The 1,016,816-nt window shown below is 40.0% G+C and overlaps 5 protein-coding genes and 3 long non-coding RNA genes across 20 annotated transcripts; 4 read left to right on the top strand and 4 right to left on the bottom strand.

The window, feature by feature from the left end:
- Positions 1–40,907: 40,907 nt before the first annotated feature.
- On the bottom strand, positions 40,908–153,768 carry st6gal1 (ST6 beta-galactoside alpha-2,6-sialyltransferase 1). 7 transcript variants are annotated; one of them, XM_016991923.2, is made up of 7 exons: positions 138,260–138,833; positions 82,543–82,686; positions 64,339–64,990; positions 61,928–62,025; positions 54,009–54,110; positions 53,738–53,912; positions 40,908–46,004 (listed from the first exon to the last, which is right to left on the bottom strand). In XM_016991923.2, exons 3-7 carry the CDS (start codon positions 64,934–64,936, stop codon positions 45,763–45,765), a joined length of 1,215 nt encoding a protein of 404 aa, XP_016847412.1. In that variant the 5' UTR covers positions 64,937–64,990; positions 82,543–82,686; positions 138,260–138,833; the 3' UTR covers positions 40,908–45,762. The 7 variants fall into 7 exon arrangements, with proteins under 7 accessions (XP_016847412.1, XP_016847413.1, XP_016847411.1 ...); XM_016991924.2 differs by lacking the exons at positions 82,543–82,686; positions 138,260–138,833 and adding an exon at positions 153,563–153,768; XM_016991922.2 differs by lacking the exons at positions 82,543–82,686; positions 138,260–138,833 and adding an exon at positions 148,009–148,211.
- LOC103278205 (uncharacterized) lies at positions 141,931–146,472 on the top strand. The gene is made up of 3 exons (XR_505882.3): positions 141,931–142,160; positions 142,285–142,332; positions 145,917–146,472. It is a non-coding gene; the product is annotated as an uncharacterized LOC103278205 (long non-coding RNA).
- A 31,218-nt stretch (positions 153,769–184,986) lies between the features above and the next one.
- On the top strand, positions 184,987–201,226 carry LOC100568236 (adiponectin). 2 transcript variants are annotated; one of them, XM_008106315.2, is made up of 4 exons: positions 184,987–185,240; positions 187,629–188,140; positions 191,730–191,956; positions 199,942–201,226. In XM_008106315.2, the coding sequence occupies exons 2-4, from the start codon at positions 188,103–188,105 to the stop codon at positions 200,478–200,480; spliced, it is 804 nt and encodes a 267-aa protein (XP_008104522.1). In that variant the 5' UTR covers positions 184,987–185,240; positions 187,629–188,102; the 3' UTR covers positions 200,481–201,226. The 2 variants fall into 2 exon arrangements, with proteins under 2 accessions (XP_008104522.1, XP_003218357.1); XM_003218309.3 differs by having other exon boundaries at positions 184,991–185,240; positions 191,711–191,956.
- Positions 201,227–214,575: 13,349 nt separating this feature from the next.
- Positions 214,576–218,411, bottom strand: cops9 (COP9 signalosome subunit 9). Its single transcript, XM_016992110.2, has 3 exons — positions 218,259–218,411; positions 215,823–215,895; positions 214,576–214,925 (listed from the first exon to the last, which is right to left on the bottom strand). The coding sequence occupies exons 1-3, from the start codon at positions 218,319–218,321 to the stop codon at positions 214,888–214,890; spliced, it is 174 nt and encodes a 57-aa protein (XP_016847599.1). The 5' UTR covers positions 218,322–218,411; the 3' UTR covers positions 214,576–214,887.
- Positions 218,412–220,777: 2,366 nt separating this feature from the next.
- Positions 220,778–227,199, bottom strand: otos (otospiralin). Of its 2 annotated transcripts, none has more exons than XM_008106316.3 (4): positions 225,465–227,199; positions 225,119–225,215; positions 224,795–224,821; positions 220,778–221,713 (listed from the first exon to the last, which is right to left on the bottom strand). In XM_008106316.3, the coding sequence occupies exons 2-4, from the start codon at positions 225,174–225,176 to the stop codon at positions 221,529–221,531; spliced, it is 270 nt and encodes an 89-aa protein (XP_008104523.1). In that variant the 5' UTR covers positions 225,177–225,215; positions 225,465–227,199; the 3' UTR covers positions 220,778–221,528. The 2 variants fall into 2 exon arrangements, with proteins under 2 accessions (XP_008104523.1, XP_003218389.1); XM_003218341.4 differs by having other exon boundaries at positions 225,427–227,195.
- A 135,710-nt stretch (positions 227,200–362,909) lies between these two features.
- On the top strand, positions 362,910–863,643 carry LOC100558465 (glypican-5). 5 transcript variants are annotated; one of them, XM_062976534.1, is made up of 9 exons: positions 362,935–363,549; positions 413,703–413,864; positions 501,331–502,025; positions 556,876–557,009; positions 559,462–559,521; positions 561,951–562,076; positions 639,945–640,065; positions 739,678–739,828; positions 858,264–863,643. In XM_062976534.1, the coding sequence occupies exons 1-9, from the start codon at positions 363,342–363,344 to the stop codon at positions 858,452–858,454; spliced, it is 1,848 nt and encodes a 615-aa protein (XP_062832604.1). In that variant the 5' UTR covers positions 362,935–363,341; the 3' UTR covers positions 858,455–863,643. The 5 variants fall into 5 exon arrangements, with proteins under 5 accessions (XP_062832606.1, XP_062832604.1, XP_003218390.1 ...); XM_003218342.4 differs by having other exon boundaries at positions 413,700–413,864; XM_062976536.1 differs by lacking the exons at positions 739,678–739,828; positions 858,264–863,643 and adding an exon at positions 703,868–704,131 and having other exon boundaries at positions 362,910–363,549; positions 413,700–413,864.
- Positions 811,324–814,812, bottom strand: LOC103278206 (uncharacterized). The gene is made up of 3 exons (XR_505883.2): positions 814,715–814,812; positions 813,504–813,569; positions 811,324–812,572 (listed from the first exon to the last, which is right to left on the bottom strand). It is a non-coding gene; the product is annotated as an uncharacterized LOC103278206 (long non-coding RNA).
- A 95,446-nt stretch (positions 863,644–959,089) lies between the features above and the next one.
- Positions 959,090–962,973, top strand: LOC134297825 (uncharacterized). Its single transcript, XR_010004706.1, has 3 exons — positions 959,090–959,258; positions 961,207–961,305; positions 962,542–962,973. It is a non-coding gene; the product is annotated as an uncharacterized LOC134297825 (long non-coding RNA).
- The last annotated feature ends 53,843 nt before the right edge of the window (positions 962,974–1,016,816 follow it).

Genomic DNA, 1,016,816 nt, shown 5'->3' with positions numbered 1-1,016,816 from the left:
AAATACATCTTTCTTTGAGAACTCACACATCTGCCAGGCTTATGGGCAGAGAAATAAAATGCCTGGTTTAAAAAAGAAGTGTGAATATATAAATGAGTACAACTGAGAGGGGGAAAATGCACAAACTTGCTTTCAGTACTTACTTACTTAGCCGATCCCTTGTAGGCCGAGGATAATGGTCCTCCGTTTCTGGTGTCTTGGGGGTGTGTCCATAGGTAATGTGGGAAGATCCGTTTGTATAGCTAAGTGAAAATATAATAAAGTCATTTTAAACTTGTGTGACTGTCCCCACTGCTGAAACACATAACATTTATCCCTGTTGAAATTCATTTTGTTAGTTTTGACCATGTTCCCCATTCCATTAAGGTCATCTTGAATCCTGATTCTCTCTTCTGAGATGTTAGCTTCTCCTCCTAATTTGGTGTCACTGGAAAATTTTATGAGCATCAAAGTCATTTAAAACAGTTTGGACCCAGGACCGAACTTTTCTGATCCCAAGCAGAATAAAATGAAAAAGAAGTATGAATATGACAGATATTGAAGTTAGATGTCTTTCCAACTTCTGGCATGAAGCAACCACAGCCTTCAGAACAATAAGAAGGAGGACTGAGGGAGAAAGAAAGGTCTGGTCATTTAATTTTCAGTTTCAAGTTTTTGATGAAAATTCTGGTTAAAATGTCTGAATAAAGGGAGAGATTAAGAGCTCAGGGGAAATAGGAAATTTAAACAGGATAGCATTTGTGCTTGCTATTACAAAAAAAAACCCATTCGGTTGAATAAATTGCTATTTGTTGTTGCTTTATGTTCTGACTAAAACGTTCATCCCGGTAACTGTACCAATCAGGTACAAGCAAGAACAATCAAAAATATATGCATGTCTAGATTTGAAGTCGCCTCCTCTATAGAGACACCAAAGATAAGATGTCAGGCATAACATTATGTAACAAAATTTGAATTTTTTCTGTTCCTTGTTTGAAAGTATTATTATTACCTGTTTAATTGTGCAGTATTTACTTTGCAAGTAGTTTTTATACTCGGGAAACTTCGTTTTTGTGGCTGCCACAAACTATATTGAATTGGCTGAGACTGTATGAGATATTCATTGAAAAATGTGCTGCAGGGTGTCCCACAAAAGAGAACCAATTAGGAAATGGCACTTACAACCCAGGAACAAAAACTGTGTTACATAGTATAAGGGCCCCAAGAAAGGCATATAGTCACAATGGGCTAGAATAAGCTTGCTCTGAAATAAAATCTGAACTAAATTTTGTGTTAGTGACTTTCTCTGGGCTGAAAATACAAAAACAACTTCTGCTATCCCTTCTCCTGGAAAAAGACAGAAAACATAAGAGAAGAGAACACTAGAGGAAATCAGATATACTGGTGTCAGTGGTAAATTGCCTTCCTCTGCTTTCTGCTTCGGCTTCTACTGCCAGATCCTGCAGAGGCACAAAAGGCTGCCTCCTTGAGATGGATACTACCAGAGTTACCATAGGAATTATAGAGATGACAAAGATTCAGCATGACAATCCTGCAGGTAAGCGTTGCGGTTAACAACATCTGGGGAAAGAGGCTGCAGTCTCTCTGTCTCTCCTTCACTCTTTGTCACTGAGTGGCAAACATGTTTTTTTTTTAAGGCTTATAGAAAAGTGTTAGGTTTTTGCTTTTATTTGGGGAGCTAGTCCGTTGAACATACATTTCCATAGAGGTGCCTTACAACAGATGTTTGTAAGGCCTAAAAGATATATGTCTGTGATCCCCTGCTCCTCTTTTGGCCAAAATGAGAGCGTGCCTGCTTTCACATAAGAATTCTGCCCACAAACAAACAAAAAAACCCACTTCATTCCCCAAAGTTCTAGAATTTCAGTAACTTAAACACTTAATTGGGCATTTAGAAATATAGTGTAGGCGTCCAATAAAAGCGAGCAGACACAGTTACTAAGATAATGTGAACACAACACACCTTACTGTCTACAATTGCTAGAAATTTGGAATGAAGAAAATTTTCATTGAGAAAGCAAAGATTGTATTTCATTGGATAGAGGGTGGTTTCCTCATTTTGTCTCCTCTAGAACTATAGCTCTAGTTGAGAGCTTTTGTCCTTGAGACAAATGGATTAGCAAGCCTGCTGATGCAGGAATTGTACAAGTCCGAAAACAGTTCTCCTCACCTCAACTGAATGATTCATGGAGATCACTCAATCCTAGGTATGGTTTCTGTGAGGTGGATGTCAACATGGACAATGCTGAGGCCATCAATCAAAAGTGTCTTCAGATGAGTTACTGAAACTATAGAAAAAGGCAGTTACGTGTGGACTGGAATATGGTATTATCAGTCAGCTTGCATGAGCTAAGGAGGATAAACCATCAAGAAATCTCCAATTCTTGTTGGAGACTATCTTTTTCATCTCTGTCCTGGAGTTTAGCTTTGGATCTGTTTGGTCTTGGTCTCTGGTTAAGTCTTTGTGTCATGCAGCTCAGCTACTCCATCTACTCTATGAGGCACGTAAGAAGTTGCAAAAGACCTTGCAGGATATCATTGCTCCTTGACACAGCTTCAGGTGGCAGGGCAAGAGAGGCTCTGGATGTTTAATCCTGTCCCTGCCACTTCCCTCTGGCCAATGCTATACTCAAATTCCTGGAACAACCTTTGGCTTCTGATGTCTAGAGTTGAAGCAGGGCTTACTTGGATTTCTTCTTGGAAGACAATGGATCACTTGCTCACTGATATGAAGCTAGTTGAAACCAAATTTCTACATAAGAGACAATGCTCCCAAGGCCAATTATTACCAATGAAACCTGGGACCTATTTGCATGCAAAGAAAAGAATAGTGCAGTGCAAAAATAGATATTGAATATGTGCAATGACTATGGAACAGCTTCAGACTATGATTTTTGGATGGCATGATTTTAACTGAATGTAATGTTTTTAAATGTGAATATGTATTAATTTTTAACTTGCAAATATTTTAAGCTTATGTTTTATATGTGTTTTTAAGGCACTGAATAATTGCCATATGCAAGCCACCTTGAGTCCCCTTTGGGGTAGAGAATGGAGGGGTATAAATAGGGTAAATAAATAAATAAACAATTCTTTCACAGGTCGATTTTAAAAAAAACCTTATTAAATCACATTTTTATAATGTAAACCAACATGGAAGTAGAAAATTACAAAAATAAAAATCCAAAAGGACTTAACTGTAACTACAACTGGGAAAACTGCATTAAAAAATGACACTAACATGGTATAATGAATACAAAAACAAAAAAGGGGAAGGCAAATGATTTCCAATTTTCTGGCAAATGGTTATTACTACTCACTTATCATGCTACCTTTAAGTACATGATTCAATATGTATGTGTGTACTTCATAGATCCAGTTTTTTGAGATGATCTCTTCTGATTGTGCCTTTACTGTGAGACTTTTAAATGAGCTGTGAAGGGGAAAAGATATGGAAGGTGGTTAAGCCTGTTTAAGCTTCCACCGCTTTTTGTTTCATACTATAGTGCCTTGAATCCTGAAAGCACCTTGTCACAATTGTCCCTAAGGATGCAGCCAACTACTGCATGATGCGGTAAATGAGGTGAAAATTGAATTTCACTCCTTACAGCTGAAACCCTTACTGAACTATCTCCTGAGATTTGGCCATTATATGGTCCTTTAAAAAACATAGATTAGCACCCTTACTATGGATGACTGATTAATACCCATTATGCTGATTTTACTTATTATGAAACATGAGGCAAGAACATGCTTAATTTACCTGGTACAGTTGCATCCAGAAATTATCTACTGCCCCTGCAGAAATGGGTGAAACAGGGGGAAAGTGATTTCAGAAAAAAGGAGGAATGGACCCTCAGCAAAGAGCTGTCTGGAGATGCAATGCCACACCCCACTGAATACTTATCCTTCTGCTACCAGTGAGCATTGTATACTGCTTCCTTCATTGAGGTCCTACAAGCCACCATTGAAATTACTCCCAATTTGAAAACCTTTTTGCCCACTACTAACTGTTGTTGTCATTGTGACTAGGTATCCCCTCCTCTTCTTGCTGTTGCTCTAGGGGGGGAAAGTCAGAATGACTGAAAACAACAGTCCAGCAAAGGCTCGCTTATAAGACTAAAGATAAGAGGGAAAACTTCCATTTGCCAATTTTGCTGATATTCTGCCCTATATTATAGCCTTATTAGAGTGGTGAGGGTTATATGAATCACAGGTGACAATCTCAAGGAGGTGACATCTCACTGATTTGTCCCCAATTTTTGTGCAATGTTTCAGCAGAAATGTTTTTACTTTTTATTTTTTGAAAATATCCCAGTAATTAAATATAGACAAAAATATTTTTCACAAGCCCAGCTTACAAATACTGTAACAACAAGGCTAAAAGTCTGTGCTGATTTACTTTTTGGACCCTCTAATAATGTGCATGTATTTCAGCCAGAGCTGTCATTATTACCTATACAATGATGCTTCAAATCAAGGTGCTACAAGCACGGCAGCCACCTCTCCACAAAAGTCGACATTGAAATACAACACAGTCTGAGCTCTAGGAGTGCAGCATTTTTTTGAATGAAGCAGACAGTGTTTGAAGATTGGGACATCCGTAGGGATACCAAGATGCTTGTGTATAAAGCCATTGTCCTTCCAACTCTGTTGTAAAACATCGACCATCTACAACATCATTCTAAACTTCTGGAAATATTCCATCAGCATTACCTCCAAAAATCTTGCAAATCTCTTGGGAACACAGGCAAACAAACATCAGCGTTCTGGAAAAAGCAGAGATCACCAGTACCGAAGTGATGATTCTCTGCCATCAACTTTGCTGTACTGGCCACATTGTCTGAATGCTTGATCACTGTCTCCCAAAACAGTTACTGTACTCTCAGCTCAAGAACGGAAAACAGAATGTTGGTAGACAGCAAAAGAGATTTAAATTTAGGCTTAAAGCTAACCTTTAATAGGGCATAAACTCTGAGAACTGAGAAGCCCCGGCACTCGAGTGTTCTAACTGGAGGTCAGCTATTACCAACAGTGCTGTGGATTTTAAAGAGGCATGAATAGAGGGCAAAAGGGAGAAAGGTCTCAAGAGGAAGGTGCCTCAAGTCAACCCTTGTCCACCTGGAAATGTATGTCCTCACTGCAGAAGACTATAACGGTAAAGGTAAAGGTTTTCCCCTGACATTAAGTCGAGTTGTGTCTGACTCTAGGAGTTGGTGCTCATCTCCATTTCTAAGCCAAAGAGCCAGCATTGTCCATAGACACCTCCAAGGTCATGTGGCCGGCATGACTCCATGGAGTGCCACTGGGCACTCCTGCAAAAGACTATGCAGACTCAGAATAGGTCTGTACAATCATTTACAGACCCACCGCCTGTTAGGGATTCCTCTTCTTCAGAAGAGGAAGGGGAGCAAGAAAGTGTTCATTAATGTGAGGGTGAGTTGGAATCTGAGGAGGAGATTTTGCAAGTACCCACTTTTCAAGAGAGGCGAAAGAAACAGAGCAGAGACGTCGTTCAGCTAGGATAGCTGCCAGAAATGCAGCTGAGTAATTAGGAACTGCCCTAGCAGCTGTGAGGGGACCCAGGGCTATAAAGCAGAAGCAGGTGCAGCCAGCAGGAAGACAATCAGACTCAGCCACAAGTGATAGCCTATGATCATTGTTTTTGTTGCTATTTTTTTAAAATAATTTCTCAATATGTCAAATTTTCCAGTATTTTAGCTACAGTATTGTGATACGGTCTGGTAAAAGAGGAGGTGACAGGCTGAGTTACTATACTGGGTGACATCAATCCTAGTGATGCCACCCCTTGGATTAACCAATGCTGTCCCTCAATGGATGGGCCAGAGACGTAACTCATTGCAAGAGCCTACACTGGATATAGAGGCTCCTGAGAAACTTCCAGAACACCTTGTCTCCTCTCTCAGACTCTACGAGTAGAAGTAAAAGTGGAGCGTGTTATGAATGATATTCCTCAGCCACATTATGGAACTTTTCATCACTTCTGCAATTTTTTTCAGAAAATTTCCTGCAGGGTTTCCAAGTGCAGAGAGTGCTTGTTTATGTACAACTTGGACACACACGGGCTCTTTTCAAACCTTTGTCTGAATGCTCCGAGAGACTGAAAGCAGGGACAGCAGGTACAATTTTTCTCGCCTTATGTTCAACAAATGCAGATAGAATGTGTCAGTGGGACTCATGTCTCGCAGCAGACTAGTATCTGGCTTTACACCTGCAAATAGAAAACATTTCTTGTTAATCGGAAATGAAAATAAACATTATTTTTGTAACAATCTATAACATAGTCTTTAGAGTTAATGCCTGCTTGGTCACTTGAAACAGGAAAAGGCTTCAACTAACTGGGAATCATTCTTCCAGATTTCCTGAACGTCGGTTTTCAGAAACCTCAGCCAACATGGCAAATGTTAAAGGGCTGTAGCCAAGGGGGGGTTAAAAAAACCTGATTTACTCATGAATTTTAACTGGTTAACCAAATTCCCATGAGTGTCCACTGAAGTTTATTGATGGAGCCTGATTTCTAAATAATATTGCATTATGGAACTACTATTCATGATTCTCTAAAAAAAGGTTTACCCCCCTGAATATTTTTTTCTGGCTATGGCCTTGCGTAAAGGCATATAGAAATTTTATTCTGTACCTTCTGGAGAGCAAAATTCCTCACCCCAATTAGAAATCTGAAATCCTTTGGGTTTCTACAAATATTTTGTAGTTTGACTTTAAAAACAGATGTCCGTCACAAAATTACCTCTACATATAGAAGAAAATATTGAGACCTAGGCCTCATTTACACTGCCATACAATGGAGTTTGAACATGCATTATATAGTCAATATTATAGACTCATATAATGCAGTTCAACTTCCTTGAATTGCATTATATGGCAATACAAATAGGACCAAAGTCATGTTCCCCCTGTTACTCCAACAATTACATGTACAATTAACCATTTGCTTCTGTATAACATCTGGTTCACTTAGATTCCCAGCATGTGGACATCCAAGGATTTTAAGGCATAATAATGCTTTAGGCATAATAATGTTCAGGCCTTTGATGGCCAATTTTCTCTTATGAATAAACCCAGAAAATAGCTGGTAGTTTTAAGAGGCTTTGTGGACACAAAGGACACATATCACTCTACACACTGAACCTTTCCCACCCCAGCTTAGATATCTGGTAAACATATGAACATGTCAACATCTGAGTTGTGGCCAGGATGGGGGCAGGAGACACATATTGACACCATGTTCATGGGTTTGGTCTATTCTAGGAGGCTGCCCTGTGAAAAGCACTCTTGCATAACATGTAGGTCCCTTCCACAAAGCTTAATAAAATCCCACATTATCTGCTTTGAACTGTAATACTGTATATGGCAGTATGGACTCAGATAACCCAGTTCGAAGCAGATATTGTGGGATTTTTCTGCCTTGATATTCTGGGTTATATGGCTGTGTGGAAGGGCCTGTAGATGTTCATTAAGCAAAAAATCGCTATTAATTAAAGTAGCCTGATTGAATCACAATAGTAGACTTCTAGATTCCAAGAGGCATTTGTTAATGTATACTGACTCATATTCAGAGTTACACATCTTCTGCTGAAACTCCCTATTCCTTGAATTCACCTTCACCTTATTTTTTGAAACAATGTATATGTGTAATTTTTTTTTGAAAAAAGAAACCTAAGGCATTTTTATCAACAACATATCACAGCAGCACCTCAAGATTTTATAAAATGCACCAATCAATCAAGGGCTTCCCAGAGGGAAGAGTCAACACATAAAATGTAAAAGTTGTCAAGCTGGTACAAATTCAAAAACAAGTGCCAGAAAGACAGCAGGGGAGACATGAAAGCAAAGTAAAGTGTGGTCTGGGCCATATTTAGATCTCCCTAGAATCCATGTCAATCAAGTACACGGCTTAAGGCCAAAATAAAGTCCAGGTTAATGCACAGGAAATTCCCACTTCAAATATGCATTTCTAGTTAGAAGAGATGCTCAAAATGAATTTATTTGCATGCAAATATCGTTTTTATCCACATACTGATATGGACAATCTATTAACAAACAAAAGTAGAATGTTAAAAATCTGTACATTGGAAGTTGAATTTCGGTAGAAAATGAGGTCTAAAACTTGAATTTGTGAGTATTTTCCATATGTATATGTGCCTTTAAGTTTCCTGCTGGTTTATGGTAATCCCAATAATTTCATAGTGTTTTCTTAGGCAAGAAATACTTAGAGGTACCCTTGTCTGAAATATAGCCTACAGTATATTATCTGGTATTCTTTGGCAGTTTCCTGCTCAAGGATTAACTAGAATTGATTCTGTTTAGCTTCCAAGATCAGATGGGATTTCATATATGGCTATGACTGTCTGTATTTCCATGTTCAGTTGCACATTTATGTATGTGTTTGATTGTCCATTTTGGTTGCATAACATTGTCATTCAATACAAGAGGTTTTCTAACACGATGAATATATTATTCCATACAAAGAAAATCATGCTATGTAATATGGTTGTAGGAGCTCAGTTGAGAGTAACCTGTGCCTCTGCTAATACTTGATTTGCTATGATCACAGCCTCAGATCTTGTATTTATTTTTGCAGTCTACTGACTATGCCATTGGTTCTCAACTTGGGGTCCCCAGACGTTTTTGGCCTACAACTCCCAGAAATCCCAGCCAGTTTACCAGCTGTTAGGATTTCTGAGAGTTGAAGGCCAAAAACATCTGAGTACTCCAGATTGAGAACCACTGGACTATGCTCTAAAAAGAAGTGATCAAAAGATTCTGAAGAAGCTGAGAAGACTTATCAGGAATGTACTTTCAACAGAAATGAAATTCTAAAACATTGTATTTGAAAAAAGAGGCGTTAGACTTAGGGTACAGTATTTCCAAATAGAAGGTTTCTCACCTTAGCAATTAGAAGGCCCTTTGGGGTTATTCTGTCTTTGTTTGTTGAGCAGATTTTTGAAAGCATGACCAAAGATAGAGGAAGCAGTGGAAAAAGCAATTGAGGGATCTCTGGGCAATTTTGTAATGAAGCAAGGCAATGGAGAATAAATGTTTACTCTGGAACTGTTCTTGTATAAAGAACATCCATAGCAGGAGGGACAAACGCAGGTTTTTTCCCCCCTTGCTGTTTAACATAGTGCTAGATTGTTTAATGTCCTGTGTAATTAACATGAATAAAGCACTGCTGATACTCATCCAATTGCCAGAATAACTTTAGAGGCCTTGGAGAAATACTCTAGCATGTCAGGATTGAACATATATTAATTTTTTTCTGATGGGGTTGTGATTGGAGGGTCTGAGAGTGCTTTTATTATTTATCACACAGTATAATATAACAGGCAGAGTTTTTCTTGGGGGAGAAAAGCATGAGGTGATGTGTAGACAATCATTAGCAGGAAGGAACACAATGTCTCCCGTACACTTTGCCAGATGTATTTAGTCAATAAAGCTTACCAAAGTATGTCCCCTGGCTACAAATAACCCTGTTGCACACTGCACCAAAAACACCAGAATGTGGAGTATTTCTTCCAAAAGGTAATCTATTCTACTGCTTACAACCCCATTGAGGTTTAGTATTACAGTAGCAGGGGGCATTATAGTTACGCTATCCATTTCTTCTTGCACCAACATTTCTTTGCTTGTTGTTTTTGTTTTGTTTTGTTTTGTTTTTTTGCAGTGTGGGCAGGGGGGCGAGGATTGTTTCAGGTCAGAGAGTTTTTGCCTATTTTTAAAAAATTTCAGAAATAAGGTCTTTTGTCACACAGAGAACAGGAGTATAATAGAATCATGATGCTGTAGCCACTGCAGCAAGCTGAACAGGAAACTACATTTGATTATTTATTTACTATATTTATATCCTGCTCTTCTAACCCTGAAGAGGACTCAGAGTGGCTTACATTTATGGCAAAATTCAATGCCGCATTATAAATACAAAAAAACCCCAAAAGAAACCCCTACATTTTAAGCAATAAAGCCAATAGACAAATGGTAAATAGATAAATGATAAAACATATAGGTAAAATGAAAACCGATTAAAGCATAATGCCTAGTCTCAAAATCGTTATTCGTGGTGCTATGTGTCTGATTCCATATAGGACTATTACCTGAATGCTTGGTTCCTGAGACAGGTCTTTAGGTTTTTCCTGAACTCCAGGAGGGAGGGGGACAATCTGATGTTGCTGGGAAGGGAGTTCCACAGCTGAGGGGCCACCACTGAGAAGGCCCTGTCTCTCGTTCCCACCAGTTGTGCTTGCAAGGGGGGTGGGATTGAGAGCAGGGCCTCCCTTTCTGTCACGACCCAGGCTGCAGAGCACCAATAACCATACACAGAGGCCAGAATATAACTAATATCTTTATTAAGGAAATATATAAGGTTAATAAAAGCAAGTGTAGGAAATAGTTCAGGAATAGACCTTTCAGGGAAGGTCAAAATTAGTCCAAAGAAACAATGTCCAATATGAAATATTAAGGTCCAAAGTTGTAATCCAATAACCGAAACACTCACTTCGCCAAGCGAAGTGAGGGGAGATGACAAGGTCCTTTAGTCCATGAAACTTGAGCAAGGCTAGGAAATAACTTGATGCTTGGAACACAAGGCTTGAACAAGGCAACAAGAAACGAGGAGCAAAAACAAGATCCGTGGAATTTACTTGGCAAGGTCCGGGAAGCAAGGCAAGATCCGTGGAAGTAAACAAGGCTGGGAACGGAGGCTTAGAAACAGGAACAAGGCTTGGAACCAGGAACAAGGCTTGGAAACGGAGTAGCTGTCCACACAAGCTACTCCAGTAGCTGACGAATTGACTCCGCAAGATTCCAAAAGGGGCAAGGAACCTAAATAGGGCCTCGTTTCCCACCAGAGAACACTTCTCTGGGGAAACCAGAAACGAAAGTCAATCTCTGTGTCCAGATGTATGACTCCCTAAAATTTCTCAAGGAAGCAGGCTTAATCATCAGAATGCTTTGCTGCGATTCTCAGGCTTCGGCGATTAGCCTGCTGAACTCCTTTTTGTTGTAGATAATAATTACGGCGAGAAAATGGGGGAGATTTTGACTCAGGGCTTGTTTGGCAGATTTCTGGAATACAAACCTCCTGCAGGTGCAAGGGCTCTAATTCAGGCTGGGAAAGTTCCCTTTCTGGCTGAAATGGTGGAAAACCCAAGTTTTCCTCTTCATCTGTCACAACAGCACTAGGAACGGGACTACATGGCCCATGAGTCATCACACTATCCCCCTCCTCAAGCCCCCTCTCAAACTGGGACTCTCTCCCCGAGGTGCGAGGCCGCGGCTTGGCGGGATAGGTCTGATGGAAACGGCGGGTTAAATCTGGGGCATGGACTGTGGAAGCGTCTTCCCAAGAGCATTCCTCGGGGCCAAAACCCACCCAGTCAATGAGATATTGCAGGCGGCGGCGGTGAAAGCGAGAATCCAAAATGTCCTGAACCTCGAATTCCTCCTCCCCATCCACCAAAATAGGAGTGGGGGCCGGCCGGTCTACATCAGGGCGCACACCATCCGCCGGAAGGAGCAGAGAGCGATGAAACACTGGATGAATGCGCATAGAGCGTGGGAGTTGGAGTTTGAAAGTCACGGGGTTAAGTTGCGCCACCACTGGATAGGGACCAATGAAACGGGCATCTAACTTCCGGCAAGGGCGATGGGAGGGCAAAAAGCGAGTGGACAGAAGAACCCGGTCTCCTACCTTGATTTCGGGGCCCGGCTGGCGATGTTTGTCCGCGTGACGTTTATAGTCCTCCTTGGCTTGGTCTAGTTGCTGGAGCAAAAGTTGTTGCACCGCTGTGAGTTCCTGCAGCCAGTCTTCGGCTGCGGGAACTTCTGAGGTTTCAATGACAGGGGGAAAGAAACGTGGATGAAAGCCGTAGTTTGCAAAGAACGGGGTTTCTTTAGTCGAGGCCTGGACACCATTGTTATAGGCAAACTCTGACAGCGGTAACAGGGAAACCCAATTGTCCTGCTGGTAGTTTACATAACAGCGAAGGTATTGTTCCAGAGTGGCATTGGTGCGCTCAGTTTGCCCATCCGTTTGGGGATGGTGAGCCGAAGATAAACGAGAGTCTATGCCCAATAGTTTTTGTAGTGCTTTCCAGAAACGAGAGGTGAATTGGGACCCACGGTCTGTGACCAAACTCTTGGGCAATCCATGCAATCTGAAAACATGTTGAAGGAATAAATCTGCAGTCTCTTTGGCCGTGGGAAGGCCATCGCAGGGAATGAAATGGGCTAACTTGGTAAAAAGGTCCACCACCACTAGGATTGTGGTGAATCCACAAGAAGGTGGTAGATCAGTGATAAAATCCGCAGAGATTATTTCCCATGGGCGAGATGGGGTAGGGAGGGGATGCAGAAGCCCTGAGGGCTTTTCCCTTCTTGTCTTGGAGCGCTGGCATACTGGGCAGGTGTTGACATATTTTTCCACATCCTTGCGGATCTTGGGCCACCAGAAATCTCTTAGGATCAAATGCATGGTTTTAAATAGTCCGTAGTGCCCTGCTGGCTTGCAGTCATGACACAGACGAAGTGCTTTTTCCCTGCCCGGTCCTGGAGGAATGTAGACATGATTTCTATAGCAAAGTAGCCCATCCTTAAGCGAAAAGGGGAAATGTAGTCCTTGGCGAAGTTGGTCCTGTGCCCAGGCATCTGCTTGCTGACTAGCCCTGATTTCCTGAGCACAAAGGGGCCCTGGAGTAGAGGGAGTTGATTCAATGGGAGTGGATTTGGTGTTTCCCACTGTGAGCGTGGCAAAGTTCTCGGGCTGTAGCAGCTGGGACTCAAAGGTCTCTTTGCGCCCTGCAGCATATTCCGGTTTCCGTGACAGAGCATCTGCTTGCTTGGTCTGGGCTGGGGTTACATAATGGATTTGGAAGTTAAAACGTTCAAAGAATAAAGCCCAGCGTTGTTGCCTCTGATTTAGCTTGCGGGCAGTTCTTAGATGCTCTAGGTTCCGATGATCAGTATGGACTTCAATGGGAAATTTGGCCCCTTCTAACCAATGTCTCCAAGTTTCAAAGGCTGCCTTTATGGCCAAAAGTTCCTTTTCCCAAATAGTGTAATTCCTCTCTGGTGCGGTCAATTGACGGGAATAAAAGGCACAAGGGTGAAGATGATCTCCCACCGGTTGTAGGAGTACAGCCCCAATCGCCACATCAGAGGCGTCCGCCTGCACGACAAAAGGGGTTTCAGGATCTGGGTGCTGAAGGATTGGCTGGGACGTGAATAATTTCTTTAGTTGCTGGAACCCTTTCTCTGCTTGTTCTGTCCAGCGGAAGGGCTGTTTCCCACGGATGCAGCTGGTGATTGGATCAGACCAGCGGGCAAAGTCTGGAATGAACTTGCGGTAGTAGTTCGCGAACCCCAAGAAACGTTGCACCTCTTTCTTGTTGGTTGGCGCCCGCCATTCCAATACTGCTGCAACCTTTGCCGGGTCCATGGTGAGCCCTAGTGGCGAGACACGATATCCCAGGAAATCTACCTCTTGTAGATCAAAAGCGCATTTTTCCAGCTTGGCATAAAGTCCATGGTCCCGCAATCGTTGTAACACCATTCTGACGTGGTTCTCATGTTCTGATTGTGATCTAGAAAACACCAAAAAATCGTCCAGGTAGATAATCAAGAACCGGTCTAGATAATCCTGAAAGATATCGTTGACAAAATGCTGGAACGTTGCGGGAGCTCCACATAAACCGAAATTCATGACCAGGGTTTCGAATAAACCGAATTTAGTCTGGAAGGCAGTCTTCCACTCGTCCCCTTCCCTGATGCGAACTAGATTATAAGCTCCTCGTAGATCCAGTTTGGTGTAAACCTTAGCCCCTCGAAGCCGGTCTAAGAGGTCCGAGATCAAAGGCAGGGGATACCGGTTTCGCTTAGTGATATTGTTCAATGCTCTATAGTCCACCACCAAGCGTAGGTCCCCTGACTTCTTTTTCACAAACATCACCGGGGAAGCGGCTGGGGATTGAGAGGGTCTGATAAACCCCTTGCGGAGGTTTGTCTCTAAGAACTCCCTGAGAGCTTCTTGCTCTGGTTCAGTCAGGGAGTAGAGGTGTCCTCGCGGGATCGGGGCCCCCTCCACCAAGTCAATGGCACAGTCATAAGGTCTATGTGGGGGTAGTCTCTCGGCTTCTTTTTCATTGAATACATCCCAATATTCTGAGTACTTCTTGGGCAAGGTGATGATGGGTTCAGCGTCTGTGGCATGGCAGACCTTGGCTACAAGGCAATGGTTTTGGCAATGTTTTGAAGCAAACTGTAGTTCTCTGTTGGACCAGGAGATGCTTGGGTCATGGAGTGTCAGCCATGGAATTCCCAAAATCACAGGGAAGTGGGGAACCTCGGTAACAAAGAAGGAAATCTCTTTCATGTGTTCCCTTATCCACATTCTGGTGGGTTCCGACCACTGGCTTACTGGACCTGTCTTGAGGGGGCGGCCATCGATGGCTTGCACCACACGGGCGTTCTTGAAATCGTGATATTGTAATCCCAGAGAGTCGGCATACTCTCTATCAATGAAGTTGTTTGTGGCTCCTGAGTCTATCATGGCATGGACCATGACGGGTCCTTTTTTCACTGACCACAAGGTGACCACTAGAAGAAATAGGACCCCGGTTGGCGGCTCTTGAGTGGGGTTTTTGACCGGGTTGGCGAGCCTCTCTACGCCCGGTCGCTGGCTTCCCCCGCCGGCTGTGCGCCAGCCGCCTCAGACGTCTTCGTCTCCGTGGAGGACGCCGCCGCCAGACGAGCGGCGGGCTTCCCTTTGGCTGGACACTCTCTGGCAAAGTGGCCCCCGTTTCCGCAGTACCAACAGAGATTTAGGCGTTGGCGGCGGGCCTTCTCGGCGGCATCTAATCTGGGACGCACATTGCCCAACTGCATCGGCACCTCCTCGCTTCCTCTGGGGTATGGGGCTGGTGGCGGGGGTCTCCACACTGGACGCGGCTGGACGCCGGTGGGAGCGGGAGGTCTCGCTCCGGTCCTACCGCTCTGGCCTCGGATCCATTGTCTTCTGTTGGCAATCATGACTTCAGCTCGTAAACATTGATCAATGAGTGCTTCAAGAGAGTGTGGAGGATCCACCTTGGAGATTTCCTCCAGCATCTCGATATTGAGACCCTCCCGAAATTGTCCTCTGAGGGCTACATCGTTCCATCCGGTGTTATGGGCCAGCACTCGGAACTCGGCTATGTACTGGGACATGGGTCTGTCCCCTTGGGAGAGGCGCCGGAGTTTGTGGCCGGCTGCCTCCAAATTGTCCTCAATCCCCCAAGTCGCCTTAATGTGATCTAAGAATTGTTGCGCTGATCTTAGATGTGGGGAGACTTGGTCGAACAGTGCCGTCGCCCAGTTGGCCGCTGGCCCGTCTAGGAGACTGTAGATCCACGCCACCTTGATGTCTTCTTGGGGAAACTCGGCATTACGGGCCTCTAGATAAGCCTGGCATTGGCGACGGAAAACATGAACCTTGGAAGCTTCTCCAGTAAACTTGGTTGGCAACGCCAGGGCCGGGAGACGGATTCCGCGTTCCTTCAATCCCCTTATTTCTCCCTCCTGCGCATTGAGCTTATCACGGATGCGGTCCACTTCATCCTTGTCGATGGTGTAGCTGAGTGGTTGGGCCCCCGGTCCGGCTCCGGTAGACATTCTGGCCTAGGTTAATTGGTGCTTAGGGTGGCGGAGTCAAACTGTCACGACCCAGGCTGCAGAGCACCAATAACCATACACAGAGGCCAGAATATAACTAATATCTTTATTAAGGAAATATATAAGGTTAATAAAAGCAAGTGTAGGAAATAGTTCAGGAATAGACCTTTCAGGGAAGGTCAAAATTAGTCCAAAGAAACAATGTCCAATATGAAATATTAAGGTCCAAAGTTGTAATCCAATAACCGAAACACTCACTTCGCCAAGCGAAGTGAGGGGAGATGACAAGGTCCTTTAGTCCATGAAACTTGAGCAAGGCTAGGAAATAACTTGATGCTTGGAACACAAGGCTTGAACAAGGCAACAAGAAACGAGGAGCAAAAACAAGATCCATGGAATTTACTTGGCAAGGTCCGGGAAGCAAGGCAAGATCCGTGGAAGTAAACAAGGCTGGGAACGGAGGCTTGGAAACAGGAACAAGGCTTGGAACCAGGAACAAGGCTTGGAAACGGAGTAGCTGTCCACACACGCTACTCCAGTAGCTGACGAATTGACTCCGCAAGATTCCAAAAGGGGCAAGGAACCTAAATAGGGCCTCGTTTCCCACCAGAGAACACTTCTCTGGGGAAACCAGAAACGAAAGTCAATCTCTGTGTCCAGATGTATGACTCCCTAAAATTTCTCAAGGAAGCAGGCTTAATAATCAGAATGCTTTGCTGCGATTCTCAGGCTTCGGCGATTAGCCTGCTGAACTCCTTTTTGTTGTAGATAATAATTACGGCGAGAAAATGGGGGAGATTTTGACTCAGGGCTTGTTTGGCAGATTTCTGGAATACAAACCTCCTGCAGGTGCAAGGGCTCTAATTCAGGCTGGGAAAGTTCCCTTTCTGGCTGAAATGGTGGAAAACCCAAGTTTTCCTCTTCATCTGTCACAACAGCACTAGGAACGGGACTACATGGCCCATGAGTCATCACACTTTCCAATCTTAATGCTAGGTGGTTCATAGAGAGAGATACGTTCGAACAGGTAAGCTGGGCCAGAACCTGTAGTGCCTGAAGTAAGTCATTGCAGTGGATGACTAAAGGTCAGATCTAGATTTACTCACATGAAACAGTATTGGTAGAATCCTCTTTCACTTATTTGTCAAACCCCTTATCCCCATGGCATCCTCTTGAGTTCCCTAAAAATGCTGTACTGGTGACCAGTTCCCCTTGCTTAATATGCTGTGATGGACATGCATGTCATAACTCACCATCTGGAATCAGATGATTCAGAGATGGAGGACTCAAATGTTTCAAAATATGATGAGAGTCCAGAGAGCTAGAGGCTAGTATTCCCCCGCAAGAGGTGTCATGCTGAGGATGTTGAAGACATTTCCCCTCCTTTTTCTGAATGAGCAAAAGTTAAGAGCGATTACTCTGATTCCAGTGGATGTTAAATAGGATACAAGGATTTACTGAGCACTTGGTGTTTGGAAAACAACTACACATAAATCTTCTAGCAGATCCCCAACATTTCTGTTGCTTGCAAACATTATATTTTGGGGATTTGGGCATCCATGTTTTCTTGACCTTGAACTGGGTACACTTTGATGACTTGGTTTAATCCTGGACCAGCTGAGGAACACTCTCTTGTTTCTCCCTTGAGCGTGTTAGATAACCTGTGATTAACCTGGACTGAATTAAATATTTGACAGCTCTGGCATTCTAGCCACCTGATTCCTGGGACACTTGCTTTGAGGAGCATAGGGCAATGTTGTACTCCTGTAAAATATATGGAAGGGCAATCTATGAGCCACATTTAACAAGTCCTAACAGGCTGATCAATCGCTATGGTGCCATGCTGTTCTTTGTCTTTATGAGACACCGCAGAAGGCAGATTAAAAGTTGTTTGTCAATGAGCAAGCACTAATATGTAAAACAATGTAGTTGTTTGGTTTATTCACCCTGCAGGATTGTTTCTTCTCTTGCTAATGTGACTCTCTTCCTTTATCTTGAACTTGGAGTGTTAGAGGGGAGGAGGCAATTTCCGTCCTCGGGGCTGCCTCGACCGTGCTGTCTTAGCACTTTTTCTAAGGTTAAAAAGTTTCCTTCTTGGTAAGATGCCACAGAGAATTTCTGCACTGCTTTCGTAAAAGACAATTTGACCCAGACAGTGTTTCCAATACTCTGAAGCTGCAGCAGTAATTAAGCACAAAACTAAAGCAGATTCATTGTGCTGTGATGGGTCAAAATGGAAAGCCATTGTGACACCAGACTTTAGAACTTGTTAGAAAACTAAAACCTCTTAGTCACATAGCTCCCAGCTTTCAACACATTATTCTAACAAGTGGTAGGGTGGGATGGGCGAGGAGATGAACTTGACTTAACTGATCACCAGCAATAAAGATTTAACAAAAGAGCTCTTCATTTTGTCATTAAGTGCCCCAAGTGCTGTTTTTTTTTTTTAAAAAAAAAATACAAAACTAGATGAAAGATTTTGCAGGTCACAGTGTCTCCACTTGTCATATTTTCTAAAGTTTGTGCTAAAGGGTAAATATATAGTCCAAAGAAGTGTGAATGAAAAAGAACAAAACAGGATCAAACTGCAAATACTTGCTGCTATCTGACAATACAGTTACAAGACTGTGGGAAGTGTTTGTGGGGATTAAGTATTGTCTAGATGGGTACATCTGGGGAACAAGATAATAAATAAATAAGTAAAATAAGAGTAAGATTACAACAAAATATTTCCCCTTGCTTTACAGTAACAATAAAGTCTAGACGCCTGCCATAAATAATGTACAAAGGAAGAATTTTTCTCCCACTAATATTTCCCAGCAGGTGAATAAACTTTTCTGTGTTTCCCAACAGATACATTGAGGATACACATGTGCCCTACTTTACCAAGGGCAGCTATCTATTTGAACAGCTGTCTAGTTTAAGTCTGGTGTAAACAGCCATAAGAAGACAGACCTAGGGACTAAAAATTGCCCATCATTAGCACCCAGACAGCAAGCTGAGCAAGCACCCAGGTGACCTTTCACAGACATGATTGCTATGTGAAGAAGACGCCTGCTTAAATGGTTGTAATAATTGTCATATTTTCATCTACATATGGCAAATTCAATTGTTAGGCAAATCTCCATCATCTTTTTGAGAGTCACAAATGGCAATCTTAGCTACATTTCCTTCATAGACATATGTTATATTAGTGTGGAAGTACAAACATTTTCTAAAATTTATCAAAAATTATGATAATATCTACATTATGACATGTTCCAATCTAATTTCTTATGGCATTGCTGTGAAGTTACAGTTTGTACATTCCATGAGAGGAAATGGAGACTGGAATGGTTTACACTGAGGTTACCTAAGTTTACACTGAGGTTACCTAAGTTTACACTGAGGTTACCTAATATGGTTGCTGAGCACAATCAGTAGTACAATCACTGAAGCCAGAATTGTTGGCTTGTTGATGTAATAGCTCAGAGGCATGACACAGGCAATAAAGTAACTTTTTTAAAATATATTTTTATTGAAGTTTTACCTTATAAGATAGAGTAAATTAACATCAAAAGAGTGAGACCATTTGATTGTATAGAAAGTAGGAAAACTTTTAAACAGGAGAAGACCGTTAGGGACATCTGTGTCAGGAAATGTTTTTCAACATGATGGTCATCTGCAATTTTTTTTAAAAAGTGTTCTGCTTAAAAGTGGAAATGATCCAGGTTCTGCAGCTAGGCATATGACCAACATATATATTACATACAACTGCTATCATATGACCAACATTTCCTATGATAGTAGTTGTATGGAGAATATATATATATACTGTATGTGTATATTTATAGTGTAGTTAGTGATATATACACACACACACACACACACACACACACACACACACATATATATATATATATAGCCAAGTTCTCTCTTCCCCCCGCTCTCCCCCTTCTATTTATTTATTTATTTATTTATTTATTTATTTATTTATTTATTTATAATATGCAGATATATTCAATATAATGACTTTATACTTTACATATACTTTATGGCAGGGCTGGGAAGAAGCAGTAAGTTGATCAGAATTTGTAAAATTTACTCAGTCATTCCGGGGAGGAAGGCTTTGTAAAATGCCCCCCTGTGCAAATTTGTGTCTATGAATCATTGAGTACATTTGAGATTTCTTTCTAAGTAGACCAACATAGAATTCAAAGATACAGCAGTGTTAGTCTGGATTAGTATGCAAAGTGATTTTGTAGTGCATTTGAGACTAACTCTCAGCCTCAAAGGTGTTACAAGAGCCCTTTTTAGACTTCTACAGGTTTGTATTATTGATCTCTGATCCCTCTATCCTCTCACCCCATAACACAGTGTGCCTTTTAAACTTCAGATAAAACACTTTTTTGAGTTAAAGAATTCTGAAGATTTTTTTAATAAGTACCTTCTGATTTTTTTAAATAATAGAAATCTAGATGTTAAAAGTTCCTCCCAACTCTGGTTTCAGTACAAGGTTGCATGAAATACTCCTCTGTGATTGTGTTTCTAAGAAGTCTCTTTCAATCAGTGCCCTTTCATTGAAGGGCTACTTAAGTATAATGTACCTCGCAAATAAAATGAGTCACTGAGAGAACAACCTCACTCACTCTGTAAAGGTATGTGGTTTTCTATAGCTATTTTACCAATCTCCGCTATGGTAGCTACTACCCCAGTGAGCAGCAAATGAGACTGACACTTCCTATGATAGCAGTTATATTGAATTTTGTAGAATTCAAAACACATATCCAAAAAAGCCTTTCTGGAGGAAAAAGCCAAAAATAATAATCATTTTCAATTTTTCTCTCCAACCCAAAATAATTTTGCCTCACCCATGAAATATAACACCAATGAAATGACTGAGAAAGTATCAGGTCAGTATAACCACAGTATGCATTGGGTAACATTTTATAAATGCTCTCATTTAAACCATATTGGCTGAGATTTGGCATTAAATTGACAGCTATATAACTTCTTCTATGAATGACATATAGAACTGACCCTCGAGGTCCACTGAAGACTCCAAGGAGCCATTCCAAGTAATGGAGGTTTGTGATGCAGCTGAATGGGGAGGTTCAGATGTGCCCTTGTAACATAGTGTAATGAGGAAGGAGAAGCCTATTGGACCATAATACATATTTCCATTGTTGAGAGTGGCTCCCTGGGCCTTAAGATGGGTGCTGGGGGCATTTATGATCATGATAATAGTGCCACAAACGAGTATGTATTAGGCTTGAGCCTGAATCAGTTTGAACGGAAATGATTTATAATATTTGGTGGTCCATTTTGTATAATCTTCGAAAACAGAACAGGGAGGAGGGAATTGAAAAGCTAACCAAAACAGATTCAGAGAGCCGTATTTTATCGGCTACTTGAGTTAAATCTGCAATATACCTGAGGCAGGGGTCTGCCGCGGGGCTCCTAGAGAAGATGGGATTATGGCAGCATCTTTTTTTTCCTCCCTGGCAGCATCAGTGTCCTTCAATTTCTTTTTGGAAAGTTCCTTAGGCTCCTCCTCCAGAGAGGGCCCTGCTGGAAACTCGCTTTCCCGCAGGCACTTGTATGGGACGGGCATTGAGAAGATTCTGAGTTCCTCTCGGAGCATGATGGGAGCTGAAGTTTTTCTCTCACTCTCTGTTTCTCAGCCAATAAAAAGCCTGGTTTTGTCCAGGATCCAATTGATTGAGAATGGACACAAGCAGTGACTACATTACCAGAACCCTCTCTTGCGGTTTGTCTTATTTTAGAAAATTAAAATAATTCTTACAAATCAGTCAATTGGTGATCAGTTTTGAAACTTGCCAGGCCTGCAGTTCTAAAAAGGGTTTAAAACTGAGGTAGGTTTCATGTAGATAGACCTTAAAATGACTGAGGATTGAGCCTTTAAATTTTCCCATTGTAAATAATGGGCCGAATCTTTGCCAAATGAAAATGGCAACATCCTCCCTGATTCGAGTAACTTCCCAGCAAACAGAATGAGGGGTTAGCCAAAAATGGACTCCGAAACAGCAAGCCTTTTGGCCGAATTGCTCACCTGAAGTATGTATCATGGTTGAATACAAAGCACTTATGGATCTGCAAATCTAGTTATCAATCCACAACTGCAGTGCAGCTTGCGAGTCACTATTTTAAAGCATCAGTCTGTTTGCATTCTGTATTTCTATGCATTCTTCATAGATGTTTTATTCTGTAACAGGTTAGTTCGGTTAGTTCGGTTAGCCAAAAATGGACTCCGAAACAGCAAGCCTTTTGGCCGAATTGCTCACCTGAAGTATGTATCATGGTTGAATACAAAGCACTTATGGATCTGCAAATCTAGTTATCAATCCACAACTGCAGTGCAGCTTGCGAGTCACTATTTTAAAGCATCAGTCTGTTTGCATTCTGTATTTCTATGCATTCTTCATAGATGTTTTATTCTGTAACAGGTTAGTTCGGTTTGAGAATAAATCAGCATGAATAACCTTTCATGTTCAGTGGCCGATCAGCCAACTCAGAGTCAACTTTCAATGTTGACGCCCTCGCTCTTTACAGTTAACGTATGTTTGTTCAGCAGAGCTCACTACAGCGGTAAACATCTGGCAGCAGATGTCCTAATTACCTGATCTAGTCATTTTCTCACATTTGCTTTCAGATCTGTTCATGCAAAAAAAAGTACTTATTGTGCATGGCAAATATACATGTCAAATCGTGACTAAAAAAAGATCTACTGTAAAATAGGTGTCAGCTGTTTTTTTGTGGGAAGGAATAGTTTTTGTTTAGCCTCCTTTTTCTGTGGATTTCCTGATTCAGTCTAATAGGAAGGAGCTACCTGACTGTTTCTTAAAAGAATAGATCAAATATTTATCCTTTTGGAGCCACATGAACATGCAGGCAGTCATATCAATTATCTATGGCTGCCATAAATCAGACTAATGTACAATCTCTAGCCACAAATGCAGAGGGAAGCGCTGAGTATCTTTACAAGACTTATCCGTTTTCTTCTTCAGACTTTATTCAGACATAGTGGGGAAAGTCACACCTGCAGTGCCCTTCTTAAAGGATATGGTGCCCCCGATGAAGTTCATATGCAGATTTTTTACACCTTTCATATGGCTCCAAGCAAACCTTTCATCGAAATTCAAAGGTCCTTTAAAAAAACATGAGAAAGTATATTTTTCATTTTCCTCCTCATATCCAAGTGCATACTACTTTATGCAGCACCATCACCTGTAAATTTCTGTTACCCTATCATTCCTGATACTTATTTGACTTTTTAAAGAGAGACTAAAATTCTGTGATTATTCCCACCACTTCTCGCCTACTGCCTTTTCCTGCCCTCCATTCATCCAACATCGCCTTCCCAAGTATTTATACAATATAACCCTCCATGGCCTTTTTATCCCCATCGTTGAAGGCAGCTGATTCATGAAGATAAGAGCTAAGTAATTTTTTGAACTTCCCAGTTCTTTCCTTAATGCTTTCCTCTTCTGCAGAGGATTTGCCATTATGGTTATTATTTTTAAAGGTTTGTAAAAATAAGAGTCTGTAAGACGTATCTATTGGACGTTTTACCCTCTTTCCAACAGTGCTGTTGTGCATTATAGATGGTTTCCAGGGAACTAGAGAAAATAAACATTTTTAAAAAAATCAGATATATGTATCTTTAAACACCTCCCTCTGCAGTTCTGTAGAGTACTAAAACAAACGCTTCTATTTCCATCTAATAACCTTGAAGTGCTTTTCGTTTTCTCTTTCCTCCTCAATTGGTACTGTTAATCCTACTCTTTGTCCTATCCCCAGATCTGTCTTTGTCCTAATCATAACATTCAGCACTTCAAATAGCCGTGGTATTGGGCAGCTAGTAGCTAAAGTGATATATCCAGAATGAGTTAAACATGGCTGTTCCCCCCCCCCAAAAAGCCATTTAATGTGGACCTTTCATCAATGACAGCTAGTGCTTTTTATGTTAATGACGTAGAAAATCTGTGTGTGTGATAGTATTCAGCAGTGGTAGCTAGTGCCTTCTATGGATACACCTACACTGTAGAATTAATATATGGTAGTTTGACACCACATTAATTGCCATAGCTATTTTGGGAGTTGTAGTTTGGTAATTAAACCCCTGGTGGTGGAGTGGGTTAAACTGCTGAGCTGCTGAAGTTGTTGAAGTTGGCAATTTGAATCTGGGGAGCAAGGTGAGCTCCCGCTTTAGCCCCAGCTTCTGCCAACCTAGCAGTTCGAAAACATGCAAATGTGAAGTAGATCAATAGGTAATCCTCTAGCAGGAAGGTAACAGCACTCCATGCAATCATGCCGGCCACATGACCTTAGAGGTGTCTATGGACAACGTCGACCCTTTGGCTTAGAAATGGAGATGAGCACCAACCCTCAGAGTCGGACACAACTAGACTTAGTGTCAGGGGAAAACCTTTACCTTTAGTTTGGTAAAGCTCCAGCACTATTTGGCAGGAAAGGCTAATGTCCTTATAAAATTACATCTCCCATGATCCCATACCATTGAACTATGGCAGTTAAAGTCAATCTGCATTAATTCTACAGTGTAGATGTACCCATTGTCAGTGATGTGAAAAATCCACACTGGATCTTAGGGTCCTTCCACATAGCCATATAGCTCAGAATATCAAGGCAGGTAATCCACAATATCTGCTTTGAACTGGATTATCTGAGTCCACACTGCCATATAGTCCAGTTCAATGTGGATTTTATACAGCTTTGTGGAAGGGGCCTTGGTCTGAACTTTAATGGAGCTATTACAGTTGCTGGATCTATTTGGAGGATAGAAAAACATTCAGGCTAAAACCCATGATAGATTCACCAATGATATAGAAGATCCCTTTTGTCACTTCTACTTAGTTGAGGACCATGATAAACGTCTAATAAGCGGATCTTCCTCAATTTGCTCTATTTTTTTGCCTTTGTGATAATGGAAGATGTTCATTAGGTTTTCAATGGAAGCTGAAAACAAGGTGAGAAGCTGCACTTCTGTTGGCTCCTAGAAATAGGTACCAGTCTTCCACTGGCATTTTTTCTTTATGGAGAAACATGGTATTCTCCTGAGCTGTGGAGATATATTACCCTTCATAAGGGAATGGAAAGTGTCCTCATTCCAAGGGCATGAAAGGAATGAAAGGATTAGTATTTGAGTTCACATATTGTGAATTGGTGGGCTGTCAGCATAGGCAAGGGAAATACAAAATGGATGTATCTGTCACGAAAACAACCTGTGTGGTTGGCAAATTGAGATTTCATCCTGAGGCATGGGATCCAGCTCAAAACTGTTGATGGGGAGCCCATGCCAAGGTCTGATGGGTTTGTTTGAATCAAGGGCCTCAGACTGCTGCTTAACGGTGCCATTTGAGTGAATACATCACAGCTGAGAAAGAAATAATTGCTCAGAGACTATCTCATGCGTGAACATTGATTTCTCTACTGTAAGCACTATGTGTTCAATGCGAACATCATTTCAACCCTCCTGTAGCATAAAGACCAAAAATATTCCCCAAACCCAATAACATAAGTTCAGCAGAAGTGTGAGGGTAATTTACATTCTGTTAAGAAAGAGCTTCACGTTGCCAGAAAGCTTTGTTTTTCTCCTTTTAAAAAGAAAAAAAAGCATTGGTGCACATAGCACTTTACATATTTAAATAAAATGGTTGTCTATAAGTGTTCCACATTTCATTTTAATCCCCTCCTCCTTGAGATAGGCAAAATGAAATCCTGGAGCTACAAGTATCCCCCAAGATATATTTTACAGCCTTTGAACTCTTTCATGCCATTCCTTTCCTGTCCAAAAAAGGGAATCACCTTTTCCAGAAGGTATAGCAATTCACTTTTTAAAATGCACTCCTCGAAACTGTTTAACATCACGTAGTGCTTTTCAAGTAAGTGGACTTCTGCCCCTTTTGTGTGTGTTTTTCAAATGATGTTTTGGAGAGTTTTGGCAGCCTGTGCCACCAGGGGGTCTCATGGCTGAAAATGGGCTTGGACTTGCTTTGGTTTTTCACTATGATATATAATATTATGTTTATCTTCTCTGTTAGGCATAAATCATCACAAGAAAGCTTTACTCTTTTAAATACCTAAAATAACTAAGATATGAATCATTGTAGGAAAGCACTAACTTTAACATAGCAATAAAATGGACAGGCACTTCATATAAATATGCCAGAAATCATCATAAAAAGTAGGAAAGCTGAAGTATAAAATAGCAATAAAAATAAGATAAAACAACTGTTTTATCATCTGTTTTAGCACCATTCCACACAACAATGGCATAATTTATTTTAGGGAAAAGTGTCTTGAAAGAGTAAAACCTTTGTGCTTCCAAGGGATAACTCTCATAAAAACATGAGAACATAAGAGCATAATCAATTGTATGTAACAATAGATCTGCCTTAATCTTACATCATCTTTCCTATAGTCGGGAAGCAGGACAAAGAAAACAGCATTTAATGCTTATGATTTAAAACAAATCAAATACAGTATGTAACTTTCAGGAATATAGGCTTGCTAATGTAAAATGTGAGTGCAATAAGCATGTCTTTGTTAATACATGAGTCATATTATCCGAGAATTATAGCTGGCTGCTGCGCTCAGTTGTATGTTCACTAAGGAAAGACCCACAATGCAGATAATGTGTAAATTTGACTTTGGAATCTTGAAACTGAATGCACTAATACAGCAATTGGCATATGAGTGTATATGATATCATCATATGAGTAGGAAACAATAAAATGATTTTTAAGTTTCTATCCTACAAAAAGACAGCGTATGTGGTTGGCAACCTCACACTAAGAGTTCTCCATTTTTGAACTTGTATGTCATCATTCTTTCTCCAAGCAATTCAGAAAGGCTGAATAATAAAATGACAATTAGGTTTGGCACTGGTTGTTGGTGGAGTCCCCAGTGGCACAGCGGGTTATACTGCTGAGCTGTTGAACTTGCCGACCAAAATGTTGGTGGTTCAAATCTGGGGAGGAGGGTAAGATCCTGCTGTTAGCCCCCATTTCTGCCAATCTAGCAGTTCATTAACATGCAAATGTGAGTAGATCAATCGGTACCATTTCGGTGGGAAGGTAACAGCGCTCCATGCACTCATGCTGGCCACATGACCTTGGAGGTGTCTACAGACAACGCTGACTCTTCAGCTAAGAAATGGAGATGAGCACCAACCCCCAGAGTTGGACACAACTAGACTTAATGTCAGGGGAAAACTGGTTGTTGGTATCTAGGCATCTCATTTGCCAAAGTATGTTCTCAAATCGCTTCTGACACGATAAAAAATGGTCTAAGTTATTTCTGATATTTGGTAGAAAATGGTATGAACATTTTGGTAAACACCATTTCAGTTTACCTGTTCTGGATTTCCCTTGTTCTCCTTTTGCTTTTGATAGGCCCTGCAGATAAGGTCAGCTTGCTGAGTATTTCCACATGTAGTTCTATCTTCTTGGGCTGTGTCATACATTTAATGAAATTTGGTTTCATTTTTATTATAAGCATCCTCAAAATATCTCAGAACTCTCTCCACTCTTCACAAAGATGTTCTGCATAGCTTTGCATTCCTTTCTTTTGCTTAGCTAGGAGTTATGCAGCACATTGAGAAGATTTGAGTTCCTGAAGTCTCAAGGATGAGCAAATATTATAACTATATCCAGTGTTAATCCCTACCCTTCCTCAAGGCATCTGTTTGAATGGGAAGTTACCTTTCTATCTATCTTTCCCATGTGTTTCTGAGATAAAGATGTTGGCTGGAAGCAACTTATGATAGTTTTACTTTAGTCCCATTGAAATTAAAGGGACTTAAGCGTGACTAACAGTCTAGATACAAACATTTGTTATTAAGTTATTGGATCTGAAAACACAAGAAAGTAATTATAATGGTTGTTCTTTTTAAAGCCAATCTATCATAGCATTAGCCACTGATCTTCTAACAGAACTGTTTTTCAAAATGAATTATTCCCTGGATAAAAAAGACTTCATTTCAGTGAGTGAATTTGTTCACTATTCCAATAAGAAAACCTTTCTTGTTTCATTTTGGAATTCATATTTCTCCAAAATGCAACAGCTGTCTTTCCCCAACTTGACTTTTACAACATGTCTTTGTTTCCAAAATCAGAGGTGAAATTAGATGCAACTAGGTTATTTACAAAACATATTCATTTCTCAAAAGCAATTGGACAGTTGGAAAGGGCATATGCTAACATTTGCTAATGTCCCTGAGAATTGCTTTTCAAAGTCCTTCAGAGTTTTGCATTCTGTTTGTCTCACAGCCTACAAAGGTAATTTGCAGTAAGGAAGTAAGCCACTGTTGATATGCCCACATCTGATGGTTTTGTATATTCATCTTGTGTATCTTTGCAATAAAACCCAATGGAGAAATGAAATGAACTCCCCATGACCTAGAAAACTCCTGCAAAGGTTCGTCACTTTTCTTTAGAAAGTTGAATGCTTTCCTCTGACGCATCTGATTAAAGGATGGGGGTGGGAGCTGAATGGAGGGGGGGGGGGAGAGATGGATTGAAGCAGTTTGTCAACCTTGAGGAATCCAAATCAAGAGTGGGAAATAACAATCATGAGTCTCTGATTAAAAGTGACCTAGTTTACAAAAGCAGTATGCTTCTGAAAGCATCAAGAAGAATCCATGTGGTTGTATGCTTCTGCATTAGTGATTAAATACAGAAATCCACCTCTGAGAAGCACATCACACAAATATACTGAAGTAGCTAGCAAATTTATCCAGTTTTGCTTTAGAATGAGATAAGACCTATATTGGGTTGTTGTATGTCTTTCGGGCTGTGTGGCCATGTTCCAGAAGCATTCTCTCCTGACGTTTCGCCCACATCTATGGCAGGCATCCTCAGAGGTTGTGAGGTATGGAGAAAACTAAGCAAAGAGGTTAATATATATCTGTGGAAAGTCTAGGGTGAGAGAGGTCAGTGTGAATGTGTAGTTAATCACTTAAATTAGCATTGAAAAGCTTATCTGCTGTCTTCTTCCTGCCTCTGCGGCATCCTTTGTTTAGAGTCGTTAACTGCCCTTGGTTGATTCATGTCTGGAAACCCTCTGTTTTCAGAGTATTGCTTTTTATTTACTGTTCTGATTTTTGAGTTTTGTAATACTGGTAGCCAGATTTTGTTCATTTTCATGGTTTCTTCCTTTCTGTTGAAGTTGTCCACATGCTTGTGGATTTCAATGGCTTCTCTGTGTAGTCTGACATGATAGTTGTTAGAATGGTCCAGCATTTTTGTGTTCTCAAATAGTATTCTGTGTCCAGGCTGGTTCATCAAATGCTCTGCTATGGCTGATTTCTCTGGTTGAATTAGTCTGCAGTGCCTTTCATGTTCTTTGACTCTTGTTTGGGCGCTGCGTTTGGTGGTCCCTATGTAGACTTGTCCACAGCTGCATGGTATCCGGTAGACTCCTGCAGAAGAGAGAGGATCCCTCTTGTCCTTCGCTGACCGTAGCATTTGTTGGATTTTCTTCGTGGGTTTGTAGATAGTTTGTAGGTTGTGCTTCTTCATCAGCTTCCCTATGCGGTCAGTAGTTCCCTTGATGTATGGTAAGTACACCTTTCCTCTGGGTGGATCTTTGTCTTGACTCTCATGGCTTGTTCTTGGCCTTGCAGCTCTTCTGATGTCTGTGGTGGAGTATCCATTGGCCTGTAGAGCCCAGTTTAGGTGGTTGAGTTCACCTTGGAGGAGGTGAGGTTCGCAGATTCTTTGTGCACGGTCTGTCAGGGCTTTGATTGTGCTCCTTTTTTGACTTGGGTGATGGTTGGAGTTTTTATGAAGGTATCTATCTGTGTGTGTAGGTTTTCTGTAAACTGTGTGGCCCAATTGTTGATTGGGTTTGCGGATGACCAGAACATCTAGAAATGGCAGTTTTCCTTCCTTTTCTTTTTCCATGGTGAATTGGATGTTTGGGTGGATGCTGTTAAGATGGTCCAGGAACTTGCTGAGTTCTTCCTCTCCATGGCTCCAAATCGTGAAGGTGTCATCTACGTATCTGAACCAAACAGTTGGCTTTTTTGGTGCTGTTTCTAGGGCCTGTTTTTCAAAGTATTCCATATAGAAATTTGCTACTACTGGGCTGAGAGGGCTCCCCATGGCCACTCCATCCTTCTGTTCATAGAATCCAGTGTCCCACTGAAAGTAGCTAGTGGTGAGGCAATGGTGAAACAGGGCTGTGATGTCTTCTGGGAAGTTTTGTTTGATTAGTGTGAGGGTGTCAGCTACTGGGACTTTGGTAAAAAGGGACACCACATCAAAGCTGATCAGGATGTCCTTGGTGCTTAGATTGAGGTTGCTGATCTTTTCTATAAAGTGTGTAGAGTCCTTGATATAATGTGCAGTGAGCCCAATGTGGGTTTGTAGCTGTGTAGCCAGAAATTTTGCCAGGTTGTAAGTCGGCGATCCAATGGCACTTACAATGGGTCTGAGTGGGATGGCGTCCTTGTGGATTTTGGGGAGTCCGTAAAGCCTGGGTGGGAGGGCTTCTGATTTGCACAGCTGTTGGCGTATGTCAAAGTTAATGGAGGAGTTCTTGATTAGAGTGTTCGTTTTTCTGGTGATTTTGTTAGTGGGGTCTTGTTTCAGTTTCTTGTAAATTGTGGGATCTAGAAGTTGTCTGATTTTTTCTTTGTAATGTTTTGTTTCCATGATTACTGTGGCATTCCCCTTGTCAGCTGGAAGAATGATGATTTCAGGATCTGAGTTGAGATCTTTGATGGCCTGTCTTTCTTTTCTCGTTATGTTGCTGGGGGGGAGTTTTGCATTTCTCAGGATCCTTGCTGTTTCAATTCTTACCTCCTCTGCTTCTTCCTCAGGGAGCTGGTAAATTGCTGATTCAACATTGGCAATGATGTTTTCTACTGGGATCCTGGTGGTGGTGACTGCAAAATTTCCTCCTTTTTCTAGAATGGATACTTGGTCTTCAGTGAGTTGTCTGTCTGTCAGGTTGATGATGGTCCGTGATTTATCCAGTTCTGGCTTTGGCTGTTGCTTACGGCATTTGTCAAATTTTTGTTTTTGTCTCTTGGTGTGGAGAACCATGTCTTTCTCCATTTTCTTGTAGGTAAGGCTGTCTATTTTATCCCAGTCCTGGGTATTCATCTTTTGGCTGATGTTGATGTGGAGGTGCAGCAGTTCTTTGTCTGTGTTTGCGAGTTCTTTACGGATGGTGTGGATTCTCTCTCTCAAGAGGTTGCGTTCCAGGCGGTTGTAAATGCGATGAGCCTGTGGTGTTTTGAAGGTCCTTTTGGCTGCAAGAAATTGTGGGATGGTATCTGTGTCTCTGCAGCGTAGAAGGAAGGTCAGGGAGCACAGCAGATGTGCTTTCCTGGTCCTTAGTTTTTCCAATCTCCGTGTGTCTTGGAACAATTTCTCCCCGTAGAAAAAAAAAAGGAGCACAATCAAAGCCCTGACAGACCGTGCACAAAGAATCTGCGAACCTCACCTCCTCCAAGGTGAACTCAACCACCTAAACTGGGCTCTACAGGCCAATGGATACTCCACCACAGACATCAGAAGAGCTGCAAGGCCAAGAACAAGCCATGAGAGTCAAGACAAAGATCCACCCAGAGGAAAGGTGTACTTACCATACATCAAGGGAACTACTGACCGCATAGGGAAGCTGATGAAGAAGCACAACCTACAAACTATCTACAAACCCACGAAGAAAATCCAACAAATGCTACGGTCAGCGAAGGACAAGAGGGATCCTCTCTCTTCTGCAGGAGTCTACCGGATACCATGCAGCTGTGGACAAGTCTACATAGGGACCACCAAACGCAGCGCCCAAACAAGAGTCAAAGAACATGAAAGGCACTGCAGACTAATTCAACCAGAGAAATCAGCCATAGCAGAGCATTTGATGAACCAGCCTGGACACAGAATACTATTTGAGAACACAAAAATGCTGGACCATTCTAACAACTATCATGTCAGACTACACAGAGAAGCCATTGAAATCCACAAGCATGTGGACAACTTCAACAGAAAGGAAGAAACCATGAAAATGAACAAAATCTGGCTACCAGTATTACAAAACTCAAAAATCAGAACAGTAAATAAAAAGCAATACTCTGAAAACAGAGGGTTTCCAGACATGAATCAACCAAGGGCAGTTAACGACTCTAAACAAAGGATGCCGCAGAGGCAGGAAGAAGACAGCAGATAAGCTTTTCAATGCTAATTTAAGTGATTAACTACACATTCACACTGACCTCTCTCACCCTAGACTTTCCACAGATATATATTAACCTCTTTGCTTAGTTTTCTCCATACCTCACAACCTCTGAGGATGCCTGCCATAGATGTGGGCGAAACGTCAGGAGAGAATGCTTCTGGAACATGGCCACACAGCCCGAAAGACATACAACAACCCTGTGATCCCGGCCATGAAAGCCTTCGACAACACAAAGACCTATATTCTTCTATTTTTTAAAAAATGACAGTTGCAGGAAAGATGATTTGAATTAGGGCTATAGGGGTAAGGAAGAGTCTAGCTATATGTCCTGTATGGTGTTTATATATTTCACTCCATGTATCATTTCAAATTTTACAATGTGTGTGTGTGCATTTTAAAATGTGGGTTTCTGGTTATCTTGTTTAGTTTAGACTTAAATAAACCATCTTCATTTACTATGATTATAGAAACCAAAAATTATGGGGTCTACACATTCTGCAGCCTATTGTTCAATGGCAGGTTCAAGGCCCATTCATTTAACAGAAGGTTTACTGTAGCAGAAGAAACATAATTTTAATAAGTATTTCAAAATTCTAGTAATAAATTTGTTGGTTTGTTTAATTGACATCTGCCTTATTTCCCAATATGTGACCTAAGGCAGCTGAAAACCTGAGCTAAAATGAAATACAGTTAAAACTATGGATGGTACAATGATTAGGGAGTATTAAGGAATATGGCTATTTAGACAGTCCATTCCCAAGCTATGCAGTCAGATAGCTTGGTAGCATGGACAAAAAGGAATAGAAAAAGTATTTTGCTTTAAATGAAAATTGGTGCATGTGCAAAATAATTCTTCAGTTTTAAAAAATACAAACTATTTTTAAACAAACTACATCAATATTGAATGTCATGAAAATGTTGTTACAGGTTATGCAATATTTTAAATACTTTTGTTCATGAAACAAAGTCTGTGTACATTGAAGCATCAGGAAGCAAAGCTGTCATTATCTCAGCCATCTGTGTGAACAATTTTGCATTTTGGAATATTTCAAATTTTAGAATTCTAGATAAGGGATGTGTAACCTGTGCTATGACTGCTAGGACCGCTGCCAAGACAGTGGTCCTAGGCAGAAGGTGCCAGACAAAAGTAGCAGGATACGCCATACAAGTCAAGTTCCTGCAAAGAAAGAAAGATCAAGAAAGATCAAGAAAGATCAACTGGACATCAATCGAGGCATTGTTCCGGTTATGATAAGGCAGAATCAGCACCCTGGATAGCGCCATGCAAAGCATAGGCTACAGAGAGGCATAGAAGGAATATCAAATGAAGTTTCAAGAGGGAGAAAACAAAAAGTGAGCTTTAAATAGAGTTGCAAACTCCATCTGTATGATTAGCATTTCTGTTAATACCTCTTCATTTCAAGAGCCCTTAGCCTGCTTCAGTAGTTATTCGTTTTAAGAGTGCAGGGAAGACTGCGGTTCTGATCCAGCTTCAAGGCTAAGAGTCAGAAGGGACTGAGAATGGAAATATGTATCTGCTCAGGCTAGAGAGGACATGGCAAAGCAAAATCTTCTTGCACTAACTAGAATTTTTGAGGCAGTAGAGAAATCTAAGGCTAGTTCTGAGATCAAATTCCCCTATTCCTCTGTAACTTCATCCCACAAAACTGGAGAGTCACCACAGCAAGGTGGACAGTTTAGATTGTTAGTAATAGGCAAATGTTACCAGCTATTTATTTAATCACTTGGAGATAATTTTTTAAAATACTGTCTCCGATGCATAACATGTGCTGTATATTTTTAGAAATGTTTGCCTTTGCAACCCTAACATAAATGTACATAACAAAAAAACTGCTTGACAATACATACAACTTAGATCTCATTGCTTTCTTATGCATTTCAAAACTGTCATGTTGGGGAAAATAGTATTCAGTGACAATGAAAAAGTAGTTTGCAGAGCAAAAATGGCATTAGATAGGAAGTTATATAAACCTTATGGCATTTGTGATTTAGTTAACAAACACGTTAGATCTTTGGTCATTTGGGTGTTTTGGATTTCAACACTCAGGAGCCCCATGAAGCTTTGCCAACAGTCAAGACATCTGGAAACCAATGTCTCATAGACAAGTTCAGAGAGAGGTCAAAAATAGCAGAAAAAATAAGGTTGTTTTCTTCGAAGTGTTATATTGTTAAGAGGTTTAACTTGTTCATAAAAAAACTGATAATGACTCTTTTAGCTTCTCTGGTAGTCATCTTCTACTGTTATGTGGTCCTCCTTTCCAATTATCAATATTTCCAATGAGTTTTAATTTCATCTGAAGACAGTCTTATTATGCCTTAATGGTACATTACATACAATTTGGTCTGCCTCACTCATTTAGAAAACAATATTACTAAAAGTGCATTAAGTAGCAATAAAAAAAAGAATTAAAGAAATTGTAGCCTAGGTTTCCCATAACTAGGTCCCTAATGGCTACGATAAAGAGGCTAGTATCACCAAACGCCTACAAGCTATGCACCTACAAACTATGTCACAATCTTGGCAGATCATTTCAAATGTGTAGCAATATGTCAAGAAAATATACATTATATAGAAACTTGTACATGATACACTACATAACTAATTAGGTCCACAGAGATTCCATTTCTGCCACGACCAAAAAATGGAAAGGCAATCAGTTGAATGGCTCTTTTTGAGTCTTGAAATTGTTTAAGCATTTGTTCCTGAACAAACTAAGTTCACAGTTAATCTTTTGTCTTAGTGTGACATTCAGGAATTCAGTGTATAGGCTGTTACTTTGAGTTAGCATCCACAAACAGTATAGGAAAAATAATATAACTTTTGCCATTGCCATTTTTGTCAGATATTACCATTCAGTCATGTTCCCAATGGTAATGCAAATTGGGTGTGATGTTGTTTATCTCAACTTGCTATGTCTAATATTCATTGCTTGACCTATCTTCCATGAATTTCCCAACACTGAAAACAGAAGGAAAATAAAAACTAAGTGTACATCAGATATTGCACTAATTAATATTTTAAAATCAGTTGCTAATCTCAACTAGAAAAGGGTCCATGTATCGATGGGCACATGGTGAGTGAACTTAAGGAGTCTATTTGGGAGCAATTGCATTTAGACCCCCTGGGATTTGTTATAAAAAGCACTGAGATTTCATAAATTAGTAAGACAACTGAACTGCATTCTGTCCAGGTAGAATCTGAATTTTACAAGGTTGCTATAACATTGATGCACATTTATTAAAATGACTGGCAAGAAATAATATTATTAATTAAAGCATCAGATATTTTGGCTCTCTCTTCCTCCTTGGTATTATCCATTAAAATGGAAGTGGTAAACAACATCCAATGTCCAGCAGCACTTATAGAATTAGCAGGGTTTGAGGATGGCATATTGTGGAAAGTACTGAAGATAAGAATGGTATTATCTTCTAAATGAAGTCCATGTGGCATCAAGACATTTGTAGATCCAGATGTTTTCCCAAACATTGTTGGATTATTGAATTGAAAATCTGTTCATTTTAGGAAAAAAACCCTCTGATTTTCAGAATGAAAATGTTTCATGACAGAGATTGTTCCAATGTTTTGGTAGTAGTTGTTGATTTTTTGCATCTTCAGTCTTCTGCAAAGATCAGTGGTGGCATCTCCAACATACTGTGTGTTATATTTTGAGTGCTGGCATTCACTCTCATATATAGCATTGGTGGGATGATAAATCATGTTTTGTTTAATGTTATAGATTTGGCACTTTTTATGTTTTAAATGTTGCTGCTTCATGCAGATAATACACAAGTAATACAACACTTGGATGGTCAGTGATATGATCCATGATTGCCATTTGGCCTTTTGCTTTCAGCTTTAACTACATAATAATCGCCATATGTGCCTTTTCTGATGATTACACATACTTACATTTCTCCTCCTTCCACCCAGAACATACTACCAAATCTACTCTTTCCAATCCTTGATTCAACCACACTTGCTCCACAAGCACATGAGCTGCAAGACAGAGAGTGTATATTGGGCTTCCCAGACATGCAGTCTCTGATTTAAAAGTAGCAGTGCTCAATCAATCAATATTAAAAAAATCAAAGGAAGATTGGAAAAAGAACCATGTAAAGTGAGATATATTCATTCATCTTGGTATAAACAGACATTCTACCTATATTGATAGATATGTCCTAACTTGTTAATTATGCAGCAAAACAATTCTTCACATCAATGCTTCTGAAATCAAGGGTATTGGCCTTTGTTTAACAGTTTTATTGCTTTCTCACCTTTGAACCGTCTTGAGAACCAGCATGGTAGACCAGTATTGCCTCACTCACTGCATGAAGTTTTATGTTAGTGTGACAAATAGCATCTTTTTATATCTTACTATGTTCTGATCTCTTAATTATACAATTGGTAAAATTCCTGAGGTGTGTCTGAAAAGTAGATTGAAACATATAAAATAAATCAGACTTAAAAGATTCTTTGTTGTTCTGTACTTTCAAGTTGTTTCTGAAGTATGGCAACCCTAAGGCAGGATTATTGACAGGATTAGTTCAGAGAGGGGTTGCCTTTGCCTTTTTTCCTGGGCTTACAAAGTACAACTTGCCTAAGGTCACCCAGCAAGGATTCAAGCACTGTTCACTCAAGTTCACTCTTAGATTCCTCCTTTCACCCTTTCTTCCCCTTTTTGATATAAAAAGAGATTAATTTGTTTTCAGATAACTAAGAGATAGTTGTGTGCATATTTGTTTGCATATGTGGAAGTGTATGCCTTCAAGTTATCTATCAACTTATGGTAACACCATAAATTCAATAGTTTTCTTATGAAAGAAATACTCAGTAATAGTTTTGCCAGTTTCTTCCATTGAAAAATAGCTCACAGTGCCTAGTATTCATTGGTGGACTCCCATCCAAATACTGCTTAGGACTCATCCTTGGCTTCCAAGATCAAATGAATTCTAGGGCTGAAACATCTAAAATAATCATCATTGTACTTACATTGTTTTCTTAAATTGACAGAAACATTATTACTTATCTGATGGCATTACAACTTCCTAGGGCTTTGTTTTCTACTTATACACTGATTGGTTCATGGAGAAGGAATCTTTCCATGATTCAAGTACTGTCTTGTGCTGCTGGCTCATGCCCTCTTGTGGATATTGAGATGACAAAACAGATTAAAAAATTCACTTTGTATCACTAACAAGTGGCATAGTAGAGCATTCAATTTTATATATGTATGTATGTATGTATGCATGTATGTATGTAATTATTTTAGTTATTTCTGAGAATAAATGACATTGTCTTTTGGTTACCATTTTTGGGGGGGGGGAATAGTATCCAGAAAGGAAAGGAATATTTCTTTTTCCTCCTCCTGTCTCAGATATAATTCAGGTTTAGGATTTCATGTGCATTTTGAAATCAAGAATATGTTAAGAACATCTGATATTCACCAAGTTGAACTGAAAAATATAGCCTTTCAGAGTTTCTATTTTTATAATGGGTTTACAGAAAATGTTCATGCAGCTTTGCTTATCTGATATAATTTTTGTGAAATCCATCCCACTCAGAGTTCCACTAAACCGAAACAGAAAGCATAAATTATTAATATGAAATGAAATTCAGTTAGCTGGAACAGGCCTCTTGTTGATTTGATATTCGGTGTATTCTGTGGGTATATTCAGTCATTTCTAGGTTTGCATGACTCAAGGGGATGTGGCCAGAATTTTCTCTAGAGACATCCTGTTTTTCTAAGAGCCACATATATTTTGATCCAAGTGTATTATTCTGAGGTAGAATGACCTCTATTTTAACAGTTTTTTTAATATAAGGGGACATTTGTTTGAAAGATCCTACACGAACCTGAAAAGCCTGCATGAACACTAACTTTGTTCTAGATATTCAGAGTTTCTCTCTGATGCTTGCCATTTTTGGTCTTTTCAGACAAATGGCTCTTCCATACTAAGAGAAGTATTTGGACATTATTGTCATGTGTGATTGACATTTAGGATGTTGCTAAGGACAAGTGCTGGACTGTGGTATAATTCCATAAATTACCATTTCCTGATTCAGCTTTACAATACAGAAATGATTGCAATGGCTGCGGAAATACAAGTCGTCAACCGATTCAGTCTAAGGTCATGCAGTTTGGTGTTACTATGAAGCTTTGCTGGTTTCTTTTCATTGTTATCTCCATCACACACCTTGATGTTTATCCAAGAGAAGAAAGCATGAGTCATCTTCAGTTATGACTCACTGATCTTGCTATAAACTTCCGGCTAACTTTATCTGGTATGTGTGATAATTTAATACACTGGACATAATAATTCTCCTTGGAGGTACATGAAACGAGTATACTGTTCTGCACTATATAAGACAGACAAGTCATAAGATGGCCATCTTCAAATATAGGAATAGCTTTCGCATGGAAGATGAAACAAGGGAGGTGATTCCATCCATCCATCCATCCATCCATCCATCCATCCATCCATCCATCCAACCATCAATCTATCCATTTTATATTGCACCTTTTCTTCTAGAATTGGGATTCAAGGTAATTTACATTGTAAAACAAATACAATATCAACAAAAGATACAAAACTGTTTCATTAAAATGTAACTAAGGGCCTGTACAGACAGTACCAGGAACTCCTGCAGCAAACAGGAGGGTGGCCAGACGCCGTTTCCTCAAAACGCAGGAGGAAGCGCTACAAACAGCAAAGAATGTAAGATTTTTAGGTACAGGAATATCCCGGTTGTGAGCGGAAAATGTCTGTATGTCCCTGCAATCGGAAAGTACAGGATATTTTATTGGGTTTGTTTCCAGGTTTTAGATGCTTGCTCCTGATTGGTTGGATCATAAAAAGAAGATGACACTTGAGTAGAAGGTGAAAACTTTGTCCTGGGAAGAGGAACTTTGTCCTTCACCTGTTTAATGAAGTTTGTGGCAGAAAAACAAAGTTTCTGGGGTGGTTTCACAGTAAGTAGTATGCAATGATACAGGAACAGACACTTTCAAACCACGTACAGAAATCTGTTCTTCCATGCCACAACTACATGACCAAATCTGTCTGCACAGATTGCCAGGCAGCAAGATCAAATAATAATGACAAAGTTCTGTTCCTGGCTTGAAAGTGTGTGTTCCTGTTTGATTGTGTAGTGCTGACTTGGGCAGAAGTTGTCCAACCCCACAAACTGTATTTATGTGCTAGAACCTTCATTAAACATGTCGAGGGCAAAGTTTATTTGGCCAGTACAAAGAATGAAACTTTAGCAGCAATTCACATATATGCATCTTGAGGTTTTTTTAAAAAAAATGCTGAAATTTCTGGCAGACGTTCTGCAGTGGTCATCTTGGGACCCTCTAAATCTCACAAGAAAGCATCAAGCATAGACGACGGAGGTAGAAATCCCAGGACCAACAGGTCTTCTGAAGTCCCGGGTTTGTTTGCCCTTCACTAAAACCCATGATTTGGTGCTGTCTGGAAGCACCCAAGACTATCAATAATGTTAAAACAATTTAAAAATATATTGAGAAAACAGTCTACCGTACTACACCACATTGAAAGTATCTTCTTTAAAAATAGTTTTTCAAAAGCCTGTTGAGTAGAAAGGTTTTTGCCTGTCAACAGGAGAGCAAATGGGAGATTGGTCCTGCATCCCTGGGAAAGGAGGCCCCAAAATATAGGTATAATCACCAAGAATGCCATCACATCACATGTGTCTATGGGGTGGCCACAGAGAGTTAAGGACTATTTCCAAATATCCCCAGAGTTCAGGAAGGCTTCTGTGGGAGAATTTGATCCTCCAGACACAAGAAGCTTATATAGAGGATTATGCATCAAAACAAACATGTTTAATTGTGCCCCAAAAAATACAAGTAATCTGTGAAGTTCTTGTATCAAAGGAGCTGTGCTGTCTCTTTACAGCAGGCATGGGTAAGTTTCGCCCCTCCAGGTATTTTGGACTTCAGCTCCCACAATTCCTAACCAGCTGTTAGAAATTGTGAGATTTGAAGTCCAAAACACCTGGAGGGCAGAAGTTTGCTAATGCCTGCTCTATAGTCTAGCCCAGTTAAGAACTGCAACTCTATGGATCCATTGAAATTTCTTAAATATGCTTAAAAGGTGTTATGATAATACAAATTGAATATGACTAAGTTGTGGGTTTTAGTTACACTAGCTCATAGGCCATTTTGCCTTTCAGGCTTAAAAGGCATGGTGCTATGAAAGGGCAATAGTAAGACCCTGGTCTCCTACTAATCAAATTACTCCTATTCCATTCCAAGATGTATTCTGTATACTCATATAATAAGTCTAGCAATTTTAGTAAAAAATACAACCCCAAAAACTGGGTTGACTTATCTACGTGTCAGTGTGAGTGCTGTACCTTAACTCTTATGAAAAAGAGTTCTCTGAGTACAGTGGCAAAAGGCAAAAGATTAATCTGTCCCAGGAGAACATAAAAGTCGCACAAACTCTCTCCACTCTCTCCTTTGTGTGGAAACTTCTGGACTTTTTGAAAGTCTGTGTGGGGAAATGGTGGAGATGGCAGCCAGGGATGACTGGCCCTGAATCAGCATTGTTGCCTTTCCCTCTCTGTGGAATGATCCTCAACTTATCTGCAGGTCATGATTTTGGCCCCAAAACTTGCCTTTGACTTTTTTCTCAATTTCTTGGCTCTTCTTGCATTCCATAAACTATCCTTCCCTGAAATGCACTACAGAAATTTCTCTGGCCTCCGCTTCCCAAAGAAATGACAGAACCTGCATACTAAGAATCATAAAATACATTTCTTAAGATCCTAAGATTTCTATTTCTGAGGCAGGAGGCCTTCCTGTTTTACTGAATGTGACAGATGGCAAAGCATCCACTGTTATGTTTTCTAATGACTTTTACTTAAGTCATATTTCTGACTTCAATTTTAATTGAGGAACCTTGACTTGATACGAAATAAATTTAACAGAAATTATATTGATTGTTATGAAATAAATAGGAATTGAAACAAGCACTTTACAAAATCTTTATTACAAATTTTACACCTTTGGAACATTTATAATTATTTAAAACTATTTTCATGATCTGTGTTGACAAATCTGATTACTTCACGTGTTGCATTTACATTTCAACATGAAAAATGCAAAATTTTATTAATAAAAGTGTTCTGTACAAGTGCATAAAACTCCATGAAACATCTCTGCTACAAAGTGATTATTATTCCAAATTGAATTTCAGAGCTATAAGAAAATACAGAACTGTTCCAATTTAGATCTTGGAAGTATTTCCATAACATGAGATGAGTAGAATTTAAGTGAGTCACATCACTGTCTACACAGAGAGATGAATAAAAAGAGATAGGTTAACATTAATCGATATTCAGAACTTAAGAGATGTTCAAACCATGTGTAAGCATGTGCATGCCTTCAAGTTGGCTGTCAGCTTATGGCAACCCAATAATTTCATGGCAATAAATACTCAGAGGTGGTTTTGCCACTTTCTTCCTTCGAAATATAGCCCACAGCGCCAAAACTTTCAAAAGTTTCAATTAGCAAGGCTTCTAATCCTGCTACTGGTGGGTGTTAGATGCCCCCCAGCTTTGTACGGTATGTTGAAAGAAGATCTGAGAGCTGCATGGGGTAAGCCTATTATTGGGGATGATATGTGAAGAATAAGAACATAAGAAAGGTCACGTTGGATCAGATCGATGTTCTCTCTAGTCCAACATTCTGTTCACGCAATGGCTACCAGTTGGGCAGCCTTACGTTGTCCTCTGAAGTTTCCAAATGGTCAATTGTTTTTGAAAAACCAGTTTTCTACTTTCTTTGAGAAAGGAAAACATGGGAAAATAATTTGTTCTTGCCCACAAGAACACATTTTATCACGACTGACATTTCTACCTGGTGATCCTAGACTTCATGATTAATTGTTCTATCTGAATTTTCCTGGCTCAATCCTCCTCCACCTTCAGTTTCTTCAGGAACCCAGCACTTGGATTAAATTGCTTTTATCTCACTCTTTAGGTCAAACTGCTAGATAGTAGGTAATATAATAAGCTTTAACTAGAGAGCTTGTAGAAAATTAGGGACTGAAAGAGTATTTTGGAAGGGTTTTTATTTTTGCATGATAGAAGTCTTGTATGTAAGAACCAAATTGATCTCATGCTTAAATCCAGGATTGAGGGTATTTCTCATTTACTCAATACAATTTCAAAATTCACTTTCCTGATTTTTGGTACATTATGCCTTATCTCAAGAAATGTGATTTCCTGTTTGTATGCTATCATTAATATAAATGTGCTGCATCTACAAATACCCTCAGTTTATAGAAACAGAGGAGCATAGGAAGCTGCCAAACACTGAGTCATAGAATTGCTCTATCTTGCCAACTGTTCTCAATTCTGGAATCAGTTCTTTACAGAGTTTTCATTCAAGAATCTTTGACTGTCTCAGAGATCATTGCTTTCTCTGGGTGGTCTGCCATCCATACACTAATCATAGTCAACCCTGCTTAGCTTCTGATTAATTCCAATGTTTTTAGGATGGCAAAGTGTCACATTTGTAGTCCTTTCTAATTAGACCCCCTGATATATGGAAAAAATGAACAACATTTTAACTGGTGACCATCATAGGTAGTGTTGATCAGTACAGTAGAGTCTCACTTATCCAATATAAACGGGCTGGTAGAACGTTGGATAAGCAAAAATGTTGGATAATGAGAGATTAAGGAAAAGCCTATTAAACATCAAATTACGTTATGATTTTACAAATTAAGCAACAATAGATCATGTTTTACAACAAATTGACAGAAAAAAGCAGTTCAGTACATGGTAACGTTATGTAGAAATTACTGCATTTACGAAGTTGGCACCAAAACATCACAATGTATTGAGAACATTGACTACAAAAACATTGACTACTAAAAGGCACACTGCATTGGATAATCCAGAATTTTGGATAAGCAAATGTTGGATAAGTGAAACTCTACTGTATTAGTCTTGAAACAGCCTTTTTAAGAACCATTATTTACATCAATCAGGACACTCAACTTCTGTAGCTGCAGATTAGAAACACATTAGTCTTTTTCTGCCACGTTGCATTATTAACTCATTTGTAGCACTTACCAAGCTAAAATTTACATTTCTAACTAAGTTTGGTTTTGGCCAATTTGTTTAGTTTTGGTTCAGTCCAAGATTATCCTGAGGTCTCTTCTAAGCCTTTAACTACACCCCCCAGTTTGCTATCATCTGCATATTTGATGTGGTTGTCTTCTATCTACCCATCCAAATAATTTAGAAAGAAATTGAACACCTTGGCTGGGATACGCTTCAAGACAACTGGTCCAGTCACCCAGATTCAATGTTCCTTCCTTTTTAAAGATATGATAACATTGGCCTTTCTCATCTGCTGGGATCACATTTATTCTCCAAGAATTTGCAAAGGTTAAACAGAAACTACAAGGTTACACCTGTAGACTCCTTTACTATAATTGGATAAAGATCATTTGGAGATACAAAATCATTTTAAGTGGCCAGATGTCCCCATACTACTTTTGCACTTAGGTTGCAACCCCTTCTCTGTAGGTGGTAGTAATGGGGACATTAGGCTCTGCTTCATTACAAACAAAAACCTTCCACTAAAAGAACCTCCGCGTAATTGTAAATAAAAGGTGAATAAAGAAATGTAGATGTATGCAGAATACAAACAATGCTGAAATAAAAACAGTCAAATCTTAAACTTAACCTAACAAAGGGGAACAGTTCTAATAAAAGACAGAACTTTACCAGTTTATATATATATACTAGCTGTGCCCTGCCACGCGTTGCTGTGGCAAAGTGGTGGTGGTATTGGTTAAAAATTGTTGTGTAATTTTTATTTGACATTATTTGTATTTTTTAATTAATTTTATTGTAAGTTATCTTTTTAAATATTATATTTTATTATTTTCTTGTATTATTTTTAGTTATTTTCTGTTATTATAGTATTTTATTGTATTAATTTTTTCTTGTTTTTAATTATTTTTTAGTGTTTTTTATTATTTTTTATTGGGTTGCTAGGAGACCAAGTTGGAGGAGCTTAGCCTTCTAACTGGCAGCAATTGGATAAAAGTAATTATTCCTCTCTCTCTAATTAGGACTTTATTTTTGTTTTCTTTTTGTTGTATCAACCTAGAGGCGTGGATGATGGGTTGTGTTGTCAAATTTCGAGGTTGGGAGGCCTGTAGTTTTGTTGTTTTGTGGGTCGCCGTGATGCCATCACTCTTTTATCTATCTATCTATCTATCTATCTATCTATCTATCTATCTATCTATCTATCTATCTATCTCCTTTCATTTGCTGTTGGGCCATAGCATGATGGAGCTTGTGCCTGCCTCTTCTTGCCCTTTGAGGCCAAGGCAGTGGCAGTTGGGAAAGTATCTATTTCATATGCCAATGTGACATTTCAGATGGGAAACAAACTGGGGAACTCCCCCCCCCCCCCCGAAAATATGTTTTCCTCTAAAAATTTGAAAACTGAAAATTGGAAGAAAAAAAAAAGAAAAAGAGATTTTATGGTATTTTTTTTAGAATGTTGATTTAAAAGTTTAAGACAAAGTGTTCCTATATTTAGTACCACAAAACTATTTCTAAAAAATACTATCACAGGAAGACTTTTAGATAAAACAATATCTAGTAACTGATGGTTACAATTCCTGGTCTTGCTATTATCTTGCTGCTTCTGTTTTATGGGAATTAACGCTTTATGCCTTTGACCCTATGGAAGACTAGAGGAGACAACGTATTTTTCTGTTTCACTATTGTTGGTAGCTGGTTTTGTTTTCATTGCTATTGCCTGCTCATTGTAAGCTCAATTTGTAACAAATATTTAATCATTTTAAACAGGGAATTCAGTTTGTTACAACTAACCTGTACTTTTAAGATACCAAACAGTATAATTTTATGCCAAACATAGGTTCTCACTCCATGCTGTAAAGGATATCACATTCATTTTCAATTTTTTTCCATACAAGGGAAAGGGATAAGCATTTCCCAACTTAAAACTTTATGGGAAATTTACACTTTTAACAGTATTATGGGCTTTTAAATGATGTTGTATCTCAAATCCACATGTGGTAAGAGTTAACTTCTACAGTAGTTAGAAACATAGGAATATCAAGAAACAACCAGAGTTGAGATGACATACAACCAAAAAGCAGGTTTGTTAGTTTTAAGCTTTATGGGATTACCATAACTTTTCTCACTGGAATTCCATTTTTTGAAATACTTAACTGTACATTCAGAAAAGTCATCATTTTTGGTTGAAATTTCATGAACTGATTTCTTGGTTGATTGACTGATTGATTCTGTGTCCTTCTTTTCTCCATGAGCAGAATCAAAAATGGCAACACATGATTGAGTATTCATGGAAGTAATATTAGTAATTTTTAAAAACTATGTTAAAATAAATTTCACGTTGTAAGATACCATCCCGAAGGCTGATCTTCAATCTTGATTGTAGATGTTGCTGGCATATTTGGTGACAGAGGAATGGAAAATTATTTTGCTTCTCAACGCTGTTAAGTCCAACTTTCCACATTAAAGCAGAAGTTGCCTAAATATATTAGCGGCTTTTTTAAAGACTGCAAATAGAAGCATTATTCTACGCACCTCTGAGAACCACGTTCTGCACCGGAGGTAATGTTATTTGCTCTATGGCTACAATCATGAAGGTGAGATTAAATTTTCTACATCTTTGATGTATTTTGCAGTCATGAATTAAGGCGTTGTTCACTGTCAAGCATCAGCCCATTTGTTGGCTGGTCCTTCATACATATTTAAAAATGTTTTTAAAAAGTGCCTTTTGACTGAAGAATGTGAGAATTATGTTTCTAACACTGTACATTCCTTAGGCCAGGAAGAGTCGCTTTCCCATAATTGTAAATGTCTTCATCTTTGCCTATATTAAGATGCTTGATTATATTTTTCTCAAAGAGGAGTGGGTGATAGGCACCCATAGTGCAAGCTTGGTCAAAGATCTTCTGGTAATAATGACAAATGTTTGTTTGCCTTTTGGAAGGGAGATATTCATAAACATCCACTTCGTCACAGAAATTCATCATGAGGACAATACCTATGGATGAAAGAACAAGGGGGGGAAGAGACAGAGAGAGAGATTATAGATAATATTGCTTGATAATCAAGCACAAGGATATAGAGATCTTACAGTAAACTAGTATGTGATAAAGTTTCACCAGTGGATTTATTCAGAGGTTCAGACATAGTTATTGAGGAAAGACAAAGACAAACCACAGAATTGTGGTGCAATGGAGATTTGCTTGCAATCCTGTAGTTAATCAATGGCCATTGAGGTCGTGGGGTGGTGGCTGATAGGGCACTGCCTACCAAAACTGTCGTGTAAGGAATCAAGGAATTATAAAGTTGGAACAAACCACAATGGTCATCCATACCAACTACCTCTCATGCAAGAATTTACACAATCAAAACACCCAGTTAATTTTTAAAAATCTCAAAAGTAGTGCTAGTAGTGTAATCCCTATTTCCGCTAGCGTAACATCTTAATAGGATTCCAGCCACATAGTTGAAAACACCATGTGAAAATCTGTGGAAAAGAATAGGGACAAGGATATGTTCCAGTTTCAATGTTATTTTGTATCATAGGAATCTAAGAAGTATGAATATATGATGGCATTCTGCTTTGCATACTATATCTGCTCAAGTAGGCTGAATTGCATGAAATATTTATTTCATTGCTATCTCGCCTTTCTCACCCAAAGGGACTGAAAATACTATTTGTTAGTGTTGCAGATACCTGCCAACATTTTTTATTGTTTTTGATTTGCATAATGATTCAGAAACTGTGAACCTGATGCGTTCTTATGAGAATGTAAACCAAAAAAGAAATGACTCTTTATTGCTAGAAAAACAATAAACGGGTGAAGTCTCAATAATGCAGACAATGAGGACATTTTCTTAAGATCTCTTCCTGCCCCCTTCAAAAATTCTAATCACTGGGCCAAATGTTGTAATCTTAAAGTTCTGAAAGTTAAATTCATTTTTATTCAGGACCCAGGGCCTTATATGGAAGCTTCCTGAACTACTGAGCCTGAAAGCACAGTGTGGATAATTAGTAGGGTCACACTGAAAACTCAAAAGTTCTGAGCTGCTTGCTCTGGACCACTGACTGGTTTCCATCTCAAAACTAGTGATTAGCAAAAAGTGTTTAATTTGTTGACATAGAACCACGTAATTTGCAGAACTACATATCAATTCCAATCTCTAACCTGGAAGACTTATCTCCAAATTAGAAAGAAAAGGTGGCAGTTTGTAATTGGTTACGCAAAGTCATTTCCATAGTTGGAGATCATTTAATGCAGTTCAAAGATAGCTTCAAACTGCTGTGGCTCGACAATGAATGCCCAAGAAAGTGCACGAAAGAAAGCCCTTAATGCACACTGGGTCTCTGTGATTGGTGTTGGGGCATAAAGTTGGTTCCAGGATTTCCTATGAAATCATCTGCACTTTCTTCAATACTGGTTTGAAACTGGATTAAATACTCAGTGTTGATGGGGCCAGAGTCCCTTTCAATGTCTCTTTCAGTTTTAAGGACTGGTTTACTCTAACATCTATTCTAACAATCCATAAGGCCTGCTGAGTGGAGTTGTTATGGGTGGAGTTGCACATCCAGTTTGCATGGCATCAAGCATGGAGAAGAAGCAATGAGGGCTGCCTCTTAACTGAGAAGATGATTTAAGCTTGTCATTCACCTATTAGTTATATTTATATCCTGCTCTTTTTCTATAAACTCTAGGCCTAATACTGGGCATTTCTCTTCCAAACTTCATCCTCAGAATAATCTTATAAGTCAGGCTTAGAGACTGGTCCAAGGTCACCCAGTGAGTTTCATGGCTCAGTGAAAAAAACTCACAACTTGGATCTCCCATTTCTTAGTCCAACACTTCCATCACTGTTCCATACTGACTCTTGGTTAAGCTCAATTCACTTCTAATAGAGTGTCAGCATTGCATTACTGATGTTACCCTTTAAAAGAAAGCAACTGCAATCAAACAAAGCAAAAAAAATTCTAATCACTTGCTTTGATTATACATAATCTTTGGAAAATATATTTGTATTTGGACAGAAGTAAGGGACTTGGGGTATATTGTGAATAGGATGACAAAGAGTGCAATCAACCTGCTTCCACGTTTTTATAAATAAACATGTGCAAGTTTAGAGTAGACGCTACAACTGTGAGCAAATCCACACATTTTCCTTAGCTAAAGCAGTACTGCCCTCTAGAGGACATATCCCTTTGAACTGTATACTAAAAATGGAAATAATACTTGAAAATATTCAAGAAAAATTATGTATAAAAACCACCATGTTTCTCCAACTGTTGAGAATCTTGGACTGATCAGAACCTGCTGTTAGGGGATTATTCTGCCCCAAATTTTGTACATAGTATTTTTATGCACAGAACAAAGAACATTTCTGGGCATGTATTACTTTTTTTCTGAAAAGAACACTTCCCTGCACAGAAATGCTGGGTTTTTTTCCCCTGCAAAAATAACATGTGGTAATTTTGTGCAAGATAATTCTGGAAATATGAGCAATCTCAGAAAACTACAGAGTTTCTGAAGACTTCCTTGCAGGAGGAGAATGGAGTAAACCAAGAGGGGGAAATGAGAAGGTTTAGCCCCTCTGTTTTGCAAGGTGTCATCTTCCTTGATATATCAGTAGCCTCTGCAAGCACATGAGCTCCCCCGCCTTGTCTGATTAGAACTAGGAAGAGTGTGGACTAGAATTCTCTGATTTTCCCTGCAAGTAACTTTAGGATTAGGCCTTGCAACTTTAGTTATATATAGTATAGTAATCCTTTAGAAACTTTGGGGTTACGTATGGAACAGTGAGGCTTTATATATTGGAAGACAAAGGAGAGGTCTCAGGTAGGGTGACCAATGCCTCCAATTTGTTACTGGGCAAGAGCCAGAAATACAGAGCCACTAGCTATGGCCCGGGGCTGTGGCACAGACGGGAGAGCAAACCAGCTGCAATTAACTGCAATCAATCACTCTGACCAGGAGGTCATGAGTTCGAGGCCCGCTCAGAGCTATGTTGTTTGTCTTTGTCCTATGTTGAAAAGGCATTGAATGTTTGCCTATACGTGTAATGTGATCCGCCCTGAGTCCCCTTCGGGGTGAGAAGGGCGGAATATAAATGCTGTAAATAAATAAATAAATATGCTGCTTGAACTGCAGGGGTTATAGAAACTGCAATTCCAAAAAAGTCTCTCTGAACTCTGGGGCTGGATCTACACTGCTCTATATCCCAGGATCTGATCTCAGATCTTTCTGCTTTCGACTGGATTATATGAGTCTACACTGCCAGATAAACTGGGATAAGCAAGTAATCTAGGATCAGATCCTGGGAAATAGGTTAGTGTAGATCCAGCTTGGATATGCTTCTTGTGAAACCCTTCTTACTGGTTTCTGCCGACTTTGAATACATGAGCATTGATGGTGTCCTTTCATAAATGCACTGGGATAGGCTTTGTTTGGTCAGTATCTGTTCTTTGTCATAGCAGTAAATACAGATGAAGGCAGCATCAAGTCATTGTTTCTGATATCCTCCATGCCGTTTAACTAGTTCAAACAGTTATCTTTTTTTCTTTTCACACTAGCATGGAGCATGCTTGCATAAAGTAGGGAGATCTGTTATGATTCACACATTGCTGGCAGTAAGGTCCCATTTTGGAAGAAGACAAGGCATGATTTACATGTCCTTCAACTCAAGGAAATGAACAAAAACCCAACTTTAAACATTTGGGATTAAAAAGCAAATAGAACAGAAGCAGCCCTTGTACTATAAAATAAGAATAAATATCTGAGATGAACAATTCTTTTTATTAGGACCAAAGGCACTCTACAGCCTTATAGCACCTTGTTGGTCTTAAATGTGACACACACCTTTTCTCTCTTCATTCCATTTCTGATGTTTCTTTTTTTATATACAGTAGAGTACAGTATTATCCAACGCATTTTTGTAGTCAATGTTTTCAATACATCATGATATTTTGGTGCTAAATTCGTAAATACAGTTACTACATAGCATTACTGCATATTGAACTACTTTTTCTGTCAAATTTGTTGTATAACATGATGCTTTGGTGCTTAATTTGTAAAATCATAACCTAATTTGATGTGTAATAGGCTTTTCCTTAATCCCTCCTTATTATCCAACATATTCACTTATCCAACGTTCTGCCGGCCCTGTTTATGTTGGATAAGTGAGACTTTACTGTATATATAGAATTTTACTATGCAAGGGCACCATCTTGTGGTAAGATATAAAAACTATACCAATTCAGGCGTGTTCATGACAGGGAAATCACACCTTTCTGATTGCAATTGAGTTCTCTTTTTACTGCAAATGTTTACTTAGCTGGAAGTAAATTTGTTTGTTTTAAATCACAACCACCACCATACATGCCTGTGTATGTCACCACCACAGCTCCAAGACTGAGACCTGAACACCTAAACTTTACTTACACACTAAAGGGACCCTGAATGCCTGCACTTCAAAGTTATTTCATTTCTTAGTATTCATATGTAGTATTGATATTTAGTTAGTAGTGATAGTTAGTATTAATATTTAGGGTTGGTGAGCTGAACTGAACATCCCACAATAAACTAGAACAGCGGTTCTCAAAAGTGTGCTCCATGGAGCCCTAGCATCACCTTCTTTCATTTTCTCTCTTATTTCCCTCATGGTGGCGTCCCCCCCCCCAAGCTTTCCTTCCTCTTTCCTGCTCTCTCCGTTCCACACCTCCCTTGCCTCCAAAAGCCTTTTTTCCTTCATCTTCCCCACTGTTCAGATCCTTTTCCCCCTGCCTTCTTTGTTTCCAAAGCCCTACTTCCCTCCCACCACTCATGGGGTGTCTTGATTGTGTTTTTCCTACATGGCAGAATGGAATTGAACTGTATGACCCCTGGGGTTTCTGCAATAATAATAATAATAATAATAATAATAATAATAATAATAATAATAATAACAACAACAACAACAACAACAATAACAACAACTACAAAACCTGGGTGGCCATCTGTTGGGGATACTTTGAATGTGTTTTTCAAGACTAAATGGCGCCTGTGGTTGATTAGATGCTCCCTATGGTTGCTCTGATGATGATGATGATTATTATTATTACAAAGGCTGGATTGCCATCTGTTGGGGTGCTTTGATTGTGCTTTTCCTGCATGGCAGAAGGTGATAGGACTGGATCGCCCCTGTGGCCTTCCACTGAAATGTTGGTTAAAATTGTTCTTCATTTAAAATATTGTTTCCTTTCCTTTTTTATTTTTGCAATATTTTGAATTAGTTCACGCAAGCATTCTTCGTCCATATGCCACTGGCCCGGCGCATGCCAGATATATATACCTTATATATAAATATATAATAATGTATAGTATATAAACATTTTCTGGGGCTCCATGAGAAACTTTTGCTTCAAAAAGGGATTCGCAGCTGAAAAAGTTTGAGAACCTCTGAACGAGAGGAACGTTCAACCATTGTATTTTGCTGCTGGAATCAGCAATGACAAATTTACTATGGAATTTGACAACAAATGTAGAATCTTTCTGTGATGCAGAAGGGCACCATATAGCCCTATTCAGTAATCTACTCTCCTTTCTGAAGCAAGAGGAGTAGATACCACTATTTTAATGTCCTGGGGCAGTCACCTCTTCTACAACAACAGGAAGATCAGAGGAGCTGAAAAATAGTCATTTTCAATTCCCTTTAAATATATTTCAATCCTAGGTTCCTTTGACTTCTGTTACCACTCAGCTGCTGACAACAACCTATTAGCTCACAGACTATTGTAAGGCAGTTGTGTGCATGTCTCCCCTTAATTTACAAAATTAGATAGTTTTGTGTACCTAGAGAAATGCAATAGGAGGCAATTATCCCTCCTATCAGGCCCGTAGCCAGGATTTTGATTCGGGGGAGGGGCTGAGTCTGAATGAGAGAGGATCTACCCTAGCAAACCTTTTGTATTGTTATCCCAATACCCCCATGCATATGGGATATATTGAGCATGGTGATCAGATCATGATATGAATAAACAACAGTTTGAATAATAAATGTTATTTATTTACTTTCATTAACAAAATGTTTAGAATACTTTTTGACTTATTTTTTACTTTACAGCAACAGTCTTCTTTTCTTCTCCCCAGCTATTTTGTCAATTACTTTTTTCTGGTTTGATAGTGATGTCCTGATGGATGGAAATCATTGCTAGTCCACTAAGTCTATGGTCTGTCATTAAACTTCTAGATACACTTTTCACTCTCTTCATGGTTGAAAGCGATCTTTCCACACTGCATGTCGTTACTGGTAGAGTAGCTAACACAGTCAAAAAGGAAATTTATTGACCAATAGTAGGTTTTGTCACATCGTTCCAAGACTTTAAGTACCTCAGTATCTTTCTTAATTGGTGTAATATTACACTACATTATGTACTCAGCCTTGACGGAAGCAAGTGCTGTGTCATTTTCAAAGTATTCTGACAGTTGTTCCATATGGTGAACTTTGTCTAGACATGAAAACTGAGGGAGGAGAACCTGGAAACTGGTTAAAATGTCTTCATTTGACATGAACCTTTCAGTAATGTTCTGTATGAGGGAATCGACACATGGTATTAACACCGCAACTCTGAAATAATCTTCTACAGAATTAGTCCCTGGATTTGCCTGATGCACCTGTCTTTGGAGGCAGCATATTAGTAGCATAACTAACTTCATTTTAATGTAGAACTGTTTAATAATAATAATAATAATAATAATAATAATAATAATAATAATAATAATAAAAACAGGACATTGAACCAAGCCAATGCTGGATCTGGACCAAACTTGGCACATAGAGCCAATGTGCACAACAGTGCATACAGGCAGGGACTGGGGAATGATTGCCCTTTTCCAATGGTGGTTGTTGTTTACCTGGATCCAGAAAGCACCGAAGGCAGCCAACATCATATCTGGACCAAACATGGCCAACTGTGCATACAGGACAGGCGGGGATTGGGGGTGATTGACCTTGGATCTGGGAGTTGCAGTGCGCCCTTATCCAGAGGGCATTGAACCAAGCTAACGCTGGATCTGGACTAAATTTGACATATAGAGCCAATGTGCCCAACTGTGCACAGAGGCAGGGATTGAGGAATGATTGCCCCTTTTCAAATGGGAGTTGTTGTTTACCTGGATCCAGAGAGTCCCCGAAGACAGCCAACGGGCTCGACGCACTCCACTCCCAGCCACGAGTGTGGCGAGACTTCAATGCACAGGCGTGAAGATCTGCCGAGTGCACGGGCGAAAAGGCCTGCCAAGTGCATGGGCGCAAAGGCCTATTGTGGCCTCCAAATGGTCTGTGGTGCGGCGGCATCCTCTTTGGTGCCTGGGCTGTTGGCGCACTCCCCTTCCTCTCCCGGCGCCAAAGGCTGAAACCAGGGGCACCGAAAAGGAAAGAGAATGCGCCGAGTGCTCAGGCGCGGACAAAGATGCCACTGTGCCATGTACCAGTAACGCCTTCTCATGGACAACCCTGAGAATTTCGGGGGGGGGGGGCTGAAGCCCCTCAAATCTCCCCCCCCCGGCTACATGCCAGACTCCTATGTGTGTGCGTGCATGTGTGTGTGTGTGTGAGGGTTTTCACATACAAACTAACAAACACTCAACCGTGACATTTTGCTAATGTAGGCGGTGGGGTCCCTAATTAGATCTAGATCCTAAGTACAAAACCAGAAGAACAAAGAGAAGGATTTCTGGATCTGTTCTGCAATCAACTTACCAAGCATTCCTGAAGATGGTGGATTTGGCTGAATATCTTCAGGGGAGTTTTCTTGAAGGATATCCCAGAGCTGCCACTGCATGTGCGGATTCAGGATATAAAAGGGTTGTTTTGGATACTTTTTCCTATAGTGCTTGAAACTTCCATAAAAATTGTAGTCTGGTTTTTTATACCACTGAAACCAAAAATTGAAAGAATAGGAAATCTTCTATAAATAGTGGCCACATACAGAAATATTCTCCAGAAAGTTTCATCTTCTCACATAACTTACCTCTTTAATACTTGAGTGATAAGGTGCTGGATCCCATAAAATTAAGGTTCCAAAGTTATACTGTGGGTCTGCAAGAAACTTTTTTTCTTCAACAGTAATAAGCTGGGAGTGATAAAAGAGGTGGTGAGATTAAACGCATTCTGCTCATTAGAAAACCATGAAAAGCATGGCTTTATAATTTATAACTGTTATGGATAGCTTAAAATACATACAACAGAATACATATATCAAAACACATATGTTTTGGAGGAGGGGAGATGCATACCCACATCTCCCCTCCTCATTTTAAGTACAAATGCATTTGCCTGAATGCCTGTGTAGAGCTAGAAAGTATATAAGGATGTCTGCATGTGATGGAGGGTAGGAAGTGATAGAAACATAATGCACAAATACAGACAGGGTAACTTCTACTCCCAGACAGACATAAAACTATAATTTACAATAACAGGAAGTCTTTAATAAAATAACACTGTTCAACTCTGATTACCTATATGCTCGAGTATAAGCCGGCCAAGACCCTCACTCGAGTATAAGCCGAGGGGGGCTTTTTCAGCCCTAAAAAAGGGCTGAAAAACTCAGTTTATACTTGAGTATATGCGGTAGTTTGCAAATATCTTGCCCCATTTTACTACCAGTAACAGCTGTGTTTGCATTTATGCCACCCAGTGCAAAAATTAGAAACTCTTTAGTTTAGTAAGACCCAGGACTTCTCTGACTGAGCATTTTAAAGTCCACTCCCCTAAACTACTAGATGTTTTTAACTGTTGGTTTTAATGTATATGTTATTTTCTGAATGTATATTTGTATGACATCGAATTGTTGCCTACATATATGCAAGCCACTCTAAGTCCCCTTCGGGGTGAGAAGGGCAGGTATAAACATGGCAAATAAAAATAAAGTAAAAATAAACTATAAGCCCCAGATTCTGCAGGATGCAGCCACAAGATTTCAAATGGGATGCATACCCTTTGCCTGATCTTTAAACTCTAGTGTGATGTGAAAAAATCAACTAGCCCTCTGAAAAAGCATAAAGGAGAAAATCTTTGCAATATAAGAGGCAGCAGAACAGGTATCCCTTTAGTGAGTCATACTGTGGAACAAAATCATTTTGCAGTTCACCTCAAATTCAATGTGTTAGAGAAAATAAATTATGTACACATTTCAAAAACACACTGAAAAGAGATTTAAAAAAAATTAAATTGGCTCTTGTAAGTCTTAATGGAGAAGCAGAATTTCTTCCATTCAGACTAAATAATTGGGAGTTTTCAGATATTATTTTCAGTCCAGTCATGTCCACAGTGCCCTTGAATTTCAATTTGTTTGTTCCAACTTCCACTCATGAAGTAAGATATCAAACTTGGAATTCTTTTGCCATTCAGTACATTTCTGCTATAAGTTTGTAGAGACTAATGTAATATATAGGTATGAGAAATTATTTTATCTTTTTTATGTTAACATGTACATATTCCTGCATTATTCTTTACATTGTTTTTACTGTCTTCTGGAAAAGGCCTTAAAACATCTACAGGCCAAAACATACCACACTTGTTCCCTATTAAATGTCACCTTTCACATATGTTGACCTTATTTCATAGCTGCAGATGAAGGGACAGGACTGTTAAGACATCACCCTTAGCCTTGCATTGCCTAACTTGAGCCAATATTTTGTGTCAGAAGTGACTTGAGAAACTGCAAATTGCTTCTGGTGTGAGAGAATTGCCATATATAAGGACGTTGCCCAGGGTGTTAGATGTTTTACCATTCTGTGAGAGGCTTCTCTTATGTCCCCACATGTGGAGCTAGAGTTGACAGACGGGAGCTCACCCTGCTTCCCGGATTCGAATCACCAACCTTTCGGTCAGCAGTCCTGCCAGCACAAGGGTTTTACCCATTGTGCCACCGGAGACTCCTGAGCCCATATGAAATGACCTTACAAGTTATCTTTCATCATTGAGTAATAGTACTGCATGCACATCACTGATACAAAGACCGAAAGTATTGTGATGGTGGAAAGTTTAAAGCTAGAACATGCTAATATTTCAGGGCTGAACTAAAAGTGGGTTTTTTTCCGTAAAAGTCATTGAGGCATTTCAGAGAAAAGGGGAAATCAAAACTGAGGCAACACTTCCTTAAATAGTCATTCTTTGTTTAACAACAATAACAGCCTTTGTTGGCATATACTAACAATATCACAGCACAGACATATATAACCAAAGGAAGTCACAGATTAAAAAAAAGAAAAATGATTAAAAATGACTAATCTCAAGAATAAAACTTGCAATAGTCTTGCAAAAAGCTTTTTGTAAAAGATCAGCCCTCTCTGACCCAAGGAAACAAAACACTTATCAGTCAGACTAGAGATAAATACAACATAGAAGGAGGAAGACGTACCATATTTTCAGAGAGTTGGGTTCAATTATGAAGTGCTTTCTTTGTTTTAAAGGCTTTTTTCGCCTTACTAGCACTCAAATTTCAAAGTGGCTGATTGTGACTGGCAATCTTCAAAGCAATTTTGTACAAGGGAAGAAACAGACACAAAAAAGCTATAGTAATATCTCCAATTCAACACTGGCTGCATTAATTCAAAGGAGCATTAGAAAGAATAGAATAGATCAATTTGTGGTGACATTACACTGGGAACTGAATGTGTCAGTGATAACTTCATTCATGCCCCTGCTACACAGCTGAATAAAATCCCACATTTTCTGCTTTGAACTGTAATATAAGGCAGTGTGGACTCAAATAACCCAGTTCAAAGCAGATATTGTGGGATTTTCTTGATATTCTGGGTTATATGGGCCCTGAGTTTGTATCATCCATTGACTGAGCCAGGATTCAACGTGTTTAAACTGTGAAGCTGTGACATCAGTGTAAGTGTGGCTGTGAGAGAGGGAAAAATGAATGGGGAGTGAAGTGGAAATGGGAAGGTAAGAGGGACAGAAAAGAATCCCACTCTGATATATGTGATTATATCACTTTTGAGAACTTTTTACACTATACCCAAGGGACTTAATTCTACATGCTGCATCTAATAGAATCCTGGGATTTGTAATTCTGTAAATTCTCTAGCTGAGAATTCTAAGTATCTTCACTAAATTGAAAATCCAAAGTTTTTTATAGGTTGCAGCTGTAGCAGTTAAAAGTAGAATCGCCGTACTACAATTGTGTAGTCTGAAAGGACCTCTGGATTTCCCCTGTAAAAGCAATTGCTTTCAAAATGTTTGGGAAACTTGCATGCATTTATCAAAGTGAGCATTTCACCCAAAGACCTTTGTGAAACATTGTGAAAGCCACCCACTGCATGGCTATCACGAACATTGTGAAAGCCACCCACTGCATGGCTATCACCCTCCTCCCACCAGACTCAAATCAAGGAAGGGCTTCATGAGAACCACTACTCCTCTTGATGTTCCTCCAGCAACAGCAAGGGTGTCCCTCTGGGCAGCTAAACCTGGCAATTGCAACTGGATGGACCCCTCGAGGGTCTTCCTCCAGGGGCAAACCAAGAATGGGCAATTTGGAAGTCCCTGAACAGACTCAGAAGTGGAGTGGGCAGATCAAAAGACAACTTGGTAAGGTGGCACTACTGAACAAACAACTCAGCACATGTATGCTTGCCCACAATGCCCTGCCTCATGTACGGAGGAGGAGTTGTTTAAAGCTACAGACAATGCTGTTGCTGTTGCCCACTTTTGGTCCAAAACTATTTAGTTGCTTGTGATTTCTTTTTTTCTTTTTTCCCCATTATTTGAAATGTATTTGTTGTACAATGCTTTTGACACGAAATAAATAAATAACCCAAAGACCTAATGAAGCTGCTTTCTGTTCCTAATGCACAAAGGAACACACGTTTCCAGGATTTGGCTTTCACTCCTAGTTTTCAAAACTTGGTTTTCACGCTAATTTGAAGAATTTTCCTGTTTGCCGTCATGATGTTCCTCAATGAGAATGCAGGCATACTTCAGCTAACAAAGTGTGTTCTTGGGTATTATTTTTTGCCATAAAATTTGGTACCAAAGGCACAAATAACATATAACAATAGGTATGAGAGCAGGTCAATATGATTCAGCTTTCATTTTTATGATGATTTGTTTTACTTTCTCTGTTTACTGATCACGCAAGGGATTATAGAGACAACTGCACACAGATATAGTATGAGTGGTTAGAGTGGAATCCTACTATTTTCCAATTCAGGCTTTATTGTTTGTTCATTGAAGACATGCTCCTCCAACATGATACCAAAAGTCCATGTTTCCCCAGCCATCAACAATCTTTCAATTACCAATTCTTTTTTTAAAAGAAACTTTTTTAGAAGTTTCTTTGGCAGATATTTTGTTAATGGAGGTATGCCTGCATTGGAAATGATAACTGGTTTCCTTGGAGGAATTTCTTCCAAATGTAGCTGCAAGGGCATCTTGGGAGCAAGCCTGGTCAGTCCTCTGTTTGAACAAAGAATTACTTACAAGTGCAGTGGGTCCCCAGATGTTTTGGCCTTCAACTCCCAGAAATCCTAACAACTGATAAACTGACTGGGATTTCTGGGAGTTGTAGGCCAAAGCATCTGGGGGACCCACTGCACTTGTGGACCCACAAGCTGAGAACCACTATACTAGAGTCACTTAGCAGATAAATCATCAAGAAAGAGGTCTTCTCATGTTATAACAAAATTTGAAAAACAGTGGTTTCTCCAAGTGTACCAATGAGGGCAAAACATAGGGAATATCTACACAGGCACTTTAACCCAACTCAGGAGATAGTCAGCTCCATGGTATTCACATGGCAGACAAGGCCCTCTCATCTCCAGTGTGGGGCAAGGCTGCTTAACGTGGTTTTCCCCATGTTTGGCAAAGTTGGGGAGTGCTCTGGGAACAACTCAGTACTTTGGGATAATGTGAAGAGTTGGGCTGTTTTTTACTTGGAACCAGCCCCGCTCTTCACACGACCATCCCACTTTCCTTGAGCTCTGCGGGGTTGCCACCTCCTCTTTTCCCCCTTCCATCTCAAAGTTGCATGGACGCTTTTGCTAACATCAACAATGGTATACAGGAATGGCCAGGAGCCACTATAACAGCAAAAAGACAATAAAGGTTAAGGTCATTGACCTGAACCTTTTTTTGCCTGTGTAGATGTGTGCATAGTCTCCTGACCTATGAGGGGCATGTTTGACCTTATGTCATAGGATTTTCTTAGAAAAGGGATACTGAGAAATAGTTTTGCAATTCCTAACCCTAAAATATTTCCTACAACACCTGACAATCATTAGTGATCTCTCATTAAAGTACTAACCAGGGCTGACCCTGCTTAGTTTCTAAAATGAGATGGGATCTGGTGCCTTTGGCTGATCCAGACCCATAAATACTAGGATAAGGCACCTTTAAACAGAAAGGACTCCGTTTTGTCCTGTTCGTGTTCCAGAGATTCTGTATGTTGTAAAAAGGTCAGTTTCTCATGAACTTGCTCTTGCTTATCCGTTAACTCATCTGCTTCATTAATATCCAGTCCCCAGATACTTTTGGCTATTTTTAGCTGAGTACCAGGCACCAATACTGCAACAGCTTCAGATGCCTGCTTTCAGGGACTTTTCTGCTCTTCATCAGCAGTCACTTAACTGCTACCAGATTTACATGTCCTGTTCTTTTGCACTGTTCCTAATGAACTGCCTGCTTTTTTAACTATTTAAATATTTACTGTCTTGACTGTCTTGCTGATTCCTACTTAACTGTCTCTGTGATCTGTCTTGTAAACACTATCAGATTTATTAATAAATATTACAGTATTCATAAAGAGCATATGACTTCTGTGTATCAAGTAATTTTTATATCAATCTTAATTTAAAGGCCTATCTCTTGGTCCTTGTAATAGATATGAATTATTTTTCCTGCTGCTGTCTCCAAGTCTGTGGAGGAATATTGAAAGGGTCATTGCCCACAGAGAGGCCTTTATGGCCGTGAATGTGAATGCTTAAGGAAGGATTAGCTTTCAGCTGCTCCATTCCCGCCATAACATATAATTTTCTGCAGGGGGCTTCACCTACCCTGCTGTTATGATCAATCAAACCAGTTGATGGCGACAGCTGCGATCAACATGGAGTCTCTTGAGCCTAAACGCCATTGTATCCAAGATGGATTAAGGATGCAGAAAGAATACATGTAATGAAGAGGTTTACAATTACAGTTTCACTGCAGAATTCATGGATTCTGCTTCTGGCCAGATTCAGACTCAGAAACATACCTAGCCAAAGACTGGTAGGTCTTAAAATTATGTTCCCTATTAAAGGTAATCTACATGGATAAGGAAAAGAAATTTCAGGCTATGATACAAAATTTATGGGCTGGATCCAGATTTAGCCATAATTAGAACAGACTCACTGACATCCATAGGATTTAGTAATGAGTAGTAAACAGATTAAGATTTCCAGAGGAGAATCCAATACAAAGCCAGTGGTTCTTAACCTATGGGTTCCCAGATGTTTTGGCCTTCAACTCCCAGAAATCCTAACAGCTGGTAAACTAGCTGGGATATCTGGGAATAGTAGGCCATAACAGCTGGGGACCCACAGGTTGAGAACCATTGTTTTAAGCAATCCATGCCACTATTCAACAAATTGTACCATCAAGAACACCTTTCAAAATATTTATGTGCAGTCTTTATGTTTCGTAATTTGGATCCACTGGTTTGGTGTCTTGATCACTAGAGCAACAGAATACAAGCTTGCTCCATTTTCTACCAGACATCTTGTGTAGCCCTACCAAAAGCCTCCCCTTGCCTCCCCCAGCAAAATCAAGGACGTAAAAATTAATGGTTATTCTTTACTGCCCTAAAATCACAGCAATTAGGACTAAGATGAAAGCCTTTTCATCAACCTGATGAAAAGACTTATCTTCCACTGCACTGTGTGTTAGGCTTTGGGGCGGGGAGCTCTCAAAGGAACCAATGAAAACATTCTATTCCAAGTTTAATACTAGTAGTGTATGTGGGACTGGGAAGCCATTTATTAAGACTGTGTTTAGGAAGGGACTGTCTAAATTATTACTGTATATGCATGTATGTGACTAAGTTTCTGTGGGATCACTACTTGTGTAAGTGTGTGTTAAGAGAAAAACACCTGGTTAATTACAACTCATGGTTGAGTAATTGGAACAATCAGGGCTAACAGGCTTGAGCCACTCCCTGAATGGGGTATATCTGGGAAATGTTTGCAATGTCTTCTGGGGGACTTACTGAATGCTTGCTGAGAGCCTACTATGAAGATGCATGAATTTAATGCCAGAGACTTTATGTGAGTTTTGTTGCTGGAAGTTTTATTATGATTTTTGACTCTGCTACTTAAGAGTAAATTTTGATTTTCTCTTCCATTTTTGTGGCTTGTTTTTCTTTTGCTCATTGTGGATACAACAACAGACTGGATAAGTCTGGACAGGACTGCACGCAGTTTGTTTTTCAACAAACCCGTAACATAAATGTCCCCTTCCTATGTGCCCTGATGAATATTTTCACTGTGCCCAGCAGTTTTTACTAAGTGAGAAATACAACTTGAAATGCCTTCTAATGCGGTATCGTGCCACGTGCAGTTTGGTTTCATGATGCAAACTCTGATTGCTTTTGTATCTGTAAGGCTAAGGGTATTATATTTAGAAAAATCAAACATAACAAAGTGCACTGAGTTTCAGTACAAGATTTCTTTTCCTCTCTTCATAAAATGCTCTTTAAAAAAATACACAAAAAACCCTTTGCTATCCTCTTTCTACAGTAGAAAAATTGTTTTAAAATCCTCTTTCAATTTCATTGGTTCTTTATCTTTACAGGACAGAGGGGGTTGCACAGTCAATAGAGTGGAAGCAAATCCTCATAAAATCCCTTACATTACTAATCCAAAATGGCCCACCTTCCTTTGCTTTCCTTATCACCAGGCGACTTACCTGGGAATTTACAAGGCGAATTGTGGTTTTCTCTCCTACATCAGCCTGAAATCCTTTGATAGGGGCCCCATTAAACCGCAGCACAGCATCATGACTATCTAAAAACAGAAAGCATACATTCAAGATATCTGATAGACTCAAGACATAAAAATCTATTTTGATCTTTGTAGCTGTTGTTGGGGGATAGTCAGTAATAAACATTAGCTTTACTACAACCAAACTTTCCACTGTGAATGTGAGAAAAATTTATTTACACAGTCACCTTCCACTCAGTGTACATGTGTCTGCTCCTATAAAATAATACTATTTGGGAAAGTCCAATTTCAGCAGAAAGCAAAATGCCAGGCAATTGTGGGTCTTGTTTTAACAGAGAAGTGAATCCATTCTGGGTTTCAGTTTGATCTTTAAAAGAGTGAAAATCTATGGGAAGGATAGGGTCAACAGATTCAATAACTCCTTTAAAATTCAGATTAAAATCTGGAGCAAACACATCAATCCATTGACAAGGGATCCCGCTGACATTTTAGAAATCGAATAGATATACTGTATACATGAAAAGCACTGCTTATAAGAGAAAAAGTGCAAAATACTTTTCATAAACTACGCTCTGGTGGCATTTATGGAATTAAAAAAGTGGAACAAAACTAACTGCTGATTTTGCGTTGTACTGTATATTATCATTTATTGTAATGTTCAATATGTTATGATTTGTTGTTCTTTTTATATTCTGTTATATTATATTGTTCTGGGCATGGCCCCATGTAAGCCGCCCCGAGTCCCCATTGGGGAGATGGTGGCGGGGTATAAATAATGATGATGATGATGATGATGATTATTATCTGTATTAAATGAATCTACATTCACCATATAATGCAGTTTCAGTATATATTTCATTATATAGCAGTGTAGATGGGACCTTAGCTCAGACATTACTGAAATAATAGTGACTATGAATCCTGACGATCTGGAAAGAGTGATTCAGTCTGTCAGGCAAAACTACAGAACAATGTCATGGGTTTATGTGATATTATACTGTTTTAGTATTGGGCTGCTGTGATTTTGAGTATTCTTTCCCGTTTGCTGCTATTGAGAGCCTTGCTGGAATTGACACTTAACAGGTGAATCTTTGCCTTTAATGATTTGTATTATATTTGAGAGGGTTGAAAGTGCTACACCAGCATAATTAAATCATTCATTTCATTAAAGAAACTATTCCCAAGCCACCCTCATTGAAAGGATTTCAGGACAGTTTACAGTGGTGTCGATAAGTTTATAAATACAGTGTAACAGTATTTTCTCAGTAATCTTTACATCTATTCCATGGGGTACAAAACTACATTGAGTACAGAGCCTGAAATTGCACCTGCTGATTTCATGGCTGAGATGGGGTTTCAACCAATCTTGTGAAGCTTTTACATTACATCTATTCCAGGGAAGTTGCAATTGCATGAAGTTTTACTTAAACTTAAATGTTAGAATTAATGTGCCTTTGTTAGTAAAGCCTGAACCTACTGTCAATCATAAATCAATCATAATTATTAAGTGTAAGTTACAACTTGATTTAAAATAGGGACCATTACATCATAAAGACTAGACTGGATAATACTGTCAAATATAGTTTAGATTTTAAAGGACCAGGACTGATTCCATCACATTTGTTCTGAATTCCCATAACCACTGCTTACAATATGGATGTCACAACAGTCTATGTTTATCCTGTTGGAACAAGACTGGCTTTTTCTGAGTATCATATGCTCCCTCACATTTTCTCTGTCCTCCAGAGAAATTAAAAGAAAGAAAATGGGGAAATCCTCCATACATTTTAAACAAATGGCAATCTAGAACTTTAATCTTCACTACCATTTGTTGTAGGAGCCCCCGGTGGAGCAGCAGTTGAGCTGCTGAACTTGCTGACTGAAAGGCTGGCGGTTCGAATCCAGGGAGTGAAGTGAGCACCCACTGTTAGCCCCAGCTTCTGCCAACCTAGCAGTTCGAAAACATGCAAATGTGAGTAGATCAATATGTACTGTTCCGGTGGGAAGGTGACGGTGCTCCATGCATGCCGGCCACATGACCTTGGAGGCATCTACGGACAATGCTGGCTCTTTGGCTTAGAAATTGAGATGAGCATCAACCGCTAGCATCAGACACTACTGCACCTGATGTCAGGGGGAAACCTTTACCTTTACCATTTGTTGAAAAAAAGGTGGCATGGCTTAATGTTGGTTTGTTTCAAAGAATCAAAGTTATGATTCTTTGAAATCCAATCAACTGAGAATTATCCTTTCTAACCCTCCAAAACTGAAAGCCCTAAGTATCATAGACTTTCATCAACATCAACATAATCACCATCACCACCACCACCACCCTCATCATCATCATCATTTCTATTGCAATAGAATAACACAGACCTATATCTTCCCCCAAATGGGATGACTTCATGGATCCTGCTGAAGACACAACAGCACATCGGCCCAGTTTTATGCTGATGTTTCCCTTTGGCACATATGGCTCCCATTCTGATATATCGAAGGGACTATCTGTAGCAGTTATCATCCTGAAATCCAGCCGATTTCGAAGCTGACATAACAGTTCCTTAGGTCTGAGTTTATGAGCATGCTTCGGTCCAGAATAATTCACCTTATACTTGTTAATTTTCAAATAGGTTTGCCTTGCCTTCTGCAATCTGGGATGGAGGCTTTGGGATGTACTGTCTTTGTTCCATACTTTGATAATTAAATTGCTTCTTGTCACTTTTGTAGAGAGGTTAACTTCAGTGTTTGATAACAAAGGGACCTTGCCGGTGGCAATGACAGCTACTTCTTGGACTGGTTCTTCTTTTGAGGTGCCCCATCGCCACATCTTCCACGGTATGTGGTCAGATCGTCCTTCTAACCTTAGAGAAAAAATGACACCCTTCCGGGTTTCCTTCCACAAACAAATAGTCAAAACCAAAATAAATGCCAGGAGAACGTATATACATTTTCTGAATGAGCTGACATGAACCATAATGTATGATGATGCATCAGGTTGGAGAGATCAACTTCAGTCTGGAAGTTGGGCCTGAAAGGAAAAATACATAAATAAGAAAAACATTTAAAAGGCTGGGGACATCAATAGCATGGTTGATGCCTTTTAAACGTAGTCTCTACTTTGTTGAGAGATACTGTTCTAAAAATTGTTCCCAACTAGTATTACATTTAAGGAAAACAGGTTCGAACAAGGTCTGAACTCAATACAGACCACATCCACATGTCCAGAACAGTAAGCAGTCTACAGTTGCTAAATTCAAAAGTAGCAATGGTTGCTATGCCATTAATGCAGGTGAGAATTTTTTTTTGCAGTTGTTGCTTATCATTAATGTCTTCTAACCAACTCTACTTACAAATAACCTCTAAAGATCCAGTTTTCACTCTGACAACTCCAGACTGGTCGCCTGGAGGTCTGATTACTAGATCCACGGACATTACTAGATCTCTTGACATAAGAGAGAACTGCAGGGCCAATCTGGAGAAGAATATATTTAGTACCAAGCAGTAGGATATTGAGAATAGATCTTCTGGTTAGGAGAAAGTTGGAGAATGGTGTTGACAGTGACAGAGTTTTGGCAAAAGTGGTAGTTAAACAGAAGAAATGTGGGTCCAGGTTACCTAAATGGTCACCTTCTACAGTAGAATCCACTGCTTAGGACACTGAGGTCCTCTTGAGGACTACTCCTGCAATCCTGCCAGAACTCAAATAGTGACCATCACCCAGAGGACCTTTTCACTGGCTGCCCCAAGACTGTGGAATGACCGGAAGAGTTCAGACAACTAAACCAGCTGTCGGAATTTAAAACACAATTGAAAACCCCTCTCTTCCAGCAGGCCTGTTTGTTGTTTATTTGTCCAGTCACTTCTGACTCTTCGTGACCTCATGGACCAGCCCACACCAGAGCAACCTCGGCCACCCCCAGCTCCTTCAAGGTCAAGCCAATCACTTCAAGGATACCATCCATCCATCTTATTTATTTATTTAATTTATATACCGCTCTTCTCCCCCAGGGGGACCCAGAGCGGTTTTACATAATGGCAAGATTAATGCCACATATAATACAAAATATAGTAAAAACAAACAATCGTAAAAACACTTAAAAACCAATATCATACCCCATTAAAACAGTAAAACACTGTGTGACCATTACAACAGGGCCAGTAGCATTGGGCCAAAAGTGAGAGCCAGTCTGTATTCAACTTCACATCAATCCAACAAATACATCAGATTATATCAACCGTATCTTAGGATGGGCCAAAAGCTTGGTCCCACATCCAGGTCTTCAGCTGCTTCCTAAAAGACATGAGTCAGGGGGCTTCCCTAATCTCCCTTGGCAAGGAGTTCCACAGCCACGGACCCACCACCGAAAAAGCCCTGTCTCTCGTCCCCGCCAAACGCACCTGTGACGGCGGCGGGACCGAGAGCAGGGCCTCACTGGAAGATCTTGCCCTTGATCAGCCCCTCTTCCTTTTCCCTTCTGTTTTCCAGCAGGGCTACCCAGTCAATTTTAACTAAGAATCTTAAATTCACAACTTATGTTTAGTGTATTTTAATTTCTGTTCTGTGTATTTGAATAGATGTATTTCATAGAAATACTATTTAATATGTGTATTTTACATAATGTTTTATAATTATGCATTTTGTTTTCCCCAAATTATTTTTAATAATTATACAATAATAGATCTATAAATAAACAGTAAACAATCCTTACACAATCAATATAAACACAGTGTTGTTGTGTGTTTTCCAGGCCGTATGGCCATGTTCCAGAAGTATTATCTCCTGACGTTTCACCCACATCTATGGCAGGCATCCTCAGAGGTTGTGAGGTACCTTCTGGAACATGGCCATACGGCCCGGAAAACACAATAACCCTGTGATTCCGGCCATGAAAGCCTCTGACAATATAAACACTGCATATATAGTAAATCAGTACTGATATTCTTCCAACACTTTCAACTTAAGTCTTCTCAGTTCAAGTCATCTTCACTAGTGTCTATTCATACTAGTTTTAGCTTCAGATACCTTTGTAAGTGTTAATGTAAAATAAAAACATATTCCATATTTATCTAACAGTCCTTTATCCTACAGTATCATCTACTTGTATGCAATTAAATTTATTCAATTGCTTCTAGACTCTGCCCCAGGTTAACAAATAATAACAAATAACAAACTACGGTTAGGTGGATCTGTAATTGGCTAAGCGAACGAACCCAAAGGGTGCTCACCAATGCGTCGTCTTCATCATGGAAAGAAGTGACAAGTGGAGTGCCGCAGGGCTCCGTCCTGGGCCCGGTTCTGTTCAACATCTTTATTAACGACTTAGACGAAGGGTTAGAAGGCACGATCATCAAGTTTGCAGATGACACCAAACTCGGAGGGATAGCTAACACTCCAGAAGACAGGAGCAGAATTCAAAACGATCTTGACAGACTAGAGAGATGGGCCGAAACTAACAAAATGAAGTTCAACAGGGACAAATGCAAAATACTTCACTTCGGCAGAAAAAATGGAAATCAAAGATACAGAATGGGGGACGCCTGGCTTGACAGCAGTGTGTGCGAAAAAGATCTTGGAGTCCTCGTGGACAACAAGTTAAACATGAGCCTACAATGTGATGCGGCAGCTAAAAAAGCCAATGGGATTTTGGCCTGCATCAATAGGGGAATAACGTCTAGATCCAGGGAAGTCATGCTCCCCCTCTATTCTGCCTTGGTCAGACCACACCTGGAATACTGTGTCCAGTTTTGGGCACCGCAGATGAAGGGAGATGCTGACAAGCTGGAAAGCGTCCAGAGGAGGGCAACTAAAATGATTAAGGGTCTGGAGAACAAGCCCTATGAGGAGAGGCTTAAAGAGCTGGGCATGTTTAGCCTGCAGAAGAGAAGGCTGAGAGGAGACATGATAGCCATGTACAAATATGTGAGGGGAAGTCATAGGGAGGAGGGAGCAAGCTTATTTTCTGCTGCCCTGCAGACTAGGACACGGAACAATGGCTTCAAACTACAGGAAAGGAGATTCCACCTGAACATCAGGAAGAACTTCCTCACTGTGAGGGCTGTTCGGCAGTGGAACTCTCTCCCCCGGGCCGTGGTGGAGGCTCCTTCTTTGGAGGCTTTTAAGCAGAGGCTGGATGGCCATCTGTCGGGGGTGCTTTGAATGCGATTTCCTGCTTCTTAGCGGGGGGTTGGACTAGATGGCCCTTGAGGTCTCTTCCAACTCTACTATTCTATGATTCTATGATTCTATGATTCTATGATTCTAAGTTGTGGTTCTATCAAATTTTCAAAATAATCTCTCTCACACCTCTAGCTATCTCACATATCCACCTAATAGTTCTATTCCATGTTGTTAGTCTCATTAAAGTTCTTCTTTATCATAAAATGGTTAATGGCTAATCTTCCCAAACTTTTAAAAAAATTCGCAAACAGATGCCAGTTATCTTGAAATCTTTGTATTGTTTTTTTTTTAAGGCAGGATACTTTATCCAATTCTGCCAAATTGAGAAGTTTTGTCAGTCATTCCATCACAGATGAAATTGCACTTTCCTTCCAATGATGAGCAAATACTATTCGAGCAGCAGTAACAACATACTGAAAAAAATATCATGTCCTTTTTGTCGATTGTGTCAAACACTAATCCCAGTAAGAAACGCTTCCGGTTAAAACAGAATGTTTTGTTTCAAAATAATTTGTAATTTTTTAAAACTGCTATCCAGTACGCATGGGCTTTTGAACAAGTCTGCCAAGCATGAAAAAGGGTTTCTTTCTTTTTGCACTTCCAGCATTTTTAATCAGTGCCCTTATTTATTCTTGCTAATTTAGCAGGTTATGTACCATCTATGAAACATCTTGTAGAAATTTTATTTCCATTCCCTTGTACTGGTGAATTTACAACCTTTATTCCACATCTTCTCCCTTGTGGCTAAGGTTATATTATGTCCTACATCTCTTGCCCAACTCAACATGCACACTTTTATTTGCTCTTCCCGCATTTCATACTTCAATAAGTGTTTGCAATTTTCCCAATGGGTTTATTCCTCTCAGGCCATAAAATCTGTTCTAAATCTGTTTGTTCCTTGTCAGATCCATGTTCTTGTAAGCCCTCCGTAATGATATCTTTTTAACTGTGTGGTGCCTTGCCTTGAACCACAAGGGGAGGCAGGAAATAAAACAACAATTCTGCAGTGTAGGTGCATTTGTTTCATGCTTTATTAAATTGTACAGTATATACACTATTGAAGGACTACGGGCAGGGAATTATCAAATTCATAATCCAGTCTGAATCATTTTGGCTAAAGGGTGGGGTAGAAAGGCTGTAAGTAAAATGAAATAAAGTACTTTGAAAAGAAGAGCTCCGAAAAATTAAGGGAAAGTGTAGCCCCTGTGGTAAAAAGACTGAATAAAGCAGATTACAAAAGGCACACAGTGGAAAATCATACACTCATTGGAGATCCGAACTCATGTGGAATCATGGAAAATAAAGAAAACAACTGGAATGGCTAGACTTGAAATAAAATGGGAAATAGAATAAGAGGAAAAGAGAAAAATAAATTTTGAGAACAGACCAGGAACAAGAGTTAAAGGAACAGGAATAAAAATGAGGGAGATAAAAGTTTCCTAAATATTATAAACTATACGTCACTGATGTATTTTTCACATTTGGCATATTTCAGTTTAGAATACATCACATTATAGCTGTAATTTGCAAGTAGTTTTTTTCCTTGCTGTCTGAAGCCTGTATACTTAGAGAGCCTATTGTGCAAGATAAAACTGTTTATATAATCATAAGCTGTGGTAATGCAGAAGATTTGCCGGAATTACTACTTAGTTAAATCAATTAATGTCCTGCCTATATGTATCTAATTCTGTATGTATCTAATATGGATGTAAGAGAAACTGCAGGGGGTGGAATTAGGAATTTCATTTATGGTGGGATAGGCATTTGATAAATCTAAAGTAAAAGGTTAAGTAAATTAGATATAGTAAATCACACACTCTCCTGACTTTTAAAAATAAGATTAAAGGGGAAGGATTCCACTGATAAAAGATTTTTTTTTCATGTCAGGAGCAACCGGAGTTGCTTCTGGAGTGAGATAATTAGCCGTCTGCAAGGACGTTGCCCAGGGGACACCCAGATGTTTTGATGTTTTACCATCCTTGTGGGAGGCTTCTCTCATGTCCCCGCATGGAGCTGGAGCTGATAGAGGGAGCTCATCCGCGCTCTCCCCGGGTGGGATTCGAACCTGGCAGCTTTCAGGTCAGCAATCCAACCTTCAAGTCACGAGGCTTTTATCCCCTAGGCCACCGGAGGCTCCTACTGATAAAAGTGACTATGATGTTATGTGACACTTGCAGCTATAACATTACTAACAATGATTCTATAAACATGTTAGGTTTTTTTTTAAAAAAAAAAAACTATATGTGAACAAGTGCTGGCCTGTCACTGAACTACAAATCCTACAATTCCACAGCATTGAATGATAAAGTGGGGTCAAACTGAAATAACTACACTGTAGACACATCCTTGGAAACAAACTAGTATTGAATTGCTCTAAATACTCATTATGTCCAGAGATGTAATGTGTACTAAAATTATCCTACTCCTGGCAGTACTTGTACCTGTAGTTAAAGAAAAGCTGCTGTAAAATGTCAGTTACCAATGGGTCCCTACTATAATTGGACAACTGTTTTCACAATTCCTAGCCAATATGATTGGCGGTTAGGGATGATGGCAGATAAAACTAAAAATATCTTCATATCTAAGGCTGGGACCCACTATTACAGTCTATGAAAGTTATGCTACAGAACTGTGTCTCTTTAGGTGCATAAACCCCTTTGGGTTAAGATATGGAGTTCGTTTTCATATGGAATGGGTACATTACATTTTAGATCTCACTTCAAATGGCTCGTGATGACACCCTGCCTCCAAAAAAAGGATTACAATCCTTTTATAGTGGTGCTATGAGCATTGACTGTCCCAATTTCTGATCTCCTGTGATCTCATTCAGGTTGTCATCCAGTTACCTTTGGACTCACTTCATATTTTTATGAAATTATCTTTTCCACCGCTTTATTTTTAGTTATGATCCAAGGAAAGCGCAGGAAGCAAGTCAACTAAGCCACTTAGCCTCTGTTTTGATTAGTGATGAAATTGAGTGAGCTGGAATAATAAAGAGCAGAGCAGAGCAATGATTTCCATGTAAACCATGTCATCAAATAATGTACTGTCTACTAAGGAGCCTGAGCTTATGGTTAGCTTGGCATCTGCCAAGAAAGCGCCAACTGAAGATACAAAGGTGATCAATACATCTCTCTTAGCCATCTGAAATAGAGACTCGTGTCTTTCTTCTATAGAAAGAGCAAAAGTGTGTGGATAGACATCTAATAAGACTGTTCTGTTGACAAAACAGTCTTGGTGCACAGCTTGAAAAATTACATTTAAGATGAAAACATCCTGAATTTTGCAGACTGGGAGATTGTGGAAATTGGACCTCATCACTTTCTCACCTTCTGCCTTGATATGTTATGTCTTAAGAGCATAGGAAAGTGATTTAGGCAATGTAGCACAGTACCATTTATTGCAAGGATGAGCAACATACAACCCTGGGGTCACATGTAATCTTCCAGTTCAAGAACCATCTAAACTTGTGGTCACATTCTGCCAGCTTTGGTTTTTTTTTTTTCCTTGTATCAACACTACAGAATTAATGCAATTTAACAATTTATTGTGACTCACTGCTATGGGATCATGTGAGTTGTAGTATAGTGAAGCATTAGCTCTCTTTGACAGAGAATGCTATAAAGAGCTTGTAAAACGATAATTCCCATGATTATATAGCATTGAGTCATGGCAGTTAAGGTGGTGTCAAGTTGTACTAATGTAGACAAAACTTAAGTTAGTTGCTTTTTTCCCAACATTTTTCCCTTATACTATTAACAGCATAACTTTATGTATGTCTGCTTGGTCTCAGTATGTTCAAAATGGCCAAAATGCGTAACAGCAAGATTTTCTTTTCTACTAATCTAGATATGTAACAAAAGTAAAAGTTTGTATGTATGTATCCATCTGCCCATCCATGTTCAAATTTTCCAAGATGGCCCCCACTTCCAGAGAGCACTGTAGCTCTCACCAACAATGGATCTGGACCAAACCTGTCACACAGACTACCCATGACCAACAAAGATACTGGAGGGGTTTGGGGGATTGACCCTAGATTTTGGGAATTACAGTTCACCTATATCCAGAAAAAATGAATTTCTTTAAATTAGCTTTCTGAGTTTAAGGGAGGCTATGAAAAAGGAGCCCCAGTGGTGAAGTGTGTTAAAGTGCTGAGCTGCTGAACTTGGAGACCGAAAGGTCCCAGGTTCAAATCCCAGGAGCGGAGTGAGCACCCGCTGTTAGCTCCAGCTTCTGCCAACCTAGCAGTTCGAAAACATGCCAATGTAAATAGATCAATAGGTACCACTCCGGCAGGAAGGTAACGGCGCTCCATGCAGTCATGCTGGCCACATGACCATGGAGATGTCTACGGACAATTTCTAAGCTCTTCAGCTTAGAAATGGAGATGAACACCAACCCCCAGAGTCAGACATGACTGGACTTAACGTCAGGGGAAACCTTTACCCTTTATGAAAAGGGAGGCTTGGAAACTTTATGGAGGTATATTGAACATAAGCCACTAGAACTAATTCTTTTGTACACATATCAGAATTGGGCACCTACTCACAAAGCTCCCCGTAACACAGGCACTTTCTGGTTACCAGAGTGGAGGAGGGAATGAGTACAGCTATTTTCCTTTACGTGGATGTGCTTCAAGCACATAATCTGCAAGGCTGTCCCAAGGATTTGGAAGAACTTCACACAAGAGACTGTTGAGTTGTTTTTATTCCTTTTTCTCTTTCACTCTGATTTCTTCCTCCCTTCTTCTCACTGTTTGGACTGCTCTGAGTTGCCATGAGGTTTAGAGTGCCCCAAATTTTACTTACGTAATTGCTTTCTCAATATGGTGTCCACAATAATCAACTGATTAAGTACTGCAAAATGCACTAGCATGCACACTGGAGTTTAGTAGGCTTCTGATCAATATTTGCAAAGCATACATCCATCAAATTCTGTGTAGCCAATTTATGGTAATCATCAAGATTATCAAAATAACTACAGTATTCTTGTGAAGAAGCAAAAGCAAACACTTCACAGACATACCTTACCGAACCTCCACGATGCCAAATTAGAAAAAAAAACACCCTAACATTGGGGGGGGGGGGGGGAGAGAGAGAGAGAGAGAGAGAGAGAGAGAGAGAGAGAGAGAGAGAGAGAGAGAGAGAGAGAGAATGAGAATAGGGGTTCAAAGTACTTTCTTAAACTGGTACTCAGGTGAAGTCTGATAAAAGCTGAAAAGAGCTGCACTATTACTTCCTTAATGTTGAGATTGTACTTCTCTTGATACAGCCTTGAAAAAAAAGGGGGGGATTTCATCACTTTTGACTCACATTTAACCTATGGCCTGCTAAGTCCCCATTACACATGTATGGCTGTCAACTAGGTGTCATCCATTGTACATATGCACATCTATTTTTTTCAGTGTAATGTAATGTTGCTGTTGTTGTGTGTCTTCAAGTCATTTCTGATTTATGGTGACTTAAGGCAAGCTAATGATGGGGTTTTCTTGGCAGAATTTATTCAAAGGAGTAATGTCTTTGTGAAGTTGAAACATCACCCAGAGGGTTCCATGACCAAGTGGAGATTTGAACCTTGGTCTTCAGAGCCATTGAGCGGATTAAACCAGTGAGCTGCTGAACTTGCTAACCAAAAGATTGGTGGTTCGAATCCGGGGAGTGAGGTGAACTACTGATGTTAGCCCCAGCTTCTGCCAACCTAGCAGTTCAAAAACTTGCAAATGTAAGTAGATCAATAGGTATCACTCTGGTGGGAAGGTAAAAGCGCTCCATGCAGTCATGCCAGCCACATGATCTTGGAGGTGTGTACAGACAACGCTGGCTCTTTGACTTAGAAATGGAGATGAGCACCAACCTCCAGAGTTGGACATGACTAGACTTAATGTCAGAGGAAAACCTTTACCTTATCTCCAGAGTCATAATCCAATGATTAAACCAATACATCATGATGGCTACTACCATTTTACCACCTTCTGCATGCAAGCTACCTACCATGTCCTTATTCTTTTTTCTTGCTCAGAAAATAGCCCCCCCTCGTCCTACCTTTCTTACCTCTCATTGGTATTGTTTGACATTGTGCCTTCCATATATCACTTCTATGAAATTCCCATCCATCAAGAACTGCCTTCTATTTCAGTATATTAATTACACAGGAATAACTTCCAATGACTTCAATGGCATTTAGTTCCTGCTGAGTTTGTAGAGGACAAGCATCACACCACTATAAACTTCATACTCAGAGGTTAGAATATTCACTTTGTTGTACTACATCTCCCAGAATCTCCTAGCCCACGTGGCTACCCTCCGTGCCAGCTATGAGATTCTGGAAATGACAGTGGTAAATTATCCCAGTAATATTTATATATATATATTTTAAATCCTAGGGCATTCTAAATTTATTTTGAGTGTATTATATTAGCACATGAATCATAACTGGAAATAGTTTACAAGATGCTATAATAAGAGTAGTCTAGACTAGAGAGCAAACATGACCACCTTCAGGCTCTGTGGGGATTTCCATTCCCACTTTGCGGTTTCTGAGAGGCCACACAAATAGTTTCATCCTACCTGTGACCAGCTATATGATGGAGAAGATACTCAGAATATTGTTACTTGAATGAAAAGGCCTGAGAGCAGATGAGGGAATTAGATGACTAAATCAACAAAGGTAAAATGGAAAAGGTTCCCCTAAAGTTACAGAACAAATCAGCTCCATTTAGGAATTTACATATCAGTACAACCCCTCCATGCAAAACACATCCTGGAATGTTTGTTTTTAATTCAAACTAGAGACATTTTGCATAAAAGGTCAACAAGGATGCAAAGCTTTTTTTTCAAACTGCATTTTGTTTATCTAATGTAACTCTATATTGATATGAAATCAAGGCACCTTACATGTATTTCTTCAAAAACAGCAAATATTTACTAATGCGCTAAAATGTAATACAATGTACCAAAAACAAGGAAATGGTTATAGCTGAGGATGGCAGAATGTAAACTTGGGTCAATTACTACTGACTGATTTGGAAAAACTCACCAGGGCTTTCTGACTTCAAACTTTCTGAGAATAGTAACAACAACGTCTCCTCCCCTCTAAACTAAGATTTTAGAATCCCTAACCTGTAAATTGTGATTGTAATTATTATGGTGTAATGATCATGGGATACAGTAAATAATTCTATCATTTGAATTATTTTGCTGGTTAATCTAATTGATTGAGCTTCCATTATTAATAAAATGGGCAACTTCAACAACAAAACCAAAGACTACATGCTGAGGTATGTGTCCATGAAATATATTATGTTAAAATGAGCAATGAGTGGGTAAAATACAGTTTGAGAATCGAATACTCACTCAAACTGTCATGAAAGCAGTATTTTCTCTCTGCAGGGAGAGGTTGGTGTTTCTGGAGTGGTGAAGTAGCCCTGCTTTTCATTTTTTTCCATTCATCAACTACTAAACATCCTGAAGAGTTTTTAGCAAGGCCTCTGCAAAACACTTTGCAAAGTCTGAGGAAACAGCATGTATTGAATCACTTTTGGAATGCACTTGCTGACCTTAAGTTCTTCCATCAGGACTGCAACTCCCATAATAACCCCCCACCTTTGCTTACATTAACTATGCATCTCAATATTTGATGCCCCTTCAGACCTAATATAGTTGGGTTCTTGAAAGCAATGCAAGTAGAAAGTATGCTCTGGTAGGTCCTATGAAGGCTTCTAATATGCCCTGGAGAAAGACTGAGGATGGATCTACACTGCTCTATATTGCAGGATCTGATCCCAGATTATCTGCTTTGAACTTGATTATATGAGTCTACACTGCCAGATAATCTGAGATCAGATCCTGGGATTACTTCAGGACCACGTCAGCTAAGTGAAGGACAAGGTCCATATGAGAAGGCTGTGTACCAATAAACTTAGTGAACAACTATACAAACCAATGGACAAAATGCAAATGATCAGCCTGCATGGAGGTACTACTCAGAATATTAACATCACAAATCTTCCAGATGTTTAAGATACAGGATGGACGAATGGGTTTATCTCAAATCTTACACACTGTAACTATAGTATGGCAAACTGAAATACAATCAAGAAGCATGATGAATACTTGAATACACTTTGAAGTGAGGCATTTTTTAAAAAAATGGCCCAACAAATCACAATTTGTTATTGTGATGAATTTGACTGGCAACTGTGGACTGGCATGTTTTCGTAGATAGTGGTATCCAGGTCTTTATTCCAAAATATGCTGTCACTAAAAATCATCCCCAGTGCCCTTCTGCCTTTCCCAGAATAATAAGTATGCTAAACTGGGTGAAGTCCTTAGGAGACAAACCATTTGTTCTGTCCAACTATTACGTGAGAAATGAGCACAGTGCCATCCTTCAGAGTGTTTAGCCAACGAAGTCATGCGTATGACTAACAATATGTGAGCAATTTTAGGAAAAACTGCAGAATGATCATTTGTTTTCAGAAGATAGTTCCTGATTCATTTTGTAGATATCTTTGGTCTACCCTCATGGAGCAGCGATTAATGCCAATAGAAAACAATGCCAAAATCTAGAATTTAATGCAGCTATGACTAGACAAAATAGAATAGCAGAGTGGTTCTCAACCTGTGGGTCCCCAGGTGTTTTGGCCTACAACTTCCAGAAATCCTAGCCGATTTACCAGTTTACCAGCTGTTAGGATTTCTGGGAGTTGAAGGTCAAAACATCTGGGAACCCACAGGTTGAGAACCACTGGCATAGGATATCCTGTCCCAAATAATAGGCAACAGCAATAACAGAAGTTTGTAGCCATTCAACATTAGGTTTTATTTCATGTGTATATGAAGACAAAGAGAAAGTGCGTGTTTCTTAAAAATCAACCCATTAGTACCAAGAAAGCCCACTGTTATGACTATAATTGCATAGTATGGTTTGATATGTTAAATAAATTGTTGAATTAAACTAAAGTACACTTATAAAATTCCCTATCGGCTACTCTATGTGAATTGGAGTCTTGGTTAACGTCATTCTCATGGGCCCTCATGGGCTAACCAAGCACTTAGTTTCACTAGAAATGTTGGAGGACATGCAGTCCCTAATCTATTCATTTATTTACAGTATTTTACATGCAGTCTCTCATCTATTTATTTATTTACAATATTTATAACAGTATTTTTCTGCCTTTACAGAAAAGGCAGATGAATGAGAGACCAAATTGCCAATATCTGCTGGAGGAAGCTAGGGAGTTTCAGAAAAAAAAAACTATTTCTGTTTTATTGACTATTCTAAAGCCTTTGACTGTGTGGATCATAATAAATTGTGGCAAGTTCTTGGTGGCATGGGGATACCAAGTCACCTTGTCTGTCTCCTGAGAAATCTCTATAACAACCAAGTAGCCACAGTAAGAAGAGACCATGGAACAACAGACTGGTTAAAGATTGGGAAAGGAGTGCAGCAGGCTGTATACTCTCACCCTACTTATTTAACTTGTATGCAGAACACATCATGTGATGTGCAGAGCTTGATGAATCCAAGGCTGGAGTTGAAATTGCTGGAAGAAACATTAACAACCTTAGATATTCAGATGATACCACTCTGATGGCTGAAAGCGAGGAGGAGCTGAAGAGCCTTATCACCAAGGTGAAAGAAGAAAGTGCAAAAGCTGGTTTGCAGTTAAATATCAAGAAAATCAAGATTATGGCAACCAGACTGATTGATAACTGGCAAATAGAGGGAGAAAACGTGGAGGGAGTGACAGACTTTATATTTCTAGGCGCGAAGATTACTGCAGACGCAGAGTGCAGCCAGGAAATTAGAAGACGTTTACTTCTTGGGAAGAGAGCAATGATCAATCTCAATAAAATAGTGAAGAGTAGAGAATCACACTGGCAACGAAGGTCCACATAGTTAAAACAATGGTATTCCCCATAGTAACCTATGGGTGTGAGAGCTGGACCATAAGGAAGGCTACGCAAAGGATAATATATGCTTTTGAACTGTGGTGTTGGAAGAAAATTCTGAGTGCCTTGGACTGCAAGAAGATCCAACCAGTCCATCCTCCAGGAAATAATGCCCGACTGCTCACTGAAAGGAAGGATATTAGAGGCAAAGATGAAGTACTTTGGCCACATAAAGAAAAGACAGGAAAGCTTGGAGAAGAGAATGATGCTGGGGGAAATGGAAGGAAAAAGGATGAGGGGCCGACCAAGGGCAAGATGGATGGATGGTATCCTTGAAGTGACTGGCTTGACCTTGAAGGAGCTGGGGGTAGCGACAGCCGACAGGAAGTTCTGGCGTGGACTGGTCCATGAGATCACGAAGAGTCAGAGGCGACTGAATGAATAAACAACAAGTTATACTCCACCTTTCTCACTCCAAAGGGGACTGAGAGCAGCTTTACAGACCACTTATACGGCAAGCATTCAATGCCAAATTATACAATCTACACAGCAATCTCTAGTATTCTGAGATATACAAAGCTGTCTACACTTCAGAAAGTGTTTGCCCTTATGCTAATTTGTAACAGTGCTACACAACCACTCTTCGCAGATTGGGTGTCTTTTCAAGATTGCAGTTTGGTTTTCATTATCAACACAGCTGTTGTAAAATTGCTCTAGTATTAATAAGGGAAGATTTGTAAGATAGCTATTGGGTTTTATACTGACACCTGGCCTGTGGGTAGGACAGCATATAGAAAAGAAGTTGCAGTGAATAGGCACTGTCCATCTCTGAATATTTGTAAATAAGACTGATCTGTTATAGGCAATGCCAAGATAAAGTTGCACAAAGGCATGAGGAGAGTAATTGCAGCCTTCAAATGCAACAGCAATGAATACTAAATAAAACATCTATCTACATGGGCACCTAAATCCAGGGCTGCTCTGGAGCACTGTGACTTCAGACCAGCTCTGTATTATGGTATTGGGTTTTTGGGTGTGTTGGGTGGGGGTTGTTTTCCAGTTCTGCTCCCAAATTCTGGCAGTGGTGGGAGTGGAGTCTATATCATCCAGTCAAATTGTCACCCTTACCTTTGCTACAGTTTGTCCCAACTAGAGTGGATTCACTGAATCAATTGAATTTACCCAAGTGTAGTCTTTCCAAGTCCCCATTGATTAAGTGGATCTACATTAGTTGGAGTTTTTGTATTTAAGCCAAGGGGTGAAAACTGTATATCACTCTGGTTGCTGCTGAACTGCAGTTCCCACCAGCCCCTGGTAGAATTGATAATGAGGAGGAATGAAGGGAGTTGTAATCCAAAAGCATCTGCTGGGTCACACTTCTAATTTGGACTAAAGACTCCTGGAAGACAATAACAAAGGATTTTCCAGCTCCCTTCAAAATTTAACCTTATTGGTTTTGAATTATTACTCTCACATCTCTGAATTTCAAGTTGTGCCACACCAATCCATTCACCTTTGATTTTCTTTGTTTTGATTCTACAACTGGACAATCGATGCAAAGAAATAGTTGCCAGTGGAGCTTTTGCTGAGAGTGGCATGGAAATAAAACAGTTTTGAAAGAGCTCAGTTTAAGTAAGCAGTTCTAATTACTATATATACACTAAATTCAAATGCGTAGAAAGGAAGGGTCATTTGTGTGGCTAAATATAAATCCCAAAGCTTCTTCTGTGATTTATAATCTTGACAACGATTTATCTGTTTTGCTCTAAATAGAAGAAAACGTTCCATGGAATTTGCATAAAATTGAGAAAGGACAGGTGCCAGGAGAGAGGTGACAAACTGTCACAGCTGAATGGCAGCAGCTCAAGAGAAGAGAAGCAACAGGAAACGCTCATGAATAACAACCCAGTGCTGCACAACCTACGAAAGGATAAGAAACCCCACAGAAGCTCTGGAACAATTTGTAGTCACTCATTTCCTTGCCTTGTCTCCTTATTATCTATGATTCCTTTGGCAAAGGAAATGTTTACAATGAAAAAGTTCAGATTCAACTTACCAGCATTTATTTGTGTGAATGTCACATAAAAATAAAGGGCTGTCAGGTAAAAACACTAAAACTTTTCTACTGCGTTTGAAGTGCACTTGCATTAGCAAGATGACATTTCAAACAACATTGTGGGATTTTTTTTCCTAATGCTCAATTGTTTGGTAAAATATCCAAACTTCTTTGTAGAAAAGCTAACAATAGTGCTTTCTGGGTGTGCCTAGATTATTATGTCACTCAGCCATGTCAGGCAGTTGGGCATACTTCCTGCATGGTATCATTTTGACTATTTTTTTCTTTAATGGATGGAACCAAGAAATAGGGTCCTGTACTGATCTTCAGATCAGGATCTCTGTTTACAAGTTAGAAAATTGTTTTTAAAAAATCCTCTTCCTCATACATGAGAAATAGTTGCACTTCCCCCAGTCCCCAAATATGCAATGTGTCAGGACTGAGTAGCATGGCATGATAACCACTTCCCCACTCTGTTAACGTGCAAGGAGAATGAGATAAGATTTTAAGCATAGTATAATGCTGAAGTGTACGCTTTATAGAACTGGTGCAGACGCCAAGTGCCATCCAGTCCTGCCACAAAATTACACACAATCAAAGCACTCCTAACAGATAGCCACTCACTCTCTGTTTAAAAACTTCAAAGCAGCATATTCCACTATCAAAAAGCTCTGACGGTCATGAAGTCTTCTCTAATGTTTAGGTGATATCTCTTTTCCTGAAGCTTGAGTCCATTGCTCTGTGTCCAAGTTTCCAGAGCAGCAAAAAGCAAGCTTCCTCCCTCCTGAATGTGACAGCCTTCCAAATTTTTAAACAGAGGGGGCTATCATGTCCCCAAATAAAATTATTTATTTATTTACTGCATTTATATCCTGTCCTTCTCACCCCGAAGGGGAATCAGGGCAGCTCACAAAAAAGGCACAATTCGGTGCCACATATACATACATATAAAACAACACATATACATTAAAATCAATAATTAAAACATCATAATCTTAAAACCAATTACTTAAAAACCATGCAGTCCAAACGCATATTCCAGGAGCCATTCCAATCCTATCCCATAGTTACTTATTGTGTTGTAGATTATTGTCCAAAGGCTTGGTCTCACATACATGTCTTCACTTTCTTTCTGAAGGACAGGAAGGAGGGAGCTGATCTAATTTCACTAGGGAGGGAGTTCCACAGCCGAGGGGCCACCACTGAGAAGGCCCTGTCTCTTGACCCCACCAATCATGCCTGCGAAGGAAGTGGGGCGGAAAGCAGGGCCTCCCCAAGCGAACTTAACCTCCGAGATGATTCATAGAGGGAGATATGTTCAGACAGGTAATCTGGACCGGAACTGTTGAGGGCAGTGGTTCTCAACCTGTGAGTCCCCAGATATTTTGGCCTTCAACTCTCAGAAATCCCAACAGCTGGTAAATTGGCTGTTGTTGTAGCTCAGCCTGAGCTGGAATCAGAATCAGACTTTGGCCCCATCCAAGACTTTGATTATAGGCCTGCAATCCAGCTGCGGGCACCTGAATTGGTTTCTACAGAGGACTCTGAAACCAGGGATGAACATTCCAATGAGCAGTCAAGGCCAGTTCAGCCAGATGGGTTTGTTAGCCTGGAGGAGAAGATGGATGGTTTTGACGGAAGGGGGATATTTACACAAGGGCGAAGTGAAAGGGAGTTTCAGAGAAGAAGTCAGTGTTTGGTTCACAGACGCGCTAATGAGCAACTTTCTCATGAGACAAACAGCACTCCCTAGGCCTTGAAATCTCTTTAAATATTCCTTGCTTCCTTTGCACCATAGAGGTGTCAACTTTGCAATTCAAGTGAGAAAGATCTCTCTTCGTGCTTTTGCATTCGTGTATTTCAAGCCAAGATCCTGCCTTGTGGATTTCAAGTATCTTCTGTCTTGTCAACCTTGTTTCCAGTTGGACCTTCCTGATTCCTTGCCTTGTGGATTATAGTTTCTTGGAGTACCTTGAGGTTGGTTCTTGCTTCTTGTGGCTTTCTGCTGTTTCCTGCTTGGAAAGGGAACTCTGTGTGGACTATCTTTGATACTTCTTGTGGGACTAAGCACAGTTCCAGTTTGGATTACATCTGTGATAGACTTTCTTGGACTTCTGTTTAAGAACATTTAAGTATATTGCTGGGTGGTTTGTCCATTCTATTGACTTTGAACTATACTTTCATCCACTTTATTGACTTTGAACTCTATTTGCTTTTGCTTACTTATATTCTACAATACACAGTTTGATTGCTTATATTCTGGGCTCCAGTGTGGTTTTCAAGGTGCCTATGCAGTCTTGGGGTGCGACAGCTGTGATTTCTGGGAGTTGTAGGCCAAAACGGGGACTCACAGGTTGAGAATCAGTGGTTTAGGGCTTTATAGGCTAAAGCCAGCACTTTGAATTGGTCTTGGTAGCAGTCTGGCAGCCAGTCTGCTACCAGACAAAACTTACCCAGCTGCCTTAAGCCATTCCTCATAGGGCTTGCTTTCCAAACCTTTGATCCTTTTGGTTGCCCTTCTCTGGAAACTTTCTAACTTGTCAATATTCCTCTTAAATTGTGATGCCAAGAACTGGACACAGTCTTCCAGGTGAGGTCTAAGCAAAAGGAGAATAGAGCAATAGGTTTCTAACTATCCTTACTATTGTCAACACTCTCTTGCATGCACTTACATACCCAGTCTGGATCTACACTGCCCTATATCCTAGATTATTTGGCAATGTAGACTCAGGGCCCTTCCAGACAGACCCTATATCCCGGGAGCCGATCTCAGGTTTTTTGCTTTAAACTGGATTATATGAACTCGCATTGCCAGATACTCTAGGATAAACAGAAAACCTGGGATCAGATCCTGGGATATAGGGCCTGTCTGAAAGAGCCCTCATATAATCCAGTTCAAAGCAGATAATCCAGCCTCAGATGCACAATTCACAATGACAAGCCAGCAATACAGCTATGTATTCCCAAACATAGCATGTTGGGCTCAATCTAGTGTTTAATCATATTTAAAACAGACTCATCAAAACAATGGGACTTAGTAACATCTAACTTCCCATTGATTCCGGAAAGTCTCTGACAGTCCCTTGAAAATATTGCAATGATGTTTTTTGATTGATTGAGGCATTAGGAAGAACTTGGTGAGACACCAGCACACTCTGGCTGAAAGGACCAAAGACCTTGTAAAATTACAATTTTCATGATTGAGCCATGACAGTAAAAGTGGTGCCAAATTGTCTCAATTCTACAGTGTAGATGCACCCTAAGAGACAGAAAAAAATGAGTTTGAGCTCTATACAACAAGGTGGGCAACCGTGATGGGTCTTGGGACTAATTTTCTATCCCTAAAGCAGCAGTTTTCCAAAAATGTCCCCAAAAGAAAGAAAATAAGCAAAAAACCTATGTTCATTTATGGTTTTGGGAAAAGTCTTCAAGATTTACAATTCTCCCTTTTTGTTTCAGTGAAATGGGAAACTTGGGAGTCTCAAAGAATTCAGGGGTAAAGGTATAGTCTTCGAGACTCACTTGAGAGCTTGCTGCTTTATGTAAGTTAACTCCATGATGAGCAGAGCAATATAATCCTGTGCAGAAAATGCTGTTTTCTGCACATAAAAATTTCATTTTTTTTAAACAATAATGATTTTATAGAGTAAAATTTTATCTGTATAGATCAGGCGAGTGGAGTGAGCGCCCGCTGTTAGCCCCGGATTCTGCCAATCTAGCAGTTTGAACACATGCAAATGTGGGTAGATCAATAGGTACTGCTCTGGAGGGAAGGTAAAAGCACTCCATGCAGTCATGCCAGCCACATGGCCTTGAAGGTGTCTATGGACAACGCTGGCTCTTCGGCTTAGAAATGGAGATGAGCACCAACCCCCAGAGTTGGACACAACTGGACTTAATATTAGGGGAAAACCTTTACCTTTACCTATAGATCAGGCATGGGCAAACTTCGACCTTCCAGGTGTTTTGGACTTCAGCTCCCCCAATTCGTAACAGTTGGTAGGCTGTTAGGAGTTGTGGGAGTTGAAGTCCAAAACACCTGGATGGCTCAAGTTTGCCCATGCCTGGTATAGATTCTTGTTAGTCCTGAATTGTCCTTGTAAGGGTTTCTCACTTGAAAAACAGATTTTTCCATCATTTTTCAATTTCTTTTAAAAATATTATTTTATTCCTAGTATTAAAAGGCTTATTGGACATCAGCACATTACAAAGCCCTCTGCACAATCTATTAATTGTCAGAGGATAGAACAGCAAAAGGTTGCAGTAAAGATGGAGCTTTATAAAACTGATGAAGTCAAGATAACTTCACTGTTTTGAGAGAAACAAGAGTACGGTACGTTGGCAAATGTATTAGAGTATGCCACTGCACACAGGAGTGACCATTTCCTAGGCAACACTAGATTATTTGGAAATAAAACTGGAGATATAACTAACTAAGCTTACAGAAAGGTCAAACCAACACCAGCAAACACATGCATTTATGGCATCCAGGTACGTGCTCTGATTGAATTCAGGTTAGTTTACCTATCAGTCACATGAACTTTTGTGTAGCTTTTCATGCATGTGAGTCTAACACTCTTCAGAATAAATAAAAACTTAGACCAGCTCTCTGTCCTATACGGTAGGGATGCCTTTATAGTAGGGATGGACTGCATGGAGCGCTGTTACTTACCTTCTCATTGGAACAGTACCTATTGATCTACCCACATTTGAATGTTTTTGAACTGCTAGGTTGACAGAAGCTGGGGCTAACAGTGGGAGCTTAGCTCGCTCCCTGGATTCAAATTGCTGACCTCTCGCTCAGTAAGTTCAGCAGCTCAGCAGTTTAACCCGTTGCATGACCGGGGGCTTACATATTTCCCGGAGAAGTGATTACATAAAATAAATCCTTTGTTTCTTAAGATGCTTGAAACGGTCTTTCCCTTTGGACCTCTGTCCAAACAGAATCTGCTCTGTAGTTCACATCACTCACAAATTTTTTACCAAGCAATTGCAGAAGTTCACTTTGAAGACAGTGATGCCCAATTTGAGTGTAAACCATGAAAAGCAGGAGGGCAGGAAAAGAGATTATTATCTATCAGTGTGGTGTTGTTTCCTATGACACTCACAGTCCATGATCTCAAGAGATTGGCATCATAGTGCACGGGGAAACAGAATGTGTATTGGATTTCCAGAAAGTTTGTACAGAATCACTCCCTAAAGAAAGGTGACCTTTCTCCTCTGCATTTCAAGCAGGGGCGACTTCTAGGGGAGGCAGTGAGTTTACAGTTTTACAGCCCTTTTTCTTACAACTACCCCAGGTTGAATATGAGCTCCATCAGTGTTGTACTCTATTTATGGTTTAAAACAAACTATCTGAAGCTGTGGAGTTGATTTTCCTATGACTATTTCAGAACAGCTAAAATAGGAAGCAGTTCTTCCTTCTCTTTAGCTCTGAAATTCTCTTCTTGACAGGTCTGAAAAATTATGATTCTACTGCTTTTGTGTCTATTTCCTGATGTACAACTGATGGAAAATAATACCCGTTTTTATGGCCTTCTAGCTACCATGGATGCCCCTTTCCCAGACAAGTCTTATCTTCCTTTTTGTTCCGTCTTCCTGTTTCTTTCTTAAAGAAACACACAGTGTGCCAGTTAAACCACTTCTGTTTCCTCTCTCTTCATCAATCATGGTGAAGCTTGAGTAACTTTCATTACAGCTTGCTTTATGATATGGGATCCGATCTTTATTCCTCCCCTTGTTTTACACTTCAACTCTCAGAAGTCCCCACCAGTATGGCCAAAGATGTCAGATTTTGGAAACTGAAGTGTGAAATATCTGGAGGAACAGAGTCTGAGAACCCTTGCCCTCAGGTGTGTCAAACACTTTTTCACCGAGGGCCACTTCAACCCTATGGTTGCCTTCAAAGGGCTGTTTGTATATGAAAAATGTAACTATGTAGCCCTGGCATCAAAAGCCTCACTGGGCACATGAAATGGTCTGGTGAGCCAGATTCAGCCTGTGGGTCTTGCATTTGCCATGTGTGCCCTAAAGGAATAACAAAGTGAAAAACTTGAGTGTGTAACCATTTTTTTCTGGACCAAATGCTTCTATGTGCATTTGTCTTGCTGTATGTCTTCAATTCATGCTATCTTGGACAGATTTGTTCAATGCAAGTTGTCTTTGCCTTCCTCTTGAGAGAGAGTATAATTTGCCGAAGGCCACTCAGTGGATTTCCATGGCCAGGTGTGGATTTGAACCCTGCCTCCAGAGGATTAGTCTGACATTTCTGTATTATAGAATAAAAAGGAGGAAGGGAGAGAAGGGAAAGGAGAGATTGACTGTAACAGCACCTTTAAGACTAATCAGTAGTGATGTGTGCAGTATTTGTTTCATCTGTTTCATTCGTCGGTTCGTTTCATCCATTCGGATGCATGAAACGAAAGATGCCATTGTCAGACGAAACAAAAGGCAACACGAAAGACAAAGCTGCATGGTCACCATGCTTGCTTTCGTTTTCCTTTCATTTTGGGCTGTGTAACAATAAGCAAGTACTGACAGAGGGCTGCTTTCCCATTACAGCTGATGTGTACCAATGGATGTTAATAATAATATTAATATTAATAACAATAGTTACTCTGGGAACCTAAGCTGGGTCTGAGAGAGGTCTGCTTCCCCATGACAGCTGATGTGTGCCAATGGGTGTTAATAATAATAATAATAACAACAACAACAATAGTACTCTGGGGAAGACCCAAATGTTTTAAAAGTTGGTAGGCTAAAAGGGGTTGAAATGCCCTCTGTATGTGGTGATTTTCACCCCTAAAGCCCAAAAACCGAGCCAGGGGGGGGGGGGGGGAGGAGATGAGCCTCGGAAACCCTCCCATTGCTGCCAATGGTCCAAACATTTTCATTTTTTCTTAAGCGAAATGAAAATTCTATTCGTATAGGTGCCCTATTTTCGGAAAACAGGAACAAATACAAAACTGATACAAAACAAATGAAACTAAACAAAACAAACAGTGATTCCATACAAATGCACACCACTACTAATCAGGTTTTATTTTAGCATGAGCCTTCTGTTGGGATTCAACCCCACACTGCCCAAGTCTCTAGTCCAGAATGAAGAACAAGTTAGAATAGGTTTCTCTTCCCCCATGTCTCCTGTATGACAGGTGGAATGTATTTAATTTCTTATCTCTGTTTCTACTCTCATTCTGTTTGGTTGTATATAATGGATATTTTCTACTGCAATCATAACTTCTGACTTCTACTTTTTCCATCTGAGTATGTGCTGTGTGCTTTGAGATCTCTCTCTGCATGTCAGGAGAGATGTAACGATTGGTGCTTTTTCCCTCTCTTTGAAACCTTAGAAGAGATGGGTGTTAGAGTAGCTCAGACCCAGTTATTTAACTATTAAGAAATGTAGTTATTTTTGTAAATAAACCTTCTGTGATTTTAAAAATTGAACCCTGCATGTTTGCTCCCTAAGCTCTAAATTCTTTACAGCCACAACCAACAATACTTCACGCTCTGAGTGCTGTGAGCTGATTGCTCAATTTTTAGTATCCTGATTATATTTTGGATGCTCTTGCTATATTTTTGGGTAGTTTTCCCTAACAGAAAATCCCAACACTTTCACGGATATAAACCCACTCTTTCAAATAAATAGATGTCAAATAAGCTTAAAGGCACATACAAATGCAAGGAAGTCTGCAAGGAAGAGAAACTCCCTGATTTTAGTGACACATGAATGAAATTGATCTGGTTATAGAAAAGACAGAAGATGCCTTAGGTTCCATTCTAGAGAAATGTGGGTTAATAAATAAATAAGGGTACTGCACCATTATCTGGGCAGAGGCCACTAGGGGGCACTAAAGAGAGAAGGATAGTTCATTTTCCGGGGGGGGGGGGGGGGGTAGGAGGAAAACCATTTCCCCCATTTTCACCGGTTATACCTCCTCCCCACTTCCCATTTCATAAACAAGAGTTGTTTCCATGATGGGGACAAGGCTGGGGGAATAGCAGGAAAAACAGGGGAAAATGGTTTTCCTCCTTCAACCTACCTTCCACTCCCATAAAATTGATTATCCTTCTCTCTCCAGTGCCCCCTAGTGGCCTCCACCCGGATAATGGAACAGTACCTAAATAAGCAAGTACAGGACTCGTAGAGTACTGTTTTCAAGTTACTAAATGTTTCCATTTCCATTAAACTGAGGAAATGAGTACATCTGCCTTGTTTTATAAAGAGAGTTCAACAATAAGTTGAATACTTTGACAGGATACAGATATACTGTACTCTTTTTTCCAAAAATAATATATATTCAGTTCTCACAATACAGGAGGAACACTCATCCTGGTTTCAAAGCCATTTCCAACGTGTGCCTATCCCTTTCTTCTCATATAACATTCAGGTTGTTTTTTTTCTACAAAAGATCCATAAGGTCATAGCAATGTTTATTTATTTTAAGCTTGCTGGAGTTCTTGCATGGCTGCCATTGGCCAATTTCAAAGAATGTGTAAGGAGGACGACATCCCATTTTAATAAGCAAAAATTCTCATTTTCTCTATTTAGTCCTCTTCAACAGGCAGGAAAAACACCTTGCAAAGCAAAGAGACAGTTACTAAGGACTGATAATAACAGAGATCTGAACTTTGCAACATCAGCATGTTTTGATAGAGAGGAAATCAGATAGGAATTTTAAACTTGCTGCCATCATCAACTGACAGAGGACGGAAGAAAGACACTATCTCCTTTCTACTATCACAGACAAAGACAAAGTTCAATGTTAGGCCTCTTCTACACTGCTATATAAACTCCAGATTATCTGCTTTGAACTGGATTATCTGACAGTGTAGACTTATATAATCCAGTTCAAAGCAGATAATGTGTATTATCAATTTTGATAATCTGGATTATATGTCAGTATATAAGAGGCCTTAGTCCCAGCCAGACTAGACAATTGAAATGAATGAGATTTAGGCCCCTTCTACACTGCCATATATTCAAGATCATCAAAGCCAATAATCCACATTATCTGCTTTGAACCAGATTATACGAATCTACACTGCCATATAATCCAATTCAAAGAAATAATCTGGATTTTATATGGCAGTGTAGATGGGGCCTTATTTTCCATAAAGCCCACTATTTCACCTACTTTATTCTAGCCGGGGCAAATACTAGATTGGTATTTTGGGCCTTTTAGGGCCCTTCCATACTGCCCTTTATCCCATGATCTGAACCCAAATTACCTGATGGAATATATGAGTCCTCACTTCCAGATAACCTGGGATAAATAGGTAATCTGGGATCAGATCCTGGGATATAGAGGCAGTGTGGCAGGGCCCTTAGTTATTCTGAAAACTCTTTCCCTGTGGCTGCTTCACTGTCATAAATATTATGTCTTTGATGGTAACAGATCTTGCAAGGCAGACTCCAGCAATACATGGAGCAAGAATTGCCAGATGTACAAGCTGGGTTTAGAAAAGGCAGAGGAACCAAAGACCAAATTGCCAATATCCACTGAATAATGGAAGAAGCTAGGGAGTTTCAGAAAAACATCAATTTTTGCTTTATTGACTATTCTAAAGCCTTCGACTGTATGGATCATAATAAACTGTGGTAAGTTCCTGGTGGCATGGGGATACGAAGCCACATTGTCTGTCTCCTGAGTATTCTGTAGAAAGACCAAGTAGCCACAGTAAGAACAGACAATGGAACAACAAACTGGCTTAAGATTGGGAAAGGAGTACGACAAGGCTGCATATTTTCACCCTACCCATTTAACTTGTATGCAGAACACATCATGCGATGTACAGGGCTTGATGAATCCAAGGATGAAGTTAAAATTGCTGGAAGAAGCATTCACAACCTTAGATATGCAGATGATACCACTCTGATGGCTGAAAGCGAGGAGAAGCTGAGAAACCTTATAACCAAGATGAAAGAAGGAAGTGCAAAAGCTGGGTTGCAGTTAAACATCAAGAAAACCAAGATTATGGCAACCAGACTTATTGATAACTGGCAAATAGAGGGAGAAAATGTGGCGGCAGTGAAAGACTTTATATTTCTAGGAGCAGAGATTACCGCAGACACAGACTGCAGCCAGGAAATCAGAAGATGTTTACTTCTTGGGAAGAGAACAATGGTCAACCCCGATAAAATAGTGACGAGTAGAGACATCACATTGGCAACGAAGATCCACATAGTTAAAGCAATGGTATTCTCCTTAGTAACCTATGGATGCGAGAGCTGGACTATAAGAAAGGCTGAGCCAAGGAAGATAGACGCTTTTGAACTGTGGTGTTGGAGGAAAATTCTAAGAGTGCCTTGGACCGCAAGAAGATCCAAACCAGTCCATCCTCCAGGAAATAATGCTCGGCTACTCACTGGAGGGAAGGATATTAGAGGCAAAGATGAAGTACTTTGGCTACATGATGAGAAGACAGGAAAGCTTGGAGAAGATCATGATGCTGGGGAAAATGGAAGGAAAAAAGAAGAGGGGCCGACCAAGGGCAAGATGGATGGATGGTATCCTTGAAGTGACTGGCTTGACCTTGAAGGAGCTGGGGGTGGCGATGGCCAACAGGAAGCTCTAGCATGGGTTGGTCCATGAGGTCACGAAGAGTTGGAAGCGACTGAACGAATAAACAACAAAACAAATGGTAACAGTAATAGGTAATATGATGGACTGACTAGCAAGTGGAATTGGCCGATCAGAATTAATAGCAATGCCTTTATATTTTTCCAGATATATGAGTCACTCTTACTTGGAATATTTCTCCCATCCTAGGTCTCACATTATTATTAATTAGCATTTGTTTTGACAGAACATTGCTTTGGTCTCATTGAATGGATGGATATCTAGAAAAGAACAATGGAAACCTTATCTGGCTTATTCCCATGGACATTTTTGTAAAGTTTGAGGCAATTTACCATGTGATCTTTCTAGACAGATTATCATTGCTGTGGATTGAACGTGAAATGATTGTGTTTCTGAACTGGAGCTCTGGTTTCAAAAGGCGAAGAATAATGCACAGCAATAGTACTCATGTTGTGGGTTCCATCAGGGTTACATTCTGTTTCCAATGCCAGCTCCTCTGTAAGAGTATCAGGTGAGAACACCAAAACAAGCAGAGCCAAGTACCACAATTATTTTGATTATGCCCTGCTTCTTTTTTAAAAAATAGATTTGGGCTAGAAAATAATTTTATGTAAGCATTCAACCGCACGTGAAACAGTTAAAATTCCAGTGCAGGCAAGGGCCACTTCAACATACTTCATCATAATCTTATTTACCTGGCTTCCCTATAGGTGTTTGAACATTGAGCCAAGTACCTGAACATATTTACAAACCTCCCTGTGATCTGGAACTGCTTTTTTGTTGATTTGTTGTAAAACATAATTAATTTGTAAAATCATAACGTAATTTGACGTTTAATAGGCTTTTCCTTAATCCCTCCTTATTATCCAACATTTTTACTTATCCAACGTTCTGCTGGCCCGTTTATGTTGGATGAGCAAGACTCTACTGTAAATCCTTTCTAGAGACTCAGCATTAAAATATTATTTACTTGGCTTTAAAGAGGAAAGCCAAGTTAGGTATTTAAATGAGGGTGAATGGTGTGTGTGTGTGTGTGAATATTCTTAAAGGCACTGTAATGTTTGCAGTAACAGTGGTAACATTAGTTGCACAAAAAATGTGTAAACTTGGTACTTCTAATGCAGTACTTCCTAGCTTTAACTTGGAGGGTGCCATAAAACCAGAAGACAAAGATGCAACAATTGGTTGTACTTTAGAAAACCAGGCTTTGTGAATCCATCTCTAGCTTCCTTCATCCTCTCTTCCTTACTACACATCTCCCGAAAGCACTTCAGACATAATAACTGAGAATACAGCCATTCTTCCACACACTGAGGTCATTCAGGCAGATAGCTCACTGACTGGAATGTTGCTATAGTGCTGGAGATGTTAGCTCCATGGTGATGAAGGGGACACGGCCACATCACATCCACACGCTCAGCTGGGAAATTCAGGAAAGCAACAGAAAAGGATTAGGGTCACATGAAGGGGATCTCTGGAATGAAGCTCTGAAATTCACCACATAGGCAAACACATACACACTTCTACAGTCCCAAATAAAAAGTTCTGAACAAAGAGATGGAGGCATGTGCAGCCTGATCAAGAAAGAAATTAATCAACCACGACAGCATCAGCAAATGTGGAGCTGGGCTATGAGAGTTCTGTGGAACACTAGTGGAGATCTAACTAATCAGTATTCTCCTCCATTATTTCCAAATACTAAAGGTCTCTATTTCAGCAACACTTGCTACTGCAACAGAAACAGGATTTCTTTGCTGCTTTCGCTTGGCATGCACAGTCAGCTGCTCCATATCCATGAGTTCTGCATCAATTGATTCAACCAACTATGGCTAAAAATATTTGGGGGACAAGGGTGATTCCAAAAAGCAAACCTTGATTTTGCCACATGCCAAGCATTACACTGATGTCTAGACATACTCTGTTGTAGTCTCCCACCATTTCACAGATGCTCAAGCTCTCTCTAACATTTGTTTAAGTGTTTTGCCATTTTATGTAAGAAGCACCATTTTATTATGCCATTGTATATAATGAGATTGAAGCATCCACAGCTTCAGGTATCCACAGGAGGTCTTGGAACCAAACCTCAGTCAATTTTGAAAATGTCCTAACGCCTTTAGGCCTCCTTCTGCTTTGATATCATTGACATGGGAGCCCCAGCAACATTCCTTGTTCTTTGGCATATTGTTATGTCCCTTCAAGCTGATTTTGACTTATTATGACTCCATCTTGTCCAAAGTCACCCATAGTTGAATGCTAGCTCCTTTCTTGAGTACTCTGGAAATACTGAAGGATATGGACGACATAGGAAGATCTCTTCCCCATACCATCAACACCCCTCATAGAAGCACTCTGCTCATTTTACCTAGATCTAGAAGTGGTGTAATACTGGGCTCTCACATCATCTGGGCAACATGGCTGAAGGCTATGGCCCCTCTAGACAAACAAAGGAGAAATATGGACCTGCGAGATTCTTTCCAATGAGAGGTTATACAACCTGAAAGTGTCATGGGAAAAGGAGAGATACAAGACTGTGGCACCTACCTCATCTAAATGAAGGTTGATGGCAGACTAGCAAAGACTTCCAGACTCCTAGCTGCCCCAAATATATCCATCTCTATCAAAGAATAGGAATGTTCGATTAGCCACATTAGGATCTTACATTGCTTTTTAACCTTAACTTAATATGACCCATATTGTTTGCAACTGTATATCTGCTTCAAAGTAATGGCTGAAGGAAGATGCCTTCATGTAAGAGATACCCCTTTGCTAATGCAATTTACTTGCTTAGAATAAAAGCTTTCCTTCAAAGATCTCCTCTTTTCCAAGCTCTCTTCACAAGTCTTGTTTGATGTGTGCATGTATGCATACAGGATGCTCATCTCCCATACAGGAGGGGAGTGAAAGCCTCTGTAGATGTAGAGAAAATGCAAAAAGTCCTCAATAACTTCCTACAAAGTAGTTGGTGATCTCAAGGAATCCCCTCTCCTATTCCAGAGAACTAGTTAGACCATTTACAGATGGGCTAATAACAAACCCTCCATAGGCTACCTCAGCCTCTACCCCAAATCAAGAAGTGGCAAGATATCTATTTCCAATGTGTAAGTTGTTCTTTGGGGAATCTCGGGGGGGGGGGATGATTAATTTTTGCCCCAGTGGGGTGGCCTCCATGGGAATCTAGTGGGAACGTTGGGAGAGGAAATTAAAATAGCAAAAGGGCCCACAGGCACCGTACTTCCCATCTTTAACCTAATTTTTCTGATATGATCAAAGTGGTATCAAAAGGGGATACATGGTAGTGGCTTCTGCATTACAAGAGACCAAATAACAGTGAGGACCTGTGTGAGCATGATCTGACCTCACTCTGAGTCTTCCTCATTTAACAACACTTGAAGTAACACTGACAAACAAGGGAGTTCAAACACAAACATACTCCAAAAATCTGTGGGGTGAGACACACCCTGTGCTGCATAGCACTGCAAATCCATATTTGTATTAAGTATTTAATATATGGGTACCTAATTGTTCATCCCAGTACTATAAAATACAAGCCAATACAATCCTCAAACCCTGGTTGTCAGGTTAATTATAGCTGAACATAAACCCATTAAGCCATTACTAGTACAGCCACATCTGATCCAAGCGAGCCCGAGGCCAAACGTAGCCAAACGCAGCAGTAGTTGTTGGCAGCATTCCCCCTTCTTTTGCTCATAGATGGGGGCTGTATAGAAGCACTGGCAAAGGTTCTATTAATGTCAAAATAAAGGCAATTTGAAGCTCAGCATCTTGAACTATGCTAGAAACCCAAGACAACCACCTTGCAAAACCTTAATTAACCTTTGCCTCTCCATGTTTTCTTACCTTCCACAAGTAGTAATTTTGAGTGAGCCAGTTATCTAGAAAAGTGATGATCATACAATAAGTTCTTCTAAGCACAACCAAAAGCTACTGAAATCTCAACAGAGGCACTTTTTATTTCCTTTCTTTGTGCTTTGAAAAAAAAAACCCTTAGTCTGCTTGACCTATCTCCAAATATAGATGGGTTCTTACTGTAAAACAATGTCAAACTCAAAATCAACTCTAGATTTCAGTAAGGATGGCTTAGAAAGATTTTTTTAAAGGAACTTACAAACATCTTCATAACTGGGTCAGTTGAGATTGTTTTTAAAAAAAGAATATGGGAGAAAGTGAAACTGACATTGTATTCAGACAAGTTGCTAACAAGGAATTAAAATTAATAGAATGATAAAATCATTCACATGTATGCTAGAATTTACTCAAGCCCTACTTGATTCCAACTCTCCCTCATAATTTTCACCATTCTACAAATTGCTATACTATTGAATCTGGCAGATATGGACGGAAGAAAAATCTGCTTTGTTTGTTTTTTAATAAGAACATGCCCACAATTACTGATTTCTTCATAAAAGGTCATATTTAGAGACAGCAAAACCAACATATCAGATCATTCCTAGATTCTGTACATAACAGTCAATTTAATTGTTATTGTTTAATTGGATGTAGATTTCATCTAATCTCACTAATGTTTCTTGGTGAAGATACTTCCCTCAAAAATTCTCAGAAAATTCTCAGGATTGTTATCAACAAAAACTAACTTTAATGTGAATCCTTCAGAATATGGAGGAGCAACATATCTGAAGCTCCAGATGTTGTTGTTTTCCATGTAACATCTGTCCTAGGCAGCAAAGATGGTGGCAAGGAATAATAAAGAGTCAGAGATGAACAGTATCTGGAGAATCACAATTTGCTCATTACACATTTTTTTTATTCTCCATAATGTTAAATGAAAAAAATCTTGGGAACAGATCAGATCTTGTTCCTGATTTAATTTTCCTAATTCCACTGATTCCATATTAGGTACCACCTTCTTATGACACTGACTTCAAAAAGATATGCATTTATTACAGCATCATGACTAGACTTTATAGGAACAGTATGTTTACTAAGTGAATGACATTTCCTTGACATATTAAAGTAGCTTAATTGAATCTGTTTTAATGAGTCAGACATTTGCTTTGTAATTGTATTCCTTTTTATATTTTACAAACCATGGGGGGGGGGGGATCTGCCAGACAAAATATATGGTTTAGGCTGAATTTTGTTGCCTTTTAATGCCTTTGTATCACCCACATAAGAAGTCCTTCCTTTAAAAAGAAAAGAAAGTAGAGATATATAGATACTGTTCATTCATTATGGGAAGGAACATACATGATGTTTGCCAAAAAGATCCAAAAAATGCATCAGTCAAATGTTAATCAACCCAACATTTGTAATTGCCAGGAACCCTTCCCTTCTATCAAGGGGTAAAATGACATTGAAAAGTTGCAGTGACATTGAAACTAATCCCAATAAGAGGAAAATAAACATAATAATGCCAGTGTACTTTGGCATTTAGGTCAGAATCCTGCTGGTGAAATGCAAGTGCATTCTCTGAATATACACATTAACATGTCTTCTTTTGGATAGGGCACAAGGGGCTATTCACTAAAAATTTCCCTGCAGCTGCTGTCAGACCCCAGAGAGTGTTGCTAGAGACATTTAATGGCTGAGGCAAGGGAGGGCGAGGAAACTGACCATGCAGCAGGATGCCCATTCCCACTGTAGTTCTCCAAACAGAGAGAAATGAAAATATGACCGTTCCTCTTCTCTCCGTCCAGAGAACTGCAGCATAGATGGGAGGTAGTTCCCTTCTGTTTCATTGTCTCTCTTTCCCCTTTTCTTCCCCCAGCTATTTTACAGCCATAGCAGGGCCCCCCAAGACTTGACAGCTGCCTGCAGGAGAGAGAAGAGCAGAGCTGCATGAGCAAAGCATAACACTCCATGTATGTGATGCCAGATGTCAGCCTTAGAATACTTCATGCAAGTACTTACCCCCCCCTTTAAAAAAAAAAAAAAAAAGAGGATGCTACCGGGAAATGTGCAAGTTGAAACTTAAAATTTGAGGAAATGTAAAAGTCTCAACATGGAGTGATGATAAACAACTGGCTGAAGACAGTTCTATTCCTAACTGTAACAAAAAAAAATTCCAAAGAAAATTTTACGTTGATGATCTGTGACAATGACTGTCTCTATCATGCCCTACTTATGTGATTTCCAGAGATATCTAATTTCAGCACATTGTTTAGGTGTACAACTACTTTCTATGAAGGTCTCCAAGACAAAAATGGGCTGCTTACTGGGAAAAGAGCTCAAGTGCTTAAGCATCAACAGCAGCACTGAAAATGTTTTCGAAGAAAATTATCATTACTATTTTTTGTAATGTACACATGTTACTTTCACAGTATGTTCAAACATTTAATCAGTAAGATTTTTCTTAATGTTACAGTGGTACAACTGTGGTGCAGTTTTAGAAATTGTCAGTGGAAACTGGTTCCTTGTTTTTGTGCAAGTGCTGGGAGTTGTCACACAGACGTAGATGTCTTGCTCTTAATTGAAAAGGCTATTTCAGATTCTGGAGAACAAAACTGTATAATCAAAACCACCTCTGACATGAACATAAATACTGGGCAGATAGTAGCCTCTCCCTGAAACTTCTCCACATTCGCCATATCTCTTTGGCTTTGTCCTTGCAGTGTCTCATATGGAGAGGAAAATGTCTGGCATGCTGGGAAGAATGACAAGTACCTCTCACCAGCTGAGTCACCACCAAGCCATATCCCAAGGTCACAGAAGAGCGTCAACAATATTGTTTCAGTTTAAAGTTTTTCTATCAGTGTTACAGCTCTACCTAATTTGACTGTGTTATATTTGGTAACAACCCCTTCCATCTGTAAAGTTTACTTCTATAAAGGTTTGGGATTTCAGTGGCATTGGAAATGTCAACATGCATAACTACTTCAAGGAAGCAACAGAAGGACAGTAGGTCTTACTGTCTATTACCCATACTAATTTGAACAATATGGAAATTGAGATGTAAATTGATGGTGATTACAGGCTTGGACATAATGAATTTAAGCTACCAAACAAAAAGCACTAATATCAATAAAAAGGGAATCACAACTAGGAATACATACCTCAGGTATGAAATTAATGTTTAAAGCATGTCAAAATACTGCACTGAAAATTGTGCACACTACACACAATTCTGTATGGGCTTCACATTACAAGTTGAGAATCATAGGCTTAATCCACGATTCCATTCCTGGGTTGTCGTCCCTGTTTACAAGCACATTAGGTGCACATGAGAATGAAAATAAATCCCTAGTTTCATATCAATGAGCTAAAAATCAGGGTAGAATCGCAGTCCTACATCCTGCAGTCAGGTTCAAACAGGACATAAACAGTCTGGATCTCAAGGGAAGTTACTTTTCTGTCGCTAAAGGAGCTGAAATTTCATTACCTATTGTTATTACCCTTTGCCCTCAAGAAGAGTGGCCCTGCCAGCATTTATAACCCTAGATTATCTAAACTGAAAACAGAAGTAATACACACACACACACACCAGCTACACCACTGTGGAACTCTGGCTACAGTCATAATACTGTATTGCCAGGATAAGCAAAATGTCATCTAGCTGATCCAGAGAAATTGGCAATGGGTCCAGGCCTTATATTCATGCTCAGGGTATTTCTACATGATGATCAGTGCAAGAATGTAACATAACAAGCTGTTTAGAGCTAGAAGTCAAAAAAGGGAAATTCCTATTCAATTCCTCTTTTGTTCATATTCACCTCCCATTTCCATAAGCCTTTGTATCATTTTTGTCTGTTTTTAATTTTGTTATTCTTGGCGAATTATCCCAATTGTACAAATGGAAGACAAATTGATACACGGGTCTGATGATGAGAGACTCCTTTTTCCAGGGTAAGTGCAACTGGATTGTCCAAAATATCTTTGCAGAAGGCAGGGCATGAGAGTCCTACCATGAGACTTGGCAGCGAATACTTTATATTTGCTTGCCACAGCAGATTGAAAACTTGTATTCAGTCCATAGTTCATTTTTAATCCAATATAAGCTCCTTTTCCACTTACACAGGAACAGGGAATGAGAATATTCTCTTGTATAGCGTGCAGAAGGGAGATCAAATTGATATAGTGTGCTTGGACTTTTCATGAGATTTTAACAAGGCTATTTAGTCCAAGAGCCCCCCTGCTTCCAAAAAATAAAGGAAAAGAGGTGGGCTGACACACTGCATAAAAAGATTGTCCTTTTGTAAATCAGCAAATGAACAAACCGAAAAGTTTTTTTAAGTTCAATGCATCTCCCATTGAATTTGGGAAATTGAAAAGGGTCTTGGGAAGATGCTGGGAATCAGTTCTCTATGAAAGAAAGCACAACACTACATGTTTCCCTCCACATGAGCCTCCTAGAAAAGAGGAACAATGACAGCCTGATGACAACCAACAACGTGCGTGCCTATATGGTTTAAAGTTACCTGTCGACTCATGGTAACCTCATGAATTTCATAGAGATTTTCTTAGGCAAGGAATATTCTGCCAGCCTACAGCATCTGGTATACATTGGGCACTTTCCCATCCAAGTACTAGTTAGAGCTGACACTGCTTAGATTCCAAGATGAAAGAGGAGCTAGCTCACCAGCCTAATATTAGTATTAATTGAAGGCTGATTTTTCTTTTCTTTTTATTCTGGTTGATACGTGGCTGCAAAAATTGTTGTTCACTGCATAACTGTCTAACTTGTAGTTTTGCTATAGTTAATGCAACCAAAATGTTTCTTACTCCATATGACAGAGACTAGATTGCTTTCAGAGGAAAAGAAGTATCTATCACAAATAATGGGGATCCCACCCCAAAAGGCATTAATTCAAACTGCCTGTGGAAATATTAGGTTATTATTAGAAAGTTTGCAGCCAATATCATTTTCCAAATAATTGAGGTTCTGAGAAGATAACATTACAAATGTTCCTTATTAACTTGTATTTGTAGGAAAACAGTCCTCTACAAATAAGAAATTGGAATTTGATTCTTGATGACTGCAAGCATGTTTTTTAGTCACAATACTGCCTTCTAATACATACTATGTTTCTACTGATACAGTAAAGTCAGTATCTTATGCAGCAATAACAATTAGAAGTCACATTTTTAAAAAAACAAAACCCTGGGAAACAAAAGATATCTTTGGAAACAGTACAGATTCATATATGGCATTTCTTCAATTCTAAGACACCACTGATTGTAAGCCTCACACTAATTTCAGCACCACCAACAGAAAAAAAGGTTTTCTAAGATGCATCTCATTTTTAGAGATATGGGGGGGGGGGGCGGGTTAGAATTGAAGAAATATAGAAAATACAACACAACCCATCATTAAACATTCAGAGGAAAAATATCACATACAGCTCTAAAAAACCAACTCTCCACATTAAGAGATCAACAAAAGATCATACAGAAACCAGAATTTGTGAAAAACTTAAATTCCAATTCTTTCCCTATGGCAATGCTATAACTGTGCCTATTAAGTCAGGGGTATCCAAACTTTTAAAACCAAGGGCCAGTTCACGGTCCCTCAAAATGTTTGGGGTGGAGGGGGGGGGGGGCTGTACTTTGAAAAAAAATCATGAACAAATTCCTATGAGTTTAGTGGAGTCTCCTTCTCTGGAGATTTTTCGGCAGAAGTAACATTGCCGTCTGTCAGGAGGGCTTTGATTGTGGCAGGGGGTCTCATAGTTGCTGACTGGCTCTTCCCTTTTCTTCCCTAGGGAGGAGTTGCAGTGAAGGGCAGCCTTTTTGGAAAACTCAGGATGGCGATGCAGGAGGAAGGCAGGGAAGAGAAGGGAGGAAAGCCAGGCAGACGCTTGACCTCAAGGGCCGGCCCTTCCCAACCAAGCAGCAGCAGCAATGGCAGTGGCAGCAGCCTTTGGGGTAAGCAGGGCAATTGGGGAGCCTTCCCTTGCAAAGAAATAAAGAAAAGGCTGCAGGGGAAGAGAGAGAATGAGACAAGGGGCCACTGGGATGGGATGCCCAAGGCTGGAGCCACCTGAGGAGAGGCAGTGCTCATGGTGAAGGGATGCAAGAGGCAGCCATTTCTCTTTCCTCCTTAGGAGCCTGCCTTTTTTGCGGCCCTGATTCCCAAGAAGAAAGGAACAAAGGAATGAAGCAAGGAAGGAAATCGAGAAAGGGAGGGAGGAAGGGAGGAAGTCAAGGAAGGAAAGGACAAGGGAGGAATGGAGGCCTGGAGAGAGGGCCGGTGGAAATGTGAACAGAGGCCCCAATTGGTCCCCTGGGCGGACTCTGGACATGCCTGTATTAAGGGCATCCGCAACATCAGGGGTCCATTCATACATGAGGCAAACTCTATGCAGAAGAATGCATGGATATTGTATAAATCTAGAAAAAGATATTAAAAACGAGTAGGTGGATGTTCTGGTCTTGTGTGAAACTGTGTATCTGACCATACAGTGGCCATTCTTGGGTAAAAGAATTTCAGAGATAGTAAAGGTAAAGGCTTTCCCCTGACATTAAGTTTAGTTGTGTCTGACTCTGGGGGTTGGTGCTCATCTCCATTTCAAAGCCGAAGAGCCGGTGTTTTCTGTAGATGCCTTCAAGGTCATATGGCTGGCATGATTGCATGAAGAACCTTTATCTTTCCGCCGGAGCGGTACCTATTGATCTACTCACATTTGCATGTTTTCCAGCTGCTAGTTTGAAAGTAAAGTTTTTCTGAACCAGTGGCTATTTAAAAACATTTAGACTAATCTGTAGTGCCATGTTTACAGTGAACTCTGCAGTCTGCTTCAGCTATGCTTCATAAAAAAGAAAATCAGCCTGTTTGGCAAACCTTGCAAACACTTATTTGTTATCAGTAAAAGTTAGATTTTTATATCTAGTTTATATATCTATATAACCAGGGTCATGAGTGGAAATGTTTAAGAAGCCCTGATCTAGATAACAAAAGCTCATGACATGATGAAATTCATGAGGTTGATATAAGTCAATAGGTGACTTGAAGGCACATACATGCATAGAATGGAATATATTTATGGAGCAATCAGTTAAAACATTAAGTAAGCAAGTGAAAATAGAAAAACACATCCCTTTAGCAGGAAGCTTTAAAATGAGACAGAAAGTTGAAATTTTGCTGAAGCTTTGAGATTTTTGAACCTCAAAATATGAAAATACGCTAATGTTAATATGACAGCAATTTTTGCTTGCAACATCCTTTCACAGAGGGCAGGGTAAAGGTAAAGGGGGAGAACTGACCAACAATAGTGGAATCTAGCATTAAATATTGCCTGTCCAAGTGAAAGATGTATAGAAAACCATCTGATTAACACCGTATATACTTATGTGTAAGTTGATCTCATGCATAAGTCAAGGGCAGGTTTTGGTGCCAAAATCATGGACTGTGATATGACCCATGGATAAGTCAGTCAGTCTGTGTGGAGGGAGAAAACAACGATGATTCAGGGGCCATCTCCCCCTAGCCGCCTCCACTGCCATTTTTCCACCAGGGCATTAAAAAAAACCCCATAAATGACATCATGGCAAAGACAGGAGGGGGGGGTCAATGCTTCTCTCCTGATGGGCTAAGTTCTTGCCTTCCACCATTTTCCTCAGAGAAGAAAGTGGTTCCTTTTAAAAAACGAGTTAAGGTACAGTATTCAATACTGAGCAGTAGTTAAGTCAAGCCAGGTTTTTTTAGCTGATTTTTTGACTAAAATTTCTAGAATGAGTATATAGGGTAAATAGTCATCTCAGAATTATGACATTAATATTACAATTAATTAAGTTATATCATCCTCTGTACACATAGTATTGCAGGATAAATTCAGAAGTGCTTCTCTGATTCAGTGAATATGGCAAACCAAATGTTTGATACAGAGCAAAGGACTACAAAAAAGGAAAGCTATGGCTCCCAAAGATGAGGGTGTATATTGTAGTTCAGCCTGTGTCACCTGTGTTAATGCCTGTATCAATGAAGATTCTGGGCCTCGGTTGGTGTCCGATTCAGGGCCTGTGTCTGATTGCAATGGGGATTATGGTATGGTCAGGCTTGCCTTACAACCAGAGGCCTTTGCCTAGTAGAAACCAGAGCCTCAAGGCCAAATTCCTGATAAGGGCCATGTTTCTGAAGAAGATTCTTGAGACACAGATGCAGATGCAGAGCTTAATGAGTGAACAGATAGGAGGCAAGACTTCTGTAAGCGAAAGTTCCCAGATTTTCCGCCAATCAGTTTGGCTTCAAGAAAAAAGAGCAGATAAATTATCTGCTGAGAAAGTGAAACAAAATGCATTTTTCTCATTGCAGTAGGCTTTTAAAGGCAATGGTTCTCAACCTGTGGGCCATGGTTCAGCAGTGGGCCACGAGAACGAAAATCTGGTCCATGAACCTCCTTCCTCTTTATTTATTTATTTATTTTATTTCCGCTCCTTTCTGCAGAACTATTGCATTGGATAGACCACATCAACTCTAGATAATTAAATATGATTTTATGTGGGCAAGCAGATGGCAATACTGGATGGCATATGTTCTGTATCAGAAACTAGAGCTGATGTGATCTATCCAAGTCAATTTTCTGAATCAGGACCTCAAATAACCAAACCAAAAAGTTGACCAAAAACTGATTTGTAATCCTTTTGGTACAGTACTAATGTTGGAGAGTGGGCCCTGGCCAAGTGGGCCCTTGTCAAAAAAAGGTTGGGAACCACTATTTTAAGGGAAAAGTTCTCAGCCTTTCTTTATTGGGGTCAACGTTGGTGTTTCAAGGCAACGTTGGTGTTGTCGAAGGCTTTCATGGCCGGGATCACAGGGTTGTTGTATGTCTTTCGGGCTGTGTGGCCATGTTCCAGAAGTATTCTCTCCTGACGTTTCGCCCACATCTATGGCAGGCATCCTCAGAGGTTGTGAGGTATGGAGGTATTCCATACCTCACAACCTCTGAGGATGCCTGCCATAGATGTGGGCGAAACGTCAGGAGAGAATACTTCTGGAACATGGCCACACAGCCCGAAAGACATACAACAACCCAACGTTGGTGTTATTCTTGCTCTAAGTTTCCTATGTGGATTTTTGTTCCATGGACCTTGTCATGTCAAATTATGCTCTTTGAATTCAAGTGTGTTTGTTCCTGGTTTCAAGTACCAAGTTTATGCCTTATCTTCTGTGATTAAATCTGCCTGGTGTCTTTGGATTTTACAACCTTGTATCCTGCGCTGTATTCTTATACTTTGAAATGGATGAACTATTGCTCATGTATTGAAGAAACCTTTTTGGACTTTACCTTTTAATCCTTTTTATTATTTGGCTTTTTCATATATTCTTCAATAACCTGCTTGCTGATAATACTCAGCTGGTGTGGTGTTTTATGGTCAAGAGGTGTAGCTCTAGCATACAACAGTGTACAAGCAGCCTTACACTGTAAAGATTTTGCTGCATAAAATGAGATACCAGAGTTTTATATCCACAACTGTAGTTAAATTCCTTTGCTATTTAAAGTCTTTCAGGGGGCAGGGGGTAGTTAATGATTACCATAAAGATCACACAAACACCAGCATAAGAACCCTGTGATTACTGAAACCCAGTCATTTTAATTTACTGTACAGATTATAAGATCAAACTCTCCAGAAGTAATCAAAGATTTTCTACTTTTAGTAGTATTTACAGTTCTCCTTCTTCATGTCTTGAATATTCAAAGATAGAAATATTTTTAAAGTAAAGACCTTATCTTCTATCAGCATCTCTACACCACGAAAACTTTAGATCCAGTCTAGCAAAAGTTAAGCAGGGAGAGTTAAGTTTTGCTTTTCACCCCTTTACTGAAGTCTATGAAATCTGAGTGTGTTCTACTTTGGTTTGGTTCAGTGAATGTATTTTGTATAGTAAAGGTAAAGGTTTCCCCTGGTGTTAAGTCCAGTTGTGACCGACTCTGGGGGTTGGTGCTCATCTCCATTTCTAAGCCAAAGAGCTGGCGTTGTCCGTAGACACCTCCAAGGTCACGTGGCCGGCATGACTGCATGGAGCACCATTACCTTCCCGCTGGAGCGGTACCTATTGATCTACTCACATTTGCATGTTTTCGAACTGCTAGGTTGGCAGGAGCTGGGGCTAATAGCGGGAGCTCATTCCGCTCCCGGATTTGAACATGGGACCTTTTGGTCCGCAAGTTCAGCAGCTCAGCTTAACCTGATTGTTAAGTGGCCTAAACATCCTAAGGGCATTAATCTGATCCTGGAAGCTAGGCACCGCCTGTTCTGGTTAGTACTTATATGAGAGAATCCCAATCGTGTAGGCTATGTTGTGGAGGACGGAACTGGCAAAACTACTTCTAACTATTCCTTACCTTAATAAACTCTATGAAATTTACGGGGTCACAATAGGTCAGTAGTTGATTTGAGGGCACATACATAGACCAATAAGGAAAGAATGAGTTTTGTATAGAGTTTGAGGTGGGCAGCTATAGCCTTTCAGATATCTTTGGTCTACAGTGCCATCTGCCATAATTTCCATAGCCAGTACTGAAGGAGCATGATAATGACTGTATTAAAAAACTGGGAAGGTCGCTGTAAAACACAACTGCACAAACATAAAGTTTTGCTTGTAGGATTCAATGCACCAGATTTCATTTCTATTAATGCAATGAATCAGATACATTATCTAAATTGATTTCTGACTCCTCTTGTCTCAATAATTCAAGGTTTTGTTAGCAGAAGGATAAGTATACTGGTGCTCTTCAGATGTTTTGGTCTACAATTGCCATTATCCCATACTACTGACCAAATTGAATAATGCTATTGGGAATTCTAGTCCAAAACATCTGGAAGGCTTCAACTTTTAATATGTGTGTATATATTATAAGAGTATAGTACAAAGTCACTATCAGAGATCTTCTAGATTGATTTTCCCCATTCTAGATCAGTGTACTTGTGCAAACATACTGTGTGTGTCTGTGTGCATGTGTGTATACAGAGAGTATGATCTTTGTATCTGTGGGACCACTACCTGTGTTTTCATTTGTCCACATCTGACATCTGGTAATATGCTACTCTAGGCATTCCCTAGGTCCTCCAGCACAACCTTTTGTTGTGCTTCAATAGGTTCACCATTATCCATGATTTTTATAATTCTAAGAAAGCATCTCCTGCAGATATTACTGTGAGAAAAAATCCAGCTCCAGCTTTAATTATGAAAAATTATGAAAAATCTAGTCCATCACACTGGTTCCCACATTAGCTAACTATATGATTATGGGAAACTGTCTTCAAACAAAAAATGGACTCAACTGCAGCCCTTTAGCTCATGTTCCTAAGTAGATGGTATTAAGAGGCAACCATTTGCAATATTGGAGGTAATACATAGCTATCATAGGCAATATACATTCATAATGGAGAGATTATATCTTTCTATTGAACACATACGATAGGCTTGTTTGAATGCCACCTCAATACCAGGGACAATCATGAATACTTGGAAATGGGTATTTTCAGGCTAACCTACCTTCCCTGTTTGTTCAGAAGGAATAATAAGAATACCTAGAATACAAGCAGATACAGGTGGGAGGCAATACTGCATCTGGAAGTATTCTGTTCAGCAATTACAGTGTCATAAGTATGGTATGTCATTGTAGTTCACTTTTATGGGTGCCTCACCATGGCAAAGATTAAACCTCCCTGTCAAACCTACCTCTTAGACCAGTGGTTCTCAACCTGGGGTCCCCATATGTTTTTGGCCTACAATTTTCAGAAATCCCAGCCAGTTTACCAGCTGTTAGGATTTCTGGGAATTGAAGGCCAAAAACTTCTGGGGACCCCAGGTTGAGAACCACTGCCTTAGACATACACCCCACATAGCAGGTGTCTACAATTGCCAGGGAGCAGGTGGAATGCGCACCCAGCTTCCTCTCTATAGCTGGATCTTCTGCCACAAGAAGAGGCTGGATGCATCATTCCTCGATCCCCCATTTTTCAGCTGCTCAGAAATAGCTATGCTGGAAGGAGGGGGGGGGGTAGTCCTGAAAAACATAGTTAACAAAGGTAACAATGTCCCTCTACTTATGTTTCTCGATACAGTGTTACATCCTCAGATCTATTCATCATTGGTTTGTTTATATTGGTTTTATTTGGTGATTCTTTACTACTTAGTCGAGAAAAACCTAAGTGAATGTAATATGGAAATGTTTGCATTAAAGATGATGGGAAACAGGCAGCGTTATTATTCTGTTTCCCAGTCAGCCAGGTGCCAGAAATCAGTGACATAGGAAACAATAAAGGATTGGCAGATAATGTGGTATGTTTCAAGAAGTATTGTGCTGTTATGACATTATCTATGGCTTTTTCATCCAAAAGGTTTGCCAGTCTGTTTGAATCTGCTCTCATTGCATACATCACCACTGGAATCACAGTTATTTGTTTGTTTGTTTATTGTGAATCTGAACTTTAAAGGAGCTATAAAAAATTCAGGGGGGGGGGTTAAGGCTTGACACTTTAGATAGCTCCTTTAATATTCACACACAAAAAAAACAAAGATTCACTGATATGAAAGCCACCAGTCACCAGGAGATGGAAAATGGGGAAGAAATAATTTCTGTGCCATTACGATGTGTTTATTTGGAAAAGCAATTCAATGCTCAGATCATATTAGTTGGAAACTTATGCAAAACAAACATTTGTATTGATGAAAACCCATCTACGCAAAATAATATTGAATCCTGCTTCTCTTCCCCATCCCGTTGCTGGAAATGTGTAACAGAGACCTGACGGAAACTGGAGAGAAGCTTAAGGAAGGTTTAGGAAGGGAACACTAAGGAGGAAAAGAAGGTAATCCCTTGCCATGGCTCCAAAAAATAGTTGAATAAATGGAATAATCTGGGTCCCATTGGACATGAATTCAGTATTTGTATACATAGCAGGCTTGCATTGGGGGCCTATTATTTCTCAGGTAAGCACCAAAGAAAATTGACAATCAATTTTCAAGGGAGAGCCAAATTGGAAAGGAGATGCAATTTAAATGCAAAAAACAGTACAGAACAGGAGAATGGTTACCGGATGAATGAATAGTGGGAGGGGTGGGGATAGGAATGGGTGGAATATCCAAGTTCATTTCTGAAGAAACTTTGTGGGATTTGTACTGTGATTAAAGATTGGATGTTGCTTTAAGCAGCTAGGAAAAAGAAAAGAAAAGTTAGACCTGTAAATAGTAACAAAATCAATATAATCGGTTCATAATCTCTTCAGGTATCATTGTGTTCCAATGCTGCTCTTAATGGGGCAGTGAATCAAGAAGACAAAGCTAGAAAAATACTAGAGCCTCTACTCATCTCCACCTGCAAACTCAAGGCACTTTTAAATTCTTCCTTCATTAGACATTTTGACTCCTCCCAGCATTCACTTGGTTCATTTCTTATTTCACAATAAACAAGCCACCTATTTTAAAATGTGTGAAAAGCTGAGACAACCTGTCTAACTAAATTAAAATCACCCTCTCAATCACTGCCTTATGAGTACCAGGAAATGGACTCTTAGCAATTTTGTATGTACTTTCCAAGGTTGAGATGGCCCAGAGATGGCAAAAGATACTTTTTGGGACTCTCCTGCATCTGGGAGCTACTCTACAAAAATCAGCTCTCTTAATCTCTGCTTTTGGTCTTCAATTTAGCATCATTTCACCAAATGAGATACGAGGGGACAGAAACTCACAATGCAGTGCTTCCAAAGCACATTGTGTTATGCATGGTTTTGGAAGCTGGAATTGCAAATTCCATAGTATCTATTCTCAACATTATAAGGGGAAATATAGATACAATGGCTTTGTCTTACAATAAGCAAGATCAATCAAAAGAATGTCACACATAAATCCACAGATGGGAAGATCTGAAGGGATGTCATGCAGAAAATGGAATGCATTGGTTTTCTGCTGTTCTAGAAACAATATGACCCAAAGAATTCAATTAGACAATTGAGTCCACTTAAATATGGTGATAATAATAATAATAACAATAACAACAACAATAATTTTATTTTTTACCCACCTTTCCTCATGGCTTGAGTGGGTTACAACATAGCTAAAAACAGATAAAGTAAAAGTAAAGGTTTCCCCTTGACATTAAGTCTAGTTGTGTCCAACTCTGGAGGGTGGTGCTCATCTCCATTTCTAAGCCAAAGAGCCGGCGTTGTTCATAGACACCTCCTAGGTCATGTGGCCACCATGACTGCATAGAGAACAGTTACCTTCCCTCCAGAGCGGTACCTATTGATCTACTCACATTTGCATGCTTTCGAACTACTAGGTTGGCAGAAGCTGGGGCTAACAGCGTGAGCTCACCCCGCTCCCTGGATTTGAATAGCCAACCTTTCGGTCAGCAAGTTCAGCAACTCAGCGATTTAACCCACTGCCCATAAACTTTCAATCCACTGCAGTGTTACAGATACATTTTGAAGATAATACTTAATTTATAGTCAGTATTTGAACTTTTTTGTAAAAAAAAAAAAAGAATTCTGCTTACCAATGTTTTTTAGAATTATGTCATCCCGAATGTTCTCAAAGGATTCATTTGAAATCACAATTGTTTTATTGAGGAAGGCAGTAAAACAAAGAAAAACACCTAAACAGTTTCAGATATATATCCTATTTTAAAACTTTTTTTTTTCATCTCTAGCTATCTGTATATTAAATAATCATGTGTTTAAAGGCAGTTTTTTTTTTAAAAAAAAACCCACACTTTTTTCTACTTGTGTTGATGACACCACTCAAGGAAGGTCTCATGCCTGTAAATCTGGCAGAATACTATATGGAAGGTTAAATACAAAAGGGAGTCATTCAGCAAAATGATGGCTGACACTGGATATTGGAGTAGAAACTCAGCAGAAATGGGATCTGTTAAAGGTTAAACACACTTTGTAACTACAGCAAAAATCTGCAATTAAAATCACACAAATGTAATTTTTCATAATCTCACATGATTAGAATCATAGAATCATAGAATCATAGAATAGTAGAGTTGGAAGAGACCACATGGGCCATCTAGTCCAACCCCCTGCTAAGAAGCAGGAAATCTCATTCAAAGCACCCCCGACAGATGGCCATCCAGCCTCTGCTTAAAAGCCTCCAAGGAAGGAGCGTCCACCACGGCCCCGGGGAGAGAGTTCCACTGTCGAACAGCTCTCACAGTGAGGAAGTTCTTCCTGATGTTCAAGTGGAATCTCCTTTCCTGTAGTTTGAAGCCATTGTTCCGTGTCCTAGTCTGCAGGGCAGCAGAAAACAAGCTTGCTCCCTCTTCCCTATGACTTCCCTTCACGTATTTGTACATGGCTATCATGTCTCCTCTCAGCCTTCTCTTCTGCAGGCTAAACATGCCCAGCTCTTTAAGCCGCTCCTCATAGGGCTTGTTCTCCAGACCCTTAATCATTTTAGTCGCCCTCCTCTGGACGCTTTCCAGCTTGTCAACATCTCCCTTCAACTGTGGTGCCCAAAATTGGACACAGTATTCCAGGTGTGGTCTGACCAAGGCAGAATAGAGGGGGAGCATAACTTCCCTGGATCTAGACGCTATTCCCCTATTGATGCAGGCCAGAATCCCATTGGCTTTTTTAGCAGCAGCATCACATTGTTGGCTCATGTTTAACTTGTTGTCCACGAGGACTCCAAGGTCTTTTTCGCACACACTGCTGTCAAGCCAGGCGTCCCCCATTCTGTATCTTTGATTTCCATTTTTTCTGCCGAAGTGAAGTATCTTGCATTTGTCCCTGTTGAACTTCATTTTGTTAGTTTTGGCCCATCTCTCTAGTCTGTCAAGATCGTTTTGAATTCTGCTCCTGTCTTCTGGAGTGTTAGCTATCCCTCCCAGTTTTGTGTCGTCTGCAAACTTGATGATCGTGCCTTCTAACCCTTCGTCTAAGTCGTTAATAAAGATGTTGAACAGAACCGGGCCCAGGACGGAGCCCTGCGGCACTCCACTTGTCACTTCTTTCCATGATGAAGACGACGCATTGGTGAGCACCCTTTGGGTTCGTTCGCTTAGCCAATTACAGATCCACCTAACCGTAGTTTTGTCTAGCCCACATTTTACTAGTTTGTTTGCCAGAAGGTCGTGGGGGACTTTGTCGAAGGCCTTACTGAAATCCAGGTACGCTACATCCACAGCATTCCCTGTATCGATCCAACTCGTAACTCTATCGAAAAAAGAGATCAGATTAGTCTGGCATGACTTGTTTTTGGTAAATCCGTGTTGACTATTAGCAATGACCGCATTTGTTTCTAAGTGTTCGCAGACCACTTCCTTAATGATCATTTCCAGAATTTTGCCTGGTATTGATGTGAGGCTGACCGGACGGTAATTGTTTGGGTCGTTCTTTTTTCCCTTCTTGAAGATAGGGACCACATTCGCCCTCCTCCAATCTGCTGGGACTTCTCCTGTTCTCCAAGAACTCTCGAAGATAATTGCCAGTGGTTCTGAAATAACTTCCGCTAGTTCCTTCAGTACTCTTGGGTGTAGCTGATCTGGCCCTGGGGACTTGAATTCGTTTAGAGAGGCCAGGTGTTTCTGGACAACGTGTCTCCCTATTACATATTCTTTGAAGAATATTGGTCCATATAGAAGTTACTGATGTAAACATAAGTGGTACTTATAAACTAATCCACAAGAGATTATTCTTAGACTGCTTATGTCAACTGCCTTTATAATGATGACTAAAGTGCTGGTAATTCAAAAATGATACTTCTGACCTAGAACTGTACTATGGCTTATGTTACATATTGCAGTATGCCAAGGAGAAAAAGAGATCATCAGTTATTTATCCTTTTGTTTACAGTATGTCACTTTTGTTGCATCTCACCAAACATTTCATGATGAACAGATAGGGAAAATTAATGAAGACGATATCTATAGATTATCACCATTATCTTATGGATAAATTAATCCAGAATAATTAACCTATCCCCAAATTACTAAACAGAATTCAAAGGCAAATAACTTCTATAGGCACTGACCAAGATATAGGAACAAACTGAAATTTTGCCATTGTAAACATGGAAAAGTTAACATTTGTACAAGATAATTAAAGGGTGAGTGTCTTACACCACAGTCTCTTGAACCCATTCTCCAGATCTTCACCACTTATTTCTTTACTGTGTAAATTTTGTAGAGATTTTGAAACCATGGGGGAGGAGATACAAGAGAAACCAGCAGTATAGTAGAAAAGAACTATGACCCAAGAACACTTTTACAAGTCCTCAATATGGCTAAAATAAAAAAGTCTGCATCTTGTGCCCCAGATACCATAATATATCAACAACATAGTGACCTTCAGTGGTTCAACTTTCCTCTTTTACTACAATAAATCCATGGATGAATACAAACAAGCACCCTACAACATAGAGGAGGTTAAGAATTTTAACTGCTCTGTAACTTGATACTAAAACACAACAATTGGCAAAAGATTATGACTATTTTGTAGTAGCTTTCTGGTTGCTGCTCTGCCACACTTACATAGCTAGGAGTGCACTCTGTTGCTAGGAGTGAAAACTTCCAATCATCCTGTTCCAGCTTTTGTGAATTCCTGCTGTGTTTTATCACAGTTTTTAATTCTTTCAAGAACGCCATTTATTCTGATCCTGCAGTGTTCATTGTTAACTCATATTGATAACGGTGAGTTGTCTGAACTGGTTTCTGAACATGGAGCCCTGGTGGCAAAGTGCGTTAAAGCACTGAGCTGCAGACCGAAAGGTCCCAGGTTCAAACCCCGGGAGCGGCGTGAGCGGCTGCTGTTAGCTCCAGCCCCTGCCAACCTAGCAGTTCGAAAACATGCCAATATAAGTAGATCAATAGGTACTGCTCCGGCGGGAAGGTAACAGCACTCCATGCAGGTATGCCGACCACATGACTTTGGAGGTGTCTATGGACAATGCCTGCTCTTCGGCTTAGAAATGGAGATGAGCACCACACCCCAGAGTCAGACATGACTGGAATTAACGTCAGGGGAAACCTTTACTTTTTTAATTGTTTTAAAAGCATTTCCACTTTTGGTTTACAAGAACTGGTCTGTTATGAGCACATGTAGTGGCAGAGGAGATACCAATGAGACCTGCCTTTGAAAAGTCATGTTGTAAAGAAAAAACAAAGTCAATTTAGCAAATATGCAAAATCAGCATGCAAACAGATGCAAACCCGATATATAAATACACAAGATTAACTAGGTGCGCACCTAGCACCAACACGTACATACAAAGCTCAAAACTAAAATGACTCCATTTGAAGTCATTTTTAAAATGTTAATACATTTTTATTTACATAAACAACTTACAGTGAAACAGAACACAAAACAATGAATATTTTACAGACACATACCCCCGCCACCAAGGCCTGAATAAGTATCCTTTGCTCTACTCTGAACTCAAGAACGAGAAACTTAATGTTGGTGGCCAGGAAAAGAGATTTAAAGATGGGCTTAAAGCCAACCTTAAAAACTGTGGCATAGACACTGAGAACTGGGAAGCCCTGGCCCTGGAGTGCTCTAATTGAAAGTCAGCTGTGACCAGCAGTGCTGCGGAGTCCGAAGAGGCACAAATGGAGGGCTTAAGGGAGAAATGTGCCAAGAGGAAGGAGCATCAAGCCAACCCTAACCGGGACCGCTTTCCACCTGGAAACCGATGTCCTCACATGCAAATCAAGAACAGGTCTCTTCAGCCACCTATGGACACTCCCCCAAGACAACAGGAATGGAAGACAATCGTCCTCTAACTACGAGGGATCGCCTAAGTAAGTAAAAGTCACTCTCTAAAACATATTTAATAAAAACCGACCAATATGAATCAAAATCTGATCTATTAGTTCCCCCCCCCCTCATTTCCTTTGATATTTTATCATTTAAGGCTACATTGCATACCTCCCCATACCATGCTTCCAACGTGAGATTGCTTGCTATCTTCCAATTCTTTGCAATTATAAGTCTCCCCAGTGTGAGTAAAATAATCACCAATTCTTCCTTTTTCATTTCTAAATTCAACTTAGTGGCATCCTTTAGTAATGCTAACCTAGCATCTGGGGTGATGTTTAGTCCTATAATGTTATTTATTTCCGTAAATATACAGAAACTCTTCAGATGGAGACATTCCCACCATAAATGAAACTATGTTCCTTTGTGCATGCCACATCTCCAGCAGAGGTTACTTCCATCTGGTGTAATTTAACCAGTGTGGTATACCATCTCCATATAACTTTGTACACATTTTCTTTTAATCTTATTGACAGATTTGTGACCACTCTCCACTTTAGAACCCATTTTCTATTGAGATCCGTCAAAGGCCCTAGGTCTCCTTCCCACATCTTTTTCTAACAGCTTCAGCCTTATTTCTTCGCCTATTAATCAATTGTATATTTTCCCAATTAATACTTTCCCCTTGCTTTTTAAGTTTACTTTAACCATTTTTCATATTTATTCAGCTCTTTACATCTGGGATTTTTACCTAACCAACCAGTCAGTTTCCCAATTATATAGTTGTTGCCTCTCAAACCAATTCAAGACATCTTGTTGTCCCAACTTATTAAACCTGCCCACGAATTTTGTATCCATTCCTTCCAAGAAAGTGCAGGTCCCACCTCCACTAATTTTTTATTCTTAAGTTTCACTCTCAGGTCTTCTGGGAAATTTTCCAGTAAAACTACAGGGGTTAGGGGAGAAACTCCTGGAAATATCCTGTTTTTTAACTTAACCCATGTCTCCATAACATCTTTAGCCAAGTTATTTTTATACCCCTTAATTACTTTGCATGTTTTTGACATGAAAAACATTTCCCCATCATCTCTTTGCCAACATTTACCTTCCAGTTGCCACCAGATTAATTTAACCTAAACTAAAATGATTTCAAAGATATCATCGAGCTGGATCCGAACTTTGTGTGCTTCCAGACAAGGCTTTTATTGTACAATGGCCCTCAAAGACGTTTGGGGACAGGTGGAACAACATTATCTGATGCTTTTGTGGGGTTTTTTTGTTCTGTTAAGGAGGAATGTTTGTACAATACCTATTGATGGGCAGGCCTAGCGGTTGTCCACAAAGCAGCAGCCTTTGTTGTACTTACAACAGTCAAGGCTAACCATATGGAGTCAGATGGAAGATCTGCCACAACCGGGATGATGAATCCACTCATGTTTTTTTAAGGCTGCTCTTTATGCACCTGCTCCAAAATGCATAAGAACTCCTCAATTGCTGGAGCCTTACGTTTCAGAAGTACCAGCAGGGCTTCCATTCCACTTTGAGCAGCAGCACAAAAAGCAGCAGTAAAACCAAGAGAGGATTTTGCCTCTTTGCAATGGTAGATTCTGAGTTGTGTTCTTTTTTTCCTGTTCTGATTTTAGAGTTTTTCTAATACTGGTAGCCAGATTTTGTTTATTTTCATGGTTTTCTCCTTTCTGTTGAAAGTGTCCACATGCTTGTGGATTTCAATGGCTTTTCTGTGTAGTCTGACATTGTTGTTACAGTGGTCCAGCATTTCTGTGTTCTCAAATAATCCACAATCAGGTAACAACTCCAAATTTTGATTATATGTAGGTTAAATTACTCTATAAGCAGTCACAACATGTAACCTGTGGTAAATGTTGGTAAACTTGTCCCATGTAGAGTTTGTAGCAAGTGTTCACCTATCTGTGACATTTTTTATAAATCTTAGAGGTAATTATACATTTCTATAATTCTTAGAGGTATTACTCTTCACTTTATTCATAGGTTATTCCTGGAAACACTAGTGAATGGGCAAGCAGACACCACACACATTTTGCCTATAAAATTTGAACTGACCATCTCATACATGCCTCTTTGTTACATGCATATATATTGCTCTTTTCTTCCAGCATATGAGCAAAAATGTTGTTAAGACCTATGCCAAACAAATTCTGCTTTTGGGGATGGGAAAGAGGACATGTTTCAAATGGTTTCCTATTTTGATTTCACTTCTTCCAAGAAAACACCTGAGTCTCTCTCTGCTTATGTGATTTAAAGGCCCCACTGTCAGTGGAGAGAAACTATGGAGGCCAGTCTGTGAATTGCCGTAATATGTGGAATAATCATAAGACTAGATTGAATTCATTGTTTTAGTAGTGTTTGTCTAAATAATGTATGGAACCTCTCTCCTCTTGAAAAGGTTCTCGCAGAAGCAGAGGCAGCAGGAGGACATTTTTGCTCCCTGGCTTCAGGTAGGATTTGGCTAAGATTTGGCTAAGATTTTAAACTGAGTGTGGGCTTGGCTCCTGTGGTCAAAGTCTAACTGTTGTGTGACTGTTGTGTTGAAAGAGAGCCAGGTACTTAAATTGATTGACAGCAGGCATTGTCCCCTGTTAATTGAGTTTCTGGGAAAGCTTTATTTGCCAGTGTGAGTTTCTGCCAGAGCCTGATCCCAGAAGGGCAGTTGGTTCTCGCAGAAGAAAAAGGCACCTTTACTAACTATCCTTTGCAGTACATACAGGAAACAAAGCAACATAAACAAATACACAAAGAGGTGGTTTGTTGCAGTCTGCACATAAAGTGCGTGCATATTACTTAACTGTACAAAGATCCCACTTGGCCACCACGCTCACCAAGAGATGCAACAAAAGCAAAACATTCCCATCACATGCACCAGCTGTGGCATGTTCCGCTTTTTCACACAAAAACTAGACAACTACATCTGCTCCAAATGCAAACAGATGACTCTGATGGAGCAGAGGATCCAACAGCTTGAGCACCGTATTAAGTCCCTTAAGGACATTCAGGCACTCGAGCTCTTCTTGGACACTGCACAACACACTGCTGTAGATCTGCAGCCTGCATCACACCAACACCACCAAGACCATGATCAGGAACCTTATGGGGAGATCAACTCAAAGGTAGACAACCCTCAGGCTTGGAAGGAGGTCACCCATAGAAGGAGACGCAGGACCAGGCAGCCTCCGCAGAACTCCTCTGCTCAGCTGCATTTACACAACAGATTTGAAATTCTTACATCATTAACATACAATCAGGAAACACATCTTGTGGAGGACCACAGTTTCTTAGATACCACTCAGTGGACCACCCTGGATCAATGCGCAGGGGATAGCCCTGACGGGGACAGTGCATCACCACAGTCACACTTATGTAATCATGCAAATGCTCCATCCCCAATCATAGACCAGGAGCAACAGGAACATCCTTGGGAGAGTAATGGGCTCTCAGATGTATCTCAATGGGTTGTCATTGATGAATGCACTGGGGATGTTGAGGAGGAGGACAACACTTTACACCTACATGATTCACTTCAACAGGAACACTCTTCAGGGGACATACACACTGTCTTGCACAAAAGGGACCCTGTCAATCCTCAAAGGAAACAGGTCTTGGTAGTAGGTGACTCCCTCCTTAGAGGAACGGAAGCCATCATTTCCAGACCGGATGGGATGGCTCGAGAAACATGCTGCCTCCCGGGGGCAAAAATACACCATATCACTCAGAGGCTCAGCAGGCTCCTAAAGCCCCATCACCCTCACCACCTTATGTTGATTCATGTAGGTACCAATGACACCGCTAGGCATACTTTTCAAAAGATCACAAATGATTTTCGAGCTCTGGGAACAAAGCTAAAACTGTATAATGTACATGTGATCTTTTCATCCCTCCTCCCTGTTGTAGGACACGGCTCTACAAGGGCCGGAAAAATAGTACAGGTCAATAACTGGCTCAGAAAATGGTGTCAAGAGGAGCATTTTGGCTTCCTTGACCATGGTCTACTCTTCCAAGAGGATGGACTACTGGCAAGCGATGGGGTGCATCTCACACAAGTAGGAAAACATCTTTTTGCACACAGACTCACAAACCTCATCAGGCGCACTTTAAACTAGATCCACTGGGGGAGGGGAACAACAGCCTGGCGAACACTATATTACCCACGACCACAGGGAACCGCCGAAAGGCTAAACGGAGGGCTGCACAAACACAGCAAGGACCAAGTACAGAGAGCACAATAATCCCAAATAAACAGTTCAAGGGGAGGTCACAGGGGCTTACATGTCTTTACACTAATGCTCAGAGCATGGGAAATAAGCAAGACGAACTCCAACTCCTAGCACAGCACCACACATACGATGTCATAGGCATCACTGAAACCTGGTGGGATGACTCCCATCACTGGAATTTAACCATTGAGGGCTATAACCTCTTTCACAGAAATAGAACAAAGGGGAGAGGAGGGGGAGTAGCTTTATATGTCAAAAACAGTTACGTTGCAGAAGAAATGCAAGACTGTAATCCGGGAAACCAGCTTGAAAGCATCTGGATAAGAATCAAGGGAACCGGGACTCAAGAAGATCTTGTCGTGGGTGTCTACTACAGACCTCCGAGTCAGGATGAAGGACTTGATGAAGCCTTCTGTCAACAGCTGACCAAACAGGCACAAAGAAGAGATATAGTAGTCATGGGCGATTTCAATTATCCAGATATCTGCTGGAAAACAAACTCAGCCAAGAGTACAAAGTCCAACAAATTCCTCACTTGCCTTGCAGATAATTTTATGGTCCAGAAGGTAGAAGAGGCAACAAGGGGATCAGCAACTCTTGATCTAATCTTAACAAATGTGGAAGACCTGATCAATACAGTTGAAGTGGTTGGATCCTTAGGGGCAAGTGACCATGTGCTCCTGCAGTTTGCAATACAAAGGAATGCTGAAACTAAGACAAGTCAAACACGCATTCTGGACTTTAAGAGAGCTGACTTCCAAAAAATGAAGGAATTACTGAGCGGCATTCCATGGACACCGATATTAAAAAACAAGGGAGTTAAGGATGGATGGGAGTTTTTCAAAAGTGAAATACTCAAGGCGCAAATGCAAACAGTGCCAACAAAGAAGAAAAATAAGACAACTGCAAAGAAGCCAGAATGGATGTCCAAAGAACTTCTAACTGAGCTAAAGCTCAAAAGTGACATGCACAAGAAGTGGAAAAGGGGAGAAATCGCCAAAGAAGAATTCAAACGTATAGCCAACACCTGTAGGGAAAAGGTTCGCAAGGCTAAAGCGCAAAATGAGCTCAGGCTTGCCAGGGACATAAAAAACAACAAAAAAGGCTTTTTTGCTTACGTTGGTAGAAAAAGGAAGAAAAAGGAGGCGATAGGGCGATTGCAAGGAGAAGATGGGGTGATGGCGACAGGGGACAGGGAAAAGGCAGAACTACTTAATGCCTTCTTTGCCTCGGTCTTCTCACAAAAAGAAAGCCATCTTCAACCTCAGCAACATGGAATGGATGAAGGATTGGGGGAAATCCAACCCCAAATAGGGAAACAAGTTGTCCAGGAACACCTGGCCACTCTAAACGAATTCAAGTCCCCAGGGCCAGATCAGCTACATCCAAGAGTACTGAAGGAACTAGCGGAAGTTATTTCAGAACCACTGGCAATTATCTTCGAGAGTTCTTGGAGAACGGGAGAAGTCCCAGCAGATTGGAGGAGGGCGAATGTGGTCCCTATCTTCAAGAAGGGAAAAATGAACGACCCAAACAATTACCGTCCGGTCAGCCTCACATCAATACCAGGCAAAATTCTGGAAAAGATCATTAAGGAAGTGGTCTGCGAACACTTAGAAACAAATGCGGTCATTGCTAATAGTCAACACGGATTTACCAAAAACAAGTCATGCCAGACTAATCTGATCTCTTTTTTCGATAGAGTTACGAGTTGGGTCGATACAGGGAATGCTATGGATGTAGCGTACCTAGATTTCAGTAAGGCCTGCGACAAAGTCCCCCACGACCTTCTGGCAAACAAACTAGTAAAATGTGGGCTAGACAAAACTACGGTTAGGTGGATCTGTAATTGTCAGGACCCAGGCTGCAAGGCACCAATAACCATACACAGAGGCCAGAATCTATCTACTATCTTTATTGAAGGAGTATATAAAGTTGGTAAAAACAAATGTAAAAGTTAGTCCAGAAGCAGACCTTTCAGGAAAGGTCAAAATTAGTCCAAGAAACAATGTCCAATATGCAATATTAAGGGCCAAAGTTGTAATCCAGTAACCGAAACACTCACCTTGCCAGGCAAGGTGAGGGGAGATGACAAGGTCCTTTAGTCCATGAACTTGAGCAAGGCTAGGAATTAACTTGATACTTGAAAACAAGGCTTGAATCGTGACACAAGGTAACGAGGAACAAGAACAAGGTCCGTGGAATTACTTGGTAAAATCCGTGAAACAAGGCAAGGTTTAGTCCTGGAAGGCGAGGCAAGGTCCGAAGGTAAACAAGGCTGGGAAGCAGGAGCGAAGGCTTGAGAACAAGGACAAGGCTTGAACAGGAACGAGGCTTGGAACGGAGCGCGCTGTCCAGACACAACTCGCTCCGGAGGCTGACGAATTGACTCCGCGAAGTTACTTCGCGGTTAAAACACCTATATAGAGTCTAACTTTCCCGCCGAGAGCAGTTCTCTGGGAACCAGAAACAAAGCTAATCTCTGAGACCAGATGTTTGACTCCTTAAAGATTCTCACGGAAAGCAGGCTTAATTGGCTAAATTCTTAGCAGCTATTCTAGCACTCCTGCGTGAGGCCGCTTCCAAACCTCTCTGTTGTTTACAAAACTCATGGCGAGAAAACACAGGAGATGTAGGCTCAGGGTTTGTTTGACATACTTCTGGAACACAACTCTCTTGCAGGTGCAAGGTTCCCAGATCTGGCTGGGAAGAACCTGGCTGGGAAGATTCCAGTTCTGACTGGGAAGGTAAAAAACCCAAGTTTTCTTCTTCATCAGGCATCACAATGTCATGAGCAGGACTACAAGGCCCATGAGTCATCACACTATCCCCCTCCTCAAGCCCCCTCCCAAACCGGGACTCTCTCCCCGAGGCGCGAGGTCGTGGCTTGGCGGGATAGGTCTGATGAAAGCGACGGGTTAGATCAGGAGCATGGACTGTGGAGGCGTCTTCCCAAGAGCGTTCCTCAGGGCCAAAACCCACCCAGTCAATGAGATATTGCAGGCGGCGGCGGTGAAAGCGAGAATCCAAAATGTCCTGAACCTCGAACTCGTCCTCCCCATCCACCAAAACAGGGACGGGGGCCGGCCGGTTTACATCTGGCCGCACACCATCCGCCGGAAGGAGCAGGGAGCGGTGAAACACTGGGTGAATGCGCATTGAACGCGGAAGTTGGAGTTTGAAAGTCACGGGGTTTAATTGCGCCACCACTGGATAGGGGCCAATGAAACGGGCATCTAACTTCCGGCAAGGGCGATGGGAGGGCAGAAAGCGAGTGGACAGAAAAACCCGATCTCCTACCTTGATTTCGGGGCCCGGCTGGCGATGTTTGTCCGCGTGACGTTTATAGTCCTCCTTGGCTTGGTCCAGTTGCTGGAGCAAAAGTTGTTGCACCGCTGTGAGTTCCTGCAGCCAATCCTCTGCTGCGGGAACTTCTGAAGTTTCAATGACAGGGGAAAGAAACGTGGATGGAAACCGTAGTTTGCAAAGAACGGCGTTTCTTTTGTAGAAGCCTGGACTCCATTGTTGTAGGCAAACTCCGACAGTGGTAACAGAGAAGCCCAATTGTCCTGTTGGTAGTTTACATAACAGCGAAGGTACTGTTCCAAAGTGGCATTAGTGCGCTCCGTTTGCCCATCTGTTTGGGGATGATGAGCGGAAGATAAACGAGAGTCTATGCCCAATAGTTTTTGTAGTGCCTTCCAGAAACGAGAGGTGAATTGGGATCCACGGTCTGTGATCAAACTCTTGGGCAATCCATGTAATCTGAAAACATGTTGGAGGAATAGATCTGCAGTCTCTTTGGCCGTGGGAAGGCCTTCACAGGGAATGAAATGGGTTAACTTGGTGAAAAGGTCCACCACCACTAGGATCGTGGTAAATTCACAGGAAGGTGGTAAGTCAGTGATAAAATCCGCAGAAATTATTTCCCATGGGCGAGATGGGGTAGGAAGGGGGTGTAAAAGCCCTGAGGGCTTCTCCCTTCTTGTCTTGGAGCGCTGGCATACTGGGCAGGTGTTGACATATTTTTCCACATCCTTACGGATCTTGGGCCACCAGAAATCTCTTAGGATCAAATGCATGGTTTTAAATAGTCCGAAATGCCCTGCTGGCTTGCAGTCATGACACAGACGAAGTGCTTTTTCCCTGCCCGGTCCTGGTGGGATATAAACATGATTTCTATAGCAAAGCAGTCCATCCTTAAGCGAAAAGGGAAAATGCAGTCCTTGACGAAGTTGGTCCTGCGCCCAGGCATCTGCTTGCTGACTAGCCCTGATTTCTTGAGCACAGAGGGGCCCTGGAGTAGAGGGAGTTGAATCAATGAGAGTGGATTTGGTGTTCCCCACTGTGAGCGTGGCAAAGTTCTCGGGTTGTAGTAGTTGGGATTCAAAGGTCTCCTTGCGTCCTGCAGCGTATTCCGGTTTACGTGACAGGGCGTCTGCTTGCTTGGTTTGGGCTGGGGTTACATAATGAATCTGGAAGTTAAAACGTTCAAAGAATAAAGCCCAACGTTGTTGCCTCTGATTTAGCTTGCGGGCAGTTCTTAGATGTTCTAGATTCCGATGATCAGTATGGACTTCAATGGGAAATTTGGCCCCTTCTAGCCAATGTCTCCAAGTTTCAAAAGCTGCCTTTATGGCTAATAGTTCTTTTTCCCAAATGGTATAGTTTCTCTCTGGTGCGGTTAGTTGACGAGAATAAAAGGCACAAGGGTGAAGGTGATCTCCCACCGGTTGTAGGAGTACAGCTCCAATTGCCACATCAGAGGCGTCCGCTTGCACAACAAAAAGGGTTTCAGGATCTGGATGCTGAAGGATTGGCTGGGACGTGAATAATTTCTTTAGTTGCTGGAACCCTTTCTCTGCTTGATCAGTCCAGCGGAAGGGCTGTTTCCCACGGATGCAGCTGGTGATTGGGTCAGACCAGCGGGCAAAATCTGGAATGAACTTGCGGTAATAGTTCGCGAACCCCAAGAATCGCTGCACCTCTTTCTTGTTGGTTGGCGCCCGCCATTCCAATACTGCTGAAACTTTTGCCGGGTCCATGGAGAGCCCTAGAGGCGAGATGCGGTACCCCAGGAAATCTACCTCTTGTAGATCAAAAGCGCATTTTTCCAGCTTGGCATAAAGCCCATGATCCCGCAATCGTTGTAACACCATTTTAACGTGGTTCTCATGTTCTGATTGTGATCTAGAAAACACCAAAAAATCGTCCAGGTAGATGATCAAGAACCGATCTAGATAATCCTGAAAGATGTCATTGACAAAATGCTGGAACGTTGCGGGAGCTCCGCATAAACCATAATTCATAACTCGGGACTCGAATAATCCGAATTTAGTCTGGAAGGCGGTCTTCCACTCGTCCCCTTCTCTGATGCGAACTAGGTTATAAGCCCCCCGTAGGTCCAGCTTGGTGTAGACCTTGGCTCCTCGAAGTCGGTCTAGTAGATCCGAGATTAAGGGCAGGGGATAGCTGTTCCGCTTAGTGATATTGTTGAATGCTCTGTAGTCCACCACCAAGCGTAATTCCCCTGACTTCTTCTTCACAAACATCACTGGGGAGGCGGCTGGGGATTGAGAGGGTCTGATGAATCCCTTGCGAAGGTTTGTCTCTATGAATTCCCTGAGAGCTTCTTGCTCCGGTTCAGTCAGGGAGTAGAGATGCCCTCGCGGGATCGGGGCCCCCTCCACCAAGTCAATGGCACAGTCATAAGGTCTATGTGGGGGTAATTTTTCGGCTTCTTTTTCATTGAATACATCCCAATACTCGGAGTACTTCTTTGGCAAGGTGATAATGGGCTCGGTGTCTGTGGCATGGCAGACCTTGGCTACGAGGCAATGGTTTTGGCAGTACTTTGAAGCAAACTGCAGTTCTCTGTTGGACCAGGAGATGCTTGGGTCGTGAAGTATCAGCCATGGAATCCCCAAAATCACAGGGAAATGGGGAACCTCAGTAACAAAGAAGGAAATCTCTTCCATATGTTCCCTTATCCACATCCTGGTGGGTTCCGACCACTGGCTTACGGGGCCCGTCTTGAGAGGGCGGCCATCAATGGCTTGCACCACACGGGCATTCTTGAAGTCATGATATTGTAATCCCAGAGAGTCGGCATACTCTTTATCAATGAAATTGTTGGTGGCTCCTGAGTCTATCATGGCGTGGATCATGACGGGTCCCTTTTTTGCTGACCATAAGGTGACCACTAGAAGGAACAGGACCCCGGTTGGCGGCTCTTGAATGGGTTTTTTGACCGGGTTGGCGAGCCTCTCTACGCCCGGTCGTTGGCTTCCCCCGCCGGCTGTGTGCCAGCCGCCTCAGACGCCTTCGTCTCCGTGGAGGACGCCGCCGCAAGACGGGCGGCGGGCTTCCCTTTGGCTGGGCACTCTCTGGCGAAGTGGCCCCCATTCCCGCAATACCAACAGAGGTTTAGGCGTTGGCGGCGGGCCTTCTCGGCGGCATCTAATCTGGGACGCACATTGCCCAACTGCATCGGCACCTCCTCGCTCCCTCTGGGGTATGGGGATGGTGGTGGGGGTCTCCACACTGGACGCGGCTGAACGCTGACGGGAGCGAGGGGTTTTGCCCCAGCTCTACCGCTCTGGCCTCGTACCCACTGTTTCCTGTTGGCAATCATGACTTCAGCCCGTAAACATTGATCAATGAGTGCTTCAAGAGTGTGGGGAGGATCCACCTTGGAGATTTCCTCCAGCATTTCAATGTTGAGACCCTCCCGAAATTGTCCTCTGAGGGCTACATCGTTCCAGCCGGTGTTGTGGGCCAGCACTCGGAACTCGGCTATGTACTGAGACATGGGTCTGTCTCCTTGAAAGAGGCGGCGGAGTTTGTGACCGGCTGCCTCCAAATTGTCCTCAATTCCCCAGGTCTCCTTAAGGTGGTCCAAGAAGTGTTGCGCTGATCTTAGGTGTGGAGAGGCTTGGTCGAACAGTGCCGTCGCCCAGTTGGCCGCTGGCCCGTCTAGAAGACTGTAAACCCACGCCACCTTGATGTCTTCTTGGGGAAACTCGGCGGCACGGGCCTCTAGGTAAGCCTGGCACTGGCGGCGGAAAACTTGGACCTTGGAGGCTTCTCCAGAAAACTTGGTTGGCAACGCCATGGCCGGGAGGCGGATTCCGCGCTCTCTCAACCCTTTTATTTCTCCATCCTGCGCGTTGAGTCTGTCACGGATGCGGTCCACTTCGTCCTTGCTGATGGTGTAGCTAAGTGGCTGTCCACCCGGCACGGCTCCGGTAGACATTCTGGCCTTGGTTAATTGGTGCTTATGGTGGCGGAGTCAAACTGTCAGGACCCAGGCTGCAAGGCACCAATAACCATACACAGAGGCCAGAATCTATCTACTATCTTTATTGAAGGAGTATATAAAGTTGGTAAAAACAAATGTAAAAGTTAGTCCAGAAGCAGACCTTTCAGGAAAGGTCAAAATTAGTCCAAGAAACAATGTCCAATATGCAATATTAAGGGCCAAAGTTGTAATCCAGTAACCGAAACACTCACCTTGCCAGGCAAGGTGAGGGGAGATGACGAGGTCCTTTAGTCCATGAACTTGAGCAAGGCTAGGAATTAACTTGATACTTGAAAACAAGGCTTGAATCGTGACACAAGGTAACGAGGAACAAGAACAAGGTCCGTGGAATTACTTGGTAAAATCCGTGAAACAAGGCAAGGTTTAGTCCTGGAAGGCGAGGCAAGGTCCGAAGGTAAACAAGGCTGGGAAGCAGGAGCGAAGGCTTGAGAACAAGGACAAGGCTTGAACAGGAACGAGGCTTGGAACGGAGCGCGCTGTCCAGACACAACTCGCTCCGGAGGCTGACGAATTGACTCCGCGAAGTTACTTCGCGGTTAAAACACCTATATAGAGTCTAACTTTCCCGCCGAGAGCAGTTCTCTGGGAACCAGAAACAAAGCTAATCTCTGAGACCAGATGTTTGACTCCTTAAAGATTCTCACGGAAAGCAGGCTTAATTGGCTAAATTCTTAGCAGCTATTCTAGCACTCCTGCGCGAGGCCGCTTCCAAACCTCTCTGTTGTTTACAAAACTCATGGCGAGAAAACACAGGAGATGTAGGCTCAGGGTTTGTTTGACATACTTCTGGAACACAACTCTCTTGCAGGTGCAAGGTTCCCAGATCTGGCTGGGAAGAACCTGGCTGGGAAGATTCCAGTTCTGACTGGGAAGGTAAAAAACCCAAGTTTTCTTCTTCATCAGGCATCACAATGTCATGAGCAGGACTACAAGGCCCATGAGTCATCACAGTAATTGGCTAAGCGAACGAACCCAAAGGGTGCTCACCAATGCGTCGTCTTCATCATGGAAAGAAGTGACAAGTGGAGTGCCGCAGGGCTCCGTCCTGGGCCCGGTTCTGTTCAACATCTTTATTAACGACTTAGACGAAGGGTTAGAAGGCACGATCATCAAGTTTGCAGACGACACAAAACTGGGAGGGATAGCTAACACTCCAGAAGACAGGAGCAGAATTCAAAACGATCTTGACAGACTAGAGAGATGGGCCAAAACTAACAAAATGTCACGACCCAGGCTGCAGAGCACCAATAACCATACACAGAGGCCAGAATCTATCTAATATCTTTATTAAGGAAATATGTAAAGTCAATAAAAATAAGTGTAGAATATAGTTCAGAAGAAGACCTTTCAGGAAAGGTCAATTATAGTCCAGGAAAACAATGTCCAATATAAAATATTAAGGTCCAAAGTTGTAATCCAATAACCGAAACACTCACTTTGCCAAGCAAAGTGAGGGGAGATGACAAGGTTCTTAGTCCAAGGAACTTGATGTAAGGCTAGAAAGTAAACTTGATTCTTGAAACACAAGGCTTGATACAAGGCAACAAGGAACGAGGAACAGGGACAAGATCCGTGGTAAATACTTGGCAAGGTCCTGGAAAGCAAGGCTGAGTCCTAGGAAGCAAGGCAAGGTCCGTGGAGCAAAACAAGGCTGGAAACGGGAACGAAGGCTTGGAAGCGGGACCGAAGGCTTGGAAGCGGGAGTAGCACTGTCCACACACAACCTACTCCAGTAGCTGACGAATTGACTCCGCAAGATTCCTACAGGGCAAAGAACCTAAATAGGGTCTCGTTTTCCCACCAAAGAACACTTCTCTGGGGAAACAGAACCGAAAGTCAATCTCTGTGTCCAGATGCATGACTCCCTAAAGTTTCTCATGGAAGCAGGCTTAATCAGCTGAATGCCTGGCTGCGATTCTCAGGCTTCTGCGATTAGCCTGTTGAACTCCTTTTTGTTGTTGATAATAATTACGGCGAGAAAATGGGGGAGATTTTGACTCAGGGCTTGTTTGGCAGATTTCTGGAAGACAAACCTCCTGCAGGTGCAAGGGCTCCAATTCAGGCTGGGAAAGTTCCAATTCTGGCTGAAACGGTGGAAAACCCAAGTTTTCCTCTTCATCTGTCACAACAGCGCTAGGAACGGGACTACATGGCCCATGAGTCATCACACAAAATGAAGTTCAACAGGGACAAATGCAAGATACTTCACTTCGGCAGAAAAAATGGAAATCAAAGATACAGAATGGGGGACGCCTGGCTTGACAGCAGTGTGTGCGAAAAAGACCTTGGAGTCCTTGTGGACAACAAGTTAAACATGAGCCAACAATGTGATGCGGCTGCTAAAAAAGCCATTGGGATTCTGGCCTGTATCAATAGGGGAATAGCGTCTAGATCCAGGGAAGTTATGCTCCCCCTCTATTCTGCCTTGGTCAGACCACACCTGGAATACTGTGTCCAATTTTGGGCACCACAGTTGAAGGGAGATGTTGACAAGCTGGAAAGCGTCCAGAGGAGGGCGACTAAAATGATTAAGGGTCTGGAGAACAAGCCCTATGAGGAGCGGCTTAAAGAGCTGGGCATGTTTAGCCTGCAGAAGAGAAGGCTGAGAGGAGACATGATAGCCATGTACAAATACGTGAAGGGAAGTCATAGGGAGGAGGGAGCAAGCTTGTTTTCTGCTGCCCTGCAGACTAGGACACGGAACAATGGCTTCAAACTACAGGAAAGGAGATTCCACCTGAACATCAGGAAGAACTTCCTCACTGTGAGAGCTGTTCGACAGTGGAACTCTCTCCCCAGGGCCGTGGTGGAGGCTCCTTCTTTGGAGGCTTTTAAGCAGAGGCTGGATGGCCATCTGTTGGGGGTGCTTTGAATGCGATTTCCTGCTTCTTAGCAGGAGGTTGGACTGGATGGCCCATGAGGTCTCTTCCAACTCTACTATTCTATGATTCTATGATTCTAAGGTAATATTATTGTTCACAAAACAAACAAATTAAGTGAAATAGCAATGAAACAGGCCACAGAATTTCTAGCATTTAATAAAACTAGGACCAAGAATAAGTGCCTCTAGTTCTCCGCATTTATAGGTAGGATTTTTTTACCAATGCCTGGAACACTTGCATCATATGTGCTCTAATCTATATATATAAAATGATAAAGTTGTTTGCGCAGTGACTATAACAACAAAACTAAACATCCCAGAAATACGAAATTTGGCAACACAATGCAAAATGCTTGCCTCCAGGTTACAACAACACAACCACACCACAAAACCACAATCCGGACCCACAAAACTCACAACAACGCATCATGTGATAACAACACAACTAAACACCCCAGAAATACAAAACTTGGCAACACAATGCAAAAGCCTTACCTCCCAGTTGTAACAACACAACCACACCACAAAACCACACAGGACCCACAAAACTCACAACAACGCATTGTGACTATAACAACACAACTAAATGCCCCAGAAATACGAAACTTGCCAACACAACGCAAAAGCCTTCCCTCCAGGTTTTAACAACACAATCACATCACAAAACCACAATCCGGACCCATAAAACTCACAACAACGCATCGTGACTATAACAACACAACTAAACGCCCCAGAAATACGAAACTTGGCACACAACTAAACACCCCAGAAATATAAAACATGACAATGCAAAAGCCTTGCTTCCCGGTTGTAACAACACAACCACACCACAAAACCACAATCCGGACCCACAAAACTCACAACAATGCAGCGTGACTATAACAACACAACTAAACGCCCCAGAAATACGAAACTTGGCACACAACTAAACACCCCAGAAATACAAAACTTCACAACACAACACAAAAGCCTTGCCTCCCGGTTGTAACAACACAACTACACCACAAAACCACAATCCGGACCCACAAAACTCACAACAACGCATTGTGACTATAACAAATACAAAATTTGACAACACAACTCATCCACCTCCCCAATCACTACATTCACACTTGGCCTCCAAAAAAACAATTACAATAAAAACAACAATAAGAATCAACACCATCACAGGCAAGAAACAGCCAGGCACTGAGGCTGAGAGGCCAGTCAGTGCTACACTGGGCCTCCAAAAAACAATACAGTAGCATCTAACTTATCCAACCTTCATGACCACAACAACAACAATAATAATAAACACCTACACAGACAAAACAAAAAAGGACTATTGTACCACAATAAAAATATAAACCGCACTCAGCAGAATCAGACATTACAACTAACAACAAACCAAAGACAACAGGGATCTCAAGCAATTATCAATCAACACAAAAATTGAAGATGGTAACAGACTTCAAATACTACTACTAATGTGAGTATAAAGAAGGTGGAGGTCACAGCATCAATACAACCTAATGTAGACTGACCAACACCACCAGACTAAGCCACAGCAACGCGTGGCCGGGCACAGCTAGTATCTTACTATAAGGTGAAACTCAGCTCTCTGCTTTGATGTGTGATTTTTTAAACTCTAAACTGTCCCTGCTGCAAGACTGCTGCTATGCATAATGCCCTAAGGCTTTAACAGAGCCTTTGGGACTCTGGTGTGACTCTAATTATTGAAGCTCTATCAGGGCTAATAAGCACTTTCCTTCACAAGGGCTGATTTACTTACCACACTAAAAGGGTTTCAGTTTTTGAGTTTGATTAGTGGTAAAAACCTAATGAAAATCCTTCCTCAAAAGGTAGCCCCACTGGGTTAAGTGGGATTTATTTCCACAAATGTGTGAACAGGATCGCAGCCTTGGAAACACAAGTGTCAGGAAGAATGGATAGTGTGCATTTTGAGTTTGGAAAACATTTACAGCAAGGAGCTGTAAATCATGAACACAGGTGCTTAGTATATTGCATGTGTGTTAAAGTATTCTTATAATACATCAAGGGAACCACTGACCGCATAGGGAAGCTGGGGAAGAAACACAACCTGCAAAGTATCTATATACCCACTAGGAAAATCCAACAAATGCTGTGTTCAGCACAGGACAAGAGGAATCCTCTCACCTCACATATACCATGCAGCTGTGGACAAGTCTACATAGGGACCACCAAACGCAGCATCGCCCAAACATGAATCAAGGAACATGAAAGGCACTACAGACTAACTCAATCAGAGAAGACAGCCATAGCAGAGCACTTGATGAACCAACCTGGACACAACTTATTATTGGAGAACACAGAAATGCTGGACCACTTTAACAACCACTATGTCAGACTACACAGAAAAGCCATTGAAAACTACAGGCATGTGGACAATTTCAACAGAAAGGAGGAAACCATGAAAATGGACAAACACTGGCTACCAGTATTTAAAAAAACCCCTCTAAATCAGTAAATAAAAGAGGAAAACTCTGAAAACAGGAATTCCAGACATGAAACAATCAGGGCCAGCTAACACTTCCCAACAAAGGATTCCCACAGGCAGGAATCAGCCAGGACTTGAAGCTTCAAGGCTTTGCAAAGCTAATCAAGGTCTGCCTCCAGCAGACAAGAGTTCTTTCTCCCACCTTGACCATTCCACACATATAAACCCCACTTACCTACTTGCATAGTTTTCCAACAGACCTCACAACCTCTGAGGATGCCTGTCCTAGATATCAGCGAAACCTCAGTAGAGAATGCTTCTACAATATGGCCATACAGCCCAGAAAACACAGCAGCCCAGTGATTCCGGCCATGAAAGCCTTTGACAACACACTGTAAAACTGATACAGAACCTAAATGCTCTTACAGCACCAGATCTAAGCAGCAACTAAGAAGAAATAGCCTTCCCAAGTAACTTTCAGTTTCCTGTTGGCTTCACGGTTACGTAGGTGGAAAGCACACACTTGTGTCTTGGCAGGGTTAGGCTTCAGGTGGTTCTCTTTGTAGTAGCTGGAGAGATCTTTCAAGGCATTGGTGAGTTGCTTTTCAACTGTTTCAAAATCTTTTGCTTGTGTTGTAAGGCCAAGGTCATCAGCATATATAAAGCTCTTTGTGAGTGGTGGTTGTGGCTGATCGTTCGTGAAGATATTAAATAAGGTTGGTGCAAGAACGCTGCCTTGGGGTAAACCATTCTTTTGCCTTGGGGTAAACCATTCTTTTGCCTTGGGGTAAACCATTCATTTTGTAATCAATAGGCCTGAATCTTCATTGTGTCAGAAGAACGTTGGTGTCACCTTGGTGTCACCTTAGACCGAACACTAACATATAGGAAACACTGCATGAACACCAAGCACAAAGTAGCTGCACGCAATAACATCCTGCAGAAACTGACTGGCAGCTCATGGGGTGCAGACCCACAAGTAATAAGAACATCAGCCCTGGCCTTGTCTTTCTCAACTGCAGAGTATGCCTGTCCTGTTTGGCACAAGTCTGCCCATGCAAAGCAGGTGGACATAGCACTGAATGAAACATGCAGAATCATCACGGGATGCCTTAAACCTACACCTGTTGATAAACTCTACAAGTTAGCTGGCATTGCCCCTCCTGACGTGTGACGGGAAGTTGCTGCTAACGGTGAGAGAAAAAAGGTCGAACATTGTGAAAGCCACCCACTGCATGGCTATCACCCTCCTCCCACCAGACTCAAATCAAGGAAGGGCTTCATGAGAACCACCACTCCTCTTGATGTTCCTCCAGCAGCAGCAAGGGTGTCCCTCTGGGCAGCTAAACCTGGCAATTCTAACTGGATGGCCCCCCAAGAGGGTCTTCCTCCAGGGGCAAACCAAGAATGGGCAACTTGGAAGTCCCTGAACAGACTCAGAAGTGGAGTGGGCAGATCAAAAGACAACTTGGCAAGGTGGCACTACCTGGAGGAATCCTCTTCCTTGTGTGACTGTGGAGCTGAACAAACAACTCAGCACATGTATGCTTGCCCACAATGCCCTGCCTCATGTACGGAGGAGGAGTTGTTTAAAGCTACAGACAATGCGGTTGCTGTTGCCCGCTTTTGGTCCAAAACTACTTAGTTGCTTGTGATTTCTTTTTTTTTCTTTTTTCTTTTTTCCCCCATTATTTGAAATGTATTTGTTGTACAATGCTTTTGACACGAAATAAATAAAACATCTGTTTTGGAGAAGGGATTCAACATCCTAAATACCAGTATGTATCTCTTTTAAGTTTAGGCTAAAACCCAGCATTGATTCGTCATCTCACTAATGTAGGAGGCACCAACCTCCTATTTGTCAAGATAAAGCCTTGACAGAAACCACTGCAACCATTTCAGCTTTTCTCAAAGGAAAGTGAAACTAACCTAGGGATCTGGGTTAAATTTCTGCCAGTTTTATTCCCAGTATTAATAAGCAGGCAACGGCAGTATCACTGGTTTTAACAGACAGAAGTGAGAATCTGACAACCAAAGATTCTTAACATGTGGAAGTTAACAAGGAAATCCCCTATTAACTGCGAAATAAACTACCTTTTCATTTGCAGTTCTTTTTATTTCTTCAAAATACCATAATATATAAACCAGTCTTAGTCATTTCTTTTGTAACCTAAAGCTAAGCATAGCTAACCTCCTACATTAGTGCTGAAGAGTATCTATCTCAGAATAAAGAGTTATGCATTAGTTTGCTATACAACAATTGTATTGCATAACAACACTACACAACTGAATGCATATACACATCTGCATGTGCACAGTACTAAATCCAGTTGTTGCACATGGCACATAAAATCTAGCCACTTCTGCCAGGAAACTTATACATGTATGGGACACCATCCTGAAACTCTGCATAGTGTGGCGGCTTGAATGCTAGACTAGAAAACTGAGATACAAGAGTTCAAATCCAACTCAGCCCTGGAAACACACTGGATGACGTTGAGCAAGTCATGCTCTTTCAGTCCTAGAGAAAGGCAATGGCAAATCACCTCTGAATAAAATCTTGCCAAGTAAACTATAGCATGGGATTTCCACAAGTTGAGACCAACATGAAGATACATGATAACAAGATACAATGAAGATTCAGGCCTATTGATTACAAAATGAACACAGACTGCTATTTCAAGAATCATGATTGGGTTTATTGAAGGGAGGGCTGCATCAATAAAATATACAGTTTAAAACTGATTGCTCTGACTCTAAACATGTTGGTCCTCCATTCTCGCTTTCTCTTTTAAAATGAATTGTGCATACAACTTCTATTTGCTTTGTTGGGGAAACAGACTATAGGATCCAGCATATACAAATCCAAAAGGCAACCCATGTACATGACATGAAACTGAAATGGTGAGATCCTTAACACTCTAAATCATTTTTAGTAGTGTGTCTGGAAATATTTCATACAACTTTTCAGTACAAAACCATGGCTTTTCATTGCCTCTTTAGTGCATGAGAAAGACCACTTTGCAATATTGTGGATCAATCAGCCTGGGAAAACTAGAATCCCCTTGCTCTGTATATGAGTAAACACTGTATATGGATACAGAGTAAGGGGCCACTGGCATTGTTTAAAAAAAAAATCCAGAAACAGAAGTATGAAAAAAAGACACACTATGTTGAATGGAGAAGATGGTTAAGTGTTTTAATTATTCAGTGTTATACTATTTTTAGAATGTGAGATATTTTTAACTTCCTATTTCCATTTTCAAAATACTTGCCTATTTCATTAATTCTGAAGTAACTTCACTGGAACATGTATACAAACTAATCTTGTAACCCAAGGAATGGCCTTGAGATGTCAAATAATTTGTTTCCAGCTGGGGAGAGGGGAGATTCTTGGAACATTTAAAATGTATTTCCTCCATGTAAAGCTGTAGAAAACAACTCTGTATTGCTGTAGCTAATTCAACCACTTTGTTCTACAATATTTTGCTGGACAGATAGCTATTTACAGGATCTTGAATGGGACTGACCCACCTCTGTAGCACTATACCTTAGGACAGTGGTTCTCAACCTGTGGGCCCCCAGATGTTTGGGCTTTCAACTCCCAGAAATCCTAACAGCTGGTAAACTGGCCAGGATTTCTGGGAGTTGTAGGCCAAAACACCTGGGGACCCACAGGTTGAGAACCACTGCCTTAGGGCCTTCATGTGTTTTTGGACCATCTCATAGAAGTCTCACCAAGCATGGCCGAGGATAAGGGATGATAACTACTGAAGTTCAAAGGCTGAGAAACACACCAGGAAGTAATGTAAATAGATGTACTGAAAACATGGTTCTCAGAGGCACTTGGATCAGCAGGACCTTGAAACTTTCCAAACATTCCCATCACTTCTATTAGAATCAAGACAAAAGCACTTCTTCAGCTGTCCCTTATGTTATCAGCTGTCATTACTTTCACTACTCTTTTACAGTTCTTACAATGTTGATGGGAGATATGGGAGGGAAATTTCTGCCCAACTGAGACAAAAACATAGCTTGTAAAAAGTTTTACTCAAGAACAGATGGCAGTAGTTTTCTCTTAAAGTCAACTAGATTCACCTAGATGTGCCTAACTCTGTGTAGCACTGTAGGCTTAAATAAGTAGAAAGCTAATAGTAGTGACACATTAAAATCCAAATGTGTCTACCCAAGTGTTGACATATTTTGTTGTATAATTCACACTTCTCTCTGCTTAGCAACAGATGGCAGATCAGTTCACTTGAAAAATACAACATATCTGGAGCAAAACTCACAATAAAGAGTTTGTGTAAGTGAAATCTGCTCATGCCACCATCCTATCACAGAATTTGCAAATTCAACACACAAGTGCCCTTACAAATAACGTTGATCTATGCTGGAAAATGCTCAAGTATATAAGGTGCAATAAATCAAGCATAAAGGGCGCAATCAATTAGTCACGAAAATAAATGCAGAGTCGTCCCAGCGGATCATGTCCCCTGTTAATAAGAAAATAAAGAGGCAATTCATTGCCTTTCAACACCAAATGCTGCACAATGCAAACTCAAGAGGAATACAAGATGCCTGTTCTGTCACAACAGATGGCGCGAATAGAAGGATCTTCAGGAACGAACAGCAGCATTGATTGTTAACATTATTATCTCAGCAGGTTGTTCTTTTTCTAGAGGAGTGATGTTCAATCCTTTCAATCCAACAACACTCAGCAAGTCAAAAACTGTGATGAATGATTGAAAGTTTCACTGGAACTTTCTCATTTCAAGATATCTCCCTATGATGGGCATTTGGTCCTGTTTGTTCTACAATCTGCTTGGCAGAACTTTACAGGCATTCAACCTACATGCAAACTGAGACAACTTTGAAGCATTTTTGTCTCTGAAAAGCTTCTCCTACCTCAAATTTGTACACCCTACATTTGGCAAGTGAACTATTTACAGTACTATGGATTATCACCCTCCAGCTTTTCAATCCAGGTTACCATTGAAAGGAGAGAGGAGAAAATAAACCATGACCAATGCTTAATCTGTGCAGTTCCAAGAACAAAATTGCATACTAATAAAGCTACAGGCAGTTCCAGCATTCAGAGTAACTAATCTTTTTCACTAGAAACAGAAGTCTTCACTCATCCCTAGGGACCCACTGCTGTGGGAGGGAGATGGTGGTGGAAGGGAGTTTGTGGGGGGGGGGGGAAGAGAATTCTGGGGAAATGCCAATATTACAAAACTTGTCTATCTCATTGAATGAAAAAGCTCCCTTTGGGGCATATGCCAAGAGGCTTTGCTGGAGCAAAGTGGAAGGAGCTGGGATGCTAATCCTTGGTTGAAAAGACTTCCTAACTCAGGCAAAAGGGGTCTGTTTGCTCTTCTCTCTCCTATGTGGCTTTTAGCTCTGAATGTGTTTTAATGAATTTTAACTGTGAATTTTTAATAATATTATGTTTAATTCTGTTTTAATGTTTGCATATTTGTATATTTGGTCATATGTTTAATGGAAGCTGCTTTGAGTTTCTTTATAAATAAACATAATAAAAATAAATAAAGTTTGGATTATTGATGTTGCCAAACCAGGTGACAGTCAAATTGACAAAAAAAAAAACAACAGGAAAAACTCAGCCATTATCAGGACCTCAAAATTGAACTGCGAGGGCTCTGGCATAAACCAGGGCCAAAAGATCTCCGCCAGCATTTGAAAACAATAAATATTGACAAAATCACGATCTGTCAACTGCAAAAGGCCACCTTTCGAAAATACATCACACAGTCCTAAATGCTTGGGAAGTGTTCGACTTGTGATTTTGTGATACAAAATCCAGCATAAACCTCTCGTTTGTTGTGTCATACTGTGTTTTTGTGGCAGTAAAATAATAATATGCCCCAGAAAGAAATAACTTTACTCAGGGTGCATCTACACTGTAGAATTAATGTAGTTTGACAACGCTTGAAATGCCATGGCTCAATGCTATGGAATCGTGAGTTGTAGTTCTACAAGATCTTTAGCCTCTTCTGCCAAAGAGTGCTGGTACCCCCTCAAACTAAAAGTTTTAAGATTCCACGGCATACCGGCTGTTAGGAATTGTGGAGTTGAAGTCCAAAACACCTGGAGGGCCAAGGTTTGCCCAGGCCTCCTCTACATCATAGATGCAACTTTAGTGTCCCTGGGTGTGAATCTTCCTGACAGAAAACACCTCATCACAGGTGGCTGCAATTGCCTTCTGGGGCTGTGATTTTTTTCCCCAACAGTGATTTTTTCCTATCAGGGAATTAGTTCTTAGTCAAAAGTAAACAAGGGTGGAAGAAAGGGCAGTTGGGGAGATAATGGTGCACAGAAAGAAAAGAAAGAAAGAGAAATGACTGTATACTTACAGTTTTGTGTGGTTATTTTAGTTGCTTTCTTGTGAACGTTTTTTCAATTACAGGGAGTTGGACTCTTTTGACTCTGTACTATTATTATTATACATATATCATCTCCCTCTCCGCAAGTTTTTAAGCAGAGGTTGGGTGGGTAAGTGTTGGAGTGCTTTGATTGCCTGTGTCTGCATCGAGCAGGAGGATGGATTGGATGGCCCTTGTGGTTTCTTCCAATTCTGCAATCCTATTATTATTATTATTATTATTATTATTATTATTATTATTATTATTATGTGGTGGAGACTCCTCTGGAGGTTTTTAAACAGAAGCTAGATGGCCATCTGTTGGGAGTGGTTTGGTTGTGTGTTCCCTGTATGACAGGGAATTGGACTAGTTGGCCCTTGGGGTCTCTTTCGACTCTCTGATTCCACTCCTACTATTATTATCATCCTTCTTTTATGTAGAACGAGACGCAAAGCAGGTCACAACATACAAAAATCCTATGATTCTATTATTGTTGTTATTATATTTATTTATATGCTGATTTTCCTTTCTTAAGAGACTCAAACTGTCTCATAACATCCAAAAATCCTATGATTCTGTTATTATTATTATTATTATTATTATTATTTTCTTTTTGTTTTGTCGAAGGCTTTCATGGCTGGAATCACTGGGTTACTGTGTGTTTCCCGGGCTGTATAGCCATGTTCCAGAAGCATTCTCTCCTGGCGTTTCGCCCGCATCTATGGCAGGCATCCTCAGAGGTTGTGAGGTCTGTTAGAAAACTATGCAAGTGGGTTTACAGTATATATCGGTGGAAGGTCCAGGGTGGGAGAAAGAACTCTTGTCTGCTTGAAGCAAGTGTGATTACTGCATATGGCCACCTTGATTAGCACTGAATGGCCTTGCAACTTCAAAGCCTGGCTTCCTCCTGCCTGAGGGAATCCTTTGTTGGGCAGTGATTAGCTGGACCTGATTGTTTCTTGCCTGGAATTCCCCTGTTTTGGAGTATTGTTTATTTATTTACTGTCCTGATTTTAGAGTGTATTCTTTTTCTTTCTTAAGAGACTCAAAGTGCCTCACAATACCCAAAAATCCTATGATGATGATGATGATGATTATTATTATTATTATTACTAGATTATTATGCTGCTTTTTCTTAGGAGATTCAAAGTGCCTCACAACATCCAAAAACAGGGCAGCTTCAAATCCTATGGCTATATTATTATCATGTCTACATCTAGATCAGGCCTGAGCAAACTTGGGCCCTCCAGGTGTTTTGGACTTCGACTCCCACAATCCCTAACAGCCAGCAGACTGTTAGGAACTGTGGGAGTTGAAGTCCAAAATACCTGGAGGGCCCAAGTTTGCCCAGGCCTGATCTATATGCTGCTTATTCTCTCAAAGCGGCAAAGCAGCGCTAAAAAAACGAGGCAAGATGGGACCATCAACTTCCCCAACCCCACCCCCCTTCTATGACAAAGGTGGCATACAAATCAGTCCAATGAATTCATCAATAACAGAGAATCCGGGAAAAGGAAGGAAACGCGGGAAACCCTTCAAGGAGCAGAAGCAAAGTCCCGCCTGGTCCCAGGAGTCCAAAGAAGAAGAAGAAAAGGAAGCCCGGGGGGGGGGGGGGGGAGGCGTGCAAAGCCGAAGCCGCGGGGAAGAGATTTCCCGTCTACTTACGCGGAGCGGCGCCCGGCTGTTGATCTCTCCGCCTTTGCCTGCCCGTCTGGATGCGGCCCAGGGAAGCGGCAGCGGCACCTCTGTCGCCTTTGTTGACGCCCCGATCCCCTCCCTCCCCTCTCCCGCGAAAGGGGAGAAAGGAAAGGGTCGCCCCCTTCTTTCCTTCCTTCCCTCCTTCCCTTTCCCCTCGCCAGCCTCAGTCAAACCCGAAGGCGCCTCAAGGCGGGAGGGGGCAGCGCTTGGTCCAGGGGCGGCAGCAGGAGGAGGGATGCGACGCGCCTGCCTGCCTGCCTTTTCCCCTTCCTTTCCCCCAGCCGAGGGGCTTCTGTGCAGCGTCTCCAACCCATGCGGCTGGGGGAGGCTTCGGGGATTTGAGGCGCCCCTTCTTCCCCTCCTCCTTTCCCGCGTGGGGAGCGGCGGGAGGCTCCGAGGCCGAGGGCGCGCCCCCCTCGCCGGGATGGGGAGCACGCGGGAGAAGCCGCCCCCTCCTCCCCTTCCTCCTCCTCGGCCAGCAGCCCCTTCCCCTCCTGCCAATGCGCGCACACAGCCCAGGCTCCGGGCGGAAGCGGCGGCGGCGGCGGCTGTTGCTACTGTTGCAGCGGTCCAGGCTTTTGTCTGCAGCCTCCCTCCTGTCTGTGGCCCAGGCGGCCGAAGCAGCAAGAGAAATGGATGGATATAGATCAGGCATGGGCAAACTTGGGCCCTCCAGCTGTTTTGGACTTGGGAGTTGAAGATATAGTGCTTTCTTTACATCCCCCCCCCCAGTTCCGAATCTTGTCATTCGATTACATCCAGGCCTGTAGCGAGGGGGTGGTTTTAGGGGTTCAAACCCACCCCCTCCGAAATTTTTCAGGTTATAAAAAAAATCTGGTTTACTCATGAATTTTAACTGGTTAACCAAATCCCCATGCTAAGTCTATGAGACAGAAGATATTGACAGGTTTGTAGCGGGGAGGGGTGTGTGCTAGGGGTTCAACCCCCCCCCCCCCCGAAATTTTCAAAACCCCTCCCTAAATTTTCTTCTGGCTACGGCCCTGATTACAGGACTTTATCCATCAGCCCTGGATCTTGTCATTTGGTTGCAGCTCTTTATCCATCAGCCCAAGTTTGCCCGTACCTGATCAAACCCCTTTCTAGGACAAAGGTGGCATACAAATCCATCCATCAGCCCTGCCCTCCCAAGCTCAGAATTGTGCACTATTCAGACTAATAATAATAATAGTAATAACTATTACTGACAAAGTTCTGAAACACAACACACCAGACATCACAATTGTGGAAAAGAAAAAGGTTTGGATCATTGATGTTGCCATCCCAGGTGACAGTCGCATTGACGAAAAACAACAGGAAAAACTCAGCCACTATCAGGACATCAAGACTGAACTTCAAAGACTCTGGCAGAAACCAGTGCAGGTGGTCCCGGTGGTGATTGGCACATTGGGTGCCATGCCAAAAGATCTCAGCCGGCATTTGGAAACAATAGACATTGACAAAATTACAGTCTGCCAACTGCAAAAGGCTACCCTGCTGGGATCTGCACGCATCATCCGAAAATACATCACACAGTCCTAGACACTTGGGAAGTGTTCGACTTGTGATTTTGTGAAACGAAATCCAGCATATCTACCGTATCTTGTTTGCTGTGTCATACAATAATAATAATAACAATGACAATTTTATTCTTGTATACTGCCCCATTTCCCCGAGGGGGCTCGGGGTGGCTTACATGGGGACCAAGCCCGGCAATATACAATAAAATACAACCACACAAAATACATTCCAATTACAACAAATTTATATATCAGAACTATAAAATCACAACATCACACAATAAAAGCATAGCCAGTAGCCAAGGACAACATAATGGCACTTCAATCGTGGGGCAGAAGAATAAGATTATAGTTGTGCAATATATTAGGAGTACTGATAACATAGGCCAGTGATAAAGTGCAGAGGCTAGGATATAGGTGGGGGTAGGGATTCAATCAATTGTTCATCCTAATCAAAGGTGGTTTGAAAAAAACAGGTTTTCAAATCTTTTCGGAGGGAGGCCAGAGTGGGAGCTAGTCTGATCTCTATTGACGATTGTTAGTCATGGTGTGCCTTTGTATGGAATCGCTGTTCGTTTTGTTTAGTTTCATCCATTTTGTATCAGTTTTGTATTTGTCCCTGTTTCCGAAAACGGGGCGCCTCATATAAATAGAATTTTTGTCTCACTTACAAAAAACCCAAAAGAATTTGGACCATTGGCAGCAATGAGAGGGCTTCCGAGGCTCACCCCCCCCCCCCCCGCATCATCTCCCTGGGGAAGGTGTTCCAGAGCCAAGGGACCACCATCGAGAAGGCCCTCTCTCTCATCCCCACCAACCAGAGGGACCCAGACAGAATTGGGACCAAGGGGAGGGCCTCCCCATCAGATCTTAGAGCTCATGAAGGGGGTTGGGATTCCTTTGATTATTTTTTTATTTATTGATTGAGCTTATTATTTGCATGCCTCCTTGGTCATAGAATCATAGGATTGTAAACTGCACTGTTTTTTTTTGTTTTGGTTTGGGTTTTTTTTTTTGATGTTTTGGGCCACTTCTTGGCCCATTCAAGATAAAAGCAAAATAGCATGCATCATCCGAAAATACATCACACAGTCCTAGACACTTGGGAAGTGTGCGACTTGTGATTTTGTGATATGAAATCCAGCATATCTATCTTGTTTGCTGTGTCATTAATAATAATAATAATAATAATAATAATAATAATAATACGATCTGCCAACTGCAAAAGGCCACCCTGCTGGGATCTGAAAATACATCACACTGTCCTAGACACTTGTGAAGTGTTCAACTTGTGATTTTGTGATACAAAATCCAGCATATCTATCTTGTTTGCTGTGTCATACAATAATAATAATAATAATAACAACAATAATAATAGTAATAATGATAATAGAATCATAGAGTTAGAAGAGACCACAAGGGCCATCCAGTCCAACCCCATTCTACCATGTGGGGAAGACACAAACCAAATACCATTCAGCCTCTGTTTAAAAACCTCCAGAGATGGAGACTCCACCACACTCCAAGGTTGCATATTCTACAGATAATTCTTTTCCCATGCTTTAGCTCATTCATTCATTAGAGTGGAGATTGAAGTCAAGGAATAAGAAGAAGACCAGAAATGTGCTGATGAAGAGTTCTGCAGCTACCATGGACTGCTATAAAATCAAATAAATGGTCCTAGAACAAATCAAGTCTCAATTCTACCTAAAAGACAAAACTGAGGCTGTCATACTTTGACCATATCAGAAGAAGACAGGGCTCTAGAAAAGACCATAAGGGAAAGTAGAGGGCCGTAGCGATGGAAAGAGAAAGATTTCTTTCAAGATAGATAAACTCAACCAGGAAAGCCACTGCTCTGAGTCTGCAATGATGATAGGACAACCAGGGGGGTCTCATTCATAGGGTCGTCATACCTCAAAGTCATCTTGGAGGCAGTTAACAGCTCCAACAGAAATCCAACTAGTTATGTTTCTCCTGCGTTTGGGGAAGGAGGGGAAACAAGTTCAAGGGCAGTGTTTTTGGGCTCTGTTGCTTTAGAAAGCTATGACTGATGGGAACAGAGAAGTGAGAAGTACATGGGCACAGAAAGCACTGCTACAAAAGGTCTGTCTTACCCTCTAACTGGCCTCCTTTTTCAGCTGCTTTTTAAGGTCCTGGGTTTATCTCTCCACCTACTTTCCCTAATTGTCCTTCACTAGCTTCAGCTGCTACAAACTGAATTCTTGGTGCAAAAATTGTTTGCGCTTGATTCAGCAAAGGGGAGAAGACTTCATTATCTCAACCTCTAAAGTGTCCTTGGATACTGTTGTTTTAGGCAGTACATAAAATAATTTAGTTTTGCAGTTTGTGTAAGCACATATACTGGCTTTTATATGTAGTTGCTATTTTTATAAACTATTTATTGGTGTTTATTAACTTAATAATATTTTGTAGAAATATATTTTAATATATATATTCTTGAATGTTTTTCAGTGATTATGTGCTTTTAGCCATGTTGTAACCCACCACAAGGAGAGGCGGGTAAGAAATAAAATTAACATTATTATTATTATTAAGTTTCATAATGATTGCAAGAATTGCTAGATTTCCCCTTTGACCATCTTGCACCTGTTTTCTGAAAAACGGGTGAAACGTTTTAAATAAATTAATAAAATTTTTTAGTAGTGCAACTAAGGAGAATGCATATTGCTCTAAGGCAGTTCAATTCCACGAATGGTCCTGTTTAATTCTGGGGTATGTAGTTTGGTGAGGTACTTAAAACTCTGTCAGCTCTCTATTGTTATAGATCAAGAGAAAGGTGAATCAATTGAAAGGACACGTGTCATTTACAGTCTGGTATAAGCCTATCATGCCTATACATTACCAGGCGAACTCTGGTAAAAAGCATACTGCCTTTGAAAATTCTGGGGGAAGAAAAGATAGATAATTTTTCACAGAACATGTATTACAGGATAGCTTGAGTTTGACTCAAAATAACATGCAGCCAGAACATTACATAGGAGTAGTCACAACACAGAGATATAATTAAATACTCTTCCAAAATAAGGGACAGGCTTTTGAATGTTCATAGTGTCAGGGTCTAAGAAGGAACTTTGCAACTGAATTAAACATGAAGTATGTTGTTGGTGTATAAATGACCAGGGATGGCATCAGGTGTTAAAAATGTGTAGTTTCATCCCCACCCCATGTTTCCTAGTAAGTCTTCCACTCTTTTCCTATGTGTAGCTGCTTTCTTATCTTATGATATGTTCCTGAGAAAAAGCCAGTGTTATCATTTGTGTGCAATGCTCAAGCTAGAGAATGGGGAGAAAGGGGAAGTCCTGCTTCCAAATGCCAACATGAGAACAAAACAATGCTTTGTGTAAGGGACAGTCTTTTCAGTAACAGTTAGTGTGTCCTTAATTTAGGTTCACCCAGGCCATTCTGTTCCCCTGAAGGACATCTAGGGGAAAAGGAGCATTGCCTAAATTCTCAGATTCCTGGTTTTTCTTTTATTTTGTCGCTGTTCTGCTCTAAAACTGATTAGGTCTACTAGGCTATTACAGTGAATGATAAGCTTTGTTTAGAGTATGTATAGCCTCCTTTAACTAAAAAGATGCCCAGGGCAGCTTACAAATAATTAATTTTACAACTCTGCCACACTCTGAGTAGCATATTCCACTGTCAGGCAGCTCTTCCTTATATACAACTCTGGAATAAATGACTACACAATCAGGCAAACCAAAATACTTTCCAGCTGCAAGTCTTTTCTCAAGATATGCCAGCTCTGGGATTGTACAGTTACCATGATTCAGTAAAGTCTGTGCTCTATCATAGGAGTGGCCTCATATTTCTTTCCCTTGACCTATTAGAATGTAGAATTGGTATTTCTAGTTAAAGAGGTGGACTATAAAGTCCTACAGAGCAAATGTTAGATTTCTTGGAAAAACTGTTTCCAATGGGAATGCCAAAGTAATATTGGAAGCTGCATTGTGGGTAGGCCATTAAGCTCAGTACCATGTTTCCCCGAAAATAAGACATTCCCTGAAAATGAGACCTAGTAGAGGTTTTGGTGAATATAAGACATCCCCCGAAAATAAGACCTAGGAGGAGGGAGCTGCCGCCATTGCCGAGGAAGGCGCCTGCAATGAGAAGCATTTCCCTCCTCCTTTGTGCTGCCCGTGCCTTCCTCAGCGGAGGAGGAGGAAGCAAAATAAGACATCCCCTGAAAATAAGACCTATTATTTATTTATTTATTTACTGCATTTATATACCGCTTTTCTCACCCCTGGGGGGACTCAAAGCGGTTTACAACATAATGGCAAAATGCCAACCATACATTAGAAAACATAACAGATTGATCACATCATAAACAATAAAATGAGCAACATCAAGTGTACTTATCAAACAACTCAAAAATAACAAAAATAGAAATTTAAATATATAAATCAAACATTTAGGACATTTTTACGAATAGATCTAATATTAGTAAACAGTTAAAACATTAAACATAAAAAGGCAATTTGCAACAAGCCAACAGGCAGATGTAGTGTCAGTGTTTAAAGTGCTGTCTGAATTAGATTATATTGCACAATTCCACAAGATAAAAAGGGCCAAGTTAAGGTTTGGTTACCATTCCCCTCCCCCACCTGCCTCCCGAATTCCCTCCCCATAATGTCTAGCCCTAGTCTTTATGCCCTCCCAAAGATTCCCAAATCATTGCAAATAAGGACTCCTCTGGATACTGTTCAGGCAAAGCCCAGGTCTTCATTGGGGGGGGGGGGGGCGGTGTAAACTGTGATATGAGGTCCTTGGGGAAGTAGATGGGGTTGTTTTTTCTTGTGATGGTGAGGTGTCTCTATCCATGATGGTAAAAGTTGCTCAGCAAAGCAGGCTCTGGGTCCAAGTGATGGTGTTTTTATCTGCTGCTGGCTTCTGGTGGAATAGTACAGCTGTGGGGGCCACGCCCAGTTTGTTTGGTGTGACCTAGTGTGTCTTTGGGAGATAATATAAGACACTGTCTTATATTATCTTAGGGATTTTTTATTTTCCACTGTGGATTTCCCTACATGCAGTTACTTACAAAACCCAAGCCATCTTAGGAGTGGTTTATGAATTTTTCAGTTCTTTAAACTGTGTGTCTTTTGAACTGCACATTTGGGTTACCTACTATCTTGTTTTGTTAGCTACTCTGGGAGACCTTTTGGCTAAAGAACAGGGAATAAGTGTTTTAATTTTAAAAGCTAATAATAATAATAATAAAATTTTATTATGATCAATAGATCAGATAAAAATAAACAATCAAGGAAACAAATAAAAACAAACAAGTAGAACAAATACTATTAATAACATGATTACATAAAATAGATATTAATAAATACAGGTAAAATTCCCTTTAGTTGAGTGGTTCCAACCTGTGGGTCCCCAGATGTTTTGGTCTTCAACTCCCAGAAATCCTAACAGTTGATAAACTGGCTGGGATTTCTGGGAGTTGTAGGACAAAACATCTGGAGACCCACAGGTTGAGAACCACTGCTTTAGTTTATCATGTCATTTTGTTGGTGACAAGCAAGCGCTGCGGTACAAAAGCTCAACATTTTAACTATTACCATTGGATTCTGATCTGCCAGTAAGTAGTATATGTAAAACTCCTCAGTTCTTCCAGGAAAGCTTTGTAGAATTGGGTGGATAAAAGTATGTCAGAAGCCATTGTAGAAGGAACAGTATAACAATACATGGCTTATAGTCTCCACAGAGCCATCACCACAAGGACATATGTGTGCATCATAGAGGACTTTGTTATACCTCCCATCTAATAAGGCTGAAGGTAATACATTAAATTTTGCTAGGCTGAATGCTTTTCTGTGTTTTGGAAGGGTTATAATATTAAAATGACTTGCTAACATAAAAGACTGACCACTGTCTCAGAATTCAGGATATACAGTATCTGCACTTACATGGTACTGCAACATTATCTATAATTAACTGCTGTATTTTATTTTTTTGCTTTTATATATCCATTTTAACCATACTTTTCTCAATTAGAACTTTCAAACCATTTCTGTAGAATTTTTTTTGAACAATTCTTGGAATACTAGTTGTGTGTTTATATTTCTTTTTTGCAGGATTCTGAAGAAAAATGTTTGACCATGACTGCCTGGCAGCCGCTCAAAAAGTGTGGAAATTAATTGTCCTTATTTTCACACATGATTTTCACACATACTGTTAATTCTCAAATAAATATGTGAAGTATTATTATTACACATCAAGAATTAAGCAATCATCTCAACAGAACTCGTAGCTAGGGAAAAGAAGTTTTTTCTGAGAAGGCAGGATGCAGAAAACAATTGCTTGCATGTGAGCTAGTTTAAGGATAAACATGGAATTGCATTCATTGCTAAATCTTTGGTTACAATGGGAGATAGTGGTCTTGAAAAACATTGCAAAGAGATAGCTTGGCTCCTCAAAAAGAAACAGCAGTTGAAAATAGAGTTGCTGAGTCAAAAGGCTTTTTTTGGAGGGGAGATTAAACTACACTGTTTCGACATTCCTTCAATTTATTTGTAAATGCAACAGTCAAAATGCAACCTAGCTATCTCTTCAGTGTTTGCCATTGCTTATCCCAGAAGATGTACTTGTGATAAGATTCCAAATAAAAATGTATCATTTTAAACTTTGAAAGTGGCTTCTTATCACTTACAATACTCACACCTCATTCAGAGTATACTAAGAACAATGTAAAGCACTGCTTATATATCAGATGAGATATGGATTACAGTGCTTTGCTTTGGGGAATTTGGTTCCCAAAAAGGCTCCATTTTTAATACTAAAGAATTGACCAAAGAATAATAGAGAATTAGATCTTAAATAATTAATCAGAACACTCTTATGTAGCAAGAAATTGACTATCTATCATTCCTTCTCCACATGTCTCTCCTGCAATGATTTTGTAAGATATACTTTCCTAAACTTTAGTGAATTGGAGAGTCACTGTCTTTTAAAAATGGTCAGATACTTGGCACACAGCAAGCTATGCATGCATTTCTGAAGCATACATCTCATTATAATCTAATAGTTAATACTCAGAAATGCATGTCCTTCTCCTTCTCCAAAGCCTGAAGAGCTTAAACTAAGAGCTTTTGCAGAAGCTGGAGAGGAAAGGGTGATTGGCCACAGACGCTGGGGAGATTAAGTCATCCTTGTGTATAAATCGAGGACAGGTTTTAGGGACAAAGGTGTGGATACGTTGTGGGTCATTCTAAAGAGAAGGGAAAGCACCAATGGGGCCACTTCCATTTCCCAGCCTGGGCATCCAAAAAATCTATAAATTGTGACCCAGAGGAGAGAATAGAGTGGATCAGTGCTTCTTTTATTTTCTCTTGGGGTGAACTAAGTTCTTTCCTTTTGCCATTCTACTCGGGAATGGGGATAATTCTTTTTTATAAGAACTGACTACATTAGTGGCCGGGCTGTGGTGCAGGCTGGTGAGCAGCCTGCTGTAATAAATCACTTTGACCATGAGGTCATGAGTTTGAGGCCAGCCTGTGGCAGGTTGAGAACCCATCAATTAAAAAAATAAAAAATAGCCCCTGCTCGTTGCTGACCTAGCAACCCGAAAGATAGCTGCATCTATCAAGTAAGAAATAAGGTACCACTTATAAAGTGGGGAGGAAAATTTGACTAATTTACGACGTTGGAATGAGGAAGTGCTGTCACAGTGGATGATGAAGCAGCTGCTCCCCCCTGTGGCCAGAATTGAACATCCCCTCAGGAGAAGGTTAAATTGCCTCTGCGTCTGTCTCTGTCTCAGTTCTATGTGTATATGGGCATTGAATGTTTGCCCTATATGTATATAATGTGATCCGCCCTGAGTCCCCTTTGGGGTGAGAAAGGCGGAATATAAATACTGTAAACAAATAAATAAATAATAAATAATAAGTAATAGCAGGAAATTATAAATTTCCACTCACATCTAACTGGGAAAAAAGAACAGCTGGTGCACATGGCTTTGAAAGCTACACAAAACAAATACCACATTAAAAAAACCCCTATCTTCCTGCATACTTCATGATATTTCTTATTTTCTTCTTATTTCTTCTATTATCTCTGTTAAATGCAAGTAAAATAATAATTTAACTCCTGGCTGTAATTTTATGGTGAATCAACAATGCCTAACCCTTTTCTGCTAGGATGGTTAACAAACAAAACAGTCCTTACCTGTTCAAAGAACTTTCTGCATTTAGGCTTCCATCTTTAGTTCTAATTCTGGAAAGTTTGCAAAACCTCTTTGAGCATTCCTGAAACCCTTTCCTCCACTCTTGGTTCTTTTCAAAAATTATTTGTTAATTTGAGCAATTTTGGATTGCTTATTTGCCTGTTCATCAATCCCACCTTTAATTTTGTTTGCCCAATTGGATCATTGACATTCCCTTTTCTCAGAATATCTGATAGGCTGTTGCTGTATTTTTCACTTTTAATGTGTTTTAGTAATATCAGAGCCCCCACCATCCAACGTGTGCCCTCATTAGATAACAGTTGCTTATCAGCATATATGCATTGCACACCACATCTTTTCCTTCTCTGCACTGAGAAAAAGCTACATTGTTCAAAAATGTGTTTTATATTTGTTTTAGATACAAGGTTTTTCACAAAATTGACAGGATTAGATATAAAAATTGAAAAAGGTAGGTACTTAAATTGTAGTTCGTGTACATGTTGCTATCTTGTGTCAGTCTTTAACATGGCTTCTAGCAAAGAGTGTTTCTGGGCTTATAAGTTTATCGAAACGTCAAGAACTCCCTCCCGAAAAATTTGTTTCAGTTTATGGATGAATTTGATTTATGTGATATTTGGAGATTAAAAAATCCTAACCAAAAAGATTTTACATATTATTCGAACAAACATGAGCTTTGGACTAGAATTGACATGGTATGGGCTTCAAAAAGCCTAGCACCAAAAATACAAGAAATAAGAATACATGCAAGGGATCTCTCTGACCACTGCCCTATAACCATGACAATTAATAAGAAAAAGCATATGGTAAGTTGGAGACTAGATAACAATTTGATCAAACAGGAGAAGGACATAGAAAAGTTAAAACAGATGACTAAAGAATACTTTCAGCTAAATGATAACGAAAATATTGCCCCACAAACCGTCTGGGATGCCTACAAGGCGGTGGCGAGAGGTTGTTTTATACAACAAAAATCAAGAAAAAATAGAATCAAAAATCAAAAACTACAAATATTACAAGGGGAAATAGATAAACTTGAGCAAAAGTCAAAAGCAAACCCTAATGAGGGAAATGTATTAAAAAAAATAAAATTACTACAAAAAGAAAGGACAAACTTACAGTTAGAGTCTCTTGCAAACCAATTAAAATGGACACGACAAAATTCATTTGAAAATGCTAATAAACCGGGGAAATGGCTCGCCAGAATAATTAGGAAAAAGAAAAATAAACAACAAATTATAAAAATTAGAACAAAGGAAAAGGACGTATTTACAGATAACGAAATTAAAACGGAATTTGAGAAATATTATAAGAACCTATATGAAAAAGATGAAATTAATCCAGAGGAAATAACAAATTATATATGTAGTCAAAAATTACAAAAAATAACGGATGACCAAAGGTTAAACTTAAATCAAGAAATTACTGAAGAAGAAATTAAAAAAGCTATTAAAAAATTAAAGCCAGGCAAAGCACCAGGCCCAGACGGCTTCACAGCCGACTTCTATAAAATTGAGCAAGAAGAAATAACCCAATTCTTTAAAAAAATTATGAATAAAGCCCTCAGTGAGGGAAGAATTCCTGATTCTTGGAAACAAGCGGAAATAATTCTGATACACAAAGATGGAACAGACCCGAGTAATGTAAGGAACTACCATCCTATATCATTATTAAACAATGACTATAAAATTTACACTAAAATACTAGCAGAGAGATTTACAAATTTTTTAAAAGACTGGATTTCAGAAGACCAGGCGGGTTTTTTACCTAAGCGTAGTACTAAGGATAACCTAAGAATTATTCTGGATGCAATAGAATATTTTGATCAAAACCACCAGAAGGAAGTGGGCTTCTTAGCACTAGATGCTGAGAAAGCATTTGACAACGTCAATTGGGAATTTTTCAAATTACTACTTAAAGAGTTAGATATGGGAAATCTATTCCAAAATGGGATAAACGCAATCTACTCTAATCAATTTGCAAAAATTAAAGTAAACGATTTATACACCGATAAATTCGAAATACAAAAAGGTACAAGACAGGGATGCCCGCTTTCCCCCTTAATTTTTATATTCACATTAGAAATTTTGATGAGATCAATAAAAAAGGCTGAAAACTTAAAGGGCATTAAAATTGACAACCAAGAGGTCAAAATACGCGCCTTTGCAGATGACGTAATATGTATATTAGAAAACCCAAATGAGACTATCAAGGATTGGTTAAAAAAAGATTGATGAATATGGTGCACTGGCGGGTTTCAAAATTAATAGGAAAAAGACGACAATACTCACTAAGAATATGACAAAAAAAAAACCCAAGATGAGCTAAAGGACATCTCGGGCCTGGAAATTGTTAATAAAATTAAATACTTAGGTATTTGGATTACAAGTAGAAATAATCAACTTTTGGAATTAAATTATGGGGCGAAATGGCAAGAGATAAAAAAAGATTTAGAGGGCTGGAAATATTTAAAGCTATCACTTTTGGGCAGAATAGCGATAATTAAAATGAATATCCTGCCTAAACTACTTTATTTGTTTCGCAATATCCTCATTATTAGAGGGGAAAAATTATTTACGGAATGGAATCGGGAAATAAATAAATTTATCTGGCAAAACAAAAAGCCAAGAGTGAAATTTATAACTATGACTACTCCCAAAGAAAGAGGGGGCTTCGACTTACCAAATTTACAACTATACCACGATGCATGCGCGTTAGAATGGACAATAGATTGGGTAAAATTGGAAAAAATTAAATTATTAACCATAGAAGGATATAATCTACGATGGGGTTGGCACGGATATTTATGGCAAGATAAGCAAAAAATAGACAAGCAATTTGGAAATCATTTCGTTAGATCAGCCTTAATTGCAACCTGGAAAAAATATAAAAGATATCTATACGAAAAAACCCCCCTCTGGTTCTCGCCCCTTGAAGCAATCCAACGTAGGCTACTAGGGTGGCAAAAATGGCCCACATATAAAGATATTATTAAAAAAGAAATTACTACGGGAGTCTCACCTCCCTTAAAGGATTGGGAGGAAATTAAAAAAGAGTATAAAAATATCACATGGCTACAATTCTATCAATTAAAAGAGTGCTACAAAAAAGATAAGGTAAGCGGTTTTAATATAAACACCAATTTCTGGGATAACCTACTCAAAAGAGAAAAAAAATTATAACATTAGTATATAACAAAATACTAGAATGGAACACGGAAACGGATATAATCAAGGATTCAATGTTAAATTGGTCCAGGAATATTGGCAGACCGATAACAATGGACGAATGGAGCACTATTTGGAATAAAAACACTAAATTATGCTATTCTATTGAATTAAAGGAAAATTGGCTTAAAACTGTACATAGGTGGTATTTAACACCGAAAAAAATAGGACTTATGTATAAAGATAGTAATAATAAATGCTGGCACTGTAGAAAACAGGTGGGATCATACTTTCACATGTGGTGGAGTTGTAAGATAATTAAAAATTTCTGGTTGATAGTCCATAGAGAATGTAAAAAAATTTTTAAAGTAAATTTTGAATGTAAACCAGAATATTTTTTATTAGGACTATATAATTTTAAAATAGAGAAAGACTCAAATCCAGAAATGGAAAAAAATAATAAAGAGAAAATATTTATTTATGCTATCACCGCAGCTAGAACAGTACTAGCCAGAAATTGGAAAGATGGGAAAAATCTCAACAAAGAAGCATGGCTGGAGAAACGAATGGACATCAAAAATATGGATAGACTGACTTTTTTGCTAAAAAAAACTACTGGACAACCAATGAAAGAAACGAATTGGACACTCCTAGACAACTACCTACAAGAATCAACATCTTGATGTAATAAATGGACGGGAAGTTAGAAGATCGGAAGTCTACCTCCTCCCCCCCTTCGTTCCCTCCCCTTTCCCCCCCCCCCCCCCCGATAGGGATTTTTCCCTTGGATCGTGACCCTCTCCCTTACCCCATCCCGGTCCCTTTTTTCCCTGACCCATACCTGCCCTCCCCACACTGCGGTCCCTATAGATTACCCCACCCCCCTCCCTTTTCTCTTTCTGCTCTTATGTCACACGGTAAAATTCAATAAAAATATTTTTTTAAAAAAGTTTATCGGAAGGGATCCTATCAACTTTCTAAAGCTTCTAGTAATACAGCAGCTTTTGAATATTTTCTTTAAAAACCCTAAAAATGACCCTTACTCAAAAATCTTGTTTTTCCATGAAAGTGTTGACAGGTTCTGTCTGACATTTGCTCTTTGCTCACATTAGAAGATCATGCAAACCACAATAATGATTTTGCTTGCTGAATAATGCATACGTGGGATGAACTATGAACATGTCACCTGAGGATAGTGCATACGTGGACACTTCACCCGATGTGATGAGTAATGAGTTATATAAGTTACCAGGCAACTACGCATGTCCAAAAGGATGATAATAGTCAGCAAATTCCATTGTCAGTTAGCTTTCTGCGCATAGTTGTGTAAAATGGTATAAATGGGAAAGCCACTACAAGCAAGGTGTGGCATTGCATTTTCTGGGCATTAGCTAACATTGTCACCTGCTCTTGGCCAAAAGTAAAGGCTGGTATGTGTGAAAATGTGTGATGTGAAAAACTGTAAGTTCTCTATGTATTTGGCTGAATACTTTTAGCAAGAACAAAGGCGTTTCTATGTTTTAAAAGAAAGAACCTTGCAGTTGAGTAGTCTATTAGAATGTGTGGCTGGATGGCCATCTGTTGGGGTGCTTTGAATGTGATTTTCTTGCTTCTTGGCAGGGAGTTGGACTGGATGGCCCATGAGGTCTCTTCCAACTCTATGATTCTATCATTCTATATGTGTGTGCGGCAATGAGATAAGGTCTGCTGTATTCTTATGTCTTTGACCATTGTTTATGGTCACCTTTATAACTGTTTGTTCATAAAACTATAAAAGGTATTAAAGGAGGATCCTTGTTACTTCTCCTGAATAATACCTCATAATGTCCATGCCACTGATTATTTCTGTATTTTTAGCAAAAACACGAACACAGGCACTAGTTAGATACCTTTTCAGAATTAAGGAATTATCAGGAGAATTGCAGGAAGGCAGAGATTATGTTGTTTACTATATTCTCCATACACTGTATTTCATGTGAAAAATAAGAATGCTCTCTACTTCCCTCGCTTTATACCTGGACATAACAAGTGTATACATAAATACAAATGGCTGCCTTTACAACGTCAAACATAATGTTCAATCTAGTTTCTGCTAGTCAATTAACCATGACTTTTCTGCTAGATTTTATTAAAGCAAATGCATGCTGAGGAATAGGCAAAATATTGATACATGTGAGCATCATATTTTAAATATCTTTTGTACATATGCATGGATTATCAGAAATGCAATTGTGTATGTGCATACACACATAACCACGATAGGGAAAGAGGTTGTTTTAAAAGAAAGCTACCTGCCTTTTTGTATAAATGTAAAGATTTTTCAGATTCCTATTTTAACTTATCCAGCTGCGATCCACATTAATTTTCATACCTCCATGAAGAGCTGTCTTCCTTTCTGTTCCATCAAGTTTCATTAATTTCACTAGATTTTCTTTCTGGTCATTCCAGTAAATTCTATCACCATTTAAATAGTCAATGTAAAGGCCAGTGGGCCAGACAAGGTCTTCAGAGACTAAAAAGTTGCCTCTGTTACCCATCCATCCAAGCATTTTAAAAATTCTTGCTGGTGTTTGTTGCAGTCTAGTACATTTAGGTTTAGGGAAAGCAGAACAGAGAGTACACAAAAATGGTTAGAAATGAGACATAGACATTGGTTCTTACAAAATATTTGTTAATCCTTAATGAAAGGTAAAGAGAGACTGGTCTTGGAAAATCTGAGTGCTATGCCCAGAAGTGAAAGGTCAATTTTCAGCAGATAAGAATGATGTTCTGGCCATTGGGCCAGAGAAAAGATAGTGATATTACAAATATTGCACTGGGGTGGGGGTGGGGGGTGAAAGTTCCAATGGGCTGAAGAGGTTTCTGTGGATTGGAATCCCCAAAATCCCCATATGAATGAAGAAAAAGATCCTTGGTGTAGAAGCTTGTTGTGTGGTTTTGTTTTTAGATATGAAAAAGTTTTAAGAGATTAAAAGATGTTTAAGAATGTTTAAAGAAAGTTAAGGAGAAATCTTTCCAAGGAGGAGATGGGATGTAGAAAAGAAGGATTGCTGTGGTCTGAATGTAAGTCAGGAGAGATAGCATTTTAAAAAGGGGCAAAAGTTTTGCCAGGAGAGAGTTTGTGGCAGAGGAAAAATGACAGGAAAAAGAGTTGTTGCTAGAAGAGGTAGAAGAGGAGGGGTTTTGAATGAGCTATAAGTCAGAAAAGAACAGATAATATATATTTAAATATTTTAGAAATAGGAAGCTCTTGTCTGTTTGAGGCACATGTGAATGTTGTGGTTTGCCACCTTGATTGGCATTTAGTGGCCTTGCAGTTTCAGGGCCTGGCTGGTCACTGCCTGGGGAGGGGTTCCTTTGTTGGGAGGTGTTGGCTGTCCCTGATTGGTTCTTGTCTGGAATTCATCCAGCTTTTTGAGTGTTACTCTTTGTTTGCTGTCCTGATTTCAGAGTTTTTTATATTGGTAGCTGGATTTTGTTCATTTTCATGGTTTCCTCCTTTCTGTTGTCTGCGTGCTTGTGGATTTTGGTGGCTACAATGTGTGGTTTGACATGGTGGTTATTAGAGTGGTCTAGCATTTCTGTGTTTTCAAATAGTATGTTGTGACTAGGTTGGTTCATCAGGTGCTCTGCTATGGCTGACATCTCAGGCTGAGTGAGTCCTCAGTGCCTTTCATGTTCCTTGATTCATGTTTGGGCGATGCTGCGTTTGGTGGTCCCTATGTAAACTTGTCAACAGCTGTATGGTATATGGTAGATTCTTACAGAGGCGAGAGGATCCCTCTTGTCCTTTGCTGAATGTAGCATTTGTTGGATTTTCTTAGTGGGTCTGTAGATTGTTTGTATGTTGTGTTTCTTTATCAGCTCCTTTTTGTGGTCAGTGGTTCAACCAATTGCGATATGACATTTGTGGTTCAGGAGTCAAACTTATGCTGTATACTGTGATTCATGCTGAAGCAAATCTGTGTTGTTCTATAATGTAGAAACTTGAATATTTGAAATGGTGGCCTTTCCCTTCTTCTTAAAGGTTGGGAGATCTGCCTTGCAAAAAGGTGACATTGGTATCTGTGTTCATGAATTTCTATAATCCTTTATTTGGATCCTATAGTAACCGTAAAACAGGGGTTTGCCTGTGATACATGGTTTAAGCAGTTTCCTCCCTCTCTTTCAGTCATATGGATTTAATGGTTAAAGCATTGTGTTTTATTTTGCTTTATTTAAATCATGGGTCATTTGACTACAATCAGGCCTCTTCCACTGGAAATATTTGCATTAGGGCTCTAACGTCCAAAAGGACATGGAACCAAAGGGAAAAAATGTAAAAAGGCATCTGTTTTGATTAAGACCCAAAGGGGGGGAGGTGATCCAGGAAGGTAAAGACTTCAGAAGATAATATGCATGTGTAAGATCTGAGAACTTTTATATGATTGTTAATTGTATTTATTTAAGTTGTAGGAAAATAAGGAAAGTACTGGAGAGGAGACATCAGAAAAAGCCTTTTTGAAGACTGGCAAGCTAACTAACAACTTTTGTTTAAGTTTAACAGGAATTTCAAGTGGCCACCATCTACAGAAGACAAAGTTTATGAAGAAATTGCGGCTGCCTTAATAAAATTGGGAGTTACAGTATCAATTGAATAATAAATAATGCATACATATTGTTTGTGCTTTGTAGTTTTCCGAGAACCAGAGTAGGAAAAAGAAGTGCATTTAAAAAGCATGCTGAAGATGATGACATTGGTTATTCGCAATTTGGTGTCAATTATTACCGACTATGCATGTTTGTTTCAGAACGTCAGAGCTGGTAGCCTTAGATTTCTGGAATAGACAAAATTTGCTCATTTCAAAAAAATTAATGATTAATGGTACAGGGAAAAAGAAGTGCAAACATTGCTTTTTCAGCATTAAGTGGATCTGGGGTTCAAATCACACACACATGGTTAATCAAAAATTAAAAGTGATTTCTACAGTTAAATAAAGGTTTTACACTTAAAAGGTCTACATTCACTTGGATGCTGGAAAACAGACAAATGGAAAGATTAGATTTATGGTTTAAATAGAATTGTATAAAACATATGGTCTAGAGATACCATCCTAAGGTGAAGCCTGGAAAGTATGATAATTACTGTGAAATGTTGGATTTCCAAGGTATATATGTTTTGACTGGACAAAATAATGATAAATAAAAGAAGAAAAAAGAGAGAAGCAGAAAACAACAGAACATGAGGTTCAGTGTTTAAAGGCTGTCCTGGAGACAGGGGAATGTAAAGAAAGAAAGACATCCAAAGTAATGGAAAGGGCCGCCAGGATCTATGACCCTACACCAGTGTTAAGGGCTTTGCTCATTTTAATTTTTGGCCTATAGGGTACCATGTCAAAAGATGTTGAAAATTAACAGTACAGTTTTAAGTACAATAATGTTACACAATCAAGATAACTGCTTTATTACTTTAACCAAAAGATTGATTATTATAAATCAAATGCTTTACCTTGTTAGTTTGAAAATGATTTTGGTGGCTTTCAGATAATATGTTTATGAGGTTTGACCTAAAAGACTAGAACTTTTTACTTGAAATGAAAGATGTGTATACTGCACACTTGTATTGTGATTTTCACTAACCTAGCTACAGAAGAGGTGGTAAAATCTATATTTCTAATATTATGGGCTACAGTTGAAAACGGCAGCATTAAGAAAATGGATAGATGATTTTTGATTTTCAGGATTCCTTAGGACTAAAAAGTACTAAGAAGATTGAACAGATGCCTACCCGTCAGCACATACATTGGAAGGTACTGATGCAACGTTTACACCTGCAGAAGGATGAGAAAACTTCAGACTAGACTCTACCATGAGACACACTGCCTCACCCAGCGTAAAGTCAGATCTGCACCTGTGAATCCACGGATACATGTGAACTGTCATATCCTTTGTTTATTTATTGTTATACTTTGGTTTTGACCCTTGATTTCTTTAAGTTTCTGTATTTTTATAGACACAAGCTTTTGGATACTGAAATACCTTTCAAACAAGTCCAAGTGCACCTAAGCAGACCTCAGGTGGCCCAAATCATTCCTTGAAGATAGTGCCTTGAAGATAGTTGTTAATATGTTCTATATTTTGTTCTATGTCAATAATTTAAGGGAAAATTTGATCACCAACATTACAACACTTATTCTACTATATACAGCCTGAAACAGCAGAGAGCTCATCCTTTCTGCTGGCTCTAGTCATGACATCCAGAGGTTGTTCTAAAAGGGTTACAAGGTATTGTCAGAGTTCCTCCAAATATATTCTCACAAGTCCCTGATGGCCTAGATGCTGTTAGGATCAGACACATGAGAGATAAGGCAACGATGGCTGGAATGTGACTTTGGTGTGAAAATTGTCTCCAAGACATATAAAATTCCACCTCTGCTGTCAGCTGCGCCTTGAAAGATACTTTTTGGGCTGAGATATCCTAAATACCCTATGTTTCGGTGTTTGTTCCAGATAACAAATTCGAGATCCAAACATGATATTTCTTTTTGACACAAATGAGCTACTAATTTTCATTGTATCAGTATCAGTATATACAAGTGAAGTGCTAGATTTTTCCTGTCCAATTACATAAGAGAGAACTACTAATTTGCGAGAAGGGTACCTACAAATAACAAGCCGCTGACCCCCTCTTGTCCTCCCTGCTCTTACTACTGACTGGGGTCGTGGGGACACTGAGAAGTTGTTTTCAAGAACAAGTAGGGCCAGTCTGCTTTCAGTCTGCTTTCTTCACCCGCGTCCAAACAAAATTCTGCAACACTAGTTTCTCTTGGTTTTTACACAAGCTTCATTGGCCTTGGGTATGTGCACCAATAAATGCCCCTTATTATAATTCTCTGCTTTACTGATATACCTGAAAAGTAGACACTAATGTCTCTTCATTCTTCTTTCCAGAATTAGTACCAGACAGCAATTAGTAAACCACACATGATCGCACTTTGCAGAGCTTTCACAATTTTTCTCTGCTGTGGGAACAGAAAATTACCTTCAGACATAGTAATGGGCAATCCAAACAATTTTCAATACTCTCACCCTATACTGATATTTACTATCCTCAGACCCCATTCCAGGATCTAGCATAGAGCCTTTTTCATAGATTCTGCTGGATTACTTGGTGTGTGGTTGCAGCACATATAGCTCCAGTGACATTGCATTGTTTGGCTGCTACTAACTTTGGCAAACATGGGGGTGAATGTATATAAGTTAGATCAATAGTGTGTGTGCTCTGTGTGTTTCAAAAATGCTGACACAGATGCAGGGGTGGAAATATGTTCAGCTAATGGGACAAATTCATAGAAGGGTCACATTCTATCTTAAAATAAGCAATTGTGTGAGGAAAAACAAAAACATCAAGTACTGTAAAAAAACATACAAAAATGCTTTGGGAATGTAGTATGCCCCTTTCTCCATACCACGCATTAATTGGACTGGTGAGGAAACACAAACCAATTAGGGAATCCAAAATTGCAACATTCTGCACTCCTTCCACCCCCAGGATTGGGCAAAGTATTCCTTATTATTCCTACTTCAAAGCTGTGAAATACATATAGAATTATGTTGCTTAAAAAGTCATTCTTAGCAATAAGGTATCCTGAATGAAGGAGATGTTGCATTTGGCCTTGGAGTATGCTGTGCACATGGAAATCTGCCAGTCAAGGGTGGTGGGTCGTAGTCAGCCAGGTCACCTAATCTACTCCAAAACACACCCTTGAACAAAAAATGCCTTCTGTTTGTGAAATAAAAGTAGTGCTGTGAGAATTGGAAAGCCTGCAGCAAATTAGAAACCAATTCTTAGCACTGAAGATAGAGGAACAGACAGAGAGGGTTCACACACTGCTTCCAAATTGTCAGTTGAGAAAAAGCATATAATCCATTTATATTACTTTGTAAGCTGGAAAGCGTCCAGAGGAGGGCGACTAAAATGATTAAGGGTCTGGAGAACAAGCCCTATGAGGAGCGGCTTAAAGAGCTGGGCATGTTTAGCCTGCAGAAGAGAAGGCTGAGAGGAGACATGATAGCCATGTACAAATACGTGAAGGGAAGTCATAGGGAGGAGGGAGCAAGCTTGTTTTCTGCTGCCCTGGAGACTAGGACACGGAACAATGGCTTCAAACTACAGGAAAGGAGATTCCACCTGAACATCAGGAAGAACTTCCTCACTGTGAGAGCTGTTCGGCAGTGGAACTCTCTCCCCTGGGCTGTGGTGGAGGCTCCTTCTTTGGAGGCTTTTAAGCAGAGGCTGGATGGCCATCTGTCAGGGGTGCTTTGAATGTGATTTCCTGCTTCTTAGCAGGGGGTTGGACTGGATGGCCCATGAGGTCTCTTCCAACTCTACTATTCTATGATTCTATGATTCTATCCTGTATTTTTCTTTAGAACTGGATGCATACTGTATTTAGACGGGATGCATACTCTCCCCATCACACCCAATCATAATAATTTGCAGATATTGCACTTTGACTCATCACACCATGGAAGACTGTCTCCTTCCAATCTGTTCAAATGTGTCCCTATGTCACTTTAATTTTTCTCTCTCCTTAATATAGCACAGTGACATAGCCTGGAAGTCTCAAACAACAATTCTCATAAGATTTTAGCCAATGGGACTCATACTGATTTTCTAATCGCTTGCGAAAACAGTGCTTCAGCAACATATAAAATCATAGTAAATTTTAAAAACACATGATCAGAATCCCGTGTGCAATTACAGTAGAGTCTCACTTATCCAACACTCGCTTATCCAACGTTCTGGATTATCCAACGCATTTTTGTAGTCAATGTTTTCAATACATCGTGATATTTTGGTGCTAAATTCGTAAATACAGTAATTACTACATAGCATTACTGCGCATTGAACTACTTTTTCTGTCAAATTTGTTGTGTAACATGATGTTTTGGTGCTTAATTTGTAAAATCATAACCCAATTTGATGTTTAATAGGCTTTTCCTTAATCCCTCCTTATTATCCAACATATTCGCTTATCCAACATTCTGCCGGCCCGTTTATGTTGGATAAGTGAGATACTACTGTACTCTGTTTCTGTAACATTTTACAGACGGATTCCAACAGATTACTGATGGAATTGGGCAATGTGATAGGACCTGTTTGAAATCATATTCAAAGAGTATCAGAAACAGTATATACAACAGGACAAATACAGTATTATTCAGGTAGATACTTGATGTGAATCTTTAGTGGGGATTGGAAAGTGGATTCAGACAATGATAAAGAAACAATAGTATCCATGGAAGAAGTTACAAATTATTCCAACATTTTGGTGGGGAACACTGATTTATGGTTCATATGGGTTTTCCCATATATTGCATGGTTTCCAGAGTGTTGGCATTCAGTCCTTTATGTGATATTAGTGGAATTGCAAGTCATGTTTTGCCAGGGCTTCTGTCACCCCAATCATTAAAAAGGTGCAGACACATAGCCAGCAAAGTAACCAGGCATTTTTTGCTCTCAGAAAAAAACTTTATTTTTTTTTTAAAAAACTAAAATGAAATAGAAAATACAAAAAAACTGGAGCTCCCAGTGGTGCCTCTAAAATGGAGAGACCTTGAGCATTGACAGTACATTTACTTTTATAGTTTCACGGGGCTGTGCCACTCTTTTGGGGCATCACTCAATCATTGTCAAGCTCAGTTTGTTAAAAGACAGCCAGGCAATTTCATGCCATGGTCTGTAACCTCTGCCCTGTACCCTCCCTTTGTCTAGTTCTTATCACTAGAAACTCTTCTCCCAAAAGCACCATGTACAAGGCAGTACTGACAAATAGGCAGGGTGGGGCCATCCTGCATGCAGCAGGGTGGCTTACAGGGTGTCCACACTTCTGCTTTTAAAAGTTTACAGGGAAATGTTCAAGTCATGCAACACTTCGATGCACAGAGATATGACACAGGCTTTTCAGCTGGTATTTTTATTTCAACTCTGGCTAGAGCTCTTTTAGAGCAGTTGGCTGATGAAAAGCAACAACAGAAGACAGATGAACAGCTTAAGCAAGATGAAATTTTGAATTAGCCAACAAAGGGTCACTTTCTGAGGTTGCCAAGTTGTATTTGGCAATGGGTAGAAATCAATCATAAAAGGAACAAGTCTATTTCCAGTTTTACTGCTTCTTTTTGGTAGAGGAGACTTTCTGCAGTGAATATAGTAGCTTGAATGAAGTTGCACTCACTGGCAAGAGATGGATATTCTTTTCAAAGCCAGTGGAGCACCTCTCAGAATTATTAGTAATAACTGGATTAGTCTATTGCAGCAAAAAAACAAAACAAAAAACAAAACCCAAAAACACAAATACATCAAAGAGTCTCGAGGCTTTCTAAAGAAAAGTAAGTTGTGCCAACCTTTTGTTACCTCCAGAGCTTTATCCCTGATAATGTGACCAGTATTCGATAATATTCAACTGTCTGCAGCCCCCCTCCAGTGTCTGCATTGAAGATCTTCATAGGTCCTATTTTTCCAAATCTTCATCAGGAGACCTAGCAGCTCCAAGATAGCATTTTTAGCTTCAGACCTACTGACCAGTCATTTAGGAATGAGGTTCATTGTCAGGCAGAAACATGTATTGTTTGTAATGGATCATAGCATTATCAAGAAAAAAATGAAGAAACTCATAGTGTCCTTGTCTATTCTTCTTGCAAAACATTGATGAAACCTATGACAGAAATGCTTCAGCATTTCCTGACTATGGGATTATAGATATACCTCAAACAGATGTCTTTATGGACATTACTTTTTAACCAAAAAAAAAAGGGATTAGAAATGGAAATACTATGGAAAGAATATACAACAAAAAAGAACAATTCAACAATTCAATGTGCCCACCAAGCAAACAGGCCATGTGTCAGCAGCTCATCATATGGAGTGATTTTAGTGTCCTAAGATGATTTCACCCCATGTGGGGGACAGAGACCGATGCTCGACATCACACAACATTGTGTGACATCCGGTGTAGGCCACACCCCAACTGGGATAAAAGCATCGCTGGACACTTCCACCCTAACACAGGAGACTTCCTGTGTTGTGCTGGCTCCAATAGAGTCACCACAGGTCCTCCCTGCAATGGTGACACTTTCCCTATGTTATAGAAAGCATCACTGAGCAGGAGCTGTGTCTGGGGCAACAGATTTGCCCCGCTTCTCTCTCTTTCCTCGCAAAAGTCCAGCAAAGTGGGACGCTTCTCCAGGGCTTTCTGATGAGGTCCTAAATCTATCAAAATAGAAACACATACCCTCCAATCATTCATAGCTAAGAGTTGAGACATTATGTGGCCAAGAAACATTATTATGTTCAAGACAGTAAATACAGCATTACCAATCAGGAAGACAACAGGAGAGGCTGTAGCAGTTTGTTTTTGTTTCAGACCTTCCTCTTCCCTCCGCTCCCCTCTGCTGAACTAATTGATTGCAAATGACTTTTGTGCTCTGAACTCAATTTGCAACAGCTGAAGTAAGCTGAGGAGATGTTAGGGATTCCTCTTCTTCAGAAGAGGAAGGGGAGCAGGAAAGTGTTCATGAATCTGAGGGTGAGTTGGAATCTGAGGAGGAGATTTTGCAAGTACCCACATTTCAGGAGAGGTGAAAGGAAACAGAGCAGAGATGTCGTTCAGCTAGAATAACTGCCAGAAATGCAGCTGAGTAATTAGGAACTGCCCTAGCAGCTGTGATGGGACTCAGGGCTATAAAGCAGGAGCAGGTGCAGCCAGCTCTTGCTGGTAACAAACTGAGTCTTCACTTCACTTGTGCCTGCTTCAAGTCTGCATCTAGGAAACTGCTCATAAGGATTCATTGCTGTTTCTTTGTCTGAAGTAAGACTGCTATTTGATTTGGGAATTTAACAGAGACTAAGAACTGTGTTTACCCTAAGACTTCCTTGCTTCTTTTTGCATTATTCCACTGAGTGTGTTGTACTTTATGTTTTGCTGAAGTAAAGCAGTTTTCATTCACTTACCACAGTGTCTTAAGGCTATTCTTGAAAGACAAAACATGACAGGAAATAGGAGGGCAGTAGGAGGTGAAGAAATGAACTGGGACATTTTATAAGCATCTGAAAATATGGGATGACAGACAATTGAGATATAATTAATTGAGATATTACTGGGAGTGCATGGGGTTTAGACCTAAAATTGATAAGAACATCAGCCCTGGCCTTGTCTTACTCAACTGCTGAGTATGTCTACCCTGTTTGGCACAAGTCTTCCCATGTGAAGCAGGTGAACATAGCATTGAATGAAACATGCAGAATAATCACAGGATGTTTCAAACCTACACCTGTTGATAAACTCTACAAGCTAGCTGGCATTGCCCTTCCTCTTATGTGCGATGGGAAGTTGCTGCTAACTGTGAGAGAAATAAGTTTAAACACTGTGAAAGCCATCCACTACATGGCTATCAGCCTCCTCCCAGTAGACACAAATCAAGGAAAAGCTTCATGAGGACCACCACTCTTCTTGACATTCCTCCAGCAACAGTGAAGGCGTCCCTCTGGGCAGCTAAGCCAGGAAATTACAGTTGGATTTCCCCCCCCCCCCGCCCCCCCCCCCGAAGCTCTGCCTCCAGGGGCAAACCAAGAATTGGCAACTTGGAAGTCCCTGAACAGACTCAGAAGTGGAGTGGGCAGATCAAAAGATAAAATGGCACTACCTTGTGCGACTGTGGAGCAGAGCAGACAACTCTCCATCTGTATCCTTGTCCGGAGTGTCCTGCCTCATGTACAGAGGAAGAATTGTTTAAGGCTACAGACAATGCAATTGCTGTTGCCCGTTTTTGGTCAAAAGATATTTAGCCACTTCTGTTCCTTCTATTTTTATCAGTTTTATACTAATTTATGCAGTGCTTTTGACTCTAAATAAATACATTGAGATATGGTAAAGGTAAAGGTTTCATCTGTAATTAAGTCCAGCCGTGACCGACTCTGGGGGTTGGTGCTCATCTTCATTTCTAAGCCGAAGAGCCGGCGTTGTCCATAGACACCTCCAAGGTCATGTGGCCGGCATGACTGCATGGAGTGCCATTACCTTCCCACTGGAGCGGTACCTATTGATCTACTCACATTTTGCATGTTTTCGAACTGCTAGGTTGGCAGGAACTGGGGCTAACAGAGGGCGCTCATTCCACTTCCAGGATTTGAACCTGGGACCTTTTGGTCTGCAGTTCAGCAGCTCAGCACTTTAATACACTGTTGGGTGATCTGAAAACATTATTGACCCCTCTAGAGATCACATGAAAACTTCCTCAAAAATGCATCCAAGGATGACTTTTTCTTTCCCCAGCAACAAGCCTTATGGACTTATGCTTTTTAAAAACATACTGAAGGTGAAACAGGCTTATCTAATTCTCTCTCTCTCTCTCTCTCTCTCTCTCTCTCTCTCTCTCTCTCTCTCACTGCTTATGCATACTCAGTAAGGGATTCTGGAGACAGCTGGTATTTGCTTCCCTGTTGCAGACACCTTGTAGGATTGGCTGAAGAAGAACCCCTCTTTTCCAGTTCAAACTCTGTTTAGTTTTTTGTTCACTGCAGAAATGCTTCTGCAAAACCAAATACCTGTGTGCCTCCAGCCCTCTTTAATAAATATGTATGCAAAGCAACAACACCTTCCAACGAAACAGAGAACATGAGGGAAAAAAGCAAGACTGGGTGCACATTAAGAGCCTTTATGAAGAGAAACTTCACAATCAGAAACTTTCCTGAGATATGACTATATATCCCAGCAGGATATGGGGTTCCCTTTACAAGGGCCCAGAATACCTGGTACCCTTCAGATATATCTGTATACCGCCTTTATTATATCCATCCACCATGACCATCTATGGGCAAGAAGTTGATAAACGCTAGTTCAGTCTCAGGTGTCTTTCTGGTGCTGATTTATACACAGCATGTGCTCAGTTGCTGCCTTAATAGGATTAAGTTTTTGTCAAGAGCAATTAGAGGTAGCGTTGAAAACAGCAAATCTGTGTGCAGCCTCAGGGCACTGAAGTGGGCAGGAGCAGATTCTTATTCCTAGCAAACATTTTGAAGCATCTTGGAGCTGACTGGTTAAAGATGGAGTCAAACATTTGTGGAAACATATTCAAAAATTGATGTTATATTCTCAGGTTGTTCCCAGATAGAGGACTCTTAGAACTTCATCATATGAGACTGGCAAAAATGAATTTGAACAGAATAATAGTATTTTTAGCTGTAATTATCATACGTTACCATGCCCTGCTGCTGCTTTGCATTCCATCCATAAGTGTAGCTCACCCTCTCATTTCCAGGTAAAACCAATTAATGGATCTCAATATTGTTGCCTTTCCATTATTGACTTCTGTGCAATAGATCCCTTCCACTTTCCATATTTTGGCAGTCACTTGAAGGAACATAGCCAGAAAAATTGGGGGAAGGGGGGGGGGAAGGGTTTGATTTATTTTTTTTTGCTAATCATGAAGAGTAGTTCCATAATGCAAAATAATTTAGAAATCAGGCTCCATTGATAAACTTCACTGGACACTTAAGACAGATAAACTTCAGTGGAAACTCATGGGGATTTAGTTAATCAGTTAAAATTCATGAGTAAACCAGTTTTTAAAAAAAGAAACCTGAAAAATTTCAGGAGGGAGGTTGAACCCCTAATGCTCCCCCCCGCCCCGCCCCCCCGCCCCCCCGGCTACAGCCTTGGACACTTGACATCAGTGGCCATGATTCTTCTCCTCTATCCCTTGCTATTCACAAGCGAGATATTTTCCTCCCCCCCATTTCTTTTTTTCTTTGTTTAATTATCTTTCTATTATAATAAAATTTCAGTACATCCACTGTTTTATCGTGGTGAGATGTATTTCACATTGAGCATGCGTATTCAGCAGCTGAGTAGCAAAGTACAAGGGCAGATGTCTTCACTGTGTCTGGTTGTGATCCCCAGGTTGTGCCAGTCAGCTTTCGTACAATGTTATTTCTAGCAAGGTGGGATTATGGAGGCTGTGTGAATGACCGATCATGGGAGCATACATCTGGGAAAAAGGCAGCATGCAAATGCAATACTTAAATAAATAAATAAATAAATAGCCAAAGCAGTGCCATTGGACTAATGCAGAGAAGTGGGACAATGAATGTTCTAAAATGTTTCTATTCCCTACACTAATGCAACTGCAGCAAGACAGCAGGCTTGTGTGATCATGTCATTAGTATGACAGTTCAAAGGACTTTAGTTTTTTTCCATGGAACATTGTTGTGAAAACAAAAAAAGAAATGGCAGAAAAACATGGGAAGTTTTCAAGTGGAACATTCTTCTCTTCCTGCATGTGTGTGTGTGTGTGTGTGTGTATGTGCATACAAAAACAATATTCTGTGAATGGCAAAAGTCTTATTTTGAATCATCAGGTATCAATTTTGAACAGCAATTATGGGGCTTTTATTTTAACAGCTATCTTCAGACTTGACTTCAGGAATTACTTGGTGTAAACATGTCAATGACCTCTTGCAACTTCTGCAAAAATGTTAAAAACAACACACTCATATCTGTCTGGCCTTTTGATAGTAGGGCTCTTGTTTTCCCACTGGCCAAATATTAAGCAAACCTTAGATTAGAAATAACAATCAGAGCAAAAACATGATTTTTTTTCAGTACTGCTTTTTGGACTATGATCTAAAATACTTTCCCCAAACCCAACTATTAAAAAATATGTTATACTACAATTCCTATCATTTTCAACTGGTGCCTAACATTTTGATGCTGCTGCCTAATGTATTGGCAGAATCTGATGTTATATGATTTCTTCTAGTTCAATAGTTCCAATGAAGCAATGCTTTTCTTCCTACTTTTCATTAATGGTGCAAATATCTACTGATTTTTCATCATCTATTTGCATCCTATCAACTGTGACAATTTGGCTTAAGAACTGAATCACACAACTATGTTAAACTAATTCAAAGGTTTGACGTTTAGGAACTTTGTACTCCAGGAGATGTATAACAGCAGCAGCAGCAACAACAACAACACAGATTGATACAATCTACACATTTTTAGCCCATTTAATGTATTCTGAAATGTTTGTAAAGGAGTACATATATATAAGGACTCAAAATAAGCAATGACTGATAAAAGCTGCTTCTAGGTAATGTCTTACTCATTCCATTCATACATTATTAATGGAAAGTGATCACTATTAGTACAATTTTAATGGATCTGAAATTACTTGACCACAACAGCTGAATCTATATAGATATTCTGGACAAAATTTTAAACATGGCAGCTAATGGCTCTCATGTTAAGAATGTATGTGAAGTTCAGGTCTAAACCAGTGTTTGCCAAACTCTAGTCCTCCAGTTGTTTTGGACTTCAACTCCCAGAAGCCTCAGCTGCCTTGGACAATGACTGGGGATTCTGGGAGCTGAAGTCCAAAATACCTAGAACATGAGAGTCTGAGAAACACTGATCTGAAAACTTTATAGGGTCTATCCATGGTGCTGAACCTCTTTTGATGATGGGATTCAGCAACAGGGATGGGTCTTTTAAAAACTAGATTGAAACCTGTAACACAACTGTAATTATACCACCGACACTGCTGATAGCGACCACTGGTTTTATACAGCATGGAAAACAGGCTTTGAACATGTTCACATCTTAAAGTAAATAATCCAGAACATTTACAATGGAAACATGCAATACCCGTGGAAACAGAGGCCATCTTGTGTTCCTATATTACCCTCCTGATCTTTTGCTAATCCAGCTGTTGAGTCTCTCTCTCTCTAGGGTTTCTTGGTTACCTTAGATTTTCTCCTTAGGGTCTCTTTGGCTAGGGTACCCTACTGCACATACCTCAATATTATCCTACAATATAGTGTATATTTATGTACATCTAATCCTAGCAAACTATTTTTTCATTGCAATCCATGTTATTTTATAGCAAAACAAATCTCAATACAGCCGAGATCTTCAAACCTTTAGTTCCCCCTCTAGGAAGCTACGCTTTTGGCTTACAGTTCTGCCAGGAAGATGCCTCCAAAACAATGTTTTAAATTTCTAGCGAAGTATAGAGGCGACATTATTGTGAATGTAGTTTCTACAGTAACTGTCAGGGCATGAGTGATATGGATCTGCTGAGACATTAAGACTTCATTTTTGCTTACCTTGAACTTCACCCTTATTTTGTTCTTTCATCCTGTCTACATATAAGAAGTAAATGTTCAATCAGTCTCTTGTAATTATCAAAGCCAGGTGTGACAGACAGCATATACAAAAAGTTAAAAGTTAAAATGTGAATGTGTTCAAAAATACCTGCCACAAACTACAACATCACCATCATTTACATTTAATGACACTGAAAATAACAGCAGTTGTTGTGAAATGTAGTTGGTGTCCTCAAGATTCAGCCTTACATTTTTGGGAATGTTTGAATGATCATCATTCAGGACTGTTTTAGTCGTATATTCCTGCTTGGCAGAGGGTGAACTTGATGGCCTCTGTGGTCCCTTCCAACTTTAAGATTCTATTATTTTGCTGCTCCAGAAACAAAATAGCTCACTTTTACATGTTTTACTAAAATGCAATCAGTTTTTTATATTAATTTATATTGTGTCTCAAAGAGTCTCTGTTTTTCAGAGAATTTAAAGATTTATTCACCTGGTACACATTATAATTATTGCTGAGCAACAAATTTATACGGTGGAGGAGAGAAGGGGTAAAGGCTAGGGAAGATAAGGAGTACAGTCAACCCTTCACTTTTGTAGACTTCACTTTTGCAAATTTGATTTTTTTTGTGGATTATTTCCTGCCACATCTGCTACTGCCCTGTCATTGGACCTCACAAGTCCAATGGAGACTGCAACTGCATGATGATCCATGTAAATCTCTATGGCATAGGGCAGCAGCAGAGGCAGTGTTCGAGGTGGAAGAAAGGCATGGAGAAACTGAGTGTACAGGAAGGAGAAAGACAGTCAGAAAATATCAAAGGGAGAAAGAAATGGGTCTCTGGTTCCTCCCTTCCTTTTCCCCTGTGCAGTAGCTTGCAACTTTTGTCATGCCTGAGGGAGAGGGAAAGGCAGAGCAATCCACAGGGAGAGAAAGAGAGGAACTGGGGACTCATTTCTTCCTCTGTCTGTATGGTTGCTGCCTGCTTGCCTCCCTCTGGGCATGAGAAAGGCAATAGGCAGTCAGACAGGTGGAAAAAGAAAAGGGTTATATTTCTCCCTTCCTTTGCCTGGGTGAAACAGACACATACAGCAACAAAAATGAAAAGGTAGGAACAGCAAGTGAGCAAGTGAAGATAAAGGCTAGGGAGCCTTCTGAAACCTTGCTGGATACCCTACCCCCGATACACAGTGATGGCACCCCATTCTCTCTCAGAAATATTCACAGTTTTCCCACTTTTGGTCTGTGTCTCTCTATGTGTGTACATGCATGTCTAATCCCCTTGAAAATGGAGGGCCAACTGTACCTCAAAATACATTCCTCTTCTAAGCTTTATTTTGTATTCTGCTTCACTTCCTCCATTCCAGCATCTTTTGAAATGAGGCAGCCAGTATTGACAGCAGTGTGGTAAATTTAAATTTATTCATGTATCTATTTTAATCTGTAAAACAGTTACATGATTATACTGAATCCCACAATATTTTAAAATGTCAGCTCAAGGATGACATAATACTTCTACTTTAGCAATTAGGTTTAATAGAATTAACGTGGAGTACTAATGGCCTACACTTGGAATAAAATTATTCGCTGTCAGTTGTAGTAAACAGAACAGTCTAGGTACATTTACTGGAAAATGATGCATCACTAACAGATGCAAGAATTGCTTTTGAAACTTACTGCAATTGAAAAAAAAAATCTTCCAACTTGAAACACTTAGATTATTAGGTTGGGGAGAGGGTATTTGTATGAGAAACTAAAATTGTTTTAGGAAATTTCTGACAAAGAGTGCAATCTGGACTGGCCAAGAAAGTCAGAAATCAGCTTGGAAATATAGGAAAGGACTGAAATATCAGCCCTAAGTATCCTTCATGAAGGGACACAAAGCTATAATAAGTTTTGAAATACAGCAGAAAGGCAAGCAAACAATAAACAACAACTTTGGGCAAAGGAACTACCAAGCCTAGCTGTGCTTTCCGTCTAATCTACTCACAGAACTAATCAAGATAGATCAAGGTTATTCTAAGCATCACTATTTTTTTATAAAACTTCAGAGTTATGCAGACAAGGTTAAAGTGTGCATGAGTAATATCTAATGCATATGTGTTAATTTGTATCTAAGGTCTATGTCCTTGTTGAGTGATTTCAGCTCTGCTAAAACCACAGGTTTGGACCCGTGGCATGTCTAGCTTCCCAGAAGGTCAAGTCAGACACAGATAAGTAGAAAGCAAAAGTAGAGATTTACTCTCTATAGCCAGAGAGGATGTCAGCAGAGAAAGCACTCCAAAGTACTGACATAACACCATTGTAAATACATAGCATTTTTTTTCATCTGACAGTTATTTTTAAAAACCTGCACTAGCTCCTGATTGACTGGAAAACTGTCTGGCTAGGATCCACATCCTGAGTGGCTCACGACTCTGTCGGACATCATTGCTGTTTGGCTCTGTCACACCTCAGCACTGGTTCACCTTGCCCCAACATACAAACTCCAACACAGCAGGCTTGAATCTTTTCAGTTTATTGAAGAAAGATAGCAAAACTTATTAAAAAGCAGAAAAATAAGTAAAAACCAATTGCAAGTGCAATCCTTAAACACAGTTCAATGATTTTGTAGTTATTAGTCCAAAATCCCAAAAATAGCACAGTAAAGCCAAGGTAACATGAATACATGAGCTTCAAAAGTAATCCAAACACAGATTCTAGGCATGAGATGAGGCTTGAACAAGGCAAGAGCTGATTCTCCAAAAGCGAGATTGCTCTGACTGGAATCTTTCCCAAATTACATCTCTTTTAACCCTCCTTGCAAGACATAAACACATTCCTGTGCACTCTTGTTTCTCCAAGTCTGCCTGCAATTCTCACACTGCGATGGAGGCCTGATCTCAACTTAAATCTGGAATCTCTGTCTAAGAAGCAATCATCCCCCTCACTACCATCTGAGCTCTGTTAACAATTCTCAGACTCCTGTAGAAGGTCATCCTTATCTTTGCTCAACTGAGAACTTTCCACATTCCCTTCTGTCTGTTTTCCCAAGCCATCCTCAGCTCCCCAATCCACCTGCCTTTCTGAGTCGACAACATTCCCTGGGACAAAATGCGGCTCCACATTTCCTGGAACAAACTGCTGTTCCCCAAATCCCCTTTCATCAGCATCAGACTGAACCACAACAGGCTCTTCGTATGGTGGGAAATTCAATAAACTGTCACTGGAGCATTTGAAGTGTCAGTCCATTTATTAATCCACCTCCGAGAGGAGCGCAATGAGAAAGGAATGCAGTGTGGTATTGGGAAATGAGTCCATGATGGACTTGATGGGTTGACTCTGGTTAACACAATAAGGTTAGTCAAATATATACAATGATGATCTTTGGGGCTGATGACTATTTCAATAGAGGCTGGCATGAGGAATGGGTGACAGATATTTCCCACAGATGGCCCTGATATTATCAATGGGAGCAAGAAATGGATGCAAGAACTTTGGTGCAAATTCATGGAGTACTTCCCCCATGTCAATTTTCATCAGTGCCTCAAGGCCATTATTGGATGGTTGCGTTCCAGTAGGTTGAGGGTGAATCCAGCAAAGACGGAGATCCTATGGCTGGGCCGACCGGGCAGTGGGGATATCCAGTTGCCAATCCTGGATGGTGAAGCGCTACGCCCATCTTCACTAGTAAAGAGTCTGGGAGTCCTCTTGGACCCTTCACTGACGATGGAGGCCCAGGTCTCTGCCGTTAGCAAAACCGCCTTTTTTCATCTTCGGCGGGCTAGACGGCTAGCCCCCTATCTGTCTAGGGACAACCTGGCTATGGTGATCCAGGCTACGGTCATCTCGAGATTGGACTACTGTAATGCCCTGAGTGTTGGTGATCCGGAAGCTCAAATTGGTGCAAAATGCAGCTGCCCGGCTCCTTGCGGGAGTCTCGATGAGATGCCACATAACACCAATCTTACGGCAGCTGCACTGGTTACCAATTGAGCACCGGATCACTTTCAAAGTGATGGTACTTACCTTTAAGGCCTTACATGGTCTAGGGCCGATGTACCTGAGGGACCGCCTCACTCCCTACAAACCCCAGAGATCCCTCCGTTCTGAGGACCAAGACCTATTGGAAGTCCCTAGTTTTAAGGCCTTGCGTCTAACAGCAACTAGACGCAGAGCCTTTTCAGCAGTGGCGCCATCTCTCTGGAACACCTTGCCACCTGAAGTCCGTGCCTTGCGGGACTTGTCGGCTTTCCGCAGGGCATGTAAGACACACCTGTTTCGGCAGGCCTTTGAGTTCTGTTAGATGTTTTAAAAGGTGCTTTTAGGATGTTTTAAAGATATTTTTAAAGATGTTTTAAAGATGTTTTAAGATGTTTTTAAATTGTTGATTTTAGCCGGGTCTTGTAAGCCGCCCCGAGCCCTAGGGGAGTGGTGGCATATAAGTTTGAAAAATAAATACATAAATAAATAAATGTCCACCTGTTCATTGTGATGGTATTATGGAAATTACAAGATAGTTTGGATGTGATCAGATAGCATCCCTGAGACAATTCATAACAAAGGTTAAGGTGAGGCACGAGAAGGGTGCTCACTGGATTCTGGCAATGCTATTCATACTATTTCAGAATTTGGGGCCCGATTTCTCAATATCAGGATCTGAGCATAATGTATCCAGAGCTTGTTTATTGTTCTCAAGGATATACTCCGGATCTGGCATTGTATGTATGTAGCCATAACATCAGATGGGGTGGCCTTGGACACATAATATTGCAGTTAGAGCATTTCTAGCATAGCAAAAAATGGCAGATCTCACAAAACAATGCAGGCCATGAGTGACATGCCAGCTATTGAAAAATAGAGTTAAGCAGTCCAGTTACAACTGACCAGCTGACTCTGTAATTCTTATTTCACACCAACAAGATTATCCTTTCCTTTGTCCAGCTTTGGCCTGGCATTACGGCTGCATCACTGGCTGCAAAGTGCATAGAAATGAGTAGACCTTGCTAAATTTAGGAAGGGGTGTGATTATGTAACTCTGTTGACCTGTTACCAGTTCTGAGCAGGCATATGTGACCTCAGGGCTAATTAGAACAGATTTGTGCCCTGGTGAATTTTTTTTCAGGCCCCAGAATTTTGTTCATTTCCTCAAGGTCCTACAAGTCTTTGTGTGTTGTGGAAAGAACACAGTCACTGCCTCCTACAACCAGCACCTTTCCCTCTTAGCTGTATGACTTCACTTTTTCATTCACACCCACAGGCTGCTGCTTTCCCCCCACATGATGCTTGCTGGCCCATCTAGACTGTTCTTGAGGCAGAGGAATTGGGAAAGCAGCTTGTCTGAGCAGTGGAGGTAGAGGTGGAGGGTTGTTGCAATAAGAAGAACTGAATTAGCTTTACTTCACTAATTGGGGTGGAGTAGGGTTGGTTGAGGAGAGGGATTAGAAGGCAGCCGGCTGGTCAACATCAGTCAGTGATCTAGAAGGAAATTACATAATCGCCACATTATTTACAAAGAGGCTTTATGCCTCAGAAATATGTAGCCTTTCAACATTTCTTTTAAAACTAGCCATTTTTGCACTTGTATACATAGCTAGATTTGCAAAAGCATGGAGAATGCACAGGAGCCTTCCTTAGGCAAGGCTGTCCAATGCAATTTCAGCATTAAACATTCTAATGTAGAATGTAGAATATTTAATGCCAAAATCAACAATAATATGAATATGAGAATTTAAAGAGAACCATGCTGGGGCCCTTCCATACTTCACCGTCATAGCACTATAATTTCATTGCAATTGCTATAGCAACATTTTATGGAATCCTGGAGTATGTGGTTGAAGTAGGATCGTAGTGTAAAGAGGCCCCGGGTTGTGATGAAAGACCTGTTTAATCCAAGATTCTGTCTCCAGAAATAAAAACACAACTGCACAATTACTATATCCAAACTGATTTCATACTGGGATAAAAGTAACTGATCATGGAAGCTTATATGAAAATCTCTGATTTTAAGATAAACAAAACGTATATAGATTCCCAAAATAAAATTAGAAAAAACATGAACAAAACCTGGTATTTCCTCATCTTTTTGATCAGCCTGGATGTGGGTAATACTGTCTCTGGTGCTAGATCAGTGGTTCCCAAACTTATTTGGCCTGCCGCCCCCTTTCCAGAAAAAATATGACTCAGCGCCCCCTGGAAAGGGGGCCGTGACATAGAGGGGTGGGTGTGGCTCCTGCTCAAGAGGGCAGGGCTGAGCCTCTCCCCTAGTCCAAGATGCAGGGCTGGGAGGGGAAGGTGGGTGGGGCCACAAATGGGCGGCCAGGACTGGGATGGGCGGAGTTACAAGCTCTGAGGCAGGGCTGAGCTTCTATCCCTGTCCTGAGACGCCTGCCAGGACACAGGGGGCGGGGCTAGAGGAGGGGGCGGGGCCTCTTCCCAAGTGTCTGATGAGGCTGAACCTCTATACCCCATGTTCTAACAAGCACCTCAGGTGAGGTATACAGAGGCTCAGCTCTGTCTCACGCTCTTGGGAAGAGGCCATGCCCCTAGCCCAGCCCTTTAGTACTAAAAGGCCTCTTAGGAGAAATATAGAGGCCCAGCCCTGTCTTGGGCTCTTGGAAGGAGGCCCTGCCCCCTTCCCTAGCTCCGCCCTCTGTGTCCCAACAAGAGCCTCAGGAGAGGTATAGATTCTCAGCCCTGTCTCGGGCTCTTGGGAAGAAGCCACGCCCACTGCTCTAGCTCCGCCCCCTGTGTCCTAACAGGCACCTCCAAGGTCATGTGGCTGGCATGACTGCATGGAGCGCCACTACCTCCCGCCAGAGCAGTACTTATTGATCTACCCACATTTGCATGTTTTCGAACTGCTAGGTTGGCAGAAGCTGAGGCTAACAGCGGGAGCTCACCCCGCTCCCTGGATTCAAATCGTCGAACCGCATGGAACAGTACTGAATTCATAATCTTCCCCTTATTGATTTTGCCTCCACCTTATTCTAACTTCCCCGGTTCCCTTCAGTATATCCAGTTATAGTGTAAAATCATCCATCCTGTTCAGGAAACTATGATTTTATAAAGCACTATGAATATGGATGGCAACTACATGAAAAATGTCCCACATCCATGCCTTCTCACCACAACAGTAGGAGACTTGATTCAGTGAGCAATTCTGCTTACAAAATTGTTGCATGGGGAATGTGATATTTTCACTGTACTCAGATTTTATTCTTTGTGCGTCCATTGCCAACGTCATTTGCTCTCTTCCCTGGCATTATTCTTTCTTCAGCTTAGAGAGGAGTGAGTGCTGACTTTTCTGTTTAATGGAAACGAAAACACTTGAAAACTGAATGGTGCTTCTAAAAGTCCACTTGAGGGTGATGGGGAATCATGAGGGGTTTCCCCCCTTTAGAATAATCCACTTAAAGAAGCATATTTCCGTGACAAGGAGCAAGTTGAAGGAAGTTCTGAATTATTGTTGGTAGTGATAAGGAGAAAAGAGGCCATTGTGCTTGAGTGTGCATTTTCACTGGCTTCCATTTCCTGCCTAGATTGGGCTAATCAATCTTGGGTTTCCTTAATGTGTGTGTGTGTGTGTGTGTATATATGTGTGTGTGTGTGTGTGTGTGTGTGTGTGTGTGTGTGTATATATATATATATATATATATATATATATATATATTAAACCCATCCTTGAATTAAATGTTTCAGTTAGATAGACCTCCAGCTCATCAAACATACAGACATGGCCTGCAAGTTTCTGAATTAGTTCAAAACAACTTTGTTTAATGTTGTCCAGCTTTAAATGTTTACTCACCACCACCTTAATATACTAACTCACCATTGTTCTCTCCATTCAAGTCCTTTGGGGTGAAATAAAACCTGCATTGATTCCCTCATCACGGTTTTCAAAGTAATTGGCCCTCTGTGAAAAAAATACCATGCATAATCTGCTGGATTATACACCCCACACACCTCAAATACACAGTTAATACAAGTGAACATGAACATGGGATAACACAAGATTTTGAAATGATAGAATCTGGAACATCCTCCCTGAGAAGACTTTCAGTCTTTTGTGGGTTGGTGAAGACTAACTTTTTTGAAGCCATCTTTAGTTATATTTATTCTTCTATTAATTTATTTTAAAAAGATAAATTAATGAGTATGTCATCCTTCAAAGGATTTCATGCTCCATATATGGAAGAAAAATAATTTAAAATTGTGGTTTGCTGAAGATTTTCAGGTTGATTTAAAGAAGTGTGGTAAATGACTTCCAGGCATCATATGAAACAAATTTAATTTATTTCAGATGATACCTATTTGCTTGTGATGGCTCTAACACCTGCTGGCCTCCACATCAGCAGCTTAGAGAATTTGCTCTAGGTTCTAGTCAAGACTTCAGAGATGCTGTCCAAGGTGCATCACATTATCCACCAATAGGTTCATTCAGCAATTTCAACTGCTCTTATAAAATTCATATCAAAACCCTTAGATGTTTGCCTCACTAGTAATTTCCTTCTTCATCTGTTTTCAAATTTCACTGGAACTCATAAAAATGGAGGTTGGAAAAAACATGTGTCTGTGTTATTTTCCCCCCCTGCATCTCAGCTCAGAAAGGCCTTCAGATGTTGATGTCTGTCAGTAATACCAGAATCAGCTCTGGGAAACATTTATCTCCATTTCAGGCTTAAACTGGTTTTACAGCCATTCCTTCTTCCTCAAAAATCACAGGAAGTCCAATTTGGGGAGCAAATTGCTAATAAACAATTTTTCGTATTTCGATAGTGTACAATAATATGCATGGTTTGTGAAGATGCCATGACAAGTGAAGCTGTAACATTTGTTGAGTAGCTGTGCTCTTGGAAAATTGAACAATGTCAATATGACATTCACTCAGTCGCTGTCACGACCCAGGCTGCAGAGCACCAATAACCATACACAGAGGCCAGAATCTATCTAATATCTTTATTAAGGAAATATATAAAGTTAATAAAAACAAGTATAGGAAATAGTCCAGAAGTAGACCTTTCAGGAAAGGTCAAAATTAGTCCAAAAAAGCAATGTCCAATATGAAATATTAAGGTCCAAAGTTGTAATCCAATAACCGAAACACTCACTTGCCAAGCAAGTGAGGGGAGATGACAAGGTCCTTTAGTCCATGAACTTGAGCAAGGCTAGGAAATAACTTGATTCTTGGCACACAAAGCTTGATTCAAGGCAACAAGGAAACGAGGAGCAAGAACAAGATCCGTGGCAATCACTTGGCGAGGTCCGGGAAACAAGGCAAGATCTGGGGAGAAAACAAGGCTGAGAACGAAGGCTTGGAACAGGAACAAAGGCTTGGGAGCAGGAGTAGCTGTCCACACACGCTGCTCCGGTAGCTGACGAATTGACTCCGCAAAATTCCTTTGGGAGCAAGGAACCTAAATAGGCCTCGTTTTCCCACCAGAGAACACTTCTCTGGGGAATCAGAAACGAAAGTCAATCTCTGTGTCCAGATGTATGACTCCCTAAAATTTCTCATGGCAGCAGGCTTAATCATCTGAATGCTTTGCTGCAATTCTCAAACTCCTGCGATTAGCTTGTTGCACTCCTTTCTGCTGGAGATAATAATTACGGCGCGAAAAAGGGGGAGAACTCGACTCAGGGCTTGTTTGGCAGATTTCTGGAAGACAAGCCTCCTGCAGGTGCAAAGGCTCAATTTCTGGCTGGGATAGTTCCTTTTCTGGCTGAAATGGTGGAAAACCCAAGTTTTCCTCTTCATCATTCACAACAGCACTAGGAACGGGACTACATGGCCCATGAGTCATCACAGTCGCACAGCATTGCTCCAATTATGATGTCTTACCTTATTCATTTTCTGTCTCTCATTCTCAGAAGTTAATATGGCATTTACTCAAGAATCCTGTATCCTCAAATAGCTTGTAATGGCAACAAAAGCTGGGGCCAAGAAGTTACTTTGTCAATGTAAACTACATGGATTCCAACACACACTGACAATGCCATCAAATAAAAGTCTGTGGTTTTGTTTTTAATTACTGCAAAGCATTGTACTGGAAATCATTCAGAGTAGGATGGCTAACAATCAATTATTTTAAAAAAACATTGGTATTTTAATGTCAACAATTTATATGTTTGAGCTATAAAAGTTTCTCTTATCTTTTAGAAAAACAATGTTTTAATTCTGAACATAAAGCAAATGTATAATACAGCATGGCCCACATATTGTTGGGGATGCATTCTTGAACTTACCATGGACATAGGCAGCTAAAACTCTATTGAAATGAATGACTTCTGATGGAGGTGACCACAGAATCATAATGGAGGATCTAGAACAGTGGTTCTCAACCTGTGGGTCCTCAGATGTTTTGGCCTTCAACTCCCAGAAATCCTAACAGCTGGTAAACTGGCTAGGATTTCTGGGAGTTGTAGGCAAAAACACCTGGGGACTCACAGGTTGAGAACCACTGATCTAGAAAATTTCTAGAGTGTGCATATTTAGGCAGATACAGATAGGTGAAACTATAGGTGCAGATCTCTTTAGTATGGGGATCATGCTGAATGTCTGTTCTGAAATCTGAATTTAATCTAAATGTCATGACCTTAGCATTTAGAGCAACCCAGGCATGGTTATACATACTGAAGAACCAGATTGTGCAGTCAGATGACCAAAGACTCCCAGATCTGATATGTCAAAGACTTTTGACCCAGAAAAGAGAAGATCCAATCTCAAAATACAGACATTGAGTATTACTTTTGTAACTTTGAATCCCATCCTGAGAGAAAGACATTTGATCTATACCATAAAATAAACTTAAGAGGCCTGAGCCATGTTCCATCAGTGGGCTAGCAAAAACATTTCCTTCATAATCCTTTGATGCAGCATACATGGCATATTGAACATGCTCTTGTACCTTTAAAGTGTTCTCGAAGAGAAGAAAAGGCAATAAATTTCAGGCCTTTTCTTTAAAGCCTTTCGGTTTTCAAGGAGTACTTGATGAGTGGAGCGGAAAAGCTGCATGTCAAGCCTGAAGTGTTTCCAGATGTAAATGCAACCATCGAGTCTTTCATTGTTTTCTATGGGAAAATCGGGACAAGAACACAACCTCTAAACATCAACTGCTGACTATCTCACAAAAAGCCAATGTTCATAAAGAAAAAGCGCAAAGGGGGCAAGGGACAAGGAAAAGAAGCAAAGGGGAGAAGGTGGAATTACCACTGAGAAAAGAAAGTATATTTGAGCTTAAGCTTTGTCAGACTCATGTCCAATTCTTTAAATGCCAAGAGATTGGAGTCCACAAAAATGTATGCTGAAATAGATCAAGGTACAGTAGTTGCATTTTTCTATCAATATGTTTCAAAGTTGGTAATCTTTTTAGTGGCCACTCTTGTGAGAGAATAATGATGGAACAACATACTGGACTAATAACAGAAATCCATTGGACTGTGACTTCCTTTAAAACATAAAATTCATTTTATAGAAATGAATACATTTCATAGATTATTTTTGTAAATGGGGTAGTGGCCATGTTAGTCTGTTGCAGCAAGGCATCTTGAAGAAAGATATAGTTTATTTGGAATGAGCTTTGAAAGACCTTATCTCATCTCTGAGTTGGATGGAATGTTAGTAACTTTATTTTTATACCCCGCCTCCATCTCTCCGCAGGGACTTGGGGCGGCTAACATAGGGCCAAGTCCAGATAATCACAATAAAACAGAATAAAATACATACATAAACACACATCAACAAATAATATGAAAATAAATTAAAAACACATTTATACACAGTAACATAGTAATAAAATAAGAAGCCACCATTTAAAGGAAGAACAACAATTAAAATAAAAGCAAACTGGGCCAAGGTACGAGGGTTGAATGAAAAGTAATGCCTCCACCTTCGTTACTTGGGTTTGGATGGGAATATTTTAATAAACCAAATGCAGAAATAATCCTTAAAATGTGCTCTTTAACTACCACTATTCACTTTTCCATATAATCACCAGACAATTGGATACATTTCTGCCAACGATGAACAAGTTTTCTGAAGCCGTCACGGAAGAAGTTGACACCGCAATCAGTGTCTCTCAGTACCCATCATGCACAGATCTTCCAATAGCCAAGCAAAGCAATAATGTGACCCACATGTTCTTGTGAAATACCGATTATGCTTGAAATTTCTCTGTGAGTGATACGACGATGGTTCTGAATCAATCTGTCAACCTTTTGCTTGTGAAACTCGGTGGTTGCTGTCACAGGAAGTCCAACTCTTTGTTTGCCACTCAAGTTAGATGTTCCCACCTCAACATCTTTAAACTTATTCGGCCAATGATGCACAGTACTCCCATCAACACAATCACCATAAACAGGTTACATTCTCTGATGAATCTCCTTTGGGGTGACACCTTCTGCTGTCAAGAATTCAGTGACTGCATGTTGCTTAAGTCGCATTGACTGACCATCTGCGCAGGGTTCCATACTTCGCACTTTAACAACACAACCGTTCAATGCTAAGGCTTCCCGCCAAATGGCACTGTAAAGGAGAGTCTACTGAACAAGCCAGTACCTGCTGCATACCAGTACTGCCATCTGTTCAGGAGTTACAAAGGTGGAGGCATTACTTTTCATTCAACCCTCGTACAAGGAATGTATATTGTAAACCTAATGGGTGAGGTAGATACTGTGCTGTAGTATTTAATGGGGGATTTTGGAGGTGGGAAACGGTAAAATTGTTTCCAACTAATGGAGCAGAGTACCACTTCTCTAAACCATAGTCAAGACCAATTGATGAGTTATCTGGCTTGTTTCCCCAAGCCAGTTAGAATTAACTAACCTTGTTAAGCTGCAATTCCCATGATTTCCATAGCATTTAGCCATGGCAGTTTAAGTGATGTCGAAGTGCATTAATTCTACAATGTAGATACACCGTTAGTTGTAAGTTAACAGCAATGGGAATATTAACAGCTTGGTTGCCAACTTAGCAAAGAGGTGGAGAATGTATTTTGTTTTTCCCAGTAGCTCTCAGTATAAGCTCTAAGTAGCTTGTAGCATTCTGGGGTTTTATTTTAAAGTAATAGAAATTTTACAGAAAAAATAAGGGGGGTGGGGTGGAGGGAGCTTAACAACTACAACAACAACAAAAATATTTTATTATGGTCCAAAGTCCCTTATTGCATCAAAGGTGTACTTGGTGTGTAAAATAATGAGATTAACACACAAATGAGTAAAATTTACAACAGTTAAAAACTGATTAAAATATGTTGGCTAAAAACATAGGTAAAAGGCTACAAAAGTTGATTATGTGTGCTCGGGCCTGTTCATGAAAACTGCTTGATAATAGAATGTGGTAGATGCATTCTACTTCCTGTTTGTTGCATGGGCAGAGTCTTTCATTATATGAGCTACCCACAAATCTCCCACCCAGAAGTTGTCTCTTCGTTTTTACAAAATGTAATGGTCACACATTCCTAGCAGGGCTTTGGAACTAACTGTAACTTGCAACGTTTTAAAACAAAGTTTCCAAAACTTTGCATACTTCTAATACATTCATCCAGGGCTCTATAGATGCATATTTATTTCCCAAAACATTGAATGCCCCCACATTCGACTCCTTGAGTAATGGAAAACACTCAGGTGTTTAACCTGCATGTAGTCACGGGCAATTTACTGCCATCTGCCATCAGCTCTTAAGCCTGCATTTTTATGTTGCTTGTGTAGCTATTTCATTTGTTTGGAAGTATATCTAGGCAGCTGTTAGAGACACTAGAACAGGGTGAATAAAAAAGAAACGACAACCTTATTAAATTTACATGGACAAGATCACACACTTGTGCTCAGAATAAACCAATATACAGTAACTGCCACCTCCTGGTACATGAAGTCACTGCAGCTGACAAAATTTTCCAGATACAGTAGCGTCTCACTTATCCAACATAAACGGGGCCGGCAGAACATTGGATAAGCGAATATGTTGGATAATAAGGAGGGATTAAGGAAAAGCCGATTAAATATCAAATTAGGTTATGATTTTACAAATTAAGCACCAAAACATGTTATAACAAATTTGAAAGAAAAAGTAGTTCAATACGGAGTAATGCTATACAGTAATTACTGTATTTATGAATTTAGCATCAAAATATCACAATATATTGAAAACATTGACTACAAAAATGCATTGGATAATCCAGAATGTTGGATAAGCGAGTGTTGGATAAGTGAGACTCTACTGTAAATCTATAAACATGCATGAAAAGAGGAAGAGGGTAGTGTTCAACCTTTTTTCCTAGCAGAGATGGAAGTGACTACGCCCAGCAGATACTGCTGGTTCTTCTTTCCTCTGAAGCAAAGGCAGTGGCAGTTGAGATTGGGAGAGGGTCTTTTATCAGCTTCACATGAGCACAATGGAGTCATGCCTTTCTTTCATCTCTCCATCTGAAGCCAGGCAGTTGAGGGAAGGGCCTTTTGTCTGTTTCTAGACCTAGATATGGAGCCCCGGTGGCGAAGTGTGTTAAAGCACTGAGCTGCTGAACTTGCAGAATGAAAGGTCCCAGGTTCAAATCCTGGGAGCGGAGTGAGCGCCCGTTGTTAGCCCCAGCTTCTGCCAACCTAGCAGTTCGAAAACATGGCAATGTGAGTAGATCAATAGGTACTGCTCCGGCGGGAAGGTAACGGCGTTCCATGCAGTCATGCCGGCCACATGACCTTGGAGGTGTCTACGGACAATGCCGGCTCTTCGGCTTAGAAATGGAGATGAGCACCAACCCACAGAGTCAGACATGACTGGACTTAACGTCAGGGGAAACCTTTACCTTTACCTTAGACCAGGGGTCTCCAAACTAAGGCCCGGGGGCCAGATGCGGCCCTCCAAGGTCATTTACCTGGCCCCTGTCCTAAACTTAGGCTTAGGGTTGACCTAAGTCTACCTGGTCTTTGGAGGTCTCTTTGCTTAGCTATGGCCGTATGAGACCATCTAGATGGCCTTTGACGGTGCCTTTACTTACCTATGGTTTTATGAGATCGTCTTGATGGCCTTTGGGGGCCCCTTTCCTTACCTATGGTCTTATGAGACCATCTAGATGGCTTTTGGAGGTCACTTTCCTTACCTATGGTCCTATGAGTCCATCTAGAGCAGGGGTCCCCAAACTTTTTAAACAGTGGGCCAGTTCATGGTCCCTCAGACCATTGGAGGGCCAAGCTATAGTTTTTTTATGTGCACACTGCACATATCTTATTTTGAAGTTAAAAAACAAACAAAAACAAAACGGGAACAAATACAGCCTCAATGTTAATAATAATCATAATAAAAATAAAAATAATAAAGAGGGTTGGAAGAGACCCCTTGGGCCATTTAGTCCAACCCCCTTCTACCTTTGTACACCAAATAACAAGCAAAGCACCTCTGACAGATGGCCACCCAGCCTCAATGTTGATAATAATAATAATATTAATATTAACAACAACAACAACAACAACAATAAATCACATTGTCCTAAATGCTTGAGAAGTGTTCGACTTGTGATTTTGTGATATAAAATCCAGCATATATATCTCATTTGCTGTGTTATACTGTGTCCTTCTGTCAATAATAATAGTAGTAGTAGTAGTAGTAAAAAGGGTAGGAAGAGAACCCTTGGGCCATTTGGTCCAAACCCCTTCTGCCTTTGTGCACCAAAAGCACTAGCAAAGCACCTCTTAATAATTAATAATTAAATAAATAATAATTGAAATACCATTATAAACAAGCAAAGTGTTGGAAGGTGTGCACCAGGCGAGGGAGGAGGTGGGAAAGGCATGCGCCTTTCCCTCCTCCCTTGTGCTGCACACACCTTCCTCAGTGGACTGCTGCCGCAGGGGCCGGATAAATGGCTTTGATGGGCCACATGTGGCCCCCGGGCCTTAGTTTGGGGACCCCTGATCTAGAGGATCCCTTTCCTTATCTATGGTCTTATGAGACCATCCAGATGGTCTTTGGAGATCTCTTTGCTTACCTTTGGTCTTATGAGATCGTCCCAAACTAAGGCCCATGGGCCGGATGCAGCCCCCCAAGGTCATTGACCTGGCCTCTGTCCTAAACTTTAGACTTAGGGTTGACCTAAGTCGGAAACGACTTGAAGGCATACAACAACAACAATCCTAATTTTGGACTATTTCATCCTAGTCCGGCCCCCCAACAGTCTGAGGGACTGTGAATCGGCCCTCCACTTAAAACGTTTGAGGACCCCTGCCTTAGACCTAGATATAATGGAGCTATTCCTGCCTCTTCTTCTCTCACTCTGTGGCCTGGGCAGAAGCAGTTGGAATTGTTGAAGATCTTTTTATTTGCTTCTGGGCCTAGGCATGACAACTGATTAAGGGAGCTACAATCTACAGTTTGCAGTTCTGGAAGGGGGCGGGGCTTCTAGGAAGCAGCCGGCCCTCTTATCACTTGCCTTCAAAACGTCGAGGAGAGCGGACGTCTGTGCTGTGTGGGGAAGAAGCTGCTTTGGAAAAGAGGGAGCAAGGGATAAACTTAAGGGAGCTTGGGGGGAGAGGTTGCCTTTGGCTAAGGTTGCGTCCTTTCCCTCCCTCCCTCCCTCCCTCCCTCCCTCCCTCTTTTCTTTCTTTCTTTCTTTCTTTCTTTCTTTCTTTCTTTCTTTCTTTCTTTCTTTCTTTCTTTCTTTCTTTCTTTCTTTCTTTCTTTCTTTCTTTCTTTCTTTCTTTCTTTCTTTCTTTCTTTCTTTCTTTCTTTCTTTCTTTCTGCCTTCATCCAGGAAAAACACAATCCAATCCCTTCCGACAGACGGCCACCCAGCCTCTGTTCCAAAGCTTCCAGAGAGTCATAGACTAATAATAATAATGGGTTGTGCGTTTTCCGGACGGCCTGGCCATGTTCCAGAAGCATTCTATCCTGACGTTTCGCCTGCGTCTAAGGCAGGCATCCCGAGAGGTTGTGAGGTCTGTTGGGAACGAGGCAAGCGGGGTTTATATATCTCCCTGTGGGATGGTGTCCAGGGTGGGAGACAGAATGAACTCTTGTCAGTTGGAGGCAAGTGTGAATGTTGCAATTGGTCACCTTGATTAGCATTGAAAACCCTTGCAGCTTCAAAGCCTGGCTGCTTCCTTCCCGGGGGAATCCTTTGTTGGGAGGTGTTAGCTGGCCCTGATTGTTTACTAAAAAATCAGGTTTTCCCCTACTTTAATATTTATAATTTACCTTTGGGGGTTTGGGAGGGAAGATGAGGCCAAAATACAGATAATCTGGACCCTTCCCAACCCCCATTTTTCATTTGAGTTAATTTTGCTTTCGTTAAATATCCCCTCCCTTCCACATGGGGATAAATTATTCCTTCAGCAGACGCCATGCGTTGGCCTGGGGTTGCAGCTTTACCTGTGGCCATTTGGCATATGGTTTGAACACAGGCTATTTGTGGGGGCCAAAAGACCTATTTTGTTTATCTACGCACCAATTAGGGACCTTTTTAGCCATCAAATCAAAAGACCACTGTGATGATGGTTTTTAGGTTTGTCACATTTGTCAAGTGGCCATTTTGTTTTGGCTGTAAGCCATTTACTAGCTGGTGGCCATTTTAAGTTGCTGCTGTGGTATTTTCTTTGTTATGTAGGCCCATCGGCCATCTTGGTTAGGCCCGACGGCCGATTTTTGCTAAGCATATGGACAGTTGTTGGGATAGCTAGCTATTTTGTATGGGGGCCAGTTGTGCATTATTTTACTGCCTGACCATGGGGCTCTAGCCATCTCCTTGTGGCCAATTGCCTTATTATGGGTTAGCACCTACTTTTGGCCCAGTAGTGTTGGTGGGGTAAGCCTGCAGTCTCCAGGCCTGAGGTGGTTTTCTCCTGTGTGATAAGCCCAACCCCCCTCCCATATTCAATAGGCAGTTATTGTTAGCTATCCTATTACGCCCTAGCTTAGATTTGGGTCTGCCGAGGGGCAGGGCCCTAATTTTTACAAGTTTTGAATGGTATGCACAAGGTGATGGAGGCGTTTCTTCATGCACGCTTGTCATGGCCTGCGATTATCCCTTGGCCATGTTTGGCCATATGAGATGCTCTGGTGTACGCAATGCTGGCAATGATCCAGCGCTGCCGAGCGGCAGAGCCCTCTTTACAAATTCTGTATGCCATGCACAAGGCGAATGAGGTGTGGCCTCAAATCCAGTTGGCATGATCTGTGAATATTGTAGGCCACTTTAGCCGCATGATGACGGAAGGCAATTGGTTGTGGCTCGGAAAAGTGTCACTTTTGCCCTATGATGTTTTTTGCTAAGTCATGGTTTTACATGTCATGTGGTATAAAATGCAATACGTTGGAACTTTATGTGAATGATGTTATCCATTTGTTTGAATGGGGCAACTGTATTTTGGCTACAGTAGAGTCTCACTTATCCAACACTCGCTTATCCAACATTCTGGATTATCCAACGCATTTTTGTAGTCAATGTTTTCAATATATCGTGATATTTTGGTGCTAAATTCATAAATACAGTAATTACTACATAGCATTACTGCGGATTGAACTACTTTTTCTGCCAAATTTGTTGTCTAACATGGTGTTTTGGTGCTTCATTTGTAAAATCATAACCTAATTTGATTATTAATAGGCTTTTCCTTAATGCCTCCTTATTATCCAACATATTCGCTTATCCAACATTCTGCCAGCTTATCCAACATTCTGCCTCCAAAATGTGGTTAGGGTAATTTGGTGTTTTTGGTGGGGGCGCCAGGAGCTAAATAGTAATAATAATAAATAGACATTTGCTCCTGAGCTGTGGCGGAATGTATAGGGGAATCACATATTTTAGTGTGCACCACAAGGCACCTCAGTTTTGGTGTAGGCCAGAAGCGGAAACCCTTGCCTAGGGTTCATACAGCCCCAATGAGGGTAAACGATTATGGCCTAGGAATGGGAGACTATGACCTCATGCTTTCCTGAGGCAGAATTCTCCACCACATTTCCCTGTAGGTTACCCAGGTTTAGTTACATTGGGTTCCTGGTGTTTCGCCCTAAATTCAGTTAAAGGGATGGTCAGGAAGGACCACCAATATGTGCTTTAGGCATCACCAAATTCATAGATGACTCTAAATAATGAAATTCAAGTTATAAATTAAATAGTTAATTAGGCAACTTTCAATAAAGTTGCCCAGTTTCAAATCCAAGTTATTGTGTTGACTCATTATTTCGGGGGGTTGGAGGGCAAAGGGTTTTCATGCAAATTTTCATGTGTGTACAATATAGCAATCTATGTTTGCGCAAAGAAAGACTGCATAAAGTAGAACTTATTGTCAGTCTTATTGTCCTTCCTTTTCTTTTCCTCCCATCAGGATTTCTTGAGGAAAATTCTAACCAGTTTCTGGTTGTGTTGCTAACCCCCTTTCCCCAAAGGCAGAAGTGGGAGGCTGTGAACAAAAGGCATTGGGCTTTGGAATATTTGGACTTCTAGATAAAAGAGACACAACTTGCACTGAACCTTAAATCTTGAAGATCTCTTTTGTTAGCTGCTCCATATTATTTCAGTAGCACAAAAACTGTTTTGTAATTGGTCAATTTTCAAGAAAGCAATACAAATCCCTTCAAAATCCCTTTAAATTTTACTTCAATTTCAAGCCTCAGTTTAAAGCACAATTTAAAAAATGACAAATTGAGAATTAAGCAGGGAAAGTTATAGACAATATCAGGAACTGAAATAGCAAGCTCAGCAGCAAATAGAAAGGGCAGTACCTTAACTGACAGTTCCAAATGCCTCTTTCCTGTGAGTGATTCAGAGCCTGGACCATCCTTTCCCCTGCATTTGTGATATGACAGCAAACAACTCAGGACATCATCCAAACAGCTGGTAAGAAGACTTTCTTTTTGTTGTTGATATAACCTTATGCATCACTATTCAAACAGATTATGTATTTTCTAAGACAATCTCACTTCTGCTTTAATGTGGTAATGTGGTAATTTCTTTTGGTTTGCTGTCATATTTCTAAACTTTCAGAACTCTCTAGCATGGTGCACCCATATACACAATGATATGGGCAAATGTGCTAAGAATATCAGTACACAATACTCTAGTTCTATTAAACATATTATTGAGATTCAAAAAAGAGAGTATATAATCCTCCTTATTCTAATGTGCATAACCGTGCGTGTGTGTATTAAACACACAACAACAAAAACACTTTTTCAATAAACGTATCTCTCTTATAAACTGAACACGCTATAGAATACAATCAACTTTTTAAAAACACATTGATTCTCATACAATTATGTGAGAAATACAAAGTGAAATACAGCTTTCTGTTTTGCAAATGCACTGCACAGCTTAAAAACATACATTACTTAGATGCATGTCTCACCGAGTTCAATTGAGTTCACTTTCAGCTAAATTATCTCAAGGGTGCACTCAGAGTGCACTCAATCATCCATGCTTATGCACATTTATTCAGAAGGAAATCCAAAATGGTTCAGTACTATTTATTTTCCAAGAAGGTATGCAGAAGATTGCAGTCTAACAATCCAGTTTATAAGTACTCTGAAATATGTCACATTGAGTTCACTGAGATTTCCTCCTAGGTAAATGTGTATCTGCAGTAATCATTCGCATCATCCTTAAGTTGCTTTTTCATATATTCCATTTTACAGGTGTCAAAATTCCATTTTGTACAAGAACATATTGGAAGGATACTTAACCAAACTGCCAAATGACATATTGTAAATTATAATGTGATTATACGATGCTGCCACTGCTGGGTGTGAGAGCTTTCTGCAGAATATCTAGAGCTCACAAAAGTCACTTCTGGGGATTGCAAATCCTATAATTACACAGACAACATGTCGACAGAATTGCAGTCCAAGAAAGGAACTTTCTCACTCTCTGCAAAAATCCACACAAAATAACTAATGAATAACTAGTGAAGTAAAATTTTATTGAGACTAACAGAAATAAGTATATTATAAAAAAAAGGATGCATAGAATACAAGAGTGGACAAAATATCAATATTTGTATGTATGTATTTTTATCCTTTTATCTTGTAAATCGCCTAGAGCATCTTGGATGGAGGGCGATTAATAAGTAATTAAATGATGATGATGATGAAATATAATCCTCTCCTCTGTGTCTTAGAACTAACTGCATGGACTCTACTTTCAGAAAAGAAGACAATTGTCCCAATATTTCCAAGAATGGTTATTTACTCCTTGGATACATCTCACAGTCTGTTCCCCCCCCCCCCCCCCCGCCCTTACACACTGGGATTTGTTTTCAAATCCAGAAGCAGACACCTTTTTGGCAATTGTGATGCTCTATGCAGAGTCCCAGGACTGTACTTTGGACACATTTCTGCCCAGAGTCCTAGGGCAGAAAACTGTTTCCCACTTCTTCCCATGTTGTCCACCCCAGATATAAAGCAAGTCCAAAATTATTCAGACATTTGGGTAGGAATACCTGCACAGAGCTGGCACAATTGTAATACAATATGTCTTTCCTTTGTGCTGGAACTCAAATATATGCCCCGAGTTATGGCGCAACAAGGGCAATGAAGTGGAACAAGTATGTCACTGCCAAATACGTACTCCACCATCTGCCAAGTATTCTCAGTTGTGCATACTCTGAAGATATTGTTTCTGGAATTGAAAGGTCACCTCATTGCCTCATCTTTGTTTAGAACAACTGGCTTCTCATAAATCAGATGGAGCTAATTATCAAAATGCCTCCCTAGGACAAAAAAAATGCTTCAAATCAGCACAGCATATGCATCCAGATACTTGACTGTGATTTCCAAGAATACTGCATAGATAGTTCTCACTGAAACTGCAATCTTAAACAAAACTTATCTTGGAAATAAATGGTGGTGAACAAAATGGGATTTCCTTCTAAGTAAACATGCAAGATCGGGTTGCATTTCAAATTTAGAACAAGGCCTCTTTCTCAGAAAGGTATTTTGGCTGCAGGAACTCCCATGGGTATTGCTCTAGTTAATTGTCGAGAAGTTGGCTTCAACCTATAATGACGTTATGAATGAGAGGACTCTAAGAAACCATGTTATGCATAGCCCTGTTCAGGCTTCCTTAACTGAGGCTATTCCCTTGTAATGTGGTCATTGTTTTTTGTTACTCTATTAGACAGTATTTTTTTCATGTGATATCATTTCATAATGTGTCAAAAGTACAATAACTTCAGGCCCCTTCTACACTGGCCTATATCCCAGGATCTGATCTTAGATTATCTGCTTTAAACTGGATTATATGAGTCTCCACTACCAGTTAATCTGGGATAAGAAGATAATCTGGGATCAGAGCCTGAGATATAAGGGCAGTGTGAAAGGGGCCTCAGTTTGATTATTTTGTATTCTAGTGATAGTTCCAGGTTATTTGTCTTATTGGCAGTCCATGGTATCCATGGAACTCACCCCAAGCACCACATTTCAGATGAGTTGATCCTCTTCATTTTCACTTCCTTCACTATGAAATCTATGGCATGGATGATTCTGACTTTTGTATTTAATTGCCTGTCTTTACAGTTGAGGATCTTATGTAGTACCTTTGTATCAGCCCTTCAAAGTCCCCTGTCTTCTTCACATTTCTTGAGTAGACAGTGGTCCCTCAATATCCACTGCTAGTTGGTTCTAAGATTCTTCATGTAATACCAAGTAATTTTGTCTGTGACTTTCCTCTCCTGTTCATTTACTTCCTCTTGCACAGCTGCACCACATCTTCTTAACTAGACTATTACATAACTGTACAGAAAAATCTGTATGAGACTATCTAATGGTGGACAAAGGACACCACTTATGTCAAGGCTTCACCTACACTACATTACTTGTAGTGTAGGTGAAGATTCCACATTACTTATGGTAGCAGAGAAAGCAATGAAACATACAAGTAAAATTCATTAACAGCAAAACATAACTTGGAAATTGTGAAGATCACGATAGTGTCAATGGCTGTTTAAGTGGGATATTATTTGAAAGAACAGATTTGACTATCAAATATACTGTGTCGTGTTCTGGCTTTGCTAACCGGTAAAAAGTCTTGGGGAAAACTTCGTTTGAATGGAAATGGGTGAAATGCAATTGTTCCCATTAGAGAAGACTCACTGTCTTCTCTAATTTATGTAAGCATTGACTTACAATTCGATACATTGTTGATTAGGTCTACACTAGTTGGGACTAACAATTGGATTTGGGTCTTGTAACTACAAACATGCTGGGTGCATTACATCCATGTAACTTCTGTATGGTGTACCTCCACACTTACATATGGAGTTATCCTTACACAATTGGTTACCCATTGCCTCACAGCTCAAATGATAGACTTTAAATGTTCATGTACAGCTCTGCCCCCCCAACAACCAGAAAAGCTATAGATATTTTGTAGTTCTTTAATAACAGATTTTCTGACATATATTCTTTCTTATAGAGTAAAACATTATTTCCAGGTTCAACATGGAACAAAGATCAAGGATCCTTTTCTGCTCACTGGCGCTTCTGGTGAAACTTTGCTGTTACCTTGAAGTAGTTGCTGAAGAAGACCCCCAACAATCAACTAGAGAAACATGTGCCAACTGGATGGCAGGAGCTCCAGGTTACCCAGGCCACAATGGAGCCCCAGGCAGAGATGGGAGAGATGGAAGGGACGGTGAAAAGGGAGAGAAAGGAGAACAAGGTGAGAAGCTTCAGTCTTCCATTGTGTCTACATCAACTGCTTTCATATCAGCTATAAGTTTTTTGAGTTTAGATCTAGTTCTCTATCAAAAAGGAAAAGTACATTCAACATTTATGTATCTTCTCCTTTTGATCTCCTATTAAAGGAACTTAAATATAGTATTTCTTCTTTGCTTTTCTTTAAAGATAATAAGAAATAATAGAAATCTAGAATGAGGCCATGAAAGATGAAACTTAATCTTTGAAGAAATTTTTATTTCCCACCGCTGCAATAAAATAATACACATTTTTTTGAAGACAGGATAATCACAAAATAATGGCTTCATAACTAAATGCTTTTAATAATACAGTTAAATTGTTCTATTTGGTTGTTATCGTATAGTTCATTTTTTTAAAAGCGGTGTTTTATGTAAAAGTTTTATTATGGTTTCTAAATCCTATGGTTTTAACTTATGTTGTGTGGAGCCCCCCATGGTGCAGTGGGTTAAACCACTGAGCCACTGAACTTGCTGACTGAAAGATCAGCGGTTTGAATCCAGGAAGCGGGGGTGAGCTCCTGCTGTTAGCCACAGCTTCTGCCAACCTAACAGTTCAAAAACATGCAAATATGAGTAGATCAATAGTTACCACTCCGGCGGGAAGGTAACTGCACTCAATGCAGTCATGCCGGCCACATGACTTTGGAGGTGTCTATGGCTTAGAAATGGAGATGAGCACCAACCCCCCGGAGCAGGACACAACTAGACTTAATGTCAGGGGGAAACCTTTACCTTTACCTTTGCGGCCAACACAGAAAGCTTTGACTATTGATCAGCACACATTAGGATGTAAACTGAGGCATTAAGAGAAATCACAGTTTCAACATTTATAATCAGCTGGATTCTCAGCTGGATATCCAGGACCAAATTAGATGAGAGCGACCACCTCTGACCTAGACCCTTGCCCCTCTTGGTTAATCAAACTTACCAAGGGAGGATTGGTAAATTGGATCGAGAGTTTAATAAATTCCTCCTTGGAGCAAGGGATTTTTCCATCTAGCCTAAAACAGGCAAAAATTAGGCCTATATTAAAAAAGGCATCCCTTGATTCCTCAATTCTTAACAACTACAGACCAATCTCCAACTTCCCTTTCTTGGGAAAGGTGTTGGAGTGGGTGGTTGCATCTCAGCACCAGGGATTCTTGGACAATACTGATTTTCTATACCATTCGCAGTCTGGTTTCAGGCCTGGACACAGTACTGAGATGGCTTTGGTCACCTTGATGGATGACCTCCGCAGAGAGCTAGATAGGGGCAGTGTGTCCCTTCTGGTTCTCCTGGATGTCTCAGCGGCTTTCAATGCCATCAACCATGGTATCCTTCTGGGATGGCTTTCCGGGATGGGTCTCGGGGGCACTGTACTCCAGTGGCTCCTGTCCTTCTTGGAGGGCCGTTCCCAGTTGGTGAAGCTGGGAGACACCTGCTCAGACCCCTGGCCATTGACTTGTGGGGTTCTGCAAGATTCTATTCTATCCCCCATGCTTTTCAACATCTACATGAAACAGCTGGGTGAAGTCATACGGAGTTTTTGAGTTCGGTGCCATCTCTACCCAGATGACACCCAACTCTACTACTCATTTCCACCAAACTCCAAGGAAGCCCCTCGGATACTGAACCAGTGTCTGGCCGCTGTGACGGCTTGGATGAGGGCGAACAAGCTGAAGCTTAATCCTGACAAGACAGAGGTCCTCGAGGTCAGTCGTATGTCTGATCGGGTATAGGGTGGCAACCTATGCTTGACGGGGTCGCACTCCCCCTGAAGGCACAGGTCCGCAGTCTGGGGGTCCTCCTTGACTTGGCGCTGACATCTGAAGCCCAGATGTCACAACTAAAACTTGTGCGCCAGCTGCGACCGTACGTCGTGAAATCTGACTTGGCCACGGTGGTCCATGCCTTAGTCACCTCTAGACTGGATTATTGCAATGCACTCTACGTGGGGTTGCCCTTGAAGACAGGTCAGAAATTACAATTAGTCCAACGTTCGGCAGCCAGGTTGCTAACGGGAGCGAATTACAGGGAGCAGTCAACTCCCCTGTTTAAGGAGCTCCACTGGCTGCCTTTTATTTTCCGGTCCCAATTCAAGGTGCAGGTTCTTACCTATAAAGTCCTAAACGGTTCAGGACCCACCTACCTTCATGACAGTGTTTCCCCCTATGAACCTGCATGATCTCTTCGTTCATCGGGGGAGGCCTTTCTCTTGCTCCTGCCTCCATCGCAGGCTCGGTTGGCAGGGACAAGGGAGCGGGTCTTCTCGGTTGTTGCCCCCCGGATCTGGAACTCCCTCCCTAGGGAGATCCGGCAGGCTCCCACCCTTGCATCTTTTAAAAAGCAGTTAAAAACTTGGTTTTTTTCACTGCGCATTTGAATAACTCAGTCCCCATGTCCTAAATTAAATCAATATATTTCTTACACACTGTTCCCTCTTTATAATTAACTAGCTATGCCCGGCCACGCGTTGCTGTGGCGAAGCCTGGTGATATGGGAAATAAAGTATTGAGCAATTGGTGGTAGTTGGTATATGTCATTTCCAAAAGGTTGTGAATATGCAGTATTTGTGGTTATTCCTTTTTTTTTGTCGTTTGGACGGAAGTATGAATGGTTCAATTAGCTGGAATGATTGGCATGTAATGGCCTTTCAGCCTCAAAGCCTGGGTGATTCCTGAGTGGGGGAATCGTTTGTTGGGATGTGTTAGGTGGCTGTGTTTGTTTCTTGTGTGGAATTCATCTGTTTTCAGAGTGTTGTTCTTTACGTCTTGATGTGGAGGAGTGTGGTGGTGTTGAAAATAAAGTAATGAGGAAGTCGTGGTATATGTGTTATGGTTGTATATATGTAGAAAATGGATAAGATTGTGTGTGATCTTGAGCTCACATCATGTCTAGTGAACTTCCAGTAAGTCCATTAGTAGTTAAAGTCTGAAGGAAGTACGGTTTGATGGTGTAAGGGTATTGAATGGTATTAAAAGTGGTCAAGAAAGGTTTGGCTTAGGTAGGAAGGAGCGAGGGTTGGAAGGTGAAAGGATATTTAATTGTATTTAAGCTGGGTAAGAAAGGGTTGCCCTTGGTAGGAAGTAGTCATATGTTGTACGTTGAGCATCTGTTGTACGTTGTATCCATATACAAATGTGTGTATATGTATATAGATTCTGTTTCTCATAGAAATAATCTGAAGTTGCCTATATATATTCCATATATGTATGTATCCCACACCTATATATGGTGTATGGTGAGTATGGGTTATCCATATATACCAGTGTGTGTGTGTGTGTGTGTGTGTGTGTGTGTGTGTGTGTGTATACAACCTGCTGTATTATATTATATTATTATTATTATTATTATTATTATTATTATTATTATTATATTCCAAAGGTTTATTATTATGATTTAATATTATTATTATATTTGAAAGGTTTATTTTCATTATTACTATGTAATATTATTATATTTAAAAGGTTTATTATTATGATGTAATATTATTATTATATTTCAAAGGTTTATTATTATTATTATTATTATTATTATTATTATTATTATTATTATTCCTCCCAAGAAAGGATTCCCCTAAGTAGGAAGCAGGCAGGGTTTGAAGTTGTAAGGTCATTCAATGGTAATTAATCTGATGAGATTTGGTTTGAAGATCCAATGATGGTTAAGTGTTGTTGTTGTTGTTGTTGTTGTTATTATTATTATTATTATTATTATTATTATAGTATGGAGTATTAAAAAGCCTTATTATTATGATAGCATTATAATATTATGGGGTATTTAAAAGCCACCCCTTATACACAATAGAGAGAACAGAATGGCAGAGAAAATAAACTTTGCACATCCTCAGAGGTTCGCTTTTTGGAAACTGTTGGGAGAAAAACAGGAGGAAAGTATATTGCCTATTTATTGACTGATTAATGTATTGTTTTATGATTGTTATTTAATATCGATTGGAGTGAAGTCACTTGAGCCACGAGGTGCTGGTTTTGTATAACCCAAGGTTGTCTGTTGTATAACCAAAGGAGGAAGAATGGAAGTTTTCCATCCAGTAGCTAAGGAAACGTTGTAAACTCTCCCTGCCATTGGGGAAGAGGCATGGCAAAGCATGATGGGAACTGTAGTTTCCCCAGAAAAGAGGCTGGCTCTTAAAGGAGCCTTTGAGATTCACAGCAGTTGAGAACATTTGAAAGTTTTGGAAAGGAGTACTAAAAGGAAGACAGTAAGGCAGAAGGAAGGGAGAGAGGGAGGGGGTGTGCGGAGAAAAGGGAGAAGAAAATGATTTTGAGGCGGAAGGTGCTGCTGGTGGTGGTTCTTCCCTTCTTCCCTCAGGAATCTCGCCTCGAATCGGGAGGCAGGCGGAAGAAGGAGCGAGGGGGAGAGAAAGGAAGCCATAGTGTCTGGAAGAGGAAAAGGTGGCTGACGAAGAAGCCGCTGAATGGAGGCTCTCCGTTTTTGGGTTTGTTTACCTCGGAGGCCTGGAGAGAAGGAGGAGGATGGAGTGTACCGTTGGGGGGAAGGTGGTGGAGGGAAGGATTGGTGAAGCGGTTTTTTTGTAAGATGGAGGCGGTGCCGGAGGAGGGAGAAGTTGAGCGCGTGGGCGAGGGGAATGTGTGTGCGCGCGCGCGGGGGAAGCGTTTCTAGGATTGTGTGTTGGCGCAGGCGCACATGGTCTGTTGTGGTTTTTGGCCCTGTGATTGTTGTTTGTGTGATATTTTGTTGTTTCGTACTGGAGGCGGGGATGATGGATTGTGTTGCCAATTTTCGAGTTTGGGGGGCCTGTAGATTTGTTGTTTTGTGCATCGCCGTGATGCCATCACTCTTTTATATATATAGACTGGACGCCCATCCCCTGTAAATGATTAAAAAATTTTTCCATCTTGTTGTTTGTCCCACAGCACTTTATAACAATATTACTGCACTTTAGTTCAAATGTCCTCTCCATACTACCTCCCTCCATTAACCTGGTGGTTCATTCTACTATGTCTGTACTCATTTTATACTTTTAAATGAGTTTAATGATCATTGTAATGTATTGTTTTATAGTGTTGATTTTATTGTGGTTTTATTTAATGTGTTTTAACTGTTGTATTTGTTTTGTTAGCCGCCCCGAGTCCCTGTCGGGAGATGGTGGCAGGGTATAAGAATAAAGTTACTTACTTACTTACTAGATGTGACATAGAGCATTTAGTGATGCTAATGTTCTGTAGTTCTTATTCCCTCTGCTAATTCATAACTCTTTGGGATTTCTGCAGAACTGGAGAACATAGTCTTGTGGGAATGGAAGCTTAATTATCCTCCCCTTTACTCTTTTTTATTTTGGAAACTACCTTGCCTTCTTGAATGAGGAAAGTGAAAAGGTTTCATGATTATTTTGATTATAATTTTGATTATCTGTAAGCTGCTGTAAGAACTTATGAAACAATGAAACCCATAAGGGATACAGTGTTCTGGTTGAGCCTTATGGCTCCAATACTGGGAGACGTGGTCGTAAGACTCCTCGAGAGTCAGACTCTCTTGAGGAGCGAGAGAGGAAACGGCTGCGGGACTTATTTGCAGAACCAACTGACGAAGACTCCTTTGAGGGTTTTACCGAGGGAATGGAGGAAGAGGTGGTTAGCTCAGAGGAGGATGACATGGAATGGACTCGTGTGAGGGAGGATTTGGGTGTTCCTGGTAATGATAGCATGGGAAGCGACTGGCGGGTTGCAGGATCGGACCCGTGGACGAGTTGGAGGGATGGAACGGGATCCACAGCTGGGGATGCTGTGGGGCGTAGTCAAAGATGTTTTAGCTCTGATGAGGATGATGATGATGAGGCACCTGGAATTAGGGTAACAGCTGATAGCGATGAGTAGTTGTGAACTGGCATAAAATGGGGTCTTGAATCCAGGGCTAATTGCGTTGGGCAAGGTAATCTGGACGAACGCTTGGGCTCTTGTTGGGAATTTCCTGAAGACGGGTGTGTTTCGTTTGCTGAATACGTAAGTTACCAAGGACACTGGGCATAGACGGCGGGAGGAACTGTGTGGGCTTTTGTTGTGCAACCTGTGTTTAATCTTATTAGCTTGGACCTCCGTCGTCTTCTTGACGGACATTAATTGCCTATTCTGGATTGACGTTGGACTGACTGACTGACTACGACCTCGGACTACCCTTTCTGTGGCTTTCGGTGGAATTGGTGAACCGAAGACATCTGTACCTGGCTTTCGACCTCGGACCGGACTGGGACCCTGCTGACCGTGGCTACCCTGATTGAAGCGCCTGGATCCGGATTCTGTTTGTTGCACGGAGGAGTAACAACCTTAGTTACTCATTGGCAGCTTTCGATGTAGCAGAGAGGAATCTGCTGCCAGCTTTTTATGTTTCTTTGAATCTTTGTTTATCAGCGTTTGTTTGTTCTAATTGCCAGGCTGAAGTAAGCATTTTCTGGTTAACCCGGATTAAACTCCTGTTTAATCCGGTTTATCTTTTGTACCGCTTTTAGTATCAGCGGAGTCTTTTTTGTGTATTTTTACACTGAAGGCAAGTGTTTGCCTAGTCCTTTGTTTCATACGGGCACTTTTTAGTTCTGTAACTTTAATAAACTGTGTTGAACTTTATCTGGTGGCGTTCTGTCCTTGACATACAGATTCCATGAATGAATGGATCTGCCTCATTCTTCACAAGAAAGGGCGCATAAATCCAGATGGCATATTTAGCAATATGCAAATAATTGACTGATCAGTTAAAATCCAGACAGGTATTCAACCCTTGACATATTGGGTTGCTGTGAGTTTTCTGGGCTGTATGGCTATGTTCCATAAGCATTTTCTTCTGCCATTTTGCCCACATCTATAGCAGGAATCCTCAGAGACTGTGAGGCATATTGGAAACTAGGTAAGGGAGGTTTATATATCTGTGGAAGGTCCAGGGTGGGAGAAAAAACTTTTCTGTTGGACAATGAAATCCTTTGATAACGCTTCTTGACATACTATTTTAGTGTGTGAAGGAGTTTCTCCTCTCTCACAATGTAAAGTGGTTTTAGGATGTGGATGTGGGTAATACCCCTACATATGCATACATACTAGTTATGTATTCAAATCACTTACCCAGTTCTCACTATATCCATACCAAAAAGCTCTCCATGCTTTGAGATGAACACTCAGGCAGTCATTTCTGACTAAACATGAGATCATTGAGCAGCTAGTTGTAAGTTTTAAATATACAACAATTATAGTGAAACAGAGTACAGAATCCTAAGCATTGTTACAAATGTTATGCTCATACATTCCCTCTTCAAATAATTCCAAAGGAATGGCCAGGATTGTGTTCATTGGGCATATTATGAAAGGCCAATGCTTTTGCTAGCCATGGTAGTAGTCACAAATTTGACACAAATGAGGAAAAACTACCAACATAATGCTCTTTCTCACTTACTCCATAGGGAGGAATGACCAACAGTTGCACCACCTTCAAGTGGAGAAGTAGGGAATGGGACCCCACTCCTCCATCACTCTTTCAGTTTGTGAGGAGATTGTCTGCCTATACACTTTGGGCATATCAGTCAGATATAGAAATGAAAACTGAGAGGAAAAGGAAGAAGCAGGAGGAACCATACAGTTAACATAGTGCAAGGCAGTGTACAAGTAAAATCAATTTTAAAATGTTAAAAGACTATAAAGTTTAAAACAATACAAGTAATTGAAACACAGGGCATTTTACACTGTATCATTATAATATGACATTATTATGCAACATTAGCTGCTATGATGGCTGGCTAACAAGAGGCTAACTGACCTCCTTGGATGGGTAATCAGTTACTTATACTCCTAACCATGCATGTTTTGAGACTGGCACAAGTTCTTAGTCAACTTGGAGCCACATTAAATGATCAATGTAGATGAGCTCTGTGAGGTGTTTTCAGCTGGGAGCCTTTGGATGAAGAAGAATATTTCAATCTAATTTAAATCCATTTGCTTCATAGGTGCACCTGGCCCAAAAGGGGATAGCGGAACTTTAGGATCTGCCGGAGCTGAAGGCCCTCAAGGAGTACCGGGGCTTCCTGGCATCCCTGGGGTGAAAGGAGTAAAAGGAGACAGTGCTACTGCTTATCGATCTGCCTTTAGTGTTGGCTTAACAACCAGAGTCCCCTTTCCCAATATTCCCATCAAATTTACAAAGATCCTCTACAATGAGCAAAATCACTATGATCCAACAACCGGGAAGTTCCGGTGCATCATCCCTGGAGTATACTATTTTGCGTACCATCTCACAGTATATGCCTCAGATGTGAAGGTCAGCTTGTATAAGAAGGACAAAGCAATCATCATTACTTATGATCAGTATGAGAAAAATGATGTTGACCAGGCATCTGGTTCTGTTTTGCTTCACGTGGAAGCTGGAGATGAAGTCTGGCTTCAAGTATATGGAGAAGAGGAAAACAATGGCGTCTATGCTGACAATGTTAATGATTCTACTTTTATGGGATTCTTGCTTTACCCAGATGTAGGCTATGGGCAATAGAATGTGGATTGGGAGGTAAAAGAAGAAGAATAAAGTTAGATTACCATTTTACAGTAGCATAAAAAGAGAAAGGGAGAAGGAAAGGGAAAGAAGGAATGTAGCAGCACCTTTAAGATTAACTGGTTTTTATTTTTTGCATGAATTTTTATGGCTATAAACCCATTTTTTCACATATAGTACAGTGATACTGTCACAAAATACTGACATTTTGTCAGTATAGACTCATTAAATCAAATGCTGAATAATGAATCAAAACGTATGAAAATCTTATTGAATCAATTGATTTACTCTCATTGAGACTATAGTTAGGATTCAGGACATGTTGACACTCATTGATGTTTGTGATGAAGTGATCCATAATTCACAATGCATTCATCCTAGATAATTACCTAAAGTGCTAGTAAAGGTAATAAGTGTTGCTTACGATTTTTACTAAAAACAGAACTTACAGTGAATTTGATAAGTAGGAATATAGAACAACCACATGCAATGTTGAGTACAATAATTGTTTTATACTAATAGAAAAATGATCACAACTCACATTTGAAAATATAATAAAATTTTGCTTTCTGAGTGGTTTTTCATATCTGAGTTAGTTTCTGAGTTACATACAGATGTATGACTTCTGCAATACTACATGCGATGAATATAGTATCAACAGTACTATAATAAAAGAGTTTGAAAAAAAGAATATTGGTCTTAATAAAAGTTGAACTAAATTGCAAATAAAATTTCTGTCCACTTGCTATTCTGTTTCACATTTCATTTATTCTAAAATTGGATCGCTTGATTTGGGGGAAGCGGGGGGAATAAAACAAATAGAATTTAGAGAAAGCTCTAAGAAGAAGTCTGCATACTTTCATAATGAAAACTAGGTAATTTTAATTCTTCAGATAGCGTATCCTGGCAATTAATGATTTGAAATCTTTCTGCTAGTTTTGGCTAGTAGCCAACATTGTGTCATTCTTTAATGTTCCCCTCATTTCCCTCTATATTATAGAAATGACCATTACAAAATGCACATTCTTTTCAGAGCATGTTATATGGTGCCCATATGTTTCTAGTTTTGTGTGGTTCATTTGCATACCTTTTTCTTTTCGTGCTCTTTGCCACACACAGAGACCTCTCTAGCTACTTGACTCATAGAATTCCTTTATGAAAACAAGAAATGCTTATGAAAAGTTTTATGTTAAACACAGTTTGCCTAAAGCTAGCCATATATATGAAACCATCAGAAATTAGCCCTTGAACTTTCTAGAGAGAAATGTCAATGCTGGATTTAGTTAAAATCAGGCTAATGTTAGATTTAAGAGCATTGAATATATTTAACTCAGGAAGCTCCACCAGGCATCTTAATGTCCTAAGAAAAAGACAACATACACAGTGTGGTCCAACAGGATTAAAGGGACTGTATAGCAAATAGAATACAATATACTGCAATGGAATTGTGATTTTTAAAAAATTTCATACAATGTTGTTTCATCAAGGAAAGCATGTGAAATTTACTTATTAGGGCCAGCCATGAACCATAAAAAGGATCATAAAGGCATCAGCAGGTGGCAGGTCTGCTACTAGCTTTGCTGTACCGTTAGCAAAAATTACTTTGTTAAACTACAACTCCCTCATGGCCATCACAGTCACTACTCATGCCTTCTGGTTGGGGCAAGTTGCAGTCCAGAAATGTATTCTCAAATATTACAACTGTTTCTCCTGACATAATGGACTAAATTCAGTAACAGCACATCAGATAAAGGAAAGGACTTATCAGTCACCTTGTATAGAAGTCACATAGAACTCAAGTTGAGACTGGCACTCAATTCATCCTGAGATTCATCTGACAATGAGCAAATTTGAATCCCAAGCAACATATTTTTCTATTATGAAAGTTAAATTAGCTTATTTTAGGATTTTAATCTAGGTGATTCTTATTTCTCTCATCAGCTTCCATTTACTACATTCCACATTATTTAAGAGGGTGCCCTGACCCCCCAAAGGCTGAATGAGAAAAGGGATAGTTGTGGATGTAAAACTTTCCTTATGTATATCTATATATCTTAATCTAGCAGTCATCCATACATCCATTACAAACATGTACCGTATATACTCAAGCATAAGCTGAGGGGGTCTTTTTCAGCCCTAAAAAAGGGCAGAAAAACTTGACTTATACTCGAGTATATACAGTAAATGGGTTTGTGTATCAGGTATGTATGCCAGAGACACATTCTTTTTTGAAAGATAACTTGCCTGATAACATTGCTAGTGACATTATCAGGGTTTTTTTTTAAACAGCCATAAAAATATTCTTAAAATGCATTGCCTTTTTAAAATTTAACTGAGTAGTCTGAATTTTTTCCTGGGTTTATTCTTGGCTACTGAAATCTGAAACCATGTCCCTGATTTTGATTCACTGCAGCTGGATCTACACTGCCATATAATCCAGTTTCTGAATCCAGACAATATCTTTTGAACTGGATTTTATGAGTCTACACTGCCACATAATCCAGTTCAAAGCAGATAATCAGTATTCAGCATGACAATGTAGATGGGGATGAGTGTTATTTCTGGGAGGAAGGGCTGATGAAAAGGAATGAAGATGTAGGCCCTGCAAAAATCCACAAGATGGTGCAATGGTTTTAATAATCACTCTTTCATAGCCATCTCTAAATACTTTTATTTTGCTACACTTTGATGGAGGGAAAAAGTCCATGGAGGTGACTGATACTAAATTTCAGTATCCTGCTCTTCCAATCAAAACTTTGGCTTCAGCTTTCTTGGTTTTACCACATGAGCCCATGTGACTGTGTATTTGCCATTTTAGGGATTTTTTCCCTTTGCATATAAAATATCTGAGAACATTCAACAGCTGTACCTCCAGGTTATTACCTTGACAAATACTGCTCAGGTGTTTCCTCATGTTTTAGTGCATTGTAAAAACACCATATGTAATCTTGAGGTACATGGGCTTATATAGCACCCTAAGGTTTAATAAATTATGTATCCTGTATATTATCCAGCGACTCCTCCATATAGATGAGCTGAGCATACAGCTGGCTCTAAAAACACCAGTGATGGCAGCAGAAGTTGTAGCCATCCATGGTGTTTTAGAGCCAGCAAAGAAGTGGGACCTTCGATAAAATGATACAATGTGGAGTGTTCCTGTTTAGTGTTCCAGACAGCCAGGCATAGCCTCTTTCAGGATATCTGATTCCATTTACATACCTGTTACCCCAGGTTTCCACCCAACCCCAGCAGTGAATCTTGCACATCTGCTCAACATACTGAGTCTTCATTGGGTTTTATATACATAAGAAACAAAAAGTGAAGGACTGGGTTGGCTGTAAGTATATAGAATTAGTTTGCTGTGATTATAGAGGATTAGTTTAGAGCAGTGGTTCTCAACCTGTGGGTCCCCAAGTGTTTTGGCCTACAACTCCCAGAAATCTTGTCCAGTTTCTCAGCTGTTAGGATGCCTGGGAGTTGAATGCCAAAACATCTGGGGACCCACAGGTTAAGAACCACTGGTTTAGAGTTGCTTCTGAAGATCATTCATGACATCTTTCAGCAGCTCTCTAAGGCCTCTTTTAAATTGCCATGTAAAATCCAGATTATTTGCTTTGTAATGGATTATATGCCAGTGTAGACTCATATAATCCAGTTCAAACCAGATAATCTCAATTATCTGCTTTGATAATCTGTATTATATGGCAGTTGGATTGCCAATAGTGTAGGATCATGGATGTTGCAGTCCCAAACCATCCAGAGTAGTCTATATTTGTCATAGAAGCACAATAAAAGAAGTGAAATCCAAATCTTGAAATTTTATATACAAACAAACAAAAATACAATTCAAATATCTAGCACAACAAAATGAAAATGTTCAAAATGTGGTAACTAAGACAGCCCCTGCACACACACACACCATTTCCACATCTATGCTTAGTGTCTCTTATCCCTTGTTTGTTTTTGACAAATAAGAGTGTGACAGAAAGAGCCACAGAAGGTTGACTTCTAAAACTGGACCTTAATTCACACACAGTGAAAGCAGGCTTACTCTATTGCTTAGGAGCTGTCGTTTTGTAGCATCTTCAATCTTCTTTTCCAAATAGTATTTTTGCCTCACAAAACTGCAATACCCAGGATACCAAAGCATTGTGCAATTGCAGAAAAGGTGGTGCCAGTCTGAATTAATTCTACTGTGAAGATCAGGCATGGGCAAACTTCGGCCCTACAGGAGGGACAAAGTTTGCTCATGCCTGGTGTAGATGCAACCTCAGTTAAAAGCACATGAGAAGGGCCACTAGATTGTATACAGAAATGCCTAGCATCACTTCAGAGAATTACATTAGTTTTTAAGCAATTTGATTTCTTTCTATAAAGGGATTAGTTTTTCAAGCTTTCAAGTATTTACAGTATTCTGGCTGCTTGCAAAAAGAGGTAGTAAAGATAAGGCATTTGCATTTCTAGAAACCCATGACTTCCTTGGATTCATATGCCATTAAACGAGGTATTGTTGCAAAGTGCAGCCTAATAATTTCTGACATCATACAGAACAGCGGTGTTGAGTCTTCATGTCTGTGTGCTCCCACACAGCATGCTGAGCTGCAGCAGTACTCCAAATTACAATTGGCAACTAGATCAGTGGCCAATGAAGAGATTAGATCCATCTGGTCGAATAACTCCTTCCTTATGCTTTCCCCACCAAAATGAAAACATGCTGGGTTTGCCTTCCTTCTTGCCTCCTGAACTGTGACCTACCTGTCTTTTAGCAGGGCCAGCTCCAGCACTTTTAATCATCTCTCGGCAGGGACCCTTCAAAGAATGTTCTAATTGCTGCCCCAATGCCTCTGCGCTAAGGGACCTCCAGGAGGATTTTCCACTCCTAATGACTCCAAGATACAGTTCTCCTTCAGAAGTGTTCTCTAATCCTACTGGGTTTGACCATTCAGAAAAGCTTTACAGGCAGAGCAATCAACAGCTTGACAGAACCAGAGAAAAGGTCTAGTGATCAGTATCTACACTGTAGAATTAATGCAGGTTGACAGCACTTAAACTGCCATAGTTCAATGTTATGGAATCATGGGAGTTGCAGTTTTCCACGGTCTTTTGTCTTCTCTACCAAAGAGTGCTGGTGCCTCATCAAACTACAGATCCCAGGTTCCATAGCATTGAGTCATGGCAGTTAAGGTGATGTCAAACTGCATTACTTCTACAGTATAGCTCAGACATTTTAAGCAGAGTGCCGGTTGGCAGTCCCTTAGGCGGCTGAGGGATCAGACTATATTTTGAAGAAAGAAAAAAAAAAGCATGATCACATTCCTATGCACACTGCACATATCTTATTTGTAGTAAAAAAGAAAAGAAAAGAAAGAAACATGAAAGAACAATACAGTGTTTAAAATGATGAACAACTTTAACCAACATAAATTTACTAGTATTTCAGTGGGGAGTGTGGGCATACTTTTGGCTGATGAGATAGTCAAATTAATTGGGGTTGTTGTTATGTGCCTTTAAATTGTTTCAGATTTGGGGCAACCCTAAGTCTAAAGTTTAGGGCGGGGCCCAGGTAAATGACCTTGGAGGGGCCCTGGTGTAGATGCCCCCTAAAGTAACAGCAGTGGGTCAAAACTGTCCATCTCTGTGTTTTTGACATGGAGAGAAAAACCATGGGATGAATTGCTATTGTAGCACCATTCCCTGTTGGATTTGTTACCTTGTTTGGTTGCAGCATTTCCTGTTTGCTCTTCTTACTTCATTTCAAATGTACATATTTTGACAGATAACAGAGAGGCAGACTGACACTTAGATACTCAATGTACAGATACAAACAGATACAAAACAGTTTCCATATCGGTGGAAGATATATTCCTGAACAGAAAAAAGGAAACTGTGGATAAAACAAGCTTAATTGAAATGAATGACTCCTACTAAAAGTTCCCAACTTTTTTTTTTTAAACCAGGGACCACTTGACCAGGGACCACTCTCAACATTAGTACCAAAATGGTTACGAATCAGTTTTTGGTCGACTTTAAATTTGGTTTGGTTATTTGGGGTGCTGATTCAGAACAACTGCATTGAATAGACCACATCAACTCTATTTTCTCATACAAAACATATCCCATTCAGTAGTCTCCATCTGCTCGCCCACAGAAAACCATATTTAATGATCTAGAGCTGATGTGGTCTATCCAATGCAATTTTCTAAATCAGTACCTTTGGAACCACTGCCATAGAGTCACCCTGAAGAACCTAGAAAATTCCTAGTGAGATGATTTTATGGTATGTTGAAGGTGATTTCATGGTAAGGTGAGGCAGAAGCATAGCAAACAATGACTGGAGGACCTGGACTGCAGCCACATACCAGATCGAATTTGATATAATTGTTTGCACATAGCTATTGAAAACATTTGTCCCTCTTTCACTCTGCATTTAATTTCCTTATAATTCCTAATGTAGTCTCTACTCATGCAGAAAAGCATAGAAACTGCAACTTTTTAAATTCCGTTAATGGGCTAGATTATTCTCAGTCCTAGAAAAAGACACAGTTTAAGAAAGGGTTGTTGCTTCTCTTTGAGAATTGTGAAAAAAATGGAACTTGAGCATATGATTTTTACCTCTATAGCATTATGATGAGGTAGGTTGAACCAATTGAAATACCATCTTCATCAAAAAGTGCTTTTGACCTCGCTTTCTCCTAGAAGTGAAGGAAGTTGTGTTATTCACAATTGCCAAACATGTGGCATAATACAGAATGCAAGTGAATGGAAATATTACTCCTCTGGATTTTAATGATAAAAGTGTAATTGGTCCTTTTTCCTTGTTCCAAATCAATTTTGTTTTATTTCTTTAGTACTTGATTTTGAATTAATTTCACAGTAGGGATAGAGAACCTGCGGCCATTCAGATATCAGCTTCTGAAGCCAGCATGGCCAATGATCAGGAACAGTGGGAGCAACAGTTTAACAACATCTGGAGGGCTACCTGTTCCCCTCAACAATTTTACAGCATTTGGAACAAAAATTATAATAAACATTCCTAGTGAGCTTACAATAAAAGAGAGGCTAAAAACATAAACTGTAAATACATCATAAAAATCAGAAATGAAAGATAAAATACATATAGTAAAATTTATGGCATCATCAACAGTTTTATAAATCTTGAACAATAAAAAATGTCACAATTACTCAAAATCGCTAAAGATATTTAAGAAAAAATAGGTTGGTTTCATTACCATTTATAGCCAATGTAGATAATTTTGGCTTTTACCTCAGTCTCTGCTATGAGATTACTTTTTGTCTGCTACCGTGTTATTCCATCCAATCAAATCCAAATTTTCATAGCTGTTGAAACCACCCAGTTCCCTTAAAGACATATACAAAAACACAAAGCAAATTGAGTGTGAAGAGAGCCCAATTTGTGGTACTCAACTCAGGCAGGGGAAATCCTTTTTCTAAATCCCACTGCTGCCTCCAATTGAGGAGATGTGCGCGCGTGTGAGAGGGAGGGATGGAGGATGTGTGAATGTATGACAGGGAGGATTTAGTGGATAAGGAAGGATAACGGAACTGATTGGGTTTAAATGAGTAAAGATGGTAACTTATATAGAAAAGTACGGTAACTTATATAGATAGGTACAGTAACTGCCACCAACGTGAGGTAATGGGTTTCTTTCAGGCTTACAGAGAGGCAAGGAGACTGATCTTTATGAAGAATAAAACTCAAGTTTATTTTGGTACATAAGCGTGTAGTTTCAATCAGTAAATGTTCCGGATCTTAAGTTACAATGTAGTCTTTCTTGAATGGATATATCTTAAATAACTTCTCTTCGAACAGTAAATAAAACACCCGGTCAACTTATATCACCAGCCTTTCTCCTGAGTGACCATAAGCTACCGTCCTTAGCTGATTCCCACAGCTCCTAATCTTTTCAAAACCTAACCGCAACTGTCCTTTTTAAACCCTCACAGCAACTCCTTTTAAAAAAAGAGGGAATATACTCTAACTGTCAACTTAGCCACACCCCCTTTTTCTCCCAAGGGAAGCTGTGTTACCATGGCAACCTACCAAATGCTGCTTCCAGCTAGTTTCCATGTTGGCCTTTTCCTTGCTAATATATAACTCTTTTTTTTCTTTAACAAACAAATAAATAAAATCATATCAATAATCTCTGTTTAACACATAACTTCTCTACAAGTGCTTTCCCAAGGTAGAAAATTACATATGTCCATAATGTTTTGTAGGATTGGTTTTAGCTTACTTGTGTTCAAGAAAGCAGAAAACCCAGTTATGGAAAGAAGAAGAAGAAGAAGAAGAAGGGGGGAGGGGAGGGGGAAGTGGATTCCATCTAATAGTGGTGGAAGCTCCTTCCTTGGAAGCTTTAGAGTCTGGATGGCCATCTGTCAGGGGTATTTTGTGCTTTTCCTATATGGTAGCGGATTGGACTAGATGGCCCATGTGGTCTCTTCCAACTCTGTAATTCTATGATAGGGAAATGCCCTAAATCCACCAAAAACAGTATTGTTGCTGTTAACTGCATCAAGTCAGCTTCAACTTATGGTGACCCTATGAATGAGAGACGTTCAAGTCACCATCACAAATTGCTCTGCTCAGGTCATGCAAACTTCGGGCTGTGGATACCTTAACTGACAGCCCTTCCACACAGCCATATAATCCAGAACATCAAGGCAGAAAATCTCACAATATCTGCTTTGAATTGGGTTATCTGAATCCACAGTGTCATATATTCCAGTTCAAAGCAGAAAATGTGGGATTTTATTCAGCTGTGTGGAAGGTGCCTGAGTCTTCTTTTTTTCCTTGCTAAGCATTGTTTTCTTTTCCAGCAAATTATGTCTTCTCATGATACTACAGTCTCAGTTTAGGCACCTTGGGTTTCAAATAGAGTTAAGGTTTGGTTTCTATGAGGATTTATTCATTTGTCTATAATTTTTTCCCTTTCAAAACACGAGAATGGTATTCAGGCACCTATCAAGTAAATAAGCATTCAGCTTTCTCTTTCTCTCATGCACACTTGCACAAGAGAAAAAGAAGTGATTTATCAATTATATACAAGTCCCATCAAAACAGAACTCAAGCCCCTTCCACACAGCCCTATATCCTACGATCTGATCCCAGAATATCTGCTTTAAACTGGATTATGTGAGTCCCTACTTCCAGATAATCCGGGATAAATAGATAATCTGGGGACCCTTCCACACAGCCCTATAGCCCAGAGTATCAAGGCAGAAAATCCCACAATATCTGCTTTGGACTGGGTTATCTGAGTCTACGCTCAGATAATGTGGGATTTTCTACTTTGATATTCTGGGATATAGGGCTGCGTGGAAGGGCCCTAGGATCAGATCCTGGAATAAAGAGATAGTGTGAAAGGGCCTCTGATATATTCAGATATATTTTATTCTAACAAGTTGGTGAAAAGCCCAGTATATTTAAGTGTTATTTATTACTGGGCAGGCATTTGAAACCAGCAATGTGTTAAGCAACTCTGACAAGTTCTAGCAATAGGGACACAATGATGCAATTGATTCTCCCTTCATGTCTTCTACGGCTGATGTTTCCATAAAAATCTAGAACATATTTGCAATCAACCAGCACTTGAACTTGAATAAGGCATTGCTCAATCTACACAGAATATGGGGCAGAATCACACAGGCTTGAGATGTTGACTCATCCTATTGTTAAAATGGAGTGCAATAATTATATGTGAATCTCTCTAATGTCATACCCTATTTTCCTGAAAATAAGAACTAGTAGAGGTTTTGCTGAATTGCTAAATATAAGGCCTCCCCAAAAGTAAAACCTAGCAAAGTTTTTGTTTGGAAGCATGCCCAGTGCCCGCCAAACAGAACACCAGAGCAAGCAGGATTGGTAAACGTACATACCAGTTGCAGATGGAAATAATGGTAGTAACAAGAAATTCTTGATAGGATTCACAATTTGTCTGGTTATGTTGGTTTGTGATGATAACTACTGTACAGTATATAACAAATGTTCATTTCTTTTTTGTTCAACAAGAAATGTGAATTCTTCTTCATGGAAAAATAAGACATCCCCTGAAAATAAGACCTAGCACATCTTTGGAAGCAAAAATTAATATAAGACACTGTCTCATTTTCGGGGAAACACAGTATTTGTTGGAATTGGAAGAGCTCATGCTGCTTCTAAATGCCACAGTTTATCTCCTCCTTTCCCTTTCCCTTTTGACACCCCCGTTTGCTTCAATTGCTGCAAATTGAGTTCAAAGCATAGCAGTAATCTGAACTCTATTAACTTGGGAGTGTTAAATCTTGTTCTTCTTGAACTCAGAACACACATTCAAGGTATTCTCTGCTTAAAATAGTAGTTTTGTGTTTTCTTATTAATAACCTTTGCTCTCTTATTGCCTCACCATGTTATTTTGACCACATTTATATGTGGCAATCATATATGTCCCAGTTTTCATCTATGAAATGTTGGCATGAGAGCTCTGTGCTCATAATTATACCTCAGTATTTCCCAGTGGGTAAAAATGACATGCTATGTTAGATACAATGCTCAGTACATTGTAGTCTTTCATTAGAGAGATTAGATTACAGCTCATGGGATTCTCATTCTAATTATCTGAAGCTGATTATATTAGACACAAGGAAATCAAAGGTAATTTAACTCAATCTCCCTTCTCTCCTGCTGATGTCCTTTAGATCAAGGCTTTTCTGATTTTTTTACATTGTTGCTTGCCTTCAAGTTGTTGCCAACTTATTGTCGAAGGCTTTCATGGTTGGAATCACTGGGTTGCTGTGAGTTTTTCAGTCTGTACGGCCATGTTCCAGCAGCATTCTCTCCAAATGAGATGAACCTATTACAGGATTTTCTGGTGCTGAGATTGGACTCGCCTAGTCATCCAGTGGGTTTTCATAGCTGAGTGAGAAATTGAACCCAGGTATCAAGTTGTACTCCAATGCTTTAACCATTACTCTGTACTGGCCCATGATGCTAATAGCTGGTATTAATATGTGCAAATAGAGGTAAAGAAAGAGGTTTGAGAAAAGTAAGAGAACAAAGAGGCATTATACTACGGCCTGTATTTTGATGTGCCACGTGTTTCTTTAGACTCTGTCAAATAAAGTAGCCAACTTCTTCACAAGTTAAGAAAATATAGTTGAGATATTCATGTATGCTCTGTTTTGAATAAAATGTTCAAATGTTTCATAAAGGATATTCAGTATTTTTGGAAGTCTTGTCATAAAGGACCGAAGTTGCAAGAGCAAGATGCCAAATATGCTTCAAAATAAAGCTTGCCCATTCTCCAAAGATATTTTCATTGGCCAGTTACTGGTTTTCTTGGCTAAACTGGCAGTCAGGGAAACAGCAGGCTGCCCAACAACCACACTTGTGTTCTAATTAGATGAGGATTTTCATTCAATGGAATAATTCAAACTTAGACAAATGACTCTCTTTCTCAGATAATATTGTCCTGGATGATATACTGAAAAAGGATTCAGGCTGGCCAATATGTATTAAAGTACCCCATTATCTGCATGGCAAATATCTGAAAGTGGCTATCATTTCACCTCTCAATCTTCTTTTCCAGGCTACACATACTTAGCTCTCCAAATAAGATGGGGCTGGGGTTGACTTTGTGATGTCTCCATTAAGTCAGGGCTTCCCCAAAGCTCTGGAGCTCACTTTGGGGACATTTAAACAGCTGAGAAGAGGGGGTAGCCTTTACTGTCATAAACGTATCTGAGCAGCAAACACAGAACATAAAATTGCTGGTGGTTGTTGTTTGTGGGAAGTGCTAGCACTGGTTGAAATTCCAGATCAATCATAGAGGGTAGGGGTAAAGGAGGGAATGATCCACTACGAATGCGGTTTTCTTGCTCTTGACAGGGGGTTGGACTGGATGGCCCAAGAGGTCTCTTCCAACTCTATGATTCTTTGAAGGGGTCAGAAGGGTTGTCAGTAAGGGTGGCCATCCAGCCCATACTGGGCTGCGTAAATTCCTTCTTGTTGCCAGTGACCTGGTGCCATACTGTGTGGATGTCCCGTCATTACAGTGACTCAAAGGCTGGTCATGCAGACTCCCACTGGGCTGTCGGAGTATCCCACTTCAGATCAGCTAAATGAGCTGTCGGAATTTAAAACACAGCTGAAGACCCATGTCTTTCTGAAGGCCTATTCGGACTGTTTTAACTGACTTTTTAATCACATTCTGTTTATTGTGTTTCAACTTTTGCCTTGGGTATTTTAATGTCCATATTTTAATATATGTTTTTATTGTTGCTTTTTAACTATGATTTAATATATGATTTTATAAATGCAGTTAACTATCTTGTGTTCCACCTTGAGCCAAAAGAAGAAGCAGACAATACATAAATAAATAATTATTATGTAGATGTGCTCCATTTCGATCTTTACAGAGGCTGGCTTCAAGTCACCATTCATCTTCATCATCTAGACACATTCCAACTTGTAAATATTTTTTGAACTGTGATGCCCAAAATTGAACAGCGTTCCTGGTGTGATCTCACCAAAGAAGAATGGGGTAGTACATCCTTTCATCTGGACACTATACTATTGTTAATGCAGTCCAAAATTACATTGGTCTTTTTGCCAATGCATCACATCATTTGCTGATGCTTAGCTTGTGGTCTACCAAGGTAACTAAATATTTTTATATGGGTTATTATTTATTTGTGATCGCTAAATAGTCCTTTGAGGCTAAAAACAGTGCTAAAATAATAATAATCCAGTACATATATTTGAATTAGTTTCCCACAATTATGTACAGAACATGTAGTTGTAACACTTCACCTGCAAGGAACTTACTGCCTAGGAAACACAACAGAAACACCTATTGTGTGCTCTGGGAATTTTGCCTTTGCTTTACATGCCAGAATTCAAGGCAAACAGCAGAAAATCCTACTTTCACATGGGCAACAAGGAATTTCCATTTATGATTTAGAAGGGAAACCTTTATTGTGATAAACTTTGGTAAACCATTCTGACAACTTCTTTGGGCAACAACGCTAGATAGACATATTCTAAATATGCAAATGTACTATAAGTAAAAGTTTTCCCCAGACATCAAGTCCAGTCATGTTTAACTCTGGGGGCTGGTGCTCATCTCAATTTCTAAGCCAAAGAGCCAGTTTTGTTCGTAGACACCTCCAAGGTCATGTGGCTGGCATGACTGCATGGACCAGTACCTATTGATCTACTCACATTTGCATGTTTTTGAACTGCTAGGTTGGCAGAAGCTGGGGCTAACAACGAGAGCTCACCCCACTCTCTGGATTTGAACCATCAACCTTTCAGACAGCAAGTTCAGCAATTTAGCAGTTTAACCTGCTGTGCCACCGGGCACAATACTAACCCCTTATTTGTGAACTTTATATTCACAATTTCACTTACCCACACCCTAAACAATATTCCCTCCCATGAGTCTGTGGGCCCCTCTAGGTTCTCCAGTGTTATAGTATGCTTCCAGCCCAAATATAGTACAAACATGGAATTTGCTATTATCTGTGATTTCCCGTATGTGTGTTTTGGAACATATCCCCAACTGATACAAAGATCATACTGAAGCTCTTGTATGTCTTAACGTAATTTCCAGCTTATGGTGATCCAATTCTTGATAAGATTTCTTTAGAGGAGGTTTGCTAGGGCCCTCTTCAGAGGCTGAGAGTGTGTGACTTGCCCAAGGTCAATCAGTGTTTCCATGGCTAAGGAGGATTTCAAACCCACATCTCCCAACCTAACTCTCAAACCACTATATGCAACATCACATTTATGTTAAATCTGATTGAAAGCTATATATTATAGCAGTCATTAGCTTTTGCTAAAGCCATATTTCACATTCATTCCCTTCAATCTGATTTGCTGCAAACGTCACAAACTTAATTTTATTTGTTCCCACTGCAACCTCCAAATTAATGATTAGAAGCCCCCAACTTCATTTGTGCAGAAACAGATGCAAGTAGGGTGACTACTCAAAAAACATTGACCAACATTCACAGCTCCCATTCAAATAATGTTAATGAATAGTCATATTTTCAAACATTGGAACAAGAAATTGCAGAACTGAAGAAAAGACAGGAAGAGAGAGAAAGGGGTTGTTTACTGAATTTATGTTTCTTTACATATCATTTTAATGCAATAAATGATTTTTAAAACCCTTGAAAATAAACATTTTATTAATTTTATTCACATTTTATTGAAGCAAGATTCAAAACTGCATAACTACCTATCTCTGAAAGGAAACAGCTTCACACTTTTCTTCTCCATGCACTGATAGCCAGTTCATGGTTTGCTTTCATGTTTTGGAAACAATATTCCCACTTTCCTTTGGTTTCTGATCAGCTTCACTCAAAAAGCCTGAAGTAGTTTGCACTGCATTGCTGAAGATCATTTTCATTGAATATCATCGTCGTCAAACATATCTTCAAAATCTAGCAAGAAGAACAATACATCAACATCACATGAATATGCAGTTATTATGAACTCTCTATATCTGGAGTTAAGTAAATGCGCATTCTGAAGAGTTAAGCAAGTATACAGGATGTGCTTTCAGTGAGGAATGCAACTTGAATCTATTTACCAAAGTTGAGAAGAGACTTCACTGAATAAGAAGGAAAAGGCAAGGCTCCTCTGTGGCAAGAATATTTCTATATCAAACTTGTTTTACACATTCAACACCTCCATTCCTTTCTCTAATGAGAAGCGCAGTAGCTGATGAAAACTAACCATCGGTTCGTTTGTCCCACTCAACCTTATTAGTCTTAATATATGCCAATCTTATTTTCCTCAAGGCTTAATAAGAAAAGTTTCTACAAATGTACCTACTAGCATTAAATACCTTAACTAGCCATTATTTGTGCAAACATCAGTCTTTCAAGTCTCTACATCAGTGGTTCTCAACCTGTAAGTCCCCTGGTGTTTTGGCCTACAACTAACAGAAATCCCAGCCAGTTTACCAGCTGTTAGAATTTCTGAGAGTTGAAGACCAAAATATCTGGGGACCCACAGGTTGAGAACCACTGTTCTACATGGATTAATGGATATGGAAGAGATTTGTTATTGGACTGAACTTTTGCTGGGGCGAGGTAGAAAAGCTGAGCCCCTTTAACGGTGAGAACCAATCTCTTCTGACAGTGGCTGGTACAGAGCCCTCCCACAAAAAATAAAGATTCACTATGTTCTGTCTGCATTGCTAAAACAGGACTAATTGCTTTAGCCCTTGTAAACCAGCAACTCTTCTTTCAAACCAAAGAAAGGAAACACATTTAAAAAACTACTGAGCAGCTGCAAAAACAAACTTGATATACAACTTTTAAAGGGAGACTTACTGTTAAAGAAGTCAGCATGTACTGCTTTCTCGTTAGCTGCTAAATCCATCAACAGACCTGTACTTCCTCCAGCCTGAGAGAGAATAATATTTGTTAAGGACAGCTACAACATAGGACCCTTCTACACTGCCATACAATCTAGAATATCATTTCAGATAATCCACATTATCCACTTTGAACTGGATTATATGAGTGTACACTATCAGGTAATCCAAATCAAAACAGATAATCTGGATTGTATACAGCTGTGTAGAAGGGGTCATAGACTCGTGATTTAACTTTTATCCTTTCAACTAGGATTTAATTTCTACATATGATAAAATCATTCATTATCTGCCTGACTCAGTAACATTTTGTGCTACCTAAATGCAATAGGGCCTTACAAACTTAAACATGGCACCATTTGGTTTTTCCAAAATGAAACAGAGCAAAGCAAACTGGGGGGAAAACCCTAATTGCACAGACATCCTTATTTGCTATAAGGAGTTGCTAGAAGAAAGTGGGGGCCTTTCCACACAGCCCTGTATCCCAGAATATCAAGGCAGAAAATCCCACATTATCCTAGTGTGAACTCAGATAACCCAGTTCAAAGCAGATATTGTGGGATTTTCTGCCCTGATATTCTGGGATATAGGGGTGTGTGGAAGGGCCCTAGAATATAAGTTAATTGAGTAAAATAAACACAGTAGACTCTCAGTTACCCAGTATCCACAGGGATTGGTAAATTAAATTAAATTTAGTTACTATTAAAAACAGACCTAACTTAATACTATAACATAAATTCTGTAGTGACCTGATATTAATATTGAAGTACAGCAATTAAAGACAAACACACTGCAACACAATTTTACTGTATTATAAAAAGAACTTTGCAAATGCAGCATTATTGCTTGAGAGTTCTGTTTAACTGAGTCCCCTTCCACACCGCTGAATAAAGTCCCACATTATCTACTTTGCACTAGAATATACGGCAGTGTGGACTTAGAAGATCCCACAGTATCTGCTTTGAACTAGGTTATCTGAGTACACACTGCCATATAGCAGAATATGTGGGATTTTCTGCCTTGTTATTCTGGGTTATATGGCTGTGTAGAAGGGCCCTGAGAGTCTATTGTAATCGAGTGAATTTTGAAAGAGAACAGCAGTGGGAGGAAACTAGTGCCAATAATAATATAATAATACTTTATTTGTATGCACCCCTATCTCCCCAAGGAGAGTGGCTTCCAACATAATAACAGGCAAACATTCAATACTTATACAGACAAAAAACTAAAAGTATAACAAAAACAATAAACAACATTGTACAATAAGGAAAGCAATAGTGACATTAATTTTAAATAATTATCATTAAACCAGTTTAAACAGGTGAAAGCCTTGAAAAAATGGATTATGTCAAAACCGACACTGATAAAACTGATGACAATAGCAACGAGCTTTTCAGAGGCACATCCATGATTATATCTGTTGGGATCCAGGTCTTAGGATCAGAGCAATGTCATGTTCCCCATTAAGCCACAAATCCCACTGTTGTGTAGAAACAAGGCTAAATAAAACCATAAAGGGGGGGGGGGGACAATGGAGGAGAGAGAGAAGTCCCAAAGGCCTGCAGTCCCAAAAGGTTTCAGAGCAGTAATGAACTATCTAAGGGCCCTTCCACACAGCCATATAACCCAGAATATCAGGGCAGAAAATCCCACAATTTCTACTTTGAACTGGGTCATCTGAGGAGGGCCCTTCCACACAGTCCTATATACCAGAATATCAAGGCAGAAAATCCCACAATATCTGTTTGAACTGGGTTATCTCAGTTCACACTCAGATAATGTGGGATTTTCTGCCTAGATATTCCTAGATATATAGGGCTGTGTGGAAGGGCCTGGAGTCCACACTGCCATATATTCCAGTTCAAAGCGGATAATGTGGGGTTTTATTCAGCTGTGTGGAAGGGGCCTAAGACAGGCATGGGCAAACTTGGCCCCTCCGGGTGTTTTGGACTTCAACTCCCACAATTCCTAACAGCCAGCTGTTAGGAATTGTGGGAGTTGAAGTCCAAAGCACCCGGAGGGGCCAAGTTTGCCCATGTCTCCTCTAAGGGCCCTTCCACACAGCTGAATAAAATCCCACATTATCCGCTTTGAACTGGAATATATGGCAGTGTGGATTCAGAAGACCCAGTTCAAAGCAGATATTGTGGCATTTTCTGCCTTGATATTCTGGGATATAGGGCTGTGTGGAAGGGCCCTAGGAGGAAGGAAGGGAAGACGAAATAATATACCAAAAGGAAAGCCAGGCTCAGGACAGAAGGGAAATAAAGGCCGCCCTTCTCCGTCGGGAGCCGTTAACAAGAAAAAGAACCACTCGGGGGCCCCAGAAAGAGACTTCCACCCCAAGAGCTTCCTCCTTCCCTTTTCCCGAACCGCCCCGTCCCCTCTTCACCTCATCCAGGTCGACATAAGGACCCGCGCCTTCCGGGAACATCTCGTCCACCGCCGGCTTCATGGCTCCCCTCAGCAATCCTACCGCCAGCCAACTTCCGGCCGGAGTCTGAACAGCAACTTCCGGTTGTTCTAGCCGCCCGGAGGACTTGACCGTCTCTATGGCAGCGCTCTTCTCAATCTATCCAAAAGACGGGACTCAAAAGGAAAAGGGGCGAAATCAAGCTGTACCAGGCATGAGAAAACCCTCCAGGTGCTTAAGCGGAAGGGGCCCGAGCCTGTTAGGAATGGTGGGAGTTGAAGTCCAAAACACCTGGAGGGACCAAGTTTGCCCAGGCCTGCTTTAAGTAGACTTCATTGTATAACCTAATGCCTGGATGTTTATGTTCATAGCTAAACTTTTCTGATTGATCCATGTTAACATTATACAGGCAGTCCCCGAGTGACAAACATCTGACTTACATCCGACTCATGTTGCAATGGGCCACACTAATTAGCACTGAAAAGCCTTGCAGCTTCAAAGCCTGCCTGCTTCCTGCCTGGGGGAATCCTTTGTTGGGAGGTGATTAGCTGGTCCTGATTGTTTCCTGTCTGGAATTCTCCTATTTTCAGAGTGTTTGTTTTTTATTTACTGTCCTGATTTTAGATTTTGTTCACTTTCATGGTTTCCTCCTTTCTGTTGAAATTGTCCACATGCTTGTGGATTTCAATGGCTGTTCTGTGGAGTTTGACAAGGTGGTTGTTAGAGTGGTCCAGCATTTCTGTGTTCTCAAATAATATGGTGTGTTCATCAAGTGCTCTGCTATGGCTGACTTCTCTGGTTGAGTTAGTCTGCAACGCCTTTCATGTTCCTTGATTTGTGTCTGGGGAATGCTGCCTTTGGTGGTCCCTATGTAGACTTGTCCACAGCTGTATGGTAGACTCCTGCAGAGGTGAGAGGATTCCTCTTGTCCTTTGCTGAATGTAGCATTTGTTGGATTTTCTTAGTGGGTCTAGATAGTTCGTACGTTGTGTTTCTTCATTAGTTTCCCTGTACGGTCAGTGGTTCCCTTGATATATAGTAAGAACCCTTTTCCTCTGGGTGGATCTTTGCCTTTCCTCTCATGGCTTGTTCCTGCCCTTGCAGTGCTCCTGACAGGTAAGAGTTCTTTCTCCCACCCTGGATATTCCACAGATATATAAACCTCACTTTCCAACAGATCTCACAAATTTCCAACAGACCTCACAAATTCGGAGGATGCCTGCCATTGATGTGGGCAAAACATCAGGAGTGAATGCTTCTGCAACATGGCCGTACAGCCTGGAAAACTCACAGTAATCCAGAACCTATTTTGTTCATAAGTTGGGGACTACTTGTAATTGTAACTTTCAATAGTTTAGCTCTGGTTCACTTGATCAAAGCACTTTGCCATTTGGGTTGAGCCATACAATACTGATCCAATGATCAGTATTTAAAATCCCATTCAGAACCAAGTGTACTATATATAGTTGAGACATTATAGACATTTCATGGACCACAAAAACTCATATTACAGTCAACGTGTTAGACTTTACATTGCTTCAGGTCACTTCATTAAAAAAGAAGTAGGATTTACTTTTGACTAGTTAAACATGGTCAGGATTGTCCTGAACTCACCAATCATCCCCTTAAGTCAGTTGGTTACTCTGGTTATGTCCCACCTGAATAACCAATGTAAAAGTTTTGGCCTTATTCCATATTATTTCAGCTGTCCATGTCAGCAGTTAATCAGTGGTGATGACAGAAATATATTCTGCATACATTGCATGGTGAAGAAGATGACAATGATGACAGCTAAGGATCTTTATGGATGAGAGCTGTTCTTGTCCATCAAGCAAAATCTGGTATGAGGTATCTGTAAAGATACCTGAAACCATATTTTGACTTAACTTGGGCCTGAAGCATACCATAGAATTATTCTAGGACCAAGAGAGGTTCACAAATATTTTGGGGGGAGAAATGTGTTTTGGAGTGTGGGTAAATGAACTGTGGATATGAAACTATGGATAAGGGACTTAGACTAATAAAAGGGATTCCTGCAATTTTGTGTGTGTCAGAAGTGAATTGAGAACATACTGCAAATTATTTCTGGTGTAAGAGAAATGGCTGTCTACAGAGATATTGCCCAAGGGATGCCTAGATGTGCTACTATCCTGCTGGGAGGCTTCTCTCATGTCCCCACAAGCTAGAGCTGGCAGATGTTAGCTCACCCATTTCACGGATTCAAACCAGCAACCTTCAGGTCAGCAATGCAACTTTTAGGTCAGCAGTCCAGCTGGCACAAGGGCCCATTGCATAAGGAACCTCCTGCATGAAGTTCTATGAACACAGTTTTATCTTTTGCAGAACCACTTTCTTTAATTCTCTTTGTTGTGTTTTAATTATCTATTGAAAAACAGATATATAGCTTTGTTGTTTTTTTTTACTATTCAATTAAGCGAGTGTACTACAAAAGTAGGGAAAAAACACTATGAATGAAAAATGACTCTTCAGTCTATACCTTCCACTTCCAATGCTTTTATTAAACGGTTGACTTAAACAGTTTAGGAAAAAGACACACTCATAAAGCATCATTTTAGTAATCACTTAAAAAACAAATGTGTATGAGTTGCTAAAATCTACAGAATCAAAATATTCTTTACGCATTTTGCTAATTAGTATATTCTAAATATATATTGTGTACTAAAAATACTTCACACTTGCATCATTTGCATTTTTAAAACTGGTTTACATATTTTATATATTTTAAAAAAGTATTAAAATAGCACATTTAGGCTAACAATTCTGGTTGCAGGCAGTTCCCGAGTTACAAACATCTGACTTACAAATGACTCATAGTTAAGAACAGGGGTGAGACAACAGGAAGTGAGAGAAATCAACCCCAGGAAAGGAAATTCACTCCTGAAAGAGTTATCATGGGAAAAAGGTGTCTCCACTGATGCTTTATCACCAAACCTTGATTTCCCAACAAGCCATATTTTTCAAAATCCAATTATCACAGGGACAGAAAGTGAGGTGAAATCTTCTGAACAGGGGCACAGATAGCAAAACAAACACCACAGGGCTGTTAACTCTTCCCTATGCTATCCAAAGCTTTAAAATACACGTTTTTGGCTGAAGTTACTCTTAAAAATATATCTGTTATGACTTATATACAAATTCAATTTAAAAGCAAACCTACAGAACTTATCTTGTTTGTAACATGGGGACTGCCTGTATTGGCAATGGTCAAATGAAAGGTTACCAAGCAAACTAGTGCTCTTTGTATGGGACATCATATCCAAGAATATTTCCAATAGGATGATGAGCAAAGAAGGTCCTGGCCATCTCATTGATTCTGTTGTATGCCCCCAGGTCCCGGAAGTATTCCACATATCCCCAGAAATCATTACTCATGAAAGGCCAATAAGGCATGCTTGGAGGTTGTCTGTAGGGGTCTAAAATAAGAGATTGTTGTTTGTTTTTTTTTAAAAAAATCAGTAATTGAAACATATCCACAAAGTTTTATTTCCTTATACCTGTGCTAAATCCTTGTTTCCCTAAACAGTTCTAAACCATGTTCAAGAAATGAAATTTTTTTTTATAGGGAATGGATTTGGCATTGTTCAGCACAGGAAATAGGTTATATGACCCTTGTGCAGTTGCTGAGCCAAGAAACTTCATCATCCCCTCTCTACTTTGCTGGCCAGGACTGATGGGAAATGGACTTCAACATATGGAAGACCTTAGATTTTTCACCCTCTGATTTAGCACAATCATCCTAAAGTATGCCATTATAAAATTAAATGTCATAATTGTAAATTCCCAGTTAGGATTGCTGCCTGACTTAACATGTAAATAACAGAATTGTGACTTCAATATCAAGGATATCTTCTAAGGCCCGTAAGCTAGATCCAGCCAGTGCTCTAAACTTTAGACTGCTGCCGCCACCATTCACTCCCTATCACTACTGCCACCCTCTTCTTGCTCCTTTACTCTCCTTTCCATTCCTTTTCTTTCTCTATCTCCCTCCAAAACAGAGGGATTCTCTCTGCCCCCTTTGCTTCTGTAAACTGTAAGGGTGATGCAGATATTTGATCTGGTTCAGGATCTTAATCCATTGTTGTTAATAGCTTTTTTGTTTTAACTTTGTTGTAATGTGGGTTGTATGTTGTATGTATCAAATGTGTGTTGTCAAATGTTTTGATATGGCCAATAGGCTAATCAATAAAATTTATTTCTATTTGTATATCAATAAGAAAGAATAGGAGGTTGGAAAAAGAGAGGGAAGGGGGAAGGAGAAAACGAAAATAGGTAAGTAGGTAGGAAACAGAGAGGGAATGAAGAGAGGAAAGGAAGAAAGAAAGGTAGGTAGGAAAAAGAGAAGAAATTTATAACGAGTAGCATAGTGGTTTGAACTTCAGACTGTGGCTCTGAACCCACTGTGTGACTTTAGCCAAGTCACATTCTCTCAACCTCAGATCAAGACACAGGCAAATTTCCTTTGAATAAATCTTGACAAGAAAACTCTCTGATAGCGTTCCCTTACACTTGCCCTAAGTCTGAAACGACTTGAAGACAAAAAAATCAGCAAACTATAGTTCAGCCCCCAGTCTGAGGGACAGTTAACTGGACCTCTGTTTAAAAAGTTTGAGGACCCTGTTCTAAGGAGTACATTGAACTGAATTCAAGGAGACAGGATTTGGCTGAATGCTGTCGTTCTCCCATAGCTGATCATGATCTACATTTCAGAAAGGTGACATGGTTTGGAAACCAGTGGGATGGGATCCAACAGAGTTAGAACCATACAAATTTGAAAATAGAAAATGAATTGTACCCCACCATACTTAAAGTCGAGCTTAGGGATGGTTGTAGGACATAATTTTTGCTTAATTCACAATGTAAATGCGTTGTTTTTCATGCCGGGGGGATTAACGGTCAATTGCCTGGGACTACAAACAGTTCCACACAGCCTCCAGGACTCAAAGTATGGTTGTCACTAGATTTGTGCACGGATCCGTGTTAGCCATTTTACTTTGGCCAAACTCGCTTCTTCGGCTCTACCGGGTGGCCGTAACGGCAAGGGCATTTTCCCGTCCGTAACAGGGCCACGGGGCAGCCAATCACAGTTCCTCCTCCCCTATTCAGTATCACAGTTGTGTCCTAGCTTCAGTGTGTTTAGATACCTCTACAGTAGAAAGTAGAAACAGCCTTAAGGAAGCATTAAACCTGAAGCAGAAAGGCATGAGGGGAAAAAAGGCAGGCAGGGCCTGCAATGTAAATCAAGAGAAAAGAGAGGGGTTTTTAAAGGAAGCCCAGAGAATAGTTCCAGGTCATCACTCTTTCTTCCTAGTGGGAAGTGGGAAGCCTCCTTAAAATGCCTTAATGGAAAGTTGCATGTAGGGAGAGTGAGTGCGCTGCTGCCTGTCTCCTCTAGAGTAGAAACAGCTTTAACAAAGCATTAAACCCAGGTCTCCTCTACAGACCAAAGAGAAAGGATTACAGAAAGAGTGTTATCTTAAGTCTGATGCTTTTTAATCCACGTCTTAATGAAGGATATAAGGACAAACAACGCCATTGCCTACAATGATGGGAAGGGGACCCCCCCCCCCAACTGCCGCCAATGGGACAGATCTAGACATATTTTTCGGCTGCAGTCCGAAAACTCAATCCGTCTGCGCACCTGTTTTATGGAGGCACACAAAAATTGATATGGAGGTCTACCACTATCCGGCCAGCAGAAGTGGATTGAGCCTTAGCCGAAATGCACAAGCCTAGTTGTTACACGGTTTTATACCATCAGCTCCTCATGCGACAGAGGTACTCTCAGATGGATAGCACAACAGTGTTCATTGTGTCCCTCAATCCATCTTAGAACCTGTTCCTTAAAAAGAAGAGCTCCTGATGGATAATTTGGATGGGTAATTTTGTGAACCTCATTGCAACACTCTGCTAATACTTGTTCCCATTACATCTGAAGCCAGCTCTTTTGTTGTGCATCAACAGCATCATATTTATTTCTTAACCACCTCTCCCTATGGATCAAGGCAGGAAACAGCAGGCTCAAATACAGTTGCCTCTCCACATTTGTGGGTGTAGACATTTTTAACACAATTAAAAACATACATCAATTGAAAATACACAATCAGTTGAATCGCATATCAGTTTTAAAACCATACAAATGAAACACAACCTATTATAATTTAAAAACTCATCTGGATAGACCTGTTGGAAGAGGGTTTTTTTCCCAATGCTGTTTTAAATGCAGACAGCATTCTAGTTATCAAATCTTTTCCAGTTGATCATTCCACAATTTCAGGATGTCTGATGAAAAGTCTTCTAGTTAACAGTTGCTATCCTAGTCATTACTGACCAAAGTTAATGCCCCCCAAAAACCTCAGTGTATGGGGCAGCAAGGTTTGAAAACAGTGGAAAATGCTTCCTTAACTTTTACATTTCCAAGTGTGCCCATTATTAGATATCTGGGTAGAAGCTGGGGATTGGAAGGGGGAGCATAAAACTGACAGAAACCTGTTTACCTTCTTCATCATGGATTGGCCTGGCATCTGGAAATAAGCAAGAGATTAATCACCAATGTATTGCTTATGCGGATAAAAAATTCATGCCATTTACAAATGACTGCTCTGTTATCTCAGACTCCTTAATGCTAAAGAAGCCTAATACAATGATAGTTTTCTCTCTGTCTTCTCTCACACATTAATCACCATAATTTCTACTAAAATATTAATAATATTAAACTTTTTGTAATAGCTAGAATATATTTAAATGGATAGATCAGAGAAATTTGCAGGAAGGGAAACAATTTAATCAAAGCAAATATAAGTATTTAATACAATGGCTACCTGTTTGTTTGTACACCAGCATGCAGAAAGCAATGATGCCCACAGTGATTAACTTCATCTTTCCTGAAAGGGATTATATTTCCTTTTGAAGAACTTCCTGTATGAATGAAAAAATATGAAAATCTAGCAAGAACAGTGCAACCTGCACATTTGACTTCCATATGAAATATATTTGTTTTGCTTTTAAGCAGTGTACCACATTATTAATTGTAAAATAATACTTTCTTTAAAAATGCAGTTTTTGTTACTTTTTATGTATATATAACAAAGTTTTTTTGTATAACAACTGATACCAAATAAACACTTACTATTGTAGACTGGTTTTCGGTTTCACTCCAGAAATTACCTTTCCTCCTCTCTTTTAAATCAGCAGAAGTCTGTAGTTGTGAGCCAGCCTCAAGTTCCTGAATGAGCTTCTATTGCTGCAAAATAGCAGTACTGTTGAAACCAACTGGAGGGGAGTTTTTAAAAGGAAGGAACGTCACTTATTTAGCACATCAGTCTGAGTTTTTCATCCCAATCTTGAAAAGTTTACAAATGATCTTAGGACAACTCGCTAAACCAAGTGCTATGGAATGCAATGATAACTATTAGTAAAGACTAGTGAAGTGATTAAAATAATCAGTTGCCATATTCCAAGTTCTGGCACTCCAGGTGGCTTGAGATACATATCATGCAAAATGAAAGTATTTTGATTGATTTTACTTCTGTATTACTTCCCAGCCCACATGGGCTCCCAAGACGATGAACAAATAAAAGTCCATTAAAAAAGGATGATTAATCTTCAGTAGAATTTAAAGAAATCAAAAGTAAGTTGGGGATGTTATGATTTTTAGCTTTGAATATGTTTTAATGGATTTTCACTGAATTTTAATACTGTTATGTTTAAATCTGTTTTAATATTTGCATATTTGTATAATTTAAATTATGTGGTCATACTTTTAATTGTAAGCCGCTTTGAGTCTCCTTTGGGAGAGATAAAGCAGGGTATCAATAAACATAATAAACGCAATAATAATAGTATGCCCATTAAAAAACAGAAAAACAGCATTGATAATGCGACCTATCACTTCTTCTTCATTCCCTCAGTTGTTTTCGACTCTTCGTGACCTCATGGACCAGCCCACACCAGAGCTCCCTGTCGGCCGTGGCCACCCCCAGCTCCTTCAAAGTCATGCTAGTCACTTCAAGGATACTGTCCATCCATCTTGCCCTTGGTTGCCCCCTCTTCCTTTTTCCTTCCATTTTCCCCAGCATCATGCTTTTCCAAGCTTTCCTGTCTTCTCATGATGTGGCCAAAATACTTCATCTTTGCCTCTAATATCCTTCCCTCCAGTGAGCAGCCGGGCATTATTTCCTAGAGGATGGACTGGTTGAATCTTCTTTCGGTCCAAGGCACTCAGAATTTTCCTCCTGCACCAAAGTTCAAAAGCATTTATCTTCCTTCGCTCAGCCTTCCTTATGGTCCAGCTCTCGCATCCATAAGTTACTATGGGGAATACCATTGCTTTCACTATGCGGACCTTCGTTGCCAGTGTGATGTCTCTGCTCTTCACTATTTTGTCAAGATTGGCCATTGCTCTCCTCCCAAAAGGTAGACGTCTTCTGATTTCCTGGCTGCAGTCTGCATCTGCAGTTATCTTCACGCCTAGAAATATAAAGTCTGTCACTACCTCCTCCACGTTTTCTCCCTCTACTTGCCAGTTATCAATCAGTCTGGTTGCCATAATCCTGGTTTTCTTGATGTTTAACTGCAACCTAGCTTTTGCCCTTTCGTCTTTCACCTTGGTGATAAGGCTCCTCAGCTCCTCTTCACTTTCAGCCATCAGAGTGGTATCATCTGCATACCTAAGGTTGTTAATGTTACTTCCAGCAATTTTAACTCCAGCTTTGGATTTGTCAAGCCCCGCATGTCACATGATGTGTTCTGCGTACAAGTTTAATAGGGAGGGTGAAAGTATGCAGCCCTGCCATACTCCTTTCCCAATCTTGAACCTCTCTGTTGTTCCTATCACTAATCGCCCTTTATAAGAAACCCATCTTCAAAAGAATAGTCTTTACCTGCCTATGGAAAGATAGCAGGGAGGCCACCATTCTAGCCTCTCTAGAAAGGGATTTCCAAAGCCTGGAGCAGCCACTGAGAAAATCCTGTTCCCACCAGACACAGCTGTGAAGGTAGTGGGATAGACAGAAGGACCACCCCAGAACATCTCAAAATACAAACAGGATGATATGCGGAGATATGGTATGTCAGATGCACTGCACCTAAGCCATATAAGGCTTCAATAAGTAATAACCAGAACTTTGAATTGTGTCCAGATCTGAACTAGCAGCACCTGGAGTTGTTGCAACAAGAGAATTGTATTATCTTTGTTGCATCTGGCTTTGTTGCACCAGATTTAAGTTTCTGAGCATCTCTAAGGCAGTCCCATATGGAACACATTAAAGTAATCCAACTGAAAAGTAATTTCAGCATATGTCACAACGGCATAGAATTTAGAAAGGAAATATCGTACACATCCATTGAATATCTTCTAACATATGCCAATGTTTGGAAATACTCTGAACAAGAAATTCTATGTGTAAGACATCACTAAACTATCAATTGTAGAAAAAAAATCATATCTAAATCTCAAGTCACTTTAGTTCTAGGTTCCTAATTTAAACCAACATTTTTTGCTTAAGAATATGAAGTCAATAAGGCCAATGTCCTATCTTAAATTCTCCTGGTGGCATATCTCCTTCAAGACCAAGAAGATAAGGTCATACATTATCTTAAATCCTAGAACTCAGTTGTAGACGAAGTAAGGATTTGTTTGCTCAACAGTCCAATTTATTTTCCACAGCAACAAATGTTTTCACCTAAAAGACTTTTTAAAATCTTAGTGACACTGTTTTAGAGCTACATGGGCCCCTTCCACACAGCTGTATAATATCTCACATTATCTGCACTGAACTGAGTTATATGGCAGAGTGGACTCAGATAAACCAGTTCAAAGCAAATATTGTGGATTATCTGCTTTGATATTTTGGGTTATATGGCTGTGTGGAAGGGCCCATGACCATAACTTTAATTAATTTCCTAGCACTGTTTCAAGAGTAGAAGTGGAATATGCTGTTCTTTCTGTACTCTTGAAGCAGTGAAGAGATTTCCTGTGGATTTTCAGTCTCAAGAAAAGCTGCAAGTGGAGAGCATGGTACTTTGAGGTTTCTACGAATACCACTCATTGCTACAGATATGTTGATACTCTTTGCAAAGACACAACTGAAAGATGCAGAGGGCTAGATGTTATATGCATACAGAAGGAGATGTGTTATAAAAATAATGGCACAGCTAACAAAGCATCTGGAGCCCTTGGTGGCACAGTGTGTTAAAGCACTGAGCTGGTGAACTTGCGGACCGAAAGGTCACAGGTTCAAATCCGGGGAGCGGAGTGAGCGCCCGCTGTTAGCTCCAGCTTCTGCCAACCTAGCCGTTCGAAAACATGCAAATGTGAGCAGATCAATAGGTACTGCTCCGGCAGGGAGGTAACGGTGTTTCATACAGTCATGCCAGACACATGACCTTGGAAGTGTCTACGGACAACGCTGGTTCTTCAGCTTAGAAATGGAGATGAGCACCAACCCCCAGAGTTGGATACGACTGGACTTAACATCAGGGGAAACCTTTACCTTAACAAAGCATCTCTTATGTTCCTCCAATTCCAAAGGGAACTTGTTCATTGGAGGAGGAGGAGACCACTTAATACAACACAACACAACATTGTGTGCCTTTCAGACCCTGTATCCATAGGATGTACTTGATCAACATGCTGCTGCTACTGGGATTCTTTTTAGGTTTAGTATTGTGGACCAATTTAGCATGGTGGCCCAATCTTGAGGGAGAATGTAGTTTTAGTAATGGCACCATCCTTTAAGTTACAGCAGAATTGTGAAAAGTATGTGCTTCAGGTAAGGTTCCCTTTTTATACCCCCCTGATGTCTCCAAGACTTCAAAGAAATTTGAGGGGTGGGGACTTTTGATGGCTGAACAGTGTTTATCTCCAACTGTGCATCACTTCTTCATTCACTATCTAATAATGGCACCTAATGTTGTCCATGGCATTGGGAGTGTAAATCAACATTGGGGTTATTATGAACTCTAAAGGAGCTATCATAGGGTGAACTAATCCCAAATACACTATGGCCCTTGGGCATGAGATGTTGATTCTGAAAGCCTTGAGGGGAAGTTGAAATGATTTTGTGAGTAAGGAAATGAACATTTAATTCCCGCATAGTGTCCTAACTATTCATAACAGTTCAGAATTCCCAAAGAACTCATATGGTATCAGTCACTGTCTCCCAAACCATAGGCAGGCAAGCTAATAAAAGAAAAGTCATGAAGGGAAGGGATAGACATATTTAAGCTAATTTTATAATTGTCAGTTTAGTAATGATCCTGAATAATGAAATGTAAAAATTGAGGGCTTCAGAATTCCTAATATTCCTGATAATTTTCTCATATTTCACTGAGATATTGCCATGGGAAATCTTGTACCACCCCTATTGATTGATTCCTGGTGTTTTTTAGAGAGCCTGTCTTCTATTGCAAGGATGTGGGCTTGAATTCTTAATCTGCATGCATCCCGAATGACAAATGAAATGAAATAAATCACATTGCTATTAAAGAATCCCACTGGAAGGTATAGTATCTCAGCCAACAGATCTAGCCTCCTTTAACCTCTATGTATATTAAGACATTCTCAAGTAACACGGAGCTACCAAAGTGCTTCACAAGTCAGACATTCATCCTCTTTTATGCGCAGTTGGCAGAAAATGTATATTTCAGTCATCCTTGATCCCCAGTTTTTCACTTGAAATATAAAGTGTCCCTCCCTGTGAGTGCTTTATTGCTGGTTGCTGACCCAGTTTCATGCTCTCAACTCCACATGCAGCCTGAACTAATTTCCCTGTTACAATTCAAACAATGCACCCAGCTTGACAGAAAACATCTGGAGCTATGACACATGCTAGCACACACTGGAACTGAATTAGTTTTGTGATCTTTCATTCTAATTAACCAGCATATCCTGAGATGAATCCCCAGCACTCTAGGACACAAGAGCTAGTCAAGGGCCAAGGCTTATAACTTCATCTGATATCTAGCAATTTATCATCTGGTAAAAGATTTCTCTTCGCCTCCCACCCCTAAACATTGTTGAAAGCAAGACAAAACTGCTTTCAGATACTATTTGTAGAATTAATATAGGACACTAATGGAATTAAAAACACATCTCTACAGACATGCATGTATATTGGGTAAGAACTTCTTTATTCTGAATATTTCCAGTTTCTTCTTCAATAAATGGACCTTGGATAAGTGAAACTGTACTATACAGTATTACTTCTCTGGATTACAATTTCTTTAGTAAATTCAGGGTGCATGTACTAACGTCACGAAAAGTGATATAGGAGATGTTTAATTGTGAAAGTGTCTGTAAGGTACTTCTCAGTGGTGTTTTATAATTATAGATACAGTTAGTGGAGCTAGAATTTACCCTACTATACATTGGAAAGAAAAGGTTATTGGACTCTGAGAATGCAAATCTAACTAATTTTTTGCTCAGCATTCTGTGAACCTTTGCAGAGGCCAACATGTTAGTCAGATAAGACTAATTTGCCTGATTTTTGGGGTGTGTGTGTGTGTGTGTCATGAATTGTATGACAAACTCCATGGCAAACGTTGTAAACCAAATTGTATAAAATCAGTGCAATGCATTGGTTTGAGTGTTGGACTCAGACTCTGAAAAACCTGGGTTGTTACCACCACTCAACCATGGAAATCCATTTGGCAGTTGCAACCACCCACTGATCTAATCTAGCCAAGAAAACCCCATTATACATTTGCCTCAGGGTCACCATGAATTAAAAATGACTTGAATATACACTTCAATAATAAAATAGTATCAATAGATGCACTGAAAACTTCCCACTTCAGACATCCTGGATTTTAAAACAGGCCCCCTAGGATCTCCCATGGACATACTCCTTTCCTAGTGATACTTTCAAAGATGATGGCTTCCCAGCTTGTGTATAAGTTTCACTCCTGTTCTGAAAGGCCAAGGCTTAGTTACTATGGCATGTGCTGCAAGATGAAATATTTTCCATGTTTGGTCCCATACCCCTGCATTTGGTTCAGTCCACCACTGGAATGGCATCTGTTGGCTGTCCATTAGCCATCCCATTCTTGCTTGCAGGACATTTTGCTCTTGCTTGTTGACTAAATATAAGTATGTTCCTTTGGCTTGCACTCAAGAAAACTCTAAACAGAAAACCACTGTCATCATTCCTAGTCAGACTTCATAAAGACAATAAAATGAAAAGTCTTCCCTCGTTCTACCTTAAAAACAATATTTCCTGCCTTCACAAATTATCCCTTCTCCATTTTATGAAAGACAGATCCACTCTTTCCTCCTCTTGCAAGGCACCGAAGCAGTCTGAGCAACCGTTATTGGTGGGATCGAAACTAGGATGTTAGACAGTATCCTGTATAGACTTGGGCAAGTTCTTTATACCTGCCTTGTCCAGAAATAATGCTAGATTGCTTTAGTCTTTACATATTCATTATCTCAATAACACAGAACTGATTTCAGAATACTCCAAATTAGCCCCAAGACAAGATGTTGTTTAAACTGGAAGGCAGAGAGCTGACCATTTGACTTATACCTAGTACAAAAGAGATTTATGGAGATATTTCTTTAACATCCCACTCAGTGCAGGAACCGCCCAGCAAATGACCTCAAACATTTTATCAAGGAGAATTTACTGTCTCCTCGGTTAATTGGTTCTATTGTCAAATTATATTATGAAAATGGCAATTACAGATATTTAATGTTAATGTATACCCCCTGCTTCTCTTTTCTCTTCTTCTATTTAGAGTGTAATCATATTAAGGAAAACAATTCAGGTTGTTGTTCATATGTGCTTCCAAATTAACTCTGAATATGTTGACTCCGCTCTAGGATTTTCTTACCAAGATTTAGTCAAGGGAAACATGCCTTACTTATAAGCTGAGAAAGTATGATTTGGCCAAAGTCACTTAGTGGATTTCCATGGCTGAGAGGGGCGTCCCAGAATCCTAGCCAAGTCTTCAAATCAATATAAAATGTAGCTTTATCATGAATGGTAAGTGAAGCATATACAGTAATTTCCAAAAATATTTTTATATTTGTTTCTATTCACCTACATGTGATTTGCAGGCTTTAAAACAAAGCAGAACCTAAGAAGATACAAATGACATAATATAGATAAATGTAAACAATAACAGAACCAGAAAGGGCCAAGATGCCTATAGCTTCTCTGCTATATCTCCAATGAATGAGAAATAGTTCCAACTGAACAGAACAACTAATCAATTTTATTTGCTTCCTCACGCTTAATTTCTGGAGTAGAAGACCTGACTCGACTTTTTACTTGCTTGGCAGGGCTAAATGCAAATTCTTCACTCCCCATGCCAAATCAAATTCTACACAGTTTGGAGCCTCTCCAAAGAGTACCTTATGTACTCTCTTGTACCATGTAGGGGCTTTAATATGCTGAAAGCACACACATTGGCCTGGCTCCCAAGGTTCATCCAAGCCGCAGTGGTGCGCAGCTCCACTCCGAATGCAAACAGCAGGCTATGTCCCTTAGTCTCAGTATTTATTGTCACACAATCCAGAAAGGAGAGGACATTCCAAGGAAACACAACCCTGGCAATGCAGCAATCAGAGTCTCATGCAAACACTGCGGCTCTCAATAATAACACAACACCAGCTGAAAGAGTTTATTATTCTCCCTCCTGGTATCACCTACAAAGCAGCATCTTTGTTTAAAGTCACTTTCACTTCTGTTAGCCGAGAGGGATATTTATCTGCTCCATAAAAACAACTAGGGCTCAGTTCTGGAGAATCGAGTTTGTAGAAGCAGCATAGTAACAACTGAAATTATGCAAATAAGATGTAGATGAAGGAAGAGTAGGAATATCAATTTTCCCACTCAAGGAAAGGGAAAGTCACTTGACAGCGTGTAGTCTACTTGACAGGCTTTTATTTGAACCATTGTCAGCAGCCTTTTATTTGAATGCATCATCTATTTCACATGTGGGGAAAGTGCAACCCATGGATGATATGTGTCTCCCACACAATCTCTGTCTCCTGAAAGTCACTTCCCACCTCCTGGAGAGATGCAAAAAAGCCCCCCGAAAAACAAATGCCTCTAGAAATGGCAGATCCCCCCTACCTAGAGAGACTCTGCCCCTGCGACTCGGGTCAAATAGAAACAATGGAGTATGTGCTCCTCCAGTGCCTGTTCAACACAGACATTTAATCCACACTCATCCTACTTTTGCTATATAATTACTCAGGCTATTCAGGACAATTTTACACCAACCTGCTGCTCTTAGATACCAACCTACAATGCTGCCAAGTTTGTGTAACAGCACTTAAAATCAGTTGATTGATGACTGGATCCAACAGCTAACAATCCAACTATCGGTTCTTCCCACCTCAGTCCCCTAGACTTGTGCCCTGAATGCTCCTACTCCTCCATCAATCTCCCCCCCTCTCCATCCCCTTTTAGTCTAATCATTTCTCTAAAGAGTTGTGTGTTTTAGCCTTCAACATACCTTTATTTTTTAGCCTTTTAGATTGTATGTACATGCTTTTACGAGACTGTACCCCACTTATGCTGATTTATGACTTTAATATAGATTTTGATTTGATTTGTGTGCTAGCTCCGTTGGACTAGCCAAAAGACAGGAGACTCACTGTGGTGGTGAGGAAGCTTCTTTCAATGTTTCCCACTGCTTTACCCACTGACAGGGCAGGGCCATGGCCTGCATCGTCAAAACCTCTTTGGCTATAGTGACATGCAGTGTATGTCTGTTTCGAAAAAAGTAATTACTTCTTAAATTTGTATTTACCAATCTATATGCAAATCACTACCCCCTCCTTTAGCATCACATTTTCTCTTCTGGGCATTTCATAAGTGGCTGCCCTATTACTTTTTCTGAATATTAGCCCTCAAGATCACCCTTTTGTGTAGAGCAACTAATAAGTTTTCTTAACTTGTCATTGTTATGTACCTTCAGCTTGACTCAGATTTATAGCAACTCTACCATAGGTTTATATTGGAGAGATTTCTTTAGAGCAGTGGTTCTCAACCTGTGGGTCCCCAGATGTTTTGGCCTTCAACTCCCAGAAATCGCAGCCAGTTTACCAGCTGTTAGGATTTCTGGGAGTTGAAGGCCAAAACATCTGGAGACACACAGGTTCAGAACCACTGCTTTAGAGGAATTTTGCCATTACATTCCTCTGAGGCAGAAGGATTGTGCCCAGCCCAAGGCCATGCACTGCTAATCCAATACTGGTTTTCAGTTTTTATTAGCCCACTTTATTTGGGCACATATTTCTATGTCATTTATTAAAGTTGTTATAAAATAAATATTAAAATGACTATAATCCAAGAGTTACTTTTAAAATTACCTCATAAACAGAACAGGTTAAAACAAGTTTTGGAACAAGGATGTAGAAACATTAAAAAGTCAGTATCTTAAAATTATATTGACTGAATGTTGGTGTAGAAAATTCCCTGTACTTCATTCTAACCTGCCATGCTTCCAAGCCTGATGAAATGCATTGCAGAGCCTTTGATGTCAAATGGGGTGGTGGTGGTGGTGGTGGATTGGATCATATCTTTCATATGATATGGAAGTAAAACTACAATTTAGAATGACATTTACAAATGATATGGAACCCATGGCACATGGAAGCATGCTGGATTAAACTGATCTACTCTGAATATGCTATGTCATGTTATGGTCTTCTTTCCTATATCTCATCCTATTCCACACTGGAAGCCATTATCATGAGCCTTGACCTTGAAACAATGGCAGGAGCATATTACAGTCCAAGGTCATGCCAATTAGTCCATGATAAAAACAGAACCCAAGGGAACAAGTGGAAGAGAAAGCCTAGGGTCCAGTCCAGTCCAGTCCAGAGTCAAAGCCAAATGTCAGAATGCTAATCAATGAGGTAGTGTTCACAGGTAAAGAGCCATAGTCCAGGAGAAGTCCAAATTCCAAAAGGTACATGAGAAAAAGTTCAGGCATGAATACAGAAGTTGCAGCCAGCAATCAAGCAGCACACTTTTTTTTCTGTGTCAGGAATGACTTGAGAAACTGCAAGGTGCTTCTGGTGTGAGAGAATTGGCCATCTGCAAGGACTTTGCCCAGGGGACACCCGGCTGTTTGATATTTTACCATCTTTGTGGGAGGCTTCTCTCATGTCCCCTCATGGGAAGCTGGAGCTGACTGAGGGAGCTCATGCACACTGCAAACCCTTAAATGCTGCTTTCATAGCTGATCTCGATTCAAACTGTGCTGATCTCCTCAGCTGGGCTTCCCCCCCCCCTTAGTTCCACACAGAGGAAGGCATGGTTAATTCAACTGAAGTTGAAGCCTCTTGTGTTTGTCCAGCAAGCTGAGTAGTTCTTACTTCTGGGTGTGGCCGAGGGAGTTGCTGCTCCTGCCTGGGCTTTAGTTCAACACCCAAACCCTCACTCAGCAAACCCTCATCCATGCCATCCATGACATCCAATATGGCATCGCAGAGCAAGCCCCAAGTGAGCAACTTGTTCTAGCAACTGTAGTCCCAATTTAATGTATTTTATACTTCCAGAACTAGATTGCTCTTACTACTTTCCACTTTCCTCCCAAGGAATAAAAGACCTTTAAATTTCTCTGAGCCATATCCTGGTCCTCCCCCCAGCTATTCCCCCCTCTGCCTCACTGCCTTCTCTGATTAGTAAGGTTCCCATTTTGAAGGTGGATTGTTCATTGTGAGGCAGTCCTGTGACAATGTCCCCCATCAACTTCATTACAACAGAGAATAAATGGGTTGTACATTTTGGTTACATTAGATGCCACTAGCTTTCACACTCCCATCTGGAATTGTTTGCTCATTGCTCCCCACAAATCTATGGTTAAACAGCCTCCCAGGGACAATAAGTTTCCAGACAAGATGTTTAGGCTGGGCTGTGGTGCAGGCTGGTTAGCAGCCAGCTGCAACAAATCACTCTGACCAAGAGGCCATGAGTTCGAGGCCAGCCCGTGCCTGCATCTGTCTCTGTCTCTGTGCTATGTTATGGCATTGAATGTTTGCCTTATATGTGCAATGTGATCCGCCCTGAGTCCCCTTCGGGGTGAGAAGGGCGGAATATAAATATTGTAAATAAATAAATAGGCAGCTTCTGCAAATGACACGTGGATGTCACCATGTCCCAACTTTATATTATCATTACACAATGGGTTCAATGGCAAAGGTTTAAATGCAAGGAACTGTAGGCTCACAGACCTGCTCTTTCATGGGCCACAAGTTTGGAATAATAATAATAATAATAATAATAATAATAATAATAATAATAATAATAACGCTGAAAAAATTACCATCTGTCAGCTGCAAAAGGTCACACTACCACACTACTTCACACACATTATTCGCCAATACATCACATAGTCCTAAACACTTGGGACATGTCCAATATGTGATCCAATACAACAGCCAGCATACTGATAGTGGTTACTGTGTACTAATCTTGTTGTGTATGAAATAATAACAGCACTAACAATATCAATAATTGATATCCTGCTCAAAGAGACCCAAAGTGACTAAATAATTTGCTGCTTCAGTTCCTTGCCATCTACATACACACTTATGACTACACGATATGAACTAATTGCAACTCTCTCGGCTCATATTCAACTCAGTGTTTGCTAAACTAAACTGGCTAGCAAACACCAAGTCCTTATAGCATCACTCACTGCTACACAAACGCATTGGAGCAATTTGGAGTTTACTTGTTTGCACTTCTTTTTCATAGATGAGATATATTTCTGAAACTTGCAACAGTGTTTTGTTCAAGGGTCAGAATTTTGATAACTACCAAAGAGGAGTACACCTGAACCCATTACCACAGTGCTATACCTTCGAGGAGAAATTTCCTACATTTGCTTTTGCAGTAATAACTGTACCATTGAGTAATCTGGGGAATAAAGAAAATGTAGTAAAATCGGTTTTGGAATTATTCATATATTTCATGTTGTCAGGGCTGTTTATAGAAACACTCAATTTCATTTAAGCTTTAATAGAAATACAAGTAAATCATAGAAAAACATCTACAGGCAACCTACTACCAAAAATATCCTTTATGTGTTTTTAAAAATCATACACAAATTAAAATAGGCTCAGACTAATTTTCAAAGAAATCTATAAAGTGCCTATTTATTTGTACATGGAACGTACATAGCTTTTGTGCCCTGTCTTGTATATAAGGCTTCTCACTCTGTATAGAATGATTGTAGTGTCTGAAGTAATCCATTGATAAACACCAAAATCTATAAAGATTCATATTTATAGGGCTTGATGCTAATTAATTACTGGAAGTATTGTATGTTGTCTGCAGGCGCCACCTACTGTACAACATGTTAAAATAACATCTTTACCAACTTGTTAAAAAGTAGATGCTTGAATCCCATTGTTTTATGCTCAGTAAGAAATGCCCTGTTTGGTCCTGAATGAACCATGCCCTGTTGCTAGTAAATCATCTATCATTCATCATAATTGTCACAATTATTCTCATCCATCATTATCGTCTAGTTTAGTGATATTTGTTTTTTGTCTGGAAGCCTCATATGGAACTGAATTAGATGTGTAATTTAGAGTCTATCTTGCTTATAGAAACATGGAATCAGAGTTAGAAGAAACCACAAAAGTCATCTAGTCCAGCGGTTCTCAACCTGGGCTCCCCAGATGTTTTTGGCCTTCAACTCCCAGAAATCCTAACAGCTGGTAAACTGGCTGGAATTTCTGGGAGTTGTAGGTCAAAACACCTGTGGACCCACAGGTTGAGAACCACTGCTCTAGTCCAATCTTCTGCCATGTTTGTTATTCTTCAGTGTGCAAGATATCTCAGAAGTATTAACATGATTACAATGAGACAAAAACAGCAATTTTGTTGTAGAAAACAGAATTATTTTCCTGTGCTAAGCTCTTTACAGATTTGTTTTCTAAATCATGCAGGCTCTGCAACTCATTGCAATCACCTTTCCAGTAAAATAAAACACTGTTTCTTCTCATTGTAAATAATTACTTAATGTAACTGTTTCATCAGAGCAAATCTATTTACCATGAAGCCAAAATGATCTGCTGAAATCTCAAAAATCTTTACAAAGTGGTTGTCCAAAGACATGCACTCTTAAATTTTATTACGCTGCCTGTTACTAAGCCATAAAGCTGGCCCTGACTTTGTTTTCCTTTTGCTGGCAGGCAAAGACATTCCTATTCAAAAAGGAGAGCTTTTTATGGGTTATTCCTTTTAACTTAAAGTATACATTTTTAAAAAAAAAATGCTGTTTTAATTATTTTTAAATGTTTTATTCTGAATATTGTAATAGTTTTGGAAGCCAACCTGGGTGTTACTCTGGGAGAAAGGTGGCATACACTTGCAATCAATCAATCAGTCATCTCAGGAAAGGGGGGGAGATGTATTTACCAAGCCCAATAGAGCATTCTGCAAATTGTAGTTCCCAAAGTAATCGTTCCCTTTGGGAAGATGGGGTAGGTTGTAAATAAAACATCATCATCATCATCATCATCATCATCATCTTCTAAAATCTGGAATAGGAAAGTGAAACTGAGCAAGACATAGATATATGAAGTTGTTGCAAATAGAAATTGGGAGCTGATTTGGTATGCTGTTCCCTTGACAAAGATTCTTCCATAATGTTTGCTTACAGTACCTGCAATTAGCAGAAGCCCTCTTCAGGGATAATTGGGAGTTTCCTCCTTACAGATGCAGTTAGTTTTATTGTTTCCTGTTTATCATGTCAGGAGCATTAATGAAGAATTGTCCCTTAACTGGTCAGTTTCTTTTCCTTTTCTTATAACAAGTTGCCGGGGAGTACAAGAAAACCAGTAATGTGGACACAAGCAGCAGACTGGCAAAGTTTATGTTGCAATGATTATTAATTGCATCTTACTATTATTCTTTCTGTTAATTGCATCACTGCATTATTAATTCTGTTCATTATACTGAATGTTATTTTGAGATTTTTAAGGGGAAAACTTTGACTTTCTTTAATCCTTAGAATATTTAAGGAGCCCCCGGTAGTGCAATGGGTTAAACCTTGTGCTGGCAGGAGTGATGACTTGAAGGTTGGATTGCTGAAGGTTGCCAGTTCGAATCTAACCCAGGGAGAGTGCAGATGAGCTTCCTCTGTCAGCTCCAGCTCCATGTGGGGACATGAGAGAAGCCTCCCACAAGGATGGTAAAACATCAAAAACATCCAGGCATCCCCTGGCAATGTCCTTGCAGACAGACAATTCTCTCACACCAGAAGTGACTTGCAGTTTCTCAACTCACTCCTGACATGAAAAAAATCCTTAGAATAGTCAACCACCACCACCCACTTCCATAAAAGGACAAGAAAAAGAAAAACCTGTAAAACTGTCTATGGGTTGACAATTTGATAAATTTAAATGTTAAATCTTGGTAATTTAATGTGATTAATCTTTCTCATATTTGTTATCATTTGTCAGCCACCCCCTATGAAACCACAGGGAGCCATGGTGAAATATTAAGAGTATAAAGATGAGTGGAACATATGGTTTCCCTGACTTACTCAGCTCCCATCAGAGATTGCAAAGGACATGGTTTGATTGTGAATGTTGACATCTGCTTGGCTTCAGTATATGGATTAGGCTGGAGGTTGAGTGGTGTAGGAAGGAGCAATTCATCTTTTGCCTTAGCATTGTTTACCACTCTGCCCGGCACCTACTTATTCACTTGAGCAGAACAATACATGCTCATGTGTGATTATAGTCTCAGTTGACTACCCATTCACTTGATTTGGGCCTTTTCCACCAGACTATCTCTGATGCATTGGGAGATGCTGACTCAAAGAGACAGATACCATCTTCTAAGTCAGCAGCAAGCAAGCACTCCCTCTTCTCAGCATCTTCTACTACACTCTTGATCATGCATACATTTTGGCCCAGTTACTACCAGGGGTTATTATAGTCACAAAGCACATATCATCAATTTCTTATGGCTTTGGATGAAAGGACTTCTATGAATCCAAAACCAGGTGGGGGCCAGAGCTGATCAAATCCAAAGGGTAATACAGTAAGACAGGAGAGTCAGCACCTTGGATAGCTCCAAGTGGTGCTGTAGCTGGAAAATAAACCATGTTCCTACAATGAAAACCAGGTTCAGTCTGTGCCTTAAACAGAAGCTGGCCATCTTCAAGTTTGATTGGTCCAAACCTCACACTGAAACAGGCATGACATCACTTTTACTCAGCTGCAGGCTGCACCAAACCAATAATGGCTGGTGGGGGCTCCATTCATATTGTTCTGAGACATCAGAGGTAATAAGAATATCAATATACTGCAAGTTCAAGTTGAGTCACATTAAAGTGTAACACAATTATAAAAAGCCAATAGTAAATAGATGACATTAACCATAGAGTCACCCTGGAAGATTCCTGTAGGGAGGTGCTCTTACCTGTAAAATAAAAATAAAGTGTTTCTTTTAAAATTCACAAATGTTCCATTTTGAATGCCTGACCTTGCCTCTTCACTCCCCTTGTGCCTCCTTCAAGTCTGCATCTGGGAAACCACTCCTAAGGATTTATTGCTGTTTCTTTGTCTGAAGTAGGACTGCTATTTGATTTGGGAATTTAACAGAGACTAAGACTTCCTTGCTTCCTTTTGCAGTATTTCACTGAGTGTGCTGTACTTTATGTTTTGCTGAAGTAAAGCAGTTTTCATTTACTTACCACAGTGTTTTAAGGCTGTTCTTGGAAGACAAAACAGGACAGATATGAAGAATACATCACCTTTTGAGGCAGTCTATTCTACTGTCAAATTCTTACCATCAAGATATTCTTCCAATATATAGATAGTGTCTCCTTTATCATTTTAATCCATTGATTCAGCTCCTAATCTCTGGAGCAGCGGAAAATAAGTTCACTCCATCTTCTACAGGACATCCCTTCAGGTATTTCAAAATATGGTTCCCCTTTAGCTATCCTGGCAACATCCGGTGCCATGTTAGGATTGGCAGTAAGGGCCATTTAGAATGCTTAGCCAGAGATCTGTAGTGTCACACTACACTGCAAATCCCATGTTTCTGTAGGATAGAATCATGATGCTACAAAAGGCACAATGGTTAAAATTGACAAAGTTTAAATTCTACTTCTTCTCTTTAGGCTTCAAGTAATTTCTTCTCTTCTCTTCCACCCTATATCTGTAGAAAGGAACATAAAAACAATCTCTCTTTAAAATAGGTGAAGAAACACAAACAAATCTGATTTGCCTAATCACTGGCATGTCTAATCAAAATACTGTAAATGGAGTTGATGGTTCCCACCACACTCTGTATTGTCCTTTCCTGTTGCTCAATTATCTGCAGAAATATTTCTTTGCGAGCGATTCTCATTCCTGTAATTTAGCTATTATCTTAATAATTCAAGCACTTCCTCCCTTTCCTTTTCCATCCCCTGACATCATTAACATGCTTGGAGTCATCTTTACAGCCATGAGAAAATCAGACAGATGACTGCAATTGCTAATATTTATACAGAACAGACAGGAATACTTCTCAGAAACACTTCAGTTGCTCTCTTACAAGTGATCACAGCTGCTTCTATTCCATTTTCAGCATCCAGTAGTAAATGTGAATAAAGAATTTGCAGGATCATTCTTCCAACTTACAGATCAATGATCCCATGTAACTGCTGTACAGTGGAAAAGCTTGCTTTTTACACACAAAAAGTTATTGCTCCAACATCCATTAATAAAAAAACCAACTTTATTTATACCCTGCCACCATCTCCCTGCGGGGACTCGGGGCGGCGTACATGGAGCAGAGGCCAAACAACATAGGACAAAATATAGGCAACATAATACAAATCACACTATAAAAAGATAAAACAGTAATACAATATATCAATTAAAACAAAGATACAAGATAAAAAATTGCATTTAAAACACATAAATGGTAAAATCGTAATAAATACAGGATAGATTATTAAAAACCCACTGGGGCTGATTAATTAATGACTGTATTTCCAAAGACCTGCTGAAACATCCAGGTCTTCAGTTGTTTCCTAAAGGAAGGTAGAGAGGGAACCAACCTAATCTCGCTGGGGAGGGAGGTTCCAGAGTCGGGGAGCCACGGCTGAGAAGGTCCTCTCTCTCGTCCCCACCAGTCATAACTGTGAGGAAGATGGAAGCGAGAGGAGGGCCTCCCCGGAAGATCTCAACAATCAGGTGGGTTCATAGGGGACGACGCGGTCACGAAGATAGGCAGGTCCCGAACCATTTAGAGCTTTATAGGTAATAACCTGCACCTTAAATTGGACCTTAATTCACATAGTTAGAATACCTAGGGATAGTTGGTTTGTATGTTGATCCTTCCACTTCTCCTGTGTCCCTCTTGCCCTGCTTCCCACCCTGGATCAGAAGGTCTGAAGTGGGAAGTCCACTGTATAGGCTTCTTACATTACTTAGATTTTGAATATCAAAACAGTGCACAAAGGAATGGCTTAAAGCTGGCCCTACCATTACTGTTTCATGGAGCAAATGTTGGAAGCCAGGTTGGTAGTCCCCTGGATACATCTGTCAGTCCAGTCAATTTCTGCAAATGGAATTGGGGGGGGGGGGGGGGAGGAAGAGGTATAGTTATAGAGGTGCAAAATGAAGGCAAATAAAAATCCTGTAAGGTAAAGGTAAAGGTTTCCCCTGACGTTAAGTCCAGTCGTGACCAACTCTGGGGGTTGGTGCCAGGGCCGGTTTGACCTATGAGGTCCGTTAAGCCGTTTGCCAAACGGCAAAGCACGGAAGTTTCTGGATGCAGGCGCAGATCGGCTGGGCGATCTGCGCCTGCGTCCAGTAACTTAGGCTGGCTAGACCAGGGCGCGCTGGGCGGGAGGCGGGGCACCGCCCTGACGGTGCCCCGCCTCCTGCCCAGTGCGCCCTGGTCTAGCTGGTCTTGTGGCCTGGCTGGCCTTGCCCGGGCAAGGCCAGCCAGGCCACAAGGCCAGCTAGACCAGGGCGCACTGGGCGGGAGACGGGGCCAGGGCGAGTAGCGCGGGAGGCGGGGCCAGAGTTGGCCCCGCTTCCCACGCTACTCACCCTCGCCCGTCTGGCCTTTTCCAGCTGGAAAAGGCCAGACGGGCGAGGGTGTGTAGCGCAGGAAGCGGGGCCAACCCTGGCCCCGCCTTCCGCCCAGCGTGCCCTGGCCCCGCCTCCCACACTGCATGGGAGGCGGGGCCCGGGGACGCTGGGTGGGAGGCGGGGCCAGGGCGCGGGAGGCGGGGCCCACCGGCGCCGTGGGAGACACATGGCCATGCCTCCCGCGGCGCCGGCAGGGGGGGCGCTTTTCCCCACCCCCGCTTACTATTATACATTTTCTCTGGCCGGCCCTGGTTGGTGCTCATCTCCATTTCTAAGCCAAAGAGCTGGCGTTGTCCATAGACATCTCCAAGGTCATGTGGCCGGCATGACTGCATGGAGCGCCGTTACCTTCCCACCGGAGAGGTACCTATTGATCTACTCATTTTGGCATGTTTTTGAACTGCTAGGTTGGCAGGAGCTGGAGCTAAGAGCGGCCACTCATGCCACTCCCAGGGTTTGAACCTGGAACCTTTCAGTCTCCAGCTCAGTGCTTTAATGCACTTCGCCACCGGGGCTCCTACATTTACCTCCATGTAAATGTTCTTGAAGTCCCCAAATTCCTAGCACTGCACCAATTTAAAACATCAGTTCACTATGTAGGAATATAGTTTAGGCATCCAAAGAAAAGGGACAGACAGAGTTACCAAGGGAATGTGAACACAGCAAATACAAACATTCTAAGTGTGAACAATTTTTAATTAAGCTTTAATTAACGATTTAATTTAATTAACACTTTAAATAAAAACACACTTACAGAAAGGAGTATTTTAATTTCTCTTGTTGACTACGTATTCCACCATTGGGATGGCTTCAAGTGAAAGAAACTAGAAGTTCAGGCTCAGAGTTCACTTGCACTCTAACATTTGAAGTTTTGAGTTCATGAAAATGAATGCAAGAACACAAATGACAATGAGAAAATTGCCAAATTGCCCAGATACCCTCTATGCTGTACATACACACAGCACTATATTCCTATGTAAGCACAGTCTCTAGGAAGGCTGTTTTTATAAGCACAGAATTGAACTTCTGCTTAATGAAGAACACTTGTCCCAAGCCAAACATCTTGTCAGCTATAATAATTCTCTTCAGTTTCTCAGAATTTATGACAACTCAGAAGAATCATTTTCTAAGAAATATAACTAAAAGTTATATAAATTAAAACAAGGAATTTACTGGGCCATGATTATAAAAGTAGGGAAAGGGGTGAAATCAAGCAAACCGAAGCTTACCGATCATGAGATAGAACTGCAACCCAAGCTATTGACTCTGACGTGAGTGACTTAAAGACAGATGGATGAAAAAGCTTCACAATAGGAAGACTTTCTGCTTTTCATTATTTGGGTCAGTCACAAGAGCAGATTGACTGTTTTGCTAATTGTGTCTGATGTGACTTGCTTTTGCTTTGGAATTGGAAACGCCAACCAGAATAGTATGTGAACCATCAAATCAAGGTGTATGAGGCTACAGGAGAAGAAAGGATCAAATTTACCGAGAAAAGATGTAGGACACTTCATTACTCCAAAGTTGTTGGAAGACACCTGTAGTGGCTGTCTGGAGCGGGAAACAGGAGCCTCAGGAACACATATCTGCAATTTGAATTATTTGTACCCATTTATTTCTCATAACAGCTCACTTTTGTTAAGTAAAAACCACACTATTGTAATGGAACTTATTTCCATAGTACATATTTCTGACTAAAGCACCATCTAGTTTCCGACTAGACACTGCAGTATACTAGACATGACAGTGCATCAGTTCTTCCCTACTCTTAGGGATATCACAAGATGCCTGCAAGGTTTTTTTTTTTTTAAAAAAAAAAATCCTTTAAAGCAACACTCTTAAAACTACTTCCATTTCATTATGTGAATCAATATCTGGCTGCAATTTTACTGTATTGTTACATATTTACTAATACGTCTAGTTTAGCCCTAAGATTAATATATGTAAAAAAACACAAACAAACACCTTGCTTGCTGGCACATGTGCAGAAGCAAATGAAGCATGCAGCCATAACTTGTTTTTGCAGACAATTATTTCACAATTTTCACTTGGCTCTCACTTAATGCACCCAGATATAACAACATTAGCTTTGACTCCTGTCAATACTACATCAAGTTGTCATTCATTAATTGCGTGGGCAAGGATTAAACAGTGGAATTAAATTCAGGGTAATTTAACCCAAAAAGAGGGTAATGAGAAAGTTATTCTGGATGTATAATCAATTGACAGGCATCATCATCATCATCATGAATGATTAATATACAATTACCCAAGCTCATTATGCAGGTAATATAAATTAGCTGCTGGAGTGAGTTCAGTGGGGAAAGCTCACATGTGTTAAAAAGCGTTCAATAGTTTGTTGTAGTGATGACAAATTACCCCCTGTGCCGGGACAAGGACTTGAATCCTAACGAGACAAAGATCCCTGCTGAGGGGGCCTGCAGTTTCCTCATCACTATTTCATAACATACTCTTATGCGGTGCCATGTCAATCAGTTTGCATAAATAAATACATGGAAAACAATCTGGGTGTCTCTGCAAAGACTGGTCTGGGAGACACTTCCCACTGTAAACAAGAAGGGTGGGAAACTGTAGGAAGGTCTGACCCTATGTTTCAGGACCTGAGACTCTTCTGGGGCCAATGGCATAGGGAAAAGGGCTCAACCCTGGTTACATGGCTTGAAAGCATTTGCCACAAAATGCCACACTCTTCCCTCCCTACTACTGCTAACCAAAAAAAGATGAGAACCAAGATCAGCTGTCAAAGGTCAGGCCTTGAGGTTAAAGTATCCTAATGGCAGGAGGGAAATGTTCAGGATTTTAATGTGAATAAAATAAGCAACCCACATGGGATTTCGCTTCCATATTGCTTTCATTAGTAGTACATTCTTTAGACAGAAACATTAACCAACATCAAACACCAAATGCCTGATGGATGTACATGGGTGTTTAAAGATACTGTATAATTTGGCTTTTCCTTATGTGGATTTTCTACCGGAAATACCTGTATAATTTCCATATACCCACTAGTGATGTTTGATAGTTCCTAAGTTAGCAGATAGGAAACTCACCCTGGGTTGCTGTCCGAATTGTTGTGGGTGTCAGTGGTGATGGATAGCTTCTATATCAGTGGGGTAGTGAATTTTATATGCATTTTATTTGGAATTTTACAGAAGTATCCAATATGCTGAGATGATTTGGAGGGCCAGGTTCAGCATTTTGGACAGGCGTTAAAAGTTCAGATTAAAAACTAAAGTTGGTTCGTTGACTCATAGACATAGAAGGCACTAGCCACTACTACTACCCACAATAGATACAACTGCTATGTAATATAAGGAATGTGCTTTGTTTCTCTCCGCTCATGGGCTTCATATCTTTGGATATTGCTTTGCATTGAGAAGGTTCATAGTTGAATCCCTGGCTGGGGGAAAAGTCTTGCATCCAATCAGTGTGAACCTCACTAGTCCGAACTTCAGGATAGCCTACTCACCCATGCCTAGGAACTGACAGTTATTTAACTTTATTGGTTGTTTGATGGTTGAGTTATTTTTGTTATAACGTTCATGTTTTTTCTGTTTTTCTGTTATTGTTTATGCACTTCTATGTACCACCCCCCGATGGCGCAGCGGGTTAAACCACTGAACTGCTCAACTTGCTGACCGAAAGGTTGGCAGTTTAAATCTGGGGAGTGGAGTGAGCTCCCACTATTAGCTCCAGCTTCTGCCAACCTAGCAGTTCAAAAACATGCAAATGTGAGTAGATCAATGGGTACCGCTTCTGTGGGAAGGTAACGGTGCTCCATGCAGTCATGCTGGCCACTTGACCTAGGAGGTGTCTATGGACGCCGCCAACTCTTTGGCTTAGAAATGGAGATGAGCACCAACCCCCAGAGTTGGACATGTCAGGGGAAAACCTTTACCTATATCTATGTACCATGGGTGTACTTAGTTGACTGGGTTTGTCCCCATGTAAGCTTCCCCAAGTCCCTTCAGGGAGATGGAGGTGGGGTACAAAAATAAAATAGTAAGTAGTAGTAGTAGTAGTTGTTATTATTATTATTATTATTATTATTATTATTATTATTATTATTATTATTATGAGTTATATCATTAAGGTAAGAGCAAAAAGAGAGAGGTCAGGAAGGGGGGAGAGGAGAGGAGAGGAGAGGAGAGAGGAGACTATATGGATCAAACGTCCAATGGAGTAGAAGGCAGCTTTTTATGTCTCTGTGCTATCTCAGGACAAAAACGTTTAGAGTTAATCTTTCTTTCCATGCAAAACATTTTTTCAATTGTATATTTTTTTCAGATTATATCATTTTTGGTTGCATAGAAGAAAAAATCATTTGCACTTTTCTACCAACACCACAGATAACTTATAGTGATATCACTACATGAAACCTTTATTTTCTTTTTTAGATGATCCAAAATGCATTCTCTATTAGCTGAGAATTATGTTTCACAGATGTGGTCTGGCTCCATTTACCTGCAGATCCTGAACATATTTGGTGTGTATGACCTCACACAATCTTTGGTGATCCTTCTGGCCCTAACACATGAGGCTAAGTGTTCAAGTACAGCTCAAAAGGAGGATAGTATGCTCTTTCAAAAGCAATGGATAGATGGATGGACTGAGTGAGCCTCTGCATCCACATTTGCGCAGAGGAGCCTAATGAAAAGCATTCATGTTGGGAGTGAAGATATAACTTGGCTTGCAGTTGAATAGATGATGAGAAGGATTAGACCAAAAGAGACACATTTCAAGTTTCCTGAATTGTGTTTTACTTGCTGTCTTTTATAATGATCTATCCAAGGCTAGTTTGATTATCTACAGATTTTGATGTTACTTCCTCCTTTTCCTTCACCTTCTCAGTCCTCGCTTCTTAGAAAGAAGCCTATATTGTAATAGTTTCAATATGTCTCAGAGAAAGATACATCAGAAATGGGGATGGAATTGATGTTTCTTCTATCGCCCAACTGGGGTTAAATTGGCATCCCTGACTACGCAAAATTGCATGGGAAGGATAAGATCACATCAAAGGGCCGGGCTGTGAAGCTGGAAAAAAAATGTTAATGCCTCTGTGTCTGTCTATATATGTTGTTTGTCTGTTGGCATTGAATGTTTGCCATATATGTATTCATTGTAATCCGCCCTGAGTCCCCTTCGGGGTGAGAAGGGCGGAATATAAATACTGTAAATAAATAAATAAATAAATAAATAAAAGGGTCCCACAAATTGTGGAGACATCATATTGAAGGTTTCCACAAATTGTGGAACACACTTTTTGGGAACTACATAAGAGTTTGAGAAACTGAAGGGCTTTGCAATAAATTTCTGGGAAATTATAATCTTCAGGACAAGCTGCATAGCTTCTTGTCATTGAGTGGGAGAGCGAATGCCCAAAGTCTTGATTCCATGGGATAAAAAATTGTTTTGTTGACATCCATTGGGTCTGCATAATCATTTCAGCACCACCATTTTGCCTTTGTTCTGAAGTGGTTGGAGGCAAAGCTGTCTCTAAGGCCAGTTGGGCATTTCCATGCTAGGAATAAAATGAATCTATTTTGAGTTTTAGTCCAGATTTTGACTGAGCTATCCAAGGTGCTGAACCTATTTGGGGGGCAATGTTTATCACTGTTTCAATGCTCTTTTAAAGTGCGGAATAAATCTACTTTTGTTAACCAGAACTAGTATTCTTATCATCTTTCTGATTACAATTTTTAAACTAAGCATGGGCTTTATTGCTTTCTTAAGTAAATACTCTAAGAGGTAAAACATATTTTTCAGTCATCCAGATATTTAAAAGGGCTGAATTATTAACAAGAATATGAACTTTCTGTGCCAGTTCATATTTAGAAACACAACCAGAGAAAGATTGCCATTTATTTTCATTCATAAAAAGTAGTGGGTTGGGTGGCTGATTGGAAAAGATGTGGTCTCTCAGGAGCCACAAAAAATGATGTGTAATATGTGGAACATATGAGTGTGCATAGAGATAGGCAGTCATCCTCCAAAGCAATTGAAATGGATAGTGCTTAATGAGTCTCCTGAGCAATGTAGATTACTATGGCCAGTTAACTAAAAAGCAAGTTAAAGCCTGACATCAATGGCATAGACTCATGTGAGTTGTAGTTTGGTGAGGCAGAGGTACTATTTGACAGAAGGCCATAGACCTTGTAAAACAACACCCCCATGATCCCATAGTCATGGCTGTTAGAGTGGTGTCAAACTGCATTAATTCTACATTAATTCTACAATGTCAAACTACATTAATTCTACACCATAAGTTGGGACTGTTTATAGGTTTTTCCCAGACAGGTAAACCCCATGTCCAATAAATCTAGCTTCCTAACCCAAATGCTGTTGAACTGATATCAGGTTGGTATGAATATCTGGTTGGTATAATGTTGATATCAGATAAATGTTCAGATGAGCCTCTGCATTCTGACTTGTATATGAGCTTTTGAGAAGTACAGAGACATGTACTGTTTTTAAAGGAGCTCTACCTGTACCTTAAGAGATGAGAGTGCCATGCAAGATTTTTCTTCTCTCTCTCCATCTCCTCCACTTCCTTTGTCTTCCTCTCTTTTTTCCTTTCTGAAAATATTTTCATCTTATCAGTAGAAAAATCAATAGAATTGTTTATATCACCGATTAAAATTGGATAGGAATACCAATGTGTAGATCAGATAGTTTCAGGGGCTATAAGCCACCTTGGTTTAATTAATGCTCAGGGAGGAAATTAAAAGATATTCCTGTTTGTATTATATGGGATAAATATCTGCTTGTTTGACACACCAAAAAGGGTTGCCAAGTTTTGTGATGTTGTCATATTTAGTCCTCCATGTCATAAATTGGCACTCGGTTCACCTCTTTGACACGGCTGTACATCTCTCTCTAACTGTCAATCTCGATTTTTGATCAGACCAAAATTTTCATGGAACAATAATGGAAAGAGTATTCTAGATGGTAAATTGTATTCATTGAAGAAGCTCACTGGAACATCAATATAGAAGTATGGGGCTCTGTCGTCTCCATATCTGTCATCTATTTCTCCCAGGAGGCAATGGAGAGGAAAGTCCAGATTTTGTGGCAGTATAATGCTGAACAGCTATGTTTATTTGATGGTTGCTCTATATGCTGAGAAAATAGTTTGTTGTAGTCCATCATTTACCCCAGTAAAACCATTTGAGAGATGCAAAGCATTTTGTAGCTTATAATAAGCAAAGTTGAGTTCAGTCTATATCATGGAGGGGTATAGCTAATGCTATGGTGAGGGGACAAATGGGGGCATTGGCCCCTCAAGTAAAAAATTCAGCCCTTCAAATTTGATTTTCCTGCGTCCCAACATTTGTAGCATTGTGTTGTTGTGCATTTTCCAGGCTGTATGGCCATGTTCCAGAAGCATTCTCTTCTGACATTTTGCCCACATCTAAGGCAGGCATCCTCAGACGTTGTGGGGTATATTGGAAAACTAAGTTGTAGGCAGTGATTCCGGCCATGAAAGCCTTCGACAACACATTGTAGCATTGTGTTAACTTAAAACCTCAGTTGAGCATTTAAAAATTACTATTTAGCTATCCAAAGAAAAAGAGCAGGCATAGTTACCACAGTGGGAATGCAAACGCAATAAATATAATAGTTCTAGCTGGAAATGATTTTCAATCCCTCTACCTCTGCAGTGCTAGACGTTTTGAGGCTGAAGTAAAACTTCTTTATGAAACAGAATTTTTATTTGTGATGCAGATATTGGGGGGGGGGGTATCCCCCTCCCGCATATTTTCATCTCTGATACCATGTAATGGAAGTATTTATTTAGGACCTTTCTCTAATGCTGCCATGAAATCAAAACATCAAGTGTTTTTCCTTGTAGTCGAAAACCTTTTAATCCAGAGCTTTCAAACATGCCGTGATACAATCAATATGTTCAGCACTAGATGTGCCACTGAAGTCTATAATTATCTGGTTTGGAATACAAATTTGTCTGCAGTATAATGCTTGCTTAGTCGAGGTTTTGGGCATCAGTGATCAACAAGTTATTCCCTCAATCAGAATAAAGCCTGTAGGTCAGGGGCAGACCATGTGATTTGCATACCAAACACTGCTGCTTCCAGAAAGGACTGAGGAAAATCTTTCTCTGCATGAGATTGTGAATGTCCACTTGCAATTAGTATAGACCAAGGGATGGCAGATGTTTTAGAGTTTGATCCCCATTAGTCCTGGTGACCATGCCACAAGTAAGTGAGGATAAGAGTTGTAATCCAACTGTGTCTGGAAAGTCAGAATATTTAGCCAACTTTATGTATGACAGCTCCATATAGTTCTTGTTGAGTGTGTAAACTGGATAGTTTCAAAATGTTCACTTTATCCATCCAGTTCGTGACTAGTAATTCAGATAGCAAATATGTTTTTCCAGAATCCTGTGAATTCGAATAGCATTTGACTGAAAAGACAATGTATTTTCATTATAGTTATCAGTGAATGCTACCACAGAGAATCCCCTATACAGATATCCTATCAAAATCAGGTATCAGATTTTATCCCACCATTTTTGCGAGACATTCCTGACTATCCATCTCTCCTTCTCCAGCTGAACATAAACCATATCAAACATTCCAGTGTCATGGTGAGGCAGAATCAATGTGCAAACATTGTTCTCTAAAGTTGACACGGAAATATCTGAATCAAACTTTAGACAAGATGTATTGTTTGGACAGAACAGAGATAATTGTAGCTTATGCAAAAAGCCTCAGGAAGCTGGAGGAATTGAGGTTGGAAAGACAAATATAAATAGGGATGCTTTTAGAGCAGAAGAATTCTTGGCCATGCAAATAGTTCCACTGAAATAACATAGCAATCATCTGGGGGCAGAGGGAGAAAGCAATTGAAAGAAAGCCAATCTCACAGAAGGATCACAGTGTGCACTTTTATGACCTTCATAGCTGATTGTGTCAGAAATCTTATGGCAGACTGGATCTCAGAATCTCAGTCTTCAACAGCTAATTATTTTCTTTAGAACCAGAATCAGGGGGTTTGGGGTATCGGGGAAGTAAATGCAGCATTTCAATGGTTGCATGAAACACATGGGGCTGGTTGTTTTACTCTGAGGAAAAGCCAGTATTTTGGCAGCATAATCTACAACTGCTCACTGCAGTGATGAATGTCATGCACATGAAAGGATCTGTCTTAAAACCAGCCAACCATTGCATTACTCAACTTCACATTCATCCTATAAACTAAGTTACAACAACTATGTAGTCAAAACAGGGTTACTAAGGGGAAAAATACACTAATTGCATAGTGTCTTGTTGCTTCTGGCAGTGTTTTATTTTATTTTATTGATAAATTAAAAGGCAGTATGAAGAGGTTGTCTCCCTGCTTCCCAGCTACAATCCAGCCAGAAATGGGTTCTTTGGAGCTTTAGAAGAAAGGGTTTCATCTATGTTGGGTGAAGGGGGTTCTGTTGGGCCAATATGAATCTATTGGGCGTAGTGCTACAGGATATGCAATTTGTTGTTGTTATGTGCCTTGATAGGGTGTGATTTGCTGATAGTCAGTGAGTTTCCATGACTCAACAAGCATTACAACCCTTAATTCCTAGAGATCTAATCCAACATATAACTCACTGAAGGATGCTGGCTATTAGTGCATGAAATATGTGAAATAAACACTTCCCCATTCTCTTTTTTTCCTGTTAGGAGCGACTTCAGAAACTGCAAGACGCTTCTAGTGTGAGAGAATTGGCATCTGCAAGGACATTGCCCAGGGGACACCCGGGTGTTTGATGTTTTACTATCCTTGTGGGAGGCTTATCTCGTGTCCCTGCATGGAGCTGGAGCTGACAGAGGGAGTTCATCCACACTCTCCCCAGATTGTATTCGAACTGGCTACCTTCAGGTCAGCAACCCAACCTTCAAGTCAGCGGTCCTGCCGGCACAAGGGTTTATTTCTCACCTGCCCTTTCTCCCCAAAGAGACTCAGAACAGGATATCTGAACTCCGTGGAGGGGGGATGTTATGTTTAATTGATATTACAAGGAACAGCCTCTGATTGTGTCATTTAACATGATGCATTAAGAATCAACCATAGCTATAAAGAATATGCCATTCAAATGAAAGGAACACAAGTCTAACTGCTGAGGAATACATAGACAGATACAGCCCAGAATATACTATATCATACCTTAACTTACATTTCAAGGCAGCGCTTTCACCTTGAGATTCCTAACCCTGAGTTGAGAGACTCTAATCTGCAGTGAATCTGGGGATCCTATCCCAAAATAAGAGTGCACTGGCATCAGACTTCCAGGGTCCATTCTCACTACTTAGTTGTAGCACTGTGTTCTGTGCCCTCAAGTTGTTTCTAACTTATGGTGATCCCAAGGTCACTCCATCATAAGGTTTCCTTGACACGATTTATTCAGAGGGGGTTTGCCTTTGCTCTTCCCTCTCAGGGTGAGAGAGTGTGTGTGACTTAACTCAAGGTCAACCAAGCATTTCCATGCCAGAGCAGGAGTCAAACTCTGGTCTCCGGAGTCATCATTCAATGATCAACCAATTACATCATGTTGGCTCTTGACTGTGAATGCCATGGCTTCATCCTATGGGATTTGTACCTTGTTGAGTTGTTAGAGTATTCTGGTTTAGCATTCTAAACACTTCTCCATAACCCTCCAATTACAGGATTCCTTAGAACGTAACCATATAAAATGGAATCTTGCTATATAGGCAGTCCCCAAGTTACAAACATCTGACTTACAAATGACTTATAGTAAAGAACAGGGCTGTGGCGCAGGCGGGAGAGCAAGCCAGCTGCAATTAACTGCAATGAATCACTCTGACCAGGAGGTCATGAATTCGAGCCCCACTCGGAGCCTATGTTTGTTTGTCTTTGTTCTATGTTCAAAGGCATTGAATGTTTGCCTATATGTGTAATGTGATCCGCCCTGAGTCCCCTTCGGGGTGAGAAGGGCGGAATATAAATGCTGTAAATAAATAAATAAATAAATAAAGTAGGAAGTGAGAAAAATCTGCCCCTTGGAAGCAAAATTTACTCCTTATCATGGTGAAAAGGTGTCTCCACTGAAGTTGTTTTCCTGTTTCCACAAGAAGCCAACATTTTCAAAATCCAATTATCACAGGGACAGAAAATGAGGCAAAATCTTCTGAACAGGAGCACAAAGAGCAAAACAGTGGTATTAAGCCTTCTTTATGCTATCTAAGGCTTTCTCTCTCTCTCTCGCTCTCTCTCTCTCTCTCTCTCTCTCTCTCTATATATATATACCGTGTTTCCCCAAAAATAAGACAGTGTCTTATATTAATTTTTGCTCCCAAAGATGCGCTAGGTCTTATTTTCAGGGGATGTCTTTTTTCATGAGGAAGAATTCACATTTATTGTTGGAAAAAAAGAGGAACATTTATTATATATTGTACAGTAGTTGTCATCACAAACCAGCATAACCAGACAAACTGTGAATCCTATCAAGAATTTCTTGTTACTACCATTATTTCCATGTACAACACTCTGGTACGTACATTTACCAATCCTGCATGCTCGGGTGTTCTGTTCGGCGGGCATGCTTCCAAACAAAACCCTTTCTAGGTCTTATTTTCAGGGGAGGCCTTATATTGAGCAATTCAGCAAAACTTCTACTCGGTCTTATTTTCTGGGGATGTCTTATTTGAGGGAAAACAGGGTGTATATATATATATATATATATATATATATATATATATATGGAATTACACTTAAAACATCTTTTCTGACTTACATATAAATTCATCTTAAGAGCAAATCTATAGAACCTATCTTGTTCATAACTTAGGGTCTGCCTATAATTGCATAGTGTGAATGGTCCTGCAAGGGATTAGATTTCCTGTTCATTTCCAGCCTTTTGCAATTCCTCTACCCTCCAGTTTTACTTCAAGAGTGTTTTCAGTTCTTCAGGACCGACTGACAACCATCACCCAGAGGACCTTTTCATCTGCTGCCCTAAGACTGTGGACTGACCTGCTGGAAGAGTTCCTAAAGCTATATGAGCTGTCAGAATTTAAGACTCAGTTGAAGACCAATTTCTTCTGGTAGGCCTACCCAGTCAACTTGAATCATGAGTTTTAAATTTGCATTCTTTTGCCGCTATATGTTGATTTCTGTACCCTGTTTTTGGTGTGTTTTTATAATGTGTTTTTATCTATTAATTTTATTGTATGTGTTTTATGTTCATATGTTTTGATTTTGTTGTACCCACCTCAAGCTGTTAGGAGAACCTGATAAAAAATAAAATTTATTATTATGATGACGATGATGATGATGATTGTTCCTTTCTCATGGATGGATCGCCAGGCTATGAATGAGAAGAAATCATTTGGCTAAGCCAGTATTTCTCAAACTCTGCTCCTCCAGGTGTTTTGGATATCAGCTCCCAAAAATCCCAGCCAGCTTACCAGCTGTAAGGAATTGTGGGAGCTGAAGTCCAAAACATCTAGAGGAGCAGTTTGAGAAACTCTGGGCTAAGCAGACCCAAACCACTTTGCTGGATTCTGGCCAGTATAACTGTAGGTATACTGGGAGGCTTATATTTATATCTGATTTGAGATTTGTTGGAAGTGGGGCATACAAGGTTAAAAGCTGAATTAAGCACCATTCTCTTACCAGTAATAGATTGTCCTTTCACTCCATACACTGCCATCAGATATAGCCTTCACAAGGGAAAAAACCAGGCTAATTTAATGTTTGCTTTGACCATCTAAAAGGAATTTGTTTCCATGTGAAAGCATGCAGTAACTCTTTTACTCTCTGTGGCTAGTCTATTAAAATAGCAGTCATTTCCATATTCTGTGTCTCTCAAGGCTCTCTTAGAGTAGTAATGGATGAGTAAACATACTCAGATATTTGTCTACATTTTCTCTATCTCTGTATTATATTGCCTGTTTGAATAATGTAGAAGGTCACCAGAATCAATGTGATAGGTCTTCCCACCAGTTTACCATACTTTATAGCATTGCTACAAGGTAGCAGCATAAAATATTTTGTTTTCAGTGCATTTTCATCCTCTAGAGTAGGAATTGATTGAAGTGGCTGTTAGTTTGATTACAAAATCAAAGCAATTCCCTTGAAACCAAGTGACTAGGCACTTAACAATATTGATGATGTACATTTAATGATGCAAATGGAGTGATGTGACCAATAGCCTCTGGAAAAAATATCATAGAATTAGAATTTAATTGCCTAATGTTTTCAATTATATTTATGAAACTTTAGTGCAGTCATTGTTGTATTCATCTCACAGGGAACATTTCTGAACGTTGTTAACCCAAGTCTTTAATTTTCACTTTTCCTCAGATGAACACTTTAGACCTAGAATATAATTGTTTAATGATTTCCATTGTGTTTATGATGTTTCACCATAACCATATTAGGATTCATAATACAGAAGAACATTTCTGAACTGAAATTTTGAAATATCACCACTTTGTTTTTCCTGTCATTTCTCCTTCATAGTAATCTTGGCTTTCAAAATTGTGCTACTGCAAACTTATTGTTTTGGACTTCTGCAATTGAGAGTAAAGAGTTTGCAGGGAAAGGAAAAGATCCCAGAGAAGGGGGCTTTGCCTTAAGAACGATGCCTCTGGTTTCCTTGGGAATAAGGAGTTTGGCACGAAAAGGATAGGAGCCCAGATAAAAAGGGGGTACTTTAAGAACAATGCCCCCCTGTCCCCTCGAGTGTAAGGGGATTGGGAGGGAAAGCAGAGGAGCCCATGGAGAGAAATGGTGTAGATGAATGCCTCCTATCTCCTCTAAGCAGATGAATGAGCTGGGAGGAGGTGATCCTGTGTGATAGGGGTAAGTAAATTCTCTCAAAGAAGACAATTTCCCCTGCTTTTCCCAATTTTCCCCAACTCCATCTGATGAAGTCCTAAGGCTTGTCTACACTGGCTCAACTCCCAATTTGGACCAAAGGTTGTTCCTGGATGTCCAAACCATGTACCAGGATTTTCAGTCTGCAACGTACGGTTAACTGGGTTAACCTGATTTTACCCCACATTACACAAATTCAGGGGATACTCTGGAGTTTCATGGTGAGTGTGAACAGATGGACCAGCAATAATCCAAACCTGTTTGCTGTCCATGCAGGCTGGTGCTGTCCATGCAAGCTGGTGCTCAGCAGCATAGAGAAAGAAAGACAGAGCGGTCCCGTGTCGGCCTCCTTGTCTCTTCTTTCTCTTTGGTCACATGGATCCATTTCCTAATGTGAGCAAGGACACCTGGTGATAGCTAGGAGCTTTCCTGGACATTTGTGATTGTATATCATATTATCAAATAGTGTAGCTGCCCATGGGGCAGGTCAGAAGTATTGGTGACCCCCTCTTAAAACCTCTCTACTTGTTGGAGACCTGAATTGATTGCTTATGTTGACCTTCTGGCTCCTTTCTTTCCTCCTTCTAATCCTTATGCATCTTCTCCACTCACTTCAATGAAATTAGGGATTGGCCTACATGTATTCCACAAATAACATCCAGTTCTTTGATTACTGGTTATCTACTCCTGCTTTATGTATGCATGATGGCACCCATAAACTATTCCTCTTTCCATCATTCACCACCTGATTCCTAAGCCACTTTCAAATGAAAAACATAAACTATGCCACTAACGGCGCTCCATGCAGTCACGCCGGGCACATGACCTTGGAGGTGTCCATGGACAACACCAACTCTTCGGCTTACAAATAGAGATGAGCACCAACCCCCAGAGTCGGACGCGACTAGACTTACCTTTTATGCCACTGAATTCAAATTTAATCCATAGACCTTGGCTTCCTGTTTCCCATTTCTGTCTATATATAATTACAAATAAAGTGATCAAATATTAGCAATGTGTGTTTCAGTGTTTGATTCACAAAATTGATGCATTTTGGTTGTTGAATAAATTTTGGGAGCAGCTGTATAAAAAACAGCAAGCACCTTATAAAATATTTTTTAGTCTATGACTAAGCATGTTTTCAAGTCATTTAAAAAACTGAACTGATTTTTGTTGCCTCCCCTTTAATTTTGGCTTGGTTGTTTTTTCCCCTTCCCCCCCCCCCTTTTGCTGGGACATTTTTAATGTTTTTAAAAATCTATGCCACCCACTCATAGGCTGACATGACTTATTTTTCATGTTCTAAGTAAGCAGATTTTATGTGATTTTAACTGAAAAGAATAAAGTGCACCAGCAAATGGCTTTCATAGGAGATTGCAAGCAAGTCACATTGTTGAGACCTGTGTTAAAACATGGGAGGTCTGGCATTACACTCCCATTGCATATCTAAATACAAAAAAAGGGCGGCGGGGGGTGGGGGTGGGGTGGGAGATTTCATTGCACTCGCTGCCATATTTCCATATGAATTCAAACACACGGTTCACTGTCTGTTGTTCAGCAAGGGTGGCCCTGATAGGATCTGGGAGAATTTCAAGGTGTGTGTTGTGGGTTTGCATCTAAGAAAATAGAAAACAGATTGTCTTGCCACTGATTCCATGTCCCTCTGCTTCAGGCATGAATGCTGTATGGAACAACTTTCAATTTTTCCTGTGATGGTTTCAATCAGCTGCAGATTGCATTTGGATATGGTTATGGACAGTGTTCTTTGTGCTTCATTATCTGCACATCAAATCTCAGTTATTTTCCTGTCCTGAATCCTATGACTGATAACAAAAACACCTTTTGTGGGAGGAAATCATCCAAGCCCAAAGCTGCCCATGTTCACAAATACTAGTCAAATCTGTTATGCTGATATTGTTGCAGAATTCAGGAAAAGGAAGAAATAGGTGCTTGGTGGCTTTGTTTGCTAATTATTTAGATACACATGTTCACTGGGCTGTACCAAAATAAATGCACAATTAATTCTGCATGTCTAAATATGTACTCAGATCTGTGCTGGCCTCAAAGTCCATCTTTTTCAGCATTCTAGTCCAGCCACTGAAGTGCCTACGGGAAGTCCACAAGCAGAGATCAAATTTTCTACAAGGAGTCTCACATATTGCCATCTTTTCTGCTGGAAGAGTTTCTACATATTTGTATAAAGCCAATAAGATACTGACATTTTTAATGCCTTTTCTGAAGATACCCAGTATGAAACTGGGAAGTGATAAGTTTGAGTTTTTCATATATAGACTTTAGTTGGTTTTTTGACCTGTGAAAGGTTTTTCAAAATTGGCTTGTCTTTAGGTAGAGCCCAGATTGTCATACTGAGAGTAGTACTATTGAAAAAAGGGTGACATAATGGCCTTGATTTCTTTTCTTTCAAGACGTTTGAGTTGCAATTGAGGGTTTGCGTATCAGTGAGGGGTGGCCCCAAATTCAAATGAGTAGGACCAAAATGCCATCACAGATGCTTAGAAACCATGATATAATTGGTAAACAGAAGGGGTCATCCAAAGATCTCAAAGGATGTCATAAGGGCAGAAGCTCACTTGAAGCCTTGAGTTCCCAACCATTGCTTTAGGGCAAGAATATTTGAAAATGACTTTTTTGGTTATACCAATGCATTCTTTAAAGAGGAGCTATTCTGGGCTCACCTGGACCACTGGGACTCTGAAATATATACATCCTCAAGCTTGCACCTTGCCCCTAACTACTACAATACAAATTGCAAGTAAAGAGGAGAAGGTTCAACACAAAATTACTTGCTTTCCAAATAGATGTGTATCTACATTGTAGAATTATTACAGTTCGGTAATACTTTAACTGTCATGGCTCAATGTTATGGGATTTGTAGTTTGGTGAGGAACTTTGGCACAGAAGGCTAAAAATGTTTAAAAGTTACAATAAGTTAGTCATAACTTAACTTCAGTCCAATGAGAAGTAGTCTACTCTGGATCCAAGTCAGGAATAAGCAAAGTCAGCCTGGAAGCAACTCCCATGATTCCATAATACTGAGCTGTGGCATTTAAAGTAGTATCATACTGCATTAATACTACAATGTAGATGCATCCCAGGATAGCAAAACTCCTATGTACAATGCTCATGACATAGAGCACCTTCAACTCTTTGGTTGTCACATTAGTCCAAGAAAAAAAAGAACCCATGTACAAAATGTGCAAATTGAGCATATTTAATAAGAAATATAATTTTTTTTATAATATAATTTGAGTTTTTGGTGCAGACATTTGACTTTTTCAGTAGTACATGATGAGTAGTACTCTCTCACATATACTTGTAAATGCCTCTTTTGACTCCTGCATCGAGTATCCTGTGCAAGTGACTCAAAGTGATTTCATTACAGATTACTGCATTTTAAATATAAGACCAATGTTGAGCCATCAGGAGAACATAAGTAGTATTTTTTTCATGCTAGTGGCAATTCCTACATTTCTGTCTACAGATACAAAGAAAGACTAGAACCTTGCATACTATTTATTCATGTAATGTCCCTATTATTCCATTGAGGTTCCTTCAAGAATATTTGATGCATGACTGCTTAGGTAGTAGAAATAACCTGTGCAGATTGTGACATCATACCCAAAGCTTCATTTTTAAATCAAATTCATGTCAGCATTGATTCATGCATAATCTATAGACAAACCAATAACTATTTTAGAAAATCAGAAATGATGGAAGGTGCCAGTTAATCATTGTATTTCATGATTGACAGCACTAACATTCAGGCCGGCTTTTCTCATAGTCCAATAATAACAGGAAATGAAGTCTGTTGGGGAAATACATGAACAAAGACAGGCTGTCTATATGGTGCCCTCAGCTTTTCCCTCGAACATATGTAGTTAATTTGATGGTGGCTGAGGTCCATCTTTTCAGAGTGGGAACTAATTCAGTGAGCTATCTAAAGCAGCCACATGGGGTTAAAGGTCTGGATTCAGCATTCTCATTTCCAAATTCAATTTGTTATTGATTACATTTCTATCCCACTTTTCCTCCACGAAACTCATGGCAAAATAATCAGTTCTGTCCCCTCACCAATCTTGTGAGGGAGATTTGACTGAATAAATAGTGATTCGTGCAAGAAATCAGTGCTTTCTTTCTAGATGACAATTCTCAAAATTCTTTTAAGGTATTCAAGGAGTTCCATCCTACAGAATAAGAACTTCCCATAAACTATGTGACAAGTGACTTATACTAATTGATAACTTGCATTTATGATGACTTCATGTGTATAAAACTTGCCATACCCACTCTTCCTGCATCATTCTACTATCCATTGTTTTTTTCTTTTCTCTTTCCCCCTTGAGATGATGTGTTGACAATACATAAATAATTTGTAACTAAAGCTATTTTTATAAGTTTTACAAAGAAGACGAAGCTTGTTTCATTATCTACGAAACCTAATTATAACAACACCAACAACAAATTATTTATAGACTGCCCTCTTTACCTGAGAGGACACAGTGGTTTATAAACAAAAGAAGGACAATATTCAGTGCCATAGTCAATACATACACACAGATCCAAACAATACAAAATAACATCAGTAAACTCAAATCAGAAAACTAATATTTAAATAAAGCATAATTACACATAGAAACATATGTGCTCTGAAAAGTTAAAAACGACTAAAAAGTGCCAAATATATCATCCATAATTGAAAATGATGCATCGATGGGTAGACATAAGTCTACTTGTTGTTCAGCTTTTGCCTTGCTAATTTTGTTACTCCCAAAAGTTTCATGGATGGGAGATTAGACCCCTGACTTTCATGGCCCTAGTCAAATATTCTAGCAATTACACTCAAAGTTAGGAGCCCCGGTGGCGAAGTGCGTTAAAGCACTGAGCTGGAGACCGAAAGGTCCCAGGTTCAAACCCTGGGAGCGGTGTGAGCGGCCACTGTTAGCTCCAGTTTCTGCCAACCTAGCAGTTTGAAAACATGCCAATGTGAGTAGATCAATAGGTACCACTCCGGCGGGAAGGTAACAGCACTCCATGCAGTCATGCCGGCCACATGACCTTGGAGTTGTGTATGGACAACGCCGGCTCTTCACCTTAGAAATGGAGATGAGCACCAACCCCCAGAGTCAGACATGACTGGACTTAACGTCAGGGGAAACCTTTACCTTTTTTACACCCAAAGTTGGCTTGTAAAAGCTATATTTTGAGCTCCAGCTTCCACAATCAGGCCAGTAGTCATGCTAGCCGGAGAATTTTGAAAGATGTAATCCAAAAAGTAGCCTTTCCAAGTTCTGCACTTTGCTGTGATTCTGGATCACCTAAGAATGTTCCAAATTGTTTGCAATGCCCTCTCATTCTGGCCACTATATTCAGGATCATCACAGATGGAGAGTCCTGTTTAAATAAATGGGGAATGCCAAGATATTTTAAGAACTTAGCTTGAGATTGACCATGGCACAGTCTTTGGAGTTCATAGCAAATTCTGAACTTGCTCTAAATCTCCAGAACCAATGGAACAATGTTGTTGTAAGTAAAATGATGAGCCTACATTTCCCTATTGAGTCTTTCATGTTATTTCCTCTCTCTAAATGTTTATCGTCTTTTTGATCATAGAAACAAACCAAAGTTAAAAGGAATGTTTTGTCAGCTTACACTGGTGATACACTGATAATCAGAGCAGGTGCACTATTTTTGAATGGATGCATAACACTGGGCAGTTTCAAATGTCTTCTGTCATGACATCTAGAAAATGAAACACATACACAACAATTTTGATCTTCGCAAAGGGATGTGTTAATGAATGCACTGCCTGATAGTGCTGCTGGTGGGTGCCAGAAGAGGGCAGCAAATAGTAGTGACAGGAACAAACATGGTGTTGTTGTCTTGTTATCTAAGAATACTCTTTATACTCTTTCAGCTACATTAAAAGGATAAATACTCATCTTCAGAGCAGATAGGTAAAACCAAGAGGGATTTATTAATAGGAAAAAATGAGCAAGAACGAACAAATGCCACACAATCAAAGGAAATGGTGATACTAACAGGAACACATAAACATAGGAAGGAACTTATGTTAGAGAGGGGGTTATTGCAGCGTATACTGGGGGTTGTGGACTCAGCAACATCTCAAAAGCTAAAAAAGTTAATGCTCATGAAAGCTGTGCTAAATCAGATAATCTTCTCATGTCTTCTGGAAGTGGTCAAGTTGAACTTCAGAGCTACTGCAACACATTTTTTCCAGCTACACTCCAAAACAGCTCCATCATCACCTTCCCCAACAGAGTCTTGTAACACTCAGAGTTCTGTTCAGTTTAAATCCAGCTGACATCATTAGGACGAGTTAGCCAGAACCCACATCATGAGAACTAACAAAATCTGGATCCAAGACATGAATAAGCAAGATCAACCTCTGAATAAGGGTAGGCCCAGACATCTGCTTTCATTGCTGGGGTTACAGGAGACCTGCTCCTGCCATGACAAAACTTGCTGCCAAAGTTACATGTCTTGCAGAATTATAATGCAGCAAGGATCGCAGAGCTGCAGTGGTAAGTGTAATGCTGCTATGTGAGATTGCAGGACTTTCCATTACCCACCCCCCCCCCAACCTTTAATGTTTTGCTCTATTCCATAATTTCAAATTAGACCCTTCCAAATAATTTGGGAAATTTGCTCCCAGTAAAACTGTATACATCCAGAGAAGCTATCCACATTTATCTCAGGCTGGCATGTTGGCATAAACAACTCGAAATTATTGCCTTTGGGCAGAGCCGGTCCAACAATGAGGTGAATTAAGCGGTCGCTTGGGGCGCAAAACATACGGGGGCGCAGTCAAGACTGCTTTTTCTGTTGATTTGTTGTAAAACATGATGTTTTGGTGCTTAATTTGTAAAATCTTAATGTAATTTGATGTTTAATAGGCTTTTCCTTAATCCCTCATTATTATCCAACATTTTCGCTTATCCCACTCTTTTATTTTTCAGTGATTGTTTTTTGGGGAGGATGCCAAAATTCTGTTCGCCTACACTTGAAAAATACCTAGGGCCAGCTTTGCCTTTGGGACTGCAGCTCCCCAAATATTCCAGCTAGTTTGACTGCTAACTTTGCTAGTCAGGGAACTGAAGGATTAAGATTTTACATGCAACATAAAATGATGCTAGTTTATAGGCATGTGAAATCCATTAAAACGTTTCAAAAGTCATTACAAAACTGGGTGTGTGTGTGTGTGTGGGGGGGGGGGTGCTGGCCTTTTGTTTCTAAAATGTTTTTAAAGTATTGTTAGTGAAAATTTCATTACTATTTCATTAAAGTAATTGTGCATTGGAAAAACTTCAGGGACTTCTTTCTCCCTCATTTTTACAGCTATTGTAATTTTGCTAATCATGCTAAAAGTGTGATTGTCATTGCTGTTAGCCTTCAAGTCAACTATGATATATGATAATCTACTTCAAGGACTTTTATGACAAGATTAATTCAGAAGTTTTCTGTTGCCTTTCTCTAGGGCTGAGAGAATGTGGCTAATGGTCACCCAGCAAATTTTAATGGCTGAATGAGGATTCAAACTCAAAAATCATAGTCCAATACTCCAACCACTACACCATGCTGACATAAGAGTATTATTTGGTGTGTGTGTGTAATCTCAGTAGTCACTGGTCAAATAAGTTGGTGAATAGGAATACATTATATAAACCATCCAGGTGCTGTGTTGCCAAGGATCTCTTTTTTAGTGTTGCTCAGAAAAATAATTTGTGAGTTTAGTTGTAGTTCATAATCTATAATAGTTTGAGTATGGGTTACCACATTACCTGGAAGAAAACTTGGGATATCCTGGTATATCTCTTACAGTTCTTAGACCCAACAATGCAAGTTTTGGCAAAACAAAAGAACAAAATGATCTATATTTAGATTTGAAAAAATGAATTTTGAATTTAGAGATGTTTCTAGTTTTGCTTATTTAGCTGCAACACAATTATTATTCTCAGCTACCATTCTTTCCGTCTCTATGTTTTATACAGATACAAGTGAAACCACCAATATTAGAAATCTCTACTTTTGAAAAGATAATATCAGTGATCAGATATCAAGTAAGTGGTAATTAATCAGCGGAGAGGGATATCATCAAAGGTATTGATAAACATCAAATATAATTAAATAATGGAGATAATACAAAAATGGAATTTAGTCTCCCGATAAGAAATGGCAAAATACATGTCTGAATTCATGCAGGGAATATTGGGTATAAAAACAAGCATTTAAAAATAAAATAAATTCAACCTGTATAATATAAAAGATAATCTAAAATGTCACATGTAGTTTCAGACCAGAATTCAGACAACGAAGGAGATATTTTGGTTTGATGTCCGTCCCCCCCTTTGCCCGGAAATAATTAGATTAATGTGGCAACCAATACTCAAACTATTATAGATTATGAACTACAACTAAACTCACAAATTATTTTTCTGAGCAACACTAAAAAAGAGATCCTTGGCAATACTAAAATAATAATTCATTTATCTTAATAGCAGTATGTATTGTATTGAATAAAGGTCATATGTTGATTGCTATGGCTGCTTCATATGGAATCCTAGACTGCACCATACAGTGGAGGGATTTAAAACTCTTGAGTTCTTGTGTCTCTCCAAACTAGAATTCCCAAGATTCCTTTGGATGTAGCCATCATGGTGCTATACTTTTGCAGTGTGACAAACTCTCAATATTTCCAGATTATATACCCGCCATGAAAACCCCCCAATAAAAATATAGGATGGGCTTTTGTATATGCAATAGTCTGGGATCTTTTGAATCAATTGAACAAAGAGATTGTTAGATGAAGATATATTTTGATATATTCTTCTAAAACTGAATGATCAAATATCTTGTTAATTAACAGGATCAATACAAATGATCTGTTTTTTTTTAAAAAAAACAATATTACACTATGTGCAGTAGGCTCTTCATATCCACAGATTCAATCATCCAAGACTTGAAAATAAAGGTTTATGAAAACTTTTATTTTGTCATTTTATACATAATTTGAGCATCAGTGAAGTTTTGGAATTCATGGTGGTCCAGGAACCAAACCCCAGCAGATAACAAGTGCTCACTTGATATGTTTTGTACTTTTGTGAACCTTGAAGTCACTCAAATCCTGACAATATCTCTCTGATATGACTAGATTTCACTGTTTTGGTTCTACACAGGGAGAATGAGTAAATTGCAAAATTTTGTTTTCGCAGGACATCTTGCAGCACATTTTGCTATCGTTTTCCAATTACTATCTCAGAGTCTCAACCAATTCAACATAGTTTGTGGCAGCCACAAAAACAAAGTTTCCGGAGTATAGCAACTACTTTCAAAGTAAGTGCCGCACAATTAAACAGGAAATAACCATTTCAAACCAGGAAAAGAACATTTTCCAAATTTTGTTACATGGTGTTATTGCTTTTCATGTACATGTTATTTCATTGCTGTCATTAGTTTTTAAAGGTCTATATTGAATAGCAGATGGTCATCTCTGCATGGTGAAACTGCATTGTAGGCATTTGCAAATCCCCTCAAGAGCTCTCATCTCAAATGCAAGACAAGGTATCATTTTTAAAAAAAAATTTTTTGAAATCTGCGCAAAATATGATTTGTGGAAAACCCATGTTTCTACACAAATCAAGTATTGTCTTTCTTTGTGAAGCTAAACATGCTCAGAAAATCAAAAACAAGTGCAATAGGGCAGACTGATTCCAGACAAATAATATATCCAATATAACTACTTTCTTTAGTTCACACAACAAAGGAATAGTCTTTTCATTTTCATTTTACAGATATGTAAAAAACCACTTTGCGGGGGGGGGGGCTGTATATTGTTTCTCTGAACCCAAAAACAAGAAAGGGAGATGCTTCCTGTCTTATATTAGTGAACTCTGAAGATTTTTTTTTGAAAACAGTTTCTTGTTTGGGTTGCTGTAAGTTTTCCAGGCTGCATGGCCATGTTCCAGAAGCATTATCTCCTGACGTTTCACCCACATCTATAGCAGGCATCCTCAGAGGTTGTGAGATCTAGTTTGTGAGTTTCTTGTTTGCCATATACCCAAATCTGTAAGTCTGATAAAAACTGGAATGAAACACAAGATCATATATGGATGTGAAAAAGAAAGGACTCTTCTTCTGAAGTTCTGTGAAACATTTCATGGAACTACTATTGAATGCAATAGATCCTTTGAAGTCAGATCCATCACTGATTTACAGCAACTTTAGGAACCTTGCAAAGGGATCCATGTATTAAAAACAGAAGTTTATGGGGAAACATATAAGTCCTACTATACTATTAGTATTAAAATATTCATTGCCACAGTATATCATTACATATTTTTTCTATATTGTTAGGGGGAAATTATATTAAAAACATTCACTTTAATTTTAAAACATCAAATACAATTACATATAATTACCCCAAATGGCCAGCCTTCTCACAAATTAAACTCAAAAGGAACTATGTAAAATAATATCAAATACTGAAATAATAAGTTCTAACTATTGTTAAAATAAATGAGTTAAAAGTAAGAAATTAATTTTTAATGAATTAATTTTCAGCTTTGGCTCCAACCAGCACAGCTAATGGGGACAAGCTGTTGAAGTAGTCTGAAGGTATGAGTTATAATTTTAAAAGGACTTTAGCCATCTCTGCCAAAGAGTGCTGGTGCCTTATCAAACCATAGCTTCTAGGATTTTCTAATACTGAGTCTTCACAGTTGGATCAAACTGCATTAATTCTACAGAGCAGATGGACCCTAAGACATCTGGTGGCCCTAACATCCGCCATCATTGCTCGGGGGGGGGGGGGTAGAGAGAGTGTCATGAAGATGCTAAGTCTGAAATTCTTGACCACATTTGTCTTTGGCTTTTATACTTCTCAGTCTACTAAAAAGACAGTAAATTCATAAAACCAGAGATGGGAGACAAGATCCTACACATTTTTATTGGAAATATTTGCTACACTGGGCTTTTTCAACTTTTTCAACTTGTGATCACTTTCCACCCGAGTAATTTTTACGTGACCCAGGGTATATTGTAGTATAAAATAGATATAAAATCAAACATTTTCAGATAATAAACCAGCCTTTGCAAGAATTGCCAAACAGAGTGATTTTCCTTTTTGTAGAATACAGCTGAAGCATTTTCTGCAGAGTCTATTGTAAATACTGCATTTTGTCGCTAACAGATTTGTGTAAATGGATGGCATTCAAAAATCTTTTACAGTTCCCAACTTTTCATGAACCCATCACTGAGTTAAGTAAGGGGACCCCATTTAGGGTTGGAGGCCACAGTTAAAGTAGCAGCATGCTACCATACTTATATCAGATCCTGCTTTTGCGCTATCAGTGGTATGACAGACACTACAGCCTTGAGCTCACCCATTGCAAACAGTCAGTTAGCACCCCATCCTGCCATCCATCATGTGAAAAGTGTGGGAGAGGACTCCATGTGTGCCTGGATAATGGTTGGCTATACTAGGAGCCACACTAACACACTCCCGGGGAAACTACAGTCACCCCTCTGTATCCACGGATTCTGCATGAATGGATTCAACTATGGCTTGAAATATTCAAAACAAAAACAACCTTGATTTTGCTATTTTATATAAGGGATATCCTTTTTCTACACTATTGTATTGCTCGAGCATCCATGGATTTTGGTAACGACAGGCGTTCTAAAACCAAACCCCAGAAAATACCAAGGTCCCACTTACACAACACAACAGTGCCTCAGAAGCATTCTGGGCAGAAATTTCTTTCTCAGTTTAATACTTTATGAAAGCGTTATTGTTAATTCTTGGGAGAGAGAGCTTCCTTACATATCTGCGGCCCAGCTGCTATTTCCCATTGGAGCTCTCACCCATCCAATACTTAATGGTTTATTATGACTTTTAAAAGCTGTATCACTCACCAAACACAATATGCTAACTCACTGAATTCTCGCCTTCCCAAAGCAGGATGTAGTCCTGCAAATATTTGCATTTTACTGTTCAATACTTAATGGTTTATTATGACTTGTAAAGTCTGTGCAAGGCTTATCAAAGACAACCCACTAACTTGTAGACGAAAGAGTCCTATAAAATATTTGCATTTAACAATTCAAAGTGCAAAATATTTTCTCATGGTAATGAAAGTGATTGTTACCACAAGACCTCCTGGACCTGAGTTTAATTCCCCATACATTTGACTGGGAAAGTGAATTACTACCTGAAACGTGTGCCTTAGAATCATTCTCTCTTGGGCACATACACAGAGTGTACACAACTAAGATGTTTGGCACAGTTTGAGACAAAAAAAGGGTGAGAAGGAGCTTATCAAGTGAACAAAAGCAAATGAAATTTTTTTTGCTGTTTCTTTCCATTCTGCAAAATGAATAGTATTTATTGTTATTGTTAACTATAGAAACTTTAAAAAACAATTAATTGGTGTGATAAACTACAACTAGATCATGAGCACGGGGCAAAGTAAACACTGAGGGGAATCAAATGATAATTGTTATGTCATTTTAGTTATTATTTAGGAAAATGTGAATTAACAACATCCAGAGACCCTGTATCTAGGCTAATGGGGCTATGAACATGTAGAATATAAAGTTATGGCACTTTCCCAAATTCTAGGTTTTGGAAAATATCACAATAATATTTTATCTTGCGTCTGCATCTTTCACTGCATCTGATATGATCATGACTGAAAAGGGAAGCTACTCGGTCAAATATGATCCAAAACAGCCAAATTGTTGTATTTTGAATCTGTATAATTTGAAGTTTTGAAGTTTTACTAGAACTAGTAGTATTCCCCAAAGCTCCAGAAAAATTTAAAATTATATAACTATCAGAAATGCTGGACATTCCAAATGTCATCCTCACCAAGCAATAATAAGGGTAGACTCTTTTGCCCACTTTATTTCTCTTTACAAAAAAAAGTTCCCCTGAAACGATTCCAAGTGGCACTGTGACAACGATGTTAAAAATTCAATAGAGGCAGGAGTGCATAGGGTAGAAAGAGATGGTGTCAAAATCCAGTGGTTATACCCTCTTAATATCAAAGGCAGATTCCAAGCAGCAGTACAGCAGAAGAGCACTTCACTGGCCCATTGGAGAGTGCCTGCAGGCTAGAGCTAAGAATATTTTAACCATGTTGCCCTTGGTTTTAGTTTCATGGATAATTTTAGAAAGCATATGTCTGGGTCTTTCATTTCTACACTAGCGCTGATGGTAACATGTGTCCAGCAATATCTAACTCTTTCCCAGCCAAATTTCCTCATCATCATTACTGACATTCAATACCTTCGCTTGAATGCTATTTACTTATTCTAATGATGGGAAAGCTACAGTGCTTTGCACGACACCTATAGTTCTTCTAATGCAAGCTGGTAAGAATAGATGCTTAGATGTATTGCTTGCAGATGGTATGACTCCTTGCTCTTTCCATCAGCAGGGAAAAGTACTTTCTGATCTGAATATGCTTGGCTTTGGCACCTTTCAGCAAAAGAAAATCTATGGTAGGAAATCAATCAATTAAATAGTTCTCAGTAATATGTACAAGACCAAACCAGTGCTACATGTAACTGTTACAAACCAGAGCTTTGGGAAATTCCATTTTTAAAAAGTAATTAATTACAGTTATCATCCCAATTCTATAACATTTAAAATAAAACTAATTATTGTTTAATATTCTTTAATTAAAGGTAACCCTTTACTTCCCTAGAAGTGACTAAAATAACTAACTTTAACTACTACTTACTTTTAAAAACACAGCTACATGATATAAGCTATCAGACTGAGATGGCAAACATACTCTCCCATTCCTATCATTTCAAAAACAAGAAAAGAACATGAAACAGCATTTGAACTTTGTGATATTCCTCCTCCAGCATTTTGCTTGTAACCCCAAAAGTAATTCAAATAGTAGCTATAAAAGTAAAACAATAAAAGTACATCAACAGTGCACAAGGGAATGCAGTGTTTTATAATGCTGTCATGATAGAAAAGAGGAAATATTTACAAGTTACTGAACGATTTCCATATTATTTGTAATGGTATTTGCAACAAATTGCATTGCTACAAACTTGGGAGATGTCAGATCCATTTCCAGATTGTTTCATTGTGTGTCCTCCTTTATATTCCCTAATTATTCATCAAGTCGTATTTGTTTAAGCTAGAGAGTGATTTCTTGTATCCTGTCTTCTCTCTTGGAGTGAAGTCATAAGCTTGACATTGACCACACTTCCATGGCAACAGTCCCTGGTGTTGTACACAATGGATTATAATTTCCAGTCTGTTGAGAGAAGGTGATTTTTGGGAAAAAGACTTCTTTTTCTCTGTCCCACGCCAACTTGCAATAATTTCTAATAACTATGAGAGAGAAAATGCAAATGTTCTTTCATATTACCAGGAAAGCTGACTTCTCAGTCACGTTTGCCAAATTTGACACGTCTACATACTTGTCTTTGAACCGCCTTTTAATAAGTAACACCTATCCAACTTAGTTGCACTGCAGCTCTTGGATGAACAAGACAATTTATTTCTAGCACAGATTTTGTATGTGGGAAAATTGGGGTTTTTTTTTTTTTGCTTAATGAGACCTTGTGTGAAATACTCTGAGTTATCCCCCAAAAGAATGACTGCAAAGCAGAACAAAGACAAACACTCACTAAATCTGTCTTTCAATTAAAGATGTACAGCCTGAACCATGCAGACATTTCTCTAGAGTTAATAGCCTTTTCTCCCAAAATAACTCTGCTTAGGATTGCATTGAAAGGATATTACTTTAAGCATATAGTACTTTCTAGGAAACCATTACCGGCCACCCGCAAGTTACAAACAAGAAAGGTTCAGTAGGTTTGTTCTTAAATTGAATTTGTATGTAAATTGGAACTAACACATTTTAAAGTGTAGGTAAAGGTAAAGGCTTTCCCCTGACATTAAGTCCAGTCATGTCCGACTCTGGAGGTTGGTGCTCATCTCCGTTTCTAAGCCAAAGAGCCGACATTGTCCGACTGCATGGAGTGCTGTTACCTTCCCACCGGAGCAGTACCTATTGATCTACTCACAGTTGCATGTTTTTGAACTGCTAGTTGCCAGAAGCTGGGACTGACAGTGGGAGCTCACCCTACTCCTCGGATTTGAACTGCTGACCTTTCAGTCGGCAAGTTCAGCAGATTAGTGGTTTAACCCACTGCACCACTGGGGGTTCCTTTTAAAGTGTAACTCCTTCTATGTGTGTGTGTGTGTGTGCGCATGCAGGGTGTGTGTGTGTTTTGGATAGCATAAGGAAGGCTTAACATTGCTGTTGTTTTTGTTTTGCTGTTTGTGGCCCTGAGAAGATTTCACCACACTTTCTGTCTCTGTGATAATTGGATTTTGAAAAATCTGGTTTGTTGTGGGGTAGATTTCTCTCACTTCCTGTTGTTCCACCCTGTTCTTAACTATGAGTTGTTGTAAGTCAGATATTTGTAACTCAGAGTCTTCCTATATTGGAATGCAGCAGGATTTTCTTTTACTTGCATACATATTGGACCTGAAATTCTAGTTCAGTACATTAAAAGCGATGATTTTGTATTATTAAAATAAAAAAATAATTTAGAAGACATTACTATTTACATTCTGACTCCCCTTTGGGGTTGAGATAGCGGCGTAAAAATATAGTAAATAAATAACTAAAAATAATGTGACCCAAAACTGGTTCATGTTTTTTAAAGATATAACTAAAGCGCAATAGCTTATAATAAAATGCAATTCAATTATATTCATTTTGGATTCAAAATAATTTGAAACACATATGAAAAGCATTGTTGTTATTGTTGTTGAGTAATGGTTTCCTTAAAGACACTTTAAACTCTACTAATAGTAGATTTGTGCAGATTAGGGGTACAGGAACCCCATGAAAGTGGAAACAACAGAAATACAGTGGAGATGGAACAAGGTTTCCTTGTGGAGCCAATAAAGTTCCCTGAAGGAGGAGAGACAAGTGATTGCTCCCCTCCCAAAGCCTGGGCCCAGTGCATGTGCATCCATACAGCAGCCCTGTGTCTCAGGAGAAAGGGAATGACTATTGTAGTCCCTTCCTGAAGCCAGGCAGCTGTGTGAATATGCACACATGCCATTCAGGTGGAAAGAGAGGATCAGTGATCACAGTCATCATCACTTTTTCCAAACTCTTGGATGCTGCATGAATGTTTTCACATAGCAGCTATGCACTTCAGGAGGAAGCCTCTAAAATCCAACTGCTGTGAGGATCATGGACAGAGGTTGGCAAGGACCATTGCTGCAGTTCTGTCCTCCCAAAATCCTAATCCTATGTGTTGAACTTTGGGAGAGCAGAGCAGCAATGATGGCCACTGCCAACCACCTCTAAAAGCCCACAGTGTCTAAATTGCTGTCCCTTGACCCCAAAGCCACAGAGATATCAGAGCAGCAGTGATAACTGTCACTCTCACTCCTAAAGCCTACATACTGGTTAGTTACTGAAGTTGACTGGTGAGAAGGATCGCTCTTATCCCCCATGGCAAAAGCCACAGGGAGGGCAAAGCAGCTCAAATTTCATAGAGATTCATAGGTTATAATTAGACTCTCTAGTTGTGCCTGGAAAAAAATTAAAATGATCAAAAGGAAGTACAGTAGAGTCTCACTTATCCAACACTCGCTTATCCAACGTTCTGGATTATCCAACGCATTTTTGTAGTCGATGTTTTCAATATATCGTGTTATTTTGGTGCTAAATTTGTAAATACAGTAATTACTACATAACATTACTGCGTATTGAACTACTTTTTCTGTCAAATGTGTTGTATAACATGATGTCTTGGTGCTGAATTTGTAAAATCATAACCTAATTTGATGTTTAATAGGCTTTTCCTTAATGCCTCATTATTATCCAACATATTTGCTTATCCAACGTTCTGCCAGCCCATTTATGTTGGATAAGTGAGACTCTACTGTATTGGGGTGCATGGTGATATATGCTTTAGTTCACCTGGTTAGGTTATTGCAATGCACTTTACGTGGAGTTGCCTTTGTAGAGCGTTTGGAAACTTCAGCTGGTCCATATAATTGCTGCTGCCAGATTGCTAACTGGGCCTGGCTACAAGGAACAAGCAGCTCGTTTGTTGTATTTGGTTCACTGGCTGTGGGTTTTTGCACACAATTCAAAGTCTTGGTTTTGGTTTATTAAAACCTATATGGCTCTTCTCTAGTTTATTTGAAGACCTATTTTTCCCCAACACATGCTTTGAGAACTGCTGAGGAGGCCCTTCTCTTGGTCCCACCACCTTCTGGTGGAAACATAAAAAAAGCCTTCACAGTGTCTGCCCCAAAGCTCTGGAACTCCTTTTTACAGACAAGTAATTATTTTTCTATTTAGACAGGTATTTGATGTTTGATTATATAAGATCTGTCACACCAAAATAAATATTATTCTGGATCCTGCTAATTGTTGTGCTGACATGTCCATTCATGTTTAAGGATATATGTTTTAAAATCTGGCTTTAAATTTGTTACCTTGAGGATTTTTAATGATATATTTTTTAAAAATATGTTGTAAGCCACATTGTGTCCAAAATTGGGAAAAAGGTGAGATAGAAAATCATCTTCATCATTGTCATCATCCATGTTACAAGCATGACACTTGTGATCTGAAATGTGCCACATAATTTTCTCTCCTAGAAAGTTCCTTTTCCAGTAGGAACAACAACAACAACAACAACAACAAAGAAAAGAAGGGAAATATAGATTCCAGAGGGGGATAATAATTAGAACAGTTAAAATTATCATGACCTGACAAATCCAGCTCATCTTGGGAAAACCTACATATGTACTAAATGCCCTGCCCACAGTATATTAATCAGAAATGATGATCTAAAACAGTGCTACTCAGTGATGCTCCTTAAAGCTATATCAGTCTTTGGGCCATTGGCCGCCAGCTCCTGGAACATTTCTAAGAAATAACGAAAAAATGTACCATTTGGGCATCAATTTAGTGCTGATCCCTATACAGATGAAAACAATACTTGGTAGTCCTCCATATCAAATAACTTGAGAATCATTGATCTAAAGAACCTGCTAAAATAAACTGAAGTGGAGTGAGACATTTGCAGCAATGCCTAGAGGCATACGTGAGCTGCAAAAAAATCAAAATTAAAAAAAAAATCCGTGCTAAGTTTATTTTTCAACTTTGCCTTTTGTTGGTTTTTAAATAACAGCCAGCCCAGTACTATGCAATGTTGTGACCATCACGTCATGCAAAGAGACCCTGAATTAAAACTCCATGCAGCTTACTCTAGAAGCCTTTCAAATGTCCTATGGAAAGATCTTGAATTGGAGCACTTGAAAGCTTGAAATTGTCCCTTAAAAAGGGGGTGACTTTCAGCATGAGAGGTGGGTGGTCTGCAAGCTCTGAAAGACAGTCAGATGTTCCAGCTTCCAGAGCTGCCTGAGTGCTCTGAAACCAGCCAAAGGATTTTCAAAGGCAGCTGCTGGATTATAGTGTGATATTCCACTTAGTAGTCACCTGTTTCATAATGCATGGGCTGCTATACTGCTTGAGGCTCAATTTAAAGTCCACTTTAAGCGAAAGGCAGTATCTTCAGATTTCAGCTCAATCCTTTGTCCAGATCAATGCCGAGCAGATAATGTCCACTAAATGGTCTGAGAGTTCCTGGTTCAGAAATATCTGAAGTTTAATTCTCTATAGCCTCCTGAAGAAAGTCTTTAGAATACACATAGGCTGAAACACATCAGAGTTTTCTATTAATAAAACACCATCATTTTAGCATTTTCAGATGTGTCTTTTTTAAATTCTGTGGATTGCATTCGATACTCCACAGATTTTCTTTTTTCAGCAAACAAATGCACAAAGTCTGTCTGATGATGTCCTAAAAGAATAGGGCATATATACCTTTTCTACCAAAGAGCATTTATTGTTTGCACACATGCAAACAATCCTTTGCACCAGTTCCATGATGTTACAACATCTTTGTAGAGTTAAGGAAAAATTAGTATTAAAATATTGTTTATCTCTTTGTTTCTTCCTTTTCCCGGAAATATTGAGATGTGTGTATGTGTAGAGAGGAGCGGGACAGATAAATATTCAAAAGAAGGATCAGAAAAGCAAGAGTAAACTAAGAGTAACTATTAGGCTTGCTCAAATAATTCGTTTCCCCCGTTTACCGTTATTGATTCGTTATTTTCGTTTGTTTTGAAGCAATATCGAACCTTGGTTGTCCACACGCCTGGATATCGCGGTTTCGAAACGCGATTGGCCGTTTTCCGTTATGGCGCCTTTTTTTCGTTTTTAAAAAATGCTTTGGCAAATCATCCAAACTTGTTTAAGTCCACTGGGGCAATCTAGCGTGTTGTTTGCACCTTGTAGCCAATCAGAGAGCACGTTTAACCAGGGGGAGGGGCTGGTAGGACGTCCTGAGCGTGCACACGCCTCGTGGCTCAGTCGCACTGGGAATTTTGGAGAGGGTGGAAGGGAGATTTTGGTGCAGGCACTGGCAGGCAGGAAAGATTGCTGCGTCACAGCATGGCTGTGTGAAGACCGGGAGAAAAGGTGGGGTGGCTGGCTGAGTTTGGGTGGTGTGTGTTAGTTGGGTCTTTCTTTTTCTTTTGTTTTTGCAAAGGGCTGTCCTGTGGGTGTTTTTTTCCTGGCGCCATTTTTCTTCTTGCGGGCGGGGTGGGCTTTCTCCTTTCTTTTTTCCACGCAAAAGTGTTTTTGGAAACAAGGGATCCGAGCCAGGGACGCTTCCTGATAATCCTAAGCCAAGTTTGGGAAAGAGTTGCATATCCCATACTTCCCTGTACAAAATACAACTCCTTTTGGGGAAAGAAGAGGGGGTGCCTTTGTCCCTTCCCCAGTCTCAAACACAAGCGGGGCTGCTTGTGTCTCAGCCGGGGACGCTTTCTGATAATCCTAAGCCAAGTTTGGGAAAGAGTTGCATATCCCATACTTCCCTGTACAAAATACAACTCCTTTTGGGGAAAGAAGGGGGGGTGCCTTTGTCCCTTCCCCAGTCTCAAACACAAGCGGGGCTGCTTGTGTCTCAGCCAGGGACGCTTTCTGATAATCCTAAGCCAAGTTTGGGAAAGAGTTGCATATCCCATACTTCCCTGTACAAAATACAACTCCTTTTGGGGAAAGAAGGGTGCCTTTGTCCCTTCACCGCTCTCAAACACAAGCGGGGCTGCTTGTGTCTCAGCCGGGGACGCTTCCTGATAATCCTAAGCCAAGTTTGGGAAAGAGTTGCATATCCCATACTTCCCTGTACAAAATACAACTCCTTTTGGGGAAAGAAGGGGGGGGGGTGCCTTTGTCCCTTCACCGCTCTCAAACACAAGCGGGGCTGCTTGTGTCTCAGCCGGGGACGCTTCCTGATAATCCTAAGCCAAGTTTGGGAAAGAGTTGCATATCCCATACTTCCCTGTACAAAATACAACTCCTTTTGGGGAAAGAAGGGGGGTGCCTTTGTCCCTTCCCCAGTCTCAAACACAAGCGGGGCTGCTTGTGTCTCAGCCGGGGACGCTTCCTGATAATCCTAAGCCAAGTTTGGGAAAGAGTTGCATATCCCATACTTCCCTGTACAAAATACAACTTCTTTTGGGGAAAGAAGGGGGGTGCCTTTGTCCCTTCACCGCTCTCAAACACAAGCGGGGCTGCTTGTGTCTCAGCCGGGGACGCTTCCTGATAATCCTAAGCCAAGTTTGGGAAAGAGTTGCATATCCCATACTTCCCTGTACAAAATACAACTCCTTTTGGGGAAAGAAGGGGGGGGGTGCCTTTGTCCCTTCCCCAGTCTCAAACACAAGCGGGGCTGCTTGTGTCTCAGCCGGGGACGCTTCCTGATAATCCTAAACCAAGTTTGGGAAAGAGTTGCATATCCCATACTTCCCTGTACAAAATACAACTCCTTTTGGGGAAAGAAGGGGGGGTGCCTTTGTCCCTTCACCGCTCTCAAACACAAGCGGGGCTGCTTGTGTCTCAGCCGGGGACGCTTCCTGATAATCCTAAGCCAAGTTTGGGAAAGAGTTGCATATCCCATACTTCCCTGTACAAAATACAACTCCTTTTGGGGAAAGAAGGGTGCCTTTGTCCCTTCACCGCTCTCAAACACAAGCGGGGCTGCTTGTGTCTCAGCCGGGGACGCTTCCTGATAATCCTAAGCCAAGTTTGGGAAAGAGTTGCATATCCCATACTTCCCTGTACAAAATACAACTCCTTTTGGGGAAAGAAGGGGGGTGCCTTTGTCCCTTCACCGCTCTCAAACACAAGCGGGGCTGCTTGTGTCTCAGCCGGGGACGCTTCCTGATAATCCTAAGCCAAGTTTGGGAAAGAGTTGCATATCCCATACTTCCCTGTACAAAATACAACTCCTTTTGGGGAAAGAAGGGGGGTGCCTTTGTCCCTTCACCGCTCTCAAACACAAGCGGGGCTGCTTGTGTCTCAGCCGGGGACTACACCAATTTAACAAAGTTTCAGCCACAAAAACAAAGTTTCTGAAGTAGAGCAATGACTTTCACAGTAAAGACAACCCAATTTAACAGGAAATAAGACTTTCAAACCAGGAACAGATTTCTGCAATTATTAAAAAATGGTTTATTATAAAAGCTATGAAAATTTGCCAAAAATCAGAGGATAAGGGAAACGTTCCACATTTTGGTGAGCTATCAGTGTTAAATGTGTTCTACCACTGTACCAAGTTTGAAGAAGATCACTCAAAAAATGAGGGCGGGAGAGCCCCCTAAGTCCCCCCCCCCTTCGGGCTGTTTTTGGGCCACCGCGCATGCGCGTCCGCCATTAACGAATTAATTTCGAAAATAACGAATTTTCGTTAATTTCAAAAAATTTTGGGGGCCAAATTCGTTATTAGCAACAAAAATGAAAAAATGCCCCCTCTAGTTTTGAAACGAGTTTAGAATCAAATTTTTCATGGATCGATCAAGCCTAGTAACTATCCAACCATTTTTTTTACAAAAGTTATTATCCTAGTCTATTCCCTGAATGCTTGGATAAATTCCTCCCCTCCTTTTCAGAAGAAATACATTTGAAATGAAAATAACAGCATTTCAACTTTAGTACACAAAGTACCACTTAACCTACCTAGAACATTAAAAGCATTCACTCCTTCAACTCATCTTTTCCTACTACTTCTAAAATTAATAGCCATGATATAGCCTCAATCTTGTTGGTGACAAATACAGATGTTGAACTTATGCATGCCATTTTAAGGTCATTGCAAATTGAAGTATTCAGTATTACGTTCATTATCCCGGCGCATGCAACCGACTGTTCTGGCATCAGAGTATCTGTAATGTTTTGACAGGACTGATTTATTCACTGAGATAAAATGAAGCCACCAATGATACTAACAATAGATTTATGTATCATAAATGGAGAAAGGACACAGAAATAAAAGAAGTGTTTTCATGTCCTTTCAACCAAATGGTACTGTGGCTTAATGTGTTGCTGGTCTCCGTAAGTACAGAAGGTAACACTTACTGCTGCCGCCACTAGACCTCCTAGATAAGATACCAGTCTACAGGACTTGGTGTGTAGGTACTATGGTGCTACTGATAGGTTGTGAGGGGGTTCTTCCTTAGTTCTCTCTGGGGAGAGGAAAAATTCCTGTTCTCAGGAAGAAAGTATTCTTATCATTCAAAGAGCTCATATGGTGAAACACCAGCTCCACAGATGTTCATTATGTTATTCTGTCTATATCTCCCGCAGATTTTGTCTTGGCCCCTATTAAAGATAAGCAGAGGGAAATAGCTGATATAACTGTCAAAACACCTGAGAGGGAGATGAGAGATCATGCATATGGTAGATTAGAAGCCTAATAACTAAATTTCTTGCCAATTTTCTGAAAACATAATTCGCTACATCATCCCATCAATGCAAATTAACAGCCAGGGGAAGCCAGGAGGTATCCACCTGCATTTCTTTAAGTCAGATATCTAACATCAGAGAAATGTTATTCCCTGGAGGGGGAGGGATAGCCCAGATGTCATTCTGCTGCATTCTGACAGCACAACAGACATGTTAGGAGGACCAAGAAAAAGAACACACTCCTCAAACCAAGACTCATGTGTGTTACAATCCCACTGCTTTGTCCATCAACCTGCACAAAATGTGAACATTTTGAACTTAGCAAGAATTATACAGGACCAAATGGTCCAAAATCAGTATTGTTATTTTTTCAATTGAAGTTTAAGTGCTGAATTAAAAATAACACTTTTGAGTGTTACTGGTACAAACTTGGGAGCTTTCAAAATCCTCAGATTGTACAAAGCAAAAAGAGATCAACAGAAGCTGACCAGGCAGTGTGCTGGCTGCATTCGTGGCTGACTGTCAAAATTACAGCATCCAAACTGGAATGCACATGAGTGATTTTTATCTGCAAAATACAATACATTAAGGATCCAAACAACTGTTTGTCATTGCATCTGTGTAAGAGTTATTTCTCCACCTGAAAGAGTTATTTTTTTTGGGGGGGGGGGAGGCATATTACTGTCCTGGTGATAAACTGAAGGGTTTTAGCTAGTAGCACCACTGCTCAGCCACTTCTCTACAACAAAGTAAACCATGTAATGGCTTCTCATTTCTGTTAGATCATACAAAATAGAATTGGAAGATATGACAAGGGACATTCAGCCCAAATCCATTGTGCCATGCAAGAAAACACAGTCAAAGAAAACACAGCCTTCTTTTTAAAAATGTCCAAGGAAGGAGACTTCACCACAAAAGGCAATATTTTATCTTTATGAGGTTTTTCCAAATGTTTAGGTGGAATCTCTTTACCTGTAATTGTATCCACTGCTGTATCGGAGGCCCCTTCTACACTGCCATATAATCCAGATTATCAAAGCAGATACTTCACACTATTTGCTTTGAATTGGATTATATGAGTCTACACTGCCATTTCATCCAGTTCAAAGCAGATTATCTGGATTTTATATTGCAGTGTAGAAGGGTCTCTAGATCTTGGAAGCGCAGAAAACAAGTTGACACTATCTTCAATATGATGTCCTTTTCAAACATTTAAACATAGCTATCAGATCCCCTTTAATTATCTCTTTTCCAGGCTAAACATGCTCAGCTCAATAAGTAACTCCACATACAACATGATTTCTAAACTTTTTACTATTTTAGTCATAATCCTCTGGTCACATTCTATCTTTTTAATATTCTTGAATTTTAGTGCCCAGAACTAAACACAATATTCCACATGAGGTCTGATCAAAACAGAATAGAGTAGGACATTTACTTTCCCTGATCTAAGCAGCCTACTCCTCTTGATGCAGACTAGGAATTAGATTCTATATTGGTTCTTTTCCATTTTCTCTCCTGCCTCTAGACGTTTAAAAGTGTGTGACAGGAGATATATGCACTCCAACATATCCTCATCTCCATTCCACTCACTTAAGGCAGAACGTTTAAACTGACAGTTTTGTATCTTTATGTAGGTTTTTTTGTGGAAGTTACAATCCTCATCTTCTATGTTTCCAAATCACATGGGTTCTCCAACACATAAGTTCGCCTTCTATCTTAGACAATGAGGATGCAACAGAATTGATTGCTCCTTGTTGAAATTCATTTTGTTAGTTTCTTCTTTTAGTATTCCTGTAGTATTCCCAGTAGTTCCCCAAGTTTACTGAAATCAGCTTTCTTAAAATGTATATTGTGTGTCTGAATATGCCTAGCTTTCCTTTTCCATTGTACAACAAACTCCAGAAGATCATGGTCACTCTCACCTAAGGATCTTTGCCATATCTACTACGGACATCACTGTTGGTTAGGATCCTCTTGTTGTGTCTTCCATCTTCTGGACAATGGTCTGCAAATCAAGTGAAGGATTTGTTGAACCTTACATTTCTTACTTGCCTTGCAGACAGTTTTATTGTCCAGAAAGTGGTTGCCTGCAGTTGTTATGTGAATAATTCTCTGTATGGGCCCAATTCCCAAGGTATTTCTTCTATGGACATGAAATTTACATAGCCTTTAAATTTTTCCTTTAGTGTTAATATTGCCAGAGTCTCAGATATGGATCTGATTTCAGTCTGATATGAGATTTAAATCATTTTTTTTCTGCCTGAAGAAATTGACTCACTGGTATATATTCCTGGTTGAGCGTAAGAAAAGAAGCCTATGCTTCCCAATAAATCTCGTTTTTACACAGTGGGTGGCTACCTGCATACCATTCAGCCAATTTCATCCTAAGCAGGAGTTTATCTCTGAAATTCAGCACCTTTATGTGTGTGGAAAAGAACAGCAAAATGGCACAATAATCTCACAATACAGCCTTTGAGTCTTAGCGAATACAGGTATCCAATGATGTATTTCCAGTTCTAAAAATTATGCCAGGCTTTAATAATTGCTTTCTTTTATGTTAGGATTAGTTATTTTTATACATGCTGTGAATTTCCTTTGCAGGACAGAAGAATCCCAGGTTTAATAAATGTTTTTAAAATTGTTATTCAGAGGGCCATTAAAAAACCAGATCATTGATCGCCACTTCTATTGAGCTTCTATTGAGCTATTGACACAATCACCCCCAAAAGATCTCTCCGATCTTACAAATCAGGCTCCCTGGTATATAGAGACTTCTCAGAGAAAGGAAACCAAAAGAATGATGACTACAGCACAGATGGTGAAAAACTTGACTGTCAAGTGACAAGGCATAGTATAGAAGAAACTTTCTTCTCTGCATGCATTACGCCTGCAGATTCATGTCCAGCTGAGCTGTTTAGGGAGGTTAGAGGCTTAACTCAGGTACCCTTTGCTCTGAACTCATTAGAACTGACTTATATGATGTCATTGGAGCAGAGCCCAACAATGAGGTGTCAAGAAACTCTGAGTGGAATTACACTGAATCAGTTTCAATTGCCGAGTTCTGTTGTTTAGGATCAAGCCCAAAACAACTCATCCTTCAACTTCTGTACAGTGAAAGTATCTGCAAGAATTTTGACAGAGTGCAACTTCTAGCAAATATCTGAGCGATTGAAGCCTCCCATTATTACTATTTCCCTCCTCTTTTTAATGTTTGGTCCTTTATTTTGGGAAGGAATCATCCAAATTTTCCATTTGGTTTCAGAACCAATACCGCAAGAATGAGGCTACTGTTGTTTATCTCCCCTTGAATTTGTTTCTCTCAGCTTAATTTTTTTGTATGAATACTTTCAAATTTTATTTGTATACTCTCATGGATTTCTTCACCGGTGTACATATCCCTTTCATGTAATGCTCATCCTCTTCTTTGCCTGTTTGAAATAGGTTAGCATGAGACTCATCATACCATAATTCTTAACACAGTAGTTCTCAACCTGTGGGTCCCCATATGTTTTAGCCTTCAACTCCCTGAAATCCTAACAGCTGGTAAACTGGCTGGAATTTCTGGGAGTTGTAGTCCAAAACACCTGGAAACCTACAGGTTGATAACCATTTCTCTAATACTTCCATTCTTTCTTAAGAGTTCAGGTTCATCAAGTTAATTTCCCATTAGTCTAGAGTAATCTATGACTTGCCACGTAGTCATTGACAGCCCTGTTCATTTGTCTCACATTCTTTCAAACATCTGGATTCTATGTTTCAGAATTGTCCTCCTCCTTTCAGGTATCCCCCATGCCATGCTCCCTTGAAATATCCCCTCTTTTTTTGTGTAAGAGGGTACCAGCATACTCCTGTAGCAAGACACTGAAACTTTTTGAATAGCAAAGCAATGTGTTTTAAAGGAAGAATAAAACAGGCTGCTATATAAATATATAAAAATCATAGAATGGTTCTTGCTGTTGCTGCTTCCCCCCTTATCCTTCCCCTGCTGTTTTCCCCAAACTGAGAAATGTTTAGTTACTAAAGTTAGCATTACTGGTCATATCCCCTTATAAAGAGAAAAAAACAAAACAGAGGGCTATGTTAAAAACAGATTCTGAAACTTTCTGTCAAATCAAGCTTCACTTTCTCTGGGAACAAGAGCACATATAACACAAAGAGAGATATAATAGCATGGCACTGAAGAAACAGACGCATAGGTTCTGACTTTATATGGGAGGAAGAATTTAAAGAAAAACTCCTAGGCTCCATAGTCATCAGGCAAGCTCGCTTTGTGATTCAATCCACCATTGCACTTGGGTGACCTCTGGTAGTACTTGAGCTCAATGCTGCAAAATTTACCTTTTCTGGTATGATGTACTTGAGACTACTATTCTGAGACAGCACTCATGCATAGAATAGAGAGACAAGGTCCTCAGTAAATACTGGAAATGGCTTTTTGTGCTTCATGTGGCCTTGCTGGCTAGAGATAATAGGAGTTATGTAGTCCAGTATCACTGGAGGGCACCAAATTGAGGAAGGTTTTAAATGTGCTTCATGTAGAAACCTTGTTTATAAGCAACATAACTTCTTTTTTCCTCACAAGGTAAATGTCACTCATTCTCACTTTGAGTCTGGCACAGCTTCCTGACAAGAAGCTGGTAGGTAGTAAAAGCTTAGAAGACAGGGCTGGGAATTAACAACTTCTACACCCTGCAGTGCTCAAATGTCAGTGATCATCCCAGGTGGGATCATAAACACTGAACATAACATCCCAAAGCATCAAGAATGAAGGTTTACTATCCATTCAAAGACCTGTTGCTCAGCTTGTTTTTTTCCCCTCACCCATAAACGAATCAACAAAAGGTGCTTGCAACAATTCCCTATTCAGATGGTGACATTTCCTAAATCATTCTATTTATCTTTCCTGCCAGGTTTGCAGTACATAAGGGGTGTGGACCGCCAAAGAGAGTGCCATTAATTTAATGGATAGCTCTGGTAAATGTCAAGATTTTTAACAGCATCTGCTATTTTATTAAATATGCTAATAGTCTTGTGATAACAAAGTTCTTAACCAATTGGGATTTAGGTAAAAAGGGCAATGTTGGACTCTGTTTGTCCAGCTGCACTGGTCAGATGCACAATCCAAAGACACAGAGCTTAAATGTGTTAATATTGTTCCTAATCCAATGTTCGAACAGGGACCAGATATGTGTTCAGGACTACTAGGATATTATTAGTAGATCAGACTGAGAATGGGATAATATATGATGAAAATGTGTAACATATGATGAGCTGGAGTATGGTAAAAACTGGTTAAGATGTTCTTTAATTTATGCATTTTAAAAGCTTTTGCATTTTCAGGTTCTTGTCATACAAATAATTTTTGCTTTCATATGTGTGGTTAGATCAGGCAAAAGATGCAGATCACTGAAGAAAAATGACATTAATTTAATATTCCTATTGAAATATTTTCTTCTAGTCATTACTGTTCTTAGGTTATAATATGCTTGGTTCAAAGATCTACCCATTCTTCACCATAACCTCGCAACTATGTATCCACAGTTCTGAAAATCCTTAAGGAATATGCTAGGTTTTTTTTTAAACCTTCAATCTTCTCAAAAAAGAAGATGGATGCTGCATTTATGAGTAAAGGCTGGAAAATGATGCACCTGATATTACTTCTGTCTAGAGAGCTTGATGAAGTTCCTAAGCAGTTATGAACCATTGACTGAAAAGGTACTTTTCCAAATTCTAACTTACTTAAGTTACCAAAATTGTACCAGATTAGGCTAAATCAGGCACTGGCCTTCAGTGGGTATTTTGGATGAAGAAGTAGATGTTATCCCAGTTCATTGTGCATCTTACCAGTAACATAATTTTGTTTTATTTGATTACTATTTTTTTAAATATCTATAGTAAACAATTTTGAAAAAAGGAACAATGTGCCCAGAAAAGCATGGGGGAAGAAATAAAAAAAATTGGAATTAATATCTGCTGGGATCTTAAAATCTGTATTTTAAAATAACACTTGCCAAAATTACATATTTCATTAAACTATTAAAGTTATGACTCACATCACCTTTTGAATTGAGTTGCCTGTGTAGGTGTGTGTGTGTGTCTATAAAGGATAACGGCATCAATCCACCGGGCAAAACAACAAAAATAAAGGCCCCCAACCTAGAAAATTGACAACGCAACCCCTCATCCACGTCTCTACGTTCTTACAAACAAACTACACATCCCCAACCTCCATGGGGCCAACCCCCCCCCCCAAAAAAAACTGGAACGCACCATCTACACATGCCCAAGAGGCGAGCCCACGTGCACACAGAACAATCCACACCCCTCCCTCCACTCCTTTTCCCTTCTCAGACACCGTTGCCATCTTCCCCACCATCCCACAGCCTAATACTTCTCAGGAGGAGCAAGGTGGGTTCAAAATTCCGCCCCTCAGAAAAAGCTACTCAAACCCCACAGAAGATCCCCTTTAAATTCCCCCCACTCCCTACCACCGGACTCACCAAAGAGGGTGCGGCCCCTCCCTCCTACGGCCTCTCCCGCGCTACTCAAACCCCATGGAAGAGCATCTATCAAGTAGAAAATAAGGTACCACTTATAAAAAAAAAAGTGGGGAGGCAAGGTTAACTAATTTAAGACCTGGAATGCGGAAGTGCAATCAGAGTGGATGATGAAGCAGCTACTCCCCCGTGTGGCCAGAATCGAACATCCCCTCAGGAGAAGGTTAACTTGCCTCTGCGTCTGTCTGACTCGGTCTCTGTTTGATGTGTTTATGGGCATTGAATGTTTGCCCTATGTGTGTATAATGTGATCTGTCCTGAGTCCCCTTCGGGGTATGAAGGACGGAATATAAATACTGTAAATAAATAAATACTCAAACCCCACGGAAGATCCCCTTTAAACTCACCCCCCCTACCACCGGACTCACCAAAGAGGGTGCAGCCCCTCCCTCCTACGGCCTCTCCCACGCTACTGAAACCCCACAGAAGATCCCCTTTAAACTCCCCCCTCCCTGCCACCGGACTCACAAAAGAGGGTGCGGTCCCCTCCCTCCTACGGCCTCTCCCGCGCTACTCAAACCCCATGGAAGGTCCCCTTTAAACTCCCCTCCTCCCTGCCACTGGACTCACCAAAGAGGGTGTGGCCCCTCCCGCACTACTCAAACCCCATGGAAGATCCCCTTTAAACTCCCCCCCTCCCTGCCACTGGACTCGCCAAAGAGGGTGCAGCCCCTCCCTCCTACGGCCTCTCCCGTGCTACTCAAACCCCACGGAAGAGCCCCTCTAAACTCCCCCCTCCCTGCCACCGGACTCACCAAAGAAGGTGCGGCCCCTCCCTCCTACGGCCTCTCCCACGCTACTCAAACCCCACGGAAGATCCCCTTTAAACTCCCCCCACTCCCTACCACCGGACTCACCAAAGAGGGTGCGGCCCCTCCCTCCTACGGCCTCTCCCGCGCTACTCAAACCCCATGGAAGAGCATCTATCAAGTAGGAAATAAGGTACCACTTATAAAAAAAAGTGGGGAGGCAAGGTTAACTAATTTACGACCTGGAATGAGGAAGTGCCTTCAGAGTGGATGATGAAGCAGCTGCTCCCCCCTGTGGCCAGAATCGAACATCCCCTCAGGAGAAGGTTAACTTGCCTCTGCGTCTGTCTGACTCGGTCTCTGTTTGATGTGTTTATGGGCATTGAATGTTTGCCCTATGTGTGTATAATGTGATCTGCCCTGAGTCCCCTTCAGGGTGAGAAGGGCGGAATATAAATACTGTAAATAAATAAATACTCAAACCCCACGGAAGATCCCCTTTAAACTCACCCCCCTCCCTACCACCGGACTCAACAAAGAGGGTGCTGCCCCTCCCTCCTACGGCCTCTCCCACGCTACTGAAACCCCCACAGAAGACCCCCTTTAAACTCCCCTCCTCCCTGCCACCGGACTCACCAAAGAAGGTGTGGCCCCTCCCTCCTACAACCTCTCCCGTGCTACTCAAACCCCACGGAAGATCCCCTTTAAAGTCCTCCCCTCCCTGCCACCGGACTCAACAAAGAGGGTGCGGCCCCTCCCTCCTACGGCCTCTCCCGCGCTACTCAAACCCCACGGAAGATCCCCTTTAAACTACCTCCTCTCTACCACCAGACTCACCAAAGAGGGTGCAGCCCCTCCCTCCTACAGCCTCTCCCGCGCTACTCAAACCCCACGTAAGAGCCCCTTAAAACTCCCCCCTCCCTGTCACTGGACTCACCAAACAGGGTGCGGCCCCTCCCTCCTACAGCCTCTCCCGCGCTACTCAAACCCCACGTAAGAGCCCCTTAAAACTCCCCCCCTCCCTACCACCGGACTCACCAAACAGGGTGCGGCCCCTCCCTCCTACGGCCTCTCCCATGCTACTCAAACCCCACGGAAGATCCCCTTTAAACTCCCCCACTCCTTACCACCGGACTCACCAAAGAGGGTGCGGCCCCTCCCTCCTACGGCCTCTCCCGCGCTACTCAAACCCTACGGAAGAGCCCCTTTAAACTCCCCCCTCCCTGCCACCGGACTCACCAAAGAGGGTGCGGCCCCCCTCCCTCCTACGGCCTCTCCCATGCCACAGGGGCCGGGCTGTGGCTCAGGCTGTTGAGCAGCGGCAATAAATCACTCCGACCATGAGGTCATGAGTTTGAGGCCAGCCCATGGTGGGGTGAGCACCCATCAATTAAAAATAAAAAATAGCCCCTGCTGACCTAGCAACCCGAAAGATAGTTGCATCTATCAAGTAGGAAATAAGGAACCACTTATAAAAGAAAGTGGGGAGGCAAGGTTAACTAATTTATGACCTGGAATGAGGAAGTGCCGTCAGAGTGCATGATGAAGCAGCTGCTCCCCCCTGTAGCCAGAATCGAACATCCCCTCAGGAGAAGGTTAACTTGCCTCTGCGTCTGTCTGACTCAGTCTCTGTTTGATGTGTTTATGGGCATTGAATGTTTGCCCTATGTGTGTATAATGTGATCTGCCCTGAGTCCCCTTCAGGGTGAGAAGGGCGGAATATAAATACTGTAAATAAATAAATACTCAAACCCCACGGAAGATCCCCTTTAAACTCCCCCCCTCCCTACCACCGGACTCACCAAAGAGGGTGCGGCCCCTCCCTCCTACGGCCTGTCCCACACTACTGAAACCCCACAGATGATCCCCTTTAAACTCCCCCCTCCCTGCCACCGGACTCACCAAAGAGGGTGCGGGCCCTCCCTTCTACGGCCTCTCCCGCGCTACTCAAACCCCATGGAAGATCCCCTTTAAACTCCCCCCTCCCTACCACCAGACTCACCAAAGAAGGTGTGGCCCCTCCCTCCTAGGGCCTCTCCCGTGCTACTCAAACCCCACGGAATATCCCCTTTAAACTCCCCCCCTCCCTACCACCGGACTCACCAAAGAGGGTGCAGCTCCTCCCTCCTAGGGCCTCTCCCGCACTACTCAAACCCCACAGAAGATCCCCTTTAAACTCCCCCTTCCCTACCACGGACTCACCAAAGAAGGTGCGGCCCCTCCCTCCTGCGGCCTCTCCCACGCTACTGAAACCCCACAGTAGACCCCCTTTAAATTCCCCTCCTCCCTGCCACCGGACTCACCAAAGAAGGTGCGGCCCCTCCCTCCTACGACCTCTCCCGTGCTACTCAAACCCCACGGAAGATCCCCTTTAAACTCCCCCGTCTCTACCACCGGACTCACCAAAGAGGGTGCGGCCCCTCCCTCCTACAGCCTCTCCCGCGCTACTCAAACCTCACGTAAGAGCCCCTTAAAACTCCCCCTCCCTGTCACTGGACTCACCAAACAGGGTGCGGCCCCCCTCCCTCCTACGGCCTCTCCCATGCCACAGGGGCCGGGCTGTGGCTCAGGCTGTTGAGCAGCGGCAATAAATCACTCCGACCATGAGGTCATGAGTTTGAGGCCAGCCCATGGTGGGGTGAGCACCCATCAATTAAAAATAAAAAATAGCCCCTGCTGACCTAGCAACCCGAAAGATAGTTGCATCTATCAAGTAGGCAATAAGGTACCACTTATAAAAAAAAGTGGGGAGGCAAGGTTAACTAATTTATGACCTGGAATGAGGAAGTGCCGTCAGAGTGGATGATGAAGCAGCTGCTCCCCCCTGTGGCCAGAATCGAACATCCCCTCAGGAGAAGGTTAACTTGCCTCTGCGTCTGTCTGACTCAGTCTCTGTTTGATGTGTTTATGGGCATTGAATGTTTGCCCTCTGTGTGTATAATGTGATCTGCCCTGAGTCCCCTTCAGGGTGAGAAGGGCGGAATATAAATACTGTAAATAAATAAATACTCAAACCCCACGGAAGATCCCCTTTAAACTCCCCCCCCTCCCTACCACCGGACTCACCAAAGAGGGTGCGGCCCCTCCCTCCTACGGCCTCTCCCACACTACTGAAACCCCACAGATGATCCCCTTTAAACTCCCCCCTCCCTGCCACCGGACACCAAAGAGGGTGTGGACCCTCCCTTCTACGGCCTCTCCCGCGCTACTCAAACCCCACGGAATATCCCCTTTAAACTCCCCCCTCCCTACCACCAGACTCACCAAAGAGGGTGCAGCTCCTCCCTCCTAGGGCCTCCCCCGCACTACTCAAACCCCATGGAAGATCCCCTTTAAACTCCCCCCTCCCTGCCACCGGACTCACCAAAGAAGGTGCGGCCCCTCCCTCCTACGGCCTCTCCCACGCTACTCAAACCCCACGGAAGATCCCCTTTAAACTCCCCCCACTCCCTACCACCGGACTCACCAAAGAGGGTGCGGCCCCTCCCTCCTACGGCCTCTCCCGCGCTACTCAAACCCCATGGAAGAGCATCTATCAAGTAGGAAATAAGGTACCACTTATAAAAAAAAAAGTGGGGAGGCAAGGTTAACTAATTTACGACCTGGAATGAGGAAGTGCCTTCAGAGTGGATGATGAAGCAGCTGCTCCTCCTTGTGGCCAGAATCGAACATCCCCTCAGGAGAAGGTTAACTTGCCTCTGCATCTGTCTGACTCGGTCTCTGTTTGATGTGTTTATGGGCATTGAATGTTTGCCCTATGTGTGTATAATGTGATCTGCCCTGAGTCCCCTTCAGGGTCAGAAGGGCGGAATATAAATACTGTAAATAAATAAATACTCAAACCCCACGGAAGATCCCCTTTAAACTCCCCCCCTCCCTACCACCGGACTCAACAAAGAGGGTGCGGCCCCTCCCTCCTACGGCCTCTCCCACGCTACTGAAACCCCACAGAAGACCCCCCTTTAAACTTCCCCCCCTCCCTGCCACCGGACTCACCAAAGAAGGTGCGGCCCCTCCCTCCTACGGCCTCTCCCACGCTACTGAAACCCCACAGAAGACCCCCTTTAAACTCCCCTCCTCCCTGCCACCGGACTCACCAAAGAAAGTGCGGCCCCCCTCCCTCCTAGGACCTCTCCCGTGCTACTCAAACCCCACGGAAGATCCCCTTTAAACTCCCCCCTCCCTGCCACCGGACTCACCAAAGAGGGTGCAGCCCCTCCCTCCTACGGCCTCTCCCGCGCTACTCAAACCCTACGGAAGAGCCCCTTTAAACTCCCCCCTCCCTGCCACCGGACTCACCAAAGAGGGTGCGGCCCCCCTCCCTCCTATGGCCTCTCCCATGCCACAGGGGCCGGGCTGTGGCTCAGGCTGTTGAGCAGCGGCAATAAATCACTCCGACCATGAGGTCATGAGTTTGAGGCCAGCCCATGGTGGGGTGAGCACCCATCAATTAAAAATAAAAAATAGCCCCTGCTGACCTAGCAACCCGAAAGATAGTTGCATCTATTAAGTAGGAAATAAGGTACCACTTATAAAAGAAAGTGGGGAGGCAAGGTTAACTAATTTATGACCTGGAATGAGGAAGTGCCGTCAGAGTGGATGATGAAGCAGCTGCTTCCCCCTGTGGCCAGAATCGAACATCCCCTCAGGAGAAGGTTAACTTGCCTCTGCGTCTGTCTGACTCAGTCTCTGTTTGATGTGTTTATGGGCATTGAATGTTTGCCCTATGTGTGTATAATGTGATCTGCCCTGAGTCCCCTTCAGGGTGAGAAGGGCGGAATATAAATACTGTAAATAAATAAATACTCAAACCCCACGGAAGATCCCCTTTAAACTCCCCCCCTCCCTACCACCGGACTCACCAAAGAGGGTGTGGCCCCTCCCTCCTACGGCCTCTCCCACACTACTGAAACCCCACAGATGATCCCCTTTAAACTCCCCCCTCCCTGCCACCGGACTCACCAAAGAGGGTGTGGGCCCTCCCTTCTACGGCCTCTCCCGCGCTACTCAAACCCCATGGAAGATCCCCTTTAAACTCCCCTCCTCCCTACCACCAGACTCACCAAAGAGGGTGCAGCTCCTCCCTCCTAGGGCCTCTCCCGCACTACTCAAACCCCACGGAAGATCCCCTTTAAACTCCCCCCTCCCTACCACCAGACTCACCAAAGAAGGTGCGGCCCCTCCCTCCTAGGGCCTCTCCCGTGCTACTCAAACCCCACGGAATATCCCCTTTAAACTCCCCCCCTCCCTACCACCGGACTCACCAAAGAGGGTGCAGCTCCTCCCTCCTAGGGCCTCTCCCGCACTACTCAAACCCCACAGAAGATCCCCTTTAAACTCCCCCTTCCCTACCACGGACTCACCAAAGAAGGTGCGGCCCCTCCCTCCTACGGCCTCTCCCACGCTACTGAAACCCCACCGAAGACCCCCTTTAAATTCCCCTCCTCCCTGCCACCGGACTCACCAAAGAAGGTGCGGCCCCTCCCTCCTACAGCCTCTCCCGTGCTACTCAAACCCCACAGAAGATCCCCTTTAAACTCCCCCCACTCCCTACCACCGGACTCAACAAAGAGGGTGCGGCCCCTCCCTCCTACGGCCTCTCCCGTGCTACTCAAACCCCACGGAAGATCCCCTTTAAACTCCCCCCACTCCCTACCACCGGACTCAACAAAGAGGGTGCGGCCCCTCCCTCCTACGGCCTCTCCCGTGCTACTCAAACCCCACGGAAGATCCCCTTTAAACTCCCCTCCTCCCTACCACCAGACTCACCAAAGAAGGTGCGGCCCCTCCCTCCTACGGCCTCTCCCGCGCTAATCAAACCCCACGGAATATCCCCTTTAAACTCCCCCTTCCCTACCACGGACTCACCAAAGAAGGTGCGGCCCCTCCCTCCTACATATATATATGCATGAATGAAGTTTTCAAATGGAAGATTTGCATTGGAAATTAAATGTTTGAAGATTTCCAGGGTAAAGCAAAATGTTCCTCTCTCTTTATGTCTTTGAATACTAAATGAAACCAGCAACTTTGCAGGCTGATGATAAATACAATTTTAAGGTGCTATAAATCTGCTTTTTGATGCTACAGGGAAACAGATTTTGTAAATGGGGTAACAAGTTTGTAAAGTGGGAATAAATAGGAATAATGCTCCAGTAACTTGGCAAATATTCATTTGTCAAAAAGTAAGGTCTTGTTTATTAATGTTCAATACATGTCACACTGATAGCAATGGAGGCACATTTATGAACATAAAACTGCATTCAACTGAGCCTATTATTTCATTTAACTCTCATGACTGCTATAGTTTTTGCAATGGCTCTTGAAAATTTTAGACTATGAATATTTTTTTACAAAACTTTCTAGAGATGTGATGGAAACACTTTTATATCATTGAGTAGAGATGCCAGCAAAATATACAGCAGAATATACAGCAAAATATACAGCATTTCTGGATGTTTAGGAGGGAGTTTTTCACTCCTATAAATGCCTGAGACGGACTGCAACCCAACAATCTCAATTGCCCTCCCACCATCAATCATATTATTAACAATTTACAAGCTTTCACCAAATTATACTGGTACACAATCGATATCATGCTGCTAAGAAAAGCCTCAGAATTCATTTAAAAGAATCCCAATAATCAGAGATCTTTTGGTGAACAGCAACTTCAGGAATCAAAACCAGCATCTATGAACACTCTAAAGGATGCCAGACCCACAGGAGACCACCACTGTAGCTATCTACTGCAGATATACCCCCCCCCCCAAATGATTGAATTTACAAACCATACTAACAAACATAGGTTCACTTTGGCACACTTTACCACTTACAATAGCAGTTTGTCATCTATGTAATAATAATTCAAATGTATTATGATGTGAGTGGGAAAGACAACAAGGTGCCTAAAAACTCTTGTAAGAGAGCACCTTTCGAATATGAGAAACAAAAAATAATAACAGATGCTCCCATTGTTTGAAATGCCATTATCCTGAAACAAATATCAAATTGTGGGATATATAAAAATTAATAAAAATAATTAAGAGAAAGTTCTATTGAATAAAGAGATTTCAAGATTAAAATCTTTAGTTCTTGGAGGACTAAATGAAGAACTTGATCTTCTCCCACATTTATACACCTTTTCTAACCTGATGGCCTTCAAGGACGTATCATGCAATTTCATGCCCCCCCCCCCTTCTCCCTTTTTCCATGTTGATTTGAAAGTGACAATCACAGGCAGAGATAGAAGATCAGATGGAGAGGAGTGGAGTATTATGGAGTGGATGCTGGAGGGTTTGAGGAGGATGGCTGGGGTTGGCAGAAATCACCAGGAGTGAAAAACGGTATGGAAGGTGTGGTCAACATTCTAGGCACAAAGATTTTGGACTTTTGGGAACTATCTGTGATGTCTCATGGGCCTTGTAGTCCTGTTCCTAGTGCTATTGTGGCAGACGAGGAGGAAAACATGGGATTTCCACCGGTTCAGTTTGAATTGGAGCCTCTCCACCTGGAGGATGTTTGTCCTCAGGAAGTTAACCAAACAAGCATTGGGCAGAATTCTCCCCCGTTTTCCCGAAAGGACAATTATAATAGAGATAGAGGAATCAGGGAGGCTAATCGCCGGAGTCTCAGAATCGCAGCCAGACAACTAGCTGATTAGGTCTGCTTCCCTTTGGAAATTCTAAGGAGTCATGCATCTGGACAGAGTTGGGTTTCGCTTCTTGTTCTCCAGGGAAAGTGTTCTGTTGGCGGGAAAACAAGACCCTATATAGGAGTTTTGCCGCAAGGGGAACCTTGCGGAGTCAATTGTTCAGCTTGAGAGAAATCGTGTGTGGACTTCGTACCCCAGTTCCTTGTTTCCCGGATCGAGTTTCCAGCCTTGCCTTGTTTCACGGATCAAGTTTCCAGCCTTGCCTTGTTTCACGGACTTCTTTGGACTCAGTTCATGTTTCATGTTTGCCTCGTTTCAAGTTTTGATCTAGCCAAGAATCAAGTCTATTTTCCAGCCTTGTTGTCCCCTGAAGGGACTCAGAGCGGCCAACAAAATACAGTGAAGTGACACATATAGATAATACATAAATCTGAAACGGTAAAAACCACAGAATTGCAACCACACACATGCATAATTACAATGTGAAACATTAAAATTCATAAAATTTTATGGATAAAAAGCTGTGGATAAAAAGAAGTTGTTTCAATTGACATAGCCTAGTGCCGACGTGATGCCCACAGTAAGTCCTCGGATTAATCCTTAAAAACCTATGTAAGATCAAAGGCTTGCTTAAAGAGCCATGTTTTTAAGATGGAACAGGAGGCTTGAAGCAAAGGGACTAGCCTGATCTCTCTAGGGAAGGCATTCCAGAGCCTGGGCGCCACCATCGAGAAGGCCCTCTCTCTCGTCCCCACCAACTGTATTTGAGACAGTGGTGGGACTGAGAGAAGGGCCTCCCCAGCAGATCTCAATGCCTGTGCTGGTTAATAGAAGGAGATGCGGTCTCGAAGACCCTGTCATTTCCCCACACTTTGCTTGGCAAAGTGTGTGTTTCGGTTAATGGATTATAACTTTGAACTCTAATATCTTATATTGGACAATACATTTCTGGACTATATTTGACCTCATCTGAAAGGTCTGCTACTGAACTATATTCTTCACTTGTTTTTATTGACTTTATATATTTCTATAATAAAGATATTAGATAGATTCTGGCCTCTGTGTAAGGTTATTGGTGCTCTGCAGCCTGGGTCCTGACACTATCTGAGAAGAACTGGCGTTAACTGTTGAGAATAACCCGAATTATGTGGACTGGAAGAGCAACTTCGAGGGTGATGAAGAGGATTGTATGGGTAGAAGACTGGAGAGGAATAATATGAAAGTGGTTTTTGAATGTTATTTGATTTTGAAGTTAGGTAATTTGTGGTTCGGTCAATCCATTCTCTAGCAAAGAAATGGCAGAAAACCCAAACCTAAATTCAAATAAGATGGGTAGAGAGATGGGGGTATAGTTTTCAGATTATGAATTAAGATTTTTGTTGTCTGAGATTAAGGTAAAGATGTATTATTTAAATTAAAGAAACAGAATTGTTAAAATTTATTTCTATTGATATTTAGTGGCTTGTGTATATTAAGAATAAATCAGAGGGAGCTGGAGAATTTCATTAAATGGATAATTGTGCTACAGTTAACTGCTTTTGAAAATAAAGAGAAAAGTATATGATAGCTGTAAGAATATTTTATGCTCAAAAATGGAAGAATGATTCCATTACTGATGATCAAAATTGAATACTTTTGTGAAAACTGACAAATTACCTATTTTGACTAAAGAAAACCTATTAATATTAATAGTATTATTAATAATAATACCCACCTCTCCTTGTGGCTCGAGGCAGGTTACAGAATAATTAAAACACATAAACATTGTAAAAATACCACAAATACACATATAAAAATGTATTTCTATAAAATATACACATTAAAACATTTCTATAAAATACATATTAAAATATGTAAACGGAGATTAAACAAAGGACATGAGTTTAAAACAATGCTTTTGAATTATTGGAAACCTATGATTTACCTTTCGAGAAAAAAAAAGATGATGATTTGATGAGCGTCAGTTTTATTTATTAGTATGAATTGAATAGATAAGTTTAACTTACAGTAGAGAGAGACAGGTTAATTTACAGTTGCGAAAAGATAGTTGGAAGCCATCTTTTTCTATTTTGTTAACTGTAATTTGTTATATATTTAGGTAGTTTAGTTATTCTGTAGGTATGTATTAAGGTCTATATATTTTTCCTGTCTTTAATTGTATATCTATTTGGTTGTTTGGTATGTTTGGTATGTTAAATTTTTCCCTTTTTGGTAGTCTCTAGTGTTTTTTTATGTATGTTTTTTTCAATTGTCATATGTAGATTTAACTCAATAAAAATGATTTGCAAAAAAGAAAGTGTTTAACCCCACTTGTAAACTATTGGCATGTTATAATTTAAAATAATTTTATACTGATTTAATTCACTGCAAGGTGGCATACTAAATATATTAAAACTCTACTCATGTATTGAGTCATAAGGATCTACTCATGCATTGATTCACACTGTTGCACCCACAATTTGACTTTGATTATCCAACCATGTTCTGAATGATGCAGCGTTTGCTGCTTTTGCCTCTTTGTTGAATACAAATCATTATATTTACAGACAGGCAATTCCCAATTTCCTCTAGCCAACTGCTGTGAAAAATAAAGGTGACATGAAAGAAAAAATATCTGTCAAAGCAACGCTACACTACAATCCTAGGCAAAAAAGGACCAGAAATATACCATCATTACACAATTCTTGAGAAGTAGCATGGCGTACTGGTTTGTCTGTTGGACTAGGACTCTGGGAGGTGAGGGTTCAGATCCCGGTTCAATCATGAAAACTCACTTGGGCAAATTACAGTGCACTCTTTCTGGCTGAGAGGAAAGCAATAACAAACCTCATCTGAGTAAATTTGGCTAAAAACCCTTAGTATAGGAAATTTTGCATGCATGCTTAAATGTGGTGTGTATGTGTGTTGTTGTTTTACCAAGCTATTTTGTAAAATGTCAACAAACAATTAGTTGGCCACAGAAATAAAATCTGTTGTTGTTTTCACTGGAGGATTCTCTAGCACCTCAGGTATCCTGGCACTATTTTTCATAAATATGTGTCCCACTAGTCTATCAGGACTTCCTCAATTTCTTTGATTCCCCCTTTCTTAAATAACAAGAATTGGAATTGGGTCCTGAATTCACTTATTCCATTCATTCAACCATAGTGCATTTAAGGGAATAAAAAACAAAAATGCCAATATCACACTATAATTTTTACGTTTTATGGTGCAACCACTTAGAATACTATGTTCAGTCACCAGGCCTGAAAGAAGGATATTGTTAAGTAGGCCAAACGATCAAGGGCCTGGAAGACTTTTTCTAGGAGCAAAGGCAAACTGTGCTTAGAGTTGTTGAAAAATGGAAAAAAGTGTGAAAATATGTCATGGTGCTATTTTTGTCCCCCGTCCCTCCCCCCAATATATTGTTATGATCTTAGACAGGGCCAAAATCAGAAAAAAAATTGGGTGGGGGGGGGGTGAAACTTTTTTTTAGCAAATCATGAGGAGTAGTTCCATAACACACAATAATTTAGAAATCAGGCTCCATCGATAAACTTCAGGGGACACTCGAGATAGATAAACTTTAGTGGACACTCAGGGGGATTTGGTTAACCAGTTAAAATTCATGATTAAACCAGTTTTAAAAAACTGAAAAATTTCAAGGGGAGTTTGAACCCTTACCCCCCCCCCCCCCCGGGGGGGTCTGGCTACAGCCCTGGTCTCAGATGCTCACTGAAAAAATAACTGAAGTTACACATTTTGAAATCTTAATTTAGATACAAAGCATATAGATTTGGTAATTAAAACCAAGTGGAATAAAACTTAAATGAAAAGACTTGCTCCTTAAATGAAAGAACATTTAATATAGTAATTATTGACTTTAGCAAATATTCACTGAGTAGTCCCGCTGTTCTAGCAAACAGCCAGTATTCACCCTTGTTAGAAAACATGCTTATTAAAAAATTAATTTTCATTATATTTTTCTTTCATCAGCTACTAAGCTGGCAAACAAAGCTACAGTTGTATTTGTTGATCCACTTATTCCTAAAATATTTGAGTAGGCTTTACTCCAGATTAAGCGGCTATGGATTTCCATATAAAACAGCATTCTACACTAAAGCTGCCAAATGCTAGATATTTGGGATATGACTAGAGATGACTGATTAGGAAGCAGCTGTTGTGGAACCTGGGCAGTGTTCAAAATTGGGTTACAATCCAATGCATTTAGCAGAGGAATGTTTTATGAGTTAAATTGATGCAATTTCTTAGCCCGTTGTGGAATATTGACTGCAAGATTGCCTCTGAAAGCAACTGATAGGATGATACATCCTTTAAATCATGTTTCCTTGATACACTTAGAGCATAGTTTTATTTTTAGTATGATGTGGATTCAGCTGCCTATTCCTACTAAAGTTTGACTTCTAAGCAAATAATGAGTTGCATCTTTATAGCTGATTATACACAGTTTTTACAAACTATATGGAGGAATCATTATCTTTGTTAAAATAGTTTGAGACAGTGAAGCAGCAAAGTAAGCTGAAGAACAGAAACACTACTTTTAAGAGTGGTATTCAGCTGTTTCACATAGATCTGCCCAAACTAGTAGTTAAAAATGTTAGAGACAGAGGCTGAGGCAAGACATTAAAAGATGGGCCAGTAGTAGTGAAGAGAAGAAGGAAGAGACCAGAGTCGGTGAGGATGAGGAGGCAAGAGGGCTAGAGGAGAAGGAGAGATTGGGAATGAGGATGTGCCACCATCTAACATGGCTTCTATTGAGTGACTGGAGGAAACACTGGCCAGATGTGGAGTTGGGGAAGCAACACCACCAGATCTTGAGATCCTAACAGGGAGGCACAAAATGTCCCCAGGTGAAGAAGAATTGCTGCTGTTTTTGTTTCATGCCTTCACGGGTCATCTGTCACCCTTTAAGTGAACCCATCCTGGAGGTTTCTTGGCAAAATTTGTTGAGGCTGAGAGAGTGTGACTCATCTGGGTCACCCAGTGAATTTCAGTGGCTGAGTGGGGATTAGAATTCTGGTCTCCAACATTCAAATCATTATAGCACACTGCCTCTTTAAGTGAGACGGGTGAGACAAATTTACACATGTATATATTTTGACTAAGAAATAATCAGAACTAGTGATTCTGTTTCAAACCATACCACTGCTTTTGAACCAAGATTTCCCACTTTAATGTCCATTGAGTGGTGATGTCTCCTTCTCATTTCACAAGAGCAGCTCATCTGTCTTGGGTTGCCATTAGGGTTATCAAACTGCCAGCTGTGCTTCTAATGGTACTGTCCCTGCCACTTTCCTTCCTCAACTCCTCTCTTCTACACTTACAAATTGGCCACAAGATCTTTACACACATAAAAAAGAATAATGACAGCTTGCAGTTAAATGTGCACTTGCATACTCATCCAAAAGGAACAAGGAAAGAACGAGCAAATAAAAGAAGCACAAGGAAAGAGCAAAGAGGGCTGTGCAGCAGAGAAACAGAATGAGGTGAGCTGCAGACCAGTAAAAGACCATAACATTCTAAGATTCTGCAGGATGTGCAGCTGTGAAGGCTTTCTTTAGGGAGGTCTTGGCTCAGCTGCTATAGTGGTAAGGAAAGGCAGCTGGCTGATGATTTGTATTGCTGGTAACAGCTGTGCACCCTATCAGGGCTAGAGGACGAAGAATGCAGGAGTGACTGTTTCATACATGCAGCAAAGGACCATGAAACAGGATTTCCCCCTCCCTTCCTATGGGAATACTGCTGCACCAGAAACAATATTTGTTGCTGTGACTGAAAAGTATGCTTCATGATATAACTTTTGTTTTTGGGAGATAGGATATAATGAGCCAGTTTGGTGGAGTTTGAGTGCTGAACAGGGATGCATCTACATTGTAGAATTATTGCAATTTGATATCCCTTTAACTACCATGAGACTATGCTATGGAACCATGGGTGTTTTACAAGGTTTTTAGTTTCTTCTACTTCACCAATCTTGTCTTGGGAAGCCATGTTTCACACAGTGATCTAAGGCTTCACACGTTTGGATTTAAGATGCAACCACGGCCCCTTTACACTGCCATATCATCCTGATTATAAAAGTAGATAATCCACATTATCTTGTTTGAACTGGATTATATGAGTCTACATTGCCATATAATCTACTTCAAATAATTTATATCACAGTGTAGAAGGGGCCTATAAAGCCAGTTGCATTTCAATTTTGGGGATGTTGCTGGAGGAGGTACCTGTATCCCTTTGGCAGCACCTCTTTGCCCAGGTAGCCAAAAGCAGCTAATGTGTAGAGGTTTGATCCGAGCCTATAGACCAGGCATGGGCAAACTTGGGCCCTTCAGGTGTTTTGGAATTCAATTCCCATCATTGTGGGAGTTAAAGTCCAAAACACTTAGAGGGCCCAAGTTTGCCCATGCCTGCTATAGACCCTACTCGTTAGTTACTCTTGAACACCGAAAATCATATCCAGATATACCTGCATCTTTAATTGAAAAGTGTGTAGCCTTATATCATTATGTGAAACATAGCCTCCAAAGATGAGATTGGAGATCATGCCACATCTACAGAAAATAAGACTTTTGATTCATATGGTATGCTATCAACATGTAGCCAATTTGAACACCACTAAAATCTGTTGGGTGCAACATACTGACAAATCTTTAATCAAGATCAAAGATCTCTCTTTGTTTTGAATAATTATGAAGCTACAATGAAAAATTAGTAATCATGTTTCAGAGTAATTATACTTAATCAACTAGAAAGTAAAGGGCTTTCTTATACCATTGGTTCAGCCTGCTACCAAATGTTCTAATGGTAAAAGGAGGGCAGAGGAGAAGGCATTACATCAGAGCATAGATCAGAGGTCAGTGTTAAGACAACATGTTTGCAGGAACATGATCAAGAGTTCAATCTTTTACATCTCCAGATAGAAAGGATCTGGGTTATTATAGTAGATGGTGAAGTGGAAGAGTTCTACTAGTTAAGAATAGATGTAAAAACATCTCTCAGGCCCCTTCTACACTGCCCTATAATACAGATTATCAATGCAGATAATCCACATCTGTTCTGAACTGGCTGATATGATTTTACACTGCCATATAATCCAGTTCAAAGCACATAATCTGGATTTTATATGGCAGTGTAGATGGGGCCTCAGTCTTGATTTGGCAGTGTTTAGTACTGTCATTGAAAAGCATTATTTCTTCTCACATTTCAAATTCATGCACTTTTCCTAGTGTATGCATTTATGCCTTTTCCCTTTAATATTTGCATTTTTACTCATTATTACCACTGATTGTCTAAAAGCATGCCAGTGTGCATTTTTCAAAGAAATGAATATTTAGCTGTGATCATGCATTTGCATATCAGTTGAAAAGATTAAAGAACATTTGAAATGTGTGACTTCTAATGGTTGAAAACAGTAAGATAGGTTAATGAGTTCATTAATAGCCTCTGAGATTACAAATTGAATACATTTGTTGTTTAGCTGCAAAAATGGTTGATGGTTAATGTGAATATACATCTGTCCTTAATAGTAGATCATATTGGACTACATGGACAAAAAAAAACTCACATAAGGTGGTTTACTGACTCAAAAGTTACCAGTTGCTGGCTAATAACAGCATTTCAAGATGGTTTACTTGGTCTGTTCTTTTCTTATGTATATTCATCAAGTATCAATGTATATACACCAAATTATCTTCCATCCTCCAACTAAGCATCCTAAGATCTAAACTTGCAGTAAAGCCATATTAAAGATAAGAAACCATCTGTTTCTGCTTCTAATTTCTGTTGTACTAATATTCACCACCACCAATACTGTGTTCATATTTTGACTGCAATCCTTTTGGTGGCATATATGAGCATAAGTATGTGCCTTTATAGATTGAGCAAAAAATGTTATTCTGCAATCGCTTTGCACAATGTTTAAAACCAACTCTTAACCTCCATCCTAAGTTGTCAAATCCTATTAGAAACCATTGTTGTTGCTGCTTAGTAGTGAGCATGGATATAGGGTAGAGGCACTGCAGACAATGTAGCTTCTAGGGGAATGGATGGGAGTGCACTCAATCTGTGAGTGAATTCCTATTTCTACTCCGACCCTACTTGAACTGAAAATGGCCAAATCTTCATTGTCTCACTAGTGTACTTGGTCCTTCCCAGTAGCAACAGCAGCACACACAGGGCTTGAAATTATATCACTTTCAGAGGATAGGCCTTTGTGCACCATCCTCTCAAATATATACATATTTATGCAGAGAATGGACTTTATGGGCAAACCTTTACACTCCACCTGTTTGTTGTAGAATCTTTGCCATGTGTGCTGTAGGAAACAAACATCGATGACATCTTTAATGATTGTAGCCTGTTTACCAGTATATATGTGATCTGCATTTGCCACAACAGTAATAAAACATACTGGTGGTGGCAACAAGCAGAATCTCTTAGGTTTGTCTGCATAAGATATTCCTTTGATTTAGTAGACATTACGTCCTCTAACATTAAGCATTTGAAACTTGAATATTCTAGGCAGGCAGCTGTAAATAGCTGATGAGACTTTTATTAATGGTGCTTATCCTGCCTCACATACTCATCCTGAAAGAGAAAGTGATGAAGCATGTACTGCTGGCAAAACTCCTTTTACTTTTATGGAATTGTTTCTGATTTACAGTCGTGTGCATTGAAGGATTATGGGAGCCTTTCATTTTGATTTATTCTCCCTTGCTGGTCTTATAGACCTGGCAGAGCTATCTTAACCTCTATTAGCTTTCTATCTACAAGAGACAAGTGGGATTTATAGTGTTGTTTTTCTTGTTATTTTCTGTTATTGAGAGTAATTACTTTTGCATAAATATGCTGCTTGTTGCCAGATTTAAAGCATGTACGACTATCTGCTAGTGTTGTGCTTTTGTATGGAATTGCTGTTCGTTTTGTGTAGTTTGATTCATTTTGTCTCATTTTCGTATTTGTTTCCACTAACAAAAATGGGGCGCCTATACGAATAGAATTTTCATCACGCTAAAGAAAAAAAATTAAAATTTACATGCCATTGGCGGAAATGGGAGGACGTCAGAGGCTCGCCTCCTGCTCAGATTTAGGGCTAGAGGGGTGAAAATAGCTACACATAGGCAGCATATTGACCCCTTTTAGTCCACCGACTTTTAAAACATTTCGGTCTTCCCCCAACAAGAAGTTATTGTAAACAAATAAATAACCCATAGGAGGGAGGGAGGAAGGAAGAAGTTTTAAACTAAGAATAAAGACACCCCCCCCCACACACACACACACATGCTCCCCAGCCCAACTGACTTGAAAAAAATCCCAGCCCCTTCCCCGATATGGTTGATTTTTAACTTATTATTAAATTATAGATTTTTTAAAATAAGGCAAGAGCACAGCAGCCAGGCAGAAATCACTATGCCCTAGCAAGGCAAAACAGAACACCCAAGGATTGGGAATTAGAAACCCCAAAAATATAGTTGCTTTCAAAAAAGTAAAATAAAACACCAAACGAAATGGAGGACCAAGGCAGAGGCAGGCAACTGAGCCAGTGAGATAAATGGAGAAGGGAAAGGAAACCCAACAAGGAAAGGATTTTTTTTTCAAAAACGAGGCAAGCAACAGCCAGTCAAAATGCCCAAACCCCAAATCTCCCAGTCCCATAAATGCCCCCACCAGAAAGGCAAGGCACAAAAAAGACAAGCCAAGGCAAGTCCAAGCAAAGACACAGCAACAGCAGCAAGCAACCCAACCAGCCCCAGTGCCCAGCAGCAGTAACTCTTTTAGGTGCAGTCCTCCCCTTATATACACTCCCTGCCTTGCCTGCCCAGCCCAGGTCAGTGATTCCTTGGCCTCCTATTGGCCAAGGATCTCCTCCTCCCCACCTCCTTCTCTGATGCATGAGGAAGTGATTGCAGGCATGGAGGCCATGTGGCTGAAAACAAAAGACAGCATGATGATTGTGCTGCTTTCATTATCGTGTTGTCTATCATTTTGTACAAAAATGTTGTCTATCGTTTCATGTAGATGAACTGTCGACATGAAATGATAGCACAAAGGAGATGAAGGAAAAATGTTCATGCACATCTCTACTACTTGCCCAAAATTAAGGTACAAACATTTGGAATTTCCAGGTGTTTCAAATTTAATTCCACCTTTTTGTGTGCTTCTGGCCATCTTCTCTTCAATAGAGAGGTAATGAGTGGGTTTGGGTGCTATCTCATTTTAATAAGGTAAGATATGAACAAAACTTTTTCTTTTTTGAACATACTGTAAAACCTCTGTTTAGCCAAACTGTCACATATTTTCTGAATCAGGAAAATGGATACCAGTCTGTATTGTGAGAGTTATGCCTAGCAGCATGGTGCTTGATAAAGCTGCAAAGATAATTATGTAGAAATATATTTTGCTACTTTCCTTCTCAAAGGAGGCAATGATTAATTTTAGCAATTTTCTTCCCACTGCGAGAAACCACAAAGTTTTTTAAAGTCTATTTTCATTTTGGAACCATAGGCAGAGGGAATGAGGATGGGCAAATATTTTATTCCAGACATGATTATTAATCCAATACTGTCGTCTGATTGCTGGTGTTAAATAATAGCAGATCTAGTTCTGTTCTTGCAAAGGCACATTTACAAGTCTCTTGAAGAGAAACTTAAAACTATGTATAAGAGTTTTGGGCTAACAGCTAGAATCCCATAGGTTATGGAAGACAAAATAGCTTCTATTCTTGAAACGTTCTGTCATCTCAACAACAAGTTACATACACATACACACACACACACACACACACATCTTCTGATGAAATTCATAGCAGGGGTAGATGAGGAAAGGAAAACATCAGCGAAGTCAGGAGCAGATTACAAATGAGTTTCTGTGCCATTGGTTTTGGCAGGACACTGTCTAATTTACAGTTTCAAAGAAGCCAGCTTTCTGTCAAAGTGTGTCCTCTTCAATTCTTCCCACACCCCCTTGTATTTCTTGTCTTGAGGATGAATTCCTACTTGTCCTTCATTTACTTCATTAAGAGTCTTCCTTTTCATTAAGCTCTGTGTTTTCCATCTTAGTTGGGTGTGTGTGTGCGTGTGCATGTTTGTTTTGTATTTGGGAGGATTTAACTTGCAAGAATGCAGCTTCTCCAATTTCCCAATGGCTTCAAAGGGGAGAACAGAAGCTTGCATAATTTCAGAATGGGTATAAATCTCTCCCAGCCTGATCACTTTGCAAGCACAATTGGTGGAAGTGAAGAAAGAAATACAGTCCATAAAGCAAGCACTGTACATCTTGGTATTTCAATAAAGCAGTGGCTACAAAGTACCGAATTTCAGTGGTTCTTGGCTATATGAAGAAGCCCCCTGATGAATATACACAGTCTGGTTCATTCTGCCAGCATTCAAGCTAAATCAAAAGCACATGTAACCACCCCACTGTGAAGAGAGGATTGTGTCCTCCACTGCAGGCTTAAGGGTGGATATGATATCATTGTGCTTTCTTTAATATGTAGATATATACAGGACTTGGGAGGGGAAATCAACCAACACAAAGCAAACAAATGTTGGGCTTCTCCCAAAACAGGTGGGAGGTTATTTGTCTCCCTGCGTAAAATTGTTCTGCTCATATAATTTTGTAGCACAAAGATCAGAGTAAGGGTGTTACAATAGACATGGTTTTTTTTTAAGAAATAGATTCAATTGAATGCAGGTGTGCCTGCTTTAAAACACTAGTCTGATGAAGGTCCAAGTTACCAACAGGTTTTCATGTCAAACCTAGCAAGAAGGGAACTGGCAATTTGCAACACAGGACTTAGTTACATCCCATGTAGATCACTGTAACATGTCATACAAGGAGCTGCGTTTGAAGACAGCTCTGAATCTTCTGTTGGGTCAAAGAGCTGCAGTCAGATTGTTAACTGGCCCCGGCCACTGAGAGCATACAACTCCCTTATTACAATGATCCCACTGACTGCTGGTCCAGTTCTTGTTGCAATTGCTGGTAGTTACCCATAAAGTTCTATACAGTTTAAGTGTTGGTGGTTACCCCTAATGTCATGCATAGCTTAAGTGGATGGACTTTGGATAGATCCAAAGTAGTTATATGCTACTTATGCTATCTAGTTTATAATAATGTTTTGTGTATTCACATACATTCATTGTCTGAGAATACTCTGCCAGGAGTACACAAAATTATATTAGTATCAGAATTATTTGGTTTTAATCTATAAACTGGACATTATTTTCACGTATATTTCTTTATTATTTCTTCTAATTTAGTTGCCATGCTTCCAATTGCTCTAAATTGCATTGACACTTTAATTATATAATTAAATGGCATCGACACTTTAATTATATTGAAATTTTTGTTTGATTTTTTTTAGTTCTATCTGTTTAAACCACTCTAAGTCCCAGGATTGGTAAAAAGGCAAGCTATTGAATAAACAAATTAATATATAAATGCAACAGATTGCTTTTGCCAAAAATAAAGAACAGAGATTGGCATACAATGAATTTGTGCCTCTTTCACAGTCAATGCCATTTAAAGGTAATGTTTTGTTTTATAAGTGACAAATATGTGTTTGACCATTTCAGTAACAAAGGCAAATACCAAAGAACATGAAACAAGTTTTGCTTTCAGTCTCTCAATTGTACAAAGTCTGAGCATGTGAGATTGTGAATATTGGGATTGCAAATATTGGTAGCCACCCAAAATTAAGGAATGAAGGACAATGAGATATAATAAGTGATTGGGATCTTGGGGTCTAAGCTTACTATATGTACATTATACTAATTCAAGGCACCTGGCTGGATTGCAAAGAGGAGGTCATGTAACAAATTGAATTACCTGCACAAAATTGTATTTATTATTTTAGTAGGGGTTGGTGTTACAGGGAAGATTTTCCTCTGCTGTTGGTCAGTTAGCCTCTTTTCACTATTTTAAGAGTAAAGACTCTAGCAGCCGACCAAGGAAAAACAAGAAAGAAGCCTATGGGTTGAGAACACAAATGTAACTGGGAATGAAAGAATTCGAGTTATTCTTGAAAAGTAAACAATTACATATTTTTGCAATAATTACATATTTAAGTTTCAATAGAAACGCTGTATACTAAATAGTATACTAGAGCAGTTAACTATGGCATTGCCTTGATCAACTCTGAATGTTTGACAATCCTAACTTCATGAATAACGTCTTGAAGAAGAGCTGTGTGAGACCCAAAGTAGATATTAATTTAGTAGTATGGTTATCAAATCTGCCTAGGATAGGGGCAGCGGGTTAAATTTAATATTAGGCACAAAGGAGGATAGGTTTTACATAGGCACCAGTGGTGTTCTACCAATCCTGACTTACCTATGTCTGTGCCAGAGAGGTGAATTTGTCAGAGTCATAAACAATGAAGGATTAAATGTCTTCTTCCATACATTGCAATCCCAAAGAAAACCACTCTTCCCTATGCTACACTCCCCCATAAAAATGGGGGTGTGGGGGGGGGGGGGTCCAAATCCAGATTTATTCCTTGTCTAACAAACACCTGCAAAAGTCCAGACCTTCTAGGAAGGTCTGGACCTTTGGAGATGTGGGGCCTGGTGGACACTACTGGTGGAGACTACTCCTAGCATTACCATCCATGGACTCAAGCAGCCTGCAGAGGAGGGATGACAATGTCATTCGGTGAGCTCCGTGGAGCAAGGGAAATAGGACTGTTGTACACCACCAAATTTAGCACATCTGATAAGGTCTCAAGAACAAGCAGCCAACAACAGCTTTTCAAAATGGCTTTCATTTTTGCAAAGCAAAAAACCTGAGATATATAGCACAAAATGAGTGGAGATCTCTGTCTCAAATTAAACTGTTTTAACCCCCTCTTTAGAAACTTTAGCATGTGCAAAAGCTTTCCAAACATTATGTGGAAGAAAAGTAAATTAAAATAGTTATGTCTTTCTGAGTTTACAGTATAATTAAATGGGAAAAACAGATTTTCTGGATTCCCAAATCTCAATTTACATATGGAGCCAGATCAGAACAGATTGGATTTGGATCATTTGGATCTGAATTGTTTCCAGATGTGAACCACCAAATCAAATTTTGAATCAAATTGCACAGACAGGGGCATGAAACCACATTCTTTTACTACATTCATTGGTCAAATTCTTAACTTGTTGCTCAACAACTCAGCTAAATATGCTCATCAACTCAGCTAAATATGCATACCAACTAATAGAGCATTTCCACATGAGTGAGAATTGTGCCATGTCAAAAGTTTTCTTATGTGTATATGGCAACTTTCCATGGTTGCTGAAGGTGAGGTATGAAAGGGGGAATTTTGTGTGTGTCAGGAGTGACTTGAGAAACTGCAAGTTGCCTCTGGTGTGAGAGAATTGGCCATCTACAAGGACGTTACCCAGGGGATGCCCAGATGTTTTGATGTTTTTAACATCCTTGTGGGAGGCTTCTCTCATGTACCCCGTATGGCGCTGGAGCTGATAGAGGGAGCTCATCCATGCTCTCCCTGGGTTGGATTCGAACCGGCAAACTTCAGGTCAGCAACCCAACCTTGAAGTCATCAGTCCTGCCAGCACAAGGGTGATCCACTGCACCACCAGGGTGATCCACTGCACCACCAGGGGCTCCAAAGGGGCCATCAGTCCTGCCAGCACAAGGGTGATCCACTGCACCACAAGGTGATCCACTGCACCACCAGGGGCTCCAAAGGGGGATTGACAGCCAAGGACATATCTCAGTGGCAAAAGCCTTGTACTTGCAATATGTGGGAGACTGTATTTCTCTATTTTCTTTGCCACTAAGATCATTAGGGAGACACTTTTCTCAGTCCTGATATCTACATAGGAACAAACTGCTTTCCTGCTGACTACTCTTGAGCTTTGTATCTTCCTTTCTAGGGAAGCTACGATTGGCTATCTACTTGCTTTCATTTTATCAACAAGAAAATTTTATATTCCAACAGATTTTAGGAATTAACTGCTGGGACTTTAATAGTGTGCTGTTAATGTACCTTTATGTTCTTTATTGATTTGTTTTAAAAGGTTTTAATTATAGGAATAGTTTGACAATAACTTTATGTACATTCTACTTGTGTCTTTAAGCTACTTTTATTTTCAATTTTAAAATGTAAACTGCTTTGAGTTTTGGGGAACTGTGGGATATAAAAGTATTAACAACAACAATAAAGAACCAGGTAAGGGGGTTCCTTTGAATCACCCACTTTGGTCATCCCCACTTTGATCACCTCCATGCCTGATGATGAAGTCTCAGTTAAAGAGTCTTTGTCTCATTCACACTCAGTTCTTCCTTATGTGGGTTTCAAATGCATGAAACAGATGTTCTTCATACTCAAAATGTCTATGACTATATATGCTGGATCAAAACATATGAACATGTCTAAGGAAGACAGAAGTATTGGAATAATGGCCAGGGACTCTCTAATATAAGCACATCAGGGGGTTATAGTTTGAAAATAGATTCACAGATGTTGATTGTATGACTTCAGATCATATTAAAACAAAATGGCAGGTTTAAGTGTGCTGAACTTTGTTAACACCAATCTAGCGATCTTCTTTCTAGTCCATGAAACAGGCATCAGATTACATAGTGATCTAGGTGTCAGTACTCCTCTTCTTGCAGGGTTGATGTCATATTTAATAGGAGTAGTTACCAAAAGAACTCCCAATTTCATTTTTGATGCTGAATTCCACTGGCTGCCTTGAAATCAAAGTAGATCCTTTTGGTTAAGTAATTTGAATGTTTTTGTTTCATATTCCTAAATTGAACCACTGAGCCTCTAGGAAATGAAATCTGTTTCTATTGTAGGAGCCAACAAAACTACCAATGCCATATGGTAACAGTCAAATGGAGATTGCTATGACATGATCTCATCTAGACTATTTCTTCTTGATGACTGTATGTCAGCAAGAAAGCAGCAATGGTAAGGAAAAGAAGGGTGTGGGCTCAGCATCAAAACTCTCTTCTCATTTTAAGCTCCATCTATTATTTCAAGTACCATGAAATAATTTATTGGAACAAAACTTTATTCATTGTACTCGAGCCTTAGTTAGTAATATAGATATTGATGAGAATGTGGCTTTAAGCTATTCCCATTTTATGGTGACCCTGAAACGAACCTGCCATTGAGCCTTCTTGGTAAGAGTTGTTCGGAAGGGTTTGCCATTGCTTTAAGGCTGAGAGAGTACAATTTGCCTAAGGCTATCAGTGGCCTCCTAGGCCTGATCAGGGATCCAAACTCTTGTCTGCCAGGAGCCTAGTCCAACCAACACTCAGCCTGTGTATCAAACTGGCTTTCTGTTTGATTTATGATAATAGCTTACCTAAATGTGATCTCAACTTGAAATGTATGATCTCTTATGACCCAATTTTTCTGGTCTGACAATTGCAGGGGTTGTACAAACACAGATTAATTGTGAAACATCTTTGTGATCTTTGTGATGGCCATCTGTCGGGGGTGCTTTGAATGCGATTTCCTGCTTCTTGGCAGGGGGTTGGACTGGATGGCCCATGAGGTCTCTTCCAACTCTACTATTCTATGATTCTATGATTCTATGATTCTAGTAGCACAGAAAGAAAGTCATGCTTACCTTTGAATACAGGTTGTTCCATCCAACTTCTGCTATAGGGAGTTAACAACATTATTGTCGTTTCATGGTCTGAGGGTTATCTCTCTGTTTGTCTGTCTTGTCTGTGTGTGTGTGGGGGGGCAGTATAGGATAGGCTGTTACCACCCCTTGACCTTGTACCATTTTCCTCTTTTCTCAGAAAAAATGTATATAATATTTATTTATTTATTTATTTGCAGTATTTATATTCCGCCCTTTTCACCCCGAAGGGGACTCAGGGCGGATTACAATGAACACATATATGGCAAACATTCAATGCCAACAGACAAACAACATTCAGTTTTAGACAGACACAGAGGCATTTTAACATCTTTCCAGCTTCATGATTCCGGCCACAGGGGGAGCTGTTGCTTCACCGTCCATTGGTGAAAAATATATATTATACATATAATATATATTTTTCTATATTTACATCAAATATATTTTCCATCTATAACTCTTAGGGTCAAAAGCTTTCCTGACTTAACCATATTATCTCAGTATGATGATATTCTTATAGTCCATTTTTAAAAACTTTCCCAGATAGACCAGATACTCAAACTTCTCTTTCTCAAGATTTTGTTCACACTAGCATGTCTAACCTTCTTTTATATCAATCTGTATCACTCTCACTCTCTTTCTGTATGTACGGACATAAACACATTCACACACACACACACACACACACATATATATATACACACACACACACACACACATATACACACATAAATACACCTATATATAGAGAGAAATGTATGTGTATATGCTTCTATAATGTCTATATCATTGATATTATGCATTTTTTCTATTATAATTTCTTAACAATTTACCCATCAGATAGCATCCATCTCTGAAGTTTTAACATACCAAATATAGAAGATAAACATATATTCTTTATCTTATTTTTAGTTACCAAATCCTGTAGTGGTCTTCTTCTTTTGGTTTTTCACAAAGTCTATAAAAAGTTTCCATTCTTCTGGTAGATTCTACAGATTAATTTGCTGTAGAGCTAAAGTTAATTTGTCCATCTCTGCCATTTCAAAAACCTTTGTAATCCAGTCTTCTGTCACTGGTGTAGCTTGTTGTTTTCACAATTTTGCATATTCAATTCTTGCTGCTGTTGTTGTGTAGAGAAAGATTCCTTCTTGGTGTTTTGGTATCTGCTCATCTAATAATCCTAATTAAAAAGATTCTGCTCTCAATATTATTTTATTTTTTAATATAGTTTCCATTTCATTATGAATTTTTACCCAGAAATCTTTAATCTTTGGGCAGGTCCACCACATGTGGTAAAAAGTTCCTTTCTTCTGTTTACATTTCCAACATAAATCCAGACTTCTGTATATCTTTGTGAGTTTTGTAAAAGTTCTATTTTACAGTGTAACATCTTGTAAATTGTAATAGTTTTTTCACCGGGTGCCCTGGTTGCGAAGTGTGTTAAAGCACTGAGCTGCTGAACTTGCAGACCGAAAGGTGCCAGGTTCAAATCCTGGCAGCGGAGTGAGCACCCGCTGTTAGCTCCAGCTTCTTCCAACCTAGCAGTTCGAAAACATGCCAATGTGAGTAGATCAATAGGTACAGCTCCGGTGGGAAGGTAACGGCGTTCCATGCAGTCATGCCAGCCACATGACCTTGGCAGTGTCTACGGACAACGCCCGCTCTTCGGCTTAGAAATGGAGATGAGCACCAACCCCCAGAGTCAGACATGACTGGACTTAACGTCAGGGGAAACCTTTACCTTTACCTTACTTCCAGAGTTGTTCCCATTCTTCTAGGTTTATTGCTTGTCCTATATTAAATCATGGGCTCCTTTACTTGTTCATCAGTTGTATACTCCTTCAAAAGGAATTGATATATTTTCCCGATTTGTTAGTTTTTTCTGCAATAATAAATTCCATTGATTCTCCAGCTCTTGTATTTCCCTTTTTTATCTAATCATTGTAGTTGACTGTAGTGGAACCAATGCATTGCTAAATCTTTTTTTTTTTTTTGTAGCTCTGGTAATGTTTTTTTGTTTCTTTACTATTCCTGTTTGTAAGTAAAATGTTTTCTCCCAGATGTTCTTAAATGTGGAGATGCCTTTTGTGGTTTAGTCTATTCAGGTATTTTTCTGTAGAAAATTTTATTTTTTAATATAATATAAAAGGAATTTATTACTTAATAACATTGCATTTCTGTCATATCTCTCTATCTCTAAGTAAATTTCTTAGAATAATGGAATTTTACTTTTAAGTGAATCAATTTCAGATTTGGGGTATTAGTCTCTTTGTTGGAAGGAAATTAATTTCTTTTCCAGCCAACTCCTGTTTCCTGTAGTCTGCTGACTTGGGGTATCAACATTTCCAATGCCAGCAGTCAATGGTCTTTTTAAAGTGTCCTGGGCTCTTTCTTTTTTTCCCTTAAGAGGAGTATAGTTATCCAAATCTAACATTATGCTGGGTAATCCAATAAATGTTAGTCATTAAAGCTTTCTAAAAGAATGATCATATTTTGACTACAAAATACTACTTTTAAGATGTAGCTTCAATGGAGTGCTTGTGGACACACACAAATATATGCACCTCTGTTTCTCTCCCTCTCTGCAAGGAATGCTGTGCATAACAGGTATAATGTATAAGTCTAAAACAGATTATGTTGAAGCCTGTCAAGATATGCCGATTCACTTTCTGTGCCTTTTACAAAGAATAAGCCCTTCTCATTTTATGTATCAATCAAACCCTATTGGATTCTTAAACACAGTCCTTTCCTAGGTTCACAGCACTACCTTCATTTAATGTGTGAGTTTATCAGCAGTTTAAAAAACATGACAGCCTGTCATGCGGTATAACAGATAGCTCCATCCCAGGAAATAATTTTTTTGTTATATTCCCAAGTGATTTTTCACTGATCTGCTCTTGATTCTCAGGGACCGTAGGGTTAGCTGTGTTAAACACAACCTAGCCCATATGTGTCAGAAAGGGTTTGGCTGTTGTTGTTGTTGTTGTTGTTTTTTTTTTTTTTTTTACAGTGATATTACAAAATGATGGATAGCTACAGGCTGAGCTTTGGCTTTGCCCAGTTAAATCTCAAATTTTCATCAAATTAGAAAAAGAGATCTGAAATTATAACTAGAACTCTGTAACATAAGAACTTTTTGTATTCACAACAGCATTCAGCCGTAACCAGGCGACAGCCAACTGCTCTTGCACACCAAGAGAAGGAGTATTTTGCCTGGGTGAAGGCTGCCACTTCTTTCCTGACCACACAATAGGAGCCAGAAACTACCCAAATGCATTCTCTCAGCTAAGCTCCAGAGTTGAAGCTGTACCGGCAAGCTATCTTATTGTAGTGGGTGTTTCAAAATGATGCACCCAATTTCAAAGCAATATATTTTACGATGGCTACATGTTGCAATTATACAAAAAGTTACAAACAGTTTAATAGACTATCAAGTTACCAAGTTTTGCTAACCATTTTAAGACGGAAACAAATCTAAAAATTAACTCCGCAAATTGAGAACATCTTATTAGGTTTTATGTTGTAGGATCAACATCTTGCAAATAACTGAGGCTAAGGGCTGTTTGCACTCTGGGAGAGGCATCTCGCAGTAACCCTTTGAAACTCTATGCTATCTTTTTTAAACACCCTGTATGTTCAGGTTGATAGCCAATGAAGCTTTGAAAGCTTGCGGGGTGTATTTTGTGCTTTTCAGTTGGATCAATTAAAATATTAGTTCTTTTTCCTTTAGGAAAACCATATGTCTCTGAATATGTTTCTTAGATTTGCAGATACCAAAGTTTGCCACAATAGGGTAACTTTTAACAAGAGGAAACTAATGGACTAGAAGTTAAACCTTTGAAGTTTCTTCCTCCAGCAAAGGTTAAACCTCTTTCATTTGGACTTCAGATAGCAAGTTTTCCTTGATATCCCTCCCTCGGTAATTTTAACCGAGAAGTGACAGTACAGAGACTTCTTGAAAAGTTCGCCTTTCTTTGCCTAAGAAAGGGGCAGTTAGCTTTGTACAGGATAAGGATAACCTGTATCTCAATGGAAGTTACTTTTGTGCTGTTATTTTTTTTATCGTGTCAGAAGTGACTTAAGAACATGCTGCAAGTTGCTTCTGGTGTGAGAGAATTGGCTGTCTACAGAGACACTGGTCATAGGACACACAAATGTGTTAGCTGGGAGACTTCTCTCATGTCTCCACAAACTAGAGCTGCTGCTGAAGGCTTTGAAATGTTATTGCCTGTGTTTTACTGCCTCTTGGTAGCAGTTCTCACATGGTCAAGTAAGAGCCTCTACCTGCATTGATATCCCTCCAGACCAGGAGTGCCACTCTTCAGCTCCCAGAATTCCTGACAGCTAGCCAAACTGGCTAAGTTTTCTGGAGAACCAATGGTTGGGATGGGGACCACTCCTCCAGACTATCTTAACTGACAAGAGAAGTAACATTTGGGATAAAATGTAGATCCATGACTCTAACATCATCACTTTTCTTCTGTGTGATTTTAAACATTTTTGCCCAAGAATGAGCCCAGTGAAGCTTTGAAAGGATGTGTAATATGTTTTGCTTTTTAGTTGACCCAATCAAGTCATCACTGTTTTGTGGTATGTGGATGTTGTGGTAGTTTACTGGTTAGTCCTTGGTACATAGTGTTCTCTGTATTCCCTAAAGTGGCCTGTTGCCTTTGAATGTGATGAAAGACTCTATCCCATTGCCTGTGTTGAAGTGATGCTCATTTGTCAATTCCAGTTGCTATTGTGCATTTTGTCTTTTATCTCAGGAAGCAATGTGTTTGGGTCAGGTTTCAGTCAGTTGATCTTATCCTTGCATAATTTCTGTGACTGTGCCAGGAAACAGAAAGGACTAAATCCCTTCATACAGTGCTTTGGACTTATTTGCATTCATTCTTCATATCAGGGAAAGTAGAGGCAATTAATCAAATTATATTGGCAGAAGCAGCATCTGTTATGGTGGAGTCTTTTGTTCACTCTGTGCAATTATTTCATTATATTACTGTTTTCTTCACATAAAAAGCCCAACTTAAATGTAATCTCCCCAAGCTCTGGTTGGGCTGTCAGCAGCTAATTAACATTATCTTTTTCAGTGAGACAGACAACAACAGGTCCACATTACAAGTTGGAAATGTAGCCCATTCATTTCCTTGTCAACACTTTGTAAAAACTTAGGTAAGGCCGGACAACTTTGTCCTTCAGTTTAATCAAAGCAAAAGAAGATGTGGATTTCAAGGCTAAATCTTTGAGTTTTTGAGAGCAATACATTTTGAGTGAAAAATACTTTTTCTTATTGGTTCCAATCATTGGATTACAGTAATAAATTCTCACAATTTTGACCAAACTTTGAAGTTGCTTGACCACAGGTATCCCAGTTTTCATCCATGACATTTTAAACAGTATGTATTTGGTCCCTCAAGGCTCTGAAAGCCACCCATCTACAGAACACCTTTGTGGTGCTTCCAATGCAACAAATACTTAGATTTCATTATTTCTAACGGGGTCATATTTTCATCCTATGACAACACAAACAGCTGTATTTGGAAAGGATGATTTAATATTAGGTTTCATTCTGTCCTCCTTCATTCTGTCTTGCTTCAATTGTTGCTTTGCTGAAAAGATAAGTGACCCATGATGTCTTTTAGATGAATGTTTTGTCTTTAATTACAGTGGGGTTAATTTGATTATTTATGGATTTGATTAATATGCCCTCTGTAGGTTTTCTAGTGCCAGAGGACCTAGGCATTCCTAGAGAGAAAACGTTTCTCTCTAGCATAGTCTTCCAGCATAATTCTGTGGTTACCCTCTGGTGGGCATTGACCAAAGAGTCACACTGGAAGACCTAGATATCCCTAGAGAGTTGTTCTCTCAGGTTAAAAAATTGCATTTTTATTCATAATTTTTCCATTTTCATAGGATCTTGTACTCCTAACTTCCATGAAAGTATACTAATATGTTAAAGCAAGTTCAATAGAATAACCTGTTAGTAATAAAGATGCATGTGGTGACAACCAAAGTTGACATTGGGTTTTTGCAACATTGAGACAAATTATCTGAACACAGGATTCTAAAACAGGTTATTGATAGAACATTTAAAAAAACATCCCAGCCATGAAATCATAATGAAATCCTTAAATGAGGGTACATTTTTATATAAGAGAAATATACCTATTCAAATCCTGTAAACATTTGCTGTGAATAACATGGGTATTGCTGGTATTGAGCTAAACAATTAACAGGACACACAGTGCAGGACATAAAACTTGTCTCAAGTAGTTTCTTCCTCTAGAATCATTAAATAATAGCCAACACATGGCTAGATCAGTTGAGCTGCTTTAGCACAATAAATTCAGCTCCAGGAAGAATTTCTTTCACATAAATATTTCTTAGTGCTTGAACCCCAAGACATAACACACTGCTGTGATAGATTGCACTCTGTCTCAAAGAAATTATTTATTCCAAAATTATTGCACAGTACCTACAGAGAGTCAAAGAACCCCACAGTTTTAATTCAGCAGGGTTTGCATAGCTGATTGCATTTATATTGCACAAGGGATAACACAATACCCATGGCCCAACTCAGGCATACCATTATATTAAATAATTTACTGATAGTTGCTGTGTGTCACTGCCCACCCAATCCTAATACAAAAATGATAGTGATATATCAAGGCTGAAAGCTTTGTTGACAGACTTTTCCCTTTCTATCACTAGGAAGGAGTAGATGAACATTGCAAGTCTTAAAATTCTGAAGGCTTTATCAGAATAAGTATTGCCAGAGATTGGATGGATAGTTTGCATGTACCTGGAAAGACTGAACTGGAACCCCAATAATTACAATATGGGGGAAATTATATTGGACAAAAGCCAAGATTCACATTCACAATTCATTCAAAAAGGATTCCAGAGTTTATGTTTATAAACTAAGTTGAATTTAACAAACACCATATAGACAGATTAGATTATATGGTGCCTTGTGAAGAGATATTGAAAATAGAACTCAGCTGAAGGAACAATACAAGGACAAAACAGGAGATAGTGCAAGAGCAGGAGAGAGCAAATAATGTATAAATTGACTTGCCTCCAGCCTCACGTTCAGAGGAGGAGGGCCCTCAACCCAAGACTGTCATGACCTTCAGAAGCATAGAAGCCAGAAGCTGCTGTATCTGAGACAGGACATGTGCAAGCCCCCTCCTTCTGAGGAGCCAAATTCCTTCCATATTACTTTGGCAATCCAAGAGTTCAGGTTGTGCACTAAGCAAGAAGAAACACAGCATTCTTCAGAGAAGAGGACTGGACTTTAAGGATCTGCAGATATGTAGCAACAACGCTGGAGCTTAGGACATGTAGTCAGTAGACTCAAAAATATTTTTTATGGTGGTGTAGCAGGTTAGATTGCTGAGCTGATGAAAGGTCACTGGTTTGAATCCAGGGAGTGGGGTGAGCTCCCACTATTAGTCCCAGCTTCTGCCAACCTAGCAGTTCAAAACCATGCAAATGTAGATAGATCAATAGGTACCACTCAGGTAAAAAAGTAACAGCACTCCATGCAGTCATGCCGGCCACATGACCTATGGACAACACTGGCTCTTTGGCTTAGAAATGGAGATGAGCACCAACCCCCAGAGTCAGACATGAGTGGACTCCATGTCAGCGGAAAACCTTTACCTTTACCTACTTTGTTGGTCACACTATGAAACTGTTAAATCCCTTCAGTTTTATGATCACCAGTGCTAATACTCACCACCCTTACTATTGATGAAGCTGCCTGCCTGTGTTGGGTATCGTAGTCATACAAATGCTGCAGATTTAAACTTTGGAACCCCAGATTTAGCTTAAAAAATTCTGAACTGAACAGTTTGCTTTGGCTAATAGCCCATTTAATCAACTTGCAATATTCCACATGGGATAGCTGGCCAGTTTCCAAGGCCATTCACCTCACCCTGACAAGAAAACATGACCCAGGAGATGCACATTTTAAAAATAATCCCATAAATTCTGTGCACTGCTTGACTCCAGTCCTTGAATATTTGGAGCAGAGAATACTATACCAGGACCAGTTCTGGGTCAAAAAAAGAAAGGGCAGCCCAAGTAAGTTGGTACTTTTAAAAAGGAAAATGCAAAGAAATATTCAGATCAAACATAGCAATTCCTAATTTTCCACTGAGTTTATACTCCATGAAATGAAATTTCATTGCTAGCAACTAACTTGCAAAATAATTTGAAATGAGGCTGCATTTCTCCTGCTCACAGGGGTATTTTGTCATCATATTTCTGCATTCATCCTTCATGAAATGAAAGCCACAATCTTTGGCAGTTTACCACCTGCTGCACTGGCAACTTAATGCACCATAGAGTGAAGGGAAAGATTTATTCATTCTGGAAAGAGCTGCCTGCGGAGTCGCAGCCACACCTCAAAATGAGACAGTTTAAATTAATGAGAAAAGTCAAGATTTAATGGTCATTTTTCGTGCTTGTGTTTTGTGGGCTATACAGAATATACCACCTCTCTGTCTCTGTCAGAACTGCTCAAAAACAAATAAATGATTAAAACAATCTATAACAAGGCAACCTAAGGAAATAGCGAAATGAAAAACAAGGATAGTTAAATAAGTCTTTTTATTTTAATAATGTGCAAATTCCTGGTTTCTTATTTTTTCTTTGTAGCTTTCACGTTACTTGTTTGTGGCTACTTAGAAGTGGGAAAATACTGTGAGATTAAAATGAAGCCTGCCCTCTTTGCTAAGAAGACACTCAATGACAATGGTCAGGTTTGGAATACCAATGAGCTTGCTTACTCGGAATGAAAAAGAGCCAACAATACTGAAAAAGCAAAAATCCAACAACAGTAGCTAGATCAGTTATTATTATTTCAGACATGTTTCTTTCTGTACTAGTGTGAATGACAAAATGAAAGGTCTTGTTGCATCAGTTTAGATATAAAGATGCAACAATATTTGTTTACATCTAAATGTGCAATATACAATTTTATGTATTGAGATACGTCATTGTGATGTGGAAAATTACCTATTTGATTATATTTGTGCACAGACTAAATCACAACTCTGCATTTTGCTTATTGATACACTATGATTAGTTTTGCCTAATTGATCTCTACAGCAAGAAACCAGAAGAGCTGAAATGAAACATTGCAATGGGTGCATTTGTACCTGAACCTTTTAGCCATAAAATGAACTTTCCCTGGGAAACTAACTTATTCCAAATTCCAAATTATGGTTTTTTTATTTCCATTTTAACTATGCATTCACCACTGCTTATATTTAAATAATTTACTATTTATATACTGGGGGATTCATCAAGTTCAACTATATACTGCTTTTTCATATTTTTTCAAAGCATCTCAGAAGATCAGTAAACAAAACAGAAAAAGCAGAAATATCTGTCAACACACAGGTTTCCAGAACATTATTTTGGCCTTTCTGGATTGCATTCCTCAAAAAGTTGTAGTGAAATAGCAGCTCCCCCCAAATTCTGAACATTCCAGATTATCCTAGTTACAGCTCTTTCTAAGGCCTCTTCTACACTGTTCTTATATCCCAGAATCTGATCCCAAATTATCTGATTATCCCAGATGATATGACAGTGAAGACTCATAGAATCCAGTTCAAAGCAGATAACCTGGGATCAGATCCTAGGATATAAGGACAGTGTAGAAGGGATCTGTTTAAGCTAGAAGGTGAATCTCTGTGGTAGAGAGCCCGTATTGGTCATGAAAACATCCCATGTGACTTGGAACCCAGAAAATCAGGATTGAAACTTACACAAACAACTTACAGAAGGATACCAGACTGTTTGTTTCTGTCCTAAGGGTGTGGAATTGTGATGACCCATGGGCCTTGTAGTCCTGCTCAGGACATTGTAATTCCTGATGAAGATGAAAACTTGGGTTTTTTACCTTCCCAGTCTGAACTGGATTCCTCTCAGCCAGATCTTTCCCAGGCAGATCTGGGAACCTTGCACCTGCAAGAAAGTTGTCTCCCAGAAGTATGTCAAACAAGCCCAGAGCCTACTTCTCCCGTGTTCTTGCGCCGGGAGTTTTGTAAACAACAGAGAAGTTTGGAATCAGCTTCGCGCAGGAGTGCGAGGATTGCAGCTAAGAATGTGGCCAATTAAGACTGCTTCTCGTGAGAATCTTTGGGGAGTCTCACATCTGGTCTCAGAGTTTAGCTTTCGGTTCTGATTCCCAGAGAACTGCTTCGGCGGGAAAGTTAGACTCTATTTAGGTGTTTTACCCGCGTAGTAACTTCGCGGAGTCAATTCGTCAGCCTACGGAGCGAGTTGTGTCTGGACAGCGCGCTCCGATTCAAGCCTCGCTCCTGCTCAAGCCTTGCCTTGCTATCCAGCCTTCGCCTTGCTTCCCAGCCTTTGTTTATCTACGGACTTTGCCTTGTTTCCCAGGATCAATCCTTGCCTTGTTCCACGGATTTTATCAAGTTATTCCACGGACCTTGTTCTTGTTCTTAGTTACCTTGTTCCACGTTCAAGCCTTGTTTCAAGTATCAAGTTATTTCCTAGCCTCGCTCAAGTTTCATGGACTAAAGGACCTTGTCATCTCCCCTCACTTTGCTTGGCAAAGTGAGTGTTTCGGTTATTGGATTACAACTTTGGACCTTAATATTTCTTATTGGACATTGCTTTTTTGGACTAATTCTGACCTTTCCTGAAAGGTCTAATTCTGGACTATTTTCTACACTTGTTTTTATTAACTTTATATATTCCTTCAATAAAGATATTAGATAGATTCTGGCCTCTGTGTATGGTTATTGGTGCTCTGCAGCCTGGGTCGTGACAGTTTGACTCCGCCTCCCTAAGCACCAATTAACCTCGGCCAGAATGTCTACCGGAGTCGTACCTGGGCCGAGCGGCCAGCCGATTACCTACACCATCGACAAGGATGAGGTGGACCGAATCCGTGATAAGCTCAATGCACAGGATGGTGAAATAAGGGGTTTGAAGGAACGCGGAATTCGTCTTCCGGCCATGGCGTTGCCAACCAAGTTTACTGGAGAAGCTTCTAAGGTTCATGTCTTCCGTCGCCAATGTCAAGCTTATCTAGAGGCCCGTGCTGCCGAGTTTCCCCAAGAAGACATCAAAGTGGCATGGGTTTACAGTCTTCTAGACGGGCCAGCGGCCAGCTGGGCGACGGCACTGTTCGACCAAACCTCTCCACACCTAAGATCAGCGCAACACTTCTTGGACCACCTCAAGGAGACTTGGGGAATCGAGGACAATTTGGAGGCAGCCGGTCACAAACTCCGTCGCCTTTTCCAAGGAGACAGACCTATGTCTCAGTATATAGCCGAGTTCCGAGTGCTGGCCCACAATACCGGCTGGAACGATGTAGCCCTCAGGGGACAATTCCGGGAGGGTCTCAACATTGAAATGCTGGAAGAAATCTCCAAGGTGGATCCTCCCCAGACCCTCGAGGCACTCATTGATCAATGTTTACGGGCTGAAGTCATGATTGCCAACAGGAAACAGTGGGTTCGAGGCCAGGGCAGTAGAGCCGGGGCAAAACCCCCCGCTCCCGCCAGCGTTCAGCCACGTCCGGTGTGGAGACCCCCACCGCCAACCCCATACCCCAGAGGAGGCGAGGAGGTGCCGATGCAGTTGGGCAATGTGCGTCCCAGACTAGATGCCGCCGAGAAGGCCCGTCGTCAACGCTTAAACCTCTGCTGGTACTGCGGGAACGGGGGCCACTTCGCCAGAGAGTGCCCAGCCAAAGGGAAGCCTGCCGCCCGTCTTGCGGCGGCGTCCTCCACGGAGACGAAGGCGTCTGAGCCGACTGGCACACAGCCGGCGGGGGAAGCCAACGACCGGGTGTAGAGAGGCTCGCCAACCCGGTCAAAAAATCCATCCAAGAGCCGCCAACCGGGGTCCTGTTCCTTCTCGTGGTCACATTATGGTCAGCAAAAAGGGGACCCGTCATGATCCACGCCATGATAGACTCTGGAGCTACCAACAATTTCATCGATAGAGAGTATGCCGACTCTCTGGGATTACAATATCATGATTTCAAGAATGCCCGTGTGGTGCAAGCCATAGACGGCCGCCCCCTCAAGACGGGCCCCGTAAGTCAGTGGTCGGAACCCACCAGGATGTGGATAAGGGAACATATGGAAGAGATTTCCTTCTTTGTTACCGAGGTCCCCCATTTCCCTGTGATTTTGGGAATTCCATGGCTGACTCTCCACGACCCTAACATCTCCTGGTCCAACAGAGAACTGCAGTTTGCTTCACCGTACTGCCAAAACCATTGCCTCGTAGCCAAGGTATGCCATGCCACAGACACCGAGCCCATCATCACCTTGCCAAAGAAGTACTCCGAGTATTGGGATGTATTCAATGAGAAAGAAGCCGAAAAATTACCCCCACATAGACCTTATGACTGTGCCATTGACTTGGTGGAGGGGGCCCCGATCCCGCGAGGGCATCTCTACTCCCTGACTGAACCAGAGCAAGAAGCTCTCAGGGAATTCCTAGAGACAAACCTTCGCAAGGGATTCATCAGACCCTCTCAATCCCCAGCCGCCTCCCCAGTGATGTTTGTGAAGAAGAAGTCAGGGGAACTACGCTTGGTGGTGGACTACAGAGCATTGAACAATATCACCAAGCGGAACAGCTATCCCCTGCCCTTAATCTCGGATCTACTGGATCGGCTTCGAGGAGCCAAGGTTTACACCAAGCTGGATCTTAGGGGGGCTTACAACTTAGTTCGCATCAGGGAAGGGGACGAGTGGAAGACCGCCTTCCAGACCAAATTCGGATTATTCGAGTCCCGAGTTATGAATTTCGGTTTATGCGGAGCCCCCGCAACGTTCCAGCATTTTGTCAATGACATTTTTCAGGACTATCTAGACAGGTTCTTGATAATCTACCTGGACGATTTTTTGGTGTTTTCTAGATCACAATCAGAACATGAGAACCACGTCAAAATGGTGTTACAACGATTGCGGGATCATGGACTTTATGCCAAGCTGGAAAAATGCGCCTTTGATCTACAAGAGGTAGATTTCCTTGGTTACCGCATCTCGCCTCTAGGGCTTTCCATGGATCCAGCCAAGGTTTCAGCAGTATTGGAATGGCGGGCGCCAACTAACAAGAAAGAGGTGCAGCGTTTCTTGGGGTTCGCGAACTATTACCGCAAGTTCATTCCAGATTTTGCCCGCTGGTCCGACCCCATCACTAGCTGCATCCGTGGAAAGCAGCCTTTCCGCTGGACTGATCAAGCAGAGAAAGGGTTCCAGCAACTAAAGAAACTATTCACCTCCCAGCCAATTCTACAGCACCCAAATCCTGGAACCCCTTTTGTGGTGCAAGCGGACGCCTCTGATGTGGCAATTGGGGCTGTACTCTTACAACCGGTGGGAGATCACCTCCATCCCTGTGCCTTTTACTCTCGTCAACTAACCACACCAGAGAGGAATTACACCATTTGGGAAAAAGAACTACTGGCCATAAAGGCAGCCTTTGAAACTTGGAGACATTGGCTAGAAGGGGCCAAATTTCCCATTGAAGTCCACACTGATCATCGTAATCTAGAACATCTAAGAACTGCCCGCAAACTAAATCAGAGGCAGCAACGTTGGGCTTTATTCTTTGAACGTTTCAACTTCCAGATCCATTATGTGACCCCAGCCCAAACCAAGCAAGCAGACGCCCTGTCACGTAAACCGGAATACGCTGCAGGACGCAAGGAGACCTTTGAATCCCAACTGCTACAACCCGAGAACTTTGCCACGCTCACGGTGGGGAACACCAAATCCATTCCCATTGGTTCAACTTCCCCTACTCCAGGACCCATCTGTGCTCAAGAAATCAGGGCTAGTCAGCAAGCAGATGCCTGGGCGCAGGACCAACTTCGCCAAGGTCTGCATTTTCCCTTTTCGCTTAAAGATGGGCTGCTCTGCTATAGAAATCATGTTTATATCCCACCCGGACCGGGCAGGGAAAAAGCGCTTCGTCTGTGTCATGACTGCAAACCAGCAGGACACTTCGGACTATTTAAAACTATGCATTTGATCCTAAGGGATTTTTGGTGGCCCAAGATCCGCAAGGATGTGGAAAAATATGTCAACACCTGCCCAGTATGCCAGCGCTCCAAGATACGAAGGGAGAAGCCCTCAGGGCTTTTACACCCCCTTCCTACCCCATCTCGCCCATGGGAAATAATTTCCGCGGATTTCATCACTGATCTACCACCTTCCTGTGGATTCACCACGATCTTAGTGGTGGTGGACCTTTTCACCAAGTTAGCCCATTTCATTCCCTGCGAAGGCCTCCCCACGGCCAAAGAAACTGCGGATCTATTTCTTCAACATGTTTTCAGACTACATGGATTGCCCAAGAGTTTAGTCACAGACCGTGGATCTCAATTCACCTCTCGTTTTTGGAAGGCACTACAAAAACTATTGGGCATAGACTCTCGCTTATCTTCAGCTCATCATCCCCAAACAGATGGGCAAACGGAGCGCACCAATGCCACTTTGGAGCAGTATCTTCGCTGTTATGTAAACTACCAACAGGACAATTGGGCTTCTCTGTTACCACTGTCTGAGTTTGCCTACAACAATGGAGTTCAAGCTTCTACAAAAGAAACGCCGTTCTTTGCAAACTACGGCTTCCATCCACGTTTCTTCCCCCCTGTCATTGAAACTTCAGAAGTTCCCGCAGCAGAGGATTGGCTGCAGGAACTCACAGCGGTGCAACAACTTTTGCTCCAGCAACTGGACCAAGCCAAGGAGGACTATAAACGCCACGCTGACAAACATCGCCAGCCGGGCCTCGAAATCAAGGTAGGAGATCGGGTTTTCCTGTCCACTCGCTTTCTGCCCTCCCACCGCCCTTGCCGGAAGTTAGATGCCCGTTTCATTGGCCCCTATCCAGTGGTGGCGCAATTAAACCCCGTGACTTTCAAACTCCAACTTCCGCGTTCAATGCGCATTCACCCAGTGTTTCACCGTTCCCTGCTCCTTCCGGCGGATGGTGTGCGACCTGATACAGACCAACCGGCCCCCCCTCCTGTTTTGATGAATGGGGAGGAGGAGTTCGAGGTTGAGGACATTTTGGATTCTCGCTTTCACCGCCGCCGCCTACAATATCTCATTGACTGGGTGGGTTTTGGCCCTGAGGAACGCTCTTGGGAAGACGCCTCCACAGTCCATGCTCCTGATCTAACCCGTCGCTTTCATCAGACCTATCCCACCAAACCGCGACCTCGCGCCTCGGGGAGAGGGCCCCAGTTTGGGAGGGGCCTTGAGGAGGGGGATAGTGTGATGACCCATGGGCCTTGTAGTCCTGCTCAGGACATTGTAATTCCTGATGAAGATGAAAACTTGGGTTTTTTACCTTCCCAGTCTGAACTGGATTCCTCTCAGCCAGATCTTTCCCAGGCAGATCTGGGAACCTTGCACCTGCAAGAAAGTTGTCTCCCAGAAGTATGTCAAACAAGCCCAGAGCCTACTTCTCCCGTGTTCTTGCGCCGGGAGTTTTGTAAACAACAGAGAAGTTTGGAATCAGCTTCGCGCAGGAGTGCGAGGATTGCAGCTAAGAATGTGGCCAATTAAGACTGCTTCTCGTGAGAATCTTTGGGGAGTCTCACATCTGGTCTCAGAGTTTAGCTTTCGGTTCTGATTCCCAGAGAACTGCTTCGGCGGGAAAGTTAGACTCTATTTAGGTGTTTTACCCGCGTAGTAACTTCGCGGAGTCAATTCGTCAGCCTACGGAGCGAGTTGTGTCTGGACAGCGCGCTCCGATTCAAGCCTCGCTCCTGCTCAAGCCTTGCCTTGCTATCCAGCCTTCGCCTTGCTTCCCAGCCTTTGTTTATCTACGGACTTTGCCTTGTTTCCCAGGATCAATCCTTGCCTTGTTCCACGGATTTTATCAAGTTATTCCACGGACCTTGTTCTTGTTCTTAGTTACCTTGTTCCACGTTCAAGCCTTGTTTCAAGTATCAAGTTATTTCCTAGCCTCGCTCAAGTTTCATGGACTAAAGGACCTTGTCATCTCCCCTCACTTTGCTTGGCAAAGTGAGTGTTTCGGTTATTGGATTACAACTTTGGACCTTAATATTTCTTATTGGACATTGCTTTTTTGGACTAATTCTGACCTTTCCTGAAAGGTCTAATTCTGGACTATTTTCTACACTTGTTTTTATTAACTTTATATATTCCTTCAATAAAGATATTAGATAGATTCTGGCCTCTGTGTATGGTTATTGGTGCTCTGCAGCCTGGGTCGTGACAGGAATAAGGAATGGGGATTTATTGATTGCATGCACTCTTCTTGTCACACATTTGTAAACATCTGCAGGCAGGAGAGAACAATGGAAGGGAACCAATGGAGAACCTAATTCCTAGGCTTGTTTAATACAATTTCAGTGTCTAGACAGAGAGAAGTAATAGTACCCATCACAATAGAACCCATTGCCCACATCACATGACTTCTCCCCTTATCCCATCCCATGGAGGGAAGTGTCATACTCCAGCCACCTTTGGCTTCTGAACCTGATTCAGAAATGAACTTTGACCAGAATGAAGCTTATTCTGACTTTTTGCCTAGTCCGCAGAGCTCCTTCCAATTACAGCTCCCAGCTGTTGATAGCTTGGATCCTTCCTTAATTGGGAGAGATGCTGAAAATATTACTCTCATGGCTGAACCAGATGTTCTGAGTTCCCCAAAGAATGTATCCTTCAGCAGAAGGGAGTTTCTGCATCGCCAGAGATCAGAAAAACAAGGGTTCCAAAGGAGTAAACGTTTGGCATCTCGAGGTGTGATGACCTATGGGCCTTGTAGTCCTGCTCATGACATTGTGATGCCTGATGAAGAAGAAAACTTGGGTTTTTTACCTTCCCAGTCAGAACTGGATTCTTCCCAGACAGATTCTTCCCAGCCAGATCTGGGAACCTTGCACCTGCAAGAGGGTTATGTTCCAGAAGTATGTCAAACAAACACTGAGGTTACATCTCCTGTGTTTTCTCGCCATGAATTTTGTAAACAACAGAGAGGTTTGGAAGCGGCCTCGCGCAGGAGTGCTAGAATAATTGCTAAGAATTTAGCCAATTAAGTCTGCTTTCCATGAGAATCTTTAAGGAGTCAAACATCTGGTCTCAGAGATTAGCTTTCGTTTCTGGTTCCCAGAGAACTGCTCTCGGCGGGAAAGTTAGACTCTATATAGGTGTTTTACCCGCGGAGTAACTTTGCGGAGTCAATTCGTCAGCCTCCGGAGCGAGTTGTGTCTGATCAGCGCGCTCCGCTTCAAGCCTCGTTCCTGCTCAAGCCTTGTCCTTGTTTCCAGCCTTCGCTCCTGTTTCCCAGCCTTTGTTTACCTACGGACCTTGCCTTGTTTCCCAGGACTAAACCTTGCCTTGTTTCACGGATTTTACCAAGTTATTCCACGGACCTTGTTCTTATTCCTCGTTACCTTGTTCCACGATTCAAGCCTTGTTTCAAGTATCAAGTTATTTCCTAGCCTTGCTCAAGTTCATGGACTAAAGGGCCTTGTCATCTCCCCTCACTTTGCCTGGCAAAGTGAGTGTTTCGGTTATTGGATTACAACTTTGGACCTTAATATTTCATATTGGACATTGTTTCTTTGGACTAATTTTGGCCTTTCCTGAAAGGTCTGCTTCTGGACTAACTTTTACATTTGTTTTTATTAACTTTATATATTTCCTTAATAAAGATATTAGATAGAATCTGGCCTCTGCGTATGGTTATTGGTGCTCTGTAGCCTGGGTCGTGACACGAGGGGATAATGGATAGAAGATTCCCTTGGGAACCTCTGGGGAGTTTGGCTTCCCTTCGCTGTGATCAGATCTAAGTTCCATAAAAGTGTCTTACACTGTGAACACTTTGCGGTGTCAACGTAGCGATTTCCTGAGAACAGTTCACCGACTCTAGTTCCTGATTCTACCAAGCCAATTTCCTCTTCCTGGTGGCCAAGCCAAGCCGTGACTCCCGAGTAGTCCACTCATCCTTTCCACTTATCCATTCCTGAATTTATAATTGTTTTAATAAAGATATTATATGATTATTGGTCTCTGGTTTCCAGTGCTCACGCTGCCTTGGGGTGCAACAGGAAGCATCCACCAACCGGCTTCCCTCATTGATCCTAATGCAACATGGGAAGCTTCCTGTGTTGCAGTGGCAGCATACACCTGTTCCTCTTCAGTTTTTCCACAGAGCCCCGCCAGAAGTAGATGTATGTCATGGGATGGAAGCTGGATGGCTCAGTTGCAAAAATGAAGAGGAACTGATGTATGCTGCTGAATTTAGACTGTCTAATGAGGTCATAGAACATTGAATGATAGATTCAAACTAAAGGAAAAAAGCTTTCACCTAAACATTGAGAAGAATGCCCTGGCATTAATAGCTGTTCATCAGTGGAATACACTGCCTTGGAAAGTGGTAGTCTCCTCCTTTGGAAGCACAGTAGAGTCTCACTTATCCAACATAAATGGGCTGGCAGAACGTTGAATAAGCGAATATGTTGGATAATAAGGAGAGATTAAGAAAAAGCCTATTAAACATCAAAATAGGTTATAATTTTACAAATTAAGCACCAAAACATCATGTTATACAACAAATTTGACAGAAAAAGTAGTTCAATATGCAGTAATGTTATGTTGTAATTACTGTATTTACAAAATTAGCACCAAAATATCATGTTATATTGAAAACATTGAATACAAAAATGCGTTGGATAATCCAGAACGTTGGATAAGCGAGTGTTGGATAAGTGAGATTCTACTGTATTTACAGAGAGGCGGGATGGCCATCTATCAGGGGTGTTTTAATTGTGTGCATGGTAGAGAGAGGTTGAATGGGATGGCCCTTGTAGTCTCTTCAAACTCTATGAGGTAGAGCAAATCAGACAGCAATTAATGCAGATGAAAATCTAACTCAGAACTATTATTCTGAGTTACAACAGGAAACACCTATGTGAGGGACCCTATGTCTATCCACTGGTAATGAAAAGGTACTTACTAGGCACCAAAATGCTGTGGCCAGAGAACTGTGCCTGTTGTACCGGATTCACCTGCTATTTTTTCTTATTCCCTGGCTTCATTTTCTCCATATCCCACAACCCTATCCCATACCCCTCTGCTTAGTCCTGTGTTTATTTATCTAAGCTAGTATAGATTAGAATTTCACAGGGACAAGAAATGGCAACAAACCACACTGCTGCCGTCTGAGACCTTTGCACCAGGTCTCTTCTACTGCCCTTCCTTCAACACTTTAAATGTCTTTTGCTCACATGAAAATGAAGACTAAGGAATTTTGCTCATTTCCTCCTCCCTGCCTTATGTTTTGGAGAAGTTTCTGTCTTTTGGGTCCTTTGAGCAGCATGCCACATGGAAAGGTTTGGGTCAGCTGATCACATCAGTGACAACCAGCCTATATAAATATATTCCTGGAGAACAGAATGTAACCTCTGGCCTTCAACTTATACATTCTCTCCCTTCCCTGTTGTGACATAATACATTTTTCTTTGCAGTCAGTGTTTTCAGTCAAGAAGAAAACAAGCTAAATTATTATGGCAGAGATCCCAAACTAGATGGTTTGGATCTGCACATAATAACTACATATGCATTTTCATTCTGTGGTTCAAAGAAACAACTGAGAACAATAGCATTGTATGATCTGGGAGAAAGAATGTAAGTAAGCAATCAGGCTAGGAAACTACTTACTGCTTGATGGGAGTTTGGACAGGAGCATGTTTATAAATCCAAAAAGATTTCCTTTTTATTCCCAGTGAAGTTAATATGTATCATCTTTTTAAGTTAAACATCACATAGAACTTCATCAGATGGAGCTGGATGAATGGGGGAAAATGGGATAAATCATCTTCTTTGCATGTGGAATTGTCTTTTTTGCACGGCATCTTATCTTTATAGAAGAATGAGAATTTACTTACCCCCATCACACAGAATCGTGTCTTCCCAGCTCAATCATCCACCTAGAGGAGACAGAAAGTATTGTTCTTAATTCATACACCATTTCTGTTCAGGGGCTATTCTTTCCTCCAAATGCCCTTACTTTTGAGGAGACAGGAGGCATTATTGTAAAGGCAGGCCACTTCTCTGGGCTCCTTTCCTTCTAATCCCAATCATTCTAAATCATGGAAGTCCAAAACCTACTAAGCACTAGAACTTACTGTAGCTGGTTTTAAAAAATTGGATTTTTCTCACCCTAGTTCAGTATTCTAATCACATCACCTTGGCATTGATTGAATTATTAGTTGAAATTTGAATCAACCTCCGTACAATAATTTTTTTGCGACATTTTTCTGATGTTGCTGGTTTCTTATAAACTACTGATCACACGTACATACATAGAACATCTTGAAGACTTCACAGGACTGTGCTGTTCTTTATCTTTCTGTGGTTCTGTGATCTCCCAACTATTCATCTATAATTTTGAGTGACATGAACAGCTGTCACCTGATTGTGTGTGGTGTTCCATATGTGGAGCTTGTGGATGATGTACATTACATCACCTCCCACTTCTAGTTCCAGCCCTGAGTGTATCAGATGCTTTGTGTGAAGTGATTTATATGGACAATTTGTCTGTATACATGAGATAATGGGAGCATTGTGGAAGGAGATACAAGTAATTCCTGGCTCAACATATCTTGATCCAGCTGAACAGCAGTAGTGATGCTTGGTGCTGTTGCATCCCTCCCTCCCCCCCCCCCCCCACAAGCACATTTTCACTGCCATTCAGCATTATGTGAAGAGATTATTTTTTCTTCATTAGGTGATCAAGAACAAACAGAACATGTCAGTTCACCCAATAGGTGGCTTACAGGAATAGAGCTGCACCTGGACCCTCCCCCAGCATTTTCTGTACATCTGGGGAGGAAATAAAGTAAAAGGATGGCAATGTAAACACATTGACAGAGATATGTGCATCTCCAACATGCTTAAGATATCTATAGCATCCTGAATAAGTCTCAAACAAATGACGCTATTTTAGAAAACCAGTGTGATAGATTGGTTTCATATAGCATGTCAAATTTAGACAGAAATTCTCATGATCCACCATAAACGAAAAATGTGTTCTGCATTAGTGCTGTCAGAATTCAAGTTCTGAGGTTTTCCTCCCACTGTTTGAAGATTTCTACATGTCATTGAATGTGATGTTATGGATCAAAGCACATACACATGCGCACAAAGAAAATTTACACATGTGTTGTAGTACTGCATGTTGAGCATGTAGATTATGTTCAACTTCTATATAAAATTTCAAAGGATATTCTTGCCTTAAAATATGTTGTAAGAATGTTCACATTGTTGCAAAGGACTTAAATACAATGAAGGCACCAGATCCTGTCTGATCTTGGAGGCTAAGCAGGTCAGCCCCAGTTAGGATTTGGATGAGAGACTGGAAATTCGTATCAGGTGCTAAAGGCTATATTTCAGAGGAATGAACTGGAAATATCATCTTTAAATATTCCTTGCTTAGGAAATCTTATGGAATTCATGGGGCTGCTATAAATTGGCTGGGACTTAAAGGCACACATGCACACACACATTAGTACCAGAAAACAAGCAGAATGAACAGGGGTGCAAGAACAACTCTGTGTTCAGAGACAACTTATCTCTTCATACAAGGTGCTGGGGGATAACCACTGGAAAGGGCTACTGCTGCATAACTGCTTGTTGTGTTTTCTAGGGGCACACAACTGGAAAGGACCATTATCCTCATGTTTTGCTCCTAAGGCTTTCCAGAATTATTTGACTGGCTACTGTAATACAAGGGAGGTTGAATAAGATTGTTGTTCTGATGCAGTAGAGCTCTTCTTGTATTTCAGAAATCAACAATACCAGAGGTTCTGGGCAGCATTCTCATTTACACCTGGACTCCTCCATGCCACCTCCTCTAACTCCTCCTATCAAACCCACAAGATATCAAAAGGTCACTTCCAGTTTGTTGAAATGGGATTTTAGTTAAAATAAGGTTCAGGAGACACACCTTGATTTAGAGAATTATGCCATGCAGAGGCTTTGATCTGCATGATTCTCCCAATAGTTTTCAACTTACACCATGAGTGCACAACTATCAAAATAATATTTTAATCCTTAATAGAAAATACCCATTGGTTCAGTGGAATTTACCTATGTGTAAGCTTTAATTGTGACTGACCACAAATCTTGGTCATAGTCTCTTATACTTATTATGATTATAAGGAGCATTCCACAAAAATAAGCCATTTTATCTTTACTACTGATGCACATTGCTGAAAAAAATTACTTCCAGGTATGCAATTTCTGGATAGTGATGGTGCTGGTGGTGCTGGTGACTTTAAGGATGAACTACGCGAATTCTTCCTTGTTTAGTTGTTCAGAAAATTCTGTGTCATGGTCTACTGCCAAGTTGCCTTTCATCAGTTTTATATTCAAAGTCTTTTTATTCTTTGGATCCTCTGGTTACTCTCTGTCAATTTGCTCTCTTGGGTTTGCTTTCTACCTTATTTAACTTTGAAGTTATTTCTTTGATTTCATTCCTCTGGGGAAGAAATTTTATGTGTGATCATATCCCTATCAATTAGAATTTTAAACATCTCATTCACGGAATCTTTTCATCTCCCTTGACAACAAAGAAGAGCTGGCTTAAGCACTGGAAGGACAAGGCTTAAGAAGTTCTTCCTCAGGGCTAGAAGCACTCAGTGTAGCGCTAATGTAAAACTTCTAGTGCAAAGATCTTTGCCCTGCTGCATTTGATTTTGACTCTTCAGAAACCTTCTGTTCCAAAGAGGAAGATATTACATATGTACCTGCTCTTGAAAGGAGCCTGGGAAATTTAGGAGGTGCAGTTTTAAGATGAGTTAAGTTGTATATTTGTAGGTTGCATTTGTATCCTGACTTTGTTCTCAAAAGCCCAAGGTATGAAGCCTGGCTATCAGTGGCTGAGGACTTCCTGATGGAGCTGTTTGACAGTGGAACAAACTCCTTGCTTGGGCTCCACTTCTTTGGAGGTCTTTGAAGATAGTTTGAATGGCCATAATGTTAATGTGAGATTTGTGTATTGATAGTGTTTAAATGAAATTTGTGTCTTGCCTGTATTGCATACTGATTGCATCATCCAGAGTGTACTATAGTCTGGAAAGAGTTAATTACTGAGAAGCTGTGATGACCTTGATGTGTGGCTGGAGCTGGAGAGTGTCCAGACACAAGTGTGTGTATGCATTACTGATTGCATCAGTTCAGTTCTGCTCTGAGTTGAGTCGAGTGCTGTCTGCCTATGTGTTAGGTCGTGTGTCCATTGTCTGCAAGCCTGTTTCTCTTGATTATTACTGCTTACAGTAAAACTTTGTATATAGTTTTACCAATGTCTCTGGATGTCTCTTCGTTCTGCGTTCCACTGATTCCATCCAACTACTGCTGCGCTGCAATATACTCTGACACATAATTGTGTGTTCCCATCTGTCAGGCAATAGGACTTGGGGTCGCCTTCAACTCTACATCATGCTTGAGAGACAAAAGGAAGTGAGAGAAATCTACTCCTGGAAAGGGAAATTTGCTCCTGAAAGAAGTTATCATGGTGAAAAGGTGTCTCCACTGAAGTTTTCTTACCAATCCTTGTTTCCACAACAGACCAAATTTCTCAAAATCCAATTATCACAGGGACAAAAAGTGAGGTGAAATCTTCTGAACAGGGGCACAAACAGCAAAACAAATACCATACATGGAGGTAAAGGTAAAGGTTTCCCCTGAAATTAAGTCCAGTCATGTCCAACTCTGGGGGTTGGTGCTCATCTCCATTTCTAAGTCAAAGATCTGGCATTGTCCGTAGACACCTCCTAGGTCATGTGGCCAGCATGACTGCATGGAGCGCCGTTACCTTCCTGCAGAAGTGGTGCCTATTGATCTACTCACATTTGCATGTTTTTGAATTGCTAGGTTGGCAGAAGCTGGGGCTAATAGAGGGAGCTCACTCTGTTCCCCAGATCCAAATTGCCAAAGTTTTGGTCAGCATGTTCAGTAGCTCAGCGGCTTAACCTGCTGCGCCAGCGGGGGCTATGTGATGTCCCAGAGACCCTCGAGTCATGACCCCGCAGCCATTATAGATCAGACTGAAGAGGATATGGGGTTTTTTCCAACTCAGCAAGATTCTGTTCCCTTCCAGATGTTCCCTGTTGACAGTTTGAGTCCAAAGCTAATTACAAAAACCCTTGAAACAGAGCCTGGTTCCCCGGAAAGTGTTGCTTTTGATAGAAAATTGTTTCTCAAAACACACCGCTCTGAGAAGGAGATTCGGAGACGAAGCGTGAGATTAGCGGAGAGAGAGGACGCTAATTAAACCGATTCCCTTGGGAGTTTTCAGGGAGGGTTGCATCTGGCAAAGTTGTTGTCTTCAGTCCATTTCCCTTGGGAAAATGTGAACTCAGGCACCTGGTTTGGGGAAGATTTGAAGTCCCATAAAAGTTCTGGGCACAGGCGAGCCATCGCGGTGTCAACGTGTCAGTTGGAAAGTTAACATCAACTCTAGTTCCTGCGGCGCGCTACTCTTGAGTAGACCGGGTGTTGCGTCTCTTCTCCCTGTCAAGACTGGACTGCATTTCAGTTCCACCATGACCAACTTTGCTTTGTTTCCTTGCCTTGTCTTGTTATCCCTGCCTTGGACTTTGAACCTGGAACTCTTGTGAAAGACCTTGCTTTATTCCCCACTCAAACTGCTTGGAAGTTTGAGTGTGATTTGGTTATTGGATTTGAAAACTGGATCTCTAATACTGGACATTAAACTTTATATTACTGGACTATATTTGACCTTTCCTAAAAGGACTATTGCTGGACTATATATTCTGCTTATTTTTGTTTGGTTCTTTTATTGCTTTAATAAAGATATTAGATTTATTGGCCTCCGTGTTGGTTTCCAGTGCTCACGCAGCTTAGAGGCGTCACAGGCTCTGTATATGGAGTTACACTTTTCAAAGTGTAGCAAAAATATGGAGTTACACTTTTAAAAGTACCTGTTCCAAATTACATACCAATTCAACTTAGGAATAAACCTATTGAGAACTGTATATGATACTATGGTATTGTAAATTAAAAACAAAAATAAAGTTATTAAATATATAAACACCTTTGTGACTTTGTTCCAATCTATAAAACTGGACTATTCTTTATGATGGTATATCCTCAAAGCCAACAAGTGACCAGAGGAAAAGGGACACACCCTGGGAAGTGTTGGGCTTCTGTTTTGTGTTTGGAGAAGGGAGACAACAACATCCTTCCAGAATTCCAGTGAAAACACAAAACAATATTGAGGACTTGGGAGGATGGTGTCGTCTCTCTTCATTGGTTGTGGGGAAATGTTCAACATACAGGGTCTGCTGCATTGTTTGTAAGAGAAAGTGAATAACCTTTTGAGCAAAGACATTAAGACCTAAATGCAGTTGTTAATCCCAATAAATAAAAAAAATCCACTTAATCATTAAGAAGCTGGTAAAATCAACATTGAATTAAGTTCCATCCATTTAACAGACTCACTTTAGTTGAGCCACATTTTGTCCCATGCTGGGAAAATGGTGAGATATTAAATAAATAAACAAAACACATAGGTAGGCATTCAGGCAGAGTTCCATGCCAGAAGAATGTCAGGATACAAATATAATATAATAAAATAAAAGATTGTATCTAAGTCCAAACTCATCAAGGTCAACTGTTCCTTTTTTTTTTTTTGGCCCTCCAGGTGATGTTGGAGGGAACATCCAAGAACATTTTCTCAGTTACACCAATCACTTTGTGAAGCCCAGTACTACCATGCTGTTTCATAATGGTTTCCAGGAGGAAAGAGGGCTAACAAGTAGTGCCAATCCAGGCCAGTTACTTTCCATGCCCCTTTGCTCCTCCATTCACTCTACTTTGTTTCCTGTGTCAAGAGCTACTTGAGAAACTGCAAGTCACTTCTGGTGTGAGAGAATTGGCCATCTGCAAGGACGCTTCCAGGGGATGCCCAGATGTTTGATGTTTAACCATCCTTGTGGGAGACCTCTCATGTCCTTGCATGGAGAGCTGGAGCTGACAGAGAGAGTTCACCCGCTGTCACCAGATTTGAACTGCCGACCTGTCGGTCAGCAGTCCTGCTGGCACAAGGGTTTAACCGATTCCACTGCCAGGGGCTCCATTCACTCTACTAACAGGGAACAAAGGGAGAAGGAGCCCTCTTGTTATGCCTGATAATGTATGTGGGAAATAACACTAGGGACCCAACCCTCTGCCTACTCATTTTTTCACTTGGGAAGGTCAACAGCATATGGAGGAACTCTTACTGTTATTTCTAATATAAGATTAGTAAGAGGGTCACACGTCTTTCACTCTCCTTGGTACAGGAAAGCACACAGCTGACAATACAATGCATTGGCTGCAGGAATGAGGAATTAATCCTCTTTGATAACAGGTTGATCCAGCATCATTTCCCTTAAAAAATGTAACTTATTTCAAGTTCGAATGTCCTCCTCAAGGCAAGGCTTACAAAGACGCAATTCTGTTTGTTGGCCTGAGTCATTATCTCAAAACTTGGGAAAGTGAATAGCTCACGTGTGCAACGCAGGTGTATTTCAAGTCCAGAAGAAAAAAGGAACCATCCAGTGTAATAAAACATGGACTGTCTTGTGCTCCTAGACAACATTCAGTTAACAACTTTGGCTCAAGCCCATAAGTCAGGTTTTCTAGCCTGAAGCCAATCTTTTGTAATGCCAAGATTTAAATCCTCAAAGAAAGGATTTATAATGAAAACATTGACACACCCCCTCCAGCAAAAACATTGCCAGTGTGAGCTGTGGCTGCTGCTTAGGAAGAAAAAAAAAGCCTGTATGTATGGGACAGCGTGTGTTAATTACTCTTAAACCTGTTAGTATATGAAGCCTGGCAAAGCATCGAAAATTCTTGGTTTTATTGTAAGCAAATAATGGGGCTTCAGGATGCTCGCTCTTTCTCCCTTATTTTTAAAGAGAGGGAGGAGGAATAGAAATTAAAGAGAGAAAAGATTAGACACTATAATGATTTCATGGTTTAAAATCCCTTTGCAAGAAACAACCTAATTAAATTTCTGACATCATCAGTTTTGTTAGTAAATAGTAACCATGGGTGCAGAGAAGACTTGCATCTCATTACATCCTGCATAGGGTTTTAGAAGCATTAGGCCTTTCATGGAAGGCTAGGAACAAAAGAGATGAGATGGAGCACAGATTTTTCTCACTCAACCAAATATGATCCTACTAAAGATAGCTAAAATTTGAGTTCAGTACTGAGCAATATGTTTCATTAACCACAGCAACTGCAACATAGGGAAACACAGCCAGTAAAATGTAGTAACATCATGTTTGAATAGCATCATGTCATGAAAAGGACCATTTTGTATAATCCATAGTACCTAAATAGAAGTCTCTCCTTCAGGCTTAAACCATAAGCCAGTTGTTAGTCCCAGCTACAGCAGATCAACAAGTGAAGCAATACTTAGGAAAGTGTAGTATTATTATCTGCTTTCAGATGAACTTGAACATATGATGATTCTATCCTAAGGTTTTCCTAGAAAGCTTTATTTAGAAGGTTGCCATTGCTGTCTTCTATGGCTGAGAAAGTGTGATGTGCCAAGGTCTCCCGTTGTGTTTCAATGGCACAAAGGCAATTGAAACCTGGAGTTCCAAATCAATGCACCATGTTGGCTCTCAGGATGGTGTTATACCTGGAGGGATGGTGGGTCTACTATACTTGGGAGTAGCAAGTAGATTTAGATCTTGGTGTGATGTATGAATGCACAAACAAGACCCACACCTGCACACATACTTCCAAATGCCAGCAACAACCCAAATCAGCTGTATATGATGTGCCAAACACTTGTTGGGAAACATCCACATCTATAATGTGGATTTCCATGCAGGTAGTAAATGGAAAGAGATGATAAACAGAATCCCTTGCATTTATCAAGACAATACTACAGACAGGTCTGTTCATTCACTTCTGTTAGTTTACTCCCACTGCATTTTGCTCATATGAAATAACACCAGTATATAATTACATCTCTAGTTAAAATGTGAAAAAGTTAAGTTTTGAAAGGAAATATCAAAACAGAACAAATATAGCCAATGGGATTTAAATGCCTTCATTTGTGTGCCAAATGTATGTGTTCCCTTTGGAATCATTGCTAGTTGTGCAGTTAGGTAACTCTAGACCCTGAATTTCATGTTCTTAACCTCTTTTGAGTGTAATATGTGTTGTTTGGCATTTTGCCAAATGTGGGTCCATTTGGATTTTACACAATGGAAATACCATATTCAAACAAAGAACCATCCAACCTAATTACATAGAAATACTGACTAGAAACTAATTTTCAAAGAAGTGGGGGCAGAGAGATAAGGAATGTAGAGTATCACACCCACAAAACCCTTTTGCTTGTATGTAAGTTGTACACTTCCATGTTTTAACCCATGGAACAGTTGTTCTCATAGGTATTTTATTATAATGACTGATAAGGGATTGTTATAGCTCTCTTTCTTCATATCTTCCCTATTCTAGCTCTTGGTCAGACTTTGGGAATGTTATTGTTTGGGCTGCAAAACCCAGAATCCATTTGTCATGTTAGCAGGGTTTCTGGGAAATGTCATACAGAAAAGGTAATTTTCCCATACATTGGTCTTAGCAGTTTTTTTAAATTGATGGCCATTCCTCATAAGCACTATGTCACATTAAAAGAAAAGAAGAGAAAAAACAGGCTAGATATTTCATATTTCACCAGAGCTTTGGGAATCACAGAGGCACATATATTGTTGCTCAGTATAAAAAAAATTATTCAAAGAGAATAAACATGTTTTTATTATATGGGTGCCAAGCAAACAAACAAAAATCCACAAGAAAGATAAACAGATGTGAAATATAAGCTAAAGTAACATGTATGATAATAATAATAATAATAATAATAATAATAATAATAATAATAATAATAATAACAACAACAACAAAACTTTATTTTTGTAACCCGTCTCCATCTCCCCGAAGGAATTCGGGGCAGCTTACATGTAACATAAAGTGCCTAAAACAACACAGAAAATAAATACACAGTACAATATAAAAAGTAAACCAATAGTATTATAAAACAACAATTCAAACACAGAACAGTGCACAATAACCTGTGGTGACAACTGCCGTAAAACATGGGAAAATTGTAACCAAGAACAAGGGAATGGGATAGTGCAAGTTGTAGCTAAGGAACAAGGGCATGGGATGAAAGTGCAGTGTGATATATTTACTTAACAAGTTAACTTAACAGATTTGAACCCCAAATCCAAAAAGGATCCTTTGGATTTTCTGTACACTCAAGTTTGTTTTGCTTAAGTGGTAGAGAATTCTATGTGTGTTTTCATTTATTTTGAGCTGGCATCATATAGTGGTCTATTTTTAGGGGGGTTCTATTAACACTCATTTTAGTATTGCTTTTTTCTTATAATTTAATCTCCTTAATCAACAGTATATTGTGTTTTTGTGATTTGTATCTTTTTTATTGTACTGACTGAATATATTATTTTCATTTCATGTTATTGCTACATTCTATTACATCCTACTATTCATGTTTTGAAATTGTTTACATCTCCAGTGTGAGTTTCTATTTTATGTATCTTAGGTTGAGTCAGTTCCTCTTTCAGATGCTTGTAAAGCTGCAGGAGTTCTTCTAATACCATTCCTTGGGTTTTGATGGAAGTTCTTGTTGCCTCCCTACACACTCATTCCATTCCTTTTTGCATTACCCAGGGCTCTTCCAAAGGATGGTTGATGGTTTGTTTGTTTTTTTGTAGACCAGGAACAGGTTTTGCTGAGATGTTGCTATAGTTGAAAAGGCATTTTTTTCTTATGATTTTTTTAAAGTTAAACTTACGATATTATAATACAAGAGTTCCTTTTCTCTATAATGCTATAGATGCATTATAACAGCATCAAGAGATCTTGTGGTACTCTAGAGATTCATTTGGAGGCTGACATTCCAGATTATCAAAACATATTCTATAGCAATATAGGGGCAGAGAATCTATAAGCAGAAGACAAGGATAAGTTTCAGAATTAGGTATGTTTCAGAATTAAAAATCCACTCAGAGGTGCAAATAAAATGCTGCAGCTGATGATGGAAACTTCCAAAAATAGTGCAAGGCTACCAAAACATTGTTTGGATTTTAAAAGTGCTCATGTAATAACTATAAAATAAACATCACAAACTCCCAATAAATTTGCCTCATCTAGGGGAGCATATATATCATCCACCAAAAAGATCTAAGTGTATTCCCTTTATTGACTGATTTGCTACTTTATCAGACATTTATTTAAATCCAGTTCTTTATTTCCATGGGAGACTTCTTTGTAGAATTCACAGAGGGGTTATGTTACTCTGCTGTCAGCATGAACAATTATTCTTAAAAGATGTCTTGAAGATCGATTTTGTGCTCATTGTTTGCTTGGGAAATCTGTGTATGTTTAACAGAGAAAATATTATCTGAGATCTAGTCCCCATTGAGAGGCTATATTAAAATGCTTTCAATCAAAAAGATGAACTAATGCTTTCAGACAGACACTGTGATTACAATTAATCATAATCTCTACCCTGGCTGCGCTTACATCTCTGTCTCTAGATGTCTTTTAGGGGAATCTTCAATTTAAAACTCCCTGAAACTTTATAGCAGGAAAAGTAAGCCTGCAGGGTCTTTTGCAATATTTGGAAACTAAAAAATCTGCCCAGACAAAAAATAATGGTAATACAGGTAATGGTCTCCTTTCAAACATGAAGAATAGCTCAGTTTATTTGCATCCCAACTGAATTTTCTTTTCTACACACAACAAATGGTATTTTTCTCCCAAGGAAGAATTCTAATCACACCCCCAGCAACCTTGCAGCGTTGACAGCAGCCGAAGACCAGATGTGGGCTGATTATTATAGTTAAGTTATACCTGGAAAACATTGCTCTGCAGTCCATTATCTGTAATCTGAAACACGCCTTTGTAACATTAGTGTGTGAGAATATTCACTGCATGGTGCCTTAACATTCATGGACAGTCATTCACATGCATGTATAGAAGAGAACAGATACAGTCATCCATCCATCCATTTGCTTCTAGAGACCATAATAGTCTTAACCCTCAAATAATAACATTACAACTAGAACCTATGAAAATAGAATATGAATGTAACCCTATGTGAATGTGTAGGTACATACACAAATACCTTGAAGCCAAAACAGAAAATTAGGTTTGAAATTGGTGGACCATGCATTTGTAGTATTTCCATTGTGCATGAAGTTCTATTGAGTTGAATGAGGCTTAGTATCATAAAGTTATAAGCCTTGCTTTTATCCTATTATTTTGTTGTTATGTGCCTTCAACTAATTTTCAACTTATGGTGACCCCAAGACAAAATTATCACGAGGTTTTGTTTACAAGATTTGTAGAGGGTGTTTGCCCTTGCTTTCCTCTCTAAAAAACAAAAAACAAAAAACTTTGACTTGCCTAAAGTCATCCAGTCTTTTTCCATCTAAGAAAGGTTTTGAACTCAGGTCTTCCAGGTGTCACCGTGTCATACTATAAATTTAATTTTTTCTACTTTCAGTTTTTCACTGTTGAAATTCACTTTGTTGCTATGATCAGTTTGAATTCTGATCTCCATGATATTAATCATTCCTTTTAATTACTTTAGTCTGCACATTTGATGAGCCTGGCTTCTAGTCCAACATACAAGTCATGTATAAATACGTTGAATAGCACTGGGTGGAGGACTGAACCTGTGGCTCCCCACTAATCTTTTCTCTCCAGGGTGAAGTGGATCCATTGGTGAGCCCCCTTAAAGTTTGGTTGAACATATTACAAAGTCACTTAACACTACAGCACTTTGTCTAGCTTCACATTCTATTAGCTTATTTGCAAGAATAGTATGGAAGACCTTGTCAAACACCCTACGGAAATCATTATATGCTACATCCATAGCATTCCCTTTATCTGCCCAGGTAATAACTCTACCATAAAAAAAGAAATAGGATTAGTCTGGCATTATTGTTGAGGATCTTTGACCTTTAGTGGTCATGGCATTCGTTTTAAGTGCTTTCAGACTGTCTGTTTAATGAACTGGTCTAGAATCTTTCCTGGTACTGGTATCAGGCTGGTTGGGCAGACATTGTTTGAATCCTCTTTTGCCCCTTTTTGAACATGCAAGCTTGAGCTCATTCTACACTTTAGCTTTTTATTATTGTTGTTGTTGTTGTTGTTGTTGTTGTTGTTATTATTATTATTATTATTATTATTATTATTATTATTATTATTATTATTAACTTTATTTACACCCCACCTTCTCCCTGTGGGGACTCAAGGCTGCTAACAAAACCATACTTTAGTCAAGTTTTAAAAGTGCAGTACAAAAGTTAAAAACAAATAGTACAATGTGGTAAAAACAGATTAAAATATAATAAACACCCTTAAAATAGCCTTTAAAACTAACGCCCCCCCCCCAAACGGTCACCACCTCCCCAAAGCCTGTCCCTTATCATTCCCCAAATGCCTGCTGGCAGAAGAAGGTCTTAACCTGACTGTGGAAGGCCAACAGGGATGGGGCCATCCTGGTCTCTCTTGGGAGGGAGTTTCATAGTCTGGGAGCAGACACCGAAAAGGCCCTCTCCCTTGTTCCCACCAAATGTGCTTTAGCAGGTAGTAAGACAGAGAGAAGGCCCTCCCCAGTAGATCGTAGATGTCTTCCAGGTTCATAGAAAGAGACACAGTCCTTCAGATAAGCTGAACAGGAGCCCTTTAGGACTTTGTATATCAAAACCAACATTTTGATTTGTGCCCAGAAATGTGTTGGCAGCCAATGGAGCTGTCACATCAGATTAGTTGTATGCTCCCCGTAGACAGCCCCAGTTAGCAGTCTGGCTGCTGCTTTTTGAACTAACTGAAATCTCTGAGCACTTTTCAAAGTCAGCCCCATGTAGAGTGCATTACAGTAGTCCAACTGGGATGTAACCAAGACATGTACCACTGTGGCCAGATCCAACTTCTCCAGGAACGGACGCAGTTGGAGCACTAACTTTAACCGTCTGAAAGACTCCTGGTCACTGCTGATACCTGCACTTCCAGATTTAGAGAAAAATCCAGGAGTACCCCCAAACTGCAAACCAACATTTTTAGGGGGAGTGTGACCCCATCTAACATAGGCTGACTTTCTATTCCTTTTTCATGTTGTGACATTATGAGTGACAATGTTTCTAATGATCTGGCTTTATATGTATAGTTTTTGCTTTTCCTCTACTTTTTAAAATCTGGCAAACTTTCTTCATTCAGCATTTGCTATCCAAATATATTCTGATCTGGAAGCAAAGAGATGCATAGGGTATGGGCATCTCCTTTCCTCAGACTGTCATCTAAACAGTAAACCAAATGTGTAGTCCCCCCGCCTTTTCCTTTCCACTCTGCAGTACAACACAAAATGTGTATGCATGTATTCATTATTATTTCTAACACCCCTTTGTCACTCTGCATGTGCATTTGCTCTTTCCTCTTCCCAGCATGATTGTTCTTTTTCAGAGTGTGTAAATTTCAGAGAACAGATGCAACAATTGTGCCTTTTATCCAAGCAGTATCACCTTGGCAGGATAAGTGAAAGTGCAAAAGAGAGAAAGAGGGGGAAGGGAAGATGTGCTTAGATAAGAACTAGATAGATGGCAGGTAGACTATCCAAACCCTTGGCCTTGGATAAAGTATCAACAATCTCTTTTACTTAAGAGGAAATGAAATTCAGCAGTATGTGTGAGTCATTCTTTCTAAGGATATCAACTTTCTTTCTGCTGCCAGGAAGGGAAAAATGGCTTAACAGAATAGCATTTTCCTAGCTTTCCCAAAATAAAGTTATATTCATAAATTCTGTCAAAGAAGAGGCTGTATGGGCAATGGGATATAAGAGGCAATTGAACAGAAATTGAGTTGTCTGTGTATAGGCAATTTGAGACATGTTACTCCTTTTCAAATGGCAAAAAAACCCAGACAAAATGTTGCCCACCATTTTCTCTTCATAGGTGCTGTTGCATGAAATGATTTTTCATATTTGAGGGATTATAATAAATAGTGTCAAGTTAACATGAACTTGATAAATGACAAATGACCATCCTGAACATGAACACAACAAAAACATTAACATCATATGGTTCTGGTTTTTATGACTGCTGATCTTCCTTCAGCCATGAAAAGAAGGCTGTTCTATGTAACCTGGCCTTTTTTCTGAGCTGAAAGTCACTGGTTTGTTCTTTCAAAGAACTTGTACTTCTGTAGAGCCAAGGGACCAAGCATCAAGTCACTCTAGTGGAAAAGAGGACTAAGACAGCAGATATGTTGATGTTCTCTAACATGAAACCGCAGATCTTAGTGATGGATACAGAATTGTTACAAAGGCAGGATTTAATGAACAGGCATGTACCAGTAGGGTAAAATGAAGGACTTTATTGCATAAAAGTGAAAAACTGGCATAGCAGCCGGACAATCACCTATGGTGACAGTTCCTAAGGCACAATGCTGTGCAAAAGCCATTGCCGGTCTTCTACTCATGATAAATCACATCAGTAGTCCCAGTCATGCCACAGTGCCACACTTACCTGGTGCAGTGATCCCTGGTTGTTTCTGTGCCAGCATGATATCAGAGTGTGGGACTGTCCTAGTGAATAACACCAGCCTATTAAAATGTTACTAAAATATCTGTCCCAGACATGGCCCAATTCAGTGTTTAAAATACTGAACCAAGCACTTATTTCCAAACTTGTGTTTTGTATTTCTTTCTGTTGGATGAAAATGCTGACCACAGATGAAATGTTTCTTCATGTTATTAAGGCTTCTTTCTAGTTGTAACATGTTGTGGTGTGGGTTTAGTGCATAGTGACCATTTAGTGCAGAGATTCCCAACCTGTGGGTCTCCAGGTGTTTTGGCCTACAATTCCCAGAAATCCCAGCCAGTTTACTAGCTATTAGGATTTCTGGGAGTTGAAGGCCAAAACATCTGGGGACCCACAGGTCGAGACCCACTGCTTTAGTGTTATTGAACTGAGGCTCTCAGCAGCCCTTGCCAACATGGCCTGTATTGAGTGGAGCTGGAAGCTGCAGTCTAACAGCATCTGGAACACCACATGATTCCCACCCTGAATAAGGCATTTGAAATGTGAGCAATCTAATTGAAACATATTAAGATAATAATAATTTCAAAATTTCAAGCATGATAATTTACCCAGTAAATAATGTGTTCTATAGGCACATTTTGTTCTGCACTACTAATAAAGTGTTGAACTTTACCTACCTCTCTGAAGGAGTTGACCTTCTGACTATGGCAATAAGCTTGGAAGAAAAAAATAAACAACTGTCACAGTATAATTATGACCAACCCAGGATTCATCATATGAGAGAATGACATTAAGTAACCCATCCCATGGTAACAAGGCGTATTTGAAAATCCAGTAGCATCACTTACAGTACAGCAGGCAATTAGTTTTAATTATGATCAAATTTTGACACATGGTTTAAAAATCCCTTCTTTTCCCATGTCCAGCTAAACAAAAATTAGATCATTTTGTTCTGCCAAAAAAGAAACAATGACATATGTTTCACAGGTCTGCCCACAATGTTGTGGTAACTCTTGAGCTGCCTTTGTAAAATATTAAAATAAATTAATTTAGATGAGTGAATGTATTTGAAGCAAATGGACATTGCACAGAATACTTACTTCTTCAAGGAAATAGCACACATAATTGCATCCATAGGACCACACAATATGACAGCATTGTGGTGGGAAGGAGAATTGCATGGTTTAGAATTAGAATGTGAACTTGGAAGACCCTTTCAAAAAAACTAAAACAGGAATTATGTATGTATGTATGTATTTATTTATTTACAGCATTTATATTCCGCCCTTCTCACCACGAAGGGGACTCAGGGCGGATCACATTGCACACATAAAGGCAAACATTCAATGCCATGACATAGAACAGAGACAGAGACAAGACGCAGGCACCGGGCTGGCCTCGAACTCATGACCTCTTGGTCAGAGTGATTTGTTGTTTTGTTGCAGCTGGCTTTCTTTCCAGCCTGCGCCACAGCCCGGTCTCATAGGTGTTTGGTGTTTGGTGGGCCTCAAATTGACACGGTATGGTGGCTTGTAGTGGGTTCATGGTAATTCCAACATTGTTTCCAAACTCCTGATGTTGCCTGCCCAATTTAAGTGAAAAGATTCTAGATTTAGAGAGAATAGTGAAGCAGCACACTCTGTGAATGCATACATATTGTTGCAATCCAACTGCCTACTTGATCCCCTTTTCACTCAAAAACCACACAGATGAATAAGAATAGTAAGTTTATTAGGAAAAGAGTATTTGATATAAAAACAGTTTCAAAATACACCCATGAGCTAAATTTCCAGAAGCTTAACAAAAAGCAATGACAAACTCTGAATAGAAATCCCAAAAATCACTTAAGGCAAATGCAAGAAACTGTAATCCAAGGGTTGTTGCACTTATACCCAAATGCTTGAAAGCATGAACATGACCATAATCCAAAGTCTTGATACTTGAACTTGGCTATAATCCCAAAGGCTTGAAACTTGAAACAAGATTTGTAATCCAAACAGGAGGCATAGGACTTAAACAGAAAAACAAGATACAGACCAAAGAACAGAACTCCTAACTCAGAGCTCCCAATACAGGCAACATGACACATGAAAATCCAACGTTGAACTCTCCTCCAAACATTGACTCCAATTCCTTAAGAATACTTCCTCTGGCCCATGACATCACTCTTTCTCACACCTGTGTTCCCTTTATTTTTCGTTCAGTCTGTGGGAACACTGGATTTGTCTCTGTTTTGCACTAACCCTTCCGATCTATAAACCATGGGTTATCTGTAACCCTCCTGCCTCCTCCACATTCCTTTCAGAATCAATCCCTGACAATTTCCATGAGAATCACTGCCTGTTTCCCTGATAACAGATCTACCCAAAACATTCCCATCGTCTCGAAAACCACTTTTGCTTTCCCCCATAGAAATACCAGGCTTAACCAGAAAATCCTCATCCTCATCCTCAGAGGCTTCACAGACCTCAACACATATCCAGATTCAATCTCTAGACGGTGCTGTAATATGGTCTGATCTAAAATCCTTGAATCACAACTGTCAGAATTTATAGTTATGAACTCTATGCATCAATAAGAGGTTGATATGATATGAAAAATGCTAATAGATTCCCAAGGTCTCAATGTGTGGCAATTTCTGGAGATTTGTCCATAAAAGTCTTAGTGCAGTATCAGAAACCCTTTTCGTCTTAATTACTTGATATATGTATGACAATAATTTAATTTGTTCTTTGGATGTTTCTTCTTGTCTGTTCATTTTCCCACTGTTAGCCTTTTTAAAAAATTATTTCACTCTTTCGCTTACCAGCTTCCAGGCTTAGGGGTTACAAGTGAATATGGCTTATTACACAATCATTATTTTTCCTTTTGATTCTGCTGGAGAAACGCAAGAACTTTGAATTTCTTAAAGAGACCTGTGCTGGAAATACAGGTAAATTTAGAGTCTGGACTTTGAGGGTGAGGGGAAACAATGCTGTGTTTTATAGTAAGAGTGGATAACTTCTTTTAGTTTGAGGCAACATTTAATTTCAGACTGCTTCTCAGAAGCCATATTTCCATTGACAAACAGGACTCTTTTCTGTCATTAATTTAGAATGCCAGATTGGATTCAGGTAGAAGTCCTGTAACTTTTGTCTTTTATAGGTCTTGAAGCAGAATGAGGTTCAACAAGCAAGTTGAATGTGCCTGCCCATCCCCACCATCTAATCCTCAGCTTTCAGCTACAGCCACTGCAGCCACCCCCTCCTAATACAGTTATTGGCTGACTGGGAAGAGCAGATGTGCAGTCCTCTTGTTGGGAGGAAATGGCTGCAGCTGAAAGTGTAGACTTCTGTTTGTGTCTGATGTGAGAATTTGGGGAAAAGATACTGGTGAACTGGGGCTTAATAAAGAACATAGTATATGTTGCAAATAAATTAACCTCAAAGGTGATGATCAAGTCACTAGCATGATCCATACTATTATAACAATTGTGATAATTATGAAAAGTACTTCCTTTAATGTCAGTCAGAACTCAGTAGCCTGTTGTAATTACAAAATTGCTACCTGAAGATGGGAAAACAAGTAAGTCTAATTTCTCTACGAAGGGCATTTCAGAAGCAGGAAGGTCCTCTCCCATGTTCCAACCAAATGCATCTGATGCTTGGGGTCTGCTCATAGGCACTTAATGTATCAAATACAGACAGATGACTCTAGGGTGCTTTTCTAGGCATGGCAAACAACTGCAATGTTAGTTTGAATGAGAACAACATTTTACCTGCTTTCTAGTCTGCCAGCATGATTATGGTTTTGTAACACCTTGTTTCATAATACAATATTTTGATTTTACAAAATGGTTAGTAGAAAAAGGTATTTGGTACATCCGGCATTGTATTTAGTCTTTTCACAATTCACTGTTTATGTGAGATGATGTTATTGACACAGATGAGCTGCATGCCTATGATGCACTCTTTAGACATTTCTAGAGATAACAATGATTCCTAGCTAATTTCATATTAAAATTGTGGATTTTACCATGTGCTAGTCTTGTTTTCTGCTTTGATAAATTCAAAAGCTCTGAGACTTCATATATATGCTGCCAAAGTTTCAAATTGGCTGCAGTCTCAGAAATCAATTTCCAGACCAATGCAATTTAAAGCTTTATTTACCTCAAATAATGATTAGAGCATTACAAAATACTTGGCATGTTCTAAAGGCTAACCCTTTGAGTGCCATTTTGGCAGAAAATGCAGCTTTCAAGTGCCAAAGGTATTGCCCATCCAGACAAACCATTTTCCAGGATGTGCACTGGTGAGTGCCTGCTTTCTGTAGATGGGATGGCAGTCATATGTTTGAGCAGAACTACAGACAGGTGTTAAAAAAACATATATTAGAATCCACAGGCAAAGAAAGAAATAAGTATTTTTGTGCTTACTGTTGACTTGTATTTTTTAAAGCCTTTATAATTATCCAATTTTATAAAAAGCCAAATTCACAAAAATCTTGTGACAAAGAAAACTTATGACAATGATGACAATGACAACTATGATGATATAGAGCTCATGGAGAGATCATCCAGAGTTTTGGAGTTCAATGTCATGTGCGAAGTTCTGGATGAGGGCAAACAAATTGAAATTGAATCCAGACAAGACAGAGGTTCTCCTGGTCAGTCGCAAGGCTGAACAGGGTATAGGATTATAGCCTGTGTTGGATGGGGTTACACTCCCCCTGAAGATACAGGTTGAGAGTTCTCCTGGATTCACCCCTGAGCCTGGAACCCCAGGTTTTGAGGGTGGAAAGGGGAGTTTTCACACAATTAAAACTTACGTGCCAGTTGTGCCCATATCTTGGGAAGTCAGATTTTACCACAGTGGCCACGCTCTTGTTACATCTCAAATAGACTACTGCAACACACTCTACATGGGGTTGCCTTTGAATACTGTTCAGAGCTTCAAGAAGTCCCTTGGGGGGCAGCCAGGTTTCTAATTGGAGCAGGGCACAGGAAGCACACAGCTCCTCTGCTGCATCAACTCCACTGGCTGCTAGTCTGCTACTGAGCAAAATTCAAAGTGCTGGCTTTAGCCTATAAACAAAACGATTCCGGCCAGCTTACCTGTCTGAACATATCTCTTCCTATGAACCATCTCTGAGATTAAGATAATCCAGGGAGGCCCTGCTCTCAGTAACATCCCCTTTGCAGGTGCGACTGGTGGGGACGAGAGACAGGGCCTTCTCGGTGGTGGGCCCTCGGCTGTGGAACTCCCTCCCCAGGGAAATTAGATCAGCCCCCTTCCTCTTGTCCTTCAGGAAGAAAGTTAAATCCTGGTTGTGAGACCAAACGTTTGCACAGTGATAGTGCAATGATTGGTATCTCAGTGCAATAAGGAACAATTATAGATGACAATTGGAATGGCTCCCGACCTATGCTTTTGGATTGTTTGATTTTAAGTAACTGTTTAAATTGATATGTTTTAATCATGTGATTTTAAAGTTTTATGCTGATATGTGTTCAAAACATCAAATTGTGCCTTTGTTGTGAGCCACCCTGAGTCCCCTTCAGAGTGAGAAGGGCAGGATATAAAATAAATAAATAAATAAATAAATAAATAAATATCAAGGCACAAAAATTTAACTTGATACTGGCTCAAAGTCAAGATGTTTAGAAAAAAGTCCCTTCCAATGTAATTTCCAACACAAATCCAGCGAGAAACAGCATAAAAAACCCCATACATTCTGAATCAAGCCATAAAAGCCATCCTATGTATAATTACTGCACAGGAAGACGCCATATTCCAAATGCAGATCACTTATATAAACAGGGCTAATGCTGGAGCAGTCGGAGAGAGAAACCAGATACACTGCACAGTTGGAAAGTTTTTTTAAAAATTCCCTCTTGGCAGGGAATACATAATATTCCCATGGGAGCACTTGATTTCGCGGCTTTGCCTTGTTCTGCTCTCAGACAAGCTCTGGGGAACTGTTTTTTTTATAAATACATATCTGTGAGGAGATAGAATTTAGATTGGGTTTGAATTGATCAGCAGCCAGTGGATCTGTGTAGACTGTGCTTCAGCTGGTTCCTGAGGCACCTACGTATGTATTTGGAAGTGAACCAGATCTCATAATCCACATTCTTCTCTAGATTGCATGACTTTGTTGAAATAGCCATAGATAGCTTCTTCTTGTCCTTGCAGTCGTTGTTGTGAAAAGGCTCACCCTCCACTCTGCTTTGCATCCACCTTCTGGCTACAAGCAAGTAGGCTATATTGAATGTTCCTTATCCCATCTTCTTAACGTTGATTTGGAAAGAATGCTTAATTTCCTCTCTTCCTCATTCTCTCTCTCTTTTTCTGCCTGTGTTTGACATTCTATGAACAACTTGGTTGGTATTCAATGCATAATACTTAATGACATCACTGGGGCTAGGCTTTGAACTAGAAACCTGAGGGCCTGAGCACATCCTAACCTGACAACCTATATAAAAATTCAGAGTCCACATTGGTCTGCTCTGTTCAGTTTCCCGCCTTTACTTGCCTTGATAAAAGCTGGTGTCTGACTCCTACCAGTTAATCCTTATCATTGTCACAAGATTTCTTTGTCCATGTCATATTGTCTTTCACTGTGTCTGGAGGCCCCAATGCAGAAAATATCACCTAATTTCAGGAAAATACTATGTCAAATAAACATACAGTTTTGCTTGCTAAAAGAAATTTATTACCTTTTCTATGTTATTCTGCAAAACTTATAGTGTTACACAGTCTGGAGAGCATGGAAATGATATTCACATTTGCTGGATGCTGCATCAGGCAGAGGGAATAAAATAAAAATAACTTTGTTTGCAGTAAGATGGTAAGCAGCAGCAGGAAAATGGAGGACAATGGGAACAAGACAACTATTTTGGATAGCTGTGACCTTTTGTAACTTATCCTGTTCTAACAGTTTGATCTAGACTCAAAAAGAAAGGGAATCATGGGGAGGAAATGCAATAGTGCAAAGTCATTTGCGCTACTTCTCTAGCCTTAGCAGTGATCTTTGATTCTTCATGTTCTTCATTTATACATCTGAATATTGACTTCCATTCTCTGAAACCAGCATTTCTAGAGCTGACTTATAATTTTTCAAACATTTCCCAGTGTACATTTTGATGTCTTTTTTTAAAAAAACACTTAGCTGTCCCAACAGAAAGGACTATTTTACATTCACTTTTCTCCATATTCTCCATTTTAAAAAATTACTCATTTTAAATCCAGGAAAACATGAAGAGTAGAAAATTGTGGTTAGGCTCATAGATACAGGTGCTGCTGTTGCTGTTTTCAGAAGAGTAAAACAAACACTTTAGTTGGAAGCAGAAAGAGAATGGTGCTCTACTATTGTTGATAATGGTGAATCCCATCCCTAGGACAGAACCAAACTATGCAGCCCACTTATGTGTATAATCAGAAGCAAGTCCCTACAGTTGCCTAAACCCATGTATGAGGTCCTGTAGCTGGCCACGGTAGATTCTGCTGACCCTTGTCTCACAGGCAAGGCAATAGTATAGCAATTGTACCTATGTATGTTCCTCTCATACAACCTCATCAGCTCATTGTATTCTGCTTGTTCTCCCTTTCAGCATGGAACCCATTACCCAACACATGTGTACTTCCAGCTGGGCTCTGTGCCCATATTGCCTTAGGAGCAATGGGGGAAAGCTCTTCCCCCATGCAATGGGGGTCAAGGTAAGACAGGCGATGTGGGTCATGGAGCAACGGGTTCTCACTGCCCCCCGTGGCAAATCCAAGGGCCTTTATGATGAGGTCCATAGTTGTATACCTTCAATCAATTTCTGATTTATAGTGACCTAAAGGTGAACCTAGAAGAGTTTTGTTGGCAAAGATTGTTCACAGAAGGTTTGCCACTTTCTTCCTCAGAGACTAGGAGAGTGTGATTTGCCCGAGATCACCTTGTGAGCTTTCTTTTCTGCATTGGGATTCAAATCCTGGTCCTCAAGAATTCTAGTCCAAAACTTAGCCACCATGTTGGCTCCTATTTTTCTTAAAGCTACTTCCAAGTGGAGATCACTTGTCATAGAAAAGAAAATAACGGATGCTCAGGCTACCAATACTAACTACACGAACAAACAGAAATTTTGCTATTGTGTGCACTTCTATGGGGAAGATGGCAGTGTAAGACATTATATCAGTGTAAGGTAAAGGTAAAGGTTTTCCCCTGACATTAAGTCTGGACATGTCCGAATCTGGGGGTTGGTGCTCATCTCAATTTCTAAGCCAAAGAGCTAGCATTGTCCATAGACACCTCCAAGGTCATGTGGCCGGCATGACTGCATGGAGTGCCATCACCTTCCTGCCAGAGCAGTACCTATTGATCTACTCCTATTTGCATGTTTTCGAACTGCTAGGTTGGCAGAAGCTGGGGCTAACAGTGGGAACTCACTCCGCTCTCCGGATTCAAAGCACCAACCTTTTGGTCAGCAAGTTCAGCTGCTTAACGGTTTTACCCACTGCACCACTGGGGGCTTCTTATATCATTGTTCCTTCATGGAAGTTGAGGAGGATGAAGGCAGCTAGACAGATAGCAATATAAGTAAATTCTTCAGTGATTGGATCAGGGCTGAAAGCTGCATTCAAAGACCAACATCCATTGTATAGCCTGACAAAAATGTTCTATGAGAAGTTATGGGATACTTCTTTCTGCAACATTGGGGAAAAGCTGTTACATTACCACAAGGATGAGAGTTGTGCAGCTCATCACATGTTGTTGGATTATAGTTCCCAATATTTCTCATAATTGGCTAATTTGGTTAGACAGTAACACCTGGAAAGTCACACTAGAAAAATTCCTGGTTGTGCTACCATAAAGCTGCTTGAGAATTGAGTCCTGTGTTGTCATGTTAGCTTGGAAACATCTTCTATTTCAAGGACTATGAAAAGACTGTACTTGAATACATCCTCTATTCAAGGACTTTCCAGCCCAAGTCTAGTGTCAAGACTGAAAGCTGTAAACAAAAGACAGCAGGAGCCTTGATGTTGCCTATCAATACTCAGCATCCGCACAGCAGACAGGTCATTTGGTCCCAGCCTTCCGTACTTTGGTAAGGAATACTTCTATTCAAAGTACTATTTCTAAATTTAAATCTCTAGCAAACTTAGCACATCTGACTTCTATCCAAATTGACGATGTTTTGTGTCTTGAATTAAAAAGTCAGTGGTAGTCTTTTCATACCTACTAGAATTTGTTCCAGTTCCTAGACTATTACCACTAATTTATAAAATAAGCTACAGCAATAGTTCTTCTTGCAGTTATGGTAAATGTGAGTGAAAGTGAACCCTTCTTTTTGCTTTGACAGTAATATTAACACATTCGGAATGTTTAAAAAATGGAATTAAATAAGACCAATAAGGTAAATAAAAGACAGATTGATATCATGAAAAGCCAAACATTGTAAGATTTTGTTTTAATATTTTCTTTTATGGATTTCTCTGTGATCTTCCAATCCACAAGGGCTTCCATGACAATGAGGTGCGCAGGATTTTGTAAAAAAAATAAACAAAACAAGTGAATAAAGACTCTCAAATTAAAGCATTTTTTTAAAAAAGGTGCAGGATTTATTTCATGATCTACATTGTCCAATTCTCTGTTTTTGTGTTTCTCTAAGCTCTTTTCTTCCTCTCCAACATTAACTATGAGCACCTTTCCTTTTAGCACATTAAGAGTAAAATGGCACTATTAGACTAGCATTGCAGATAGACTAGCCCATTAATTGTTGTATTGTGGGGAGGGGGAGTCTGTTTGTAAGAGATCCTGGGTAAGTGTTTACATTCCCCATTGTTGGTTTCAAGCTATGAAAGGCACTGTATTAGTGAAAATGAACCTTGGAGAGGCTTTCTTCTTTTTCATTCACAAGTAAATAAAAACATTTTCTGATGTGATTGCAAGTCACCCTGGGCAAATCAGAAATGATTCTATGAATAAAATAAATGCCACACATATGAGCAAAAAAGGAGGAAACTACTGAGTGTGAATCACATAGCTCACATGAAATTTTAGGCTGTGAGCTTGGGTTTCCTATTGAATTTAACAGAGCTTACTTCTGAGCAAGGAAGGATCACAACTACACCTAGGACCATAGTCATAAGGTCATTTTCTGTATAGCCGGAAACCATATCTCTAGTTTTATATCAATACTATTACTGTATGATTTCTTTTATCTTTACTCCAATGAACAAAAGTGTTTATGCATTTAAATAACAATGGCGTTTGTTTTTGGCAACATGTTAAACATAGAAATTCAAGAGATTCATGAATATTTAATAAAAAGTGAGATAACTTATTTGACTTCCACAAATACTTGAATGACGCTGATAATGACTGCATACAGATCACTCCATCATGTGCTTTATTGATATATTATTTTAAGCACAGGACTCTGTTGTATAACTGCAGCATACCTAAAGAAAACCTCACACTGCATTTGCTACAGAAGTATATTCCTTGGACATCAGGACTTAATTACAATATTTTAGTTGGTGGAAACAGACAATAAACACACTAGAAGGTTTACATGACCAAGGGGAATCAAACCTACCAATATCCCTCTGTTACAGGTGGTAGCCATTTATCTGAGACAATTGATATGTGTGGGTCTAAAACCACTGCTGCCATTCTGCAGTCTGCACCAATATTTTTGCTGTGAGATTTACTGGTTTATTTTGAAAAGTTTAAGCTCTCTAATGTACAGATGCATCCTTTACTTATGCTAAGATGAAACAGCTGCCTCTATTACTGGGTGGTAAGGAGACCCAGGCTAAGAGAGGCCGAGATGTCCTAGATGCTACTACACAATGTTTTGGAGGTTTTTTTTGTTTGTTTGTTTTTGCAGTTTTTCAGAGTTGCAGAAAAGCTTCAACCAATTCTTTGGCAAGCATTTGACTGAAAAGTGAAGTGATTTGATCATTGTACAAATGGATGAGATTTTCGTGCTTCTTGAAAATTGGTTGTGCAACTATCTGACTTAGAACTTTATCACACAAGCCAGGCAAACTGGCATTGCAGCTGAACTGCCACCATTGGTGATAGTAGCTAAAATACGAAACCTTGTGCATCCCGCTACTAGCTTGCCTCCCATCAGCCATGATTCTCCCATCCCCACTATTCTCATTGCCTAGATTTGTGCTATGTTTCTTGTAAGCCTTCTTAAGTCTCTATATTGGGGAAAAGGTGGGATAAAAATAAAAAAGTAAATGAAAAATGACTCTCTTTGGCTTCTATGCCGGCAGTCAGTGGGCAGGATTCTCCTCCTCTCCCTCAATAATCCTAGGATGTTTTGCTTTGCTTTTATTTTATATGTATCTCTTTTTTTCAAATGCTAAAATTGTGCAATCATGTTAAAAAGTTTTAAAATGAACCGCAAGTTATGCTGGTTGGGAAATAGTACATGAAAGTAGTGTTATTTGGGTGTGTGTAGAGACTGATCACAGGACTACAGATTAGCGAGCCAGTGCAATAGTGCTAATGAAGAACGTTGTGATACTGAAAATTCTCCATTCAGTTTACTTCCATTATCTACATTAATGTGAATGTTATGACACAGCAAGTTCATGTGATAAAGTCGTCAATATAACTGCACTGATATGTAATTTGCACCATGCAAGAAATGTGTAAGATCTTTCCCCGTGTGTTAATTGTTCAGTGTGAGAATATCATCTGGATTGTGTGCCTCAAAACCAAGGCCATTCCCCACAGGGAATGTATGCAATATAAAGCGGCAATATTTCAAATAAGGTCTCAGTCATTTTACTTGGGACTTAACTCTGGGTTTAGATCTCAAAGAGCTTGAGACAACCATGCTGTTGTGACAACATGGTTATCTGACTCCCCTTCTCATGGTCAGGACATGCATCCCACTTTATCTTGCTGCTGTGGTGGCCTTTTGTCACCATTATGGGTCAGTTGTTATATCTGCTCTACTTCATCATCCTATTAGTACATGTGAGAGGCCTTGGGGAAAGGGAAATTGGCATTCCAGATCTATTTTGATATTTGCTTTGGGGCATTAATAATTGGGTTTCACATTTTAGTTTCTTTAATTTGAAACAGCCTGAAATCTGAATGTCCATAGTCTGAAATAGAGAGCCAAACTTGTGTAGTGGTTTTAAATTTTTGAGTAGGAGATCAGGGTTCACAATCCATTTTTTGGATAAAGTTTCCTATTGCCTTCTGGGAGTTGAAATCCAAAACAACAAGACAACCAAAGGTTGGGAACCATGGCTCAAAAGCATGTGGATCAAAGATGGACTGCCGTTTCATATTTGGAGGTTCTACAGACGAGTTAGCTAAATAAATACAGTAGAGTCTCACTTATCCAACGTTCTGGATTAGCCAACGCATTTTTGTAGTCAATGTTTTCAATATATTGTGATATTTTGGTGCTAAATTTGTAAATACAGTAATTACTACATAGCATTACTGCATATTGAACTACTTTTTCTGTCAAATTTGTTGTCTAACATGATGTTTTGGTGCTTAATTTGTAAAATCATAACCTAATTTGATGTTTAATAGGCTTTTTCTTAATCTCTCCTTATTATCCAACATATTCGCTTATCCAACGTTCTGCTGGCCCGTTTATGTTGGATAAGTGAGACTCTACTGTAGCTGCTTATACTTCTGTCATTATGCATTAATTTGTTTAATTTTCCTTTTGAAGACATCTAGGCCACATCTTCATACCATTCAACATTTCGCTGATGAGAATTGGGAAAGCTGTGTTCAACAACATCAGAATATGGTCAGGATGGCCAAAGTTATGAATGAAGAAGAACACACAAATTAGGAAAGGATGTAGTGATTTTGCTTTGCCTGACCTTACTGGGAAGTCCAAGATTTCTGAGTTTGCATCAAGCCAAAAATACAGGAAGGAAGTAGAAAGAGCACAGAGAGAGAAACTTGAACACTTCTATAAAAACCCCAGGATTAGTTGGGAACACCCATGCCAAACTGTGACAATTGGAGATTGTGCGCCTTGCAGAAATAAATGCGGTGTATATTGCTTCAGGGGAAATATTTTTCTCTCTTTTGGAAATGTGTTCCATAAAGGCAAAGAGTTCTGGAGAAAGGAGAAAAAGTCTATCCTCTTGAACCGTTGTCACTCTAGAAAAAGTGCACCTTTTGGTTCTGTAATGATTTAGGAAAAGACAGCTTCCTTTCCCTAACATTGTTGTTCTTAGATGTAAAACAGAAGCCACAGCCAATAAGAATAATAATATAAAGCAGCAGCTGGAATAAATATGGCTTAGAATGAACAAAGCTAAATTCGATTCTGGGAGGAAAAATACATCTTAATCTTGAGCAAGTGAACGTGCAATGAATTTTTGTAGTGTGGACTGCTTTCAGACAGAGTATCAGAAATCAGTCATGCCTTTTGGTAGGGTAATTCAGCTGTGTAGTTCATCCCCACATACCACCTTTTGCAGCCTGGCTTTCCAGTAGATTAAGTACATGGTTTTATACTAGCATGCCTTGTTTGGGAATTAATGCAATTTTTTAAAAATAAATAAGTACATATTGATTTAGACCTTGCCTTTGCAAGTTTTTGTTCTTCAGGGACCTGCGATTTTGATACCTTGGGTGGCATTTTCTTCTGTCTACCAATAATGTGAGCTTAATATGGGATGAAAACAGAAGTACTTATATGTATGTAATGAAGAAGTTGGCTCCCACCAGGTTCCAGGATCTGCAAGTATCTGTGGTCTCACAGCTGTCTGTGGGATTTTTCATACACCCCATAATATGCATGTGCAGATTGCCCATTCTTTAATCGGTTTCACCATGTGATGTGGTTTACACCTGTGCACTGATGCTCATTGCAGACCCTATTTTGGAGTATCCTCCAATTTTGCTTATCCCAGTTTTAGTTTTCTAACTGGCATTCTTGCATGCATTTGTGTAGTGCATTAGAAACACTATGTTTTCTAGCTGCCTTCAGTCCACAATAAGTGATCAGCATAGATATGTCTTGAGGATTTGTTTGTAAATCAAACCACTGTGAAGAAATGCCCAGTTTTGGTGGTGGTATTTTTTAAAATAAAATAAAATAAAAAGGACTGACAAACCCATCACCTTGTGAGCTGAGTTTTACAAAGCCCCAGCGCATTTTTTGGATGCAGGAGGTTTTTTTTAAGTTGAATGTTCAAAGATGGAAAAAAAGCCAACTATCACAACTCAAGAAGATTGGCTTACGAACTAGCAGAAATGGACAAACTCATAATATCAGTGAAGGAGAAATCTCTAATAAATTTCAAGAAAGACTGGGGCCTCTTCATTATATTTCTTCAGCAAAGATGGAGTTATTCCTCTGTTGTTGGTTTTTTGAATTAAAAGAGTGTCATTTTATGAGGAAAGAAAGTATTAATGGTTTTTCTTCTTTTAATGAAAGAAAATATAATACTGTTAAACTTAAAAAATGAAACTTAGTATATGTGTGTCTGTTAGTTGTGTGCTCTGTGCACACAGGTATTTTATTTTGAATATGTACAGGCAGTCTCTGAGTTACAAACATCTGACTTCCAAATGACTCACAGTTAAGAACAGGGATGAGACCATAGGAATAGAGAGAAATGTATTTATTTATTGTGTCAAAAGCGAATCAAAAACACAGTTATAATGTACAAAAAACCCACAAACAAAGTTAAAAATGTCCTTTGACCAGAAGCTGGCCACCTGGAGTGCCACTGGTGTCGCTGCGAGAAGGGCCTCCTTTGTGCATGTGGCAGAGCTCAGACTACATTGCAGTAAGTGGTCTTTGATTTGCTCTTTGTAGCCCAATTTCTTAAGATTGGCTCTGCATCTCGTGGTGCCAGAACGCAGTCTGTTCAAATTGTTTAGATAGATAGATAGATAGATAGATAGATGGAGTTACACTTAAAAAATGTACCTGTTCCGACTTATAAACAAATCCAGTGTAAGAACAAACCTACAGAATCTTTTTCGTACCTTGCGAACTGCCTCTACTTAGTTGTAGTGTTTACAGTTGTAGTAGGTTGTTGTTGTTTATTTGTTCAGTCACTTCTGACTCTTCGTGACCGCATGGACCAGCCCACGCCAGAGCTCCCTGTCGGCCGTCGCCACCCCCAGCTCCTTCAAGGTCAAGCCAGTCACTTCAAGGATACCATCCATCCATCTTGCCCTTGGTCGGCCTCTCTTCCTTTTTCCTTCCATTTTCCCCAGCATCATGATCTTCTCCAAGCTTCCCTGTCTTCTCATGATGTGGCCAAAATACTTCATCTTTGCCCCTAATATCCTTCCCTCCAGTGAGCAGCTGGGCATTATTTCCTGGAGGATGGACTGGTTGGATCTTCTTGCTGTCTAAGGCACTCTCAGAATTTTCCTCCAACACCACAGTTCAAAAGCATCTATCTTCCTTCGCTCAGCCTTCCTTATGGTCCAGCTCTCGCATCCATAGGTTACTATGGGGAATACCATTGCTTTAACTATGCGGACCTTCATTGCCAGTGTGATGTCTCTACTTTTCACTATTTTATCGAGATTGGTCATTACTCTCATCCCAAGAAGTGGGTTAAGTGTAGTCTTTAAATCATATAACTTTTAAAAACCTGTTTGTATATTGTTATTTGTGTGTGTGTGTGTGTGTGTATATACAATAGAATCTCACTTATCCAACCTTCGCTTATGCAATGTTCTGGATTATCTAACGCAGTCTGCCTCCCACCCAGATCCACAGCTGTTTCTCTAAGCAGCAAGGACTGAACTTTTTATGAATTTAACATCCAATAGTGTTATTACTCTAAGTTCATTTTATGCAATTCTATCTTTATTTGTAGTCAATTTTTTAGTAGTCAGTTTTTGTTGCCAATGTTTTCAATACATTGCGATGTTTTGGTGCTAAATTTGTAAATACAGTAATTACTACATAACGTTTCCGTGTATTGAACTGCTTTTTCTGTCGATTTGTTGTAAATCATCAGGTTTTGGTGCTTAATTTGTAAAATCATAATGTAATTTGACGTTTAAAAGGCTCTTCCTTAATGCCTCCTTATTATCCAACAGTTTCACTTATCCAATGTTCTGCCAGCCTGTTTATGCTGGATAAGTGAGACTCTACTTTACACATACACACACCCTTTAGTGAATATTATTTTTAAAAAGTCGGATGTATTAGGGCAGGCATGGGCAAACTTTGGCCTTCCAGGTGTTTTGGACTTCATCTCCCACAATTCCGAATAGCCTCAGGCCCTTTCTTTTTTTCCCCTCAGCCACAGCTGAGAAAGGGCCTGAGGCTTTTAAGAATTGTGAGAGTTGAAGTCCAAAACACCTGGAGGGCCAAAGTTTGCCTGCATTATGGCAATCGCTCCAGTGGATGAATCCTTAAGGCGCTTCCCTTGCCTTCCACAACAGCTTTTATCTCCATCCAATCTTTTTGCCAAGGTGTCAAACTCTTTATGGAGGGGGTGCCATAGAGGAAGTCCTCTGTGATGCCCATTGAGACCCCCTCCCTCCCTCCCTCCCTCCCTGTCTCGCAAAGGGGTCTCGTCCCGCGTCGACTCCTTCCGATCTCTGCCGTGGAAGGAGGAGATTTCCTCGACATCATTAGAAGGGAAAACATTCCAAGGAGTCTAATTATAGGCCGAGCCAATGAGCGGCGCGACCGCTCCCCTCGCAGAGAGAGACCCTCTGGTCCAAGGAGGGCTGGGCGGCAGGACCGCAGCCCCCTCCCGCCCGGCGCGCTCATTGGCGGCAGCGCAGTTTGGCTCTGGGAGCGGAGCCGCGAGGAAAGGAGCAAGGCAGGCAGACGGGCGGAGGAGGAGGAGGAGGAGGAGGAGGCACGCGTCTTCAACCAGAGAGCGTTCTCACAGAGTGGCAGCGTTCTGGGACTCTCCCTCCCCGCTTCCTCTTCGCAAGTTTGCCCGGAGAAAGTTGGCTCCCCGGTGCCACCCGTTCCAGCGTGTGAGCCTGACCGAGAGAGAGGAGAGAGAGGGATCCCTGGCTTCTGGGCGTCCCTGGCTGCTTCCTGTCCGCGGCGGGGCATGTGGAAATGGCCGGTGACAGCAGCCCGGGGGTCTTTCGGTGCTTGCGACGCTTCGGGCTCTGGCTGCTGGCTGCGGCGGCGGTGGCGATGGCTGGGCTCGGCGTCGGCGGCGGGGTCTCGGCGCTCAAGAACCCCAGCTGCCACGAAGTGAGGACGGCCTTTCAGATCCGACAGATCGGGCCCCTCAAGCTGGTTCCCGACGTGCCCACGGCCGGTTAGTACTCTTCTCCAGGCTCCCCCGCAGGCTGTCTGGCTGGTGCCGTTCCCCGCGGGTGGGACTCGCTTTAAATAATCGCCCCGAGATGTCTGCCTTGGGAGGGCCTTTAGGGCAGGCATGGGCCAAGCTGGTCCCTCCAGGTGTTTTCGACTTCAACTCCCTCCATTCCTAACAGGCTCGGGTCCCGCTTAAGCGGCTGAGGGGGGAAAGAAAGGGGCCCGAGGCTGTTAGGAATGGTGGGAGTTGAAGTCCAAAACACCTGGAGGGACCAGCTTGGCCCTTGCCTGCTTTAGGCAGAGTTGAGTGAGCGGAATCGGCAACGGTGAAAGCCTCGGAGCCGGTTTTGGTATCCCCCCCCCCGCTCCGCCCATACTTTGGCCCTGTAGACTAGAAGGGGAGAAGGAGAGGAGGGCGAGCTCCTCTGCAAGATGCCTCTGGAGGGAAGGGCTCGTCCAGTCCCCCAGCCTTCTCCCTTCCAGGCTCCCCCGCAGCTCTTCCAACATCACTTGCCCCGGCCCCACGCATTCCTTCTATGGGCGGCAAGATGGGGAGAACTGAAGGGGCCACTGAGATGGCGTTTGCCTCATGCGAACTTGCTCAAACAGGTGGCTGGCAGGGGAAAGCAAGGGGCAGCAGGCTTAGCTCACCGACCCACTCATTGCCACTTTGCCCCCCTGGACAGAGAGAGACAGGCAGGCGGAGAGACAGGCATCACGCAGCACCCCAGTCGTGATTGTTGTTTGCCTGCGTGGCCCTGTTAGGTCCAGCCCTGCTAACCCCACAGCCCAAGGAGGGCCAAAGAGCAGGCAGAGTCGGCCAAAGGGAGTGAGGGAAAGGAGGGGGGCTGGTCCAGACAAGAAGCCAGGATCCTTTGCATACACTCTATGGACAGCAGGGAGGCAGGACTGAGATTAACACAAGAGTGTTAATTCTAGGTGCCGTTCACCTTTTGGGGAGTGCCACTTTGGCCTGTTGGGCGCCACCTGGAAAGAGGGGGGCATTTTGGCCTGCATTAATAGGAGTCGAGTATCTAGATCCAGGGAAGTCATGCTACCCCTCTATTCTGCCTTGGTCAGACCACACCTGGAATATTGTGCACACAATTGAAGGGAAATGTTGACAAGATGGAATGTGTCCAGAAGAGGGCAACTAAAATGATCAAGGGTCTGGAGAACAAGCCCTATGAGGAGTGGCTTAAAAGGATGGGCACGTTTAGCTTGCAGAAGAGACGGCCGAGACATGATGGCCATGTATACATATGTGAGGGGAAGTCATAGGGAGGAGGGAGAAAGCTTGTTTTCTGCTGCCCTGGAGACTAGGATGCAGAACAGCCACTTCAAAAGGAGTTTCCACCTGAACATGAGAAAGAACGTCCTCACTGTGAGAGCTGTTCAGCAGTAGAACTCTCTGCCCCAGAGTGTGGTGGAGGCTCCTTCTTTGGAGGCTTTGAAACAGAGGCTGGATGGCCATCTGTCGGGTGTGCTTTGAATGCAATTTTCCTGCTTTTTGGTGGGGGTTGGACTGGATGGCCCACGAGGTCTCCTCCAACTATGATTCTGTGAGAGAAGCACCATAAAACAACCCAGACATGATGACTCTTCCAAGTGCAGTCTTTGCAACCCAAAGAGCCAATGAGAGATCAGGCTAATGAGAGGAAGGCACCACATCACCAATCACTTGCCCAATCTCACTGTTCAGAACTGGAGAGTAAGTACTGGAGTTAACAACTGACCCTTTCCGCCCAACTGCCTCAAGTGAGTCAAGTCCCCTTGTTCTCCTTTTTAGTATGGCAGGAAAGAATGGGTCAGTGATGGCAGCTATTATCCAGAGTTTCTTCCGGCTTCTCTGTCTGCTTTCTTTTGAATTAGTGTGATTTGGTCTAATCTTTGGGCATCTCTCAGAGTGGGCTTCACCCCACTGCGATTTGCCTGCACTTACAAGTGAGGGAAAGAAGTGAGAATAGTTGATATCCCTGCTTCATTTTTTGAATGATCAGCCAATTCTCCTCTCTTGTGGACCTCTGCTGAGCATTTTGGTAGTGGGGATTGGGTCTGGCTGCTAAACCTTTGGCTCTGTAGTTCTTTGGAACTTTGGTCGTCAAAGTTCTATGACAATCATATGTGATGGTTCAGGCCTTAAGGTGGTGAAGGCCATCCAGTACTGTAGGACTGACACCTACTGTGCAAATGCATGAGAAGAATGGATGGCCACTGTGTCTGTCTAGGCTCAATCTTCCCTGTGCCCCACCCAGAGAAAGAGAGAGAAACTGAGCAGGTGAATGGAGGAGACAATTGCTGATTCTCTTTGTCCCACGGCATAGAGAGTAGTTAGAAGCAAGGGTAGCCATCCCCCCTCCTTTCTACTCTTGCAACAGTATGGCAGATTCGACCCACAATGAGATTTGGGAAGTGTTTATTCTGTGTAACTGCACCGATTGACCTAGTTTTAGTGGGCACAAACTGATAGAACTCTGTTTGGCATAGTAATGCCGAGGGTGCTGTTCCTCAGCACCTTCTGTGGTGCTGGGCTTTTTTTGGTAGTGGACACTATTCATGCATCTCTCTTAGGATTTTGTATTGTAAAAGAAACTAATATGGATAACAATAAATAAATACAATAACACAAAGAAATAACATCACCCCTTCCCACCTTTAATATTATGGGAAATATATTAAAAGAGGTCTGAGCATCCAGATTATGGGAAGCTATGAACTAGAGCATGGAGGAAACCTTATTTTTTATACTGGCTAGGGAATTGGAATCCAAAAGGGTAACTTTCTCCAGCTGCAGAGTCAATCCTTTCCATCAGCTTTGTGTTGTTGAGATATCACCATGGGGTTTTGAAAACTAGGGGGGAGCCTGACTTGATGACAGTTGGTTTTGGGGTGCAGAAGAGTCCAGGAGTGGCATTCCTTGAAGAGCAGCCTGTCCTAATTTCAACACTCTTCACGCGCTCCATCTTTGGCCCAGGAAATCACAGAAATGAAAACTCATTTCTTCAACAAAGATTTGTCTTAGGGGCAACTCAAGGCGTCAGCTCTATCTATGGTGTTATATCGCCATATTCCACTTTAACTGCCATGCCAACATTCCATGAATTCTGGGATATATAGTCAAGTGAGGCTCAATACCTTTCTGGCTGAGACTTCCAAATGCCTCTCCTTAAACTGCAGAGTTAGGAATTCCATACAGAAGTTGGCAAGGCAGTTAACACAGAATATAGTTATATAACACTCTACTGTAATAGGGCCCAAAGTAGAAACTCAATCTCCACCCAGCCCCCAAAGCTGTGCTCCCTCTCTACTGTACTTTCTAGGAATTCAGTTTCCTTTGGCAGCCAAATTCTGCTACAGCAAGTCTGAGTTTTATATACATATGTAAGCTATGGACATGAGCACATGGCATAGAAAACTGAATATTTTGCAAATTAGAAATGGGGGTGGGGTGGGTTACCTGTTTAGAAATGCAGAGTCAAATTATTTATGTGTTCTTGGAGCAATGCCAAGAAAGAATTTAACCCAGACCAGTTTGTTGCAAGAGTTTTGTAAAGTGGAGAAGTTTTTGAAAAAAAAACAACCATACCGGTATATATAGCACTGGGTTTTAGTTTGATTACAGGTGGAACACAAGGAAGCATATTTTGTGCCAAGAAAGTCAGAAGGAAACTGTTCTTCTAATTAGAAGTAACAGAGCTGCTTCTTGTTGCTAAGGCTGTCTGCATGTGTTGAATGTTGGTTTTACATCTTTTACAGAAATTGGTATTATGATGTATATTGTATTTACTTTTCTCTCCTTTTAAACTTACTTAAGTAGGAAAAGAAAACTGATGACGATGATTAACTTTATTTATACCCTACCTTTCTTCCCATGGGGACTCCAGGTGGCTAACAACCACACAATGAAATGACAATTTAAAACAAAGCAAATACAAAAATAAAAAAACCCATTAAATATTAGCGTGTGGATATAAAGTTAGATTTAAATTAATATTACATTTAAAACTCACCACCTCCTCCCTCCAAAATCCCCCCCCCCAGCAGCGTGTCCCTCATCCTCTTCCAAATGCCTGCTGGCACAGAAATGTATTTAGCTGCTTGTGGAAGGCAAACAGGGGTGGGGCCATCCTGGTGTCCCTTGGGAGGAAGTCCCAAAGTCTGGGAGGAGGAGCCATTGCAAAGGCCCTCTTCCTTGTTCCCACCAAATGCACCTGAGAAGATTGTAGATACCTGACTGGTATTTTCTCCTGCAATACAAATTTCTTATTGAAGCAGTCTTTTAAAATACACAAATCAACAGCAATCCCATAAACTTCTAAATTAAGCTTGCTGTGTTGATTTAGTAGCTGTTTGATGAAATGATATGGTATTGTTTCATGTTTCAATTATAGCTAACTCAAAAGTAAGCACTGTTGTTGTTAGTAGGGCTTAATCACAGTCAAGTAAGTGGTGGATTGTGTTTTAATTTGTTTTTTTTAATCAAATGTTGATTGCCTTGCAAACTCAGGGCCGTGGTTTCCTTGAGTCTCTCCACCTGTTTGGAAGTCTTTCTCTTTTCTTACTGCCATCCACATTTTCACATGTTGCTTCAAAGTGACTTTTCAATTTTGTAGGATTCTTTTAGGCAAGATGAGCCAATGTAGTGCAGTGCTTTGAACACTGAACTATGAGTAGTTCCAAACAGCATCAAAATGCGGGTTTAAAAACTGGGGTAAAAAATCCTGACAGCAAGTCCATACACAGACTTGTTAGTCCTGCCATCCTCATACCTTCCTTTGAAGCAGATCAAGATGGAGGGTGGATGAGGGACATACGACAGAAGTTATTTTAAACCTCTCTGAGATGCGCAGGACCTAATATGTGCACATCCAGAAATCCCAATGTACACACAATCAGATTTCTTATCTCTCTCTTCACCCAACTGTTAATTCAAACTCTGTTTAATAGTATAAGAAAGAAAGGAATGGTTGCAGAGAATTCTAATTGCTTTCCAATTGTGCTTCTCTTTAGCCACCTGTGTGTCCATGGCTCCATTTTTGACAGCTTGATCAGCAGTTTTGGGCTTTTAAAACACATGCACTGGAGCAGTCCACACATTCGGATGGGAAAGACGCCATGTGTTTTGCATGACTGCAGGGATATACAGTCATGGGAAAGTGAGCATTTTTGAGGCGGAATCAGGGTTTTAAGTGCACCTTTTAAACATGTGCTTTTTAACTGTTAACCCAATTCTGCCCACACTTTCCTCTTTTAACCTGGTTTCTTCTGGATTTTAGGGATGTATAGAAGGGCCCTATCACTCTGTAGACCAGGGGTTGAATTCCCACCTGACCATGGAAGCCCATGGTCATATTCACTCAGCCTCTGGTGAAGGTAAAGGCAAGGCTCCTCCAAACAAATCTTACTAAGAATACCATAAACTTAGAGTCCTCATAATTAGAAATGACTGAAGACACACAGCAACATCTTAGGCAAGGGATATTGAGAAGTGGTTTTCCATATTCCTTTCTCTGAAATGTAGGCCACGGCATCTGGTATTCATTGGCAGTGTTTCACCTAAGTATTAATTAAGGCTGACCTTGTTTAACTTCCATGATCAGAATTGATCTGATGCTTTTAAGGTATTTAGGTCACCTGCCACCCACTTTACCAGGCATTATTGTCTTTTCTAATGTGTCACATTGTTTCATACATCAAAGATATGATAGTCTCTTTTGTTTATTGTGGTTCCTACCGGGCATTTAGGCTTGATTTGTTGTCAGATCCATTTGTTTTACTTTATATGATTGCATTTTTTTTATTTAACGCTTATATAAAATATTCAAGAGTGTCAAAGAAACAGGGCAATTACAATGTCTCAAAACAATTGGAGATCGAAGGAATGCTCCTCAAAGAGATTTCTCACAGGCTATCCAGTGTGTAGTTAGTTAGTTAAGTAACCTGTCCTTTTGCGTCACTCAATACTGTTGCTGAGTCTTGCTGTCTGAGGCATAGGTTCCCTTAAGTGATGAATACTGTTGTCTTAGTGATCATAAAATGCAGTCCCCCTATTGTTGATTATTGTTGTCTCAGAATTTAGGTGATGTAGCCCACTCCCAAAATAGACAGATAGATCCAAATAAATAAATAATAAGGATAAGAACTGTGTATTGATGACACGAACATCCTATTCTTTGGAATAATCCTAGAATTGACTGAACATTTGCATTAAAGCAGTATACATGTTGTGTGAAATGCATCTAAAAGTACATCAGCTATCAAAATCTATGAAAGATCATTTGTTTTGTGGGTGTCAAAAGTTAAGTGTACATTGCTTATGTTCAGAAAGCAATTAAGCTGTTAGACACATTATAGATACATTCTCTTTGCTTTTTATACTTTGAAGCGTCTGTTGGTTGCTTTTGTCCCCGAGTGGACATTAGCTTGGGCAGGCCATTTGTCTTCTATAGCAATGCACTAATGGAGAACCAAGAAAGTTCATGACATCTGGCATTTTTTTTGCCACCTCAAGCAGGTTAAGAAAAATGCTAAAAGGCAAAATATGTAGTCAGCTCAGTAACTTTTTTAATGATACATTGGTTGAACTGTCACTGCTTTGAGTGAGTAGTAGTTAAGAGTTTTAGTTTACTTGTGAAAAACCCCTCTTTTTTGGTACTTGATGGCACTGAACATGCATTGATCTCCAAGACTAATCAATATGTCAAATTATTATGGAAGGATATCAAATGATCTCCGCAAGTTTGACCTTTTTAAAAGCAGTCATATCCAGCTAAGAGGAGATTTAACCTTATTGTCCTGTCTAAACTGTACAAATAAAACTGTACCCTCTTTAGCTCTTTGTCTCATACTAAATAAATATGCCTCCTTATGAATCTGAAAGCAGATGTGATGGAGGTAAGTTGCGCAGAAATAAAAGGAATAACTCTTCTTCCCATGATTAAAAGTAGAGAAGTTTTAAGTTAAATATCAGAAGTACCCAATAGCATATAAGTTAGAAATGCCAGCTGACATTCAGTATTGTGCTTACAGAATTGTAAACCCCATCCATTTGGACAGAACATGCATAATCAGAAGCCACTGCTTCTCTCAGATACCATCGGTTTTATATTCTCCACAAATTGGAGAAGTAGTCTCATTCTAAATTATGTCAGATGTTTACAAAACAGTAGAGAGCATCACATTTGTCTTGGGGTTAGAAGGACTAAGAAGGGGTCCTTAGTATGTTATTTGGAAAATCCATTTGTTTTTTGTTTGGCAGCACTGCTCCCAGTACTGCAGACGAAACACTTGATGAACAAAGCTTGTATTTTAAGGCAGAGATTGGAGTATGCTAAATTTCTGGTATACTGGTGTTTTCATTTCAGAACCGTTCTTATTTTGGGTATCTTCCCTTATCTAGGATATCTAGAACTATATTACATTATTCTGAGAGATGTAAATATTCAACAATTTAATCTTCATAGTGAGGATGAATAATTTCTACAGTCTTGCCTCATCAACAAGGAGAATTCTGTGCAGTTTTTGCTTAGTAAGTGCTCATCCAAAATACTTTGGAAAATTATTCTATAAAGAAATATATGTTGGATTATTTAGGATGCAGAATGGCAGTGAAATCATGGATTCTTGTGCAGAAAAAAACCCCTTCAGAAATTTTTGCTGAAAATGTCCTAAATATGGCTATTTTGTTGAGGTGCAAAATTGCTTTGGAGAGTGTACAAAATCTCAGTAATTTCACACATGAGAGAGTTTTGTGCAAGATTATTTACATGTGGCTATATTTGTTGTGAGATTGCTGGGGATGTTGTTCCTTCGAGTTTTTTGTCTGTAAAAATATTTTATTTACAAAATATTGTACAAAGAACTCAAAATGTATTTCTGTACAGAAGAATTTCCTGAAAAAGCTGAGGTGTTCAAATGCCAGGCAAAGACTGTGGACAATGCGTGCCACTGTTATTCTTCAGGACCAGGTTTCCAAATGGCAGGAAATCCATTTCTGAGGCTAGAAATAATGGTGAATATTCTTCCAATATAGAATCATAGTATCATAAAACTTCCAAAAACCTCTATAATAACAGTGAAGATGGAATTTGGAGCCAACAAAAGAGAGGTGAGAATCATGGTTCCTTTAGATTAGTGGTTCTCAACCTGTACGTCCCCAGATGTTTTGGCCTTCAACTTCCAGAAATCCTAACAGCTGGTAAACTGGCTGGGATTTCTGGGAGTTGTAGGCCAAACACCTGGGGACCCACACGTTGAGAACCACTGCTCTAGATGTTGTTGGTCTGAAGCATCTACCGATCCTGGCAAGCATAACCAATGCTGGGTGTTGCAGTCCAACACCACCTGGAGAACCATAGGATTCCCACTCTTGCAATAAAATGAATGCTTTACATAAGGCTGTACCTTAATGAGCACACTGTAAATTGTGAGATGGGCCTCTTGATCTGCTTAGTCCTTCCTGGGAAAATCTAAAAGAAGCACCAAGCCTCTGTACTCTCAGCATTTCTTTGAAGGGAATCACCAAAATTGTGTCTACTGTCATTTTACCACTCAGGTATTTGAAAAGGCCAAAGCAAAGTAATGGCTGTGGGGTGTGTGTGTGTCAGTATTTTTTAAAGGTTCTCCCTGGATTGACTAAGGGCCCTTCCACACAGCCCTATATTCCAGAATATCAAGGCAGGAAATCCCACATTATCCGCTTTGAACTGGAATATATGGGAGTATGAACTCAGATAACCCAGTTCAAGGCAGATATTGTGGGATTTCCTGCCTTGATATTCTGAGATATAGGGCTGTGTGGAAAGGCCCTTAAGTTCTTACCTTTCACCATTCTACTTAGAGAAGGCAATGGTTCCTTTTATTAATATGAGTATACTTACATCAATTCATGGACCAGTCGATCCATAATTTTTGGTTGCTTTTTTTGACTAAAGTTTCCAGATTTATACTCAGGTATATACAGTACAGTGATGCTATGGATATTTATTTTTCTGGTGGTTTTTATGTATTATAAGAATATAAGCAGCAATCCTTCAGTGCATTACTATAGCCACTTATTTCTGGAAACCTTCAATGGACCCAATGAAATTCATTGTTAAATATACATTTATAGATTATATTCTAACAGGTGATTTTTTTCAGAAGACTCTTCTTTCTCCTCTATTCCATTAAATATCTTGAAAATAATGAACAGCTACAGATGTGAAATGTTCATATGCTTTTAAACTTTGGCCGACATGCCCTTTAATTAAGGATAGAAAACAGTATACAAAAGATTATTGATCTTCATATATATTGCCTGTGCTTTTAGTGATATTTGTTGTCAAGCTGAAGCATCTTCTATCTGTTGTCTTCTTCTTTGAGGTGATTACGTTCTTATTTTTATTGTGTGGCTGCAATAGTACTTCTTTCTTCTTACCAAAAGTGTGTACATTTTAAATTTGTTTATAAATGTCACATCAAGGAAAACATAGAATGGGTGATTCTTTTAGTTGTTTTCTTTCTTTCTTTCTTTCTTTATTTATATCACTTTTACCCCGCCTTTCTCTCCGAGGAGACTCAAAGCGGCTTACAGTAAATAGGCAAAAATTCAATGCCTAAAAACAATGTAAAAACAACAATTTATATAAAACAATCTACAAAACAACAGTTCATATAAAACAGGTACCATTACAAAATAAAATCACATTATATAAAATTTTAAGAATGTTCAAGATTAAAATCCATTCATCCAGAATCCTCAAGTCTTCGTACAGGTCATGTAAAGTCCATGTTCTTATTCATTAAAAGCTTGTGTGCACATACCAAATAGTAACTATTTGTGTGCTTGTCTACAGATGTAACAGTCATGCAGTGCAATGGATGTGGTGTGTGTGTCGAGAGAGAGTATTTAAGAGATAAGCATTTTTCTCATTCCTATCAGAAGCCTTCAGGTGCTGCTTTTTATTGAGGAAAAGAACCTATGGAGAAATTGAAATGTGTCAATCTAGTAATATCCCATTTGGGATAATTAACTGAGAAACTGTGCAAAGATAACTGGAGGGTATAGTAATAAGACCATGTCATAGTTCTAGCAATAAATGTGATACATGTAATATTGATTTCTTGTGGCTTTTATGAGCGTTTAGAGTGAATCCATTGTTTGCAAACTGAAAGCTTTTGGAGTAACTATGTTTTTCCCCCCTGCAAAAAATGACATCCATAATATGCTTGTATATATCATGACAGCTGATGATATGTCTTTCAACAGATGATATGTCTTTCATCACGAACAGTAGTTGCTTGTTGGAGGAAAAGTTGAGGGTAGCCAACACAGAAATTAAAACTGCATAATTCTTCTCATCTGTAGCATGTGGAAGGCTGGGAAATGGGGGTTGCCCAGAGAAAATGAGAGCGAATGGACTTTGTAATTAAGGAACAAATATTAGAATGTAATGGTGTTAGAAACATCTGCACAGAAAAATGATATTACAGTACTTTGGAAAATTGGATGTGCCCATTTGCAAATCTGGTTGAAACATGCCTTTTAAAAATATTTTTTAATATTGTAAAGTTCTGTAGACTCAGGATATAGAAGTCAGCTGGGTAAGTCAATTACATCCACTTAAATAAATGCCATTTCCATCCAAGTGGAAATGAAGATATTGGATTGCCTGATGTAATTGAGCCAAGCATCAATATACTATTATTCATGTGTTGGGGGCCAGGGGTTGCCCTTAGCCTGAACTGAAATTTTCTATGCCAGTTTATTTTGAAATGCTGCAAAACTCTTGATAGATTGTGTGTGTGTGTGTGTGTGTTTTAAAAAGTCCATGAGATACTAATCCACATAAAACTCAGATCTGAGACTGAATCAAATTGAAGCCATGCTGAGGAAAAGCATAGAGATCATACAGCTTGATTATGAGCATTGATGCAATCAGGTGTTCAAAGGAGAATCCTGTTGCATGTACACTCAAAGACACATGCACATTTCATTTGGAACAAAACAGGCAATAATTTCTGTTAGCTCTTAGGTCCCTTCCACACAGAGACTCAGATAATCCAGTTCAAAGCAGTTATTGTGGATTATCTACCTTGATATTCTGGGTTATATGACTGTGTGGAAGGGCACCCAAGAGCATTCTAATTGTAAGAAGCAAGGACATGCTGTGTTTAGATGTATTATTAGGGGAAGCAGTCTTTTTGTGTGTCTTTGAAGCTCTAAAACATATTACATCACTAACTTAACAATTATCACAAGATGTTGCTACTTGTTGGAAGCTGTCTGAGTGCAAATGTAGGGTATTTGCATGAGCACCTGTAAAAAAAGTTTGTATTGAGAATGTCTTGTAGGTTAAAAGAAATTGTGTCCTAATGTCAGATATGGTTGCTAGGTTTCAGGATTTCATCTGAAGTGTCAGATTGTAGCCATTTTCTCAGAATCTCTATGGTAAAAATGTCAGGAACTTGGAGAAAGAGAACCATCTATTTTATATAGCTTCCAAGGTTTTACTTGATGCCTCACCCATGTCTCTCTAAGGCAGGGGTCCCCAAACTAAGGCCCATGGGCAGGATGCAGCCCTCCAAGGTCATTTACCTGGCCCCGCCCTCAGTTTTAGACTTAGGCTCGCCCAAAGTCTGAAATTACTTGAAGGCACACAACAACAACAATCCTGATTAACTTGACTATCTCATTGGCCAGAAGCAGGCCCACACTTCCCATTGAAATCCTGATAGGTTTCTGTTGGTTAAAGTTGTTTTTATTTTTAAATATTGTATTGTTCTTTCATTGTTGTTAATTTTTTTTGCACTACAAATAAGTTGTGTGCTGTGTGTATAAGAATTTGTTTGTATATTTTTCAAATGATAATTTGGCCCCTCAACAGTCTGAAGGATTGTGGACTGGCCCTCTGCTTTAAAAGTTTGAGGTCCCCTGCTCTAAGGCACCAAGCATAGACACAGTAGTGTCACTAGAGGGTGTGGGAGGTGAAAACCACACCAGGTGAAATCATCAGAGGGAGTGATAACAAAATGATTGTAACATTTTTGTGCACTGATTCAGCAGAAATGTGTTATGAAAATCTCCAAGTAGTTAGATATAATGACAAAAACGTTTTTTCATAAACCCAGCTCATATGTACTTCATCAATATATCTATAAGGCTAAAATTCTATGCTTCTTTACCATCTTCTAAAGTGCATGGATATTTATCAGAACTATCATTCACCATGATGCTTTAAATCTTATAATTTTGTCTGCATGTCCTACAAGTGCATGGTGTTGTTTTTGTTGTATTTTTTGTTGTTACTGATTTTTCAGTATTTTGCTATGATATTGTAGTATAGTACGGTATAGGAGGAGATCTATGTGGGAGACACGATTAATTACTGCATCGGATGACCAACCCTAGTGATTTTACTAAATAAGTTTTCCCTTGATTGTATGTACCTTGCATGATTGGTGTAAGGGTAAAATGCCTCCTGAGACACCTTGTAGAAAGAGGTGAATAGAGCTGAAGTGGTCCTCCCTAAAAATAAAGTAACGATAAAGAAATAGTTATAGCCACCTTGAGCCTATTGGAGGAAAGGCAGGATCAACATGTAATAAATGTAAAACATATTTTCCAGAATACTTATCTTTAGGTCAACCACATTGCACCAAAGGAGTGATCTTTTTCAACTAATGTTCTAGCAAGTTCTAATCTATACTTATCAGATTTTATGTGGGAGCTTGTATTAACATCTGGACAACACATTTAAAGTACTAACTTTGTTGCCTTATAAATGAGAGTCTGACTTAATTGGAGTCTGTGAACTATAAATATTCTGATCTGATGCTCAAATTACATAATCTCAGAGCATTAATAAATAATAAACGCCAGACCATTAGATCGATTTTTCCTCTTATATTAAGTTACCATTTTTCCCTGCTGGATTCAGCATTTGAACAGTTCAAAAAAATAAAGCTTCCATGAGTTCAGTTGAAATCTTATGAATGTTAGGTATTTCAGTTATGGCAGTAGAAATTAGCACTTTGGTCCTTAAATGTTGTTGTTGGTGTGTCTGTTTGAAATGCTGGTGTTGATATCCTATTTTGGAGTGCTGTGTTAGTGCATACAGACTTGCAGCCTAATGACCTCATCATACGGGGCTAGAATAAGCAGCATATGTCGATCTAGCCTTGGTCACTCATGAAGCTGGCCGGCTCCCATCAGACAACATCATTCTGGCTCTGTGGGTGAAGAAGGGTGGAACTGGCACATTGCTGCAGTAACACGGGAGGCTTCCCGTGTTGCCATAATCTGTGGGGGGAAAGCCATGCCACAACATGCTCTACGTGCACTTACGCTTCCCCCCATGTGATTACCCTCCTGGCGATGCGAGGTGTGGGATGCCAGATTTCCCATGCCTGACAATGAAGCGAAGCACCACTGCCTCCTGCCGTCAATCGTCTGATGAGGTCATCAGAGTGTAACTACCCTGTTCACTCTAAATGGGTTCCTGAGTCAACTCAAATACAAATGACCTCCTATATATACAATTGAAAATAAACCAGTTCAGTAAACAATATGTCTGGCAAATTAGTATACTGTTTAAATTCACAGTAATATCAAACACCATCAAATGGATTGTCCAATATACATTGAAATGCAGTCGGCGTTAAATTCACAGTAATAACAAGCAGCCTCAAATGGATTGTCCTATATACATTGAAATGCAATCGGCGTTGTGTATTCTAATTACTCGCAATTAGAACCCAACACACAGCAGAGTATCCCATTCCACTGTAAAAAATATGTATCTCTAAGGAGAACAAGTGTTAAATTTGGAACTGTACCACCAGAGGAAGGCCTGATGCAGGGCCGAAACCAGTCGTGGCAGACTTACTCTTCACGGCATTAGAATACACAACGCCGATTGCATTTCAATGTATATTGGACAATCCATTTGAGGCTGCTTGTTATTACTGTGAATTTAACGCCGACTGCATTTCAATGTATATTGGACAATCCATTTGATGGTGTTTGATATTACTGTGAATTTAAACAGTATACTAATTTGCCAGACATATTGTTTACTGAACTGGTTTATTTTCAATTGTATATATAGGAGGTCATTTGTGTTTGAGTGTAACTACCCTGTTGTCATACTGAGCAACAAAATCAAGCCATAATTTGACAGAAGCCCATGGTTTTACCAAATTATCTATAATAGTATTGAAGACTCTTTTTGGTGATAAATGTCATTTACTAGCTAATGTTGGCTAAAGATGGTTGAAAACTGCATTCTCATGAACACTCTTTTAAAACTGCTATTAAAAGTTAAGGCAAATTATAAATTTTCCCAAATATTTTAACTTTAAATATGTTTTGATGGATTTTAACTATGAATTTTTTAGTGTAGTTTGTGTTTAATTCTGTTTTAATTTGCATGTTGGTATTTTTTAAATTCTATACTAATGCTTTTATGTCAAGTCGCTTTGAATCCTCTTTGGGGAGATAAAGCAGGACATACATATTATTATTATTATTATTATTATTATTATTATTATTATTATTATTTTCAGAATGATTTTAATGGATACAAATAAAGTTTATTTATTTATTTATTTCAATTATTTATACCCTGCCCTTCTCATTTAAATATGTGGCTGATTTTGTTTTACCACTTTCCCATCATTACAACTGAACGACGGCACAGAGAGGATGGAGATAATGTGGAAATTATGCACACATATCTGGATGGGGAGGGCAGTGCAGACAGTCCTCAAGTTATGAACAAGATACGTTCTGTAGATTTGTTCCTAAGGTGAATTCATATGTTTGTAGGATAGATAGACACACACATACATGCATATACACACACATGCATGCTTTGTATAGCATAAGGAAGAATTAATACCCCGTGGTCTTTGTTTCGCTGTCTATGCCCTGTTCAGAAGATTTCACTTCACTTTCTGTCCCTATGAATATTAGATTTTGAGAAATTTGGCTTGTTGTAGAAACCCTTGGGGGATTTTTGCTATCTATGCCCCTGTTCAGAAGATTTCACCTTACTGTCTGTCCCTATGAGAATTGGATTTTGAAAAAATTGGCTTGTTCTGGAAACAAGGAATGGTGAGAAAGCTTCAGTTGGGCTACCTTTTTCCCATGACTCAACTCTTTCAGGAGTTAATTTCCCTTCCTAGAAGTAGATTTCTCTCACTTTTTGTTGTCTTGCCCCTGTTCTTAACTATGAGTTGTTTCAAAGTCGGAAATTTGTAACTTGGGCACTGCCTGTACTGTCATGATTGAAATTGTTCTGTAGTTCATTTCTTACAATTTCATGTTGGTTGTCAGCTTACTTTGAAGATTCAAGATTGAAAAATCCGCTTTTAATTTTGGAAGTTTTGTGCATCCTGGTTCTGGGTTATTTGAGGGAGCTTTTCACTCACCTCCAGCCCCATAAACCCCTGTTTAATCCTTCTAGTATTGAGGAAAACAACCTGATTTGGTCTTAGTTGATAGATGCTGCCTGTTCCATCATCTATATTTATCTCTATGCCTGAGAATATTTTCTCAGAACTTTCTCCCGAGATCAAATATACTCTTTCATCACAGGGGCCTTCTATGTCATATTAGGAAAATGCAAGCATAGTTCTTAGAGTAGGGTACTTCAAAACTTCAAATGGAGAAGCCAACTTTATTTCCTGATATATTGTCATTATTCTCACTCAGTGTCTATACATGGGTGTGTGTCACTTTTTGTTTACATATACTTTCTTGATGCTATACTACCTTTTTCATGGCTTTGAAAATCAACTGGTGTGATGTATTGTGCACTTTTAGACCAGCCTGTAAAAGACATTACTGCAGAATGGGTTTTGTTGGTTTTAGGGTAATTTTTGATCATTCTAATTTTAATTAATTAATAAGTAAAAGAATGCATGGAGTTTTCATCCATCCACTACAAAGACCATTTAAGGTGACTAAAATAGAATTAAAACCAATTGAACAATAAAACCATTAAAAACACCATAATAATCAAGACAAAATTATAATAAGCAATCAACGTAAAATAAAAGACCTGTTTGAGGAGTTTTGATAAAATCAGTGTGATTGAACACTGACCTCTAACACAGTGGTTCCCAACCTTTGGTCCTCCAGGTATTTTGGACTTCAGCTCCCAGAAATCCCAGCCAGTTTACCAGCTCTTAGGAACTGAGGGAGCTGAAATCCAAAACACCTGGAGGACCAAAGTTGGGAACCACTGCTCAAACATAATGAGAATGCATTTTAAAATCTAGAAGCAACCAAGGAGACAGCTCTATCCCAAGTACTCAGCCATCCAGTAGCTGATGGTATTCTTTGTAGGGCCTTTTCTGAAGATCTTAATACTCAGACAAATGTATCCAGGCAGAAAGGTGTCCTTTTAAATAAGCAAATCCTGAATTGTTTTGCCTTTAGAATTTCTATGTGTCATCTTCCAGAATTGGAACTCAGTATGGTTTTACAAGTTGAAAACAGGTGAAATAAACCAACTGCAGATACATTTTTTGTAAAAGGCTGTAATGACACTTAATTGCCAACACTTTGACATGGACCCCTAAAACTACTGCAGTCAATGTCAGTTTTCAGAATGCGATCTTGATACCATGCACTAGTGAGTACTGAGTAGTTTATTTCTGTGTTTTGTACTAAAACCCATGTTCATTTTATTACCGTACCCAAAACATGAGGTAGAACAGCCATAAATGAATCTTGCCAAATCTGGTCAGCACAGAAATGTTAACACTGATGTGGGAAAAAGAAGTGTGAAAATGTAAGTGCCACATTGAAGTTCAGGAACAGTTCAGAGATATGAAATTCCAGACTACAAGCATCTCCTTTTCTGGGAAGTTCAGACTCTTCCAGAAGAGATTCCCAATTCTTGAGCTAGATATTTTTTTGTTATGACTTGTCAGGATTTAATTTCAGTTTGTACAACCCCAAGAATTAATAGAATTAATTCAGTTTGAAACTAGTTTAACTGCTGTGACTCAAGGCTATAGAAGCCTGAGATTTGTAATTTGGTGAGACACCAGTATTCTTTGGTGGAGAAGGCTAAAGACCTTGGGAAACTACTGTAGCATCGAAACATGGCATTTAAAGTGGTATCAATCTACACTGATTCCAAAGCATTGTTGACACCTCCCTTTAAAGCTCCAGATGACTAATTTTGTACAAATGCTGAATAAGAAGATTGGCTGAATATAACCCTGTGTTTCTTTTCTAAATGAAAGATTGGCACAACTGCAGTACATTGTCCCCAGTGCACAATTCAGCCAGATGGTTCAAAAACATACTATGGTCAACGTTAGTGAAAGCTGCTGAGAAGCACAGAAGAAGAAACGGTGCCGTGCTGTCTCTTTGTTCAGTCCCTACAGCAGGTCGTCTACCAAGGTGCCCAAAACCATTTCATTTCCATATGCCAGCTAAAAGCTCATCTGAAATGTGCCCAGATGATCAGGCCACTTACTCCCAATCACCTTAGCCAAAAATGATGGCTCCAAGTCTGGATGCTTGAACAATACAGTCTTCTTTAATGGTCTCAGTATTGCCTCATTTAAACACTAAGGGACAACTGCTTAACATAAAAAAGTCATTCATCATCTGTCTTAACTATGACATCTGTCTCACCTTGACAGAATTAATCAGCCAGGAAGGCCATATTCACTATTTCTCTTGTACTGGCTTGTATTTCAAGATAAGGAAATTCACACTCCGTGATAGGTTTTCTGCCTCCTGCTTCCACCTGTACCCATAGATAAGCCTTTCTGATGTGAGGGGAGTTAGAGGGAATATATTCCTCCAAATTTAGTGATGGATTTGGTTTTAGTATAGAACAGTGGTTCCCAACTTTTTTTGACCAGGGACCACTTGACCAGGGACCATTTCGACCAGGGACCACTCTCCAACATTAGTACGAAAAGGGTTACAAATCAGTTTTTGGTCAATTTTAGATTTGGTTTGGTTATTTGGAATGCTGATTCAGAAAATTGCATTAGATAGACCACATCAGCTCTAGTTTCTGATACTGAACATATGCTATCCAGTAGTTGCCTTCTGCTTGCCCAAAGAAAACCATATTTAATAATCTATAGCTGATGTGGTCTATCCAATGTAATTTTCTGAATCAGCATCCCAAATGACCCCAGGAACAAGCTTAAAAATGAAGACACCAAGGTGCCCCCACTTCCAGGTGCCACATGGAACAACTCCACTCAGGGGGAGAGAGGAGGAAGAGAAGCAGCAGTCACAAGGCTTCTTGCTCCTTTTACGGGTTGTCAGCCTTTCCCCTCCCAACACCCCCACGATGGGAGGGTTTCATGAGACCAGTCGCTCTCATTGCAAAGATGATGTAATGGTGAGGCCTCAGACCATATTTTAGTTCTTGGGGACTACAGGTTGGGAACCACTGGTCTAGAACATGCAGAACCTCATTGTCAGCTTGGCTACTGGTCTTACTGGCTAAGGGATTCTGGCTGTTGGAATCTAAAAATATTTTTAGTGAGCTCTGATTACTCCCACACCTCATCCCTGTCGGTAAAGCAGATCAGTAAGTTATGCAAACTAGTGGCAAATAGTCATATTTGTAAGATTTGCACCAAAATATATAAAACTGAAATGAAAATTTGAGTTCTGAGCCAAACCAGAAAAAAAGAATTCTATATGTGGATGCTTACCATGTAGTTAGAAGATTATAAAGTATTTTCAACTTTGGAAGGTGTTTTCATGTTTTTGTCTTCATCAACTTCAGATGTTAACTAGAACCCAGACACTTGTTGTTTGTTTTGCAGGCACAGTATCATTATCACAGAACAATATTGATGTGTTTGAGTTAAATACATTTCACTGAAATAGACCTTGGAAACTACACTCAGTAAGGAAAAAGTTGCATGGAAGGACCTTGAAGAATTTGTAGAGACTTTTGAACGATGCCTCAGGGCAGTATTTATAGATCTGAGCAGGGATGGACCAAAATATTTTATTGCCTGGGTCAAAGAATAAGATGTCTTTGCTTCCAATTTGAAGTAGAAATATTAAAAATAACTACAATCTGCCAATGTTAAGCTCTTTAGAAATAGTTCTGGGTTCTGCCTTACTCAAGAATGGCCTTGAGTAAAAAGAAACAAAAGCTCTTGCTGGATGATGGATTTTGAAGTAACCTTCAAAACTGAGCTAGTTATTACAGTACTTAAAGATCTGTAAGTGATGAACCAAACTCCTCTCCCTCCTTTCCTCCCTCTCACTGCCTCTCTCTCCCCTCTTTACATGCCTCTTTTTGCCAATTTCACAGTCTCTTTCTATCTCTCTTTCTTGTACACATATACCAGACATATACAGTTCTCTAAACCTTTTGTTAAATTAGAGGAGACTGGAAAGATAGAAGACAACAGTATGTAACACAATTTTTATCCCTGGGTCATAAATGTCATTTTCTAATTGAATCTATCTTAAAAACATGGAAAAAGTTTATTGAACTGAAAAAAGTTTTTTGTGGGGCATCTTGCAGCACATTTTGTTATAGTTTTCAATATCTCATATTCAACATAGTTTGTGGCAGACACGAAAATGAAGTTTCTGGAGTAGAACAACTACTTTCAAAGTAAGTACCTCACAGTTAAACAGGAAATAATACTTTCAAACCAGGAACAGAGTTTATTTTCCAAATTTTGTGACATTATGTAATTTATATAAACCACTGTGCTTTTCAGTTTCTGCAATATTTGTCATCACCGACTCTTCTCTCTTTATTATTCATGCAGTAAGTTGCTTTTTTGGCTTGGAATCTTCTAGCTTAATTTATCCATGAGTTTTTCCTTTTGTTTCTGTATAATGGATGATATGCTTGATTTTCTTACTTAGCGCTTTCTTAAAATGAAAAGTCTCTTTTATAGATGCGGAGTGCATTTTGCACACAATGGCATTTTGTCAAAAGTCATAATTCTGTCATATGCCAGATGTGCAATGTACTTATGTTACTAGCTCTGGAAAGCTTTTGTCCCATCAGAACAAGTGATTAAAACTTTATCTTCTGAAGTATGATTTAAATTCAAGTGTATCTGACATGTAATCTTGGTTAATGTCCCATTTCTTAACATTCAAGAAATTAATTCAAGATTGTTGATGTTCATCAAATGTGGAACACTTTTTCTTCATCCAAATGGATATCGTAGGTGTATGCAAATACAAAAAAAAATACAATAATACAATTAAAATGTTCTAATGTGATGTAGAGATTCAAAAAAAACATCAAAAACAACAAACACTGGAATCTTAAAATTCCTTGACAGAAAGTCTGGTTGTTAACACTATTGCAATATGGGTGCCAGTTACATCGTCATGTGTAGAACTCCCATAGTTGTGGCACCACAGCTTAGAATGCTTTCTCCTTCTGAGGTGGTGGCACATACAAAAGAGTTTCTGTTCAAAATATGACAAATTGGGTAGGTTTATATTGAAGAAGGATGGTCCTTCAAATATTCTAATTTAAAGCTGCTTATATGTCAAAATCAGCATATTAAGGAACAGCCTGGCCACCATATTTTGTGCTAGATGTAGCTTCTGAATTTTTTTCAAAGGGAGTCCCATATACAATCCATTATACAGACTCATTGTGAAGTAATTGAGCCACAAGCCATTTAATATAATTTACTGAGAGAAGCTGAAGGTGAACAAAGGCAATCCTGGCCACATAAGCCACATGGCTTTCCAAGAAAAATTCTGGCTTCTTTTCAAAGCTATAAGAAATGTATGTGTTGTAAGGCTGCAGAAGCAGCTGTGGCAGTACAATTTTAATCATTCTCACTCTCTTTGACAGGAAACTGAGACAACGTAACTCATTGGGCTTGGCCAAGACCTCCAGATGAGCGATGTAAAATTTCACTTACCTAAGGCCCTTTCCACACAGTTGTAAAACTCCCGCATTATTTGCTTTGAACTGGGTTATTTGACAGTGTGGAGGCAGATAACCCAGTTCAAAGCAGATATTGTGGATTATCTGCCTTGATATTCTGGGTTATATGGCTGTGTCTAGGGGCCCTTCCAGACAGGCCTTATATCCCAGGATCTGATCCCAAGTTTTCTGCTTTAAATTGGATTATATGAGTCAGCATTGCCAGATAATCTGGGATAAACAGAAAATCTGGGATCAGATCCTGGGATATAGGGCCTGTCTGGAAGGACCCTGAGTCCCCTGTGTGAGAAGAAAAAAAACCCTCATTTGCCCCTTCTCTGCCGTGTGAGTGTTTCTTTGCATTTTGAAACATTTTTCACATTCATAAAATCATAGCTCCACAAAGGCTATCTAGTCCAAACCCCTGCCATGCAGGAATGCACAACTAAAGACTTCTGAAAATGGTCATCCAATTTCTATTTCAAGATCTGCAGTGTAGGAGAGTCCCTCACACTCTGCAGTACTACTATATTCTGACAGTACGTTTCGAGAGGTGGAGAAAGAATACTTATATCCAGACACCCAAAGATGGAGATAATTCCTCACATTTGTGAGATTTAAATACACAGACACCCAAACTGCATTAATTAAAAGGAGAAAGGAGATAAAAAGGGAATGTGGTAGCATCTTAAGGACTTTTTTAAAATTTTAGCATGAGTTTGCATGGATATAAATCCATTTCTTAAGATGCAGTACAGAATAATATTAAAATCCCTGGTAATGAAGCATATTTATATACAGTAGAGTCTCACTTATCGAACGTAAACGGGCTGACAGAACGTTGGATAAGCGAATATGTTGGATAATAAGGAGAGATTAAGGAAAAGCCTATTAAACATCAAATCAGGTTATGATTTTGCAAATTAAGCACCAGAACATCATGTTATACAACAAATTTGACAGAAAAAGTAGTTCAGTACGCAGTAATGCTATGTAGTAATTACAGTATTTACGAATTTAGCACCAAAATATCATGATATATTGAAAACATTGACTACAAAAATGTGTTGGATAATCCAGAATGTTGGATAAGCGAGTGTTGGATAAGTGAGACTCTACTGTAGTTGTAGGAGTAGGATACAGCATAGTAGTATCAAGAAATATGCTGGATGAGTTGATGCAGGTCTTTCATATATTTACAGTGATCATTATGTGTTGATGGGTGAAAGCAATACATTTGTTTACCAAAATCAGTTTCTCTGGATTCAAAACTCTTGAGAAAATATCTTTTTTTAGATGTGAGAACTCTTGTGTTCATATATGTAGTGCTCCATGAAACCATTGTGTTTGTGTATGCCTTAGCTAATGGATTGAAAATTTTGAATCTAATTTAATTCAATTTTCTATTTTAGTCTCCTTAATAATTTCCTTGTTTAGGGATTGCGGCCTGTAAATCCCTTACTGTATGCCCAGGAATTGTATGAATGATCTTTGTGTAAACCAGGTTGTTTATTTATTCCTGCACAGACTAATGTTCTGGCTGTTCAATACTTTGTTGCTTTGATGGTTTACAAGTGGAAGTCATGGTTGGGCTGTTCTTATCCTTCTGATCAGTAATCATGTCCTTTGGTGTTGGGCTGCTTATGTGTGCTTTGCATAACAACGGGGAAAGAGATTAGTTTTGAACAGTGGCTTCTTGAGTGAATTGGGGTGACCTTGAGAAGGGAAAAAGCATTTTTGTTTTTGCTATCATGAATGAGTGAAAAATCTTGTAGTGTTTTCTGAATTTTCAAGACTTTTGTCAAGACACCTTGTCAAGGACAGAACGCCACAAGGTTCAAGATAACAGAGTTTATTTAATTACAGAACTCAAAAATGCCCGTAAAACACAAGGGCCAGGCAATTTTAGCCTTTAGGAGCAAAAAAGGGACAAGGAAAAAATGTACAAAAGATAAACCGGATTAAACCGAAGTTTAATCCGGGTAAAAACAAACTGCTTGCTTCAGCCTGAGGGTAAACAAAACAAAAGCCGAGGAACACAAGATACAAAAGAATGCAACTAATTGGCAGCAGATTCCTCTCTGCTGCCAACACTGTGCTTAGAGGAACTTGCGTCGCTCCCACACACACAGCAGACAGGATTTCCAACACGAACAGATCAGCCAAGGATTGTAGCAGAAGAGTAGACCCAGTTCCTTTCCGTGGTTCAAAGCCAGAAGTAGACGTTTGTAGTTTCCAAGTCCAGAAGGGGGAAGGCAAGCCGTGGTCAGTTCAATCCGAGTTTTCAAAGCAGGAGATGGCGTCCGTCAAGAAGACGACGGAAGGTCAAGCTAATAAGAGTAAGCACAGGTTTGCACAAACAAATGCCCACACAATTCCTCCCGCCGTCTGACCCTGAATTCCAAAAACAACTTACGTCTCAGCACAGGAAAACACACCAGTCTTCAGGAAAGCGTCCCACACAGATCCCAAGCGTTTGTCCAGATTACCTTGCCCAACGCAATTTGCAATTGCTCCCAAGCCCCATTTTATGCCAGTTACAAATCCTCATCACTGTCAGCTGTCCTCCTTAACCCGGGCGTTTCCTCATCACTTTCCTCATCAGAGCTGGAACACCTCTGACTACGCCCCACAGCATCTCCAGCTGTGGATCCCGTCCCATCCCTCCAGCTAAGCCATGGGTCTAATCCTGAAAGTCCCCATTCATCTTCTATCCCATCATGACCAGTGGCACCCAATTCCTCCCTTACCCGAGTCCAATCCATCTCATCCTCCTCCGAGCTAACCAGCCCCTCCTCCATTCTCTCCGTAAACCCCTCAAAAGACTCTTCGTCAGATGGTGCTGCAAAAATGTCTCGCAGTCTTTTTCTTTCTCGCTCCTCGAGAGTATCTGACTCTCGAGGAGTCTTACGCCCACGTCTGTCAGTAACAGAGCCATGAGGCTCAATCATAACACACCTTCTATCCTTGAGGGTGAGAAGATTTTCAAATATTCTTTACATTCCTACTCTGGATGAGTACTTCACCAATTTGAACTTTTCCCCCCTAAAGAGATTCTGACTCTGTAATGTAAACCATTAAGGTGATATTTCAGAGTATTTGTTTAAGAGTTGAGCCTAGTACTTAAATCCAGGTCTTACACTAGATTAGAGTTGTTGAATTCAATAGTAATTTGATAAATAAATAATTACATAGCATTTGCTCTTTCAGTGGGTTTGAATTAGTTGAGCTTAGAGTGGGCAACTGTGATGGGGGGCAAGGTCTCTCTCAGTGGTTCCCAAGCCAAATCTCCCATTGCAAGCCAAAATTGGTCTTATCAAAATAGCAATAGCAAATGGCAATATGTCACTTCTTATCATCAGAGAAATAGGAGGCATTTGGAACTTAAACCAGAAAAATAGGAAAACATGGTTTCTGGTGTGCTTTTGTGGGGTGGAGTATTTTGGAGTATTTTGGGGGCTTTCCATGTGACTCGGGCACAAATTGCTTGGGAAAAAATAATGTTTTTTTATTTAAAAAATGGAGGGTTGGGGGAGGCAGGTGTCTTTCATTATGTATTATTTTGTTTTCTATTGTTAGAACTGCAAGTTTTGAAGGCTGAGCATGGGATTTAGATCAGAGAAATGTCATGGGGAAATGTGTTATTTCTCGATCCCCATTGCTTTGATCAAAATAAGACGTAAAGCCAGAGCCTGAACCCAGTCATCATTATAAAGTCATCCGGTGTTACTTCTGGAGTATGTAATAATAATAATCATAATCATAATCATAATCATAATCATAATCATAATCATAATCATAATAGAAGAGGAGGAGGAGGAGGAGGAGGAGGAGGAGGAGGAGGAGGAGGAGGAGGAGGAAGAAGAAGAAGAAGAAGTTGTTTATTTATATCCTGCCTCCTCTCCACAAGGGACTCGGGGCAGCTTACAACATAAATAATACAATAAAGTGCAATACAGTAAGATACGTAGAATGGAATAAACAATTAATAATACATCCCATTGATATAAAACATAAGATACAGCACAGACAAGTAACATAATTATCCATAAAAATTATGAACATCAGATTTAAAAACACAGCCATTTCTATGAGTTAAAAAGGGCTTGCCACCCCAATCGGGGTAGATAATGTCCCTTCTGAATCTCAGTTAAAGAAACCTACTCTGATTTAGGTCAGATTTCTCAACTGGACATCCGCCTGATGTGCTAGGACTACAACCTTCATCATCCCCAGGCTTGAAGTCTAATGCATCTGGAGGGCACCAGGCTGAGGAAGGGGTTTCTTTTTTCATTATCTTGCAAGCATCTATAAGCATTTTACCCAGTTTCTTTTTTATCCATCTCTTTTTTCCTTCAAAACTAGTCTATAACCTGGGACCAGATGCCTGTTTTATAGGTCCTCCTGTGTGCTGTCCATTTTACACACTTGTATGTATAGAATTACCATTAACAGATGGAGACCTCCAGGTACTTGTCTCATGCTTCCAAAAAATAATAGTGTTGGAACCAATAACTTACAAGCACAGAAGGGGTGTAAGTGAGCAGAAGGAGATTTTGATCAGATTCTAAATAACAGTAGCAATTTAAAAAATCAGGACTAGCTTTTTAAAAAATTCTTTAGGCTACTTTAAACTTCTTGGGAGGAGAGCAATGACCAACTTCGATAAAATAGTGAAAAGCAGAGACATCACACTGGCAACCAAGGTCCGCATACCATGTTTCCCTGAAAATAAGACAGTGTCTTATATTAATTTTTGCTCCCAAAGATGTGCTAGGTCTTATTTTCAGGGGATGTCTTATTTTTTCCATGAAGAAGAATTCACATTTATTGTTGAACAAAAAATGAACATTTATTATATACTGTACAGTAGTTGTCATAACAAACCAGCATAACTAGACAAACTGTGAATCCTATCAATAATTTCTTGTTATTACCATTATTTCCATGTACAACTGGTATGTACATTTACCAATCCTGCATGCTCTGGTGTTCTGTTTGGCAGGCACTGGGCATGCTTCCAAACAAAAACTTTGCTAGGTCTTACTTTCGGGGGAGGCCTTATATTTAGCAATTCAGCAAAACTTCTACTAGGTCTTATTTTTCGGGGATGTCTTATTTTCAGGGAAACAGGGTAGTTAAAGCAATGGTATTCCCCATAGTAACCTATGGATGTGGGAGCTGGACCATAAGGAAGGCTGAGCAAAGGAAGATAGATGCTTTTGAACTTTGGTGCAGGAGGAAAATCCTGAGAGTACCTTGGACCACAAGAAGATCCAACCAGTTCATACTCCATAAATAATGCCCGGCTGCTCACTGGAGGGAAGGATATTAGAGGCAAAGATAAAGTATTTTGGCCACGTTATGAGAAGGCAGGAAAGCTTGGAAAAGATCATGATGCTGGGGAAAATGGAAGGAAAGAGGAAGAGGGGCCGACCAAGGGCAAGATGGATGGATGGTATCCTTGAAGTGACTGGGTTGACCTTGAAGGAACTGGGGGCGGTGACGGCCACAAAGAGTTGGAGATGACTGAGTGAATGAACACACACACGCTTTAAACTAATTGTTATATGAAGAATGTTTAAAACACTTCACATTTACTCACAAATAAAATGATGATTAAATTAAGAACAACATTATGAGCAAACACTTGATTCTTCGTTATAGTTGCAAACACAAGATTATGTGAGTCACAGGTAATAAATACCAGTGCTGCCACATCTTTGGACATCTTCTTCAAACAGATGCTGATGAATGTAATAAGTTGCTGAAGAGAAAACCAGTCAATCTGTTTTATAGCAGAAATTGGTGGGCTTGGGGTTTAAATCAAGTTGATGGTTTTGCGACAATACCAAAATACTTTCCGGTTGGAATGCCTGTGTGCATGGCAAGTGGAAAAGATTGGATTACAGTGCTTTGTTCTCGATGATAAAAGGCAGCTTTGAACAGATGGATGTTTGGAGCTATTTGTAAGTTGAATGTTAGGGAAGTAACTCCATATTATAGGATTAGGCAGTTATAGACTGTATATATAGAGAGTGGTGTGGGTGAGGAGAGAGAAATTAATTGAACACAAGTAAGATGAAAGCCACAGTAACAATTTTATACTTTCAGGTTACAATGTATGCCTGATTACCTGGGAGTACATCCTATTAAATGCATAGAAGTAGATAGCCTTTTGCTATCAGTTTTTTTTGCTAACTTTCCTTAACCTTTAAGTGGAACAATCAGAACATTAAAAGCTATTTCTTTCCTCAAATAGGTATGCTGCATTGGATATAAATCTGTGGAACATAATTGTCAGTACCAGAAGCAAGTATTCCTGGCAAAATATTCTCAATTCTCCTGCAGTAATACAGTGAGAGTGTTTGGCTGTCTGCTGACAGAATGGAGCTTCAGTCAGTCTTTGCTAATAAAAATGCATTAATATGCTCCATGGAAAGAAAGCTGTGTTGTGTTAATGGCCACCTTATAAATCAGAAGAATAAATGAAAATGAATAAGCGTTGTTAATCTTTTAGAACTGACAGAAGTTCATGACAGTGCAAAGCTTATGCAACATATTTGCTTCACTCTTTAATGCTTTCATTCATTTGTTTAAAAAAGGAACAAAGCATTAAGGTGTGCTAATAACATAGACAAAATTATGTTTATCAAATTGTCTTTGAAGCTATAATGTAATTTCTTTTCCAAATATGATATAGTAAAGCCTGGGTACATTTCTAATATCGTATTGATTTTAAGATTAGTGTGCACAAACCTAAGTTTGATTGGGTTGCTGCGAGTTTTCCGGGTTGTATGGCCATGTTCCAGAAGCATTCTCTCCTGACCTTTTGCCCACATCTATGGCAGGCATCCTCAGAAGTTGTTGAGGTCTGTTGGAAACTAGGCAAGTGGGGTTTACATATCTGTGGAAAGTCCAGGGTATGTTTGATTTATCAACCAAGTTGTTAGTTCAGTAAGGACATATGTTTAGTTTTTCCAGACTTCTGGTTTCACTGTGATGGGTGGATAGCAATTGTTTGTAGGATTGATAAAATAGGGGGCAGGTCCTATTTCCCTGTAGAGATACATTTTTAAAATGTAACAAGATGAAGTGTCCCTTTGCGTCATCAACTCATACATTTCTGAGGCATAGTGAACATTTCAGCCTGCAAAAATGTGAATGAAATCATGCTTGCATTTAAAAAACATGTTCTGCTATAAGTGTGCATATTTCAAAAATGCTTACAAACACACTTTAGTTAATGGGGAATGTATTTATGAAATGCATGCTTTTATAATATTCACAAAAAATAGCAGAACTTTTTTTTTGGAGGGATAAGGGAAAAATTTCGCATCCTAATATGGAGCTGGGATGGCTTGAAAATACTAGTGGGATTCTGAGGAATACAATGAAAACAAAAGTGGTGGATATTCACATTCCTAATGGTCTGCGTTGTACTGCTAAACCTAGTTATGGAAAGATGGGTTTTGGTTTAATAGATTCAAGTTGAAATTCCGCCTCAACATTCCTCATTTAATCTAGGCTGTGTTAAAAAGGATAGATGGATTCATTATCCAAACAGTACTGGAATTGCTGATGTGGGACTGCTCTCCACATTTTATTTGTAGTGTCTGAATGAAGGGGATTGTTTGGGAGGACTGGATTTCTTCCCACACATTATTGCCAGGCAGAAATATTCCTGTACTGTCTGAAATATCTGCCTGTCTATCTCAGTATGTGCAAGGAGGGAAAATCATAACACACACACTATTAGTAGTTTTTATATCAATGGAGGTGGCAAATCTGGTGAATCAGCTCTGAGATTGAATCCGAAGATTATATCAGCTTTCCAAGATAAGGACCCTTTATTGAGGTCAGCCTTCAGCACCTTGGATGGCTCATTTCAATTTAGGAAGAGGCAGATACTGGAGAGCATTTCAAGTTTTGGCTTATGTTTATATTTATATTCGAGGTACTTCTTCTGGGACGTTATAAAAACAAATACAGATAGAAATGTAAAATTAAAAATCCCACTTCTGTAAATCCACCCAGAACTTTTCTCTTGCCTGGCTGCATGAGCTGTCTCATTCCCCCTTATCTCATTTTGCTTTTCCTAACAGTCTCCTAAAATAATTCTTTAAAAAGTTTGAATCTTGTTTCTTTTTGGTCCAGGTTTTCAGCTCCAGAAATTTCTGCTCTTAGCTTGCATATTGGTGTGTACAGACTTTAAGCAGTATATAAACACTAAAATGTATTATGATATTTTATATAGAGATCTTAAGGGGTCGGCTTTAGCACAGCAGGTTAAACACCAGCTGTAGTCAATTTTGTCAGTCGAAGGGCTGCCAGTTTGAAGCCGGGTCAGGGTGAGCTCCTGGCCATGAGCCTAGTTTCCACTCACCTAGTGGTTTGAAAACAAATTTGTGATTAGATAAATAGGTACCACTCCTAAAAAGCCAGTGAGGTATTCTGAGGCACCCAGAAGAAATGCCAATGATTCAATCCAAAAGGAGGAAGTTACAATCTTGGTCTTCAGCAGGGAGATGGAGTGACAGCATCCCCGTGGCCGGAATTGAGCACAACACCTTCTAAGATGCTGGAAAGATGGGGAAAGCCAATAAATATATACCTCTTATCTATATATAATTGTCTGTCTAGTTGTGTATAAAACGGCATGGAATGTTTGCTGCCTATGTATGTTCTGTGATCCACCCTGAATTCCCTTTAGGATGAGAAGGGTGAAATATAAATACTGTAAATAAACAAAACAAATAAATAAATAATTATACTAGCATATATTGTCCTTTTGATATTTAATCTTACATTACAATTTCTATTTTTTTTATGCAGCCTCTGAAGAAGGTAACTGAAATATATACATAAGCTGAAATGTATTGGGCTTTTCCAAGTTAAAAATAAGTAAAGGCCATCAACTGAGCACTTTGTCAGGACCCAGGCTGCAGAGCACCAATAACCTTACACAGAGGCCAGAATCTATCTAATATCTTTATTATAGAAATATATAAAGTCAATAAAAACAAGTGAAGAATATAGTTCAGAAGCAGACCTTTCAGGTGAGGTCAAATATAGTCCAGAAATGTATTGTCCAATATAAGATATTAGAGTTCAAAGTTTTAATCCACTTGACCGAAACACACACTTTGCCAAGCAAAGTGTGGGGAAATGACAGGGTCCTTAAAGTCCAAAGTAGCTTGACAACAAGGCTGGAAAATAGACTTGATTCTTGGCTAGATCAAAACTTGAAACGAGGCAAACATGAAACATGAACTGAGTCCAAAGAAGTCCGTGAAACAAGGCAAGGCTGGAAACTTGATCCGTGAAACAAGGCAAGGCTGGAAACTCGATCCGGGAAACAAGGAACTGGGGTACGAAGTCCACACACGATCTCTCTCCTCAAGCTGAACAATTGACTCCACAAGGTTCCCCTTGCGGCAAAACTCCTATATAGGGTCTTGTTTTCCCGCCAACAGAACACTTTCCCTGGAGAACAAGAAGCGAAACCCAACTCTGTCCAGATGCATGACTCCTTAGAATTTCCCAAGGGAAGCAGACCTAATCAGCTAGTTGTCTGGCTGCGATTCTGAGACTCCGGCGATTAGCCTCCCTGATTCCTCTATCTCTATTATAATTGTCCTTTCGGGAAAACGGGGGAGAATTCTGCCCAAGGCTTGTTTGGTTAACTTCTTGAGGACAAACATCCTCCAGGTGGAGAGGCTCCGATTCAAGCTGAACCGGTGGAAATCCCATGTTTTCCTCCTCGTCTGCCACAATAGCACTAGGAACGGGACTACAAGGCCCATGAGACATCACACACTTGGAGATGCATTTCCCCATCTTTTTCCTGTGGATTTCATTTAAAATTCAGACTCAGTCTCAGTGTGGATTCACCTTTCCACTGACAAAAAGCAAGTGTTTCCCAAGGTAACTGATGTAGGGCACTGGCAACCCTTCCTCTCCAACGAGCCAGGTATCAACAATATATTTCTGCCTATTTATCTTTTTACTGAAATCTCGTGGATGGTGGATCAGCAGCAGATGGTTCATCAATCATCACTGGCCCATGGATTACCAGTTTGAGACGCTTGGGCCTGGAGCATTTCCCAAAGACTGCATGTGTGGCTTCAACACATTCTGTTCAATTTAGACATAATGGGTCTGTGTTTCCAGCCTGTATTTATTCTTCAATAATGGGTTCTGCTGGGTGTTCTCTCAGTAGTAGAAGAACTGCAAACTTCACACGAGTTCTTGAAGAATTTAGTTTTGGATGTCTTCCATGCAAACTCTTCTTTTCAAAACATTCTTCTTGGGATGTGTGTATTTGTAAACTGAAATTCTGTGAAGTTCTCTGATTTTCACATTGATTTCTTGTCATATTTGGGTCTGGCTTAGATGATAATAAGGCTTCCCTCCCCTCCTGTCAGAGAAATCAAATGTATTTCATTGTATAGTTCGTTATGTAATTGTTGTTCAAGTATGTCTATGTTTATGGGTGTATAAGTATTGTTCTTTATTTGCATTTTTTCTTTTTAAAAATGAATTAAAAATGAAAAAGAAAGAAAAAATACAACTGTATTTCTATGCACATTTTTGAAATGTGAGCACATATTTAACATGGTTGCATTTGTGTCCTTTCAGCTAAAAGGTATAAATTTATTTGTTACATTTTTCATTGATATTTTCTAGTACATTTCTTCCCTTTTAATGCAAACTTGCAGATATACCAGCCTTGACATCATTTGGAGGTTGGACCCACTTTTGGTTCCTGTAAATGGGGTAAAGCTCATGATAAATGTACAAACTAAATGACATCCAGATTGGGGGGGATGACTGACAATGAGGTTTCAGTTCAAATGTTCAAAGAACTTTCCAAGGTTCTGTTCTATTTTCCTACATTTATATGGTACTTATTTAGAGTTAATGATTCCAGAGCAGCAACATAAGAATTTGCTCATGCACAGGGATTCTGAATGTTTACGCGTCACCCAGTTACTGTATTATTCCTTCTGGCATCAAGTAGCAAGGTGTTTTTTTCATGTCAGGAGAGACTTGAGAAACTGCAAGTCGCTTCTGGTGTGAGAGAATTGGCTGTCTGCAAGGATGTTGTCCAGGGGATGCCTGGATGTTTTGATGTTTTACCCTCCTGTGGGAGGCTTCTCTCATGTCTCTGCATGGGGAGCTAGAGCTGACAGACGGGAGCTCACCCCACTCCCCGGATTCAAATCATCAACCTTTTGGTCAGCAGTCCTGCCGGCACAAGGGTTTAACCCATTGTGCCACTGGGGATTCTAAGTATTTATTTATTTAAAATACTTATATTCTGCCCTTCTCACCCCGAAGGGGACTCAGGTAAAGTACAGATTTTGTAAGGTAAAAGTGCCAATGTGGTTTTCCTTCCTCACCCAAAATCACGCTCTTAAGTTACATTGTTTCTGTATAGCTTCATAAAGAAATCTCAGTGTTTTCACCTTGTATTGAAGCGTGGGCATATACACACACACAATTCTAATCTAGTAGCAGCTATTATATTCAATTTAGTATTTGACTCTGTTTTTGAATAAAGCTACGTAACTTTAGGCCCAAGCATTAATCATGCAAATGATTAAGAAAAAGAGCTTTGTAAGTCCCTCTTTAGCTACATTTAATTTATCATTGATCTATTTGTTACATTTATATCTCTTTCTTTTTTTCACTGAGGTCAAGGTGATGTGCATGGCTGTCTCCCTCCAAACCTTATCTTCATAACAATCCAGTGTGATTGGTCAGGCTCAAGGAGAGAGTTACTGGCTCAAAGTCATCAAGTAAGCTCTAAGTTCAATGAGAACTAGAAATAAAATATGGCAAATTCCAGTCCAATTCATCACACTATCTTGGCTAATCATGGGATCTTTAGATAGTATATGTCAAATTGCATAGATACTCTTAGTATATACTCAAAAAGCCAATGTTTTCCAAATGGGTGGCTAAGATACTGACGCTCAGGTACCTTGTTTATGTATCTAATGATTAAAATATTGCATGAAATTATATTCAGGCTATGTGTATAATGTGTATATGAAACATACATGAATTTTATGTTTGGACTTTGATCCCAGCTCCAAGATATGTCATTATGCACATTTATTCAAATACAGGTATTCTGAAATGTCTTGCATAGCCTTGAAGATGAGAAATCATCAGTTATCTTGATCATCTATCAATATAATCCCCATTTAAATTAATGCAATCAAAGTTAATGTCTGTCACTATATCTTGTGAAGCCAGTTTCCAGATTTACTTTCAGCCATGTAGAAATACGAAACTTCCTGACAATCTTTTATTACATACCTGAAGCAATGAATATTTCCCAGGCTGTTTCAGAGAAATGGCAATTTCTTTTGCACTTTGCAGAACAGCGTTATTTCAAGTTGGTGTTGATATCTCTGAGATCTGTAGTTCACTGGTAGAGAGTACACTGAAAAATCATACTGGGTGGGGAACATGATTGGACTTCCAGATATAGCTAGACTCCAGCTCACATTAATGCTGTCCTTTGGCCATGTTGGCTGCTATTGATAATGTTGTTGGCTGGGGTTTGGGAACTTGGAATTAAGCATCATCAAGATGACCCCAGGTCATTATTCTCTGATCTAGAATTAGAAGTTTTTAGTAGTAAGACTGGAAGGTTAGATATTGGAGAATGACTACCAATTGATGATAACACCAGTAAGCTAAATAAAGCAATATTTTGATTTGATGTAGTTTCTGTATTCCTAGTTATTTTTATGAATCAAATTCTTTCTTAAACAAAGAGCTATATTAGATACCTTCGGCTTGGGCAGAATCTGAGAAAATACTTGGGGAAACGTTCAAGAAATTGTAGGAGGTGCCACATAGATTATTTCAGTATCTCTTACTGAGTATATATGAACAGTAAAAGACAGAGAAAAGTGAAAGTCAGATAAGTCTTCTTCCCACTGCATGTAAAAAAAATCATAGACCACAAAAATATATTGTTATTAGCAGTAGTAGTAGTAGTAGTAGTAGTATTTCTATCCATCTTTATCTCTCTGTAAAGCAAAAGAGACCCAAAGTGGCTCACAATAAAAGCAATACAATATATAAGTTAAAACCTAAAAAAAATACAATCACAGAACAATAGAGACTGGTGGAAAAAAAATAATATCTGGATGGATTTGGAAGAAGTTTTTAAATGGTCTCTAGAAAGTTCAAAATGTTTTTCTTTACTTATGCAGGGTTTACCCCTGACCTGGTTTTATTTCACGCATAATGAAAAGTTTGCTGACATGTATTGGACTGCTGGTGAGGATTGGTGTAGTCTTTCCATGTTATTTCTGTAACAGGTACTAAAGTTTCATAGAAGTAATGATCAGAAAAATTTCTACTTTTTTGTATTGAAAAGGTATAGCATGACTCAGAGCTGTTACTTGTGAGAAATAATGTAGGACACTTCAAACATTTGCAATCTTTTTGCAGACAGACACCACCCACCCACTCCCTGGCATTAGTCATTGAGCCATATAGAAGCTGACTTCTGAATTGAGTCTAGTTTGAAGCAGACTATGTTCTTTGGGGACATCAGGGACAATTAATATCTATTTAGAATTGTACATAATAGAGCAGAGTGAGTATTTATCAAATGATCTCTGACAATACAGCAACATTGCAAACTTGATTCATGTTTGGCACCAATGCTTTCCATCTGGCACTCTTTAAGTTAAACAAAACTGCATCTATTTCTCTATTTCTGGCAGAAGATCAGTTTTCAGTGATTGTGCCAAATTAATTCTCTCTATTTAGCCTGATATAGTGATGTATTGTTTTGCTGTGGAAAAGTTACAGTGTAGATGATACAGCCAAATTCTTTGGTGTTCTTTTTAAAAAATGAAATAACTGCAAAATACCACATCTTTCACAGCTGTCAATTGTAAAGTTATTTTTTCCAAGTCATCTCTTTGTCATTTGATGTTATATTTACTCATACAATTGTGATTACATTTTGATCTCTGATTCAGCTGAAAAGAATTAGTGAGGCACATGAGTGAGCTCATAGGAAATCCAGTTGCCAAGCAAATCTAACTCTTAGGCAATGTGAAGTGATTGTCTCAGTTGAGGAGCACAGTGATGGAAGAAAAAGTCCCTGGATCTCTCATGTTAGCCTGTCACCCTCAGGTATAATGAAGGATGCTGTCTGGTTACCAGTGTTGAGGAACGATTCAATTGCCAATCCAGTTGGTTGTTTTAGATAGAATGCAAGAAACACCATCTTGTTCATTAACTCTTGCCTGTAGGAACACTGCCTTGGTTTAAAATGGTCCATCCTCTCTGAAATGACAAACATGTTCCCCATTCTCCCAATGGCATCTGGAGGGCAAAAACAATATGTGGGGGTTGTGGTTGAGGAGACAAAGAGGGCTAATACCATCCATAGTCTCTTACAGCTGCACACTCCTGGTGTAGTAAATAGTTCATATCTCTAGTTCCCCATGAAATTCACTCAGTTACTATAGACCAATTATTGTAACTTTCAGGATTATTGCAAGCATTCTATTGTGATACTGAAGCAAAGAATGTGATACATACATGGCATAGTACAGTGGCCAAATACCACTAGTGAAAACATTAAATTGGTCTCCTGTAATGTTTCTATTCAATGGGCAGTTAAGTCTTCTCACTATCATGGCAGAGTTCTTTAAGGATGTTAACAAGCATTTGAATTGGGGCGATCTGGTAGGTCTAGCTCTCTATAGGCAGTCATGTGCAATAGGGCAAGGTTATGGGTGTCCATGACAGCTTTTTTTCTCCATAGCTAATTACAATTAAAGCTTTGTATAAATCTAACATGAGATTTGAAAATGCATTTATCTGCATATGCAATGCACATCATATTGAATGGGCTTATAAATCACCTTTTTATCTTCTTGCTAAATGTGCAAAAATCTCTTATGGCATCCAAGCAAAGAAGATATTAGATTCAGGCCATAGTCTCTCCCCTGATTTTATCTCTCTTTTGCTCAATTTAAATATGCTTTTTTAAGGCCATGAACTTTTAAAAAATTGGGTACATATATCAGGTTAGACCTTGCTTCAGGTTTGTATGTGTTCACAAATATGTTCTTTTGCCATTCAACAAAGTACTTTTATAGCATTTTATCATATCAGTATATTATAAAAGCCTATTTTAATTTAATTTTTTTGCTTTGGAAGGATGGAGACACATGACATTTCTTGAGGTAGAAAATCCATAAAAAATCTTCCTGAAAAGAGAGGCTTTGGAATTTGACAATGCTAGTCCGTCATAGTAGTTTTGTTCAGGAATGACTTAGGCTAGATACCTCAGCATATCTCTAAACATTGGTGGCTAAATTTATTCATTATGGTAACAAGGACCCTATTCATTCGAAGGTCTATTCTCTATTAATTATGCATGCATAATTCTCATTAATGCTGGTGGGGGTTAAGAGTATGTACCAAAGCAAGAAGGAAGGTTGTGTGAACTCATTTGACAAGTATATTTTTTAAAGTTCACACATGAAGATGATCAAAATTCCATATCTTTATTCTTTATTAAAGATCCATCTTAGGTGTATGAAAATTTTAACATGTGTATTGACTATTGGTTGTGTTCTGCTACTTTCTAGTTCATTTTCCCCTACAGGTTATTGTGTGTTAAGATTTAGGAGGTTGGGCCTATCCTGTTGCACATTAACAATATTTCAGTATTGTTTCTTCTCCTCCCTTTTAAATAGAAATTTATTCATTGCTTATTTTTCCTAATCTTATGCAATCTGTATCTGGGCAAATTTATTGTTCCAATTCTTTTATTCTATTTAAACATGGTTTTTAAACTATTAAAATCTGTGAAGAAGTTTAGCATTCATAAACTTCATTCTCAAAACCACTGGTTTCCACATTCCATAAGGTAAAGGTAAAGGTTTTCCCCTGACATTAAGTCTAGTCGTGTCCGACTCTGGGGGTTGGTGCCCATCTCCATTTCTAAGCCAAAGAGCTGGCATTGTCTGTAGACACCTCCAAGGTCATGTGGCCGGCATATTCCATACCATGCAGAAAAAACCCCCAAAAGAAATCAAGTGCAACCTTTGAAAATAGCTGGGAAGATTAAATGCCTAGCACAAGCATTTGTGGACTCAAACTTTTTCCCAATTAGTCTCAAACATGCCATTAGATCTCTTTATGTCTATTTTTGCTAAAATAGGATAGCATGCTCCCTCCCCTCTTGAAGAATAAGGTTACCTGTAACTGGTGTCATTGGAAAATGGTAGGTAGCTAACTTTTGTTTTGCTTATACAGTGGTTCTCAACCGGGTGGTTCCCAGATGTTTTGGCCTTCAAGTTCCAGAATCTTAACAGCTGGTAAACTGGCTGGGATTTCTGGGAGTTGTAAGCCAAAACACCTGGTAATCCACAGGTTTGAGAACAACTGGCTTATAACATCTAACATTGGTCCTTTTCCTTAGTTCAAAAAGCATCTCTATGTGAGGGTGAGCTCATTTGTTGATGTGGTGATGTTTACTAAGATTATGACTTAGACAGAACAGACCCTATGCTACATAGTGCAGTTACCACAACAGTATTCATCCCAAGCAAGTGATGTCTAGGTGTCAGTTTGATTAGGTGATCTAAGTGCATATGAGATAAGCATGTGTATGTCCCATAGCAATTTTGGATGGAACACAAAATTACATTTTCCATAGCTCTGATAAGAAAAAAACAAACCTTAATACTTATACAAAGAAAACAAGCCAATCTGATATTCTCTGCCTTTTTGCATTGTTTTGTATTGTTTGTTCTACCCTCTGTACTTTTTCTCTTGCATTCTTATTATCCACCCTTCAGCCATTGAAAATTTACGTGTGTAGGATAGAGAGCCAAATCCTGAAAATGAACTGCTTCCTCAGCATCCCTATCCTGAGGGAGGAAACTTTAAAAGTTCACATATTCCATGGCAAAATGAGAAGGGAAATGCCAAGAGTGCTCTTCAGGAGCCAGGACCCATTCCCTATAATTGAGACTGCCATCAGAAATTAGTTGGAGGGTATTGCATTTCCATCTATTGACTAAAGTGTATGCATTTCAGCCACTTGCATTTTGGAATTTACACTTTGTTTTCCTCTATTTTTTTTTCTTTCCAAACGTGATGTTAGCTTTTTAAATATGTGAAATCTCAAGATGAATTGTAAAATAGGAAGGAATTGCAAAGGGCATCCATTTCAGCCCCAGCCATAGAGAATTACACAACTTCCTAAGGTTGCTTGTCCAAAACTCAACTTCTGTTTAAAAACCTCCAAATTAAGATAATCTACCACCTTCTTTTCAAACAACTCTTACAGTCAATAAGTTCTTCCTAACCTTTAGGTAGAATCTCTTGTAATTTGAATATGTCTCCTCGTGTTCTAACCTTTAGCACAGCATTAAACAAGCTCACTTCATCTTCAACATTACATTCCTTCAGGTATTTAAGTGGCCTCTCATATCACATCTCCAGTAGTCTCTTCTTCTTTCTCCCTGAACTGTTTCTCATAGGGCTTGGTTTTCCTTTGTCATCCTTTGTTGTATTTTTCCCTCTGTGATTTTCATGAGAAGCAAAGATAATATTTTCATCTATACTGTTGAATTTGATTGGAAAAAATATGCTATGATTACTGCATACCTTACTTGCCATATGTTTTGAATACTCATGTAGACATTAATTAGTATAGAGAAGTGAAGAACATAGCAAAGGAACTTTCCAGTTTTTTTTGAGACTAACAGAGAGAAAGAAATTGGTAATGTAAGCTTTTGTAGGCTGAGATTGATAGTAGCATGGAAGTTGCTGAAATTCTAGTGGAATGTCTTGAGTGAATTTTCCCCGTGAGTCAAAATTATGCAGATATCATCAATGCACTTCAAGTAGAGGAGATGTTTCTGAGTGAATGTGTGGCTGGGGGGTGGATGGGGGGAGTGAGGGTTAAGGAAGTGCAAGGTTAGCCGAGAAGACATTGGCATATTTGGGTGCCATGTGTACCAAATTGTATGTGTTATTACTAAAAGTATAGTAATGGTGTGAGATATCTTCCTAATTTTGGAGAGAAATCACTCGACATTCCACAGGAATTTCAACAGTGCCTACCTGTTTCATCCATTTCAACCTGGAACTATCACCCAAACCAGTTCACTTTTTGGACATTGTTATACAACTCTACGGTGCATACCAAAGCATGGCAGCACCATAATGTTTCACAAACCACAGATGGTTATATACATGCCTTGAAGTTCCACCCTGAACACATTATGCAATCCATAGTTTACAACCAAGCCCTCTCGTACAATCAGATCTACTCTGACTCACAACGCAGGGACACCAAACTCATGGAATCTATTACAGAACAGACCAAAGACAGGACATGGCAGAATACTCTAAGTAGTTATGTACAGTTCCCAACTCATTCAGAGGTATCATCAACGAAATATGACCTCTTCTGGACGATAATGCTGCCATCTCAAAGGATCTTGTTGGCAGGGCTTAACTTGTGTACAGGCCAGCCCCAAATCTCAGACAATTGCCTACCTACATGAGGGGACACAAAATGGATGGGGGAAATCGGTATGAGACCATGCCACGAAACCAGATGCCAACTCTGCCCATACATCTACTAACTGAGGGGATGTCATAAAAAACAAATCATATGAACCACAATATTGGAGATATATTTCCACTTCCTCATTTTCTAATGTGATATACACCATTCTAGGTCAATAATATCATTCAGCATTCGGTATTGGGAAAACAGGTCAGTCTTTGTGCTGGAAGAAATTAAGAATGGAAATACACAAATAACACAATGCTTTAATCATCCTGGACATTCCATCCCAGACCTCAGAACAGCAGTCTTTGAACAAGCAAACAAAGGAAGATTGGAAAGAGAAACTGCAGAATCGGAATATATTGACAAATTTCAGTCCATCAGTAGTGTTTTGAATACAGACAATAATTTTTAGGTAGATAGTATAACAAGGATAACGGTGGCAAAGTGTGTTAAAGCACTGAGCTGCTGAACTTGCAGGCCGAAAGGTCCCAGGTTCAAACCCCGGGAGCGGCATGAGCAGCTGCTGTTAGCTCCAGCTTCTGCCAACCTAGCAGTTCGAAAACATGCCAATGTGAGTAGATCAATAGATACCTCTTCGGCTGGAGCCCCCAGATGGCGTAGTGGACTAAGTGACTTGAAGGTTGGGTTGCTGACCTGAAAGCTGCCAAGTTCGAATCCCACCTGGGGAGAGTGTGGATGAGCTCCCTCTATCAGCTCCAGCTCCATGCGGGGACATGAGAGAAGCCTCCCACAAGGATGGTAAAAACATCAAAACATCCGGGCGTCCCCTGGGCAACGTCCTTGCAGACGGCCAATTCTCTCATTCCAGAAGCAACTCCGGTTGCTCCTGACACGAAAAAAAAAAACCTCTCCGGCTGGAAGGTAATTGTGTTCCATGCAGTCATGCCGGCCACATGACCTGGAGATGTCTATGGACAACGCTGGCTCTTCGGCTTAGAAATGGAAGTGAGCACCAACCCCCAGAGTTGGTCACGACTGGAATTAACGTGAGGGGAAACCTTTACCTTTTAAATAGTATAACACTAGTAAACACCCCAGTCTCAGGGATCTCCTGGCCAGTTTATTGCATTTCCTTCCTGGTTCCCAGCCAGCATCACACTACTTTCCAATAACTCCCTTCAGCATTCTAATGGTTATCTACTCACCTTGGCTTTAGACAAAATGTTCCCCTCCTTCCTTTCTCCCTCAATTATCATTGCTTGTCACCTCATCACCATGCCCAAGTTTTGCAGTTCTACTGTTATTCACACATATAAGCCTGCTCATTTATAGCTAAAAAGGTCTGTTACTAGACATTTCACTGCATGCATCTAACTAAGTAGGCTTACTTCTACCAGCATCTTTCAGTTAGTCTCTATGAGATTATTTTGCATAGAGAAGCAGGATTCCTCCTACACGAGGGAAATGATGAAATTAAAGGATGTAACTAGTAGTACATGTATTTAGGATCCTGACAGAAAATTGTGTATTTGTCTTCAAATATGGGTAATACAGAAGGGATGGGCCACAAATCACATGCCAATGTCAATGTGTGGTAATAGTGAAATATAGATGTTTAATTGCAGTCTGTATTTGGGTGGCAGTGACTGCATATTTTGCAGTATGAAGTGGAAATGGAGCTCCTCCCAATGACGTCCTCCTTACATATCCTAGATATTGTGTCATTATTCATGGGAAGGGGAGCAACATGCACTTCCCCTCAGATTAGTGCTAGACCTGTTATAGAAGGTATGAGAGCAGACTGGTCTCTGACAATGTTCAAGAGTTCATATACCCATCTACATTGCTAAAATATTCCTATATTTTTAAAAAGAACAATACGATGGAGAATTAGGAAAATTTTGGTAAATTCCCCATCTGAAGTATACTGGTGAGTTAATATTTGGACCTTGTTGTAATGTGTGTTTCACTACTAACACAGGGACAATTTAAAGACTGCTGCTTGTATGTGCCCCAAAACATCCAGGTCCTGGGATATGCCACACTGATGACATGACATTGTAGATGTTCATGACATTTATTCTTGTTACTGTGGTGGAGAGGTTCAGAAAAAAATAGTGTTTGTTTAGTAATCTCATACCTTCCTGAAGATAAACTGCTGTACCATTTCTAAGTCCAACAATATTTTGGTGTCAATTAGTTTTCTCCCAAATCACATATCCTCATAGTATGCTATGCAGGGACCTTGACAGGGTTATTGTTTTTATTGAGAGGGTGTATTTTTTCTTGTCGTTGTTAGCTTTTCACAGGTTATCTTCTACTTGGATTGGGAAACTGAAAGATCTCTCTTTTTTCATTGTTTTCCATAAATATAAAGTAGAATAGAATATTCCCACTCTGTGCAAAACCAGCTCAATTCCAACCTTTTAAACCTAAAGGTCAAAATCTAAAGGGATTTCTTTTAAGTGTCTGGTTGGAAATATTTTGTGTGTCTGATGGTGTTATACCACATCAAACTAAATGCCAGATAAAATTAGGAATCTACTCTTGCGTCAAACATTGGGCAAGGGAAGTAATAGCAAGAGGTTCAAGGACAAAACAATGTGTTCTATATGACTTATTCTCTTACTTCCAAAAACATTCCTACCTTTGTATGACAATACTGTCTGCGTATATAGAGTCCACAGCTTAACAAGTTCATCTGTGTGTGTCTGTCTGTACGCGGATGTACACTAACTTGTCTATTGCCTCAAGCAACACAAATTTCTTGGTGTATATGCACCAATTTAAAAACCTCCAATCATCAAGTGGACTGTAATTCTGATTTGGTTTGCTAATGAAAGTCCCAAATCAAAGATAACATGTACAGTTCAAATCAAACTATAGCCACTTTGACATAGGAAACAAGGCCTGCTGATTTAGTAATGAGGATATGTGACAGTAGCACCCATCATACCTTGCTGTGGAGTAAAAAAAAAAAAAAACTAGGGTCGATTGGAACTGTAGTCCAACAACAGCTGGAGAGCCACATGTTTTCCACCCCTGTACCAACAGGAATCAAACATTTCATAACATTTTAAAACATCTTTGGCTAAGAATTCAGAAAGCACTTATTTTATAGAGCCAAAACTAAGTTAAAAAAAAGAGTGTATGTGTCATCCTGGCTGTTAGACATTTAGGTTGACCTGGAAATCCTGTCTTTAATCTCCAAGTATTGTTTGTGAGATCATATTATTCACCAAGAAAAGCAGGGTGTTCTCCTCCTTAAACATTCAGCAGCTGAGCTCTGGTATTCAGAAAAAGGTCCAGGGGCTAATCCCTAGCTCAAATTCATAGTTAAATGGCTTTCTTTATGATTGTAATTAATCTGAGGGTAGGAATGGGCAGATGGGTTTCACAGCTGGCAGAAAAATGCTGAAATTTGGTTGACTTTGGTTTGATCCAGTGAGACAGTTTTAAATCTACGAACCAATCCCTCCAGGAGCATAGCTCCCGTATCTGAGAAGCAATTTCCCTGTTTGTGGTGGAGTGGAGACTTGCATTCCCACACAGAATTCTCATTCATTAGTGCATCTCTGGGAAAATGCTGGGAGAATTGTGTGAAGACAAAACTGATCATGTTAATTAGCCTTTAAATCCTGAAACATATGGTGTAGGGGGAAGGGGGAAATACAGTCTAGTCAATGTATATCAAAATGGCACAAGACGGCCAGGCTGAGACAGAAAACTATAATTGCTTAATTGTACTTCAGTATTAAAATATTGATCCTCTCAATTTCTTTGGCACAGTAAGAATCAGAAATAATATGAATTGTAAAAACAACTCAGAAGATGTTGACAAATTAATAGAAGTGACACTTTCTGACCTTGCTGTGGGTAAAATATTGGTGTTCTTGAGACAAAAATGACAACATCTTCCAAGAAATCAAAGCAGTCTGTATTTCATATAAACATCTTGTCCAATAAATTCCCATTTTTTGTTATTTGTAAGTTTCAATTCTCCAAGTAGAAACAGAGTGGTTGGGAAACAATGCCCAAATATGTGGCGCAACAGAAACCTGGATGTATCCATTATTGCTCCTAGATAAGACAGCTATTTCTAAATCAGTGTGCATGATTCATAGAATTTTATGGATGGTTGGAATAAGAAGACCCAGAAAATTAAAAACAGATTTTTTTTGGAAAAAAAACACTCAACTTTTGGTTTCAAAGATTATTTTCCACAGAAGAAATGGGGTGAGGGCAGGCTATAGAATATTTTGTTACAGAATGATGACTAAAATGTTTTAGACAAAGCATTCACATGTTTGCTGCTCCCAAAGCAATTATAAAAACTATGTAAAATAAAGAGTTTTATGTAAAGACCTTATACAGGGCCAAAATTGGTGGCATATGCCAATCTAGCCCCAGTCATCCAGATGATGTTGTGCCAGCCCCATGGGTAAAGGAGGGTGGAACCGGCATGGTGCGTGGTAACTTTAATGGAAGGGAAGCCATGCGTTCACCATGCTTTCTCCCATGGGATCAGATGCTGGAAGACCCAGTAATGCAGGGCATGGGGGGGGGGGTGGCTTCCCCACTCCCCACGATGAAGCGGAGTGACGTGGGATACTTTTTGTGGCTGTGGAATTAGGTGGTTAGACTATGTAGACTATGCTCTTGGCATCTGCTGGGGTTTGATTCCTGAATACCAAAACCTCAAGTCCCATTATATACAATGGCATGGTAAAATGGTGTGACATTATATAAAATGGCAAATCAAGCTCTGCTTTTTGGATTTTTCAAAAAATATTTTTAAACCATGGTTGAATTTATAGATGAATACAGAAGATTGACTGTATAGTATCAATTCCTGATTCTGATTTCCTTTTTGTAGTCATTTTTATGAGAATTAATGTCATATCTACTGGACACTTCAGAGAATGAATGGATACAATTTTTTAGGTTGATTCTGTACCCTGCATTTTTCTTGGAGCCATCGTGAAGTATAGTGGAATTCTACATTTTAGAATTAATGCAGTTTGACACCAATTTAATTACCATGGCTCAGTGCTACGGAATCACAGGAGTTGTAGTTTTATAAGCTTTTCAGCCTTCACTGCCAAATAATGCAGGTGCCTTACCAAACTACAGCTCTCATGATTCCATAGGATTGAGCCGTTGCAATTAAAGTGGTGTCAAACTGCATTAATTGTAGAAAGCAGATGGGACCTTGAGATCCCATTTGATTCTGTTAGCATGTAAGGCTTCACCTATATACCTACACTGGCAGTTTAGGAGGATAAAGCTTGTCCTTTCGCTACAGTCAGATATTGCCCAGAGGAATATTTGTGGTCAGTAATTTCCGTATGTGTTGGAGGGGACACAGATGTCTAAGGAGGTATTGGATACACATGCTAACTGGTATTGTAACAGTGTGTCATTTTGTCATTTATTTCTGTTACACCATTAATTACATGCTGCTTTACAGTAAATAAATCAAATGTGTTGTTGTGTGTTTTCTGGGCTGCATGGCCATGTTTCATAAGCATTCTCTCCTGACGTTTAGCCCACATCTAAGGCAGGCATCCTCAGAAGTTGTGAGGTATATTTGAAACTAAGCAAGGGAGGTTTTTTACCTGTGGAAGGTCCAGGGTGGTTGTCTTGTCTGTTGGAGGCCAGTGTGAATGTTGTAATTAATCTCCTTGATTAGCATTAATGGCCTTGCCAGCTTCAAGGCCTGGTTTCTTTCAGCCTGGAGGAATAATTTGTTCAGAGGTGTTAGCTGGCCCTGATTGATTCATGTCTGGAATTCCTCCGTTTTCAGAGTGTTGTTCTTTATTTACTGTTCTGATTTTAGAGTTTTTTTTAAATACTGGTAGCCAGATTTTGTTCATTGTCATGGTTTCCTCCTTTCCATTGAAATCATCCATATGCTTGTGGATTTCAGTGGCTTATCTGTGTAGTCTGACATGATAGTTGTTAGAGTGGTCCAGCAGTTCTGTGTTCTCAAATAATATACTGTGTCCAGGTTGGTACATCAAGTGCTGTACTATGGCTGATTCTCTGGTTGAAATAGTATGTAGACTTGTCCATAGCTAAATGGTAGAACAGGTAGATTCCTGGTCTTTCTCCCACCCTGGACCTTTCACAGATATATCAACCTCCCTTGCTTAGTTTCCAATATACCTCACAACCTCTGAGGATGCCTGCAATAGATGTGGGTGAAACCTCAAGAGAGAATGCTTATGAAATATGGCCATACAGCCTGGAAAACTCAAAACAACCCAGTGATTCCGGCCATGAAAGCCTTCGACAACACATTAAACAAATCAAACTTAGTAGGTCCTGCTAAAGGCATACAATTAATAATAAATGTACACACACATTCACATGTAGGAGGAAAGAATAATAACAATAATTACAAAACTATACAGCAGTATTGTAGAAAAACTACAATATAATATAAAACAAACTGACCTATACATGTAATCAAAATATACAAGATTACAATAGGTAAAAGGTAAAGGTTTCACCTGACGTTAATTCCAGTTGTGTCCGACTCTGGAGGTTGGGGCTCATCTCCATTTCTAAGCCGAAGAGCCAGCGTTGTCCGTAGACACCTCCAAGGTCATGTGGCTGGCATGACTGCATGGAATGCCATTACCTTCCCGCCGGAGCGGTACCTATTGATCTACTCACATTTGCATGTTTTCGAACTGCTAGGTTGGCAGAAGCTGGAGCTAACAGTGGGTGCTCACTCCACTCCCCGGGTTTGAACCTGGGACCTTTCGATCTGCAAGTTCAGCAGCTCAGCGCTTTTACACACTGAACCACCGGAGGCTCCAAGATTACAAAAAACCATTGATATTTGCCTATTCATGAGCCTTTTAAAGAATGGCTTTAAGGTTTCATATAATATTTTATGTTACCTGAATCCAAGAATGTTATATCACTTTAAGGTGCTATTCCCTATAAAAAAACATAACATTTCAAAATCATGTACTGTGTGCATTTGAACTTTCTGTTTTCAAGTTCCACATTAAGTGGCAGTTGCTGATTTGGGTTGACTGATTGTGTTTTGAGGTGTGTGTGTGTGTGTGTGTGTGTGTGTGTGTGAGAGAGAGAGAGAGAGAGAGAGAGGGAGGGAGAGAGGGAGGGAGATATTTGGTGCATAATAAAATGAGGGCCTGTCTTTGGGAAAGTTATCTTTGTGAAAGTCCTTGTTCATGTTAGCTGGACCACTGTTTTGGTTTGTTTCATTGACACCCCCTTCAAAGAAAGGATCTGCAAAAAAGTGGGTCATTGGGTGCATTGACCCAGCAGCTCTGGAAGCTGGTGCACAGATGTATCGTTGCTGATGAATGCTTGAAATCTGGTATGCATTCCATTGCAGCAGTAAAGCAGTGTGCCATTCAACTGGCCATACAGTCTGGATTCCTCCACCCGTTACCTAGGTCTTCCACTCATTTGATAAGGGGCAAGGTTTTGTATTAAAATACAGTGGCATAAGTTTATTGTGCTCTTTTTAGAGCTATTAAAGGTTCCAATACTGTAGTAATCCTTATTTTCATCAGCCGGGCACTGTAAGGAAAGAAAAAAAGGAAAGAAAATCTTAGATTAGATTTTTGTAATGAAAGGTTCTGCACCAAAGCCAATATTAAAGAATGAGAAATTTCCAAGATCACAGTATGATACTTGTACTGAGTTAAAAGCATCATGGCGAGAATGTGGCTTGATTTCTGTTTTGTCTTTAAACACACTCTGTTTTGGAAGGCAGTGTCTGGTAAGTACAGAGTTATGCTGTTTCTGCTTAGGAGTCATCTTTGTAGCCCTTTGCCCCTGCATCTGAAGACATTCTCTACAACCGTCTGAGTCTTTGTTCAGTAATTCAATGGCACAAGGAATCTCAGCAGCCAACTACTGTTGATTCCCCCCCTCCCTGTTTTATTCTGTGAAGATTAACTGTTTGGTTAAATGAAACTGGCTGAAATTCCATGTCTTCTTCAAACAAAATGAACAAAATGCTTCAATATTGGGGAAAGTAACTTGGGCCCCTCTTGTCAAACTGCACTTCACAGAAACCTACATATCTAACCACTCTGGCTAAGGCTGATAGGAGTTGCAATACAGCAACATCTAGAGACCCATGAGTTATCAACTCCACTTTAGGCCTAGAAAGATCACATAATAGATTTTTCAGATTGAAAGAGACATTGTGGATTGGTCTGGGTGTGTTACGCGCTGGGCAGGACCAGTCTGGGCCAGAAGGGGAGTGGAAGGAGGGGGGGGATCTCCTCTCAGCCCACCACGTCCTCCTACGGAGAGGAGGATTTTGTTAGATAAAAATGGCAAAGCATTTCTAATCATGGAAAAATACTGTTTGATGAACATGTGGATGACTGATAGCACCTAGGTAATGACTGTGAATGTCATGATGCAATACATAAGGAATTGTGGTAATGGCTGAGTAATAACCAGGTGAGGGTTATTGTAAAGCAGTAGTTCTCAACTTGGAGTCCCCAGTTGTTTTTGGACTTCAACTCCTAGAAATCCTAACAGCTGGTAAACTGGCTGGGATTTCTGGGAATTGTTGGCCAAAAACATCTGGGGTCCCCAGGTTGAGAACTACTGTTGTAAAGAGATTGCATCAGCCAGTGTCCATTACTGATGACTTGTCAACAGGTGGCTATATAAGGAGGACGAAAGAACCCATCTTGTTCTCTCCTGTGTGATTTGGTGTAAATATCTGCCTATGTTGTTTGCAACTATTTGAGGACTGATTGTTTGCAAGTACAAGGAAGGTGGATCTGTGTATCCTGTGTGTACATTTGTATATATTGCTACTGTGAATATTAAAGCCTCCTGATATTTTGGATGAAAACCTGAATCCATGAATTTACTAAGGTCAGATGCTGGCAGTTGGACTCTGCTGATGGATGAGTTGAAGCACATGTTTTTGCTGTGAAAGGACTCTGTTGTGTTTTTTGCTTGCTTCCATGTGCTGCGGTAACGGAGCCCCACGAAGTCCCATCACAAGTGCCCTTACATTATGTCATGGCCTCTGTGGGACTCTGATTTTAAAGTGTATAGAAACAGGGAAAATCTACATGTAATGAAATCTTGTGGCGCATATGTCAAGCTCAAGACCCACAGGCCGAATCCAGTCCACCATCATGTTATGTGGCCCTCCAGATGCTGGACTACAACTCCTGTGTTCCTCATCATTAGACATAACTAGAGTTGATGGGAGTTGTGATACAGTAATATCTGGGAGGCTGCAATTTGTTCTGTTCAGTCAGGATAACGGGGTTTGAATTTAGATACTAGGCTTGTGGATATGTTGTCTGACTTTAAATGTCCTTTAACCTTTCTTTAACCTCAGAGTCAAAAGTGCTCTTGGTTTACAATTCCCATAATCCTCAGTCTACATGGTGGATAATCAAAAGTGATGGGAGTTGTTGTTCTATAACATTTGGGGATCCAAATTTGCTCAAATCTAAAGAGCACCAACCATTCTGTAAAAATATATAGTTGGTGCTCTGTATATACAGATTCTCCACCCATGAATTCAACATCTCTTTGAAGGCAACCACAAGGCTGATGTTGCCCTCAATTAAAATGCCTGTCAAGTATTTAGCCCTAAAATCTTAGGGGGTCTGAGGCTGTTGGCCTGAAAATCAATGAAGGGCCCAGAGTTTTACTTGAAACAATAAAAGTATCTAACTTTCTACAATTCTGGTTTTTGGGGACTATTGCATCACTGTCAGCAGGATAAGAGACACATGTGAGCCACCCTGAGTCCCGCTGGGGGAGATGGGAGCGGGATATAAAAATAAAGTATTATTATTAATATTATTATTATTGACACAACGACATAGTATGACACAGCAAACAAGATAGATATGCTGGATTTCGTGTCACAAAACCACAAAGTCGAACACTTCCCAAGTATTTAGGACTGTGTGATGTATTTTCGGATGATGCGCACAGATCCCAGTAGGGTGGCCTTTTGCAGTTGGCAGATCATTATTTTGTCAATGTCTATTGTTTCCAAATGCCGACTGAGATCTCTTGGCATGGCACCCAGTGTGCCGATCACCACCGGGACCACCTGTACTGGTTTCTGCCAGAATCTTTGAAGTTCTATCTTGAGGTCCTGAAAGCGGCTGAGTTTTTCCTGTTGTTTTTCATCAATTTGACTGTTACCTGGTATGGCGACATCAATAATCCAAACCTTTTTCCTTTCCACAACTGTGATGTCTGGTGTGTTGTGTTCCAGAACTTTGTCAGTCTGGATTTGAAAGTCCCACAGTATCTTTGCATGTTCATTTTCCACAACCTTTGCAGGTTTGTGATCCCACCAGTGCTTGAGGCAAGATCAAAAACTGAGTATAATGTTGATTGTTTCTCTATTCTATAAGGAGAAATAGAATGTATGTGCTTGAAATAGACTCTAGTTTAAACACTAGCTACAGTAAATCTGATTGTGGATAATGTGGGCTTCTTTAAATTTAGCTGAAACAAGAGTCAAACTGTAGTCAGAAGTTGTGCCCTTGAAGTGTGCAATCAGTTTGAACATCTATTCCTTATGAGTTTAATCTTTTCCAGTATATTCAGCCAGGCCATTACGTTGCTTGCATGAAATGCCTTTGTTGCTATTTATTGAGGATGTTACTGAGGAGAGTTTTTTAAACAAGAAATATCTCCTTCCTTTTTTGGCAGCAGATTCCAACTTGCAGATCTGCCAACAGAGAGCACCAACCTGTTGCACTAAGAAGATGGAGGAAAGCTATCAAGCAGCTGTTCGAAGAGAGAGGATGGAGAACATTCAGACTCTAAATTTTGAATTAAAATATATGATTGTTGGTCACATTACAGCTTTTCAAGGTAGGAACATTTACAAAATTGTGAAGAGACTTTTAATTATGTATGCACATTCATAAGAACATGCCTTCTCCATGAGCCCATTGTCCATTTAAGCCAATTCTGTTTCTCACAATATATGTTTCCGGTACATTTCTAAGCAGATTATGAAAGTAACAGACTTGTTGCCCTTTTATCTGAGCCTATGGTACTCAATAGTTCATATTTCACACATAGTGGTTCTAATCAGTTATTATGGGGCATGGCAGCCAATATACCTGATAAACACTTCTCAGTTTGCTTCTGATCCAAATCAGATTTTTTTTTCTTTCAAAAATGGCTTACTTATGTATAGATTGATTGGAAGCCAACCTACTTAAATTGGGTTCCTGAATCAAAGTAGAGATTCAGATATCAGAAAGTCTTATATAATTGGAAATAAAGAAATAGGTATAACTTTTCTCTCCGTCACAGCTGGATGAAATTTGCAGATTTAATACCCCTTTAGATAGGATTATATCTTCCATGTTTATGTTGGTGGAAGGACCCGTGCACAAGAGCTGCCTTTCAGTTTTAAATGTATCCATAAAAAGATATAGTGTACTACTTAGCCCTCCTATGTTCCTTCTGTATTATGGTAATGACTAACAGTGCAGAGCTGATTTCACGTAAAAAACTTGCAATGTTTCAGAAAAATAGGTGAAGCAGTTCATATGGAAAGGAAGTTCTAAATATTTGTTTACTTCCTCTTCCAACTTTCTGTGGCTCTTGGACAAAATAGTACATTTCACTGGTGCCCCCCCCCCCCCCAACCCTAACTTTGAGGTTTCAGAAGAATAGAGGCAAATGTGAGGAGTTACAAAACCTGAACATCCAATTAAGCCTTTTTAAAACAATGCACTATAATAGCATTAGGAAATGGGAAGCAACTGACAAAGACACAGTCCTATTGCAAAGTGCATTAATTGGAGAATCTCTTATAAAACATGCCCAAGTAGTAGAAAGTGGGTGTATAAGTCAGTAAACTTTTATCCCTCATTCATCTTCCACAGAAGAGACCTCATTTTGGGACCAGACTCTCTACCTCACTAAAGTTTGACATCCAGACCAAGCTTTACCTTGGTCCAGTTCTGGTTCTCAACAAGTGCAGAAGTCAGTCTGAAGGGGACCACTTCTACTCAGATTTTAGTTAATACTTAGTAAAGACATTAATATCTGTCACATTTCAGCATCTTAGTTTGAGTGCATTTCAAATTGAGTTTGATGTACATTATAATATACAGTAAAACCAGTTCTCTGATGGACCTCATTACATTGATGCCCTATTTGGTGGGGCAGCAGGGTGATTTTCCACGCAACTTGGTGAATCCATGGGGCAATGGGGGGAAATCATTTCCCCGCATCACTCATTACATCCCTTACCCCATCGCATGGAGGGAAGTGTCACCGCCTGGCTTGCCCCCATTGTTGTCTATGGAACACGGGAAGCATTGCGCATTCAGAGGGAAGTGTCCTACCACAATGTCTGGACACTTTCTCCATGGAGCCCCATCAAAAGTCACCTTGTGTTGTACGATGATGTCCGTGGGCTCTGAGGAGGAAGAGTCCTGGCAACATGCTAGGATGTGATTTTTTCACATGTAATGAAATGGGAAGAGATATTTCTTGAAATGCATTATGATTTGTATTATTGGCATTAACTGATTTGTTTTCTGGACCTTTTGAATACCTCTCAGTTCCATTTGTTATGGGATATTGTAAAATTGGAATACAATGCATTTATCTGCTTGCTGATTATTTGTAAGGAATGGATATTCCTGGCAGTTTCAGAAGTGAGTGTGCAATGAAGAGTATGTAATAATTTTGGTACTGTCCATTACACGGATGGAGGCCAAGAGGGGGCCTAGACAGAAAAGGATAGTACATTTTATATAGGGAGGGGAGTTGAAGCAGGAGAACCATTTTTCCCATTTTTTCTGGTTATTCCACTTCCCCACTTCGCATTTCATAAACGGATGTTGTTTCTACAATGGGGACATTGGGGGGGGGGGGGATAACATGGACTATCCTTCTCTATCTAGTGCCTCCTTTTGACCTACGCCCAGATATTAGAACAGTACCACAATTTCTTCCCTGTAATAAGAACATGGACACATATTTTATAAGACAGCTTGCACACCACATAAGTTTATTACAGGAAACTACAGTTTGCTACTTCTCTTCCAGATTCATGGCCAATAGATGATTAAAAAGGAGTCTTTCTGTGCTGGATTTTACTGGAAATGAGAGAACTTTTCTTGCACTGAAATATTTTAAACTCAAATTCTTTCCATCTTGTTTTGATGAGATTCATGGAATTTTGTTGCATTCTTTTTAAAAATTAATTTCTCACAGGACTTTCAAAATCTGTTGTTTTCTCTTATAATTGTGCAAGGATCTTGATTTTTATATGATTGTTACATGCTGGGGTGTTTTTTTGGAAAGGAGGGGGGAATCTGTAATGAGCCTTCTTGATAGGTGGTGCCCCAAATTGGACTCTCCCTACCAATATACAATGTGAAGCAGTTCCTTTAGATGGATAATATTTTTTCATGTTTTTTCACGCCTAGGAGAAGTGCTGGTGGGGTAGTCTAGTCTAGATATCAATCTTAGTTGAGGCACTTACTGTTCTTTCTTAGGCATCCATCTGAATTTGTCTGATTTCTGGTAAAATGTCTAGACTCAGAATATATATTGATATTTATACGAAATGTATATCTTTTGCTCTGGTTGTGATTGGTTTTTGAAAAGTAAATCCAACATGGTGGGAGACAGAAGAAGGTAATAAATAGTGCAGCATTTTATCACCATTCTTTCTCTTCCTAACATGAACAAAAAGGGTTAAAATACAGCCTTCTCCATTATGGTCTGAGATTCTTTGAAGAAACATTTCTGCTGGTTTTAAAAAGGTCTAAAATCTATTTGGAGACCACCAGAAATAAGGGCATCATTTTATCATCTCTTACCTTATGGAATTTCCTTCCAACTGAGATTCCCATACTATTTCATTTTGGTTCATTGTTGAAGACCTCTCTGTTCAGGTTAATATTTCCCAACTGATACCTTCTGAGCACAATTTTATTGAAGTACTTGTGTATTTTTTAAAAAAGTAATATACACATAAAGTTATTTGATGTATTGTACACTATTTTGGAAATTTTCATACATGATGAAAACAAAATGAACAAAATATGATTAAGCATTTCCTTATTCCTGTTAGAAATTAGTAACTGCCTATGTGTGTTTGTAATGCGTGAAAGATAATTCCAGTGAGTAATAGAGCATATAAAAATACCTGTTCCACAATCTTTGTTCCCAGTATTACGGGATAAAGTTTTTATATTTGTATGTATATGTGTGTACATGCACATGAATAAGTTGTAGAAATGTGTTGCTATTTTGACCTGTAAAGCAATGGGGCGGAGAGAGGAAAGAAGGGCAGGACTGGGAAGGAAGAAGCAATTTGTTTTATTTCACAGTCTTGAAGAAAACAGTCTTGCTATCCCACATGGTTTTTAAAATCTGGCACCCAGTCACATTTGAGCTCTCTGCTGTGCAGAAGGGGAAATATGGAGCCATTGTTGAATGACAGTGAGTTATTCAAGTGATCTTTCAGCATCATTATAGAATAAAGCAAAGGTCAGAATAGATTAACCTGTCAGACCTTGAGGTCAGTCAAGCAGCTTTATTGCTTGACTGAGTGGAATCAGTCATTAGACATTTCAAAGTAGCTTGAATTTACGAGCATTTTTCAGAAATGGCCATCTAAATTATTGTATTGTAAATGGTTATAAACTTCCTTTGTCCACCTGAGGTGAGAACATGCCAGGGTTTCGGCCTTGCCTTCTTAAATCCTCAAAGGCTCATTTGTTCCTTCAGTTTGTTGAGCTTTCAAAAGGCTCTCTAATTCCTTTCTTCAAATGACACTGTATCGACATTCTGTTGCTCAAGCGGGGATCCTTCGTTTTTCTTTTTATCCTCAAGTCGTTTTCCCTGCATTGAGTTTGGTTTATTGTTGTGTGGCATCATTATAAAACATTAAAGGCTGCATGCCTCAGACGGATCGTCTGACATAAGCCTCATTCGCTTTTTCATGAGACTTCTGCTGGTGGATCTATTGAAGATTGAGCTGAATATCAAATTAGTTTAAAACCTGAACAATACGCAATACTTTCAGGAACAAATGAGTCACTGATAGATCCCCACCCCACCCCTTTTGTACTTCAGCTCTATGGAACATTCATTTTAATGAGGATATTGTATTTCAATGCTTTCTACGTCCCTTAATTTTGTTTAATATTCTCTTTATCTTTTTCTGTTTACCTCTCCTATTATCAGGAGAATATCTGAGATTATTTTTTTACCTCTACCCTGTTTGATTTCAGAGATTCGGGATTCACTCAGACCCATATGAGCAATTCAGTCAAAGCATGCATAAGTAATGTATATCAGGAAAATATATTTGAATGATTACATATTCTTGCACAAATGTGGACATTTATCAGATTCCAGTAGTGTGTATTTTTATTTTTTTAAGGCACACTGTTGCAAATGGTACGTGTCATATTCTGACTTATATGTTAGAGGGGTGATGAATTTGCTTCAGGTTTTCATCCAGGGCTTTAAAAAATCCCAAGTCACTAAACCCTTTCCCCCTGAATAGATTCAGCATATTGAATAGCTCCTGTAACATTCTGAGTAAAATCCACTGACATAGGACCCTTGAACTACCACTTTGCAGAACTAAACTAACACTGGCCTTCTTTCAGTCTTACCAAGTAGTAGAAGGTGGCTGGTATAATGTTACAATTGTTTACAATATGTAGAGAGTGAGCATTATTTGCTGTTGTGCTTTTGCTGGCCTCTCTCCCAAAAAGTGAGATGGCACTTGCTTAGTGTAGTTAAAGTAACGTGGAAATGAAGGTCAGTTTTCCTTACACGGCAATTAGGTGGTGGGGGATTCCAGCTCTTAGGAAGCTTGTGTGAGGTAAAAGGCCATTGCTCTATGTCTTGAGGCATGGTGGACAACGTCATGCCTTGGAGCTGAATCCCATTTTTCTTGGGGTCAGGCAGTTACAGTCTCCACCAAAGTTGGCTGCTTATAATAGTCTTATTCATCTAAATCTAGCTGATATCTATCTAGCTGATAACGCTAGTAATAGAGAAGGAAGCACGTTACACAATGATCTGAAGACTGCTGGCATACACCCTGATCGGGCACACGACCGGGTGAAATGGTGCCAACAAACCAGTAAAGCTGACCCCACCATCAAGCGAGACAAATGCTGAAGTAAAAGAAGAGAGGAAACAAAACCTCTTTTCCCAGCTAGGCTATGATAATGATGAAGTTCTTCTCTGAATAAATAAATGCCCACAATAATTATAAAGGATGTGGCAGTGGGATAGATGATAGCTAGACAGACAGACAGATGGAATAAATGGATATGTATAGCAGTGCCTAATGCCTATGCATTTGTTCATAGGTGTTAAGTTTAACTTCCTTTATGAGTTAGGCATAGGAATGCCTGCTAGAGTGAAAGCAGAGGACATAAAAGTTCAATTCCTTATGAATATATAAAGCCTCTGAGTGAAAGTTGTTAAGATGAATGTGAAAGAAAGTGAAGATGTAAAAGATTTATAACTAATGTGACTAGACACTGAATAGTCTGTGTTCCACTCTAATGGGGGTATATAATTCAATGTTTACTATTTTGTCTATAATAATAAATTTACCTACAGAAAATTAAGATCAGTTTTATTATCCCATGTAAAAATCCTGAGAGTCCATAACTTAAGAAAGCTTAAGTTTACATCAAGTTTGCCTAAAACCACTGATCAAGATTGGGAGCCCAGGAAACTAGATGGTGACAGAGGAATCTTTTAATGGATACAGAGTATCTGACAAGCTATAAATAATCTTCACCCACAAGGGAGTGGGGAACTATATCTGTTTTATTTTTCAATGAATAATTATCCATCCCTATCTCAAGGTGCTCTCCTTGTTCTCTGGCTATACACCTGTCATGGAAGTCAGGGCTCCATTACCTTTAGAATATACTCATAAAGGAAACTTTGCTTCCCAGGAAGTCATTATACAGTGTTCCCTCACTTATCACGGGGGTTACGTTCCAGGACCACCCACAATAAGTGAAATTCCGAGAAAGAGGGACACTATTTTTATATCTAAACATTATTTTAATAGTTAAGTGGTCTTTCTCCCCCTTGCAAGCCCCAGGGAGAGTGAAGCCTTTCCTACCAGTGCCGGTGGGCCCCTTGCTTCGTGCCTTCCATGTTGCTCTGGCTGCCTCTGCTCCTGCAGCCAAGGAAGAAGACACCACTCTGCCCGGTAAGTGAGTGAGTGAGTGAGCGAGCGAGCGAGTGAGGGTGGGTGAGAGAGTGAGAGAGTGAGGGTGGGTGGAAGCAGAGGAGCCTGGAAGAGGTGGCCAGGCTCCTGTTTCTGCCGCTGCTCCAGCCATGCTCAGAAGAGGTGGCGGGACTTCCGAGTCCCTTTTCCGAGTCCTCCACGTTTCCCGGTGTGGCCCAGCTGGAGCAGCGGCAGAAAAAAGAGCCTAGCTGCCTCTTCCAGGCTCCTCTGCTGCTGCCCTCATTCTCTCACCCACCTTCCCTTACTCGCTCACTCACTCACTTACTGGGCGGAGCAGCATTCCTTCTTCTTTGGCTACAGGAGCAGAGGCAGCCAGAGCAACATGGAAGGCACGAAGCAAGGGACCCGCCGGCGCTGTTAAGAAAGGCTTCACTCTCCCCGGGGCTTGCAAGGGGGAGAAAGGCCACTTAACTATTAAAAGCAGCAATGGGGTGGGTAAATAAATAAATAAGATTTTCCTGCGAAACAGTGAGTCCACAATAAGCGAACTGTGAAGTAGCAGAGGAACACTGTATTAGGAAGTGGTGGGAAATCTCTCATCACAGCTAGAATGACAAGGTTTAAAAGCCTAGTAGTTACTCAACTTTTCCAACCAGTAGTTCTCCAAACCCTTTCAATCTGTTACAACATAATGTATTTCTGAAAACAAAACCTAAGAGAAATGTAAAAAAGGACAGTCGAAAAAAAGAATCTCTTTTTGACCCTCTGTATGTCACAACTGAGTTATCTAATGCAGAAGTTAGGGCAGGGTGACTTCCTTCCCTTGCTAGCTCAGAACAGGAATTACATAAATAAGCAACGTTTCATTTCTCAGATGTAGTTTATATCACATCTGGGATATATAAAATTGGTATTAATCCTAAATTGAGCAGCTTGCTTATAATAAGCAGCTTGGAACTAAAGGGTCTCAAATAGCCTCATACAAGGAAAGAAATGTAGATTTTATGATAACACTATCCACAAAATGAAATCTGAGGGAAATTTGCCACCAAGTGCTGCTGGTTCCAAGTCATTAACCAGTAGCAGGTGCTTGTGGCAGGTATTTTTGGTGGCTATTCACCAGCTATTCTGCATCACTCCAACAAAACCTAGAGCTCAGTATCTACAGAAAGTGACTCTAGATTCTCTTTTAGCACTAAATTCATTAAAAGTATTTTTATTCATTAAGAAATCTTCTTTATGACTTGCCTTAAGAATTGAAGTGTATAACGTAAAGGTAAAGGTTTTTCCCTGACATTAAGTCTAGTCGTGTCCAACTCTGGGGGTTTGTGCTAATCTCCATTTCTAAGCCGAAGAGCTGGCGTTGTCCGTAGACACCTCCAAGGTCATGTGGCCAGCATGACTGCATGGAGTGCCATTACCTTCCCACCAGAGCAGTACCTATTGATCTACTCACATTTGCATATTTTTGAACTGCTAGGTTGGCAGAAACTGGGCTAATAGCAGGAGCTCACTCCATTCCTCAGATTAGAACCACCAACCTTTCGGTCAGCATGTTCAGCCGCTCAGTTGTTTAACCTGCTGCGCCACCGCATATAGTGTGGGTTAAATTTCAACACAGTGTAAGCTATCAAAGTATTTCATTGTCAGCATTGTTTGTCTCATGCAGGGTTGCTAAAGTAGTTACAGTGTACAGCCAGAATTAAAAGTGCAAACCTGGCCAAGATCACACATTTCTGCATTTTGAAAACAAGCAACAGAATTCTCAAAACAAACAATGGACTTTTCACAGTTGTGTAACTTTGGCTTAATTTAGTAGCTTGGCTTCTCTTACAGTCTGCAGGAGTTCTGTGCTCGGCATCTTGAAAATTCATCCTAAATAAACAAAGAAATAGATATTCCTCTCTCTTTGAAATTACTAAGTCTCATGTGAGTAATAATAGTTAGCAAATACCGTGATACTTGCAATACTCATTTGTTCTTCTTAAGTGAATGAAAGGTAGTACTCTTAGGAGTGTCTTGTGAGAGTGTTAATTGAAAGACTTGGGTATTGGCTTAAAACTTTAAAGGAAGGCACTGTTGCCAGCAGACTGCCATTAAAACTGTTTGACATAATTCTTTTCTTAGAAGAATGTGGACCTACAAACACCTTTTAAATTCTTTGACTATAAGAGCTTAAACTGTAAAATACAGCTTTAAAACTATTTCAATCCTTTTGCCATTATGGCTGAAATGGGACAATTTTAACAGCTGCCAGAGTCACATATAATGATTAGCATACAAGGCTACATTAAATACATCACATCTGCACATCGATATTGTTGTTTTTGGACTAGTGCCCATTTCATACATGTGGTAAGGCTTAGTGCTGTTGTTGAATTCTCCATTTTATAAAAAGATCTGCAATATTAGCAAACCACTGCTAGGGCAAACACTTAATAAATCAGTTGTATTCTAAAAATTTTTTTTTGTATTTGGCATGCTTTTTACTTGTGGCAGTGCAGACCGACAACCACAGCAAAGGTGCTGCTTGCCACTGACATGTTGAACAGAGCCGGACTTACGTCAGTGCTGAAATTTCTCCCACGTATATTGGTTCATTATCAATTTCTTCAAAATAGCGCTTGTATATTACAAGCAGTGGCAGCACATTTTTTGTGTATATTCTGAAAGATAAATTTCCCCAATCCAGAAACCCCAATCATAGAATCATAGAATCATAGAATAGTAGAGTTGGAAGAGACCTCATGGGCCATCCAGTCCAACCCCCTGCCAAGAAGCAGGAAATCGCATTCAAAGCTCCCCCGACAGATGGCCACCCAGCCTCTGCTTAAAAGCCTCCAAAGAAGGAGCCTCCACCAGAGTCTGGGGGAGAGCTGTAATAAGATGAGCCAAACCACCCTCTGAGTTTTCAGTCCGGCTCATAATGGTTCAGTGACAGATTTCTCCCAATACCAGCTGATCCTCTCTATTCCTGTTTCTCTTCTCCTCTTCTCCACTTTTACAAAGCTGTAATGGAAGAGAAAAACCAGCATGAGAGAAGAGCAGTGGATGCTGTGATATCATTTCAAAGTCCCATGGGATGCTACAGTTCTCTTCAACTCTTCTCAGTAATTCTCAAAAGCATTTATGAAAGTGATGAAGACTGAGGATGCATCTACAGAGTAGAATTATTGCACGTCAACTGCCATTGTTCAATGCTGTGGAATCATAGAAATTGTAGTTTAACAGCCTTCTCTGCCAAAGAGTGCTAATGCCTTAGCCTTCTCTGCCAAAGAGTGCTAATGCCTTACCAAACTACAAATTCCAGGATTCCACAGCATTGAATCATTGCAGTTAATGTGGTACCAAACTGCATTAATTCTACTGTGCACACTGAGACCATGGTGAAGAAAGAATGGCTCCCAAACTCCTCTCCCATTCTTAGTGAAAAAGTTAAAGTGACTAATTTCTCCTTGTAGATGCCTCTGAGAATAGCAGACTAGATCTAAATGATCCCAAAACCTGAAACAAGCCTAGAGATTTACATTAGATATTACTCTTGTTTGCCATTTTTGGCCAAAAATTGAGTGGTACAACTCATGCTGGAGTAAAAGGTGGACTCATCAGTGGTGTCCATACTTTATTAATAAGTCATAACTTTCACCAGTCATTTCTGGTGTTGGCTGCTCTTCTCTTCATCTCTCCTTACAATAGTATTACCAAGGGTTGTTGTATGTCTTTCGGGCTGTGTGGCCATGGTATCCATACCTCATAACCTCTGAGGATGCCTGCCAAAGATGTGGGCGAAACGTCAGGAGAGAATACTTCTGGAACATGGCCACACAGCCCGAAAGACATACAACAACCCGGGAGGCCATGAAAGCCTTCGACAACACAGTATTACCAAGTTTGAATTAAAAAAAATACAATTTGGATTACTTATCTGTTTTGACTTCAGTTGCCCAGACGGTAGTTGGTTTGTTTGAGAGAACTGGAGAATTGTTGTCCTATGTCCCTGCAAGTAACCTTTTCAAATACTGACTGAAATGTTAGAAAGGACAAAGTGGAAGAATAGAGGATGTCTTCCCACGCAAGGTATTTCAAGCTGAGAAAACACTTAAATAACAGAACCTTGAGTTTTCTCCAAAAACGTTTGAACAGGCCAAACCAATTATCAGTTCAGATGTGAGGATTCTGAATGTACTCAAAGTTACAAGGATAGTGGACAGGTCAAATTCCCAGGGAAAACCGTATGTGTACAGTTGGCAATACCTTATGTAGTGCTTGAACAAAAGAAATGTGTGAAAATTTCCTCACTGCTAAAGCGTCTCTGTAGGTGCTTTCCAAAGATGGCAGTAATAGTGATGATAATATGGGCCAGATTAATTACAGCATGCTCCAACTCCTCCCTTGTTCCATTCCTGAAAATGAGTGAAACTTCTGAACAGGATTTCACAATCAATGGTGTGCATTGCAGTGTCTTGAAAACATAAGAGCCGTGATGAATCTGACCAAAGACCTTCTAGTCCAGAATTCTGGTCACACAGTGGTCAATCAGTTGCTATGAGAAATCTGCCAGACATGTGTGCAAGAACACCCTCCATCTCATGTTCCACAGCAATTGATATACAGATGCATGCTGCATTTGATACTGGAGCTATTGATGATCCCATCCATGATGAATGTGCCCAGTAGTCCAGATTGTCAGCAGTTACTTCTGGCAGTGAATTCTCCCATATATCTACTGTGAAAAGGGCTTTCTGCTATTCAGCTTCAGGTCTTGGCATTAAGTGCTAGTTATTATGAGAGATGGAATGTCCTTATCTACTTTCTCCACACCATACATACTTCTAGATGCCTCTACTATGTGTCCCTTCATTTCCCAAAAATATTCCTTACTTTCCTTATAGTAGAGTATAATGCAGAGCCTTGGATCATTTTGCTAGTTCTTTTCCTTATCTGTTCCAGTTCTAAAACATAATTTTCAAGGTATAGTGGCCAGAACTCTACATAGCTTTATGTAGTGTGGGAATTATTGTCATTGTTTAGGACCAAATTCTCTATCAGTATATACTGCATAGGTTTCTGTATACTAGTAGAGCATAAAAGAACCCTCATATTGAATTACAAAGATGTATAACAGGATACCGATACATATCAACACTTCCTAGCCAGTGTGTTGACGTCTGTCAGTCCTGATGTACCACAGTCATTTTGCTAGCTCTCCTGTATGATAATGTAACAGCAGCCAGTTGCTATATACAGATGTTGTGAAACTACTTGAATTTATTTTCTACAGACATAAGTCTTCAAGTGAATTCTGGTCATTATGATTTTGTTCCAGTATGCTTCACTTCACAATTGTTTATATTGCAATTCAATGCTCTTTTGCCTCTCATTACCCTGTTTTGGGGAGGGGATATTGTTTTAGGCAATCTATTTTTATTCTTCTATAATTAATAATTTAGTATTATTAATAATCTTGGCCACTTCATTTGTTGACTTTGACTTATGGCAACCCTATGAATGAGAGATCTCCAAGTTACCCTGTCATCAATAGACCTGGTCAGATCTTGCAAACTCACGTCTGTGGCTTCCTTGACTAAGATTCTGTCCATTTGGTCTTCTTCTTTTCCTACTGACTTCCACATAGCCAAGCATTACTTTCCTTTCCTGGGAAGTCATGTCATCTCATGATATGTATATGTCTGGATGACAAGCTGTGAACAACTGTAGTTGGTACAATACATAGTTCTTAATGAAAACACCAAATCCGAGATTTTGGCCTGGAAATCTTAGGATCTGGGATGATACTAAACTGGCAACCCTATCAATAACATTTCATACCAATTTACCTGGAACAGCTGTTAAGCTCACTGTTTTGTACTTTCCCATAACTCTATAACATCTTCTTTCAAACCTAATGCTATATTGAGTACTCTCTTTTCCTGGAATCTGATTTTAAGGACATTATGTATTTTAGTTAAAGAATCACATTTTTGTTTTTGAGTTCATTAAGAATTCTCTGGTGGGTATCATCTGGACCTGGTGATTTCTCAGCTACCTTTCTTGATGTAATTGCTTTATCAGCTCATAACTATCCTGTCCTGGAAACATTAATTTTTTTTTTTAAAAAAAGTGATGTTTCGCTTAATGATATTAGTGATATTCCCCCAAACCTCTTCCTGTTTCCAAGTTTCGGCTTGCATTTGCTTTGTGTACATTTTTATGTCTCACAGCTTCTCATTTCTAAAACCTTCTAAGGCCCCTTCTACTGTTCTTATATTCTAGGATCTGATCTTAATCTATCTGCTTTGAACTGGAATATATGAGTCTCCACTGCCATATAATCTGGGATAAGCATATAATCTGAGATCGGATCCTGGGATATAAGGACAGCGTAAAAGGGGCCTGAGGTCTTTCCATCTTGCATGGTACTATGGCCACTATTGCTGCCTACCTCATTGTCTTCAACACCCTTTTCAACTTTCCTTTCTAAGAAGAAATTCCTTAGACTATTGACGGATTCACAAGTGAACATCTGGAGCTTGAAATATTGCTTCTTTGAGAACAAGACAATAAGGAATGAGAGATAATGTCACTTTTAGATAAGTGAGGGTGCTTCCAGACAGCGCTAAAATGCGGATTTTAAAGGGAGATAAAAAAACCTGAGACCTCAGAGCAGGTCCCCACACAGACACACCGGTCCTGGTCTTTCTTCCCCCACCATCCTCATAGCCCTTCTGTATGATAAAATGAAGGGTGGACAGGGGACACCTGCCAGAAGTTTTTTTTAATCATTCAATTATGTGCTGATTCTCATATAGGCACATGCAAATATCTCAATTTAAAAACATAAAGATTCCCATGTGCATCAGTGCATAACGGTGGTAATTTTTTTAAAAAAAATATCTGGCAGATTTCCCTCTTTTCCCAATTGCTTATTCACAATCTATTTAATATTCTAAAGTTTAAAATAAATACTTTCAGGGACCTCTAATTGCTCTCTTCTTCTCCTCTCTTTAAACCACCTGGAAATCAGTTGTGTCTTCCCAGAAGCCTGAACAGCTGATCAGAGTTGTTCTGGCTTTTTAAAACCAGCACAGGGCGGGAAGCAGTCTCCACAGGGGGTAAAGAGGGAAATCCAGAACTTTACATGAGTGCAGGGCTACACAGTCATGGGAAAATCCACTTTTTTCACCCAGAACTAGGATAAAGGAGGACCTTTTTGAAATGGGGTTTCCCTCCGTTGCTGCAATTGAGTGCGCGTTTAGTGCAAAAACGTCATCTCATTCCCCCCCCCCCCCTTTAACCGTTCTCTCCTGGATTATAGCTACTGTGTGCAAGGGCCCTGAGAGAATCCTCCCTGGCAGATTCTTTGAATGGAATGGGTAACAGGTGCTGTGTGTGAAATCAGAGTGAGATGGCACTACTCTTGTCGTTTTTATTCTGAGGGTAATTTGAAGTAATGAGAATCCCAATGTTGATAATTTATTCTCTCTGTTGTAGTTTTCTATGGGGACAGGCAAGATGAGGTTCTTTGAAACCTATCCCAGGCTTTAGTCAGAGAATTAGCAGGTATTAGCGGGTGTGAGAAGATTTTTTTAACTCAACTGTTTGAAACAAATTGGAATTTGATTTGATTTGGAACATTTCTCTTTTAGCACATTTGTTCTTAAAGGAAAGAAGAATAATTATTTTTCTATTGCTGCTGAAGTTGACTGAATTACAGACATTTCATGTGACGTGCGTTGAACAAAAAATCTATCTCTTTAAGAAAAGCTTTGACAAAGATAGCCCCGTATTAGCATTTTACCACACTTCAAAGAATCATTAAGGGTGAGAAAGGGTGATGCAGTCATGTTGGGAAGTCCTCCACATTGAACAAAAGGGAAAATATGTTTGGGTATAGCACCCAAGAACACTGCCTTGGAACATATGCAAGGTAAATTTATTTATCCATATACACATACGCACCCTATCTTTCCCCAAAACTGGCACCCAAGGCCACAATTAATGTGTATATATACATCCACACGTGGACATGCTGGCACTCTCACTGTTTTATTTACTCATTTGCCTACTTCTTATAAAGGCTGTCTTATTTCCATTGCTTTTCATTCACAAGCACTGGAGAAAGAAAGAAGTGGCAAGGGGCAAGCTTCTCTTAAGTGAAAAGTTACTGAATAACTGATGAAATTATATATTCAAACTATAGCAGCCATGCTCACTTACTGGAGGATCCTGGAGTCATATGTTTAAAACTTTGCCAAGTCTAGGTATCTGGGTATCCCTTACTGCCTACTGAATCGGAAATTGTTTTCTATCCGTCTGCATGGTTCCAGGGAAATTGAAGTATACTCCTTTAACAAATGTTATCATTCCAAAATCTTCCTTATTTTAAAGAACAAAATGATTTTTGAACGATCTACACATGACTTCTCCAAGCGTATTCTAGTAAAGTATGTACTATTCAATATATGGATCCTGCCTTGGTAGGGAGTGTTTTCTTTACTTGTTTAACCAGGAAGAAATAAAAGGATTTTACTTAAAGGCATAGAAAATTCTTTAAAATCTGGAAACTTGGATTATGGCCTATGGAATAGGACTATCTATTTGCATGCATACACACCCTGTGTGTGTTCCACTGTGACTAAGAATGAAACAACATGGATTAACTGGTCTCTGTGCCTGACAACTGCACCATTAAGGGAAATCTGTTCTGTGCTTTGTGTTACACACTTCTACAAATTCAAGAAAAATGTCTGGCATAAACAGAGGGAAGGCTTGATTAGCCATGCCAATTTCCTGTGACATGTTTAAAACCAAACAGGCTTTGATTAAAGATATCCATCCTGGTTTGTTGTTAATTACTAAATGAGGTTGAAGCATAGTGCTGTGGATGGAATCTATCCAAAATCAATGAGCTATTTAAAAATAGAGAAGTCTCAGCTGTGGTTTCCATTACTTGCTGTGTGATGATTGAGAGCTAAAACTGCTGCTTCGAAATAGGCTGTCATGATTCCTAAATGCTAGTGCTCTTAGTCAGAGAATTGGTTACAGCCCGCCTTTCGACACATGTAATCCTACTAAGTATAGCTCTTCTCCTTACTGACATACTGAATGCAGGCTGGCCAATGACATTTGGCACAAATTCTTTGCTGGGTGAAGTGAAGTCTATGTAATTCAGTTTGAATCAGCTTGGTTTACATGTACATGAATATGCATGGTTAGCATCTGGGGAAAAGAATAATTCTCTGAGAATCATTTTGGACTTGTAATGCCATTGCATATGTATAGAAGGTGCAGTACAGGTATCTTTTTATTGACCCCTCAAAACTATAACTCCTCCCACATGCCATTGTGAAAGAGTTATTTGACATTCCGCTAGGAAAAGGAGAGCATATTAAATCTATGGGATGTTTCTCAGCTTGAAAAACAGTTGACTGGATTGATCCAAAGAAGAAAAAAAGATACTCAGCAGGGGTATGTAAGTGTTGCACAATTATATCATTTTTCTATGGCTTTAACTATCATGGGTCCATCGTATGGAATCCTCGAATTTGTAGCTTTTTGAATTACTTAGAATCCCCTGCTCTAGTGCAGTAATTTAAGGGATTACACTAGTCCTCCTGGATGCTCTTGGAATTCAATGCACATACAGTAGTTTCTCACTCATCCAACATAAATGGGCCAGCAGAAAGTTGGATAAACGAATATGATGGATAATAAGGAGAGATTAAAGAAAAGCCTATTAAACATCAAACTAGGTTATGATTTTACAAATTAAGCACCAAAACATCATGTTAGACAACAAATTTGACAGAAAAAGTAGTTCAATACACAGTAATGCTATGTAGTAATTACTGTATTTATGAATTTAGCACCAAAATATCATGATGTATTGACAACATTGATTACAAAAATGCATTGGATAATCCAGAATGTTAGATAAGCGAGTGTTGGATAAGTGAGACTCTACTGTACTTTCTTACTAGTTGTTGTGGTGGCTGGGCTTCTAAGATTTGGTCCCAAACACCTGGAGGACCATAAGTTAAGAAAAAACATTGCTCCAGTCAGGGGGGCTCAAGCTATAAGCAAACTACGCATTTGCGGAAGGTTCAATCCTCTAGGGGGCGCAGTTAAGGCACCTCCTGTTCAGCAGAGAGAGAGAGAGAGAGAGAGAGAGAGGTCGGATGCCGTGCATAGAGTGAAGAAGGGTCTGTCAGGTCCTTCAGACCAAATGGACAAACTATAAAATGCAATCAGCCTGAAGCCTATAAATATCTGGGCATACTACAGTTGGACAATATCAAGCATGGACATGTGAAAAATGTGGTAGGCAAAGAATATATCCAAAGAGTCAGAAAGGCTTTGAAGAGCAAATTAAATGGCAGAAATACAATCAAGGCTATCAAGACCTGAGCCATACCCGTCATTAGATAAACTACTGGAATTGTGAACTGGACACAAGCAGAGCTAGATGATCTGGACAGAAAAACAAGAAAACTGATGACAATCCACTACTCACTACACCCCAGAAAAGAAAATTGGCGAAAGGAGGCTCTCCATGGGCAGTTCCTGGGAAAAATCGAGAGCCAAATTGACAAAGAAAAAACATGGCTGCGGCTCACAAATGGAACTTTGAAAAAGGAGATGGAGGGCCTAATTCTGGCAACCCAAGAACAAGCCATTAGAACCAATGCCATCAAAGCCAAAATTGAAAAGTCGACGACAGACCCCAAATGTAGACTCTGCAAGGAAGCAGATGAAACAATAGATCACATCCTCAGCTGCTAAAGAAAGATCGCACAGACAGACTACAAGCAGAGGCATAACACCGTTGCTCAGATGATTCATTGGAACTTGTGCCACAAATACCATCTGCCTGCAACAAAGAACTTGTGGGATCACAAGCCAGAAAAAGTTACAGAGAATGAACATGTCAAGCTACTTTGGGGCTTCCGAATTCAGACAGACAGAGTTTTGGAGCACAATACTCCTGACCTCACGCTCGTGTTAAAAAACAAGTATGGATTGTCGATGTTGCAATCCCAGGTGACAGCAGAATTGAAGAGAAACAACTGGAAAAACTGACACGATATGAGGATTTAAAGATTGAATTGCAAAGACTCTGGCACAAGCCAGTCAAGGTAGTCCCAGTGGTGATCGGCACACTGGGTGCAGTACCTAAAGACCTTGGCCTGCACTTAAACACAATTGGCGCTGACAAAATTACCATCTGCCAGCTGCAGAAGGCCACCTTACTGGGATCTGCACACATTATTTGCTGATACATCACATGGTCCTAGACACTTGAGAAGTGTCTGATGTGTGATCCAATACAGCAGCCAGCAGAGTGTCTGATGTGGACTCATCTTGTTGTGTTTCAAATAATAATAATCATCATCATCTTTATTCGTATTCTGCCCTATCTCCCCAAAGGGACTCAGGGTGGATTTCAGTCATAAAGGCATACATTCAGTGCCTGAACATAACAAGCAGTAAACACATAATTACGAACATTGGCAGCTCAACATTTATAAACAAATTGTAACTTAACAACTAAAAATAAATTTAAAAATGTGACCTATTATATCGAACAAGAAGCAAAACAAAATATCAAACAGAGGCATCATATGCTTGTGCAGATCACCAGAGAGCATACCCCTTAGTCAGTTTCACCATGCTATGTGATTTACACTTACATGGCCTGATGTGCGTTACGCCATCTATTTTGAAATGTTTATCTTTCATTTGCATTGCTGCATGTGTTCATACCATGCATCATTTAAACACTGCATTTTCAAGACTACATATTAAGCGATCAGTACACCTGGGGTACTTTCAGGTGTACAATTCAAGGAGCAAACAAGTTGGCATCTGGTTTACCTTCCTATAGTGGTGTTAAATAATATTTTCAAAAATACCTTTTCTAAACCAAATGAATCAGTGACTTTTGATAATTAAAAGGCACCTCAGTTGTTTCCATCTCGTATTTAGCTTTTTCTTTGCTTCCTTACACCCCCCTCTGTCTCTTCCTGCTGGTGGAGTAGTCCTGAATCCTGTAACTGGTCCAGAACCCTCCCAGTGTGCTTTTGAAATCCACATGCTACTAGTATTTTCGAAACCCTATGTGCTTTAAAAGTGCCAAGCTTGATGTGTGTATGAATTAGATTATTGCTTCAATTGTATGTCAAATTGGATTTTGAGTGTTGCTTTTATGACCTTTAAAATTCCTTCAGCAAGTACAACTATAAAAAATCCTGAAGATATGGCAGGTGGCATAAATGAATATTGAGTTTATTTTATGAGCGAGTGGCCAGTTAAGCTTGTGCAACCAGAATACTCTTGACCTCGAAATGTCTAAAGTGGTATCAACTATCCTTTTGACTATACTAAAAAAAAACTTACTTTGGGGATCCTATGAAATGTAGTTCATTGCATGTGCAGTTTGGTGTTATTTGAACTGAGATAGACTTTTCTATATTGGTCATTATAAAAATATTTGATCCAAAAATCAAGTTATCTGCTGCCATTTTTATACTGCTCTACCAAATTTACGAAGACTGTTGTATTAATTGGGAAAGCTCCAAGGGACTTAAAAGAAGTACCAACATCTTCTGTTCTGTTTTCTCAAGCACAGCACCCTTTCTGGACATTTTTATTGCTTTGGTGGGAAAATGGTGGTTATATGTTGGGAGGCTGTTCAATCCCCATTATCAGTTTATGTTATTGATCCATTTCATGGATCATATGCTTTGATGGCTGTCTCCTGAGGGAGGGCTGATTCTTTTTCCTCTTTGCAGAATGACCCCCAACTTACCCATATGTCATATAAAAAACCATAATTTTATATCCAAAATCTTCCTTCAACTTATATATAATACTTAATATTACTAGTTTCAAATTGCTCTGATGATAGTATGGTTATGAAAGCATGAACATCCCTTCAATTTTATTAATGTCATTTCACATCAGAATTGGAGACAAAACACATAGCAAATGAACTGCCCGTCACATTTGGGTAATCTGAAAAAAATGTTGGAAGTCTATGGATTGAACTCATCATATATTGGAATAATCATAAAGAGTTCACCATATGGTGAATACAAGAACTGTAATGGTGCAGATGGAAACTGGATATTTGGATGCACCTCAAGAGAACAGATGGTTAAAGAGATTTTTTTAAATGAACCAAAGTATATGATACACATATGGATCAATAAAACAAACTGGTAATGGCATTGAACAACCTCCCAGCACACATAATATTTAAATTGCATCTTTTAAACTGCTATTTTCCCAATTGTTGGGTTTTTTTTTTTTTACTAAGAAAACAGTTTATCGGAAGATTTGCTTTCCTAGTATATATATACAGTCAGCCCCTTGTATCCATGGATTCTGTATCCATTGGAGCCACGGATCCAACCATTCATGACTTGAGAATATGAAAAAAAAAAAATCCAAACACAAACCTTGATTTTGACATTTTATATAAGCATTTTCCTTTGTTGTATGTAATGAGAATTCACCATCCACAGATTTAGGTATTCAGAGGGAGTCCTAGAATCAAACTCTAGCAGATACCAAGGATCTACTGCATGTCAGTATTTTCACAGATCTGTATCTTGATTCCCACAGAAAACTGGGAAGTTGTGATATGTGAATAGAATCAGGAAAACAACAGATAATTGTGTTTTGTAATATGCTACGTGTATATAGATGTGCAATAGAGAGCAAAAAAAGTCAATTAGATTCTCATTGGATAAGCAAAAATCCTTATTTCTAGAAATAAATTCTATATATGAGTTTATATTATTTTATATTTTTCATTCATAAAATTAATAGAGTTATCAAGCTGGAAGTGACCAAAAGGCCATTTAGTTCAACTCTTTGCCATGAATCACTCCTAAACAATGTCCATGCAATTCCAGCTTAAAGACCATAAAAGTGTCCACCATTCTTTCAGACGTGCTATGCCACTGTCAAATAGGTCTTGTACTGTACCCTGCCTTGAGCTATGAGGAGAGGTAAGTAAACAACAACAACAGCAGCAACAACAACAACAGTAACACTTAGATGGAATCATTTTTCTTGTGGCTTGAATCCATTGCTTTGTGTCACATGGAGGACAGCGGGGGAATCTGCCAGGCAGCAGGGCAAATCCATCAGGCAGTGGGGGAAAATTTTGTTAAATGCGCCAACCGCCCACATCACCCCCTTTCCCATCATACAGGGGAAACCGTCACCTCCCGTCTCCCCCCCCCCTTGTGCTGTCCCCAGCTTAGTTAATGAGAACACTGGTAGCCACTCATATTCTCAGGGCTCCGTCCTATGATGCTGCCAAAACAGAGCCAGGACAGAGCCCTGCTGAAGGTAGCCTTGCATCATGTGATGGGCTTCATCGGGCTCTGTCCTGGTAGCATTGTAGGATGGGACAAATGCCTTACGTAATGAGGTCCCTAGTCTCTGTAGTAGCAAAAGACATGTACAGTCCATCTTCCACATGACATATCTTTGGATATTTCAAAGATATTTAAAGCAGTTACTTCTGTTTATACCAGTACAGTATTCAGTTTCATTCAACATTCAAAAATGTTTCTCCCTAGTGATGGATCTATTCCTAGATTTCTTTGCATTTTAAGATAACAATAACCAGAATAAACTAATTGAAACAAGCAGCAGCCTGCATATTCACAGATTTTTAAATACATATTATATATGAGTACTACAAAATATCCTACAGATGAAAGTCACCCCTCCTCATAATTTTGTGAAGCACATCTGTGGCATAAATCATGCTCAAAGGGAACGTTACAGTATCACTAGCTTTCATAAGTGACCACACTGCAAATCTAATAGGAATACCTCATTAAATCATTATTGCATCTTGTCTAATTGGTTGTATCTCTGTAGATATGATATCATTTTCCCTGTTTTTGTAGTGCTCTGGAGATTTGTCTGTGGTCAAGTTTGATTGTATACCATTTCAAACTATATGTTTCATTGACTAGGAGAACTCTGAAGCTAAATTCTCAGACTTTTTTACAGCAATGTTTTCTATGCCAAGAATATGTTTTATTGCAAGTAGAACCCTCCATGGTATAGTAAGAAAAACCCAATGATGTTTATACATAGTACAAAAAATAAGAAAGCACTGCAGGAGCAGCCGGGACTTCCATCCACCAAAATCTTACATATATATGCTTTTTAGAACTGTATCTGTCAATTCTAAAGAGAAACATCTTATTTTCTCATGATATACACATGAAATGAGATTGGTAAGCCAATACTGATCACGTTTTCCTATAGTTTATATATGTTTAGCGTATGTGTTGGAAGGGATTGGGCCTGTGGCTCATTGGCAGCACACTGCTTTCAGTGCAGTGCAGATAGTCCTAAACTCAGTCCTCAGCATCACCACTGTTTCCTGTAGTGAGTCAGGATAGTAGGCAATCCCAAAATAGGTGGACATCAGTCAAATGCCTGTTTAATAGGAATGTGCGCAATATTGGCTCAGAATTCTGGATTTGGTGGATTCGACTAAAATTGGCAAATGAATCCCCCAATATGACGTGGGCAGCCGGAGCAGACAGGGACCAGCAAAAATTGGACATTTAGCAGCTGATCTTTGGCTGCCACATGAGAAGAGCAGTTGTGCCCAAGCACATGGGGGGGGGGGGGTCCCCTCACTCCTGGATTTGCCAGAAAAAAAGGGAATTGCACGTTTTTTGGTAAAGCTAGTCTATATTAGGGTGAGCACCACCATTTTTCTGTGGTGTCCCGGTGTTTGAGAAGGAGAGGTCGCTCTGTGTGTCTCTCGGTGCCACTGCTCTAATGCTTAGGTATTTGCTTAGGAAATAGGGGTCACTTTCTGGGAATTCTTTTTTCCTCTGCATTAATACATTTTTCTTAGTTTAATATCTTTCTTAATTCTTCTTTTGTTTTACTAGTAATTTTGCTACGGAGGCATGGGTGGCCATGAATTTTTTTTTGGGGGGGGGGGAGGCTGTGAGTTTAATGGCTTTTGTGTGTTTGTTTAAGTATTTTTAGAGTCTTTTTTCTTTAAGTTGACTGAGTGTGGGATAGCTTTAGGGAAATGCCGGACTCCCTTGAGTCTTCATGGGGAGAATTTCCTGAGCTCTACCTTCTAGCTACTGTCATGCACCAGCAGCCTAAGTTGCTCGCCGCCCCATAGGTAAGTCTAGTTGTGTCTGGCTCTGAGGGTTGGTGCTCATCTCCATTTCTAAGTCAAAGAGCTGGCATTGTCCGTAGGGACCTCCAAGGTCATGTGGCCAGCATGACTGCAAAGAGCGTCATTACCTTCCCACCAGAGCGGTACCTATTGATCTACTTACATTTTAATGTTTTTGAACTGCTAGGTTGGCAAAAGCTGGCGCTAACAGCGGAAGCTCACCCCGCTTCCCAGATTCAAACCACTGACCTTTCGGTCAGCAAGTTTAGCAGCTCAGCAGTTTAACCCACTGTATCATCCCCCCGTACACACACCAAAAATAAAAAGCCTTTTCACCTCTTTGACTCTCTGTCTCTTTGCTATACCCTTTCCAGCCCTACCTTCTGGCTTGTGTGTGTGTGTGTGTGTGTGTGTCCTGCAGCAGTCCAGCAGCCTCCCACCCTCAAATATTTAAAAATCACCAAAAAGGCCCTATCTTGTTAGTTCACCTCTTTGACTTTCTCTTTACTATTTTCTTCTGGCTTCTGTGTGTGTGCAGTGCAAAGCCAGAAGCTTGAGACTATTTTTCCTCAAAAATATTTTAAAACATAAAAACATCTTTTGTTACTCTCTCTCCTATTTAGTTGGCAGGAATGATGCCTTCTGCTGCTCCTATACCAGGGAATACCTTTTTGGTTTTTAAAGGATATTTTATTTATAGAAACTTTAAGAAATCAGTGGATGACCCAAACGTTCTTAAACTTGGGAGACTTGCAGTGGTAAACGTGTCCTCCAAGTATGGCCGTTTTCATCCTGATAGCTCTAAACATGACAGAAAGGGGAGCCTCAGAAGTCCCCCCATTGCCACCAATGGGCTGGATCTCCAAAATGGAACTTCAACTCTAAGACACACTTTTTCCCCAATATAAACATCTCTAAAAGGGGATATGTCTTAGAGTTGTAGATGCATCGTATATACTTTTAATGTTAGTGGTGCTACTGAAATTAAAGTGCATCTTACTATCGATGGCATCTTACAATTGAAGAAATACAGTAGACCAGTCAATTTAATACTAGATGAGGAAAAAAACCCAACAACACTGACATAGTTCTATCACATAGCACAATTGTTTCTCAATGATGGCAATGTCATCTCCCTATATAGTAGTGGCAACCTGAGCTCTCATACTGATGTAGGAAGCAAATTGGCACCCCTTCTGAGGGCCTCCTCCAAATTGGAGAACATCCTAGCAGAGGACTCAATGGTGGCACCCACTTGCCCACCTGAGAACAAGGATGAGGATGTGCTAGCAGTAACAGTGCCCGTGCGGGAAGGAATAATTTCTGCCAACATTGCATCTCTCTTTACGCTCATCTGAATGTAAAGCACTTTCCTGGTGACCACTACAGGGCTATGACTTAGGACTTCCTCTTCCTTCTTTGTCATGGAGGTGGGATTTTCTCTTTTTTTCCACCTCACCCTAGATTACCTGATCCTGATGATCTGTCCTTCCCACCTCCCCTATCTGGATGGACACTTTAGGTTGATGGTGCTGTTTGCTCTTGAGATGTGGGGTGAGCAGGCTTTCATGATAGGGGAAAAGAAGCAAGAACTGGGACAGTTTAAAAGCAACTCAAAAAATAGGATGACAGAGGATTAATGAGTACTGTCCCCAGAAAATTGGAGCAGTTGGATCCAGGCCTATATCACCTAATTATTTCAACCAGCTAAACATATAGAAATATAAATATAAAATGCCAGGACAAATAGTCATTTTTATATGGCACCAAGAAGAGTAAAATGTTGCAATCAGATGCACTTCCCTTGGGAAGATATTCTGCTGTTGTTACTGTGCCACAGTTTACGCCTTCTTTTTTGCAGTGAAAAAATTACAAAAGTTCAGAGAATGGCCTCCTGTTTCATTTATGAAAATGTATGCCATTCAAAAAAAGAAATAAAATAAAATAAAAGTAAATACATTTAAAGATCATTCTTGAGTATATTATTGACCTTTTCCCCACCTTCAAAGGAAAAAACTGGATAATTGGTGAATTAGTTTAAGCTTCTACTATTTTCCTGAAATTGCAGGATGTCCCTTCAGGCCATTTCTATGTGCTCCATTTTATATGTCAGTGGGAAGATTATTATTATTATTGTTGGCTAACTTAATCAAGAGTAGCTGGTAGGTAATGAATTAAGTATTGTGGGATTCTTTTGGGAGGAAGCCATTATTTTTCACTTTACTGACACATTTTCATACCGTATACTGTATTGCAAAATAAATGTGATGCCAAGACCTTGCATTCTACTGCTTCAGTTCTAATATAGGAGCTTGGAATTTTTAAAAAAAGTAATATTGGTGGAAAGTAAAATATTTCATTCTTAGGAAAATAAATAAAAGACTTAGGTGTCTTGCCATATAAGACGTGCCACTTGTGTTCTGCTTTATGAAGACATATCATGATAGTTCACAGAAAATACTGAAGGCTATAACATAAAACACAGTTCTCTTTCAGTCATGCAAAATAGTTAAATATTCCTGCCATTTACTTGTAAATGTGGAATAAATGGTGTAATTCAGATATACTGGCTGCATTCAGTTCCCCCTCTCCCCCTGTCTTTTCACAAAATTGTAGGGCTAGTTCTCAGTATAAGCCATTAGTCAATATGGCAATTATAAGGACTATGCAGCTGACTAATCTCAATCACAAACTAGATTGATCTGAATAAAATTTGTCTGGATTGGGTCTGTATGACATAAGTCCAAAATGTTTTGGATGAATTGAGTGATTCGGACATCAAGATATAATTTATTTATTTATTTAATTTATATACTGCTCTTCTCCCCCAGGGGGACCCAGAGCGGTCTTACACAGTGGTAGAATTAGATGCCACATATAATACAAATGTAGTAAAACCAAACTTAAAACACAATTAAAAGCTGGTATCCAAATCAAATGTAAACAATAAAACCGATGTGACCATTACAACAGGGGCGGTAGAATTGAGCCAAAGTCAGAGACAGTCCGTGTTCGACTTCATATTAATCCACAGAATGCATCAGGTCATGGTCCCACATCTAGGTCTTCAGCTGCTTCCTAAAAACCATGAGTGAGGGGGCTTCCCTAATCTCCCTTGGCAAGGAATTCCACAGCCGTGGAGACACCACCAAAAAAGCCCTGTCTCTCATCCCTGCCAACCGCACCTGTGACAGTGGTGGGACCGAGAGCAGGGCCTCCCTTGAAGATCTTAATTTGTGGGATGGCCTGTAGGTATAAGCCTGTAAAAAAAAAAAGTCAAACATGTGAAGTCCACTCTAGCGTTATGTTATGTTTCACTTTGATGTAATGCCATGTTTCATTTTAAATAGAATAGTAACATTTTTGGTGAGGCATTACAGCTTTCTGGCATTATATTCCAAATATCCCTCCTAACACAGCTAATCCTGGGATTCCATGGGATGTTGCCATGTCAGTTAAACTGGAATATAATGTTATGCAGTCCATAACTGTTAGGAAATTGTCCCAAAATAGTAGATCATCCAAAAATACAAACAGGATGCTTAATTGAGCAGTCAGCTCACAGCAAGCAGAAATGTGAAGTGCGCTAGCCCTATCCTCAAAAGTGCTCCTCATTTTGGTCTCTGTATTGACCATATATTGATCAGCTGCAGCAGATTTTATGGTTTATTCTGGACTTTCTCATGAGTTTTTTAAACATGCTGTTTCTGGCTGGATGCACATTGCAGCATGTATTGAAGGTATACTTTTGTGGACATCATGCCCTTGAGCTGGCTTGGAACTGGATTTTATTGCCTGTGTGGAAGTGCCCTATGATAATGTGACTAATGGAATAATAGTTTGGAATAAAGTCCACAGTTTGTCCTTGTCAAAAGAAAAGAAAAAGAAAAAAATGCTACTCTTAACAACATATCTTTTATATAGGTTTCACAACTGTACTGTTTAACGTCAATAACACACCCACTTAAAAAAATAGAAAATGACTTTGGGCCACATTATGTGGTTATTTTGGTATTTGGTTTTGGTAGTCAAAACAGCCTCCAGAGGTTTCCTGGGGCATAAACATGACCACAATTCCCGCTGCATTTCCCCACCTCTGGAGTATATGCTCTCTTTTCCCTTTTTCTTGTCCTCTTTTTAACAATAAAGAAGTTCAAAACCCATTGTTTATATATAGTGATAATTAACTTGCAAAGGTGTATGGGCAGTGGGAAGAGGGAGAGATGAAAAATTAGACTTTGTGTAAACTTTCTTTACTTTTTCTTTAAATTCATAATGACAACAGGTAAAAAACCATTATCAAACAATAATTTCCTCCCTACTCTCTTGCTGCCTAAAGCAAAGTGATTTGTTTCTTTGGCATGAATAGATGCATTTTAGCGGTAACAATAGTTACTTATCAGACTGCATATATTAATAAGTTCATGTTCAGTACTGTTATGTGTATAACCAAAAAAGCCCCAAAACCAAAACCCATAAATCATCTTTCAGGAGGAAAAATCCCTCTGTCCCCATGATATTTTCTTCTAAATGCAGAATGCATATTGCTTTCACACTCTGGAGACAGTTCATAGCCTAAGAGACCTCTGCATTAGCTCACAGATACTAGAGAGTATATATTTTTAATGGTCATTGACCAGTGTGACAATTGGCCTTTCTTGCACTGCATTTCAGTCTAATCTCACTCTCTCAGTAATACAACTGCATTTATCCCTGAGGTATGAATAATGGATTCCATCAGTACATCTGAGGGAAGCAGATTATAATACATTAATACTTAAAATATTGGTTAGTCTTCATAGAAACATAGAGATGGAAGAGACCGCAACAGTCATGCAATTCCTCTGCCATGCATTAACATAGAATCAAAGCAATCCTGACAGAAGAGAAGGAAACTCCACTGTATTAAGGATAAGTTCTTATGGGATCACTACCGAGTGTATGTTAAGAGAAAAAGACTCATCCTGGTTAATTACAACCCACAGGCTGAGTAATTGGAGTAATTAAGGTCAACAAGTTTGGGCCAAATATTTTGATGTTTTACTATACTTGTGGGAGGCTTCTCTCATGTCCCCACCTGGGGAGCTGGAGCTGACAGAGGGAGCTCATTCGCGGTCTCCCCGGGTTGGATTCCAACCAGGAACCTTCAGATCAGCAACCCAATATTCAAGTCATTAGTCCTTCTGGCACAAGGGTTTAACCAACTACGCCATCGGGGGGGGGGGGGGTCCATGAATGAAATGCAAGGACTATACGTGAGTTTGATACAGCAAAGGAACTGTGTCTGTATTATTACTAGAAAGTTTGTGTTGAAGTTGTTGCTTTTCATGAACTATGTTGCACAAGAGTAAAACTTTAGTTTTGAATTTCTTCTACTTTTTTTGCTCATTTTTGAATATACAAAGGGCTAATTTTCAGTTGGTCTGCACACATCATCAAACCATAACACATTGCACTCTGGGCAGTGTATTCCAATGCCAAATAGCTCTTACTATAAGGAAGTTCTTCCTAATGTTTAGGTGGAGTCTCTTTTTTATAGTTTGAATCCAAGCTGGCTCCATCCTAAAGGTCCACAGATTCCTTTTGTTCTTCTTTACTAAATTTGTTTTCACATGAAAACAAATTAACAAACCTATCTCTTTGAAAACTCCTTGAATTGCTTTCTATGTATGCGTGACTTATCAGCAAGATGGAAGAGGATTTGTTTTAGCAGAAAGAAGTTAATGAATTGTAGTTGGCAGAGGAACCTCAGGTGTAGAAGGGACCCCAGAGTAGATTCACCAACCCACTAACATCAGGAGTTACTAGGCCCTATTCCTATTAGTCTAACTTTCTTAAAAGTGGTCCAGGAAGTAAGCAGTTCAGTGTGTGGTGAGGCAACTGATATGTTAAAACTATTGGTTTATAAATCATCAGTGTATTCCTCTGTCTGTTGGGATTTGTACAAAGATGAATAGCTGTTTTTTTCTGAGTTGCATGCCTCTGTAGGTTCAGAACCTGACTTTTGCCAATCTTATTCCTCTTGATACATTGCTGCTGTGCATTGAGGCAATCTGTGCCTTTGTCATTTAATATGACATGAACATCAAGAGAGTGATGCCCTTTATTCTCCTTGGCTTCAGTTCATAGTTTTGGAACCCGTAATGACCCCTACTGAAGCAGATAATGAAATCAACAGGAGGAAAATAGGTAATAGACTGCAAAGTAGCTTTAAATGCTGATGCCTAACATTGTTTTCATCTCCGATGAAGACCATTATTTTAGCACTGATGGAATCAATAAAGACATTGACATGGACTCAAAGCACAATAAACACCATAAATCAGAAATCCCTTTACAGCCCTGCAATTCACGTTTCAGTTCACAGCTAGGAATGAAAATAGTAAGACATTAATCTTCTTGCCCTTAAAATGGTAAAGGATTTGTTTTCTTCAGAAAGGCACTGAAGTTCTGACTTGGTCTCAATATGGACTGATAGAAAGCAGAAGCAGCCATTTCCACTTTTCCCCATGGTTCATATTATCTCATATCTCATGCTTTAAAAGAGAAGCAGATAAACTGGCCACACCTGTGTGCCTCATGTAGTTTGGTGAGGCACCATATAAAGGCATGCCTCACTTAACTAAGGCCCCAATTGAACTGCATATGAGTCTACACTACAACATAATTCAATTTAATGCAATGAAGCTGCATTATATGGCAGTGTAGTTGGAACCAAAACCTCTGACAAAGAAGCTTCTTCTTACAAAGTCTTTGTTTTGTTCACCCAGACCCTTCCTTTCATCCTTGTCTTCTACATAGCTGAAAGTTTTTTTAGAAGCATTAGCACTGGGTGGATGCTGAAAGAGAGCATGAGAAGCACTTGGCTCAGTGTGTATCTATACTGTAGAATTAATGCAGTTTAATATCACTTTAACTGGCATGGCTTAATGCTGTGGGGTCATGGAAGTTGTAACTTTAGAGGGTTTTTTTTGTCTTTTCTACCAAAGTGTGCTGGTGCTTCATTTAACTCTCATAATCCCATAGCATTGAGCCATGGCAGTTAAAGTGTCAAACTGCATTAATTCTGCAGTGTAGATACACCCTCAGTGGTGGTTTGAGGGATGAGTCAGCAAAAGCAAAGGTTGCAGTAAAACTTGAGCGTATGATTCTTCTCTAGCAGATCATACCACAGCTGTGTATTCTGAATTTCCTACCTAAAACAGACAAGGTAAAGAGCAACTGCTTCCAGAATCCCTTTCTGAGCATACATGAACAGTAATGCAGGAAGAAAAGAGGTAGAGATAAGACTGCTTTACCAACTACCACATTGTACAACAGCATAGAATTTTTGCTACCAGAAATGGTCTTATAAGAGAAACAAACACTGGAAAAAGAAAAAGTCATCCCTGGATGCATTTGGGAAGAAGCGTTCAAATAGAAGTTTGAAAATGTTTCAATTTACATACTATTATTAAATTATTATTAAACTTTATATCCTGCCCCCCTCTCCCCGAAGGCACTCGGGGTGGCTTAGAGCAAAGCAACAAATACAGTAAATAATGTAACACAGACAATTATCACAAATCAATTAATAAAAACAAAATAACACAATAGTATAAACATAAAGAAATAACAGTTTAAAAGATTATTTAGCCCTCTAAAACAGTGTGTGTGTGTGTGTAAACATACATATACTGTTTAAAACCAGCCAATTCCTATGGTCAGAGTATCTATCTTCCCATTGAAGTCTTCCCTGATCTGTTTGTTATATTTCATATGTGCATAGTGTTAATTTCTGATTAAAAATTAGGATAAGAATTTTGTGGAATTGCATTGAACTGCTCATACTGTCTGCGGCATAGAAACATTGCTGGTGTGAGTTTTGTTTGCAGATATGTGTCCAACAGAAAATCATTATAATGGTCATAATTTTATTGTGGTGCAATATTGTTTTTAGGTCCCTTCAAGTCAACTCTAACTCATTAGAACCTCATTACTGGGGGTTTTGGCATGATTTTTTTTCCAGAGGAAGTTTCTCCTTGCTTTCCTTGAAGGCTGAAAATCCGACTTGACACATTAATCCAAAGGGTTCGATTGCTGAGCAGAAATTCATATGCTGATCTCCCAGAGTCATAGTCCAGCACTCAGACTGCTACATCACACTGGTTCCAGTACGATGCCACTAACATATACATTTTAATTTTATATGATTTTAATAAAAATACAGTACATCTATTATATTAAATGCCAAATAGATTCACAATTCTTTCCACTGAGATTTATTATCTGATTAGAAACAATGTATATGTAGGAATAGAATTTTGAAGGTTAGAGTGTAGTCTTTAAATCCTTTACCTAAAATATTGTGTTGCTGCTTATTATGGTATTATTATTAAAGAGTATTGAATGCCAAGAGGAAATATTAAAGAAAGAAACAACAATGGCCCACTCCCCCTCCTGCATTGCTTCAAGAGCTTAATATAAGGGTGTTATTTCACTGCTTGAATGTCTGTATATGGACCTCACCACAATACGAAAATTACCCATCCTACCACACATCACCAATGCAGCCAGCTGCTGAGTTGTCAAAGTGTGGAAACAAAGAAAAATGTAAACACAGAAGACTGCCTGTATTCAGATTGGAAATCATGGGCACAACGTGGGAGCACAATGGAAAGGTATGCTTTCCAGCATGTGTTGGGCAAGCAGATGGTGTGGCCAATGCAAGGCACTGGGAGATGGATTCGCCCCGCTGCCCCACCATTTGCCTTGCGACCCTGCAGGTCCCCCCGCTGTCCCCGCATCAAGGAATTAAATGTGATTAGGTCCTAAGTGTGTAATGTTTACCTCAATGCTCCAAAAGTTTCATTTTCTTTTGTTACTTTATTTCTTTTCTATGAAGAAATAACAAAAGAAAAAGGGCCTCTAAAGTTTGAAGGAAACATTCATTCAAAATTAGTCTGGTAGGTATGCATCAGAGGTCCTCATTTATCACTTTTGTGGATTGTTGTATCTGAAGTTTCATTTAGGGTGAATTTGAGGTATTTTGATTAAAGTTCATGATGTTACACCTGGTGCACGTCACTCAAGAGGAAGACAGGTAACAATTTATTCCTGGAAGGGTGACATAAATCTTATCTAAAGGTTCTTGGCTCTAACTAAGCTTCTTCATTTCCTTGCCATCACTTGCAGCAATAGATAGTTTATCTAACTTTATAATCTGTCTGAATAGACCTGCAGCCATAGAGTTTATGTCAGAATGGTTCCTGTGTATTGATAAAACAAAGCACTGTCATCAAAGTTTTGCCCCTATTTACACAGTGTTCACTTTTCAATCATATTTTGCAGTTTCTGCATGCTCATGCTGTATTTTTTTTTTGGAGGGAGGGGGCTGGCCAATCTTTCTAGTGCTGATAGATTCAGGCAGTCTGGTTTGGTACAGGAGTGGGAACCATTAAAATTATTGTTATGATCACCACGAAAAAAACAAAACAAAAACATAATGATAAAAACAGTTTAAAAGACCAGATTGAAAAGATGTGGGAAAAGTTGTGATTTCATACACAGAAAGAATGTTAGAGTGATGTCTCCTGCTGTTATGTGCAATTCTTTCTGTTGTGCATGTATGTGACATAAAAGATTGTATATTTCAGTTTATTGTGTTGTCCAGTACATTTGATGTGCAATAAAATAAAAACAACTAAATTCAAATTGGAATATAAAAACGCCTCACTGATCAGGATAATTAACCACATGTCTTTAGTAATAAAAATATATTGGGGATGAGAAAATATGTATAGTTTAGTATTAAAAAGCCAAACTTGTAATTTGTAGAAATACGGCCCTGTACTTGGTGTGCTATATATTCTAGTTAACATGACTAGAATTAGGGCACAAACCATTTCCCATACTCCTGTTGGAGCAAAGTCTGTTGCACTACTGGAAATTTGCTATGACAATACTAGATTTCAGAAATAAATAGACACAGTTATATCTAGATCTATGTGTGCTCAGACAAAACTAAGCTCCAGTGATTTCTGTAGTTCAGTTTCCCAAATACATGGACATGGGTGTGTAGTTTTGTAGTGCAATCCTATGCACACATTCTGAGAGTCTCAATGAGTTCTGTGTGGCTTCATCCTAAATAAATATGATTAGAATCTGTTAGGCTTTATATGATCTTAGGATTTCAAGCTAACTCTGGAAGACCATGGTTGCATATTAGTGAAGTTAATGCAGGCAGATGCAATTATCCACATGGCAAATTGTTTCTCAAGCTTTATGTTATAAGATGCTACAATGAAGAAGATGGGCTAGTTCCGCTTTGACTGATAGTTTACACTAATGAAAAGTATAGGTGTGACTGAATATAGCAAAGTTTCATAAGACTTGTGGCTCTGAGACTAGAAAGTCTGTTTGGCTCTAAGATTCATGGCTTCCAATATGATTAAGTTATGGGTCAGCAAATCAGTAATTATGGAAGAATTCTTAAAAGATGGTTATAAACAGGCTCTGTCATTTCCTCCTGAAAATGCGACTTCTCAAATCAAAGCGCTACTAGATTAATGGGCCTAGCTTTCTGGGAAAAGGTGTCTCGGGTTTAGAAGAGATTATCAGCCACTGTGTAAAATTACATTTGAGAAATGTACTGTCATTAGAAACAATGACTTTTACCTGTGTTGCTTATTTCATCAATTTTGTCATCTATCCCTTGTGAAACCCTGAATATTTGTAGGAAACAATATTTGGTATGTATTTTTCAAGACTTTAAGGTTCATGCATGTGCTTTAATTTCTATATCTGTGGAGTTTGCAATTATATAAAAAACAATTAGCAGATACATTTCATTAATTGCTTATTAAAACCAATCAAGTTCCACTTGCACATTTTTATTTGGATATTTGCCACAGATCAAATATGTTGGAGCTATAACAGTTGTTATGTTGTGAATTTATGTAAACATCCCCAATATCCTTTAAACTCAGTATGTGTGTGTGTGTGTGTGTGTGTGTGTGTGTGTGTGTGTGTATATATATATATATATATATATATATATATATATATATATATATAAATGTAATGTGCGTTTTACTATGGAGTAAGCAACAAAACCACTGAACCAAATTACACCACAAAAGACACAGTCATCCAAAATTTGTCTTTTAAACAAAAAAACCTAGAAAAATAAAGTCCAAATTAGAGGACCAGGAAAAGCCATTTTTTCCCTAGCTGCCAGTTAGAAGGGTAGGCCCTGCCCATTTCGTCCTAGAAACCCACTCAGCCACAATGGAACTCAGGCCCTCTTCACACAGACCTCTTCCACACTGCCTATAAAATACAAATTATCTGATTTGAACTGGATTATATGGCAGTGTAGACTCATGGCCCTACCACACACCTATATAACCCAGAATGCCAAGGCAGGATAACCCACAGTATCTGCTTTGAACTGGATTATCTTGAGTCCACACTGCCATATAATCAAGTTAAGTGTGGATTTTATACAGTTGTGTAGAAGGGGCCTCATATAATCCAGTTATAAGCAGATAATATAAGATTATAAATATAATATCTAAAATTGCTGTGGTATAATACAGAACAATAAAATCTTTAAAATCAGAACAGTAAATAAAGAGTAACACTTTGAAAACAGGAATTCCAGAAAGGAAACACCCAGGGCCATCTAACACCTCCCAACAAAAGATTCCCAGGGGCTGCTCCATTACAGCCCACCCTCTGTAACTTTGTAACGGGATCCTGAATTTTCAGCACCTAGAATAGTATTACCTGGCAAGTCATATATAACCTTAGAAGAATTGGAATAATACTGTACATGGAATAGAGGAAAGTATTTGATTTTGAATCTGGTTGTTAATTCCAACTGGAATAAACCAATTTATGCAATCAGAACTTGGAAGGACAATGCTTGGTTCCATGGGTTTACTTTAAATCACATTTTAGGTGTATGACTAATCACTAAAACACACAATAGTCCAAAATGGTCTAACGTTGAAATATGTTTCCACACTTCTTCTCCAAAGTCTTTTTTTTTGTTCTTACTCTTTCCACAACAAAGACCTCACACTAGATGAACTTTAGCATTGCAGTATACTGCGGTCTATGAGTTAATTCTCATAAAACCTATTTTTCCCACCTCACCATGTTCTGTCATACTTTTCCCTCTCTGCTTCAGCTTCTGCATTTATTTTCCAATTTCCCACATAAAAATGCAGTGTCAGCAACCCCCTTTCTCCTCCCACCTTTTAAAAATCATAATGAGGTTAAAATTCCTGTGGATTCTTTGTGTGGTACCTGTGGAGTTTTCATTTTGAAAGCTCTCTGTATGTGTGCATATTTATTGTTGTAGACATGCATGTGTGCCTTTTTCACAATAAGATTCTCTTCAGTGTAAATTAGATCATGTTACTGTGTTTGAATGAGTTCCTTACCCTAAAGGAATGTGAATCACAGAAATTCCTTACAATTGCCAGATGCTGGGACAAACAATAAGAAACGGGTTATTACCACCAGTTCATCTTGTAAGCTTCCTGGGGCATCTGGACTAAGAAGACCTCTATGTTTTAATGTCCTTAATAACTATCCTGATTTTCAGCCAAGTATATGAAACTTTTTTTCTGCAGACATAAGTTTTAATCAAAAAAGTTATGGTGTAAATGTAATTATTAATCTCAACTAAAGTGGACCTATTGAATCAATGGAATCTTGGTGAATCAGCACTTATGTACAATTATATTGATTAATTCTACTAGAAACTAAATTGTATTTTGGTCCATGAATTTAAAAATCCATATTTATTTTAATTTTATATTGAAATATATATTACATCACTTTTGAAATTTGAACAAAAACATGTCCTTCAAAATTGTTCACTACATATGCAATAACACTGACTTCTGTTCTTAATTAATCTTATTATTTGAACAGTTTCTTGTGGAGATGGTTCAGAGTTAGTAAAGGTGGTATTAGTCTCTTTTCTAATTCTTAAAATGGGAAGATGTTATTGTTGCCGCTAAATAATTCTGTTGCCTTTTTTTTTTTTTTGATAATAGTCAACAGGAACCTGGAATGCATATATGCACACATACATAAAATCCCCTGATGGTTTTTGGTGGCAGACAAACATATACTCCAACTGGGAGGCAACCAACAGCCACAACAAGAATAACTTTGTCCATATAGGGTGGGGATCAGTATATTATTCTATACTAATAAGATGTAGTCGTAGACATAGTGGCCTTGCATCTCTAGTGACAATGATAGATCCAAGCTTTTTCCCAATTGGTAACCCCTTAGGAATGAATTTAGCCTGCATTCAGTATACTGACATCTAGGCTCTCCAAAAATCTCTACTTAGCACCTGAGCATTGAAAAGTCCCCATCCCCCTCAAATGTTCTTATGTCTGACCCTTTGCTGATTCAAAATAGGACTTTCTCCTAGCCAAGTTCATCCAGAATAGAAGGAATGGACTTAGAAGCTGATGTGTGATTCAGTTCTTCGTGTTTCTGTGGCTTGTCCAGTTTGCTTCTGAACAAACATCCAGAGACTTCCCTACATATTTGGTAGTAAAGTTATTTATGTTTGCATAAACATGCAGAAAACTGGTATTTTGGATGCTATTGGAAAGTGTGACTGCGTGAGACAGGTCTGCTTACTTGTGAGTAGATATGCAGACTGTTGGTACTAAGATGTTGTTTACATACGCGAGTTAGACATGATTATATATGGGTACACATGCAGAGGTTGTCTTGCTTTTGGAGAGTCAAGTTTTCTTTTGGTCTGCTCACAACTAAAAAGTGGTCCCTGAGTCAATTTTCAAATTGAACTGAAAATGTTCCACATTCTGTGCAAGCCCATTCAAAATACTACTTGGCTAGAAGGTGAAATATGCACTAGTCTTGTGCTTTCGGGATAAACCTTGCCCTTTTTTTGTGTCTTGGCTTTTGTTGCAGGCCCCTATCTGTTTTTTGAGAGCCTCCTGAAATCAAGAGGGTTTTTTCGGTTTGGGGTCCCAACATTTGGACCATTATGGAGGTCCCTCTGGAATTGGATACAGCATTCCAGGTGAGGTCTGACCAGAGCAGAATAGAGGGGCATCAATTGTTCAGGAAAGCAAACCTCTTTTGTTAGTGCTGTTTGCTGTGCTATTTCTTCCCTGTAAACATGTTTTCCCTTCCCACACATCTTTTTTATTTCCCTTTTCCAAAAATCTACCATGAGGATTTGCAAAATGCTCTGCTCATCCCTGATTGATGTCTACCAATTTGATCCTTAGCCTTAATGAGTTTTAAATTGGCTGTTGTAATTCATGTACAGTATAGATTAGGATGCCTGCAGTCAATTTCAAATTCTTTTGCACCATATGCCTGCTTTTGAAATTATAGTTCCATGCTCCTCTTTTAGGGACCAAAGGCAGAAAATGGCCTGAGGTGCACAGGTGTGCAACAGCATTGGGAGGTTCAGGTGTGTGAGTGTCATATCTCTGCAAACATTTTGCAGACCAAAGATACTTTGTATTTGTGTCTAATCTTTCAAGAAAAGTTTCTACACATACACACAAACATATAGTTTTGTCTGAGATGGATTGTATTTCTGAGGTGTACTCCAAGGGCCATATAAAACTTTATAACTTCAGTTTCCTCTATGTAAGCTATGGTTTTAGAAGAACACTAGCCAGCTCTCACAATTGCTACAGGTAGTTGGAGGGTCACATACCAGTTTATTTAATGTAGGCCCCACCTTTCCCCCATTTCCAAATTAAGGCACCTTAAAATACAGATTGAAATTTAAACAAAAACAAATCAAAATTTGACTAAAGTAAATCAATAAAAACAAATTGCAAAATAATTAAATAAGCTATCAAATTAAAGCCAAACGTTGCATCAACAACATTTTTTCAAAAAAAATTATTGAAAAACAAGAAAGCGAAAAAAAGTACAGAACTCTATGTGGAAAGATCCATCTACACAGCCAATTAATGTTCAAAAGTCTATTTGAATAAAAAGGTTTTCTATTTACAGAGATAGGAAAGCAAAGAAGGAAGCAACCTCATTTCCCATGCAAGAGAGTTCATAGTCTGTGAGCCTTCTGTGTGAAGGTTCTCTCATGTTCTAACCAGGGCTTGTGAAGGAAAAAGAAACCTTGATGGGGAGAGAAAACCCTGTCCAAGCTCCAGCCACAAAAACAAGTGCATTCCCAATGTCCTGTGTGAAGAGATATAGGGTCATGTATCCCTTCTCCCATTTCCCAGAGACTTGCTGTTTTCCTGGAGCCTACAACATCTCTATTTATGTTTTGGATCATTTAGGTTCAATTTATCATGGAAAAGATAGAGAGAAACCTGGTCAAATATGACTAATCACTATTTTGGGATGTTGCAAGTTACAATTGATGTATACAATACTCTTATTGGACATATGCTTCAGCTGAAATGAATGGAATTTTAGTTTGCAAGTCACAATACACTGAATCCAACAATTAGGAGTTTCATCCTAATGCTGTGATATGTGTGCCAATTGTTGCTGCTATCCGTGGCTTGTGATATAAATGCTCTTGCTCTCTACAATACAATGCATGGTTGCTGGCCAAAAGTGCAGTTCAAGTTATTTTAACAGTAGGAAAAAATGTAGCTTTGTTCCTTGCAATTGTCAAAGGGAATTTCATAAACCCAGTCTGTCATTTTTGAGTGAAAACAAGGCATAGAAATCTTCAGCACAGCAGGCGAAATCTTGAGAAAATGTAAAGGAATATGAAAACACAATGAAGCAGTGTGGTTATGTGACATTTGTGAATTTAGCTCTGGTAGTAGTACATTTGAGTACTGGGAATTTCTTCAAGATAGTCAATACAGCCATTTCTACCTCATTTTTTAAAAAAGGAGAAAATGTTTTTATATCTTAAAATCATAGACTTGTGGAGTTGGTAGAGACCCCATCCAGCCCAACTCCTTGCCTCACAAGAATGTGTAATCAAAGCACTCCCAACAGATAGCCATACAGTCTCTGTTTTAAAAATTCCAGAGAAAGAGACTCTGGAACACTCTGATACAGCATAAGTCACTGTCAAACAGCTCTTACCATCTTAAACAATGGTTTCAAACCTTGACACTCAAGATACTATTAGACTACAAAATTTCTGACTGATTGATGGAGTATGGCCCGGTATTAGTTTCATCTGTTTTGTTTGTTCTTTTGTACTGTACCGTTAATTTGTATTGCACTGTATGGCAGACCCTTCCCCACATGGATGAAGCAGTGAAACGAAAGTGAAAGCAGTACAAAACTGTTTGCTTTGGTGCAGTTCGTTCCACTTGGTGCTCCCTGAGGAGGCGTCTGCCAGCCGTGCTTGTTGCCTCTTGCCCGCAGTGCCTGCCTTGCAACCTGCTTATTATTTAAGCTCAGGTCACCTCTGCATATCAGAAGGGAGACCTCTCAGAATCAGTGGTACCTTAAGCCCTAAAATTCCTAAAATTTGTTACCATTTCATCACCATCATCATGGGCGATTACTTGTGGCTGAGTATGAATGTCTTCCAGAGGTAGAGTCTTAGCAGTGGATCCAAACGTGACTGTGAAGACTTATTCTGGATCCACATGGCTCTCACATTGAGAACATAGATTTACAGATGGAAGGCAATCACAAGAAGTATTTGCCTGAGGTGCACACATATAACAGTATTTTGAGATACTATTAGGTCTTTGTTTACAAATTATTCAACAAAACATCTACAGATGGAAGGTGTTTTTAAAGTCTATACACTTTGCAGGTTTTTCAAGGTGAGAACTCTTCCAGATTTAGAGGATCCATATGTTCCTAATGAATTACAAAGCCAAGCACTGTAAGAAGATAAATTGTATTAAAGCTTTATTAGCGTTGTGTTGTGTGAAAGAAGTCAGATGCTGGACATTATAGGGAACATGTCTATGGAACATATCAAGTAATTTACTCAGTCTGTCATTATCAAAATTAAAACTATCATGCTGGTAGTATAGCATTTTGTCTTGGAATGCCACAGCACAGCATGTCTGGTTAATCCAATAAAGATTAGATAAGATTAGTCCATTAGATGAGCCAAACAATGTCTAAGCTGACTATTTTGGACTGCTTGTGCTACTTCCCACTTCTTGTCCATTTATAGAACATATGTATTGTTTCACCTTGTTTAGAAAAGTCACAACTATTTATCAATTCAGAAGGTATGGGGAGCTCTTCAGGGTACCTCTAAACAACCACACTGAAAAATATGCCATGCACAGAAAGGTGTTCACAGCTTTTCAGGACTACAGTATTTGAAACAAGTTGAGAGAATGGCAAAATTCTGAAAAGGCCGATTTCTAAATAGGGGTCCTTCCTTTTCCTTGAACAGAAATACTTCTATTCTACTTGGTGTTTAAAGTAGGGATGTATGTTGCTGCTTATTTTTGTTCCTGCATGCAGTGATTATGTCTAAAATATTATCCCTATTTGATGTGATTATGAGGCTATTTCACATTTTAATGATATGATTGTATTATACGAATTTTTGAGCAAAAATGATTTGTACAAGAAAACATTTTTGTGCAAAGCCTGACATTTGAATCTGAAGTGCAGCTGCCAAAAATTGTTTGCATTACAGAACATCTTGGCAAACAACTTATTTGAAAATATTTTTGCAGGTAAAACATTTTTGCACAGCTCAAGGCATGGTACAGCATAGTTAAAACACACAGATAAAACACAATGCCATTAAAATACACATGTTAAAATAGTGCAAACTATTTTCTATATATGAGGGTTGAATGAAAAGTAATGTCTCCACCTTCATAACTCCTCAACAGATGGCAGTACTAGTATGCAGCAGGGACTGGCTTATTGTCATGCACCAGGGCAGCGGAGCACCAAGAACCCAACACGGAGGCCAATAAAACTATCTAATATCTTTATTAAGGAATTATATAAAAGTAATAAAATCAAGTGGAGAATATAGTTCAGAAGCAGACCTTTCAAATAAGGTCAAATATAGTCCAGAAATGTATTGTCCAATAAATGATATTAGAGTTCAAAGGTAAAATCCAACCGAAACACACACTATTTGCCAAGCAATAGTGTGGGGAACTGTCCAAAGTCTTTTTAGGCTTAAGGTAAATCCGAAGGGAAACTGGAAAACAAGGCTTGAATCTAGGAAGCAAGGTCCGTGGTTTAAAACAAGGCAGGTAGTCCAAAACTTGTCTCAAGAAGCATAATCCGTGGCTAAGAACGAAGCGAGGCAATTCTTGAAAACTTGGAAAGGCAAGGCAAGGAAACTGGATCGCGGACTTGGCAAAGTCTGCACTAGGCTGGGAACATGGAATTCACTCTCGAAGCTGAGCTGTTGTCTCCGCAAAGAACTAACAGAGCCCGATACTTTTATCTGGGTCTCGTTTCCCGCCAAACGGCGTCCAGCGATCCCTTTCCCTAGAGAACAGGGAACGAAAGACCCAGCTTGCAGGTGTAAGACTCCCTGGATTTTCCCAGGGGAAACATGGCTAATCAGCATCTTGCTTGGCAGCAATACGGGCACTCCTCCGAATTCTCTCTCTCGCTCCCCTATCCGCCGAGAAAGACTGTTTTCTCTCAAAGGGAGGTGAGCATTGACCAAGGTCAGTTTTAATTGATTCTTGAACAAGAACTTCAGGCAGCTGGAAAGACTCAGACTCTGGCCGTAAATATGGAGAAAACTCCATGTTTTCATCCTCATCTGTCACAATGTTACTAGGCACAGGACTACAAAGCCCATGAGGCATCACACTTATTCAGTAGACTCTCCTCTACAGTTCCATTTGGCGGGAAGCCTTAGCATTGAACGGTTGTGTTGTTAAAGTGCCAAGTATGGAACCCTGCGCAGATGGTCGGTCAACGTGCAATCATTGAATTCTTGACAGCAGAAGGTGTCACCCCAAGGGAGATTAATCAGAGAATACAAGCTGTTTATGGTGAAGGTGTTGATGTGAGTACTGTGCGTCATTGGGCAAGTAAGTTTAAAGATGTGACTTGCATGACAAACAAAGAGTTGGACTTCCTGTGACAGCAACCACCAGGTTTCACAAGCAAAAGGTTGACAGATTGATTCAGGACGATCGTCGTATCACTCAGAGAGAAATTTCAAGCATAATCAGTATTTCACAAGAATGTGTGAGTCACATTATTGCTTTGTTTGGCTATCAGAAGATCTGTGCACGATGGGTACTGTGAGATGCTGGTTACAGAATCAGAGTGTCGACTTCTTCCGTGACGGCTTCAGAAAACTTGTTCATCGTTGGCAGAAATGTATCCAATTGTGTGGTGATTATGTGGAAAGTGGTTAGTGGTAGGTAAAGAGCACATTCTAAGGATTATTTCTGCGTTTGATTTATTAAAATATTCCCATCCAAACCCAAGTAACGAAGGTGGAGGCATTACTTTTCATTCAACCCTTGTAGATTTTTTTTCCTATGCAGATATTATTTTTGTGCAGAAAATACTGTTTTCTGTGCAAGTCAACAATTTGCAAACTTTGCACAAAATATGTCCCAAATTAAAAATAGACTTCGAAAATTGCATGGTTTATGCTGACTTTCTCATTGTGGGAAAGATGTTACAGTAGTTAAATTATTTGTTCCTTCCTTTGAGGAGAAACATGGTGAGAAATTAAATCCCGGGTCTTTGTCCTACGTTGCTCCTATGTTTGTAGGACAAAGACTGGGGATGTAATTTCTTACCATGTCTCACTATGCACCTACCAGCTTTCTCCCCAGTCCCTGACTCTTGGCTTTGGGCTGAGCATATACCCTTCATATTAAGTTAGAGAACCCTGGCACTATTAAGAAGTGAGCAAGGGTGGTCTCATACTTTTAATCCACCATATGGCCAATAATCTCCACCAAAACCATTTACAGCAATATTTGTTTTGCTGTTTGGAGACATAGCTCCATGAAAGTTCAGTTGGCTTCCTGAAATCTGGCAACTTCAGTGTATATCATTCCACATCTTGTAACAAATTATCAAATGAGAAATGCTAAAGCTGAGACTTACCTGGTCACTAGTGTCCTACGAAGACCTGAGAATCCTACTACTTAATCCTTTCTGACTAGCTGTGTTGGATTACCAGTGTTTATCAAATGATGATATCAACGGGGTAGAAATCATAACTCAAATTTCACAGAAAGTAGGCAGCATCTTTCCTTAATATGATCAGGTTGCAGGTAATAATAACAGCTTTTGCCTAAGACTGTAGAGACTTGTTGCCTTCAGACAGGACAGTGCTGGGTCAGACTATAGAAATAATCTGGTAATGAATGAAGCCCTTTCTTGTGTTTTTTGTGGTTACTTTGGAATATGCAAAGTTGAGATTTTGGATTGAATTAAGCCCTGGTGGATTTTTAAAAAATTACAGAGTGTTTTACTGTGTTGTATAATAATAATAATAATAATAATAATAATAATAATAATAATAATAATAATAATAATAATACTTTTATTTTTCTATCCTGCCACCATCTCCCCAAAGGGACTCAGGGTGGCTAACATGGGGCGATGCCCAAAACAAAACAGAATAAAGCAATTACAATGAATATCAAAACAAAAACAGCAATAACATAAATAAAATAAAATAAACAATTTAGATAGACAAGTAGGATTAGTAAATGTCAAAAGAAAACACACCATCCTATGAGCATGAGTATTTTTTAAAGCATCCATCTTAGAGATCTCAGCAATGGTATGAAAATCAAGTGAAGGTGAAGATAAAATTTTATGTATGTATATCTTTTTTTGGAGGCATTTAATGCCTTAAGAAGCAAGGAGGGTACAATAAGGAGTGGAACATGATCTTCGTAATGGGAAATGTGACCATGTTTAGAATATTTTAATATGTACTAATAAGACTTTAGGTTAAGGATGAAAGCCATGTGGTTAGGAAAAGACTTTGATGTGTGTCATAGTTTCTGCTTTATTTGCACTCTTAGAAATGTAGACCAAGTTGTAACCCCTTGTCTTAATTAAGCACATAGCAATTAGTTGCTTTGTTGCTACGCAATTACTTCTGAAGATCCCTTTAATGCATGCCATAAACTCTCATTGCATTTTTCTTGAATGAGGTTTTTTGCGGTATTCAAACAAAATAGTTTTTAGCATCTTGTGCTTCTCTTTGTTTGTGATTTGAGTTTTCCTCCCCATCCCAAAATTTATTTTTTAGTATCTTCACCAACTTTTTTATTTTTCTAAAATATCTTTTGTAAAAATGTAGAAAGATTTCTTCTTCTTCTTTTGGTAACAATGTTGGAGAAAACCACTTTTTGCTTGTTTTTGAGATGTTATATGAATTTGGGTAGGGTTGGAAAATGGTTGATAGCAGGTCAGATCTAGCTCTTTTAAGCCACTTTCTCTACCAATTTTTAATCAAATATTGACAGGGGTGTGGTGGAGGCTCCTTCCTTGGAGGCTTTTAAGCAGAGGCTGGATGGCCATCTGTCGGGGGTGCTTTGAATGCGATTTCCTGCTTCTTGGCAGGGGGTTGGACTGGATGGCCCATGAGGTCTCTTCCAACTCTACTATTCTATGATTCTATGAAATGGGTTAAAAAAGTAAAATTATGAGTATCATTGTGGATCCTCATAACTAGAATGTCTTAAACCTATATAAACATTTTCTACAACTGAGCAACCACACCATATTACATATGTGCATGAAAAGAGATGCGGTTGAATTGTCCCTGACATCCATGGCACCGAGGAATAATGTTGCTATTTATATAATCTGATGTTAAGTTCATGTTTTGTTCACAATAAATATTTGAATGCTGACCTCCAATATAAAATAATCAATTTGAAGAATTATATTTTTGTTCTCTCTCCTCCCTCTTTTCAAGCCCCCCTCATGCACTATTGTCAGGACCCAGGCTGCAGAGCACCAATAACCATGCGCAGAGACCAGATTCTATCTAATATCTTTATTAAAGGAATATATAAAGTCAATAAAAACAAGTGAAGAATATAGTTCAGAAGCAGACCTTTCAGGAAAGGTCAAATATAGTCCAGGAAAACAATGTCCAATATGTGATATTAGAGTCCAAAGTTATAATCCAATAACCGAAACACACACTTTGCCAGGCAAAGTGTGGGGAGATGACAAGGTCTTATAGTCCATTGAAGCTTGACAACAAGGCTGGAACATAAGCTTGATTCTTGGCTGGATCAAAGACTTGAAACGTGGCAACATGAAGCATGAAACAAGGTCCGTGGCAAAACGTGAGACAAGGCAAGACTTGAAACTAGATCCGGGAAACAGGGAACAAGGAATACGAAGTCCACACACGATCTCTCTCTGAAGCTGATCAATTGACTCCGCAAGGTTCCCCTTGCGGCAAAACCCCTATATAGGGTCTTGTTTTCCCGCCAACAGAACACTTTCCCTGGAGAACAAGAAGCGAAACCCAACTCTGTCCAGATGCATGACTCCTTAGAATTTCCCAAGGGAAGCAGACCTAATCAGCTAGTTGTTTGGCAGCGATTCTGAGACTCCGGCGATTAGCCTCCCTGACTCCTCTATCTCTATTATAATTGTCCTTTCGGGAAAACGGGGGAGAATTCTGCCCAAGGCTTGTTTGGTTAACTTCCTGAGGGCAAACATCCTCCAGGTGGAGAGGCTCCAATTCAAGCTGAACCGGTGGAAATCCCATGTTTTCCTCCTCGTCTGCCACAATAGCACTAGGAACGGGACTACAAGGCCCATGAGACATCACAACTATACAGTTCTCTTTTCTCCTTTAAGCATTTTGGGAGCTAAAGAAAAGATTGTAAGAATCTCTATCAGGTGGCCTTTATCATTTTGAATAGGGATGTAAATCTCTGAATAGTCTGTCCTTGTGGTTTTCTTACTACTGCAGGAGAAAATGAATATTTCTGCATTCCAGCTTTGTACATTCCATAGTGTTCTGTGACAGCATTATGTGCAGAAATATAAGGGATGTGTGTTCAAAAATCCACAATTTTAGGGGGAATACATTTTTGTATTTAAAAAGCTGTTTTCTGAAAATATATTTTTTAAAAACTACATTATTTTTACACACAAACAAAACATTATTTCAATTTTTGTACTAAAACTTGTGTTTTAACAACAGCAACAATCCCATGGTTTTGTTCAAAACAGAGAGTATCTATTTTTGTGTGGAATAACTTATTAAGACTTTAGAATCATAGAATCATAGAATCATAGAATAGTAGAGTTGGAAGAGACCACATGGGCCATCTAGTCCAACCCCCTGCTAAGAAGCAGGAAATCGCATTCAAAGCACCCCCGACAGATGGCCATCCAGCCTCTGCTTAAAAGCCTCCAAGGAAGGAGCCTCCACCACGGCCCCGGGGAGAGAGTTCCACTGTCGAACAGCTCTCACAGTGAGGAAGTTCTTCCTGATGTTCAAGTGGAATCTCCTTTCCTGTAGTTTGAAGCCATTGTTCCGTGTCCTAGTCTGCAGGGCAGCAGAAAACAAGCTTGCTCCCTCTTCCCTATGACTTCCCTTCACGTATTTGTACATGGCTATCATGTCTCCTCTCAGCCTTCTCTTCTGCAGGCTAAACATGCCCAGCTCTTTAAGCCGCTCCTCATAGGGCTTGTTCTCCAGACCCTTAATCATTTTAGTCGCCCTCCTCTGGACGCTTTCCAGTTTGTCAACATCTCCCTTCAACTGTGGTGCCCAAAATTGGACACATTATTCCAGGTGTGGTCTGACCAAGGCAGAATAGAGGGGGAGCATAACTTCCCTGGATCTAGACGCTATTCCCCTATTGATGCAGGCCAGAATCCCATTGGCTTTTTTAGCAGCCGCATCACATTGTTGGCTCATGTTTAACTTGTTGTCCACGAGGACTCCAAGGTCTTTTTCGCACACACTGCTGTCAAGCCAGGCGTCCCCCATTCTGTATCTTTGATTTCCATTTTTTCTGCCGAAGTGAAGTATCTTGCATTTGTCCCTGTTGAACTTCATTTTGTTAGTTTTGGCCCATCTCTCTAGTCTGTCAAGATCGTTTTGAATTCTGCTCCTGTCTTCTGGAGTGTTAGCTATCCCTCCCAGTTTTGTGTCGTCTGCAAATTTGATGATCGTGCCTTCTAACCCTTCGTCTAAGTCGTTAATAAAGATGTTGAAGGTAAAGGTAAAGTTTTTCCCCTGACATTAAGCCTAGTCGGACTCGTGCGTGACTCTGGCGGTTGGTGCTCATCTCCATTTCTAAGCCGAAGAGCCAGTGTTGTCTGTAAACCGCTAACCTTTCTGTTAGCAAGTTCAGCAGTTCATTGGTTTAATCCACTGCACCACCAGGGGCTCCTTCTTAAAACTTTGTAAACACTAAATTCCCAATACACAAAATTCTCACCTCTTCATTATTCTTCCTAAATATATTTCCCAAATGTTGGGAAGTCCAGTTTTGGCTATGAAATGAATAAATTAATACGTAAATAAGTAAATTTTCCTTTTATTTTCTCTCTAGAAGCACCACTACTGTTGTACCATCCAGTTGTGCCAGCAATTATACAAATATCATGGTGAAGGCTACAAATCACAACCCAATACACACTTTAAAGGCCATATTCCTAGCAGATCATTGTCTCAGGAAAAGCCAGACACTCTGAGTCATACAACAGGAAGAGCCAATAGTTGTAATTTCTATAAGTGGTGGTGTACTGATGATACCCAAACCCTATACCTGAAAATGTCTCTATTCTCTAATACTTTTCAGTCGTTTTTCTCTGATGCCTCCATCTTCTAACTAAGTAAACTTTCTGCTATTACTCGTTTTTGCTGAATTTCAGCCAATGTCCTATATTCAACTTTGGTCCTTCTCAAATATTGACATCTGGCTTATCCTGCTGCAAGTCTATCACTTGAGGGCCTCTTTAAATGGGATGAGATAACAAAAACCTTTAATAAGAAGAAATACCTCAACTACTAAAAGTAGACTTAAGACAGTGTCTCATCTTGTGTTACTGCATGGGTACCAGAGAGATGAGATTGTATGTTAGATATTCTGAATAAAATTTTAGTCTAGCGCATAAATAATTTAAGTGCTTAGAATTCTAAATATATAATGAAGTTGACAGCATTTGTTTTTGTTGGTGTTTAAAACTCAGCATACCATTAAAATATTGCTTTATCCATGTTACTCTTTTTTTTTTCAGCCACAGAAGGAATACATGCAGAAGGGAACTGAAATATGCCCCAAAAAAGCTCAAAGCTTAGAGAAATATTGAGAGTAAAATAATTCTTTTCCTTGACACCCATGATGAATCGTACATACCTCATACTACATGGTTTTATTTTTTGTTTCAGTGTAGCATTCCTCATTTTTATGTTGGCAGGTTAATTGCTAAGTTTATAATGTGTTTTTTTTAAAATGGGGGTTTTCATTGCTGAATATAAAGAAAATTATCAGAAAGAAATAGATCTATAACAGTGAAGTTTGATATAGGGGTGGCTTCCAAATCACCTCTTGTTCACCAGTTTTGAGATCCTACTATTTTTCTATCATCAAACCCTGGCTCACCCCATTTTACCTGGAAATAATTTCTCATATCTGGATCCCTCTCAAGCCATTTAAGGGGGTTATAATTTGAGTCAGCCCAAATGACACTCCTTGGACTCGGGTGGGTGTGCAAAGTGTGGCCCCTCAGGTTCAGAACTCCCCTGCGAATTCCCAAAACTTCCCTCCTACATTTTTTCTTACATTTTCTTATAAAATTATCAACATTTTTACATTTGCTTTAAACTATAGAGGGCCAGTTAAGAGAGCACTTAAAGCATGGGCCCAATAATCAAAATGTATAAAAACAGATGTTGAAAAGTCACAAAAATCATTCTGGGACAAAGACTTAATTACAACCATTTAAAAAAAAACAAGGTAGAATTTATATGTAGGAGGTTGCACTAAACTTTGAAAGTATGAGTAATGTAATATACCTGCCAACAGGAAAAAATAGGAGCTGGGACAGCAAGAGATGTCCAACAATTGAGAAACATGATGAATAGGCTGAAACGCAACATGAGATTAATTCAGAGTGCTTGGATGAGACAAGTCCACAGAGGCTCTTGAAAATAAGAATGAGGATGATATACTGAGATTTACTTTTGTCATCAGTCTAGAGGGTGATCCATCAACTCTTTGAAGGAAATCTCTTATACTGAGTGTAATGAAGCATCTATAACTCATTTTGGTCTAGATAAGCTGATTCTTCCTGTGTTGAGACTTGAGAGGAGTGTAGTAGATTATTTTTGTTCAATATAAAAAGGTAAGAAATCCAAGAATCTCCTTTTACAATTAAAATTGGCATTTTATGATACTTCTTAATTACTGTACACTCATAATTTACAGTTTTCAAGCTGGATGAATTATTTTCACTGAATTCACTTTCTATGTGGAATTCATTTCTGTGTAAGAAATTCCACAGTAGTTCTCACATGTTGATTATAACGGATATCAGTCCTACATTCATGCAATTAACTAGTCCTATTCATAACTTGTCTGAATGCTTTTGATGTGTTTGATTGTCTTCCTTGTGAAATTGTCTTTCTTTTCTTTACTAATTGTTTAGGAACATGAATGGAGCACCTGATGGTGCAGTGGGTTAAACCGCTGAGCTGCTTAATTTGCTGACCGAAAGGTTGGTGGTTTGAATCCAGGGAGCAGGGTGAGCTCCCGCTGTTAACCCCAGCTTCTGCCAACCTAGCAGTTCAGAAACATGCAAATGTGAATAGATCAATGGGAAGGTAAGGCGGGAAGGTAACGGCACTCCATGCAGTCATACCAGCCACATGACCTTGGAGGCGTTTATGTATAACGCCAGGTCTTTGGCTTAGAAATGGAGATGAGCACCAACTGCCAGAGCTGGACACAATTAGACTTAATGTTAGGGGAAACCTTTACTAGGAACATGAATGTAAAGTGGGCAGAGACAGAGGCTGCAAAATCTTATGTTGTTGGTTTTGGGGTCTCAGTACAATGGCTTTTTGACTTTGCTTTGCTTGCTTGTACTGAAAATAAAGCTAACTTTGGGAGGCTTCCAAGATTTACATAATGTAAATGAAAATGTATTGGGTAAATTTTTAGTTGTTAAGTTTTTGGCTCAGGCCATGCCCATGTGTTGGATATCGCCATGTAAGTAGAAATTCAATGAATTTGATATGACTTACAAAAACTAATGAAAAATGCACACCTCCATTGAGCTTTCTTCTGGCCTCAACGTCTTGCTTCGTCATGATGTCGAATACACATCCAGATACCTAGACATTGCACTGTGGTGCTATTTTTGTTCCCTGTGATCTTTAAGCTATTTGAAGAGGGCAGCATCATTCTAGCAATGTGGTATAAATAGATCCCTATGAGCAAAAAGTAACACTATCATCCTCACATTTGCATGGCACAGCCACATAAGCACTAGGCTTGAACAAATTTTTCGTTAGTTCATTAAATTCGTTAAAAATTCGTTTCGAAAGTACTTTTGAATTGATATTTGAAACATCTGCTCACTGCCTTACAAATATTACGAATTTGAATAAAAAAGTACCTTTTTTCGTTTGTTTCTGATGTCTTCGGATGTAGCTGTAGCCCCTCTGAGAGGAGAAGCCATGTTGGCATGCCTCTCAGCCAATCAGAGCGGAAGAGAGAGGGAGGGAGAGGCGTGGCCATCGATCTGCTAGCATTTTTAAAAAATGTTGCTTCAAAAATCCCCAAAAATCAGTGGATGGGTCAAACATTATGAAACTTGATAGGCAAAGAGTGGTTAATTTTTGCTTCCATTCTGGCAAATTTCATCATAATAGCTTTCAAAATGCAGGAGAACAAAGCCTCTGAATTTTGACCATTTATAAAAGCATTGGGCTGAAGCAAACGTTTCTCCAATAGTACTATGCCCATTTTAAAACTACAATTCCCAGGTGTTCCAGGCCCTCTCTCCTCTTAACATTCCCTACCCCCTTTTGTCCTCACTTAGAATCATAGAGTCATTGAACAGTAGAGTTGGAAGAGACCTCGTGGGCCATCCAGCCCAACCCCTTCTGCCAGGCAGGAAGACACCATCCAATCCCTCCCAACAGATGGCCATCCAGCCTCTGCTTAAAAGCCTCCAAAGAAGGAGCCTCCACCACAGCCCGGAGGAGAGACTTCCACAGCTGAACAGCTCACAGTGAGGAAGTTCTTCCTAATGTTCAGGTGAAATCTCCTTTCCTGTAGTTTGAAGCCATTGTTCCGTGTCCTAGTCTGCAGGGCAGCAGAAATCAAGCTTGCTCCCTCCTCTCTATGACTTCCTCTCACATATTTATACATCATGTCTCCTCTCAGCCTTCTTTTCTGCAGGCTAAACATGCCCAGTTCTTCAAGCCGCTCCTCATAGGGCTTGTTCTCCAGACCCTAGATCATTTTAGTTGCCCTCCTCTGACCATCTTGACCAAACTTTCATACAGTATGTGAATTCTTGGAAGGTATGAGAAGTTTAGAGAGAAGGAGGGAGGGAGAGGTTTGAATTTTGGACTCCAATTGTGGCGTGATTCCCCACTCAGCCACCCACTTGGGCAAGTCACACACTCTCAGCCCAGAAAAGCCAATGAAACAGGAAATAGCACTTTCAAACCAGGAACTGATTTCCTTATTCAGAGGCTGATGGCCATCTGTCAGGAATGATTTGATGGTGTACTATGATTTCTGTTCCTGGGTGATAAATGTCATTTCCTAATTGGTTCTGTCATAGAAACATGGCAAAAATCTAAGCGACATGGATGGAACATACTATGGTTTGGTCCACCAATTTAACAAAGTTTCAGCCACAAAAACAAAGTTTCTGAAGTAGAACAATTACTTTCACAGTAAAGACAACCCAATGAAACAGGAAATAAGACTTTCAAACCAGGAACAGATTTCTGCAATTATTAAAAAATGGTTTATTATAAAAGCTATGAAAATTCGCCAAAAATCAGAGGATAAGGGAAACGTTCCGAATTTTGGTGAGCTATCAGTGTTAAATGTGTTCTACCACTGTACCAAGTTTGAAGAAGATAGCTCAAAAAATGAGGGCGGGAGAGTCCTGTAAAGTCTCCCCTCATGCTGTTTTTTTTGCTACTGCGCATGCGTGTCCGCCATTAACGAATTACTTTTGAAACTAACGAATTTTCGTTAAATTTCGAAAATTTTTGAGGGCAAAATTCGGAAATGACATCAGAAACAAAACGCTAGTGCCCCCTACTTTTGAAACGAGTTTAGAATCAATTTTTTCATGGATCGTTCAAGCCTAATAAGCACATTAGAGGAGCACACTAAAACAGAAAAGAAGAGATATCCATACATTTTTTCAGTCATACGATATTAAATAAGTCCCTCCTAAGATCCTAGCCTGTAACAAATGCCATCAAAGAAGACGGATGGAAATTGGCCTTTTACACATTGGGCTCAAACACTACAGAAATTGAAGAAAAGAGGTAAATGAAACACAATCATAGAAATTTTCCAAATTATTCAAACTCTGAACCTCACTCTTGTCCAGTGCTGGCTTTATAAATCAGTGTTATATAGACTTGACCCTGAAGTTATGCAAGAAGACAAGACCTGCCACAGCTATTGAATAGACTAAAAGAATAATGTCAGGTCAAGGTTTGCTTTCTCAGGTGTGTTCAAGTTGTATACATTACAGCATCCAAATGGAGCGTAACAGACTGCCTAGTTAAGGTCATGGTAAAGAATTTTAGATGTTCTTGGGCCAGCAGTAATATTGAGATGAATGTAATGGATGAATCCAGACACATGATTTCATGTTGAGTTTTTAAAAAATGTTTATTTGTTCTTTTTTCTCCTTTCCTCCTGTTGTGTTGCATCCAACTCATTCTCTAAGATTTCAGTCAAATTACTCTTCTTCTTAGACCTCTTTTCTTGTTTAATTTCTGGTTTATATTCATTTTCTGTTGTGCATTCACAGCAGTTATGTTGCTATAAATTTAAACCAGGATTGGAATCATGCAAGCCTTCTGATATTGTTGGATTATTACTGCCAGCATTCCTTACCATTGACTATGGAGACTGAAGCAGCTGGGAGTTGCACTCCAACAACATCTGGAGGGTTATGTGAATCATTTCACTATTGTAAACAACATTGTGTGCCTAAAATTAAACCTATTTGTCAGTACAGCTTATCTAGGACAACTTCTTCCAACTTAATCATGTTTTTTTGGCTTAATTGTTTAATGTTCCAATCCTGGTTTAAATTGTACTTGAAAACTGGGCCACATGAACCTTGATAAATAGATTTTCATTTGAATCTCGCCGATTTAGGATCTCATCACATGAGGTCCATAAGCCATAACAGGTCAATAACAGGACTAAGCCAGGGAACAATGGGGGAATCAGTTGGGCAGTGAGGCAAATCTGTGGGGCAGTGGAAGAAACTATTGGGCAGTTTCCTACATGGCCCCCTTACCATTCCATGCCATTTCCCGATTATCCCCAGTTCTGTCCCCATCTTAGTCAATGAGAACACAGGGCTGTCTCTTAGCACACTGCCGAGATGCAGTGTGTGTAAAAAACCCTTCCTACTAGATGGGTCTCTCTAAAGAAGTAGAAACCAAAGTTTTTCAAATTGAGGATGGCATGGAGAGCATCTACATATAGAGGAGGCTCTGATTTTTAGAATATTTCCTTCTGAAGAGTCTACCTTGTTCACGCTTCCCACTAACTGGTATTCAGTTCATTCTGTCACGGTTATCTAAAGAGGGGTTTAGGAAACTATTTTTAAGGTGAGCATGAGGACAATAATGCAGGAAGAGATTAATTATGAATTACTGTTAAACCACTTTTACGTTCTCATGTGACAGAGATTTGTTTTTTCAAGGTTAGCTGGTAGTTCTGTGAAGTTATAGAAACTGAAATTGACTGGTAGGCCAGAGTTCAGGGAAGAGTCATTGCATCTCTTTTCAGTGAAACTAATTGACTTTGTCTTTTTAATTTCAAACACTCCAAAAACTGAGTTGACTTCTAAATCTGCAATCCTTCCTTGGAAACATGTTCTGTTGAGTTAAGAGAGACATACTTCTGAGCAGGCCCATAGCTAGGATTTTGATTCGGGAGGGGCTGGGATTTTGGTTCGGGGGGGGGGGGGGAACTGAGTCTGGGTGAGAGAAGATCTACCCTAGCAAACCTTTTGTATTGTTATCCCAATACCCCCATGCACATGGGATATATTGAGCATGGTGATCAGATCATGATATGAATAAGCATAACAATTTAAATAATAAATGTAAGGCCTTCTCGCAGATCACCCTGAGAATTTCGGGGGGGGGGGGGTGAAGTCTACAGGCCTGCTTCTGAGGAAGCACTACAGTAATTAACTGAATCAAACCTGAAAATATATTTATGTTTTAGGCTTAATAACAGTCATAAGAAAACCATCAGAGTATGAAATTAATAAAGCTGAAACATGATGAAGACACGATGTATAATAACATTAAAAGGATACCTAGAAAAGTCTTTGAAGAGACTATTGGCAGAGGATTAATAAAATGAGTGACTGTACTCCAAAATGTGTAATGCTTAAAAGTCTGATTAATATTAATTATAACATCTAGGTGTATTAAAGTCCACTACGTAAGAAGCTACTGTTATATTTTTTAAAATTATAAACCCAGTACAGAAGCAGAAAAAGTGGAGGGAAAAAGAATAAGCTCATGGGGGAGGAGAGATTATTCTGTTCTCATCATCCATATGATAATCTCATTCACTCTTCTGCCCAGAAATTACATATCTACAAGCTATATCCATTTATTCTATCCAGACTTTTTTATCTTATGTGATTGTGAAAAAAGTAATGTTGATAGGAAAACCCTGAAGACTTGAACACAAGCAGGAGGTTCTGTGTAAGTGAAAGCTTCTATTGTATTGAAGTGAAGGTGAACAGAAGACCCCTACCAACGTTCCAGGTCAGTGTTTTTATGTCAGTGTTTTCACCTGACATAAAGTCTAGTTGTGTCCGACTCTGGGGGTTTGTGCTCACCTGCATTTCTAAGCCAAAGAGCCGGCGTTTTCCACAGACACCTCCAAGGTCATGTGGCCAGCATGACTTCATGGAGTGCCATTACCTTCCCACCTGAGCGATACCTATTAATCTACTCACATTTGCATGTTTTCGAACTGCTAGGTTGGCAGAAGCTGGGACTAACAGCGGGAGTTCACTCTGCTTCCTGGATTCGAACTGTGCTTGATAAACTTCCCTAATTCAGAACGTAGCTAGCAGATATATTCCCATTCTTCTCTCTTCATTTAATCCCCATTTATCCATACTGGGATCTAGTGGCCTTTGGATCTGTGTTCTTTGAATTCAAAGTATTCCTATAAAGCCTATAATCAGAGTTGCTCTGCCCTTTATCATGAACAATGATAGAGTGGTATGGTAGGCATTCTGGATGGCAGAATGTAGATGTAGAATGTTTTCCTATATTTGTCCTTCCTCTCAGTTTCACATAAAAATACAAGATCTCCACACCAATCCAAACTGGGGTGTGTTTGTGTTTACATGAGTAGACAATGCTTTTTTGACCGCATCTTTCCACTCCTCCTTTTTCTTTTCTTTTCTTCTAATTCGTGTGTGTGTGTGTGTGTGTGTGTGTTAGCGTCCAAAAGCCCAATGCCATTCCTGAATATTATACAGGATAATTAGAAACATATTTGAGTGACTCCATTGTGATCTAAGCTAAAATTGAGACTGACTATGGGGAAAAAACAGAAAAGCTGTTGATTATTTAGATCTCCTTTCAAAGAGACAAAAACAAATCAGTATGCCAGTGTAATGAAGAACAATTTCCCCACCCATTCATATTTAGTTATCACATTTCCATCCTGATATTCTTTCACTGCAAGGTCTGCTGTTGAGCCTTCTCAGTTTATTCTGGAGGAGTGGCATTGGAAAGAGATACGGGTGCCTCCCAAGAATTCACAGATCAAGAACTGGGAGGGGCATAAAATACCCCTGTCCGCATGCCATGTATTGCTGCACGAGATTCCCCCTCCCCTTTTTACACATGGCTCAAGTGTGGGTTTCCTCTAGTATTTGCTGTCTGCATTCATTTTACTCTGGAATAGCCTGTCTACCAAATTAAGAAGTTGAAGAGGTATTTGTTCTTTCAGCAAAAGATACATTAGAGAAGGGTAACTGTCTGACAAATGGCTGCCTGAGTTCAAAATATCCTTCGGCATCAGCAAGGCATGAAATTGCAGTCTGTGCTAGGGATGGACAAATCTGTCAGCAGTTTTAATCTCACATTCATTTTCTTATAATCACCCATTCTTGCCCTCAAATGTATGACATAATTTGCAAATGTCAATGGGTTATTGTCAAAAAAATAAACTAAACAAAATCCCTACTCTCTACTAGCCAAATTCAGCCTGCCCATCCAGGGCCAACATTATTCTTACGTTATTATTGCTATTGTTGTTACTGTTACTTATGGAGCATGGAGAATATGATTTTGCATCCTGCCGTAAAACTATTTAAACTGAGAATCCTGTAAGAGGAAAGAGGTGGTCCCTGTAGCTCAGCACGGCAAACATGGTTGAATGCATAGGAATTAAAAGCTAGACTTTTAAAGAGCTAAACACACACACAAAAAACCCTCTCTGGGTGGAAAAGCATGTTTCCACACAGCCATTTAATCTGATTCAGGATGTGGACCAAAGAAATCCAGTTCACTCCAGAGTGCCTATACTGGAACTCTGGGAACTGGCTGGAAACTCCAGGGAGTCTCTAAAGCAGTGAAGTGAATCTTGATAAATAAGGACAATTAAACATACATAAAAATGTGCTATTTGACAAGCTTACCTCTTCTCATTTCAAACATGACAAACATGAAGCATGTCTTACTATTCCCCTCCCTCTCCCCTAGGGTCAGTTTGCCCAAGCACATCATAACCTTCATCAAAAATAAATTCTTGATGTTTCCATTCTGCCATCCACTGGACCAGAGCCCTGCTTGGAATAAAAACCAGAAGACAGAATGAACTATTCTCTCATTGTGCTGGAAGTTCCATTAATAGATGTTGATTTTGTCCACTAACAAAGTAAACACAAAGAAGGATGGGCTATTGAAACCACTGGTCATACAGAGTTAGAATATAGTTTATATTGGACCATTCAGGACCACAAGACACCAGACAGAGGCTTTTGTGGCTGTCTATTTTGATGAAATTAGAAGCACAGTGACTGTGAACATTCCTTCATTCTGCATTTGGCTGCCAGAGTGAGTGATGATCCTTTCCCTTTCCATGCCATTGAGAGCTGAAATCTTGGCAGGCCGATACATAATGTTTTCCTTTCCAAGCCAGCTGGAAGTTCTGGGCTAGAAATTCACAATTGTTGGGGTGAAACAAGGTTGTCTTATTGGTCCTCTTTTACAGAAAATATTGTTTTCCTCAGATTTCACTAGTTGATAAATGTGCACTTATCCTCCTTTTTATCAGCTGTTGAGAGTTTTATGGAGGGCGGGGGGAGGAGGATAACTGTTGTCCTCAGCCTCATTCCTTTTCCTCCACAAACCTCAGAGAGATTTCAGAAATGTCTGGGTATTGTGCATTGACCAAAAGGAGAGAACTATTTCTGAGCTCCTTTTACAGAAGCAGGGGAGGAAAAGAATATGCTTTTATTAAATTCAGGGCCTTTTTTTCCTCGTAGAGAGAATTTGGGAATGGGTCAATGATGAACCACCTCACCAAGTCAGCTGGAAATCATGAAATGGTTCATGACCTTCTGGAATGAGCTTATTACTTGCCTTACTGCCAGTTGAACTCTCTAATCAGAGGGTCAAGCAGGGTATCTCCAGAGACTTTCATCTACTTGCTGCCCTGTTAATGAAAAGGTTCCCAGAAGTCTTTAGAAAACCTTGTGTTGGCAAGATCATATTCTTTTTTTTTTTTTTTTGCTAAACCTTGATGGAACTGACAGAAGAGAGTAACATCACCCTATTAGCTAGCTACAACAACAAAAATCCAACTGCTTCTATGTTTTCCTCCTGATAATACTTTACAATCCAGTGGAGAGAGGCAAATAAAATACTTTGCTGCAATATTTGCTGGCAACTTGAGTGCATTCCTTTGCCAGAAATTATATGAATATGTAATGCAGCAGCATGACAGAGGCCAGCTTGGTAGCCATTAAGCAGGCCTATGGCATTTCACTGTAGAGGCATAATTCATCCCCATGGCTTCTCCTACCCACATGCGACTATTATGAAGCACAGTCCTTTGCATCAGTCTTGATTTCCATTCTGTGAAGTATGCAACAGAGAGCACTTTGCAATGCATCTGGAATACCCAATGATCTCTCAAAGCTCAGGCGTGTGTGATCTGCAATCTGTTTGATCTTGAGAAACCACCAACATTAAATGCCCCTTATACGGCTGTGGCATCTGTGCCTCACTAATATCAATATCTGCATAGCTATCTTTTTTTAAAGGAAAAAAACCACTTTTCTCCAAAGCTGTTAGTTGCTTGAAGGTAACACAAGATTTTTTTTGGCATCACTGGTGAGCAGAGGGGGGCTTCAAATATTATAGCATTTATTTTTCATGGAAGGTATGTGCTGTAGTGGATTCATTTGTCACATGTGGCCAGAAAAGCTGTAGTAAAATCCATGTACTCAGCTGTTTCCTTAGGGTGCAGTCCTGTCATAAGTTATAGCTACTTAAGAGCCATAGAGACTTGTATATTAGCTACTGGATATGGGATTGCAACATATCTGCATTTTTGCATGTAGCCTCCAGTCAGGATTTTGAAAAAGTCTTAACTCAAAAATAAATGAGTTTCAAAGCGTGATTAGTTTAGAATGACGGAATACAAACTAAAAGAGATATGTTGTTTATACTGTACATATAAAACAATATATGGCAGCATCTATATACAATGGTAGGATTCCTTGTTCAAATTGTGGGTATTGGGTGCAAATGGTCTCTTGGAAAGCAGGACAATTTGCAAAATGAGATTTTTTTTTTTTGCAGATTATTTTCTATATAGAAATGTTGTAAAATGCTCAAATCTTCATTTTCACGCTGTCTGGAAGAGGGATGAATATTCATTAGCATAGAAGATTTCCTATCCCCGAGCCTTCTGGAGTGTGTACCTTAAATGATGTTTTTCAAATTCAAATTCACACGATATGTATAATTCGTATGAGTTTTAATATGCAGGATGTTATTGAAAGAAATAGTAATAAACAAGTGAAAAATCAGGCAATGTTCTTGGACAAGTCTTGCAGGTCATTTATTTGCAGTTTAGAAACTACTTGCATGAATAAAGCCTACTTGTGCATTCTTTTTCTAGAAGTGGAATGTCTAAATATTTCACCTAGTTTTTCCACAGCCTCTGTGGCTTTCCTGTTTGAGCTGTAAGAACTGTACACTCCAGCAGGATGTAATGCCCTGGAATTGAGTACTTGAATTGTAAAATTTCTAAAGCAAGCTTTGGAAGTCTTTTTGATGCAGACCACCATGTGCCTCATACCCAGTCAGTCTATAAAGAGAAGCTGCTCCTGGATCAGGACTCTGGAGATCTCAGACTCACAGTGCAACCAGGAACATTACACACAGTGTTGACACTGATTCCCCAATGATGCCCTCATATTTGGGCTGCTGTAGAAGTGCCAGAGAAAAAATGTGGTCTCATACATGGTATGGAGGGATTCCACCGACTGGTTTCACTCCTTGCCTTCCTTCTGTTTCCAGAAGTTCTCTGTCATTTTTGGACTAAACCTGCCACATTTTAAAGAAAGTGACCAGCAAGGATCAGAATTCTGATGGTTGAGTTCATGGCTTCGAAAAGCCAGATCTGGCCATGGTAGTTCATGCCTTTGTTACATCTCAATGCAACGCACTCTACCTGAGCCTGCCTTTGAAGACTGTTCAGAAACTACAGCTAATGCAAAGAGTTGCAGCCGGGTTGTTGATTGGGGCTAATTATAGGGAACACACCACCCCCTTATAAAAGCAACTCCACTGGCTGCCTATATGTTTCCAGCAAGTGCAGGTTTTTACCAACAAATCCCTAAACAGTTTGAGTCCAGCCAATTTATGTGACTGCATCTCTCCTTATGAACTTGTTTGAGCATTAAGATCTGCTGGGGAGGCCCTCCTCACAATCCCACCTCCGTCACAAGCACAGTTGGTGGGGACGAAGGAGAGGGCCTTCTCGGTTGTGGCCCCCCAGCTCTGGAACGCCCTCCCCATGGAGATTAGGGAAGCTTCCATGCTCTCAACCTTTTGGAAGGAATTGAAAACCTGGCTGTTTAAACAGGCCTTTGACAATGGTTAATGCAATATCTAACGGTTGGAGGACTTAAATGGCATTAAGTTTTAATTGGACTTTCGCTTTTAACCAGACCAGTGGCTGGGATATTTTAATTGGTTTAAATAACATCACCACTGTTTATTTTCATTTATAAATGATGTTGTTGTGTCCATTTAATATGTTTCATTTTTATATTCTTTTGCATTGCTTTTGCTGACTTAAGTTAATTTTGTTGTTTATCTTATTGTTTATGGTTGCACTGTAATCGTGTTGTAAGCTACTCCAAGTCCCCCCAGGAAGATGGGGCAGGATACTATTATTATTATTATTATTATTATTATTATTATTATTATTATTATTGCCTTGGCCCATGTCAGGAAAAAGAGAGCATCTGCAAGATGGTGATGCACTCTGCTCCCAAGTTCCCTGTATTTGTTTGCAGATCATGTAAATCTTTCACCATTGGAAGTCGGGGACCAACATCTTGACCTCACAAGTCCACCCCTCCCAAGTGAAATCTATGGTGGCCAGAAGTCCATTCCTGGCTGCAGGTGAAAGGCTTTCATTGCTGACTTTTAAAAGGGGTCACTGGAGCTGAATTTAGTTGGAAAGCATGGAGGTCAGATAAAGTCAAGTCATGTTTTTTCTTTTGCATTGAGCCAAAGTTATTTTAGAAATAAAGTTATTTTTGTATTATTGTTAGAATATTTTGTTGGATTATCTTTTCTGGTACACATTATATTTTGCTGTTATAATTGCAATAGTCATTTGCTCAGTGCAAGAAATATTGGAGGCTTTTTTCACCCTCACAATTATTTTGCCACATAGGTTCTGGAAGGGAGGAGCCCAGGTATGTGAAGATGTCCCTCTGGAGTACAGGGGACCCTCCAGGCTACATAATTCCTACTCCGTTCTAAAGAATTATAATGATTTGCACACTAATGATGATCTATGTGAAAGGTAGCATATATCTTTTTATTTCATAGATCCTTAACTGACATACTCGTTGTATTTCCTTTTGCTTGACAGTTTGTCACTGTCTGAGAGGCTCATTACTGGAACTTTTCTTTGACACATGACTTTATCTGATCCATTCCCATTTGGAGTGCTGTATGGGTCAGAATTTGGCTATCTACTAGAATTTGAACTTCTCAGAATGTTGCAACCCAGCTTTCATTGCAAAGAACAGTGCGAACACCTTTTAAAGTAAATTTTAAAACATGGACTTCAAGGGAAATATGTTTTAAAATGTATTTAAAATGACTTGGAGTTCACATAGAATAAAATAAGTGAAAAGGAATGAAAAAAAATTGGATGGAATTGACACATATAAAAGAAACATAGGCTGGAAATAGATTGAGTTGTCTATTCTTATCTTGCAAATGTGTACGCTAGTCCCATATCTGATCCAGCAATATTTGCTACAGTTCAAATTAAGTGGTAAGGTAAGTGATTGACAACTTGAATCTAATCACATTAAAGTGCAGATTTTGTGTAAATTAATAATTAAAATTAGTGAAACCCAACCTTCCTCATTTTGGGACCATTTCCCATTATTTTTGTTGTTATAATAACAATAATATGCCGGGTTTTTTCTTTTTTTAAAAAAAAAAGTGTGGGAGTTCAGCTGTTGGTATATGAGTGAATTAACTCCTGCTATCCTCACTTCACAAATAGCCAAAAACGGAGCTTAGTCAAAAAAGTCCATATGTCTTCTTCTGAATAAAATGATATATTGGATAGATTTAGTGGATATATTAATCTGTGGGTATGTATATTAGTTTGTTCACAATCATGCATATATTTGAATGGATCCACTCTATATGTTTTTTAAAATCATTGATCACATCCCAAGTTTGGCATCTGGATGGCTTTTAGGAACCTTTATTTTAGGATTTCATAATTTTATGCTAATATACAATTAATATTTTTCAGTACTGTCAAATATTTGGTTTTATTGTGTATTGTTTTTAATGTTTGTATTGTTCGTGTTTTATAACTGCTTTTAGCTGCCTTGGGCCCCTGAGTGGGGAAAGGCGGGATAAAGATTGTCTAAAAAATAAATACATTTTGAAGATGAATGTTGCTTAGTTACATACTTCAAAATATTAGAACATTGTGAGCAATAATCATATATTTCCCTACCCTCCCAAAATGAATTCATGAAAAGTTTCATATGGGTAATGAAAGATACAGATGTCTTAATCTTTAATGGAGAGATTGAGGTACGTTGGGATGATTGCCATGTTGACCTTTATGGCAGCTTTCCATTGCTAGTGAATAATTGTCATGGAAATATACAGCAAATGAGACAGCTGGTTTTTTTAACCATACCCCAGTGATGATGCCATTTTTCTTTCTACATGTCAAATTACAGCAGAAGGGGAATTAATGTTTAACCTCTCTTAACATCCTAAAATCCGTACTGCCAACTTCAGATTCCTGACCAAGACCTTTGGCAACCTTTCTGAACTCTTCTTGAAAGTGTATTGTTACAGTCAGACTGTGCTGTCTGTGTTCATCATGTTAAGGTTGCTTGAAGGAATATTATTAGGTCATTTGCATTTATTCTTGACAAATGAATGTCAGTGAATGATTGAAACCAAAAATGGGACTACAAGTGTAATGTCACGGACCCATTTTAATTTAAGACTAGAGCTCCTGTGCATGCATCAGGGTATCAGCAGTTATGCATTCTAACATACATTGGAGAGCATGTACACAAACATATGTAAATATGGGTGTGTTTGTGTGTGGGGGAGATGCACCATTATGCACTCCTTTTCTGAAGTGAGTTATTCCAATATTGAAACCTGCAAAGCTCTCTATATCCACAGATTGAACCATTTATATGAGACACAATTTTACTACAGCATCACGGATTTTGGTAACCACATAATGTCCTGGAGCAAAACTCCAATGGATACCAAGGTCCCACTGTACTTACCAGTGCCAAAATGAGATTTAAATGGTAGTCTGGGATGCAGTGGGATGGTGTATCGCCTTGCTTCTTGCCCAAATACTTTCTTGGACTAAACCATACAGACTCAGCTTTAGTGAGTTCTTGCAAAGCTCAAAGTGGGAGTTTCTGCTCCTGCACCATTAGGAAAGTGGGAACTGCAGAAACATGCAATCACGATCTCAGTTGAGTTCCTCCCGGAGCCTGAAAGTCAAGACTATGCTGTAACCCACCTTGAGCCACAAGGAGAGGTGGGTAAGAAATACAAGGGTGGGGGAAAAGAATGAATCACACTGCACTTCTTAATTCACAATGCTTGGTTTTCTCAGTATTAGTAATTTGCAACTAAGACTGTTCTGCTGTATAATCTCTGGACACTCCTGTGTCTGTCCTCTGAATCTGCTTCTGGCTTTTCCCCCATCCTACTCTTTCTGTATTCTTCTTTTGGTGCACACTGTAAAGACTCCTACTTTAGCTTTGGATGTGCCTGAGAAGTCTATTTGTTTTGCCATTATCAGACATTCTTGACCATTTCCAGATCCTGACTGTAAAATCCACCCTGAAACAGCATGGCACCATTTCCAGCAGTGAATTGGTAAAAAGGCTTTCATCTGTATTCAGGCTCCAGCAGATCATGAACTTGTCTTTATATCAATAGCTGAGTTGGTCTTTTGAAGGTGTAGAATATATAAACTTTGTGATTTCACAAAGGCTAGACTTTCTAGGATTTTCAAATCAGCCCACTGTCTAGGAAAGAGGTTTCTTTCTCTCCCTCCAACCTCATTCCTTTTCTTTTTTTTTCCTCCCAGCAGAAGAAAGCTGACATCCCACAGATTATGCCACATCTTGGTTCTGGCATTTTTTTTGGCTTCTACAAATTTGTCTCAGTCTACGTGATTACTTGTACAAAAATATCCAATTACCATCCTATTACAGTATATGAAATAACATACAATTATGCAGAAATGCAAAATTGGGAATAACAAAAAGAACCAAATATTTGTTTATATAACCTATACTGGCTAGCCTATGTATTTACAGAAACTCTTTAAGATAAAAGTAGAAAAGGGAATGGGGATTTCTGAGATCAATGTCCATGCTAAATTTAGTAGATAAACATCATCTTTCTTCTTCTCTGACACTGATAAGGCTCTTCCAAACATTCTATTTTTTATCTCCTAAGATGTTTTTGACATGTTGGGTCATCAATTATGCCATTCTTCACAAGTGGAAAGGGTTTTGCATATACCAACTTAATATGGTATAAAATGATGGTGCTGAAATTGTGCATAATGCTAAACATTGGGAAAGCATTTACTGTACCAGATTCAATATCATATGTTGTTGTAGACTCTGAAATGTTTGTGAGTGCAATTCAAGATAATGGTTATTATAGTAAAATTAATGGACCATGGCCATGTAATAGAAATTAGTATTATTGAAAGAAATTAGAGTAAAAGAGATAAGTATTAATGAGGAATTGGTGAATAGTCATGCATGGTGTTTTGCATCACTCATTGAGTGGAATGTCAAGGGAAGAAAAATAGCAGTTGGAGGAAACAAGTAAGTATCACCTCCCATAGACCACCCTTAGAAAAATGAAGTGCCATACATAAACATTTGAAAATGACATGGAACCCTAGTGGAAAAGCATTATTTGGAGATCACCCAGAGTTTCATGAAGCAAATCTCTGAGTAGGTGATCTTGTTTGATGTGTTAATTCTAATTCTAATGCATTTAATATTACTCTGAGCTATCTTGAATTCTATCTTTAGGAGAAAAGTGGGACATAAATGCAATAAGGAAACATGATCCTATCCTCCTTGGCCATAGGCCATGATGGCTGCAGACTGTGAGAGTTATCCAGAACACTTGGAGAGTGCTGGGTTCCGTACACCTGAACTAAATATTTCAAATGTTGCAACAGCAATAATAGTAGAAAATGATATCATGCAACATAGTTTACAGATAGGCTCTAAGTATAGCAAATGCAACTACTCTAGTGTAGTGTCCTTGCTGAGATACAAATATTGACAGGATGTGCATATTTTCTTCTAGCATGTAAGAACACAGAATTTCAAATGATCCACCTTGCAAGAATTCTTGAACTTTTTTTGTAGTTTGGGTTTTCTTGTTTCGGGTTTTCTTTTGTATTTCAGAAATTATTGTGAAAGTTTCGTATGTGGAAAAAACATGTGTTAAAAATACTTTTGTGGAGAAAACAGCATCTTTTGTACAAAATTCACCATTCATGCACAATAATGTTTTCTACAAAACTGATCAGTTTTATTTGTACAAATGGTCTCATAAAGCTTCAGTCCAGATTATCTGAAAGACAAAATCCCCCTATATAAGCCTGCCTGTATTTTAAGATCTCCATTTTAAGATTCATTATCTCAGCCCTACTACTATCAGAGGTACATCTTCTGTGGGCACATGAGGGCCTCATTAGTGTTTTCTCACAAAATCTTCTCCCATTGAAGACTTTCTTGCCTTTCTCCAGCAGCAAGTAAAGACTATAATAAATTTTTAATAACCTGCTGTATCCATGGGAGAGATGTTTCAAAACCCCTATAAATACTAAAATCATAGATAATAGCATACCCTAAATGTTGACTATACCTGGGCTGAAAGCATACCATAGAAGAGGGATGGAGAGTTTCACAAACACTTCTAGGCATAATATTTTTTTGGAGCATGCAAGGTGAAGCCATGGCCACTGAGATTGTAGATAAGGGAGTTGTAGCATATTTACCAGATAAAGACCTTGATATTTACTAAACAAATAAACAAATGAATATAGAATTATTGTTAAATAAACAAACAAATATAAAATTATTGTTAAAGAAATAAATATTTAGGCAGTTTTTAAAAGAATAACTGGTTGTTGCAAAAGAGTATTTTGATGAGGGAATGCAATACTCTGTTATAGTTTCAATACTTAACTTTTGTTTTGTTTAATTGTTGTTAAAAACCTTTTTATTATAACGGTTTGTAGAGCTATAATTTGTTTAAGCCTGTGCTTTTAGCTGCCTTTGTTCCATTTTGTGAGAAAAGTGAACTACTGAGTTACAAACATCCAACTAATGACTCATAGTTAAGAAGAGGGTGAGAAAACAGGAAGTGAGAGAAATCTACTTTTAGGAAGGGAAATTTACCCCTGAAAAAGTTATCATTGGGAAAATATGTCTCCACTTAAGCTTTATCACCATTTATTGTTTTCAGAACAGGCCAAATTTTTCAAAATCCAATTCTCATAGGGACAGACAGTGAGGTGAAGTCTTCTAAACAGGGGCACAAACAGCAAAAACACCATAGGGGTATTAATCCTCCCCTATGCTATCCAAAGTTAAAAAGATACATTTTTGGCTGAAGTTACACTTAAAAAGTCCCTGACCTGACATACATACAAATTCAACACGCAGAACCTATCTTGTTTGTAACTTGGGACGGCCTGTATATGATTTGGCTTTCATTTTGCTTTCCTTAAGAGAGCTACTGGATCTCAGAAGAGATACAATATTTTCAAATCTTATAACATAGCATAACTCTGCTTTCATAATGTAGATATAACATGTGTATAAGAAATTAATTGTGATATGCCATGTCTACTGGAAAGCCAGGATTCACTGGGGTTTATTTCTTGATGTGTGGGTTTAGAATTTCAGCATTAGTCACTGCACTTGTTTTGACATTTACTTTACTGATCCACATAAAACTGTTTACATCTCTGTGCATTTCCTACCTTTAAATAGCACTGACTTCCAGAGGATAAGACTTGTTGTTTTACTTTGTGCTTTTAGTAAAGGATGTTTATTAAAAGTATGTCATCCACCCAGCTGATTAAAATGCATTGCACCTATAGAGAGCCCTTAAAAAGTCTTTGTATGATGAGCCAACCCCTTTTCCTTTTCATTTTCCATCAAGTTATTTTATCAGCATCTGAATTTGGAGGATGGTGAAAGAGGGTTGGAGAAAAACTGATTTTACCTATCAGCTTGCAGTATGTAGTAAACAGTACAAAACAGCTTGAGTTGGGAAAGAATGGAATTCTTTGCTTGATCCTACTGTAGTCATGTGTACCCATATATCATAGACTGCCTCCATAATCCCTCATTGAGCATGCATAAAGAACCAAAGAGAGAAAAAGGCACAGAGGAAATTTACTTGTCTAACCAGATCCGCCCAGGATGTTAAAAACACACACACAAAAATCCATAGATCTCTCAACTTGGGCACCAAAATGGAAATCATGAAAGAAGTCAAAGGTGATAAAAGAAAGAGTATTCTCTGGATGATTTCTCAAGAATGTTCAAATATTTTTGTTTATCTCTGCAAGGCTTAGTTGGCCTGATTGTTTCAGTACACACAGAGATATTGTTAGTTTTGAATAAAAGATTTGCTGAAATATGTTGACCTCTGCCTCATTTTAGTAGTGTAGGAATCTATCCATTTTTTCTAAATTATTTTCTCCCAGGTACCATGTTGTTGTTGTTGTTGTTGTTGTTGTTGTTGTTGTTAAATTACTAATGCCCAGCAATTTATTTAGTGGTGGTACATTTAAAACGTGTACATTTAAAATCCTTGTGTACCTATCAAAATACATGCATCATTTTCAGTAAGATAATCATTTGCCTATATGGCCAATGATAAGGGGTTACAGGATAATCCAAAGTATCTAGAACAGTGGTTCCCAACCTTTGATCCTCCAGATGTTTTGGACTTCAGCTCCCACAATTCCTAACAGCTGGTAAACTGGCTAGGATTTCTGGAAGCTGAAGTCCAAAATAACCGGAGAACCAAAGTTTGGGAACCACTGATCTAGAAAGACAAAGATTTCCAGTCCTATCTAAGGCTGGATCTATATCCCTGGATCTGATCCCAGATTATCTGTTTTCAACTGGATTATATGAGTTCACACTGCCAGATAATTTGGAATAAGATGATAATTTGGGATCAGATCCTGGGATATAGGGCAGTTCAGATCTAGCCTTACTTTAAAGTTGAAGTTTAACATTTGGAACCATTTTTTTCTTGCACTTTATTACATGTTAATGTGAAAGGAGTAGAATTCATATGAACTATGGTTTTTAGGCCCCATTTTCAAGTATTATGTACTTTTCAATAGGAAATACATTTTGTATTTGAAGTGATATAGCTTATATTTTAGGTTTTATTATTACCAGTAAGTAAATCTTTGCACACCTAATCATTTAATATATAAATGCACAAGGTAACTCTTTAAAGCTTATAAACGTAAAGCACAAATTAAAACAATAGCACTCAATAATTCAGTGAGTAATAAGGAAATCAACATAAAACAGTATGAAGCAGCAGTAAAATCCAGTAATTGTCAATGCTTTTAATTAACCCAGAGAGTACAATTTTCATTATATTTAATTAAAAGGTCTGGGAAAATAACTCTTTGAAAGTGGAACTTCAGACAAATAAACAAATGAAAATTGTCCATCAGTGTGTGACCAGTACATAAAAAGGCCCTTTCCAAAGCTGGGTCATGATATTTGTAGCCTGAAAGGAAGTACAAGACAGTGTCCCCTGTATTCCATGTACAGAAACCAACTGGAGGGCACCTTAATCTTTGACACTGCGGGTGGCAGTCCTGAACAGTCAGCCCTCCACATTTGTGGATTAACTGTTGCAAATTTGGTTAGCCGTAAATCTGATTAGTGATCAAGAACTACTAGTCCTTCAGTGCAGTTCTATGGTCAGCTAATAATTTATCATGGACTCATCTTTGGAGGACCTAGAGATTCCTAGAGAAAACAACTCTCTAGGAATATCTGGTTCTCCCAGTATGATATGGTGGATGTTGACCATAGAGTCATGCTGAAGAAGGTAGTTTTCCTAGTGAATCCCCGTATTTGGAGAAAGATAGTATAAAAATAAATAAATTAACAGTAGAGAACTGCTTTCTTATGTAAAATAATAGCATTTTCATTATTTATGAAAGTCTTGTGCCCCTAACCTCCGTGAATGTGGAGGGATGACTGTCATTTTGCATTTTGGAGACAGACTATGGACCTCATCACATTAAGTGCACTAATGTGGGTGACAGTGGGAGAATGTTGCCCCACACTGCTCATTGCCCACAGTGCTGTCTTCCTAATCACATGGGGGAAAGCATGGCTTCCCGGTTTCCCCCTGCACTGTCCACCTTGCACTGATGTAGGACACTTCCAGCACAGTTAGGGCATGGAGCTCCATTGGAAGTAGCTGTGTGTCATTTGATGGGATCTGGTGGATTCCATCCCTGAAGTGTGCTGGAAGCATCCTAGGATGGGTAAGAAATCCCATGTGATGAAGTTGTATACAGCTTTATCCTTCAACAGAGAGGAACAATACAGAAGGGTGACTGCTCTGAGTCCCCTTTGGGGTAAGAAGAGCAGAGTATAAATAAAATAAATAAATAAATAAATAAATAAATAAATACGGGTCTAAGGGTGCAGAGAACATGTGTAAGGGGTCATAAATGTCCACAGTTCTCCCAACATATGGCTTCTGAGGTAGTTGGATTGCTCTTAATAGTGTTAGGACCAACTTTGCTTTTCTTGGTCACCATCCATATTGCCTCCAAAGATAGGAACACCTGGAGTACGGTCTCCACTAATCTCCAAGAACAGGTATGGCTATCTCCTATGTACAATATTGTACAGTTTCCATTAAACTCTGACTACTTTGACAGAGATGGAAATTGCTGCTATTAACCATTTAAAATTCCAACAAAAATGAAATTGTCTACTTTTTTAACACTGGGCATTCTAAAAGTGATAGATTTACTGGTCTTTCATTTGCTTCAGTTGCTTTTCAGCTCTTCAGTAAGGCTAGTATAAGTACAGTTATGTCATTTGTTTGCACTTTTTACATGTATGTGCCCACAGGAATCTTTCCTTGAGCAGTGTTAATCCATCTTTCATCAATTAAGCTGGAGAGTTAGAAGCACAAATATTCCACTTGGCAGAAAGGACTGGATGGGGAAGTGGGAGAAACCATGTGGGGACAACAAAGCTGGATTTTAGTGTTGTTTTTTCTGTCAAAAATTTGTTTGCTTGATGACTGGGACCCCTGGAGAACTGTTAAACAAATTGTGTTGTTTTTTAAAAACTGATTTACTAGTTGTGCAAGTCCCTCATTGCTTATTGCTCTTCAAAGAAGAGCAATGCAAACGTTATGGAATACTACCTTGGAATGTTCTGGAAAACTTGCTAATCTTAGAGTAGACATAAGGAACAGCTTACCTTGGGAATGAAGAAACTGATCAGTTTTATGTTTTTCTGGGGTCTTCCTCACTATACCATGCTAGAAACTCCACTATTATCGTTTAAAGTCTCATTTTATAGTAGTTAGGGCAGAAACAGACCATAGCCTTCAAATGTAATAGTCCACAGTCTATTCAGCTTGGTCAAACCTTACCTAAATACTGTGTCCAGTTCTGGGCACCATAGTTCAAGAATGATATTGAAAATCTAGAGGGGGGTGCTAAAGATGGTAAAACTGGAAACCAAACCCTGTGAGATAAAATTTAGGCAGAGAGATTGATAGATGATGTGATCGCTATCTTTAGATATATGAAGTGATGTCATGTAGAAGAAGGAACATGCTTGTCTTTGCTGTTTCAGAGACAAGGACACACACTAATGAATTCAAATTACAAGGAGAAAAATTCTCCTTGTAATTTGTACTAAATCATTAGAAATAACTGACGATAAGACCTATTCAGCAGTGGAATGCACTCAGAGGGTAGAAGGGCATGTAATATACTAGCTAGCACAGAGAGTCTTGAATCCAAATAATCTCAAATATTCTGGTAACACAACAACCCTTCACGATTCTTCTCTTAAATGCTGCTGATGCTTCAGCTGCGGTCCTCTATTGTCATAGGGCATTAGGTGTGTGGTCTGCATGTATGAGTAATGTAACAGTCCCAGCATAAAGAATTTTTTGTTTTCAGAATGCTGATATTCCCAATAAATTGTAAAAGACCTGTAGAATCGGGAAATAATGGTCTTTTGCAACTATTTTAAGCAAAATATTATTAGTCATTTCCATAGACTGCTGGCCTCTCCTTTGTATCATGAGTTTCAAGTTTTCTCTAGCCTGCTCATTAAAATGTATATTTCACTGAAAATATGTGTGTGATTGTGCTATATGCATCTTGCCCAGTCTCATGGATTTGTTTTAAAATATAGACTTAGCCAAAATGTATTTCTTCTGCTGAAGACTGTTTTCTTCATTTCTTAGTCAGTGTCATTTAGAAATCATATGCAGGGTTTATGGTAACATTGCATTGGTCATCCCCTTTCCTAACTTCCCGGAAGAGTGCCAATACTGTGGATTCAACTGTGTAGCCATTGCTATTGTATCCCCTACCAGGGAAGATAGAATGTGTGAAATGTTTTGCATTTAGTTATGATTTGCATAGGTGTAAAACAAGCTTAAATCTACTGAAGTGGAGTTAGACCATTGAGAAACAAAAGTCAAAACAGATCCTTAGTTTTAATGTTCTTTTTAGAGCAAATTAATCCACTCCATCTGCATCTTATACAAGGGATGGACTCTGAAGCAAAATCTTTCATTATTGGTTGTGATAACTCCATTCCCTTGGGAATGTAGCACTTCCTGCTAAAGCATTCTAAATAAGTCTGCCATGTAGGAGACAAGTATGTAATTTGAGAGTAATCTTTTTTTGTGTCATGAATTAAGCATTGCATCATTTTTATTGTCTCTTTCTGTTAGGAATCAGATGAGTTCTCCAGGGTACTAACTCATTAGCTGCACAGCATGGAGGTTCCTTATGCTTCCCATGCCTAGTGAAAGAAAGTGTGGAATCTTGTAATGATCTGGCTTATCTCCAAGAGCTAATTTTAAAAGACTGGCAGTTGAGACGTAAAGTTTCCAGAGGTGAGCTGTGTTTGATCAGCTGTGTTTGGGCATCACAGATGCAACATCAGCTGCAATGTCAAGCATGCTGAGTGAGTATATGATAAAATATTTGAACAGGATTCTCTCCTTGAAGGATGACTTTGACCTGTAAGAATATTTCATGAAAAATTCAGCATTCTATATATATAGTTTAAAAATTCAACAGTTTGGCTACAGTCTTTTTAAGGTTTATATTTTCATACAAAAAAAGAAACTGGACACCTGTGAAATTTTTCCCATCTGTTTTAAAATTATAGACTTGGTCAAATAGAAACTAAGGAACAGATCTAACATTGTCACGACCCAGGCGGCAGAGGCACCAATAACCATACACAGAGGCCAGAATCTAACTAATATCTTTATTGAAGGAATATATAAAGTTAATAAAACAAGTATAGAAAATAGTCCAGAATTAGACCCTTCAGGAAAGGTCAGAATTAGTCCAAAAAAGCAATGTCCAATAAGAAATATTAAGGTCCAAAGTTGTAATCCAATAACCGAAACACTCACTTTGCCAAGCAAAGTGAGGGGAGATGACAAGGTCCTTAGTCCATAAAACTTGAGCGTGGCTAGGAAATAACTTGATACTTGAAACAAGGCTTGAACGTGGAACAAGGTAACTAAGAACAAGAACAAGGTCCGTGGAATAACTTGGTAAAATCCGTGAAACAAGGCAAGGATTAGTCCTGGGAAACAAGGCAAAGTCCGTAGGTAAACAAAGGCTGGGAAGCAAGGCGAAGGCTGGATAGCAAGGCAAGGCTTGAGCTGAAGCGAGGCTTGAATCGGAGCGCGCTGTCCAGACACAACTCGCTCCGTAGGCTGACGAATTGACTCCGCGAAGTTGCTACGCGGGCAAAACACCTATATAGAGTCCAACTTTCTCACCAAAGCGGTTCTCTGGGAATCAGAAACGAAAGCTAAACTCTGAGACCAGATGTTAAACTCCTTAAAGATTCTCACGAGAACCAATGTTAATTGGCAACATTCTTAGCTGCTATCCTCGCACTCCTGCGCGAAGCTGAATCCAAACTTCTCTGTTGTTTACAAAACTCCCGGCGCAAGAACACGGGAGAAGTAGGCTCTGGGGTTGTTTGACATACTTCTGGGGCACAACTTTCTTGCAGGTGCAAGGTTTCCAGATCTGCCTGGGAAGGATCTGGCTGAGAGGAATCCAGTTCAGACTGGGAAGGTAAAAAACCCAAGTTTTCATCTTCATCAGGGATTACAATGTCCTGAGCAGGACTACAAGGCCCATGGTTCATCACACTATCCCCCTCCTCAGGGCCCCTCCCAAACTGGGGTCCTCTCCCCGAGGCGCGAGGTCGCGGTTTGGAGGGATAGGTCAGATGGAAGCGACGGGTTAGATCAGGAGCATGGACTGTGGAGGCGTCTTCCCAAGAGCGTTCCTCAGGCCCAAAACCCACCCAGTCAATGAGATATTGTAGGCGGCGGCGATGAAAGCGAGAATCCAAAATGTCCTCAACCTCGAACTCCTCCTCCCCATTCATCAAAACAGGAGGGGGGGCCGGTTGGTCTGTATCAGGACGCACACCATCCGCCGGAAGGAGCAGGGAACGGTGAAACACTGGGTGAATGCGCATTGAACGCGGAAGTTGGAGTTTGAAAGTCACGGGGTTTAATTGCGCCACCACTGGATAGGGGCCAATGAAGCGGGCATCTAACTTCCGGCATGGGCGGTGGGAGGGCAGAAAGCGAGTGGACAGGAAAACCCGATCTCCTACCTTGATTTCGGGGCCCGGCTGGCGGTGTTTGTCAGCGTGGCGTTTATAGTCCTCCTTGGCTTGGTCCAGTTGCTGGAGCAAAAGTTGTTGCACCGCTGTGAGTTCCTGCAGCCAATCCTCTGCTGCGGGAACTTCTGAAGTTTCAATGACAGGGGGAAAGAAACGTGGATGGAAACCGTAGTTTGCAAAGAACGGCGTTTCTTTTGTAGAAGCTTGAACTCCATTATTGTAGGCAAACTCAGACAGTGGTAACAGAGAAGCCCAATTGTCCTGTTGGTAGTTTACATAACAGCGAAGATACTGCTCCAAAGTGGCATTGGTGCGCTCCGTTTGCCCATCTGTTTGGGGATGATGAGCTGAAGATAAGCGAGAGTCTATGCCCAGTAGTTTTTGTAGTGCCTTCCAAAAACGAGAGGTGAATTGAGATCCACGGTCCGTGACTAAACTCTTGGGCAATCCATGTAGTCTGAAAACATGCTGAAGAAATAGATCCGCAGTTTCTTTGGCCGTGGGGAGGCCTTCGCAGGGAATGAAATGGGCTAACTTGGTGAATAGGTCCACCACCACTAAGATCGTGGTGAATCCACAGGAAGGTGGTAGGTCAGTGATGAAATCCGCGGAAATTATTTCCCATGGGCGAGATGGGGTAGGAAGGGGGTGCAAAAGCCCTGAGGGCTTCTCCCTTCGTATCTTGGAGCGCTGGCATACTGGGCAGGTGTTGACATATTTTTCCACATCCTTGCGGATCTTGGGCCACCAAAAATCTCTTAGGATCAAATGCATGGTTTTAAATAGTCCGAAGTGTCCTGCTGGTTTGCAGTCATGACACAGACGAAGCGCTTTTTCCCTGCCCGGTCCGGGTGGGATATAAACATGATTTCTATAGCAGAGCAGCCCATCTTTAAGCGAAAAGGGAAAATGCAGACCTTGGCGAAGTTGGTCCTGCGCCCAGGCATCTGCTTGCTGACTAGCCCTGATTTCTTGAGCACAGATGGGTCCTGGAGTAGGGGAAGTTGAACCAATGGGACTGGATTTGGTGTTCCCCACTGTGAGCGTGGCAAAGTTCTCAGGTTGTAGCAGTTGGGATTCAAAGGTCTCCTTGCGTCCTGCAGCGTATTCCGGTTTACGTGACAGGGCGTCTGCTTGCTTGGTTTGAGCTGGGGTCACATAATGGATCTGGAAGTTGAAACGTTCAAAGAATAAAGCCCAACGTTGCTGCCTCTGATTTAGTTTGCGGGCAGTTCTTAGATGTTCTAGATTACGATGATCAGTGTGGACTTCAATGGGGAATTTGGCCCCTTCTAGCCAATGTCTCCAAGTTTCAAAGGCTGCCTTTATGGCCAGTAGTTCTTTTTCCCAAATGGTGTAATTCCTCTCTGGTGTGGTTAGTTGACGAGAATAAAAGGCACAGGGGTGGAGGTGATCTCCCACCGGTTGTAAGAGTACAGCCCCAATTGCCACATCAGAGGCGTCCGCTTGCACCACAAAAGGGGTTCCAGGATTTGGGTGCTGTAGAATTGGCTGGGAGGTGAATAGTTTCTTCAGTTGCTGGAACCCTTTCTCTGCTTGATCAGTCCAGCGGAAAGGCTGCTTTCCACGGATGCAGCTAGTGATGGGGTCGGACCAGCGGGCAAAATCTGGAATGAACTTGCGGTAGTAGTTCGCGAACCCCAAGAAACGCTGCACCTCTTTCTTGTTAGTTGGCGCCCGCCATTCCAATACTGCTGAAACTTTGGCTGGATCCATGGAAAGCCCTAGAGGCGAGATGCGGTAGCCAAGGAAATCTACCTCTTGTAGATCAAAAGCGCATTTTTCTAGCTTGGCATAAAGTCCATGATCCCGCAGTCGTTGCAACACCATTTTGACGTGGTTCTCATGTTCTGATTGTGATCTGGAAAACACCAAAAAATCGTCCAGGTAGATTATCAAGAATCTGTCTAGATAGTCCTGAAAAATATCGTTGACAAAATGCTGGAACGTTGCGGGAGCTCCGCATAAACCGAAATTCATAACTCGGGACTCGAATAATCCGAATTTAGTCTGGAAGGCGGTCTTCCACTCGTCCCCTTCTCTGATGCGAACTAGATTATAAGCCCCCCGAAGATCCAGCTTGGTGTAGACCTTGGCTCCTCGAAGTCGGTCCAGTAGATCCGAGATTAAGGGCAGGGGATAGCTGTTCCGCTTGGTGATATTGTTCAATGCTCTGTAGTCCACCACCAAGCGTAATTCCCCTGACTTCTTCTTCACAAACATCACTGGGGAGGCGGCTGGGGATTGAGAGGGTCTGATGAACCCCTTGCGAAGGTTTGTCTCTAAGAATTCCCTGAGAGCTTCTTGCTCTGGTTCAGTCAGGGAGTAGAGATGCCCTCGCGGGATCGGGGCCCCCTCCACCAAGTCAATGGCACAGTCATAAGGTCTATGTGGGGGTAATTTTTCGGCTTCTTTCTCATTGAATACATCCCAATACTCGGAGTACTTCTTTGGCAAGGTGATGATGGGCTCGGAGTCTGTGGCATGGCATACCTTGGCTACGAGGCAATGGTTTTGGCAGTACGGTGAAGCAAACTGCAGTTCTCTGTTGGACCAGGAGATGTTAGGGTCGTGGAGTGTCAGCCATGGAATTCCCAAAATCACAGGGAAATGGGGAACCTCGGTAACAAAGAAGGAAATCTCTTCCATATGTTCCCTTATCCACATCCTGGTGGGTTCCGACCACTGGCTTACGGGGCCCGTCTTGAGGGGACGGCCGTCTATGGCTTGCACCACACGGGCATTCTTGAAATCATGATATTGTAATCCCAGAGAGTCGGCATACTCTCTATCGATGAAATTGTTGGTAGCTCCAGAGTCTATCATGGCGTGGATCATGACGGGTCCCCTTTTTGCTGACCATAATGTGACCACGAGAAGGAACAGGACCCCGGTTGGCGGCTCTTGGATGGATTTTTTGACCGGGTTGGCGAGCCTCTCTACACCCGGTCGTTGGCTTCCCCCGCCGGCTGTGTGCCAGTCGGCTCAGACGCCTTCGACTCCGTGGAGGACGCCGCCGCAAGACGGGCGGCAGGCTTCCCTTTGGCTGGGCACTCTCTGGCGAAGTGGCCCCCGTTCCCGCAGTACCAGCAGAGGTTCAAGCGTTGACGACGGGCCTTCTCGGCGGCATCTAGTCTGGGACGCACATTGCCCAACTGCATCGGCACCTCCTCGCCTCCTCTGGGGTATGGGGTTGGCGGCGGGGGTCTCCACACCGGACGTGGCTGAACACTGGCGGGAGCGGGGGGTTTTGCCCCGGCTCTACCGCCCTGGCCTCGAACCCATTGTTTCCTGTTGGCAATCATGACTTCAGCCCGTAAACATTGATCAATGAGTGCCTCGAGGGTCTGGGGAGGATCCACCTTGGAGATTTCTTCCAGCATTTCAATGTTGAGACCCTCCCGAAATTGTCCTCTGAGGGCTACATCGTTCCAGCCGGTGTTGTGGGCCAGCACGCGGAACTCGGCTATGTACTGAGACATGGGTCTGTCTCCTTGAAGGAGGCGCCGGAGTTTGTGACCGGCTGCCTCCAAATTGTCCTCGATTCCCCAGGTCTCCTTAAGGTGATCCAAGAAGCGTTGTGCTGAACTTAGGTGGGGGGAGGCTTGATCAAACAGGGCCGTCGCCCAGCTAGCCGCTGGTCCGTCTAGAAGACTGTAGACCCACGCCACCTTGATGTCTTCTTGGGGAAACTCGGCATCACGGGCCTCTAGATAAGCTTGACATTGGCGGCGGAAAACATGAACCTTAGCAGCTTCTCCAGAAAACTTGGTAGGCAACGCCATGGCCGGGAGGCGAACTCCGCGCTCCCTCAACCCTTTTATTTCTCCATCCTGCGCGTTGAGTCTGTCACGGATGCGGTCCACTTCGTCCTTGCTGATGGTGTAACTGAGCGGCTGTCCAGCCGGCGCGGCTCCGGTAGACATCCTGGCCTCGGTTAGTTGGTGCTTATGGGCGGCGGAGTCAAACTGTCACGACCCAGGCGGCAGAGGCACCAATAACCATACACAGAGGCCAGAATCTAACTAATATCTTTATTGAAGGAATATATAAAGTTAATAAAACAAGTATAGAAAATAGTCCAGAATTAGACCCTTCAGGAAAGGTCAGAATTAGTCCAAAAAAGCAATGTCCAATAAGAAATATTAAGGTCCAAAGTTGTAATCCAATAACCGAAACACTCACTTTGCCAAGCAAAGTGAGGGGAGATGACAAGGTCCTTAGTCCATAAAACTTGAGCGTGGCTAGGAAATAACTTGATACTTGAAACAAGGCTTGAACGTGGAACAAGGTAACTAAGAACAAGAACAAGGTCCGTGGAATAACTTGGTAAAATCCGTGAAACAAGGCAAGGATTAGTCCTGGGAAACAAGGCAAAGTCCGTAGGTAAACAAAGGCTGGGAAGCAAGGCGAAGGCTGGATAGCAAGGCAAGGCTTGAGCTGGAGCGAGGCTTGAATCGGAGCGCGCTGTCCAGACACAACTCGCTCCGTAGGCTGACGAATTGACTCCGCGAAGTTGCTACGCGGGCAAAACACCTATATAGAGTCCAACTTTCTCACCAAAGCGGTTCTCTGGGAATCAGAAACGAAAGCTAAACTCTGAGACCAGATGTTAAACTCCTTAAAGATTCTCACGAGAACCAATGTTAATTGGCAACATTCTTAGCTGCTATCCTCGCACTCCTGCGCGAAGCTGAATCCAAACTTCTCTGTTGTTTACAAAACTCCCGGCGCAAGAACACGGGAGAAGTAGGCTCTGGGGTTGTTTGACATACTTCTGGGGCACAACTTTCTTGCAGGTGCAAGGTTTCCAGATCTGCCTGGGAAGGATCTGGCTGAGAGGAATCCAGTTCAGACTGGGAAGGTAAAAAACCCAAGTTTTCATCTTCATCAGGGATTACAATGTCCTGAGCAGGACTACAAGGCCCATGGTTCATCACAAACATTAAAAATTATCTGAAATTCAGATATGTTTTGATCTATTTGGACCTCTGATATATTACAAAACTTCACATTTGAGTGAATGCAAAAAGCATAGAATGTAAATCAAAGAAAATAAGACAGCATTCAGAAAATAATATTAACATAAGTCATATAAGAATGTAAGAGGGACCATTCAGAATCAAACCAAGGTCTAACAGCCTTGTCAGAAGATGTGATTTTGGTGTCCTAGAACGTTTTCACCCTGTCTGGGGGACAGAGACTGATGGCAGATGTCACATTACATTATGTGTGTTCCAGAGTAAGGCCATGCCCTCAATCAGGGTAAAAGCGTCACTGGACGCTTCCACCCCAACATGGGAAGCCAGCTAGGGGCCTGTCTGCAAGGGTGACACTTTCCCCATGTGATGGGGAAAGCGTTGCTAAGAGGCAGTTATGCACGGGGCAACAGATTCAACCCACTGCTCCCTCTTTCCTCCCAAAAGTCTGGTGAAGAGGGACGCTGCTCCAGGGCTTTCTAGTGAGATCCTAAATCCACTTGTTAGTTCCAACTAGAAAACCAAGTTCCCATTGATTTCATCTTGTAAATCCATTGACAGAGAGAATGCCATAACACCCTGAAGCTTCTGCTGGGGCTGGCTTTCCTTTTGCCCAACAGGAGATTGCTTGGATTTTCTATGTGCTTCACTTTGCATTCAGTGCAGAAGAGGTGGGATGGAATTACAACAATGTATGAATATATATACATAATGTGAACAAGCATAATTTAAATGGATGCTCAGGTTATTATTTATTTACTTACTTTATTTATACCCCGTCCTTCTCACCCTGAGGGAAACTCAGAGCTGCTTACAAGTAGGCAACAATTCAATGCTGCATATACAAACATAGAATAAAAATATAAACATGTGCATTAAAAACCATAAAATTAAAACATAATAATAATACTAATACTAATAATACTAATAATAATAATAATAATAATAATAATAATAATAATAATAACTTTATTTATACCCCGCCACCATCTCCCCAGCGGGGACTCGGGGCGGCTTATATGGGGCCATGCCCAGAGCAAAACAATATAACAAGTATGAATACAACATAATATAGAGCAATAAGCGATACAGTAAATAATAATATACAATATACACTACAACGCAAATCACAAAAACAGTAAAAACAGGGCCGGCCGCATGAATACAAAGATTAAAACTCGGGTGAGAAAGATAAGGGAATGGAGACCACGGGGAGCAGGGACATACGAAGGTGGAACCGTCTAGAGGAAAGATGTTGGAGAGGAACAAGAGGAAGAATAAAAACAGTTACTCTCCAAAAGCACAGCGGAAGAGCCATGTTTTTAAATCTTTTTAAAAAGCTAACAGAGTGGGAGCTTGCCTGATCTCAATGGGCAGTGAGTTCCATAGTCGAGGGGCCACAACAGAAAAGGCCCTCTCCCTAGTACCCACAAGGCGGGCTTGGGAAATAGGAATTGGCGTAAGGAGGGCCTCCCCAGATGATCGGAGAGATTGGGCAGGTTTATAGTGGGAGATACGGTCACGAAGGTAGGTGGGTCCCAAACCGTTTAGAGCTTTATAAGTGATGGTCTGCACCTTGAATTGGGACCAGAAGATGAATGGCAGCCAGTGGAGCTCTTTAAATAAGGGAGTAGATCTCTCCCTATAACTTGCCCCCGTTATTAATCTGGCAGCCGAGCGTTGGACCAATTGTAATTTCCGGGCCGTCTTCAAGGGAAGCCCCATGTAGAGCGCATTACAGTAGTCCAGTCTAGAGGTAACTAAGGCATGGACCACCGTGGTCAAGTCAGACTTCACGAGGTATGGTCGCAGTTGGCGCACAAGTTTGAGTTGTGCAAAGGCCCTCCCGGCCACCGCCGACACCTGCGCTTCAAGCGTCAGCGCTGAATCCAGGAGGACCCCCAAACTGCGGACCTGTGATTTCAGGGGGAGTGTGTCAAGACCCAGGCTGCAGAGCACCAATAACCATGCGCAGAGACCAGAATCTATCTAATATCTTTATTAAAGGAATATATAAAGTCAATAAAAACAGGTGAAGAATAAAGTTCAGAAGTACACCTTTCAGGAAAGGTCAAATATAGTCCAGGAAATTAATGTCCAATATGAGATATTAGAGTCCAAAGTTATAATCCAATAACCGAAACACACACTCTGCCGAGCAAAGTGTGGGGAAATGACAGGGTCCTTTAGTCCAATAGAGCTTGACAACAAGGCTGGAGAGCAAACTAGATTCTTGGCAAACAAGGCTTGATTCGAGGCAACAAGAAGCAGGAGACGAGAACAGGGTCTGTGGCGAGGTCCGTGGCAAGGTCCGGGGAACAAGGCAGGGTTGGAACAAGAACAAGGTCCTGGAAACAAGGAACAGGAGTAGCGTAGTCCACACACGATCTCACTCCCGAAGCTGACAAATTGACTCCGCAAGGATCTCCTTGCGGGTAAACACCTATATAGGATCTTGTTTTCCCGCCAAGGAACACTTTCCCTGGGGAACAAGAAGTGAAACCCATACTGTGTCCAGATGCATGACTCCTTAAGATTTCCCAAGGGAAACAGGCTTAATCAGCTAATTGTCTGGCAGCAATTCTGGCGCTTCTGCGATTCGCCTCCCTAGCGCCTCTATCTCGATTATAATTATCCCGGCGAGAAAACGGGGGAGATTTCTGCTCAAGGCTTGTTTGGCTGACTTCTTGTGGGCAAACATCTTGCAGGTGCAAGGGCTCCAATTCTGGCTGAAACGGTGGGAAACCCAAGTTTTCCTCTTCATCTGCCACAATAGTACTAGGAACGGGACTACATGGCCCATGAGTCATCACAGAGTGCAACCCCATCCAGCACAGGTTGCCACCCAATACCCTGATCCGACGAGCAACTGACCAGGAGGGCCTCCTGTCTTGTCAGGATTGATTCTCAGCTTGTTCCTCCTCATCCAGTCTGCCACAGCGGCCAGGCACTGGTTCAGCATCCAAGGGGCTTCCTTGGAATTAGATGGAAACGAGTAGTGGATTTGCGTGTCATTTGCGTAGAGATGGCAACGCCCTCCAAAACTCCGGATGACCTCTCCCAGCGGTTTCATGTAGATGTTAAATAGCATGGGGGATAAGGTAGACCCTTGCGGGACCCCACAGGTCAAAAGCCAGGGGTCCGAGCAGGTATCCCCCAGCTTCACCATCTGGGAACGACCCTCCAGGAAGGACCGGAGCCACAGCAAAACCGTGCCACCAAGTCCCATCCCGGCGAGCCTCCCCAGAAGGATACCATGGTCGATGGTATCGAAAGCCGCTGAGGTGTCCAAGAGAACCAGCAGGGTCACACTCCCCCTGTCCAGTTCCCTGCGGAGGTCATCCACCAAGGCGACCAAAGCCGTCTCGGTGCTGTGCCCAGGCCTGAAGCCAGACTGCGAGCGGTCCAGAAAATCAGTGTCATCGAGAAACTCCTGGAGCTGCGTGGCCACCACCCGCTCCAGAACCTTGCCCAGAAATGGGAGGTTGGAGATAGGTCTGTAGTTGTTACAAACAGATGGGTCTAACGAGGTCTTTTTTAATAGTGGTTTTACCACCACTTGCTTAAAACAAGATGGAACTGACCCCTGACCCAGAGAGGCATTTATTATGGCTACGAACCACTCCAACAACCCATCTTTGGCCAGCTTAACCAGCCAAGATGGACAAGGATCCAGAGCGCAAGTGGTCGCCCTCACAGACCCAAGAATCCCCTCCACGTCATCAGGAAGAACAAGCCAGAAAGAATCCCACAAAATCGGACCGACAGGTGCCTCGGTTACCTCCGCAGAAACTACAATTAAGCTGGAGTCCAACTCATGACGTATCTGAGCAACTTTGCCTGCGAAATGGTGCGCGAACTCGTTGCACCGAGTTGCCAAGTCATCGGGGAGCTCCTGGGCCTCAGCAGGCCGCAGAAGCTCCCCAACAACTCAGAACAACTCCGAAGGCCTATTGGCCGCAGACGCTATGCGGGCAGTTGTGAAAGCTTTCCTGGCTGCTCGCAGAGCTACGGAGTAAGCCTTAATGGCGGCTTTAGCCCGTGCTTGGTCAGACACATCTCGAGATTTCCTCCAGATGCACTCTAGTCCCCTCCTCGCACGCTTCATCACAGCCAGCTCCTCAGTGAACCAAGGAGTCGACGTGACTCTACGAAGCGAGAGGGGACGTTCGGGAGCGATCGTGTCAAGTGACCTTTTCAGTTCACTGTGATAGCGATCAGCGAGGACATCGACAGGATCGCCAGTCTCCAGAGCAGGAAGATCCCCAAGAGACCTCAAGAGTCCATCCGGATCCATCAGCCTCCTGGGGCGGACTATCTTAGTGGGTCCGCCACCCCTGCGGAGGTTAGAAGACGCGGCGAAACTTAAGCAGATCAGATGATGGTCAGACCATGACAATGGAAGAATGTTTTGCTCTTCCACTCTGACTGTCCCTCCGTCCACAATGAAAACAAGGTCCAGCGTGTGTCCCGCCTGATGTGTGGGCCCAGATATAACTTGAGACAGCCCCATGGTCGTCATGGCAACCATGAAATCCTGAGCTGCACCTGTTAATGTGGTCTCGGCATGAATGTTAAAGTCCCCCAAAACTATAAGTTGTTGGGAGACCAAGGCCACATTAGAGACCACTTCTGCTAGCTCGGACAAGGAAACTGCTGGGTCGCGGGGTGGATGGTACACCAGCAGAAACCCCAAACTGTCTCGGGCTCCCACCTTCAGGAAGACACATTCAAACCTCGAAGATTGCGGAACGGCGCATCTGATCAGGGCGATGGACTGCCGAAAGATCACCGCAACACCTCCTCCCCGCCCCCCAACCCTGATGCACCCGGAAACCTGGTGGACACAGCTGGGTGAGATTCACCCCACCCAGCTCATCCAACCACCTCTCAGTGATGCATGCCAGATCCACCCCCTCATCCAGGATCAAATCCTGGATAACAGCTGTCTTACCATTGACGGATCTGGCGTTCAATAGCAGGACCTTAAGGCTGGGGGGGTCTGTCCTGAAGACTACCACACCTATTCCTCTCCAGGGTCGCAAAACATCCTTGCCAGATAATAATTGCAAAAGATAAACTGAAAGAACAAAACAAATTGCTATTTCTTGTGTATGGTATTCTCACTTACCTAATATTTCTCCAAGTAGAATTTTCCTTATTTTATTCCCAAGACTCCTATTTCTCTTCTTGTACTTAGCTTGTTTGTTCTAATTTTATTTGTGTTTCCCACTTTTCCCACTTTTTCTTTTATAGCCAAGCTATTGGCAATTCACAACTCTCTCCTTCCTTGTACCCTTTTAACTTATCTCTCACTTACAACCTTGTCACATAAAACCTTGTGTCACTCCATAGAGGGGGGTGGGAAATCTGGCACCCCACACCTTGCATCAGCTAGATCCAGGTGAGGGCAATCAGATGGGGGAAGCATGACTATGTGGTGTGTGTGGCTTCCCCCATGGATTCTATGGCAATACGGGAGCCATCCTGTGTTGCCCTAGTGGCAGCCTGAACTGGCTCCACACTCCTTCACCCACAAAGCTGTGTCGGCATCATCTGATGGAAGCTGGAGGCTCAATGGGTGCCCTGGGCAAAAATTGGTGCATGCAGCCCTTTCTGATGAGGTTGTTAAACTATACATTTGAAGATGGGCTTTATCTTTGATTTCATGACATCTGTTAACAATACCGAGTGATTTTTATAGAATAATTGCTACTGTATGCAATCCACATACTTTATTTGTGGTGAAGAAAGTAATTTGCTTTGAAGACTAGCATATTGGTGCATTGGATAGGAGGACATTTGTATCCAAGTTTGTTGTTTCAATACATTTTAGCCAAGACTAACAATAATAATAATGAACTACCAACACCGTTCTTGTTGAATAAGTCAGTAATACTCACGATAACATTTAACGGAACAACCCTTTTTATGCTAAGGCAGGCACTAAATACTGGAACCGATGATTTGTCTTAGATACTGGAGTGGTCAGATATCAGTTCCTTGCCAGAGTTCTGCTAGGCTCCTTCAGGCTGGGAAGAGGGAAGAACGGAGTTGGATTTTCTCATTTATTTGCTTCCACATTAGAATTGGTGGAAATTCCTCCCATTCAAAATGAGGAGAGTGTAAAAGTGTGACATTGGGCTTCTGCTAGGACTGTAGCAGAGTGAACTGGAAATCCAACTTGATCATTTTGTCCATTTGTAATTCTTTTCTGAGCTGAGGGAGGAAAGCATCACAAATGTTTGAATGTGGAAAGGGGCATGGACTCTCTCTGGTTTAAGAAATTAAAATCTGTTATATTCTGTGGCTGCTGGGATATCCTCCAAGAGATCAAAGAATTGCTCCTTTAATGCAAGTGATTTTATTATTCCAAGATTTCAGTGGGGGACTCTGTTAAGCGATAATGGATTGTCAAAGATGTTGGAAAAGGTGAATTTAAAGAAAAGTTTTCATAACATCTATAACCAATATTATGCCACACTTTCCATGAGAGAACACTACCACTTGGTAAATGTTGAGCCTTTTTAGTTGGGCATGGGTACAGTTTGTCTAATCAAGACCTCAGATAAATTTAGGGACACCTAATTAAAATGAATATGCAGTTGGTCACTTCTCATTTTAAATGTCCAAAATGTGTTAATGAAAACTGGCATCTTCTATTTTTCTGACAAGTAGTAAGTTGCTTATCAAAGGTTCCGGGAAAGTGTATTGAGTGTATATCATTAATAAAGCTCCAAACAAGATGGAGTAAGTTGTCTCCTTTGTACAATCAGAATGGAATTTCTTCTTTGTGTTAGAATGTAGTCATCTGCACACAGTGCCATTATTCCTAATTAGAAGACTGGGAATACCATTCCAGCAATTTGCTTGTCTGAAACTATTTCATGGTGCCTTGTAACTATGGAAAAACAAAATGCCTTTAGGATTAGAGATTGTAAAGAAGTGGCTGTTCTCATTTGTTTTAGTCCAGCCAAATGGCGGATGCTGACTCATAAGCATTTCAAGTATGTACATATGCTTAATAGCAAATTAGTCTTAACCAAAATGTGTTGTGACTTCAGTTCAGTTTCCTTTAATTATAACCTTACTGTTTCTTCTGATGACACACAGAAAACAACATATGTGACATTACTCTCAACTTCTCCATATTGGGAATTTACTCCTATTTGCTTCATGAACTATACCATTTCAAAGGAGAGAAAAAACAAGGAAGAAAAATCATTATCTTTTTAAGATTAAAAAAAAACTCTCTGTTTTTATAAAATATAGTAAGAATAAGACAACTAGTTGATTGGTGTGTCATATATGCGTGTGAATTGATGGTCTTTGTGTGTGTGCATAACTCATACTTTGGTGAAATTTATTTCATATTATTTCCTTTAAATGACTGGCTTGCCTCTTTCCCATCAAATAAAATTTCTTTGGATTTTACTTACAACTGAAAAAATTAAATAGAGATGTCTTGGCAAATACCAACTGTTTTATTGGAGCAGAGTGGTGTTGTTAACGATATTACAGTTATCGCAGTGTCAGTCTTTCCATTATAAACCCCATTTTCTGAATTTTACAGCTCAGTTGTAAAAAGCTGCCTCAAGCTGAAACTTGGCAAGCCAGGCCTCTGTACAAATCTGATTTCCCTCCCCCCTCAGGTTTCCTAGGATTAGAAAACCATTCCGTACTATAAATTGTTACAATCTTGTACAGATTGTGAGAGTTGGAATAGTTAGAGCTCTTTTGAAAAATTGTAACAATATCCAGTCTGCTTCACATGATTTAACTCAGTGTCCTCTGATTTTCTTGACTTGTGGTGTGGCCACTCTACTCAAGCATATAGCACTGTCACCTTGCCAACTGAAAACTGAAAAGGTTTCATCATGCAGTAAAGGATCAGGTAGTCATGTCTCTTCTAATTCATTCTATCCACTTTCTGTTCTCTTCTTCTGCTTTTCTTAAAGTAGTTGTGAGGGGAAATATCAAGATATGCTTTTGATGTCTAGGTTGCCAAGTTATTTCACCATAATGTATCTGTCAGACCACTTCATCACACGGATTTTGGGACACTTCCAGGACACTTCCTCGATGTAGCCCAATGGATCCCATTAGAGGACATAGGCAAATTTCTGGTGGGGCTCCATAGAGGAAGCATCCTGTCATAATCCTAGGACACTTCCCAGAGAACAAAGGAGGATTCCCATGTTCTCATAGAGAAGAATGACAGGAAGCCACTGCTGCCCACCGGATTTGCCACACTGCATGGTGAATCCCCCCCCCCCCCCGCTATCTCCTGGCTTCATAACTCAGTGTGATGAGGTCCATATTCTGTACTGAAAAGATTTATATGGGTGGAAGCACACTTGCTAAATATTATTCTTGAGATCATGTTTGTAAAAATATCCAAAATAGTGGTGGAAAATATCCCTCTTTGCTTAAACTTCCATCACACTTCCTTCATTTCAAAGTTTGAGTATCAAGTAGAAGATGGATGAGTCTATTCAAGAACAAATTAACTCTACCTTCTCCAAAACATGTTTGTGAACAGAATGTAGCCGGAGCTAAGAAATTCCCAGTTTTATATTAGACAGACATTGCAGTGCACATCTGTGTTGCCTACAGCATCTGGTATTTGCTGAAATGTAGCCTACAGCATCTGGTATTTGTTTGTAGTCTCTCTTCCAAGTACTAACCAGGACTTATTCTGATTAGCTTGCCAAGATCAGATAGGATCTAGTGTTTCGATAATATTTAAGACCCTTTATTCTGTTGTCAATATCAGGCAACAACTGAACTGCAACCACCACCATTTTTTAAAAATATCAGAATCAGCTAGTTTCTTCCATTCTTCAAGCACTGTAATCTTTAGAGCAGAAAAAAATATTCAGTAATCTTGTAAATTGCCTGAGATGCAAAGTATACAGTAATCATATAATTTTATAATATGTTTTGCTGAGTGGGTGCTAAGAAAAAACTGACCCCTCTCTTCACTTTTTAATGTCTCCTTTTCTGCAGCCGCCTTTGAGTCCTTGCTTCGTTTTGCAGAGAACCATACAACTTCCCTGTTTGACACCGTCTACAGATCCATGTCGAAGGAAGCAGTAGAGCCTGTCAAGGAGCTCTTTACAGACATCTCTCTCTATCTCTTGGGTGCACAGACCAAAGTGGAAAGAGCCTTTTTCCGGTTCTTTGACAGCCTCTTCCCTTTGGTTTACAGCCGTCTAATAAACCCAGGAATCACAGATTTATCAGAAGAGTACACAGAATGTCTGCGCCTAACGCGGCAAGATGTAAATCCATTTGGACGCTATTCTAAAGAAGTGGTTACAGAGTTAGCCAAGTCTCTCAGGGCAAACCGAGTATTCAGTCAAGCCCTTGGGATGGGCACTGAAGTCTTGAATGCCACTGAGCATGTGACTTTGACAAAGGAATGTACCCGAGCGCTCGTGAAGATGCAGTATTGCCCTCATTGCCAGGGCCTAACGTTAATAAGGCCTTGCGAAGGGTATTGTCTGAATGTTATGAGGGGCTGTTTTGCCAGTGTATCTGAACTGGATGTTCCATGGAGGGAATATATTTATACTCTGGAATATCTCAGCAATGAAATGGCTGGAGCTCATGATCTGGAATTGGCACTTTTGGGGATCCGCTATTCAATCAATGAGGCCATCTTGCATGCACAATTGAATGGACCACAGCTGTCTGCAACTGTAAGTATTGTGTACCTGGATTTTCTGCAAATTCCTTTTAATGTATCCAGTTGTTTATTGCTTCTAGGCCAACCTCAGTTGTTGACAGGGCCTTCTTCCCTTCCCTATATGCCTGTCAATATCAGACCATTAGTAGAAAGGTCACTAAAAATAGCTTCTGTAATGCCATCAGATGGAGCCATGCCAGTTAAGATTTTATGAAACTGATATAATATAGTTGTGTAGTGCGGCTACAACTCAGGTATTATGTGGTACTGGGCCATGTCCTCCTTTTGGGGTTCAGCTCAGGTTCTAACTTTGGGAAGTATGCCCTTTTGTGTGGCTGAGACTTTCTCAAAATTGTACATTGTTGTATGTGTGAAAAGTGCTTAAGGTACAGTTGCTGGTGATTCCTTTTTTAGAAGGATGAAAGAGGAGATAAGAAATAAACATTTTGTTTGTATTTGAAGGCATTGTGCGGCATGCTAGCAGATGAGCTGCCTACATATCTTTAGATTAAAGTGAATTAAGTGTGGAGGAGAGGCACTAGAAAAATAACCCCAACCTACTTCATCCCATTTTACAAACTTTGCAAGCTAATAAGAAATAGTAGCTAGCTACTATGATTAGAATCTGGTTGGTAATTTGGACTAATTTAAGTGAAAGGGTAGGGGTAATTATTTGAAGAAAATATTTGTAGTGGTGTGGATAGGACATGAATTGGCTTTCTTTTTCTAAAACATAAATTCCTGTTCTATATTTAAAATTTGCACTTGTATGTATGAATGAGCATATGCACACTTTCCTTCTCTTCTGGTGGTACATATACTATTTTTGGCACAATATAATAAGCAATTGTTGATAGGTGGTTTAAAAAAGTGAGATTGGTGTTTTGTTTACTTGAAATATTGTTATTGCTTCTTCCTCCCAAACAACACACAAAAGTGATTATCTATCTATACTATTTGGAATTGGATTTTGAATGAAATATGTGCGTACATATGCTTGTATGAAAATTTTAAAAGATCTTCAGTGCTAGTCATCAATAGTTCTGTGTGTATGGCAGAGGAGTATTCTTAAGTATTAACACTGTTTTTAAAATACAATATTTATACATAGGAATATGGCATAAGAATATCTTTTTAAAAATGTATTTAAAATATGCTTTTAAAACCTCAACAACCTGTGGCCACAAAGTAAATATTATATGAGCACTGGGATTTTTTTTTACAATATTTAAAAATTAAAATACCAGTAATTGAAATCTAGGCCAGAAAATATAGAAATGATTAAGGATGCAGCTGGCTTTGCAGCTGGTGAAGTACCACCTTATCATCAACATAGCTACATGAAAACTGGGCTGAGGATAAAGATGGAGGAAAAAATCAAAGAGAAAAGAAATAACTAGATTTGGAAGATGATTTAAATGTTGAATTCCATCTATTCCATCGTAATGGTTTGTAGAAAAGATAGCTTAGAGAAACATATCTAAATGAAGATACTTGACAACCTTATCACATAAGCCAGGCGAAGGGTCCCACTTCACCGAAGAAACAGAGGGCAGCGGGGCAAATCCATCACCCTACACGCCATTCCCTCATGTATCATTTCTGCCATCGCACATGAGAAGTGTCGCCTGAACAGTAAGGATCAGGGTCCCATGTTGGGAAGGAAGCATTGTACGACACTTCCACTCCAATTGTGGGTGGGGCCTTCACTGGAAGTCCAGCGATCTTGTGAAATGGGCACCATGCCCATCCATCACTGGACTGGCAGGGAAGCATCGATTTAGTGGTGTCTAAATTGGTAAGATATGTTCAGGGTAATTATGCTGTAGATTTGAACCTCTTCAATGGATAGAACTGAAAGAATAGAGTTATCCCATTTATCAAAGGATACCGATCAAGTGAATGCTCTAAATCTGATTTTGACTTGCATGAAAGGGCAGTAATTTGTTATTTATTTAATTATTTTATTATTGATTATTTCTTGACAGGGAATGTGTTTGGCACTAATCGGATTTTATCATTTTTTAAACTTGGCCATGGTTTATGATTTATGTCTCTTGGATGAGATTTGCTGTTCTGAATCATATAGCAAGATACCTTGGAATTTTTGATTTAATCATTCCTGTTAAGAGAGCTTCAGATATGCCTTTCCATACTGTTAATTTTCAGCTGATTTTTTTGAGGGGCGGGAAGTTAGTATATAGGGATAAGCAAATATATTTCTAGTCTGTCATTTTGCATACCTTTTAATTCCATTCCATTCCTTTGCTTTTTTTAATTTTGAAAATATATATATCCCAAAATGCTGGGTGGGAGGCACTGATTCACTCCCTTCGCCTCACAATTTTCAGGAAAGGGTGCTTTTCTGTGAAATTTACTTCTGAAGTAACCCGTGCACCTGGCATTATTCAACTTTCACATAAAAGACCCCAGTGGGAATTTTCATTTACCTTGAGGCAGTTTACATTAACAGCCGTACTCACTTTTTAGGAAATGGTTAACATTTTTTAAATCACTAGGTGAAGCCTGTGCATTAACATAAAGAATTTCTTTTTAGCTAATTGAGTACTTGGCAGTGAATAATGGAAAGTTGGCTATTTTTACCTTCTTGGGGAAAGAAGGTTAAGTAAGGCATTTACTGTACTTAATAGAAGTGATCACTGCACTTGCAAAAGAAAAAATGAAGGTCCTCTAAATTGGACTACAGGAATAATCTCCAGTAACCTACAGGCCAGCCTGAATTACCTGCTTGAAATGTGTGAAAGGTTGCCATTACGATATTAAACAATCCTGAGCTCTGTAATGTACCAAGCAATTTCTTCAATGGTGTTGGCATCTACCCAGCTATTTGAGTTAATGTAGGTTCTCCATGATTTGCAACATCAGCAATCACAACCATTATTTTCAGTGTTGTCTACTAGAATCTAATTGTGTGTCATACTGGAAGAAAGTGCACATTCTCTGTTGTGCTAGATAGGTTGACTTTCTTGTTGATACTTGCCATCACTTTTGGGGAGTCATTTTTTCTTCTTCCTCTTTAATATTGTGCTAAGATTTGAAACCCTTGTAGATATTTGATATTCATAGAATCATAGAATCATAGAATAGTAGAGTTGGAAGAGACCTCATGGGCCATCCAGTCCAACCCCCTTCCAAGAAGCAGGAAATCGCATTCAAAGCACCCCCGACAGATGGCCATCCAGCCTCTGTTTAAAAGCCTCCAAAGAAGGAGCCTCCACCATATTCTTACTCATATTTGATAGTAATTATTTTCTTATCTTTCTGGTGGTTGCTATTTCATTTTTTTTACAAAGGTTTGGGATTGGGTAGTAAATTACTGTTATTATTTATTATTGAGTTGACTCTTGCATTATGTCTACCTGATCATATATTTTTGGCTATATTTATTTACACCAAAGGGTGTGATTTGGCCAAGGTCACCTATTGGATTTTCATGACTGAGTGGGGATTAAAAAATTGATCTTCCAGAGTCCTAAGGTGCATCTACACTGTGGAATTAATTAAATTTGACTAACTGCTGTTGCTCAATGCTGTGGAATCTTGAAAGTTATAGTTTGTCAAAGTCTACCTTTTCAGCCAAAGAGTACTGGCACCTCACCAAGCTACAAATCCTAGGATTCCATAGCATTGAGCCAAGGCAGTTAAAGTGGTTTCAAACTCTATACAGTGTAGATGTGCCCCTAAATCAATACTCAGTCCATTACACCACACTGTCTCTCACATGGATAACACCATTTCCTCAAATGCACGGAACTAACGACTATGAATCACAATAAAGTGTCATTTGTAGGTTTGGTCTCATAATTGAAATTGATATGTTGGTATGGAAAATGTAATCTAACCAATGCTGGCTTTTTGTTTGCAAGACTGGGGACCCTTCTACACTGACATATAAACCAGTTTCTGAGTCCAGATTATCTGCTTTGAACTGGATTATATGCAGCATAGACTGGATTTACACTGCCCTATAGCCCAGGATCTGATCCCAGATTATCTGATTATCCTAGATTATCTGGCAGTCTAGACTCATATAATCCAGTTCAAAGCAGATCCAGCCTAAGTGACAGGGGTATAATTCTTCACAAAGGCTGGATCTACACTGCTATATAATCCAGTATCTCATCCCAGATTATCTGCTTTGAAGTGGATTATATGAATCTGCTCTGTTATATACTGTAATGACATTTCATATGCAGAAAATACTGTGTCAAAGCAGAAGTAAATATTGCTGCACAAAATTTTGCTTTCTTTGCAGAAAATTCTGTTTTCTGTGCAAATCAACTTTTGAGTTGGGTGAATATCTAGACTTTGAGTCCCCTTGTGAAGAGAGAAAGTACAGTATAAATAAACATAATAATAGACTGGCCCTAAAATATTCTGTGATATCAAAAACTTACACATGTCACTACCACCAGACAAAGTTTATTGGTGGTAAATTGATGAAGCAAATGGTTCACAGCAGAGAAAAGTGTCGCAGCCATTTGCCTGATGGTTTCAACCATTATTTGACAATATGTAACAGAATTGTATAGGATGTTGTTATTCTCCTGTTTCTTCTCAAAGGAAGCAGAATGTAATTTTAGCAGTTTTCTGCCCATTGCAAGGGAATTTTTGAAAACTGCAGTTTTTAAATACTGTTCATTATTTAGTGATTTCTATTGTGCCAAGTTTGCACATGGATAAAAAACAGCCCCCCCCCCAAGTGTGTGAATTTTGCATGAAATAATTCCTGAATTGCAAACATTCACATCAGTCCAAAATTCTTCACATCAGGATTCTATATTTGAAAAATACTTTTTCTACCATTTTGTATATGTTCAAATATTATCTACATCCTTAATACCTCAACCATGAATTCTACATTTCAAGATCAAAACTGCAGATCCTCATGAGTAGATATGAGGTTCTTGATTTGTACTCCTCCCCTCAGTCAGGCAACAGCAAGATGGATCTCCAAAGTTATATATAAGGCAAACCTGTAGTGGTATACACATGCCATGTATAACCTGTAACCCTCCAGGTGTTGGCCTCCAACTCCCAGAAGCCCTAGCTAGCTTGTCCAATATTCAGGAAATCTGGGAGCTGAAATCCAAAACACATGGAGGGCCACAGGTTGTGCAAACCAGTTTTAGAGGGAATGTCACTAAAGATGATGGTTCAGATGCAATGCTAGTTTGCCTGCCTTGTGTGATAAAGTTCTTGATCTTGGATGTATATAAGAAGCAGGGGGCAGCTGTAGAAGCATGAGCTGAGTGGGCAACAGTGAGCAAAATAGATACATGTGTGTCAAGCAGCTGAGTCAGCTGGAAGTAGTGATCCCTCAATTCTAGACTTCTAGGCCTAGAAAAGTTACCACTGACATCACTTCTGCTGCACCTGTTGTTTTCTCATTTCCTCTTGAGTCTTCTTTCCATTAACACTGGCAAGTAAGATGGGCCTAATCAAGCAAAGCGGATTGTCAATTGCCCCTGGGTCTCTAGCAGCTAAGCGATGTTTCTAATGTAGAATTAGTTTTATAGCATTTTCAACTTACTACATTTTCTAGAGAGGTAATTCATAAAGTAAGGAGAATCAGATAAATGAACATCGGGTGATGTGGTCTATCATGGGAATTTCTGACCACACTTCTTCCAAAAAATAGATATAGGTACTCTGCCTTTGTTCTTTGGAATTTCTTTTACTTTGGTTCTCCAGTAGTAGATTTATTGGAGTAAACATTTTTTATGTTGACCGTTGTCAAGAGAATTTTTCCAAGCTTACTAATGGTTGTGAAATACTGATTCCAAGAAATAACATTGTTTTTATGCTTGCTTAAATCCTGTATAAGCAAGTTTATATATAGAAAGCATTACTTTTGTTTTAATGGAGTCATTAGCTCTTTCCCATCTAAATGAATGTTCTCAGAGAGGGTTGCAATCCTGTTTCTTTACAGCTATAATCCTAGAATTCTTTATGGTTGACATAATTATGTCATCAAGCTCAATAATCTTGTTCTGTTCCCAGTAGATATATGAAATATTTTCCGCATTGGATGGAGTCAATTGTAAAGCTTTTGAGCTGTGAAAGCAAAACTGAAGCAAAAAGTTCTACAGAGTAGTGCTGGCTGTATTTTAGGGAAGCTTGTACCTCCTGAGTCCACTTTGCGTGACAGTTCCTCCTAGTCACTCTTGCTGTATACTTTGTATTTATGCTGGTTTACTCTGGATCTTGAACAAAGTTACAAACAGTTATAAAATTGTAAAGAAAAATTAGCTTGGCTCTTCTCCGGTTTATTTGTTTAGCTCCTAGAGCAAAGATTGTTAGAGTATCTATTTTTGAAAAAGTGTGCACAGAGGCATACTTTTCCACTAAAACAATGAAATCAGATTAAAGACAAAGTAGAAATCCTCAATAATTCATCAGTCTTAAGCATAGCTGCCTATGTAACTAAGAAATCATGATAAGGTGCATGGAACCAATACCTTTCAGTTTTTTGGTGGTGGCAAAGGATTTCAAAACTAATGCCCAAAATAAGAGAGCTGTGCAAATGTCAGACAACAGTATGCTCTATCAGATTTTTAAAAATGTTTTCTTTCTTTATCTTAAGTGGGTTCTGTGAAACCTACATTGAGCCAAAAAGCAAGACGCAATTAACCTGTGTCATGTTACAGTCCTTTATCATGTAATTTTTTTAAAAAAACTTTAAAATTGATCATTCATTTTTTCTTCCAAATCAAGTAAAACAACCTGTAGCTGAGTAAATGTGGCTTCAGTGAGCACATCGTAAAAGGTCATGAGATTGTCCTAAAAATCCAGCTGCAAAATGTGAAAGTAGAAAAATTCTCATTCTATCTTACTCTTGTTCAGAATATCTGTATCAAAAAGAAACTCTTTGACTGTAGCAGAAGGCTTAGTTTCTACATTCTCTAAAACAGACATTCCCACCTGGTTCAGGGACACAGGGGGTCAAGTTCTCCTAACCACAGTGCCAGCTTCCTATATCCAGTCAAGGTACTGTATTCTGATGGTGACTGGAGGAAAAGATGTCTCCACATGGTGGCTCATGTGTCCAAACAAAGGGCTTTAGTAGGAATTTCCTTTGAAATCCTCAGTATTATAATTATGGTAGCTTTTATCCTGAGCAAAGTGTGTGTCACGCCCAGGGCAACGAGAGCACTAAGAACCAACACACGGAGGCCAAAAACTATCTAATATCTTTATTAAGGAAATATGTAAGAATAATAAAAACAAGTAGGAAATATAGTCCAATAAAAGACCTTTCAGGAAAGGTCAGAAATAGTCCAAAATTATATTGTCCAATATTTTATATTAGAGTCCAAAGTTGAAGATCCAAACCGAAACACACTCTATTTGCAAGCAATAGAGTGGGAAAACGTCCAAATCCTTTCCAAGGTTCTGTCACGACCCAGGCTGCAGAGCACCAATAACCATACACAGAGGCCAGAATCTATCTAATATCTTTATTGTAGGAATATATAAAGTAAATAAAAACAAGTGTAGAAAATAGTCCAGAATTAGACCTTTCAGGAAAGGTCAGAATTAGTCCAAAAAAGCAATGTCCAATAAGAAATATTAAGGTCCAAAGTTGTAATCCAATAACCGAAACACTCACTTTGCCAAGCAAAGTGAGGGGAGATGACAAGGTCCTTTAGTCCATGAAACTTGAGCGAGGCTAGGAAATAACTTGATACTTGAAACAAGGCTTGAACGTGGAACAAGGTAACTAAGAACAAGAACAAGGTCCGTGGAATAACTTGATAAATCCGTGGAACAAGGCAAGGATTGATCCTGGGAAACAAGGCAAAGTCCGTAGATAAACAAAGGCTGGGAAGCAAGGCGAAGGCTGGATAGCAAGGCAAGGCTTGAGCAGGAGCGAGGCTTGAACCGGAGCGCGCTGTCCAGACACAACTCGCTCCGTAGGCTGACGAATTGACTCCGCGAAGTTACTACGCGGGTAAAACACCTAAATAGAGTCTAGCTTCCCGCCGAAGCAGTTCTCTGGGAATCAGAACCGAAAGCTAACTCTGAGACCAGATGTGAGACTCCCCAAAGATTCTCACGAGAAGCAGTCTTAATTGGCCACATTCTTAGCTGCAATCCTCGCACTCCTGCGCGAAGCTGAATCTAAACTTCTCTGTTGTTTACAAAACTCCCGGCGCAAGAATACGGGAGAAGTAGGCTCTGGGCTTGTTTGACATACTTCTGGGAGACAACTTTCTTGCAGGTGCAAGGTTCCCAGATCTGCCTGGGAAAGATCTGGCTGAGAGGAATCCAGTTCAGACTGGGAAGGTAAAAAACCCAAGTTTTCATCTTCATCAGGAATTACAATGTCCTGAGCAGGACTACAAGGCCCATGAGTCATCACACTATCCCCCTCCTCAAGGCCCCTCCCAAACTGGGGCCCTCTCCCCGAGGCGCGAGGTCGCGGCTTGGCGGGATAGGTCTGATGAAAGCGACGGGTTAGATCAGGAGCATGGACTGTGGAGGCGTCTTCCCAAGAGCGTTCTTCAGGGCCAAAACCCACCCAGTCAATGAGATATTGTAGGCGGCGGCGGTGAAAGCGAGAATCCAAAATGTCCTCAACCTCGAACTCCTCCTCCCCATTCATCAAAACAGGAGGGGGGGCCGGTTGGTCTGTATCAGGACGCACACCATCCGCCGGAAGGAGCAGGGAACGGTGAAACACTGGGTGAATGCGCATTGAACGCGGAAGTTGGAGTTTGAAAGTCACGGGGTTTAATTGCGCCACCACTGGATAGGGGCCAATGAAACGGGCATCTAACTTCCGGCAAGGGCGGTGGGAGGGCAGAAAGCGAGTGGACAGGAAAACCCGATCTCCTACCTTGATTTCGGGGCCCGGCTGGCGATGTTTGTCAGCGTGGCGTTTATAGTCCTCCTTGGCTTGGTCCAGTTGCTGGAGCAAAAGTTGTTGCACCGCTGTGAGTTCCTGCAGCCAATCCTCTGCTGCGGGAACCTCTGAAGTTTCAATGACAGGGGGAAAGAAACGTGGATGGAAGCCGTAGTTTGCAAAGAACGGCGTTTCTTTTGTAGAAGCTTGAACTCCATTGTTGTAGGCAAACTCAGACAGTGGTAACAGAGAAGCCCAATTGTCCTGTTGATAGTTTACATAACAGCGAAGATACTGCTCCAAAGTGGCATTGGTGCGCTCCGTTTGCCCATCTGTTTGGGGATGATGAGCTGAAGATAAGCGAGAGTCTATGCCCAATAGTTTTTGTAGTGCCTTCCAAAAACGAGAGGTGAATTGAGATCCACGGTCTGTGACTAAACTCTTGGGCAATCCATGTAGTCTGAAGACATGTTGAAGAAATAAATCCGCAGTTTCCTTGGCCGTGGGGAGGCCTTCGCAGGGAATGAAATGGGCTAACTTGGTGAATAGGTCCACCACCACTAAGATCGTGGTGAACCCACAGGAAGGTGGTAGGTCAGTGATGAAATCCGCGGAAATTATTTCCCATGGGCGAGATGGGGTAGGAAGGGGGTGTAAAAGCCCTGAGGGCTTCTCCCTTCGTATCTTGGAGCGCTGGCATACTGGGCAGGTGTTGACATATTTTTCCACATCCTTGCGGATCTTGGGCCACCAAAAATCCCTTAGGATCAGATGCATAGTTTTAAATAGTCCGAAGTGTCCTGCTGGTTTGCAGTCATGACACAGACGAAGCGCCTTTTCCCTGCCCGGTCCGGGTGGGATATAGACATGATTTCTATAGCAGAGCAGCCCATCTTTAAGCGAAAAGGGAAAATGCAGACCTTGGCGAAGTTGGTCCTGCGCCCAGGCATCTGCTTGCTGACTAGCCCTGATTTCTTGAGCACAGATGGGTCCTGGAGTAGGGGAAGTTGAACCAATGGGAATGGATTTGGTGTTCCCCACCGTGAGCGTGGCAAAGTTCTCAGGTTGTAGCAGTTGGGATTCAAAGGTCTCCTTGCGTCCTGCAGCGTATTCCGGTTTACGTGACAGGGCGTCTGCTTGCTTGGTTTGGGCTGGGGTCACATAATGGATCTGGAAGTTGAAACGTTCAAAGAATAAAGCCCAACGTTGCTGCCTCTGATTTAGTTTGCGGGCAGTTCTTAGATGTTCTAGATTACGATGATCAGTGTGGACTTCAATGGGAAATTTGGCCCCTTCTAGCCAATGTCTCCAAGTTTCAAAGGCTGCCTTTATGGCCAGTAGTTCTTTTTCCCAAATGGTGTAATTCCTCTCTGGTGTGGTTAGTTGACGAGAATAAAAGGCACAGGGGTGGAGGTGATCTCCCACCGGTTGTAAGAGTACAGCCCCAATTGCCACATCAGAGGCGTCCGCTTGCACCACAAAAGGGGTTCCAGGATTTGGGTGCTGTAGAATTGGCTGGGAGGTGAATAGTTTCTTTAGTTGCTGGAACCCTTTCTCTGCTTGATCAGTCCAGCGGAAAGGCTGCTTTCCACGGATGCAGCTAGTGATGGGGTCGGACCAGCGGGCAAAATCTGGAATGAACTTGCGGTAGTAGTTCGCGAACCCCAAGAAACGCTGCACCTCTTTCTTGTTAGTTGGCGCCCGCCATTCCAATACTGCTGAAACTTTGGCTGGATCCATGGAAAGCCCTAGAGGCGAGATGCGGTAACCAAGGAAATCTACCTCTTGTAGATCAAAAGCGCATTTTTCCAGCTTGGCATAAAGTCCATGATCCCGCAATCGTTGTAACACCATTTTGACGTGGTTCTCATGTTCTGATTGTGATCTGGAAAACACCAAAAAATCGTCCAGGTAGATTATCAAGAACCTGTCTAGATAGTCCTGAAAAATGTCATTGACAAAATGCTGGAACGTTGCGGGGGCTCCGCATAAACCGAAATTCATAACTCGGGACTCAAATAATCCGAATTTGGTCTGGAAGGCGGTCTTCCACTCGTCCCCTTCCCTGATGCGAACTAAGTTGTAAGCCCCCCGAAGATCCAGCTTGGTGTAAACCTTGGCTCCTCGAAGCCGATCCAGTAGATCCGAGATTAAAGGCAGGGGATAGCTGTTCCGCTTGGTGATATTGTTCAATGCTCTGTAGTCCACCACCAAGCGTAGTTCCCCTGACTTCTTCTTCACAAACATCACTGGGGAGGCGGCTGGGGATTGAGAGGGTCTGATGAATCCCTTGCGAAGGTTTGTCTCTAGGAATTCCCTGAGAGCTTCTTGCTCTGGTTCAGTCAGGGAGTAGAGATGCCCTCGCGGGATCGGGGCCCCCTCCACCAAGTCAATGGCACAGTCATAAGGTCTATGTGGGGGTAATTTTTCGGCTTCTTTCTCATTGAATACATCCCAATACTCGGAGTACTTCTTTGGCAAGGTGATGATGGGCTCGGTGTCTGTGGCATGGCATACCTTGGCTACGAGGCAATGGTTTTGGCAGTACGGTGAAGCAAACTGCAGTTCTCTGTTGGACCAGGAGATGTTAGGGTCGTGGAGAGTCAGCCATGGAATTCCCAAAATCACAGGGAAATGGGGAACCTCGGTAACAAAGAAGGAAATCTCTTCCATATGTTCCCTTATCCACATCCTGGTGGGTTCCGACCACTGACTTACGGGGCCCGTCTTGAGGGGACGGCCGTCTATGGCTTGCACCACACGGGCATTCTTGAAATCATGATATTGTAATCCCAGAGAGTCGGCATACTCTCTATCGATGAAATTGTTGGTAGCTCCAGAGTCTATCATGGCGTGGATCATGACGGGTCCCCTTTTTGCTGACCATAATGTGACCACGAGAAGGAACAGGACCCCGGTTGGCGGCTCTTGGATGGATTTTTTGACCGGGTTGGCGAGCCCCTCTACACCCGGTCGTTGGCTTCCCCCGCCGGCTGTGTGCCAGTCGGCTCAGACGCCTTCGTCTCCGTGGAGGACGCCGCCGCAAGACGGGCGGCAGGCTTCCCTTTGGCTGGGCACTCTCTGGCGAAGTGGCCCCCGTTCCCGCAGTACCAGCAGAGGTTTAAGCGTTGACGACGGGCCTTCTCGGCGACATCTAGTCTGGGACGCACATTGCCCAACTGCATCGGCACCTCCTCGCCTCCTCTGGGGTATGGGGTTGGCGGTGGGGGTCTCCACACCGGACGTGGCTGAACGCTGGCGGGAGCGGGGGGTTTTGCCCCGGCTCTACTGCCCTGGCCTCGAACCCACTGTTTCCTGTTGGCAATCATGACTTCAGCCCGTAAACATTGATCAATGAGTGCCTCGAGGGTCTGGGGAGGATCCACCTTGGAGATTTCTTCCAGCATTTCAATGTTGAGACCCTCCCGGAATTGTCCCCTGAGGGCTACATCGTTCCAGCCGGTGTTGTGGGCCAGCACTCGGAACTCGGCTATATACTGAGACATAGGTCTGTCTCCTTGGAAAAGGCGACGGAGTTTGTGACCGGCTGCCTCCAAATTGTCCTCGATTCCCCAAGTCTCCTTGAGGTGGTCCAAGAAGTGTTGCGCTGATCTTAGGTGTGGAGAGGCTTGGTCGAACAGTGCCGTCGCCCAGCTGGCCGCTGGCCCGTCTAGAAGACTGTAAACCCATGCCACTTTGATGTCTTCTTGGGGAAACTCGGCAGCACGGGCCTCCAGATAAGCTTGACATTGGCGACGGAAGACATGAACCTTAGAAGCTTCTCCAGTAAACTTGGTTGGCAACGCCATGGCCGGAAGACGAACTCCGCGTTCCTTCAAACCCCTTATTTCTCCATCCTGTGCATTGAGCTTATCACGGATTCGGTCCACCTCTTCCTTGTCGATGGTGTAGGTAATCGGCTGGCCGCTCGGCCCAGGTACGGTTCCGGTAGACATTCTGGCCGAGGTTAATTGGTGCTTAGGGTGGCGGAGTCAAACTGTCACGACCCAGGCTGCAGAGCACCAATAACCATACACAGAGGCCAGAATCTATCTAATATCTTTATTGTAGGAATATATAAAGTAAATAAAAACAAGTGTAGAAAATAGTCCAGAATTAGACCTTTCAGGAAAGGTCAGAATTAGTCCAAAAAAGCAATGTCCAATAAGAAATATTAAGGTCCAAAGTTGTAATCCAATAACCGAAACACTCACTTTGCCAAGCAAAGTGAGGGGAGATGACAAGGTCCTTTAGTCCATGAAACTTGAGCGAGGCTAGGAAATAACTTGATACTTGAAACAAGGCTTGAACGTGGAACAAGGTAACTAAGAACAAGAACAAGGTCCGTGGAATAACTTGATAAATCCGTGGAACAAGGCAAGGATTGATCCTGGGAAACAAGGCAAAGTCCGTAGATAAACAAAGGCTGGGAAGCAAGGCGAAGGCTGGATAGCAAGGCAAGGCTTGAGCAGGAGCGAGGCTTGAACCGGAGCGCGCTGTCCAGACACAACTCGCTCCGTAGGCTGACGAATTGACTCCGCGAAGTTACTACGCGGGTAAAACACCTAAATAGAGTCTAGCTTCCCGCCGAAGCAGTTCTCTGGGAATCAGAACCGAAAGCTAACTCTGAGACCAGATGTGAGACTCCCCAAAGATTCTCACGAGAAGCAGTCTTAATTGGCCACATTCTTAGCTGCAATCCTCGCACTCCTGCGCGAAGCTGAATCTAAACTTCTCTGTTGTTTACAAAACTCCCGGCGCAAGAATACGGGAGAAGTAGGCTCTGGGCTTGTTTGACATACTTCTGGGAGACAACTTTCTTGCAGGTGCAAGGTTCCCAGATCTGCCTGGGAAAGATCTGGCTGAGAGGAATCCAGTTCAGACTGGGAAGGTAAAAAACCCAAGTTTTCATCTTCATCAGGAATTACAATGTCCTGAGCAGGACTACAAGGCCCATGAGTCATCACAGGTTCAAAGTAAGTCCACAGCAAAGTTAGAAACAAGGATTGATACTAGATGCAAGGTCCAAGGCTGGAAACAAGACAAGATATTTCTTGAATACTTGGTTAGACAAGGCAAGACAAGGAACTGGAGTTGCGGACTTTGCGAAGTCCACACTTGGCTGGAACCACGAAATCACTTCCGAAGTAGATCTGTTGACTCCGCATGGAATCCTTCGTGTCCGGCACTTTTATCCCGGTTTCATTTCTCTGCAAAGCAGGTGTCCAGCTTCCTTTCCCAAGGGAAATGAAGAACGAAACACATCTACTTCCAGATGCATTCCTCCCTAGAATTTCCCAGGGGAACATGGCTAATTAGCGTCTTGTTTAGCTGCTATTCTCAAGCTCCTCTGAACCTGCTCTTTCTCGCTCCTGCCCGCCGCATAGGACTGTTTCCTGGGAAAAGGAGGGGAGGCAGTGGGGAAGGCCTGGTCAAGGTCGTTCGTAATGGGCTCTCGGGTAGAAACATCATCAACAGGCATCTGGAAAGATTCCGGCTCTTGCTGAGCTGGCAAAAATCCCCTGTTTTCCTCCTCATCAGCTACAATGGCACTGGGATCAGGACTCCATGGCCCATGGGACATCACAGTGTGGAAGCCAAATTATATGCTGCCACTGGACCTGTCTGCAAGGGTTAGCCCGCTGGTGAACCTGGGGATGGAGTCCAACTCGCAGCCTCCCCATGATCACCTGACTGCTTCTGCAACAGATTCAGGAAGCAAATTCCTGCCTTTAAAATCCTGCTTAGATCACCAATGAGCTCCCATCCATCCTTTAAAAAATCCTGGAAGTGAAGGTAAGTTCAGTTTGACAAACCATAGATTTAAATGTAAGTGGAAGTCCAGTTTACAGTATTTCCCATTATTTGTGCCCAAGCTATTTTATCTGTCTAAGAAACTTGACCTGACTGTGAGTATGCTGGTTTTGGCCCAAACCCATCTGTGTCTTCCTCTCTTGCTTTCGGCCTTTTAGTCTTTATTTGCCATAATTCTCAAAGCCATGTTATCAAAAGGGATTTGGCTGATTTACAAACCTCACATTTGACATCAGGGAACTATACTCAAACACAGGAAACAATACTGTAAATAGGATTCCAGATTGTCTTTTACGAGTATACTTCAGTGGAATGAAATTGCTTTTCAGGGATTTTACTGAGATTAAAGCTTCCCCAAATGGTTTGTTTTGTTTTCCCAAACTCTGTATTTTCTATAGAAAAAGCAGCTGAATCATGAGAAACAAACTTAGCTTGACAATCCGCCCCCCCCCCCCCCCCCGAGTATAAAACTTTCAGTTAGGAAATAAAAATCAGTGATTTTAATGTGCTAGCTTTCATAAATCGAGTACAGCTATGCTACAGATTGAAATATTTCTGTAAATTTAAATTTAATAGAACAGCCCTAGTAATCGGCAACAACATTTTTGTCAACTTGCTTCCTCTTACTCAACTTAATTCCACTTATAGGAGCACCCTGTGACTCAATGGGTTAAACCCTTGTGCCAGCAGACTGCTGACTTGAAGGTTGGGTTGCTGATCTGAAGTTTGCCAGTTCAAATCTAACCTGAAGAGAGCGAGGATGAGCTCCCTCTGTCAGCTCCAGCTCCATGCGGGGATATAAGAGAAGCCTCCCACAAGGATAGTAAAACATCAAACATCTGCATTTCCCCTGGGCAACATCCTTGCAGACGGCCAATTATCTCACACCAGAAGCAACTTGCAGTTTCTTGAGTTGCTCCTGACACAAAAAAACCTCCACTTAACATAAAAATATAAGACATTGTGAAAAGGGATGTGGGACTCCTGGTTGATGGAAAAGTTGTCAAATAAAATATGGTTTTACAAGGGTCAAGTAAAAAATGACAGATTTGTTGAGATTGTCTTTCATTTGTTCAATATATCAATACAAGATCACCTTCCTTGAGGCCACCTCCACTAACATAGATGATTTTGGAGGTTTGTTCTACTTCTAAACGTGGGTGGTTCTAACAATGAAATCACCAAGCCCCCTTCAAAAAATTGTGCTTCCCAGAAAAAGAAAGGACAATAAATTATTGATAGTGTTTACCTACAAATTATTCCTTGTTAATTAATTTCATGTCATTTATTTATAATCAATTGAGTGTGAATATTCCAGTCTCCATCTCCATGTTCACCAATGGGCTAGCCCTTGCAGAAAGGTGTTTGTTGATATTCTCGCTTCACAATTTTATTCGGGATAGCCCTGTAATTTTTTTTTATTTATACAGAGACTTCACTTCGTTTTGACTGTACTAAAGAGCTCTGGTCTGCAAATAAATCACATCTCCCAAAGTGAGATTAAGATGACTTTGTGAATATGAAAGCCACTCCAGTCCACAAGTATCGATCTTGACAAAGTTATGAAATAAAAAATGATGGCACAAGAGACATAAGGAATATTTTGGCATCTGATGAACTAATAATTCAAGATTGCCAATAATATAGTGTATTCAATAACAGCAGGAAGAAGTTATATATTAGATTGACTTTAAAGACATTTTATTAAAATATGGTAATTTTACAAATTCAAATAAATCAAGCAAGCCTTTGCTTACATTTCTTGAAGCATTAAGATGTACTCAGAACTAAACAAATTTGAGTGCAGTGTGATACTTAGTGAAGTAACTAGCACTACCATATTTTCTTTTATTTTTAATGGAATAATAGAATCATAGAGTTGGAAGAGACCCTATGGGCCATCTAGTCCAACCTCCTGCCATAAGGCTAAAGGTTTAAAATACATATAGCTGCATAGGACATACGATATGTACATAACAAAGATAATATAAAAATTATACTCACAGAACAATACAATAGAACTTTCTATGAGTATAATTTTATATTATTTTCTTTATGTATATTGTATGTCCCATGCAATTATATGTATTTTAAATAACCTTTAACGATTATTTATGTTCCATTCAGGATCCATATTTTCAGAAAAACAACTCAGAAAAACAACACAGATAATAGATTACATTCCACCTGACACAGACTCTCTTGAGTTGAAACCGGTTGTGAATTTGAAGTCTACCCTTCCTTAGTAAAGAAATAAGAACAATTATTGTTTATGAGAATAGGAGTCAACTCACCTTTCAAGAGAAGAATAAGGAAATTATTTTTACTGTGAATGTAACAATCTTATGCTTTACTGACTAGTAATGGCTTTATTTGTGTTTGTATAACTACCTAGCTTTGAGTTGAAGGAACATACACACATACTCTCTGTTTCTCATACACATGCATGCATGGTTGGGATGAGGATTATAAACAATGAGATCAGAGGAAAATAAAACATAGAAAATATAGAGTGGCAATTACATAAAGCTGTAAGATAAACATTTATAAATTTTTAAATAGTTTATAGTTATATTAAGCTATCCATCATGCATCCCTTTTCCATTTTAAACAGCCATGAGGGAGAATGTGAATTAGACTTTTCCAGGCTGGTGAATAGGTTGTCATTATTTCTTAGTGAATATACATGTTTATTTTAGTTTAGGTGACTTTATCTCATTTCTCTTCACAACAACACTGGGGATGTTAGGCTTGGTTGACAATTATTTATGCAGAACTATCACAGGTTTAAAACACATATGAATCATGCAATGTCTACTGCATCATATATTTTTAATAGAAACATCACTTTTTCAGAGGATTTCAGAATTTAGCTTCAGAAGAGACAACAGATATGCAAATGATAACTTAAGTGGTTTGAGATGCACATCTACAGCTGGAGAGGGAATTTTAGGAGCAAAATTGTACTGTCAGTTATATCATCAGTGCCAACATACTGAAGAAAATAGCAGAAAATATGGAATTGTAGACAGTTGAAATCCAGGAAAGCTTTGAAATCAGTATTATGTTTCTTGCCCGATGAGGGATGTAATTGATGAAAATCCTTTATTGTGTTTATGTTGTGCTAATCTACATTCAAAGAATTATGTGGCAGTTATAACATGTTATCTTTCTACTGAATACCAGCATGATGCAACCAACTACATATCTGTCTATATACTTGCTGATTATCTTGTGAAATGAAGAACACACAATTTTGTCTCTCCACAATTCTAGTGAAGCAAACATTGAAGACACTGACAAATAGTTACGCATTATCCATGAATATGAAACTGCGGGGCTTGATGAATTCAAAGCTGGAGTTAAAATTGCTTGAAGAAACATCAACAACCTTAGATATGCAGATAATACCATTCTAATGGCTTAAAGCGAGGAGGAGCTGAGGAGCCTTATCACCAAGGTGAAAGAAAGAAGTACAAAAGCTGGGTTGCAGTTAAACATCAAGAAAACCAAGATTATGGCAACCAGACAGATTGATAACTGGCAAATAGAGGGAGAAAACATGGAGACTTTATATTTCTAGGCACGAAGATTACAGCAGACACAGACTGCAGCCAGAAAATCAGAAGACATTTACTTCTTGGGAAGAGAGCAATGACCAACCTCGATAAAATAGTGATGAGTAGAGACATCACACTGGCAACGAAGGTCCACATAATTAAAGCAATGGTATTCCCCATAGAAACCTATGGATGTGAGAGCTGGATCATAAGGAAGGCTGAGTGAAGGAAGATAGATGCTTTTGAACTGTGGTGTTGGAGGAAAATTCTGAGAGTGCCTTGGACTGCAAGAAGATCCAACCAGTCCATACTCTATGAAATGATGCCCAACTGTTTACTGGAGGAAAAGATATTAGAGGCAAAGATGAAGTACTTTGGTCACATAATGAGAAGACAGGAAAGCTTAGAGAAGAGAATGATGCTGGGGAAAATGGAAGGAAAAAGGAAGAGGGACGACCAAGGGCAAGATGGATGGATGTTATCCTTGAAGTGACTGGCTTGACCTTGAAGGAGCTGGGAGTGGTGACAGCCGACAGGGAGCTCTGGCTTGGACTGGTTCATGAGGTCATAAAGAGTTGGAAGCAACTGAACAAGTAAACAACAACAACAACAACAACAACAATGAAATTCCATGTGAAATGGTTCCATTTGAGGAATTCCACTTATGCAACCATGAACTGATTACATTCATTGTGTAATAGCTAGACAAGTACATTGACATGTGCAAGGTAAATGACATGTCGGTACAACACCAATGGGAATCAGCCTATTTTGTATAGATGGGTTCATAGCAACAAAAAGTACTTGCTGACTAGTAATGAACTGCTCAATTAAGTGGTTTGAACATCATAAGGTACTCCTTAAAGCTTTGTGAGAATATGAAGAAGAAAGTATGGGTTGTACTCTTAAATCTGTGAAATTCAGGCAATTGGCATGTGATGTCAACAAGTGTAGGAGTAGATAATCATTCTTTAGGTACCACAGATAAAATATCATAATTTGTCATGAATTTGCAACTAGGAAAAATAATACCAGTGTAACTTGAATGGTGTTCCATGCAGTCATGCCAGCCACATGACCTTGGAGATGTCTACGAACAACGCTGGCTCTTCGGCTTAGAAATGGAGATGAGCACCAACCCCCAGAGTCAGACACGACTGAACTTAATGTCAGGGGAAACCTTTACCTTTTACCTAACTTGAATATGTATTATTCTTCAAATGTTTTATTTGCATTCCTTAGTCATGTCCCCCCTCCAGCTGGCCAGTCCTGATCTGAGAAAATTCAAGGTCAATAGTGGGAGGCATGGTAGTGCTATGGGTTCAATCCATGAAACACCCTTTCTTCAAGTAGTAGAGATTCCAAGAAGCATGCAAAGGAAATTGTCTTGGCTAGTGACTTTATTCAATGTCAATCTTCAGTGTTGTTATTGGACCTGCTTCACAGAGCATTAAAATATATATGAATGAAACCAGAAAACATCCATGCAGTGTGGGTAGACAGGTGCCTCCTTTCTGGTGGGGCCTGTGTGGTGAGAAGTGAAACAAGTGATAGGATAGGAATAGCAAATGCATTTAAGAATGCTGCAGTTTTGGATTTGTTGTGATCTAATGTATGCTGTGGGTTTCAGTGGCTATGGTTTTTTTTTGGAATGTTTTGGCACTTTTGTCTGTTGTGACAAATTGTTGGTCTCATAAATTAACAAGGCATCAAATAATGGATGTGGAGTGTTGCTGGGGTGGGATCCAATCCCTGATGAAAAATGCAGTCCTAGCATATTGGCAGCTAGGCTGCTTGTTATTCATTGTAAGGTGCCTAGCTATGGGAGTGTTAGATGTTTGACAGCATTGAATAGATTCCAGGCAGCCATACAAACTACATCCAGTGGAGTGGAAAGAACCATAAAATTGTTTTAGCAAGAGCTAATTCTGTTGCTCCTTTTAGGAATTGTTAACTGTTTGGTTGCCAGTAGTGAAATTCATTACTGAATATAGTAAATATTATTAAATTGAGCTGCATATTTTGTGTGACAGAGTTAAACAAACCAGTCAAGTGAAGTGAAACTGATTATGCAGCCTGGACTTTTGTCCTTGTGCCCTTATGGTCTGTTGGACTAACAATCAGAAGGAAAGAATCTGTAACTTTGTTGGTGATGTCCCCTTTATGTTGTGCTTCTTGCACATTATAATTTGGCAGCATTGTTATGCATTTTAGGAGTGTGTATTTGATTTAAAAAGCACATGAAATATATCTGAGAAAGCCTTATTGCTGTCCAATTACAGGAATAAAGTGACCAGATAACAGATGTTGGATGAAATAAGGGCATTTTTTATTACCTATTTAAATTGTTTATTGGTGGTGGGAAAAACTGGCGGGGGATTGGTATGGGAGCAACGAGGTAGAGGGTTTAAGCCAGACCACACAAGCCAGCTTCCCTGAGGCCAGGGCCGGCCCAAGGAAATTTTCAAGTGTAAGCGAAACAGGATTTTGGTTCCCCCCCCAAAAAAAAAACCCCAATCACCGAGAAATAAAAGGTAGAAGGTAGAGGTGAATAAAATGGATAAAAGAGTTTACCTTACAACCAGAAGTTTATTAACAACATTATGTTCATATAGTAACATTACATAGAATTAACACCAATCTTGCATTTTAATAAATAAATATTTTAATAAACTTTGCAACAATTTTAATTTTTTTTGTTATTTCTAGTCTACAAGTACTACACAAAGGTTTCCTGGTCATGATATCTCTTCAGAAGATTTTTCAGACTTCGGACTAGCTTCAGATCAGTTTTGTTTGGGAGAATGCAGCCCCAGGAGAATAGACACTTCCTTTCTCAGGAAGTGAACTCTTGTCCTTCAGAAGTGCCACGCCAGCGTGGACCATTGTAATGGGTGTAGCAAAGCAGGGGAAATCCAGTCATGAATCAATCAGGGCCAGCTAACACCTCCCAACAAAGTATTCCCATCATCAAAGTCTGGTAAATCCTCTGTTTTCTCACAGCCACAGACGGTAGAAGCATATACCATATCACAAAGAACACCACTCTGAAAACAGGGGAATAACAGACAGGAAACAATCAGGGGCAGCTAACACCTCCCAACAAAGTATTCCCATCATCAAGGTCTGGTAAATCCTCTGTTTTCTCACGGCCACAGACGGTAGAAGCACATACCATATCGCAAAGAACACCACTCTGAAAACAGGGGAATTCCAGACAGGAAACAATCAGGGCCAGCTAACACCTCCCAACAAAAAATTCACTCAGAGAGGAAACAGCCAGGCTGTAAATCTGCAAGGCCATTACATCCTTATTATTTTTCCTAATTGCAGCATTCATACTTGCCTCTAACAGACAAAAAAACAAAAACCAATCAGAAATATTGTATATTCACAACCTTTAAGAAATAATATCCCCTGATGGCACAGCGTGTCAAAGCGCTGATCTGCTGAAATTCTGGACTGAAAGGCCGCAGCAGGTTTGAATTGGGCGACCAGAGTGAGCCCTCACTGTTAGCCCCAGCTTCTGCCAACCCAGAAGTTCAAAAACATGCAAATGTGAGTGCATCAATAGGTAAGCGGGAAGGTAACGCCGCTCCATGCAGTCATCCCACATGACCTTGGAGGAGTCTACGGACAATGCTGGCTCTTTGGCTTAGAAATGGAGATGAGCACCAAACCCCAGAATCAGACACGACTGGACTTAATGTCAGGGGGAAAACGTTTACCCTATAGGGTTGTTGTATGTCTTTCGGGCTGTGTGGCCATGTTCCAGAAGTATTCTCTCCTGATGTTTCGCCCACATCTATGGCAGGCATCCTCAGAGGTTGTGAGGTATGGTTGTGAGGTTGTGAGGAACTAAGGGCGAATTGGGCAATCTGTGCTGTGTGCGTGCGCACAGCACACATCGCCCAATTTGCCCTTAGTTCCTAGGGCTATCTGCGGCCAGGGCGATCTGCGGCCGCGTCCAGGAACTAAGGGAACTCGCACAGCACAGATCGCCCAATTCGCCCTTAGCCAGGGCGATCTGCGCCTGCGTCCAGGAACTAAGGGAGAATTGGGCGATCTGTGCTGTGCGCGTGCGCACAGCTCAGATCGCCCAATTCTCCCTTACTTCCTGGACGCGGCTGCAGATCGCCAGGGCGATCTGCTCCTGTGTCTAGGAACTAAGGGCGAATTGGGCGATCTGTGCTGTGCGCGTGCGCACAGCTCAGATTGCCCAATTCTCCCTTAGTTCCTGGACATGGCCAGGGCAATTTGCGGCCGCGTCCAGGAACTAAGGGCGAATTGGGCAATCTGTGTAAGGGCGCACGCGCACAGCTCAGATTGCCCAATTCGCCCTTACTAAGAGATCGCATTCTCCCTTAGTTCCTGGACGCGGCCGCAGATCGCCCTGGCGGTCAGCGCCCGAGGCCACCGCTTCAGCAGCCTCATATGTTGAACCGGCCCTGCCTGAGGCAAAACCCGTATAGCCCCTGGGAAAGCTCTGTTTGTTCCTTTGAGAAACTAAATGGTTTTCTGCTATGGGATTGTCAGATTTCTTCTAACATAACAAATTATTTATTAAGGCTTAAGAAAGGTCTATTAGTCTCTTAACTGAAGGAAACAAAGGGAACATCTACACTGACACCATAATGCAGCTTGGAACTGGTTTTGGAGGAACAAGTTTTGTTGCACCAGCATTCCATACGTATAGGAGATAGGGAAAAGAAGCAAGTGTCAGTGAAGACATTTGGAATGTAAATAATCAATTACTCCTCCCAGGGGGTCAGTTAGCCCCTACTAGCCGGCCATGCCCTTGGGACATTTTTCAGAAGCCCCTTTTCCCACCTCATTCTGAATCCTACAAAGAGCTTAAGCAAGAACAGTTGCCAACAATGTGCTCCGCAATCTGCAAGGCTGATTTTACAGTGGGATCTGGGATATATTGGAATCTGCTGGAATACATTAAAGGGCTTAACTTGGACTTTTTTTGCAATTTTCTTTAATGTGCTATATATTCTTAAATCCACACTGCAGTGCAGGCATGCATTTCATAGCTGCCACAATTTTGAGTTGACACAGAGCATATTAAATTCTTGAGACGGGACCTATTGCTGGCTAGTAGGTCTTTTCAATATTTGGATGTTAAGAGTCTTGTAATACTGCATTGTTCTGGACTTCATGGATTGATCACAGAACTGGGATTAACAGAAAAATATTGTTTGTCATCCTCATTGTGCACTTCTATTGACTCCTTTTAGCAGTTAGTACATCTGGCAGCATAGAAGCTAACATAATCTGGAAGACCAGAAGTAGGAAGCAGGGCTATATTAGTTAATTCAGTGAGCTTACATATGAGGTGGAAATGAATTGCCAATTGGCATTGTCTACATATCTTTATTATCAGGATGAAATGCTATTTGGATTTTCTATCTCAAGAATTAGCTCATCTTTACTATTATATATATGGATTGATTGGTAGCCATTTATTATTATTATTATCTGTCCTTGTCCATTTATTAGATTTTAGAAAAATCTAATTTTAGATTTTTCTGGCAAGGAAGCACAGACAGTGTCTGGCAATGTCAACTACAGCTTTTAAGGGAGTCCTAGGCAAAGTGCCCTCTGGTACACCCTTCCTTTGTGGGTGGGCTCTGGAAAGTTTTCTTGTGAGTGATAGTCGACAGCAGCAGCTTTATGAACTGTACTGTGTAGCTGGAGGACAGTTTAAATTTCTCCTAATCCTGCCAAGCAGATCATAGAAAAAATAAAGTTGATGGGACTATAACTCCATCCCCAGAGACAACACATATATAATAACAAGGCATAGACTGAAGAATGATAAAACATACTAAAGTTCATATATTCCACATATCTAATTTCTATGAAATGTATTAATTCAGAAATTGTGTATTAAACTGGATTGAACTGCACAATTGAATTTAAATTTTATTTTGAAAAGAATTTGAATATCAACCTGCATGGTTTTTTTTTGTTTTTTTTTAAAAAAGGTCTATCCAAGGCTGAAGCCTGGCAACTGATAGCTTTCAAAGCAGGAGGCTGCATCATAGTGATAATGAATATAAAACGGAATGTTGTCATTTAAGGAAATCATCCAAAAAACTTTGTAGAGACTTTCAACATTACTCTTGATCTTAAAAAAAATTAAGACTGGCATTTGAAGGTATCCTGTGTATAGAAACAGCTTTAAGGCAGATGGATGTGGATGTTCTCTAGAGAGGAAATACCCCAGGATTATTGGAGGATGGGTCCATCATTTAATTTAGGGGTATAGAATGTTACCAGTATTTTTTCATTTATAATTAATTTATAATGACATCTTCTGCTTGATGTAGTGGCAGGATTACTTTTTACATTGAACAAGAAAGTTTATTGATTTTGGCAATGTAAAACATGAAATATTTGAAAGTTGGATTTGGAGAGGTGAGATATTGTGTCCCCATTTATCTGGATGATTGGGCTGTTTTTCAAAGACCCACGTTGTGTGGGTAATATCAACTGAAGCTTGACTTTTCAACTTGTTTCAAATCTTGAGGGCAGTGAGCTATGATTGGGAATCTCAACAAGAACTGTCTATGAATAGATAACAAGTAGTATTTATTCATGCAAATAATTCCAAATATGTTTCATGGCCTACTGGGAAGATTTCTTTTAACAGATACAGATCAATAAAGAAACCACCGCAAATCCTTATACAGTTTTGAAATATATCTACTTTTTAGAATACTTTTCTATCCTTGTAAATATTTTGGTTTTCAGCTACTGTCTGCAAAGCTTTTGATGGAAAGTATTTTGGAACATATGTATAATTCAAGCTGTGAGTATCCCATATCCCCCCCCCCCTTTTGTAGAACTTAAATGCCACTACATTATTGTAAGTAGTTTCATTTCATGTGGATGAATGAGGAAAAATATATGAAAATGATCACAAGGAGATGGCAGAATTTTTTTTGTTCTTTTACCATAGAGAATTAATGTGCAAAAGAATATTGTCTTCCTCTACCAGATTCGGATTTTCCTTATACAGTAGAGTCTCACTTATCCAAGCTAAATGGGCCGGCACAAGCTTGGATAAGCGAATATCTTGGATAATAAGGAGGGATTAAGGAAAAGCCTATTAAACATCAAATTAGGTTATGATTTTACAAATTAAGCTCCAAAACATCATGTTATACAACAAATTTGACAGAAAAAGTAGTTCAATGTACAGTAATGTTATCTTGTAATTACTGTATTTACGAATTTAGCACCAAAATATCATGATATATTGAAAACATTGACTACAAAAATGGCTTGGATAATCCAGAAGCTTGGATAAGCAAAGCTTGGATGAGACTCTACTGTACTTGGGAAGTTCCAATTCACATGTGTCAAACTCAAGGTGGACCGAATCTGGCCTGCCATGTCATACTATGCAGTTCTCCAGATACAGGACTACAACTTCTGTATTCATCGTCATGATGAGATGGTAGCTGTGATACAGTAACATCTGGAAGGCTGGAGTTTATTCTGTTCTGTTTAGTCAGAATAGTGGGGCTTAAATTTAGATACAAGACTTGTGAATATGATGTCTGACTTTAAAATGTCTTGTAACCTTTCCCCAACCTCAGAGCCACAGGTTCTGTTGGGTTGCAATTCCCATTATCTGCAAGTCTGTATGGTGGTTGACTAAAAGTCATGAGAGTTATCGTTCAATAACATCTAAGGACACAAACTAAAGATCACCAACCACTATGTAAAAAATATACTGTTGGCCCTCTGTATCTTTATATTCTCCATCCATGGATTCAATGGCCCTTTGAAGGCAACCATAAGGCTGATGTGGTCCTCGATGAAAATGATTTTGTTCTAAGTCAGGGGTCCACAAACTTTTAAAACAGGGGGCCAGTTCACGATCCTTCAGACCGTTGGAGGGCCGGACTATAGTCAGCCACTAAGCAATAATAATTAATAATAATTAAAAATAATAACAACAACAACGACAATAATAATAACAAAGAGGGTTGGAAGGGACCCATTGGGCCATTGAGTCCAATCCCCTTCTGCCTTTGTGCACTGAAAGCACAAGCAAAGCACCCCTGACAGATGGCCACCCAGCCTCAATGTTAATAATAATAATAAAGAGGGTTGGAAGAGACCCCTTGGGCCATTTAGTCCAACCCCCTTCAGCCTTTGTGGACCAAAAGCACAAGCAAAGCATCCCTGGTAGATGGCCACCCAGCCTTAATAATAATAATAATAATAATAATAATAATAATAATAATAATAATAATAATAATAATAATGGTTGTAAGAGAAGAAGAGACCCTTTGAGTCATTTAGCCCAACCCACTTCTGCCCTTGTGCTGTGGGGGCTGGATAAATAGCTTCAATGGGCCGCATCCGGCCCCCAGGCTTTAGTTTGGGGACCCCTGTTCTAAGTGAATTAGCTGAAATATTATAATACTTCTGAAGATAAATTGAATCAGTTACTTTTTTATTATGGCTTAAAATTTATTAATTAGTCATGTGTCCATTGCTCATACTTTAGGGCATAACTACAGTCAGGGGCAAACATGAGAAATGAGCTTCTGGCATCTGCTTTTCTGAATGATTCCAAAGAATAAAGTAGCCTCTAATGCACAGAGCTTGGAACATTTGCTTTTCCCCCCAAAATAATTTGTTACGATTCTTGTGTGTGGACGAATGATAGCATGTTAATGTTAATCTTGTGTTGGGTTTGTTTTGTTTTTTAGTATAATGTTATTTATTATGTTGCTATTTTAGAACTAGTGGAGTGTTGCCAGATACCTTATACAAAGGAACTAAGTGGTAGAGTTTAAACTTTTAAAAAATTGCTGACAAAGTGGAGCCAGAAAGACGCTCTCTGCTGAGCTGCTGCTGGCTTGACTCCATGCTTTCTTGAATAGATGGGAATGGCTCAGTAAAAACACAAGCTCGCATAGTTCACACATGGAAAAGTGGCTGGTAGTTGCCCAGGCTTCAGACTGAGGTCTCCTCACTTAACAAACCTTTTGACAATGAAACTCCTTTCTATAGTCTTTTTATATCCCATTTCTCAATATCTATTTATAGCTAGAAGTTTTCTTTGTTTATTTTTTAACACCATTGGTATTAGGAGGATAAGAAAATAGGGTTGAAGAGTGACAGACTTTTTGTGTCACATTGCAGCAGCAGAGTGTATGCAGTAAACAAGGCAATAAAACTTGAGCTAAGAAAGAATAGGGCTATTCTCCAGCCAATTCATATTGCAGTCTGTGTACCTGTGCGTACCACAGGCAAGGTAAATAGCAACTGCCCTTGCTGGACATAAGTGAAGAACAAAACAGAGCCAATAAAACTGCCCTACCAGTGCTACATGATTTCAAAGGCCTTAGATCTGTATGTTAAACTCCCCAAATGGAAATCCTAAGAATAGTGAAAGTGGATGAAGTATTTTGGAAAAAGACTTCAAGTGGCCTCTAGAAAATTGTATTTACTGGTGCAAGGTTTAGCTGACTTGGTTGCTTCCTTTCACATATGCATATTTTAAATTTAGAATAAAAGAGTTTGCTGAAAAATATTGAACTATTGTTCTTCTAAGGGGTATTTATGCTTTGCCTGTTATTTCTACCTTTAATTTTCTGTTAAACACGTTATATTGAGGGACACATCTACTTTGTTAACCTCAGAGACAATTAGAGTTATGAGACTACATGTTCAAGAGCCATCATGTTGTCATTGTTTGAGTACTGGATTTGGTACTTTTACATTACACAAAGTGCTGTGATTCCATAAAATGCTATAATAGAATTGTTAAGCAGAGAGTGTTGCTTCAGCAGACAATAAACCCCAGAATTGCTTAGGATGCAACCATGACAGTTAAAGTAGAACCAGCTGTGGAAATCCACTGAATGACCTTGACCAAGTCATAATCTCTCAGGCTCCATCTACACTGCCATTATAATGTAGTCTAACTGCATTAAAATAGTTTGTATGAGTCAATATGACCATACAATGTAGTTCAATCTGCATTATAATGGCAGTGTAGATGAGGTTCAGTCTTTAAGGAATGCCATGGCAATCTTTCTTTGAATATAATTTCCCAAGGGAAAAAAAACTATACTGCTTTAAGTATGAGTTGATTTGAAGGCCTCCAGGGTATGGTATATATTCCTGAACTTACTATGGAAACAGGAAACTCTGGTTAACAGCAAATCCTATTAAAATGAACAACTTCCACTTAGAAATTACTATAGAGTATTCCTAGAAAATCCATGGTGACTCTATGGCAACTTTGGTAGAAGCATACTGTAAAATTGCCTTGAGGGCCTAGAAAATTCCTAATGAGGACATACTTTGTGGGTAAGTGAAACCATCCAGAAGTCATAGTGTAGTTCAGGATCAATTAAAATCCTGTGCAGTCAATATGAACAACAGTTAATAGTGTGATTGAATTAAAACTTGCATACAACCACCTACCATATATTTTCCCACAAGGGAAAATAAATTTCAGTTTGTTGGCAGATACAGTTCTGCACAGACAAATGACAGAAAAGGGAGTGTGATACCTCAGGCACCTTTGGCCCCTGACCCTGTGGCCATTGTTGACCAGGACGAAGAATACTTTGGTTTTCTCCCACTTCAGCCAGATTCAACTCCTTTCCAGATGCCTTCTATTGACATTTCCGAGCCAGCGCCAATTAAGGATGCCCTTGAAACAGTGCCGGCTCTCCCAAATTCTCCTGACGGGTTAGTGTTTGATCGCAGGGCTTTTTTGAAAACAGAGAGATCTCAGAGACAAAGCTTGGGGAGAAGTGCCAGATTAGCGGAGCGTGGTGACTATGGCTAAGCTCAGTTGTCTTGGGAAGAATTAGGGAGTCAGGCACCTGGCTTGGGGGAGCTTATGAACTTCAATAAAAGTATTGCGCTGGAAACTTTCCTTTGCGGTGTCAACGTTACTTCTTACTGAGAAGCATCATCGTCTCTACCTCCTGAATTCCAAGCGGTCTGACAGTGCGTTTACTCCTGAGTAGACCGGGTGCTGGTCTACCTTCTTGCCCAAGTTTGGACTGCGTTTCAGCTCCAGCACATCCAGCTCGTGCCTTGCCTTGCTTTTGGACATTTACTCCAGAGAACTCATCTGTGCTACCTTGCTCCTTTTCCCCACTCAATACTCAAGCCGAATTTGAGTGTGTTTCGGTTTCTGGACTTTGGACCTTAATATTGGACTTAAGACTTTCACTTATTGGACTAATTTTGATCTTTCCTGAAAGGTCAATTGCTTGTTCAACTTTTCTGCTTATTTTCTTTTGGAACTTTATTTGCTTCAATAAAGATATTATATTGTATTGGTCTCTGTGTTGGTTTCAGTGCTCTCACTGCCAGGGGTGTAACAGGGAATGAGGTTAAGTAGTCTTTCTTGTTCTCATTCTGTGTTTTCATTTGTGGCTTTAAAGGGTGCTTTTCATTCACAGAAACATAAATCACACCTATCCTAAGTATGCTTTATTTTGGTTCTAAAGTACAATTGTTTTCCAAAAATTGTATGTGATTCTTTCATTCATTCAATGTGGCACTAAAACACTTCTATCCTTGTATGATAAGGAACTTTAGCTTAGTAGCTCACAAAGACCTGAAGATATAAGATTTATATAGAAAAAAATGTGGTATCTGTCCCTTGCCTCTTTTGAAATCTAAACAGTCAACTTACTCCTTTAAACATGAGAAGTACGTTATTCCTTACCACAAGATGTTATGGGATTTTTTATTCATTTACAACATCAGAGTCTATTGTTTACACAATATTGTAACAGCCTGTACTGTTCTTTTAAATATATTTTTCAAACTATGTTTAAGATTTATTTATAATGCTCTGTACAATCTTTTTCTGGAAGCAGACACAATTGGGAAAGAGCAGAGTAGACAGTAACAGATGCCAATGGATACATAAGATTTGCCCAGTGATGACACTTCTAAATATGTTGGCAGACTTCATCAACTCATTGTCCTTGCTTGGTCAGTCCACAATGGAGCTTGCATTATTTTCCCTTTTTAGCAAAGCCAGAGTGGAGTTTGATATCAATGAGCTACTCTGGGTTTTGTGTTTAGCGCAAGGAGGCAGATTATAGGAAACTTTGAGAATTGTTTCTCTGTCAGCTAAATGTTGGCTGCCACATAGCTCCATGCCTTGTTAATTCATTATAGTGCTTACATGCCATCATTCATCAGGAATTCTCTTAGAACCGTTTATATAAAATAAAATAAAAATAAAAATTAGAGGCAAAATAAATGGCTAAGGTGTTGTCGAAGCTAACACCTTAAATGGCTAAGCTTGGTCTCACACATGGAAGAAATTCCATAATTTAGGTATTTTGGTAGAAAATCTCCAGTCCTGGTTGAAGGCAGTCTTTATTTTTTAAAGTAATGGTATCTTCATGCCTTCCATATTTCACAAATGAAAGCAGGAATATATGTAGCCAAGCAATACCAGAATGGGGTCCAAATAATGTGGACAAGTAACAAGAGGGCATGCTCAAGAATTTGGTCAAATGCAAAAGTTATTAATGAAGAATAACACATAAACTTCTTCCTTTAAACTGAGAAAAGTTTACATTTGTGTACTCATTTAGGAGAACCTGAAAAAGTGTGTGTGGGAGTGTGTGTCAAGAAATACAATATTGTGTGTGTGTATCTATGTGTACACACACACAATATGATTAACAATAAATTTAATATTGTATGATGCATTATTTTAAAATCAATGTGTCTTTATCAGGCCGTGCTTCAAACTATGGATCCAGATTTTTTCTCAGGTTCATGGTCACTGGGTCCATGGCTCTGTGCTCACCTTCAACCCTACTTCTCTGCCCAGTACACATTAGATCAAGTCAACTCCCAGTTTCTACATAACACTGATGTAGTTACTCTGATCCAATTATATTTCCTCCTTGTGATCTACATTATAGTACTGTTACAGAATACAAAAGGGATAGTGGGGTATGTGGGGTGCAAAAAATAAAGTGCAAAGGTTTTAGCTCTAGGATAATGAAATTGGTTAAGAAAGATACAGTTGGAAACAGCATGACTGTGCCAAAGCAAAAAATATGAAATCCATCAGGATGAAATACATGGTACTAGATTTAGACAGAAAAAAGAATTGCAGAGATACTAGATGGGTGGAACTTGGCTTGACTGAAAAATCCTAACTGATTGAAAAGTTCAATACATTGTTAATGTTCTTTCCTGTTTTACACTGGGTTCAATCTGGCCCATTATTTTACATCATCTGGAATGTCATTTGCCCTCCAGGAAGGAGGGAGATGTGAACAATGGCAGGAATAAGAGAGTGATAAACAATGACCCAGAAACTCGGGGGGGGGGCGTATTTTTGGGGTGTAGGTGAGTAAAACCATACATCTATTTATTATTTATTTACTGTACTTATACCCTGCCCTTCTCACCCTCGTAAGGGAACTCAGGGCAGCTTACAAACTATGGCAATAATTCAATGCCAGATTCAGGCAATAACAATAACAGTATTGTAAAACTGTAAAAAATAAATACATATCAAATATGAATAATTTTTCAGATGATTAAAAACATATCAAAAGTCTAGCACCAACTGAGCTTTGTAAACCTTAAGCCAATTGCTTTCACCGTTCTTATCCAGATTCCATCATACTTATGGGTCATATTCATCCCCAATGATTGCTGCAATAGCCAGGTCTTAAGATTTTTTCTGAAGCTTAAGCATGAGGGGGCTGTTCTGGTGTCACTGGGGAGGGAGTTCCACAAGCTGCCGGGCCATCACCAAGAAGCCCTGTCTCTCATCCCTGCCAACCGCGCCTGCAATGGGGGTGAGACTGAAAGCAGGGCCTCTCCTGAAGATCTTAACCATTTCACCAGATCAAGTATTGCAGGGGCTGTGACTTAATAAGATTTCACTTCCACCTAGCATATATGTTTCTGCCATAACGTGACCATTTGGCTTATTTCCATGGGAAAACTACTACTGCCACTCATTAGAAGTTAATGCAAACATTACAAAACAAAAGTCATCTGGCATATAAAGGACTAGTAGAGTTATTATGGCATGAATGGTTGTGGACTTTGGTGACTGGCTAGAATCTTCTAAGGAGGCCCTCCTAATAAACTAACTAGAATATTCCTTGAAGGTTCTTCATTATGCAGTGGTTACTTCAAGGCAAAGTCTTGGGGCAGGGGCTGGGGTTGCATTGTTCTACCACTATTTTTAATGTCAGATTTGCATTTATTGTTCAATGAAATAGCGTTTGCCTTGCTTGTTTTGACTAGATTGCAAAAAAGACTTTTCTGACAGAAGTTAGTATTCTACACAGGGGGCTCTGGGGCCCTAAGAATGTTCCAAGGTGTTATTCTGGACTTTTATTCCTCCACACTGTATAAGACATGCCTTTTATGGTAACAAAAAGGGGTTAACTGTCTTTCCTAGCAGCCTTTGGGAGTTCTAATTCACCTTTAAAACACACTACACCTCAGCACTGCCTAACATTCTAAAGACAGAAATGTTTTACATCTCCTTCCATCTCATCTTTTGGTAGTCTGTGAGGCTTCTGGAAAGTCCCAGGGGCAGAAAATAGGCTCCAGAAGCTACAGCAGTTGCCCACCCCAGTCAAGCACATTGGAAGATGAGCAAATGAATCAACTCTGTGTGTATTTATAAAACTTTGCCAAATTGTTTTGAGGCTTCCAGGGGATAAATTTACTGTAGTTTTCAGGCATTGTATGCATTCCTTCCCACATTTTTCTGCTGTTGTCAATTACTGATATTTCATAATCTTGGTATTTGGATATTGCCTTGGGCTTTGTTCCTACTCATGAATGCCATGGACTTGTAGCGGTATGGAATGCACATGTTAGTTCTCATTAACATGGAAATATTGTACATGGAGTTCTAATAGATTTTTTATCGATATACTAAGATTCATTTCACAAAGTACTCCCCTACAGAAGCACACATAGACACATAGTATTTCTGATGAGCAGAAAAGGTATGTCAAACAATAGATGAATAAAGGGCTAACTACTTAAATTAGGTCCATCTACGCTGCCATAAAATGCAATTTTAAACTGCATTATGTGGTTAGTGAAAACCCATACAGCGTAGCTCAATGCAGAGAGGTCTAATAGTGGCACCGTAAGATTTTCTTTTCTTTTAAGGTTTTTAGGGGATTTGGAGAGGGGAGGGTGCCCTCCATGGTTCTCTGGGTTTTTAGAAGCTCGAAGAACAGAGGTGGGCTCTGAGGATTGACCCCAGGACTATGGAATCAGTCCTGTGGGATGGTGCCCACTGGCCCTATATTCCATTACACCCCAGCCTTTCAGGAATGCCTGAGTCTAATGGAGTATCAAAGTAATCTGGGACAAAGCAGGGTTTACCTAAGAGGTGGAACTGTACAAAAGCTCACTCACTCCTAGGGGCGCTTCCAGACATGCAAACAGGACTAAAATCTGTGCCAAAGCCACATGTCCCCTTCTCATGCCCTCCTGGCACAAGAAAATGACTCACCAGGAGATGGGGGGGGGGGGGGAGGAAAATCCTTCATCACCTTCCATTTCCTGGTGCATCATTTCCTCATGCCAGGAGTATGTGAGGAGGGAACTTATGGTGTCCAGGTACATTTTCTTTAACTTTATGGGATAAATTTGGAGCTTGGGGGAGGGAATGGGTTCCCTCCCATACATATGGGCTGCAGGAGCCCAAACAGTGTGAGATGGCAATGGGGACTCACTCCCGGGTAGTCCCATGACTACTCGGAAGTGAGTCCCCACAGGCCCAATGCTCCATTAGATGCGGGCCTTCAGGAAGGCTCGAATCTAATGGGGTTTGTTCCAAATTAATGACTTTTTACTGGAGGTGTCGTTTGGACACCTCCAGTAAAAAATAAAACAAGTCCCATGGTATGGACCTGTCTGGATGGTTGGTTCGGGATCTGTGAATAGAAAAGCTAGGCAACTGGTTCCCTGCTACACTAAATAGGGTGGGGGCTCAAAAATTGTCACTAAAATGTTTTATAGGGATGCTCTGCAAGAATTAAGGATGAGACCCAACTGAACTGGGAGGGAGGGAGGGAGGTAATTGGGAAAGGGAGGAGGGAGGGGAAAACAATGGAAAGGGGATAGATACAAGTTGTGGATGCGGGCGATTACTTACGAAATCTTTTCTCTTTTTTGTTAAATTGTGTGTGTATGTGTATGTATGTATGTATGTATATATGTGTGTGTGTGTGTGTGTGTGTGTGTGTGTATATATATATATATATATAGAGAGAGAGAGAGCGAGAGAGAGAGGGGGAATATATGTCGCCTATATTATCTTCTGAACTTTCCCAGGAGGAAATGTGGCTATGTTATACTCCACTTGTCTGACCTGCATAAAAATTACTTTAAAAAAACTGAACTAGACATAAAACTTTTCTTTGCCAACTTGGAGGTGTATAATAGCTTTTGTGAAAAAGGTAGCCCCGTTTGAATTGTTTTGTGACTCACTCAGACAGGTTTGACTATCAGTTTCATAGAAATATAATAAGTAAATAATACTCTGCTATGTAATACATTTTAAAAGCATAATTTATTACACCATCATGGCCCATAATCACAGTGTAGCTCACTATCTTAACAATGATGTCAGCCAAATCGTTTATCATCATAGTATCTGTAATTAATTCAGTCTCTCTAGATAATTCTGTGAGTGGAAGGAAATTCATTGGACTCAACAGACTTGACCAAGGGAATCTCTTGAAACCGTTACAAGAGCATTTGTACTTCTGAGAAAAAAAGAGTACAGCAAATAATATGCATATTTGAAAAAGTGATTTGCTCAAATGCACATTAAAATGTTCCATATGAAAAACACTGATGCACACACACACACACACACACACACACACACACACAGAGAGAGAGAGGGAGGGAGGGGAGAGAGAGAGAGAGAGAGAGAGAGAGAGAGAGAGAGAGAGAGAGAGAGAGAGAGAATTTTTAGCTGTTAGGGGTGTATTACATTTTTGGGACATAACTATATTTATTCTGGGATTTTTGAACTCAAGGAAGCAGTGAACACTTGACTTCAAATTGGGAACTTATAAATTTAAGATGCATTCCTTTAGACAATTTCTACATATTTCTCACTATCCTGCACCATTTCAATTTGGTCAGCTTGTAAAGGCTAAGGAAGCTGTATTATCTAGTCAGACATGTGAAATTTGTAGGCTAAAGCAGGCAGAAAGATTGCATGTTTGCTTCTTAGTTCTCTGGAGGATAGAGCAGGTCTATTATCTAAAGTAAGAAACTGATGTAAAATTTTTCTTGGAGGCTAGGGTTGCTTGAAAGAGAGTCCCCATATTCTCCAAGTACTTGATGTATGCCTCCTGCTGTTCCGTTAATGAGAACGCTCTGGCTGGCCTTCCACTGGTGTGATCAGCCAGGGCATGCGGATGCCTGACTAAATTGAAAACAAAAAAGATATGAAGAACCTATATGTTAACATCATGGGAAAATGTTTGTGAATATTGAGTCAGACAAACAGGAAAGCATGGTCCAGTGGGTGTGATAATGAAGTGCTACAACACACTCATTCACTCAAGGCATTTCTGCACCTGGAGACAAACCAAGTGCAGATATGCTGTATTTATGAGGAAGGGTGTGGTCATAATGTGGATATGTGGATTTAAAAGATCAAAAGAACAGCACAGTTATAAAACAAAAATGTCCCTGTTTTACTGGTTCTCCGGGTTATTAAAGCTACCTATCACTATTGGTTAGAGACACAAACCAGGGCTGAACATTCTCAGTCTCACCTGGTATTGTATTAGACCTTGACTAGATTTTAGGATCTCATCCTGGAATAGAGGGAAAGTAGAAGGTGATCACCTGCTCAGAATTTTGCCAAAACTTGAATTATAGCTCATCAACACTTTGCCCTGGACCTACTCTTTCCCAGCAGAGGGGCAGGAGATAGCCAAAGATTGTTTTCTTTGTCTGCCCTAAGAATGGCAGGGGTCCCTTGTGCAACTCGAAGCAGATATGGATTGAGAAGTGATCTTATTGTAGAAATGTCTCATTCTGAAACTGGAATTTTATGTTCCTCAGCTCAAGAAGCAATGAGCCCTTCTTATTTTCAAGTTTTCATTTCTCTCCCTAGCCTGTATCTGCTACAATAGTGCAAAATTAGATGTTTTTGTTTTTTTGCAAATTAAGTGTACTTGTTTTGAGATAGGTAATAAAAGAAGTTGACCTTTAGGATTAACTAACAAGCCACAGCAGTAATTTCTGGTATTCTATCCCTGCAAGAAGTTAGTCTCTGTGGCAGACAGAGGAAAATTCATCTAGAAACCAGTCAATTTCCATTTCCAAATGTGTCTCAAACCAAAAGTATCTTGACTACATTACAAAATCCACATGAGAGATGAGAGAAGGTGTTGAAGATGGATACAATTTAGGCCCCTACACTGCCGTGTAATCCACATTATTTGCTTTGAACTAGATCATATGAGTCTACACTGCCATATAATCCAGTTCAAAGCAGATAATCAGGATTTTATATGGCAGTGTAGAAGAGGCCATACTCTCCAATGTTTCACAGATTAAAATCAAGACATGTATGGCCTTTGGCCAAGAAATATCAGATTGTGGGCAAGTGTCAAAAGTTATTAATTAGGAAGAATTCAAAATCTTGGAGAGGTAGCAGCAGTTTTGTTTTTGTTTAATCTACATGAAAACTCCTTTTGCACATTGAACTTTGCAGCATTTGAAATAAAAGTAGCACATTGGGGGGGGGGGTGGAAGAAAAAGAAAGAAATTAGGACATTATAAAACCAACTGAAAAGTGATAAAATGTGGCAAGGATCAAGAGAGGGCAATTTTTTTGTGGCAAATATTTCCGGATGTAGGATAACGTTGTGCTGAGAGAGAGACAGGCAGGATATATATTTCAATATTATATTTCAGGTAGGTTATTTAAATATTTTTAGTATGTACTTTAAAATGTAAACACAATGATCAATGGCTTCCTGTTGAGTATTCATTTGCTAACACTCGTGGGCTTCTCTCTGTAGATGATATAAAATAATACTGGCCTGGCATGAATGTCTCACACCCTTGTGTAGTTGAACGGCACAACATACGAATGTGTGGACTAAAAGCTATGCTATGGTTAGAGTACCATCAGGATTTTCTTCCATGCGCTTTCTCCATCATGTGCCAGTCTATTTTGTGGACTGAGAGGGTGCTTAACCACCTGGAGATTATTTTTATAGGATACAGGGGCTGGAAGCAGGAGAGGAAATTACTCCATTGGGTACTGACCCCTATGTGCCCCTTTGGGTGACATCAAGGCACTTAATTAATGTAGATTGCTGCCTCAGTTTAAGTGTGGGCTCAAGAATTTGAGACAATTATCAGGCAATGCCAAAATATCAATTTCAGGCCAAGTAGAAATTATGGTTAAAATGTATAGCAACTGTTGCTAAAATAATATTGGCCCAGTTCTTCAAGTTACAATCAATGAAGTTTAGTTTCTGGTCTGAGACTTGAGCATAGCATTTTTCTTTCCCTTTTCTCATAAGGAATCATTTCAGGTTATTTTGTGAAATCCCTGAAGTCTATCTTAGTGTGCCATAAATTCCTGATAGGCCGTAATGATATATGGGCTGAAAGAAGATTTTGTACAGGCACTGAGCAAAGGAATGCTTAAATTCTGAGTTGTCATCCAAGAAACTGCAAAGGTAATGCTCAGATGTTTTAGGGTTTTGTTATAAATCAAAAGGTTGTAGGAATGAAATGTCTTTTGTTTTCAAAAGAACACGTTATAATTATTTTTGTGTCTTTGTGAGGTTTCAACCATGAAACACTTTTTTTCACGCTCTGTTAGTCTACTTATATCAATACTTTCTCCTTGTGGGTCCTCCATCAAGAAACTGGTTCCTTCATCAAAGAACTACTGGTTCTGCATAGACAAACTGGGAACTCATTCTCATGATCAGTCCCGTTGACTACAAGATAACTCAACCCAGCTCCATTCTTGCAAACCAATTAGCCAGTCTTTATATTCAGTTTTATCTTTTCCATTTAAGCTGTATAAGACTTTCCCCAATCTATACCAAAAGTATCCTGAAGTAGGTTGAAGACGCTGAATGTCTTCTCAAACAACTATTTGAGATTCAGCAACAATTACACTGGCCAACATACATTTTGGTGCCTCAGGTGTTAGACCTGATTCTGGGTATATTTGACCTGCTGATTCCAAAAATGGCACCATTTCTCCCGTCAGCTCAAATTTTTGAGATAGAGAACATGTGCCATATACAAGTTGTCAACTGCTCGCCCATAGAAAACCATGATAACCATACCTCAGAAACTAGCTGATGCTATCTATCCAATGCAATTTTCTGAGTCAGTGCCCCAAATCATCCCAGGAACAGGCCTACAAACCAAGACACAAAGAAGAAAAGGTTTTTTTTGTTGTTGTTGGGCTGTCTTACATATACCGCTCCCCAAATTGTAAAAAAAAAAAAAAAAAGGAATTTTGGAGAGGCATTTTTTGCCGGGTTGGCAGGAAAACATCCCTAGAATCCTGAATCCATACAGCTTTGTTTATAACTATTTACAAAATGCAAAGCACCTACATTGATTGCATTGACACAATATCATGTCTGGTTTTGCTTTAAACTTCCAGCAAAAATTAGTAATGCCCATATGTTCAGAAAATTTTTGGAAGGAAGTGTACTGTTGAATATGCTGGCTTTATCCCTACTGCTTCTACTTCCACTTCAAGAATTTTATGCATTGGGTGGAAGGTCTGAAGAACAAGCTGGATGCATTCAGTTGTAGCAGCCTGCAGGTGGATAGTGGCATTGGAATCATTGCACACTTCCCTGTTCCTCCTCCATTTGTTCTTTGAATTGTTCTCTAAAGGAGCCATAGCACATTAATACTGTCTTTCTGGGTTGGCTTGGTTTTTTGGGAACCATTTAGGCAGGAAAACTTTCTTTATAACTATTGCATAATTCTTAGGTGCCAAAACCAAGATGCTAAACCAATCTAGTTTTTTTAAAAAATATATAGAAAGGACACCATAATTACTGGGGAATATTTATTTTACTTTGGTAGAATTGGCTCTCACAATGTCATTTTGAGCTGTTTGACAATCAGGTTGCCTGTACTCAATACCACTAACTACTAGGCTTGCTCAAATAATTCGATTTTCCCGTTACCCGTTATTAATTCGTTATTTTCGTTTGTTTTGAAGCAATATAGAACCTTGGTTGTCCACACGTCTGGATATCGCGGTTTCGAATCGCGAGAGGCCGTTTTTTCTTATTTCTTCGTTTTTTTCGTTAAGAAAAAAAAGCTTTTGCAAATCACCCAAACTCCTTTCCTTTTGCCCCTCAGCCAATGGGAGGCTCAGCCAATGGGAGGGGGCGAGGGGGAAGGAGGCCGAGGAGGAGGAGGAAGACGGAGGGGGGAAATGGCCGCCGCCGCCGCCTCGCCTCAGCTCAGGCCTGGAGAGACCGAGAGGGGCCCGGCGGTGAGGAGGAAGAGGCCCAGGATGCGAGGGGGTGTGGGCCAGGCCCGTCCTCGGCTGCTCCCAGGGGCCCAGATTCGCACCCTCCCTCCCCCCAATACAGGTCTCCAGTCCATACCACGCTACATGAACTTGAATGGATACTGTGGTTGTGTTGTCGAAAGCTTTCATGGCCGGGATCACACTGTTGTGGTATGTATTCCGGGCTCTATGGCCATGTGCCAGAAGCATTCTCTCCTGACGTTTCACTCACATCTGTGGCAGACATAGAGGTTTTGACGTCTGTGCGAAGCTAGGCAAGTGGGGTTTATATATCTGTGGAAGGTCCAGGGTGGGAGAAAGAACTCTTGTCTGTGGGAGGCAAGTGTGAATGTTGCAATTGGTCACCTTGATTAGCATTGAATAGCCTTGCAGCTTCAAAGCCTGGCTGCTTCCTACCTGGGGGAATCCTTTGTTGGGAGGTATTAGCTGGCCCTGATTGTTTCCTGTCTGGAATTCCCATTTTCTGGGTGTTTCTGGGAAGGTAATGGCACTCCATGTAGTCATGCCGGCCACATGACCTTGGAGGTGTCTATGGACAACACTGGCTCTTGGGCTTAGAAATGGAGATGAGCACCAACCCCCAGAGTCAGACATGACTGAACTTAACGTCAAGGGATACCTTTACCTTTACCTACACACACACACACACACACACACACACACACACACACACACACACAAGCAGGGACTATATATACACACAATATATATCACACACACACCAATTTAACAAAGTTTCAGCCACAAAAACAAAGTTTCTGAAGTAGAACAATGACTTTCACAGTAAAGACAACCCAATTTAACAGGAAATAAGACTTTCAAACCAGGAACAGATTTCTGCAATTATTAAAAAATGGTTTATTATAAAAGCTATGAAAATTTGCCAAAAATCAGAGGATAAGGGAAACGTTCCACATTTTGGTGAGCTATCAGTGTTAAATGTGTTCTACCACTGTACCAAGTTTGAAGAAGATCACTCAAAAAATGAGGGCGGGAGAGCCCCCTAAGTCCCCCCCCCCTTCGGGCTGTTTTTGGGCCACCGCGCATGCGCGTCCGCCATTAACGAATTAATTTAGAAAATAACGAATTTTCGTTAATTTCGAAAAATTTTGGGGGCCAAATTCGTTATTAGCAACAAAAACGAAAAACTGCCCCCTCTAGTTTTGAAACGAGTTTAGAATCAAATTTTTCATGGATCGATCAAGCCTACTAACTACTGTAAATGGCTTGGTATTGGAATAAAATTCACTGAACACCTGTTTAGTTACAATAAGTCAAAACAAAATAACCCCAAAGCAGCATTTTTCCCCAGTGAAAATGTTTGTCATGCATGTTCTTCAAACAGCTGTTTTTATTTTAGCTTTCATTTCAAATGTATTCAACAAAATTCAATGCTTAGATTCATCATCAAAGGTCACAAGAAATCCTCCAATCCCTCCACTTCCAAAAAGATCTTTATCAAACTTCAAGCAGTTGTATGTTTTATTACTTTCATATTTTACATTTCTGGGGTTTCATATCCTACCTAAAGGCTTTAAATTATGGCTTTAAAAAAATAGAAGACTACTTGGCATGTTTTACATTTATTCCTTTTCTACATTATTACAAACATCCTATATTAAGACTTCTCTATTTTTTAAAGTATTGCTACCATATCAAAGTATTGCTATGACTAAAATGTGCTATGTTTGCCAAAGAGCTCTCATATCCTGACCTCCAAGGGTTGAAAATGTTGCACACATTTTAGCCTTAGTTCAGGTGGTCTTGGACTTAATTCAATAAGCAACATTAAGGTAAAGGTTTTCCCCTGATGCTAAGTCCAGTCATGTCTGACTCTAGGAGTTGGTGCTCATCTCCATTTCTAAGCCGAAGAGCCGGTGTTGTTGGTAGACACTTCCAAGGTCATGTGGCCGGCATGACTGCATGGAGTGCCGTTACCTTCCTGCCAGAGTGGTACCTATTGATCTACTCACATTGGCATGTTTTCGAACTGCTAGGTTGGCATAAGCTGGAGCTAACAGTGGGCGCTCACTCCGCTCCCGGGATTTGAACCTGCGACCTTTCAGTCTGCAAGTTCAGCAGCTCAGTGCTTTAACACACTTCGCCACCGGGGCTCCTTAGAGAAGGAAGGAACATTAGAGAAGAAGAAAAAAGAGGATTAAAATAGTTTCATCTTTCCTACTGCTATCATTGCTATCTTTTACCATTCAGAGTGAAAATATATTCAGCAGAGGCTTTTTCTACTCAGATTGTTCCCTATGTGATCTTGTAGTAAGATATTCCAAAGTTTTATATAATTTTGGGAGCCTACATAGACAGAAGAAATGTTCTCCATTTTGGAGGCTATCCAGTTCATGATAACCAGTGGAGACAAAGATGTGTATGTATTAGGGATGTAATTCTTTTTCTCCTCAGAAGCAATGAGAAACGTTATTATTTTCTCAAGTGTGAGAAACTGTTCAAAAACATCACAATTTTCATAATCTGTTTACAATTCAGGATTGTTCAGTACAAAATCCATACATGGTCGTTTTGCACATAAACCGAATTTTCTGTGCAGGAAAGAACAATTTTCTGTTCAGCACATTATATTTTTATGCAGCATGACTATTTTCTGCATATTTTCTTTTTTAAAAAAGGATTCCACACAACATAAAATGGTCAAAAAGTAAATGTTTTGATTTCCAAAATGGTTTAGAAATCAATTTAGAAAGGCTTTATTTAATTTTCATCTTGGTGGTTTCCGTAATTATTCCTTACCTTTGAAAGTCCTGTATATGTGAAATACTTATAAATGCATACATTTTATTCCAGAGGGGAAAATACTTAATTCCTCAGGTAATATAGGGATGGGCAGTAGGCCATATATAACATCAAAAAATTCATTGTGCACCACCAGAGAAGAAATGATTTATGAAAGAAGAATGACAGGATCCTGTGGCTGTGGATCATGCTACATAATAACCTTTTGTTGTGTTGAATTTCACAGAATACAGAGCAAATGTAAAACTTAAAACGAAATGACTTGGCAATACTAGTAAGTGCCGGAGGTACATAAAAAGCAGATTTTTTCCTTGTATGATGGTATCCCTCTCTCTTCTCTCTGTATCTTCCTTCCCCTGATCCAACTTGCTATGTTAAATGCAGTACATCCCTAGAAATAAAATGAGTTGGAATATTCTAATTTACCTGCTTAATAATCTGAAAATCCCATGAAAAGCTATGTGATAATTTATATAGCGATAAAGGAAGTAATTAAGTTTGAAGAGATTCATAAATATAAGTAACCTGATATTGTTCTTCCTATTTTTACTTAATTTTTAATTTCTTGGTGTAGTTCTTTCTGTAAATAAGAAATAGGACATTAGTGTTCTGTGAACACTATGATTATGGGATCTCAGGATATTTCTTTCTAATCCTCATGGCAAGAGGGAGGAATTTCAGGGTAAAAATCCTGCCTTGAAATATGTGTTTTTATTCTCCTTTGTTGCGCTTGTTTTAACTATGATACATTATATCATCATGCTTACTGATATCACCGGGGAACACATTTTTTTCACAGATTTTGGCCTTGACATCTCAGTGTTAAATACACTAGCATCCCTAGTGAAGGCTTTATGAATCAGAAAGAAGACTTGACATTGTTAGCCAAAAGTCTTTTTTCTCTCTCTCTTTTTGGTTGATCTGTCTCCTCAGAACAAGAAATACGTGAAATGCTTTCTTTTTTTATCATCTTTCTTATTTGTTTGTTTTTAAATTCAATAAACTTGGATGGTTAGGGAAAAAAATGGCCAAAACCTCATTCAGACTCAGTATAGGAGGTTATATTTCCTGAAAGAATGAGCAGAGGAAATCTTTTGAAAACAAACTTAACTCACAGAATCCTGCAGATTCTTCAATCATTTCCAGGTTCTTTTGTGTGACCTTTTGTCTTTCTGGGAGATATCATGTTGTGGGATAACTTTGGTGTTGAGATTATCTTTCATAACAGCTTGTTTGCACTTCACTTGAAAGGTTGCCCATTGAAGTACCTGGGGCATTCCAAGGTGCGTGATACTTGTTTTCTTGCAACTTAAGGAGAGGAAAAACCCAACTAACATCTTTTACCTCAAAGCAGAGGAAGTGTCATTCATAATGCAGCATTTCTCCACTCATTTTAAAATTAATATGAGATTTCTTTCTGTACTATTGGGAAAACTTTATATATACACTTGCAAAATTACACACATACACACACACACGCACGGCATGATATGATCACTGTGATTATCTCATGACAAACAGAAATGGATTGCAGCAGTTGAAAATGTCACAGCCTGACTGTCTGCTTCTTGAACAAGCCATGAATTCCAATCTCATTTCTGGAAGGTCAGACATCATAGATCCACAGGGCAACAAAAAGCTATAGCACTTTTACAGTATATCAGTCTAACATGGTGGGCATGAAATAAGTACACAGATTTATTTGCAGGACAAAAGCTTCGGTGAATACACAGTGTATTTGTGGCGCCACATAGAATATGATACGGCTTTCAGCGATGTAGTAGAGAGGAAATGCTAGGGACCATGATGATGGGTTTTGCTTTGGAGTATAACAATAGTTTCAAATACTCTAGTGAGAATATACAGCGATACTTTGACTTAAGAATTTCATTCATTCCATGACTGAGCTCTTGTCTCAAAATGCTCTGATCTCAAATCAAACTTTCCCATTGAAATGCTATTAATCCATTTGGCTCCCCAGAAAACACCCCCATTTTTTGTTACGTGTTTTTAAATTAGAAAATGTACATTATAAATAACAAATAATGTATAAATGCACAATCACATGGAACAATACAAAAGAAGAATGGTAGAAGCATAAAGTTGTGCAAGGAAGCACATTTGAGGCAACCAAATGTGTATTGGCCAGTGTAACAGCAAGCCAAAACCTGCACATTTACATGGAACAATAAAAGAGAAAGATCAACTTTAAAATGGTAGAAGCTCATTTTATTCATATTGTATCTGAGATAAACAGATAATCTGGGATCAGATCCTGGGATAAAGGGACAGTGTGGAAGGGCCCTCTGTTTTCCTTGAGCTAAGGCAGTTTTTTGGGAATCTGAGATAGGTTAGTCTCTCTGAGTTGTTCATTGTTGTTGTTGGAATGTGCTTGTTTATATAACTCCCAGTTACAGCAAGCCTTTCCCAGGGTTTTTATGGCAAGATTCTTTCACTTGAGTTTTGTCATTGCTTTAATCTGATGCTGAGTGTTTCCACAGTTAAATGAGTATTTAGACCAGTGGTTCTGAGCCTGTGGGTCCCCAGATGTGTTTTGGCCTACAGCTCCCAGAAATCCCAGCCAGTTTACCAGCTATTGGGATTTCTGGGAGTTGAAGGCCAAAACATCTGGGGACCACAGGTTGAGAACCATTGATTTAGACCATGGTCTCTCAGAGTATCAGCCCAACTTTCAAACTATTGTATCATTCTGGTTCAAGAAAAGCCAAATGAAATAAAAATGTATATTCTCTGCAGCTCTGCCTCTGGTTTTGTTTTATCCTTAAATAATTCAGGAAAGGTAGTTTGGAAAAGGAAAGTTAATTGTTGCTCCCTGATGCTTCCCTACACAATTTTGCCCATCTTTTGTGCTTAGGGGAAAAAACCTCCAGATGCAAGGAGGGCTATCCATGCAGAATTATCCCAGTCCAGATTTGATCTCATATACAGTTCCTCTACAATCAAACAAAAACAGACACAGAGATGCACACTATGTTCTCAATGTAACCTATAATTTGATCCTGACAATAGTTCAACAGGAATATAAGAGGGAGAGTAACTGATGTGGCCAGGCATCCTACTTTACAGAACAAATTCTTCAATATAAGGATTTTCTCAATTCAAAGACAATCCTCCACAAATCTAATTTAAAAGACCAAACAAAAACCTTGAAGGTGCACATTAACAATTAACATATGGACAAGTGGAGTAGGATTACAGGTCATCTGGCTATAGTTTGCTCCATCAGATGTAAGATTGTTGTATTTGGTTTATGGAAATTATTTTATATTTGCCTGTGTATATATAAAAGGACTAATGCAAACACGTTATCGCATGTCCTCTCTGTTCTGTTTTTTTTTCAATGTTAAATTTCTTTTTGGTGGGGGGGAGGGGTGGAAACAGGGCCACCCTAAGAATCATTGCCCCAACATGTGTTAATAGATTAGAGACATGTTGGGTTATTTTCATTTCTATTAATAAAACAGACTGACAGATAAAACAGATATGTGCAATACAGTCCTAGATGCAATCTCACCATTGTTTATGTTAATCAATTTATATTTTTTGCACAGATGGTTTAGAACGAAAAGATGCAAATCAATACAAGAAACTGAACTCTGTGGCAAGCTGTGCATAATTAACTTATTGCAATTAAATTGGAATTCAGAAGAAGAACCTTGGGTAGAATGACCCCATGGATTAATATAAAAACAGAAAAGGGAAAATCTTCTCTGTATTTAAATTAATGTGGAATGAAGATATTTAAGACACATGATCTAATTACTTGTAGGTCCTAAACTAATTTACATAGTGAAATGTAGCATAGTAATGTAATTTTGAGAACTTCATCTTGTGCTTATGCATCTGACTAAAGGCATCAGTACTGAGAAGGATGATTAATTGTAATGGCAGGTGGCTTTTTAGTATTTAATCCAACACTAGGGTCAACATTTCCAACAATGTAAACAGAATCCTGTAGTGATGTGGGCTAGTTGAAACTTTTGCCCACTAGTAGGTTAACCAAACCAAATTATACACATGTTCTTCCATAGACAAATAGAATTTCTGAAATTGTGATAGGAAAGCATATTTTATGTGTAGTTGAAGGCTTTCATGGCCATAATCACTGGGTATTTTATGCCAATACATTCAGGTACCTCTTGTTTTAGGAATTATTAATACTTTTGTTTTAGGAAACAAAATGTGTCTTTTTATGATCAGTGTTTTTGTATATGTGTTTTATCTTCTGCCTTTAATTGAAATGCTATTTAATTATTTTTAAACTTCTTTCTTTCTCTTTCTTTATTTCTTTCTTTGTGGCCCTGCCCTAGCTTTAATGCCCTTTTGGAAGGGCTTTCTCATGATTCACTACTATTACAAGCATATTTGTTGAGAATACTGAAAAAGAGTCTTCTTGCAAGCAAAGACAGGCTTTTGATTACTAATTGATTGTTTCAGAAGGATCTTTTAATGGCAAGGGTGTTCGCATATTCTCATCATTATGTCTCAGTAATGATGCTCAGTAATGATGCTCAGTACTGATGCTGTTTTAAACAGGTAGCTTATATACAGGTTCGGTTCTTTTAAATTCTTTGTAAACTTTTATATAAATAATGTTTTAATTGTACTCTCCATAAGGAAAAAGGCAGGATAAAAATCCAATAAATACAATTTTTAAAAAGGTAGGAGGCATACTCTCATTCACCCCCTTTGCAGTTCAGGTTCTCACGAACTGATTAGGCAAAGCTGCTCTTAGTGAAACTCTGCAAGATCAATGAATCCGTGCTCATCCTATTCATGATCCCCCATTGAGAATGTGCAAAAGGGACTTTTCATCTTTGGCATTTCTGTAGAAAGGGAGATACAAAGGTCAAGGTTGTAAGGCTGCTTTTATCTACTGGAGAGGGCAGGGGATGAATTTGGTGCTGATTGACTATATAGATAAGGCAGCCTGTAGTAGTTGATACCATACAATCTGCTATTTCCCAGAGTTACACACACACACACACAATTTTTGGGATACCCTCCCCAAAAACATTTGAGTTTTATTTAATGTTGAGAAAACTTGTTGAGAAAAATTCTGGATGGACAAGATTCTCGTTACTTTGAAACTTATTTTGTGCAAAATTCTCAACTGGTTATTTTGCACAAACAATTGAGTTTTCTGCACAAGAAATATAATTCTATGTGTAGAAAATATTTGTGTGCAGCAATTTCCTGCACAGAAAATGCTATACTTGGGAACTTATCCTGCTCAAATCTTTTATGTAGATGAGTTGTAAGCTAAGCAGTATTTTATACAGAGGAAACATTTTCTTTGAATAAGAAAAATTCTATCAAGGCATATTATTTTCTGTACAGAAAATTCTGTTTCCTGACTGGATTTTGAAGGCTCCTTTGTAGCAGAAAAATTAATTCTAATTATTCATTGCTTCTTTTGAGAAGAAGCCAAAGACCCATCTACGTGGGTCATATGAATCAGCCTGGCCACAGGACACACAGAGTTCATTCACATTGTCCTGCATTTAGAAAAGTCACAGGATGCTCCAGATCTTCTTTGAAGCTTAATTGCTCACCAATATTTTGTGTCAGTGTAAGTTTTGCAACTTTTTATAGAGGCTGTGATTGTTCACACCACCATCTCACTTTCAGGCAGGTCAGGGACAGGGGATGGCACTTATCTTGCCCCATCAATCTGAACTTTGCAATGACCACCAGGCAACAAAATGGTGATGGTCATTTCTTGTCATCTATAGTGACTATAGCTTGAGTCACGAGGTGATAGGAGAAGGGAGGGAGAAAGAAAGGAGTGATCCCCCCTTTTGCCCCCCTCCCTTCATGTTGCTTTGTCATTTTGGCTATCATCACTACAGGCACCAAGCAATGATCATCACCATTTTAGTCTGTAGTGGTCACTACAAAGGGCATTGTATGGGGTAAGGTAAGAGTGCTGGTCTACTGACGCTGAACCGGTTCTGGTGCTGCTGGACTACATGGATGCCACCCAACCACTGGGCCAGTTCAGAGGTGTGCAGTGTGGACACCCACGAGCCTCCGAGCTGACTCAGGGCTTGTCTTGCAGACCATACAATGCTGATCCGAAATACCTCACTCCAGATCAGTATCACTCTTTGTGGTCTGTGTATATGATCCCTTGGTGAAGAACTGTATCCCTAACAATTACCTCAGTTTATTTTATCACAGTTGATAGCTAGCCTCAGCTGAAACTTGTTAATTGTTACTTTGTACCTGAGGAAACTGATACACACTGTAATATATAATACATGTTACAAAGCTTTTTAAATTTTCATTCAGTTTCTCAATGAGGTAAAAAATAATAAGTTTTGCGTGCTTTATGATTCACAGATGTATATGCCAAATACACAATTAGAGGGTTGGTTTCATTTTAGTCTAACTTTCTGTTAAAATATTCAAACATGAAAGATGCATATAAGATAATAACTAAAGTTATACTAAAATTACATATAGTCAATGTTAGATATGATATTGGGAATCAAAGATATCTTTATTTATTTATTTATTTATTTATTTACAGTATTTATATTCCGGCCTTTTCACCCCGAAGGGGACTCAGGGCGGATTACAATGAACACATATATGGCAAACATTCAATGCCAAGAGACAAACAACATATAAAGACAGACACAGAGGCATTTAACATTTTTTTCCAGCTTCACGATTCCAGCCACAGGGGGAGCTGTTGCTTCACTGTCCACTCGTGGCTGTACTTCCTCATTCCTTTCCTCGTGTTTTGCTGGCAGTTTTATGATGTTGTAAATTAGTTAAATTAGCCTCCTGCATAAAGCGTACCTAAATTTCCCTAATTGACAGATGCAACTGTCTTTCGGGGCTGCATAGGTCAACAGCAAGCCGGGCTATTTAATGGTCGGGGGCTTAACCCGACCTGGGCTTCGAACTCATGACCTCTTGGTCAGTAGTGATTTATTGCAGCTGGTTACTAGTCAGCTACGCCACAGCCCGCACTAGACCAGGCTTCTTGTACTAGGTCAGACTGCAAGTTGCCAAAATGATTTTAAATTGAAGAACTTTGCTTTGGGATTGAGTGTGTCATTAATGTATTCATGTTTACACCTGACTTGAAGGCATTGAATGTTTGCCTCTGTGTTTCTGTTTGTTGGAATCTGCCCTGAATCCCCCTGGAGAAATAGGGCGGAGTACAAATAAAGTCCTATTATTATTATTATTATTATTATTATTATTATTATTATTTGAAACACAACAAGATAAGTCCACAGCATACACTCTGCTGGCTGTTGTACTGGATCACACGTCGAACAATTCCCAAGTGTCTAGGACTGTGTGATGTATCGGCAAATAATGTGTGCAGATCCCAGTAAGGTGGCCTTCTGCAGCTGTCAGGTGGTAATTTTGTCAGCACCAATTGTGTATAAGTGCAGCCAAGGTCTTTAGGCACTGCACCCAGTGTGCCGATCACCACTGGGACCACCTTGACTGGCTTGTGCCAGAGTCTTTGCAATTCAGTCTTTAAATCCTCATATTGCAGTTGTTTCTCTTCAATCCTGCCGTCACCTGGGATTGCAACATCGACAATCCATACTTTGTTTTTTAACACCATCGTGAGGTCAGGAATATTGTGCTCCAAAACTCTGTCTGAATTCAGAAGTCCCAGAGTAACTTGACATGTTCATTCTCTGTAACCTTTTCCAGCTTGTGATCCCACCAGTTCTTTGTCGCAGGCAGATAGTATGAATCATCTGAGCAATGGTGTTATGCCTCTGCTTGTAGTCCGTCTGTGCAATCTTCTTGCAGCAGCTGAGGATGTGATCTATTGTTTCATCTGCTTCCTTGCAGAGTCTACATTTGGGATCTGTCATCGACTTTTCAATTTTGGCTTTGATGGCATTGGTTCTAATGGCTTGTTCATGTTTATACCTGACTTGAGGCATTGAATGTTTGCCTCTGTGTTTCAGTTTGTTGGAATCTGCCCTGAATCCCCCTGGAGAGATAGGGCGGAGTACAAATAAAGTCCTATTATTATTATCATTATTACATTATTATTATTATTATTATTATTATTATTATTATTATTATTATTATTATTACTTGCCTTGTGGATGTTTTCTGTAGGACTTGTTTTGTATAATTGCTGTTTCACTCAATTTTATGAATGAATTTTAAAGAGTCTTCAGATTTTTCTTATATGTGATTTACAAGTAAAGGTGATAAAGCAACTTCACTTATATTTTGGTAGTTATTTTAACCATTTCAAAAACCATGAAGTTCCATCAAATCTGTACCCTAAAGTAATCAATTTCCAAAATTAGAAAATGGAAATTGAATTAAAATGGAAATCTTTGTAATTGATTTCTTATGTTAGCTTTCTGGTATTACCTAATACTTTTGAGAGCTTTTAAAGGATATATTGGATTGATTCCCAATAGATTTCTCCATACTTACTGGACTACAGCAATTATATCCTTTGGCATAACCTTTGATTATCCTCAATATTCAAAGCCAAATATCATGACTAACAAGGTGGGAGAATCGTACTCCTTGAATCGTTTGTTCAAACCGTCATTATCCTTTTAACATCCAATCATATGAACATTATCTTACCATATTGCTAGGATTTTTTAAAAAATGAACTTCACTTGAAATAGCATTAATGACTTTGAAATTTGATGATGGCTGTAAGAATGTTAAATATGAAAATCTTAAGTACTCTATGAGTTCAAAAGACTTGAAATTAGTTTTCCTTTCTATTTTGGGTAATGTGTGAGATGGTGGTTTTTACAATAATTGCAAGGGATGTGTAGTATAATTCATGTATGTGAATTTTTATAGTTAAGAAAAATCAGCACCTATAGGAGCTACTTACTGTCATGAAAAATGAAAGAGTATAGTAAAAGCAAATGTATGACATCATAAAACAGATGCTGCATCTGTTATATTAAGTTTTTTCTTTCAATTTTGGCCTTTATTATTAGTGTCAGATGTAGGCTTAAAAGTGATTGCAGAAAAGTGCCACTCTCTTAAGTAATGGGCTTTTATTCAGCTGCTCCTGTTTTCTATGTGGTGGTTGGCATCACCCCAGAATCTGATTCCATAGTTCTGTGACTCCAACCTAAATTCAGTATGGTAGTACACACATTAATTATATCCCATCTGGATTACTGCAATGCACTCTATGTGGGGCTGCCTTTGAAGACCATTTGGAAGCTTCAGCTGGTCCACAGATCAGCAGCCAGATTACTAACTGGGCTCTGTACAGGGAGAGAACTACCCCCAAGCTATAGCAGCCTTAAATGGTTCGGGCCCAGACTATCTGGCTGACCACATCTCTACATACAAACCTGCCGGAGTGCTGCAATCGGCAAATGGGGCTCTGCTCTCATTCCCAACCCCATCTGTGATCCCTCCCCCCCCCTGCTGCCTTTGGAACTCCCTTCCTAAGGAAATCAGAATAGCTCCCTCTTGGCTCTCTTTTAAGAAACAGCTGAAGACCTTCTATGCTCTCAAGCATACAGAGAGGAGGACATATAACCATCTGGCATAACAAAACAGAATGGAATACGGAAATGCCTTATTACTCCCGCTTTTAAATTTCATGTTTTAATTCTCTATTAGTTCCAATTTATGTCTTGTCCCTAAATGTTCATTTGTTACATTGTAATTTTTTAGTTATGTGATCCCTAATTTGTCGTAATGTCTCGCTATTTGCTTGATGTTGTTTAATGAACTTTATTGGATTATGGTTGTTATATTTCTGATTGCATTTCACAGCATTAAATGTGTGTTGCTGTTTACTGTGAACCACCGAGTCCCCATGGGGAGATAGGGAGAAATATACATACAGTTTTATTTATTTATTTATTTATTATTATTATTATTATTATTATTATTATTATTATTATTATTATTACCTGTGGACAAGGGAGAGAGTTAGGGTGATTGCCCAGCAACATTATTCTTATTCTTATTCTTATTATATTTATTTATTAGACATGTCCAAAAAATCATTTTGAATCATATATCGGATTTATTTCGGATTGTTATTGCTTTTTGATACGCATTCTGAGACATTGTCTCACAGCGCAACCAGCAATGTAATTCAAACCATTGTTGGCCCATTCTCTAATTGTCTCTTAATGTTTCGTTAATTCCCCCCCCCAAAAAATTTTTTTAAATATATTTTTAAAAATATTTTTTTAATTTTTTTTGTTTCTACAACCTACCTTGAATGGAAGCTTTGCGCAGCCTAACATGGCTGCCGCTCCGCAGCCAATCAGAAGCTTCCACGATGGATGCAAAGGTGGGGGCTAGGGTCCCCTGCATCCACGTGGAAGATTGCAATAAAAGCCCGTTGTGTAGCCCGGGCGAGCAATTCTGGGCTGGGCTTTGTGCAGAGAGGGTGGTAGTCTGCAAACGGAGAGCAAGCAAGCCTCTTGAGGGAGAGAGAGGGTGAAGGGGCCCAGTCTGGCTGTACCCAAAGAGGGGTTTGGAGAAAGGGTTAGGGTTTTGTTGCTGGTTCTTCCTCTTAGCAAGGGAATTTCTAGTTTTCAAAGTATCTTTGCACTCCTTGCCAGGGCATGGTGGTCACTGGTCCATTTCTAATTGAAGGAATTGGGTTGAAGCTTGTGGGATTACATAGCCAGAGACACCATTGATTTCCAGTGTCCTTCTTGCTTACAAATATAGCAAGGGAATTTCTAGTTTCTAGTATCTTTGCACAACTTGCAAGGGCATTGCAAATTTGATGAGGATAGCTCAAGAAATGAGGGCGAGAGAGCCCTGTAAAAGTGTCCCCCCCCCCGGTTCCTTTTTTTGGCGATTGCACATGCGCATGCGCCATTTTAGAAACATTTAGAATCATTACAAATTTTCGGAAATATCCGAAATTTTTGGGTGAAAAAATAAGAAATATTTTCTATATCAAAGCGCCAGTGCCCCCTACTTTAGAAACGAGAATTGAAACATTTTTTTCATCGATCGGACATGCCTATTATTTATACCTTGCTTTATCTCCCCTGCAGGAGACTCAAAGCGGTTTAACATAAAAACATCACCAAATAACGTAAAATATACAAATATCAAATATTAAAACCGCATTAAATATCATTAGTATTAAAAAACCATTCAGATTAAATCCACAAAAATATATAAAACCACAGCAGTCCCTGACACGATCTTAAAAACCTTCTTCTTTAAAAGTCTGCCTGAACAAAAAGGTTTCAGCCCGCCGCTAGAAGGACAGCAGGGAGGGGACCATTTTGGCTTCCCTGGGCAGAGAGTTCCCTGTTTGGTGTCACTGAGTGGTGAAGAACCCTTTCAACATCTTTGGCAGTGGAGGAAGTCCCGGTGGGGACACTTAACATGCTAGATCAGCCCTGAAATAAGTGTCAGTGCCCCTAGTCTTTGGTCCCATCTACGCTGCCATATAAAATCCCGATTATCTGCTTTGAAGACTCATACAGTCCAGTTCAAAGCAGATAATGTGGATTATCTGGTTTGATAAGGGGCCTTAGTCATCCTTTTGCCTCATCTGCATAGCATCATCCTAATCTTCTTCTTATTCCTAACCTTTTATATATACTCATAACCTTTTTTATATCCTGGATCCAGGTCTGCTCTTCCATTACTTTAATCCTTTTCTTCTGTCATTCTGCCACATCCACGAAGGTCACCATCCCTTGCGTTAGATTCCCACTCCCCACTCCCTAGGCATGAAAGGAACTACTGACCGAGGCTGGCAGAAGCTAGGAAGTCGTGATTTAAGAAGTGAGACTGTAAGTGAATAGAATGAAACAAAATCACAGGTCAGAAAGGGTTTGGATTTGACAAAACTGGGGAAGAGTTGGATTAGAGACAGTCAATGGGAGGAAAGAGCTGGCTATGTTCTTAGGGATATGTAATGGTGAGTTCCTTTAAGAAAGAAGAAGGGATAAAAATATTATAATAAAAATGAATTTGGACTAGTTTGCAGCTATTAAGATTACTTTTAGCTAGAACAATCTAATTGATGCTCTTATGTCAAAAGGACAGTGCCAATTTCAATGTTTGTATTGTGGCTTTCCCCCATTAGACTTACACAGTGTATGTTAGTCAGATTCTGAATAAAATGACAATACAGCAATGCTGATGTTGATGAGGTCATCTGCATATGGAAGCCCCCCATGTAAGACCTGGGGAGGTTTTTCTCAATAATTCCCTCTTTTTAAAAAGCACTAACCTGTAATTTTATTTCCCATTCCCATCTTTCTTGCTGCAGGTAGATAAAGTGTGTGGACAGCCTGAAGAAAAGAGTGTGAAACCTTTACCAGACAACATAGTTCAAGCAAAGGAAATAATTGAATCACCATCTCTCACAATGACACATTCGGCTTCTCTGAGCAATAAAAGGAGGTAACACTGATGACTCCACATTTCCTTGTATATGTCCAATGTTGATGTTTCTCAAAGTTATAACTGTTTTTATTATCCAGTTGTTCTGGCTACCAAAGTTCTGCTATCCTGCACTCATTTCCATAGCCACTCTTTTCAGAAGACTCTGACTCAGAATTGTGAAATAAAGTTGTACATCAGTAATGCACACTTGGTCATTGCTTTCCCTTACCATCTAATGGGACAGATTTTGTTTTTCATAGTAGCAGTATGTTACAAGCTTTAAATTGGATGTTTTGTGAACTTGTCCTTATGGCACTGTACACACTCAGGTGGATCCGAAGATCCTGTATGTTGGATTCTGTTCATGGAAAGTGTGGTTTTTGCATTAGCTAATGGAAAAGAAGAGCCATTTTTCACTAATTCTGTAGTTCCCATGACTATGACCATGGTTTAAAGTCCTAGCAGAGCATAACACTTCTTCAGCATACTTACACTGGAAGTCTAGGAGGATGAAGTTTGCTCCTTTTCCTTGGATTTAAAATGCCGGGTGGATAGCAAACTGCAGTGTACCCTTGGCTATCTCTTCTGGATGGCATAACTGTACTTGGGTACTGTCTAATTTTCATTATATAAGTGGAGAAAGACTTGTACCAAATCCGAGAAAGCACTGTAAATCACTAAGGAGGTTCTGGTCCTCAATAGCAATTAATCGGTGCGCAATGTGTTGAGGAATAATAACAGAGTAGGGAAATTTTACTTCTCGATCATTTTCCAAGATGATGATGCAATCTATTCCAAATGGGTAAGCATTTCATGTATGTTTCTTTTATTTCCTCTTCCCTTGTTGCTGTTGTGTCTGCTCATATACTAGTTTCTGTTTTATCACTATCTACATTTATTTTCCTCTACTGATATCTTTTTAACTTTGCAAAACCTGTCTGTCTGAGGACATTGCTGGCATGGCTGAAACCTGCATCAAAATTGCATGTTTTTTGCTTAACTCTATGCATATATATATATTCAACACTGCACCTTTCCAGCATATGTACAGTAAGCAACTTTCCCCTGCCTGTCTTCTCCAAAGGCAATTCAGAAATGCAAACATTGAAAATACTATTCTCTTATAGCTGAGAGATTCAACACAGGAACATTGCAATGTTTTGGGATTCTTGAAAAAGCGAGAACTGCCGTGTTGCATCCATGTAACCTAATCAATACATGCAGAATTTGTTGTTTTAGAAAATATGAGCCTAGTTCAGGCTATCTGAAAATGCAAGGCCTTTGGCACAGAGATCTGAGCTCCACTTTAATATACCCTGCCACTAAAGACTATCTGGGCCTGTAGTCTGTTCAAAAGCAAAACATTTGAACTTTTATAGGAGAAAGGAACAGCTGAGGTAATACATTATTAAAATTTCACTGTAATTATATTACCTGTGACTCGCTTTTGAACTTTAATAATACATGGAAATATTTCTACCATTATATGCCTACTCATTTTATATGTTTCCCTGGGAACCAGTTTCTTTAAAATATATCTGGAAATTTAAGGCTCTTTGAATGGTTCTTCTATGTCACCTCCATTCCAGATAACTATAATGCTCTGATAAGAGCATAGGACACTTACTTCTACTCAAAGTATTTGTCCAACTATCTCACTGTGATCTCCTCTGACAGGTACTGTCTCTATACACATCTTTCCCAGCTTAATTTAAGGATGCCATAGATTGAACCTGAAGCTTTTGGTATAATTGAATTTTTGCTCCTCTTACATAATGTATTTATTCATTCACCACCTTCCCAGTGCACATGAGAGAGCAATACATAATTTTTCTAGAGGCAAAACAACTATTTAAATTCAGCTGCTAGTTCCAACTAGAGTAGATCTGGCAACTTCCTAAATCAATACTAAATCAAAGTTCAATTGATTCATTAGATCTCTGATTGGGACTAACTGTTGGATTTCATTTTTATGTCCCCAAAAACAAATGCCTTTTCTGTCTTAAGCATTTTGGTGTGTGCTTCTCATCCACAAATTATTTGTTCTTCTTTGTTCTCACATGTATACAGTAACTCTTTTTTATGTGACATTTGGATATGACAGATACATACAGTCAATTTACTTTTAGCATTTTCAATTTCAATTATAACAATATTCATTGGGTGTTTTTTTTTAAAAAAGATAAATTTATTTTTGTATGTCTTAGAGGAAAAAATAGCGTAAATCACCAAGCAGAAAATAGCACATTTTTGTCACGATTAAACTATAGATGGGTTGTGCCACTTAAAAAGGAATAGGTTGAAGCATATTTTAATTGCATTCGTTCTTTTCTGGTTTAATCCTGTGCATGTTCTTGATTATCTTTTCTTTCAAATAATTTATTACTTTTTGTTTCTTATTTCTTTCTTCATTTGCCTGAATTCCCCTTCTCCCTTCCCTCTTCTGACTATTCTCCCTGGCCCAATCCAGTTCTCTGCCTCTGAAAGCTTCAAAGAATGACAAATCCAGAAGTTTGAAAAAAATGTCCCGGTAAGAATGAAACAAAGCCAACATGCTTTTGTCTCCTCGTGAAATGAGCTCTCCAAACACTAAAGCTTTTGCTTCCATTCTGAAAATAGTAGGGTTTGTTCAGTGTTATGATAAAATACTATTTAAATTAATTTCTTAACCTAAATGCAATGATCTGAATCAGGGATGAGGAACATGTGATCCTCCAGATGGCGTTAGACTCCAAACAACAATATCCAAGACAGCAAGTTGTGAGACAATGGGAGTTTCTATCTGATAACATTTCGAAGAGCATACATTCACCACTGCTTGTCTACTAGAACTAACACTTTAAACAGAAAAAACAACAGCAAAAGAAATAATTCTATGTTCATTGTGTGCTCAGACTTTATTTTAAAGTGGAGTATCTGAACTCCACTCTTAAAATGAAAATTTTTCTATCTGTTGGACACATGCCTGGGGGATGGGATCTCTGCTATTTTGGCAGCGAGTGAAAGTAAATAAATCACAGCACAGCGGACCATTGATATCCATTGGCGTTTTGTGCCAGTATCTCTTGTGCATACCAAAATGCGTGGATACTCAACTTCTCATTTTATACAATGGCATAGTATGATGATGTCCCCCCTTCTAAGCCAAGTGTTATTTTTTATTTGGATATGGATGGGGCTGAAGAAGGATATTTTGCTGCCTATGGCAGAATAGTATATGTCAGACCTTCCTCCTCAAATCAGAGCAACAAGCTTAGTACAAAGGTTGCCTGATGTCTTCTGGATCTAGAAGCAGACAAGAGCACAAGCACCTGTTGTTAGTAAAACTGCTACAATAATTCATTAAGATACGATCAGGGTCCTGCTTTTTCTTATAATCTAAAATCAGTTGCTTGGAAGTAGCTGCGAAGTTGTAAGGCTGGAAAGACTATTATTGACTTCATTGAATTGAAGGAGTGACTTCAGTTTCAGTTAAAGCCAGTTCCATAACAGAGCAGCTCCAAAAGAAGGAATGCCATAAACCTCATCTTGCATGTAGAGCAGGGGCCCTTCAAAGAGGAATTGGACCATTTCTTATATCGTCAATTGTTGATACTCATGTTACAAATGGACTTATGGATTATTTCTTGCTTTGGTATCAGAATACAAATGAAAGCAAATACAAAACAGGATGCTTGAATGATTGCTGATAATATTTTTCACACCACTTAATGCAAATATAGTCCAATGCCTAGTCTTAGAACTTCACCAGATGGCTCACTGACAGAAATATTTTTCTTTCAAAACACAAATTGCACACTTGGCTATACCAAACCATCATCTTTTACCTTGTTCTCTAGCGCATAAAAATGTCTACCACATGGTCCAACTACAGTGATGAGTTTGCTCTTGTAATACCAAAGTGGAACGGACAGTAAAGTATGAGCTTGCATCTCTTTTGACATGCTTTCAATTGCCTGGAGCAGTTATAAATTAGAAATTAACTGCAGAATAAAATAAGTTTCTCCTTTGGGTTTTTTAATAAATATATACAAATGTGTGTTTTCTCTTTACATGATGCTTGTGCTACAGTTAAAATTATAAGTTTGTGGTTTGTTGGGAGGGATGGGGGGGGGGAGACTTCCATAGAATATTAACTCCTGGCCTAGTCTTTCCTGGAGATATTAAGAAAGCATTTGCGCACAATGTCAATTCATGGCATAGTGCTGCATGCATTAAGAGACATGAGTCCATGCAAAATCTGGAACTTACACTGTTATACCATCTGCTTCCCTCAGCCAGTCCAACAATGAAAGTACTAAATCAAAAATTAACAGATACTTGGCTTCTTGTTACATGGACTCTTGGGAAGGGTGAATGATTGGTCATTTTAGGCCAAGTTTACAATTGATATTTTGCTGCCTATTTATACTGACGGCCCAGGAAACTGGAAGAGGCCTTGAAGGAGGTCTTGGACACGTGTATATCTTGAAATTTAGATCAGGAGTAGATGTTGAAATGCTTTACCTTTTCTCCAGCTACCATGTTTCTGCCTCAGCTGTCTGTAAACAATCACCCACCTGGGGATTCCAGGCAGGTATTTACAAAGCTTCAAAGAATGACAAATCCAGAAGTGTGAAAAAAAATGGGTTTGGAATTTAGTAGTGGGAGAAAGTAAACCAATGTGGGAATTTTCAGCAGAAACATAGAGGAGGAAGGAGAATTAATCAGTTCTTACATTTCTCCACTGAACACCATTCCTTCCTAATGCTGTTTTTCAGCACAAGAATCTTACAGTAAATTTATGGTGCATGCATTTGTGTGTAATAGTTATGCCATAAATTGTTAGAGAAAGAGCTGGCTCAAATGCAAAGGTGTGCTCTGCACATGATTTATACATTATCCAGATTAGCAAGCAGATTTAAATGCCAATTTGCTATTGTTAACGTTCTGTTTTAATGATGTGTTTCTAATTTCCAGGGAATTCATCACTTACATGAAACGATCCAGAACTCTTTATGCCTCTTTAACAGAAAGGCTCTGCGATGGGGATCTTGTGATGAAAGACAGTTCAACTTGCTGGAATGGAGAGGATGTAGTAGAAAGGTAATTGTGAAAAATGATTTTCTTACTGTGCATGACTTGCATTTTAATCTTTCCCATTTTTCTGCTCATCTTTCAAAGCGCAATGTATGCTATGCAAGTTTTCAAAATCATCCTCATTTTATTTGTGCTGCAATGAATGTCTAGACTGGGGACACCAAGACATGTAATATCCAGGCTGCAATACAAAGGGACATCGGGCAATAACTCTTCATATGTATGTAATTGGAATTAATTGGTTGGTTTCTGCATTCAGATTTCTCTTATGGGGGGAGGGGAGGATGGATTTCACTGATAATTCTCTCCAAGTAGTATGTTTGTTGGGGCGCAACCAGTTATTTACATTTAAGACTTTCAGTTTGTCATTTATTCCTCGTTGGTTCATTTAGTCTAAAATAATTGTGTCTTATATTATGTTAGTTTGCACCATATTCATTGGGTACAGTGAAACCTCTTCAATGTTGATTAAATCTGTAATCCTATATGCTGAACATCCTATTTCTGATCTTTCTTGATCATGGAGTTGTAGCTGAAAGAAATGTTTATTGTGCCTTCTGGGGTGTAGTGTATGTTGAAAACTGCTAGAGGATCATTATTAGCTCAAAAGAATAGATCCTTGACTGTTATCTTATATTTGTGTGTTATTCAGTTATTTTGGTTAGTTTATACTTATTTTTTTTTTCTGTGTGTTGGTTTTCAAGTTTTGACAAAAGGCTGATTTTAGTGTATTCTGTTGTATAGATATAACTAGAACACAAAGATATAGAAATGAATTAAAAAGATAAGTAAACATACCAGACTATTTTAATTATTTCCTTTGTTTTGACCACTTTGATAGTCAATCTGATCCCTACACAAGCATAGATAATGTCATGATTTTTGTGAAGACTTGAATATTAACAGTTGATATTATAACACAGGATATCTCATTTTTGCGGATGTTGAATGCACCTTTTATATGATAGAGAAATATGTATTATGTTGCTGCTAAACTCTGGTTTCTGATTATGATGTTGGATAAATTGCTGACTTTTATAACTTGTCAAAACTAGAAAGAATGATATGTTGCAATGTTATTTATTTATTTGCTTATTTAATACCCAACTCCATGTGTGGGAGCTAAGGCACATTGGATCAAGGCATGGAGTAAAACAGAAAATGTTAAAATCATTTGTATTATTTAAAAGTTATTAAAGAAAAGTAAGTTATGTTGAATACCGTTTGCTTTCTTTACTCATAGATTCATGACTTGAAAACATTTTTCTAAAAATCCGAAAAGCAAATCTTACTTTGTCATTTTGTATAAGGGACACCATTTTACTACAGCATTGTATATAATGGACTTGAGCATCCATGGATTTGAGCATCCATGGGGACCCAATTCCAGTGGATACTAAGCACCCCCTGTATAGCACTGAATTACAATGGATTTGGATATGCATGGGAGGAATAAACTCCAGCGAATACCAAGGGCCCATTGTATAGCACTTTGAAAACATTTTTGGAAAATCAACAAATTTGCAGGTACAGTATTGAATTTGTTTAGAACCAGTTGAATATATCAAAAAGGTCAAGAATAATTTATAGAAGAGATAAGCAATGATAAACATAACTATTGGGAGAGCAAACTAGAGGAGTACAGATGTAACATGGCCTACCACTTAATTACAGTTAGTGCCAACCATTATTTGCAGCTGGATTTAATTAGCAATTTCTAGTTAAAAGGGAAGCAGGTCAGTGTTTGCCATGATTAAGATATGAACTAATGTAATCCTTAACTATGGTTAAAAACAATTACAGAGCCATGGGGAAATTCAAGCAATGGGAGGGTAGAATTAGATAAAGGATTGGTCTGGTCCTAATTGGGGTCCCTTGGCAAAGGGGTGGGTCATAAGTCAACCCTGGTGTAGTCACTTATGTTGGCAACAGTAGTGCCAGTTTTTGGTGGCTATTATAGATCAATCTTTCATATTCCTAATATAGAGTTGGGTCTGATCTTTTTAAAAAGTGCCTTGGAAGCCAGATTCTCCCTGGAAGATACTGCATGCAATCCCAGTGTATAGATTGTATTTCTTTTTCTCAAAGTGAAAAGCTAAATTGTTTCTGTATTGGTTTGCGGTTAGGGAGAAATGACATAGATGAATGTCCTGTCTAAGACTTCACGCTGAACTGATTTTTGGCTTGGTCCAAATCCAGATCTAAACTTGACATGGCAGAGTCAGGCACATAAATGTAACAAACACTGTGTGACCTTTGTAACTTTTGCAAAGATCATCTCTGTCCCTGATGGCATCACAGCATGGAAAGCTTTTGAGTGTTTACATTTGGCACTCTCTGTGCATGCTTTCTTGCTGTGCATTCTGTTTACAGATCCTTAAGGAATTCTTTCCAGGCTTGTTTGCTTCAGATTCATTTATTGTTCTTTTTACCTTACTGGAAAAGACTAAGGATTGTTTTACAAAAGAAATCTTGAGTTGAGAGTGAGGTGGAATACATTTCTTTAGGGCATTCTGATCAGGAGCCCACAAAATCACAAAGGTTTTTGCAAAAGGGTTACTTTTGAACTAGAAACAACATATTTTGTGTTTTTTAAATCTTGTAAACATGGTTAATATAACAGCTCAAGTGTGATAATGACATAATGACTGTGAGCACTTCTCCCATGGAAATTCTTTACTTGAAGCTTGGTATATTGTGTATGAGAGAGAGGGAAAGGGGCTCCCTACATCCTCCATGGAACTTCAGAATACTAGGTTGCTGTTAAATAGATTTGGCTAGGAAACTTTATGGTAGAGTTGTCATAAGCTGGAGTTGTCAAATCCAGCTTATGCCAACCCTTGTCAAATTTATTCAGAGAACATTTGCTTCTGTCTTCCTCTTGGCCTGTGACTTGCCCAAGATCACCTAGTGGATTTCCATGACTAACTGGGTTTAAACCCTAGACTGTCAGAATTCCAGTCCAATACTCAAAGTACTCCTACATGCTGACCCTCCAAAAAAAAAAAAAAGGCAGCAGGTGCACTTTGAGCAACTGTAGTCTCATGTTGAGGCCATATGACAGTGTGCTTTTCTTAAAAGTCTGATAAAGACTGAAGTTGGGAAAACTTATTCTTTTGAACTACAAATGCCTGAACTACAACTGCTTGAATTTTCAAATTGCATGGCTAGCTGTCTCTCCTTTCCCCAGCTCTGCTGACATAACTTCCCCAGGTTTTCTAGTGATGGAATATCACTAGAAATTCTGTTTTGGTATTAAGAGTGAGGCACCACTAAACCAGCACTGTTGACACAACTTTGTACTTGCTTTTGTGGATTTGTTGTGCAAAGTAAGAGCAGACTCTTCTCACAGAAGTGAAATAGTTTGTTCCTCTCTACCACAGAGAATTGATTAAGAATTGGCCATCTTCCAGCATATCTCCTTAGAATTAATGGTTTAATGTAGTTTAGTTGAATTTAGAGATTATGTTTTTTTCTCCTTCTACCATCATCACAACAGGGCTGTTAGTTGCCCCTATAGTACTAAAGTGACACCTAGTGAAAAACTATAACCTGGCATATTTAAAATATAGTCAAAGGAAGAGAGTGATAAAGGCTTAAAGAGTCCAAATGGACTGTTTTTCTCATTTGAAATTCTGCCCCCATCACTCCGGCCCAGTAGTGGCTAACCAAGTAATGTTGATAGGTATAAAGGGAACAGGCAAATACATATCCCTTTTAAACTGGAGATTTTGAAAGCTATTGATAGGCCTGTTTTGAAAACATAAAAGCCCTGATAGATCAGATCAATCTAGCATTCTGTGTGTTCACACCAGAGCTCTTTCTAGTTGCCAGTCACATTCTCATGCAAAGTCTGGATATACGTAAGGATTAACCCATATGAATGGCCCCGGTGGCGCAACAGGTTAAACCCTTATGCTGGCAGGACTGCTGATAGTCATGCAGTGGGTGGCTTGCACAATGTTCGACCTTATTTCTCTCACAGTTAGCAGCAACTTCCTGTCACACATCGGGGGGGGGGGGCAATGCCAGCTAGCTTATAGAGTTTATCAACAGGTGTAGGTTTAAGGCATCATGTGATTATTCTACATGTTTCGTTCAGTGTTATGTCCACCTGCTTTGCATGGGCATACTTGTGCCAGACAGGACAGGCATACTCAGCAGTTTTAAGTAAGACAAGGCCAGGGCTGATGTTCTTATTAATTGTGGGTCTGCACCCCATACACTGCCAGTAAGTTTCCACTGGATGTATTGCGTGCAGCTACTTTGTGCTTGGTATTCATGCAATGTTTCCTATATGTTAGTGTTCGATCTAAGGTGACATCAAGATATTTAGGATGGAAACAGTGTTCGAGCTCTTGGCCTTCCCAAGTAACTTTCAGTAAATCCCAGAACGGTGCCATCATAGGAATTAATCCACATCAACTTCAGTGAAGATTCTGCACTCTTACTAAGGTGATCAATAAGGTTTGACTGCAATCGCATTTCAAAGGATGTCATTTCCTAAAGATTCCCTTTATATATTTTTTTCTCTCTAGTCTGAGTAAAGGCCAGAATTGAAAGCATCACTTAATAACTTTTCTCTTGGGGTGGGCTCAGAACCCTCAACCTTCCTCTGTCCTTTCCTTTCCTTCAGGGGTCACTTTTGGCAGGATACCATAGAAATTGAGGTTTCTCACTTCACCCCAGAAAGATAGTGACCTTGATCTGAGATTTTCTTCAGCTTTAGGAGGATTTTAAGGATTTCACTCCATTTCTGTCTCTCCCTGTTACAAAAGCAGGGAGAAAAGGGCATGGTAATTGATGAGTTTCTTTCGATGATGTTACACAGTACAGTTTGCACCACCCATACCCTGATTCAAACCACCAGGGTTTCCCTAAACTCATTAGTCCCCAGAAGAAAGTGTTTCTCTGATCATCTTGATCATCACCATGAATCAAAGCAAGGCAGATAGGTTAGCTCTGTAACCTTTCAACAGATCAGAAAAGTGAAAGGATTTTTTTATAATGCACAACTAAAACCGCCCCATCTCATTCATTAGTGGTGATGTTTGTTTTTATTATTTTATCTTTTTTTGTTATTATGGTGTTATATTGTATTATGGCATTTTAATTTGTTTATTTTACTTGATTGTTGTGTTGATACTGTTTATTTAGTTATTTATACTTGTTTTAACTTGTCATACCTTGTTTCTGTTTTTGGGCTTGGCCCCATGTTAGCTGCCCTGAGTCCCTTTGGGGAGATGAAGGTGGGAGGCCGGGCTGTGGGGGGCGGGGGCGGGCTGTGGAGCAGGCTGTTGAGCAGCTGCAATAAATCACTCTGACCATGAGGTCATGAGTTCAAGGCCAGCCCGTGGCAGGGTGAGCACCCGTTAATTAAAAATAAAAAATAGCACCTGCTCATTGCTGACCTAGCAACCTGAAAGATAGTTGCATCTATCAAGTAGGAAATTAGGTACCTGTGATGACTCATGGGCCATGTAGTCCCGTTCCTAGTACTATTGTGGCAGATGAAGAGGACAACTTGGGTTTCCCACCGTTTCAGCCAGAATTGGAGCCCTTGCACCTGCAAGATGTTTGCCCACAAGAAGTCAGCCAAACAAGCCTTGAGCAGAAATCTCCCCCGTTTTCTCGCCGGGATAATTATAATCGAGATAGAGGCGCTAGGGAGGCGAATCGCAGAAGCGCCAGAATTGCTGCCAGACAATTAGCTGATTAATCCTGTTTCCCTTGGGAAATCTTAAGGAGTCATGCATCTGGACACAGTATGGGTTTCATTTCTTATTCCCCAGGGGAAGTGTTCCTTGGCGGGAAAACAAGATCCTATATAGGTGTTTAACTGCAAGGGAATCCTTGCGGAGTCAATTCGTCAGCTTCGGGAGTGAGATCGTGTGTGGACTACGCTACTCCTGTTCCTTGTTTCCAGGACCTTGTTCTTGTTCCAACCCTGCCTTGTTCCACGGACCTTGCCACGGACCTCGCCACGGACCCTGTTCTTGTCTCTTGCTTCTTGTTGCCTCGAATCAAGCCTTGTTGCCAAGAATCTATTTGCTCTCCAGCCTTGTTGTCAAGCTCCATTGGACTAAAGGACCCTGTCATTTCCCCACACTTTGCTCGGCAAAGTGTGTGTTTCGGTTATTGGATTATAACTTTGGACTCTAATATCTCATATTGGACATTAATTTCCTGGACTATATTTGACCTTTCTTGAAAGGTCTACTTCTGAACTTTATTCTTCACCTGTTTTTATTGACTGTATATATTCCTTTAATAAAGATATTAGATAGATTCTGGTCTCTGCGCATGGTTATTGGTGCTCTGCAGCCTGGGTCTTGACAGTACCACTTATAAAAGTGGGAGGCAAGTTTAACTAATTTACGACCTGGAATGAGGAAGTGCCATCAGAGTGGATGATGAAGCAGCTACTCCCCCCTGTGGCCAGAATCGAACATCCCCTCAGGAGAAGGTTAAATTGCCTCTGCGTTTGTCTGTCTCGGTTTCTGTTTGATGTGTTTATGGGCATTGAATGTTTGCCCTATGTGTGTATAATGTGATCCGGCCTGAGTCCCCTTCGGGGTGAGAAGGGCGGAATATAAATACTGTAAATAAATAAATAAATAAATAGAAAAATAATTTATTATTATTATTATTATTATTATTATTATTATTATTATTATTATTATTATTAGGCTAGTTGATGGCAAGTGAAATTCAATCCAGGGCTACTCTTAACCATTACACTATAGTAACAACTTTAAACAAGTGGGTTACAATATTTAGAGCAGAATGGTTGTAATTACAGTAGAGTCTCATTTATCCAACACTCACTTATCCAACATTCTGGATTATCCAATGCATTTTTGTAGTCAATGTTTTCAATACATCATGATATTTTGGTGCTAAATTCATAAAATCATAACCTAATTTGTTGTTTAATACGCTTTTCCTTAATCTCTCCTTATTATCCAACATATTTGCTTATCCAACATTCTGCCGGCCCGGCTATGTTGGATAAGCGAGACTCTACTGTATTATTATTTACCTATTAAATAAGTTAGGTATCTTTTACATGATTTTTCTCTTGCCGGCCTATCTCCTGGTAGTGATTAATGTTATTCCAATAAAATGAAATGTAACTCCCATATGCTCCTTAAATAGTAGCAGCTGCCAGATTTGATTTAATGTGAAATTCTAAGTACAATTGAATATACTGATTTGTTTTGCAGAACTTAAATCTGCTCTCTTTAATGACTGACATGTTCTACTATTTATGAATATTGTGTCATATTATTTCATTTCATGCTTACGTGATGCATTATTTATAAATGCTACTGTTTTTCTAAAGAGCATAAGTATCAATTAGTGGATGCCATAAATAAATATGGTTTACTCTGCAGACAACTTTATTAAATGCTTAAAGGAACGATGAAATTAGAATCATTATGCTCTCCATTTTTGTTTTTGTTGAAGTAACTTAGAAACAGAGTTTATGAGAGATCAATCTATGTATATGAATTATCTGGTTGCTGATACAAGATCAAGGATCTATCATTATTTATTGTAGTTGGTACTTTCACACAGAGAGTTCATAATTGTCTTGATTTGAATAGCAAAATGTCTCTTGCTATATGCATTTATTTAACTCACAATATGTAGAACAGAAGATGTGCTGGGGCATGTTACCAGGTATGCTCTCCGAGCATGTATATGAACTCATGTGAAAAGATTTTTTGGTTTTATCATCAAATGCCTCCGGAAGACTGAATAACCCATATCCACTCAGTGAATCATACAATAAATAAAATATAAACAATGGTTGCCCTGAGAAACAAATATTATGACACATTAAATGCATATGACAATTAACTAGCTACACAACATAGTTACTTCAGAATAGATGAAAATAATATGAAAAAATATTTCAAAGCGAATGAATGACCACTTTCTCAAGTATTCAGCAGTCCCTTATACCTTTGGATCCTTCCACTGGCTGAGGATTGGATTAGGTGACACTTCCAATTGTACAATTTTTGGACTGCTTAGATTACATAGAATTACAAGATGGCAGGTGGAGATCTCAGTTTTCTCATAAACTCATTTGGTTACAATCCTGCTCCTCAGGATTGTTGTTTGAGTAAACTCCATCTTCATATGACTTCTCAAGTGAGCACAATGCATCATTTGGTATCTTAGCTCTCTATATGGCTTCTCCATAGCATTCCAATGAAAAATTGAGGATATGTTAGTATGCTCTGGCATTTGCTAAGGCTCCACGAGGTTCACCAAGAAACTCTATCCTGGGCACTCAAGAATGGCTTTACTCCAGTTTACTATGAGAAATAACAATAGTGACCACTGTTCAGTAAAAAAAGAAATAAACCAAGTAATAAATCTTTAGTCATTAGCAGGCAGTTTACATAAGAAAAATCTGGGTCTCATAATAATGCAATGGCAATCAGTAAAATTTAAAAAAAACTTCAATAAATCATAAATGGTAATCCAGCTCTACAAATATGAAACTATGAGAATATTGTTATTCTTTTGTATGCATTGATTCCAACATTCATGGCTTGGAAATATATTTTAATCCTAAAATCAAACCCTAATTTTGCCTTTTTATATAAGGGGTATCATTCTAAATAATGAGGTGGGAGCATCTGTGGTATCCACAGGAGGGATGGGGTGTTTTTGGCTAAATAGAGCAGATAACAAGGGACCGCTGTACGTAGTGAAGAATTTCATTTGCTCAAACTCAATATCAAAAAGATAGAGCTTTCAAAACCATTTGTATGGGCTTAACAAGTACTGTCAGACAAGAGAGAATCTTTTGCCTTTGCAGTCCTTTGCTTTGAGCAAATCTGCTGCTCCCTTCCACTGCAGAAGAAGAATGGCGCCATTTTATTTAAATAATTGAACTAACACAGAAAATCTGTTAAACTGTAAATGAACTATCTAGTAGCTTCCCCCTCCATGTATGAAGTTTCCAATTACTTCCACTGCTTCGCTTTGAGTGTTTTAACAAAATTCTTAAGTTAATAGCCAAGAGTTGAGTTATATGATTATAACAAAAGTCAGAGTTACCCAGAAGCTCACCTGTAATGTCTATGTCATTACACAGTTACTAAAAGAGAGTTGACTCACCACCCTCATTTCCCTCCTAAAATAATGAAGGACTGGATTCCATGTGTCTAGGTTTTGGAATACGTAATCAGAGTGGTGGCAGCAACGATTGATCATTAAGTGCAAAATACCTCCCAGCGTTTTCTACCTTAAAGGAAAAATAGAACATGTGCATCTCCATTGTATCCCTTAAAATGGCCAGACAGTCTGCAACTTCCCCAAGGGTGCAGACAGGTCAGTTTCTTTGTCTGTTTCTGCCTGGACCTTATTCCAGATGCTTACAGTTGAGATCAAAACATGAGAGCATTACATTTTGAGACTACTGCTCCCAGAGAGGATGGCCAGAATCCATGGAACCCATATTGGTAACTTTCAAAAGAAATCAGAACTTGGAAAATTTGTATTTTTTGGATTACAGGAGCTGGTACCATGCCCATTTGCAGGGAAAGGTTGTAGAACATATTCAAAAAATGAAATCAAAGCCACCTGTCATGAGTGCTTTGATTGTGTGTTCTCGCATGGCAGGGGGTTGGATTGAATGGCCCTTGTGGCCTCTTCCAACTCTATGATTCCATTATCTGTACATTCAAGTTTTCACATCTCTCATCCTTGCATATTTGAGCGTAGCTTCTGTTGTGACCCTGTGCTTGCTTTTGCTTTCAGATCTCATCACTCCTTTGAGCCAGTTGCAGCTGCTACAATGTTGTTATTATTATGTTTATTTATACCCCGTTTTTTCTCTCCACAAGGAGACTCAAAGCGGCTTACAGTAAAAACATTTCAATATAATTTAAAATCTAAAAATATATAAACATTGAAGCAGAATTTAATATAAATGGTATCACAAATATACAACTAAAATAGTTAAGAATATAATCAAAGCTAAAAACCACAGCACCCCCAACTTGATCTTAAAAACCTTCTTCTTTGAAAGCCTGCCTGAACAAAAAGGGTTTAGCCTGCCGCTGGAAGGACAGCAGTAAGGGGGTCATTCTGGCTTCCCTGGGCATGGAGTTCCAGAATCGAAGAGCAGCCACGGAGAAGGCCCTCTCTCTCATTTCCACTGTCCAGGGTTGAGATGGGGGTGGGACTGAGAGAAGGGCCTCTCCTGAAGATCTTGGGGCCTGGACAGGTTCATATAAGGAGCTGTGGTCAGCCAAATAGCCTAGATTAGAGCCATTTAGGGTTTTAAAGGTCATAACCAGCACTAGTTACCAATCGGTAAGGAAAGTGCTTCCATGGAACAAAGTGTTCTGTGTGTGTTTTAACCATGATTTGATAATAGCTGTGTTCTTTTTTTCCCAGTGGCCCTTGTATAATGAGCAGCTTTTGACTATGAGACCATTTGTGGAATGATACCTTCTAAATTAGTACTCCTACTCACACTGAGACATTTTTTAAAACAGGCTTTAAAAGATTAAACACTTTCGGAAATTCTATCATACTGGTGAAAGCATATTGGTAGGGAATTATTTTTACTGTATAGTTAGATTAAACCAGAGCTTTCCAAACATTTCATGTTGGTGACAAACATTTTTGACATGAATTATTTCTCAATGCAGTAATTCAGTCTTACTAGCAAGCTGGAAGTTAAACCCACCCCTGATAAGAGATATGGGACCATACATTAATTGTAATAACAAAATGTATGAGAACACAACATATATCATGAAAACTTTTCATTTGTGTTTAAAAATATATGATTCCAAGATTTTTGTCTTTTCTCCTTTCATTCATGAGATACACCTACACACTGCAGCTGACACATGACATGTCATGACATAGGACTGAGTTAGTCCTGGGTTAAACAGAAGTTAGGCCTGGATTAGACAGAAGTTAGGAATAGGTTATGCACAAATTAGGAATGTTTCTCTGATTACACCTCCCAGAATCTTCTAGCCAACGTGCTCATTGGTCAGCTTGACTGGGAGATTTTGGCAAGTTGTAATTGAAAACAGTAACTTTCCCCAGATGTAAGTCATATGATCTACTCATTTCATTGATTGCAAGTATAGCAGCATTTCCTTTGGCTTCTAATACACTTCTAATGCTATCTCTTTATTTTAACTGAAACTCCAAAACATAAATTTGAGGACTGTATACAAAATGTGTTTTCTTCTTGTAAAAGCCAGCAACAAATTTTGTGAAGCCAACATGACGTAAGGTGTTGTTATGTTATGTTGTACCATTGTCTCAGCAGCAATGATACCCTCTCCCCGATGAACCCCTTAGAAGTGTGAAAGCCCTTCATGCAGATGCACCGAGAGGAGAACGAAAAGCTCATAATCTGAGCTTGCTACTACTATCTGCCATTTAAATACTACATTTGGACCCAAACACAGTGTGGAAGGATTTAAATGTAGGTTCCCATCACATCCATTGAGATTCCAACATTGAGAGCAATACTGCTTCATGGGTTGTGGCTAACTGAGCTTGACACATGACATGTGACTCCTTTGATAGTGAAAGCACTTATTTTAGGCTTTGATATAATACAGTAAAACTCACTTCTTGCTTTACATTTCCCAAGAAATTTTGATCTGTTGTGTTTTCCTGCATATGTACAATCTAGATTGGGGTGGTTTAGAGACAAGGGGATAGACAAGTTGCTGGGGTAACAAATTGCCATTTTGTTTACATGTCCTACTTGCTAGCATGTATGCTTTATATAACATTACTGATACTTCAAAGTTTTGTGTGTGTGGATGCCTCAATCCCTGTTTCGATTAGGAGAGGGATGGTTTGCCCATGAGTAAGAAAGTAGGTAATCACTATTCCCCTACCCTTTACCTAGGCCATCTCCAATCTCATCTGCTGCTGCATCTGTGGAGAACATGCCCTCCTCAGTTAAAACCTCATCACAAAGGGTTAAAGTTGGTGGAATATGCCCGTTTAGCTCAGGTCACCCACAGAGCCCACTGGCTCCCCTCAAATGATGCCGGCAGAGCTCCGTAAAGTGAAATGGGGTGGAGCCAGCATGGGCCACTGGCATGGCAACATGGGAAGCTTCCCGTGTTGCCACTGGAATCCATGGGGGGGAAGGCAAGCAATCAGTACTTCCCCTCATGGGATCGCCCTTTTATGGATTCGGGCGATGTGGGGTGCCGGGTTCCCCATTCCCCCTCCCCCGATGATGTGTAGTGACTCTAGCGGCTGTGTCAGAAGGTTGTTAAGCAACAGTATGGCCATGACAGCCCAGAGGGTTGGTAGTAGTGGCCATATACCATAATGGTGACAACGGTGGCCAGAGGAGCCAGCCCGAACAGTGCAGCAGAGTAAACTGCTTATTCCAGAGTAAATTGCATATTGTCAAGTAAACCACTAAAACTAGTGCTGATTTGAATTTGTGGTGTGGACAGCAATACCATTTTACCAGGAAGGCGTGGCATCAACTGATTGAATTCAGAGCACTCTGAAGCTGAATAATCTGATTGCAGCTGGTTTTGTTTTTCACTTGTGTCTGTTTGCCTTTTTGTGGTATAGACAATATTTTGCATGATGGTTGAGGGAGGTTTTACATAAGTGCCAGTACTGTACTGGATATTGAATGGGAAACTATGGCTGTCATTAAAAATTATTTTTGAGCTGCCTCATAAGAACATAAGAGCTGAGCTGGATCATTTTAAAGGCCTATCTAGTCCAACATTATGTCAAAACAGTGGCCAACCACAAACAGAAGTTAATACTAGCTCCCTACGTTGAAACAGAAAAAGAGGTATGAAGTATCCGTACTTCAGAAATCATTGAAACTGTTACAAAATCTTGTTCAAATTTTTTTTAATCTAATCTGTATCATTTAAAAACTATTTAATATGCATAGAACAATGAGATTTTCTCAATCTGCCCTAAACTGAACTGGGAGCAACCTTTTGTCCAATTATTTGCAAATATTTGCAAACAAGCCAGAAGCATCTGGGATAGTTAGGCATAAAGAAGGGAGGCAGTAATGTCTTGAATCCATGTGGTATTTTTGTAATTCTTTCAGTGCTAGATATGTGCCCCAATATCTGCTTTTATTGTAATGCTGCCAGAGCCTTTTGGTGTGTTTCCTCCCATCCTCACACAACAATGTACTAATGCCGGAGTTGTGTAATTGCCAGCATTGCGAGATGTAGGGCAAAGCATTAGAGGTGGGGAGGGATGCTTCATTTGTCTTGTGCTTTTAAATATGTCATCTTCAAAAAACTTTGCTAGGGAAGGGGCCCAATTTATACTTTAATAGGGTAGTATTTTTCTTACTTTTTTAACAGGAGTCATTTAAGATTTGTTGAGGTTTCTGAATGAGAGTACCAATAGTAGGAAAGAATCCCTGAAAGACTGCCGATTAGTTATTACTAAGTGCAGCTGCTAGAGGGAATTAAGAGTTTACTAGGACCTATTCTAAAAATGGAATTAAAAATTTTGGATGTATATATCTGCTATTTATGTGGCTGGAGACAACCATTTAAATTCCTCCACTATGCCTCTAAGCCCAGGTATATTACTGCTGGGACCCAGGGGCATTCTGTAATCAATTACAGAATTACAGAAACCAGCAAGCTGGCTATAAGATCTTTTTTCCCCTGCTGCTTGAATCTTGTGCAAGGAAAACCATGGGCGGTGGTGAACAAAAGAAATTATATATAGTACCAGAAAACCGGTTTAAACGCCCATTTCTCCCTACCCTGATCTTCTTTAGTTTTTGTGTATCTGCATTGTGTATCTCCACTTCTCAAGGGTTTCAGAAGTACTCATTGTTACTTGAATCAAATGTACTAGCCATTCAGAAGTATCCATTACTGCTTGAATCAAACAATCTTTGGAAAAATCCGTTTTTGTTGGCCCAGGAAGATACCTTTGTTACTTTTCTCCTAGTCTTTCTCCTTTCTCCTCCTTTCTTTGTTCCTTTGAAATTTTCTTCAGCTAAAGTTCTATCTGGATGAGAGCTTTTTTCAACTCACTGGCACTCATTTTGATTAAAGAGGTCTCTAGCAGTGCACTGCTCGATTCTTAAACCACAGTTTCTCATAAATGTACACAGGGAAGTTATGGCTTAAGGGGTCTTTTAAAATCCAAGATAAAATATGATTAAGCATCCTTTGAGAACAAATAAAGCACTCTAAACATGAACCCAAGTCCTTAATGGTATACAAGGATTCATTCATTATATACATATGAATGAATAGGTTGAGACTTGCAATCAACATAAATAAGTTTGCACTTCTCAAAACATCTACTTGATGTTTATGCATCTAAAAGTAAATTGAACAGATTTGTTCTTAAGCTGCCAATGTCATTATGTTTAGTTGTAACTGTTTAAACTGGTCATTAATGCAGGTTAAAAACACAAATGTTCAATTCATATGTAGAATTCAATAAAACATTTAATTAGAAACAGTGAGCGGCTGTATTAGCATTATAACCCAGGATGTTTCCAGTTTTGAAAGTGTCTTGGAAAAGCAAATAATACAAGTCACCAACATGGTATCTGTTTTTCATGTTTAATATTCCACAGTGACCCTACATCAGGTGGCATTATATAGAATTTAGAATTGCATCAGGCTCCCAGATACGATACAATACCTTGAGGAATCAAAACCTGGCATCATTGGTGGAGCTTACTGGGGCCTTGGGCAGGGATACCATCTCACAGGACTCCACCTTTTAGTAGCCAAACGAAAGTATGCTTCAAATCTGATAAAAGACTACATCTTCCTTCCTTCCATCCAGATATCTATCAAATTTATATTTTATCTGTTCCTTAGAGTGAAATTCATTCTGTTTTATGTGGTACAGAAGCTAATACCTGCATGAAACCCAAAAGCAAAATGTGCAACCTGCTTCATCACAAAGACCAGGCAAAGCATCCCACTTTGCCTGGCTTTGCCAAGAGGGGAAGCAGGGTGAATTCGTGACAGCTCCCTCTCGGCGACACTTTCCCCATCACATAGGGGAAGTGTCACCCTCTCAGCAAGGCCCCATACTGGCTCCATTGGAGTTAGCACAAATCTCCCAGTTGGGGGTGGGGCCTCTGTCGGAAGTCACACAAAGTCATGTGATAGTGGGCATGGGGCTCTGTCTATTAGACGGCATGAAAGTGTCCTAGGGTGCTAAATTCCCCCCATCTGATGAAGTCCTAAAAACTCTCTCCCACTTGAGAGGAACTGACATTCAGAGGCATGTTTCTCTGATACAATTAATAGTAGCCACTGACAGTGTTATTTGAGTAATATTTACCCTTGTATTTTGAAATAGCCAAAAAATCCTACTTTCATCTAGCTAGTACCAACTTCTAGATTTGATTCAGAGCATGGAAGTGACAACAGATGGAACATTTAGCACATATTTAGATGTGGGGCACCATCAAGTGATGAAATATATCTGTCCGTCATAACACATAATTTTCTTTTTTTTTAATGTATTTTTATTGAGATCTTTTAATACAATGCTTAAAAAAACTGGGGAAAAATCACATTTTGGGGAAGGGGTGGTGTACTGGTAAGGGGAGGGAGGTAAGGGAGGGGGTACTTCATGCAAGAGGGGGGAGAGGAGAGGGTAGAGAGGGAGAGGGTGTGAGGTGGAATGATTTAAGAGTGTGTATTCTTCATTTGTTTAACTCTGCAGATTTCATCATCAGATGACCATTCCTCTTATGACGAGTGTCCCGATCACTTTTGGGTGTTTCCTTTTTCCTCTTCCAAGAGCTCTAATCTCTATTTCTTTTCCTCTGAATCTAGCATTCTTTGTCTTATGTATTCCTCGAAATTTGACCAATCCACTTCTTTTATTGGGTTTCCTTGTTGTTTCTTCATTAGGAATGTCAGCTTGTCCATATTCTTTATATCACTTATCTTTACCAGCCACTGGTCTGTTGTAGGTACTTGGTTTGATCTCCAGATTCTTGCAAAAACAATTCTGGCCCCCGTGACTAAATAATTTAAGATCTTTTCTTCATTTTTTCCTAAGTTCGTGTTAGTCACCCCTAACAGATATAGTTCTGGTCTAAATGGTAAGTCTTTTTTCAATATTTTCCGGGATTCTTTGTGTATTTCTGTCCAATATTTCTTCGTTTTAGCACATGCCCACCACATGTGGAAAAAATTTCCCTCTTTCTCCTGGCATTTCCAGCATTTCGTTCGTTTATCTTTCTTGTAGTGACCTAATTTTTTCGGAGTTATGTACCACCTATATATCATTTTGAACTGGTTTTCTCTAAGATCCGAGGCGTAATTAAATTTCATATTTTTTCCCCATAGCTTTTCCCATTCTTCGTATAGGATTGGTCTTCCTATATCCCTTGCCCAGTGGGTCATACATGTCTTTACATGTTCAGTTTCAGTGTCCCATTCCAGTAATTTTTTGTATATTTTTGTGATCAACTTATTTTCCGAGTTCAGAATTTTTTCCCAGTCCGAATCCAAATTCATGAAACCTTTCTGTTTATCTTTGTTGAATTGCTCCTTTATTTGTCTGTAGTGTAGCCATGTTATTTGCGGGGATAATTTCTGTACTTCTTCTTGTGCTCTTAAAAGATAACACATAATTTTCTTCAGTGGTGTATGTTACATTTGGGGTAGTTGTTTTGGGACTGTTCATTGGAAGAGAAGCACAGGCTTCATTTTTAGGTCTGATTGGTGAGGCAGGTAAAATGGAATATGCATTTTGCTTAATAGCTTGTTTGGCTCTGTATTGCTGTATAGTTCTCCTTTCATAAGGAGAAATAGAATCAACACTCTGGAAGATGAATTCTTGCCTATGAGGGTTTCTATGGGAGTAACTATAAGTTTCTAAAATTACTTTTTCCAAATCAGGCAAGTGTTCAAACTTATCTACCCTCCCTTACAAACCAAGCATTCCTTTAATTTTCAAATCGACTGAATTAGCTTGTTTCATATGGTGGCCACACACTGAGGTTTGGCAAAAGACCCAAAAGTCTCTTATCACCTGCAGAGGCAGCTGATTACAAACAGACTTTTAGAATGAACAAAGGATAGTCTATCTGAATTATAGAGTTTTCCCGTCACCTCCTTATAGGCTAATGCAGACTGCTTCCTGGGTTTGTATGCCTATTTTTTATTTCCAATGATATGTATACTTCAGAACGTTGCTTTTAGGGACCCCAAAAGTAGTCATTCTATGCTATATTTGCTTTTCTGTGCCCCCCCCCAAAATCTGCATTCTAGCTGGCATCCTATCCACTTTGTTGTCACTTTACCTCATATGACATCAAAATGTACAAGAAGACCACCAAGCACAAGAGAAGGCAGAACTGACTATGGGTCATCCCCACACCTTTCAGTTAAGTTAGCCCCACACCCCCTACTAAGTAACTAAAAGGTTATAATAAAAATACAAAATATGATGGAATTCATTCAGTATAATTGTAATACAAAGTAGTTGTGCTTTTGCTATGAGAAAGGAATTTGTTACAAGTAACAATTTTGTGAGTGAGATTTTCCAGCTCTAATTTGTATATATGACATTCTCTCCCTTGCATCCCTTTCCCCTTTTAAATGGTTTGTGCAATGTTTTAGTCTCATCATTTTGGCATATTGGGTTAATGTCCTGCATTCAGAAGTTTATTTAGCCAGATATTTTTGAATATTTTGAGTAGTCCTTCAAATTTTGTTTTTGGGTGACTGATTCTTAACTTTAAACATCTGTAATTTGCTTTTAAATTTTTAACTTGTATTTTAGGTGGGGGGGGGGGGGCGAGTGCATGCTACATACAAAATATTGGTTTTGTCTTCCAATGTCCAATACAACTTATATATGCGCAAAAACATTCCGCCAAAAAGCTTAAGCCATCCCTGGCTCATTCTTAGATCTATTTTATTATTGTTTGGCATGGAGGTGACCAATTCTTGACTGCTAGCAAGAATTATAGGGTTGTGACGCAATTCTAATTGCTTTGGCAACATCCTATGAAATCCTTGGATTTGCAATTTAGGGCAGAGCATTTAGAATTCTCCACCAGAGAGGGTGGAATGGGGGGGTGTTAAAATAGCACTATTTATCTCTTTTTTTCTGATCCCCCCACCCATTTTCCATACTTGGTGGTGGTTGTTGTGAATTTTTCGGGCTGTATAGCCATACAGTTAAAAAAACTCACAACAACCCTGTGATTCTGGCCATGAAAGCCTTCAACAAGACTTTGTGGTGGTGTTAGATGTTTCTATTTTATTGGTTTTGTATTGGTTTATGTGTTTAATATATTTAATTAATACCTTTTGAAATCTTTAAAAAATTAATTCTTAGCCAGAGAGATCTAGTCTTAGCAAACTACAAATACCAGAATTTCATAGACTGTAACCATGGCAGTTTAAATGGAATCATGGTGGTATAAATTATCTAGTTGTGAAGACCTTCTCTACCAAGCATTACACACTTGACGCCGCAGTCTTACTCTCAGTTGTCTTCTGCTGTACTCCAGTAGTTTGTTCAATGCCATCTGACCTTCCACTAACTCTTGCTTCATTTTGGATCTTCTCACCATAAAAAAAGATATTTAAAGGGAGTTTACCACACCTTCTTTCAGACATAGTAAACTATGGAGGCTTTGCTGTTCTCTCCAAGAAATCCCCTGCCAGTGACACAGCCTACTAGTTCTGCTGCCCAGTAACTAGTTGACACAATTAGTTTGGCTCCTCAGAAGAAACCTGTCTGCTGTAGGGGACTCTATCAGCAGCACTGCTGCCATCAGGTTAGCCTCTTGCTTCACAAAAGCACACAATCCCACCACTGTGGATAAGTAGTACCATTGATTGGAAGGTCATTTGTCTTTGAGAGTTTTGACTCTTCCTAACACCTCTTGAGAATGACTGATTTTTCTAGGAATGTAGGAATACATAGAAACTCATGTCTGTTTATAAGAAAAACATAACTTTAAGTAAAACAAAGATGAAAATAAGCAACACAAAACTTCTATTTCCTGTTGATTTCAGTGGATTCCGAGGCATACAGGATTGTAGCCAAAACTTTCTTTGATACATGAAATAGTTTGAACAATCATCTGTTTCTATTGATTAGTCGACTATTCCTGTTCGTCTTTCTGCAGTGAAAATCTATAACCATTACTCTTAATTTCTTCTCAGAAAGAGTCTCAAAATGCCTAGTCCTTGCTGGTGATATTCATCCTCTTGTATTGAATTAGAAATTCTTGCATTCTATATATCCACTTTTCTCACCTCTGGCACAGATTTACTTCCTGTGGAAATAGCTGAGTATGGGGCACGATGATTAGGTTAAAAAATTGTTAGTGGTTTTCCCACCACCACCACTGCAATGTACCTTATGTTATAAGATGAAGCATGTTATTTATTATGGTGCTGCAGACATTAGTTTGTATACTGTGGTGTACAAATGGTGACTACAAATAGCACCAATTCATTTTCCTTTAAATTGTTTAAGTTGATGGTTACCATGGTTTCTCACTAGTTGATTATCCATGTATGGGAATAAACTGCCATTTGTCTTGTTTCTTCCCACCTACTTTGAAAGAGGTATTGTTGTGTAAATTCACATCTAAATGGACGAATGAATTTGTATTTCAAAGGCATTTTAATACAATCATTTAGAAATAATCCCCAAGGAGAAGAAAAAGTCAGCAGAAATATAAAGTAGTGCAATGTGTGGTGGAAAAGCAAAGTTTTAACACATTTCTCAGGTATGTTATGGTTGTAACGCCTTTCCATTTATGTGCTCCCAGGTAATTGTTTCCACTGTATTTGAAATAATTCAGATAAGAGAAGAGCAGCCTGAGGATTGTAATGAAATGAACTATGAATCATGCAGACATCTGAGGTTTTCATATACTGTATTTGGTAAAGTGTTTATCTGATCTGCTTGGCCATTCCACTGCATGCTTCATAATTGCTGTTATTGATTTATTTATCACATTCTACTTGGAGATGCATTTGGAATGTTTTCTCATTAGCTTGTAATTTATGTGCTTGTTCATAGTTCCACTCTCAGTTTGCATTAAATAAGGCTGCTCTGGAAAATATCTTTCTCTGTTTCATCACCTGATGTTGAATCAGTTCATATATATGTCCAAGCTGTGGTTTTCTGTTAGGGAAGTATAAGCCCTATGATCTCCTCTCCTTAGTAATTAATTTGACCAAGTCAAGTTTCATCGTTACATCTAAAATGGTAAATCTGGTCTGCAATTGTGTCCATACATGAAATGGAAATGAGCTTCAAAGCCTGTTAGAATGTTGTACTTTGCCTTCATCTCTAAAATGTAGAATAGAGTTGGAAGAGACTACAAGAACCATCAATTATATATGAAATGAAGAACTCAAGAACATCTCAACTAGGTGAAAGGATATAGAAGGTTGTATTCAAATAGCCTAATATATGCTATAAGCTGTTTGCAACAAGAACCTTGGAAATTCAAAAGGCCTTTTTCTGTCAAATTTTGGGAGTATCACTGTGATTATCTATTGGTCCCCAAAGCCTTAACAATACCCCATTGAAGATCTTCTTTGGCTTTCTGTGAGCAATAATTAGTATCAAGGACTTGGTTAATTAAGACTGTTGTTGTTGTAGCAGTGTGCCTTCAAGTACTTTATGACTTATGGTAGCCCTAAGGCAAACTCATCACAAGGTTTCTTAAGAAAATTTGTTCGGAGGGAGTTTGCACTCATACTCCTGCACCATTATGGGTCTCTGTTAACAAGATACTTAATTTGAACACTCACATTTCAGGTATAAATGCACCAACCAGGACAACTCCTCCTGCCTTTGTAAAGCACAATGATTGGTGTTCCTACCCTTCTACTGTGACAAATGCCTTAATCTGAGAGTGTAGGAAGGCTGGCTACCCAAAGAACCAAGTACTGATTCTCTTCCTCTAAAACAGTGGTTATCAACCTGTGGGTCCCCAGGTGTTTTGACCTACAATTCCCAGAAATCCCAGTCAGTTTAGCAGCTGTTGGAATTTCTGGGAATTGAAGGCCCAACCATAGCTTTAGAACTACTACTCTAAAAGGACTGCCACACAGGGAAAAACCTGGTGCATTCTCTGCAAAAAAAAAGTTGACATTATTCTTCAGATAGCCTACAAGGCTCAAAAGTTTGTTCAGAAGATTCACTGTGGCAGCCACAAATGATACAAAGATCTAGCCAGGCAGTAGAAGAGATAGTTAGAACACAGTAGTTGTTCTTGTTGTGGACTACTCTTCTACTTCTAAGGAGGAGGCAGAACAGGAGGCTGGAGAGATAGCACTTGGGGATTTTGGGACAAGTGTTGAAGGAGGAGAAGATGAGGAGAATATATCACAAGTCCCCACATTTTTAGAGTGGTGAAGGGCAAAAAGAAGAACGGAGGTCAGCTAGAATCACAGCAAAAATGCTGAGCAATCAGACATCACCCTAGGAACATCTGTGCTGGGAGCTCAGGGCTATAAATTAGCATCAAAGCCAGTAGTCAGTGCTGGCTGCAACTGACTTACTTGGTGTGTTTGTGTTCTGGCCTCCATGCTACAGCTACAGCAAAGACTTCTTGCCACAGACTCTTGTTCCTGTATATTGTAAGCCTTTTTGCCAAAGATTTGCTCCTGTCTGCTGTGAAGACTTGTGCCAAAGACTTTTGTTTCATGTCTGCTGTCAGACCTTGCATTGCTTTTGAACTTTACCTTCTGTTTCCTTTACTGCTGTTTGTATTCTTCTTATTATTTTGGTGAAGTAAAGCTTTTTGGTTACTTTGGCTCATGTTGCAAGGCTGTTTTTGGAGCAAACCAGGACAGTTCTCTTAAATGGCAGGATACCTTCAGATATCACTGATTAGAAAATATTTTTGTTTTATTTGCAGAGCTATTTTAATTTCTGAGCTACATCAGAAACTTGAGGGAATGGCTGTTCAAGTCATACTGTATATAGAGTTGATGTGGTAATGTAAACAGAATACACATTTATCCTTTGCTATACTCTGTGAGTTGGGCTGAGTAGCTACTCTAATAATACAATTAAGTGTTGAAACCTTGGCATCACAGAAATTGAAAGCAAAAGGCTTGAGCCTCGTAGCTTATTTCACTGCTATAGACCTAAGTGAGGTAGAAGCACCTACAAGAAGGCTTGGTAGACAGCATAACATATTACTTCCCTCCTCCCCACTCTTCCCAAAAATTAAAAGGAATGGGAGGGAATATTATCAGCCCAGAACTGCACAGGGAACTGTAATAGAAAGGAACATTTGATGCACTGAACTGAAGGTTTTGAATAACATCTGCTCTCCTTTCATGGACTCCACTACATATTTTGGATTTCAATCTAATAATAGGTTTATAAAATGCAAATTAGGTCAGTTCATGTGAAATAAATAAACCAAACAAAAATGCTTACCATGATAGTAGTTTTCATCTTAAAGAATCCTTTGCTCAGAATTGCTGCACAGATTCTGCAGGGGAAGTTTAATTTGGCTGATACATAACTCCAGTAGTGAACTATAAATTATACATTTGTATATATAGTCTGATGCAGGCACAGATATGTAGTTCTCTTAGGAAACATTCCTGGGGTGGCGTACAGGGAACGTACTACTCCTTTGTTACGCCAGCTCCACTGGCTGCCGATATGCTACCGAGCCCAATTCAAAGTGCTGGTTCTGACCTAAATAGCCCTAAACAGTTCTGGTCCAACTTACCTGTCTGAACAAATCTCCCCCTCTGGGCCATCAAGAACCCTGAGATTGTCTGGGGAGGCCTTGCTCTCGGTCCCACCTACTTCGCAGGCACAGCTGGTGGGGACCAGGGACAGGGCCTTTTCGGTGGTGGCCCCTCAGCTGTGGAACGTTCTTCCTAATAACATTCAGCAGGCCCCAACCCTCTTGAGCTTTAGGAAAAATGTAAAGACATGGCTCTGTGCGCAAGCATTCAACAAATAAGTGTTATGATCTGACATGGCCCGAACTAAGGTTTGTGTATGAGGTATTTGGATGAATGGACTGAATTGTTTATGTGTTTTAAACTTTTTATAATGCTTTTATTAAGTATTTAATTGCTGTAATTGTGCTGTTTGATTTTATTGAATTCTTTTTTTGGGCATTGAATTTTGCCAACCCTGTAAGCCGCCTTGAGTCCTGATGGGTGAGAAAGGCAGGGTAAAAATGTTGTAAAACAATAAATAATAAATGTTGCAATATCATACATGCAGCAGGATGCTTATATAGTCCTATTTCTCAGTATAACCACAAGCATTTCCCCCAAAATGTGTAGCAGATGGATTTGTGTGGATGTATATAGGGTTCTACTGACAGATATGTCCCTGTGTGGCTTAAGCCATTTTACAAGAGCATGTCTGTTTGGATTTTAACCTGGTTGTCTGTGATCCTCCTAATCCTTACCTATTTTCTCTTATGTCTTCTGCTATGTCTCACTTTCATTTCTTCAGAGAGTCATATTTTAAGGTGATAAAGCAAAGTATTCCAGTTCTTGCATAATGGAAATACCTTATTTCAGGCCCATAAAATTGCTCCTTGGGACTTAAAGAAAAGAGTGTATGTAATGTACAAGCATTGCCAGTAATCTGTGAAATTCTTTCTATACCATGTTTTTGGGCTGGTTTATTGCAGTCTAGCTATACGTCTAGCCAGGTAGAAGGAAAGACATGCTATTAACATTTAATACATTTCTTTTTAATTTTGATATACGTATGTCTGTAGCAAAAAAGAAAAATAAAGTTTGCAGAAACGTGCATGCAACTGTTTGCCCCATCTCTCACTGAAGGCATTCTTGAGGCTTAATCTATTGACTGAAAATTTAATAAAACAAAGATCATTAACACACACACACACCAGCACAGTCATGCACATTCGCATTTACAAGGCATTTACAATTTTAAATCAAGGGTTGTTTCTTGGCAAAATAAAGTTTTGCTTCTTGGGTTTTAAAACACTATTAACAACAACAACAACAACAACAACAACCACTTTATTTTTGTACCCTGCCTCCATCTCCCTAGGGGGACTTGGGGTGGCTTACATGAGGATGAGCCTGGTCAACATCATAAAATATAAACACATTAAAATACATACACAATATCATAAAACAGAATAAAACAACAGCAATTATAACAGCATAGCAGTTGTGATAAAATAAAAACAATCTCAAACCAATAACCAATGGGCCTGAAATAAAGTCCATTTCTAGGCCTGGATAGGCAGGCTGGTGCAACTCACTTTTGAAAACAGGGCTAATGGATAAAGTGCATAAATCCAATGAGTAGGGGTGAGCAATGTAAGATAGGGAATGACATCTTTGGATAGAGGACAATAGTAAAGTGCAAAGTGAGATTTTATGTCCTAATTGGAGCTAGGTTATTTAGGGGATTGTCTCGTCAAATGCACAGCAGAACATCCACATTTTTAGTTATTTACGGAAGATGGACAGGGTGGGTGCTAACCTAATCTCCCTGGGGCGGGAATTCCAGGGCCGGGGAGCCACCACCGAGAAGACCCTCTTTCTTGTTCCCACCAGCCATGCCTGTGATGGGGGTGGGAGTGAGAAAAGAGCCTCCCAAGAAGATCTTAGAGTTCGTGCAGGTTCGTAGGGGAAGATGCAGTCGCGAAGATAGGCCGGTCCTGAACAAGACATGGATAGTGGAATCCACAGACACAGAATCCATGGATATCGAAGACCAAGTAATTTTTAAACATATTGACATTTAAAACAATTTTTAGACAGCTATGAAAGGCAGTGTATAAATGAAATAATGCATGCAAAACAAATCCCTTGATGGATAAGTCTGAGGAACAAGGGGCTTACATCATGATACCCTTTTCTTTACTTAAAAGAAATAAACTTGTGGCAATATAAATTCTAATTAACACTAGCTGTCCATATGTGTGTTAGAGGAAAGAACATCAGAGTGTAGTTAATATAGCAAAATTATTAATGAGGAAGAAGGCACAAGTAAGGAGTTTGCTTTTGCTTAAATCTCCTGGAAAAGGCAAGATTCCACTCCCTTTTCAAAATTTTCTCATAAGACTTGGTTCCTAGGCATACCATCATGCCCTCTTCGTGACATGTTCCAGTTTGATCTATACAGACTGGTTTATTAATTGTATATTAATATTATAGGTGGGACACTGGAAGACAATATTCACATGTATCAAACAAGCACAGTTGTCTACAGTCAGGGCCAGCCAGAATTTAGCATGTGTATGCTCTGAACATTTTTTGCCTTTGTTTTTATACTGCGATTATGTAATCTTTCCAAAAACAAAGATTGCCATTTGCTCTGATTCAGAAGTTTGTATAATATTGGATGCTCATCCCACATAGTTGTTATGGTGTATATAGGAAACTGTGCTCAAAAGGGATTGTGTATGTAGATTGTCTCATTCTGTTAAAATAAATGCCAAAAGCTGTTTAATGAGAATTCTGCATAGTTATCCAAGTTCTCCTGGTTTACCCCATCCCTAGACTGGGTTCAATACACAATAACAAAAAACAAACCAGAAAAGGTTTCTCCTAAGAGGGTCTAGTTGGATTCAGTGATCAATATTTTGCTACATCTATCTTCCATTAAAACATGTTCATATCTTTCATTTTCTGTTTTCTTCTTCCTTCTCTTTATTGGTTTGTTTGAAATGGAAACATATCTCTGTTTTATTTTATTTTTTTAAAAATCTAGACTCTTCAAAGCATTACTCCAGATGGCAAAATGTTTCACATGGGCTTTTTGGCTTTGTTTTGTATTGATTGAAAAAAATCAGTGTCTATTTTTGAAATGAATTAACATCTTTAATGCAAGTATAATTGATTTTATTAAAGATTACACATCTCATTTAGTTGCTAAAATGAAATTTTCTGTTCCTGGAACTACCTCCCACTGAATTAGTTAACCACATTATTAGAAAGAAAAACAACAAAAAAATGGCACACTATGTTTTTTTTATTTCATTCCACCAGTTAACTGTAAGAGGAATCCTGTATGAACATGAGAAATTCAAAAGTAATAGACCATTAAATTGGCTAAAACTTCATTCATTGCTGGAATCTGATCTGGAACAGATCGAGTTTCTTAGCAGAAGAGTATTCCCTTTCCACTCTCATTCCTTCATAAGTTATGGCAAGTTGAACATAAATCTCTTCATATGTTCCACCTAACAGGTGCACGGTGCAGTTGATGCATGCACAATATCTTTTCCATACAGTGTGAACTGTCTGCATAGCCTCATGCTGCTTTTTTGAATGCTTGAAGATGGATTAAAGGCAATACCAATGCCTTTGCAATCTTGTCAGTAGCACCGATGCTCATAAATATTGTTCCTGCATTTTCAAGAAAAATCGTTTAATTTCACAAACTGTACCGCAACCAAATTCTTGGAAATATGACACTTTAGAAACCAAAAACAAAACAAGAAAAAGTGTAGCTGTTGCAAATGATTTACTTTATTTCACTGTGGGAATATTTCAAACTTTATAATAATCAGGTTAAACCTCTCATACAATTAGGTTAATTTGGATTCTTAATGTTCACATGCAGGCTCTCCCTTTTTTATGTATGTATGTAACATATTAATATCTTCATATATTCCAGATAGCCTTGGAGCCAGGAATGTAAATCCTCTCCTATTTCATCCTCACATGTGATGACTAATAATTGCGAATGTTTTTGCACAACTGGAATATTTTCTTCATATTAGAATGTCATAGAGTGTTGCAGAGGGATTATTTTGCATATAAAACATGTTCTTCATCCTGTGTGTTTGCAGGATCCTTGTTTTCTGTACATAAAACAGGATTTTGCACAAAGAGCATATCTTTCCTATATAGAATAATTATTCTGCAACACTTCAGGATATTTGAATACTGTGCAAAAATTGTGAAAAGATTCTCACTGATCTTTTCCTGACTGCCAGAAAACCCATTTTTGACTGAAAATAAAGAATATTTTTCCATCCTATTCAGGAGAGGATGCAGGGCATTCTTCCCTCAGATAAGTTCGGGTGCATATTCACTTTCTGAAACTTTTCAAATTACATGAACTTGATGGACCTTTGGTCTGATCCAGCAAGGAGAAGACATTCTTCCTTTTTTTTTTTTGCAGGAACAATAGATATTAACAGCAGAGAACATTTATACACAAAAGAATCATTATCTGATAAATGCTTACATTTCAAAGGAACAAGTGTGCCGCTTAGGGAAGGGATCTGTTTAATGCATTTGTTTGCTTGAATGGGGTTTTAAAAGCATCTTTAGCTCAGTTGCTTAAGACTGTCCTGCAGCAAAGAAATGTATGCTACTTTATGGCTCTTTGCTTCACATCTGAAAACACCCTTTGTGCTTGCACATAAGAAAAGAACACCATAATTCTATTGTTAAATTGTTGGCGAGCAGAATCCAGTTCTCAAAGGCCAGGGGGATGTTAAGAGTTCCAGCTGGGATTCTGCTGAGTGATTTTTTCGGAACCCCGCTGGTCTTTCCCACTCGGCAAACGCTGATGGCAAGGAGAAAACTGGCACAGTGTAATTAAGCAGGCTCCATATCCAGCACCACAGATGTTTGCCATTCTGTTCTATCTCCTCTCTGTCGATTTGTAATAGATCGTTTCATTCAAAGAGGCCTTGCAAACATTTCCATTATTTTTTATTTAACCGTGACACCTGTGAGGGAGCCATAATTTATAATTCAATGAATCATGGGATAAAAGAACAAGCACTTAGGAATTTTTGGCAGGATACGTACAGATTCACATCTTATACATTAAGATATAAACCCCCACCTTCTCTAAAGGGAACACTTTTACTGCACTTTTAGCCATGTGATCCAAATAGTTTTTGTCTTTCTTGGAGGCTGATTCTTACAGTAATTTTATTTTTTCTTTCCTGTTGGAAGTGGAGAAGGCTGCACAAACAACCATGTAAGTAGTAGGGACAGCAGAGAAGGGTGTTTATAATCCCTACTGTGTTGTGTTGGGTGTTCTTTTGCTTCCCCAGCATCTATAATGACAACTGGTGGTGTGATGTAAGAATCCTTCTAGATCCATATCACGCCAAGAGGTCCTTCTCTTTCTCATGCTAGCCCTGAATTTCAAAACTGCCTTAAAATGTAATTCTTATAGCTTATTACTCTTATAGTTACGGGTGTGTTTTCTTATTTCTCAATAATGATGTCAGTTACTTCAAAAGAAAATGCCTCAATCCTGAAAACTGCTGGTATGTGATACAAAAGACTCTGCTTTTTTGTTTGTCTTGTTTTCTCAACATCCACAATGAGGCAGCAGGTCAAGGCCAGCACAACCCAACGCTTGAATCATGACATGTGTATTATCCAGCATTTAATGAGGCCTCACTGCTATAACTGCAACTATAGGCAAACTGCTTGGGGAATGCCCTGTCAAACCCACTGCTTTTGTTTCTCCCCAGCAGCAGGTACTGTATATCATACCATTAAAAAAACATATTTATGGGTGATATGTTCCGAGATGGACCACAGATGACTGAATACTATTAAATTATAACATCCTCTCTGGGTCCTTCATGATGACTCCCTGGTACAGAGCAGGCTTCTTTTCTGCTGGTATGGAGAGTCAGAACAATGGATTCAAATTGGAGGAAGAAAGGATTCCACCTAAATATTTGAATTTGTCAAATATTAGGAAGAACTTCCTGACAGCATGAGTTGTTTAGCAGTGGAGAGAAAATCCACTTGTGGCACTTCACCACCTAAGATAACCACTAATATACTGATTTTAAATGGCACACAAGTGTAATTTGCAATAGAAAGTCTCCACAAAGTGGCAGTGGTGGAATTATATTATTGGTTGATATAAGAGACCCACCTTCAAAACTTAGGCATCAAGTCATCTAAACAGTCCAATAGTGAAAAGATTAAGTACTACTGTGACATCTGTGAAGGAAACTGAACCAAATAAAAACACAGAAGGATGCAACAGATTGTAAGAAAATGTATATAAAAAGGGAGTTTCAGAACTTGTGATAATTTTTTCCACCTTATACTTGGCATTCTCTTCATATAGTATTGTGAGGGGACTAACATTTTTAACCCCCAGTAGTCATGATGAAACCCAACCCTCCTTGAGCAGCTATTAGCCCTATGAGAGAGGCGTCCATGGCCACCAGTGGGAACATATTCCCTGATAACAAATAAGCTATAGTATTTTCTGCAGGATTGTGATGGATGTCTGTTGCATCCTGATATTGTGCCTTGCTCCAACTATTTACATTTTATAAGTGCTTGGCCATTCCTTCCACACAATTTAACACCACTTCTCCTTTGGCCCTCAGTCACCTCAATGTAGTGAAATTACTACATTTCACAATTCCTCGCCCCATCTGTAAAATGTGGCTTAATGTTATTTACCTGACATCATGGGAGCAATGTCAGGCATGTCTAATGGGAATTTGTCAAGTGATAGTCATATGAAAGTTTGTCATTAAAACCATTTGTTGAAGACATCTGGCTAACATTCATGCATTCTTGGCACCAGGCCATCTGTAAGAGCAACTGGACTGTGAAATGTTTGGTGAGATACTGCCTCCCTCATTTTGCTTTGCTTTTTAAAAATTAGGTTACAATTTTGTATTCTTTGGAGTGGGGAAAAAGTTCATTTCTTAAACCTTTAAAGCTCTTTTTTCCTGTGAGGTAAAAAAAAAACTTTTTCTGGTTTCAATAACTTGCAGCATAAAATATGGGCCTTTCTGTGACCTTTATGCTATAATCTTGTGCTCTCTTACTTTGGAGTTAGTCTTGTTGAATTAAACCAGGTTTACATCTGAGTAGATATATAGGAGATCGTACTGTAAATCAATGGAACTTGTTTGCTACTGCAGCAGTTTGAAGCTACAGTGATATCTTGAATTCATTTTTTTATTTCTGGTAATTACAGGGCGGTATTTTATTAATATCTCTGAATAGTATAAGGTTAAGCCTTTTAATAAAAGGATGCTGAAGGCAATATCCTATTTTATCAAAAAATCATGCATGATATGTTGTTAATAATGTGTCAGCTCCCCAAAGAAAAGTAATTTCTGTAACTCTAGGAGGGACGTGAGTGAGATCTGACAAGGAGAGATATTGTCAAATCTCATGCCACTAATGAGAACTTTCTTGGGATATTATGTCCAGAATGGGAGAAAGAAAAATGAAGTTACCAACTTAATAATGCCGTCTAGAGCACATTTGCAGAGACAACTTTGACAGGTACAAAAACTTCAAAAAGTTTAAAAAAAACTGAATTCATTACTCCCACATTACCAATACTAGACCTGTGCTTTTGGTTTCCACATCTTCTACAGGACTGGGTCTGAATAAACTAATTTCTTAAAATTATTTCCAAAAATGCAGAGAACCCTGTTTGCACAGGCAATGTCTGGAAAGATTTTAGAACTAAGAGATTAAAGCAGTGGTTCCCAACCTGTGGTGCGTGGACCACCAATGGTCCCCAACAACTAAAATATGGTCAGTGACCTCACCATTACTACACCATTGCAATGAGAGCAACTGGTCTCATGAAACCCTCTTATAGTGCCAAAGCAATGGGGATGTCAGGAGGGGAGAGGCTGATTACTCATGAAAGACACTACAACAAGCCTCCTGACTGTTGCTTCTCCTCCTCCTCCCTCCCCCTGAGCAGAGCCATTTCATGTCATGCCTCAAAGCTGGGGTGCCTTGGTGTCTTTGTTTTTAGGCCTGTTTCTGGGGTTATTTGGGATGCTGATTCAGAAAATTGCATTGAATAGACCAGATCAGCTCTAGATTATTAAATATGGTTTTCTGTGGGTGAGCAGATTTCAGCTACTGAATAGCATATGATCTTTATCAGAAACTAGAGCTGATCTGATCTATCCAATGCAATTTTCTGAATCAGCACCCCAAAATAACCAAACTGAATCTAAAGTTGACCAAAAACCGATTCTTAACCCTTTTGGTGTTAATGTTGGAGAGTGGTCCCTGGTCAAAAAAAGGTTGGGAACCACTGGATTAAAGTAAAACCAGAAGATTCAAGTTCATATCCCATATAAACTATGGCGCAAATTAATTGGTGGCCTTAGAAAAGCTACTATTGTGTTGCTATCAGTCACCAAGGAAGATAATGGTGCTAGTGTTTTCATGCGATATTGATGTAAGACATATGTGGAATGTGTAGTTCATCATATATTGTTGGATTGCACTTTCCATCAGTGATAGTGAGCCTGGCTAATGGTTTGTGATTATGGTAATGCCAGTATAACAACGTCAGGGGTGGAATGCAAAGGAATTTCAGGAACTAGGTCAAAATAATTGACAAAAGTAGAATTTTCACATCTTCTGAGACTTCTGGGAAATTATAACATCTTAAACATTCATGTATTTATGAAGAATGCTAGATTTTCTTTCTGAGAAATAAAAGCACACAGAACAATGATGTGTTCTAAAATGAAGATAATAATGTGCAGAAATGTGAAAACATGCACAGAAACATATTTTAGTCAGTGGGTAAGTTGCATAAATTAAATGAATTTCACAAATAAATGCATTAGAAAATTCATTAAAATCCATATACATTTCAGTGTAGAAAGAAAATACAGAATCTTGAAAAATATTCTGAAACAATGATGGGAAGAAGATGCAGGTGGAAGTCTGAGAAATTCACTAAAAATCAAGACTGAGGGTGCATCTATGCTGTAGAATTAATGCAGCGTGACACCACTTTAACTGTCGTGGCTCAGTGTCATGGGAGTTGTAGTTTTATAAGTTCCTCAGGCCTTCACCACCAAAGAGTTCTGTTGCCTCACCAAACTACAACTCCCTGGGTTACATAATATTGAGCCGTGGCAGTTAAAGTGGTGTCAAAGTACCTTAATTCGACAGTGTAATTGCACTTTGGGAATTGTCTACTTTGTCCCTTTGTTTCTACTACCCGAACCTAGTGTAAGATTTACTAATCCAATCATGATAAGACTCTACAAGATTTGAAATGTACTGTATCTTCTTCATTACTATTTTCATGTTAATATCTGAAACGGGATAATAAAATATATTCTTTGCATTCCTTAGATTCCACTTTGTTCATCTGGTTTATCCTCTGATGTCTCTTCAGCCCTGAGTACATAGCAGTATATGTAAAAATAACTAAAGAGAGGAGCTCTAGGTTTTTCCAAATGGAAACCAAGACTGTTTCCATTTAGATGGCTCTATCTAAATTATTTGGAGAAAACAAAACAGAGGAAGCCTAATGTTTGAAAAGTTTGGATAATTTCTCTGCCGGTATGAATTTGCAGGCAGAAGTTTGTTTAAAGATTACTGTTCAGCCTTCGTAGGTTTTTGCAATTGAACTCAGTAGAGGCTCCCAATTCAAGCTTCTGTTCTCGTTTTCATATAAATCTTGTGATTTAGTGTTTTTTGTACCACACCCCATAGATGTCTTCCTTGTTTTATTCAGTAGTAAAACTTAAATGCATCTTAGAAAGTGTTTGAATTGTTTGTGTTAGCACTGCATCTAATGTTGAGGCAGTACTGCTGAGAGTTTAATAAGCTCACCAGTTCTGGAATGTTAATATGTATTCATTTAAAAAATGCAGTTCGTTGTCAAAAACAGGTGCTAAAGGAGAGCCAAATGGATTATAAAGAATGGCAATGGATAGTGGCTGTCCTGTTTAATTAGTCTGTAGGGGTGGGAATGGAGGCTGTTGGGCCACATTTCAGAAAGGAAAGGTGTGGACTTTTCTTCTCCTGATTTTTCATTTCTAGATTCTTAATCCTTAAGATCTGTGTAAGATTAGAATTCTCTGGGAAGAGTGAGGACTAAGCGCCTTATTTTGAGCAGAGTGCCTTAAGCAAAAAATTGTAGAGGCTTTAGAAGCAATTATGCTTAAAGAAGTCCGAAAGAAAAATAAGGAGTAAAGAAAAGAAAAGCACTTTTCCCTAACTTGGTGTTCTCCAAAAGTGTGGGATTGCAACTCCAGTTATCAATAGATATGCTAGTGAATGGTAGTGAACAACATTTGTAGCCCAGCACACGTAGAGGGTGCCAGGTTGAGGAAGTCTGGGCAAAAGAATACCAAAAAGAACTGGATTATGATGGATCATTACTTACAGGAAGTCAGAATACTGGAATTGCTTCCTCGTGCTTCCTTCTCTCCACAGTTCTCAAGTGTCTACCCATCAGCTAACCTTGTGTTTCAGCATAAAATTTACTTATTAATGTAAATACTGTATATGTAATTTATAAAATGGGAAGTATTAATGTACAAACTTGCCTGTAAGGTACACTGTCTGAACTTGAAAAGGCATGGAAAACGTTCAATTGAGAGAAATTATAGTCCAAACAAATAACTCTAATTGCAGACATTTATGAATACTGGTGGCTGGATTTTCAGTGAAGAGAGATGTGATCTGGAAGCATCTTTTTCAAAGTCCTCACAAGCAGCAATGCAAAGCAGTCCCTTGTCAAATGAGAATGACAGTCCTTAATAGCAGGGTGTGCCGACATATGGGATATTGTACAGAGAAACGTTTTTGTGGAGATAAAATTTGACTTGGAAAATATTTTGGTCCTGTGAGATTTAAATAGATACAGCTCTGCAAGGAGAGGAAGCTTTTACTGCAAAGAACAATAAAGTATTATACACCCTAAAGTAATTTTCACCTCCTTCTGCCTGCAGTTCTTCACCTGACAAAATGCTTCGAGGAAGTGACTGCTGCACACTTTGTCAGACACATAGTAATAGCTTCCATAATAGTATTGGGCAATCAGGACTACCTTATTGTGTCCTCTTTGCAGCACAACTGAAAGTGTTACATTTCTTTTTGACTATCATCCATTAATTGTCAACAGAGGAAACAACACATTGTTCTTCTGCCAGAATAGCACTTGTTGTTAATTGATATAAAGCAGACTTCAGTTTATAGCAACTCGCTGATTAAAAGACCTCCAAGTCAATTTTCTCAACCGTCCTGCACTGGTCTTGCAAAATTAGGCCTTACTGGAATGAGTATATCCACCTGAAACAAAGTCTTCTTCATTTCCTACTGCCTTGTACCTTGCCAAGCATTTTTGAGTCGTACTCACATTTTTTTTCATGTCAGGAGCAACTTGAAAAACTGTAAGTCGCTTCTGGTGTGAGAGAATTGGCCGTCTGTAAGGACGTTGCCTAGGGGACACCTGGATGTTTTTGATGTTTTTACCATACTTGTGGGAGGCTTCTCTCATGTCCCCAAAGGGAACTGGAGGTGATAGAGGGAGCTCATCTGCACTCTCCCCGGATTGGATTCAAACCGGCAACCTTCAGGTCAGCAATCCAACCTTCAAAAATCAGTCCTGCCAGCACAAGGGTTTAATCCACTGCACCACCGGGGGCTCCATCGTACTCACATGATATGTCCAAAGTACAATAGTTTGAGTTTAACCATGTTGGCTTCTGGGAAGAATTTGATTAGCTCAATACGCTTTTCAAAATCATAGGACAGAATAGAATAGAATTGTAGAGTTAGAAGAGACCACAAGGGACATCCGGTCCAATGTCCTGTTGTACAGGATCATACAATTAAGGCACTCCCAATAGATGGCCCTCCAAATGAATTTCCCATCCCCATATATCTATATTTGCATATATTGTACAAACATATTAATAAAACATCTTGGAGATGGGACCCAAATCTAAACATGGAATTGTTTTATGTTTCATATAGACCTTATAAAAATAGCCTGAAGATAATTTTGTATACAATATTTTGAAATAATTTTGGGCATAAAACCAAGTTTCTGTACACTAAACCATGAGAAAGAAAAGGCGTCACTATGTCAGCTATCCATGATTTTAGAATTCTGGATAAGGGATGCTCACCTCTGTCAGATGAGAATGGTGAAAGTACTTTTTAGAGGTCCAAGCATGCATTGCCACAAACATAAGGCCGTAGCAGTTCACATGTATGCCTCAGGTGATCCATCTGGTTTGTATTACCCCAGGTGTTGCTAACAGCTAAACTACAGCAATGAACAAAGGGAAATGTTTGAGTGTGATGTCACAGCATAATCTGTTTTAATTAAACACCACCTGGAAATACAGACAATAAGTTCTCTAGGCAGGAGGCACAAATTGTTCCCATTTTTAATTTTGTGGTTGATACAAATGGCATTTATTATGATGAATCCATGTGAAGATCCATTTGCTTCCAGACATAAATAGATATCTTTCCAGTACATAAACCTACATTCTTTTTATTGGTAAGAATCACAGACATCATATATATTATTTCTGTGAAATATCACAGAGATATGCATGCTATTTTTATTTGTACTTTCTCTGCAAATATCCTGCTACAGCGAAATTGGCACTGAACTCAGTTGTGTATGCAAATTACCTGTGCAGGAATGTAAATTGGATTTAACATTTTAGAATAATGTATCCTTCTGTCTTTTAATTTCCTTTTGCACTATCAATTGTTTCAGACTTCAAGGATCAGAAAGATCCTTATCTTTCGAATCCATGTATATTTTTGGAATGATCATTGAATAAATTTAATTAGTTCTTCCATATCTTTTGTATACAAAAGCCATGTCCTATGGTCCTCCATTCTCTCTTGAAATGATCACTAACCTGTTTACTCATCATATATAAAATCTTCTCTTCGCTACCTGTGAAATGGCATATGAAGTCTAGAAATAGTTACATGCGAGTTTATAATTCTTAGAGTCTAAGCTTGTTATGTAGTTTTATGGTGGCTACAGTAGCCTGTTCCAGAAGCCATAGGCAATCCATCATTTTAAAAGATCTACTTAATTAATCAGTGAAACAGACATGTCATGCCATATTTTCCTTTTGCATCCCATACTTAGCTTACTCTGGAAAGGGAGATAGTTCCTAAGCCAAACTTGTCTATGGCTAACTCTCAGGCACTCTGTGATTTTCCTTTTTAAGGTGCATTCATTCTACTGGGGAACAGAGGGATAGGATGGTTTATGATTGTATTGTTAAGAAGCCAACATTTCTACAATAACATTAACATTTGGAGTTATATTTTAGCTGCAACTTAAAGTCAGTTAAAATTTATATTACACTAAAGTAACAAATAAAGTAAAAAATTGTGTCCCTGGGACAGCACCACACTGGATCTCCTTCTCAGGAGATAGCTGTGATTTGATGAGGAATCTGGTTTTATTTCGCTGCAGAAACCTCTGTGGCCTTCACCATAACTCCAGCGCAAGAGTGAGAACTGTAGTTTCCACATAGTCATTTTGCTTTGGAGAAAGTATGAATTTTAGGTCTAAATCCAATTATTATTTCCATCTAGAATAGACTCATTGAATCAGTGGAAACATGGGACTTCATCCCATGGTCTTTGGGCAGTGTTTCCATGTGCTTGGGAAATGGAACCCCACAGGAGTCCCCCAGAGGTGATCAGATGATGTCAGGCACTGCAGGTGGGATTCAGTGGCACTCCATTTCCCAACCGCATGGAAATGAAGCCTGAAGAACTCTGTCAGGAGTTGGATACCAATTGGGGTAAAGTGGGGAGAAGACGAGAAAGGCACAGTAAATATATGGGTGTATGACCATCCCTGAAGACGAAAAGACAGGAGGGAACATGTTAAGACAGTTCCTTCTGCTTTCCCCTGCTTTTCCTGCTCTGTCTGATGAGGTCATGAGAGAGTTAACACCTATGTATATTCTGTTAGTGTGATAAGTCTGCTTTAGTTGAGATTAATAATTGGATGTATTCTATGGCAGTTAAAAAATAATTATATGCAGCTGAGTCATCTGGACATCCTTGGCAAATGATTATGCTTTTACTTACTCCTGGGACATTTTTTAGAAGAACACTTTATTTTCAGACATTAAAAAGGAATAAGAATTGTGCAATGTGGTGACGGCCAGAGTCTAATAGTGTCAACCACTAGTAAGGTTTAGTTCGGCTTTTTCTGTAATAAAAAAGGATCATGTTGAGTAGCTAATCAGCAGTGACAGATCCATTCCTCAGGGAAGCTCTTAATCCAAGTACTGCATGACTCTTTGAAACAATCCCAGAAAAAATTGGCTGTCAGCTTCATCCTGCTCTCTGCCAATCAGCAGATTTTCTTTGGCCATATTAATTCCAAACATAGCTCCTTGGTGTGGCTGTTCTCTTTGAACCATGCAAGAAAAATTTACAATTTTAAATATTAAAAATGCTTTCGAATGCACCGTTTCCTGTTATAGTCTACGCAAGTGTCCTTGACTCAAAGTTTGTTTTGACAATGTTTGGGAAATACAGTTTTGCTCTTATGTATTTATCATTTACTGCTCAAGAATTTAAAAATATCCCAGAAAAATAGCTCCATTTTATTTGGCACTTACCATAGTGGTTCACCACTCCATGTGCCTAGGAACATCTCTCTTCCAGTGGAATGTAGGATAGTGTTCCAGGCTTGGAACTATATATGAACAGTGGGTAAGTTTGATAGCTGAGTAAAATGATCTTATGGCAAAAACAAAATGAAAACACAAACAACTGTTCTGGGTGCTCATAGTAAGGAAAAGGGAGGGAAACATATCTTTATGGGTTTGGGAAATCTGTTAAAACTAGTTGAAGTTAACTCCTTAGACTTGATTACAGAAGTCCCTAAAGCTAGTTTCTCTGTAAGTATATATGCTGGTATACATTATAGAGAGAGAACCATGTATGAGACTTACCTGCTTCAATATTGATGGCTTTTTAAAAAACTCATAGCAGGAAGTTGGACAGAGCTACAGCCCGGTACGTAGGGCAGTTGTTCTGATGGCAGCAACACAGCCCAAGGTCAGTCTAGCAAATTGGTCTCCATGGAGCAATGGTGGGGAACCAGGCCAGAGAGGGCAGTTAAGTAAGATTGGATGAGTCTGTATTGGCTCCTCATGTCACTTGATCCTGATGGACTTGATAGCTTCAGTTCACCATCTGGCCATCTGCAGTTCCAATTATGTACATCATTAGTTCCCTCTACCTGTTTGTTTGGAAACCATGTGTTTGGAGTACTGTCAGAATCCTCTGTTCAAGACTCCCAAGCATTGTTAGGTGCCAGCTTTCAGAACTTAGAAAGTTAAATTGTTGTATGCCTTCAAGTCATTTCCAATTTATAGTAACCCTAACGTGAACCTATCACAGGGTTGCACTACAATTCCTATTATTTTGTTTAATTTCATTATAATTTTATTGATAAAAGATAAAAAATAGAAGTGGTACAAGAAACAATCTACAATGGGGACTTTTAAAAACATCGTATATTATCATATTCTTCCATCATCATCTAATACAAACAAGGTTTCTATGATACTAAAAAAAGGAAAGCATTTCTTATCTAGATTAAAACAAAAGAATAGAAATTTAGAAAAATGAGTATAGAATATATAGAAACATAGAAGATAGGAAAGTTAAGAAACAGAAAAACAGAAAGCTGTATCTAACACTTCTTGCCCTAACACTGCTGCCTTCTTCATAATCAAAAATCTATCTGTTTTGTCTTGTGCCTTCTCAGGATCCCATAGATATCATTAGATATATTCTTGTTGCTAACTCCCCTTTTTCTTTTCTTGTTATTCTTACATCTGTTATAGTGATTATTTCTTATTATTATGTAAAACCCAATGCTTTTATTTTCTTCTCTTCTTTTAAAAAGTCAGTAAAAGGCCGCCACTCTTCAAATCCGGGATGGTCTGGTGATTGTATAAACATAATTTGTCAATCTCTGCCAGAACCCTAATTTTTGTAATCCATAGATCTTGAATGGAATTTTTTTCTTGTTTCCAATAAAAGGCATAGATAATTCTTGCTGCAGTCACCATTTATAGAAAAGGTTTCAAGAATTTACTTGGCAATATCGCATTTGTAAATCCCAGCAGAAATGCTTCTGTTTCTAGTGATATCTTAATTTTTTTTGATATTTTCAATATTCTTGTGTATTGTAATCCATAATTTTTTAGTTTTAGGGCATGTCCACCACATATGGTAAAAGTTCCTCCAGCAAACATTTTTTTTAGAATGTTGGATCCATCTTTGCTAGCCTTTCCAATGTCATGTACATCATCTTATAAAGATTTTTTCTTAGTCTATAACATCTTGTGAATTCAATGTTTGTCTTCCACATCTATTCCCACATGTCTAGATGATTATGGCCCACATTCTTTGACAATTGAATCATACCATCTTTAACCAGATGTTGTTCTGTATCTAATTTTGATACCATTTTATATGCTTTTGCAATTTGTTTTTCCATAGACTGGAAAAAATTGTCCATTTTTGTTACCTTTCCAACTGATGCCCATTTTTTTGTCCATTTGGTATCTTTCTTTTAATTTTCTGTATTGAAACCTTGAGAATTGTATTCCCTCTGGTTGTAATTGATTTGATTTTTTAAAATGAACATAATCTTACTGTCTAATTAATACTTGTTTATAGTTGGACCATTGGTTTTCACCCATTTTTGTCTGGTGAAAGGCTTCTGCCGGGCCCCCACAACTGCACCATGATGTGTGGTGAACCTGTAGGTTAAAATTATAAGGTCCTTAGATCCATCTGCAGAACTTCTCAGTTAAATACAACGTGTGCTGTCAACTCATACATATGGGACCTTCATGACTAAAAGAGCCACTCTTTTACCTGGAAATACTACATAAACTGTGAGGTGGCCTCTAATGGCATCCTATCATTGGCATGAATAGGTGCATATGGAAGCTTTCTACAATCACACATTGATTGCTTTTATTGGATTGGTATTTTTCCATTTTCATATGTCACTTCCATATGTATGTGTATTGCAAGATACATTGAGGAAAAGATGTGGCAACTATTTATAATTACAAAGATCAATGTGGCTATCTTGAAGAATTGATACTAGAAAATATATAATCTGGATGATTCACTCCAGTGCATCCCATCTCCATTGTCAGTAAAAGAAACTGCTTACTCATTTTTGAAGCACAGAATTGGGTGCAACCCAGCTTCTGTTTGCTCTACATGATGCCAGCACATAGAAGAAAGGTGGCCTTGTAAAAATTTTTTAAAAGAACCATGTATTTATGTAGAAGGATCTTCTGAAGACAATATACTTTTTATTTTTGTATTTATTGGGAGATGTGTCCTGTTTTTCCAGCCCAATTACTCATGAGAAGTAATTATGAGTTACAGAGGAAGCAATTGTGAAAAAACAGCTCTGAATATTCCTTGCCAAAGAAAACCCTGTTTGACTTGAAGGCATACACACATGCAGATACTATAGTCAGAAACTGCTATCATATCAAAGAAATTGAAGAGTATATCAGAAATTCTTAGGAAAACAGGTGATGAAATCTCACCTCAAGTTTCACACAGATAACATTCAACAGAGGAATCTTTAATTTCTTTCTCATTTTCACAAGATTCAGGCAAGAAATTTCTGTTACTCCTAGCTCTCAATAGCTGATCTTCAGTAGTATATTTCTTCTGAATGTGAATGTAGGTCAGCTTTTTATCATCTCATAGTCCCCAAGAAAAAGAGAGTAATATCATACTAGGGTGCACCTGCCGGCAGTTCTATGCAGCCATTTGAAGCAAGTCAGTCTGCAGACTAAATAGAACTGTTTCACTGTGGAGCACCTCCATAGGATGGTGGCCAGAGAGATCAACTGATCGTGGAGCGAACTGAATTTATGGGGAGAAAAACTTACCTCGTCAGGAGGGATGTGCTGATGGGAAGCAGCATGTCTAATAGGGATCGGCCTTGAGCAGTAGTTCCCAACCTTTGATCCTCCAGGTGTTTTGGATTTCAGCTTCCACAATTTCTAACATCTGGTAATTTGGCTAGGATTTCTGGGAGTTGAAGCCCAAAACAACTGGAGGACTAAAGGTTGGGAACCACTAGCCTAGAGTAAGGCAGTTTCTGGTGAGCTGTATTTCTGGAGGTTTTCAAATGCTTCATGATAGCCCTGATGAGTGCTCCACATCTTTTTTGTCTCAAGTTGAGCTCTGTACGGTATATACACTGATCAGATTCAGTGAATTTTATGGCTTATTCCAGAATTCCCCTTGATTTTTTAAGTGTGCTGCTTCTGATAGGATGTGTGCTGAAGCATGCTTAGGGAGTATATGTTCTGTACATAACACAACCTCAAGACAGTTTCAAACTATCTTAATGCCTGTGTGGAATCAGTCTGTATTGTAGAATTAATACAGTTTGACATCACTTTAATTAGAATCATAGAATCATAGAATCATAGAATAGTAGAGTTGGAAGAGACCTCATGGGACATCTAGTCCAACCCCCTGCTAAGAAGCAGGAAATCGCATTCAAAGCACCCCCAACAGATGGCCATCCAGCCTCTGCTTAAAAGCTTCCAAAGAAGGAGCCTCCAACACAGTCTGGGGGAGAGAGTTCCACTGCCGAACAGCCCTCACTGTGAGGAAGTTCTTCCTGATGTTCAGGTGGAATCTCCTTTCCTGTAGTTTGTAGCCATTGTTCCGTGTCCTAGTCTGCAGGGCAGCAGAAAACAAGCTTGCTCCCTCATCCCTATGACTTCCCCTCACGTATTTGTACATGGCTATCATGTCTCCTCTCAGCCTTCTCTTCTGCAGGCTAAACATGCCCAGCTCTTTAAGCCTCTCCTCATAGGGCTTGTTCTCCAGACCCTTAATCATTTTAGTCGCCCTCCTCTGGACGCTTTCCAGCTTGTCAACATCTCCCTTCATCTGCGGTGCCCAAAATTGGACGCAGTATTCCAGGTGTGGTCTGACCAAGGCAGAATAGAGGGGGAGCAGGACTTCCCTGGATCTAGACGCTATTCCCCTATTGATGCAGGCCAAAATCCCATTGGCTTTTTTAGCTGCCGCATCACATTGTAGGCTCATGTTTAACTTGTTGTCCACGAGGACTCCAAGGTCTTTTTCGCACACACTGCTGTCAAGCCAGGCATCCCCCATTCTGTATCTTTGATTTCCATTTTTTCTGCCGAAGTGAAGTATCTTGCATTTTTCCCTGTTGAACTTCATTTTGTTAGTTTCGGCCCATCTCTCTAGTCTGTCAAGATCGTTTTGAATTCTGCTCCTGTCTTCTGGAGTGTTAGCTATCCCTCCCAGTTTGGTGTCGTCTGCAAACTTGATGATCGTGCCTTCTAACCCTTCGTCTAAGTCGTTAATAAAGATGTTGAACAGAACCGGGCCCAGGACGGAACCCTGCGGCACTCCACTTGTCACTTCTTTCCATGATGAAGACGACGCATTGGTGAGCACCCTTTGGGTTTGTTCGCTTACCATGACTCAATTACCATGACTCAATGCTATGGAATCACGGGAATTGTAGTTATACAAGGTCTGGAACCTTTTCTGCCAACTGGTGCTGGTGCCTCACAGAACTACAAATCCCAGGATCCCACTGAACCATGGCAGATAAAACTGTTTCACATTGCCACAATGTAGTTGGACCTATAGTTCAGGATCAGGCCTGAACAAACAGAAGCTCTAGACAGCTTGTCTAATGGTTAGGAATTCTGGGAACTGAAGTCCAAAACGCCTGGAGAGCCACAGGTTGTGCAAGCCTGCATTAGGATATTCCTCCTTCCCTTATTTGATCTCTGTGGAATCTGTGTCCTGAAAATAATAGCTGTGTTTGCTTGACACCCATCTTTATTGGTCATGAGACCCAAGTGGAACCACTCAAGATAAGTAACTCAGGAATAAAATCTTATGTGGGAATAAAAGAATGAGCACTTCCTGAGACCTTTGCCCATAGGGAGATGCCCATTATTGTGCATAGAAACTTCACTAGGGATACTACTTTTTTTTTTTACGAACTAAGAAGATGTCTTTTGTTAGATCTTTTAGGATCTAATTCTATTAGATTGCATGGGTAAATTGACAATATTGAGTAGGTACTGCAGACCAGCTTAAACTCTTGACAGCCTAGTCTGCTTGTTTGATATGAGGTATAGGACCTAGGAATAAAGCCTGGAAGCTAAGAACATTCATACACAACATCACTGGGCACAACCACAGTCCAAATCCAGCTGCTTTATGAGTCATTTATTTTTAGAACACTGGGTTGTCAAGTTGTTTTTAAGGTGACAAAAAATCCATCACTTTTTAAGGTTTTTAATCGAAGAATAAAAGTGCCTCTCACCATTCTGCAACCATTTATGTCTTTTACATTATCAGAAACTAAAGATATGAGCTTTAAAGGATATTTTAATATACAGTGTTCCCTCACTTATCGCTAGGGTTAGGTTCCAGGACCACACACAATAAGTGAAAATCCGCGAAGTAGGGACACTATATTTATTTTAATATTTATACATTATTTTAGTAGTTATACCCTATTTTGTCTTTATCAACCAATCATGTGTTGATAAATCACCTACTTCTCCACCCATTGCCCCTTTGGCTCCTTTTCTCTCCCTTTGGCTTCTCCCTGCTTCCTTCCTTAGGCTGTAAATTGTAACTTTTATGATTTATAATAGTATTTTAGAGTTTATTGAAAAACCATGAAACAGCGAATCCGCGAAAAGTGAACCGTGAAGTAGTGAGGGAACACTGTATTTAATGTATTTCAATATTGTTTTTACCACACTGTTTAATTGCTTTTTTTTCTTTTACTTTTTATTGCATCTTTTAAACATATTTAGTGTGGAGTGTTAACCACCTTGAATCCCCACAGAGAGAAAGTCAGGGTATAAATAAACAACAACAACAACAGTAAAACAACAACAACAACAACAACAACAACAACAACAAACCTCCAATTTTAAGGTGGTGATTGTTTGGTGCTTTTAGAATTTTTGACTAGCTCATCAGTGTGGTCTGCTATGTGTCAAAATTTCCTTTTGCTTCCCCCCTCATAGGTTTTCCTTCTTTTCAGGTTATCTAAAAAATGAATGTTCTTTACCTTTGGCCAGAATGTTAATCACATAGGTTTCACCTTTCTTTTTTATTTGCATCGTGGCCTAATGATTCTACTGTTGTGCTCAATATCTTTATACAAATTGCATATTATAAGCCAGGCACTGAAATTAATTGAAATTGTGTTGTTATTTTTAAAAGGTAGCAGTGACTATCAATTTCTAAGTATTCTATATCCATAACTCATTCTAAATCAAAGCACCATAATTAATCTTCCATCAGTAATTCACCTTTAAAATTCCTAATAGTAATTAGGACCAATAAGCCAGAAAAGAATACATTATGACCAGCCTTATCTTTATTACTGATTGTGTAATGGTCTGTAGCCCAATTCTTTCTTCATTTGTTCCACCATAATTCAGAATTCATTCCCTGGAGTCGATTAGGTTAGCTAGTGTTATTTTTTAAAAACTGATACAATGAAGGGAGACTAAAGACACAGTTTCGCAGCTTTGGAATTCTCCTGGACTCATCTCTGTGTCTAGAACCTCAGGCTTTGGCAGTGGCCAGGGGAGCATTTGCACAATTAAAACTTGTGCTCCAGTTGCACGCATACCTTGGGAAGTCAGACTTGGCCATGGTAGTCCACGTTCCAGTTACATCCCAAATAGACTACTGCAACACGCTCTACGTAGGGTTGCCTTTGAAGACTTCAAAATCCTGTGTCTTCTGCTCAGGATGGGACTTTCACCTTATCTTCCAATCCCAGTATCTTTGGTGGTCTTCCAAACTCAGCTTATGAATCTTCACTGAATATCTGGATCCAAAAATTTGACAAATTATTGTTTTAGATTGCAGACCCCAGAATTCTAGAGCTGACTGGAAAATTCTTCTGATAGAAGTTAAAATGTAACTTTATCATGCTCTCTCTGAAAGGTGTGTAGAATCATCATAAGGGAAACTGACTCTTCTGTCAGAAACTAGGATTTATATTTTGTTGAAATATTTCTTTATATGCAAAAGCTTTACCAAGAGAGCACATGAAATGAAATGACATATACCATAACACATATTGAGACCAGACAGTGATCCATTTAAGATGTACAGTAGAGTCTCACTTATCCAAGCTAAACGGGCCAGCAGAACCTTGGATAAGCAAATATCTTGGATAATAAGGAGGGATTAAGGAAAAACCTATTAAACATCAAATTAGGTTATGATTTTACAAATGAAGCACCAAAACATCATGTTAGACAACAAATTTGATAGAAAAAGTAGTTCAATACGCAGTAATGCTATGTAGTAATTATTGTATTTATGAATTTAGCACCAAAATGCCTTGGATAATCCAGAACCTTGGATAAGCGAGTCTTTGATTAGTGAGACTCTACTGTACTCTCAGTCTGTGATGTAAACTGGGTTGTGAGAGAATATTTATTTATTCAGTTATTCATTTGTTTTTGCAGTGCTTCAGGTCATCACACTAAGAATGCCTTATTATATGCATGTCATTTTTTTTCAAAAGCTATTATTAGAAAGGAAACTAGATACAACAACAATAAAACAGCAAAATGACAACAATAAGAACATTAGCAGAAAGCAAGCAAACAAAATTACTGGGCATTATGACTAGAAAATGCCTTCTAAAGTAAAATAGTCTCAAGAGTGCATTTAAAAGTGGACACAGTGTCACCATGATGGTGGGAAATGGGAAAAGGAGAATTTTCTAATGCAGAAATATTGACTCATTTCAATTTGTTTATCCCCAAGACTGGATATGGTTAAAGTTCACATTCCCTATCAGTGGATAACAGAAGAACTAGGGTGTGATACCTGGTGTTAATGGAAAAGTTGATGTACCAGATCAGAGATATAAGACACACAAACCCAATTGATATATTTTATAGTACCCCTAGTATTCTTTTATTGCTGTTTTTTAATGAAAACCAAGATCTCGTCTTGCCTCTTGAAGTACATGCACACCTTTAGAATGCTGTGCTTTTATGTCCATAGGATTCTTGAATAATATGGTACCAAGGTCCCAAGACTTTAGAGTGTTTGAAGTATTCGACTGATTTTAATTGATTTCTCCCCTGTGATGTTCTGTGGAATGAATTGCTATTGTTTGTTTGCTGAACTATTGAACTAAAATTCAATAAACATGTTTAAAAAAAAAGAACCGGCATGGGCAAAATGCTGTTTTGTGTACAGATAGTGATTTCTGTTTCAACATGTGAGGGTTGTTTATCTTTTTCATCTTCCAAGATCAGCAATGGAGAAGACAGTGTACAGAAATGGATTTAGGCCCAGTTTGTCCCATTTCTAATATTGCTTTTTACCCACCTGACATTTTATAAAGCATTTTACTGTTTGTTTTTTCTGGATAAAGATGCTATATAAATGCATGATATTGTTTTTATGAACTGTATAGTCTGAACAACAGAGGAAAAATATGTTCCAGATGGTAATATTTCTCTCTACACCTAGGATTGTGTGACTTCCTATTAAAATACCACCAGTTCTACAAGACCTACCTCAACTCTGCTTATTAAACAAAAAAAAATCTGAAACAAATTAATCAGCATGTAATGACAAATGAAATGACAAAGCATAAAGACTATCATCATGTTGGAGGGTGGGGAGAACCCAACCAATAAGCCCAATTCTCCTCTCAATATTATCAAGTCATAGTAAAGTTTTGATGTCTGGCTTTGTAAGTGAAGTGGTATTAGCTACACCAAGGGCACTATGCATCTTGTGTAATGTGGTGAGGTGCTTTTCACCTACTAGATTACATATCCACTCTATAAATCATTTTACTAAAAGGCAAATTGTAAGGAATGGTGGAGGAAAGGTAAAAGTTTCTCCTGACGTTAAGTCCAGTTATGTCTGACTCTGGGGGTTGGTGCTCATTTCCATTTCTAAGCCGAAGAGCTGGCGTTGTCCGTAGACACCTCCAAGGTCATGTGGCCGGCATGACCGCATGGAGCGCTGTTACCTTCTCGCCGGAGCAGTACCTATTGATCTACTGACATTGGCATGTTTTTGAACTGCTAGGTTGGCAGAAACTGGAGCTAACAGCAGCTGCTCACGCTGCCCCCGGGGTATGAACCTGGGACCTTTCAGTCTGCAAGTTCAACAGCTCAGTGCTTTAACACACTTCGCCACCGGGGCTCCTTATGATGGAGGAATGAACTATTATATTGCCTATTTTCTTAATTGGACAGTTAATCAGAAACCTGAATAACTGCTTAAAACCCAGCCATGCTACTGTTGCATCCACCTCCATGCTATGTCTTGTCTCAGATTTTCCAAATAGGAGCAGACAGCAAACTGAAAGCTACCTTTTTGATATTCTCACAATGTTCCAGTTCAATACTACACTGTTGAAAAGTCAAAGTTACGAGTGACTAATAAAGGACACAATGGTGTCCTTGTTGGCACAGTGATGTGACTGCTACAGAGAGATACCTATTGTTGGGGTATAACAGGATAGGAAAACACTGCGAAAAGCATTTTGCAGCACATCCCTCACATCTGGATCCAGAGTTTCTTATTTCCCTTCTCCTCCCAGCAGCAAATGTGTGAAAACGTCATAGCTCAGTAGTTTAATTAGCAATTCAGTAGCCAGAATTTTCTTATGGTGAGCCAATGAAGTCACCTTATTACACAAAATTTGGGGGAAAAATCTATTTCTGTTTTGAAAGTGTTATTTCTATTTAATTGTGTGGTATAGTCCAGAAATTTCATTTTTGTGGCTGCCACAAACTATGAAATATTAATTGAAAAACCATACCAAAATGTGCTGCAGGATGTCCCAGAAAAACAAAGCTTTTGCAGTTTAATAAACTTTTCCATGTTTTTATGATAGAACCAATTAGGAAATTATATTTATAATCCAGAAACAAAAATTGTGTTATATAGTGTTATCAACCACCCTGCTTAGGACTTGGCTTCCTTGATTTTGACTTAATCCACCTATAGTGGATTACTGCATTTTCTTACTGCATTCAGCCTTACCAAATATTATTTTTTCTAGTAGGTAATGGTTATCACCAGGGCCACTGAAGTGCCTGCTTCGGGCGCACGGTTCCGGGGGCACCGTGGAAGCCAGCCGGACAAGGGCGTGCGGGGCGGGAGGCGGGGCCCCGTCTGGGCGGAGCCCCGCCTCCCGCCTGTGCGCCCTGGCCCCACCTCTCATGCTGCGCGAGAGGCGGGGTCAGGGTGAGCAGCACGAGAAGCGGGGCCAGGGTTGACCCCACCTCCCATGCTGCTCACCCTCACCCGGGCTGTCTGGCCTTTTCCAGGTGGCCAGAGTGCAGGGGAAGACCCCCCAGGCCACAATCGCGGCCTGGAGGGACCTCTGCTGCAGTCTGGCCACCTGGAAAAGGCCAGGGCACGCGGAGCGGGAGGCAAGGCCCCGTCTGGGCGGAGCCCTGCCTCCCGGCCTGCACGCCCTGGCCCCGCCTTTCACGCTGTGTGAGAGGTGGGGTCAGGGTGAGTAGCGCGGGAGGTGGGGCCAGGGTTGGCCCCGCCTCCCACGCTGCTCACCCTCACCTGTCTGGCCTTTTCCAGGTGGACCTCCACTGCAGTCTGGCCACCTGGAAAAGGCCAGACGTGTGAAGGTGAGCAGCGCGGGAGGCGGGGCCAACCCTGGCCCCGCCTCCTGCACTGCTCCCCCTGACCCCGCCTCCTGCAAGAGGCGGGGTCAGGGCGAGCAGCACGGGAGCAGGGCCAGGGCCCAGGAGGCGGCCTCCCGCGGTGCATGGCCACACCTCCCGCAGTACAATTTTCGCCCCCCGCTTAATAGTTAAAATTTTCTCGGGCCGGCCCTGGTTATCACAATATGTCCAAAGTGCACAATTTCATCTTGACTTCTAGGGAGAGTTAAGGAAGATTTCCTCTTGGGCTGATTTATTTATCTTTTTGACAGCCCATGATATCTGCAGAACTCTTCCAGCATAACATTCCAGCTGACTTTATTCTCTTCTTATCATCTTTCTTCACTATCCATCATTCACAACCGTATATAGAAATTAGAAATATGATGATATGGAAACTCCTGACTGTAGGATTCAATTATATATCCTAATTCTTCAGAATCTTTTCTAGTTTATTCACAGTTGCCATTCCAAGTTCTAATCTTTTCCTGATTTCTTGACTGAAGTCTTCATTCTGATTAATGACTCCTCATATGTATGCTTGCCCACAATGCCCTGACTCATGCACGGAGGAGGAGTTATTTAAAGCTACAGACAATGTGATTCCTGTTGCCCACTTTTGATCTAAAACTATTTACCCATTTGTGATTCCTTTATTTTATCGCTTTTAAACTTATTTATTATGCAATGCTTTTGACATGAAATAAAATAAATGACTAACTATTTCATATACTTTCATTGTCTATTTTGCAGTTAAATAAATCATCTGTGGTCATTTTGTTTCATTTTGGGGGTTTTTGTCTTTCATTTTTTATTTTCTTCAATAGCCATGAAATGTTTTTGCTATGTTCTACTAATATTATTATGTCATTGGCATATGTTAAATTGTTTGTGTTTTTTCCTGCAATTTCATGCCACCTTCTTCTGAGTCTAATCCATCTTTACATATTATACCTTCAGCATATAGGTTAAAAATATAGAATAATGAAATGAAGCCTTGCCAGAACATTTTGCCAACTTAGAACAATTCTGTTTCTACATCTTCTGTCCTAAAGATGGCCTCTTGTTATTTGTACATGTGAGAATCATTTCTGGTATTCAGAAATCATATGAGAAATGTCCTGCTTCTCTTTGGAATGTTGTGCTTGTTGGTGAAGGAAAGCATGTTTTTATGAATATTTGGATTCATATATGGGGAAATCTTAATTTTTCCGCAAAATATCAGACTTCAACTGGTATTTGGACAGAGATAACTCTGATGCCTTGATAGTTATTGTGGAAGAGCCAAGATTTGTCTTTTTGAAAGAGCCAGATGCATTCTTTGGCTTCATCCTTTAACTGGAGATCTAATCGGACGTTGGATTTATTATCAGTAGAGGAGAAGTCTTCATGAAATTTTCCAGACCCAAGACTAAAAGTTTTACATATTCTAAAACACATTCATTTAAATCTGAAGCTTAGATACTAAGTTAGTCTCCAGAGGAAAAGTGTTATGGCCCGTAATATTTTCACTACACTTCAAGACTCTAGAAAAACCAGAACTATTCAGTGTTCCACCACAAAACCTAAAGTAGGTAGGTACTAATATGCCTCTCCCATATGTCCACATAATTTCACTACCATAATGTTACTAAGCCTTAAATTTAGGAAACATAGAATTACAAGGTTTCAAACACTAGAAGTCCAGACATGTAATTCACATAATTTTTTTGAACTACTACTGCCTTCTGGTGTCTAGAGAAAGAGAACTTAAGACATTCCAAAAGAAGTTTAGTAAACTACACATGCACACTAACATATTGTTTTGAACAAAACAAACTTTTAAAAAACATGACAATAAAAAGCACTTATCTTTTGGTTCTTGCCCAGGGATGAAAAATTACAATGATTCACATTTTTTGCAATGTATTCCCAAGCTAGGAACCAGCTAAACATTCACTTACTCCACATTTGTCATACTGTGGTTTCATAATGTTGCCTACCAGTAAAGAGATACCACCATAAATCTTGTAATTGCTAGTTTTTCTCTGGTTAAGTTTTGTTTCAGATTGTTAAAGCCATGTTTTGAAATATGTGTGGTTTTCTTCAAAAAAATGTTGTGTTGCACCATTTTTATTTAGCTAGCATGAGGTGGAGAAATGCATTAAATGTGTTTCCAAAGAGGGTCTATTTTAGCATGTTAAAGTCTCAAGCATCCTGTTACCCCATCAAAACATTAAGGATTATGTCATCTTAACCTTAGCAGAAGTCTTCTGTTATTGTTGTAACTTGGATGACCTCAAGTTACAGTATAGTTACAACTGTCATCATAGTTGCAACTAACAGTGCTTCTGCAAACCTACCTATGTAATCTGGCAGTCCTTCAACCAAAATGTTTCCTCTTTGGCAGCTGAAGAGATCTCCTTGGAATCCTACCATAACTGCTTCTTCTAAGGCAACCCTGCAACCAGGAGTATGCTGCAGATGTTGTTTGTCATTATCCTGATTTCCAGCACCTCAGAAATATTTTGTTGTTTATAGCTGTAAATGTTAACCCCCAGCAATAATAATATTGACACCCACATACACACACACACTTTATGTATTTTATCCAAAAATGAACAATTCTACAAGCATGTTGACCCACATTCAGTGTGTTTTATAGTATGCTTTGTGAGCTTAGAGATCCGAGAATGGAAAAATCAAAGAACAATTTCAGTCTGAGTATTTTTCATGTGGTATAACACAGGGCGATCTGTTTAAAATGTGGAACAAAATAAATCATATGCTCTGTGTTTTCAGACTAAGTATTCATCCAGTCCAGAAAATCAATTACCGAACCTGAGAATATCTGCTGCCAAACCTGTGCTGGGTTACTTGAGGTGTGGTCTCTGAAATGCACAGTTTTGTTTTTGGTCCATTATAAATAGAGCAAAACAAATTACAGCAGTTGTGTAATTTGTTTTGGTCTATTTAATTCATTGCAGCAGTTGGGGATAGTATCCAGTGTTGTGCGACTGACATTTCTGCACCTGAATGTTTCCTCCCTCTCCTCTCACATGGATCATGCATCTTCTCTCCCAAAAGACTCTCAACCCTTGAAAAGGCTACTGAAGGAGGGGAAAGCCATTCCTGTAACAGATCCCTGAAATAAACCAGTGCATGTCAACTTTGATTTACTTGTATTTCCTGAGCATAATCCTATGCAGACCATTATTTTTGGACTATAAATTCCAGAATCCCCCAGCGAATATAACCAGTAGATATGCTGGGTAAACTTATTTGGAACTTGTAGTCAAAAATATTAGTTTCTCTGACTTCTGAGTCCAGCTGTCTGTAGAATATGTAGACATATCCTTCCATCCATCATGTATTTGTTTCTTGCAGCAGTTACACAAAGATTACTATTTCTTAAATTACTTTATTGCCAGTACATGCCTTGAAGTGTGAATATTCACTATATTTAATATGTAAAAAGATACATTTTAATAATGTGGCAGTTATCTCAGAGTATACAGATTGAATACATCACAGATGATTCAATTAACTGCAGACATTTTCATGTAACTTATTGGGTTTTTTTTTATTCTAACAGAGAAAGATTGAAGAAATGATGTTTTGACATTTTATATGTTCAGGCTCTTATGAAAGTCAATAGTCCCTGCTTGGGCAATTATCAAGTAACAAAGAAGCCATACAAAATAAAACTAATGATCTCTATCCTTTTTTGTCACTGATTAATTTGTAGTTATACAGATGCTACACAACATTAAACTACAATAATTTTCATCTCCAGATGAGCAACTAGGAATATGAGGGAGAAAACAGATTATAAGCAAGTTCATGAGAAAATGAGATTTGGTTGCATTAGAAAATTTGTTGATGGAATATTGTACTATGTTATATATCAAATTTTGTATTCAATGCTACCTGGTTTTTTTCCCCAAACAAAATGTATAATCATGGATGTAGACCAGGCATGGGCAAACTGCAGCCCTCCAGATGTTTTGGACTCCAACTTCCAGAACTCCTAACAGCTGGTAGGCTGTTAGGAATTGTGGAGGTGAAGTCCAAAACACCTGGAGGGCCGAAGCTTGCCCATGCCTGATGTAGACATATCCCTGTACATGTTACTGTGGCCACATCTAATATAATGCAATTTGCCATATAATGCAGTTTGAAATTCATATGATGCAGTTCAATGCAATTGAACTGCATTATATGAGTCTACGCTGACCATATAATGCATATTCAAACCAAACTGCATGTCCAGTTTGGGACCAAACTAAACCATAAGCAATGACCTGTCATTTATAGAATTAGCAATTGTGTAATTTTTTTTAAAAAGGCATGGAGGAAAGAATGGTGTAGAACAGGATGTTCTCCTTCCTTCTTATTACAGTCCAGATCTAGACTGATCACCCTACCCCTACAATTTGGATTGAGCCTGGGATCATAATGTAGTCAAAGTTTTAAATGTCCCTATGGCCAAGTCTGGATCCTACTATTATTTCCTCATATATTTTTATGCTTTTGTGGTATCTTATTTGGTTTTTAAAAACAGCAATGGATATCAGCTGCCTTACATGCTGGCTTAAATTTGAATTTGTTACTGGGACATTTAGACATAGCATGTAACAACGTGTGGCCCAAGGATTCCCTGAAACTCTACTTTGCCAAATTGAACACCACAGTGGTGTCTGTAGAGAAATAGCAATAAGTATAATAGTGGTGATCTTGTGCTGGTACAGAGGGATGAAAGTCAGTGTTTTCCCTTACCTTTTTCCCTGTAAGGTTTTTTAATGACTTCTGGAGAGATGAAGAAAAGATATCAGATCATAATGCATGTGTAAGGTATCTATCCTTTTGCGGCACACAATTAAGTTGTATAATCTCAATTAATTGTCATGGTGGCATATATGGAATACTAACATTTTTACTTTGATGAAGTACTATAGCTCTTGCTGATTGAGAATTTTTAATATTCTTTCCAAATTGAAATTCCAGTGATTCCATAGGACAAAGCTGAAGCAATTAAAATGGAATCATAGTGCTATAAGTGTGCAAGGTGAAAGAGCTCTTAGCCTCTCGGCACATGTAGCCCATTGGCTTGAAAAAACTGTGCATCTCTGCTATGTGTGCATGCTAGAGCACATATTTTGCAGTTCAATTTCTCTGCATCTCAAATATTATTAATTTATTTATTCATTTATTTATTTCCATTATTTCTATCCCGCTCTTCTCACCCAAAACTGGCAGAATTCAATGCCAATACACAACAATACAAAAGAATAAAACATAAGCAATTAAATACATATTTAAAATAATACAAAATACTTGAGCCATTCATCCACAAAACATTGTACATAAACCTTAGTCCAGACCAAATCAAATAATAACAGAATGTTGCACCCCAGCCGTGGGACACCTTTTCACCCAAACACCATGCAGGGACAAGAGAATCCATTAAATAAAGTGTATTAAGAAAAACATAAAAGATAAGAAAAAGCACAATAAAAAGCACAATCCAAAAGACAAATCCAGAAACACCAGAGTTGCTGAGTATAGGTGACATTCAATTGCATGAATCAAATCACAGGAATGCAAAAACTTGAAACTGCTCTTTGAGGCGATACAGGGAAACTAGGCAAAATCCATACACTTGATCAAAATTATATCCTGAACTTGAAAACAAAACAGAGCATAATCCAGACCAAAATCCAGGGAGACCTGGACAGGAAATACAATCCAGAAACTTGAAAATGAACCTAGAAAACATGAACAAGACACACAATCCAGAAACTTGAACACTTGAAGCAAGGTCATAGAACTAGCAGTTGTATCCACTTGAAATGCAATGTTGTTCTCAAAAAGAGCTGTACGTTTGAAGCTCACTTAAAAGCCTCAATTTCCTCTCATGACATCACTCCTCGTACACCTGCTATTTTGCTGCTTAACTCAAAGTTGCTGGGAAAAGTGAATCTGTCTTTCTTTCACATTCTCGTGGTGTAGCTGTAGCTGCTCCAACCTAGTAACAGACTCGCACTCCTTCACATTCCTCTCAGGAGCAAACTCTGGCAGATTTTCATGGGAACAGATTTCACTTTCTCTAACATCCTGAGAGCTCCCAGAAGATTCACTAACATATCTCTCCATGCCACTTCCATCCCCAAAACTCTACTGAGACCCTATCAAATCCCCTTCCTCATCCTCTGAAGCATCAGATTCTTCACAAACCACAACACAGTAGTACGAAAGGGGCAAATAAATCCTCTGACAATAAAGAGTTGGCCCCTCTTCTCCAATCTCCTTGGTGCATTGAGTATTGTCATTCCAGGTGTCAAGGAGTGTTCAGTGCCATTTTGGTCCTCAATGAGCACCACTAAGGTAAATTAGAGGGGTTCAAGGCACTGGCAGATTCCATCTCCGTCCTGGGAAAGTGGGATGGCATAATCAACTTTTCCTCTTTCCAAATGGAATGTGGCACAGTTGATTACATATGCCTGAATGTGATGGAAAATCTGGAGTTTTGGGAAAGCGGATTATCCAGTGACTTCATGGAATACAGGGCAAGGCCACATTCACTGCTATCCTGGATCAGCTCCATGCATCTTAAAATAACACAGAGCTGATCTGGTGCCCTTGCACTTTAAACAATATGTCATGGCATACTCAAGATCTCCAGGACATCAGAAAATAAGCAAATGTTTAGAGATCAGCAGATTTCTACTGGTGGGTGTAGTGTTTTTATTCAGTTTTTTTAAAGGAAGCAGGAGAGCAGATAAAGAGGAAGGAAAGGGAAAGTGAGCTCTACTGGGCTGCCTTCAACAGCTAGTGGCAATGAAATTGTTAGTGGGCGCATGGTGGATAGACCTCTAGGATCTCACAGATGCCTGCCCTAGATCTAAATCAGAATGAAACATGCTTTATTCTAAAAGCCAGAATATAGAAGGTATGTGTACATGTTACAATCAGTATGAAACTTCTGAGGTTGCCATCTCCACCAAGTGCAAATGTAGTCGGTTCCGCATATCCATGGATTATGCATCCACATTTTTTTAAAAAAACCCCAAAAGCAAAGCTACATTTTTGTATTTTATTGACACCATTTTACTAGGTCATTGTAAATGATGTAACTTGAGCATCTACAGATGTTGGTATTTAATTGGGGAGGGGGTGGTCTTGAAACCAAACCCCAGTTGATATCAAGAGTTCACTGTGATTGCCTGTAGTTGCATTATTTATTTTATTGTAATGTATTTATATCCTGTTTTTCCCCCCAGTACTGGTCTCAAACTGACTCATAGCATAATTGAAAAACACACACAAAAATAAGAACACTGGACATTAATTTTTAAAATACATGGGACAGAACAAGTATGTGACCTCTTCCCCCACTTTTCTGCTAAAAAAATCTCATTGTTTCTGCTAAGAATCATATGACATTTCCTGAAAAGGAAACCTTACAATGGCGTCTTTGCCATTCTCCCACAAAAATGGCTCACCACTGCAGGCTTATCAGGACACCATTGCACATGTGTGCATATCAAATTGGGAACAGATCTTTCTAATAAAGGAAGAAAAACTAGCTTGAACACCAATGAAAATTTAAAGGGAGACTCTAAAAAAGAATGCAAGAAAAGGCAAACAGATAACAGGAAGAAGGAAACGGACTACAACAAAGGGAGAGCTCTAAGAGTGTAAAGTTATGCGGGATGGTGTGAGATGAAATATAGTGGACATTTCCTTTTACAACTATTTTGGCCATTTCTTTTACAGTTCCTAATAACATGTCTTAATTATGTCTTGCTGTACTTCTTTTATTTTTGTTGCTCTCTATCTGTCTGTGCCCTGAATCCTGTTATGAATCCTGGTAAGAATAAATCCAATGGTTTACTTGGATTAATTTCTGTGTTGCTTCAACCTTCATCACTTGATTCAGTGTTTCTATTGTCACTGGGAAAAATTAATAGGATTCTAGAGTGGATGTTTGACACACAGCTACTTGAGAGAAAGCCCACTGAAATCTGAGAGATTTATTTTGCATAAACATGAACAGAATTTTGTTGTGAATATGATTTTGTACTGAAAGCATAAATTACTATTACATCAAATACTAGCTTAAACCCATAGGATGCAATTCATTATGCCTTTGCTTCCTCTAGTGACCCATATCTTCCAATTTGTCACCCCACATTTTTCAGCTGCTTTTACAATGCCTCAATTTCTACTTGCACCACTTTCTTCCTTTACCTTCTACTTCCTGCAACTGTTGCAGATTGATTTGAAAATGATTTGAAATTGATTTGAAATAGTAGTGTTTACTCACTTAGCTCAGTGGGAGGAAAGGAGGGGCGAACTATTGCCCTTCCCAGTAGGTTCAGATAAAAAGAACCCTGCTGCAGGCTCTTCTAATGTGTGTGTTCTTCCTTGTTAATGGTTTTTGCCATCTTCACCACACTCTGACATTACTTGGCCACATCTTGTCTCAGTTTTCATTTGCAGAATGTTGAAGGATATGGCAACCTCCCCGGCCCACTTCTCAACAGATAAGCCAGTGATTGAATTGTAAATTGACTTTAAAAAACCCTTAATGTCAAAGGTAGTGTATTTTTTGGGCATGTTCAGACACAATTGGCCTCAAGATCAATTTCTAAAAACAGAATACATTTCCTTTTCAAGGGAAAGGTACTCTCAAGAGGCTACAAGGATTGTTGCTGTGTCTGCTATGTTGAGACCAGTGTTTCTCTAACTCTACTTCTCTAGGTGTTTTGGACTTCAGCTGTTAGGAATTGTGGAAACTGAAGTCCAAAATGTCAGGAGGGGCAGTGTTTGAGGAACACTGGTCTAGATTATTTGGCTAGCATCATTTATTTTGTATTATTTGAATTGCCTTTGATGTTTCTTTTATTACATCTTAGTGGGAATTGTTAACAATGCCTGGAATTCTGTATGAGGGTTGAAAGATGTATAATCACCAATTCCCTCCTTTTTGGAAAGTAGTCATTGTAAATAACGAAACCTCTGTTGCAATTGCCCCTTGGACTGAACGTGAGCTCAGTTACCAACCAAAATGCACTAAATACATCATGCAGACTTGAAGTTTCTCTGGCTTCTTCACCAGGCAAAATTTAAAAAAAAAATCATATTGAAAAAGAAAAGTGATGATATTAGAGGACTATACTTTATCTTGGATGTTATGCTATCAGTCAAGATGGTTAGGCTCTTGAGAATAAATGATTCTCCAATTGTTGTTGTTGTTATTATTTATTTATTTATTTATTTATTTATTCCTTACCTGCCTCCCCATAGGTCAATCTTGAGTTCACAATTTTTTTTGGAAAAAGTTTTATGAACTACTACTTATTTTAGACATTACACAAATCTGATAGCAACATGCAGTTTAAACAGTGGACTCTGCAGAAAATGTTTTAGCTGTACATATAAAAAGGGGGAAATTGGTCCATTTAGCAAGCTTTGCAAATACTGATTTATTACCAGTAAATGTTTGATTTTTAATACCTATTTTAATACCTATATACTTACGGTCATGTAAAAATTTCTCAGGGCAGAAAGAAGTTGTGAGCAGAAAAAGTTATAGGATATCAATGCAGTTGTTGTAGCCCAAGGGTCCTCTAACTTTAAAAGCAGAGGGTTGGTTCACGGTCCTTCAGGCTGTTTGGGACCAAATTATAGTTTGGGGAAAAATGAACACATTTCTATGCACATATCTTCTTTGTAGTGCAAAAAAACCCATGAAAGAACAATAAAATATTTTAAATAAAGAACAATTTTAACCAACATAAACTTATTTCAATGGGAAGTGTGGACCTGATTTTGACTGACGAGAAAGTCAAGTTAATTAGGATTGTTGTTGTTGTTGTTGTTGTTGTTGTTGTTGTTGTTGTTTGTCTTCAAGTCATTTCAGACTTAAGGTGACACTAAGTCTAAAGTTTAGGGTGGGGCCAGGTAAATGACCTTGGAGGGGCACATCTGGCCCACAGGTATCAGTTTTGGGAACCCTGCTATAGACTATATTTCAAGTGGTGGCAGGACAAAAATCAATAAAACATAAAAAATAAAATTTCAGCTCCATTTACAATAGAAAAGTTACTTCCTCCAATATCCAGTTTGTTTCTTATTGCCCTTTTATTGATGATTAATCCATACCATCCTACTAGTTGGATGACCTTGTGTGAATCCTGGGGCAACTGATACCATCATGAACCAGCCCAGCTTGTATGTCACCTTGATTGGGAGAAAGGACCAATGTGACAATTCATCTCATCATTGTTCAAATATTTGCCATCTTCTTGTGTTGATTGATGATGTTGTAAAACCAGTGGAGGTTACAGAGGTCATTTGCTCTCCCGAAATACTTTTTTTTCGCCAATAAATTGTCCAGGAACAATCCTGTAAGCTATATATCTCACTGTTGCTAGCTAAGTGTGTCTTTGCCTGAGAAGGCACAGGGACATTTAAAACTTAAATTAAAAGAGGAAGGAGACATTTGAAACTAATCTGATAACCATAAATTACAGTTTCTGGAAAAAAACATATCCTGTCTTGTATTAAGAATAGGAAACATGGAAGAAAGATCCATCCATCTCCAGTTCATGTCAATTTCTCATATTTTTAACATTTCTTCCACAATCTGAATTTTTTCACAAAATATTTGATTTGTATATGTTTGCCACCAAAATGTGTTTTTCTGCATGTATTTGACTATAGGAAGCCCCCTGGTGACGCAGCGGGTAAACCACTGAGCTGCTGAACTTGCTGACTGAAAGGTTGGCGGTTTGAATCCAGGTAGTGGGGTGAGCTCCCGTTGTCAGCCCCAGCTTCTGCCAACCTAGCAGTTGGAAAACATGCAAATGTGTGTAGATCAATAGGTACCTCTCAGGTGGGATGGTAAGGGTGCTCTATGCAGTCATTCCGGCCACATGACCTTGGAGGTGTCAACAACGATTCTTCATTACTAGATGTAATGTCAAGGGAAAACCTTTACCTTTTACCTATTTGACTATAAAAAACAAGCATTTCTGTACACAATTTGGGATTGGGATTTTGTGCGTTGGACAAAGCCATCAATCAATTCTAGTCACATGATTGCCAATGGCAATCAATTCCTGGCTTGAGCATCCTTTTTATTGCACATCTCTCTATCCATGCAGTTCACTGATCCATGGTCCCAGATTCATACTTCCACATATCCTTTGTAACCCCACTCTTCCACTGCTCCATAATCTTTGTAAATTAATTTTAAAAGCAAATTCCAAGTTCCAACTACAGTTAATTTTTAAAAGACAAATACGACTGTGAATTTAAGGGGAATATATCTCAGGAATAGCAAGTAGGAAGGAAGAGGGAAGAAATGAAAATCCTGTCTCCTGATGTGACTTCAATATCAGCATGTAGGCACAGAACAACCCCATAACACAAGGTAGGGGATGCGAACATTGTGGGATTGGCAGCTATTGACATGTTTTGTTTGTGATGGATTAATCACAGGGAGGAGGTAGACTGGCAGCAGGATGATCTAGGTATCATGCAATAGGGATTATCACCTTTGCTGCAAAGCCTCCCTTGTATAGTCAAGTCTTTGTCAAGAAGTATATTGCCAAATTAATAGAAATCACAAAGTAGACTATATGGTAGCGGTATTTTGGTCAGCTGCACAGCCTGAAGAAACCATTAATTTTAGTTACTTCACTTAAAATGGGTAGAGAACAATCCCTAGTTTGCATTTGAAGGAACATCATCATGCAGGATTGCAGTATTATTAGTATGTCTCTCCCTCCTTTAAGATTTAATTAAACCTATTCAGTGGAAGAAAATGTTATAGCTATTGGCATATCTGTGAAGACAAATATTTAAATGTGTTCTTCAGCTTCTTGGTTTTCTCTGTCTGGATTTTTTGTAGTTTTCCAGCTTCTGGATATGACTTAAATGAACTTCGGGTTTATATTTGCCTTAGCTGCACTCAGTAGTTCATCTGCCCTACCCACCTCCTCTTATTCCTTTTCTGTATATAGCAGGCTTTGAAAGGAATGCCTTAAATTTAAATGGGAGCATTGATGGTAGAGACCCTTTGGTAAAAGAAAATGTAGCAAATGTAATAGCTATGGAGCTCTTGAACACTAGGAGGAGCTCAAGGTTCAGCGTGCTTCTAAATATTCAAGGTAGCGTTTTACAAAAGGATGGCTTATTTAACTAATATTGCTTGTATAAACGGATGTATTAGACTATGCTGTATAAAGAAAACCCTCCACTTCTCCATGGTTAAATATTGTATATTTGTGTGCAGCGCTGGGCTATTTTGGTTCTTCCAAGAAATATCTCCGGATTTCCACAGGGCATTCTGTAGTCTGCCATATAGCAATTCAAACAACATTATATTAATGGACCTATTAAGGCTTAAAAAAGAATATCAGTTCAATATGCAGAATCAATATTACAGGATCGTGTCAGAGTAAGAACAGAAAGCTATAATTTTACTAGAAAAGCAAGATTAAACTAGCATTTCAACCATAGATGCATTTCACAATTACACCTTATTATTCACCTTGTAGTGAATATGTAGTGATTATGGTACTAATTATAAAACAGTATTATGAAAGTTAGATTGGCTGGATCCCTTTTGTGACTATTGTTATTGAAAATGCATTGCATATTCATCTGTTAATGAAAATAAAATCTACCTTTATTCCTCTTTTAAATTATCAAAGGAGAGTGTTCAGCAAAATTAGTATCAACACCTTGAGTCATCTATTCCAGCATTGGCAACAGCACAAAGGATATTTGAAGGAATCAGACTTGTTCAGGAAATGACAAGAATGTAGAAAACAAAGACAGCTAAAGCATGCTGGAATGGCAACCTGGTTTAGCACTGGGGTATGCTAACCTAGGTAACACTTGACTAGAAACCAGATTCTGTCTAATCATAGAAACTCAGCAAGGCCAGCCATTGGTAGTAGTGATGGGAGCGCACCAACAAATACTAGATGCTGTAGGAAATATATTCCGGAGTAGCTATATTGGTCGTGCCTCAAAATACAACAAAATAGCCAATTCCACAAAACATCAATACCTCTATTGGCCAACCAAAATGAAGAAAATATATTTTGTAGCATTCTTGGCTGTTCAAAATTGTACAGGAGAAGAAAAGTTATTATGATAGAATCTCAGCCCTACATTTTGTCTCAGATGTTATTCTCGCTTCAGTTACAATGGTCCAGAGATATCAATACATGTGCTATACCCTAAATTTCAGAGGAAGGGACTGGTGAAACCACCTCTGAGTATTCTTTGCCTAAAAAAACCTAGTGAAATTAATGAAGTCTTGAAGGCACATGCAAATATACTGACACACATACACTAAGTTTACATTCAGACAGGTACATGAACATGGTAAGGAGAAATCAATGGAAGGTCTATCCTTTGAAATCAGCTCAGTTCTACTGCCATTGTGGTAGAGCACTTGGTTTGAAGCTATTTGGCATTCAAGAGTAGTTCTTCTGGGAAGGCTTTCTCCATGCTTGAAGAACAGAATTTATTGGATCCTTATTTAAATTGTCAGAAGAAGAAAACAAAAGAAGAATTCGATTTTTGTTTCAGTTTGCTTTGGATATGATTTTACCCACATGTATTTATATTCAAAATGGAGAGAACCAGCATTTGGGTTTTGGAATTTTTAACCAAGATGGCAGACACAAGAACAGAAAAAAATTCTCTATCTACCCAAGACTATTTAACCATAGTTGTAACACTGAATTAGATATCTCATCTCCTCTTTCCTTCTCCTTCTTTACAGCAAAGCTCTCATTGTAGATGTAAGAGAGAAAGGATCAACAGAATGCTGCCCTCATGGGGGAATAGCTATGCCCATGGAGTATATTAAGTAAAATTGTGGGATATTATTGTTTCAGATATTTTTTGGGGGGAAAAATCTTAATATTCACAACAGAAAGGATTTAAATTTTAAATTTTTGACTGCAGGAGAAAGTGAAATTAACAGATTTTCCCATCCTTGAAGACATGAACTTTGGAATATGTTTGTCTTCAGTTATTCTGCTTACATAAGACAACACGTTTGAAAGTAATTGTTACGTCATGAAATATCCATCTGATTGGATATTTTATTATTTATTTATTTATTTTTCAAACTTATATGCCGCCACTCCCCTAGGGCTCGGAGCGGCTTACAAGGATATGCTTTTCTAAAATCTTGTATAATTGAATTGCAACTTAAAATTGGATTTGATTGATGTAATGTTTTGAGCTGAACATTGATTGGATCCATTGAACTTAAATTAGTTGTGCTTAACATCTGATTAATCTGAATGGATTTTCTTCAGGTAGGAGTAGCATTGAGTGTCATTCTTTGAGAATTGGAATATCCACACAAACATCTGTGGCTTAAAAATATCCCCCACAAAATTTTGAAAGCAAACCTTGATTTCACCGTTTAACATAAGGGACACCATTTTACTATGCCATTGTGTATAGTGGGACTTTTGCACCTATGAGTTCCTGAAATCAAAAGCTCATGGATATTAAGGAACCACTGTACTCCCTTTGTCATGCTCTTTATTATCTAGTACAATAAGTATACAAGGAACATACTCTTCTGCTTTCAGCACTCCAAGGTCATGATCTTATATAGGTGTTTTATAACACAATTTTTTTATATGTCATTATTCACTCATTGTGCTGTGCTTCCTTTACATTGTAATTGAATATACTATCCATTATATATCCATATGCACAACAATATGCCTTGAATAGCATGCTGATGTTCTCCATCAGAGAAAAACATCCATTCACTTCCGTCAGGATTCCAACCCAACTGTGCCGTCTTGTTCTGCTTGCTTCTTAGTGCAGTTATACCCTACCTTTTCATGACAGAATAAAACACAATTTCAAAGCAAACCAAACAATCAAATAGTGAATCAGCCTGGTTTATAAAAAAATATGATGAAAACTGCATAGATAATGTAGCACCTATAATCTGTTACTCTATTGGGGTTGACTTTACAGGGGAAATAAGGAACAAGGCCCCTGTACCTTTAATTGTTGTGGAGAAGAGGGAATTTCAGCAATAGTTCTTACTTGTATTTACATCCAAAGCCCCACTTGCCGAAATTCCCTCTTCCCCACAAGTATTAAAGGTGCAAGGGTTTTGCTCTTTTTTCCTCTGAATAACCCTATACTGCAGGTGAGGATGGAAAGTATTTGTAAAATAAATAAAAATAGTGATACCTCTCTTTGTTAAATTGTAGGATGCTCTGTAATTCTGATGGAAATTTCTGATGTTATCCAAATAAAAAAGTTGGTTTAATATCAGGAGTTGAAGATTCAGAATGGGAAGAGCATGGGAGCATTCACTCCCAGCAAACTTTAACTGAACTGATGGGTATTTTTAAATCATATTAAAAGAAATCCCAATCAATATTCACAAATATTATTTGATGTTATGCCGTTTTTAGAATGTTGGCTTGGGGGAGAATGTGCAATCGAGATTTTTCTCCTTCTTTGCACAGCTCAGCTCTGTCAGTACCACATGTGACTATCCACCCTGCAAGGAAGATAATTTAACTTCAAATGCTTAAATGTTTGCATGTACCCAGATTCTGTGTGTTTTTGTGTCACGTGGACCAGAAGTGTGTCCTTGCATTACTATCTCTCTGTTCAATTGCAGGCTAGCAACAGATTTTAAGACAGATGTAGGAAGAGCAATGATTCTGCCTCCTATTCGTAAAATAAAAATTGGGGGGGGGGGGGGCAGTTATGACACTCCAGGGTCTAATTATCATTAAATAATGAGAATGCCAATAAAAGACTTTTCATTTCCACTCCCTTTATCGTACAGCTGGGAGATTAATTACTGCTGCTTATCAGAGAGAGGGCACTTTGAGTCTTGAGTTCTTAGTGAGAACAAACGAACAGCAGCAAATTATGAATTCTCCTTGTTGGCGAAATTCACCCTAAAAGAAGGGAAGTAGTAGAGGTTACTCTATTCACCCTGCCATGAAGGGCTGATATATTTTGGAAGGAGATGGCAGTAAAAATATACATTCAAAACAGTCTTAACTTTGAAAATATAATATTTCCATCTAACAAATGCATGTGTTTATTTCTCCAGTTACGTGTAGTAGAGACAAGGAAGACAATGACTAGGTATGGAAAGATATTCAAAATATTTTTTAAATCAATAAAAAATATTGAGGATGTAAAAATGCAAATATTTGTTATATCTCTAATAATTTTGAATATCAAGTTAATTTAGTGCTGACAATTTGTTGTAGTCTGGAGTCAGGAAGCGATAAAAGGAGGCTTTGCTTTTCTGCCATAGTAGATCAAGTAGACAGGGTTGACTTTTTTTGGCTATGAGACCATCCACATCTAGTGAGCATCACCTGTTATGCATAGGCTCTGGATTAGTAGTATCATAGAACCTTGATGTTGTCATAAATAACTAGCTCTTCTCATTGTAGTCTGCTGTCTTGTTGTTCTAGTGATGAAGGGATTTGAATGCTGTCCAAATAAAATCAATTACATGTATCCTGATGCTGATGCTCCTATAACTCAGTTGCTATCCAAATGGAAGTTCCTTGTTTGTGTGTGTGTATGTGTATCTCATGTTTTTATATCTTCTGGTCCAGCAAAAGACAGCAATGCCTGAATATGAAACACAGGGAGAAATGCCTTTGAGTCATGATATAGTGCCTGGGCTTATTGCCGTCATCTCTGGAGCTGGTATGAAGCTCAAGCCCTGCATTCAACTCCTCCATTAGTATGGATGCTTGCACATTTATGAAATTTCACAAAGACAATGAGGCACCACACAGGTGCTCCCAAGATCAGATTGCGGACTCAGAGTCCTATATTTAAAGCAGATTGTCATTTGGCTGGCTGGCTGGCTCTGATGACAGTAATCTATTTCTCATCAACTGTAATATAGTTAACATTAAAAAATCCTGGTTGCTAAAAGTAGATGCTTTTGTAGAGTCTTAATAAAAGTGAAGTCCCTGTATCTCTCAGATATACTGTGCTTGCTTTATTTCAGGTACAAAAGGCCCAGTTTTGAACTTGCCTTCCCTGTGCAAATGTAACACCATCATTGATCCCCTGCTATGCTTAAAATCTGTGCTGAGATCTTGAAATCATCTCCAAATTTCTCAGAGTTCTTCACTTTTCTCATTTGATGTGGGCAACATGCTTCAGTTTTCAAAATGTAAACTAATAAAAACATTCATCAAATGCCACAGACTTTCACTTCCAAGCACTTACTTGTATTTACATCCAAAGCCTGAACAAAGGTTTCAAGCATTCTTTGAAGAAATACATTAAAGCTCGTTATATTGCTGAATATCCAGTTCTACACGGAGCCTATTAATTTTTGATAATAATTACACTCATGTCCAGGACAAAAGCCAAAGAAGGAACATCTAATAAGCAGAGAAGTAGATGGGCAGAATGGAATGTCTGCTCCTTAATGAAAAATGACCTAAAGAGTAATAATGCAAATTCACATACTCTGCAGTTCTAGTAGGTGAGCTTAAAGGCTGAACTCTTACAACCTGTAGAAAGAGATAGAGTTAGACAGATTAATTACATTTGTTTTGCACTACACTGCATGTTATATTGTTGCATTACATTTGTTTCTGTCTGACTGCACTTTGGGATGATGGCTGCAGGCACACAGAACTGCAATGCCCTTCAGGTAGAGATTCATTTATAAATGCCCAGTAGTGGCTAAACACATGCCACAGGAAACAAGGTATGAATAAGTAACAAAATATGAAGGAGGACCCATACATAAGCGACCAAAATGGCTTTGGCTCCATGCTTGATATCTTCAGTTAAAAAGAAAAAACAAGAATCAGGTGATGATTGAAAGATCACAACCTGAAACCCTGGAGAGCTTCTTCTTATCAAAGTAAACTAGCTGGATGGACAAATGGTTTGCCTCTGTTTAGGGCCATTTTCTATTATCATCACTAGCTTAAGCTGTTTGTCCCTGACATCTAACATTGAAAGGTATTCCACCTACAAATGTAGAGATTTTATCAGAATAAAAAACAATTGTTTTATCATGTACAGATATATTTAACCTTTCAGAAAGTCATCCAGGATGGAGGCCATCACCACATCTTGTGGCTGTGAATTCAATGGATTAACTTCCAATTATGTGAAAAAGTACTTGTTGTCATTCCTGTGCTATCAGTCCCAAGTAGATGGGGGACTGTGCATCTCGCTTTATTCAATAAGCAGCCCAGTTCATATACAACCTAAATCAGATGTTAACTTTCACTCAGTCGTGACAAATTCACCTTAACATTGCCTGTTCTCTTCCTGAATGATTTTGGAATGGCAGCCAGCCATTCTCCTGAGTCAAATAGCAGCTCAGTTGACCTCTTCCAACCTCTAGTTTGTTTGAAAGTGTGGCTTTTTCAATTTTGTGTTCTATGGCTCAAATCTCAAATATTCCCACTGATTAGGACATTCCTAATTTTTTGTTATGCATCTCAAGTAAATGCCTTTGAGTTGCTAGAGCTCACATTTGTCAGGCTATGGCTCCATCTGCAGGATGTTTAGAGGGCAAGTCCCTAAGACAAAGGAGGCAAATTTCTCTTTAGTGTGCATACAGCACATAGTTTCCCAGTGTAGTCTGTGATAATGCATGGCAAGACAATTACAGGTTTCCAGTAAATCTTAACCAAAGAAGAAATAACATCTTGACTTTTAAAGAGGTGAAAGAGTGATGAAGTGATTGACTGCATGATTGATTGCTTGATTGAAAATTGCTGTAGAGAAAATGAATATAACTGGAATAGTGCCTTTAATTCTAAGGGCTCTTCCACACAGCCAAATAACCTAAAATATAAATGAAGATAATCCACAATATCTGCTTTGAACTGGGTTATTTGAGTCCACATGGCTATATAATCCAGTTTAAAACAGATAATGTGGGATTTTATACAGCTGTGTAGAAGGGGCCATGTGTGTCCTATCAGAGCTTGGGAAAAATTATTATTTGGACTATAATTCCCCAAAATGACCAAAAAAAAAAAGACTTGGAAATATAAAGCCCCAAAGCATATTTTTCAACACCTTGGATTTTAGGGGAGGTGAAACCATCTCCATTGCCTTCCATGAATTAAGTATGTTAAGAGCCTCCGGTGGCCTAGGGGATAAAAGCCTCGTGACTTGAAGGTTGGGTTGCTGACCTGAAAGCTGCCAGGTTCGAATCCCACCAGGGGAAAGCGCGGATGAGCTCCCTCTATTAGCTCCAGCTCCATGTGGGGACATGAGAGAAGCCTCCCACAAGGATGGTAAAACATCAAAACATCCGGGCGTCCCCTGGGCAACGTCCTTGCAGATGGCCAATTCTCTCACTCCAGAAGCAACTCCGGTTGCTCCTGACATGAAAAAAAAATTAAGTATGTTTGATAATGTTCACCAAAGCTTGGTTGGATGTCAGGGGGGGAAAGAGTCAAAATAAGCCAACACAAGGGAGAAATAAACTTTTAAAGTGCTCATGTTCTTCTCCCATTTCTGAATTGGAATGTGAGCAGTTAAAGAACTGCTTTGGCTGACCCGTGAAAATGCCACCCTTCCTGTATGTGTGACAAAATTCTTCTCTCTCTCTCTCCCCCCCCCCCCCCCCCCGCAGTTCCTACACTCTTCAAGATTTGCTCTGGAAGGCTCACAACACTCAAGCAGCTCGAGGGAGGAGGGATAGACATGTATAACAGGATTCTCCCTAGCCTTATTGTATTATATTCCTGGAATGAGTTCTTAAGATATTCCTCCAACATTTCAAAGGACTTTGCATATGTTTCAGAAAGCCAGTTGGAGGGGCAATTGGGAAAGGGGAGCCTAAGGTCACATGCCTCACATGTGATCATCCATAGGGTGACTTCACCATCCATATCCTCCAAAGAATTATTCGATGACAGCTTTCCTTAGGTTTCATAGAAACTAAAGTAGCCAGGCTGAGTATGGTGCAGGACCCATATACTTTTAGTACATTTAGTATATGAACCATATTCAACCCGAATCAGAAAGCCTGGGACAGAAAGAGACTGGAGCAGAAAGGATCATTGTAAAGAGCCACCAGATGAAATGACACAGTTTATTTTCCATTTTCCATTTTCCATTGATCCCAATTTACCTTTTGGTTGTTGCATTCCACTTCCCAACAGGGCTATTTACTGGGTAGTGGAAAATGAGGTGGTGGTAGTAGAGAAAAATAGAAAAGCTATGCTTTGCCCCGGTGGTGAAGTGTGTTAAAGCACTGAGCTGCTGAACTTGCAGACCAACCTAGCAACTTCTGCCAAACTAGCAGTTTGAAAACATGCCAATGTGAGTAGATCAATAGGTACCGCTCCAGCGGGAAGGTAATGGCGCTCCATGCAGTCATGCTGTCTACATGACCTTGGAGGTGTCTACGGACAACGCTGGCTCTTCGGCTTAGAAATGGAGATGAGCACCAACCCCCAGAGTCAGACATGACTGGACTTAACGTCAGGGGAAAACTTTACCTTTACCTATGTTGGGCACATAGCACTGATGTCATTCTTTTATGTTGTGCATCTAGAGGAAACTAGCAGGATACTTCTTCACTCTCATTCCTGCTCTCTACTAGTCAGTAAATGCCCTTGTGGGGAGAGGGGTGCAGAAGCTACAAGATGGGTTTAGGAAGGGGTGCAGGAGGAAAGTCCATATAGTTCTGCTGGTGAAACTTTGATGTACATTTTTTTCACTCCAGGATCTGTTAACTCTAAAGGTACTCAAGAGCTACCTGGGAAATCTAATAGGAACTGGTAGAGCAATTAAACTCTATGAGGCCCATGTATCAGAAAAGAGTGTGACTTTTCTGTGAACACAGATTTGAACAAAGAAAATGAACCGAGTTGTTCTTATCCCCACCACCCACCACCCCATGAAGAATTTGGGTAATTTCTGAATTTCTCATTAAAGCTGTCATTATCAACTAGAGTCTTGGCAATCTCTCAGGAGTCACTTGCTGGTTATGGTTGCGACAGCAATAAATAGAATCAATAAGTGAGGGTTCGCCTTGCTTGTCCTTTTCTGGCACCATCTTCATTCTCCCATTCCCTAATAATGGCTCCCCAGAGCTTTGCTAAGAAAGTGATCAGTTCAGGAAAAAGAACATATTGAACTATTAAATAACAAAAAAGGAGTTTGAAAATCTATGGAAGTATTAATCCTGTATTCCATTTAACTCATTCTAGCCACATAGCTTGAAAGCCATTGGTGTTTCTGCCATAAGTCAACATCCATTCACAAGTTAGAAGAATACACTTATTGGCCTAAATCCTTTTCCTAATCCTAATTATAGTAAACACATTTAATAGGATTTACACAAGTGTTAATTTACTATTCTGATTGGGAATATCAACTGAATTTAGGCTGATATTTGATATTGTTAGGAATAATGTCCTCTGTTTTTCATTTTCTTCAGAAATTCAATGTTATCTTCATTCAAATTTGTCTCGAAATATTACTAAACAATTGCATTCAAATCCTACCTATGTTGAAGATTTCTTTACTTCTAATAATAGCTTGTTGTGGCGAGAGAAGCCAGCAGAACACTATTTAATTAAAATATGGTTGAAGTTTCAGTTTGCATAATTTTAAGAGTTCCTTATTCAGTACAGGGAAGTGTTGATAATGCAATGGTTTCAGAAAGGAGTTTTAAATTTAAAATCTTTTCATTGAGTTTTGCAATTAATATATATTTTCATCTTAAATGAATAATGCTAAATCTGTGATGTCAGTCACATTTGTAACAACAAACTATGAAATATAAACCTGATGATAGGAATATCCTGAAGAATCAAGTAGAAAAAGAAAATTTTAAACTGTATGAGAGAGTAATCTTAATAAACCATAAATCAGCCATAAATGGAAGGACTGAAAAATGTTGGCCAAGTATATTAACTTCCTAAATCATTTCTTTTTCAGCATAAGTTCATTCATATTTGACCTCCATTTTAGAGTGAATTTAAAACTGGTGAAAGATGCAAATATAAAACCGTGGAAAGGATGCCTTCTATTGAGTGACAATATAGTGCTTTTTGAATATTTTCTAATTTAATCTGGTATTTGCTAGAGGCAAGTGTGTTTCTTATTTTGTGCTCATTTACCACATTTGGAGACTCCTCTTGAAATATTCTTGATAGTTTCTTTCAGGAATATATTAATATTGAAGGGGTTATTTTTAAAAAAAATCTAGGGTTTTTTATCTGTGGTAAAAATGTAAATCTTATTTCATGCTTGCATGCCCAGATAAAAAAAAAATCAAAAGTTTTATCTTGCTGCCTGGGATTTTGAGTTTTTGTGTGAAAATGTTATTAATTGGAAAAAAATATTTCTATTTAACAAATATTAAACAAAAATATTTGTTAAAAATACTTCTAAGCACAAATAGGTGTCTTATAAAATACAGTTCTTGTTTTAAAAAATTAATGATAAACTATGAAAAAAGTGCTGGTCTTTGTCCCCACAAATTTTTTTACTTGCAAAAAGCATGGATGTGGCACTCTAGCCTCTCTACATGAAGTTAACTTCCCCTCAGAAAATTAAAATTTTAGTTGAGCCTTTAGAAATAGACCTTAGACATCCAAGAAAAAAAGGACAGATAAAATTACCTGGGCAATATAAATATAGCAAATAGAAAATCTGTAGTTTTCAACAGTTATATCAGTGTAGTTATTCCCATTTAGCCCCATTTTTGAAAGTTTATGTGTTCCTCCAGACAGTCTCAGGAGCAGAAGTCTGGTCCCAAGATCATCAAAGACCACCTTGTTGAGGCAATAATGCATTCCAAGCCCAAAAAGAATCCAGGGAAATCTGTCAAAATTTCTGTGCTCTAAAATTTATTTTTTAAAAAATGCAATATTTTATGTATATCTTTACATCATTTCAGTTGGCAATAGCTTGACTGGGTAGAGTCACGTAACAGAAAAGGGTTGTCTTTCAATCTAGTCCCATATCTATCTACTATGATGCATATCTTGAAAAATAAAAAAACAGTTGCCCTGTACATTCATTTAAGCATTTAACTTGGCAGAAAATTAATTAGAAAGGCAGTCATGTACATCTTGGAAGAAAGCCCTATTCAACTTGATCAGAAATACTCTATAATAACTGGATAGAACTATGTAACCTTTATTTCAAAGTTTAATCTACTTATTTCTAAATATTAAAGTAGGTCTAAGCAATATGAACGGAGCCTCCGGTGGCCTAGGGAATAAAAGCCTTGTGACTTGAAGGTTGGATTGCTGACCTGAAAGCTGCCAGGTTCGGATCCCACCCGAGGAGAGCGCGGATGAGCTCCCTCTGTCAGCTCCAGCTCCATGCGGGGACATGAGAGAAGCCTACCATAAGGATGGTAAAACATCAAAACATCTGGGCATCCCCTGGGCAATGTCCTTGCAGACGGCCAATTCTCTCACTCCAGAAGCAACTCCAGTTGCTCCAGGTACAAAAAAAAAAAAAGCAATAAGAACAGCAAAATCCACTACTCCATGCACGGTAAACCATGTATTTTGGATTTCAAGTAGTTTTTAGCATTTATCTGTTAATATGTTTATTTCTAAGCAAGAAACAGAAATAGGTCTGTGCTCTACTTCTGTAGATTGCAGTAGCATTTAAGTTCAATTAACTTTGATTTGGGGTTCCGGTCTTTCTTTCAAAGTTAATTTACAATAATTCAATGTAACTGCATAATCTCTAAGCATATTTAAAATGCATAGAAATTACTTCTGTTTGTTTCCTTGTCAAGCACTGGACTCACTCTAAATAAAAACAGAGACATAGGTCTGTCACAATCAGTGAATATCTTATTTTGTTTACTGCGGCACATAATAATAAAAAGTATGTACAAAAATAGAGAAAAAACAAAATCTAAAAGAAACAAACAGGGACTAAGGGCCCTTCCAGACAGGCCTATAAGCTGTGACATGTCTTAGGTTTACCTGAGATGTCCAAATGATGCTTCAGGTAAACCTGAATTAATCCATAGTAAACTGGGATTTCCCAGTTTACTCCAGATTAATTAAACACCAGAAGCTTTCAATGGAGGAATGTGAGCATGCAGCCAGGCCCCTCAGGTAGGTTTTGGGTGTGCATGGAGGGCTAGCTCCATGCCCTCCTGAGTCAACCTTTGGTTGACCCGGGAGGGCATGAGCCACCACCACCACCACCCCAAGAAATCCCAGGGTTTGAGGGAGGCATGGGGCCTCAATTCCTGGAGAAAATGGGACAAAATATCCCAGTCCCTCCCGAGACCCAGGCATATCTGGAAGTGTCCAAAGTACTACTTAAAGTTAAATGAATTGCACTTGTGGTCAGGCCTGTAGTGAGGGGGGGGGGGGGGGGGGTTAGGGGTTCAACCCCCCCCCCCCCGAAATTTTTCAGGTTAAAAAAAAACCTGGTTTACTCATGATATTGACAGGTCTGAACCCGGGGGGCAGGTAGGTCAGGGGTTCAACCCCCCCCCCCCCCCAAATTTTCAAAACTCCTCCTGAATTTTTTTTCTGGCTACGCCCCTGCCTGTGGTCACAACTTACTTACTATTGATTTCCATGAGCCTGCTCTAGGTAGAATTAATGTTGGTTTAGCTGCCAGATTAACAATTTGCCATCAGTTGGATTTGATTTAAGTGATCTGCCATTAAATCTCAGAGACTAGAATTATTCTCAAACTAAGAAAAGTCAAAGGAGAGAAATCAAGCAATATAACTACAGCAATAAGAAATTCTGCAATGTCTCATGTTTTCCTGTATACAGTAGATTATTATCTATTGCAGGGGTCCCCAAACTAAGGCCCGGGGGCCGGATGCGGCCCTCCAAGGTCATATACCTGGCCCCCGCCCTCATTTATAATATAATAGTTTATATCAGTTTTAATCATATAATACTAATAATAATGCTTTATAATAATATTAATTATATGTTATATATTACATATAATATTACAGTATAGTGGTATAGTTCAATATAGTAATATATAATGCTAATATTGTGCTATGCTAATAATATAATATATTTTATGTACATACAGCTGCTCTGAGTTCCCTTCGGGGTGAGAAGGGTGGGATATAAATGTAGTAAATGAAGAAATAAATAATTTTAGACTTAGGCTCACCCAGAGTCTGAAATGACTTGAAGACACACAACAACAACAATCCTAATTAAGCTGACTATCTCATTTGCCAGAATCAGACCCACACTTCCTATTGAAAGCCTGATAGGTTTATGTTGGTTAAAATTGTTTTAATTTTTAAATATTGTATTGTTCTTTCATTGTTATTGTTGTTTTGCACTACAAATAAGATATATGCAGTATGCATAGGAATTTGTTCGTTTTCCCCCCAAATGATAATTTGGCCCCTCAACAGTCTGAAGGATTGTGGACTGGCCCTCTGTTTTAAAAGTTTGAGGACCCCTGATCTATTGAGTACAAATTATAGAGCTAGCTTTTACATACAAAGATATTTCAATTCTTTCTCCTCTACTCTTCCTATCAAGTTACTGTAAGAAGATTGTGTTTTATAGTCACACTTTTTTAACCACAATGAAGTGTATACCATTAGTGCCTGTTTTTCTTTTAAGATAGTTCAAAGCTTAATGTTATGAGTTTATTTATTTTCTTCCAAAGAGCAGCGTTTTTATATTGTAGGGGAAAGATATCAAAAGCCTGAAGCTCCTTCAAGGCTAAGAAATATTTGGTAGTTTTTGTGGACTAGAGTCTTCTCCCACAGCAGAGATTTAATTTCTTTTAGGCTTGCTAGTATAACTCCTCTTTTTTTCAGACCTGTCATAAAGCAGTCTTTAACCAATGCATTCAGAAGCAACTTAGGCAATCTAATTATCCCAAAACATAGGAAGGCGTTCTCTTTGACTCAATTCAATGTACTCCCTTCTGCTCTACTGGAGGGAAGATATAACAAAGTACCATACGATGAATGCCTATGTCCTTGTGGTGCAGAGGCAGTGGAAACTGTGGGGCACATTTGACTGTACTGCTTTTTTTACCAAGACCCTTGAAAACATTTTACAAATTCAATTTTTAAAAGTTTACCAGGAGGATCTGTAAGGGTTTTTGTTGATTACCTTCTGGTTGACCAGCACCCCAAATATACTGCCAAATTCACTGGTTTTTGTGCAGCTGCAATAGCTTGTCAGCGCAAGAAGATGTCACAGTCTTAGGTTTTAATACTAATTTTAGTTTTTACTTTTGTTGTTTAAGTATATAAATGTTTAATAATGTTTTAGCTGTCACATTCAATACTGGTTTTTAAACTCTGCTTTTGACAATGTTTCCTAATATCTAAATGCACGTCATGTTCCTATTTTGATGCTGGTTATTGACCGAGATATATATATATATATATATATATATATATATATATATATATCTTGTTATGATAGTTTTTGAAGAATTTTAGCATTTTTCTCTCTTTATGTGTTGTGTGAACATTTCCAATAACCGTCAATTAAGTTTCATTGTTTAAACACTATATAGCAGACAGTTAAAAATCATTTTACACACATGCCCATTCTGATATTTCCATAATCTAATTTCTAATAGCTCCTTTTAGCAATTAACAGACTATGTTTTAAAATCCCTCTGCTTTCAGTTATCCTTTGTCTTTTTCTGATAATTATTTTTGTTTGTTTTTTGAACTTTGAGCTATGCTTTAAAAAACGCCAACTGTTTTATATCTTTAGGTATCATGTGCTTTGCTTAAAATTATTTTTTCCCATGAGTGCTTTAAAGCTATTATCCTAAAGTCCCTCAATTACACATAACTTAGGGTAACAGTCTTCAAATTACTGATTCCAGAGCAGTCTCTCTGTAGTCAATAGCAGTGCCTCTTCAAAAAAAAAAAAAAAAAAAGAGCTGCAAGGGATTTAAATATATGAATCTGCATATGTTTAGCAAAGGATGGACAGCCTTTTCAGAGCCTCTGAAAGAGCACACAGCTTGAAGGAAATGATGCTGTTCTACGTGGGCCTGTTTCAAAACCATTTTCAAGCTCTGTTCATACCAAAATATAGCTGTGTCTTTTACAGTTGTATAAAATGCAGATTAGCTTGTAGAATTCAAATTGCTACATCCACTGGCTTAGTTATTTTGCTTTTTTATTTTAATGGAAATAAGGTATTTAATCAAGAGACTTGGTAAGAGTAATCAGATGCTTGTTTGTCACAAATCTTAAAATGCTTTTTTTTTTTGGAGGTAAGAGACTGGACTGTTTGTGGAGTGATAAAATAGGCTATTAAGAAACTAGAGGCTGTTTCACTGATGCATTTCATGGTCTTAGATCTCCCACAGATCTTTATACTGCATGCCCAGTATAATGATTACAGAATGATGCTAAATATGAAATGTGGCTCCTACATTGAATTTTGAAACGACCATGCGCGCATGCACACACACATACCAATATACAACACAACATACACACACAGACCCAAACATATATTGATATATGTATGTGTGTTTAAAAATAATGTGTAGGCCTCCCTTAACCCTTAATAGCTTTTAAAAAAAGATAATTTGTGTATGAAAGACCAAAATTATTCTTCGTTGACTGTTAGATCTGCTATTTAATTCTGCCTGGAATGCCCAGTATAAAGTGTACTTAGCTATAGGCAAGTCCCAATTTGCCTTGCCCCCATTAGCAACATTTAAAATTTACCATGATTTTCCAGATATGAATAAATGTAGCGAGGAGGGAGAGAAGAAAAGTGCAGTTTTGATATTGCTTGAAGGGAGGCTTTCCTTTGCCTTTTTGGAGAGGCGATCATGGAGATGGGGTATTTCCTTTGCATGCATTGAAGGGAATGTGGAGGGGGTAATAACTGGAATCTTAATGTTGTAGGAATAGGTTTTTTTTGTTTAATTAGAGAGAGAACATGGGGGTGGTAATGAAGAAACTGGAAACATGGAGATTTGGGGTGGGCTGGAAGAGTTTTATTTTGTTACCGGACAGAGAAGGGAGTGAGCAACTAAAGCCTTGCTGTCTGGAAAGATCACTGGTTTTGATGTTCATAGTCACCAAATGAGCTTGATGGATGAGTGAAAATTTACATCCTGGTCTCCCAGTCTTCTGACCTGTTCACAAAGGTTGATGGAATCGCCACCGATCATAACAATTCCAGTGGTGTCTATCTGGGGGTGTGGGGAACCCATCACTCCATATACATCTCTTCATTCCATGGGTAGGTTAGCAAACATGTATTTCAGAAAAAGAATGAAGTCCACAAGAAGACTAGGGGTCCAAGTATCACAATGAGGTGGAAAATGAGGATACTACCCCTTCCAAGTAAGAAACTTCTCCCTCCCCCTGAAATTTTACTTCACTTTCTAGCAGAATATTTAGAAATACAATTTTGATTCCAAAGTAAAAGAATATGGTAGAATTCCACAAAACTCCAGTACTTTATTTAGAAGCTTACTAAAGCATTGTATAATGTACATATATAGTTGGTCTTCCATGTTCACAAATCCTGCATTCGCAGATTCAATCATCCATGGCTTGAAAAAAATTAATCCAAAAAGCCAATCTTTATTTAGCTATTTTATATGAGGATCACCATTTTACTATGTCATTGTATATAAGCAGTATTTGGGGCATGTGTGGATTTTGGTATCCAGGGGAGGGAGGGGTTCTGGAACCAAACCCCACTAGATACCAAGGGCTGACTGTACAAGGAAGCCTCATCCATGGGCACTTTATCTGCTACCAGATTAACCTTTTGCGCATCTACAGCTATGTCGGCTTTTACACCACATTCAGTATTTCATCACAGAAAAGCAAATTTAGATCTTTTAGCTATGGAAAGGTAATATATTTTAAAAGTTTTCAAGGTGGACCTTTTTGTGAATTTGCATAGGAATTGCAGTGTTTTGGACTTCATTAACTATTCAGATCACATAGTAAAATGATTTGCAAAATAAGTATTTACCTTCAGGTTACTGTTATTTTAGTTTACACAGTTACTTTGCATGTCAAAAATATTACATTTTAAATTGATTTGCTTTTTTTTAAGCTTCACAATGTTTTTACTAATTTATATGTACTAATTGGGAATTACTTTTGTCATTGTGTATGAAAACATTTTTTCCTTCAGAAACTGCTTTTATAGTGAAAGGGACACAAACCTCCCCCCTCCCATCATTTCTTTATCCTCTCCAAGGGAATATTGTCTTGCTTTATGCCTCTGAGGCATGGGCCCTTAAAAGGCATTTTATACTAAACTTAAACAACAATTTTCCAATTTTTATTGTCTCTAACAGTAGCATTTCTTTTTCAATGGCAGTTACACAAACCGAGTGGTGACCAATGGATTGAAGGCACAAATCGATAATCCAGAACTGAAAGTCAAAGGGTTGGACCCACACATCAGCAATTTAATTGAGAAGTTGCAACATTTTAATCAAGTAAGTAATCACAACAGCAAACATTAAAAACTCTATGCAGGCATTGTTCCCCTCAGGCAATCAACCCCCTACAGCCCTCCATTTCTTTTTTTAAATTATCTTTTTTTTATTTACCATATGTTTGTCCTGCTTTTCTCACCCAGGAGGAAACAAAATAAAACCTACAAAAGCAAACAAAAACCAAAAAATAAAACAAAACTATAACACACACAAGCCATACTGAAAAATTATTTCATGATTCCTTTCTAATTGATTATACATCAAACCCAAAACTTTCAGGCTTTAATTGAATGTTAATCTGGTTTTTTTTTATTATATAAGACTGTGCATTTGAATCCAATGTTTTTAGCCCTTTCACCAATCTACGTTATATGATATAAAGACCTTTCTTGTGTTGCACATTTCCAGCAAGCATTTGTTGAAACTTTAGACATTTTAGACATTTTCTCTTGTGTCACGTACAAAATATACATAATATATTTAAAAAAAACTTTGTAAAATCATAACACAAATGGAATTTAAAAACTTTTGACCACATCTTTTTCCATTGATCTATTTGTATATTATATTCAAAATTTCTCACCCATTTTGTCATACAATCCTTAACTTGTTCTTCTATCTCATGTTTTAAGAGTTTGTAAATTTTGCCAATTACTTGTTCAACATTTGTACATAGTTTAATTTTGGGGCTGATATGATCAATCTCTTGTTCCCCTTGCCTAAGTTGAAATTTATACTGCCAATGATATCTGCAGGAGCTTTTTCATAGCATCAGAATTGACTGGTAAGATTCCAGCCTAGCCTGTACAGTCAGGGCTACAATTCATGTGGAAACCTAAAGGAGTGCAACTGATTCCCAATCACAGATTTTTGTCTTCCAGCCCGTGAAACTGGCACCATTACTGCGAAAATCATACTGTCTCTATTTTGAATGTTTCACTGAATCTCACAATAACATATTTTGTACAAAGCAATACATTTTTGTATAAAATTCCATGTAGTTACTCATTTCCATTATTTTATTCAGTCCTTTAAGAAACCTGGATGTATATGATCAAACCATGAAATGAATGATATAACAGCAGGATTTTGCAAAGAACAAACTTGGTATATATTTAAATAAGTATTAACTGACCAAGCAATTTTGCAGCAAGCCAAGTCAGATTCCATAGTTGCTTATGATGTTGATCATGGCTCATTATTCCTATAGCGCTACATTTGTCACATACTATCCCCCGAGTACTTTCTATGGAATTGAACTGTGTTTGTGATGGCTCAGTGCCTAAGGTTCTGAAACAGCTTGCACAAATTAAGGCCCTGTGGGGACCTGTGGATCTACAGAAGGTAGCTTACAAAGTTTTGCTGAAGGTGATTAAAAAAAATTCCCAGCTCAAAAGAAAAGATGATCTCCCAGTAGGTGTGCCAGAAAAATGATGAATGTGTGCCTGCTTAAGTGATTTACTTGGGCTCTGTGTACTGTGTGTAGTTGTCTGTGTAGCACTTCAGTCACTCACTGCTGAAGAGATTATGACTCCACAATGCTATTATGGTACTTTCATGCATTACTTTTTCAAGTTGCATAGAGGATGTCAATCCTAATTAGCCAGAGCCACCTACTAGATTTAGTATCAATCAATTTTCACTGAATGTAAGCTTATTTTTCTTGTCGAATTTAGGAAAATGTTGATAATGACATCCACTGAGTTTGTAATGACAGACTAGCATCTCCTTCCTAATCATTCACCATTAAAGAATAGGTAACTTTTGACAACTGCTACTGGCTGTAATATTGATTGTCTGGATTAGTGTGGAGGTGAACAGTGTATATCAGGTAAACTCCTGGCTCAAATTAATTTCTTTTTCTTCAAATTCTGGGATTTAAGCCGAGGTCATCTTAAGAGTACTTTTTGATGACAGAGAACGTGATTAATTTTGTAGAAACCTTTACCTTTACCTACAAAGGTATAAAGCCAAATTCTTTATTTACACTATTCTCATATTTCCAAACAATTTTGGAAGTTTTCTCCCTACTGAGTAAATACTTTTGTTCATTTCAGTGGCTTGGTTTTTTTCACCACAATGACTATTTACAAAAAAAAAATGCAGGGAGAAAGAAAAGGGGGAAATAAAGAAAAAAAATGTTTGCCCCAAAACAAAAACAATTTAAAATGTATATTGCACAAAATATATGTCTTTATAATGTCAAAAATGTTTGGGGGGAAATTATTCACAGAAAAGGCCCAAAGTATGACAAATCTGTAACAACTAAACATATTCCTGGAGGATTACCTCCATGTACCCTTTATCAGCGAATTGGGGAAAACTGCAAGTGTTCTTTATACCTTTAATAAGAGATGTGTCTTGTAGGAATGCCATAAATTGCATTATTTTATATGCAGTATATTAAAAATAATCAATCTGTATTCCTCAGTGACCTGCTTTGCACCCCATCACAAGTGCTGTACCCAAAATAAATAGTTGACATTTGTGCCACATAAGGGACATAATGTCATGTGAACCTCTTTTCCTAGCGTAATCAGCGATTTCTGTTGCAAAAAAAGGGGTGACTCCCAGTTAAATTGGGCTGCTGGGAGTCATCTCAGCATGCCCCCACTTCCTAATAGAATCTGTAGGGGAGTGGGTTTGATCTGCGCCAGAGAAAGAGGTTGAAACACGTGCTCTGTGTTAGCTTGAAGGGGAGGGAAAGAATTAGGTCATATGTGCATATGAGAGTTGTACACTGAAGGAGGAGAGGGGATGTGATGTGTACACCTTATGGGTTCCCCCCATGTATTCTACAATAACCAGAAGACCTCCCACCCCTATGATATATAATAGCCACCAAACCAAATTGCTCCTTGATATGAGTTGTACTTCTACTGACATCCAATTCACCTTTTAAAGAGAAAAAAGTTAAATAAAGTTCTCCCTCCCCGCCCCATATGAAGATTTGTAAAATGTAATTGATTGCTTGGATTAAACAGAATGCTTATTATTGCCTTAAGATGATTTGTTGTTAAGTAATATTAATTACTTTGATCATAATTTTAGTGAGATTTCTTTAGAGATGAAAGCATCAAAGAAGTTGTTAAATTTCCCTTTTAAGCTTTCAGCATGACATCAAACACATGTAGCCATTTTCTCAAGGTTTTTAGCTTGAAGTTGGATTAATTTATGAATAAAAGCTGACACTCAGAAGATGATTAAGGATGCAAGCTTATATACACTTACCTGGAAACAAGTCCATTAAACATAATTTGGCTTACTTCTGTGTAGAATTGTGTAGGCTCATGCTATGTGTGGTAAATTTACAGAATCATTCTCTGTACACCCCATGTATGCCAGATATACTCCTTTTCAATATTATAGAGTGTTTAAATCTTGAAGATGGCATGTGTATAACCCAGTAGTTAAGAGACTCACCCACAAAACAAGAAGGCATCAATTCACGCTTTACTGTCCCATGAACTCACTATGTAGTTTTTGGCAAGTTCTCCCTGGATTCTAGCCCTCTTGACCTGAATTCCTTCCATCTGAAATAGGACTAGAAGATGATAGCATTGGTGGGTAATCACAGAGAGGTCCATTTATTTGCCTCTGAATCTCTCCAGCAAGCTGCATATCATGTCACTTCAGTTTCATCCAACTCATCTTTCAGCAGATTTGTACCACAGGTGCTACAAGCTTCTGTTTTCATGCCTTCATCTTGAAAAGGGAAGATAGCTTATTCAAATACGCTGATTTTCTTTTTTAGTCAAATAGATGCAACACTGAACTTCTCATGTGATGTCTTTTGAATTATGTTATTGGACTAGCACCATAAGAATGACAAGGAATCAGAAATGAGATTATTTGTATTACATTGTACCCCATACAGCCATGTATAGTGGCTATTTTCACTAGGAAAGAAGTTTTCTCTCAATACCTGATAGAAACAATCATACAGTTACATTGATATGTTTATAACTTCTAATAGGAATCACTTCAGCAACCCATGTGAACAAAGCTGTCTCTCCTATCCTTCTTAGAAGGGCCGAGGGCCCGCTTTTATGAAGAAAGATTTCTTTCCCAGCCTGTGTGTCCCATTATAACACTGAGAGAGTTTTAGCAGGAACAATCTTGCATTCTTATTGGAAGAAGGAAACAAAAGTGTGCTGTCAGTCGATGAAGCCAAGTCAACCATAGCTACAGGGGTTTTGGTATCCATCAATTAAGGCAAATACAAACTTTATTTTGCATTTATTGCTTATTTTCTGTATCATATGTCATGGATATGTGATCAGTAAGCTGCATGATATTTTTTCATATAGTTGGTTTGGTGTTATCTTCTGGCCCGACTGGAGCTCAAGTTGATCAAGCCGCTGTAGCTATAACAAATATTTTTAAAAGCAGTTAATGTTTATCCATTCTAAAATCAAAGTTACAAGCCATTTATCAGAGGACTAACTTAAGTGTAGTATTCAGTCAACTCAGGGTTGTCCTGCATTTGTAAAAAAAAAAAATTAATGTCCTTTCTTCTGTAATCTTTGGTCTAAATTGAATTGTTAGTCCCAAATGGAGAAGACCCATCAAATAAACTGATGATTCACATTTATGTAACTCTTACTAGTGTAATTAAATCTTATTGATTTGACAGGTCTACTTTAACTGGGACTAGTTATTGGAGCTAAGCTTTATGTCCCAAAAGTATCTGTAATGCCTTGTATAGAACTTTTTGGAAAGTCCTTATCAGGCATGTCTAGCTGCTAGTACATATTAAAGTATTATGTATGCAAATTTGCATTAATAGTAGCGTGTTTACAATTTTCTAATTTTTATCCACAATAGGAGGTGAATCAGGGAACTAGTCAAACCTCTATATTTGGAAACACAACTGACCATAGTATTGTTGTTCATATGAAAATAAAATAGGCTGGTTTACTATAAGATACACTTCTTGACTTGATGACTTCAGTATTCTTTATACACCATTCTTAAGAAACAAAATATGATCCAATTAGAATGAAGAACCACAAATATAAGCTTGATTACCAAAGGCATCAGATTGTTGCAACCTAGTGCATGGTAATGAAGAGAATGCTAAGTGAACTCAGAACTGATGGCATTGAGGCTGCAACGTCCGGGGCAAGTTAAAAGAGAAACTGCCTATGAATCTAATTAGAATGCACTGAGGAATAAAATAAGGGGAGGAATCTATTCTGTCTAATTGATAAGAGAGGAAGTTGCTAAGTTGCTGATGTAATTGGATATGCCACATACTGGGTTAGTTGGACAGAGTGATCAATCAGACTTTATTCCCTGCGGAGGTGGCGGAAATGGGTCTGCCATGTCAGGACAATTAAACAAAGTAGAAAAGCTTGAATGTACACCTCACATTTTCTGATAAAGAGAAACAAAGGGGACCAATTTGCACACAACAAAGTACCTCTTTTTCATGGACCTCTTTGGATATGATTTCTGTTTCTTTTTCCTTTCATTGCTGTTGTTAAGTATGGAAGTAAGTTTTGTTTTAATAGGTGAATTCTGTCCCTCAAGGAATATTTATTGGCCTTTGTTTCAGTGATGTTTGCAATAGAGAAAATAACAGGTGTGCCAAAGGTAGTCTAAGAAAACAATTGATTTGATCAAACAACTTCTCTTTTAATGCTTTGTGATGAAATTAATTCCTGTAAAAGATTACAGTGTATAGCACATTAAACATTACAATGTCTGTAGCATCACATTCTGTCATTAAAACCAGAAAAGAGTGAAGAGAAGATTTGCGTAAACTTTTTCAGGGTATTCATCTTAAGCTTAGAAACATCCATCTTGAGAATGGATTGAACCAATTTGGAGACAGAAAGGATGAAATGACTTATTTGTAGCAGTTTAAATTTTGATAATAGACCTCCAACAATTTGGCAAGGATTAACGGAGTCTTCCCTGATGCATTTTGCTGTCCAATTTCTCTTATTTTTACAACATTGTTTGGAAAACACTTTGTTGTTGTTGCTAGGGAAGAAGGTATAACATATATCTTTACTTACTGATATCATATTTTTTCAGTTGTTATAAAATATTTATTTAAATATTTTTATTATTAAATATTCTGGCCCATTTTTGGCTGTTGAATTTATATTAACTGTTTTGGGTGTCTCCACTATGGGGATGAGGTCAGAAGCAAAATCAAAGCAATCAAGTACTGTAATAGGAACGAGTTTATGTGTTCACATTTTAAATAAGCCCCTCCCCTATCAGATATAAAATATTATTCCATATTTGGCCTTCCACATTAAACACCTGACATATCTATGAATACTTGCATATTTGTTAGGGTTCTGAGAAAGCTGCTCTATAAATGCAGATATCTTTACATCAGAGTCAAAGGTTTCCTTTTTACTTACTCTGCAGACATAATTCCAAATTATGGACTGGATTATTGTAACTTTCATATAATGATGCTTTCAGTAAGGATGAGAAGAAAGTTTAAAGATTTTTGAAAACTGGGTGAAAAACATAGTTTCTCAAAACCCTGATGAGAAGAATCCTGAACTGATGAGATCAATTTTGGCTTGAACTTATTTTGGGGGAGAAAAGTACATGGTTTCTTTCTGTGAATTTTACACAAAATGAATCTCAACTAAAAATAGTCTTCACAAGAGGTATAATTTCCATAGTCTTTCATGTACCAAGAAGAAAATGGCTACAAATACTCATTGCTTTTATAGAGTAGTGAGCAGGATGGTCCCTGCATCGCTTTGACATAAAGGCTCAAAAGATAGCATTTTAGTGTTGGCTATTTCTCCCAAGAACTACAAGAAACCAATGTTGGGATGCAGCTCTTGATGTGCTGGCACATCAAATACCATAATCCCACTCTGTCCCATTTTAGATGAATAATGATTCTACAAGGTAAAGGACTTGGTCTCTCCACTTTCCCTAAAATACAAGCACTAAAAAAAAGGGAGTTAACACCTTCCACCTGCTGCTCTATTTGAATTGAAATGTTGGGAATCTGAGAGGGATCTTTCACATGTAAATCATGTGCTCTGTCAATGAATCATGGCATCTGACTAAAGTTCTAAAGCTTGTCAAGTCTTGGAGCAGCCTTAAGTACAGTTCAGTCCAGTTTTCCTGGTCCTGCATTCCTCATCTATATTTGACCAATCTTAAACCAATTAACCGTCTTCCTCTGAAATTAGCTCAGCTGACTGTGTTTTAATTTGTTCCCAGAATCAGGCTTAGATGCAACATCACCCAAAGAGTAACAAATTGTATGGATTTGTTATCTCATGACGTTTGCAATAGCAGGTAGATTTGTTACTAATCAGAGTCAGGAAATTGTAGATGGATACGCATATTGCTTTTCTAAGGAAGTAATATATTTAAAAGCTCTACAGATGCTTTATTTAACAGCTTGTCTCAAATGTATTTAGTGCCTACACCATCTAGAGCTATCAATGTGATTTTATGTACCTGAGAACTACAGATGTTCTGATTGTTTTGGATGAAACTGTACCAGCTTTGAATATAATTAAACTAAGAATCACTAATGCGCTTCAAAGTTTAAAAACAAGAAAGACGATTTTCCCCAGGACACAAATCATGTAAAAAAATTGTCTCACTTAAAAACAAGTACAACATTTTAAATCAAAACTCCAAATCTGCACCTCTTATTATGTGTTAGGCTGCTTCTGAAAAGCCTGCATATTATTCTTGTCCAAGAATATATAGTTGCCATTTCGCTCACAAACGTTGTAAAGAATTATTTGCCCTGGTGGGCTTTTCTATATATACTTTTTTCATGCTCTGTCTCTGTATGTTTTCATTAAGAAAAGTTAATCTTAATAAATCTGAAGGGTATATTGAGTCAGAGCCACAAGAGCCACATTCAAAAAGGAGGGCCGTGGTTTGGGCATCTAAGTATTAAAAGAAAAGGAAAGATTAAAAGTAAAGAATACATCACCATTAATAATACGTACCTCCAAATACCTCCAAATTAAACTGCAGAAACGAATCTGAAGGTCATTTGACTCACATCCTGCATTCCTAAGATTTGAGTGAGTTGAAAGCGCAGAATAAAATCATTGTGCAGGCAAAAAAATTCAGTTTGGATGACTCTAATGGGTTTTCTATGAGACAAGGACCTTTTTCCAATCATGGAAGCAATGAAAAAGACTAATCAAATACCTGTAAAGAGGAATCAAACTCTCAATGTTCACTTGCACAGCATTTTTAAAATATGACCTTTCTAAAATAGCCAGGCAATTTGGGTAGGCTGGGCCTAAAGAGCCAGACCTTTCTTTAATTAAGTATAGCTTTAGCCATATCACTTTCCCAGCTGTTCACAATAAGAAAATCATTCATAATGCTCTGGTTGCTGATCCATTCTTGAAGAATTATTCTGACTGTAATTGTATTATACAAAGAGTAGAAGCTGTGAAGCAGTGTGCTGCCATTTGTGGGCATGTTATAAATCATGTATTCTTTTTAGAGGGAAGGAATGGCTATGATGTAAGTGCAAGGAAAGGTCAGACAAACTCCCTAGCTTCATAGTGCAGTCTCTAAAGGAGAGAATAAGGTCACAAAAGCAGACATTAGAGGAATAATTGATCAGCTTCTTTCTACTGACGTTCCTGCCCTCATCTCTGGATTACTATTTTTAAGAGCTTGATTGTAAAGAGAGATGCAGCTGTCAAGGATAAGGTCTTTTATTCTTTTTGTTGAAAGGGAAATGGAAGGTAGATACCTCAATAGTGTCATTGGACAGTCTGATTGTGAAATTCAAGGAATTTTAGCTCCCAAAAGTAACCTGGCATTATTTCAGAGGGCAAGATTAGAGCTGTGTCAAATGTTGCTCATTTTGAGTTTGTTGCTGCTGAACGTGCTATATCTGACCCACAATCTTTGGGTTAGTTCATGGCTAATTACAAAGGTATCTAGCCTCCTCTCTGCTTCCTCTGGCTGCCTTCTGGAAATATTTGATGTCCTTTTTTTCCTTCTTTGTGTGATTATAGACTAGCTATACCTATGGAATTCCGTGTTTGTGATGTTTTAAGTAAACTGACTTGATATGTGCTTTCTTTGTTAAATGTGTAAACTGAAACATGGTTTTATGATGGTTTTGCAGAAAAAAATTAAAATACAAATAGTACAGAATACAAATAAGTACTGAATATTATGAGAAAAAGAAATGGGCAGGAAACACATTTATCTATCTGTCCTTATCCAACCATTCTAGTATTACTAGCCAATTAAATTGACGATGAGAACAGAGTTCACTTAGGGGAAGGGTAGCCAGTTGAGACCAAAAGGAATCCTCCTTCCTGAGTTAGCCCTAACTTATAATCAGCAGTCACTTTTGCGGCTTTCAACAGTATGCCAGGAAAATGGCTGATAATGCCCGAGAGATTTTTTACTCCTGCTGAGAATGTTTGTGATAGGGGGCTCTGCATTTTAAATCAGTTCTTGTCAAGATCAAATACAGAGATTTTTAAATCATAGTAAAGATAAAGGTTTCCCCCTGGCATTAAGTCTAGTCATGTCCAACCCTGGGGGTTGGTGCTTATCTCCATTTCTAAGCCGAAGAGCCGACGTTGTCCATAGACACCTCCAAGGTCATGTGACCAGCATGACTGCATGGAGCACCATTACCTTCCCACTGGAGCAATACCTATTGATCTACTCATATTTGTATGTTTTCAAACTGCTAAGTTGGCAGAAGCTGGGGCTAACAGCGGGAGCTCATCCCGTTCCCCAGATTCAAACCACTGACCTTTCGGTCAGCAAGTTCAGCAGCTCAGTGGTTTAACCCACTGGGGCTCCATTTTAAAATATGTTTTAAAACATGTATTATTGTTGTTTTTTTGACTATATTATATCACCCTACCCCAACTAGATAATTCTTGTGCTATCTAGTCTACCATAATAGCAGTAGTGTAAAATATTTGGATGACCTTTTGATTGGAAACCAGCTTTATTTTAATTATAGCCATGTACTCAAGAGATGTTGAAATTCAGTTTTTAAGGTTTTTTTTAAATAGCATTTTGATATTTGTTCACATTACAAAAGACAAAATAAGCAGTTTGCCAATTGTTGTGGGTCATGTTTTTAAATGTTTTTCCAAGGAGTACAGCTCTTACATTTCTATTTCTATGCATAGATATTTGCATTCTTAGCTGCTTAGAACCTATTCAATTACTTTGGCAGGCCTCCTCTCCTTGGGTTCCCTGTAATCTTGGTACAAGTTTTAAGATGAACCTCACATCTCAAACATCTTTGTAGCTGATATGTGGTGGTGCCAACTTCCCTAGTATTTCTGAAAACGGGAATTTTCTTTCACTCCCAGTGATCCCAAGGAAAGTCCTCTAAGCTTACCCTAGCTTCTTGAAAGTAAGCTCTGTTGCGGTACACAATCCTAAACAGTTGAGATATTTTTTGGTCTTAGATGGGGGAGTTCTAAATGAGCATTTGGAAGATCTTGTGGACAAGGAGCATAAGTGGCCCCCTATCTCCCCAGAGACTATAAATACATCATCCATGTGCTTTTAGCTGGAGGGACAAGAGAAATCTGTCTTTGCTTTTATTTTTATTGCAGAATCCATTCACCATCTGCCTATAATCAATAAAATGGTGCTTTGTATCCTCGGTGCATTCATTTTATTTCTCAACCTGTGGGTCCCCAGATGTTTTGGCCTACAACTCCCAGAAATCCCAGCCAGTTTACCAGCTGTTAGGATTTCTGAGAGTTGAAGGCCAAAACATCTGGGGACCCACAGGTTTAGAACCACTGTTTTAGAACCTATTGTATATACCCAAATACCTGGGTTCACTTATGTCAATGTAAGTGTTATACTGGTTTTTTTAAAGGAACGATCTCTCCTCCCACTTTTTTAGTAGAGTAGCAAGTGGCATGAGCTTAGTCTGTCCCAGGAGAATCCAAAAGAAACACTGACCTCCTTCTCTACTGTAATGTTACTTCTAGACTTTTTTCAATGCCTGGGCAGGAAAATGGAAGCAACTGGATCCTTGTGGTGGCACTGGCCCTTTCCCCTCTCTATGGAATGACTCTCAACTTATTGATAAGTCACATCAAAATCAATTATTTTGGCCCCAAAAGCTTCTCTCAACTAATACATGAAGTCATTGTATACATGAGTATAAATGTTAGTTTGGCTAAGAAATGAATTATAGATTAAGAATATTATGTTAGGTGAGTCCAGACAAGTGAGGTAAGACAAATGAGATCTCCAGAGGCATCAGTGATCATCCTGATTGCACATGGAAGGAAATATAGATGTCTTCCTAAATTATGACCTTTCTCTCAGGGCAATGCAAACGTTGCTAAGTGATCTAAAGCAGCAAAAGGGCATGCTCTTGTGGCAGTGACCAATGCCCCTGCTTCAATTCTATCCATAATTGGACATTTCCTTAGCAAATATAGATATATTTTCCCTTAGCCATCCCAAAATCACACTATTGGTGCTGTCTGCAAGGTAAAAATGTGTTATAAAATCCCCAAACAATTAACATGCAGGCATTTCCATATATTTCTGATAGCATCAACTTGTGCCGGGAAGGTGGGGGGGAGGGGTCATGGTGATGTACTTTCTGCTTCTTTAAGATTTCTCCTCTGTTTAAAGCAACTGCTACTGCTGCAAATATTAAGTATGCAAGCTTCTGTTTATCCATCTTATTTATTTTCTCCGTCTTCTGCCTGCTCCCTTCTTCGATTTTAGACAGACTAAAAAAGGATTCTATTACTTAGAAATGGCCTCAGCTGAAGTGTTTAATACAAGATTTAAAATGTGCCTTATTCAAATGCATTATTTAAATCATGATAAATGATATAATTTTGTTTAATATGGCTCTGCCATGTGTATTTGGTGGCTAATTAATTTTACTCTAGTGTAAAAGCAGAACATAGAAGAAGCAAAGGAAATACTCTTTTTTTAAAAAAAAATTGCTGCAATTCATTCCATAACCATCAACTCTACCTCATGGCAGGGTATACTAAGTCAAAATGCATAGTGAATTAAATTGTACAACATGGAGCTTCACGTTTGTATATAAGGCAACAAAACAGGTTGAGTGGAAAAGGAAGAAGATAATCCAGAAATGGAGAAAGATGCTGAAAACTTCCCTTTAGTAATCTGATTTCTATATTTTTTTTATTCAAGACATCCCTTCATAAAAATGTAAAACTATATATTTTTAAAGTCATTTTGCCCATCTATCTAAGGTGCCTAACCTATTTGGGGAATGCAGTTCACCAGCTTGTATAGATCATGTGAAGTCCAGAATAACATGCGTACCACATTCACTGCCCCACTGACAGCTAATACTTAATGTTGACAATCATGTAATATCATCAGCATTCTTTGTATCTTACTTGAACAAGCTATTTAAGATCCCATCTTCACAGCTTATTTAATGCAATTTCAGACCACTTTTGAAGAAAGTGATTTTGCTGTGCAGATGACCACATAGGAAATCCTGTAACCAGTTTACGGCCCAGGTGGTGATTACAGAAATGATAAAGTACTGATGCACATTAAGAACTTTCTTTCATGACCTTTTGTAGGAGTTCATTGTCTTCCTACTGCAGTTTGAAACTAGCTTTGAACTGCGTTAAATGGTCAGTGTAGATGGAGCTTATGAAATAGCATACATCTTCAAGGATAGGCCAGATCTTGTAGCAAACGTAAGTAAAGTTGTGTTGTCGAAGGCTTTCATGGCCGGGATCACAGGGTTGTTGTATGTCTTTCGGGCTGTGTGGCCATGTTCTAGAAGCATTCTCTCCTGACTTTTCGCCCACATCTATGGCAGGCATCCTCAGAGGTTGTGTACCTCACAACCTCTGAGGATGCCTGCCATAGATGTGGGCGAAACGCCAGGAGAGAATGCTTCTAGAACATGGCCACACAGCCCGAAAGACATACAACAACCCATAAGTAAAGTTTCTTGAAGTCTAGAAAAAATTATACTGGAGCAAGAAAATTCAAATCAAAACCTTCACAAATTGTGACCAAAGCAGAGAAATCCATCTAGAAGGAGTGAAAGTGGAATTAATCATAGGAGGAGACAGAAGAATAATACTAAAGTAAAGGCTCTTATCTTGCAAGTATAAGCAAGACATTTGCAGGAGTTGCCCAGTCAAAGCTCCACATTCAGAGCTGTAGAAAACAATATGTCTGTGACAAGTACAAGATATCCAGTTGACTGATTAGAAATGCGTGTAGATGAGCAGACTCCAGATTCTAATCCTATCGCCTTTATTCTGCAAATTGCACATTGCATGGCTGCCCTACACAAAAGTTGGCAAGTGTTTAGGCCAGTCACATCAGTGCTACCATTTCAGTAGCACTGTTGCTGTTGTACACCTTCATTACATGTAATTTAAATTGTGATAACTGGGGAACCACCTGTTAAAGTTCAGATAGTATTCTGGAACAATTCTGTGGAATGATGTAAAGATAGCTTTCCCCATTAACACATATGAGTAGGGGGATTTAAATTGTAGAAAGCCTAGCAGAGGCCCCTTTGTTCAGAATACCCTCAGCAGAGTTTGAACCATCCCCATTAGTGCAGTACTGTTGATAGCATAGATCAATTGTTGATAGTTGGCTCAGGCAAGAGACCACCAAGTGTCAAGTCTTTCAGTTGCCCTGTCTCCTACCATGCCCTGAAACATTAATTAGAAGTGTTGTTGAAGGCTTTCATGGCCGGAATCACTGGGTTGTTGTGAATTTTCTGGGCTGTATGTTCCAGAAATATTCTCTCATGACATTTTGCCCATATCTATGGCAGGCATCCACAAAGGTTGTGAGAAGATCCTGTGGTGACAGTAAGGTGAAGCTTTTCAAGTAGATTCTTTGAATTATCTTGATCCAGATGATCATTGTCAGCTTTGATTTTCCTCCTCCTTCTTCCACATCCTTGTTTCCTCTAAGTCATTTCTTGGGTTTCTTGTAGTTCTTGTTATTTGTCATCAAACTGATTTCAACTTCTCCCAATAAAAAAATTCCCTTCCCTACCCCTTCACATTTATCCCTTACCCCTACTTTCCTACTACCTTTCCTTTTCCCATTCCAATTCCCCCACCCTTTCCCCTCAGTTCCCTACACCTCCTTACCCTCTTTACCTCCCACCAAATAACCCCCCCCTTTTTAATTATGTACAACTGAAATAATCTAATAAAAATTATTTTTAAAAAAGTTGATTTCAAAATGAAAGTAAGGACCTCTTCACATGGGGCTTTTTTGCCCTTTCTTTTTCTTTTAGATGGGACCTGCCAAGCACCAACAGACAATGTTGATTTGGCCCCACCCACATTCCTCTCAAAGTGGAAGTGAAACTTTGCAAGATGCTTCCTCCTCCATGATGGAGAGGAAAGTGTTTTTCGGGTAACTCAAACTGAGCTACCCGCAATTTCCTCTCATTTTCCCCATATGATAGTGGAAAGAGTGATGGGGAAACATGCATTGCTGCCCTTTCTCCCATATGATGGGGACAGGGTGCCAACGCACCTTCTCCCATTCCCACCATATGATGGGGAAAGGATTAGGCAAGCCCCACACTGTCTTCCTTTCACAGAGATTTGAAAACTTGGATGTTCCAACAAGCATTTGAGACTGATTAGTCCCTAATTATATGCCTAGTCCCTAGGTCACCAGATAGTACTCTGTTTTGCAATTTATCCACTTCCCTGGCCCTATGGTATACTATTTGCACTATTCCTTGCCCAGCCCTTTTATAGCTTGGCCATGCCCATTTTAGAAATTTTGATCTTTGTTTTAGTGGAACTTGGTCTGATGGAACTGCAATGCAATATGTTTTATTCTGTTATGTTTAGTTTGTTTTATCATGTAGTTTATGTTGTATTTCATGATGCTCCTTTTAACGTGTTTTGTTTTATGGATTGATTTCTGATTTTATGTCTTGTGGACACTTTGTCCCATTTGAAAGCAACCCCGAGACCCCTCAGGGAGATGGTGGTGGGATATAACAATAAGGTTATTATTTTTATAAGAAGGGTGCACGGGGTGACATGAGCCACCCTGTGCAACTTCCCTTTTGCTGGAAACTGCCAGTGAAGCAATGTGAAGATGTGGTAAGAGTTGAAACCTGTGAATGACATTGTACAGAGTTTGTGAAAGGGATCTAAGTTAGACCCCGTGTGACCAGAAAGTCAAGAGATGTGCCTTCTTTCAACAATTTAACCTTAACAGTAAATTCATGAATTTGAAGCATTCAACTACTGTATATGAGGGTGTTCAATGTCATTATAGTATTTCTGTTCTCTAATTTGTTTGCTCTTCACACATGAAGCCTTTCTCAGTTGAATTTTTTTAAAGGCTTACCTACAGGAGTGAATTGGCAGAGAAGCAAAGTAATAACTGGATAATATAGAGAAGACTAATTTGTACTTCACTGAAGCAATGCCATATTTAAAGTGCATTTAAGGATGATAGACTGACCAAAATGACTTATAAATGGCAAAAGGTGCAAAATTTGGCACTGTCAGCGAAGGGATCGGGCTGTTATCTCATGTAGTTTCTATCTGAAGATATGTTGACAAATTCTTGTTGCAGAAAATTGTAAGATAAATCTTCTAGATTCAAGGATGTTTGGGGAATTGTGACAGGGTTTAAGATTTTGGAGGAAACTGCCCTAATGCACCACAATGATGTATGGATAGAAACCTAGTTGTCTTCAAAATATGAATCTCTTTGCTTTCCTGTAAAACCCTCCAAGGTGCTAAGGGGGTTGCTTTATATTTTTGGTTATTTTACTAACTTTTTTCTAGTATCTTAGAGCTGCTAGAAACATCTGCACTTGTTTGAAAAGTAGCTTGAACTGTCCAAGGACTGAAAATATATGATGATATATGGAAGGAAGGTATTAAATGTGTTTCATGATTCCATGGTCTTTGTATAATCTCTTTCTTTAAAAAAAAACCCATCCTAATTGACTACCTTACTTGTCCAATAAATTCTTGACACCAACAGTAAAATCTACATTTCAAATGCTTGTATGGGTTGTTGATTTTTTTTTACCAAGGAAGCACAAATTTTGATGCTATACAGCAGTTCTTCCCGCATTTTGCAATTTTCATCTTTAAAAAGCTACCCCAGGCCATTTGCGTCTTAATATTTATTATAACAGTATGATCCCACAGCTCATTCTAACAATTTCCAAATATTTATATTTGTAAGCACACCTATTCTTTGTGCTGTAATTCAAAACATAACTGTTCATTGCCCAGTCCATTCTCCCATTCTCAGCCATTTACATTTCAGTTTCAACAATAGTTAGCATTTGATGTATAGATGGCAAAAATGACCAAAAAGGGCAGTTTGGATGCAGGAGCCACTCTGTTCAAAGAGCGTGGCACCATATCTTCCAGGCTTGATGCAACATAATGTTGTTCACCTTCCACCTAAAATGCTCTCTGGCCTTTCCTGCCAGCCCTCCCTCCTCAAGCCACTGAAGAGAAGCAAAAAGGAAGCAGTGAGGTCATTTGGTAGATTACTGAAATCCCAGCCTTAAGAGTGCTAAAGTATTCCTAGGACGTATTGACAATATTTGAGTAAAAAATTAAGATGAGAGCTGAGCTTAAACATTCTCCTCGACTCTCAGCATCCTCTGCAATTCCCCTATGAAAGGGGAAAGTCTTCTTAGTGATTATTCCAAGGTGCAAGATAAAATTAAGGGATGGAGATTTAACTTGAAAAAATGAATGTTTAGACTTTCTTTCCTCTATCTTTCCTTTCCCTGTGCCAGGCACGGCTTTTTCCTACAAAACCTTTGTATAGACAATGTGATAACATAGCATATATCCAAGAGATTTAATATGTGTGCACTCAAAGAAAGAACTGTAAACATTTTTATCTAGCTCAAGTTCACTGTCCATGGTGCTGATGCCTTGGGTCATGGCTGATGAAGAAAGGAATATTTTTAAAAGCGCCTTCTTTTACCAAGCAGCCATCCCATGTTTGAAATAATAGAATGCCCTACAGATTCTCACTGTTTTTAATTGTGTCTTTTTCAGTGAACTCATAATTAGAACTCCATTTTAAAACTTATGTAACTCTATGTAATGTTTATTTCAGAAATCCTTTCTGTGTTTAATTTTGGAAAGTGAAATAATATATTACCTTGTTATACAGATAAGTATCTCAAAGTAACCTTTTCACGTTTCATAGGCATAGTCATTTATTCAGTAAACAAAAAATATGAATTTATTGCAAATTTGTAAGTTTTATGGATGTGAAATTTCTATGTTTCATCTACAATACATAGAGGACATGTTTAGAAAAAGTACCGAATTTAGAAAGGTTTTTTGGCAGGGGCTATCTGTGCTATCTGGAGTATTCTGGGAGCTGCAATCCCATAAAATAATGCTTCCAGATTTTCCAATAGCCATGCTGTGTCATCTTCTTGGGCAATACAAATAAGAGATGTTTATTCCACATGGTTGAAGTGGTCCAATTTGTACAGGATTGCTTCATGAAGCTGTGTTCCTTTTGAAAAGCAGTTTCACAGTCCTGAAACTGAATTTTGAGGTTTTGGCAGTGGCCATGAATTCATTTGCACAATTGGTGTACCAATTGCATTCATTTGTGGATATCTGATCTGACAACAGAGATACATAGACTTTGGATCCTGTTTAGATTATTGTAATATAGTATACATGGCTCTGCCTTTGAAGAGTGATTAGAAACTGCAGGTAGTCTACATTTTTGTAGCTAGACTGCTCTCTGTTGATTGGGGCTATTTATCGAATATATAGCTGCCCAGATACAACAGAGGTTACAATATGGATGTGCCAGACACCCCCCCCCCCCAATATTTTACTGCTTCTCAATTATTACTGTGACATTTATGTGATTTTAATTGGTGTTTAAATAGTACATGCATAATTTATTGTGTTTTCCTTGGAATGTGTTTTAATTATACTGAAAGCTACCTTGCACCCTAACCTTTGGGATAAAGTGGGTTATGATCAAGTAAACGAATGCATATTGATATAATAAGTATTCCATTCACTGTAGACTATATAACCAATTCCATTTGTATCACATATCTTTCAGCATGCAAAAAGACAGGTATAAATTAAATTATCAACATTAGTCAGTTCACCAACTACCCATGAAAAAACTAATTGATATATGAAGTTGTAAGGTTTATCATAATAAATTAGATGCCTTATCAGGAATTGTGTTGTAATAATTGCTAACTATAAACTAAAGTAAATACCAACATTAAGAGTCTAGTCATATTTTCCTGTAAATTAAGTAGAATGAAGGCAAGTGATACAGTGATATTACTAAAGCTAAGATCCTGGGAGGAAGAGTGCGGAACAAGTGTCATAAAAAGCTTTACAGATATAATTAACAAAATTGCAATAGCTGTAAATGATTTCTGAGATATGACTTCTCCATATTGTAAGAGGTTTGCATGATGTCTCTTGCCATCAACATTTATGTCATCATCCAAGCCATGATTTCAATTGTGTGCAACGATATAATGCAAACCATATCGAATACAGTCAGCCACCATATTGCTGGTTGCATATATGAAATATTAATGGTAATAGGGAAAAGCTTGAGTATATAGCTCAGTGCATTTATTCTAGTGGTCTCCAGGCATGTTACCCTTCAACCAATCAGTTGTACAATTGGTTGAATAATTGATTGTACAACTAATTCTGCAACCAGTTTCAGAATCAACTTGTGCTTGTGCAATGAAGTTGACCTGGTTTTTCCCTTTGAACGTAATCAAGGTGAGAGCTTGTGGTCAGTAGCACCCCAAAAAACTAACTTTTCCAAGCTGTGTTCTAAAACTAGATGTCTACAAACATGATATCATTTGCTCTAACAGAATGACATCAATGGTGCAGGCCATGGTACATTCATCTTCATAGACAGAACTGCAAGAGCCAATTACTAGGAAAGGAAAGTTACTGGAATGAGTCCACCTGCCAGCAATGGACATGTGTTTACTGAGCAGAGAGTAGAAATCTTCTACCTTGCTGCTCCACATATTGCAAATATTCATTTTCTGGGAAATATAAATTAAAGAGCTCAGAACTGACACTTATATTTGATGTCATATTAATTTAATCTTGCAATATTCTTTCTATAATTGAACACATCATTAAATTATGAACTGTTAAATTGTATAATTGAGGGTTGAATCACAGAGTTGACATCTGTCTATTACATGTATATTTCAGTCTGATTATTCAGAATTAATCATCCCCATGATTAAGAAGCTTTAGAACCTCCTTTTATCCACCTCATAATATAGTTCTTTCAAGAAGAATTCAACAGTGTTATCTCAGCTAATAAAACTGTTTTTAATATTACTGGAAATAATCTTTCTGAACAGTGAGGTCCCAGAATTAAAATAATCCAAGAGTTTGCACACACCATAATTAACAATATTATGACCCAAGGCCACAGTATATTTATATGATGTATGGCGCAGTGCCCATTTTCTCTCTATGCACGCATCAAGGTGTAATGGGAAGGTTCACAGATCTATAGAAAAACAACATATATGCAAAACAACTTGAAATGGTTTGAAATAATTTCATTTCAAAAGGGTAAGGTCAAACTGTATACATTTAAAATACCATTTGGATACTTTCAAATATTATGAAGTATTTATTGACTTAAATAGTTGATATCAGACATTTGCATCAAATGAAATTTTTATTACTCAGATTGTATTTTTTTGAAAAGTGATTTAAAATGAGCTTCGGTTTTCTTTTGAAGGGATATTATTTTATCTGAAGGCATGCTGTTGATAGTAGACCAATGGGATTTACATAAGTATTGATTCATTCTATCCATTCAGAACTACAAATAGAATTCAGGCCGCAGTCTCCCTAAAATACTTAGTTTTAAGTATGTGACCTCAGGCTTACAAGATGCATTTAGAATACTCAATAGACTATATCTCAATGACTGCATGTACGGAAAATAGCTTTGTATGCAACTAGCATTTCCTTTCCATTCTTCCTTATCCTCACAACCACTTGCACCCCTTGAAAAAGCTTCTCTGGAAAATTGGGAAAGACTTTGCAACCAATAGGAACTATCCACCTCATCACAAATGGCTAAAATCGGCAGCTGATTTTATCTTCGGTCACTCACAGAGTTGGTCGGCTCCCATCACATGATGCTGGTGCAGCTCCATGGATGAAGGAGGGTGGAGTTGGTGCATACCACCACCAGGGCAACACGGGACAGCTCCTATGTTGCCATAGAGTCTATGAGAGGAAGCTACACACACCATGCATGCTCACACTTCCCCTATCTGATCACTCTTGGTTGGAGCCTGGCGATGGAGTGTGGGGTGCTGGATTCTCCATACCCCTCTACGAACTGGAGCAATGCCAGTGGCTGTGTGACGAGGTCATATATCATGTATGTCACTGCTTCTTAAACTGTGGATCCTGACCCCAAATGGGGTCCCCTTCGCTCAATGCTGTGATCATGAAAAAATTGGACAGTAAAAGGTTTCTGAATGATAATAATAAGAAAATATGTGTATGTGTATGTATATGTACACTGCAGTGTTCTGGATCATATATGTGTGTGTGTTTGTGACTGTTTATCTCTGTGTATAAAAAATATACTTTCTTACTACTACTACTACTACTACTACTACTACTAATAATAATAATAATAATATAACAATAATAAAAAGGGTATAGAAATGTGTGTGTGTATAATACAGAACACTGCAATATATATATTATAGTGTTTAGGATTTATATATATATATATATATATATATATATATATATATATACACACACACACACACACACACACACACACACACACACATATACACATACATCTCCTCTGGATATATATATATTTCCCTGCTCTGGATGGTCTTGTTTTCACTTGCTCATGTATATTCAGTGGGTTGCTGTGGGTTTTGCAGACTGTATGGCCATGTTCCAGAAGCATTCTTTCCTCACGTTTCCCCTGCATCTATGGCAGGCATCCTCAGAGGTAATAAGGTATGTTGGAAACTAGTCAAGTGGGGTTTATATATCTGTGGAATGTCCAGGATAGGAGAAAAAATTCTTGTCTGTTTGAGGCAGCTGTGAATATTTCAATGGTCACTTGATTAGGATTGAGTAGCCTCTCAGCTTCAAGGTCTGAATGCTTCCTACCTGGAAGAATCCTTTCTTTGGAGGTGTTAGCTGGCCCTGATTGATTCATGTCTGGAATTCCCCTGTCTTCTGAGTGTTGTTGTTTATTCACTGTCCTGATTTTAGAGCTTTTAAATACTGGTAGCCACATTTTGTTCATTTTATGGTTTCCTCCTTTCTGTTGAAATTGTCCACATGCTTGTGGATTGCAATTGTTACTGTGTATAGTCTGACATGGTGGTTGTTAGAGTGGTCCAGCATTTCTGTGTTCTCAAATAATATGCTGTGTGTGATGACCCATGGGCCTTGTAGTCCTGCTCAGGACATTGTAATTCCTGATGAAGATGAAAACTTGGGTTTTTTACCTTCCCAGTCTGAACTGGATTCCTCTCAGCCAGATCTTTCCCAGGCAGATCTGGGAACCTTGCACCTGCAAGAAAGTTGTCTCCCAGAAGTATGTCAAACAAGCCCAGAGCCTACTTCTCCCGTATTCTTGCGCCGGGAGTTTTGTAAACAACAGAGAAGTTTGGATTCAGCTTCGCGCAGGAGTGCGAGGATTGCAGCTAAGAATGTGGCCAATTAAGACTGCTTTTCGTGAGAATCTTTGGGGAGTCTCACATCTGGTCTCAGAGTTAGCTTTCGGTTCTGATTCCCAGAGAACTGCTTCGGCGGGAAGCTAGACTCTATTTAGGTGTTTTACCCGCGTAGTAACTTCGCGGAGTCAATTCGTCAGCCTACGGAGCGAGTTGTGTCTGGACAGCGCGCTCCGGTTCAAGCCTCGCTCCTGCTCAAGCCTTGCCTTGCTATCCAGCCTTCGCCTTGCTTCCCAGCCTTTGTTTATCTACGGACTTTGCCTTGTTTCCCAGGATCAATCCTTGCCTTGTTCCACGGATTTATCAAGTTATTCCACGGACCTTGTTCTTGTTCTTAGTTACCTTGTTCCACGTTCAAGCCTTGTTTCAAGTATCAAGTTATTTCCTAGCCTCGCTCAAGTTTCATGGACTAAAGGACCTTGTCATCTCCCCTCACTTTGCTTGGCAAAGTGAGTGTTTCGGTTATTGGATTACAACTTTGGACCTTAATATTTCTTATTGGACATTGCTTTTTTGGACTAATTCTGACCTTTCCTGGAAGGTCTAATTCTGGACTATTTTCTACACTTGTTTTTATTAACTTTATATATTCCTACAATAAAGATATTAGATAGATTCTGGCCTCTGTGTATGGTTATTGGTGCTCTGCAGCCTGGGTCGTGACAGTTTGACTCCGCCACCCTAAGCACCAATTAACCTCGGCCAGAATGTCTACCGGAACCGTACCTGGGCCGAGCGGCCAGCCGATTACCTACACCATCGACAAGGAAGAGGTGGACCGAATCCGTGATAAGCTCAATGCACAGGATGGAGAAATAAGGGGTTTGAAGGAACGCGGAGTTCGTCTTCCGGCCATGGCGTTGCCAACCAAGTTTACTGGAGAAGCTTCTAAGGTTCATGTCTTCCGTCGCCAATGTCAAGCTTATCTGGAGGCCCGTGCTGCCGAGTTTCCCCAAGAAGACATCAAAGTGGCATGGGTTTACAGTCTTCTAGACGGGCCAGCGGCCAGCTGGGCGACGGCACTGTTCGACCAAGCCTCTCCACACCTAAGATCAGCGCAACACTTCTTGGACCACCTCAAGGAGACTTGGGGAATCGAGGACAATTTGGAGGCAGCCGGTCACAAACTCCGTCGCCTTTTCCAAGGAGACAGACCTATGTCTCAGTATATAGCCGAGTTCCGAGTGCTGGCCCACAACACCGGCTGGAACGATGTAGCCCTCAGGGGACAATTCCGGGAGGGTCTCAACATTGAAATGCTGGAAGAAATCTCCAAGGTGGATCCTCCCCAGACCCTCGAGGCACTCATTGATCAATGTTTACGGGCTGAAGTCATGATTGCCAACAGGAAACAGTGGGTTCGAGGCCAGGGCAGTAGAGCCGGGGCAAAACCCCCCGCTCCCGCCAGCGTTCAGCCACGTCCGGTGTGGAGACCCCCACCGCCAACCCCATACCCCAGAGGAGGCGAGGAGGTGCCGATGCAGTTGGGCAATGTGCGTCCCAGACTAGATGCCGCCGAGAAGGCCCGTCGTCAACGCTTAAACCTCTGCTGGTACTGCGGGAACGGGGGCCACTTCGCCAGAGAGTGCCCAGCCAAAGGGAAGCCTACCGCCCGTCTTGCGGCGGCGTCCTCCACGGAGACGAAGGCGTCTGAGCCGACTGGCACACAGCCGGCGGGGGAAGCCAACGACCGGGTGTAGAGGGGCTCGCCAACCCGGTCAAAAAATCCATCCAAGAGCCGCCAACCGGGGTCCTGTTCCTTCTCGTGGTCACATTATGGTCAGCAAAAAGGGGACCCGTCATGATCCACGCCATGATAGACTCTGGAGCTACCAACAATTTCATCGATAGAGAGTATGCCGACTCTCTGGGATTACAATATCATGATTTCAAGAATGCCCGTGTGGTGCAAGCCATAGACGGCCGTCCCCTCAAGACGGGCCCCGTAAGTCAGTGGTCGAAACCCACCAGGATGTGGATAAGGGAACATATGGAAGAGATTTCCTTCTTTGTTACCGAGGTCCCCCATTTCCCTGTGATTTTGGGAATTCCATGGCTGACTCTCCACGACCCTAACATCTCCTGGTCCAACAGAGAACTGCAGTTTGCTTCACCGTACTGCCAAAACCATTGCCTCGTAGCCAAGGTATGCCATGCCACAGACACCGAGCCCATCATCACCTTGCCAAAGAAGTACTCCGAGTATTGGGATGTATTCAATGAGAAAGAAGCCGAAAAATTACCCCCACATAGACCTTATGACTGTGCCATTGACTTGGTGGAGGGGGCCCCGATCCCGCGAGGGCATCTCTACTCCCTGACTGAACCAGAGCAAGAAGCTCTCAGGGAATTCCTAGAGACAAACCTTCGCAAGGGATTCATCAGACCCTCTCAATCCCCAGCCGCCTCCCCAGTGATGTTTGTGAAGAAGAAGTCAGGGGAACTACGCTTGGTGGTGGACTACAGAGCATTGAACAATATCACCAAGCGGAACAGCTATCCCCTGCCTTTAATCTCGGATCTACTGGATCGGCTTCGAGGAGCCAAGGTTTACACCAAGCTGGATCTTCGGGGGGCTTACAACTTAGTTCGCATCAGGGAAGGGGACGAGTGGAAGACCGCCTTCCAGACCAAATTCGGATTATTTGAGTCCCGAGTTATGAATTTCGGTTTATGCGGAGCCCCCGCAACGTTCCAGCATTTTGTCAATGACATTTTTCAGGACTATCTAGACAGGTTCTTGATAATCTACCTGGACGATTTTTTGGTGTTTTCCAGATCACAATCAGAACATGAGAACCACGTCAAAATGGTGTTACAACGATTGCGGGATCATGGACTTTATGCCAAGCTGGAAAAATGCGCTTTTGATCTACAAGAGGTAGATTTCCTCGGTTACCGCATCTCGCCTCTAGGGCTTTCCATGGATCCAGCCAAAGTTTCAGCAGTATTGGAATGGCGGGCGCCAACTAACAAGAAAGAGGTGCAGCGTTTCTTGGGGTTCGCGAACTACTACCGCAAGTTCATTCCAGATTTTGCCCGCTGGTCCGACCCCATCACTAGCTGCATCCGTGGAAAGCAGCCTTTCCGCTGGACTGATCAAGCAGAGAAAGGGTTCCAGCAACTAAAGAAACTATTCACCTCCCAGCCAATTCTACAGCACCCAAATCCTGGAACCCCTTTTGTGGTGCAAGCGGACGCCTCTGATGTGGCAATTGGGGCTGTACTCTTACAACCGGTGGGAGATCACCTCCACCCCTGTGCCTTTTATTCTCGTCAACTAACCACACCAGAGAGGAATTACACCATTTGGGAAAAAGAACTACTGGCCATAAAGGCAGCCTTTGAAACTTGGAGACATTGGCTAGAAGGGGCCAAATTTCCCATTGAAGTCCACACTGATCATCGTAATCTAGAACATCTAAGAACTGCCCGCAAACTAAATCAGAGGCAGCAACGTTGGGCTTTATTCTTTGAACGTTTCAACTTCCAGATCCATTATGTGACCCCAGCCCAAACCAAGCAAGCAGACGCCCTGTCACGTAAACCGGAATACGCTGCAGGACGCAAGGAGACCTTTGAATCCCAACTGCTACAACCTGAGAACTTCGCCACGCTCACGGTGGGGAACACCAAATCCATTCCCATTGGTTCAACTTCCCCTACTCCAGGACCCATCTGTGCTCAAGAAATCAGGGCTAGTCAGCAAGCAGATGCCTGGGCGCAGGACCAACTTCGCCAAGGTCTGCATTTTCCCTTTTCGCTTAAAGATGGGCTGCTCTGCTATAGAAATCATGTCTATATCCCACCCGGACCGGGCAGGGAAAAAGCGCTTCGTCTGTGTCATGACTGCAAACCAGCAGGACACTTCGGACTATTTAAAACTATGCATTTGATCCTAAGGGATTTTTGGTGGCCCAAGATCCGCAAGGATGTGGAAAAATATGTCAACACCTGCCCAGTATGCCAGCGCTCCAAGATACGAAGGGAGAAGCCCTCAGGGCTTTTACACCCCCTTCCTACCCCATCTCGCCCATGGGAAATAATTTCCGCGGATTTCATCACTGACCTACCACCTTCCTGTGGATTCACCACGATCTTAGTGGTGGTGGACCTATTCACCAAGTTAGCCCATTTCATTCCCTGCGAAGGCCTCCCCACGGCCAAGGAAACTGCGGATCTATTTCTTCAACATGTCTTCAGACTACATGGATTGCCCAAGAGTTTAGTCACAGACCGTGGATCTCAATTCACCTCTCGTTTTTGGAAGGCACTACAAAAACTATTGGGCATAGACTCTCGCTTATCTTCAGCTCATCATCCCCAAACAGATGGGCAAACGGAGCGCACCAATGCCACTTTGGAGCAGTATCTTCGCTGTTATGTAAACTATCAACAGGACAATTGGGCTTCTCTGTTACCACTGTCTGAGTTTGCCTACAACAATGGAGTTCAAGCTTCTACAAAAGAAACGCCGTTCTTTGCAAACTACGGCTTCCATCCACGTTTCTTTCCCCCTGTCATTGAAACTTCAGAGGTTCCCGCAGCAGAGGATTGGCTGCAGGAACTCACAGCGGTGCAACAACTTTTGCTCCAGCAACTGGACCAAGCCAAGGAGGACTATAAACGCCACGCTGACAAACATCGCCAGCCGGGCCCCGAAATCAAGGTAGGAGATCGGGTTTTCCTGTCCACTCGCTTTCTGCCCTCCCACCGCCCTTGCCGGAAGTTAGATGCCCGTTTCATTGGCCCCTATCCAGTGGTGGCGCAATTAAACCCCGTGACTTTCAAACTCCAACTTCCGCGTTCAATGCGCATTCACCCAGTGTTTCACCGTTCCCTGCTCCTTCCGGCGGATGGTGTGCGTCCTGATACAGACCAACCGGCCCCCCCTCCTGTTTTGATGAATGGGGAGGAGGAGTTCGAGGTTGAGGACATTTTGGATTCTCGCTTTCACCGCCGCCGCTTACAATATCTCATTGACTGGGTGGGTTTTGGCCCTGAGGAACGCTCCTGGGAAGACGCCTCCACAGTCCATGCTCCTGATCTAACCCGTCGCTTTCATCAGACCTATCCCACCAAACCGCGACCTCGCGCCTCGGGGAGAGGGCCCCAGTTTGGGAGGGGCCTTGAGGAGGGGGATAGTGTGATGACCCATGGGCCTTGTAGTCCTGCTCAGGACATTGTAATTCCTGATGAAGATGAAAACTTGGGTTTTTTACCTTCCCAGTCTGAACTGGATTCCTCTCAGCCAGATCTTTCCCAGGCAGATCTGGGAACCTTGCACCTGCAAGAAAGTTGTCTCCCAGAAGTATGTCAAACAAGCCCAGAGCCTACTTCTCCCGTATTCTTGCGCCGGGAGTTTTGTAAACAACAGAGAAGTTTGGATTCAGCTTCGCGCAGGAGTGCGAGGATTGCAGCTAAGAATGTGGCCAATTAAGACTGCTTTTCGTGAGAATCTTTGGGGAGTCTCACATCTGGTCTCAGAGTTAGCTTTCGGTTCTGATTCCCAGAGAACTGCTTCGGCGGGAAGCTAGACTCTATTTAGGTGTTTTACCCGCGTAGTAACTTCGCGGAGTCAATTCGTCAGCCTACGGAGCGAGTTGTGTCTGGACAGCGCGCTCCGGTTCAAGCCTCGCTCCTGCTCAAGCCTTGCCTTGCTATCCAGCCTTCGCCTTGCTTCCCAGCCTTTGTTTATCTACGGACTTTGCCTTGTTTCCCAGGATCAATCCTTGCCTTGTTCCACGGATTTATCAAGTTATTCCACGGACCTTGTTCTTGTTCTTAGTTACCTTGTTCCACGTTCAAGCCTTGTTTCAAGTATCAAGTTATTTCCTAGCCTCGCTCAAGTTTCATGGACTAAAGGACCTTGTCATCTCCCCTCACTTTGCTTGGCAAAGTGAGTGTTTCGGTTATTGGATTACAACTTTGGACCTTAATATTTCTTATTGGACATTGCTTTTTTGGACTAATTCTGACCTTTCCTGGAAGGTCTAATTCTGGACTATTTTCTACACTTGTTTTTATTAACTTTATATATTCCTACAATAAAGATATTAGATAGATTCTGGCCTCTGTGTATGGTTATTGGTGCTCTGCAGCCTGGGTCGTGACACTGTGTCTAGGTTGGTTCAGCAAGTGCTCTGCTATGCCTGACTTCTCTGGTTGGATTAGTCTGCAGTGCCTTTCATGTTCCTCCCAGCAGAGGATTTCCCCCAGGCAGGAATCAGCCAGGCTTTGAAGCTGCAGAGCTTTTCAATACTAGTCAAATTAAGCACCAAAACATGTTTTGGTGCTTAATTTGTAAAATAATAGTGTAATTTGATGTTTAATAGGCTTATCCTTAATCCCTCCTTATTATCCAACATTTTCCTTTATCCAATGCTTTTATTTTTCAGTGATTGGTTGGGGGGGGGTGCAAAATTCTGTTCGCTTCCACTTGAAAATTACCTAGGGATGGCCCTTGCTGTGTGAGATTGAGAAAGAAAGATCTAGATCCAGCAAGCACATCTGCTGGCCTGTTTACACTGCTGTGATGAGAACTGTGGTGGCTCCAGGTGCTCTTCTAGTGTGGATAAGTATGCAAAAGAATATTTTAACAGTCTCAAAGCTACCACAAGATCTCTTTGCAGGGATGGCTCTGCTTAACTTCCAAGATAGAAGGGATCACCTTTAGGATATGTAGGGTAATTATCCCCATTTATTACACCATGACTTGAAGCTTAACAGATCTTTCTTATTTACTCAGATATACAAAAACCACTATATCCAGCACATACAATACACAAGTACTTGAAAGCAAGAAACTAACATGTTTAATTGTATTTCCCATTTAGATGAAATCTGGTTTAGCTATATTTTAAGTGGGGTTTTTTTTCATTTGATTAAAGTTGATTAAAGGTAAAACTAACATCACTAAAGAGTAAGAGGAATTTCCATGCAGGAAATAAATAATGACACATGAGTATATGAAGGACATTGGCAGGTCCATGTAGCCTTGACGAAAGTGCTAGTAAATGATGGTGAATTTAAGCTGGAGTGGGTATAATACAAGTCTTCAGATATTCTTGGACTGTATGTCTTCTAGCCAGCCTAGTCAATGGAGAGGAATACTAGGAGTCTAGTAACATCTAGATGGGGGCACATGACTTCCACCCTAATCTAAGCAAACTGGAATGTGCTTTTTACTTGGTTTCTGTCTTTTGAACCCACAAAATGGTGACAATGCAATTATGAACTTTAAGGTCTTATGTATTACAAGCTATTCAACATTTTGATAGCTATCATGTCAGAACAGGCACTTCTTTGGTGTTTTAGCACTTATTTTTGCAAATGTGCCTGGAAGTCAGCCAGGTAACAAGATGAGTCAGGTGTATACAATAAATAAAAATGAAGTGTTCAGATTGACTGCAAACCTTCAAAAGAGACATCTGTTTTGCAGCTTAGGAGTAATTATTGTATTGAAATGAGGTTGTTAAACCCAAGTCACTTTAAATACTCCTTTCATTTTAAAAGTGATGGAGATCAACTTGAGGATCTTGATTCTCTGTGGGAATAAATTCGCTTGAGTAATGGTAGCTATTTAAGAATTTAGAGTGATTGCAGAAATATGAAAACTTCAGCAGTAGTGCCAATAGATTTTTTGCCACCTGTCAGGGATCCCATTTCTTCAAGTTCTACATGTTAAACAAAATTTGAAAAGAACAATTTCCGTGATATAGCCTGTGCTAAAATTGTGGGAAATTGAGGAAAGCGCAATGTATTGACTTCCTCAAATTTTGGTCAAATAATACATAATTGGGCTTTCTAAAAATATTAGCAAATGGCTACCAAATAATGACTGTTGTTGTTGTTGTTGTTGTTGTTGTTGTTGTTGTTGTTGTTGTTGTTGCTGCTGCTGCTGCTGCTGCTGCTGCTGCTGCTGAATTCAGGTATACCCTGCTTTGATTTCAGAACTCAAAGTGGTTGTTAAAACAATTCACTACAGGCACTCCCCAAGTAACAAACATCTGACTTACAAATGACACATAGTTAAGAATGGAAGTGAGACAACAGGAAATGAAAAAAATCTACCCTTTGGAAGGGGAATTTATTCCTGAAAGAGTTATTATGGGGAAAAGGTGTCTCTACTGAAGCTTTCTCACCAATCCTTGTTTCTACAACAAGCCAAATTTTTCAAAATCCAATGATCACAGGGACAGAACTTGAGGTGAAATCTTCTGAACAGGAGGACAAACAGCAAAACAAACACTACAGGAGTGATTACTGTTGTTGTTGTTGTTGTTGTTGTTATTTATATACTGCCCTATCTCCTCAGGAGGATTCAGGGCAGTTTCCAACATAAAGTAGAACATTCAATTGACCATACAGCAATGTGAACATAATAAAAATAATAAACATAATAAAACAAGAACATACAATTCAAAACAATCCACAAAAGTTAAAATCCAGTTTCAATATGCGCCATCAATGGGTTCAATATTCCAGTGACCAGAGCCCTTACTATCTGCAACTCTAGAACTGCTGATAGCATTTGAAAACGGTAGTTTTCAATACTTTTTGCAACAGGAAGAAACTTGCTAAATTCATGCATTGCTCTTTTCAATAACAAATTTACCAAAGAATTATATCCATAGTAAAGAAAAAGTGGTGGGCAGCTGCATGTTAGATCTTTAACTTAATGTGTAATGTGATCTTAAACTGATGGGGGAATTTAGCTGCATGATTTCTAGTTTCTTTGCAGGTCTGAAAGTCTGAAAAATTCTCCTGTGAAAATAGCAATTTGCCACCTAATGCCTAAGAGTCTTCAGTATTAACTGAGGCACATCTAGCTTTGCATATCCCACATTATTTTACAGATGCAAAATGAGACATGTGGCCAAGAAGACAGCAAACTTTCTAATGAGGAAGAATAGACAAGCTAGGAGAGTTTGCAGCAGTTTGCATTCCACCTTTCCCTCATATTGAGTTAAATGAGTGCAAACTACTTTTATACTTTTGCAGCACCTGAGGTAAGCCAGAACAAAGAGGACTAGTGAGAAGAAGAGAGAAATGCTGGGATATTTTAAAAGCAACTGAAAAGGTGGGATGGCAGATAATTAACTGGGACTTCTCCTGCCATATGGGGACAAATGAAGGCCATATGGGGACAAATTAGAATCATATGGCTTTGACAAACAATATTCAGATAATTTACAAATGATTTGGAGGTATACTGTCTTGCATAGGAACTTATTAACTACTTGATTCCCTAATTTTATTTTTCCTTCTCAAAGAGGGAATACTGATTCAATATATAAGTGAGTTGGGGGTTTTTTCATGTCAGTAGCGACTTGAAAAACAGAAGTTAGTTGGCGGAAACAATACTCACACAGAGAAAAGTATTGGAGATTATTGGAAAGAACCACGTGTGAAGTTACAGTGTGTGAAGTTGATCAAAGATGGCAATGTACATTTTTAAAATAACAGGGAAGTGCATGAACACTGGAAGAAATAAGATGTAAATATAACAAGATGAGATAGTGGAAAATTAATAGAGACCAAACGACAAATCAAAACGCAAGATGAGCTTCCTAAATACCTTCTCTGATACATGGATTATAAAGCGCTGTTCCCATTTCACCATCTGCACTTCCCCAAAATCGTACAATATAAGTCAAATTCCAATGTGCATGCCTAGGCTTGCAGCTAGATTTTTAAAAAGGAAAAAGAAAAAGAAATAACAAGGATAAAAAGAGCTTCTCCATTCCTTTTAGTTCTGAGTACAGGTTCCATATGATCATCTCTATGGCATCAACGGAGCTGTTTGTTCCTGACACTAAAGTGAAGGGGAAGCTCTTGCTCACACATGAAGATAAAGACCAGTAAAACCCTGTTGCGCTTTTGATTGAAATATTTGAGAAGCCTTACTCACTGTCTGTATGCATCTGCCTTTGAGGAAGATGGAGACTTTTAACATTTGTTTTAGCAAACACTGTGCGGGTGGAGGATGGACACTGATCTTCTGTCTAGCCAGAAGTATGCAGTGTTCAATAACTTTGTTTGAGAACATTAATTAGCTGCAGTATTTTTGCCTAGGTTTTAAATTCTCACCTGCTGGGCCTTTGCTTATCTAAGGAGATTATAACATGCCATTTATAGAATTCGTTGCATGTTCAAAGGCCCGTGAAACGATTCATTTTATAATCCATGCAAACAGCCGTACGAGGCAGATATGCTGTGGGGCATCAACCCACTTTTCCTGCTACAGCATGAATCCTCTTCATAGAAGTAACAATGAGCGGTAGATACCAATTAGCTTTCTCTTGGGTATTACCACAGTGACTTAAGGCCTTCTCAGATACACATTGGAATCAAGAGAAGCTATTTTTTCATGAACTGTAAGAGGTTTGGAATAATTTCTCCACTAGGACACCTTTTTTTGAGTTGAGACAATTACACTTGTCATAAATTTCCCTCTTGCAGGATAATCTGTTTGACAGTCATATTCTCCTCCAGAGATTATAAATTTTAGATTCAAAACCCGAGTTATTTCATAATGTTTCTTTTAATCAACATCAGCTTTGTAATAATAATTTCTAGGAAGGTTTTAATTTCCCTGATGGACTGATTCTTCTTCCTCTGTAGCCAATGGCACTGACCCTGGTAGTGTGCATGCCTGAGGTCTAAAGCAACATACAATTTTAATCAACAGCAAATATGATTGATTATAGCTCAGGAAAGCCTGCTTGGCATTTAAGATTGAAGTGTACTGTGGAATTGTGGCATTTGCCCTTCAGTTAAATTAGAATCATTAAACCAAACTCAAGTTTTAATGGCAAAGAAGATGGAAGAGCACATTTAAAGAAGTATGCAGTGTAAAACAGTGCTAGTAAACAATTCAGAATTGTGTTTAGGGATTAAGTCCCTTCGGGGAGATGGGGCAGGGTATAAAAATAAAGTTGTTGTTGTTGTTGTTGTTGTTGTTATTATTATTAAAACATTATGGAATGTTTTATTTTTGAAATAAATATTGAACAAATTCCAAAAGAACAAAATAAAATTTAGTCTGTCAGCATTCTTCTACAATGTAAACATGCAACCATACTATCTATCAGATAACAACAACTGTACATTTATGAAGATGTAGCCTTTCTCCAAGATATTCATACAGAGTCAGCCTTCTTCAGGTGCAGATAAAGTGGGCAGTATCTAAATATGTTTATATAGGAGCAATGTGAGTTCAGTGGCTTCCCATCACTTTTGTTCTTGCCTTCATATTTAGAAGACTAATTGAAAGAGAAATCTTTATTCACGGAAGTTCTTTGTGCACTCAAAAAAATGTAGAGATTTGATATCTTTCAAATGCCTGAAAAGGACTATTGAACAAAACACCTTGAGATCATCATTCTTCCTTGTAGTTTTCTCATATGTATTCAGCTTCTTGCATGTATTGTTGGTCTTCACTGCCATCAAGTTGACTTTGACTTATGAACCTATGACTGAGAGTTCTCCATGTTGTCCTATCATCAAATCTTTCAGACTCGGGGCTTTGACTTTTTTATTCAGTCTATCCATTTGGAATTCCATCTTCCTCTTATCCTACTGCTTTCAACCTTGTCAAGCATTACTGTCTTTTCTAGTGAGTCATGTTTTCTCATGATATGACCAAAGTATGATAGTCTCAGGTTAGTCATCTTGATCTCTTTGGGGAGTTCAGGTTGGATTTGCTCTAGAGACTTTTTGTTTGTCTTTTTGGCAGTCCAAAGTTTGGTATCTGTAGAACTCTTCTCCTGCACCACATTCATCAAACTGGCACCAGATCAACATGCCTGCGTTACCCACATATTTTCATGCTCTGAGCATGCTAGCTAATGGATCCATCTCATCACCTTTTCAAATCTGCTGGAATTTATCATTTTCACAGTGCCATTTGTTCGTGATTCATAGCTTGTCATTTTTTAAAAAGCAGAACAAAACTTGTTCCTTGTCAGTCAAAACATTATGTGGCATCTTTTCAAATACACCATTCAGATCAATCAATTTTTTAAGCCAGCTGTAATATCCGTAGGGCATTCTCTCTTCTCTTCAGTTAATATCAACAGTAGTTTGCATTGCTTTGAACTGTGTTACCTTGATAAAAATGTAGCATTTATCATTTTTTCATCGCTTTCATGTTCATTTTTCATTTTGAAATCTTATTTCCCTTAAATGTTGGAATTCGTTACATCTTGACAGTTCACTCGCCCTCTTTCTCAAAGAGGAGAAATTCCCCTCCAGTATTTGCCTTCTAAGGGATGCTGTGAAGATTAATTAGTGAATTAGTTAATCAGAGTTGCCTCTGGAAAGCGCAAGTCCTTATTCCAAGCTCACACTTTGCCCAGGTAGAAACCCAGTATGAAATAAGAAAAAAGAAAAAGTACCTTCATGTGCTTTTCTGAACTTCACAGTCTTGGTTCATTACTGCCCTGCACCAGGAAAGAAACACACAGTAAAGACATATTTACTGCTAGCAACCTTAGTCTTCTCTTCTGGCTGAATCACAAGGAGTCACAGCTCCCATGCCTGTGTGTTGCCACACTGTTCTTTTCCCCCAATATACAAAGTGTGATATGTGCCTCAATGCAAATTTAATATTAGTAGTAGAGCCTTTGCTATTTTATAGATTCTAGCATTCCTCAAGAGAAAGAGACAAATTAAATTTGTCTAATTCAAAATAAAATGATTCTTTGAAGCATGCAGTTTATTTTCCTGGTGAAGAAATTTAGAATTGGATTTCATTCATACCACTATCCCATTTTGCTTAAAACCTGGTATGTAATTTCAAATACAGTAGAGTCTCACTTATCCAACATAAATGGGCCGGCAGAATGTTGGATAAGCGGATATGTTGGATAATAAGGAGAGATTATTAAACAAACCTATTAAACATCAAATTAGGTTATGATTTTACAAATTAAGCACCCAACCATCATGTTATACAACAAATTTGACAGTAAAAGTAGTTGAATACGCAGTAAGGCTACGTAGTAATTACTGTATTTACGAATTTAGCACCCAAATATCACGATGTATTGAAAACATTGACTACAAAAACGCGTTGGATAATCCAGAACGTTTGGATAAGCGAACGTTGGATAAGTGAGACTCTACTGTATTTTCTTTTGTGGCCATGCCTGCTGGGTAATTTGATCTGAAGATTGTCTTGATTTCAGGATCTATACTAGCATTAGGATTTAGGTATTCGTGGTGGTGAGGCTGGATGTAATGATTATTTTCTTAATAAAGTTATCTTGATGGAGCTGCTTGATGGAACTATGTATTTCCCAGGCTGGAGGAACATTCACATACCCATGGAAGAAAACCAGAGAAGACGGTAGTATATCATAGGTTCAGGAGAAGGGTGACAGTCTTTTTTATAGACATGAGCTGCCATCATATCACAGCTCCCCACCCAGTTAAAATAAATCTAGAGCTTGCATCACAAGTCAGATTGTAAAGGCAGTTTCTGTAGTTCAGTATTTAATCATTGCCAGGGGGTGGGGGGTGTAAGTCATTGGTAAAGCATTTTCTTTGCATGTCCAAAATCAAAGGTTGAACTCAATGTCTCCAAGTAAGGCCAAGAATTCTGCCAGAAAACCGTATTGTTTTTATCTGTTGATTTGGGTTTGGTCCCCATGTGAACCGTGGGTTATAAATAAAGTTTTTTATTGTTATTGTTATTGTTATAAAACCTGGTAAATTGCTGCTGATCAGAGTTGACAGTATTTCAGGAGATGGATTAGTCATCTATTGAAGGCAACTTCTTGTGTTCTTTCCTGTGTTTGGTAATAAAATATTTTCTACTATCCTCTTGGTGAGATGGAAGAGGGTTATAAATAAAGTGTTGTTGTTGTTGTTGTTGTTATAATAAAACCTGGTAAATTGCTGCTGGTCAGAAGTGACAGTATTTCAGGAGATGGATTGAAGGCAGCTTCTTGTGTTTTTTCCCCTGTGCTCCCAAAGTTAAACTTCAAATCAAATTCATGTCCTCTAGGTTTTTCGTGTAGTGAAGGTCAAAGTGGCATTGAGTGAAAGAAAGATATACAGAGTGAGCCCTTCCAGACTATTTAGGCTCAGGCTGCACATCCAAACATGGGCTAGTACTGATGACAAACAAACACACAAGCTATTGTATTGGCAGTGTAAAATTGTTTGTGAAGGACCATGGATCAAGATTCTGATTTCACCATGGGGAAGTTGTAAAAGCATGAGTTGGCTTTTGGGAGATTGCAAGAATTATCCAACATATTTAAAATTAATTATTTAACTTGTTTTTAAAATATGCCTCTTCCTTTTCATCTTTATTTACTGCCAATATATTGGATTGTTAGACTCTTTTTTCTACTCCCCCCACATACACACTGTTCCTTCCAAGGTCTTCATGCATTTGGGGGGGGGGGGAGTCCCTGAACACCAATTAATTTGTCTAATTTGCATGAGAAAGTGCAGGAGATGCTTCCCCTCATAATTAGCTATATTTTGCAATTCATTAAAATTCTGCAGCCTTTCACATAAGGAATCTCTCTATACACTATAAGGGAAAAGGGCACATAAACAGTACAGAAGAATGAAATGGAAAGAGTGAGATTAAGATTCTGTACATTCTTTCTTCATATTCATGGGAGTGCAGGCATCCTTAACCATTTACATCACTTTCAAGTTCCTTCCCTGTTATTTGCATACTGGTGATCTCAGTAATAGTGTGTGCTGTAGGTACAGTTACACTCTGACTTCCCAGCATTTGCTACTTGCTAAAATATAAACATTGATAGCATGCAAATATAGTATTCCTAGCTTTCGAAACTATGTTATCAATTTCCCCCAAATTCCCATCTTATAAGAATGTGTGGTTTTGAGACCTTGTTTCTTTCTGAAATACTGGAGTTAGAAACAGGGCACCATCTAAGGATGCTTAGCATAATCCGGTTTAGCAATTTCTAATTCAAATAGACCCAGTTTGTAATTTTCAAATTAACACACACTGAACCTTTGTGACCTGTTGGTTTATACATTCTAAATACTGTGGCATAGTTCTTGGTGCAGAAGATTAAAAAATAACTTGAAAATCCATTTTAGGAGAGAGAAAATGTGGAGTTTACAAAAAGACTTGCTAGTCTGTTGCAGCAAAAATGTAAAATAGATATTATTATTATTATTATTATTATTATTATTATTATTATTATTCATTAAAATGGAGCCCTTGGTGCCGCAGCCGGTTAAACCGCTGAGCTGATGAACTTGTTGACCAAAAGGTCGACGGTTCGAATCCTGGGAATGGGGTGAGCTCCTGCTTTTAGCCCCAGCTTCTGCCAACCTAGCAGTTTGAAAACATGCAAATGTGAGTATATCAATAGGTACCACTCTAGCAGAAAGATAACGGCACTCCATGTAGTCATGCCAGCCACATGACCTTGGAGGTGTCTATGGACAACGCCAGCTCTTCGGCTTAGAAACAGAGATGAGCATCAACCCGCAGAGTTGGACACAACTAGACAATGTCAGGGGAAAAATTTAATCTTTACCTACTATTTTTATTTATAACCTGCTTTTTCTCTCAATGAGGAGACTCAAAGCAACTTACATTTTTTTAAAAAAAATGTATTGAAATGCTTTTAATGTAATATAATTTTCCTTAATAGATTCTGATATAAAGTCCCACTTTAATAAATAGTTCCTAAGTAGTAATTTGTCAGTTCCAAGCATTGCTGTGTCTGGAATATATAACAAATGTATAATATCAAAAGCTTTTGTGGCCTTATGTTCACTTCAGCAAAAGCATGAACAAGAAACAGACTAATGAGCTCATCCACAGCACCATCTTCTTCATGACTACAATATTAATTGGCAGCTGCTTTTCTGTACAAAATAAATGGTCTGAGTGGTATTGATCCTTATAGTACTTACAGATTTCTTTCTAGAAGCTAGACTACTGTGCAGGTCTGCCTTTACATTCCCGTGTTGCCATATTTTTTGTTCGTCAAAAGTAGATGGATTAAAAACAAGAAAGTCCAACATCAGGATCTGAGGCAATGCTAAGCTAATTGATCTCTGTGCTGCATTGTTGGTGTTTCTGTAATTCAAATGCCTTCATCAGTACAAAAGCACTGCTTTTTTGTAATAGGACCCATTAGGAAACAAAGACGTGTTCTGAGAAAGAAATTCTAAAACTTTTAAAAGCAGTACCTAAAAATGGAAACATTTCTTTATGTTGCTTGTGGCTTTTTCTTTTCTCCCAATAGTGAAATCCTGGAACTTAAAAAAAAAATATGCTAGCATTAACCATTGCTTTTGAAAAAGTAACATTTCACTAATTCCATGTTGAGTCTTACTTAATGACTTCCACATTAGTGCCATTCTGATCTTTTTCTACTTTTAAAATAAAAAATACTTAAAATAGAAGTTTGACTCCAAATCTCTCCCCCCAAAAAAGCCAAGAATTCAAGAATAAGGTGTAAATGTTTCTTATCAACATATTTTAATGATGGTACATTACTTAATGTACTTTAATGATTGCATTACTTGGTAAAATTATCATTGCCTTATAAACTGCTATCCAAAAGATCTCACCTCCCTCTATAAGTGTCAAGGACAGAACGCCACAAGATTCAAAGTAACAGAGTTTATTAGATTACAGAACTCAAAAATGCCCGTAAAACACAAGGGCCAGGCAGTTTTTGCCTTTAGGAGCAAAAAGGGGCAAAAGTAAATGTTCAAAAGATAAACCGGATTAAACCGGAGTTTAATCCGGGTAAAAACAAACTGCTTGCTTCAGCCTGGGTATAAACGAAACGAAAGCCAAGGAACAAAAGATACAAAGAATGCAACTAATTGGCAGCAGATTCCTCTCTGCTGCCAACACTGTGCTTAGAGTAACTTGCGTCGCTCCCCCACACACACAGCAGACAGGATCTCCAACACGAGTAAATCAGCCAAGGATTGTAGCAGTTGAGTAGACCAGTTCCGTTCCGTAGATCAAAGCCAGAAGCAGACGTTTGTAGTTTTTCCAAGTCCAAGAAGGGGGGAAGACAAGCCGTGGTCAGTTCAGTCCGAGTTCTCAAAGCAGGAGATGGCGTCCGTCAAGAAGACGACGGAAGGTCAAGCTAATAAGAGTAAGCACAGGTTTGCACAAACAAATGCCCACACAATCCCTCCCGCCGTCTGACCCTGGATTCCAATCAACTTACGTCACAGCACAGGAAAGCACACAAGTCTTCAGGGAAGCGTCCCACACACACACACGGATCCCAAGCGTTTGCCCAGATTACCTTGCCCAACGCAATTTGCAATTGCTCTCAAGCCCCATTTTATGCCAGTTACAAATCTTCATCACTGTCAGCTGTCCTCCTTAACCCGGGCGTTTCCTCATCACTTTCCTCGTCAGAGCTGGAACACCTCTGACTACGCCCAACAGCATCTCCAGCTGTGGATCCCGTCCCATCCCTCCAGCTAAACCATGGGTCTAATCCTGAAGGTCCCCATTCATCTTCTGTCCCATCATGGCCAGTGGCACCCACTTCCTCCCTTACCCGAGTCCAATCCATCTCATCCTCCTCTGAGCTAACCAGCCCCTCCTCCATTCTCTCCGTAAACCCTTCGAAAGACTCCTCGTCAGATGGTGCTGCAAATATGTCTCGCAGTCTTTTTCTCTCTCGCTCCTCGAGAGTATCTGACTCTCGAGGAGTCTTACGCCCACGTCTGTCAGTAACAGAGCCATGAGGCTCAATCATAACACTATCCCCTCTCACAAAGGCCTCCTCCCCCGATGGCGGAGAAGTGGCAGTGATACCCTCCGCTATAGCACCACGACGACTAGAGGTATCAAGTTTCAACAGCGAACGATGAAAGACTGGATGGACCTTTAAACTAGACGGTAAACGCAAACGAAACGCAACAGAAGAAATCTTTTTAACGATAGGAAAGGGACCCAAATACCGAGGCGCAAACTTTCCCCCAGCCTGTTTAATATGTTTGGAAGATAACCACACCAAATCCCCTTCTTCCAACTCCTCCCCTGCCTGCCTGTGGCGGTCAGCCTGAGTCTTCTGCGTTGCCTTAGCTTCCAACAGTAAGCGACGGGCAACATCATGCAATGCAGCCATTTCCGAAGAGCGGTACACAGGGTCCGAAGAGACCACATTGGTCGACGGCGCCACACCTCCCCGTGGGTGAAAACCATAAGTTAGCTCAAATGGCGTATGCTGACTAGACGTGTGCACCGCATTGTTGTAAGCAAATTCCGCCACCGGTAACCACTTTACCCAAGCCGTGGGTTGATCTAAACAAAAACAACGCAGATACTGCTCTAAGAGCCCATTAACCCGTTCCGACTGTCCATCCGTTTGCGGATGGAAAGCTGAAGACACGTTTAACTTAGTCCCCAAACACTCATGGAAGTGTTTCCAAAAGCGTGACACAAATTGCGGAGCCCTATCTGAAATAATCACCTCGGGTGCTCCGTGCAAACGATAGATGTGCTTTGTAAATAGTAAGGCCAACGTAGGGGCCGCCGGAATGGTTGAACAAGGAATAAAATGAGCCAGTTTACTAAATAAATCCACCACCACCCAAATACAAGTATAACCCCCAGACTTAGGCAAATCTGAAATAAAATCCATGGAAATGATTTGCCATGGCCTCTCCGGAACAGGTAAAGACGATAACAACCCTCTAGGGCGCCCAACAGGCGTCTTACTCTGCTGACAAACGGCGCAGCTGTCACAAAAGCGCAGAATGTCTTGCCGCATCTTTGGCCACCAGTAGCTCCTGGTGATAAGCTGTACGGTCTTGAACCTGCCAAAGTGCCCAGCCATGGGTTCGTCATGGTGGGCTCTAATCACCTCCAACCTGAGGGTCCCTACTGGTACGTAAACCTGCCCCCTACGCACCAATACCCCGTCTTGATCCTGAAGATGCGGCAGTATGGTACGGTTACCTGCAGAGAGCAGCATCAGTTGCTCCTGAGTCCATACATCATCCTTCTGAGCCTCAAGGATCTGGTCATGTAACCCAAGCTCATTATCTACAACACACAGAGAGGCAGTAGGCAAGATGGTCTGACATACTACCTGCTCATTGGTCTTAAATTCCGGCTTGCGGGATAAAGCATCGGCCCGCAAGTTTGCCTTCCCCTCCACGAACTGCACCTTGAAGTTAAACCTGGAGAAAAACAAAGCCCAGCGGATTTGACGCTGGTTTAACTTCTTTGCTGTTTGCAAGTGCTCTAAGTTCTTGTGATCAGATCTGACCACGATCTGGTGCCGTGCCCCTTCAAGCCAGTGCCGCCACACCTCAAACGCCACCTTAATCGCCAACAACTCCTTCTCCCATATGGTATAGTTCTGCTCGAAGGGTGTTAGTTGCCGCGAGTAAAATCCACAGGGACGCAAGGTCCCTGAGGAATCCTTCTGAGACAATACAGCCCCCAACGCGTAGCTAGAAGCGTCCGCTTCTACCACGAACGGTCTGTCAACATCAGGATGGGTTAGTATGTTGTCCGATTGAAAACTAGACTTTAGTTGTAGAAACGCCTCGTGAGCTTCCCGCCCCCACACAAATGGCTGTTTCTTGCGCAGAAGCTGCGTCAAAGGTACCGTGAGCTTTGCAAAATTCGGAATAAACTCCCGGTAGTAATTAGCGAAACCCAAGAACCTTTGTACATCCTTCTTAGTCTTCAGCTCCTGCCATGAGTTGACGGCGTCAACCTTATGTGGGTCCATTTTAAGTTCCCTACCTGACACTACATGACCTAGGAACTCCACTTCAGGCACATGAAAGACGCACTTGGAAGCCTTGGCGAAAAGCCCATTAGCCCGCAGTCGGTGCAGAACCTGCTTGACATGTTGACGATGTTCTTTCTCGTCCTTAGAAAAAATCAAGATATCATCCAAATAAATCACTAAAAATTGGTCAATTAGGTCCCTGAACACATCGTTCATGAACCTCTGGAATACCGCAGGAGCATTACAAAGCCCAAAAGGCATGACTCGGAACTCGTGGCATCCGAAACACGTGTTAAATGCCGTCTTCCATTCATCCCCTTCCCGTATACGGATTAAGTTATAGGCCCCCCGCAGGTCAAGCTTGGTAAAGACCTTAGCCCCTTGCACCCTTGATAACAGTTCCGAGATTAAAGGCAGCGGGTACCTATCCCGAATGGTGTATTTGTTTAGGATCCGATAATCGCAGACCAACCTAAGTTCCCCAGTCTTTTTGGCTACAAAGAATACCGGTGCCGCAGTTGGAGAACTAGATGGGCGAATAAACCCCTTGGCTAAATTTTCATCTAGAAACTCCCGCAAAGCTTGCCTTTCCGGTACAGTCAAGGCATACAGCCTCCCTGCTGGCAGTTTCGCACCTTCTGCCAACTTGATGGCGCAATCATATGGCCTGTGCGGTGGTAATTTGTCCGCTTCTCTTTTACAAAATACATCAGAGAACTCCCCATACTCAGCAGGCACTCCCTCCATATCAGAATGAGTAACATTTAGAGTGCAACAATCCTGCCTCTTTAAGATCACTTTACGTGTTGCCCAATCTACATGTGGGTTTACTACAGCTAGCCAATCCATCCCCAGGATCACATCATATCTAGGCAAGCTCGTAATATCCCACACAAACGTTCCCGTTACTCCCTGCACCTCCCACGTTACTGCTGAGGTTTCATGGTTAACCACCCCAGTCTCCAGCAGTCTCCCATCTGCTCCTTCCACCCACACGTCGCATGCCTTGCGCACTCTAGGAATGCCATGCTTCTTAGCAAACTCAATATCTACATAGGAGACCGTAGCCCCTGAGTCCAGCAGTGCCAAAGTAGAAACAAGTTCCCTTCCCCCAACAGATAATGTAATGGGTACGAAAACATGCTTCCTCCCCTCAGTTGACTGCTTGAGGAGCCCTAGTGCGTTGGACTCACGTCGCACTAGGGCTGGCCTTTTCCCGAAAGCTGGGAAGGTTTCACATTACAATTTTTGGCAAAATGCCCAGCATTCCCACAGTACAAACACAAGCCCAGCTGCCTCCTACGGCTCTTTTCCTCTGTAGACAGCTTTTTAAAGACCCCAAGCTCCATGGGCTCTTCCCCCATCACCACAGGTGCCCTGGTTACATGCATGGGTGGCGCACACATTGCTTTTGAGTGTTTACGAGCCTCGAACCTTGCGTCTAAACGCAGCACCTTAGCTACTAAGGCGTCCCAGCTTTCAGCCGGCTCCAAGCGTGCTAATTCATCCTGGAGCATATCACTTAACCCGGCAGTAAATAAAAGCATGAATGCATTTTCCCCCCAATCCAGCTGGTGACGATACAGGTTAAACTTATTTAAGTAATCCAAAACAGTCCCCTTTCCCTGTTTCAACCGATACAGAGCCCACCCAGCGTTCTCCGTGCGGAGAGGATCCCCAAAAGTATCAGTTAACAACTTTTTGAAATTATTCAAATTGTCCTTGACTGGGTCATTTCCCAAAATTAAATTAGTGGCCCATTGTCCTGCGGGACCGGTCAACAAACTCAAAATAAAGGCCACCTTGCTAGTGTCTGTAGGAAAAGCATGAGCACTGAGCTGAGAAAAATAAAGCTCCACTTGTGCCAAAAAGGTTGGCAACTTGCACCTGGTTCCGTCAAAGCGTTCAGGAGTCAAAACATGTCCTTTCACAGCCTGAGCTGTTTGGATAACGGTAAAAGCCGTTTGCAATTGGTCTACTTTGGCCCTTAACTCATCCATCGTCTTCCTGACGGGTTTATTGCTGCAATAAACTTTTTATGGGCGTTGGGCAATCTGTCAAGGACAGAACGCCACAAGATTCAAAGTAACAGAGTTTATTAGATTACAGAACTCAAAAATGCCCGTAAAACACAAGGGCCAGGCAGTTTTTGCCTTTAGGAGCAAAAAGGGGCAAAAGTAAATGTTCAAAAGATAAACCGGATTAAACCGGAGTTTAATCCGGGTAAAAACAAACTGCTTGCTTCAGCCTGGGTATAAACGAAACGAAAGCCAAGGAACAAAAGATACAAAGAATGCAACTAATTGGCAGCAGATTCCTCTCTGCTGCCAACACTGTGCTTAGAGTAACTTGCGTCGCTCCCCCACACACACAGCAGACAGGATCTCCAACACGAGTAAATCAGCCAAGGATTGTAGCAGTTGAGTAGACCAGTTCCGTTCCGTAGATCAAAGCCAGAAGCAGACGTTTGTAGTTTTTCCAAGTCCAAGAAGGGGGGAAGACAAGCCGTGGTCAGTTCAGTCCGAGTTCTCAAAGCAGGAGATGGCGTCCGTCAAGAAGACGACGGAAGGTCAAGCTAATAAGAGTAAGCACAGGTTTGCACAAACAAATGCCCACACAATCCCTCCCGCCGTCTGACCCTGGATTCCAATCAACTTACGTCACAGCACAGGAAAGCACACAAGTCTTCAGGGAAGCGTCCCACACACACACACGGATCCCAAGCGTTTGCCCAGATTACCTTGCCCAACGCAATTTGCAATTGCTCTCAAGCCCCATTTTATGCCAGTTACAAATCTTCATCACTGTCAGCTGTCCTCCTTAACCCGGGCGTTTCCTCATCACTTTCCTCGTCAGAGCTGGAACACCTCTGACTACGCCCAACAGCATCTCCAGCTGTGGATCCCGTCCCATCCCTCCAGCTAAACCATGGGTCTAATCCTGAAGGTCCCCATTCATCTTCTGTCCCATCATGGCCAGTGGCACCCACTTCCTCCCTTACCCGAGTCCAATCCATCTCATCCTCCTCTGAGCTAACCAGCCCCTCCTCCATTCTCTCCGTAAACCCTTCGAAAGACTCCTCGTCAGATGGTGCTGCAAATATGTCTCGCAGTCTTTTTCTCTCTCGCTCCTCGAGAGTATCTGACTCTCGAGGAGTCTTACGCCCACGTCTGTCAGTAACAGAGCCATGAGGCTCAATCATAACAATAAGTGAATAACGAGCTCAGTTCCAAGGACCACAATGTTTGCTTTTTGTGTTGTAGCCTCATTAGCAAGCAGATATTAATTACCTTGTTTTTCATCAAACTGCTTATGGGCTTCATGAAATTTTGTCTTCATTAAAAATTGGCAAATAAATCTTGGAGTCACTAGTTGCAGAGAGATCAGATCATGAATAAATCCAAAGCCAGGGGTTCATCAGCAATATGTGGAGTCACTGTTTCCTGCATAATTAAGTTATTAATGGAGACAAATGAGTGATGGGTGACAATTTTCTTACAGATTATTTTTATAACAATGTACCAAAAATGGCTAATTTCTTTAGATTTGCAACTTCAGATTTAAGAGATTTAGGACATCTTCAGACATGCCGCCAGAATCACTGCAGATCATAGCGATTCTGATGGTATATGTCCAGAAGTGTGGGAACCCATCAGCCCATGCCTCACACTGTCCCAGCTTCCCCTCCTATCTTATCATATGGGAAGAAGCAACCACCGGCTGTTGAGGGCGATGCAACCATGGGAAGTCTCTGCAGCAGTTTTGCTATGGAACCACCCTGGAAGTACTTCTCTGGTGTGTGATGGGAGCCGGCAGGCGTGTGCGCAGGCCTTCCAATCGACCGTGCGGTCAATTGGAAGGCCTGAGCATGTGTACAGGCTCATCGCCCAAAAAAGAATGGTTGAGAGAGAGCAGGAGGGCGGCCGCGTGGAAGGGTGGCTGGGCCTTCCGCTGGCGGTGATGGCAGTATTTATCAGCAATTTGTTTGGGGGGGGGGGGCAAAATTCTGGTTGCCTACTCCCAAAAATTACCTCATGACTGCTCTGTGTATGAGAAACCAAAACTGACAGATTGGAAAAACACAGTCCCAAATTTAAACATCCAATATGTTTCAGTATTCCTCTAGGACCAAAAAATCATTATTTTGAAGTATTTAACAAAGTTCTCAAAATATTTCATATTATGAACCTTGAGGGTGAATTTGTTCGAATATGGAGAAAAGGAAAGCATATGTTATCTTTCCAGCTTCTAGGAACTCAAGATGGCTATGCATAAATACTAAAACAAGTGAAGAATATACCCTTCAACCATCCCAATTTAGCAGGGAATATCCTGATTAATCCCACATTACCCCACTTGCTCTTAAAATGTCCCATTTTCTCTTCTTTCCTTCCACTGCCCAGCTTACTTCAGTTGCTGCAAACTGAATTCAGAGCGCAGTTTGCAATGAATTAACTCAGTGGGGGAAAAGAGAGGTGGAGTGAATTCTTGATCTTTGCTGTAGACTCAGGCAAAAGTGAACTGCTGCATCTTTACCTCCTTAGTAACTTTTGCTACCCTGATCATAGTCTGATGTTGCTTAACCACAAATGTTTAAGGGTTCATCTCTGCATCCTTTGAGAAAATTTTGCCATCTCAAAAGCTATATCAGGTAAAATCACAGAATATTTCAAATTCTATAAGTAAAGGAGAAAAGAAGATGAAGTTGTATCGGAGTATATAGATAATTTCAAAAAAGAAATAATGAGAAGTGATAGTTAGCAATGGAGGTAATCAATTACCTGTGACAAGGGGTCAGGGAGTCGCAGTGGCACAATTGGTTAAACCCTTGTGCCAGCTGAACAATTTGAATCCACAAGACGGGGTGAGCTCTCATCTGTCAGCCCCAGTTTCCCATGCGGGCACATGAGAGAAGTCTCCCACAGGACGGTAACACATCCGAGCGTCCCCTGGGCAATGTCTTTGTAGATGGCCGATTCTCTCACACCAAAAATGACTTGCAGTATGTTCTCAATTTACTTCTGACATGATAAAAATGTTAGCTCCTTGCTGTTCAGTCATACCTCCACATGAAATTTTAAATTTAAAAGTACCCCCTAATATCAAATTTAAAATATGCTCCATTGCAGGTGGGTGTCTACAATATGCTTCATTTGGGGCTCACTGATGTGCATTAAGAGGTTTAATATGGATTTTCTTCCAACTTGGTGCAGTGAACTTGAAACACTTTAATTCACACTGCAGCATGCTTTGGTGATGTGCATTTTCTAGCCACTATATTGTGGAATCATCTTGAAGCTGCATTAAATGATCAGTGTAGGTATGCCCATAGATTTACGCAGATAAATAGCTGCTGCCGCCATTTCCTCACCCAGGCATTCAAAAAGGCCAGAAGGAGTATGTCAGGACCCAGGCAGCAGAGCACCAATAACCATACACAGAGGCCAGAATCTATCTAATATCTTTATTAAGGAAATATGTAAAGTTAATAAAAGCAAGCGTATGAATTAGTCCAGGAGTAGACCTTTCAGGAAAGGTCAAAATTAGTCCAAAGAAGCAATGTCCAATATGAAATATTAAGGTCCAAAGTTGTAATCCAATAACCAAAACACTCACTTTGCCAGGCAAAGTGAGGGGAGATGACAAGGTCTTTTAGTCCATGAACTTGAACGAGGCTAGGAAGTAACTTGATTCTTGGAAAAACAAGGCTTGGATACAAGGCAGCAAGGAACGAGGAGCAAGGACAAGATCCGTGGTATTTACTTGGCAAAATCCGGGAAACAAGGCAAGGCTGGGTCTTGGAAAGCAAGGCAAAATCCGTGGAAGAACAAGGCTGGAAAACGAAGGCTTGAATCAGGAACAAAGGCTTGGAAGCGGAGTAGCTGTCCACACACACTACTCCAGTTGCTGACGAATTGACTCCGCAAGATCCCTCCGGGAGCAAGGAACCTAAATAGGCCTTGTTTTCCCCACCAGAGAACACTTCTCTGGGGAACCAGAAACGAAAGTCAATCTCTGTGTCCAGATGTATGACTCCCTAAAATTTCTCATGGGAACAGGCTTTAATCATCTGAATGCTTTGCTGCTATTCTCAAACTCCTGCGATTAGCCTGTTGCACTCCCTTCTGCTGGAGAATGTAATTACGGCGCGAAAAAGGGGGAGAACTCGACTCCGGGCTTGTTTGGGAGATTTCTGGAAGACAAGCCTCCTGCAGGTGCAAAGGCTCAATTTCTGGCTGAAATGGTTCCCTTTCTGGCTGAAATGGAGGAAAACCCAAGTTCTCCTCTTCGTCAGTCACAACAGCACTAGGAATGGGACTACATGGCCCATGAGTCATCACAGAGTACCATGGCAGAGGGGGTAGAGAGAGTCAGTACTTCTTTTAAGTTCTCCAGGGTGGGTCTAGCTTGAGCCTTTCAGCACTCTAGTGAGAGAATGGTATGGTTCCCTTTTTGATATATCTTAAGGTACAGCACTTACATTGATCCATAGATAAGTTGACCCAGGTTTTTTAAACTAAAATTTCTAGGCTTATTCATTAGTATATAAAACCTTCATACTTATTTTATAGAGATGTAGACAGTGATCCTTTGAAATTACTCTTAGGCATTTCTGTTTTCGGTGGATAGAATGCAACAGACCTTAGTATTGCAAAAGGAATGTCAATAGCATTTAAAATTCATGTTTTGATTGTTCTTGGAATTCCTGAGCATTTTCACTCAGCAGGGTCTTAATGAAGCCATTCTGGAGTTAGAGATTTGAGAGCAGTTGCCTGTGGCAGTCATAAAAGAGACTGGATGTTGGTAGCTAGTGGTGGTTGTTATTTTGTCTTCTGCTGACAATGTCAGTTGCAGAGTCTGCTGTTGATAATACGTACAGTTTGGAACAAGGTGGAAATCGGTGCTTTTTCATCTGTGGATAAAAACTCAAGTGGCATTGGAGGTATTTTCACAGGTCATTTATATTTCCTCTATTCACTTCTTACTGCCTCAGGAAGCAAATTTATTTGGTGCTCAACAGTTAGTGGTAGCATGAAATATTCAGCAGATATTGACTCACATTGAGAAGAACAAGAAGATGTATTGACAGAAAAGTTAAATACTGCCAGAAGCAAAACGAAAGATTAGCACCTTCTCTAAGAGATAACACCTTGACCTCTAGAAATCCAGATTAAGATTTTTATTGCTAGCTAAATTTTACTTGCAGTTAAAAGAACACTAAACAATGGTCATGCATTTATAGAACAGTAATGTTAATCTAATTAGTGGTGGCAAGGTGGATGAAAACTCAGAAATGATAAATTGGGGATTCCATCAGTAGATGGGCTGCCTTGGTTGCTTTGGACTTTTTGTCAACACTTATTTAAGTTTCAAAGCTTGTGGGTAGACACTGAACTTCAAAACATGAGCTGCTATGAATATTCTGTTTTACAAATACATGGCTAATCTGAATGTTGATTGCCTGTTCGGTAGATACCAATACATTACAGCTCCCAGAAGAGCACTATTGAGACATACACTGCATATGACACAGGATAATTGATGCACTTTAAGTGCCATGGCTCAATGCTATAGAATTGTGGGAGATCTTGTATCATGTGGTACCAGCACTCTTTGGAAGAGAAGTCTAAAAAAAACTTATAAAACTACAACTCCCATGATTCCATATGAGCCATAGTGGTTTAAGTGTTGCCAAACTCCATTAATTCTACTGTATAGATGAACTCTGAAATGGCCATGTGAGTGAGGGGAATATTTTGTCATTGTATGTTTAGTAAGGAGTCTCCGGTGGTACAGCAGATTAAACCACTGAGCTGCTGAACTTGCTGACCGAAAAGTTGCCAGGTTCGAATCTGGGAAGCGGGGTGAGCTCCTGCTACTAGCTCCAGCTTCTGCCAACCTAGCAGTTAAAAACATGCAAATGTGAGTAGATTAATAGGTACCGCTCTGGCGGGAAGGTAACAGCACTCCATGCAGTCATGCCAGCCACATGACCTTGGAGGTGTGTACGGACAGTGCCGGCTCTTTGGCTTAGAAATTGAGATGAGCACCAACCCCCAGAGTCAGACATGGCTGGACTTAATGTCAGGTGAAAACCTTTACCTACCTATATTTAGTAAAGAATTCCAACTTTAAAAACAACATAACATAAATTGGACATACATTACCATAACTCAGTAAAGGGATGCCAGCCATAGTTGCTACGTCCTGTTCTTCTAGTAATATTGCAAGAAGAGCTGAAACCATTAAAATTCTCTCATTTATATGCAGGTGTGTCTCAGGGCTCTTCCACACAGCCCTACATCCCTGAATATCAAGGCAGAAAATCCCACAATATCTGCTTTGAACTTGGTTATCTGAGTCCACACTACTATGTATCCCAGTTCAAAGTAGATAATGTGGGACTTTATTCAGCTGTGTGGAAGGGGCTTAAGTTAACAAAGTAGTTGTGTACTTGGATTTTACGTCTTTATCAGAAACTTTGGTATTAGGCGTAGAAATAACATGGAAAGAAAAGTTCCTACACCACAAAAAAACCAACCGTGGTTCAACACATTTCAACAAAGATTTTATTCAAAACTAACATTAGGCACATGTCCGGTAAGCATAAGTTAACGAAAATGTGTTGAATCTTCTAGACACCATTGAAAGTGTCTTCAAAAATACATCCCTGGATATATTTTATTATTTCAACAGCCTCTACCTTTCATATGATTTCCATTTTGCTGGTGAAGCATATAGATCTGTGCCTTTTAAACAGGATAAGGTAACTTGGGCAGGCGAAAGTCTTTTCTTTTTGTTTTGCACTTAACACATGCTCAGTAAGTGAATTTGGAAGCAGCCTTTTACCTTTCCTACTGTATGTAAGCACACCACTACAGTTTGATCTTATTTTCCCAACTCAAGCTTTATTGCAGTGTTGCGTCAGTCCCAACATCAAAAATCTATCTTTCTCCAGCCTTCCTTTAGCATCCTCCTAAAGCCAATACTGGCAAGACAACAAAACAACAACATTTCAGCTAGGCAGAAAAATGATAAAACAAGGGCTTGAGTAAGGCTCCCACAAAAAATGAGCTTCTTTGCCAAATGCTTTGTTAACAGAGATATGCCCATAATGTTTATAGTTATAGGGGGAGGTCTACTGCTGAAGGATTGTCTGTACAGGAATTAATATGTGCACAAATCTGGAAGCCACATAAGCATATCATTGCGCTAGACACATAACAAAAACAAAGCTCTATTGAGAAACTGGAAGAGAAAAGAATATAGTTCACTTCTTATTTAAATTATCCTGATTGTGTTACATAAGCAAAAAGCCAGGCAAATTTGTTTCAATTTTGTCTTTTTTCAGAATGAGGCAAAATGAAGAAAGGCAATGTGCTTTCCCTTTCTCCCTTTCTCAGATCAAATGAATTATTTAGAATTGTGTCACTTATTAATAAAAAGTAGGTGAATTAACATGCATTTTCTGAGAGGTTTTGAAAACAGTTGTCATCTTCGTGAAGAATACCGTAGCTGTTTTTGAAATTTTGATGTCAAATGTGGCATTTTCTTTTATACCTTGAGGAGTAGCAAATGCTTTGTTTAGTAGTTTCAGGTTGACATTCTGTAATTTAGTTTCTATGCTGAATGCTAAAATAAGGAAGAATGCAATTTTCTAAATTAATGTATTCACTTACAAAGGATTGAAACAGTAGATGCTGAAAATCTAAATGACTCCAATTGACCCTATCCTTATTGCTGTGAAATTGCAGTGTGGTTTATAGTCTCAATATTTCTTTTATCAAATTTAAGTGTCTTCCAGAAAAGATATTTCTTTCCCCCCACTCCCTCTACTGGAGTGACAATCTTTCCAATTTATTATGATCCAATGGAAAAACAGTAAAACTATGAAATAAATGCCAAATTAAATTTCCTGGCATTATCTTTTTTGAAGTTCAGGCCCTTTCTACATTGCCATATAAAAACCAGACTATCGGCTTTGACCTGGATTATATGGCAGTGTAGATTGATATAATCCAGTTCAAAACAGATAATATGGATTATATGGCAGTGTAAAAGGGACTTCAGAATCATAAATGTGGTCCTAAGCACTGTGTTGCTAAATAGTGGATCTGATTGTATCCCAGGTCTCCTTCCAACATAATGCCAAATGCTTGATCACAAAAGTAAGCAAGTCTCTTAAGGTGCATCTACACAGTAGAAATAATGCAGTTTGACATTACTAAATTCCATGGCTCGGTGATATGAAATCACAGGAGTTGTAATTTGGTGAGGAACTAGCTCTCTTTAACAGAAAAGACTAAAGACTTTGTAAAACTACAGCTTCCATGATTCCATAGCATTGAGATCTGGCAATTAAAGTGCTGTCAAATTGCATTTACTCTACAATGTATTCACCCTAAGCAACTTGCTTGCTTTTGTGATATTGTACACTAATTTCCAAAACAAATAAAGTTGATGTTGTCCATACATAAATGTTTCCCTTTTTGGACTGCCCATTTCAGTTGCATCCTCTGTGCAATTGTGGTTGATGTTGAGGTATCTTGGTCTCAAGTTTTGAACGCCCTGATCTGGCAACCCTATTGTCTACCTCTGCTTTAAAGCTTGGGCTTTTATCTCCTGCTATTATCCACTAGCAGAAGGACCTCCAGGATCAATGCTAAGATGTTTGTACATATGTTGCTCTGATACAATGTTGGTGCTCCAAAAGCCAGGAACATAGAGAAGGTAATACATCATAGGACAGGCACTTGGACCTCTCATGCCATTTGGACCATGGCAGGAAAAGGAGCCCTAATTTCCCCATAAGACGTCCTGAGGTCAAACCTTGATAGCAATGGCACTGACCTTGAAACATTTCATGATGACTGATGATGGGCCTTCCACAGTCCCCTGGGTTGTTAGTTTAAGTAGGCATCCTTGCTTTGAATTATGACCTGAAAGATCTTCCCACATGTCATGGGTGCCATATATTAAACCACCTGGGATCTAACCATTGAAACTCTATAGGGAATTGTGCTCTGGATTGCCATTTCCCCGGATATGTGAGTTTTAGCCCACATTCTGAGTGCATTTGTTTAAGTTTTCAGTGTTCCAGTTTCCATAATTCACTGACTTTAGTCCACTATTCAATATTTTCCTGTTCATTTCTGTGGACCTCATCACATGATGGAAATTCATTGTCCTTGGAGTCTTCTGCCCCAGTTGACCCACAGAGCCACACACTGCCCATCACATGACATAGCCTCACTTCCAGCAAGTCTCCATGGGTCAACTGGGACAGAAGCATCGTAGGACACAGTGCTGTCAACAGGGAGTCTCCCCATGTTTCATTTGGAACAACGGGGCTACCACGGGGGGAAATTGTGTGGCACTGCTTGATGGGGAAGCATCAGCTGGCAGCAAGGTGGGGCATGGGATGCTGAGTTTACCCTGCTGCCCCCCCCCCCCCAATTCACACAGAGGCTTGCAAATCAAAATATGATGGCACATTTCAGATTCTGACTTTGAAATATCTGGAAATTATATACAGTTTATCTAAGGCCCCTTCTACACTGTCATATAACACCCATATTATCTGCCTTAAACTGGATTATATGGCTGTGTAAACTCATATAATCCAGGTCAAAGCAGGTAATATGGATTTAATATGGCAGTGTAGAAGACGCCCAACAGCCCCATCTAGGGTAGAGCTGTTAGTGGCTTCAAACTTTTATATTAGTTACAATATAGTGTGTTCATATTATCCTTTTTTCTGGCAAGCAGAAAATGTGTTTATCTTACTTTAAAGCAAGATTGTGCCTGGCCTTTTTTTAGAGCCATATTAAACTCAGACAAATGTTTATTACAAGGAGAGGCAAGATGGATCTCGCAAGACCATTTGGATGGGGGAGGAAATATAAGTTTTACCTATCATATTCTCCTATCCTCAGCATGCAAGTGAATAAGCAAACCCCATGGAATAGTTTGGTAACATTGTCTACAAAGTGGACACCAAAAAATTGGGGACAGGAGAATGAAATTGATATCCATAACTTCCTTTCTTCGGGTTTCTGTAACACACTTACACACATACAGTATGCATTGGCTGGCACCTTCTCTTTTATAGTGTCTTATAAATATACTTTTACAATGACAAATTTTCTCCTTGATCCCATTGCAAAAATTTTAGTACCATACTTCATACTTTATAAGGATAAATTGGTTTTTTATATATTTGAATTACTTGAGGGAGGATCTGCTTCTGCTGCAAAAGCATCTATTCTTGCTAGCTCTTAGTTCAAGTAGACAACATTGATTTGATTTTCTCCCTCTGTGCAGAAATTTCTCTGTCTTGATAATAGACTGATGCAGCATGACTAACCAACCAGGGCCTATGATATAAAATAAAACAGAGAAGTGAGGGCAGTGGAAAAGTGCCAACTGGTGGTGAAAATATTCTTGGATGATAAGGCTCACTCACAGTCCAATGTCCTGGGCTGAGTCAGGTCGATCTCCAAATCAGCCTTTCCCAAAGAGATTAGAAAATACTATCAGTGCTTCAGAAGTTAGTTTTTAAAATCAGTCTCTTTCAGTGTTCCTTTGCAGTTTTAAATGAGTTATTAATTTCCTTTACTTGTGAGAGTCATTTGAAAACAACCCACTCTGTTTGGCAGGATGTTACTACTTTTGGGCTACTTTTCATTCCCTTTTTAAAAAATGAGTATCATAAGAGAATGGCATAAAACCTTTGCTCTAGATCAGGGGTTCTCAACCTATGGGTCCACAGATGTTTTGGCCTCCAACTCCCAGAAATCCTAACAGCTGGTAAACTGGCTGGGCTTTCTGGGAGTTGTAAGCCAAAACACCTGGGGTCCCATAGGTTGAGAACCACTGCTCTAGGTCCTGCAAGAGAAGGCTTTATCTCAATTCTGAGCACATCTGTTGAGGGCACAAGAGAAAACTCTCTCAGTGGTTGCTCCTAAGCTGTGGAACTTCTTTCCCAAGTGCTTTGGTTGGCCTCTTTCCTTCTGCCGGCAGATGAAGACCTTTTTATTTAAGGAAGCATTTGGTGGTAGCAAGCAGTTTTTTTTAATAGGGACAAGATGATCTTTATACTGTTGTGCTTGAAATGTCTTTTAATTTCAAACACAACTTCTGTTTTTTTTAATGTGGGTTAGGAAAGGGTATTTCAATTTTTTTTATTAATGTTTTTTCAAAACAGACATATTTTTTAAGGTATTGTGCATTACCTTGAGCCTGTACTAAGAAAAAGAAGTCAATTTCCTTCCTTTTCAGAGAGAAGCACCCAAACCCTGGTTGTGTTTCTTTCCCCAAAGAAAGGAGTCTGTCTTCTTTCTTAGTGGACAGACGCAAAGCCAGACTGCTAACACATTTTTCAGCAGAGGAAGGATCCAAACTCCTTTCTCAGAGAAGAGAGATATATGGCTCCACAAAAACAGGCTTTCCACCCGCACCACCCTATAATGTCTTTTTTCCTCCCCTCATCTTATTAGGTGTATTTTCAGAAGGGCTGTTTACATGTTCTAGCCTTCAGAGATGGCAAGGCTCAACAAATTTTAATTGGTTTTAACAGCCCCTTGAGTTCTCATAAGATTTAATCAGTGCATCCAGAAAAACTGTAGAGTTCAAATGGAGACATTCAACAGCTATGAAGCGAAACTTTTAAATTATTTAATGCTTAAAACTGTGTGGCAGCTGGTGAAATATCTAGTTGTAAAGTGTGTTTAATATTTAGAAACCCTCCGCTACCTGCAAAGTATCTTCCCATTGTGACTGGAGGCATCAACTCAATTCTTTATTAGCAACAGAGGGTTGAATATATGGCCTCTATTTGCAAAATATTTTATCTACAGTCATAGTGGATTAGCCCCATCACTTAAAATCTGAAGGGGAAGAACTGAAAAATCAGCTTGGTTTCTCACTTTCTCCAGTGTTATTAACACTGGCAATACTGTTGCCTGGGCATGGGCGATCAACCTCACCGGAAGATGATGAACAAATAACCACGAATACAACATAACTTTTTGGTATAAAACTGGCCACAACATTTTATTGGTTACAGAAGTAAAGGGTTGGCTGCCTGACATGGGTCCTGGATCAACGATCGAACAGCCCAATGCTGCCCGATCATAACAAGCCACGGCGCAACCGATACCAGACCCGGTAGTCGGTATCCCTAGTGCCACCTGGTGGTAACAGCGATATTATCTCCCCCCCCCCTTTGCCAATGAAAAAGGGGGGGGGGAATTGACAATACGTGATCCGGGACCCATGTCCCACGCCGACAAACAGTTGTGACAATAATAACAAAACATGAATACATGCAGGGTGGGCGGGATGGCAAGCTGAAGAGCCAAATGGCTGATGTACGGCCTCCCGGGGGCGGCGCCGATGAGCGGCACGCCCTCTGGGAGGGGGTGGTCTGGCCTGCCATTGGCCAGCAAGGACTGGCGGCGGGAAACCTTCCCGCCGCCCAGCAGAGGCTTCTGGGAAGAAGAAGCCCCTGCTCCGCCGCCATAATTGGGGGTGGGAACGCCCCCCCCCTGCAACATGCATGGCCCGATGAGTCGGGCCATGCTTTTTTGCCTGGGCATGGGCGATCAACCTCACTGGAAGATGATGAACAAATAACCACGAATACAACATAACTTTTTGGTATAAAACTGGCCACAACATTTTATTGGTTACAGAAGTAAAGGGTTGGCTGCCTGACATGGGTCCTGGATCAACGATCGAACAGCCCAATGCTGCCCGATCATAACAAGCCACGGCGCAACCGATACCAGACCCGGTAGTTGGTATCCCTAGCGCCACCTGGTGGTAACAGCGATATTATCTCCCCCCCCCTTTGCCAATGACAAAGGGGGGGATTGACAATACATGATCTGGGACCCATGTCCCACGCCACAAAAAGGAGTGTGGGGACCCCCCACTCTTCTTGCCGCCAACCCTATCCTCTGTAGCCAACAAACAAAACAACAAGCCTGACCAACCGTGGTCGAAATTATGGATCCTGTGGTGAAACGCTGCCATGCAGCCACAGAAAATAGAGCCCAGTCCCGCCGCGCCGCTAGGTGCGCGGGTCTTCCCCTGTCCAGCACTGCTCCTTCTTGCGGTGTGATGAACCATGGGCCTTGTAGTCCTGCTCAGGACATTGTAATCCCTGATGAAGATGAAAACTTGGGTTTTTTACCTTCCCAGTCTGAACTGGATTCCTCTCAGCCAGATCCTTCCCAGGCAGATCTGGAAACCTTGCACCTGCAAGAAAGTTGTGCCCCAGAAGTATGTCAAACAACCCCAGAGCCTACTTCTCCCGTGTTCTTGCGCCGGGAGTTTTGTAAACAACAGAGAAGTTTGGATTCAGCTTCGCGCAGGAGTGCGAGGATAGCAGCTAAGAATGTTGCCAATTAACATTGGTTCTCGTGAGAATCTTTAAGGAGTTTAACATCTGGTCTCAGAGTTTAGCTTTCGTTTCTGATTCCCAGAGAACCGCTTTGGTGAGAAAGTTGGACTCTATATAGGTGTTTTGCCCGCGTAGCAACTTCGCGGAGTCAATTCGTCAGCCTACGGAGCGAGTTGTGTCTGGACAGCGCGCTCCGATTCAAGCCTCGCTTCAGCTCAAGCCTTGCCTTGCTATCCAGCCTTCGCCTTGCTTCCCAGCCTTTGTTTACCTACGGACTTTGCCTTGTTTCCCAGGACTAATCCTTGCCTTGTTTCACGGATTTTACCAAGTTATTCCACGGACCTTGTTCTTGTTCTTAGTTACCTTGTTCCACGTTCAAGCCTTGTTTCAAGTATCAAGTTATTTCCTAGCCACGCTCAAGTTTTATGGACTAAGGACCTTGTCATCTCCCCTCACTTTGCTTGGCAAAGTGAGTGTTTCGGTTATTGGATTACAACTTTGGACCTTAATATTTCTTATTGGACATTGCTTTTTTGGACTAATTCTGACCTTTCCTGAAGGGTCTAATTCTGGACTATTTCCTATACTTGTTTTTATTAACTTTATATATTCCTTCAATAAAGATATTAGTTAGATTCTGGCCTCTGTGTATGGTTATTGGTGCCTCTGCCGCCTGGGTCGTGACAGTTTGACTCCGCCACCCATAAGCACCAACTAACCGAGGCCAGGATGTCTACCGGAGCCGCGCCGGCTGGACAGCCGCTCAGCTACACCATCAGCAAGGACGAAGTGGACCGCATCCGTGACAGACTCAACGCGCAGGATGGAGAAATAAAAGGGTTGAGGGAGCGCGGAGTTCGCCTCCCGGCCATGGCGTTGCCTACCAAGTTTTCTGGAGAAGCTGCTAAGGTTCATGTTTTCCGCCGCCAATGTCAAGCTTATCTAGAGGCCCGTGATGCCGAGTTTCCCCAAGAAGACATCAAGGTGGCGTGGGTCTACAGTCTTCTAGACGGACCAGCGGCTAGCTGGGCGACGGCCCTGTTTGATCAAGCCTCCCCCCACCTAAGTTCAGCACAACGCTTCTTGGATCACCTTAAGGAGACCTGGGGAATCGAGGACAATTTGGAGGCAGCCGGTCACAAACTCCGGCGCCTCCTTCAAGGAGACAGACCCATGTCTCAGTACATAGCCGAGTTCCGCGTGCTGGCCCACAACACCGGCTGGAACGATGTAGCCCTCAGAGGACAATTTCGGGAGGGTCTCAACATTGAAATGCTGGAAGAAATCTCCAAGGTGGATCCTCCCCAGACCCTCGAGGCACTCATTGATCAATGTCTACGGGCTGAAGTCATGATTGCCAACAGGAAACAATGGGTTCGAGGCCAGGGCGGTAGAGCCGGGGCAAAACCCCCCGCTCCCGCCAGTGTTCAGCCACGTCCGGTGTGGAGACCCCCGCCGCCAACCCCATACCCCAGAGGAGGCGAGGAGGTGCCGATGCAGTTGGGCAATGTGCGTCCCAGACTAGATGCCGCCGAGAAGGCCCGTCGTCAACGCTTGAACCTCTGCTGGTACTGCGGGAACGGGGGCCACTTCGCCAGAGAGTGCCCAGCCAAAGGGAAGCCTGCCGCCCGTCTTGCGGCGGCGTCCTCCACGGAGTCGAAGGCGTCTGAGCCGACTGGCACACAGCCGGCGGGGGAAGCCAACGACCGGGTGTAGAGAGGCTCGCCAACCCGGTCAAAAAATCCATCCAAGAGCCGCCAACCGGGGTCCTGTTCCTTCTCGTGGTCACATTATGGTCAGCAAAAAGGGGACCCGTCATGATCCACGCCATGATAGACTCTGGAGCTACCAACAATTTCATCGATAGAGAGTATGCCGACTCTCTGGGATTACAATATCATGATTTCAAGAATGCCCGTGTGGTGCAAGCCATAGACGGCCGTCCCCTCAAGACAGGCCCCGTAAGCCAGTGGTCGGAACCCACCAGGATGTGGATAAGGGAACATATGGAAGAGATTTCCTTCTTTGTTACCGAGGTTCCCCATTTCCCTGTGATTTTGGGAATTCCATGGCTGACACTCCACGACCCTAACATCTCCTGGTCCAACAGAGAACTGCAGTTTGCTTCACCGTACTGCCAAAACCATTGCCTCGTAGCCAAGGTATGCCATGCCACAGACTCCGAGCCCATCATCACCTTGCCAAAGAAGTACTCCGAGTATTGGGATGTATTCAATGAGAAAGAAGCCGAAAAATTACCCCCACATAGACCTTATGACTGTGCCATTGACTTGGTGGAGGGGGCCCCGATCCCGCGAGGGCATCTCTACTCCCTGACTGAACCAGAGCAAGAAGCTCTCAGGGAATTCTTAGAGACAAACCTTCGCAAGGGGTTCATCAGACCCTCTCAATCCCCAGCCGCCTCCCCAGTGATGTTTGTGAAGAAGAAGTCAGGGGAATTACGCTTGGTGGTGGACTACAGAGCATTGAACAATATCACCAAGCGGAACAGCTATCCCCTGCCCTTAATCTCGGATCTACTGGACCGACTTCGAGGAGCCAAGGTCTACACCAAGCTGGATCTTCGGGGGGCTTATAATCTAGTTCGCATCAGAGAAGGGGACGAGTGGAAGACCGCCTTCCAGACTAAATTCGGATTATTCGAGTCCCGAGTTATGAATTTCGGTTTATGCGGAGCTCCCGCAACGTTCCAGCATTTTGTCAACGATATTTTTCAGGACTATCTAGACAGATTCTTGATAATCTACCTGGACGATTTTTTGGTGTTTTCCAGATCACAATCAGAACATGAGAACCACGTCAAAATGGTGTTGCAACGACTGCGGGATCATGGACTTTATGCCAAGCTAGAAAAATGCGCTTTTGATCTACAAGAGGTAGATTTCCTTGGCTACCGCATCTCGCCTCTAGGGCTTTCCATGGATCCAGCCAAAGTTTCAGCAGTATTGGAATGGCGGGCGCCAACTAACAAGAAAGAGGTGCAGCGTTTCTTGGGGTTCGCGAACTACTACCGCAAGTTCATTCCAGATTTTGCCCGCTGGTCCGACCCCATCACTAGCTGCATCCGTGGAAAGCAGCCTTTCCGCTGGACTGATCAAGCAGAGAAAGGGTTCCAGCAACTGAAGAAACTATTCACCTCCCAGCCAATTCTACAGCACCCAAATCCTGGAACCCCTTTTGTGGTGCAAGCGGACGCCTCTGATGTGGCAATTGGGGCTGTACTCTTACAACCGGTGGGAGATCACCTCCACCCCTGTGCCTTTTATTCTCGTCAACTAACCACACCAGAGAGGAATTACACCATTTGGGAAAAAGAACTACTGGCCATAAAGGCAGCCTTTGAAACTTGGAGACATTGGCTAGAAGGGGCCAAATTCCCCATTGAAGTCCACACTGATCATCGTAATCTAGAACATCTAAGAACTGCCCGCAAACTAAATCAGAGGCAGCAACGTTGGGCTTTATTCTTTGAACGTTTCAACTTCCAGATCCATTATGTGACCCCAGCTCAAACCAAGCAAGCAGACGCCCTGTCACGTAAACCGGAATACGCTGCAGGACGCAAGGAGACCTTTGAATCCCAACTGCTACAACCTGAGAACTTTGCCACGCTCACAGTGGGGAACACCAAATCCAGTCCCATTGGTTCAACTTCCCCTACTCCAGGACCCATCTGTGCTCAAGAAATCAGGGCTAGTCAGCAAGCAGATGCCTGGGCGCAGGACCAACTTCGCCAAGGTCTGCATTTTCCCTTTTCGCTTAAAGATGGGCTGCTCTGCTATAGAAATCATGTTTATATCCCACCCGGACCGGGCAGGGAAAAAGCGCTTCGTCTGTGTCATGACTGCAAACCAGCAGGACACTTCGGACTATTTAAAACCATGCATTTGATCCTAAGAGATTTTTGGTGGCCCAAGATCCGCAAGGATGTGGAAAAATATGTCAACACCTGCCCAGTATGCCAGCGCTCCAAGATACGAAGGGAGAAGCCCTCAGGGCTTTTGCACCCCCTTCCTACCCCATCTCGCCCATGGGAAATAATTTCCGCGGATTTCATCACTGACCTACCACCTTCCTGTGGATTCACCACGATCTTAGTGGTGGTGGACCTATTCACCAAGTTAGCCCATTTCATTCCCTGCGAAGGCCTCCCCACGGCCAAAGAAACTGCGGATCTATTTCTTCAGCATGTTTTCAGACTACATGGATTGCCCAAGAGTTTAGTCACAGACCGTGGATCTCAATTCACCTCTCGTTTTTGGAAGGCACTACAAAAACTACTGGGCATAGACTCTCGCTTATCTTCAGCTCATCATCCCCAAACAGATGGGCAAACGGAGCGCACCAATGCCACTTTGGAGCAGTATCTTCGCTGTTATGTAAACTACCAACAGGACAATTGGGCTTCTCTGTTACCACTGTCTGAGTTTGCCTACAATAATGGAGTTCAAGCTTCTACAAAAGAAACGCCGTTCTTTGCAAACTACGGCTTCCATCCACGTTTCTTTCCCCCTGTCATTGAAACTTCAGAAGTTCCCGCAGCAGAGGATTGGCTGCAGGAACTCACAGCGGTGCAACAACTTTTGCTCCAGCAACTGGACCAAGCCAAGGAGGACTATAAACGCCACGCTGACAAACACCGCCAGCCGGGCCCCGAAATCAAGGTAGGAGATCGGGTTTTTCTGTCCACTCGCTTTCTGCCCTCCCACCGCCCATGCCGGAAGTTAGATGCCCGCTTCATTGGCCCCTATCCAGTGGTGGCGCAATTAAACCCCGTGACTTTCAAACTCCAACTTCCGCGTTCAATGCGCATTCACCCAGTGTTTCACCGTTCCCTGCTCCTTCCGGCGGATGGTGTGCGTCCTGATACAGACCAACCGGCCCCCCCTCCTGTTTTGATGAATGGGGAGGAGGAGTTCGAGGTTGAGGACATTTTGGATTCTCGCTTTCATCGCCGCCGCCTTCAATATCTCATTGACTGGGTGGGTTTTGGGCCTGAGGAACGCTCTTGGGAAGACGCCTCCACAGTCCATGCTCCTGATCTAACCCGTCGCTTCCATCTGACCTATCCCACCAAACCGCGACCTCGCGCCTCGGGGAGAGGACCCCAGTTTGGGAGGGGCCCTGAGGAGGGGGATAGTGTGATGAACCATGGGCCTTGTAGTCCTGCTCAGGACATTGTAATCCCTGATGAAGATGAAAACTTGGGTTTTTTACCTTCCCAGTCTGAACTGGATTCCTCTCAGCCAGATCCTTCCCAGGCAGATCTGGAAACCTTGCACCTGCAAGAAAGTTGTGCCCCAGAAGTATGTCAAACAACCCCAGAGCCTACTTCTCCCGTGTTCTTGCGCCGGGAGTTTTGTAAACAACAGAGAAGTTTGGATTCAGCTTCGCGCAGGAGTGCGAGGATAGCAGCTAAGAATGTTGCCAATTAACATTGGTTCTCGTGAGAATCTTTAAGGAGTTTAACATCTGGTCTCAGAGTTTAGCTTTCGTTTCTGATTCCCAGAGAACCGCTTTGGTGAGAAAGTTGGACTCTATATAGGTGTTTTGCCCGCGTAGCAACTTCGCGGAGTCAATTCGTCAGCCTACGGAGCGAGTTGTGTCTGGACAGCGCGCTCCGATTCAAGCCTCGCTTCAGCTCAAGCCTTGCCTTGCTATCCAGCCTTCGCCTTGCTTCCCAGCCTTTGTTTACCTACGGACTTTGCCTTGTTTCCCAGGACTAATCCTTGCCTTGTTTCACGGATTTTACCAAGTTATTCCACGGACCTTGTTCTTGTTCTTAGTTACCTTGTTCCACGTTCAAGCCTTGTTTCAAGTATCAAGTTATTTCCTAGCCACGCTCAAGTTTTATGGACTAAGGACCTTGTCATCTCCCCTCACTTTGCTTGGCAAAGTGAGTGTTTCGGTTATTGGATTACAACTTTGGACCTTAATATTTCTTATTGGACATTGCTTTTTTGGACTAATTCTGACCTTTCCTGAAGGGTCTAATTCTGGACTATTTCCTATACTTGTTTTTATTAACTTTATATATTCCTTCAATAAAGATATTAGTTAGATTCTGGCCTCTGTGTATGGTTATTGGTGCCTCTGCCGCCTGGGTCGTGACATGCGGCCGCCACGCCGCTCAGCTCCCCTTGGCCGGTTATTGCTGGTTTCCGCAATTCCTCTTCCCCCGGCCGCTCTGCTCGATTCCTGTCGACGGACCTGGAGAAAAGGAGGAGAGGAGCCGGTAGACCTAGGAGCCTCCAGGAGAAGGCTAGGCCTAATGTAAGTCGAATAAGCAGCTGACTTTCACCTCCCCATGGCTTTGATGATGTCCACTGGCATACCGCCCACTGCTGCCGTTGTTGCTGCGCCTATTCTGAATGAGTGCCCACCGTATTCCGCCGCGGGAAGGCCCATACTTTGTAAGGTGCTACGAAATATGGCCATAAACTGGTATCTGGATAAGGGGGCACCATTGCGATGGATGAAAAGTGTCCCCGGGGATGTCCTCCGTACCTGTAAAAATTCAGTGAGTGCCCTGACCGGGCATAATCGCCCCGGTTCTAGCCCTTGTATGTTGATGGATGCCCCTTTCCCCCATTGATCAGTCTTGGATTGCCTGATGCGAATAACTAGTGAGTTGTGACTGACTGACACATCCCTGAGCTGAAGCGCCCTCCCTGAACTATCGGACTTTGAGTCTGCTACTACCTCCCCTAGCCGCAGTGCCCCAAAGAAGGCTGTGGCATAAGCTGCTGTGAAGAGTTTCACCTCATAGCGTGAAGAGCAGATTCTCCTCAGCGATGCAATGAGCCTGCTGAGGATGTTGTAAGATATAGGGCGTCTGCCGTCTTTCTGCTTCGTTGAACACTTGCTCCATCCTTTTAGGAGTTTCCTCGTCCTGTAGTCGTTGCATGGGTCGCCCCATCCTGCAGCCTTGCTATGGAAGGCGATACCTGCCAGCTGCCTCCGCATGGCGTGTGCCGAAACATTGGATCTTCTCTGATGCATAATGAAGTGCAGGACTTCCTCCTTGTTGGTTGGCCATCTGCTGCTGTACCCCGCCTCCAGCCTGAATTTGACGAATTTGGCAACCGCTGCACGGTAGGCCTTTCTAGTTGCAGGGGCAATGGTTAGCATCAGCTCCGACCAGGCCTCTCCTCTCCAAGGGTCCACAGCTCCTGAGGGAAGGTGGTGGGCTGGAGGTCTGCTTCTGGCGCTAGCGATCGAAACCTGTCGTCCTGGAAACGGGACAATGCATCCGCTACTTCATTGTGAACACCTGGAATATATTGGGCTAAGAAAGTGATGTTAGCTTCCAAGCACGTTAGTACAAACTGCCTTACAAGTCTCATGACTCTGGGGGATTAGAAGTTTGCTTATTAATGACTCTGACAACTGCCTGATTGTCACACCAAAAACGTACCCTCTTGTCCCTGAAGTGATCGGTCCAGGTCCGCACCACCACTAGTATGGGAAAGAACTCAAGGAAAGTGAGGTCCCGCAGTATGTTGCCCTTTGCCCAGCTGCCAGGCCACCTTGCTGCGCACCAGTGGCCCTGTAAGAATACTCCGAAGCCACTGCTCCCCGCAGCGTCGGAGTGCACTTGGAGTTCTTTCCCTGGCTCCCATTTTTTCTGCCAGATAGCCACACCATTGAACTTGTCCAAAAATTCTAGCCATACCTTGAGGTCCTCCCGCATGCCCCGCATGACACTTACTCGGTGGTGTGGGGCGCTGATCCCAGCAGTTGCCTGTGCTAAGCGGGCGCAGAAAGGCCTCCCCGGTGACACTACCTTGCAAGCAAAGTTGAGGTGCCCTAAGATGGTTTGTAATTCCTTAAGCGTAATCTTCCTTCTGGCGATGGCCTCGTGCACTAAGCCCCTTAGCTTGGACAGCTTGTCTGCGGGCAGGAGTGATACACCCCGTATGGAGTCTAATTGTATGCCTAGGTAGGTGATGCTGGTTGCCGAGCCCTCTGTTTTCTCTTTCGCTAACGGTATGCCGAAAACCATGGCCATGGCCCTAAATGACCTAAGAAGGTGTGCACATTCCTCGCTGTCTCTCTGACCACAAAAAAGAAAATCATCGAGGTAGTGCGTGATAAACTTGGAACGGGCGAATGTCCGCACTACCCATTCTAAAAGGGAACTGAAGGTTTCGAAGGCCGCACAGTTGACTGCGCATCCCATGGGCATGGCTTTGTCGAAGTACCACTGGTCGTCGAACTTGAATCCCAACAAATTGAAATCCGCCGGGTTGACGGGAAGTAGTCTGAACGCTGACTGTATGTCGCACTTGGCCATAAGGGCGTGTGGACCTTTTTCGCGCACCAGGTTAACAGCTTGGTCGAAAGAGGCGTATTTGACCGAGCATAGTTCAGGAGGGATGGCATCGTTGACGGATGACCCTTTAGGATAAGATAGATGATGGATGAGGCGGTATTCGCCCGGTGCCTTCTTGGGCACCACCCCCAGTGGAGAGACTCTGAAGTTCTCGAGAGGTGGCGCCTGAAAAGGTCCAGCGACTCTACCTGCCTCCAATTCCCTAGCAATTTTTCTACTGAGCACCTCGGGCATCTGGGCAGCCGATTTTAAGTTGCCCGAGGTGAAAGCAGTTCTGGGACCCTCAGCTGGTATACGAAAACCGAGGGAGAAACCCTCCTGCAAAAATTTTGCTGCGTCTTTTAGGGGATACGCCTTCAGCCATGGCTGCATGGCCGTGAGGCGCACAGGGGTGTTGGCTAGAGTCCCAATAGTGTTGTGGATGTTCAGAGTGTTACTTGGTGCGGCCGGAGCTGTTCCCGCTGGACGTGCCTCCTTCTCTTTTGGAACCGGGCTGGGCTCCAGCCTGGCCTGCCCGAAAGGGCTGCCCGTTGCCACCATTTTTCCCACATGTCATTTTGGTGTGGTTTCCAGCACAGTATTCGCAAACATGGTCGAAGCGGCAACGAGCCCGTTGGCATTTTCCTAAATTAAACTCCCAGCACACCACCCGCCTGCTGTCCTTTCTGCCCCAGCCCCGATCCGACCGGCCCACATCTGATTTGTTTTTTATGCTGGGGTCAACCTCCGTGAGCCATATATCATGATTCTTTAGGTCCCATCTAACCCTGGCGCTCTGGGATGCTCTTTTTCTGAAGGCCTCGTCGTAGGCAATGGCAGCCGCCTCTCCAGCCATCCTCCTGGCCTTGACCACATTTTTTTGGTGATTTGCCAGGTGCCAAGCCCGATCAGGGAAGGAAGTGGCTACAACACCTAAGTACACTGAAAAACCGGCCATCCAATTAACAAAGGTTTGCTCCACCGGCCTTTCCTTCTCCCCCTTTTTTGCGTCTGCCTTTTGCTGGGTGCTCCCTACCTTCCTCCCCTTCGGGTTTTATGAGTGAAAAAATGTCCACGTAATAGCCTTTTAGGATCTTACCGATGATGCGGGGCGACAAGTGCGTGCCCGGCGGGTCCTCATTGTCCTGAAAGGGGCCGGGTAGCGCCGGAGCAGGGGGCTTGCGCTTGCCCCAGACGCCACAGGGGGCTCCCAATGCCACTGCTGTCTCTGCTCTATCCCTAATTGCCCATTCGGGGAGTCCCGGCGTAAGGGCCGCTGTTCTCCAATAGTTATCTCTGTCAACTAGGTCCACTCGGGCATACTCACTCTCCGCAGAGTCACTGTCCGACGAGATCTGGCAACAGCGTCTTGAGGATCTGCGGGATTTCTTGCGAGCGCTGCCACCGCTCTGCTCCGCTTGTTCGGTAGTTGCTATCGATTCGTATCCCGGGCTGACTGAGGGCGTTCTGGAAGCGTCTTTGTCTCTCCTGCGTCTCCTACCCCTCTGGCTTTCACTTGTAGGAGATGCAGATGTCCTCTCCACCCTTTGGTAAACTCTTGACTCGAGTTTACCCATCCTGTCTACCAAGCGTGCGAGGTTCTGAGATATCCCTTCCAGAACCACTGCCTCCTGCTTACCCGTGCGCTTCGGCGCCGCCTTGCGCGCCGGGGTTTTTTCCGGAGCCTTCCTGCTGGTGTCACGCTCATTCAACGGTTTGTTCCTGGTAGGCCTCGCTGGTCTAGCCTGCGATTCCTTTTCCCCAGCCGCCGTCACTCTGGTGTTCTTCCCAGGCGCCATCGCCCTGTATGGGAATATGAAGACAAACAGCTTCCCCATGAGGTTAGGCTGCATGCTTTGTAATGGCTGGGCCCCCGAAGAAGAATGCCATGCAGTGGCCCCATGCTGGAAGGTCATAAGGGCCAGCTGCGGTGGTATACTTGGGCCGGGAAGGCCGCTGAACGCCCAAGTCCCAGCAATTGCTTGAAGCTGAGATATGCACCTGTTGGTCCCATCAGGTGGAGCGGGAGTTGCCACCCCCAAGGCAAGGCCCGCATAGGCCGCATGGCCACGAGAAGCCTGTGAAGGCCCGGCGCCTGTGCGCCCGTCTGGCTGGGATTAAAAAGGGGGCCAGAAGTGCCACCCAAGAGACAAGGCCCGTGAGGTCGCATGGCCGCAGGACGCCCGGGCCTGGGACCGTAGGGCACGAAGTGAGGGCATGAAGGAAAAAAGGGGGAGGGGGGTGAAAGGCGATGGCGCCTCTTCACAACGCAGCCATGCTCGCGTAACCCCAACAAGCAAGCTTGGGCTTAGCTGAAGAGCCGAATGGCTGATGTACGGCCTCCTGGGGGCGGCGCCGATGAGCGGCACGCCCTCTGGGAGGGGGTGGTCTGGCCTGCCATTGGCCAGCAAGGACTGGCGGCGGGAAACCTTCCCGCCGCCCAGCAGAGGCTTCTGGGAAGAAGAAGCCCCTGCTCCGCCGCCATAATTGGGGGTGGGAACGCCCCCCCCCCTGCAACATGCATGGCCCGATGAGTCAGGCCATGCTTTTTTCTTCTTGAAGTATACATTAATCTAGGACAGTGGTTCTCAACTTGTGGTCCCCCAGGTGTTTTGGCCTACAACTCCCAGAAATCCCAGCTAGTTTACCATCTGTTAGGATTTATGGGAGTTGAAGGCCAAAACATCTGAGGACCCACAAGTTGAGAACCACTGATCTAGGACCTTATCAGATAGGGATATTTCCCCATCCTAAGATATTACCGAGACACAGCCAGGAGGGAGCCCACTAGAGCCCAACACATGACACAGAGTTACTTCTAGTGGGACTCCATCCTGGCTGCAGCTTGGCAGAGTGTTGAGAGGCTGCCCTAAGAATACATATGACTACCCGTGTTCTCATTGACTAAGCTGAGGACAGCGCAGGATGAAGATGGGGCAAGTGATGCATGGTGCTACCTGATGGATTCCCCGCTGCCCCCCTCCCACTTATGGACCTCCATCTGATGAGGTCCCTAGTCTAATATGCTTAGTGCAACATAGTTCTGCTTGAAAGATTCTTGAAGTACACACACAACACCTCATTTTGTAGCTGTGGCTAGTATATCTTTTACCATTTCAATGATTAAGAGCTCTTGTTTTCTGTACAGTTTAACTATTATTAAAGATTTGAGAAGAAACAGTCATTTATTTGAAAGTATATATTTCCTTTTAGGCTAAAGTGGCTAGGGATACTATGTGGATAGCAAACTAAATAAAAATATTTTCCAGTTTTCAGATCAGATTGGCATCGGAAGTGCAAAACTATTCATTTGGCAAATTGGAATGATGTGATAAATATGTAAAAGAACCTTTCTCAGTAATTTATGGGCATTTACTAAGGGTTTCAAATTCAGAAAAAGACAAAAGGATGTTCTAACTTTAAGTGAGGAAACAAAGAAATTAACGTCATTATTTGGAAGAGAAAAGCTTCAAGATTGAAATCTAGATTAGGATCTCCTAGTAGATATCTGTGGAAACCACAGTCGATCAGTAAGTATTTGTGATATTCAATAGTTTAACTTCTACATAAAATATCTTAACCTTAATGAGCCTCACCTATAAGATAATATCAGTTATCTTTGATCAGGTCTTACTATACAGCTATACTAGCCCTTGATAGATAGATAGATAGATAGATAGATAGATAGATAGATAGATAGATAGATAGATCAAATTTGAGCAGTTCTCATGCACCAAGATGGTTATATTTATACCTTTCCTTTTCTTCCAAAAATCTCAAAACAGCATGTTTGGAACAGAGATTGGAGCTAATTCCTGGTGAAAACAGAATGAATGATGCAGGCTGAGATAGATAAAGAGATGATATGGGAACATCAAGCTGCTTTAAATTAATTCAGATTTCTGAGGCCAGATGAACTGCACTGAGGAAATTGAAGATGTAATCTCAAAACTTCTTACTATAATTTTTGAGAAATGGTGGAGGTGAGGTTCCTGTAAATTGGAGGCAGTCAAAAGTTATTCCATATCATCCCCTTCTAAAAGCAGAACAAGAAGAGGCAGTATCTGCTGCGGTTGCTATTAAAGATCTAGATTGTGTATCAACTATATGAACAGTGGTATACAGTCTCTAAATCAAAGGAAGTAGTAGAACCATTCCATTCTGCTTCAGCGATACCTTTCCTGGCATACTGTACACTTCTGATCACCAGTTTAAAAATGGTATTGATGAGCTGCCTTCTTTTAAAAAAAATATTGACAAAGCTGCCTGGAATATGTTCTGAAGAGAATATACAAGGGTCTGTATATCAAATCCTGTGAAGAGACTTAACATGGAGAAGAGAAGATTGAGAGATGACATGATAATCCATCTACAAATATCCAAATGCCTGCCATATGTTTTCTGGTATTCTGGAGGTTAGGTCACAAAACAATGGGTTCAGAAAGAGGATTTTTTTAAACATTAGGAAGAATGTTTTGGCAATAAGAGCTGTTAGATAGAGGAACAGATTCTCTCGAGGAAGACCTCATCATACAGATGACCCTCCCCCCCCCCCTTCGTTATTTTTTTCTGTTTCACAAGCAATCGTGCGGGGTGCTGCAAGGTGCCCTCCCTCTTTTTCTCATCACAAAGAGGAAATGGGACAAGGTGCATTGGCGCCCTATCACTATCAGATGGGGAGAAAAATGCAAGTAACTCTGTCAAAGCTACCCAAGACACTACTTACAATGCTTCCTTGCCACTTTGGGGATCAATGGGGTGATGGTGCTCAGCAGGTCCTGTCCCTAAAGTGTAACAAGGGGCCAAAAGCCCCAAGTGTGATAAAGTGGTAAGTGGTGGGCTTTTCATAGCTGCCAGTATTGCTGTAGAGTTAGAATCATGCACTGGCAAGATGCTAAACTGTTTATCTTTGAGTTTTTTCTAACTTTGCAGTTCTAAGATTCAGTGATTTGAATAATTTAAGGGCCCATTGAATCGTTCTGTCACTCCCTTTCTACTACTTTGCATTTGAGTCTAATTGCTAGATCTCTTAGACATAGAAAAATGTATATATATCCCATGCAGCATAAGTTTGCCCAGCACATGTTATACACGTGTGGTCAAACATTGTTATTTTGGAGCACTTTCAAGTAATTTCTGATTCATGGTAAACCTTTGCTTTCCACATAGGCTTTCCATGCTGGGACTCAAACCTTGGTCTCCAGTCATAGATCACTACCCAAACCACTACAGCACACTGGCTCTCACTGCTATAAATGCCTACCCATGAATATCTCAGCCACTAGTAGAAAATATGGTAGAGCCAAGATTAGTGCTGTAGACAGACACCAGATGAAGATATAATGTATTCAGAAAGAATGCATAAAATCATAATCTGATATTAAGTTCTAGGGAAGAACATGCAAATATTGGTCAGGGGAAGAAAATAAGATAGAAAGATTTATTTTTTTTATTTTTAAGGTATAAGTAGAATTTCAGAACCACTGGCAATCATCTTCGAGAGTTCTTGGAGAACAGGAGAAGTCCCAACAGATTGGAGGAGGGCGAATGTGGTCCCTATCTTCAAGAAGGGAAAAAAGAACGACCCAAACAATTACCGTCCGGTCAGCCTCACATCAATACCAGGCAAGATTCTGGAAAAGATCATTAAGGAAGTGGTCTGCAAACACTTAGAAACAAATGCGGTCATTGCTAATAGTCAACACGGATTTACCAAAAACAAGTCATGCCAGACTAATCTGATCTCTTTTTTCGATAGAGTTACGATTTTTTTCGATAGAGTTGGGTCGATACAGGGAATGCTGTGGATGTAGCGTACCTGGATTTCAGTAAGGCCTTCGACAAAGTCCCCCACGACCTTCTGGCAAACAAACTAGTTAAATATGGGCTAGACAAAACTACGGTTAGGTGGATCTGTAATTGGCTAAGCGAACGAGCCCAAAGGGTGCTCACCGATGCGTCGTCTTCATCATGGAAAGAAGTGACAAGTGGAGTGCCGCAGGGCTCCATCCTGGGCCCGGTTCTGTTCAACATCTTTATTAACGACTTAGACGAAGGGTTAGAAGGCACGATCATCAAGTTTGCAGACGACACCAAACTGGGAGGGATAGCTAACGCTCCAGAAGACAGGAGCAGAATTCAAAACGATCTTGACAGACTAGAGAGATGGGCCGAAACTAACAAAATGAAGTTCAACAGGGCCAAATGCAAGATACTTCACTTCGGCAGAAAAAATGGAAATCAAAGATACAGAATGGGGGACGCCTGGCTTGACAGCAGTGTGTGCGAAAAAGACCTTGGAGTCCTCGTGGACAACAAGTTAAACATGAGCCTACAATGTGATGCGGCAGCTAAAAAAGCCAACAGGATTCTGGCCTGCATCAATAGGGGAATAGCATCTAGATCCAGGGAAGTCATGCTCCCCCTCTATTCTGCCTTGGTCAGACCATACCTGGAATACTGTGTCCAATTTTGGGCACCGCAGATGAAGGGAGATGTTGACAAGCTGGAAAGCGTCCAGAGGAGGGCGACTAAAATGATCAAGGTTCTGGAGAACAAGCCCTATGAGGAGAGGCTTAAAGAGCTGGGCATGTTTAGCCTGCAGAAGAGAAGGCTGAGAGGAGACATGATAGCCATGTACAAATACGTGAGGGGAAGTCATAGGGAGGAGGGAGCAAGCTTATTTTCTGCTGCCCTGCAGACTAGGACACGGAACAATGGCTTCAAACTACAGGAAAGGAGATTCCACCTGAACATCAGGAAGAACTTCCTCACTGTGAGGGCTGTTCGGCAGTGGAACTCTCTCCCCCCAGACTGTGGTGGAAGCTCCTTCTTTGGAAGCTTTTAAGCAGAGGCTGGATGGCCATCTGTCGGGGGTGCTTTGAATGCGATTTCCTGCTTCTTAGCGGGGGGTTGGACTAGATGGCCCATGAGGTCTCTTCCAACTCTACTATTCTATGATTCTATGATTCTATGATTCCATGACCTCCCAGATCTTATTAGGTTACAGAATCCACTAGTCCCTGACCATTGGCTATATTAGGTAGGGCTAAATGGGAATATTTTAAGAACACCGGGAGGAATCTTCTCACCCTTATTTTGTTTTTTAAATAATTTATATATTTGTAATGCAACTATCTCAACTTTTTAAAAAATCATCAAAGACATCCTAATTTAGTGCTAAGATCCTATATTATGAGATGTATCACAGAGTTCCAATAAGGCAGAACAATAATGCATCCCCTGTTTTCTTTTACTCAGGACTGACACTCAGAGAACCTCCAGGAACTTTGTGTCCTCTAAGGCCCCTTTCACACAGCTAATAAAATCCCACATTATCTGATTAGAACTGGGATATATGACAGTGTAGACTCAAATAACCCAGTTCAAAGCAGATATTATGAGATTTTCTGTCTTGCTATTCTAGGATATAGGGCTTTGTAGAATGGCCCTAAGTACCTCTGAAGGACATTCTGTATTTGGATGTATGAGCACAACTAAATACTTACTTCTCCAACATTTCTGATTCTCCACTGGCCAAAAATTAGCCATATAGAAGGTGTGGCCATAGGAGAAAGATGAGTTTTCAGGTTGTAGTGAATTCTCTCTATATATAATAATTTTAAATGTTCTATACATAGGTGTAATGTTTAATAAATTATATCTGCATATGCCACTAATAGGAAACCCCCCAACTTTTATATACAAAACATTAAAGTTAAACAAATAAAATATAGAGATAGCAAATATAGTTTTGACAGAGACTTGGGTGGTTTAGGTGGTCTCTGCTAAGCCATCTAACTGGCAGCATGACATTTCCTTTCATTTCAGACAGACATCTTTCTTTCTGGAGATAACCAAGACTGATGTTGAAACATTCTGAATGCCTCACATATGTTCTATGTCTTGACTTTGGAAAATAAACTACTTTTGTATAATTAATAGTACCCACATAAAAAAGGAAACTACAAATGCTCTAAGGCTTCTAAAATTATATTTTTCTCTCCAAATACCAGCAAATTTAAGATCAAAATAAATAATGCAATTACAGTCATAAATATCATTGCAGTGCTTCATTATACAAAATATGAGATCTGAAGATTACACTACAAATGTTTTATTGAAAGTGAGCCAGTTAGGCTGGAAGATTCTCCATTTTTCCTTGGATCTATGCTATATTGTATCATGGAGTTCATATAGGAAGGACCTGATATTACGAGGATAAATCAAAAGCCGACTCCTTTTCTATGGAAATTACACTATGTCAAATAAGTATTTCGTCTGAAAAATTACATATGGCATGGATTTTTTTTAACTTCCAAAAGTAAGAGTGAAATAAAACCCTGTATTTAACATCGTTTACTGATATTCAGGGTTTTAAGATGTGTTAAATTATTCATTCCCTGTGCAGTCTTGAAACTTATGCACTATTCAAGGAGGTCTTTCAGGGCAGAGAAAGTATTTAACGGCAGTGCAGGGGAGTTTTCGCCATTCTTCATATGATATTGGGCAGGTGATGATGAAGAGTTAAAGAACTCAGGAAGCTATAGCCTTTCCACTTCTATTTTGTTAGCTGATTCACACAAAGATACAGGCAGCTTTGCCATGTGTCAGCTATTGGAAGACAATGTATGATGGCCATACTCTTATGGCTTGAGGGGAACATGAGATAGATGAAGCAGGGATGGGGATGAAAGTGATAGCTGAATGTATTTGCGGACTGGAAAAAGAAAAGAAAGGTGCTTGAGGAGCAGGGAAATGTGGACATTCAAAAAGTTGCACCCCTCTGCCAAACTATTGAGATGTTATTTCCATCACAAATCTGGAAGGCTACACATTCCCTTATTGTAAAAACAGTTAGCAATAAAGTGGTTTGCTGACAAATGACCTACCTTGTGGGCTTTGAATGGAGGTCTAGATAAGTACCTTTCATGCTTTTATTAATGTAAGGGAGACATCCTGCTGTAGAGTGTCCACCTGCATAGCCCATGATAACCTTTCTTTGTCCAAAACTTCAAGGAGAGAGGATGATAACAACAAACCATTTTTGTACACTGTTTCTCATCTTAAAACTTTCTTTGCTTGGTTGAAACCTGTTGTGATATAAATGGGAACTGCCATCTAGGTCAAATATCCTAATGTTCCATTAAAGTCAAAACTCATGCCAAAACTAAGTTGTCATCATATGAATTTCACATTGCAATAGTAAGCGAAGGAAAGAGAGGGACCTAATTTCTGCATTTTTAAAAAAGAAATATGTTCATCAGTAAAAAAAAGTGTCTTAACATCAGTATTGATTTTAACTAATATTGTTGTTTGCACATGGGGGTTGATAGAAAATATAATCGAACTATGGCTTCAAATTGGAGCTGTATGCATTTCTAGGATCAGCTGTTTAAACCAAATTTGAACATTTGGGAAAATTGCATGCACAAATGTATAATTAGAAAATATTGTGTACAGAAAATGCACATATATAAAAACTCTGTCTAAAATGAATATAAATGCACATTTTCATAGAATTTAAAAATTACAAACTAGTGAAGAAATAAAAATAGAACAAACTTTAGCTTTTAAAATTCTACTCAGTCTTAAAAGTAAAAACAAGATAGATTAATCCATCCTTAGTTCAGGGTAGAAATTTGAAAATGTGATATGTGGCAAAAAGGAAAAACAGTTTTAATAATCTTTGAGTAGTTTCCATATCAGCCCTATTAGGCACTCAGGAGTAGGAGGTGGCAAGATATTTTATGAATATACAGCTGCCTTCAGCTTGAAAGAAGAGGAAAAAGCAGATGCTCTTCATATGAGAGTGTATCCCATTCCCTTTTTTCCCAGACCAAGTTAAGACCTGTTGCTTCTCCTTTATTTAATTAGTCTCCTTCTCTCTCCACTTCCCCCCAGGCATATACTACATATGCTTATGTATAAGTCTGGAAATGTTCATCAAAAAATTTACCCAAAAAACCTAGGTCAACTTTTTCACAGCTTAATGCAAGTACTGTACTTTAGAGTCACAAAAATGACAGCTTCATCCATCTTGGAGAAACCTAAAAGAAGCAACAATCCCTTTATTTTCTCCACTATGGTGCCATGTCTGGCCTTTTTGAATGCCTGGCTTAGAAAGTGGGACTAGTGGCCAGGGTCAGCTGGCCCCCTGAGGTGGCACTAGTACTCTCCCCTCTCTGTGGAATGTCCCTCAAATTATCCACGAGTCTTGTCAAAATCCATAATTTTGACCCCAAAACCTGCTCCTGGCTTATATATGAGATTGACTTATACACAAGTTTATAATGTAACAGGAGCAGTGGCCTGTTATGGGTATAGGGGAGATGGTGGGACTCCAAGTGCAGATCTATGTTCTGATGCAGAAGCTCAGCTGATATGTGTTATTGTGATACCAAATCATATAATATTATTCTCACCAGAAATAATGCTAGTAACTCATAATCAAATGACATTTGTCATATTTCATACAGAGAACATGACATGTACCATTTAGAATTGAGCCTGCCAAAAGTGCAAGATAAACTTCCACTAATGCTGCAACAGAGATCCATTATGCTGTAGTGGTTTGAACATTGAACTTCATTCTAGAGGACATGATTCTAATATACATTCAGCAATGGGAACTTCTGGCTGATATTGGGCAAGTTACATACTCTCAGCCTCAGAGGAAGGCAAAGGCAAACCTCCTCTGAACAAATCTTGCCAATAAAATCTGGTATTAAATTCGTCTTAGGGTCATGATGAGTAGGAAACAACACAAAAGCTCCAAACAAAGTAATAATACTGCAATAAAAGTGGTTATTATGTGCCTTGATGAAATGTAAACATACTTGAGGTTATGAAAAAAGGCAAACATTAATTTTAAAAAGAGTGCAGTGTAAGTAATTCTGACATAAAGATGGAACGTAAAGTCAAGAACTTGAGGATGACAACAGTATCAAAGCATGTTATGGAAGGGCACAGACTGCTGGTAGAATGTTTCAGACGGAAGCAGGTTGTGCCCGTATCAGCCCATTTGATCATTTGTCTAAGCCATTATTGACTTTTCTTGTTCTGCTTGAAGGGGCTCATTTCCAAAAGCTGCAAATAAACTAATTAACCTAGAGGGCTGGCTTCAGGTTCTTTGTGTAAGGGTTTTAAATTTGTTTATTTTCATAGCTAGTGGAATTATTCATTCAGCAGTGAGGAGATACTAATCACATCTTATTGTTACCGGAGAGAATTTCATTTTGGTTTTTTATTGATGTGAAAGTTGCAGTTTCTGTCTGAAATAGAATAAAGCGACATAAATTTGAACAGGTCAAAAGCATAATCTTAATATATAGTTGGTGAAGGCTAGGAGAGGAGTCTTAACACCTTGCCTAAAAGATGAATAAAACTGCTTTAAAAGCAGAAGGAAATACAATAAATCCCCAACTGTTCTTATCACTGTATTTCAAAGGAAACACATGGTCTCATTCAGAAGTGTCAGAAGTTGTTGTTATTTATTATTATTATTATTATTATTATTATTATTATTATTATTATTATTATTATTATTATGTTATTTCTACTTTAATTGGAGATACCATCAGCTGTCCAGAATTTCAGACAGAATTATTTGCAATCTCTATCAGGAAATATCTCATATTTCCAAAATCAGATCATTTTACATACTTCTAAAATCAGATTATTTTACATACTTCTAAAATCAGATTATTTTACATACTCATGTATGGTCAAATCATCAACCCCTTCCTACTCCTTGAAATATGCACTCCCACTCTTACCTTTGCCCTGGTTGATAACCTCTTTCAACAGCTTAATGTAGATGTTAAACAGCAGGTGGAACACAACTGAATCCTGAGGGCCCCTCAGGCCAATGACCATAGGGTTGAACAGAAATATTCCAGCTCCACAAAGTAGGACTGGAACCATTGTTGAATGTTGTCTCCAAGTCCCATACAAAGATGTGGCTCAGATTGAAATAGATCTTAATCCATTTCATCTAGGAACACCTGGAGCTAGGATACACCATGTGCAAAATTGTATAAATATATCATTATTACCTTCATGGTAATGCACATTTCATACAGTAGTGCATGCTCGTTGCACACTACTGTTCATCTGCTAGAGGTTAAAAGAGGCATACATACTTGCTGAAAATTGTCTGGAACAGTGAAATATTATTACTACATGTAATCTGAGACAATATGACATTTTTTAATGATCAAAGTCTTGGAAATGTTATTGAGTTTGCATTGGAAATGTGCTGCATAAATGTCAAGTGTTAACAAGATCCTCATAATGAAGCCAGTGAACCTAGCTGATGATAGCATGTATAACTCTATTATATGACCAAAGAAAAAGGTTCACTGGCTAGCATAATTTTAACCTTGAAAGGTTAAACAAAAAAACACAAAATGTCTGATTACTAAAATAGATGTACATATTGTTAGCTGAACAGAAAAGTAACATTGAGGAGCCAGTATGGCAACTCCATAGAAACAGGAAATGAGTTACTATTAGGGTTACTAAATATGGCTTGGGATATTTAATGGAATTTCATGGACTTTTCTTATATTCCTTCACTCCAATGTGTATAAGTCCACTGGTTAGGAAAAAAAAGATGAGGAAGTTATCAGATACCTTAGAGTCAGGAACATTTAGTGAAGTCTGTAATAAGTAGTAGTATGTATTTGTCTTAAATTAAATCCTTATAATATGTTTTAATATAATTCGTGCAGATTTTAAGAACATGAGCTTTACATTGCCCTCTCCATCCTGAGTGTCAAAAGCAGGGGGACTAGAATTGCATATCATTTTGAGCATGAACGGCTTCTACTTTATCTTATTTTGCTTCAATAAAATTAGCCATCCTGACTGATACACAATCAAGAACAATTAGACATTCACCACTGTGCCAGGATTGCCAGTTAATGAAGATTGCTTGGTAATGCTTTAGTTGACATGTGGGAGGCTAAAATATCAATGTGGTTTAAACCCAGGGGATGCTCTACACCAGTCACCTTCAAACTGCAGCCCTCCAGCCATTTGAGCCTCCAACTTCCAGAATTCCTGACCATTGAACAAGCTGGTTAGGGCTGTTTGGTATTTTTTAATCAAGGGCATTGAATTGTTGCCAACATCGTGAATCGCCCTAAGTCCCCTTCGGGGTTGAGAAGGAGCAGCATAGAAATACCGCAAATAAATAAATAAATAAATCATAGTGGACAAGTGCAAAGGTCATTGTTTTTTCTCAGTGTGTTTCTAGAGTCCTCTTTTCCTCCCCATCTAGAGGTCTATAAGCTGACCATATCTCTTGGAAAAGGCTTAGGTCGCAGGCTACATGGGATCAGGTGCTGGCTGCCTCTTACAATAAAGCCATTCAGCATTCTTATGAACACTAAGTGTGATCTGTATGTGTTGAAGCAAAACAGGACAAACTGGTGTGTGGATCTATGGCCCTCCATTTGTTCAATTTAAAAAGTGGTGATAGAGAAGATTGATTTTAAACATCCTAAAAATGAAAGGGAAAATGTAGTGGAAAATATCAGTGGATATGATTTAAAACCAGTTTTGGTCAGCTCTAAAAATAGTTGTCCAGTAATTCTGTATTTCAGAATTAAGTGAGGGATATGCAATATGCTTTGTTAAATATGAATTCATGTAAAAGTTATTTGGGGTAGGTGAACGTGCTGCCCCTATAGATAAGAGTGCTGTAGGGTGATATGGAAATAAATGTTCAGGATGATGAGGATGATGCTGGTGATAATGACAACGATGATTATATTGCTCTTATCAATGGATTTTTTTCTCTCAAAAAATTGGATGGATAGTTGTTGCATATTAATTACATATATGATATTCTATCTCTGCTTGGATTTCACAAGTAATTTCCAACCTTTTCAACTTGCAATTCTCATCAACTCTAACCACCATGGTTAATGGTCAGGGATTCTAGATGCTGTAGTCCAGAACCTCATTGCTAAAGCACATTGGTAAGGAATTTTATTGAAGCAAACAGTGTGCTTATGGAGTTCCACTGGTACATTTAGTTGCACAAGCTATAGCACATTTGCTATTACTGTTATTAGATGCTATTGCTTATGCAAGCAGCTAGGCAAACAGTTGTACAACTGGCCATGCAACAAGTTCTGGAACCAATTGCACAATGGAAAGCTGCATTGGATCTCCCATTTGTGCAAAATCCAGAACTTTATTACTGTAAGTGTAATTCTGTTTTCTGTAACAGAATAGCACTATTGGGTACTGCGTCTTGGCTCTTACACAGACTGGCAAATTGTATAACGGAGGCTCATGTGCTGCTGGTTCAAGTGGATTACCAAGATAAAATTCAAATAACAATAACATTTCTTATACATGCAGAATATTGATTAATGCATCAATAAATTAATATTAAGGAACAGAACGTACAATTTATTCCTCATGCCCTGTAATCATTTGGCAAGAAAGTAGTCATGCTGAACCAAATTTCCCATCTTAAAAAAATCTCATCCCATTTCCTTGGGTAAGTGGATTCTACTAGACAAACGTTATGTCAGTAGTTTTCTTCAGGCAGATCTCTGGGTTCTGTTTTTTAAAGGAAAGCATACCACAGAATAACAACCTACCTCATGCTATTCCTTCAAAGAGCTATTACTGTATTTGTGTTTCTCTCTTTGTTAGCATTCAGGCTTCATCCTTTCATTTCCTCTTCTTAAACCTTTAAGTATCAGCAGTACCAACATCTGACACGAGCCAAAACATTTCAGCTTTACAAGACGTAGAACAGCTCATCAGCAAAACACATGCCTTACTGAACACCTTTCCAAATAGATCTGAGAAGAACAACAGATTGCGGCAATTAAAAGAGTCACTCAAGCACTTCAAACCACAGGTACCTCAGCTGTGCATTTCATATTAATCCAAGCCTTCCAAATGATAAAACCTGACACCAGAAGTTCCTTTATTAAGGTTTCACATTATCAGTTATTCCAGCAAACTCACTCCCCGTCCTGTCCGCATACACAGACATTATCCATATATTATTTTACTTTGTCTCGTTTTGTACCATTTTAGAAAAACTTATCAGGAATGCAGCAAGAAAATCCTTAGCTATCTAATGAGTACAATTAGTCTATGCTTCCTTGTTAAAAATACACTGATTCATTAAGTGCTGTATAAACATTGTAATATCTGTTTAATCTCTCCATGCATCCATATATTGAATGATGAAGTAACTGGGGAAGCTTAATAAGGAAATTACAGCAAGTGACATTTTATTTTAAACTAGTCTCTTGAGCAAACAATGCAGGAGAATTTGTGTTAATATGGTTTGCTTAAAACAGCATAGCAAAAAGTTCTTCACGCTGAGAAAAACTTATTTTCCACAATACTTTCCACTGGATTGCATTGCCATTTGAACTTGGTTATTCACTTACAAGCCCCAGGTTTCCCATATTGGCAGGTCTGAGACTTTAGACAAATATAAATAGATCTAAAGCTGGAAAATTACATAAGGGCTTGAGTGTATTCAGAGAATGAACACAGTTTAGGCTCAAGACAACTGAAGAAGGGGGTGGCTTTGGAGAAAGAACATTGTGGAGTGGGAATCAACATATTTCAGAGACAAAGAGGTAAGTGGATCATTTGGAAACATGGGATGAGGATCAGGGGTTAAAGAAAACTAATCTTGAGGTCTGAAAATTTGAATTTTTAAAATAAAAATGTAACATTTAACCAGTGCTGTTGCCCCACCTCTATTTTAATACAACACCTCAAGGTTAAATAAAGAGCAACTGTCAACTTTGCAGACATTAAAATTAATGAAAATGTGCAAATGCTAAATGGCCAACAGTGGTGCAAAATATGAAGTTGGTCCGATTTCAAGAACAAGGAAAGGTTCTGAATTAAGGTTCCTTGCTCAATGCTTTAAAATCCCAGGGGTTTTAGTTTGGTAAGGCACCCATACTCCCAAGTGGGGAGGGTGTGGAGTTGGAATCATGAAATTGTGATCTAGTATATCTGATATGCATCAAGCTGAGGTAGGCTGTAGTACAAATTAGGAGGAAAGAAGAAATCAGAAGGGTTAAGTTCTATGCATCTGGAGACACACACAGATATTTATAATAATCTACGCTCTGAAATATCACAACAAAGAAGTAAAAAAATTATTATTGCCTTGCTTTTGGTACACAGTGGGCCCACAAATGTACCACAGGTGTGTAGAAGTCCCTGATGAAGCAATGGGTTCAAGATAAAGCCCCTAAGCTAAAGGGAATGGAGGAAAGCTATTACTCACTGCAGAACATGAGAAATGTAAAGTACACAGTTTTTTATTTAAATCATAATCTCTCTGTGCCATCTCTTTCTTGGCATTTAATGAGTAGCTGCAAGAGAACTGCCTGAGGCTAAATCAAGGCTGCCTAATGTAAAAGTGGGTCATTAATATTACTGACAAGTTAACTGTATGGAAGGCCTCATCTTGTTTGCATAAATGATCCTTTGTTTTAACAAATAATTGTGACTTCCCATACAAGCTGCATATCCATCTGAAGAGCCAGCATACAATCAGATATTTGTGAATATTCAAATAAACAGGATAAATAATGGAGATTTGTTTTAATTCCAGTGTTAATTAGGTCTGCATTTATTCCCCATGATAAGAAATTGCTTATTTAATAGTTTTTAAAAAACCCAAGCCATCATATATTTCTCCAAATGCAGCTTTTTCACATTGCTGAGTATTATTAATAGAGGAGATCTGCCTAACAAAAATACAGCTATCAGAATAAATTTGCCTGCCCTGGACCTGCTTGTTCTGACTATATTTCCTGCCTGTGTTGATATATGCCTGCATATTAACAAGATATTAAACTTTTATATTTAGATATATAGTAGTATAATTTTATTACATTGGGTATTTTTTTGCAGTAGTAATATGTGTCAACAAGCAAGCACATATAATTCAGATGCGTCTTTACAGGTTTTCTCTTCTATGCATTTTTCTATTTTCCATTGGAGCATTTAGGAAAGCAGGAATTGAACTTCTCCTGTGAGATTACACACTTCATGTGACCTCTTATCTGGACAAGTGAGGCTTCTTCCTAGACATATGGATGTGTGGAGTCCTTTATTCGCATCGCAGACATCCATTCTCTATGCACAAGTGCCACCAAAAGAGATCATATGGCACGTGCAAGACCAGTGCAGAGAAGCACAGCATGTCCCTTCTCATACAGTCACATGCCACCTTTTTGAACTGACAAAGAAGATTACATATTTTTAGTGGGTAGCATGCATGACAAATTTCCAGGTTCAATCCCAAGCATCTCTAGTTAAAAGGTCTCTGGCAGCTCGGCTATGAAAGACTTAACAATTTGGACCCTGAGCCCATTGTAGTATGTAACAATAAGCTGTATGGATAAATGAAATCATGTTATAAGAAAGATTCAGATTCACATGTGATGCTTTGTAAGCATTAACTTCTCTTCCCTAACTCATTTGAATCTGGAGGATATTTTGTCTGTTTGACCTTGAAGAAGATGTTGGTGTGCACCATTTTTGCCTCTGCAGGTGAGAGAGAACATATAGGGCCTCTTCACACTGGCTGCCAGAACAGCAATGCATTGTGGCAAATCCAGCAACCACTGTTGCAATCCCACGGGGCAATCCCATGGGGGGAGTGTTGACCATCCAGCTTCCCCCCATTGCTCCAAGGCAATATGGGAAACCTCCCATGTTGCTGCTGCCACAGTATTCTCCACTTCACACCTCTTTAGGCATGGAGCCCTGCCGGAAGTAGTAGTACATTATGTAATGGGAGCCTGCAGGCTCTGTGCTTAAAGGGACAGTGAAATGGAGCATACTGCTGATTCTTCCCCCATCTAATGAGGTTGATAGAATGTGACATCTGTGTGGCCCTTCTTGAGCAGTCTCATGGTTTGTGTGCCTTTCCACCTTTCCATCAGTATGTTGGCATGGCTCATGGGTAGACTAGGATTGTGTTGGCTGGCCTCATCCAGTTCTTTTATGCTGTTTAAAGAAAAACTTTACATAGTTGTATGTGCACAGCCAATTCAGCCAATTGAATTTGGAATAGATGGAATACTCAAAAATATTTAGAAATTGATCCCATTTCTTGACTGACTTGCATGCTTTTTGTCCCTTCACAAACCATGGAGGGCCCTGGGTCTTTTGAATAAAGTAAGCTGCTTCCCACCATCACTTGGGAACATTATCAATCCCCATCCAAGGGATCTTTGCTGCCACCGTCCCCCCTCCCCCATATCATTGAACATCTGGTGGAGCACTGTGCTGAATAAAGTGGGTGTAGTGAAATGCTGGGGTACCACAAGGTGAGGGAAAGGGCAAAGGTATTACTACAAGTGAACAGCCAGAGTGGAAGGTGGGAAGCATTGGAAGGCTGAACATGGGAACCACCAGGCAGAATGAGTGGCAGGCCCAGGCCCTCCAACCAAGTGGCCAGAAGCAAATGGATCATAATGGGTAGAGAGATCAAGTAGGGTGATTGTGTTCCTAAGACTCAGAGTCTAAAGCCTGAGCTGCCTAAAGGGAAAGACCTTATGAAGAGAATGGGGCAAAGCAAAAATGAAGACTTTGTTTCCTTTATAAGGACTTTGACTCTGCCCTTTTAGTATTTCTCCGTTGCTTTTCCCTGCTGACACCTCTGATTCTGATGATTCTTCATCCACATTGTCATGCTGGAGAAGGAGAACAAGAAGAAAACCTTTGTTCCATAACATTTTCTAGAAATTTTGCCATGCTTTTCTCAGGCTTGCTTGAAAACATTCTCCTTGAAAACGTTATCCAAGTCTCCAATTAAACACTGATGACTCATTCAGCTGTTGTTCGCGTCAATTCAACCCCTACTCTGCACCAAAACAGTGAAAATGTGGGTTTCTCAAGTTTTGGGAAACTCGAAAAGGAGAATGTTAGGCAGGCAGGAATCCTCACACTTCACTTGATGCTCTAATTTGATGTTAAATTTTATGATTCGGGGATATTAATGTAAGTAGATTCTGAAGACAAATTTGCAAAATTAACTGATAGGCTTTCTGACCAGATCCAGGGAAAATGATAAGTTTTTACATGAATTTATAGTGCAATCCTATGAATGTGTACTCAAAAGTAGACCCTACTGAATTTAGTGAAAACTCAATAGGATTTTGTCTCAGGTAAAAGTGTATAGACTTGCTGTTCAATGTGAATTTTCTTACCTAATTTGATATTTGAATAAAGCCATTTGTTTTCTTAGTAGCTGCACAGCATAGAACAATGTATGTGGTTTTAATAATTTGACATTGCCCAAGACTTTGCCACTAGAAAGGGCAAGATTGTTCCCTCGCACTGAAGCAAGAAATGTCAAACTTTTCAAATTGTCACGAAAATGATCCACCCTAATGCAGAGCTGGGAAACAGATAATTATCCAAACACGTGGAAGAGAATTAACATGCACTCAAGCATGTCCTGAACATTTCCTTCAGCAAACAAGGAAAGTAATTGCCGCCTGAGCACAAAAAAGGAGAGACGTTTTGTTCGCCTCCATCTAACAATTTAGAGGGAGCCACTGTTTACTCACTTAACCCACCAGAACATGCCTTCTCAAAATGGTGCCATTCAAGGAGTGATGGAGTGAAACGAGCCTCCTGATTGCAGACGCTTCTCATTTCACACTTCTTAAGTCTGATCAAACAGAATGTTCTTGCCCAGTTATTAGAAGACTAAAGCTGGCAGGTGTGAATGCTTAAGAAGGACAGCTTTATCACAAGTCAAAGCTGATCAGCCTTTAGTTCATAAATGTCTCCTAGAAATCCATTTGCCCTCCTATCCATGTAGACTTGATAGGATGGAGGTGTGGGACAGTGCTGGATACGTGTAAATACTTTTTTCTCATTAGAAATTGAGAATAGTATAAAACCAGGTTTAGCAGCTTGCTGTTTTTTAGCTTGGTGCTTATTGTTATCAAGGATATCTAGGAATTACTAGATATGAGGCATTACTGTATGGTAACTTCTGGTGGAAATTGTTCACCAGGGGGTTTGCTATTTTCACAGTTTCTTGTTTCCATGGTACATTCAGGAACCTATTTCTGTTCCTGAATGTACCACAGATACTGGTAACACACTGGTCTATAGCTCTCAGAATACCACAGAGAATATGGATCCTTTTCCAGTCTGGAAATCATCTTGCTGGGCCGGACCAAAGATTCATATAGTCCATGAATTCTAATCACAGATAGTTGAGCACCTCCAAGAAGCATGGAAGCAACAACCAACATTTTCATGCCTTCCCACACCCTTAACTCTCCAGATACTTTGAAATATAACCCTTATTCACCCCAGACAGTGTGTTTGATGGTAAAAAAATAGTGAGAATTAAGGTTCAAGCAACCGATAGAGTGCCAGGGTGAGGAAGAGCCCTCTATTGTATGCTGAGAGTACCTGAATACCAGAAAGGACACTACAACTTTTCATGGACATCAGTATTAATATTAATATTTCTTTTCCATCTCATAGTCATTGCACCAAGGATATTCAACATTCATACCCCAAGAGATTTCTATTTATGATCTCCTAGATGATGATAATTTCTTACAGTAGTTTATATTATGCTAAAACACATTTCTTAAAATCACATGTTAAAACATACACATATTCAAATACATGGAACAAAAATTAAAACACAATAAATATAGACTGGCTTCTAAAACCAAACAGGAATAATATAATCTCACAATTTGTTTTATGGCACATGATTGCAATTGTATGGCTAGCTACATAGGTTTACGCTTCATTGAACTCAGTGGTGTTCACTTCTGGCTGCTTAGTTTCTACCTGTAATGCACTATAATGAAAGATCTTCAGTCAGTTCAAATGTTACCTTTAATCATTACTCAAAAATGTGTATTATCAATACAAAGAAGCCTTATCATTCAAACTGGTAGGCTCAAGTAGGAATCCCATAAAATAAAAAGTACCCAGTATTTATCCTTTGATAACCTATGTGTTGATCTGTAGAAAGCACCATAAGCTTTATTGTTGCTGCTTGTCTAAGCAAGCAGGATCCATCACTTATTCCTGTACTCTTAACAGCTTATATCAATGTACCTGTTCTGAAAAGTTGAACAAATAATGCTTGATAACTCCCAGCAGCCTTAGGTTTTATTATTAAAAAGATACCAAAAGCAGCTGGCAAACCAAAATTAAAAAGATGGCAGTGGGTCATAGTGATTGATAAAGATTAATACTGGGTAAGCAGATGTAGCATAATATAGCTTAAGGCGGGAAAAAAAGAAAAAAAAAGAAATCCAGTTAAGTGGATCAGACTGAAAAAGTTGTTTTAAAAATGACCTAGCAGAAATGAGAGTGAAACAAGCATTTCTGATCTCTTCAGTCAGAAATACAATATCATATTCGGGTGAGCCATCCCTTTGACCTGCTTACTCAGCATGGTTATTCTGACTAGTAGTGGCTTTTCAAGTTCTCAGGCAGAGGTTGTGCTATTTCCGAAGATTTTCTCTGTTGGAAATTTTTAGAACCAAAAATGTGATCTTCTGTAAGTGTGGCATGCGATCTTCCTTGCAGAAAATGTCATAGGAAATTCTGTGTTGACCTTCCAACTTGGTTAAAGTTATGACTCTGAAAACCCACTTCTATTTTTCCAAATGACATCTACATCTACTTCTACTTTTTCCAAATGACATCTACTTCTAACAAACTATTTTAATGCACCTATTCTATATAAACAGTGCTTGGAAATATTACTTTTTTTGGTTGTGAATCCCAGAATCCCCTAACACTGGCCATACTGACTAAAGATTCAGGGAACTATAGTTCAAAATGTGATGGCAGCTGGTGGCTCGCAAGAAAATGAGGTGATGAATCCACTCTCGGATTTAGACTTAATCTTAAAGGAGCTGTTCATTGTGACAGACTATTTGGGGGATAGGGTTCTGTGCCTTTTATAACATTTAAAATTAAAATCTGGAACAGATTTCCCCTACTCAACATTGTATCTGTCAGCCACCATAGAGCTCTCTGCATGATGGTACATTACATACCTGTAAATTCCTGCCTTACAGCCTCCAGGAGTCTGGGACACAACTCTTACCAATCCTTATCATTGTTAATAATTACTGGAACTTATGGGAATTGAAGCCGAATCTTAAAGGGTTCTCACTCCTCTAGAGCAGCCTTTCTGAACCTTGAAATCTAAGGGTTCACTTCTGTAACAATGTAAAGTCTACCTCCACCACAGAGCTCCATCAGAGCAAGAAATAAGGTAGACTTCATTGGTGCTACATTTTCCATGTAAGCATTACTGCTTTAATAATGCTTTCTCTTGGACTGTGATAACCAGAATTCCCCAGCCAGCATGACCACCATGCTGGTTAGGGAATTCTGAGCATTGTAGTTCACAAAAGCATATCACACTTTCCATGTATGGTGCAACATTACCAGTTTAGACACCTGATACCTCCTCTACTTTGTCTGAAAGCCCCCCCCCCCCCAAAAGAAATATTTTTATTCTGTTTTATTAGTGCCAACATCATATAGTGGTTTCAGTGTTGCGCATGACCTCTGGGAGACCAGGGTTTAAATCCTTGCTCATCTTTGGAAACTTCCTGAGTGGCCTTGGGCAAGTCACACTCTCTCAGTCGCAGAGGAAAACAATGTGAATAAACCTCTGAAGAAATCTCACCAAGAATAGCTTGGGATATAGGGGTACACCATAGTTAGGAGGGAGTTGAAGGTACATAATAACAACAATAATAGCTATATTCCAAAGTAGCTCCCACCCATAACAACTGCTTATAATGAGAAATAATATCTTATATAACTTTTGTTGACAAGAGGATTTTAAAAATCCATATTTTTCCATGTGCAAAAATATAAAGTTGAATGTGTGTTTATTAAAAGATGTGTTTAGTTCTACTACTATAAAAAAGCACATTCTTATAAAAGATTAAAGTAATAAAAATGTTACCTTATTAGGGGTGCAGGTGACAACATTGTTGGGCTGTTTTAGGATTTGGACATTATTAAAAACTCGACGTGCCATCCATCGGATTTACTTCATGGTTTCCACCCAGTTTTGAAAAAGATCTGCCCTGGGCTCCATGAAGTGCTTGGATGGCTGACTCTCAGCTTTTAGGGGAAAAATGGATATAAATAATGCAAGAAAATGTAATACAAAATAAAACCTCCCCAATCTTTAAATCAGTCAATCAATTAATCAATCAACATTAAAAATTAAACATTGGGGGTAGTCACCCAAGGAAGAGGAGTCCTCTGTGATCTAGTGATGGTATGTTGTGCCTCCAAGCCTAGGATAGATTATATCTCTGCTTTAAAACAAGCACCTGCTACCTAAAATCTGGACTGAAAGAGAGTAATAGGAATCCTGTAGGCACTAAAGCTACCATAACTTCTTTTTTATCCCTTGCCTTTCAAAAAAAATTCACGTTACAGGCAGAGAGCGTCTGAAGTATAAGACTTGAAAGTCTGCAAGATGATGAAAAGATTAACAGCCAGAATCTATACCTGTTTACTCAGATGTAAGTCCCTGCAGAGTTCACTGGGCCTTACATTATAGTAAGCGATTCTGGAATTACAGCCTTTAACAATGATATGGAAAATAATAAGTATGGAATGGAGTTAATGTTTTAGAGCAGGGGTCCCCAAACTAAGGCCCGGGGGCCGGATGCGGCCCTCCAAGGCCATTTACCTGGCCCCCGTCCTCAGTTTTAGACTTAGGCTCATCCAAAGTCTGAAATGACTTGAAGGCACAACAACAACAATCCTACTTGATTATCTTATTGGCCAGAAGCAGGTCCACACTTCCCACTGCAATCCTGATAGGTTTACAGTATGTTGGTTAAAATTATTTTTATTTTTATTTTTAAATATTGTATTGTTCTTTCATTTACTAATATTGTAAATGAAATATTGTAAATGAATGATATGGTAATAATATAATATATAGTGTATGCATATAATATTGATAATAATTTTATAATGTAATACAATATAATATTTATTTATTTATTATAGTATTTCTACCCCATCCTTCTCACCCAATAGGGGACTCAGGGCAGCTAATAATAATAATACAATATAATAATATTGTATAATATGATAATATTAATTATATATTATATATTAAATGTAATATTACTAATAATATTATGGTATAATGGTATAATACAATATAGTATTATATAATGCTAATATTGTGCTATGCTAATAATAAAATATATTGTATGTACATACCACTTGTAAGCCACTCTGAGTCCCCTTCGGGGTGGGAGAGGGTGGGGTATAAATGTAGTAAATAAATAAATAAATAAATAAATAATTGTTGCTGGGTTGTTGTTGTTGTTTTTTGTTTTTTTGTTTTTTTGCACTACAAATAAGACATGTGCAGTGAGCATAGGAATTGATTCATTTTTTTTTTCAAATGATAATTTGGCCCCTCAACAATCTGAGGGACCATGAATCGGCCCTCCACTTAAAAAGTTTGAGGACCCCTGTTTTAGAGGAATGAATACCATGCATTTTATCAAGAATATCAAGACTGTTCAAAGAACAATTTTTTGAAGTTTTATAAAAATTGAATCCCCCCTCCATTTTCAGAGAAAGTATTATTTGACAGTATTGGACACTCATAACCTTTAGATAATGTTAGGAAACTATTAAAATATCTAATGGATAACTTACAGTAGGTATCGTATGGGTCTTCTGGAATTATGATAGTTCCATGCGACTTCAGGCCATTTTTTTCAGACCTAGGGCCCTGATTCCTGTTCCAAACCCAGAGTGGTACACTAATGTTTTCCAGACTACAATGGTTTAATAAAATAAATTTTAGAGACAAAGTAGATGGGGATGTTTTTAAAGGATGAGAACCATGCTTCAAAAACTCACCAAGAAGTATATTTTTCCTCAACAACAAGGCATGTAATCTCCCTATGTATTGTTTTAAACTCTAAATCCAACGAATTGTTAATGATTTTATTTCTATCCCACCTAGAATCATAGAATCATAGAATAGTAGAGTTGGAAGAGACCTCAAGGGCCATCTAGTCCAACCCCCCGCTAAGAAGCAGGAAATCGCATTCAAAGCACCCCCGACAGATGGCCATCCAGCCTCTGCTTAAAAGCTTCCAAAGAAGGAGCCTCCACCACATTCCGGGGGAGAGAGTTCCACTGCCGAACAGCCCTCACAGTGAGGAAGTTCTTCCTGATGTTCAGGTGGAATCTCCTTTCCTGTAGTTTGAAGCCATTGTTCCGTGTCCTAGTCTGCAGGGCAGCAGAAAATAAGCTTGCTCCCTCCTCCCTATGACTTCCCCTCACATATTTGTACATGGCTATCATGTCTCCTCTCAGCCTTCTCTTCTGCAGGCTAAACATGCCCAGCTCTTTAAGCCTCTCCTCATAGGGCTTGTTCTCCAGACCCTTAATCATTTTAGTTGCCCTCCTCTGGACGCTTTCCAGCTTGTCAGCATCTCCCTTCATCTGCGGTGCCCAAAACTGGACACAGTATTCCAGGTGTGGTCTGACCAAGGCAGAATAGAGGGGGAGCATGACTTCCCTGGATCTAGACGTTATTCCCCTATTGATGCAGGCCAAAATCCCATTGGCTTTTTTAGCTGCCGCATCACATTGTAGGCTCATGTGCTAGATAGGGCCACACTTCCCCTGAAAATGCATGTTTGTTGTTTTGGGAGTACTCCTAGATTTAGCCCTGAACCTAGAGTACCAGATATCAGCAGTGACGAGGAATGCTTTTGCACAGTTAAAGCTATGCACCAACTATGCCCATTCCTGGAGATGTTGGATCTGCCTTCAGTGATAAATGCCTTGGTTACATCTCAGTTCGACTACTGTAATGTGCTCTATATGGGGCCGCCTTTGAAGAGTGCTCAGAAATGTCCTGGGGGCTCAGCCAATGAGGGGTTCATCCCCTTTCCCTCTCCCCCTCCCCGAGGTCCTCCTCCTTCACCTCCTCTTTGGATGTCTTAGCCATGTCCTCTGGGACATGGGACATTTTCCCAAAATAAGGTACTGTCCTTTAAAATCTGGGATGCCTGGCAAGCCTTTCCAGTCAGAATTCAATGTGCTGGTTTTGACATATAAAGATGTATATGGCTTATTTCCAGTGATTTTGTAGGACGGTCTCTCTCTTGTCAGATATCTAACTTGTATTTATTGTATTGTAATTGCATTTTAACTTTATATCCACACACTAATATTTAATTTTTAAATTTTTTATATTTGCTTTGTTTTAAATTGTCATTAGATTGTGTGGTTGTTGGCTGCTTTAAGTTCCCATGGGGACAAGGGAAGGATGTAAATAAAGTTGATGATGATGATGATGATGATGATTAAGATGAGTGAGGAAGCTTGCACTTCTCCATATGTAAAAGAAGAAATGGTTTACCCTAGACAAATATGAGGGAAGATACAACAACAGTATTCATTAGTAAAAAAATGTTTTCAGTTTGCCTACAGTTGGTCTGTGTAATGGGTATGCATGCTGGCAGGACTGCTTAATATAGGTGCAGGGTAGTGGCTTTGGGCCAAGAAAGAAAGGGGCTCCTGGTTATGTATGGAGGTGTCTGAGGACAGAAATCTACCCTCTCTCTGTGGCTTCCTACAGGTTTGGGAGAAACCTTAGCGATCTCTTGTTCTGGGGTCTTCCTAGCAATTAACGACTGCACCCACAGTGTTCCCAGCAGCATTTAGCTTGGTGGGCTAAGGGAAAAGGGAGCAACTGGAAAAGGGAGCAACTCCAGCAACTGGAACAGACTGGACCCTGGCTCAAATGAAGATGAAAGGACTCGTCTTTGCTGTCTTGGTCAGGTTGACTCAGCACAGGAGTGCCTCCCAAGAATTCTTGACTTGGAATTTCAAATTGTGTATATCATTATCATTATCTTTGAAAATCACCAGTTTTACAATAGATGTCCAAAACAATTAAGAAATAATACTGTTGAGAAAGATGAAAGCAAAGTGAGACCCTAGGTCCCATTCTGGGTCACTGACTCCCACCCAATAATTTGAAATTAGTTTCCCCCCACCTCATTGACCCACACCATTCCACTGATTTCTGTGCGATCATGAAAGAGAATCCACATGTATATATCTATATGCTATCCAGTCCCATTGCTCTGTTTCCAAGCTATGCAGAAGCCCTTTCATTAGAATACTACATGTTACTTTATACTGGGTCAGTGCATCAGTTCATCAGACCTCATCACATTGAGGCCAAGAAGCCAGGGGACAGAGAAGGACAGAGGGGAAAACATGTTTTGGGTATCAAAGATACAAAATTGAGACCCCATGATAACGGCGCTCCATGCAGTCATGCCGGCCACATGACCTTGGGGGTGTCTACGGACAACGCTGGCTCTTCGGCTTAGAAATGGAGATGAGCACCCAGAATCAGACATGACTGGACTTAACGTCAGGGGAAAACTACCTTTACTATGATATCAAACCCAAAAATAGTAGCACATTGTGGTGTCTTGGATCGCCACATCAGGTCAGGATAGATAAAATTAAGTAAAACAAACAAATCCAACCCAGTTTAAGGCAGTTTTCCATTTTTTAAAAAAATACTTAAGCTCTATATGACTTTGCAGAAGAGTGTGCACTTCCAACAGGTCCAAAACAGCAGCATTTACTCATTCTGCTAGATGCCAATACATAATTCATTACAGCATATTAAAAAGAAAATTAAATGCCAAAGTCTTTTTAAAAGATCATGCTTTTGGTTACTAAATGGCCCATGCCAAAATGTCTTTTTGGCCTCCATGAAAGCATCAGCAAGTAAAAGCCAAGATTCCACTCATTCCTTGTAGATAATTAACAAGGAGGAAGATGTAATTCTGGTTTGTTCTCATTTTTGCAATGATTGTCTTCTGGAGAAATTTAAGTACAAAACTTTGTGATTACTCATGCCGAAGGTTAGTGCAAGATAAAAGACATTTTGGAAATGAATTGCTAAATAAAATTTAGGACTGAGTGTTCTTATTATGCAGCAATAGTTCGATTGTATGCAAGTGTGGCATGTGAAAGAGTACTTAGACTAGGAAATGTGATGATCAGGGTTTTCATCCCTGTTCACATTCAATGTATCTGGTCTTGATCAATACATTTGCTTATCTTTTTGTGAAACTACAGAATGGACACTGTGTCTGCACATTTTTTTCATCTCAGGCATGAGAAAGTGTACATTTCAAACACTGATGCTACATCCACAGATAATAAACATTTACTGACAATGTTGACAAATTTCCAGCTCTTTTGCCATGTCACTGTTTCCTGTGTCTTCTTCCCTTCCAATTTTTATTTACAGCCAGATTGTTATCTTGTAGGGGGATGGGATAAGGCACGAGGTTCTTTTGCAAGCAGAAATCTTCCACTGCTGGCAGAACCCTCTTCTGTTGGCAGATCTCAAGAGACCTTTTGGCAAAGTGGCCTGTCAGTAAAACCACTCTGCTGACTAAGATCTGCTGGAGACAAGCCAGAAATCCTGTAGAAAAGAGGAAAGGTGGTGATGGATCTGATCAGATGGAAATGTCTAGTCTTGGTTCACAACCACAATGCTTATTAGGCCAGAACAAGGTAAATTAGGCCACCACAAAATTAAACCTGACTAAAAAAATTTCAGCACACCTAGTCTGAAAAGTCCTTGGATCATCATGTCTTCAGTTGCACAGTGTTGAGTTAACTAGCCAGTGCCCATTATCACTCAGTAGGATTGTACTCTTAGGCCCTATCTACACTGCCATGTATTAGAGTTTGAAACTGCATTATATGTTCAATGTTGACTCATATAATGCAGTTCAAAACAGTTAAACTGCATTATCCATGTCTGCAAGAACCATGTAATGCTGATTCAAACTGTATTAGAATGCAGTGTAGATGGGGCCTAAGTCAATATTTGAGATCTCAGGAGACTGACTTTTCATCAGGGATACTCTGATCCAGACATAGGTTGAAACTGCATTGTATGGTCGTTGTAGACTCATATAACGCAGTTCTGTGTAGTGTAGATAGGGTCATAGTCTATGAAAAACCTTAACAGCAAATGCATGAAAGTTTTTGTTATATTCACAACCTATCACAAAACAGGAATTGTACAAAAAAGCCCTATACTGTGACAGATCTGCACCTACAATGTTTGGTTCAAGTAGTGGGTCACCATCTGAAAGCCTTTAAGAGGCTTTGTTTGTATGCAGTATCTCATGCTTTTCTCAATTGACAGTTACATCAATTAAGACATCTCAGTGGAAAGAGAAAAACATTTACAACACTGTATGTGACATTAATGAGAACAAAAGCAAGTTACATGTTGGCAGATGAAATTGGGATCTGGTTGGAAACAATGAATAGCCGATTTTGATAGTAAAACTTTCTCGTATCTCACTCTAGTTGCTGGCATTAATGTTAGCATAGTTTGAAACTGTGGTACTACTTCTACATAGATCAGGGGTCCTCAAACTTTTAAAGCAGCGGGCCGGTCCACAATCCTTCAGACTGTTGAGGGGCCGAATTATAATTTGAAAAAAAATATGAACAAATTTCTATGCACACTGCACATGTCTTATTTGTAGTGCAAAAAACAACAATGGAAGAACAATACAATATTTGAATATAAGAACAATTTTAACCAACATAAATCTATCAGGATTTCAATGGACTGTGGACCTGCTTCTGGCCAATGAGATAGTCAAGTTAATTAGGATTGTTGTTGTTGTTGTTGTTGTTGTGTGCCTTCAAGTCATGTCAGACTTTGGGCGAGCCTGAGTCTAAAATTATTCATTTATTTATTTACTATTACTACATTTATTTACTACATTTATATCCCACCCTTCTCACCCCAAAGGGGACTCAGAGCAGCTGTATGTACAAACAATATATTATATTATTAGCATAGCGCAATATTAGCATTATATATTGCTATATATTGAACAATACCACTGTACTGTAATATTATATATAATATATAACAAATAATTTAATATTATATGGTATTATTATTAGTGTTATATAGTATAACATATTTTATCAATATTATATGTATATATAATATATTATTAAAACTGATATAAAATATTATATTATAAAACGGAGGCCGGGGGCCAGGTAAATGACCTTGGAGGGCCGCATCCGGCCCCCAGGCCTTAGTTTGGGGACCCCTGACATAGATGGTACTACTACCATCTATGTAGAGGCAAACGAAGGTACTGGTACTTTCACAGGCACCAGTATTTGAACATTGGTCAGCCATCAGAGAATGAAACATAGATTGGCTGTTTAAGAGCTCAGTGTTGGTGGAGTAATATTCTCCAGGGGTTTGATAATGTCTGTGTAACATCCATGTGAGGTCCCATCTAGAATGCCATATAATGCAGTTTGAAATAGTTCAATGCAGTTAAACTGCATTATATAAATCTAAGCTAGGCATGGACCTAGTCTAAATGTCAGCCCTCTAAGTGGTTTTGACTTCAAGTTCCACAATTCCTAACAGCCAGTAAGCTGGCTGGGATTTCTGGGAAATTAAAGTCCAAAACACCTGGAGAGCCGAAGTCTAAACTCACCAGATAATGCAATTTCAAATGGCCTTGTATGACAGTATAAATGGGGCCTGAGTTATAGAGAGGTGAGTTTATGGTCTCCTGAGGTCTTTTGTTAAGAGGGGAAGGAGGTGGAGGAAAGACTGAATGAATCACCGCATACAAGAGCAAGAATGCAATCCTAATGGCCTGAGGACAGCTAACGTTATTCTAAAAACCAGATGAAATTATGTAATTTACTTCTTCCTAGTGTATGATATGCTCCTAGTTGGGAGGAAATTTGGATCTAGCATAACCTGGCTTCTGTTTTACCCAACCCTTTCTAAACCATCATTTTGTGCTCTTTTGCTAAGAGAGTTTAGCTAGCAGAGCACTTTTGCTTTGTTGCCAACAGAAATTATTTTTGTGCCTAATGCTAACTCCTTTTAACATCAAAAGAGGCTTGTGCCTAATTCTAAACTCCATCAACAAGCAAGTCTTGCCTTCTAAGTGTATAAGCAAACCTCCTTTGGAGTAGTATCATGTCTGTGATGACATGAGAATATATTCTGTTGGCTTTGGTAAGACCTGTTTCCAAGTGAACATGCTTAGAATGCCTCATCTCGAGATTTTCTGTCTTCCATTGAGCTTTCTTCCTGCTGTCCACTGGCAAAATGCACTAGAAATTTACCCTTCTACAATGCATTGACTCTTAAAAATAAAAAAAAATCCTTATATTCCTGTTATTAAAAGATGTAGTCATTATTGGCAAGGGTGGCTATGGTCCAGGCAGAGTGGGATGCTTAACCACATAATGGCGGCGAGCAACGAAGGACCTTCCTGCGGATACCATGGGCCACCAGTGATTGTAAGGCATCAGACCACTACGTGTTTAAAGTTATTCTAGGATTCTGTCCAGTGAATGTCCTGCTTTTGAAGATATTTGGTCTGGATGACCTTTGTAGTTCCGTCTAATACTCTGTTTCAGCCCAAACAAAGCAGAAATCTGTGAGGCAATTCAGTGACCCTACATCATGTACTGAAAGGTTTTAGAAAGCAATTTTGTTCTGCCAGGCTTGCATGACATCAGGCTTTCAGATCATGAATAATAGCAATGATTAACATCAAGCTGCTTGTTTAAAAATAAAATTGAACAACAATTGAATATTGTCTTCTTGGCACAAATCATGCCACCGATACTCATACATGAAATAATCTATAGAAAGTGTGACACTATGAACTTTGTAAAATAAGGCTGAATAATTACCCAATATTTCTCTAAAAGAAAGGAACATTTGATGATGATGCATGCTTTTGTTACCTCCCATAAAAGATTGCAATGACTCATTGAAAGATGGATAATGCAAATGTATGTCAACGGAGTCATTATGAATCAAATCTTGCCACCTATCTCCTCCATTATCTGAATGCTTCCAGCACAAGAAATTCATTGTCTATTTCTTCTGATGGAGACCCCAACTGGTGTTCAGAGAGATATTTTAGCACAGCTAGTGAGTCACATCAGTACTACAAGGAACTGTAATATAAAAAGAGCTGTGAAAAGTCTGCTTTCTGATAGAGAAAAGGAACTTTGAAAAACAGAAGGAAGCTGATAATCCTTCCAAATTTATGTTGTACATTTATATTATACATTTATTAATATTGAAGAAAACCTTATACTTGTACCATCAACATATTCATCCCAAAGGAAGAGCAAACTGGTATTTGTAGTATAAATAATCCTGCCAAAAGACAAACAAAAATTTCAAATGTGAAAGATTTCAGTAATAATTATCCTTTTTTACCAGAGGAAGACTTGAAATGCAAATAGAGACTATTTATACCAGGAGTCAGACAGGAAGAAAGAGGATCAGTCAATCAACGAATTAACCATTCTGTGTATGTGCCACCATTACCTCCCAAAAGTGGGACTCACAGTGGCTTATAGAATAAAAAGAGGTTCAAATAAAATTATATATGACCAAAACAATCAGAAAGTTACATTAAAATTAAACTGTCTTTAGAATTAAAACCATACTAGAGTCCCTGTTTCATCCACTCAATTATTTTTTCTGTTTATCTAACTGATAGATAAATAGATAGGAGCGCCGGTGGTGAAGTGCGTTAAAGCGCTGAGCTGCTGAACTTGCAGACCGAAAGGTCCCAGGTTCAAACCTCGGGAGCGGCGGGAGCGGCCGCTGTTAGCCCCAGCTCCTGCCAACCTAGCAGTTCGAAAACATGCCAATGTGAGCAGATCAATACTCTGCTCCGGCGGGAAGGTAATGGCGCTCCATGCAGTCATGCCGGCCACATGACCTTGGAGGTGTCTACAGACAATGCCGGCTCTTCAGCTTAGAAATGGAGATGAGCACCAACCTCCAGAGTCAGACATGACTGGACTTAACGTCAGGGGAAACCTTTACTTTACCTTTACTAACTAATAATGATGTATATACACAAAACCCACCCAATTAATTCTAGTCTGCCCGAGAGATGACTTCAGTAGTTCCCAACCTTTGTTCCTCGAGCAGTTTTGTACTTCAACTCCCAGAATTCCTGAAAATTGACCAGTCTGATTAGGGCTCCACAGAGAATTTGGCTCTAATATTCACAGGTTGTCATGACACTTTCCCAAAGATTACATTTCATTTTCATTCATTTACTCCAAAACATTAATTTTATCCTTAAAGTGTCAGCTGGACACAGTAAAAAAAGGGGATAGAAGAAACATAGTGTCCTATCACCCCACCAATTTCCTAAAAGCCATTCTGTCTTTGTTCTTTCTCCTCTTCCAGTCCTACAGCCATGCTACAGCCCAGCCTATACAACCAGCGATTAGAAAAATGATCACTTTTCAGCTCCAAAAATTCCTGCCATATGTGTTTGTGTGTGTATGTGTGTATGTATGTATATGTATATGTGTGTGTGTGTATACATCATATGTATATGTATATGCATATGTATATGTATATATATGAATGACCAGGAACAAGCAATGCTTCCTGACTATCAGTCTTTTGTTCTGAATCCTTCCCTAATATTGGTGGCAGAGCCTCGTGGCTTTAAATCCAGCTTCATTCAATTATTCAGAACAGATCAATACATATTGATCTTTCCTTTGCCCTTCTGTTGGTGATTCAGAACAATATAAAGGTTCCCTATGAAAAGAGTCACAATCACAGCTAACTTTCTTTTTATGGTTTCCCTACTGAATTTTGGTTACCATTGTGTCAGATCTGACCAATGCATTTGCTGGATTCTGGAATTATATTGTAGGAAGTAAAAACCATCATAGGCAGTGTGCTTGAGGGAAGTTTGGATATAAATAAATAATCGGTATGGTCTAACACATTTTAAAAAGCATATTAATTCAACACTAATTATATTCAGCAAGTAGACAGGTATAGGTGAAAGAGAAGATCAGAAAAAGATGAATGCTGGCAAGACAGGAAGAAAGACGAGATTTTCCAGCTCCAGATTTGCATCCAGGAAACTAAAATTTCTTGACCTCAGTTATTGGGATAATGCTTCATTTTCCACTCAGGGATTTTGTGCTGTTGCTGATTGAATAACATACATTTACAAGTCTTTGACCTCAATCTTATTTGTGTCCTGACAAGAGTGGGTTTACTGCATCAATAGGATAACCTATGTATTGATATGCCAATGGCTTCTAATCATCAGACAAGACAATGACAACATGAACCTATTAATCTTATTTTCATTCTTTGCAATTTGAATGGTAAAAAATCATTATAACATTCTCAACGTGTTATTATGTATCTTTTTACACATAGCTGGCGACTGAGAGGACACATTTAAAATCAGAAAGATGGAGCACCAGGGAAGGTGGCAGTGGGAAAGGGATGAATGAAGGGATGGAATCAAGTGGAGACTGTGATGATGAAGATGGATGTCAAGGGTCAGGTGACAAAACCTACACAAAAGGTAGGATTATTTATTCTGCGTATAAATGCTTAAGACATTCCCAACTGCTGTGTTTGTCTATGGTTTAGTGTTTCATTAGAATGTCTAGAATGCTCTTGATAGACATGTCATGCCACAACTATTTGGGAGCAGGACTGCTTTGATTTGTTGTCTCGATGGCTACATTGGCAAGAAAATTATGCACGTTTCCAAGTGAGTTGATTTCCAGCCATGTGTTGGGATGTTGATGTGTTAAAACTAGCAGTAGTTAGGATTAAATCGTGATTCCTGCTTTTGAAAAAATGGGAAGCTTTTGCTACCTAAAAGTGGAGGCTTACTCTTCTTATTTATTTATTTATTTAGTTAAATGGTGGGAAATACTATACATCAGCCCACATTAGGCTCACTCAGGTTGTTCTAAACCAGTGGTTCTCAACCCGAGGGTCCCCAGGTATTTTGGCCTACAACTCCCAGAAATCCCAGCCAGTTTACCAGCTGTTAGGATTTCTGGGGGCAGAAGGCCAAGACATCTGGGGACCCCAGTTTGAGAACCACTGATCAAGGAGATGCCTGGGATCATCACCATACAACTGATTAGGTGAACATAAGGGTTCGCAGATCAAACCAGATCGATCTCATACTGTTGCTTTTATTTTGGACATAGTAGGAACCTGTATATACAGTGCTCAAACCCAAGTTTTGTCATTCACTTAATTTTTTCATTTTTTAATTAAAAATCTCCATTACATTTTTTTGTTTTAAGTATTCTATTTTTGCCTGGGAATATTTGCTGATTTTTTCTATGTTCTGTACTTAACTTGGACAAAGCAAATACGTATTCAAAAACAAAATTCCTTATTCAAAATTTTTCCTTTGTTCATGTTCATTCTGACCAATACTGTATGTCATTTCCATTCTATATTCTTCAACCAAGATTTTACATTTTGAGTGATTTAAGTAGCATGTTTTCACTGCAACTGTGTATAAATTAAACAGCACCCAGGTGCTACTAAATATGTTTTAATTGACTATTGCATTATTTATGTGCTATGCTGTGCCAGAATGTACCATGACTCTATTGTCATTTCAACATTCAGCAGTGTAAAATGAAATGCTTTTAAAACTTGGCTAATAGAGAAGCTTATCAGCATAAGCACAGCATAGCAAATCTACATTCCACCCACCCCCTGATGCTGCCGTGGATGTAGGAAGGGCTGGAGAAGCTAAATAATTATGTTTCATAACTAACAGTGCAGTGATTCAGTACAAACCATGTCTACTAAAAATGTAGACCAAATATATTGTAGTGAATGCTTTGGATTTGTACCATTAAGAGCAGAAATTCCATCTTGAGAAAATCATAATGGTATTTTGTAATTAACTTTAAAGTACTGTTATGTGTTTAGGCCTCTGGCTGTAAATCTGTTTTGCATATCTCAATGCAATTAAGAAAAGAGTGGGAGTAATCCAATTAAAGGGTTCCTTTGCTATAACAGTGATATGATTTTTCAAAATTTCAACAATTTCATTTTGTGTCTGTGCGTATAATGCTGTAAACCTTGGTTCTATTTAAATTGGTACCAAATTGTGGAAAAGTATATTTCCCAAACACAAAGTTTGCCCCTACAAATAAAAAACAACCTTAAAATTTTTTTTATTTTTTAAAACACAAAAAATACATACCGTAGACATACAAAACATTTACAATTCCCACCAGAAAGAAAACAAACCTCGTGTTGGTGGTGGTAATAAAAAACAACCTTGTACAGTTAGCCCTCTACATTTTTAGGTTTAACTTCCATGGATTTGATTGGTATGTTCTCTCTTGGAATCTCCAATTCCTTCAGTGTTACTTTATGATCAACCTCCACTAGAAGTTGAGATGATAAGGTCACTCTGGAGTCACTCCAGAGGACCTAGTGATTCCTAAAAAGAACATTTCTCTAGGCATTTGCAGGTCCACCATTATGATTATATGGTCAATCGATGGCAGAAGTTGACTATACTGGAGGACATGTAGATTTCTAGAGTGGTGTCCTCTCAGATTAAAAATAAGCATTTTTAAAGTTGCCATTTCCCATTAATTTCTGAGAAAGTGGACAGCCTGCTGTCTAATCACTTGCTCAATTGTAGGTCCCCCTTTATGCCTTTTTAAGAAGCATCCAGCAGGGCTGTATCAAAGAAGACACTATCAGCTTGTAACTGGAAACTATTTGTCATGAACTGCGATAGTTTAGTGAATGAAAGTTTGTTGAGCTAAAAGAACATCCCACTTTAGTGATTATGGCTTTTTGGGGTTTTTTTAATGTGGGAAGTAGCTTCCTCTCCTCATCACTCCCCCCCCCCCAGTCTCTCCGGTACTAGAAGTTATAGCTGATGCTGAATATTATGTGTAAGAATGGGTTAAACATCGCAAGAGCTTTAGCCACTGTGGCTTCAATATAAATCATCAAAAGGAACATAGCAGGGAATCAGGGCCGGCCCAACATGGAGACCACCTGAGGCAGTGTCAGGACCCAGGCTGCAGAGCACCAATAACCATGCGCAGAGACCAGAATCTAACTAATATCTTTATTGAGGAAATATGTAAAGTTAATAAAAACAAGTGTAGAATATAGTTCAGAAGTAGACCTTTCAGGAAAGGTCAAAAATAGTCCAGGAAAACAATGTCCAATATGAAATATTAAGGTCCAAAGTTGTAATCCAATAACCGAAACACACACTTTGCCAAGCAAAGTGAGGGGAAATGACAAGGTCCTTTAGTCCATGAAGCTTAATGCAAGGCTAGGAAGCAAACTAGATTCTTGGCAAACAAGGCTTGATTCAAGGCAACAAGAAGCGAGGAGCAAGAACAGGGTCCGTGGCGAAATCCGTGGCGAGGTCCGGGGAACAAGGCAGGGCTGGAACGAGAGCAAGGTCCTGGAAACTGGAGTAGCATAGTCCACACACAATCTACTCCTGAAGCTGACGAATTGACTCCGCAAGGAATCCTTTGTGTCCAAACACCTATATAGGATCTTGTTTTCCCGCCAAAGTACACCTTCTCTGGGGAACAAGAACCGAAACCTATGCTGTGTCCAGATGCATGACTCCTTAAACTTTCCCAAGGGAAACAGACTTAATCATCTAATTGTCTGGCAGCTATCCTAGCGCTCCGGCGAGTCGCCTCCCGAGCGCTTCTATCTTGATTATAATAAAGACGGCGAGAAAATGGGGGAGATTTTTGCTCAAGGCTTGTTTAGCTGACTTCTTGTGGGCAAACATCCTGCAGCTGCAAGGGCTCCAAATCTGGCAGAAACGGTGGGAAACCCAAGTTTTCCTCTTCATCTGACACAACAGTACTAGGAACAGGACTACATGGCCCATGAGTCATCACACGCAGCCACTTCAGGCGCAGGTCCCCGGAGGCGCTGTCTCGCTCGCCGGAGAACAGAAAGGCCTGTTCAGTGACGAGCGAGCTCTACCACTGCAGCATGGCCGGCTGGGCAAGGCCAGCCAGGCCAGGGCGCACTGGGCGGGAGGCAGGGCTCCGTCAGGGCGGTGACCCGCCTCCCGCCCAGCGCGCCCTGGCCCCGCCTCCCATGCTGCACGAGAGGCGGGGTCAGGGCAACCAGCACGGGAGGCGGGGCCAGGATTGGCTCTGCCTCCCGCGCTGCTCGCCCTGGCTCGGCTGCCGTTCCCTAGCCGGCCAGGCTGCAGAAGAAGTCCCTCCAGGCCGCGGTTGCCGTGACTTAGAGGGACTTTCCCGCCGCCCGGCCAGCTGGGCAGGGTGTGCGGGGCGAGAGGTGGGTCCCGTCAGGGCGGTGCCCCACCTCCCGACCAGCGCACCCTAGCCCCGCCTCCCACGCTGCGTGAGAGGTGGGGTCAGGGCGAGCAGCACGGGAGGCGGGGCCAGGGTTGTGTGATGACTCATGGGCCATGTAGTCCTGTTCCTAGTGCTGTTGTGACAGATGAAGAGGAAAACTTGGGTTTTCCACCATTTCAGCCAGAAAGGGAACTTTCCCAGCCTGAATTAGAGCCCTTGCACCTGCAGGAGGTTTGTATTCCAGAAATCTGCCAAACAAGCCCTGAGTCAAAATCTCCCCCATTTTCTCGCCGTAATTATTATCTACAACAAAAAGGAGTTCAGCAGGCTAATCGCCGAAGCCTGAGAATCGCAGCAAAGCATTCTGATGATTAAGCCTGCTTCCATGAGAAAATTTAGGGAGTCATACATCTGGACACAGAGATTGACTTTCGTTTCTGGTTTCCCCAGAGAAGTGTTCTCTGGTGGGAAATGAGGCCCTATTTAGGTTCCTTGCCCCTTTTGGAATCTTGCGGAGTCAATTCGTCAGCTACTGGAGTAGCGTGTGTGGACAGCTACTCCGTTTCCAAGCCTCGTTCCTGTTTCCAAGCCTTGTTCCTGTTTCCAAGCCTCCGTTCCCAGCCTTGTTTACTTCCACGGATCTTGCCTTGCTTCCCGGACCTTGCCAAGTAAATTCCACGGATCTTGTTTTTGCTCCTCGTTTCTTGTTGCCTTGTTCAAGCCTTGTGTTCCAAGCATCAAGTTATTTCCTAGCCTTGCTCAAGTTTCATGGACTAAAGGACCTTGTCATCTCCCCTCACTTCGCTTGGCGAAGTGAGTGTTTCGGTTATTGGATTACAACTTTGGACCTTAATATTTCATATTGGACATTGTTTCTTTGGACTAATCTTGACCTTCCCTGAAAGGTCTATTCCTGAACTATTTCCTACACTTGCTTTTATTAACCTTATATATTTCCTTAATAAAGATATTAGTTAGATTCTGGCCTCTGTGTATGGTTATTGGTGCTCTGCAGCCTGGGTCGTGACAGGTTGGCTCTGCCTCCCGTGCTGCTTACCCTGGAGGGACTTTCCCGCCGCCTGGCCAGCTGGGCAGGGTGCGCAGGGTGGGAGGCAGGGTCCCGTCTGGGTGGTGCCCCGCCTCCCACGCTGCGTGGGAGGCGGGGTCAGGGTGCGGGAGGGGGAGGCAGAGCGTGGGAGGCAGGGCGCAATCCCCCCCCCCGCGCTTAACGTATAAATTTATCTCGGGCCGGCCCTGCAGGGAATATAAGCTTTTCCCCACCTTCATAGATAATAACATGAATAAATTGTTTTGAGGATAACTAAATGGTGAGTAAATATTGGAAGGTGTGAATATGCATTAAGAGTAAGAGAGAAATGACTATTAGATAAGCAAAATCACTCTGTTCAGAAGATACACTGGCATAAATCAGGGAGTGGTGGCTTTCCAAATATTGTGGACTGCGCTTTCAAGTGTTCCTCACATCCTGGCTTGAGTTAGTTGAAATTGGAGTCAGACAATATCTTGGGGTTCTTGTTTCTCACCTACTACTTTGGAGGCTTTTAAGCAGAGGCTGGATGGCCATCTGTCAGGGGTGCTTTGAATGCGATTTCCTGCTTCTTGGCAGGGGGTTGGACTGGATCGCCCATGAGGTCTCTTCCAACTCTATTATGCTATGATTCTATGATTCTACCTCTACCTGCAATCAAATAGTTATTCCCAAATGAAAACATAACCATTCAACCAATGAGTCAATGCAGCACTTTTTTTGCTGACTACATGGGTTTGTTCTAGCTGGGATTAACATATATTTACATTACATTCAGATTAGGGTCCTTTGAATGATTTAATGTGGTATAAGAAAAAATATGTGTCATCATTGTAAGATTCAGTAGGTACAGGCATAAGAAAACCAGGTCAAACAACTAGAGGATTTTGAGTAGATTTATTATGGGACAAGGAATATCCCTTCTGAGCACAACAAAGCAATGAGAGGTTACCTATATACAGTTGAATATACTGAAGTCCATAATTTAGGTCTATATGCCAACACCACTACTAATGTGTATGTATGTTTGTGTGTGGGGAAAAAAGATGGAGTTAGTAGAGTACATGTTTTAATACTAGCATACATACACATCAAGAAAAAATCCCTTAAAATAAAGACAGGCAAATATGCAATTTTGGTATCTAGTAGTCTCCTGCGTTATTTGTCCCATTCATATGTCCCCGTTTCTGTTTCCATCCACCGCTTCAGGAAACAGGCACCTATACAAATGAGCTTTTCCACCCAAGGTACAAAAAAAAATGAAGATTTTTGGGCCTTGGGCAGCAAAGCATCAGGACCTACATCTGAGCGGGCCAGGTGCCCAGCGCTCGGCTGTAAGCCCTGCCTGCTGGGCCTATGAGCATCGAGTGCTCGGTGGGCAGGACCTACAGCTGAGCACTCAGCGCTCACAAACCTGGTTCACAGGGTCTACAATTGAGCGCCCAGCACTAGGCTGTAGGCCCTGCCAGCCAAGAGCTAAAAATCAGCCCGCCAAATGGCTACCTTTCCCCCCTTTTTTCTGTTTTCCTGCGCCTTCCATGGGGGGGGGGGGGGGGCTTGTATCATTCTGTGCCATCCGAATGGACGGAACAGTACAAAAACACGTAAAAAAAACAAACAGATGAAACGGTATTCGAGTCCAACTCTAATATTTAGTTTAGGTTAGAAAGTAGCAATTACATAACTATCCAAAACTTTCCTAAACTAGATATCTTACAATCATGGTCATGAAAACCACTGATCTAGTAGTGTCTTCCCATGGTATTTTTATAGCATTGTAGTTATGTAGTGGTATAAGGTAGGGCATCCATGGCATCCCTTCTGAAGGATATTGCTTTCTCTTTCATGTTTCTAAAGGAGAATAGAAGGCTGAGTTCATGGACAGCCTCATCCCATTTAAACTGGTAACAAATTCAAATAGCTACATTCTTTTCTGTTAATATGCACCTACCTGTCACGACCCAGGCTGCAGAGCACCAATAACCATACACAGAGGCCAGAATCTATCTAATATCTTTATTGTAGGAATATATAAAGTTAATAAAAACAAGTGTAGAAAATAGTCCAGAATTAGACCTTTCAGGAAAGGTCAGAATTAGTCCAAAAAAGCAATGTCCAATAAGAAATATTAAGGTCCAAAGTTGTAATCCAATAACCGAAACACTCACTTTGCCAAGCAAAGTGAGGGGAGATGACAAGGTCCTTTAGTCCATGAAACTTGAGCGAGGCTAGGAAATAACTTGATACTTGAAACAAGGCTTGAACGTGGAACAAGGTAACTAAGAACAAGAACAAGGTCCGTGGAATAACTTGATAAATCCGTGGAACAAGGCAAGGATTGATCCTGGGAAACAAGGCAAAGTCCGTAGATAAACAAAGGCTGGGAAGCAAGGCGAAGGCTGGATAGCAAGGCAAGGCTTGAGCAGGAGCGAGGCTTGAACCGGAGCGCGCTGTCCAGACACAACTCGCTCCGTAGGCTGACGAATTGACTCCGCGAAGTTACTACGCGGGTAAAACACCTAAATAGAGTCTAGCTTCCCGCCGAAGCAGTTCTCTGGGAATCAGAACCGAAAGCTAACTCTGAGACCAGATGTGAGACTCCCCAAAGATTCTCACGAGAAGCAGTCTTAATTGGCCACATTCTTAGCTGCAATCCTCGCACTCCTGCGCGAAGCTGAATCCAAACTTCTCTGTTGTTTACAAAACTCCCGGCGCAAGAATACGGGAGAAGTAGGCTCTGGGCTTGTTTGACATACTTCTGGGAGACAACTTTCTTGCAGGTGCAAGGTTCCCAGATCTGCCTGGGAAAGATCTGGCTGAGAGGAATCCAGTTCAGACTGGGAAGGTAAAAAACCCAAGTTTTCATCTTCATCAGGAATTACAATGTCCTGAGCAGGACTACAAGGCCCATGGGTCATCACACTATCCCCCTCCTCAAGGCCCCTCCCAAACTGGGGCCCTCTCCCCGAGGCGCGAGGTCGCGGTTTGGTGGGATAGGTCTGATGAAAGCGACGGGTTAGATCAGGAGCATGGACTGTGGAGGCGTCTTCCCAAGAGCGTTCCACAGGGCCAAAACCCACCCAGTCAATGAGATATTGTAGGCGGCGGCGGTGAAAGCGAGAATCCAAAATGTCCTCAACCTCGAACTCCTCCTCCCCATTCATCAAAACAGGAGGGGGGGCCGGTTGGTCTGTATCAGGTCGCACACCATCCGCCGGAAGGAGCAGGGAACGGTGAAACACTGGGTGAATGCGCATTGAACGCGGAAGTTGGAGTTTGAAAGTCACGGGGTTTAATTGCGCCACCACTGGATAGGGACCAATGAAACGGGCATCTAACTTCCGGCAAGGGCGGTGGGAGGGCAGAAAGCGAGTGGACAGGAAAACCCGATCTCCTACCTTGATTTCAGGGCCCGGCTGGCGATGTTTGTCAGCGTGGCGTTTATAGTCCTCCTTGGCTTGGTCCAGTTGCTGGAGCAAAAGTTGTTGCACCGCTGTGAGTTCCTGCAGCCAATCCTCTGCTGCGGGAACCTCTGAAGTTTCAATGACAGGGGGAAAGAAACGTGGATGGAAGCCGTAGTTTGCAAAGAACGGCGTTTCTTTTGTAGAAGCTTGAACTCCATTGTTGTAGGCAAACTCAGACAGTGGTAACAGAGAAGCCCAATTGTCCTGTTGATAGTTTACATAACAGCGAAGATACTGCTCCAAAGTGGCATTGGTGCGCTCCGTTTGCCCATCTGTTTGGGGATGATGAGCTGAAGATAAGCGAGAGTCTATGCCCAATAGTTTTTGTAGTGCCTTCCAAAAACGAGAGGTGAATTGAGATCCACGGTCTGTGACTAAACTCTTGGGCAATCCATGTAGTCTGAAAACATGTTGAAGAAATAGATCCGCAGTTTCCTTGGCCGTGGGGAGGCCTTCGCAGGGAATGAAATGGGCTAACTTGGTGAATAGGTCCACCACCACTAAGATCGTGGTGAATCCACAGGAAGGTGGTAGGTCAGTGATGAAATCCGCGGAAATTATTTCCCATGGGCGAGATGGGGTAGGAAGGGGGTGTAAAAGCCCTGAGGGCTTCTCCCTTCGTATCTTGGAGCGCTGGCATACTGGGCAGGTGTTGACATATTTTTCCACATCCTTGCGGATCTTGGGCCACCAAAAATCCCTTAGGATCAAATGCATAGTTTTAAATAGTCCGAAGTGTCCTGCTGGTTTGCAGTCATGACACAGACGAAGCGCTTTTTCCCTGCCCGGTCCGGGTGGGATATAAACATGATTTCTATAGCAGAGCAGCCCATCTTTAAGCGAAAAGGGGAAATGCAGACCTTGGCGAAGTTGGTCCTGCGCCCAGGCATCTGCTTGCTGACTAGCCCTGATTTCTTGAGCACAGATGGGTCCTGGAGTAGGGGAAGTTGAACCAATGGGAATGGATTTGGTGTTCCCCACCGTGAGCGTGGCAAAGTTCTCAGGTTGTAGCAGTTGGGATTCAAAGGTCTCCTTGCGTCCTGCAGCGTATTCCGGTTTACGTGACAGGGCGTCTGCTTGCTTGGTTTGGGCTGGGGTCACATAATGGATCTGGAAGTTGAAACGTTCAAAGAATAAAGCCCAACGTTGCTGCCTCTGATTTAGTTTGCGGGCAGTTCTTAGATGTTCTAGATTACGATGATCAGTGTGGACTTCAATGGGAAATTTGGCCCCTTCTAGCCAATGTCTCCAAGTTTCAAAGGCTGCCTTTATGGCCAGTAGTTCTTTTTCCCAAATGGTGTAATTCCTCTCTGGTGTGGTTAGTTGACGAGAATAAAAGGCACAGGGGTGGAGGTGATCTCCCACCGGTTGTAAGAGTACAGCCCCAATTGCCACATCAGAGGCGTCCGCTTGCACCACAAAAGGGGTTCCAGGATTTGGGTGCTGTAGAATTGGCTGGGAGGTGAATAGTTTCTTTAGTTGCTGGAACCCTTTCTCTGCTTGATCAGTCCAGCGGAAAGGCTGCTTTCCACGGATGCAGCTAGTGATGGGGTCGGACCAGCGGGCAAAATCTGGAATGAACTTGCGGTAGTAGTTCGCGAACCCCAAGAAACGCTGCACCTCTTTCTTGTTAGTTGGCGCCCGCCATTCCAATACTGCTGAAACTTTGGCTGGATCCATGGAAAGCCCTAGAGGCGAGATGCGGTAACCAAGGAAATCTACCTCTTGTAGATCAAAAGCGCATTTTTCCAGCTTGGCATAAAGTCCATGATCCCGCAATCGTTGTAACACCATTTTGACGTGGTTCTCATGTTCTGATTGTGATCTGGAAAACACCAAAAAATCGTCCAGGTAGATTATCAAGAACCTGTCTAGATAGTCCTGAAAAATGTCATTGACAAAATGCTGGAACGTTGCGGGGGCTCCGCATAAACCGAAATTCATAACTCGGGACTCAAATAATCCGAATTTGGTCTGGAAGGCGGTCTTCCACTCGTCCCCTTCCCTGATGCGAACTAAGTTGTAAGCCCCCCGAAGATCCAGCTTGGTGTAAACCTTGGCTCCTCGAAGCCGATCCAGTAGATCCGAGATTAAAGGCAGGGGATAGCTGTTCCGCTTGGTGATATTGTTCAATGCTCTGTAGTCCACCACCAAGCGTAGTTCCCCTGACTTCTTCTTCACAAACATCACTGGGGAGGCGGCTGGGGATTGAGAGGGTCTGATGAATCCCTTGCGAAGGTTTGTCTCTAGGAATTCCCTGAGAGCTTCTTGCTCTGGTTCAGTCAGGGAGTAGAGATGCCCTCGCGGGATCGGGGCCCCCTCCACCAAGTCAATGGCACAGTCATAAGGTCTATGTGGGGGTAATTTTTCGGCTTCTTTCTCATTGAATACATCCCAATACTCGGAGTACTTCTTTGGCAAGGTGATGATGGGCTCGGTGTCTGTGGCATGGCATACCTTGGCTACGAGGCAATGGTTTTGGCAGTACGGTGAAGCAAACTGCAGTTCTCTGTTGGACCAGGAGATGTTAGGGTCGTGGAGAGTCAGCCATGGAATTCCCAAAATCACAGGGAAATGGGGGACCTCGGTAACAAAGAAGGAAATCTCTTCCATATGTTCCCTTATCCACATCCTGGTGGGTTCCGACCACTGACTTACGGGGCCCGTCTTGAGGGGACGGCCGTCTATGGCTTGCACCACACGGGCATTCTTGAAATCATGATATTGTAGTCCCAGAGAGTCGGCATACTCTCTATCGATGAAATTGTTGGTAGCTCCAGAGTCTATCATGGCGTGGATCATGACGGGTCCCCTTTTTGCTGACCATAATGTGACCACGAGAAGGAACAGGACCCCGGTTGGCGGCTCTTGGATGGATTTTTTGACCGGGTTGGCGAGCCTCTCTACACCCGGTCGTTGGCTTCCCCCGCCGGCTGTGTGCCAGTCGGCTCAGACGCCTTCGTCTCCGTGGAGGACGCCGCCGCAAGACGGGCGGCAGGCTTCCCTTTGGCTGGGCACTCTCTGGCGAAGTGGCCCCCGTTCCCGCAGTACCAGCAGAGGTTTAAGCGTTGACGACGGGCCTTCTCGGCGGCATCTAGTCTGGGACGCACATTGCCCAACTGCATCGGCACCTCCTCGCCTCCTCTGGGGTATGGGGTTGGCGGTGGGGGTCTCCACACCGGACGTGGCTGAACGCTGGCGGGAGCGGGGGGTTTTGCCCCGGCTCTACTGCCCTGGCCTCGAACCCACTGTTTCCTGTTGGCAATCATGACTTCAGCCCGTAAACATTGATCAATGAGTGCCTCGAGGGTCTGGGGAGGATCCACCTTGGAGATTTCTTCCAGCATTTCAATGTTGAGACCCTCCCGGAATTGTCCCCTGAGGGCTACATCGTTCCAGCCGGTGTTGTGGGCCAGCACTCGGAACTCGGCTATATACTGAGACATAGGTCTGTCTCCTTGGAAAAGGCGACGGAGTTTGTGACCGGCTGCCTCCAAATTGTCCTCGATTCCCCAAGTCTCCTTGAGGTGGTCCAAGAAGTGTTGCGCTGATCTTAGGTGTGGAGAGGCTTGGTCGAACAGTGCCGTCGCCCAGCTGGCCGCTGGCCCGTCTAGAAGACTGTAAACCCATGCCACTTTGATGTCTTCTTGGGGAAACTCGGCAGCACGGGCCTCCAGATAAGCTTGACATTGGCGACGGAAGACATGAACCTTAGAAGCTTCTCCAGTAAACTTGGTTGGCAACGCCATGGCCGGAAGACGAACTCCGCGTTCCTTCAAACCCCTTATTTCTCCATCCTGTGCATTGAGCTTATCACGGATTCGGTCCACCTCTTCCTTGTCGATGGTGTAGGTAATCGGCTGGCCGCTCGGCCCAGGTACGACTCCGGTAGACATTCTGGCCGAGGTTAATTGGTGCTTAGGGTGGCGGAGTCAAACTGTCACGACCCAGGCTGCAGAGCACCAATAACCATACACAGAGGCCAGAATCTATCTAATATCTTTATTGTAGGAATATATAAAGTTAATAAAAACAAGTGTAGAAAATAGTCCAGAATTAGACCTTTCAGGAAAGGTCAGAATTAGTCCAAAAAAGCAATGTCCAATAAGAAATATTAAGGTCCAAAGTTGTAATCCAATAACCGAAACACTCACTTTGCCAAGCAAAGTGAGGGGAGATGACAAGGTCCTTTAGTCCATGAAACTTGAGCGAGGCTAGGAAATAACTTGATACTTGAAACAAGGCTTGAACGTGGAACAAGGTAACTAAGAACAAGAACAAGGTCCGTGGAATAACTTGATAAATCCGTGGAACAAGGCAAGGATTGATCCTGGGAAACAAGGCAAAGTCCGTAGATAAACAAAGGCTGGGAAGCAAGGCGAAGGCTGGATAGCAAGGCAAGGCTTGAGCAGGAGCGAGGCTTGAACCGGAGCGCGCTGTCCAGACACAACTCGCTCCGTAGGCTGACGAATTGACTCCGCGAAGTTACTACGCGGGTAAAACACCTAAATAGAGTCTAGCTTCCCGCCGAAGCAGTTCTCTGGGAATCAGAACCGAAAGCTAACTCTGAGACCAGATGTGAGACTCCCCAAAGATTCTCACGAGAAGCAGTCTTAATTGGCCACATTCTTAGCTGCAATCCTCGCACTCCTGCGCGAAGCTGAATCCAAACTTCTCTGTTGTTTACAAAACTCCCGGCGCAAGAATACGGGAGAAGTAGGCTCTGGGCTTGTTTGACATACTTCTGGGAGACAACTTTCTTGCAGGTGCAAGGTTCCCAGATCTGCCTGGGAAAGATCTGGCTGAGAGGAATCCAGTTCAGACTGGGAAGGTAAAAAACCCAAGTTTTCATCTTCATCAGGAATTACAATGTCCTGAGCAGGACTACAAGGCCCATGGGTCATCACACTACCAAACATTTTCTATAAAACAATGTATCTAAAGCTATTATAAATGCATTTCATTATGTTTCTTTAATCTCTTCCATTAAGATGTTTTTAAAAGCCAGTGTTTTGTTTACTATAATTGCCAATAAGCTGTTTATAGCAAAAGCAATCATTAGCTTTAAAACCACCATTTAGATATTTATGCAAAATATATTTAATTACAACTACAGACTCACACAGGGATATTCAGTTGAATCTATACAGTTGAGCAAAACACATTTTCAGCTCTATGGGGATTTCTCAGTATTTCTGTGTAATAAGTAGCCATTTAAAAGTTTCATAATTAATGGTACTGTTGAGCCAAAAGTAATTAAACTATTTCATAAACATGTCAGCTACCGGTGTGAAACATGCCACCCTTTAGATTTTATAGACCCTTTCCCCAAAAGCAGTGATGACTGGTGGCTCCCATATTCTACAGCTGGTAGAATGAGAATCAATTCTGGATTTTGGTCCCAATTGTAAGAGAACTTCTCATGGCGCAGAATCTATTTGAGCAGGCACTTTAGAACTCCTTTCCAGAAGAGCTAAGACCATCCACATCTCTGTTGTGTTTCCAGAGGGGTGCAAAGACCTTCCTATTTTTTTTTAAAAAAAACTTTTAATTAAAGTTGGAACCATATATTTTTAGAGCTGGGTTGAGTTTTAAGATCTAAGGTTTTATCTCAAAGGGGTTTTATACTTGGGAGATGGGATTGGGTTATACTGAAGATCTGATTTTGTTTATGTTTTAACTTTGGTAATTATGTTTTAATTTTGTATTGTATGGTTTCCATGCTGTAAGCCGCCTTGGGTCTGCTTGCAGAGAAAGGCGTGGTAGAAATATCTTGAATAAAATAAAAATAAATAATAGGTTTTATCAACTTGGATAACTGCTTTAAGTTGAAACAGAAACTTTTGCAAATTCAACAACACCTTGACATGGAAGCACATAGCCATCACCCCAAATAGCTGTGATACTACTCATAGTGGTGCGATTGTCTCTTGGGAAGGGACATTTCCCATTTACTAAAGCAGGTTTTTGCCTTTCTGGTCCTGATTGCTTCTTCCTTTCTCCATCAATGACCTCCCTTTTTCTGTTTATATGTATTGCTACTATTCAGGAAGCTTTTAATCAGAGGCGGTCCACCGGCGAGGCCATTTAGGGTGGGAGAAAGAGCTCTTGTCTGTTGGGAGGCAGGTGTGGATGTTATAATTAATCACCTTGATTAGCATTTAATGGCCCTGTGGCTTCAAGGCCTGGCTTCCTCTTGCCTGAGAGAATCTTTTTTTGGGAGGTATTAGCTGTCCCTGATTGCTTTCTGTCTGGATTTCCCCTGAGTGTTGTTCTTTATTTAGGCTTTTGCTTAATCCCTCCTTATTATCCAATATTTTCACTTATCCAACGCTTTTATTTTTCAGTGATTGGTTTTTTTTGGGGGGGGGGCACCAAAATTTCTGTTCGCCTATACTTGAAAATTACCTGCTCTGCTTTTAATTGAAGTTATTCATTTTAAAAGGTAGGTCTGGCATGCTTTTTATGACCTCATCAGACGAGAGGCTTCCTGTGTTCCATTAGCAACAATGGGGGTATGCAGGTGGCTCATGCTTCCTCCCGTGGGATGGGATTAAGGGTAAGTCAGGCAATGTGGGGCCCCTCACCAGGCACTGCCAGATTCGCCACAAGCTGTGGTGATTCCAGTGGCAAATGTGATGAGGTCCTTAAAAGCTAGCAGGATACAACAGCTTGAGTGCTGGAGTACAACTCTGGGATGCCAGACTTTAACTCCCAGAAATCCCAGCCAGTTTACTAGCTGTTAGGATTTCTGGGAGTTGAAGGCCAAAACATCTGGGGACCCACAGGTTGAGAACCACTGCTTTAAATCAATGGAACATTTCAGAAGGGGATCCCATGGCAAGAATAGCAGGTGCAGAAATCCCAGTTTGGAATCTGAACTGGGTCCCAAACTTTAAAGTAACTATCCAAATTTCCCCCTGTAAAATATTATTTTTATTTCTGCTAAGGTTCCAAGTGGTTTTCAGTGGTTTACATATGGATCCATGTTTGGAGAATAGGTGCTTTATTAATATATTTTTAAAAACATGATCATCCTTTTTTTGGATTACAACTGCCAGAATCCCACAATATTGTCGCCTATTGGGCTAAAATATTATTACACAATAATGTACAGGAGTACTTTATTGGAGGTGGGGGTTGACATATCATTGCCCAATTTATATCACATCTCAACTGTTGAAAATTAATGTATTTCTCTCATTGTTCACAAATGCTATCATTAGGTCTCTCTTTATTTCTCCCTCTCCCTCTTTATATTAGGAACCTTTTAAGCTTTATTATGTTCTTACCAGCTAACACTTCTATGCCTCCACTCAAAAGCAATAGACTGTATAAATTGTCATCTTAATTAGTCTTCAGTCCCATGTGCCATGTTCTTAAGTTGTGCTAAGGCATGTATGTATCTAAATATGTAATTGTACAGCTGGTGATTTTTCTTCTTCTTTAGTAATGATTATTTCATCAATATTCAAAGAGTAGAACATCTGTTAGAAGCACGCCACAGGTACTGGGCCCTCATCTCTGTAGGTCTCCAGCTTCCTTGCAGATTATCATATCGCTGAATGCTCTTACATTTTCCCTGACTCCTCTCATTAGAATTCTATATATCTCACATTGTTCTGGAAAGACAGGATTTTTTTTATTTCTGTGTTTCATTAGGTGTTTGTTTCTGACTCAGTCTCTTACAAATGATTTCAGTGTCATGCCACTGCAATTGTTCATTCTGTTCAGAAAGAGCTTAATGCCCTACTTTAGTTTAAAACTTTTCCCTTAGCCCCTTATTTGGCATCTTAGATTCCTGAGTGGAAAGATTACCATCCCCCTAACTACAGATTAATCAAGTCCCATTATCAGCACAGTGGGTTTACTTTTGGCACGGTTTATGGGAAGGCAGACAGCTTAACTAACTGTGTGGGGGAGACTGGCACATAAATGAAGAGGAATGGAAATGCAAAATCCCACAACATGACTGGTGGAGCAGGTTATGATGTGTTGGGAAGCCCTGTTCCCCAATATATAAATAGTATAATAGCTGGCCATGCTGGCTTTGCCCCCATGTTGACCGTGTAGAAAGTATATAAATAACCACCCTCTTTTCTTACTTTTTAAAAATTAGCTTCTAGAGCTATGGTTTGGATTAAAAGATCTTGCTGTGTGGCAGAAGGCAGTCCATGATTGTGTAGAAAGTTCTACCCATACTCAAATGACTCCCAATAGAATGCCATTTCAGATCTTGCTAGTTAACAATTGCAAAGTCTCAATAAGGGCTCAGAGAAGTTACTTTTTGGACTACATCTTATAGAATTTCCTCTCTGGCATATGCTGGGCAGTATCAGTATGCATAGCTTTCTAGTCACACTTTGAATATATTATGTTCACATGAATGAAGAATTTCATTTCCAGTCCAGACTAGTATCACACTAGCCATATTATTCAGGTGTCATTGCCTGCCCCATAAATGGAAGACAAGTGCTATGCAAGCTAGCCATTACTTACAATATTGTTACACATATCAGCATACCGGTACTTGTAATACGCAGAATATGCTAAAAAGATTCCCAGAGATGATGAACCCTGATCAGTCTCTCTTTGGATAGACAAAATAGAATTTTCCAACCATCATACAAAGATATGAGGCACACATGGGACTGTTTAGAATCAGGAGTAGCATTCAGGGACACAGGTGGAGGTGCCTGAATACTGTTGCTAGTGATACCAAGATGTAACTTGACCAATGCACTGTATTTCTTCACTCTGCAGATATGAGGTACCTACTAGGGACATATTTCCCGAGAGCCCAGTTTTATCCACTGCTGTAGGTGTTATACTATGAGTCAGTGTGATTATAGTGGTTTCAGCATTGGACTATAATTCTGGAGGCTAGGGTTAGATTCCTCATACATGAAAACCACTGAGCAACCTTGAATGAGTCACACACTCTCAGTCCCAGAAAACTACACAATAGATCTATTCTAGGGTTTCCATAAATTGGAAACAATTTAAAGACATACATAAATAACAAAAGATTTTATCATTTAAGCAGTTACAAAAACCACTGCTAGAGTATCCTGCACAGAATATTTTGTAGTGGAATTGAGTTTTCCATTACTGTCAGGGTGGATAACATGCAGACTAAGCATGGGCAAACTTCGACCCTCCAGGTATTTTGGACTTCAATTCCCAGAAATCCCTGCCAGCTTACCAAATGTTAGGAATTGTGGGAGTTGGAAATCCAAAATACCTGGTGGGCCAAAGTTTGCCCATACCTAATGTAAATTGTATGCAACAGGTGATCCACATATATTTTTTCTTGCTCTCACCAGCTGAACCTCCTTGTCATCAAAAATTCCCCTAGAGTATCAAAGTTTGGAAGCAAAACTAGAAATGTTTTTGAAAACAAGTCACATGGGAACCCTACACGTTGTTTTACAGCAGAATCTTAAATTCACAAGTATGTGTTCTCTTTACACCTTGTTTTCAGAGGAATTCAATAATGCACCAGCAACAGAACGCAGTTCATGTTACTACCACATCCCCAGGATTTACCAATTCCTACATCAATCTTTGCCACCATTCCTTCAAAGAAGTGATTTGTCAGGTCCTATCAATCATTATATCTGTTTCTGAAACCTCTCTTGTCTAGATCCCTTCAGCACTGGTAAAGATGGCATAATGGTGATGGATTTAAATATAGGAGTTTCATCTTAAAATAAAACAAAAGTGTGATTTTTAACCCAAGTACAGCAATTTGAAGCATATCTTGCTTTCAGCCCATTACTTCCTGTAGGAAAGTCTCTTGCTAATGCTAATGTTGTGCCTGTCCATTTAGCATACCAGACTAATGCATTTCCCTCTCTGTGTTGATAGTTATGTGCAGGCAAGTTGATGGGCTGTGCAATGGGGCTTTAAAAGTGGAGTGAGAGTTCTCTGCAACCTTTCTTGATATTTATCAAATCCCCTCTCTTTGCTCAAAGCAACACACTTCTACTTGGAACTAGCTACAGGTTTCCTATATGGATGACTATTAAACAGAGCTTGGAAAAAGTCCTTTTTGAAAAACGATCCTTCCCAGAACCCGCCAGTTAGCATGATTTTAATGGCTGGAGGTTCTGGGAGTTGTAGTTCCCAAGCTCTAACTTTTTTCCTAGCTCAACTGTTGAGCTAAACCTGATCCACTTCATGCAGGCTCTGTACTTGTACTGCAAATGGACTGTGTCCAATATGCTCATCAGAAGAGGAAAGCTATTTTTCACTTTTCTATTTATAGTATTACACTGTTAAATAATCTAAGAACAGATTTTCACCACTGCAGGAAATGTTCATTGCATTTCATATGGCTACAGATGGCTTTAATATTTTTAAACAGCCATTTGTAAACTCTGAAAATAGAAGCTTACTTAGTTCTGGGCAATAGATCCCCCCTGCTAGTCTATATATATATTCAAAGAAAAATCATTTTCTCATACAGCTCTGTAGGCAACAATACGGAGCAGTACCAATGAGGCATACAAATCTAATAGAGGTCAGCAACTGAAAGATATGAAATTCAAACCGAATATTAAAATAATTTAACAAACCGTGAACAGCCAAACTCCCTCTTGGCACAAATCAATTATCTTCAAGTCCAATGGATTATTCTGCAAATGCCTCATCAAAAATGGTCCTGTTTTCTGCTTGGAAAGATATTATCATCAGGGATTTATAATAGAAAAAGCTTATGGTGAAAATTTTGTTAATTCATTGAGAAAGGAAATTCTTCAGTTTGTATCAGCATGTATTCAAGGCAGTAAAAAGAAGTATTCCAAATAATAACATACAGTGTAGTCCTAAACTCATCAGATGGCTGTCAACAGGGGGATAATGTGTTGCAAGCAAGCCTCTGCTTTTATGGGAACACATTGGAGCGACCTTGCATTCAGTACCCAATGACCAGGATGATAAACCTAAAATAGCGGTGTGGTGAATTTTCAAGGGAATTATCTTAAAAGCTAGCAATCCATTGGGTTCTTTATGGAAAGGCATATCCCCTGCTTCATGCCCTGACCAGGAAAAGCCATCAGTAGGAGATCACCTATCATTTTGCCCTCACTTGGGACTATTGTGTCATTCATGTATTTCTTGACAAATTTTGATTTAGAAATATTTACTTACTTTTCTGTTGCCTAACAGCTATACAAGGAGCCCCTGGTGGTACAGCAGGCTAAACCACTGAGCTGCTGAACTTGCTGACCAAAAGGCTGGCAGTTCAAATTTGGGGGGCGGGGTGAGCTCCTGCTGTTAGCCCCAGCTTCTGCCAACCTAGCAGTTTGAAAACATGCAAATGTGAGTAGATCAGCAGGTACTGCTCCAGTGGGAAGGTAACGACCATGCAGTCATGCTGGCCACATGACCTTGGAGGTGTCTACGGACAACGCTTAGAAGTGGAGATGAGCACTAACCCCTAGAATCGGACACGACTAGACTTAATGTCAGGGGAAAACCTTTACCTTTACCTTTAACATCTATACAACCATTACCATGGCAGGTGTATTTATTTTAATTGAAAGAAAGGGTTGCAGGGGCAGCTGGTGTCTCCTATCTCAGTAGGACAATGGATCTACTCTAGGCTTTCAGTGAAACTCTATAAGGCTGTCCAAAGTGCTGACACTATTTTGGAGATAGGTTTCACACTTTAGTCAGCTCCTTTACATTTCATATTTAAACACAGACCAGTACTTTACTGAGATGGAACCACCAGCCACATTACAGAACTGGGAGGGGAAAACCTTTTTCCTTTCCCTCTTTTTTTCCTTTAGAAAGTTTGTAATAACCAAGAGCACTGTTTTGGCTTTTTTCCAGGGGAAGTGATCAATTCCTCTCCTGATTTCTTTATATCATATATTATAGGGGATAGTTCCATATTTGAAGGTATTCAGTATTTGAATGTTTGCCTAATCCAAGTTTAGTTTGCTGATGTAAAAAAGCATTATAACATAAATGAGTGATTTTAAATAGCTAAATAGATGCTCAGATTATCTGGCCAGTCTTGCCAACTATTGGCATAATGTTTCTATTTTAAATTAATAAAATCAATTTTAGCAGGGAACAGCAATTAGATTTAGCCAATTGTTCCTTATGCTTTCAGTATTATATGCTTCTGTTTCTATGTACATATTATGAATCCACATCCAAGAGCTGAGTGCTTTTCTACTACTTTGGATCAGTTTTACCTGAAGCTTAAGGGAGAAGCCACATATAAACTCATGAGGCCATTTCTATATGTAAACTGGAACCAATATTCAGGTGCTCAGAACTATTTTCCAGGCTGGTTGTTAATCAAGGTAAAGTTTAATATGTAGAGTTTTTAGTATCTGCTGATCTGTAAAGTAGAGATAGCAATATTCATTAGAAAAACTAGGGAGAAAGAGAGCAAACTGAAAATTAAAATTAGCAATTGTCAGTCAAATCAAATTAGATAGTATTTACTTATTGGTGAAGATGGCGGTCCTTATATGAAAATGAAACCGTCCGAAGTAAATAAAACTTCCAAGTCAACCTACAACAGTTAGGCTTTGCTTCTGAGCCTCCAGGGTAGTCCTACAAAATTCATCAATGAAGTAATTGATTTGAGAACTGTGTCATTGGTGTGTCTTCAGTGTTCATTTGCCCCAATCCCCTGAACTATTTTGCTGCTGTTTCCTGCATTTGTTCCTGTTGGCTAATAAAATGAAAACCACGTGGGAATCCGGCAGGGATATAAAACCCTGCAAGGAAGACACTACGATTGAATTACATCCTGATACTGAAGATAAATCCTTTTTTCTTATGCCCAAGTGCCCAGTGTCAACTCTACAGTTTGTTCATCTTCCAAATGGATATATCCCTGAAGTCTACAATCTGTTTTTCATTTCAGGTAAATAAATTCCCACTTCCTGATGTTGTGCTTCCTGAGAGCATAGCACATTTTTATTGATCAAAGATGGGTGTGTATTTCGTTTAAACAAGTGAATATTACCTGGATAGCTTTTCTACTTGGACTGAGAACGTATACCTCTAGATATAGCTTTAAAAAACCAAATCAATCTAGTATGCATTGGAGAGTGAGAAGTATACAAGTAATAGAAAAATTGAACTCCTGAACATGTATTTATTTATTTATTTATTTGCCATATTTATATCCCACCTTTCTCAACCCCTGGGGGACTCAAGGAGGGTTACAAATGGCACTACATAGTGCCTACATCATAAAACATAAGTTACATTAAGCTTAAAATAAGCATACATATTTAAATACCATCCAATGTTAAGACACAGCATCCAAAGACAAGGTCTAAGGCCAATCCAGAGTCAATTGTACAATTTCAAGTAAACTTATTGCACAATTACTTCTCTTAGGCTTGCTCCCAAAGCTAGGTTTTAACCCTCTTTCTGTATCAGATATATTTTCTGAAGAAATGAGGTCTTAAACCTTTATTTGAAGTTATGCACAGGTTGCTTCAGTGATCAGGTAAGTATTGTATTATTCCTCAAATAGGAAATACCTACATTGTTCTTGTAATTATTTACATTTACTTGTTAAAAAAAGAATCATTCACATTTTCTCCAAAGGGAAATTGTAGCCAATATTTTCGACCAAATTATTGTCCAAAACTGGCAGATAAAGCCAATTGTTCAGAGTACCTGTATAAGGAAATATTTCATCTTTACCTGTGCTCAATTAACAAGTAGGTTGCAGCTAGGTTGGAATAAGTTAATACGCTGATGAAAAAAAAATGGCCCTTTTATATGCATTCCATGCGGTGGACCCACCTACATCTAGTGCCATCTAGAAGTACCCAAACAAAATCAATAATTTTTCTAGTCCTTCTTGAAAAAAGCCTAGCACTATAATCAATTATTATTGAATGCAGATGAGCCAGACATATAAAAATGGCTTTTTCTTAGTTAGGCCATGAGTCCATTTGACAGATATCTTTCGTAGACTTGAAGAATTTCATGTACTGCTTTTGCTCATGTAAACTCTGAAAGTTAATAGGTTTGCTGGATCTCTGTGTTGTGTGTATGTCTCTCTCCATCTCTCTAATGGAGGCATAACTCTGGCTCTTGCATGCATAATCAAGATATGTCTTCTGGGATATTCTATATTGGATTCTGAAGATGAGTCATCTGAATTCATCTGTGAGGGGAAAGGATTTTTTTCAGTTTGTACATAAGAGATTCTGGCTGATTATCTAAATGTTACAACCACACTATTTGCTTTAAAGTCAGGTACCAAGCTCAGCATGTCCATTTTTCAGTATTAAAAAAAAAACAAGTTGGTACTCAAGAAGACTGGCATGATTTTTACAAAATGTAGATCACAGCATATTTTGCAAAGTGTATAAAAATTCTGTAAACTAGAAAAAAACATTTATTGGCAAGGATGGAACATTAAAATACAGTATGGATAAATATGTGCACACACTGAAAAAGCATCATTGCACAGATTATATCAAATGAAAGTTTGCAAAGGAATATGCAAATTTTTAAAAATATAATAAATTTCTCTGAAGGATTATGCAAACACTGAATATGCTTGCAGTGCAGACTCAATTTCTTTAAAATATAACTTATGATAAATTGATGCATATAATATTTGAATAGTAATTTGGAATTAATATTAGTCTTACCTTATAAAGCCATTTTGTGGGGAGAGAATGAATTGAGCTAGTGCAAATGTACTCAGTATGCATGAAATTTCTACTTAGTCTGGAAAATTTAGAAGAGACAGATAATAACCATTTGCAGGAATTGTAATTACTGTCACCATTTGTAAAGCATTTATGTAAAGCAGTGAACTATTGACTAACCATGTGCAAAGTCTCTGCATCTTGTTAAATATCAAATCATCAATTAAAAATTCCCTACGTGATGCTGGAAAAAGAAGCTAACTTCACATATTACTGAATTTGCTTTTGTTTGGTTCTCATGGATGTAGTCTAATGCTGTGAGAGAAAGTAGCTAGAATGCAGTTTTATTTTACGTGTATTTTACTCAGAATCCCCAGTGTTCATGATTTACTCCCAAAGATAAGGAGTAGGACTGCATCCAAACAATGCAATTTCAGATATATTTTCTTGTGTAATTTCTAATGAAACTCACTTATTTTTTTCTGTTAGTTACGAAACTCTCAGTCTTTATAAAAGCACTGTTCAGCTTCACTGGATGACTTCAGATTGTAATATTATAGGGGATCCTTTCCATATACACATTGTGTCATTTAGAGACTGGTTTCCTTTCCTGGAGCCTCAGGAAAACACAGCTGTTCCTTGACAATTCATCCAAAATCCTAAGAATTGACAGTCATTATGATGGATTACTAACAAATTGAATGGTAGCAAGAAAGTTCATAGAGGCCAAGGCAATAGATGGTTATTAGTCATAGTGGCTATACGATGCATGTAGTATCAGAAGTAGATGCTGGAGAAAATGAGCAAAAATGTGCCATGTGCACTTATATCTGCTTGTGATCTCACATAGATGACTACCAGAGCTTGGGAACATTACTGTTATAGATTCCCCAGACTGATCATGGTTATTGGGGAATTCCAGATTATATAGTTCAAAACTAACATTTGAATGGCTTGAACAAGATACTGGACTGGATAGGCTTTTGGTTGGATGCCATAATGCTATTCTTATCGTTTTCAACTTGGGGCATTCTGTATGTAAATATGGACACTGAAGTATGGTTAATAATAATAATAATCACTCACCTCTCCTCGAGGTTTCTCCTTATTCTATCTCTTGAGCCCTCACTTGCAGTCTATAGTGACAAAGTTGAGAAAAAGACACATGCTGTTCTACCTGTGCCATGTCTACTTGTTGTTTGTTTTGTTTTCTCTTAAACATTTGAGCTCATAAATACAGGGAATATTCCCTTGAGTATCCTAACCTGGCTTTCTCCATGTTCCTCACACCATACATTGTAGACACACACTAATTCAGGCTGGATCTACATTGCCATATAATCCAGTATCTGATCCCAGATTATCTGCTTTGAGCTGGATTATAAGAGTCTACATTGCCATATTACCCAATTCAAAGCAGAAAATATGGGATCAAAAACTGAATTATATGGCAGTGTAGAAAGGGCCTCAATTTTTCAAAAAGATCAGTGTTGCTCCCGTTCCGTAATAAATGGTTCCCAACTGGAAAGAGAAGACACCTGAGAATGCAGGTCTGCCAGACCTATTACCATATGGGAGACACATATGTAGCCCTTCAGGTACTGTTCAACTGCAACTCCTAGCATTCTTTACTGTTGGTTATAATGACTAGTCCAACACCATATGGAGAGAAAGGAAGTTCCTACTGCTGGCTTAAATGATATAGCTGCATTAAAATAATGTAAGTGCCCAGTATTCCTTTAAATAAGTTTTAAATGTAACATGGGGACCTTTTTTCTACAAGCAGTCTTCATGGCAGCCAGGGTTATATTTCCATGGGGCATTCCATGGATGGAGGTAGGGAGATGATGAAATGAATCTCAGTCATGCAAAGTATTTTGCTAGAAAGAGGTACTAGCACTAGGTCCTTGAAATCCACAACATCATGACTGTTTAATCTAAATGTTACACCAGCCTGAAATGACTTCTCAGATACGAAATAATTTTCTTTTAAGGTCATGTTCAATGTGCGGTAACAACTGTGAGTGTTAGATTGTAAGCATGTTAACATTTTCCCATTAAAGTCTCAAAATGCAAGGTTTTTAGTCTTCGAAAGTGTTACGACATAGACACTTAAGGAGATTTATGCGAAAAAGAAATTAGAGAAAATTGCCAGTGTTAATGCCTTTAAATATCCCTCGATGTCTGAGTGACTGTGAAATTCTTAAATAACATGCAACAAGGAAAATGCTAATGGATGCACTACAAAAGCACTCCCACCTTGCTTCTAAAATTGCTTCTAAAATTAAATTTGGATATTATTAAAGATTGATTCATTAGCCTGCAGTACAGCATACCCATTTGAAGAAAGGCCCATTCAAGTCCCCTATGTGATGTTGCCACATGGCAATGACATCTATTTTGACATGTCAGACCTAAATACATTTGCTTGCAAAAAAAAGTCATGCTGAATACAGGGGAGCATTGGAACAGTGACACTTTTCTTATCAGTGGGCACTACATTGCAACTTCTCTTGCATAATTCAAACTTGTGCACTAGTTGCACGCGCGCCCTGGGAAGTCAGACTTGGCCACGGTGATCCACGCTTTCGTTACATCTAGGATAGACAATTGCAACACACTCTACATGAGGTTGCTGTTAAAGACTGTTTGGAAGCTTCAAATAGTCCAACGAGAGGCAGCCAGGTTAATAACTGGGGCGGCGTACAGAGAGCACACAACTCTCATGTTGTGTCAGCTCCACTGATTGCCAGTTTGCTACCAAGCACAATTCAAAGTGCTGGCTTTGACTTATAAAGCCCTAAACAGTCCTGGCCCAGTTTATCTGTCTGAACGTATCTCCCTCTATGAACCACTGTGGAGATTAAAATCTTCTGGGGAGACTCTGCTCAGGGTCCCACCACCGTCACAGGCACGATTGGCTGGAACAAGAGAGAGGGCCTTCTCAGTGAGTGCCCCTCAGCTATGGAACTCCCTCCCTGGTGAGATCAGATCAGCCCCCTCCCTCCTGTCCTTTAGAAAGATGGTAAAAACATGGCTGTGGGATCAAGCCTTTGGGGCAGTGCAATAACAGCAGCAATAGGAAATTTCACCCTACTGACTGGATCCGGTACGGCTGACTTGTGATGGTTTTAAATAATTATTTTAATGTGAAGATAACTGATTCTAGTATTTATGTATAGGTAAAGGTAAAGGTTTCCCCTGACTTTAAGTCCAGTCATGTCTGACTCTGGGGGTTGGTGCTCATCTCCATTTCTAAGCCGAAGAGCCGGCGTTGTCCATAGACATCTCCAAGGTCATGTGGCCAGCATGACTGCATGGAGCACCGTTACCTTCCCGCCGGAGTGGTACCTATTGATCTACTCACATTGGCATGTTTTCGAACTGCTAGGTTGGCAGAAGCTGGAGCTAACAGCGGCCGCTCACGCCGCTCCTGGGGTTTGAACCTGGGACCTTTCGGTCTTCAAGTTCAGCAGGTCAGTGCTTTAACACACTTCGCCACCGGGGCTCCTGGTGTTTATGTATATTCGCCCTGGTGGCGAAGTGCGTTAAAGCGCTGAGCTGCTGAACTTGCAGACCGAAAGGTCCCAGGTTCAAATCCCAGGAGCGGCTTGAGTGCCTGCTGTTAGCTCCAGCTCCTGCCAACCTAGCAGTTCGAAAACATGCAGTCATGCCAGCCACATGACCCCCAGAGTCAGACATGTTTGGACTTAACGTCAGGGGAAACCTTTACCTTTACTATAGTTTATAAACTATAAGTGTTTATGTATATTTATAGTTTATTTTATGTTCCGGCATTGAATGTTTACCATATATATGTGGTGCTCTGCCCTGAGCACAATGTATAACACTTAGATTCTGCCCTTTGGGTGAGAAGGGAGGTATAGAAATGTTTTAAATAAATAAATAAATAAATATTGTTTTCATTTTCATCTTATGAAAGAAAAATAAACACATTCCAGTTGAACCAACAAAAGCTAGTTACATTGTGCCAAATACAGATTTTATTGCAGGTTTTGTTTGCTTCTGCTGTTAGAAGATTTCACCGCATAAATGCTGTTGCTGATCTTATATCAAATATATTAAAATAAGTGATACGGTTTCTTCTATATAATTGTAAAACACCCAGATAAATATACAATGCTCTGACGTGAACATTAGAAACCTCATAAAATGATTTAGATTCTTCAGCAGTCAATCAAAAATGATTTTCTAGTAGATTGTCTATGCATGGAAGCCCATTTGTTAGTTTCAAGACTTTTTTCAAGGTTTTGTGCTCAGTTACTTTATCCTTGTGAATTTGAATATTGTAAGAAACAGTGCCTTATCAATGTCTCTTAGAAGATGGCGTGGTGGTAGGTCTGTATAATATGGTTTAGTAGAACAATTAGCAGTGATTTCTTTTGAAGTTTGCAGTCCAGCCTGTTGAATGCACTTTTCAATTTCTCCATATAGATGTGTTGATTTACTTCTAAATGTCTATTCTTTGCCTGAGTAAGACCAGTAATGAATATGATGATGAAGGAGAACCTAGACAATCATATTTGGCCTTGTCAAAACATCACAAAGGCTTCCTGTTTTCTTCTTTTAATGAGATGATAGGGCAAGAAAATGTGTTCATCTTACTCAGATAACTAGGCTTATCATTGCCTCTATTTTAATTTTATACTAATGTGCTTTCACTACTCAGAGTTGGTTAGTCACATTGCTAATGCTGATTTAACTTTAGCTAAGTGGCATGATTAGTTAGTGTAGAATGTGGGTGGAAGGTACAAATCTGGATGATACCGAAGCATATCTCCTGATGAAAATTAAACACTCAGTCCAAATGACATTGATCCACATCATGATGCAGCTCGAGGGTCAAGAAAATAGGCACATGGATGAACATCACATTCCCTTTCTTCTCGAAATGTGCATGATTCGACTGGATGGAGGCGATAACAGCATGGTTGCTCCAGTAACATGGACATGTTCCCTCCTTAGTGTAACAGCTGTGAACAGCATCACAATCTTTCCCAGAGGAACATATTGGAGTAGAAAAGAAGGGCTGGTTCATTAAATGTACTTTCCCTTATTACAGTTTTACATCACTAGAAAGTCGTACATTTAGTTCTCATTCTCATTATAGTTTGTAAGATAAGAGATAATGCTTCCATATTTTTATACCACAATAAGCTTTTTTATTTTTATTGTGCAGTCAGAATCACACAATATATCCCATATTACTCCCAGGGTAACTTACAGTAATGAATTAAAACAAAATACAATCAAATAATGTATTCAACAGTTTAAAACCATTACATATGCACTATTCCTACAAGTACAACCACAGCAACTATATCCCGCCCTTTTTCGAGCCTCAAGGCAGCTTATAAAATATAAGTCATTATATGATGAAAATAAAATGTAATTCAACTACAGTAGAGTCTCACTAATCCAAGCCTCACTTATTCAAGCCTCTGGATTATCCAAGCCATTTTTGTAGTCAATGTTTTCAGTATATCGTGATATTTTGGTGCTTAATACTGTGTATTAAACTACTTTTTCTGTCAAATTTGTTGTATAACATGATGTTTTGGTGCTTAATTTGTAAAATCATAACCTAATTTGATGTTTAATAGGCTTTTCCTTAATCTCTCCTTATTATCCAAGATTTTCGCTTATCCAAGCTTCTGCTGGCCTGTTTAGCTTGGATATGTGAGAATCTACTATATTAATAAAATTAAAAGTGGTAAATAACCAAACAGTTAAAAAGAAAAATACATAAACAGCACAGCAAAGGTACTGCAGTCAGCCTGTGAATCAGCCTACCAAAACAAGAAGGTCTTCAACTGCCTTTGAAAGGAGAGCAAGGAGGACACCAGGCTGATCTGTGTAGAGTTTTGAAGCAGTCACCAGGAGGGCCCTCTTCTATGTTCCCATCAAAGGTTTGGTAAGACAACTACCTCCCTACTTTCTTCTCACAACAATCCTCTGAAGTTGGTCAGGCAGAAAGGAAATGACCAGAGTCACATGGATAGAGATTTGTCCCTGGATCCCTGAAGTCCCAATCTAACACAATCACACTCAAGTGGAAGGACAATGTGAAATTAGTTATTTACAACAGAACTGTGAAGTCCACTTTTGGTATAGTGACTGTGCTCACTTAAGCTGTAATCTAGCTGGTTTCACTGTTCATATTTTTTTGATCTACGTAAAAAAGATGCACAAATAGAATGTCTCCCTAGCATTTTGGGTCTAGTCTGAAGAATTCCTGTAGGGTTAAGTCCCACTAACACCAATTTATTCCTCTATAACAAGAGCTAATGAGAAATTAGACTGAATGCTTAAAAAATATTTGATGCTAGACACTTTAAGCCAAAGTCTTCTTTAAATACATTCTTCCAATCTCAGAATTACCTTTCAAATGCCATCATCATCAATTTATCTCAGATGTCCTTTACTCTCTGTCCTATCCTTCACTTCAAAAGATTCCATCTTTTTTATTATTTCTAACTTGCATCAGCAACATATCAAACCCCCTGCTAAGCAGCACTGCCTTCAAGGTCCACCATTTCCTCCTGACCTGGCTGACAATGCTCCGAAATCTGCCAAGGTTCCCAAAGAATAGCACCATCATAAGAAACTGATTATTACAGCAAATGTAAATTGGTCCAAGTTTAATTTGTCTAGTATAAATGAGATTTTCTATAACTTCCTTTTATTGTAGTAATTTAAGATAATGAGAATGAATGAAAATAAAAATGAGATGGACTCCCTGAAGTGTGTGTAAGGGAGATTGGAACAGCCCAATTTTTTTCAAAAATGTAATGGATGAGAGTGAGCAAAGTCAAGATTATAGTATACTGATCTATGCTTATCAGATAGATGTCTCTACCTGTATTTAACCCCAGACTAAAGAACCTTCTACGCCTGAATTTAGCACCAAAGCATTTCCATTAACTATGCAGGAATGAATCACACAAACTTGAAACATCTATTACCTAAGTCAGCTGGTTGCCACTTTAGAAGAAGCCATCAATTCACGAATTGACTCTCTCCTCACTCTATTTAACCTCTCAATTGTCAGCTGGAGACCAGATTTCAGAGACCTACCCAGCCCATTGTAAACTCTTTACATTTGGCTGCTTATATAAACATTTGCAACACATTCAGTCCTCCACTTTGTGAATACTACCTTGTGTTTAGGTTTTTAAGCTTCACAAGCAGATAGTAGAAAAAGCCACGATAATCTCATACTTTGAGATCCATGCAGCTAAAGTTCATTGTGAGACACAAGTGGCCTTTGGTATGAACATGGAAGTACCTTGCTTCCAAGCAGCCTTTCCATACTCCTGGCCATCAGTTATTATAAAACACCCAATTATTAAATTAGAATTAAATTATACAGGTGTGTCCAAATATCCCAGTCTTCAAAAATATATCTAGAGGAAATTCATGTTTTAAAAAATGTCATTTGTGATACACCCTTTTCAGTGTTGGGTAGTAATTTTTAAGTAATTGTGGGCTTCCCAATGTAAAGTGTCTCTACTTCATTCATTTAAAGTGCAGAACAGTCTTTACTGAATGGCTTTTGGTGCAGTTAGTGTAAATGTTATAACAATACATACCCTTGTGTAGAGTTACATTCTCCCTCCTCTGTATGGCAGTGAGATACCAAAATAACAGCACCATAAAGAAAAGAACATCTGCTGCAAAACAGATTCCCTTAGTAGTATAGTAGTCTACCTAGGGCCTCTCTTTAAAGTCAGCCAAACGCCTTTCAGTGACAAAAGCATACAATTTCATACAATTTATGGTAGCAGGGGGAGTTTATAACCTGTTGTTCATCACATTTCCTTAAGCCTGCTGAGAAAGTGAACTACTTAGACAGAACTAAAAATACATGAATAATCTCTTTAAAATAATGTAAAATGATGTTGTATTCCTGCGCATTCTCAATGAGCAATTTAAGCTGAAGTCATACAACAGGAACCCCACAGAAACCAATATGAAGAAAAAAGAGTTTTTAATAAATGCTACGGGCCTACCTAGCAAACATTTTTACAACAAAAGAGGGGATTTTGGTGGTTTCAAGATATCCAACAACCATTTTTTTTTTCATGCCTGCTTATTCCCTGAATCTATAGCTCCTTCAGTTAATTTCCAAGATCAGGTAAGATCTGGTGCCTTTGAGGTATTTAGGCCAACAGAAATTAATCACAATAAACAAAACATGACAAAATTGAATATGAAACAAAGATATACTATCTTTGCATTTGTAGAGTCGCATTAGAGGGACACGTGAATTATTTGAAATGTCATATGAAGCCATTTTGTTGTATACTGCTGGTGCTACTCACACCAGATCTAACAATACAGAATTTGGGGCTGCTCTATACCAAAAACAAAAACATACAGAAGCATAGCCACCTTGAGTTGCCTTCGGGGGATATAAAGTGAAATAATAATAATAATAATAATAATAATAATAATAATAATAATAATAATAATACAATAATTTGTAACAACAGCCTGTTTTCTCCTACATTCTGTACGTATTTAATCGTTCTCTTTTTTCTTTCACTCTTTTATTACTAAAATTGTTGCATGTTTTCTGTTTCAGCATTATGTTTCCCATGAATCTGCCCACCCATGCCCTAGATTAAAACTTTCTATTTAACAATACTATGATCACTCAAGTTAAAATATCATTCCAGAATCAAGTATGGAATTGCAAAGGCATCCGTGTTTCATTGTTCTGCTTGAAATATATAATAAAGAGAAACCAATCACCGATTACAGTTATCTTCAGAAAGTTACATTTTAGAGTATCTTACCGGCCTTTCTACTTGTGTGGAATTACTAGTGTCACTAAACATAGGCAAGATAGGGGCTTTTTATAAGCAAGTGAGAGCATCGCCATGAAAGGTTTTACCACAGTCCTTTGATTTATAATCACAGCACACATGTGGGAAAAGATATATTCATTGAAATGTTTTCAGCCTTTCGCTGATTTTTTAAAATAAAAATGTGGCTACATTTTAATATCCCCTTCGTCCATTTCTTTTTGCTTGCCTCACATATCTCAGGTTATCATGGACTGGTAATGAAAGTGATCTCCCAATGACACAAAGGCAATCAGATGTTGAATCCCCGTGTACTTTTTACAAGTCATTTCTTTGTCTCTGCCCCATGAATGATAGAAAACTCGGAGCTATTCTGATCACTGTGCTCCTTTATGACCAGAGGGAGGACAGCAATGGTTGAGTTACCTAGGAGTAGTTATCCCTAATTTGGTGTCTTTTTCTAACCTGCTTATCCTGTATCCTGTAAATGAGAGGAAGTGTGATATAGTGCTATGAGCATGGCAGTGAAAGTGAAATCATAACACTATAATTGTGTGTTGCAAAAGGGCCTTAGAAGAGAGGAGCATTCCATGAATTTAGTGGACATATGATTCTGACATTTATGGATCTGTCCATGAATTTTTGAGAAATTTCTTATCAGATTTGCTATTCTGCAATTATGTGGGGTAGTCCGTGGCTGTGTCAGTCACAAAAAGTATGATTGATCAAATTGTGAATGCTGTACATGGCTACAGAAAAAAAGAACTGTCCCAGCTGGACAAAATTATGTCAGCACTGTATGTTCAAGTTCATATTAGTGCATCTTATTATAGGTTTTGCAAAGAGAAAAAGAAACACGAAGCAATGTTTTTATTATAATAAAAATAATTTTAAATTCTTTCCTCATTTTTGCATGAATTAATTGATGCTAAATACCCAGGAGTACATCAATTGTATATTCGCATAGTTCATTTCCATGGCAATTTCTCCCAGCAACAATGCCACTTTAATTAACCTCAATCCTTCAAACCATTTAACCTTCCAAGCCACCAATATATGCTGGAATGCACAATGTCTAAAGGAATAATTACGGGAGCAGTATATAACGTTTCTCCCCAAGCAGAGTGCTTATTGTGTCCAACTGAAGATACACATTTGGTTTTACTTAGAACAGCAGCTTCACAAACTGATGTAAATAATACCATTGCAATCATGCCAGTTTTTACACAGGGATTGCTTGACTGTCATTCATTTTAATGCGTATAATAAAAAGCAAGCCTTACAATTAAGACTTTGGATTAATGTAGATGTTTCAGAATGTGATCCATCTGCATAAAGCAGGGATAGAAAGTAAATTAGAAGAGTCTCCTAATACAGTTTTCTCTCCATACCTGTGTTTCTCTAAAACTAAGAACAATCCCCTGGAGAAAAAAATAGGAAAGGTTGTTGATAGAAAATGGAAATTTGGAAAGTTCAGCACTCCTTCCTCTACCTCTTCAGGATTGATTGGCCACTATGTTATTGATATAATCAAAATACCTAGGCAATGTAAGACCATATAGGACCAGAATTTCCTGCTACAGTGCTTTCTTGGTCTTTTGATAGCATCAACCTCATATCAATTGCACATGTTCTGAATCTCTACTAGACTAAGACACTAGAGCAATGGTTCTCAACCTGGGATCCCCAATTGTTTTTGACCTTCAGCTGCCAGAAATCCCAACAGCGGGTAAACTGGCAGGGATTTCTGGGAGTTGTGGGCCAAAAACATCTGGGGACCCCGGGTTGAGAACCACTGCACTAGAGCATGCCTACACAACCTGCAGCCCTCCAGGTGTTCGGACCTTCAACTACCAGAAGCCCTAGCCAGCTTGTGCAGTAGTCAGGAATTCTGGGAGCTGAAGTTCAAAACACCTGGAGGGCCACAGGTTGTGCAGACCTGCACTAGAGTATTTCAGCAGCAGGAAAACTAGTGAGGAGTAGGGAATACTTTCTGAATGGCTCCCAAGATTTGTCTTAAAGTGTTTCTATAAGCTTAGCATTAGGGACCATTTAATTTTACTGACATAATCCACATCCCTTTCATGACTTATGCCTGTGTAGGTATCTTTTTGGACATGTGTAGAGGGCTATTCTCTCACCCTTGTGCTCCAGCCAAACACCAGTTGTGAAGCCATCACTATTTTAGTAGAGGAAAGGATAGGAAGAGAAGAGTTGGGAAGGAAGAGGCAGGTGTGCACTCTTATTTCTCTTTTCCCCTTCAAACAATACTTCTTTATGTGTTAAATAATTTCCCCACTTTTTTTCTTCCCTGCAGCTCATTAACAACAACAGGGGTCTCTCCTTGATCTTGACAGCTACTAATTTATGGGAGGATGTGGACCTGTGCATGCAGAGCTATGTGATCATGTAGGGTCTTGGCCATTATGTTTGCCTTAATGTATGGGTGGAATTTATGAGTGATGATAGTAAGTTTTACTGGAATTTGGAAATTTTTTATTTTAAATTCTCCCATTTTTGGTTCAGTACTGTATGTGAATGGATTCAAGTTGCCTATCAATTTATGGAAACTATAAATTTCATAGGATTTTATTTTACAAAGAATACTTGCTGGTTCCGTCTGCTGAGATATAGGCTACAGTGCTTGATATTAGTTGACCATCTCCCATCTAAATACTATCCAGAGCTGTTGCTGCTTAGCTTCCAATATCAAAGGGTGCCTTTAGAGTATGGTTCAATAGTATTTCTTCTCAAATCAGGAAGTTATTACTAAGCATTTTCTGATAGGAAATCTTGTGTGGTCTTTGAAAAAGTAAAGATTCCTTCCTTTTACATATCATAGAGTCAGAAAATTCATTATAAGTGTCTTTGCCTCTTTGGAACAACAGGCTGAAGAGAGCGCGGGGGGAGTTGAAATATGTAGTTATTAAGCACATTAATACCTTTCACACACAAAAGTATGGCTCCTCTCAAATGAGCTGTCTGGGACAAATAAGAAATTTGATATTGTCAAGCAAAATAAATGGAATAGAAGCAAAGATGTCCCTTGGAGGCACCACAGTTAATGCCAACCAAGCCTATTAATCTTCGTGCTTGAAGCCATAAATGGATCAACAAGTGAAATACTGTGCTCCCATGGGATAATATGATGTGATTGGCTTAGGACAGCTTTGTAATCAGCTATGTGTCTTCTTAGCTGGGAAAAAAGTAGCTGTTGTCTCTGAGAGAGTATCTAAGTGGTAGACGGCAATAATGGTAGAGTTGTTGCAAGTTCACTTAAAATGTGCTTTGATCAAGAACAGCCAGGGCAAGAAAAGCAGTACTTCTGAGCTTCCAGTAGGTAAACAAAAAAAAGGTTATTCTGTGCTGCATAATATAGTAATATAAACTGTCTTGAAGAATGTAATATGTCTGTATGAAATGCTATTAGTCTCCAAATGATCTGTTGTGGAATATGCAGCATTACCTAAGAACATTTTTAACATTTGTAAGATTATCTGTATTTAAAGAAAAGAGTGTGAGTGTAACCTTTCAACCTACTTTCTTGCATTGCCCTTACCTCCCATGTTAACACAGTTAGCAACTTCCTTCCAGAGTGTAATTCCTGTTGAACAAAGATGAGATGCATTTTTGAATAGTGCTTCATTCAAGGAGAGGATGCATTATGAAATATATATACAGACTCTACAGTGGGAACCATTAAAAGGCCTGAAATCTCTTGTAACATGTCAAGATGTGTTGATATATCCTTCCTTGTGGGATGTGAATATTCTTTACATACCAAGCCTACAGCAGAATATTATAGTACCTTTACTTTCCTCGATCTACACTCCATTACTTCCATTAAAGCTGCCTAGAAATGCACAATTGATCATCTGTATCCATGGATTCTGCATACAATGATTCCATCATCCATAGCTTGTAGAAGAAAAAACTCCAAAAGGCAAAGAATGATTTGTGGATTTTATATAAAAGACGCCATTGTACTATGCCATTGTATATAGTGGCACTTGTGCATCTTTTTATTTTAGTATCTATGGGGAGACCAGAAACTGCTGAGTAATACCAAGGACCCCACTGTATTCACTTTTCCACCTATGGAAATGTACAAGCATTTCTTTACTGTTACCATTGCAATAGCAACTTACTTGTAAACTTGAATATTTCCTCATTCTGGGTAACAAAAAGATAACTTTTCATTAAGTTTATTTGCCCTTTAAAAAGAAAATAAGAAAAAAGAAGTAACCAATTTTTAGCTTTTGGTTCCTTACTTCTTCACATGCATTTCCTACAGTTCCAGTTGCATGACAAAGAAACATCAAATTGTGAGTTGCTTTGATGATGTGCCTTAAGAGGCCCATTGTGGAATGATCTGTAGTGGTATTTGACATGTAGTATGATTCTTGTCCCATGGCTCCCACTGGGGTCTCTAACAAAAGCAAAGGTTTAAGTAGCACCTGGGCTCCTTTCACACATCTCAGTTCAATCATCATATTTCAACTGTAGTTGCCATAACAAATACTAAGAACTTTGGGGATTTACAATTTAGGGAGGGTTGTTCAGCCAGAAAAATGTAGTGACTCACCACACCATGAAACTCAGGATACCATCCTAAATAAAATCATTATGGTATAATTGTCTTCTGTAAAAGAGCCCCTGGCCTTCCTACTTTTCCAACCAGCTACCCTGCTGATTTGAATCTTCACTGTGACGGCGCGAGTGGCGCCATCTATATGTCAAACTGTAAGTTGCAAGATTTGAATTGTTGTATCATGCCTGATTTTGCCCTTACCCCGTAAATGTAGTTGGATTGGTTATTTATATCTGTCAATCAATGTTGTTTGCACCCGTTATATTGCTCACTCAGCTTAATTGTTTGGCTCCCCCTCTTCCTGGAGTAGGACAGTGTTTCCTCCTTTCATTCCACCAGCAAGCTCTCTACCAGATGGACGTGAGAGAGAGACTTGGCTCTAAAAGCCCTTGATTAAGTTACCTCTCAGCACCAATTCTGAGGTTCTTACCCTTGAGACTTACGCTTCATGTTCAGGGCCAACCTGAATGACGTTGAGGAGTCTCAAGCGCCTTCAAATCAGTCCTTTGGCAACAGAGGAAGACTGTGTCTTCAAACATAGGCCACTTGGACTGAGGCTGAGTTTGCTCCGGCATTCAGTCATTGAGAAAGAGGGACCTGGAAAAGCTTCTCAGCTTCAGAGCTCCTTGGACTTAAAACAACCAAAGACTGTAATGTATATTTTCCTTTACCCCTTTGAAACTTCCAGCTTATTGATATAACCTTTTGTGAACAATAAAACCAGTTTTGAGTTATCGACAGTGTTTTGGTCCTTGGGAGTTCCAGTTTCCCTAAAGGAGGGCAAGAAGCAATCCCCTGGGGAAAGATGTCACGTCCATGCCTCTTTCACTAAGAGTTATAGCCCCAGGCGCGATGGCACATTCACTTACCCATACATTTCAGCTCTTTAAATACTGCCTGTTATCCACCACTTCTTTTTTCTTTTCCCAACTAATGTCTGCTTCCTTTTTCTTCCCAAGCTCACATCTTCCCAAGCTCACAACACATCCAAGAAACATGTTTTGGTTGGCTATTAACAGAACAGTCATTGTGCCCTCGGTTTCAGCTTTAGATCTACAGCAACCATGTTGTGCCCACAGTGTTGGTTTGAAACCTGCACTCTGAACATCCTGCAAAGGAAAACCTCTCTAACAAAATAAGAGGATTTTTGAAGTTCAAAGGGCCCCAGAGGCAACATATTCTGACTGTGGAAGTTGGTGGCATCTTGCTCTGGAATATGGCTGCTAAGCAGTTTTTGATATTTATGAATTTTTCATTGTTATATTACAGAATGCACACTGCAGTTTTTACTTCCCATGAAGGAAGGTGCTCCTACACCTTTTTCTGGCCCTTTGCCAAGAGTAGGATAAGAAAATTTTCTTAAGAGAAATATGATAAATATATGAATGTGCATTGAAGCCAGTTGCATAATGACCCTTTCTCTTTTGTCAGTACAGCCTCTCAGATGTACTGGCAGATTTAAGCTCTGTGTCTCAATTAGCGATGGTGGTAAGAAGTAACATGAGAAATTGTCAAAAAAGAACCTTTTAAAGAGATGGGCTTAAGTGTGATAACTTTGCCCTTAAATAATGGTAATCTCTGCTTTGTCAAAATAACCATTCAATGTATAACAAAACTAATAACATTTATTGTGGAACATTTGAAAAGATGTGTCCAGCGACAAAGGCAAATCAAGCCACAGAGAAATCCAGAAAGAGCATCTCTAACTTTTGGCAGGTGTCCAGGAGTTAATCTCATCTCACCTTTGGTTGTAATGACACTTATCCAGAGTTCAATATGATGAATAGTGTGCCACTGAAGTGACATATCATGGAGGAGGGCACAGTAGCATCTTCAAATTCTTTGATGCTCTGTAGGTCATATTGGGGAAATGTCCTACTGAATGAAAATCTCGGTTCATTTATAACTTGATGGTCCTTTGATATCAGCTGGGCTGCAAGAAGAGGATTTGACATATAGTGGCTTTGGAACAGCTTATTATAAAGTTTCCCATGGACCGCATTTCCTGTGTGCATTTCCTTAATAGGTACCTCTCATCTCAACAGCTCTGCGTGGATTAAGCTTCCGGGAAGAAACAGTATTCCTAAATCTGCAAAATGGATAAATGCTTTCCAGATAGAAAAATAGCCTCTAGGTTTTGAAAGAAGGTTCCTGTATAATTATCTTCCTGACATCCTGGAGAGTTGTGTATAATAGAACATAGTTGCATCTTGCTGTTGTGTCATCTTTTATTTGTATCCCCTAAAACCACAGCTTTAAACCAAGACCAAATCATTTTCAGGCTTAACTCTAAGAAGGATTTTTAAAAAATGGTGTTCTGTTATTGTTATATGTGTATAAAACCATGTAACCTTATGCTAATATCTGTTTAATGGAACTATAAACTTCACTTGAAAATAAGCATGTTGTCTTCATATAGTTTTTTTCCCCCTATTGCTGGGATATGTGACTAATTTGAAGCTTTTTGTAATTGGGTGAGCTTTCCATTTTCATTGGTAGCTTCTGTGAGTAGTTCACTCCTGCCCTTCCTCTTTGTTTAAAGGAGCATATGCTTCATGCTTTTGATGCACAAATCTGCTTGAGAATATTGTATGGGTTTCCCACGATAGTTGTCACTTGTAGTAGTTTGCCATATAAATTGAGTTATTTGCTCCTTATTACACAACCACCCACCCCAACCGCCCATGATTCTATTCTGGCACAGTTCAAGTTGCTCAAAAATAGCAGATATAATAACAGGGCTTGGGGAAGTTACTTTTGGTTACAATTCCCATCAGCTCTGTGCTGGGATGTTGGCTGCGAGATCTAGAAATTGTAATCCAGAATTAACTTTCCCCAGTTCTGACCAAAATATTTTTTTTCTATCCATTGCAATTTATGGAATGATTTGGGATCAGAAGAGATTACTGTAGAAACAATAACAATACTATATTATTCAGGATTGTGGGCTATGTAGAAATGGACGTATTAATGGTTAGAAGGTCATAAAAATGATCTTTGCAAAAAGAAAACAGGAATTGCTGGCATGGATGCACTTTATATAGGTGCTGTAGATCTTGGATGATATCATTTTATCACTGCAACAGCACTTGGGATCCCTAAAAAGACCTGATAAAACAAGAGTTATGTTTCTACAATCTGCCTTGTTCTTCTGGTCAGTAAATTTAATTATTGCCTGAGGAAATATTTCAACTGATTAGCTTAGTTGTATTGGTTGAAATTATATTTAGCATGCAGCTCATTTCTGGTTTTATTTATGTAAGCCATGCTGTTTCATCACATCATTTTACCACATTGGGAATCTTCCATGTAAATCAAGACCTGAGCAACCAGCAAAGAAAGATTGCAAGAAAAGTTGTACATATAGTAGAAGGCTGACTGTTTCCTCAGTTGTCATTTTCAAGCCATTCATTTCTTGAGTTCTGCCACTTAATTAGACTACCTACTCCAAAATAAAAACTTTTAGTTTCTGTGAAGTTGTCCTGGGTGAAATTTGATATCTGTGCAATTTAGGCTACCAGATGGATTTTCTCAGGAAAATGACCCACGTAGAAAAATAAGAGAATAGGCACAACCATTCTGGCAATACACATACAATGAATATACAATAATTTGGTGCTGCATAGTAAAACCAGTTTATTTTAATCCACTTCCAAGCTGGATTGTAATGTTTGTGTAGAACCACACTAAGTATTAACAAAAAGAAAAAAAATAATTCTGTCAGTATTAATTAACAAAATTATTTTTCCTTTTGTTACTACTCAGCTTCATGGGCAAAAAACCCCAAGAAAATCAATTTTGAATAAAAAATAACCTACAAATTGAGAAGGAAAGCTATCCTTTTACCAATTCCTATGCTCCTGTATCCTTTATGTTATGGAGAAGTAATTTATGGCATTCAGATGTTGTGGAACAGCTATTCTCATCTTAACTCATTATTGACTGTGCTACAGTAGAGTCTCACTTTTCCAAGCTTAACAGGCCAGCAGAACCTTGGATAAGAGAATATCTTGGATAATAAGGAGGGATTAAGGAAAAGCCCATTAAACATCAAATTAGGTTATGATTTTACAAATTAAGCACCAAAACATCATGTTATACAACAAATTTGACAGAAAAAGTAGCTCAATATGCAGTAATGTTATGTTGTAATTACTATATTTACGAATTTAGCACCAAAATATCACAATATATTGAAAACATTGACTAAAAAATGCATTGGATAATCCAGAACCTTGGATAAGTGAGTCTTGGATAAGACTCTACTGTATATGCTCACAGGAATGGTAGCCCCACAACCTCTGAAGGGTTGTAAACATTCCCAATATCCCAATCGAAAAAGGATGCTTACTCTGTGGTGGCAAAGGTGTATTAATAATGTGATCTTTCTTATTATTTCTAAGCTGCTCAGATTTGGCAATATTAAAAACATTCATAAGAACATTAAATCGATTTTGAAGTAAACCACCAGTTTATCTCAAACACTGAGCACTGGCCTAGATGATATGTTTTTCTCAGAAGATACTGATTTTCTCTTTGAAATCTGAAAATTGTCTGGAAATGTTCTATAAGCAACAGTATGTAGGTAGATGGAAAATGTATACCAGTCACAACAGGGCTTAAAATATGAGGCAGTTTAAGGACTGCTTATAAGAGAGCCAGTATTGTGTAGTGTTTAACATGTTGGATTAGGACTCAGAGATGAGGATTTGAATATTTACTCAACCCTAGAAACCCACTCTGATTCTGAGCAAGTTAAACCTCAATGGGAGGTAATAGCAAAGCTCCTCTGGATATGTCTAGTCAAGAAAGCTTTAGAACAGTATCGCTATAAGCAGAGCTGACTTGAAAGCACATAATAAGCACCTAGTATAGACCAGTAGTTTTGATGCTGGAGAATAAGGACCTCGTCACATTAAGGCTGGCATTCACTACGTATCATGACAAATCCAATGGGGCCCAGTGGGGGGAACCTGTTGCCCCACATTGCCCGCCCTCCCCCTTATCCCCTCCCATGGTTCACTTGAGGCACAGAGCTTTGCGGGAAGTAGATCGACATCGTGTGATGCCTCAAGTGAAGTTGAAGTGTTGTAGGATGGGCAATTTTGCCCATTTGATGAGATCAATAATCTGCTGTCCACAGTTTACTAGTTGTTGTCAATTGCTGTGAAGTTGACTTTGACTTCTGGTGACCCCATTAATGGGAGTCCTCTGACTCTTCCTGTTGTCAACAGCCCTGTCAAGGTCTTCCAAACTGGAGCTGTGGTTTCCTTGATTGAGTCCATCTATAATGTGATCTTTTTCATTTCCTTCTTCCTTCTACGTTTAGTCTATGGCTAAAATATATTTTCTTCTATACTTCTTTATCCTAGAGCCAAAACAATTAAGAAGCACACTGCCTTCTTAGAAAAAGATTGATGTGTGATTATATATGTTGTGCTTTTTATGACTAAATCATTTTTCAGAATTCAACCTGAAGAAAGGTTGGTATGACCACATGAATTCCTCAAGAAATGGTAGTCATTGCTGTCTATTTGTATATATATAATAGCATGAGGCCAGAGAGAAAATACTGCATTCTGTTTTGCACTTAACCTATTATAGGTATTTAAACCATTCAGTTAATCCCACGAGAAGAATTCAGATATTTTTATTTTATAGCTCTGAAATTACAGTTTACAGGTTAACAGACATACTGCTTTAAAACAACAAGCAAAAAAAATAAAAAAACAACATGTTGTGTGGGAAATTATATACATATATGCCAGTATTAAGCCCACTATTAAGTACTCAAAAGCCTTGTTTTGTTTTCTGTACATTATCTTTTATCCAAGTAATTTGTTTATTTTGGAGCAAGCTTTAAAAAGTTCCGGTGTGTAAAAAGATGGTTTGAGCTTTTAAAAACATGGCATTTCTTCAGGTATTTATAGCTGAAGTGGCCTAGTTGATAGATTTTATGTAGTAAAATACTACTGCAATAGGAGGAGATCTAATCACTGATTTAATGCTGGTTTGTCCATACTGGTACATTTTTTGCAGTTACATAATTCAAACTGGTCTTGAAATGTAATCTCATACAGCTGCAATGCACATACCAATCACTAAACTTTTAGTTGAATTATTCAAATTGCATATGTCAACTGTGGACATCTGCACCCAAGACCCTTATCACATACCCTTATAAGTAACTCACATAAACTAGGAGATGCTACATCTATTTGCTTTCACCTGAGCCTATAGGGATGGACAAGATTCTACCTCCTCCTCTCCTGTCTCTCTTGCTAGTATAGCACATGCATTTTCTGCATTTTGAATCCAGTTTGCAGCCAATGAAGTATGCTAAAGACAAAGGAGAAATTTGGGGAAATGGGAGGGAAACATGGACATTTTAAAAGTATCTGAAAAAAGTGTTACAACAGAGAGTTAAGCAAAGATATCTCTGCCAAATTAGTACATTAAGGACCTCATCACATTGGGCTCCAGCTCTGTCCTAGGATGCTTCCAGGACAGAGGCAGGGTGGAGCCTGATGGAGCCCATCACACAACACAGGGCTACTTCCAGTGGGGCTCAGTCCTGGAAGTGTCCTAGGACAGAGCCCTGAGAACACAGGAGGCTTCCTGTGTTCTCATTGCATAGAATGGGGACAACATGAGGGGAAGCCAGGCCGCAATGCTTTCCACCGTGGAATGGGGAAGGGGGTGATGCAGGGCATATAGTGATGGGTTCACCCACTGCCCACTGGATTTGCAGTGCTGCCCCACAAATGCCCCGCTGTCCCCGAGCTTGAGGACATCAATTAGGGGCCGGTAAGCAGCTGCTGCTGCAATAAATCACTCTGACCATGAGGTCATGAGTTCGAGGCAAGCCCGTGGCGGGGTGAGTACCCGTCAATTAAAAATAAAATATAGCCCCTGCTCGTTGCTGACCTAGCAACCCAAAAGATAGTTGCATCTATCAAGTACGAAATAAGGCACCACATATAAAAGTGGGGAGGCAAGTTTAACTAATTTACAAAGTTGGAATGAGAAAGTGAGGAAGTGTCGTCAGAGTGGATGAAGCAGCTGCTCCCCCCTGTGGTCAGAATCGAACATCCCCTCAGGAGAAGGTTAAAATTGCCTCTGCATCTGTCTGTCTGTCTGACTGTCTGTCTCTGTTCGATGTGTTTATGGGCATTGAATGTTTGCCTTATATGTACATAATGTGATCTGCCCTGAGTCCCCTTCGGAGTGAGAAGGACGGAATATAAATACTGTAAATAATAAATAATAAATAATTTGACAAGGTCTTTAGAGGGTATGATGGATACACTGTTAAATAAGAGTGTGGCTTCAAGCACCAGAAGGCTATCTTATGTATGAATTTCAAGCTGATTCAAAGCCACATTTATTGTTTGCTTAACATTGTTCACATTCTAGTTGTAATGTCTCCTTGGGCTTGTTTGTTTACTCTAGTGTACATTATAAAGAAATGTTTGAGAAGATTTCACTGGTTAGTGTGATGTTGTGCTGCCTTGTTACATACCATGAAGGACACTTCCATCTCTGAAGATCTTATTTAAAATGCCCTCTTGCTTACAGAGATCTTGGATGAAGTGAATGCCAATATGTCTCTAATAGCTTGGACAGAGTATTAATACAAACTACTAGAAAGCATAAATAAACTTGGTAAAGTTGAAGTGAAAATGAATAATACATTACTGGTGGACTGAATAAATTAAACAAGCAAACAATATCCTGGCCTTGAATTTGTAAAATGTGTCCAGGGTTGTTTGTAACTGGTTCTCTTGGTGGGCTCTTCTTCATAAGATCACCAAAGGTGTAAGCTGACTTCATAGCACATATCAACAATAGCCCCATTTGTTGGAGAGAAGGCAATGGTTTGACATCATATCTATATCTATCTATCTATATAATAAAAGTGAAATCGGAGTATGAATCAGCGTTTTGATTGGCCTGGCGGAATATGTGCTCGCATTTTGATTGGCCGCCACTATCCCAGGCCACTGAGACCAACAGGAATGACGGATCTGCACCAAACTTGGCACACTTCATCCCCACGATGCACTTTATGACCTGCTGCCATTTGGGGGAGGATGGACCACAGATGATGGGATTTGCAGTACTTTCAAACACTTTAACTCCCACAGACTACTGCAATGCCCACCAATGATAGAAATGGACCAAACTTGGCACACTTCATCCCCACGATGCACTTTATGACCTGCTGCCATTTGGGGGAGGATGGACCACAGATGATGGGATTTGCAGTACTTTCAAACACTTTAACTCCCACAGACTACTGCAATGCCCACCAATGATAGAAATGGACCAAACTTGGCACACAGAACTCCTGTCGACCCCTTTACATCCTGATGTATATTGGGGCAGGATGGACCAAGGATGATGGAATTTGCAGTACCTTCCCTCACTTCTTGAGACCACAGCAACTGCCACAAATCACACAACTGAACCAAACCAGGCACACATATCACAAATGACACATTTCACATGCTGCAGCAGTATGACGGAGGATGGACCAAGGATTATGGGATTTGCAGTACCTTCATCCAATTCACCTCGCACAAACCACTGTGATGTCCATCAATGACAAAACTGTATCAGACTTGACACACACGTGCAGGATAGCCCACTTTACATCCTGGTGCAGTTTGGGGAGGAGGGACCGTGGATGATGGGACTTCCACTATCTTCACTCACTTCCTGGGACTACTGTGACCCCCACCAATGACTGATCAAGACCAAACTTGGCACATACAGCCACCATGGCCCGCTCTACATCTTGGTGAGGTTTGAAAGAGCTTGGACCTTGGATGATGGGACTTGCAGTATGTTCACTCACTTCCCGAGACCACTGTCACCCCCATCAATGTCTCATCAAGACCAAACTTGACACAGACAACACCCAGGACTCACTCTACACCCAGGTGCAGTTTGGATGATGATGGACCATGCACGATGGGACTTCCAATACCTTCACTCACTTCCTGAGAGCACCGCGACCCACACAAATGACTGATCAAGACCAAACATGGTACATGGAGCCCCCATGACCTACTCTACATACTGGCTGTGTTTGGACAGGGATGGACACTGGACGATGGGACTTCCATATAGGAGTTGGTGCTCACCCGCACCCACTGAACCCACCTGACATTGGATATAGCCTACACTTGGAACACAGGCAAACAATGCCTTTCTCAAATCACCCGGGCAACGCTGGGCCTTCAAGCTAGTATTTTATAAAACTTGGTGTTATTTCAGTAAGTCAGGCAGGACAGGGACAGAAATCTTGATCCAGTAAAGATGATCCATGTGTAGACCCCATCGTGTATAACTGGATACCTTAATAAATGATGATCATCTTTTTAAAAAATACTGCAGACTGAGTTTGAACAGCTAGGTCCTGACATATAGAATTGAAGGTTGCACATCTGCTTCAGATTTCTGCATACAAGTCCCGTAGCAACACCCCAGTGAGGGCTAGTTCTGTCAGTTTCATAGTATCACAGACTTGGAAGAAAGCCCAAAGGTCATCCATCCTAGTGATCATTTGATTAATTGCTCAACTGTATGTTAGATAGTGAGTCTATGCTGCTATGTGTGTGATTTTTTGGACTACAGGCATTTAAAAAAGCATGCTCTCATTTATTATAATCTGTCCCTCGTGTACATAATACAGTTGTATGAAAATGTGATTTGCTATCATCATTACCATTCATAAAGGGAAATGCACCATAGCATTACTGTATGTTTCTTATTTGGGAACCAGCATATAAGATCTCACATTTGCATTGTATAGACCTTCCAAAGAGGATTGGCTAGTAGGCTTGAGCAAATTTTTCGTTAGTTCGTTAAATTCGTTAAATTCGTTAAAAATTCGTTTCGTAAGTACTTTTGAATTGACATTTGAACCATCTGCTCACTGCCTTACAAATATTACGAATTTGAATAATAAAAGTACCTTTTTTCGTTTGTTTCTGATGTCTTCGGATGTAGCTGTAGCCCCTCTGAGAGGAGAAGCCATGTTGGCATGCCTCTCAGCCAATCAGAGCGGAAGAGGGAGGGAGGGAGAGGCATGGCCATCGATCTGCTAGCATTTTAAAAATGCCATTGAGACGCCCCCCCCCCCCCCCCGGGACCACCGGCTCAGTAGAAGCCTTCCGCATTGCTCTCTCTTCCCTTCTCTCTCTCCCCTCCCTGCTTCTCTCTCTCTCTGAGAGGTCGCAGAGAGGGGGGGGGAAGCAGGGAGGGAGGGAAGAGAAGAGAGAAGGGAAGAGAGAAGAGAAGAAAGAGCCATGCCTGCTCCTCCTTGCCCTGCCTTGGAGCCTTCCCGTTTGGTTTTGCTTCTTTAAGGCAGTTGGCTTAAAGGGGAAACCCCAGAGCCTGTGGAGCCTTCCTAAAGAGCCAGAGGATATCCCTTTAAGAGATATCTCCAGGAGGAGACGCCAAACCCAAAACAGCTCCTGCTCCCAGAAAGGAATCTGGCACCAGCTCACTTGCAACAGATTCAGTGCCATGTAATCATGTGAGTTGTAGTTTTACAAAGTCCCTACCTAGCCTTCCCTGCAGAAGAGAGCCAGTGCCATGCCAAACTACAGCTCCCAGTTTTTTTGTCAAATTGTTTTGAATTTCAACTCCCACAATTCCTAACACCAGACATGGGCAAAGTTTGCCCTTGCCTGGTATAGAAGCATTCTATTCTTCTTCTCCAGACATGCCAACAGTATTAAGTGATAAAATCTTGGGCATTTTTTCCTTTAATGCTAAAAGTTCATAGGTTGTTCAGCAACAGCCTACTGGCTGGGTTGCTATGAGTTTTCCGGGCTCTATGGCCATGTGCCAGAAGCATTCTCTCCTGACGTTTCACCCACATCTGTGGCAGACATACTCAGAGGTTTTGACGTCTGTGCGAAGCTAGGCAAGTGGGGTTTATATATCTGTGGAAGGTCCAGGGTGGGAGAAAGAACTCTTGTCTGTGGGAGGCAAGTGTGAATGTTGCAATTGGTCACCTTGATTAGTATTGAATAGCCTTGCAGCTTCAAAGCCTGGCTGCTTCCTACCTGGGGGAATCCTTTGTTGGGAGGTATTAGCTGGCCCTGATTGTTTCCTGTCTGGAATTCCCATTTTCTGGGTGTTGTTCTTTTACTGTCCTGATTTTAGCTTTTCTGTTGAAATTGTCCATGTGCTTCTTGTGGATTTCAGTGGCTTCTCTGTGTAGTCTGACACGGTGGCTTTTAGAGTGGTCCAGCATTTCTGTGTTCTCAAATACTGGCTGTTAGGAATTGTGGGAGTTGAAGTCCAAAACATCTGGAGGGCCAAGGTTTGCCCATGCCTGATTTAGATCCATCTCAAAAAAGGGTATATTTGCCAAGCCCTTTGAGTACGACCTTGGAAATCTCTGGCTATTGCGCATGCGCGTCCGCCATTAACGAATTACTTTTGAAACGAACGAATTTTTGTTAAATTTTGAAAAATTTTGAGGGCAAAATTCAGAAATGACATCAGAAACGAAACGCTGGCGCCCCCTACTTTTGAAACGAGTTTAGAATCAATTTTTTCATGGATCGCTCAAGCCTATTGGCTAGATTAAGACATTCTATCCATTCCTTTAGTGATGGAAGATCAAACAACTCGCAAGGGGCAAAATAGGTTTTATTCATATGCTACCTGACATCCTGAGCAGGATACATGTACTACTACTTCTTCACTTACTTGACACTACTAAATCTTAAGGCAGCCATTTCAGAGCTGTAAGGCTTTAGTGAACGAAAAACTGTAACCAATCTCATCAAAGATGAGCCATGGCTTCCCAAAGCCCCACGGTGAAGCAGAGCAACCCTGGATATTTTCGGCAGCTTTGTGATGAGGTGGCTGATCTTCCAGGTTTCCTTACACAACCTCACACAAAAATGTTTGTGACTGCCTGACAACAGTTACTCAGGTCCTGCATTAAGAGATATATGTATCTCATGTAGCTATACACCCATAGCCATCTACGGAGAGGCAAAAGAAATGTCACAGAACACCCCACAAGATGCCCATTTTTATACATGTATTATCAGAAAACAGGAGAACAATAGAAATGTATCCAACTATTGCAGTAGAGCCTTGAAACACCTTTTCACCACAAACCAGATAATCTAGTAAGTAAAAGTTTATTTAGAGAAGAGGATATAAAAATAAGCAAATCTAAAAAAGATAATCAAAGTCACAAAAGGTATTTGCAAGATAGCCAAGAGTCCAAAATCCTTTCAAATACAGTCTCAAGAGTCAGTCCACAGAAATATCCATAAACCAGATAGCATGAGTCCAAGGCAGGCAATCTATGCCACACATGAACTGGAAACAGGAACAAACTTAGAATCTTGAATACATGAATTCCAAAAATGTAAGACGAAGAAGCAAGAGCTGTTCAGCTGAATACAATGTTACTCTCACAAAGGATTGTACCAGCAGAAACCACTTTAAAAGGCCTCAAACCCTCACATGACATCATTCCTCATGCACCTGCTTTTTGTCTCCTAAGCCTCTGGGGAAAGCGAGTCTGTCTTAGTTGCACACTCTGCCTCCGAAGTTCCAAACCTGGTCAAACATTCATCTCCCACATTTCGCTCAGCCTACACTTCTGGCAGAGTATCATGAGAACTGATATCGCTTTTTTTGTGTGCGTCAGGAGCGACTTGAGAAACCTGCAAGTCACTTCTGGTGTGAGAGAATTGTCCATCTGCAAGGACGTTGCCCAGGGGACACATGTTTTGATGTTTTTACCATCCTTGTGGGAGGCTTCTCTCATGTCCCCACATGGAGCTAGAGCTGCAAGGATGGCAGCCTTAAGCATCACATTTGTTGGTAGTCCCAACTAGAGTAAATTTACTCAATGATTAGAAAATTGGTAATTCAACACATATAATTTCAGTTAATTCAGTAGTTTTACTTTATTTGGGACTAAGAGGAGTGAGATCTAACTAATGGAAATTCTGATAACTCAGCAGTAGTAGTATGCCTCCTGGAGATGGCATAGAATAACAATCCAAATATGTATGTGTGTGTGTGTGTGTGCGCGCGCGCGTGCGCGTGCGCGCGTGCATACAAAATGTAAGTAGACATAGTACAATTGACCTTCCACATTTGTGGAATATGATCTCCCTAGGAATGTCTTGGTCCTACAGGGCGACTCTATGGTTAATATCCATGAAAATCAACCACAGAATTTATCCTGGATGACCTAGAAGGTCCTGAATAGGTGTTTTCACAGGTTTAAAAAGTAGGGTTTGTTTAATTCATGGGTTTTACATACAGCAGAGTCTCACTTATCCAAGCTAAATGGGCCGGCAGAAGCTTGGATAAGCGAATATCTTGGATAATAAGGAGGGATTAAAGAAAAGCCTATTACACATCAAATTAGGTTATGATTTTACAAATTAAGCACAAAACATCATGTTATACAACAAATTTGACAGAAAAAGTAGTTCAATACGCAGTAATGTTATGTTGTAATTACTGTATTTACAAATTTAGCACCAAAATATCATGATATATTGAAAACATTGACTACAAAAATGGCTTGGATAATCCAGAGGCTTGGATAAGCGAGGCTTGGATAAGTGAGACTCTACTGTATTTGCAAAGGTCCTACACCCCTAGCCTTCACAAAAATGGAGGGCCTACTGAAAGATATAGCAACCTTTTAAAAGATGGTAATTTTTTTAAGGTTGGTATACTTGGGTTCCTGTCCCTTTCTCTACAGTTGTCTATTAGAAGTCTGGCATTTGAAAAGTGAGATGGTTCCAAATCTTTTTATTTTATTATTAGTTGCAGAACTGATGTTCCTAACACATCCATCTACTTGTAATTATTTCACATTCATCCCACTGTGGATTTCATGATACTTCTGAAACTAGGCACATTTTGTAAGTTGTTTTATCTTGAAATGGCCCACCATTGCTGAGCCCTTTAGGGAAATAAGCCTATAATGTTTAAGCTATTTAATGGTTCATTTATTTTTGGAATGCTTTGATTAAGTGGCAATTAAAAGTTGATAACACTTTCTTCTTTATGATGCAACAAAGGTGCATGTATCCCTCTTCCCTTATTTTTATATTATGTGAGCTAATGTTTGCCTTGGGGTACATTGGTATATCTCTGTTTAAAACTGTGTTGCCTTCTGATGCAGAATAATCCATGCATATTGGAAAAATTTCTCCATTCCCAGTTTCTGGTACAGCCTCTTGTGGAAATATTGCTTCTATACTGTTCCCCAGTATAACATTCTGCAGATACAAATATACAGATAAATATGTAGCCTGAGACATTCAAATGGGCTTGGGCATCCCTGCTGACTACCATGAATGAGGGCAGCAGTTCCATTCTCCACGTTCAACGTGGCCTTGCATTTAGTTTGAGGATGCCATGGCACTTCAGAGGAGACAATCACAAGGTGATGGGGCTATTGAAACTATCTCAGCATATCTCTCTTCTTCTATTTACTAAAGATAGCAATTGGTTTTAATTCTTGCTCCATCTTGCAAAAGCAGTATTGACTTCATGGCTAAAATCTATGGATATGCTTTGTTACAGTAAAAGTTTAGAAAGGAAACATTCTATTAGGAAAGTTGCTCAGGCATACCCCCTTTTTTCTGTTCCCTCACATTATTATCATTGAAGCCTGAACATGAACTACTGCATATACTCATCTATAAGTTGACTTCAAATATAAGTCCAGGGAATACTTTGAGGTCAAAATTATGGTTTTGATATGATTTATGGATAAGTCAAGGAGGATGGAAAACTACCAGTGCTATTATAGGGTTCAGATGTCCCAAGCCTCTACTACTGTCATTTACTGCATTGGAAAAGACCAGAAGCAGTGCTGCAGTGGAGAGACTAGAGGGGTGTGATGGTTCTCCCAGGACAGACTAAACTCTTGATTTTTGCCTCTCTACTCAAAGAAGCAGGTTTTTTAAAGGTACAGAACTTACACGGACCTCTAAATAAATCAAGTTTAGTGAACTATTTTCTAAACTAAAATTCCTAGACTTATACATAAGAAAATGCAATGCTTCCCAAAAGATTCTCAGAAAGTTTTTTTTCAGTTGCCATCAAGTAAGAAATAATCAGTTGAAACCATCCTGGCTGTAGATATTCTGGCAAACCAGATGGCTGCTTTACTGCTACAGAAACTGCTCAGTCATAAACTATCTGCTGGTGCTGAGAAGGTCTTTCCTAATTTAGTAGTCCATATATATTGGCTGTACCCAACTGCACAAAATTAAGAATGTGCTCTTGTCCTGGAAAGCACTCTTGCATAAATCTAAAGTGCACCTAATTACAACAAACAAGAAGCGCACACTGGATGAGAGGGAGGTAATGGATACCAGAATGTCTCTCAAGGCAATTGTTAGGGTTTCTTACAGTTAATGGCTTTTTGCTGTTGTTCTCTGTGAGTGCTTTAGGATGCTATTTATTTTTCTAGGTTACTGGGTAGGAGTAACCATGCAGACAGCATATAAATTAGAAGGCTTTCATCATTTGGTTAGAGAAGATTTTTCCATGTCTGTATTTAGATTGTCCCTAAATAGGGACTTTCACAAACCCAGGGGGTGCGGGGAGAGAAAGATAGCTTTAAAATGGCATCAATGTTTCAAAACACAGAAAAAGAAACAGCCATGTCCCTCTAACAGTGTCTTCAGTTTCTTAATATTTATTTCATGTTATAGAAATAATATTATAAATACATTTTTTGGAAAACTCAAATTCAGATATGGCAGAATACATCCCATTTGAAGTGAGCAAGTTGATACTTTAATCTAGAAATAACATAAAAATTAAATATACATTAATACATTAATGCACTTTTCCACAGTTAAGTTAATAACTACAGTAAGAAAAGAGGTAGAGGATGAGATGAAGGCTCACAGGGAAATGAGTTCAAGAGAAAGGGAAGGCTGGAATAAAGTGAGTTCCATGTGGCAGATTATAGAATTAGCAAGAAAGATGAGCCAGCAAAGTGTCAAAAAGTTGGTAATGAGTGCATAGGAATAATTCATATTTCGGAATAAATACATGTTTTAAATAGTATGAGAAAAGAAGCAACGAATGACTAGGGACCTCTTCACGCAGGGCTTTTTTTTCTTTTACATGGTCCTGCCAAGCATCATCAGATGACACTGATTTGGCTGTGTCTACATTCTTTCCAAACTGGAGGGGACTTCTCACAAGACAGTTCCTCCTCCACAGCAAAAAGGAGTTTTTAAGGTAGCTCCAATGGAGCTATTCTCACTTTCCTCTCCTTTTCCCCAAATGATATGGGAAAGGTCAAAGGGGCATCACATCCCCACCATATGATGAAGGAAGGAGGGGGGGTGCACGGGACACCACGAGCCGCCACGAGCCGCCCCACGCACCTTCCCTTTCACTGTCAATTGCCAGCAAAATGGCACGGCCCCAGGGGCCATGTGAAGAGGTCTCTGGAAACACACAGATATCATTTCTCTTGAATGATTTCTGAAGAAAACTATGATAGAATCCAGTTTTACTCTATGATGGGAGTAGGGGAGGAGAAAACTTAGAATTAAAACCATCCTAATTTGCATAAAAATTAAATTATTAAATAGCATTTTTCTCTGATTGTCTGTATAGCATGGAAATATGACTGTTATGGTGCTATTATTCCACTTTAAATGTCATGACAGCATAATATGTAATCCTGGAATTTGGAGTTTTGGGGAAAGATATTGGAATTCTCAGGCAGAAAGTTCTTTGGCATCACTGAACTACAAACAGGTGTTTGTAGAATTCCAGAGATGTTTTAATGGAAGTTAAAGTGGGATAACAGTGCAATGTGATAGCCTCCTGAAAAACAATATGGAGCAACTCACCTGGCCTTTTCACACACACAAATATTGTAATTTAATGCACAAAGAACAATAAATAAGAAGAACCCAAAAGAAATAAACTGGAATTTTATGGTATTTCTTCTTAAACCACATGTCTCATCTTTTTGTAAGCCAGATGCAACTGGGGACTTCACAGAAAGTATCAAAACATTCCACTTGGATGATGCAGAAATACATGAATTAATCCAATCATAACAGTGGGAACTGAGCCTTTTCTAAGAGAAGGCTTGTAAGGCCATCTCCCCTGGAAAGGACTGGTGTTAATATAAATTCTGTTGCCACTGAATAAGCAGCTGGCCCTTTGTTCCTTAAAGACTTTACGAGCCAGATCCCTGCTGTAGCAATTAATTCATGAAGCTGGGGAGAGCAGCAGACCTGCAGGAGTGAGCCTCGCGTCAGTGTCCTTGATTAATGCTCTCAGCAGGTGTGAAAGCATAATTCTAGCAACTACAAGGAAACCTTAAAATTATTTAACCCTGACCTGATGGCCTTTGTCATGAAAGAAGCCATAGAAGAAATTTGTTTAGTTCTTCTTTTCATCATTAAAAAAATCAATGAGTATGTTCAATATGCTCCATGTCTGAATCAAAAATTTAGCTAGTTGGATTAAAATGATCCACATCTTCTTCACATCTTATCTTCTCCCTCTTTTTCATTGTGACTTGCTTTAATCAGGGATGAGCCAAAAAAACCATACCAGTTGTTGTATCACAGTACATAGACATTTGCAAACTGTTTAATGTGGGAAAAGGCAAAACTGACAGATTTGCTCATCCTTAATGTGAATGTGTAGCTGCTTTTGCATTGAAAGGATACGCAGAGAAACCAATGAGAAATATATTTTTTAATAATTTTTAATAATTCAGTGCAACCCCTCGTAATCAAAGTGAGATTAGATGTTGCTAGATTGAGCAGCCAGACTGAGAGAACACAGAGAATACTCTTATGGATGTTTAAAGAATATTTTTTTAAAAACCATGAAGAAAAGTGAAATGGGAATTCAGCGTTGCATCTGTTTTCAATCAGAATGAAGTGCCTGATTTAGCTTGTGTCTAGTCTACTGTGCTGACCTTTCCTTGATGCCAAAAATTGTCATCCATGGGATAGGCAGGTTTTACATACCGTGTTTCCCCGAAAATAAGACAGTGTCTTATATTAATTTTTGCTCCCAAAGATGTGCTAGGTCTTATTATCAGGGGATGTCTTAGTTTTCCATGAAGTAGAATTCACATTTATTGTTGAACAAAAAAAAAGAACATTTATTATATTCTGTACAGTAGTTGTCATCACAAACAAGCATAACCAGACAAACTGAATCCTATCAAGAATTTCTTGTTACCATTATTTCCATGTACAACACTCTAGAAATACATTTACCAATCCTGTTCTGTTCAGCGGGAATGCTTCCAAAAAAAAAAAAAAAACTTTGCTAGGTCTTACTTTCGAGGGAGGCCTTATATTTAGCAATTCAGCAAAACCTCTACTAGGTCTTATTTTCTGGGGATGTCTTATTTTAGGGAAAAAGGGTAGAAGCTGCTTTAGAACCTCATCACATTAACAAATTTCAGCATCCTAAGACATTTGCAGGACATTGCAAGTACAGAGCCTGCCAGAGCCCATCAAATAATGTAGAGTATTTCCAGCAGGGCTCTGTGCTTCCAGCATCCTGGCAGAGTGCTAGGACCTTGCCCAGAGAACACAGGAGGCTTCATAGGAAAGAACAGGGTGAATGCCGGGGAAAGCAGGGTGGCAACACTTCCCCCCGTGGGATGGGTAAGGGGGTGATGTGCACGATGGTTCCCATGCTGCCCACTGGATTCACCATGTTGCCTAACTAATCCCCCAGCTATCGCCCACCATTTAGACCCCAATGTGATGAAGTCCTTAGATGATTCAGCATGGTACAATGGTGTAGGTGTTGGAGTATGGATTTTGATACAATTTATGGGAAAGTCAGAGGTCATTCTATGAAGAGAGAAAACCAAAGCTACTCCAGGGGGTCAGCTGCCCCTGCCTACTACTGCCTTGGCCCTGCCTATATATTCAAAAAGACCAGAAGCAGCTCCATAGCCATATATAAGACTTCATTACTTTTAAAGTGCACTTCCTCTTCATCCCACAGTCATCATACTAATGAATAATGTAACTTGTCTTTGTTTTTCCCATTTGCCCACTTTTGTCTCTTCTATTATACAGAAACCTATCCTCTTTTACCTACTTTGGTGCTCTTTCTTCACAATGATCCAGATTGCACTTCTTATTTCTGAAATGCTATTTTTCAAACCATTTGCTCCTCTTATTTCAAAACCTTGAGGATAACATTTTAGTACAATTTGACCCCGGCATCTGCAGAATCAGTATCCATAGTTTCATTTATCCACATCCAATCAAAAATGTCCTATCTAGGAATCTTCAGTCTAAATCCTTTCCCCTCTTATATATTACCAATGTGCACAAGTGTCAGCATGTTATGTGATACATATATAAGTCGAGGAAAAATGTCATACTCTTTCAGTATCTTACTCTGAAATTGAGAGTGTGTGACTTGCCCATGATCATCCATTTGGTTTCCATGGCTGATCTGAACCTGGTTTTCCTAGGGCCCTTTCAGACAGGGTTATTTTAACCCACTTTCTCCCAGGTTTCTGTCCCCAACCCAAACCCCGGGCTAGATGTCATCCCGCATCAACCTTTGGTGCGACTCCCCTCCAGCCTCCCATTTCAAAAAAACAAACAACAAACAACTTAGTGGAGGGGCCTGCCCGTAGCGCAGACTCCTCTTCACAGTTCTCCTGACATGTCATTTTTGTGCACCTCCTGATATGTGAAAATGACATGTTAGGAGTACTCAGCAGAGGAGTCTGTGCTGCTGGTAGGCCCCCTGGGTAAGTTTCTTAGGGGAAAATGGGGGGACTGGTTAGGAGGGAGTGGGCCCTCCCGTGCCGTAAGATTTCAGGAGCCCAAGAACCAGGATGGCTGCGAGGATTGGTCTCCAGGACTGTGGAAGCAGTCCTGGAAATCAATCCCCACAGGCCCAGTACCTGAAAAGATCTGGACCTTTCCAGGTGTTTTATTTATCTGGAGCAAACTCGGAAATCTCAATTTTCTCCAGATTAATTCACTTTTACCTGAAGCATCATTTGTGTTTTGGGCCTGTCTGGAAGGGCTCCTAGTCCAACATCCAAAGCACTACATTACACTGGATAATGTACAGTACTGAATAACAATCAACTTGACTGCCAATAGATTAATTATTAATGAGAGATTAATAAATTGAAGCTTGTGGGAAAACATTCTAGTTGTACCATTTAGAGGTTTTTATAATCCTGTGGGGTTTGGAGTGAAGCAACTGATATATAGTCAGATAGATGCATGCAGTCCTTGGGTTTATCTATCTTTGTTTGCATTGCATTGATTTTTTTCCTGGACTTCATAGATTTTCATGACATTCTCTTAATAGCAAAAGTTTAGTCTACTAAAAGGACTAACTTGTGCTTTTTAATGCTTTATGAACACTGTAGAATTCATTTATCTTGGCATAGAAGACCATTTTGAAAGTTAACTATCGTATTACACTTATGGGGGAGGGTGCAAGGATGGGTTTTATAAATCTGTTGTTTGACAATATGAATAGAGATAGATCTCATTGTCCTTATACCTCAAGATTATCATAATCTTAAGTATCCTACTGAGGTTGATGTCAATCTTTCATTTCTGCTTTTGCTGGCTCCACTATTTGATGTAAACCAGAACTAGAAGCTAATAGCCAGCGGCAATGTACTAATTTTTCCAGGCTCAGATGCAAAGATAGAGGGATCATCAACTACTAGCAGTATTCTCAGACTTCCATTTTTTATTGTTGCCTAACAACAATTCCACAAGGTTAAATAAACTATCATGTAATAAACGTAAAGCCTTTAAAAAAAATCTGTGTCCAGATATTTCTTTATTAATGTGTATAAACATAATGATAATGTGTATAAACAGAAATCACACCAGTAAAAGTACTTTTAGGAGCAGTGCACAAGGGGGTACATGTGCACAGTCTTAGGAAAAGCATGGGAACAATGCTTTCCCCAAGACTACTCAAGTACAGCTGTATGACAGCTCCATCCTTCCCCTGACCAGAATAGCTACTGATAGGTGGGAAGAAAACTCCAAATTTTTTCTCCTTCAAACTGGATTGTGATTTCTATCTCAAGATTTGCTTTTATTTATTTATTTTTTAAAAATAGGTCACTGAATTCCAGACTTGATCCTTTCTTGACAGATGGTCAGATAATGCATATTTGAGAAATAGTAGCTTTCTAGCTTATCCATGCTAGTTCATATCAAGGCCAGAATCCTGTTGAGACTTTACACAAATATAAAATGAATTGTGTAGGTTTTGTACTTTTCCAGGGGTTGTGTAATCATATTTTTTAAGTACATACATAACCTTCTCACACACTTTTGACCTGGTTGGTAGGAAGCTAGTCAGCTCTAATGCAAACTATAAGCTATTCCCCTCCCCCAACATTGAATAATTTGTTATGCATCTGTGAACCCATGGGCCATATAATTCACATGCCTTATTTCCATAATGCTAAAAGTGTAGTGGATCTTGGTCCAAATAATTCTCCAGTGAACAAATGTCAGCAACACTGATTAGCAAAAAATGCCTACATAATAGACTTGTGCGCAGATTTGTTTTCTTCCATTTCTTTTGGTGCTTTCAATAACTTTGGGAGCCTGTAACTGTAAGGGCCCTCCCAGTATGAAAACCCACCTGCAACGAAAGCAAGTGGGAGCCAATCTTGGCTCCTCCTCCCCTATTTGGCGTCATGGTTTAATCTTTTTTATTAATCCCAGCAAATAAAAATAAAACCCTCATTCCCTGAAAGCTCCTACCAGTTACCTCTCCTCTAGAGTAGAAACTAGTAGAAGCAGCTGTAAGGAAGCATTAAACCCAATTCAGAAAGGAGATTGAAGCTTGCTAGGAAAAAGAGGGTTTTTTTAAGGAAGCCCAGAGAGGATAGCTCCAGAAGTTCATTGCTCTTCCCTACATTGTAGTGGGGAAGCCTCCTTAAAATGCATTGGAAAGAGTTTGTGGAGTGGTGCACAGGCCTGGGAGAGAAAGCATGTGTGCATGCCTGCAGCACCTCTCCTCTAGAGTAGAAACAGAAGCCTCCTTAAAGCGCACACACCTGTCTGCAGTGCCTCTCCTCTAGGGTAGAAACAGCTTTAAGAAGCTGCTTTTAAATGCATTGGGAAGAATGCATGGCATGTTGCAGGCCCAGGAGAGAAAGCATGTGTGCCTGCCTGCAGCACCTCTGCTCTAGAAACAGCTTTAAGAAACCTCCTTAAAGTGTATGCACTTGCCTTCAGTGCCTCTAGAGTAGAAACAGCTTAAATGCCTACAATGATAGGAATGGGAGCCTGGGAAGCCCACCCCCATAATGGGTCAGATAGAAAATGAATATTTCAGCACCCCAGAGCAAAAACAGATATCTGCCCTCCCGAAAACAGATCAGGGCCCACATCAAAATCTGGGACACCAAAACGGATCACAGTTTACCTGGAATACACAAACCTACTATATATATTTGTAAACTCTAAATTTGTCTCTGAAAATTTAAATTGTAAATATTTTCTTCAGTAAAGAAACCATAATAAATATCATGGCTTCATCAGTTCCAAATCCATAGCTTAAAATAGTGGTGGCAACAAATGTATTACACTACCAGTGTCTTTGCAAGATTTCATGAACTAAACTCTATTTCCTGCCCTATTTAGCCACAAGCAAAACAAGCAACAACTCTTTATTCTGCCTCAGGGCAACAAGACCATTATAACTGTGAATGTGAAACTCCAGTTATTTAAGAGCACCCAGTTAAAGGAAAGAACTGATAATATTGACTGAATTTCCATCAAATGAGAATGCACCTTAAAAAATTATTTTCTAGATTTTCTTGACATATTTACATTTCTGGAAGGTCAGGAAAACCAAACTATTTTTTTTCTTCCTAGGACATAACTGCTAAAAACATTGTCTTGCTATTTTACTATGCTGTATGTGAAAAGAAAGAGTTTATCTACATAATGTACTGGAAGGCTTTACCATACTTGGGTAAATTTAATAGGCCAAATTAAGGCCAGCAATGCAAACTGTGACTGGCTCCTAACAAGTGGCATTTTCATTGTTAATGATAATAATGCATCATGCTGATTTGAACAGGAATGCATCATGCTGACTTGACCATGAAAGGTATTAGTAGGTTTCTCTAACACAATGGGAAACTAAAATATATCAATGTAAGTTTCATAAATGTCAGCGCATAGTGGTAGGCTGTGTTAACATTTACTAAATCATTAGCAATCTAGTAAATTTATTATTGTCAGTGAGAATACTTAATAGGTCAAGGAGTATATCAGCCAGTATTGTCAAGTTATATTTTAGAAACAGCAGAAAATAGCCCAAGTGAAACTGTGAATACAGTATTAACACTTTGCAAATGCTAGGTATTTATTCAATGCCTGCTCAGGCTCTAGTGAGTGTTTACCATAATTGGGATTTTCATAAATATATAATTGCCCTTTGGTCTACCTAAAGATAAACTGTTAAGTAAAGCATTTCTTTATATTTAACCTATTAACATATTAAATGTCAAGGAATGGAAGGTTTAAAATAGAATTGAAGTGGAACGTAGAAATAAAAAATGAAAGTAAAGCTTATGGACCTTGAGAGAACAGTCTACTCCCAAAGTTTATGTTAGAACACTGTGGTAATTTTGCTACAGCTTTAATGTATATATGACTTTGTTCTAAAGAAAACTATAGCAAGACATAACTGCAAAAAGTGGTTCGTATCAATAGCTACCTGAGGACTAAAGAGAAATCATACCAGAAGACCATATATTATGTCTTCATAAATGGACTTTTATGTCTTTGAGTGAACCTGCAGATGCTTGGGTAATGTTTTTCAAGGTGGTGCCCCATGGATTTGTGCCAAGCCATGACCCGTTGGTGTGCAGCAAATTTTGAAAAAAGAGACAATTGTAGGCAATGGGCACCTATAGAGTATCAGTTTCTAGCACATCAGAAACAAAGTATTTCTGGTCTTCCATATATGAAAGCCTAGGATGTATGGCACTATGGGTAACAATAAGAGTATTTTTTTTACATTTCATTTTATCCATCTACTTGTTCTTCAAATGTGTCAAAGAATCTATCTGAAAATGCTGAATGTAGTGGAAAGGTACTATTTAGGAAACCAGTATCAAATCTCAAATATGTATAGTGGATTTGGGGCTTTATTGTGCAAAGCCACTATCCCACTGCATTTGCATGATTAAGAACTTCCTAACTGTGAGAGCTGTTCAGCAGTGGAACTCTCTGCCCCGGAGTGTGGTGGAGGCTCCTTCTTTGGAGGCTTTTAAACAGAGGGTGGATGGCTTTGAATGTGATTTCCCTGCTTCTTGGCAAGGGGTTGGACTGGATGGTCCACAAGGTCACTTCCAACTATATAATTATATGATTCTGTCATAGATAGCATAAAATCCCACCTTCTAAAATCAGTTCACTGCTAGCATATCAGAACAGAAGTGGATATGACCTCATTGCATGGGGTAAGTGACAGGGACAGGAGGTGACAGACTAACAATAGGTTGTATGCAACATCACACAAAAGGTGACAGTCCTGCTTCAAAGCCAGTTTGCCACTTTCATGTGATAAATTCCTGAGACATAATTTACACTGTGCATCATTAAGATATTTTCTGTTTTTAATTAATCATGGGCTGTTCCCCCCAAATGCCCTCAAAATGTTGCCTTAATATGAAACTCTGAAGTGGGATATTATATACCTTTCAGACACAAATGTAGTTCACAAATAATGCCACTTCTCATTAGATTTTGACTTGAAAAGGTAACTAATATTTTGGGAGAGCAAGGGGAGTGCGTAGCAATTCGAGGCCAGTTCTCTAAGTGTGAAAATGCTAAAGACCTAAATTCATTTTAGAACAAAAAACTATGAATCAGCAAGAGTGAGAATAAGAAATGTTGTTTTTGGACTGGGCAAAGCCTGCTTGCTTAAGAAATGAAACTTTGAAGACAAGCTACAAAATATTGGAGCCTAAGGAAATGTAAACCTGCAAAATACATTTTGAAAATATGGCCTCAGGTGCCTTTAGCTTTGTCAATAAAACAGCTGTAACCATTAGAAAGGTTTTAAGGTATTCTCCAAAGTTTTTGTTTATCAAGAGATCAAAAAATTTGAAAGCTCCCTCATGAAAGCACGATACTCGATTCTGTTGAAGCCCTTCTTTCAGTTCTGAGTATCATAACTGTTTTTTTCTAGCAATTTCCAGAAACCTCCATTGGCACTTTTGAAATGTGTTATCATAAAAGTGCTTTTCAGAAGCTATTTCTTCTCTTATTACCTTTTTGTATTATTTGCTTCAAACATATACAGGCTGCAATCCTGCATGGCTTAGTATAGCATGGTAGTTTCTTATGCCGAACCATTTACCATCACCACTATCCAGATCTACTGTTCCTATCTGCTGAAGTCCCCACCCCATTACCATGACTTTTTTGTGCTTGGTGAAGAATTGCAGGAGCAATATGACTGTATCAGCCAGTAAAATCCACTGAAGTCATTTTATGTCTGAATACAGTAACAGCTAGGTGTCTCTGTAGGCTCCCTTCCCATTTCCAAAAGACATGGAATTGTGGAACATGGGCTTTAACAGTACTATAATAGATCTGGGTGCTTCAGAGGATGGGGGAAAGAAGGAAATAGCAGAGACCAAGTAGCACATGCAGGTATAAAATTAGTTTATGCATTTACATTCCACTAACAAGTTGACATTTATAGAATGTATTGAAATATGCATAGATTGTATTAAGGTATAGCCAAAATACATGACTGGAGCCCATGGTGGTGCAGTGGATTAAACCACTGAGGTGCTGAGCTTGTTGACTGAAAGGTTGGTGGTTTGAATCCAGGGAGCGGGGTGAGCTCCTGGTGTTAGCCCTAGCTTCTTCCAACCTAGCAGTTTGAAAACATGAAAATGTGAGTAGATCAACAGATACCACTCTGGTGGGAAGGTAATAGCACTCCATGAAGTCATGCTGGCCACATGAACTTGGAGGTGTCTATGGTCAACGCTGGCTCTTTGACTTAGAAATGTAGATGAGCACCAACCCCCAGAGTCAGACATGACTAGACTTAATGTCAGGGGAAAACCTTTACCTTTTTTAAAATACATGATAACGGTAGTATATCATGTTCTTTGTGATCTTTTTGTAGATCTGCCTGCATTGCAATCCTTTTCCCAACCCACTTCCCATTCAAAGCCACAGGCATCTTTATCACCTTGCTGCCAGTGTTCTCATGTGTTTGAAATATGGAGACATTAGCCCAAATCTTTGTGTTGTTCCATTCTAATTTCAGTGCCATCTGTACAGTATTTTCCATGCCCCATAGCTATTTGCACATAATAGGTCCCTGCAGCGAGCAACCCTAATCTCTTCCGATTGCATCCATAAAATAATAGCGAGCATTAAAACCACTGTCTGTTCCTGCTGCTCTTGAATCACTTTGTCATCATTTCAGATATTTCTCTCAACATTTCACATATAGTTTCACTATCTAATACTGCTTCACTCCTGCCATAAAATACTTATGCATCAAGAGTAAAGTAGAATGTAGTCAAAATAAATGTAAACTGTGGCTAAACTAGCAAACAACAGGTGAACTGTAAATTATGCTAATGGAAAAGACATTTTATCATCTACAAGGCAATGAGGATAAAGTATTTATTTGTTTTAATACTTGCACACTTCCTTTCTTTGAAAAATAATTTTGCAACATTAATTTACAAATCAGATACTTGGAGGAATGCTAACAATAAAATAAAGTAAAGAGCAGTAAAAATAGCATTAAGAAAATCACCTTCGATAATCACTACCAGCTTTCCTGAAAAGTGAAGGAGGACTGAGGTTCACTGCTTAGTTCTAATAAAAAAGAGCTTCTGGGGGAAAATAAGGGCCTGTCTAATGACCTTATCACATGAGGTCGAAGAAACAGAGAGGCAGCGGGACGAATCCGCCACCCTGCGTGCCACTCCCTTGCAGTGACACTTTCCCTATCACACATGGGAAGTGCCACCCGAGAGGCAAGGATCTGTGCTGGCTCCATTAGAGCCAGCACAACATGGTCAAGCTCCCTTGTTAGGGGGGAAGCATTGTATGATGCTTCCACTTCAATTGTGGGTGGGGCCTTTACCAGAAGTCCAACAGCTGCGACCATACCTTGAGAAGTCAGATCTGACCATGGTGGTCCATGCCTTAGTTACCTCTAGACTGGATTACTGCAATGCGCTCTACGTGGGGCTGCCTTTGAAGACGGCTCGGAAACTACAACTAGTACAACGATCGGCAGCCAGGTTTCTAACTGGGGCAGATTACAGGACGCACTCAACGCCGCTGTTTAAAGAGCTCCACTGGCTGCCATTTATTTTCCGAGCCCAATTCAAGGTGCAGGTTATCACCTACAAAGCCCTTAACGGTTTGGGACCCACCTACCTTCGAGACCGCATTTCCCCCTATGAACCCGCACGACCTCTTCGCTTGTCGGGGGAGGCTCTCCTCTCGCTTCCACCAACTTCGCAGTTGCGGTTGGTGGGGACGAGGGAGAGGGCCTTCTCCGCCGTGGCCCCCCAGCTGTGGAACTCGCTCCCCAGGGAGATTAGGCAGGCCCCTACCCTACTTTCCTTCAGGAAGAGCCTGAAAACTTGGCTATTCCAGAAGGCCTTCGTTGACTGATCCTTGTGGGATCATGTTATTTACCTATTAAGCAGTAGACCCTCTGGATTGTTTTTAGGATTCATTCAGCACTTTAAGTATTACACCTGCTGTATAATTATCCCTCCCTGATAACTTGATATTGCTTTGCACCTTGGCCTGGATCTTTTGACCCAAATCGGGATTTTAATATTATTGTGTATATTGACTTTTATGACTGTTTTGAAGTTTTACTGCTCGGTTTAATGTTTTATCTGATTTGTGCTGTCGTGTCTGGGCATGGCCCCATGTAAGCCGCCCCGAGTCCCTCCGGGGAGATGGGGCAGGATATAAGAATAAAATTATTATTATTATTATTATTATTATTAACAGTGTTGTGGGATTGGCAGTGTGCCCATCTGTTGCTGAATCAGCAGGGAAGTGTCCTACGATGCTTCCCAGCCCCCATCTGATAAAGTCATTACACTGGCTGGAAATCCCAGAGGTAATTTCTGAACATCCATACAATGCAGAGGGACTTCTAACCCATAATGTAAGGTGAAACTGGTTAATCCAGTTTTACCAACATTAGCAGAATTTGGGGAATGCTCCAAAGCAACCCTGCACTTTGGAAGTTGGTATGGACACCAGGACCAGCTCTATTTTGAATCAGTTCAGCTGTCCACACAGGCCAATTCCACCATCCCCGTTCCCCTATAACACTCCACAGTGGAGGGGAAAAGGGGTGGAACTGAGGCATTCAGCCACATAGCTGTAGAGACTGAGCTCCTTCTCATTGCCAGACACCCTTGTTGACCTTAGTAAAGGTGCCATGCAACCTGAGCAAAGAAGAGATTGCCCCCTCCTTTCCCCAAGTTATGCAGCTGCCATTGCAAATCTCCATCAATGGCCAGAAGATCTTCAGGGCTCTATGGCTATCTGCTGCAGCAACAAAATACAGACCAGGTAAGGGTGACCATCCAGTGGGGTGAAATCAGGTTTAGTCTGACTGGACAGTTTGAAGGAGAGAAGGCTATCACTAGATACAGGTGAAAACATTATGTACATATCCCAAATTATTCAGCTAAAATCCAGACCTCAATCATTGGGGTATAATAATACTCTTTGTTTTATGTACCATTCTTTCAACTAGTTCATCAAAGCTACTGTGTTTGCTGATGTTTAGAAGTATCATTTCTAACTCTAGTTATAAAGTTAGAAATGATGCTTCTAAACAGCAGCAAAACTATATAGTACTATATTTAGTTATAGTAGCGCACAAGAAACAGAGGGCCCAGCATTATGTTTATTAAAATAATGTTAAATATATTCCATACATCCATTTAACCTACTCTTATTAAGAGCCAGCATAGTTTAGGGGTTTGAGCAATGACTCTGGAGACTAAGGTCTGAATTTCTGCTTGGCAATGGAAATTTCTGCTTGGTGACATTGGGCAAGTCACACTATCTGGTGAAGAGAGAGAAAAAAGATGAAAATAGTGAATGCCAAAATAATGTACTATTGCCATTTATGAAGAGGTTTATAATATTTCTTGCCTTACAGACATTTCTCTAATAAAACTGGTAATGAGGTGACATATTTCCATTGAGTATAAATTGAAGAACTGACTAGTGTATATAAATTCCTAGAGGTATACAAAACAACATATATCTGCTCAAACTTTTCTCTTGAAAATCTATATAGAAAATCCCCAATCTCTTTAGGCTGAAGTTTAAAGTATGCTACTTCGGTTTAAGCTACATTGGGCATAATTGATTTAATATAGATGGGATCAGCATATTCCACTGCTAAACTGTTTTTATATTGGAAGTTGTGGAAAATTCTTCTTTGTAAATCTTCAACCTGTAAATTGAAGTATAAACCAGTTCCTGGCATGTTGCCAACAGATAAGCTTCCATTATTTTCAGTTTGGATGATAACCAGAATTAGCTATAAGAAAACTGTGCTGTTATAAGAATACTTTTTTTTCAGAATTGAAGATAACAGTAATACATTTGATTTGAGAGCTGGAGCCATTTTGGAAATGAATTTATTCAAAGATGGCAGCTTTTTTGTTGCTGTTTTCCATATTTAAACTTTTCTGTGTTGTGTTAGAATACAAATGGCATCTAGCCAGGGGGTTGAAAGCAAAGACTCCTGATCATCATTATATGGCAAGAGGATTGCTAATCAATATCGTACTAGTAATCCCAGGAAGGCTACTCCTGCATCTAGCATCAATTCATACCATGTGCTATTTTATATAGTTAATTAAATTGAGCCCTAATATTTTTATATAGGGAGACTGTTTCATATAAACTACCATATATGCCACAAATCCATCTTGGTCTTCTATTAGAATTATTTAAAAGATATTTTCTATAACTGTGTTGGAGTCAGATTCACTTCATGGAGCATGTTCTAACAGTCTGTCTAATATTTTGAAAGACAATGCTGCTTCATAATGTGTTCTAATAATCTTGTGACCTTAACTGCAATATAGTCCAATCTACCAGTTGTTGGTGTTTATTCATTCAGTCGCTTCCGACTCTTCATGACCTCATGGACCAGCCCATGCCAGAGCTCCCTGTCGACCATCGCCACCCACAGCTCCTTCAAGGTCAAACCAGTGACTTCAAGGATGCCATCTATCCACCTTGCCCTTGCTCGGCCCCTCTTCCTTTTTCCTTCCATTTTTCCCAGCATCAGTCTCTTCTCTGAGCTTTCCTGTCTTCTCATTACGTGGCCAAAGAACTTTGCCTCTAATATCCTTCCCTCCACTGAGCAGACGGGCATTATTTCCTGGAGTATGGACTGGTTGGATCTTCTTGCGGTCCAAGGCACTCTCAGAATTTTCCTCCAGCACCAGAGTTCAAATGCATCTATCTTCCTTCACTCAGCCTTTCTAATGGTCCAGCTCTCCCATCCATAGGTTACTACGGGGAATACCATTGCTTTCTCTATGTGGACCTTCTTTGCCAGTGTGATGTCTCTACTTTTCACTGCCAGCCAGTAGCGCCAGTAGTGGTAACAATCTTTCAGCCTATACTTAAAAGACCAAATCACAGCGCGGAATCTCATTTGTGTGATTTGTCTGCCTTTTAGTTCTGCTTATAATATCGGCATTGTGTTAGTGATATTTAGCTCACCAAGTTAACATCATGTTTATTTCAGATGGATGCTGAAAGATATCATCATTGTACAAATGTAGCTTTATCCCTTTGTGCTTTTACTACCTACACACTTTAAATCACTCCCTTTGTCCTTGAGAACTTTGTGTGTGTGTGTGTGTAGAACAAAATGTCTGCAACTGCTCAGTATGTTTATTTCACATCCAAGAAAGAATATCGCACATTGTGACTAAGTGACATTTAACACGTCAAGGAGAATTAGTTTCTGCATTTTGATCAGGCAGCTTTGGAGATGAGACATCACCCCAGTAGGCAGCATTTGCTTTTTTTCCCTTGCCACAAAAAGGGGGATGCAATTTAAATAATCTGTTTTTATGTGGCACTTTAAAACGCAACTATGGAAAAAGTTTTGTACAGTTTTGCTGAAAAAATGGCATTTTTCTGTGACCACAAAATGATTATTACTACCATCTCTAGCCATTCAGACAACACATGCAGACAGTGTCCTCATGGGAACTGTAAACAGATTTCTTCTTTCCCCTCCTAAAGGCAACAATCAATATCTACCATCTTCTTTCAGTTGCCTGCTGAGCAGGATATTGGCAGCTCTTCTTATAGAATAGGCTCATTAAGTAAATACATCCAGCTCCTTAATCAGACCTCCATCCACATTCTGTTCTGCAACCTGGTGAATTCCTTGAGGATAGAACAGGCATGGGCAAACTTCAGCCCTCCGGGCATTTTGGACTTCAACAGCCAATTAGCTGGCTGGAATTTCTAGGAGTTAAAATCCAAAACACCTGGATGACTGAAGTTTGCCCATGCCTGGGTTAGAATTTCCAGCGAGAGAAACAACCCTGTAGAACAATGGTTCCCAAACTTATTTGGCTTACCACCCCCTTTACAGAAAAAATATTACTCAGCGCCCCCTGGAAAGGGGGGCGTGGCTTGGGGAGCATGGCTCCTGCTCAAAAGGGCGGGGCTGAGCCTCTCCCCTAGTCCAAGATTCAGGGCTGGGAGGGGGAGGAGGAGGTGGGCGGGGCCACAAATGGGCGGCCAGGACTGGGATGGGTGGAGTTACGAGCTCTGAGGCAGGGCTGAGCTTCTATCCCTGTCCTGTGGCACTGCCAGGACACAGGGGGTGGGGCTAGAGAAGAGGGCGGGGCCTCTTCCCAAGTGCCTGATGGAGCCGAACCTCTCTACCCCGCCCCCGTGTTCTAACAAGCACCTCAGGGGAAGTATACAGAGTCTCAGCCCTCTCCTGTGCTCTTGGAAAGAGGCCCCACCCCCACCCCACCCCTAGCCCCATCCTTTAGTCCTAAAAGGCCTCTCAGGAGAGGTATAGAGGTTCAGCCCTGTCTTGGGCTCTTGGAAGGAGGCCCCGCCCCCTTCCTCAGCTCTGCCCTCCGTGTCCCAACAAGTGCCTCAGGAGAGGTATAGATTCTCAGCCCTGTCTCGGGCTCTTGGGAAGAAACCACGCCCACTTCCCTAGCTCCGCCCCCTGTGTCCTAACAGGCGCCTCAAGTGCTCAGCCCTATCTCCGGCACTTGGGAAGAGGCCCCGCCCCTCCCCTGGCCTCGCCTCCGTGTCCTAATAGGTGCCATCACCAGTGCCCACCAGGGGGCAGTAGCGCCCACTTTGGGAATCACTGCTGTAGAAGCAGACAACAGTCTTATGAGTACAACAGTCTTGGTTAGAAGGTTCACCCTGGAGGTTGGGGCTAAAAAGTGAATTGTAACAACAACAACAACAACAACAGCTACAACAGTAACCCTACAACAACTATAACAACTACTGCTTCATTTGTAACCTGTACTATCTCCCCAGGAGGACTCATGTAATGCATCATTGCTGAAGCCTTGTAAAGATGTTCTTTGTGAATAGCTCCTAAGCAAGCATTAGGGTGCACAGAAATAAAAAGGCAATAATCTAGTTTACTGAACATGAATGCAAGCTGGTGGGGTAAGATTTTGCAGATATCCTAATCAACTGTTTCAGCATAGTACACTGATGTGCAATGGGGAAGGAGAACAGCAGATAAAGCCATTTCCATCACTAGAGAAATCTGTCCTGCTTCTTCACAAGAAGCTTGGGAACTGACAGAGCAGGGTTTTTTTCCCTTGAAAAAGACTTACTCACATGCTCATCCCATCACCGCAGGACCCACAGGCATTTATCCCCTGCCACCATGCCACTATTTAAGCCATAATCACTACCTATGCTGGTATTGTTCTCTTGTTCATGTGTACTTCAGCACGTATCAAAACCAAAACAATGCATTAAAAAATCATGAGAGTCATGGTGATCTGTGGAAGATAGGAACATAGGAAACTCCTTAAGTCAGACTACCAAGTCCATCTAGCTTAGTATTGTTGACTCTAACTAGCAACAATTCTCTATGATTTCAGACAAGTATGCTTCCTAGCTGTATCTGGAAATAATGAAAACTGAACCTAGGACCTTCTGAATGCAAAGCACATACTCTATCACTGAGCTAGAGCCCCATCTAAGTGTTTTTGTTTTGTTTTTTTTTGCTAGCCATTCCCAGTCATATTTAGATATCACATGTCTTTCTACACTTTTGCTCTTAACTCCAAATAAGCTGTTGACTAATAAGCATACTTTTCTAATAAACATTAATATGCATATTTTGAAATATTTTTCTTCCAGGATACATTTTCTGCATGAATCTCATCTCCTTTTCAACAGAGTGTACTTATGATCCATGCCAACTCCAGTTGTTTTAATAATCATTTTTTATGATTCCTCAAGGCATAGTGAACAAGCAGAGATATGTCACCAGAGTCTAATATTAATATGCTTCCATAGTAGTGATTAATTTAACTTCATGGAGATTACAAGAATTAAAAACACATAATCAATCATAAGAGCTTTATAGCACTGGTTGATGTATATACAATCAATTAACTGGTGTTTTCATTTTAATTGGAAATTATTTGCTAATGTTTCTTAAAGACATTGTTAATGGGCTCAGCCAAACCTCAGGAAGTCAAATAGTACAGCTGAAGGCAAAGTTTAGCTTAAATGTTTCGTATATTTTACTGGCCAGTTAAAACTTACAGCACCAGTCTAATCATCCATATTCTATTTCATGCAGATGTATCTGTTTCAAGAGTAGTGTTAGAACTGCCTTTTATTCTGAACTGTGTTGTGAAGATTGATTTCGGAGATTTGGAAAACAGAAAGCAATTTTAGACAAATGTAACTTTCAGAAAGTTAAATATTGAACTTTGTCACAGTTTGCAAACGCACTGTGCTGTGTGTGTTAACTGGAAAATGAAGTACATGAAGCCGATTGGCTGATCCTGCAAAGACCTGGTGATTGATTTGATACTGTTTCTGTTCTGCTGCTGCAGAACCAGTTTGGGCAAGTTTTCAGTGCTGAGTACTGCTGGTGAATAGAGCAGTGTACTCAGAGAGGCTTTGCTATTTTGAGGCCTTTTGCTGCTGAGAAAAGAGGGAGAAGAACCAGAACTGTATTCTTCTCTGAAGCAGATTTGTGGACTGAGAAAGGACCATTTATGACTGTGGACTTCTGTAAGTGATCAGAGGGATCATTGTAAACACTACTGTTTTTGATCTCTTGGAGATAGTAAAGTTCCTGTATTTTTGTACTGCAAACCTGAGTGGCATGTTATTGCTCTGTGAGTGACTCTGGATCGCAGACACAAGTAAGAGCTTCCACTTATCATCATCAATCTGTAACAAACTTTGGGCTCCGTTTTGAGAGAAGGGTGGCATATAATTGAAATAAATATTCAAATTTACACAATCCAGTGTGATATAGTATTTTTAGGATTTGACTAGGATTTTATATACCAAGCGTTAAAATTCCTGCTCAGCCATGGGAACTTACTGGGTGGACAAATAATACTCTCTCAGCCTCAGAGGAAAACAGTAGCAAACCTGGCCAAGAATGTCCATGATAGATATGCCTTGGGGTTTTCATATGTTGGTAATGACTTGGAGACACACAATAACAACAATTTCAACTTATATGTTCTGATGGCACTTGAATACATATCTCAGGAACATTGCAGAAGGTAGTATTCTTATGTGAAGTCCGTGTCCTTAGGGACTTTGCACCAGAAGAGCAGCCAGAGAGTTCGGTATGAGCTGGAAGCTGCTCTTCATTGTCTAGGTGCAAAAAGGCAGCCAAAACACCTGATGCTCCTTCACAGCCAATTGGTGGCCAAGAGAAAAGAACTCTACTTGCATGCCCCACACCTCCTGTTGTGCACATGGAAAAGAGAACCAATTATCTTAGAACCAATTATTTTTGACAATACCACCATTGAGAATGTTTTATTATTTGAATTAGGAAAATTAAAATTGCACTTACATTGTGAAACAATGTAAAACAACTCACAAAACACTGGCATGATGAACCATTGTATGCAAATCTACAACACATTAGGCCAAGTCAAGCCATCATTATTAAATATAAAATTCACTCAATCCATTCATCACATCTGTGTGTGTTGAATGACATTAGAAAATGTGAGCCAACTCTACAAAAAACCCATCTGAGATAGAAGGTGAAGACGCTTGATAAACATTTCTGTTTGAGCCCTGGATTTTGACCACAACTGTACTTAACATCTCACACAGAAAAGGGTAGTACAAGATCTCTGTCAATAAAGTTATCACAATCACATTTCATTACAGTCTGGATGCCAACAATCACTTGCATGTCACAAGATTTTCAGCTGCTATATCATATAAATATAGCAAGGCAATGACTTGAGGATGGAGGCATGCCTACATTGGTTTAGAAGATGAAGGCAGTGGGGTGATGAGATGAAGTTGGCAGGTTGGCTTTTAAGTGATACGTTTTGAAGTATCAAAAAGAAAACCCCGAAAGACACTGAAATGATTTCTAATACAAACAGGATCAGCCATAGCTTTTTAAAGGATTGCTAAAGGACTAAAATGTGATTTAAACTGTAATAGATATTGATTTCTGTATTAGTGTTTTTGCTCCTTGTATTGCATTTCTGCTGCCATTTGCTAAAATGGGAATGGCATTTTTCATTGTATTGACTAAAAAGCGAGCTGAATTACAGTAGTTGTCTTTAGATCGTAAAAATAATTACATTCAAACAGTAAAGGTTTGAGTTCAGAAGGCCGTGTTCCTTGTGACTCCAAAACAGTATAGATAGATTCACAAGATATGGGCAGGGTGCCTGTGACTTGTCTACAAGTCTTCAAACTTTTGGGGTCTAGATATCCACTGATCTTTGTAAGAACTCCCTACCAGTGATGAAGGTTACCTAAGTTGTTATACAAGATAATACTGTTTTTGATAAGTTATAGAATTTCTATCTTGTATTTGCCACACGTTTTCATTTAAAGCCAATGCACAGTGGAATGATTCAGAATATAATATAATGTACAATATACATAATCTATTACAAACAAATCAAGGAGACCACTAATAACAGCCGGGGGGGGGGGTCTTTTTCCCAAACATATGAGGTCCTGCTTATCTTCTAAGATGAGGCAAGGTGAGGTGGCAGCAGTTCTGCCTTGATGAATTCTGCAAGAAAGATGGCAATACAATGAGATCCTGTATCAATCTGGTGAAGTGTAAGACTCTTCCAAATGTAGCTCTGCTCCTTCCCTATCTCCCCACATGATCAATCTGCTTCTTTGTCAAAGGCACATCTTCTACAACAGTAGTTCTCAATCTGTGGGTCCCCATATGTTTTTGGCCTACAACTCCCAGAAATCCCAGTCAGTTTACCAGCTATTAGGATTTCTGGGAGTTGAAGGGCAAAAACATCTGGGGACCCCAGGCTGAGAACCACTGCTCTACAACCACCTTCTAGTAGCCAGAACAGAATCAAGCAACATCTGTGTGTTTTCCAGCAATTGGAAACTCAAAGACCTCTGAAGGACCATCAGAAAGTCCAGAAGGATACCACTCTTTTTATGTGTCTGGCTGCAAGAACACAGCTGGGTACAACTTTTTCTCTATGCTCCCCAGGACTCTTTCTTTCTTCTCTTTTTGTAATGTCTGCATTTTGTACACATGCCCTAAGGAAGACCTCAGCATATTTTATTTTCCATTGACTAAAATATGTTTTTTTCACTGAGGTACAGTTTTAACCATTCAGAACTGAAAAATATATCAATGACTTCAAACCTCCAAAATTCTATTACAAGCCATGGAGATGTGCCAAGGCAGTGGGTTTCAGAAGCTATAATCTTCATAATGTGAGAAACTTGAACTTGAACCTGCCTCTGTAAACATTCTGTTGTGTAGAGGTATGCTTTCAGAGTTTGAATTAAGGGGAATGAGTCTGCAATGACTGCTACTCTTTAAAAGTTATGTTGAAGCTTATAATTGTAGAAGAGCAATCTTATCTTTTCCTCCATAATTTGATAGATGACCTACTCTGGATATGAGTATCAGCATTCTCTGAACAAAAAAGAGAGTCAAGGGATGTGACATGTGAGTCCCATACTTAAGTGAACGCTCCTACTGCTTTTCATTCTGGTCCAGCTGACCTTCACCCAGCCTCATCTTCTCCCTGTCAGTGTAATTGCAAAATTAGCCAGTTATATATTCCAATAAACAAATAGCCAAGTCATATAAACTGCAATGTCTGGTTCTTTAATAACATGGCTTCAGGCCATTAAACCCAGATGCACTCTGTATGTGTGTATGTTTAAGATGTCTATCTAATTGCTGTTCTAAAGAGCTTTGTTAAGGCTTAACATCCCCCAAACAGACTTGCTTTTCTGTGTCAGACACTGTTATTTTGGTGCATACCCGTGGGATTAAAGAAAAGGGAATTAAAAGTTCGAGACAGTGTTTGTTTAAATTCCTGATGAATTATACAAAGTCTACATGTTTATCAGAGGACTTGTCATTTTAGTTAGACAGAATGATGGGAACAAACACATTTAGTGAAGAATCCCACGTCAAAAGGAATGCAATTAATCTTCACTAAACCATTCTCTCATGTGTTCTTACCCCATTGAAACAAATACACTATAGCCTTTTTACAAATCAGGAGGCAAGGACAGTGCTATGAATCCAAGATAAGGTTACCTTATCAGGAGGCTTTTCAAAGAACTGTAGATTATTTTGCACCATGTGATGCAGTTAAATGCTGAAGGATACATTTAGTCGAAGACTGAATCTGATTCAGAAACTTTGACTAGGGGCTTGAGCAGTCTTTTACATGTTACATTTAGGCTATAGGAAACGCTCTACTTCTCCCTGTATTTCTCTGCTTTAATTATATACTGTATAATGGAGCCTCACAAAATCAAAACATTTTCAAATGCATCCTGCTGAGCTACATGCTGTTATTTTGTTTGCATTCTAAATCAATTTGGAAACAAATGATTAATTTCACTAATTTGTTCTTCTTGATTTATAACACTAGTAAAGTTCACATAGAGATTCACAGCTCTCCTGAAGCTGTTTCTTCAAGTGCTTGCAATGTAGATATGTGCATTCACAGGTGTGTGTGTGTGTGTGTGAAAAATACTATGAAATAGGAAAGAATGTGGTGTGGAAACCTTTTTTTCCATAGCCAAAAATATTTCATTGGATAACTGGGAAAACTCTTCAAGGACAAAAAAAGAAGCAAATGTAGAAAGTGACAGAAATTTGCTCAGAATACAGAGAACTATTGCTAATTTTCTTTATTAGTTACTTAGTTACCTCTGCATAAAAGTTGACATCTCCTTGCTCAGTGGTTCTTAACCTGTGGGTCCCCAGATGTTTTGGCCTTCAACTCCCAGAAATCCTAACAGCTGGTTAACTGTTGTAGGCCAAAACACCTGAGGATCCACAGGTTGAGAACCACTGTACTATCTTGACTGCCCCCACCCAACCCACTTAAAGAGCCAACAGCTAGGTCAAGCTGTTCAGCTTCTAATCAGGGAATAAGGAGGAGGATATTTTCATTTCTCTCATCTCAACAACTGAGGGTGGAACTTGCAGCTGCTGATCCTGCTTCTGGTTGCTGCACGCTTGGTTACTGGAAGAAGGAAGGAAATAGCATTGGAGTCCTTAATCTGATCTGGCCGTTGGCTTTAGAAGTGGGTTGTGGTGGTATTTATGTAGTTTTACAGTTTTACATTCCTAAGTTTAGGAATGAGGTTATAAATTTGTAACGATGATACAAAATGATGAAAATGATTTGAAGGCACATCACTACCATTACAACAATAACAACAGCAAAGTTAATGTGTGGGATAATCTGCTCTATAATACAATAATCAGCATCATGTATAGCTACTGCCCTTTCCCAAATATGTTTGGCAATGGCTAATACAAATTTTAAGAAGAGTCTGTCAAGAGTCAGACGCCAGTTAACAAACAAAACAGAGTTTATTCTGAAGATAAGCCAAAAATAACACAAAAACAAGCCATGCTATTTTCCCATGCTGGCATTCAATAAAAACTAAGGACACTTCAATTCAGCTTAGAAGAAACAAATATAGTTGACTGCAAGATAACATGCAAAATAAACGAAGGCTTGCAACCTTCCAAAAGCTGCAGAGTATAACAGAAAGTGCAAAAGCTTCTTTTAGCTCCAAACCATTTCTGAAAACAGACAGCCGGCTCTGCGGAGTTAAAGGGACAGTTCCCAAAAGAAAAACAGCAAACTGGCTTAAAAACAAACAAACTAGAAGAGCAGTAAACTGCTTCCACGGTGCAGATAAAGCCGAAGCTTCAAAGGGATGATGAATAGCCGTCGTCAGGAGAATCCAAGGTCAGGTTGGGAGGCAGCAGCAAATTCCGAAAGGCAAACCAGTATTCAGAAGCCGGGAGTAGTCGTCAGTCAGAGAGCGTAGACAGAAGCCAGGTCAAATTCAATCCAAAGTCCGAAGAGGGTGCAGTCATCCAAACCAGGTCCACGATAAGACACAATGAGAGCCAAGCCAGATGGTATCAGCAGCTAGAAATAGTAATCAGAATGCAGTCCAGGGAAACCCACACAGTTCCATCCCTCTGCTGTAAAGCAGTCCCAGATAACTTACATCCGAATCACAGTCCAAGTCCAGTCTTCACGGAAACACAGAGAACCCAATGGCGCCTCAGCAACACCTTGCCACACGCAAAGTGCATTGGCCAAACATTCCCATTTTATTCCCCTTACTCCTGGGTGACCAAACACTCACACCCAAACACCAGGTGTCCCAAATCTATTCAGAGTCCAAACTCCACACAGCTAGAGCTCGTGGATCTGGAGTACCTAGCAATTCATCGGAGTCCCAATCATCCTGCCCACACTTAGCCCCATGAACACTTAAAGAACCATCCTCCCTTCTCCAAGCATCCCAAGTGGGATCAGCTCCTGCAGAAACCCCAGGTTCAGTAGTATCCATAGGCCCCAAATCCCCAGACATCTCTGGTGGCTGTGCCCATTCAGTGCCCACTTCCCCAGCCACCACCTGTTCCTCAGCATCCATTTCCCCAAACTCCCCATCTGAATCTTCCTCAGAAGATCCCCCATATAGCTCTCTAAGTCGCTTCCTGCGCAACTCCTCCAGTGAACACTCATCACGAGGGTTTTTTCTTCCTCTTCGGATCCCATCACCATCAACCATAATCCCCGAAGGCGCAGTCACAACAGAGAGGACTCAGAAATTATATGAAATCCAAAGATGCAAATGATGGAGACAGCCTAGGCCCCATCTATGGGCCAATAATGCAGTTTCAGAATGTATTTTTACTGCATTGAACTGCATTATGTAACAGTTTAATTATGTAGACCCATATAATCCAGTTCAATATAGTTAAACTCCATTCTGAAACTGCACTACATGACAGTGCAGATGGGACCGTAGACAGCTAGTTCTCTTGAACCTAGTTACCCAAAATTTGCCATAATAGAGCCCACTAAGGCCAAATTCCATGGTCCAATCTTGAGTTTTGAGATTTTGGATAAGCTCTAACCATGGGCATGATTGTCCCAGTTCTGCGACATGGAGCTCAACAACACCTTGGAACCAAATTTGAGAGTCACAGTCACTATTCCTGGCTTCATGAACATTCAAGAGTCAGACTCTAATCCTGTGAGTTACTTATTCCAACATAACTCTAATTACACTATTGTGTGCATCCTTGCATGAGAAAGGATAGCTGGAATGTATCTAGGTGCACCCCCACAACTGGTTAGATAGATATGATTCCCCAGGAGCCCATAGATACTGTTACACATGCAGCAAGGAAATGGAAATAAAGGAACAGCCTCCAGAAGCCCTCATAATCATATAGGTATGATGGCAGAGCTCATATTCTGCCAACATGCTTATTGGATCTTAGCAACTATTTCCTGTTGGTGGAGATATCAGAACAATGGAAGAGTTCGCAATCTTAGTTCCAAGAATATATCAGGAAGGGAAACTAGCAGGCATTGCCAGTGGATGCTGATGACTTTTCTTGTGATTTCAATCAATTATTACTGCTTGATACCACTTTGAGTCCCATCTTAGGAGAAAGATGGCATATAAATTAAAGAAATGAGTGAGTGAAAAAAATAATTTATAGCATCTTTAAATTATGATTCATGCTAAGTTCCATACAAAATGGACCAAAAGTACTAATCTTCTAAAAGAAATTCAAGGTTTGCCAATTGGTTCCAACCTTCCATGAAAATGTATGGGATGTCAACCCATGTGTGAATAACAGATATTTTCAAAGGTCCTCATCACAGTTGTCGTCAGAATAGCCACGGATCGTGACAAATCCAGTGGTGTCCGATGAGGGGTGAAAATCAGAGATGTGTATTCTGTAGAGAAAAAAGACCAAAACCTGAAGTCTTTGCTGAGGAAATATTTGAAGATACATCCAAAACCTTAGTATAGTCTTTTTTGGGATCCCTGTAGATAACACATTATGTTTGGTGGCAGTGGTCATACGTGTCGATTTGTAACAGATGGATATGCTTAGATATGTTTTCTACTATAGGTTATTTCTCTCTTCTTCCCTCAAATACAGTGTGAAAACTGCTTATAGCACCATAATGCTCTGCTTTCTGTCTTTTCAATTTGGGAGTTGAATTGCAACTGAGTGGCATTCTCTGCATGCTAATATGTATTGTTATTTAAAGTCTTCAATGCATATGGACTTTTAAAACACATGTGAAAATATAGCCTTCAAAGGTATTCTTAGTTGAGTTACTGTTTTACATTATCACTCCAGCTTAAACATACTTGCTGATTTGTACATTTTTGAAAGATTTAAAAATCAATTGTTAGTACTTAACTAGAGAAGATGTTTTGAATCTATGGAACTATGAAAGTGTCTACTTACCAAATTTCCATTGAATTAGTGGGCTTGCTCTAATTGGGACTAAGAATATTATGTAGCCTGTATTTAATAAGCATTCTGTGAAATGTTTGTAAGAGTGCAGCTATACTGTAGAATAAATGCAGTTCAACATCACGTAAACTGGCATGGTTCAATGCTATGGAATCATGGGAGTTCTAGTTTGGTGAGGAACTAACAGTATTTGGCAGAGAAGATTCAAGATCTTGTGAAACTGCAAATCCTATTATTCCATGACATTGAGCCATGGCAGTTAGAGTGGTGTCCAACTGCTTTAACTTTCTAATACATAATATACGCCTGCTGTTTTCTTGTTTTAGTTCTCAGTCATATAAATATGGATGAATATCAACACTGATAATCAAAAGAAAATCACATTTTCTGGTTAAGAAAAACATGCTCAACAATTTGACTTCTTGTGTCTTTTCTAGGTTTGCTTACATGTTTTCTTGCTTTAATTTCTTCTTACTATTGCAGGGTCTATCAATTTTCTAGTTTCCATCATTAGCTCATTTCTTTCTGCAGACATAACCTACTAAGATTTGATTATACTGTGCAAGTATACAATATTACTTCATTTTTCTGCAGCCATAGTAGTCAGGTAAAATCTGCTTTGACTGCCAAACCTCAATTTGTGGATAATGTAGCACACAAAACAATTTAGCGAGCAGTCTACCCATAAGCAGTAATATGCTCAGATCACAATAGAATAGATCTTACTTTATTTTGCACAGAGGATTACAGCTGAAAAGCAAAATTTATGGCATGGCATCTGTACTCCCATTTTCAAAGGATCTTAATTCTGATTAGAAGATGAACTGTACCATTCACTCCCCATTGTAAATGGGGAGTAATCCTATAGTTCAGTAGTTGATTGCATGCCCTGCATGCAAAAGACCACAGGTTTTGACCCATTTCAGGTAGACTTAAACAAGTATCCTGCTTTGAAACCAAGGACAGCTACTGCCATTCAGAGAAACCAACCATACTGCAGAGTTAGTTTGTCGCCACTTTAACTGCCGTAGCTCCATCCTATAGAATTCTGAGATTTATAGTTTGTTGTAATACCAGAACTCTCTGACAGAGAAGGATAAATAATATATCACAAAAGTACAGATCACAGAATTTCATATCACTGTGCCATGGCAGTTAATGTGCTGTCAAACTGCTATAACTGCAGGGTGGATGCAGCCAGAGTCAGGAATACTAAAAACAAGCCACAAAAGGTATGACTCAGTGTAGGGCAGCTGTCTATGAAGACAAATCCTTTTCACAGCTATTTCCCTATGTTAGCATATAAAATCACATATATTAACTGAGCTTTAAGAAAAGGCATATATTTAACTGCAGAGCAGTATTGTCTCTCTTTTGTGTTTTCAATTTGCAAGAATAAACATTTGGAGACAATTTATAAATTTCATTTTTGCCACTTACTTTTATGTATTTTTGTTCTATGTGGTCAGGAACTGATGTCATAGAACAGCAGGATTAGAGACATGTGCCTAATAAATCAATGAAATTACTAGTGGCTTGTATCAATTTCCTGAGGGTATATTACACAAGAGCTTCACAGGGAAGAAAATAAGCAGGGAAGCATGGTGTGAGAATTGCCCCCGAGGATCCAGATTTGGATGGCTTACCTTTGGAGTGCAGACTCCCAAATCAAGTTTTCTCCAGTTCAGACTTCATGGACAAAGAAAGACAAACAAAACAAGTTGAACATCTTTATTCTATGGCAAAAGGTATTGGAGGACTGTACATGTTTCCTCAGAACCAAATTGTATGAAGTTCAGTGAAATTTATTTCCAAGGACTGCAGCCTCTGCCAATTCAATTAGGATAACACACCTACACAATTTACTGTATGTCAGGATGCATTTTCTGAATGGAAGATCTATAACTTTATGAGTGTCTCTTTCCTTTTAGAGGAAAAGAACCTCAGAGGTTTCATGACCAAAATGTGAGAGATTTCTTGGATTCATATTTCAGTCAATTGAAATACCCATTTCATACCTCTCAAGATTGCCCATGGGATGGGACTGAAATTTCACCTTGAAATCCATACATCTGGAAGGCTTGCAATGTATCGGATGTGTGTGTGTGTGGGGGGGGGGGGGGAATATGCATGAAACCATGTGTTCATTTGTGAGAGGCCCAGGAGGACATTCTGGAAATATGAAGAAATATACTGCTTAAGTGAAAAAAAGGAAACAGTGGCTGAAATCTTGCATGGACCTGACAGATTGACTAATTCTGTTGCCTTCCCCACTCCCCAAGTATGCTAGCTATCTCTGTGTTAATTGGACCTTCTCCCCATGTGGCCAGCCACTTCGTGCTTGAGGGAGGTCAGGAGTAGGTAGACAGTGTCTAGCTATGTTCCTGTATCTGGGCACAAGATCATCCTCCTGAACCATTGGAGGACCTATAGGATGTCCTGCAAGATACTTGCTTCTTTGTATGTCTGGCCTCAGGACAATAGTGTAATGCTCCCTGACCATCTCCACTTTTCCCTGGCTACTGAATGTGCTAAATGTTCCAAAAAAGTCATGCATTTGTGGAATGTGAAGAAGGGGGTCTTTTTCATACTGTGCATTCTTACCACTTTGGTGCCATTTTAACTGCCATAGCACCATACTATGGAATTACAAATCCCAGGATTCCATGGGATGCTTTCATTGAAGTTAAAATTGTATCCAGTTGACCATCAGTATCAATGGGCTCTGCACCTGAAGTTTCCTCAGTCAACAATATTTGGTGGGGGGGGGAGAGATCCAAAAAGCAATTTGTGGCCTTGATGCATAAGAATATTCTGCTGTAGCCTTCTGCCAATTTACAGATCTTCCAGCTCTCTACAGCACTTATTTGAGTTTTTCACCATTTTGTATAAGAGGCACCATCTTAATAGGCCACAGTATTTAATGGGATTTGAGCAAATATGTGTTTTGGATGAACAGGGGATCCTGGAAATAAACCCCAGCAGATAACAAGGGCCCACTTTAATATAATAGTGGTAGAAGTCTCACAGGCCAGGACTGGATGAAGATGAACATCAGACACTTAATGAAAATGACAATTGAAGATTTTCCAATTTCTTGTTATCCATTTGTATTATTTTCATAACCTTTCATAACCTTTCCACTTTCACAGTCCCATCTATGGACAACACAAGTGTTAGGACATTATTTGGTTAACAATATGAGGTACAGAGACAGGCAAAAGGTTCTCCCCACACACACACACTCAAAAAGGGAGGGTATTATTACTTTAAGCAGGCGGTAGTAAAACCATTACTAAAAAAGACCTCTTTAGACCCATCTGTATGTAACAACTACAGACCAATTTCCAACCTCCCATTTTTGGGCAAGGTTCTGGAGCGGGTGGTTGCCACGCAGCTCCAGGAGTTCCTCGATGACACTGATTTTCTGGACCGCTCGCAGTCTGGCTTCAGGCCTGGGCACAGTACTGAGATGGCTTTGGTTGCCTTGGTGGATGACCTCCGCAGGGAGCTGGACGGGGGAGTGTGACCCTGCTGGTTCTCTTGGACATCTCAGCGGCTTTCGATACCATCGACCATGGTATCCTTCTGGGGAGGCTCTCTGGGATGGGGCTCGGTGGCACGGTTCTGCTGTGGCTCCAGTCATTCCTGGAGGGCCATTCCCAGTTGGTGAAGCTGGGGGACACCTGCTCGGACCCCTGGCCATTGACCTGTGGGGTCCTGCAAGGGTCTATTCTATCCCCCATGCTATTCAACATCTACATGAAACCGCTGGGAGAGGTCATCCAGAGTTTTGGAGGGCATTGCCATCTCTACGCAGATGACACGCAAATCCACTACTCGTTTCCACCTAATTCCAAGGAAGCCCCTCGGATGCTGAACCAGTGCCTGGCCGCTGTGGCGGACTGGATGAGGAGGAACAAGCTGAGGATCAATCCTGACAAGACAGAGGCCCTCCTGGTCAGTCGCGCGTCGTATCGGGGTATTGGGTGGCAACCTGTGCTGGACGGGGTCGCACTCCCCCTGAAATCACAGGTCCGCAGTTTGGGGGTCCTCCTGGACTCAGCACTGATGCTTGAGGCGCAGGTGTCGGCGATGGCCGGGAGGGCCTTCGCACAACTCAAGCTTGTGCGCCAACTGCGACCACACCTCGTGAAGTCTGACTTGACCACGGTGGTGCATGCCTTAGTTACCTCTAGACTGGACTACTGTAATGCACTCTACGTGGGGCTTCCCTTGAAGACACCCGGAAACTACAATTGGTCCAGCACTCGGCTGCCAGGTTAATTACGGGGGTGAGTTACAGGGAGAGATCTACTCCCCTGTTCAAGGAGCTCCACTGGCTGCCTTTTATTTTCCGGTCCCAATTCAAGGTGTATACCATCACATATAAAGCCCTAAACGGTTTGGGACCCACCTACCTTCGTGACTGTATCTCCTATCACAAGCCTACACGATCCCTTCGTTCATCAGGGGAAGCTCTCCTGTCCCCACTCCCGATATCCCAGACCTGCCTTGTGGGAACAAGGGAGAGGGCCTTTTCTGCTGTGGCCCCCCGATTGTGGAATTCTCTGCCCGCAGAGATTAGGCAAGCCCCCACAGTAGCAGCCTTCAAGAAAGACTTGAAAACATGGCTCTTTCGCTGCGCTTTTGGAGAGTAACCATTTTATATTTATTTTCCGTTGCTCCCCCTAATATCTATCCTCCAGAATACCCCACTCCCTTATGACCCTGTTCGCTGTGGTTTTTATTTTTATGTCTTTCTCACCCCTAGTTTTAACTTAATGTTCATGTGGTCTGCCCTTGTTTTTATTGTCTCCTTGTTTTATTTTGTAATGGATATTATTTACTGTATTGCTTATTGTATTGTGTTGTGCTGTTCTTTTATATGCTGTTTACATTGTATTGTTTTGGGCATGGCCCCATGTAAGCCGCCCCGAGTCCCCGTTGTGGAGATGGTGGCGGGGTATAAATAAAGTTTTATTATTATTATTATTATTATTATTATTATTATTATTATTATTATTATTATAAAGGCAGGGCCGTAAAGACTATTTCACAGTTCTTCTCCTCTGGTGCCATTCAGACAGAGTGGAACAACCTCATGTAATAATCACCGTACAACAAATTATTTGTGTGACCTAGCTAACTGAGTAGTGTCAAGCTATCACAAGCTGGTGTGAGAGTGGACCAATCTTGGATGCAAAAATCTTAGGTGGCCAATTATCTTAATATTGCTTAATGGAATGCAAGCTGTAGGCAGTCCAAGGGATAGGCTGCCTCTGTGTGTGTGTGTGTGTGTGTGTGTGTGTGTGTGTGTTGTGAATGAATTCCCCATGGTTTGTTCCTTTCATTTTTATTCATATAAATGAAATACAAAAGAGTCAACTCAGCTATTTGAATAAAATCAAACTCTCATTGCGGCAATAAATAATGAATGTCACAGTGGGGCTCATCAACTACAGCTGTAGTTCTGTTTGCCGTTTCATTTTCTCTATTGATGTGGTATTGATGCTAATGCTATTTCCCGTTTACGGATCATGCCTGCGCTGTTTTGGTAATCGGCAATTAGCAAAGTGTATCTCATGTTCTCTGACTGCAACACAAATCACGTCCCTTTAATCTCTAGGGTGTAGCAATGGAATTATTTCTACTTCTAATGCGAATCATTGCTCCATTTAAAATGAAAAGGAGCTACAGCAGGAACAATTGGTGTCAGAGCAAAACACTGATAAGTTCATTCCTAATGAACACCACACATCCAGCCCCGTTTGCTCTATAGAGACACCATAGATACAAAATGGAATATAATCCCAATTATCAAAGGGTAATTATAGTCACAAGTACTTGTCTGATTTAATAGTCTGCACTCCTAGGACAATGCAGAAAATATAAGAGGAGATACCATTTGAGTTTCTCTTATCCAAAATGCTTGGGGCCAAAAGTATTCTGTATTTTCAATTGTACCAGATTTTTGATTATGATGATGATGATGATTAATACTCTGCTTTCTTTCTCTTAAAAAGAAACTCAGAAAGGCTTCATATACACCTGATACACCTAGGCTGATTTTATTTACAATGTCTTAAATAATTTTGTGCATGAAACAAAGCTTTTGTACATGGAACCATTAGAGAGCAAAGGGGCCACTATCTCTGCCAGCCATGTGGACAATTTTGGAGTTTGTAATATTTGGGAAATCCAGATAAGGGATAATCAACCCTTATTTATTTCCGATATTTCTACCCCGTCCTTCTCCCCGAGGATCCCAATCTCTAAAGCAAGGATAGGGAATGTATGGGCTATTCAAATATTGTGGGACTTCAGTCCCCAGCATTCTTCACCTTTGACTATATTGGCAAGGGCTGATGAGAACTAAAGTCCGAAAGCATTTGGAAGGCTGGTCTTGCTCTGTTTTTGTCTGGTCCAAATCATTTCTGATTTTAAGGCCACCCCTATAATGTTTTGTTCAGGGAGGACTCCTGCACTTGTCTTCCTCTGAGTTTAAGGTCTGTCTAAGGTCACCCAAGGTGTATCCATGACCAAGTGAGGATTTGAATCCTAGTCTTCTAGACTAATCCAACACTCAGATCAATACACATTGCTGATTCTGAATCGCAGATTTTAAACAGCCTTCTTCCAATTGAATTCATTGGAAAATCCACTACTTCTGATAGAAATGTCTACTCTCTAGACCTACTGAAAGAAGGTAAAACATTAGCAATGACAGTGGTAAGTGATACAACACAATGAACAAGGCCAAATTCTCTTCCACCCACTAACACACTACAAAATACGTAATACCAAATGCAGTGGTGGCTAGTGGCAGTACTTCCATTCCAAATTTGGTTTAGCTTGAGCTACCCATTGGATTGAGCTCATTTAGGAATAATTTCCAGCATCTTGGAGAGCTCTTTTAAAGACTGGATGAAAATCAGAAGTGGATTTCCCTACTTACATGGGAAACATTCCCTACAAGTGATTTTTGGCTAAATATTTTGACACAAATATACTTTTCTCAGTTAGTGTCAGTAAGCATAAAATGATTATACATTATTTTACCAACAATTGGTTAAAGTCTTATGTCTGAGGCAGACATCTCATTCAGCCTACATTGTAGGGCTCGCTCTATGATCAATCAATTTTCATTGTAAACAATTTGTACTCTCTTAGGTGGGTTGAAAGAAAGCTCTCATATAAGCTTCCAACTTGGTAGGTGACTAGAAGCAAGGAGTTATTTTATTTATGCAGATAGCAGCCACTAGAGCAGTCACTGCAAAGAAAGGTATGCAACTGTCCCAAAATTGATATAGTTCCACACACACAGTTGTTGTGACTCCATGTGGAGAAATGCTTTGACTTGGCCTCATCATCAAAACAAGCCTTTAAGGCACAATCTGTGCTTGGGTATACAGTATGAGTGGCAACATATGCTTAATAGCATGAAATAGTAGCAATTTATCTCCTCTGGGTTTGAAAAGCAAGAGCAGAATAGCATGTTCTGAGAACACTGACAACAAAATAGCATCAGAAATGGCATTTTCTCTTTGCTTTTAAAGATTTGTATATATCAGCAACTATGACTACAACAATTCACAATCAATTCAATGTACAATTTTTTAAAAAATAGAGTCGCCTGAGTAAAATGAACAATTATATCTGTTTATATTGTTTAACAAGAGTTATCAAATGTGATTTAAGCAAGGATGACTTGATGCTCCAATGTCAATGAAATGTTGTGGATTAAAGAACTGTTCATGGTGCCAAGCCTATTTCCAGGCCTAGATTTCAGCACCTTGGATAAGTGCTTTGAAGTTACCCTTACAAATCTCAATTGGTTTGTAAAGATAGTAGACTAACAGTTCGGAACCATTTCCTCTCGTCAAAACCTGAAAGTGTTTCCATGTGGTAAAAAGATGTGATGTTTGAAGTAATAACAAATAAAATCTGATTTATACAGCCAACCTTAACCTCAAATGACAATTGATATAGTGAAAACTGACATTGAAAACCAAAAAAACCTCTTCTTTAACAGTTATTCCATTTGAAGCTTGCTTAGTCCCTGAACTTTAAAACCTACCCAAGTAGAATTAAAACAGATCTGATTTATTTTATTTTGCTTTTCTGTTTCTTATTAGAAGGAGTTTGTTCTAGTTTTAGTGCTTACTGCAGCTCCTTCTCTCCCCTCACCCTGGCAGGCCTTTTTAAAAATGATATAAGCCCAAGCACAATTAAAGGAATAAATTTCAGATGCTATAAAAGAAGCTTACATTTTAATTATAGCAGCTTAAATGCTATTACCAGAGCACGATTATAAACAATTCATATGCTAAAGGCAGTTTGTGTAGAGTAAAGCTCATACATATATATATCTTCAGTTTATTACTAGATCAAGATGGGCAAACTGTATCTTTCCAGGTGTTGATGGATTGCATCTTTTACCATTCCTCTCCTCCTCTTATACCAGCTCATTCAGAGCACGAATTTCTACCAGGTACCAATAAATACTTGGGCCATGTTGATATTGTTGGTTTGGGAGTCTGGCATTGGTCATATGCCATTTCAAATCTTTTTGACATTTTTTTGCATATCCAATGTCCTGTATCTAATACCTCCTTGCAAAATTGTTTCATAAGGACTGCCAATCAAAACTATGCTGCTCTCTGCAGCCCAATGACCCAATCCCATCTAGTACCCACTGCCCTGTCTCAGTTCAGTCCAGAAAAATTTAAGCAAAGGGCAGTGACCTTGGATGGTCCAAATGTTTTTTAACAGAGGAAGGTGAATTCTGAATACTGAAGTTTCCACATTTCCAAATGGTCAGTGCTTTGTATTTCTTCTCACCCTTTCTTGGAGACCACATAATAATTGAGGGGATGGTGCTCTTCCTTTCTTTCCAGTGGTACACACATTCAGATGAATAAGCCCAGTTGGCTCCAGAGACTCAGGTCCCACTTGGAGATATAATTTTTCAGGGTTTTTTTTTTCTTTTAGGAAATAAGAAGTGATGTTTGCCATTTTTTCCCACTGTTTTCAAAGACTATTTCCAATTCAAGATGTATTCAGTGCAAATTTCACATGTGTGTCTTTTAGCAAAAAACAGCACCAGAAATAGCATCTTCTGCATGAAAAGTATTATTTCTGTGCAGAAATATTAATAGGTTCAGCACCATAAACAGCTCTTTAACATTTAGAGTGAACCCCACAACTGGTTATTATTTCCATTATATAAAGTTTCATAAAACTGAAATGTTCATCATTTCATCTTTTGTGGGAGGGAGACCACTAGATGTACTCTTCTCCCAGCTAATAGATTTTTATATTTCTAAAAAATGAACATTCATATAGTAGCAAGTTATTTTATACTGCATATCTCAACACTCTGTAATGAGCATTGGCTCAGTCTAAACCAATTACTTTGATAACTTGCTTGTTCTCCCACTCCTTTTTTATCACAGAGAGACAGAATTCATCCCATAGATTGTTTTGCTTTGCTTTTATAATTGCACAGTCATCTTTATTGCTGGACCTTCGCATCAACAGTAAATCTACAGTCATATAGTTGCATAGTGGTTAGACTAACTATCCTTCTGCTGAATGCCAACAAGATGCAACTGATTGGTCGTCATTGTCTTCTTCTTCTTCTTCTTCTTCTTCTTCTTCTTCTTCTTCTTCTTCTTCGTGCCTCCACATTGTCCCATCATGTAATAAAGAATACACCCCAGCTATTTCTGCAATTCCAATGAATAAAGCTATAAATTAATGATATTGAAAGATGCAGAAAGGTGCAACTATGTGACTAGAAACTTTTCTTTATATCCAAGTAGAGTACGGTAGATCCATTCATCCAATCTCTGATTGATTAGTCAACGTGTAAATCAATTCAATTTCTTTATTCTAGCTAGCACTAGCAGTAGAATTTTAGCCCATGAAAGAAATAATTACATTTGTGGAATTTTGCTTGTGCCTTTACATAATGATTAACACATATTGCAGTTGTTCCTTTGTCCATTATAGAATGCAAGTCCGTTGGGTAGGGAACATGCAATATTTGCAACCTGTAGAGAAGTCCTACTCAAAGTAGTGGTATACGAATTTAGGCCAGTCCCTGAGCCATCTGCCCTTGCACTCTGGAGGACTCCCAGAAAAGAAATAAAACTGTAGCCAATGTGTACAAATATAGTATTGGTTGCTGGCACAATAGGAAAAAAGTTGCTAGCTAGCTGAAGGAACCCTGTCTTAAGGAGTTGGTGACACTATTGATGCAGCAAAAGTAAATTGGTGCACCATTGTAAACTTGATACATACAACAAAACATTTCTTGAAGGCTGTTTTCTGACCCTTTTAGAGGGATAGCTAGAAATGACCGTGTTTCACCAACATAATGTCGATTTGTCAGCAATTACAGGGAAATAGATAAGAATGTCATGAGAAAAACTAAATATGCTTTATGTGAAGCAGACCTAGAACATATTTATTTATTTATTTATTTATTTATTTATTTATTTGCAGTATTTATATTCCACACTTCTCACCCTGAAGGCGACCCAGGGCAGATCACAATGCACATATACATGGCAAACATTCAATGCTATTAGACATGCAACATATATATACAGACACAGAGGCAATCCAACATTCCAGCTTCCAGCTTCATGAGAGTATGCTCAATTCCAGCCACAGAGGGAGCTGTGAGAATGCATCTGCGCTGTTCTATTAATGCAATTTGACACCACTTAATGTTATACAATCCTGGGAGTTGTAGTTTTGCAACTATTTAGACTTCTCTGCCAAAGAATGCTGGTGCCTTACCAAACTAAAAATCCCAGGTTCCCATAGCATTGAGCCATGGCAGTTAAAGTGATGTCAGGCTGAATTGATTTTACAGTGTAGATACACTCTTAGAGGTGAATGATGCTGATGCCAGTAATGATAATGACATTTTGTCATACACTATTATCATGGAACCCAGTTACAGGGCTTTGGTAATTCAGCCCTGCAACTGGGAGTCATAACATAAACAAGCACCTGGCAGAAGAAGATAGAATATGCCTGGGAACTGGGAACCGAAAGTGTAAACAATTATAATTGGTTTAGTGTGTGAAAATGTGTGAAAATGGTAGTAATGTGATATTGGAGGTGGGGCTTGATGATGATATTTACGTGTGGTGTTACGTAGCATCAAAAGTTATAAAAATAGTTGTATGTAAACATTAAGTCATTCTTGACTTTTCCAAAGTCATGTATTCTTCAATAAAGATTGTGTTTGAGAGCAGCTATCTTTGATCTGCGTTCAGACTGATCCTTTGGAGTGAGCAGGACAATTAAGTCAAGAATCCAGTTCTCACCCTCCTGCAATTTTGCAGTGAAGTGAAAATGAGCAGGGAAGGAGATCAAAGCCATGACGGAGCAAAGGGGCCTCCGCTGGGAGCTCAGCCGCTGGCGGGAGAGACATTGCAAGCCATAGCTTCCTCTACGGGGTACCCCAAGCCGGACGGCGTGACTCAGAGGATTCCCAGAGGGGGAAGAGGCGCTCCGGCGGCGGCAGAAACCAGTTGGGGATCTGGAGGAAGCATGCCGGAGACCGTGGCCCTGCGGCTATCCATCCTGGAAACTCATTTATCCAGGCTGTCGGATACCGTGGGGAGAATAGTGCCAATATTGGAAGAGAATCTCCAAAAAGAGCACATCCGATATGGCACCGAGAGAGAGCCAAGCAAAGGAGATGATTGGAGCCAGAGGGGACAGCGAGCTTCAACGCAGAGTCCCGCGGTGGCAAGGGACGAGGAATATTGGCAAGAGCTTGAGTTCCGGGACAGAATGGCGCGCGAAGTGGAGCGCCAGCAAACTCTGGGAAGTCTGAGGCCGCCAACCCCAACAGAACTCCCAACCCTCCGAATGGGAATCGGAGTAGAAAGACCACTGGGGCCAGGGATCGGGTCCAGTGGATTAGCAGATGAATGCGGAGAGCAGCAGGAGATCCAGGAAGAGGAGGAGGATGTGCCATACGACGAGGAAAGGCGAGATGCGGGGGCTACAACGAGGCCAATATGCGGATGGGGTGAAGGGCCGACAGCGGCGGCAGGATTTCGGGAGCCGCGCGGAATGACCACCGGAGTGGGGCGCGGCGTATTCCAAGGGGCCATCCAAGGAAACCCGATGCAACCCTTCCCCATGCCTCCCAGACAACACCAACGGGCCGCTGAATGGATGCCAAGAAGGGAAGATCTCAAGCTAGAATACGGAGGGGAATCAGATGAACTGAACTTTTTTCTAATTAGCATCAGAGGATACATGGAAGACAACGCACACACATTTCCCTCCGAAGCAAGCAGGGTTCGAGCCATCGGCAACACACTAAAGCGAGGAGCGGCCAGCTGGTATGTGCAATTACATGCCAGACGCGACCCATGCCTGAGGTCGGTGCCCCGCTTCCTCGCCGCACTGGAAAACCGGTTCAGAGACCGGCTAGAGCAATTGAGGGCTCGAGACCAGCTGAAAGGAATAAAACAGAGGGACAAAACGGTGCCCGAGTACGCAGAGGAATTCCTCCACCTCGCGGAAAGGGTCCCGGAGTGGTCTGAAGTGACCAAAGTGGAATTATTTAAAGAGGGACTACGCCCCGAGATTTTCAGCTGGGCAGCGCACAGAGACGACCCCGAAACGCTACAGGGATGGATTCAACTAGCGGGGCGCGTTGAATCCACCCTGGCCCAAGTAAAGCGCTTCAGGAGCAGCGGCGGCCAGCAAAGACCGGTGGCGAGAGGTCGAGGAGAGACGAGGAAGCAGGAAAGACCCGGAGGGAGGCCGGGGATTCCCTCCAGAGGAGATGACAACAAACCTAAACTGGGATGCTTTGTGTGTGGGAAGACGGGCCATCGAGCGGCAGAATGCTGGGCCCGGAAGGGGGAGCCGCCAAAACCCTCAAAGCCCAAACCTGCAACCGGGAGGCGTGCGGAGGAGGAGGTGCGAGCCCCAGAACCCTCAGAAAAATTGGTGAGTCGGGACAAACGCATGATAGTAGTGCCAATTTGCCTCTCGGGGCTGGAGAATCGGGCCACCTGCAAGGCATTTGTGGATTGTGGTTGTTCCAGGAATATTATAACTCCGGAATTAGCAGGAGCGTTGAAATGCCAGCAGATGGCGCTTGACTCCCCAATTGCGTTTTCTCAGCTAGACGGCTCAGTTGCAACTGGGGAAGTATCTACCAAGGAAATACGGGAGGTCCCATGTAAGATAGGCAAATGGGAAGGAAGAATATCCTTTGTGATAGCCCCTATTGCCACATACCATGTAATATTAGGGATACCATGGCTTGAGCAAGCAAATCCTGAAGTAGATTGGAGAGGAAAGAGTCTAGCATTTAAAGAACAGCAGACACAATGGGAGATAAGCAAGATTGCAGAAGAGGAGGACGAGGAAGATGAAGAAGGTGAAATAGACCCACAGCTGTTGCCACCTGAATACAGAGACTTTGTGGATGTGTTCAATCAGAAAGAGGCAAGTAAATTACCCCCCAAAAGGAATGTAGAAGTAGAAATTGAAATAATCCCAGGAGCAAACTTACCAAAGCCAAAAGTGTATCCCATGTCTGTGCAGGAAAAGGAGGAATTGAGGAAATACATTGATAAAAACCTGGCGCGAGGCTTCATTAAGCCATCCAATTCCCCTCTCGGGGCCCCAGTGTTATTCAGGAGAAAGAAAGACAACTCCCTAAGATTGTGCATTGATTATCGAAATTTAAATGCAATTACTAAGGACAATAAATACCCTATGCCCTTAGTAAAGGATTTAATCACCGTATTGAAGAAAGGGAGCATATTTACTAAACTTGATTTAATTGAAGCATATCATAAATTACGGATCAAACCGGAGGATACTTGGAAAACTGCATTTTCCTGCGCATTCGGCCATTTTGAATATAAAATTTTGCCTTTCGGTTTAAAAAATGGAGGCGGCTGCTTTATGCAGCTTATAAATGAAATACTACACCCGTTATTGTACAGAGGGGTATTCATATTCCTTGATGATATCTTGATTGTATCTGAAGATAAGGAAAAGCACGTAAAATTGGTCCGGGAAGTGTTGCAGAAACTAAGAGAAGCAAAGCTGTACGCAAAACTGTCCAAATGTGAATTTAATAAAACTCAAATTGACTTTCTGGGGTATCGGATATCTCCAGAAGGGTTAGCTATGGATCCAGCTAAAGTATCAGATGTAAAAGAATGGGGAGTGCCACAAACAAGGAGGCAATTGCAATCGTTTCTGGGTTTTGCAAATTTTTACAGATCCTTCATAAAAGGCTTCGCACAAATAACTGCACCCCTTACTGAACTTTTAAAAACAAAAGGGAAAGGAGAGACAGCAAAAGTAAAAGCTCCGGGCGCCAAACTAAGTTGGACGCCAGAATGCCAAAAGGCATTTGAAACCCTAAAAGAATGCTTCACAGAGGGACCCATTCTAAAACACCCCGATATCAGGAGCCCGTTCATAATCCATTGCGATGCATCAGACTGTGCGTATGGGGCAGTACTATTGCAAAAGGATCAAAATGGGAACTTAAAACCCTGTGGATATTTGTCCCGGAAGTTCAGCGAAGCTGAAAAATGTTGGCCGATATGGGAAAAAGAGGCACTAGCCATACTAAAAGCCTTAGAATGCTGGCGGCACTTTCTCGAAGGAAGCGGAATCCCATTTGAAATTTGGTCTGACCATAAGAACCTCCAGTATCTAAAGTCTCCTCGAAAATTGTCCCCCAAACAGATTAGATGGGCACAATACTTCAGCAGGTTCGATTTCCAATTAAAGTTTTTTCAAGGGAAGCAGAATGTCTTGGCAGATGCCCTTTCACGCATGCCTCAACACGAAGGAATAACCGCAGCAAAAGAGGGAACAATATTCTCTGATAAACAATGGGGCTTAGCTGTCAGGACCAGAGCACAAACCCAAAAAGAGAACACTGCTATGGTTGAACTCGGCGGGGAAGATAATTGGGGAAACGAACTGAAACAGTCTTATGAAGGAGACCAGTGGATCACATCCAATGCAGAACAGGGGGAGCAAAAGGGAGGATTTTGGTTTGTGAACAAGAAACTGTATATCCCAGCAACATTAAGGATCAAGATTTTGCATCGTTTTCACAACAACCAGAGCGCTGGTCATACAGGAATTACAAAAACAACAAAAGCAATAGCAAAACATTGCTGGTGGCCAGGGATGAGGAAGGACATAAAGAACCATGTGGTTCAATGTGATGATTGTGCCAGAAATAAATCGAGAGGAGGGAAACCAATGGGATTATTACAAACAGTAGCAGAGCCTACCAGACCTTGGGAATGTGTAGCTATGGACTTTGTGGGGGAACTACCAGTTAGCAAAGGACATCGTTATATTTGGACGGTATTAGACCTGTTTTCTAAACAGGCCCACTTTATAGCACTGCCGAAACTACCATCAGCCGAGAAACTAGCTGAATTGTACATAAACCACATTTACAAACTGCATGGATGTCCCAGTAGAGTAGTCAGTGACAGAGGAGTACAATTCACAGCGAAATTTTGGGAAAAATTCTTGGAAATGCTAGGAGCAGAAAGGAGTTTAAGTTCTGCTTTTCACCCCATGACAAATGGGGCGGTAGAACGTACTCAGCAGACACTTGGGCAGTTCCTTCGAATGTACTCTAACATGAGACAAAATGACTGGTCTCGGTGGTTGGCTTTTGCAGAACTAGCTTTTAATTCGACTATACATTCAGCAACAAACAAAACCCCCTTTGAAGTAGTTTACGGGTATGAAATACAGCCTCTGCCCCAGCTGCCCAGATGGGCAGAGAATGAGGGGACAGAAGGGGGGAAATGGAAAACACAAATGATGGAATGCTGGAGTCAAGTGACTGCATCCTTAAAGGAAGCACATAAAAAGTATAAAGTGTTCGCAGATAGGAAGAGGGTGGAAGGTGATAAATTGGAGAAAGGAGATTTAGTGTGGTTAAGTACCCAAAACATCAAACTGGGGCTACCTTCGAAAAAATTGGGCCCTAAATATATTGGACCATTTAGAATACAGGGTGTTATCAATGAAGTGACTTTCCAGTTGGCATTGCCAAAAAGTTTAGGGAAAATACACCCTGTTTTCCATCGTAGCTTACTGAAAAAATATATGGGTACTTTGGACAAAATGGACACATAGAATTATTGTTTTATTTCAGATTTGTGACGAAGAAAGAACCGAAGAGGAGGGCGAAGAAAAGGAGGGCACCATGTCATGGAACCCAGTTACAGGGCTTTGGTAATTCAGCCCTGCAACTGGGAGTCATAACATAAACAAGCACCTGGCAGAAGAAGATAGAATATGCCTGGGAACTGGGAACCGAAAGTGTAAACAATTATAATTGGTTTAGTGTGTGAAAATGTGTGAAAATGGTAGTAATGTGATATTGGAGGTGGGGCTTGATGATGATATTTACGTGTGGTGTTACGTAGCATCAAAAGTTATAAAAATAGTTGTATGTAAACATTAAGTCATTCTTGACTTTTCCAAAGTCATGTATTCTTCAATAAAGATTGTGTTTGAGAGCAGCTATCTTTGATCTGCGTTCAGACTGATCCTTTGGAGTGAGCAGGACACACTATCATTTCCAGAAGTGTTTTCTCAGCAGATCACTAGCATGCCTATATTCTGAGGACATACCAGCAAACTGGATAACCTTAGTAAATAGGGGCATAAAGTGATAAATAATACAACCTTATACGTATCTAATCCATTGAGTTCACTAAGTCCTCCAGGAGCCCCCAGATGGCGTAGTGGACTAAGTGACTTGAAGGTTGGGTTGCTGACCTGAAAGCTGCCAGGTTCGAATCCCACCTGGGGAGAGTGTGGATAAGCTCCCTCTATCAGCTCCAGCTCCATGCGGGGACATGAGAGAAGCCTCCCACAAGGATGGTAAAAACATCAAAACATCCGGGCGCCCCCTGGGCAACGTCCTTGCAGACGGCCAATTCTCTCACTCCAGAAGCAACTGGTTGCTCCTGTCACGAAAAAAAAAAAAAAACCTAAGTCCTCCTCCTGAATAAGTACAAAGCACCCTGATTAATTAATTGGACCAAATGAAGCCAAGCTGTGGGTGGAGAAAAAACTTGTTCTCTTGAGAATATGCGAAGAACCAAGCTGAATCAGACCAAATGCACATCTTGTTCAGGATTTTGTTTGTAGAGTAACGGGCCATTTGCCTACTGAAAGGCGATGGAATGATGTAAAGGGAATTGTACCTTCCCTTTGGGGAGTCCCCTTGGGGAGATAGGGCGGAATACAGATAAAGTTTTATTGTTGTTGTTTGTTGTTGTTGTTGTTGTTGTTGTTGTTGTTGTTGTTCCAACTTGTTTTCTTTGTGAAGATACACAGAAACATATTGGTGTTATATATTTTCTTCCTTTGACATGTTCTAAATGGTGTGAATTGTACAGCTCTCCAACCATGGTGGAATTCCTCACCCAGCATCCTTTACTATTGGTTGTACTGGCTAGAAACTAGGAATCGCAGTACAATAACATTTTGAAGGTCTCATGATTCCCACATGGCCTCAAAAAAGTATCAGATAGTTTTGAATCCCTTTAGCATTTTAAAAAGAAATACTCATCAGATACTGCAGACTTCCTGTTAAACCTGTGAATCTCTACGAGTATGAAAAAGAACCCCAAGGAATTCACATGCGTGCCCTCTATTGATTTTTTTATTCTGAACATTCCCAACAGAACTGTGAATTCATTTTTCATGTTGGCTTTGCCTAGGATAAATGTAGACAAATACACATCGGTGTGATTTGGCTTGATGATAAATAAGGAAAACTTTCTGGCCAAGGAAACAAGTGTTTAATTGTAGAAAGTAATTTCTTAGCAAATTAGCCTAAATTCAGAGTGACTGCCTCAACATCTGTTGTTCTGTAGTAGAGAGAAGAATGTCTAGGGGAAAGAAGAAAAAAATGAAAATATAAAATGAATGGAGTTATTTATGCCCTTGGGAAGACAACAGATGACTAATACCCTTGTCTGACATTAGGAAAGTGTTGGTGGGGACTTATGGATTGGAAAAGAAAACCACTAACATCAGGGAGTCCAAATGCCATGTGTTTCCTGTGATGTGAACCTATCAATTATAGTTTTGGTATGGTTCGGAATTGTAGCATTTGTGCACTCTGGTCACAAATTTCCAAATGCCCCTAACAAGCTTACCCCCCAGTCACTGGGAACAGATTTGCACCCTTAGATTGCAGCCTCAGAGCTGGAAGAGAATGAAAAGTGGGAGGCTGCTTTGAACCGGTTAGTCATTGCTGTTGCTTCATTATTCTAGTTTCAGTGGAGCTACATCAGATTTACATCTGACGAAGGGATACCCATATTCTTGAACAAATAGCCTTCTAGAAAATGTACTGCAAAGCAGGTTACTGAAAACAAAAAGTCCCTTCTTCTTCCAGATCACGTTTCTCTTTATTCCAGGAGCAAAGAGCATTTGGCTTTCCAAATATTTTGGTCTAGAACTCCCATGGTCTCTTACCATTAGCCATGCTGGTTATGGCTAATAGAAGTTGTGAGCCAAAACATATCGAGAACCTGGCGCATTGTCCTGGCCTGCATGCTTGGCAGTTCACTTATCTTTGTGCCTACTCAACAGATCGGGCATTTGTGTGCCTCAGCAGTTTCTTTTGCCTGCCAGGCATGTATTATTTGCATCTTTTCATGTACAGTGATAGCAGATCTGTAGGATGAGTGCCAAGTATGTCCCCAGGGTCAACTCAGTTTTTATAGGAGATGCTTGCAATTTAACTCTGTCATTTACTGAGCACAATATTTGCCATTTTCTTTTATTGTGTGTACAGGCGCTTGGAATGCAGTGGTCATTCCCACTGTGGACGAAAATGATTTTATTTAAGGAGTGAGACAGGAGTCATTTTTCTGTCATTCTCTGCTCTGAGAATCATAGGTGGTTTTGTACATTTTTTCCCCTTGGGTGTTATTGTGAGTTCACTCTTACAGTCATCAGTGAATGACAGCTGCAGCTGCTCTGTTGCTTTTCTTTCAGGGAATGCTGGGATGAGAAAATCTGTTATACAGAGATTAGCAATAGGAAAAAAAATATTTCTTGAAGTATGGAGCAGCTAATATTGGTTTCACCACCCTTGGGGAAGTTACTGGGAAGCAAAGAGCTAGAAGACTTGAAGCCAGCCGTCTTGGAAATGCACATTCTCCCCTCCCATCCCAAGCAGCTACATATATTATTTATTTTCCAACATGGAAAGTATTTTTATGTAAGCAGTCAATATATTATTTGTGCATCCAGATCTAGAGATTCCAGTTCCATGCCACAAAATATACACCTATGAAACTGTTCCACAGAATGAATTACAAACATACCTCCACGTTTTGAGGTTAAATATTCACAGATTTGATTATTCATAGATTGTTGTATTTGCTGCCTCTTCAATTTTTAAAAATTGAACAAAAAACAGGCTCCTATACTCTCTATGGCCCCATCTGCAATGTCATATAAAATCCAGATTATTTGCTTTGAACTGGAGTATATGGCAGTATAGACACATAAAATCCAGTTCAAAATAGATAATGTGGATTATCTGATTTGATAATCTGGATTATATGGCAGTGTAGATCCAGCCTATGTGTCATGATGCCAAGTTTTCTATGTTTCCTACCCCGACTCCATCTGCAAAATACTTTGTATGAGAGGCTTTTGTGAAAACTGCTGGAAATCATGGAGTGTGGTACATGGGGGCTGAGAGTACACTGATTACCTGGGGACACTTGTGGCCTGGGGTCCAAAGTATTCTCATCCCTACATGACATGCTCTTTTACATTTGTTTCCCTTCTTTGGGGTTCTACTATACCTACCATATATGAGATTTCACTCATTTTAAAAGGATGGAGATAAATTGGGCCCAAAAACCATATCACCATGTTTCTAAGAAAGCATTTAAATAATGTCAATATAAAATCTACAGAAGTTTTAAAAAATATTTGTTTTAGAATTAAATAGTTTGTGTCTTTTTTACAATACTAAATCCTCAAAATTTGAATTAAGCACTCACAAAAATACCCTCAAAATGGGCACTTACATACTTTTTTAAAATTGTAGATGGAAAAACTTCATATTATAAAAATGTATTAAAGTACCAGTATACAGCATTCCTGAGCCTGTTGCTGAGGTAACATATCTTTTTCCATCCGATTACAACCAATAACAAATTGATCAGATAAGTTTTGAGCACAAAAACTCTATGGAGCCCCTATCTGGCTAACCCCAAATAACAGTGTCATTAGAACATTTCATTCAAAATTTCTGCACAAACTATTTGGCATACCAAACTGCGTTCCGTATGCAGCTTTCTGTTTAGAATCTGGCCAATGCTCTATAGAGGCCACCATTTGGTTAACCATCATAAAATTTTGGTTACATATCCACTTCCATAGCTCCAGTAACTCATTGACCCAACTCACCTTGCGCAAACTCCACCACTCAAAATGGTGCACAACAGTCCTACCAAAGATCAAGAAACTGAGCTATGATAGCGACTACTTAAATATGCTAACTTTCACTGAGACCTTTACCCTCATTAAAGAGAGGCTGCTAGCAATGGACCAACAACAACTGCAGAGCTTGGCCAATAAATCTTGTTCGCAAACGAATTTGGCAATTCCATTCACTCAGAGAAATCCAGCCTATTATATTACAGCGCTCACTAATCTCATATACAGGAGAGCCTATATGCTGTCCAGATTCAACATTATGCCATCCCCGCTTCATAGAGGAAGGCTCAACGGACTACCGAGCAACAAGAGGCTCTGTCTCTGCAGCTCAGGACAGCTGGACTCCATCCCACATATTCTTTTCCACTGCCCACTCTACCAGGAACCAAGATCAAACTTGCTACTACAAGCTATAGATTTTATGAAACACCAATCAGAGCCAGACAAAGTAATCATGCTTTTAAATTCCCAAGATTTTAACTGCCGCCTCACAGTGGCAAGGTTTCTAAACGAAATCTGCAAATTGAATGTCTGACAAACGTGAAGTTTTTCTATTGTTTTTCTATTGTATAATATACTCTGCATTTTACACTGTCTTGATATACATATATGCCAATAAAGGCTTATTGGAAATTGAAAATATCAGTTTTAAATTCATGAAGAAAGTAGTATGGGTCACTATTATATTGTGACCTAAATCCAATTGTTGTTCCAAATTGAGTAGAAATGCTGAATCAACAGGAACAAACGCTTATGTAAATCCCATTGATATAATGAGCCTCCTCTAATAGTTCATAACAATTTGATTTAGGCCTAATGTTAAACCCGTCCATTGTCATCTACAGAGATCAGTGTACTTTGTATCTTCAGCTAATTCTTTCCTGGCATACCATTTTTTAAAAATTTGCTAGGTAGTCAGTTTCTTATATAATCCATGAGCAATCTGCATTTTCCAAAGTCTCCTAATATGTATTTACATAATTTATTTTAAGAGGTCATTGGTTGCTCTCTGCATAATAAGACATATTTGTTTCCTTATCAAAACCAGTAGCATTTATATTAACATGGTAGCATTCCACAGACCATGTTCTGAAGGTGGGGTTAATGGGGTCATTTTTCTAGTCATTATGAAATTCACAGTCTCAGAGAAGAATTTTTTCCCTCATTTTAATTTCCATTCCCTTCATGGTACTCTAAGTAGAGACTTCTTAGAGACACACCACAAACTCATGGGGATAGCTGATTATACAGAATGCAAGCCGTTATTTTGCCGCTTTTACTTATTGGCTCAGTGATGTGAAACAGTTTATTTACTAAGATCCATAATGCATGCAGGCACACTCTTAACAATTCATTAGTTCACTCTGCTCTCAGCCAAATTTGCTTCCCTGCCTTATCGGTTGATCCACCCAAAAGGACTGAGAACTCAGAATCTCTTTTATCACACCAGACAGCTTGGCATACCTATGAGAGTGGCCTTGACAGCAAAGTTCATCAGACTTGGAAAGGCTTGTATATCAAACTGTCCTTTACCTTACCTTTCTCTGAGACTAATGAAATGCTTATTTGCCCTCTGAATCATTCGACTAGTCAAATTTCTTACCCTAGTTTTAACTGAGCAATCAAAATATACATAGATTTTATGATCATTTTATGTCAAATATCAGTCTTTCCAGTTTTCACAAAATAAGAGGTCTACATACATCTGTCTCACCTGTCTTTGTGTCAAACTGGCATAGTTTATTCAAGATGTTTTCAACTATAAGCCCCATAATCCCTGAACATTTATCGTACTGACCAGGAGAGTAATTGTCCAAGGGTGCATGTACCCTGTAGAATAAATGCAGTTTGACACCACTTTTAAGTGCCATGGCTCAATACTATGGAATCGCGAGAACTGAATTTTTGCAAGGTTTTTAGCTTTCTCTACTAAAAAGTGCTGGTGTTTTTACCAAACTACAAATACCAGAGCTTTGTAGCATTGAGCCATTGCAGTTAAAGTAATGTCAAAATACATTAATTCAACAGTGCAGATGCATCCAAAGACATCTAAAGCAATATCGCTTTTGTTATCATATCTAATATGGTGAACCAGTAGGATCTTTTTCCCAATCTGTCATGTGTCAGCATCACATTGCTGTGCTGATTGACTACAATTGTTTCTTTATTTCCTGGAAACTCACCAGACAGGCAGCCAACAACTTGCAGCATGGCATCATTGCATGGATCACAATTTGTGAGTAACATTAGATTCTAGAGGACAGCAGGTTGAGGAGGGCTCAGTTATGCCATTTGTGCTCCAGTTAATATGTGAGACTTCCAACAGAGGTGCTTATTCAGGCTCCTCATAGTTATGAAATTCTTAGTTTAAACAGACTGACTATATTATGTGAGGAATCAGTTGAGTCATTGCTTTCTCTAGCAGTTAACGTTTGTAGTATACATTTCACCATGTTGCAATTGTTGATGTTCTGAACAGAGTTCAAAATAGGGAACCACATATTTTATTCACAAGCATTCAATTTATTTATTATTTTGCCCCATGCATTCATCAAGTAATCTGGATTTTTGTCTCTTAATAGATATTTTCATAATTTATGTCTTGAGAGGTGTATTGATGTACTTTACATAATAAAACAGAAAGGCAAAAAAAGAAGAAAATAACCCAGCACAAATATATATCAGTTAATTATGACTTTCCCATCTTTTAAAGACCATTCTGAAAATAAATGTTATAAATTAATCTTCTTACCTCTTTTTTAAAATCTAGTAAAATAATGTGCTTCTTAATGGCCTGAGATGGCATTTAAGTGCAAGCACAATCAACTTTGTACCCATAAACTAACAGTTTCCAATATAAACATTTGTTCCATTAGAAAGCCTTACTTTTGTACTATAACCCTTAGAATCCCCTGCCATTACCATGCTGGCTAGAAAATTCATGGAGCTATAATCCAAAAAGGTAAATTTTCCTTGTTCTGTCCTTGCATACCCCTTACAGACAAGTCACCTGGCAAGACCAAAATGTTCTCTGCATCCTGTTCATGAATTACAATGGCATAAGCCTAACTCACACTGTTGCAATTTACTTTTATGATCATTCTGTTCAAAACCTACCTTTCAAGCAAAACAGACAACATTCATATAAAGTGTGGTCACTTCCATGTTACCAGAGAACAGAGGAAGGAGTGAGGATGTGTCCGGCTCTTTTCCTATAGCTAGGCAATATGCTATGATGGCATCTGCAAGGTGATGCAGGATATTTCCCCTGCTTTCTTTTAAATCAAAGATCTCCACGAAAGAATTTTCATCCCATTTTATTCTCACAACAAACCTGTGAAATTCATTTGGCTAAGAAATAGCAAATGTGTTTTAAGTTATCACAGTAATTTCACTGAATAGATAGCTGTGCAAGTCTTCCCAATGGAAATTCAAGTCTATGCATAATATCCTATTGTTATTTTGTTTCTTTTTTTGGGAACATCGGATAAAGATCCCTAAAATAAGGGGATATAATTGGTGATCTTAGGGCCCTTCCACAAAGCCATATAATCCAGAATATCAAGGCAGGAAATCCTACAATATCTGCATTGAACTGTGTTATCTGAGTCCACAATGCCATATATTCCAGTTCAAAGCAAATAATGTGGGATTTTATTCAACTGTGTGGAAGGGGCTTTAGTAGCTTTATATGGCATTGGTTCCCTTATATTTATTTAATAATAATATAAGGTGAATGCTATTTATTATCTTTATACTTATGACTAATTTTAACTATGGTTAGCAGTTTGAGTGTTGAAATTATTACTCTAGAAATCGGTTTTGAATCTCTGCTGAGTCATTGATTCCCACCTTGGGCCAGTCACATTTTCTCAGCCTCAGAGAAAGGCAAGAGACAGAGACAGACGCAGAGGCAATTTAACCTTCTCGTGAGGGGATGTTCGATTCTGGCCACAGGGGAGAGCAGCTGCTTCATCATCCACTGTGATGGCACTTCCTCATTCCAACATTGTAAATTAGTTAAATTTGCCTCCCCAATTTATAAGTGGTACCTTATTTCCTACTTGATAGATGCAACTATCTTTCGGGTTGCTAGGTCAGCAACGAGCAGAGGCTATTTTTTATTTTTTAATTGACGGGTGCTCATCCCGCCACGGGCTGGCCTCGAACTCATGACCTCATGGTCAGAGTGATTTATTGCAGCAGGCTGCTCACCAGCCTGCGCCACAGCTTGGCCCAGTCATGACAATGGCAGTGAATCACCCTTGCCTGCAAAGCTTATAGAGAAAACATTTCCACACCCCAATGACAGTCTTGTCAGTCTGTGTCATTCCAGAAGTGGGACCTAATAACTGAAAATGTTCTCTTTGTCAAAATGGTTTTTCCGTCCCCTTTCATATTTGCAGCTAGGCATTGCTCAAGCATATCAATGTGTACAAACTAGCAGTGTATTCATGCAAATTTATTCTGTACAACATTTGTTCCAAAATAAGTTTATTTTTCATTTGTGGTTGTTTACCTCCATTACATCCATGTTGATTTGGGTATTCTTCATCCGGCTAGATGAGAGAGTTGTTCATTGGTTTCACAGCATGCTATTAATAATTAATGTCTTTAACTAGTTTGATATTTCTGCATGAAATGTTCTACTCTCAATACAAATATTCAATCGACTGATGCCTTTAAACAACCCCTCCATCAATAACTGTCAACAGTGACAGAGTGAAGGTTCTGGTTCGCTGGATAAACCTGTCAATGTGGGATTGGGGGGGGGGGGGGGTTAATACTGAATAGTTGCCAAAACTAGTGCCTGAGAGAAATTGCAGCTAAACTTTGCATGCCAGAGCTTCCTTGCTTCTGTGTGATGCTTTCTTTTCAATCAGTTAGTTCAGATATTGAAGCCATGCAAATCATTTAGTTCAAATATTGAAGTACTACTCTCCCGAGGTTTCTTTGCCTCCTCATAGAAAGCGATCACGATCTACACTTGAGGAATACACTTTTCCTTCATCCTTGCTGTGAACATATTCTGCCAGCCCAGTTCAATAGAGAGCTCAGCTCTGGAGGGTTTCCTTCTTTCAATCTATAGGAGGTGAGAAGTCTTTACTATTACCCAGATGCTATAGGTCCATGCTTGCTTTTCATACTGCCCTTCTGTTCCATTTTCTATGCATGCATATGAAAGATAGAAAAGAAATGGGGTAGCACAAAGACACACAGAGAGAGCACTGTGCATTCTGGAAATTGTCTGCTATAGACTTTATGGCATAGGGAAAGCAAACTGGCTTTAAAACTGGACCATCACCTTTGGTGACTCTCCCGGTTGAACTATGTCATGTGCATCCCACTGTGGATCTGCCTCCTCACCATGACTAACCCATCCCTTTGCCATTGATTAGCAAACCCCATTAATAGTCACAATCCTTCAACTTTCCTTTGTGCAATTGGTCCATTCTACATTTGTGCCAGCAATAAAGTGATGCCATTGTCTGGGTGAGATTCTCCTCCTTTTCCATACTCACTTTTTCTATTACTGAGTTGTCTTTTTTCTGTGTATTTTATATTTCGTAGTTATATTTTCCCATTTTTATTGATGAAATTGCTCTCAAAATTAAAATTAAAATAGTTCTCCTTTGAGATGAAGTGCCAAGGAGCCACCACTACCACCATTTTCCCACCCAGGCATTCAGAAAGGTCAGCAATGATGCTGTGATGGAGAGAGTAGATGGGGCTCTGTGCTTCTTTTGGGTTCTCCCAGGATGGACTAAGCTCTTGCCTTTCTCCACTCTACACAGGGAACGGGATGGTTTCTTTTCAAATAAGTTTTAAGGTACAGTACCATTGATAAGTCAAAACCTAGGTTTCCTACACTGATTTTTTGACTATAATGTTTGGACTATAATGCATGAGTACGTACAGTAATTAACATCAAATGTACGTTTTCTTCTTAGCCTCAAACACTGAAGAACGTGGAAGAGGAAATGGAATGAAGAAGGAATTGTTTATATTTTCAAATCCAAATGGTCTCCATTAGCTATTTAATGACCCTTTTCGTTGACTTGTGCATTAAGCCATACGAATTAAAAGGAAAATATGTTCATTGCCAGCAAAATTGCAAAATCCATCCCATTTTAGCTGAAGAGAAGCTTGTTTGGGGCCCAAAGCTAATGAGATCATTAGGATGAAGTCAGCAGTTATAGTGTTTTGAATCATTACTAGTATTTTTCTTTTAAAATTTTTAGTTCCTAGCTGTAGAATAAAATTTAGCAGATGTCTCCAGTGCTTGGCCTGTGGCCACTTCTTAGTGCTCAGAGCAGCAGGAACACTTACTGTTTGCAACTAGCAGCAAGTATTTATGTGTAGTCATAGAAGCCACACCTAAATTCTTGATATCCCCTAAGCACTCGTTAAATTTAATGGACATTTTTGGTAGTTGAGTGCATTCAGGGTTTGGATTATTGCTTTTTCTATATGAAGAAAAGAAATTTAAAGCCCAACGATGGATACTAGAATTGTTGTCAGGTGCTTGCTTATACTGCATTTTAAGTGCTTCCTTAAGCCCCTTCTACACTGCTATATAATCCAAATTATCAAAGCAGATAATCCATATTATCTGCTTTGAACTGGATTATATGAGTCTACACTGCCATATAATCTAGTTCAAAGCAGATAATATGGATTTCATATGGCAGTATAGACGGGTCCTTAGTTTCAGTGGAAATTACATTCAAGAAACTAAAGGCTTCATGGTTTACAATAGAGTAGAGTAGAGCAGCTTTCCAGCACTGAAGATCCACTGAAAACCATTCAGGGATACACTACTACCACCACTGCATTCATTTGGAGGCCACTACAAAATGGACTTTGGTGGCTTCTTCAGTGTACAAGAGCATGTTGGTGCATCCTCACACACCCACGCCATATTAGTCCTATGAGACTGCAGGGCAAAGTGTCCTCTTGCTTGTGGAATTGGCAAAATTAGAAGTGGGAGAGGGGGAAAATTGTGATTTCAATGTCTAGGAGTGTGGCAATGGCAGGTACTACCACTGATTCCTTAGCCATAGTAGTATTTGAAAGCCACCAAAATGCTAAGGCCACATGTTGGCCTCCTCTTTCACAAGAATTCCCATACTGTGTGCCAGGATATTCATGGCTGATGGTTTGCCATACATATTTACACCTCCTCACAGTGAAATACTGATAGGTCTATTGTTGTCAATTGCCATCAAGTCAATTTTGACTTATGGTAACTCTATGAACTCTGTTATCAACTGTCTTGCTTTTGTTTTGCAAACACAGGGCAGTGGCTTCCTTGAATGAGTCTATCCAACTGTGGTCTTCCTCTTTTTCTTTTACCAAGCATTATTGTATTTTCTAATAAGCTATGTTTTTTCATTGTATTTTCAAATCATGAGAGTCTCAGCTTAGTCATTTTGGCTTCAATGGAGAGATCAAGCTTAATTTGCTCTTGTACCCATTTATTTGTCTTTTTGGCAGAACTCTTCCCAGCACCATCTTTCAAGCAAGATTATTCTCTTCTTAATTGTGGTTGGTTTTTTCCCCATTATTCAGCTTTCAAACCATACATAGAAATATCCAATGGCATGGGCAACCCTGACTTTGGAAATATAGGATCATGGCTTGTTCCTTCACAGCTGCCCAGGAGCTGTGGTGGCTCAATGGGCAGCTGGACTGCTGACCTGAAGGTTGGGTTACTGACCTGAAGGTTGCCGGTTTGAATCTGCAAGATGGGGTGAGCTCCCATCTGTCAGCTCTAGCTTTCAGAGACATGAGAAAAGCAGGGTGGTAACATATCCGTGTATCCCTGGGCAACGTCTCTATAGAATAGCCAATTCTCTCACATCAGAAGCAACTTGCAGTACATTCTCAAGTCGCTTCTGATATGATTATAAAAAAAGCTGCCCTTCCAAGTCATAGTCTTCTGATTTCTTGATAGCAGCCTCTATCAGTTTAATATCTAAAACCTCAGGTAGCCTGTGTAAAAAAAAAGAAAACAGATGTTTCAAACAGATGCTTGCTTTCTTTTCGATCCATTTATTTCAATCTGCCTTTCAAACAGTCTCTAAACTACACAAATGGAAGCCTTGGTGCTCTTTATTTTCTGTTTATAAAACATATGATACAGCTTAATAACTACATCTGGTTTTCAATTATTTATTTGTTCCCCAAGAAAGAAAGTGGCATTTTTACCACGCAATCGTTTTTATGTGTCTTTTCTCCCCCCACTTTTTTGAACGAATGCAATTTTATTATTCCGTGTGCCATTCACCATCTTTTGCTTTGACAGTTATATATCAGCGAACACATAAAAGCACTGGCCATCATTCTTACAATGCCACCTCAAAGACAATTTAATATTCAGCACAGGTCTAGAATAAAACTGTTTTATGTTTTGTCATAGGAGAAGAAAATACAGTGTTGTAAATGATGTATACGTTCCACGTGTCACTTCCCTAAAGAAGACTCACAATATCTTTTGAGAGGTTGTTAGCTTGATTTGTATTACAACAAGTTAGAGATAGTAGAGCCCTGTGTTGGATAAACAGCATCCAAAGGGAGAGGTAAGGAAACCAAGAGAGACTTAAAAAAATTGAAAACACAATAATTGGTGAGTGGATATTCTCAGAGTTGAAGATCATTATTTAATGTAACTTGAGCAAAAATAAACAAGAGGCATTTCTGTTTATCTGATGTTTTGAGTGGCATTCACCAAGAGGAAAGAATCAAGCTGGCATCATATAAAATAAATTACTTAATTTAAGGACATATGTACACTGGGCAGGTTAGCCCAATGTAAATTGCCATCGAACGTATTGCCCTAGATTCAGCACTTACATGTTGAATGTGGAGCCGTTATCCAGACACTCCAGGATTGCACCCAGTCCACAGGACCACTGTTTACTATGAGTCACTACCACTTCTAGTCAGACATGAAACTCCATTTGAGCTCCTGGACATCGTAAACGCCTCTGCTGATATCAGAATAGGCATCGTTTGCTAAGGAAGGAGATGAGATAGCCTTTCATTCTTGCTGGAATAATAAAATTGCAATGGCTAGGAGCTCAGTTGGAACTCTGTTGCTGGCTAAGAGCAGTGGCAGTGATGGCCTGGACAGGATACATGGGTATTCTGTGCTAATGAATGCAGAGAAAGGATGATCATGCTACAGTCAAGTCTGGATAGCACATTGGACCTGATTCTATTATCCAGATTGCCCCGAAGCCCTGGAATACTCCAAAGTTTCCACAAAGCTCTGGAATATCCCACAACTTGGCCCAAAAAGGGGCAGTTTAAGCCAAAAATATCATAATACCAGAAGCTACAGTGCTTTGTGGGACAGTCAGCAGTCAATTCAGGATAAATCTGGTGTTTCGGCCTCAAGTGGACAAATCCTTAGTTTGCCTCAGTTCCCAACTCTCTGTGTCCTTTGTCCCTGTATATTTGTGCAGAATCCCTTACTGGTACTTTCCCTCTAGATAATTATAGTTTGTTACTCTTCCTATCTGTTGTCCCAATTCTCCTGATTAGTTTCACAAATATCTTAGGGGAGATCTACATTGTAGACTTAATGCAGTTTGACACCACTTTAATTGTCATGGTTCAACACTATTGAATTCTGAGGCACCAACATTATCTGGCAAAGAAAGCCAAAAAACTTGTAAAAGTACCCTTTCCAGGATTCCATCAAATTGAGACATGTCAATTAAAGTGGTATCAAACTGTATTAAATCTGCAGTGTAGACGCATCCAGAGATTTGTTTTTAATTGTGCGAGGTTACTCATTTCTGCGGAGCCTCCTGTAGCGCAGCGAATTAAACCACTGAGTTGCTGAACTTGCTGACCGAAAGGTTGGCAGTTTGGATCCAGGGAGCGGAGTGAGCTCCCACTGTTAGCGCCAGCTTCTGCCAACCTAGCAGATTGAGTAGATCAATAGGTACTGCTTCTGTGGGAAGGTAACGGCACTCCATGCAGTCATGCTGTCCACATGACCTTGGAGGTGTCTATGGACAATGCCGGCTCTTCAGCTTCGAAATGGAGATGAATACCAATGCCCAGAGTTGGAACGACTAGACTTAATGTCAGGGGAAAACCTTTACCTACCTTACTCATTTCTGCTCCCAATCATTTTGTTGTATGGGACTTCAGCCGTAATATGCAAGTCATTTTGACAGAAGAACGTAATAGCCAGAACATTTTTTAAAAATGTTTTAATAAACATATGAACATAATGGGTAAATAGCTTGTACTTTGTGCCTTACAATTAATTCTGTAGTGAACATCGTTTTCTTTAACCCGACTAGTTGCTGCAGAGAACCTTTATTGAAGAAGCAAATACTGAAGAGCACCCAAAAGAATCCACAGGAAAAAAGAGAGATGGGTCTCAAAGTGCTCAGTGGATAGCTGTTTTTAATTTTTCATTTTGGAAAAAAGCCCAACATGTTTCAGTCTATGTACACATTTCAGCTACCAAATAGAACTGTGATATTTTATGTAGGTAGTATTAGATAACTATGTGTTGTCCTTTTGATCTTTCATTTTATCCTTATATATGTTTGGGGGGAGGGTTGCCCTTGAAGTATGCCATTCAAATATAGGCAAAATGTATTGGGTCTTTTCCAAAATAAAAGCAATCATCCACTGAGCACTTGGAGTTTTTGTTTTTGTTTCAGATTTTTCAATTTCATGAGTGTCCTGTGACCTTAACCCCAATGAATGTGGTTCACTGTTGTCTACAATTCAAAATGACCATATTAAAGCTAAGTGATATTGGCACTGTGGCAATGTCTGAATTTTTAAACAAAGTTATTTATATTAAAAAATAATAAGTGTATTGCAGAGGCAGCACAGGGGCCATTTTGAGGGTGTCCAAAGAAGAAGATTTGATTTTGTTTGTGACCAAATTGCCTGGCATTTTTACAATTCACACAATATTTGTTTAAAAAGATAGTGTGGCTACATTTCTTTTTATCAGCTATTCCACTTTTGTGGTTATTAAAATAACAAAGAAACAATAAAAATACCACTCTTGTCTTATCTGAAGCCTTCACATTAGTGAAAAATGAACAAAGCGGAGCTGTAATATGCTATGCTTTCGGGAAATCCAATATTTGGTTCTGTCAAAGAGTGGGACAAGCATATTTGGATTCATGAATGAAATCTAATGGTTTTGAATGCATAACAGAGTTATGCATTTGTGACTGCTTCATATTCATGATCCCTACATATCCCTTTTTTGGACAATATATAGATCCCCTGATCCCTCTTTACCAGCCAGCAGCTTCTGTGATTTGTGGGGTTCAGTTCCTCTATCAGGAAGCATCTGACTGGCTGTCTCATTCCTCTCCATATGAGCAATTTCCTCTGCAAGGAAGAATTGTAACAGGGACCCAATTTCTGCCTGTCACAATGAAGAATGCTTACATGAGAGGTTGGAACATTAGTCAGCCTTTTCTGAATGACCGAGGAACAGATCTCCTTCAATTGCAGCTGCTGCTTAACTTGGGTACATAGCAATATTGTGCATAGATGATTCTGGTGTGTGTGTGTGTGCGTGTGCGTGTGTGTGTGTGTGTGTGTAAATATATATATACAGAGAGGGGGGGAACCCCAGTGGCACAGTGGGTTAAACCACTGAGCTGTTGAATTTGCTGACTGAAAGGTAGATGGTTTGAATCCGAGGAGCAGGGTGAGCTCCCACTGTTCGCCCCAGCTTCTGCCAACCTAGAAGTTCAAAAACATGCAAATACCAGTGGATCAATAAATACTGTTTCAGCGGGAAGGTAATGGTGCTCAATGCAGTCATGCTGGCCACATGACCTTGGAGGTGTCTATGGACAAAGCTGGTTCTTCGGCTTAGAAATGGAGATGAGCACGAACCCCCAGAGTCAGACATGACTGGATTTAGTGTCAGGGGAAAACCTTTACCTTTACTGTGTGTGTGTGTGTGTGTGTGTGTGTGTGTGTGTGTTATGTCAGTTGGTTGATGATTGGTTGGTTGGTTTGTACCACAAAGGCACCTACATGGTTTAATAGATCTAGACCAAACCTGGCACACATACCCGTCATTATCCAAGTTAAAATAATAGAGGGGATTGAGCCCAAAGCAGAAGAAAAGACAAAGAAGAAAGCAGGTTGGCTAAGGCTAGGTGAAGTGGCCCTCTGGCATGTGACAAGTAAATAAAGGGAGTAAAGACTATTGGCTCTTGCTAGGTGATGTGTATGAGGGGGAAGAAAGGGGAGGGAAAGAAGGAAGAGAAAGGAAAGGGAGAAGGTATGAGAGAAGGAAAGAGAAAACAGGGAAGAGAAAGGGAGGGAGGAAAGAAGAGAATAAGGAGTGAAGAAAATAAAGGGAACAGGAAGGAAGGAAGGAAGGAAGGAAGGAAGGAAGGAAGGAAGGAAGGAAGGAAGGAAGGAAGGAAGGAAGGAAGGAAGGAAGGAAGGAAGGAAGGAAGGAAGGAAGGAAGGGCCCTCAAATAACCCAGTTCAAAGCAGATATGGTGGATTGCTTGGGTTATAAGGCTGTATGGAGGGGTCCACCATTGTCAGAGACATTGTGATGTAGGACTTCTCAGAGATGGAGAAGGGAGAAACCAAGTAGCAAGTGGCTCCTCGAACATCCAGGCAACACAGGATACATACACTAGTAATTTATATTGGGGTTTATTATTGAATCTGTTTGGCAGTACTTTAAAGTTTAAGTATATGAATAAATTACTGGTTCTGGTGTATCTGAGTAACACTTTTTGTTAGTTGTACTGTAACTCAAAGCCCCATTTAATTAAATGGGACTTCAGATAAATTTGTATAGGATTGCAGGGTAAGCTTCAGAAGAAAGAGACACTTTATAAATTGACCCATGCCTTTGATGAGCTTCACAGTCATTCCATACAAACTGAATTTATCTGTATCACCACCAGATTGGAGCATAGCTACCTACCCAGTGGATTTCTCAGTACTCCAAATGAAGAACTAGACAAAAGGTGTATTTCTAGAGAAAATACCCTTTTCCCATGTGTATTTAAAGAGAAATATGCTTTAACCCAAAAGAGAAACAATGTATAAATGGGAAGTTTATATGCTTTAAAAATAATCAAAGACTGGTGTCAAAAGAGGAAGGAACTGACTTATGATTGAACACATATGAAGGTAACAGGGTGGGGAAACTGTTCAGTTTATACATTCCTACTTCTTGCCATTTATTTTTGAATTTTAACATTGGAAACTCTCAGTTCCCCATTCATATTTTCTTATTATTATTTCTTTCCTTATTATATTTATATCTTGCTCTTGCTATATATTACCTGAAAGGATTAACTAATACAGAACCTTTCTGTTATAATCCTAAAGATAAATAAATAAATATTCTAGCACTTTGCAGAAAAGAGCATCCATACTATGCTTATTAATCTTGTGTGCTACTGCATTAATAAATATCAACTGACTTCCTCAACCAATTCTTTGGCAGAAAAAAATCATTAGGACCCCAGATCTGCATTATGAATTCTAGAAGCATGACAGTTTGAGGGTTCTCTAATTTCCACTTCCATCCTAAGAGGCATAATCTTTCATTTCTCCTATTTGTCTCCTACAGCCACATTTGAAAATAATTAGTATTGGTCATGATGTCAGGATAATGCATCATTTGGAAATAGTTTGGTGCTATTGGAAAATTGCACATTGCATGACTATTACCCTGTTTTGAGGACTCCTTGTTTTGGATATGTAAAAGCAATTTCAGCTAGTGATACCAAAGGTGATAAAAATGCAATAACAGTGGTGCAGCATCTACTATAATTTAAGAGCCTGTTCCACCAGGTTGCACTTTTCTTTAATTTTCTCACAAAGCTGTCAACCAAAACAGTCTCTTTGATCAGGGGAGAGCTCATCAAGTGACTGAGTAGCACCATAAACATGCTTACCTTCCAGATGGATATTGTGACTTTTATTCTCCTTGGATAACTTATAAAGGCCATAGCATATACTCAGACAGCATGATATACCTCCTATTTGGATTTCATGCTTCACCATGGTTTTTTTTAAACTTATTTCCAAATCAGTGTGTCCCTAAATTGTAACTGGAGAGATCCATAGCTTGATTCTAAATGTATTCACTTGGGAGGAAATAGGCATTCAAAACAATTGAGTTCCATTCAGAAGACACTCCAGGGACCGGGTTTGAATCCCCACTTAGCTATGGAAACCCGCTGAGTGACATGGCAAGTCACGTTATCTCAGCCTCAAAAAAAGGAAAGAACAAACTCATTCCTAATCAATTTTGCCAGTTACACTTTACGATAGGTTTGCATTGGAGTTGCCATAGGGAAGAAACAATTTGAAGACATACAAGAAGAAGAAGAAGAAGTCATTGAGGAGGATGGAAAGTCCTTTGATTAATCATCATTTTTGTGTTTCTACTTCACTAAAGATTTCAGATTATTTTCATCTTTACACAATTTAGATATTTAAACCTTCTTTTATAATTGTCTTTTAAGATTCAGAATTGCTAGTGTTTTGTGGGGTTGGGGAGGTAAATCTCAATATTTGTGAAAGAATTAATTCCATGTCATCCCTGGTTCCTGAGGCATTTGCCTTTGAAGATGGTCAGGTGAGTTTCTGTAACCTTGGCACAGTTTCCTCCAGATCAAAACTTTTGATGAAGTCTCTTTTGACTGCATTTTTTGATAATTGGCTTTGCTTAAGATAACATCTTTACCAGTACTTTGACAGTTCTTATCTCTAGGTGATGAGAGAACCACATGCTTTGTAATCCTGAGTAAGAGAAAGATGTCTGATATCAGATAATTTCCCAAAACACTTGTCTTTAGACATGAACTGCCAAGCTTTATTGAAGGTGTGCCTATGGACTATACATAGAATCCTCACAATTCTGAGTTGTGTTTATAAAGGCATTTTATGTGTCCATGTTGGTAATGAAAACAAAACACTACTCCTTGTTCAAGTCTATTAATAATTTGTAAAATGCTTATCTTTATTATGCATAAACAAAGGTTCTTCACAAAGACTATGGGTTCCCACTCAGCTGAGATCACACCTATTCCTGGATCTGCTTCATCCCCTAGCTGTACTTTTTCTTGGGTAGTTTTGCCGTGAAAGACTGTCCATCAATGGTAAAGGAAATTATTGCTAGTTTCCTACCTAGAGCCCTATAACATTTCAAAACTTGAGACAGAACACCATCTGAAGAATGTCAGTTGCAGACAAGCAGTTGGGCTTTATCACAGCTTTTAAGAAACCCTTGGAAGCATGTTGTGTTTCATTTGCGAAAAAACTTGAGTACTGATGACTTAGATCAGCATGATCTAGACAGCCCTATATGTTTGTATATTGAGAATAGAGTTTGGAATCATTAGTTTTTGGAGTAAATTTTAGTTCCGCCATTAAAAATGTATAAAATTTGTCATGATATAAACTTTCCCTTAAAGTCATGGCAAAAAGTTGGCCTCCCTAGATTGGCCCCAGAATAATAGATCATTGTAGATCTGTCTTAGGAGGCTTGATATTGAAGAAGTACCTCTCACTACCTGTACCTACCAAAGACTGAAACCTATTTTATGGGGCAATATGACAGGGAGATCATATTGCTCTATCACATTGCCTTTTATGGTGGCAATCGGATGGGGAGATCAAGGAAGAGAACCTTCTTGGCTGGGGTCTTCCATTTGTGAAATGCTCTCCCCTTGGAGGCCCAACTAACACCCTTTCGTTGGTTTCCTTCCACCACTAGGCCTTTGAGCCTAATTTGCTTTTAAGCATGTATATGGCAAATGGTAAATTTGTGTGAAGCTGAAATGAGTGAATCAATGGTAAATCGGATAGAATAGGATGGCTTTTAAAACTATTTTGGCCTTTACATAACAAGTTATGTAAATTATTAATTACTTTGAATCTGGAATTGTTTAACTTGTTCAGGTTGTTTGTTCTGTTTGCTGTGCTGAGATCTCATGATAAATGGGCAAGATATAAAGATTGAAATGGGAAAAAAAAATATAGATGACATTTACACATTGGCTGGCATGCTATTAGGAAGATATACTAACCTCATTATTTGGTATTCACATTTACAATCATGGTACCATTGCCATGATCACAGATGCCCCCCAAAGTGACCATATAATTCAGACAGTTGTATCGAGAGATTTCAGGCTGCAGCTGGCTGGCAGGAGAAGGCTGGACAGGTAATTCATCAGTGTCCTGTTCACCAGAAATGCAGAATTCTGTTCCTTGTTATGAGTAGTTGGGTTATAAAGTGGGTTTGGAGGATCGGGGTGGGAGATAGAATATAGTCATACCATCATTTATATATGTCTCAGCCATTGTTTACAGTAATAGCATGAGGCGGATTTGAGATTTAATATTACTGTATATTTTACTAGATATTAGTTCCCAAAATACAAACTAACCGAGGAAGAAACTGCATCATTTTCTTTGCCTTAGAGATACTGTTAATTTTTGGTTTTGGCAATGAAAGAAGGGTCCAGTCTGCATACAATGATTATTCTAGTACCACGTACTTAATTTTAAAGAGTGGTTTATAGAACGCCTTGTTTGCACATCTAACGTTTTTAAATTTTCAATTCTCTATTGCTGTGCATACCATTCCATGTAATAATCTTTGCTATGAAACCATAGTGAAAGAGAAAATTAACGTGGAAATCCTTTTCTTAGAAAGGTTAAAGGCGGGTTTTCCTAATGCATTATTTAACGCTTGTTATGTAGTGCATTAAGCAGTCAGCACTGAAGGAAAAGCTTTTAAAAGTCAATGGCCCCGTTTTCTTTCTTGATAACGTTCAATCTTACCTCTGACGTTTTGGTTAAGTTAATATCAGGCAAACAAAATGAATTAAAATATTCCAGCCTAGCCAATTTATAGAAACCAGTCAAGTTACAACTCTGGATATGGGTGTCAGGACCCTGGCTGCAGAGCACCAATAACCTTACACAGAGGCCAGTCTCTATCTAATATCTTTATTAAAGAAATATATAAAATCAATAAAAACAAGTGAAGAATATAGTTCAGAAGCAGACCTTTCAGATGAGGTCAAATATAGTCCAGAAATGTATTGTCCAATATAAGATATTAGAGTTCAAAGTTTTAATCCACTTGACCGAAACACACACTTTGCCAAGCAATAGTGTGGGGAAATAACAGAGTCTTTAAAGTCCAATGAAGCTTGACAACAAGGCTGGAAATAAACTTGATTCTCGACTAGATCCGTGACTGGAAGCAAGACGAACATGAAGCATGAAACAGAGTCCGTGGTAAATCCGTGAGACAAGGCAAGGCTTGAAGCTTGATCCGGGAAACAAGGAACTGGGTTTACGAAGTCCACACACGATCTCTCTCCTCAAGCTGATCAATTGACTCCGCAAAGTATCCCTCGTGCCAAACACCTATATTGGGTCTCGTTTTCCCGTCAACAGAACTCTTTCCCTAGAGAACGAGAAGCGAAACCCAACTCTGTCCAGATGCATGACTCCTTAGAATTTCCCAAGGGAAGCAGACCTAATCAGCCATTTGTTCGGCAGCGATTCTCAGGCTTCTGCGATTAGCCTCCCTGACTCCCCTATCTTTGGAATAATTTTCCCTCCTGGAAAACGGGGGGGAGTTCTGCCCAAGGCCTGTTTGGCTGAATTCTTGAGGGCAAACGTCAACATCCTGCAGGTGAAGAGACTCCGGCTCTTGCTGAACCGGTGAAAATCCCATGTTTTCCTCTTCGTCTGCCACAATAGTACTAGGAACAGGACTACAAGGCCCATGAGTCATCACAATGGGCAAGTGAAAGAGAGGAATACATTTAACTTAGTGGAAGTCTTTATTTAATCAACATACTCAAGGGAGCTGAAGTCAGCAGGCTAAAAAGATATAAGAGACAGTGGAGAAAACAGGGCATTTACTTCAATGAATGAATGACAGTTATGGAACTAGGAGCCATGTGTGGTCAGAAAACCACCCATTGCCATTATTTCTTCTTAATAATTTCTTCTTCTTATGCGCCAGTGCTTACATAGACAAAATAATACCACAGAGGAGGTGCGGAGGGATGTATCAAGAGGTCTACAAAAGCACAGAGAAGAAACTTTAATGGGAGGGAACTGTCACAGTGAAAACTGGGCATTCTCAGTAGCCACAGAAAACCAAGAAGATGCAATTGAGGGAATTATCATGCAGATGTATGTTACTGGCCAGAAACCTGGGCATGAGTCCATGGCATCATTTTATTGCAGTTACCATTTGCTTACTCAATTGACCTCATCAGATGGGTTCTCCATGCCCCCCCTTCGCGCCCCCCCCCATGGATTTGCCATGATGCATAGCAAATCCTCAGCCTAATGTGTTAAGGTTGTCTGAAGGAATGTCCATTTTTGAGGTATTGTCAAAATATGTCCTACTTGCTCTTTTCTCCCCCTTCACTCCAGTGAATTCCCATTTAATGAAAAAGGAACTGTGTCTGGAATCAAAATACCCACAAATGAAACTGAGTTGCCACTTTCCCCGTGGTCTTATATATAAACCAATGTTTGCAGCAAATCTTGAGTAAGTTAAGTCTTCCAGCAGATGAATGTTGATATTTGGTGAATTTAAGGGGGAAATTGCATTTATTCCATGATATATACTACTGAGATATGGGGGGGAGCATCTTCCCAGACAGAATGCACTAATATTTGTGATCCAGGAAGAATGTATTGATAAGTTCTCTGCAGTAACTGACTAGCAGATATGGGTCTCCAGTTACATTTATGTTCCTGGAACCCACTCTACCTATTTCTTCCAGGAATTTGCTATTCCAATACAAACAATAATTGCTTCAGAAAACTGTAACAGAATGCCTCCATTTGTTTCAAAGGCTGACAGACTGTGAAAGTGGGTTTTGAAGGAAATGTTGAATTCTTCATTACTGTAAAGATGAATTCCCAGCAGTTAGTCGAATCCAGTTTACTATTTTGCAATTGCTGAACAAGGTGACAACCAAGATTTGTAATCTCAAATCTAACCTATCTGCCTTGAGCCCTTTTTTGAAGTCATTGACTAGCTGTGTAGACATGGATGCAAACAACACATTCTCCCATTTTTCACATGTGCACAAAAAGACAGGATCCATTTCTTTAACTGATTTGCATGTCTTTATTTCCAGGGCTTCCAGGGCTTATGTTTTTGTCATCCATCTCCCAAGATCCACAGTTTAGAGAATTTTGCATACTTTTGTTTGAAAATAATTTTTCCATGCTCTGTGTATTTCTGATTCAGAAAATATCACTGCAGTGGGACTGTGAAAGACAACATTTTATTTGCATTTTATTGCCATTATCCTCTAAGTAAGGAAATAACATGTTTGCTTGTTTGTTTCTGTTTTTCTATCAGATATTCTCGGAGCTAATCCAGGCGACAGGAATGGATCCAAAACAACTGTGAAAAAGATGGATGACACAGCCACAGTGATTATAAAGTCATCTCCTAAACATAAAGGGGACAGCGATAAGAGCAGTCAAGTGTCAAGTTCCTTGCTCTTCGTGATAACAGCCACAGCAGTTGTGTGGCATTTTTTGTCATAGCTGCGTTATTCTGCAGTAACTGTGCAATTTCTGTTCACTGTCATTTATACCCACAGCCTTATTCAACTGAAAACCAAGTCAAATGACTCTTTGAATTGTGCACTCTAGTATTATGTGGTATGTTAGTATAAGAAGTGCTAAATATTAGTCTGAGACTGGTTAACAACAAGCATCTAAATATCTACACAGCGTATAGAGATCGTTGCACTGATAACATCTCATCTGCTCAACATGTAAAGAGGATGAAGACAAGAAACCTGAGTAGATTAAGTTATTGTGATAGATACCATTAAGAATGTTAAAGTTGTAAATTAATATGTCACAATTTCTCATCTCTTTCTTCTTTCATAGGAGTTCCATTGAATAATCAGATTTCAAGTACAGCTGATTAAGTTTTATCTGTAGGGATCCGCCACTATGTTCTGAGCAAAAAGGGCAGCAGTCACTAATAGTTGGATAAAACTCTGAAGTGGTTGAGAAATTCATAGCTTATTTGAATCTCTTATTTTCATTTTTAATGTTTAGAATGTAGAAAGCAATATACAAACCATATGCTGTGTTTAATGTATCAGTATAGTTGCCTTAACTATATAGTGACATGTAAAAATACCTCTCGGGTTATTTTGAAACATCCAGAACAATTTCCCTGTCTACGGTCTTCATACTACATGCTTAAGACTTGACTGTTTTGCAAATATCTGACAAATGGAAAAGTGGAAGATGGGACTATATTAGAGTTTTGAGATAAAAGTAGTTGTTGAGCTGAAGTTTAATGCCAAGATCCAATGGGGCATGATTGGAGTGAAAAATCTTGCACACATAGCTGAGCTGGATTTAATTATTGTGGCTACAGTCATGTGAGGAAGCTTCCAGTGCAAGTGTATTGCAGAACAGCTGCACAATAGAAAAAAACGCAGGAAAATGTACTAGAACAATAAAAATCATTGGCAGAGTGAATGATCTTAGATTCAGATCATCATGCATGTACGGTGCATCAGTAAAGATGGCAAAAGCTCTAATCCAGCACTCTTGAGCAACAGCTGCGGAGTTCATTCCTATTTGAAAGAAAGGAAATGTGAGACACTTTTCAGTTCTTTAGTGCTCCTCACAAATAACTGAACAACACTGTTCAAACTTAGAGTGCCTCACAATGGGAAAAGTTCCACTCTTAATCTTTTGCACAGAGGAGGCAGAATCCAATCTTGTTGCCAAAGGAATGTGAGGTGCCTTTGCTGAACTGGAGCAAAATACACACACATAAATAACCATCACTCCTTTTACCCCACAAGGGACACTGATGCACTGTAAATCAACAATGTCCAGTGTGACCCATAGTTGCTGGGTAGTTATGTTTTTTTGTTCTGTGTCAGGAAAAAATAAACACAAACCAAGAAGGATCCATTCTGTTATTTGCTGCTTTTTGTCTAATACAGCTCTCCTGGCCTGGTACATAGAATTGTATTGGCTGGGGTTGATGAGAGGTGGAGTCAGTGCAGTTGGAAGGCACCAGCTTGAGAAAAGGCTACTTTAATATATATTTTCTCAGTCCCCCTCATGTTTTTAGTTATTAAGCAAAATTAATGTATCTTACAGTGTGACAAGATGTTACAAGATCACCATGAGATAGGGTAGGACTAATATATGGATTTTTGAGAGCTGTTTTTACAATGTTATTAAAAATATATACACCGCAGGCTGAGTAAACTGAGAGTTATAACAAAGTGGACTAAATCTAGCATTAGCCCTACCTAGAAGTCAGTGGGAATGACATTAGTTGAAGCTGTCCAATCCCATTTATTTAATTGGATCTGCTCTCGGTAGGATTAATGTTGAATTTATTTCATGGATTTATATTTGCTAACAAAGCCAATAATTCACAAAACTGATTCATTGTTTTCACAGTAATGAATATTACAGTGTACAGTTTTATAAGATATAATGTAAAATATTTGTCTTGGATGTGTGTGCGTGCGTGTGTGTGTGAAGGAGTATAAGAGCAATTATTTCAGCAGTTTGAGTCACATAAATGTAAATCCATTGTAATGTATTAACTCTAGTACATAAATATATTTAGGATAAAAATGTGATACAATTAAACAACTTGTCCTTTCACGGTGTTTTGACACACACAACATTTTTGACCTCCATGCAGTAGCCATTCACTTCAGTGTACCTTTTATGCACACATCCTTTCTATGTATGATGCTCCATTTATCCTGACTATATATGTCAACCTATAACAATCTGATGCTGTCTTTCGTCTCCAGCTCCCAGCATTTCTTACCATTGGCAATATCGATTAGAGTGGCTGAAGGGAGTTGAAGACCAAAACATCTGCAGGTTACCAGATTGCAGAAGGCTGATAAAAGGGTTATTAATAGTTTTCTCTTTACATGTCTTCATTTTTTAACATTTAAGTCATGAGTCAGCCAAATATAAGCTCTTTTGTTCCACTGATTGTTTAGAAGACTTGAGCAATCCCATTAAAACTAGGGAAAGCTAGAAATGCTCATCTTTGGATTGATTGTGTAATAAATTTGAACCCTTCATGGAGCTGAATGAAACTCTTGAAGCAGTACATCTAAAAGACTATGAAACCAGAAGACAAGTTGGGTATTTTAAAAACCCTTACAGCCATCTGGCCACTTTCTATGTGAAAATGACTCATTTTGAGTACATGGAGTTAACAATATTGGATTTATTCTTGTTCACCCAGTTGTATGAGAGCTTTGTGAAAGGTCTTATTCTCTAATTCACATCCAGACATATGTCCCAACAAAGAGATACTTTACAAAATACCAGTTGCATTCACAGTTTAGCAACTACAATTGAAGTGAGCAGGGAAAGATATTTTGTTGAGCTATTATCATTGTTATTATCTATTTTATTTATTACATTTCTACCACACCTCCTATCATCAGTGAGCTCAAGGCAGTGTTCTTCTCTCCTCTTTATCTGCTCAATATCCCAGTGATGTAGGTCACTGACAGAGAAATTGAGAGCAAGAGACCACAAAAGACTGGATATTATTATCAAATGGGTTTTGTGGCTCAATGACCCTTATCTCTCATGTCCCAGTCCAACACTCCCAGTTCAAGAATTCTTGGGCTTTGGTCTTCCATATGATGTAGACTTCATCTCCCAGTTCCAGTCAATATAGCCAATGCAAATAAATTCTGGAAACTGAAATTCAAAACACCTAGAGGACTAAAATTGAAAACCACTGCTTTAATCACTATTCCACACCACCCTTAATTTATAATCAATACTGCATTATTGAATATTTATTAGGTACTGTATCAGATACTGTATTGCATCTATACTGATACAGTATTAGATATGTATCTGTTTTTTTGCAAGCGCTTTTCTTTTTATGAACAATAATAATTAAAATTCTGTTTGTTAAAATTGTTATTGTTATCCCCAAAGTCTTCCAACTATTAGAGATTCACACTGTAAAAAAAAACACAGCACTATTTTCACTGCCTCTATAAGACCACCCTTTGGAAATGAATTTGTAATTGTTTAGCTTGTTCAAGATTGCATGTGTTAAAGGGAAGCAACAAGTGGCCTTCTATGTATCATTGTGTGATCCCTAAAAGACAAGTGATGCAAATAAACAGGGATTTCCCTTTGTCAGAAAAGATAAAACGATGAGAGACATACTTTAATTCAGGTTGCTACACTACGACTAATCAGAATTCGCTGGCAGTTTAATGAAATACACAGAAATGCTATTACACTCTGTAATAACCAATTGTTTTATTTCTTTGTAAAATGCATTAAAATCATCATGCAGGTACATATTCTTGTATTTTTATCACAGCACTCCAGCTTTTTAACCATTAACTAATAATTTGCAATAGTGCCATTTGCACTGAAAGCAACTCTGTCAACTGAAAACAATCCTTTGTTGCCTGCTAAGCAATTAACATTTGCTCAATTGGGCTGTTACAAGAGAAGGCGTAATTTGTCCACCACGACCTTTCTGCACACTTAATTAGTAAGAATGTGGAATGTTGCCTAAAGAACAAACATTCAATTTGGGGGTAAAGAAGAGATTGAATGTATTGTTAAATTTATACATTCTTTGCAATTGTACAAATGTTTTTCAGCAAGATTTTTTTAATGGTCTATACAAAATTGCTCTTGCCCATCACTGATCTGTGTTTCTGACTTTCAAATGTACTGTAGGAAAAGCCACATGGTTAGGAATCCAGGATTTTATGTTGAGTTTGTAAAAACCAGGTCATAGTACTTTAAAACTATGTTGTGCTAAAAATTGAATAGCAGGGGTGTCCCCATTCCAACCACACCCTGCAAGGAGAATCCAAAAATGCAAGCAGCTGATTGGTCCATGTCAGAAAACTAGTTTTAGCAGTTTTCATTTAGGAGCACATCTTTTATGAAGCTTAATCCTCCATTCAAGATCAAAATCCCTTTCCCTCACTACCTTGCATTGCAATAGGCCTAGCTTTTGCTGAGGAAAACAGATCCTTTACTACCTACAAGTGTCAATTCACTTTTTAAAGATGAGTGCATTTATGTGTTCAGTGTGGGCTTTACTCCTGGCTATATTTCTCATAATTGTAGACTTGTAAGGGATACTATGATACTTAGTCAAATATCTGCTGAACACTGGAATAAAAATCAAATTAACTGCCATTGGCTGATAGAACTATAGAAACACTTTGAGTCGGGATAGCACCTATAATTTGATCATAGATGATAGCCATGCCTCTTCCTTTAAGAAATATTAGTCAAACTGATACTCAACTGGAAAGTGAGATGAGTTTTTTTCATTTGTTCCTATCCCTGAGAGATAAAAGGAGATACAAATCAATAAAAGCTCTGAGCTATTATGCTAGTTCCTTTGTTTTGACATTGAGAAAATACTAATTAGAAGTATGCTTGGGAATGAATCAGTTCTTGACGAAAGCTTGTTCATTTCTGTTCCACTAATCCTAGTCCTTTGTTTCCATCACAATCTATATGTGTAAATTTTTGTCTCTATCACAATCTGTACCATCATGCTTATCTAGAATCTCTTGGAAGCCATTTTCCAGTCTTTCTTCCCAATTATTTACAGAGTGCATAACAGCTTAATCAAGCCAGCCCTGATGAAAAAAAATATATAATTTTCTGAATTACAATGGACGTTTGAATAAATATAGACACTTTGAAAATAATTCTCTCTTTATGTTGTTTGGTTTCTAATGCTACCTGTTCCATCTTCTCTATGTCACCATTTAAGTGTGTGTGTGTATATATACACACACACACACTTACATTGGTACAATGTCTAAGAGAGGGAAGCTTCAGGAGGCTGCTGCAGGGAGGGGCAGTAAGCTTTTGGTGGGGTGGGGGTTCCTGATTTGCCCTGGACTCCCCTAGCTAGTCTGTCCCTCTTGGGGGAAATGGAAGATAGTATCCCAGCACTACTGTTAATAGAAATATTCTGCAGACTTTCTAATGTGGAATAAGAGTAGGCAACAAAATACCTTCGTCTGGTCCTGCCATGTGTACCAATGTTTATGATAAAAGCCCTGAGAAAGAATTAGAAGCCTTCTAGCCCTAAACGCGCTACTGACATCTTCTTTACCAGGGCTACATTTAAAAATAACATGTTTAAAGAAAGATTGAAACTACATATTAAGATCTAACCAGCATCAGGGATGAACCTATACCTGGTAATACCCTCAGAGGAAAATACTGTTTGAGTGCCTGTTTGAAACTCAAAGATCTGAACTCCTGGATCAAACTGATCTATTTAACTTTTGGGCATTTTTGTATATGAAGCTTTAGCCTATTTAAAAAAAAACAGAATCTCTACTTAACCTATGGTAGCCTTAATGGGGTGGAAAGGAAATATAATTTTAGTAGATTCCACTGGACAAACTTGGGCCCTCCAAGTGTTTGGACTTCAATTCCCAGAATCCCAGCCAGTTTACCAGCTGTTAGGAATTGTGGGAGTTGCAGTCCAAAACACCTGGAGGACCGAAGTTTCCCCATACCTGCTCTAGCTGGGGAAGAAGGGAAGAAATCCTGATCACCATATTGAATTGCTTTCTTTCTATTTGTCGCTTTTGATAGCTGTACCATACATTTCAGTGCTATCTCAACATAAGTGTGGGTACTTTTAGCCTTTGGTGTGATTCTGTGGTTTAGACAGTACACATTCTATTGTGCTTTTCTAATGATAGGATTGTCAGCTTTTGCACATGACAACAGGATCAAAATTTGCACATGCAAATACCATAGGTCTTTTTCATAGCAATGTGGATAACATTGTTGGGTTTTTCTACTATCATCTTGTGAGGTGTGTTCCAACACTTGCCTGAAGATCCTAATGTTTATCTCCTTAAACATTTCTATGTCGTTACACTACTTTGGGTTTGGGGTTCAGCAAAGATTTAACGTTATATATTCTATTTTATTAACAACCCATATTGATGGGAATAGAAGAATTCTTGTTCAGAATCTAGATAGGTAGAAAAGAAACTTAGGTTGGGACTTTCCATTATCCTTCACCCTTTATTGCCCTCTGTTTTGTTGGACTGGGTGGCCCTTGCGGTCTCTTCCAAATCTATGACTCTATGATTTGTTTTAAAACCTTCAGAGGATTTCCCAGAATTTTAAATGGCATTTTGAGGGAGCAGAAATTGCTAACCTCCAGTTTCACTAATTGATCCAAACTAGTCAGAGAAATAAAACCAGTGGATTGTCAATCGTGATATTCATAAACATTTGGGGGACTAAAAGTCTGTAAAAGAAACATTCAGGATTTCACTTCAAATCATATTCTGGATTTTTTTTTATTTCTGAAACTCTTCATAGAAATTAATTTAGTCATTTGACTATTTTGCATTCATTTTCTTGCAGAAGTTTTTATACCCCACTATATTTTACTATGGACATATTGCTGAATACACTTGTACATTTTTATGGTGTATTTTGCATATGGAATCTGTTTGAAAACAGCGGACTATTATAGTCATGATCAGGAGGAAAACATTTTAAAAATAGCAGTTGTGTGATAATTTGTAAGTTACGATGATTTCTGCATTATACCAAATAATAAAGAAGTAATCCGAATTTTTCCTTTTTGGTGTCTAGATTTTTTTTTAACATTTATTGGAATTTTTCAAATACGTTTGCAACACACTTTCACTTTTGAGATGGTTAAGGATGAGTGACTCCCGTGAAAATATAAATTAAAAAAATTAAAAATGCTAATTTCTTTTACTTGAGAGAATACTCTGGAAATCTCTTGGGCCTCTGGTGTGACTCTGTGGTCAACATCTAGCATAGTGGACCATAAAATTGTGCTGAAGGAGAATTCTCACCCTGGGGTCCCCAGATGTTTTTGGCCTTCAACTCCCAGAAATCCTAACAGTTGGTAAACTAGCTGGAATTTCTGTGAGTTGTAGGCCAAAACTCCTGGGGTTGAGAACTACCGACCTAGAGATTTCTAGAGAAACCATATTAATCTAATCCATGTACAAGCAAATCCACAAAAGTTAAACCCACAAACGTGGAGGATTGATTGTATACAAGAGCTTAAGAACAATTAAACTACCAGAAATTTAATACCAGTTTAAAACTAGAACAAATAAAAGTGTAGCACCTTGCATAAGGTCTGCTTTCTTCAAGAATGTATCTGCAGGAATAAAAAATGTTCAACCTCAGAGAAGGGCCTCTTTCAAATTCTTGCCAGGTGTGAGGGTGATGGGTGGGTGAGATAAGGACCTCACTAGCAGACCTTAAAAGGTTCATATGGAAGAATACAAACCTTCATATAACATGACCCATTATGGTCTTGTGGCCTCTACTCTAGCTGGAAGCAATTCTCTGATGTTTCAGACTTCCCAGACCTACATGGAGATGTCAGAGACTGAAATAACAGTCTTTGTGCTTGTGTACAGATCCAGGATGCAGAACCTAGACAACAAATGCAGAAACACTTGGCAGGTTTTGTGATACTGAGATCATAGAATCATAGAATAGTAGAGTTGGAAGAGACCTCATGGGCCATCCAGTCCAACCCCCTGCCAAGAAGCAGGAAATCGCATTCAAAGCACCCCTGACAGATGGCCATCCAGCCTCTGCTTAAAAGCCTCCAAGGAAGGAGCCTCCACCACAGCCCGGGGGAGAGAGTTCCACTGTCGAACAGCCCTCACAGTGAGGAAGTTCTTCCTGATGTTCAGGTGGAATCTCCTTTCCTGTAGTTTGAAGCCATTGTTCCGTGTCCTAGTCTGCAGGGCAGCAGAAAACAAGCTTGCTCCCTCCTTCCTATGACTTCCCTTCACGTATTTGTACATGGCTATCATGTCTCCTCTCAGCCTTCTCTTCTGCAGGCTAAACATGCCAAGCTCTTTAAGCCTCTCCTCATAGGGCTTGTTCTCCAGACCCTTAATCATTTTAGTTGCCCTCCTCTGGACGCTTTCCAGCTTGTCAACATCTCCCTTCAACTGCGGTGCCCAAAATTGGACACAGTATTCCAGGTGTGGTCTGACCAAGGCAGAATAGAGGGGGAGCATGACTTCCCTGGATCTAGACGCTATTCCCCTATTTATGCAGGCCAGAATCCCGTTGGCTTTTTTAGCTGCTGCATCACATTGTAGGCTCATGTTTAACTTGTTGTCCACGAGGACTCCAAGGTCTTTTTCGCACACACTGCTGTCAAGCCAGGCGTCCCCCATTCTGTATCTTTGATTTCCATTTTTTCTGCCGAAGTGAAGTATCTTGCATTTGTCCCTGTTGAACTTCATTTTGTTAGTTTCGGCCCATCTCTCTAGTCTGTCAAGATCGTTTTGAATTCTGCTCCTGTCTTCTGGAGTGTTAGCTATCCCTCCCAGTTTTGTGTCGTCTGCAAACTTGATGATCGTGCCTTCTAACCCTTCGTCTAAGTCGTTAATAAAGATGTTGAACAGAACCGGGCCCAGGACGGAGCCCTGCGGCACTCCACTTGTCACTTTTTTCCATGATGAAGACAACGCATTGGTGAGCACCCTTTGGGTTCGTTCGCTTAGCCAATTACAGATCCACCTAACCGTAGTTTTGTCTAGCCCACATTTTACTAGTTTATTTGCCAGAAGGTCGTGGGGGACTTTGTCGAAGGCCTTACTGAAATCCAAGTAGGCTACATCCACAGCATTCCCTGTATCGACCCAACTCGTAACTCTATCGAAAAAAGAGATCAGATTAGTCTGGCATGACTTGTTTTTTGTAAATCCGTGTTGACTATTAGCAATGACCGCATTTGTTTCTAAGTGTTCGCAGACCACTTCCTTGATGATCTTTTCCAGAATCTTGCCTGGTATCGATGTGAGGCTGACCGGACGGTAATTGTTTGGGTCGTTCTTTTTTCCCTTCTTGAAGATAGGGACCACATTCGCCCTCCTCCAATCTGCTGGGACTTCTCCCGTTCTCCAAGAACTCTCGAAGATAATTGCCAGTGGTTCTGAAATAACTTCCGCTAATTCCTTCAATACTCTTGGATGTAGCTGATCTGGCCCTGGGGACTTGAATTCGTTTAGAGAGGCCAGGTGTTCCTGGACAACTTGTTTCCCTAATTGGGGTTGGATTTCCCCCAATCTTTCGTCCATTCCATGTTGCTGAGGTTGAAGATGGCTTTCTTTTTGTGAGAAGACCGAGGCAAAGAAGGCATTAAGCAGTTCTACCTTTTCCTGTCCCCTGTCGCCATCACCCCATCTTCTCCTTGCAGAGGCCCTATCGCCTCCTTTTTCTTCCTTTTTCTACCAACGTAAGCAAAAAAGCCTTTTTTGTTGTTTTTTATGTCCCTGGCAAGCCTGAGCTCATTTTGCGCTTTAGCCTTGCGAACCTTTTCCCTACAGGTGTTGGCTATACGTTTGAATTCTTTTTTGGTGATTTCTCCCCTTTTCCACTTCTTGTGCATGTCACTTTTGAGCTTTAGCTCAGTTAGAAGTTCTTTGGACATCCATTCTGGCTTCTTTGCACTTGTCTTATTTTTCTTCTTTGTTGGCACTGTTTGCATTTGCGCCTTGAGTATTTCACTTTTGAAAAACTCCCATCCATCCTTAACTCCCTTGTTTTTTAATATTGGCGTCCATGGAATGCCGCTCAGTAATTCCTTCATTTTTTGGAAGTCAGCTCTCTTAAAGTCGAGAATGCGTGTTTGACTTGTCTTAGTTTCAGCATTCCTTTGTATTGCAAACTCCAGGAGCACATGGTCACTTGCCCCTAAGGATCCAACCACTTCAACTGTATTGATCAGGTCTTCCACATTTGTTAAGATTAGATCAAGAGTTGCTGATCCTCTTGTTGCCTCTTCTACCTTCTGGACCATAAAATTGTCTGCAAGGCAAGTGAGGAATTTGTTGGACTTTGTACTCTTGGCTGAGTTTGTTTTCCAGCAGATATCGGGATAATTGAAATCGCCCATGACTACTATATCTCTTCTTTGTGCCTGTTTGGTCAGCTGTTGACAGAAGGCTTCATCAAGTCCTTCATCCTGACTCGGAGGTCTGTAGTAGACACCCACGACAAGATCTTTTTGAGTCCCGGTTCCCTTGATTCTTATCCAGATGCTTTCAAGCTGGTTTCCCGGATTACAGTCTTGCATTTCTTCTGCAATGTAACTGGTTTTGACATATAAAGCTACTCCCCCTCCTCTCCCCTTTGTTCTATTTCTGTGAAAGAGGTTATAGCCCTCAATGGTTAAATTCCAGTGATGGGAGTCATCCCACCAGGTTTCAGTGATGCCTATGACATCGTATGTGTGCTGCTGTGCTAAGAGTTGGAGTTCGTCTTGCTTATTTCCCATGCTCCGAGCATTAGTGTAAAGACATGTAAGCCCCTGTGACCTCCCCTCGAGCTGTTTATTTGGGATTATTGTGCTCTCTGTACTTGGTCCTTGCTGTGTTTGTGCAGCCCTCCATTTAGCCTTTTGGCGGTTCCCTGTGGTCGTGGTAATATAGTGTTCGCCAGGCTGTTGTTCCCCTCCCCCAGTGGATCTAGTTTAAAGTGCGCCTGATGAGGTTTGTGAGTCTGTGTGCAAAAAGATGTTTTCCTGCTTGTGTGAGATGCACCCCATCACTTGCTAGTAGGCTATCCTCCTGGAAGACTACACCATGGTCAAGGAAGCCAAAATGCTCCTCTTGGCACCATTTTCTGAGCCAGTTATTGACCTGTACTATTTTTCTGGCCCTTGTAGAGCCGTGTCCTACAACGGGGAGGAGGGATGAAAAGATCACATGTACATTATACAGTTTTAGCTTTGTTCCCAGAGCTCGAAAATCATTTGTGATCTTTTGAAAAGTATGCCTAGCGGTGTCATTGGTACCTACATGAATCAACATAAGGCGGGGAGGGTGAAGGGGCTTTAGGAGCCTGCTGAGCCTCTGAGTGATATGGTGTATTTTTGCCCCCGGGAGGCAGCATGTTTCTAGAGCCATCCCATCCGGTCTGGAAATGATGGCTTCTGTTCCTCTAAGGAGGGAGTCACCTACTACCAAGACCTGTTTCCTTTGAGGATTGACAGGGTCCCTTTTGTGCAAGACAGTGTGTATGTCCCCTGAAGAGTGTTCCAGTTGAAGTGAATCGTGTGGGTGTAAAATGTTGCCCAGAGGTTTTTCTTGTATGACTCAACTCTTGACTCTGTGGGTTCTTCAGTTGGCCTTTCCCCCACGATGTTTCATTTATACGAAATATTTTCACCCATACTACATAAAGCTTTGCAAAGTGGCACTAGGAATAAATTTTGTTGCAGCAATGTGTCTCTAATGGCTGATTATTTTCCCAGTGGCTGATCATTCCTTAGATGTAACACTCTTAGTTCACTGCCTACGCAGAATAGACCCTGTGGATTAGCTTGGACCGGAGAGATTTCATGACCTAAATCAAAAGATACGTGCATAGCATTTCTCCCCTGCTTAGGGAAGAAGAATGCTTGATCTACAAACTGCTACCTCAGAAAGACATTTTAAATTGAAGGCTCTGCATTTATCCCCTAATTAACTGGCTGTCACAATCTTTGGAACTCTCTCACTATGAAATTTAGATTCTCTTCACTTCAAAAGATCTATTCCCACTTGCCTTGCTATCCTAAGAGTCATAGCTTGTTTCTTTATATTCCACATTAGGAACTTGATTTTAATAATTGTGCTTTTTATGTTCTGCTCCTGTGTTCCCACCCTCCCAATTCAGTATTGATAGTTCTTGCTTTAAGCAGACTTTAAAGAATATTCGAAAGCCAGTGCACCTGGTTCAAGGTTACTAAAGAGTGATGTCTCAGACACATTGTGAACTCACACTCATTCTGAGCATACAGAAACAGAGGATGTTTCTGAACTTTAGGAGAAACATATCCTGGGAGATTGGTCCTAATGAGCCACACTGACATAGTTATTGGGGGGGGGGGCATGTTTTCCAATATGGAATAATAAAAACCATTGTGCTAGGAATAGCAAATATTGCTGTAAAGCCTATAATAGAGAATAAATCCATCCATAACTGATAAGTAATCCAATACATGTTAAGCAAATAAAACAGATGCATAAAATATCATCTGGCATTCAGTGTTGCCATTACAGATTTTTAATTTATAGTTACAAATTTGTAACTGCTCTATATTCCATAAGGCTATGTCATCTTATTGCCCATGGGGCACCTAAACATTTGGCTGCATTGGGTGAAGGAAGTCTGTTTAGCTGCCATTCAGGACAAAAAGAGGATGACAGCTGGTGAGACTGTGAGAATCAGAAACAAGACCCTTGTTGCAAGGATTTTCACAGCCTTGCTCACTGATGAGAGAAAGGTGGAAACATTTTCTTTGCACCCCATATCGGAAGATGAACAAACCTTCTTTACTTAATACAGCTGCTGCTTGGTAAAATAGATTTGGGGAGATCTGGCAAAGAGATGTTACTTAATTGCATGTACATATCTAAGTGGGCAATTTAGAGTATGGAACATCATTTGATAAATTAGGCTCTGAATATGGGCAATAAGACCAAGGTGCGTGTATGAGGTTTCTGAAAACCAGGATTCAAAGAAATAGTGATATTGCAAAAAATAAAATAAAATAAAAGGGGAAAGTGAGAGGGAAGGAAACAGGCAGCACCATCCTTCAATGCCTAGGAATGACTTTCTGTAGGTTTGCATCTGCTTCTTTAGATCTTGCAGTTGATATTACTGTCTCAGGTATATTAGAAGTGTCATGGTTTGAAGTGAGATCAGAAGGAAACAGATACAATGTATGATCCAGTTATTCCCAGGACTACATGGGCTGTGCTGGGATGAGTTTCAATTTCAGTAAATTTTCAAAGAAGTGATGAAGCAAATTTTCACAACTGACAAGAAAGTAAGGAGAAAATGCACATTAGGCACTCTTAACATGAACTCTGAGATTTCAAGTCATTGGCTACATAACTATTTTTTTCTCTAAATTTATGCATCCTATAGAGATTGGCTTTCAAAAGTAAAGAATTTAGAGAGGATTTTTAAAATTGCCAAAACTGCAGAGGCTTTTGTTTCCAGCTGCCACCAGAAATATGGAGGATTCGAACTCGCTACCTCTACTAATGCTGCCACCAATAATTATATTCAGGAACCTCCTCTGTAATTAGGATATTTGCATGAGCCACTTTATGTGAGCAAAACAAGAAGTTGTTTATTTGTGTTTGAGCAGTAAAGAAGCGTAGCGGTTTCAGTAACAATAAAGATGTGTAGTGATTTCAATAACAAGTTAGGCTTTCTCTTATAAAGGATGGTTTTATAACTTGGATTCTGTGTAAATATGTTCCTTCACCAAGGAATCACAAACAGGACAATTTAAACTTTTAAATCCACTTCTCCTGGGATTTAACACCAACACTCTAGACAACAGAGTCACAATATAGCTCTCAGCTCTTCCTTTCCTGAAGGCATTTAACTATATTCCTCAAAGAGGCTTCATTTTCAAAACACAGTCCCAAAACTATCTCTCTGTCTTCACATTTCAAACTCCATCTCCCAACTAAAAAAGGGTGCCTGGCTCCAACTGTCACTTTGGCTCCGCCCATCTCCAGTTGCTAAACCACCTCCTCATTTGCATCTGCAGACTACACTCACTGTAATGGCTGCCTGATCGCTCCTCCCCCTTGCTCTGCTGAGCCTCTGCAAACAAGGCCTTCAAAATGGCCACACACTAGCCCTGCAAGGTAGAACACTCACCAACCCTGTAAGGTAGACAAGATCCATTACACATACAATAAAAAGATGGCATAGAGGAGAGAAGGCAATGTTTGTAGTAAAGACATCCATAAATGGGTCTTCAAAGGTACTTCTGTTTGGATCCTTTTTGAAGCAAAAAGGACAGCCTTGAAAGAGCTCTGAATCCTTGGATTCCAGATCTAGGGATTTCAAACCTAGCAGAATATTTCCTCCTTTTTTCAAATCAAGATTATGACAAGTAAGTAATTTAGATCAGAAAAGAAACAACCAAAGGGGATACTGCTCCACCTACAAGCCTTCCAATTGTTGTTCAGCACCCAATGAGGGGATTTTTAGGACAACATCATTAATACGCCTTCAACAACATCCAGAAAACTTCACATAGTGGTGATGTAATACCGCAATTAGGGGTTACACTGGCATATGCTACCAACACAATGCAGTTGAACAATTATGTTGATGTGACATGAAAAACGGTTTAGTGACTCCTAACATTATAAAAGAGCATGAAAAGGTGTTTTCATACTCAAACTTCCCAAATGCCCAGATAAGATGGACTATGGTTGCTGTCATGAAAAATGAACACTTCCAAGCTCAACTCTATAAGCATGAAATGGTTGTTGGTAGACAAACACAGCTGACCACAAGTGGCTTTTAGTCTCATCTAGCAGGTCTTATATTCTATTATCAGACATGGCTTTCATGTCAATCTAACTCCATATTTGCATGCACGTTTGCAGCTTCAAAATATACAGCTAGTTTCATTAGATGAAAAATTATGATTAAAAACAAACAAGTTATCTATCTTGGATATTCAAAGTAAGTTGGAATGTTGGTTGCTGAGGATCGGTGGGAAACTGAGCCCCCTTCTACACTGCCATATAAAAACCAGATTATCGACTTTGAACTAGATTATATGGCAGTGCAGATTCATATAATCCAGTTCAAAGCAGATAATGTGGGTTATCTGCTTTGATAATCTGGATGGCAGTGTAACTTTAAAACAGACAAATGGGAAGGGCTTAAATTCCACACAGCAGAAGATCATGGAAACAGTGGATATTTAAAACCACAAGATGCCAGCTTTCATTTCATGTTTCTGTTTTGTTTTGTTTTGTTTTTTAAAAGCAAGTTTTGCTTTTAAGATTATATAAAGTTTGTCCTTCTAGTTACCACACAAGTACAAACTGCTGTCCTGTCACTATGCATTAGATTAATCAACTGGGCTGGGTTGTATTCATCTGGAGAATTCCCTTATTTTGTGCCTTGCGCTACAAAAGAAAAAGCATAGAGTTCTTTAAATATCTTCAAAAATCAATAAACAACAAAAAAACATAACAAACTGTGATTCAACTAGAAAAAAACAAGGTTTATTTTATCAGAGAAAGCAGATAGTCTCTAGAGAAGTGGTTATAAGGACACAGATTATATTCTATGTTTAAGAAGAATCTGTCTGATATTATCTTGTGTCCTCTTAAAACAGGGGTCCAGGTGGTATATTTAATCCAGGGATCTAGTAATGTTTTTCTGGGATCAGTTTAAGTTTCTGTGTTTAACATAAGGATAAGATCACAGGTCTACCCAAGCATTATGGACTAGAGACTCAGTTCTTAGTGCCTCCTCTGAGGAAAGCAACACATATGGTTACTAAGGAGAGATGCTTCCTATTGGTGACCTACCGATTATGGACTAGCTTCCCCAGATGATCTCACCTGGTACCTTTTTATGGTCTTTGCAGTGCCAAAAAGCAGATATTTTTATGTTACCATAACTTTTCAACTAAGTTGCAATCCTGCTTTGGGTAAGGGTGCAGTTTTAAATAAATAGATCGATAGTAAACTGTTATGGTTGAGCCTTATGGCTCTGATACTGGGAGACGTGGTCGTAAGACTCCTCGGGAGTCAGATACTCTCGAGGAGCGAGAAAGGAAGCGGCTGCGGGACTTATTTGCAGAACCATCTGACGAGGATTCCTTTGAGGGTTTTACTGAGAGAATGGAGGAAGAGATGGTTAGCTCAGAGGAGGATGACATGGAATGGACTCGTGTGAGGGAGGATTTGGGTGCCACTGGCAATGATAGTATGGAAGGCGATTGGGGACCTTCAGGATTAGACCCGTGGACAAGCTGGAGGGATGGGACGGGATCCACAGCTGGGGATGCTGTGGGGTGTAGTCAAAGGTATTTCAGTTCTGATGAGGAAAGTGATGAGGAAACGCCTGGAATTAGGGTAACAGCTGATAGCGATGAGGAGCTGTAAACTGGCATAAAATGGGGTTTGGAAGCAATGGCTAATTGCGTTGGGCAAGGTAATCTGGACGAACGCTTGGGCTCTGTGTGGGAAATTCCTGAAGACGGGTGTGATTCGTTTGCTGACTACGTAAGTTACCAAGGACACTGGGCATGGACGGCGGGAGGAACTGTGTTGACTTTTGTTGTGCAACCTGTGCTTAATCTTAATAGCTTGGACCTCCGTCGTCTTCTTGACGGACGCCATCTGTTTATTCTGGACTGACTGACTGACTGACTGACTACGGCCTCGGACTCTCCTTCCTGTGACTATCGTTGGACCTGGTGAACTACAAACGTCTGTACCTGCCTTACGACCTTCGGACCGGATTGGAACTTCGCTGACCGCTTCTGCCCTTGAATGCTGCGTTTGTATCTGGAAATTGCTTGCTGTGTGGAGGAGTAACCTCTTAGTTACTCAAACATAGCTTTTGGCAGCAGAGAAGCATCTGCTGCCAGTTTTTGTATTCCTTTGAACCTTTTGTTCACCAGCTTTTGTTTGTTAAGTCCCAGGCTGAAGTAAGTTTTTTTGATTTAACCCGGATTAAACTTCGGTTTAATCCAGTTTATCTTTTGAACGTTTTCCTTGTGTCTTTTTATTTTTAAGGCCAATGTTTGCCTAGCCCTTGTCTTTTACGGGCATTTTTGGTTCTGTAACTCCAATAAACTTTGTTATATCTTATCTTGTGGCGTTCTGTCCTTGACATAAACTTTGTAACATTACAATATTTATAGTAACATAAGAAATCAAGAGAAAGTTTTGTTGCTGTTGTTGTGTGCTTTAAAGTCCTTTCTGGCTTAAGGTGACCTGGAGGTGGAAGGGAGAGGGGTTGCAAGATTTGTTCAAGCAGCGGTTACCTTTGCCTTCCTCAGAGGCTAACAAAAAGTTGCTTGTCAAAGACCACTCAATTCACCTCTAAGGCTGAGCAGGAGTTAGAACTCTTGTTTTTAGGGTCCTAGTCCAACACCCAAACCACTATACCATGTTGACTCTTTTTATCCTGTCCTAAATGTCAGGATTTCTTTAAGTTTAAGTAATAACAGGATCAGTGTCTCGAGCCTAACCACAGGTGTCATTGTAATTGGGGTGTAGTGGCCAGTGCTGAGCCTGTTGTATATAGGTTGTAGTAATCCTGTGTCAGTTGGATGAAGATAGAGTTTTTGTTGTACATACTGTTTGTACACTATTGCTGCAACTAAAGAAAGAAAACCCTTTCAGCTGGAATAAACAGTTTTGTGTCTGTGTTGTTCTTTGTTCCCGAGGAGACCACTTCACAGCAAGAAAGTATTTGGCTCCCTAACAGGAGGGAAGAATTGATTCTGCTGTACATGAGGGAATTTGAAGCTGTTTAGAGGTAGTCAAACCAATTGTGCTGGTTTATGGTTAGCTATTAGGGTTGGGCAAAAAAATTGATTCCTGCGTATGTCAGATCTAATTTGTTTGTTTTGTAGCTTTTGAAGCGGGTTATCCAGTTGTTTGTATCCCACGATATCGAACCGTGATAGCCTATTTTTCTAATGGAGTCGGATGTTTGTTGGAAGCAAAGCAAGTGCATTTTCAAATCACCCAAACTTGGTTTGAGGGAGGTGCAGACTAGCCTGGGCTTGCCTTGCCTCCCTGTGGTCAATCGCAGAAGGGAGGGAGTCTTGTTTGTCTTTCCCCGTGGTTGCTTTCTACGGGCTTCTTAAACCGGGTTGCAAGAGAGAAATCCCTTTCCCCTTTCCCTGTCCTGGAGTGGTTGCTTAAACTGGGTTGCAAGAGAAGGGAGTCACATTGCAGGATCTCCGCTCTTCTCTTTCGCAGCCTTCCCTCCTGCTTTTGCCAGAAGCTTTAAGTGAGGAAAGGGGGGAAAGGAGGGGGGATCCATCCCAATCCATGATCCAGATCACTTCACTCCGGTTTTGTGCTGGCAAAACCCCAAACCAGAACTCTCCACCTGTGATGCCTCATGGGCCTTGTAGTCCTGTTCCTAGTACTATCGTGGCAGATGAAGATGAAAACATGGGGTTTTCGCCGGTTCAACAAGAGCCGGAGTCCCTTCACCTGCCGGATGTTGATGTTTGCCCTCAAGAATTCAGTAAAACAGGCCTTGGGCATTACTCCCCTCCGTTTCCCAGGAAGGAATCTTACTCTAGAGACAGAGGAGTTAGAGAAGCAAATCGGAGGAGTTTACGGATCGCTGCCAAACAACAGGCTGATTAGGCCTGCTTCCCTTGGGAAATTCTAAGGAGTCATGCATCTGGACAGAGTTGGGTTTCGCTTCTCATTCTCTAGGGAAAGAGATTGTTGGCGGGAAAACGAGACCCAATATAGGTGTTTGGCGCGGGAGATTCTTTGCGGAGTCAACAGATCAGCTTCAGGAGTGAGATCGTGTGTGGACTTCGTAACCCCAGTTCCTTGCCTCCCGGATCACGTATTCAAGTTTATGCATCGCCTTGCTTTCGACCACTGACCTTGTTCCAGGTTCCACGGATTACCTTGTTTCTAGTCACGGACCTAGTCAAGAACCAAGTTTATTTCCAGCCTTGTTGTCAAGCTTCATTGGACTTCTAAGATTCTGACATTTCCCCACACTATTGCTTGGCAAAAGTGTGTGTTTCGGTCAAGTGGATTAAAAACTTTGAACTCTAATATCATTTATTGGACAATACATTTTTGGACTAAATTTGACCTCATTTGAAAGGTCTGCTTCTGAACTATATTCTTCACTTGTTTTTATTGCTTTTATATATTTCCTTAATAAAGATATTCGATAGAGACTGGCCTCCGTGTATGGTTCTTGGTGCCCAGCTGACAGAGGTCTGACACCACCCAGGTTGGTGACTTCAGGGGAAGAAGAAAATTGGAAATGGGCAAGGAAAGCTAATACACACACACACACACACACACACACGAGGGCTATCCAGAAAGTTCATTACATTTTGGAATTAAAAATAAAGTATTCAGTTGAAAGCCAGACCCAAATACCAGTTCTCACCATAGTCCCAATTGAAATCTAGGCAGTCATCATAGTGATAAAAGTGTTTGGAAAGCCCCCCCCCCTCCAACATTCCCACCTGGCTTGCGTCCTGAACCAGGCTGGCTTCCCTTCCCTCAGCTGTGCATGTGCTGCGCTCAGCTTTCCCCACGATCATCCTGGATCCTTTCGTTTTGCAAATGCTTGCAAGGAAGGCGCTCTTCTAAGGTTTTGCAAGAATCACACTTTTCTTGTCCCAAAAAACCTTCCTTGCAAGCAGGAACAGATTTCTGCAATTATTAAAAATGGTTTTATTATAAAAGATATGAAAATTTGCCAAAAATCAGAGGATAAGGGAAGCGTTCTGAATTTTTGTAAGCTAGTAGTGTTAACTGTGTTCTATTGCTGTACCAGGCTGGAAGAGGATAGCTCAAAAAATGAGGGCGGGAGAGTCCTGTAAAGTCCCCCCATACTGTTTTTGGCCACTGCGCATGCACATCTGCCATTAACAAATTATTTTCGAATATTCCGAATATTCTTAAGTTTTGAAACTTTTTTGGGCCAAATTTCAGAAGTAGTTTCACAAACGAAGTGAGTTTAGAAACATTTTTTTTTCATGGATCGCTCAAGCCTATTAGCTATACATTGATACAGCTAAGACTTTGATGTAAAAGAATAGCTCAACAATCTACAACTGGCAGGGTAAAAAATTCCATTTTCTCTCCTTTCCTGAACTTCAACTTCCTCCTCACATTAGTCTCTTTCATGACTTCCTGGCATTTGATTCTGCTCAAATATCCTTTTGTGCTTAAGCTCTAGATTGTTTTGGTCATGTCTTGTTCTCACAAACTCTATACCATTGGTTCCCAACCTTTGGGCTTCCAGGTGTTTTGGACTTCAGTTCCCACAGTTCCTAACAGCTGGTAAACTGGCTGGAATTTCTGGGAGTTGAAGTCGAAAGCACCTGGAGGCCCAAAAGTTGGGAACCACTGCCCTATACGTATGATTCTGAAGAGCTTAGTTTCTTCATGGTTCGTTCTCATGGATTGTAGATGCAGTCACCAGGGTACTTGCCATTTTGAAGCAGGGCTTTGTGATTTTGGCTTTCTAAATGACAAAGACAACTTATTGTTTGGGGAAGACGGGGAAGGTATATTACATAATATGAAAATCCAAATACTGTGCCAAGGATAAAACTACCAAAAATAGATTCTGCTTAAAAATACTTAGAAATGATGGAAGAGATATTGTAACAACATTTGAGGGAACTGGAAACTACTATGAAAATAAAATTTTAAAATCAGCCATCTGTAGTCAACTCACACTGGCTTCATCTTTCTTTTTAGCTCATGGGTTGAGTGACTGCCAAATTGCCACCTGCACTTATTAACAGGAGAGCAGACCTCTGTCAGTCACAGTAGCTGCTGCCTGGAAAGTCCAGATTGGCAGACCTTTATTGAACGCATAGAGAATTTGAATATGAATCAATCATGTATGTGTAATGCTAAGTTACACACACATTCATAACTATGATTGTAAATTCCAGCCCCTGTCTTCCTTTCACATAGCAACAAGTCTCCTGCAGAATTAGAAATAATCTCCAACATTCTATACAACCATTGTGTACTAGACAGTGCTGTGATTCATGACTAAGTAGCGAATTCCAGTGTGACCCAAACACCACCACACGTATCAATAAGAAACCTCTGGGATTTACTGAAGTCCATTCCCTAACTGATCAAGAAGCTGCCTGACATTCCCACCTTCGCCCCCACTCCCCATGGGTAATCCCCAGTGTGGCAGCAGAGAAAGGACACAAATCCCCTCATACCAGGTATTGCTCACAAATGGTTGGGTGGGAACATCAACCAGTTGCTTCAATGTTGACAGGCGTGTATACCCTTGTTTATTCTACTGGCTAAACTAAGGGTTATGTAAGGATCTTAAATACATAGCAGTTGCAAATGCATAACTTCAAATTATTTATACTGTTGCACCTCTAGGCTGCATAGGCACCTCAAAACCACACTGGAGCCCCAGGATATAAGCAAGCAAGCTGTTTATTGAAAATTATATGCAAGCAAAAGCAAATCAAAGTTTAAAGTCAATAAAATGGGTTTATATCCACAAGAACAAAGTACTTGAAAATCTCGAAGCAAGAGGCTATAAAAGTCCCTTAAAGAACATAATCCAAACCGGATAACAAAGTAAGTCCCAAGGAAAGTATCATGAATAGTCCGAACATGATATCAAGGATTAATCCAAGGCATTGGTCAAGCTGGAAACACAGGAAGCAACACTGGAATACAAGAACAAAACTCCAAGTTTAGTCCAAGGTACAGAGTTGATGCTGGAAAACAAGGCAAGGGTCTTGGCTGGAACAGAAATCCAAACTGCAAACTTACCAGAACATTCAACTGGATACACAGAAACAAGAACAAGGCTGGAACTCAAATCAAGATACAAAGCTGCAGGAATTCACAGTAACATGAAGCAGAGATCTTCCTCTCTTGGATAAGCAAAGTTACCACTTCTGACTCTGTCAGATAAAGCAGCCTTTCTTAAGGGAAATTCAAGGTCCCTTCCAGTGTGAAGTCTGCTCATTATTTCTTTTCAAAAGCAACCGTTTACTCCTTCTGACATACTCCCTTTCTTTCCTCTGTTGAGGTAACCCCTGCTTGAAGCTCATTAGCTTCTCACTTCTAGACTCCAAACTAGAATGTCCATCTGGCAACAAGAGATCTGACCTTGCCTGCTTTGAGGAATGTGGTTCAAGCTGCCTGCTTGCAACTATTATGTCTCTGGTCCCAGAATACACTGGGACAGACTCTGGCTGCATCTCAGGCCCAAACCCAGAATCGTCTGACAAATCACAGGTGCAGGGACAATCACAGGCTGAAAAGGCCCAACCTCAGGCTCACCTGACAGCTCAGATGGAGGCTGGGCTGCAACATATACACAGTCTCCTAACAGAATTCCAGCGTATTTGCAGGGTACTAAATAAGTAAACACATTATCTTAAGCATTTTATTCATGTCTGTAGACAAAAATCCACAATCTTTTTTTCCCAATTTTTGCAGAAAAACAAAATTTGGAGGGTTCTAATTATACTTGTAGAAAACCTACTACGTCCCCAAACAGGGTATTTTGGCATTAAGTCCCAAACAGGGTATTATGGGACAGGGACTGGACAGATGTAATCTCCAATTCTTTAGGCCTAAGGCCCTTCAGTGGAACAATGTCAAAACATACCAGCAATGACTTCACAAAGTTTTAGTAAGGAAGAAGAGAACTGTCATAACCAGATACGTGAAAAGATGGGGGAGGGGGTGATTAGGTAGGTTCTTGGGGGGGGGGGGTTGCCAAAAAAAATTATCAGTAGCAGGAAAACTCCATGCTTTGTTACCCATCTCGTCAACAGTTCTGAGGTTAAATTTACCATGTTTTAATATTGTTTTGCAATGTGATGTTTCGAAAAAAGTATAACAAAAATACATGTGTTTATTTTTGTGGATTAAAATCTTGCTTTTGAGAAAAGCACTTACAAAATGGATTGCGTGTTTGCTTAGACCAGACCTGTCATTTTTATACTAAGGAGAAAACATAACACTTGTGAAGAGAAGCAGAAGGCAGTGAACTCAAAGCTTTTTACTAGAGGTGTCTCTAAGGTCCCTATAATATGACAAAACATAAGAGCCATCTGGTCCCATTTAGAAACAGAACAAGCTCTACCTGCTTTACATCCAGTTATCAAAAGTTGATAAGATGAAAATCTGACTGTTTATTTTCTCTACTTTTAAAAGACATATTGGTTATTTAAGTAGTTTTAGCTATCAGTACAGCCATAATAATAATAATAATAATAATAATTATTATTATTATTATTATTATTATTATTATTATTATTATTATTATTATTATTATTTTGCTGTGTCATACAATAAAATAATAATACTATACTTTTCTATCCCACCACCATCTCCCCGAAGGGACTTGGGGCAGCTAACATAGGGCCAGGCCCAAAGCAAAAACAAAATATGACAAGTTAAAACCAATATAAACAATATCATCATAACATTCAGATATAATAAGCAAATTAAAAACACAAGATACAAAAACACCATAGTGACCATCTAGGGAAGGTAATAAAAGTGAACATCACCATGAATGGATAAAATGGAGGCAGTCAAGTCAAAAAGTGCGTAATTTCAAGACCATTAATAAAGTGCCTGGACAAGTGTCAAAGCATTGCCTGAGATAATTTTGGTTAGGATAGGTAGGAGGGAACGAGAGGAGAGCCATCTGAATATTAATATTCAGCACTATAACCACTTACCTGAAAGTGCTTCTGAACTGAGTTGGACTTGGATATGAGAAGACATTTTGCAAATCACTCAGATTTTCCATTATTTTTTTTATTTCCTTGCAGTTTTTTGTCCAATTTGTTTCAGCTTCTCAATGACCAGCTTATTAAACAGCAAATCATCTATTTTATTTTATTTAGGGAGAAGGAACAGTATCCTTTGCCTTCTACAAAATTATTTTCCTTGGGTAAGAAATTACATGTTCCCTTCCAAGATTATTACAAAATCTTGATTCTATGTTTGTCTAAACTTCATTTGGATCAAAGATACAGCTTTGTTTTTGTTCTGTGAAGGAAAAAGATACTAAATAGTCTTAAACTACTATAGAACAAAATATTGTATCAAACGTACCCTGTCATGTATTTGTCTTTGATTTCATCCCATATGTTAATTTTGTATGCTTTACTATTTGTATATTCCTTGATACATTTGGAATTTTCAAATGAAATCCCAAAATTTCACTACAGCTACTATTATTATCTTCTGTGTCAGACTGGAATCCACAGCAGTACTAATGAAGTTCAACAGGAGTTTCGCCTAGAAGAGTCAGATCACAATTAAAACATTGTGGAAATGTGCTTACGTCAACCTGGATACAGGTACCCAAGATCCACAAGATCAGATGTTTCAACCAATGAACTGAAGATGCATGTGGAATCAAGTAGTCCTGTCTACTCCAGGGTCCATAATTTTGATAATTTAAATTTTTTGTATATAATTTTCAGAATCCCCTAGTCAGTGCTGTCACTGACCTTCACTGCTGAGCAGACCCTTGAATTGAGTTCTCTACAGTCTAAGAATATAATTAGTTTTCATCAGAAGTAGGCAACCTGGTGCCTCCAGGTAGGTTAGTTTAGATTACAACTGTCAGTGTCAACTGGCCATGCTGACCAAGGCTTATGGGAGTTGAAAAGCTGAAAGGCCCAAATGATTTGTGTCCTGCACTAGATCAAGGCAAATCATACGTAATAATGTCCTTTGATTTAGGAAAAGCAACAAAGAGCACTGTACAATCTAAAAAGTTATATTTGGAGCAGACTTTGATAGATTGCAGACCATGACTGTAATCCTGTTGCTTACACTCATTCAGTGAACTGTTAAATGGTAAATAAATAAATACATAATTCCTACTGATTCAGTGGACCTACTTTAGGTAGAACTAGCAACAGTATCCAGGCCCACTTCATTTGACGAAGTTTTATTTGGCATAAGCTTTATTGGGTTGTGACCTGGTTCATCAGATCCATTGAGTGCTTCTGATGGAGTAATCCGTAGAGTAGAAAAACTTATGGCAAATCAAATTTGTCAGTTTTCAAGGTGCCACAAGACTATTGCTAAAACATCTTGACATAGCTACTCCCCTCATAGTATATGAGCACTCTTATAGTCTGTGTGATTTCATTATGTTGCTCTACATTTTCAAGAGCCTGCTACTTCTAGTCTATCAATCAAAATAATATCTTTCTTTTCTCATTTTTCCACTTCAGAGTCAAAATCATTTTACTGGCTTCGTAAGAAATGAGTGTGAAAAAATGACAGAAATGATTAGGATTCTTCAAGAGTCAAAATCCTTTAGGTGGCTCTTCAAATATTAAATGTGAGTAAGGAAGTTCTTATGGAAACAGAACTTGTCTTCCTAGTTTAAATCTGAATCTCTTGACAGGTTCTATTATATCCACCTTCTATGTCCCATCCACATACAGTCAGACATTAATTCTTATCCAGCCCATTTTATACCTTATAGTTTTCATTTATGTTTAGAAGATACCTAGTTTGTGAGCCACTATCTTGAGAAGTAGGTTGAATGGTTAAGAATAAAAGAAATTGGACTTTCTGTGAGAATAATGGAGCTGTGAGCACTGGGATGTCCCTGGGGGTCAGTGGAGCTGAAACATACTTTTTCAGAACAGAAAAGAACAGACACAAACCCCTCAAGACTCAAAGGATCTCACCTTCCCCAGTGAAACAGGAGAAGAAGAAAGAGGAGGGGAGACATGGTTTATTCCAGCAATGTTGTCATGCAGGCAAATGCAGACAAAAGCAGCTTCAATTAATCTCCTAAAATACTACAGTTATGTAAGAACTAAACAATGAATTAAAAGATGGTCTTAAATCTGCTATAATCTTACCAGCTACATAGACAAGATATCTCTGAGAGGCTATCTGTATTTTTATTGGAAATTGTAGCCTAAAAGGGGACTTTAAAATCTAATTAGTTGAAGTCTTCAATAATTTTCTAAGTCTGCCTGATGAAACTATCTAATGAAACCAACTACAAAGCATGAAAGTGAATTAATTTGTTACATTAAACTGTAAGAACCTTGAGAATTAAAATTGTTTAACATACCTAAGAACTCAATAGACATAACATTCTGTTACAGCATGGACCATCTGGACTGATTTCAAAGAGGAAATAAGACAGGAAGTAACCATAGAGATGAACCAAAGAGATAAAACCATAGAAGTGAAATCATAGAGAAAACTATACTACCTGAAATAAAAAATAGGGAAACAACTAAAAGAACCGTAAGCAACAGTGCACCAAAAGTGAAAATGGCCGAAGGAGGCACTATCACAAATCTTCAAAAATTAGAGGTCTGATTTTTTAAAAAGGCAGCTTGACTGCAAAGTTAACAAGACCATGATTCAGAGATCAGAAAGAACAAAAATAAGCTTTCAGGAGATGATCTTTTTCACAAGAATAGGATCCAATGAGGGAAATCTTGACCCAATTAAGAACCATTACAGATGGGATGAAAAAAAATTGAGTCAAGGATTGATAAGAAAATCACACAGGCAGAGAAATATGTAGAAAAGGGGTCACAAGATATGAAGAAATATATGCAACAGATGGCAGACACAATGAGTGTTATTTTAAGCAGCAGGAATAGCAAAAACAGAAAATAAAAATAATTGAAGAGACACAAAAGATGAAAATGGATTTCCAAAGAGACTCAGCTCAACTCCAAAGGTTGGAGCATTTGCAAGGAGAATTCTCTTTGAGATTGAGAGAAATACGGTAATATGTACAAGAACTAGATATGACAATCTCATTTTAGTTATAAATAATTAGTTAACGTTATTTAGCTACTAATTGAAGAAAAGTGGTAGCCTTTTATTGACTTTTTTTAAAAAGAAAAAACATTGGTTTTTACATGATAATAAGAGATAATCACTATTACGGAATATAAGATAACAAGATAAGAAAATCGGCTACAGTTTCTGGATGGCATGATTTTAATATTGAATGTAATGTTTTAAATATTTAAAATCTATTAATTTTAATAATTGAAGCTTAATGTTTTTTATGTGAATAATTGCCATATGTAAGTCACCTTGAGTCCTCTTCAGGGTAGCAAAAGACAGGATATAAATAGGGTAAATAAATAAATAAGTTAGCAATAAGAATAGCAGGATCCTCAATTATATCCAAGGAATTCTGAAAAGTTAATCTACCAGAAGTAAGATGACACAAGACAAAAATGACTGATATATTGATTATGAAGAAGGCAGCAGTGTTAGAGCAGGAAGGTTAGGTAGGGCTTTCTCCTTTCTGTTTCTTAACTTTCCTATCTTCTATGAAATATAGGAAAAATAGTTTTAGTATAGATAAGAAATGCTTTTCTTTCTTTTTTCTTTCCTTTCCTTTTTTTAACATCATAGTAATATTTTTTGTATGTGACAATGATGGAAGAAGCCAATAATATGTTTTTTAAAAATCCCTACTCACTATCTATTCCTGTAGCCCTCCCTATTTTTTATATTTTATCAATAAAATTGTATTTTTAAATAATAAAATAAATACATATATGTCTAATGGTGTTTCAGAATGATGGTGACTATCACATAATTTGAAAGCAGTATTCATGACATGTATTGTATATTTTGTCCAAAGTCTGGAGTTTCATGAGTATACCACTGTAAGCAGAGGTATTACAAGGAATTAGAAATATCCACATCACCCATAACAAGAACCATAACTGCTGTCACAAAAAATATTATGATGCTGAGCATTGCAAAAAAAATTAACTGGGCAATTTTTGCTGTTGCAAACATTAAATTCAAATTTAAATCCTCCTGAATGATGGCAAATAGCACTTATCCCAGGGTTTACATAGTAAGTTAAAATGGCTGAATTACTAGATCAGTCATAAACAGATGTAAGAGAAGAAATGTAGATACATACCTCGAGATCACAGAGAGAGAGAAACACACAAAACCGGAAATGCATAAGGTCCCAGAAGACAAAGAAATCCTTTCAAATTGCTCTTAGTTCAAGTGGGCAAAATATGAATATGGAAGGCAGCCTATCACATGAGAATACTTAAGTGTCACAAAGATAGTTCTGTACTGCTTTTCTGATGGCTCAGCACATGCAGCAGCTACACATAGAACTAAGGTTGTGTGGTTTCAGATCCAGAAGCTCATGGTCCAATAACATTATGGAAAGAACAATTTACTCTGGCTGTGGAAAACTTTTTTATCATATCTTCAACTAACCGTGAAGATACATCATTCAACCCAACCTGCTAAATAGGATGGTTTTGAAAGAAAATTCCAATTGACACAGTCCATATGCCAAATCTTTCTCACACCCACATTCTATCCCCCTATCTGCCTCTCTTGATATATAGCTAAATATTGGTGCTGGATACTTTATTTCATCCTGTCCATATCCTACTCCCTTTCATTTCAAGAGACCATGTGTAATAAGACTTTCCACAGAGATATAGCAATTATTCTGCCAACCTGTCTCTTACAGAAGACTCCAAATCAGCCTTGAAGCTCAAAGTTCAGTTTTAACCCAGTCACTTTTTCTCAATACTAATGTATTTAACAGAGTTGTTTTAAAATCCTACATACATTATACTAAAATCCTTAGAGAATGGGCAAGACACAAATGCAATAAATAGACAGGACCAAAAGGAAGCAATTATTTACTTCAAATGTTTATGATATGCCCTTTTCATAAAGCATGAGTGGGTGACTTAGTTTATGGAATCATTTCCTTCAAGAGATTTATGTCTTTGACTTGCAACCATTTCTCGTGTTTCTCATTTACAGAAGTGGAAATCACTCCTGTGATGAAAACTATGTTCAGTTCATTTGAATGAAACTCAAACTGAATTTGACCCAATCTCTAACCGAATTCTGCTAAATCTCAAACTGAATCCAGATTTGATCCAGATCATATTGTGTTGGTCCACAATTATTTGGATTAATCTGGTGATCCAAACATCAAACTGTCGTGAAAGAATGCCAAACAATATTTATCGTATTATTTACATTTACATTTCCAAAACAAGAATGAAAAGAAGCAAATCAATTTAGTTGTCTGAAACAATGCACACTCTTTTTGTAACTGTGACTAATTTTGTCAAATGTAGGCTTAATGAAAAGCAGGATGAAAAACAGACTTTCTCACTTGCCTTCCTTGTTCTGTCAGTGCAGTTACTTCATTTCCCATACTATTTTGCAGATCCCACATGTTTTTATTTTACTAAAGTTAACACTACTGGAGGCATATCCAGGGATAGATCACACAAATATCGACTGACAGTAGGAATGCTTTCTCCAATATGGTTTACACATGACAGATTAGTGAGATGACCGGCAAAGATATCAGTTATCAGAAGAGCCACAGGCTCCCAAACATTATGTATTATACACAAAAATGAGGTTATACAAGCTATGGAAACTGTGGAACTGTCTTTCATCAGCAGCTGCCACAGAGAGCCTTCCTTACAATGATGCCACAAGCAGAAGTTCAAGAAAAGATTGTCTGCATTTCAATAACGGCTGAAGGAGACAGGGATGACTATAAGGAACATCTTGAGCACTGGATGACAAAACAGGAAAAGTCTTCAGTCCATTCAACTTCACAGTTGTTCTTGGTGGGAACATGAAAGAAGGTCTTCAAATGACTCTCTCTCTATAGGGAAGCTAAATTGACTCCTTGCTTGCTGTCCTTCTCTCAGTAGGCAAAAACTTCTCTTTATTTAAATTTATAGAAGTAAAGCCTTTTAAAGAAAGGCTTGTAAGGATTGCTCTATTGTTTTAAGCTGAACTATTTAACTGCTTTTTATCCCTTTTACATACATGTTTTAAATAGTTTCTATATCACGAATACTTTAATTGTATTTTAATATTTATTTTTAATGTTTTTGAACATCAACCCTAGGGAATATGTGGGACAATAATGCTGACAATAATAATGCAAAATGTACATACAGTCAGCTCTCCATATTTGGGGGTTTAAATTTTGTAGATTGGATTACTTGCAGATTTAGTTTAGATCCTTCAGGTGGACTCTATGGACAACTCCATCTAATGTTGATGATAGGTCATCCTAAAGAACCTAGGGATTACTAAAGACAGAAGTTCCCTAGGAATCTCTAGGACCTTTAGTGCAATTCCGTGGTCAATGTCCAGCAGAAGTTTACCACAGAGTTCTTCTGAAGGACCTAAATGTTCATAGAGAAGTCCTGTGCCCCTAAACTCTAATCCAGTGGTTCTCAACCTGGGGTCCCTAGATGTTTTTGGCCTACAACACCCAGAAATCCCAGCCAGTTTACCAGCTGTTAGGATTTCTAGGCCAAAAACATGTGGGGACCCCAGGTTGAGAACCACTGCCCTAACAAAAAGGTTTCCAAGGCACCACAGATTAGAACACTGAGAATGTATGACTGCAGCCCTCTCCCAACCACAGGTTGCACTGAGAGAAGCAGCTCCAACAGGACTTCAAGTGGGTCTCCCCAGCTACCTCTTCTTAACATGTTCTGTAAGTAAAAGAGTGCAATATACATAATGTACCATCATCCACAAACTGCAAAGCCTTGGAAACCCTTTGGTTATGATGCTACTAGGCAGAAAAGGAGATGTGGTCATCGCTAGATATAACTACAGCAACTGGGCTCTGTTGTTCTAGTTACATGTGGTGATGCAGAATTTTGGACACAACTTTAGGAGATTTTGATCCACATTTTGTTAATTTCCAAGACAATATTTGGATTTTTAACATTTCAAACTATGACATCTGAATTCAAGGGCTATGGAAGTTTTGTGCAATTTATTGATTGGATGGTAATCAGAAACTTTAATTGGATGTTTCATGCCTGATTAACCATGTTTTCCTGTTGATCTGCACTTTTGCCCACTGGGTAAGATAGGACTGATCCTTAACCAACTAGCAATGGCAGAGCACAATAGTATGTCTGTGGTGAGTCTTCTTTCTTTGCCAATTATTCTGAGAATATTACCTCTTAAATATTGTCCCTGCAAAGCACAATTAACAAATTAATTTGTTTAAAGTTTCATTTATATGATTTCAGTGAAAGAAAAAATAAATGAAAGAATGATTGGTATATAGCAGGAATGGGAATTTTGTTTCTCTTGGGGCCACATTACGGATCTGGCTGGGAGGGCCAGGCCAAGAGGGAGTGGGGGTGAGTGCACACTAGGTGGGGAAGGGTCCAAGAGAGGGTGGGGACAGGAGGGGGCAAGGCAGGGCTTGAGTCATCCTCAGGTTGTCCTCCCAGCATAAGGATGGGGCTCCTCGCCCTATCCTTATGCCGGGAGGAAGGTGGGACATGCAGGGACTGCCCCGATCCCCCTCCCCACCCTCTTCCCCCGATCCTTGGGCTGTCCTCTTGGCAGTATGCCACAAGGAGGGTTAGTCAGGCAGCAGCTGAGAGGGCTCTGGAGGGCTCTCAAATGGTATGCGCCTTCTTCGAGCCATCCTCCTGGCAAAAGAATGGGGCCGCTTGCACCATCCTTATCTCGGGAGGAGGTCAAGACACACGGTGGCTGAGATATCTCCAGAGGGCTCTCAGCTGCTATGTGCCTCCCCCCCCCAATCTTTTTTGGATAAGGATGTGGCAGGCTGCCACGTCCTGCCAAGAGGACAGGGAAAATGAGAAGGGCCTGAGATAAGCACCCAGGGGGCTAGATCCAGCCTCCGGGCCTTAGTTTGCCCATACCTGGTATATAGCATGTATCCCACATCCAAAGAAGTTCTCAGAAAGGTTTACATATCAATAAAAATGAAAACAAGATTGAATGACCATTTGCCTTAAGGCAAAATCCAAGATGACACTACATACACCAAAAAGAGTACAGGAAAACAATCAGAAATTTTTAATGTCATGTCGTCCATATAACTTACATCAATATATAATGCAACTAGATATTGACCCTAATTTTACATGATCCTGCATTGGGAAGCAGTTCCATTTGCAGAACTGCATCACAGCTGACCAATCACCAATCCACAGACCTATCATAGAGTCACTGCAGCTCCCTCCTCAGCCGTCCCATATTTATTGACAGCATTGTGGGTCAGAGGGTCATCTGTCAATGTCCCCTTTTGTTGTTATTATTGGCCGCCAAGCTGACTTGTGCTAACCCTATGAACAGAAGATCTACACGTTTCCTGGTCATCAATAATTCCACTCAGGTCTTGCAACTAGCTTGATACTATGTTTCAAAAGGGAAATTGTCAAGCAATGGTGTGATCTGAAAACCAACAAAGGAAGTTTTTTTTTCCAGAAGAAAAGGAGAGATTAGAGACATTAGTAACTTTGAAATACCTGGTGGGCCACCATGGTGAATGGGAAAGACTTGTTTTCTGTTGCTCCATAGGCCAAGACTGATTGATATAAATATGAAGGAAGCAGATTTCCCTCCCTAAACTTAATGGTCAGAGTAGGCCGTCTCAAAGTTGTAAATCTCCTTCTCTGGCAGCATGCTGATTATTTGTCGAGAATGCTGTAGGTGTGTCTTACATTGTAAATTGTGCATTGAACAAGGAACTGGACCAGATATTAAATATTTCTTCCAACTATATGAAACCTCTGATTCTAATATCCTGTGAAATGGTCTTCAGAAATGAAGGCACATCAAGATCACTTATATCTAGCCATAACATTGTTCCATCTAGCCCAATAAGGAGTCAACAGCTATGTAAGGTTTGAGATAAAGCCCTATTCTTGATATCTTCCTGAGGAGAGATACTGGGCAGTGAATATAGACCCTTAGACCACTGAGTGATGCTTCATAGATAGGTGGCCCATACACACAGTTATGAATAACTATACAATATTGAAATCTTAGGTTCACAAAGAGTAGCATTCTTTTCCCAATATGCTGTTCATTGACAACTAGCAGCAATCTGTTTAAAATGTAATAAATGTTGTTAAATAACATGGTTTCAAAATATCTTAACAGGCTCTTTAATAGCAATTTGCTTCCTTCTGAGTGTTCTGTTGGCAGACTCATGTTGGGGGATAGGGGATTAGCTTTTTAAAGGACTGTTTAATGATATAATTAAAAATATAGTCAGTAATCTTTAAATACCTCCGAGAATAACTCTTTTCACGTCTATCTTCCAAATAGACTCTCCTTTCTTCCCTGTTTGGTGTCCAAGAGGAAATGACACTAGACCTGAAACCAGGCATCATACTATTCCACAATGCTGGCTACTGAAATATTCAGATATTTTGCAGAATCTTGTTTTCACACATCTTCCCACCTATGGGAAAAGGGAAGCCAGATAGTAGTGCTGCCATACCCTCAACTCTTTGTCCATGGAAAGTAGCTAAAACACTGAATCCTTTCCCTTAAATATGACACACCTTAGTATTGACATTTCTTGTTTTAAAAAACCAATTAACAACTTGGGGGAGAGAGTTGGGATATGTGTGTGTGATGAGCAAGCAAAATCCATTCTTGAGCCTTCTGTGACTACGTTGCACTTAACTGTGTGGTGTCTTTTACATTTAATCATTTGGTAATTAACCTTAACAGTATCTACTCAGCATGCCATCAGAGTGGCTTAGGGGTGAGCAAAGCCAGTTAATGCATTTGAACATTAAAGAACTGCAGAAATCATCTCATCATATTAGAGAGCTCCTAAAATAAATTTTGAAAAAAAAAGACGGATATGAAAAATTAACTACAGTTGTCTGATGGCAAGTTTCTTTTTCTGCTCTTCTGACTTTGTTTAAGCTGTATACCACTGTTTAAGTGCACATTATATTTAGAATAGCGTGTGTGCTTATCTTTACACTACCTTTCTACAATTTCAACATATTCTGTGTTTGTAATATAATAGTAGGTATTGCCATAGTGACAACAGCATTACGTGGCATCTAATGAAAATGTGTGTGTGTGTGTTTATGTTGGATAAGTGAGACTCTACTGTATATATGTCATACAACAAATTCCAGAGAGTAGCCATGTTACTCCCCTGTAATAAAAACAACACAGTCATTTAGCACCCTAAAGACTATTCTGTTTGTCATAAGCTTTTGTGGACAGCGGTCCATTTCATCAGATGCCTGGTATGGTCCAACCCCTGACCTCATGATCTTTACACACAGTAGTCCATTGCTGGGCCAATTTGGCCGTTAGCTGGCATTTTATTATAAACATGCTTGAGTCAGCAAGTGGGGGGTGTTGTAAATGGAAGGAAACAGAAAGGCCCAGAACAAATAAAATTAAATAAGACAGTCTTCATTCACTCTTGTTCTAGCATTCATTCTTAAATTCTTCTGGTATATGGTCTTGCTCTCCTTGATGATTCACTTATCCATTCCAATGTAGCAGAAATGGTTAGCCTAGTCTTCCTTATATGATGGATTGTCACCTTGCCGTGGTGAGGGGGCTTGCGTATTCCAATGAACCTGTGGGCAAAACCACTGGAGTCATGCACTCCCAGGAGGGGCCACAGGGGAAGATCCAGACCAAGAACAATCCGAAGACCCTAAGACCTCAACGGTGGAGCAGGCGGAGGATAACATGGTACATGTTACTATGGCTGTGAAGATGGAAGAAGGTTGAAACAGACTGAGAAACCACCGTCATCATGTTAATCATGCCACTGGCTGGGACCTCACTCTGTGAAGACTGTATGTTGACTGGCCGTGCACCGACCTCCACACATTAAAAAAAATCACGCACAGGCATCTTCCAAGAAAAATAAAAACAAACCAACAAAAGTCCCATGGCTCCCCAGGGAGATTAGGCAGGCCCCTACCCTACTCTCATTCAGGAAGAGCCTGAAAACTTGGCTATTCCAGAAGGCCTTCGTTGACTGATCCTTGTGGGATCATGTTATTTACCTATTAAGCAGTAGACCCTCTGGATTGTTTTTAGGATTCATTCAGCACTTTAAGTATTACACCTGCTGTATAATTATCCCTCCCTGATAACTTGATATTGCTTTGCACCTTGGCCTGGATCTTTTGACCCAAATCGGGATTTTAATATTATTGTGTATATTGACTTTTATGACTGTTTTTAATCATGTTGAAGTTTTACTGCTCGGTTTAATGTTTTATCTGATTTGTGCTGTCGTGTCTGGGCATGGCCCCATGTAAGCCGCCCCGAGTCCCTCCGGGGAGATGGGGCGGGATATAAGAATAAAATTATTATTATTATTATTATGGCGATCAGTGAGTGGCGACGGGGGCAGGACTGTGAAATCTGGAAGCCCCTAGTCACAGATTGGCACATGGGCGGTGGATACGGACTCAGTAGCTCTACCTCAAGGTCCGAGGCAGTTGAATAGTCTGGCAGCTGTATCCATGACTGAGCAACCCTTTTTAGGATCCGCTCTGCTCACCCCACACAGGGAAGGGGATAGAAAAGGTGCCCTAAACCTAGTCTGCTTCTCTTATCCCTGACTGGACTGCCGCGTCCAGAGGGGTCACCACTCTGCGGCCAAAAAATTAAAATGAACTTTGGAACATGGAACGTACGGACACTGTTAGATAACACTTACAGTGAACGCCCTGAACACAGGACTGCTATCATTGCAAGGGAGCTGGGATGCTTTAACAACAACATAGCAGTGCTTCAAGAGACTCGGAGAGCTGGAGAGGGTCAGCTGAAGGAAGAAAAAGGAGGCTACACCTTCTTCTGGAAAGGACTGCCTGAAGAAGAGTGAAGAATACACAGAGTTGGCTTTTCTATCATTAATGACCTGGTGAAGCAGCCATTGGCATTAACAAACAACTCTCAACCCTCTGAAATAACCTTGGCAAAAACCAACAGGCCACCATCATAAGTGCCTAACAAAGATATCAAGGAAAAATTTTATTGTCACCATTCTATTGGAGATACCTAAGGAGGACACAAAATCATCCTCCTTGGGGATTTTAATGCAAGAATCCAGACAGGGTTGGAAACAGCAACTCGAATGGCATCTTGCTTCTCACCAAATGTGGAGAGCACAACCACATCACCATCACCAACATGCTCTTCCGCCAGAAAAACAAGCTCAAGACATCATGGAAGCACCCCCAGTCAAAGCATTGGCACCTCTTGGACTATGTAATTACATGTGCCAGAGACCGCCGTGATGTGCTTCTCACAAGAGCCATGACAGGTGCTGATGACTGCTGGACAGACCACAGGTTAATCCGATCCACAATGGCTATCAAGATTGCCCCCAAAGACAGACTCCAAGGAAGAAAAATAAGGTGCAAAATGAACACCCAAGACTTTCAGGAGCCCTCCAAACGAGGGACCGGTTGATATGAGGAGATGCCAACTTTTGAAGTATAATGCTTCAGACTGTGGCATAAAACCCTGCCATTCTAACAAAACAATTAAATTACTTATTCTATCTTTTTTTGAAAAAAATAAAGATTAGATTATTTTACCTAGAAACATTGTGTGTGTGTTGAATTTTGTAACCACCAATTAGATCAAGTGATTTGCCTATTGATGGAAATAAATTTGCATTTGTGAGATTTTAAATAGTATAGTTTTGATTTTAAAAGACAATCATATATGAAGTGAAGATCAGGAATTCCTTATAATTAACAATATATTTTGAAACAGACACATAGAATACAGGAAAAATGTATTATTTGAGAGTTTAAAGTTTGACCCAGTGTTGACTGGAAGCTCCCATATGATTGGAAAAGTGAATCCACCTTAAGGTTTTAATGTGGACCTCTAAAAACCTATACAAGGTGCTAAATCCATTTGGGGGCTAAGTCTCAACAATTTGGATAATTACTTTAAAATCCGGAATAAAACTCTGAGCAGATTCAGCATCCACTGATCCAGTAACCATTACTGGTTTGACCCATCAAATTCAAAGCTATCATTTACACATGCCTCATTATGATCTCTTTGATATACTCCAATATGTTTTGTGGTACATGTCACTGCAGGTGTGAGACATGCCCTGTGTGAAGTCAGCCATAGAGCAGATGGGAGAGAGGGTGCAAATGGGATAGAGATGGTGACAGAGTAAGTGTCTATAGTGATATTTATCTCCATGAGATCTCTTTTTTTGGTTTGTAATTACTTGTTTTCTGTTTTGTCACTATAGCTCTGGACATGAAACATAGAAAATTCCTCTGCAAACAGAAGAATTTAAAGGGGGGCTCATCAATTGGATAAACAAGCCTCACTCATTAGTCTTTAATAAAGGGAACTAATACATGTTCAGTACCCACCTGTGACCTTACACTTCTCTTGCACAGAACAGTCAGATAAGACGGTGGTAGTGTCAAGCCATGCTTAAGAGCAAAAAGGGACTGTATGCGCTCCAATTAGTTAACAGCCTGTAAAATGAAATAGTGAGGTGAGAATCTACTGAGGAACAAAAGGCTGAACAGAGGAAGCCAGGGAGAGACTAACTGTGTTCCTTCACAGGCACAATTGTTCAGACCTAGAAATCACCTATAACCCAAACCTACAATTATGGACTTACTTCTTTTTTTGAGAGCATGGCCATCATTTCCCCCACTCTCTTCAGAGTAACTAGGTGTAGAAATTGACTTCTTCATGGGAGAGTGCATTTTGGTGAATGCAATGTGTAATGAGAAAAGCTGTCAATGCTGAAAGCTAGACTTTTCAAAAGTTAAACACTCAAAGCCCTGAATCTAAGGTGGACCAATCTGTCAACCTGGGTTTCACCCACATTCATTTTCAAAGTCAGAGCATTCTGTCTGAACCTATTGAAAAGCTTCTGAAGTCCATCCCTGGTCATTCGCTTTATTGAGGGAGGGAGGAGGCAGAACAGGAGATGTCTCCATAGCCAGATAGGAAATGATGGCAATAGCACTGAAACATCTGGAAGACACTGGTGGATCTCAGAACTGATGTCATTATTTTATTAATTATGTCATTATTTCATTTCTGCCATCCAGCAAAAGGATGAGAGGAGGCTTTGATTAGTGTACAGTAAGGAAGACACCAATTCCCACAGCATTCCCTATTCCAAGATTACTTTTTTAAAAGTCCATCATAAAAATGGACATATGGCTCTTAATGAGATATGCCACAATATCAGAGAATGTCTATGCCCCGCACCACAAGAGAAATTATACTGTTTAGCTGACATCTGCTGGAAAGTAGCAGCCAGCAATGAAAGGACCAAGGCATTGACGTCTCCAGCCCACCCCCTGTTTGAATATCAGCCAGCACGTCAATGCCTGAAATCAAGAAATAGTTTTCTACTTGCAGGAACACCCCAGCAATCAAGACTTCAAAAGTGGCAGACTAAAACCTGGAACCTCAATCAGTGGCTGATGCCAGATGAGAGACTCCTTCCTTGGCACACAGAGAACTGGGTGACGTGGAAGGGACTGAACAGTCTGTGCTCTGGCACCACAAGATACAGAGCCAACCTTAAGAAATGGGGGCTTCAAAGTGGAGTTCATGACATGTGAGTGTGGAGAAGAGCAAATCACAGACCACCTACTACAATGCAGTCTGAGCCCTGCCACATGCACAATGGAGGACTTTCTTATAGCAACACCAGAGGCAATCTTAGTAGCCAGCTTCTGGTCAAAGGACATTTAGTATAATGCCAAGTATTTTTAACTTTGTTTGTGTGTTCAAATACAATTGTAAATTGTAGGGGTGATACGGAAACATGATGTATATATTCAGTTTTATCATATTTATTTACAGTATTGTTGTAAGTGTTTTATTTAACTTACTATATGGAGTGTAATCATGTTTTATCGAGACTTTTTGTTTGGTTTGGTACTGTGATATGGCCTAAGAGCTAATCAATAAATTTACTACCTTTAAAATACATTACAACTTGTACCCTTGGTTCACTTCTGACACAATAAATAAATAAATAAATAAATAAATCATAATATAATAAAAAATAAGATGTTTACATTTAATTATGATTTGTTAGCTATATTCCTGCCCCAACAATTCTACATTGCACTTCACCTTCCTTTGCAAAATGTTTAAGCTTTTAAGGGTTGTGCACACACCTTTCCTGTAAGACACAAGTCACAGAAAAATCTTCCTGAGTTACATAAAATTGTTGCTATTCCTCAAATAATATACCATCATTACATACACAGAGGTATATACTGTTTTTGTGTGTCCATGGGTTTAATGCTTTCTTTTTGGCTTCATTTATTCATTGCTTTCGAAGCACCAGATTCTCCTGAGTGTGGCTGCTTTCCTTTCTGCCCACCACTAAGAGAATTATAATAATTAATCATTATTAAATCCCAGTAGGTGTGCATGCTTGACTTTCACTTAAATCTCTTGCATTTATATAGCAAAGGGCAACGAATTTCAGCATTAGCTCTGAGAGTGTTCTATGCTCTAAGGACTCTCTGAATGAATGTGAACAATAACATTCGCCAGGTGCAAATTAAGGGGAAAAATCCACTTCTAGGAGAAAGGATATGTTTTATCATCTCAACTCAAACTAAAACTGATGTTCCTTAGTTGCTCCTAGTTAAAACTAGGAACTACTTGAATCGGTCTATGCTGTTTGTTTCACAGAAACAGGCTTATCAGTGTAATGCATGTTTGCAAAACCCATTATTTTGGAGATAAAATGAATATTGTTAATGATAAGACTTAATGATAAGCCCGGGGCTGTGGCGCAGATGGGAGAGCAAGCCAGTGCAATTAACTGCAATGGATCACTGACCAGGAGGTCATAAGTTTGAGGCCCGCTCGGAGCTATGTTGTCGTTTGTCTTTGTCCTGTGTTAAAAGGCATTGAATGTTTGCCTAATATGTGTAATGTGATCCGCCCTGAGTCCTCTTCGGGGTGAGAAGGGCGGAATATAAATGCTGAAAATAATAATAATAATAATAATAATAATAATAATAATAATAATAATAATAACAACAACAACAACTTTATACTTGCAGAGTCTCAGCGCCTTCCAGTAGCTTACACCTGCTCAGTACTTTCAGTCTTCCAGTCTGCTTCCATAGTAGACACTTGAGCACATGCCCAGCCATTTTCAGTTTTTACTACTGTCTTTCCCCTAGTCTAGATGATATTACAGACTTACCACAGTTCGCAGTATCTTGTACTTGTAGACAGGTTTAATTGCATATAGACTTCACAACATCAAAAGGAAAAGGGGAGAGGTGAAAATACACTGAACATGGTTCCTTATATACAATACATTTACACATAGTAATCATTGATTGGTTACCAACTAATTGACCCAACCCAAACTCAGGATTGCATCATTGACAATCACCTGGAGTAAGCCCAAACACATTCCCCAAATGATTCCCCATATACAATCAATCAGCATTCCCAATAGAAGCCCATTAGCAGTGCATGACTCAATACATTGTAAAACCTAACAGTTAAGCATTTTCTGGAAATACCCATCCTGCTTTTCCTCATGTCCAAATGAATGCAAGAAATCTTCCAAGCCAATAAGACTTTCAAGTGCCTTAGTATTCCCATCTCACCCTCACATTGTAAATGGTAAAGGTTGAAGCACCAAATACAGGTAATACCCAAGCTGTGAACAAGATAGGTTCTGTAGGTTTCTTCTTAAGTTGAATTTGTATGTAAATTGGAACAAGAACATTTTAAGTGTAACTCCAGCCACACACACATACACACATCTATATCTATATATGGTTTTTGAAATATTTGGCTTGTTGTGGAAACACAAATTGGTGATAAAACTTAAGTGAAGACACATTCTCCTCGTGATAACTCTTCCAGGAGTGAATTTCCCTTCCTAGGGGTATATTTCTCTCACTTCCTATTGTCTTACCCCCCATTCTTAAGTATAAGTTATTTGTAAGTTGGATGTTTCTAACTCAGGGACTTACTGTATCCTAAAAGCATCAGATCCTACGTGATCTTAGAAGCTAAGCAGAGTCAGAGTTGGATGTAAGACCACCAATTAATAACAGGGGCTGTAAGCTATACTGCAGAGGAAGGAACTGCCAAAACCACCTTTGAGCATTCCTTACCCTTAAAAAACCCTAAAAGTCATAGGATCACTATACATTGACAGCCAACTTGAAGGCGCACACATATACAGACACAGATAAGGACTAAGGTGAGTGTTGTACTCAGAAACATGTGGTGAATTCAGCAGACTGGAGGAGGGCAAATGTTGTCCCTATCTTTAAGTGCTCAACAATGGTTCCTCTTTATCCTGGAAACACGTGACTGCTGGAGTGCCACAGAGCTCTGTCCTGAGCCCGGTACTGTACAACATCTTAAATGACTTGAATTAAGGTTTAGAGGATGTGCCGATCAAGTCTGGAGATGTCACCAAACTGGGAGGGACAGCTAATACTCCAGAGGACAGGATCAGAATTCAAAATGACCTCAACAGATTAGAGAGTTGGGGCCAAACTAACAAAATGAATTCTTCTTAGGAGAAATATAGGATACTACACTTAGGCAAAAAAAAAATGAAATTCACAGATACAGGATGGGTGATGCCTGGATCGGCAATGGTCCATGTGAAACAGATTTCGGAGTCTTGGTGGACAACAAGTTAAACATGAGTCAACAATGGAATGCATCAGCTGAAAAAACCAATAGCATTTTAGGCTGCATCAAAAGGTATATAGTGTCTAGATCAAGGGAAGTAATGGTGCTCCTCTATTCTGCTTTGATCACCTAGAATATTGTGTCTAATTCAGGACACCACAGTTCATGAGCAATATTGACAACCTGGAACATGTCCAGAGCAGGGTGACTAAAATGATCAAAGGTCTGGAGACCATGAATACCTATGAGGATTGGCTTAAAGAGCTGGGTATGTTTAGCCTGCAGAGGAAAAGGTTAAGAGGAGACATTATTGTCATTTTTAAATATTTCAAAGGCTGTCATAAGGAAGAGGGAGCAGGCTTGTTTTCTGCTGCCCTGGAGACTAGGGCCCATTCCACACAGCTGAATAAAATCCCACATTATCTGCTTTGAACTGAAATATATGGCAGTGTGGACTTAGATAACTCAATTCAAAGCAGATATTATGGATTATTCTGCCTTGATATTTTGGGTTATATGGCTGTGTGGAAGAGCCCTAGATCTTGGAGCAATGGGTTCAAATTACAGAAAAAGAGATTTCAACAGAACATTAGAAAGAAGTTTCTGACCTCAAGAGCTGTTCAACAATGGAACTCTCTGCCTCAGAGTGTGTTGGAAGCTCCTTCCTTGGAAGCTTTTAATCTGAGGCTGGATGGCCATATGTTAGAGGTACTTTAATTGTGCTTTTCCTGCATGGCAAGGGATTGGATTTGATGGCCCATGTGGTCTCTTTCATCTCTGTGATTCCATGCCATAGCTACCAGTGAATTCCAACATCATCCCAAATGTTTAGATAATTTTATCACCCTACCCAAATTTTGCTAGCCATTCGTGTTCTTATGATTGGCTTAACATTTAACCCCTCTGAATGGAATAAATAAATGAGGTGGGGTGGACTTTTGCAGTTCCTCAACATGTCATGCACCCTAGATGTATTCACAAAATATGTAATGTGTGAAGTGTACAGGATTGTCACTGTGGGCATGTCATAATTCTTTAGTAACACACTGTAACTAGATTAGATACACAAATATATTTCAATATGTTCCTTGTTTTCATCAAACCAAGAAATATAATATCATGTTGCTCCTTTCTGAAAGAGCAAGGTCTGAACAAAGCTATCATGCTGTGTATGCTCTTTTCCTTTATATAGATAAATGTGGCAAATTTCAGAAAGAAAGAATAAGAAACAATACATCCCACCCAGAAGCATCAGAAGCGGCAATGTTTTTTTTCTTCTTCTATAGCTTCTCTCTAATTCTCTAAGGATGGTCATCTGAGGTAGAAATCTGCACGAGCTCAGATAAATGAGAAACAAGAAAATGCCTGCTCTGGGGTATTATTACGAAGGAGAATATAGTGAAGTTACAAATCATTTCTTCCTCAAAGAACTATCTTCTTATAAAATTACACCCTAGTAGTAATCCAAAGTCCTGTTAGAAGGAAAATGACTTTAGTGCAGCGCCAGCTTGTTTGAAGACATATGAGCAAGATTTAAGGCAAGAGGCATCTGAGCTCCACATGTACTACCTTTCCTGAAATACATTCATGTATGAAACTGCAGCCACAAGCTGTGTTACTATAAACCTCAATCGGCATTGCTACTCCCAACATTAAAAATCAAGTATTCACATCCTCAAAAACAAAAATAGTCTTTGAAATATATACACCACTGAGTAATACCGTGTTTCCCCGAAAATAAGACAGTGTCTTATATTAATTTTTGCTCCCAAAGATGTACTAGGTCTTATTTTCAGGGGATGTCTTATTTTTCCATGAAGAAGAATTCACATTTATTGTTGAACAAAAAATGAACATTATATACTGTACAGTAGTTATCACAAACCAGCATAACCAGACAAACCGTGACTCCTATCAAGAATTTCTTATTACTACCATTCTATGGTACGTACATTTACCAATCCTGCATGCTCTGATGTTCTGTTTGGCAGGCATGCATCCAAACAAAAACTTTGCTAGGTCTTACTTTTGGGGGAGGCCTTATATTTAGCAATTCAGCAAAACCTCTACTAGGTCTTATTTTCCGGGGATGTCTTATTTTCAGGGAAACAGGGTAGCACTCCCTGCACATAGGCAAAGATGTCATAAATTAAACTAGTTTTTTTCCAATCCTAATTTTTCAGCTATTGATCTTCCTTTTCTGAGTCTCACAAAATGTACTTTGTGCTACAGTTAGTTCATAGTCTAGTCCCTTCATGTCTGCCATGACTACAAGGGCTCGGTTTGCTCATAAAGGTGTAATGGTAATCTCAAAACACCAAATCATGTGGAACTCATAAGTATTAATAAGTGAACAATATGACATATCCATACAAAAGTCACATGAAAACAAAAGCTAGAAAATGATATGAATATAATTTTACAAATTGTACCTCATTTAGTACAAAGTGGTGGGAGAAAATGGACCATTATATTCATATAATTACAGCCATGGAGAATGACAGTGCTACATTTCACTCACAAGCTTTGTTATATCCAGCTTAATAGATGAAATTAAACTGGACATAACAAGGCTTGGTAGCGCAACAAATCCGGGGAGTGGGGTGAGCTCCCGACTGTCAGCTCCAGCTCCCCATGAGAGAAACCTCCTACAGGATGGTAAAACATCAAAGCATCCGGGCATTTCCTGGGCAATGTCCTTGTAGATGGCCAATTCTCTCACACCAGAAGTGTCTTGCTGTTTCTCAAGTCACTCCTGAAATGGAAAAAAAATAGGTGAAACTTGCGTTGCTTTTTGTCATGGCCTTGGGCCCATACAATAAACTATTTTGATGATGATGATTTGTATTCTGAGTTTTGACATTTTAAGTGGCTTCTTTGCTTATTCTTAAGATAAATGAGAGCAGAGGATGATTTTTCACACAAATACGTTGTTACAAAAGGCATCAAGACTTTCATAACTCTCTTGGATAGTTCTGGAAAATCTGCTTGTAGATGAGTCCAAAATTTAGAAGAGAACTTGTCTTCCTCTGCTGCGGTGACACACTTTACTTCATGTTCATTAACTAAAATGAGATATCTAATCCAGATTTTGCTTGTACCAGAAACAGGAAAATATTTGCGGAAACTATGCCGCAAACAGGGCTGGCCCTAGATAATTTTCAAGTGTAAGTGAATAGAATTTTGGCGCCCCCCCCCCAAAACCAATCACTGAAAAATAAAAGTGTTGGATAAGCGAAATATTGGATAATAAGGAGGGATTAAGGAAAAGCCTATTAAACATCAAATTACATTATGATTTTACAAATTAAGCACCAAAACATCATGTTTTACAACAAATCAACAGAAAAAGCAGTTCAATACATGGTAATATTATGTAGGAATTACTATATTTACGAATTTAGCACCAAACATTGAACTGGGATATAGGGCAGTGTGGACTCAGATAACCCAGTTCAAAGCAGATATTGTGGGATTTTCTGCCTTGATATTCTGGGATATAGGGCTGTGTGGGAAGGCCCCTCGTCTCCCTGAACACAGTCCATTCTAGTTCTGTATTCAATCCATGCAACACAGCATACTCACAACGCAGCAGAGGAGGGAACCTCCAGCCCTCTTTAAATCAAACTTTGGAGTCAGCATTTTTTCCCCTGCCTTTTCTTTTTCCTCTCGATTTCAACTAGGCTCTAGATCCGGAACAACGTAACAACATCCATTGCAGGAAGAAGAGGGGAAATTGTGAGGTTTATCCACAAACACACACACACACAGTTAAACACCCTCATTTCCTCTCCTCTTTCTAACAAGTGCCCCTTTAACTCTTCGCCACCCGCTTCATCCCGAAACAGCCTGAACGCTGTTTGATGCCCTTTAATATGTCCTTTGGAGAGGAGGCCAAACGCCCCCCAGAATGTCAGACACACTTCTCCATTGAGGAGGAGGATAATAAGAGATCCAAAACGAAAGGGGCTAGGAAAGAAGGGGGCCAAACCAGGCTTCACTTCTCCAACCATGCTAGATGGGTTTAAAAACCCAATTTCACGTTTTTCCCAGGCAGAGGATGCTCTCCCACTTGCCTGGGAGTGAGGGAAGGGAAGAGAGGAGGGGCCGAAGAGTTGGGGACTGGCCTTTTTGTCTTCTTTCTCGCCACTCTGCCTCTTCTTCTCCAGCGGCTGAGGCGACTGTGGCACGCCCTCCTCCTCCTCTCCCTCCTCTCCACCACTGCCTCTTTCCCACCCTGCCTGGGTGTCCTTTTCTGCCTCAACACCTCCATCTTCCCCTCCTGGTGACCCCAGGGGAAGACTTCCCGCCAAACCCACAGCGCCTTTTCTCCCACAAGAGACGTCCTCTTCCTCCTTTTTCCTCCCCTGAGCCTCCCGGTGAGGGGTAGAGCCAGGCCCCAGCAAGGCCCCACCACCCCAGGTGAAAGTAGAAAGGAGGGGGGGAGCGGCTGAGGCCTTGCTGGGTGTTGCACCCCAAGGCAGCGTGAGCACTCGGAAACCAGACAAGAGCCAATATAACACACAATATCTTTATTAAAGCAATTATATATCCAAAGAAATTAGGTATTGAGTCCGAGTAAGAAATAGTTCTTTTTAGAAAGTCAATGATAGTTCCAAATGGGTAAAAGAAAAGGTCCAATATTATAATCCACAATGAGAACTCAATAGCTCTCTCTAATGAAGATAGATTGTCCAAAGGCTGAGTCAGTATAACAGAGTTGCAATAAACAACATTCAGATCCACTAGAAATACATCTTAGTAATCCAAGGTAGCAAGGTAATAGGGCTGAGACAAATCTTGAATCAGTAACAAGGAAACAACTGGATTGAAGCCCAGGTCTACTCAAGAGTCACAGCACAGCAACAGCCCGACTGGAACTGGAAACTTGGCATGGAAACAAACAGGAGCTAAAGACTGGAATCCTCTCTCAAGGAAAAGCAAAGTTGACACCACAAGAAAACTACTGGGCGAAACACTTTTAACAGATTTCAGACTGTCCACAATTAGGGAGTACAAACTCTCAGAACTTTCTCATGGGAACACTAACCATTATCTGATCTGTTAGCTAATCTCTGGCTCCGGCGGACCCCCTGTTTTGCACTTCGCTCTCTGGTCACAAAATCTCTACGATTAAAACTCGCATTCTCCGGCATCTCAACAACATCTGGCTCTATCAGCGAAGAAGGAGTAGAAGAATCCTCCCCAATTAGTGAGTCTCTAAAGTCAATCTCTCCAGGCACCTGCAGCTGCAGAGGCCCCTCCATAGAGGGGGAAATGTTAGTACAGTCCTCAAAATCATCTGTGTCAAAGTTCATGTCCTGAATCACTGCAGGACCTGGTGCCATGGCTGGCTGGGATCTAACACTGGGGCCTTGCTGGGGCCTGGCTCCGCCTCTCGCCAGCTCCCCTCCGAAGCCAGGAAAGGGGGGAAGTGCAAAGAAGCCCCGCACCACCGCCGCCACCTCTTCGCCTCCGTAGTGGGCATCGGGGGCATTCTCGGCCAGCTCCAGCACCGCGGAGGGAGAGGCATGAACAAAAGGAGGCGAGAAGCGCAAACAGACAGTTGTCTTTAGGGCACTTGGAGGCGTCTCAAGAGGCGGCTCAACAGCGCCCCCCCCCCCCCCCGCGACGATAGCACCCGAGGCAAGTGCTTAATTTGCCGCACGGTTGAATCAGCCCTGGCCGCAAGTCTTCCAAATGTGCAATAAGTGATGTGACTGCCTTAGATAGCTCTTAGATAGCTCTGTTACCCAGATCTATCTTCACTCTTCCTCCAGGTGGGTTGAAAACAGGTAAGACAGAAATTAAGAAGCTTTTTTCCTGTTAAAAAGCTATAGAGAGTTTTACATACGCTTTTTAAAAGTTATATCAGGTGGCTTTACCCACCAATTGTATAGAATGTAACCTCGGAGAGCTTCAGGTGACATGCTGTGCTGTTCAAGTGCATCTACACTGTAGAATTAATGTGGTTTGATACTACTTTAACTGCTATGGTTCAATGCTATGGAACACTGGGAGTTATAGTTTGGCCAGGCACCAGTATTCTTTGTTAGAAAAAGCTAAAGCTTGTAAAACTACCACTCATCTGATTCCATGGCATTGAGCCATACAGGTAAAATGATGTCAAAACTGCATTAATTCTACAGTATAGGTGTGTCCTTTGCCCAGGAAGAAATCAAGATATCCACCCAGTTTTTTTACTTAAGAAAGGATGTTCTGATTGGTTGCAAGGATGCTGCAAGTCCATGGAAAGATTGCCTTACATATGTTTGCATACTTGGCTAGTGAATCACGTGCTGGTGGTCAAGGGAAAGGTATTTTTAATGTAAGAGTAGTCCAGCATACCCACACACACACACATCCCTGAAGGCTAGCCAGAAATTTTCCATTGATCTTTTCTCCTTGAATTGTCTGCAACTCTGGAGGAATTCCACATATCTTTGTTCGGCTATTTTAGAATATTGTGTTCTGAAGATTAAAGTTTAACATTAAAAACAGTCAAAACTGATGACCAACACATTGCCCAGTAACAATGACACAATGTTACATTTCAGCTGAACTGAAAAAAATTATGAACCTTTTATATAAGTTTGTGTTGCCTGGGGCTTTCTGGAATATAATGTATTCATTACATTGCCCATTTGTGTTAGAGAACACGATAATAGAAATTTGACAAATAGTGTTCCATAGATAATGTGACTCTTACAAATGAAGCAATCATTATTTCTTGAAGAAGATATTTCTCAAAATTTACAAGAGTGTTTGTCAGCTGTGGTTACAATAACATGAACATAGTTATTGCTAAAGTTAAAAACACTGGTGACATAACTATTCTGGAGATCTACTTTGAAGTGGGTCTTGTTATGAGCTGTCACTTCAAAACTGTTTTATGAAACAACCATTTTTCATCTGGTAACAGACATGTATAGTTTCCTTTGTAGCTGAGTATGGTAGGGGTTGTAAACAATATATCCCGATGATACCTGGTTGGAGAAGATTGTTTTGGACAGTGGATCACCTTATGTGACATGAAGCAAAATCATATGCAATTTTACTGTGATGCAACTTCTACCATGTTCAATAGAATGTATTACTGTCCAACATTCCTCAGAAGTAGGTAAAGGTTTTCCCCTGACATTAAGTCTAGTCATGTCTGACTCTGGGGACTCATCTTCATTTCTAAGCCAAAGAACCAGTGCTATCTCCAAGGTCATGTGGCTGGCATGACTGCATGGAGTGCCGTTACCTTCCCGCCAGAGCGGTACCTATTGATCTACTCACACTGGCATGTTTTCAAACTGCTAGGTTGGCAGAAGCTGGGGCTAACGGCAGGGGCTCACCCCGCTCCCAGGATTCGAACCACTAACCTTTCAGTCAGCAAGTTCAGCAGCTCAGCAGTTTAACCCACTGTGCCACCAGGGGCTTCCCTTCTTAGAAAATTGGATGAAACATACTTTCTATATAGCATGGGGATCCATGTAATTTTAGTCAAAGCACATTTATTCCAATTTCCTGTACTGTACTGCCAGCAGTCGGACATTATACATCCAACTTTAACACTAAGAAAGAGCATACATAACTCAGTGGTATGATAATTTCATCTTTGTTCCTTTAGTCTTGCACACAACTGTATCTAAGACACAGTTATCCAGAACTGTAACAAAGGCTGGAGCAGGGTAATGGAACCAAGGCTTGGTTCCATTATTATTATTATTATTATTATTATTATTATTATTATTATTATTATTATTATTATTATTATTAGCTCCCATTGCGAAACACAAGAATTGTAATGGGAAAGCAGTCCTTTGTAAGATCCAAAGTTGTTGTTCTTGTTGTTGTTGTTGTTGTTGTTAAAGCTGTTAATGACATTTTCTTGGGTTTCACGCTCCACTTTTTGTATTTTTTTCAACCTCAGCCCCCTTTCCTTCTTCTTCTTTTTTTTTAACACAAGTATTAATAAAATCAGCAAATAATAACACAGCAAAACCAAAAAAAATTCTTGGTGTCTTCATTTTTAGACCTGTTCCTGGAGATATTTGAGGTGCTGATTCAGAAAATTTCATTGGATAGACCACATCTGCTCTAGATTAGTACTAATGTTGGAGAGTGGTCCCTGGTCAAAGTGGTCCCTGGTCAAAAAAAAAAAAGTTGGGAACCACTGAGTTAGATACATGATTTCCTGGTGTACAATATATGGAGTCTTTCTCATATTCTTTGCTCTATTGCACAGTTGGAAAATGTGCCAAAAAGAGCAACCAAAATGTTCAGCTCATCTGATGGGACCTCTGAGTTTCTTCAGTTTAGAAAAAATAAAGCAGACAGAGATCTCATGAAGAAGTGTTCTCTTAGCATGGTGGAAGTATTTTCCATCTCTCATAATACTAGAACTAGAGCTTTTGCGGGGGAGGGGGTTGCAACTAAAACTTTCCGGAATCCCTCAGCCAGATTGGTTACTGGGAGCTGTAGTCCAAAAAGTTCTGACTACAACCCAGGATTGTTGGAACATCAGGAAAGCAAGTCCCCTATCGAAATGGAACACATAACTGAAGAGAATAGAAATTGCCACATATATGTCCTGAAGGGGAAACCATTTTTTCCCCTGTATGTTGTTTATCTTCCCTTATCTATTCCCTTAGTGGATGAATTTTTCTGCTAATTTCTCTCCCAACTCCAGGGGAAAGAAGACAGATAAGAGGAAATAAACAATGAAAAGTCTGACAGTGGCTCTTTTTCTCTGCATGTATGATGACATTCAGCTTTCTCTGCTTGTTAGTGGAGGAACCTTTACAATTCTCTTACATGGTGGAGCTCGTTCTCATTTGGTGACTTTGTAGCCAGGCTTTGAAATGACAAAATAATGTTGCTAGGAAACAATTAAGTCCTACCTGATTATTTTTTGTTCTTCTTGCAAAAGCATGATTGTCTTCACAAACACCCCACCTCTCACTTTGTTTAGAAATATCACAGCTGCTCTCCATTCGCCTATGTCAATTATTCACAACAGGTTTCTTCCACTCCAGAAAAGCAAATTAGCTGTATTGATGTATCTCCTTCTCAAGCTTGTAAGCAATCTTATAAATACAATCAACGTTTCTGTGCATGCCCCTTTTGTTCTTAATCTTTGAGAGAAGACTTCCAGTGTCTTGGAACAAGGCCCTAATCTCCTTACAAAGTCTATTTCTGTAACTGTATAATTTGTTAGCCAAAAGAAAACTGCAAAAGTTTCTCCAGAACCAAATAGTTGTTCTTCAAACTCTTTCTTAATGATTTCCCTAAGGCTGCAATTATATATAAGCAATCTTGGGATGTAGCTTTGCAGAACTGAGTGAGATATGGTTGTGATATAACTGCATTCTTATTCATGTCTACTCAGAAGTTAACATCACTGAGTTCAGTGGAAGTATTCCCAAGTAAATTGTGTATTAGATTGCAGATAAAAGACTCAGAAAAATAAGATGTCCAAACTGGAAAAAGCAGCACCTGAGTATTTTTCATGACTGAATTTTTCACCCACAAACTGTTATGTCCAACAAAACTATGATCATGGCTGGGGAAATTATTTCACATCCCACACTGCTTTTTAATTTTTATCTCTTTATTTGGAAACTATTCCAAGAGGTCTCCAAGTTTCCCCATGAATGATTTTTAAAAAATTATTTAACCCTTGTTAGTAGGAAAGTGTCTTGCACTTTATCTGAGGACTCTAAGCTAGTTTAAGCGATAATGGTCCTTCTGCACTATGGAAATAAAATGTCTTGTTTTGCCTGCCCTATATATCTGATTGGGCCCAAAAAGTAGAACACTTTATTGATGGATAGCTAGGGGAATAGTTTGTATACTAGATGCAGAGGAAAAAGAGTCAGGAGAACAGAAAGGCCTACGACAACACAGAATGCAAAATTAGAATAAGTGATCAAATTTGAGTGTGTTGTATGTAAAACTCCCTATATTTGTGGCTTTGTACATGAGATATGAACATGTGCCTGAAGGGGGGGAGGTTCTCAACTATCCAACAGCATGCAACCCCTGTAAGATGAGCTACAAATGAAAATGGTTTCAGGCTTAAAATAGCTATATTTGAAATTTTCAAATGTAAATTTAAAAATGTCTAGATGAGGGAAGTAATAGTACCACTCTATTCTGCTTTGGTCAGACCTGGCCTGGAATGCTGTATCCAGTTCTGGGCACAATTCAAGAATGATATTGACAAGCTGGAACATTTCCAAATAAGAGTAGCCAAAATGACAAAAGGTCTTGGAAGTCAAGCCCTATAAGGAGGTGCTTAGGGAGCTAGATATGTTTAGCTTGGAAAGGAGAAGGTTAAGAGGGGACATCATAAATGTGTTAAAATATATGAATCTAGATAGCCATCTGTCACAAATCATTTAGTTGTGTGTTCCTGCATATCAGAGATTGGACTGAATCACTCTTTTGGTCACTCCCAACTCAATGATTCTATGATCCCATCATTTTCTCCATCTACATCAGTGGTTCTCAACCTGTGGGTCCCCAGACGTTTAGGCCTTCAGCTCCCACAAAACCTAAAAGCTGGATAACTGGCTGGGATTTCTGGGAGTTGTAGACCAAAACACCTGGGAACCCACAGGTTGAGAACCACTGATCTAAATGATCACCTGAGGGCCACTGGGCCATGCTGTCCAGAGTTTTGGTCTGAAGACTTGGCCCTCACTGTGTCACTTCTAGTTTCTTCTCTCTTTGCCTACAGACATGTATTGCAGCCTTATTTCCACCACTAGTTCAGTCTATAGTGCAGCATAAACATTAGGCTGTCCTCTGCTCATGTGTGTGATACCATATCCTTTCCAGTTCACTCAGAGGTTGCTAAACTTCTGACCAATGCCATCTAACTGAAAATAAAGCCATTTGGATGAAATAACACACTGCAGAATTGCAACCGAGACATCTAGTTGATTCTTCTGCCAGGAACACCCACCAGTTTCTTCCTTAACTCAACAGGATGGCCCATAAATGCTCAACTGTGGGAAAGTGCAAATTAATAAGCAAATATCAACATGACTCAACTAATTATGAAATAAACAAAAGAAAGACCCTTAGTTCATTGACTCAGTCAATCAAACTGCCATTTTTCCTTTGCCATTCCACTTCATCTGCTTTAGTTCATGGCTGCAGCATTTATGCACGTATACTGACTGAAAAGTATGCAAGGTCGTGATGCAAGAAAAGAGAGGTGAGAGGCATTTGAAACTGACTCTTCTCTTGGGAAGGCTGTTAATTTATTGCATATCCAAAACTCATGAACTTCCTTTACTTCTGATTTATGTAGAACTTGGAAGTTACTTGCAATATGATTTTTATATGTTTTATGTATTAATTCATTGTAATTGAATGTATCTTATGTTGTATTTTATTGTGGCATTACTGGGCTTGGTCCCCATGTAAGCCATTCCAAGTCCCTTCTGGGAGATGGGGCAGGATATAAGAATAAAGATATATCATCATCATCATCAACATCAACAAGTTAATTTTAGTTATAGTGTCTTTCTCCAGTGACCAACATGTAAATAGGATGCACTACAACTGTAAAGTTGTGAGGTTCGGCTGGGAGTGTAGCTATGAGGGCATTGCCCCCCAAATAAGAATTCTTCCCCTTTCTGATGAAATATTCCTTCAGCCCCAAAATTTCTAGCATAGCAGACACTCAAAACTTCAGTTGAAAATTTAGGCCCCATCTACACTGCCATATATAAGAAATCCAGATTATCTGATTCTAGCTCTAGAAATATAATTGAAGGATTCAAAGAAAAGGGGCAGAGAAAGTTACCAAGGGAGTGCAAACATAGGAAATACGAGATTTAGGTGTGGGTGATTTTCAATGTTTGTCTCCTTGCAATGCTGGCGAATTGGGAATTAGTTGTAATGCCCAGAGAGTGATATGCAATATTCCATATAGGGTTGAAGCAGTTTTAGTTTTTATACATTTTCAATTTATACAAAATGGAATTTGTCTTTTTAAAAAACCATTATCTGAACATTTTCATCAAGTGCTTCACCATGATCCAATACTTTCTTCCTGCTCAGTCATTTCTGATCTTCTACTGCAGCAGAGGCTGAACCTAAAAGATTTCCTTCCACTCAGCTAATGAGGCAGCAAGCGTTCAAATTCTGCTACTTGAATAACCAAACCCTTGATATGATTTTCAATCTCCCATCCATGAGGTAAAGCAATATAACTTAAAATAAATAGCTGCATCTTATTCTGCATTTTTCATGAGCTTCCAATAGAAAAAAAATAAGTTCTGAACTTGTGAATATGCCCTCTTGATATCTATTTTTATGGGAAGAAATGAGACTAGAATTGAACCCTCTTTTCATTAAAGCCTGCATATTTCATAGACAACGGAAGCACTTAAGGGGCAGAGAGGGAGTCTATGATTTTTAAATTGTTGGAAACTCCTCATCGCAATTCACATGGGTCTTCTTAATAATAAAATAATCCATTTGAAGTATTCTAGATTAGTGCTGGGCCAAGGAAATAAGTTGTCTCTTGAGGTTCATAATGCTTTCAACCTTTAAAAGGATGTAAAGAATGTACACCATAAATGGACAAACAAAGGTATGATATGGAGCTGTGTGCCTTAAATAGCATGCCATTTTCTTTGGTGTTTACATGTTTCACAGGAAATGTCCAGTAGAGGCATCATTAAGGGAATGATTTTTAAGCCCTCAATGAACATAAATGCAAGAAGATGAAAATTATGACACAGTTAATATTTAATCATTACATTTTATGATCTGCTTAAAGGCGTTTTATTCAGCATTATTGTGTTATAATTTATTGAATATAGAATATAAACATATTGTTAACTCACTTGCCATTTTTCTATCCCTTCTATGTACATAACCAAATTCTACTAAATGCTTGCCAAGCATTAAAGGGAAATAGAATTAGGCAAGGTTTCTCTCCGTAGTAGGTTTGAGGCACATATTTGGCAGTATATAAATATAAGTGTTCTAACACATGAACATATTACAAGCCTCAAGAACACGTGTTCACATGTTAATCATTTTGGTTATCATGTTGCTGCCACCAAATTCAAACTACATCTGTTCTGTTTTTATGGTAGTCACTGTTTAAGCAACAAACATTTGCTTCCTATATGACTTTCATGCGAGGCCCTTTATAGTGTCCAGCTCTGCTCATGACAGGGTCAGTCCCTACAGCCTACCTTGATTTTTCAGGCTTCCAAAAGCACACACCCCCTCAACCCCCCCCCCCCCCTAAAAAACTTAAAAGAAAATAAAAACTTACCACGCTGCCATTAATTTTTTTGGAAGCCACCTGGAGTGTACCAATGATGCACCGGGGGGGGGGATCACTCCTGGACCCACCCACCCCACCTCCTGCTGTGTCATTGGTATGCTTCAGGAGATCTCCAGAGAGGCCTTATGGTGGCTCAGCAAGTTTTTATTTTCTTTTAAGGCTTTTTTTGGGGGGGGGGATTGGGGGGGTTTGGGGTGGCCCCATTCCAGCGTGGTATGGGGACCACCCTCCAGGAAAGCCCAAGTCTTTTGGATGCCCATGGGGACTTAAACCCATGATGAAACGGGTTTAAACTTTTTCTGGAAGCGCCCTGTGTTAAAAGTAATTCTGCAGAGAGGAGAAGCATCACTGCTGCCTTGAAGGGCCAGATTCCCTCTGCCATTTTCCCAACCAGGCTTTCAAAAGGCCAGAAATGGTGCCATGTTAGAGAGAGTTGAGGAGATCAGTGCTTCTTTTAAGTTTACCCAGGATGAACTAAGCTCTTGCTTTTCACCACTCTACTCAGAGTACTTACAGTACTTACACTGACGTGTGGATGTTTTCCTAGAGTTTTGGAGGTTTTTGGTGAAACTTTCTAGACTTATACGTGAATATTTAGAATGGATTATGGTAATCATTTTCAATCTACATTAAACTCATGCTAGATTAGAAAAAGATCAACTAGAGATATATGGAAGATTCAGGTCTCCATACTATTTTATTTGTTCCAGTAAATCTACCCCTTTCTGGGTTCCACCAGCTAGAATCTTTTCCTGAATACTCAAAAGCCAGCAAATTTTTCATAACCATTTGTTGAATTAGCATTTTGAATGAAAATTTTGAACTAAAGTTTGCCCATCCTTTCTCTCATTCCAGGAACCAATTTTTCATCTCTAGGGGAACAAAGCAGAGAGCTAGTTCTCCAATATCATTTCACTCAACATTATGATCAATTATGCTTCCTAATTCTTCCCACCTAGCAATAGTGCTCTACTGTAGAAATTGTTCCAAGGGTCTGGGGGGAGATTCAAATCCAGACCACACACTTCTTCTGTGGTTGTATCTGATCAGAGATTAATGACAAGAGAGTATTAATAAAACTTTAAACACACTGCATAGAAACAAACAATGTTTTGCAGGAAGGAAAGTTGTTGCATGGATGTGATCTCTCTTTCAAGCTCACATTATGTCGCAGTAAGGCTTAATGCTAGTGTGCCACAGTGGTTTGAGTATTATAATAGGAAATTTGAAGACCAAAATTCAAATCATCGCTCAGCAATGGAAGCCTATTAGGTGACTTTGGACAAGTCACATTCTTTCAATCTCAGAAGAAGATAAGAGTAAGCCCCCTCCTAACAAATTCTGCCAAGAAAACCATATGGCATGTTTGCTTTAGGATCATCATTAATCAGAAAGAAGGCACACAACAACAGCAAAGGCTTATTCCTGAACCACAATTCTATGTCGTTTAGTGTAGAATAATACTTCTACAGTCAGATCTATGCTAAGCTGAACCCCTTACCATTCTCTAATCTACCATAGAGCTGCTGAGAGTTCTCTCTATGGACATTCCATGCTGGAGACCAATGCTAGACCTTATTCTGAAAACTTTGCCTCACTTAGCTTTTTGTCTTTAGAGTCATGTAGGCCAGTCTTGATTTGCTGTGTAATATAATGGGTTGGATTCAGATTAGTCACATCTAACAAAATCCCATTGCTCTTACTGAGTCACCTACATAATTATGGAGCTAAACTGATGTCATTGTTACTAATAGAAGACTGATGAAAGAAGAAGAAAAACACTGAACCTAAGCAGGAGCAAAATGCCTGAAAAGATCCTCATTTTTCATATTGGCATCCTAGGACCTCTTCACATGGGGCTAAATAGCCCAATTTGGCCACTTCTGATGATGCTCAGTAGGCCCCGACCACATTCTTCCCAAAATGGAAGGGGAGCATCCGAAGGCACTTTCTCCTCATCCAAGGAGAAGAAAGTGTTTTTCTGGTAGCTCAGATGGAGATACCCATACTTTCCTCCCCTTTTCGCCATATGATGAGGGAAATGGTTGCCACATGTTGCCGCCCGTTCTACCATCTGATAGAGAAAAGGTGAGGAAAGTGCTGGTAGCTCCATCTGAGTGGTGGAGGAGGAAATGTCTTCCAGGCAACGCACCCTGTCCCATCCCCACCATGTGATGGAGAAGGAGGGAGAGTATGTGGGGTACCACAAGGCACCTCGCGCATCTTCCCTTTTCCTGGTGACTACCAGCGCAATGGCACACACCCCCCCCCCCAAGACTGTATGAAGAGGTCCATAGAGATACCCAGTTTCCACAGCCTCATCCAAAGATCAGTTAAAGTTACTTTTTGAATTAAAATTTCCAAAATTCACCAGCTAGCTCTGATTCACCCTGTCCTTCAAAGCACACTTGCTTGGAATAGGCAGATGTACAGATGCAACTTCAGAAATTAAACGCCTTCAAGTGCCAGTAAGCAGATAGCATGGCTTCAAGCCAACAAAACACTTAAGTATGTGCCTACATTTGAGCACACATGTAGTCTCATAGAGATCAACAGGGCTGACTCAAAGCCCACTGAAGTCACCAGGAGCTTGTAAAAGGATGGCCTTACAGTTAGTCTTGTACTTAGGCCCTGATCCAGCAGAGCACTTATCAGATCAATGATGTCAGGTAGTCCATCCAGGCAGCTGACTGAAGAGAGTTTAGGCTGAAGAATAGTAATGATTAGCTGAGTCACACTTCAGAGCAAATAGAACAAGCCTGGTGTGACAGTAATTACTGCTTCAGTAGAAGACACACTATTTACCCAAACAGAAAAGGGGTGTTGAAGTCCAATGACTTGAGTGCACATTTTCTAGGAAACACTGTAAATGTTTCAAGTGAAATGCATAGTATTTTACTTTCTTCCTTAAAAGAGGACTAAATTTGTAGGTTAAATAATAAGATTGCAAAGAAATAAGTGTAGGGGGTAGCAGAACATTGTTTTGTTTTTTGGCTTGACCTCTTAGGTATAATTCCTTATTCACAACCTGTTTTTCTCATAATATAATATCATGGGTTGATATGTGAGCCTTTGGGTGTTACTGCAGCACTACTCACTAGTTGCCTGTCTGCCTTGTGCACTGAAATAAAAAATGCATTGTGTTGTCGAAGGCTTTCATGGCCGGGATCACAGGGTTGTTGTATGTCTTTCGGGCTGTGTGGCCATGTTCCAGAAGCATCTATGGCAGGCATCCTCAGAGGTTGTGAGGTATGGAACCTCATACCTCACAACCTCTGAGGATGCCTGCCATAGATGTGGGCGAAACGTCAGGAGAGAATGCTTCTGGAACATGGCCACACAGCCCGAAAGACATACAACAACCCAAAAAATGCATTCCCTAATACCCAAAGGACTTCATCTCAATTGCCAGCGGAATCTCCAAGCATCGTGGCAAATCCAGTGATGCCCAGCAGGGGAACCCATTGCCCCACACCCCGCATTGCCCAACTTCCCAATCCCACAGGGGAAGCGTCAGCCACCCGGCTCCCCACCACCACCACAACCTGGTTGATCTCTATGCAGCATGGGAAGCCTCCCATGGTGGTGCCATAATAGCATACGCCAGTTCCTTTTACCACAGAGCCCCGCAGAAGTAACTGTGTGTCATGTGTTGGGAGCCATCGGGCTCCATAGCAAAAGGGAAGGGCAACGAGCATACGCTGCTGAATTCAGCCCAGTCTGATTAGGTTGTATATATTGCATCTGTCTCAGTGATATAATGTTTTGTTTCCTTCTTGGTTCTTGGTTTCTCTCTCTCTCTCTCTCTCTCTCTCTCTCTCTTTGTATATATATATATGCATGTACACTATGATTCCCAGAAACAATATACATGAGAGATTCATGTGATGGCCTCAAGGACTTTCTGCATGCAAAGTATATACTCTGTCGTTAAGTAACAGATCTTTCTCCAAGGAAAACAAGGGGTCTCATGTTGCTTGTAAGTTGTTACACCAACATTAAATTTATGGTACAATCTTAATGTGCATTATCTGCCCCAAGAGAGTGTATTTCAACTATCCTAAAGAATTATGGCTTCCCAATTTATTTGTAAAATTATCTCCCATTAACCTCAGTCTTAGGTCCCTTCTATACTGCTTTAAACTGGATTATATGAGTCCACACTGTCAGATAAACTGGAATAATCAGATAATCTGGAATTTGATACTGGGATATAGGGGCAGTGTGGAAGGGGCCAAAGTGTATCATCTCTACAAATCAGTTCCATGAACACTTTGACAAGTCACAGGTTTGACATGACACAGCTCATACACTCATGACATCTTGTATCTTTTTTCAGCTGAAGGATGTGACCTCGACCTTGGTGTAATGCTAAATAATATGGTATACAGCTTCAGAAGTTATATAAATAATGGGTTATATTGTGTTATTTTTTTCTTACAATTTATTCAGTCTACAATTTGCCGAGGGCTGGATGGAATGGATAAGATACTCTTTTTGGACACTGTGCCATTGACTATTCTATGAGGACAAGTTATTTCTTCATGTAGCCAAATATATCTTCTTTCTTTTGCCATGGAACACATAATTAACATGTATCCAGACAGAGCCGGCCCTAGGTATTTTTCAAGTGTAGGCGAACAGAATTTTGGCACACACCCCCCCCCCCAAAAAAAACAACGATCACTGAAAAATAAAAGTGTTGGATAAGCGAAAATGTTGGATAATAAGGAGGGATTAAGGAAAAGCCTATTAAACATCAAATTACATTAAGATTTTACAAATTAAGCACCAAAACATCATGTTTTACAACAAATTAACAGAAAAAGTAGTCTCGACTGCGCCCCCATATGTTTGGCGCCCAAAGCAACCACTTAATTTGCCTCATTGTTGGACTGGCTCTGTGTCCAGAATACCTAGCAGTCATGAAAGACTTCATATAGTAAACTATCCCCAAATCTGTTAACACTATTAGTGAGAAAGTGCTGAGTTATGAGTTTGGCAAAAACTGAAGCAGGATCTACACTGCCCTATATCCCAAGATCTGATCCCAGATTATCTGCTTATCCCAGATTATCTGGCAGTGTAGACTCATAATATCCAGTTCAAAACAGATAATCTGGGATGAGATCCTGGGATATATAGCAGTGTAGATCCAACCTCCTCTTTCAGTAACCACTCTCACAAACGTATCTCTTTAAAATAAGGGAGATGGCCTTCTTGGTGGCTGCCCAAGACATTGGATTGCCCTTCCTATAGGTATTACATTGAGGCCCCATTTCACTGCCATATAACACCATTTCAGAATGCAGTTCAACTGCATTGAACTGCCTTATATGGAAGCATAGATTCATACAATCCAGTTCAATGCAGTTAAGCTGCATTCTGAAACTGTATTACATGGCAGTATAGATGGGGCCAAAATCCCCCTTGATGTCCTTCTGCCAGCAGGTCAAAACTTTCCTGTTCCAGCAGGCTTTGGGGAAATACTGCAAAGGGTTTTAACGGTGTGCTATTCCATGGATTTTATTTTTATAACTACCGTATATTTTATGTTTTTAATTTTACATTTTAGTGCTATACATAGTTTAATTACATTTCAGCAATGCTTTCTCTGTGCTTTTCCCTATATACTTTTATGCATGTTTAAACGTTTATAAACTGCCTTGAGTCTCAGCTCCTTGGAAAAGTTAGGATAAAAATTAATTAAATAAGTAAGAATATAAATCCTTCTCAAAACAAAGCCCTGTGGAAATGACAGTCACAATACTAACCCCTCATTGGGAAAATAGCTTAGAAAGAAGAAGATAAATCCTTTATATCGGAGAGATCCTATAGGGAGAACACATGGCCAATTTAAGGCAATGTTAGAATGCTTACTCACACCTAAAAATTATTTCTCACAAATTCTGTAGATGTGCTGACAGCTTTTCGTTCTTACATTTCTGACAACTGGCACACAATCAAATGTTTGAGAATGAAAATAGTCATTACATTTAATTTGTTGTAATTTAGAAGTCAAAAGTGTACTTCATTATTTTTGTAAATATGCTCAAGTTCTAGAAAAAAATACTTTTATAAAATATCATCTACTTACTGAAAACTGTATGACAACAAGTACTGGGAGACAGACCATGTTTGAGTACTTCAGGTAAACAAATAAACTTTGTGTTTTAGTGCCAAACATATTATTTTGCCATTCAGAGAAATTAGTGAAATATGAAGTGTATGAATCCCAGGTGGCTAAGCCTTTAAAGATTATCACTGAATCCCATTTTGCCTTCAGAATTCTATCAGCCAACCAGCAACTGTTCATTAGCTGAAATGTTTCTGTCTGGCAAAAATTATCTATATCTAGTTGTATCTTTGGATACCTGTGTCTTGTGCCTTTCAGCAATAGTCAGAGATGAAGGGCCCAATTAAAACCTAATGTTTTTCTTCCTGGATGCTATCATTCTATGTCTCAGGTTGCATCAACTTAATTTAGTTTGATGCCACTTTAAGTGCCATGGCTCAACGGTATGAAATCTTGGGAGCTGCAGTTTTATAATTTTTATATGCCACTTGCTTGATTCCATAGCACTGAGCCATGGTAATTAAATGGTGCCCAACTGCAGTGTAGATACAACCTCAGTAAACACAGCTCTGTGATGGAGCCCAAACCAAATCAAAAGTAAGACATGTGCTGTTCAGCGAGACTTACTTCCAGGTAAAATTATATTTAGCTGGATCTACGTTCCCCTGTATTCTAGGATCTGATCCCAGATGATAGGATTTGAACTAAATTATATGAGTCTACACTGTCAGACAATCTGGGATAAGAAAATCTGGGATCAGATCCTGGAATATAGCGCAGTGTAGATTCAGCCTCAGATTCTGCTGCCATCTTAGACTGGATCTACACTGCCTTATAATCCATATTATCAAACCAGATAATCCAGATTATCTGGTTTGAACTGGATTATATGAGTCTATACTGCCATATAATTCAGTTAGGAGCAGACCATCTGAATTTTATATGGCAGTGTAGATGGGGCCTAAACCACACTTACCTGAGAATGGGTACAGTTTAATTCAAGGAACTTTGCTATCAAATAAACATCTGTAAGATTGAACTGTAAATAGCAAATGCCCAAGTGTACTTAGAGAAGTCTTTTATCTACAACAGTTGGGTAGAGTTTAACTGGCACTTGTGAAAGAACAACCAAGGCCCCTTCCACACTGCCCCTATATCCTAGGATCTGATTCCAGATTATCTTTTTGTCCCATATTATCTGGCAATGGAGACTCATATAATCCAGTTTAAAGCAGATAATCTGGGATCAGATCCTTTGATATAGGGCAGTGTAGAAGGGGCTTCAGACATTTTGAAAAGGTCTAGAGAGAAATTATATGGGTTAAAAACTGTGCAAGCCTAAAGGTCCTCCGAATTCTTATGTCTCTTGTGATTCATAGAGTCATGGATTTTAAATATTGTATTTTGGAGGGCTGCCATTCATGGGATCATCATAAGTTAAAGTAGACTTGACAACAGTTAATAACAATCTATCTGCACATGTGTGCGCACACACGCACACACATATACCTAGAAAGAGGGGAGGAAGGGAAGGAGAGTATTCAAAGAAGATAATTCCACAGTATCCTAAAGCTAAAGACAGAAATGTGCTAAAAATCAGAACATGACAAGATGTCACACGACCTGGCTCCCATCACACCCTGGAAAAGTACTTCCAGGGCGGCTCCGGGGCGGAACTGTCACCAAAACCCTGCCACCACTGAAAATTGCTGTCGGCGGCTGATGGGAGGCTTCCCACCAATCACTGGGAACAGTCGGCTTCTTCACACTTCCCTCGTGCAATGAGGTAGGCGGGAAACTGAGACGGTGCCGGGCAGGGGCAATAAGTCTCCATGACCCCTGGGCAGGCACCAGCAGCAACTCCGCAATCTGCTGCGATTCCAGCAGTGCATGTGACAAGGTCGTATGTATGTAGCAATATAAGAATTCAAATATATACATACACATACAGACAAAATTGGCTTTTGCTTGCATCAGTGACTTGCGATGATAGGTAACAATTAAAATTCTTTTTTCAAAAAGAAAAAAAAATGCTCAAAGCATTTCCTCACTTGATAATGGTCAAATAAAATACAAACTGTAGAGTGCCCTGGAAAGTTTGACTGACAGGCACACAGATTTAAATCAAAGATAATTTAGATTTAGTGGAACGAATGCTTTATAAAATGACTTCATAAAGTTCTGCCAGGAATAAAATCCCATAACATAGTACATGAAGCAATTTTGAAGGTGATTTGCTTTAGTTTAAGAATTGTTCTGCTACTGTTTGTTGAAAGTTTTAAATGCACACACACACCTTTTGAAGGGTACCTACATAATTAAGTAGTTGTGATAATATTATATAATTTATAATAACACAATGGGCTGTAGCTGAATCCCCAGGGAGTCAGAAAAATGAGACCTCGCTAGTCCCAATATTTTGTCTTGTCAAAAAGTATGAAAGCCCCTACCACAGTAGATTTTTATTAATGGATTAGGTCACCCACCAGTTCATTCCCTACAAGTAACATATTAAATGTTTGATATTTGCCTCTTAGATATATTTTGCCTTCTTTCATATACTTGGAGAATAGCCATGCACATAATTTTGTAAATGTCTGGAGATAAATTAGCGTAAGTACTTTGTTATCCATCTCTATAGGTCATATGCTAATTTAATTGATGATGATTACATTAACTTCTTGGTATTGTGCTCTCTACACATTACTATATTTTTCTCCATTAAGAGAGGGTGTCTCCCAAACAATTATTCCATTTTTATTATTTATTTCTTCGTTCAGGTTCATGAAATTGCATCCAAATCCACTTATTATAAAAATTATTCCTAGGTTACTGTAGACCATAAAGACTATGTAGATTCCTTTTTCTTTTGTTTTTTCTCTCATTTGTTTTCATGTTATGAATATCAATGTCATTATTTATTCTTTGCTCATCAAAATCTTATAGCAGCATCCAACTGACTTATATTAAGAAATGTAGGAAAGGGTCAAAATAGCTTAATGCAGCCAATGTCAATGAGTGTGTCTGATATAAAAGTTATATTGACGATATCAAGCATGACTAGACCCTAGTCCTAGCTACATGACTTAGAGTTTGAAAAAAATGTTACTTTTTGAACTACAGTTCCCAGATTTGCACAACTAGAACGGCCAATAACACATACTGAAGGGACACTCAATAAGCTGTGGCAAAAGATTATTTATTACTTATACAATGAACCCACTGTTATCTGCAATAATTCAGTGCACCATGGATACAAACATCGTGGGCCCATACGCCATATTATTAAATGAGGGTCACATACTTTAGCATGTCCACTTTCACATCACATGTGATAATCCAAAGTTGCTGGGAAACATAGATCTGGAAGACCCACTATATTTTTATCCATATTCTTTTCCAACAAGCTAAGGCCAACTAAGAATTATCCCCACAACTACTTTGTGAAGAGTACCAAGGCCATGGCACAGTAGCACTACAACACTTGCTTCCCAAGTTCTAACCAAGCCCAGTCCTCTGGCTGCTATAACGTACTGTTATAGCACCCTGCATTATTGGGATATATATAAATAGAATAATCATCATAATAATTACTGTCATGAGTTATGATTCTTTGAGAAGCATTGTATCTAAATTATATGTTTGCTTTCCAAATCTTATCTATAGGATGCCATCTGACAGCAGAATAGTTGTCATGATTAGAGAGGGGTTTTTTCATTAGTATGGAGCATTTCCTGGTACTGAAATCAGCAAGTCATTATATTTAAAAGTATCAGCATATCAATTATTGCAGAGATTAAAGAGGTCATTAACACACAGTGGGCAAATATAGGAATGAATTGCAGATGAGTTGTTGGTGGCATATGATTTAGTACTGAATTACCCAGGGATTATTTTCCCCCTCTTTTATAATACTGGCAGTGTGTGAGCTAGAAAAACGGCAACCTATAGCATACGTTATTTACAATATGTAGAAGAGGCAAGAAAAAAAAAGATATATTAACAAATATCTACTTCAAATACATCCACAACCCAGTAAAATAAAGTGATAAGTAATAAATGTTACAAGAGCAGCATCTCTGCCTTTGCTTAAAAGCAGATCAGAAACAAGAGTAAACCGTGAAAGACATGAGTTACTAGTTACTTAGTTTTTCTACTTTGATTTAAACACTTGACAGCTATTCCTGATCATGCAGGATAGAGGCTTTATTACATGAGGCAGGAAAACCAGCATTGCATACCAGTTTGTCTCCTTTCACACTGTACGATTCTCCCAGCCCTAAATATTGAAGAGCAAAACCCAATAATAGCTCTGCATTCTGCTATATTCCCATAACATCATAGAGTGATGGACGATTTTCACTTCTCTGTAGACATGCTAGCAATCTTGTGACATCTGTGGGTGAGATTCTTCTCCTTGCCTCCACCCTTGCTTTTGCACAAGTGGTTGCTTTGCTTTTATATCATATATATATTTGCCAATTTTTAAATGCTAGAATTGTATTAATAATAATAATAATAATAATAATAATAATAATAATAATAAACAACTTTATTTTTAACCCGCCCTCTTTCCCCAAGAGAATTGTGCAATTAAAAATAATTTTAAAATTTAATGAACTACAAGGCACACTGACCAGTAAATAGTGCAGTAAGGTGTGTAGAAGATTGGCTGTGAAATCACAGATTAACAAACTAGTTTGAGAAGATATCAAAGGTGCTCAACTTAGTATGTATCCATTATCTACACTAATGTGAACTGTTGCAGTGTAATGGGATGGTGTGATAAAGTCCTTAAAATCTATGCTTTCAAGTCATATCATGTACATGGCAAAAAAGGAGGGACTCTGACATAGATGGGGAAAAAAGAATGCAACATAGTCTGAGATCTTTACAATACTTATTTGCCTGGAAGTGTGAACACACTTCCAAAGGGCCCATCTACTCCATATGAAACAGCTGAAGACATAGCTTTGCTCACTGGCTTACTAGGTGGAAGAGGAACAGATGGTAATACAGTAGAGTCTCATTTATCCAACATAAACGGACCCGCAGAACGTTGGATAAGTGAATATGTTGGATAATAAGGAGGGATTAAGGAAAAGCCTATTAAACATCAAATTAGGTTATGATTTTACAAATTAAGCACCAAAACATCATGTTATACAACAAATTTGACAGAAAAAGTAGTTCAATATGCAGTTATTCTATGTAGTAATTACTGTATTTACGAATTTAGCATCAAAATATCACGATGTATTGAAAACATTGACTACAAAAATGCGTTGGATAATCCAGAATGTTCGATAAGCGAGTGTTGGATAAGTGAGACTCTACTGTACTACCATTATACCTTGTATTAATAGCTACCATCCATATCCATGCCCTGTTCGCCCCACCAGCTCAATAGACATCTTGAGCAATGATCAATCTATTTGCCCCCAAAGAACTGGGAAGGCTTCTGTTAGATGTTTGATGTTTTGTTTTATGTCTGATATAACATTTTGAATTTTTAATTTAATTTTAGTTGTTAAGTCATAATTTGTTTTTATATCTTGGGTTGTCAATTTTCGTTATTATGGGTGTATTATTGTGTTCAGGCATTGAATGTTCGCCTTTTATGTTTGGAATCCATCCTGATTCCCTCCAGGGAAGTAGGCAGAATATAAATAAAGATTATTATTATTATTATTATTACTACTACTACTACTACTACTACTACTACATGGGACACATACATCAATGGTGATCTAGGGTGGGATACTCTGCACCAGTGCTGTTGGAATCCACACAGTAAGCTTGGCAGTGGTGGGTGTCCACATTACATGGCACCAAGCCACCTGTCCCTGGCAGCTGAATGGAGCCCACATGGCCCAGCAGTGCCAAACCTGATACAGTGCCATTCCCCATACTTTCCCCATCTCAACCTTGGGTTAGCGACAAACACTTGGCATGTAACTAATGGTAGCTATCGTTCATCACATCTCATGATGCTGCCCGGAGCGACAGAGTGATCTCACAATTCCTAACAGCTGGTAAGATGGCTGGGATTTCTGGGAGTTGAAATCCAAAACACTCAAAGGACCAAAGATTGGGAACCACTGCACTAGATGGTGATAAGTGCTGTCTATAAATGCAGTGTTATGTAAACTGTATAGGTATATTTTACCATTTTATTCTCTGCTTCTTTACTATCATCTATTTATAACATTATCTATAATTGAATTTTTAAATATCAGAAAAATAAGTTATTTCAGTGAAAACCTGTTTTTCTCACAACTTGTTTTTTTAAAACACACACACACACACACACACACACACACACACACATACACACGCACAAATAATTCTTATCACCTTCCAGTCCTGCCTGAGCTTATTATATAGAACCTTTTCCTTCCTGTTTCATGAGTGGGTGAAAGGCAAATCAGTCATTGACAAGCTTGTTTGTGTAGGTAGGACTTTTGCAAATTTAAAAATCTGAGAGTAAATGCTTCTCTTGTTAAAATATAAGTTACTAGCTGTGCCCGGCCACGCGTTGCTGTGGCGAAGTCTGGTGGTATGGGAAAGAAAGTATTGAGGAATTGGTGGTAGTTAAGGTAAAGGGTTAACGTTTTCCCCTGACATTAAGTCCAGTCGTGTCTGACTCTGGGGGTTGGTGCTCATCTCCATTTCTAAGCCGAAGAGCCGGCGTTGTCCGTAGACTCCTCCAAGGTCATGTGGCATGACTGCATGGAGCGGCGTTACCTTCCCGCCGGAGCAGTACCTATTGATGCACTCACATTTGCATGTTTTTGAACTTCTGGGTTGGCAGAAGCTGGGGCTAACAGTGGGGGCTCTCTCCGCTCCCCCAATTCAAACCTGCGGCCTTTCGGTCCAGAAGTTCAGCAGCTCAGCGCTTTAACACACTGCACCATCAGGGGATATTATTTCCTAAAGGTTGTGAATATACAATATTTCTGATTGGTTTTTTTTGTCTGTTGGAGGCAAGTATGAATGCTGCAATTAGGAAAAATGATTAGGATGTAATGGCCTTGCAGCTTTAAAGCCTGGCTGTTTTCTCCCTGAGTGAATTTTTTGTTGGGAGGTGTTAGCTGGCCCTGATTATTTCCTGTCTGGAATTCCCTTGTTTTCAGAGTGGTGTTGTTTGCGATATTTTATGTGCTTCTACTGTCTGTGGCCCTGAGAAAACAGGATTTGCCAGACTTTGATGATGGGAATACTTTGTTGGGAGGTGTTAGCTGGCCCTGATTGTTTCCTGTCTGGAATTCCCCTGTTTATTTACTGTCCTGGTTTTAGAGATTTATGAATTTAGCACCAAAATATCACGATATATTGAAAGCATTGACTACAAAAATGCATTGGATAATCCAGAACGTTGGATAAGTGAGTGTTGGATAAGTGAGACTCTACTGTAATTACTACATAGCATTACTGCGTATGGAACTACTTTTTCTGTGAAATTTGTTGTATAATATGATGTTTTGGTGCTTAATTTGTATAACGATTACCTAATTTGCTGTTTAATTGGCTTTTCCTGAATCCCTTCTTATTATCCAACATGTTCACTTATCCTGCCGGCCTGTTTATGTTGGATAAGTGAGACTCTACTGTATATTTCTAATCTTATATTATCTGCTTAGAACTGGATTATATGAGGCCCCTTCTTCACAGCTGTATAAAATGCACACTGAAGTGGATTATATGGCAGTGTGGACTCAAGATAATACAGTGCAAAGCAGATAATATAAGATTATAAATGGGTTATATAGCTGTGTGGAAGGGCCTTGAGTCTACACTGCCATATAATCCAGTGCAAATCTGATAATCTGAGGAAGAAGCCTAAGTGAGGCCTAAATCTGCCTGTCCCCTAACTGAAACCTGGCTGCCCCTTGGTTGCTAGGCAACCAAGTGGGCAGAGATTAGCCCTCTAAACTGGCAGCAATTGGATAAAAAATTTATTGCTCTCCCTCTAATTAGGACTTTATTTTTCTTTTCTTTTTGTTGTATCAACCTAGAGGCGTGGATGATGGGCTGTGTTGTCAAATTTTGAGGTTGGGGGGCCTGTACTTTTGTTGTTTTGTGAGTCGCCGTGATGCCATCACTCTTTTATATATATAGATGGCTTATATAGAATACTTTAAACAGATTCCAATGAGATATAGTTAAAGACAGACATTAAAGGAGGAAAAATATATTAACCTTTCTCAAAGCATTGTTAAGTCTTTCTCAATCACCTCTGTAGATCCAGGTATGTATATTTAAGGCAATAGCCTGGATTGACTTGCTGAATTTTGAAGATACATAATTACAGTTGATCACTTAGTGAAAAACACAATGGTTGCCATAAAATTTCAAAGAATTTAAAACCTATTTTAAAATTTTATTTTCTGTTACTGTTGTTGAGTGAAAAGGTATTAATTAGGAATTCAGAGACCTACCTGCTCACCTTCTTCCAGTATTTTTTTTTATTTCAACCAGGTACTTTAAAGCTTTGTACATAATGAGATTCAAGGCTCTTCCAAAAAAAAAAAACCCATTCAGCATTGAAATCAAAATGCAACCCCTGCAGTCTTGGAGACTATTCTTATATATAAGCGTGCAGTAAATCATGCGTAGCCCGCACTTTGCCATTGAAGGATTCATATTCATACACAAATCATGTAAGAGAGACTGGCGGATGGCTCCTAGACCCAAAAGCACAGAGGAAGGCAAAGCCAGTGGCATCAATTGATCACATCTTTAAAAGACAGCAGCATCCATAAGCTTCTATGTTCTGAGAGATGCTCTGATGGTCGGCATGTGTTGGAGTCCAGGTAATTCTAAAGCTCATGCTAGTTAAGCAATGGGTGCTTTGGTGCACTGTCAAAGAAGTTGAGCTTGAAAATGATAGTTTTGGGGTTATAGTTGTTTTCCATGACTAGCCATGATGGCCAGTATGCATACTAGATAGAAAATTAGTCAGATTTCCCTTAAAAGTAATTATCCTACAAGATGTGAACAGATGTCAGAGGGATAAGGGAAGATGTCTCCAATGTTTGCAGCAGTTTAATTCCTTGAATTTTTAAATAAAAATGTCCTGGATTTAGGCATAGGTAGTTCACCCCCGGGAGCCCACTATTAGCCCCAGCTTCTGCCAACCTAGCAGTTCGAAAACATGCAAATGTGAGTAGATCAATAGGTACCACTCCGGTGGGAAAGTAATGGCATTCCATGCAGTCATGCCTATGGCCACATGACCTTGGAGGTGTTTACGGACAACACTTAGAAATCTAGAAAAGCCAGAACAGAAGTCCTATGGCATTAGACATATGGAACAATAAAGCCTGTGTCTTTTAACCATTTGAGGAAAATGCATTGTCAGACCACTTAGAAACCTGGGCCTCTAAACACAGCAGGCCATACAGATCTCTTCTTGGGAACAAGTGTCAAAGTATTTTATCTATTTGAAGGTGAAGATTGAGCTTCCCTTATCCAGAAATCTCAAAAATCTAAATACTCAAAAACCTAAAACTTTTTGCCACTATCAATTTTCCTCTCTCCTTTTCCCTCTGAAATCTCTGACAATGGTGGAGTGAGGGTTCCCTAAAAAAAAAGTCAGTAAGTACTGAATATGTAACTAGCCCCCTTTCCTCCTATCCTTCATTCACTGTGTATATGGAAATAAAGTATTCCAAAAACTGAGAAAATCAAAGATATTGGAACAAGTATTCCATGATGTCCTTTGTGATCACTGCAGGTCTGTTCCTCTTCATTACAGAAGCTATCCAGGAAATCCTTGTATGAAAGTTTAGTTCAGCACCAACATAAGCTTGCTATACATATACATTATCAGGCAGCATATGTGTGCATTAGAACAACAGGCTTAGAATTATAACAGGCATTACATAGTGAAATAAATACAGGCTTAAACAAACAAACCCAGTCTGGAAAGCAGGCTAACCAAATAAAACAGCAGTGCGCAAATATTCAGTTGTAATGCTAGGAGGCGTTTAGATATGATAGTGGAAACAAAATAATCTCTGACTTTGCAAAGCTCTGCAAAGGCCAATGCAATTTTAGGCCACAAAAGCAAAGGCATCCTGAAAATAAGTAGTGAATAGCTCATTCCTATTGAACTCTAGCAAAACTATAATATGTTATGAGCATATCAATATCAAAGAAATGAAGACAAATTGAAGGAAGCTGAGAGAACAGAATCGCAATTAGGTGACTGCAAGGATAGCTAGGAAGAACAAAAAAGAGGTTAAAGTATATAGCATTTCTGAGAGATGATGCAGTTATCGTCTCTACTGATATCTTATGGCTGTGATGATTTTCAGGGACGCAGATAAATTGCTTAACAGTATAGAATATACAGAGCATAGCAGTGCGAAACAAGACAGTTTAGACTGAAATCTAGTAAATTGTTCATAACTGCCTGATTTTCTCCCTGAAGTTAGCTAGTATGGCAACTGTATAATTAGGGCCAGTTCAAATATTGCGACCACCAAGAAAAACATCTCCTTGATTTCATCCAGCAGTAATATCTAAAAAAGTTCTTACAATGAATATTTGCCCAACAAATACACCAAATTCTAGTTTGGGGAACTGTAGATATTGCTATAGCGAATGCCACCCATAGCAAGAAACTTCCAAATATGTCTTCTTCCAAACGGAGCAGAATCACAGAGAAGAATTTCCTTGCAGTTCTTATGACAGAATCATGATTAATGATTTTCTATATGTGTGCAATAGTGAACATATTCTCAACATGTAGAATGTGCTGTGAAAGTGCAGAACACAATTCGCTCCTGAAACTAGTGGAATAAAATTGCACTACCAAATGCACCAAGGTTAGAAACCTTTTAATATCACATGCCAGTGCTGGTAATCTTACCCTCTTTTGTCTTTTTCTCTCTTGACACCAAACTCATTTGACCAGTTCATGCCTATATTAGAAGTATTCATTTCAACTTTGCTTTATAAATGGGAAGCTGAAGATGGATTTTTTTACATCTTAGATATTTTACATGTAATGCAAGGGTGCACAACCTACCATACAAGCTGTTTTATGTACCTCCACATCACTTTTTACTACTTTTAAAAGTGCCTTTCTACCTGTGTTCTTGTAGTTTTAACAGCTGCAAAAATACTAGTATTGGTTTAGCGTGTACTTCTGGTGTGAGAGAATTAGCCGTCTGCAAGGACATTGCCCAGGGAATGCCCAGATGTTTGATGTGTCACACCAGAAGCGACTTGCAGTTTCTCAAGTCGCCCCTGACATGAAAAAAGCATGTACTTGATCAATTATAAATGTCCTTTCCCCCATGCTAAAAAAAAGTGCCAATGTGCATTTGAGGACAGACGACATTTTCTGATGTGGCATATCCAAAATGCATACAGAATGTGTAAGCAAGGGGATAGCAACATTTCCAAAGTGTTGCAGTAGCACATTTCAGAATTGACAAGAATTTTCAGACTTAATATATCCCTGTCACATGCAAATCTAAGGCACTCATAAACCATTCAAATTTAGTGAATTTAGTAGTAGGGTTAACATAGTTGATGTAGGGTTGTTGTGTGTGTTTCTGGTCTGTAGGGCCATGTTTCACCCACATCTATGGCAGGCATCTCAGAGGTTGTGAGGTATGAGGATGCCTGCCATAGATGTGGGCAAAATGTGAGGAGAGAATACTTCTGGACCATGGCCATACAGCCCGGAAAACACACAACAACCTTGTGATTCCGGCCATGAAAATCTTCGACAACACATAGTTGATGTAGTGGGTACAGGATTCTAAGAGATCTGTACTACTGGTCCATATTATGAAGGTGTCATCAGTGCATCTCCAGCATACACATAGTTTCTCTTAGGTTTCCTCTAAATATGTCTAATGGTTTGAATGTTGAGTTCTGGAGATCAGGGGTTGATTCGCTGCTTAACCATGAAAACTCACTAGGTGACTTTAGATGAGTATCACACTCTCAGCCTCAGAAAACCCAATCATAGTTTTGCCCTAGGCACACCATGAATTGGAAATGGCTTGCACACAACAGCAATAACAAGCATGACTTACTGCAGGCTACTCATAAATAAATTATATTATAGAGGCATGTGTATGCCCATTGTTGTGCCTTCTATTTGAAAGTAATGTTTGCATTGGGGGGGGGGGGGTTGAAAAAGAGGAAGAGAGAACTTTGAACAAATAAATCAGATATATTCCATTTTGTTTTCCTTGCTTCATCAGCATATTTGAAATCAACTATAGAAAATGCCAGGAACAAAGGACAATGAGGTGATGCAAAAGGGTGAAGGGATATTTTTTGAGTTTAATAAATGCTTGAGATGTGTGAATTGAACTATGAGCAAACTAAAGATGAGACGTTTGTCACTATCCAATGTTTACTTCAATAATCCTTTTTTTAAAAAAAATCTCCTTTATTTGACATTGTCATGGTGATCACATTTTGCAAAGTCATAGATTTTCTGAACTCTCCTTGAAGAGCCCATCTTTTTAGTAACTTGAAATGAAACCCAGCTTAAGTAGAGAGAGAAGAGACTGATATCAATGGTTCTTTTCTGAAAGGAACAAATGTGAGCTATTTTGGCTTGTCTCCATTTGACAAACAATAGTGTGTTCCTTTGCTTTTTCCAACATTTTAAAGAATTGCCTTGGCTATAACTGCTGGATTTTTTACAATCTGTTTTTAAGTTGAGGTATTTTTTATCATCATTTTGAACTACACAATTAATTTTTAAGGTGCTTGTATTAACTGAAGCATTTAGAGCACAATCTCTCTGACTGTGCTACATAAACCCCCACTTATTTCAATGTGACTTGCATAAAAAGAATTGTTGGAACTACTGTACTGACTCATCGTGTGTCAGATATATCACCTTTCATTTAGCCCTTGGTCAGTTAAATTTCTGAATAGATAACTATAATAATGACTATATTATTGAAAAAGATTATGGAATGGAGTAGATAATAGAACTAGGCTCTAATTCTTTGTCTGCTACAGTGGCCTTGGGGTCCCTGTGCCTAATTTTCCCCACAAGATTGTTGTTCTTATTTCTTGGAAGAAGAAAACACACATATAAATATAATACACAACAGTATTATTGCTGTTGTGTGCCTTCAAAGTCATTTCTGAATTATGGTGACCCTAAGGTGAACTTTTTACAGGATATTCTTGGAATGTTTTGTTCATAGGTGTCTACTTTCGCTTTTCTCTGAAGCTGAGAGAGTGTGATTTTTCCCATTGTCACCCAGTGGGTTTCCATGTCCAAGCAGAGATTCAGATCAGGTCTCTAGAGACATAATCCAACCCTCAAACTACTACAACACAGTGGCTCTTAATAAACTATGCATATTTGTTTATTGGCTGCCTTTATAACCCTCTCTTCCTTGAATGAGTTCAAAGGTGCATACATGACTGTCTGTGAAATAGGTAAGACTGAGAAAGAAAGTTTCAAGAGCATTCAATGAATTTCACGAGTCAATTAAGAACTGAACCTGACGCCTCATCAGATGGGCAAAATTGCCCATCCTAGGACCCTTGGACTTCTGTTGAAGTACAGGGCTTGCCGGCTCCCATCACATGACATAGATTAACTTCCAGCAGGACTCCGTGCCTCAACTGAAGTCCAAGCATTGCAGGAGGCAGCAGTGGCAAGGTGGGCAAGGTGGGGCCAGGGATTCCCCATGCCCCGTGCCTTGTCCTGCCAGATTCACCATGATCCGTAAGTCGTTAAGTCACTGGCATTGTAAAAACTGAACCATACTGGCATTCTGTGTGCTGGAAACTTCATATCCGTGTGCCCATTTAAGTTTCTAGTGTGATCATTAAAGGAACTATCCAAAGTACTTAACCTATTTTGGAGATAGGGTTAAGCAGCTTGAATAGTGCCTGTAGACTTAAGACCTGCGGCTATTCCACTGTTCTATTGACATGAAAGACACCACCTGCCTCCCCGCCCCCCATTTGTTATTGCAAACCACCTTAAGATGCATTTGATTGAAACACAAATCAGTTGACTAAAATAAATAAACAATACCTAAACTCAGATAATTTGGTTATTTTTACAATACTCTCAGCCATCCTGGTAAATAAACTCTCAGTGTAGCTACCAATGGAGCCAAGATGATTACCCTAAAAATAAAATTAACAAATAATCGCCAAGGGACAAAAATCATGAATCAAGGCTTCATTACGCAATAAGTGTACATACCTGTAATGAAGATACAGTACTGAACCCCAAAAGCATACTAGTCAGTTCACCCCTTATATCGTTATATTATTCTTCAGAAAATGTTTAACTTGCATTGAATGCAAATAAAAAACAGACTTTATTCAATGGAAGTCCAAGCCCAGAAATATCTGCCCATTAATTAGTGTAATTAATGTACAATATATATATATCCTTAAGGACTCTGATTTTAAGTCTGCAGTGGAGAGTGGAGTGGTAGCTTCTTCTTCCGCATTCAAAGTAACTACAATGTGGAAAATGATTCCTATGATGTATATTAGAGCATAAATTACCAAGATTACACTATCAGAAATTGGCCCAGTCTACGCACAGGCAATGTCATCTAAGGTTTTCAGCATCACTGAAAAAAATATGGCAAACATTTGGATTATCATATGCACAGAGATTAACAGTTTGGATAGTATTGGATTCACTTAGGAGACATAGTGTTGGCTTGGAAAAGAAAGATTTGGCAGGAAACTGAAATGGACAATATAAACTAGTTCTTTTTTAGTTATAACTGTACTGTCCTAAAAACTAGCATGCTGATACGTTCTTTGATAAAAGCTCTTCCTATCAGGCATCTTAAAACTGGTTAGGTGAACCCTACCCCAGGCTATCTCAATGTGCACTTTTCATTAAATGGACAAAAAAATGGAAGTAATGAGCCAGATACGATCATAGGCCCTTTTTCTTGAAGCCTTCTGACCTTGAAAAGTCTTAAAGCTCTACCCTCCATGAAAAATAACTTCTGCTTAGTGCTGAGTATGTGTATTGCTCCGCAGACAAATAACAATAAAAGTGCATGCCTTGATCATTTATCCTCCTCCGAGGCCTATAAACCAGGAGCAAATGTAACAGAGCCAGAAGATTAACGGTGGAAGTGTAACACGCTACATTTTTCACAATGTTTATTCTACTGGGGCAATTAGTAAATGTCACTAATTGCTAGGCATTCTTGAAGAGCTGAGGCCCAACCCTGTCTAGGTTTGACTCAGGAGGCAAATTTCCCTGCAGTAAAGTAACATAAGCAGGATATTTGGGGACATAATTCACTAATATCTGGACTTTCAGAGAAGTCATCATTCAGACTGCATGTAAAAGTGGCAATGAAATGTAGGCAGTCTCTACAATAACCATATCCAAAGAAGCTCTGTCTGATCCAGATAGTACTGTCAACAACTCTACAGAGGATTATGTTTCCTGCAGAAGAAATGCTAAGCAAAATGGCATTTTCCTTTACTATAGGCACAAGGTAGTACCCACTAAGCTTAAATACCTAGGTTTGAATAATAACATTGCAAAATAGTTGTTCCCCAATTTTATCTTTTGATCTTGTTCTAAAGCTTAAGATTGCTGCCAAGACATGTCCACCTATGCAACAGGGAATTCCAGAAAGGGTAGCATGCTCAGAGAACAACTGACATGTTCTCAAATGATGTGTATGGCCGGTTGTATAATTTGACATTCTAAACTGATAAATTTTACATTGCATTATATTGAGATAAGTGTCCTCTACCTAGGATATCTCATGATGTCTATGCAAATATTCCAAAATCCCCCCCCAAAAAAACCCAATACCATAATTCCTTGTGTTCTGAGATTTCTAGTCTCAAGAATTGCAGATAAGGGCTACTCAACCGGTATTCTTTTACTAATCCATTAATTTAAGACTTCATCACAAAGACCTGTGGATTTGCCACACATGTGGTGAATTCATGGGCTTATAGTGTGGGGGGGGGGGTGTAGAGAACTCATAGATCCATGCCCTGCATTGCACAAATTGTCTTACACCTCATCCCATGGGGGAAGCAATGCCGACTAGTTTCCTTCCATTGATGGTAAGGCAAGACAGGAAGGCTTCTGTGTTGCCGCCGCTGCATCACTTCCTCTCATCTTTCGGCACAGAGCCCTGCTGGAAGCCCCAGTGCATCATCTAATGGGCTCCATACTCAAAGTAGAAAGGAAGCAGCGCACAACTGGCAAATTGGCTCGTCTGATGAGGTAGCTAGTGTTAATCAGAACTCACTAAAAATTATTTGTTAATTTTATTTTTAGGAAGTTTGGGGTTTCCTTCTACCCTCCCCCCGCACCACTTTTCTTTAAAAACATTTTTGCGCAGAACTCTTGGAGCATTTGTCTTACATTTACTTAATGTAAGACAAAAAAAATTCTTTATGACTCTGTAGCAAGTATGCATTTATGTAAGAGGTTTAATGTTTAAGAAAGGGATCTGTCCAAGTGTAGGATAAGACTTTGCAATGTTTTGCAATGACTTTCCATAAATTCTGGGGTTTCTTGGATGTGAAAGTGCTTTCATTTAATTAATATTTGTGTTCCAAAGGCCACATGGCACATCCTACTCAGATTCACTTTATGGCCATATACACTTGTAGGTCACAGGTTGTACACAGATTACACAGTGCATGTGGTGAGAAGAGCAACATGAGGGTGTAAAAAATATTGCCTTCTATACTTATTTAATTTATTATAATTTAGGTATTATTTCCCACTTCTCTGGATTCTTCTATGTATGCCATTTTCTTTCTGTTTTCCAAAGTTCTGTTAATTGCAGTCCTTCTCTCTAATTTTATAATTTTTTCAACTCTTTTTTGCTCCTGACTTTAGAAAAAAACTCTATATTTTTCGTGTACAATTCAGCTAGTGTGATTCATAAAGACATCTGAAGCTATGATAGCTTGATCACTGTACTGAGTTAGCAAGACAGAAGTTTATCCTGCTGTCATAATGCTTGTACGATCAAGAGTATTTAATTTAAAATATAAAAGAGAGGAACCTTTGGAAGAGATGGAGGTCTTGGAGATTCCAAACTAGAAGTACAACTGGAAACATAAGAAAAAGTCAGGAAGGAGATGAAGGGATTAAATTCCCCACAGCTAGCAACCCAGCACACAACACTAGCAATGGCCACAAATGAACTATGATGACTTTGTGACAAATGGTGTTGAGGGCCTTAAAAATGTCAGGCAGAAAATGTAGCAGGGTTTGGAACAGGAAGTGATGAAGTAAACCATTAAAACTCAAGATTACTGAAAATGACCTCTGCCTCTGCCGTAAGGCAGGGATGGATATTGGAACTAATGGATGAAGGTAAGGACCAAACAGTTGCTCAGAGAGTATGGATGGCATTGTCTCATAACTTCTCATAGTTATGAATGATACAATCAACGGGAATCAGAGCCATGACAGTATGAAGGGAAATGATTACAACCCCCTCTCTTCTGCCACACAAATAATTTGCAAAATGAAACAATGTGCCTTGTCAGTTTCCTAGTTTTGGAAGGACGAAAGATTGTACCACCACCCCTGCACACAATTGCTCTGCTTCCCCATTCTCTCAAGTGAAGCTATGGGGGGGGGGAAGCTATGGAACAAGGCTCTGTTTTTCTCCTTCATTAGCTTTTTGGATTACAGTGAACCATATATTTTGGATTGCCATGCATTATTGTTTGGTGGATTGACTCGTTGATTTTATATCCAACTTTTATTTCAGAACAGGACTCCAGGAGACTCACAACAAGAATTTCGTGGAGTCCACAACATGTGAGTGTGGAGAAGAGCAAACCACAGACCACTTACTACAATGCAGTCTGTGCCCTGCCGCATGTACAATGGAGGACCTTCTTATAGCAACACCAGAGGCACTCCAAGTGGCCAAAGGGTATTTAGTATAATGCCAAGTTTTTGTTAAAAACTTTGATCATGTTTTCAAATACATTACAACTTGTACCCTTGGTTTGCTTCTGACATGTGAAATAAATAAACAACAAGATTACAGGTAAAGTAGGTATAGCCAGCCCTCCACATTCGCTGGAGTTAAGGGCAAAGAACCCCTATGAAGGTGAAAGTCCATGCATAAAGAAATTGTGAATTTTTAAAAAATCTGGGAGAACATCTCTCTAGGAATTTCTAGATATTCCAGCATGACTCTATGGTTGACTTCTGCTGGAAATAAAAGCATAATATAAAAACATAAAAGCAAACACACTCATTTTAAAAAGTTTAGTATCCTAATAGACAATTCCTCCGCAATCAATCTTCAGCCACTGTGCGAGCAAATTCAGTTATTACTTGTTGAACAATACACATATTTATATTGGCTTCAAAAATATCAAAAGAAATGTATGCCAATAACAATGATTTCATAATAGGAGACTTGGAAAAATCCCAAGCACACCAATATATGAAGAAAATCCAAGTTCAACCATTTCTTACAAAGGCTGTTATTATGAATAAGGTTTTCTGAAAAATGCCTTATCAGAATAATCAACAGATGTCTGAGTGGATTAGGGTTAATCCAAACTAACCCTACATTTTCCAAAACTTTTTCAGTGCCAAATAAAATGCTACCCTTTTCTATTTGCCTTGACTATGGCACATGATTTTAAAATATTTGCATCTTTGATTTCCTTTTTATTTTTACTTCCTTACACTCATCTTCTTTAGTCTCATGGTGAGTGATGTTATCATCAAATCGAATCTGAGTTTCTGCTGAGCACTATAACATCATCCTTTCTGCTATGTGAACCCTGATTGGCTGAGTATAATTCTTTCAAGCATAATAGACATCACAACCAAGCCAAAGCCTGGTGTATATCTCATGTTTTGCAAGGATGCTGATAAGAAATTTGTAAGATTCCAGGTGCATTCAGAGGTTCAGCTTCTGTCCACAGGAAATTGCCCACATTACTTTGTGGAGGTCTTTGAACATCTGAAAGATTTGGGGAGCAGGGCAGAAAGGTGGTATTTTAATGTGGTGATTGTACACACTGTTGGCAGATATTGACAGAAAATGTATAGTTTCAAAAATGTATAGTTTCAAACATTAGCCTTCAAGGTGAAAATAAGACATTTCTGGATGACAAAAAAATTCATCACAAGATTGTCTTAAATCTCTTATAATTTACTATCTTTACCTGAATTGGAAATTGTTGTGTCCAACAAAGCCATGATCATCACCGCTGACAACCATTAGACTGATTTAAAGGACATGTTGACTGATTTGCAAAATAGTAAAATACTTGCCAGGCTTATATGATCAGTTTTACAGGAATTATATGTCAAAACAGACCTTTAATAGGGATTGAATAGAAGTCAAAAATGAATAGTCAGCAAGGACATTTCCCAAATTCCAGTGACAGTTCATGTGGCTTGGTGCTGATGTTGTTGAAAATGTGGCTGATTTCAGAATACCATCACTGATCTGCTTGGCAAGAAACAAAGCAACTGGACGAATACGAATTGCAGGCAACAGAGGCAAAAGCCTTCTATTAATATAAAAGCTAACGTTATGGGATTGGCTGTTGTCCAGCTAGAATAAGGATTTCATTCAATACATGACTCAGATCTCTAGGTTGTTTGCATATATATTAATATGGTACATATCGGTATATCAAAACAGAAATTGCCTTGGCTGAAGTATTGTTTCATGCCTTGGCTGAAGTTTTGTTTCAGTCATTTTTTTAAAATGTGACTTAGAGATATTTGATAATAATATTGCATATTTGTTGAGTATTAGTGAGTTAAAGATTAAAAGATACTGTGTGGACTTTTTTTTTACATAAGTATGGGTTAATTAAAATTGATAGATATGTAAATGTAGTCATATAGGTTGAGAATCCTGTGGGCCGGGCTGTGGCGCAGGCTGGTGAGCAGCCTGCTGCAATAAATCACTCTGACCATGAGGTCATGAGTTCGAGGCCAGCCCATGGCGGGGTGAGCACCCGTCAATTAAAAAATAAAAAATAGCCCCTGCTCGTTGCTGACCTAGCAACCCGAAAGATAGTTGTATCTATAAAGTAGGAAATAAGGTACCACTTATAAAGTGGGGAGGCAAATTTAACTAATTTAACTAATTTACGACATTGGAAGAGGAAGTGCCATCACAGTGGATGATGAAGCAGCTGCTCCCCCCTATGGCCAGAATCGAACAGGAGAAGGTTAAATTGCCTCTGCGTCTGTCTCTGTCTCAGTTCTATGTGTATTTGGGCATTGAATGTTTGCCCTATATGTATATAATGTGATCCGCCCTGAGTCCCCTTCAGGGTGAGAAGAGCGGAATATAAATACTCTAAATAAATAAATAAAACAAATAAGAATCAGTTATACAGAATTCCAAAATTCAAAATAATTAAACATCCAAAATTGTCCATATGGCTGGCTGAGATAGTGACATCTTTATTTTCTGTTAGCTCAATCTACAAAAACATTATTTCATATGAAAAATTATTTAAAATGTTGTGTATAAAATTACCAGTGGGCTATGAGTATATGAAAGAGAAATGAAATCTATAAGATATTTCAGTATATGCTATATTTCACTATAATATTTCATCTAAAGCACTATCAAATGTAAGGTGCACCCTGTTTATGAAATTTCAGTTATAGGGAAAAATATTTTTCTTAGAAAAGTGTCTAGAATTTTTTCTGCATGAACAACACTTGTATTTGTTTCAATGCAGCTTTGCTGTAAATCTTTCCTGTGGGGTGAGGGAGAAGTGTGAAGAAATCTCAGAAGTCATATTGTCTGAATGAGTCTATATTAGTTATGACCTTATCATTCTTTCAGCAGCTCTGGCGTGGGGCTCCACTTTGCTGCGGGGCGTGGGGAATCCGACACCCCATACCCTGCATCTCCCAGATCCAAGAGAGGACGATCACATGGAGGGGAGCATGAGTGTGTGTGGTGCACACGATTTCCCCCCATAGACTGTATGGCAATATGGGACTTCTCCCGTGTTGCCCTGCTGGTGGCATGTGCTGGCTCTGTCCTCCTTCATCCTTGGAGCCAGGGTGAAGCCGGCACAATTTCATGTGATGGGAGCCAGCCAGCTCCATGAGTGACTTGGGCTAAAATCGGCACACGCCGCCGATTTTAGCCCAATGTGATGAGGTCATATGTCAATCAATCAGATCTTTATTACATTCATAGACCAGCATAAGGAGAGTATTGCTAAGTCTGTGAGCCCCACTGAAAAGGTAGCGAAAGCAGGAAATGGTGCTTAGCTCAGCCAGATGGTAAATAATCATCTGTCTGGGGCAAAGGACAAAACGGTGGAGGCTGGCAGAGCCATTGGGGCTGGGGCCTTCCTCCTCCTTTCTCGGAGTCAAGACATTTTTAAAATCAAAACACAAACTGGTGAAGCTAAGGTTCCATCAAATCTGAAGAACACCTTATTTTTAAGCCTCTCAAACAGGAAAAAAATTGTGCCTCAAATTAGATGAAATACAATAAATGAAAATATTCCAAAATTTAAAATACCTGTGATACCAGATAGGTGATAGTCAACTTGTACTTAATAGGTTATACCTGTTTAAATAAACAGTGGCATCCTATTAATGAACTCTGCAATGCCGCAATCCCCAGTATTAATGACCCAGGAAAAGACAAAAACAGGAGCGATGAAAAAGAACTCAACTGAATGTGACAAATTGCACAAAGTTTTTATTTATTTATTTATTTATTATTCAAACTTATATGCCGCCACTCCCCTAGGGCTCGGAGCGGCTTACAAGATCAGGCTAAAATCTAACAATTTAAAAACATCTTTAAAACATCTTAAAAAACATCTTTAAAACATCCTAAAAGCATCTTTTTAAAACATCAATAACAGAAATCAAAAGCCTGCCGAAACAGGTGTGTCTTACATGCCCTGTGAAAGGGAGGGAGGGCTGGGATTTTTGAGGGAGGGCTGGGATTTTTTCTCCAATACTGGTGCTTTCTATTTTTTTAAAAAAATGTCTAGAATACATGGTAAAAGGTAAAGGTAAAGGTTTTTCCCTGACGATAAGTCCAGTAGAGAATGCTAATTTATGCCCACATCTGAACACACTATTACTTCTTCAGCATGACTACTTACCAAGGCAGCTCTATGCAGCAGAATCATCTGTTAAGTCTCATTAAAGGAAAAACCCAATGATTAATGCTTGTAACCTGGATGAAAACAAGACAAAATACTAGAGTAGTTGCATCCTTCTGATTGATAGTTCATGACTTAATGCTAAACAATCCATACCATGTCAGCATATATGACATTTCCATCCGGCATCTTAAGAAGCCTTTAACAACTACAGTGTCTCTGCTGACATGATGTGGAATTTTAGACAGTGTCTACCATGCAGTTTTCAGGATAACATGATGAGCTTCAAAATTAATAATTTAAACTTTATTTTTATTTGCTGTAGTAGCTAGCATTACAAACATTTTAAAAACAATTCCTGGCAAGACAAAAAGTCCATATAATGAACTGTCCAGTTCATTATATGGACTGCCTCAACATATGCTTTCTCACTACAAGTAATTTTATGGTCTTTTTATCTTGCTAAATTATAAAATAAATATTACAGCATGTGCAACAAAGAAATATCTGGTAAAATGTATTCCTTTATTCCTTTATTCAATTTGTCATTGATAAAATGTATGGAAAGTGATTACCTGTAACCATCCAGAGATATAAACAACTTTTTTTAAAAAAAATAGCCAATTAACTAGGCCACAAATGAAAAGGTTGGTTCTAGAATGATATTTTATCATTATGCAAAAATTATTGCTATGTGAATGATTTGGCTCAGATGTGAAATAATTTTCTTCCACTAGACATTTCAATATTTGTCAAACACATAGTAACTTGCCACTTTTCCACATGAATGCTATTTGGTAGTAGGTTTCACCATAAAAAATGAGATTGGACAGAGCATCAGGGCAGAAGCCACATCACAATGCAAATTTTAAAAGCATGCTATTTAAGCGTAATTTCTAGATTTAATTTTGAATCTTACTTGACTAAATTTATGCTATAAACATAGAGCAAACCATCTCTATGCAAAACCTCAATGCGACAGAGATACTGCCAAATGGAAGAATGAAATGTCCCAAGAAGCCTAGCTAACAAAGAGGGGAAAGTAGAAGAAGAATTAATATGGACCACACAGTTCCATGTATTCTTTCATGACAAGGGTTTGAACTTGCACCCATCTATATTGTCATGAAACTGGACTGCAGACAGCCCCCAAGTTACAAACAAGATAGGTTCTGTAGGTTTATTCTTGTTGAATTTCTATGTACATCAAAGCAGGTACATTTAAGTGTAAATCCATGTGTATGTGTGTGTGTGTGTGCGCGCGCGCTTTGGTTAGGATAGGGAAGGGTTAACACTCCTGTAGTGATTGTTTTGCTGTCTGTGCCCCTGTTGAGAAGATTTCACCTCACTTTCTATCTCTGTGATAATTAGATGTAGAAAAATTTGGCTTGTTGTGGAAACAAGGATTTGTGAGAAAACTTTAGTGGAGACACCTTTTCCCCATGGTAACTCTTTCAGGAATAAATTTCCCTTCTGAGAAGTAGATTTCTCTCACTTCCTGTTGTCTCACCTCCGTTCTTAACTATGAGCCGTTTGTAAGTTGGATGTTTGTAACTCGGAGACTGTATATGGAACTATAGATGGGCCTAAGTTTCCATTATTCTAACTGATTTTGATGTTGGTATGTTCAATGAAAGAAGTCCTGTTTAGGCGGGTAACTGAATATATGGTGGCCATGAATTTCTCACCATGAATTTCTTTATATGCCCAAGAACCTCAGAGGCCTTTATGTTGTTTTGAAACCTATTCCATATGTGTAGTGATGGGCCAAACAAAACACCAAATCTTTAAAATATTAATAAATCTAACTAAGTTTAAAAGAAACATGGAACAGATTTATTTATAATGTATAAAATGACAAAGTTAAAATACATTTGGCATTATACAAAATGTCCTTTGACCAATAGCTAGCCACTTGGCGTGCCTCTGGTGTTACTATAAGAAGGACCTCCGTTGTGCATGTGGCAGGGCTCAGGCTCCTTTGTAATTGGTGGTCCGTGGTTTGCTGTTCTCCACACTCACATGCTGTGGACTTTGCTTTGAAGCCCCATTTCTTAAGGTTAGCTCTGTATCTCGTGGTGCCAGAGCGCAGTCTGTTCTGCGCCTTCCAACTCACACAGTCTTCTGTTTGCCCAGAGTGGAGTTTCTCATCTGATACATATCAGCCATTGATTGAGGTTCCAGGATTTAGCCTGCCACTTTTGGACTCTCACTTGCTGAGGTGTTCCTGCAAGTATCTCTGAAGATCTTAGGAAGGTATTTCTTGATTTAAGATGCTGGCATGCTGGCTGATATCCAAACAAAGGATGGGCCGGAGATGTCACTGCCTTGGTCCTTTCATTACTAGCTGCTACTTCTCAGCTGATGTCAGGTGTAAAGCGTAGACATCCAGTGATAATGCAGCATGTCTCATTAAGAGCCGCATCCACTGTTTTAACGTGGTGAGATTTATTCCACACTGGACATGCGTATTCAGCAGCAGAGTAGCAAATCACAAGGGCAGATGCTTTCACTGTATCTTGTTGTGATCCCCAGGCTGTTCCAGTCAGCTTTCATATGATATTATTTCTAGCACCCACGTTTTGCTTGATAGTCAAGCAGTGCTTCTTGTAAGTCAGAGCATGGTCCAGAGTAACTCCCAGGTATTTTGGTGTGCTGCAATGTTCCAGTGGGATTCCTCCCAGGTAATCCTCAGAGCTCAAGATGTTTGTCTGTTCTTAAGATGAAAAGCACACATCTGCGTTTTAGATGGAGCACATGACTTCTATTAACAGAATATGGCTGAGCAGATAAAAGATGCTGCAAGAAATTTATACAGAAAATGCAGGCTGGAGATGTAATTCTTAAAGTCCCCTTCCCTATCTTCAGATGAATAAATTAGCCCTTTAACTTCAGGTTTCAGAGGTTCACTACCTATGCCTTACAAAACATACATGAGTTTGAAAGTCTGCAGTGGGTTTTGTAACCATGTTCAACCAACCCCAGTTACATTACTCCTGGGATTAGACACCTTTGCCACTTATTTAACTTTCCAAATGAGAGGTGAGTAGCATCTTTGATTTTAGTCCTTTGGTGGAAAGTATTTCTGCCCATACAAGTCAAGACATTCAAGAAAATTGTTTTGGAAATAAATGTTCTGAGCAGAACAATTCAGGGGGGGAAATGCTCATGGGTAGGATATGGAATTCCTGTGCTTACCTACTTATGAGATGGCCAAGAAGTATAACTGTGTGCACACATTGTGTGACTTTTACTAAACAGTTTCTCTCCAGCATTCTGGAGACTGTCTGGCTTTCTCAGTCTTCAGGTAAACCCCAGTGGAAGATGTAATGCAGTAATATTTCCCCCAAAGGACTTTTCACATCAGGAAGCATGTGCACCGAGGGAGGCTTCACAGTGCTGAAAGATGTTTAACAGAAAGGAAATACACACATGGCACCTTCAGTCATCTCACAACGGTATGATAAGCTCAAAAACACCACCCAGATAAATTTCAGAAAATAATGAGAAAGAGAATTGGAAGCCTCTTTCAAAAGAGGAAAAAAGTTTCAGGAATAGACAAATGTTGAAACAGCATTGATACTGCATTATGTGGCTAGTATAGACTCATATTGGAGCCCTGGTGGCGCAACAGATTAAACCACTGAGCTGCTGAACTTGCTGACCAAAAAGTTGGCAGTTCAAATCTGGGGAGCAGGGTGAGCTCCTGTGTTAGCCCCAGCTTCTGCCAACCTAGCAGTTTGAAAACATGCAAATGCTAGTAGATCAATAGGTACCGCTCTGGCGGAAAGGTAAAGGCACTCCATGCAGTCATGCTAACCACATGACCTTGGAGGTATCTATGTACAATGTTGGCTCTTTGGCTTAGAAATGGAGATGAGCACCAACCTCCAGAGTCGAACACGACTAGACTTAATGTCAGGGGGAAACCTTTACCGTTATCTTATAGGCTCATATAATGCAGTTTAACTGCATTATACGAATCTGCTCTGGTTTTATAATGCAATTTCAGAGCTAGAAAATACATCTGCTACAGCCCTTCCACAGAAAAATTAGCATTAGTAAATATCTGCATTAGAGACAAAGAGCTCTTTTACACTAAGCACTCATAACATGATACTTCTAAGGTTCTATCTTATGGAATCCTGGGATATGGAATTCAGGGAGAGACCCATGGAATTCTTAGCCGGAGATCTCTGGTGCCTGAACAAACTACAAGCCCAGGGCTCCACAGAACGTAACACTGCAATTAAAGCAGAATATTAGTGCAAAAATGGTTTCACTTGCAGGGACCAAAATGTGTATCCATGATCACCTTCTCAAAATGTTTGTGTTTGGGAAGAAGATACTAAACCCTAGAACAGTTACAATGGGAATTCGCAAAGAGAGGTGGGTATGAAAAAAATTGATTATGATAATGAGAAAAAACCTGAGCTTACTATGAGGATTTTTTTTCCAAATTGTCCACACCGTTGTATGTGGGGGCTGGCTTTCCCCCTTTTCCATATAATGTGCTGGAGTCATATTATGCTAGATCTGAGAGATTGTAGAAAGTACAAAATTGTAGCACAGCTTGATTGCTACTGCTACCACTTGTAGTAGCAGTGCAAAATGAACCAAAAAGATCAGGAGAAAAAAAAAAAAAGAACAGGCATTTTAACACTGCTAATGATAAACTCAATTTCTGGAAAATTAATCAAAAAATGCTCTTCAACCCAAAGAAACTTATTGAAATTATCTTTACAACTGCACACAATTTGAAATTTGGAGAGGCCAATTCCACTCACAGAAACTTATAACGCTGATAGGGAAACCCATAGAATTAATGCGTTTTTACGATAACTGAATTGCTACAGCTCAGTGCTATGGAATCATAAGAGTTGTGGTTTTATCAGCATTGAGTCATGGCAGTTAAAGTGATGTCAAACTGCATCAGTTCTACAGTGCAGATACACCAACCTTATATGAGCTCAAGCAGAGGACCACTTGTGAAGACCAGCAAAACCACCTATTGAGATATTAACCAAAGGAACCAAGTAACATAGAACCAATAACCTTCAAGTCACAAGTCCTGAATCCAGTTTCTGTTAATATCAGCAGATCTGAATACCACTTTTCCATAAAAAGCACAAGAAATTGTACCCGGCAACTTAGAAACATAAATGCTAAATCAGGTTAAAATAATGACTACATGTGTGCTTGTTCAAACAGTGGTGAATGATGGCTAACTATGGGACAAGACTGAATCAGTCATAATCTGGGCATAAGAGACTGCCCAGAATAAAATGGTACGTTCTAAAACAGGCATAGGCAAACTTTGTCCCTCCAGGTGTTTTGGACTTCAACTCCCACAATTCCTAACAGACTACTGTTCTATGAAACTCCCTTATTTCTAAATCTTAGAGGTAGGGACTTTTGCAGCCTAATGCTGTTGAATACACACTCTAATGCTGTTGAATACACATGGCTGTTCAAATGGTAAACTGGATATATTGCCAATGTGTAGTCTACATTTTAAAAAAAAAAGACACATATTTATGTTTGATACCCAAAATATCTACTAGGCACTGTGTCACTCTTGTTCATAGGTCTTATCTGCAATATACAAGCATTCTGTCACTACAAGACAAATATGCCCTCTTAATGGTCTGGCAATATAAACCTTCAACCATAGGAGCATTTCCTGATCATCCATACACTGCATAAAATCTTATAGTTTTATTAAGTATTGCTTGTCAAATTGTTTGTGGGATCAGCCTTTTAACTAAGATCCTGCTTTCTGCTATGGTCCGAACTTGCAGATTTATTAACTATATTGCTCATTCCAGATAAAGATTTCTGTTTTCTTAGCCAGCCTGCAGTTCTTTGCTACATGAAAGGACTTGCTGAGAATCAAAGGAAAATGACTGGGGATGGATCATAACAAGCTATCTAATCCATATTACATTCCATAAAAACATAACAGGATTATTATAGGCTTTTCTCTCCTTTCATCAAGCAAAATTAAAAACAACAACAACATTAACCCCCATCCAAAAAGACTTTATATTAACCCTGCATAAGTGCTTTACTTAAAGCACCAGCCACTAGGACTGCAGCAAAATGTCTCCACCAAAACCAGCACCCTATTCATGGTTAGCAATGGTGGAGAGTCTTCATGAGTTGATGTAAGGTTTAGTATTGGTGACAATGTGACAGCACTTAGTCTATTTCATATTTTCATGTCTATAGCAGTTCAGAAATATGGATGCCAGATTCTTTCCTGTCCTGCCTTAGTGTCTGAAGAAGGAAAATGAGGCTGTAGTGAGCCATTGCCTACAAAACCATATTATATTTCTCTTTCAACTACTTATTCCATCTGCTTCTGAACAGACGCTATTTTATACATCCAGAGACCTCTTATGGGGGAGATACAGGTTTATATATGTCAGAGTTGTGAGAAGTCACTTTTGAGGAATACAACTTGCAAAATCTCCTGGCCATCTCGCCCACTTTAGAATTGAAAGCATAGCAATCCAGCACAACCCTAGCAATAATGAACATACCTGTCAGGTGCATAAATTACTCCTAAGAGTATTTTGTTTGAAAATAGCTGTCTGTGAATGGGAAAAACGATCACAAGGGCCTTGAACTTGAACATGAGTGTCTAGTTGACTTGTGATGAAATATAGTCTAGCACGGGGGTCCCCAAACTAAGGCCCAAGGTAATTTACCTGTCCCCTCTCTAAATGTTAGAGTACCGCTGCCACTGCCATTTGTACTCTACTCCTACTGCTATCCAATCCTTGCTCCTTAAATCTCTTTTCCATTCCTTTCTTCTCCTCTCTCTATTTTCTCCCAAACTGGAGGGAATCCTTTCCACCTCATTCTTGCTCCCTCCAAAACAGAAGGGGGGAGGAGGGAAAAAGAAAGAAAAAGTATGAAAGGAAAGGAGATTGTTGTAGATCAGCCAGAGGCTGATGGTTTAACTGAGGATTTAGAGAGGACTGTGGGCTTTCCTGTGCCACAAAGTGATGGGCTTTCAGGTCTGGGAAATGATGTTTCTCTCCGTGGGAAAACAGGCTCTGAAAGCGTAGGCCCTAAAGGCAGTCCGAGGAGTCAATAGTAGATAAGGATCCAAGTGAACAGCTGAGTGATAAGGAGGGTTCCCTAGAGAAGCCACCTGTAGCTATGGAGATCGACATAAATCAGAGCTGAAAATAAAGCGTGCCAGGCTGAGAGATTACATGGAAAAGTTGGGGAGAAAATTCACAGGGGATGTAATCTTTCATGGATGGCTGGCTATTAAACAAGTTGTTTACTTTAAGGGCAGTTCAGGCAATGCTGCATTAGAGTGAGAAGCTAAGCCAGAGTTCTCTTGTTCATGGTTCAAATCAAGCCTTGATTTTGGATTTAATTTATCCTGGAAGATTTATGTGTTTCTGTTCATGTACTTCTGCTCAAGTCTTACTAGTTATATCTTCATGATTGTGAATTTATGCTATATCTGTGATTCCTGGCTGTTCCTGGGCTTTGTCACCTTTGGAAATTTATGAAACATTTGGATTATTGTTGGATTCTCACCCTTTTCTAACCCTTTTTGGATTATATATCTTCCTTCCTTATTCTTGATTTTATATGTTTTTTGTTTGTTTTAACAATAAACTGTTTACTTATATTCCTGGACTCTTGTGGAGTGCAGTGGTCATTGGTGTTTCCTGGCCTGGCCTGCAACAGAGATGGAAAAAAGAGAGGGAAGGATAAAGGGTGACATAGTGGTCTGAACCTCAGACTATGACTTTGAGCCCATTGGGAAATTTTAGTCAAGTCAGTCTCTCAGTCTCAGATGAAGAGAAAGGCAAATTTCTTGAAAAGAAAATTCTGTGATAGGGTTGCCTTAGGATCATCCTATATATGAAACAACATGAAGGCACACATAAACAACAACAACAACAACAACAACAACAACAACAACAACAACAACAACAACAAACTATAGTCCGCTCCCCCAACAGTCTGAGAGACCATGAACTGACCCTCTGCTTAAAAAGTTTGAGGATCCCTGGTCTAGCATATGGTTAACTGTGCTACAATTCACTGTCAATTTTCTTAAGGAATTGTTTAATTAAGGGGTACCCTTGTCCATTTTATGGTGTAAACCACCTATGAAATCCATGTTTAATCTCCTCCAACAATTGGTGTTATTGCTCATTACAACTTCTTTAGCCCATATTAGTGTCTTTCATAGATTCATAAATAAATATTCATTGAGTTGATCATTATGAAGGTATTTGTGTTTCAAAAGACTATGCAAGATCAGAAAGTACTTGCATGGAATAACAGAGAAAAATGGTTGTACAGACTGCATTTGACTGTTGTGTTGTGCCTCGGCACATTGGTTTGAACAACACATTGCTAGCAGCTGATGAGTTAGCTAACAACATACGGGACATCTATCTAGAGGTTGTTATTGTGATCTGCTAAGCCAGCCACAGCACTGGATGCACAAGGGACAATTCTGAAGCACAGATGCAGAAGGAACTATAGTAATTACAGTACACAGTCAAGCAAAAGTTTAAAAGTTCAGAATCCACAGCAGTAGATACATACTTCAGCCAATTTTCTGAAAATATATGGCTTGAAGTAGTCCAGATAAACAATGCTGTTTCAGAATAAATCCGTTGGCTCAAAATCTTAAGAGCAGGTGCCTAGTTTACTTTATGAGGTTACTTAGAATGCTGGTCTCAGAATGTCCTGGAATATTCTGTTTCCATGTAAAGACTTGCTTTGTCCACTCAATTGTTCAGTCCAGCAAGTGTATCAGCAAAGGACCTCATTCCATGAGTTGCAGAAAGCAAGGGGGATCATCTTCTGACCAAAGCATATTGTCCAGTTGAATTTGAAATGAAATAAGATATTATTCCAGATGCGGGGCACTCCATCAAACTGAGATCTATCTGTTGTTCAGTGCTCCCCATACAAATCCATATGTTCTGATTGTAATTTGAGTTACATCATTGTTACCTCCAACAAAAAGTCAATTTCCAATCAAAACAAAGGTGCGGCTTTTCTTTCACAAATGGTCTGCCATTAAAAGCCTACTGAAGAAATAAGTTGAACTATTGGAAAGAACTATTTAAGTTACCTTTTTCCCTTTGTGGTATAATTTGCATTCATGCAAAACCGGACTATCCAAAGGAGTTTAAATATTTAACTCAATCAAATGCTAACCAACATCTGGCAAGGTGTTGAAATCTGCCTTTATGGTGGTCTAAGTTACATAAGGGGGCCCCTGGTGGCACAGTGTGTTAAAGCGCTGAGCTGCTGAACTTGTGGATCAAAAGGTTCCAGGTTCAAATCCCGGGAGCGGAAAGAGCACCCGCTGTTAGCCCCAGCTCCTGCCAACCTAGCAGTTTGAAAACATGCAAATGTGAGTAGATCAATAGGTGCCACTCCGGTGGGAAGGTAACGGCGCTCCATGCAGTCATGCTGGCCACATGACCTTGGAGGTGTCTATGGACAACGCCGGCTCTTCGGCTTAGAAATTGAGATGAGCACCAACCCCCAGAGTCAGTCACGACTGGACTTAACATCCTTTACCTTTACCTTTTAATTTACATATGTTTGACTAGTCCTATTTCCGAAAAATAGCAAATTGATCCTGACCACTATTTATAGCATATACTTTCTGCAGCTTCAGTATAAAATATTGGTTGCCTTGGGCATCATTTTGACAGGAGAAAGATATGATAAAATGTGAATGAATAAAATATTGTCCACCACTGAGCTCCCTTCATATTCCATAGCTGCACAATCATTTTAAAACTATCTAACTATCAATAAACTAGTAACTTGGACCCACCCTGATAAATTATCTGTTGAAAAGAACAACACATAGTTTTATGGTACCTTAAATTAATAGTTTTATTATTCATAAGATTTTTGTGTAACACAGCCCAGTTCATCAGATTCAAGTTGTCTAGATAACATAAGGTAAAATTTGACTTATTTGGACAATTTGTCCAGGCACATAAAATAACAACTAAAGAAAAGATCTCAGAAAGTCCAGAATTTCTTGCTACCTTACTGCTCACTGTAAAGACATAAAATATCAAAAACATTGGGGAAATCTCACTCTAACGAAGGACTGCAGGCATACCACTGAGGCCCCCTTTCTACTTCCATATAAATCAGATTATCAAAACAGATAATCCACATTATGAGTCTAAACTGTCATATTATCCAATTCAAAGCAGATACTCTGGATTTCATATGGCAGTGTAGAAGGGGCCTGAGACTGTTGTAACAAAGAGTTAAGAAAACCCTGACTGGGCCTCCAGAGATCAAGTGTAGAAATACTGCACAGTTCAAAACGCTAAAAATGAATTGCAACATCACACATCCTCTTCTAAACAGGCACTGAAAACACAAGAGCCCCTGAAATATTCCCATGCACTATCAAACTCTAGAGGTCTATGTACATGAACGACCAAACTTAGGATTGGTTTGAAGCATTCCTGCTTCAAACCAGCTCTGGGTTCTGTTTCCACCACACTGCTCCTGAACCACATCAGCGGTGGGAGCACAGTCCTCACCAGACAGTTGCCATTATCCTTGTCTGCAACTCAGAGAAGGGGGAACAGAAAGGAACTGGTGCAACCCTCTTCCCTTTCCAAGGTCACAGGCACCTCTGGTAGTGTTGGAGTTTTAAAATATACCAATCTATTTTGAAGATGCTGGGTTACTTTAAGTATTTTAAGTGCTGAGCCACAGTTACAGGTTTTTTTAATCATGTCAGAAACAACTTGAGAACATACTGCAAGTCGCTTCTGGTATGAGAGAATTGGCCATCTACAGAGACGTTGCCCAGGGGATGTGTTAGCTGGGAGGCTTCTCTCATGTCCCCACAAGGTAGAACTGACAGACGGGAGCTCACCCTATCTCACAGATTCAAACCAACAACCTTCAAGTTGGGTTTGCATCAGGTGTATAAGATAATGAAAGTATGAATGGCATCATGCAAGTGCATATAAGAACACCAACAGAATAAGTTGGGTTTGGCTGATGTGATGAGGATTCTGGAGAGAGCTGTGAATCCTGTAAATAGCTGCAACAAAAGAGAAAGCCTTCCTGTTAAAAGAAGCTCCTGTGTTTGCTGTTTATTGCCAATATTGCTCACATACTATAGACAGTACTTTAATATTGCTTGGCGGTTTTGTAGCGGGGGGTAGGGGTCCAACCACCTCCCAATTTTCAGGTTTTTTTAAAAAAAAAACTGATTTCCTTATGAATTTTGACTGACTAACCAAATCACCATAAATGTCCACTGAGGTTTATCTATGGAGCCTGATTTCTAAATTATTTTGCGTTATGGAAAATAACGCAATGATTCATGATTAGCTTCATGATTAGCTATAAAAAAAAGGTTTCACACACACCACCCCCAGCCCTGTCTGACAAGTAACATTGACTCCATGAATGATGAAAAATGACAAAGATAAGTGCCATTCCATTTCCCTCCCATGCCACAGGAAAAAATAGGGTGGCGGCACTGGCTCTTATGAACAGTGGTTTGAGGGAAGCACCAAAGCATTTCCTGACTTTACCTAATGTTCAGTAAACTGTGTTAAGTGGCTTTGCCCCATGTTGGGGTAAGATGGACCCTTTTATCATGTAAATGTAAAGGAGTGACTTCTCACACACTTCAGATATGTGGCCTGTGTAGAACGGTTCCTAGAATCTCAGAGCAAAGCAAGCATTGAGCAGGAATTCGAGACGAACAACTTGGCAGTTCATGTTTTCATCTATCAAAACAAACAGGGGGGACAAAGGTCTTCTAGAAGCTCCATCCAGAAATGCAAGCAAATCTTAAGAGTACAATCCTTGGGCTTCTGGGTAGCCCCAACCTTCTCCAGGAATGTATTAGCATGAATAGATTTAATGAGGGTACAGAGAAGTCCTCATGGGTATGTACAGTTAGTAACAATATGACCGTAAGGGACTGATGCAGTATTAATCTATCATTGTTGACTTGATACATTACATATGTCTTTTTGAATGCGCTCTTGGGAAATATTGGGACTGCTCATGAGACAGAAAAATGTTTTCATATAAATATCAGTTTCCTTGACAACATTTGTACTTGCACAAAATTTTAATGATTGAGCCAGAAGAGAACCCTATAGCTCCACACATCAAAAATAAATTGCGTGCGCAATCCTTAAATAAATGCACTGGTTTATTTGTATCACTTTTTTGTTACCATTGCATATTCATTTCCTATCCTTAACTGCAATCACATTTTTTAACTATTACTCCAAAAGAGTATGTTATTGCTAAGTACTTGGCTACCCAAAGAATGCTTTTTCAAGCATTTTAAATCAGAGAGATGTTTTTCATATTCCACTGTTCATTTACTGGACTGGAAATGCTGTTAGTCCAACAATGTAATATAGTGCTATCTAAACTGGTCACAGCAGGTAATCACATGAGGATGAAGAAGAACGTTATTATCCTTGGTTTGTTTCAAATCGCTGATTCTTTTGAGAAGGGAAGGGGTAACAAAGAAAGCACCTAAATCATTGCTGTATAGTTGAACTGCTGATATGAGAGACATGCAGCTTTAATTTACCACTCAGCTGTGTACCACACATTTCTTTGTGACCCTGATAAAACCTAATATTCTCCATGTATGCTGTGAATGATGCCATTCCCCATCTTCTCCTTTTGTAATATATGACAATAAATGTTTCTACCTGGTCAGTTGCCAATATTGCATCCTCATGGGGAGCCCTTTGCTCAGTCTCAGTGCTAAATAATTTTGTTTAAATAAATATAAATGTATCCCTTACGGCACTCCCTGAGTTAACAACATCCAACTTACAACGATGCATAGTTGAGAATGGAGGTGATACAACAGGAACTGAGAGAAATCTACCCCTCGGAAGGGAAATTCACTCCCGAAAGAGTTATCATAGGGAAAAGGTATCTCCACTGAAGCTTCATCACCAATCCTTGTTTCCACAACAAACCAAGTTTTTTTTTTCAAAATCAAATGATCACAGAGACAGAAAGTGAGGTGAAACTTTCTGGACAATGGCAGACACCAAAACAAATAACACAGGAGTGTTAACCCTCCCCTTTGCTATAGAGATAGATAGATAGATAGATAGATAGATAGATAGATAGATAGATAGATAGATAGATAGATAGATAGATAGATAGATAGATAGATAGATATCTTTGGCTGGAGTTCTATTTTAAAATGTACCTATTTCAACTTACATATTCTACTATGTCACCTGGGGAGCCCTCGGTGGTGCAGTGGGTTAAACTGCTGAGCTGCTAAACTTGCTGACTGAAAGGTTGGTGGCTTGAATCCGAGAAGCAGGGTGAGCTCCCGCTGTTAGCCCCAGCTTCTGCCAACCTAGCAGTTCAAAAACATGCAAATGTGAGTAGAGCAATAGGTAGCGCTCTGGCAGGAACGTAACAGTGCTCCATGCAGTCATGCCAGCCACATGACCTTGGAGGTGTCTACGGACATTGCTGGCTCTTTGGCTTAGAAATGGAGATGAGCACCAACCTCCAGAGTCGGACACAACTAGACTTAATGTCAGGGGACAACCTTTACGTTTACCTTTTATTCCAACTAACAAACAAATTGAACTTAAAAACAAACCTACAAAACATATCTTGTTTATAATTTGGGGACTGTCTGTATTCATATTTTAACAGCAGTGGCAAGGACTTCCATCCTCTATTTCTTTTTTATCTGGAAAAGGCAGGTATTTATTGGCCTTTTTTGTTTTTGTACTGTATATGGAATTACAAACAACTTTCTGCCCCCAGATTTTTAATCCATTTTGATCTGTCCTTGAGCATTGCAATTTTGGACAAATCATGCAAAACTTTATAAAGGATGTAAGCTTGTCAGGAATTGCTAGCTAGCAAGAAGGTAATTTTTAAGACCAAATGTTTACAGGGGAGAATGGATTTGGGGTTAAGACCCATTAGAAATAGAGGGTACTTTCAATAAGATATATTAACTGTACAGGAAAAAGAACATTTTGTTTAATGTATTTGATTTGGATACCACTTTTCTCTCAGAATGAGATTCGAGGTGAATCCCAAGGAGAATTAGTTAAAAACCTTTAAGGATAAAAAAAATGAAAACTATTACAGTTCCCATGTTGACTGAAATTTTGCGTTTCCCAGCTTGCTAGATTTTCAATGAGATTAAATGAACACACACAAAGTTGAGGAACAGAAATTGATTTATTTAGCAACGACCAAGGTAAATACAATATAGCAAAATTCCAACTATTGTATGTTTTCCAGTTACAAGCATGGTATTATATAAAGATTTTACACACTTTTGGGAACATGAGAAGCAGCAACAATTGGGGTAGATCTGGGATCTGCAGTCTCATTGGGCTCATCCATATCCACCTTCTAAAAGATATATTTATGGGCCTTTCTGGGACCTCTAGTGCTATTCTTTGATATGCTTCTAGCCCAAGTATAGACAAAATATAGTGTTTGCTGTTATCTGTGGTTTTAGGTATCTATGAGAGATCTTGGAATGTTTCTCCTGCAAATACTGGGGACCTACTGTTTATTAATTACAGACCTACCATTCTTTCTTTCTGTAATCTAATTCTCAGCACTAACTGCATTAACTTCTCCTTAATAGGTTAATTATAATTGTTTTCCCTTTATTTTTAGACTTCACAAGCTACATATCTAGACAAAGAATTCTACATTTTGCACGCCTTGATTTTTGGCCAGCAAACTCAATTGCTGGGAAACATTCTAGTTTCTTTCTGGCATTTTGGCTGCAAGCCTTGTTTGCCTGAGCTGTACCTGCTCAACAACAAGACTCCCCATAAATCCGTGGCTTCAGAAAAGCTAAGAAGCATGTCTCCATTTCAAATTGCTGTTCTTTTTAAGCCCATCATTGTTGAACTGCAAGATGACCTGAGAAATATGGATCAATACTTCATTTTTGTCTGGGTTTTTGTTTGGTTTTCCCTCTGTGGGGGGCTTTTCATGTCCTCCTCTACACATATTTTAGGAGAAAAGAATGATGTGAAGAATCTTCAAAGTTATGAATTATTAAAGTAATCAAATGCCCTATATCCTTCCTGACTGATATTATAATAATATCACCAGGAAGTCTTCCTTCTGAAGTGCCATTGAAATGTCTAGAATCTAGGCTCTCAATGCTGCAGAAGAGCTATATATTTCAATAAGGATTATACACAGGAGAATGTGGCTGGATTGTGTCCTGAGGAATTAATTGACTTAATTCTTTCCCCATCCTTGTCCCTTTCAGTTTGCATTTTTAATCAGTAAAATGGAATAGTGGTTTTTTTTTAAAAAAAATGTAACAAGTAGAACTTTTAAAAATCATTCTAAAATATTTTTTCAAGGTGTGTATATAGCCTTCAAAATGTAACACAGGATATGTTGAAAAACAAATTGTCTCTGCAGCTGCTAAATAAAACCAAAGGAACAGATTTGCTAAAATTGTTCTGTTTATGCATTGATGAAAAGCTTTCACCAGTCATTACATATCCACAAGAATTTCCTGTTCTGTTCTGGCTGTACATGATGCAATAAACAGATATTAAAAATGATAGATGCCCTATTCAGACATTCTGACATCTAATGCACTTAAAATGGAACAGAAGGAACATGGTATGATCGCCCAGCTTTGTATGTCATTGCTGTCAATTTGTAATACTCTGAAGATAAAGGCTTTCCCATTCAATAAAGCTCTCCAAGTTATCAGGAATCTTGCCTTTGGGTCACACAAAGGGCCAGCATGGGTTGAAGATGGTCTCATTTTCAGAGTTGTACTTCCTACACATGAGCCTTCTATTCTACGACATTTATGTTATGACTGATAGCAGATACATACCAGTTGAGTACCTTGGATATTGCTCTAAGTAAACTGGGTTTTTTTTTAAAAAAAACTAAAAAAAATTAGGGAAGTTGAACCCCTAACCCCACCCCCTTGGCTACAGCCCTGCTCTAACTAACTTACAGAACACCTGAATAAAGCTAGATAGATAGATCCACACATTCTTTATTCTTTGGTCTGTCCCTTCTGTTACTGTTTCTTTGTTCCTCTCATGTGCATGGTGACTTTTTCTATGTGTGGCAGTTTATCACACAAATCAAAATTCTGATTATTCCATGCATGAGTAAATAATAAAAAGAAATAAAACATAAGTTGAAACATACATTATTAAAAGCTTAAAAATTCCAGAACAACTATTGGCAACATCCAGTGCATAGTTACGAGCCTTATATAGTCCTTCATCAAACATCTGTCATAGAATAAAAGTTTTTACTTGTTTGTGAAAAGAAAGTAGGGCGTGTGCCAATCTCTGAAGGGAGCATGCCCAAGCTGCAAGCTTATATTTTCAGGGGGGAGTGAAAACTCATTCAGAACAGGCTGAGTCCCTATTCCCTGATCTGCCTTTTTTATAAACCAGAAGCACTTTTGTCTTGTCAGGATTAAATTTTAACTTGTTCCTCCTCATGCAGTCCATTACTGATGAAACCAAACAGTTTAGAATCAAAACGGATTCCTTGGCTTGTGGTGAAAGGGAGTAATAAACCTTAACTGTCAAGGGAACACCCAATGAAATCCTGAGCTTTGCATTTTGATGAGACCTTTCTGACTGAACTTTTCAAGTTCCTCCCTCTGAACTACAAATCCCAGGATTCGACAGGATGCAACTGTGGATACATAACGTGAAAGGACACTCGTCCAGGCCTCCGGGATCATTGCTCTCTCCATATGAAAGATTATTTTCTGAAAGGAGAAATCAAACTGCTCTCTACATAGGAGGGATGACTCTTTTTGAATGAGAAAATGACAATACATGACTTGGAACTTGTATACCTTCCTCTTCAGTAGCTGCTTATAAACCAGGCTTAAGCAGCTGAGGGGGGAAAGGAAGGGGCCTGAGGCTGTTAGGAATGGTGGGAGTTGAACTCTAAAACACCTGGAGGGCCCAACTTTGCCCATGCCTGTGATAAACAATCTCTGTTATAGCCATCCAATTTATTTTTTCCTAATTTTGCTATTAAGATGGAAACTAGATATATGGTGTTGCACCTTGCTTTCTGGTTTTCACTAGTTAAACATATTGTATGGGTCACACTAGGTTTAACAAAACAGCAAACTGCAGGAGCATATACACACATTTTTCAAAAATAGTTCCAAGAAAATGTTGCTGTGTGACTGAACAATAATATTTGAGGAAAGCTAGTCCATACTTGCTGGAGATTTTCTAGTACGAGCTGAATTCATCCTTTTCCTTTGCCTTTGGGCGCTGGAGAAATGCCTGTAATTAGACATGAGAGGGCAAGTTCTTTATGCCACTGTCTTACTTTTTCTCTTCTCTTCAGATGATATATTAGCATTATAAGACCAAATCTAAGCAGTTTAAGGCAAAAACCAATATCCTTTTCTTTTAGTTTTGCTGTGTGATACTTAAAAGGAAAGGATAATGCTGAGAATTGAGACACTCTTGTAGGCATAATGAGATAACTGAGAATTGAAGGGAATTTGTTTCTGACTGTTGTTTTTCTCCCCTTGGCTTAGGAAAGAACTATGTTGTTGAATACCCATTCAACAAGCATTTACTTCTGAACATCTGGAAACTAGGTAAAAAAAAATTAAAAATGAGAGAGACACCTGGCACTCCAAAGTGAAAGCTATTCTCCAATGACTTCTTTTAGGTTTGTGACAAAACTTATTTCTTTTACATAATATATATGGAGTTTTAAAAGTAATGTAAATTCTAAGTGCTGTGTGCATGTGTGATTTTGAGCAAATGAAAGTCACCTACGCCATACATCTGGCACAGGCTTTGAATGTGGGTATTAAATCAGTGTTTTTCACATCCAAGAAGGTGAAGCTGAAACTGCAGAGAAGCTGTGATGACCCTTCACCTATTAATCATTCATGCAGCTAAGAAGGCATAGAAGGATATTTTGGTGTATCCACTTGAGGGTTTTTTAAGCTGCTCCTACTTCCTCTTACAGCAGGTTCATTGGCAAAGTGACACTTTCTTTTGAGAGATGTGACAGAGGGCAAGCCTAAGATGCTTCTTTTCAATGCAAAATCACCCCAATTGAATCAAGTTGCCCTTCAGAATGGAAGCCTGTCAAGCTGAGAAGCCCCTCTAACCAATTGTTTGTCTATACAGTGATCAAAAGAGTGCAAAACAGTAAAACAGCCCCTTTCACAGTACACAGTTGTAACATTAAAAATCATACAATCATGCATAATCAAGGCAACCCCAACAGATACCTATTCAGCCCCTGTTCAAAAACCTCTAGAAAAGGAGACACCATCACACTCCAAGGCAGCATCTTCCACTGCCAAACAGCTCTCACTGTCAGGAGGTTTTTCCTAATGTTTAGCATTCCCCTGCAATTTGAATCCATTGCTCCATATTCTAGTCTCCAGAGCAGCAGAACACAAGTTTGCCGGTGGCGCAGTGTGTTAAACCCTTGTGCCGGCAGGACTGATGACTTGAAGGTTGGGTTGCTGACCTGAAGGTTGATGGTTCGAATCCAACCCGGGGAGAGCGCGGATGAGCTCCTTCTATCAGCTCCATGCGGGGACATGAGAGAAGCCTCCCACAAGAATGGTAAAAACATCAAAACATCCTTGCATCTCCTGGGCAACGCCCTTGCAGACAGCCAATTCTCTCACACCAGAAGCGACTTGCAGTTTCTCACATTGCTCCTGACATGAAAAAAATCCTTTCAAATATTTAAGCATGGTTATCATGTGTCCTCTCAACATTTTCTTCTCCAACCTAAACATTCCCAGCTCCATAATCTGCTTCTCATAGGGCTTAGCTCCTAGACATCTTACCATTTTGGTCACCCTTCTATGGACATGGTCCACTTTAACTATCCTGGTTCCATCCTAAGCAATCCTCAGATGGGCAGTTTAGGGAGGGACCTCTAGAAATCTCAATCATATGTGTCTCAGCAAACTACAATCTCCAAGATACAGTCATGACATTTAAAATGGAATCCACATTATCTTTCACATCTGGCTAAGATAAGAGTTCACTCCATTGAAATGTGTAATTTCCTGCATTGGTCATTGACTGCTCATTGAAGGAGGCATCATTTAGAGCCAGAAGCCTTCCTATATCTGATTCCTTTGCATCAGATTATTTGGACTCTATTGGGTGAACTATGATATGCTGTGCAGAAATTAAGTTGTTGTTGTTCTGTGTGTGTGTGTGTGTGTGTGTGTGTGTGTGGATTTAGATACAAATATAACAAAACTTCTATACATTCACAGATTAAAACCTGGACACATTTGGTCAGACATCATCCAGAGTAGTTAAGTTATTAATATTTATTAATAACACAAGATCTAGGAGAGAGGGTAAAAGTTTCCTTTTGCCTGATCCTAATGTGCTCCCTCCTCCTTCTCCTATTAATAATTTATTATCAACACAACGACGTTGTATGGCACAGCAAACAAGATAGATATGCTGGATTTCGTTTCGCAAAACCACAAGTCGAACACTTCCCAAGTGTCTAGGTCTGTGTGATGTATTTTCTGATGATGTGTGCAGATCCCAGTAGGGTTTATTATTATTATTATTATTATTATTATTATTATTATTTATTTATTTATTTATTTATTTATTTGTAGCCTGCCCTATCTCCCCAAGGGGAATCAGTTGAAAAAATGGGATGGCAGAGGATGAATCAGAAGTGTTCCTGCCAAATTGGGGCACTTTTGGAGTATGATGTAAGTTCTACTGTACATTCAGTAAATAGAAGTGCAAATATTGTGGCCTCAGCTCCTCCAGCTGTTTAGCAGGAAAATCTGGAACAAAATGCAACCAAGTTCACTTAACTATTTTTACAAAGTTCCATGTAGGTTGTCTTCACATTATGCCTCAAAAGATGGCATTCAATTCCATAGATTAATTATACATGAATTGTAAAATTACAACTGCATTTTTGATTGCTTCTATTAGTCAAATAAATATAGATAAATCAATAATAAATAAAACTTATAGAACGATCAGAGAAGGAGAAATTTCTTTGTATTTTCCCATACACAATTATTAGCTTACAGAACAATCTAAAATAGTAACGTATTTTTTAGAATAAAATAAAACACAGATTTTAAGGTGAGAGGCCCAAACAATGGGATATAATGCAAGCTATGGAGGAGGCCTGGAAAAAAAGTGTTCATTGCATGCTGGGGGAAAAATCATGAAATGGAGCCAAACAAGCTTATCTAGCAAAGTTATTTCATAATAGGTAAAGGTAAAGGTTTTCCCCTGACATTAAGTCCAGTCGTGACCGACTCTGGGGGTTTGTGCTAATCTCTATTTCTAAGCTGGAGTTGTCCGTAGACACCTCCAAGGTCATGTGGCTGGCATGACTGCATGGAGCGCCTATTTCATAATAGGCTCCTACAATTTTAGGGAGTAACCTATCACAAAATAGCAAGAATGGTTTCTGCTGAAAACCGGCCCACATGATGACTGTGCTTGTCCAAAAATATTAGCTGGGATCCAAGGAACTGTCTATGCTCATAGAAGGAGGTTGTATTGTGCAAAACAGAAGGAATATTAGCATAAAACAGCACTGATTGTAGCATTAAACTGGATAGATTTCTTCCCTCCTAATTCTTCCTTCAGCCTCCATGCTCTACTTATGAGCATTGTTCTTCCTTCTGCATTGCAGCCTGAACCACTAATGCTATACCAGGAGCATTAGGGGGAAAAACAAATAGTAATTGTGTTGAAAAATAATCTATAACTACTGTTTTCATGTGCAAACATCAAGTAATGATAGGATCCAGTGTCAAAACCTCAATTAACCTTGTTGTAGCAAGTCTTTACTTTAGCACTGTGAGAGATGACAAATTTCAGATATATTAATCAGACCTATATTGTAAACAGAAATAAATACTGGACATTTTCATTTCCAATATACTGAGCTTTTCTTTCTTTGTTCTGTGTTCAAACAGCAAAAACAGTATCTCCTGTGGTCAGCTGCCAACATCTCACAGAATTGCTTTGGTCCAGCAAGGAAAATCTGTCCACATAGGCAAGGCAGAGGGGGATATTAACTCTGCATTGAACTACGGGACTCACTGGGCTTCGTTTAGCTGCTTGGTGTGCCTTTTGATACTAAACAAGATGTCAATCTCTATCTATACCAGCCAGTACATCGTCATCTGGAGCAAGCTGTCGGGCTTATTACAAATAGATTAGGGCAGGGATGGGCAAAGTGTGGATTATAAAATCACTATAAGCATATTTAAAATTTATTATATAAAATATAATTAGAAAAAACAGTTAATCAAGTACAATGGAAAAGACATTATTTGCTAATAATGAGTGGGGGATTTCAGTGAATTGAATAATAAAGACTGAGTATCCCCCATCCAAAATGCTTGAGACCAAAAGTGTTCTATATTCCATGGTTTGGGGGTTTTTGGGGGGAAGGTGCCTCTAATACAGGAGGGCACACCGAGTTGTCATGACCAGTAGTTATGAAAAGCTCAGCAAAGTTTTTCAGGGTGCATAGCTCAGTAACAGATGACATGCATATAGCCCTCTGGTTCAAATCTGAGAATCCCTAGTTCAGAAAAGAAAGAACAACCAAGATTCCACATAGGCTGTTACAAATTGTGGAAGTTGAAGTCCAAAAGACCTAGAAGGCTGAAGTTTGCCCATGCCTGATTTATAATGTAGCACTCTGCAATGAGGTGTTGTGTCTTCCTTCTGCCCCAAAAATTGTCAGAGCCTGGGGGGGAGGACCTCTGATTGTCAGCTTACCAGAGGGGAAGGGAGCAATTCGGTTTACAAAGAAGCAACTCCTCTCAGGTCAGGGGAGAATTAAATGAGAGCATACTCAAAAACAAAGTAGGCTCTCCTTTTTTGCCCAGGAGCCCAGACCAGCCACTTCTTGTTATCTGATTTTTGTCCCCTCCCCACTGATAAGCCACAGCTCCAGGGCAAAGATTTTGGATGGATTGCAAAGGGCTAGATAACACAGCCTGCCCCCCCCCCCCCCTTCAATCTTGGAGTCATGGTTTTTAGGCCTTTTCCTCGGGTTATTTGGGATGCTGATTCAGGGCCCTTCCACACAGCTGTATAAAATCCACATGAATGCTATGAATCTCAGGCAGCAGGTCATCTTCTTGATGAGGTTGTAGTGGTAACACAGATTTATTGCTGACCACTGCATCCTTCATCCTAAGAAAATCAGAACCCTACAAGATCAGATCAAAGGTCAATTTATTCTATCGTACCATTTTTCACTGTAGCCATTCAAGACGGCCACACACTAGAGAATGGCAGAGCTCTCACGTTGGACATAGCAACCTTCTCCAGCCTCCACTAGTATTTGTTTATATATAATTCTGTTTGCTTACTGTATTTTATATGTATGTTTTGGTATGCAGCTTTTCCTTTATTCTATGTTTCTTGAGGTTGTGGGAGAGGCTGCAGGCCACATGATCAGATCTGGGACTACTCTGAGCTGAGACTCCATTTTAGAAGACAGAAATGCTTTAGCCATGAGACGGCTTGGAGCTGAGTGTTGCACCTCAGGCTAAGTTCACCTTGCTATAGATACCCAGTCAGACACACAGGTAGTCTTTTGAGGTTTTTATTAAGCAAAGCAGAATATAAATCAAGCAAGCAATCAAAAGGTAGTTCAAAGTTGTAGTGAGAGAGTCAATAAGTCCAATAAGATCACAAGGTAAATAAATGTCCAATAATCCAAAATGCAAGGTCCATATGTTCAAAGAGCATGGCAAGAGCAATAGTCCATAAGGCAAGGTATTAATCCATAGAGTCCAAAGAACAAGGTCCAAGAATCCAAGATAATCCACAAGGCAAGGTATCAGTCCATAGAGTCCAAAGAACAAGGCCCAAGAATCCAAGAACACTGGCAAGGTAAAACATCCACATAGATGAAGCGATGAATTGCTCTGACAAAGAGTGATCTGCAAAAGCACACTTTAATAACAACTCAGGAAGGCGTTTCTTTTCTCACAGCTAGACTCTTGTTTGCGCGCTAAACGCTCACTTCTACAAAACTGGGAACCCATCCAAGACAAACGGTCCTCTCTGGATAACTCATTGCTTGTGCTACCGTTATCTTGCACCTGGCCTGGGGCTAAACCGTCTCCCTCATTATTTTCCAAAGCTGAAGTTTCTCCCTCATCATTTCTCAAGGGAAGAATGTCAGCCTGACCATTATCTGTTTCTCCTGGGATCAGCAGTTCATCCTGCTGAAACTGAAACTGCATCTCTGAGCTGGCTTCAGCCTCAGACTGCTGCTCTTGAATCCCAAAACCAGAATCCCCTTCATCTTCATCCTGAATCTGGCCAGCCTGTGGCTGGGATACAACACTGAGACTCCATTAGAACACAGACAAAATGTAGACTTTGGATTGTTAAGAAAAAACTCATGTTGCTCTCAATTATAAGAAAGGTGCCCTGTGTTACATGCACAGAGAAACTACTTCAAACCTATCTGTACAGTGTTCCCTCACTTATCACTGGGGTTGGTTCCAGGACCACCCGCAATAAGTGAAAATTCGTGAAGTAGGGACATTATATTTATTTTAATATTTATACATTATTTAATAGTTATAAACTATTTTAAGTCTTTATCAACCAATCTTGTGTTGATAAATCGCCTCCTTCTCCTCCCGTTGCTGCTTGGGCTCCTTTTCTCTCCCTTTGGCTTCTCCTTCCTCCCTTCCTTAGGGTGTAAATTACAATTTTTTATTATTTATAATAGTCTTTTAGAGTTTATTGAAAAACTGCAAAACAGCGAATCCACTAAAAGTGAACTGCGAGGGAACACTGTAACTGGGTGACAAGTTATGTACTTATATGCTGAATAGAAGAAGGTTATGAGTAAACCAAATATGTTACTTTTAATTAAGTCTACTTTATTTTTGTCTTTTGAGAGTATGATATAGAAACAAGGTATTTTATAGGAGAGCAGATGTTTTTGGGCACTGAAAGAAACACTTCTGAAACTGCTGATTTTGTGCATTGACATAATCTCTGTTCCTAACAGATCAGAGACAACTAGGTTATCAGTCTAACAACTGGAAACCAAATTGCCTTGTATAAGTGCATGTATAATATACCACTGAAAAGATGATTTTACTCAAACAAGTTTTTGGACCTTCTCTGAAAGATCATACTTCTACAAAAGGTTATAATTTTCAAATGGTTGTGAATTCCATTTTTCTCCAAAAGATTATGGAGATTTTGGTGTTCCAAAAAGTTGTGATCTCTAAAAAAGGTCATGGTTTTCCAAAATTTCAATAGACTTATTTCAGTATACTGCCACTGAAACCGTATACTCCAGTTAGCCATCCCTGTGGTGCCAGCAGAATGATTCATATATAGACAACCCAGAGTTCCTTAAGCCAGGTCTGCATCACTTGATCCCTTAACAAACATATTTACTGATGTCTGGCATTTACCAACTGTGCTTTGTCTAAAAGTGTCAGTCTCTGGTTCTAAATATTATCTTAGACTGTGCATCCATAGCAAGACGAAGATAAAAGCTTTTATTTTAAAATTTGAGTTAGTCTTTACAGCATTTATTTCAGGAATCCAGTGATTGGCACACGCATTGAAGAAATCTGTACATTTATGCCAAATTCAAATGCACTAAGTCTTTGACTTGCAGGAGGCACAAGCAAGTTGCTTGCTCACTTTCTCTCTCCCTCCGTCCCTCTCAATCAATCAATCAATCAATCAATCTGCCTGACAGGATTGCTATGAGAATAAAATTTGGGGAAGGGGGAGGGCTTCAATTCATTGGAGCAAAATGGAGATATAAATGTAGTGTTATGTGTAGCTAATAGTATTGTGCTTTTGTATGGAATTGCTGTTCGTTTTGTGTAGTTTCATTTGTGTCATTTTATTTTTTTATTTGGTTCCTGCTAACGAAAATGGGCCACCTACACGACACGAATTTTCATCTGACTAACCAAAAACACGAATATTTTCATGCCATTAGCGGCAATGGGAGGGCTTCCAAGTCTCCCGCCCCCCTCTCGGTTTTTGGGCTAGAGGGGTGAAAATCGCAACACATGGAGGGTCGCTCCGAGTCCCTCCAGGGAGATGGGGCGGGGTATAAAAATAAAGTTATTATTATTATATTATTATTATTTTGATTCCTTTTAGCTCTGGCTATTTGCCAGAGTGTTGTTGTTGTTGTTGTTGTTGTTGTTGTTGTTGTTATTATTATTATTATTATTATTATCACCCATTGGCTCACATCAGATGTAATGGGGAGGCACTCCTCCCCCAGACTCAGCTTAGAGCCCCAGAGTAGCTATCTATCTATCTATCTATCTATCTATCTATATATATATATATATATATATATTATTAACATCCATTGGTACACATCAGCTGTAATGGGAAAGCAGCCCTCTGTCAGTACCTGCTTATTGTTATGGGGGTGAAATGAAAGGAAAACGAAAGCAAGCACGGTGACTGTGTGGCTTTCATTTTCATCTCACCTATCATTTCCTACGAAAATGTTGTCATTTGTTTTGTGTAGACAAATTTCCGGAACAAATGATAGCACGAAGGAAACAAAGGGAAAAAAAATTGCACACATTTCTGGTAGCTAATCAGTTAACTAAGTGGAGCCTCCGGTGGCCTAGGGGATAAAAGCTTCGTGACGTGAAGGTTGGGTTGCTGACCTGAAAGCTGCCAGGTTTGAATCCCACCCGGGGAGAGTGCGGATGAGCTCCCTCTATCAGCTCCAGCTCCATGCAGGGACATGAGAGAGAAGCCTCCCACAAGGATGGTAAAAACATCAAAACACCCAGGCGTCCTCTGGGCAATGTCCTTGCAGACGGCCAATTCTCTCACTCCAGAAGCAACTCCGGTTGCTCTTGACATGAAAAAAAAAGTTAACTAAGTGTTACATGTTACTAAGTAATCCAGGTGTTCAAAAAATAAGTATAATAAGTATTTGTTTCTACTCCCGCTCTCTGCCATTCTTTCATTCTATCTTTTCATACCTTTATTTTAAAATAGATGTATTTTTCCCCAAAGTGTCATCCCTTATTATGTTGGACATGAAACAGACTGAGCAGAGTGACATGGCCAAAATCTATTGAGCCATCATTTTAAATCCAAGAGCTTACTGACAAGACATGTTTTGATTTTCGGTGTACTTTAATAAAAATCAAGCCTCCTTCTGTGCTAACGTACACCAGGTTTTTTCTCATTTGTAAGAGCTAATATTTCCTTCATCAAATGACTGCATTGTGGTGAGCAGCTCTCTAGCAAATGTGTTTGATCAGTGATTCTGACAATGTATGATACAGGATGAAGAAAAGTATAATGAAATCTTCTGCCTCAGGCAGACAGTGAGACAGAGAAAGTATATAATGCAACAACTATGCCCAGACTAAGCAAGTCTAGGTCTGATCATTGCTTGGATGGAAGGCCAACTGTGAATCCTTTGGTTCAATGCCTTGAATGGAAAAAAGAAAGGAATGAATACATATCTATAAAGACAGAGTTATGACAATAGGTGGATAAGGATGCTGCCTGCAAATCATAGAGCTGGAGCTGTGGGGCTGGTAGTCATGCACAGCAGGCACCAATAGGATCTATATGAAATCATTAATGTGGAAATGGGGAATCTTTGGTCTTCCGGATATTGTGGGCTGCACTTTTTACCATTCTTGATCATTGAAGATTATAAGAATTGTCGCATTCAACATTTGAACAACTAGGTAGTAGGCTTGATCGATCCATGAAAAATTTGATTCTAAACTCGTTTCAAAACTAGAGGGGGCAGTTTTTCGTTTTTGTTGCTAATAACGAATTTGGCCCCCAAAATTTTTCGAAATTAACGAAAATTCGTTATTTTCGAAATTAATTCGTTAATGGCGGACGCCCTCATTTTTTGAGTGATCTTCTTCAAACTTGGTACAGTGGTAGAACACATTTAACACTGATAGCTCACCAAAATGTGGAACGTTTCCCTTATCCTCTGATTTTTGGCAAATTTTCATAGCTTTTATAATAAACCATTTTTTAATAATTGCAGAAATCTGTTCCTGGTTTGAAAGTCTTATTTCCTGTTAAATTGGGTTGTCTTTACTGTGAAAGTCATTGCTCTACTTCAGAAACTTTGTTTTTGTGGCAGAAACTTTGTTAAATTGGTGTAGTCCCTGCATATGTGTGTGTGTAAAGGTATCCCTTGACGTTAAGTTCAGTCATGTCTGACTCTGGGGGTTGTGCTCACCTCCATTTCTAAGCCCAACAGCCAGTGTTGTCCATAGACACCTCCAAGGTCATGTGGCCGGCATGACTACATGGAGTGCCATTACCTTCCCGCCAGAGCGGTACCTATTCATCTACTCACATTGGCATGTTTTCAAGCTGCTAGGTTGGCAGAAGCTGGAGCTAACAGCGGGCGCTCACTCTGCTCCCGGGATTTGAACCTGGGACTTTTCGGTCTGCAAGTTCAGCAGCTCAATGCTTTAACACACTTCGCCATTGGGGCTCATACACATACAATGTGGAGATGGTCCTGGCACAGCACACTTAGGATTATCAGGAAGCGTCCCCTGCTGAGACACAAGCAGCCCCGCTTGTGTTTGAGACTGGGGAAGGGACAAAGGCACCCCCCCTTCTTTCCCCAAAAGGAGTTGTATTTTGTACAGGGAAGTATGGGATATGCAACTCTTTCCCAAACTTGGCTTAGGATTATCAGGAAGCGTCCCCGGCTGAGACACAAGCAGCCCCGCTTGTGTTTGAGACTGGGGAAGGGACAAAGGCACCCCCCCTTCTTTCCCCAAAAGGAGTTGTATTTTGTACAGGGAAGTATGGGATATGCAACTCTTTCCCAAACTTGGCTTAGGATTATCAGGAAGCGTCCCCGGCTGAGACACAAGCAGCCCCGCTTGTGTTTGAGACTGGGGAAGGGACAAAGGCACCCCCTTCTTTCCCCAAAAGGAGTTGTATTTTGTACAGGGAAGTATGGGATATGCAACTCTTTCCCAAACTTGGCTTAGGATTATCAGGAAGCGTCCCCGGCTGAGACACAAGCAGCCCCGCTTGTGTTTGAGACTGGGGAAGGGACAAAGGCACCCCCTTCTTTCCCCAAAAGGAGTTGTATTTTGTACAGGGAAGTATGGGATATGCAACTCTTTCCCAAACTTGGCTTAGGATTATCAGGAAGCGTCCCTGGCTGAGACACAAGCAGCCCCGCTTGTGTTTGAGACTGGGGAAGGGACAAAGGCACCCCCTTCTTTCCCCAAAAGGAGTTGTATTTTGTACAGGGAAGTATGGGATATGCAACTCTTTCCCAAACTTGGCTTAGGATTATCAGGAAGCGTCCCTGGCTGAGACACAAGCAGCCCCGCTTGTGTTTGAGACTGGGGAAGGGACAAAGGCACCCCCTTCTTTCCCCAAAAGGAGTTGTATTTTGTACAGGGAAGTATGGGATATGCAACTCTTTCCCAAACTTGGCTTAGGATTATCAGGAAGCGTCCCCGGCTGAGACACAAGCAGCCCCGCTTGTGTTTGAGACTGGGGAAGGGACAAAGGCACCCCCTTCTTTCCCCAAAAGGAGTTGTATTTTGTACAGGGAAGTATGGGATATGCAACTCTTTCCCAAACTTGGCTTAGGATTATCAGAAAGCGTCCCCGGCTGAGACACAAGCAGCCCCGCTTGTGTTTGAGACTGGGGAAGGGACAAAGGCACCCCCTTCTTTCCCCAAAAGGAGTTGTATTTTGTACAGGGAAGTATGGGATATGCAACTCTTTCCCAAACTTGGCTTAGGATTATCAGGAAGCGTCCCTGGCTGAGACACAAGCAGCCCCGCTTGTGTTTGAGACTGGGGAAGGGACAAAGGCACCCCCTTCTTTCCCCAAAAAGAGTTGTATTTTGTACAGGGAAGTATGGGATATGCAACTCTTTCCCAAACTTGGCTTAGGATTATCAGGAAGCGTCCCCGGCTGAGACACAAGCAGCCCCGCTTGTGTTTGAGACTGGGGAAGGGACAAAGGCACCCCCTTCTTTCCCCAAAAGGAGTTGTATTTTGTACAGGGAAGTATGGGATATGCAACTCTTTCCCAAACTTGGCTTAGGATTATCAGGAAGCGTCCCTGGCTGAGACACAAGCAGCCCCGCTTGTGTTTGAGACTGGGGAAGGGACAAAGGCACCCCCTTCTTTCCCCAAAAGGAGTTGTATTTTGTACAGGGAAGTATGGGATATGCAACTCTTTCCCAAACTTGGCTTAGGATTATCAGGAAGCGTCCCCGGCTGAGACACAAGCAGCCCCGCTTGTGTTTGAGACTGGGGAAGGGACAAAGGCACCCCCTTCTTTCCCCAAAAGGAGTTGTATTTTGTACAGGGAAGTATGGGATATGCAACTCTTTCCCAAACTTGGCTTAGGATTATCAGGAAGCGTCCCTGGCTGAGACACAAGCAGCCCCGCTTGTGTTTGAGACTGGGGAAGGGACAAAGGCACCCCCTTCTTTCCCCAAAAGGAGTTGTATTTTGTACAGGGAAGTATGGGATATGCAACTCTTTCCCAAACTTGGCTTAGGATTATCAGGAAGCGTCCCTGGCTGAGACACAAGCAGCCCCGCTTGTGTTTGAGACTGGGGAAGGGACAAAGGCACCCCCTTCTTTCCCCAAAAGGAGTTGTATTTTGTACAGGGAAGTATGGGATATGCAACTCTTTCCCAAACTTGGCTTAGGATTATCAGGAAGCATCCCTGGCTGAGACACAAGCAGCCCCGCTTGTGTTTGAGACTGGGGAAGGGACAAAGGCACCCCCTTCTTTCCCCAAAAGGAGTTGTATTTTGTACAGGGAAGTATGGGATATGCAACTCTTTCCCAAACTTGGCTTAGGATTATCAGGGAGCGTCCCCGGCTGAGACACAAGCAGCCCCGCTTGTGTTTGAGACTGGGGAAGGGACAAAGGCACCCCCCCTTCTTTCCCCAAAAGGAGTTGTATTTTGTACAGGGAAGTATGGGATATGCAACTCTTTCCCAAACTTGGCTTAGGATTATCAGAAAGCGTCCCCGGCTGAGACACAAGCAGCCCCGCTTGTGTTTGAGACTGGGGAAGGGACAAAGGCACCCCCTTCTTTCCCCAAAAGGAGTTGTATTTTGTACAGGGAAGTATGGGATATGCAACTCTTTCCCAAACTTGGCTTAGGATTATCAGGAAGCGTCCCCGGCTGAGACACAAGCAGCCCCGCTTGTGTTTGAGACTGGGGAAGGGACAAAGGCACCCCCTTCTTTCCCCAAAAGGAGTTATATTTTGTACAGGGAAGTATGGGATATGCAACTCTTTCCCAAACTTGGCTTAGGATTATCAGGAAGCATTCCTGGCTGAGACACAAGCAGCCCCGCTTGTGTTTGAGACTGAGGAAGGGACAAAGGCACCCCCTTCTTTCCCCAAAAGGAGTTGTATTTTGTACAGGGAAGTATGGGATATGCAACTCTTTCCCAAACTTGGCTTAGGATTATCAGGAAGCGTCCCCGGCTGAGACACAAGCAGCCCCGCTTGTGTTTGAGACTGGGGAAGGGACAAAGGCACCCCCTTCTTTCCCCAAAAGGAGTTGTATTTTGTACAGGGAAGTATGGGATATGCAACTCTTTCCCAAACTTGGCTTAGGATTATCAGAAAGCGTCCCTGGCTGAGACACAAGCAGCCCCGCTTGTGTTTGAGACTGGGGAAGGGACAAAGGCACCCCCTCTTCTCTCCCCAAAAGGAGTTGTATTTTGTACAGGGAAGTATGGGATATGCAACTCTTTCCCAAACTTGGCTTAGGATTATCAGGAAGCGTCCCTGGCTCGGATCCCTTGTTTCCAAAAAACACTTTTGCGTGGAAAAAAGAAAGGAGAAAGCCCACCCCGCCCGCAAGAAGAAAAATGGCGCCAGGAAAAAAACACCCACAGGACAGCCCTTTGCAAAAACAAAAGAAAAAGAAAGACCCAACTAACACACACCACCCAAACTCAGCCAGCCACCCCACCTTTTCTCCCGGTCTTCACACAGCCATGCTGTGACGCAGCAATCTTTCCTGCCTGCCAGTGCCTGCACCAAAATCTCCCTTCCACCCTCTCCAAAATTCCCAGTGCGACTGAGCCACGAGGCGTGTGCACGCTCAGGACGTCCTACCAGCCCCTCCCCCTGGTTAAACGTGCTCTCTGATTGGCTACAAGGTGCAAACAACACGCTAGATTGCCCCAGTGGACTTAAACAAGTTTGGATGATTTGCCAAAGCATTTTTTAAAAACGAAAAAAAAGGCGCCATTACGGAAAACGGCCAATCGCGGTTCGAAACCGCGATATCCAGGCGTGTGGACAACCAAGGTTCGATATTGCTTCAAAACAAACGAAAATAACGAATCAATAACGGTAAACGGGGAAAACGAATTATTTGAGCAAGCCTACTAGGTAGGGAAACAGGGATAGGGTTACTGGGTTTAACACAAGTTCTAAACTTGAACTAATAATTACACACATAAGATCAGGTGCATCTGAGTCTTCTAATCTCAGTGTTTGTATCATAGCATTTCCTGACCTCAAATAAGAGTCCCTGGAATGAGTCTGTCAACATAATAATCATTTTTGTCAGAGAGTGAGCACTGCTGTTTTCATGCAAAGGTACAACCCTGCTTTAAAATGGCACTTGGTCTTCAATTTGCCTTCCCCATAATCTCACAGGACTCCAGCAAAGTGTCAGATGTTTCTCTCAGAGGTGAACGTGGCCATGTGCCTTCTAAATATAGGTTTCCACATGCCCCCTAGAAAGAAGCCCACTAATTTAAAAGGGCTGTGTCAGACTTCAAATGCCAGTCGAAACCTAATCATCTACTCAGTTTCAACATTTTGCTCATATAGGTACATTTCATAAATCTCTGAGGCATGCACACTGACTACGAGATTGGGTACAGACTGCTTAGCACTTCAGAAAATTGATCTCTGGCTATGGCCAATTTTGAGAAAGTTTCAACTCTGGCTATAAGCCTAAATTGGAACTCAGAAATCTAAAGATTTATATTTCCCACTCACTCCCTGGTGGCACAGTGGGTTAAACCGCTGAGCTGCTGAACTTGTTGACTAAAAGGTCAGTGGTTCGGATCTGGGGAGAAGGGTGAGCTCCCGCTGTTAGCCCCAGCTTCTGCCAAGCTAACATGTTCAAAAACATGCAAATGTGAGTAGATCAATAGGTACTGCTCCGGCAGGAAAGTAACAGAGCTCCATGCAGACATGCCGGCCACATGACCTTGGAGCAGACTACAGACAATGCTGGCTCTTAGGCTTAGAAATGGAGATTAGCACCACACCCCAGAGTCAGATACGAATGGACTTGATATCAGGGGAAAACCTTTAGCTTTTATTCACTTTCAGTGGAAAATTTTAAATGGCTGTAACATTTGTTATCTTAACCAAAATTGGATGCAATTCACAGTACCAGTAGCCATTTAAAAGTGTGCACATCTGAGGCCCCATCTCCACTGCCATATAATGCAGTCTGAAACTGCATTATATGATCAGTGTATACTCATATGAGGCAGTTCAAGGCAGCTAAATGGCATTATATTAATATAATGCAGTTTAGCTGCATATAATGGTTTACACCTGTACAAGGTGTTGCTTGATTTCTTACCCGATATTAATAGCCACATGGCTCATATGTCAAGCAAATAAACAAGTGAGGAACAATTTGTAGACTTGGTAAGTTATATACTCATAAGCCACAATCACAAATAGTGTTCAGCATAAGGTAGAATATGGAGGGCTATGTTTGATAAGGGATGTGCATGTTTCGCAGGTTAGATAACCCAGTTCTCAGATAACCCAGTTCAAAGAAGATATTGTGGATTATTTGCCTTGATATTCTGGGTGTGATGGCACACTCGGGGGGGGGGGGGGAGGAAAACTATATGTCTGGCTACCCGGTGGCTATCGGTATACCCTCTTATGTACTTCAGTTCTTAAAATAAAGACTCTTGAGACTGGATAAAGTTAACCAAATAAGTTTACTGAGACAAAGGCAAAGTTAACCTCAGTCAGGATTCTTGAAAGGTGAATCAAAATAATATATAACAGAGATGAGGTTTGTTGATTGAATTTAGTTACACTGAAAATAAACACTTGACTATATTTGTATAGAATGAGGTAAAATACTTGAATATAATTGTGATAAGTCACTTGGTTATTAATACAATATAGAATCAAGATGGCCAAGTACAAAACTATAATGAAGTACATTATACTATAATGGTTGAGGTAAAATACTCCAAACTATAGCGATAAGATACTATTTTGATGGAAAATGCAGGCTATAGTGGTAAAGTACTGGCTATAATAACTATTTGGATAGGTACAAATTATAATAACTAAAGGGTAAAATAATGTAAGCTATGTTGGTAAAGTACACTAGGCTTTGCTGATGGTAAATGCAAGCTATAATGACTATATGGTATAGTACTAGACTATAGGTATAAACTATAATGGTAAAATACTCTAAGCTTTAATAGCGACAGTAGAGTCTCACTTATCCAACATAAACAGGCCGGCAGAATGTTGGATAAGCAAATATGTTGGATAATAAGGAGGCATTAAGGAAAAGCCTATTAAACATCAAATTAGGTTATGATTTTACAAATTAAGCACCAAAACATGTTATACAACCAATTTGACAGAAAAAGTAGTTCAATATGCAGTAATGGTATGTAGTATTTACTGTATTTACGAATTTAGCACCAAAATATAATGATGTATTGAAAACATTGACTACAAAAATGCGTTGGATAATCCAGAACGTTGGATAAGCGAGTGTTGGATAAGTGAGACTCTACTGTATATGGTATATCCTCTAGGCCAGGGGTCCCCAAACTAAGGCCACATGCGGGCCATCAAAGCCTCCGCCGAGGAAGGTGCGCGCCCACCTTTCCCGTCTCCTTCCTCACCTGATGCATGCCTTCCAAAGCTTTGCTTGTTTATAATGGTATTTTAATTATTATTTAATCAATGATTAATTATTAAGGGGTGCTTTTCTAGTGTTTTTGGTGCACAAAGGTAGAAGGAGGTTGGACTAAATGGCCCAAGGGGTCTCTTCCAACCCTCTTTATTATGTTTATTATGATTATGATTAACATTGAGGCTGTATTTATTCCTGTTTTGGTTTTTTTTACTTCAAAATAAGATATGCAGTGTGTATTGCATAGGAATTTGTTCATAGTTTATATATATATATATACATACATACATACATACATACACACACACACACACACACACACACACACACACACACAGTAGAATCTCACTTATCCAAGCCTCGCTTATCCAAGTTTCTGGATTATCCAAGCCATTTTTATAGTCAGTGTTTTCAATATATCGTGATATTTTGGTGCTAAATTCGTAAACACAGTAATTACAGCATAACATTACTGCGTATTGAACTACTTTTTCTGTCAAATTTGTTGTATAACATGATGTTTTGATGCTTAATTTGTAAAATCATAACCTAATTTGATGTTTAATAGGCTTTTCCTTAATCCCTCCTTATTATCCAAGATATTCGCTTATCCAAGCTTCTGCCGGCCTGTTTAGCTTGGATAAGTGAGACTCTACTGTATGTGTGTGTGTGTGTGTGTGTGTGTGTGTGTGTGTGTATATATATATATATATATATATATATATATAGTCCGGGCCTCCAACAATCTGAGGGACTGTGAACTGGCCCCCTGTTTAAAAGGTTTGGGGACCCCTGCTCTATATGATATGTACTGGCTTTAATCTCTATTAGATAAAGTACATGCTATATGGTATGTACTCTAGGCTTTATAAACGATATGGCATATACTTGGCTATAATGGTAAGTACTAGCTATAATATCTATGAGGTAAAGTACATGGCTATTGGTATATACTCTAGGCTTTAAGGCAGGGGTCCCCAAACTAAGGCCCGGGGGCCGGATGTGGCCCTCTGAGGTCATTTACCTGGCCCCCACCCTCAGTTTTATAATATAATATATTATATATACATATAATATTGATAATAATATTATAATGTAATACAATATAATACCAATAATAATACCATATAATAATATTAATTATATATTCCATGTTACATATAATATTACTAATAATATTACAGTATAGTAGTATAGTTCAATATAGTAATATATAATGCTAATATTGTGCTATGCTAATAATATAATATATTGTATGTACATATAATTTGTAAGCCACTCTGAGTCCCCTTTGGGGTGAGAAGGGTGTGATACAAATGTAGTAAATAAATGTAGTAAATAAATAATAAATAAATTTTAGACTTAGGCTCACCCAAAGTCTAAAATGACTTGTAGGCACACAACAACGACGACGACAACAACAACAACAACAACAACAACAACCCTAATTAACTTGATTATCTCATTGGCCAGAAGCAGGACCACACTTCCCATTGAAATCCTGATAAATGTATGTTGGTTAAAATTGTTTTTATTTTTAAATATTGTATTGTTCTTTCATTGTTGTTGTTGTTGTTGTTGTTGTTGTTTTTACACTACAAATAAGACATATGCAGTGTGCATCGGAATTTGTTTGTATTTTTTTAAAATGATAATCCGGCCCCTCAACAGTCTGAAGGATTGTGGACCAGCCCTCGGCTTAAAAAGTTTGAGGACCCCTGCTTTAAGGTATGTACCTGTTATAGAATGCCTGTTTGGATTGCCAGGCCAAGAAACCCAGACAATTTCTGGCCTTCTTCTTTGAAACTCTGACACAGAAAGACAAAAGGGAGGGGAAAACCTCTCAGATAAGCTCTGAGGGAGCAGGGCTAAATCAATTCGCCCAAGCCTTGGGGGTGGGGGGGGAGGCTCCACCCCTAAAACTAAGTGCAAATGGAAAAGTCCACACCAAAGGGAGAATTAACCAGGAAATGAAACAAGGAGGGAAAAGCTAGGCAAGACATCACACTGGGTTATATGGCTGTGTGGAAGGGCCCTTATAGATGGAAGAACTGGACTGATAAGAATCTTCACAGTGCAGAACTTATTTGGATGAAAAAATGTGCATTTCTTGGCACATTAAACAGAATTTTCTGCACAGGGAACACCTTTTTTTGCACAGAAAGTAATACTTCTGTCCAAAACTATGAGTAATCTTCAGAAACTGCAGTTTTGAAAGATTTCCCTATAGTAGAAAAAACTGTAACAATTACTTCCCTTTGAGAACATTATTGAAGAATTATAGCTCTACTGTCAGAAGTCCAAGAACAAGTGGAGGATCACACAATTCCCATGCCTGTTTTACACCGATACAGACATTATTTAAACAAATCTCTCTTACAATAGTAACTTGGGGAAATGATGTATTGAGTAGTAATTTTGCAGGTGTTGCAGATAACTTAGACACCCGCTCACTGTAGGGGAGGAGAAGAACAGAAGCATCCATATATACAGATTATAGATTTCATTGGCAAGGTAAAGCCCACAGCTTGAAATATGGGAGATAAATTGTGTTAGGGAAGTCATTGTGAAACAGCTTTGCACAAAGTCAGCTTCAGCAAGCTGAGGAAGAACAATGAAAGGAAGGAAAATTATGGACCCTAAATAACAGCATTTACTCTACGCGCACCAACTGTGGTGCTGCTGCTTTTTATCTCTGTCACTTACAGAGAGGTTTAAAATACAAAACCAAAGTGAGAGTGATTTTTCTGGTTGTGGTTCAGTTTGCATCAGCAACTGTTCTTTGCCCAGTACATACTATCACAAGGAACTAGTAACAGAATTAGTTCCCCGAGAAGTGATTAAATCTCTTTCATTAGAGACATTCAAGAGAACATAAGACTAAAAGCCTATGTAATCCAGCATTCTGTTCACACAGCAGTCAACCAAAAGCCTCTGGGAGGTCCAGACGCAGTACCTGAATTCAACACATTTTCCAAGGCCCCTTCCACACAACTGAATAAAACCCCTCATCATCTGCTTTGAACTGGAATATCTGGCAGTGTGAACTCAGATAACCCAGATTAAAGCAGATATTGTGGGTTATTCTACCTTGATATTCTGGGTGATATGGCTGTGTGAAAGGGCCCCTACTTGTGTCTCCCTGCATACTGCTTCTAATCCTGGAGGTTCTATAGAGTCATCATGACTAGTAACTATAATCTTCTCTACCATGCAGGGCTGGAAAATATATGTTTTACTGTCATTCTTCCTGCAGCTGCTCCAAAATTTAACAGGAGCTCTGCCACTGCTGAATTTTTTCCCCTTCAGAGGCAGAACTTCCATTCAATTTGAAGCCCCTACAGCAAGAGCAGTACTAAGATTCAGAATGGATTTGTTGCTCCAGTCGTGCAGAACCACCTGCTGTCACTGCTTGAACATACAGCATTTATTCCCTTTTTAAAGTCCTTCAACTAGGGACCAGGCAATACATCAAATTGTAGTCAATTCCCTAGTGTAACTAAGGACTTCCTTTTATCTACTCGACATCCCACCCTTAATTTTTACTAAATGAGGAAGAAATATATTTCTCTATATATTTTTTCTCTTCTATGCTTAACTTTATCCAGCTTTAACAGATCCCACTTATGCTCTTTTTTCTAAGTTAATATAGAATCATAGAGTTGGAAGAGACCACATGGGCATCTACTCAAACCCCCTGCCATACAAGAAAAGCACAAAGTATCTTTGATAGATGGCCATTGTTTAAAAGTTTCCAAAGAAGGAGCTCCCACAGCACCCCAAGGCAGAGAGTTCTACTGTTGAACAGCTCATACGATCAGGAAGTTCTTCCTAATGATCAGGTGGAATCTCCTTTTCTGTAATTTGAACCCATTGCCCCAGTCCTAGTTTCAAGGTATCACATATTAATACGTGGCTATCACGTCTCCTCTCAATCTTCTCTTCTGCAGGCTAAACATGCCCAGTTCTTTAAGATGCTCCTCATAGGACATGATCTTTAGAACTTTGATCATTTTAGTTGCGCTCCCCTGGACACCTTCCAGCTTGTCAATATCTCTTTTGAACTGTGGTGCCCAGAATTGGACACAGTGTTCCAGGTGAGGTCTAATCAAAGCAGAATACAAAGGCACCAACTTTATCCCACCTTCCTCCTCGCATGAGAACCAAAGGGGCTTACAACAAGGTTTCCCTAACTCCCTACTCCATAAAATAAGGATTTATGTGTGACTTGCTCTCTGCTTTCAACTTTTAAGTCTGAAAGTATTGTAAGCTTTCCTCAAAAGGGAGTTGCTTCAAACTATTTATCATTTTAGTGGCCATTTTCTTTTTCTTTTTCCATTGTGGTGACCTAAACAATGTACAGTATTCTAAGTGTGATTTTAATCTAGATTTGTATCAAGGGAAAATAATATAGCGGTTTTGTTTTTTATTCCTTTCCTAATGATTCCCAAATGGAATATTCCTGTTTTATAGCTGCTCAAATTCTTTGGGCTTTCTGATCAATCTGCCCAACATGGCCTTAAATTTCCTTCTTGGCTAATCATTCATTGCTAGCTTAGAGCCCATTATCAGTATGTATATTGTCAGGATTGCCATACTTCATATCAATACACATTACATTGCACTTGCTTATGTGAAACACAACTGTCAATGTATTGCCTATGCATTCCATTTGAAGAAATTAATTTGTGTTCTTTCTTCTCATTTTTAGCAACAAAATCATTAGCAAATACAGCTATCATGCTGTGTGTGTGTGCCTTCAGGTTGCCTGTTGACTTATGATTTTCATAGGGATTTTTTTTTGTAGGCAAGAAATATTTGGAATTAATTTTGCCCACTTTTTCCTCTGAAATATAGCCTGCAGCATCTGGCATTCATTGGCGGTTTCTCATCCAAGTGCCAAATAGGGCTGATCCTGTTTAGCCTCCAAGATCAGGTGGGATCTGCTTTCTTTACTTCTCACCTATTATTCTAGATCACTTATGAACAAATGAAGGGAAAAATCACCCCTCAGAGTACAGTACCTTGGGGATCCCACTATTTCCCCATTCTGCACATTTCTGCTTTCTCAAGTAAAAATAAACTAAAAAGAAATCTGACTAGAATATTTTAGGTATGCATATTCTATCTTGAGATGATGAGTTAGATTAGATGAATTGTATCTCTGTGTAGCTCCCAGCCACTTCCAAAGTCACGGATAGCTGCTTTTTGGTTTGAATTTCCAGATTCCTTCTACTAGTGTGACCTCTGATTGCGCTTGTTGTGTGTTTCTGGGAGAAGTTGCCCCTCTCCTATATTTTTACAAATCTGTCATTACCCTACCATTTGCTCACTACTCAAAAGAGCCTATTCATGATCATTCTGGTTCCAGCAGATCTTTTTAAAAAGCCTAAAGTTTGCACACTACTTTAACATAATCTGTTATTGTCACGTCTCTTCACATTAACTCCAACCTTTGGTGATCCTATCATAGAAAGTCTTGGCAATTTGTCATTGCCTTCCTCTTAGGTGAGGACAGCATAATTTACTCAAGGTCATCCAGTGATTTTCCATCCCAGAGTCCCATAACAACTCTCAAACAACGACACCATGCTGGTTCCACTTTATTCTCTTGCTAAAGTTAGTGTAATTCATAGCCTATTTTACACTAGTAAGATTTCTCACAATGTAGCACAGTTTAACAATCTTGATGTTATTTTAAGCACAATGTTTTGTTTTTCATTGCTCCTTAATAACAATAACAAAATGCTTGTATTGCAGAGATTTTCTAACACATTCAAATTACAGCATTCTGTTTCTGATCTTTTTGTAACAGTTGCCAATTTCCTTCCCATTCTTTTGCATACAATTGACAAGGAACACAGCAAAGATGACAAGAAGAGGCACAGAGATCATGCCTGAGTGGTGCAAAATTGACAAGTGTCAGTTGAACATGTGTTAGTGACCAGTCTTTTACCTTGAGATTTTATTTCACTTTTAAGCTCTATGCAAAAAAAAAGGACCGGAATAAACAGTTACTTTTGATTTACTCTTTTGTGTCATATATAATAGGCATGCTCAAAGTAATGCAAATGCTAATTTATCATGGAATTGTTCCCTATATTTTCCTCACTTTTGTGTTCTGAATTTAGAAAAAAAAACCACTTTTTATGAAGGTCACATTAGTTTACTATGCATGGGGGGGGGGGGGGGGAATATGCCAATTCCTGCAAAAATAGACAGAAGTGGTATCAGAATTTTGGAATTCAATTATAATTTTTAAGGCTAAATTCTTCCTCCCAAGTGACCATACATCCTAATTCAGCTGGGAAGCCTGGCATGAGTTTTCTTTCCTCTCTTAGAGAAAATGCTCAGATGACCAAAAATAGCTTACATAATCCCTCCAGCTTGTTTGTAGCTCCTGCCAAGTCTTTCAAATCTATTAACAGGAATGCTAATGAACTAAAAAGATCATGTTGGCTGCCCTATCCCATGAAAAAGCCCTTCATTTTTTTTGGTGGGATGTTAATGTTTGCTGGGTCATTTCCTTGCAACTCCCAATGTATATTTTTTTTCGAGAGATGATGAAGTCATCAATATACTTGCAACTTTGAAAATACTTCCTTACAGATGAATCTATGAAGACATCCATCCAGAAGGAATTAAATATGTTGTCCATACATGACTGTAAGATCAGACCAGTAAGTACTAGATAGCTGTGTATAAAAATAAATATATAGATGTCAGAGACCAGTATTACAGCAATAAGTTGAGGTCACCTTGCATTGTAGCCATAGTAATGCTAATGTGAGTGTCTTAGGTAAATGTGAAAGAATGTCATTTTATTTGCCTTATTTTAAATATGTTGACTGCATAGGGAGCAGAAGGTAAATTCCGCTGGCATTTGGACCACCAAGTTTCCATCAGGTTTCCATCAGATGAGGTTTCCAATGAGGTTTCCGTCAGATTTGGGGAGATTGGTGGGGGAAAGTTAAGCATACTTAACTAAATTGCTGATACAGAATTCCAGGTATTGTTTTTCTATTTCATAGAATCATAGAATCATAGAGTTGGAAGAGACCACAGGGGCCATCTAGTCCAGTGGTTCTCAATCTGTGGGTGCCCAGATGTTTTAGCCTTCAACTCCCAGAAATCCTAACAGTTGGTAAACTGGCTGAGATTTTTGGGAGTTGTAGGCCAAAACACCTGGGGACCCACAGGTTGAGAACCACTGATCTAGTCCAACACCTGCCGTGCAGGAAAAGCACAATCAAAGTATTCCTGACAGATGGCCATCCAGCCTTAAAGGTTTCCAAGGAAGGAGCTCCTACCACACTCAGGGATGAGACTCTCAGCAGCCCTGGTCAGCATATGGCAAAAAAGATTCAATCTATTCTATTTTTACAATATTTTTCTCACGGTTCTTTTTACAGAATCAGTATTAGTCAATATCTGGTTCCCTAACACTTCCCCATATCCACATCAGTGGTGAGCATTGCTCCCTACACAAATATATTCCCTACTGGTCTCCCACCCTTTTTAAAATTATTATTTAAGATCGCCCCACAAAGTGTTGCCCATGTCTTTGGCAATGTTTCTGCTCACCAGTTGGAGAAACAGCTTTGTGCAGTGGGAGATAGTATGGTGGTAGATCAGGTTTGGCAGGAATGAGCCCTAATAATCTTCCTCAGGATCAGGGCTAGACTCAAACCAAAGAATGGGAGAAGCTCTGAACACCTCTCTTGCATTTGTCATAACCAGCAAGATTTCAAGACACTGCCTGCCTCCTTACTCTATCTACAGCTGGGAAATGAAGCTGAGATAAATGCTACCAAAACTGGGAGAATATACCCTCCAACATTGCAGAGAGGCAAACTTGAACTCATGTGGCCAGACTAAATCAGAATGTGGTCAAAATGGTACTGAGAATATACAAGTTAAGAGAAAATTCAGCAGTTTGCTTTTGCCTTAGCCTACTTAAAAAGGCAAGATTCTATGCTCTGAGTTGTTTGAGTTTTTCAGGCTGTATGACTATGTTCCAGAAACATTCTCTCCTGATGTTCTGCCCACATCTATGACAAGCATGCTCAGAAGTTGAGGGGTCTACGCTATTCTATGCTCTCTTCTCCCTGCTGTGTTAGTCCAAAGTACTTATGCACTTTGATATAAGTCTGCTGAAGTAACCTGAAGTAACCTGATGACAAAAGGAGAAAACAAGAGGAAGAGAGAGAAACTCAGACATTTTTAAAGCAGCTGAAAAAGTGAGATCACAGAGAATTAATTGGGACTGTCACTGTCAAACTGGGACAGGTTAGAAGGTATGAGAAAATAAGGGGAGAGTGATCCATAACCCCTATTTTCACCTGAAGCATTTTTATTTGCACATCATCACAGTGGAAGACACTTTTAGGAGATGGTAGCAGCAGCAGCATCCTTTTAGGACCCAATTGTACCGTTCCTAATCTAACCTTGGGTGAGATGATGCCCCATTTATATTCAAGTGATGTAAAAACATCCTTGCACTAGGAATATTTTCCTAGTGCAAGCAAACCTAATCTACCTATCATTATCTATCTGTCTGTCTGTCTGTCTGTCTGTCTGTCTATATATCATTCAATCGTTCCCTCAAGGGGGGCTGTTTGGGTAGCTGACAGACATCAATATGGCAAGCAATGGAGAAGATAGTTTCCACTTATTTTCATCATGGAGCCTTAACCTCATCAGAATTCCTCTGGATTGTTCACCATAGAAGAAAAGGAAGCTGTTTATTCAGGTGCTTACCTGGCTCTGCAGTGCCTGCCTGATCCCATGGCCAAGACCACAAACAGCTCTAGCATGGGCCAAGTGTCTGCAGTACACTGCTCTGTGTTGCCTCCCTAGGTGTTTTTTTATAGTACAGATTGAACATTGACTGTAATCAATTATTTTCCTTTGAAATATGTTGTGTTGGCCAATAATTTTATGTGGCTATACAGACAGTGAATGAATGCCCTTTAGGCAAGTCTGTAATGTGAAATGAACCATCCAACTTCCTCCTCATCCTAACCACAACTCTCTGCTTCATATTATGACTATAGTATTGCTCTTTTTACTGGGTACAAAACCTGCTATTAACGATACTGCCCATCCCTGTTGTCACATTACTTCTCCAATGAGATGAATGCAGTTCCAGAATGAGAATGGACAGTGTTTGCAAGGACAAAAAGGCACAGATTTTAAAATGTTGTCTTTAGCTTTAACTGAGCTTTATTCTACTTATGCTAAAATTTGAGCCCAGTTTTGAAATTTTCATTTGCTATTTTTTGAGGAATTATCTATTTTTCTGTGTTTGTTCTGTAGTTCTTTATGGTGGCACTTTTCTTATTCTTGTATTTGGAGGAGAAAGATACAGTCATTCCTTCACAGTTGCAGTTTTGACTTTTGCAGATTTAACTATTCACAGATTTGATTAAAATTGTCTCTCTAGGGATCTCTAGGTAATCCAGTACAACTCTATAGTCAATGTTCACTGTTCATGCTGGAGGACCTAGAGATTTCTGGTGATAATACCTCTCTAGGAATCTCTAGATCCTTAAGTGTGACTCTATGGTCAGCTTCAAGAAGAAATCAATTATAGAATCATGACCTAGAAATCCCTAGAGAGGTGTAGCAATTTCTTTATTTGTGATGTTTCAGAATCATTAAAGGTTCTTTACCCTTAACCACAACAAGTGTGAAGGGTTGACTGTACAGCCAGAAACACTAAACTAGGTTGACTTTGAAGAAGATCATATTTTCAATAGTGATCATGAGGTCTCAATACTGTTTATTATGTTTTTAAAACTCTTGTACATATCTAGTGTAAAGCAAACACAGCACAACACCAAGAAGACACTTCATATAGGAGTTCACTAGCACATTAAAATATCATTGATGAAAACACAGAAAAAGGTATTGGTGCCCTCAAAGGCATTGCCATTTTCTCTAGAAAGATATCATAGATCATACAGAAGCCTGAAATCTTTCCCCTCTTTACAGAACCTGTCTTCCTTCAAGCTTCCAGTCCCCTGTCCTTCTTTTTCACATATTTTATCTTTATTACAAAGAGCATGCTGAGAAGAGCATTTTGCAATATTTTATGTTTCCCCTGAAGGCAACCTGTGCCTTTGCAAGATGATCCACATTAGAAAGCAACATGTTAAGTGAAGAAGTTTTTATTTCTTTTAATTTTACTCCAGTAAATTAAGTTAACTAGTATTGAAGATGAGGTCTTAATTCTTTCTTTAGAACTCATGCCTATTTTATCTCTTTTCACACTATGAGTCGTTGTCCATTAAAAGTTTGCCTCCAGGACAAAATTCCATATATTTGCAGGTTGTCCATGTTTCTGCATATCTTTTGATCCTCTGGGATAGAATTAGTTTAAAGCAAGTGGAGCTGCTGCTCTCACACATTTAAAAAATATTCACAGTTTAAGCAGCAGCTATTTATCTTTGTCACACATGAACATGGGTTTTCCTAGACCAGTGGTTCTCAACCTGTGGGTCACCAGGTGTTTTGGCCTACAACTCCCAGAAATCCCAGCCAGTTTACCAGCTGTTAGGATCTCTGGAAATTGAAGGCCAAAACATCTGAGGACCCACAAGTTGAGAACCACTGTCCTAGACAGATACCATCTCCTCATAGTGAACATTACATACTTGCAACCTTCAACGATAGTTGATAGCAAGCCAGAGGATTTTATCACACCATACAGCTATTCTGCTAAAGTTGTATTAGTACAGATAATGTATACATACTTTCAATAACATACTTCTTTTCAGTAGCGCAATTGCATTAATTCTCCAGTCCAGGGTCCTACAATCATACTTTTTGCCACCCTTTTAGCCCTGCCTTCCTACACTACTGTGGTTCCTTTATTTTATTTTATTTTATTTTATTTTATAGCACAATTGCACTTTTCATAGAGAAGATAGAAGACTCCTTTCACCGACATGTAAAAAAGGTTCCATCTCTATAGTCATTTCAGGAACCAGCAACAAGGTCTTTGAATAGTGTACTATTTTAATGATATGCTACTAATATTTATCTTTCTCTTGGGTTGTTTTAAAAGGTTTTAATTTTATTCATTGTTTAATTTTATTTTAATAATAGCTTTTTATATGTTTTACGTGTCTTTTGGTAAGCTTTTAACTATATTTGTTTTAATTTTTAAGCCACCTAAAGTCCTAATATTTGGAAAAATATGAAATATAAATGAATATGTCATCATAAACAACAGAGATAACAATGAAAACAATGAGATCTCAAAATTCAAATCATAAATTAATAGAGCAGTAGAAAATTACTAACTGTATTCCTCTGTTTAAAATATAAATCAAATTAAATATTTTATTCTAGGAAGAACTATAGAAGTGAATTAACTTCATTTTACAGTAATAGCCTGATTTTCATGGCTGACAATAACATGACCTTACTATAATACACTAATTCCCACTATTTTAGTTTTAATGAAAACTAGATTGGTGATTATCTCAGTATTTGGACATGCACTGTTTGAAGCATTTTAAGAAAGGCAATTTACCATTCATTACTCTACACCTTAGACAATGTTAACAGCCACTTTAGTTGTCAAATAAATAAGTGAAGTTGAAATTAGCCTAATATTAAATTTGATTTAAATCTAAAACATGCCAGAAGTTGCTCAAAATACTAAGGCAAGCACCTCAGATAAATCAATGGCTTTCATGTTAGATAAGGAATCTTGTTTTATGCTGACTTCAAAACCTGTTGTCCTATAACATTTTTAAAAGTAATATCAAAAGAACGTTCCCAGGGCATATGGCCCCCCACCCCAGCCTTTTGTAATTAAGGCATCCCATGTGTTACACAGAGAGAGGAAAAGTCGATCTCTGGTATTCAGATCTGGAGTTAATTCACACACTGGTTCACACCACAGGATGTGAATTGACTATACAGGTACACAACACAAAATAATGCATGTAAATGCATGGCATGTAAACCAACATGAGCCATTAGCTATCTCTGTAACTGTTGTTCCAGTGTTGTGATTGTACTAGGCTGTTGTGTTGATTCATGTTTTGCTGCATATGATTGTATATGAACTCATGGAGAAAATCAGGCATGTGAACTACCAACTCATAGAACATCTCATTCAACCCAGAACTATACCACAATTTTGCTGAATAGGTGGGGTCAGCAAATATCCCCAGCCAAGTCATTTTGGCATGTGAGGAAAAAAATCTGCAAATGATTTACCCCTCCCTAGCAAGAAACATTGAGTGTAAATTAAACAATTTTCATGAAACCGCACATATGTAGTTGGCCCTCCACATTTGGCTCTCTACATTTGAGGGTTTGACTGTTGCAGATATGATTATTTGGAGGTTTGATAAATGCATTTTTTTTCTAGGAATCTCTGCTGGGTGTTGACCATAGAGTTGCACTGCGGGATCTAAAGATTTCTAGAGTGGTGTTCTCTTAGATAAAAATAGTCTTTTATTCATTTTTATTTTACTTTCAGAGAGGCCCTGCACCCCTAACCTCCTCCTTCCCCCAAAAGAGAAGGGCTTACTATATTTGTAAGGCAGCTACTTGTATATTTGGAGGCAGCTACTTGTTGCACTAGGCCTTGGAACCTCTTTTCACCACAAACCATGCACTGTCCAGTTGATCCAATGTGAGAGTTTATTAAAAGCAGAGTATAATAAAAGGTAAATATATGAAAAGCAAGTAAATATAAAAAAGGGAATCAAAGTTCAAAAGGTTATTTCCATAAAAGCCAAAGGTCCAAAAACCCATTCAAAGAAAGTTTCAAAAACAATTCCACTGAAATATTCCCAAACAAGGTACATAAATCCAAGGCAGGCAAAACTATGCCTCACAAGACCAGAATACAGGAATGGCTTGAAAACTTGAATACATGAATTACAAGGCCCATGAAACTGAAAGATCTTCACCTGAATGCAGCATTGCCCTCACAAAGATTATAACAGCATGAACCACTTTTTAAAAGCCAGAATTCCTCCCATGAAATCATTTCTCTTGCACCTGCAATCCTTATCTCTCAGTCGCTTGGAAAAGTGAGTCTGTCTTAATTGCAGGCCCTGTTTCTTCAACTCCAATCTCTGTGACCCCAACAAGCACTCATCTCCCACATTTCCCTCAGACTGCACATCTGGCAGGTTCCCATGGGAACGGAGATCGCCTTCACCATTCTCTTGGGAACTGCCAGGAGATTCCAAAACATCTCTCCCAGGGCCACTTCCAGTCTCCTCTGGGCCTTCTGAATCTCTCCCAGCATCCCATTCCTCCTCGTCTGAGCACTCAGAATCTGACCAGGCCACAACACTACTTCACTCAAGACCTCATCACACGGGCAAAAAGCCCAATCCTAGGACACTGCCGAGATGGAGCCAGGACAGGGCCTGCCAGAGCCCATCGCATGATGCAAGGCTACTTCTGGCAGGGCTCCAGTCCAGCTGTGTACAGACAAGGTGTTAAGAAGCTGCCCTGAGAACATGGGCAATCACCATTGTTCTCACTGAATAAGCTGGGGACAGTGTGAGACCAAGCCAAGGACAGACAGGAAACTGCATGTGATGGTGAGAGGGTGGTGCAGAGTACTGTCAGACGGTTTTCCCCACTTCCCCACAGATTTGCCCCACTGCCTCACCAATTCCCCTGCTGTCCCCTGGGTTAAGGACCTTCATGTGATGAGGTCCTCAGTCTCATAAGGTGTTCTGATTCTACAGCAATAGGTGTCTAACCCTGTGATGACTCATGGGCCTTGTAGTCCTGTTCCTAGAACTATTGTGGCAGACGAAGAGGAAAACATGGGATTTTTGCCGGTTCAGCCAGAGCCGGAGCCTTTCCACCTGGAGGATGTTTGCCCTCAAGAATTCAGCCAAACAGGCCTTGGGCAGAACTCCCCCCCCCCCCCCGTTTTCCCGGAGGGACAATTATACTAGAGATAGAGGAGTCAAAGAGGCAAATCGCCGAAGCCTGAGAATCGCTGCCAAACAACTGGCTGATTAGGTCTGCTTCCCTTGGGAAATTCTAAGGAGTCATGCATCTGGACAGAGTTAGGTTTCGCTTCTCGTTCTCTAGGGAAAGAGCTCTGTTGGCGGGAAAACGAGACCCAATATAGGTGTTTGTCGCAAGGGAAACTTTGCGGAGTCAATCGATCAGCTTGAGGAGAGAGATCGTGTGTGGACTTCGTAATCCCTGTTCCCTGCTTCCCGGATCAAGTTTCAAGTCTTCCTTGTCTCGCAGTTTGCCACGGACTTTGTTCATGCTTCATGTTTGCCTCGTTTCAAGTTTTGGATCAAGTCAAGAATTAAGTCTATTTCCAGCCTTGTTGTCAAGCTTCATTGGACTTTAAAGACTTTGTTATTTCCCCACACTATTGCTTGGCAAAGTGTGTGTTTCGGTCAAGTGGATTAAAACTTTGAACTAATATCTTATATTGGACAATACATTTCTGGACTATATTTGACCTTATCTTAAAGGTCTACTTCTGAACTTTATTCTTCACTTGTTTTTATTGATTTTATATATTTCCTTAATAAAGATATTAGATAGATTCTGGCCTCTGTGCAAGGTTATTGGTGCTCTGCCACCTGGGTCCTGACAAACCCTAGGTTAGAAAACAGAATCAGGTCCAACTAGGATTACAGAGAGGGGAGGGAGGGAGGGAGGGAGAGCATTTACAATGTAAAATTAATGCAGTTTACCGCCACTTTAACTGCTATGGAATTCAGGGCATTCCAGTTTTACAAGATCTTCCATCTTCTCTGCCAAAGAAGACTGGTTGCCTCATCAAAACTGCAAATCCCATGATTCCACCACATTGAGGAATGGCAATTAAAGTAATTTCAAACTACATTAATCTACAGTGTAGATGCATCCAAAGAGAGCTATCCAATACTGGTGTTCATACATATAATTTGGAAAAGTTCTTTGATTTGCAGTGATAATCAAGACTATGAAAGTTGGTGATAAACCTAGAAGGGAAATAACAATGTCTTCAAATTGTGTATTTATATAATATAACACACATACCACAAAGTTGATAGCACAGTGGTTAGAAGAATGAACTAGAAGACTCCAATTCAAATCTTGTCTAAGTCTTGAGCTATTGAATGATGACATATATCTCCTATGTTTCGTTGAGAGGATTAATAGCTGGTTTTCAAAAAAAATTGGTTGTCTAAATATAACATCAAAATTATGTGGGATCAGTATAAACCTCAAAGACTTTAAACACAACTATGGAATTTGCAGTGCTTGCAGCTAAGCGAATGCCAGTCATATTGGTAGAGGGATTGAATTACATTCTACATTCTGAACAGTTAGATTTCAATAGAGTACTGCATTTCAACATCAACTTCAGATCTGTACAAATTATGCTGTGTGCATTTACTACTTTACAGATGTGTTCCTTCCATTGTATAATAGGTAAAATGAGTTTTGTAATATCAAATAATGCTTCAAAAGATTTCTCAGTGTGTTTTTGGAAGTTTTTTCTATCAAAGCTAGGAAAATTATATTTAAGAAGAATGAACACAAAGACATACTGAAACCATCCATGACTGAGCAGTGGTAGGATGTTGCTCTATAATCCTAGAACTATTCTGTTGTGGATAACCTTGATCTGGTTGTATATTCATTCATCTTAAAAATAGCATTCTATTGTCTGCATGCAATCCATTATAAATGGATTGGCTCAATAAAGAAGCCATGGCTCTGAGCTTTCAAGACCTGAGCTGGGATTCTTAGATGTCTCTCATTCATAGGGTCACCATAAACACCACAAGAAACATCTGCTTTAAGCTTCCAATAACAAAACCTACAGTTAAAAGTACCAGTACTGTTTGTAGTAATGTTGACAGGGAACTTTGAGGTAAAAGTCCTGAAGATGACCAAAATCCCCATGTCCTCCCAAAACTTATGTGATGGGGCAATTCTTGCTTCCAAACTGAACAGCTGCCAAAACACTGCCCTAGAATCTCTCCCAAGAATTTGGGGAATTACCTAGAGGTAATCTTTTGTACAAAAACTCCTGAAATATGGCATTTTGCTTCTCCTAATCCTTTATAAGGGGCCCCTGGTGGCACAGTGCGTTAAAGCGCTGAGCTGCTGAACTTGCGGACCAAAAGGTGTCAGGTTCAAATCCTGGGAGCGGAATGTGCGCCTGCTGTTAGCCCCAGCTCCTGCCAACCTAGCCGAAAACATGCAAATGTGAGTAGATCAATAGGTACCGCTCCAGCGTGAAGGTAACAGCGCTCCATGCAGTCATGCCGGCCACATGACCTTGGAGGTGTCTATGGATAACGCCGCCTCTTCGGCTTAGAAATGGAGATGAGCACCAACCCCCAGAGTCAAACATGACTGGACTTAACGTCAGAGGAAAACCTTTACCTTTTAATCCTTTATAAAGTAAAGGTAAAAGTTTTCCCCTAACATTAAGTCTAGTCGTGTCTGACTCTGTGGGGTGTTGCTCATCTCCATTTCTAAGCTGAAGAGCCACCGTTGTCCATAGATGCCTCCAAGGTCATATGGCTGCCATGGCTGCATGGAGCACCATTACCTTCCCACCAGAACAGTATGTATTGATCTACTCACATTTGCATGTTTTCAAACTGCTAGGTTTGCAGAAGATGGGACTAACAGCTGCAGCTCACTCTGCTCCCCAGATTCAAACCGCCAACCTTTCGGTCAGTAAGTTCAGCAGCTCAACAGTTTAACTTACTGCACCACCAGGGGATCGATAATTATTTATAGCCCCCAATATTTTCCCAGATAAACTGCAAACAAAAAAAATAGCCAAAAGTTGGCCAAACCGGTGACATTGCATCACATTGGGGTACTGAAATGGACTAGTGCAGTTTACTGGCTAGTCTGGGGGTAAGGAGGGGAAAATTACACCCACCTCCTATGAAGTTGTCTATCCCTGTACTAATATGATAAGTGTTTTTGATTTAATGTCATGGTGTACATCATACAACCTCTGTAAAGTAAGCATAGGTATGGTATCCTTAATCTGGGTATAATGAGGAAAGTTGGTTTAAGAATGATGGCTCAAAAGAAAAGGAAGGAATGAGTCCTTTTAAAACATTTGTAATATAATATTGTTACATCTAATCTAGCCTTGGAATTAATTCAAAATATTTTTCAACTCTTTAGAAAACGAAACCTTCGTCTAATTCTCGGTATGCATTGGTATAGCTGCCTAGTTTTATTTTCTAGGCCACCACTTACATTTCCCTATGTTTGGCTATCCTTAACATTTCCTCATTCCATCAGATCTGTTTCAGAGGGGTTATCTACAAATATATTTCCTCCCTCTAAGTCAGTGGTTATCTTGCTATTATAGCTTTGTTCTCTTTTATTGTTTTTATGCACCTTGGTAAGAAAATCCAAACAATTCCATAATTACAGGATGAGTTAATCTGCTCTAGGGATCACAAAGTGGTCTACTTTTAAATATATTTCATTACTATATTGCCATGCATCCTATACACAGTAGACACAAATGTAACAAAGGATAGCATAAATTGTGTCAGCTTCTTGCAGGACTACATGTCATATTACATTTCTACAGTCCTGCTCTAATTCAATTAACTGAAGAGTGGAGCCTGAGGGCGGGATACTAGAACCTGCCTCAATTCTTCAATGAAATTGTTCATTCCGGAGTTTGATTGTATTATTCTGCTCAGTTTGTTCCCTAAAGATGTAATCACCTGGACCTTGATATCTTTAGCCTCATTTCCATTCTCTTTCCAGCTCTGAAAAGAAACTTTAAAAGGACTTCCACAGTTTTTTGAAAATGGTACAACCAGAGCTTGGAAAAGTTAAACTTTTGACTAAGGCTTCTGGAATCCCTTACCCAACGTGGCTTTGTATATGGTGGCACTGGATTCAAGACACCCAGCTTAATCAGTCACTTCCTCTGATCCCAGCTGTGGTGTATACGTATTTACCAGTATAAACAAAAAAGTCAGTCAGCCCAAAAGGCAAAACAAATGTGTTTTGACTTGCTTTTTATACAATACAGTGAATGCACAAATCTACTTTAGCCATGTTCAAGGAGATCCCCCCTCCTCCATCCTACATTTGTCAGCAACTTTGAGTCATGACAAGTCAGGAGTTCAAATTGCGGGTGACACTAACTCTTTCCTGACCTATATCCCACCCATTTTCCTTTCATACTAAATCATTTGTCTTATCAAATGAACCCATATTAGAGACCCATTTATGCTTGCTTTGACTAAAGGCCTATTCAGGCATTAATTTCCCTTGCGTGATTAGAATTGCGTGAGGGAGAGCAGGGATGAGTCCATGAAAACTATCCGCCTCAGATTCAGTGTCACTCTTCATGAACTGAAGGTTGATTGCTGCAGGGAGCCATTATACTCAGAACTTGGAAAGGTTACTTTTTTGGACTACCACCCCTGTCCTTCCATCAGGATTCAGACTGTAAATATTTGTTCTTAAGAGGGCTGCAAGATCTTATCATAAATTGCTAGGGAAACTTGACTCAGGGATGTCTAAGCAACAGACCAAAAATATGGGTATCATACTGCACAAAATGTTTCAGGTTTTGCATGGTGCCTAATAGTGATCAGAAAATTTAAATCAAATTGGCTCAGAATTAAAGTGCTACTTACCTCTGGAGTCTACCATAACCAGTGTACATTCCAGATGAAAAGAACAAAACAATTTTTAAAAGGACATTCCTTTCTTTATCCCTATGATGCAGCCAGCCAGCTAGAATGTTACCGTAGAACAATTAAAGCCCATCCACAGCCATGATATTCATTGGATAACTCTGTACCATGTATGTCTCTAAGACTTACCTTTTTCCTGTGCAGATTTCTTATGCAAATTGAGTCTAAGAAAATGACATACAGTCAGCCTCCCATATCCACGGAGTCTGTATCCACACTTGAAAACAGCATGTGTAAAAGGTATCTTTCAGTCATGAATTTAAACTCATGTCTCGTGTTCACTATATTTGAATCTTTGTTCTGTGTATTTTAATATATGTATTTGTAGAAAAATGTTTTAAGATGTGTATTTTATATAATATTTATGATGATTATGTGTTTTAGTTATGTTGTAACCCACCTCAGGCCATGAGGAGGGGTGGATAAGAAATAGAATTATTATTATTATTATTATTATTATTATTATTATTATTATTATTATTATTATTATTATTCCAAGAGTCTTAAGCTGAACATGAGGCAACACTAATGTAGCAACCAAAAAAGCCAATGTGATTTCAGGTTGCATCAATAGGAGAATAGTGTTTAGACTGAGGGAAATAATTGTAGCACTCCACTTTGCTTTGGACAGACCTCACTTGGAATGCTGCATCCATTTCTGGGTACCACAATTTAAGAGAGATATTGACATGTTGGGTTGTATCCAGAGGAGATCTGGAGACCATGCCCTATTAGGAATGGCTTAGAGAGCTGGGTATGTTTATTTTGGAGGAAAGAATGCTGAGAGGAGACATTTTTTTAATCATGTCAGAAACGACTTGAAAACATACTGCAAGCCACTTCTGGTGTGAGAGAATTGGCCTTCAACTCCTAAAAACTCTAACAGTTGGTAAACTGGCTGGGATTTCTTGGAGTTGTAGGTCAAAAACATCTGGGGACCCCAGGTTGAAAACCAATGCTCTGGAAGTTTTCAGGCAGAGGCTGGATAGCCATCTGTCAGGAATGATTTGATTGTGTGTTTCTGCATGGCAGGAGGTGGACTAGATGGCCCTTGAGGTCTTTCTTCAATTTTCTGATTCTATTATTCTAATCATTCACAGCTTAAAAAGAAATTGATGTTCCCATTTTATATAAGGGGCACAATTTTACTACTATATATAATGGAACTTCAGCATCCATGGATTTTGGTATCCACAGGAACCAAACCCCAGTAGATGCCAAGGGCTTATTATATGTCATATTGTACTGCATGAAGAAAGGGCGTGATAGCAATATAATATTTAAATACCTGTTCAAATAGTTTTTTCTAAATTCAAAATTAAAGTGCTAAGGTTATCAGTTCCATTTATCTTCCTCACCTTTGGAAAATGGGCACCATTACATGTCATAAAGCTGTATATAGGGACCTTTGAACACAATCTATATATATATAAATGTAATGTTCATTTTTAGAATGTACGTAACTGAAAAACCACTGGACGAAATGACACCAAATTTGGCCACAATACACACCTCAGTCCAATCTGTGACCATCACTCAAAAAAAAAAACTGGCAAGGACTTTAAAAACCCCAAAAGCAAGAAGACATTACAGAAGACATTTAAGATGTGTATTTTATATAATATTTATGATGATTATGTGTTTTAGTTATGTTGTAACCCACCCTTCATGTACAAATAAGTGAAGGGAAGTCATAGGGAGGAGGGAGCAAGCTTGTTCTCTGCTGCCCTGCAGACTAGGACATGGAACAATGGCTTCAAACTACAGGAAAGGAGATTCCACCTGAACATCAGGAAGAACTTCCTCACTGTGAGGGCTGTTCGACAGTGGAACTCTCTCCCCCGGGCTGTGGTGGAGGCTCCTTCCTTGGAGGCTTTTAAGCAGAGGCTGGATGGCCATCTGTCGGGGGTGCTTTGAATGCGATTTCCTGCTTCTTGGCAGGGGGTTGGACTGGATGGCCCATGAGGTCTCTTCCAACTCTACTATTCTATGATTCTATGATTCTATGATTCTAGAACATGCACACAAAAAAAGACTGTCCAGGCTCCGTCCCCCTCTTGCACGAGAGAAAAATACACCAACCATCCGTTGCGAGGCAACGTGCCATCCCTGCTACTGGAGCCAGGTGTCGAGTGAAGCCTAGCTATGGAGTCAGGAGTGCCTTGAGAAACTGAAAGCTGCTTCTGATGAGACAGAACTCTTTTCTGCTTGAGGCAAGTGTGAATGCTTCAACTGGGAAAAAGACTGTCCTGGCCCCACTGCGTCCTTTCCTGCGCAAGGAAAAAAAAACACCCACCATCCATTGTGAGGGAGCTGGCTGTCCCATTAGCCAGGAGCAACTTGAGAAACTGAAAGGTGCTTCAAATGTGACAAAACTCTTTTTCTGCTTGAGGCAAGTGTGAATGTTGCAATTGGCCAGCTTGAATAGCACTGAATAGCCTTGCAGCTTCAAAGCCTGACTGCTTCCTACCAAGGTGAAACCTTTGTGGACCGCCAGATGACACAGCAACACGTGGCCAGCACAGCTAGTCAATGATAAAAAAATTGCTTCTTTGGGTAATTAACCACAATCCCCCAATCATGCTTACATGGAAGTTGTAATCTCAAAAGCAATATTGCTAAAATCATGCAGAAGTATAGGGTAACATATATATTATTTTGCTGTTTAATATTATTAATATTATTTTATTTATATTTTGTGCATATTATCTATATATAATTTACACATTACAACCAGATAGAGCAGTATTAAAAAACCAACCCGAAGTCTTTTACTTCATACTGGTAAAACTTTCCCTGCATAGCAACCATGAGCTATATATATATGTGTGTGAATGAAATTGTGTGTGCTAGTTTAATAGATTGAGAGAGCCAAGTATAACCATTACTTCTCTCACCACTCCAATCCCAGTGGTAAGTATTCCTGCAGAGGACTTGATGGATCATAAGACAGAGACACCAGTACATTCACAGGCAACCTAGTTTTTCCCCCTCCGGTACATTCACTGGAATTACAGCTGGGCAGAGCTAAGTCCCAGTATATCTTCTTTTAGAAAGAGAGAGGAAGGCAAAAGGTTCATTTGCCTTCAAGGAAGAAACACAGCTTACCAGTGGAGAGTGATTTACTGACCTTGTAGCCCTAGGCTGATCATCTGGCACTAGCTCTAATGAAAAATGCATACTATGCCTGGGATTTTAGCTATCCTAGGAAGCTGAAATGCTAATATAGTTTAATGCAGTCTGATTGAAAAGATTCAGTACAATAAGAATTGAATATCGTGCAGGTATGAAGGATTTTTCTTCATTATTCATACAGTTCTCTCATGTCTTTTGAATCCTTAGCTTAAAGTAGAGAAGAGAAGAGTAGTAGAGAAAAAGTAGCCACTAGGGAGAGAGAAAGGGGGAGAAAGGAGAAAAGACACATTGTGCACATTTTCTCTTCACTTTGAAAAAATTAGTGGCTTGTGCCCCATCTAATCTCAAATGTTATCTATTCTAAACTTGAGTACTGTGATTTCCTATTGAGCCTCTACATATCAAGCAAATGGTCTTCCCAAGATGAACTTAAGTCAAGACAAGCAACATATCCTCTAGAAGTGGAAGAAACTGTATTACAAAAATGATCACTGAATATGGATGTCAATAGCAAACTCTAATCTTTGCAAGTGAGGAAGGATAATTTCCACAGTTTTCTACCTCTTGAGGAGAAAACAATTTTTTTGCTCAGTATTTTTGCTCAGTGGTGCAGCAGGTTAAACCATTGAGCTGCTGAACTTGCTGACCAAAAGGTCAGCAGTTCGAATCCAGGGAGCGGGGTGAGCTTTTGCTGTTAGCCCCAGTTTCTGCCAAACTAGCAGTTCGAAAACATGCAAATGTGACTGAATCAATAGATATCGCTTTGGCAGGAAGGTAACAGCATTCCATTCAGTCATGCCGGCCACATTACCTTGGAGGTATCTATGGACAACACCGGCTCTTTAGCTTAGAAATGGAGATGAGCACTAACCCCCAGAGTCAGACACGACTAGACCCCATGTCAGGGGGAAAACCTTTTCCTTTACTTTAGAAGACATTGAGATTTGAGCATGCGTGAGTTTTGTTCCTCTTAACCTTCTCCATAGTTTTTGGCAAATTGCATTAAAACTGCACAGGCCATAGAGAGGTACCGAGGCAAGAAATATGTGAACTTTTGATACTCAATATGCCAAGTGCATCTGTTTGGAAACTTGTTTAGAAACATGATATTAACATTACTGAATGACTGCAGGGAAGCAGAGGCAAACCAGAATCCAAAGATGGATGCACTTCTGTCCTGAAACAAAGCAATCTGACATTTCCAGGACATATGCAAGAGGAGGATCTTATTATAGCGCTCAAGTAAATAACCTTTCGTTTTTAAGATAAATATCCCTCATCCTTCCATTATGTTCCTGACTCTCTGCTCTCGCCTCCCTGCCTCTCTCCTCTTCTGCAATGTCATTAAAGCTGAGGACAAGGATTTCACTCTGCCTGAGGTGCCCTTTCAATATCTGCTGTGATGACAGCTCCCAGGGTATGAAGTCATGACAGTGGTATTATCAAAAAACTACCCACTCCTGATAGATGATGGGACATCTTTCAAAGGTTTGCCCTTTAATTTTGGCTTGCTCTTCCGCAATTGTTACTTACGCTTCATTGTGGCAGTTACAGTGCTGCCAAATGTATTTTATTGTCATATAGAAGGAATGCTTAAGGTCAGACCCAAAAACTGATGGCCATTCACTGAACCATGCTCATAAAACCTCATATGACATGAATTTGAGAATTCAGGGGCTTTGCTTTCACAAGAAAGAACTAATCATTCATTTAGTCTGATTCCTTGCCTAAGAAAACCTGATGAAATTCATGTTGTTTTCATGAAGGTGACAAGAAACTTGAAAGCACATATGCATGTGTGTTCCATTGGTAGTTTTGCCTCTTTGAAACACTTCAATTGCCTTTAAACAATGCATGAATGTAGAAACTAAACAATACATGACTGTAGAAACTATATGCTTCAGGATGCCATATATGGTGTCATCCAGTTTTACCCTCAGCAAAATCTCATGAAATAATATGTGTTTATAGAGTGTTGATTTCCTTGCAGTCCTAATGTGTGTATGAGAAGGATTGATTTAATTGCATAAGGCTTTCTTAGGCAAGGAGGTGATTTTGCCAATTTCCTCCTCTTAAACATAGCCTACAGCACCTTGTAAGCGGGTGAGCTCCAGCTGTTAGCCCAAGTTTCTGCCAACCTAGCAATTCGAAACCCTTTAATTCCTTATACCAGACTGGATAGGGATTCGTCAAATTAATACTGCTAAGAGAGAACAGTTTTTTCAATAACTCCATTTGTGAACAGTTTTTTTTTTAATATAACAATGTGGGGGGTTCCTTGAACCTCATTTTCAAAAAAAATAACTTCCAGAGTCTTCTGGGTGATGAACCATTATCCTTCATTGTCTGATTGACTTTATTATATTTTGACACCAAGCATTGCCCATTGCTAATATAGGGGGGGTCCTCCACATCACAAACTTTCTTGCAGAAAATAAAGTCCATTCTCTCTTCCTTTCACCCCATTTTCATCACATACTGACCCCAAACGACATCGTTAGTTCTAAATCCCACTGTTAGTTCAAACCAGAGCTGCCTTAGTGTAATTGGTGACTCAACACTGATGTAAGTTGAATGTATCCAGCAAATGTATTCTAATCATGATTAATATTAGGAGTCACATCTTATATTTCTTCCTCATTGACCTGTGGATTAACATATTCTGGAGTGATGGAGCAAGGGACAGAAGCTCCCTGCCAGAACAGCCCTTCCACACAGCCATATAACCCAGAATATCAAGGCAGATAATCCACAATATCTGCTAACTGGGTTATCAGAGTCCACTCTGCCATACAACCCAGTTCAAAACAGATAATGTTGGATTTTATACAGCTGTATGGAAGGGGCCAGAGGTGGAGGCTCCTTCTTTGGAGGCTTTTAAGCAGAGGCTGGATGGCCATCTGTCGGGGGTGCTTTGAATGCGATTTCCTGCTTCTTGGCAGGGGGTTGGACTGGATGGCCCATGAGGTCTCTTCCAACTCTACTATTCTATGATTCTATGATTCTATAATTCTAGAAAAGGTATGAGGGGAAAGAAAAGATAAAGCCTATCTCCCATCAGCTATACCTCTCTGGATCAATTCAGCTCCTATTACAGCAAATCAATGCACTGCAACCAAACACTGGTGCTGTTGTTCAGAATATGTCTGTATGTAATATGTCTATATGAAATGGCATGTTACTGATATTGACTGATGTGCTGCATTTTTTAATACAGACTTGGAAGGAGTTGTGAGGAAGTTAGTTTAGCCAATGCTTAGCCAGATATTTTCATGCAAAATATTTTTTTTCTTGACTTATGGTATAAACAAAACCCACTTCCTTAAATATGGGTCCTTCCAGACAGACCCTGTATCTTAGGATCTGATCTCAGGTTTTCTGCTTTAAACGGGATTATATGAGTCAGTACTGCCAGATAATCTGGGATAAGCAGAAAACCTGGGATCAGATTCTGGGATATAGGGCCTGTCTGGAAGGGCCCTCCATCTTGGGAGTTTTGTGCCTCTCCCAAGCATTTTTCCACTTGTGCCACTTCTTCAACATGGGGAGGTCAGTTCTTTTCCCATTTTACTAGTTGGTTTCCCATAAGCATTTGAATGATTGCTGTGCAAAATGAAACTGTAAGGACTAAATGAACCTTTGATCTGAACCAGCAAGACTTTTAAAATCCCAGTCTAATCCAGATGTATTAAGAACAGATGCGATTCCATAATTTTCACTGCTTTAGCTTGTCTTGTTCCTCTGTATTTGCAAATTGAGATTTGTAGTAAAGTAGAACCTGTAAAATACATAGCAATGATCTATATTTTTTTTTGACTGCTGCATTTATATTGGAAGACCTGCTTCCACCCCTGGTTTAACCCCAGTTATTCATATTGGTATAGATTGCTATAGAAACCAATATAGTTCTATTAATGTGAAACACCATGAAAACAAGTTGTTACAAATGTGCCACTGGATCAGAGAAAACGCGTGGAGTGTATTACATTTGGCACTGGATATCCATTTGTATCTTTGGAAAGTCTTAACTGTATCACCAGAGAGCATTTTATTATTTGTCATATTTAAACATTTTCTACTTCGCCTGTTTTAAATTATTTATGTTCAAGGAGGTGACTATAAAACATTTTGCTTCCATGATATTTCTTAATTTTATGGATAGCAAAGATCAGAACGAGGAACATCAAGTAAAATAACTACTGCTATTTGTGAATAAAAGTTGGCAAGGAGAGGCATTCAATACATTCCCATTCTCTCCTAAATAGAGGCAGATTTAATTGAAATCTAGTAATATCTTTGAGACAGCTGCTAGATCAAAAGCTACTGTCAAGTTGCAAGGAGAGGCGGGCGAACAATAAGATGGTTACATCGCTCTTTAGATAAAGTTATATCACTGAGCAATTGATAGAACAACACCAGTTAGACCTTGAAAACCAGTATAAAATGTGTTCATTTGTAAGACACACCCAAGACATTTTTCTACCTAAGGTTTAAGAAGAGGAAAAATAGTCCCTTATGGGTTCATTTTAAATAACTAAAATGCTTAGAATCCAGAATTAACTACCAGATTAGCCAGTTCTCTCTGACTAATGGGAGGGCTATCTTCTGTTCATAAGATGTTTTGATTTATGGACATGTTTGATGCCTGAGGGGGAAAATACATGCATTTCTCCAGCTTCAGTTCAGGGCATAGTCTTGTGCATTTGTATAGAATCGCTACCCATTTTGTTTTGTTTCATTTGTTTTGCCCCATTTTTATTTTCTTTGCCGCTTCTGAAAATGGGACTTCTATCCGAATGGGAGATTTGTCTCATGTCCGTAATAACAAAAATTTTCAGACCATTGGCAGCAATGGGAAAGCTTCCAAGGCTCACCCTCCTCTCAGTTTTAGGGCTAGAAGGATGAAAATCGCCATACATGGAGGGCATATCGACCCTTTTTAGCTCACCAAGTTTTAAAATGTTTTCTAAATGGAAAAAGTAGAAGCCCAACAATTTCTTTCCTTTCAAAAATATTTGGTGTGTATATATATTACCCAGGGGGAGAAAAAAAAGGGGGGGTTAAACAAAGAATTAGATAAAAGATTTAAAAATTTAAAAATATTATAGTACAGCAAATAGAAACTACAGAGATCCCCTTCTTTCCTACACCCCCAAAGCCCCGTGCACACTCCCCAATCAAACCCACCCTACCCCCATCTCTTCAAAAATCCCAGCTCCCTTCCCTTCAAAGAAAGAATTAAAAATAGAAGCCAAGCAGTCAAGCTTGGGGAAAAAATTAAATACAAGCAAATCTCCTTCCCCTGGCAGCAAGGCAAACAAGGAAGGCAAGGCAAGAGGCAAGGCAACAAGGCAGCAAGCAAGCAAGCACACTATCACAGAGAATGAGTGAGCTGAGTGAGCAGAAGCAACCCAGGCAGCCAACCAGCACCAGCAAAGGATGTGCCCACAATGGGCGCTTTGGGGGAAGTCACCCCATTAAATACCCTGGCAATGTCACAGTTTCCTTGGGCTCTGATTGGCCAACAGCCCCAAACATCACCTCCACCTCCTCTAACGCGTGCGGAAGAACTCTCTGGGCCACGTGAGGAAAGCCACATGACCCGAAAACCAAACTAAGAAACGGAAACTGTGCAACTTTCTCTTTCATTTCACCTTTTGTTTCATCTGAAAATGGGCTCTTTCGTTTCGTGCCTTCCGAAAGAACGGTACAAAACAAATACTCGAATGAAACAAATGGAACAAATACCGCACACACCTTACTACTCCAGATAGTGGGCAGTGGTGAGCACATACTCAGAGTCTTTAGAAAACTTTGCCTTCGGACTTTACTATGTGCAACAAAGCAAATGTTGCAAACCTGTTCACACTTGCTCAAGACTAAGGACTCCTGAATATCTAAGAAAATGTGCAAAGGATTGCACTACCCAGATTGCCTGTTTTGCAATTCCTTTCATTCTACCACTCTTGGCTAGATGTCTGCGGGAAAACCAATAGTTCAGACCCAATTCCTCCCCCCACCCCCTAGAGAAACACCTTGACTTTAATTAGGCTAATGAATTCAAGTCCCCAGACCTGGCAATTGGAAATGCTTGGCTTCTGTTTTTTGTCTTCCTTCCCAAACTATTTAGATTTGGATTGCAGCTTCTGCTTGGCAACTTTGATTAACCCAGCGCAAATCCAAACCCAGGGCTGCAGGATTTTAGTATCTGGGACCTACGCCAAAGAACACAGTGAGAGATGTTGGTTTACTTCTGATTTCTTAGTGGAAGAAAAAAAAGAAAAAGAAAAGAAAATCGCTTTGTACTCTAGACAAATGTATTTAATTACAAAACGAGCAATGGCTAAGCAAACTGAAAGGTCAGCCATCACCTTGCTTTTTGTTGTTGTTTAGCTGAGACAGGATCAGTTGCACTGCTCAGTTTCATGCTCCCTGAACAGTGCAGGTCCATTGCAGATACTGTTTTTGATAGAGAAGGAAATGTAGTGCTTTGCATTATCCAGTAACAGGCTCTCCAGTTCATTAAAGAGCAGCATTGACAGGTTGTCAGCACAGTTCTTTAATCAGACAGGAACCTGCCTAGGTGAGCCATAGGAAGCCATGCAGTGAGGGTTCAACTGCATATTGGTGCACAAGCAGAATGCTCATAAGTAATAGTACTCATCTGAATATCTTCACAATGACTATTTGAAACTTAGTCACAAAATAATGGTGAGTTTTATACAAAGAAGAAATAATTAAAAATAAACAAACAAACAAATAATAGGAAATGTTGCTAGATCTCAGGGTCTGGCACTGAGTCCAGTTTTCATGGTTATCTCTGGGGGGTGGGATGAGGAAGCAAACTCTTTGGTTTGGTAGACTTGACTCCAGGAAAAGGCTATATGCAAATCTCAAGCTCAGCCAGTAACAGACCCTCTTACAATAATTTGTAAGATTTAATTGATTTGGTGCTTGCAAAAACTCTAGTGCAGTAGTTCTCAACCTGTGAGTCCCCAGGTGTTTTGGCCCACAACTCTCAGAAATCTCAGCCAGTTTACCAGCTGTTAGGATTTCTGGGAGTTGAAGGCCAAAATATCTGGGGACCCACAGGTTAAGAACCACTGCTCTAGTGGATTTATGAATTTACATAGTTAGCTTCCTGATTGCTACTGCCCAAGTCATTGGGGCTTCAAAGATCATGCTTCACTCTGCTCTGCATTAACTTCTGGCTAGAAGAAAGTAGGTTAGATTAAGTAGTCCTTGTCTTATCTCCCTAAATGAATTAGAAAGTAGAATTCTGTCATTTCACCTTATAATTTCTGACTTAATTTCCAAAAAGAAACACATGGTGTGGGTGGGTTGGTGGTTGTGTGTGTGAATTAATGACAAGCAATTATGACTGGTGCTTAAGTCATAATGTTTAATAACATCACCAGGGACCATTCCTACACTTCAGTTTTGAAGCATTAACCGCAGAGAGTTATCTGGCAATATAAGGGGCCATATAAATCTTGAGTTCTTTATTCCCATTACATTATATTTAGAATAAGAACGTACACACATACAAACATTTCATGTGTTTCAGGAAATAGTTGAGTGGTATATTTTGAAATCCAGATGCTGATTGTGATCATTCCCGTAGCCATGCCCAAAATAAGTATTCAAAAAATGCAAGCTTGCCACATTGATCATCTTTGCGATCATATGTGTATGTGCATGTATACCACTTGAAGAGCAGCACCAGATTTATGGTGATCTGGTGACAGACATAAAACAGTAACGTTATGAAGGATAGTATGGTGTGCCAACAAAGGGTGTGGCACCTGAAATGTTTGTTCTTGCTAATGAAAACATCCTGACACATCATCATGTCAACCTTAACTCCACGACATCTCTTATTATGGCTCTGTAAAGTGTCTAGAGGGAATTATTTTTAAAAATTGGCAAAAAGGGAGGCATGTGAGAATTCAAACCTTTCTTCCCAAATGTGTATTTCTTGCAATTGTTCTTCCTAGTAATTATTGTAGTGGCATTTTTAAGACACGCACATTTCTTTTTGTTGGTTGGGTGATTCTAACCAGTGAAGGATCACATAGGCCACATCTACACTGCCATATAATGTTGTTTGAAGTTGCATTATATGTTAGATTCATGTAATCTAGATTAACTGCATTGAATTGTACTATATTAATCTACACTGATCATATAATGTGGTTTCAAACTGTGCTATATGGCAGTGTTGGCAAGGCCATTGCTAAATTGAGAATGTCATTGCTTTTCATAGCTCCTCAAACCTAGCTTTTTAGAAATGTTACTGAGATAATAAAGCCACCAGATTGCCTTCACTTTGAATAGAGAGATGTCAATGCCACTGTTGAAGCAACGTGGTACATTTCCCGTTTATGATTCTGTACTGGTCACAAATCAAAGAAAGTAAGGGAGAATGAAGCTAGTTAACTCAACAGGGACATCCTCCCCCACCACCAAATCTACTTATTCAGAATAGGCAGATAATTCCCCCAACTCTAGCCATTCCTCTGAGAAGAGTGCTGAAAGGAGACAGAAGAGCTTTTGAAGGGTGTCATGGATGTATTCATAAAAGCATCCCTGTTTCAGCTCATCCTTACTTAATCTGTTCCATCCTGCTGGCTGCGTTGGCTCATTGTTTACTGTTCAACTTATGTGTCTGTTTACAAGCCTTTATTATGCAACCTTTACTGCACATATTGAGTTACATTTAAACTGTCTGCCCAACATCACATGATACACACAATTTGTTCCCAAGAAAAATCTTAGCACGCACATATAAAAAATTAGTTATCTTTTTAATTGTTTAGTGGTTATCATCTCACAGTAATGAGGTAATCCACTGTTTCAACTCTACCAACCTTGAGAGCTTGGTGTCTTAACAGGAGCTTTGATTTAAACTCAACATGTACAGAAACCCTATTCTAAAGCTGAAATAAAAGCGAGTTAAATGCTCCTCTTCTTATCCTGGATCGTCCATTCTCTTCCAAGCTAACTTTATTCTCTGATTCATCTCTTGGACAGGTCAGGAAGGGGAAAAAATGACTCTCTTTCTTTGATGTATTTTAAACAGAAGCTAAATGTCCAGCTTTTAAGAAAGCTTAAGGGCCCTTTCACACAGTCATAAAACCCAGAATATAATCCACAATATCTACTTTGAACTGGGTTATCTAGGAGTCCCCAGTGGCACAATGGGTTAAACTCTGCAGGACTGCTGCAGGACTGCTGACTGAAAGGTTGGTGGTTCGACTTTGGGGAGCAGGGTGATATCCCGTCTGTCAACTCTAGCTCCACATGAGAGAAGCCTCCCACAGGATGGTAAAACATCAAACGTTTGGGTGTCCCCTGGGCAATGTCCTTGCAGACGACCAATTCTCTCACACCAGGAGCAACTTGCAGTTTTTCAAGTCACTCCTGACATGAAAAAACTGGGTTATCTGAGTCCACACTGCCATATAATCCAGTTCAAAGCAGACAACGGCTTCTTCGCAGAGGGTTGGACTGGATGGCCATTGAGGTCTCTTCGAACTCTGTGATTCTATGATTCTATGTGGGATTTTATACAGCTGTGTGGAAGGGGCTTAGTTGTCTACAGTGTTCCCTCACTACTTCGCAGTTCGCTTTCCACAGATTCGCTGTTTCGTGGTTTTTCAATAAACTCTAAAAGAATATTATAAATCATAAAAAATTACAATTTACAGGCTAAGAAAGGGAGAAAGGAGAAGCCAAAGGGAGAGAAAAGGAGCCCAAACGGCAATGGGAGAAGAAAGAGGCGATTTGAAAAAGACTTAAAATAGTGTATAACTACTAAAATAATCTATAAATATTAAAATAAATATAACATCCCTACTTCATGGATTTTCGCTTTTCGCAGGTGGTCCTGGAACGTAACCCCCGCGATAAGTGAGGGAACATTGTATTCTTATTAACAGGAGTTTGGACTCCAACTCTACAGTTCTATGATTCTAAGACTAAAGTGAGCTTAGGAACTTTTGCTGCAGATAACAAAATACATAACTGAGCCTTTTATTCTAAACCAGGGGTCTCCAAACTAAAATTAAAACCTATGGGCCAAATGTGGCCTTCCAAGATCATTTACTCAGCCACCGCCTTAAACTTTAGACTTAGATTCACCCTAAGTCTGAAACAAAGGCACATAACAACAATCCTAATTAACTTGACTATCTCATCACCCAAAAGCAGGCCCACACTTCTCAATGTGGTAAGTTTGTGTTGGTTAAAATTGTTCTTTGTTTTAAATTTTGTATTGTTCCTGATGGCGCAGCAGGTTAAACCGCTGAGCTGCTTAACTTGCCAACTGAAAGGTCAACAGTTCAAATTTGGGGAGTGGGGTGAGCTCCCACTGTTAGCCCCAGCTTCTGACAACCTAGCAGTTCAAAAACATGCAAATGTAAGTAGATCAATAGGTACTGGTCTGGCTGGAAGGTAACGGTGTGCCATGCAGTCATGCCGGCCACATGACCCTGAAGGTGTCTACGGACAACACTGGCCCTTCAGCTTAGAAATGGAGATGAGCACCAACCCGCAGAGTTGGACATGACTTGGCTTAGTATCAGGGGAAAACCTTTACCTTTACCTTATCTTTCTTTCATGGTTTTTTACACTACAAATAAGATATGTGCAGTGTGCATAGGAATTTGTTCATTTTTTTTCAAACTATAGTCTATCCCCACATAGTATATGGGACCAAGAACTGGCCCTCAGCTTTTGAGGACCCTTTTTCTCAATAGGAATAAATACAATGAGAAGTGAGGTATTGCCCACCTTTCTCAATACACACATGTATACCAAAATTCACCTCCCTATCCCAACAATGGGTCATGTACAATCTTGGCAATTCCTGCCTGGAAGATTAAAATGTTGACTAGATCTTGGTTCTTGGTAACATAACTTTACTTCAGTTTTATTATTTCAGTGATGAGATAACAGGGTTAGGACTTTAGTGACAACGTTCATTTTTTAAAGTTTAATTAAAACGAAAAGCAAAGCAGGATGATATGAGCAAATAAAATAATTTTCCAGTGGGTTAGCCATGTTGATCTATTAGGCCTTTGTGTGGTATATGGAAGATCAACTCATTTATTCTGGCATTCACTTTCATGGTCTAGAGTAGACAATTTTGAAAAATGTATAAATGTACTTGATTTCTTGTAACCCAGAAGACTTTAGGAAGAAGCAATTCTGTGCAGGTTCTCCCTGGTTCAGGGCTTCTATTCCTTCACTTGGAACAATAGTTTTAAAAGATCAACATTGAAGGAGAATGCTGGAAAATGCTGTTGGGATCATGTGAATCAATGGGGTGATGAATTTTCACTACAAGATACAAATCGAGAAACATAGTATTAGTTTTCATGGTTTCTGCAGTACATCTCAGGAGGAAAAGAGAATGTTCATTGCAACATTCCTTGAATGTCCCCACCCCTTCCTCTTCTTCAAATGAATGGCTTTGGACAGTTCATTTTACAAAAAATGGGTAAAGAAAGATTTTGGAGAAATTCCATCATGCTGCTTTAGAAATGCAGCTTGGGCTCAGGGATTTGGAAACTCGTTTTTCATTTTGGAAGGAAATTTGACAGTTTCAAGACATAGACGATAGGAGGAAGGGGGAGCAACCCTTTGAGTACATAAAGAGAGACTCCAACATGCTGTTTTAACATAAATTATAATTAGCACTATCACCAGTATGCAGAATGCATATCGTTCAGATTTTTCAGCTGCTCGATATGAGTCACACTATTAAGAATCAACTGCAGATACAGTCCCCACTTGACTAAAATCAAACAATTTGTATAAATGGTAGCATTTGATCATATTACCAGGAGTTTGGGGATCAGATGTCACCAGTATGTTCTATTTCTCCTTTTCCTCTCATTCTAAGAAAGCTGCTTCCATGCTAAACTGGTGCCTGACAACCATAGTGACTGGTATGAGGGCAAAGAAATTGAAACTTATCAGTAATCCAGGTAAGACAGAGATGCTTCTGGACAGCTGAAGGCAGATCGGAGAACTGGGATTCAACCTATGTTGGATGAGTTTATACTTCACTAAAGATGCAAGTGGCTTCTTACTATCCAATGCAGTTTGGTTCCAGTGTGGCTACCAGAATCTGTGGATATGTGTCCCATTATATACAATGAGATAGTACAAATAGCAAAATCAAGGTTTGGTTTTTGGAAAATGTTTTTAGTATTTTTAAGTAATGGATGTTTGAATCTGTACAGAAACTATGCAAACTGAGAACTTATTGTGCCCTGGACTCAGACCCGAGCCTGGAGACCCAGATTTCTGTGATGGCCAGGAGTATATTTGGCAATTAAAGCACCAGCTGCACCCATTTCAGGAAATAATTTGCTTTGGCCTCAGTGGTCCATGATTTAGTTACATTCATTTTGATTACAGTAATGTGCTCTATGTGGATCTGACTTTGAATAGGGCTCAAAAACTTCGAATGGCCTTAGAAACCAGGTTATTAATTGAGATTGACTACAAACAGCATACAATCCCCTTGTTGCAACAGCTCCACGGGCTGCTAGTCCATTTTCAGACACAATGAAACTGCTGGTTATGATCTACAAATCCCTATGTGGCTTAGTTCCAGACTATTTGAAGGACTGTATATCCCTCAGGCTCTAAGATCTTCAAGAGAAGCTCTTTTCTCAGTCCTACTACCTTCTCAGATTTACTTCTTTGGAATGCAGGTGAGGACCTTCCCAGACTTTGTTCACAGAACTTTGAAACTCCCTCTCTAGGGAGGCTTTCATTTTCTTCTTATTTTCTTCAAAGTCAGCTGTCAGGGAATTCCCTCTTCCCTAAAGGTATAAACAGATAAGTGTGAGGTGGGGATAGAAGATATTTATTCATTTGTGTGACATGTGTATTTGGGGGGGGGGGGAGGTTGAGGGGAGAGAATATATGTACATGTGCACATATGTCAGATAGATAGATAGATAGATAGATAGATAGATAGATAGATAGATAGATAAGATAGATAGATAGATAGATAGATAGATAGATAGATAGATAGATAGATAGATGATGAATACTAATTCTATGTCATGTTTACATACCCTCCAAATGTCTAAATTTGACAGTTTTGTCCATTCTGCTCTGAAACTTTTGGAAGATAGTGCGGTTAAAACACAAATACTACTACTTATATTACTAGTGCTACTACTAAAGGTAAAGGTTTCCCCTGACGTTAAGTCCAGTCATGTCTGACTCTGGGGGTTGTTGCTCATCTCCATTTCTAAGCTGAAGAGCTGGCGTTGTCCGTAGACACCTCCAAGGTCATGTGGCTGGCATGACTGCATGGAGCGCCGTTACCTTCCCGCCAGAGCAGTACTTATTGATCTATTCACATTGGCATGTTTTCAAACTGCTAGGTTGGCAGAAGCTGGAGCTAACAGCGGCCACTCACGCCGCTCCCGGGGTTTGAACCTAGGACCTTTTGGTCTGCAAGTTCAGCAGCTCAGCGCTTTAACACACTTCGCCACCGGGGTTCCTTAGTGCTACTACTAATACATCAAAATCTTCAGTTAATAAATTCATATTGTCCAACCATCCCAATTTGGCAGCACAGTCTCAATTAGTCATCTATTGTCCCACTTTTCAGAATTTTTTTAATGATCTGGTTTCTCTCCCCATTTTAATAATAATAATAATAATAATAATAATAATAATAATAATAATAATAATAAGTTTATTTGTATCCCGCCTCCATCTCCCCCGAAGGGGACTCGGGGCGGCTTACAGCAAAATCAAAATACAAACAATGATAAAATATAAAACATCAGAACAAAACAAAACCAATAAAATATATATATATATACACAATAAGTTAAAAAACACAACGCTTCCACACTTTTCCTTTGCAGCTTATTTCCATTGCTGCAAATTGAGTTCAAACTGCAAAGTAGTCAACACTTAATGAACTCAGGAGGGGATAGGATCTTAACATTCCCAGTAGGGTCAGGCAAAAGCAAATTGCTTTAGAACCTCATCACATCAGAGCAAATTCGGCGGCATGCACTGGCTTGTCTATCCTTTTATGACGGAGCCTACTGGCTCCCATTGCATAACGCACTGCAACTTCCAGCAGGACTCCGTTGTAAAAGAGAAGGTAGAGTGGCACATGCTACTGTGGCAGCAACATGGGATCAATGGGGGGAAGTCGGGAGGCAGACGCTTTCCCCTGTGGGGTGGGGACTCCGGTGAGTCAGATAATGTGGGTCATGGGGCAACGGGTTCCTCATACCCCCAGATGGACACCACTAGAATCACCACAATCCATGGCGATACCGGTAGCCTTTGTGATGAGGTCTTTCCTCACTTGTCTGCAGTTCCTCATTACAGCCTTTTGCCATCTTGACAACACTTTGATGTTGAATAACCATACGTGTCCCAGTTTTCATCTGAGAAATGTTGGAGGGTATGCATTAATTTAATGCAGGAAACTTTTTTTCTTATTTTAAAAAGAAAGTAAAATTGAGAGTAGGAAAGAACAGAAGATGAGGCAGACCTAAGCAGCTACAAATCTAATGTTTCATAATTTAATTTCACAGTCAATAGGCAGCTCAGGAATCCTAGTTACCAAAGGAAATACACTTAGAAAAGAGTGATGGCCTGAAAGCATCAAGATCTGAAGCTAAAGAGAAAAACACATTCTGTGTTTATGATGTTTATATTGAAACAGACCAGCAATGACCTATAAAAGTAAACTCTGGATTTTCACCTATTTGCACCCCTTACTTTGTGCTACAACTTTGTGAAGCTCCTGAGCCATTTTCATTTCGACACAGCAATACAGCAGGGGAAGAGTTCAAATTAAATACTTCACCTTTCAGAAAGCCGGCCCTTTTTCTGAAGTTTTTTCCCTTCCCTTCCCAGAGCGTGTATCTCTTTCATGGTCTCGTGATCTCATGCGTTCTGTGGCTGCCCTGTGACCTTTCAACCTCGCACTACATGATTCTTTTCTAAATTGCCCCGTGTTGAGACATCAATGGGGGAATATCAATGTTACTATAAAAGACAGCAGTCTCTCGTCCAAATGTCAGTCTTAGTGAGTCATTGCACCTGACTGGCAAGCCTTTGTAAAACAGAGACAAGAATTTTGAAAGTTCTCTCTCTTATTTTATCCACAATCAGATTTCTATGCTGGTGGGTTTTTATTTTATTTTATTTTTTTGCTGTGCATCCACTTAAACAGAGACCGTCATGCTCTAAACTCGCTTTAGCCACAAGGGAGAAACTGTAGCCTCGGGCGAAAATTACAAGCAATTTAACATTAATGCCATACTTGAAAGCTATCTTGTAAAACTGAAGGTAACAATTTGAGATGTGCCAGTAAATTCAACCTACTCTTTTTCCACAGTTCCCTGTTTGTCCATGTTGTCATAATGTTTGTTCTTGGGGGAGTGAAGAGCAAGTGGCAAAACATGTTTTAATCGGAGGGTTTATATCTATTTATCTCTTGCAAAAGTCATCTTCCTAAAACATACATACTCCTACTATGGAGTCTTTTACACATTCTTCAAAACAGAAATTGAAAAAGAAAAGATATAGGATAGCAGACTGACCTGAGCAATTGCTTTGGCAAGAAGATCTATTTGTTTACCTTAATGAAGTGTGAATTCAGGCTCATTAAGAGAGTTAGGTACCACCAACCTCCCACCCACTTGCTAAACAATAGAGCTTTTAAGCATTCCTGATCAGTCTTTGAAACCACTTCCCTACTAGCCTGTTCCACCATCTCAACCCCCCCAAATCTAACATGGAGAAAGACAGAGAGAATTTTCTAACACACAAGAAGTCTTTTCTTAATGGTAGTGGTAGCTCATGGTTCTTCATGTGAGTAGACTGGTAAATCTTTTCTTGGTTCTAATCTCAATGGAGCTGTCCAAAGTGCTATGAAGTGGACTAAAATGTGAATCAAAGTCACTGCTTTCCTGACATGAAAACCACCAACTTTCCCTAGTAATTGTGAATATTCTGTGGTATTAGCCATTATTTCTCTGTTGGGAATGATGGAACTCTTTCATAAAATTACAGTCAGGCATGGTAGTATGGTATGTGCATGTATAAAACAGATATTTGCTTACATATGTTGGCTGGAATCATGTTAGTTGCTCCCAACTAGAGTAGACACATTGAATGACTGATTGAATGGTGACTCATAGATAAATCCAACTGATTCAATATCTCACTGACTAAAGAGTCAGGACTATTTATTTATTTATTTTGGCAAAATTTTACCCTGCCTTTCCCCACTTAAGAGCCCAAGACTGCTAACAGCATTATAAAATACAACAATACAAACATTAAAACAATACATATTAAAGCCAAATATTCGACAGTGCTGATAAACATTAAAACCTGAATTATAAAATAAAACTATAGCATCCTAAAGTCAAGGGAACCTAGGAGCCATCCGAGTGATACCAACAGTTCCTATACTTTGACAATGAGTTAACTTATTCCAACTATTCCTTGGATCAATGTCCTTGATTGTTATTACACTGGCTGTCCCTTACCTGAGAATGTGTGTGCAGGGAACCTGGGGGCTGTTCATTCTTGAGAGGAGATGGGATTTAGAAAAGCACAACTCCCTCTGTCTTTCAAAGCATGATTTTTTATTTAACTGTATTGGAATCCACTGGGATTTGGATTCTCAAGTCCCATAAAATGACATGGCAAAATAGTGTCCATTTTATAAAATGGCAAAATCAAGCTTCACTTTTACAATTAAAAAAAAATCAAGTTGTGGATGGCTGAATCTGTGGATACATAGGGATGGCTGAACAAGCACACTGTATCTGTTTTGGAATGGAGCTTCAGCCAGCAACACATTGTGCAGAGCATAGACTGTTCTGCTCCAGTCCTTCTAGTTAGCTCTGGGAAATATCACATATCTGGAATTTACATATAAAGGAATGTAAAAAGGAAACCAGTTTTACCAAATATTCTCAAGCAAGATATGCAATCTAGCTTAATCTCACTCCTTGCTGATAGTAATGGGGTTACCACCTTGGCTAGCCTTCTCCTGGGATCTCCAGGCGACAGTCAAGTCCCGTTCTCCCCACACACCCCTTTCCTTGGAGCCCTGGTTGTAGTAATTCAGCCTGCACAACTTAACACAGCTCCACAATGAAAACATATAGCTTCTTTGAGCTATGTATTTCAGCTTGACTGGTGCACATCAACATCCTTATTTTTACAGCTGAAGTAAGACAACAGCAATATATCCCTGTGCTTCATGGAATATGGAATATGCAATGTGCATCATTTAATGGTAGGACACTGAAAACAATGGCAATTTTGTGACTGCTGGCCACCAATGGAAAATTTTTACATCTGTCATTTAATGCTTTTAGGAAACCGATTTTATTGTGGCACAGCCTCTGGTGCTTTGCATTAACATAATTAGATACATTAGTATAGTTTACACTATGGTATACAAATAACTGACATGTAAAATTGACAATCTTGTCTATGTTTCTGCTATGTAATTGCCAAAGGGAAGTTATCTACCATGAAGCAACAATACAAGGACTAGAAGTTGTTCTAGTCCCATTTCTTCATCTTTGATCTCCTCCTCCTCTCAATGTTACTTTAAAAGGTATGTAATTGTCTCAGGTTTCTTGTGTTCACTTCTAGTTTATTGGCATCAGTTGCTGACATTTCGCATCAATAACAGGTAATTTAGCCAGTGTCGACAAAGTTTAATAAGTGTGAAAGTCCATTAGGGTGAATCAAAGTCTCTCAGAACATCTACTAAACTGTAATCAAAGCCCTTGATGGAAGCACATTTCATCATATGTAACAGTAAACATTTGATGAGAACCTAGGATAACTGCATTACTTACATTGCTGTAGGCTGAAAGTGTTGAAACATCATAAGCCATGAGGAAACCATCTATGCTGCTTAAATCCCATTGACTTTAATGGGATTTAAACAGCTAAACTGCAAACAGGATTGCAGGCCCGCTCTTTAGTATTTGCTTTGTCAAAAGGTGCTTAGATTATGATTCATCCCATTGGATATTTATGGTACAAAGCTACATGAAAGTGAATTCAACTGCTTTCACTAAAGATTACTCCCTGAAAAGTGTACTCTAACACCAGAAAAAAAGAAAAATATCACAAATACAGTAGAGTCTAACTTACCCAACATAAACAGGCCAGCAGAATGTTGGATAAGCAAAAATGTTGGATAATAAGGAGGGATTAAGGAAAGGCCTATTAAACGTCAAATTACATTATGATTTTACAAATTAAGCACCAAAACATCATGTTATACAACAAATTGAGAACCACTGTCCTAGTTGATCTTGGCCAAGTCACACTCTTTCAACCTCAGAAGAAGACAATAGTAAACCTCCTCTGAAGAAATATTGCCAAGAAGCCCTGGAGATATGTTCACTTATGTTCCCATAAGTTAGGGAAATTTTTAAGCCCATGCAAACAGGCCCTTGAGCCATGGACCTATGAAGGCAATTTGACACCATCTGCCTTGCCTACACTTCCTGCCCAACCAAAAGGGCATTCGGATGTCGATATAGGCAGAAGCGAAACAAAACTCAGAACCTGGACAACACATATTTTAGAGACATGGAATGTGAGAAGCATGAACCATTCAAGTCTAGACATAGTGAAAAAAAGAAATGGAAAATAAATGTTAAATTACTTGGGGTGACAGAACTAAAGTAGCAGGAATTAGACATTTTTAGCCAGATAGTTAGAGTGTTTTACTCAGAAAATGAAAATCTAAAAAGAAATGCAGTAGTGTTAATAATGAGGCGAGATTAAGCAAAAACAGTCAAGGGATAACATGCAAAGTTTTAACAAATAATCTATAAGACTTCAGGATAAACCAATAAATATAACCACAATCCAAATGTATGATTCAGCTACTAAAGCAGAAAAGGAAAAAATGAAATAGGTCACACATTATCAATAGAACATATTGGTAATCATAAGCAATTGGAACACAAACGTAGGCAACAGCAGAACCAAAAGAGTGTAGGAAATCAAGAAAGAAACTGGAGAGCAATTAATTTAATTTTGTGAAACTGCTAGTTTGTTCATTCAACCAGAGGTGACTATCTACATCAGTGGTTCTCAACCTGTGGGTCCCCAGATGTTTTGGCCTTCAACTCCCAGAAATACTAACAGCTGCTAACCTGGCTGGGATTTCTGGGACTTGTAGGCCAAAACACCTGGGGACTCACAGGTTGAGAACCACTGATCTACATGGACATCACCTGATGGCAATTTTATTGACTATATAACTTGAAGTAGAAGATGGAACAAAAACAAAACCAGGCACAGATTGTGGCATAAATCATGAATGCTAATTATCAAAAATGGAAAGAAAAGATGAACTGCAATCTGCTGTAATAGA

Source organism: Anolis carolinensis, chromosome 3 (genome assembly GCF_035594765.1).
Source record: "Anolis carolinensis isolate JA03-04 chromosome 3, rAnoCar3.1.pri, whole genome shotgun sequence".
In the NCBI taxonomy this organism is placed as follows: Eukaryota; Metazoa; Chordata; class Lepidosauria; order Squamata; family Dactyloidae; genus Anolis; species Anolis carolinensis.
The sequence above is the reverse complement of the archived record's forward strand: the minus strand, read 5'-3'. Positions and strand labels throughout refer to the sequence as shown.

Bases quoted from the DNA above. Each gene is read 5' to 3' on its own strand.
- st6gal1 (XM_016991924.2), bottom strand. From the start codon at position 64,936: ATGGTTCATGTCAGCTCATTCAGAAAATGTATATACGTTCTCCTGGCA. The intron at 62,026-64,338 runs GTCTGTGTTATT...TTCTGTTTTTAG, and splicing joins CCATTTGGGGGAAGATATAG to ATAGTCATGATGCTGTGCTG. The intron at 46,005-53,737 runs GTAAGTTGATTG...TTTCATCCATAG, and splicing joins ACCATCTTCAGGAATGCTTG to GTATTGTCCTCATGATGAAT.
- LOC100568236 (XM_008106315.2), top strand. From the start codon at position 188,103: ATGACAGCAAACAACTCAGGACATCATCCAAACAGCTG. The intron at 188,141-191,729 runs GTAAGAAGACTT...CATTATTTCCAG, and splicing joins GGACATCATCCAAACAGCTG to GTTCAACATGGAACAAAGAT. The intron at 191,957-199,941 runs GTGAGAAGCTTC...TTTGCTTCATAG, and splicing joins GGGAGAGAAAGGAGAACAAG to GTGCACCTGGCCCAAAAGGG.
- cops9 (XM_016992110.2), bottom strand. From the start codon at position 218,321: ATGAAGCCGGCGGTGGACGAGATGTTCCCGGAAGGCGCGGGTCCTTAT. The intron at 215,896-218,258 runs GTGAAGAGGGGA...ATTCTCTCTCAG, and splicing joins CTTATGTCGACCTGGATGAG to GCTGGAGGAAGTACAGGTCT. The intron at 214,926-215,822 runs GTAAGTCTCCCT...TCTTCTTGCTAG, and splicing joins ACATGCTGACTTCTTTAACA to ATTTTGAAGATATGTTTGAC.
- otos (XM_008106316.3), bottom strand. From the start codon at position 225,176: ATGAAGTTAATCACTGTGGGCATCATTGCTTTCTGCATGCTGGTGTAC. The intron at 224,822-225,118 runs GTAGCCATTGTA...GCTTATTTCCAG, and splicing joins GCTGGTGTACAAACAAACAG to ATGCCAGGCCAATCCATGAT. The intron at 221,714-224,794 runs GTAAACAGGTTT...CTCTTATTTTAG, and splicing joins GCCAATCCATGATGAAGAAG to ACCCCTACAGACAACCTCCA.
- LOC100558465 (XM_003218342.4), top strand. From the start codon at position 363,342: ATGGCCGGTGACAGCAGCCCGGGGGTCTTTCGGTGCTTGCGACGCTTC. The intron at 502,026-556,875 runs GTAAGTATTGTG...TTCTTGCTGCAG, and splicing joins GACCACAGCTGTCTGCAACT to GTAGATAAAGTGTGTGGACA. The intron at 559,522-561,950 runs GTAAGAATGAAA...TCTAATTTCCAG, and splicing joins AGTTTGAAAAAAATGTCCCG to GGAATTCATCACTTACATGA.